At 43.6% G+C, this 1,117,317-nt stretch overlaps 1 protein-coding gene and 2 non-coding genes across 4 annotated transcripts; 1 reads left to right on the top strand and 2 right to left on the bottom strand.

Moving 5' to 3' along the window:
• Positions 1-199,934: 199,934 nt before the first annotated feature.
• LOC126281296 (rap guanine nucleotide exchange factor 6-like) lies at positions 199,935-958,359 on the bottom strand. 2 transcript variants are annotated; one of them, XM_049980129.1, is made up of 6 exons: positions 958,300-958,359; positions 859,223-859,278; positions 750,949-751,569; positions 611,554-611,681; positions 557,860-557,943; positions 199,935-200,024 (listed from the first exon to the last, which is right to left on the bottom strand). In XM_049980129.1, the coding sequence occupies exons 3-6, from the start codon at positions 751,081-751,083 to the stop codon at positions 200,021-200,023; spliced, it is 351 nt and encodes a 116-aa protein (XP_049836086.1). In that variant the 5' UTR covers positions 751,084-751,569; positions 859,223-859,278; positions 958,300-958,359; the 3' UTR covers positions 199,935-200,020. The 2 variants fall into 2 exon arrangements, 1 of the variants encoding a protein (XP_049836086.1); XR_007551247.1 differs by lacking the exons at positions 199,935-200,024; positions 557,860-557,943; positions 611,554-611,681; positions 859,223-859,278; positions 958,300-958,359 and adding an exon at positions 737,943-738,336 and having other exon boundaries at positions 750,949-751,035.
• On the top strand, positions 420,950-421,024 carry Trnas-cga (transfer RNA serine (anticodon CGA)). The gene has a single exon. It is a non-coding gene; the product is annotated as a tRNA-Ser (tRNA).
• On the bottom strand, positions 705,145-705,248 carry LOC126286509 (U6 spliceosomal RNA). Its single transcript, XR_007551702.1, has one exon. It is a non-coding gene; the product is annotated as a U6 spliceosomal RNA (small nuclear RNA).
• Positions 958,360-1,117,317: the final 158,958 nt, after the last annotated feature.

Genomic DNA, 1,117,317 nt, shown 5'->3' with positions numbered 1-1,117,317 from the left:
CGAAGACGATTGTCGTCTACATCAAGTTCTCCGTCCGTCAAGAACGACTGTGTTTAACACTTTAAGTCGTCAAATGTTAAATTAGTATTGCATTCTCTCATTATCTAACTAATACTAGTTTTGGCTGTTCTTAAACTGAAGCTGTCGGTATCACCTGCTCTCATATTGTTAACGTTTTCATCGTCTTCTGACTAGTTGGATGCGAAACTCCACGAATTTCCTCTCCTATAGCCTACAAGTCTGTTCGTTTCAAACAAGCACTTACATCCCACTTCCTCGATTATTTGTTAAATACGTTCCAATATCTGTCTTCCTCTACAAGTTTTGCTCTCTAAGGCTCTGTCTAGTACCATGGGAATTATTACCTGGTGTCGTAAAACATGTCTATCCCTGAACGTTAGAGAGATTAAGAAAAATGCTATCCCAACTGCAAGTCCCTTATACGGATCCGAAGTCCTTTATACTCATCTGCGAATATTAAAATATTATGCACAACTTTAAATCGTTCGGTTTAAAGAATTGCGGTTATTTTCCTATTTTACGCTATCTTTAATTTATTTTCCTATTTTACGCTATCTTTAATTTGCAAATGCTTAAAGTACACTTCAAATCTGGAAGAAAATGTCCAATTACAACTGCATACAACTCAGGGTAGGTACACGGAAATAAGATCCGCATTAGATTCCTCGTGGTGGGTATCGAGATTGATAGAAATAAGGCGCTACAGTCTGGAGCCGAGCGGCCGCTACGGTCCCAGGTTCGAATTCTGCCTCGGGCATGGATGTGTGTGGTGTCCTTAGGTTAGTTAGGTTTAATTAGTTCGAAGCTCTAGGCGACTGATGACCTCAGAAGTCAAGTCGCATAGTGCTCAGAACCATTTGATAGAAATAATTAATAAATAATCATGAGTATGACGAAGTGTCCTGCAGCTAATAAACGGTACTGGCTGGTCGGAGCCTGCAAAGCGTGCGGAGAAGCTGGATGCCAGAAAGCGTGTGGAGGAAAAGGAAAGAAAGCCGGCGAAAGGAAAGGGGATCCCGCGTCCGGCTAGCACGCGCTGCCGCTCTTGCCGAAACTCGGCGCTACGCCTGAGGACGCCGCGCCGTCAGCGGCCGAAACGCGCGACACCCAGGCGCCGCATATCTCCTGTATCACGGCAAGCCGTTACCTTCACCACCGCCCAAAGGATAATTCTCCATACGCTCGAGAGAGCACTGCTCAAACAATTTATCTGTCAGCTAGTGCCCAACATGGAAAAAGTAATGGGGATACACGAAAATTAAACTCATTACTAAGCCTAATACGATGTACAAAACCCGTTGTCATTCGAAACAACTTCCAGTCGTCTCACAAGGGATAAAGACATGTCGGGTATAGTTTTTAAATTGAATCTTATACCATTTTTCCAGCAAAATAGTGGCAATTGCTGGTAACAATGATGCAGGTGGGCAACGATCGCTCACCCTTCAATTCAAAGTTGACATTACCTTGTATTGTATAATACTAACAATATAATCTTTCACTAAAACACATTTAGAGAGAGGTGAAACTCTTTACTCAGAGTGAAAATCATTTCCAAGTCTTTCATTATTTCCCTAATGTCTCCCAAAAACGGCACTTGCCTATGCGCGACAGCTTCTTTATTGGTGCTTCTTCCATCTGACTAGTCGTTTAGCGTTTACCAACACACGGAGTGCTCACATCATCGCTAACAAAAAAATTGGGGAACAGCTGAGCCCTCACGCACTCGTCAACTGTTTCAGTTTTCCGTACTTTTAGTTGGACTTCATTCACCGCTGAGGATCACACGCTCTCGACTTCATGCTCGCAACACTTTTAAAACCACAGCTCCGCCGCACAGGCCCCACGACTACCATTCTACCCTCGCGGCCGCTGCCGGCTGAATGCCGATCCGTCGAGCTTCAAACTCGCTCCACGAAATTATTTTAACATGTACACCTCTCCACCAGTCCGTCTCCAGCGTAGAATGTAGGTTGGTTCAAAACAAATGGCTCTGAGCACTATGGGACTTAAGATATGAGGTCATCAGTCCCCTAGAACTAGTTAAACCTAACTAACCTAAGGACATCACACACATCCATGCCCGAGGAAGGATTCGAACCTGCCACCGTTGCAGTCCCGCGGTTCCAGGCTGAAATGCCTACAACCGCTCGGCCACCGCGGCCGTCTAGAATGTAGTTGCTGTAGAATGTTTTACTTCCTGGCAAACGCTTCTTTCCGAAAACGTATTAATAAACAGCGACCATGTTGCGGAAATCACACGCCTTCTAGGATAGTACGGTCCGGGCAGACCACCACCATTTAGTCGGATCATGTTCAGGCTGTAAAATAGTCGCAGTCCCGTGGAACGTGGCGCTAACCTTCACTTTAGAGATTAACGATAACCAACGGGTGCCGACAGGGATTTACATGTTACACATTGTCCAGTATAAGATGTCGAATACCGCTCCTCTATGCACTGTATATCTGCGGCGTGCCGTGTGCAAGATCCCCTCGCAGTACCAAACCTCCACGAAAGTTTCTCGGTTTTGCCACGAGTCCATAGAAAGCAGTGAAGGTGAAATACAGTACAACTGGTCATGTTTGCCCGCTCGAGACAGCAAAAGGTAAGTTAACCCTTTCTCGGATTACCCTTTTGAATCGGCCCATAAGATTTCCTCTTAATTGCTCTTCGCAACTCTCTCGTTGATTTTGTCCGTTAAAGCAGCACTTTTAAGTTACTGGGTTTGTTTGTAGAAGGAAGCGGACGACCTCATTGGCTATAATTTTGGCGTACGGGTAACTGATCTATCTTGATGCAACTGCGGTCCATTTATTAACGGACAGCATAAAACAGTTCACAATTAAATAGTTGAAGCAGTTCTGCACATAAATATCAAAAATCGAGAGCATGCATAAGACGAGTAGTACAGAGCATTACCACAGACTAGAAACTAGAGCCACGCATCAGAAACGTTGTACACGCTTCGTAGTTATTCGAAAGTGATTCTTGCTGAATAATTTTAATTTGTTTCCGGTTTTAACGCTACGCTCCTCCTAGTATTACTGCGTCAAAAGGTGGACTCTGACTCCTAATATTTGTTGAAGAAAATTCTCAGTTTCGCGCCTGTATATACACTCCTGGGAATTGAAATAAGAACACCGTGAATTCCATGTCCCAGGAAGGGGAAACTTTATTGACACATTCCTGGGGTCAGATACATCACATGATCACACTGACAGAAGCAAAGGCACATAGACACAGGCAACAGAGCATGCACAATGTCGGCACTAGTACAGTGTATATCCACCTTTCGCAGCAATGCTGGCTGCTATTCTCCCATGCAGACGATCGTAGAGATTTGGGAGGCAGTCCTGTGTAACGGCTTGCCATGCCATTTCCACCTGGCGCATCAGTTGGACCAGCGTTCGTGCTGGACGTGCAGACCGCGTGAGACGACGCTTCATCCAGTCCCAAACATGCTCAATGGGGGACAGATCCGGAGATCTTGCTGGCCAGGGTAGTTGACTTACACCTTCTAGAGCACGTTGGGTGGCACGGGATACATGCGGACATGCATTGTCCTGTTGGAACAGCAAGTTCCCTTGCCGGTCTAGGAATGGTAGAACGATGGGTTCGATGACGGTTTGGATGTACCGTGCACTATTCAGTGTCCCCTCGACGATCACCAGAGGTGTACGGCCAGTGTAGGAGGTCGCTCCCCACACCATGATGCCGGGTGTTTGCCCTGTGTGCCTCTGTCGTATGCAGTCCTGATTGTGGCGCTCACCTGCACGGCGCCAAACACGCATACGACCATCATTGGCACCAAGGCAGAAGCGACTCTCATCGTTGAAGACGACACGTCTCCATTCGTCCCTCCATTCACGCCTGTCGCGACACCACTGGTGGCGGGATGCACGATGTTGGGGCGTGAGCGGAAGACGGCCTAACGGTGTGCGGGACCGTAGTCCAGCTTCATGGAGACGGTTGCGAATGGTCCTCGCCGATACCCCAGGAGCAACAGTGTCCCTAATTTGCTGGGAAGTGGCGGTGCGGTCCCCTACGGCACTGCGTAGGATCCTACGGTCTTGGCGTGCATCCGTGCGTCGCTGCGGTCCGGTCCCAGGTCGACGGGCACGTGCACCTTCCGCCGACCACTGGCGACAACATCGATGTACTGTGGAGACCTCACGCCCCACGTGTTGAGCAATTCGGCGGTACGTCCACCCGGCCTCCCGCATGCCCACTATACGCCCTCGCTCAAAGTCCGTCAACTGCACATACGGTTCACGTCCACGCTGTCGCAGCATGCTACCAGTGTTAAAGACTGCGATGGAGCTCCGTATGCCACGGCAAACTGGCAGACACTGACGGCGGCGGTGCACAAATGCTGCGCAGCTAGCGCCATTCGATGGCCAACACCGCGGTTCCTGGTGTGTCCGCTGTGCCTTGCGTGTGATCATTGCTTGTATAGCCCTCTCGCAGTGTCCGGAGCAAGTATGGTGGTCTGACACACCGGTGTCAATGCGTTCTTTTTTCCATTTCCAGGAGTGTATATGGTTTCCTTAGTACAGATCGTGAAGAAAGATTCTTTCTCGTGGCTCGCTTACATCTCACTCCACAGACTAACTACCACGCCATATGGACCATCTGCTACCTATGCCTGGGTCGACCTGTGTGGCCGTGCGGTTCTAGGCGCTTCAGTCTGGAACCACGTGACCGCCACGGTCGCAGGTTCGAATCCTCCCTCGGGCATGGATATGTGTGATGTCCTTAGGTTAATTAAGTTTAAGTAGTTCTATGTTATAGGCGACTGAAGACCTCGGAAGTTAAGTCGCATAGTGCTCAGAGATATTGGAACCATTTGAAATTATGCCTGCGTGGGGATAGCTTCTTACACGCTGCTGCTGTATTCTGCAGTGCTGCTTAAAGAAGCAAGTATGTTAGCTGCAGCGTCCCAATAATATGCAACCAGTTAGGAAATAAAAGGCTGTCGAAAAAGAGGAACCTGACAAATGTACATCTACTTCACCAGCGCACATAATGTGAGATGGAAACTTGTAATGGCTTTGCAGCCTCTTACCTAGCTACAAGACGCTGTTCTTGGGGCAGTTGAGAAGGCACCAGTGGGAGGAAGATGTTATGTGGTGTGAGGGACCGATGACAAATGGTTTGCTCGGTAAGAGTAAAGTGAGAAATACCGCCAAAACTGTGGTCCTTCCCCGCGGTTATCTGCTGTATTCGAAAGTAGTGCGCCAAAATGATTAGTGAATTTACTTGCATTTCATACAAAAATGTCTCTCAGTAGCATGCTAACATTCCATGATTCCAAAAGTCTTCAGAAAAGCCAGACGAAGCACTTGGGTGATCTTCGCATCGCGCCCAACTTGTATGGCGGGCGAAGAGATTCCGCTGAAAGATTACAGATGGTTCGGCAGTCTCGCAAGACAGACATTTTTTGCCTTGGTCTGCATCGGTTACGAACTTAATTAGCAATCTCTCTTTATGTGGACATGTAACTGAACAAAACTTGACGGTAACTACACATATACGCTGCTCATTGGCAGAGCGGTTCTAGGCGCTTCAGTCTGGAACCGCGCGACAGCTACGCTCGCAGGTTCTAATCCTGCCTCGGGCATGGATGTGTGTGATGTCCTGAGGTTAGTTAGGTTTAACTAGTTCTAAGTTCTAGGGGACTGATGATCTCAGATGTTCAGTCTCATAGTGCTCAGAGCCATTTGAACCATTTTTGAACGCTGTTCATTAATTTGTATATTTTCTGCGAAAGTGCAAAGAATGGAGATAATTTGCGATTCATAAGGTTCATTATAATTGTGCAGCTTCTCGTATTCTGCTAATTAAAAAAAGCGAATGGCATCCCGTGTAAACAAACTAATGGAAGATTTAATTGTGTGTAGAATAACAGTTCCTCGCTAACACTTTATTGTAGCAGCCTGAAGGTATCGGATCCCCGACCTACTTTCTGTTTCCTGCGCAGGAGGCACCATCTGTAGAAGACTGCAGGGTGGTGAACGTTAGTCAAAATTCATGCATTCCACTCAGGGAGGGGAAGCAACTAGGCACATCGCGCAAGCTGCAATCTGAGTACAAATGAGATGAGCAACACATCGTCTGTGCTAACACAGAGGAGTACGGAGGAGAGAAATTTTCGAGGGAAGGAGTCTATGATGCGCACGCAGATATCTCTGTCTCTCACCCTCACAAAGGAACCGACAGTGGTTTGTGCTTTCCTGCTGGACGCAGGCCTGCAGCTGTTGTCTGGGCTGCGCTGTGTTGTGACCTGAGGTCTGTGTCGTGTTGTGACCTGGGGCTGGCCGCCACTTGGGACGCAGCGTCGCCTCATCAAGCCTCGTTACGGCCCGACCTCAGCCTCGGAGCCACAACATCCGCCGTCCACCAGCTGATGAGCGTCCCTCCAAGTCACAGCGAGCCTGTGATACTGGGGCCGCCAGTGTTCTAAGAGGACATGTATGCCCGGCAACAGCCTGTTTGTTAGTTGACGCTGCTGCTGCTGCATGTGGGAAGCTATTGTCGGCGGACCGGCCGTAAGGAAATACGCAGTGGGTTTGACAACCTAATTTCCATTTTGTATAATGAATTCCAACTCTCTTTAAATGTGAATAAATCCAAGCTAACACCTGTGAACAACCGTTCCGCCATGAAATTTGTTGCGCAGTGCACGAAGGCGCCCATGGTGTCTTGTTCCTTGTCTTCCAGGACGCACTTCCGCACTCCTACTAGATTTTCTTTTACACGAATGAACTTTATTACGTCATTCAGTATATTTCCTGAAACCCTCCAACAAAACTAGGCCTCCCTTCGCCTTCCTTAATCGTACCATCTCCTTTTTGGTGGCAGAAAAGCGAGCAGTAAGAATAATACGTGACCATACGCATTCGTCACACAGACGCCTCTTCAAAGAGTTGGACATTTTAATTGCACCACCACAAAGCAAATATTTGCTAATAAACTGTATCTTAAGTAATGAATCAGAATTTGAGAAGAATAGTGCTATCCACGTCTAGTACAGTAGAGGAAAAAAAACGACTTTTATTAATTATTAAAGTTTTCAGTGACACCGTAGGTAGTTCAGTACGCTGAACCGTAACAAAAATATCCCATCGTTCGCGCAATACCATAACATGGCTCTGAGCACTATGGGACTTAACATCTATGGCCATCAGCCCCCTGTAACTTAGAACTACTTAAAGCTAACTAATCTAAGGACATCACACAACACCCGGTCATCACGAGGCATAGAAAATCCCTGACCCCGCCGGGAATCGAACCCGGGAACCCGGGCGCTGGAAGCGAGAACGCTACCACACGACCACGAGCTGCGGACTACCATATCATGTCTGGCAGTTAAGTTACTTAGTTACACGTTCCCCAGAACACAGCGACTCTTATCGAAATGGTGAGGAACGTATCGGTTTTCGGGATTTTTTTATACACGATTAGTGCTAACATTCATGAGCACATTTTTTAGTCCTACTCATGCAATTGCACTCAACATGTGGATTTTCATGAGTTACTAGTTTTTAAATAGAAATTAGTCCGTGGAATAATAGGAGTTGTCCAGGAGAATGATTTTAGGTTAGATTTAAAACTCCCTTTGCTGCCTGTCAGACGTTTTACGTTATTGCCCAAATGGTTCATGTGATATATCATTACTTAATTGAATATAGTGCGTTTCCTCAAAATTGAGAAAGAGTGCATTTTCAGAAAGTCATTTACTAATTCTTCGTAAAACATCATTAACATTCTTTTCTGTTGCTAGCGATATGCACGTAAACAGATGGCGTTAATATCGCGTATACAATGTATAAAAAGGTAGTGCATTGGCGGAGCTGTAATTTGAATTTAGATGAATCGTCTGAAAAGATCTCTGACGTCGTTGTGGCAACACGATGCGTATAGCAGACTTTGAACGCTGAATAATCGTTGGAGCTAGACGCATGGGACTTCCCATTCGGGAATCGTTGGGGAACTCAGTATTCAGAGAGCCACAATGTGAAGAGTGTGCTGAGAGAACCAAATTTAAAGCATTACCTCTCTCCACGGGCGACAAATTGGGCGGCGGCCTTCACTTGGCGATCGACAGCACCGGCATTTGCGTACAGGGAGATTATTTGTAGCCATTTTTAGACTTCCATGGCCCAAGCAACGACGGAATTTTTAACGATGACAGTGCTCCGTGTCGCCGGGCCACAATTGATCGCGACTGGTCTGAAGAACATTCTGGACAACCGGAGGGAACGGTTTGGTCTTCCAAAACGCCGGACATGACTCGCAAGGAACTTTTATGAAACATAATCGAGACGCCAGTTCGTGCACAACATCCTGCACCGGCAACACTTCTACAATTGTGGACGGCTATAGAGGCTGCACAGATCAATTTTTCTGCAGGAGACTTCCAAGAAATTGTTGAGTCCATGCCATGTCGAGTTGCTGCACTACGCCGGGAAAAGGAGGCCCGATACGGTATCGGGAGGTATCCCATGACTTGTCACCTCATTGTATAGCAACACATAGTGATATGAAGCCGTTTCTCCGCCGCTGCGGCATTGGTTCCTTGTCATCAATTTCAACAAAATAGGTCTTGAAATTCTTCTTAAAACAAAAGGAAATAAACTTGATGGAGAAACACGCTTGAGAGGAGTATATAAGATGAACATCAACAAAAGCAAAACGAGGATAATGGAATGTACTCGAATTAAGTCGGGTGATGCTGAGGGAATTAGATTAGGAAGTGAGACACTTAAAGTAGTAAAGGAGTTTTGCTATTTGGGGAGCAAAATAACTGATGACGGTCGAAGTAGAGAGGATATAAAATGTAGACTGGGAATGGCAAGGAAAGCGTTTATGAAGAAGAGAAATTTGTTAACATCGAGTATAGATACAAGTGTCAGGAAGTCGTTTCTGAAAGTATTTGTATGGAGTGTAGCCATGTATGGAAGTGAAACATGGATGTTACATAGTTTGGACAAGAAGAGAATAGAAGCTTCCGAAATGTGGTGCTACAGAAGAATGCTGAAGATTAGATGGGTAGATCACATAACTAATGAGGAGATATTGAATAAAATTGGGGAGAAGAGGATTCTGTGGCACAACTTGGCTAGAAGGGATCGGTTGGTAGGACATGTTCTGAGACATCGAGGTATCACCAATTTAGTATTGGAGGGCAGTGTGGAGGGTAAAAATCGTAGAGGGAGACCAAGAGATGAATACACTAAGCAGGTTCAGAAGGATGTAGGTTGCAGTAGGTACTGGGAGATGAAGAAGCTTGCACAGGATAGAGTAGCATGGAGAGCTGCATCAAACCAGTTTCAGGACTGAAGACCACAACAACAACGGAGAAACACGAAATTAGAAAAATATGGACCATCCTAGGCACAAGCGGACGCTGCGACTGATGAGCAGTCGGGTGGTGGCGTTTCGACGGGTAGGAGCCGTCAGCGGCTGACACGCTGCACCGCTTACTTCCGGTGCGCGCCTGAGCAGCCGCCGACGCCGATGGCGCGATACGGCACGCCTGCTGCCACAACCGCTGACCTAGCCGCTGCCACTGTGTATGTCTAGGTACTCCACCCAGCCACCAGCAGAACCACCTCGCATCACCCAAAGGTGCGAGCGCATATTTGCGATTTACTGATGCTAATAGCACAGACGTCGTTTACCAAGAGACCTACCTCTCACCTAACGTAATGCGTCAGTATTTTCCGTCATCATAACACGGCGATGGCGGAGAGTAATCCCAGCAAAAGGCGTAAGCAGGGTACGTCAACCGGAATGCTTGCGCAGGGCACAATATCAGTGCAGGCAAAAAAACAATATAGGGTGTTACAAAAAGGTACCGCCAAACTTTCAGCAAACATTCCTCACAAAGAAAGAAAATATGTCATGTGGACATGTGTCCGGGAACGCTTACTTTCCATGTTAGAGCTCATTTTATTACTTCTCTTCAAATCACATTAATCATGGAATGGAAACACACAGCTACAGAACGTACCAGCACGATTTCAAACACTTTGTTACAGGAAATGTTCAAAATGTTAGCGAGGATACATGCATCCACCCTCTGTTGCATGGGATCCCTGATGCGCTGATGCAGCCCTGGAGAATGGCGTATTGTATCACAGCCGTCCACAATACGAGCACCAAGAGTCTCTACATTTGGTACCGCGGTTGCGTAGACAAGAGCTTTCAAATTCCCCCATAAATGAAAGTCAAGAGGGTTGACGGCAGGAGAGCGTGGAGGCCATGGAATTGGTCCGCCTCTACCAATCCATCGGTCACCGAATCTGTTATTGAGAAGTGTACGAACACTTCGACTGAAATGTGCAGGAGCTCCATCGTGCATGAACCACATGTTGTGTCGTACATGTAAAGGCACATGTTCTAGCAGCACAGGTAGAGTATCCCGTATGAAATCATGTTAACGTGCTCCATTGAGCGTAGGTGGAAGAACATGGGCCCAATCAAGACATCAGCAACAATGTCTGCCCAAACGTTCACAGAAAATCTGTGTTGATGACGTGATTGCACAATTGTGTGCGGATTCTCGTCAGCCCACACATGTTGATTGTGAATATTTACAATTTTATCACGTTGGAATAAAGCCTGACGAAACTAAAATGAGCTCTAACATGGAAATTAAGCGTTTCAGGACACATGTCCACATAACATCTTTTCTTTATTTGTGTGTGAGGAATGTTTCCTTAAAGTTTGGTCGTACCTTTTTGTAACACCCTATATATATATGGAAAAGTGCAAAATAAAAGGGGAGGAGGACGCTGAAGTATACGGGTAGAAGAAGAAGAAGAAGAAGAAGAAGAACAGGAGGAGGAGGAGGAGGAGGAGAAGAGGAGAAGGAGAAGAAGAGGAGAAGGAGAAGAAGAGGAGAAGGAAACTGAAGGCCCAGTAACGGAAGGCAGGCCGAAATATACGAAAGGAAACCGGGAGATTAGGATTCGCAATAATGTTTGCCTGTTACCCAGACGCTTGTACCTGGTTGCTGCTACGGAACGAAGAAACGGAACGAAAGCGTGAAGAGTATATTTTGCAACTTTCTTCTACTGGCCATTTCCTGCAGCATCTATATAGTTTTCACCGTCGTCTTCTTATGAGAACATTTTTTTTAAAATTGCCGCTATGTTCACACATTTGTAGATTACTAGATTAAATTATTCAAGATGACAGTTAAAATCGCATTATTTATTTTGCCGCCAACCCGTTTCAACCCACGACGGGAGTCATCTTCAGGGCAATGTACACCATTGGGTCGCTCGCTCGAGTCGTCACCCTGTCTGTGCACGGTTGGTAACTATGCCCTGAAGATGACTCCATCGCGGTTTGAAACCGGTTGGCGGCAAAATAAATAATGCGATTGTGACTGTCATTTTGAATAATTGATTATAAGTAAATTAATCGCTGTTTATCTCCATACGACTATGTTGTATAAAAATTACTAGATTCGGTAACATAAATTGCCGTCTTCGGAACTACAGCACCGGGCAGTGGTAGTTACATCAAACGGTGATTTAGACCACTCTTCAGAAGAACAATACATAGTGTGCATAACAAAGTCGAGGCTTTACAATAACAAGCTAGATGTGGAACCATAATGTATGTCTAGTTTAGAATTTGCGTGGCATGAACAAAACAAACATGTACTACATAATCACATTTCAAGATTTAATGCCATGTTTGCAGTCTAATCCAGAAATCCACTAATGTGTTAATCTAACGATCTTGGTGAACAATTAAAAATGTTCACAAGATGACTAACAGTACAAATTTATTCATCGCCACCTGTACTGTCTGATCATGTCAGGTAACCACTGTATAGTTCGCGCCAATTAAAACGACTCTGGGCGGCCGTTGTGGCCGAAGTGGTTGTAGGCTCTACAGTCTGGAATTTCGCGACAGCTACGGTCGCAGGTTCGAATCATGCCTCGGTTATGGATGTGAGTGATGTCCTTAGGTTAGTTAGGTTTAAGTAGTTCTAAGTTCTAGGGGACTGATGACCTCAGAAGTCAAGTCCTATAGAGCTCAGAGGCATTTGAACCAAAACGACTGTGGCATGCTGCGGCTGAAGTGCGACGGTACTTTTTTGGCAAGCTGAGAGAGCATCTTGATGGAAGAGTTTTTCCGAAGAGGACGTCGTCCACATAGCGGTTCTCGAATAGCGTAATTGAGTGAGTGTTAGAACGTACCGACCGCTGTTTGTAGGGACGTCGTTGAAAAATTGTTATATAAGTGTGTGTGTGTGTGTGTGTGTGTGTGTGTGTGTGGGTGGGTGGGTGGGTGCGGGTGGGTGGGTGTGTGTCACTTACGTGTAGTGGAGCATCCGATAAAATGAAGTACCTTCGCACTTCAGCTGCAGCATGCCACAGCCGTTTTGGTTGAAATGGCTCTAAGCGATATGGGACTTAACGTCTGAGACCTAGGAACTACTTAAACCTAACTAACCCAAGGACTTCACACACATCCATGCCCGAGGCAGGATTCGAACCTGCGACCGTAGCAGAAGCGCGTTTCCGACTGAAGCGCCTAGAACCGCTCGTCCACAACGGCCGGCTAACGCGACCACTTTTACAAGTAATCGATTAGGCGTGACCAGTACATCGCGCATTGACAGCCAACGAAACTGCCCGTGTACTCGTGGCCGAGTTCTCTTCAACGTGATGCAGTGCGACCTCTTCCAGTTTGTGTGTGAGGCCTCTCCTTGGAGCACCACCGTCGTGTCTACTGACAGTGAAGGCACCCCTTTCTCGTAGCCGTTGCTTGATTGTAGCGGAAAGGGTATGTGGTGGAGCCGGACATTGTGGAGAATGATCTTGATAAAGGCGAGGAGCATCTCTTCCATTAACGTACGCTTCACAATTCAGAAGGATCACGTCGGTATATTCCGCAAACGTATAACCAATCGTGTTGCTCTAACACTCACAGACACATGAATGAGGCTCAAACCGCGTAGGTACGATAGACGTCAAATAACATCAGCCGATCCGAAACCCCTCCACACTAACTACCCTGCTGCTGACCTACCTAGCAAACATGTTTTCGCGCGGCTGTATCCCGGAAATGGAGTGTTTCCGTACACTGGTTCCTATTCCAAATTTTATGTACTCACTCTCTTCTATAAGACCTAGAAGTTTGTAAAGTGAATTTCCGAACACCCTGAATAAAATCAATATCTACAACCAACATAATCTAATATTCCTGGGCACTGATGCTCGGTAATTAAAGTCAAACGCGTGTGGGCGATTAAACAAATGCAGTAGTAGTTTAATTGATACAAAGCATGTTTTCTGCTTGTCGTTTTGTTCGCCACGGCTTTGCATTTAGTGACAGTGAAACAATGATAGCGAAATCACGTTATAATTGCGAGCAATGCTGGTTTGGACACTGTGCTCTATGTTTTGAATAGTATCATACATGAAGAATTACTCTAAACCAGTGTTGATTCATTAATCGAATACACAAGCTAGGTAGCGACGATGATTGGAAAAAAAAGAGAGGGAGATAAACGTTGGCATGGGTGGGGGGGAGGGGGGAGAGGAGGGGGGGAGGAGGGATGGGTCCGCACAGTGTTTGTCTGGCTTGAGCAGCAGTTAGCCTAGTTCCGCCACTGCATCCAACAAACATTAGCCACACTACCCTACCCCATCCTAATGAAGGACTGGACGACTTCTTACCCACCCCAATATCTTTCATCTTATTTTTATGCTCCCTACGCGAGGTACGAGGACGACGTCCAGTGGAATTATTACTCAATCTATCTCTAATAGCGTTACTCGCGTTGCCTTAGTACTTTCTAGTCCCGTCCAGCCACATACTGGGTGATCAAAAAGTCAGTATAAATTGGAAAACTGAATAAAAATGGTTCAAATGGCTCTGAGCACTATGGGACTTAACTTCTGTGGTCATCAGTCCCCTAGAACATAGAACTACTTAAACCTAACTAACCTAAGGACATCACAAACATCCACGCCCGAGGCAGGATTTGAACCTGTGACCGTAGCAGTCGCGCGGTTCCGGACTGAGCGCCTAGAACCGCGAGGAAAACTGAATAAATCACGGCATAATGTAGATAGAAAGGTACAAATTGACACACATGCTTGGAATAACATGGAGTTTTATTAGAACCAAAAAAATATAAAAGTTCAGAAAATGTCCTACAGATGGCGCTTCATTTGATCAGAATAGCCATAATTAGCATAACAAAGTAAGACAAAGCAAAGATGATGCTCAATACGTCGACCATCATTCCTCAACAATAGCTGCAGTCGAGGAATAATGTTGTGAACAGCACTGTAACGCATGTCCGGAGTTATGGTGACGCACTGGCGTCGGATGTTGTCTTTCAGCATCCCTAGAGATGTCGGTCGATCACGATAAACTTGCGACTTCAGGTAAACCACCCCAATAATCGCACGGACTGAGGTCTGGGGACCTGGGAGGCCAAGCATGACGAAAGTGGCGGCTGAGCACACGATCACCACCAAACGACGCGCGCAATAGATCTTTCACGCGTCTAGCAATATGGGGTGTTTTTTTTGTTCTAATAAAACCCCATGTCATTCCAAGCATGTGTGTCAATTTGTACCTCTCTATCTATATTATTCCGTGGTTTAATAAGTTTTCAAATTTATACTGACTTTTTGATCACCCGGTATTTGCGTTCCAGAATGAAGTCCCGACTTCGAGTCTCGGTCCGGCTCACTGTTTCAGTCTGCCAGGAAGTTTCACATATTCGCGTTATTTGTTAGGAAATTTCAAATCAGCGCACGCTCAGTCACTAAGTGAAAGATTTATAATGGAAACAGTCCCCCTCTCTATGGCTAAGTCATTTCTCTGCGAAACCTTTCTTCCAGGAATCCTAGTCCAATGAATAACAGAGGACACGGGTAATGGCAGAATTGGAGCTGTGAAGTCAGGACTTGAGTTTGCCTGGATGCGTAAGTTGCTCTACTACCCTTCGCCACGCACGTGGAAGACTGCACAGTGCACACGTTTGTCACTGACTGCACCACAATCAATAATTTTCACCGTTATTATCCTTTACAAAGAGCATATGTGGGAAGAAATTTCGGCGGTGAAATGCATAGGAACACAACTTCGTATTGCTTGAGGTAATGGCAGGCCACTCGAAATGCATATCAAGTAATGGACATTAGCATAACCTAACGTACAGATACATTTGCTTAGAGAGACTTTTTGGAACAGGCAACTCGGTTCGAGCGTGTCGTTCGGTACAGGGCAATTACATGTATGAGCACTTCCTTGAACAAAAACAAACCGAACTAACTCTATAACCCAAGGTAGATTCTTCTCCGATACGTCCCTAAGTTTCCATTTCAGATCATCCAGCATTAGTATGCGATACCGTACTGGGATAGTAAAGGTCGTTCGTCTCGCGAAATGTTCCTGGAGAAAATAGAGCAGCATAAGGGCGAATAATTTTGCAAAAATATATATCTCTCTCTCTCTCTCTCTCTCTCTCTCTCTCTCTCTCTCTCTCTCTCTCTCTGTGTGTGTGTGTGTGTGTGTGTGTGTGTGTGTGTGTGTGTGTGTGTGTGTGTGTGTGTGTGTACAGTTATCAACGAGAAATAATTTTAGAGTTACTTTCATTCCCCTCCATAAATTTGCTAACGGCCCAACGATAAAATACAAGACCGATGGCTTATTTGGAATGACTGCGGTGGAGGCCTTGCTGCGTTTTGCATCCTGAGGCAGCAAACAGTAGCTCAGGGTACGCAGATCACGTGACAGTCGAAACGTGATGACGTATTGTTTTAGAATACAGTTTTCTGTCACCAGAAGCGACTTCTTAGACAGTGTCTTCTTGATGTTATGGCTAAATCCTTTTCCGTCCTTAAGAAAGCCTTAACAGGACAGCCGATGTTTTCACTGTACCTACGTGATTTATCATATGGGGTTTACAGCGTTCTCTGGTTACTCACGACGCTTTTGTCTACAATAAATTAACGCCATTGGATATTTGGAAGGAATTCGACTTAGAAATATAAACGTCCTAGCAGATTGAAACTGGCAGACTCGAACCTTGCCATCGTGTCCAAAAACTATCTTGCAAACAACACTACTGTCAGCGAACAGTCTAACAAAGTTGTTGAAACTTGCTGACCAATAGCTCACGTGTATAGACAACATTAGGATACTTTTACAGTTTCTTGGGGAACGCCCAATGTTAAATCCTTTTGTGCTAAACATTCGCCGCCTAGTATAACGTAATTTTTCATCCATCATCAAATGCTCTGATTGGTTTCATGCGGTCAACCACGACTCCGTCTTTTGCGTCAACCTCTTCATCTCAGAGCACCACTTGCACCCTACGTTGTTAATTATTTGTTGGATATATACTGCAATATCCGTCTTCCCCTACAATTACTGCCCACTACGGCTCTCAAAAGTACCATGGGTGTTATTCCCTGATATCTTAACCCATGGTTGTATCATCCTGTCCCTTCTTTTTGTCAGCGTTTACCTTGTGTTCCTTTTGTCGCTGACTCTGCGGAGAACCACCTCATTCCTTAACAGCTCACCTAACTTTCTGAGTTCTCGCAATCAAAAATTCATCGAGGCAATTGTATAACTGCAGACTTAATCCGTATGGTCCTGGTTATAAATCAACGACATGATAATGTCATACGCCTTCCGGAAATCTGGCAAGAGGCAGCATACCTGTTTACCGGCATCTCCTGTATGCAAAACACCGAGTATGGAGAAAAAGAAACAGTTTCACACACGAGCGTTTATTTTCAATTCATGCTGATTCTTTGAAATAAGAATTCTTTCCTTAATAAACGTCAGAACGGTTTAGGTGTTTTTTTTTTCTTTCAATTGTGGACAAAATCTTACCACCTGTGGAACATCTACGAAAAACAACAATTCTGTAATGTGTACATATAACTATATATGTAAGCAGTGCTTGCCATTTGTTCCCTAACATTTAATTCCATCTTACATAACCAGCTGTGCAAAATAAGCGTTTTAATGACGATACTACTCCAAAAATTATGCCTGTAAAACAGTAGGTAAAGTTCCAGATAATGCTGATCATATACAAACTGATTTAAGATGAGCTGTCATTCCCTTCCAAAAAGTGTTCGTTTCTCATGAATTCCGTTATAGGAATTATTTCCCAAGTATGCCTCCTTATTTACAGTTTCCTTTGTAAACAACAAGGACACGGCGGAAGATTTAAGTTACGGTTCACCCAATGACAGATGTGTATACTGTTCGTGCCGTCAGCCATCCCTCATTAATGAGCCACAGTGCGACGTACTGTGAAATGTTTCGCAATTTTAGATATCGTGCCCCTGATGAAGGTCGTTTCCAGTAATGACCGAAAGCGTATATTCTATGCCATTACCAGGTCATACAATTTTAATGAAACGGATACAATCCTGTATACACACTACTCCCCACGGGGTAATCAGCGAATCATTACATATAAAATCCTTCGACGTACGGGACGTGTAGAGGAGGGGGGAAGAGGCGCCGCTGAGGATGAGAGTACCGGGTCAAAACTGCCAAGTCTCCAGAAAACTACTGCTGTTTCCTGGCTAAAGTAAATAACTAAATAAGTAGATAGATAAACAAAACGAAATAGAAAAATAAAGAATTCATCGAATGGTGTCACTATAGTTATTATTTTGAGTAATGATTTGGATATGATGAACAGATCATCTTCAGATCAAACGCCAGTGCTGCAAAGCGCTTATTGCCCAAATAGGGTTACTGATATATGTTCAGTACTGTCAAGGTGAAGTGATAATTCAAAATTTATCCTCACCACTTTTTTGGGTTAACTGCGCGTTGCAGGACTGGTTTCAAATCAAAAATGATCTTGGTGTCATATCGATACCGGTGGTCAGAATGCGACTACAGTGATCCCGACAGTTTTTTATGATACCAGCAGCAGTCAGCGTTTCCCAAAAACCCACGCCTTTAATTATGATAATTCTGTAAAATAATTGCACCACCCCACTAAACTGAAGGAATATGAAAATAGACGCCGCCCATTTGTTTTAATCACCAATGACAGGTCGCTGGCACAGTACCACATCTTCCGGTAGAATGACACTTCCACTGTTTGAGGCAGAGAGTAATATAATGGCGTGTTGTCAATCTACCGCATGCAATCTGACTGAGGAGACTCATTAAAAAAAAGAGGACACTGCCTACTAACCGACACACGCAGAGTGCGGAGCACACTTGCACACGAGAGCCGCGGAACTCGAGACGTTTCGGCCGCGTGGCCTCGCGGCGTCATCAGCAGAGACCCGGCCGCGTCGTGCGCCAGCCCTGCACTGAGCACTCAGCGCCGTCGCCGCGCCCGCCGCCACAACACCGCGACACTGGCGCATCCAGCGGCGGCCACCGCAACCTCTGGCATCGATCTGCTCTTCGCAGCGGACAGCATCTGTCGCTGGATCGCGTCACCACGCCGTAACGTAGCGGGCGCCGCCGGTGCGCGAAGGAGGCTGCCACTGATTGCAGTAGCAAATAACCTATCCTAGTATCTCGGCACTTGGGCGTTTATCGTATTTCGTTATTGACAGAAAAAAATGCCCCGACGATATATGGAACGATTATTGAAAGGGGTAAAAGTCGTGAAACTGGGCGGCCCAAGGTCTCGTGTCTGTACCCTCAGCATCATCGGCCTCCCTGCGTTGTTCCGAAAGCTTTATACTATACAACTCAGTATGAGCAATACTGTGAAATAACAGGCTGTGCATATAATATATTAGCTTCGCGCCCACTGCTTCGCTCGCGTTGACTATAAGGTCTGCGCAGCTTATTTTTGTTTTCCTTTAATCGAATATTTACATTGTTAACAAGTTGCAATATAATATAAACTTCGCACTCTAATTAAGGCCATAGGGCTACAGAAACATGTACTTTTTCCGAATGTACGTCTGACCAAAAAGCTATTTCGGCAGCTAGAGTCAGAGCTCACGTTAGTTCTTGTGATATCTCCTCAGAAACGTTCAACCTATAACACAATTTTCGTTAGAAATCAAATACAAATTTTCATAGATATAGCTTTAAAAATGTTCTAATATAACGAAATACTTTCATAAAAAAATTTTATCCCATTTTCACTCCCTTAGGATCTGAATTTTCAAGAAACTCTGAAAAACTTATTTTTTTTATTTACGACAGAAATTACATACAAGTTCTCGTACTTCTAGCTTCAAATTTGCTTTAAGAGCGGCATATTTTCAAAAAACCGTTCATCCTATACTTCACCCTCTTAGGGGTGAAATTTCGAACGATCCATTGCTGGCCGCGCGGGATTAGCCGAGCGGTCTGTGGCGCTGCAGTCATGGACTGTGCGGCTGGTCCCGACGGAGGTTCGAGTCCTCCCTCGGGCATGTGTGTGTGTTTATCCTTTGTATAATTTAGGTCAAGTGTGTAAGCTTAGGGACTGATGACCTTAGCAGTTAAGTCTCATAAGATTGCACCCACATTTGAACATTTGATCCATTACTACACGATGTCAGTGGCATATGATCAACATCCCCACCAAATTCTAAATTTCTATCCTTAGCGGTGGGGATTGGGCGATGATGAGCCATTGAAATCAGTCAGGCCTTATTTTTCCCTCTTATGGGCTGAGTTTCCAAAATCAAACTTTTTTTTTTTTTTTTTTTTTTTTTTTTTTTTTTTTTTTTTTTTGCAACCGAGAAGCCAAATACAATTTTTCAGTTTTAGCTTCGAAGAAGCTTTCATAATAAACTATTTCGACAAAAACTTTCATCCCTTGTTTCACCCTCTTAGGCGTTTAATTTCCAAATACACTGAAACTTATATTTCATGATTTCTAACCGAAAAGTCAAATACCAATTTCCATAGATCTAGCTTTAAAATGCTTCAAAAATTCTTTAATAATGATTTCTTTAAAAATAAATTTTCATCAATTATTTCACCTTCATAGGGGTTAAATTTCCAAAAATTCTTAATCAAGTATTTATTTATTTCTGACCGTGAAACCAGTTATCAATTGTCATTATCAATTAATAGCGACATATTTTCAAAAAAATTTTGATCTCGTATTTCACCCTCTTAGGGATGGAATTATGAAAAATCTCTTCGGAAACGATGCATATACACTAAAGCGCCAAAGATATTAAAAATATTAAAAAGGTATTAAAATTCAGAGAGATGTGAACAGGCAGAATACGGCGCTGCGGTCGACAACGCCTAAATAAGACAACAAGTGTATGGCGCAGTTGTTAGATCGGTTACTGCTGCTACCATGGCAGGTTATCGAGCGATGGGACGCGGCATCTCCGAGGTAGCGATGAAGCGGGAATTTCCCCGTACGACTATTTCACGAGTGTACCGTGAATGTAAGGAATCCGGTAAAACATCAAATCTCCGACATCGCTGCGACCGGAAAAAGATCCTGCAAAAACGGAAGCGACGACGACTTGGGCAATTCCAGTAGGACAATGAGACACCTTACACGTCCAGAATTGCTATAGAGTACCTCCAGGAACACACATCTGAGTTTAAACACTTCTTTGGGGCCCGAAGGGCAAAATAACTGTATGTCTTTTAATGACATTATTATTATTATTATTATTATTATTATTATTATTATTATTACTATTAACCAGCTACACTGCTCTGTAAATTGCTTCTATTTTATACCATTCACAATAATCCCTTTTCGTCATACTGTCGTTATCAGGTGCTCTGTAAATACATAAGCAATCGATGGTCTTAATATAATGGTCTGTAACTACGATCAGGAAAGCTATAATACATCGTTAGGTGTTTATTATTACACTTCATTTTTTACATGTGTCAGCTGGCGGCATGCCTCGACATTTACATGTACACTAGTTTTTAACAAGCAGGGCCTGAAGATAACATTAATGAGATGCCGAAACTGGTCGTAAAAGTAAAATAAAAACTTCTGAGAACATATGGCTGATATATGATCTTGATTTGATAAAAATCGTGGAGATGTTGATATGTTTCACCTGAACTGTCCCACACATTTTACACAGGATTTAGCGGGGCATTTTAGATGCGACTGAAGGCCAGATTAATTGTCAAATGTATGCGTGCAGCCCAATGAACACGGCTGCTTTCATCTTGAAGGACGGGAGTGATTACGGCATACTCACTACGATGTAGGAGGAAAGAAACTTTCTGGTCACACAGAAACCTGAAGGAGTAGGCCCCGGTCACGGTACGGAAAACATCTCAAAAGCATCACATAACCACCTGCGGCCTGAACTGTACCCTCCACACAATGTGGGTTTATCACCTCGCTGGACTGTAGAGGCACTCGACACCTCGTATCATTTGAAAGGAGAGAAATCGCGATTCGTCGGACCATACCGAACGCCTCCAGTGAGTTGCCGACCAGTTTCTGCTTTTGTTTCGCCCAACGTAGACGGACAGCTTTGTGTGCCAATGGGATCAATGGCCTCCATTACCCGACTGCGTTCGCAGTGCCTGTTCAGAAGCTGGTCGAGGCGGACCTGCATTCACCGAGAGTAGCGATCTCCATTGAGTTCGAAAGCGATTGTCACTGATGAGGTGTAACTCGACTTCAGTACCTCTCGGTTAGGGTCGTTTTACGGCCTACTACCGCCTCATTCATACACACCACTTCACTGCCAGGGCTTATGCCAGCGGTGCAAGGTACCAGTTCTTCACCATGTACTGCGCTCCGTTACATCACAGCGTCTCAAGCGTTGCGTTATCCAGCTAGGTTCCTAAAAAGTAATCTTTCGGGACTGGGGCACCTCGTTCCATTGTCTTATTGTCCTCAGATTCCCCCCCCCCCCCCCTTCAGAAACATGGAATTTTTAATTTTCTCCTGAAATGCTCTTAACTTCTCCAGCTTAATTAATGAGCTGCTGCGATTATTAACGACATCACTTTTGTACTCGACCTATGTACGTAAATAGAGCCGAACGACCTCTTTTACAATTACAATTTGCCTCCACTAGTATTCTAACGGCGCCTCCAAGACGACTGCGTCTCTGTCTTTGCACATGAAAGGTTAATCCGCGGTGTCTGTATTTAAAAATGGCAAAAAAAGAAACTATTTCGTCACAAAATTAAATGACTTACACACGCTCATCACCGAATTCTCCTGCTTGAAGTGTGTTAATAGGGGCTGTATCCGAAGGGTACCGGTAACAAGCAACGGCATCTAAGATTCTTTACTTTTTTTTTTTTCAAATGGAAAAAACGACCAACACGTTAATAGCTCTGAGTGAAGACACGACTGCAGAACACAGCCGTATTTTTTGATCCTAAAAGCGACACCTTTTCGTGTTAAGACGATTTTTGTTTCGTGTTAATCGAAAATGAAAATCTAACAGAGAATTCAGTACGAAATTATGTATACAGATTGTTAACTATAGGTTTCGATGAGTGTGTTTGCGAGTGACATAAATGACCGCATTTTTTGATTGTACTGACGTAGAAGCTTAAAGTTTTTGCACCGTCAAGGAACTGTAGCCCCTCATATTTGACATAAATTTTATTTTGATAGTTCTGTCCATTCCTAAGGAATATCTGAACAGTCGGACAGATGGACGGAAAACAAGGTCATCCTATATGGGTTCCGTTTCTACCGACTGAGGTAGGGAACCTAACGGCACCGTAACCTGAAGTATGCAGTTACACAGTATTATGTTGGAACTGTTATATCATTTTTTTTATGTTAACGGATCTGGCCAATCGTTTGGCTTGCTACATCGGATGTAAAATTAATTTCTAACGTACTCGACGGAAGTGCGTTGCGACCGTTAGTGCTTACAATACATATTCAATGGACCTAGTGGAAAACATCAGAATACCCATGAAGCTGTTTACTGATGATACGATTGTCTGCAAGAAGATGGCAACGCCAGAAGAGTGTAAAGAACCAAAGGTAGAACTGGAGACAATTGAGTGGCGGGGAGGGACTGCCAGTTAACACGACGTTTAGAAATACGTGTACGCGAAGAAATGCGATACTGTACGATTACACTATTGGCGACAAATTGCTAGAAACAGAAACTACCGTAAAATACCTAAAAGTAACAATTCGGAGGGACCTTTTTAAGGTCCGGAGAGACCTTAAGGAACGACTACATAAAACAGGTTGAAGGAAAAGCAAATGCCAGACTGAGATTCACAGGAAGAATCTTATTGAAATGTAATTCATCCAGGAAAGAAATTACTTACAAAGCATTTGTTCGACGAATTTTTGAGTATTGCTCCTGTGTCTGGGACTCTTGGATTAGTTTCGTCAGGGAATCGTTCAGTTGGCGCGAGACCGTTATGGTAGCCACACACGTAAATGCATGCTTGATGACCAAACATGTAAAGGCGTACATGTGGAAGCAAGCACTAATTCCTCGCACCTCCACAGGGCTCAAGCATACTTTCAAATGCCGACTAAAAATTTTGTGTTACGAAAAAAAAAGGAAAGAAAGAGGAAACGTGATATGTGGAGTAAACATAGGTTAAGAAAACGAATTATTCCCATATGAATTATTTGCGGTAGACGCGCCAAGGAAACGGTTTCACAATGCTTTTCTACTTGTGATATTGTGTTCTTTGATTTGTATGTAATGTAATTTCAAAATGGTTCAAATGGCTCTAGGCACTATGGGACATCTGAGGTAATCAGTCCCCTAGACTTACAACTACTTAAACCTAAGTAACCTAAGGACATCACACTCATCCATGCCCGAGACAGGATTCGAACCTGCGACCCCCTAGACCCGCTCGGCCACAGCGGCCGGGAAACGTTATTTAACAGACCAAACAAAAATTAAATTACAACGATGAGGAATGTTTGCACAAGCCTTCGTACTCTTGGTACATCCGGTTCCAAGCGTGCACGCACTTGAACGCTTGCGCAAGCAAGCATGCATGCATAATCAAAATTCGATCAAGCATCAATCTGGCTTGTGCAGTCATGATGCTTGCGCAAAATTATCCTACACGAGCTCAAGCACGCTTGCGCAAAAAGCCTTGTGTATGCTTGCTTGTCAAGCACGCTGTTACGTATACTGTCACTTTTGCGGAGATGTTCCGTAACTATCAGTGGCAGACGCTAGAAGAGAGGCGTTGTACATACCGCGGAGAAGTTTACCGCTTTAATTCCGCGAAGATTCGGGGAACATTTTACTTCCTCCCACACACATCCTTGCGAAATTACCATTACCAGAATATCAGAGAAATTAAAGGTAATACGGAGGTTTACCGCCATTCGCGAGTGGGACAGGGAAGAGAGAATGAGTTAGTGGCAGCAGGAGAACGCTCCGCCACATACTGTAAGCTGGTTGCGTAGTACAGATGTAAATGTAGATAGCACTAAGTTTATGAGATTGTACCGTCTTTACAATTTTGGTCCAACAGTTTTAGTACGACCTGTATGAACTCAAGAGACGCAGTGTGGTCGGTGTAAGGCGCCTCTGGAGTGGCGCACTGCTCCACTACGCCCCCGTTCGCAGTCATTTTGCCACCCCTGGTCAGCGCAGAAGGGCCGATAAATTAGAGACTCGTGTAACACGGCGCCCACGAGGCGGGACGCTACACCAAGTGCCGCGTGGGTGCCGGATTCGACTGGCACGCTTGCTCTGTGCCACGCACAGCTCGCCTGTTAATTGACTCATTAAGAGCCGCGCGGCGGTGATTTACCGCCGCTGACAGCATTCTAGATGCGGCCCCACTCACCGCCTATCGATCACCGCCGTAATGGAGAGCGCGTCTGTGACCCCACAGCCGGTGCACCTGACACGCGCGCTGCGCCTCCTGCACTGCAAACTACAGTAACGCGACTACAGTAACGCGATCTGAGTGTAAGGGTCAAACCTGGATAGTGTCGGAAGTTCCATGCGGCTTTTCGCGGATGATGCTGTAGTATACAGAGAAGTTGCAGCATTTGAAAGTCGCAGCGAAATGCAGGAAGATCTGCACCGGGTAGGCACTTGGTGCAGGGAGTGGCCACTTACCTTTAACAAAGACAAATGTAATGTACTGCGAATACATAGAAAGAAGGATCCTTTATTGTATGATTATATGATACCGGAACAAACACTGGTAGCAGTTACATCTGTAAAAAATCTGGGAGTATGCGTGCGGAACGATTTGAAGTGGAATGATCATATAAAATTAATTGTTGGTAAGGCGGATACCAGGTTGAGATTCATTGGGAGAGTCCTTAGAAAATGTAGTCCATCAACAAAGGAGATGGCTTACAAAAAACTCGTTCGACCTATACTTGAGTATTGGTCATCAGTGTGGGATCCCTACCAGGTCGGGTTGACAGAGAAGGTAGAGAAGTTCCAAAGCAGAGTGGTGCGTTTCGTCACAGGGTTATTCGGTAAGCGAAATACCGTTACGGAGATGTTTAGCAAACTCAAGTGGCAGACTCTGCAAGAGAGGCGCTCTGCATCGCGGTGTAGCTTGCTGCCCAGGTTTCGAGAGGGTGCGTTTCTGGATGAGGTATTGAATATATTGCTTCCCTCTACTTATACATCCCGAGGAAATCACGAATGTAAAATTAGAGAGATTAGAGCGCGCACGGAGGCTTTCCGGCAGTCGTTCTTCCCGTGAACCACACGCGACTGGAACAGGAAAGGGAGGTATGACAGTGGCACGTAAAGTGCCCTCCGCCACACACCGTTGGGTGGCTTGCGGAGTATAAATGTAAATCTAGATGAACACTGAAATGACTAAAATGCTTCTACACAGGTCTGTCTCAAATCTGGGAACAGTGCAGTAGGAACTCCGAATATTTCTGGTCTAAAGGAAGCCAGACTGCACATAAGGTTTGAGCAAGAAGGCGGTAGAGCAAGCTGAAACAGCTCGTATAGAATTTAAGTCAATTTACTTGCGCTCGCACGTATTATATGGATTAAGTCGTGGACACTGGTAGTTTTTTTTCCATTTCTTCTTCTTGACCTTTACTGCCTTTTCCAAAATTTCTCCTCGGTTTCCTTTGCGTCTTATCGTATGCACAGCATCAAGAAAACCGTATACATCCATATCTACTTAAACGTACTCTGTGGTTAATGCGCTTCTCCCTTCAAGCTGTAAAAAAAATTAGATGCACTACATGCATCAACAGGGTGCACAGATGTACTGGGTGAGTGGGGAGGGAAGGTACGTGCTTTGAGGGATGACAGTGATTCTGAACAAAAAAAAGGCATATGAGTATACAGTATGACGGGTTCTTAAGTTTCCGAGGAAACTAAAGAAACCCATGTTTAATTGTGAACACTTCCCCGCAAGAGACGTCCAAGAAGTTCCACTGCCAACTGCACGGCATTTGTAGCTCTTGTAGAGAGCTGCTGACCTGAGCTCACCATACATTAATCTAGTGGAGTGAGATTGGGTTACCTCGTGGGCACGGAATGACTTCACAGTGACCGATCCAACGTCAAGGGTACGTTCCAGTGAGATATTGTTTCTCTGGCCGTACAAAAACTACAGGGGCTTCGTCGAACTGAAAATTCATACGACGTTGTGTTTCCAAAGGAATATCCTTCAAGTATTCTGGTACCTCATTCTGAAGGAAATCAAGCAGTATGTCGGATACGTTTAAGGAAAAGGCATATCTTCATTTGAAGTTTTTTCTTCAGAATCACCAGTACTATCATCCCTCGGAGAATACACATTTCCTCTTGACTCAGCCATATTTAACAGTACTGAATTGTGGAAGTGACTTAATTTTACAAGGGTTCGCTGTAACTGCTAAATGAAAATAACTCCTTGCATTAAAATTTTTGGCACTTTGTGTACACATTTTCAAGCAAGTCCATCCCAGCAGACAGTTCCAGAAACAAACGAACGAAAGTACATATGTACGTTTTCACTAACCCTTTGACATTCCGCTCTCTCTCTCTCTCTCTCTCTCTCTCTCTCTCTCTCTCTCTCTCTCAACCAAACCCTGTTCTGAAATGAATGTAGATGAAATTACATAACAACAAATTCTCAAAAACGAAATAAAAATAAACTTACACCATTTTTAATCATCTGAAGCATTGAAGTTAGTTTAACGTTTCCACAATACCGACAACTGACGGCTTTATAATCAGCATTTTCTGCCATGTATGTGACTTGCATCAAGGTTGCACATTACGTTTCTCACACTCACCGACAGTTATTCAAGATTTCAATGATTTCTACCATATATACGTGTCGCATTCATTCTCTCATTCATTCAGACAGCGTAACAGATCTAAATAATATCAAACACGTAGAAAAATATAATTACATTTTACAAGCTAGAAACATTATGAAATTTAGCCCCTTCAACAAAATACTGTTCATTTAACTATATTGGTGACTACAAAACTGAGTTTAAGTCATGTGATGTATTTACAGAAACATAATGAAATGTATGAACTTTGACTATAACGAGAGGTTCTGAATTAAAGTTTTTTAGGTAATTTTAAATTTTTGATCATTTACTTCTAGAATGAAACAGACTTGTAAAACATTACACTAATGTTATTTTGGAACCCTCTATAAAATATAATATCAGTTGGTGCATGGCAAAAAGCAAGAGTTACCTGTGATTATTGATAAATGCGAACGCTGTTTATGAGTTAGAAAAACCTGTTTTATGTAAGTTCGACGAAGTGTTCAAGTGATATTTGATATATTTTTGCCTTACGGTATTTCTATTTTACATTTTTTGTTGAGAAAATGGAGTTTTCAAGCGCTATATCACAAATTTGTACTGTTTCAGGTATTTATAGTGTGTCACGTTACAAATCAACAATTTTCGAGTAAAACTGACTTATACATTGACAATTTCAGTTTCGCTATAAAAACTCTATTGTTAAGTAACTGACAGGAGGATAACAATGTAGAACAAAAACGTTCTGTTGGTTACCTGGCACATTACATATTCTCTCTCAGTTTTGGGGGTGGTTCACCGCTTCCGGGTTTTTGGGAAACCTAGTAAGACACTGATTGCATATGTAAAGTAAGCGATCATAATGACGTAACGCACGATAAATATGCAACGCACTCAACCTACAGGTAATCCAGGTAAGACGTAACTGATCAAAGCTACTAGGAAAACTACCGTAGTCTACGCTTGCTTATCGTAGTCTACGGAAAGCTACGGTAGTTTTACAGCTCTAGGTAAATGTCTGTTTTAATTCCCAGGTTGGTGTATAATTTAGACGATCAGCAAATCGTACACGCTAGCCTAGGTCTGCAACAGTAGGCGCTCGCAGAAAAACGCGTTGGGCAAGGCGTCAAAGCCACAGCTTCCTAATTATCAACTCATATCGCTACGCGACAGTACCTTCTACTGCTGTATTTCATTGACTTTCCTGTTTCACTCGTGAATGGAAAGACGAGAAAAGACTGTATATATTTCCGTAAGAGCCATGATTTATGTTATCTTGTCTGCTCTTTGCAGCTCTTGCGCGTGATGTAGTTGTCGACAGTAGACTCGTTCTGCAGTCTGTCGCAAATGCCTGTTCTCTAATCTCTAAACTTTCGCAGTAGCGTTTCGCGAAAAGACGTCGTCTTCCCTACAGGGATTCACATCTATGTTCACGGAGCCTTTACGCCATCGAACCAATCTATAAGAACTCTAGAAGCATGTCTCTGAATTGCTTCGATGTCGTCCTTAAATCCGACTTGGTGGGGATCCAAAATATTTGAACAACAATCAAGATTTGGTCGTAAAAGTTTTCTGTACGCGATCTCCTTTACGTATGAGGTAATCTGTCAGATCGTTTATGTATATAAAGAATTACTTACGTCTTATCACACTCCTGACGATACCATTGTCTCCGACGAACACTCGCCGTCCAGAACAACGTACCGCATTCTAATAAGGAGACTTTGACCCAATCACATATCTAAGAACCTTTATACTCTCTGACAGTATACAACTCCCTTTCATGAGCATCTAGTCTCATTTCTGCAGTTTAGTTTCTGTACAAGTTGGTCTCTCCTCTTGTGTTTCATCCCTGATAGTTTCAGATGTATGAGGTAAGTTTCGCAACTGTCGACCCAGAAAAATGGTGCGAGACGTGCGCTTTCTGCTGGTGTCGACCCAGAAAAATGGTGCGAGACGTGCGCTTTCTGCTGGTGGTACCTGGTAGCTGTTAGCTGGTATCTGCTTGCCGGGTTTTAATCCTGTGTCGGCAGCTGGGCACCGCGCGGTCTGAATATTTCATGGGGTCCTGTGCTGTGACCTTTCACCTTTGTGGGCGCCGTCAACGGTGCAGCCGCCAGGGCATTCCTTTCTTCCGCAGTACTCACTGCAGGAGGACGAGAGAGAGAGAGAGAGAGAGAGAGAGAGAGAGAGAGAGAAAGTGGGGAGGGGAGGGGAGGAGGCGTTGTCTCAGAGGCAGAGCTGGCTCACAACAGGCAGCTCGCCCTAATGAAGCCTCGGAAAATGTCACGCCATTGTCCGCGCAAGCCTCGCCTCGCCTGTAGCGCAGGTGGATGGATGGAAGGATGGATGGATGGATGGATGGATACTCCTGCCTGCGTCTTGCTATCTCCACGCTCTACAGGGGCACAGCGATGACCCAGTTATAACTCGGTGCGACACTCATTAGCGGTACCAGCGCTGCGATGTAACAGCCCACTCTGCGAAAATACGCTTCGGTGAAACACGTGTCGACTGACTACAGAATGTTATTTACTATCCTGCATAGACTTGAAGAATAAACCTACGACGGCTATTCTGAAAGTAAGATCCGATTGGTGTGAAACTCAAAACTGGTCTTTTGCAAAAGTTAGCTATACCCTCCAGCTCCTTCTCTACGTAATCGCCCCTCCGACGTTTGACACTTGTTATGTGGAGTTGTGCCAACTTCCCAAAAACCTTATCATACAAGGCAGCCGCCTGAGATTTTTGCCACTTCTCTGCACTGGTCTGCAGTTTGCTGTCTGTGCCAAAATTCTGTCTTCATAGCCAGCAGTTTGTCTGAGCAGAGAGCAACATCAGAGGGAGCCGAGTCCCATCTAAAACGCTGCAGGGGGGCTTCCTCATCGCCCCTACTGTATGCGACCGAGAATTGTCATAAAGAAGGAAATACATGAAAAGTACGTTATGTGGGGTTGCATGACATCAGGCGAAATATCTCAGCTGGAATCTGCTCTTGGCGGGAGAAACTATTGTTCTAGGTATCTGTAAGTGTTGTTGTTGTTGTTGTTGTTGTCGTCTTCAGTCCTGAGACTGGTTTGATGCAGCTCTCCATGTTACTCTATCCTGTGCAAGCTTCTTCATCTCCCAGTACCTACTGCAACCTAGAATCTCCTTCTGAATCTCTTTAGTGTATTCATATCTTTGTGTCCCTCCACGATTTTTACCCTCCGCGTTGCCCTTAAATAATAAATTGGTGATCCCTTGATGCCTCAGAACATGTCCTACCAACCGATCCCGTCTTCTAGTCAAGTAGTGCCACAAACTCCTCTTCTCCCCAGTTCTATTCAATACCTCCTCATTGGTTATGTGATCTATCCATCTAATCTTCAGCATCCTTCTGTAGCACCACATTTCGAAAGCTTCTGTTCTCTTTTTGTCTAAACTATTTATTGTCCACGTTTCACTTCCATACATGGCTACACTCCAAACAAATACTTTCAGAAACGACTTCCTGACACCTAAATGTATACTCGATGTTAACAAATTTCTCTTCTTCAGAAACGCTTTCCTTGCCATTGGAAATCTACATTTTATATCCTCTCTACTTCAACCATCACCAGTTATTTTCCTCCTCAAATAGCAAAACTCCTTTACTACTTTAAGTGTCTTATTTCCTAATCTAATACCCTCAGCATCACCCGATTTAATTCGACTACATTCCATTATCCTCGTTTTGCTTTTGATGATGTTCATCTTATATTCTCCTTTCAAGACAACTGTCCATTCCATTCAACTGATCTTCCAAGTCCTTTGCTGTCTCTGACAGAATTACAATGCCATCCGCGAACCTCATAGTTTTAATTTCCTCTCCATGGATTTTGATTCCTACTCAGAATTTTTCTTTTGTTTCCTTTACTGCTTGCTCAATATACAGATTGAATAACATCGGGGAGAGGGTACAACCCTGTCTCACTCCCTTCCCAACCACTGCTTCCCTTTCATGCCCCCCGACTCTTATGACTGCCATCTGGTGTCTGTACAAATTGTAAATAGCCTTTCGCTCCCTGTATTTTACCCCTGCCACCTTTAGAATTTGAAAGTGAGTGTTCCAGTCAACATTGTCAAAAGCTTTCTCTAAGTCTACCAATGCTAGAGACGTGGGTTTGCCTTTCCTAAACCTATTTTCTAAGATAAATCGTAGCGTCAGTATTGCCTCACGTGTTCCTGCATTTCCACGGAATCCAAACAGGTCAGTCCCGAGGTCGGCTTCTACCAGTTTTTCCATTCGTCTGTAAAGATTTCGTGTTAGTATTTTGCAGCTGTGGCTGAACTGTAAAAAGCGATGTGACGTGATCGACGGGTATACTAGAGACACTGACCAACTCATCTCCGCAAAAGCATCGGATTTTCACTAACGTTTCCATTTCGCGACATTACTTTCCGAACAGTCCTCGTACCTTTACTTTGTAAACACAGATATTTCTCGGCACATTTCTGTGTAAAAATATCGATCCACATATATTAACTATCCTATTATATCCACTTAATTTCTTGTAGTGTTACGGAGTTCTGCTGCTACCAAATAATTTACTGACCATGATAAAGTAAAATTGAGACACCTTCCACAGCTAATTCAAGTCAGTTGGGGCCGGCCATGAGTGATTACAAGAGATGCTACCCGCTCAATGACAAATACTGGCTCCAAGGCCCCGAAATGGTTGCCGTATGATATTCTAGGACGAAATGGTGGCTCAGTGGTTACCGTCGCCCCGTGTTCTAAGCCCGATTATTCTTATCAATTAATTTATTTTACTTTGTTTTTATTGTTTTTCTTTACCTACGCATGTCTGTAGAAAGTTACCACACGAATGTGTCTGATCAGATTAGGGAATACAATGACATTGTATTAATTGTAAAATTACAACTGGATTTATCATTAAGTATCACACATTTAGTGTGTGTGTGTGTGTGTGTGTGTGTGTGGTGTTGAGGATTTACAATCTTTTTAAATTCTCATATTCTTATATTTCATTCTTGTAGTAATTCTCATATTTTATTCACGTGTTAATTCTTCAACGAGATTCGCTGCATTCCCTTGGGTGATGCCGGTAACACACATTCGAAACAGAGATATTCCGAACACACGAGCATGGCGCTAAGGCAGATTTGATACAGTGAAATTTCTTCGCATGACTCTCAAAAAATGTTCAAACATGTGTGAATTCCTAAGGGACCAAACTGCTGAGGTCATCGGTCCCTAGACTTACACACTACTTAAACTAACTTATGCTAAGAACAACAAACACATCCATGCCCAAGGGAGGACTCGAACCTTTGGCAGCAGCGCATGAATCTCACGCGGGAAGGAAATGTCGTTAACACTGACGAAGATTTCGCAAACAAACAATTTCCCGGTAAACCATGCATAATATATCACATGTCCAAAAACTGGTGCTTGCAGATGATTATGTGTCAAGATACACAACAGGAATTTTCACCGAAAACAATTTCAAATAAATTTGTAACTTTTTAAATTAAGTCAGCTGACATACTATTAGTAGGCTTTCACGGGATACTACATGACACAGCTAAAAACTGGGACGTTTCGCAAAAATCTGGACGTCTGTCAACACGACTGTTATCAGAGCAGGAATCTTACTCGTTCCAAAGGTGGCCCCCTACAGCAAGTGGCAAAAGCCGAGGAGGAACTAGACGGGGCTCTCTGTACTAACACAGGAGGGTAGAGGTAAACAGCCGGCAGTCCACACCTGCTACGCTGGAGGCTCTCCAGCGGAGGGCTGCCGACTGACACACTTGGGGTGCACGCGACACGTGTCCGGCCCAGGCCCGGCGTGTAAACACTGCCACGCTGGCTGACACGTGCTCCACACGTGGCCGCAGCAGCAGGCTGGCCTCAGGCCGTGTAGTATCCTGCAAGACGGAGCGGCCGCCTCTCCGACGCGGGGCTCCACGCACTGTGGTCGGTAAACACGTGAACTGGCGTAACATTCAACTGAGATTCTTTCGATTCAAACTTGGGTGGCTATGGCAAAATCTTCAGTATTCTGGCAGCACCGCTCCCCAAGTCAACAACTTTTCTAGCCGCTTCTAACAATCCTACCACAACAAAGGCCAAAATTTAATTATTGCCGGCCGCGGTGGTCTCGCAGTTCTAGGCGCGCAGTCCGGAACCGTGCGACTGCTACGGTCGTAGGTTCGAATCCTGCCTCGGGCATGGATGTGTGTGATGTCCTTAGGTTAGTTAGGTTTAAGTAGTTCTAAGTTCTAGGGGCTAATGACCACAGCAGTTGAGTCCCATAGTGCTCAGAGCCATTTAATTATTGTGGTGTTGCTCACGCTGCTAAATACTGCATTTTCCTGCAACAACAAATTTATTATGTGACAGGTGTCATTAGAGCACAGTTAATAAAGTCATTTCATGTAATAATGAATAAACGTTTCGTGTTTCCCACGCTGGTATCGTTGTAAAATCATGGCTCAATCGTCGAAAATCTAGGCGGTGATGATTCCAAGCTCGGATGCAAAGAGGCCTAGGTTTTATTCTGCTATATTCAAAAGTTTTGTAGATGCGCTTCACAAACCATTCTTGAAGATTAAACCTTTCACCGTTAGCACAATGGTGATGTAAAAAAATAATCACCACTCCGAATTTAAGTTACACTTCCTTTTAATTGCTTTTATTGCAATATCACGTAACTCACAAAACATCACTTCACAATACAAAAATACTTGAAAAAATCTTCCTCACATTTTATAAGCCAACTACAATATGCGTCTTTCCAACATTACGTCCAAGACTTGACCCTCTCAAGGTCCGACTCTAACTCACTAACAATCGCTGACGCGCCCAAAAATCAGAGTTACAAGTACGTCAAAGATCATAGTGACGAAAGAAAGAATACACATAAGAATAATATCATTGCAATATAAACATATCGATGTATCACAAATGAAACCAAATCTGAATGTTGTCTCGGAAATACGTTAAGTAGTTAACAGAAACACAGTAGAATATTACTGGTATCGAGAGGTTCAGGTGAGATACCGTAATGGTTACGTAATTCAAGTACCATTACACGCTTCCGTTCTCTGATAAAAACTAGCACACACCCAGCAAAACCCCGATTCTTTCAAAAATCAATCTCCCGCATATAAAGCAGCTTTACACGTCTGATTACCTTCCAAATGCATTAATGTGTCAAATATTTACTTTGAGCATGTAAAATTATGCTTAAACGTTGAAGTCGCTATGTGCCCTCATTATGAAACATTGGATGAATATAGTAAGAGCAATTTATGCTCCATTTTTAGGAAAAGCTAGTTTTTCATGCATCTCGGTCTTTATGATGTCGTATCTCCTGAACCGAGGCCCACGAAAAAGACAGGCCGTGGCGTGTACGTTACAGCACGTCACGCTACACTACACTACAGGTCTCCCTGTCTCCGGCGGGGAGCGAATGACTACTCCCGACGAATTCAATAATTCCTGAGTATCCCTTTAAAATGCATGCAAGCTCTCGATAGAGCAGCGATAGCGCACAACAAAGTTAAGACCTTTAGTGAGTACCTTTCCCAATTACATACTGATTTCCCGTGGGCCCTAAACGGAACCGAGCAACCGCGAAGTGAAGCGGATAGGCCGACTAATGTGACGTCACAAAACGGTCGCGCGGTCCGTATATCTCTTGGGGACCCGCGTTAGCTTTGGGTCGTACAACGATATAATTTTGCAGACACATTCAGTGGTATAAGTGGATACCGTCTGCAAAATTGCGTTGCGAATAGAGTCTGCAGTAAAGAAGTAATGAATTAAAACGCCACACCTGATGTTGAAATCTGACTGCATGGACAGCGAAAATGTAAGCGATAAGCGGAATCTTGGCGATAAAAAGTTTAAGGGTTTGAAATTACGTGTAAAGTTTGTCAGAGGTCGCTCAGTGCTCTCATTTTCAAATACTGCATGAATGAAGTGCGGGTAAGTGCGCACCGTCCTATGCGCTGCCTCAAGACAAACACACCGTTTCGGGGAAAAAAAAAGTTCAAATGGCTCTGAGCACTATGGGACTTAACTTCTGAGGTAACCAGTCCCCTATAACTTAGAACTACTTAGACCTAAGGACATCACATTCGAACCTGCGACCGTAGCGGTCGCGCGGTTCCAGACTGTAGCGCCTAGTACCGCTCGGCCACCTCGGCCGGCACACACCGTTTCGAACTGTACTAGCTGTCTTATTGTACGAGGGTTGGAACTTCAAGCCGGCCGCGGTGCCGTGCGGTTCAAGGCGCTGCAGTCCGGAACCGCGGGACTGCTACGGTCGCAGGTTCGAATCCTGCTTCGGCCGTGGATGTGTGTGATGTCCTTAGGTTAGTTAGGTTTAAGTAGTTCTAAGTTCTAGGGGACTGATCACCTAAGATGTTAAGTCCCATAGTGCTCAGAGCCATTTGAACCTTTTTTTTTTTTTTTGAACTTAAATAGTGGCAATTATTTCTTCACAACCGATACAAAAGAGTTACATGTGTGCACCTGTTACTGCCCTTCAAAGTGGTCACCAGCGATGTGGAAGACGTAGTATACCGTTATCAGAGACTGTTCTGTTGATAGTGCAAATGGAGCTGTCTACTGCCTCTCGAATCTCCGGAACAGATCTGAAGCGAATGCGACGAAGTGGTTCCTTCATCTTCGGAATCAAATCAAAGTCACAAGGACTTAAGTCCGGGGTGTGTGGTGCATGGTACACTGCTTCCCAGCCCCATCGACCGAACAGAGCAGCCACAGCTTGCGCTGTATGCGCCCGCGCATTGTCCTGCCACTGTTCTGCCGATTCCCCTCACGTCTCTCGAAGACCTTGATGAGACTGTCGTGCTGTACGACACCTGGCACACTCAATCTTGATCCAACTCCGTTGTTTCTGTTTCGAAAACATAGTGACACCGTTACGTTAGACCGCTGGCTCACAAGTGACTGTTTCCCTCGCTTGTGGGACGGGCGAGTCCATTTGCTCGGAGGTAAGTTAGGTGTGTCAACAACGTGTACTATCAGCGACAATAGTATATTACATTGCATAGTGTCTCCAGCGTTTCATTGTACATGCGTTTCGTTTTCACGTTCCTCGATCGGTGTTCTAGTTTTTCGAGGGAGCTTCCCAGAAAACCGTAGATATTGTGTAGCATGTATATGAGTGCCCCTCTTGCTGCTAGAGCCTCGCTTCATATGGAAGCTTGTAACACAGTTCCAGTTTCTATACCGGGGCAGAAGTGTGCAACTCCTACTCCCTTCCATTGACTTCGGTCACTTGATATTTATCGGAATGGTTATCGGTATCTCGGTCAGAATGCACTGAATTTAATTGAGTGGTTCGTTGGTAGGACAATACACTTGCGTCTGATCCAGGGTGTGTGTTAAATCCATTTGAGGTGTCGCCTGTGCAGGTCCTAGAATCCGTAGTGTCTACTGTTTCTACTAGATATTTACAACACCGTTTGCATCAAGTTTTTTGATCCACTTTACAAAGGGAATAACTTCGCAGTGGTGGTACGAGTAGTCCAGGGTCATTCCTGTATAGCACCGACACAAAGATAATAAACCACAGGGTGTAATTAACTAGCTGAAGCACTCTTTCCATCTGGTCTCAAAATAAAAGCCGATCGTGAATTTGGCAGGGCGTGTGTTCCACCGCAGACATCGCTATGGACTGGTGGGTACAAACATAAAGGTGAAAACGAGGTCGGAGATAAAAAAGAAAAAAAATACCACTCGCACGGGCGCTGACGGAGGGAGAAGAAAAGGGTGGCGGGGAGGGAGGGGACAACAAAAGCGAAACCTTTATCTGGCGGCGCTGGGCCCATTCATCGGGGGCCTAAAGGGCGCCACAATTTGAGGGTTGCCACCCCCGGCTTTAATTAAAACCGCGATAAATTCCCTCACAGGGGCGCAATTACCCGCCAGCTCGGCAGGCTGTAGGCCCTGCAGCGGGAAAAATCCGAGGCGATCCGACAGGGGTACCGAAGCACTGGTGTCTGCCCTGCGGACGTCTCTGCCTCCCTAAATCCTACAATAAGCCCGGCGCTCAAGTTCTTCATTAGACGTGCCTTGCAGTAAAGGCGTCATAAGGAACCCACTTAAGTAACCATACTACCAGGCTATGAGCAGTAGTAACCCCCAATTGTTCGCCAGTAGCTCACTGCATCATCATTATCATTATCAGCAGGAGCAGGCACCGTTGAATATGATGTAAATTGAAGGTGGAGGAGAGAGAACGGAAGGAAAGGGAAGGAACTATTGACGTCAGCTATAACGGGACTTTATGCGGAATCAGCGCGGCGGCGATTGAAAATGTGTGCAATGCCAGACCGTGACTCGAACCTGGGAGCTCCAGATTACAAGGCAGTAGCGTTAAACAAGACACCTATAATATTTCTGGCTTAGTCAGCCACGATATTAGGCTCCAAGAAGCTGTTCTCAGATCAGTGGAGATGCAAGAAGTATATGGATGACGAAATGTGGTGTGAGGTACCTGTGACAAATGTTAGTTTCGGTACCATTCCCGTCAATAAGACCGCCTCCATAATGCTACAGCTCTGTGATTGGCTGATGTGTTCGGAGCAGGGCGCCAAAACGTTAAAGCATAGTTATTAAAAAAAATGGCTCTGAGCACTATGGGACTCAACTGCTGTGGTCATCAGTCCCCTAGAACTTAGAACTACTTAAACCTAACTAACCTAAGGACATCACACACATCCATACCCGAGGCAGGATTCGAACCTGCGATCGTAGCAGTCGCACGGATCCGGACTGCTCGCCTAGAACCGCGAGACCACCGCGGCCGGCAAAGTATAGTTATTATTATTAGTTAAACTACTCATTGGAATGACTTCACTTTTTAATATAAATATCTCTCAACATCTGACTATCAATCAGTCGTTTTAGAATTATTAAAACAATATAAATAAAAAACAAAAGACTGACGAAATTGCAGCGAAGCACTTCGGAAGCGTTCGGGTCACTCCTTTTCTGGTATGGCGCGCGAATTCTTTCGGGCTGTTCGACGTGCTGGATTAGGCAGTCGAGATGTACAGTAATGTTGTCTGTGGCAGGATGTGTTTGCCAGTATTCAGTATTAAAAGATTCACCCCGGTAGTCACGAGGCACAGACACGTGCCACAAATAGTGTAAAGATACATTTTCGTAAACATTGTCTTTGATCATGTACTTTGCTGTATCAGAAGGTGTTTTACTAAGATCATGTAGTCTTCTCTTGTGGCTATATTAAAATACGCGAGTGACGTCCCAAAGCAGTGATACATTATTTCAGAACAGAACCTCGCTAAATGTCAGTTTCAGCCTCAAGATACAGAACCTACGACCTGCGTGCTGTTTTCTGCGCTGGGGACATCAACTTGAAGACGTTAGTGAACTACAACAGAACCTTCGTATTCCACACAGTGCAGTGGACACACCTAGGCGCCTCACTTTTACTGCAGGCACAGAACAAATGTGCTCAGTGAGACGTCATCTGCAGCAATGCAGAGGAGGTAGAGGATGTTGATCGTTATTAACACCAACAATCAATTCCTTCTTCCTGTCTTGTCATACACCACAGTGTTTATCTCAATTGCTCGAACTACCTAGGCACGCCTCCTAGACGGCCCGAACGCTCAACCAGAGCCACCTGTCCACAGTCCCCGTCCACGTCGTCCAAGCTCGCTGCTTTGAGATTCATGTGGAGGTCGAACGCAACTGGGCATCCGAATTAAAGGTGGTCGACTCGTTGCCCATCGATGTAAATCGATTATATGAATGCTTGGTGTCTGTTCTTTCGGACAGTACATACGAGAATGTAAACTTTAGAAATGTTATGCCACAGAAGAATGCAGGAGATTAGATGGGTAGATCAAACTGGGGAAGAAGAAAAAAATTGGTAAAACTTGACTTAAAGGTGCGATACGTCGATAGGGCGCAATCTGACACACGAAGAAATAGTTACTTCCGCTGTGGAGGGAACGGTGGAAAGTAAGAGTTGTAGACGAAGACCAACGCTAGATTACAGTAAACATATTCAAGTGGGTTTATGTTGCAGAAGTTATGCAATGATGATGAAACTTGCACAAGACAGACTAGGGTGGAAAGCTGTATCAAACCAGCTTTCGGACTGGAGATGCGATCATCAGAGTCACAACCACAACATTTTAGTTTACAGAAATCACTGCAGCCCACTTGCACCGACCTGTTTACTTCTAACGCTGTGTACCCATGTGTTATTTGCAACTGACCTGAACACAAAAAAATCATCAGTTGATTATGTGACTATTTTTAATTTTTTGTTATTTAGTTCTTAGTGTGTTATTTAAACATTGATTTAATCTCATTAGAACCAATATTCAGACGCCATTCAGTCCTGACCTACTAATGTTCTCAAGTTTCTAATTTGCACTAATATGGAAACATTACAAACTTGACCTCAAATTTTAAGGAGGGATATGTACACTTGTTAGCTATCACCCACTAAATCGATTCTGCGTGAAACTTTGGACCGTAATTCTGGTACTGCGCAGTACTCGCTCTGCCTCAATGTAATGCCCGAGTACCCAGAACTGTACTGCGGAGTAAGAGGTTTATGAAATACTGCTTCGACATTGGTAACATGTTTTGTGTCAAATGGCGTCACAGACCTTTTTACTTTAAATATTTACGGATTGAAAGCTGACAAAACTGTTTTTTGAGTTTTCTCTATCTATTTTCACGTGAAAACAGAGCGTTGTTCCATTTTTAGAACAATTATTACCTTTTGCAGATATTGTGTGAAGAAATTTAGCAATTTCCTTTTGTCTTACTTTTCCGTAAACGATAGCTATTTCTGTTAAAATGCCACCCTCTCCATACACGAATGGCTTTACACACCTTGTCTGCATTACTTGTTTCGATTGTTTTTGATTCTTGTCCTGAATGTAGCTCTATTATCTCGCACTGTTATCTCTAGACTAGCTAAGAACACACCCTTTGTCAGAAAAGTTCCAAGATAGCTTAAAAAATGCACTTACCAAGTAATGATCATAACTCCTATCGAAGTTTTCCACTTGGCTGTTTATATCTAGTTGCCAATATTTCTGGAGGCCTTGGAGGCGAGCAGGGAAATTTTCAACATCGGTGCTTGTTAGCTCATTTATCACAGCCCCTTGGATGTCTGTGATATCTTGATGAAGCCTTCCTTTCAGTTTCACTCGCGGAAACAAGAAAATGTTACAAGGCGAGAGGTCGGGCGAATATGGTGGATGTGGAGTAGCAATAACAGAATGTCTGGCCAGATACTCGGTAACAATGTCGTGTGTGGTCTTGCATCGTCATACTGTAAGAAACAGTCCTGAGAATGCCACAAATTAGGTCAGCGACGTCAAATTGCTCGTCGAAAGCGTTTCAAGACTTCGATGTAAAGAGTTTGGTTCACTATTTTATCTGGAGGAGCATACTCATGGTGAAATAATCCTTTACCATCAAAGAATGCGATCAACATTGTCTTTAGAATGAGATTTTCACTCTGCAGCGGAGTGTGCGCTGATATGAAACTTCCTGGCAGATTAAAACTGTGTGCCGGACCGAGACCTGAAGTCAGGGCCTTTGCCTTTCTACCAGTTCGAGTCTCGGTCCGGCACACAGTTTTAATCTGCCAGGAAGTTTCAAAATTGTGTTTGTTCTCGAAGGTTGTCGTTTGATTTTTTTGATGTTGGTTTTCCCACATCTCCGCGTAAAATCGTATGACACACATATCAAGATCCAAATTAAGTTATTCTGATATTGTATGCACAGTTACATGAAAGGGTTCAACTACCTTACACTCTCCACGTTTGCATTGGTATGTGGTGTAGATGGGCGACCAGCTCTGGGAACTTCTTTGAACTGATTGTCCGCCTTCGTGATACCTTTTATGTCACTCGAAAACACGACTTCTTGAAACTGCCTCACCTGCATATGCTTACTTAATCATTGTCCACGTTTCACAAGGGGCTTTCCCAAGCTTAATGCACAACGCAATGTCCACTTTGCTCACAACCAGAATCCATTGTGTCACCGTAACTAATGTTCCAAACGCCCAAACAATGTATTGCTAAGCACTGCCCTGTCACCTAGTGGGATGCCGCGAAAACACGGCGAAGGTCATTTCCAGGACGCAAACATATGAGGTAAGATAACATAATCACTTGTTCCTTTGTAGTATTGTAAACTCAGAAATAAAAATAGTCTGTCTTGGAAGTTTGCTAACAAAGGTAGTCTGATGGCAATGTTGTTGTTGTTGTTGGTGGTGGTGGTGGTGGTGAGAGTTGCTGGGGATTGTAGCCGTAAATTTCATTAACTTGAAAAATAATACTATGCAGCAGATTACAGCGTAATGCTACGCAAAGTCTCCTACTAGCTCTACTGCTCCACTTCCAACCAAGTGAGGATTTTGTCTTTTCAGCACGTAAACAATTATGAAGTAATTAAAGTTGTACTGCGAGTAAACAAGCACTTATTTAGGCCATAGGCCTGCTGGAAGTATGCGAACACATGGCGATAAAGTAAATGCGAACAATTTTTGGCACAGCAAAGATACGTTTAGTAGAGATTTTCATTCGGGAGGACACCGACTGTGAAACTTCCGTCGCGCGGAAATACGGGTAAGCACGATTTCTGAATGTAATCGTATTTGAGTGCTTTTGGTGGTGTGTAATAGCATCAGGACACGTGAGTGCCTGCAAAAGGCGTCGCTGCTGCTTCCCGGTCCCAACTGCATGGCCTCTGCAGGACTTCTGCTGCGCAGCAGACGTACCTGTAACAAAAGAAAGCCTGTGTTACTCTACAGCAAAAGGCACCTGACAACTGTTTCACGCAGGAGCTACATCTAACGGACACGGTTCTCTGCAAGATCGCCTGTTGAAAACACACAAGGAGCACAGCAATCTGATGAAACTTCTTCAGACGATATTACAAGACTCCAGTGACTTGATGAAACATCGGTTGGTAATTTCCAAGAATGATTGCCTATCGTACATATCGAACGTGCGATCCTAAATCGATCAAACGGCTCTGGTGGCGGGCGTTATTTGTGATCGCCATTTTTATCTGTTTTCCGTCGTTCCCTTAGTTGTTCTAAATTATACACCTCCGCGAATTATTTATGAGTTGGTAAGGAAACGCACTCGATTTATGCGGATTCTCTCACATGGAAAATTCTGACTCCATGCTTACCAAGCGTAGGAAAATTGTTTGACTTTGTAGCAAATATGGAGTACTGCCAGACGAGGAAAGCAGGGACTGTGTGGACTGTGGTGGTGCGAAATGTGTAAAACTTCGTAAGATGAGTTTCGATGCTGGAATAGCGTTACAATTTCATTGCGGACAGTGCGGAAAACGAACGAGTATCAGGAAGAATACGTGGTTCGACTCTTCCAAATTATCTATCCAGACCAGAGTAATTCTTCTATCTTGCTGGATTCGAAAACTGACTTATCTTCTAATACCGTGTGCGACTATTTCGGGTTTTGCCAAGAAGTTTGTTATCTGGTAGTGACGAACGACAGTGTACCGATAGGTGGGCTGAGTAAAGTTGTTGAAGTGGACGAATCTCTCATTGGAAGGAGGAGGAACCAGAGAGGACGACCTTCAAAGTGTGAAATCGATCATATTTGGGTATTCGGTGGAATAGAACAAGAGTTCGGGAAGTGTTTTTTTGTTATAGTATTTTCCAGAGATAAGGTCACTTTAGTGCATGTTCCCATATTCTCGTGTGAAATTGGCAGAGTTTACCCAGGCTATGAAAAAAAAAGGGAATTGTTCCCATAGCGTACACATCACGTGGACTTTGACATGACGACATGACATGAAATGCAGGAGGATCTGCAGCGAATTGACGCATGGTGCACGGAATGGCAAATGAATATCAATGTATCGAAGTGTAATGTGATGCAAATACATAGAAAGATAGGTCCCTTATCATTTAGCTACAAAATAGCAGGTCAGCAACTGGAAGCAGTTAATTCCATAAATTATCTGGGAGTACGCATTAGGAGTGATTTAAAATGGAATGATCATATAAAGTTGATCGTCGGTAAAACAGATGCCAGACTGAGATTCATTGGAAGAATCCTAAGGAAATGCAATCCGACAACAAAGGAAGTAGGTTACAGTACGCTTGTTCGCCCAATGCTTGAATACTGCTCAGCAGTGTGGGATCCGCACCAGGTAGGGTTGATAGAAGAGAGAGAGAAGATCCAACGGAGAGCAGCGCGCTTCGTTACAGGATCATTTAGTAATTGCGAAAGCGTTACGGAGATGATAGATAAACTCCAGTGGAAGACTCTGCAGGAGAGACGCTCAGTAGCTCGGTACGGGCTTTTGTTAAAGTTTCGAGAACATACCTTCACCGAAGAGTCAAGCAGTATATTGCTCCCTCCTACGTATATCTCGCGAAGAGACCATGAGGATAAAATCAGAGAGATTAGAGCCCACACAGAAGCATACCGACAATCCTTCTTTCCACGTACAATACGAGACTGGAATACAAGGGAGAACCGATAGAGGTACTCAGCGTACCCTCCGCCACACACCGTCAGGTGGCTTGCGGAGTACGGATGTAGATGTAGATGTAGAACACCGACGACGAGTAAAGTAAGTCGTCTCCTTTGTAATTAAAGTATTTTTGTAATGCCCTTCTTTTCTCACTGCTGTAGTGACCACCGTAAACATACTCATAATGCCCGCCACCAGAGTCGCACGATCAATTTAGGATCGCACGTTCGATATGTATCGTTTGGACACAACGACTTTGATAGGCAATCATTCTTGGTAATTGCCCATCGGTTTATCTTCATAACTAGTTCACAGTGATTTCAGGCACAAATCTTCCGCTGAGATCTATAAGAAGTTCTCGTAACTATATACTGTTGCCAATTACAATTGCAACACTGCAAACGGGGCCTGAAATGTACTGCATGCCTTGGATACGTAAATAATGAGCACTTACGTCAGTGCACCTGCGCAGAGTAGCAACGAGAACGCCATCTATACCTACACGCCGCGATTTCCTGTCTCTACGTGAAGTCTAATCTGGTGAACCAATGTACGGATTTTGATACGTTTTTCATTATTAGATAGATCCACCAGGAACGTTTGTACATATAATTCTTTATCGCACACCAGGCAAGACGTCCGGTCGTGGGTACTTACAAGAAACATCACCAACTCGACCTCGTATTTTCAGAAGGAAAAAAAAAGAAAAAAATCGCGCTTGCAGGACATCAGCCCCATTAGTCAATCCCGAGCGAAAATTCGGGCCATAATTCTGATAGTACACAGAAACGGCCTCCTGAAAGTACAGCTTTTAAATTTTCGCTCGCTGGTACTTGATCAGTCGTTCCGCTCCACTGCCCAATGTGTTAAGAAATGTCGCAGTTGTACATGAAAAATAGCAAGTAATGTAAGCAAGTAATATGTCAATCTCAAGCACATATCAGTTCAATATTATTTTAGCAACATTCTCGTACCCGTATTACCCAGCTACATACAAGCCTTAGAAATGAAGTGAATAAACGTGAGCAACTGAAGAATTTTTATGAAATTAAGCTAACGATTTTCGATTTACAATTTCAATCATGCCTTTCACCTCAAAGAATAGCGCATCTACGGGAAATGTAATTCCGTAAATTTACCCCTCGTCTTATATATGTAATCTCTTCACGGCTATGCTGCCGGTTATGATCCTCTTCACTACACGATATTTCGGCGATTCATCTGGCCGCCATCTTCGGTGAAGACGATCATATGCGGAAGCATACCCGTGAAAAGCATAAATACGGCAAATGTACATAAGTAAGAGCGAAGCTTTGAATATTAAAGAAAATACCGCAGAACAGCGATGTTAATTATCAAATAGCTCTACAATACTGTTTTAATGATACATTCATTCGTTTAATTCATTTAGACTGATTTTGTGATTCGCAACATTAAACGTTCAAAGCAAAAAGATATCTCTGGCATCAGATACAAATCAGATACCACGCACTTTGACACAATGAACAAAGCAGGTTACCGAAGTCAAATCAGTATTAATCATCCTATTGACTCCACTGTATAGTACTTTCCGGTCGAGCATTAAGCGGTTGTAATGGTGTGAAACAAACGACAGTGTCAAAACATTACTAAATGTCTCAATCCTTTGTGTAACTTCGCAGTCGAACATTAATCGATTCCAGTGGTATCACAATTATGGCCGAAAATTTTGCGCGGGATCGATCTCTGGGGGTGATATATATTTCATTTCTTCCCCACTGAAAATAAAGAGGCCAAGCTGGTGATGTTTCCTTGTTACGTCTACAGTTGGGAAGCTGGAACCGATCGCTAGCTCTTTGCATAAGGTAAAAATAAGACATCGCTTTCGTCATTCACAAATAGCATTAGCATGTTGGCTGTTTGTGAGAAGACCTCGTTATGCTTCAAGTAAGAACGATAAGCGCCTACCAGAACGTGCCGGAATTCCGCAGTGGAGGATCGGGGTCGCTGGAGACTGCGGTTTATCGTAACGCGACACAGCTGCTCACCTAAGTGGCGCGCCCGTCGCGCGAATATAGGGCCGATGGGTTCAGCAGGGACAAACTCAAACGTCACCCAGGATCTCAACGTCACAGCGCTACTTGCGTCCGAGATTACAGGCATGTTGTTCGTTTGGCCGTGCAGAAGTGTACAGGAACGTCACGTACTTGGGCGTCCGCAGAAACGTATCTGATTGGTTCAAATGTCTCTTAGCACTATGGGACTTAACATCTGAGGTCATCTGCCCCCTAGAACTTAGATCTATTTAAACCTAACTAACCTAAGGACATCACACACATCCATGCTCGAGGCAGGATTCGAACCTGCAACCGTCCGCAATGTCCCAGGGAATACGTTACGCCGAGTTATGGAAAGCTTCCAGCGCCGCCTAGATGAATGTCTTGTGCAGAAAGCGCCATCATTTGACAGGAGTCATATACAATATGGAATCCACGCAATGGACAAGGACTTACACATTAGTAGACGGCGCACTTTTAACTATTAAGTGACATAAGAGGTAATAAATAAATTACGGTTACTACCTGATGTTGTATTTTTAATATCTTACTATGAAAGCTGCCGCACCCTGTAGAACAACGCTTAGCGTGGGATATCGTGCCAGCTTATAATCTGATAAGCTGCTACAACAGGAGATGGGCCAGCGCGGTAAATCTCGAATTTTCATTTATTAATATCTTTTAATTTGTTCCTCCTTGCATTGTTACTCTCATGTACGAGGGTAAGGCAATTATTATCCGCAATTTCGTTATATTTTTGTTTATTTTGGTAGTGCCGCCGTTTTACGTTGATGACACATACTTGACTTATTTGTTGTTATATCTTTGCAATTTTCAAGCTGCTAGGTTAGTTTCTTTATCGCTGCCGTGCTGTTAATCATGGCTGCTCCGCTGTCTATGTACACCAAAGAAGATCGACGTACAGTGATCCGTTTTTTGTGGTCGAAAGGCGTATCAGGGGCCTACATTCATCGAAGACTTTCAGTACAGTACGGGAACTGTGTTTTGCCGCAACGGATTGTCTACGAATGGATTGAAAAGTTGCGAAATGGTCGCACACGTGTTACGCACGATAAAGGAGCCGAACGACCGTTTACCGCCACAAATGAAGAAACGATTGAGCGTTCACGTGAAATGATTCTCTTAGGCAGACGATTAACTATTGACGAAGTGGCACATCGTCTGCAAATTAGTCACGGTTCTGGCTAGGAAATCATCTACAACAAACTTGTGTTTCATAAAGTTTGCGCAAGATGGCTCCCAAAACAACACACACTACTGCATAATAAACGCGCTGGTCATCTGCAAAAAAAACCTTTTGGATCGCCATGGTAACGAAGGGGACATCATCTTAGACAGGATGATTACTCGCACAGTCCACGGGTGTACTGCCGCTCCATAGTACCCGCTGGACACTATGGACCGGCAGTACACCCGTGGACTGTCCCAGCAAGAAATACGCCCGGGGGGAAACTGAAGAATCAGGATCATTACTGGTGACGTAACATGGGTCCATCATTACGAACGGGAGAGTAATCGGTAGAGTATGGAATGGAAACATCCAAATTCGCGTTGGAAGATAAAGTTCAAGAGCCAACTGCCGGCAGGAAGACTGATCCTTAAGGTTTTTTTGGGATGCACAAGGTCCAGTATTGGAACATTATGAGGAAACGGGCACAACAGTAAACAGTGTACGTTGCAGTGAGATGCTTACTGCCAGGCTAAAGCCTGCGATTCGAAGCAAATGCTGAGGATTGCTGTCAAAAGATGTCGTGTTGTTGTACGACAATTCCGGTTCGCATAATGCTGCCCACACTGCTGAAACGCTCCAGAAACTCAAATTTGAAGTACTGGATCATCCTCCATATAGTCCCGATCTTGCACCTCCTGACTATCACTTGTTTGGTCCACTCAAACAGGCATTTGCTCGGACGAAACAGTGAAAGAAGTGGTGCATTCCTGGCTCGCAGGTTAATCGAGAACCTTATATTATGAGGGCATGAGAAAGATTGTACAACGATGGACCAAGTGCGCTGAAACGCAAGGAGACTATGCCGAAAAATGATGTTCTTGTAAGTTTCCTATTTGATTACAATAAAATTTTGTAACTACTTTGCGCATAATAATTGACTTACTCTCGTATTTTTATGATATTCCGCCTCCGTTGACTCGTCTAAGTCGTTTGTGTTTTGCAGAGGAGCTCAGATGGGAAGGGAAATAGTATCACTAGCCTTGTGATGACGCGCAGTGGATCTAAAGGGGAGCGGAGCACCGGCATCTGAAACGGGGCTTTATAAATGGAACTCGTCCGGAGCAAACACAGAAGTTTATCAAGCGCCACACGTCTGTTTCTAGTGATTGATACCGGCAGGAACTGGGTCTTCCTCACCGCCTCGAGACGACAAATCAGCCACCGAGTGAACGGAGCCGGTAAACACCATTAACGAATCAACATACACACGGTCGGCCGCCTACAGACGTCTTGACGGGGTAGCAAATGAGTCCATCGCGGCGAGCCGACGTCACTAACGGAGGCGTAATTTATTGGTGCGAGAGGTGCGCTGTTTACCCCGGTGGCCGTTCCGCCAACAGGGCAGGCCCGGAGCTAAACAAATACAACCGGGCCATGCTGCTCGCTAGACACGGGCAGCGTCAACAAAACGGAGGAGCACTGGCTGCTCCTAAGGACCGCTTGACGCGTCACTAGTCTGAGCAAGGATATTGTATCGGGTGGAAGTCTTCAGTGCAGTTGTGCACGAAGGTTAAAGCGACCATTAAAGTTTTGGAAAAAAGTGAATGCTTGAAAAATGAAAATAAAATAGATTAGAGAAACGTTTGAAACACCTTTCAATGATGTTCGAGTCATGTACAGCAGTCGAAGACTCATACAATAGTGACATAAGGTGCCTGCTGACAAGGAGTCCACGGTAAGTGCCATCACCGATTTCTCAGAAACTTCGCTCACCGGAAGAGCGGTCAGAAAAAGCGAACACGCGTTTCGGCTCATCCACAGATAGTTGACTGTTTCTCAGAGAACAACAGCCAAAGATTTCAGCGTATTTAGATACCTTGCAGGGTGCTTTACACTCAGCCAAAATCAATGGTATAGTGGATAGCGTGGCGGCCTTTCACTTCTGCGTCCCGTGTTCGAAACCCGATTACTGTCTTATCTGTTTTTTTTTTCTTCATTTATCTCTCCATGTCTGTACAAGGTTACTACACGAATGTTTCTTATCAAGTTAGGGATTACCAGGCCGTTATATTAATTTAAAATTGCCACTGCGTTTCACGATAATTATCACACTGCTTGCATCTGATTATGAATCAAGATAAAATACACGAATTTCATCGAAAACAATTGCAATTCATTTTCTTAACTATATTTTGATATTTTTAAAATAATTCGCCTGACTTATAATTAGAAGACGAATAAAGAACTACTTAAACCTACCTAACCTAAGGACATCACACAGATCCATGCCCGAGACAGGATTCGAACCTGCGACTGTAGCAGCAGCGCGGTTCCAGACTATTGCGCCTAGAACCACTCGGCCAGAGTTTTAGGCGACTGATGACCTCAGAAGTTAAGTCCCATAATGCTCAGAGCCATTTGAACCACACACTGAAGAGCCAAAGAAATTGGTACATCTGCTTAATACCGAGGAGGGCCACCGAGCACGCAGAAGTGCTGCAACAGGACGTGGTATGGATTCGACTAAAGACTGAAGTAGTGCTGGAGGAAAAGGACACCATGAATACTGTAGGGCTGTCCATAAATCTGTAAGACTACGAGGGGCTGGAGATCTTCTGAACAGCACGTTGCGAGGCTTCCCAGATATGCGCAATAATGTTCATGTCTGGGTTGTCTGGTGGCCTGTGGAAGTGTTTAAACTCAGAGCCAGAGAACTGTGTTCCTAGAGCCACTCTGTAGCAATTCTGGATCTGTGGGGTGTCGCATTATCCTGCTAGAATTTCCCAAGTGCGTCGGTATGCGCAATGGACATGAATGGATTCAGGTGATCAGACGGTATGCTTACGTACGTTTCACCCGTCAGAGTCGCATCTAGACATGTCAGGGGTCCCGTATCATTGCAACTGCACACGCCCAACACTATTACATAGCCTCCACCAGGTTGAATAGTCCCCTGCTGACTTATAAGGTCCATGGATTCATGAGGTTGTCTCCATACCCGTACACGTCCATCCGATCCAAACAATTTGGAACGACACTAGTCCGACCAGGCAACATGTTTACAGTCATCAACAGTCCAGTCTCGGTATTGGCGGCGCGTCCAGCCGAGATGTAAAGCTTTGTGTCTTGCCGTCATCAAGAGTATACGACTGGTATTTCGGTTCCGAGAGCCCAAATCCTACATGTTTCGTTGAATGGTTCGCACACTGACACATGTTGATGGCCCAGCACTGAAATCTGTAGCTATTTGCGGAACAGTTGCACTTCCGTCACGTTGAACGATACTCTTCAGTCGTCGCTGTTCCGTTCTTGCAGAATCTTTTTCCGGCCGCAGCGATGTAGGAGATTTGATGTTTCACCCGATTCCTGATATTGACGGTACACTCGTGAAATACTCGTACGGGGAAAATCCCCACTTCATCGCTACCTCGGGGATGCCGTATCCCATGGCTCGTGCGCCGACTATAACACGACGTTCAAACTCAATTAAATCTTTATAGTCCGCAGCTCGTGGTCGTGCGCTAGCGTTATCGCTTCCCGTGCCAGGGTTCCCAGGTTCGATTCCCGGCGGGGTCAGGGATTTTCTCTGCCTCGTGATGACTGGGTGTTGTGTGATGTCCTTAGGTTAGTTAGGTTTAAGTAGTTCTAAGTTCTAGGAGACTGATGACCATAGATGTTAAGTCCCATACTGCTCAGAGCCATCTGAACCATTTTTTTTTAAATCTTGATAACCTGCCATTGTAGCAGCAGTAACCGATCTAACAACTGCGTGAAGACACTTGTTGTCTTATGTAGGCGTTGCCGACCGCAGCGCCTTATTCTGCCTCTTTACGTATCTTTGTATTTGAATGTGCATGCCTACACCAGTTTCTTTGGCGCTTCAGTGTATGAACACAAACGTAAACATTCTCCTGGTCACCATTTTCTGTGAAAATGAAAATGGAAATTATGGGAACTTTCGTTTCAAAAACACAGTCTAGCACGTCGAAAAGGAAGCTCAAGCGAATTCAACTTCTTGTTTTAATCTGTACTACTACTACTACACAGGGTGATTCAGTTGCACCTATCGCAGTCGTTTTACGCAACCCGCAATGTAATGGCTGGCTGCCTTAAACCACGAGTGAGATTTTAATACTCTCTCGCTTGCTACGCGCAAACCATTAGTCCTACAGAAAAAATGACCAAGCCTTTTTTATACGAAGATCAATGTAGTTCAATTTTGTACTGGGACACGTTTCCGACGGATGCCGCCGTTTTCGAGTATAAAAGAGAAACGTACAAAAGTGACCTTCAAACGAACCTCCACTCCCACACTCATCCCTCATCTGTTAGGATTTCTGGTATGTTGTTCATGGCACTCCCTCCTACCACTGTACAAAAATTTGAATTGACACCATCTTTCAGATGTGTAAACAGCCTGCCAACTTTCGTTTTTGTCGCACAGCTCCTTTTTGGAGTTGCGATTTTTTTCCCGTCAGTGTATTTAAATATGAGCGGTATTAAGAGTCTACACAGAGTGACCCATGACGAATAGTCAATATTCTGCGATATGTTACGAACGCTTATTTGATGCCAAAATCTTCATATGTACATATGACCTATCCCAAATGGTTTCCGCGATACAGTACATTTACTGTGCATTTATTTTCAGTCAGTGGCACGCACATATGTGTCAACACGAACTTTTCCCGGTAATCCATCTTGTTTGGTCTGTACTGATTGGCCTATTACGCCACTTGCACATTCGGCTACTTAGTTAGCATTATTAATTTAATCGTACCCGTGAGGGTAATGATCGTAAAACGACTCTGGTAAACGTTACGCTATAACTAATTACGGTGACAAATTGCCCCAACTTAACCCTTACAAGCACAGTAGTTTCGCAGTCAGAAGGCCTGACGAATATAACGATGTAATCGTTTACTTATGTTGTCAAAATTCAAGAAAGTGTTTCGTAAAATTTACACAGACGTCAGTTTTACAACCTGTAAGTGCTCCAGTAAGGTGATGACGTAATGGCGACGACCAAAAATGGTCGAACGTGGGGAAATAACTCACGCAGTCGCAAATACTTGTTCACTGGTAGGAGGGGGTGCCATGAACACACATTAAAAATCCTGACCGGTGAGTGAGTAGAGTGGGAGTACGGGTACGTTTGAAGGTCACTTTTGTACGTTTTTCTTGAGCAACCCTAAAACTACGGCCTCGATCGAAGATGTGTCCAGGTGCAAAATTTAATTAAATTCTATTTCCTAGAAAAATGTCCTACTCATTTTTTCTGTAGGACTAATAGCTTGCGCGTAGCGAGCTAGGGAATACGAAAGTCTCGCATCTATTTTATGAAGCCCAGTTCTTTCGTTGCGGGTTGCATAAAACGACAGCAGTAGGTGCAGCTGAGTCGCCCTGTAAGGACACAAGTCGTTTAACGATGTTTCCAAAAATTTCGAAGAGTTCTTGACAGATATATTTAACATTTTTACAACAAACGCCAGTCAGATGGGGAAATGCTATGAACTTTATAAAATAATTTATGGGTTTTCCTTAAATCCGAATTGAAAAAGTGAAAAATGTGCAGCTTCGTTTTCCTTCTCCCTGTAGTTTCAAGTAAGATTGTAGGGCATTTCAATCATCAGACAAATTACATTCCTTTCACCTCCTTTATAATTTTAAAGACAAATTATAAACACATCAATACTCTGCTTTGTTTCCTTCCTTGCAGTCGGTTTTAACTCAAAACAGGAAAGTTGTATGTATGGCTAATAGATTCATCATTAGAACACAACTAAGGAATCTGAATCGTCGGAACTTTGTAACCCTATCTGTTCGTAGTTGAAAATTATGCGAAATACTGTCACTGAATATACTATCCTCACAGCTCTAGCAGCGTGAGAGGTCATCCTCATACCCCTGTACGAACTCTCTCAACACATGTGCCCATTCATTTTAAGTGCCTACAATTCCCAATCAAGGATTCCTTTTCAATAACAATGAACAAGGCTAATGGTCAGACTAGGTCTGGGGAGGGGGGGAGGAGATGGAGAGAGAAAGGGGGGGGGGGGCTCGAAATGAATATACATAGGGGTCAACAGAAGATGACAGCTGAGTGGCAACTGACCCTTAACATAGACAAATGTGATGTATTGTGAATACATAAAATAAAGATCCCTTATAGTATTATTATTCAGGGTGTCCCAGCTGTCTTGTCCACCCAAAATATATCTGAAACAATAACAGTTATTGGAAAACGACTTTCACCGGTATCAATTTAGGGCTGGGGTCCATGAATGTACATATTTGGAAACATTCTAAAAGGAAAGCACATGTGTTTTTTAACACAAACTAATGTTTTTTTAAATGGACCTCCTACATTTTTTCTTCAGAAATCCATAGCACGACAGAGCACATACATAATGGCGTTGATTGCATCGCAATATTCCCATTACATCCCGAGATATTGAGACGCGAAGTTGACGCTTGAAACACCCGACATGCGCTGCTAGCGCACGTCCTGAGGCTCAGGCGTGAACCCCATGCTGCCCGTAATGGCGATGTGATTGACAAGTGTAATCACACCTGCATACTTATCAAGAGTAGAACGTATATCCAGCTCCAATGAAAATTAGGAACTGCGAGGCATTATCGCTGGTTCTGGACTCGCGTACGACTCACCTCTAGTACAAATGTAACACGAGGGCCCGCGAATGTCACGTGCCGCTACCTCAGCCAACCACTAACTGCAGCAGCTGGCACGTGGAACGGCCACCCTTTCCCATTACCGGGCTTTAAGCAGAAGGGCCGATGGCTCGCAATGGACCAGTAGTGAGGCGCGCAGCCGTCCATCAGACAGACAAACAGACCAGCCACGTGTCACGTGTCGGCCATGCGTGGGAGGCGCCGCTGGCGGTCTGACAGCGCAAATGTCACACGGAGGTCGCTGTTCGCGTGGGTCGCCTGTCCAAAGCCGCTCGGCCACCCGTTTCACGCAGGTCGTCCTCACCACGAGAACCACGAACACACCGTCTCATCTAGGTCGATTCGCAGTGGACTTCAACGGAACGGAAATGAATGGAAGGCGACGTCAGCGAGAAATGGAGCTGAGTTCACGCTAGACGGAACGTCAGCGCAACCTCACTTCGCTTAACCCACTATCGACCCGTGCAAGTCGCGTTACAAGATACCAGCGTCGATACAAAATGTAGTAATAAAGTATCAAAATGCAATGATAGAATTTACGAACAGTCAAAGTAAAATGCGTAGCATATGACGGTCTCACTTACCGTCCACTAAAGTCATCCACCAACTGCCACATGATTTACGTAAGATGCGAAAACTGTCAATTGACTTTAAATAATGCAAAGTGTGCGGTCATCCAAGTGAGTTCTAAAAGGAATTCGTTAAATTTCGGCTGCGTAAAATCACACAAAGCTGAGAACTGTCAACTCAACTAATACTTACGGATTACAATTACGAGTAACTTAAACTTGATCGATCGCATAGATTATGTTGTGGGGAAGGAGAGTCGAAGATTGCATTTCATTGGCAGAACGCTTACAAGATGCAGAAAGTCCATTGAAAAGGCTGCCTCCGCCACTACTGTCCGTCCTCTACTGGAATATTGCTGTGCGGTATGTGACTGACGAAGGAAATTGATAAAGTACAAAGAAGGACAGAACAGTCTGTATTATCCCGAAGTTGCGGAGAGAGTGTTACGGGTAAGACATGCGAGTTGGGATAGTAATCATTAACACCAACGCATTTTTCGACCCGGCGAGACCTTTTGACAAAATTTCAATCACCTACTTTCTTCTCCGAATGCGAAAACAATTTGATCCGCATCTGGACACCAAAAAATAATCATCGTAATTTTTTTTAAAAAAAGTACCAGAGGTCATAGGGAAAGAATTAGGTGTTCGCTTTTTCGCGCGCTGTTCTAAAATGCAACGGTAGCATAATAGTCTCAAAGTGATTCGGTGAGCCCGCTGCCAGGCATTTAAGTGTTAATTGCAGGGTAGCCATGTAGATGCACATTTTCTATCGAGTAATAAAATAGTATAATAAATTATCCAAGAAGCTTAAACAGGCTACAAACTTATTTAAAAGGCAGTTACAAAGTACCTGTTAATGACTACTTAGATAAAACAAGAGTAAGGGTTGGTAAAAAGCGTTACAGATGCAAATAGTAATAATAAACATTTCTTATATCACGTAACAATTTCACACTATGGTTTCTACTTTTTTCTTTTCTGGAAAAACTTACTTCCAAAGCTATGAAATGTATCACACTAACACGTTATCCCTTTATGAGGTCATTATCTCACTTATTACAGAGGGATGCCGACTCTATTCTTCAGGCTATCATAAAGGAAGTTTCGGCACCCAAAATATAAACAGACAGCGTCGTTTTTATTTTATTTTACTATTCTATTTACTTAATTATTTAGCCCGATCTCTCAATCTGACCGGCGTTCCACACATACGGTTCCTTTCCTGCATAAAGATTACCTAAGAAACAGCAGTTTTGATATGAAAAATACTATGTAAATGATCTTGAGTGACCATGGAGGCAATGTCAGTAAATAATACCGACTGTGTACGAGTAAATTACCGGCAGTACTACTATTGCTTCTGTGCAACTCTTAATGAATTGGCCCTGACGTCACCTGACAGCGTGTGTGATATTGCGTTGTGAAGCAGTCCGTGTAGTGTATGCAGTGACAGAGTGAGAAATGAAAGAACATTGTACCAGTAGTCTTCTACGATACTTAATAAATTTTTTTGTAAACAGAATAACACACTACTGAGAAACCAAAATATGTGGCAGTTTTAAACTCACAGGCCTTATACACCGGAAGGTGGAGGCTCCAGTCTTCATCCGGCCATCCTGATTTTGATTTTCCGTAGTCTCCCTAAATTATTTCAGGAAAATTCCAGGATGTTTCCTACTATAAGTCTACTTCCGGCTGCCTGACCCATCCTTGTCAAACCAGATGCGCTAACTGTATGTTATTTTTGCTCTCGTTCAATTGTAATACCGAAATATTTCCAATTTCATGTAACAGTGGTCGACGGTTGAATAAAAAAAGAACAACAACAACAACTACTACTACTACTACAGAAAACACTGCCGGCTCATAACTAATGGTGGAACGCACACCTATCGTTTACAGTTGTTAATTCAAACTAGACTTCGCTGAAGTCGCTTGTGCGTCAGGAATACATTGTGAATACAATAAACTGTGTGTGTGTGTGTGTGTGTGTGTGTGTGTGTGTGTGTGTGTCAGTAGCTGCTCTGTCAATAATTTATTAATACTAAGAGAGTGTACGCATCAACTGAAATTAGTTTTTTTTTCCACGGTACACGTCTCGATTTATTCAACGAAAACATCGCAAGAGGCACAGTTTTCTAGTCAGTTTCCATTTTATAATGTGGACGTGCTGATTGATGGAAACTTTCAATAGAGTTTTCCCTACTATTGTATGTAACGTCCGCCTGTTAGGCAAAAAAACTGTTTTTCCATGTGACCCAAATATGTTTCAGCTCCTCATTGGGTTTTATTCACTAAAAAGTTTAATTTTACATTATGCGCCTTTGCAGGACGATTTATGCATTATTATGCACTGGTAGCGTGTCGTGGTTTGTTTTGGTAGGTCCGTTTTCTTTTTTGTTTCCATGAGTTATTGAAAAGCACACGCAAATACTACACGTGTTTCGCAGAATATTGTTTGTAACGAACGCTTTTCACGTCTCTAAAGCGCAGTGTAAATTTTGTCGTAAGTACAGTCAAATTAAATTTGATCCAATAAGTTTGCATTGTGGCCGATTAACTCAGTGCACCTAAATAACAATCTGAGTCTCTCACAAATTACTGTTTCTGTTCACGTGCAAGTAGTGTTTGTATTATACAATACAACATGCATTGGAATGTAATACACCCCCCCCCCCCCCCCAAATCCGATCTTGCGCTTCGCCTACAACGACCTCAACGTCAAAGGGACGATAAACAAAACTTTCTTCCTTTCTATTGAACTCACCGCTCATTTCATAAATAAGAGGCATATCACGTCCACTAAATGTATTGTAGAACTATTGCTTAAGATGAAAATTACTGTGTAGACTATGTACTAAAAAAATTCTACCTCATAATCCTTGACTCTGAAGAAACATAATACACTTTCGGCCACTACATGAAACTGCTTGAAATTATCCTTTCGTGTGTACTGTATCAGCTTTCTTCAAACGGTTACACTTTTCGTATTTGGTTTTTGTTTTAGAAATGAGTCCCCAGCTTCCCTAAAATGTATTCCAACTCGGAAGCGCATATTACCCACCGCGATATAATAGACTTTCATCAGCTAATCCTGCGAAGCCTGGTAATAGAGCACTTCTAATTTTAATTTTGAGGCTTTTATAGGAAAGCATTTCAGTTGAAACACGAGGTCAGGATACAACGATTCTGACTAATAGTTTTACTTAAAAGACAATACTATAATTTATAAATTAAAACATCAATAACTCGAAATAAAATCCAATTTCAGTTTCTTATGATCAAACGGAATCGTTTGGTATACATCACAATAACATTCTGTTTGGTTTTTCTTTGCGTACTTTTATGGTGTTTTTTGTTTTGGTATGTTTCTACCCCTTCCAGTCCGCTTTCATTTGGATTCCATCAGTGTATTACTAGGCACGAATTTAAAAAGTACCGAGAATGTATCACAAGCAGTGGAACAAACCCAGCAACAGTCTTCAATCGCATGCAAACAAAGCCAGAAGGTACACCAGACCGAAAATGTGACGTTTGTCTTGTTAAATTTGCAAACATTAAATCACAGTGCGCCGCGGTGACACACTCATCAGTCACATATTTTGACAGCCCTCACGGCACCGAATATGTTCAGCAATTAATCCTTATATTTGTAAAAAACGATTTGTAGATGACGTAAGTCAGGTCATCGTTATTGATTGCCACAAATCAATCTATACTTACAAATGAACAACAAAAATTTCAAAACTGTCCAGAATGAAAAATAACTCGAACCAAATATCTAAAAATTCATGAAGGATTACCTGATAGACTACAAACTATCACAATCAGAACAAATGACGACAAATAAATTAAAACATGTACACACATTCTTTAAAACGGCGACCAACAACTAACGTGTACACAATTTCTTTCTTTTAACGCTACGTTTATTTTGCTTAAATTTACGATTTAGCGCTACATTCCCCAAGATAACCGATTTACTACCCATGGCTCAGAAAGAAACACATTTTCATGTATCACTAACGTCTGACGTCATTGCTCAAAGACGACGGGTTGTATCCCATTCTTTAGTTGACCCTTTTGGCTTACTACACATGTAATGTCCTTACGAGAAATCTATAACGCTATAGGCCCAGAAGAAGTCCAAATGCGGGGTTAATGGTTTACTAAATAATGGTGTACTTGCACAACTCCTCAATCCCCAACACAGCAGACCAGCATTCTATGCAGTAGTTTATAGCAAGTAAGCTAAGTTATTCGAAGGGCTGGTAGTATACCAGGCTGACCCGTGACGAATAGGAAAAATGGGTCAAATTGCTCTGAGCACTATGCGACTTAACTTCTGAGGTCATCAGTCGCTTAGAACTTAGAACTAATTAAACCTAACTAACCTAAGGACATCACACACATCCATGCCCGAGGCAGGATTCGAACCTGCGACCGTAGCAGTCGCTCGGCTCCAGACTGTAGCGCCTAGAACAGCACGGCCACTCCGGCCGGCCGACGAATAAGAACAACATATCTACATCTACATGACTACTCTGCAATTCACATTTAAGTGCTTGGCAGAGGGTTCATCGAACCACAATCATACTATCTCTCTACTATTCCACTCCCGAACAGCGAGCGGGAAAAACGAACACCTAACCCTTCCTGTTCGAGCTCTGATTTCTCTTATTTTATTTTGATGATCATTCCTACCTAAGTAGGTTGGGCTCAACAAAATATTTTCGCATTCGGAAGAGAAAGTTGGTGACTGAAATTTCGTAAAAAGGTCTCGCCGCGACGAAAAACGTCTATGCTGTAATGACTTCCATCCCAACTCGTGTATCATATCTGCCACACTCTCTCCCCTATAACGTGATAATACAAAACGAGCTGCCCTTTTTTGCACCCTTTCGATGTCCTCCGTCAATCCCACCTGGTAAGGATCCCACACCGCGCAGCAATATTCTAACAGAGGACGAACGAGTGTAGTGTAAGCTGTCTCTTTAGTGGACTTGTTGCATCTGCTAAGTGTCCTGCCAATGAAACGCAACCTTTGGCTCGCCTTCCCGACAATATTATCTATGTGGTCCTTCCAACTGAAGTTGTTCGTAATTTTAACACCCAGGTACTTAGTTGAATTGACAGCCTTGAGAATTGTACTATTTATCGAGTAATCGAATTCCAACGGATTTCTTTTGGAACTCATGTGGATCATCTCACACTTTTCGTTATTTAGCGTCAACTGCCACCTGACACACCATACAGCAATCTTTTCTAAATCGCTTTGCAACTGATACTGGTCTTCGGATGACCTTACTAGACGGTAAATTACAGCATCATCTATGAACAACCTAAGAGAACTGCTCAGATTGTCACCCAGGTCATTTATATAGATCAGGAACAGCAGAGGTCCCAGGACGCTTCCCTGGGGAACACCTGATATCACTTCAGTTTTACTCGATGATTTGCCGTCTATTACTACGAACTGCGACCATCCTGACAGCAAATCACGAATCCAGTCGCACAACTGAGACGATACCCCATAGCTCCGCAGCTTGATTACAAGTCGCTTATGAGGAACGGTGTCAAAAGCTTTCCGGAAATCTAGAAATACGGAATCAACTTGAGATCCCCTGTCGATAGCGGCCATTACTTCGTGCGAATAAAGAGCTAGCTGCGTTGCACAAGAGCGATGTTTTCTGAAGCCATGCTGATTACGTGTCAATAGATCGTTCCCTTCGAGGTGATTCATAATGTTTGAATACAGTATATGCTCCAAAACCCTACTGCAAACCGACGTCAATGATATAGGTCTGTAGTTAAATGGATTACTCCTACTACCCTTCTTGAACACTGGTGTGACCTGCGCAATTTTCCAATCTGTAGGTACAGATCTATCGGTGAGCGAGCGGTTGTATATGAGTGCTAAGTAGGGAGCTATAGTATCAGCGTAATCTGAAAGGAACCTAATCGGTATACAATCTGGACCTGAAGACTTGCCCGTATCAAGCGATTTGAGTTGCTTCGCAACCCCTAAGGTATCTACTTCTAAGAAACTCATGCTAGCAGATGTTCGTGTTTCAAATTCTGGAATATTCCATTCGTACATGTAAGGATATACACCGAGCGAGATGGCGCAGTAGTTAGCAGACTTGACTCGCATACGGGAGGACTACGGTTCAAACCGAAGTCCAGCCATCCTGATGTAGGTTTTCCTTGTATTCCATAAATCGCTTCAGGAAAATGCCGGTATAGTGCCTTTGAAAGGGCGAGGCCGAATTCCTTCTCCGTCCTTTCCTAATGCAATGCCTCCGATGACCTCGCTGTTTGGCCCCCTCCCCCAAATCAACCGTTACGGACACACACAGAATAAAGATTAATACTAAGGCCCTCTGGTGGGCGTTCCACTTGTCAGAGAGAACTGGAACTTTCATTATTTGCATACCCACTCATGATGTACCAGTGTACGAAGTTGCGCTGCGGTCTACTCATGTTTTGTGGGTGCTTCACTTTTTTTTTGGTCCGGCAGTGCACACCAATCAGGCAGAACATTATGACCACCGACCTACTACTGAAATAAACCCGACAGGTTATTGCAGCGTGATTACAGGTGACTGCAGCGTCACCTGGCGAAGAATGACAGCTCGTCAGTCACGCACGGCGCACATAGTATCATTGAGCATGGCTGTCCGTGTGTGTCTCATAGAATGGGAAAGACGCGCGATCTATCTGAGTTTGAGCGAGGGTAGATTGTGATGGGCCGGTGACTCGGCACTAGCATTTCGGAAACTGCATGACTTGTCCGGTGGTCGAGTAGTGCTGTGGTGAGTGAGTTCAACACGTGGCGAAAACAAGGTGACACCACATCCAGACGCTGTGGGTTTGGCCGGCCACCCCTCATTAAAGAATTTGGACATCGTGGGCTGGGCAGACTGGTAAAACAGGTCGGGGGGGGGGGGGGGGCGAACTGTGGCAGAACAAACATTAGACTTTAATGCTGGGCAGACTACAAGTGCGTCTGAAGACGCAGTGCACCGAACACTCCCAACGATGGGCGTCTACAGGACACGACCCGTGTATGTGCCGGTGTTAACACTACGACATGGGCACGTGATCATCGGCACTAGACGTTAGGGCATAGGCACAGCGTTGCATGATCTGATAAATCCCCATACTTCCTCATGGTGCCGATGGGACGGCGCCAATCCTTCGTATTCAAGATGATGGTGGTGATTGGTTTGTGAGGCGCTCAACTGCACAATTATCACCGCCCGACAAATTCCCAACCTTTTCTCAGCCCAATCTCGCCACTTTCACGTATGATGATGAAATGGTGAGGACAACACAAACACCCAGTCATCTCGAGGCAGGTGAAAATCCTTGACCCCGCCGGGAATCGAACCTGGGACCCCGTGTGCGGTAAGTGAGAACGCGACCGCGAGGCCACGAGCTGCGGACTCGTCTTCAAGAGGAACAGCTTCTTGACACCGCTGCAAGACGGAAAAAAGCTGGCTGCGCTTCCGTTATGCTTAAAGTGAACATTCGTATGGGCATCCGTCGTCTAGAGAAGCTCATGCAAGGCAACATGACGGCCACGGAGTACCGTACACTGGTTGCAGACCATGTACAGTCCTTCATGACGCCGTGCGGTCTGAGGCGTCTTGTCACGGTCAGCGAGGTCCCCCCCCAAACCCCCTCCCCACCGGAGGTTGGAGACCCTCGGGCATGGGTGTATGTGATGTGTTGTCCTTAGGGTAAGTTAGTAGTACGTAAGCCTAGGGGGCCGATGATCTCAGCAGTCCAAACTGCTAGTCCCATATTCCTTACCAAAACTTTGCAAATTTCCTTCATGTTTCCCGACGGCAGTGGTATTTTTCAACAAGACAACGCGTCATGTCATGGCAGGGGTGGGTTGGAGTGGTTCGAGGAACACACTGGCGAGTTCCAAACCAGGCGATGTTGCCCCCCCCCCCCCCCCAATCTCCTTGCCACCATCTGTCCAGATCTGAAACCGATCGAACACATCTGAGATGTGACTGAACATGGTGTCTGAGGTCATTGCCCCTCTCTCTGGGATTAAGGGAATTAGGTCTCACTGCTTCCAGGCCGCGACGCGTTGCTGCTGTTATCCGTGCCAAAGGTGGACGTCCTGGCTACTACGTAGGTGGTCTTAAGATTCTGGCTAATCAGTGTATATTCGCAGGGATTTCAGATTCGACATTATTGGTTTGAGGCTCATATTAGCGCCATTTCAAACAGAATCACATAAATCTCACTGTATGTGGAATAACGAATGAAACTAGAAGGCCATAAATGGTGAACAATGAGACACTACACAACATTGCTGGGAATTGACTGTGTTGATACGGCAATATTTTTGTAGTGTACTGACCAAGAGTAACAGCTGGCCGAAGGGAGAGCGGGAAAGTCTGTTTCTCCGCCTCATCCCCTCCACCCATTCTTCTCAGCTGCCTCTTGTCAACGTGTACCCAATAACGAAAAATGTATAAAACCTTATTGTGATTGTGGACAGAATAACAGAATGTTTTTAAGATTTACAATATTACATGTATCAAAAGCGGTTAGTTGACAATTTGATTTACATGCTGTGTAAAGCGGATGACTACCACTTTTAACGCGTTAATCTGCCCGTCTAGAGCGCCTTTGTTCAAAGTGTTCCGCACAGCTGTTCACCGGTCGCCGAGCAGCGCAGCTTTTGTTTAAACAGAACAGGGCCGAAGCGATGGAGCCCGGCTGCGTATTGCGCGTAATTGGAAAACCGCCATTAGCGGGCCTCTGCCCGGCCCGCGTTTATCTGTGGCGGCGGCTAATTCCTTTTAATTAACGCCCTCTATCTATTCCGTGTCACCGAGGAGCGTAGCGGATTGCATCCGCAACCGCGCGAGGCGAGGGGGAACCGACTGCATTTTTATGGCGGACACAATACCGTCCCCATCCCACGCCTTTCCCAACAAGCAGCAAAACACAAAAGGTTTATTTAAAACTGTACGAAGGCCGATCAAACATTAGCGAAAAGTTTTGCAGTAACTTTGCTGAATCGTGGAAAATCAGGAAAACAGAGTAAGAGATAACTGCACTGCAGAATTTTCAAAAAAATTTTTTTAATTTTTTTAAAAGATGTTTTAAAGCTTCTAAAATATGAGGCAAAGACCCTAATCCCCGAAAAAGAAACTGTTCTATAGAATTCAGTGCTGCTGTTCTAGCGCCTCGTATGACGCGAAACCCAAAACAGCCTACGTGCGCCAACTCGATACCGCCTGTAGTGTCTGGGCGCAGCTAGAAGCATTTCACAACTATAATACGGCAGTTTGGAGTCAGCAGGCGTCACTACCTGCACTAAAAACACCTCTCTCTACGAATCTACATTTTTATGTGTAATATTGACTTTTGATAGTGCATTTGTGATCGTCTGATGTACATTTTGCTTTTCAATTACTAAAATGTGTACTCGAGCAGAAAAAGAATGGAAACATTGTGTACATCGTGACATCTAAGCAGTATGTCATCAAAACGTCCAAAGAACACATACGAGACAGAGAGCAGTTCGGAAGGACTCAGTGCCTCTGCTACCAAACTGAAAGACAGTGATCAGATTTTTGATGTAAATCACAAATGGTTCAAATGGCTCTATGCACTATCGGACTTAACATCTGAGGTCATCAGTCCCCTAGACTTGAACTACTTAAACCTAAATAACCTAAGGACATCTACTCACATCCACGCCCGAGGCAGGATTCGAACCTGCGACCGCAGCAGCAGCGCGGTTCCGGACTGAAGCGCCTACAACCGCTCGTCCACAGCAGCCGGCTTGTAAATTACAGATTAAGCTATAGCAGGGCTTCCCAACCTTTTCAGCTGGCGGACCCCTTCTTCAGTAGAAAATCCATGGCGGACCCCTAGTCAGTCAATAGCACAATAACTTTATATTTCAGATCGAAACCCATGGGAAGTGAAAGCTTCTTAATGCAAGTGCCATGTTCCCAATGCCCCCTCCCCCTGCCATCGCCCTCCCCCCCCCCCCTCCCTGAAGTATCAATAGTCTTTGGTTTAGGGACGAATGAAAACAACTTGAAATTAATGATCCAGTTTGAATTCCCACTGTATCCAGACACTTACTGATGGATTTACTCCCTTTCTTCAACACACTATAGCCTGATAAAAGTCTGTGTGTGTGTGTGTGTGTGTGTGTGTGTGTGTGTGTGTGTGTGTGTTTGTGTGGTTTTTCGTGAAATCCGAAGAAAAATGTTCAAATGTATGTAAAGTCTTCCTTTGGTCGTCCTCCCTCCTCATTCATTTCAACTGGAAACTTCCCTTTATGTGAAGGCGATGGAGAAACTGCACATTTCTTCAGTGATCCTGACTTCAGCCACCGATCCATGTTAGAAGTAATAAACTGGTCAAAAATCGACTTATGAAATAGGTAGTGCACTGACAAAGCAAGTTTAACATTTAATGATGCTCGGGGCCACACACGAGCCAGCGAGCGCTGTGATTGGTCGACAAAGCTCGCTCCGCGCATCCCTAAAAGGTTTCAGCGCACAAACGACGCCCGTATTGTTGCTAAACAGTCGATCAGAGAAGCCGCATTCTCCGGCACTAAACTGTGTATACGTTCTCACTTAGGAACCGCAAGGGCTGCCTGGGGATACGACCTGAAGTAAAAGTACACATGTTTTTTTCACACGAAAAAAAAAAGTGATGAATTTGATTTTCGCATTTTTATTGAGTAATTTTACTCATTATTTTACACGATTTGGTGGAAGGTGGCCGCGGACCCCCTAGACAGAACCGGCGGACCCCAAAGGGGTCCGCTGACCACACGTTGGGAAGCCCTGAGCTATAGTATTATAAACTTACTTGCCGTTTTCTCTGTTATTTCTCAACACGCGAAATGCAGACGTGCAATGCAGGCATCACTTTGCAGGAACGAAGGCCTCGAGGCTTAAGCCTCACAGCCCAGAGATTACTATACCCAGTACAAAGTTTATACGGAACGCATGGTAACTGCCGACTCGCACTAGTTATGCGCCTGCTTGGAGCAGGGCTGTAACACATTTTAAAAGTTAAAACGCCTTTTTTCATGGAATATGGTTTTTCAGAAAGGCAAGTAGCGTAACTCCAACAATTTTCAGTCTTTTTATTTGCAAACTTAACCACGGCTTTTCGACTAGTTATTTAAACAACCGTTATTTACAAATGACTGCCTTTTTAGATGAAAATTGATCGACTTTATTGAAATACTCGCCAATTACACAAAAATAAACATTTCTAAAATCCCCTACATAGTCCTCATGAATCTTAAATAGCCTTTTTTTTCTTTTCAAACTCAAATTGACACCAGTAATAGCGCGTGCCGCCGATAGCCTCAAATTCAACGGCAGAATTTCTGCAGTGTCGTCATTTTCTAATAATTTCCAACAAAAATTTCGTATAATATACTTAAACATATGCTCAACACCTACCTCACGTATTATTTCTTTGTAACGTCGTTTTAGGTCATTACTGTTCTGTTACACCATAATACCCATCCAGTCAGATACGAAAGTCGACGGACATGAGAGGGAAGGACAAGTTGACAAGGGAGTGAGACAAGCTTGTGACATGTTCGCGATGTCATTCGATCTGTGCATTGAGGATACTGTGAAGGTAACGAAGGAGAAATTTTAAAAGGGAATGAAAACTCAGATAGATGAAATAAAAACTTCCAGGTTTGCAGATTACTTTGTCGCTTCGTTAACAGGCATTAACGGAATACAGTCGACTTAACATCAAGCCAACCTCAGGGAATTACATTAGGAAATGAGTCTCGAGAGGTTGCAGATAAGTTTTTTATTTTGTCAGCAAAATCCCTCAAAATGGCTTAAGTACTGAACATGGTTGGGTTGGTGCATAAGTTCGTAGCTTTTTTTTCCGTAAGTTTAATTACAAAACAGATACATAATATATTCTCATTCACCATTTACAACAGTCTGCCAACGCTGGGACAATTTTCGATTCTCGTCGATCTGTATTCCGAGCGCTATTTCTATCGGAAAGTAAGTCCTTTAAAGGTCGTTCGATAGAGAGCGGAACGGGGGAAAATCTGAGTGGGCAAGATCATGTGAATAAGGTGGGTGTGGAATTACTCACCAATTCAACTCTAGTATAGTGCTATGTTTTTATCAGTCTAGAAGAATGTACGGGGACGTTATCGTGGATAACGCCACTTCAGCGGCCTTCCTCGTCTTTGCTGATGGGCTGCGTCTGCAAGACGTCTCAGTTGTTGCAAATTCATGCCAGCAGTGATGGTTACATCTCGGGGAGGTAACTCGTAGTACACCATACCGTTGATGTTCCACCAGATGCGTAACATTAGCTTTTGTGGATCCGCGCTGGTCTCAGTATGTTGAGTTGCTACTTTTTTTGGGCTTAACCATTCCTTTCCTTTCCTTTTCTTATGTTAGCATAGCATAAAGACACCATTTCTCGTCACCAGTAGCGGTACACGATAGGAATGGTCGGTGTTGTTCATGAGCCAACTGAAAACGAACAAGAAGAGATGCACGCATGGCGACCAGCATTTTTTTTTTTTTTGGCTATAGCATGCGGTACGAATTCTGGCGTTAGGAACTAGCTTATTCTGTGTAAGAAATAGTAGTAAATAATAATAGTGATGCTGGATCTGTTGGTTGGTAATATTTACTGACAAAAGGCAACCTAACGCTAGACTGCGTAATTACGGCTATCCTGTCTGGCCGTTTTTTAGTACTACTTAAAAAGAGAGAGAGATTATTAATTGATCACCGATGCGTCGTTCTCGATTGTGTTCAGGACACGTACGAATTGATTACGCGAAGGGGATTTCTTAATTAACCTTTTGACCCGGATTGCTTTCACGCAATCAGCAACTTCGATGAAAATACCTAAGGGACCTATTTGAATATAAAAATGGAAATGAAAGTAAACTAATGGAATTTCGTAAGAGAAAGTTTGACACAATAGTGGTCTCCCAAATACAATCGAGACACCGCGATAAAGAGCGAACCTGTAACAAAGCTCATATACAATTTGAACATCATTTTTGGTTAGTGAATGAAAAGAATAAGAAGAAAATTACTGCATCGTGAAATATTAATATATTTTGAACAAACTGGCTTTACACTTCTGGACATTGACAAACACAGAATAAATGCATGACTTACATTTGATATTTCTTTTCTACATGGCGCAGTCCAGTAATCGCTGCTCCTAAAATTGAATGTCCTTGCGTGCGCTTGAGTACATTATATCTTCACCCGAGTTACCGAAACGTTTGTTCGTCGTTTCACATAGTTTTTACACAAAACAAAAATACAACTTGAATTGTGAACATGGGCTCTAAAAGGCATACCTTACGAGCTAGGAGCACCGTCTTAGATACTGTGCAAAAAATCTCTTCTACTGCAAACTGTTTACTTTCTATATTTTGGATCAAAACAAGGAAAAAACGGCCAGTAAACATAGGTTATAAAATGCAGGCCTTACGAACTACGTGCACTTACTCAAGAGATGCGTTTCACAGCACTGAAGATGAACAAATACTCACAGGTCTTAAGGTACCCTTTAAGAGCAACTGTTTACTTAATTTTTTACATTTTATTTGGTCCATACGACCACCTCGTAAAGTGTTTCGGTGAAGTTGTGGTTCACACTTTATACAGGGTTATTCAGCTGCCCCTATATTTGGGTTTTATGCAACCTGCAACGCCTTCAAAAACGATGCGGAAGATTTTCACATTCTTTCACTTGCTACATACAAACTATTTATTAGTCCGAAATAATGAACAGGACATTTTTGCAGAAAATTTAATGTATTTAAATTTCGAACAGGGATACGGTTTCAATAGAGGTCGCAGTTATCGAGTGATTCAAGAAAAACGTACACAAGTGACCATCAGACTTTTTTTTTTTTCAACAACTCGAAAACTGTGACCTCCAGTGAAACCGTATCCCTGTTCGAAATTTAAATTCATTAAATTTCCTACAAAGAAGTCCTATTCATTTTTTTTTCTGTCGGACTAATAGTTTGTATTTAACAAGTGAGAGAATGTGAAAATCTTCCACATGGTTTTTGAAAGCGTTGTGGGTTGTCTAAAACTCATATATAAAAGCTGCTGAATAACCTTGTACGTTCATGGTGATATCGCTAAATGGGGCCAACTGCAGGGAACGATTCCTGTAAGTTTTTTTTGAGTCATCAGCCATCAGACTGATTTCATGCAGCCCGCACAAATTCTCCTCCTGTGCCAACCTCTTCGTCTCAGGGCATCACTTGCAATCTGTGTCCTCAATTATTTACTAAGACATGTATTCCAATCTCTGTCTTCGTCTACAATTTTTGCCCTTTTCAGCTTCCGTTAGTACTACGGAAGTTATTCCCTGATGTCTTACCAGATGTCTAACCATCCTGTACTTTGTTCTTGTCAGTGTTTTCCATATCCTTTCCTCGCCAGTCCTCCAGACAACTTTCTCATTCTTTACCTGATCAGTCCACTTAGTTTTCAACATTCTTCTGTAGCACTACGACTAATGTTTCGATTCTCTGCTCTTCTGGTTTCCCCACAGTCCATATTTCACTACCATAGAACGTTGTGCTTCAAACGTACATTCTCAGAAATTTCTTCCTCAAAATTAAGACCTATGTTTGATACCAGCTGACTTCTCTTGGCCAGGAATGTCGTTTTTGCCAGTGCTAGCCTACTTTTTATGTCCTCGTTTGCTCCGACCGTCATGAGGTTTTTGCTGCCTGGCTAGCAGTATTCTGTGAGGGCTTAAGAACCACATACGACCGTAAATGTGTTCCAATGGAGGTGCACCCATTTGAAGGTGACGAAAAATGATCTTTGACGGTAACTCCAGTAAAGCTTAAACGTGGAACTGCGAAGTAAGGAGATAAAATATTGTAAAAGAAACGATTAACGTTGTCCATCACCCAGCCTTAGTGTGGCAGGTATTCAGACACAAAAATATTCGACTACGAATCTACTGATGTAAATAATTTAATATGTAGTAATATAAGCTTCACATGCAAACTGAGATCGTACTGGCTTGATGAGTACTTCTACTCCACAGAAGCATTTCCTGATGTGTAATAGTAGTGTGTGTGTGTGTGTGTGTGTGTGTGTGTGTGTGTGTGTGTGAGTGAGTGAGTGAGAGAGAGAGAGAGAGAGAGAGAGAGAGAGAGAGAGAGAGAGAGAGAGAGAGAGAGAGAGAGCAGTATAACTGGGTCGCGCTAAGGCGCTTACTGACCAGGTGCGTCCGGAGCAAATCCCTGCCGTCCGGCGCAGAGGGAGGAGCAGCTTACAGTTCTCCTCGGGCTAATGTTGTCCCGCCACCGGCCACTCCACAGCTGGGGTCAGCACACTTTACTCTGCTTTGAACTACCTCACTGAATACAAATGCAGTAAGCTGTTCACCAGCGTCCACGGTGACTCCCGCTTAAAAGCACAACGAATGGATACAGCAACCCCTTTTCTGCATCTCACAGTCAAGCTGACATCTGGAGCACAATCTACGGCCGTTTCCTCAACGGCGTTTCTTTCTCTCTCGGTGGAACGTTACAAGTCGGTTGGCTCGTTAATTACACAAAGCACATTCGTAAAAGCTTCGTTGTGGAATTTATAATTTCTACTCTTTTTCATAAATGATGATGTCCTATACTCCTTGACAGTGCGTAGGCGACGATGCGGGAGACCCGCACTGCTGTACTAGGCAAGGTTCTAGCGGAGGTGGTTTGCCATTGCCTTCCTCCGGCCGTAATGGGAATGGATGATGATCAGAATGATGATGATGATGACGACGGCGGCGGCGGCGACGGCGGCGGCGGCGGCGGCGGCGGCGGCGACACAACAACACCACCACCCAGTCATCTCGAGGCAGGTGAAAATCTCTGACCCCGCCGGGAATCGAAACCGGGACCCTGTGCTCGGGCAGCGAGAACGCTACCGCAAGACCACGAGCTGCGGGCTTCTCATAAATGATTAGGTGTTATTTGTTCAATTTCATTAGCAAAAAGAGAAGACAGAATTATCTTAATGACGGGAACGAGTTTACAAATCAGAGCAATCTGTCACTGTATGTCCGCTAATAATAGATTGGTGCATGACCGTGGAAGGAAATGTATTTCAAAGCTAGTATTTGGCTTGAAGAGCAACATATCTTTACACGGATCAGATTTCGAAAGTAAATCTGTATAATGCGCAGGCAGGCTCTCTTATTGATAATAAATATGCAATTAAAGCTGCCACAATGGCGCCGAGGGATAGCAACACTATTAGTAACTCCAACGTCGTTTTCACTCCCTGATCACAATTCTGTAAAATACATTCAAAAACAAGATCAGGACTGCAAACATTTGTAGCATTTAACAAAATTAATTCAGCTTTAGATCAAGTGTATTGAATCTAAATTGTACAACAACATCACCTTCTACCATCCGTGCAGAGAGGTAAGGTAACCAGCGGTAAGTGATAGAAAAGGAGTGATTTGAACGTGTCGAAAGTTTTTTCGAACAAAAACATGATGAAAATATCACATATGTTATAATTTCTACAATGTCTCAGATCTTCGCAGACTGTAGATTCCCTTATGTGGTTTCGTACCTCAACTGGTAAAAACGGAATCCTCACAGAATCACATTGTTGTCATTATATTGCAGTATATACAGGGTGTTACAAAAAGGTATGGCCAAACTTTCAGGAAACATTCCTCACACACACAAATAAAGAAAAGATGTTGTGTGGACACGTGTCCGGAAACGCTTAACTTCCATGTTAGAGCTCAGTTCAGTTTCGTCAGTATGTACTGTACTTCCTCGATTCACCGCCATTTGGCCAAATTGAAGGAAGGTAATGTTGACTTCGGTGCTTGTGTTGACATGCGACTCATTGCTCTACAGTACTAGCATCAAGAACAGCAGTACGTAGTATCAACAGGTTAGGGTTCATCACGAACGTGGTTTTGCAGTCAGTGCAATGTTTACAAATGCGGAGTTGGCAAATGCCCATTTGATGTATGGATTAGCAGGGGGCAATAGCCATGGCGCGGTACGTTTGTATCGAGACAGATTTCCAGAACGAAGGTGTCCCGACAGAAAGACGTTCGAAGCAATTGATCGGCGTCTTAGGAGAACGGAACATTCCAGCCTATGATTCGCGACTGGGGAAGACCTAGAACGACGAGGACACCTGCAATGGACGAGGCAATTCTTCGTGCAGTTGACGATTACCCCAATGTCAGTGTCATAGAAGTTGCTGCTGTACAAGGTAACGTTGAAAACGTCACTGTATGGAGAGTGCTACGGGAGAACCAGTTGTTTCCGTACCATGTACAGCGTGTGCAGGCACTATCAGCAGCTGATTGGCCTCCACGGGTACACTTCTGCGAATAGTTCATCCAACAATGTGTCAATCCTCAATTCAGTGCAAATGTTCTCTTTATGGGTTAGGCTTCATTCCAACGTGATAAAATTGTAAATTTTCACAATCAACATGTGTGGGCTGACGAGAATCCGCACGCAATTGTGCAGTCACTTCATCAACACAGATTTTATGTGAACGTTTGGGCAGGCATTGTTGGTGATGTCTTGATTCGGCCCCATGTTCTTCCACCTACGCTCAATGGAGCACGTTAACATGATTTCATACGGGATACTCTACCTGTGCTGCTAGAACATGTGCCTTTACATGTTCGACACAACATGTGGTTCATGCACGATGGAGCTCCTGCACATTTCAGTCGAAGTGTTCGTACACTTCTCAATAACAGATTCGGTGACCGATGGATTGGTAGAGGCGGACCAATTCCATGGCCTCCACGCTCTCCTGCCCTCAACCCTCTTGACTTTCATTTATGGGGGAATTTGAAAGCTCTTGTCTACGCAACCCCGGTACCAAATGTAGATACTCTTCGTGCTCGTATTGTGGACGGCTGTGATACAATACGCCATTCTCCAGGGCTGCATCGGCGCATCAAGGATTCCATGCGACGGAGGGTGGATGCATGTATCCTCGCTAACGGAGGACATTTTGAACACTTCCTGTAACAGTTTTTGAAGTCACGCCGGTACGTTCTGTTGCTGTGTGTTTCCATTCCATGATTAATGTGATTTGAAGAGAAGTAATAAAATGAGCTCTTAACATGGAAAGTAAGCGTTTCCGGACGCATGTCCACATAACATATTTTCTTATTTTCTTTGTGTGTGAGGAATGCTTCCTCAAAGTTTGGCCGTACCTTTTTGTAGGATATATCTTCTGTGCCCTTGACCGAAGTGTAGTAGTCCCAGCCCTCGTCCAGTCAAAATAGGGACCAACATTTAGTCTGTGCGGCTGTTCCCAGCGGAGGTTCGAGTCCTCCCTCGGGCATGGGTGTGTGTGTGTGTTTGCCCTTACTATAATTTAGGGTAAGTAGTGTGTAAGCTTATTGACTGATGACCTTAGCAGTTAAGTCCCATAAGATTTCACACACATTTGAACATTTAGTAACTGGTATCCCTAGATTTTTTATGGAGTGACCCCTTCGATAATCATTTGACGACTATTACGCAGAACTGGTTGCTCAATACATTAACAATTGGAAAATTAGACGGCTGAAAAGTCTTTTGATTCGCCATTCTGCACTGAACAGGTCAGGTCCCGAAACCGTCTGTACAAAGATGGACATACAGAGGCTTTGGAACTTTGGACTGGCCGCTCCGATAGCCTAATGGTAAGGCGACCGCTCGCATTGGGCGGCAAATGCGGGTCATTCTACAGCTGATGGTTGTCCAATTCGCAACTGCGAATGCATTTCATGCTTTTAAAAATTTCCTCCTGAGCAAAGTAGCATTAGCACCAAATAAACAAAGTTCCGCATATGTGTGAGAAATTAAAACTTTATGTGAACCCAGGAATCAAACGCGCGTCCTCTCATACATTTTACCATCAACCGTGGTTACGATCAAATTTTCTGTATCTAATTTGATTATTTCTATACATCCCGAATCACCTTAAACACAGTTTTCAGGTTGTGTAAAACGCGTCAGATTGTTATTAATACACATTACGTAACCGGCTGTCCGTAAATCTAACTTATAGGTTACGAAACATTGATTAATAATTCCGTCGTCAGCCAAAATTTTTACTGTTTTCTGATTGCTGTCCAACGGGCTGTCCGTTTTCAAAGACTTGAGCGCCACATCTGCTTCAGTTTTTCAACTGACGGGTGTAGATTTGTCGAGGTAACTTATACCTCATGTGGAATTAGTGAGGTAAAGCAAGGGGAATGACAGAAATAAAAACTAGTAAAACATCACCTGCTTCTGACCACACAACTTCCGTCTTCTGCATTGATGCAAAACTTCCATATTGGCACACACATTTTGAAACTATGTAACATTTTATTAGAGTAGTACATGACTCAAATGGTGCTTATTAAACCATGTCGCAGTGATCTGCTGGAGTGTTAGATTAACTGTTACTTGTATTGTATTGTATTTTAACCAGGGGCCTAGAAACGACGGAAGGGCTGCATCCCCACCACAGCCGTAGTGGTCCACTTCACCCCTCCGCCGCCCCACACCGCACCACTCTTTCAGGGTGGTTGTGCGGTTCGGCCCCCCGTGGTGCAAATACAACAGGGCTCAGGCAACTGGAGAATCTTATTCTCGCCATCATTCTCTTCCTGCTGCTGCTATTACAGCAATTAAACCTATTTTCAGAGACCTGGCTCATCCTGACCTTCTAAGGAAATGTCTGCATGGGCAGACACAGAACCCAAATGAATGTCTCAACAGCATAATTTGGAACCGCCTTCCTAAAACTGTATTTGTAGGCATGCATACAATGAAACTAGGAGTTCATGACGCTGTTATTACGTTCAATTGTGGTAATATTGGAAAGTGTTGGGTACTGACAAAGCTGGGAATTAATCCTGGTGAAAATACGATCACTGGGCTGCAAAATAAAGATAGCCGATGCAGACAGGTCTGCATCTAATATGGCCGAGAAAGCAAGACAAACATCCAGAGAAGAGCGGCGCGTTTCGTCACAAGGTTATTTGGTAACCGTGATAGCGTTACGGAGATGTGTAGCAAACTCAAGTGGCAGACTCTGCAAGAGAGGCGCTGTGCATCGCGGTGTAGCTTGCTCGCCAGGTTTCGAGAGGGTGCGTTTCTGGATGAGGTATCGAATATACTGCTTCCCTCTACTTATACCTCCCGTGGAGATCACGAATGTAAAATTAGAGAGATTCGAGCGCACGGAGGCTTTCAGACAGTCGTTCTACTCGCGAACCATACGCGACTGGAACAGGAAAGGGAGGTAATGATAGTGGCACGTAAAGTGCCCTCCGCCACACACCGTTGGGTGGCTTGCGGAGTATGAATGTAGATGTAGAACATCCAGGAAGGTGAAAAAGAAGCTGGAAGATCTGCTAGAGTCAAAAGAATGGCCATCATATGCAGCAGGACAGTTTTCATTAACTGTTAAGTAACAAATTTCAAAAGCTTTTTTCTTTGAAGTCAATTCCTCCCCCCCCCCCCCCCCCCCCAACTAAAATTTTCAGTACATATGCCCCTTTATATCAGAAACTATCATCGATAAATCAATGAAATTTTTCAGAGAATCTGCAGAACCTAAAAAGCCACCTCTGGTACCACATTCATTAATATTCCTCCAGACAGATTCGACGTTTACATTTTCTGTCTCCAACGGAACTCAAATGCGAATCGTGAAATTCACGTATAGTACAGATCTCTACAATGTTTCTAATGTGTCAAAAACCTGTTCTCAATTTCAATTAGGGGCGAAATAGGGTTTTTCTTAAGAAGGGCTAAATTTTCGCGCCCCCTTTTCCTAACAGGGAACCGGCGTGCATAATGCCTCGCACAGCGGAAGTAGTGGCAAGGTGGGGACCGCCTCACCGGTGTATTTTTGCACGGGAGCAGCCCAGCCTACTTTCGGTTGCCGACTACTGGCAGGTCGCCTTGTTTACACTCGGCGCGGCACTCTCGCCTGGCCTGGGCAGGCCGGCTACATATTAATTACGGCGCGCTTTAATCACGCGCTAATTAAAGGAGCCTAATGGGCAGGAGCGGGCGATGACCTCGCCAGCGCCGCGAGGCGAATATCTGCGCTCTCCGTAGGTGCCACTCGTGTAAGGCAAAGTGAGTGAGAGAGAGAGAGAGAGAGAGAGAGAGAGAGAGAGAGAGAGACTACTCTCATTAATGAATAGCAAGCTCCAGTATACAAACGACTCACGAAAAAGGTGTCAATAGGGCACAAACTGTGTTCATTTTATACGTTTTGCAACACAGCAGTTCCGTAGTAGTCTATTTACTAGACAGTCTATCCACGAATAAAAGACGAACTAGTAGAAGATAAACTAAGATAACCTGACGAATTTTTTTATATACGAAAAAAGTAAATTAATCTTAGTGAACAGCAAACTACACTTCTTCCTTTAGAGAGCTTTAAAGCAAATTAGTCGCTATATGGTTGCTATTTTTAATCTGCTAGAAAGTGAGTGTGTGACTGTGTGAGTGTGTGTGGTTTATGGGCGCTGCACGGTGCAGCTATCAGCACCATTACGAAAATTAGTAGAAACGAAGTAAAATGTAGAAAATATGATGAAGGCAGTATGAAGCAATCTGATATAAAATTGAATTCGCACACTCTACGCTCATGATCACTCGCACAATCACACTAGCTCACATCTTGTTATAATCGTCACGTTTTAAAACTTTCAATTGAAACACGTGTAGGACGAGAGGAAAAGTTGAGCAGATACACAGGAGCAAGTGTCTGGTTGATGAATTACCAAAAAACGCGGATGACCCACCCAGTGCATGAAAGGGAAAGGAATTAGGCAACTCTACCAACATCAATTACCGCTTACCAGAAAATAAATTGTTGCTGCAGTTACCAGACAGTCACAAAAATAAATAACCGTACAGAACAATAGAGAACCTGCAACAGACAGGTTTGTGATGTTTGCATGATTTGTTAGGAATGACCAAAACAGCAAGAGAGTTGGGAAAGCTAAGAAACTTAGGCAGAACCGAAAGGTGAGAAATACAGGAAAAAGCAAATGTAGTACAGTAATGGAGGACACAAACGCCATAAACTAAAGGGAGAAGTTAAAGGCAAGAACTGCAAGGTCAATTAGGATGCAAGAGTTGAAAGATGAAATGAAGACCACAGCACGATGGAGATTCCGACTTGTTCAGCATGCTGCAGCCGAGAGGCCGCCGGATAGTTCTAAAGGTCACTATTATTGCGCAATACATGAGGATGCGCAATAATACTCAACGTCTAGGGGTGAGGTTAAGAGACTGCCAATAATATTGAGAACAATACAAATTTTCAAAATGTATTACGTTGCTTCCATATATTGTGCCAGTGCTACAGTCGCTGGACACGAATCGTCGTTGTTGGTGTGTCGAAAATGAGTTGAAAACAAGACGAATAACCGTTCTAATTAGAGTCTTCGAAAATTAGTCAATGCCCACACGGTAACATCTTAGGCCTGATGAATACAAAAACAGGAAAACAGGAATGTTAACAATGAATATGATATGTTTCTGAGAAAATACAGGAAACACTACACTACAAGGGGAAAGGTTTTAAGAATGTTTCATTAACGCGGAGTTATGAATAGAAGAAAATATAGATTTGCATGTGCCTATATCTTACATACCTGAATATAATGCTTTAGTGCACGTATTATTATAGGTCACGATTCCATAAGTATGTTTGAAATAGTTTAAGATGAAACTTCAGTTGCTATCAAGTCTTCGAAACTATTCGTACCGTAATAGATAAGCGTTCACTTTGGAAAATTGCGTCACTCATTGTATATTTTGTTTGTTTTTAATACGGGCGATCACAGAAATTTATCCACGGAGTTGAGGGGTGGGCGGTTATAATCTAAAACTGTAATTTTTGATACAAAAGAGTCTGTCAGTTTCGAGACGGGTCATGCTAAAGGACTAAATTTTAGAGATTAAACAAAAAACCATTATATCCCACAGAATTTATGGTTATACGCTCAATATTTGCTGTATGTAAATTACTAAAACACTTAAAACCAAGAAACAAACATAAGTTATACAGCAGTTGATAAAGCCATGGTACTGTCTCGCTGGGATCAGTCAGGCAGTGCTACATTTGGATGAACGAAAAACGACTTAGAGGAGCGTAAAAGTCTTGTGTAATGAATAAATGCTCTTACTCGTAAGTGTATACTTATGGGGCAAACGTTACTAGTAATGTATCAACTGTTGGCATCGCCAAGAGCTAAGTTATGATTATCTTTTTTCCCGTTGTTCAACCTCAGTGTTGACAATAAATATTCATGAGTGATTTTTGACGCTCCATATTTCATCCATCTATTTTTCGTGTTTACAACAAAGTAGAGCAGTTATTACAGCAGTAGCGTCTTTATCGCCCAACATTCTGAACCTCAGTATTATGGAGGTCTAGGGAGAACACTGCGAACGGCGTTGCCGCAGTGGCAAAGCAGGTTCCAGACATATCACCGAAGTTAAGTGCTGTCGGGCTGGGATGGCAGTTGGATGGGTGACCATATGGTCTGCCGAGCGCTGTTCTTAAGCGGGGTGGAGCAACCTGAGGAGTTCTTGATTGGGAAGTAGCGGTTCCAGTCGCGTAAACTGAGTTCTCATTCAGGACGACTTTGCTTGAGGATGACACGGCGGCCGGTCGGTACCATTGGGCCTTCATGGCTTGTTTTTTAGAGAGAACAATAATATTGCACCATGTTACTGCCCATTTATGGGGCGGGGGGCCTTAAAAGTCCGCGTACTACAGCCAATGAAGACCAGGAGGTAGCGACCGAGCGGAGTGTTGTGGAGAGCAGTGGCACGAGCTAGACATCTGTGCAGTGAGGGGAGTTACGCTGGAAGTAGCGGGTGCCGTGAGGCCGGCTGAACAACGAAGTGTCCCGGCGCCCGTCGAGTCAGGACACAACAGGGAAAGCGGAGCCGACTGCAGAGTGGAGCGGCAATGCGAGTGTTCCTGTCTGTTTCGTTGGTGCTGCCTGCAGATGGCTTACGGTTGGAGTGCAGGACTGTGCCTATGTGCTATGGGCCCTATACTGAAAATTCCCCAAATGGAAACACTCCTGTGAGAACGAAGTCTTTCGCGTCGGCAGTATTGTATTCTCGGGCTTCTAGCCGGGTCAGTCCAGGGTACAGCCTCGAGCTTTCGGCGATTTTCTCCGTCGCCTTCGTCAGGAGCAACTCACTGTCAAAACTGCTGCTGTGGTGGCCTTATATAGCTCGAAGACGGCTTTGATTGCTCGACAATGAAGTCATGCTGCCGAAGATGGTGCCACCGCTCCCGCCGTAGCGTAAACATTGCGACTAGTATCTCTGGCTCTTATCTGAATCGAGAGCTTACTGCCATGTACTGCTAAGATTATATTCGCTGTTACGGTATAAGATTTTCTCACAAATTGTTATTTCTACAGCCTCTGTAACTAGAGAGTCCCAGTATGTGGGAGTATGGGACAAAATGCTTGTTTCGTCAAACAGTAATTTATGGTTGTTTGCGACGCTGTGCTCAGCAACACCAGATTTCTCGAATTCTCAATTTTTAATATGCTTTTCATGTTCTGCACAGTGGTCAGAAACGGTGCTGATAGACTGACCGATGTACACTATGTGACCAAAAGTATTCGGACACCTGGCTCAAAATGACTTACAAGTTCGTGGCGCCCTCCACGGGTAATGCAGGAATTCAATATGGTGTTGGCCCACCCTTTAGCCTTGATGACAGCTTTCACTCTCGCAATCGTACCTTCAATCAGGTGCTGGAAGGTTTCTTGGGGAATGGCAGCCTGTTCTTCACGGAGTGCTGCACTGAGCAGAGGTATCGATGTCGGTCGGTGACGCCTGGTACGAAGTCGGCGTTCCAAAACATTCCAAAGGTGTTCCATAGGAGTCAGGTCAGGACGCTGTGCAGACCAGTGCGTTTCAGAGATGTTATTGTCGTGTAACCACTTTGCCACAGGCCGTGCATTTCGAGCAGGTGCTCGATCGTGTTGAAAGATGCAATCGTCATCCCAGAATTGCTCTTCAACCGTGGGAAGCAAGAAGGTGCTTAAAACATCAATGTAGGCCTGAGCTGTGATAGTGGCACGCAAAACAACAAGGGGTGCAAGCCCCCTCCATGAAAAACGCGACCACACTATAACACCACCGCTTCCGAATTTTACTGTTGACACTACACACGCTGGTAGATGACGTTCACCGGGCATTCGCCACACCGACACCCTGCCATCGGATCGCTACATTGTGTACCGAGATTTGTCACTCCACACAAAGTTTTCCCCGCTCTTCAATCGTCCAATTTTTACGCTCCATACATCAAGCGAGGAGTGCTTGGCATTTACCGGCGTAATGTGTGGCTGATGAGCAGCCGCTCAACCATGAAATACAATATTTCTCGCCTCCCGCCTAGCTGTCATAATACTTGGAGTGGATCCTGATGCAGTTTGGAATTCCTGTTTGATGGCTCGGATAGATGTCTGCGTATTGCACATTACGACCCTCTTCAACTGTCGGCGGTCTCTGTCAGTCAACAGACGAGGTCGGCCTGTACGCTTTTGTGCTATACAAGTGCCTTCACGTTTCCACGTAACTATCACATCGGAAAAAAAGTAGACCTAGAGAGGTTTAGTAGTGTGGAAATCTCTCCAACAAACTTATGACACAAGTGACACCCAATCACCTGACCATACTCGAAGTCCGTGAGTTCCGCGGAGCGCCCCATTCTGCTCTCTCACGCTTTTCAATGATAATGAGGTCGCTGATATGTAGTTCCTGTCAGTAGGTGGCAGCACAATACACCTAATGCGAAAAACGTATGTTTTTGGGGGTGTCCGGATACTTTTGATCACATAGTGTACCTGCTTATGCACTGAGAAGTGATTATGTAAATCGCAGAAATCTTGAGGGCGAAATTTTCCTTAACAGGGCGTAGCATCTCCTTTATCTTTCCACGCATCGTAACCATTTTGCTGGGTGTAGCGCCGCAGAAAGAGAAGAAGGCAATCGCTGGCTTGCCAAGTGAATGTTCAACATTTTCACGATTCCTTTTCTTGGAGAACGCTGACTTCATATCATGTGATCCATAGCCGTTCTTTCGGAACACATATTTTAGATGATTAATTTGTGAATTCCAAGTGATCCTTGTCAAAAATGGTTTTTGCTCTGGTAACAGTGCATTTGAAGTTCTCTCTTCTCGATTGGATGGTGAAAACTCTTAGCGCTAAAACATAGACCAGCGTGCATCGGCTTGCAGTACAGGGAGTGGCCGAGGCGTCTATCCGACTTTCGTTGAACCAATACAACTCGAAATGGCAGCCTTCCCTCTTTCTTTGTCTCGACGATGAACTGGATGTTTTGATGCATGCTGTTCATACGTTCTTGGAAGAGCTCAAGAGCTTCTACGTCGTGTGGCCAGACCATAAACATGATGGACGAAGAGGAGCCGAATTCAGTGCCTCTTCTTCAAAATGTTCCATAATTAATTTGGCCATTGCTGAAAACAAAGGAGAGCTCCTAGCCGTTCCGTCCGCCATTTCATGAAATTTACTGCCGTACAAGAAGTAAGTGGTCTTAATAACATGTCTGCAAAACATAATCGTTTCAGCAAGATACTGCTCTGCCAACAGTTTCAATATGTCGTCAAATAGGAATTTTGTAAATAGTGATATCACATTCAGATTGACTAAAATATCGTTTGGGCACCTCTAATCTGTTTAATTTTCTCAATGAACATCTGAGTGTCTTTGATGTGATGTTAACAGCGATCAAATATCGGAGTCATCAACTTAGTTAAATATTTGGCCAACCTGTAGGTAGGAGAACCAACAGTGCTATTAACTGGCCTCAGTGCAATGTGTCAGATCTTCAACTGTGACAGCGGGTATACTGCTAGCGGTGCACTAAGATGAGCTCCTGATGCAGACATTCCACGTCCCAAATCGTATCTTTTCGTTGGTTATTCAGTCTCATGGTCACCTCCCCATTGGCAATCCCCCTTCCCGAGATCCGAATGGGGGACTCTTCTTCAAACTTTCTCCAAAGGCGAGATCTTCATGACACTTTCTCAGTTATCGGGCATGCGTCCTGTAGACGCACATTACGTGTCTGTAACCCTTCCGGTCACCAATTTTTTCTGAAAAATAAAGTCATGGCTTTGCTATCCAGTTCTTCGAATTAAATTATGATTTTTCAGATGCATAAAATATTCCGAGGTACCCCCCAAGGGGAGATACAACGCTCCCCCTAGTGAGGACATTGTGTTCACGTGGGTGCAGAATAAGCCCAAAAATCAAAGTATTTTATTTTATTTTAGTTTATTTCACCGAAATACATGAATTATGCAAATGAAGCATTTGAATAACGATTGGAATTCACGATATACAGTGTTTTATTGTGCTAAACGATAAGTTCGTTTATTCGGATAAAAGCGTATGGAGCCTGAAAATGGCAACATGAATTGCCGAAACTGGCTGCTTTCAGCATAAAATAAAATATCTTAACGTGTACTGCTTATGGTAAAGTTAATTGAAAATGAAAAATTCATTTTATCTCGATTTTGAGGAGGGCACACGGACGTATTTTTCCAGCCCTACATTAAGGAATATGCTTCAGGTTGCAAAACTAGCTATAAACCTTCGAAAATAGCTGTCGAGAATCGCGTTCGGTTTCAAAAGCAGCTAACTGCATGTTGTCTTCGGGTGCAAAGTTCTCTAAATACCTAATAGGCGTGGCTGTCACCCTAACATGTCCAGATGCAAAGCACGTGAACAGACATCAGACTTACCAATCTGGACATTCAAAGCTATCTTTCAGTCTCTTACTACTAGAATAGATATTTTCCTTATTGAGTTTTAGATTGGCTGCGCTGTAGCAAATTCGTACGCAACAATAAGTCTCGCTGCCAATGCGTTGTCGTTTGGTTGGGACGAGTGTATGGCGATTATCTCAGTGTCACTTACCATGTAGTTAGCGGGCTTTGTGTCTAGGCTACTGAACTTACAATAAACCGCATGGTACAAAACGTCTAACATTACCTCCATCATTACTTTGCACGCGACCAATGAATAACCAAAAACGGGTCGGTATAATCGAACTACTTCGTACGTTTCGCCCACCTACGTAAACGAATATTAAATGACATAGCAGACTCCTTACAATTTGTAAAAGGTTCAACATCATGCTTAGTAATGTAAATTAGTGCAGTCTTCCTACTCCTACAAGATTGTACGTCAAATACACTAACTATAAGACCAAAAATGCACTCCAACTTAGTCCTAACGTCTGCCACTTGTTCAAAATTATCGCCAGGATCATCGAATAGATCGTCAATTTCAGATGAATTAAGGAGCTCTATAACTACTTCTCCTGTAAGTGGCCTTCGTCTGTCTTGAACTGGGGGAAATGTGAAATCTTAAATTTTTACGCTATTACAACCTTTCAATCACAATGTCCTCAGTGGAGACATGTATGAAGTTATAAATATGTCACTTTCCTTTTGATCTGAGACACTTCTCAAGTTTTCACCTTCAAGAATGCCCCTTTCTAGGCACAAATAATTTTTTTACCTAAACTCAGAAGACATTAACCGGCTGATGGGAGGTACAAAGATTATTGGGAAGCATCCATGTGACTAGGCACATTCAGTTTTGTTTTGTGCCACCGCAGACTGACGGAAGATGTCGACACTGTTCTCAAATAAACTCTCTGCTTGTGACAATATGAGGACAAAAATAAAAAATGGTAAAATTTAACGAATTTTAATATACTAAGCATTTATTACGTATGTCGTTATATGAGGACACAATGATAGAAAGGGTTACTGCAGTGGTTTCCATTGTCTTATGCATCCACACGCCGTTGATCACTGCTGATTATTCCGCCTGAAGGAGGATTTCCCAACCAAAGGGCCGGAAGTTGTGGCCGATTTGCTCTAGGCGCTTCAGTCCGGAACCGCGCTGCTGCTACGGTCGCAGGTTCGAATCCTGCCTCTGGTGTGGATGTGTATGATGACCTTAGGTTAGTTAGGTTTTAGTAGTTCTAAGTTCCAGGGGACTGATGACCTCAGATGTTAAGTCCCATAGTGCTCAGAGCCATTTGAACCCAACCAAAGGAGTATCCTGAATTGCGGCCAACCAGATCCCCTTCTGATGCAACAGAGGTTGAGTAAACAAGGTCGAGCATTTCTCCCCACACAAAAAAGTTCAGAGGGGACATATCTGGGGATCGAGTAGGCCACGCTACAGGATCACCTCTGCCAGTCCACGTGTCTGGGAACCGTCGGTCCAGGAATCGACGCACACGACGACTGAAATGTGCCGGCGCCCCGTCATGTTGGAACCACATGCGTTGTCTTGTAGGGAGCGGGACGTCTTCCAGTAATTCTGGCAATGCTCTGGGGAGAAAATTGTAATAGTGCCTGCCATTTAATGGCCTAGGTAGCAGATACGGTCCAATTAAACAGTCCCCAACAACACCGACCCACACATTAACGAAGAACTGCACTTGATGAGCGCTAGTAATTGTGACATGTGGGTTATTTCACTTCAAACAGGCGAATTGTGCATGTTGAGACTCCATTGCGCCCGAACGTTGCTTCATCTGTAAACAACACAGATGATGGAAATGTAGGATGCATTTCATACTGTTCCAGGTACCACTGCGAAAACTGTGCTCTGGGTGGATAACCAACTGGTTCCAGGTTGTGGACACGCTTTAAGTGAAATGGACGTAACAATTGCTTTCGAAGGACTGTCCTTACATTCGTCTGATTCACCCCCATGTTACGTGCAATTGCACGAGTGCTGATTGAAGGACCCCGCTCCACATGCTGCAAGACAGCTTCCTCAAATTGCAGCGTTCTTACCGTGTGACGGTGTCCCTGTCCACGTAATCTTCTAAATGACCCGGTCTGAAGCAGACGTTGGTACACAGCAGCAAAGGTCGTATGATGCGGGATACGGCGATTAGGATATTGTTGTTGATAAACCCGCTGTGCAGCTCATCTGTTGTGGTGCGCTACGTAGTACGCACCAACTATATAAGTGTACTCACTCCAGGGGTATCGGTGCATTAATAAACAAAGACAGTGCACTACTAGACTTGTTGCCTACAACTGAAGATCGTAATATGGCCTCCACCGGTTTAATAATGCTCAGAGGAAAAAATGACATTAGGGAAAAATATTTGTTTTGATGTCCCCTACAACCTCCCAGAGTTTGTCGGTTTAAATACTTTTTCACCCTGTACAACCCGCAATATCTTCAAATCCATGCTCAAGATTTTCCTGTCCTCCCTCTCGTTATGTCACAAAATCGGTTACTTGCTTGTGTCTCGGCCGGCTACTGCTGTGGACTTTGGTGTAACTTTGGATTCGCCAGTCGGAGGAGAGAAGTGTAACGCTGCACAGATAAGGAACACCGTTGAGTTGCAGTTCTCTTGGCTGCGGCTGTGCCTGGCAGAACGGAAGGAGCGCTAATCAGGGCGGCTGTCGCCTTTCGGGAGTGACTGTCGGAGCCGCCCGCCTGCCCTCTGGCGGCTTTTGCTGGAACCCACCCAGCTGCCGGCTCTCAATCTCGCTACGCCGCGGCCCACGAGATGGTTTCTGGGAAGACGGCGAGATGAGATTAAGCCGTACGCTGGACGTGTAATAGCAGCAGGATGCTGCCACACACAGACACTGCGTCCTCAGCGGGGCAAGAACCGGTTCCAAGTACCCGCATTGCGTCTAATGTCCTCCTCTACTTGCGAACCACCTGCCGGCAAAATGACAACCCGTGAACTTTACTTAGGCGCTCCCCTCAACTTCCGCACGTCCTAGATTTAAGAGGAATGAATGGCGGTGTGGATAGGGGATGAATTGAGATGGAGAAGAGACGGCGGCACGAAGGATACAAGAGAGGCAGAAGAGAGGGGATGGACGGCAGTAGAGACGTTATACTCATGAAGTAATAAGTGTTATCGACAGGGGATGTCAAACTGATTCCATATTTTTACATTTCCAGAAGGCTTTCGACACCGTTCTTCACAAGCGTCTTCTAACCAAACTGCGTGCCTACGGAGTGACGCCTCAGTTGTGCGACTGGATTCGTGATTTCCTCTCAGAAAGGGCATAGTTCGTAGTAATAGACAAAGTCATGGAGTAAAACAGAAGTAATATTCAGCGTTCCGCAAAGAAGTGTTATAGGCCCTCTATTGTTCCTGATCTATATTAATGATTTAGGAGACAATCTGAGTAGCCGTCTTAGACTGTTTGAAGATGATGCAGTTATTTACCATCATCAGATGATCAAAACGACTTGCAAAATGATTTAGATAAGATACCTGTATGGTGTGAAAAGTGGCAATTGACCCTGAATAAAGAAGAGTGTGAAGTTATTCACGTGAGTACTAAAAGAAATCAGATAAATTTCGATTACGCGATAAATCACACAAATCTGAGGGCTGTAAATTCAACTAAATACTGAGGGATTACAATTACAAATAACCTAAATTGGAACGATCACATAAGATAATATTGTGGGTAAAGCAAACCAAAGACTGCGATTCATTGGCAGAACACTTAGAAGGTGCAACAGGTCTATCAGAGAGACTGCTTACACTACGTCCGCCCTATTCTGGAGTATTGCTGTGCGGTGTGGGACATCAGGTGGGGCTAACGGCTGACATCGAAAAAAATACAAAGAAGGGCAGCTCGTTTTGTATTATCGCGAAATAGCGGAGACAGTGTCACAGACATGATACGCGAATTGGAGTGGCAATCATTAAAACAAAGGCGATTTTCGTTGCGACGGTATCATCTGATGAAATTTCGACCACCAGTTTTCTCCTCCAATTGCGAAAACATTCTGTTGGCACCCAACTACATAGGGAGAAATGATGATTACCGTAAGAGAAATCAGGGCTCGCACAGAAAAAATTTAAGTGCTCGTTTTTCCCCTCATGCCGTTCGAGAGTGGAACGGTAGAGAGACAGCATGAAGGTGGTTTATTGAACCCTCTTCCAGGCATTTTAAAAACAAACGAGTACAATTTCAGAAAAGTTGGATGATTTATTCTAGAGGAAGAGTTTCACACATTGACTTCGTCAGTAAGGCATTGGTCCATCTCTGGCCCTTGTGCACGCAGTTATTCGGCTTGGCACTGAATGACAGAGTTGTTGCAAGTCCTCTTAAGAGAAGTCGTGCGGAATTCTTTTCAACTGGCGCGCTAGATCGTCAAGACTCCGAGCTGGCTGGAGTGCGCTGACCATAATTTTCCAAACATCGTCATTTAGGGAGAGATCTGCCTACCGTGCTGACCAATGTAGGGTTTGGCAACTACGAAGAAAGGGATTAACAATTCGCCATGTGCGCGCGAGCGTTATCTTGCTGAAATGTAAGCCCAGGATAGCTTGCCATGATGGGCAACAAAACGTGGCGTAGTACATTGTCGACGTACCGGTGTGTTATGAAAGTGCCTCGGATGGTAACCAAATGGGTCCTGCTATGAAATGAAGTGAGACGCCAGAACATCACGTCTGGTTGTCGGGATGTCTGGGGTGTCTCCAGGCAACTGTCCGGCATGGAATAGCGTCGACTGGAGTAGAATTGTCTTCCGTGGTAAGTTCCGTTTCGAGCTGAGGCGCGATAACCAGTGAAGACGTGTCTGGAGACGTCCCGAACAGCAGTCGGATACGGACCTGACCGTCGCCCGTCATATTGCTCGACAACCAGGAGTGACGGTCTGGGGTTCCACTTAGATTCATAGCAGGACCCCTTCGATTGTCATCCGTGGCACCCTTTCAGCAAAGCGTTAAGTCGACGATATTCTATGCCCCGTTTTTCTGCCCCTCATGGTAAGCCATCCTGGGCCTACATTTTAGCTAGACAATGCCCGCCCGCACAGGTTTTTAGTTTCTATTGCTTGTCTTCGTCCTCGCCAAACCCTACCTCGGCCAGCAAGGTCACCGATATCTCTCCAGTTCAGAACGTTTGGAACGTTATGGGCAGGCCCTCCAACAAGTTCGGGAGTTTCACTGTCTAACGCGCCAGTTGGACAGACTTTGGCACCATATTCCTCACGAGGACATCCGACAACTCCGCCAATCAATGACCATCTGAATAACTTAACATAAAAGCAAGAGGTGCACCAACTTTCCAACTTTGCGAAACTCCTTCACTTGAGTAAATCATCCAATTTTTCGAGAATTGTAAGAACTTGTTTGTCAATATATGTACATCACGTTTATTGATTTCCGTTCCATTTGGATAATTCCTTCTTGAAGCGTCGTTTTTTTTTCTTTTAATTTTTTTTTCCGTGGAGTATATTTCTAGATGGGACAACTTTGAGTGTTCATCTCCACGGTTCATAATACTGGGAGAAATTTAATAATGCTGAAAGAACGCTTTGTGCAATTTTTTTCAAAATGTTCAAAAATGTGTGTGAAATCTTATGGGAATTAACTGCTAAGGTAACCAGTCCCTAAGCTTACACACTACTTAACCGAAATTATTCTGAGGACAAACACACACACCCATGACCGAGGGAGGACTCGAACCTCCGCCGATAGCAGCCGCACAGTCCATAACTGCAGCGCCCCAGACCGCTCGGCTAATCCCGAGCGGCGAATTTGTTCAAATATACCGTGATTGCTTCTTTGTATGTAAACTGGTAATGAATACCTTTCAACATACCATGCAGATAAAACATATGACCTCGATAGGTGATGAATGAAGGTTTTTCAGAAATGACTGTGAGCAATCGCCTTTCGTGACTGTAGAGTTTTTATTGTCCGATTGAAAATGGGGTAAACATTGACAAATATAGATTTTCACTCATGACAGTAAGCTGCCCATCATCACCTTAAATTAACAAAGTAATTTAAATAACAATCCAATTTTTCAGACTTTTAAAAACTTTTAACCTCGAAAATTGCATTTTACCCAGGCTAAAACACACACACACACACACACACACACAAACACACACACACACACACACGTCTACCCCGAAAATCTCACATAACTTAGCATTTTCATTAAGTGAAGCCCTCAACATGTTAAGCTCTAACGTCTAGTCCGTAATCAGTATATAATAAGCAAAAGTGAACTTGCTAAATGTGAGTTCTGTATATAGTAGAAATGCGATTCGGAACAGTTTAAGTTCAAGTGGCTCTAAGCACTCTGGGACTTAACATCTAACGTCATCAGTCCCCTAGACTTAGAACTACGTAAACCTAACTAACCTAAGGACATCACACACATCCATGCCCGAGGCAGGATCCGAACCTGCAACCGTAGAACCGCTCGGCCACAGCGGCCGGCAACACTTTAAGGATCTATGTAAACACCATGTCAGAAGTGCAATAATGAAATAATTTAAGTATGATATCATTCAAGATAAACATCCAACTTTTGAAAAAACGAATAATAATAAAAAAAAAGAGGAGGAAGAAGAAGATCCTGGCCCAACGCAAAATCTTTGAACAGTAGCTTAATGCACATTCTCAGTTTGTTCATTATCTGTACAGCATATGGGAGTTGTTACCAGTGTCAAAGCAAGTGAAGTGTTGTGTGAATTGGCGAACATAATGTTTTCCAAAGTGATTTGTGCACCAGTTGGTATCAAATAACAGTAAGTAATGTCGTCAAGTTGACCTTCCGATTTCGTGGTGTACATAACCCAAGATACATCGTCAAATTTAATTTAATTTGTGGTACGGTCTTATGGGACCAAACTGTTTGTCACATTCATAGGTTACTTGTGTCAGATTTTTTTTTCTGTCTTGCCACAGCTGCAGAAAGACACCCACACTGCTATGAACGATTAATAAGAACTGTACCACCCGGTATGTCATTAGGCGGTTTGAAAACGCCAATGGGAAAATAACAGTCTCTACCGTAACGAAAGGTGACATGTTACTAAAAAGATATTTTGATGAATAAGTTAGGCGTTTCACCCTAAATATTAGAATCTGGATCGCATATCATTGCTTTTGTCTCTGCAGTTTAATGGTAAACGTTGCATTTTGACAGTTCCATTAGCAGACGTTTGTACTGAATTAACCGAGGAACAAATTAGCATCTGACGGTATCTATTTGTTACGTTAAGTTGCAAATGAAACGTGGTCAGCATGACGTGCGCACGATGCTGTAATATCAGAGCGCAACGAGGGGAGCGGAACAGCTTGTTGCTGCAGCGGACACAGTGGGCGTCGTGGTTGGGGCGCTGACCGCCAGATGTCTCCACGGTCGCGGTCACCACCCACATCGATCAGCTGGTGCCCTGCTACCTGTTAGGTTAGCCTCAGGCGGTCCCATCCGTCACATCTAACTCGTGGGCGGCACTTTAAAACTGCCCCGACAGCACACCGAAAATATACCAGTTTTCTAACGGATCTCTAGTGCAGACAAGTTGCGCCTTCACTCCTGTAGGCCTCCTGTGTGCTAAACGTCAACGACGTAATACGAGGCAGTCGGGTTGCACGTGACAGGAATCATGTGATGCATTCATTCAAATTCGCAAGATTATGTTTCACTTTTCTTCTCGTACAGCCCACACATTTCTGCAGGTGTTATTGCCTAAATTTTTCGTTCTAATCACTCATTGTCTGAAAGAACCCAGTGTACAGTTAATTTTCTTACCTCATTTTCATCCGCTCTTCTCACAAGTTTAAACAATTCAATATCCAATAATTTTAGCTGCAACAGAATTGACGCGTAGTTCATGATCTAATGAGAAACTGCAACTGTTATACTTATTTTTTCATGCGCATCACAACGCTTTTCGATATTTTTTTCTTATTCTCACGAATGACACAGTTGCAGGATTTACTCGAACATCGGTTGTGGTGAACTAAACGGTGTAGCTATTTTCTGTTCAATTTGCAAGAACAAAGTTTGTGTTATAGCGTTTTCGTAGCTCTGATGAAGAATTTGGGAGTAAAACATAATTAGATTGTCCTTCGGAGCGATGGCACATAATTCTTTTCTTGCAAAACCTAAAAAAAAAATCCTGCTCGTTTGTCCATTGCCCACCAGTTACTGGTAAGTTTAACAATAGCATCACACAGTTAGGATATTCTGGCGACAAGTGCAGCAATACAAACACAAAATTACTAAAGAGTTCGTGGATAGAAGTACTTCTACGAGATCATGCTGAAAAGTAATTTCTCTAAATTTATTTGTGAGCACACTTTAAGCTTTTGAAATGCAACAAACTTTACATTACGAGGTCTGTTCCTTCAAGACATTGGTGACGATCTGCAGCTGTAGTATTATTACGAAATTTTGCCGCAACTGCGAATATTTTTGACGTAAGCTGTACCACACTTGAAAATCATACCAACAGACGCTAATTTGAATCCAGGTAAGCTGCGAGTAATGGAGGCGTAGAGACTGTGGCATATGGAGGTTTGGTTCGGTCCTGAAACATGCACGGATAACCGAGACTGTCAACGCGATCTCGCGCGATAAGCAGGAGGTTCGGGTTCGAGTCACGGTCCAGCACAAATTCTGATGAGTCATCAGTGTGTATGGCTCCCATGCCTAATACAGCTGATGTCTAAGATGTTAGCAACTGCTTCACAATTTCGTGAAACAACCTGTATTATCACACTACGTATTTATTCTTCATTTTTACATACTAGGGTAATCCCAAAAGTAAGGTCTCCTATTTTTTTATAAATACATAGACCCGTTTATTTCCAAAACGGTTTACATCAGTTTACAGCTTGAACATTTACCTGTTTTTCGACATACTCACCATTTCTGTCGGTGCATTTTTGTAGACGCTGTGGCAGTTTTTGTATGAACATGTCATACCAGTTTGCTGCCATGCTGTTCAGAAAGTTATGAACCTCTTCTTTCACCTCGTCGTCGGAGCTGAACCGCTCTCCGGCCAAATGTTCTTTTAACCTCGGGTACAGGTGACAGTCACCGGGCGCCAAGTCAGGACTTTAGGGTGGGTGGGTGATTATCTTCCACTGAAAATGTTACCGGAGAGCAACGGTTTGCCGAGCGATGTGTGGGCGAGCGTTGTCATGAAGAATGTGAACGCCCTTGCTCAACTTTCCTCTTCTCCAGTTCTCAGTTACCCGTTTGAGTTTTCTCAGAGTCTCACGGTACCTGTCAGCGTTAACTGTGGTCCCAGTGATTCAGCTCCGACGACGACGTGAAAGAAGAGGTTCATAACTTTCTGAACAGCATGGCGGCGAGCTGATATGACGTAGGCACATCAAAACTGCCACAGCGTCTACAAAAATGGGCCAAGAGAAATGATGATTATGTCGAAAAATAACTAAATGTTCAAGCTGTAAACTGATGTAAACCATTGTAGAAATAAACGGGTCTATGTATTTATAAAAAAATTGGAAAACTTAGTTTTGGGATTACCCGCGTATATATTTCTGAACACAGACACATTTCTCCCAACAAGGGATCATTTCGTTGATAGTGTTCGGTGTGGCAATCGCAAAATCGCCGTATGCTTGAGGCAGTCATCCCACCGACGCACCTGATTGAAGGTGGTAAAACACGGCGTCCTGTTGCGTGAAGAAGTCGGAAACTGCCTGCTGCACATCATCTACATCTACATTTATACTCCGCAAGCCACCCAACGTTGTGTGGCGGAGAGCACTTTACGTGCCACTGTCATCACCTCCCTTTCCTGTTCCAGTCGCGTATGGTTTGCGGGAAGAACGACTGTCTGAAAGCCTCCGTGCGCGCTCGAACCTCTCTAATTTTACATTCGTGATCTCCTCGGGAGGTATAAGTAGGGGGAAGCAATGTATTCGATATCTCATCCAGAAACGCACCCTCTCGAAACCTGGCGAGCAAGCTACACCGCGATGCAGAGAGCGCCTCTCTTGCAGAGTCTGCCACTTGAGTTTGCTAAACATCTCCGTAACGCTATCAGGGTTACCAAATAGCCCTGTGACGAAACGCGCCGCTCTTCTTTGGATCTTCTCTATCTCCTCCGTCAACCCGATCTGGTACGGATCCCACACTGATGAGCAATACTCAAGTACAGGTCGAACGAGTGTTTTGTAAGCCACCTCCTTTGTTGATGGACCACATTTTCTAAGGACTCTCCCAATGAATCTCAACATGGTACCCGCCTTACCAACAATTAATTTTATATGATCATTCCACTTCAAATCGTTCCGCACGCATACTCCCAGATATTTTACAGAAGTAACTGCTACCAGTGTTTGTTCCGCTATCATATAATCATACCATAAAGGATCCTTCTTTCTATGCATTTGCAATACATTACATTTGTCTATGTTAAGGGTCAGTTGCCACTCCCTGCACCAAGTGCCTATCCGCTGCAGATCTTCCTGCATTTCGCTACAACTTTCTAATGCTGCAACTTCTCTGTATACTACAGCATCATCCGTGAAAAGCCGCATGGAACTTCCGACACTATGTACTAGGTCATTTATATATATCAAAATATCAAGACAGATTGTAATGTTAATTCTCATTAATATGTCTTGAATTTGGTACGAAGCGCCTTAATGACGCATCTTGAAGCGATAAATGTTTATTGTGGGGTGGATCGCGATCCGGTTTGAACGAGTGGCGCTACAGTCTGGAACCGCGCGAGTGCTACGGTCGCAGGTTCGAATCCTGCCTCGGGCATGGATGTTTGTGGTGTCTTTAGGTTAGTTAGGTTTAAGTAGTTCTAAGTTCTAGGGAACTGATGACCTCAGAAGTCCCATTGTGCTCAGAGCCATTTGAACGATTTTGAACGAGCGGCTGTGGTGAACTGTACCTGAGACAAGCTGGTTAGTCCAGCTAGAACCACACGCTCTCTCCAAGTGTCACTCCGTGGAAGTGTTCCAACCCTGGGCCAGCTCCAGACTGCTCAGTCCTTACAGTTGCTTTTCTATTCCTTGGACACTTATTTCGATGTCAGCCATTTTTTCGTTTGTACGAGGATTTAGAGAAGGAACTGCAGTGCGGTCCTCCTCTGTGAAACAGCTTTGGAAAAAGGTGTTTAGTGTTCCATCTTTGCGCGTGTCATCCTCTGTTTCAATGCCATCATTATCCCGGAGGGTCTGGATATGCTGTTTCGAGCCATTTACTGATTTAACGTAAGACCAGAACTTCCTAGGATTTTCTGTCAAGTCGGTACATAGAATTTTACTTTCAAATTCACTGAACGCTTCACGCATAGTCTTCCTTACGTTAACTTTGACATCGTTTAGGTTCTGTTTGTATGAGAGGTTTTGGCTGCGATTAAACTTGGAGTGAAGCTCTCTTTGCTTTCGCAGTAGTTTCCTAACTTTGTTGTTGAACCACGGTGGGTTTTTCCCGTCCCTCGCAGTTTTACTCGGCACGTACCTGTCTAAAACGCATTTTACGATTGCCTTGAACTTTTTCCATGAACACTCAACATTGTCAGTGTCGGAACAGAAATTTTCGTTGTTATCTGTAAGGTAGTCTGAAATCAGCCTTCTGTTACTCTTGCTAAACAGATAAACCTTCCTCCCTTTTTTTATATTCCTATTAACTTCCATATTCATGGATGCTGCAACGGCCTTATGATCACTGATTCCCTGTTCTGCACATACAGAGACGAAAAGTTCGGGTCTGTTTGTTATCAGTAGGTCCAAGATGTTATCTCCACGAGTCGGTTCTCTGTTTAATTGCTCGAGGTAATTTTCCGATAGTGCACTCAGTATAATGTCACTCGATGCTCCGTCCCTACCATCCGTCCTAAACATCTGAGTGTCCCAGTCTATATCCTCCTCCGACAGAAATCGTCGACCCTTTAAGACATTTCTTAAGAAATCGAAGGCGTGATAATCGCACGGGCGGAGATCATGTCTACAGCGCGCGTGTCGAATGTCTCCCACTTGAGTAGATTTAACTGTTACGTTACATTTGCGATATGGGGACGCTCATTATCATGAAGCAGCAGCAGCACCATTTACCGCAGTTTTCCCGGACGTTTAGCCTTAACTGCATACATAGTCTTGATTCTCCGATGTATGTCTACTGGTACTTGTATTTCGCCACTCAAGAAACGAAGACAAGCAAGTCTGTCTGTCTTTGGACGCATTTGGAAATAACGTCGCCACAGTACACGTTTCTGCACTTGTCACAACACGAATGCCGCACTATTCCCTTTCCCAAATGGCCGTGTTTATACACTGAAAGGCCAAAGAAAAGGGCACACCTGACTAATATCGTATAGGGCTCCCGTGAGCACACAACACGACGTGGCATGGACTCGACTAACGTCTGAAGTAGTGTTGGAAGGAATTGACACCATGAAACCTGCACGGCTGTTCATAAATCCGTAAGAGAACGAAGATGTGGAGATCTCTCCTGAGCAGAAGGTTGCAAAGCGTCCCAGATATGCTCAACGTCTGTTAATGTCTGGGGAGTTTGGTGGCCAGCGAAAGTGTTTCAACTCCGCAGAGTGTTCCTGGAGCCACTCTGTAGCAATTCTGCTGAAATTGCTCAAGTACGTCGGAATGCACAGTAGACATGAGTGGATGCAGGTAATCAGATAGGATACTTACGTATGTGTCACCTGTCAGAGTCGAATCTAGACGTATCACGGGTCCCAGATCACTCCAACTGCACACGCCCCACGCTATTACAGAGCTTCCATCAGCTTGAAAAATCTCCTGCTAACATGCAGGATATATGGATTCATGGACCTGACGCTTCCATCCGCTCGATACAATTCGATATGAGACTCGCCCGGTATGATTCCAGGCATCAACAGTCCAATGTCGGTGTTAACGGGCCCAGGCGAGGCGTAAGGCTTTTTTTGTGTCGTGCAGTCATCAAGGATGCACGAGTGAGCCTTCGGCTCCGAAAGCGTATATCGATGATGTTTCATTGAATGGTTCGCATGCTGACACTTGTTAATCGCCCAACACTGAAATCTGCAGCAACTTGCGGCAAGGTTGCCCTTCTGTGACGTTGAACGATTCTCTTCAGTCGTCGTTGGTCCCGTTCTTGCAGGATCTTTTTCCGGCCGCCGCGATGTCGGAGATTTGATGTTTTACCGGATTCCTGATGTTCACGATACACTCGTGAAATGCTCGTACGGGAAAATTCCCTCTTCATCGCTACCTCGGAGATACTGTGTCCCATCGCTCGTGCATCACCACGTTCAAACCCAGTTAAATCTTGATAATCTACCATTGTAACAGCAGTAACCGATCTAACAACTGCACGAGACATTTGTTGGCTTGTATAGGTTGAAACAACCCCTTAGAAAAATTATGAATGGCTGTGCTGATAAAGCTCTTATGTTATTTGACTTTCAAACAGCTAAGCAAAACTGAACGTACTCAGACATTTCTCTCTTTACTTATTCTGATCAACAGTAAACTGACAATATTTTTTTTTAGCGCAACGCAATCTGACTTTCAATAATCACTACAAAAGAATGGCCCTGACTAACAATAACCTATACCTTTCATGAATCACTTACCTCACAAAAATTTTCGTTACTCGAACTACTGCAATACAGCGTGCGCCAATACTGAGAGCTAAATAAATGATTCTAACTACTGAAGGCACTAACTACTGATAGGCATAGTTAGCAAATGACTTTGATAGAGAACAAACAATGTATGTACCTTAATAGTGCTCAGATGTCATTATATATATATATATATATATATATATATATATATATATATATATATATATATATATATATATATATATATATATATATATGAGTTCATGGCATCTGGTCTTACAAATTTCCTTTTTCTGACGGACACACGTCCAGATAGTCAGCTCTCAGAACTCTGCCGTCTCTCTCCCCAAATCCACCACTGCTGGCGGCTCACATCCAACTGCTCAACACTACAATAGCGAATATTGCAACAATGCCAACCAAACAGCCACAGATTGCACACAGTACAGTCTGTGATTTTCATATAGAGCGCTACATGGCGTTACCAACATGAAAACCTAAACAGCCTACTTACAAGGCGTTGCCGCCTGCAGCGCAGTATTCTGCCCGTTTACATATCTCTGTACTAGAATGCGCATGCCTATACCAGTTTCTTTGGCGCTTCAGTATATAACCGCATCGGAGTCGGGTTACATTGCATTTACGCTGCAGCAACCCCATCAAGCGGAAAAAATTTGAGCGCCCCTTATCTGTACAAAAAGAGATACATTGTTGCTATAATTCTCCTGATGGATGTGAAATTAGGCACTTAGAAGCATTTCCACATCCACTCTTCATTTGGCAGACATGACTACGCAGTGTATTACATACAAGGTGGCGCACGAAATGTGTTGCCAACTGTTTCTTTCACAATTTACGACGCACATTACATATCCTGCTGGGATCTCTACAGCAGTACCAGCAGAGCTTGGAAAAACAAATGAGTTACGAAATGACGTGTAAATCACGACACTGCCGCTAGGAGACTAGTAAGCAGCAATGGCTGACAATGGAAGACTGACGACACAGCAACGATGGGCAATTATGTTACTTTTTCATGAAACGAAACGTCTTGTTGTGACTCAGAGGCGTTTCCGACAGCAGTTTAACATACGATGGCTCCCTTGCTAGAAGACCATCCACAGGTTGTACGATAAATTTGTACAGGAAGGAACAGTATTGGAAGCGAAGCGACCTCGGCCTACGCCTGTTTGTTCGCTGCAGAATATTGAAGCGGTACGAGTTGCTGTACAGAGAAGTCCCGGGAAATCGTGTAGAAAGGCAGCAGTGCTACTGGTAATATCCAGTGGTGGTGGTGGTGGTGGTTAGTGTTTAACGTCCCGTCGACAACGAGGTCATTAGAGACGGAGCGCAAGCTCGGGTTAGGGAAGGATTGGGAAGGAAATCGGCAGTGCCCTTTCAAAGGAACCATTCCAGGTAATATCCAGATTCTCCATTCAATGCATTCTTAAAAGTGATCCCCATATGTACCCATACAAGAGGACTTGTGCACAGAAGCTCACTGGAGAACACAGGCAGCAGAGGAGTGGGCGGAGCATAGGGAAGAAACTCTCAACAACGTTTGGTTTTCAGACGAGGCGCATTTTCATTTAAACGGTGTGGTTAACAAACAAAATGTACGCTTTTGGGCCACTGAAAACCCGCAAGTGCTTTATGAACAACAACATTATGTTACGAGGATTACAGCGTGGGCAGCAATTTCCAGTCACGGACTGAAGAAACTATGAACAGCGAGCGTTATTTGAGCAGGCTTCGCAATAGCTTCATTCCACAGCTTCTTGCTACCTTGCCCTCCAACACGCACTGGTTCATGCAAGATGCAGCAAGGTCACATACTGCAAACACTTTGTTGGAGTTTTTTCACGAGCATTTCGACATGCGGATCATTTCACTCAGGTTTCCAGGTCGCTTCAATGACGGACAAAATTGGCCCCCCAATAGACCAGACCGAAAAAATTTTCCCGAGACGTCTACGTGATTTAATGGAGCTCAGAAGACTTATTCTTCAAGCTTGCACTGAAATTACGGAAGACATGTGCCGTAGGGTAATCACTAGCTTCAGTGTTTGTCTGAAGGAAGTTAGGAAACGAAATGGTGGACATATTGCGCATGTGGTGAGTTAGAACAAATCTCCATGGACGGCTCTTCATTTTAGTATATGTTCCTTTCAGATTGTATTGACAATAAAGTTTATATTCAAAAACAAAATGCTAACACATTTCGTGCGCCACCCCGTAAAACCAAATTGTATAAAGCTGAGGGAGCTATGTGAGAGGATCGGTGAAGAGCACATTATCCTGGTCGGTCAGCCGTGTTTCGCAGCCGTGCCACAGCGCAGTGTGTATTGTGTCGCTGTGGACACGTGGCAGATTTCCCCAGAGAGCCTCTCACACGGCGGACACGGCCCTGGCTGTCCCCAGTGGTTGTTCGCCACCGCTACGACGGCCTAAACGACCGCCGTCTGCCAAGCAGCGTTACTACACCTGTCGCCTAGGTGAGAGAACACACAAAGGCACGTCACAAAACAACTGCTGACACTGGAGAGAAAACACTGCTTTCCAGTTCAGTTACTACATTTACACAGACGTCTGTCTCCATAACTGAGTGGTGGGTGACTATCTGGTTGCTATGCGGAAGGCCCGGGTTCAGTTACTGGTACCGTCTAGTTTGTGAAAGGTCCAGAATAGCATCCACTGTGCCTCGTGGAGCCATATGAGGAGCTGCTCGAATAAGAAGCAGCAGCTCGGAAGTCTCGGAAGCTGATAGTGACCGGTACAGCGGTGTACTGATCCAATGCCCGTCCACATCGCTTCCGAATGACGCCAATGGTAGAAGATGACAAGGCCACCTGTCAGCACTGAATTGTTCGTCATTGCTGGAACGCTGAGATGGTATCTGTACCAATACCACGGAAGCTAACTTACGATAATAGTGGCGGCGATTATTTTGAACGTGACCTACCCAAATTATTCCTAGAATAAAGTCGACTTTCACCGATTTTAATGTGATCACGAATTAAGCCTAGTTTACACGACATTGGGTTGCGCCACTTACTGTGTGGAATGAGTTCCAAGTGGATTCATTTATGACTGTCCACACGGTGACACCAGCACACGCTTCAGTCTCGTCGTTTTGTGGGCTCCTGAGTCGTGTCTGAAATTAAAGTTTTGCAGCTGCACGTCCCACCAGTTGTGATAGAGTTAAAGCTTGTTGTGTGGAATCGCTGCATGAGAAAAAAATGAGTAATATGTTTCGATTCGTGACTGGATGAAGAAAAGGCGTCAGTTAGGTTGTTCAGCATCCTTGCTGAAATAATTTATAACGGAAGAAGTATTTTTAATTATCTTCGAATTTCACCAGAACTGTTCACTTTTATTCTAAATAGAGTTAATTATGCGATAAGGAATAAAGGTACTATAATGCATGAAGCACTGTCGCCAGAACTGAAATTACATATCATATTGTGTGCATTAAATCGGGAACATTCGGCATGCTATAAGATACGGTTTTAGTTGGTGATGACGATTTTTCATTAACATCAATAATTATTAACATTAACAGTAATAATTATTAAAATTAGCAACAATAAGTATACGAGGCACGCCGCATTAAGAAGAGAATGGTTGGCAAACTACTCTCTTGAAGATAGATCTGTACAGTGGCAATATTTCAAAATTCAAACGTATGTGAATGGGGAGCACTACAGCGACGTTTCAAATAGGTGAATATTGAATAAAGAGTGAAGCTTGTTCAATTTGTATAGCCTTCCCTCCAGTCACCAAATTCTTTTAAAAAGAATTGACCAACTCGAACGATGGCATTTTAGTCTTGAAGACGAGAGCATTGCCAACAGGCAGAATTACACTTGCTTGCATTTTTCTTAATTAAGTTTGTATATGTGCTCCTAACTCAACAAATTTTGCCCTGCAGCTCAGATGTTTTCAAACCATCTATGTTATAATCGCACATGACGGTCTCATCGGCAGCAATATGTAGCTTATTTTTGTCATCAGCATCACTGAAATCCTACGAACACCTATGCAAAGCATAGACGTCCAAAAAGGGAACATTATTCTCCGTTCCCTACTTCATATTACAGTTTGTCCACACTCTACGAACACACTCAACCTGAAAACTCATGCAACTAGTGTCGCCAAAGTTGGAACACGCCGAAAGTGTTTAGTATCAACAACTAGTTGCGCATCACGCTGCGCACATGAGCAGTGGCCGGTAGCGCAGTTGCCTGCAACCTAATGTCGTCGTGTAACCTAGGCATTAGTCATGCGTGTGAGAGTGATGAGAAACCAACTTCCCCCATTTATTTGAAGTTCACCATAATTTTCTCGGTCTATGCTACTGCATTTACCTCGAAACCGCTACAGAGGTACACATTTGATTGATGAGCTAACATGTAAGGACACCGACTTTGTGGGCACAACACAAAAAACAAGGGTTAACGAAGTACAGAAACAACAAGACGCTGATGAAATGGAGGGACAAGATGATCGCCATGTTACATGACGACACATTTCAAGAATTTCATCAACGAGCGGCAAAAGGAAAATATCTACATCCATACTTCGCAAGCCATCTGACAGTGTGTGGCGGAGGGTACCCTGAGTACCTCTATCGGTTCTCCCTTCTATTCCAGTCTCGTATTGTTCGTGGAAAGAAGGATTGTCCGTATGCTTCTGTGTGGGCTCTAATCTCTCTGATTTTATCCTCATGGTCTCTTCGTGAGATATACGTAGGAGGGAGCAATATACTGCTTGACTCTTCGGTGAAGGTATGTTCTCGAAACTTCAACAAAAGCCCGTACCGAGCTACTGAGCGTCTCTCGTGCACAGTCTTCCACTGGAGTTTATCTATCATCTCCGTAACGCTTTCGAGATTACTAAATTATCCGGTAACGAAGCACGCTGCTCTTCGTTGGATCTTCTCTATCTCTTCTATCAACCCTATGTGGTAAGGATCCCACAATGCTGAGAAGTATTCAAGCATTGGGCGAACAAGCGTACTGTAACCTACTTCCTTTGTTTTCGGATTGCATTTCCTTAAGATTCTTCCAATGAATATCAGTCTGGCATCTGCTTTACCGACGATCAACTTTATATGATCATTCCATTTTAAATCACTCCTAATGCCTACTCCCAGATAATTTATGGAATTAACTGCTTCCAGTTGCTGACCTGCTATTTTGTAGCTAAATGATAAGGGATCTATCTTTCTATGTATTCGCAGCACATTACACTTGTCTACATTGAGATTCAATTGCCATTCCCTGCACCATGCGTCAATTCGCTGCAGATCCTCCTGTATTTCAGTACCATTTTCCAGTGTTACAACCTCTCGATATACCAGATCATCATCTGCAAAAAGCCTCAGTGAACTTCCGATGTCATCCACTAGGTCATTTATGTATATTGTGAATAGCAACGGTTCTATGACACTCCCCTGCGGCATACCTGAAATCACTCTTACTTCGGACGACACCTCTCCATTGAGAATGTTGTCATGGATTACAACGAAAATGTGGGAGTCATGGGAACCAAACGCACGAGAAGAGACCTTCGAAAAGAGAGATCTCATTCGTGTGCACAATGTGAATTTCCTGTCTGCAAAAAAAAAAAAAAAAAAAAAAAAAAAAAAAAAAAAAAAAAAAAAAAAAAATGAAGGTGGTTCAAATGGCTCTGAGCACTATGGGACTCAACTTCTGAGGTCATCAGTCCCCTAGAACTAACCTAAGGACATCACACACATCCATGCCCGAGGCATGATTCGAACCTGCGACTGTAACGCTCTCGCGGTTCCAGACTGAAGCGCCTAGAACCGCTCGGCCACAAGTCCGCGCAACACCATGTTTTAAAACAGGCCTACAAAGTCGGTAAGAATATTACACCTGGAAAGACGACGTCGATTTTGATCTGACGATGGCATATTCTACATGGGGAATAGCAGATATGCTGATAATGGTTTCAACGTCGCCCGTCAACAGAGACAGTAGTTGCATAGCTACCGCAGCGCCTTCTGTGTGTACAATTTTATAAGGAATGCTGCAGCCAGAAAGCTCAGAGTGATGCAAACGTGTGAAGCAAGCAGGCAACCATGGCACGGATACGCACTTGAGATTCCTGAGCGAGATCGAAAGGGGTCAAACTGTGGCCTTCCGATTGGCGGGATGGTCCTTTCGGAGAGTTGCCACGTAAGTTGGTCGCGCTGCGTCACCTGTGCAATGATGCTAGTATCAGTGGTCACGTGAACATTATCACATGCGTTGACGAGGTTCTGGACGTCCACACAGCACCGACGCCCCCACTCGTCGTATTGTAAGTGAGGCAGGGGCAGATCTTGCATCTACCACAGCACAGGTCAGGGGCTTGAGAGTCCTGATGCGTCAACACGAATTGTTGCGAACAGGCACGCACACGTCCCGCCCGCCTTCCACTCACGCCACAGCATTGACACGCACAGCTCGCCTGGCGCCGTCAGAGGTTCACTTGGAGGATGGAACAGCTCGCCGTGCTCCTCATCGATGAAAGCAGATTCTGCCTGCATGCAACTGACGGTCGTTTGCGGTTACGACGCAGACCTGTTGGTTGTAGTCTCGTAGAGTGCATTTGCCCAAGACAGACAGTCCCCAGCCCAGGCCGTACTGTCCGGGGTGCAACAAGCTGCAACTCTCGTTCACCACTGGCGTTTGTTGAGGGAACACTACACAGTGCTCGTTAGGGCAGAATGTTAGACCCATTCTTTTGCCTTTCTTGCAACACGGAGGTGACGTGTTGTTCCAACAGGATAATCCTTGTTCACACACTGCCCGTGAAACTACGTGCTCTGCAAGATGTGCAGCAATTTCCCTGTCCAGCAAGAACACTGGACTCGTCTACAATCGAGCACGTGTGCGATATGATGGGGGGAGAGAAGTGACTCGTGCAACTCATCAACCAGCGACTCTTATAGGACTACGTGAAGAGGTGAGAAGGCGTGGAATAGCATATCCTGTGTTCACCATCTGCAGGATCGACTGGATCCCACACTCAGCTACCTGACACGGGTGTTTCGGCGCGGGTCGACATCTGGTACCTCAGAACCGCTTGTGATACTGATCTGTAAATGTAACCACTAAATGTACTCCATATGCACTGTTGCAGCAACATATCTTGAGTGAATTGGAAATCTCTATAATAACGTACTAATTTTTCCGTCTGTATATTTCACTCAAAAACAATCTGTAATTAGCCCGCCCTGTTAGCCGTGCGGTAAAACGCACGGCTTTCCGGATAGGGAAGGAGCGTCCCCGGTACGAATCTGGCCGGCGGAGTTGTGTGGAGCTCCGGCTCTGAGCACTATGGGACTTAACAGCTGAGGTCATCAGTCCCCTTGAACTTAGAACTACTTAAACCTAACTAAACCTAAGGACATCACACACATCCATGCCCGAGGCAGGATTCGAACCTGCGACCGTAGCAGTCGCGCGGTTCTGGACTGCGCGCCTAGAACAGCGAGACCACCGCGGCCGGTGTGGAGGTCCGGTGAGCCGCTCAGTCTGTGGATGGTTTTTAGGCGACTGCCCATCTTCTTCGGCGAATGCGGACTGGTTCCCTTTATTCCAACTCAGCTACAGTATGTCGGCAATTGCTGTACAAAACAAGTTCTCCACGTACGCGTACACTACCATTACTCTACTACACTAACATCGGGGTTACATTAGTCTGGTGTGAGGCGTTGCATGGTGGTGTCCACTGGGGGGGCCGTACCGCACAGTAATCCTGGGTTCGGTGTGGGGCGGCGGAAGGGTGAAGTGCACTGCGGTAGTCGTCGCTGGGTTGTGGACGACTGTGGCTGCGGCTGCTTCGGGGACGGAACCTCTCCGTCGTTTCTAGCCCCCGGTTCACATACAACACAATACAAATCTGTAATTATGTGAAAATAAATATTATTCTATTCGACCCTAATCGCCTCCAATTTCATTTTGAATACATCATGGGAATGACAGTGATCAATATATAACAAATATTTACTATTAAAAATAGTCTTGATCACGATTTATTTAATAAGGTGACCGGTTTCGACCACTTCTGTGGTCATCTTCAGACCATTGAGTAGGAACCTCTTTCTGCTGGAGAATCACTCTCTAGCAGAAAGAGGTTCCTACTCAATGGTCTGAAGATGACCACAGTAGTGGTCGAAACCGGTCACCTTAATAAATAAATAGTGATCAAGACTGTTTTTAATAGTAAATACTTCAATTTCAGTTCATAAACTAAAATCAACAAATGTTTTTATGAGTGAGAGATAACGTGGTGCGCCTGAGCCAGCCAGCGCTAGAGGAAACTACTGACTGAGGCAGAGCTGCGCCCTCGGAACATACTGTCTTATGGGGTTAAGTGGTCGAACGTCTTTGGAAATCTACCTGCCCACTTGCGTCTAGTACTTCCAACATTTGAGTTACGAAGAGATCTAATTCTCTCAACGAAGCTGCTCTTCCTCGAAGGTATAGTTATGTTCGAGTTTTATGTTACTCTGATGGCTGAAACATGCTACGCTTCAAAGAGAATCATGTTTAAAATGATCAACTTCTAGGTACTCTGGCCTTATTAAGTTATAATTTGGTGGTGTTCATTCCCTTGCTCTGAAAGTTTCGCAAACAAAAAAAACATTCAAAGCGCAATAAGTAGCCACGCGGGCGTAAAATTAAACTCACGACCTGGCAAAAGAGAAGTCGAAAATATACAGTTTATTCAGAATCCCTAACCTAAAGTGAGACAATTACGGGCATTCCGTAGCAGCAGAAAATGTTTAAAAACGCAAGCGCATTTTATGTGTACTGCACCATCCCGTATTATTAGGCATTTCTTGTGAAGGATGTGATTTCCGTTATTTCAGACCTATACATCAAGGTAGATAGTTTCTGATAACTTGCAATCTGGAGGTTGTAGGAGAAAATGTTCGCATTTTGTATTGCTGTGAAGGGTAAAGCTTACTACGTTTCAAAGAGAATCATGTTTCTAAATGAACTGGCGAAATTTAACGTATGTTACGCTAGCCTTATGAAAGTTAAAATTAGGTAGTGTTGACTCCCTTGCGGAGGAAAGTCTCGCAAACATTCAAAGAGCTTTGTGTGGCTGCGCGGGCGTAAAATTAAACTTGCGAGTGGGTTGAAGAGCAGCCGAAAACGTACCGTCTATTCAGAACGGCCAACTAACGTGAGACGATTACGAGCAGTCATCTCGCAGCTGCAGAAAAGTAAAAACCCAACGTGTATACTCCACCATCCTGTAAGATTGCAACCCTGGATAATTATTAGACATTATTTTGTGAAGAATGTGATTTACGTAATTTAAGATGCTCAATTCATGGTAATGTGTTTGTATTGGCCTGAAATCTGTAGGTTGTAGGAGAATATGTAATACTGCTAAACACGTAGAGCGCACATTACTACGTAATTGTTTGAACGAATAACCTGCGCAGCATAACGGGAAAGTCGTGTAGCTCAGATGGTACAGGTTAAACACGAGCCCCGTTACCTTGCTGCAGCAGACGCGGAGGCAGGAGGTGGACCAGCGCATCAGCAAATGCCCGCGGGAAGGAAGCCGTCGCTCTGCGTTAAGCCCACTCCGATAATTACAGCGAAAAGCTTTCGCACCCGCCGAGGCCGCCTGCTCACTGCAACCTCTCTCGCTTATCCCAAATCAAGTTTCTCCCGCTACTGCCGAAACATCCAGCTACTGCTTACAGCGGCATCACACACTACTGGCCAATGTACACTACTGGCCACTGAAATTGCTACACCACGAGCTACAGACGCGAAATTTAACCGACAGGAAGAAGATGCTGTGATATGCAAATCGCAGTTGACCGGCGTTGCCTGGTGAAACGTTGCTGTGATGCCTCGTGTAAGGTGGAGAAATGCGTACCATCGCGTTTCCGACTTTGATAAAGGTCGGATTGTAGCCTATCGCGATTGCGGTTTATCGTATCGCGACATTGCTGCTCGCGTTGGTCGAGATCCAATGACTGTTAGCAGAATATGGAATCGGTGGGTTCAGGAGGGTAATACGGAGCGCCGTGTTGGATCCCAACGGCGTCGTATCACTAGCAGTCGAGATGACAGGCATCTTATCCGCATGGCTGTAACGGATCGTGCAGCCACGTCTCGATCCCTGTGTCAACAGATGGGGACGTTTGCAAGACAACAACCATCTGCGCGAACAGTTCGATGAAGTTTGAAGCAGCATGGACTATCAGCTCGGAGACCATGGCTGCGGTTACCCTTGACGCTGCGTTACAGACAGGAGCGCCTGCGATGGTGTACTCAAACGACGAACTTGGGTGCACGAATGGCAAAACGTCATTTTTTTCGGATGAATCCAGGTTCTGTTTACAGCATCATGATAGTCGCATCCGTGTTTGGCGACATCGCGGTGAATGCACATTGGAAGCGTGTATTCGTCATCGCCATAATGGCATATCACCCGGCGTGATGGTATGGGGTGCCATTGGTTACACGGCTCGGTCACCTCTTGTTCGCATTGACGGCACTTTGAACAGTGGACGTTACGTTTCAGATGTGTTACGGCCCTAGGCTCTACCCTTCATTCGATCCCTGCGAAATCCTATTTTTCAGCAGGATAATGCACGACCGCATGTTGCAGGTCCTCTACGGGCCTTTCTGGATACAGAACATGTTCGACTGCTGCCCTGGCCAGCACATCCTCCAGATCTCTTACCAATTGAAAACGTCTGGTCAATGGTGGCCGAGCAACTGGCTCGACACAATACGCCAGTCACTACTCTTGATGAACTGTGGTATCGTGTTGAAGCTGCATGGGCAGCTGTACATGTACACGCCATCCACGCTCTGACTCAATGCCCAGGCGTATCAAGGCCTTTATTACGGCCAGAGGTGGTTGTTCTCGGTACTAATTTCTCAGGATCTATGCACCCAAATTGCGTGAAAATGTACTTACATGTCAGTTCTAGTATAATATATTTGTCCAATGGATACCCGTTTATCATCTGCATTTTTCTTGGTGTAGCAATTTTAACGGCCAATACTGTATTTCAGTGACATGTCATCTGTTTTGTCGTCCTGCAAATATGGCTCTTTATTCGCACGAAGTAATGGCCGCTATCGACAGGGGATCTCAAGTTGATTCCGTATTTCTAGATTTCCGGAAAGCTTTTGACACCGTTCCTCACAAGCGACTTCTAATCAAGCTGCGGAGCTATGGGGTATCGTCTCAGTTGTGCGACTGGATTCGTGATTTCCTGTCAGGAAGGTCGCAGTTCGTAGTAATAGACGGCAAATCATCGAGTAAAACTGAAGTGATATCAGGTGTTCCCCAGGGAAGCGTCCTGGGACCTCTACTGTTCCTGATCTATATAAATGACCTGGGTGACAATCTGAACAGTTCTCTTAGACTGTTCGCAGATGATGCTGTAATTTACCGTCTAGTAAGGTCATCCGAAGACCAGTATCAGCTGCAAAGCGATTTAGAAAAGATTGCTGTATGGTGTGGCAGGTGGCAGTTGACGCTAAATAACGAAAAGTGTGAGATGATCCACATGAGTTCCAAAAAAATTCCGTTGGAATTCGATTACTCGATAAATAGTACAATTCTCAAGGCTGTCAATTCAACTAAGTACCTGGGTGTTAAAATTACGAACAACTTCAGTTGGAAGGACCACATAGATAATATTGTCGGGAAGGCGAGCCAAAGGTTGCGTTTCATTGGCAGGACACTTAGCAGATGCAACAAGTCCACTAAAGAGGCAGCTTACACTACACTCGTTCGTCCTCTGTTAGAATATTGCTGCGCGGTGTGGGATCCTTACCAGGTGGGATTGACGGATTACATCGAGAGGGTGCAAAGAAGGGCAGCTCGTTTTGTATTATCGCGTTATAGAGGAGAGAGTGTGGCAGATATGATACACGAGTTGGGATGGAAGTCATTACAGCATAGACGTTTTTCGTCGCGGCGAGAGCTTTTTACGAAATTTCAGTCACCAACTTTCTCTTCCGAATGCGAAAATATTTTGTTGAGCCCAACCTACGTAGGTAGGAATGATCATCAAAATAAAATAAGAGAAATCAGAGCTCGAACAGAAAGGTTTAGGTGTTCGTTTTTCCCGCTCGCTGTTCGGGAGTGGAATAGTAGAGAGATAGTATGATTGTGGTTCGATGAACCCTCTGCCAAGCACTTAAATGTGAATTGCAGAGTAGTCATGTAGATGTAGATGTAAATGTAGATGACGATGACCTGCCAGACCCGACGGTCTCAAGCTATCATCGGCCAGATGAACGACGACGGCGAGTCCTCAGCGCTCGTCATCGACGTCTAAGCACCGCTGGCCGATATTAACCGACCCTCAAACATCTATGTTAAATGATGAATTTATACAATGGCATAAAGTCCCATACCATATACAAATATCGCCATATTTGTTAGTCAATCAATACAGCTACAATTAACATTATATACGACACAACTGTTTGCAGATTGTGGCAATAACGCTTTGGAGAGATTTTTCACCTTTGTTTCTCTGTTCCCTAGAATATGCCTTGAATTTGAGAAGTCTTTCAGAAGCTAAGATATTTTTGTAGCTTTGGACGAGGAGTACCGTTGATGTGATCTCCTTTAAGATCTAGAAGCCTATCTTTCTGATAAGTTAACTGTCATGGTTGGTCAGTTCCTGCTCCAGTCTGCAAATTATTTTTTCCTAGTCATTTTTTTTTTTTTTGTTCACGAAGTAAATCACGTTTGATGTCTCCATTTTTGCGTGTTGCCCGCGCTACTTGGCACAATCTGAATGAACTTTGAAATGTGCGACTCCACAATTACCTTCAATAGCCGATGTTACTGTCTTCATTCGTTCAAAAATAATACTGCTCGCCCTTCCCCTCCAATGGCCACGTTTGACAATTCGCAAATATGTTGCACTAGCGTCTTTATGAGAAACGTTCATAAAATATTCTTTTAAATGACGAAAAAATTATTGACGGTGGAAAAATCAATTTTACGATGTTTCATAGACTTTAGTGTCGATACTGAAACATTAACGTTTAAACCTCCATCGAATGCCGCTGCACACCGTACGATCTTCGATGTGTGATTTACCTTTTAGTGTCACTGAGTGAAGTGAGGTTTGAGAAAGTAACATCTACGTCTTCCTCATTCCGGGTTGCTTTCTGTCTGCGGCCGGGCTATTCGTGACAAAACTAACAGGTGACTTTGACTACCGAGACGAGTAGCTATCACAACAAAGATAAGAAGTTGTTTAATGAAATCTAAATTTATTTGACAGCGCATTCCGTGCGACTGTTCGTAAACTTCACACTGTAGTGTGAACATTCCACCTACAATTCCGTACACAACACGTTAGCTGCAAGTCTGTTGCCGACTAAGAGGTAATGATCCGCAGAGATTATTTCCGCGGAGGTCAAGATTCTAAAATTGCCAGGAATCGACTGACAGAAATACGTTGCTTTTTAAAATGAAGATGTCACCAAGTTGCAAGTTAAATAGCCTCTACTTACGGAAACAATTGCATCTCTTCCTTCTCAGCTGTATCTCAACACCGTATAGGAAAACAGCGGAAAAAATCGGTGTAACGTGCGCCTCAACTAGACAGGCATACAATCGTCCCCTGCAGGACGACTTGGGTTTCTCTCTTTGCCCTCCAGAATTTTTGCAGCATGTTTGCAAGGACATGAAACACACACTTGAACAATCACCTTTTCTGCTGGACCTCCATTATTGCAATGTAATCCAACACGTCAAGAACAGTGAAAGATATAGACGGTTAGAAAAAACCATAAATGGTTATGTCCGTTACATCTTAAACGTGTGTCTTTCATTTTCCTTAACGCTCAGTATTCTGTTGCAGTTAGGAAACAGCCGAAGCGTCAACATCATTACTTTTTCCTAAGAATGCAACGTATCTGACCATTTCTCTCCGTGAAAGAGTGAAGAACACACTCCTTTCTTCTCCACGTTTCACTTCTTTTGATTTTCGTCAGTTATGTCATATTTCCTTTATTGTTGAAGTTGTATCACGTTTCTTGTTTTCTTTTTTCCAATAACTTCTCCCACGTGAGTTGCTTCCACGGGTCAAATCCTCTAAACCCACCTGCATGTTCAAATGGCTCTGAGCACTATGGGACTTAACTTCTGAGGTTATCAGTCCCCTATAATTGACAACTACTTAAAGCTAACTAACCTAAGGACATCTCACACATCCATGCCCGAGGCAGGATGCGAACTTACGACCGTAGCGGTCGCGCGGTTTCAGACTGAAGCGCCTAGAACCGCTCGGCCACTGCGGTCGGCCCACCCGCATGTAATTTGTCTTTATGTTCTATTTTTTCACAAAGAATATAAACTGTTTCTCTTGCTGTAGCTATTCCTACTATTTTCATTTTTTCCATGGTAATTATTCGTAAGTGTTGAATTCCATATTAGACCTAAAACCTTTTACAAAATGTGTGTCGTGATGAATGCTATACAACAGACGAAAAGAATCCAGGTTTGATGTAACAGTAGTATCTGTACACAACCACTAAGCTCGTTCCGCCGGAGATACCCTTGGGAAAATTATTTTTCTCAACAGTGAAGCTTTAAGGTGAACCTACAAATAGTTGGACATTTGTAGAAATGTAGTACTAGCCCGTACAGAAAGTGTAATTACAGTTCGCCAATGTCGTAATTTCTCATCTCCGAACCGACAGGGCTGCAATATCGTAACAATCGAATTAATTTAGCCACTTTCAAACGCAGCACTCCCATCAGCCGATGAGAATTTTCGTAGGGGAGCAGCTAACTCATTCACTGCGCTATATTGCTAGGAAATGAATGCATAAATTGAATCTGACTGAAGTGAGCTGCAAATAGGGAAGCACACTTTTATATCTGAAATAACGATTAAGTGAGATAATAATAAATTTGTAACGTAGGTGTAAAGTAGGTGATCACGTCATTTTGGTTCGTGTGTGTTATCGATGTGCATGTCAGATAGAAGTGCAGGTCATAGAGAGAGGAAGTTACGTTACTGTTAAACAATCTTAGGTCTTGTCGTGGCAGTGTCTTTGCCTCTGCGCAGTTTGATACATTCCTAGTTCAAGTGTGGTAGCTGATGGACGTATTCAGTAGTGCTGTGTGGACTTCAGGTTGTATCTGTTAGATAAAGAAACGACAAGAACAATGCATATGATGCATGCAATGAAAAGTGAAGGGAAAAGAAATTTAAAGAAGTAGTTTCAGGTAAGACTGCGTAACTGCGCAGTCAGTTTGTCGGAATGATTATTGTCAACTAGTTAATTTGCTCAGAGCTTAGAAAAAGACCACCTTACATCCCCGAGTCATGCATTAACATATTAATATAAATACAGTCTTGTTCAGACTATGTAATGTGTGTGTATCACGCGAAGTTTTACTTCATTCTGAAAATCATTGTCTTGGAATATCACTCCACATGAATACTTACTCTTTCCATCCCACTATCATTATGTATTATCAGAAGTTTGAATTTAGTTTGGAAGTTATATTCAGAAATAGATACCTAGCTTAGCCGCTGCCTTCTTCCTTCCTGTTGTGTTTTTGAGAAATCTGCAACAATATTGTCCAGACGCGAGGTAAGTGGAAATTTTGATTAGCTGTTTTACTTCAGTTGCGCATTTAATATAAGACGAGTTGCGTTCAGTTCAGTTCAAATTAGGTTCTGTTTAGTCAAAGGTTATCATATAAGTTTAAGTTGGATAACAGTTTGTGGGTATATAGTTTTCGTAGTGCGCAGTGAAGCAAAGCAAGCGCTGTATCATGTATAAGATACAGAGGCGAGCGAGTGCACGGGACTTACCCTAGTTCACTGCTAGTAGCGTCACGTCATCGTAGCGCGCCTGCATATAGTATTGCACCACATTTAACATAAAAGTAAAAATTAAGATTTGTGTGTAAAACTTTGTTAAAGTATAGTTCTATGTAATAATGTTTCAGGTAACAAATCTTAATGTTATAAAATTAGTAGTTTACGTAAAATTCACGTTTTGAAAGAAAAATAGGAGGCGCTAAATAATGACGCTAGGAAGCCAAAATTTGGTGAGAAGGTGCAGTAAGAAGTCATTAATGAGTGGTGCTGGTTTCCAAAACCATAAAACTAAAATTGACTCCAGAATCCGCGTTTTTCGGAAAAATCAGAGGCGCGAAATAATAAAGCTACAATATTGAAAATTGGTAGGATGCTTCAGTTCACCCTAATAATAATAATGGAAATACCACAATCAGTTACCTCTTCTAGTTTTTTAGTAATTTAGTAAAAACTACTTTTGTGAGTAAAATGTACATAAGCATTATAGATTAAGTACTTTAAATTTTAATGATAAAACAAATTCTTTAAGACCAATGATCAGATAGGACAATTAACAAAGCTACACCAAGTTTTAGTCTTGTAGCATAATTAACAGCTGATACAAGTCTTGATAAAGCTATGGTTCAGAGGTAACAATCTACCGTTAGTTCCATTGTAAAAATTCTAGAGAGTAAAGTTTTAATTTTAGCGGGCTGAGATTTTCTACGTGCTTCTGTACTGCTCAGATGTATGTATACAAAAATTGAGAAGTTTGTAAAGCTATTATTAAATGTGATATTTAAGATTATGTGCCTGAGATAGCGATCATTTGGAGGCTGCAGGCATCTGCATAGGAACGGAAAGAACAGATGCTCTCTTGGCGGTACGCGCCGGAGCTATATAAAAAGAGCGGCAGAGGCAGTAGTAAGCTCACTCCGCATTAGACCAACGCCTAGTCCACGCGAGCTTAACGTCCGATCGCGCCTCGCCTCGGGTGACGTCATAGCGGGCCGTGACATGCGCGTACTTAGCAATGTAAACGGACATTGAAAATCGCGAGGACTGTACACCGTCCTGGATCGTTTAGACTTCGGTAACAAACTGTTATTGTGCCGTCCGTGTGAAGTATAATTCCGCGTGGCAAGTGGTGACTAACTCCACTTTTAAGGAGAGCATTAATCTTTTTTTTTAACATTATTGCGAACTATTAATAGAGCACCGTTAGTTAGAGTAATGAACTATTCGGGAGGAACTTGCTGTAGAAGTCGCCTCTGAACTATTAAACGATTGGCTGAATTAACAATATTTAATGTCTTTAGCATTTTCAGAAGTTTCGAGTAATTTGTGTGAGCCTTTAAGATAATAAAATCTTGTTTGGAACTTTAAATTTTATTGAAGCAGCCCTAATCCCGTGAAGAACTATGGATATTTTTCGTTTAGCTGGGCTGTACAGGAATGTGGCCGTGCAGACTGGGAACTAAGGTCAGTAAGTTTCCCTTCGCTTTCTGACTGGCCACCAAATTAGTTGCCAGGCTCGCGTGATTTAAGGTGGCAATGTTCAACTTTCATTCAACATTAAACAACGACTTCTTCGCCGTCCCACATATGTTGCATCGGCAATAGTCTGTTACGTGAAATGAACATTCAAACAACTCATTCGACAACTTCTTCGCCGCCCCACATATGGTGCTTATCGGCCGGGAAAACTGAATTAAAAGCAAATAAAAGTGCTCGATGTGTGAAAGCGATTGGTATAAATTAACGAACTCGGTAGGCAATAACAGGACACTGAATTGAACTAGTGTGGGAACAGTGTTACCAGTAAAGGCGGGTGTAGTGTATAAACAATAAGTGTCTACCGCTGTACGTTGGTTAGTGACGATGGTGAGGAAGGCGACGATGCTGGATCGCGGCTGCCGACGGCGCTGAGACTAAAGGAAGACGGTGCGTCATCGCGGAGCTGCGCTGATCTGCGAGACAGCTGCCGGCTGCGCCGAGCGGTCAACGGTGCCTTGCTGCCCCCCCCCTGGAGCTATTGCAGTAGGCGATTCCTGTGGCGGTACTCGACGCTACAGCTGCTGCTGCTGCCTTCAATACGTCGCGACGCGTCGCATCACGATTGCTGGTACACCGCGACGACATCATTCGTCGAAATCAAGCATTTAAGTTAAGTCAAAGACTTTTAAAATATTTATTAACTGCTGCTAACAAACTAAAAGATATGGAAAGTAGTGTACATTTCAGAAGGGAACCGGTCTCTGACCAAGAATCCTCAGGATCAGGAATTGAGTTTAATGAGGATGGTTCCATTAATCCCTCAAATATTGAACTAGAACGTAATTTGTCACCAGTAAATTATGACTTTAATTTAAATGAGAGTGCAGGGATGCAATCAATAAGTGAAATAGAAGTCAAAAGGGAGCCAGTAGAGTTGCTAACTTTGTCAGGTGGTGAAACTGAGCTCAATATATCTCCAGCTCAGTCAAGTCAAGAGATACAAAGTATCTAGGTAGAAGCTCCGGATTGGATGCAAATACTGTTTGCCAAACTCGAATCAAACCAAAATAAAATTGAGGCTAAAATTGAAAATAGTAATAAAGAACTAAAAGAAGAACTGCAATCAAAATGGAATAGTTTGAATTATAAGATAGATGCTATTCATCATGACATTCAAGTAAAAGTAGGGCAACAGTTAACTAAAATGCATAGTACTTTCAAATGTGAAATAGATCAAATTCAAAAAAATTATCAAGAGGCAGATGAACTTTTGGAAGTGAGGTTGTCCGAAAGATTGAGCAACGAGTCCAAACTTTGCTCTGACAAAGTTAAAGAGGTACAAATTAAAGTAGATACTTGTCAGAAAAACATTGAGAAAGTAAAAGAAACCTGTACCGAAATTCGTGGTGCAGTGGAACAAAGATGTTCTGCCAGGATAGAAGCAGTAGAGTCACAAGTAGAGGAATTAAATACTAACATTGCTAACCTAGAAAATAGAGTAACCTCTGTTAATTCTAGTCATTCTACTGTACAGCATGTGACTTCAGTTGACGCCGCTTTTATAGGGTGTCGACAGTTTTTGCGCTTTGATCCTGATAAGTACATTCACCCTCTTGAATTTTGGAATGACTTTGAGGATGTTCTCCCCAACACTTGGTCAGAAAGAGAAAAAATTTCATTTATAAGAAGTCATTTGTCAGGTGATGCTTTGCGATGGTCAGCGGATGTAATGATCAAATGTAAAACTTTATCTGAATTTAAGTCTGCATTTCTCAACGAATACTGGTCACATAACAAACAAAATGATGTGTTAAGGGAATTCTGGAGTGGTAACAAGTTTTTCCCAGGGCGTGAATCAGTAAAGGATTTCGCTAGGAAGTGGGTTTCAAGACTGTCACATTTGACAGAAAAGATGAAGCCAGATATGATCATTATGGGTTTAGAAGGTAAGCTGCCGTGGTACTGGCAGAAGAGGATCATTTCCGCCCCTAGAGATAATATAGACAAATTTATTGAATATCTGGAAAGAGTGGAAAGAGTAGCTGCTGCTGAGGAGCAGGTGCAGCAGAATAACAAATCTTCTAACAATCACGTACAAAATAATGGAAACGTGAACGTTAGAAATATGGAAGTTAGGCACACCAAAACAAACTATCGAAACCAAAGCCGTGGCAGAGGAAGAGGGGGTAGATACTCACCACGCTTTCGTAACAACTACTATGACGAAAGTGGAGAAGTAAATACTATGCCATTAAGACAAGAAGGGAGTCATGATGCTACTATGTCTAGTGGTGTCACAGATGAACACAACAGGCCGCGTGTGGGAAACTAAATCCCGTCTATGAGGAAACTGGCGCTCACCAGGCGGTAACAGTAACACAGCCAGTAACGGAAACACAGACAATCAGCCAACATACACAGACAGACAACATGGATGACGAAATAAATACAGATAATACCAGTGATGTGTTAAGCCACTCTCACAAAATAGTGGATAGTATTTTGGATACACTAGAAAAATGGGTCAAGGAAGAACAGGAACTCAAGGTAGATAATGGGGAAGAAATAGATAATGGGTTTGAGTCTGATGGGAATAATGATGAAGTAAAAGCTTACATCTTCGATGAAAATGGCAATCTAAAAGCTGAAGTAGAAGTAGCAGAAGTAGAATCAGTACTGCAAAACTTTAGAGAGGAGGAAATGATGAATGAAGGGGGTAGAAATAGTAACGAGGTGAAAGAATCTAGTAGCTGTGTAAACGTGCCACAAATGGTTGAAGGTGACGACATTCTTATGAACAGCAATATTGCGCAGGGACGCAGTTGCTCAGAGGTAGAGGATAGTTTGGCTGATGTGCAGCAAACAAAAGTAGAAAAAGTCGTCAGATGCTTCGATTTAAAGTTAGTGGACAGATTAGAGAAAGCAGCTAGGATTATAGAGCATGATGAGCCCCAGGATGTAAATGTAAATGTAATTGCAACTGATCAGAATTACTTTAGCTGGAAGAACATAGAACGAGATTTATTAGGCGAGGTGTGTGAGCAACCTGTTCAATGTAAAATAACTCACCCTGTTATCAAAGTAAACATATCAGGAGTCACTGTGCGTTGTCTGCTTGACAGTGGCAGTGAAGCAAGTGCTTTATCACAAACATTTTTTGACACCATACCCAATAAAGAGAAGTTAACAGTTATGAAAGTAAGTGGCTTAAAGATTATAGGTGCTACTGGAAAAGTCTCTAGACCAGTTCAACACGAAGCTTTGATACCCATTGGTATAAATGACGTAGTAATAGATCATCCTTGTTTGATTGTGCTAGGCTTAAGTGTTGATATGTTGATTGGTACTGATTTCTTATCAAAGTACCAGGGAAAGATCAATTTTGATCAGAACAACTTAATTTTAACTTTACCTGACTCTAAAGTGATAAGAGAGTCTTTTATAGGAAGTCATATAGGCGGTAGTAATGAAACTTGGGAACTGCCTATTAGAGTAATAAAGAATAAAGGATACTTGCAGGAAAATTTGGTTTTCAGTGAGAATGAGGAAAGTGCTAAGGTTGAAGAGAGACACATCCTAAAGGAAATAGAGGAAAAGGTACAATCAACAAAGCAAATTGCTGACGAACAAAGATCAGAGTTAAAGAGTGTGTTAACTAAGCATAGTAATGTATTCTCAAACGCACCTGGTGAAGTTAAAGGTTATGAATGCCATTTGAATATCAAGCCTGGGAAGGTATTTTTTAAGAAGCCTTATCCAATACATGTTGCAAGGAAACAAGCAGTGCGAAATGAAATTAAACGTATGTTGGCATGGGGTGTCATAGAGCAAGCAATTAGTGAATACAATAGTCCTCTTGTTGTAGTGCCTAAGCGTGATGGAAGTGTTAGATTAGTATTGGATGCACGCTGGTTAAATGAAATTGTCATCAGAGAAAGTGATCGTCCTCAAAATATGGATGAGTTAATTCAAAAGTTCCGAGGGGTTAAGTACTTTACTTCCATGGACATAACATGTGGTTACTGGAATTTGCCGCTGGCTAAGGAATCACGTAAGTATACAGCATTTTTGTATGAAGGAGTATGCTACCAGTATAAAGTAGTTCCGTTCGGATTGAATATTTCAGTGTGTGCCTTTGTAAGAGTTATGGCTCATGTATTAGGACAGGAATTATTAGATCAAGTAACCATTTACGTAGACGATATTCTGTTGGCAACTCCCACATGGGAAGAACATATCAGTCTGTTGGACAGGGTACTAGAAGCTCTTGAAAATGGAGGTATGAAATTAAAGTTAGAAAAGACTGAATGTGTAAAGGACAGAATAAAATTCCTGGGCCATGAAATTAGCAGAGAGGGTATATTACCTGATCCATCCAAATTATCATGTATTGAAAAGTTTGAAGCGCCCCGAAATAAAAAGCAACTCAGGTCAATGTTCGGTTTGTTTGGATTCTACCGACGTTTTGTTAAAGATCATTTATTTAATGATCCATGTTTACTCAACCTGCTAAAAAAGAATACCCCATGGGTTTGGACTCCAGAATGCCAGTCTGCTTTTGAGGGATTAAAAGATTGTTTGATTAATAGTCCGCTCTTGCACCATCCCGATTTTACAAGACCCTTTTGCATGTCAGTGGATGCAAGTGGTTATGGGATTGCTGTAGAATTGTTTCAGCTAGAAACAGAAGGCGACCAGGAGGTTCATAAAACTATTGCTTTTGCAAGTCGTTCATTACAATCTGCTGAGCGAAATTATGCTATCTCAGAATTAGAGGCACTAGCCATAGTATTTGGTATGCAGAAGTTTGAGCACTATTTGTTAGGACAGAAGGTAATTATCTATAGTGATCACAAAGCACTTACATTTTTGAAGACTTGTAAACTAAGGCATCCAAGGTTGACAAGGTGGGCCATGTACCTTCAGCAGTTTGATCTTGAAATTAATTATATACAGGGAAAGAGCAATTTGGTAGCAGATGGGCTATCAAGAAGTGCTGAATTATGGAATGAATCAGAACTTCCTTTGGCAGAAAGGAATGAGGTAAGTATGTTGACAGTACATGAGCTCAGAGAGGAGAGTGCCTTAAAGAAAGTATTTAAGAATTTAAGACGAGAACAGAATGAGGATGATCAATTGAAGCTAGTTAAAAGCTATTTAGGGGACCCTAATTATCCAAAGGTAGCACAATATTACTGTCTACACAAAGGAATTTTGTTCCGTAGGAGGAAGGTAACTTTAGCAGAATGGAAAGTGTGTTTTCCTTCACAGCACGTAGATCTGCTAATAGATTATGTACATCTAAGGTATGGTCATTATGGTACAAAAAAGTGCATAGCTAAACTAAATGAGAAAGTCATCTTTGATAACATGCATCGTAGAGTTGCAGAAAGGTTAGCATCCTGTGTTATTTGTCAAAAGGTAAGAGCAGTAAATAAAATAGTGCAAGGGGATATGCATCACGTAGACCCAAGTGAACCCTTAGAGTTATGTGCAGTTGATCTTTTTGGACCTCTCCCGACATCTAAAGGAGGATGTACGCATGTTTTTGTGGTGATTGATGGGTTTAGTAAATATGTTAAACTGTATCCGATTAAGAGAGCCAATGCCAAAACACTTGTAGATAAATTGGAGAAAGATTATTTTGTGAAAATTGGCAAGCCAAAGAACCTATTGTCAGATAATGGTCCTCAATTTGTATCAGAAAAATTTAAGTTGTGTCTTGAAAGGAGCGGAACTCGGCATATAAGGATTTCAGCATACTTTCCGCAAGGAAATATGAGTGAAAGGGTTATGCGAGAACTGAATAGACTATGTAGAACCTACTGTGCTAGGAAGCATTCAACATGGGCTGATCATATTAAGTATTTTGAAGAGATAATTAATAATCTGAAACACGATGCCACAGGTTTTGCTCCATGTGAGCTGATGTTCAATCAGGAACCACATAATATCATTCCGAGTATGATTGACTTTCCAGTTCTAAGTCAGAGTACATTGGATGAGAAGAAAGCACAGGCCAGGGCAAATATACGCAAAAGAGCTTTAGATAGGAAAAAGAGGCATGATGCAAGGGCTTCCCCCACTAGTTTTAAAATTGGTGAGCTAGTGCTGGTCAAAACAAAAGAAAAATCAAAGAAAATTTCTGCAGAAACTAAAAAGTTTATGCATGTATATCATGGACCATTTAGAATAGTAAGTAAACCTCATGCAAATGCCTATCGTTTGGAATATCCAAAGAGTAAGAGAGAACTAGGTCTAAGAAATATTGTGGATCTAAAGGAATTTAAAATTAACAGTAATTAATTACTGTAGGGAGTCTGCCACTCTTTGGCGGATACACGGTTTGGCGTACCGTGCAGTCCCAGCTGGGTGAAACTTTATTTCCTTTTCAAGTTTCATTCCCTTCTTCTGGTCTATCATAACAGGTAAGAATCACATATGTCTTCATGTTGTATATATGCTATTAGGTTTTAAGTATTCTTAGTAAGGATCTACCTAGTGAATGGCAAAACAAAAGTCTGAGTACCAATAAGAGGCAAACATGGCTAAAATAAATAAATTAAAATATTTCATGTAATTGTAAAGGGTTAGAAACTACAACTAAGAGAGACACTTTGCAGTATACGAAGTACGGTATGAATATGAATAATCCATGAGATTATGCAGAAGGTAGTATGTTGCTAGAAATAAGGTTGTCTGAAGGAAAACAGCGTAAGAAGGTAATGCTCATAGAGGCAAGCAATGGCGTTTTAGAATTAAATAAATGGAGATGTGTGGAAGTGGTGTGAGGATCGCACCAAATATATAGAAACAGGACGTCAATAGGCTGACAAAAGGAAAAGGGAGAAAGAAGTGGAGAAATGAAGTATTTTGAATCTGGAAGAAAAGGGAGAAAATGAATAAGGTGAAGAAGTGAAGTAAGTAAATTGAAGTAAATGATGTAGGATTAAAGAATAATTCCCTCACGTCTCGTGAAATGGTGAAAAACGCTAAATCTTGCTTGAGGCAAATAAATAGTTAAACAGACAACAGAAACACACAAATATTGGAAAATGCAGAAATTTGGAATCGGTATACTGAAAATAACTAATTTCTTTAGTAATTCATACAATAAAGCAAAGTGCTGGTCAGCAAATGACTTCTTTGATGAACTAATCCATACGATAATTAAGCCAGAGTACATTAAAACTAAAAGGTTACTCAATTTTCTAAGTTGAAGCAAGATCTTAATATATTAATTTGCTAAAAGAATTTTCACTATTTAGGAACCTAAAAGATTATTTATGAAAGAAGAAAGTAGGAGCTATTGTATCAGATACGACTTAGTGCTAAATGTCTTTCTGACAACTTCACAATTAGTAAAATAGTGCCAGAATATAAACTATAAAATGTACTTTGTCCTACCTTACATATAAGTTGAAAACAGAAACTTAGACTGTATTGTCTGTTTCTCAGGGACATGCAGGCTGCATGAATGACTGACAACAAGCGGTAGGGAGATTGGAAGTAGAGACGCAAACCACAGTGAATACAATTTCCTCCCACAATTTTGTCAATCAGTGAAATTAAATGAGTGTTACAATAGGACACCCACCACAGTGCCGAGTATTATAGTAAAAGAAAAATGTGAGTGCGTTGCAGTGATAAAAGTCGTGTGTATTTTCTTTTTCAGGAAGAGACTGATTTTAAAGAAAAAAAATAACTATTTTGTAACCATTGAAAAATTTATATTTCCATGTAAATGTATGTAAATAATTTGTGAATGTCTTCTGTACTAGGTTTTCTATGTGTATATGAGTATGGTTATTTTGTGTATGTAGTAATAAGGAATTTCCTAAGAAGAAGCAACTTAAGTTGAAAGAGGTATACTAAAGTAATCCATCGCTTGTTTGTTCTTTTAGAAATTTAATTTTGTTCAAAAATAGATTTTCACGAAAATTAAAAAGGGGGTGATGAAGCAAAGCAAGCGCTGTATCATGTATAAGATACAGAGGCGAGCGAGTGCATGGGACTTACCCTAGTTCACTGCTAGTAGCGTCACGTCATCGTAGCGCGCCTGCATATAGTATTGCACCACATTTAACATAAAAGTAAAAATTAAGATTTGTGTGTAAAACTTTGTTAAAGTATAGTTCTATGTAATAATGTTTCAGGTAACAAATCTTAATGTTATAAAATTAGTAGTTTACGTAAAATTCACGTTTTGAAAGAAAAATAGGAGGCGCTAAATAATGACGCTAGGAAGCCAAAATTTGGTGAGAAGGTGCAGTAAGAAGTCATTAATGAGTGGTGCTGGTTTCCAAAACCATAAAACTAAAATTGACTCCAGAATCCGCGTTTTTCGGAAAAATCAGAGGCGCGAAATAATAAAGCTACAATATTGAAAATTGGTAGGATGCTTCAGTTCACCCTAATAATAATAATGGAAATACCACAATCAGTTACCTCTTCTAGTTTTTTAGTAATTTAGTAAAAACTACTTTTGTGAGTAAAATGTACATAAGCATTATAGATTAAGTACTTTAAATTTTAATGATAAAACAAATTCTTTAAGACCAATGATCAGATAGGACAATTAACAAAGCTACACCAAGTTTTAGTCTTGTAGCATAATTAACAGCTGATACAAGTCTTGATAAAGCTATGGTTCAGAGGTAACAATCTACCGTTAGTTCCATTGTAAAAATTCTAGAGAGTAAAGTTTTAATTTTAGCGGGCTGAGATTTTCTACGTGCTTCTGTACTGCTCAGATGTATGTATACAAAAATTGAGAAGTTTGTAAAGCTATTATTAAATGTGATATTTAAGATTATGTGCCTGAGATAGCGATCATTTGGAGGCTGCAGGCATCTGCATAGGAACGGAAAGAACAGATGCTCTCTTGGCGGTACGCGCCGGAGCTATATAAAAAGAGCGGCAGAGGCAGTAGTAAGCTCACTCCGCATTAGACCAACGCCTAGTCCACGCGAGCTTAACGTCCGATCGCGCCTCGCCTCGGGTGACGTCATAGCGGGCCGTGACATGCGCGTACTTAGCAATGTAAACGGACATTGAAAATCGCGAGGACTGTACACCGTCCTGGATCGTTTAGACTTCGGTAACAAACTGTTATTGTGCCGTCCGTGTGAAGTATAATTCCGCGTGGCAAGTGGTGACTAACTCCACTTTTAAGGAGAGCATTAATCTTTTTTTTTAACATTATTGCGAACTATTAATAGAGCACCGTTAGTTAGAGTAATGAACTATTCGGGAGGAACTTGCTGTAGAAGTCGCCTCTGAACTATTAAACGATTGGCTGAATTAACAATATTTAATGTCTTTAGCATTTTCAGAAGTTTCGAGTAATTTGTGTGAGCCTTTAAGATAATAAAATCTTGTTTGGAACTTTAAATTTTATTGAAGCAGCCCTAATCCCGTGAAGAACTATGGATATTTTTCGTTTAGCTGGGCTGTACAGGAATGTGGCCGTGCAGACTGGGAACTAAGGTCAGTAAGTTTCCCTTCGCTTTCTGACTGGCCACCAAATTAGTTGCCAGGCTCGCGTGATTTAAGGTGGCAATGTTCAACTTTCATTCAACATTAAACAACGACTTCTTCGCCGTCCCACATATGTTGCATCGGCAATAGTCTGTTACGTGAAATGAACATTCAAACAACTCATTCGACAACTTCTTCGCCGCCCCACAGCAGACCTTTATAAAATGGGAAGGAAAGTTTGGCCGAATTTTATACAGAAACGAATGTAATGGGGAGATTACAAAGGCAAATAATGCTAAATGTTCTGCAGTATTTATTATTGTACTTCATTGCAGCAAGAAAGCAGAGGGGTTCGGAAGAGTGATTATTCGACGATTTCATAGCGCTTCAGGTTAGAAGATTCTGTGATACTTTATTACAAATATGTTTAGTTTGTATACATATTTAAATGTGTCGATGCACGCAAAAATGCAAATGACTACTGCGTAACACGTGATTCGTGTAGCTTAGCACTTCGTTCACTCTCCTTTTTCTTGTGGCTTTGTCCCCCATCTACACGGGGACGTTATGGTTACTATTGGAATTGGCCTGATTAATTTCAGGGGGTGGCTGCCCATTTTGCTATCTCTCCCCCCCCCCCTCCCCCACACCCCGGAACGATTTATGAGTTCTCTATCTCAAAATCTTAAACATGGCTGCGAAACAGCAACTGTGCAATCTAAAGAGGTTGAAAAATCAGCCAAGCAGTAGCAAATAAAGGTTTATTTGCCCTTCAGCATGGTTTCGATATTTGTAAATCTGTCTGCGTCTAGTGTTATCCCATGTGAAAGTGTGCGAAAGTTTTATAAATGTTTACGAATCCTGTAACTGAGGCGGCACTTTGGTACCAGCCCGGTTTCAGGTAGTCTGATATGGGGAACTGCTTAGAAACCGCATTCACATTGGCCGACACACCGGCCCTCGTCGTTAATCCCCCACGCGGATTCATCCGGGGCAGGTGCACCTCCCCATACCTGAAGCGGTGCTTTAACACGCACGGCTATGCGAGCAGATGAATCATTTTGTTCAATCTGTTTTATAAAAATGGCAATGCGTTATTTACACTAAGTTATTAATATTGCTACGTCGGGAGGGAAAAAACGCAATTTTGTTGTGCATATACTTTATTCCAGGAAGAGTTCTGGGTAAAATATGCAGGAGATTTGGAAGTGCGTAAGGGGGTTACAATTAGTGCATAAAGCTGTCATTCCAGCAGCCAGCGATAGCTGAACGTAGAGTTGTGAGGGGCTTCGGTAACGGATATGGGTACATAGTCATTCCATAGTGCTACCAGTATTGTATAAGCTAGAGTTAACCAGTCGTAGTGATTGGCGAGTAGTGGCCAGTCTTCCGACAACCAATGACCAGGTGACTTCAGAGGATGACATATGGAGGACTTGCTGGCCAGTGAAAACAGTCGAACATTCTCTGTCCTAAGGTAGGTCAGGACAGCACAAGCACCATCCATCTTGCACTCTTTTGTTAAAAGAGAACGGACATCTTGGTAACAGCGCACGTCATAAATGTAACGGCGCTGTCCAAATAAGTGGCTGTACGAACCACAAGTGATAGTGGTGTGTACCCGATGACACCCCAAACACACAATCTGGAAACGTTCGTGCTGTTTGAACCACAGCACAAGGCTAAGTTGGTCGTAGTACTGTATTCAGAACCACGATTTATCTGAAAAAGACCTAGGCGCCTGCAGATAGGCAACCTCTTGACAACCTCCAATACCAGTTGCCTATCTGCAGCGGCCTACGATTACATCGCAGATTTCTTCTGTGAAGGCGTATCTTCTCAATAATTGCTGGAGGGTGTCGGTGCCAGAGAGGGTTCTGCTGAACTGGAGTGAGAGGAGCTGGGGGTGTCTTAGAGGCGCCCTTTCCTTTTATATTCATGCAGGTGTCAATGTCGAACCTCTCCATGATAACGGTCACAGACGGGCGTAAAAGAGGAGCACTGAAAGAATGTAATACCCTTTGCAGCTTCGGATCACGTTCAGATTTCGTCCAATAGTTTTGAACGTGCCCAGCCTGTACACCAGAGCAAAAATTGCGATAGCACTGCATTCCCGAGGCCCACGAGAAAAACAGGCCGCGGCGCGTACGTCACGAAGGTGGTCCTGAATTCGCTCTCTCGCTCAGATCAGCAGACAAAATGCGTTTCTAAACCTGTTAACTCGCAGCTGGGCGTGAAAGTACTAACGAGAATAGCACCTTCCACTGGAATCTGCTGTTATGAAGTCTTGCTGATTAACAGTACTACAGCAAAATTTAATTTAAGCTCAATACTCAATATAAATGATATGGCGGCTTGTTTATAGCATTTAGTTCAAATGGTTCAAATGGCTCTGAGCAGTATGGGACTTAACATCTATGGTCATCAGTCTCCTAGAACTTAGAACTACTTAAACCTAGCTAACCTAAGGACATTACACAACACCCAGCCATCACGAGGCAGAGAAAATCCCTGACCGCGCCGGGAATCGAACCCGGGAACCCGGGTGTGGGAAGCGAGGACGCTACCGCACGACCACGAGATGCGGGCTAGCACTTAGTCTCTTCTGCTTAACAGTACTCATTACATACTGGAAGTGATGCCTTATGCAACTGATTAGTATGATTTTATTTTATTGTACCAGTGCAGCCGTAATAATTTATAAGCAGGCCCATGGACTTTCCATCATTATAGGACTAATAACAGTAAGATTCCATAATAACAGATTCCAGTAGAAGATCCGTTTTCATTTGTACCGACACGCCTAGTTACGAGTTGTGGCGAAATAAATAAATTAAAAAAATTAAATTTATTGATTTTATTGAAAATAGGAAAAATTATGGATATGGAAATGTAACATTGGAATTTTTGAAAGGTTTTTTTATGGGCTGTATTGACCGGCTTCAATGCGGACAAATTCATTGCTGCGTGAAATTTTGTCTGTAATAGAATTTACAATTCCGATTAATAACATTTTTGAATTCTACGTCATTGTTGATTTAATCAGAGTTCTCACGTTAGACGCAGAATTAGTCCTTCTGCCACAATATTAATTCATTAGTCGCCATGACCGTGTGTATTTTCCTAAGTCGGCATCGGTTCACTTCACGAAGACGGTGGAAACCAAGGAATACAACACTACGACGCTTTAAATAATTCTCGTAAAACTTACAAACTTCTCACTATTTTTTATTCACAACACAATAAGACTTGCTCTGCTCGTCGCACAAACCATAAATACTAACAATATGACTGCCTTTCCGCACACACCAAAAATTACGTCCATCCTCTACAAGGCAACAATCTAAAGTGTCTCTTAACTCCTTCATGGAGTATGAAACAAAAGAGAATCCAATGTGAACATTACAAAGATTATAATCTACATCCCTCTCAATTTAATCTTTGGCGCAGCCTTTAAGGTACTGTATGTCTCTGCATCGGGATGTGTCATTACAGAGTTAACACTTGTAGAAACTTAGTTTGTCTGCTGATTTGAGCGAGCGAGCGAGCGCAGGACTACCTTCGTGACGCACGCGCCACGGCCTGTGTTTCTCGTGGGCCTCGTGGGTTCCGCAGGGATGAGATCACGTCCAATGACGTTGATAGCTGACGGTGTCCTCAGATAAGAGTTGAAGCGTTGTGGAGGTGGCAGCAATATCGAAGTTTGTCAATGTCGACCTGTCGGTCATCGCCCGGCGAACTGTCGCTTTCGACCGTGAAATGTATAGTAATCAACGCCGCACGAAAAGGCTGTTCCACTGACGCCATTTTGTGCCACCTCATGAGGCCGTTTCGTGTCGATTCTGAAAGGTGGTGTGTGTGAAATGGTTTCGTTGCCCACTCCTAAGAACACTGCGTGATTTCAAGACTGGGCGTCGCGGTTCTGATTTCCATGCAGAGGCGTCAAAAGAAGGGAGTGAAATCTGGGTAAAAGGGGATGTGGCGACCCTCCCGTCCTGTGCCTCGTGCACGATGTCACTGTGATGAAATGTGACATCACTAACGCACCTTGCATCTCACGTGAAACTCTGAGCTCCGGCCTTTTTTTCGCATCTGCCGACACCTTTCTGTTTGAAGCGATGGTGACGTCATTTGGATCCGTGCTTTTGCACCACTTTAGAGAATGGTTATACGCACCTTTTAGCCATGTTGTTAGCTTGTGCGTTGCAATGGGAGATGATCACGGAGTTTAGACAACATCATCATCATCATCATCATCATCATCATCATCATCATCATCATCATCATCATCACCACCACCATCACCATCATCACCATCATCACCATCAGTGTACTGCCTAAAGGCAGGTTTTCGCATGGTAGTTCTCCAGGCTGTCCGGTCTTCTGCAATCCTCTTCAAGTCTGCATAATTTCCTCTTCCCTTTATGTAGTCTACCACCTTGTATCTCCTTCTTCCTCTCAGTCTTCTCCCACAAACCAATCCTTCCAAAGCATCTACCAGCAAGCATTCCCTTCTCAATGAATGTCCCAACCAGTTCTTTTTCCTTTGTCTTACAACCTTCAGCAGACATCTTCTCTCACCAACCCTTTCCAATAATCTTTCATTACTCACTCTTTCCATCCAGCTTATTCTCTCCATTCTCCTCCACATCCACATCTCAAATGTTTCTAACCTTTTTTCATCCTCTCGTCTCAGTGTCCATGTTTCTGTCCCGTATAGTGCCACACTCCAGACAAAACATTTGCCAAGCCTTTTCCTTAGTCCTTTATCAAGAGTCTCCTCTTTCTGTTGAATGCCTCCTTCGCTATGGCAATTCGAGTTTTCACCTCCTGGTGACATCTCAAGTCTTCAGTTATTGTGATTCCGGGATATATAAATTCACTTAGTTGGCTAACAGTAGATTGTCCTATTTTAATACTGGACAGTCTGCGTCTTGTACTGATGACCATACTCTTTGTTTTCGCTGTGTTTATTTGCATCCCATATTCCACACAAGCTTCATTCAAATCTTTGAGCATGTTACTCACTGTCCGCTCACTTTCTGCCACTAATACCATGTCATCAGCAAATCTTATACATTCTATTCTCTTTCCACCAATACATATACCTCTTTTCCCATCTAAGCTTTTCGCAATAATCTCTTCAAGGTATACGTTAAACAACAGTGAGGAAACGCAAGAACTTTGTCTAACACCTCGTCCAATGCTGCTTCCTTCTGACATTTCATTTCCAGTTCTTATCCTTACTTTCTGGTGTAAATATAGATTCTGTATCAGTCGTCTCTCTTTCCAATCTACTCCTTTCCTCTTCAAGATATCCATCAGCTTGTTCCACTGAACTCTGTCAAAAGCCTTTTGAGTTTAGACAAAGTGACACTTTAATAGTGTGTACACTGAAATACTTGGTAACTTCATATCAGAGCACGTGGTACAGCACTTCATGCCAATATGACAGTCGTTGCTGCCTGCCTGCCTTCGTGTTGTTGAGTTGAATGGCGAGCAGTGCGTTTTTAACTGAAAAGTCTGGTTTGAGAGTGCCGGACCGGGAGAGTTCTCTTCCCCTCCACACTCCTTTTCAGCGCAAGCGAAGAGGGAACAGACGGGCTAACCCAATCGCGCCTCCTCCGCTCATCCAGTTTGTCCGCCTGTAATTGTAATTAGGGGACAAACACATCGCGTCCCCCAACCCTTGTGGAACACTGGTTCCTCCACCTCTCCCTGCCCTTTACACTGTGGGAATGAACGCGACTGCTGTTGGCGCGGAATTACAGTCGCGGCCCCAACAGCAGCGCTAATTGCCCATTACGGCCCTGAGAGCGTGGCTGTGTGTGGCAGAGGCAGGTCCGTCATAAATCAAGGCACCGCTGCTCCCGCGCCTCCGTGATGATAATCGCACCAGAAATCGAACAGAGCCTGCATCGCAGTTTCAAGCGCTAGCTAACTTCTGTCTGCAGCTCGTGGTCTTGCGGTAGCATTCTCGCTTCCCGCGCCGGGGTTCCGGGTTCGATTCCTGGCGGGTGGCTGAGTGTTGTTGTGTCGTTCATCATCATCATTCATCCCCATTACGGTCGGAGAAAGGCAATGGCAAACCACCTCCACTATGACCTTGCCTGGTACAGCGGTGTGGGTCTCCCGCATTGTCCCCTATACACTCCTGGGAGTATGGGAACCCATCATCATCAGCTAACTTCTTGTTCCGGTCGAAGACGTCACAGCTACCACTGAATGCAACTGGATCTGCATAAATGTAAAGAAAGATGGACAGCTAGAGTGGCCGCCACAAACCTAGACATCTCAAGATCACACACGCCGGCCGTAGTCACACGAGCGCTAAGCGCTGTGCCCCGCCTGCCTCATAGCTTTGTTGCCGCATTTACACTGCAACCGGCGCAGTAGGTCAATGCACGCTGAATGTTGTGTGTTTCCATCCGATATCGCGTTTTCACATGTGGGTTCACACGTCCGTGCAACGGTGCACTGACATGTGTTTAGTGTTGTTGTTGTTGTCTTCAGTCCTGAGACTGGTTTGATGCAGCTCTCCATGCTACTCTATGCTGTGCAAGCTGCTTCATCTCCCAGTACCTACTGCAACCTACATCCTTCTGAATCTGCTTAGTGTATTCCTCTCTTGGTCTCCCTCTACGATTTTTACCCTCCACGCTGCCCTCCAATACTAAACTGGTGATCCCTCGATGTCACAGAACATGTCCTACCAACCGATTCCTTCTTCTAGTCAAGTTGTGCCACAAACTTCTCTTCTCCCCAATCCCATTCAATACCACCTCATTAGTTACGTGATCTACCCATCTAATCTTCAGGATTCTTCTGTAGCACCACATTTCGAAAGCTTCTATTCTCTTCTTGTCCAAACTAGTTATCGTCCATGTTTCACTTCCATACATGGCTACACTCCATACGAATTCTTTGAGAAATGACTTCCTGACACTTAAATCTATATTCGATGTTAACAAATTTCTCTTCTTCAGAAACGCTTTCCTTGCCATTGCCAGTCTACATTTTATATCCTCTCTACTTCGACCATCATCAGTTATTTTACTTCCTAAATAGCAAAACTCCTTTACTACTTTAAGTGTCTCATTTCCTAATCTAATTCCCTCAGCATCACCCCATTTAATTCGACTACATTCCATTATCCTCGTTTTGCTTTTGTTTATGTTCATCTTATATCCTCTTTTCAAGACACTGTCCATTCCGTTCAACTGCTCTTCCAAGTCCTTTGCCGTCTCTGACAGAATTACAATGTCATCGGCGAACCTCAAAGTTTTTATTTCTTCTCCATGAATTTTAATACCTACTCCAAATTTTTCTTTTGTTTCCTTTACTGCTTGCTCAATATACAGATTGAATAACATCGGGGATAGGCTACAACCCTGTCTCACTCCTTTCCCAACCACTGCTTCCCTTTCACGCCCCTCGACTCTTATGACTGCCATCTGGTTTCTGTACAAATTGTAAACAGCCTTTCGCTCCCTGTATTTTACCCCTGCCACCTTCAGAATTTGAAAGAGAGTATTCCAATCAACATTGTCAAAAGCTTTCTCTAAGTATACAAATGCTGGAAACGTAGTTTTGCCTTTTCTTAAGCTTTCTTCTAAGATAAGTCGTAAGGTCAGTATTGCCTCACGTGTTCCAACATTCCTACGGAATCCAAACTGATCCTCCCCGTTTAGTAGTGAGCGAAATTCAAGAACAACGGCTTACGTGTAGTGCTACAGCAAAAAAAGGTTCAAATGGCTCTGAGCACTATGGTACTTAACAACTGACGTCATCAGTCCCCTAGCACTTAGAACTACTTAAATCTAACCAACCTAAGGACATCACACATATCCATGCCCGAGGTAGAATTCGAACCTGCCACCGTAGCGGTCGCGCGTTTCCAGACTGAAACGCCTCGAACCGCTCGGCCACACCGTCCGGCGCTACTGCAATCGGAGTGCATAAAGGGCGAAAACACATTCGAAATCAATCTAAAATTATCGTATCGAACGAAATTGAAACTTTTTTTTACCGTTCTGATCAACAGTGAAGAAGCCAGGAATTATGTAAATGTTGCGCAAGTTCATGAAATAACAAAGTCTTGTGATATTTTCGAATAGATTGTATTCCGTACTAACAGTGCAGTAACATCGGCATAATCTCTAGAAATGGGCACGTGTTTTGAACCTCCAAGAAAGGAGTACAGCCGAAAGCGGATATTATCGAATTTGACGATTTTAACAACAACTTGGTGCTCAAAAATGTACTTCGATATTACGACAGAGGAGAGCATCCGACGGTTAGAAAAATACAATTATCTCCGCGAAAAAAATCATCTGTTACGGTTTTGTCTTCTCCGCTTTGATTCTAAAGGTACGATTATGGATAATTTTTTTTAATAAAACGCAGCGACATTGCAGCACCAAGAATGAAGTTTTGTTTAAGATGCACGAACTGCGTGGTGAAAACAAGTCTTGTAGTACACTTCGATAAAACTTTGGTTTTAGAAAACCAGACTCAAAAATATATTTCGCTCGACTTGAACGGAAATATCGGCTTGCAAGCACCTACAATTACTTCTGTATAGCGCAATAGGCGATTTGGTTGATGGATGCAGTGACGAAGGATCAGTAAGAGCTCCAAATAAAATAAGAAATATATTCGTGGGTACGGATTCTTGCCATTCATATTAAGGTGAGCCGTCGGAACTAATATTGTGGCGGAGGCATAAAAGTACTGTGCTGTCACACACAGAGTCTCTCTTAAATAAAATGCGTTAATAAGAGATACGATACAATACAGATGTCTCAGATGTTAACAAATTAATTTCATAGTTTTCTGAACAACTTTCTCGCTGGAAGATTCTACAAGGTCCACCAAAAACCAAATTCATCAGCGACGACATTTTTCGTTACACAGGTGAAACAGTTCCACGGTATTCTATTTTTTTATGTTTCCAAGGTAAAATATGCACCACATGCATCTATAAACTTTTAGAATTCTCATACATTATTTTCAGTCCAAATATATCAGTGGTTATTTTTTGCCACACGAAGAAAAATAATTCTTCAAAATTTTTTGTAACGTTAGGTTTTTTTCGTAGCAGCTAGCAAGAATTTTCCTCTGGAAAGTATTCCATCATATTCTAGATTAAAAACAGAAGTATATCTTATTTTTTCGGATTTGTTAATAGCATCTGAAATTATCGCTAACTGGCGATGCAGTAGCATGGTGAGATGGCCTTGAGGTGGCGATTTTCGTGACGGTAGCTGTGGTACTCCGCAACGACGACAGACTGAAATATGGAAAGAATGTACAGAGGGACCATATAAAGGAAATAAACCTGAAGTGAAAATTGTAGAAAGAGAAGACACAGTAAATGAAGATGTCATGGGAGATGTGATAGTGAGATAAGAATTTGCGTGAGCACCGAATCAACGTAAGAACGCCCCTGGAGTGAACGACATTCCATCACAAATATTTTAATCTTTGGGAGAACGTATCATGACAAAACTGTTCGTACTAGTATGCAAGATGTGAGACAGAAGAAATATCTCAGACTTCAAAACGAATATAGCACTACCAGCAAAAAAGAAGGCACTTGTTCACATGTGTGCACATTACTACTCGTTCAGAAAGTCAAGATTGCAAAGTATGTACTCGAATTACTCACTTAAGAATATAAAACTGGTAGAAGTCGACCCAGGGGAAGGTCTTGTGTTAAGAAAAATGGAGGAATACGTGAGGCAATACTGACCCTATGATTTATCTTAAAAGATAGCCTGAATAATGGCGGACTTACATTTAGAGCGATTCTACATTTAGAAGAATCTTTTGACAGTATTGACTGAAAAAGTAGTCTTTGAAACTCTGAAGGTAGTTGTAAAAAACTCAGGGAAAGACACGAAAGGGATGCCGAAGTTGAGAAGGGAGTGAGACAGGGTTGTAGCCTTTCTGAAATGTCGTTCAGTCTGTGCATCGAGCATGGAAGCAAGGAAAAAAGAGGAGAAATTTGAAAATGGTTATTTTGTTTGAAAATGATACTGTAAATCTGACAGAAACAGCAAAGATTGGAAGATCCAGTGAGCGGAATGGATAATGTTACACTGAAGTGAAAAATGAGTGATAAACAGTATAGCGAAGCAGAGGAGATAGGCTTTTGAAATGTGGTGCTCCTGTAAGTAATGATGATGTCCTGAATCAAATCGAAGAGAAACGGAATTTATGGCACAGCTTTACGAAAAGCACTGAGAATTTGCTAATGGCTTGTAGTGGTGTGGGGGCACTGTAGGGTAGGGTCGTAATGGCGGTGGGGTTGGATTGAATTTGCAAATGGAGATCAAGGCTTGACCAATGTAACTAGTAAGTAGGGTCAAGTAAATGTGTGGTACACACACACACACACACACACACACTCAGGTGTTACAAAAAGGTACGGCCAAACTTTCAGGAAACATTCCTCACACACAAATAAAGAAAAGATGTTATGTGGACGTGTGTCCGGAAACGCTTAATTTACATGTAAGAGCTCATTTTAGTTTCGTCAGTATGTACTGTACTGTACTTCCTCGATTCACCACCATGATTTCATACGGGATACTCTACCTGTGCTGCTAGAACATGTGCCTTTACAAGTACGACACAACATGTGGTTCATGCACGATGGAGCTCCTGCTCATTTTAATCGAAGTGTTCGTACGCTTCTCAACAACAGATTCGGTGACCGATGGATTCGTACAGGCGGACCAATCCCATGGGCCTCCACGCTCTCCTGACCTCAACCCTCTTGACTTTCATTTATGGGGGCATTTGAAAGCTCTTGTCTACGCGACCCCGGTACCAAATGTAGAGACTCTTCGTGCTCGTATTGTGGACGGCTGTGATACAATACGCCATTCTCCAGGGCTGCATCAGCGCATCAGGGATTCCATGCGACGGAGGGTGGATGCATGTATCCTTGCTGACGGAGGACATTTTGAACATTTCCTGTAACAAAGTGTTGGAAGTCACGCTGGTACGTTCTGTTGCTGTGTGTTTCCATTCCATGATTAATGTGATTTGAAGAGAAGCAGAAAAATGAGCTCTAATATAGAAAGTAAGCGTTTTAGGACATATGTCCACATAACATCTTTTCTTTATTTGTGTGTGAGGAATGTTTCCTGAAAGTTTGTCCGTACCTTTTTGTAACACCCTGTATATTACAGGGTGATCAAAAAGTCAGTATAAATTTGAAAATTTAATAAACCACGGAATAATGTAGATACAGGTAAAAATTGACACACATGCTTGGAGTGACATGGGATTTTATAAGAACTGAAAAAAAAACAAAGTTCACAAAATGTCCGACAGATGGCACTTGCTCGCGTCGTTTGCTGAGGATCATGTGCTCAGCCGCAACTTTCGTCGTGCTTGGCCTCCCAGGTCCCTAGACCTCAGTCAGTGCGATTATTGGCTGTGGGGTTACCTGAAGTCGCAAGTGTATCGTGATCGACCGACATCTCTAGGGATGCTGAAACACAACATCCGACGCCAATGCCTCACCATGCTTGACAGTGTTGTTCACATTATTTCTTGACTACAGCTATTTTTGAGGAATGATGGTGGACATATTGAGCATTTCCTGTAAAAAAACATCATCTTTGTTTTGTCTTACTTTGTTATGTTAATTGTTGCTATTCTGAACAGACGAAGGGCCACCTGTCGGCCTTTTTTAAACTTTTGTATTTTTTTAGTTGTAATAAAACCCCATGCCATTCCAAGCATGTGTGTCAATTTGTATCTCTCTATCTACATTATTCCCTGATTTATTCAGTTGCCAAATTTATACTGACTTTTTGATCATATACAGAGTGTTACAAAAAAGGTACGGCCAAACTTTCAGGAAACATTCCTCACATACAAAGAAAGAAAATATGTTATGTGGACATGTGTCCGGAAACGCTTACTTTCCAAGTTAGAGCTCATTTTATTACTTCTCTTCAAATCATATTAATCATGGAATGAAAAAACATAGCAACAGAACGAACCAGCTTGACTTCAAACACTTTGTTACAGGAAATGTTCAAAATGTCCTCCGTTAGCGAGGATACATGCATCCACCCTCCGTCGCATGGAATCCCTGATGCGCTCGAGAATGGCGTATTGTATCACAGCCGTCCACAATACGAGCACGAAGAGTCTCTACAATTGATACCGGGCTTGCGTAGACAAGAGCTTTCAAATTCCCCCATAAATGAAAGTCAAGAGGGTTGAGGTCAGGAGAGCGTGGAGGCCGTGGAATTGGTCCGCCTCTACCAATCCATCGGTCACCGAATGTGTTGTTGAAAAGCGTACGAACACTTCGACTGAAATGTGCAGGAGCTCCATCGTGCATGAACCACATGTTGTGTCGTACTTGTAAAGGAACATGTTCTGGCAGCACAGGTAGAGTATCTCGTATGAAATCATGGCGGTGAATCGGGGAAGTACAGTACACACTGACGAAATTAAAATGAGCTCTAACTTGGAAATTAAGCGTTTCCGGACACGTGTCCACATAATATCTTTTCTTTATTTGTGTGTAGCTATCTTGTCCACCCAAAATATTTCTGGAACAATGACAGGTATTGGAAAACGAATAATACGGTCCGCTGCCATCAACTCTCATAAGCACCTAATGGTTTCCCTCTTGCACGTTTTACGTATGTACGTACACAATATGAACCAGTACCGATCGGTGTACACCCGTCAGATTGTCTTATTTATCCTGCACACCCAAAATAAGGTTTATCTAATGCGTTGTATGACCCATTGTGCCTGTCGCGCAGCGCCTGGCTCTACCTAGTCAAGTGTCCAACGTAGTTCCCACTGCTGCCACAGTTACCACTTCGCCTTATTTATGATTTGCGACCCATACAAACTCCTGTACTCCACCACCCTCCGAGCATCCCATTTGTTGTTGCTTTGGCGGTCAGTACACCGCTTGCCAGTGTAGTCGTGCATCAGAGTAATCTAGGGACGGCACGGAGGTAGTACACATTGTGAATAAACGTTGTGTTGTGGAACTTATAATGTACACACATGAAGAAATGGTAGAAATGCTGCTGATCTACGGAGAGTGTACGTTGACGGGAAATACGTTATGAGATTGCTTGTTTGTTGATAGTACTGTTAGCGAACATTATGATTATTAAGTTAATATGTCTGTTTTCTACCCTACTCTACATGCCTGTACTGTACCCTGTTGTAGGTGGACGAAATGCTGTTCAGGCAGAACGACTGTACAGAAGACGATTCCCTGACAAGCCATCGCCTTCGCGCCGGATGTTTGGTCTTCTTACATCTCGTCTACGTGAAACGGGAAGCTTAAATCCAAGACCTCGATATCGTCCTAGAACACGCACAGATGAACGTGAAGTTGCTGTGCTCGCTACCATAGCTGTGAATCCTCAAATCAGCACACGTCAAATTGAACGTGAAGTTGGTGTGTCGAAATCAAGTGCACAGCGTATTCTTACGCGTCATAAATTTCATCCTTACCATGTTCATTTACACCAGGATCTTCATGGAAATGACTTCTGCAATAGGGTAACATTTTGTCGGTGGGCTCAGCAAAAACTTCTGACTAATCCAATTTTTTTTGCAGATGTTCTCTTTACCGACGAGGCATCATTCTCCAACAAAGGAATTGTCAATATGAGGAATATGCATTATTGGTCCGCAGACAATCAAAATTGGCTCCGTCAGGTAGAGCATCAACGTCCGTGGAAAGTTGATGTTTGGTGTGGGATTATTGGAGATACCATTATCGGACCTTTCTTTATAAATGGCATCCAAAATGGCAAACAATACTCCAGATTTATACGACACAATCTTCCTGCTCCCTTGGACGCCTTACGAGCACGACGACTTCTGAACGGTAAGTTCCCTGGTGGGTGGATTGGACGAGGTGGCCCAGTTAGGTGGACTGCCCGATCTCCGGACCTTACACCGCTGGATTATTTTCTTTGGGGAGCAGTGAAGGATGCTCTTTACCAACATGAACCAACAACACCAAAGGACATGAAGCAACGCATTACTGATGCTTGTACAGCCATCAAATAGGAAACAGTAGCACGAAGTAAGGCATCCTTAATCCGTAGAGTGACCCTATGTATGCAAGCCAATGGGCATCACTTTGAGCATGAGATGTGAACGCTATGTTTAGTATGTAGTGCCGGTAACACAGTGGGAGTTTCTACAAAGGGCCATTTTACAAAGTGATGTTAAGAAACACTTGTTTGCAACAATATGTCATTTAACGCATTAGATAAACATAACATTGATAATTATGTGATGATAAAACCAATTGGTTAAACATGTTTACACTCATCTACTATGTCCTACCTGAACTTCCCAAATGAAAACATTTTTACCTAAACAACGGTTAAACTTTTAGTGCACTTGCTCGTTTCACTAAAACCATCAACATGAATTTTACTATTACGAGTGAATGATTAACTGTCACTTGCCCTCGATCTACAATAAAGTAAAGTTTTAACGTTGAACGGCATTAACTTCTTAGTAACGCATTAACGATAAGAAAAGTTAACTTTGTGACTAACGTTGCGGTACACAGATATGTTACAGAACCGCATCACCCCTAGCCTATGGGGTAAATACCTGCTGGAAAGTACGACGTTAGTGCAGGATGGCAGCAGACCGTATTATTCGTTTCGGACCTCTTGATAAGTACGGAAGTGTGATTACGCATGTCAATCACATCGCGATTACGGGCAGCATGGGGTTCACGCCTGAGCCTCAGGACGTGCGCTAGCAGCGCATCTCCGGTGTTCCAAGCATCAACTTCGCGTCTTAATAGCTCGCGATGTAATGGGAATATTGCGATGCAATCAACGCCATTGTGTATGTGCTCTGTCATGCCATGGATTGCTGAAGAAAAAATATAAGAGGATATAAGAGGTCCATTTAAAAAAACATAAGTTTGTGTTAAAAAACACATATGCTTTCTTTTTAGAATGTTTCCAAATATGTACATTCATGGGCCACAGCCCTACATTGATACCGGTGAAAGTCGTTTTCCAATAGCTGTTATTGTTCCAGAGATATTTTGGGTGGACAAGATAGCTGGGACACCCTGTATATTACATAACGACTGTGGGGCACACGCTCATTGATTACTGCAGTTTCCAAGCGATCAGTTTTTGACCTTTCTTTGTTACGTGGAGTATATGTAAGTATGCCTGGTACTTGCGCCACCTTTATTTTGTAATTAACCGACGTAGATCATCAGTGCATAACACCAATTGGAAAGACATTCCTTAAGCACTTCCGGAATGTTACCTAGGCAGTTCTGTCTTATCATGTAGAGCGCTTAACGTTACTATTCCCAAATAGAAGAACTGTATCTATTTTTAAAAGCAACTGCGACCTGAATGTGTTTTTAGGAATACGATTCACTGCTCCTGGCGTTCTCCCCCTGTGCAGTGACATCTGCGAGCGAGGACCGGTACGTATGTTGACGCAGCGGTGGCCCCGCTACACAAGATGTGCACGCGAGATTCGCGGAACAGCCGCTTGCTCCAGAAGCAACTGACGTGTTTACAGGATTGCTGGGACGTAAGGCGCTTTTCCTGCCGGCTGCTTTTGATCCGGAATATGAAGTCCGCCGGTAAACATTTGCTTTCCTCTGAGCGCCGGCCGTGAATAACTTCCCGATATTTTTATCGCCCACTGTCAGCTCAGGTCACCCGGAAGGGGGACAACTTTGTGGACCAGCGTCGCCGTTTTGCAGAAATATTTACTGTGCCATATATGACGTAAAAATAAGATCAGACGATTCAGCAGTTTGTTTCATTATTGTTGTTGTTGTTGTTGTTGTTGTTATGGTTGTGGTTGTGACCAAAGAGCAACGTCAGAGGGAGCCGAGTCCCATCGAAAACGCTACAGGGGGACTTCCTCATCGCCCCTACTGTATGCGACCGAGAATTGTACATGAAAAGTACGTTATGTGGGGTTGCATGACATCAGGCGAAATATTTCAGCTGGAATCTGCTCTTGGCGGGAGAAACTATTGTTCTAGGTATCTGTAAGTGTTGTTGTTGTTGTTGCTGTTGTTGTCTTCAGTCCTGAGACTGGTTTGATGCAGCTCCCCATGTTTCTGTACCCTGTTCAAGCTTCTTCATCTCCCAGTACCTACTGCAACCAAGAATCTCCTTCTGAATCTCTTTAGTGTATTCATATCTTTGTGTGTCTCCACGATTTTTATCCTCCGCGTTGCCCTTAAATAATAAATTGGTGATCCCTTGATGCCTCAGAACATGTCCTACCAACCTATCCCGTCTTCTAGTCAAGTAGTGCCACAAACTCCTCTTCTCCCCAGTTCTATTCAATACCTCCTCATTGGTTATGTGATCTATCCATCTAATCTTCAGCATCCTTCTGTAGCACCACATTTCGAAAGCTTCTGTTCTCTTTTTGCCTAAACTATTTATTGTCCACGTTTCACTTCCATACATGGCTACACTCCATACAAATACTTTCAGAAACGACATCCTGACACTTAAAACAATACTCGATGGTAACAAATTTTTCTTCTTCAGAAACACGTCTACATTTTATATCTTCTCTACTTCGACCATCATCAGTTATTTTGCTCCCCAAATAGCAAAACTCCTTTAGTACTTTAAGTGTCTCATTTCCTAATCTAATTCCCTCAGCATCACCCGATTTAATTTGACTACATTCCATTATCCTCGTTTTGCTTTTGTTAATGTTCATCTTATATCCTCCGTTCAAGACACTGTCGATTCCTTTCAACTGCTCTTCCAAGTCCTTTGCTGTCTCTGACAGAATTACGATGTCATCGGCGAACCTCAAAGTTTTTATTTCTTCTCCATGGATTTTAATACCTACTCCGAATTTTTCTTTTGTTTCCTTCACTGCTTGCTCAATACAGAGATTGAATAACATCGGGGAGAGGCTACAACCCTCTCTCACTCCCTTCCCAACCACTGCTTCCCTTTCATGCCTCTCGACCCCTATAATTGCCATCTGGTTTCTGTACAAATTGTAAATAGAATTTCGCTCCCTGTATTTTACCCCTGCCACCTTCAGAATTTGAGAGAGATTATTCCAGTCAAGTTTCATTATTACTGAATGAAACCGTCATGAAAACACCAGAGCGTGGAGTCTCGCAGCCGAGGTTTGCTTCGTCAAAATTATGGGTTTGGACTGCTGCGTGGCGGGACGCGGTAGCACCGGAATTATATCCCGAAGGAACGGACAATCGAGCTATCTGCGGTAAGTGTGGTGTTAGGAACACCGTACCACACACTAAATTTAAATGCAAGACTGTGACACCCACGTAGTTGGGAAAGTGGACAATTCTAACATGGGTATTCGATTGAATGAGCAATCTACGACAGGCCGCGGTGGTCTCGCGGTTCTAGGCGCTCAGTCCGGAATCGCACGACTGCTACGGTCGCAGGTTCGAATCCTGCCTCGGGAATGGATGTGTGTGATGTCCTTAGGTTAGTTAGGTTTAAGTAGTTCTAAGTTATAGGGGACTGATGACCTCAGCAGTGAAGTGCCACAGTGCTCAGAGCCATTTGAACCATTTTGAACCAAGCAATCTACGCCGTTTGATTCAAATTGCTCTAGGCACTACGGGACTTAACATCTGTGGTCATCAGTCCCCTAGAACTTAGAACTACTTAAACCTAACTAACCTAAGGACATCACACACATCCATGCCTGAGGCAGGATTCGAACCTGCGACCGTAGCAGCAGCACGGTTCCGGGCTGAAGCGCATAGAACCGCTCGGCCACAGCGGCCGGCAAGACCTTTTGAATGAGCAATCTCGCCTTAGGGATCTCGATTTTGCTCATGGCATCATACCTCTGGCAGAAATACCAAAAGGTTAACAACTAATGACTACCAAGCTGGATGGAACGGCCAGTTCTGTAGGGTTAAAATTAGTGATAAAACAAAAACTATATGCGTAGAATCTACTCAAATTATGGTGCAGCGGAATAGATCAGGTTACCTTCCAGTCGGAAAGTGGGTGCACTCAGAGACGTTATATGGCATATAAATTAAAAGAGTGCAAAACCAGTCGTCCTTTCTTAGATTTTATTACGCAAATCCAGATCTCGGCTAGTCGCTAGCCATTCTCAACGCACTATTTTCTATTCTCGACGAATGTAAGTCCCTGTTGTTCGGGCGTCCGTCAGATTTCTTTGAATACTCCCATAGTTTTGCAGTCATCTACGGTCCAACCGATAAAGTCACGAGCTCAGGAAAGACGCTGCACGCGATGTCGTACTGTTAGCAAAGACACTCACGTCGGTCGTCTAGTGCCGTAGCCCGTTGACGCCACATTCGCCGCACTGCCCTAATGCAAACGTTCGTCATACGTCCCACACCGATTTCTGCCACTGTTGTCCGTGGTGAGAGGTAATGCCTGAAATGTATTTCAGGGACTCTCTTGGCACTGTAGATCCCGACATACTGAATTACGAAATGGTATGTCCAATGCGTCTACCTCCAATTAGCATTCCGCGTTCATTGGCTGTAAATTCCTAATGTGCAGCCATAATTAAAAAAATGGTTCAAATGCCTCTCAGCACTATGGGACTTAACATCTAACTAACCTAAGGACATCACGAGGCTGAGAAAAATCCCTGACCCCGCCGGGAATCGAACCCGGGAACCCGGGCGCGGGAAGCGAGAACGCTACCGCACGACCACGAGATGCGGGCAGCCATAATTACATCTGAAACCTTCTCACATGAATCACTAGCGTACAAATGACAGCTCCGTCAATGCATAGCTCCTTTTATACCTTGTATATGCGATACTACCACCAGCTGTATGTGTATACCACATGCAACTAGGTTGAAGACAAATACAAGACTCAATAATTTGAGAAGCTAAAAAAGGCCACAAGGAAAAGCAAGCGTATGCCCCCCCCCCCCCCCTGCTGTAATATCAAACACTTGTCTGATCAGCGACCGCTCGCGATAAGGGGGGAAATCCTGTTTGGAGTCCCGGTCCAGCGAAAGTTTTCGCTCTTGTCATTCCGTTATACAGATGATGTTAGTCCATATTCGCAATTACAAATACATTTGCCGTTTTTCATAGCGACTGCAGTCACCGCAGTGCTATTCCTTCGGCCATGCGTGAATACCTGTTAGAAGGAACTCGTAATTCGGAATTCAGAATAATACAGGCAATGAAATATCGTATTTATTCGCAGACACCGTGCAAACGACTGCCAAGTAAAATGTCCCCACTGTACGATAATAAACATAGTGGATGTGTAGGACTACAGCTTGTAGACACGTGGCCGACGACATACGTGAGTCGTTCTCGGGTATCCAAATGGTAAGGCGACCGCTCGAGACAGGTGGGAAATGTGGGTTCGAGTCCCGGTTCGACTCAAATTTTCATTGTCATCATTCCATTATACAGCTGATTGTTGTCCATATTCGCAATTGCGAGTTATAGCAGTAGGGTTTTCATAAACTGTAAGGTTGACTTGGGTTTACTGGGGTCATTTATAATCGAGGTGGTATGCTGTTGCCTTCCTACCTTTTGGACTACCTCATCCAACCAGTTAGGTGGAACCAAAAGTACGTGGACGTCTAACCACGGTGCAACTATACTAATTTCTTTTTGACCAGTATTGCAAGCGGTGAAATGAGTGATAAGTGACCGATAAATATGCTTGGCTGGGACGAGGACCGAATGAAGGGTCTTTGGCTTCGCAGTCTGGGAGTTTAACACTAAGTTACCCTGTATAAAAACAGGCGACACCTAATATTAAGTTCTCTGTTCTGGTGGAAACTGCAGAATTCAGTTATGCTGAATACTTGCAAAAAAATTGTCGAGTTCTCGGAGAAAATAGCTGACATATTGAAAACTTCTTATTTAAATGACTAACCGAAAGTAGAAAGTACAATAAAAATGCCACCTGTCTACTGACTTGTTTGAGGTCGTGTTCTGTACACGTCAGTTAAAGCACGATGGTAAGTACGACTGAATCGTTGTGAGAGTCGTGTAAAACATAGACAAAGAGGAGCGTGAGTACTAATCGGCAGGACAACATAGCAAGAGATGGGTTGCTGCGGGGCCAAGAGTAAAATATGGGAACTTAGAATTCTCAGAATGTTCCAGGATTTGTTGCATTAAATACAAAAGATATTGTGATAACTGGCTTCCAATTGTTGATGCAAATCACAAAACAATCCTATTGTCCAGACACGGTTCCGCACATTTGTCCCCTCAGCAACGGGCAACAATTTTATTGTGTTTTTAGCCTCAAGAATATTATGTGCAGTTGAGCGCCCCCACAACCAACCACAACCACCAACACCACCACATTTATTATTTTAGAAAACAGCAGTCCCCAGTGAAACCAATGAACTTCATAATTAGATAAATTTTACTTCGAGTTAGAATGGTCATGAAATCTTTTTCTTTAGATGCTCGCATTTAGCGTATGAAAATATTTATTTATGACTGAGAAATCGCGTGTACCTTGTATCATAACGAAAATGGATTAATGGTACATCTTAACAGCTACGTACAATATTACTTGTCTCAATAGTTGTTCAACAAATGCCTGCACTTGTAGGTTATATTAAGATGCCTAAGCACTTTCTGATACGAGTAACAGGATCTGCCTTCTAGCATAACAGTTATGTTCTTCTGTTAACATAAATCTTATTTCTCCACAGTTGTGGCATACGCCGTTGGAATTTTTTTCCTTTGAACATGTGTAAATGATATAAATTCTGTATATTTGGAAAATATTGATAGTAGGTTATAAATACTATTTAATTAATATTCGTTAGTGACTATTATGTCTTGTGCTTAAATTACTTTTTCGCACTCTACCTGTTTACCCATTTTACCCACAGATCTACACTAAGTTGCACCATGCTGTCTGCGACGTAGAATGCCTGTATTGGGAATTTAGGGTTGCATTACGCATCCTTGTCGCAGATGCCAGGCAGAAACCATTATAAAGCTAGATTAGACAGTGAGCAGAAAATCAAAGTAATGTAAGGTTTAAAGAAGGAAGTACGCACACACATGTTTAAATACATAACTGCGTTTCACTAGAAGGCGGACCCTGTTGTTCACATTTTATGTGAGCACCATCACAGAGCTTAGAAAATTCGTGAGTACTGCCCTTCGCTAGAGAGGTTGTGTGTACCTTTGTGCTGGGACTGGCTTAAGAGACTTTTTTGTTTAAACAGAACTGCAGTCATTTCAGACTGCAGCATCTGTCATCAGTCCTGCCGGGGTTTCCACCTGTCGTGCGTCGATAACAGCAAGAAAGCTGCGCCCAGCAAGTGCGGCCGTGTGGCGATTGAGCGGGGACGACGGCCTCAGCACGTACCTGAAACAAAAACAACACGTCACTACAGAGCAAACCGTCACAATACTATAATGGATTATTTTATCCGCACCGCGAGCAAGCCCATCTCCAGATAGCGATAACCATCTGTATAGCTGCATGATGAGGATAAAACGCAAATATCTCAGTAGTATTTCAAAAATTTCTCACCCTCATAGATGAGAATGATTACAGCACGCAGTGTGAGAGTCCTTTAGATTGTCCTGTTATCGGTTTTGAGCCTATTGGCATGTTTCCCACAGTCCCATGTGAGTCTGTCCAGGCCAACTGCGTCGTAGTCTGGTATCGTCTTTTTATTTCATACTGAATTTTTATTCTTATTCTTATCTCATTCGACAGCTGTTCTTAACATTACTTTTCCTGGCAATATGCATGGTATCTCAGGAAGAAAGGTCAATAATCAGAGAAACAACAGAAACGAGGATTCGAAGCAAAAAAGTCTAGTAAACATGGGCTGTAATATGCATACCTTAAGAGCTCAAAAATGGCTCAAATGGCTCTGAGCACTATGGGACTTAACATCTCAGGTCATCAGTCCCCTATAACTTAGAACTACTAAAACCTAACTAACCTAAGGACATCACACAACACCCAGTCATCACGAAGCAGAGAAAATCTCTGACCCGCCGGGAATCGAAACCGGGAACCCGGGCGTGGGAAGCGAGAACGCTACCGCACGACCACGAGCTGCGGACCCTGAAGAGCTATGGGCACTTATTCAAGTACCTGCTCAATTTTACCTTGTTCCCACTTTCTTACATTATATGACATATTTCCCAATACTTTATTTTCTTTGCGCTGAATTTCATTCCACACAATTGCAATCCTCGTTGAAGTATGGATAGCGTTCTTTGAAGAGAGATTATTTTATCTTGTAACATTACATTGATTGGCAAATATTATGCAGATGATCTTCCGATCTTAGAAGCTTATTCTTTCCTTCTCTAATTCAGGAGATTTCATTATTAAATCTTCGATATAATGGTTGGTGAAAGATAACAACAGTTCTGTAATAGACGCCATGTCGTAGGAATTGTCATCTCTTTTGTTATAATAAATAAACAAATGGTATCTGGATCACTCCTTTTACCACCGACTAATCTGCGCCACAGCTCATTTTCAGGTCTGGCGCCGCAAAGTGCAGTTTGTCAACTAATGTGAAATAAGTTGAAACCGGTAGTCTGTAACAAAAGATGTCATCCAGACCGTTTTTTGTTCTTTTTCTATGACAACAATTCAGCCGAACTAACATCGGAGAGCCCGACTCCTCAACTGAGGTCGCTAACGCGCGATAGTGCTCGAATCGATGGTAACCAGTTAGAACCCTGGTGGCGGGAGAAATTTTCTCCATCATTATTTGGCCGCCACGGAAGTGAGTGGGGTGGTGATGGTGGTGGTGGTGTACTGTTGCCAATGACGAGATTATAAATCAGCGTCATACCTTAAATTGCAAATGACGGTGGTCCATCCGCAGGATGTGGACTCAAAGCTCACCGAAACCCTTTGAGTAAACTGTGTGCCAGCACCATGTTGCACCCTCTCCCTCCCCTACAACCCCCACAACACAAACACCAGTAGAACTGTACGAGTACTCATCACAGTGATTCACAAGAGACAGAAACGCACTTGAAACTTCGTAACAGGGGGAAGGAAGCCAATAGCAAAACACATCTATTAGTATCTTGCGAAAGATTTGTGTGTGTCATTCCGCAATATGCACTCGTCACTCATTTCCCGAAGCTACGAGACCGAACGCCATGTTTTATATTTGTGGAACGTGAAGTTCCAAACTCAAATACCAATATCCCAATGCAGTTCGATGTAATTCTCAAAAATTCTCGAGAAAATAGGCTTCGAATTTTTCCGAGGGTCTTTAGTACCACAAAGAATGGTTACTATAGCAACAGAGACCCTGGCACTGTAGTAAAATTTTCACCTACCACGTGGGAGGGGAGGGGGGGCGGCTGGGTTCGATTCCCAGGCGATGCATATTCTTAAACAAATGTGCATGTCCAACGAGAATTTATGGCGAAAGCATGTCCGCAGTATGAAGTTTAGGGAAACCATGGGAAACTTCAGTTTCGATGACAGGCCGAGGATTCTAACCGCCACCCTCCTGAATGCGCGTTTAGTGCCTCCCTGAGTGTTGTGTACCGACTCCTCGCTAATGGAGATGGGTATGACACTCGCCAAAACGTCGCAGTATTTCGACATTCCGTCCGTCAGTAAACCGAGACATTTGCATTAAATTAACTCTACAGTGTGAGTGCATCATTTTTAAGTAACACTGTTTGCGTTTTCTGAACAAATGCAGAGTGTTCATCGGAATAACTCCAGAATAGACGTCGCCAGCTCAGGCCATGTCGATTTGGTATATTCTGAATGGTCTCGTGGCTAGGTCACGTAAAGCCTACTTCGGAAGTCGTATGCTATTGTGATACGGAGAACGAAGAGGATGTTGGGCATTTTTGTGAACTGCCTTCCAGCGCTTAACTTCAGGACAATCGGAATTACATACTAATAACTGAACATCGTAAACCAGAAGGACGGCGACAGGTCATGTGTAGCAAAGGCATCTAACCAAGACATGTGCGAGCTTTAAATATCGGATGTACACAGAAAAACGAGCAGACTTCTCAACGTATCTTCTACTCACACATTTTATTACGTATTTCTGAATACGTTCGACCATTTTTACCGGGTTCGTGACGATCGGGTTCCAAGTAAGGCCAGTGTGTTGGAAAGCAAGTGAACGAACCTCCTGCTCACGGTATGCTCAAAAAAGTTCGATGAAGCTTGCTACTTGCCGTATTAACCTCCATGAACGCACACAGTAAAATTTCCCTTGGAACAACAGAGGAGAGCAGTTAATTATTCGAATTATATAGGTTGGCTAGCCTGGCACTCTGTCACTATCGTGATACAAGGTAGCGGGGGTGAACGCTGCGTAATGAAGGGCCGGCACAAAACGCGAACAATACGCCGCCTTAATGAGGGGGAGGAGGCAGCCCACCAGCTCATTAATGCTGTCTCTGAGCGCTCTCTGCCACTCAGAAACCTAAACAAATATTACCGCCGCTACAGCTCTCTGTAACGAGAGAAATACGTTAGGCGTAGCAGTGCCTCACAAAGAAGGGAAGAGAACGGAGAGAGGGGGAGTGAGAGGATAAGCGAGAGACAAGTCTGAGAAAGAGGAAGAGGGGAGAGGAGGGGTGAGCAGGGAGACGAAAGGAGAAAGGGAAAAGGGATAGAGAAAATTGGGTGACGGAGAGAGCAGGGAAGGAAACTTGGAAGATGCGGAGTGGAGGAGGATAGAGATAAGAAAACTGCATGATCAATGAGGAGGGATCTCCTACTTAGATTTGTCTAGCTATCAACTGCACAGCAGTACACTTTCTTAAACGTAATACAATAATTTCTGTAGCCAGTAAAGCATATGTTATGTAATAATTTATTTCTTATATTTTGAGTTTTCATGATCTATTAGTTGAACACAATGTTATTGCACCTAGCAGTGGTAGCGCTTCGATTGGTTCGTGTTTTACCTCTGCGCTATGAGTCGTTCAGATTGTGCTCTGTTGTTTTAACGACCAGACAACTTGCCAGTGAAGCCATTCGGAATTTCACGGTGAATACGGCACATGTAAAAAGGTAGGTAGTTTCTGTTTACTGTAATGCCACCGCGCGTATCCGATAACGACCTCGGGAGGCCAAGTGCAATAATATCGTGGTATGGTAGTAGGTCATTGCTACTTATAAACTTTTTTTTTTTTTAATTCGTTGTGAGACAGACCTCAGTGATGTTTCTGGGGATTTCTGTGAACAGTATTCCATCAGTTAAATTCGAAACAACCCAAAATACATAATAGGAAGTCAGTTTCAGCAACAAAAAGTGGAGAGGCGGAGTGGGGTGACAGAGGCGAAAGGTGTGGGGAGAAATGAAGAGGGGGAGAGAAAGTAGGGTAAAAGGCAAAGGAAGGAGAAGGGAGAAGAGGCGGAGAGAAGGAGGCGGAGAGAAGGGGGGAGGCAGAGAAGAGGTGCAGAGATAGGGTGCAGAGATAGGGTGCAGAGAAGAGGTGCAGAGAAGAGGTGCAGAGATAGGGGGCAGAGAAGAGGCAGAGAGAGGGGAGAGAAGAGGCACTGTTTTTGGGCTGACTCCGCCTACACAGTGCAAAAACGACATTGCAAATATCTGCCAAAAAGCATAGAAAATGCGCCTGATGACTTTTAGGGGAGACACCAGGTATTTTTACGTTCAGAATTAACTGACAGCTCTTCCACCCATCGTCGATCCGCTGCAGGTCTTCTAGCACTTAACTACAATCCTCTGGTGTTGCAACGTGTTCTTACGGACAACACCGTCCGCTAAAAGCCTCGTGGTAGGGATCACCGTATTCACTGATTCCCAATGCGTCTATTGTCGATATGGTCACAGAACTGTTCCACGTCGGTGCCGCTTTGACGTCAACGCCAGACGGACCAGTCGAAAATCAGGAAGTGGACACATGGTCTGTCGGTGTGTGGAAAAAGGAAGGAATACGGGTGAGGGCGTAATGGCTTTAGCGTGTCTGCTGGCCGCTGGGACGTGACCCCGTGACCTTTGCGTTCCGCTGCGTTGTCCATCCCACCCCACCCGCTCACACCCGGAAAACAAAAAAACCAGCAGAGCACCAGCATTGGGCCCGCGCACTGGAGAGCGGCACCGTAATTGTGCACGGTAACAGCGTCGCAAACATCCACACGTGTGTCGCAGCCCTGGTGACAGCAGTGGCGAGGGCGAAAACTGTCCAGCCGTGCCAACTAACAAGTAACTATTTGGAAACAGGCGATGCAAACTCTCCCTGTGCATAAACAAGCACCAGCACGTAAAAACATAGCTTGTAACGATATTAGGCACTAGCATTTTTATTCAGGTGTAAAAACGTAGTTTGTGTCCAGTTATTGATATGTGACACAAATTTATCACCTGCGGAGAAGTTGCAGGTCCGCAATTTCCGAGTGCTACGACTGACGTCATTTACGTATCCCATTTTATAACTACCGTTTATTCAGGCATGGTACAATTTTTGACCTCGATAAATACTCTAATACAGCTTTTTATTTTGAAAAATTCAATAAAAATTGTTACTGTACAAAAAATTTCATATTACATTGCTTCAATCGTCATATGTGTAATTTAGATCTTGGAAGCAACATTTTCAGCAACTTTGAAGGCCATGATAAAAACAATGTAATAATAATAAATTTTATTGCAAATTTTTTCGGAAACTGTAATGGTTTCAGTTTCATCCAACTATCTTCAGTTCCGAATCTGTTCATTACAAGAGTAATCTGTCAAACTCTGTAGGTTAAGTCTGGATGCCTTAATGCAACACTGCTTATCTTATTTGAATGACTACTCTTGTAGAAGACTTACTCTGACCTGAAGAATGTTTAGCTGAACCAAAAACAGCCAATAGTTTACAAAAACATGTAATCTAGACAGACAATAATATTTGTTGTAAAATGACTGATTACATATTTTCTCCAAACAGACGATCATATTTTTGGATAATAAGTATTACTGCCTTTTCTATTTATATTTATTTAATATATCCTGTCTAAAATATTTTTTCAAAAATTTGTTCACAATTGCAATTTTTCGCTGTTTTCTAAACTTTCTATGTTGGATATTTCATGGAAAATAACGCTATCGGCATTTCCTTTCCATAAATTGAAGATTGTTAATACTAATACAGCCCATAGCACTAAATAATTATAACTTCATTATTATTGAAAAAATAATAGCACGAGTCCAACAAACGAAGAGTCAGAAAAATTTATATGACTCATATTAAAGTCGTTTGAATAAGAGTAGCTACCTTTATACTCAAATGCAACACTACGGTTAACACGCACTCTAAAACGTTAAAAATGACAACCTTGAGTGCAACAGAACACAAAATTACGACTTGTTGATTACAAGTTTCAGTTGATTAACAGTCATCTTCAGAGCTATGAAAATAAACAGAAAAGCCGGCCTCGGTGGTCTAGCGGTTGTAGGCGCTCAGTCCGGAACCGCACGACTGCTACGGTCGCAGGTTCGAATCCTGCCTCGGGCATGGATGTGTGTGATGTCCTTAGGTTAGTTAGGTTTAAGTAGTTCTAAGTTCTAGGGGACTGATGACCACAGATGCTAAGTCCCATAGTGCTCAGAGCCATTTTAAACAGAAAATGGCCTTTCAGTTAATGCGAACCTGTAACAATCTTTACAAAACGCTTTTATTTTAAAAATTATCAAAACATAAAAGAGTAAAAAATGTACCATGATTTTTATTTATACTTACACGTTAACTGAAGGGAAACTTCCGATTTTTTCACGGACCTGAGTTACACTTTATAACAATGGTGTTTAAGCCAGTGTTGCACATAGGCACGGATTCTTTAGTAAGGATGGCACTTTTTTTTACAATTTTTGTTTTCATGCTTTCTCAAATAATGATTTTTTAAAGATCGTTAAGAGTTCGTATTAACTGAAAGGTGACTATTTTCGTAGATCTGAGGACGACTGTTACGCGACTGAAACCAGTAATCATCAAGTTGTGGTTCTATGTTTTAACAACATCAAGACTATTAAAACTGCATTTTGTCATCAGTGCAGAGGCTTACAGCTGCATGTAATTTTGAGTTAATAAGGTAGAACACCTACTTCAAAACAGAAACCAAAAATCAATCAGCTAAAATGGTTAAAATAGTTTACGAACAATATTTCAATCTCTACATCTGGACATTTATAGCGAAAGGTTATTCGCCTAGACAAAAAGCACACATAGAATTTGCGGTAAGTATTATTTTATAACTTCCTTCGACTGACTTACGCAACAACAGGTAGAATAACGCCAATATGACAATCATATCTGTGGAGCATTATATCGTTACTTTCATGTACAGTCAATGTTCGATTTAAATATATTCTGAAACTAAAAACAAGCGTTTTGGGCAGAAGAAGCAGCAGCAAGGGTTAGGCCTTTAATAATTTCTGTTTGCTTTAGTATCCTCAATGTTACGAACACTACACGAAGCAGCCTGTAGAAACGATACCATTCAGAGAACTACCTGGGACCGGACCGCAGCGACGCACGGATGCACGCCAAGACCGTAGGATCCTACGCAGTGCCGTAGGGGACCGCATCGCCACTTCCCAGCAAATTAGGGACACTGTTGCTCCTGGGGTATCGGCGAGGACCATTCGCAACCGTCTCCATGAAGCTGGGCTTCGGTCCCGCACACCGTTAGGCCGTCTTCCGCTCACGCCCCAACATCGTGCAGCTCGCCTCCAGTAGTGTCGCAACAGGCGTGAATGGAGGGACGAATGGAGACGTGTCGTCTTCAGCGATGAGAGTCGCTTCTGCCTTGGTGCCAATGATGGTCGTATGAGTGTTTGGCGCCGTGCACGTGAGCGCCACAATCAGGTCTGCATACGACCGAGGCACACAGGGCCAACACCCGGCATCACGGTGTGGGGAGCGATCTCCTACACTGGCCGTACACCTCTGGTGATCGTCGAGGGGACACTGAATAGTGCACGGTACATCCAAACCGTCATCGAACCCATCGTTTTACCATTCCTAGACCGGCAAGGGAACTTGCTGTTCCAACAGGACAATGCACGTCCGCATGTATCCCGTGCCACCCAACGTGCTCCAGAAGGTGTAAGTCAACTACCCTGGCCAGCAAGATCTCCAGATATGTCCCCCATTGAGCATGTTTGGGACTGGATGAAGCGTCGTCTCACGCGGTCTGCACGTCCAGCACGAACGCTGGTCCAACTGAGGCGCCAGGTGGCGCCGACCACTGGCGACAACATCGATGTACTGTGGAGACCTCACGCCCCACGTGTTGAGCAATTCGGCGGTACGTCCACCCGGCCTCCCGCATGCCCACTATACGCCCTCGCTCAAAGTCCGTCAACTGCACATACGGTTCACGTCCACGCTGTCGCGGCATGCTACCAGTGTTAAAGACTGCGATGGAGCTCCGTATGCCACGGCAAACTGGCTGACACTGACGGCGGCGGTGCACAAATGCTGCGCAGCTAGCGCCATTCGACGGCCAACACCGCGGTTCCTGGTGTGTCCGCTGTGCCGTGCGTGTGATCATTGCTTGTACAGCCCTCTCAGTGTCCGGAGCAAGTATGGTGGGTCTAACACACCGGTGTCAATGTGTTCTTTTTTCCATTTCCAGGAGTGTATTTAATTTTTTTTATATTTACACAAACCTCTCAAAATTTGACATTTTCAATTTTTTCATTAAATTACTATCTAGCTTATGGCTAATGCAGACATATCATAAAATTAAATTACATACGCATATTTACATATTTACACACAAGAAATTTAAGTTTGGCTTTACAACTGAATATCCAGTCCTTCCATCCAGCGCACTGTATCTGGAGCTGCAAGCAGGAAGTCCTCTTCAGCACAGTGGTAGGCTCGAATCCTGCGTTCACTGACAATGTGGTGAACAGTCTGGTATGGGGCCCTGCAGTCACAGGCTGGATCAGGCCGCTTCTTAGACTTAAAGAGAGCATCCCTGCATCGGCGATGGCCGGTACGGATTCTTTTGAGAGTAGTCCAGGTCTTGCGTGGTAGGTCGAATCCACTTGGAAATTTAGCACCTGAGAAGATGTCATGCAGACGCACAGCTGTCACTACTTCACACCTACCTTTCCATTTTTCAAGGGGTATGAAATTCTTATCAACCATGTCAGCAGCATCGCACAGAGTTGGATGCGTGATTTCAGTCTCTTACGATTTAAAAGTGGCAGGTCGATATGCACGGGTAGGTTAGAATTCCTTGAGAAACGAAATATGAATAATGCAATCTGGCAGGGATGCACCTATGTCAATTGACCACACAATGGGCAGGGATGCACAATCCATAAATGTAAAGAAACATCACTTTTAGCACATAGTTACTGTCTTTTTAAATTTCACATATGTGTTTCTTTTACGGAAATGAGAACTAGAGGTACAAATACTGACGGCAGATCGTTTTCACCTCACACGTGCTAAAATACGTAGACTGTATAAAGCAATGCAACGCCTCCACAGTTTCTGCCGCAGTGCGCCGAGCAAGGGTTGCATAAAGATGGCTTCAGGACAGTGTAGGCAACCCGCATTACGGCATTGCAGCAGAAACTGTGGCACCGTTTGCATTATTCTAAGTATTCTAGATGATATACTGTTTAGAGCAGTGAAACGAAGTCTGCCATCACTAATTATACGTCTACCTTTCATTTCGGCAGAAAAAACATGTGTCATTTAATAACTGTGTCGAGAGTGAAGTTTAATGGTAGGTATTGCGCATTCCTGTCCGCTATGTGAACCCCTGAGATAGCTGCATCGCTGGACAATTCTATTTTTCACATTTTGTTTCATTTCGGAAATAAGTGAGATGACAAAATTAGGTTGCACGGCCTGGACATACAAACATCAAGAGAAAGCAGAGATGTTTGAACTTACGCTGTAATTTGATATTTTTTCAACACGAAAGAATGAAATCCACAGTTTCTACACCAAAGTATCTTCTTATGCGATAAATAGGTACTGAAGAGATGAACTTTTTGACAATTCATTTACATAGCTGGCAACAGCTGTTTGTCAAGTATTTAAATTTCTTGCGAAACTGGCTTGCCAATTTAAGGCCTCACTTGTCCATCTCCCATACTTTGTTTGCTCATGAAAATCCGAACAAAAATCGATTTTATAATTTCTGAAGAGTCTTGTTTTCGTTTAGCTCAAACATTTGACAAAAAATGAGAGCTGCAGCTGTGTGATTGCAACGGGTGGGGGTGGGGGGGGGGTGTCTCTTTAATTATTGATGAATAACCAGATGCTAAGAAGTTCTTCAGTGTACTCGATGGCGCGTTTCAGCTTTAAATTAAAGTTATTTTATTGTCTTTTAGGCGATTCCGAAACTGATATTGTAAATACAACCAAACGTTGCACATAAAGATATAATCAATATTTAATTTACATATGAAGAAGGTAGGAGTTTCGTGGCGGTAAAAAATTTCATACACTTATATATATTTAAAAAAAGGAAATTTTACTTTGCATGAAAAGCTGAAGACAGTCGTTTAAATTTAAAGAAATTCTAAAACAGTTGCCCTTTACGTTAGGTATCGACCTAGGTCCTCTGGCGTGAGAGAAGTTAGAACACAGGGAAGTGTAGAGGCCGCTGGCAACGTGAAATGCTTCTTAGATAACATGTTTAGTAACACCCGAACAGCTAAGAAATTACTAAATGACTGAGTACTATAGGAATTAACTTCTGAGGTCATCAGTCCCCTAGAACTTAGAACTACTTACATTTAACTAACCTAAGGACGTCGCACACATCCATGACCGAGGCAGCATGCGAACCTGCGGCCGTAGCGGTCGCGCGGTTCCAGACTGTAGCGTCTAGAACCGCTCGGTCACCCCGGCCGGCTACGAAATTACTGAATGTCTTTGAAGGAAGATACCAATAATGAGACCGCACTATACATATTGTCCCATGAGGAATGGTCAGTATTCAGCGACAAGACAGGAACGATCATTCGAAACAAAAAAAGTCTTGTAAACATCGACTCTAAAATGCATACCTGAAGAGCTATGGCCACTTGTTCAGCACAAGAGATGTGGATCATAGCAGCGAAGATGAACACGTGCACGTATCTCCTAACGTCTGCACTTCAGAGCCCTTGTTTACTCTGCATCTACATCGATACTCTAAAAGTCACATTTAAAAGCCTGGCAAAGGGTTCATCGAACCACTTTCACAATTATCTGTTATTCCAATCTCTTATAGCGCGCAGAAAGAACGAATACCTATATCTTTCCGTACGAGGTCTGATTTCCCTTATTTTATCATGGTGATCGTTGCTCCCTAATTAGATCGGTGCCAACAAAATATTTTCGCATTCGGAGGAGAAAGTTGGTGATTGGGATTTCGTGAGAAGATTCCGTCGCAACGAGAAACGGCTTTGTTTTAATGATGTGCAGTGTAAATCCTGTATAATTTCAGTGACACTCTCTCCCATATTTCGCGATAATACAAAACGTGATGCCTTTTTTAAAACTTTTTCGATGTACTCCGTCAGTCCTATCTCGTAAGGATCCCACACGCGCAGCAGTATTCTAAAAGAGAACGGACAAGCGTAGTGTAGGCAGTCTCCTTAGTAGGTCTGTTACATTTTCTAAATGTCCTGCCAACAAAACGCAGTCTTTTGGTTAACCTTCCCCACAACATTTTCTACGGGTTCCTTCCAATTTAAGTTGTTCATAATTATATTTCCTAGGTATTTAGTTGAATTTACAACCTATACATTTGACTGACTTATCGTGTAACCGAAGTTTAACGAGTTCCTTTTAGCTCTCATGTTGATGACCTCACACTTTTCGTTTTTTAGGGTCAACTGGCTATTTTCTCACCATTCAGATCTTTTCTAAACCGTTATGCAAATTTTTTACATCTTCGGATGACTTTATTAGTCAATAAACGACAGCGTCAACTGCAAAAAACCTAAGGCGGCTGCTCAGATTGTTTCCCAAATCGTTTATATAGAGGATGTACAGCAAAGCGCCTTTATCATTACCTTGGGGAACGCTAGAAATCACTTCTGTTTTACTCGATAACTTTCCGTCAATTACTACGAACTGTGACATCTCTGACAAAAAAATCACAAATCCAGTCACATAACTGAGACGATATTCCCGCTAAGCACGCAATTTCACTACAAGCCGCTTGTGTGGTACAGTGTCAAAAGCCGTCCGGAAATCCAGAAATACGGAATCAATCTTAAATCCCTTGTCAATACACTCAACACTTCATTCGATTAAAGTGATAGTTGTGTTTCACAAGAACGATATTTTCTAAACCCATGTTTACTGTGTGTCAATAGGCCGTTTTCTTCGAGGTAATTCATAATGTTCGGACACAATGTATGTTCCGGAATCCTGCTGCATATCGACCTTAATGATATGGGCCTGGAATTTAGTGGATTACTCCTACTACCTTCCTTGAATATTGGTGTGACCTGTGCAACTTTCCAGTCTTTTGGTACCGATCTTTCGTCGAGCGAACGGTTGAATATGATTGTTAAGTATGGAGATAATGCATCAGCCTACTCTGAAAGGAACATAACAGGTATACAGTCTGGACCAGAAGACTTGCTTTTGTTAAGTGATTTGCGTTGCTTCACTACTCTGAGGATATTTACTTCTACGTTACTCGTGTTGGCAGTTGTTCTTGATTCGAATTCTGGGATATTTACTTCGTCTTCTTTTGTGAAGGCATTTCGGAAGGCTGTGTTTAGTGACTCTGCTTTGGAAGAACTGTCTTTGATAGTATTTCCATTGCTATCGCGCAGAGAAGGCATTGTTTGTTCCTTGCCGCTAACACAATTCACGCAAGACCAGAATCTCTTTTGATTTTCTGCCATGTTTAGAGACAAAGTTTCGTTGTGGAAACTATAATAAGTATCTCGCAATGAAGGCCGTGCTTCTGTAAAAGGTCTCAAATCTTGGGGATTTTGCGTGTGTTTAAATTTGGCATGTTTGTTTCGTTATTTCTGCAACAGTGTTCTGATCCGTATCTCGCAATGAAGGCCGTGCTTCTGTAAAAGGTCTCAAATCTTGGGGATTTTGCGTGTGTTTAAATTTGGCATGTTTGTTTCGTTATTTCTGCAACAGTGTTCTGATCCGTTTTTTGTACCAAATGTTGTGACCACACAAAATTTTTATTTTTATTCTTGCTTTTGTGTCCATACTATGAGTCCACGCTCCATAGGTAAACACACTACCGACATTAAGAAATGGTTCACCAGGACGTAGGGACAAGATAAGCGACGGAGGCTGCCAAGTATGGTTTATTGATTAAATAACTTAGTGTTTGACTTCCTGCCAGAGGAAGCAGCATGGATCAAATTTGCGCAATGGACAACGCAAACACCAGGGCGATAATAGAGCAAGAGAGGGTGTCAGTCACGTGCGGAACAGACTCATGTGGAACCAAATTAAGTTGTGTGCAGCTACAAACCAAACTGTAGTGTGGATCCGAAGGCATTCTTGCACAAGCCGACCAATTAGAAACGTGTGTATCGTGTGGAAACATAGGCATTCTTGTGCAATCCGATCGATTAGAAATGAAATGGTCATGTGAAACAAATTTGCACCCAAGTACATGAGAAACGAAATAAAAGGCCAGGCAGCGGAATAGCTAGAAGCAGAGATTCAGATGCAGATTCAGAGCCAGTGCCGGCAGTTCAAGATTCCGCAGCGAGACACCAGCGGGGCCGAGTAGGCCCATAGCAGCCGATACTTCTGATAAAGACTTCAACTACGAGAAGACGGTGATAGACTCTGGTGGATACTCAGGAACTGCAGGTCAAGTAGGATTTTTAGAGTTTCATTGGAACAGTGTTGATACTTTATACTTGTTTCTTATATGAACTGGCAATTAGCTTTGAAGTACCAAGTCCGAATAAATAAACTGAATCCTACTAAGAGGTTTATGCTCCAACACCTCACATAAGTACATGTGAGAATAAATTGATAAACTAAACAATCTTTTCTGCCTATTGCAATTCTGTAACCTATTTTCAGGAAACTTATTTGCTTCAAACCAAAGAGATTCTCTCCCTCTCGTCTCCGATATAAAGGTTGACAGCAATTTATAACCACCCCATTGCCGTTAACGTCTCGATTGCGCTGCGCAGTTCGCACTTACTTCAGTCTGGTATAGTGAGGCTGTGCCGGGACGCGACACAAAGAGGATCATCTCTGTCGTTTGTTAAATTATTTGGTATAAATCTCTCAATTCCAGTCGATGCTATTTCCTTGAATTCAAGCCACATCTGGTCCACACTTATATTATCAAATTGGAAGGAGTTGAGATTGTCTCTCCTGGAACCGTGAAGCGAATTTTTATGTGCTTTTTTGAGTAGGTACATGTTTCGTTTACTGAGATTCACAGTATTCAATCTCGGTACGACAACCCTGCGTTCACCAATCCCTGAGCTGGAGATTATGCCACTGTTTTACAGATGGAAACAACTCGCCTAGCGGAGTGGTGAGTTGCCTTAACGTGAAGGTACAGAAACGCGTCAGAGATGGGAAGTACAGGAGTGCTCCCCTTTCTGCGTTGCTGAGACTCTGAAACGCCTTTCCGGTCACGGGCAGAGAAGGGAATACTGGGAGAAGGCTCCCCTCAGCGAGTGCCCGCCTCTGAGACTCACGTGACAAGCAGTCGTGTCAGCCGGAGCCTCTGACAGTCTGCGATCGAAGCCGGGGTGGATGGCTTCAGGCCGTAGCAGAAAATATCCTCTCACGTGCACCCGCTGTTTCTCTCCTTTTGCTCGGTGTCGTTTCCCATCGATTGCGCTCAAAGTCCTCCAGGCACAAACACAGCCCACAGCATAACAAGAGACGGGGGATTCGACGCAAGAGATTATTCCCTGTACAAACAATTCCACAGAACAAAGAAAGAATTTCATTTTCAATAAAACTTTGCACAATACAGACCACTGCCCCTTAAATTAAGAAAAAGATGGCTCTGAGTACTATGGGACTTAACAGCTGAGGTCATCAGTCCCCTAGAACTTACAAACTATTTAAACCTAACTAACCTAAGGACATCACACACATCCATGCCCGAGGCAGGATTCGAACCTGCGAACGTAGAGGTCGCGTGGTTCCAGACTGACGTGCCTAGAACCGCTCGGCCACAACAGCCGGCCAATTAAATCAAGACCCAACGCTGTCGATAGGGGTTAATATACGTCAACGGGAACAGTTGAAAATGTGTGCCCCAACCGGGACTCGAATCCGGGACCTCCTGCTTACATGACAGACGCTGTATCCATCTGAGCCACCGAGGGCACAGAGGCTAGTGCGACTGCAGGGACGTATCCCTTGCACGCTCCTCGTGAGACCCACATTCCCAACTTAATGTCCCAACACTACATTCGTAGTGCTCCTGCCCATTACAATCATTTCTCGCGGCAGACAATCTTACCGAGTCCCTTAAGAGTTCAGGCAACACACAGAACAAGAAGGTCAATGGCCGGTTAGCCTCAACTATATGAAGATGTTACCTGTTCTGTCCCACATGGCCGAAAGAACAGATACCATCTTTATATCTGTAGTCAAAGTCGCTAATTTAGAGCTGTAATGAAGAGTAGGCTGAAGTTTAAGATATCAGTCAGGATCAATGAATAAGCAAAGAATTGGGATACGGATGTACCAAAGAATGAGATATACTCTAAGGTTATACATACAGCAGTAAGGAATAGCTCAGTAGGTAGTACAGTTGAAGAGGAATGGACATCTCTAGAAAGGGTAGTCACAGAAGTTGGAAACAAAAACATAGGCGCAAAGAAGGTAACTGGTAAGAAACCATGGGAAACTGAAAAAAGATCGATGAAGGAAAGAAGTACAAAAATGTTCAGGGAAATTCAGGAACACAGAAGTACAGTTCGCTGAAGAATGAAATAAATAGGAAATGCAGGGAAGCTAAAACGACAGGGATGCATGAAAAGGTGACGAAATCTAAAAAGAAATGACTGTCGGAAGAACTGACTCAGCATATAGGAAAGTCAAAACAACATTCGGTGAAATTAAAACCAAGTGTTGTAACATTAAGACTGCAACGGGAATTCCAATGTTAAATGCAGAGTAGAGAGCGGATAGGTGGAAGGAGTACATTGAAGGCCTCTCTGAAAGCACGTGGTTTGTCTGATGTGACAGAAGAGGAAATAGGAGTCGATTTACAAGACATAGGGAATCTGGTATTATAATCGGAATTTAAGAGAACTTTGGAAGACTTAAGATCAAATAAGGGAGAAGGAATAGGTAACACTCCATCAGAATTTCTAAGGTCATACGGAGATGTGGCAAAAAAACGACTATTCACGTTGGTGTGTAGAATGTACGAGTCTGAAGACATACCATCTGACTTTGGAAAAACATCATGCATTCTGCAGACTGGAAGAGCTGACAAGTGCGAGAATTACTGCACAGTCAGATTAACAGCTCATGCATCCAAGCCGCTGATAAGAATAATATACAAAAGAATTGAAAAGAAAACTGAGGATGTGTTAGATGATGATCAGTTTGGCTTTATGAAAGGTAAAGGCACCAGAGAGGCAATTCTGACGTTGCGGTGGATAATGGAAACAAGACTTAGAAAAATCAAGACACGTTCATAGGTTTTGTCGATCTGGGAAAATCGTTTGAAAATGTAAAATTGTGCAGTATAATCGAAATTCTGAGAAAAACAGGGGTAAGCAATGGGGAGGGACGGGTACAAGAGCCACGAGGGAATAATAAAGAGAGAACGACCTGAACGAAGTCCTCGGATTAAAATGTTTTAAGAGACGGATGCAGCCTTTCGCCCCTACTATGCAATCTGTACATCGAAGAAGCAACAATTGAAATAAAAGTAAGGTTCAGGAGTGGAATTACAATCCAAAGTAAAAGGATATCAATGATAGGAATTGCTGATGACATTGCTATTCTGAGTGAAAGTGAAGAAGAATTACAGGTCTGTTGAATGGAATGAAGTCTAACGAGTGCACAATATGACTTGAGAGCAAATCGAAGAAAGACGGAAGTAATGAGAAATAGCAGAAATGAGACCAGCAAAAAACTTATCAGGAGTGATCACCACGATGTAGATGAAGTTAAGAAATTCTACTACCCAGGCAGGGAAATAACCAATGACGGATGGAGCAAGGAGGACATCAAAACAAGAACAGCACTGGCAAAAACAGCATTCCCAGCAAAGAGAAGTAGACCAGTATATAACATAGGTCTTAATCTGAGGGAGAAATTTCCGAGAACTGCAAGCATTCATCACACACGAATGTGATACAAACAGTGAGCTATCCCGATTATACAAGATGACTTTTTGATTAATACAGAAACTGCTCTTCAATTTTTTGTCAATGGTTAACAACAAAGTCATTATTTGTCCACAAGAACGATTTTGAGAAACAACCAGAGGCCCTAACAGACATCCAGGGCACGAGGAAACTTGGGCTTCATGCTGACAATACTCGGCGGATACGAAAGTACACTCCTGGAAATGGAAAAAAGAACACATTGACACCGGTGTGTCAGACCCACCATACTTGCTCCGGACAATGCGAGAGGGCTGTACAAGCAATGATCACACGCACGGCACAGCGGACACACCAGTAACTGCGGTGTTGGCCGTCGAATGGTGCTAGCTGCGCAGCATTTGTGCACCGCCGCCGTCAGTGTCAGCCAGTTTGCCGTGGCATACGGAGCTCCATCGCAGTCTTTAACACTGGTAGCATGCCGCGACAGCGTGGACGTGAACCGTATGTGCAGTTGACATACTTTGAGCGAGGGCGTATAGTGGGCATGCGGGAGGCCGGGTGGACGTACCGCCGAATTGCTCAACACGTGGGGCGTGAGGTCTCCACAGTACATCGACGTTGTCGCCAGTGGTCGGCGGAAGGTACACGTGCCCGTCGACCTGAGACCGGACCGCAGCGACGCACGGATGCACGCCAAGACCGTAGGATCTTACGCAGTGCCGTAGGGCACCGCACCGCCACTTCCCAGCAAATTAGGGACACTGTTGCTCCTGGGATATCGGCGAGGACCATTCGCAACCGCCTCCATGAAGCTGGGCTACGGTCCCGCACACCGTTAGGACGTCTTCCGCTCACGCCCCAACATCGTGCAGCCCGCCTCCAGTGGTGTCGCGTGTCGCGACAGGCGTGAATGGAGGGACGAATGGAGACGTGTCGTCTTCAGCGATGACAGTCGCTTCTGCCTTGGTGCCAATGATGGTCGTATGCGTGTTTGGCGCCGTGCAGGTGAGCGCCACAATCAGGACTGCATACGACCGAGGCACACAGGGCCAACACCCGGCATCATGGTGTGGGGAGCGATCTCCAACACTGGCCGTACACCTCTGGTGATCGTCGAGGGGACACTGAATAGTGCACGGTACATCCAAACCGTCATCGAACCCATCGTTCTACCATTCCTAGACCGGCAAGGGAACTTGCTGTTCCAACAGGACAATGCAAGTCCGCATGTATCCCGTGCCACCCAACGTGCTCTAGAAGGTGTAAGCCAGCTACCCTGGCCAGCAAGATCTCAGGATCTGTCGCCCATTGAGCATGTTTGGGACTGGATGAAGCGTTGTCTCACGCGGTCTGCACGTCCAGCACGAACGCTGGTCCAACTGAGGCGCCAGGTGGAAATGGCATGGTAAGCCGTTCCACAGGACTACATCCAGCATCTCTACGATCGTCTCCATGGGAGAATAGCAGCCTGCATTGCTGCGAAAGGTGGATATACACTGTACTAGTGCCGACATTGTGCATGCTCTGTTGCCTGTGTCAATGTGCCTGTGGTTCTGTCAGTGTGATCATGTGATGTCTCTGACCCCAGGAATGTGTCAAAGTTTCCTCTTCCTGGAACAATGAATTCACGGTGTTCTTATTTCAATTTCCAGGAGTGTATATACGGGAATGTATGTCACATTCGATCCGTGCAGCAAGACCTGCAGACGACTCGAACCACACGCGCCTGTAACAGGAAAAGGGGGAAAATGTCGCAGTACACAAAGTATCCTGCACAGAACACTATAAGGTGGTTCGAGAAATGTAAGCGAAGATGTCCGACGCCAATTCGGAAACGAAGGTCGGATCGAGCGCGAAATGGAAACCAAACCAAAAAAGCTTTGCATAGATGTGTTGGACTGTATCAGTAGTATGCCTGTCGATCGCGTCACGTGGCTCTTTTCCATTCTGAGCGCACAGTGAGCATGTAAAGACGCTTAGAAAATAGTGTCTCCTGTCAAGTATAGGTGCCTGCTGCGAGATTTCGCCTGACTTCATGCATCATACATAGCGTAAGTGTCACGCATTTCCTTCTCCGTAACAATTCTCGGCCGAAAACGTCTGGGGCAACGAGGACGACCCTGCAGCGTTTTCGATGGGAAGTATCTGATCACACACTGTACAGCCCGGACTTGGCACCCTCTGTTGTTCGTCTCTAAGACATGAACTGCTAGCTATGAAGACAAAATTTTTGCACAGACAGCGAACTGCAGATCAGCGTTGAAGAGTGGCGGAAAGTACCGACGGCTGTGTTTTATGTAGAGGATACTGGAAAGTTGGTACAACGCTATGATAGATGTCAAATCCGGAGCGGCGACTACGAAGAGAAGCGGGTTGAAGGAGTAGCTAAAAGTTGCAAATAAAATGTTTTTGATTTCCACTGAGGTGGAGGTTGGGGGAAAAAGTAGCCCTTGTACTCTTATCATTTACTAAACGAAACAGTTCGATTTTCATGACGTTTCCATTTCGCGATCTATCGTTCCTTACTTTCTGAACGGCACCCACAGACCACATCCTCCAAGCAGCGCTTAAGACCAACCCCTCAAGGAACAACGGTGTTCCCGAAGTCGTGACCCCTTTCGCTTACTTCACTACAGTTATTTTTCAGCATTCTGCAACGAAAGTGCTTCATTTCGATTTATCAGCATCATGAAATTTTTATAATATGATAATTGTACGCATGAAATGGTGTTCATATGTCTCCAAAATATACGAAATTAGTACATCTCAACCACAATTTATTCTGCGTGATTACCTTGATAGCGAATACACCCTTCGTCAATGTTTCCACCATTTTTAAATGCGTTCTATAAGTTTTTCTTCAAAAAAATGGTTCAAATGGCTCTGAGCACTATGCGACTTAACTGCAGTGGTCATCAGTCTCCTAGAACTTAGAACTACTTAAACCTACCTAACCTAAGGACATCACACACGTCCATGCCCGAGGCAGGATTCGAACCTGCGACCGTAGCAGTCGCGCGGTTCCGGACTGAGCGCCTAGAACCGCTAGATCACCGCGACCGGCAAGTTTTTCTTCGTTATAGTGTTTATTACCCTCTGTGTTTCCGCTGTGACCTTCTCCAACGTGTCAAATATTTACAGCGTCCACTTCATTTCCATCCTGGGCAAGAGGAAGTAGTCACAAAGTCTGTAGTCTGTAGTCTCCTGACTAAGCCAGACTGGGTGTGGTTGTGCATCGTCATGTTGGAGCACCTAGCAGTCCGTAGGTCACACTTGCACGTCTGGTGTCCTCTCACAAATATATACGAGGTGATGGAAGAGGATTTTAAAAGTAACTTACACATTATTACGACAGGCCAAATAACGTTTATTGAACGCTGCATCAAACTTCAAAGAGACATACATACACACACTATTTTACACTCTAATTACCAAACTCTTTGTGAAAAAAGAATCGGAACGTTCTGCCAACCGTTCAGTTCCTCTTCTGTTCAAATGATTCAAATGGCTCTGAGCACTATGGGACTTAACATCTGAGGTCATCAGCCCCCTAGAACTTGGAACTACTTAAACCTAACTAACCTAAGGACATCACACAAATCCATGACCGAGGCAGGATTCGAACCTGCGACTGTAGCAGTCGCGCGGTGCCGGACTGAAGCGCCTAGAACCGCTGGGCCACCAGCGGCCGGCTGGTCTTCTGTCCATGTAATTTACCCTGGAAGGGACACGCATCACGGATTTACTGAATGATTAATTTGGGTCTGGGAAATGATGTGGAGAAGAAGAAAATGTACATGCTGATCTGCCACCAGTTGAAGGTGACAGTGAAGGTGCTAAATTGTGCTACTGCTAAAGACTCATTCTTTGAATGCTGTAATTGATGACTGCAATTATCTGTCACCTAATTTATGTCGTATCATTGTAACCCTTTGCGTTACTGTTTTTGGTGAATAAAAAAAAAGATGGTAGAGCACTTTCACGAGTTCCATTCTCGGTATGGCACACAGTTTTAAACTGCCAAGAAGTTTCATATGAGCGCACACTCCGCTGAAGAGAGAAAATCTCATTCTGGAAACAATACCATTCCGTAGCTCAAAGATAAGAAAAGAGTGTAAATTATTACTGTTATTTAGGTTTTTCAGTAGGTTGTCTATGAAAAGGAATTTGATAAGTGACCTTTGACATAATGCGGTTAATCTGTTTTGTTTTGCATACAAAAGTTGCTATTCTGTTCTTTTTCCGTTTTTCACAACGGTTAATCGTGAGTTTGATTTGATTACATATGTGATAACCATGAAATAATAATAATTAACTCAACTGAATCCTGACTTTCACTTCCTAGTGAAATATGAATCTGAAATATCAGTGCATTTAAATACAATTCACGAGTGACTTGGATAGAAATTCGTAGTTACTTGGAAAATAATTCGTCGAAGTAGTCTTCTACTTTGGTGAAACACTGGAATATGGCATTAACTAGCAGATGTGTTTGCTGTTTCTCATTAGCAATAGTGCCAAGTCCGATAGCTGAGAAGTGAAACAATTTTCTCACTTGCGTAAGTAGGTAAGTTTCAGATCCTTTTCCTTGTGCTACTGAACTCTCTATGCGTTGATTAAACATTTACTGGCCTGGTCGGAAAGAAATAAGCCTATGTTAAAATTTGGTGATGCGGTGATATAAACCTTCACCAATACGTAACTTCTGAAGAACAAAAGTGTATTCTGTCACCGTGTGAATGGCGTCACTCGTCCGAAGCATCGAGTGGAAAAATTAAACGCCCTCTGTTATTGTTTTGCAATTTGAAGCTCAACGAATGCTAACAACACCCATTTGATGTGCAATTTCACGCATCGCCGCCTCTCGCTTCGCGAAGCAGTTCGCACAAACATCGCTAGGTGGCTGGTCCACATTCGCTCGTAGCTTCTCCGCGTCGCTGCTAGGAGCGCTGCCACCCAGCTTCGGGTAGTCCAGCCATCTGACGGAAAAAGTAGGAAACACAGAGATTCGATGTATGTAAGGCGTATTCATCTACGTTTTGCAAATATTTAATTAGGGCTTTACTGGGTACTCGTATAGCTTCGTATTCATAACAGAGTAAAAGCTAAGAGCGTTTATTGACGTTGCCGCATTGCGTCTAGAGGCTGTAGAATCATTCATACGCAGGGCGGATAGTTTTCGTGACGATAAGAGTACTGAAAAGAGAACCTTCCCAATCTTGATTAAACCTGGCAAGTGTCTAGAGGGGCAAAAATAGTGCAATACTTTTATTTGTTTGTGTCCATTGTCATTTTTAAGGGATGAAACACAACTCGAAAGATAATTTGGCAAATTAGGTTTCGAAGGAATATCTTCGAAACGATGATATTTAAAAGTTTTTCTAATATAAAAGGTGATATGCAATTAACGTTGTTGAAAATTGTATAATAGGATTTCCAAATAGTTTGAAATTTTGCAAAATACCCCAAATCTGTTAATAATTTTGAAAAATGAAAACTTTTACGACATAAATCGATGTTTTCACGCTACATACATTCGTCTGTAACAAAGCCGGTCTATAAAAAAACCATTTTTGGAAAATAAGTACACAATGTGCTGTCAGAGTATTTTCAACATAAACCATTAAAATATATAACGATTCATTACGATTCTTGTTCTTTATTTCACTAATATTTGTTTTACGTTTTGAATTGTTATTTCACGTTTAACGTTCATTTTTGTTTTGTTTTTTTTATTTTATGTTTCACAGACGTGTATTTTGTTAATTGAAAATAAGACGTAACCCATTATTACGATAGAAAATCATTACAATAATGTTGCTTAAAACATTTTTCTTACACCATGCACATAAAATGAACGAAATTTCTTCATACAATATACATGACAGAGAAAACCACGTAGAACAAAATTCGTCAGGATTCCAAATATAATAATATCTCTCTATATAAATATCCTGATTGGTACAGGCGTATTTCAGTACACTGACAAGCCTTGGCGAAGATGATGATGTTTGGTTTCTGGGGCGCTCAATTGCGCGATCATCAGCGCCCGTACAAAGTCCCCATTTTTTTTTACAGTCCAATTTTTTTCACAGTCCGATCGAACCACTTTCACGAATGACGAGGATGATGATGAGGATGATGCAATGACGAGGATGATGGAATGATGAGGATAACACAAACACCCAGTCCGCGAGCAGAGAAAATTCCCAACCCGGCCGGGAATCGAACCCGGAACTCGTAATCCAGAGGCAGCAACGCTAGCCACTAAACCCCGAGCTAGGGACCTGGGGAAGAGAATTGACTGGGGGGAGAGCGACACTGTAATCATTCAACAGAACTAAATCTGAAAATGTTCTCACAGAGTTCCTCCAAAATCGAAAGCCGTGTACATCTCACGACCATACCTGTGCCGTCGAGTCCTTTGGGATCACCAGATGAGCAAGTTCCTTGTCCTCAGGTACGATGGTTCTTTCATATTGACAGTCCCAGAATAATACAGGTATTTCTCCCTCACTGGGAGAGAAATCATCTTTCAAATATCTTTTCACCTGGTCAGACGTATATTAAACAGACTTCGATGCTCTTACAAGGACATTTGGGGCTTCAAAAAAAAAAAAAGATTTTCGAATTCCTTGTCCAAACTGACCATTAGTTTCTTATAGAAATCTTTGTATCTAATTTTCTATTCTAAAAATCTACTGGCAAACGGCTTCTTTAGGCTTTTGACGTTCAAAGGTAGTAACCGTAGCTAAATTGAATAAATTAATTTTTTTAGATAAACTGAAGCGTTTAAATATATTATAATTTTACACTGAGGAGAATAAAATGAAATGGAAAAAAGTTGGTAACATCAGGTATCGAACTCAAGGTGTACGAATTGCCAGTCTGTGCATTAAAGCTCTTTGTTATTACACAAAAACACTAACAAAGAAGACTTAGTTTACAATAAAATGACGAATCAGGCGACAACTAATTGCAGTCATCAATTACAGCATTCACAGAATGACGAATGATATTCAAACTTTAACAATACCACAAGAAAACAAATTTAACAACGTCCTCCATTCGAGAGGCATCACCCACAGTGCCATTACAACAGTTTCTTAAAAATTCCTCATGTTCTATGCTTCCACAATACACTACACGCAGTTCCAAAGACAAATACAGCAATGTAGTAAGGGCAAGAGGTATGGTGAAAAGAGAAATAGGTATTACACACCGCCTCCTTACGGACCAACTACACTCCTGGAAATTGAAATAAGAACACCGTGAATTCATTGTCCCAGGAAGGGGAAACTTTATTGACACATTCCTGTGGTCAGATACATCATATGATCACACTGAAAGAACCACAGGCACATAGACACAGGCAGCAGAGCATGCACAATGTCGGCACTAGTACAGTGTATATCCACCTTTCGCAGCAATGCAGGCTGCTATTCTCCCATGGAGACGATCGTAGAGATGCTGGATGTAGTCCTGTGGAACGGCTTGCCATGCCATTTCCACCTGGCGCCTCAGTTGGACCAGCGTTCGTGCTGGACGTGCAGACCGCGTGAGACAACGCTTCATCCAGTCCCAAACATGCTCAATGGGGGACAGATCCGGAGATCTTGCTGGCCAGGGTAGTTGACTTACACCTTCTAGAGCACGTTGGATGGCACGGGATACATGCGGACGTGCATTGTCCTGTTGGAACATCAAGTTCCCTTGCCGGTCTAGGAATGGTAGAACGATGGGTTCGATGACGGTTTGGATGTACCGTGCACTATTCAGTGTCCCCTCGACGATCACCAGAGGTGTACGGCCAGTGTAGGAGATCGCTCCCCACACCGTGATGCCGGGTGTTGGCCCTGTGTGCCTCGGTCGTATGCAGTCCTGATTGTGGCGCTCACCTGCACGGCGCCAAACACGCATACGACCATCATTGGCACCTAGGCAGAAGCGACTCTCATCGCTGAAGACGACACGTCTCCATTCGTCCCTCCATTCACGCCTGTCGCGACACCACTGGAGGCGGGCTGCACGATGTTGGGGCGTGAGCGGAAGACGGCCTAACGGTGTGCGGGACCGTAACCCAGCTTCAGGGAGACGGTTGCGAATGGTCCTCGCCGATACCCCAGGAGCAACAGTGTCCCTAATTTGCTGGGAAGTGGCGGTGCGGTCCCCTACGGCACTGCGTAGGATCCTACGGTCTTGGCGTGCATCCGTGCGTCGCTGCGGTCCGGTCCCAGGTCGACGGGCACGTGCACCTTCCGCCGACAACATCGATGTATTGTGGAGACCTCACGCCCCACGTGTTGAGAAATTCGGCGGTACGTCCACCCGGCCTCCCGCATGCCCACTATACGCCCTCGCTCAAAGTCTGTCAACTGCACATACGGTTCACGTCCACGCTGTCGCGGCATGCTACCAGTGTTAAAGACTGCGATGGAGCTCCGTATGCCACGGCAAACTGGCTGACACTGACGGCGGCGGTGCACAAATGCTGCGCAGCTAGCGCCATTCGACGGCCAACACCGCGGTTCCTGGTGTGTCCCCTGTGCCGTGCGTGTGATCATTGCTTGTACAGCCCTCTCGCAGTGTCCGGAGCAAGTATGGTGGGTCTGACACACCGGTGTCAATGTGTTCTTTTTTCCATTTCCAGGAGTGTATTTTACGGTCCTCGAGACAAATAAAATCAAAACCAAAGAACGTATAAAGGAGCATCACTCACACTATTTCTCGCATGTGACTGCAGCGACGAGGAAGAAAATTTTGAGAAGAATGTGAGAAATGCGGCTTTTGTTAGCTTATGGAATAACGTTTGGCACGTATGTACGTTTGTCCTAACGATCTACAGTGAAACGACATCTTAAATGTTAGTATTAAATGTACAGTTTGCATTTGATTGCTGATTAGTAACATTACACAGTTTTTACCGTAAGCAAATTGTACGTAAGTACCTACTAAGTGACTAAACATTACAGAAAATATATATTCCAGTCTCTGATTTTTTGAGCAAAAGAATTTTATTTATTTACCTAGTTTTTCTTTCGAATCCGCGAATTGGTGATACACTCTTACTTTGGGTTTTTCAGTTGCTGCATAATCATAAGGCCTATTATCGATTAAGAAAAGTCATAACCCACAAGAAAGGTAAGCTTATGTGTAGTAATGAAGTTAGGTACAAACACAAGCGTCCCGGTTTTTTCTCATTGAAATCTGGTCTGCCTATGCAGCTATCTCAGTGCTACACGCAATTTCCATGAAAAATGCAGCAACTGTACAGGAAGGTATGACGTCGTATCAGAGCATGCGCAATCGAAAACAGACGACTGTGTACCTTCTCCGAGTTCATGGTAGCATGGCTGACGATCATTTCAGCTGTCTCGACTCGTTCCCAGTTATCGCGAAGAAACTGCTACAAAACATGTTTTCGTCCGTTTTATTTGCACACTAGCACGCATTTGAAGGGAAATGGCAGGATTATAGTGTGATTTCCGGATCGTATTCGAAGACTAATGGCATAATTTCAGTGTGATATTTACAGTCTGTTGTAGGACATTAGTACGTGACCACCAGCCACTGCTGTTCATGTTCAACACTGGAGTTCCAGCTGCTGCTTCACTGCAGTACTGTAGATTCTGAAGGTCATCCATTGTGTGCTGAAGCAGATACGCTTTTTGAGCGAAGGGTTCCGATTTTTGACGATTTCTGCCAACTGGAGCAAGATGACATAGTAGTGGGAGCAAGCAATAGAAGTCGAGGGCATACAGAATTCACGTCCCACTCGAACCAGTACTTTTGCTGCTCTCAAGTTCCAGTTAGTACGATTTGCTGTGTACATGAAAAAGAATTCAAGAATAATCCTTCTGCAATAACAATATTACGGCAGATGTTATACAGTGACTAAATTAACTTACGAGGGAAAGACACAGATGCCGTAACTCAGTTTCCCAGAAACTTCGCTCACTGAAAGAGAGTCAAAATAAATGAACATGTCTCGGCTTATCGGTAGATACTTGGCCGTTTCTGAGAAAACGACTGGCAAAGTTTTTGATATAATTTAGATGTCTTTAGCAGTCGATGAATTCTGCCCAACTGGAGACATAGTGGTTAGCTTAATGGCATCTTACTTTTAGCATCCCGTGTTCGAAACTCGATATTGCTTTTATTTATTCATTTATCTACTTATGTCCGTACAAGATCACTACACGAAAGTTCCTTATCAAGTTAGTGGGTACAAAGGTGTCATATTGATTGCAAAATTACCACTGAATTACAACAAGAAGTGTCATACATTTATTATATAATAAATGTGGGTATGCTATTTTCAGGATTTACAATCTTTTTAAATCATCATATTCTTGTGTTTCATTCTTATATCAATTCGTAATCCGTATATTATGTTCTTGTGTTTATTGCTCAGGAAGATTTTGTCCACTCCTTGGGTTACACCGATCGTAAACACATTGATAATAGAGAAATTCTTAACAACACAGGCGTCGCGCGAGGTAGGTTTACCATAGCGACATTTCTTCGTCTAAATTTCACTCGGAACAGAAATGTCGTTAAAATTGCTCAAGATTTCACGCTTTGGCAATAATTTTGCTGCAAACCAAGCATAACGGATCGCTTTTCCGAACACTGAGGGTTGTAATTCATTAAGAATCAAGATACGCTACAGGAATTCACCGGATACCATTTCAAATAATTTTTTAATTTTTTTTTAAATTTCATTCGCCTGAAATAATATTAGTAGACGTATGAGGACAACGTTATTTCAATATACATCGGATAACATTCGTGCAGTGATCATCTACGGGCATGGGTAAATGAAAGAAAAACAAAACATAAAAATAACAATCGGGTTTCGAACACGAGGCGCAAAACAGTGAAGCCAATGCATCATCAATTCGGTTGAACTACCTACTTGCTCGAAGGTACTTTATGTGCTTCGACCGTAGTTTTTCTCAGAAATGGTCGCATATCTACGAGTAAGCCGAGACAAGTGTTCGCTTATATTGCTAGAGTGCAACCGGCCACCATAAACAAGTCCATACGTGCCGTTACCGAACAGGCGACACCATGGCACGTGGCGCTCAAGAAAAAAGTACATTTGGCAATTATCTAGTGGCTTGCCTCTACCAGCCGGCTCGCTGAAATGTCAGTCACAAAGTTATTCTACCCGAAGTGTAGTCGTTTTGCCTATAGACAGCTATACTCTGTTCATAATCTTGTACACATAACAACGTTGTGGCATTTGTCAATGCCTGATTGCCCAGAAATCCGGTGGTGTAAGACCAATGGAAGTAGGCCTTGCTTTCATGTATTAGGTATTTTGTTTTCTCTAGCGGGAATAAAATTCTGTCACATTCTAATGCATCGAAAATCTTAAGTTTCTTTGTTAATCACTGTTCTGAATGTTTAATTATTGTTGTTGTTCTTGATTCAAATCTAATGGTTTGGTTAGGTTAAGTTAGGTTCGTGGACTTTTCACAGATTATGCAATCATCTATAATGAAGTACTGTATGAAGAAAGACGCACAAATATTCATTCAGATCTCGGTAAGTCTTCGAAGTGGTCCAAGGATTGATAATGTACTTTTAATGTCCAGAAACGTAAATTTATACGCGTCACAAAACGAAAAAAGTATCGTATGATTTCACTACATTAGCAACGAGTCATAGTTGGAATCATTCTGCTCATACAAATACCCGAGAGTAACACTATAGGGATATGAAATGAAACGATCACATACGCTCTGTCCTAAGTAAAGCGGTGGCAAGCTTCAGCTTATTGGTAGAATACTAGAGAAATGCAGTCGGTTTACAAAGGAGACTGCTTACGAATCACTCTTACGAGCCATCCTAGAATATTGCTCAAGGGTGTGGGAACCGCACCAAATAGGACTAACGGGGCATACTGAAAATATAGATGGAAGGGCACAATAAATGCTCACATGGTTGTTTGACCCATGGGAAAGTGTCGCAGAGATGTTGAAGAGACAGAACTGTCAGAGGTACTTGCAAAGTTTCCAATACTAGCTTTAAGTGATGACTCTAGGATATACCACCCAGGGAACCAACTGCGTGAGCTGCTGGGGGTGGCCGGGGGGGGATCAATCACTAGTTCCGTGGAACGCAGCACCTTAAATTTATTACAAAGCTACAGTTCAAGAATTAAAAGGAGTCCATCATCCACCTCCAAGCAAAATCAAAATTTTGTTTTATTCCCCGACTACGGGAATACCCCACAGATATGAGATGTTCACTGAGTTTTCCATGTATCTGCATGACATACACACAAAATTTTATGTGGATTACGGATCTGAGTAGGTTGATATCAGCTTTTTCCGTTGTTCAGATAACGAACACGCAATGAGAACACTTTGAGTTCCTTAGGTTGCTTCAGTCGACATTCAAGCCCACGTTCAAAACGAACCCAACACTCTACAATTTTCCAGAAGGAACTGAAAGTGTAATAAGTTTTATGTTCTAACAAGGACTACTTGAGTGCGAGGTCGGAAGTTAAATCTTTAGTAAGGCTCATTAAAAGCGTTGTGTTAAAAATTATGACAGGAAAAATATTAGCTCTTGGTGACTCACTATACGCAACAGGAAGGCGACAGAAAATGGATGTCCGGGAGGTGCGGGGATCAACTTTCTGTGGGATGTATGGATTTAACTTCACACAATGGACATCGTCGACATTCAAGAAACGTTAAAAAAATTGCACCATGAACACCGAATGAAAAATGGTACCCCACAGTTAATCAGAAATGTTCGACTCATCAAGATCGAAGGCGAACTCCTTTGGAGTTACAAATCGTGTAGGACGTTCAGCTACGTAGATATAAACTCTTAAAGAATGTATACAGAATCATATTAATGTAACGGCGTGGATGAGAACTAATAGAATGTGATGTTTTGCAACCGACTGTGAAACGATCTGTCGTGGAGCTAAACGGGAAACTTACTATTTTTTAAAGTGTCGCCAAAGACAGTGCGTAATGTGTTTTACAAGCACGGAAAAACAAACATCCTGAGGCTGAATTTGTCAACTGTTTCTAAGTGGTATGAACTGTGAAATCACACAGCTTTCAGAAGGATAATTCGATTTAAAGGAGTTTGATTTTTATACGTAGGCCAGACAATTTCAATGGCTTAGATGGTGGAATCGATACACACTTACGCTGAAACACACGTCTATATTGTTTCACTAAAAAATTTATTTATTCTTTATCCTGATGTACGGACTATAAAACCAGTTTGATAAAGTTGAAGAGGATGAGAAAAAGTATACAGTTTGTGATTTAATATTAAAAAGAGTCTTAGGTTGTGCAATGCTTTTTATGGGCTCAAAAACGACGCGATTCGTTCGGGTAGGGAATCAACAGGATAGCTCGTGCGATGTGTGTCATCAGTCATAGCAGCGTAGCGTAAGACCATGCTCATACACTGTAAACATAGCCCCGGAACGAAGTGCAAGTGGCCAGTATATGAGCATGGTCTTACTCTACGGTGCTATGACTGATGACACACATCGTACGAGGCATCCTGTTGATAACCTGACAGGGAGAATCGCGTCGTTTCTGAGCCCATAGAGAGCTATGTGCAACATAGAATGGTCTCTTCACATTATATTAATCATAATATAAAGTTGCTGTACCGCCGCGCCACAATGGATCGGAAAGAATTTTACAGTTTGTGTCCCTTTTGAACTGAAGAAAGTAAATATCCTAACTTCGATAGCATACTGTTTCTACTCAACGATATTTTCCCGTCTGACAGAAGACAAATAACTTGGCGACGCCGGATGACCTATTGTTTACACTATCTCCAGACACTTTTCAACTATTAAACACACTCCAGGCACCGTATAAGAGAATAAAATAGGTCGCCCCCTTTTCAAAGTAACCGTTCCGCATTCCCCATATTTGATTTAAGATACCCATAAAAATGATTAGAATATTAGCAAGGCTTAAATGGCTATTGGCTTGTTTTTCGTATAGTTGAAACTGTCTAGAACGTAACACAAAGCTCTTCCCATAACCGAATGATCAAAAAATATTCAGGAAGTCTCGTTCATATACAAATGATTCTCCTCCCGTCTCTAGCCGAGTGATAACCGAATGTCATTTCTCATACAATAATCTGCCCATAATGGAGAAAACGGTAGCTCGCGTAACAGGATGTTTACCTACGATCCCGTCAGCTGCCGCGGTAATGGCAAATTTATTCTGCAGCGCACATCCTAATTCCAAAACGAGCGTTTTTACCGCGATTTTATTTCGTTCGCCCCTCCGTATCGTTGTCGCTAACGAGCGGGATTCCATCGGAATTTAACCAGACAATTGCTTAATTTACTCGCCCGCGTAATGAGTCGTTAACATAATTGAAATGCCGCGCCCGAAACGACAAAAAATAGGGGAGTATTTCAAATTATGTCGGTTCTGCGTGGCTCTGCCGACCATTTCCGTCCGCCCGTTGTCAGCAGAATCACATCGCGCCACATAACATCACATTACAGTATAGAGAACGGGCGGAAAGAGTAAATAAAATGTGCAGCTGCAGCGAATTTATACAGGCACGGGACAACGAAACTGCATTTTATGGCAGTGGACGTGTGCGTGTTGTTCCATTCGTCGACAGGACTAACAATATGTTAAAAAACAGTCTACCAAAACTGCTGTTGAAGATATTTTTCTTTTTTTAACTGTGGAATGTGGGCGGACGAACTCTGCAGAAAGACAATATGACTGACCGTCACGCTACATACGAGTAAGTACAGCAAATTAATATCAGCTCATTCACAAATTGTAATAGAACATGTTTTTCTTTATAATTCCAAATCTCAAAACGGCGTTTTGAAGAACTCATTTTGAGATGTTGAAGGAGGAAAGTGGAAAAACTACGGACCTCTCGCAATACACATGGTAAATCACTCACTGAAACGATTTAAGCATTGGAAAGAATGCAGAGGTGTATGTTCTCAAACTAAATAGTGGCAATTGCTTCATGTGTGTCAGACCTGGTGTTTGGTGTTAGGGGTACTTTAGTTACACTTATTTATGTTACGGAAATTATAGCTTAATAAACTGAATTTGAAAGCTAGAAACAGTATTATGTTAAATAATTAAGCTATTTTCCACATTTTTCCGAAATCGTTGCAGGCGAATATCGACCTCTTCCCCGTCACTCAACCATTATTAAGCACTGAGTATTCGCATTGCGTTCCCGTTATGAAATGCCAATATGAAAGTAAATTTCCATATTTTTTCATGAACCATTCGAAGTGTATTATGATCTATTATGCTATCATTTCTGATTTGTATTAATAGACAATCGTGGAAAGTTGGATAACATGAGTTTTTAATAGTAACTACAACAAATGTCAGTTTATGGCAGCACTTCTGAACCATCACACACACCACCACCACCACCACCAACTAAAGCTACCACCATTACTATTAGTCCTCTTCTGCCCGAGATTGTCACTTTTCAGACTTGTCCATACAGCACGATATTCAGCTTTTCGCAACCACGTCTTTCCTGCTTGTTTGTCTATTTTGTCAAACCAACTTCCACTACGTTCTCCTCTAGGTCATTTCTTATATTAAAGATTCCAACATAGCATCTCCTTAAATGAGCATCCATCATTTCATATTGCTATATTTAAAGACAGTTACTACGATGTCCTCAACTCGTCAACTCATATCTTTTCTCTTAGCCATTGCCCGCAGCTCGTGGTCGTGCGGTAGCGTTCTCGCTTCCCACGCCTGGGTTCCCGGGTTCGATTCCCGTCGGGGTCAGGAGTTTTCTCTGTCTCGAGATGGCTGGGTGTTGTGTGCTGCCCTTAGGTTAGTTAGGTTTAAGTAGTTCTAAGTTCTAGAGGACTGATGACCATAGATGTTAAGTCCCATAGCGCACGGAGCCATTTGAACCATTTCTTAGCCATTTGTGTCCGTAGAACATATAAACTGTCGGGAAAAAAGATCGCAAAGGAGTTTTGCGACGCAGACACAAGTTGATACGCGTGTTCCTACATCTGAGGCATGATGACTGCTGAAATTGCGAGCCAGTCGCACAAGAGTGGAGCTAGTAGCAGTACTATGAGAACGCAAATCAAGTTTGCTTTGAATACACCTTGTTGACGGTCTGCAGAGTTAGTTGTGCGGCTGGTCCCGGAGGCGGTTCGAGTCCTCCCTCGGGCATGGGTGTGGGTGTGTTTGTCCTTGCGATAATGTAGGTTAAGTAGTGCGTAAGCTTAGGGACTGATAACCTTAGCAGTCAAGCCCCGTAAGATTCCACACACATCTGAACTTTTTTTGAGTTTGTTACCTTTGAGACTGGACGTGGTGAGTTGATGTTAGTTAAGAATGCCTGTAAGGCGACAATGGCGCCATTACAACCCCTCACTGAGTTTGAATGAAATCTGTAGTAGGGTTATGAGAAGCTGGATGTTTCTTCTCGGATACCGCCACTGTACATGATTGCTGGCAGCGGTGGTCACGAGAATGTACAGTCGCAAGTAGACCACGACCTGGACTGCCAAGTACCACTACTGAGAGCAGAGACCATCGTGTTCGGCATACGGCTCTGCCAGAAGCTGTTTTTTCAGCAACAATTGACACCACAGTGACAGAACGAAGTGTTAAAAGATCGGTTACTTCCAACAGCTAGGAACCAGACTTCCTGTAGCGTACATTCCACCGTCACCAAACCACCGCCATTTGCGACTTCAGTGATGTCAAGCGAGATATCACTGGAGGGCAAGGTGCAGGTCTGCTGCATTTTCTGATAAACGCTGACTGCCTCGGTGCCAGAGATGGCCGTGTGTTGATTAGAAAGAGGCGGGCTGAGGGCCTGCAACCAACGTGCCTGCGTGATAGACACATTGGACCTACAGCTGGAGTTAAGGTCTGGGGTACGATTTCGTATGACAGCAGGAGCACACACTTGGCTATCCCAGTAGAGTCACTGCACGTTTGTATGTCAACCTTGTGATTCGACGTGTCATTCACAGACAGCATTCCGGGTGTTAACAGGCTAACGCTCGCCCACATAGCGCTGTTGTAACCCAACTGGTCTACATAGTTCCCTCGGCCTGCTCAATGGAGCACATATGGGACATCATCGGACGACAACTCCAGCGTCACCACAATTAGCATTAACAGCTCTGTACCGAACGGCTAACAGTAACAGGCATGGAACTCCATTCCACCGGCAGACATCCGGCACCTGTGCAACACAATGCACGCTAGTTTGCATACTTGCATTCAACATTCTGGCCTTTACATCTGTTATTAATGTACAAGAATTTCACATTTGCAATGACTTATCTCGTGCTTACATTAAGCTGTGGTCTTGCAATTTTCATAACTTAAATTTGTACATTAAAACTGAAGAAACAGCAAAAAGGTGGGGAATTAAGGGAATGGGACCTGGATAAACTGACTAAACCAGAAGTTGTACTGAGTTTCAGGACGAGCATAAGGGAACAATTGACAAAAATGGGGGAAAGAGATACAGTAGAAGAAGAATGGGTAGCTTTGAGGGATGAAACAGTGAAGGCAGCAGAGACGAGGGCTAGTAGAAATCCTTGGGTAACAGAAGAAATATTGAATTTAATTGGTGAAAGGAGAAAATACAAAAATGCAGTAAATGAAGCAGGCAAAAAGGAATACAAACGTCTCAAAAATGAGATCGACAGGAAATGCAAAATGGCTAAGCAGGGATGGCTAGAGGACAAATGTAAGGATGTAGAGGCTTATCTCACTAGGGGTAAGATAGGTACTGCCTACAGGAAAATTAAAGAGACCTTTGGAGAGAAGAGAACCACTTGCATAAATATCAAGAGCTCAGATGGAAACCCAGTTCTAAGCAAAGAAGGGAAAGCAGAAAGGTGGAAGGAGTATATAGAGGTTCTACACAAGGGCGATGTACTTGAGGATAATATTATGGAAATGGAAGAGGACGTACATGACGATGAAATGGGAGATATGACACTGCGTGAGGAGTTTGACAGAGCACAGAAAGAACTGAGTCGAAACAAAGATACGGGAGTAGACAACATTCCATTAGAACTACTGACAGCCTTGGGAGAGCCAGTCCTGACAAAACTCTACCATCAGGCGAAATACCCTCCGACTTCAAGAAGAATATAATAATTGCAATCCCAAAGAGAGCAGGTGTTGACAGATGTTAAAATTAGTGAACTATCAGTTTAATTAAGTCACGGCTGCAAAATACTAACACGAATTCTTCACAGACGAATGGAAAAACTAGTAGACGCCGACCTCGGGGAAGATCAGTTTGGATTCCGTAGAATTATTGAAACACGCGAGCCAATACTGACCCTACGACTTACCTTAGAAGAAAGATTAAGGAAAGGGAAACCTACGTTTCTGGCATTTGCAGACTTAGAGAAAGCTTTTGACAATGTAGACTGGAATACTCTTTCAAATTCTGAAGGTGGCAGGGGTAACATACAGGGAGCGAAAAGCTAGTTACAATTTGTACAGGAACGAGACGGAAGTTGTAAGAGTTGAGGGGCATGAAAGGGAAGCAGTGGTTGGGAAAGAAGTGAGACGGGGTTGTAGCCTCTCCCCAATCTTATTCAATCTCTAAATTGAGCAAGCAGTGAAGAAAACAAAAGAAAAATTCGGAGTAGGTATTAAAATCCATGGAGAAGAAATAAAAACTGAGGTTCGCCGATGACATTGTAATTCTGTCAGAGATAGTAAAGGACTTGGAAGAGCAGTTGAACGGAATGGGTAGTGTCTTGAAAGGAGGATATAAGATGAACAACAAAAGCAAAACGAGGATAATGGAATGTAGTCGAATTAAGTCGGGTGATGTTGAGAGTATTAGATTAGGAAATGAGACACTTAAATTAGTAAAGGAGTTTTGCTATTTGGGGAGCAAAATAACTGACGATGGTTGAAGTAGAGAGGATATAAAATGTAGACTGGCAATGGCAAGGAAAGCGTTTCTGAAGAAGAGAAATTTTGTTATCATAGAGTATAGATTTAAGTGTCAGGAAGTCGTTTCTGAAAGTATTCGTATGGAGTGTAGCTATGTATGGAAGTGAAACATGGACGATAAATAGTTTGGACAAGAAGAGAATAGAAGCTTTCGAAATGTGGTGCTACAGAAGAATGCTGAAGATTAGATGGGTAGATCACATTAACTAATGAGGAAGTATTGAATAGGATTGGGGAGAAGAGAAGTTTGTGGCACAACTTGACTAGAAGAAGGGATAGGTTGTAAACTCCACCTTTTATCTCTAATCCAATACTATTACATTTACGAGACCATGTTCTAAGGCTAGTATCTTTATAGGTTTTAAATAATGTTCTAAATTTCTGTGAACGTTTATTACCATCTTTCACTTCGCAATGTTATCTTTATACATCTGTTATATTATTTTGATCAAGGAAGGGTTTATGTTTGCCATATGTAGTGCTCTCCAAAGTAATTTTCCTGTAGCAGTATCATACGCTTTTTCTAGATGTATGAAAATTAATCCTAGGTTTCTTGATTTTCCGTATGTTTCTCCAAAAATCTGTCGTGATGTGAAAATATAGGTTACACATGATCTTCCAGCCGTAATTTGATTACATTAATTATTTTTTGGTGTAGCGATTTCTTTCCGTCAATGTATATGCATAACGGGGTCCGTTCCAATTCGGCCAGCATATTTGCGGATATACTTAGCGTACCAGGCCAAGCCCCTGCATGTTGCTTTGTCATCAGAAGAGTCGTCCAGCTGTTTACCGCCGAGCCTCCTGCAACCGCCACAGCGTCCGGGGCCGCAAGCCGCACCAATACGTGGCACGGAGGTCGCAGTAAACAGCGACGCACACCTACTCGCGTCCGGTTACGTGACACCGCGCCAGTATTCCTCAGAGGACAGGTGCTCAAATCGCCGCGCACTCTCTTGACAGCCAATTCTGTTGCGGCCTCCAGACCGATTGCAAGCTACCTCGAGCTGCAAACGCCTGGCGCTGCCGCTACCCATCCGACATCCCCTCAGCTCATCACCGCAACCAACTTCCGTAGACTCCGTCGTAATGGCCTCCGTAACGCCTCGTCAGAGGACATTTCAGTTGTACTCTCTGTGTTAGTAATGAAGTTCTACTGCTCTTTGATACTTATGCACACTTCTTGTAACATGGGACTTAGGGAAACGGCTGAAGGTCTGGATAGCAATTTCTTAAGAACAGTCACACTTCTCCAAGGGATACTAAAATATTTAAAACATAAACACAGGCATCAAAATTTCACTATTAAGAGACAATACCTAATTAAACATTCTTAAGACAAGTTGCAATCACGGCAGAAGGCCTTGTTAACAAGAAATTCGAATTACTTGTCGGCTGAAGGCCCCAACAGTAATAACTCAAAATTAATTTTTTTTCAAAAATCTGATCAAACCAAGAGAAAAGTGGGCCTCAGACAGTGACCCAAGAATCTGCCTGGCAAAGTCGCTCAACTTTATAACCGATGAGACAGGCAGCCAAGAGTTCTATTCATTTAACCGGACGGCAACTCAAACTACCGAAAAATTAAACGAAGTCCAACACTCCTGCAAAATCTACCTAACGTCTGGTAATTAACGCAACGATTGAATAACCCAGGCAAGCAGTAACCGGCAGATAGCACTGTGTCTTCAGAATCCGGTGTTTAGAATATCTAGAAGCAGAAGGAACCACTACGAGCAAGGTAGTCCAAAAAGAACAAAATATCCGAACCACAATCAAGGAGGCTGTCGAACTACACGCCTTACCGGACAGCAGCGGGAAGGTGAGGAAAGGTACACTGCCGCGAAGATACGCTAACTTCCAGGGCAGGTAACTGGGGCATTAGTGGCTAGGCAGAAAAATACCACTGGCTGAACTTCATCAATAAACACCATGAATTCAATGATTAATAATAAGAGGTGGAGGACAGCTAATTAATTTCGCCAATCCCAAGCACTCCACTCGTCGTTCATCTCAACGACCCTGCGAGCAGCAACGAGTGAACAAACGGCGTGATCTCAAAATAGTGGAGGTTTCACTACTGGGTTGGTGTTCACTCGGCTCGAATTGCCTGCGTCCGGTGGAGAACGAGGTTGTGGCCATCGCAGCTACAGCCCCTCGATCCGGCAGTGCGTGCGTGCCGCCAGCGGTCCCGGCGTGTCATCGCGCTGCCGGACCTCACCGCTACTCCGTCCCAACCGAACTACCCGACACACTCCGACCCGGAAAACACTTGAAATCTCTCCAAAGATAGTACTAGGGTACTAGATAGCGATAACCGCTGCTGCTACCACTCATGGACAGACAACGCTAGCAAATGTAGTGGCGCCAGTAGACACGAGAAGAAAACGAGACGCCACTATCCCTATTACACGATGCCAACCTGCTAAATGCACCAATGCGAGCCGCAACACGGCTCACTTCTTTTCTTCTTGCGTGCAACACCCACAATGGGATAATATAATTTGTTTCTCTGTGGGTAACTGCTCTGACCAGCATGCGTCGTTTCACTGCTGGTTCGGAAAGCAATTTTTTTAACTGTTTGCGTTCATGTTTCACTGCCGTTAGTCCGCACTTTCTTTTTAGATAAAACAAACCTTATCAATATGCTATACCTCTGTTATTCGTGTCTCCTTGTTTATTTCACGACATAGTCACTCGTCGACGAACACATTTCTCTCTACGAGAGACCAGTTTGCAAGATACCGTCACTGTAGAATCTTTGACTTCGTTGACGTAGCCACAACCTCACCCCGCTTGCACCGCTTCACCACCATCAAATTGAGGTCCACGAATGTGTTCTTTAAATTTTGGAAAGAGATGAAAGTAGGATGGGGCCAAGTCCGGACTGCATAGAGGATGATCGATGACAGCGAACACAAGGCGCTGGATTGCTGCAGATATCTCAGCGTTAGTGTGTGGCCTGGCAATGACATGCTGAAGAGGATGTTGCTGTATTTGCGTACGAACTCTTGGAATTCTACACCCGATCGCAGCAAGGTGTTACATGAAGAATAGACATGTAGAGTGTTAACAACGTTTATTTTATTTAAAAATATTTGTTTTCACGAAAAAATCTCTGGCAGTACTTTTCGGAACCCCCTCGTATTTTTAGCCCCCTGTTTATTTCCTGAAGTGTCCACTCGTTTGTTGTTTCCAGCCGTCTGAAAAAGGTAAGATCTTTAACTCTTTCTACAGCTCTGTCATTGATCTTTACTGTTTTCCTATCACCATAGTGGTTTTACATGTAGAGATTGATCTACTTCTTACCAATACTGAGGTAGTTCCTATCGATTTCAGAGAGGTTACCGCTGTCGCGCGTGCTCTGCTTCTCCGCTAGGTGGCGGGGCGAAGCCTTCAAGAGCGCAAGAACGGACCGTCGCATGGTAGCTGGCTTCCGGCTCGCTTGTGTGAGGTTGCGGGAACTGGGTCGGTAGTCGGTCTGAGTGTCAGCTCACTTTCTAAGGAGAGCTTCCCATGTAACCCATGGTATAAGTAATGCCGCTCAAAGCATATAGACTTGTTGCAGTGTGCACTTCGCAGTATAGCAGATTTGGTCCTGGGCTCAAAGTGTGCACCACAGATTTTTTCGAAAAATTTCGTTGTTAATTTTCAAGCTACAGCTACGAAAATTATTTGGTTTTTCGGTTAGAAATTAATAAATGTGTGTTTCACGGTTTTCTGAATATCCAGTTCCTAAGGGGGTGAAATGGGGGATGAAAAGATTATGAAAATATTTCATTGCGAAAGCAGAATCGCTTTTTGGCCAGAAGTAAATTCGCAAAAGATTATGCTTCGATGACATTAATTAGGGAAGAACGTTTAGAAAGCATTGCAATTGTGCACTAAATCAAAGAAAGCTATTTAACAGTCACTACGACAAATCTGCTTTCTCAGAATTGCCTAGAAAAAGAAACGGATCTTTAATACATTAATTTTTGATTAGGGTTAATACATTTTTATAACATTTTTGTTGTAAAAAATACCCAACCTAATCATTAGTGATGGCAAAATAGATACCATATTTAAATTCTATTCTAAGTACAGGAATATCCGTTTGAAGAGAGAATTCAGTACCGGATGTAAGACTGGCGCTAATAACCTCAGAACCACTTACCCAATTTCTCTCTCTCTCTCTCTCTCTCTCTCTCTCTCTCTCTCTCTCTCTCTCTCTCTATCTCTTTTCAATGTGCTGTACGAAATTAATTTAAGCTAATATCGCAAAGACTGCTAGCCATGCAAAGGTTCACTAACTCTTTCATAGTGTATAATTTTTACATAAAAATGTGCTTAAAAATGGAGAAACGCGATTAAAGAAAGACAAAAAGAATCTGTGCTGACCATATAGCCTACGCGAATGAAGCAGCGGCTGCTAAGTTAGTTGTCATATACTTTCACTCTCGTCACTTTTCGCTATTAATATTAACAAAACCATGAGTATTAGTCCAGCTACCGCTGTACGATAGTGTTTAAGGACCATGGCATTTTGATGATAAAGACAAAATTTAATTTAGAAATCATAAAATTCTGAAGTAGTTCGTCAATGATTATGTGGTTAGAATATTCGAAACAGCAGGTAATGGATCACTGACCGCCAAATATGTACATGTTCCTCATGTTCCATACTACATTGTTTTCTAATACACAATAGTGATTTATCCTCAAATGTAACAATGCTGGTGTACTTGTCTGAGACAGAAACAGTCCGTAACACATTCAAGTCGGGACAGTAATAAAGCAGTGGCTAATACGATGACACTTTTCCTTAAGAAAATGTTTTACCTAAGTAATGACATGTTTTCTTAATTACCCAAGCCTGTATTTTTAAAATTTCACCACATCTCAAAAATGTGTCTTCTAGGATCAATCTGTAATACTGAGGCTGAAAATTACTTTCATTTAATTCTATCACGTCATGTCTTGTCACAAAATAAAATGTCATAGTTTACGGATTTAAGAAAGTGAATCACACATATTAAAATAAAATTTGAAACGAATTCTATAATTTTGCATTATCGTTTTATTTCTGTAGGTACACAGTAAAAATAATATAAACAGTTATACTACCGGTTATATTAAATTTTCAGACTTTCCCTTTTTATTTTCTCGCAGAACCTTAATCTTTACTGTCTTTCTTCAACATCCAACAACAGTCGGCCGTCAGTCTTTCATTCCAGCTTTTCTAGTACATCATCTCCGTCTCCTTCACGTTCTATTTGAAGCCATTTCCTTATTCTTTATTTCAGTGTTCAAATGGTACAAATGGCTCTGAGCACTATGGGACTTAACATCAGTGGTCATCAGTCCCCTAGAACTTAGAACTACTTAAACCTAACTAACCTTAGGACATCACACACATCCATGCCCGAGGCAGGATTCGAAACTGAGGCCGTAGCAGCAGCGCGGTTCAGGACTGAAGCGCCTAGAACCGCTCGGGCACAACGGCCGGCTTACTACAGTGTCTGTGGTTTTCAACGAAGTAGTCAATGTGTGAGTATAGTAAGTAGAGTTTTACATTCATGTTACAACCGAAATTCTTGAAACATCCAACATGTCTTGATAATATCCTTGTAAAAGGACTGCTTCTTTTAATTACTCGACAGTTATCAGGAACATGCCTGAAGGTAGCCCACGTATCTTTTTATCTAATTCAATGTATTCTCAAATTCGTAATCTTTCAGTCGCGAGTTGGTCTGAGTTGCCAGTCGCATTGCTCGTTCGCAATTTTTAGCGATTCGTCAATGAAGGTAGCTTGTACTTTGTTTCATTCGCAGCAGCGTGACGTGTGCTATTAGGTCCTATCTTAAACACAGTGTCGGCAATCGTGATGTTATTGGAAAAAGAACTACCAAGTATTTTTCCCAATAGAGTGTATAAACTAGCATCAACTTAAGCTTGGCTGTTACGTACAACCTAAAAACGTGGCATATTCAGAAGAAACGGCACAATATTTGTGACACCCAAGGCTATAAAACTGAGTGAATCTCACTGGATGCAGTACACCACCACCTGATCGGCTACGAACAACGAAACCGAATTTCTAACTGCAGCATGCAACGGAAGAACCGCGATAGACCGTAAGTGTACTTTTTCTTAACATTCCAGCTTTCATTTGAAGGAAAATTTTACAGAAAGGTACTTTAAAGCAGAATCGATCTTATAAGAGAGCCCTAACAAACTGCTTCACAGATCATAGTTTGATACGCAGTGGTGGCTGCATTATTTTTTTTATATTTTCGAGATCTACAAACGGTTCATGAATGATGTTTTAGTATGAGGCACAAAATTTCTCCTTCCTGGCGAATCTTTACACCCCAGTGGTTTTCTTCACCCAGCTACCCCACTCATAAGGAAGCTAAGAACGGTTTTGAAACAGCATAAAAAAGTTAGTTAAGAAAAAAAAATACTTTTAATCATCTGTTATCTGGTATTTTGGTGCTTTTACTGACAGCAAGGTCCAATGATGCAACGAAAGATAATATTAAATTTTACTACAATTTTATCAAATTACGGGAGTCTCCTTGTACTGAATATTACTTATATAACCACGAATTATTGTGGCGAAATGAACGCAACCAGTTCTCAAGTCCAAGTTGGAGGAAGCGTTTCCCAGCACCTGCACCGTGAAGTTGGTAGCCCTGAGAGTAGCGGTGGCAGCGAGTGTTTGCCCCCTTCCTTCCCCGCCCCGCATCTCGTTAACGACTATCTCGGGAGATGTCGCGCGCGGCGCAAAATGAAAGACGAGGAGGGGGGATGCCGGCAGACGAGGGTGGGGTGAGCTGAGCTGAGATGAGGTGAGGAGCCACAAATTGCGCTCATTTCTGCTCTGCAGGCTCGTTACTGGCTGCTCGCGTCAGATGTCGCCACTCCAGCCGGAGAAAGGCGAGCTCGCGGCTCCTGATGAGGCAGGACAAACTTCCGGCACGCACACAGTCTCATCTCACGTGGCGCCGGCGACTCGGCCCGCCTAATCGCCGCATTAACGCGGCGCTCTTTGATCACCCGCTGTGCCAAACGAGCCCAATCACCCAAGAGGCGCCGCCCACCTGCCTAACGAGACCAATACTTCACAGCTCGCGATTAGGACTTTCTCACAAGACTGAAACTTCTGCGAGAGACTTACATGAAGGCGAATGGCAGTACTTTCAGTTTCAAGTACATCGACATGTTGAGGTTGGATGAATGTCAGTGTACTTGTAAGAGCAACAGAATCAATTCTGAAGGGAAGCTCTTGAGTTTCCAGAAGAGTGGCGTGGTGACGTTTCGATGACTGTCGCACGCATCATTTTGTTGCAAAGTGTCGAGATATTGCAGTGCCCCTATGCATCGACCTTCAGAATGAATCGTATATAGCCGCTGACTTTGGATTCCATGCCGTAGTAAATTGACTATGGATTCCTTAATAACACTTCGAATACCACCGTCACTTAGGAAGTTGGTTCTGGCAGACTGACCGTATACGCGACAGCTGTAGATGGAAATAGTGCACACTTCGCAATGTTTCTAATTCTCATCCGGCTTCTTCTAAGGATAATGACGTCGCATTCACGCTCGGTCGAAGTTCCGTCTGTCAAGTGGCGCTGCAAGGGCGACGACTAGGGGAAAATGAGGCTCTACTTCCGAGTAAAGAACAACCCAATATAATTTCTGGGATGCCTTGTATTATTTCGTGCTGTAAATCTCAAGAGTGCAATTAAAAATCAAAGTGAAAGGATATCAGTCTTAAGATTCGGTGATGACATTGTTAACCTCAGTGAAAGTGAAGAAGAATTATATGATGTGGTGAATCGAATAAACAGTCTAATGAGTACAGAATATGGACTGAGAGTAAAACGAAGAAAGACGAAAGCAATGAGAATTGCAGGAATGAGAACAGCGACAAACGTAACACCAGGATTGATTGTGACGAAGTAGATGAAGTTAAGGAATGTAGGCAGCAAAAAATAACCCATGGCAGACGGAGCAAGGGAGTAAAAAGCAGACTGGCACTGGGAAAAAGGGCATTCATGGCCCTAAGTCTACTAGTATCAAACATATACCTTAATTTGAAGAAATCTCTTTGTATGGTAATGAAACATGGACTGTGGGAAAACCGGAACAGAAGAAAATCCAAGCATTTGAGATGTGGTGTTACATAAGAAGTAGGTGGACTGATAAAGTAAGGAACGAGGACATTCCTGCGAAATCAGCGGGGAAAGAGACCCGTGGAAAACACTGAAAAGAAGAAGGGAACGGATGGTAGGACATCACGGAACAACTTCCAGGATGACGTAAGTTGTGTTACTTTGAGATGAAGACATTGGTACTGGAGAGGAATTCGTGACGGGCCACTTCAAACCACTCAGAAGACTGATGAAAAAAATTATAAATAAAATATATAACGGTGCTGAAACAGCACCGTTACTACACTGAATAACTACACCAAATGATTGTACAGCATGTCGTTGGTGGTAATCGCTGCCACGTGAGTTGAACAATCCTTAACACCACTTGATTGTAGGTATTCTGATGATTGAATCAAGTTATGCACACTACATCTGATCTTACCAACGAACGTAACACTTGCAACCACAACTAGGTTGGGCCTTCACATACGCGTCCGTTCTCACGGCCCACTTTGTTAAAGCAACATAGACATCACACACTCGGTAACCGCCGCCATCCGACTCTAATAATTCGCTCCTGTGATGCAATTACCACTTTTAACCAACATAATTACACAACTGGCTGAAACCGTCACATACTAAAACGCCCACCAAAACGGTCCTGCACCTCACTCTCGCCATCGTTGACATGGGAGCTCCTGCCTGTTGCTTTCGGCCAATCAGAGGCCAGCAAAAGTCTCACTGCCTTATATGAGTTTGCTTCTGTTGACCAACAGGAAACGAACCGGATGTCTCCAAATCGATTTTGATGGAGCAACCTCCCACCAGGACGCTTGCACAACTAACAGCCCCCCCCCTCCCCAACAAGGGCTGCTACATGTTGCATAATATTACACTTTCGTTGATATTTGCCATAAATGTTATATACTATCCCAACAGCCGGTTGCTCGGCTATGTTTGATCTGTCATCCGTCACTGCTTATTTCTATCTGTACTCCTGTTGTACATATCTTAAGTGTTCCTTGCAGTGTTTCGAGATACAGTTCTCCATATGGCCGTTGTATTGGCGCCCACAATCACAGACGACATTGTATACTCGTAGTGCCTTAAAACAACATTACCGCCGAAACAATGTTACATATCAAACAACGTTACCGACGAAGTTCTACTATTAGAACACATCCTTACATATCAAAGAATCGTCACTGCGGTTTTCACGCGAGGCAACTATGATCCGAAGATAGCTGTCTTCAAGAGTTCTGAAGCCTTTTCGGAAGGTATTTATTGGGAGTGTAGCCTTGTACAGAAGCTTTCAAAATGTGATACAAAAGAATGATGATTAAATGGATAGGCTACATATCTGATGAAGTGTGGAATTGCGGAGGGAAAAAATTGTATCGTGCCACAAAATATGGGGATCGACTGACAGGACACATCCTTAAATATCCAACGCTCGTCAATTTCGTAATGGACGGAACTGTTGCGTGCTTGCCTACAGCAAGCAGATTCAAATGGATGTAGGACGCAGTAGTCATGTAGAGATGCGGAGACATGCAGAGGATAGGCTAGCGTTGAGAACTGCTTTAAGCAGCAACCACAACAAACACCTCGACCAGATTTTATGTGCCTGAAACGTGGCAGAACTGGACTAACACTCCTGCAAAGTTTAGTCGACGTCCAGGTTGAGTGATTAAGCAACGAGCTCAGTTGGAGGACAACAGGTCACGCCGTTTTGAAAAAAATTCCTGGTTAGCTTCGCACTACTTTTCTTGACGTAAATGCGAGAAATGCAAATCACAATGGCACAGCCGTGAGGCATTCCGTCAGCGAACTATGCAGCAATACACCCTGCTTGGTCGCCGTAAAACAACACACGCGATAACGGGCTCATACAACCCGCGGACCTTCCTGTTTTGTGCCCGCAGCGCGCGGCTGACATGCGGGAGTGCATACCGGGACAGGCGCGCCCCACTGGCGCACCAGCCGTTGTGCTGGGAATGCAAACTCCTGTTGCTGTTAGTTTTCCTCGTAGCGAGTTAAACCTATGTTTTTAAATTCCGCCTTCTGCAAACCACAGTGTACTATTCAAACAAAACGCAGTAATACAAGGAGAGAAGGCTGTGAACGGATACACAACACTATGCAACACATAATCAATTATACAAAGACGCCTCAAAGACAACATTGTCTATCACACATCCTCGATTATTGCATAGCACCTGCTTCTAACCCTGCCTCCCTTCTCTCTCTCTCTCTCTCTTTCTCTCTCTCTCTCTCTCTCTCTCTCTCTCTCACACACACACACACACACACACACACACAAAATTTTCTTCCAATAGATTCATTACAAAACCTCTTACCAAACACTCAAAATAAACGCACCACGGGACAATAATAAACATGATGATTAAGTGATGGGCGACAAAAACGTAGCTCCTCAGCGAGTATGGGCAACGTTTCTCCCAGATCTCGTTTTTATGTACAAGAACGTCTGATTCCGGGTGAGAGTGCGTGTGAAAAACTTAGTGTAAAAACAATAAAAAAAAGGAAACCACACCAAACTTAAATTGTTTGTAAAGTAAAGAAAACTGAAGCAAATTCTAAACAGTACTTTGCAGATGAAGTAAAAAATGTATGAAAACAAGCCGACGTATACAAATCAACTTTGACAATTAATGTAGTTTCCGGTGAGATGTTGATGATGTAGTTTTTAGCTTTAAATGAAGGAACAACTATAAACATTGTACAATATTTTTTTCGAAAATAAATCGAGACCTACAGAAGATGACAACTGTCGGAACATATTTGGGTAAATAGAAAAAAAATATTATATAGCGTTTTGCGGAAGATGGATTTTATAAACCCATAAATTTATAACGATAAATCACTTCGAAAAAAATGATCTTAGCTAGAAAGTAATAAGGAAAGAACATGCAGAGTATACAAGTAGCCTCAGAAACACTAATTCAGGTAACTGATGGCCAGACTACATATTCAGAGCATCTGGTTCAATCCTCGGTCAGGCCTAGAATTTGTATCTGTAAAACTTCCTGGCAGATTAAAACTGTGTGCCAGACCGAGACTCGAACTCGGGACCTTTGCCTTTCGCGGGCAAGTGCTCTACCATCTGAGCTACCGAAGCACGACTCACATCCGGTAGTCACAGCCTTACTTCTGCCAGTATCTCGTCTCCTACCTTCCTTGTATCTGGCTCTTATCTTTGTTTCACCTCTGGCGAAATTCGTATATTTGAGAAATGAGTCCACATTGAAGGACACATCCTCATGTTGTTGGATGAGTAGTCAGTCCAAATGTCAGAGCACGGCAAACGTTCATTACCTCCGTAGTACTGCGCCTATTCAAGGTACTGCTCTGTTCAAGCCTACTTTCGGTCGAGGATTGCACAACATTTTAAAGTGATAAAAATGAAACACCAGAAAACAAATACTGCAAAGTCTTGGGAAACACGGTAACTGATCAATGATTTAATTTAAGAATTAACTCAGAAGTGCTCAAACATGTCGAAAACATTAGATTAAATTCGGAAAAGGAGGCTGTTGTTCACTGAACACATCCCTGCAATGACTCCTAAAAGGGCAGCAAGGAAAAAAATATGATGCAAACGTAGTTGGCTTACGAAATTGCCTCGAGATCAAAAAGAACTCTGAGCTAATAAAAAGTTAATCGAAGACTCAACAAAATACCTATATCAAATTAAGAAGTGGAACGTTTTAAGAGACAGAACAGTATCAAGAAAGCGGGGAAGGAACGTAACAGTGGAGGAAAAAGTGTACAGTTGAAGAAGTGAATAATGGTTTCTATCTTTTCGTAAACAGCCACTGAAAATTTATTAAAGAAAGCCGTTTAATTGCGTAGGCTGTAATTTTATTTTGAAACACAAATTATTTCATTTTTTATAAATCATGCAGCGTTTTTATCTTGAACATTATCAAGCTACAATAAAAATTGTAATGCTTTCCGCATGCTGTGATCCACCCAATGCTATGATAAAAACTACTACTAATGGATTACTTAACAAAAGTTTCGCATATCCATTGTGGGCACAGTAACCACAGAAGTGAAGTTCCTGCGTGAAATGGAAGAAGTGCAACCCGTGTGCGATGTCTGTCATATTATCAGCGTAAGTAGGACAGTAAAACACAGTGTAGGGAAGCAGCCTACTCACGCCGTATAAAATTCACAGCAGTCTTTCTATTGTGTGCCAGCCAGTCCGCTGTAACTAGCTCTGTCGTCATATCTGCATCTACATCTACATCCATACTCCGCAAGCCATCTGACGGTGTGTGGCGGAGGGTACCCTGAGTACCTCTATCGGTTCTCCCTTCTATTCCAGTCTCGTATTGTACGTGGAAAGAAGGATTGTCGGTATGCTTCTGTGTGGGCTCTAATCTCTCTGATTTTATCCTCATGGTCTCTTCGCGAGGTATACGTAGGAGGGAGCAATATACTGCTTGACTCTTCGGTGAAGGTATGCTCTCGAAACTTCAACAAAAGCCCGTACCGAGCTACTGAGCGTCTCTCCTGCAGTCTTCCACTGGAGTTTATCTATCATCTCCGTAACGCTTTCGCGATTACTAAATGATCCTGTAACGAAGCGCGCTGGATCTTCTCTGTCTCTTCTATCAACCCTATCTGGTGCGGATCCCACACTGCTGACCAGTATTCAAGCAGTGGGCGAAGAAGCGTACTGTAACCTACTTCCATTGTTGTCGGATTGCATTTCCTTAGGATTCTTCCAATGAATCTCAGTCTGGCATCTGCTTTACCGACGATCAACTTTATATGATCATTCCATAAATGTAGCGCAATACTTTAAAATCAAGTAAATAACCTGAAACGTTTCTAGCATGTCAGGAGTAATACTAAATCAGTATGTGTTTAATGTCAGTTCAATAGCTTTAACCATTTTCGAGGTTTGGACGTTTTTCTATAAAAATCGTTGGCGCAACAGAAAAGAGCTAGAAACTTAAAAATTCATATTTATATTCTTTTTGCATAACAATTTAGTAGAAACAGTATTCTGGACCTCATAAATTAAAATTTTAGTTGAAATTCATGATTTTCTGGTGTTTGTCTTAAAAATTAAGGAAGCAAGATAGATGAAGTAGGTGAATAAATAAAGCTAGAATGTTAAATTTAAGTTGAAGGGAGATACGCTACAATCATAAAGATGTGAAAAGTTTCAACTGAATAGCTATAAAACTATAGCGATAGCGTATCTCCAAAGGGCAAGTTCAGAGCTCGTCTACTGCATGTAGTGTAGTGTAATTAAATTAATTCTCTTTCCCAAAATATTGGACTTAGCCACGTCAGACTTTTATTATGATTACTTACCTGTGTGCTGATTGCACATTTAAATTGAAAGCTTCATTAGCCATCAGCAAAGGAAGCAATGATTTATTTAATAACTTAAAGTGGTGCATTACTAGCCCAGCGGCTAGTCGGGACAGCGAACTTAATCAAGCGTTCCCTTAGCCGTCCGCACCGCGGCTTTATATATAAGAACGCTGCGCGAGAAAGTAAGGCCCCAGTTCTCTCTAGACGCTGATCAGCGCACCACCTGTGCCGGGAGTTGCCTCGTGTCGGTATCATTGCTATTAACAGCCTCGGATGCCGTAATAAGTTACTCGGGATACGCGTAGCCATGAAATCGTTTTCGAGTGAAGTGCTAATTCTGGGATGACTTTAATGATCTATCTTCAATTCGCTTATGTCGTATTTTCACGTGCCGCCGCGGGACAGACATTCTACCATTATTTATCGTGGCGTTTGATGAACATCATCATCAAATTATGGCGAGCATTCACTTAAACATTTAATTTGTACAGTTATAGTTGCATCAGCGCATTAGACTCTGAACTGCTCTGGTAGTTGGATTGTGTGGATTCTTTTTGGTCTGTGACTTTCAGAATATAGTGAACATTTTTGAAAGAATCGTTTTTGATTATGAATCCCAGACAATCTCCTAATTCCTCAGAGCTATAAGCTGTAGCTATAAGAGTATTTCTCAGTTGCAGTGGGCACTGGCAATTCTAATTATAGGCTTCACGCTTTGCTAATCATTTTCTGGTTGCCAATATTGTAGTTAGAGAGCCATTGTTGAGAACGGCAAACAACAGCATTAAATAAATCATAGGAACATTTCAATAACAATAAATTCCATACGCCGCCCCACAACAGCATACTTCTGAACTGAAAGCAATTAGCGGCGTGAATGCGGTCCGGTCGTTAGCTGAACTAGAAGAATCAGTAACCCTCATTCCCTTGGCAACAATCAACCCGGTCCCACACCCCGCATCAGCCGCCCAAATAACGTTCACTGGAAGTAAGTCTGCAAATAGCACCCTGTTTGTGCGTGGATCCTTCTAGTTTTAGCGTTTAATAAATTTTTCTATTTTTGAGCTTTTAGTTGTCAATTTTTACACGTTTATTTGGGCAACAGATTTTTTTTATATCTGTTCCTATGATATAAACTGATTACAATGAAATGTTACAAAGGGAAACTGCGACATGCAATCATGATCATGGAAATTCCCAAATTTTCATCTTGAAAAAGCGTTCTGATCTATTTTGTACTTTGACGAAATGTTGCGCCACACATCCATATGGTGCGCTGTGTTATCATCTAGATGGTTGTAACCTCTGCTTCAGTGTGTCAATTTTTCTCTTGACCCTGATTTGTACATAAATGATTAAATGGACGATTATTCCTACTGAGTTACAACTTATTATTTTTCTTTCTTTTATGCCAGCAACTGTTACGATAAAACGTTACCATTGACTGGAGCATATTATGTCATTAAATTCACTTGTTCGATAACTGGGTTATCCAATAGTCACGCGGATCTTGTGCCGTCAGTGTGTTATCTAAAATTATTAATTATCTCCATATTTCTATAGCAGTGCTGTACCATTCGCCGTCGTTCAATCTTTAGTTGATCACCCTCATAGTCCTGTGACAATGTTTTCCTGTGACGCTACCTTGGTGTCACCTCCAGCGGTTTAGCGTCCTTACGTCGTACCGATTACACCACACTCGTACCTGTCATTTGCCTACGACTGCAACACTCATCCAGACAAATTCCTTTTCTTACCGATACATTTGATCACCGAACTGCTATATAAACATATGGCCAAGTTGAGGGTAATTTTTAATAATCATTTATCGACACAAATGCTTATCTTATTTGTAAACTAATAAAAATGTGAGAAGACTTCGAACGTTTCTGAAGATACGGTCACCTGATAACGCGAGATCTCTGTTGGAGGGAACAGTTCATTGCTGGAAACCTTTGGAAGGTTGACTCTCTCAACTTTGTAAGTTAACTCTCTGGGATGCATATCCACTGTCTTGTAGTGTCGCACATAACCGCATGTGGCTTATTATGAAGCCGGCCGCTGTGGCCGAGCGGTTCTAGGCGCTTCAGTCCGGAACCGCGCTGCCGCTGCTGCGGTCGCAGGTTCGAATCCTGCCTCGGCCAGCGATATGTGTGATGTTGTTAGGTTAGTTAGGTTTAAGTAGTTCTAAGTCTAGGGGACTGATGACTTCAGGTGTTAAGTCCCATAGTGCTTAGAGCCATTTGAACCATTTGAGCTTATTATGAAGAACCTCTACTGTGTAGTAGAGCAATAGGAAGGACAACGCTCCACGTGTGAAGGTCAGCATTTCATAGTCTACTGAACTGGCCCCCCCCCCTTCTCAACACAGGAGTGGACTCACCCAGGGCGACAATGAGCTTCCGCGCAGGCGCCCCGTTATTTTGCGCGAGCACAGCCAGTGCTGCGCTAGCAGGCCCACCTGGCGCCGCCCCCCTGTTTACGCAGCGCCATCCCTTCAGGCCCACTAATTGCCTCGAGGCGGGCGTAAATCACCCCCAGTGGCAGGTCCGCAAACCCCGCCAGAGGCCCAGATTAAGACACAGTCGGATTACGGGGCACCCTACGGCCCTCTACCCGCCGTGAATTTCCGGGGCTCGCCAATTAACAAGCAGCGATACTGCTTCTCGGACATTGTTTAATGCAGTCCGTGTCTGCGGAGCGTTTGGTACCATCAAGTAAAAAGAAAGGGGGGCAAAGTTTAGATATGCAAACAATAGTTACAAAAATGTCCATAAAATGCAATAAACTGGCCACGTTCAAACTCTGCGCCACTTTCAGTATTCCGATTGTGCCAGCTTAAAACGGACCAGAGACTACACGGATGAGCCATAGTCGTAGGTAATCCAAAATAAATTTGTTTTTAACGTTAATTGCTACTTTGTGTATTTTCAAAACTTACTATATTTGAAAGCCTGATGCATTAGGCGTTTGTCGTCTGTAACAACGGGTTAGAAATTATCGACCTTTAACTCCCTAGCGAAAGGGCTAGACCTACAAAACAGGATACCTGTGACCCCCCCCCCCCCCCCATCATCCTGACAATTCTTTAAAGAATCTATCTCCCATGTATAAAACAATCACATCTCCTGAACTATGTGCCTGCAATTATATAATTTTGACTGCACATTGAATGGCATATGTGGATATTGTCACGAACTGAGTGAACACGAAAGAATAACTAAATTAAAACGTCGTGTTTCATGCTGAAGTTTACTGCATGAACAGTATGTCTACTACGTGAAATGCTTCTCCTTCCTATATTTTGTGCGACAAGAAGATTCGAAAAGCTCTTACATTATGTGTGCAGATGGTTGGAAGTCGACAAGTGCTCTCGTTCTCAAATACTGGACGAACACAGTAGGGTAACTTGCACACTCTCAGTTAAACTGCTTCGAGACATATGTACAGTTTGTAACTGTACAAATCGACTACTTGTGTTAAAAGTTTTAACATAAGAGTGCAGCTCTTAATGAGTAGATCATGACAGTGTTTTAAACTTTTCTATTTCGCCAATAACTGTACGAAATACTGAAAATGAAATATCTGTAGATCCTGTAAGCAGTTAGATAGGCAGCCTGGACTAATAGCTGCCCGGATACTTTTGATGAGTGTACAAATTCCCTGACATGTTGTGCTGGTTTCATTTTATCCCGGATCTGAAATTATTTTATTAAGCCGCAGTCCTATCTAGATGTGTAGCTCCTGTTGGTAAAACACGACTAAGAGGTGGAAGGCGAGATTGCGGTCAACCGGTGGCTATTGCTCACAACTGCGGTAAGAATGTCCTAATTTTTACATTCACGTGTAAATTAATTAATAATTATACAGACATTTATAGACTATGCTGCGAAAGTTACGTCATGCTCTTTAACTACACATTTCGCAAACAGGGCGTTGGATTTGTCGTGCTTACAGTAAGGACACATCGCAAATAATTATTCCGTGACCTTGTCGCCGTACATGGTGTGTCTTGGTAAATAGTTCAAGTATAGTCGTCAAATTATCAATGGTCAGAAATGATATTGAAATAAGAACCCTTTGCGTAACTCAACCGGACGGTTTATTCACTTTCCAAACAATGCAAGGATGACGGTTTTCTACATTTCAATTCTCAATACAAATAATGACTAGCATGCTTTCGGAATGCTATTGAGAATTCTATCCACGAATACCATAACCTGCATTAATGCTCCAGGAATGGCTCACTAACGGATTGAAATTTGGTGTAACAAGCGTCCTGCTTAAATGTGGCGTAACTTTCCTAAACGAGACACTTCCCGCAGTATGACATGCCATCTGACCTGCTGGCGACGAGTGTTTCCGTACCAGAAATTAACGCCGTAAAAACAGCTTCCACTTTGCTCAGCGGTAACTGAAAACACATCTACAATTCTGTCACGAATCTCACCGTAGCTGAAGTCGAACCTTATTGTACGCCAGTGGTCTTGTCTCGCAATGGTTGTAAGTAGGCTGTTTAGATTCTTATATTGGTAACGCCGCCGCCACGTAGCGCTCTGTATGCAAATCACTGGCTGTGCTGTGTGCAGTCTGTGGCAGATTTGCATTGTTGTCTGCCATTGTAGTGTTGGGCAGCGGCAGCTGGATGCTAACAGCGCGCGTAGCGTTGCGCAGTTGGAGATAAGCCGCCAGCAGTGGTGGACGTGGGGAGAGAGATGGCGGAGTTTTGAAATTTGTAACACTGGATGTCATGAACTGATATATATATATATATATATATATATATATATATATATATGACTATTAAGGTAAATACATTGTTTGTTCTGTATTAAAATCTTTCATTTGCTAACTGTGCCTATCAGTAGTTAGTGCCTTCCGTAGTTTGAATCTTTTATTTAGCTGGCAGCAGTGTCGCTCGCTGTATTGCAATAGGTTGAGTTACGAAGATTGTTTTGAGGTAAGTGATTTTTGAAACGTATGGGTTAATCTTAGTCAGCGTCATTCTTTCGTAGGGAATTACTGAAAGTCAGATTGCGTTGCGCTAAAAAATATTGTGTGCCAGTTTAAACACACTCTTGTATAATTTTTCAAAGCGGACGTTTCAGTATGCCTAGCAGTATAGGTCTTGGTACCCTTATACAGTAATGCAACAAGTAAGGATTCTTAACCGGTAGCAAAAATTATACACAGGTTTAATACAAAATTTAAACTTATCTAAATGTGAATGGAAACGACGGAAGCATGACTCTGTCTAAAAGAAATTTACAAAACACCCCGTGTTTTCTACTTCAGTCACTTTTAGTATCAACAATTGGCAGAAGATGTTTTGACAGCACTGTGAGTTTTTCAGATCCACATATGTTCCTAGATAATTTTGCTGTGTGGTACGCATTTCCTTCAGATGGAATGTAGTCTAGTTAACTCGGGTGATGCTCAGGCAATTAGATTAGGAAATGAGACACTTAAAGTAGTAAAGGAGTTCCGCTATTTGGGAAGCAAAATAACTGATGGTTGAAGTAGAGAGGATATAAAATGTAGACGGACAATGGCAAGGAAAGCGTTTCTGAAGAAGAGAAATTTGTTAACATCGAGTATAGATTTAAGTGTCACGATGTCATTTCTGAAAGTATTTGTATGGAGTGTAGCCATGTATGGAAGTGAAACATGGACAATAAATAGTTTGGACAAGAAGAGAATAGAAGCTTTCGAAATGTGGTGCTACAGAAGAATGCTGAAGATTAAATGGGTAGACCACATAACTAATGAGGAAGCATTGAATAGGATTGGGGAGAAGAGAAGTTTGTGGCACAACTTGACCAGAAGAAGGGATCGGTTGGTAGGATATGTTCTGAGGCATCAAGAGATCACCAATTTAGTATTGGAGGGCAGCGTGGAGGGAGATCAAGAGATGAACACACTAAGCAGATTCAGAAGGATATAGGCTGCAGTACATACTGGGAGATGAAGCAGCTTGCACAGGATAGAGAGCATGGAGAGCTGCATCAAATCACTCTCAGTACTTAAGACAACAACAACAACAACAACAACAGGTTCTCTGGCATAATAGTGCCCCCTGCGAAATGCAACAGGAAAAAAAGATCGCTTTACAAATAAATATATGTCACGCAGAAAAATGTTGTACCAACATGTGTGTAACTAAAGGTGGGAGAGTGCTGTAGAAACAGCTCATGCCAAACAATTTTTAACAGAGATGACTACGGTAGAAAGCGAAGGACTTTTATTTAAGGTAATAAAACTGAAAGAGACACTGTAACCATATGTTGGGAATTACGCACATAATAAAAGAACTATTTATAAAAAATCTTCCACTACTCTGTGGACATGTAGGTATTCACAAACACTCTGAGCCTTCTCCAAGCGGAGAAGACTAAACCAGTTACGGAGCCTGAAGTTAACTACTGCAGTGTATCCAGCTTCGTATTTCTATGATCAGTACCCACGCAGAGCAAAGTTGTGACAAATCATTATTACGCTAAACCGATCTTTTAGAATACTTTCAATCTAAAAATTATTTCCTATTTACACTCTTTTTCATCAGGAATATAGACAATTTGTTGAAATCAGCACCAAGTCTATCAGAGGCGTTTGGTCATGTGGAGAAATAAAGAGTTTTAGTTATAGAGACGTATTAGTACACTGGCAATAACTTACTGCAAATCATCGTTCCAGTACCACCAACGTTCAGTTTGTGAGAGGCTGTCGAGGGTTATTACCTGTGAAAGGAAAAGAAAACCAAACATGAACACACGAATGCGTCGTATTGCAGCAAAAATTATCCTGTGCCACACTCTATAAATAGAATTCATACATCATCATTGTAAAGAACAGATGCCAGCACCTTATTTATGAAATACGGAAGTATTCAAATCTTCCTATGCCAAACACTTTAGCATACACAGTCACATGAAAACTTGTTTAAATAATTAAAATGATTTAAAATTACTAATTAAATACATTCTTTATAAATTGCGAATACCTTAATTATGCCATCAAGAAAATACTTACAATTTTTAAGATGAAGCAGCTAGAACAAGCCACTCCATCTTAATATACAGCGGTTAAAAACCATATAGAGGTGCGGTTTTCTCAAAGTTATAGTTCTAACGTACTGAAGTACAGTGCTTGTACAAAAATATGGAAACGCGGTGAGACATGCATGCTTCAACATAAATGAAGATGCTACCAAAGCCTGCGTTGTTGTGTTGGACCGCGAACGGCAACTGTGCTGTGTTCGCAATGAGGTGCAACTGTCAGTCGTAGTCACAACAATGTTCTGTGTAGTTGTGAGAGCATTACGTCGGATCTAAGTGAATTCGGAAGGGGCAAAATGTTGGTGCTTCCTTAAGCAAGGTAGGCGAAGTGTTTGCTTTTCATGAGACTGTATCGAAGATTTCTCCCGCATACAGGGAAAGCGCAAAAACATCATTGGTTTAAGTCACAACGCCGACCAAAGGGCGTGTTGAGTGATCACGACAAACGAGGACTGTGCCAAAACACAAGAGGACGACAGCAGCAAAAATTATTATGTCGCACTCGTGAACCGTTTCGGCACCAGAACACCACCAAGGGAGCTCCATAAGCTGGGAACTGCAAGGCATGGATGTGTGTGATGTTCTTAGCATAAGTTTAAGTAGTGCGTAAGTCAAGGGACCGATGACCTCAGCAGTTTGGTCCCTTACGAATTCACACACATTTCAACACTTGTCTCCCTGTTGAGTATTACTGCTCACATTTCTGCTGCAGATGCAGTACCATGGGTCAGAGCCATACGCCGAACACAATAGCCTTCCTTCCCGGCTGTGTCGCGTGCCCGTCCGGAGACTGTTCGTTTTTGCGACTCTACTTCCTCGTCATTAACGCTGCTAGCAATCACGTAGTGTCTACATTCCCGCCAGATATTTCTGAAATATCGCAGAGGGAACTGCCAGTTTTGCCTGCCGTTGTGGCCGAGCGGTTCTAGGCGCTTCAGTCTGGAACCGCGCGACCGCTACGGTCGCAGGTTCGAATCCTGCATCGGGTATGGATGTATGTGACTCCCTTAGATTAGTTAGGTTTAAGTAGTTCTAAGTTCTAGGGGACTGATGAGCTCAGATGTTAGGCCCCATAGTGCTCAGAGTCATTTGAACTACCAGTTTCTCGTAGCCCTATTACACGCGACCTCGTTCAAATTTTGAGAGATATTGATCATGGCGTCCTTGTAGCGTTAAAGCCATTCTTGACTAACATCAACTCACCACGTCCTATCTCAAGGGACGCTTACCACCGTTACAGAGCGCATTTACAGCAAACCTTATGTGCATCCTCTTAGTGGTCCAAGTAGCGGCAATCTTATGCGGCTGGTAAGAAATTTGAAGAGATATCTTTCAAAAGTAGAAACACGGCTACCAACTTACGTTTACGCAGCGCAATTCCTTTTTGGTGCTGCTATTTTTTTCCCTTCAGTGTACTTTGGTTGGTTGGTTGGTTGTTTTTGGGGAAGGAGACCAGAATGCGAGGTCATCGGTCTCATCGGATTAGGAAAGGACGGGGAAGGAAATCGGCCATGCCCTTTGAAAGGAACCATCCCGGCATTTGCCTGGAGCAATTTAGGGAAACCACGAAAAACCTAAATCAGGATGGCCGGACGCGGGATTGAAGCGTCGTCCTTCCGAATGCGAGTCCAGTGTCTAACTTCAGTGTACGCACCCGCTTTACGGGGTGTAGAATTGCAGTTTCTAGAGGATTCGATAGCACTGCTACAGAACCTCCGAGAGACATCAACCACGAGAGCTTCAGGGCACAACAGGTAGGAGGAACGACGACTCAATAAGACAATTCAAGGAAGGATTGTCTTAATCTCCGCAAATCTTGAAAGAAAAATGCAGGCCACTCAGAGTTTACACCTCTTGTACCATCTTCGCACTACTAAGACACTTGGGCAGATTTACTGAAGTGGACAGGCTCCCGCGTCGAGCGACGGCTGTAGTGGACTAGCGTGAAAGTTTCAGTGCTTTCGGAGTCGGGTGCTCGCAACGGTGGCAGGCCGGGCGTGTTCCGGTAATGCGCGCCTGCCCGCCTGCCTGTTACGTCCTCTCGCCCCGCTGCCAGCGGAGACAGCTCCGAATAGGGTCGGTGACCGGAAGCGAGAACCCGTCCACCGGGTCACGTCAGCCCGCGACACGCAGCCGCCATCCGGCGGGCCACACCCTGACACCCCCACCTCCTCCTACCACTCCCTCCCTTTCTCCCTCCCACGCAGCGCTGAATGCCGAACGCCGGACTGCCAGCTTCAAATCGGAGCCGCGGGCGCCGGGCGGGACATTGCGTGTGACAGCCGTCGGTCCGTGATTACTGCCGCGGAAAAGGCGCCCGCACGTGTCGGCCACACACTGCAGTTTGCTTTGTGCGATACACTGCTTCTCATCTTTGTTTCCATCGCAACACGCACTGTATTCCACCTCTTTCATTTACTTTGCTGTGGCACAAGTCGGCTTTGGCGCATCATAGGAAGACGAGTAAATGGATGTCGTGCAGATAGCCACTCCTCATCAACTATCGGGGAAGATCACACACAGCTGACTTGCTATGCGCAATGCCTACACCTACCACCGTCACACCACAGGTGAAGATCTTGCCGAGGACCCGAGAAAATTCTGCTCCTACTTAAAATCGCTAAGAGAGTCTACGGCTTGTATTCAGCCACTCGTTGACCAGCAGCCGGCAGCAGCTGACAGCAAAAGTAAAGACGAAGTTTTAAATTTCGCGTTTAAGAAATCCTTCTCGCGCGGGAATCATACAAACTTACCGTCATTTCACCATCGGATAGACTCCCGTATGGACGACGTAGTAATATTCATCCCTGGCATTGATGAACTGAAAGAGTTGAAAGCAAGCCGGCCGCGGTGAACGAGCGGCTCTAGGCGCTTCAGTCCGGAACCGCTCGACTGCTATGGTCGCAGGTTCGAATCATGCCTGGGGCATTAATGTGTGTGATGTCCTTAGGTTAGTTAGGTTTAAGTAGTTCTGAGTTCTAGGGGACTGATGACAGATGTTAAGTCCCATAGTGCTTAGAGCCATTTGAACCAACTGCAATGTTGTTGCATTAATTTGATGTGAAAGCGGTGCTGATAGACAACAAAAGCGGGTTAAAAGCTGTGAGCTGTCTGGGATTAGTTAACCTTGCAGTACTGCGCAACTGTTTCACCGGGTATCCAGTCCAGCTTGCCAAATTCTAAACCAGACTAACATTAATTATAATCTTTTAATAGTCATACGACAACCGGTGATACATATATAAAAAAAAGAGAATTTAAATAAAAAGAAATAAATCAGTTTATATTTGGAAATTTATTTTAACATTGATCATTGAAATTTCAGCATATTAAACTTCATTCATAACTAAACTGGTGCCTTATTTAGGATTCTGAAAATGTGAGATTGTAATCTTACGGAACACATCAAATATGGAGCCAAGATTGGGAAACTGCATACAACAGTGCATTCATAAAATAACACACGACGAACGTTGAAACATATGCAAGAGGAAATTAACCACAACCAACCGATTCAACTTTCACCGAAAGAAGTTACGTTCGTAGCGCAATCCTGTCTGTCATGTAATTACCACACACTGGTATACTAAATTCATACTAACTCTCTGTGAAATCTTCCCGAAAAGAATAGCTGAGGGCTACTTTGATGATTACACCGCATGAATCACGTGGTCAACTTGGTTTACACAAAGAGTGTAACTCCACAATAATTTTGATAATTGAAATAAATTAGATCGAAAAGCAATTTACAAAAGAAAAACTTCGAACTGGTTACTATCGGCTTACTATTGACCTGATGGGTCAAACAACTGAATTAACAACGTGGTACTGGTCTCACAAAGGATATCCCACGTGGGTTGAACGTAAAGAAAAGTTGCTATATTGAAAAATATTGTCAAGACGAGACGTTATAATCTCACGCACACTCGCATTTAAGATTGATGATCTTAGAGTTACTGATCAACACGTGGTTTCACTTTACTCACAAAGTAGTGACAAAGCAACTACCGGAATATATTCTGAACTTCACACTCGAAATACACTGCGTTGCATTTTAAGATAACATTGGATATTTTAGAGCTAAACCTGAAATAAAGGTGATTAAATTTTCAGTTAGGCTGAACTTAAGAAAGCCATTGTCCTATGGACTTAGCAGACACGCGCTTAGCCGGAGATCTTACACTTCAGACGCTCGCCGCGGACAGACTGCCTGGGCCCCTACCGAGGTTGCTTAACAGATACAAACGGAAGTGACCAGAGAGGCAGCTTCCTATACAAACCTGACAAGGGACGGACAGGACTATACTAAGAATAGAAACCTCTCTGCTTTTAGAAAGCGTAGCTACCTGTTCAGACGTTGGTCCTACTGTTCTCTAGCAGACATCCAGCATGCAACTAGAAATACATTTGCTCAGTCATCTCCTTACACAGAAGGGAAAGAGGATGACAGTATCTTATCATATACAGTACATAAAAGAAAGCGGATGTAGGTTCCGTATGAGACTGTGTGACATGAATTACATATAAACTGTGTTTTAAGGTGTAGTATTGTGACAGATCGTTCTTGTTTATGTGTAAAAGTAACACGTTTCACTGCTCAGTCTCCTCCCAGACAGTTAGAAACACCACAGTAAAGTGGAATTTATGCCGTAAATGACAACAGATTTCAGAAATTAACATGAAAGGAATACAACAGAGACCTTTCACAATTTTTGAAAGAACTGAAGGCAAATAAATAACCAGGTCCAGATGTAATCCCAATTCGGATTTACTGAGAGTACTGTACTGCATAAACGTAGGCTTCCGCAGCCATTGTCACTCTCAACCAAATTTTTCTGGGTTTGTGACCGCATTCTCAATATTTAAAATTACCGACGTTTCGGTCACTGTTGCAAGTGATCTCCTTCCCAGTGGTTTTTTACTGCTGAATGAGAAAACTTATTTCTCTTATACACATGCAGACGTGGCTGTTACCTAATTCTGATAGGCTGTTGAGGGTGAAGGGAGGGATGTTAGAAGTTCTTTATATGTGCTTTTATTATTTCTTTTCATTGGTGGCAAAAAAAAATAATAAAAACACCAATAAACAACTTTAAACATCCCTCTCCTTCATCCTTAACAATCTATCAGAATTAGGTAACAGCCCGTCTGCACATATATAAGAAACGAAGTTCTCTCATTCAGCAGCAAACTAAAACATCCTAAAGAAGATCACCTGTAGCAGTGACTGAAACGTCGGTATTTTTCATGCTGACAATGCGGTCACAAACCCAGAAAAATTTTCATCAGGTCGCCCTCCATTTAGAGGCTGTTGCACGCAGCGACCGTTATTTTGGTTTGTAAATTATAGGTTTTAATTATCAGTCGTCATTTGGAATTTTTATTGACAGATCTAGATTTCAGCTAGCAATTCTCAATGCACTATCCTTCTGTGTTCAATGAACTGTGTACAAAGCCAGACCAACAGGCATTACATGCACTGACCAAAGAAGGATAGTGCATTGAGAATGGCTAGCTGCTAGCTGAAATCTAGATCTGCCAATAAAAATTCCAAATGACGACTGATAACTTAAATCTATTATTTACAAATCAGAAAAATTTTGATGACAGTACCCTTACTAGCCTGAATTTGTCATGAATCTCTCGCCCAGCACGAAGTCCCAAGTGACTGGAAAAAAAAGGGGCAGGTGTCTCGAGTATATAAGAAGGGTAAAAGAACGGACCCGCAAAATTACAGACACATATCCTTGACTTCTTTTTGCTGCAGAAACTTTGAACATATTCTCAGTTGGAATATAGTAAACTTTCTTGACACCGAGGAGCTTATGTCCGCGAATCAATTGGTTTTAGAAAGCATCGCTCTTACGAAACTCTGCTTGCCCTTTTCTCACATGATACACTGCAAACTATGCATGCATGGCAACAGGATGATTCCATAATCTTGGACTTCCGTAAACCATCTGACACGGTGCCACACTGCCACCGAGCGAGGTGGCGCAGTGGTTAGCACATTGGACTCGCATTCGGGAGGACGACGGTTCAATCCCGTCTCCGGCCATCCTGATTTAGGTTTTCCGTGATTTCCCTAAATCGTTTCAGGCAAATGCCGGGATGGTTCCTGTGAAAGGGCACGGCCGATTTCCTTCCCATTCCTTCCTTAACCCGAGCTTGCGCTCCGTCTCTAATGACCTCGTTGTTGACGGGACGTTAAACACTAACCACCACCACCGCCACACTGCCAACTGTTATTGACGGTACAAGCATACGGAATAAGTTGAGAGGTAAGTGGGTGGCTCGAAGACAGAAACCAGTATGTTCTCCTCGGCGACGAGTGTTTATCAAAGATAAGGGTATCGCCAGGAGTGACACAGGGAAGCGTGAGAGGACCGCTGTTATATTCTGTAAACATAAATAAATAATCTGCGGACAGGGTATGTAGCAGTCTGCAGTTGTTTCTTGGTGATACTGCGGTGTACGGGATGGTGGCGTCGTTGAGTGACTGTAAAAGGATACAAGATGATTCAGACAAAATGTTTAGTTTGTCTGGTGATTGGCAACTACCTCTAAATGTAGAAAAGTGTAAGTGAAAGCAGATGGACAGGAAAATCAAACACATAATGTGCAATGTCGATTAAATATCTAGGAATACCGTTGCAAAGCAATATGAAATGGAATGAACATTTAATAGTTGTCGTAGGGACGACAAATGGTCGACTTCGTTTGATGAGAGAATTTTAGGAAAGTTTGGTTCATCTGTAAAGGAGACAGCATATAGGACGCTGGTGCGACTCACTCTTGCGTATTGCTTGAGTGTTTTCGATCCGCACCAAGTCGGATTAAAGAAAGATATCAAAGCAGTCACATGCGGACTGCTAGATGTATTGCTTGCAGGTTCGATCGACACGCAAGTATTACGGAGATGCTTCGGGAAGTCAAATGGGAATCCTTTGAGGGAAGACTTTCTTTTCGACGAGCACTCTTGTGAAAAGTTATAGAACCGGCATTTGAGGCCGACTGCAGAACGATTCGTCTGCCACCAACGTAAATTTATTGTCAACAACTGAGACATCTTGCGGACGCAATCGCAGAGCTACGACCAGGAGTACTGCGTGTTGGGACGGTACTACGTGATAACGCACGCCCTCATTCAGCTAGACATTGTATAGTAGCTGTGTTGGGATATCGTTCCGCAACCACTTTATTCACCTTTTCCGCTGTCTAGCGAACAACCTTCACGAAACTTCCTTTCCTTATGAAAACGCGCTCCGAGCATGTATCGCAGAGTCCCTTGCGTCAAAACCATGTGATTTCCACAGTCGCAGAATCGGTAAGTTACCCCAGCGTTGGCAGACTGTTATTGTTAGTGAAGAAGAATATACAATTTATGACTAGTCCCTGTTACGTGTACCTGTTGTCCTTATTTAACTTAAAGTAAAACGCGACGAACTTATTCATCACGTAATAGCTTTCTTTGTTGTTCCGATAGTAACCTTACATTATTGCTGCTTGCAGGAGTAAAATGCAAGTACACTTTCGTAACCATCACTTTTTGTACAATTAGGCAGTTAAAAAAAAGAGTAATCCCGTTATTTGTCCCACAGGACTACGTGATGCTGACCTGCCACTGCGTCACCCTGCGCCATATGGCTTCATTTGGGTGCTGTATGGGGAGACATGTAATCAGAGAGGTTGTCGGCTTTGCTGACTTTAGGGCCGCCACATCTCACTGAAGTACGCGCTCTGTTGGCCTCACAAAGCTGAGTGCACCCAGTTCGGAGTCCACGAGGAAAAAAGCTCCCTGGGGTTACCGGGAATTGGACCCGGGTCCTCAACATAAGCACTGACCAACTATCCTACGGACGTAGACATGTAGGCAGTAGGTTCCCAAATAACTGAGTTCCTTTGAGAATGACAGCAAATGACTGGTGGTTCCTATGCCTGCAAATTTTGATACGTCTTACTGCGCGTTTTAGCGTCAAGTTGTAAAGTGGGATAGAAGTTTCTAAATTTACGACTTTATAAAACGTGGTAACGTGGCTGCTGCATTACTGGTCTCGCAGAATACGCGCCAGCGGCTCCGTGTTGGTGGGGAGGGAATGATTCAGAGTGGGCACGGCAGGATGAATGGTGTGTGTGTGTGTGTGTGTGTGTGTGTGTGTGTGTGTTCAGGGGATATGGCGGATTATGGACCTTGGTCCGCGTAACCCCACATGTGTGTGTGTGTGTGTGTGTGTGTGTGTGTGTGTGTGTGTGTGGACGCCTCCCAGGGCTGGCGGGCCGCCAGGTCAACAGAGTGCTCACCTCATCACACCGCGGCCTTCAGCTGTTCAGCTTACACACCAACAAATCATACCTGTCCTGCAAAAAAATACCTATGTTCCTGACAAACATTGCACTATCAACGTATAACAGACTTGTGTGATAGTGCGCCAATGATCTACAAAGAGAAGAATGTGCGTAAAAATGTCCAACACAGAAGGATGCACAAAGTTCGGTGATGGTACTGTAATTCAAAATCAAACAAAGAAACAAATAAACTGTCTTTCTTCTTTTCTGAAGAACTTTCCATTGTCTACATAGTCGACGCTGTCAGAATATTTCGAAAAGTTTGTTCCATACGCGTGTCACTTGGAAATGAACTATGTCGAAGCAAGGAGCGTAAAAATAACATGGAGGGCAATAACTTGAAGCTTTGATGAAATACACATATTAAAAATGCATTTCATATACACTGAAGAGACAACGACACTGGTACACCTGCCTAATATCGTGTAAGGCCCCTGCGAGCACGTAGGAATGACGCAACATGACGTGGCATGGACTCTACTAATGTCTGAAGTGGTCCCAGAAGGAATTAACAACAAGAATCCTGCAAGATTGTCCTTAAGAGTACGAAGCGGTGGAGATCTCTTCTGAACAGCACGTTGCAAGGCATCCCACATGTGCTCAGTAATGGTCATGTCTGGGGAGTTTAGTGGCCAGTGGAAGTGTTTAAACTCAGATGAGTGTTGCTGGAGCCACTCTGCAGCAATTCTGGAAGTGTGAGGCATCGCATTGTCCTGCTGGAGTTGCCCATGTCCCTCGGAACGCACAAAGGACATGAATTAATGCAGGTGATCAGACAGGATGCTTACGTACGTGTCACCTGTCAGAGTCGTACCTAGACGTATCATTGGTCCCATATCACTCCAACTGCACACGCCCCACACCATTACATAGTCTCCACTAGCTTAAACAGTTCCCTGCTGACTTGCAGGGTCCATGGATTCATGAGGTTGTCTCCATACCCGTACACGTCCATCCACTCGATACAATTTGAAGCGACATTCCTCCGCCTAGGCAACATATTTCCAGTCCAATGACAATGTTCACGGGCCCAGGCAAGGCTAAAAGTGTGTCGTGCAGTCATAAATGTTACACAAGTTGGCCTTCGGCTCAGATAGCCCATATCGATGATATTTCATTGAATGGTTCGCACGTTGACACTTGATGATGGCCCAACATTGAAATTTGCAGCAATTATCGAAAGGGTTGCACTTCTGTCACTTTGAACGAGTCTCATCTGTCGTCGTTGGTCCCATTCTTGAAAGATCTTTTTCCGGCCGCAGCGATGTCAGAGATTAGATGTTTTACCGGATTCCTCATATTGACAGTACACTCGTGAAATGGTCATACGGGAAAATCCCCGCTTCTCGCTACCTCGGAGATGCTGTGATCCATCGCTCATGCGCCGACTACAGCACCACGTTCAAACTCACTTAAATCTTGATAACCTGCCGTTGTAGCAGCAGTAACCGATCTAACAACTGCACCAGGCACTTATTGTCTTATATAGGCGTTGCCTATCGCAGCAACATATTCTGCCTGTTTGCATATCTCTGTATTTGAATACGCATGCCTATGCCACTTTCTTTGGCGCTTCAGTGTAATTTATTGACCCTGCGGAACAGAATGCAAAGTATTAGAGACTATGTAGTTCTCGCGAAACCTTATTCCTACTGGGAGACCCGGTATTCGGAGAATACTGTGCGAAAAATATTCTTGTGATCCCTACGCGAAATACAAGCACACCTGACAAAAAATTAGTCACCCCAAGACAAATAGTTACAAGCATCATTTAATAATGACTAAATCGCCCCTGGAGTTGTTAACCGCCTCGATTACCTTCAGAAGCGAGTCCACAAGGTTGTAGGGTACGTCGCATCCCGGTTGTGACACCGGCTGAGGACTGGATCGTTCATTTCGACCAAATTGCGGGCATGCTGATGTCGGCATATTACCCGCTGTTCCACTATGTCCCACAGGTTTTCTAAGGGTACAAGTCAGGTTATTTTGCAGGCCAGTCGAGATGTAACACGACAGGGAAGTGCTCAGAAAACCATTCACATGCTCTTCCAGCCCAATGAACTATGCTGCTATTGTCATTATGTGCCGGCGTAAGCAATGGCCTCTTGCGAGGTGACCGGCTTCAAATGTTTATTGCATGCAGTTTCTTTCGCAATGTTCTCTCGCCAAGAGGTGGGAAAGGACCTTCGTTCACTACCCGCTATAATTCGTACTACATTTGGAAGCGATTCTGATTCACAAGCCGTTAAACACGTCTCCGGCCCCCCTCCATTAGGACCTTTTTCCGACCACGATTCTGACAGTGAGTTTCGTTGGCACGTGTGTTACGCCACTGCTTACAGATACATGGATCAGTCCGCCGCGAAACCCAAACAAATCCAGCAAGTTCACGCACCGTATGGCCGAGACACTGCCAAACACGTTTGCCCATTTTGCCACTGTCAGGTCCTCACAGGTACTCTTTACATATAATGTCCTCCTGAAACACCAATGTCTTACTGATCGCTGCCTACTGCCTTATGCTCACGTGGAGGGACTGCACTGCAGAATCTGTGAAGGCTTCACGATTCATCTGTGAGTGCGCACTGGGGTGACAAATTTTTAGCCCGGAGAGCTTTCGATGGTAGTTGCGTACGGTAGGAGAGGTCACTGTGTGTATAAAAGCATGTAGACAGTCATTTCTCCCTCGTTCAATATGCACTGATGATATTAGTGCTGTTTAGCCTTAACCGTGCACTGTACCGTGGCTTGCAGAGCATATATGCAGTTGCAGAATGATTCGCCTATGGCCTGGGACTCTGCTGCTGCTCGGCTATCGACCGGCGCTTGGCTTCTCCCTGGACTGCTGGCTGCCATGCACCCCCCCCCCCCCCCCCTCTACACACCGGCTGGCCCCACACACACTCTGGACAGCGTAAATAATTCCCTCCCCCGCTGGCTAATGTGCGTTGCCTGACTGTGTCCGCCACAGCTCTGAAACTCCTCTCTTCTCCACTCCACTCGTCAAATATTTACGGCCAGGTAATTCCTGGCTGATTAGGGAAATGGCTGTAGAGCCAGCTTCCAGCGCACCAGTCCTCACGTTCCAAGTTTGCCAGTGTCCCTACCACTGGATGCCGGAGCACACCACTGGAAATAACGATGAAACAGTATATTTCAAATTCTTAAGTGATTATATTAATTAGAACCTCAATTGGAACCCACTTGATGGAAAGATTTTAAAGAGTCTGCAACTTTTGCGTAAATAATTTCGTGTGATTCAATGGCCTTGTGCACGTCTTTCTACTTGGACGTCACTTCGGCGACTTGTGCGTCCCTAACCTAACCCAATTATCCAACCGGGCAAAGGTTTCTGGCGACTCGTCACATCATTGAGAGGTTAAGTCTAGGTTTAACACGAAGACTGAGAAATTCGTGGTCCGACCGAGATTCCATCCCGCAACTTCTCGGTTTTCAGACACGCGCGTTAACGCTAGACAATCAGGCCCGAAGCAACTTTTGCTTTACAGCTAGTACATCACATTTTTAGATGAAAGTGTCAACATTTTACTACGCCAAATTTCATCCGCTAATCACTTACGATATATTTTGGGATAACACATCAATGAAGCAGAAAGTTTTTGTTGCACAGAGACGTGTAATAAGGAGGTGTGCCGTCCGCTATAGATCCTCTCGTAGACAATTCTTTAAAATATTTCATTTATTTATATAGGCTTTGGTTTCAAGAACATGTAACCAACCACAGTTTGAACACATCCGTAACAACTGTCAGTTTGGATTATCATCTGTGTACAAATTTTAATGCTGTCAATAGCAAGAGAAATATAAATTTTACACAATTAATATCGATACACTACACTTATTTAAGCGCAAAATTTAATTTAACCGCTGTTACAACAAAATGCGTATTATTTTAATCAAATAACTGTGTGCAAATTTACTTCGCTTGATTACAGATACGCTTCGCCTTGTGTGTTCGGGTACATCCTTCAGGCAATGCAAATCTTCCTTTCCGCTCTGTCCCTTTTTTAAACAGTTGGTCATACTGGTAACAGTTTCAAAGTGCCTTTATTCTATAACGAAGTTTGCTGTCAACAATCACTCTCAGGTGCAAATTCTAAATGTAATACTAGAAAGAGAAATGACGTATACTAATCATTACTCGGCATTAGTTTGGTACAGACAGAAGTGAGGTATTTAGCCATAAAAAATTTTGGGCACACATCCAGTGACGCAAAAATTTAACGTTCAGAGTGGTCCGTTTTGATCCATAATGGGGAATAAATCTAGATGGACATGAGATACAGCAAAATGTTTTTAGATAGAAGTTGTAGGTGGCAAGCATGGCTGATAATGGCAGTGATTACGGTGATGGTCAAGATGATATGGAGTTAAAGTTATCTTTTTTTTAAAAAAAATGGGAACACAAATATTTAAAATATGGAAAGAATGGCAAATTTTACGTAAAAAATGATACATTATTCAAATAAAAAATTGGCATCACACGGCGTTACAATTCTCTCACCGTAGAAAAATCGCTGGTAGAAACAGGAATCAAACCCGGATACTACGTATAGCAGCGCGACACGCCAACAACTGAGCTAAGGGCACCAACTACGGAGCCGTACTCTCGGTGAAAAGGGAATTTCACCCGCTGAAACGGAGAACGCAAAATGCCTTTTGTTTCGCAACGTACAATGGCTAACGAGCGAGCGATTTAAGACTCCAGGTAGACCCCTACCGGGAACCAAATCAATAGGAAACTTAGAAATGGAGGCTAGGTAAAGTTTTACGGCAGTTATTCTGAAAGCAAGATCCGATCGGTTGCGAAATGGAAGCCACAGAGAAAATCGGATGAAACTTTGAATAGATGTGTTGGGCAGTTTCTCTAGTATTCCCGACGCGATCGCGTCACGTCGCTCTTTTCATTTCTGGGCTCTCAATGAACACGTAAAGATGCCTAGAAAGTGTTGTCTCAAGTACGAGTGCCTGCTGAGAAATTTGCCCTGATTTCATGCAGCCACACATAACGTAGCTGTCACGCATTTCCTTTTTCATGACAATTCTCGGCCGCACACTGCAGGGGCAACGAGGACAATCTGCAGCGTTTTCGACGGGAAGTGCTTGATCACCCACCATACAGCCCGGACTTGCCTCTCTGCTCACATAAACCGCTGGCTACGACAACACCATAAGCCGCAGACCGGTGTATGGAAGTGGCGGAAAGCACAGACGGTTGTCTGGAAATTGGTACAAGGTTGCGACAACCGTCGAAGTCGAAGCGGTGACTATGTGTGGAAGTAACTCGAAGCTGTAACTGTTGCGACTAAACCATTTTTTATTTCCTGTGGTTTCAATTTCGCGACCGATCGGACCTTACTTTCCGAATAACCTTCGGAGTTTCGTTGCTTTAGTTAAAGTGTGCTTCATTCATCGTAGAAGTAATCTTGTCAAACTGGCGACGATTTTTCGCTTTAAAGGGTGAACAACATTCAACATCGTCATCGTCGTCGTCGTCGTCGGACGCTGTGGCCGAGCGGTTTCGGGGCTTTAGTCCGGATCCACGCTGCTGATACGGTCGCAGGTTGGAATCCTGCCTCGGGTATTGATGTGTGTCATGTTCTAAGGTCAGTTAGGTTTAGGTAGTTCTAAGTCTAGGGAACTGATGAGCTCAGATGTTAAGTTCCATAGTCCTTAAAGCCATCATCATCAGGGTGCTCCTTGTAATCGTCGTCATTAAGATCAGGCTGTACAATCACGATGGTCTGTGTCTGAAATAGTCTCCCAGTTCAAACCGTATCGAGTCTCAGTTGAAACTCAGGCTCTGGACAGTATTCACCATCTTGATCGCCAAGAGGTGTTTGAGTGACGGGAAGTCTCTCTCAGGCAGTAGTGGAGTGGTCATCTTGCTCGCGGTAGACACAGCTCCTAACGAGGTGGGGGTGGAAGGGACCAAACACCAAAGTCATCAATCCCATCGGATTAGGGAACGATGGAGAAGGAAGTCGGACGTGCCCTTTCAAAGGAACCATCCCGACATTTAACTGAAGTGATTTCAGGGAAATCATGGAGAACCTACATCAGGATTTCCGGACGCGTATCTGAACCGTCGTCCTCGCGAATGCGAGTCCAGTGTGCTAACCACTGCGCAACCTCGCTCGGTCCTAACTATTTAGATTAACAATATCTTTCAAAGACTGAGTTTTAACCGAAAGTTGACATAGTCTGACAATGAACATCAAGAATATTTCTTCACACGGGCGCAGCAGCAAGAGTTCTCCGTGCCCAATAAGAGAGCTTTCGTTTCAACGATCCTGTGATCACACCTGCCGGCAACTGCAATCAACGTCAATGGTGTATGCTCCATTCAGACTGGTTCACTGAACCGCGCTCACTCTTTCAGAGAACGAAAGTGCGCATTACCCGCAACGGATTTGCAGTTGTTTGAGGGGCCCACGGCACCGCTGTAATACCCTCAGAACCCGGGCGTGCCGTATCAATGAGCGGCGCTAGCAGGGCATTCCAGCGGCGACGAAGCACGCGTGTGCTGGGCGTGGCGCCGTGCAGCCGGCCACACAATGGGTCGTGAGGCGGGGGCGGCACCAACTGTAGAGCCAGGCTCATCCACTGGGCAGCCGCAAGGAACTCCCTCCCATCCAGGAAACAAAGCTGAAGCGGGCATAACGCCACCAAAACAAATCTCCTCACTACTTAGGTATCGTATACTTCATGAGAGACATCACTTTAGACAAGCAGCCTCTTGTGACATCTATGACCGCCTTTGGCTCTAAATAGTAAAGCACATGTCTTTTTACACTGGAAGAATGAATTAGGAACCGCCTTCACTCACAACGTTTAGTGTTTTATTAAGTATACGATGCGTTTTAAACCCAGTGGGTCCATCAGGTGTAATTTATTTCTTTTTTTTCCCTCTTGACTGAGGTGAAATGCATCTCTGCCCCCGCCTCCCGACCCAAAGGTGAAATGCATTTTTGCATTTCATCTCATTCAAGAGTAAAAAATAAAGCATGTATGAAGACAAATTAAACCTGATGATGAACCCACATGGTCTGAAACGCATCGTATACCTAATAAAACACGAAAAGTTGTGACTGAAGGCGTTTTCTAATTCATACTTTCAGTGTATCGAATACATTCGCATTTGGAGTTGGAAAATATGGATAAGAAACAATTTTTTATTTATCGCCTGATGACGCGTTTAGGCAGAGCCCCATCATCAGATGCACGAGAAAAGACATTAAAAGACATTCATTGCAACAACGCACTCAAAATGAGGAACATATCTGCCAACATCAACAGAAAGTACCTAATCACTTGCCACTCCATTTCGAAAACACCATCAGTGCTCTGACAGTTTGACAGTGTCAGACGCGCTGTACTCCTTGGTTCAATTTCAACATCCTTTTTAGTATCAATTTGTAAATTCAATTGTTGACATTTTTATAGTGTAATCTAATGACAGATCTGGATGTTAGAAGTGTTTCCTGCTACTATGCCATTACTTGGTAGCGACTCCTTTCAATGGTTTTAAGTATCCCCGCTCCATTCCTTCCAGAATGTTAATTCCTAAATTTATTCAGGTTCTTGTGATTTTCATTTTCCAGCAATGTTTATGTAAGCGTTTTGGTTGACGTTTATGTACTCAGTCATTTTGATTCGTGCCACATCCTTTGTTAAAATTCCAGCAGCTTTTGAATGTCGTAGCTGTCTTGCTAGTGACTTCTTTATTACCAACTGCCATGCGTGATGCCGTCGGTGTTAGCGTTACTCACTCAAACTATTGGCAAAACTCTTGTTTACGGAATGGAGTAAGAAGTGACAAGATACTTTGTGTTTATTTTATCAGGCACGTTTCCCAGATTTAGTGAGTTGTTGCGATTTGTGCCTTTTAGTGTCTTGCCTGTTATTGTACTGCTAATTTGACGATGTGGTTCTCCCGAAAGGCGCCACCAGAGGATAAACAGAAAATAATTTTGGCGGCCAAGACGAATGTATCACCATCTGCATACTGAGAAAAAAGCTTTTGGTAATATTTAACCGACGAAAGGCGAAAGTACGAAATGTAGTAAATGAAGCAGGTGGAAGGCAATGAAGACTTTTAAACAGTGTACAAAACAGCTAAACAGAAGCTTAGATATCTGAGGGAAAGATATATGCTGCTAACAGGAAAATTAAAGAGACCTTTGGAAATCAGTTATGAACAATGCCGAATCATAATTTGAGACAGTCATATTTGAAAAATATTGACATGAATTATTTACAGAAAGAAGGAGAAACGTAGAAACAGAGCCCGGGCAAGATCAGTCTGGGTTCCGAAGAAACACTGGAACTCGCGAGGCAATATTGACACTACGACCTACCTTAAAAGGACGGTTAAAGAAAAGTGCACCAATGTTTATAGCATTTATAGATTTAGAGAGAGATTCTGACAATTCAGCCTGGAACTCAGCCTTTGGAATTCTGCAGACAGGGAGCGAAAGGTTATTTGCAACTTGTACCAGACTGCAGTTATAAGAGTCGAAGGACACGGAGGGGAATCAGTGTTTGGGAATAAAGCGAGAGAAAGGTTTACCCTATCCCCATGTTATTCATCCTGCACAGGAAATTAAGAATAAATTAGGAAAAGAAATTAAAGCTTGTAGATACAAAACAAAAATTTTACCTTTTGTCGATAACATAATTTCGTCAGACATAAATGTCACGAAAGATTAGTTAAACAAGATGGATAGTCTCTTGAAAATAAATATGTAACATGAAGACAATGAAGTAAAATTGAGTAATGGAGTGTAGTCGAACTCAATCAGTGATGATGACAGGAAAGGATTCCACTGCTTGTGGTAACAATTACAGGCGGTTATGCAGTATAGAAAGATTAAAATTCGCTGCATAATCGTGGCACGTTCTGTAACACAGGGCGTTTCGTAACCGTGAGAAAATGAGGGTTTCTAATTACATCCGCGTGAAGTAACCCGTCTTCCTCGTTTTACTTGAATTACGGTGACGTACTCGGTTTCCGGGAGAGACAAGACAAAAGAATATCGGTGCCTCGGCAGAGTACTTTCGCGCACCTTACCGTCTACAGACCCTTATTGGCGTAAGGAACTTTTTCCTCAGAGAAGATCGCTAGAAACAAGAGAAAATAATGAGGTGCACCTGGACTATTTTTGCAGATATCCCGCCTGACAAGGTTACAGAATACATCACAGAAGGACAGAAACAAACTTTTCTGACTTTCACGTAACAACGTTTTGTCTGAAAGCTTACATCTCATTAGTACAATAACACCAATATGGGTATTTAGTTTGTTATAACTAACAATCTCACAGCACATTCGGTTTGGAAAATGAGACTATACTAACGTGAATACTCGGAGGTGTTTCACATTTCAGTTGTCAAAAATGACTTAACATCTGAGGTCATCAGTCCCCTACACTTAGAATTACTTAAACCTAACTAACCTAAAGACATCACACACACCCATGCCCGAGGCAGGATTCGAACCTGCGACCGTAGCAGCAGCGCGGTTCCGGACTGAAACGCCTAGAACCGCTCGGCCAAAGCGGCCGGCCATTTCAGTTAACTCCTAAAAAAATGTTTCATAGTATTTTTTTAGTCTAGTATGAGTTTTACAAAAACTGGAAACAAATTATTTTTCCTCTGAGGTTTAAGAGGTTCAGCATTAATTATTCCGTAAATTTTATGTCTAGTAATGTAACAGTAAGCCATATTCGCTTTGTTACGATTCTGTGACGGTGACGCATACAGTGCAAGATATGCATCATCATTTAAAAAATATAAATGACCTCCTGACTGCTTCTATGGAATCTTGTTTTGTGGCGCCGCTACAAAATGTCTCTCGTGCTGTCAGCACTGTTGGAGATCATTGCTGGATGGTTTAGCAATCTATAAATGCAAAACCCCATCCTCAAAAATGATATTCTTCTAAAGGATAAACGACATGTGCAAAACTTGGCCCAATAGTGGAAAACAAATTGCAAACCATGGAATGTCCAAATTATTCTTTACGAAACAGAGTTGAAACGACATGAAATGGGCATTGAAAAAGTTTATGAACGGTAAAAATCCTTCGAAATAACAGAACATGGCATTTCAATCGATTTACAATTTTCTGAGTGATTCCTTGTCGCCTGTTACTGTCAATTTACAGTTTTTTCCGCAGTCAAACCCAAAGAGATGGAACCTTTTTTAGCGCTCCCTTCGGTGTCGCCCGGTACTACGCTACAGACGCAATCCTTTACTTTTCCCGTAGCTGTTTCGAAAGTTAGACCACTCTTGAAGCTAATTATCGAAACGGCGCCTCCTCCCACGCAACTGATAGTCTGATATTACGTTATTGGTACACAGTGTGATTTAATTACGTAGGAATACCAAATATACCGAGAAATATGCAAAAAAGACCGAAATCGTGTGAATAACGAAGGACCAGAGATGAAACTATCCACTTTTTATTAGATAGTTGTGTTTTCCGGTGAATCAAAGGGCTACTCTAGATTTTTGAAACTAGTACGCGTATTTTTTACTGCGTGTTCATCTATGAGCAAAGGCGTCATCAACTCTGTCCTTCAAACACTCCTTTTTATCTTCCTTTTCCTATATAATTTATAAAAACTCACTTTGTACATGACCTGGAATAGTACAGATTAGAAGAGGAGACATTTAGTCTAAACTTACAGCAGTATTATTACTAGCCTTCCCTGTACGTTCGGCTGTGCGTTCTCTTTACTGATAAACTCTTACGCAACGTGGTAAAACGAATCGTGAGACTGTATTCTCAACGTCAAACGTAGAGCAGAAAGCATGTTGTCGTCTGTTAGAGGCCACTTCGCCAACTAGCGCGTTTTTGTGATGAAGAGATGAAATGTTAGGACAACACGAACACCCAGCCCCCAAGCGAAGAAAAGCTCCGACCGGTCGGGAATCGAACTTCTGCAGCCTAGAGGCAACGACGCTAAAAATTAGACCATGAGCTACCAATAACGTTTCTTCCTGATTCACCATAAATTAATGTCGTCTGAAATTGGTTTTCTACAGGATATTCCATTTTATTTACTACTTAAGACTGTCGACTGCTGTCAGGGATAACTCGCATACTTTAAAATTGCAGAATGGAACACAGGTTGAAGTAAAGCACAGTCCAATACTAAACCCAATGTCGGATTTGAAACCGCTTCATTTCGATTAAAATTTGGAGCCTCCTACCGGCACAGCCGCCATCGTCATCAGGAGTAAAACCACTTTCTTCTGTTCCTTTTATTCGAAAAGACGGTGCTTAAAGTGCGGGAAGATTTTATCCAGGCAAGACGCTGTGAAACACTCCGAGGACGGAAAGTGACGTTTTTTATTAGCAGGAGTTGAAGGCCTGTATTGAAAGTCTAGCTACAACATGATACTATTTCGCAAAAATGAATGAATACAACAAACCAGTCCGGCTAATACTCAATAACACTGTGTTTGGTACTAATTATACAAAAACACAACCTCCCCTCGCCAGTGCAGTTGTGACAAACCTCTTAAAATCTACGGATGCATTTGTACTTAAAAAATTTTCTTCGCGTCACATTTGATTCACTGACAAGATGGCCATGTAGAAAGCGGATGGCTTCTTTTTATAGAACGTGACACTCATGCCAATTTGATCTGATATTACAAATGGTTTTGTGATAGCCTGCGATTGTGAAACTAATGGGTTTGCTTACAAATAAATTTCCTGCTACCAGTCACGATTTTCTTTTATTTATATTTTATACTAAGCGTTTCGGAAAGAGGTTCCCATTTCTCTTTGCACTATGCTATTTCTATGTAATGTTATCGATTGTTTTGTTAACTTCACTGCAACATATAAAAAACGCGTAAATTAGTTATTTATCGATTTTTAAATGTATTAGTGCCGAAATTCGGAAGAAGTTGTAGTGATTGTAATTCGACTATGAGCTTCCGCCATACAACCAAGCGAAAACTACCGAAAACTTTGAGTGGAACTGGAGGATCGTTCTGGGACATCATCATCTGTTGACAATGCTGTTCCAGCCAAGTATTAAAATGTTACCCATGTGCACACGGTTTTCGTGTGGTCCATTTGTGCGGAGTCTCTCACATACTAAACATCACACATACTAAACATCACACATACTAAACATCACACATACTAAACATCACACATACTAAACATCACACATACTAAACATCACACATACTAAACATCACACATACTAAACATCACACATACTAAACATCACACATACTAAACATCACACATACTAAACATCACACATACTAAACATCACACATATTAAACATCACACACAATTTTCGAGAATACCATACATAAGCCTACAGTCACACAGATGTTCCTACATGTAGTGTACAGAGATAATATTACAGGTCATCCACAGAATATAACATGTTTTTGCACAGGGAGTATTTATCTTAACAGCATGGATCATAATTTGCTTATATCTATTTAACAATTGTGCTTATTTCTATGTATCTCTATTTTTATGTTAGTATATTGTCAAAGCATCTGAAGATATTCACTGATTCAGTTTCAAGTTTTTCGTTTAATATTTTGTCTCCGTATTTTCTGTTATGAGAATGTATCTCCAGCTCATTTAAAAAAATCCGTTTTATGCCCTTTATTTAGTCATTAGAGTACTTAGACATTTTGCTCTATTTTTCTAAAGAGGTGTCACTTGTTTTTGTCTATTTTTCTGCGGTGCTCTTTGTGTTTGCGTCTTTCTTCACTTTGTCTTGGACTGTGTCAATCATGGAAGAGGGTTCACAGGTATTTTAGTCGCCCTATGCAGCATTGATCCGTGGCGTGCCTGTTTATGGATGTTCAGATGACAGGAGGTTGCAAGAATTGTGGTGTTGGTCATTGTATTTTTGCTATAAATTTTGAATATGCGTGTGTTGTGCCTAGTAATATGTGGGCACAGGTAACTGATGCTTCTGTCTTGTTCATGTTCCACAGTAAATGTAATTTTCTGATGTAGATTACTGAAGCAATTTATAACGTCTGTTATGTCTTTGGCATCCTCTTTCACTAACCGCAGGGTGTCATTTACATATCTCCTATAAAACTCACTTTTCTTTAGGCAGCGTTCAAGTCAGCAAAACGAAACAGAACCTCACACAGCGATAGCATTACGTAAAAATGTCACAGTACAGAGAGAAACTAAACCTGAAAATGGGAATCTTTTCCCTAAACGCGTTGTGTAAAATATGAATAAAAGAAAATAAAAGAAGAACGTGACTCATAACAGAAAACTTATTTATAAACAAAACTAATTTGATCTTTAGTATTTTCTTGCCTCATGCAAAGTTCTCGAGATTTTTTGACGTATAGTTTTAAATGACTCGCCCTGTACTTCATACTGCAACTGTTGGGAATGCGAAACTCAACTCGAGCTTTTTTTCACATAAAAGTCTGAAAGGCTTATTAACGATAGTACGATCAAAATGGTCTAAGCACTATGGGACTTAATATCTGAGGTCATCAGTCCTCCAGACTAAGAACTACTTAAACCTAACTAACCTAAGGACATCACACACATCCATGCCCGAAGCAGGATTTGAACCTGAGACCGTATCAGCAGCGCGGTTCCGAACTGAAGCGCCTAGAACCGCCCGGCCACAGCGACCGGCAAACTACGATCACATTGGGTATCTTACGTAATATGTATCTAGATCATGTTTTTTTTTTTTTTTTTTTTTTTTTTTTTTTTTTTTTTTTTTTTAATGTAGAGGACGTAGTGTATTGTGTGGGATGGAGAGTCATAGACAATGTGCAATTAACTCCAGGCATTGTCCATAGAAGGAAATCGTGATACGTTTTCAAAGCTATGAAAAGGTTGGGCATTTTCTGTAACTGTTGATCAATGTGAAATTGTGCTCTTCACAAAGTGCGGAATAGTAGTATCCTATGAGTATACTATCAACGAAATCCCTACTGAAATGAGTCAACTTATACAAATACCTGGATGTAACAATTTGGAGGGATATGAAATATGTGAAACAAGTGGAGAAAGTTCACATGGAGAACAATCAGAACATGAAATTAATGTATAAAGGAAAATGATTACAATATCTCGCACAACATGTCCAAGAATATTGGTCGAGCGTAGGGGATCCATAACAAATGCTGGATCCATACCACATAGGACTTATTGAACGTAAATATAAAGAATGGCATCACGAATAGTCACAAATTTGTTTGACATACGGAAGAGGTTCGCAGCGAAGCTTAGAAACCAGAACTGGCATGCGCTTGAACATGGAATCAACTATCCGGCGAGAGCCTACTTACAGGGATTCAAATACCAGTATCATGTGAGGAGTCTAGGAATATATTGCAGCCACCCACATATCGCTCCCGGAGGTATCGCGAACACAAGAGTAGAAGAATTACAGCGCGCATAGAAGCGTTTACGCACTCATTCTTCTAGTGCTGCATACGCGAATGGCAGTGGAAACAAACCAAGTAGAAAAATAACTGATACAGTGGCAGTGGCTGTGATGCACTTCACAATGGTTTGCTAATTACTTATGTGGATTCCGTAGATGTGGATGCCTGTGCAACTGTTTTGCCAAGGAGGAGCAATAAGCGGGCAGTCGAACGTGGTGGCCGGGCGGTTCTAGGCGCTTCAGTTCGGAACCGCGCGACTGCTACGGTCACAGGTTCGAACCCTGCCTCGGGCATGGATGTGTGTGATGTCCTTAGGTTAGTCAGGTTTAAGTAGTTCTAAGTCCTAGGGGACAGATGACCTCAGAAGTTGAGTCTCATAGTGCTCAGAACCATTTGAATAAGCGGACAGTTACGCCTCATCGCAAAAAGGAGGTCCCAGAAGAACTGCCACGACAGTCTTGGCATTTCTTCTCGGCTCTCGGGCAAGGAAAGCAAGTGCCTGGAATGGCTTTTTGCCGCACCCATTTCAGCAGGTCACCAGGTGAAAGATATTAATACAATATGCTTAGTTGATAAGTAGGCAAGGCCGAGAACTCGGTGATACAAAGAGGAAGGAACAGCGTCCAGTTCCTTCCTGACGAAGCACAGGATCAGAAGAACCACTTCGACATTGGCCTTATGCGACTTTGAGAAGTCACGGAAAACCTATGATGTCCGGACCGCGATGCGAATAGTTCTTTTGCGGTATTTTGGTAGAACGCCACCGCGTGGGTCGTTCACTTGCACGCGTCTCAACCCTGACGTGTTGCTTTGGGGGAGCTATTTCGGCGCCATATCGCAGCTAAAAGCACGGCTGGTCACTGGACGGCGCGGAATGCGTCTTGTGTGTGTGTGTGTGTGTGTGTGTGTGTGTGTGTGTGTGTGCGTGTGTGTTTGCAGTAGCCCACAGAGTGCACCCGCTATAGCAGCAAGGACGTGGCCCATCCTCGCATACAGAGGCCAGCAGCCAGGGAAAGGCGCCTCTAGGTGTCCTGCTGCTGTCGCGCATTACGGACGCACGCTACACTTAAAGTAGAATCATCATCCGCACAGTGGTCGAACATGAGACTGCACCGTAAGTTACATTAGTCCACTTTGTAACACGGTCCATCATTACACCATTTCTACTTGCAGCTCGACCGTGTAAAAGTGTAGAAACGAACGAATGTAGCTCCCACGCCAGTGGAACACTGTCTTCTCAATTTCTTCCCAATTTTTAGGCAAAAGCAGTTACCCTCGAAACTGGCAAAGAACTGAGTTTGACAACATTAAAACTAATAAGGCAAAAACCTCATGATTCTAAATTTAAATGTGTTCCAGCTCCATTAAAAACCTTGGTTAAGAAGGAGTTACAAAATATTAAGCTTCTACATCTACATCGATACTCTGCAAATCACATTCAAGTGCCTGGCAGAGGCTTCATCGTACCACCTTCACAATTCTCTATTATTCCAATCTCGTATAGCGCGGAAAGAATGAACAACTGTATCTTTCCGTACGAGCTCTGATTTTATGGTGGTGATCGCTCCTCCCTATGTAGGTCAGTGTCAACAAAATATTTTCGCATTCGGAGGAGAATGTTGGTGATTGGAATTTCGTGAGAAGATTCCGTCGCAACGGAAAACACCTTTCTTTTAATAATGTCCAGCCCAAATCCTGTATCATTTCTGTGACACTGTCTCCCATATTTCGCGATAATACAAAACGTGCTGCGTTTCTCTAAACTTTTTCGATGTATTCCGTCAGTCCTACCTGGTAAGGATCCCACATCGCGCAGCAGTATTCTAAAAGAGGACGGACAAGCGTGGTGTAGGCAGTCTCCTTAGTAAGTCTGTTACATTTTCTAAGTGTACTGCCAGTAAAACGCAGTCTTTGGGTAGCCTTCCCCACAACATTTTCTGTGTGTTCCTTCCAATTTGTGTTGTTTGTAATTGTAATACCTAGGTATTTAGTTGAATTTACGGCTTTTGGATTAGACTGCTTTTATCGGGTAACCGAAGTTTAGCGAACTCCTTTTAGCACTCATGTGGATGACCTCACACTTTTCGTTATTTAGGGTCAACTGCTACTTTTCGCACCATTCAATTATATTTCCTAAATCCTTTTGCAATTTGTTTTGGTGTCCTGATGACTTTATTAGTCGATAAACGACAGCGTCATCTGCAAAGAACCTAAGACGGCTGCTCAGACTGCCTCCCAAATCGTTTATATAGATAAGGAGAAGCAAAGGGCCTATAACACTACCTTGTGGAACGCCAGAAATGACTTCTGTTTTACTCTATCACTTTCCGCCAATTACTACGAACTGTGACCTCTTTGACAGGAAATCACAAATCCAGTCACATAACTGAGACGATACTCCATAAGCACGCAATTTCACTACAAGCCGTTTGTGTGGTACAGTGTCAAGGTTAAAATTAGACAATAACTAAGGATGTCAGGCTGGACACCACAGAAATGAACAGAGGATCTGGAAGACGCCTAGTCGTTACTCCTCAATTACTACTACTACTACTACTACTACTACTACAAGGCAATTTCCAAGACGTCGTTACGTATGTCTTATCACGCTACGATAACTGCTTAACAGGAGTAGCGCATTGTCAGAGAATACATATTCCACGTTTCCTGTAGGCTCACTCACGCTCCGGTAACGATAAGGATATTCACAGTACACGAGTGAAATGATGCGGCAACTGGGAAAGTACTCCATACTTAAACTACGCGCGACTGTTCAATTCTTGTGGGGGAAAAATTGCAGACAGACTCGCCGTAAAAATCTGGCAGCACATGGGCAAAATGCAGCGTATACAGTCGAAGTGAAAGAATGGCAACCATCTAACCAAGGGACGAGAATGTTCACACACCAGTTCTCGAGTAGCTCCGTGAACGAGGAGCGGATTTCTATCGGGGCAGCACATGGGCAAAATGCAGCGTATACAGTCGAAGTGAAAGAATGGCAACCATCTAACCAAGGGACGAGAATGTTCACACACCAGTTCTCGAGTAGCTCCGTGAACGAGGAGCGGATTTCTATCGTCGAGGAACTGAATGATTGGTAGAACCGCTCAGAACTGAGACTTGCTGAAAAATAGTGTTGTGTATGTGTGTCACTTTAATTACAATTACTTGGTTCACCATAATACTGGGTAATATATTTTTTTAAATCACTATGCAGTGTTAGTACTTCAACCACCACCACCAACGAGAAGTCGGCCATCTAACACGGTTTTCCTGAATCGATGCATGAGTGTGCAGTTGTAAAGGTGAGGTCGCCCCCTATCCCGATTTTGTAGCGATCGTCCATAGTTTTCTATAACTGTCGCGGTTTCCCCATATGAATATCACGGTACACCCTTGAGTATCAACTTACTTGGTGTTTTATGAACTTTTAGAACTTCATATTTAGGAACAGACCAAAAATGGATGCAGCCCCCAGACTTTCTAACGATAGTGCAATTTGTGTTTCCTATTCCTGTGAGCAACGCACACGCAGAACGAGTGTTTTCGCAGACAAATAATTCTGAACTGATAACCAAAACGAAATGAAGGCGAAATCTGTCTAAAATGAACTTCTTTTTAAAATAAACTATAACATGATCTGATCACAGTTCTGTTACCATGGTGTACGTTAGAAGAAACGTGTAAAGGCCGCTATATCCTACAAGTACGTCATTGGACCGATCTATAAGGTAAACACTTAACTTTTAATTACTTTAAGTTTCAAGTACGATATTTTTGGTGAGAGGCTAGAAACTGATGAACGTTAGCGAAAACAGCATGAGTGCTACCTTTTGTTTGAAATATCCCCACTTTTGACTTAACAAAGTTGACAACGCTATGTAAAGGGAGCCTCTACAAATAATAGTTGTTTTCGATTATTTTGTTGTGTTCATTACATTTATGAGTAAAGGTCAATACATCCAGATATTACATATGAACACTAGTGTTCCAGTATCCCTATATTTCGACGATCTGAGCAGAACAATAGAGTGGTAGTACGGTGCTGAATAAAAGACACAGATGACAGATGACTGTTTTCTTCGCTTCTCTGTCCTGCGTTATTGAATTTGAGTTGAACAATGAATTTAATTTCATTCTTTTAACCTCAGAAGCCCGCACATGGAATTAATCACTCTCGGGTTATACTCAGTGTTGACTCAGTGTATCATAAAGAGATTAGACGCACAGTTACACTATTTAAGTACAAATCGTTGACCCTGGTGTGTCGTACAGGGACCAATGATATTCATGAACATGTCCAGGCCTTTTCTCATTTCACGCCACGAGTTTTACAGGTGCTCACTGCAGCACGTAGGACCTCTACGTCACACTGATTCGCAAAGAAAGAGACCATTCACTCTTCAGTAACCCTGATTGCTTACTGATGCTGTAGTATTAAGTTTATATGGATTACGTGTATCTTTCTTAATGCTGCTGCTATATCAAGCATTATGGGGCGCTGAATCTACGAGCTGTTTCAGCAAAAATCGTGTTCGTCTCGCAAGAAAACACAGCGACCATTAAACTGGCAAAGACGGCATGTTACCTAGCTTATTATCTTATTGGTTAACCTTGGCTGCAGGTTTCCTATCCCAGTGACCGACGCTAGTGGCAAGAGTAGGGTAACGGTGACGTCACAGGAGAAAGTCCCGACCAGCGGTCACGACCGGAATCCCTAAGGCGACAGGATGGCTGAGGACTGCTCCCACAGCAGTGCAGACCCTACGTCACAGCCGTACAAGTCGTCACGTTGCACGCGCCGCAGTACGGCGACAGTGACCGATAGCAACAGTGTACTGAGAAGTCTCAGCGAACCGAAATGGCCTCTCCTTTAAATATACAGGGTGGTCCATTGATCATGACCGGGCCAAATATCTCATGAAATAAGCGTCAAACGAATAACCTACAAAGAACGAAACTTGTCTAGCTTGAAGAGGAAAACCAGATGGCACTATGGTTGGCCCGCTCGATGGCGCTGCCATACGTCAAACGGATATCAACTGCGTTTTTTTAAATAGGAACCCCCATTTTTTTATTACATATTCGTGTAGTACGTAAAGAAATATGAATGTTTTAGTTGGACCACTTTCTTCGCTTTGTGATAGATGGCGCTTTAATAGTCACAAACATATGGCTCACAATTTTAGACGAACAGGTGGAAGGCCGGCCGCGGTGGTCTCGCGGTTCTAGGCGCGCAGTCCACAACCGTGTGACTGCTGCGGTCGCAGGTTCGAATCCTGCCTCGGGCATGGATGTGTGTGATGTCTCTAGGTTAGTTAGGTTTAAGTAGTTCTAAGTTCTAGGGGACTAATGACCACAGCAGCTGAGTCCCATAGTGCTCAGAGCCATTTGAACCATTTTTAAACAGGTAGGTTTTTAATTTAAAATACAGAACGTAGGTACGTTTGAACATTTTCTTTCGGTTTTTCCAATGTGATACGGTACCTTTGTGAACTTATTTCTGAGAACGCATGCTGTTACAGCACGATTACCTGTAAATACCACATAAATGCAATAAATGCTCAAAATGACGTCCGTCAACCTCAATGCATTTGGCAATACGTGTAACGACATTCCTCTCACAGCGAGTAGTTCGCCTTCCACAATTTTAGCACATCAACTGACAATGCGCTGACGCATGCTGTCAGGCGTTGTCGGTGTATCACGATAGCAAATATCTTTCAGCTTTCCCCACAGAAAGAAATCCGGGGCCGTCAGATCCGGTGAAAGTGCGGGCCACGGTATGGCGCTTCGACGACCAATCCACCTGTCAAGAAATATGCTTTTCAATACCGTTTCAACCGCTCGCGAGCTATGTGCCGGACATCAATCAAGTTGGAAGTACATCGCCATTCTGTCATGCAGTGAAACATCTAGTAGTAACATCGGTAGAACATTACGTAGGAAATCAGCATACATTGCACCATTTAGATTTCCATCGATACAATGGGGGTCAGTTATACTTCCTCCCATTACGCCGCACCATACATTAAACCGCCAAGGTCGCTGATGTTCCACTTGTCACAGCCATCGTGCATTTTCCGTTGCCCAGTAGTGCACATTATGCCGGTTTACGTTACCGCTGTTGGTGAATGACGCTTCGTCGCTAAATAGAACGCATGCAAAAAATCTGTCATCGTCCCGTAATTTCTCTTGTGCCCAGTGGCAGAAATATACACGACGTTCAAAGTCGTCGCCATGCAATTCCTGGTGCATAGAAATATGGTACGGGTGCAATCGATGTAAATGTAGCATTCTCAACACCGACGTTTTTGAGATTCCCGATTCTCGCGCAATGTGTCTGCTACTGATGTCCGGATTAGCTACGACAGCAGCTAAAACACGTACTTGGTCATCATCATTTGTTGCAGGTCGTGGTTGACGTTTCACATGTGGCTGAACACTTCCTGTTTCCTTAAATAAAGTAACTATCCGGCGATCGGTCCGGAAACTTGGATGATGCCACCCAGGACACCGAGCAGCATACATAGCACACGCCCGTTGGGTATTTTGATCACAAAAGCCATACATCAACACGATATTGACCTTTTCGCAATTGGTAAGAGGTCCATTTTAACACGGGTAATGTATCGCGAAGCAAATACCGTCCGCACTGGCGGAATATTACGTGATACCACGTACTTATATTATTACTGTTATTACTATTACTGTGCCATCTGTCACAAAGCGAAGAAAGTGGTCTAACAAAAACATTCATATTTCTTTACGTACTACACGAATATGTAATAAAAATGGGGGTTCCTATTTAAAAAAACGCAGTTGATATCCGTTTCATCTGTGGCAGAGCCATCTAGCGGGCCAACCATAGCACCATCTGTTTGCCCTTGAAGCTAGACGTGTTTCGTTCTTTGTAGTTTTTTCGTTTGATGCTTATTTCGTGAGATATCACTGTAGACATTATTAAGGAGTAACTGCAAATAAGCCGGCAGAAAATGTAACGGTTTTTTTTGTAGGTACAGTGGCATCTATCCTAATGAACAGTGCACTGATTAGTTAAACGAGCAATGACCTGAAGCGAAATTTCTACCAGGAAAGCTGAGCTTAATCAAATGCCGGCTGCATTCGAAATGGTTTACAAATTGCGGTAGACGGAGACGGTCTGTGAAACGATAACGGCCATGCACTTAAATCATGACAAATTTCCGACCCACCTGTTCCGACGATGACTCAAGGAATCTCTATTGTGCAAGCTATGCAATCAATAAGATGACGACAAAGATCTACTACTTTCGTGGAACAGACACCAGGCACGACAAAAATAGTTACTCCAAGCACGAGTTTGTGCCACAGGCTTCGATTCCAATATCTCTCGGAGCCTTGCTGTCAATTCCAACAGAAGTTCTTCAACGGAATATGTGAGAACAGAGCAACACCGTTTGTAGAACGAAGAATGTAGATTATCGTGGCTTACCCTACCACAAGAAACAATCTATTAAATCAGAAGAACTACTCCCGATACGCCGAAAATCTGTCTTCGAGCGGCGGTATTGGCGATCGGTCATGTTACGTCGCAGATTTTATTCTCACTAACCTTAGATCGTTCAATATAATTTAAATGGAATATTACCTACCTACGTTTCGTAAGAAAAGGGTTACTTTGCCGGTTTTGCCATCAATAATGAAACAGGAATTAATGATACATATCGTATTATCTGTTAACGAGGATTAAAGTTTTTAAAGCAGTCTTGGTCTTATACCAATTAATTCGACGCGAAATGATCACTTCCGACTTCATGATTTTTACAGACTGCGATGCTAATGTGAATGTAACAACCAACTAGTTGCTGAAATACGTTGTGTGTGTTACGGTTATTCATGTGCAGTTACAGCCGTACCGTTTCTGTAATACTGTGGTGCCTGAAGATCACCAACTACTAGCAAAATCTAATGATCCACCGCAGCAACTGTTAGCGTTTCCAACCAGAGTTCCTCAGGCGATCATTTGCCACCAGCTTCCACGCCGTGCTACACCCAGCAACCTCCTCAGCAATCCCACATGCTCAATACCTTGACAGCAAAGACACGAGACTGCTTGCAAAGATAAGGAACTATTTGTAGCTTAAGTATTCTAAAAAAAAAAAAGTATTAAAATCTTCTCAAAAATCTTTTCGGTAGACTCATTAGCTGTTGGTAGTTCCTGTATTACAAGATCATTCACAATCGGTTTCGCGATGATTTGACCGCATCCTTAGCTGCATACACGTAACTAATTTCACACGGGTTTGTTAAAAACAATGTCTCCTGATGGCATTCGAATTGCCAGAACGACCTAAATTGGATGGTTACAAGATTAAACATAAAAAATCCCAATGGTTAGCAAGCGCATCTGGTTCTGGCAATTCGAAAGCCATCCGAATGTTGGCAGATCGTGTATTTTTAACGAACCGATGATAAATTAGTTGGCGAATACAATTTTCAAACTTACGGGAATTCAGCCACGTAATATTTACAGCGGCCGCCGATATTTCGGCGGGAGTATACAACGCCATTTTCAAGGCACAAACTGCAACGGAAAGGCGATGTACAGGCAAATTTAATACCTCGGTTCTTTGAATATTCAGGAAAGATAAAACACACACACACAGAACACCAGTGTCACAAAAGTTGACCGAAGTCAGATGTATCGGTAGCGAAAGACTACGAACATCGACTCTGTCCGTTTTGTCACTATGCACAAACTATTAGCCCTACAGAAAAAATAAGAAGGACCTTTTCGCTTTCAGCAGACACCGAAATTCAAGAAAAATGAACAAAAGTGACTTTCAGGTGCCCTTTCGTTGAATAAAATCAGCACAAAATTAATCTACATTAAATTTCCTAGAAAAACGTTCTGTTAATTTTTTCTGAAGGACTAATATTTTGCGCGTAGCGAGCGATAAAATAGGAAAATAAATCTCGCCGGCCGCTGTGGACGAGCGATTCTAGGCGCTTCAGTTCGGAACCGCGCTGATGCTTCGGTCGCAGGTTCGAATCCTGCCTCGGTCATGGATGTGTGTAATGTTCTTAGCTTAGTTAGGTTCAAGTAGTTATTAGTCTAGGTGACGACCTCAGATGTTAAGTCCCATAGTGCTTAGAACCATTTGAAAATCTCGCGCCTGAATCACCCTGTATAGTTAGTTGTTCTCTTCTGCTTCTAGAAAGATTTTTGTACTGTTGTGACTGCGGCTTTTTATGGCCCTATACATGAGGTGGACTTTCTCCTAATGGTAAGGCACGAGAAACTGACTTATGTTTTTGATGCACGAAATGTGAATTGTGCTCTACTTTTAAACAGGTATGGGAGTTTGTTGAAGATTTTAGCTATCGCATAAAGAATTCGTTGGGCAGACGCTTCGTGCTGTGATGCCGAGAGCAAGTGAATGGGACGACGCCGTGATTGAGGCAGTCAGCAGGGGCCAAACTCCGGTTAACCTCATCACCGCTGCTCATTGATACTGCGACGACATTATAGCGACTCCACCCGTGACACACTTCATTATACACTACTTCCTCCTCCTCCTCCTGGGCTTAACCCGTGTGTCTGCGAAGACCGCAAGTTATTCCAGTTTTTGCATTGTCAGTGGTAGAGGGTGGCCGGATGGCCATGGTGATGCTGCGTTTCTCACCTTGAGGCGCGTGCAAGGTGGGCAGAGCGTTCTGTCACTGTAAAAGTTAGGGGCTGCGATTCACTGCTAGTGGTTGCAGTTATGCTGGGAAATAGGATTCAACATTATTACAATTAAAACAAAGAAACTAACTGATCACATTATAATTAAATACAGAATATAGCAAGTGTCATTTCTTGAATGTATAGTTCAACACATTTACATTTTCAGCCCCACGCTGTGGCTAAGCCATGTCTCCGCAATATCCTTTCTTCCAGTAGTGCTAGTTATGCAAGTTTCACAGGAGAACTTCTGTGAAGTTTGGAAGGTAGGAGACGAGGTACTGGCGGAAGTAAAATTGGGAGGACGGGTCGTGAGTCGTGCTTGGGTAGTTCAGTAGGTAGAGCACTTGGCCGCGAAAGGCAAAGGTCCCGAGTTTGAGTATCGCTGTCTTCAGCTCATGTATTGTTTTTGGGTTATTTTCATACACAAATATTTTAGCCGCACCCCAAAGGAAATAGTGGGGCGTAGACAAATCCGATGAGCACAGAGGCCACAGACCTCCCGTCATCACTGTCTCTCTACGAATTGCTCCTAAAGGTCGTAGAGACTGGCGTGCCGTATGAGCAGTAGCGTTGTGTTTTAGGAAAAATGTATGACTGATCTCATTTTCATTCAGCAGAGCATTAAATGTATAAATCATTTGGGAATAATAGATATGGGAAATGATTGTAGTATAGCAAAAGATCCGACCTTTGATTCGCGCTCGCATTATGGTAAACCGCACTCCTATTTTTTCTGCGTGTAACGGAGTTTCTCTTAAGGCATGTAGATTTTTTGATGAGCAAATTCGTGAATTTAGGAAATTATTGTACCCACATAGGTGAAATCAAGTTTCATCCGCGAAAAAGGTTCGAACTAAAACGCTAGCTCCATATCGGTTAACAAATCGCTGAAATCATTCACAATAAGCTATTCGTTTCGCATGGTCCACACAATGTAATTGTCGCACAGCAGTAATTTTAACGCATAGACCTCCAGTTCTTTGGTCACAGGCTTAGCCTACGTGCTGTAGTACAAGAGACTTCAGTGTCTTGCGACAATCGTCTGACTCATTTTGTTGGACTCCGCAACATGGTGTCCGCTCTGTTAATATTGTGGGCCTACCAGTTCGTGATGTACCATGAGCCGAACGCCTGGAATTTGCGAATTAAATCACGTCCAGTGTGACGATGTGGACGCCTCGAAGCAGGAAAACGCAACCTAAACTGCCGCCTCATATACCCCGTAAAGTTTCCTCCTGCACGGAAAATCCACTAAGCAATAGCAAGCGTTCTCAGTACACTCGGCTTATACAAGAACTATAAAATAACACAGCTAACAGCTGCAACTCACGCGCAACACTTGTACGTCATTGCGGAAATGAAAAATTTCAGATACTGCAACTATACAACTACAGCGACTGTTTGTAAAAATTGATCCTGAAACCGTTTCAGTGAATGTGTGTTCACACTTGGCGACGAGTTGGCAATAAACTATCTTCAAACCAAAATGTCCACGCCGAGCTAGCAGCGCTGACAGTATTAACACAGCAACGCCATGTACGAAGTAGCAGCCAACCGTGTAAAGTAAGTAAAATTAGACATCACGAAAGACACAAGTGACCTGAGGCGAGTCACAAGTAGTTACTTTACGCAATTCACAGGTAACTAATATATGGCGTTACAACGGCCAACACTGTTTAAATATTGATTTTTGTAGACATCACTGGAAGAAAACTGAGCAAAGTGGAACATTTTTTTTAAATTAAAAATTAAAACAGTCTTGCTAGCATGTAAGTTGTTGACGTTCGTCTCTCACCAGGCGGTACCTGCTCCGTTCACCTCCCCCGCTTGCCATCGTTACAGAATGGACTGAAACCGGCCACCGTTGTGATAAATGTTTTTATGCCATCAAGAAACTTTTATTTATCAAGATGAAAAATCTACTTAAACAATAAGCGATCTGGCTTTTTTCGGGATCAGTTCTTGTGCAAATGATTACATTTTTGGGGGCGTATACGGGACTCCTTTCTGAATAATTGTTAGCTGTAGTGAGTAGCAGAGGTAATTTCTTCTTCTTCTTCTTCTTCTTCTTCTTCTTCTTCTTACAAAAGGACCTCATGGATCGGTCCTCTTAGATTCAAATGAATTCATGGCGACTGTACGGACATAAATTTCCTAATCCGGTAAGACGACATCATGTAACTACTTTGAAGATTAGCTTTCGAGGGCTGGTAGAACAAAATATTTCGACGTCGTTAACACAGTCGCCTGTAGCTGAGTGCGTGGCGCACAATCTAAAAAAACAACTTTTTTGACGTTTCTTTCAATTCTATTTCGATTAACGAATCATAATTCCTTAATAAAAACACCATCTTTATAGCTTATTTACTGGTCGTATGAAAGTAAATTAAGAACTGCCTTATTCTTAAATAAAAAAAAGCTACGTAGCTCTGATATACTGTTAACTCTAGCAATAAAAAGTACTTTATATTGTATCTGGTGAATCGTATTTTTAAGTTCAGTTTTAATTCATTGTTGAACACTAGCATTTTCATGCAATTACTGGGTTAAATGAAATAAATATTCAATGTGTGTTAATTAACCCTTCCATTTGTTAATGAATATAGAATGTTGAGAAAATTTTAAAAAATTAGTGCTACCAAGTTTCGAACCAATGAGATTACGATTTAGCAACGCACGCTGGTCTGTTCTTAACAGTGTTGGGAAAATACCTTACACTACGACGCGATTTTTTAACTGTAAGTATGAAGAAAATCGAAGAGGGCGAGATGACATTTGGTGTAGTGAAGATCACTGCTCTCTAAATGTGAGAAAACACAAGGCTCTGTTACACACACACGTGTGTGTGTGTGTGTGTGTGTGTGTGTGTGTGTGTGTGCGCTGGAGCCGCCGCCCTCCTGGGATGGACGCGCCCTGCCCCTCCCGATCCTCGCTTCCGTTCTATTTACGCTCCGCCGGCCGCACGCCCACGCCTGTCTGCGTTGTGTTGTGTCCCGATACTGCCCGGCTCCGAAACACGGCACCGGTGCGAGATAAGAGCAGCTCCTAAGGCCAGCCACATCTGCTCCCTCCACCACCCCCGCCTTCTGTTCGTTCCCCACAACACGTGTAGCCGGTGGGATCGGCGCTATCTTTCTGGCCTCAAATTAGAGCTGCGAGGAGAGTCTTAAAAGCGGCAGCCTGTTGATTCTCACTCCAGATGCTGCCGAAAGCGCCGCCAAGGGCAGAGAAGGCGGCTAACGACAGCTGATGTTTCCAGGATTTCTAAATAAAATTACCCCGTCTACATAAACGGAGTTTCATACTACACAGAAATTCTACCTGCTTTATTCAAGGTACAAAAACTATGGGATACAATTAATGTCAGATTACACAACAATCCATCTCACTCCGGCTGTCTTACACACACGCTACGGTCGCAGGTTCGAATCCTACCTACCTCGGGCATGGATGTGTGTGATGTCTTTATGTTAGTTAGGTTTAAGTAGTTGTAAGTCTAGGGGACTGATGACATCAGAAGTAAAGTACCATAGTGCTCAGAGCCATTTTTTTCATCTTACAATCAAGAAGGCGAATGGAAATTAAATTACATGCTGCTAGACGAGGAGCAGTCTAGCATCCACTCTTTTCTGTACACTGACGGAAAAAAATCGCGTCACCAAAACTCAATTATGTAGAATAATGAAATATCGGGAATACATTTGTCTACGTAACATATGTATAAGACTAACATTTCAAGACCACTGGTTAATGTAAGCGTAAGGTAAGCTATTGCAAATGTGAAATGCTGTCTCATTAGTAACCACTGTAACCGTCAGAAAGTTGATCGTGTTGTATGGGTGTCGGTGTCAGTTTGTGGGATAGTGTTCTTTGCCTATTGCACTTGATCTGTTAGTACAGGGATGAATAATGCCATTTGTGGAAGACTGTGGAGTTGTCGTCCAGTAATGTCCCATACGTGTTCGATTGGAGACACATGGTGTAGCCGCGTTCTTTAAGGCGCCCAAAGAAGGTGGAAGTCGGAGACTTGCCCGTTCGGTAAAGCAAGATAGGCAACGTACTGTGGCAGATCTGGCGACACACGCCAATGATGGTGCAGTCCCGAGTGTTTCGGATTAGACTGTTCGTCGCATATTGTTTAACATGGAATTCCACACCAGACGGCAAGTACCTGTTGCCATTTTGGCGCAATGACATCGTCAATTACCATTGCGCCGGCTGCGGTGGCCGAGCGGTTCTAGGACCTTCAGTCCGGAACCGCGCGCCTGCTACGGTAACAGGCTCGAATCCTGCCTAGGGCATGGTTGTGTGTGATGTCCTTAGGTTAGTTAGGTTTAAGTAGTTCTAGGGGACTGATGACCTCAGATGTTAAGTCCTATAGTGCTCAAAGCCATTTGAACCAATTACGATTGCGGTAGCCACAGGATCACCAATATTACATCGTGGATCAGTGTAAAGGTGTGGCCTGGGCAGATAAATAACGTTCCATGTCACACCAGGTCGATGGTTGTGTCTGGATAAGCCATCAGCCCCAGGCTGACTCAAAAACCGTGTAAGGTCTGTTGTGGACAGTAGGTACGGTCATCCTGTTATGGACACCATTATATGGCTGGAATATTCTCTGCAGTCAGTCCGGACGCAGGATCATACATTTAGCCTCCTGACTATAAAGTACCTAACACAGCTCGTAATTTTTTTAGTATCCTTATTTTGGAAACTAATTTTACACTTCGAAAGTAACCCTAACTGAATTTTTTAAAATGAATATACATAAAAATAAAAACGCTATTAGTAAAAAGTTGTTGGCGGGAGGGGATGTCCATGACTCCGTCCCCCCTTTAGAACCGCGCCTGATTACACTCTTCGACAACACTTCTGGATCTGAGGTCAGTCACACAGGGACAATATTTCCGCTAGTGCAATAACAGTGTGTATGAACATGTTCCGCTGGTAAAACTCAGACTGGTGACTGTCTCTTCACCAATTTCACGGATGTGCTCGAGTAGTGCGTTTCCTGGGTTGTGATCAGCTCCTCTGAGTGGACAAGCTGTCATTCCGGCAGGAACGGCCACATGGAAACCAGTTCGGTGCCGTCATTCGTCGATGTCTGTCTACTGCCGTATGGTCCCCGTATACGCTGTGCAGTACCACCATAGCTCGGTTTTTCTGCGTAGAAAATACATCTGTCACTGTTCACATTGACCTAGTTAGATCCACGCAAACGTCAATCATACTCTGCCACGTGAGCTGTCATTCGGCCCGCATAGTGCCTGGGGTTTCCTTCGCGGTAATATATGGAACAGGCACTGCAAGCTATGACAAGTCTCATGGTCACCTACGTGGAGTAATGCGTGACGCACATAAAATCCACCGAACTTTTATCTTCGGTGTATTCCTGTTATTGGGAGTCCCAGTTTTGTAGAGTCTTCTAACTGTCAACGCTTTCGCCATCTAACTGTTCTTTTCATCTCTTATTCGAAAATACTGCAAATTCCGCTTGACAACCACTTTCATGTCACGCTGCAATCAAGAAAAACAGTCCAGCATTAGTATCTGATAACAACATTACAATTTACAGGATTACAAGTCGTACCAAGCATGCTATCGACGGGTACCATTTCGTAATTTGTCACATTGCACGCCTCAGCACATTTCAAGAACATCGTATACAATATTTAACGATACAACGAACATAATTTTAAGGCCACTAATATGTAATGTCGTACCAGTCTAAATACTGAACATTCTGGCAATAGGAAAAGAGAAAAGTACTTTACCGCTGACAGAGCGTCAAAGAGAATTTTTTTTTTTTTAGTTAACACTTCTGATTCAAAAAAAGTACTTTTGGCTCAGAAATGGGCGGCTCGAGCAGTACACGGTGTAAGCTCGCGAACCTCTTGTCGACCTCTGTTCAGTAGTCTCGGAGTTCTGCCATTGGCTTCTCAATAAATATGTTCATTAACGTCGTTTGTTGTTTACAGTGTCGGCTTATTCCCAAGAATACCAGCTTTCACTCATTTAATACTAGATAGAAATCCAGTCTCAGTTTGGAATGTTCCTTCTTTGACTCTTTTGCAGAAAGGCGTGCAACATTCTACTGCATCCACTATCACTAAACTGCCACAAGAATAAAAAATCTTGGCAGTAATCCGCCCACTTTCAAGTCTAAACTGAAGAGTTTCCTCGTGGCTCGCTCCTATTCTGTCGAGGAACTCTTGGAAAAATTAGAAAATTAACATAATTTCTGTGTTAAGTTGTTGATTATATTTATTTAAGCTTATGGCTTTGCGTCCACATAGAATACGTGTGTGTTTCATTATATTTATTATTACTCTTCTGTTGTAATTTCATGTACTGATTCGTTCCATTGGCTTGCGAACTTGCTCCATAGTTTTGTACTACGGAACATAACATATAAAAAATAAAAACTATGTGAACATGATAATCACTATGTCGTCATCATCATCATCATCATCATCATCCACTTCAGATTAGCTGCTGGATGAAGTCCTTGTAGACTTTTCCATGTATTACAGTTGCTGCATTTCGCTAAACCTAGAGCAAGCAGCAAACGCAAGGTTTATAGTTTTGCACATTTCTTTCGTGCTGTATCGCGTTGCGGCAGTGTTCCTTTGAAGAAGCTGACGTCCGCCGCTAGCTGCTGTCAAGAACGTAGCCACGCCGTGAAGCGGCAGTGATTCATACCACTGACGCCGTCTTTTATCTTCCAAGCAGGTGTGCTCACTACTCACGACTACGCTACTACAAGCAAGCGAACTGCGGTAAGGTCAGATGCTTGACGATGGAGTGCACGCTGCTGGAACCCACCACTGAGACTACGTCATAAGGTAACTGGAACAGGAAACGGAACACAGAATGGAAAGCATGCGACTCCGAAATACCTTACAATCCTTCCTCTCAATATCGAAAGTTGTTGATTCACTACTATCAGAAATTTCTCTTTAATGTTCTTCCACCTCCCGAACCGAGTTTCCGAGTTTTCGGTCATTACTCTACTTAATTCTAGTTCAGTCTCTTTTCTCAAGTATCTTCTAAATTGTCTTCCTCTTTGTTTCCACCGTTCAGTTTTCTGTTGTTTTTTTTCCTCCAAATTTTGCCTCCTTGCCTCCGAACTGTGCGTCTAAAAAATTCACGATTCTGTGATAGTATATTGTACACATCCTCTTTTCTACTCCTAATTTTTCTAAAATTGAAGTGATAAGTTCATTTAACAATATTCACAATAATCTCCCGTCTGTCCACTTCTAGTATGTACGCCCATATAGAAAAGTATTTAAATACGACGTAATGTTCCAGTGATTCTCATGAGGTAGTGTTTTGGTCGCTCATTCCTTACGAAGTCGATACTGACTCCTATAAATGGAAGTTCCATCAACAGATACCCAGAACAGTCTCCGAAATTTTGTCGGTAGAGTTCGTGTCCACCTGTACAGAGGTTGAGAACGATGTTTCGAATAAGTTTGTTTTCTCTGTAGCCTGCAAAGGAATAAATGAAATGAATATTTATACAGGGTGTCCCAGGAGAAATGGTCAGCATTCAGAGATATGACAGGAACGACGATCCGAGGATAAAAAAAAAGTATAGTGAAAAATGGCTCTAAAATATGCAATTTTGTACCTTAGATGCCACAAAACAAATCTCTTCTACTGCATACTCCTTGCTTTCCATATTTTGCGAGGCGGTAGTATGCAGCAAACCAAGAAAGAAACGTCTTGTGAACACAGGCTCTAAAATACATACTCTGAGAGCTACGAGCACTTAAATCTTCGCTACTGTGAAACATGTCTTCTTTTGAAGAAGTGCTCATAGCAGTTAAGATACAGCCCATGTTTATTCGACAATTTTTCTTGAATAGGCCCATACTACCTCCTCCCAAAATATGGAAGGCGAAGATCTTCCAGTAGAAGAAATTTGTTTCATAGTATCAAAGATGAAGAAGTACCCATAGTAGTTAACGTATCCATTTAGGAGCCCCCTGTTTATTTGAATTGTTCGCTTCGAACGATCGCTCACGTCATATACTTTAATATTGACCATTTCCCCTAGGACACCCTGTGCAGACAGATAAACGTAATAGAAGTTGCTCTTTCTGCGGATGGGTATAATCTATTTGGCAATTTTCCAGAGAAGTACAGAAACGAGTTTTAATTTTTTAAATACGACATTTTTCCCATGCTGTGTTTAAACGAATCGTGTATAAATTAATTTCAAGCAGATTTCTATCAGTTTTAGTTAGGGAACCAGGAAAGTTCAAAATTCTAGTGGTGGATGCAGCATGCTGCATGTAACTGGCTGTGTTCGGATGGATGCTCTATTGGCGGAACGCTCGTTTAAGTGAGATGTTGAAACGACCGTCCGTTTTCCTGAAGGCACAGTTCAGTAAGCTTTCTGAACGACCTGCGCACGAGATTTAAAGCTACTGGTGTCACGGAGCGACGAGTTTCACAAAGTCATATTCGGTCAGATTGTAGAACGTATCCCTACACGGCAGCGTACAAGCCAAGTCGGAAAGCACAAGTAAACGAGGTTCGGTGTGCCTCTGATACTGGGGATATTACTGGCGCCCGATGCCAATCAAGCAGACAGGGCTTAAGCCGTAAGGTGTCCTGGCCGAAAAGCTCCTCCAGCTATTATTTTCTTACGTTCTGAACAACGATTCTGAGGAACAAGTAGTTTGACAACGTGCGGCCGTAATGGACCAAGGGCAGCAAGAGGTTACAATATGGAAGTGTTTGTGTTTTAGCTGCAATTCACCACGAGACGAATGTCGGGCTACAGTAAGTTGCTTGAGATACAAGTGTAAGTCTCACCCTGTGGCGAATAGTACACTGTCGAAAGTTTCATACCTACAACGTGTCATTGACAAACGAAATGCGTATGAACGGTTTCTATCGTAGTTACTTCCCCCGAAATGAGCCATTAATAACGCCTTACGGAGTGGGCCATGGAATATCCTATGTAGGTCTTGGTCCACTAATATGTGGTGTAGAATCCGTGCAGATGAAATCATCGATCTATACTACTTCGCAGGTACTGTGAAAGTTGAGTTACATCAAGCGTTTACCATCATCAATTTAAAAGCTGTCCAGAAAATGTCAATTTGGACATTAAGGCCGTATGTGAATGCAGCACGATGGTCACCCGGCCATCTCTGCACACCACACAGGTACAGTCGCCCGATTTAGCACCAGTTGGTTTATTTTTGTTGGGAAATCCAAAGAACATTGCGCTATGAAGTACAAAAAGAGACGATCATGAAATTCTTTAACGTGATGACAGTTCCTGTGTTATCCTATGGAAGCGAAAGCTGGGTTACCACAAAAATAAAAATAATTCCAACAGCATAGATGAGGTCCTTAAGGAAGACGAACGGCTGCATAAGAATGGACAGATTAGAAATGAGGACTGGTACACAATTGGTGATAAGTGAAACTATCCCGCGAAAACCTACTCACAAAGCTTCAGTTAGCAGCTTTAGATTATGGTTGAAATGGCTCTGAGCACTATGGGACTTAACATCTGAGGTCATCAGTCCCCTAGACTTAGAACTACTTAAGCCTAACTAACCTAAGAACATCACACACATCCATGCCCGAGGCAGGATTCGATCCTGCGACCGTAGCGGTCGTGCAGTTCCAGACTGAAGCGCCTAAAACCGCTCGGCCACACCGGCCGGCTTTATATTATGACCCCAGGAACAACTTATATTACAAGCTCCTAAACGTCGCTCCCGTAAGGATGCGAGGACGACATTAGAATAATTGTAACGCGCAAGAGGAATTTCAACTGTCATTTCTGCCACGCACCGCAGGTGAAGAACGAGAAGAAGCCGTACAAGTAGCACAACGGGACATATCGTCTGCCACGCACTTACAGTGGTTTGCGGAGTGTGGATGTAGATGTACACATGTAGACTTATGTCAGATAGGTAAACTTTTGCAGTAATCCAGTGAGTGGTCCCCGGCGCGCCACAGAGGCAAGTGTTCACAAGCAGGGCGCCGAGAGTAGACGAGTCTTGTGGAGGAGGGCTCTGTGTAAGGCCTTGACTAGCGTACACAACGACCTTGCCGCCGTTGGTGCTCAGGTATTGGGGGCGAGTGCGGGCCCGCATCGTGCGAGCGACCGTGGCACGGTGACCAACGCACGGCGCGTGACGCCTCATCTGCCTCAGCTTTCCACTGGCGCCGGCCGAGACGTCTGCAGGTGCCTGCCCGCCTGGGTACCTCCGGCACGAGCGCCGCGCCGTCTGGAGCACAAATAGAACCGCAGCTGCGCGTCACCCACTTACGTCACGCGGTCACTCACTTCGTTTATCGGCCGACTCGAGGTGAAGATGGTGCGGCACACGCTTATCGTAGTCAGCCGCTGCTCTGACGTTACAGTGTGGTGAATACGCTTTTACAAGAAAATGTCGTTCTTGAGAAACCCAGCTGGTTCCTTATTCGCACGAAGTAAAGTGTGCTATCTGAGCCATGAGCGCTGGCTTCACTGTCACAATAGTGCAATTCTGGTTTGACAGTGGTTTAGTCTTCCAACCAGAGACGCTGGTCTCAGGGTCGGTGAGTGTAAGACCATTTAAGCGAGCGCGGTGTGTCGGTTGCCCTCGAGTCCAAGTTTGGCTCCGAAGTGGTGCGAGGATACTCCCCGAGGTGGCGATTGTGACTTGGTCGCTGAGTACGAGTACCACGAAAGTACTGTCTCACTGGCCAGTTTGCACTGGTGTTCATAAACAACGGTAACCGTTTGTTAGCGTGGTTGGTTTGGTGGCTAAAAGGCTGTTTAAGACAGGGTCTCGCGCAGCCAGGTTACAGTAAAGTAGGAGTACAGTTACGCTGTTCAAATGGTTCTAAGCACTATGCGTGTTCTTGTTGTCCTCATAATTTCATCCGTGTGCCTGGTTCCGGCGGAGGTTGGAGTCCTCCCTCGGGCGTGTGTGTGTGTGTGTGTGTGTGTGTGTGTGTGTGTGTGTGTGTGTGTGTGTGTGTGTGTGTGTGTGTGTGTGTGTCCTTAGGATAATTAACGTTAAGTAGTGTGTAAGCTTAGGGACTGATGGCCTTAGTAGTTGAGTCCCATAAGTTTACACACACACACACACACACACACACACACACACACACACACACCAGTTCAACGTCAATTATGAAAGTGGCGAGACTGGGCTGAGAAAAGTCAGGGAATTTGTGCCGGCGCTGATAACCGCACAATTGAGCGCCTCACAAACCAATCATCATCATCATCTAAGCACTATGGGGCTTAACGTCTGTCATCCCTAGACTTAGAACTGCGTGAAGCTAAATAACCTAAGGACATCACACACATCCATGCTCGAGGCAGGATTCAAACCTGCGACTGTAGCAGCCGCCTGGTTCCGGACTGAAGCGCCAAGAACCACTCGACGACAGCGGTCGGCAGTTAAACTATTAGTTACTGTTCCCTGACCAGATTGTACTACGTAGCGTTTATGTTATGAAACAGCTGGTTGGTCTAAGTGATTTGATATTAGTAATTTGCCCACGTTTTACTGTTCAAGTTTCTTTCGTTCGTTAAGAAATGTCTTGGCTTAGTTGGCTGTAATTTAGTACGGTGTTCATATTTAAATAACTATCATGTGCTGCTGCTGTTATTGTTTTACCGTACGCAAGATATTTTGTGCTTCAAAGGGAGTTTCCTCCACTGGGCCATTGCGCAAAGATTATCCGGAAGGATGATCAGTGAATTGCTTAGAATTCTAGTACCGTTAATTGGGCTGAGCCTGTTGCTTCTCGTAAGGCGAGATGGAGTTTGTGAACTAGCTACTGATTTACTGAGTGTGTATAGAATACGAGTAACTGTCTTCAACTGTTTGCACTGCCGTCGATCCGGAATTGTCTCAAAGTCAAGCGCTCTTGATTGCACTGATCAAATAATTACTTCTTACTTTTATGTGTCTGGAAGTAACAAAATTTGTTGCTTGTTAAGTTGGTATGACTGGGAGAGATCATCTATTGTGTTAGTTCACAATGGCTAAATTAAAATGTTAAAATTAAATGGGTTTGTGGCGTTTAATGTCAAGGGATAATCCTAATACTTGTCTACGCATGGGGTTACGTCTGTTTGTTGCCGTTACTAATCATCTTAATTAAGCGTTGCGAATTCTTATCTGTGTCTGGTGCTAACTGGTTTACGTTACAGGTATCATAAGTTAGCCTAACCAGAAGGGTCAAGACGTGGACTATAGTAAAGAGAAAGGCTACCAAGTGCACTGAAGAACCTACCACTTGCAAAAGTAATACAAATATTTTGGCGCATAGCCCCCCCCCCCCTCCTCCCGTACAAGTTAAGGACTGTCGTTTATCCCTTGGTTGTCAATGGATTCGCAAGAATTGTATCTGTTGTTTCACTGATTGTCTTGAGTCATTTCTCGAGTCAGCCGTTTGTGAAATTGAATGGTTTCAAGGAGAAAGATCATACTTTAAGATTCTTGGAATTCTTTGCGCACATGTTAACTGTAAATTTTATTTTACTGCCGACAATCGGAGGTGTGGAGTTAATATTGTTCTTTAATGCTGGTTGTCAGAGTTATTTAAAGTTTTCTGAACTGATCATTGGTGTTCGTGTTTAAAGTTTTGAAGAAACGAACAATAAATCTGTTTTTAAAGTGAGTTTGTACAGTGGCTTGGCACCTTATTACACTCCTCCCGCTCCTACCACTGCACTATGGATAGGGGATCGTAAGTCGCGTCCCTATTTCTCGATTTCCAGAGTCTTTTTGATACCATTCCTAGGAAGCAGTATCAAAATCAAATTGCATGGGTACGTACACTATGCAGCAAAATTAAACGATCATCTCGTAACTGTCAAAAATTGCAACGTATAAGTTTAAAATTTGTCTCAAACATACCTACGATCGTCCTCTTTAATGGTGCACAGCGTGACGTGCATCAGCGTCGCCCTCGAACTTTTGAGACGAATGCCAACAGCAAGTGTAGACACGTACGGAAAAAATTCCACAGATCCATGATCTCAAATTAGCATCAAATTGCACGACAATTCTGCCCGACGCCACCGTGGACGTGTCCTATCTTACCCGCATCTCACCCCTTCTTTGCACATCTCTGCGATGGAGGTCAGATCTGCGACACCCAGCGTTGAAATCACGCCGTTTTCTTGTGGGTGGCCGAGGAAAATATTTCCGACAAATTGGCGCTCAGAATCTACAGGAGGTGGCCTCAGGGAGCGGCATAAAGGGTGTCAAACGAACCCTTTCGCTGAGGCACTGATTCGCTGGTCGAAAGTGACAGTTCGCAGTTCAATGAGCAACAGGAAGATGTTCTCGAGACCCTATGAAATTGCTGACAGCCTCGGACGTTCCAACCTTTCTTTAAGGACGCTGTGGGGCTGCAGCCCCACTGAAGACGATCGCACCGCTTTGAAGTGCAGCGCGACCGCAGTTTTTCCTCTCGCGTATACGTTGGAACCTCTAAGGACCGTTCAAAACCATTCAACGAAAGTTGAACGTGATCCGAAACAGCAAATGGTACTTACACTTTTTCAACCCTCCTGTTTACCGACCATCTGTGGCATAACCAGGCGGGAGTGCAACATTAACATGTGACGCTAAGACCACCCACGCAGTTTTCTTCGGCTCGTTAAAAATATGCCTGTCAGAAACTCCAGACACCAATTGAACCTCGTGGCTACTCTGGCGCCTGCGGGTAAGGCAACCCCTTCGACTACCCTTGGGTGCGTATTGCCTTCCTTCAGGCGTTAGAGGAGCTGCAAAGCTAAATTAGTGTCGTAATTTCCTAAGGTACGTTTCTGACGTGCTCGACAAAGGTGCTTGGGTAGAACCGAAGGAGCAGCCGAAGGAGCAGCCGAACTGGATGATCTTACACGGAGCCTTTGCCGTTTTATCCAGGGACATGTCAGTGTTGCACTCCCGGGTGATTTCAACGTCGGGTATCGCAGTTATAACCTCCATCACCGGGACATCAAAACATTGAAATATAAGTGAGAGAGACAGTTACGACCTTCTCATCGTGTGAGACGGTCACAGTGCGTTGGTCAGAGTCGTTGTGCAGTTTGGTGCAAATGTGACACCTTACAGCTCACACGAACTTTAGAGATGTGGTCTTTTTCCCACATTTTTGAAGGTTGGCCGAGTCCGAGGATGGCGTCGAAGGGAGTCACGCTTTTTCACCTTTACAAAGGAAGGTTGGAGGCAGCTTTGAGAAAAAATTCAAACTTCTACGTCGCAACAGCAGGCTATTACGGGGTTTAAAGTGATTTAAAAGACAATCTGAGCAGTCTTCCTAGATGGTTTTCAGATGATGCCGTCGTCTCAATTTATCATAAGATCAACACCAATTGCAAAATATTCAAAAATGTTCAAAAATATTCAAATGTGTGTGAAATCTTATGGGACTTAACAGCTAAGGTCATCAATCCCTAAGCTTACATACTACTTAACCTAAATTATCCTAAGGACAATCACACACACCCATGGCCGAGGAAGGACTCGAACCTCCGCCGGGACCAGCCGCACAGGCCATGACTGCAGCGCCTTATACCGCTCGGCGGCAAAATACACTCCTGGAAATGGAAAAAAGAACACATTGACACCGGTGTGTCAGACCCACCATACTTGCTCCGGACACTGCGAGAGGGCTGTACAAGCAATGATCACACGCACGGCACAGCGGACACACCAGGAACCGCGGTGTTGGCCGTCGAATGGCGCTAGCTGCGCAGCATTTGTGCACCGCCGCCGTCAGTGTCAGCCAGTTTGCCGTAGCAGACGGAGCTCCATCGCAGTCTAACACTGGTAGCATGCCGCGACAGTGTGGGCGTGAACCGTATGTGCAGTTGACAAACTTTGAGCGAGGGCGTATAGTGGGCATGCGGGAGGCCGGGTGGACGTACCGCCGAATTGCTCAACACGTGGGGCGTGAGGTCTCCACAGTACATCGATGTTGTCGCCATTGTTCGGCGGAAGGTGCACGTGCCCGTCGACCTGGGACCGGACCTCAGCGACGCACGGATGCACGCCAAGACCGTAGGATCCTACGCAGTGCCGTAGGGGACCGCACCTCCACTTCCCAGCAAATTAGGGACACTGTTGCTCCTGGGGTATCGGCGAGGACCATTCGCAACCGTCTCCATGAAGCTGGGCTACGGTCCCGCACACCGTTAGGCCGTCTTCCGCTCACGCCCCAACATCGTGCAGCCCGCCTCCAGTGGTGTCGCGTGTCGCGACAGGCGTGAATGGAGGGACGAATGGAGACGTGTCGTCTTCAGCGATGAGAGTCGCTTCTGCCTTGGTGCCAATGATGGTCGTATGCGTGTTTGGCGCCGTGCAGGTGAGCGCCACAATCAGGACTGCATACGACCGAGGCACACAGGGCCAACACCCTGCATCATGGTGTGGGGAGCGATCTCCTGCACTGGCCGTACACCTCTGGTGATCGTCGAGGGGACACTGAATAGTGCGCGGTACATCCAAACCGTCATCGAACCCATCGTTCTACCATTCCTAGACCGGCAAGGGAACTTGCTGTTCCAACAGGACAATGCACGTCCGCATGTATCCAGTGCCACCCAACGTGCTCTAGAAGGTGTAAGTCAACTACCCTGGCCAGCAAGATCTCCGGATCTGTCCCCCATTGAGCATGTTTGGGACTGGATGAAGCGTCGTCTCACGCGGTCTGCACGTTCAGCACGAACGCTGGTCCAACTGAGGCGCCAGGTGGAAATGGCATGGCAAGCCGTTCCACAGGATCACAGCATCTCTACGATCGTCTCCATGGGAGAATAGCAGCCTACATTGCTGCGAAAGGTGGATATACACTGTACTAGTGCCGACATTGTGCATGCTCTGTTGCCTGTGTCTATGTGCCTGTGGTTCTGTCAGTGTGATCATGTGATGTATCTGACCCCAGGAATGTGTCAATAAAGTTTCCCCTTCCTGGGACAATGAATTCACGGTGTTCTTATTTCAATTTCCAGGAGTGTATTATAGACAAGTTATTTGTATGATGCGAAAAACGAAAGTTGACCCCAAACAATAAAAAAGTGTAACGACCACCACATGAGCACAAAAAAAAACATTAATTTTTGGTCACAAGAAATTAATGGTATTCCATTCAGCTAAATACCAAGGGATTACCACTACGAACAACTTGAAACCACATAGGAAATTCGTTAGGGAGGCGAATAAAAATTTGTGTGGAAGGTAAATCCAGGACTGCACTGTATAGGCAGAACGCTTAGCAGATGCAATTAACCTACTAAAGAGTTTACCTACGCTGCTCTTCTCCGTCTTTTTTCGAAATGTTACTGCGTGGTATGGGATCCTTAGAAGAGAGAATTGACGGACGACATCGAAAAAATTCAAAACAACGGCTGCTCGTTTTATACTACCACGGAATAGCGGAGAGTGAGTTACGGATACGATAAGGAGATGCGGTCTAATTAATAAACTGATCCGACGTTTCTAGATGTTCACCACTAATCTATACTATCACTGTAACTGTAACTATCACTAAAAACAAAGGCGTTTCTTTGCGGCGAGATCTTCCCACGAAATTTTAGTCACTAGCTTTCTCCTCCGAATGCTAAAATATCTTGTGAACTCCCGACTACATAGAGCAAATGGTCATCGTAATAAAATAAGAAAGATTTAGGTTTTTATTTTTCACCACATTCTATTCGAGAGTGGAACAGTCAAGAACTAGTCTCGAAGTTATTCTATGAATCATTTTATAGAGCAATCGTGTAGCTGTAGAAGTCTTCCGTGTTGCAAATTCCAAGTGTTCGTCCCATTTCTTATGGCTTTATATCTCATTAATAACCTGATGTGACGTGTTTTTGATGGTTACCACTAACCTCTTCTAACCTTTCAATCGGATGCTTTATTTTTGTTATTAATGAGAGATGCTAACCTTCTAGTTGAGTTATTTCCGAAGTGTAGCTTCCTAAGCTACACGGGCTTCATAAGTTACCACTTGTCAATGAGAGGAGAGTATCCGATAGTACAGAAATATAGGAGCCCCGGAAAATCTCTTTAAATTAGCTTGTCCTCGTGGCAAAACAAATCAGTTTCCACCATGATCCATCACCTAAGTCAAATTCTGGGATGTTGTACACTTAAGCACTTGGTCTTCGCATTGACTGAGAAGCAACAACAATACAGTATTAACAATTTATTCATCCAAGGACCCTTTTACAATGATATAGGATTTGTCTTCTTAATACAAGAAAAAATTCACATATACAGACACACAAATGTGCACATACACGGGGTTAAAGAGGATAGGACGTGTAGTAGGCCGTGGCGTTGTTGTTGTTGTTGTTGTTGTTGTTGTTCGAACCATTTGCCTAAACAGAAACGCTAAATTCGTCCTATCGAATCTGAGGCCAGTGGCTACACTGCCTCATTCGGTTACACCTAACGTACGTTTATGTTTGTACATAAGACGGAAAAGCTTAATACCACAAAATCTAGTTATACACTATTGGTTTGATCCCTCAGTACGCCTCACTGCAAATGCGACAGCCACTTGAAAATTGGTGTGCCGAGTGTGGTGCCGCAGAGATAGGGCATTGGACTCGCTTTCAGGGCGGCGTCGGTTCAGATCCCAGTCAGACTATCCACAGTTAGGTTTCCCGTGATTTCCCTAAACCACTGTAAGAAATTTTGGGATGGTGTCTTGGAGAGGGCAAGGTCGATTTTTTCCCCATGTTATGCAGTAGCCCACTTCTAATGACCTCGTCGTCGACGGGACGCTAAAGCAGAACTTTCCTTCCTTTTTGCAGATAACTTTACAACTATCATCACGCTGCCCACGACGCTTTAGTATCTCCTGTATCTCCTTGTCTTCCCTTCTTACCGCTTTTTCAGCATCCAGTACATAAATATCTTTAGGCAAACGATGACCCCGTCGACAGCAGCTTTCTTCTTCCATTTACTTGTTCGATGGGCCCCAAATCGGATTGGAGCAAGGCAGCGAAATTATCAAGATTACACATTCGACTTGTGGAGGAAATGGTTTCACATTCCTGTCCAGCGTCCCTCGCTTAGTTGTAACCATCGATTGTCCACGTCACTTCAGACGACTGTACACATTGTCCAGATTAAGAGCGAGTGTTCCCCTCCAATCTTCCCCAGAACAGGCTACGGTTGACTGCCTTTGCCAACTTTATCCAACTATGAAGTGGCCACGTGGGACCATTCATCGTCACTCCATTTCCCAGACTCTGGGGATGGTGACCGCAGCTACGTCTACTCCGGCGGCCTGCAGGACTGTTGACGCGCAGCCGCTGGGGACAGGTCGCCGAGTGACGTCAGCGGTCGCCTAGAACAGTGTGGCGGGGTCAGAGGTCACGGCGTGGGCGCCGACCCCTGCTGCGTCATAGCAGGTGCTGGCGACCGCACTGCGTCGGTCCTTGTGCCCTGCACATCTGCAGACTCACCCGTCCAGGCAGCTCCAATAGCTGGTAAGTATCTATTACCGATCACCTGCCGGTTATGTCGTTACTGCAGTATGGCCTTCAGTCCGAAGACTGGTGTAATGCAGCCCTCCCTTGTTTCTCTATGCTGTGCAAGCCTCTCCATCTATGCTGTAGTAGCATCAACTCACACCCACGTTGACATGCTTACTGTACTCAACGTGTGGTTTCCCCTCTACAGTTTTAACTACCACACTTCCATTCATTACCAAATTAACGGTATTTTCATGTTTCAGAATGCCTTCTCTCAATCGATCCCCCTTTGTAGTCAGGTTGTACCACACATTTATTTTCTTCCCAGTCCGATTAGGCAACTTTCGAACCATCTATTCTCATTGCCTGCATTGCTTATCGTCCACGTTTCAGTTCCGGACAAGGCTACAATCCATACACTGCTAAATATGTTTGGAAATTGAATATACGTCGATCAGTTGTAGAATTTTGGAACACGTATTATGTTCGAGTATAATTACTTTTCTGGAGACTAGAAATCTACTCTGTAGGAATCAGCATGGGTTTCGAAAAAGACGATCGTGTGAAACCCAGCTCGCGCTATTCGTCCACGAGACTCAGAGGGCCTTAGACACGGGTTCACAGGTAGATGCCGTGTTTCTTGACTTCCGCAAGGCGTTTGACACAGTTCCCCATAGTCGTTTAATGAACAAAGTAAGAGCATACGGACTATCAGATCAATTGTGTGATTGGATTGAGGAGTTCCTAGATAACAGAACGCAGCACGTCATTCTCAATGGAGAGAAGTCTTCCGAAGTAAGAGTGATTTCAGGTGTGCCGCAGGGGAGTGTCATAGGACCGTTGCTATTCACAATATACATAAATGACCTGGTGGATGACATCGGAAGTTCACTGTGGCTTTTTGCAGATGATGCTGTGGTGTATCGAGAGGTTGCAACAATGGAAAATTGTACTGAAATGCAGGAGGATCTGCAGCGAATTGACGCATGGTGCACGGAATGGCAATTGAATCTCAATGTAGCGAAGTGTAATGTGATGCGAATACATAGAAAGATAGGTCCCTTATCATTTAGCTACAAAATAGTAGGTCAGCAACTGGAAGCAGTTAATTCCATAAATTATCTGGGAGTACGCATTAGGAGTGATTTAAAATGGAATGATCATATTAAGTTGATCGTCGGTAAAGCAGATGCCAGACTGAGATTCATTGGAAGAATCCTAAGGAAATGCAATCCGACAACAAAGGAAGTAGGTTACAGTACGCTTGTTCGCCCAATGCTTGAATACTGCTCAGCAGTGTGGGATCCGCACCAGGTAGGGTTGATAGAAGAGATAGAGAAGATCCAACGGAGAGCAGCGCGCTTCGTTACAGGATCATTTAGTAATTGCGAAAGCGTTACGGAGATGATAGATAAACTCCAGTGGAATACTCTGCAGGAGAGACGCTCAGTAGCTCGGTACGGGCTTTTGTTGAAGTTTCGAGAACATACCTTCACCGAAGAGTCAAGCAGTATATTGCTCCCTCCTACGTATATCTCGCGAAGAGACCATGAGGATAAAATCAGAGAGATTAGAGCCCACACAGAAGCATACCGACAATCCTTCTTTCCACGTACAATACGAGACTGGAATAGAAGGGAGAACCGATAGAGGTACTCAGGGTACCCTCCGCCACACACCGTCAGGTGGCTTGCGGAGTACGGATGTAGATGTAGATGTATCTTCGTCTTCCCCTCTCCCTGTCCATCCCCCCCCCCCTCTGCCTCCACCTCTCTGTCAATCCCATCGCCCTATCTATCCACCTCTCTCTCTCTCTCTCTCTCTCTCTCTCTCTATATATATATATATATATATATATATATATATATATATATATATATATATATATATCCTCGTTTCCCCTCTCTACGTTCATTCTCTCTCCCCGCATCTCTGTGACGTTGAGTCTTGTTCATTGTCATTGGGAAAGAAGCCTTCATTGTAACTGATGTCGCTTAAAATGAATGAGTTAATCGCCTGGTGTTATACGGGGTATGCTACTGCACCTGTGAGGATAGTAAATATTAGACATATATAGCCTATATGTGTCCGAACGTTTATTAAAATACCGTGTAAGAAGTTTAAATAAATGCGGCAACAACTGTTCGAGAACTTTGTAAACAATGTTTCCTCTTTATACCACATACATTAAAAATATGTAGCATTTGTCCGTACGAACGTTTATAAAAATATAACGTAAAAATTTTAAGTAAATAAATCTAGAACTTCTCAAAACTTTTGACAACAGAGTTAAACAACGACTTGTCTTTATATAGTAGTATGATTTAACAGCTTCCCTTTCAAAAACTTTTTTCCTTGATATTGTTTGTCTGCATTTTATATGCGCTCTGATCTCCCATTGTGTTACTTTGCTGGAAACACATGAAAACTCGTCTGCTACTTTTAGTGACTCATTACCTAAACTCTTTCCGTCAACAGTTTCTTCGTCAGTCTTCCATTACCATTACTTTACTTTTGTTAATGACCATCTTATAGCTTCTTTCCGAATGAACTCTGAAGTCTTTCACGCTCGCCGACAGAGTTGCCATGTCATCAGCAAACGAAGTTTTTCCATTTCTTTTGATTGTAATTTAACTCTCTTTGCAAATTTCCTCCTTTTTTCTACTGATTGCCATAGTATGTACGGAAACCAAGTAACAGTTCATGGCGTGCTTAGCAGCTGCCCACGCTGGAGGGGTAAATGTTAGGCTTGGACAAAAGGCTCGATATTTTGACGAATTTTGCTACCTCGGAAGTAGAATAGAATATTGAAGTATGCACAATAAAGGCACAATAGCAAGGAATGCATGAGGCGGAATGCCCTTCTATAAGGCGTCCGAAATCTCTATACAAATGAACAGGATACTAACAGAGAACTTTCACACATGAAAATTTTGCACAGAAATGAATGTACAGTTTTTCTTAACATAAACGACTTACATAGTGTAACATCTTATGCTGATACCAATTGCTTCTGTTGCTACATCGTCCCAACGCATGCATTACAAACACACATGAACTTTTTCCGCATTCTCTCAATTATCCCTAATGCCTGTTGTACAATTCCTCCTCGTTTACTATTGCTGTTTCCTAAACAGAGTACTTCACCCAACGACATACGAAAAATAGCCACTTCAGATATATCACAGATTATCGTTTATTATTCCTTAACGTAACTCCAGCAACGTCGACTCAGAAATGCAAGCAGTTTACAGACATGCGCGTCGCACGCATCGCTGACAAACTACTCACCACCTGATTCATTTCAGACAACTGGTTTCACGCCTCCAAGTACTCGCTTTTACGCTCTTGTGCCACCACAAATTTCCATCCTACAGATTTGGGCGACTCTATTTAAAAAGGAACAGGTGCTAACAACAATATATACTCTTGAGACCAGGAAAACATTCTTGTAAAGCTCTGTTTGGAGTACGGTTCTGTGTGAATGCGAAACGTGGACAGTTGGGAAGGCAGATCTGAAACGACGCTAGCCTTTGAAATGTGGCGTTGCAAGTGAGTATTGACGATCAGGTGTACTAATCGAGTGAGGAGGAGACGTCCTGCAACGAGCCAACGAGAAAAATGCCTAAAGTACACTCCTGGAAATTGAAATAAGAACACAGTGAATTCATTGTCCCAGGAAGGGGAAACTTTATTCACACATTCCTGGGGTCAGATACATCACATGATCACACTGACAGAACCACAGGCACATAGACACAGGCAACAGAGCATGCACAATGTCGGCACTAGTACAGTGTATATCCACCTTTCGCAGCAATGCAGGCTGCTATTCTCCCATGGAGACGATCGTAGAGATGCTGGATGTAGTCCTGTGGAACGGCTTGCCATGCCATTTCCACCTGGCGCCTCAGTTGGACCAGCGTTCGTGCTGGACGTGCAGACCGCGTGAGACGACGCTTCATCCAGTCCCAAACATGCTCAATGGGAGACAGATCCGGAGATCTTGCTGGCCGGGGTAGTTTACTTACACCTTCTAGAGCACGTTGGGTGGCACGGGATACATGCGGACGTGCATTGTCCTGTTGGAACAGCAAGTTCCCTTGCCGGTCTAGGAATGGTAGAACGATGGGTTCGATGACGGTTTGGATGTACCGTGCACTATTCAGTGTCCCCTCGACGATCACCAGAGGTGTACGGCCAGTGTAGGAGATCGCTCCCCACACCATGATGCCGGGTGTTGGCCCTGTGTGCCTCGGTCGTATGCAGTCCTGATTGTGGCGCTCACCTGCACGGCGCCAAACACGCATACGACCATCATTGGCACCAAGGCAGAAGCGACTCTCATCGCTGAAGACGACACGTCTCCATTCGTCCCTCCATTCACGCCTGTCGCGACACCACTGGAGGTGGGCTGCACGATGTTGGGGCGTGAGCGGAAGACGGCCTAACGGTATGCGGGACCGTAGCCCAACTTCATGGAGACGGTTGCGAATGGTCCTCGCCGATACCCCAGGAGCAACAGTGTCCCTAATTTGCTGGGAAGTGGCGGTGCGGTCCCCTACGGCACTGCGTAGGATCCTACGGTCTTGGCGTGCATCCGTGCGTCGCTGCGGTCCGGTCCCAGGTCGACGGGCACTTGCATCTTCCGCCGACCACTGGCGACAACATCGATGTATTGTGTAGACCTCACGCCCCACGTGTTGAGCAATTCGACGGTACGTCCACCCGGCCTCCCGCATGCCCACTATACGCCCTCGCTCAAAGTTTGTCAACTGCACATACGGTTCACGTCCACGCTGTCGCGGCATGCTACCAGTGTTAAAGACTGCGATGGAGCTCCGTATGTCACGGCAAACTGGCTGACACTGACGGCGGCGGTGCACAAATGCTGCGCAATTAGCGCCATTCGACGGTCAACACCGCGGTTCCTGGTGTGTCCGCTGTGCCGTGCGTGTGATCATTGCTTGTACAGCCCTCTCGCAGTGTCCGGAGCAAGGATGGTGGGTCTGACACACCGGTGCCAATGTGTTCTTTTTTCCATTTCCAGGAGTGTAGAACATGAACTGCGTAAACACACCCACGACCAGAAGATATGGTCGGAGGTCAGTGTAACTTCGTACCTGTAGACAGCATCAGCGGGTATGTAAATGATTACAGTTGCAACTCCCTGTGACATACAACGGCCACCAAGGTTCATTAATGTTCATTGTCCTAAGTGTTGTTACGATGTAGGATGACCGTTGTGAATGACCCGCTGATGCCACGTACTTGCGAAGCAAAGCGATATCAGCATCTGACAGTTTGGAAGCAGCTTCTTTGTAGGCTCCATTTGGCGGGCTGGTCGAGTCGTGCAATATCCAAATCTGTGGGGCATTCAGATGTGACAGTGGCGCGATTTTGAAGTGCATGCGAGCAATGGGAAGGCATTCTCGTCGTCAACGTTCCAATTGATAACCATGAAAACCAAGAACATCCTTTCATAACTGCGCTTGCGATCCGAGATCACTTTATGAACTCCCTGCAGCAAAGTGTCTCATCCCGTACCATTGGTCGAGGACTAGCAGCAGCGCGATTAGGAAATCACCATCCCATGCGTAGGCTGCCGTTAAGACTATAAGACAAATGACTGCGTTTGGAGTAATGCCGTGACCAGGAAGATGACTGTTTTCATCGGGGGGGGGGGGGGGGGGCACAGTTCTGCACTACTCTGGATGAGCATCATCGTCGAATAAGGTGGCGACCTCTTCCACTCTTCCAGTTCCTGGCGTATTGGTGGGGGGAGCCATCGAGTATGACTTCAGGTCACAGTAGTAGTGATAGAGGGAACTGGAATGGTACAACTGTACCTGACGGACATACTGCGTCCACCGTGTGTTACTTCTCGTGCTAGAGTACCGTGGTGCCACTTTTCAACAGCACAATATTCGACCACACATGCTGCGTGCATCTATTAACTGCCTGCGTGATACTGAGGTACTCCCGTGGGCTGTAAGATTCCCAGATCTGTCCCCGATCAACACGTATGGCACCAGCTCGGAAGTCAACTCCGCCCTATTGACAGTATCCGGAGAATCAAGGACCAGTTACAACAGTTGTGAGCCAGCTTGCCTCAGGAGAGGACACGCGCACTCAATGATACGTTTCCCAGCCCATAAACGGATTCTAACTGCCAAGTTCTCCGTACATTTGAGTCGATTCTGTAATCGCTGAAATTAAATCACATAATCCCTCAACCCTTAACGGGTTTTGATTGCTCGTCCCCTTCTGAGCGACTCACTTTTTTTTTGTCACGAAGAGGGATGGGCCATGTTACGTCGTGAGTCACTCAGAAAACTGTATTGACTCCCCTACACCTTTAAGATTTTTGCGCGGCGGGCTCCCAATCTGCTTTCGTCAAACAAATGTCCCAGGCAGAATAATAATATTCAGTGCCAAGAAGGAACGAATTATATACTTAGTTAATTAATTTTTGGGGAGATTGAAAGCTACGTCGTCTACCTGTTTTTCCTTCATTTACGGAAGCCTTAAGATTTCCAGGAGAAGAAAATAATTGGCTAAGAATTGTTCTTTGCATTGTCTGAGACAGAGAGCCAGGTGAAAAGCAGAGGGAGGGAAAGAAACTGTTCGAAGGTGAAAAGGTGAAATGAGGAAGGCTGGTCTGAGGAAGTCAACCTCCACACCCAACAAGCGGTCCACCAGTCACTATAGGATACGACCTCATTAAACTTTTAAGGATTTTACTCTCTGAAGATGGCACTGGGCAGCACGATACTAGAGAACAGGTCACCACTTGTGCCACTCTGGAAAACATTACGACAATAGACGACAAGGGAGAAAGACAACTTCTGAGATGATTTGGATATCTGAAGCACAAGGTAATACCCTGGCGGATTAGGAGTATTTGGCACTTACATCTACACTTTACAAATCACTGAATTGGGAGCAGGGCGTACTTTTTGTAGTACTATACTTTTAATTTTTCTTCTGTTTCCATTCACGGTTGGGAAGTCAGAGCAATGACTGCTTGTATGCCTTTGTACTCTCTTTGTTTGCCTTATTTCATCTGCACGATCTCTAAGGTTCGGTTCGGTTGTTTGACGGAGGAGACCAAACAGCGAGGTCATCGGTCTCATCGTATTAGGGAAGGAAGTCGGTCGCGCCCTTTCAAAGGAATCATCCCAGCATTCGCCTGGAGCTATTTAGGGAAATCACGCAAAACCTAAATCAGGATGGCCAAAGGCGGGATTGAACCGTCATTCTCCCGAATGCGAGTGCAGTGTGCTAGCCACTGGATCTCTAAGGTACATGGAGGAAGGAGTTGAGGATGATTTGGGGCTTTTGCCCTGAAAGACAGTTCTTGATATTTCCCAAGCACATTCTCGAAGGATGTAACGCTTCTTCGTGCGTCTGAAAGTTAAGATTTTGCATGATTTCTCTAACCCTCTGTCTCCTGTCCAACAAAACTCAATCATTTAGAGTGCCCTTCTTTGTGTACACGTCTCCTGTTAGTCCGATCAGATATGGGTCTCACACACTAGAGCAACGGTACAGTGTGCTCCACAGTTTTACAGACAAACTGAAGTTTCCTTGGATCTTTCCGACAGATGATTGTCTGCTGCCCTCACGTGTCTGACTGATAGTTAGTGATGTAGTTTTGGTGATTAGCCAGTTCAAGCGGGCATGCACGACGGTTTTGCAGTTTATTATTAGTAAACACGACTGACTGTACCTGTGATTCATTAATCTGGCAATGGCAATCAAAGAACACCAAGCTTTTAAATTTTCTGAAATACACAATACATAATACGATCACTTAGGCCCACGCACAACATAGTGAGACCTCTCTCGCCTCACCCTTCACATGACATTCCAGCGTTTCTAGACTGGGCGCGCATCCTCGGAATGAGACGCAATGTGCGCGGAGCCGGCCGAGCGCGCGCCGGCCGCCACAAAACGCCAGCGACCCGTGCGCGCCGGCCGCCACGCTCCGGCGACTGTGCTACGCTCTGCCGGAAGTCCGTGACGGCATTTCATCCCGACTGTGAAACTGGGAAACTGCTCCTCCGTTGCACATCACTGGGCGCAGCAGCCAATTTGTCCTCGCTCGGACATCTTCCAACTCCTATGAGAATTTTTACGGAATTGGAAAGATACACTCCACATGACAACATGAACCACATACTTCGTTTGGCAGTGTCAGCTTTTACATACCAATGATTTGCGTTAGTCCTCTTACACAACAGATACCTTCCACTTCTCACTACACTTGGTGCGTGAAAAATCTCATGCTATACAATGGATTTGAAATCTATGCATGATGATGAGTTCGCAGTCTCGTGGTAGAATTCTCGCTTCCCGAGCACGGAGTCCCGGGTTCGATTCCCGGCGAGGTCAGGGATTTTCACCTGCCTCGAGATGACTGGGTTTTGTGTCCTTTTCGTCATCCCCATTACGGTCGGAGAAAGCAATGGCAAACCACCTCCACCAGGACCTTGCCTAGTACGGCGGTGCGGGTCTCCCGCATCGTTCCCGTACGCTCTGTCACGGAGTATGGGACATCATCATCATTACCACCATGAATTTGAAGGGATGCAACGTAATGCAGTATCTGATGGTTAAGTAAGGGTAGATATTACGCCTATGTTAATTGTTTTACTTTACATCGAGGTGTAGTGCATGCAGTGTGGCGCAGCTGTTAGTGTCGCTCGCTGACGTTTTGTGGGTTACCAGCTCAAGCCAGACCAACGGCAAATATTTAAGTTAGTGGAAGGTTCTGGAAATTTCTCATGCTTGTATATTCTGGAATATTCGATGTTTGTATACATACCAGCACTCTCCGTCCATGAGTTCAATTCTGCTCTGGCTGTACACTGATGTTCGTACGAAACTTTATTTCAGTGCTACTTGTTATGCTTCATTGACGACCCTGTCTTCCATTTCAAGTTTTCATCAATACGTACACCAAAAAATTTGGAGCATTCTACCCTACTTATTGACACCTCACGTGGTACATCAGATGTTGGTATGACTACCTGCTGCACAGAACTGAATGTGTGTGCTTCTTTATAGGGAGGGTCCATTTTCAGAGAACCACTTAACAGTTCTTTGGAAAATACCATTTAGTAACTCTTCTGTTGGTTTCTAATGGGATTTGTTATAACACTAGTGTCGTCTGAAAAAACCAAGAATTTTGTTGTTGAATTTTAAGTGGGAGGTAATTCACATCCGTAAGTAGTTGTAATGAACCCAAAATTTAACCCTGTGGGATACCGTTATTTTACTTCAGTCACTCAGACTTTCTACCTTTCCGACGTTTTCTGAATTACTTGGCACAACCTTTTGCATTCTGTTTGCCAAAAGCTGTGTGTAAAGCCATGAATTCCATAAAACTTGAATTTTTCTTACTGAGTCATGATCTACATAATCAAAGGCCTTGGAGAGGTCACAAAAATAAAACTGGCGACATAGTAGTAGTGAAGATTTTTACAGTCTAATGCCAGCATTCTCAGCCGAGCAACCTTTCTGGAATCCCAACTGTGATTTTCTAAGTAAATTGTTTCCACTTATGTGTGCGACTAGTCTCGAGTACATTACTTTTTCTTCAGCCAACAGGTGGCAAATTTTTTTTCTTATTGCCGTGTTGGGGCCACTCCTGTTCCTTATATAAATAAATGATATGCCCTCTAGTATTACATGTAACTCTAAAATATTTCTGTTTGCGGATGACACTAGCTTGGTAGTAAAGGATGTTACGTGGAACACTGGCTCGGTTTCAAATAGTGCAGTAGATGACCTCAGTTCATGGCTTGTAGAAAATAAACTAACGCTAAATCACAGTATGACTCAGTTTTTACACTTTCTAACACACAATTAAACAGAAGCTGACGTTTTAATTTCACAGAATGGGCATGTGATTACTGAAACTGAATAGTGCAAATTTCTAGGTGTTCAGATAGATATTAAGCTGTCGTGGAAAGCCCACGTTCAGGATCTTGTTCAAAGACTTAATACTGTCATTTTTAGTATTCTAACTGTGTTAGAAGTGAGTGATCGTTCGACACGTAAATTAGTCTACTTTGCTTATTGTCGTATGGTATTATATTTTGGGGTACCTCTTCTCATTCTAAAAGGATATTTTTGGCTCACAAACGGGCGGTCCGGGCGATAAGTGCTGTTAGTTCACGAACCTCTTGTCGACCTCTGTTCACGAGTCTGGGTATTTTGACATTGGCCTCTCAATACCTATATTCCTTATTGTCGTTTCTTGTTACCAATATTAGGAGCTTTAACTCGGTTAATACTCGGCAGAAATCAAACCTGCATTTGGATCGGACTTCCTTAACTCTTGTGCAAAAAAGTGTGAAATATACTGCTGCATCCATTTTCAATAGGCTGCCACTCGAATTCAAAAATCTTAGCAGTAATCCACGCGCTTTCAAATCGAAACTGAAGAGTTTCCTCATGGGTCACTCCTCCTATCCTGTCGAGGAATTCCTTGAAAAATTAAGCTGATTTTCATTGTAAGCGTTTACTTAAACTTATGGACTGACTTTTTTAAGGTTGATGAACATTTATTTTTATCTGTTATTACGTTTATGTTGTAATTTCATGTACTGACACGTTCCATGACCTTGGAGATTTGCTCCTCAATTGGGTCCTACGGAACTTGACGAGTAAACAAATAAACAAAAATCTAGGGGGGCATAGATCGGAATACACTTAGGACGGCAGTACATGTGGTGCTGAAGGTTTGACGGCGAAGTAGTAGCACTGCTCGCTGTTCTCTGTGCGCAGAGGCAGGTGTGCCCAGCAGTAGCCTGGCCGACGTAGCTGCTGTGCGTCAGAGGGGAGGGGTGTGGCACGTCGCTCACGCCCCACGGCCGCAGGTGCAGCGCGGGATTTCACGGCCGAGGGCAGCCAACTGCGTCCGCCGCCGCTGCTGCTATGTTTAGAGGCGGCTGCACTGGTGCATGGTGCGGGCGCGCCGCCTACCCTCAATGGCGGGGTCTGTCTCTACCCCTGACAGTGGGGGAAGCGCGCGGAGCAGAGCGACGGGGGAGTTCTCGCCAAAGCCGGGCCGCGTTGTGTTGTGGTGATAACAACGAACACAACCCTGCTACCCAGTGCTGAAAAAAACATGATGCGCTCTTTGTACATTTGCCTCAGCTCATGCCCGTTCACATATTGCACACCTTTCAACCACTTTTTCGTTACATCACCTCCATCGGTTTGTATGTACGTCAGATTAACGAGGGGACCGTCTGGGAGGTTCATCGAGTTAAGAGCTCCCACTTCGACTGCTTACAGTGTGGGTAGGTACCTATCACAGCCTAAAATTGTAGGTGCCAATGCGGCCTCGTTTAGGAAATATTGCCTGTTAAAGTTTGGGCAGCTATTTATATACAGAAAAGTTTCACTATTGTGGCAAGTGAGCGAATAGCCGTGCGGCAAGCGAGCTAGACTCCCGTCCAGGCGACCCTGGTTCGAGACCCGTCTATGCTACTTTTGTTTCCTTTTTTTCTTCAAATGGCTGTTTTCGTTTATAATTAATTATGAACATTCCGTAAGGAATTGATAAAAAAGAATTACAAGCTACTATGAATCAAAATTACAAACTGAATGTCACATTTTGTTTCAATCTTCCGCGTTTTTTAATTTTTTTTATTTTAACAGGAAATTAACCGTAATGTAATTTCTTGAAATATTTTATTATTGTTCAATTTGTTTTCGCTGTATTTTTAATTTTGTTGCGTTGAGGTAGCGAATATTAAAAAACCAATGGGGGGATTAAAAATGTGTTTAATTTAATTTAATTTTGAGGTGTACATTCCGACGAATGATACTTCTCATAAAAACAATCAAAACATTTGTACTTTCGACACTACGAACAGTGTACGATGGCACATTCATTTTCGTTGCAATCGCATCTGTATTTTGTCATGTCCGCAGGAAACGCCACTGCATTAATGTTATGGAATACTTCTTTTTTGCGATGGATCTAGCGTCTCGAAAACAAAAGTAGCATTCACGGGTCTCGAACCAGGGTCGCCTGGACGGGAGTCTCGCTCGCTTGCCACTCGGTTACTCGCTCACTTGCCACAATAGTGAAACTTTTTTTGCATATAAAGAGCTGCCCAAACTTTAACAGGCAATACTTCCTAAACGAGGCCGTATTGGCACCTACAATTTTATGCTGTGATAGATACCTACAGATTGAATTACAGCATAAATTGAAAATTCTCCGCTTTCTCTTGATCTCTGTACTCTTTAATATTAAACATGTCTTCTCAACAAAAAACTGAAATTAAAAAAATTAAAAAACAGTCAATGTTTTGTGAATCAGGAATCTATTTTATTTCTTACTTCTAGACTAGCCATTTCACAAAACACTTTTTCCAAAATTACGCTCAACCACTTACAATGCGAAACCAGGAACTTCTATGCGTTTCGATGGTACGTTCATTCAATAACTGCGTTCCACCCATTCCAGGGAAGAGGAGGGTGACGCAGAGGGATGGGGGATGTAGGAGGGAGCACATGATCCGCCACTAAGCTAGTGATTAACTTATATTCGAAGCTGCACTAATATTATTGCACATATACACATAGGCAACGTACCCCTTTTATATGAATGATGAATGAATAGCTACTGAACACTTGAATTACACGTTTAATTGGCACGTATCTCAAGTAGATCTGATGCTGAAAACATTCTGAATCCATACTGGAAACTTGCTACATGCTACAGTAGAGAGAGAGAGAGAGAGAGAGAGAGAGAGAGAGAGATAGAGAGAGAGAGAGAGAGAGAGAGAGAGGGGGGGGGGGGCTACAGATGACCCGATAACAGATTCAGATACGTAATTCAAATTAAATTTGTACTATTACATCTACATTCTACATTTATACTCCGCAAGCCACCCAACGGTGTGCGGTGGAGGGCACTTTACCTACCACTGTCATTACCTCCCTTTTCTGTTCCAGTCGCGTATGGTTCGCGAGAAGAACGACTGTCTGAAAGCCTCCGTGCGCGCTCTAATCTCTCTAATTTTACATTCGTGATCTCCTCGGGAGGTATAAGTAGGGGGGAAGCAATATATTCGATACCTCATCCAGAAACGCACCCTCTCGAAACCTGGACAGCAAACTACACCGCGATGCAGAGCGCCTCTCTTGCAGAGTTTGCCACTTGAGTTTGCTAAACATCTCCGTAACGCTATCACGGTTACCAAATAACCCTGTGACGAAACCCGCCTCTCTTCTTTGGATCTTCTATTTCTCCTCCGTCAACCCGATCTGGTACGGATCCCACACTGATGAGCAATACTCAAGTATGGGTCGAACGAGTGTTTTGTAAGCCACCTCCTTTGTTGATGGACTACATTTTCTAAGGACTCTCCCAATGAATCTCAACCTGGTACCCGCCTTACCAACAATTAATTTTATATGATCATCCCACTTCAAATCGTTCCGCACGCATACTTCCAGATATTTTACAGAAGTAACTGCTACCAGTGTTTGTTCCGCTAACATAAAATCATACAATAAAGGATCCTTCTTTCTATGTATTCGGAATACATTACATTTGTCTACGTTAAGGGTCAGTTGCCACTCCCTGCACCAAGTGCCTAACCGCTGCAGATCTTCCTGCATTTCGCTACAATTTTCTGATGCTGCAACTTCATGATAGATATCACAAATAAATCTCGCCAACGTTTGTAACTTTTAAATCACACGGCTCTCCCCTTTTGTTAAAAATCACGTAATTGGAACAAAAATTAGATTTAGCAGAAAGAGCTAGGCTCTGTTCAGATTCACAAAATAAACTGAGCATAAAACGGTAGTGCTTTGTCGGAGTTGTCATTTGTAATCAGATGATTCATGCCAAAGGGTGTCCGACGTGACCATTTCTGCACAACGGCGATTAACTGACTCCGAACAGCGGAATGGTAGTTGGAGCTTTACGTTTGGGACTTTCGAATTCCGAAATTGTTAGGGAATTCAATATTCCGAGATCCACAGCCTGAAGAGTGTGCCGAGAGTAACCCATTTCAGGCATTGCCTCTCACCATGGACAGTACAGAAAGCCTTCATAACGAACGAGAGCAGCGGCTTCGTGTGGATTTGTCAGTGCTAACAGACATGCAGTCCTGAGTGAAACAAGCACATGAAGCAATGGCTGACGTACGACGAGCAGATCCGTTAGGATGGTGCGGCGAAATCTGACATTAATGGGCTACGGGAGCAGACGACCGACGCGAGTGCCTTTGGTAACGCCTTTCCTGGGCTAGTGAACACATCGATTGGACCCTAGGCGACTCGAAAACGGTGACCTGATGAGTCCCGATGTAAGTTGTTAAGAGCTGATAGTAGGGTTCGAGTGTGGCGCAGACTCCATGAAGATACGAATCCAGTTTGTCGACAAGGCGCTGTGCAAGCTGGTGGTGGCTCCATAATGGTGTGGGCTGTGCTTACATGGAATGGACTGGGTCCTCTGGATGTTCGGCGACTTGGAAAACATTTGCAGCCATGTGTAAACTTCATATTCGCAAACAAGGATGGAAAACTTATGGATGACAATGCGCCATGTCACGGGGCCACAATTGTCCGCGGTTGGTTTGAAGAAAGTTTTGGGCAATTCGAGCCAATGATCCGGCTACCCAGGTCACTCGACATGAATCCCATCGAATATTTATGGGACGTATTGGAGAGGTCAGTTCGTGCGCGGAATCCTCCACCGCCAACACTTTCGCAATTATGGACAGCTATAGTGGCCGCATGGCTCAATATTTCCGCAGGGGACTTCCGACGACTTTTTGCGCGCATGCCACGTTGTGTTGCTGCACTTCCCCATGCAGGTGGTGGTCCGACACAACATTTGGAGGTATCCCATGACATTTTCACCCCCGTTGGGTCAACACAAGAATGTGCATAAAGGCTAATCCACTCAAATTCCTCACAGCACTGCCATGTTGATGCGGCTTTATGTCTGATTCGATGCAGCTCTCCACGCTATCTATCCTGTGCAGGCCCCCCTCATCTCTGGACTGCGACCTACATCCAGCTGAACCTGCTTGCTATATTCAAGCCTCTGTTTGCTACACTGACCTGCCCAGAAGTCTTTTTTCCTCCTGTCATGGCACTTCATTAATTCCCAGTACATCTTAATTCGACTCGTGCACAGGCAGGATGACGACTCCAGCGAGGGACCAAATGGTGTAAATTGACCTGAAGATGACCCCATCGCGGGTTGAAACCGGCTGGCGAAAAATTAAATAACGCGATTGTGACTGTCAAATGGCTCTGAGCACCATGGGACTGAACATCTGAGATCATCAGGCCCCTAGAACTTAGAACTGATTAAACCGAACTAACCTAAATACATCACACATATCCTTGCCTTGGACATGATTCGAACCTGCGACCGTAGCGGTCGCACGGTTCCAGACTTAAGCGCCTAGAACCGCTCGGCCAAACCGCCCGGCTGTGACTCATTTTGAATAATTGATCACGTTTATTTAGCTTTTTAACAGTCTACTCTTCTGCTGCACGCCTATCTTTATGACGTGATAAATTCCATCTTGTAATTGTGCGACACTTTGCACCCTTTGTCTAGTTGATGGGTATGGCACATGGGTGCGTGCCCTGAGCTTACTTTGTATGGGAGCGCAGGTTTATGACGGGGGGAAAAATGAGGAAGGACAAAAGAAAAGCGGATGATGGGGGGAGGGAAGAAAACGAGGAGAAGCAGGGAGGATTAGAGAATACTAACAAGTTAACGGGGTGGAGATCTGTAAAATGGACATGTGAGGAGTCGGACTGCGCTATGTTGTGTATCCTCTTTCCGATTGACACATTAGTTTGTTCCCCACGCACTAACTGCAAATTTGTACGTCATATTGTGATGCTGCAATTCATGAACAAGATTACTGCTGTTGTAACCAGACTTCCTCTACATAGCTCGACCACCAGATCAGTCTCCAATCGAGCACACGTGGACATCATCATCGGACGAGAACTCCAGCGTCATCTGTAAACTGCATTAACCATCCCTATGTTGACCGACCAAGTGCAAAAGCCATGGAGCTAGATCCCACACACTGAAATCCGGCACCTGTGTAACACATCATGCAAGACTGGAAGCTCGCATTCAACATTCTGCCGGTAACATCGGTTAATAATGCCCCAGCATCTCACATTTGCAATGGCTTTTCCCCACGCTTACATAAAACTGTGATCTTCGCAAGTTAATGAAAATGAAATGTCGTGTGACTGGGGCCTCCCGTCGGGTAGACCGTTCGCCGGGTGCAAGTCTTTCCATTTGACGCCACTGCGGCGACTTGCGCGTCGATGAGGATGAAATAATGATGATTATGACAACACAGTATCCAATCTCAGAGCGGAGCGGAGAAAATCTCCGATCGAGCCGGGACTCGAACCCGGGGCCTTAGGATTGACATTCTGTCGCGCTGACCTCGCAGCTACTGTGGGCGGACTTGCAATGTTAATCACTTCCTTCACAAATGTATTCCTTAACTTTCATTGGGCTCTTGTCACTATGGGACTTAGCATCTGAGGTCATCAGTCCCCTAGACTTACAACTACTTAAACCTAACTAACGTAAGGACAGCACACACATCCAAGCCCTAGGCAGGATTCGAACCCGTGACCGTAGCAGCAGCGCGGTTCAGGACTGAAGCGCCTAGATCTGCTCGGTCACAGCGGCCGGCTCTACACTTTCATTGCGCTACAATAATTACTTTTTGGTGTTGCGACTTTTTTCCAGTCACTGTAGTTCGAATAAATAGTAACCAACCGTCCTATACAAATATTCATTTAGCTCCTTACTCTGTTGCTTCCTAATAACGTGATTATCAACATCCTGGCACGATTCACCTAACAGTTGTTGTTACGCTTGAGTCGACAGCTGCGGTAGTGTTTCGCCTTGGCTGTGCCGTCCTCAGGGTGGGAGTTCAACAGTAGCTGCAGCAGGACAAGCGCTCCTCAGCAACTTCCGGCGGCCGCGTCCGGCACAGTTGGCGGCCATTAGCGTGGACAGCAGAGGAGCTCCAAGGCACCCTGACGCCGCCTCTTGCCTTCTCACAACGCAGCATCTGTACACTGCCAATGGGTACTGAAGTCATTTCCCTACCTTTTTTATTCAAACTAGAACTCTCACGGCCCAAAAGTTAATTTCTTTGTTACTTACCTCTTCGTTTACTGGAATTTAGCTGAAGAAATTACGTGAATGCGTGGTGTGTTTTCTTCCGGACTTGTGCGAATGAACGGACACCACACGTTCATATAATTGATTCGCCTAGATGGGCAATGGATCCACCTTGTTCAGTGCGGATGCACAAGTACGTCCGACTCCTGTGGAGATCTGGAAGAAATGGACTGGGACTACGAATATGTGGCGCTCGGTGGGATGTGCGTCGGCCGTGAGGCGTGGCGAAATAGTCCGTGCAGTTGCGATAAACACTGTGACCCGGATGGCGCAGTGCATAACGCACCTGCCTACTAAGTAGGAGATCCCGGGTTCGAATCCTGGTCCGCTACACATTTTCAGCCGTCTCCACTGATTCCGCGTAATGTCCCCGATGCAACTGGCGTCAGTAATCCCATTCCTTTCCTTTATTTTCCTTTCCTTTCCTTTCTCCCCCTCCACCTTCAATTTACATATGCTGATATTGTGTTGAAGCATTATGGCTTATGACAGATTAAAGGACTTTGATTTATTGTGAGGTATCACACCAGATTTGATATTTTCCTCAACGTTTCTTGAAAGGAACAAATGTATCATGCTATCCCAGATGCAATGTTACGCACCTAAGAAGTAAGGTGTCTGTATGAGGGGAAGTGGCTTTAGTTTTGTAATATTTGTGCCAGGAAGCTTGGTTCCTAAGCACGTGTGTGGAGGAGATCATCTAGGCTACCAGAGTTAATGCTGTTACGTGTAGACGACGTCTCTTTCTGGTTGTCTGGCTTCTGGTCCGCAACGCGTTTCACTTTGGCTACCACTGATCGGCGTGATGGTGTGCAGATTCTCTTTCAGGATGCCGTTTTCTCCGTCTCGGGGCACCTTAGGTAAGGTTATGTCCGCCAGGACAATTGCAGTAGCTAATGCAACTGCACGACAGCAAATGTCTGAGTGATATGGCTAGTAAATATTTTGATTTCGCGAGTCACAATGCAGAAATTCGATTCTTGGTGAACAGAACATTGTCTGATCAGCTATTTCTTCATTACCATGCATATATTCAGGACAACATTAGACCACTCTTCATCCTCTTAAAGGCACTTAACGCAGAACCGATATCCATTTAAAATTGTTTATGTTACCGACACAATTTTATGTTTCCGTGCTTGTTTCGAAGTGATTGGTGAGTGTTGGTTCAAATGATTTTCGACAGTGTTTAACAACAACATGTTTATACTTTCAAAGACTAATCTTTTAACCGTCTAAGCTTTCTTGGTTAGAAAACATGAACTACACTGAAATATGGTTATGGTTTACTAAATCCTGGATCTTCATATTCCCATTTGATGATTGAAGACCTACTGGGTAAAGCTATCCTCACATTGCACAGTTGCGTGATTTATTTAATAACTATCTCTTATCAGCGCTTTTAGCAAAAGCTGTACGATTTATTCCACATCAGCGTGCAGCGAAATGTTCCATTACACGTACAGTAGGAGAGTGGATCTCAGCTTCGTTACTGTTTTTTGCGCACGTAGGAATTAAAACCTGGGGCAAGACTAAACATTTTTTCGGATCATCCAGGAAATAGTAATTGTACGTTCTATATAGATTCTGATTAGATCAGTAACTGCGCATAATTGCTCTGGTGTCAGTCAGTATCAAAATCTCCACTGTTGAGAAGTTATCAGTGACAGATGCTTAGCTCACATTTCCTATTAGTTTCAGAACATTCTTTTAGAATTCATAGCGTTGCACAGGCACATTTCAAAGTCAGAATGTTGCACGGCCATTACTATCAGGACGCAGTATACGCGCTGCCAACGGCACTGCTGCACTGCTGATACCGGTTCCCGTCAGATCGCCAGTGGTGTTAAGTTTTGTCGGGCTCGGCTAACACTTGGATGGGTGACCGTGTAAGCCTGCCGAACGCTGTTGCCAAGCGGTGTGCACTAGGCTCTCGTGACGCCGACTGATAAGCCACTTGTCGAGGAAGTAGAGGCTCCGATCTCCAAAACAGACTACCAGCGGGAGAGCGGTGTGTGTGTGTGTGTGTGTGTGTGTGTGTGTGTGTTTGTCCGTCCTTAGGATAATTTAGGTTAAGTAGTGGGTAAGCTTAGGGACTGATGACCTTAGCAGTTGAGTCCCATAAGATTTCACACACATTTGAACATTTTCGGTACCGTTGCGCCTTCCGAGGCCTGTTCGGACGGAAGAGGAGGAGTACAGAAACGTAAAACTGCGGGCCTGATAACACTTAACTGCTGGAGCATTTAGCTACAGGACAACTGAGTCAGATAACACAAACAACTGGAAGTAAGAATGTCTGTGGATGTCGAGTGTTCGCTATTGGCAGTCTGGGAGGAAGCGTGCAGCGTTCAGTCAGTCTGGAGACCGACTTCCCGGTAGCTGCCGATATCCTCACACTCGACAGGTGTAGCTGGTTTGAAATTACGAGAGGATCTACAAGCACTATGACATCCACATTAAACCACGCCCGACAAGAATGATAAAGAATAAAGAGCTGTGTGTTCAGTTGATAGAAACATCACCTCCTCAGCATGTGAAGTTGGTGCACTTCCAATCGGTAACGTCGTTTTCGTTGCCACGGGGTGCAGTCCCCCTTTCTGCAAGTCGAGTGCTTCCATCCTACCCACGTCAGACACAGTACGGCTTCACACAAAACCTTCACGTCTGGGTTTCGCCCGTTCTTTGTCCGTTGTTTACACGCAGAGAAGATTCCCGTCACTTTCAAAAAGACGGGAAGCTCCCCTCGCGGTGCCGGTGAGGTTTATTTCTTCCCGCCGTGTAACTTACGGCGCATTCGCTTTTTCTAGGGAACTCTGCTGCCAAGAGAAGTTAATTGGCTAATTGTCAGTCCTTTCTGAGTTGCAGCAACTCCTCCCTCTTACTTGCCTATGTAAAACCTTCAGCATTCACACGACCACCGGCATTAATTGTGGATTTAATCCCACGGCTCTGCCCCAACAGTTTGCTTACTCAACGATTTGCATGTGCGAAACAATAGCTCTTTCCACTGAAAAGTTTTGCATGATGCCAGACAGTTGGATCAGAAAAGGGAAAATTTTGAAAATCTGGTTCAGTTTATCAAAAACTACAGCTTCAGCGAAGTACGACTATTTCGGAAACGTTAAACATCTGGTACGCCACAAAGAACGGATGTCGAATCACTCCAAGACCAGTCACTGAAATGGTTTCTGTACTGGAATGAGTGAGTAGACCTACCTCGTCAAGTACTCGAGAACATGGTACACAAAATTAGTTCATAGAAGTTTCCAGTAATATACGAAAGGTAATTTTGCGGTCAGTGTCGTTTTTGTCTCTTAACTATCAAGGTGTTATATTATTGTAAACAGAAAATGTGATACAATAAATTGTACGAATTTCAAAATTTAGTCATGATATGTTAAATTACTGTCATTGTTTTAATTGTTTACATGATTGTTTCAAAAACAATAAAACATTTGTAACAACCTATTAACCTTTCCTATGACAAATTCCTGTGAATGTTAACGATCGATATTTACGCTTCATTATCTTGTACTTCAAGATAGCCGCTTTTGCTTAATTTTTGTGTTAAGTTATTTAATTATTCTTGTATTGAGCTAACCTCTAAGGCATGTGCTAAGTAGTAATGTAGAAGCACTACAGGAGTAAAATTTCAGTCAAGATAGAATAATTAAGTTCAAAAACGTGTAAATATTATGCACAGAGAGAGACCTCGAATATTTATTTCTAACTTAGTGGAAACAGTTTTGTCTTCCGGACAACAGAGCCAAGGAGATGAACTTACAACGAGCCAGTTAAAAGTAAGACTAGTGTCTTTCGAAGACCTTCATGTAGTTGATGCATGAATTCTACTTTCACCAGGCTTTTGTTTCACTTCACGCTGAGTCTACCTCCATTTCACTTTCGAAAAGTGCTTATCGAATGCTGCTACGTCGGGACACATTTGTCATCAAGTCGTAGTCTTGAGAACATGACCACAGCGAGCCTAAATTCGTCGTGTCCTCTGGGAATTCCTGAAGGCTGGCAGCACAATGTCGATTCATATTATTGTGATTGACTAAGTGTTCAGACTACCCCCAATTTGAAGCGCACAAAGTAACTAGAGGTACTGGAAGAGCCTCATTAAGGTGTTACTAGCTCTCCACGGCTATTAGTAAACGTGCTGTCTGCAGGTCTTCCCACAGCAGTTAAGTGATGAGTGACAGATGATTCACACAGGGCACAAGACGATCGAAGTTCACTCTCAGGTGTTAACCTGGGTTACAAGCCAAACGGTTTATGCCCAGCTCCAGCCGCACGGTGACGTTTGTATAGTGTTGTTGAAGTTACTGTCCTTTTGAAGGGAGACTGTCATCGTGCAGGGATACACATTACTTTCGAGGCAGGATTGCTAAACAAAGCACTCAAGCGAATCTCGTGAAGTGAAGGTCCAACAGAATGACCAAAAGTACTCTGCAGATCACAACGCTGCCCACACTTCCTTGTGTTCACGCAGCAATGATACTGGAATGTTGCTCTGTTCATTGAGAAACGTCGATGAGAAAACGTCCATCCATCTCCTGACGACCAGGAACGTGAAGAAATCATGTAGTATGCAAATTCTGCTGACCATCTGCATTGAATACACAGTTCTCCCGCCTGTCGCAGGATCAAGTTTTGTCATTATCACAGAATATTTCAACTGCTCCACACCTTCAGATGTTTGCACCCGATGAACAGTGAAGAAGTATGAAATGTACCACCACATCTGCTCTGCTACACTTTCTCATCCGCTTCTAGAAACGGCGATCTTCGTTCTGAGTTGTTGAAGTGAGATCACTGCATTTTCAGTATGCCATGATGGACACGTTTAGTAACACACTTCCAACGCTTCGGTAAGCGCGCTGTAGCATATTCTATGGACAGAGGATATGTAATCGTTTTGGGTGGAGGCGGGGATACTGCGGGAGTATAACTTACATGTTTACCACCTTCAGAAGATGTCGACACTAGGACCACACTATTTCGTATTGAGTTTTTGCAGTTGTTTATCATCGATATGTTAATCGTGATGGGTTACAAACCCACGTTATTTATAGATGACGCCAACGTTACACCTCCCGGTAACTAACAGGTGCAATTAGGGCTATGATCTGCATTGGTTTTTGAGAGAGTTCATCGAAGTTTTTCCGAGTGAGAACGTTTGGTATTCCTGTATGAACTGTAGTCCTCCTTCCTGCACTCAGCTTTCCATCGGTTTCTGCAAACCACATTTATCAAATAGCGCGATAAAATACCGCTTACTGTGCGCACCAACGAAAGAGTTGTGACGTCACTGCCCCCTGGCGGCTACGTAAAGCAGTCATTCTAGATTCGCGTCATTAAGGTCTCGGCACTCACCTGCTCTTTCGATCAATCACTCAGCTCTGTGGTGTCCTAAGTAGTCGACCCATGTATAAAGATTTGGAAAAAAAGAAACGATTCACTCCTTTTCTGTGAAACTGCATGCGCAAAAAAAAAAATTGAAGGAAAACTGTGCCCATTTTGTACTGCACCTGAATAACTGATTCTAGTAATGCTGATTCCAAGACTGAAGAGTTGGTGGATTATGTAACTGGCAACAGCTGTTTTATTCAGATGCCATTAAGTTTTCATTTGAGTTTTAGAGGTTTTCTGGACAACTATCAACATTAAGCTGCTCTTAACGAAAGATGAGGTGTCGAATATTAAAACTGGCGACCGTGACAGGATCAGCTTCCATACAATGATGGAGCCCCAGCACATTTCACTGTTTGTCCAGCACAATTTACTGCCGGCTTTGGGGATTAAACAACTGGTAGATCAGGTGCTGTTGTGTGTCCAGTGCTTACGCCTGATTCAACACCTCTTGAATTTTTCATTGGGAGTATGTCAAAAGTGCTGTGAATACTTCCACAAGAGTGGATATGATTGCCTGCATGAGAGGTGCGTTTCGCAACAGAAATGTGCTGGGCAGTGATTGCTGCAGTAATGCCATGCACAAATCATGAGGTTCAGGGTAGAATGAATACTTCGTGTGAAATTATTCAAATATCGTATCAGAAGTTTCATTTATCTGTAATTACTGTTTTACACATTAGAAAATGATGAAAGCCTGACATGCATGGTCCCACCTTAGGGTTAAAAAGAAATGTTGCTTAACAAGTAATGAACCTATGTATTTGGTCCCTCGATCTATAAAGTTTAACACTTGGTGTGCAGCAACGAGAGACATGTGCGTGTCACACCCAGAAAGTGATCACAATGAGACTCAACCATGTGTCACAGTTAATCCGAGCAAACCTTGAAGAAAAATATTGTGTTATTTCTTTAGCGAGTAGAACTGAAATATGAGTTGTTCAAAAGCCTGACCTAGCAGCTAGAATTAAAGTGAAGTGGTGAAGAAAGCGTCAACAGTTCCTAATTCTCATTTAGTTTGTTAGTTGGTCTGTCACAGTTTTTTTAATTACTGAAGAGTGAAACCTTCCATTGAAGGTGTTAATTAACTCCATGTGCTCGAAGTACGTTTATGCCAGTGACTGAGTGTGTCGTTAACATCAGCCACAGAGGGAAGACGATTCAAAGGAAGAGAGGCGCGGTTATTTAAGTGGCACTAAACGTCTTCCGCTGCTGTGGTAGCAGGCGCTTGCATGTCACAGGGGCGCGCTATGGGACACTCTGGCAATTAAGCACCTCTGTCCTGATTAACGACGTGTTGGGCCAGACAGAAAACGAGGTGCGTCCCACTGAAGGGGGTTTCCAACAGCGCGAACCAAATATAGCACAATACCGCCGGGACAGAAAGCTCAAGTGTAAAGAGTTACAGCGCGTTACACAGACAGCTGAAGTGCCAGCACTGATATATCGTCTTCCTCTGTGGTCTGCAATACGACGAACGTGTTTGCTACAATTATCTGACTGATCTGTCACCTTAGTCGAAATATAATAAAAAGTCCCACGCAACTTTACTGTGTGCATCCCGAGGCACGGTCCCACAAAAGATCCCCCACTAAAATACCACTATTTACAGTGCAGCGCTGCCACCAGTCATATAGAGTGGCTCCATTCCTTCAAAGTATTTCCGCAATATCGCAAAGAAGCATCCAGCTTCTCGTAGCTCTATTACACGACCTTGTTTAAACTCAGTGAGGTGTTGATAATGGCGCCTTTGTCGCCTTACAGCACTGCTGACTAACATCAATTCACCACATCCAATCTCAAAGGCAACTAACGCACACAACCACTAAAGTGTGTATTTAAACCAAGCTTGATTTGCATGCTCATAGTGGCACTGAAAGCGCTACTCTTATGCTACTGGAGCGAAATTTGAATATACATCATCTCCGAGATGTGGGAACACGCACAGCTCATCCATGGCACTGAGATATTTTTCCGTAAGTGTGTATTAACATGATGGTTTCGCCCATATTCAGACACAGGTAGCGCACAGTGGTCGTATTTTGATGCGCACCGTTACAGCAGATAAAGTTCCTTAAACTTTAATGATGTCTGCAGCAGCTGCATCTGCGACAAAATCTAAAACTGAATAAATGAAACGCCTATCTCACAAAAAAAAAAAAAAAATTCCTGCGTTCTGAACAATGTAACAGTATCCCTGCCCTCGAAATTTTGTTCTAGCGTCCGCATTCAGCAAGATTCTTTCGAGCAGAAGGCGTCTGGTACGAAACACGAGGTGGTACGGGAAGAGCTGAGTGGGGGTTAGAATTAGTCCAGCCGGAATCTGAATGGGCCGCCTTCATAGAGGAAGCCAGCCAATGAAGATTATAAATGAAGGGCAAAAATAAACTGGCTACGGCCGCAATAACTTACTTCACGCCCCATGTCCAGCTAGCTGTTTGCACCGGGTAACGCGAGCTGGTACCTCTCAGTCTTTGCTTTCCCCCTGATTAATGCCTCACAACGTATTTCTGGACGCACTCACCTGTGCCTGCTCTTCACCTCTAGTGCTCACTTCCGTTACATTTGCTTTTCTTGGCCAAGTTCCTCCATAAATCGTCGTGTCTTACGGGGTAAATGGGCGCTTGCATTCCCTCTTGACACTACTGTACGCTTTCTAGTAGCTTATACAGTCTAAGTGACTCAGAACTTCTCACGCTAAATTAACAGCATCCGTCTTGCTCCACGAAAATTGCAATAAATGTTTCGATCTGGTGTAGCGTATGTCAATGAACACACTAGGCGTTGCGTACGTAGCAAACGACACTAACAATAGTCAACAAATTTGAGCTTTTTTTATGCATCTAGTTCGTAAATGGGTATATTTGCCAAATTTTGGGGTGTTGAATCACTGGTAAAATCTTTTTTTTCTATCCGTCATATTTCCTAGAAACGCAGCACAATGTAAAGCATTACTGGCAAACACAGACAGAATTAAAAACACAAGAAATATAAATTCATAATTTTTAAATTCCATACCATTGAAGATGTATATGTGGAGATGACGTCAATAGTAGGTCTACAGCATAACTGCTGCGTATCTTCAAGTCTAATTTTCTTTCGTATTCGAAAAATGTGACTTCTTTTGTTTGCCGTTACGTCATTCTTCCTATCAAGATACCAGTAGTAGTAGTAGTAGTAGTCTACCACCGAAGAGTAGCGGTGAATTTTACGCGACATTCTACCCCCATATTCTTGCAGCTGCATCCATATTATTTAGTTGTGTGTAGCAAATCATTCACAATGGAAACATAGTTTCCATCTATTCTGTTGTTCAAAAACCAATTCACCGTTGATTTGGAAGAAGAACAAGCATATAATTTTCGGTCTGATACCATGACTTGAAAGCTACAAATAAGAATAGGCAACGCTTCGTCTCGGGGCACAGGAAAATGTGCTGAAGAACATCTGGATACTTTATTTTATTTCTAGTTTGGCTTGAATGCCCTGCAATAATTGTGAGACAAAAGGGACAGTCTTTAGGCTTATACCAACCAACTGTAACAGCGAATGGCATGGCTTCCTGTTTTCTTTACAACCATTCGGTTAAAGTGGTATGCAGCCAATATGTGTCGCAAAATTGATATGTTGACCACCAACAGGACTATCAAGGTACAGTTTATATAAATTTTTAATGAAATCAGTGGATTTCTTTGAGTTTTGGGATAAGGAAGGACAAAGTTTAAGTTTTGAACACCAACGTTCCACTATATCTCACAATAAACACTCACTGAGATAACAAAAACTCGCAGTATACTGTTGCGCGAGGTAAGTATCCTGAGAACTGCACCAAGCTTGTATAACGTCCAGTAGATCAATGTAGTCTCTTTCGCACAATAGTTTACGAAGACATCAGTTGGGCAAAATTTAGAGTTTGTATGACACCTGCTACATCTTTTTTTTCGTTTTTGTTCCTACTCTTCTAGCACTCGAGAAAAAAAACACTAACTAAAAATTTAGACATTTATACAAAAGAACAATCAACAGCAAATACGGAAAGTAAAAAAAAATAAAAAACCATTGTGAACTAAAATATCTTACGTGCTAGATCGTTTTGAAAGGTAGATTCGGATTCTACGCACCGAAATACTTCCTGATTAATATATCATATCCTAGATGCAAAACTCTTGTTGAGAAGTGTAATCCCTGGAGTGAAAGTACAAGCCGGAAAGCCTGTGTGATACAGACGTGAAGCAACATGATGTGCACACTATGTTTGGCCTATAAATTTTCATTACAGCAAAGCGTTTAACGGTAGTAGGGGCTTATTCCAGTACCAGAGGAAGTTACAGGTGATAAAAGATCCATTAAAAAAATTAGCGAGTTACTCCAGTCTTCCTCCAATGAAGACTTATTTTTGGTAATAATAGAATTTTCTTAGAAAGAAATTCTCTTTTTGCTAGTGCAAGACTGCTTTTTATGTCGTCCTTGCTACGCCCGGCATCAGCTCTTTTGGTGCTTAGGAAACAGAGTTTCTTAACTTCATCTACTTCGTAATCAATTCTGATGTTAAAGATTCTCGCTGTTCTCACTTCCCCCGCGTCTCGTTACTTTCATCTGTCTTCAATTTACTCTTAATCCATATTTCATACCCATTATACTCTTCATTCCATTCAACAGATCCTGACTGCAAAACTGCACGTCGATCTAGTGATTCGACGTGTTGTGCCGCCATTCATGAACAGCATTCCAGAGGGTGTTTTCCAACAGGATAACGCACGCGCAGATAACGCTGTTTTAACTCAACATGTTTTACAGAGCGTCAGCATGTTGCCTTGGCGTGCTCCATCACCAAATCTGTCTCCAATAGACCACATATGGGACACCATCGGACAACTCCAGTGTCATCCGCATACAGATTTAACCGTCCCTGTATTGACCGATGAAGTGCAACAGGCAGGGAGATCCATACCATCCAGCTTCCCGTAGCCCTATTACAAGACCTCGTTTAAACTCAGTGATGTGTTGACAATGGCGCCTTTGTCAGCTTACAGCATTGTTGACCCAATTCACCACATCCAATCTCAAAGGCAACTAACGCTCACGACCACTAAAGTGTATATTTAAACCAAGCTTGATTTGCATGCTCATAGTGGCACTGAAAGCGCTACTCTTATGCTACTGGAGCGAAATTTGAATATACATCATCTCCGAGATGTGGGAACACGCACAACTCATTCATGGCACTGAGATTTTTTTCCGTAAGTGTGTATTAACATGATGGTTTCGGCCATATTCAGACACAGGTAGCGCACAGTGGTCGTATTTTGATGCGCACCGTTACAGCAGATAAAGTTCCTTAAACTTTAATGATGTCTGCAGCAGCTGCATCTGTGACAAAATCTAAAACAGAATAAATGAAATGCCTATCTGACAAAAAAAAAAAAAAAATTCCTGCGTTCTGAACAATGTAACAGTATCCCTGCTCTCGAAATATTGTTGTAGCGGCACATCCACAACAGAACGCATGCACGTACACATGCTTGCATTCAACTTTCTGGCCGCTGTTAACGTACCAGCATTTTCACTTTTGTAATGACTCATCTCTCGCTTGCATTATTCGGTGGTCTTGCAATGTTAATCACTCAAACGTGTTACCTCGACAGCCGGCCGGTGTGGCCATGCAGTTCGGAACCGCGCGACCGCTACGGTCGCAGGTTCGAATCCTGCTTCTGGCATGGATGTGTGTGATGTCCTTAGGTTAGTTAGGTTTAAGTAGTTCTAAGTTCTAGGCGACTGATGACCTCAGATGTTAATTCCCACAGTGTTCAGAGCCATTTGAACTATTTTGTTGCCTCAACAAATGTAGGAGGAGGAGGAGGAGGAGGAGGAGGGGGGGGGGATTATTGTGTAACGTCCCGTCTACAACGAAGTCAATAGAGACGGAGCACAAGCTCGGATTAGGAAAGAATGTAAATGGAAAGCGGCAGTGCCCTTTCGAAGGAACCATCCCGGAATTTGCCTTAAACGTTTAAGGAAATCACGGGAAACCTGTATCACGATGGCTGGACACGAGTTTGATCCGTCGTCCTCCCGACTGTGAGTCCAGTGTGCTGACAACAGAGCTACCCCACTCGGTCCTGGCGAACTGTATTTCCCAAATTAATGATTTCCTATGTTGCGATTTTTTTTCCTTAGTGCATGATCACCCGTCTCGGTGTGGCTGTCTTGAACTTCGGAGCTAGGGTGTCTGACCAGGGTGGAATTGTGGAGGCCCTAATATCCTCTCGGTTGTATCGCCAGAGGACATCCATCTGCGCAGTGTCATTGAAATACAGAGCTTAAGTCTGTTTCTGAATGACACCTTTGACCTGCAGCCCGGCACGCAGGCACGCACAGCTGTCGGCTGTCCACTGCAGCGCCCGGGGCGGGGAAACGCCGGCTGCAGCCAGCTCAGCTTCCTGCTGGCCTCGAACAGCACTCAGAACAAGGTCAGGGGCACGCCGCCCGGCAGACAGGATGCGCTACCCCAGGCAGCGGGGGGAGGAGACGCGCGCGACACCTTCAGCGCACAGCCAGGATCCGGCCGAGGTCGCACTCCTCGTGCGTACGGCGCGCGACAGCGGTGGAAGCGGCGCCAAGTTGGCCATGCCTCACCGGGACAGTCTTCCTGAATGATACCTCTGAGACGCGCAACTCCGGACGCTGACGTCAGTCGACAACAGAGTGACGCGTACTTACCAATGCACGAGGCCTTGATACGGTCCAGATACCTTACGGGAATGCAATCAGGTGTAGTCTTTGACAAGCGTCCATATTTCGACAGGTGAAATCCCATGTCATTTCCAAGACACAAACAAATGCCACAAGAGAGCGCTCTGGGTAACGAAATTTAAACCTTCAGCATGTGGGGTTACGCGGACCAAGGTCCATAATCCGGCATATTCCCTGAACACACACACACACACACCGTGAAGAACTAACGCCACCACACAACCACAGATGAGTAACGTCAAAAGTTATCGATAGTAAATACTTACTACCGATGGGTGACTAAACAGGATTAATTCTTTGCCTTTGTGAACATACGCCTAGAACCGCTGGGCCACTCCGGCCGGCTCAAAAGCGATATTTGCCTTATTTGATTAATAGAGACGAGTTTGAATCTTCATCGAAGGTGGCAGGAATATTGTTGGAAGCGTGGCTTACAGAATCGCAACCATCGCGATTCTAAAAATTTCGGTGAACTAAAGATTGTGTGGAATCAAACTCCATGAACGAAGAAACTTCCGTTCGTGTATTGTGTTGCGAGATGAGCAGCCAACCGCGTCCCTGAACGGTTACGTGTACACAGCTGGCAGAGGTCGCCAGCAGTGTTAGTATGAAAGAAGTGTCACGCTTCTTGACGGAGCATAGGGGAACGATGCGGCAGACCCGCACCGCCGTACTAGGCAGGGTCCTAGTGGAGGTGTAATGCCGTTGCCTTCCTCCGACCGTAATGGGCACGAATGATGATGATGACGATGATTATGATGAAGACGACACGACACCCAGTCGTTTCGGGTCAAGTGAAAATCCCTGACCCCACTATGAACCAAACCCAGGACCCTGAAACACCCCCGATTAAGTTCCTTTACTGAGTTTTGTGTAATTTACCGAAGCCGCCAAACAGTTAATTACTATGATTATATGACCGTGTGCTTAATGAACGAAAGGCTATCGGTTTTTCTGCTGCGGTTTCGGGGGTATTTCAACCGAACTGAATAGTGGAATAGTGGAATGATTGCAAGTTTGTCTATTATTAAGGACCAGAAAGGTTGCGATGTACAAACTGTATAATTTCTACTAACACACAAATTCTGAGGCAGTCCAACCTCGCCTTACACATCTAATCACAGTTGTATCTTTTTATTGGTTGTTGATTTTCAGTACTTCGTCACACGCAATGCTGATGGTTAACATTCACAACAACCCTCACTGCAATCCATGGTTGTTGCTGCCCGACGCGCAACACGTAATTCGGCACTTGTCACTTTCTGTTTCATATCACTCGCGAATCTGTGTTAGTTGATGGTCAACCCCACGACGATCAGGGGGACGTGCTCACTCGTCATACTCCGGTGAATTTTACTCGACCACCATTCTTGCCCGTCTTTCCCGAACTCCTTTTCACTCGACACTCTATACTACTACTACTCCGCACTCGAGACACGTCTCACTGCCTACTGCAGCACACGACAATCGACTCCTGTCTACTATCGACCTGAGCGTCAGATACTACCATCTATGTTCATGGGATCACGGATCCCTTACAACCCGTGCGAGAACGCTACCGCGAGACCACGAGATGCGAATAGTGTTAGTATTGGCCAATATTAATTAGACGGAACTGTGCCAGTTACGACGAGCACTACTGAATATCCGGAAAGTGACTTTCGTATGAACGGTGTGGCTGAGAAGCACGGCGATAGTTTGCAAAGTATTTCACACAGACAAATGTGGCTGAAATGTAACACTTTGCGACAACCGTATTATTAAAACAGTTTTTTTTTTTACCAGTGGAGTTCGCATTTGTGTGTTTTCTGGTAGAGCATATGCGGGTCTTTGCCAGATATTTTTAGTCCTCATTACGTGTTCATGCCTCCGCAATCCGCAGTTGAACAATCACAGGACCCTCTTTATAGTTGATGGTTGCAGCAAGGAGAAGAAAAACGCGTTTTTCTGGGAGCGATGGCATCTACGGGTACCGGGTCACTTCGTGACAGTACGGATGTTTCCAACGGTTGCCAACCTTAGCTACTAAATTATGCATCACGCCGCCGCACTGTAATAGACACTGTAAAGTAATGTTCATTCCAGTGTTCTGGCTGCCTTGCGAAAAACTGGCACGGTTTGTTCCCCCTACACCTCTCTTTCTCCCCCGCAGTAGTTCATAAACTAGGCGGCGGTAGCGTAGTTACGCTCCCAGCATCCCCTGGGAGAAGACGAAGTTACATTGCGTTTATAGTATACATTTCATTTGGAAATTCCGAAACCTCGTCTTACAGTGTGGCGTGGTAGTCACGGCAGCTGATTTCTCCGGCTGGAGCCATGACTACTGAGTCCTCCGCCAAAGTACCTCCAGGACTCGACTATAGCCTGCAGTTGGACAGTACGTCTCCCCTATGCTTTAAACTGGACACAAATTACCCGACACACAGGCAGAGAGGATATGATGGAGAATGCGTTCACAAGACGAGCCTCAGCATCGACAGGTGGGCACAATAGCCGTGGCTGCGGGAATGTGGTTCAGGAAGAAGCAAAAAGCAGTCTTGTTAGGAGGCTACGCGGAAGCATAAGCGACTGGTCGCTGTGGAAAGGCAAGCCGCCTGACTGCATATCAATACCTCTTGTAGGGCCAAGATCCACCTGTTCACTTGGATACCCGACGCTCGTACAAGATGCGTCTGAGTGAAATCAAGTTGGAAGTTTCTCGGCGCTGCCAACAAATCAAGTCAAGAGTGCAGTCCAAATCTGGAAATTTTGTGGGCATAAGCTGGGAACTTTCATTCTGGATCTTTTACGCTGCAACCAAGTGACCAAGGGTTTCGAAACTTTTTCGGCGCACATTCCGCTGCAAAGTGGAAAATTCGTTTCGGAGAGATTCCCCTGGGCCGTGGTTAAGCAGTACCTCCGTGATATCCTTTCTTCCAGAAGTGCTAGTCCTGTGTGGTATGCAGGAGACCATCTGGAAAGTAGGTGAGAGGTACTGGCAAATCTGAACCTGTGAGACTTAAGTAACGTCCCCGGTTTGAGTCCTTATCCAGCACGAACTTCTAATGAGTCAGTAAGTTTGAAAGATTATTATCCTCTTTCTTGATATCTTCGCAACCACTAGCAGAAGTCCTTCGTTCGTATAGTTCTTAAATGTGGAGAGAGAGAGCTATCATGTGCAGTGTAACCTCGTTTATCTCGTCTTCACTATTCCGGATCGTCTGTTCATTCGGGCCGGTTTTTTTTTTTTCTTTCTTTCTTCGTTTTTCAGTAACCAACGTACACGCATGTCTTCGTTCAGATCGCCAAAGACGTGCAAATCACACAATGGAAGATCCGGGAAATATGATAGATTTTTCTATGTTTACCAACCAAATAGGTGAACCGTAGCCTTCGTCCGATTGGCAGTCTCGAGGGCGGGCGTCATTGTGCAAGAGGTTCGACTGCATTCCTGAACGTTTTGATTTTATGCTGTGTCGCAGTTCCTGTGAAGTGTCTTCATAGTGAAGTGCACTGACTGATTCCACGCTCGAGTAACTCGACGAGTAGAGAAGGTCCCTGCAGTCAAAGGAAGTCATCATGGCGTAAGCGGAACTTGTGTTAAAAGGCTTAAATTTCTTTGGTGTAGGAGATGTGGGATATTTCCATTGTTGGCCCTGCCGTTTGCCCTTGGCCTGTCGGATGGAATCATCCTATAGCACGATAACACCCACCCCCAAACTGCCAACTGGACAGAGACTACGCTTCAGCGGTTTGGTTATGAAACAATGCAAGATCCTTCGTACAGCCTGGATCTTTCACAGTCTGATTTTCACGTCTTTGGCGACCTGAAGAGGGACATGCCTGTACGTCGGTTTCAGTCGGACGATTAAGCGCAGGAATGGGTGCGGCTGTGGATCCGTCAGAGACAGACAGCGTTCTACCGAACAGGATTTGATCGGTTGGTCTCCAGGTGGAATAAATTCCTGAATGCTTGTAGTGATTTTATTTGACTGCAACGATTCTACTGCCCCGTTTTGACTGGTCCCTCATACACCTAGAGTCATTAAATTTAAATTCAGCCAACCGCTAAATACGCCAGTTGACACGTAAACACTGAGAGCACTCCATTGCTCACGTTCGCTGTGACTTTAAAATGTCAGAGAAAGACGGTAGTAGGGTCCACACACAACCAGTTAGGTGCACTGAATAGGATGGATAAGAATGAACTTTTGAAAAACATTGCTGCTGAATTTGATGAGGCATTTACGTTCCCACAATGCTCAGATACATACTACGTGATCAAAAGTATTCGCACACCCACAAAACACACATTTTTCATACTAGGTGCATTGTTCTGCCACCTACTGCCATGACTCCACATCAGCGACCTCAGTAGTCATTAGACATCGTTAGACAGCAGAATGCGGCTCTCCGTGGAACTCAAGGACTTCGACCGCGATCAGGTGAATGGGCGTCACTTGTGTCATACGTCTGTAAGCGAGATTTCCACACTCCTAAACATCCCTAGGTCCACTGTTTCCGATCTGATAGTGAAGTGAAAACGCGAAAGGATACTTACAGCACAAAAGCATACAGGCCGACCTTGTCTGTTGACTGACGAAGACCGGTGACAGTTGAAGAGGGTCGTAATGTGTAATAGGCAGACATCTATCCAGACCGTCACACAGGAATTCCAAACTGCATCAGGATGCACTGCAGGTACTATGACAGTTAAGTGGGAGATGAGGAAACTTGGATTTAATGGTCGAGCGGCTGCTCATAAGTCCCACATCACGCCGGTAAATGGCAAACCTCGCTTGGTCCAAGGAGCTTAAACATTGGACGTTTGAACTGTGGAAAAACGTTGCGTGTAGTGGCGAATCACGGTACGCTATGTGGCGATCCGATGGCAGGGTACGGGTACGGGGAATACCCGGTAAACGTCATCTGACAGCGTGTGTAGCGCCAACAGTAAAATTCGGAGGCGATGGTGTTATGGTGTGATGGTGTGATCGTGTTTTGCATTCTCTATCACAGCAAAAGCCTACATTGATATTTTAAGCACCTTTCTGCTTTTCACTGTTTACGTGCAATTCGGGGATGGCGACTCAATCTTTCAACACGATTGAGCACATGTTCATAATGCACGGCCGGCGGTGGAGTCGTTACCCGACAATAACATCCCTATAATGGACTGGCCTGCACAGATACCTGACCTGAAACCTATAGAACACCTTCGGGATGTTACGGAACGCCGGCTTGGTGCCAGGCCTCACCGACCAACATCGATACCTCCCCTCAGTGCAGCACTCCGTGAAGAATGGGCTGCCATTCCCCAAGAAACCTTCCAGCACCTGACTAAACGTATGCCTGCTAGAGTGGTAGCTGTCATCAAGGCTAAGGGTGGGCCAACACCATACTGAATTCCAGCATTACCGATGGAGGGCGCCACGAACTTGTAAATAATTTTCAGACAGGTGTCCGGATACTTTTGATCACATAGTGTAAGTGCTACAAACGTAAGTAACTGGCTGTCAAATGGCAATGACACTGGCTATGTTCAGATTTCTGATGAAATTATCAACGTTTGTTCGTCTGCGTACAATGACACTGATGCTGAACCTGTAAACAGTACGATACATACTGAAGCAACAACGTGCGAAGCCAAATAAAAGTTTATTTGGAACGACAGGCGGAAACAACTTCGAGGCATTGCTGGTGTAACGCCTACATGTTCCTGCTGCGAATAAACGATATATATATATATATATATATATATACACGAAGAAACATACTGACGTCAGTGTACAAAATACAAAGTTTTTATCAGTATGCTGATTAATATATATGTGAAAATAATGTATAATTTGTGTCTTTACACGAAAAAAGTTTTGCTTGCTCATAGCGTTTGACCCAAATCAATCCATTTTTTTTTAAATTTATAAATTATCCTGATGACGCACCACTGTCCCACCTAGGAAGGGTAAACGAGGTCTGACTATATATATAAACATTACGTAAAAATTTGATATGGTTTCTTTATATTGAACGTACATTGCTTTTCCTTTCTCATCGTATACCGCTGAACTACGAAGGCAAACGTGAAAAAAGGAAATGGTGCCCTCAGTTTCGGTCACACGGGGTGTGTGTGTGTGTGTGTGTGTGTGTGTGTGTGTGTGTGTGTGTGTGTGTGTGTGTGTGTGTGTGACGAGCGGGCAGGCAGACCCCGTTCTGCAGACACAGCCTCCGCTGTGATCTTGCACACAGTGTTAATTGGTGCAGGCCCCCCAGCGCCCATCCCAGCAATATATCTGCAAATACAGCAGCTGCAGTGGAAATAAAAAAAAAAAGAACTCTACCTCCATTGCTGACCCGCCACCGTACTTCTATTTCGCAACGCTGCACCTCTCAGAGTATAAGGAATAATATTACTTGCACAAGAGTGCCTCCGGAGAAAAAATGGATTCAAGTGTGCATAAGGAAGCAAAGGATGAACACGACAGCATTTGTTCTCCTACTCGACCATATATCTGACCCAGTATTTTTACGGGCCTTTAGTTACAGAGCGCACCAGGAGAATTTCAACACACACAAACACACAGTCACAGTACAGTGTAATTAACGCCTCATGTTTGCAACTGTGTTGTCGGCCAAGTGAAACTCGAGTCCTGAAACGACGAACGCTGCTGTATGATACAACGACCACTGACATCATACGTATACTGGCCATTTACGTACTGGCGACGTAAGGGAGGTGCGAATAATGTGGATAATTTCGGGTGTGTGGCTGGTGGATAATTTCATCAGCAACAATTCACGCGTCGAAGTTCGCACCTCCAGTCTCTCGCTATGATTACCACTGAAACACTCTAATTAATTAATATATTAACTCTCCTCTTTAACAGAATGATTTTTACCTCTTCTTCCTTGAAGAACAGGAGACGTCATCCATTGTTGTGATACAGAAGGCAGTATGATACGACCCTAAATGAGTTCGCCGTTGTACTCTAAGATTGTAGGCTGCGGTGCTTCCAGGTATTATTTTTAGGATGAATAATTTAGAAATGAAACGAACTGCCTCTATTGCCAGAATATATATTGTAAATACCTTTTATACGAACACACATAGGTGTCCCACACTCACGCAACACGTCCACGCAGAAACACGGACGGGAAGAGACATATAGGGGAAGAGTGAAAAATTTGATATCGGCTTAATGAAACACTAGAATATAAATGTGCGTTCTTTTTTTCCTTTCGTACGCCTCTCTGTTTGGCGCGGACATGTTTATACTGCATCTTTGCCCCACACAGCGTTCCAACATCATTAAATGACATATGCTTTATGGTTTAACCAAAATAAGATCTATCACACACGCTAATCATCTTCATAATAATTGATGTTATTGCCCATCAGCTACTAGACAATACAACTAATTTCTCCTCTGCTGCCCACGAAGATTCCCCAAAAGTATCTGAGTTTCATGCAAAGTACACATTCTTAATAAAATAGTGATGTTTAAGTGGTTTTTGACCATTTAATGCATATTCAGTTTGTATAACATGTAGTCTCTGTCTGTTGAAAACTGTACTGCAGGCAACAGAAAGCTTTTGTAATACATAAATTAACAGAAGAAATTGACTACAGTCCACCCGTAAAAAATAGAACAATGAAAATTCAGATTACTTGGTGAGTTACTGACTGCATGTGGCATGATGAAACACGTGCTGAACAGATTCACTACAGGCAGTAAGTAAATTCACGAGATGGAAAATTAATTCATCGAGCGTAATATGCTTCAAGGCTTTTTCCCTGGTCATCGGTATTTTGACTGGTTTGATGTGATCCGCCTGGAATTCCTCCCCGTTACCAACAACTTTCTCCCGGATTAGCATTTACCTCAATTATTTCTTGCGTATATTTCCATCTCTCTCTTCCCCTCTACAGCTCCCTCTAGTACCAGGCAGATACTTCCTGTGTCTTAACATGTGTCCCGTTAGCCTGTCCCTTCTTCCAGCCAGTGTTTCCATATCATGTTCCTTTTTTCGCCGATTCTGACCAGAGCTCGCTCACTATTTATCCTATCAGTCCACCTGATCTTTAAAATTCGTCTGCAGCACCACATCTCCCATACTTCGATTCCGCTCTGATCCATTTCTCCCACTGTCCATGATTCACTGCCGTATAATGTAGCACACTTCGCTTGGCCAGGAATGCCATCTTTGCTTGTACTAGTTTGCTCTCTTCGCCTTCTTGCGACGTCCGTGATGCGTTATTTTGCTTCCAGGCTAGCAGAATTCCGTAACTTCACCTAATTCGTGATCACCAATCTTGATGTTACGTTTCTTGTTGCTCTCATTTCTGGAATGTATCATTACCTTCGTCTTTCTCCGGTTTACATTCAATCCGTATTCTGCAGTCGAACTATTCACTCCATTCACCAGGTTCTGTAATTATTATACACTCTGACGGGGGATTGCAAATTCATCAGCTAATTATATTACTGATATCCTTTCACCGTGAATTTTAATATCGTTCTCGAACGTTTATTTTCGACATTGCTCTTTTGATTTATGAATTGAACAGAAGGGACAAACGACTAAATCTTTGATTTTTCTTTACATTTACACTAATACGAGGTCATTTTGAGGTTTACTTGTAAGATTTAACCAACGAAAAATTGCGTAAGAAATAAATTTCTGTTTTAGGCATATATTCTTTAACTGATTGGGGATGGCGGGGCAGACGCGAGAACAGCTGCCGGGTGAGTATAATGGTTGTTTCTCTGTAAACAACGAAGCACGGTTCACAAGCATTGGCCGTGTGTGTGTGTGTGTGTGTGTGTGTGTGTGTGTGTGGCTCCGTTACGTATGCCACATACACGCCTACCGACTCGTTCCATCTGTCATGGTCTCAGCTGGGTGCTATAAAGGACACTCTGGTAACAGACTGTTGCTGCTCTCGAGCAGATAGCTAATCGCATCTATTAGGCCTGTGGAACACCGCTAGCTGATTAGCTGAGAGGGTCGACACAATTTAGTGGGAACATGTGACTGCCATCCGCTTTTATTTCCTCCCGCGCGCAGCAGCTATGTTTACCTTAGCTCGTCCCCGGAGGCAGTAAAATGCTTTACGGCTTCAGAAAAGGAAGAGTACGGTAGTAGGATCGACGCCAGAGGCATCGCCGGCGCTGTGCGCTTCCGGCGCGGTCCGACGTAAAATCCTGTGACCCTTAGGTCGGCACAGCCCGTTGCTACCACTAACAAGGGAAGCTTCCCATAGCAACCCCCTCAGGTTTAGTGCTAACATGGCTTGTCAAAAACTGAACATACACTCATGCTCATAAATTAAGGATAATGCTGATACATGGTGAAACAACGCTATGGTGGGCGGTTTTCGGGTTTAAATCACCTCGGGGTATGGCCATGCGGTGCATTTGACCTGCGATCGTCGCTCGGTGCTGCTGGCAACAGTCAATATACGCAGAGGTGTGTTGGTGCATGTCAGAGTACAGTGCAGCGAGTAAGTGTGCAGACGTTATCAGACGAGCTAACGGTGACTGTGTTGAAAATGGCTCAAAGAACACATATTGATGACTTTATGAGGGGTAGAATACTAGGGCGACTGGAGGCTGGTCAAACACAACACGGGCCCTCCGTGTGCCACAGAGTGTAATCTCAAGACCATGGCAACGATTCCAGAAGACAGGAAACGTGTCCAGGCGCTACAGTACGGGACGTCCACAGTGTACAACACCACAAGAAGACCGATGTCTCACCATCAGATGGCCATGGAGTACTGCAAGTAGCCTTGCTCGGGACCTTACCGCTGCCACTGGAACAGTTGTCTCCAGACACACACTCGACAGACGACTGAACAGACATTGTTTATTCGCTCAGAGACCTGCAATGTGCATTCCACTGATCCCTGGTCACCGGAGAGCCCGTAAAGCCTGGTGTCAAGAACACAGTACATGGTCATTGGAACAGTAGTCCCGGGTTATGTTCACGGACGAGTCCAGGTATAGTCCGAACAGTGATTCTCGCCGGGTTTTCATCCGGTGTGAACCAGGAACCAGATACCAATCCCTTAATGTCCTTGAAATGGACCTGTATATCGGCCGTGATCTGATGGTATGGGGTGGGATTATGATTGGTGCACGTACAACTCTGCATTTCTTTGACAGAGGAACTGTAACAGGTCAGTTGTATCGGGACGTTATTATGCACCAGTATGTTCGCCATTTCAGGGCTGCAGTGGGTCCCACCTTCCTCCTGATGGATGATAACGCAAGGCCCCACCGAGGTGCCATCGTAGAGGAGTACATTGAAACAGAAGTTACAGGCGAATGGAGTGGCCTGCCTGTTCTCCAGACATAAACCCCATGGAGCACGTCTGGGATGCTCTCGGTCGACGTATCGCTGCACGTCTTCAAACCCCTACGACAATTTTGGAGCTCCGACAGGCACTGGTGCAAGAATTGGCGGCTATACCGCAGCAGCTGCTCGACCACCTGATCCAGAGTATGCCGACCCGTTGTGCGGCCTGTGTACGTGTGCATGGTGGTCATGTCCCATACTGATGTCGGGGTACATTCGCAGGAAACAGTGGCGTTTTGTAGCACATGTTTCGGGACGGTTTTCTCAACTTATCACCCATACCGTGGACTTACAGATCTGTGTCGTTTGTGTTCCCTAAGTGCCTAGGCTATTAGCGCCAGTTTTGTGTAGTGTCACGATGTGCGGCACCACATTCTGCAATGAGTGTAGACCAACCATGAAAGCAGGAAGAAGGCGAACTGATCTGTGGGAAAAAAAAGGGAAATAAAAACAGTGATCGGTCCAAGGACAAGAAGTCCAATAAAGAGAAAGAAAGATCCCTTATCATTTAGCTACAATATAGCAGCAGGTCAGCAACTGGAAGCAGTTAATTCCATGAAGTATCTGGGAGTACGCATTAGGAGTGATTTAAAATAGAATGATCATATAAAGTTGATCGTCGGTAAAGCAGATGCCAGACAGATTCATTGGAAGAATCCTAAGGAAATGCAATCCGAAAACAAAGGAAGTAGGTTACAGTACGCTTGTTCGCCCACTGCTTGAATACTGCTCAGCGGTGTGGGATACGTACCAGATAGGGTTGATAGAAGAGATAGAGAAGATCCAACGGAGAGCAGTGCGCTTCGTTACAGGATCATTTAGTAATCGCGAAAGCGTTACGGAGATGATAGATAACTCTTCAGTGGAAGACTCTACAAGAGAGACGCTTGGTACGTGCTTTTGTTGTGAAGTTTCGAGAACATACCTTCACCGAGGAGTCAAGCAGTATATTGCTCCCTCCTACGTATATCTCGCGAAGAGACCATGAGGGTAAAACCAGAGAGATTAGAGCCCACAGAGATTAGAGTCCACAGAGATTAGAGCCCACAGAGATTAGAGTCCACAGAGATTAGAGCCCACAGAGATTAGAGCCCACAGAGATTAGAGCCCACAGAGATCAGAGCCCACAGAGATCAGAGCCCACAGAGATTAGAGCCCACAGAGATTAGAGCCCACAGAGAGGCATGCCGACAATCCTCCTTTCCACGAACAATATGAGACTGGAATAGAAGGGAGAACCGATAGAGGTACTCAAGGTACCCTCCGCCACACACCGTCAGGTGGCTTGCGGAGTATGGATGTAGATGTAGATTAAAGAGCGGCTCGAAATGCTAACGGAATCGTGGGTAAATGGTCATAATGGTGAAGTGCCAAGTGGGCGAGCGGTGTTCAGAACACCCTTGTGGCCTTTTTTTCCACAACCTTATGAACAGTCCGTCCGGTCACTGAAATGTTTGTTCTCTTTCTGCAGTCTTGGCAGCAGTCGTACAATACATTGGTTATAGGATATGAGTCATGTGGTAAGAATGTTACCGTAGCAAGAAAATTTGATGAATAGTGAGACTAATTCACATTCATACGAATACCTGTATCGGGCAAGGAGGCGTGTCTCACTCACCAGGCGTACAACTTAGGTGCGTCGAAACGATAGGAATTATCATGTAACACCCGTACTGTCGCTAGTGCCGTCTGTGACACATCAGACATGCTTTCCGGTGGTGGATTCAGCTGACCTGTCGCCTTGTCATCAAACGTTTGCTGTTCCCATTCGGAAGCCACTTCCTTTCGGCTGCTAACACTAGTTCCGCAGAAGCGACTGCCATTATAGGTACCTACCTTACTCCTCGCTATTGCAAACGGACGTTACTCCACGTACAGACACAAATTTAAATAAAGCGAACAGCGCGGGAGGTCTGAGCACGGCTAGCCCACTTGGCACTCCAACACCATAACCACTAAACCACTAAACCACTACGCCACTGCTCTTCCAGGCTGCTGTATCTTGCACTTCTTGTTCTTGGCCAGTCCACTGCTTCTAATTTGCTTTTTTCACAGTCCAGTCCACCATCTTCCTGTTTCCGTGCTTGATTTGTGTTAAGTTTTAGACGAACTGTTTATACTGGGCCCCCTTAGCATTAAATCTGAGGGGGAGAGGTGTGTTGGGGAGTTCACTTGTAAAAGCGTACCCAGGATCAGTAGTAAGGTAAGGGGGATCTCACCCTAGTTTCGTGGCAAATGGGGAAGTAGTTGACACATCTCATGACACATGACTCTGGGTATACTTGCTACTAGTACGCATCCACTAGATGTTCTGGCTTCCTTCAAACTGCCTCTGCGGACGGACAAATGAGAGTTGTATTTGCGAAAATTGTTCTTCCTAGGTGTGTGCAACGAAACTCACATGTGCCTTATTGGTACGTCCTTGGTCAACACGGTGGTGGCACAACCCGTACTAATGCGTGGTCAGCAAATTACGTAAAGTGACAATCTTGCTCAAACACATGGTTCAACTGGAGGAATGATGATAATATTTTATGGTGACTGTGCGGAACCACCTTCGTCAACCACACTCTGTGGGTTCTTTCATTGCTGTTGGAGAAGGCTTATCAAACTGGAACATATGTTTCACTTTATTACGTAAATGAATAAAAGATTTACTTAACTTTCACACACTGCCTTGCCACAGGGGTACTGAATAATTTACGATTGTCATGGACTAGCAAAGCATCACTTAGTAACAAACTGTTCTGTTGAGGTACACTGATTAATATAAGCGAAAGTTCTTGTCCCTCAGCATTTTTTTACTATCTTTCCTGTTTACTGATGCTGGCTCCAACTGAAGCGACAACCGGGCTGATATCTTGCACGCTCACACTATATTGACTTCAGTGTCAGAGCGCCCATGTTTCTGGGAGGGAGGCGTGGTCATCTGGCTGGTTGATTTGGGAGATAGGACCAAACAGCGAGGTCATCGGCCCCATCGGATTAGGGAAGATTGAGGAAGGAAGTCGGCCGTGCCCTTTCAAAGGAACCATCCCGGCATCTGTCTGAAGTGATTGAGGAGAATCACGAAAACCCTAAATCAGTGCCGCCGGACGCGGGTTTGAACTGTCGTCCTGCCGAATGTGTGGTTGTCTGGAGCGGCTCCCATACGTCGTTGAAGACTGCAGTGAGCCCTCCCTAGTGCCTGTGGTATCGATTCGCATTGTCGACTCTGATGTGTCATTGCGATCTCTGGACGATTTCCATCACGGTAGGAACCCTTCTTGAGCTGATACGACCTTGACTGAAGAACTAACTTCGGCTTCTCGAGCAGAGCTCCATCGATCTCTCTTCACATGGGCAAACAAGAAATAGACACGCAGTAGAAGTTGTAATATACATGCGCAGCAATACCTCTATCTATATACGGACTTCAAAAACCAATATTCAGTGCACGGGGACCGTACCTTGTACCAATGCTAATTTCCTGTTCAAATGGCTCTGAGCACTATGGGACTTTACATCTGTGGTCATCAGTCCCCTAGAACTTAGAACTACTTAAACCTAACTAACCTAAGGACTTCACACACATCCATGCCCGAGGCAGGATTCGAACCTGCAACCGTAGCGGTCGCGCGGTTCCGGACCGGGCGCCTAGAACCGCTAGACCACCGCGGCTGGCTAATTTCCTGTTCCAATAGGAAATGGGATGAGGAAAAAACGACTGGTTAAAAGCCTCCATATAATCCCTGATTTCTGTTATCTTGTCTTCAGGGTCCTTAAGCGAGACGTACTTTGGTGGCAACAGGATCGCACTGTAGTCCGTGGCAGCTGCCAGTCCTCCAAATGTTCTCAATAGTTTCACGAGAAGAAAGAAGTCTTCTCCCTGCGGGTTACCATTTCAGTTCACGAAGCATCTCAGTAATACTCCCATGGTAATCGAATCTACAGGTGACATCTCCAGCAACACACCTCAGAATTACTTCGATGAATTCATTGAATCCGATTGGGTGGGGACTCCAAACGCTCGAGCAGTACTCGAGAATAGGTCGCACAAGCGTTCTCACCCGGTTCTTCTTTACAGATGAGCTACACTTCCCTGCAATTCTCCCAATAAACCGATGTCTACCATTCGCCTTCCTTACTATCAACCTGATATGATCGTTCCATTTCGTATCGTTTTGCTACGTTAAGTCTAGATATTTAATCGACGTGGCTGTATCAAGCAACACAACAGAAATACTGTACAGGAACATTAAGGGATTGTTTTTCGTTCTCATCCGGGTTAAGAGCAAGCTGTCATTCACCACACCAGCAGAAATTTTGTCTCAATCTTTTACCCTTCTAGAGCCACTTTCTAATCCACTACAGCGTCATAAGCTGCTACAGACTGCTGCTCACCCGTCAGACCATTTATTTCTGTACGTAACAAGGCCGGTCGCATCACACTTCACCTTCATACGAACCTCGTTTCTCCAAAACAAAAGGAATCACGACATCTTAAACACTGCATCGTCTACTGTATCGTCCCCGACTCCCGGTCCCACCCCCTGCTTCCCCATACCAGAAGCTAATGTGTCTTATAAGAATATATTCCTGTTCCCATCCATCAGTTTTTCCACAGCCCACTATCATTGCTCATTCTACCTAAGACCACTGTCCTCTCTCAGCAAGATCAGATGTGCTCCGTTCAACCCCTGGCTCCTGCTACTACCCTGTGTAACATGAAGCTCACAGTAGTGTTCTCTTCTGTTTCCTCAGTCCCGCCTCCCGCCGGCGGTGGGTCACGGCTGCAGCAGAAGTCGGCAGTCAGACGGCTGAGGCGTCACACAGCTGGCTGGCGGTGCTGAATAAATGACTCGCCGGCCTCTGGCAGAGCGGAGCAGCGCACAATGCTGCTTTTGTTCTGGCGCGCCACAATCAGCGGCCAAATGCTGAATTAAAAGCGCCGCCGGCCGGAAGGAAGGAACGGAGAAAGCATGGGATGGGGTGGAAGCCTGCACACTGCCTCACACGTCACACACCAGCCACTGTCTCGAATCATTTTACGATGCACTCTGCACCCGGTGTCCGCACTCATTCCGTGTCCTGCGGTTGCGCCTCGCTTGCACCTATCTATGCTATACGTCGGATTACACTGTGTCGTATAATACTTGCATCAATAAACGACATAAAATCATTTAACGAGGCGGCGATAACAATTGAAGACCTGACTGCAACAAATGGGTAATAACGAAACGCGAAGTTTGAGGAAAACGAGAAAAAATTTTACACTATGTTTCACAATTAATTCGTTAAATATCTCCATTGAATACGGTGATGTTATCCAAAATGAGCTACTCTTAAGTTTCCTGCCTCCTATCTTACGGACTATAGAAGGAGCAAAATATGTGTTGCTGCTATCCAGTTCCTGCACTCACCTTTTAATGAACGATACAGAGGATACACCGAACAGAATATGATATTATACGTGACTAGTGAGCTACTAATATAAAACAATATAGAATACAATAAGTAATTTTCAAACTACTTAAAGAATCATAAAAGAGTCAGGAAAAATAGTGTCTTTCGCAAGTTGAAAGGCAAGCCTTACGCGCTTAAGAAAAAACACTAATAAATGACAGGAAAATATCATTGGAAAATTTGTCTAGTTTACTTAAGTTTATATTTTCCAAATACTACTGAAACATTATACTGGTACGAACAAAAACGAAATTTGAAACGAATTAATGCAAAAGTAACCTACATCTGTGTATGTCAAAACTTCCAAAATAATTCTCAGTCACGTAAATGTACAGTGGAATGATGCATCACTGTAAGATTCTAGATCTTTAGAAAATCCAACACACACATCCGTAATAATCTTTCTTTATTATTACTATCGGTTTCGGGAGTATACCACCATATCAGTATCAAAGAAAACTTATATTACAATTTCTAACATGGAAAACCATACTGTAACTATAAACGCTTCGTAATTGTGCATCTTCAGCAACGTAGAAAATGTTTTAACACATAATAGGCAATGACCCATTAAAGTGAATTTATAGTTAAAATGTGGTTTTCCATGTAAGGTTCAAAAAATGGTTCAAATGGCTCTGAGCACTATGGGACTTAACATCTGAGGTTATCAGTCCCCTAGAACTTAGAACTACTTAAACCTAACTAACCTAAGGACAACACACACATCCACGCCCGAGGCAGGATTCGATCCTGCAAACGTAGCGGTCTCGCGGTTCCGGGCTGTAGCGCCTAGAACCGCACGGCCACTCCGGCCGGCTCCATGTAAGGAATTTTAATTGTATATAAGTGATATTAGTCTTTCATCATAACGAGAAGATGGAATTTTAAGGAAAGCGGTAGTAATAAAAGATTAATATAGCCCCGCGTTATGGATTTTCTAAAGTATGTGGTGTTGGAGGACCAATACTACACACGGAAAATTAGAAGTACGGAAAAAAGTAGTGACGAAATCTTACAAATTGGAAAAGAGAAATAATGTTACTGCAACACATAATAATGAATAAGCAAATCGCTCTTGTCTGAGACGCTATATTCGCAATGGCGACCCTCACTGTAAACGGGGACATACTAGATTTATCAAGCATTCTTCTGAAGTGATTTGGGGAAACCTCGGACAAACCTAAACTGAGAGCTCGATGTATTAGTCCCTCGGGCACATAAACTTAAACGAAGCCGTAGTTGAAAAGAAGGCAAGTAATGTTACAAACTTAAAAAACCTAAAAAATTAGAAATTGTGCTGTCCACATTCCAAGTTTTATTCTAGATGCAATGTCTAGAATTGGTAGAGGATGAAGTAAAACGTATCATCAAGTGGTTCTACCCAAATACTAAAACTATGAACTTAATGTCGATCTTCCTCTGATTATTACATTAAAAGGGAAAAAAAGCGCGAATGACAATTTTGAGACGATAAGTAAATATCAGTTTTTGGTTATGGACGCTGTTGCGTTTAAATGGCCATTTTAAGGTTTCTAGTTGGCATCTGCTATAATTTACTACCTATATCTGAAAATCTAAATACATGGCCTTCTTTACGAAATGGATAGGCCAGTAAGTCAATGAAGCGTTGTAAACGGGCGGATGAACTTAGCGACAAGCTGAATAAGAACGACACCGTAAACACCTTCATAAATAAATCTACCCGTAAACTTTAGAGTGGTCTCCACGGACATTGCCGTGCAAGGAACAAAGAGGGGAGTAGTTTGGAAAGACGTACCGTTGATGTGGTCTTCCGTCAGAAGACTGGTTTGATCCAGCTCTCCAGGCTAGAGTATCACGCGCAAGTTTTTTCAGTCACCACAACCACTAAAATTATGTAATACGTAAAAGGCATGAAATCCGAAAATGAAAGTGAAGACAAGAGCCTTAAAACTTAATTGTACCTCGTGTGAAGATTATGGTTTGGAACAGTTTACAGTTAAGCTATGAACTTCACCATTGCGTTCGCAGTGCTCCAGGAAGAATGGACGGCTGAGAACTGTGTGACGTCACACTCACCTGCAACACAAGAAGGAACACACATATGAGAGATACGGAAAGCGTCATTCAGTGCACACAGCTACAGCAGCAACACACACACACACACACACACACACACACACACACACACACATATATATATATATATATATATATATATATATATATGCTTATGTTGTGTATAAGAAGAGTCCGTGTGATCGTAAGTTAGTTAGTATTGAACATCGTAGCACAAGTGCGAGAGCCCTTTGTGAAGGTAAGAAGACACGACCAAACTGTCCAGCTATTTACAAGGTACCGCGTGTAAATGCAACATACTAACTGGAGTAGTTGTTCCCAAATCAGCACCGATTCTTTGACAGAAGTTCAGTTTCCTCCAATAGAGTGGAATGCTCGCGCTTTGAATGTGCTCTAGGATCCAAAAACTCATTAGAGATACTGGTCTGTATTCCTATGTATCCGTTCTTTCAGCCGCTCTGTAAACACGTTTCCGGTACAAGTCCACAAAAAAATTATATTTTTTAAAATCTTTATCACAAAGAGTTAAATACTTAAAATCATTGACCAGTAGTACACAGCAGAGCCACATACTGCGCGTGTTACAAAACTGTATGCCATGTTGGCACATAAAAAATCATAATTGTGAAACCGTGCAAGTGAACAACAAAATTATTACATTTAAATCCATTACCAAGAACAGTCAACTATTTAAATCCACTTGACAGTAAAACAAAACAGCACAATTTACGGCGCGTATTACAAAGTTTTATGCCATGCAGGCACGTAAAAATCTCTAAAAAAGAACAGCTATATTAGAATTGAAAGAAAACAATAGGAGCTTAAAAATCATCGCTTCCGACCATCTACGAGCATAAAAGTTTGTCACACCAAAATTTACAAATTTCGTGCAGATAAAACAACTTTTTCATAATATGTAATACGTATTTTATTGCGGGCTATATCCTGATAGGGCGCCACCTTCCAGATTTTTCCGTACGACAGAGAAAGCAGTAAACTGCCAGTTATCTGTATGCACTATAAACGTAAATTACACATTTTTTGGCTTCTTCGGAAAAGATATTTTCGACTTTGTTATGTAACCTTAAAATGTTATGTTTTGTGTCGTTGGCATGCGCTATAGAATCTGGCAATAATGTATTACGCACGAGTGCAAATTTGGTTTTCTATCCTATATATTGATTTGAAAATGGGTCTCGGCCCGAAACTAGTCATCGAATTAAAAGTAAAATGTTTGCAACTTGAGCTGGTTTTTCGTTTCTATCGATTTACAGAAGTTGCTGATCAAAGTTACTCCAGTATCCCGGAAGTTAGTATCTATGTTGGTGGGTGGCAGCATAATGGTCGTGCACGCATCTTCGACTGCACATCCCCCAAAAGTTACCCAAAGGGCTACTTTATCGTAAACTGACTTCGAGACCGTAGCTGTGTACAAAATGTAAGTTGATCCTTTCAAAGAAAAAAAAAAACAGCAGCCAACCACTATTAATAATGTTATTTGTTTCAGTAAATAGGGCCGTAGCTGTAAAAATATATGTACAAGTAAGCGAATCAACAGTTCATCTGCTTAACGAACACAGTGGTAGCCAACGCAGCGTTTCAACAAAATATCACCCACCTACTTTCCAGCTCAAAACATAAATAACCACTACTCCTTTTGGTATCATCATGTGTTCAGTTCTTTCGCTTTTGCCTTTGTCGCGTGGGTTTTGCAGGGTGGTGACGGTTACAATCGGATTTGGCAAGATTAATTTGAAGAGGTAGCCAGATACCCTTCCTGCCGTCACCTCGTGCCCCGCCCGTCCCCCCTCCCCCAGACGGAATCAGTGTACCCCAACTGTCTGCGTCTAGTGTAAATCATAAAATAGTGCGAAAGTATTTCAAACGTCTGCGAGTCGGGTAACTGAGGTGGGAAATCATGGGGACCAGCCCAGTATTCAACTATGGGGATGTGGAAAACCGCCTAAAAACCACATCCAGGCTGGCCAGCACACCGGCTCTCGTCGTTAATCCGCCGGGAAGATTCGATCCGGGGCTGGCGCGCCTACCAGAGTCCAGGAAGCAGCGCATTAACGCTCTCGGCTAACCTGGCGGGTTAGTCATCATGCCGGCCGCGGTGGTCTCGCGGTTCTAGGCGCGCAGTCCGGAACCGTGCGACTGCTACGGTCGCAGGTTCGAATCCTGCCTCGGGCAAGGATGTGTGTGATGTCCTTAGGTTAGTTAGGTTTAAGTAGTTCTAAGTTCTAGGGGACTAATGACCACAGCAGTTGAGTCCCATAGTGCTCAGAGCCATTTGAACCATTTAGTCATCATGCAGTCAGTAATCCAATAAAAAAACACCACATTAAAATATAGCAGCCTGACCAGTCACTCATTACCATAACTGTTAAATGCATTTGAACTTTTCAATTTGCCATCATACGTTAATGTAATTTCTACTACTTCAATATGTATTAATTTCTCACCACTTACGTTTTTCCTGTGTGTATCACAGTATTGACACAATATTAGTAATACTTCCTAACAAACTGCTTGCTACATCTGTTGATTTTATTTGTAATTTATGCTCTCTCAATGTTAAATGCACACAATGCAACGTTTATTCTTTGTAAATTTACTACTGTCAAATCCATGTACATATTTTACTCTTTGGAACTTCTTGTATTTGTGACAGCGCCTTCTTTGTGTACATTTCCCATGTGGCAACAACCTACCCCCCCCCCCCCCCCTCTCTCTCTCTCTCTCTCTCTCTCTCTCTCTCTCTCTCTCTCTCTCTCTCTCTCTCTCTCTCTCTGTGTGTGTGTGTGTGTGTGTGTGTGTGTGTGTGTGTGTGTGTGTGTGTGTGTGTGTGTGTGTGTGTGTGTGTTTGTGTGGGGGGGGGGGGCTTTGCACAATGTGTTTCTGTAAAAATTATGTAAATGCTGCATATACTGCGTAGTTTCTCGTTAACACAAGCCAACGACATTCCAACAAAATTACGCGGGATTTTCGATGCAAGTACACGCTCTTAAATATATATTTGTATTTTGTTCGAGCGACATAAAAAATAGATTTACACAAGTCGCTTTTAACATCGTTTTTTGCCGTAGGGCACGAACATAATGATAATCTTTCGCCATAATGGGGAATAAAGAGCAAATACCTGATATAAACTTCAAACAAATGTGCATCTTGTCAACAGCCATCTGAAGATGAAACTGTCGGTTCGAAACCCAATACGGCGTTATTCACTTAAATAATTAGAATATTCATAGTGGCTGGTTGCTGACTTTTTCTTTGAAAGAATCATCCTACATTACCCAAAACGATCATGTAAAGATTACATCTATCGAGTTAGCATTCATCGTTTTTCAATACCAGGCATACTTGCTCCTGCACTTAACTACCTCTCCATCAGATTACTTGTGTTTAATTATTAAAACTTTTATCCATTATAGATGTGGAAACAGTCTCCTTCCCTCACAGACGATTACTATCTGCCGCCTCGACAGAAATTTTTACTGCCCTATTACTGGTTTCGAGTTGCCTAGCGACTAATCACGAAATGGTACACTTAGTAACAGCGGGGCGCTTTGCAGTTGTAGGACGACAGAAAGTGATCTAAACACAAACACGTCCTCTGTGGCACTGGCTTAGATGATCTGGTGACGGCTGTAAAGCCGAAACCAACTATTTGCGGAAATGAAATTAAATGTTTCCACGACTGTGCTTTCTACAGTTTATATACGTATCAAGATCGCTGGTCTTCTCCAAGGGTCAAAGCGACCTCATTTCAAAACTAATTCGTTTCTTTCGAAAGCGGATTGTCAACTTGACTGGATGAGAAACCAGTCGTGCATCGCTGTTGAAATTCCGGGAGCATATCTTCCAAGAACATTCCAGCAACATATTAAATATTACCATATACATCCCCACACGTGACCATGACGGGAAAAATCACACAAACTGGAGCTCAACGGAAGGTTAAGGACAGAAAATCTTCACAAGCAACAATCGCGAATGGAACAGCGTAAACGAAGTTGGGGAGGGGAGAAAGAAAGATACTGGTACCAGGACCCTTCGTCACACACTGTATGGTGGCTTTTCGAAGTATACATGTACGTCTCTAATTAACGATTATTTTCTTACAGACTGTAGTGAATGAGTATTTCGGTTCTTCACCAGAAAGCTGGATGTCTGGTTCCGCGGAAATGGTTGGTATTTATAAATATATTTTTTTAAGAACGCTAATGACATGAGCGCTGTAGATGGCAGAGAAAGGACATGGCGCTTATGTGGCTACACGTAACTCTTGGTCCCACACTGAGAGGTATTTTGAACACTAACCATTTCTTATGACAGAAAGCGAGAGCGAGGCCGTTAAGTTCAAACTCGGTGGAGAACAGAGTCTGACATCTTGTGCAAAATCGGCCTTATCAGAATACTTGCATCGTTACTGTGGAAGGAACGTGCGTACCGCAACATTTGGGTTGGATACCTGGGAAGAGTCTGTACTGCAGATTCTCTGAAGGCAGCTGCGGAAAAAGGGTCACTGGTTTTCCGGGTAGGTCAGGAGCAAAAGGACAGACAGAAAGTGATAAAAAGGAGAGGTTCCGCGCAGCCACGTCTATGAAGAATGGGCGCCTGTTTCAGACTCCAGCTCCGCATGCCACTGAGATTCCAATCGCCGCAGCAAACCATGTTGCAGAACGCACACAATCTCTCCGGCGTAGCAAACATCGTTTTCTGCCACGTGCATCAGATTTCTGTGCGCTTTTACCATTATAACGTGTGCATTTACATACATTAAAAATATCTGCAGGATTCTACATCTGCGTCTACGACTACATGGCCACTACGCAAATTAGACTTAAGTGCTGGCAGAGGGTTCCAGTCTCGAATAGCGCGCGGGAAATACGAACACTCAAATATTTCCGTGCGATCTCATCTTTCCGTGCGATCTCTGGTTTTTTTTTAAATTTTATTACCTGGACCACTCCTTCCTATGTAGGCGGGTTTCAATACAATTTTTCGCATTCAGAGCGAAACGTTGGAGATTGACATTCCGAGTAAAGATTTCTCTGCAACGAATAACGCATTTGTTTTAATGACTGGCACCACATATCATATTCGCTACAGTCTCTCCCCTATTTCGCGATAATATATTGGACTCTTTCGAAGTCCTCCGTCAATCCTATCGGGCAAGGATCCCATATTGCAAAGCATTCTTCTACCAGATACAAGTAGTGTAGACATTCTCTCAAGTGGATCTGGTGCACCTTCTCCACATTTTTGTGATCGTTCCTATTTAAGTTGTTCGTCTTCCTTATGGACAAGTATTTACTTGAAATGACAGCCTTTAGGTTCGTGTGGTTTACCGTGTAACCTAAATTTAACGGATTCCTTTTACTACTGATGTGAATGGCCTCGAATTCCTCGCACCATACATGTATCTTCCGTAAATCATTCTGCAATTGATTTTCAATTTCTGGCTAATTTACTAGACACTAAATGACAGCATCATCTGCAAACAGGCTAAGAGGGCTGCTTGGATTGTCTCCTAAATCGTTTATGTAGAGCAGGAACAGCAGAAGGCCTGTTGTAGTTCCTTGAGGAACGTCAAATATAACGTCTGTTTTTCTCGTTGACTGTCCGTCAGTTATACGAACTGTGGCCCTTCTGAGAGTGCGGCGTTGCTGGGTTACAATTCGCGTAACTGTTTACTGCTTCTTTCGTCGTGCTGTCAACCACAGACGTTCCACCGACCTCAGTACGGCGTCTGGTCACCAACCCGCTTCTCTGTATCTGTAGATACGGTTCGGACGATGTTAAAATCAGCGTTGTAGAAAAACGTCGCCAATACTTACGTTAGCACAGTCCGCATTAACTCTGTAGATAAATGTCATGTAAATATCTGATAATATTCGGGTGGAGGGCGATTGTTTGATCTCTTAGAAAAATGTCAAAATTCGGAAAATAGTTCTTTATTTGCTTTAGATGCCAAATCAAATAGGTGCCATCAGCCCGTATTTAAAACTAACAGCTAATATCACTGTCCTCATCTGATAGCTCATACAATCTAGTACACACGCAAGACAGCCAGAAATGTAGCAAAGTTCAACCACAATTGTTACACGATTTTCACAGTTTATGCTCAGCTACAACATGGGTTCTACATTGGGTCCATTTCAGTGGATTTCTTTAAAAGAAGTTGCTCGCCAGCTAAGGCGTAAACGATTACGAAATATGCCACACGGAATTCTTCACAAAGGCCGAGAATTCACACGAGTTTATCCCTCCATCTAATTCCTTCACAAAGCTTAAATTTCCACCATCTGTCCATAAATGCATCTGCTTTCACGGCGATATAAACCGAACGCGAAATAACAGTATTTTCTTCATTTTACGTATAACTTTTTCGGACACATTCAACATGACCTGCGCGTCCGACAGCGAGACTGCGACTGCCTCAATGCCGTTGCTCACAGCGCATGTGCCACTTGATAGAGCGCGGGAAAGACTTCACTCTGATTGGTTGATCAAATTAACAGCCAATCAGATCAATCTTTCAAGATCATCTTCGCGCCTAAACTGTTTTACTCCAACCAACATTCACGGATGCATTTGCGTCATTTTATGCTGAAAATATTAGTAAAACATTACTCTACAAGTAACTATTCTGGCTGCCTTCTTACAAAAGCAAATACACTTGGACGTAAGTCCTCAGCAAGTAAGGGGAATTATACCTTTCAGTGCAACAGTCTGTTCCACACTTTTCCATGACCAAGTTACATAAAGTTTAACAGGATATTATATTGAATATCTATGTATGTCCCGCGTACACACACTCATTTACTCTCATTTATTTACACAACAAAACAAATAGTTATTAAATGAATAGTCATTCTTACTGAATTCTCTACTACGAAAACGAAAAATAGTGAATGTTATTTAAGTATAAAAATTCAATCCTACTGACCTAACATTTTGTAAACTTCAGTAATGATTCCAATTGATAGCAAAGGTCGAAGTGTTATGCATCCCAACTGACTTTAATTTTACTAGAGTCTGTTATTTGGTATTTTTGGTAATTTTCTCTAGCTTTGAAAGTATCGCAGCCAGAAAGTTGAGATTTTGCAACCAGCTTCTTTTTAACAACAAAAGGATAATTATATTTTTTTCGAAATTGAAAAAGATTTTGTGTAATTTATTTAGATTCTTAAGGGTTTGAATATTCTGGCGCTGGAAATGACACGGCCGTGCTAGCGACAGGTACGAGTGAATCACGCCGAGATACAAGATGCTGTCACCGCCATCGATTCCGAAGTTACGAGCCCGTACTGCAAAGTGACTTACTGCAATAAAACGCTATTGCAGTTTGACTCGCGACGTTACAAGAGGAAATTACGATGCTTGTGTTTATATATAGTTTTGCACGACCTGTCCAAATAAGAGGGTTTGTGTTGTCACCCTTAGTCATTTTTCAGCTCTGGATTCTATCTAAGGTGACAATACTGCTGTCCAATCATGCAAGCTGATTCAGAACATTTGTGTTTCGATGCGCAGTTACTCTTTCAGAGGCATCTTAGAGTTACAACACTCTGGCGACCGCAATTTACGCAATTATTTCAACTAGCCACATAAACATGACGAAACACGAGTAATTACTCGATCTCTGGAGGAGACCGATAGAGTGGTATTATCACAAGAATTTTCGACGGGACCTGACAGTGGAATTGTTAAGGGCTTCGTGCGTAGCTGTACCTTGCACTGTCGTGACGGATACGGAAACGGAGAAGACATTTGGGAGCAGAGCGCTGCAGCAAGATGGAGGCAGCCGCGGCGGTGTAAGGTAAGCTGACCTCCTGCGGGGAAAGGCAGGCGCCTAGGGACCACGCCCAGACCAGCACGGCCAAATGCCACGGCACGCCCGCCTACACCTGACGTAGCTGCGCCCCGTCCACGAAACAGCTCAGCACTCCCCACGTCACTGCTTTGATGGTGTGCTGCCTACCCTTGTTCTGCCGGTGTTGAGTTGTATCGCAGTGTCCGGCAACCAGGAGAACACCGGCTACACCCGGAACACTTCACGTGCCAAGCAAACCGAAGATCAGAGTGAACATCTACCAGAACTTTGTCATCATCATCATCATCAGCAGCAGCAGCACTTTATCATCATATATAAGCTCTTTATCGTCCACCGCTGGATATAGGCCTCTTCCAGACTTCTTAATATCCTACGATGATACAATTTATCGCATCTATGTTTTTTTGCGTGTGTTCATGTCGTCAGTCTATCTTCCATTACATTAAACCGTAAAGGAATCTGTAACGAAAACTACGTCCGACACCATCCAATTACTTTATCTTATTCAAACTATTTATGGTAGCCCCTTGTTTTATATTTAACACCTTATATTCTAATTAGGTATTTCCTTGTCATTCTTTCTCTTGTAGACCACTTTATTCTCCTTTAAAGATTGATAAAAGTTTAGTGTCACGTGCTGTTTCATTTCGAGAAAGTATACTAAACTATTTATAGACGTAGGAAACACGTCATTAACATGCTGTAGACAGTTATTATAGTAACAACATCTGGCGTAAACTAGTGAGAGTGTTTGCAATGTGCGTATTAAACCGGGGACCTAGAAACGATGGAGGGGCTTCGTCCCGTCGTAGCCCTCAGTGGTTCACAACCCAACAACAGGCCACAGCAGCCCGCCGCCGCCGCCGCCGCCCCACACCGATCCTAGGGTGAATGTGCGTTTCGGCCCAGAGTGGATCCCCCCTCCCTGGGAATGTCTCATACCAGACGAGTGTAACCACAAATGTTCGCGTGGAAGAGAAATTTTTTTTTACGGGTATGTGGAGACAGTGTTTGCGCAGCAATCGCCGACATAGTGTAACTGAGGCGATGTAAGAGAAACCAGCTCGCATTCGCCGAAGAAGATGAAAAACCGCCTTAAAAACCATCCACAGGCTGGCCGGTACACCGGACCTCGACACTAATCCGCCGGGCGGATTCGTGCTGGGTAGCGCCGCGACTTCCCACTCGGGAAACAGCGCGTTAGACCGCGCCGCTAGCCAGGAGTAATGCCGAAAGATCTCAACTGACACTTAAAAAATCATTAGAATTGACGTAACACCCATTTGCCAGCTACAAAAAGCCACTTTAGCGGGATCTGCACGAATTATCCCCTGTTGTATCACTCAAATCTGGACGCCTGGGAACTGTCAGACTACCGACAAAATAGGAAATTTAACATACTGATCTCATTTGCTGCGTTCATTGTTCTGATAACAGTGAAGTACGGCCTGCAGTAAGATACGTCATATGTAAAAAGAATCCGCCTAACAAAAATTAAGAACTATGGCTTAGTATGCATGGCCATCTTCCGCGGCAGCTGTCACACACAGAGGTCAGAAGGATTCTGAGATGGTTGCAAAAGCTAGTAACGCTGCTGCGTGGTACGTTCTGTTGAAAAATAACTATTAAGAAAAAGATTGGATACGTTGCGCCGTTTCGGAGTTAATTAGCACTGAAGTTAGCCCTGAAGCAGCTGTGCGCGCAGATTCAAGCGGACCGCCAGAGACGGTGTTGCCAAACGTGTTCGTTTTGTTTCCGGAAACCGAACTAGAGAACGATACAAAAATTGTACATGGGACGGTACTAAGGATCGAACCCTGAACAGCGTCGCGCGCTGTCACCTACGCTGTGAGAATAGCTGACATTAACTGTATCTAGCGGGACGCTTCAATTTGTGCGCGCAACAACCTGGCTGGCTAACTTCAATACTCATTAATTCGGAAACGGTGCAACGTATCTCATCTTTTCCCTTAACAATTATTTCTCAGTCCTATCTACCTTGCCTAATCCTTGGAAGGTTTTCAGACTATTTCTAACCATCCTGCATATCTATTACGAAGCGGAAAAAAAGCAACGACAGGAAGAAACCAATAGGTCGGGTTCGTAAAAGCAGAAAAATTGTGAAAGGTGAATGGGCAAAAAAGTTTTTTTTTTCCAACTTAAACCTCCGATAACAACGAGCAAAGAAGCAGTTGACTCTTGGAACATGTAAACAAGGTTGATAACCACCGTAAGTAAATCACAATCCGAAGTTTTAAAGAAATGCTGTTTTGAATACGTGAGGCAGCAAAATGTATGGTTCAAAATGGCTCTGAGCACTATGGGATTTAATATCTGAGGTCATCAGTCCCCTAGAACTTAGAACTACTTAAACCTAACTAAGGACATCACACACATTCATGCCCAAGGCGGGATTCCAATCTGAGACCGTAACGGTCGCACCGTTCCAGACTGAAGTGCCTACAACAGCTCGGCCACCCTGGCCGGCAACAACATATATAAAAATATTACAAAGACCGCTGAAGATGCTTTGTAAATTTAAGCGAAACATGTATTTTGTGAAACAGTCTTAAGCTGCAATAAACATAGCAGGGAGAAACAAAAATAATAAATATCTTTTCCTGGACTGAAATATAGAAGCAACTCCGTGCGTGACTAAAAATCATTTAGAGACATTCAGTAAAGGCAAGCTAGGCGCCTATAGTTCTTCCATACGAACTCGTGCTCCTTCTCTAATGACAACTTCGCCGATGGGACGTTAAACCCACTCTCCGTTTTTGTCTAAGATTTTCGATTGGAATGTTTCAGACCTGCAGTGCTCTGCAGAACATTGAATTTATTTCTCTCACTGAGTGGAGTCACAAAATCGACTGCAATTTTGTTCAAAGAAGAGCCTGCGACCAAATCCACACATATTTGGATCGAATTTTGTTCTTGCAAAGCTCTCTTCCTGATAAGAAGGCTTTGGAAAGATAGACATCTGACCTTAATTTCACCTCTGCTCATAGTCTTCTCATTCTGTTTCTTACGAGGCGACAATAACCTTCTTCCTGCAGGCAACTCCTCTGTGGTCCAACTCTCCATAGGTGAAACTGGAAATTATTTTAACAAAGTGGAGTGATTTAGCGGCGTCACGCAAAAGCCGGAACAGCGCGCCGGCGCGGAATCCGGCCGTAGTGGTTTCTTCTCCACACACTTGCAGCCCCGTCTCTCGGCACAGCCAGCTTTCTCTTCCAGAGCTCTCCAGCTGGAGCCTACTGGAGGACGCGGCAGGTACGGTGGCGGTGGCTCCCAGGCCAGATTGCGTCACGCAGCGACCAATTGAATAATCATCCTCCAGCAGGAAGGATCTGGCTGCTACACTAGTAAAGTCTCTCCCACGCTGAGCATGCGTCCAGCCGATACGCAGCTGAGAGAAAGGCTGCACCCTCCAAATAGAGTCCCCAGAAACTGAAGAGGTACTGTTGTACCTGTCATTGCTATATCCGAAAACCAGTGTTTAGTAATAAGAAAGCTACTCGGTACCAACTCACATGTACAGCTGTATTTCGCAAACTATCGTTTGGTATGTGGCGTGAGCGTGCTTCGTCTACTCCCTCTGCCCCTTCCCTGTTCCATTCGCGAATGTTAGTAAGCCCAATCTTCCTGTAGTCGGCCACAAAAGCTGCTCCTCGAAATTTCCGCGAAAACTTATCTTCCCTTAACGCATTCCCATTTAAATTCGCGCACGGTTTCCGTAACTCTGCACCTTCTAAAACCATGCATCTAAATTGCTTCCATTGTCCACCTGGTGGGAGTCGCAAACACTGGAGCTGTTCTAAGTAATTGGTCGCATAATCTTTATGTACGCGGTCTCCCCTACAGATGCACACACTTTCGGCGTAGTTTCCCTAGAACCATTATTTGCTCGTTCCATTTTATTTCAATCCATAATCTTACGCTTTGGTATTTAATCGACGTGACCATTACTACTGTATTCGAATATTAAAGGAAAGATTGTCCTGCATATACTCATTAACTTACTTTAAAGCAAAGTGTCTTCCGTCGGTTAGTCGCACCAAACAGACAGTGTTCACGTCATCTAGAATCATCCTAAAGCCAGTCGGTGGTTATGCTTCAACGAACGCTGCAGCGTCACCAGTGAACGGCATCTATCATAGCCCTGAGACAAGAAGCAGCCATAAAACTGATGCCATCTAGATGTAATCTCTGAACTTTCACAGAAATGTCATCTTTGTCTGCAAATATAGCGTTTCCTGATCATCTCTACTCGTCTTCGTAATCGGCTGTAACGATCTTCAAGAAAATGGAATAGCTAGTCTGCACTAAGAGGGGTACGCAAAGATGCCTGAAATTCATGATAGGTTCATCTAAATTATACATTAGAACTCTGCTTTCCTAACTGAAAGAACACCCGGACGCACATATTATGAATCGTGGATTTTGGAAAGGGCAGAAAAACACCTGGAGAGAAAAACAGCTGAAAATTACGTTTACTATTGTGCTAAGAATAATTGTTAAGTCTTCTTCTACTGAATCGTTTTTGTAACACTTTTGTTTTCGAGATATTTGACATGTATCGTGTCCATCACTCAATACATATGATTTGTGGGCAACTCTGTTACTTTTCAATGGAACTGAAGCCGTCATGTGTGTGTGTGTGGGGGGGGGGGGGGGGGGGGGGGGCGCAAATGGCTCACAGCAAATGAAGTCACACACAGTATCTTTCATGGTGTGAGCTATTAAGCTACTGAGTTATGCATGGCTTCTAAAAGTGATTTGTGGAGATATTTTACAAAACACTGCACAACTGATGGTTACTGTAACTTTTGTCGTAAATTATACTTTCCCTGAGACTTTTAAGTCTCTAATTTATCTACGATAACGTTGGAAGCTGAAGATGTGAATTAAGATTTGTGCTGCGTCCGGGACTCAAAACCAGGTCTTCTTGATTCCGAGGCAGATATGCTGACCATTTCACCACCACAACATTATGGTCAACATTGCTGCACGAACTACCCTGGTAATAGTAACAACATAAGGAGAGATGTGAATTGGAGTTTATGTTGGGGACTGTATTTCCTTTGGGTGGTTCGTGCAGCGATGTTGAACATAACGTTGTGGTGGTGTAATGGTCAGCATATCTGCCTCGGAAGCAAGAAGAACCGGGTTGGAGTCCCAGCCGTAGCACACATTTTAATTCACTTCTTCAGTTTCCAACGTTAATGTAACTTTTATGGCAAACTTACTGAAGAATGGTCCTACAGCTACATGGAGCCACATACCAAATACATCCAGAAAATGTGAGCGCCTGTGCACCTTCGCTCTTGCTACCACCTTCCGTTGTTCTCTGCTACTCACTAGAGCCGCCGAAACGTCAGGTTACCAATTAAACAGCTTGTCGGTGGAAGAACGCGGAACAGACTCATCCTGGCAATACATTACGTCATCTCATTGTTGGTGTACGCATCGGAAGGAAACACTCCACCTGTGCTGGGCCTCCGGTGACAAGAAACACGACACTTGGTAGTCGCGGTTTTTGTGTACGGGTGACGTAACGGCGCAAAGTGCGGCCGCTTTAAAGAGCTGCGACTGACAGCTCCAGCCGAGGCATGGCGCCTGCAGGTGCCCACCGGAGGCGCCTGAAGGAAGGGAAGGGGGAGAGGGAGAGGGAGAGGAAAGAGGTGGGGGGGGAGGCGACCTCTGGGCTGTTACGCGAACCGCTGCTCGAATTATGACGCAACTCCAGCACTGACTAATAACCAGCCGCTGCTGGCACCGTGCTGTTACGAATTTTCTACGCTAAACCATTTCTTCCATTTAAAAGGGTCAGCCAAACGACAACGAACAGATGGATTATTTCCAAAGTAATCTCCATAACTGATAATATACTGATCCTGATGAGAGACAAGGCGGTCAGTGCTTTCATGGAAACATGTTTGCGGTTGTCTATGGTACCATTATTGTACCACATCTTCGTCCGAAAGCGCATGGGGGAGAGATCGGGACTCTATGGAGGATGTGTAAGAGATTCCCAGCGAAACTTTTGCAGCGTACTCTAAACAGCGTTGGCAACATAAGGCATTATCCTACACGCTAATGATGCCGCCTGTCAACAATACTGGGCATTAGGGCTCGATGGCGCGCTTCGATATTTGGAGAGACATTCGTGAACGTCAATTTGTTTCGGACGAAGAGGTACACACCTGCGTACAATCATAGATGAAAAAGCAACATTTTGCCATGAAGGCACTGATCTTATCTGTCACTGGGATAAATGTACTAACAGTTATGGCGATTACTTTTTAATTAATGAACAGTTTACTTCATTTTCCCATCTGTCTTGTTTTCATTTGACTGCCCCTTGTATGTCATATAACATAAACTTATAAATTTAAACTCACATAAGTATATTTTAGTTGTATAAATATCAAAAGAAAATAAAACTAGTGTACAGTCAGAGGAACAGCGAAATCACAAAGTTTGAAGAGAACGAGTGTAGAGAAAGTGTAATGGCGTTTTGTTGTCTTTGTTGGTGGCAGGATGTGCGAAAGACACAAACGGTAAACGCCTTTAATAATTGCTTCTCGGTGAGGAAAGAAGTCTAGAGCGAGAGCAGACTGTCGGATTTCCAATTGCAATGTTTAAAACAAAGGTGTGAACCGTGTGTTACATTTGCCATTAGATACTAACTCGTCCCGAAAAGTGTTCCAATGCGTTCAGGTTGGGATTCTGGGCAAGCCAAACCATTTCGGGAATGTTACAGCTTAGCAACTCGCGACGGATTCCATCCACTTCGATTTTTAAAACCAATCTCCGCAGTGCTCCACGATCCCTGTCGGCAAGTATATGAGGGCTGCCTAATCTTGGTTGAACTCTGGTTGTTTCTTCGTCTTCCCACTTTACGATAACATCAGGAACAATCGATGGGAAAAAAATCTCAACACAAGGAGGAGTTATGCGACATAAACAAAAGTTGGTAGGAGTGTTTCTACGTCGGAAAAATGCTGTGTATTCATATGTCACGGCAGTCGCAAAAGAGTGGGACTAACAGCGCCACTATGAGGGTGAAAATCAGGTTGACTTTAAAAACACGCGTTAACGGTCGTGAGTGTTACTTCTAAGACTGGACGTGGTGAATTGATGTTACTCAGAAACGCATTTAAGGAGACAAACACGCACGCACGCCATCCCGCTGCAGCAATGGCCACCGCAGTTATACAACGGTTATAAATCGTTTACTTCAAGCAGAGTTATATAGCAGACGCCCTCCGCGTGCATTACACTGACCCAAAACCATCCCAAATTTGCGTGTTCAGTGGGGTCAAGCGAGAGCTTACTAGAGTACAGGGTTTAGGGTGTAGGGTGTAGGTTTGTTGTGTTTTTTGATGCAACTGTTCTGCCTAGGTGGCAGCGAAGCCCCTGTGTTGGTTAGGAAGCAGCCAGTTGACGCCCTGCAACGGACCTGACTGCGTGCTGCAGTGCTGGATACACTGGATCCACACGTGGAGTTATAGTCTCGGGCGCGGTTTTGTGTGACAGGAGCAGCACTGTCGCGGTTGTCCCACGCACGCTGACTGCAGGCTTTGAGCTCAATCTGGTGATTCGGCCTGTTGTGCTGCCACTCAAGAAACAGCATTCCAGTAGGTGTTTTCCAATTGGATAACGCTCACATACATACTGCTGTTGTAACCCAACATGCTCCACGTTGCTATTCATAATAACGTGCCTGGCAGAGGGTTCAATGAACCACCTTCATGCTGTCTCTCTACCGTTCCACTCTCGAACGGCGCGCGGGAAAAACAAACACTTAAAGTTTCCTGAGCGAGCCCTGATTTATTTTATCGTGATGATCATTTCTCCCTACGTAGGTGGGTGCCAACAGAATGTTTTCGCAATCGGAGGAGAAAACTGGTGATTCAAATTTCATGAGAAGATCCCGTCGCAAGGAAAAACGCCTTTGTTTTAATGATTGCCGCTCCAATTCAAGTATCATGTCTGTGACACTATCTCCCCTATTTCGCAATAATACTAAAGGAGCTGCACTTCTTTGTACATTTTGGATGTCATCCGTCAGTTCCACCTGCACAGCAATACTGCAGGATAGGGCGGACAAGCATAGTAAAAGTAGTCACTAACCTTCTAAGTGTTCTGCCAACGAATCGCAGTCTTTGGTTTGCTCTACCTACAATATTATCTATGTGATCGTTCCAATTTAGGATATTTGTAATTGTAATCCCTAAGTATTTAGTTGAATTTACAGCCCTCAAATATGTATGACTTATCGAGTAAACAAAATTTAGCTGATTTCTTTTAGTACTAATTTGAGTAACTTCACACTTTTCTATATTCAGGATCAATTGCCACTTTTCGCACCATACAGATATCTAATTTAAATCATTTTGCAAGTCGTTTTGATCATCTGATGACTTTACAAGACGGTGAATGACAGCATCATCTGCAAACAATCTAAGACGGCTACTCAGATTGTCTCCTATGTAGTTAATATAGATCGGGAAGAATAGAGGACCTATAACACTTCCTTGGGGAACGCCGGATATTACTTCTGTTTTACTCGATGACTTTCCGTCTATTGCTACGAACTGTGTGTGACCTTTCTGACAGGAAATCACGAATCCAGTTGCGCAGCTGAGGCGATATTCCGTAGGCACGCAGTTTTGTTAGAAGACGCTTGAGAGGAACGGTGTCGAAAGCCTTATGGAAATCTAAAAATATGGAATCAATTTGACATCCCCTGTCGATAGCACTTATTACTTCATGAGTACAAAGAGCTAGTTGTGATCCACAAGAACGGTATTTTCTGAAGCCGTGCTGACTGTATGTCAATAAATCGTTTTCTTCGATGTACTTCACAATGTTCGAATACATTATATGCTCTAATGAAGACATGTTGCCTTGGCCTGCTCGACCACCACACCTGTCTCCAATAGAGCTCAAATCGGGCATCATCGGACGACAATCCAGTGTCATCCACAAAAAGCATTAACCGTCCCTGTACTGGCCGACGAAGTCCAGTGGGTGTGGAACTCCATCCCACAAACTGATATGCGGCACTTGCACAACAGAGTGCGTGTTTGCATTCAACACTCTGGCGGTTACAACAGTCATTAATGTACCAGCATTTCACATTTTCAATGGCTTATCTCGCGCTGAACATTAACCTATTATCTTGCAATGTTAATCACTTACATGTGTTACATAGACAAATGTATTCTCGAATTTCCTTATTACACAATTATTTTTTAGTGTTGCGACATGCTTCCGTCAGTTTATTTCTACTGATGATCATTCTCGATTTCCACACAACATCCACGAAAGTGAGGCGTAGCGCCCTATAACGATCCTGCCTTGGAGGGAGATGTGTCTCAGAGCTGGATAGTGACAGATAGTGACGCGAGACTGGACGCGCACGTAGTTTATGTATCAGCTGATAGAGGACAATATTGGATAGGGGACTATGGTTTAGTTTCGATTGTGCCCACAAGAGTGCACTAAAGTAATATAATGTTTTTCATAAACTGTTGCAGTATTTTCATAAAGTGTTATTATGTTCTTTTGTGTATGTAAAATGTTACAAATGTGTTTTAGCAGTATGAATGATGCGTGAGTGTGGTTTAAGGAGAATATGAAGATAATTGTTTAACGAGTTATGTAGTAGGATTTAGTGTGGGAACATTTCGAAGAAGTATGGATATGAACAAGGGGAGTTTTGTGGAATAGATTTGTAAAGTAAGTTTAGGGTAAAGGGAAAGTTATTTCAGGTGTAAATAATAGTAAATAACTTTATGCATAAGCAAAATTTCAGCGTATTAGATAATTACGTCGGTAAAAAGTGCAGTCGTTAGGTTTACTATTTTGCGATTGGTTATTGATGAAAAGCGCAGACTGACGCGGGGGAATGTTGTTTTGCTATTGGCTGTTGCGTAAACTGACCAATGGTAAAGCAATATTCTTCGCGCGCCTTTCTCTGCTGGTAGAGAAGACTTAGAGTATTCTAGAGAAGAGTCCGAGACTAGTCATGAAACAGATCCGACGTGTGTAGTTGTAGCAGTAGTAGTTCCGATGGAAATGGTAAGTTGACGGATCTAGCAGTGTTTCATACATCAAAAGTATTGGAAAGTGACGGCGTAATTATTCCGATGTGTGTGTAGAAATTTCGGAATTTTTAAGTGAATTTTGTGACGAGAAAAGACGTATATTCGTGGCGTAGCAGGTCGGTGACTAAAAACTGTGACTGCATTTGGACCGACAGACTAAATATTTGGCGAGCATTCTCAATCAAAAACAATCAGTATTTTTGTAGCCACTACGTTTTAGGGAAATGCAACACCATAAACTTGCTAACATGAGTGAAACGGATTGTGAGTGACTGTGTTAAGACTGGCACGGGCTTGGCAGTGATACCTGTTCACCAAAGTTTCGGAATACATTAACTGACGACAAAATTTCCAACCTTTCATTTGTGTGAAAACTTTCTCCTTAAACGTAGATTAGTGACTTAAATTGCAGCCTGGTTCACGTCAAAGTACAGTAAGTTTCGCTCGGCTTTCCTACTGATGACCAGCTTAAACAATGTTCACAGGTAGGTGCAGGTTCGTCGAAAAGGGACGGAGAGAACCACACCGCCGCAAAAGGAAGTAACGTACAGTAGAGCAGAAAGTGCTATGTGCCATACGAATTTATGTATACTCTTAGATTACAGGTGGGTTTAGTGTTTGGAAGTACAACAGCTGCTTCCAACAGACCTTCGTGGCAATGGCGGGCGTGCGGTCCTTGCCGCAGGCTGTCACGACAATTTTCACGTCTCGTGATTAACTGTCTCGAATGTTTTGAGTAGACGAGCCACGGTACGAGAATTATTAGGCTGAGAGCAGACGGATAGAAAAGCAGCGGCAGAGAGAGAGAGAGAGACTCCTGTAACTCGTCGCCACGGTGGCCGCGTCGCAGTTGCGTGAATGAGCCGTGCGGTGCTGAGCTGAGCTGAGCTGAGCTGAATGAGGTGGATGAATGGCACGCTTGGGCCAGAGGTGACGCATTTAATTTCCTGTGCGCCACCAGCCTCCGCTGCCCGCTTCTCCACGGCGCAGTCGCAATGGCGACCGTGACACACGCATCCTATGGTACACTGCGAAAGCTTATCGCGCTGCAACGTTGTCGCACTGAGGTTGAAATCGGACATAATGTCCCCCGAGGCTCGCCGAATGTTTCTTCCCTCGCCCCTCCATTGGCCTTCTGATAGTCACCAGTCATCATCAAAATGGGAAGAAATTACATGTGGTGTCCCACAAGGATCCATCTTAGCGCCATTGCTTTTTATTGTTTACATTAATGATCTCTCATCAGTTACACTGCCAGAAGCAGAGTTCGTTTTGATTGCAGATGACACTAGTATTGCAATAAATAGTATGTCGAGTGTAGTTCTAGAAGGATCTGCTAATGATATTTTCATGTATATTAATAATTGGTTTAAAGCCAACTCACTGACATTAAACTTCGAAAAGACTCGCCACATGCAATTCGGAACCTGTTAGGGGTTTCCACCCAGCATATGCATAAAGTATGAAGAAGAGCAGATAGAAGAGGTTGACAGTCTTAAATTCCTGGGATTACAACTTGATAATAAATTCAGTTGGGAGGTGTACACCACAGACCTGCAGAAACGCCTTAACAAATCTGTATTTGCAATCCGAGTGTTAGCAGATATAGGCGACATGAAAATGAAAAAGCTTGCATACTTTGCCTACTTTCATTCCATAATGTCATATGGTATAATATTTTGGGGTAACTCTTCGAGTCAAACAAAAGTTTATAGAACTCAAAAGCGTGTAATACTTATTATTTGTGGAGTAAATTCACGGACGTCCTGTAGAAACCTCTTCAAAGAACTGGGTATACTAACTACTGCCTCTCAGTATATTTACTCCTTAATGAAATTTGTCCTAAATAATATATCTCTTTTTCCAACAAACAGCTCAGTTCATACATACAATACAAGGAACAAAAATGATCTGCACAAGGACTTAAAAGCACTTACTTCAGTTCAAAAAGGGGTCCACTGCTCAGGAACACAGTTACAAATAAAGATCAGTTTAAAAGGAGCCTGAAAGACTTACTAGTGGCCAATTCCTTCTACTCAATTGACGAATTTTTTAATAGAAACAAATGATGTATTGTATATGTTCATACTATTAGTATTATTATTTCAGCTGTAAAAAATGACATGTTAACGAAAAACTTATTTAATAGGGTCTGATGTGGTCAGTCACGATTTCGTAACTTGTGCCATCTTAGAGTCGCACCTGCGTCTAACGTGGATACCTTCTAATGATTGTATTCCAATACAATTTTTGCCCTCTACAACTCCCTACCGTGGTAGTTATTCCCATTCTTTCTTCTTCTTACTGTTCTATTATTCCTTTCCACGCCGATTCTTACCTTATCAGTCGGCTAAAATTTCATCATCCACCTGTAACATATCAAGCGATTCTATGCTTTTGTTTTTCCGTGTTTCCCCTGAGACCAACATTCACTTCAATAGAATGGGGTACACCACACGAACATTCTGAGACATACGAACAAATACAAGGATGGTACAAATTGAAAAATTGAAATTTCTCATAATTAGAGACTGGAAAGTGCGATGCACTTGCTTTGAAGAAACGTTTAATAGTGATGATGGCATTCAGTACCCTTCATTCGCCATCACTCGTGTCAACAGCCAACTTCTGATATTCAAAATAAACTTGTTGTACGTACTGTTCTGACTGTATCACATATGCTATGTTCACGTTATGGGAGGTTGTACCCTTAAGTAGCACAGCCCACACATGTTTGTTAAAATACGAACACGTCTGACACAAATACGAACATACGTAAAACGAGTCTTGTATGATTAGGGGCTTTTTAAAACGCTTTTTATCTGTATTGTTTTCATTTGTGACGTACCATCTATTAATTTCTAACAAACCTGTTACTATCCACTATATTGTCAACACTGCATATGTGATACTACCGGTCATGGTAGCGTTCTCGCTTCCCACGCCCGGGTTCCCGGGTTCGATTCCCAGCGCAGTCAGGGATTTTCTCTGCCTCGTGATGGCTGGGTGTTGTGTGCTGTCCTTAGGTTAGTTAGGTTTAAGTAGTTCTAGATTCTAGGCGACTGATGACCATAGATGTTAAGTCCCATAGTGCTCAGAGCCATTTGAACCATTTTTGATACCGGTCATGGCGAATAAACAGCACTGAATACGATCTTGGCTATTACAGGTTTCTCCGAAGAAACTAAAAAAAAAATTTGATAACTAGCTTCATAAATGTGTTGAGAAAACTATGATCGAAGCGTCAAAAGTGCAACGTTGTATGGTACCACCATTACTTTCACGTAGTGTCTTTTCGACAACTGGCATGAATTAGTAATTATTTAAAGATGATTACGAGGAACAGGTATTATCAAACCCTTTTAAAAGCGCACTTGATTAATACCTGCAGGTGTATTTCGCTGTTATATACCTACGGATTTAAAACAACCATTTGGGTTTTAAGCATAAATTCTTCTGAACATGCAGTATTTTATTATTACGGAAATAATAGTATTCTGGTAAAGGAACGAGGAAGCTATTAGGAGTGATCACTCTTAAGCTTTTCCCTTTTCGTTCCGTGATAGTCTTGCCCGCTGGTCAACGCGACGTTCGATTTTGTTAACCCTTCATGTGGAACGAAAAAACACGAAGGAGATTCATGGGACACCTAAAATCGTGTCGGACCTTACTTAGCTCGGCATAGTGCAGTACTTCCATGTGGCGTGGACTCAACAAGTCGTTGGAAGTCCCCAGCTGAAATACTGAGCCATGCTGCCTCTACAGCCGTCCACAATTGCGATAGTTTTGCCGCTGCAGGATTTTGTGCACAAACTGACCTCAATACTACGTACCATAAATGTTCGATGGGATTCATGTCGGGCGATCTGGCTGGCAAATCATTCGCTCGAATTGTTCAGAATGGCCTTCAAATCAATCGCGAAAAAATTGTGGCTCAATGACATGCGTTGTTTTGGAACATGAAGTCCAAGAATGGCTGCAAATGGTCTTTAAGTAGCCGAACTTCCAGAGGGCCCAGTCCATTACATTACATTTAAGTACAGACCAAACCATTACGGAGACACCAGCAGATTGCACAGCGCCTTGCTGATAACTTGGGTCTACGGCTTCGTGGGGTCAACTCCACACTCGAAACCTACCATCGGCTCTTTCCGACTGAAATCGGGACTCATCTGACCATGTCACTGTTTTCCATTCGTCTAGGATTCCAACCGATACGGTCGCGACGCCAGGAGAGGCACTGCAGGCGATGTCATGCTGTTAGCGTCGGTCTTCTGTTGCCACAGCCCATTAACGTCTAATTTCGCAGCACTGTGCTAACGGTTATGTTCGCCGTACGTCCCATACCGATATTTGCGGTTATTTCACCTATTGTTGCTTGTCTATTAGCAGTGACACAAACGCCGCTGCTCTCGGTCGTTAAGTGAAGGCTATCGGCCATTTCGTTGTCCTTAATGGGTGGTAATGCCTGAAAATTGGTGTTCTCAGCACACACTTGACACTCTACATCTCGGCAAATTAATTCCCTAACGATTTCCGTATGTGCCATGCGTCTAGCTCAGACTCCCGTTACGCGTTCAATGACTTAGTTCCCTACGTGCGGCCGTAATCACGTCGGAAACCTATCCACACGAATTACCTGAGTGCAAATGGCAGCTCTGCTAACGCACTGGCCTTTTATACCTTGTGCACGCGATCCCACCACCATCTGTAGAGTTGCATATCGCTAACCCAAAACTTTTGCCACCTCAGTGTAGACTGCTCACAGATTGAACTGTAGGAACCGGCCAGGCAGTAGTGGCTGAGGGAGGTCACATATTGAAGCATTCCGCAAGACATTCAATATTTTGAATGTTTGGCTCCATAAGGTTCCCCTTCTGTGCACCGATCGTGGAATATAAAATTATGAAGAATGCAGCAACCAGTCGCGGAAACATGCCGTAAGTAGAATACTGTCCTTGGCATTTTTCTATCATGATAGAAAATGCATTGATGATGACTCATATCAGTCGAAATCGATTTACAACTAGATAAATAAATTATGCTATATTCGCCATAATTTTATAATTCAATATTCTGTGCTAATAATTCTACAGCTTATGAAAGGAGGCGATACTTAACACTTCTGCAGTAATAAGTTGTCTCGTGTAGCCGTGGATACACGACTTTTGCAGGCTAAAATATGGTGTTGTGACAATGCTTCGCAGAAGTATACATTACGGCATTTTTGATCTATCTAATTAACAAGATACGTGAGGAATCTGCGGAAGTATTCGTATCAACTGCACTGCTTCTCACAAGGCAAACTACAGACTATTTAACTATTCTTGTAAAAGAAAAGCAGACTTATGTTAACAAAACCCCTTATGAAAAGTGTTTTTGGTTTAATACATTGACAATTATTCTAAAAAGTATTACCATCGCAATGCAAGTAACTATTACTTCACTTCACTTTGTCAAAATCCTGTCTTGATATTGTTATTTATTGTGTAGAAAAGAATGAAAAGTGAATGACACGTTTGTGTCGCTTATTAAAGCGAAACCATGGAGACACTGTGATGGGTCGCATTACAACAGTATTTGCTCAAATTCCATATGCTTAAAATCATTTGTTTAAAGTCCCAAGGTTAAAGTAACTTCTGTGGAATGACAGTTACTACCTTAATTTTTTCTTTGCGAAGTTCATAAAGTTATGTTTGAAAAGGAAGTCATTCTAGATGACGTTAGTTTCATTCTGGTATAAAACGGCAATAACTACAGTACCTTTATTTAAATTTAAAGCCATTAACTGTTAGAAGTTTAATGAGTTCACTGACTTCCAAGGTTCGCCGTCCATGCTGTGGCGATCGGTATAGTAAGTAGGTTTATTGATTCTCAGGAGAAACCTTCTCAAGGTGAGTTTGTATTAAACGATAATTAATGGAAACCCTCAGCTGCCGACACGTGTTGTTGATATTCCTCGATGGAGACATTTTCAGCCGTCCTCATCGAGGTATATCAACACCACCTGTCGGCAGCTGAGGGTTTCCATTAATTATCATTTATTCTAGAGGAGCTGCACGGTCATCAATGGTATCATTTCTTTCGAGAACAGTTACTATCTTCACATATAAGGTGAGTTTGTATTGTTTCGTGGCTCAGAAGCAAAAGCTGGCACTGTGCTTTAGTGGCAAACAATTATCAGAACGGTAATCGAATGCAAGGGTGAAATGAAATTTATATTTTGTTCTTGGATACAATGACCCCTAGTTTCCCAACTACACGCTCTCGAGGAACTATGATGGCCTAATCAATATTAAGACGGGTACAAACGCGGTTGACATGATAAGATATTATTGCTTTTTATCGCGAATCCGAAGTTACACGTTACAGATTTTTTTTTTGTGGTATTCAAAAAATTTAAAAACCTCTCACACCGGCCTGATTTAGCTTCACTGATCAGGATAGTAAAAACATGCGTATGTTAAGGGAATTTTCATTCACAAAGCAGGCTTATCACATTCACACAGTTCAATACTGTTCTATCCTGATTAAATTGAGCTTAACTTAAATTCCATAAGGCAGTGAAGCAATTTCGAAGTCTCGGTGCGACGAAAATTGTCAGTCGATCTCCTGAAAACATTTGTAATAATTATTAACTTTCGGTGATCACATGGGAAAAACCGGAGATCTGCTGGTAAGACCCTGTGATCCTATTTGAAGTAACTGGATATCTTGAGCATACAAAACGGTAGGTTCGTCGAGTGTAAATCAGACGTTCCCCACTGATCCCGTGCAACACAGCGTAGTAAGCAGACACTGTCAATAATAATCAGTTAAATAATACGCGAAAAGACTTACTTTAGTTTAGTTCATGTATTAAATTCCCTCTCATACAGAATTTCATAGAGATGGCGACTCGCTCAACAGTACATACATATACATCCTCCTCCTTTCACGGCTAATGGGCAAGCATTCCTCATTCTTTTCATAAGAGAAAACAGATAGCTATTCCATGGAGTAAATGGACGCTCCAAGAAATAGTAGGGCTTGAAACTACTTTGCACTGATAATCATCGTATATTAAAGTTTAGGAATCGGTAAGATAAGAAGAGATATTTCGAGATATGTACTGAGTTAAATCATTTATACAAGTTCTGAAAATATCGCGGAGAGACCGCTTCAAGAGACATTACAAGTAGACTGTCAAGAGTGTGGCATCGCAACACGCGCGACCAGTCATCTGTAAAAGACATAGGAACGCTATACAGCGTGTTTCAAAAGTACAGAAACACCTTAAAAATTTATTGTAACGTAATGAGTAGCATTACGAAGTAACAATACGTAAATGCATAACTTGAAAAAGTAAGCTTTTAAGCTTTTTCCGTTAGTTCAGGTGTGACGTGTAGTTTGATGTATCCAGAATGAGATTTTCACTCTGCAGCGGAAAAAAATGGTTCAAATGGCTCTGAGCACTATGGGACTCAACTGCTGTGGTCATCAGTCCCCTAGAACTTAGAACTACTTAAACCTAACTAACCTAAGGACAACACACACATCCATGCCCGAGGCAGGATTCGAACCTGCGACCGTAGCGGTCACTCTGCAGCGGAATGTGCGCTGATATGAAACTTCCTGGCAGATTAAAACTGTGTGCCCGACCGAGACTCGAACTCGGGACCTTTGCCTTTCGCGGGAACGGAATGAATAAGCATAAGCTTTGCAATTCTTTTCAATAAAAAAGTGCACAACATTTCTCTGAAAGCAAAAATTTACGAAAATTTATCAGTTTTCTGATTACACTCCGTTGTCGTCACTTACGTCCACAGTATCTGCAAATTCCATGACCGACGTATCACAGTTAAGTTAGACATTTTTGATCATAAATAAGAACGGTTTATCCGGTGTCACGTTATCTGCACACTAACAAACTACATAGCAGATGTTATCAAGTAGCCTATGTGACAGCCGTCTGTTTATTTCGCATTTAATTAATCATATTTATTGACATTATCTTCCAAACACGTACTTAAATAAAATAACTGAAGTGGCAACAGAAACTGTCAGAGATACAGCAGCTATTCAAATGTCAAACCATTTTAACGTATATACATACAGCTGTTAATAACCAGAGTGTTAATGCTAGACTTTCTCCTGGTTGTGTTGGTCGTCGGCAATCAGTGTTCTACTTTTAAATTTCCTCCTCAACTGTTATGAACAGTCTGGAAAAATGTCAACCGACAAATGGGCCAAGTTATAGACTAATGGTAACGAAAGCTTAACTGCAATTCAGTATTACGTGCCCTACCTTCACGCATTTCACGTTTGCGTACAAGCTGAGACAGCCAAATACTTACTTTCCTACTCCATTTAGCCGACTCCATCACAAACTCCCTCTTTAAACATCAACCTTTTGCGACGTGGCTCTCTTCATTATTCCGTCCCGTGTGCCAGTTATTGGCGCCAAGAAATAATTACCCAGTCTTCATAGGCAATGATCGACGTTTGTGTTACCTTCCACTTCCTCTCGTGTAAACGATTGTCCATATACTGACGGAAAAAATCCCAACACGAAGGAGTGGTGCGACATAATCGAAGTTGGTAAGCGCGTTCCTACACATGAAACGATGTCTATTCAAAATTCGCGCAAGTCGTGGAGGGTGGTGGTACTAGCGCCGGTGTAAGAACACAACACAGGTTTGAAACTTCCTGGCAGATTAAAACTGGGTGCCGGACCGAGACTCGAACTCGGGACCTTTGCCTTTCGCGGGCAAGTGCTCTAACATCTGAGATACCCAAGCACGACTCACGCCCCGTCCTCACAGCTTTCCTTCTGCCAGTACCTCGTCTCCTGACTTCCAAACTTCACAGAAGCTCTCCTGCGAACCTTGCAGAACTAGCACCCCTGAAAGAAATGATATTGCGGAGACATGGCTTAGTCATAGCCTGGGGGATGCTTCCAGAATGAGATTTTCACTCTGCAGTGTAATGTGCGCTGCGTACACTCCGCTGCAGAGTGAAAATATCATTCTGGACAACACAGGTTTTTTTAAATACGCGCTGTAACCGTACTCAGCGTTAGTTACCTTTGAAACTGCACTTGTTGAGTTTGATGTCAGTCAAGAATGCCTTTCACGCGACAAACAGGCCATTAGCAACGCCTCACTGAGTTTGAACCATCTCATGCAAAAGGATTTACAAGATGGATGTTTCTTTTTCGATATTACAGGAGGACTTGGCAGCAGTGGTCACTGGAAGGTAGGGTCACAAGATGACTGGGCCTGTAACGACACGACTGGGCCTACACTGGAGCTGTGGTCTGGGATGCGATTTCGTATGATAGCAGGAGCACATTTGTGGTTATTCCTCGCACCCTGACGGCAGTCTTGTGATTCGACGTATTGTGCTCCCATTCATGAACAGCATTCCACAGAGTGTTTACCAACAACATAACGCTCACCCACATACTGCTGTTGCAAACCAACAGCAGAGTGTCAACGTGTTGGTTTGGCCTGCTCGATCGCCAAATGTGTCTGTAATCGAGCACATATAGGACATCGCTGGACGACAACTCCAGCGTCATCCACAAAAAGCGTTAGTCTCTGTAATGCTCAAGCAACTGCAACAGGCATGTAACTCCAGCCCACAAAATGACATGCAGCACCCGTATAAGACAATGCATGCTTGCATTCAACATTCTGACGATTAGGCCAGTTATTAATGTACCAGCGTTTCACATTTGCAATGGGCTATCTGGCCCTTACGTAAAGCGATGATCTTGCCATGTTAGTCACTGATGCGTATTACCTCGACGAGTGATTCCGAACAGGTGGTCCGCCGACCCCCACGAGTTAGCGAGTCAGGCCAGAGAATAAAAAATATATATTTCGTATAACAGATTTTTTTGTTTTGGCCGCTTCCTGCATGAGCAGAGCTTTAGCGAACGCTAACTTCTGCGTCTAGCATCTTCCTAGAGCCAACTGACTCTAGCGCAAAACTAGAATTATATTGAGGCCAATAGTTCTACCGCATGCGGTTAGACTGCGCGCTGCCTCTTTGCAGATGACAACTGACAGTCAGTTTACAGAGGAACTCGCATTTTAGACGACAATCGGCCGTTGTTAATTTATTGCCAGTGCTTTCACAGACGTTGTTGTTTACATATTCAATATTCTGTATTAACAGTAGTGTTTGTAAAGCGTTGCTTTTCGCGGAAGCTACAGACGAGTAGTTAAAAATGAAAAAGTTTTAAGCTCAATATTTTTTTCAATAATGAATATGTCAATGATTTTTCTAAGTACCAAAAATAGGAAACGTATAAAAAGGCTGTTAATTTGGCCTTTTTAGGTACTTGATACTGTGATATGACAAGGTACCAATCATGCCCGATGAGGCGGTCCTCGAGGAAACTTTGTTGGTGACCCCTGACCTAGCCAAATGTATTCCCGAAATTTCATTATATTGATTATTATTTGGTGCTGTGATTTCCTTCCCGTCAGTGTAGATACAAGCGAATGGTAGTGAACAATGGAGAACTATCCGGGAACGCGCATTCGCTTGTGTTCGCTTAAATTCGCACCGTTATGAAGATGACTTTGCTGCGGACGCTGTGACGCGGTTCTGGGCCGTGAGAAATGACAGTGGCGCTGCCAGCGAGTGGAGCAGGAGGGGGACAGAAACCGCTACGCCACTGCAGTCCGTGCCGTGGGAGCTTCAGACGCCCTGGCACTATCCACCTGCTAACTACGCTCGGCACCTCTCCTCGCAGCCCTTCATCCGCACAACACGACTCACTTAACACCACACGCTGCTAAATACCATGCGTCAAAGGGAGGGAGGGAGGGAGGGAGGGAGGGAGGGGGGGGGGCAGCGCACAGTGGATTCAACTAAAATGGCTCTGGGGATTATGGGACTTAACTGCTGAGGTCATCAGTCCCCTAGAACTTAGAACTACGTAAACCTAACTAACCTAAGGACATCACACATATCCATGCCCGAGGCAGGATTCGAACTTGCGACCGTAGCGGTCTCGTGGTTCCAGACTGTAGCGTCTAGAACCGCTCGGCCACTAAGGCCGGCGATTCAACTAAAACACTCATTTCGAATGGCTAAGCAAACTCCGAGGTCCACCAAAAGTAAACTACGACGATAATGAGTAACCGCAAGGTGTCCTGACAACACTGGGATGCACTAATACGTGACACGAGTGCAAAGTAGTCGGGCCGATTGGTTAGTGGGTTAAAAGGAACTAAATAGCGAGGTGATCAATAGCTGTTTCTTTAAATAAAATCCAAAACAATCAACGAGAAGGGAAGACTGGAACACTGGCCGCGGGTGCCTTCGCATGTACAGTCTGTTAAGTGAGTTCGAGGTCGGGTTAATGAGTAGAAACATAGTAATATCAGAAATTGAGTCCGCCTTGATGCAAAACACCTTGTTATTCGTTTATTTCTTTATTATCCCAAACTAGTTTGGCGTCAAATATCACCGTCATCAGTAGGGTTTTTATAGTCTAAAACATGCAGAAAATGGGATGATTGCATAAACACAGTAAAACGTTATTACATTTTTACAAATCGTCTTTTGAAATATAGTTTTATATTGCTACTTTCATACTACCTTATTTATTGTAACAGCACGTTTTAAGCAATTATTGAAGCTCTTTGTGACATTTTTCTGTTGCCGTATTTTTACTTAGCGAACATCATGTCATCTCCAACCATGTGAGCGGCTGTTAGTAAACAAATACTAATAGGTGAAATTCGCATACCAGCAGTATATACTTGTGGTTGTGGTAGTGTTGTGGAAACCAGTTATTTTGGTGTGTATTGAGCTGTTGCTTAGCTATTCGTGTACTCACGTTCGTTGGATGGTATGTGGCTGCTTTTTACACAGAAAAACAAAAACTTTTGCACTTTGTTTCTACTCCAGAATATTACGCCAGCTTACTTCATTCTGCGCCAGAAATTTTTCTGTGTTCTGAATATATTCTGCCTCTGTCATTAATACTAGAGTATTCCCTTTGTCTGCCTTGATGATGAGAGCATTCTGTTGTTCTCGTTTTCTGTGTATACTGTTTATTGTGCAAAAGTTTCCTGCAGAGTCTTCCACTGGAGTTTCTCTATCATCTCTGTAACGCTTTCGCGATTACTAAATGATCCTGTAACGAAGCGCGCTGCTCTGCGTTGGATCGTCTTTATCTCTTCTATCAACCCTATCTGGTACGGATGCCACACTGCTGAGCAGTATTCAAGCAGTAGGCGAACAAGCGTACTGTAACCTAGTTCCTTTGTTTTCGGATTGCATTTCCTTAGGATTCTTCCAATGAATCTCAGTCTGGCATCTGCTTTACGGAAGATCAACTTTATATGATCATTCAATTTTAAATCACTCCTAATGCGTAGTCCCAGATAATTTATGGAATTTACTGCTTCCAGTTGCTGACCTGCTATTTTGTAGCTAAATGATAAGGGATCTTTCTTTCTATGTATCCGCAGAATAAAAATATGAATAACATAGCGTAATATCATAGGATGACGGTAATAATGTAGGAAATTGGCCCCTTGCACAAGTAAAAATTGCATCAGTAACGCATTATTTGTAGTTCTTTAGAGCGAGAACAGAATAGGCAAAGCTTACAAAAATTGTCAGCTTTTCCGTAGCTGTAAACATACGAACCAAACAGTCCTAGACAGCTCTGCGTCCAAAATCGCATCAGTTTAATATCACCACGTGTAGGTCTCACGTTTGGCACTATCTCGGAGGTTCACAACAAACGTTTTTGTAGGTGGATTACAATTAAAGCACGATAACACGTTTCGGTTGCAATCTTCAACCGTTTTCAGATTTGTAAGCAAACAGAGGAAAAGTAGCCTACCTGCGATACAGGAGCACAATTACACCTGCATTACTCGAGGTGACAGCCGTCACCATCGGCTGTTGCTTCTTCTCGACGAACCAAAGACTGCGATTCATTGGCAGAAAGCGTTAGAAGGTTCAACAGATCTACTAAAGAGACTGCTTACACAAGCCTGTCCGCCCTATTCTGGAGTATTGCTGTGCGGTCTGGGATCCCCATCAGGTGGGACAGACGGATGACATCGAGTAAGTACAAAGAAGGGCAGTGCATTTTGTATCATCGCGAAATAGGGGAGACAGTGTCACGGACATGATACGTGAATTGGGGTGGAAATCATTAAAACGAAGGCGTTTTTCGTTGCGACGGGATCTTCTCATGAAATTCCAATCACCAGTTTTCTCCTCCGATTGCGAAAACATTCTGGTGGCACCCACCTACATAGGGAGAAATGACCATCACAATAAAATAAGAGAAATCAGGGCTCGCACAGAAAAATTTAAGTGCTCGTTTTTTCCGCGTGCCGTTAGAGAGTGGAACGGTAGAGAGACAGCTTGAAGGTGGTTCACTGAACCCTCTGCCAGTCACTTAATTGTGGATGTCAGAGTAATCACGTAGATGTACCCCCCAGATGCGAACCAACTGGCATTTGACAGTACGCCGCTGTTCCATGACGTTGGAATGCAGCATGACCAGTCTCACTTAATCCCGTAAGACGCGCTGTGTTGCGTGTTGCCTCTAATATAGTGGAGCTCGAAGAGGAGACCGGCGTATCGTTTTCACATTTCTTCTTAACTCTTCTTTCACAGTGTTGCAGACTAGGGAACTATAGACCGTGGGCTGTTCCAGGAAAACTACGTACCCGTGGTCCCATCACACTCACAGAGACAGAGACAGCACGTGTGCGCCGGAAGCGCGCAGTTAGCGCCGCCAGTCGTGCGTTGCCTACATCTCGACTCGCCTCGCTTCAGCTCAGCTCGCGCCAGCGTTGTTACTCACTCGCTCTCTGCCCGCCTGCCTGCCGTGTTCCCACCGCCACAGCAGTCTCTGCTGGCTGGCTGGCTCTCTCTCTCTCTCTCTCTCTCTCTCTCTCTCTGTGTGTGTGTGTGTGTGTAACAGGGGCGGGGGGGGGGGGAGAGAGAGAGAGAGAGAGAGAGAGAGAGAGAGAGAGAGAGAGAGAGAGAGAGAGAGATGCTACTTGTGAACGCTACAGCACAAAACCACCCGGTTTCCTTCGTTGTGAGCCTCTTGCCTCTTGCCTCTTTCACATTGCTTTCAGGGATTCAGGGAATTAACCAAGAAGTTGCTCATTTGTCTGCGCCAGCAACACGTAGGGGACAAACCATCATGTAGTTCTATGGGCACAGTTGGTCCGGTCGCGAGACATATCTTCCTTACGCGGAGGTTGTCTGCATTTCTGCGTAAGTCTCCAACAGACGGAGCTCCCCGAAAACGCTTCAGAAATGTAATACTACTACTTCTAACACGTCTCCTAAAAGACGTTGCTGTTGTTGTTGTTGTTGTTGTTGTCTGTCCGAAGACTAGTTTGCTGCAGCTCTCCATGCTAGTCTATCCTGCTCAAGTCTAATCGCCGAATAACTACTGCAACCTACATCCTGAATCTGCTTACTGTTCTTTGCCTCCCTCTACGACTTTTACCTCCCACACTTCCCTACAATACTACACTGTTGATCGGTTGACGTCTCAGAATGCGTCGTATCAACCGATCTCTTCTTTTGGTCAAATTGTGCCATAAATTTCTTTTCCCCCCAATAATGTTCAACACTTCATTCGTAACGTGATCGACCCATCTACGCTTAACATTCTTCTGTGGCGCCAGTTTTCGAAAGCTTCTATTCTCTTTTTGCCTAAACTGTTTAACACCCTAGTTTCAACTGCATACATCGCTACATTCCAGACAAATACCTTCAGTCAGAAAAGAACTTCCTAACACGTATCTGTACTTCATAGTAACAAATTTCTGTTCTTCAGAAACGCTTTCCTTGTCATTGCCAGTCCACATTTTACATTCCTCTCTACTTCAGTCATCAGTTATTCTGCTGCCCTAACACTAAACGCATCTACTACTTTAAGTGTATCGTTACGTACTCTTATTCCCTTAACGTCCTCTTATTTAATTATTCAATTCGACTATATTCCATTATCCTTGTTTTGCTTTTTAATGTTGATCTTGTATTTTCCTTTCAAGACACTGTCGTTTTCCATTCAAGTGCCCTTCCAAGTCCTTTGCCGTCTCTGACACAGTAAGATGTCATTGGCATACTCCAAAGTTTTTATTTCGTCTCTCTAACGTTTAATTCGTACACCAAATGATTCTTTTGTTTTCTTTACCACTTGCAGTTTGTACAAATTGAACAACATAGGGGATACGCTGCAACCCTGCCTCGTTGGCTTCTCAACTCCAAGGAGCTATTAAAACCTTAAACGTCATATAGCATCCAACCTTGCCCTTATTTCAGTCAAATTGGTTCAAATCGTTCTGAGCACTATGGGACTTAACACCTGAGGTCATCAGTCCCCTAGAACGTGGAACTACTTAAACCTAACTAACCTAAGGACATCACACACATCCATGCCCGAGGCAGGATTCGAACCTGCGACCGTAGCGGTCACGCGGTTCCAGACTGAAGCGCCTAGAACCGCTCGGCCAGAGAGGCCGGCTCAGTCAAGTTGTACCATAGATTTATTTCTCCCAGATTCCATTCAGTACATGCCCATTAGTTGACCGAGCTACCCATCTGATACTCAGCTTTCTTCTGTAGCCTCAAATTAAAAAGTAACTATTACAAAATACTGGAAAGAAAGGTTTCGTACCATGACATTCCTTCTATTCTTGGATTCAGAAACCCCACCTGAAGTTCGTGACGCCCCGTATACAGCGACAAAGGTCAAGACCGGAGCTGTCATATTTCAGTGGAGGTACGGCGTCCGTGAAGATCATCGGTGGTAAAAGTCAGCAAGCTAAAACGAGGGGATTCACACTGCTCATGTGGAACAACAAGAAAGTGTTTGGGCGGTGGCAGCCCTGACTGGGCGTGCAGCTTTCTATTGATAGCTGCTATCGATCCGTCGACAGGAAAGGGCACCTGCCATCTTAAGGATTGCCATCTTAGATTGAACTAAGTTTAACCAAGTTCAAGGAAACAGCTCCCTCCTTCCCTCGGTAACTAAACGATGTACCGAAATAACCTCATTACATTAAAACTCGACTGTCGGTCAGAAAGTTGTGACAGCGATGGTGTAAAACAAAGTAGTACAGATATTTGCGTAATGAATTTTTTTTAAAGTAATTCCGTTGCGCATCACTGTCTTGAACCCTAATTGTCAGTCGCACAGAGTGGATTTCTCCGTGTCTGTATGCAGCGTGCTTTACATTCAACTTTTCTATAAAATAATATAAATCGCGCATAGAACGTCGCAAAATAGTAGTACACCCCTCTGCACTAAAGATTTATTATTGCAACAGTGCCTGTAGAGTACTTGAAATGATTACATACACAGATCAATAGCAAAAGCGGTTCTGAAGTACCAGGTATCGACCCACAGTGGGATATCCGTGTCGGATATTCACGGGGACAGAATACTGCCCTGCGGTAAGTCATACCACACCTGCTCGGCCCCTTCACGTACTTCTATAAGAGCTGTTGGTTGACGAGTCACACGTGTCACTTCTCGTCCCCATCATGTCCCACACTTGCTCATTTGGAGACAAGTCTGAAGATCATGTTGGCCGCGGAAGTTGCTGCACGTATGTGGAAACAACGCGACACACCTACCTGCGCAAGAACGTCAAAAGAACGAGTCTAACAACATTCTGCGCGTACCGAAAGTTGGTTAGTGTCCCTACCAGAAATACCGAAGATGAGAGTTGCAGCTTATCGCACCCCAGACCATACAGCCTGTGGTGGAACCAGCGTGTTTTGGACGAATGCACTCCACGAGACGGTGCTCACCGTATGCGCAAATGACCACCACTTGGCCGGCCGCGGTGGTCTCGCGGTTCTAGGCATGCCGGCACGATAGCTCAGCGTGTTCGGTCAGAGAGTTAGCTGCCCTCTGTAATAAAAAAACTGAGTGAATGGATCAGTAACCAACTTCAATGGGCGTCAGGTGACGTCCGCCACGAACAATTGAAACGAACAAAATGAGATTATTAAAAAAAATTTAAAAAAATAAAAAAAGGCGCGCAGTCCGGAACCGTGCGACTGCTACGGTCGCAGGTTCGAACCCTGCCTCGGGCATGGATGTGTGTGATGTCCTTAGGTTACTTAGGTTTAAGTAGTTCTAAGTTCTAAGGGACTGATGACCACAGCAGTTGAGTCCCATAGTGCTCAGAGCCATTTGAACCACCACTTGCGTACAGGTAAAATCTGCTTCCATCGCTGAACGCCCCGGCGCGCCATTCCATCTTCCAAGTGATCCTCTGACGGCACCAATCCACCCGTGCACGTCGATGCTGTGGCGTGAATGGATACGGACTAGAAATGTGAGAGCGCTTAGTCCCACAACTAATAACCGGTTCGCAACAGTTCGTGTTGACACGCCAGGGCTCGCCAGCGCTCTATCTGTGCTCTGTTAGCTGTACAATCTGCCACCACCGCCTTTACAATACGACGATCTGTGCTGCGTGGACGTCCAGCACCTCTTCTGCGGGTGTGAGAATGTTCGCGTGGCCTGCTTGCTTCCGACTGTGAGAATTACCTATTAGAGTGTAAACACAGATGGCGCTTTGGTAGCTATGCTACTACGCTACCTGTTTGCGGACGTTGTTAAAACGATTATCAGTACATCTGCTATCCCCTGGTGGCGTACGCCGCTTCGGATCAAAATCTACGTCCGTCCAAATGAATTAATTTTTTCCCGGTGGTATATCATGCACAATACGGCAATTGGACATTAGCATATTGTAACCAATACTCAATGACGTGCTTCGTCCATAAACATGAGAGAACAATTCTTTTTTTGAGGAATTTTTAGTATGAAAATTCTTAATGCATTTTTGCTACAGCCTGTGGGAACATTTTTATGATGTGTGTCGCTACGTTTCTCGGACGCAGGTTCAGTCAGAGAGCCTACAATGTTCACGAGGAAAACCAGGACGCGTAGACTTTTTCTCTTTTCGATTTAAAGACTCCTCTGTCGTGAGAGAATATTTATATTCAGTTCTTCCTATTTAAATGTGTCAGTAGTATTGAACGCCGAATTATTAGATGGAATATTCAGAAAGGGAGGGTGAAGTAACGCACAGATAGAGGTGGGAGGAGGAGGGGATGGACAATGATGAGGAGGGGGAGAAGATGGGCAGAGTGAAACAGGGGGAAAGAGTTTAAAATGTATATCCAATGCCCTTACATATTTAGCAATTTAGAAGCTTTGCCGGCATCGCTAGTAGTATTATAAAACTCTGTCATAATAATAGACAATCCTAGATATTTTTTTATATTTATCCACCCCTGGCATTTTACTCGCTTAAATTTTCGAATGGTTGTATCGGAAATGAAACTGTAGTGCCAAAAAAGTAACTTTTATAATAAAAAACTTAATTGGACTGTACATGATATAAACATTAAACTGAATCTACTGCAAAGCATATTACCTTTTGTTAGTGCTAAGTATCCAAGTCGGCATGAAGTTGACTCGTATAAACAAGATTTCATAATGAAGTTATTATGTTTAGATTTGAACAGGATTGGCGTGAATCAAAAATTACTTTGACTTTTAGAAAAAAAATATATCCAATATGCAGTAAAGACTGATCACCACTTTCTTTCACTGGAGCCATGTCCCGCAATAACGCAGGGTCGGCATTGTTAGGAACGGATTTCGCAAGGTTTAGGATGAAGCGGTCGCCAGATGCCCTTCCTGCCGCCACCCGGTGCCCCCCCTGGGACGGAATTAGTGTACCCCAGCTGTCTGCGTCTAGTGTAATCCATGGAATAGTGCGAACGTCTTCAGATATCGGCGAGTCGTGTAAGTGAGGCGGAACGTGGGAACCAGCCCGGTTTTCACCTAGCAGGATGTGGAAAACCGCCTAAAAACCACACCCAAGCTGGCCGGCACTCTAGCCCTCGTCGTTAGTCCGCCTGGGGCCGGCGCGCCTACCCGAGTCCACGAAGCAGCGCGTTAGCGCTCTCAGCTATTCTGGCGGGTTAAAGATTGATCATCACTATACGTGTATAATACTAATGGGCCCCAATCCTCACAATTGTGGCACTAAATCCAATATTTCTCGAAGGTCTCATTGGTCCTACAATGTTTCTACAATTCATCACTGAATGTTCTGCGAAGAATTTGATATTTCATGAAACAGGTTTCATAGCCACCTCCGCATCTTTGATTTCCCAGAAAGCTTCAAGTCTATCAAGTAATGTGCTTAGCGGAACTGAATATTTCTCACTCTCTTTCCTGACTGTCATTTCAAGAACTATTTCTACAGCTTCCTTCACGTTATTTTCGTCCCATTTATGTCACGATATCTCGGTATTATTCTGCTAAACAAAAATAATTTTGTGAAATACTTGTACAATCTAATTTTATCTTTGCTCTTAGAAGCATAATGGAAGCCTATTCTTCCATTAGGAAACAGCAGATAATCTTCCACGAGCAAGATAATAACGGAAGATTCTGTCTGCCATTTCCCGTGTGGAATAGTAGGCTTCCATTATGTCGTTAAGTGCAGAGATGAAACTACGACGTAAAGATGTTTCACAAACTTATCAAGACACAAACTGGTTCCATTAGAACTAATGCATGCAGTGCACTTACCCAGAACTGTGAATACAGTTTACAGCAAGGACACTAACAAATGTTTACTGCCTGCTGTATACATGGAGAACAACAGAGGAATGTGTCCTCATTTGCTTACTGCACTGGGTAGGTCGGCCGTAATAGCGAAGTGTATGCAGTAGGAGCGAGGTGTTTGACAGTAGCGAAGACGAACAAGCGCTCATTGATCTGATGGTAGCCATTTTACAACCCACGTTTACTGCGCAATTTCGTCTTGTTTAGGTTGTACACTGAAACCTCTCGGGAAGAACACCCCTCTAAGCCGACCCCATTGCTAAACGACCACATTTTTAGCGAACGGAAATAAGCTTCTGCAAGACCAATGCATCTTTATCCACTTTAAGATGACCACCACTTTTCCCGACTTATGACCAATCTTTAACCAACGATGACCTCCCTTAAAACAATTATTGTATTACTGTATTGTATTACTGTATTACTGTAAAGTTTCTCGTCGACAATGTAGCACAACAGTCTCTTAAATTTAACTCTCATTTGTACCTCAAGAAACAAAACAGTTCTGATTATTCCTCTGTGAAACAGTAATGGCTATTCCAAATAAAAGAAAACTTTTTGTTCTTTCACTACAACAGCTAATTTCTGTTATTATAAAGAGTGAAAAAATAAATTCTCAGTGTCAGTTAGCGAGTGAGTTTAATTGTGGAAAAAGCCAAATACGATACAGTTGCAAATCGCGGCAAGTGTGTTAAGGAATGGGAAGAAAACGCCAACAAAAAAATAAAAGGGTAAAATATAAAAGGCAACCATTTCTAGACGTTAATGATGCTGTTTTAGAGCGGTTTAATAGAGCAAGTGCCAAAGAAATACCTTTTAATGGAGCGAGGCTATAAGAAAAAAACCTCAAATTTGCTTCTGATCTTGAAATTCTTAGTTATAATGCAAGCAACGGCTGGTTGGAACGATTTCCTTTTCGACGTAGTATTGCTTTCCGAGCCGTCTGTGAAAAACTGCAGAGGTTCATCAAGATGATGTATCCGACTGGAAGTCGGCACTTACAAGTGGCTATTGTGGTAGTGACATGTACAGTACGAATGAAACTGCTCTATTTTTTAAAGCTAGTCCAGTATAAACACTAGCTGTGGAGGGTGATCAGCGCAAAAGCGCCAAAATGGCGAAACGAAGATTAACGATCGGTGTTTATGCTAAACTCTGCGGTGAAGACGAAGAACCGCTAGTGATACATTTAATATGTCGTCCACGGTGCTACAACTACAATGACATTTCCTTGCTTTGTCTCTCTTGGCATGCACACAGAAATGGATGGATGATGTGTGACATTTTCCCTTCTGGGCTGAATAACTTAAATGCGCATTCATAAACGTAAATTCCTAATTTTCCTACATAATGTAGCATGTGACTGCAGCGAAATGTTATCAAATGTGGATCTCAAATTTTCTCTGCCAACACAGCATCGTGTGTTCATCCTCTTGACCAAGAAGTAGTCTGGTCTTCTAAATTGAATTACCGAAAGAAGCTCCAGCGTTTCCTATTGTGAAAACAGACAACGCTACGTCCCTGTATGACCTAGCTAAGTCTGTGACCGCAGGTGCTGCTGTCAGCTGAACTAAAAGTGCGTGGAATGGAGTGAAAAGTGAAAGAGTTAGAAAATGCCTCATTAATTTTGGTTTTCAGTCATCACAAAATGTGGATACAGGAGAAGCAGGAAGTGGCGATGAATCAATAAACATACACAGTCACTTGTGCGATGCTGCTAATACTGAATTGGCCATTTCTACAGTGAAAGAAAAAATTTAATGCTGCACTATTGGTGATAACTGGGAAGAGGTCTTTGCCAAAATTAACCCAGATCATCGGTGTAGTGACAACTGAGCTTTACAACCAGAAACTGATATAGTTATAATGTGAGGCGAAAAAGGAATGTGAGAATGCGACTGTAAACAAACGTATGAAAAAGTGCTTGTAGATGCCAATTTTCGCGCGTTTTACTACGTTAACTGTAAGTATTTTACAACGTAAACGATTAGGTAAGTACTATATTATTACGCTTATCGATACGTTATAATGACTCGTTTTACATTGGAGCGGTTGTTGTCATTAACTGTATTTAATCGAATACGTTCAGCATCAAATTTTACCATGATCGCCCTTTAAGATCACCACCACTGCAGACCACCACTTTCTCACAAAAATTCAAGTGGTCGGCTTAAGGGGAGGTTTACTATCTTTGGCCCGAAAATAAGCATGTTCTTTGAGAATTTTTTTCTCAGGTTGTGTTATACATATCAACGTCAAATTTGGTCAAAATGTTTATTGATATTTTCTCTACGGACTGGAATTTTTTCGACCGGAAATGTCGAAGACGCAAGTGACGTCGGAAAGAAACAAAATGTCGATGTAGATCTCCACGCGCGGTATGTTACAGGTCAGCCGGCTCGTCTGAAATCGAAACTGAGTTGACGTTAGCGAAGTACATAAGATTCTTTAGGAGTCGTTCATCGCGTAAGTTATTTTGACCATAGGAAATATAAAGGCGGCCATTTGAAAAAGAAAGAAGAAAAAATACGGTTTTCTTCATCGATTTTTCGGCTTCGTCGGCCAAGTAAAAATATTTATAGTTGATGGACCGGTATAAAAGTAGTACAATTCCTAGACAATTTATTTAGCTTCGTCGGAAACAAAGAATCATGCCAATTGGTTCAGTAGGATTAAATTTACCATACCACGCGATTAATATATATATATATATATATATATATATATATATATATATATATATATATAGAGAGAGAGAGAGAGAGAGAGAGAGAAACGCGTTTGAAGTTTTGCCTGCATATAAATGCAACTTACGTTCAATCTGCTATTCCGGGTCCATAAACTAGTCCTTCCTCTCCCTCATAGAGGGCGGTCTGCTCGATCTGGGCAATCCTAAGCTGCTCCAGAGTAGCTCGTACGGCCGGTGACAAGCCGTTTTCGGCCGGTTGAATTCGGTAGTCATCCGAATGCTTGGCGAACTGCGACGAGTACAGTTCAAAATGGTTCAAACGGCTCTGAGCACTATGGGACGTAACATCTGAGGTCATCAGTCCCCTAGGACTTAGAACTACTTAAACCTAACTAATCTAAGGACATCACACACATCCATACCCGAGGCAGGATTCGAACCTGCGACCGCAGCGGTCGCGCGGTTCCAGACTGAAGCGCCTAGAACCGCTCGGCTACCCCGGCCGGCGACGAGCAGAGTCCCAGGGTGACGTCCATCGTTGTCACTGCCTTCAGAATTGCTGACAACCCTTCGTTGAAGCTCATCACAGCCAGGAAAGTCGCAATCTCCCCAGTTTTCCTACCAGAATATAAACACTTGTGGGAGAACTTCCAAACACACGCGTTCAAACTTTCATTTGAATTTTGTGTCTTTCCTTCCAAGCTCCGGTACAACAACTCGTCTTCCGAAAGAAAAAAACTGGTACGTGAAAAAATCAATTTCAGGCAGGTGCATTTTTTGTTCAACCGCGAATAGCAAACATTTCCGTTCCGTATTCGGAATACCCGTTTTAGTGATGGATTCTGAACACTTGTGTATCCAAAAATGCAATTTCTGAAAAAAAAACGATTTTTTGAACCAAAAGATAGTACACCTCCCCTTAAAGAGGTTTCACTGCATCCCTCATTATTCCTAACACGTGTAACACCACTGGATTTCACTGGAATATCGCGGGACGCTGTGAAGTCTTAACAGCTATTAAGAACCGCCCTTACACCGATATTGGACGTGTCCCGTTCCCGAGATAATAAACACGCCAGGTCCCCCGCGGCGGCTGTTTCGCAAGCTACCTCACACAAAACACACACACACCCACACACACAGGGCTTGGGATGGGATGAGCCGCACCCAGCCACCCACACAGAGCGGGCGGAAGCGGCGGACGCCTACAAAGCGGCCACTGGGGGCTGGGTCGCAGGATACGCCAGTCCGTGTGTCTGCGGCGGTGCCGGAGCGCACAAAGACAGCGGCACGCAGGCGCGACACACAGCGCAGCTTCCTGCTGTTTTCACCGCCACTCCACCACGCCCGGGACAACAGCTGGCAACCCAAGCGCTCCGGCCAATATCCACTGTTCGACGCCCACAAGGAATCTCATACACACTTTGTTTCCTTTAGTATATTAAGGGTAATCGGAACACTTATACGGCCCCACTCCCCTCCCCATGGAACTGGATTTCACAATAAGCATCACACGTCTATTGTATAACATACGTATGCGTGTATGGTACGTGGAGGGGTTACGATCTTTTTAAATTCTCATATTCTGATATTTCATTCTCGTTTCAGCTGTTATTTTAATTCTTATATTTTGCTCTTCAGGAAAATTTGGTGCACTGCCTTTGATGATACCGATCACAGAAAAGAAACATTCGAAGCACAGATATTCCAAAAACCACGAAAATAGCTCCCAGTGCCATTTTTTCATACGAATCTCTCAGGAAAAAATGTCGTTAAAATTGGTGAAGATTTCGCACGTTAGCAATAATTTCGCGGCAAACCATGCGAAACGTATCACTTTTCCGAAAACTGGCGTTTGCAATTAAAATCAAGATACACTACAAGAATTTCACCGAAATCAATTTCAAAGACTTTTCTATTCTTTTTTTACATTATTTCATCTGACACACAAGTAGTAAATGAATAAGGACAACTTTGTATCAATATAAATTGAAAAACATTCTTGTAGTAATTTTGCACGGGCATGCGTATATAAATGAAAAACAAAAATTAAAATAACAATCGGGTTTCAAGAACGGGGCGCAAAATGATAAAAGCCCGACTCTAACAACTATGCCACCATTTCCTCTGAGTATACCGTCCGGTAACAGGCACATAAAGTGCCTGAAAAATACCTCTAAAGTTTTGACTGTCGTTGCAGAAACCGTTAAGTATCTACGGATAAGCTGAGTCACGTGTTCGCTTATTCGGACCCTCTTTTTCACTGAGCGAAGTTTGTGATATCAGATTATGGCACTTGTGTCTCCTCGTAAGATTATGTCTTTAGTTTTCTCCTTCTGAGACTGAGTGATGGAGGAGGCAATACATATTCGCAGACGGATAATCTAATCACAGGAGCTTCCCATACTTTTTCTCTAAAAGAACATTTGGAGAATCCTGGTAAATCGAACACTTTGTTTATTTGGAAGGTTAATAAAATTAATAAAAGTTTAAAAATGAGAACAACTTGTATTATTTAGTAATTAATTTAATTTCAAATCGTAACTAATAACAAATAAATCATCATTAAGTTTTAGAAAATCAGAAAATGTAAATTGGAAATATGTGGTAAGGTCTAACGCGAACGAACTGCTGACGTCATCGGTCCCTAAGCCCACACACTATTTAATCTAACTTAAATTAACTTACTCCCAAGAACAACACACACATCCTTGCCCGAGGGAGGACTCGAAACTCCGACGGGGGGGAAGCCGCACGGACCTTTAAAAGGCGCCTGAGACCGCGCGGTTTGAAAATAAGAAAAGTGACGATAAAATCGCCGTTTTATTAATAGTTTTCCGCGGAGCACTTAATGACTTCAAATGGAAGAACAATGTGCGGGTGCAACTCGGTGCTTGTTGCCACCAGACACAGAGAAAAACAATTACGCGGCAGCATACTAGATGGTCCATCTAACTACCAATTTTTGGTTGGCTCCTGGCCACAGGGACATTCGGCAGCAGGACCGGGTGGCTTCGCGCCAGCGCGGCATGCCACAGCTCGATTCCCTATAGGGGGCTCTGAACATGCTACCGCGATCTTCCGTAAGCAGCTCGGGCACACATGCGCAACATACGGACGAGGTACCCGAGAAGCAGACCGTCACAATCTGGGCAGCGGAAGTTGCCAGTTTCAAGAAGCAGACATCGCTCGACGAAGTCGGGCAGTCGAAGATATATTCTGGAATACACAAAATGTGATCCGGCAGCAGACCAGAGAGCAAGATATTGACAATAACCTAGGTTTTAAGTCATAGTTACTAAACATTCGAGATGGAATGCCAGTATGTTGACTGGGCTCCGAAGTGCCTGGAGGCGATAGATGTCTTGTTGGTATGACATGCTCTTGTTCCTTGTTCGGAGACGGAGACGATTATTGTTTTTATCAGCATCACATAAAACAGCATCTGCGAAGCAATGGTTTGTCACAGTAACATTCCTGGAAATGAACAGCCCGCCCTAGTCCCAACCTGAACGCAATTAAACACCTATGGGATGAGTTACGACGCCGCCTTCGCTCCAGACACCAGCGCCCAATGTTACTACCTTCTCTGGTATCGCCTCTTCTAGAATAATGGGCAGCCATTCCTCCACAGACATTCGGACACCACACTGAAAGTGTCCCCAGCGGATTTCAAGCTGCAATAAAGGCGAACGGTGGACACATCCCATATTTATACGTTACCGGATACTTCTGATCACATAGTGCATTGACAGTATACCTCGTTTCCTTTGTGCCACAGCGCGCAACTGAGATCGTTACGTGTTGTAAGCTGATCGGCCACTACAACAATGTTTGTTTACTTTGATGTACCGTAAATTTTATCAGCGTACGCCTACATGGCAGCCTGAGGCTACAGATAAAATTTGAAGACAACCAGGCTCTAATACGCTACGACAAACTATACATCAGTCTTCGTTACAGAACATTGTTGTTGTTGTTGTGTGGTCTTCAGCCCAGAGACTGGTTTGATGCAGTTCTCCATGCTACTCTATCCTGTGCAAGCCTCTCCATCTCCCAGTACCTACTGCAACCTACATCCTTCTGAATCTGCTTAGTGTATTCATCTCTTGGTCTCCCTCTACGATTTTTACCCTCCACGCTGCCCTCCAATGCTAAATTTGTGATCCCTTGATGCCTCAAAACATGTCCTACCAACCGATCCCTTCTTCTAGTCAAGTTGTGCCACAAACTTCTCTTCTCCCAAATCCTATTCAATACCTCCTCATTAGTTACCTGATCTACCCATCTAATCTTCAGCATTCTTCTGTAGCACCACATTTCGAAAGTTTCTATTCTCTTCTTGTCCAACCGAGCGAGGTGGCGCAGTGGTTAGCACACTGGACTCGCATTCGGGAGGACGACGGATCAATCCTGTCTCCGGCCATCCTGGTTTAGGTTTTCCGTGATTTCCCTAAATCGCTTCAGGCAAATGCCGGGATGGTTCCTTTGAAAGGGCACGGCCGATTTCCTTCCCCATCCTTCCCTTGCGCTCCGTCTCTAATGACCTCGTTGTCGACGGGACGTTAAACACTAATCTCCTCCTCCTCTTCTTGTCCAAACTATTGATCGTCCTTGTCTCACTTCCATACATGGCTACACTCCATACAAATACTTTCAGAAACGCCTTCCTGACACTTAAATTTAAACTCGATGTTAACAAATTTTTCTTCTTCTGAAATGCTTTTCGTGCCATTGCCAGTCTACATTTTATATCCTCTCTACTTCGACCATCATCAGTTATTTTGCTCCCCAAATACCAAAACTGATTTACTAATGTGTCTCATTTCCTAATATAATTCCCTCAGCATCACCCGATTTAATTCGACTACATTCCATTTTCCTCGTTTTGCTTTTGTTTATGCTCATCTTATATCCTCCTTTCAAGACACTATCCATTCCGTTCAACTGCTCTTCCAAGTCCTTTGCTGTCTCTGACAGAATTACAATGTCATCGGCAAACATCAAGTTTGTATTTCTTCTCCATGGATTTTAATGCCTACTCCGAATTTTTCTTTTGTTTCCTTCACTACTTGCTCAGTATACAGATTGAATAACATCTGTCAGAGGCTACAACCCTGTCTTACTCCTTTCCCAACCACTGCTTCCCTTTCATGTCCCTCGACTCTTATGACTGCCAACTGATTTCTGTACAAATTGTAAATACCCTTTCGCCCCCTATATTTTACCCCTGCCACCTTCAGAATTTGAAAGACAGTATTCCAGTCAACATTGTCAAAAGCTTTCTCTAAATCTACAAATGCTGGAAACGTAGGTTTGCCTTTCCTTATTCTATTTTCTAAGATAAGTCGTAGGGTCAGTATTGCCTCACGTGTTCCAACATTTCTACGGAATCCAAACTGATCTTCCCTGAGGTCGGCTTCTACCAGTTTTTCCATTCGGCTGTAAAGAACATTAGCAAATTTCATTTAGGCTTGGTCCCACTATTTCACTGGGATCTGAAAACCAGCAGCGTAATATTTTTTTGGGCTTTGTTTGGAACCAAACGACAACTCGTGGCTGCTCAGCAGGACTCCCTTAATGGGAGACGATGTCCTCCAGACGTCTCGGGAGCGTGGGGTCTTCAGCAGCAGCAGCAGTAGTTGAGCCGCCTTGACCGGACAGCGGCGGACAAATTGCGGCAGTCAAGGACTACACGTGCTGGTCGCTTGTGGTGGCCGTGAAGGCCAGCCCGTTGCCGGTTGGCCACCTCCGGAACGCTTGGACACTTCTGCGTCACCGCCGGGAACATCACAGGGACCCACCTCACCACAGCAAGCTTCCTACCGCCCGCCCCGTAAAACGAAGTACTTTGCTTGTTGCTTCTCATTAAGGGGGGTAGGACGTCAAACGAGCCGGGGCAACAGGACAGGGGCAACAGGACATTTTAATTTTCACTGTCTATACTTTTACAACTAAGTTCATAAAACTTTGAAAGCATGACCAGGAAGGATTCATACTCATAGGCAGTGGAAGCTCAAAAACGCAACAAAATACTTTTTTATATGTGAAATTTCATAATTTTTTTCACTTACTACTGGCTGCATTTGTTGCTATAAGTGCACGTTTCCTCCTAAGTAAGAGAGATTCTTCGATGAATTTTGCACAGCATACAAACTATAGTCACATGTGTAAGAAACTCTAGAGTTTATTCAATTTACGAAAAAATGAATGAACACTTACATTTTAAACTTCATGTTTAGAAAAAACTCGAATGTTGTAGTTAATTATCTCAATTTTTACCACAGTTTTTAAGAGATTTGGAAAATTCTAGAGTTTCATACAGCTGTAAGTACTGCTTGTATGCTGTGCAAAATTCATCGAAGAATCTCTCCTACTTAGGAAGAAAAAGGTAACTACAGAAACAAATGAAGCCAGTAGTAAGTGAAAAAATGATAAAACTTCACACGTAAAAAGAAAAGGTATTTTGCTACGGTTTTGAACTTCCGCTTCTATGAGTGTGAGTCCTCAATCCTTCCTGGTCATGCTGACAAAGTTTTATGAATTTATTTGTAAAAGTAATGACAGTAGAACTTAAAATGTACTGAGGTGCCTCTTCTGCTCCAGGGCGGCCCGTTTGATTTCCTACCCCTCTTAAGAGGTGTTTGAAACGGGTAATAGAGGTGAGTATCAATATTCGAGCACGTCTAATAATGCCACCTTTAATTATTTGACGAAAGATACTAATGCGACACTGATGCTTAGGCCAAACAGTACAAACAAGCAAGTTCTGAAAGTGTACATTACGCGTAAATACAGGGTGTTCCGAAATTCCTGTTACAAGCTTCTAGCACTTTTAGTAAACGATATTTTGAGTAACAACCCTTGTCAAGAAATGTAACGTTTCCGCGCTAGAGCCGTTTGAATACATGTTTGCTGGGTAGTCGTGGTGGGGGAGGTTTCTCTGATTGGCTGATGTCATTTGAGTTCTATCTTACCTGTGTGATCCGGTTCGAGCCTCATTGACGTTGCAAGTAGGCTGTTTACGTTTTTATGTTGGTAAACGCCACGTAGCGCTCTGTATGAAAATACTGACTGCGCTGTGTCTGTGGTTGGTTGGACTCATTGTTGAAATATTCACTAGTGTAGCGTAGGACAGTTGGATGTGAACAGCGCGTAGCGTTGTGCAGTTGGAGGTGAGTCGCCAACAGTGGAGGATGTAGATAGAGAGAGAGAGAGAGAGAGAGAGAGAGAGAGAGAGAGAGAGAGAGAGATAGAGAGAGAGATGCCACAGTTTTGAGAGGTTGCTATAGAGGACGATCTGGACGTGTGTCCGCCAAAAAAAGAAATTTGTAAAGATGGATATCATGAATTGAGATATATATGGCTTTTGAACACTATTAACGTAAATACTTTGCTCTCTATCAAAATCTTTCATTTGCTAACTATGTCTATCTGTAGTTAGCGCCTTCACTAGTTAGAATCTTTTATTTAGCTGGCAGTATTGGCGCTCGCTATATTGCAGTAGTTCGAGTAACGAAGATTTTTGTGAGGTAAGTGATTCATGAAAGGTATAGGTTATTGTTAGTCAGGGCTATTCTTTTGTAGACATTATTGAAAGTCAGATTGCGTAGCCGGCTGGAGTGGCCGTGCGGTTCTAGGGGCTACAGTCTGGAACCGAGCGACCACTAGGGTCGCAGGTTCGAATCCTGGCTCGGGCATGGATGTATCTGATGTCCTTAGGTTAGTTAGGTTTAAGTAGTTCTAAGTTCTCAGAAGTTAAGTCGCATAGTGCTCAGAGCCATAGCCAGATTGCGTTGCCCTAAAAAAAATATTGTTTGTCAGTTTAGTGATGATCAGAATAAGTAAAGAGAAAACTGACTGAATACGTTGAGTTTTGCTCAGCTGTTTGAAAATCAGCTAACATAGAAGTTAACCAGCACAGTAATTCTTAATTTTTCTAAGGGGACGTTAGAACTCCATCTCAAAATGCCAATGTGCAATCTCAAATAGCAACAGTGAACTACAAATAAAAAATGAAAATCTATATATAAACCCATAGTAACCGGAATACCAACATGCAAAAGAAAAACGTTACGAACTTATGTACCTGGATACTAGTCTGATGTTGGCCGCAAATAAAGTAATCTCTGCTTAACAAGAATGCTCATTCTTTGAGAGAAGCTTTTTTTTCTTGCAACAATTTCACCCTTTTTGAGCTAAGAATGTTCTCTAGAATCCGGCAACAGACGGAGGGCACCTATATTAATCTGTAGTTCTATGCATCGGATGTTTTACCCTTTTTATTGTAAACAGGCACGCGGGACTACGCGTTGTGCGAGAGAGCCTTCGGTAACAATGAGCTACTAAACGAACTGACTCTGCAGCATGTTCAGTGAAGTTCTCTGACGCACGGAGTTCGGGCAGCGGCGGTTGCCCCTGCCGCTTCCCAAAAGCCAGCGCGCACTCCGTGACGTCACAGCGGGCGGCGCCATCAATATTTGGGGTGGACACGGCCGCTAATGCACGGCGCTCGTTCTGGTCTGAGCATCCGGCAGCGAGAACCTAGCCAGTGGCAGCCGCAGCCAGCGCCTCTGCTGTTTTATGCACGCCGGCCATTACCGCGGCGATGTCGCCAGCCCATGCATTATTCCCGGGGAATAAAACCACCAGACAGCTCGCGTACCTACAACATTCAGGCGGCCGTTCATATTTACAGCTCGCGAGATGCGGCAGGCGGCTGCCACATGCATACTAGGTCACTTTTCCCGCTCAGGTATGGGGCCGTCTGTGTCTAACTACGACGCGTCGCGGAACGAAATGCCGAGCAAACGTACTTTAGAAAGAACGGTAGTCCACCATAAGAGTGCTGTACCCGTAGATCGTCATCGACCAGTCGATCAGACAGACTTTATGAGTCGATCTTTCAAAATCTTTGTGCAAAATCTGTTTAAATGATTTTTTTTTGGTACAATACCAGTTTGCTGACACCGAGTAGTCGCACAGTATTTGTTGGGAATATATAAAAACTGTGCCCACAGAAATTTGTGCCCAACCAGAAATCTGTGAAACCTGCGTCCAATACTTGCTCCCTTTGTCTCACGTCTTATCCGTGCCCGGACTGTCGAATTACTATGAACTATCTGCTCCTCATCCACGGCCGAAATGCGCCCCTATAAACCACCTGTACCACAATAGCCAGCCGGCCGGTGTGGCCGTGCGGTTCTAGGCGCTTCAGTCTGGAACCGCGTGACCGCTACGGTCGCAGGTTCGAATCCTGCCTCGGGCATGGATGTTTGTGATGTCCTTAGGTTAGTTAGGTTTAAGTAGTTCTAAGTTCTAGGCGACTGATGACAACAGATGTTAAGTCGCATAGTGCTCAGAGCAGTTTGAACCACAATAGCCGACTGTCTGAAAGAACAGCCTTAATACCACTCTAGCTGTCATTGAAGTATCATAGTATGACTTGCGTATTTCTGTCACAATAATTCCGATATGGTAGTTTCTACGATCAGATCTGGACGTTTCTACGACCATTCACGGCAAGCCGCGTTGACACTACGAAGCTTATTCTTACACAGTGAAGAGAACGAAGGAAGACCGAACTGTGACGTGGCGCTCTTCAAGGAAGAAAGCAAACCACTGCCGAGGAATTCTTAAAACCAAGGACTCGACGGTGCTTTTTTTTCACTCGGGGATCAATATGCCGCTCCGGATGACGCTCGGTTGAAGTAAGGAGAACTCTGAACAAGGCAAAGAAAAGGGTAGCAGAGGAAGAGACTTCTATGTCTAAACTATATTTAGAGTAGCTGTGTTACCTGCATAATCGAGAATATATGACACTGTCACTAAAATGCCAGAGTAGCAAGCAACGAAGAGAACTTTATACTGCCACCGGGCAAAATCACAGTGAAATGAGAGATTCGCGAACAACAGAAGAAATTTAACTCCAAGCAGAGTCACTAGCTATGAGCTATGGCAGCAGTTTTCTGTTAAGCCACGACACATTAGGAGAAATGATAGTAGTTTTTAGCGGAAAAAGCAGGAAGAGGTGCTTTACGAAATGAACAAGACTAAGTACCTTCATGTGTACACACGCACCATTCACGACAACTTTGGGAGTACAAAAAATGAGACACATATCTATCCAGCTGCCTTTGCGTTGTTGCCAAACAAAAGAGAGACGTACATCAGTCTTTTCCGGAATTTGGTGGAAAATATTCCGAAATGGAAAAACCTAAAAGCGTGTTCTCATTCGTCTGCAAATTTTAAAACTACCTCGTCACTATCGATATCTTACGCTAGCCTTTTTTTTTTTTTAATTGACTGACTGCTAAATTAGACAGTCATACTTGGCTCATAGAGCGCCCAAGATAATTCTTAACTGCTTTGGCTTTTGGAAAAAGAATTCTCTCACCTAACGCCATTTGTAGGCAGTAAATCTTAAAACACTGACTGCGCCTTTTCGGCTCCCTTTGCATTTCACCCCCTTTAAAGCTTGCGTCAAGCAATAGTCTTCCTCTTGACAGCTACAGAAATTAAATGTGAGCCGCTAAACCGCCTTCCTGCTTGTGGCACTCTTCTGCCATCCCCTTCGTTTTAAATATGGACTACTACTTTTAGCGCGCTATTTCTCTAGAACTTCACGCGAGTGATTGGGAGCGGCTATAAGGCAGGCAGTCACCTTTCGGCGATGACTTGTTAAAAGGGATCTTCATCACCTGAGGATGCGTCTTCTAGTGGTGTAAAACCGGTCTGACTTTTAATAAACAGTATTCTATAGCCAATGCAGATTATTTCTTTCACAATTATATGAGAACCTTTTCCTCAAATACAGTCAAAACAATCAGATGAAACATCACTGTATCATGAGGCAGCAACGAAGTATACGACCTACCTGATAGCACGTTGAAAACCGATTTTCAGATTTCAAGGGAACAGAACCTGCTCTGGCTTTCACAGTTCAACGTTTTTAAAAACAGCTGCGGCAGATATTATAAGTAAAATGACTCTTTTCTCTTGTAGTGAGACTAAACTGTAAGACAAAATAGTTTGATTTCAAAATGACATTTTCTTTAGGATAGAAAAGAATGAAGATAACTTTTGGAATTGAGATACTGTAAAAACCTACTCTAAAGTTATGAAACTGGCAGCCTATGTTTTATCGTTTTTTGGATCAACTTTTCTACGTGAGGCAGCGTTTTCAACGCTGAACATAGTGAAATGTACGTATAGGAAAAAAAGTGGCTGATCCTCATCGTTTGGACTGTGTCAATTGTTTACCAGATTAGAATGAACTTGCCAGTTATATGTAAAGCCAAGTATCTACTAAACGTTTTTCAACATTTATGACCGTGTGCCTTTTCATATTTTTTTTTTTCACAAGTGTAACTGACAGTTGAGTACTAGGCTTTTGATACCGAGAAAATTGACTTATGTATTTTGTATAATTAAAATGGTTAATTTTGGCTTTGTGGATAAACTTCTATGCATTTTTAAGACAGTAGATGGGCTAAATTTCTTGCAGTAGACCTCAAGACTAAAGAGATTGAGCACCCCCTGCCCTAGGATGTGCCTGTAGAGGTACACTATGTGATTAAAAGTATACGGACACCCCCAAAAACATACGTTTCTCATATTAGGTGCACTGTGCTGCCAGGTACTCCATATCAGAGACCTCAGTAGTCATTAGGCATCGTGAGAGAGGAAAATGGGGCACTCCGGGAACTCACACACTTAGAACGTGGTCGGGTGACTGGGTGTCACTTGTCTCATGCATCTGTATGCGACATTTCCACACTCCTAAACATCGCTCGGTCAACTGTTTCCGATGTGGTAGTGAAGTGGAAACGCGAAGCGACACGTACAGCACAAAAGCGTACAGGCCGACCTCGTCTGTTGACTGACAGAGACCGCCGACAATTGAAGAGGGTCGAAATATGTAATAGGCAGACACCTATCCCGACCATCACACAGTAATTCCAAACTTCAAGTATTATGACAGGTGGAAGATGAGAAAACTTGGATTTCATGATCGAGCGTCTGCTCATAAGCCACAAATAACGCCGACAGCATGGTGTGGGTATGGCGAATGCCCGGTGATAGTCATCTGACTGCGTGTGTAGTGCCAACAGTAAAATTCGTAGGTGGTGGTGTTACGGTGTGGTCGTGTTTATCATGGAGGGGGCTTACACCCCTTGTTTTGAGTGGCAATATCACAGCACAGGCCTACATTGATGTTTTAAGCACCTTCTTGCTTCCCACAGTTGAAGAGCAAATCGGGGATGGCGACTTATTTTTTCAACACGATTGAGCACCTGTTCATAATGCACGGCCGGCGGTGGAGTCATTACACGACAATAACATCCCTGTAATGGACTGGCCTGCACAGAGACCTGACCTGAATCCTATAGGACACCTTTGGTATGTTTTGGAATGCCGACTTCGTGCCAGCTTCACCGACCGACATCGATACCTTTCCTCAGTGCAGCACTCCGTGAAGAATGGGCTGCCATTCCCCAAGAAACCTTCCAGCACCTGATTGAGAGTGGAAGCTGTCATCAAAGCTAAGGGTGGGCCGACACCATACTGAATTCCAGCATTACCAATGGAGGGCGGCACGATCTTTTAAGTCATTTTCAGCGAGGTGTCCGGATACTTTTGATCACATATTGTATGTGTAGGCAGGCTATCTACCCATCTGCACCTAAATTCCATGAAAGAGTCATTGTAGTTAGAGATTATCGTATCACCATTTCAAGCTTGTCAGTCCAGCACACTTAGGTGAGAAAACTATAGTATGTCGTCAATTATGTGGTATAACATGTGACGCCTTTTATACTCCCGTATGGCACTGACAACTAAGCTCATTACACGCGTGTGTATGTTACTTGCAACAAATCTCACTAACGACGACGGCGTGGGACACCGTTTTACCATTAATCCATCTTCAAGTGGCGTAATACTTTTATTTCTTCGTCAGTATGTGACGTTTATGCCAGCTGGGCGCCAAGAAGCTTATCTTTGATATTGATATATAGCTCCAACCGTGATGTTGACGTTACTTGTACTGAGAACTTGTTAATAATAAGTTCAATGTCAGTCAATTCATCTGGAAATAATAATTAGAAATTTTGTTACCGTCGCTGCTTATTGACGGTGGAGCAATCAAAAGTTCACCCAGGGAGGGCTGCTACGACAGCTCACCACTCGTCTACGATCGTTTCCGAGGAGGCAATACATTAATCCGCGTATAAAATCTGATCTCATCCAAAGACTGAACAGTACGTTGAACAATTGCTTCGAATGACTGACTTGTGCGACGCTGTGTTAATCAGAGGCAAACTACGATCCATGGAAAACGATAAATGTAATGTAGAGGTCGGACGCTTGCCTGTTCTGTAAAGAAAAAACACAGAGTATAGGTCTGGTGAAGGCACAAGTATTTGGCAGCAGATACCGAGTGGCCTATAGGTTCCAGTATGACCATCACAGATTTTAATGAATTTTTATATGAGTAAGCGCACACGATCCTAAAGAACATTTCTAATGTTTCATGATCACTTCCGGTGTTACAGTCATTTGTTTGACCCCATAGCGCAGCTATAAACACTGCGCGCGTTTGTTTTCGGCAGCTTTCGAGACAGTATCTCCGGTCATTTTTTTGTGAAAGAAACAAATCGAGGTCATATTGTACAACGTTTTGCGCTCTCCTAGGCGAAATAATAAAAGATGTCCCTAGCGATTTGCATACGGATAAGTTTAACCAAAACCGGTCGAAAAAGTAGACACACGGAAAAAAATGTGAACATAAGATTTTTATATCTCCTGATAACAACAAACATCAATAACTTACCAACAAAATATCTTAGAAAATTAAATTTCATTCTGCTTCTGCTTTTCAATAGTTTATAAATTAAGGGGAAATTTGACGATTGTTTCTAAAACACCAAAAATTGCAATTTTTGGTCCACTTTTACATATAATCTTCCGCAAACTTTCTTAAACCGTTTTCATTATAAAGATCATGTTCTAGATCACCTAGAAAACTATACTTGGTTTATCAATGCGAGCATTTGAGGCCCTAAAAAAGACGGCGAAGTAGAGCGTCACTGAAAATTAGTCTATATTCCACTGGTACTCAAATCTGGCATCTTTCATTATGTTCTACAATTGTTTAGCACTCTATGGGGATGGCAATATCAGAAGTATTACTGACTAGGAAGTAAGATAATAACTTGAAAAACTCCAGAAATGGTGTGTTTTGACACCACTCATCGGGAAGCATTTCAGTTTGTTTGGCTACTATAATTACAAAATAAAAATTGGTTATGAACTGCTCAGTTTAACTGTACATCAGTGGAGATCATGGTAACAAAGCCTACTGCACAACAGCTGCAGTAAACATCGTAGAAGTAGCCTTCGGGTTTTACACCATTGTCATATTGTGTAAATTTTGGTGAAGTTGAGAACAGTCTTCCTGAGAGTTTTTTTTTTAAGTAAATTCATGTTATGGATAACTATTAATTTGTCTTTTTATTTTGTAACGCTACTGATGTGCTACTTTCATTCTGGTTTAAGGACTAGCGTGCTTTTTGTTAGGTTAGTTTGCGTTTAATCTGTCACATTAGTGTACACAAGAAATAATGTATGTCTGTGTTGATATGGTCCACGGTGGCTTAACCACTGCTGGTTCCTTTTAAAATGAAAAAACTGGCAGCCCCATCACCATAGTTGCCGGGCCAGATAGCTGTGCAACTGTAGCCATGGGCGAGTTTCCTTACCACAGGTTCCCAAACATGGTAACTGTTTCTTTACATAGGTCCCAAGCTGATGACATTTTTCTATAAGCGACAGAAATCAAAGGTAGGAGAAATCCCTACGAGTATGTCCACTTGAAGGCACTTGAATTATTACGAGTTCCTTTAATTTGCTGCAGAATGTTACGAGGAAAACTATATAGCCGGCCAGATGATGTCACTAATGGGACTGTTTGGGAAGAACTTTTGGTAACCCCAAAAAATACACTTTTCAAATGTGATTACCTAAGTTTATTAGAGCCACAAAAAAAAAACTATTCTTCATACTGGGCTCATTATCACATTTCATTTTTTTTATAAAAAGGATTTTGTTAAGACGAATGATGTACAGACGCCTAAATAAGAAAAAAAGATTACTTACTTGCAGTTTTTTGTGACTCGAGCTCATTTCCCACTCATCAGGACTATTGATACTATCTTCCACAGAGAATACTAAACAACTGTAGAACAAAATAAAAGGTGTCAGATTTGATTACGAGCGGAATACGGACCCATTTTCAATGGACCTGACGTTTTTCTTTTTTCGGGGCCTAATGCAAGCATTGCAAAACCAAATGTAGTTTTATAGGTCGTTTCTGACATGGTATTTCTAATGAAACATTTTTAAAATGATTTGCAGAAGTCTTTCTTGTAAAAGTGGGCCAAAAATAGCCATGGAACCCGGGCCTGGGGCTGTGTAATGTGAAGTGGTAAGAGCCTGCAAAGATTCCCATTCAGTGAAGGGCTCATTATAGGCTTCAACTTGGTGCACGTTGAAACAGAGGGGGGGGGGGGGGCTGTTCAATGCGGCGTTTCTGCCGGAGAAAGGTAGTGGGGCAGGAAGTGGACGCTGACGCTGCCGCAAAGTGCGTTGCGAGGTGTTCTGCGAAGTCAGGTGGATCAGTACAGAGAGCACCCTGGAGGATAAGGCCCTGGACAGTTGACTGTCGCTGGAGGCCCAAAAGGCTACGGAGCTTGGACCAAACCTACGACAAAGAGGCATACATTCCCAGAGAGGAAACACAGCCCTCACAGCATTCCTTTATACTCGGCTTCATAAGGTAATGAGCCTCACCACGGAGACGCTTAAAAGCTAAAGGAGTGGTCAGTGAAGGGTGTCGTTTAAATCGGTGCAGCGCCCGTCGGCGGTCCTGGACAGCGACTATTACGTCCTTGGTCCTCCACTGTCGACCCTTTGGATAGGGGGGGGGGGGGGGGCAGCAGTGCCAGCAGCATGAAGAACAGGGACGTCTTGCACGACCGCATCAACCCAATGAGTTAGAGTTAGAGTTAGAGTTAGAGAGAGAGAGAGAGAGAGAGAGAGAGAGAGAGAGAGAGAGAGAGAGAGAGAGAGAGAGGGGGGGGGGGAGTCGAAATGCACAGTAGGCGCACATAAAGACCAACTGGCCCTACGGAATGCCCAACGTGGGACCTGTCTGCCTGGCGGCGACAGGGCAACGATAGAGTCAGTGGAAAGTGGTCACTGTCACAAAGATCTTCATTGGTTGACCAACGTAGACCACGAGAACAGGGGAGATCGAACAGCAGGAAAGGAGCCATTAATGTCACTAAAGTGGGTAGGAGAACCGTCATTGACGAGAGACAAATGTGTCTTAGTAAGTATGTCAATTAGAAGACCCCAACAGGGAGTGGTATGCACTGAAGTCCCAGAGTAGGAGATATGGGAAGTGGCCTACCTGGAGGGAGGCAGACATTCCAAATGGCGATTGCTGTGGTCGTCTGCACTCTATCCACTATTGCTTTCAAGTTGGTACGAAGGGGGATCAAAAGTGCAGACCCTCCAGATGCTATCTCGGGGCCAGTAACCACAAAACGTTGGAGAGTGGTCATCTGGTAAGTGCGTTTCTTGAAGAGGATGACAGAAAGCAGAATAAAAGGAAACAAGTTGTATTTTCCGCAGGTGACAATCTCTGCTGCAATCCCACTGGATTGTCGTGTGGTGAGAACACAGTGCAGATATAAAGAAGACGAGGGGAGGTCATGTCACCGACTCTGTCGGTCGTCGCCGACAAGGATGAAGTGATATCCATAAATGCCGGACTCGACCTAGCGGGGTGGAGCGGGCCTACGGCGGCGAAGGAAGTGGAAGAGCAATCCACGCCGTAGTCGCTAGGAAGGGAGTTCTTCCCAGATGGCACACACTAAAAACATAGAACTTAGTAGTGGTGATCGAACCCCAAGCGGGGACCTAAACACCAAAAAGAATGAAAGAGAAAAGGCAGGAGGAACAAAATTGCAAGCGATACAAGGTAACCAGGTGGATCGACAGGTCGACATAAATCAGAATATCGAGAAGGGGGAAGGAGGGGACAGCAGCGAGGGAGCGAAGATAGGGAAGAGCACTGTGTACGCCAAGCTCGAACTCACGGAAGAACGAGGTGCCCGCCTGGGTGTGGGGGGAGAGGGGCGCACAGACTTTTGTCACCTGAGTGTAATGTCCACGCGTCTGCTAGCTGTCCGAGAATTGTAGCGGACAGGCGTACCGGCTGTGGGTGAGGGGACGCGGCTGTGTGTCGCTGGTCTGCTCTCCCGTTACACGGACGGCCCTCTCGCGCTCACAGCTCGCTGCTGATGAGCGCAGCGGCGTCGGGTTGCGCAACACTGCATCGCAGAGGAGAACCCGCTCGCATAACGACGGGCGCCCGCAGGTAGGCGGCTCGCCATGGAGCTTCTGATGCAACGTCCTGCCTCACTGGTTAGACAATGTGTTACGTACATGACAAGAGAACGTACGTTCTGTACAGCAAAGCAGGTATAAGCTAAAAATTGTTCTATTCCATTATGGCAGGGTGCCGCAGCAACCAATTTAGAATTATTTCAGTATAAAAATAGTCTTGCTTGCGTAATCATTTACTGTCAATGACGCGTTTTGCCCTTTTGGGGCATCATGAGATCAAGGGGTTATGCAATATGCTGTACATGAAATCACGCTGCGACTAGCCTTCGCAACGCCCTAAAGTCATGTTCAGTTGGCCTGTATCCTTACACTGCCGTAAACAAGGCAGGTGGGAATGCACTAGCAAATGGGGTTGGCACTGTCACATATATTGACGTGGAATAAATGTGGCGTACGCATCCAACGAGCACGTTGATATGTTGCTGATGCTCGGCGAATGCCGACACGATATCGATACCGTGGCTCGGGTCGTGAGCCACCCTGGTCGAAGAGCTCGCATCGGCCATTACGTTCTTTCATGCTGAATGACAACGTGAGAAATAAGTAGTTTGAGAAGGGCCAGCAATAACAGGCGAATGCCAGCAATAGGTGAGGGCAGGCTATAGAAGTCTTTAACTGCAATGCACCATGCCCTGCATGTAAGCTTACGAGAAGTTGCTTCAGTCACTGGTATGAACCTGACTGCGGTGTGACGAGTAGAACTCACACCTACCACCTGCCATTCTCAAAGGAGCTCCATAGGCACGATTTCAATCGGAGAGTTACTTTCTGAGAATGGATCCAGAACAATTTCACTCTGGACGCCTTTCAAAGTTTTACGTTCCCCGATGAATCCACGTTCACAAATTATGGAACAAGAAACCGTTGTTATACGCATTACTGCCGTAAGTGGATACGTCGTATCGCTCGACAACGGAGGTGGTACACTACTTGTGCTGTGGAATCCGTTCACATGAAATCGTCGATCCACACTTCTTCGCGGGTACTCTTGACAGGTGAGTTGTATCGATATCTTACCGTGAACTGTTTAGGTGCTGTCCTTGAAAATGTCAGTGTAGACATCGCAGGCACAAAGACCCTTTGTGTGCGTGATGATGTCCAAGAACCGAACAATATATTTCCTGGGAGGAGGTTAGGACACCGTGGTCGTCAATCGTGAATAACTTAATGATTCTAAAGAATCCGCCTCGATTTGCAAATAGAAACCGGATGTTGACCTAGGTTTCGGCGCGGATAACCACGCCGTCTTCGGAACACACTAGAACTACAAACTGCTTAAAGAGGCAAACATTAATACAGAACATCCAAAAGGGTAAAATACTCGCGTAAAATGTAAAATAAACGGTACGTGTGTACCATGTCAATAGCTGTACTTAGCTCAAACGTCAAAAGCGTGCTTCCTCACCCCAGCCGCGGGCTCTCAGGTAAACTGAGGTGGCGCCGGCAGGTAGGCTATGAGAATGCCGGAAAGGAACGCGCATGCGAAAATGGAGAAATCGTCTTCTTCCATGTGATTGGCATAAAATGTGTTACGAAAGTGGTCCGATGACGGGGTCGAAGGCGCAGGAAGTTAATGCGTGTGTATGTAGCTCGAGGACGATTTTATAGAACTGTAGAACGTGGATAGGCTGAATCTATGTAGGTGGGATAGGAAATTCCACGGATGGTCAAAACGCATGCACGCAGGACAGACAAAATACCATCAGCTAGAAGAAGGCTAAAACTATGGGGGATGAATAACCCATTTTTCAATGACTTCGGGTCAGTGATAGTATTTGAAGACTACGCTTGGATAAGCGTGTAAAGTTGCTATATTAAATTCTAAGCGCTATCGACCAGAAAAGGGTCAAATTAGTGTGAGAGGCTTAATATAATTGTGTGAACGGACGTACATTTCGCCTTCATCGCCCTTAATATCTAATGACCGACAGAGGTAATTTTGAATAGTGCTATCGGATATGTACCAAAATAGTGCAAAAAGAACCTAAACTAGTTTCTTAAAATCAGGTACTTATGGTACTGAACCATGAAATTTAAGCAAGTGAGGTCTGTGAACGCATATAGCGTGGATCAGACAAATTACCTTTATGTTCTAGTAGCTGTTGACGAGAAGGACAAATAACGTAACTGGCTTAATATACGTCCTTTCACGCATGTATATTAAGCCCGTTACATTATTTGACCTTTCTGACGTTTGAGCCAAGTAAAGCTTTTGACATGGTACACACGTACCGTTTATTTTACATTTTACGCGAGTCTTTTGCCCTTTTGGGGCGTTCTGTATTAATGTTTGACGACGCCTCCTTGGGCAGTTTGTAGTTTCAGTGTGTTCCACAGAAGGCCTGGTTATCCGCGCCGAAACCTAGGTCAACATCCGCTTTCTATTTGCAAACGGAGGCGGATTTTATATCACTTTCCACTCTGGCTTGCACAATCGTGCGGGTTCGATTATAAATTTTTCGTGTTTCAGCTACATCACATTTCTGCGTCACTCCAGACTGCAGTGATGGTGCGAGCACCCATCTTCCGTTTGGCAGCTGTTTTAGTTCATTGTGTGACCACCAGAGTACAACAATCATTTAAAAATTCAACAACAAGACAAAGCCATTCGTTACCGAGATAAATGCATTCTGTTTTCCTACATTTCATTAGTTTAAGGAAGTTCCTGTATCATTTTAGACTGAGAATCTTTCACTTAAGGTGTTTAAGGTGTCTAGACACTTCCATGAAAAGCTACTTGCGTTTTATACATGTTTGAATTTTGCGTAGCACGATAATGCTGGTGGCTTCTTGAACCAACTATCACTATGTGAATTTTTTCAGTATTTTTACCTGATTCTACACGTAATAATGCATGGTAATTGGTACGTATCAGATAAAATTTTAAGAGATTTCAAAATGGTTCAATGGCTCTGAGCACTATGGGACTCAACTGCTGAGGTCATAAGTCCCCTAGAACTTAGAACTACTTAAACCTAAGTAACCTAAGGACAACACACACATCCATGCCCGAGGCAGGATTCGAACCTGCGACCGTAGCGGTCGCGCGGTTCCAGACTGTAGCGCCAGAACCGCTCGGCCACCAGCGGCCGGCTAAGAGATTTCCTCTCAGGGTGGAAAGGGTTATAATCATTTATAATAGTTTTAAATTGATTCGTGCACAGTTGTTTGATAGAAAAAAAATAGTAGTCTATTCAAAAATTACAGCTCGTTGCTGTAATTCTCTGCGAAATAACTAGACAGACTATGTTTATAGCACCACAGAACGAGTAGCACTTCTTACGTATACCTATATAATTTGTTAAGTCACAGAGAAGAACACACTTTCTGAAAGACGTGTGTGTGTGTGTACTTTCTCCACTTTCGTGGCATACTGTGACATGGGCATCTAGACGGCAGCGACAGTCTACCTGCCGATGTGCCTTCGTTGCGGACCTGCGCCCACACGTCGTGTGAGACAGAGGCAGGTGCCTCGCCGGCGCAGCTTCTAGGTGAGCGGTGGTGTGCTGTGTTTCCCGCTATACTTAGCGGCGACCCGCCACGCCACGCATTCCACACGTCTTAACAGCCTCCCCCAGCGGCTTCGTTACACACAGAGTCAGAACACACCTTGACTGCCGTCACTCATAAACCGACCGAAAACTTCTGCTCATGGCTTTGCGCTCCTGTGGTATCATTAACGAAACGATAACCTGTGGCGCGAGACTGATAAAACACCAAGAGTTTACATACAAAGTGACACCTTCACGGGCAGTCACATTCAAGAAGCAAACTACAGTAGAATAGTAAGCAGAATTGAATTGGAGACAGACTTGCGGCAGCGACTCCACATACATCCGGAGATGCTTCCCTTATACTCAATCGCTGCATCTACACACATTCTGCGCAATCCACTGTATGGTGCATGGCGGAGGGTGCCCTGTACCAGTACTACTTATTTCCTTTACTGTTCCACTCGCAAATAGAGCGAAGGAAAAACGACTAGCTATACGCCTCCGTAAGAGCCCTTATCTCTCTAGTTTTTTTTTTATCACGGTCCTAACTCGAAATGTATATTGGCAGCTGTAGAATCGCTCTGCAGTCAGCCTCAAACACCAGTTCTTCAAATTTTCTCAGTAGTGCTCCTCGAAAACAATGTCGCCTTTCCTCCACGGATTCCCGTATGAGTTCCCAAAGCACCAGGGTAATATCTCCGTCTTGTTCGAACCTCCGGTAAGAAAACTAAAATCCATCTCTGAATTGTTTCGATGTCTTCCTCTAATTGGACCCGGTGCGGATTCCAAACACTCCAACACTACCCAATAACGCATAGCACTAATATCGCATATGCGGTCTCGTATACACATGAGCCATACTTTTGTAAAAATCTCCTTATAAATCCCTGTCCTGTCACTTACTGTGTGGTGTTGGACGTAGTAGGACATGCTTGGCAGATGGTATTTACCAACGCGAAAAGAGTGGACACGGTCACAGGTTGAAGCGAATGTAGGAAGTATAACTCTCGTTTCGTGTCTCGTGTACGCTGGAAGATATGCCAATAGACGTCAACCTCTTCAAACAATTATAGATGATTACGAAACCACGTATTACTGCTGCTTGCAGTGTAATTTCCTCTGAAATGCTAGGAGGTGTGCAGCAATCTTCGCAAGGTTGTTTTGACTCTGGTGGTGGCCATTTTAAGCACCGTCTTTGAGTGTACATTCGTTCTTTACGCGTCAGACTCCACAGAGATATTGCATTCACCTTTGTCTTTCGTTTGTCTTATGCAATGTCCCATCTAACAAGACAATACCTCCAGAGGCCTATAAACATCTTTGTAGGGCTGCACATACGCACCCATGTGAAATTCACATTCGTTTATGCTACAGCATAAAAGAATTATGAATCAAAACAACAAATATTAATCAATGATATAATAATGAAGAGTTTAGTTATTCTTTATGTCACACCTTCCATATTACAATCCCTATATGTTCATTCCATTTCAAAGACGTGAATGTCGAGCAACACACTACTAATACGGTATTCTAACATGATGGGACTGTTTCTCCTACTATCTGCATTAACTTACATTTTTCTACATTTAGCACTAGTTGCCACCCATCGCACTAACTAGAAAATTTGTCCAAATCGTCTTGCATCCTCCTACAGTCGTTCAACGGTGACACGATCCCATTCACAACAGCGCCATCGACAAACAGTCGCAAATTGCTGCTGGTTCTGCCCGTCTGATCATTTAAGTATATAGGTAATAACAGCGGTCCAATCTCACTTCCCCGGGGCACTCCTTGTCTCTGATGAAGACCGCCGTCAAGAATAACATACTTGGTTCTGTTACTTGAGGCGTCTTCGATCCACTCACATACCTGGGAACCTATTCCGTATTTTTGTACCTTCGTTAACAATATCATACGGAATCAGTCCGCCATAGAGAAGTGAGTGGCTCTAAGTGTACCACCGAAATCCTTGCATTTAGAACGACACTTGTGGTGGAATATTAGAATTTTTATCTTACTTTCCTTTGCTCTTCGTTCCTAATAACATAATCTTAAGTTACATTCATATTTATCAATATAACTTTACTTTCTGAATATTTATGTAATTGTAAAATTGTCTGGTCTGCACAGTTTTTTTCTGTAATTGAATTTTTGTGTTGTGCCAAGCTAATTACGGCCACATAAGCATGATCTTTTCCGAATGTACTTCGGACCAAAAGCGAGTCTGGTAACTGGAATCGGGAGGTTTTTGTCAATCCTACCCTTTGAGTTCTTGCAGTGATATTTCCACAGAAACTTTCATCTTCCACCAAATATTTCTTTACTAAAACCGAGAACTGAAATACCGATTCAGCTTTAAAATTGTTTCAATGTTGCGAAACTTTTTTAAAACTTTTCATCCCCTTATTTCTCCCCTTTAGGGATTTAATTTCCAAAAACAGCGGAAACCATATTTTTTAAATTTGTAACTGAAAAACCAAATACAAATTTTCGCAGTTCAAATACTGTTTCATCCCCTATTTCACCCCCTTAGGAGTGTAATTTCAAATATTAACGCCCTCCCCAACTTTCAAGCTTCTATCCTTAGCGGTTTGAGCTGAGGGAGGGCAAGTCAGTGAATAAATCAGGCCCTATTTCACCCCCTTAGGGCATTTATTTTCTGAAACACTGAAATACATTTTTTTTTTAAATTTTCTAACCGAGAAACCAAATACTAATTTTCATAGATTTAGCTATCCAAATGCTTTTATAATGAAGTATTTTCGTCACCTTCTCGCCCCCTCATGCGCTGAATTCCCAAAAACATTAAGAGATGTATGTCTTCTTTCTAAGCGAGAGTCAAAAGCAATTTCCATAGATGCACCTTCAAAAATGCTTCAGTGGTTCTTCAATAATAATTCACTTCCAAAAAAATTTCACTCACTATTTCACCCCGTAGGGGACAAATTTTCAAAATTGTGAAACACGTATTTATTTCTGACGGAGAAACCAAATAATTTTCCTAGTTTTAGCTTAAAGATTATCCTCTTAGCGACATATTTTCAAAAAACCTTTTCTCGTTTTTTACCATCTTTGGGCTGGAAATTTCAACGTTTGCATCCCTAGCAGTTTGGGCTGGCAATGATGAGTCAGTCAGTACATTTCCTTTAATATACAGACACACAACAAAAATGTCTTCTGTACAACTTGTAAAAAAAAAAAAAAGTGTAATGCAGAAATCTCTCCATTCAGTCGGATAGGTGATGGATCATCAATAACGTTATAAGGGGGCGATCAAATAGTTTCCGTTTGAGGGCGTTGCTGCGGCGAATATACGACGTAGCGCGAATGCTATGCGTGTGTATAAGCACCGGCATGTAGGCAAAGGGTTAGAGTGGATTTCTGTCTTTCAGACGTGCGTGCGACAAGTGCGGAAAAGTGCACTGTGGCGACGTTACTATCAAAAGCGTCCAAACAGGATCAACAACATGAGGTTACTCTTTTCTTGGCTGTAGAAAGACAAACACCGGCAGACATTTCTGGAGAACAAACAATGTGTACGGGCAGCATGTCTGTCGAAAACCATCGTTAAGGACTGCTGCACGGCAAGAGGTGCTGTTTCATGAGAACGCACGTCCGCACATCGAAAATGTCTTTAACGCAAAAGTTACGCTAGCTGAACTCGAGCACCCGCCCTATCTTGCTGATCTCTCCCCATGCTACTATCGGACCCTTAAGAAGGGCCTTGTAGAGTCCAAGATCAATGTTTGACGAGCATGTGCAGCAAGCAGTTAATAACATCACACAGCAGGACAAAGTATTTTACCAAACGGGTTTCGCGTCGGCCTGGTGCGTCGACGGGATCTCAATGACCGCAGCAATTTTACCTGCTTGACACACCGATTCCGGACTGTATGGCCTTCGAAACGGAACTTTTTCATCGCCCCTTATAAATGTAACAAAAATTATTTCTTGTAGTAATTTCCATTAATTCGAAATATTTTCTTTCATTATCTGGCAACTGGCTTATTTCACACCCTCGGACATCATAGAGTTACATAATAAAAATTATTATGCTTACAGAAAAGCCGTCTTACCAACAACCAAGGATCTTGCCGAGGTGTGGTAGCTTGCGTGCCTCAACGATACAAATAGCCGCACCGTAGGTGCAACCAGGCCAGACAAATATATCGTTCCTGAAGAGGGGCAGAAGCCTTTTCAGTAGCTGCTACTGAAACAGTCTGGATGACTCACTGATCTGGCCTTTCAACACTGGCCATAATGCCTTCGTGTATTGGTACTTGTAACGGCTCAGAGCAAAGAGGAAATTACACTCGTCATATTTCCAGGGGACATATAGCTCTGCTGTAGCATTTAGAGCTGCATTAACTCAGTCTCTTGAAGTGAAGACAAGTACAGGCTTACCGTATGTTGTACTGAACATATCCGTGAGGGGAAAAAGCAACATGTCATGGCATCCATAACGGTTTCAGCACCACCATACCTGGTATGAACAGAACTATCACAGATGTCAAGCTCACATGTAAAGTGAAAAAACCGCAATCACATGTTGCTTTCGCGCGCAAAAAAAAAAAAAAAAAAACCATGCACACACAAACGCACTGCTGTGGGGCGTATGTTATAAGCATGTTATGTGGCTGCCATAACAATTTTTAATGTCATGTAGCTTCACACTGACCTACGGGGCGAAATTAGCTTGTTATTAAACAACGAAATATATTTAAGCCTAAGCAAGAAAATCATTTTCTTTAAATAATTTACAGCAGCTTGGACTATTGCTTTAAAGATGTTCTTGTAACAGCGTGCCGCCAATAAAATAAAAAAATACCCAGAAAGTAACTACTGTTGTACCTAAATGTCAATTTCTGAGAGACATCACCTTTTTCTAAAGGTATCTGCTTTGATATATACTTAACCATCCTGAAGTTTGTGAATGATTGACTGTTACACCGATGACTGCTTTATAATGCTATGCAGTGTATGATGTAGGAATAAACAGCAGGCGGAACAAATAGTCACAATAAATATCTCCTGCCAATGTAAGACAAGTATCGTATCCAATAGCATGGCAATAGTAAGCAACTGAATGACAAAAGCGAAGTAAACAGTTTTAACTACTGGGGTAAGTATTAGTATATATTAGGTGGCAACATAAACCAAATCAGAGATAACAAGACAAACACACGTTGTTAAACCTATGGTTTAGTAAGATTGTAGCAGAGCCACAGCTGTTTGTCAATGGCACAATACAAAAAAGTATTTTATCCATTCTCAGCAAGTGTATTTAAAAAATATGGGAATTAAAAACGCTCCATTGAAGTGAAAATGGGAATGTAATTCACTATCCTGAAGATGCCTTAGTCAACTGATGAAAAAAAAAATCATCTGCTAAACGCAAACCGAATTTATTTAGCTGCATGTAGAGATGATCAGAAATCTTTACTGTTACTAAAAACTGGCTATTGACACCAGTACCATTAAATAGTTTACGAAAGCTTTAGATGTTTTAGTAAACAGCTTCTATTAGTGTTATGTTATTATACCATTACCATTATCGATGCACTTTAGGTTTCTGTGATGTTTCGTCAAAAACACACTGGAAGTTACTCCACGAAATAATCTCTCCACCCTACTCCTCTCCGAAAGAAATCCTCTTAAACATTACATTTCGCAGCACATAAAAGGTAGGTTTATTCCTTGTAAACAAAAAGACTATTTGTAAAGCACCGGTCTATCGCTCCTGCTGTTATCAGTTGTTGGTGTGTCACAGTCGAATGCCCACTCTGCGAAAGTTGTTTACATTTAAATGTTTCCCGCTTAGTCCAAAAATTCAAAAGAACAAATGACGAGAAAAAAATGATATGAATGTATGGTGTTTGTTCTTTCGGGAAAAAATACAAGGTGGCGCATGAAATATGTTAGCATTTTGTTTTGAATATAAACTTTATTGCCAATACAATCTGAAAGGAACATTTACTACAATGAAGAGCCGTCTATGGAGATTTGTTCTAACTCAGCACATGCTCAGTATGTTTATTTCGTTTCCTAACTTCCTTCAAACGAACACTGAAGTTAGTGATTACCCTACTGCACATGTCTTCCGTAATTTCACTGCAAGCTTGAAGAATAAGTCTTCTGAGCTCCGTTAAATCACGTGGACGTTTCGGGAAAAAATTTTTCCTTTAGGTACCCCCAAAGGAAAAAGTCACATTGATTGGACTATTGGGGGGACCAATTTTGTCCGTCATTGAAGCAATCTGGAAACCTGAGTGAAATAATCTGCATGTCGAAATGTTTGTATAAAAACTCAAACACAATGTTTGCAGTATTGTGGCCTTGCTCCATCTTGCATGAATCACAGCGTGTTGAAGAGCAAGGGAGTAGCAAGAAGCTGTGGAATTTAATGGAGCTTGCAGTGAAACTACGGAAGACATGTGCCGTAGGGTAATCACTAACTTCAGTGTTCGTTTGAGGGAAGTTAGGAAACGAAATGGTGGACATATTGAGCATGTGCTGAGTTAGAACAAATCTCCATGGACGGCTCGTCATAGTAGTATATGTTCTTTTCAGATTGTATTGACAATAAAGTTTATATTCAAAAACAAAATGCTAACACATTTCGTGCGCCACCCTGTATATGGATGCGTCAGTCCATTAATTCATGTAATTGATTCGCCTCTATGGGCAATGAATACACCACCTTCAGTACTCATGCACGTCTGCGTTCGACTTCCGACGGGAATGGAGGACATGGACATGGACTACGGACATGTGGCGCTGGCTGGGAACGTGAGTCGGCCGGGGAGCGTGCCGAACTACTACGCTCATGTGCGGTGAACACTGTGTCCGGATGGCGCAGTGGTTAACGCAGTTTCCTAGAAAGCATCAGATCCCGGGTTCGACTCCCGGTCTGGTACAAATTTTTACTCACTGCCGCTGATATCATCGGTTGCTTCCCTTCCCCTTCCCTTCATCCCACTCCCCTCTACCTTCAGTTTACAAACAAAAATCACTGACAGTGTAAACAATTCTAACATAACGTGGTTTTAACTGCATCCACATTAGCATATTTTTACGTATGCTAAGATACTTGCTGTGTAAGACAACCAGTGTAGCCATGTGAAAACGGGCACAGTAGCCCGAATCCAATCCTGGCAATGAAATACGGGTTTTTTGCACAGTGTTTGTTGCTGGCTGCCGTCTCCCTCAATATTCTGTAGCTCCTATTGTTACTCTGAAAAATTTCATATGTGGCAGAATGACTCCATGCTCGTAAATATCACGGAAATCGTGCAAAAAGTAGGACAACGACGAATATTGACGTCACAAATGAGAGAGAGAGAGAGAGAGAGAGAGAGAGAGAGAGAGAGAGAGAGAGAGAGAGAGAGAGAGAGAGAGAGAGAGAGAGAGGGGGGGGGGGGGGCGTTGGGAGGGAGGGGTTACACCACGGAAACTGAATATTTCCGTTACGAGATTTTGTTGTCTGCAGATGATTTTCGTGTTGGGTCGAAACGCCGGGCATTGCTATAGAGGGAACGGAGAGGTATGTCTCCCCCTGTCGGGGGGAATGCCAGACGCAGTCGCGCAGAAACGGAGGCGGAATTTAATAAGCTGGGAAGGGGTGACGGCTTGGGTGGGGGCGGAAGACAAGATTCCGCTGCCTGCTCTGCAGACAGCGCGAAAACCAGCCGGAATCCGAGCTCACCGTTGCACTGTGTGCAGCCTACTGGTCCATTGGATAACAAGCTGGAACTGACTCAGCAAAATATGTACTCCAATCAGAAACTCTGTTCTGTATAGAAGTAATGACCTCAAAAGATGACGCAGCCCTACGGGAGAATATTTCTTTTTTGTTGGAGGTATGAATCTTGTTTCATAGGAAGGAATAGGTTGCGCATTCCAGAAACAGCATTCATTGTAACGAATTACATTAGACGTTCCAGTGGTGCTATGGTTCGGAATGCCTCCACAGGAAAGCATGGTAGGTATGCACCAAACAACTCCACCACGAAGCGGCTGTATGACTCGTTCCCGGAGACACCAAATGTGGCCAGATACAGTCAGAATTACATGAAATGTTTTCACAGTTGCTAATATGAATAACCATCTGCTGTATGACGGAATAACGACAGCGAAAATGAATGTCTGAAAGAACCTTGTATCATTCTTAACACAGGGACTGCAATTTCGCATTTATCTGTCGATAATAGGCAGCGACTTTCACTTAAAATGTCCTCCCCTGTAGGAGAATTCATAATGTGTATACTAATCCAGGTTGTGACGCAGAAGGGTGACTATGGAAGTTTGCGTCCGGCCGTAAGCCGTGGACGGATGGCTAAAGCATTTAAGGCGACCGCTCGCGTAAGGCGGGAAATCCTTGTTCGAGTCCCGACCCGACACAAATTTTCACTGTCGTCATTCCCATATACAGTTGATGGTTTTTCGCACTCGCAGCTGAGAAACGATTTCATGTATTTCACAATGATTGTGGTCGCCGGAAGAACAACACGCGAGACTTCTATAGAACATTCAAGACCGACGTAAGTAGATACGATCCCCAAACCTCAGCTTTAAGAATAAGGAAGGAAAGACAATATATGAAGACATGGAAAGCAGTCAGATCTTGGCGGAATACTTTGAAGACCTGCTGAATTGTGAAGCGCCATTTGAGACACTCAATTACAATGAGGAAGAATCAAACCCTAACTCGTAACCACCAACTGTAGCAGAGGTTAAGAACATTATAAGTACCTTGAAAAATAACAGCACCTGTGGAAGACGGGATCATCGCAGAACTCTTACAAAGTATGCGAACGAGAACGTGATCATAGAACTAACACAAGCCATAAGAAAAATCTGGGAAGGAGAGCAGCTTCCAGAAGGTTGGACATCAGCACTAATGCATCCTATACACAAGAAAAGCGAGAAGACGGAACTTGGGAACTACAGGGGAATTTCTTTATTACCTGTGACCTACAAAGTATTTTCAAAAGCAATGCTAAATGGAATGGAACAACAACCATATCCGCAAATTGATGAGTACGAAGGAGGCTTCAGAAAGGAGAGATCATGCACAGAACAGATCCTGAGTCTAAAACTGATAATCGCTTATCAAAAACAGAGGAGCAAAAAGTTGGTGCTTACATTCATAGCCTTCAAGAAAGCCTATGATTCTGTAGACAGACACACACTGTTCCAAATTTGAGAGGAGATGAGTTTGGATAGAACATCCAGTGAACTGGTTCACAACATCAAAGGTCAAGTTCTGAGGAAAGCTGTCTGAGGCCTTTAAGATCGAAACTGGAGTGAGACAGTGAGACGGACCCTCCCCTTGCTCTTTAATTGTGATCATAGAGTGGCGATAAGAAATGAAAGTACTGGGTGGAATACGACTGGGATGTAAGAATAAAGGATTACGGGTAAATTGCCTAGCACTGGCAAACTTCACGACAGCTTCTACATGGATGACAATATAATGAGGGAAAATTCAGATACACTTCGATAAATGCAAAACTGAAACATTACCAAACAGTGATCCGCCCTGAGGCTCTATATGCAGTAGAACCTCTCAACTTAGAAAGAACCGGAGTGATCAAGAGGCTAGAGCTGATAGAACAAAAGATTCTCAGGAGAACATTAGGACCTCGAAGAACAGAAGATGGTCAATTTAGAAACCGAACCAACTAGTAACTGTATACCGAGATAGAAAAAAATTCAGACGTCACCAGGAAAAGCAGCAGCATGTTCTTCGGACTCATCCTCAGAATGGACCATGTGAGTTTAACACGCCGAATCACACAATTTCTGATGAACAAGAAAACCAAAGTACGATGGATCCAAGAGATACAAAGAGATCGGGAAGAAATGAGAATACAGGAAACATAGATACACAACAGGGTGATTTTTAAATGCAAAATTAAATGAAAAATTTAGGCCTTCAAAGCTGTCGAGGACAGAACGAGACCGAGAACAAAATCATGTTGCACAGATGAACGAAGGAGGATGCAAAGTATGAGAATGAAAGAATACTTGGAAAGAAGAAAGACCAGAAGAAACGAAGCTGAAGCGAATTAACATGGTCCTAAGATGGCCAAAGCGAAAGAAGGAGAAGAATTCGCCGCAGTGCCTGTCCCTGCATGATTGTCCCAACGAAGGTTGCATAGTTCTTCTTAACAACACAGGGAATGCGATATCGTACAGTCAGAATTGTTGCGCGAGAGTGCCAACAAAGGAAAATTGCGAACATCATGTTCCCTGCACTAAGACACATGCAACGCAAAATCACATGCACCTCTTCGCAGTATAATTTTCTTACAGCCTTCTTTGTGTATCTCGAGACGTTCATAAAACAAAACGGATTTCTCGCCTTACGCCACTCACCCCGTACTACCGACTCTGTAACTTACTAAGGTCTATTCTCTCGCCTTCCCCCGACGTATGATAGTTCATACAACCATTTATACAGGGTGTTACAAAAAGGTACGGCCAAACTTTCAGGAAACATTCCTCACATACAAAGAAAGAAAATATGTTATGTGGACATGTGTCCAGAAACGCTTACTTTCCATGTTAGAGCTCATTTTATTACTTCTCTTCAAATCACATTAATCATGGAATGGAAACACACAGCAACAGAACGTACCGGCGTGACTTCAAAAACTGTTACAGGAAGCGTTCAAAATGTCCTCCGTTAGCGAGGATACATGCATCCACCCTCCGTCGCATGGAATCCTTGATGCGCCGATGCAGCCCTGGAGAATGGCGTATTGTATCACAGCCGTCCACAATACGAGCACGAAGAGTCTCTACATTTGGTACCGGGGTTGAGTAGACAAGAGCTTTCAAATGCTCCCATAAATGAAAGTCAATAGGGTTGCGGTCAGGAGAGCGTGGAGGCCATGGAATTGGTCCGCCTCTACCAATGCATCGGTCACAGAATCTGTTGTTGAGAAGCGTACGAACACTTTGACTGAAATGAGCAGGAGCTCTATCGTGCATGAACCACATGTTGTGTCGTACTTGTAAAGCCAGATGTTCCAGCAGCACAGGTAGAGTTGTTGTTGTTGTTGTTGTTGTTGTTGCTGTGGTCTTCAGTCCTGAGACTGGTTTGATGCAGCTCTCCATGCTACTCTATCCTGTGCAAGCTTCTTCATCTCCCAGTACCTACTGCAACCTACATCCTTCTTAATCTGCTTAGTGTACTCATCTCTCGGTCTCCCTCTACGATTTTTACCCTCCACACTGCCCTCCAATGTTAAATTTGTGATCCCTTGTTGCCTCAAAACATGTCCTACCAACCGATCCCTTCTTCTAGTCAAGTTGTGCCACAAACTTCTCTTCTCCCCAATCCTATTCAATACCTCCTCATTAGTTACGTGATCTAGCCACCTTATCTTCAGTATTCTTCTGTAGCACCACATTTCGAAAGCTTCTATTCTCTTCTTGTCCAAACTAGTTATCGTCCATGTTTCACTTCCATACATGGCTACACTCCAAACAAATATTTTCAGAAATGACTTCCTGACACTTAAATCTATACTCGATGTTAACAAATTTCTCTTCTTCAGAAACGCTTTCCTTGCCATTGCCAGTCTACATTTTATATCCTCTCTACTTCGACCATCATCGGTTATTTTACTCCCTAAATAGCAAAACTCCTTTACTACTTTAAGTGTCTCATTTCCTAATCTAATTCCCTCAGCATCACCCGATTTAATTTGACTACATTCCATTATCCTCGTTTTGCTTTTGTTGATGTTCATATTATATCCTCCTTTCAAGACACTGTCCATTCCGTTCAACTGCTCTTCCAAGTCCTTTGCCGTCTCTGACAGAATTACAATGTCATCGGCGAACCTCAAAGTTTTTACTTCGTCTCCATGAATTTTAATACCTACTCCGAATTTTTCTTTTGTTTCCTTTACTGCTTGCTCAATATACAGATTGAATAACATCGGGGAGAGGTTACAACCCTGTCTCAATCCTTTCCCAATCACTGCTTCCCTTTCATGCCCCTCGACTCTTATGACTGCCATCTGGTTTCTGTACAAATTGTAAATAGCCTTTCGCTCCCTGTATTTTACACCTGCCACCTTTAGAATTTGAAAAAGAGTATTCCAGCCAACATTGTCAAAAGCTTTCTCTAAGTCTACAAATGCTAGAAACGTAGGTTTGCCTTTTCTTAATCTTTCTTCTAAGATAAGTCGTAAGGTCAGTATTGCCTCACGTGTTCCAACATTTCGACGGAATCCAAACTGATCCTCCCCGAGGTCCGCATCTACCAGTTTTTCCATTCGTCTGTAAAGAATTCGCGTTAGTATTTTGCAGCTGTGACTTATTAAACTGATAGTTCGGTAATTTTCACATCTGTCAGCACCTGCTTTCTTTGGGATTGGAATTATTATATTCTTCTTGAAGTCTGAGGGTATTTCGCCTGTCTCATACATCTTGCTCACCAGCTGGTAGAGTTTTGTCATGACTGGCTCTCCCAAAGCCGTCAGTAGTTCTAATGGAATGTTGTCTACTCCCGGGGCCTTGTTTCGACTCAGGTCTTTCAGTGCTCTGTCAAACTCTTCACGCAGTATCGTATCACCCATTTCGTCTTCATCTACATCCTCTTCCATTTCCATAATATTGTCCTCAAGTACATCACCCTTGTATAAACCTTCTATATACTCCTTCCACCTTTCTGCCTTCCCTTCTTTGCTTAGAACTGGGTTGCCATCTGAGCTCTTGATATTCATACACGTGGTTCTCTTCTCTCCAAAGGTCTCTCTAATTTTCCTGTAGGCAGTATCTATCTTACCCCTAGTGAGATAAGCTTCTACATCCTTACATTTGTCCTCTAGCCATCCCTGTTTAGCCATTTTGCACTTCCTGTCGATCTCATTTTTGAGACGTTTGTATTCCTTTTTGCCTGCTTCATTTACTGCATTTTTATATTTTCTCCTTTCATCAATTAAATTCAATATTTCTTATGTTACCCAAGGATTTCTAGCAGCCCTCGTCTTTGTACCTACTTTATCCTCTGCTGCCTTCACTACTACATCCCTCAGAGCTACCCATTCTTCTTCTACTGTATTTCTTTCCCCTATTCCTGTCAATTGTTCCCTTATGCTCTCTCTGAAAGTCTGTACAACCACTGGTTCTTTCAGTTTATCCAGGTCCCATCTCCTTAATTTCCCACATTTTTGCAGATTCTTCAGTTTTAATCTACAGGTCATAACCAATAGATTGTGGTCAGAGTCCACATCTGCCCCTGGAAATGTCTTACAACTTAAAACCTGGTTCCTAAATCTCTGTCTTACCATTATATAATCTATCTGATACCTTTTAGTATCTCCAGGGTTCTTCCACGTATACAACCTTCTTTCATGATTCTTAAACCAAGTGTTAGCTATGATTAAGTTGTGCCCCGTACAAAATTCTACTAGGCGGCTTCCTCTTTCATTTCTTAGCCCCAATCCATATTCACCTACTATGTTTCCTTCTCTCCCTTTTCCTACACTCGAATTCCAGTCACCCATTACTATTAAATTTTCGTCTCCCTTCACTATCTGAATAATTTCTTTTATTTCATCGTACATTTCTTCAATTTCTTCGTCATCTGCAGAGCTAGTTGGCAGGTAGAGTATCCCGTATGAAATCATGATAACGTGCTCCATTGAGCGTAGGTGGAAAAACATACTGACGAAACTAAAATGAGCTCCAACAATGAAATTAAGCGTTGCCGGACACATGTACACATAACATCTTTTCTTTATTTGTGTGTGAGGAATGTATCGTGAAAGTTTGGCCGTACCTTTATGTAACATCCTGTATAGCGTGTGGTGTTAGCGTAACAGTCATTCCGGATTCACAGCTACAGAAAAATATTCCTAGAGGCTCTTTAGAGTTTCACGATCAACATGGATCACAAGTCGAACTCTTAAGATAAAGTAACGGAGTGAGACGTCAACACATACCAGAAAGCATTTTGAAACTGTGGCACTTACACAAGCCTTCAACGGAACAGGATCGCGTCGTCGTGAGCTAACATCGAGAGTTGAACTACGCTGACGAAAAGAAACCGCAGCACTAAAAAAATAATGTTGAGTCATTAAATTCCTGGAATACATTTGTTCAGGTAACTTATTTAGCTGGTTAACATTGCAAGATCACAAGCTAATGTAAGGGAGACGCAAGCCATTGCAAATGTGAAATGCTGGTACATTAATAATTGGTGCAGCCGCCAGAATGTTGAAGGCAAGCATGCAAACATGCGTGCATTGTGTTTACAGGTGCCAGATGTCAAATTGTGGGATTGAGTTCCAAGCCCGCTGCACTTGATCTGTCAATACAGGAACGGTTAGAGCTGATTCGGGATGACATTGGAGTCGTTACCCTACGAGTACCATTTGTGCTCGATTGGAGACAGATCTGGTGACCGAGCAGACCAAGGCAACACGTCGATACTCTGTAGAGCATGTCAAATTACAACAGCGGTAAGAGGACGAGCGTTATCCTGTTCGAAAACACACAGTGGACTGCTGTTCATAAGTGGTAGTGTACGTGTGATAACTCCTGTTATATGAAATTGCAATCCGGACCGTAACTCACGTGTAAGTTCATTATGTCTAGGACGGAGGGAGGTTGGTTGCAGTCAGTCATTTGGCCTCCTCCTAACCAGCACACGACCATCACTGTCACCGAGGCACAGCTAGCTTTCTTAGAAAACGGCATAGACCCCCACCCTACCCTACAATGAGATCTAGTTTCACACCACATACGTTGCAAATGTAGGTGGCTTGGGCTCAGTGGAATGCACGCTACAGGACGTCTGGCTCGTTGCTGTCCTCAAAGTGACCAATTTGTAACAGGTCACTGTGTCACTGTGGTACCAACTGCTGCTCAGATTGCTGCTACAGACGCAGTACGGTGCACCAGAGCCATACGATGGTCTTCCCTCTCAGCAGGGACACGCGGCCGTCCGGAACCCGGTGTTCTTCCCACCGTACATTCTCGTCACCACCGCTGCCAGAAATGATGTACAGTGGCTGCTTTCCTGCCAGGTCTTTCCACAGCATCGCAGATAAACATCTAGCTTCTCGAGCCATAGTACACGAGCTCGTTCAAACTCAGTGAAGTTTTGACAATGGCGTCTTTGTCGCCTTAAAGACATTGTTGAGCAGTATCAACTCACCACGCCCAATCTCAAAGGTAGTAACGCTCACGACCTTTACAGTGGGCATTTGAAGCAGGGCTGATTTGCACCCTCATACTGATGCTACTAGTGCCACTTTTATGCGATTGGCGCGGAAATTTAACACACATCTACCAGATGTAGAAAAACGCCTGCCAACTTTCATTTATTTCGCACACCTTCTTCTTGGTGAAGCAATTTTGTTCCATCAGTCTACGTCGCACTCCTTCTGATAAGAGTATTTGAAATCGTACTCTTGTGTCTTCTTAATGTCTATTTTGTTATTTTACTTTTATTTCATGCCAGTGCAAATGTTCCGTGATGAGTTGGATATTGCTACTACCTAAGAGTGAGGCGGCGCAGCTTTTGATATACTGGAGAGAATCAAGTTGGTAAAAAGACGGGGTTAGCAGAAAGCAGAAGAGATTTTGAATTTAATTGATGAAGGCAGAAAATATAAAATGCAGTAAACAGTGCAGGTAAAAAGAATTACAAATGTCTCAAAAATGAGATCGATACGAAGTGCAAAATGGCTAAGCAGGGATGGCTAGAGGACAAATGTAAGGATGTAGAGGCATGTATCACTAGGGGCCAGATACATACTGCCTACAATCCTTCAGAAGACACAGAACTTCAAGTCGACGACAAATATTTTTGCGCTGCAAATTTTGTCTCAACAGTCCAGTACCGAGTCTTATGTCATTTGTTTCTTGCTCGTTTGTAACTGCTGGGACTGTTATTAAAATAACTCTGACCTTTTTCCCATTTGCTCTAACCATGTAACGTTTTATTCGCTTAAAAATAATTATTTAAATATAAAAAATGTTAGCACCACTGCTATGACAAGTTAATATACTCGTTCTTTACCCAGTTATTAGGGAAAAATTTTATAACCGACACCGCACAAACACGAGAAATATCAGTTATCTAGAACTGAGACATTTCCCCATCCCTAAGATCAGATGGGTAGATCACGTAACTAATGAGGAGGTATTGAATAGGATTGGGGAGAAGAGAAGTTTGTGGCACAACTTGACTAGAAGAAGGGATCGCTTGGTAGGACATGTCCTGAGGCGTCAAGGGATCACAAATTCAGCATTGGAGAGCAGCGTGGAGGGTAAAAATCGTAGAGGGAGACCAAGAGATGAATACACTAAGCAGATTCAGAAGGATGTAGGTTGCAGTAAGTACTGGGAGATGAAGCAGCTTGCACAGGATAGAGTAGCATGGAGAGCTGCATCAAACCAGTCTTAGGACTGAAGACAACAACAACAACAACAACAACAACAACAGGGCGGGAGCGCCGATGCACCAGAGCCGGCCGGAGCCCTGGGTACCACCGACAGCGGACTGCTGGGTGCAACTGAGATGAACACTGAGCACCACAACGCAGAGCGTTCCTACAGGAAGCATTCGAAGACGCGCTTCGGTAGCCGTGTGTTGGCAGTAAGAGCGTTCTGTTTGATGGTCGCATATGCGGCAGGTCTAGTGCGGTTTCAGTGAAGCAGTCTATTCAGTGCGCAGCGGCACGCAGCGTATACAAGGTGCAGAAAGACTACCTGACAGTAAGATCAGAGCAGGGTACGGGAGGTCAGCAATATTTTCCTCATAACATAGGTCGCAAAAGCTTGTGAAGCTATGGCCATAAAACGACAGCCCATTAGCGACGAGTGCGTGGAAGTTCTCGGGTGTGTGTGTGTGTGTTTTATACTACTCTTACCTTGCTCCAGCTAATAAATCTTATTCTAAAGACTGCAGAGACTAATTAAATTACCTAAAGGTAGTTTTGTTTCAGTGAAACAGACAAAACAAGGCACATTTTAAATTCCTATACACAATTGGTTACATTGAACACGAATTTTCTAGGTAGTTTATTGGTTAAAGCTTGGCTATTACATCAGCTACGTCTATTACTTCGGAGGCTATATTACAGAGAGCGGCGGAGGGTTCACTGTACTTCCTCCCTTTCCTACTCTCTTCCGCAATGTCTCGCGGGAAAAACAATTTTTGGTAAGCCTCTGTGCGAGCTCGAATCTCTTACATTCATGATGCTTTCGCGAGATATACGTAGGACAAAGACATATACTGGATAACTCTTCTACGCCGGCCATGCGGCCGAGCAGTTCTAGGCGCTTCAGTCCAGAACAGCGCTGCTGCTATGGCCGCAGGTTCGAATCCTGCCTCGGCCTTGGATGTGTGTGATGTCCTTAGGTTAGTTAGGTTTAAGTAGTTCTAAGTCTAGGGGACGGATCTCAGATGTTAAGTCCCATAGTGCTTAGAGCCATTTGAATAATTTGACTCTTCTACGACTAATAGTCTGTGCGTTGTGAGTGACCGGAAAAAATCACAGATTATTAAAATATACTTATATCGCTATGAAATTATCTTTAAAAGAGATGTTAAAAACACACATTAAGGGATAAATTATGTTGCGTGGATGTAACAGGGTGGAGGTGGGCACGAGACGAGGAGTCTGTGTTGGATAGGAGCAGAGAGAATGTAGGTCGATGGATCTTGTTCACCTACTTCCCTCCTTCACACGTCTGCAAACTTAAGATCGGGCAGTTGATTCTCCACTAATCACAACGTCGCAAAAAAGCAGCTACGGAGAGCTTCACAAATTTACACCGACCTTCCGCAGCTCGCCTTATGAATCAATGCTGACACAGTGTGCACACATGCCCGGGATGTTTTATTTTCCACAAAACGTGTTGACGCTACGTGCAATAAATGCAAGAGTTACTAATAGCACTAACGCGAGAAACGCATGTGGACACAGTCTACGTAAATCTCTATGCACTGTTCTGCACTGCTAGAGGGGAAATTTGATTCTCAGTCGAACTGCACGGCAGCTGTAGCGTTCTTCCGGGAAAGGCAATTTCCCCCATCGCGAGCACTAATCGCTTTTCAGTTTACAAATAGACCATATCTCGACATGATTTTCCGTCCAGTTCTCTTATGTGAGTAGACGGAATAACTTCACTAACCTCGTTTTTATGCAGTGGATTTATTTTCAGATTATTACGTATTTATTGGCCATTTATAAGTGCGATTGTGTGAAAATGATAAACAGCAGTCTCCTGTCTACGTCACTTAAGAGCCTGTCCTTGGTGTCGCATTCTGCCAATATATATTCTACAATGTCAATTTATTGTCTCCACTACCACTGTACCGAATAATTTTCACAGCGTATCAGATGCATGAGACAAGCCTCAGCTCTGCCAATATCTGAAGAGAAACTTAAATTGTCTCCCTCTACAACGGAAAGATGTCACGTAGGCGTTATGGAACTTCAGATATTTTAACGTAAGTCAAGCAGTGTATTACAGCAAATTACTGTCCTAGACTTTAACATGGCCAGTCCTATTCCGTCAGAAATATCCACAACCATTTTGGAAGATATACTGTGGGTGTGCGGTCAGAGCAGCCCACCCTGTTGTGTGTCAGCTATTCCTGAATGGGAAAGATTTATGCAGTTTGCCATTACCACACTAGTGAGACAACTATATTGACTTTCTGGTCATACACTAATTAATCTCGAAGTGACTATAACAATTACACGGCTTTACAATACACTGTCAACGATAGACAGCAGCAAGGTGCTACATACACCAATCCAACACTTCTCCCACCAACACTAAGTACGTCACTGACAACGTCATAGTCCAAAATTAAAAACTTCTCAGTCATTGTTTACAGGAACGTATTTTACATATAAGATCACTTAACAATTGCAAAAACGCACTTACTAGCCATTAAATGCTGACGAGGTATAATCTGTCCGTGAACGGAAAATCAAGCAGCGCTCGTGATGGAGGAAGTTGCCTTTTCCGTAAGAACACTGCAACTGAAAATCAATTTCCCTCTAGCAGTGCACAACAGTGCGCAAACATTTACGTAGATTCTGTCCATATGCATATCTTACATTAATGCTATTTCACGTAGAGTAAAGTATTTTGTGGAAACTACACCCTCTCCCCCACCCAAGCTGTGTAGCCAGTGATTCATAGGGCGCGTTAAGGATGTCGGTATAACTTTTCCTCCGTTGACTGGGCTTATAGGAGTTGCGAAGCGACTGCTGTCGGTGCGTCAGCTGCCAAAATGTGGAAGCGGCCGAATTCTTATTAAGAGCTAGCGAGTGTAGGACGATACAACATATCTAGCTCCCACGACTAGACGTCAGTATGTGAAAAATGCAGTTAAATGGGTCAGCAGGCGCACACTTGCCACGGCTGTGCAAAGTTAGTGAAAAGTTTATTTGTTAATATTTAGTCCGTGACTAACAAAGTTAACTTCGTTAAACTTTCGTAAGAGTTTCATTGGACGTTAAAGTTAATAGTTAACTTGCAATTGTAACTTTATGCTGTGTGTGTAGTATAATGAGCAAGTTCTACCATCGCTTCAATAAAATGGTTTGGTTGGGAAAGTTCAGGTAGCACATCGTAGATAAACAAAAAAACAGTTAGATCATTTAATCAATTTTACGATTGTTTAGTTGTCAATGTTAAATTGCGGGAGAGCCAAAATACAAGACAATCAGATAGTGTCTGACAAAGTGCTTATTTTCCTTGATGAACAGCAACTTATTGAAGTTTTCATCCAAGAGCGAAGCCCATTTAGGAGACAAAACGTCTTTACCCACAGAGAAAAGTCGATTGACTGCAGCAGTTGAGAGTATAGGGGTATTATTATTATTATTATTATTATTATTATTGTTGTGTGCAAGCTGCTTCATCTCCCAGTACCTACTGCAATCTACATCCTTCTGAATCTGTTTAGTGTATTCATTTCTTGGTCAGCCGGCCGCGATGGTCTCGCGGTTCTAGGCGCGCAGTCCGGAACCGTGCGACTGCTACGGTCGCAGGTTCGAATCCTGCCTCGGTCATGGATGTGTGTGATGTCCTTAGGTTAGTTAGGTTTAAGTAGTTCTAAGTTCTAGGGGTCTAATGACCACAGCAGTTGAGTCCCATAGTGCTCAGAGCCATTTGAACCATTTCTTGGTCTCCCTCTACGATTTTTACCCTCCACGCTGCCCTCCAATACTAAATTGGAGATCCCTTTATGCCTCAGAACATGTCCTCCCAACAGGTCCCTTCTTCTTGTCAAGTTGTGCCACAAACTCCTCTTCTCCCCTATTCTGTTCAATACTTCCGCATTAGTTATGTGACCTACCCATATAATCTTCAACATTCTTCTGTAGCACCATATTTCGAAAGCTTCTATTTTCTTCTCGTCTAAACTATCTATCACCCACGTTTCACTTCCAAGGTGTATTATATTCAATAAGTAAATGTGATAAAACCTTTTCCCCAAGAAATACCGCATGGCAGAATGAGTCTTCTGATATGTCTAGCCACATTTTGACTAGACTCTGGGTTTTACTTTTTGCAGATGTGGTACTACTAGGCTTCTCTTTAGACTGTTAACCGATTCCACGATTTAGTTTCCTACTCCACCCATTAAGTAGCAGTTTATGCCAACTCAATAAACGGCCGGCCGCTGTGACCGAGTGGTTCTAGGCGCTTTAGTCCGGAACCACGCAGCTGCTACGGTCGCAGGTTCTAATCCTGCCTCGGGCATGGATGTGTGTGATGTCAGTAGGTTAGTTAGGTGTAAGTAGTTCTAAGTTCTAGGGGACTGATAACCTCAGATGTTAAATCCCATAGTGCTCAGAGCCACTTGAACTAAACAAACCATCAACAGCCAACACCCTGTTATTCTCGCACGCATTCGATTGTTTACATCAATTGCACGTACCCCGGCGTACACACATCTACACGAACGGAATTTGTGAGAACATGATTCCCGCTGCAAGCATGGCGTCATTTCCGACACAATCTAATTAATCCCGCCTGGTTAGCCGATCGGTCTAACAAATGGCTTTCCGTAGCGGGAAGGAGCACCTGGTCCCCGGCACGAATCCGCCCGGTGGACTTGTGTCGAGGTCCGATGAGCCGGCCAGTCTGTGGATGGGTTTTAGGCGGTTTTCCACCTGCCTCGGCGAATGCGGGCTGGTTCCCCTTATTCCGCCTCAGCCACACTATGTCGGCGATTGCTGCGCAAACAAGTTCTCCACGTAAGCGTACACCATCATTACTCTACCACGCAAACTTAGGGGATAACTCGTGTGGTGTGAGACGTTCCCTGCGGGGGGGGGGGGAGAATCCGAACCGCACAATAACCCTGGGTTCGGTGTGGCGCGGCGAGTGGGGGGGGGGGGGGGGGGGGGGGGTGAAGTGGACTGCTGTAGTCGTCGATGGGTTGTGGACGGCTGCGGCGGGGACGAACCCTCTCCGTTGTTTCTAGACCCCCGGTTAAAGTACCTAATTAACGATCAATGGACTCTTACGAGAGTAACCGGAAGCTTTTGTAAAATTACCTTAAAAGCTAAACCATTACTCGAAAAGTCAAATTCGATAATTAACGTATTGACAATCTTGTGTCTAACTATGCAGACAACCACCGGCCACAGCGACGAATTTCGTGGCAACCGACCGTCGCTGCAGGCGGGGTGCCGACGCGTTCAAATCGCTCTCTCGCTGACCGACCCTATGCAATAAAAGAGCACTTCAGTAACTGGGCCTCGCCGTCGCGGCTCAAGGCCACAGGCCGCGTTCTGCCTGGCCAGGCCTTATTAACGTATTCCTTGCGATGAAGCGAAAGAGCGCGACAGTTGTTACGTCGGAAGGCCGTAACAGCAGGAGGTGCCGCGAGGTGGCCAGAGCAGGGAAGTTCCTTCAGTGTCCAGCTGGCTGTGACGTGGGCGGCGCCGACACACATTCCTGCCGTGACGAGTGTCCCGCTTTAGGCCCGGAAGCGTGGGGGTCGCCGCGGTACTGCAGCGCTTTATCCAGTACACTGGCTCTGCGTCACACACACCGGCGTGCCTGTACACTGACGTAGCACGGTACCGCATCACATCGTAACGTACCACACGGGTGGCGGAGAGGGCGAGTGTTCCCTGTTTATCATCTCGACTCTGCGCAAAGCTACATGCTGTGTCGAGAACGTCAATTGCTACTGTTCATTACACATGTTCAGAGGCAGCCATCAGACACACATTACTGGTCAACCCGCTTTAATTACACTACTGGCCATTAAAATTGCTACACCAAGAAGAAATGCAGATCATAAACGGGTATTCATTGCACAAATATTTTATACTGTAACTGACATGTGATTACATTTTCACGCAATTTGGGTGCATAGATCCTGAGAAATCAGTACCCAGAACAACCACCTCTGGCCGTAATAACGACCTTGATACGCCTGGGCATTGAGTCAAACAGAGCTTGGATGGCGCGTACAGGTACAGCTGCCCATGCAGCTTCAACACGATACCACACTTCATCAAGAGTAGTGACTGGCGTATTGTGACCAATGGCACCCCACACCATCACACCAGATGATACGCCAGTATAATGATGACGAATACACGCTTCCTATGTCCGTTCATCGCGATGTCGCCAAACACTGATGCGACCATCATGATGCTGTAGACAGACCTGGATTCATCCGAAAAAATGACGTTTTGCCATTCGTGCACGCAGGTCCGTCGTTGAGTCCACCATCACAGGCGCTCCTGTCTGTGATGCAGCGTCAAAGGTAACCGCAGCCGCTGTCTCCGAGCTTATAGTCCATGCTGCTGCAAACGTCATCGAACTGTTCGTGCAGATGGTTGTAGTCTTGCAAACGTCCCCATCTGTTGACTCAGGGACCGAGACGTGGCTGCACGATCCGTTACAGCCATGCGGATAAGATGCCTGTCATCTCGATTGCTAGTGATACGAGGCCGTTGGGATCCAGCACGGCGTTCCGTATTACCCTCCTGAACCCACCGATTCCATATTCTGCTAACAGTCATTGGATCTCGACCAACGCGAGCAGCAATGTCGCGATACGATAAACCGCAATAGCGATAGGGTACAATCCGACCTTTATCAAAGTCGGAAACGTGATGGTACGCATTTCTCCTCCTTACACGAGGCATCACAACAGTGTTTCACCAAGTAACGCCGGTCGACTGGTGTTTGTGTATGAGAAATCGGTTGAAACGTTCTCATGTCAGCACGTTGTAGGCGTCGCCACCGGCGACGACCTTGTGTGAATGCTCTGAAAAGCTAATCACTTTGCTTATCACAGCATCTTCTTCCTGTCGGTTAAATGTCGCGTCTGTAGCACGTCATCTTCGTGGTGTAGCAATGTTAATGGCCAATAGTGTATTATAATGCTGCAACATGTTTCGAGGTGTTACACTTTCAAGGTAGTTGTGGTTTCAGCATGGAAGGTTCAGCGGATGAGCACAGCGATAACTAACAGGCTGCATGCTTTCAAGCTTTCAAAGGGAATGAGATCAAGGCGATGGGGGAAATGAGGGGAGGGGATGCGAGGGGATTAGCAATCCGAAAAGGTGTTCCTGGTTAGTTATCTGCCTGGCAGGTGTGACTGTTTCCCCTGTGATAAGCAGCACACACTAAAAACTAACTTCACGGCACACTTACTTTGTCCACAGTGAGATACATGGTGGGCAAAATGAAGCTGGCACAGCAAATATTTATAACACCGTCGCAGAACTGAACCTTTTCAATGAACAGGAGAACTGCCCATCATATAAAATGCTGGAATCGGTGATTTGGATGCAGCAGTCAGTTGCTGTCTCCTGTCACGCTCTCTCCTGTATTTCGCTGAGTCGTTACGTTTGAATGAGTGAGACGAGGAGACGTGGTCGGCGACCAGTTGAACGCAACAAAAAGTGGTGCTCACGATAAAACAGCGCGGGCGCTCATTATGGAGCGTTATGCGAAGCACAATTCGTGGAAAACCTGTGCCGAACTGTTGGCGGGAGATTAAGGGCGGGAGTCTTTAGGCAAAACCTCCACGTAGTCGGAAATGCAAAACTTCGTGATAAAAACTATTTGCAACGAGTCTGTCCAGCGTCAGGCTTACTGTAAATATTTTCCAAGCCACTTTGATCGTGTCCATCGTGCGTAACGTTGATATGAAACAAACAATTATTTGATTCTACTTCTACCGAACTTGTTATGTGGAGAAAAGTTTTTGTAACGCTCATTATCCTGAATGGTTAAGTTCAAAATTGATCAAATGGCTCTAAGCTCTATGGGACTTAACATCTGAGGTCTTCAGTCCCCTAGACTTAAAACTAACTAACCTAAGGACATCACACACATCCACGCCCGAGGTAGGATTCGAACCTGCGACCGTAGCACGAGCGCGGTTCCGGGCTGAAGCGCGTAGGACCGTTCGGCCACAGCGGCCAGCAATGGTTAAGTAGCAAATAAAAGTTTAGTTAGCAGCAGACCAAACGCAATGAAGAAAAAAAATACGAAATAATGTATTACATTTCCAGGATGATTTTTACAGAAGTTAAGGTCATTAACCCAACTGACACAGAATTATAAATATTAAGTTTATCATTTCTTAAGTAGGAATTTAGCTAACTTAACGTAGTTATGCTGTGTATCAAAATGGTCAACGCATTAACGGCCATGTAGTGACGTTTTATTTTTATTTTAAATCGGCCAATTGGCTTGACAGTTGTAAATATCGTGTAATTATAGCGTCTGGCGTCACAAATAATTAAGTTGCAATCAGAGGAAAGCGAGTACACTGGGATGGGTTAAGATATCAGAGCATGAGTTATGTTTGTACTTGTGTACTTGTGTTTTCACTTACTGGTGACGACTACCACTTGCTGAAAGCAGTGACCAGTTTGCCACTAAATACGTGAATATTTGATTAACAGAAGAGTTCAGACTCAAGCCCTGTATGTTACTTAGTCACACGAGATAATTTCTACTAACATTTTATAATCTCATGCAGCCATTTTATAAACTGTATCTTGCATTCGAACACTACTTTGCACCAATGTACCATCGTACCTAGACCAACACACACGGACCAAAGACTTGCAAAAAATCTATCATGCATTCAGTTCCACATCCTCAACTCGCAAGCAAGCAAGAGTTAAATTTAAAAAAGTGTCATGACGCCGACGCATTTTTCTGTCTTGATCTACGTGTTTATATAGGGTTACAATCTGAAGCAACGAAATAAGTTTTTATAGCCAAGAAATATTGTCTGCGAAGTTTAGTGAGTCTGTCACCTGCTTTACCTGTAACCACCCTGAAACACGACCTCATGTATAATGGATAAAATCAAAATCTTAGGCTATTTTAAGCAGCGCCAGTTATGTTTATTGTTCAAACGGAGCAGTCAATTGTCCGACGAATTTCCGTAACAGTTCCGAAGCAAATGTCACGGAATGGTCCCTTCATCTCAGAAATCAAGTCGAGGACACAAAAGCTTGACTTTGGAGAGCGCTGTTAATGGCACTGCATTTCCCAAGGCCCATCGATCGAACAAATCAGAGCCGGCCGCGGTGGCCGAGCGGTTCTAGGCACTTCAGTCTGGAACCGCGCGACTGTACGGTCGCAGGTTCGAATCCTGCCTCGCGCATGGTTGTGTGTGATGCCCTTAGGTTAGTTAGGTTTAAGTAGTTCTAAGTTCTAGGGGACTGATGACCTCAGATGTTAAGTCCCATAGTGCTCAGATCCATTTGAGCCATTTTCGAACAAATCAGTCACAGTTTGTGGTATATGCGCCCCATCTCAATCCCAAATCTGTCGTCTTTTCTTTCTCACACCTGATCTCGGGTTGTGTTCCAAAAATGGTTAGCAACACATCACATTGCATGTTCTGTCGAAGCAAAACTGTGTTCGTTAGGGAAATTTTTTGTATGTCCATCCTTCTGACTGAAGGTTAGAGAGGTTTCGGTCGTTCATTTATACAATGAAATGGACACGCACAGCCGTGTTTTTGATGTAATTTATTATATGGCTACCAGTTTCAGTGATTCAGTACAGCATCTCAGGCTTAAGTGACGCTGAGGTGTTAACTCCGATTGTATGCACGAGCTCATCAGTGGCCAGCACCCATGAACTGGTTTCCGTAGACTGTAACAACGATGTTTTGTCTCCAACCATCAGCTGCACACCCCATGGAAACCAGTTCACAGATGTTGGTCGCTAACGTATACGAGTTAACCCCCTCAGCCTCAGTTAAAGCCTAAAGATGCTGTACTGAATCACCGAAATCATTAGCCATATAATAAATAACATCGCAAGCACGGCTATAGGTGTTCCATTTTATTACGTCGTACACGAGAATCACCGTAACTGACGTTGCTGGGGTGTGACGGATCTTCGATTGTCGTGGTGACGTATAGAGGTGCCATTCGTTTCGCTGCCGTCTCAGGTGTGACTAGTACATTTTCGTCCACGTCTTATCTATCGCAAAGCGACCTAAGAAAGTCTGTCCTCCGTGATCATAGCATTCCAAGTAATTAAGAGCAAAGTCCTGTCTCAGCCGTTTCTGCATTTCAGTCGAGTCGTGTGGAACTCATCGTGACAGTTTTTATCACGCCGAGGCGATCCTTCAGAATGTGTGACACAATCGTACGCACCAATCTTGTCCATCGGGTCAGCTCAGAAATCGTTTCGCGTCGATTATAGTCCGGCACAACCAGCATTATTTCACTGCGTTGCGTTGTTTCCTTGAAGGGGCCCTCACACGCCCAATATTTTTACTGCGAAATAATATTGCGTCAATATACTGCGCACGGAAGTACAAGATCAAGAGAAGCACAATATTACTGCACAATATTACTGCACAATATTACTGCACAATATTACTGCACAATATTACTGCACAACATTACTGCACAACATTACTGCACAACATTACTGCACAACATTACTGCACAACATTTATGCCCGGGACGCGTCAATTAGAACTCTGCCTTAGTAGCGAACATACCGGTGCTCGACTATGGATGTACTGCAGTTAAATTACTTCCTTTGCAAAACACAAGCAGGAATTATGCAGAATGAGATTTTCACTCTGCAGCGGAGTGTGCGCTGATATGAAACTTCCTGGCAGATTAAAACTGTGTGCTGGACCGAGACTCGAACTCGGGACCTTTGCCTTTCGCGGGTAAGTGCTCTACCAAATGAGCTACCCAAGCACGACTCACGCCCCGTCCTGAAAGCTTTAGGCAAAAGTCCCGAGTTCGAATCTCAGTCCGGCACACAGTTTTAATTTGCCAGCAAGTCTCAGAAATTATGCAGTACGGACGAAGACTGGGAAGCTTCCAGGTAACTTGTAAGTGGACGAGCGATCCATTCACTGCAGCATGAAGTCCTAAACCACAGTAACAAGCAATTACAAATTAAAGACGTGAACTGGGTAATTTATCGCGTACATGTGCAGCTTTCTAGGTATATTAGTACTATAAATACATTTTCAAATGTAATACAACAAATATTTACATGACCTTATACAGGATGACCCTGAAGTCCGTTAACATTTGAAAATGCACTATTTCGTAGAATTATGTAGGTAGAGAAGTAACACTGACGGACATGCCTAAAATGACATGGCGTTTTACTGAAACCAAAAACGAGAGCAAATACCGGCTAACAGACTGCGCTGGAGTCACGTGGCAGAGTGCGAGGTATGCCGGCATGTTACAAAAGCGCATCATCCCTAGCCTGGCTGATAAACGCCTGATGGAAGGTACGACTTATGCAGGACGGCTCTCCACCCAATATGATGCGTGTGTGAAAAATCTACTACTCACACCCTTTAGTAAGGATCGCGTGCTGAAGCTGCCACTTACGCCATGTTTTGCTCCCCAGGCCTCAAATTGTGTGATATTTGGTTATGGGGTTACCGGAAGTCGCAAGTCAAACGCGATCGTCCGACCTCATTAAGGATGCTGAGAGACAACACCCGACGGCAGTGTCTCACCATACCTCCACTACAGGTACTGTTCATGAAAGACAGCCGACATGATGAGCATTTAATCTTCGTACAACCACATCTAAATTGGATGACGGTGGGACATCAGCTGGTATAATTTTTATTAAAAATTAAACTCCTCCAGCTGTACTTAAGATTTCATATTTATTTGGCTACTAGTTTCGACGTTGCGTCAACGCCATCTACAGGCCCGTCCACTGTGATGTTATCAATTGCGTGGGACTGAGTACTAGAAATCCTCTGAGAGACCAGTACGTGCTCCACATGTACGGCGGGCAGTAACTAGTGTGGATTTGTTGTAAATCACGTAGTCTTTGCTAAAAAATCAACTGTTATACTAATTACTGCTTTTCTGCGTTTGTATGATATGAAGCGCCATCTGTTAGTCATTTTGTGCACTTGTTTGGCTTCAATAAAACCCCTTGTCATTTCAGGCATGTATGTCAATTTTTATCCCTCCATCTGCATTTTTCACTGACTTATCGAATTTTCAAATGTTAGCGGACTTTTTGCGTCATCCTGCATGACCAGTGGTATGATAGCTATCGGAAAAAGAACAGCTACGCTCAATGTACAGTTGACATCTTATTTGCCAGTTCTGACAATGCGACAAGTAAAATAAACATTTCTTTTTACTGTCATGTCAATATGGTCTACAGCGTCCTCTGCTGTTGTGGACGATGAGGTATCCGGCGTTTCCTAAGCTTTCAGGAAATTCGCTACTCGAGGTATAGCATGGTGATTTAATAGAAGCTCTCCAGCACAACCCCTGACCTTTTGTCTCTTACTTTTTCAGTTTTTTGCGAAATTCGTTCGCAGCGAAGTGAAATTCTCTCAGTCTCAACAGGAACTGTCGTTTATTAAGCACTACTATCTTTACATATTACAATATATTGAGCGAGCGTCAGTATTTTTAGAGGTCTACAAACTCCTTCGATGTATTGCTCAAATAAGCAATACTGTGCAATACAGCGCGTGTGAGGATCCCAGGCAGTGTCGCAACTATTGTTGTCCCTACCTTCGATAAGTTAAAAAGCGCCAGGTCACAGAGGAAATGTGAAAGAGAATATGTTGTATGACCTAGTGAACAGCCATACGATTAACGTTCCAATGCCCCTAGACAAATGGTCCATCTGGCGTTTGCTGTGCAGTAACAGGTGCGTGACATAAGGTGCGCGTTTGGCGGCTAGCAGGAAGCTGTGAGACTGGGGAGAAGATGGCTGCCCTGGGTTGGGAGGGAGGAAGCGCGCAGCAGGTTGTGCAATTTGCGGAGGGCGGAACAGACCTGGGGAGCGTCGGTCTCCCCTGGCCCCTGGGACTGTCTCCATGGCAACCGGCGCCACATCTGGCGCGCACCTGTGCCTCAGCACGAGGCAAGAGATTTACCACGCTCCGCCTGTCACTGAAAAGGATCCTGCAGCCACCAAACAGGGCCAATCAAAGGGCCGTGTGAAATACTGTACGTAAATGTACAGCGCCGTAAAACAATATCGTGCGTTCCAACTGCTGTGGCTGTGTGAATACGGTCCGAACCATATCACTTATCATTCTAGGTAATGTAGGCTCTCTCACTGGATTGGGTGACATTTTATATTTGGAATTTACGCTCTCGGGCAGTGTGTTCATTCAAAATGGCTCTAAGCACTATGGGACTTAAAATCTGAGGTCATCAGTCCCCGAGACTTACGATTACTTAAAGTGGGTTCGTATTCTTCATTGATGTTCACCTTCTAATAGCTAGTGTGCATTCCTGTAGCATCCATAAAAGCAAGTAAACGCCTAGGAATGCTTTGTACTGAATTCCGGGTGATATCAGGGGTAATTTTCGACCATTCCTCCAAGAGCACTTTCTCCAAGTCGTTTTTACCGGACGGACGCCTTTTTCTGTCAAGATGAGCCCACAGTTTCTCAATGGGGTTCAAATCAGGGCTCTGAAGTGGTGTTAGAACCCTTCTGGGGGCATCATACAGTAACCACTCCCGGGTTGTCATGGCGGTATGTTTTGGGTCGTTGTCTTGCTGGAAATGAAACACCCCAGTAAGGCCCAATGTCTGTGCACTATTGTGTAAATTACTTCGCGACACGGCGATGTATCTCATATGATGCACTGTACCGTGGATTACAGCTAGATTTCCAACGCCGGACGCCGCTATACAGCCAGACCATGATACCGCCCCCACCGTGTTTGACTGTGGGATGCATGTGTTTGATGTCGAGGTGCATATCCGGCTTGCGCCAAACTTACTTTCTGGCATCAAATCCGAAAACATTGAACTTCTATTCGTCGCTAAATGTCACAGTGTTCCAAAACTGCAACGGCTTGCTGATTTAGTCCTTGGCAAACTGCAGGCGTTTCTGCCGGTTAATTTCCGACATGTATGGCTTTTTCCTGGGAGAACGTCCATGCATGTCAGCCTCATTCAACCCATTTCGTATAGTTTGAGCACTAACCGTCTTGTCGGACGTTGTCTGAACAACCTCAGTAATAGCTGGTGCAATTGTAGCAGGTTCCTTCCGAGGAAGCGCTATGATACGGCGACGCTCTCGGGTTGTAAGCACTTTTGGACGTCCAGGACGACACTTATTCACTGTTGTTCCAGTCTCTTTACATTTATGAATGGTGGCTCGTACCGAGGTGTAGCTAACAGACACCTATACTCCGACTTGTCGATTAGCTTCTCCCTTGTGAATGGAGCGATACCACTCTCTCATGCAACGGCAATGAATGTTCCTTCTTCTTCGGCCCCATGCTGACCACTATCGCGCAATACAGCAACATACTAGCGACTGGGCCGTGAACAACACGCAGTGTCTATTGCGTCAGCAGATGGCGTTCCGGTACCTGAAAACTCAGCAATACACCGAGAAGTCACGCTCTGTGCCAATACTTTTTGTGTGCAGAGGAGATGCATGTTTGCCCTTAACACTGCATTTCTTTGTTAATGGTAGGCACTATGGGCAGAATGGTAATGTCTGGTATGTGAGGTAGCAAATTCTGGTCAGTTGCGGTGAGTATTTCTGGACCACTTTAACACCCCCCCTTTTCCTGTTCCGTTCGCTAATGGAGCGTTATTAGAATAACTGCCGGTGAAACTTCGCATTAGCAGAGCTGTAATTCGTCTGATTTTCTCGTATTGGTCATTTCACGAGCGGTATGTCGGAGGAAGTAATATATTACCCGAAACTTCAAGAAACCTACGTTCTCGGAATTTTTTAGCAGTAAACCTCTCATTGATACACAGAACGACGTTTTCGAGTTCTGTCAGCAAGGAAGTCCTGTATCCTATTTGTTTCTATGCTGCAGCTGCGGAGGGCCCGTGACTGCTGCAGCCGCTGCTGATCAAGTTGTTTTAATAAAGGATACACGTTTATTCTATCTGCAACATAATCTCATTCGCAACGGTGCCGAATGGATGCCAGCATCCGTAAAATGGACTTATACCAGGTGGGTATAATTAAAGCTCAACTACTCGTAGAGTGCTGTGATTATCGCCTGACAACGAAACTATATGGATATGCTAAGATTTTAATGCGGAATCAGTTTATGCTGGAAAAAATTAGTTCCAATTTTGTCCACCAGGTGCAATTCTGGCGCTGTACAGCATCTCATTGACGTCTGTGGTGTTCATATTGAACAAATTGTGTAAGCAGTGGTTAGTAATAAAGTTAACATTATGCCTTTCTCACTTGCTTGACCATTTCTAATCCATTGCATACGGTAACATTTCTATGTATCGTTACTGTATTCACGGAGCCAGATTTGCACCTGGTGACCAAACCCAGAACTGAAATTTCCTGGCCGATTAAAACTGTGTGCCGGACCGAGATTCGAACCCGGGACCATTGACTTTCGCGGGCAGGTGCTCTACCATCTGAGCTACCTAAGCACGACTCACGCCCCGACCTCACGGCTTTACATCTGCCAGTACCTCGTCTCCTACTTTCCAAACTTCCAAGTTTCATATCAGCGCACACTCCGCTGCAGTGTGAAAATCTCATTCTGAAAACTATAACTGGTTTTTTTTTTCACGTGTAAATCGGTTCGCGTTAACACACTGAAGTATCTAGAAAGATTTGCTGCCTTTCGATAATTACGTCCCATACTGAACATCTGTGAGTAATGGCACTTTATTATAACCACCCGGAATTTCCTGCAGCGTAAAAAACAGTTGCTGGTTGCCAAGGTAAATGAAAGGAAATATTCTCACACTAAACTCATAACTGTAGGCAACATGTGGGCAGAACTCGCACCTAGGCAAGTGCATCCACGAAAATGGAGCGAACAGAAGCCCTCGTGATGTTTCCAGAGGCAACGACGGCGTACCATTAAGAAGAACTCGCGCGCCGCTATTCAGTTGCATGTACGGAGCGAGAGGCGTGTTGTGAGTGCTCGCAGTGAGTCTGCGCATTCCCCGCGAGTAAACATTTGTTCCCTTTCACGACTCCAACGCTTAGTCAGGGCCCGCTTATAATTCTCGTGTACCGTAGCTGTCTACTCCTCCTGAGGCAAAAGTACCCTCATCATTCCATTTCACAGAGTACTCCAGCGTTTCTGCGCTCAGATATTTGGACGATTTATCAAATTCGTCGACCACTATTTTATGGAGTTCCTAGACCATTGCGATCTAGTGTACCGAGTCAACGTGGATTCCACAAACACAGACTTCTGCGAAACTCAATTCGCTCTTGTCGCCTATGAGCCCTGACAGCAGCAGATATCGGAGCCCCGGACAATGTTGCGTTCGCTCAGTGCCCAAAAGCATTCATCGCATTTCCGGATTGGGCCCAGCGATCAAAATACGATACTATAATATATCTGACCTAGTTTTTGAATTGCTCAGTGACTTCCTAGTATACAGAACACAGCACGTCGTTCTTCAAGTGGCGAAACCTTGAGATATGTAACAAACTGTAAAAAATCTCTTAGGAATGTACATCATATACATTAACTATCTATTGGATACTCTTCGAACTTCCAGGAGTGTTCGCGGATGACGGTGTATATTGTCAAGTTGCAACACCAGAGCACTTCAGCAAAGACCCACGTAGAGCTGCAGCGGTGGTAGTTGACCCTGATGACACATTCTTATAATTATAACGGAATGCGGGGAAATAATTGGAAAGACCTCTGTATTTCTAGATCTAACCAATGGCGATAAATCACAGGAAACATAACCATACACGAGCGCCTCGTTATGTCATGGGTTCGTTTAGTAATGACGGGAGCGCAATGAAGATGTTGTATGAAACTGCAGGGGCAGATGTTACCAGAGAGGCATCACTCTCTCGGAATTTGAGCCACACACAAACACGCACACTATATATAGCGTGATGGCTATGATGGAAAAACTCAGAGAAAAGGGAATACACTGGCAAACTTACAAACAGTTGGTAGCCCGCACAACATTCAGGAATGGAATAGCAAAGATGAGAAATGATGCTGGCACCCCAAGTACCCTGCGCGATGCACATAACATCCTTATTATCTGCTGCGTAAGCATTTAAACGTGGAATCAAGTTTTTTGTAATAAACCTTGGACTCCCTGTGACTGACTATTTTTGATTGAAGTAACATGTCAGGATTAGTTTAGAACGGTATAATTTCAATACGCGTATAGTTAAAAACAGAAAAAGTTGCTACTTTTTTTCAGAGCAGTGGAGTGGGCAATAAGCACTAAGTAACTGAGTTGCTTCTGAAACGACTAACTCGTACAAATGTTTACAACGTAAAGCAGTTTCATGCGATTCCGTCTACTTTAATCCTCAAGTCACCGTTCACTGTAGAGTGATGGTTACGAAGTCCTGTAGCGACACTGTCCTATTACAGCCGCGTACTGAAAGAGCACCACCCACTGCCGAGGTGGGCTGTAGCTTCCCTCAGAGTTTTGCTATTTGGACAGGAAAATACCTGTTGATGACCCACGGAGAGAGGATGTAAAATGCTGACTGGAAATGACAAAAGCTTTGAATCAGTCACGCAGCTGACGTTGTCTTGACTATTAGTCGACAAATTGGTACAGTTGAGAAATGTTCCTGAGTTGAGTAATCACCAAGAATGAGATGTAACTTGTGAAGCAACAACTTTCAAGCGGCAGCAGTCGGGCTAGGTTGCAACTGTGAAACTAGCGGAGCCACGAAGTAATTATTCGTGAGGTTGTGAATCACAAACAAGGGCAGAGCAAGCGTGTTAGGTCAGGCGTATGGTGAATGAAGCGCAGTTGTGGCTTACCAGGGCAGCGAGTAGGCACACAGCGTGGCGCCACACTCACCTGCAACAAGCAAACAAACATAGCATCAGACGGTGCATTCAGCGAGGGCAACAGTGACTGTATTGTAATGGAGCATATCTATCTCTATCTCTCTCCCTCTCCCCCCCCCCCCCCCCCCCACACACACACACACACGTCTTGTCGCATAGCAGCAGTTAGTTTCATGTAGCGGGAAAAAAAACCTGTTCCGGACCAACATTGTACAACCGTATTTTTTCTTTCTTCATCACACTCAAGCGCTGAACACGCGACAGTGAAGAAATTTTTTTAAATTATGCTCCTTGATCAAATTATGGTCTTCTGGATCTCTCTTACATCATGCTCTTATGTTCACAGTACGTTTTACACCGCAGTAACCTAAAGAATTACAATACTGAAACAACATTTGGATATATCTAAGGTAATTTAGAACAACAGTAACAGTAACAATACTACAAACTAAGAAATAACAGTAACATCATCATCAGCAGCAGCAGCAGTGACATTAGAACACGCAAAATATATCTACGTGGTTACTCTGCAATTCACACTTAAGTAGCTGGCAGAGGGTTCATCGAACCATTTTCATACTACTTTTCGAACATTCCACTCTCGAATTGTGCGTGGGAAAAAGGAACACCTAAATCTTTCCGTTCGAGCTCTGATTTATTTTATTATGATCATAATTTCTCCCTACATAGGTGGGTGTTAACAAAATATTTTAGCATTCGGAAGAGAAAGTTGGTGATTGAAATTTCGTAAACAGACCTCGCCGCAAAGAAAACCGCCCCATCTCGCGTATTGTATCAGTGACACTCTCACTCCTATTGCGCGATAACACGAAACGAGCTGCCCTTCTTTGCAGTTTTTCGACGTCCTCAGTCAATCCTACCTGGTAAGGATTTCATACCGCGCAGCAATATTCCAGCAGAGGACGGACGGACAAGTGTAATGTAGTGGGTTTGTCGCATCTTCTAAGTGTTCTGCCAACAAAGCGCAGTCTTTGTTTTGCCTTCCCCACAATATTATCTATGTGGTCTTTCCAATTTAAATTCCTCTTAATTGTAATTACTAGGTATTTAGTCGAACTGACAGCCCTTAGATTTGTGAGATTTATAGTATACCAAAAATTTATCGGATTTCTTTTAGTACCTATGTGGATGACCTCGCACTTTTCTTTGTTTAGTGCCAATTGTCACTTTTCGCACCATACAGAAATTCTCTCTAGATCATTTTGTAATAGGAATTCATCGTCTGATGATTTTAGTAGACGTTAAATTGCAGCATCATCTGCAAAAAATCTAAGGGGGCTACTCAGATTATCACCTAGATCATGTATGTAAATCAGGAACAGCAGAAGGCCTATGACACTACCTTGCGGAACGCCAGATGTAACTTCTGTTCAACTCGATGATATACCGTCTGTCACTACGAACTGTGACCTCTCTGACAGGAAATCACGAATCCATTCACACAACCGAGACGATACTCTATTTGCACGCAATTTCATTAACAGTCGCTTGTGAGGAAAGGTATCAGATGCCTTCTGGAAATCTAGAAATACTCACCACATTGACGTACGGAAGTCATAAGAATGGAAGCTGAAGTAATGGAATAAAATCTGTGTCAAAACCAGGACTTGACCCCAGCTCTCCTGGAATTGTGGATAACTCACAACGGCAAGGACTACCCTAGTCCAGTGAAAAGCTTCAGTTCCCACCTCACCCCACCTTGCTTTTCCCTTTCTTATCGTCAGTATTGCCGAGGCTCTCCGATATTGAAATAGCATTACTTCAGCTTCTATCCTTATCGATGCTAATACTGAGCCACAATATGTCTCCAGGAAAATGTAATTCCGTAAGATCAATGGTACAAAAGTAATTAACGATATAGAGCGCCTTTGTTGTGACAAAATATTTGATCAGGTGAACATCAACTGAGATACATATTTATAGAACAAAAATCCGCTTCTGTTGCCAGTGATTTTCTTAATTTATTCTACGACCGGATTTCGAAGCTAAAAGCTTGATTTTTGGGTGCCACCAAATAATTATTGGAACATAAATGTGTGGCGGTCGGGCCATGTAGTCACCGCGTGAAATACACGCATGGGGGCGCGAGACCAGCAAGCCACTAGTCACCTCGGTGGCCTGCTGTCTAGGCGGGCGCTGAGGTTGTAGGTCCCACGCTCCCATGCGCTTGTCTGACGTGGTTGCGATCCCAAGTGACTGAACGGCCCGACTGCTACACATTTACTGTGACTCACATGATTATTCGGCAAACGTGATGTATTACATTTCCCTGCTATTAGTGAGCCCAGTAATAATAAAGCGCTGATATAGAGTAAATACAAGTTCCTTTAAGGGATAAAAGAAAGTGTACGTGTGGTGTTCTTTAGAAGTACAATGGACATTCAAACATAATTAACAAAGACAATCAAAAACAAAAACAATATAGCACAAAATTATTCTGAAATTTTTATTTCTGCTTACGTTCCATACGTTCAGTAGCTGGTAGGCATTCTTTTAATTTTGACTACGCTACTGAGACAACTTGAACACACTGCACTAATTTCCGCGTGTACTTTGGAGATATTTTCTGCCGTTTTCCTTGCAGTCTGTTCTTCAGCTGTTCTCTAGATTTGATTGGAGCCTTTCCTTATTTATGTATCTAGTTTGTTCCAAACATCCATCACTGGAGTCTGGTGACTGACGGAGCGGATGTAGCACGTTTCGACAGTTACAAAATAACCACTTCCTTACATTCCAGGCCATATATTTCGTTTTACCGTGATAATATTTAAAATTTGTTTCCATCCCCATATTTCCGGGCTCTTTTGCGAATTGCCCCTCAGTGTACTGAGGTATTGAAATTGGTCCATTTTACCCTCAGTATCGACCTAACTCCACTCGCCAAAATACAGCCCCACACCATTACACGTCCACCGCCATAATTGACAGCTGCTTTGAGATTTCCCTTGCAGCTCAGTATTAGGTCGCCGCCAAACCGTTATGCTCCCTTCAGATTGAAGTAGTTTAAATTTACTCTCGTCAGCAAATATACCGTCACTCCATTACATATTGTCGTCTCTAACTTGCTCTTTGGCAAACAGCATTCTCTTTCTTTGATTTGTTTTACTTATCAAGGGCTTCTGCCTGGCAATATAGCCGTGAAAGTTACTTCTTCCAAGCACCCTCCTTATTGTTTCGGGATGCACCACCTTTCCGGTGTCTTTGGTACTCTCAATAGCCGGCTGCGGTGGTCTCGCGGTTCTAGGCGCGCAGTACGGTACCGCGCAACTGCTACGGTCGCAGGTTCGAATCCTGCCTCGGGCTTGGGTGCTTGTGATGTCCTTAAGTTAGCTAGGATTAAGTAGTTCTAAGTTCTAGGGGACTGATGACCACACATGTTAAGTCCCATAGTGCTCAGAGCCATTTCAACTCTCAATAGTGAGTTTTGGGACACTTAACTTGGGGTCCTTTATCGTTTTCCTGTTGATGTAACGTTCTTCTCGACAGAAAACCCTCTTAGACGTCCCTTATGCTGTCGATTGTCAATCCTATCTTCCTCCTGGAATCTTCTGATTATATTGGTAGCTGTGCTTTTCTTCATTTACAACCTTTCAGTAACTTTGCGACAAATTTTACCTTTAGCATGATGAAAAATTACTAGCTGCCGCTGCTTGAACGTGCTCTCTCTTCCTCTGCGGCCCATCGTTACTTTAGCTGTAAAGAGCAACCTACTTCGCTGACGTTCCCACTGTCCGTGTCTGCTCTACACACGTCCTCTGCAGGACAACTGAGCGTGTCCTAATAACATTTCTGACGCACGTTAACAAATGGTTCAAATGGCTCTGAGCACTATGGGATTCAACTGCTGAGGACGTAAGTCCCCTAGAACTTAGAACTACTTAAACCTATCTAACTTAAGGACATCACACACATCCGTGCCCGAGGCAGGATTCGAACCTGCGACCGTAGCGGTCGCGCGGTTCCAAACTGAAGCGCCTAGTACCGTTCAGCCACAACTGCCGGCGACAGTAACAGAGTGTGTGCAACCATGATTACCAGTGATGTCGTAGACTGCCAAGACACAGGGAAGTTAGATACCACTGTATTAGGTTTTGGACTTATGACAGTCACACAACAAACGGTACCGAAGTGAAGTACCATTTTGTAACATAACCTTAACAAACATTATTCGTGAGGCGCCCCATATCAAACAATTTGCAAATGTGACAATCAACCGCCCTTAACAAACATAGGAAGAGACACAATTCTCTGTTACTTGAATTGAACTTTAATTGAATTAATAGTACCACTCAGTCTGCATTTACATTATTCTTCTCTCATCTTTCAGAACAAAAACATGCCGTGACTGGAGAATGTAGCTGGTGTCTAAGCATTACTGTGATACTGTAACAGAGTACCCTGAAACGCCCTGGTGCCTCGAATTACACGAGAAGCTACCGAGGTGTCCAGGGAGTGTGCAGAGCTGTTTCCAGAAGAGCTGACTTTAATCGCGACGGCCTCGTTCTCACGGGCAAAAAGACAGACCGAGCCAGCTCGCTTTCGCCGCGTGAGATTACTAACGCGCTTACACAACGGTTGGGCACCGCTCTGAAAGGCAGACGCCACAATAACATGGTAGACGCCGTAGGCGGAGGACGTCGATTCAGGAACGACCGCTTACCTGGTACACGGCCGCTGCGGAACTGCTTGAGAAAGCTGATTTGCTAACATCAATCTACTCTTAGCGCGTACGGTGCTAGCTCGCAAGTACGAGTCTAATTCGTGCACCGGATTAACTATCGCTCTGGTACCCCAGATATCACATACGGGACTGTTGGACGACATGTAAGTGAGACGTGGTACTTACTGGAATTAAGGTAAACTGGAAGGGAGGACCTACCGATATAACTTTCTTTTTTACACAACCTGTTTATTTAACAATATATAACCATAACATTTTGTATAACAAAATTCTTTTGACCTTAACTCTCAAGTTGACTAAGCTTTTGCAAAAGAAAGCTGAAGTGCTGTATTGCAAAATAGCAAACAATATGACAATGCCTACAAGACGGCCGGACCTGCAGTCCGCACGCTATCGGGTGGAACAGCTGTGGACACAGTCAGTCTTATTACATGCCCTTCTGTGACGTATGAAAACTATATAAGCACGACTGGTGACAAGAGTGATTCAATTGCTCAGAACAGATGACTTAACTTTTAATTTCGACGCTGAACGTCGAAAGATTCGGGGTTAAGGTGCGCACCTGCGCTTAAAGGTTAAACAGATTAAGAAACAAAATGACAATGGTAAGGCTTACTTGAAAGCAACCAACCTCTTAATTTCATTCGGCAACCAGGGTTCGACAGGATCGCAAGCTGTCCCTTCTAACAATTTTATTTTCACTAAAGCCCTGGTGACAGTTTGCTGTTAATATTTTGAAAGTTAAACCGAGTGTCAGTTTTTAAGACCGCTCTGAAGGAAAGTCTTAAAACTATTAGTTGAGAACACTTATTACAATAGAACTCACTCGGCGGAACCACAAGATGCAGCTAAAATACAGCAATAATAACCCAGTCTTTCAAACACAGCAACGAACAGCTTAGTACGACACGTTGCTCAGATTGTAACTAATGACTGAGAAATACAATTACAATCAAAGAATTGAACCGGTTAATATCTAAATCTAAGCACAAAGTCCTTTTTTTGTTTAACGGAATCCTGTGCCTTAGTACAATTGTTCCGGCTGTATTTACGACCGAGAGCTGATTCATTAGAACATTAATGAACGGTTCAAAATGATTCAAATGGCTCTGAGCACTATGGGACTTAACATCTGTGATCATCAGTCTCCTACAACTTACAACTACTTAAACCTAACTAACCTAAGGACATCACACACATCCGTGCCCGAGGCAGGATTCGAACCTGCGACCGTAGCAGTCGCGTGGTTCCGGACTACGCGCCTAGAACCGCTAGACCACCGCGGCCGGCATTAATGATCGGGTACAAACCAGAAAGGAAAGGCAATTTAATAGCGGGACAAATTTTCAAACGACAACTAGTGTCTTAGTACAATACTACAGCCTATATTTACGACCAAAGAGCCGACCGAGTAAAACTCTGAGGATCGGGTACGCCAGAAAATAATAAGCAGGGCAGGTAGACAGTGACACAAATCACTATGAGGGTTGAAGAATGTTACTGTACTTTGTCAGCAAGCAGATCCATGGATCCACGGTGCGTCGCAGCGGTTACTGAGTGGTGCCGATGAGAGCCAGGTAGAGGGGGGCAGCCAGGCCACGAGCGGTCGTCCGACACGAATGTTGCCGACCAGCCGACGGGATGTCGGCCTGCTGTTTGTGGTCGACGCTGACCCCTGTGAAGTACTCCGGTGTCTTCACTCTGTGCAGGCCATCGTTGGGCAGTCCGTGGCATCGGCCACTCGGATCTCGTAACCACCTCTCGTCGCGAATCTACCACCAATCCCCAAACTTCGTGCTTCATTCTCGCGCCAGTGAGCTCTTTATATATATATATATATATATATATATATATATATATATATATATATATATATATATGTGTGTGTGTAAGCAAAGACATTCCGAGGACAGCTACCAACTCTTCCTCATAGATATTGGGAATGGGGCCGCAAGCGGGATAGTAGATACTGCGCCTGAGCCAGTGGCGCCAGACAGAACAGTCTAATAACTCAATGGCCCCATGGCTCAATATGTAATATCTGACGTAGCGATATGTTCCCACGCAAACAAGAGGCATTATGTTAAATTTACCGAAAAAAAAACAATCAAACTGCCATTTTCACCACCTCAAAGTAAAGAGTGTGGTAGTCCGAATAGTGTCAAGTGTTTACCCGTGTACGTCTCTATAGTAATAAGAACTGCACATGTAATTTTGGTGGTTTTTGGAACAAAAAATCCAGCCCATTGAAGAGTAGCGCCCAGGTTGGCTACGGTCAGCTGACTTTGTGAAATCTGTAAGTAAAGAAGAGTGATGTGGTGGCGTGCCAGTCGCGATATAACCGTTTGAAATTTTTCGGGCGAAACTTTTAAGGACTCTTACTATTTCTGCAGGAATTAATGGACTTAGAGACGTTTTCAACATTCGCGTTCGTGGACAACTCTGGAAAATCAACCATGTGGATCACACTGTCGTTAAAGCTCAAACAAACATTTTGATTACCGAACAGAATCCAGCTTGAGCTAACTTCTCTTCATTTCACCAACTACAATTTCACCTGCAATTTAGTTAATTCATAGAAAGATAACAACAGTAACAGGTGTGTGCTTTACAAAGCCCATAAATTTCAAAAATGTGTGGCACGTTTCGTGAAGGACTTTTACGTGAGCTGTGAGCGATTATAGATTTACACAGTGCTGAATCCAGTTTGCCAAGATCGATATTTTTTCCAAAGGACATCGATATGAAGAGGCGATATTTTTCCAAGACAAATCCATATCAAAATGACAATATCGAGAACGATATTTTTATTTTATGTTATGTTTTTCACAATTTTCAGCAAATATTTGAAGTTATTCTTTTGAAATTGTAGTAGAATGTAGTTTTACTTTCGCTATGTGAAGGATTGATACTACTCTTTGAGCTACCATCATGTCCAGTCTTTTCTTTGACTGTGTGAAGCAAGTATATGCGACACAAAACAACAAGTCCGATTGCACTATCGGATGGCGCTGTGAATAAAATAACAAGATTTCCGATGCTAAGAAATATCACAAAAGTTCCTTAAAAAACATTTTTAACTCAACTAGTGCGCTATTTCTTCACAACGGCATTCTTCAAAAACAGTTGCTGAAAAAGGTGAACAAAAATCTAAATGACAAGATGGGTCTTACCGTCGTGAGGCCACGTGTGACGGAAAATGCTGACGTAATCGGCGCTATCAACAAACTGCAGCGTTTAGAGAGAAAAAAAAAACCTGCGTTGAAGTCTTTTAGTAAATTTCGTGCTTTAGCTTTCAGCTGACGTTCCTTATTGTTTCTAGTGAAATACTTCAGTAAAATTTTCATCCGTTGTTTTAACTTTGTTGAGTGTTCCAGTGGCTTGAATTTTTAGTTTTAGCTAAAACATTTTGTGAAGTTTTGTTGGTACTGCTTTCAGCTGTGGTTTAGTAGTTTTAATAAAAGTTGTTGCTTTCTTAGTAGAGAGAGAATTTGGAGACCGCTATTGTTAGCTCTATAAATAGTTCTACTGGTGTAACTGAACTTAGGTAACGTAGACGTATACTTTTTTTCAGCAACGGTAAAATTTTAATATGAGTGAGAAGTGTGAGCTCTGTCGTATCACTGTCAGTAGTGGATTAGCGTGTGGGATTTGTTCAAATTATTTTTAATGGGGGAAATGCTGTGGGGAAGCCAGGGGGCATTCTAGCGAGATCCTCTCCTGGGAATGCAGAATCTGTAGTAGAGATAAGTTGATAGAGGAGCAGGAGAGTAAGATCTGTTACTCCTTCTATTCTGTTGAAGATTTCCTTGAAAAATTATGCTGATTCTTAAGTTTTAATGTTGATTGCGTTTGCTTAAACTTATGACTTTTATTGGGTTAAAACTTCCTGGCAGATTAAAACTGTGTGCCGGACCGAGACTCGAACTCGGGACCTTTGCCTTTCACGGGCAAGTGCTCTGTTGGATTCAACAACATTTTATTTTTATCTGTTTTAACTTTTATGTTGTAATTTCATGTACTGACACGTACCGTGACCTTTGAGATTTGCTTCTCAATGTGATCCTAAAAAAAGAGAGGTTTTTTAAAAAAGTAAGCCATCCTGGGCGTACGTTTTAACAAGACAATGCCCGCTCGCACACGGGGAGATTTTCCAATGCCTGTCGCCGTGCTTTCAGAACACTACTTCGGCCAGCAAGGTCGCCGGGTGTCTCCACAATTGCTAGCGTTTGGAGCATTATGGCCAACGCTCTCCAACCAGCTCGGGATTTTGACGATCTACCGCGAAAATTGGGAAATTTTGTACGATATCATTCAGGAGGACATCGAACAAATCTCTGTCAATCAATGGAAAGACGAAAACCTGCTTGCGCAACAGCCAGATGTTCACCAACGTGTTATTTACTTGCTCACTTTCAAGCTCTTTCCCTTGAATAAATCATCCAGTTTTTCTGAAACTTTAATCATTTGTTAGTGTGCACACGTACGTTACAACCATCGATTTCCGTCCCATTCGGATAATTCCTTCGTCGTGCTTAGTTTCTTTTGTCTTAGTGTGTACATTCTCACAAATTTCTTTCTCAAATTAAAGCTTATTTATTATATTAATAAGACTTTTTTTTAACATGGAATACCCTCTTTCCTTGTGCTAATATTTATTGTATTCTTCTTATTTCGGCGTGTGGTATTTTGCTTTAAAAATAGATTAATTTGTGCTACCTGACTTAATACGTATTTCTTATATTAAAATTAACGCTAATCTCATTTCTACTGCTCCTCAATACTTTCGCCTATCTTTGGCTTACTCTCAGTTCACATTCCCTGCTCATCAGACTGTTCATGCCATTGACAAGGTACTGTAATTATCATTGCTTTTATTCCAACTTTCGACAATTTTTTTTAGTTTTATGCTTCTCGACGTACGTTTTGAACCGTATACCCCTTTAATCCGAGACCTCAACTCTTTGCTCCCAATTCATAAAACACTGGGAATGCAATAAAATTATTGCAGTGTTCCAGTGTCCGCACTACATTAAACTGTGAAAGCTGCCGGTACTGAGCCCTCACACTGTCCATAACTGACTTCTGGAGTATAACTTTTTTACAGCCATCTCAAGTTTATATTTCAGTCAGGTAATCTAAATTCTTAATAAACCGAAAACATGTTTATTTAATAACGTGAAAACAAGTAATCGACGAAAAGAGCAAAGAAAAAAAACAAAGATAACTTTTGGACAAGTAGTGTTACAGCTGACAGTCTCGTAGGTTAACGAGCTGGAATTGAGTGCTACAGGGCGAAAGGACTGAGAAACTACCGTTAACCAATTTAAGTTGCCTGCTCTTCTGTAGGTCGTGGAAGCTTCAATAGCGCTCCATCGAGATTAACTTCGTAATTGCCCCAATTTAAGCAGACGAGGAGGAACTTTTCTGCAGCTGTATAACTCAGCCCTCTCATCGAAAATGAGAAACATGCTTTCCTTAATCGCCACATTTTGCGAGGCTATTAAAAAGCTAACTTTAAACACGCTACAAAGCCAGCCGAGAAAAAGTTCTGCGTCGCTCTTTTCCTTCCTCCGTTCGCGTAGCGAGAACAGAGGTAAACTCATTCATACCTCCCGTCACAGAACATTAAGAAATTAATAATAGAACGATGCTGCTTGTACTTCAGTAGGAAATTACTTTTACAAGTAGAACCTGTATCTTTGTAACAGATTAACGATTTAATGTTGTGAAATGCACACTGTATTTAATTACATATTCTATTCAATTACAGAACATATGAAAAAAGGTAAATTGCCTCCTGGCTTTTTTGAGGCGCTAGTATTTTGGTAGTATCTCTAGAAAACTAGTTTTTAACTAAGTGATGTATTGTCTTAAGATCGGAACCGCGCGGCTGCTACGGTAGCACGTTCCAATCCTGCCTCGTGCATGGATGTGTGAGATGACCTTAGGTTAGTTAGTTTTAAGTAGTTCTAAGTTCTAGGCGAGTGATTACCTCAGGTGTTAAGTCCCATAGTGCCGAAAGCCATTTTTGTGTCAAGATCTTTTCCAAGTCAGTAAATGTATACAACCTCCGAGACAAACATACATAATTTGCAATAGCCATTTATATACAAAGTACAAGAGATCTCGGTATATGCCCATGTCAGGTTGTCCTATGTTCTACTGGAAACGTTTCACACGAGAGTGAGTGAGTGAGTGTGTGTGTGTGTGTGTGTGAGTGTGCACATACTAACGCAACTGCCAAGTAAGCAAAAGATACCGGGTTCGAATCCTGGTCCGTCATATATTTTCACTTGTCGCCACTGATTCCGTATGAAGTCCCCATGCAGCTGACATCAATAGTTCTTTTCCTTTCTCCTCTCCCCCCTCCCCCCCACCCCACCCCCCTTTTCACCTTCAGTTTATATAATATGTATCTAAGCTGCGGTTTCCGAGAGAAAAGACACTAAGCATTCATAAAAATAAAACATGTAACGTTTGAGATACTGCGCGGCTGTAAGGAGCACAGGAAACTTGCTGGCAGCGTCGGCACGCCGCATTGTTACACAGGCTTTTACAGAGGGGCTGAGACGGGCGCAGGTGGGTTGTCGGGTCGATCGGCGCCCTTTGTGCCTGGCAGGGCAGCCACCGCCAATCAGCGCGCTGCTCGTTAGCAGCGCCGCCTGGGGGATTCCCCTCCCCACCCCGTCACGCTCCACAGTAATGGCCCCACCACAGCACCGAGTCGCATTACTTCCGCCTCTCGTCTCCTCTCCAGGGGACAAGGGCGCAGCTCTCCACTGCTCTGCTGCAGCACACACTTCATCTTCCAGAGGGAGGGAGGGAGGGAGAGAGAGAGAGATTCTTGCTAAATGTCTAATACGAAAATTAGAGGTTAATTGTGGTTTAATTTCACCCGTCATCAATGTTATGTTTTGAAAACCTGCAATTGTGTCAATATGATTTAAACACTAAAACATTACACAGGTTAAGTTCTTAGTTTTTCTTTTCTTCTTCTTCTTCTTCTTCTTCTTCTTCCATGCACAGTAAGACGCATTTCGGAAATTTATTCCCATTTTCAAGTACTGTGGGAGTTTATGTATGTATTGGGTGTTCTCTCTGTCGCTGGTAGAAATCCACGATGTTTGTTTATGTTAATTCATAACAATATTCGAATAGTACTGTGTTATACGGAAGCACCTAGCGCAGTAAGGGAGGCGATGTTGTGTACGATCACCACGCTCATCTTCCTGGAAAATAGCCGAAGTTACTGTCATTCTCAAACCTAACTACAAACCCCTCTTCCCACAAAACTACCGCTCTATTTTACTCCTAAGTTTCCAAAGTAAAATCCTACAACGCTTAGTCCTTAAATCACTCCAGGCTTCCTTACTGACCAAAGTATCACCATTTCCGAACAGTGTGGTTTTCGTGCGGTGCATGGCACCATATCCCCAAGCCACTCGTGGAGTTGAGAAAATATGTAAGGCAAAGGCAGTCGCGCACAGCATGGGCGTCTTCCACTACATAAAAAAAAAGCCTTCGATCGTATCTGACGTGACGGCCTCTTGTAAAAGCTCCAACAATACGAGTGTCCTGTACATGTCGTCAAAATCCTGGCTTCGTTCTTGGATAGTTGGAAATACTTTGTAAGGTTAGATAGATGTAAGAGCAGTCTTAAGAAATTGAAGAAGGAGTTCCTCAAAGCTCGGTATTGGGGCTTATCCTTTACATTATATAAGCAAATGACAACCTAAAGCGGTTGACAATGAAATTTACTCCATCCATCAAACCTTTTTTCACATCCAGAGGCATCTATGGGAGGTAACACAATGGTGAAACATTTTGAAAATGAAAGTAAATTCTGCCCAGTGTAATGCACTCATGTTACAACCAGGAGGAGACTGCTCAACCGACACATCTCCACTGAGGGTCGGGACCTCCCCCGGTGTAACAGCGTCAAATATTTCGGCCTAAAATTTGACTCAGAACTACCGTGGGACTCCCACATGAAGGATGTGTATAATCAAGGTTCGGGTAGTATGTATAATATTTACCCATTGCTAAAAGATTACCGACTGTCCACCGATGCAAAATTACTCATGTGGAAGATGGTGGTCCTTCTCATTGCTATGAGGCTCTGAAGTCTCGAGGATGGCAATAGATACGCATTTAAAAAGACCCTGATGCCACAGAACAAGCCTCGCAGGATCATTACCGCCGCGCCTTGGTTCGTCTCCAACAGTCATCCACCACGATACGACCATGTCCACCATCACCTCACTCATCCAGTCATTCTAAACATCCTTTGGAAACTCACCACACCAACTCATCACTTGATTCTGACCTATTCCACGCAAACTATAAATACTCCAGAAATACACAAACCCGCAACAATTTACACAACAACAGGAACACAAAAAGTACACATAAACTTAACTCTGGTACTAAAACGTCCCTTAAAAACACCCTAGCTCAGACAGAATGTTTATTGACTAAGCCCACTGAACCTTCAAATAATATAACGCCAACTGCGCAACATAATAATGGCAACTATCAACGATGCCGTAAGGAACACGCAGTTCGATTGCTGAGGCCCGTGGACAAAAGTGTATCTCTCATAACTTGTAAGTTACAGTCAGCTAGTCTGAAAACAATCTTATTAAAAGCTCATGCCAGTAAAACCAATAAATTGACAGATATAGGCCTTCAGAGCCACTCAATCGCTCTCTAATATCCTGAAAAGACAGTCCTAACTTGGTTGCGTAGCAGTGTGTGTGTGTGTGTGTGTGTGTGTGTGTGTGTGTGTGTGAGAGAGAGAGAGAGAGAGAGAGAAAGAGAGAGACATGAACACTGCAGGAATAACTGCTTACTGTAACTTGCAAATTTTTTATACAATAATTATTCAGAGCCCCATTAACAAGAAACGAGTCGTAAAAAAAAAGAAGTTTACGAATAATAATAACTATTATGATGGGGTCGGGAAATCCGACTTCGAATGTATATGATGGCGAGTCATTTATACGGCATGTTAATAAAGTGTCTATAATATTACGAGAGCTAGAAGCACTCATCGAATCAAGAAAAAGAAATCCACAAAAGACGAATGGGAGGAAGAGCAGGATCTAACGACTCATTGTCAGTGCGGTCAGTAGGGACGGAGCACAAGCTCTGATTGTTATCTGGCAAGAATGCGGAAGAAGATCGGCCATTTCCTTTCGGAGAAAACATCACGGAGTTTGTTCGAAAATAGCTCTGAGCACTATGGGACTTAACATCTGAGGTCATCAGTCCCCTAGAACTACTTAAACCCAACTAACCTAAGAACATCACACACATCAATGCCGGAAGCAGGGTTCAAACCTCCGACCGTAGCAGCAGCGCGGTTCCAGACTGAAGCGCCTAGAACCGATCGGCTAAAACGGTCGGTACGGCGTTTGTCTTCAGAGATTTAGGGAAATAACGGAAAACCTAAATCAGGATAGGAGGAAGCGTAATGAGTTGTCTACCACGAGAGTGCGACTACTGAAGCCCAAAAATCATACTGCGACAGGCCACTTCCATTTCCTCAACCGCTGCCAAAATAACTCCCGCAATTTCTGTTGCAGAGTCGTAAGCTCCTAGCGCAAATTTGCAACGAAAGGGAGCAACAAATATATACTCAACAACACGAAAATGTAGTCCATCGTGTAAGGAATAAGCCGCCACGATACGAGGGAGTAATCAAAGTTTTAATTTTCACCTCGAAAAACTTAAGTTACGATTTTTTTTTTAATTTTTTTTTGTTCGTTTGAACGTGCACGTCTGTAGTCCTGGAACACATTAACATCACCGCTCTACAGTAACGCAGCACGCCGCTAGAGGAGCCAAAACAAAACGACTTCAGACATGTACCTGCGGGCAAACGAAAAATTAATCACGTAACTTTATCTTTTCAGGATGAAAATGAAATCTCTGCGACTAAGCCTTGCATTAAAACGTCTTCGTACCTCAGAAAGTTTACGTTTCCAGAACCAGGTTTCCTGAGCTTTTTCCCTCGTTTTATTGACTACCGACGCGTCTCAAAATCTTGGAGAGTTTTTCACACTGTGTACAAACAGCGGAGTGAGAGTGCAGGGTTTGGTTTGGTTTGGATTGGATTGGTCGCAGCGCGGACACGTGCGGGCAGTACTCCGGCTGTGGTCCGGCGTGCCTCAGCGATTGCGCAGGAATGTGGACCGGCCGGCCAGCGCCGCTCACGGCCTTGGTTCTCCGGACTGCCCGCTGCTGCTGCGGAGTGCGGTCGGACGCCGCACGTTACACGCGTAACGCCGATTCACACTTGACGGGGCGCAAAAAATTCCAAAATTCATTTTAAATGCTGACAGTGGAGGGAAACTCTGACGACGTCGGGAAACTCTGACGACGTCGGGAAACTCTGACGACGTCGGGAAACTCTGACGACGTCGGGAAACTCTGACGACGTCGGGAAACTCTGACGACGTCGGGAAACTCTGACGACGTCGGGAAACTCTGACGACGTCGGGAAACTCTGACGACGTCGGGAAACTCTGACGACGTCGGGAAACTCTGACGACGTCGGGAAACTCTGACGACGTCGGGAAACTCTGACGACGTCGGGAAACTCTGACGACGTCGGGAAACTCTGACGACGTCGGGAAGCTTATTTGATGATTGTTCTTCACACTCTATGCCAGTCTTGTTTATCTTATTTACACAGGTCATCAGCAGAACGTATTGCTCCCGTACAGATCGCAAAGGCGACCTGAGAATTACGGAGCGCACTGTATACCCGAAATATATGGAGAAATGCCCTAATACGTAGTAAAATGCAAGTACTCGCTGGCATGCACTTCACAGTTGTGTTGGTTTGGTTTGTGGGAAGAGACCGAACTGCGAGGTCATCGGTCTCGTCGGATCAGAGAAGAACGGGGAAGGAAGTCGGCCGTGCCCTTTCAGATGAACCATCCCGGCATTTGCCTGGAGCGATTTAGGGAAATCACGGAAAACCTAAATCAGGATGGTCGGACGCGGGATTGAACCGTCGTCCTCCAGAATGCGAGTCCAGTGTGCTAACCACTGCGCCACCTCGCTCGATTGCACTTCACAGTGGTTTTCAGAATGTAAATGTAAACGTACAATTAGCACACTTATGGTTTGTTAAAATAACCTCAACAATCATGTATTGATATAGCAATACTTCTCGCGTGAAGAGACGTGATTATGGAATGAAGAAAAGCAGAAATTAAGTGTTGCCGAGTCTACAGGACGAGGCGCTCCGAACTGAATGCATAGCCAACGGTTAACGAAACGTAGCGGTCAGGTGAGGGAGCTGTGACTAACCAGCAGATGTGATCAGTGAGGGGCAAACATTCTGAGGGTTTATGATCTGATGATAGATTAAGGTTTAAAACAAATGGTATTGGATATTAAGACCACAGCCCAGCATAAACAAGAGTAGCGTAGGGAAGAGTGTGAAGAACCAGAGGAAGAAGAAGGGCATGATTTATAACCAGAGTAGTTAATGGTGGAAGGAACTGCAAATAAAACACTACAAACAAGTAGTGAGCGTAGTGCTATTTGTTGCCGAAATAGAAATTGGAAAACTAAATGGAGCAGAACAACTAAAAAGAAAATATCTTTGGGAAGATATTTGACGTGTAAGAAAGGGAACGTGAGGGCAAGAAACTCTACCGGAGATCGAGAACACTATTAGAGGAGATCAGACTGAAAAGGACAAGATTTCCTGAACCTGTGATTTGGCTGGTCTTGTGTCGAATCATCCACAGAACGAAAGGAAAAACTTGAGTTAGGCAGTTTGTCACTGAAGAACAAATTATCCTAGACGGGCATGACAGCGGAAGGGAATAACGCTTTGAGATATAAGTATACGCATAGCAATAAATATTCGTCGTGGAGGCTGGTGTAGGAGCAGGATAGGGAGATATCAATGGAGCAGACAAGAGGGTATTCAGAGTTCCCTAGATTCCATACTCTCAGTAATTTGAGAGCTTAGGTTCCAATATTAATCAACGAGCATATTACTTCCCGGACTTACATCTCGTTATGACCACCAAGACAAGTTAGAAGCGTGTACGGAGCGGGGCTGTCAGCCTTTTTTTTTAATGCACCGTCCACCGTGATAGTATCCTCGGTCACACAAGAGAACAGAGGTAGCAGCACATGGAGATGTTTAAGAATTTGCTATAAAAGACACGATAAGCAGTAACGGGTCTCACTTTATATTTTCAGGTTAGTACCACGTGTTTCAAGGTAGGCCAACGTTATATAGCCATTATGCAGGCCACGTCACCGTAATGTTTTGTGATAAACACAAAAATTATAATGATTACAGCAGATGTTTATTAACATGTCCTCCACTGTTCAAGCCGTAGAGCGAACACGCCATCGAGGAAATAAACGGGTTCAGCAGTGGTTTACAGTGATAGGATTCGGTTATGACATTGTTACTGTCAATAAGAAAGTGAAGTCGTATGGGATGGATGACTGGGAGATGCCGAAGGGCAGGTTCAACCGACTAATTGGAAAGGCTGTACGGTTGACCCAAGCGCCGGCACATAGCCGGGCCCTCTCGAAGATCACTAAGGGGTCCCACGGAGTTTCGCATCCCAGTCCGACGCACTCATCGACAACAGTGTCGTGTGCTCTCGCTTCATAAGACGCTGTGGACAAGTTTGGAATTTAATTCAGGACAATGGCGCAGAGACTGGGATTCAAACGGGCCCCTCGGGGTGTCCTGTCTGCCGTAAAAGTGAAGGGAAAATTTGTCAACAGCACGGTGCGTATCCGATCGGTCATCCACTCAAGTAATGGCCACGCCCGACGGTGCTGAACACCCGTGATCTGACGGCAACTGGTGTATGCGCCTTGCCAGGGACGGTGACGCTATTCTCAGTGAAATTGACGAACAATTGCAGGAGCTGGTCAGCAGAATGAACAGACTTATGAGCATAGGAAATGGATTGAGAGTAAACCGAAGGAGGACGAAAGTGGTAAGTAGCACAAATTAGATTAGCGTAAATTAACAACAAAATGCATCATCACAAAGCAGACGAAGTTAAAGAATTTGGTTACCTCAGGACGGACGGAACAAGGACGACATAAAGAGTAGACTAGAAAATGAAAAGAGGGCATTCCTCGCTAAAGGAATTCTGTTTGTGTGAAACATAAACCTCAGTTTGATGAAGATATTTCTGTTAATGCTGGATTGGAGTACGCTTGAAAGGTATGTGCTAAGGTCAGATCAGGGTAGATCCAGAAAATAAAGTCGATAGTTGCCAACCGCAAGGTGGAATGAGTATATCTGAGTAGGAGGGTCTTTGATGGTTGAGAGAGCCGGGCGCGCGCAGTAAAAAACTGGGTAGTCGCAGCTAGGTGCCCGGACGAAGCGGGGTGGAATTCGCGCTACGCATTTTTCTTTATTTATCTATTTTTTTGTTGCACACTGAGCAAGCTTTAGCAATTTAATGGGAGAAGCTATATAATAATTTCAAAATGGGTTTTGTTAGATAATGTTCAGAGTTAGGTTTCGTATGTCCAAGGTTTGACGCAGTGAGCGTTTCGAACTCTATATATATACTGAGATCAACATTGTGTTTAAATCTAATAGCCTGAATCACAATCCACATCCTTTGCTTGTATTGAGTATGAAAATCAGTAGTAAAGTAAAGTTACGCACCAATGAAAAAACGTAAAGAGAATGAGGCCTCTATACAATATATAGGTGCAATTCATGGTTTTAAATAGATTTTGGTATAACTGAAGTTATCAGAGCAATGTTATTTCAAATAACTAATTTTGTGCCATTGCACAACTGGCATTATTCAAGGCAATGTATAATTTCATTAAGTAAACATCAGGGCCAAAAGTTAATTTTTCAGTGCCATCTTAATGCCATTGCACCAACGGCATTATTCTCTTAAACTTGATTACAGAGTCAAATACATGTTTCATTACTGGAAAATGGAGGAGTGCACGAAACAAGTTCGCAGACGCAGTCAGATGCAGGTTTATTTAATAATTATTTTGGAACAATTTTATCTATGATACTTTCAAGTTATTGTATGGAAATTAATCATGAATTGTGGGAAACCGAAAAAGAAGAGACTGTAAACATTTGTGATGTGATCTTACAGAAGGATGCCGACATTTAAGTGGAATCGGAAGAGTATGTGGAAGAGAAACAGTGATAATAAAAAGGGTTAGGGAATACCTTCCATAGTACTAGTGGGAAAGGTATTGTAATAGAGCCGGTCGGGGGTGGCCGAGCGGTTCTAGGCGCTACAGTCTGGAACAGCACGACCGCTACGGTCACAGGTTCGAATGCTGCCTCGGGCATGGATGTGTGTTATGTCCTTAGGTTAGTTAGGTTTAAGTAGTTCTAGGGGACTGATGATCTCAGCAGTTAAGTCCCATAGTGCTCAGAGCCATTTGAACCATTGTAATAGAAAAAAAAATAATGAAGGAAGCAGTGTCTAGGTGCTACTCAGAGATGAAAAATAGGCTAGCAGACGGAGCGAAATCTTAGCGCGCAGCTTCAAAAGATTGACGACACACACTTGGAGAAGCACTGAAAATGGTCTTCGGATACACATTCCGTTCAGCATTTAGCTACAGAGATTAGCCTTGGAGTCCCAAGTACGGAAATTCGTGCCGAAATGACACCGTGAAACGCACACCGGTGGCCACGTTAGAACACAGCTGCCCGTCACAGTAAGCGACCCCGGCAGACGGATCCTCGCATGGAAGCCTCTGCGGCAGCGTGCCGACTTGGTGTGGGAGGCGGAGGCGGCGACGCCGCTGCGGGCATTTAAACTTCCGGCCGTCCCTCCCTGACCCGCCCTCATCCTCCCACACAGCAGTGCCACCGCGGCGCCTTATTACTCATCCGCCCAAGGTCGCAGCTCTGCACTCCGGAAGTGACGCGCTGCCTGCCTACCGGAAGTGACTCTGCCCCCGCACTGCGCAGCTTTTTCGCGGTCCTCACACTTCAGCGGCCACTGCGTTTGCTCGAGGCGCGTACGAGACTTCCACCCCCTACACCCTCTGTTCCTTACCCTTATCTCCTCTGAATTGCCGCACCAACGTCAAAATGTACAAGAATCCCACGACAGATTCCAACGGATACACCACACACCGAACAGGAGTCCGCAACTGTTGAAGGACCTCGGAAGTAGTTGGCAGCCCTCGGTATTCACAGAGGTCACAGCAATTCTAGAAGGTCTTAAATATGCTGATGACTTAAAAAATGGTTGAATTGGCTCTGAGCACTATGGGACTCAACTTATGAGGTCATCAATCCCCTAGTACTTAGAACTACTTAAACCTAACTAACCTAAGGACATCACACACATCCATGACCGAGGCAGGATTCGAACCTGCGGTCGTAGCGGTCGCGCGGTTCCAGACTGTAGCGCCTAGAACCGCTCGGGCACCCTGGATAAGTGATGACTTAAATATAGACATAATTATTATTCTGTCAGACTCGTAATCATCTTTAATGCTCATACGGTATCATTTAATCAATAACACAATCACGTGGTATACCAGATCACAGACTGTATTACAGCACTACATTTATCTCACGAAAAGATCATAAAAATAAGATTGGATGGACTCCATTCCACACGGAGGCCAGCAATTTTGACAAACAGGGGAAAGGGAGAGGGGGATGATACACAAAGTATCCTTCGCCACACACCATAAGGTGGCTTGTGGAATATACACGTAGATGACACCTTGAGAATTTTGTACCGGGACCCTGAAACGTCCCAAGGATCATAGCGTAAACATAGCGCAACAGCTACGTACAGACACATTTAAAGCAGTTGTTTTTAAATACGTGGTTTATACTCAATCCAGCACACGGAGTGTATGATCGCACTGGTATTTTCTCCGTTGTGTTTCTTCTATTTGTATTTCGTATTCCGACAGAGCAAGAGGAGGCAAGTTATTGCTTTGATGTTTAAGACAATAACCTTTTTGGGATGTTGCCAAAAAAGAAAAATCTTCTCTGCGCTATTTCTATTTGTTTGCTATTTCCCTTACATAATTTGAACTGTGAATGCTATAACGCATGTTCCGTGTGTAACAACCCCACTGGCAGCTTCTCAACCCCCTCTCTCACAATTCCTGTGTCCCTTGATTGTTGTCTTCAGGACTGAAAGCAAATGGGACACGCTCTTCTCTGATCACCATCCATTTGACGCCTACTGCTGGATAAAAGCATCCTCTCCGCTTCTCCGTGCACTATGATCTTCAGTGATGTGCGTCCATGTTTGCTAACCATTTTCCATATTGTCGCCGTTTCTGTCTTTTCGTACTTCTCGGAATGCAGCGAAGAACTTTATTGGACTATGAACCACCCTTTGAGCATCCCACCTTTCCCTCTCACCTCATTAAGGTCATAATCACGTTTTATATCTCACAGTGTTTCCTGTTTTTCCTAGTAATTCCTAACATCAATTTCTACACTTTCTCGCTTAACAACCTTCAGCTTTTTGGATGGTTTTCGCATTACATGTCCGTTTCTCACTGTCATATGTAAAAACCGTTGATACATAACTACTCGTAAACTCCCGTTTATGCACTTGTCGGCTGTCCGTTTTAAATAAAGCCATGTAGTTTATCAAAAGCATCCCAAACAAATTTTATTTTCTGTTTATTTCTTTCATTGTCCATCCCGTAACTGTACTAGATACCAGAACTCGTCAGTTATTTCTATGTGCCCTTTCAGTTAATTTACACTGATTAGTTTTCGAAGCGCGATAGACGTTTGGCGCCATTTTTCTGCCAAAGCTAATCAACCAATCACGGGTAACTTCACCTATGGCCACAAACTGTGTATACAGGCTCTCTACTTCCAAGTGATCCTCTGGCGGCACCTGTCGACCCGTGCACGCCGACGCAGTGACGTGAGTCGAAGACAGACAGGACGTGTGCAGCCCATAGTCCCACTGCTAATAACCGGTTTGCATCATTTCGTCTGGGTTCACAGGCGCTCGTATCTGTGCTGTGGTTACTACACAGGTGTACTAACCTTTTTCCGGCAGTTCCCCCCCCCCTCCTCCCCCCTCTCTCTCTCTCTCTCTCTCTCTCTCTCTCTCTCTCTCTCTCTCTCTCGGTCTCTCTCTCTGTGTGTGTGTGTGTTATCCAAACAGACTGGTTGTATAAAGCACGAGAGGGCGGGCATGTAATACGACGCTGGAATCCGCGTAGAACCCATCGCTGCCTGTAGACGGAAGGCAGACGCTGCAAGCTAGCTACGGTATGCTATGCTGCAAATACAAGGTGCGTCACCATCACAACACAGGACGCCACGGCCCTGCACAGTAAAGAACAGAATAGCACTCAGCGATAGGCTGCAGCTCCTGCAACCGAGACGTGACTCCGCATGCTGACGACACAAAAAGCGCTGGGGCGCCGAGCTGCGAACCAAGTTGGCAGCCAGTGTGGGGGACTCCCTGTACTCTAGAGGATCCCCTACAGACGTCCGCCATGCAAAACGCGGCAGCAGCAGAGGCATACTAAGGGGATGTTGCTGTCCGTGGATCGCCGCCTCAACGCCTGTACTACGGCCGCCAACGGCAGCCACTCACTGGTGTGAAATTCTTAGAAACTTACTACTGCATATTCTGTAGACTCCGCTAGCGACCTTCCGACAAGTGGCAGGGGTAAGTCCTGTAATAAGCTGTCTGACTGCCGGAAAAGGGTCCGATGCCACATTATGGATGGATTATATAGATCGATGTCCTAAAAACAACTGAAAGTACAGTTATGTAAACTGAAGGTGGAAAGGGAAGGAAGAAGGAAAGGGAACTAACTATTTATGTCAGTTCGTTCCCACCTTTATGTAAAATCGGCAGCGACGAGTAAAAATGTGTACCTGGCTGGGATTCGAACTTGCTTACTAGGCAGCTGCGCGTCATCTGGACACGGTGTTCAACGCAAGTGGGCGGGCTGTCTTTGCACGCTTCTTGGTCGACCCACATTCCCACAGAACGCCACCTGCCCATCGTCACTGTTCGTGTCCTCCATACTAGCTACTTTCAGATTCCCGAATGAGGTCGAACGTAATTGTGCATACCCACTGAAGCTGATGGATTTTTTATCCATCGAGCTGAATCAGTTATATAGATGTGAATGCCTGTTGTCCGTTCTTTCGGACATATAAGAAAGAACAGACACCGCGCATTCATGCGTGTACAGTGTAGATGCTACGGATGTGTTGTCAGGGCTTCTATGTACTCGACTCACATTTTTTTTAAAAATTAATCTATGCATTTGCTGTGGGAATCTACATATTAATTTCTATCTCTTAAATCACTTTTCATTAGCTGAGAGGGCGCGACTGTGACACAATCCAAATCTGCAAGTCCAAGAGAAATAAATGGAGACGTGGTTCCATTATAGCGTGACCATCGAAGTATTTCACGATATTGAAAGAGTAATGATTCTCATAGAAACTAGCTTTCAATCTGTCCGAGAGCTCCTGTAGGAGGACTAAGCAAGAATCCATTGAAAATTGGAAAGATTATTACGTACATTTTTCAGAATTTTACAAAGTCCCCGTAATTGAGAATGATCGGCACACCTGTCCTTTCGGCAGATTACTTTCACTGTAGGCGGACGTTTTTAAAGCAATACCGAAATCGGTTGAACGACAGAAGACAAACTACAAATGTTTTTGTAAAAAACATAAAAGAAGCAATGGCACTTTCGAAAAACCGTTTATGTTATAGCTGTCTTTGTATTTTTTCTACTAAAAGGTTTTGGACACTATGAAAGTAAAGATTTTCTTTCTGTTTCAGACATATCTAAATCATATTCAGACAATGATCACAACACATGTCGGGGTTGATTGCATAGGGAAACAGTTGTAGGCGACTGCATTTACAGCAAGCAGTGAATGGTACAGCAGTCAACCGCATATAATATTTACTCCGTACCTAGATTTCGGCCGTACTGTGTGGCCAACTTCAGTGCCGTAAATATAAGTTTAAACATTCAAAACACTTGCATATGCTCATAGTCCCATTCATGTTACAGGTTGGTTTCATACTTTTATCATTTACTACTCACAACAAAACACGCATCGGAAACGTCAATGTATTTTTCTACGCATTGTCATAAAATTAATGCCACCGTCCGATATAGTGCATCGAAAAAACGTTTTTTTATTGCTAAATAGGAACATTTTCTGACGTTCTGCAAAATTATACTCATTTGGTCACGACGCGATGTTCGGGTTCTTAGCCATCTTCAGAAGACAACTGAATGTCGCAGACAGACAATGACGTGCGACTTACACAGATGTTATTTACATTTATTTGCAAAAAAGATAAAAAATAATGATATGTAGACCGTTCACATAGGAAATTATTCATTTCTTTTGTAACGAGGCAATAATTACATTAACTAGTAAAGAAAAACATTCCTTCGTCGAGATACATTTAGCAACTAATGAAAAATAATTTTTAATTTCCAATATCAATCTATTATTAGTAATTGAAGCTTCATTTAATAGAGGGGAAATATTTTCAAGAACAATTTCAAGAAAACTAAGTTTTGGTTCAGATATGTGAATGATGTCCTGTGTTTATGGACTTTTGTCCCACTCGAGAGTTGTACACGGTTGGAGCTCCCAACGTAAGAAAATTCACTTCACACTGGAAGTGGGAGGTTCTTCTACGAACTTCTCGCGCCGTAATATAGGTATCAGCGCAAAGACACAGTTATTGAGCATTTACGGAATAAACATAGCTACGAACAGAGTAATCCCTTCAGGTTCCCAGCACCCACACAACCACAGTAATTGTTGGATTACCTGAATCTGCCTTTCAGACAGAACACAGTTTCCAACATGTCGCTTCAGGAAATGATTACAGTTCTACCCTGGTTGGTAATGTAGCACGAAAAAAGAAAATGCATAAAATTACACAATCTCTGCAAGCAAGCCATCAGGAACCAGTAAGTAGTTACAAAAGTGGGCCATCATCCCGTATACTGCAATATTTCAGATAATCTCTGAAAAGTTAAAGTCTCGCAACTCGACTCCTGCATTTTTAATGCCAACAGCATACCAAAATTTTTATTCAGCAGTAAAGACAAACTGCAATCACTGGCACAGGGTGGTGTATATAGAATGACATGCAAGCAACGTGAGAAAGTGTTTATTGGTCAGTCATCAGATTATGTGAAAACGAAAGGAACTGGGAAAGATTCACGTTTTGTCTATCTTCTTTTAACGACTCATAAGACGCAGAATGTGAAGTTCTACATTCTGTAAGGAAAAGCAGTAAGATGAGCCCCTGGAAATCAACTAACGTATGATACAGAATGCCAGCTTAGTATTCAAATGATCATATTTTGTTTCATTTTCTCTTTTTTTAAAATTAAGATTTAGTTGTAAGTAACAGACAAACTGTAAATTCAAAATTATTTTTTTATCAACTGTTGAATGTACTCGTATCTTCACAGAAAACTATTTCCTTTTTTAACTAATGTAATCATTCCTGCCAACGGCCTTGCCGCAGTGGTAAAACCACTTCCCGTCAGACCACCGGAGTTAAGCGCTGTCGGGCTTGGCTATAACTCGGATGAGTGACCGTCTGCCAAGCGCTGAGGGCAAGCGGGGTACACTCAGCCCGTATGAAGCCAATTGAGGAGCTGCTTGCCCGAAAAGTAGCGGCTCCGGTCACGGTAACTGACAACAGTCGAAAGAGCGGTCCTCATGTAGTGACGCCTATGGTCGAAGGACGACACGGCGGTCGGTCGATACCGTTGGGCTTTTCGAGGCCTGTTCGGACGGGGTAATCGATTCTGCATGGTCGTTCAAATGGCTCAAATGGCTCTGAGCACTATGGGACTTACATCTGTGGTCATCAGTCCCCTAGAACTTAGAACTACTTAAACCTAACTAATCTAAGGACATCACATACATCCATGCCCGAGGCAGGATTAGAACCTGTGGCCGTAGCGGTCACGCGGTTCCAGACTGAAGCGCCTAGAACCTTCGGCCACACTGGCCGGCGATTCTGCATGAAAAGAAAATAACATTTCCCGATGTGAACATTCTCCATGTCATCATTTTTCATCTTTTCTGCAGTTATATGTGTCAGTCGCTAGTCATTGTACCTGTATTTGCGGCACTGAGTTGTCATCTAACACAGTCTGAGAAGCTGGAAGTTGGTGTGAGACCAAATAAATTATATTTTCTAAGTCGCGCGGGCTTAGCCTAGCGGTCTAAGGCGCTGCAGGCATGGACTGTGCGGCTGGTCCTGGCGGAGGTTCGAGTCCTCCCTCGGGCATGTGTGTGCGTGTGCGCAAGTGCTCTACCGACTGAGCTACCTAACCAAGACTAACGACCCGTCCTCATAGCTTCAATTCTGCCAGTACCTCGTCTCCTACCTTCCAAACTCCATAGAACCTCTTCTGAGAAAGGCGAAGGTCCCGAGTTCGAGTTTCGGTCCGGCACAAAGTTTTAGTCTGCCAGGAATGCAGGACTTTTTTGCAGGACATCATGAGATTAAATTTATTTTGTTATGAACCGGATTTCGGCTTCTTTAGCTATCTTAAGGTGAAAAATGACTCGCCAACACAGATACAATGACATGTGACTTCCACAGATATTATTTATACAGAAGATACAAAAATGACGACACGTAAAACGTTCACTTAGGAAAGCGTTATATTATTCAGTCTATTATAATTGTGTTCAGCCAAACACCGGCGGAAAGTTCATTTAATGTTATTTTTTATGTCTATCCAAATTCCAGGTAGCGTTAGTGCAGCCATGAGCTCACATTCCGTGCAGCTGGTGGCTCAACAGTACAATTCGATCGGTTTTGCCGTACCAGAAAGAGGAGTTTTCTACGGCAACAAACTATACTGTTCCCAGAATGAGATTTTCACTCTGCAGCGGAGTGTGCGCTGATATGAAACTTCCTGGCAGATTAAAACTGTGTGCCCGACCGAGACTCGAACTCGGGACCTTTGCCTTTCGCGGGCAAGTGCTCTACCAACTGAGCTACCGAAGCACGACTCACGTCCGGTACCCACAGCTTTACTTCTGCCAGTATCCGTCTCCTACCTCTGAGTACCGGACGTGAGTCGTGCTTCGGTAGCTCAGTTGGTAGAGCACTTGCCCCCGAAAGGCAAAGGTCCCGAGTTCGAGTCTCGGTCGGGCACACAGTTTTAATCTGCCAGGAAGTTTCAAACTATACTGTTGTTAACACAACGAAAAACCAGTTCAAGTTGCTATTATTTTATTTTTCATTCCATGCCTAGGTGTGGGCCGAGACCGATTTTCGAACCAACAAAGTCGAGAAAGGCACTTCCGAAGATGTCAACAAAGTCAACTTTCAACTTTGCTATGCTGGTTTGAAAATGGATGTCGGCCCAAAACCAGTTATCGACTGAAAAATAAAATACTTGCAACTTGGACTGATTTTTCGTTCTACTGATTAACAGAAGTTGCTGACTGAAATTACTCCAGCATACTGGAACTTCGTGTATTATTGTTATTCAGACTCGAAACCTGGCTTGCACGCCTAGAACGGCCCCCGTCGTCGGCTGCACAGTGAGAGCCGAGCCTCCTGCCCCACCCTGGAGCACGAGGGGGGCAGATGGGGAACACAGCGGGCCCCAGTGCAGCTTGGCGTCCCGGCGCCGGCGCACAGCCGTATCGCTTTCCCGGCGAGGGCGGCGCGAGCAACCCGATCCCGATCAAGTGCGGCCGATGTAAACACCCAACCCCAACCCCAGCCCCAGCCGGCTCTTTCCGATACGGACGCCGAGCGCAGCCGGTGAGCTGTCGAGGCCTCAGCTCTCAGTGTGCGTCGGTCTGGAGCGCGACGTCCGTGTCACGGTCGACTAAGTCCTCAACCGCGTCCAGAAGGCCAGGCACACTTCATTGGAAAAAAAAAAAATCCTGCACAATTATTTGGTGAATGACGGAGGAGGACTGCAGTTTAAAGTCAAATCGACGACGAGGACATAAGATGGTTCAAATGGCTCTGAGCGCTATGGGACTTGACAGCTGATGTCATCAGTCCCCTAGACTTAGAACTACTTAAACCTAGCTAACCTAAGAATATCACACACATCCATGTTCGAACCTGCGAGCATGGCAGCAGCGCGGTTCCGCACTGAAGTTCCTAGAACCGCTCAGCCACAACGGCCGGCAGGACACAAGAAATTGGTGAACGCTAGTGTGGATACGGTTATTTAAGAGAATCAGCGACGTCCTTTTCGAAAGAACTAACCTACAGTTTGTTGCAATGTGTCTAGGGACAGCAAGGAGGACTTCAAACTTGGATGGCAGTATCGAGATTTCGAGCACGTTACTCCTGGATCCTTGCCTGGTGTATACACCACTGCACCACCTGGCTCAATCTAGCATGTGAAACTTCGGATCAGGTACGCAACTCAGCCGTTTTTGTCAGTAGATCTTAGAGCGACTCCAACTAATGCCTAGTTGGACAGGCATCAAGGATTACTGGATACAACAGCGCACATGCACTTTCTTTCTCATTCAGCGAAGCTCTAACAACGAGTGCACATGTCTACGATCACTCCAAATATGGGTGGCAGGACGAATTCTGAGAATTACATCGTACGTTTGTTACACACGCAGCAGGTGTCTTAATACGAAATTGTTTTAAGTTAAGCAGCATTCATGGATCTATGAACATACGTCTTCCGTTTTGAAGCAACAGAGAAAATGGCATGAGACGAAACTGGAGAGAGAGGAGCAGGAGGATACACTGCCAGAAAGGGTCTCCGCCCCAAATAAGCAATGGACTGCAGCCTAGTACTCTTAACCGCCAGCTCTCTCGTACAAGCGCGTGAAGCTTGCGGAGAAATTTTGACCATTTATTTTGAAGGCATGAAAGTGAAAGAATGAAATTTAGAGTTTAACGTACGTCGATGTAGAAGTCTTCAGAAACTGACCTCAAGTACGAATAGTTCTCCTATTGTCGTCCTCGTCTTCATTCCGAAGAATGGTTTGACGTAGTTGCTGACGCTACTCTGTGCCGTGAACTACACTTCACCTCTGCGTAAACTAACGCAATGTACACGCATTTTAACCTGCTTTCTATTGTCGAGCGTTGCTCAACATCTACAACTCTCCCACGCACAACCCCCACTACGATCCACGATTCAACTGACCACTCCTCCATGTCTCCTAAGCTTTCCTACGAACCTGAATCTACTTTTAAACGAATTCTACCACAAATTTCTTTTCTCAATGATTCGATTACGTACGTCCTCACTAGTTATCCGAACTACATCTCTCACCTTTAGCATTCTTCTGTAGCATCGGATTTCAGAAGCTCGAATGCCTTTCCTGTCCGATCTGTTTATTGTACAATTTTCACCCCTCGGACGGTCTACTACAAACAAATACCTTCAGAAAGAGAGTTCATAACAAAATTTTGCTATTTTGAGCCTGCAGTTTGCATGCTCTGTACACTTCGCTATCCAAATAGAAAACTTATATACTAATTATAGTATATTATTTCTTGTTACAGTTTTATCAGTCACTTGATTTGATGTGGCGGGATTCCAGTACCCTTTATACCCTTCGCTGATGTTTCCTTATAATCTGTTTTCATTCTGTTCCACCCGATTGGTGTTCCAACTCTTTTCCCGTCTGTGGTAGAATTTCAGTGTCATCGGCAACCTGAGAGGTGTTTTTTCTGTTCTTGAACTTTAATCCTCTCTACAAATTTCTCTTTCGTTTCTTTCAGCACTTGTTGAATGTACAGACTCAAAAATATTTGTAATATCACGTGGACAAAGTTCAAAACCATCGTACAATATGCGTTAGATGAGTACGTGCCAAGCAAGATCGTGAGAGATGGAAAAGAGCCACCGTGGTACAACAACCGAGTTAGGAAACTGCTGTGGAAGCAAAGGGAACTTCACAGCAAACATAAACATAGCCAAAGCCTTGCAGACAAACAAAAATTACGCGAAGCGAAATTTAGTGTGAGGAGGGCTATGCGAGAGGCATTCAACGAATTCGAAAGTGAAGTTCTATGTACTAACTTGGTAGAAAATACTAAGATATTTTGGTCTTGTGTCAAAGCGGTAGGTGGATCGAAACAAAATGTCCAGACACTCTGTGACCAAAATGGTACAGAAACAGAGGATGACAGACTAAAGGCCGAAATACTAAATGTCTTTTTCCAAAGCTGTTTCACAGAGGAAGACTGCACTGTAGTTCCTTCTCTAGATTGTCGCACAGATGACAAAATGGTAGATATCGAAATAGACGACAGAGGGATAGAGAAACAAAATCGCTCAAAAGAGGAAAGGCCGCTGGACCTGATTGGATACCAGTTCTATTTTACACAGACTACGCGAAGGAACTTTACCCCTTCTTGCAGCGGTGTACCGGAGGTCTCTAGAAGAGCGTATCGTTGCAGAGGATTGAAAAAAGGGCACAGGTCATCTCCGTTTTCAGAAGGGACGTCTAACAGATGTGCAGAACTGTAGACCTATATCTCTAACGTCGATCAGTTGAGAATTTTGGAACACGTATTCTGTTCGAGTGTAATGACTTTTCTGGAGACTAGAAATCTACTCTGTACGAATCAGCATGGGTTTCGAAAAAGACGGTTGTGTGAAACCCAGCTCGCGCTATACGTCCACGAGACTCGGAGGGCCATAGACACGGGTTCCCAGGTAGATGCCGTGTTTCTTGACTTCCGCAAGGCTATTCGATACAGTTCCCCACAGTCGTTTAATGAACAAAGTAAGAGCATACGGACTATCAGACCAATTGTGTGATTGGATTGAAGAGTTCCTAGATAACAGAACGCAACATGTCATTCTCAATGCAGAGAAGTCTTCCGAAGTAAGAGTGATTTCAGGTGTGCCGCAGGTGAGTGTCATAGGACCTTTGCTATTCACATATTTGACCTCGTAGATGACATCGGAAGTTCACTGAGGCTTTTTGCAGATGATGCTGTGGTGTATGGAGAGGTTGTAACAATGTAAAATTGTACTGAATTGCAGGAGGATCTGCTGCGAATTGACGCATGGTGCAAGGAATGGCAATTGAATCTCAATGTAGACAAGTGTAATGTGCTGCGAATACATGGAAAGAAAGATCCCATATCATTTAGCTACAATATAGCAGGTCAGAAACTGGAAGGAGTTAATTCTATAAATTAACTGGGAGTACGCATTAGGAGTGATTTAAAAATCATATAAAGATCATATAAAGTTGATCGTCGGTAAAGCAGATGCCAGAGAGATTCATTGGAAGAATCCTAAAGAAATGGAATCCGAAAACAAAGGAAATAGGTTACAGTACGCTTGTTCCCCCACTGCTTGAATACTGCTCAGCAGTGTGGGATCCGTACCAGATAGGGTTGATAGAAGAGATAGAGAAGATCCAACAGAGAGCAGCGGGCTTCGTTACAGTATCATTTAGTAATCGCGAAAGCGTTACGGAGATGATCAACTCCAGTGGAAGACTCTGCAGGAGAGACGCTCACTAGCTCGGTACCGGCTTTTGTTGAAGTTTCGAGAACATACATTCACCGAAGAGTCAAGCAGTATATTGCTCCCTCCTACGTATATGTCGCGAAGAGATCATGAGGACAAAATCAGAGATATTAGAGCCCACACAGAAGCATACGGACAATCCTCCTTTCCACGAACAATACGAGACTGGAATAGAAGGGAGAACCGATAGAGGTACTCAAGGTACCCTCCGCCACACACCGTCAGGTGGCTTGCGGAGTGTGGATGTGGATGTAGATATCGATACCAACCTACCAGCGTCTCGAAGTTGGCAATGGAATTGAAATATTCCGTCAGACTGTAACGTAGCGAGTCAATACGCAATAGCATTGGTTTGCACTACTTTGCAGTACGGCTCGTCGCTTTGGAGCCGTTGGCGGTGATAGAAACAGCAGCTTGTATCTTAGCGTGACTCATTCGCACCTGTCGCTTGCCTAGCTGTGGGAAGCGGTACCTGTGTCAATTCGAGCGACAGAATATTCAAGCCCCTAAGAATATAAATAAACTGTATTAAATATTATTCGATTTAGTTAAAAGTAAATATACTGACCTTTGTTATTAAAAAGAAGATTTTTACACAATCTCAGCTTTATAGCTGGCATACTTTCAGAGCTAGAGAAAACTACCCAAAACACCCCAAACCGGCATTTGCAACATTAAAGTCAGTTAGGATTAATAACAAATGGCTCTGAGCACCATGGGACTTAACATCTATGGTCATCAGTCCCCTAGAACTTAGAACTACTTAAACCTAACTAACCTAAGGACATCTCACAACACCCAGCCATCACGAGGCAGAGAAAATCCCTGACCCCGCCGGGAATCGAACCCGGGAACCCGGGCGTGGGAAGCGAGAACGCTACAGCACGACCACGAGATGCGGGCGATTAATAACAGTTTTTCTTTTAGTATCATTTGGAAGACGACGATTGTGGTCGTGCTGGATCTGATGGATCCAATGCAGCGAACTCGCTGAGTCACGCCTCTGAACTACGGCCGCCCTCTGCTACGGCGACCACTGTGTGTTTAGTTCAGAAAGCCTTATCCTTGCTGCCACTGTATTAGCAGGCCTCTATTTCTTGCTACATTATTTGTCACGAGTCTTCGTATACGTCAGAAATACAAGTTAAGTAAATCTCCTGTTTACTGTGTTAACGTGTTCGCTAAACATTCCTGCTCCTATCCAGCTTTCCTATCACTAATATTGCCACACAGCTCACTAGCCTATCTCTGCTTACCGTTGTATATGAAGTCGTACAGAACAGTACAGGGAGTAGACTGTAACACTGTCTCCTTCCTTTGTCAAGTACTGTCTCACTTCCACGTTCCTTGCCCCTTGTACATGCACTCTTTTCTTTAAATGTACCGACGTCTTCCGTAGAATGGTGGGGAAGGAAAGCAGTCACGTCCTTTTCGAAGAGATCTTGCTGGAATTTGCTTTAAGCTGTTTAAGGAAACTATGTTAATTGTTTCATCGGGAAGGCCGGACAGGTATTTGAAATGTCGTCCACCAGAATGCGAGACAATTACCTCAACCATCGCGTTACGCCGCTCGCTGACTCGTAAGCCTGGTAGCTGTTACGCTGACGCTGTACTTCCGCAACGGGACAGGAGGAATCAGAGATGCTGGGGCAGCAGCGGCGAGACTTTCTCAGGGGACGGGCTGGCAGGCAATCCCGCGCAACCGGTTTGCCGCCTTTCCTCGCTATTCCTGCCTCCTCTCATCAGCAGCTGCAGCGGGGTACCCAGTGTCTCTGCACGTGCCTTCCGACAGCCGTCCAGGAGCGGCGTCTACAATGGTTTTTAACTGTAACACCTACAACGCCTCTGTGTTAATAATTCAAAATAGCTCCCATGCCCTCGAAATATAAATTCAGAAAATGTCCCAAGCCCCTCCACAAGTAGTAATTTACGAAATAGAAATAAGAGACAAACAGAGGGAAATCGATAGTAGAAAAATAATAGAAAAAGAAAAGAATTTTAATCATAAATTTTGGAAGCATTGGAGCGGAGAAAACGATAGAAATGGTTAAATTATTAGTTATTCTTATATATGAGAAAAATCAATATTATAGTCACAGAACGTAGCTCTTGAACACCAAAGATAGCGTTTACTAAAGTATAAATAGACATACAATGCAATTGTGATACTCCAATCTCTATCCTCTAGTCTGTTCAAAGTCAATTAGGACTACAGCTTTAGGAAGCAACAATAGGAGCTTTATTAAACCAGGGCGCAAGAATAAATCGCGAGACAGTTTTTTTGGGAAGCATTAATTTCAGATCAGATTGTCATATTAGAGGAACGGGAAGGTGATCAATAATCTGACTTTAACATCACTTCGTATGAAGATTTAAATATTTTACGAAATTAACGATTTTTGGACAGATTCTGACTTTGTATTGTGATAGTGGAAAAGCTTTACTTCACGTTACCAGTAATCATAGTTCGTGACAGTTTATGGATATTAAACTGGAACAATCTTTTTATTGAAAGTGACAAAACATTGTTTAGTATCTCTGATATTGACGGGATTCCAGATTAGATACTTATTCGAAGAACCCTTTTGAATGCGATCGTGTGAATGAACTGAATTATTAATAATTATTGTTAAATAAAATAATGTGTGAATTTGAAACTGACTATTCGTCTTAACTTTACTTCGATTTAGGTTCATAATTAATTAGGTTACGTGATTTTCACCAAGAATAAACTGCAGACTAGTAACTGAAACAAGCGAACGAGAATCTATTGAAAACACTAGTATTAATTTACTTATGGTTTTTTCCTTCAGAACTGGGAAGACAATACGTGTAGTGACTCACTGGGGTTAATTTAAGAACTAGCCGGGATAAAACAGAACCCCTCAATGCCAGTTAATGTGTAGATAAATTAACATTCCTACTTTCATGCAAGATACGGTAGTCCGGGGTAGAAAAAAGGGTCGCTACACAACACAGCGCTCTTCCTGAAGTTTGAAACAGGAGAAACGAGAGGAAGTCATTGGGATGTAGCAATCGCAATACACACATCTGCTTAATAGCTTCTCCATCTCTGGAACGCACTATTGCAGGGTTTCTTCGTGGCACAGGTCGTGCAATTTTCGTAAATTACGGGCCGGTAGTGTGTGGACGAGGAGTATAATATTAGTGTATTTTTTGGTGTGCTTATTGAGTAGGGACAACACCAGATGTGGAACGAGTTCCGATAAACGATGGCAAGAGCGTACAAATATGCGGGAGAACTTAGAAACGGGTGTGCTTGGTAAAATACATTTTCAAGAATTTCTGTGCACTTTGAAGGTGGTATTCTGGGTCGAGTTTGCGAGAGTTGTGCTGCCACTATCGTATGTCAGCGAGGGTAACTTAAGATCAGGGCGTGTATAGGGGAATAAAGACACACAACAGTCAGTTGTGATCCCAGTATCTTTTATTATTCTTGTAAATGTAGATTTCGGCTATAAGTAGCCATCTTCAGGGCATTTTCGTTACATCTCAACAGACTCGCGGCAGTTCACAGCACCATGTTCCTACAGGTGTGCCGGCAAAAGTAGTTCCTTCCCCCTACACACTTGTAAGAAGCTATGGTGATACGAACTATATAGAGTCCTTTGAATTTTAACGAAAACGCCCGGAAGATGGCTACTTTACTGTTTCTCCTGGGTGGACTTGGGTTTTAAAAAAGAAGTGAACTAAATATTACGATAGGTTTTTATAAATAATCGATAAGTACGCCAAAGAAGAAGAGAGAGAACTACAATGGACATGTTATTCCGTGGACTCTCTCGCTTCTATGCATGAACTATCTTTCCTTTGTCATTCGTTTATCTTATCTGCTTGGATTCGGATCTAAGAGGACGTTCTTGTGTAAAGCTCATCTTGCTGTACAAGCTGAGAAAGTTAAGTTGTACTTAAAACCCGAAAAATATAAAGGTTATTTTGTTAAAAGAATTTGTGTATGTGGTCAATTAATTGATCGTCTGATACCTAGACTGTCTTAAGTAGATATGGGCCTTAGCAAAGAATTTTCGTTGTTAGGCGCCATCTTAGAAAATCTTTAACATTTTTCTTTTAGCTCATCTACTAATAATTTAACAATTTTACTTACAGATTTTCTTTATATAACGAGTAACATCCCAGGCAGAAAAGGTCTGGTCACAGGATTCCAGTTCCATTATAGGATTTCATTTATCTGTTATCTTATATTGGGGAATCGAGACGAAACCACCATATTAAGTTACGTACTACAGTAGTGTACACCGAACAGACTTGGCAAATATTCTCTGGTGCAATAAGCACACGACTTCTCACGAGCCTGGTGTTGGATAAATAAGAAAAGGACAATTAATTATCGACGCTTACGCAACTACCCTAAGAACTGAACTAGTTTACTGAGTGCTTATACACGTAAGGCTAAATTAAACAACATAGATTTCCCTGTTAATAATATTCCTACATTAGTTATTTCTCTTTTATGCTGAGCCATTGCATTAATGTGTGTTTCTTAATGTATAAGCGACGGCTCATATTTTATTTTATAACATTACACTACTAGTCACAAAAAAATAATTTATTTTATTTTATTACATTATACTACTTATAGCCGAAATCTACAGTTGCAAGAATAATAAAAAGCTAATGAGACAGACTGCCATGAATCTCGGTCGCAGGGACGACAGTTCCTGATGGAAGTGAAGTCGGAATAAAGACATACATCATTCTCTCACTCAACGTGAGAATGCAGTAGGGCACATAGCGCTAGTATTGGTATCGTGAGAGAAACTGAACTTCTTAGCCAAGATCGCTTGTGAACAACCTTAATTGTCGATTACGGTTTTCAGCAAGCATGGTTATCATCTTTAGATCTCGATAAAAGCTTATTGCGTATCTCCTATACCAGCTGAACAAGTAGCCACGCTTACCGAAACCGGTAATCGACGAAGGTTGTTTCAGAAACGATCCTAGCTAAGAAATCTACCATCTCTCATGTAATTATTACGAATTGTCCGTTACTGCTCCAGGTAAGTGAACTAAAGTAGTATACCTATGATCTTAACAGATACTTGTGACGTACACATGTACGTCGGTGCTGATTTACATGGTGGTTTATAACCAGTGTAGACGGAAAACTATCTACCACTTGGGTACCGAATTTTACAGAAATGATGTTCAGACTCTGCACTGCAGATTTCATGTTGTTCGCGGTGTTAGTGTCTCCGGTACTGGGAAGATAACGTAGACTTATACACAAGCATCAATGTGCATTACAGTTTGAGACAATCAACACGGGGCTGGACTTGCTGAGCTGGGTTTTACTTACATTCTCAGAAATTTTTTCCCCAAATTAAGACCAATGTCTGATTTCCTGGCCAAGAGACGGCTCCTAGAATCAAATAAAAGTCAATTCGATAATGGAGGGAGATGTGGGGGCATAAAAATTGCAGATGGAGACCTAGAAATGAAAGCAATAAGGAGGTTCAGCCGGCCGCAGTGGCCGAGAGGTTCTAGGCGCTACAGTCCGGAACCGCGCGACCGCTACGGTCGCACGTTCGAATCCTGCCTCGGGCATGATGTCCTTAGGTTAGTTGGGTTTAAGTAGTTCTAAGTTCTAGGGGACTGATGACCTCAGAAATTAAGTTCCATAGTGCTCAGAGCCATTTGAACCTTTTTTTTGTTTTGTTTTGAAGCAGGTTCAAATGGATATAGGTTGCAGTAATTATTCGAAGATCAAGAGGCTTGTACAGAATAGAGTAGGGCGGAGAGCTGTATGAAACTAGTCTTTTGGACTAAAGACGACCACCACCAACACACCTTTTCAGTTGTCCTCCTGAGGGACTGTCCACGTGATACGCCTGAGGCTACAGGCAGTGTTATCATTCCTGCCAAGTAAAGGCGCGTTTATAGGCTGAACTGCAGCTGCCTCCAACAACAAATCCGATACAGTACATAGGCAGCACAGACAAACCGCAAGGTTCAAATGGCTGTTAACACTATGGTACTTAATATCTGTGGTCATCGGTCTACCAGAAATTAGAACTACTTAAACCTAATAACCTAAAGACATTACACACATCTATACCAGAGACAGGATTCGAACCTGCGACCGTAGCGGTCGCGCGGTTCCGGACTGAAGCGCCTAGAATCGCTCGGCCACAGCGGCGGGCCTAAACCTCAAGGAGTTGAGTAGGGCAAGACAAGAGGAGAAAGGTTCTCCAGTAAGAAAAGAGGGAGAAAAACGAATCGCTTTCCGAATGTAGGAGGGAACGACAGCTTTGCGAAGATTTAAATGAAGGAACTGTTGTTTCAGTCAAAGTCTGCAGACCTGCATTCACAACCGCATTATCAAGTGGTGGTGGTGGTGGGGTGGTGGTGGTGGTGGTAGTGGTGGCGGGGGGGGGGGGGGGGGGGTGATGGCAAATTATTTTTAAGGGGGGGGAGGGCAAGAGAGGGAGACAGTTTTAAACATTGACCCCCCCTTTCCCCTCGAACCTCTCAGAACCAAAACCTTGTTACCTGTTTCCGTCTCTTTCTTCGGCCTAAAGATCTTTACGAAGTGTCACTCTTGTTAAGATAGCGGGCACATTTGTGGTAACACAGTTGTCATTCTTGGAGGGGTCTGTGAACCCTCTGAACGTTAGGGAAATGTGTGTGGGTGCAGTTAACACTCTCGGCTTCTAAGTGCTGGTAGTTAGTGGGGTGGAGCCTCACGCAGACGTGGACGCGGCTGCAGTGCGGCCGGGGTTGTTTGCGCAGCTGTCCCGCCGAAGCCTTCCGGGTGCTGACTCAGCGGGGCTCATCTCTCTCTCTCTCTCTCTCTCTCTCTCTCTCTCTCTCTCTCTCTCACACACACACACACACACACACACACACACACACACACACACAGAGAGAGAGAGAGAGAGAGAGAGAGAGAGAGAGAGAGAGAGAGAGGTGAAGACCACGTGACAAGTTGAAGAGGTGCATTGTTCGCTGAAGACAGGATGTAGTCGGTTTCGAGTCCCCTCTCTGCACTTTTAGCTTGTCACAAATGCAGTGTGTTTATGTTTTGGTTGTACAAAAGTAATCTGTAACTATGAGAAGTGTAAATAACTTACACAAATGTTTGAAACAGCACAGAATTCATTTTATCTTTAAGTTTTACTCTAGCCTAACGTTGTTAGTTCCCAACATTCCTGCGAGATGGCATGTACGACTGATTTATTCCAGCAGTCATCATGGAGTCGAGTAACAGCGCAGTTCTGTTTGTGGTTTCGTGAATCCAAATGTGCTACTACAGTTCAGAGACAATTCAGGCCTAAATAGCCTAAATTTACCTTTTCCACAATTAAAGGTTACTTTCATCTAACTAATTTATAAACATCCTGTAATAGAGTCACCAAATTTGCGTACAATTCTTATCAATGAAATTAAAGCTATCCTCAAAATATTGATATTAGTTTCAACGCCGAAATGCTTCATCTGACATGATGCTTCCTCCAGTCTGTCAATTAGACACCATTTGTTATGGGGGACAGAGGGGCCTGCAGTTTCACGTAGTCTCCGTATTATGGTGTAGTGGCGCACACGTACTTAACCGCAAGCTTGCCAACACACAATCAAGCACTTTGTGCAAACATGCACAAATCCATTTCGCCACCATATACTTCACGCATAGTTAGTTGCAGAGGCATCATTTTCTGTGTTTCGACATGTGGAGCTCGAGCGACGATAGTTTGCTCGTTTTGTCAGGCTCTTCCGCTGTCATACCGAAAAACAAAGCGAAAGAGGAAACGTATGGTTAATAACTAATGTGAGAACAACGTACGCAGAGAGTCGTAGATAGATCCACATGATGGGTACAATTACACTCCTGGAAATTGAAAAAAGAACACATTGACACCGGTGTGTCAGACCCACCATACTTGCTCCGGACACTGCGAGAGGGCTGTACAAGCAATGATCACACGCTCGGCACAGCGGACACACCAGGAACCGCGGTGTTGGCCGTCGAATGGCGCTTGCTGCGCAGCATTTGTGCACCGCCGCCGTCAGTGTCAGCCAGTTTGCCGTGGCATACGGAGCTCCATCGCAGTCTTTAACACTGGTAGCATGCCGCGACAGCGTGGACGTGAACCGTATGTGCAGTTGACGGACTTTGAGCGAGGGCATATAGTGGGCATGCGGGAGGCCGGGTGGACGTATCGCCGAATTTCTCAACACGTGGGGCGTGAGGTCTCCACAGTACATCGATGTTATCGCCAGTGGTCGGCGGAAGGTGCACGTGCCCGTCGACCTGGGACCGGACCGCAGCGACGCACGGATGCACGCCAAGACCGTAGGATCCTACGCAGTGCCGTAGGGGACCGCACCGCCACTTCCCAGCAAATTAGGGACACTGTTGCTCCTGGGGTATCGGCGAGGACTATTCGCAACCGTCTCCATGAAGCTGGGCTACGGTCCCGCACACCGTTAGGCCGTCTTCCGCTCACGCCCCAACATCGTGCAGCCCGCCTCCAGTGGTGTCGCGACAGGCGTGAATGGACGGACGAATGGAGACGTGTCGTCTTCAGCGATGAGAGTCGCTTCTGCCTTGGTGCCAATGATGGTCGTATGCGTGTTTGGCGCCGTGCAGGTGAGCGCCACAATCAGGACTGCATACGACCGAGGCACACAGGGCCAACACCCGGCATCATGGTGTGGGGAGTGATCTCCTACACTGGCCGTACACCTCTGGTGATCGTCGAGGGGACACTGAATAGTGCACGGTACATACAAACCGTCATCGAACCCATCGTTCTACCATTCCTAGACCGGCTAGCGAACTTGCTGTTCCAACAGGACAATGCACGTCCGCATGTATCCCGTGCCACCCAACATGCTCTGTAAGGTGTAAGTCAACTACCCTGGCCAGCAAGATCTCCGGATCTGTCCCCCATTGAGCATGTTTGGGACTGGATGAAGCGTCGTCTCACGCGGTCTGCACGTCCAGCACAAACGCTGGTCCAACTGAGGCGCCAGGTGGAAATGGCATGGCAAGCCGTTCCACAGGACTACATCCAGCATCTCTACGATCGTCTCCATGGGAGAATAGCAGCCTGCATTGCTGCGAAAGGTGGATATACACTGTACTAGTGCCGACATTGTGCATGCTCTGTTGCCTGTGTCTATGTGCGTGTGGTTCTGTCAGTGTGATCATGTGATGTATATGACCCCATGAATGTGTCAAAGTTTCCCCTACCTGGGACAATGAATTCACGCTGTTCTTATTTCAATTTCCAGGAGTGTATTTCAGGATCAGTGTTGAATTATACTTTAACCTCTTATCACTCCCCCCAATTTTGATTAAGTAGCAGGACAGAATCGTGCGACAAGCTACAACACCACACCAACACTGACGGCAATACTCAAATGGTTCAAATGGCTCTGAGCACTGCGGGACTTAACATCTGAGGTCGTCAGTCCCCTAGAACGTAGAACTACGTAAACCTAACTAACCTAAGGACATCACAAACATCCATTCCCGAGGCAGGATTAGAACCTGTGACCGCAGCGGCGATACTATTTCTCGCGAGCAGAAGAGGCTATGATACCCAGATTCGCGTCTACACCCATCTTCTAAGTGTTTACTTACGTTCATCATCTCTTCCTGTCTCACATTAATAAATACTTTATTTTCCGTGCTGTAATTAGTTCTGGCAGAATTAATAGCTTTAATCACGACATGTTTCTCTGTGACAGGACCACCTGCCTTTTAGTTTCTTAAAATTGTGACATTTGCCTTACCGTGATGAGGTTCCATTAAATGATTCTGAAACGAAGTTACCTGTTATACAGTCTATGATAAATGAATGCGTAAGGTTCGCTCTATCGTATGTTTCTTAAGCCGCCACTGTCTTGAGTGAAATACATTTTGTTAAGATAATTTCATGAAAACCTGGCGTCTTCGTTTCTTAGCACTGGTTTCATGTAATCGTTTCTCTCTGGACGGTTACTGCCAGATACTGTGCGGTTTTAATTGTTTCAGTTACTTAGCGCCAAGAGCGTAATCGAACAACAGCACGTTTTTTACATAATTGAACGCAGTACCTTATGTCTGCAGAAGGGACTCGGCATTATTCCGGATTATTAAGGTTTCGTTATTCATCATTAGCGACATCCTTATCAGTGGATATCTAGTTAACACATGGGTCACATAGGAACGACAACCACATTTTTGCGTTATAAATCGTTGGGGCACACCGTCGTCGTCGTCGTCACCACCACCACCACCACAACCACCACCACCCCCCCCCCCCCCCCCCCCCGCCCAAGCATTGGGTCTTTCTTAATAGTTGCCAACTTAGTATGAAAATTTGAGCTGACGAAAACTGCTACAGCTGCGTCAAAATTATTAAAAAAAACACGAATAGTTTTGTGAAATCAGTCATACGTTCAAGTAACAAACTATTCACCTTTCATAACCTGATGTCCTTACAATCCCATAGCAGTACCGGTATATAAACACATTATGTACTGAAAGGTCAAGAGTTTGTTACCTGAAGATGTGACTATAATGTCACAAAACTAGTCGTGATCAATAAATCATTTTGACGCAGCTGTTGCAATTTTCATCTACGGAAATTTATCATCTCAGCTGTGGTTGACTCACATACGACGTGTTTTATTGTTATAAAAAGACGAGCAGTTAATGAAATCCCTGACTTCGGTCTGCGCATTCAGCTCAAATCGCCAGCTTCATGTATTTACTGAAGTCAGTTTGCAAGTATCTCAAGTTTTCTACCAGATCTCCGCGACTGCAGTATCCCACTATGCCATTATTTACGCTGTAAATGTAGAGTGACTGCCGTATATTTCTATCATGTACTTAGTCTATCCTTATTGCAAGTATGCCCTAAGTTATACTTTTTAACGTACTTTCTCGGCAACGTATAGCCTTACTGGTATTACAGCAGGGTTTATTATTTCAGTGACGTGATCTTTGTGCCATATTTTTAGCAAAATTATTTATGTTGTATCAAATATAAAGTACTCCATAAGCCACATCCCGGTCTTGAACGGCGCGCAGGCAGAAAGACATTTGACAAGCCCCGTACGCGATCGCACCTCTCTCATTATATTGTCAGCATCTCTTCCGCGAGATTTAGACAAGAAGCAATGTACTGACTGATTCTTCCAGGAACATATGCCCTCGGAATTTTGACACTAAACCACACAGATATGCATAAAGCCTCTGTTCTAGTGACTGCCACTGAAGTTGCACGAAACCTGCTGCTCTTCTTTGGATCTTGTCTGTTTCAAAAAAAGCTCTGATCACACTGGGTCTTAACATCTGAGGTCATCAGTCCCCTATAACTTAGAACTATTTAAACCCTCTAACCTAAGGACATCTCATACATCCATGCCCGCGGCAGGATTCGAACCTGCGACCGTAGCGGTCGCGCGTTCCAGACTGAGGCGCCTAGAACCGCTCGGCCTCACCGGCGGACTTGCCTGTGTCTTTTTTTTACCTGGTAAAGGGCCCAAGAATAAGTTGCAACTCTGAAGTATCGGCTGAGCGACGGTGATACAATCTGCCCTGTGGGTGAATTCTTTCAATAAACATTAGTTCTGGCATCTGCCCTAACTGCGATTAGTTTTATGTCGTCGTTCCGTACGCAAACTACTAGACATTAAATGGAAGTGACTGCTTCTAGTGATCGTTCTCCAGTGGTGTAATCGCTTCTTGGCAGCAAGTGTACAGGAAAGAGAGCTGACGTATCAACACATATAGTAGGACTGTTAAAAACGGTGAAGTTCCGGCCTCACTGCAAGTACAATGGAGCCTTTCGTTCGGCCCGGCACTAGGAGGGGATGAATGGAAGGTCCCCGGAAATTAATTTGATAGCGAACTGAGGGGATATTTCCAGAATGAGATTTTCACTCTGCAGCGGAGTGTGCGCTGATATGAAACTACCTGACAGATTAAAACTGTGCGCTGGACCGAGACTCGAACTCGGTACCGCTGTCTTTCGCGGGGAAGTGCTCTACCATTAGCGCACATTCCGGTGCAGAGTGAAAATCTCATTCTGGAAACATCCCCTAGGCTGTGGCTAAGCCATGTCTCCGCAATATCCTTTCTTTCAGGAGTGATAGTTCTGGACGGTTCGCAGGAGAGCTTCTGTGAAGATAGGAAGGTGGGAGACGAGGTACTGGCAGCTGTGAGGACGGGTCGTGAGTCGTGCTTGGGTAGTTCAAGTGGTAGAGTACTTGTCCGCGAAGGGCAAAGGTCCCGAGTTCGAGTCTCGGTCCGGCACACAGTTTTCATCTGTCAGGAAGTTTCAAACTGAGGGGACTGTGAACCGTCCTGGAGTCAATGGAACGAGGAAAATTCCCCGCTCCTGGTCTTGAGATCTCCAGGGCTGGATTCAAACGCTGTACCAACTACAACACCAAAGCCACTAACAGCTTTGTTGTAAACAATTAATTCCAGCAGACTTCTCGTGGGTCGTAACGACAAGCTACAAAGAAATCCGGAAGAAAGAAAAAACATTTAAATTAACGAGAAGGAGATGCCACCGGAGACCCTAGGGCCTACGGCGTCGTTTTGCTGTGCTCAGTCACTAGTTTTGGCTGAATCTGCAATGGACGAGCGTTACCGGAACGGCCGTGCGGTGTTTGAGGAGGCTGGCCAACGGCACGGGAGGAGACTTGCTCGCAGTTCCCACGAGCCCGCGGCCACTTTCTCCTGCGCCGCGGCTGCTGACCCCGCCGGCTGCCAGACACTAAACTAGACTGGACCGGACTAGCCCAGACTAGAGCAGAGCAGAGCAGCTTCTGGTTGTCTGGACCACTAACCACCCACGCCTCGCACCTGGTGTTCAGCACAAGGCACCAGGCAAGCGAGGACATCTGTTACTTTCTGGCTACTCGAAATATGGAGCAATTACCATCCACAGTTGACGACACTGCGACAGGTGGAATGGTTAACGAGCTCTTTCCGAATGTTGTGGACCGGCGCAAAATAAAGGTCATGCGGCCGTCACATGGGCTAGTACGGGGTCTTCGACTTTTATAAATCAAGAACAGGAGACTGAACAGAAACCTGAAGTCATTTAGTATGTGATGGAGGAGGGGATAGACGAGTTACTAATGTAGCGGCAGTTCTGGATGCACCTCGTAATGTTGAAATTGATACTTAGACTTATGACGGATATTCACCAGTTACTCTTTTTCAGAAGGGCTTTTCTTGCTATTTCCAGTCTGCACTCCATATCATTTCTGCTAGGGCCACCAGTAGTATCGTTTAACAAAGAAATTCGGCAAACAGCAGTGCAAATTGAGAACTTATTTAGTTTTATTTTCACTACCAGTTTCGGCAATATACTAACACGAATTCTTTACAGACGAATGGAAAATCTGGTAGAAGCCGACCTCGGGGAAGATCAGTTTGGATTCCGTAGAAATGTTGGAACACGTGAGGCAATACTGACCCTACGACTTATCTTGGAAGCTAGATTAAGGAAGGGCAAACCTACGTTTCTAGCATTTGTAGAATTAGACAAAGCTTTTGACAATGTTGACTGGTTATACTCTCTTTCAAATTCTGAAGGTGGCAGGGGTAAAATACAGGGAGCGAAAGGCTATTTACAATTTGTACAGAAACCAGATGGCAGTTATTAGAGTCGAGGGGCATGAAAGGGAAGCAGTGGTTGGGAAAGGAGTGAAACAGGATTGTAGCCTCTCCCCGATGTTATTGAATCTGTATATTGGGCAAGCAGGAAAGTAAAAGGTATTAAAATTCATGGAGAAGAAATAAAACATTATGGTTCGCTGATGACACTGTAATTCTGGCAGAGACAGCAAAGGGCCTGGAAGAGCAGTTGAACGAAATGGACAGTATCTTGAAAGGAGGATATAAAATGAACATCAACAAAAGCAAAACGAGGATAATGGAATGTAGTCGAATTAAGTGGGGTGATGTTGAGGGTATTAGATTAGGAAATGAGACACTTAAAGTAGTAAAAGAGTTTTGCTATTTGGGGAGCAAAATAACTGATGATGGTCGAAGTAGAGAGGATATAAAATGTAGGGTGGCAATGGCAAGGAAGGCGTTTCTGATATATTTGTTAACATCGAGTATAGATTTAAATGTCAGGAAGTCATTTATGAAAGAATTCGTAAGGAGTGTAGCCAGGTATGGAAGTGAAACATGGACGATAAATAGTTTGGACAAGAAGAGAATAGAAGCTTTCGAAATGTGGTGCTACAGAAGAATGCTGAAGATTAGATGGGTAGATCAAATAACTAATGAGGAAGTATTGAATAGGATTGGGGAGAAGAGACGTTTGTGGCACAAATTGACCAGAAGAAGGGATCGGTTGGTAGGACATGTTCTGAGACATCAAGGGATCACCAATTTAGTATTGGAGGGCAGCGTAGAGGGTAAAAATCGCAGAGGGAGACCAAGAGATGACTACACTATGCAGATTCAGAAGGATGTAGGTTGCAGTAGGTACTGGGAGAGGAAGAAGCTTGCACAGGATAGAGTAGCATGGAGAGCTGCATCAAACCAGTGTCAGGACTGAAGACCACAACAACAACAACCAGTTTCGGCAACTTCAATTTCAATTCTTTATTGCACAAGAACCAAACATATATATATATATATATATATATATATATATATATATATATATATATATATAAATTTTCAATAGAAACCGTGCAAATTTTTACATGTATACCGCCACAGCGTAGTTTGGTAATTTGTCGCTAGTCAGCGCTAGTCGCAAACATGGCGGGTTCAGGTGCGGAAAGAGCTGTTTCATGAAATGGGCTCCCCGATCACCACTATTCACTGCTTGTGACTTTTTTCTGTGCGGACACATTAAAGACCTGGTATAGGTGCCACCTCTACCACGTGATGTAGCATAGCTCCGGGAGAAAATATGGAAAGAGACTGCCACAGTCGACGATGCCATGTTGGGACGAGTATGGCAAGGATTCGAATACCGTATTGACGTCTGCCGCGTCACTCATGGTTCGCACATAGCATGTTTGTGATATGTATGACATCTGTACACTGTTTGGTTCTTGTGCAATAAATAACTGGAAGAGTTCTCGGACTTTATGTACACCCTGTACGTGCAAAATAAAGTACTTAAAAATCACAAAATGCAAGTAACACGGTTAGACAAATCCCTGTGTACATACAGCACAACAAAATAGAGTAATACTTCTCAATTTGCACCGCTCTTTGCTGAATTCCTTTGTTAAATATTTGACCAGCCTCTGTCCCACGTCCACAATGGATCAACGAAGTTATTTTGTTGTCCAAAGAGCAAAACCCATTCACAACTTTCAGTGTCTCATTTCCAAATCTAATTCCCTCAGCATCCCCTGATTTGACTAGTACATTTCATTTAGTACCATCGTATTATTTTGGTTGATATTACAACATATCAATGAGAAAATACATCAAATTAACAATGACCCCTATGGTATCAGTTCACTCGACAGTTTCTTTTTTTCTGCTTATGGCACTTAGGAAACTGAATAAACACCAAAAGAAGCCGGCCGCGGTGGTCTCGCGGTTCTAGGCGCGCAGTCCGGAACCGTGCGACTGCTACGGTCGCAGGTTCGAATCCTGCCTCGGGCATGGATGTGTGTGATGTCCTGAGGTTAGTTAGGTTTAAGTAGTTCTAAGTTCTAGGGGACTGATGACCACATCAGTTGAGTCCCATAGTGCTCAGAGCCATTTGAACCATTTTTGAACACCAAAAGAAAATAAAAAGAGTAAAAATGGCCAGGAATGTTACACCAACGAAGAGCAACGTTCAGTGATCCGTTTTTTGTGGTTAGAAGGTGTATCAGGTTCCGACAGTCATCTAAGACTTTCGGTACAATACGGGAACCGTCTTTTGCCACAACGGAGTGTCTACGAATAAATCGAAAAATTCGGAAATGGTCGGACAAGTGTTATGCACGATGAAGGAGCCGGACGACCGTTTACCGCCACAAATGAAAAAAACCATTTAGCGTTCACGTGAAATGATTCTTTTAGATAGACGATTAACTACTGAAGAAGTGGCACATTGTCTGCAAATTAGTCACAGTTCTGCCTAGAAAATTATACACAACAGACTTGGTTTCACTAAATTTGTGCAAGATGGGTCCCAAAACAACTCAGTTGCATGAACAAACGCGCTTTGACATACAAGCCAATTCCATGAAAAAAAAAAAAAACGCCCTCGGAAATCTGTAAAAAAAGTTTGAATCGCTATGATAACGATGGGGATAACTTCTTAAGACAGGATCATTACTGGTGACTAAACACGGGCCCCTCATTCAGAGACGAAGAGTAAACGGAGGAGTATGGAATGGAAACATCCAAATTCGCCGTGCAAGGAAAGTTCTAGACCCAACTGTCCGCAGGAAAACTGATGCTTACGGTTTTTTGGGACTTACAAGGTCCAGCACTGGAACATTATGGAGAAAAGGAGACAACAGTAGACAGAATGCCTTACAGTGAAATGCTTACTGCCAAGCTAAAGCCTGCAATTCGAAGCAGACGCCGAGCATTGCAGTCGAAAGGCGTTGTCTTGTTGCACGACAATACCCGTTCGCCTACTGCTGCCCGCACTGTTGAAGCGCTCCAGAAACTGAAACTTGAGGTATTTGATCGTCCTCGATATAGTACCGATCTTGCCCCCTTGTTTGGTCCCCTCAAACAGGCATTAAGGGCCGTTGATTTGCCTCGGACGAAGCAGTGAAAGAAGCGGTGCTTTCCTGGCTCGCACCACATCCGAGAACCTTCTTTTATGAGGGCACCAGGAAGCTCTTACAACGATGGACCAATTGCGTTGAAACGCAGGGAGACTGCCGAAAAATGTTCTTGTAAGTTTCCTATTTAATTACAATAAAATTTTATAACTACTTTGCGGATAATAATTTACGTACCTTCATATCCTGTGGTACATGTGAAATGTGGTGGTGGTGGTGGTTGTTCACAGGAGAGGCATGAGAGGTGGATACGTCAATTAAAAGGAGACCTAGAGTACTGTGTTGCCAGTTAATAACCAGTAACAGCAGTATTTAGTGATTTCTTAAGCGCAATAAGGGAACAACACTTTAACCATATGGAACACTCCTGTAACGTAACACCGGGATTGCCCTAGGTTACAGCGTGACTCATCACACCCAATGACTCGTTTCTAGTCATCCGCTATCCAGTGGCGTCGCTTATTACATTGCACACACTACACTCTTTACTGGAAATCGAGAAGCAGCGTTCACGCAACAGCTATAGTATGTTTATTGCGTGTAAGTGGCGCAGTTTTTACGAATGGTGACACCGCCCAATTTCATGTCATATACTTTATTACACAAGCTCTCTAAATTAGTTAAAGCACAACCCATAACGAAAACTAATATCAGTTTTTAAGACGTCCATATATAATGAGAGCGACGTCAACAGAATGGAAATTGCTAGGCATTTTTATGTGTCTCATTCTAGGAGCTGAGAAGTGCGAACGAGGCGGTATTAAAAGCGCGTCCGATATCGCGTTACGATTGCGGAACGGTTAAGTCTCTCCCACGGCAATCAAGACCGGCGTGCAGTTCATTTTGCCAGTCACGCCGTGACTGGTGAGTAACTTAATACCCTGCAGCATAAGGTGCTAGCCAACCAACCGTAACGAGTTGCGCTGCAGGTACCACGTTATCGGAACTGGTGTTACATGTGTGTTACCTGGTCTGTATTTCTGCACGTTGCTCCGTGATGCACTACGATTAGCACGTGCAACTAGAATCCTACACGGCAGTTACAGATGTTTGTCGCAGAAACACAAAAATAGCAGGATATTTCTGCAACGAAATATTTCTTGCAAGTTACCATGCATTCCTCAAATTAAAATGAAGGCCTTGAAATGTTGGTACGCTGCAACGGGATCTGAAAGTAGTGTCTAACCCAGGGTTGGCCAAAAGATTTCCGATCGCGGGCCATGCTGGAGCCCCAGTGCCAAAGTGTTCAGCCTCGCTTCACATTTCCCTCACCCCCACACCGCACTGTCTGCACGCGAGGAAGGAGAAAGGGGGGGAGGGGGGAACAGCGAACGCGCCGCATTTAAATGCCAGTACATTCGTACTGCATACGACTTAGTCTTATATTTCACATTTCTCGACAACACAGATAAAAAAAGCAATTTTTCAATATTAATTAACTATTTATGGCACCCTCAAGACACAATGTAATTTTTATATGGTACAAACTATCAGCATACAGACAGATGCAACAATATTATAGAGTTTCGCACTCAAGTTGCCACGTAATCGCGATTTATTCAGTTTCGTAATCGACATAAGGTCGTTCACACAAATATGTCGATCGAAATATTGTAGCACTTTTGCAACCTCATTATGGAGACTTTGAAAATCTAGCTAAGAAAAGTAATATAGACGACCTGGGCAATTTTTACGTTAAAATATTTGCAATTAAAACTGGTATTACCTCGCAGGTCAGTCATTTATATCTGCACATGCACAGTGGCGCTTTCAACTGAAATGGTCCAAATGGCTCTGAGCACTATGGGACTTAACTTCTGAGGTAATCAGTCCCCTAGAACTTAGAACTATTTAAACCTAACTAACCTAAGGACATCACACACATCCATGCCCGAGGCAGGAGACGAACCTGCGACCGCAGCGGTCGCGCGTTTCCAGACTCTAGCGCCTTCGGCCACTCCGGCCGGCCTACCGAAACGGCAAACGGTCTCTAAAACAGATGTAAGATTGACAGTGTCCTTAAAACCTTTATAAAACTACCGTTGTAATTCTTGTTACGCCAGAGTCAATTCTTCAAAACCCCACTCTTTCTTTAACGCTAGTGGGCTTGGGAAACTGGTCTGTTTTTGTGAGAATGTATCCTTTCTACAGTGCAATTTTCTTTTTAAACGTATCCTCAGGAAATCCGAAAGAAGTTATCTTGCAATGTCTTAGTGTGGCCACTGTGCAGTCAGGACCGCTTAAAATGCGAGAAAGCAGTAATCCACTCCGAATGTTCTGATTTTCGTTGTCTGAACATAACTCCTATAAAATTGGACACCCAAAGTGTAAGTAGTTTAACACTTACACTGGCCCAAGTATTAGAAGTTTAACTATAACCAAGTTGTAAACACAAACCTCATTCTGTGACACTACTGCACGTTAGGAATCTGTTTAGTCAGAAGCTAAACTATTACTTCCACTTGTCGAATTCATAGTTCTTTCTTCAGTTTTCGTATATGTCATAATTGTGTGTGTGAACTACACTACTAGGATTATTTGAAAATGTCTAAAAAAAATTTAGTCTTAGTTTTCTAATGCCTGCTGTCAGGTTTGACAACTTCCGTGTCGTTTTATGCAATTTAAGTATGTATCGGTCCTCAGTTTTTGTTTTTTGCCTACAAACTTCCTTATAATCTTTCGATTCTTCTGCAGGATGTTTTCCAGACCGACTTTAGTGTTGATGATCTAAATTTAGTTCGCGTAAAGGGCGTCAGATTCGACAACCGCATTCTATTGTAAAAAGTGTATATGGATGGAGACATTCTTTTGCTGTTAATGTCATACGTTAACATTCTGTGTCAAACTGCATGTGCTGTTCTAGCGTTGTAGCGGGTAGAAAAGTCAAGTTGCCCCGTACACAAGTGACAGATGGCCATACCATATAGCTCGCTTGTGTGGGAAAGCGATTCCGGTAGGCTAACTAGTCCTTGAGCGACGACAGATCACAGAAAATAGAACACCAGATTTGGCAGCAAAGTCCATAACGTCCAATATCAATATTTAATGTTCGATTGATAAAGAAACCAATCCGACAGTGTTGAAGACTTCACCCGTACTAATACTGAGCCGCAGAAATTAACGTAAGACATTCTCTTACGAAAGTAAGACCTCCGCAACGATGCAGGGAACCGTAGAGCCACTTTTTAACACAGTCCAGCTATTCCGTCCATGACGTGAACGTATTAATCACGATTGATTCATTTTACATAACAAAATTATTTGTAGTGGAATTTTGATTAAGGAAACGGTCATTATAATCACATTCCGCAGTCGTTACTGTGATTAATGAGCTAAGACCGGCTCGTATCTACGACCGCCTGTGATAAAGGTTTCCTCATTTTGGTTCCGATTAATAAACGAGATGCCGCTCCACGTAGTGAGATATTATTGCTGCATCGCAGTAGCATTCCCAAAGGCCGTCACATGTTAGAATCTGCGGCGGAAGGAGAATAAATTCAGCAGGGACTTCAAGACCGCTTTAGTAGATATCTAGGGAAGAATGGAGTGCAGTTTGTTAGAATATGCCTTGGCTGTTCTTTCAAATGACGCGGTTAATTAGTTGGTGCGCGGCGCAGTAACGTGTCGGGCAGGAACTACTACTACTACTTCTTTTTAATGTAATAATTATTTAAGATGGGAAATTCAACAAGCCGAGTCTCGCAGGTGCCTGTAGGACAAGGAGCACAGATTATCTGTCTAGTTAATTAGCAGTTTCCTAGAGCAGAAGGTAACTGTGTACATTAAAGAACGTGTCCGCACTAGAACTCATTTTGTCCATTCAGCGACCTAGCGGCTTCTTTCCGATTGCTGTCTGTTGTACCGGACGAAAATACCCTTGTCGGTACAGTGGTGGTTTCTTTGGATTGCTCCGGGAGGAGACAGGGTGGATACAACATTGAAGCGCCAGGGAAACGTATAGGCATTCGTATTCAAATACAGATATATGTAAACAGCCAGAATAGGGTGCTGCGGTCGGCAACGCCTATATACTCTTAAGACAACAAGTGTGTGGCGCTGTTGTTAGATCGGTAACTGCTGCTACAATGGCAGGGTATCAAAATTTGAATTTGAACTTGGCGTTACAGTCGACGCACGAGCTACGGGACACAGCATCTCCGAGGTAGCGATGAAGTGGGGATTTTCCTGTACGACCATTTCACAAGTGTACCGCCAATATCAAAAATCCGGTTAAACATCAAATCTTCGACATCGCTGCGGCACGAAAAAGATCCTGCAAGAACGGGACCAACGACAACTGAAGAGGATCATTGAACAGGACGGAAGTGCAACCCTTCCGCAGAAATGGCTGCAGATTTCAGTCCTGAGCCATCAACACGTGTCAGCGTGCAAACCATTCAACGAAACGTTATCGATATGGGCTTTCCGAGTCGAAGGTCCACTCGTATACCCTTGATCACTGCACAACACAAAGCTTTGCGCCTCGTCTGGGCCCCTTCAACACCGACATTGGACTGTTGAAGACTGCAAAAATGGTGCCTGGTCGGACGAGTCTCGTTTCAATTTGAACCGAGGGGATGGACGTGTACAGGAATGGAGAACACCTCATGATTCCATAGATTCTGCATGTCAGCAGGGGACTATTCAAGCTGGTGGCGGCTCTGTAATAGTGTGGGGCGTGTTCAGTTGGAGTGATATGGGACCCCTGATACATCTAGATACGACTCTGACAGGTGCACACACGTAAGCTACCTGTCTGGTCACCTGCGTCCATTCATGATCATTGTGCATTCCGACGGACTTGGACAATTCCAGCAGGGCAATGCTACATCCCACACGTCAAAGTGATTCCAGGAAGAGTTTTGAGTTTAAAAACTTCTGCTGGCTAGCAGACTCCCCAGACATGAACATTACTGAGCGTGTCCGGGATGCATTGCAACGTGCGGTTAAGAAGAGATCTCTGCCCTCTCGTACTCTCACGGATGGACACCGCTGCAGGATTCATGGTATAGAACGTGTAACGGTTTCTTTGGCACTTCAGTTTATTGCACAGAAATTACTAGTTCACTACAAAATAAATAAGAAAGTTATTTAATTATGTACAATCCATGCCCACAGGAATGTGATGAGTACTTACAAATGTATCTGAACATTAACTTACCGCTTGATACAGACAGAATACTTGTCTCAAACTCAGAGTATATTCAACAGTACATTTCAGCTAGAGTTCTGCCTAATACATGGATCACACAGCTGGCCTACTAAAATACAAGCCTGGGCTAAGCGGTACTGGGTCCGGCCGTAAGTAGAAGATCCGCTGCGGCGGCGTAGCGAAACGTTTCTGGACGTGGCTGCGCCGTTGTCGCTTATTCGTCGATGCGGCATGCAACGGCTATCTATTGTTGTGGCTGTGTTGCGAGGTAACTACCTTGCTTTGGCACGTCGCTCTTCGGACGACACCACACTGTCTACAGCATCAGTACGTCCATGTAATATCCTTACAGTACCGCTCCATGCCATGTGAAGATTTTTTAGATTTACATCAGTGTTTGTAACATTATGTTTTTCCATCTTTACACGCTAGTTACTGTATGCACATAACAACCTGCCAGAAAGTTTCTCCCGGCCTGAGCCACGAAATGTTTCTCGCTGATAGGGCTGCAGGTGATAACATGGCTCTTCTCGGGAGGGAGGTGAGTGTCTGGTGTTACCTGCCAAGCGTAGCCTAGTCAGTCTGCAAACGCGCCCGCTATCTTGACTTCTGATAGCAACACAGAGAGCCCTCTGTGTCAGTCTTTGGTAGAGCCCGCCCGCCCACCGACGGTTCCGTCTCTCGCGTCCTACCAGTCACGTGTCACACCACTAAAAGAACGCTGCCTGACCGAAAGTAACCGGACACCACTATATAATGTGGAATTCGCTTCTGGATGTCATGAGAGACGGGCCCCGCCAGTTTAAAAGAGGCGTAGAGTATTTTGTTGTCAGTAATGAAGCGATAACAGCAGTATTTAGTGTTTTTTCAAGAGCTATATAGGGACCAGATATTGACCTCGAACACCTGCCCCGTACCGTAACACCGCATATTGGGTACTTCACCGTTGGCATTAAACATGATGGAAGATAACGCTCTGCAGGTATTTGCCAAGCCCAGGGCATTCCATTGTATTACCAAGGGGTGTAGCGTGATTCATCACTCCGGTTCACACTCTCGCAGTCGTCCACTGCCCAGCCTTTTACACCGCCACAACCGTCGCTGGCATTTACTACAGAAATGTGTGATTTATAAGGAGCCGCTCCATCAGTGTACCACATTATTTTATACTCACTATGCAAACAATTGCTAGCTGGACTGCAAATAGCGCTTCAAATCACATTCAAGTGCCTGGCAGAGGTTTCATCGAACCACCCTCACTATTCTCTATTATTCCAGTCTCGTATAGGATCGGGAAGAATGAACACCTGTATCTTTCCGTACGAGCTCTGATTTACCTTATTTTATCATGGTGATCGTTCCTTCCTATGTGGGTCGGTGTGCTGATCGTTCCGCCGTATGTAGGTCGTTGTCAACAAAATATTTTCGCATTCGGAGGAGAAAGTTGGTGATTGGAATTTCGTGACAAGATTCCGTCGCAACTAAAAACGCCTTTCTTTTAATGATGTCCAGCCCAAATCCCGTATCATCTTTGTGACACTCTCCCCCATATTTCACGATAATACAAAACGTGCTGCCTTTCTTTGAACTTTTTCGATGTACTCCGTCAGTCCTGTCTACCAAAGATCCCACAACGCGCAGCAGTATTCTAAAAGAGGACGGACAAGCGTACTGTAGGCAGTCTCCTTAGCAGGCCTGTTACATTTTCTAAGTGTCCTGCCAATACAAATTTCAAATTCAAATGGCTCCAAGCACTATGGGACGTAACAGCTAATAAAACGTAGTCTCTGGTTAGCCTTCCCTACAACATTATCTATGTGTTCCTTCCAATTTAAGTTGTTCGTAATTGTAATACCTAGGTATTTAGTTGAATTTATGGCTTTTAGATTAGATTGATTTATCGTGTAACCTAAGTTTAACTAGTTCCTTTTAGCACTCATGTGGATGACCTCACACTTCTCGTTATTTAGGGTCAACTGCCACTTTTCGCACCATCCAGATATATTTTATAAATCGTTTTGCAATTTTTTTTGCTCTTCTGATGCCTTTATTAGTCAAACGACAGCGTCATCTGCAAACAACCCACGACGGCTGCTCACACTGTGTCCCAAATCGTTTATATAGATAAGGTACAGCAAAGTGCCTATAACAGTACCTTTTGGAACGCCAGAAATCACTTCTGTTTTACTCGATGACTTTCCGTCAATTACTATGAACTGTGACCTCTAAGACAGGAAATCGCAAATCCAGTCACATAACTGAGACGATATTCCAAAAGCACGCAATTTCACTACGAGCCGCTTGTGTGGTACAGTGTCAAAGGCCTTCCGGAAATCCAGAAATACGGAATCGATGTGAACTCCCCTGTCAATAGCACTCAACATTTCGTGTGAATAAAGAGCTAGTTCTGTTTCACAGGAACGATGTTTTCTAAACCCATGTTGACTGTGTGCTGTGTATAATCAAGTACTGTGCCTCCTCCATTACACACCGTAGCAAATGGCTCTGAGCACTATGGGACTTATAACATATAACTAACCTAAGAACATAACACACATCTATACCCGAGACAGGGTTCGAAACTGCGACCGTAGAGGTCGCGCGGTTCCAGACTGAAGCGCCTAGAACCGCTCGGCCACACCGGCCGGCTCACACTGTATCATGCATATGCAAACCATCACACTATTTGTTATTTTAATGAAAACAATAATCAAATAAATTTTATAACTGACACCTTATATGACGCAATCCACAGAAAATCTAACACCTCTGACTGTCGACAGACTCTTTGTACAACCATATTGTCAAAATATATCTGTAACTTATTTTTATTACAAAAATGAAGAGTGTAAGTGATGATTTGTGTATGTGAGATATTCTGTAGTCGAAGAGGCACAATACTCCAAAGTAGACACACAAAAATATTACTATAAATAGCTCAATTTTTTTTCGCATTTTGCGACTGAATTATAACCTGTAAGAGACAACTACGGTGCATGAGAGGTAGAAAATCACACACGCAAACACCACATAAAATATTTATAATAAAATGCACTTGAGAATAAATTCTCGAAAAGTGTTGTACAATGCATGAAAATCAAGTAACTGCTGCAGTTTTTTATTATTTAAATCATGAATGACACAGTTGCAGGATTTACAAAAGCATCCATGATCACGAATGAAATACAGATATTAGCTGTGGCTGCTCCTTCGCGTTACCGCTAGCATTCGGCTTGGGCAGCTTTAGAAGGGCTAAAATGTCCCTGGTGGATTTGTTACTGAGGTGACATCCAATGAGTAAATCACGTTCGAAGTTACTTATCTCCCCTCACAGGTGCAGTCAGCTGTTGCTGCTTCTCTACTGGCGACAAAATACTCCCCGCATCTCGTGACATCATCTAGTGATCATTTCCGCAGTGCAAACGCGTGTCCAGACAGTTTTGCCCCGTCGGTGTATACTCGAATTCACCGCAGGGTGGTAGCGTGTAAATTTACATGTACCACTGGACAGCGCTATCTACTAAACATAATGATTCAGCTGCACCTACTAATGTCGTTTTTTTGCAACCCACAGTTGTATATCTGTGCTTCAAAAGCACTCACGAGATTTCTCAAAGAGAAGGTATTCGCCCTACAGAAAAAAAGTGAACATGACTTTTTCTAGTAGGAAATGTAAAGCAGCTGAATTTTCTACTGCGATACGTATTCGATCGAGGCGGTAGCTTTCGAGTAAATCAACAAAAATGTACGGAAGTGACCTTGAATCGCGGCCCAACTCCCGCACAAACCCTACCGTTCACGATTTCTATTGTTTTATTCGTGACTCTCCCTTCTACCACTATACAAAAATTTGTGACTGCACTAATTATCTTCCACATTCGACCTTTTTTGGTCTTCACTGGCATTATTAGGAATATCTGATGTAGCTGGAAATTTTTGTATAAATCACTTTTGTACGTTTTTCTTGGTGAATTAGACCACCATGCCATCCAGAAAAATGTCCCAGTACAAAATTTGACTACAGAAATGTCCTGTTCATTTTTTTCTGTAGGACCACTAGTCTGCGTGTAGCGATCGAGAGAATATGAAAACCTCGCGCGTTGTTTATTAAGGTCACATACAGAATTGCTGGTTGCGTAAGACGACATCGGTAGGGGCGACTGAGTCAGCCTGTATGAACTGTTTAGTCTTAAGGTATTTATTGAAACTTAACCAAGCATTTAACCAGCAACAAGTAAAAATACACCCCTTTGGGTTGGCACTTCATTCTTTCGACCCCTTCAGCTGTTACACGCTTCTCTGACAAGCGACAGAAATTTTGAAAATTCTTCGTTGGAAGACTAAGAAAGCCGCTGTACGTCTCGCGACGAACTGTTTCTCCAGACTTAAAAATCGTCTTCAGAGTACGAACTGCGATTATTTTCGAGTCGCATACGTCTCTACTCTCCGTAGAGGCCAGACAAGCAAATACAAATCAACACAGAAGCGAACAAGCAGTCCTGCGCTCCACTCATGAATGAAAGTGGAATAATTCCGAAGATGTGATGCAATGAAATGTATCTTCCACAACTTTCTTCACGGTGAATCGAGCGGTATAGACACAGATGAGTTCAAATCTGTTTTCATTTCCAATAGCATCAGGCACTGAAAAATTTACAGACCTTACAAGTGTATCTGGCAATGGCGCAAAGCACACTGATTCGCCACTCTGACAAAAAGGCCATGGAAATAAATAATCCACATGAAGCAAAAATATGTTGTTCAAGGATGTTCCTGATCACCAATTTGTGATTTATATGGCTTCCGTGACACGAACTAAGTTGGTTTACAGAGATGACCGAGGGCAGATACCGACGAACGTATTTTCCCGGTGTGTAACAGGCGAGACAGTACTGGCCGCACCGTTATCTGTTTCTGCTACAACGAAAGCATTGCAGGCCGGCGTTGGGTGTGCGGTCCGCGTATCACGGCGTGGAACCTGGCCAAGAGCGAGCGCGGTGCGAGCGTAGAGGGAACAACGCAGAGCCTGTGCGCGCCTGTGCTGCAGGGAGGCGCCTTTTTGTGCGCAGATAACGGGCCCGCGGCAGCTGAATGCGCTCCAATCCACTGCCTCACAGCCAGGCTCCATTATGTTCCCTTCCTCCAATCACACGGTGCCTCCTTCCTGTCGGTAGCCCCTCTCTATTTCAAGGCCCGTGCGACTGACTCGATTCTTTTTTACTGATAAAACCTGCCTGCGTTGCATTTCAACACAAACGAATACTGGGGCTGACCAAGAAATGGTAATAGTCCCATTAACATTTCCAATGAACAGTAACTATGCATTAGTTACGGTCAACAGCAACATCAGGTTGTTCGCAGATGACGATGATTACACGACAGTACCGCCATTTAACGATGGTAAGGAAATGCAGGCAGATGTGGACAACGTTTCCATTTAGCGTAACTGAGAGTTCTCTTTAAACGTTGATAAATGCAAGACGATAATACACTACTGGCCACTAAAATTGATACACAAAGAAGAAATGCAGATGATAAAAATGTAATCATTGGAGAAATATATAATAGTAGAACTGACATGTGATTACATTTCCACGCAATTTGGGTGCATAGATACTGAGAAATCAGTACCCAGAACAACCACCTCTGGCCGTAATAACGGCCTTGATACGCCTGGGCATTGAGTCAAACAGATGTTGGATGGCGTGTACAGCCCATGCAGCTTCAACACGATACCACAGTTCATCAAGAGTAGTGACTGGCGTATTGTGACGAGGCAGTCGCTCGATCACCATTGACCACACGTTTTCAGTTGGTGAGATCTGGAGAATGTGCTGGCCACGGCAGCAGTCGAACGTTTTGTGTATCCAGAAAGGCCCGTGCAGGACCTGCAACATACGGTAGTTCATTATCCTGCTGAAATGTAAGGTTTAGCAGTGATCGAATGAAGGGTAGAGCCACGGGTCGTAACACATCTGAAGTGTAACGTCCACTGTTCAAAGTGCCGTCAATGCGAACAAGAGGTGACCGAGACGTGTAATCAATGGCACCCCATACCACCACGCCGGGTGATACGCCAGTATGGCGATGACGAATACACGCTTCCAATGTGTGTTCACCGCCATGTCGCCAAACACGGATGCGACCATCATGATGCTGTAGACAGAACCTGGATTCATCCGAGAAAATGACGTTTTGCCATTCGTGCACCCAGGTTTGTCATTGAGTACACTATCGCAGGTGCTCCTGTTTGTGATGCAGCGTCAAGGGTAACCGCAGCAGTGGTCTCCGAGCTGATAGTTCACGCTGCTGCAAACGTCGTCGAACTGTTCGAGCAGATGGTTGTTGTCTTGCAAACGTCCCCATCTGTTGACTCAGGGATCGAGACGTGGTTGCACGATCCGTTACAGCCATGTGGATAAGATGTCTGTCATCTCGACTGTTAGTGGTGCGAGACCGTTGGGATCCAGCACGGCGTTCCGTATTACCCTCCTGAACCCCCCCGATTCCATATTTTGCGAACAGTCATTGGCTCTCGACCAACGCGAGCGGCAATGTCGCGATACGATAAACCGCAATCGCTATAGGCTACAATCCGACCTTTATCAAAGTCGGAAACGTGATGGTACGCATTTCTCCCACTTACACGAGGCATCACAACAGTGTTTCACCAGGTAACGCCGGTCCACTGCTGTTTGTGTACGAGAAATCGGTTGGAAACTTTCCTCATGTCAGCACGTTGTAGGTGTCGCCACCTGCGCCACCCTTGTGTGAATGCTCTGAAAAGCTAATCATTTGCATATCACAGGATCTTCTTCCTGTCAGTTAAATTTCGAGTCTGTAGCACGTCATCTTCGTGGTGTAGCAATTTTAATGGCCAGTAGTGTAATAATGATTACGATGATGGTGGTGGTGACGACGACGACGACACGAAATTACCGTCAGTTAACGATGGTAAGGAAATGCAGACAGATGTGGCCAACGTTTCCATTTAGCATACGTTGATGAATGTAAGACGATAATATATTATTTACTGTATGTTTTTTATTCATTTAAGCTGATCCAATTAGAGGCTTAAATCGGGTTAGCGTTCTCCACATACAACACTTTTTACATCACAGTTCTTTAAAGAATGGCCATTTTAATATGATACTCACCAATGAAATCATGGTAAACCATTTACAAATTATTTTAAACGAGATTTCAATTCAGCCAAATCCATTTGGAATAATACTACTAACTAAGAACGAGTAGCAATCCTACGAGAGGCGTTCGGTAAGCAATGCAATACCTTTTTTTCTGAAAGCTGTTTGGTTTTTTCAGGGTTCCAGTACACTATGTTATCCCCCACTCCTTCGGCCACAAAACCCCATTTTTCAACATAACCTCCATTCAGTGCGACAACCTTACCCCACCTTACTGGGAGGGTCCGCATGGTAGCGCACTACTGGTCGACTTTGCAGGTGACGTCTTGCTGCATAACCTCTCCATCGTCGACGTATTGCTTCCGATGGTGTGCATCCTTCTTTGGGCCGACCAGGTGGAAGACGGAATGCGTGAAATTCGGGCTGTAGGTTGGATGAGGAAAAAAGCCGAATGAAATTTTGTTGGGTGCTCTCGGGTGCGCACAAGGAGAAGTTGGTATGCAGTATTGTGGCGACGAACAGCCCGCCAGGGTAGCCGAGAGCGCTAACGCGCTGCTTCCTGGACTAAGGTAAGCGCGCCAGCCTCGGATCGAATCCGCCCGGCGGATTGACGACTAGGGCCGGTATGCTGGTCAGCCTGGCTGCGGTTTTTAGACGATTTTCCACATCCCACTGGGTGAATACCGAGCTGTCTCCCAGTTCCGCCTCCGTTAAACAACTCTCAGACATTTAAAAACGTTCGCGCTATTTCATGAATTACATTAGACGCAGGCAGTTGGGGTACCCCACTTCCGTCCTGTGGGGTTCGTGGTGGCGGCAGGGAGGGCATCCGGCCACCCCCTGCATTTAACAGTGCCACATCCGTCATAACAAAGCAGACCCCGCGTTGGAGTGGGACATAGACCTAAGAAAGGAAGAAAGAAATTGTGCCGACGAACACGCTAAAGTGGTTCGTTCTTTTCCTGAGGGTAGCACGACACACTTCAGAGTAGGGAGTTGCGCCATGAGGAACCCAGCGGGCACACACCTTTGAGTATTCCAACTGGTGGACGAGTGTACTAGCACTGCTCACCGCTGAGGAGCGACGTGTTTCTTTGTGATCTGTTGGTCACCTCGAATGAGAGTGCCCGCAAGTAACAGTCGTGAGCGGCCAGCCAACATACGGGAGGTTCGCGCTACCTTGTTGCGATGCTGACAGGGGCCTCGCCCAACGACCCACCGTGCTTTTGTTCATTGCTGGATCTCAGTAGATATTTCGAAGTACCTATGAATATCTGCGATGCTCTAGTTTTCCGCCAAAAGTCACTCAGTCACCGCTCTCTGCCTGGAATACACCTCCATTACAGATGCCATTTTGAAGGCTACTTATAGCGCTGCCACGTACCGGAACTTCATGAAACTGTGGGGTTGGTTGGTTGATTTGGGGGAGGGATCAAACAGCGAGGTCTTCGGTCCAATGGGACTAGGGAAAGATGGGAAAGGAAGTCGGCCCTGCCCCTGTGAAGGAATCATCCCTCGGCATATGCCAGAACTGATTTAGGAAAATCACGGAAAACCTAAATCAGGACGGCCGGACGCGGTTTTCAACAGCCACCCTCCGGAATCCGAGCCCAGTGAGCTACCCACCGCGCTACCTCGCTCGGTAAACTGTAGGCACCGAAGCGGAAGTATTCCACACTGTTCCACCACAAATTCAGCATTTTATCAACCGAAACTGGACGAGGAACAATATGTTGAATTCTGACTTAGCAAACGGCATGATCATTGGCTTCCGGATTAACGGTGGAAGTATTTCCTAAACGGCTAAGTTTGTAAACAGTTCGTGTGCTGCCAATGTTAAAGTATACGGAGCATGGCAAAATGACACTACCCAAACCTGCGCCAAGGCGACAGTGGTACACCATAGGCCACAGATGACAGGGGTGAATGACAGCTGCGGAGACGCGTGTGGAGGAAGAGACGTGCAACTATTGAGCAACTGACCGCCCAGCTGAATCAAGGAGCTACTAACAGTGTCTCCTCACCAGAGAACGTTGATGCATATGAGCCTCCGCAGGAGGTGCCCGGTTCACGAACCCATGCTGACTGCTATTCATCGGCAACGAAGGCTGGAATTTGCACGGCATTACAGAAACTAGACGTTCGCTGAGTGGCAACAGTTGGTCTTTTCAGAATAATCACGGCTTGCGCACCAGTAGTATATCGTACTACTAGTAGTAATAGTTTCACCACCACGACCACCACCACTAATAATAATAATAATAATAATAATAATAATAATAGTAAAACAACACGTTTCCACATACAAGTATGCACCACAAAATGTACTGGAGAATGATGAATACAAATTATACTGGAACAGAACCATTATAACAGATACAACAACACCACATAACAAACATGACATCATACTCACCAATAAAAAGAAGAAATTAACACAACTAATCGAAATATCCATACCCAATACAAGAAATACACAGAAGAAAACAGGAGAAAAAAATATTGAAAAATACATCCAACTGGCTGAGGAAGTAAAGGACATGTGGCATCAGGATAAAGTTGATATTATACCAATTACAATATCAACTACAGCAGTCATACCACACAATATCAACCAGTAAATCAACGCAATACAGCTACATCCAAACTTATACAACTACAGAAATCTGTAATTATTGATACTTGTTCAATTACCCGAAAGTTCCTAAATGCAATGTAACATATACCGTACAGTTAGAAGGAAGTCACGCTTGATCAAGGTCCGCGTCACTTTCCATTTTCAACCAGACATAACGTCTGAGACGGGAAAGAATGATAACAATAACAACAATAGGAGCAGAAGATGCAAAATGCTTTTCTGTGAGTACGAAAATCATATTTAGTGCCACAGGGAGTTGTGAGGGAGTGAAGTTTAGAAATATTGCACCAGCTTTGGGGCCCGCATCTCGTGGTCGTGCGGTAGCGTGGTCGCTTCCCACGCCCGGGTTCGATTCCCGGCGGGGTCAGGGATTTTCTCAGCCTCGTGATGGCTGGGTGTTGTGTGATGTCCTTAGGTTAGTTGGGTTTAAGTAGTTGTAAGTTCTAGGGGACTGATGACCATAGATGTCAAGTCCCATAGTGCTCAGAGCCATTTTGAACCAGCTTTGGGCTGTGGAAAATGAGAACGGTACTGTGGTATGGAAGTATACTTCGCTGTAATGGGTCAATGGGGCATAAAGGAAAAGGCAGACATTATCGTTGTTTTAGTAGATATGCAGTGACCTGTATAACGAAGCGAGAGGTTATTCGGTTCAGTTCTGATTTAGCAAGGGAGATTGTCCTGAAGTTGAGGTCCTGCTAATGAAAAGGAATTAAAGAATGAATCCGAATGATGAGCGAGACAAAGTATTTTGCACTGATGGGAATAAGTCGGTCTGCTGCGCTGTTCATACAAGGCCGAGGAGAGAGATGAGGGACTGTATACGTTGATAAGGCGGCAGAGGAGACAGAGTGTATGCGAATCTCTGTGCTTATCTGCACGTAGCCAGGATAGATAGACGTAAGAAGGTTAAACATATTCGAAAGTTCGACGTTAACCGCCAGCTCCAACGCCGCGATCTCTCCTGAGATCTTGCAGAATACCATATCTGCAAACAACGATTGCAATGCCCGTAATAAATAAGAAAAACCCCGAGAGGACCCGTTAACAAGATTGCTCGCGACAGCCTTCTGTCTGTCACATCTATTAAATATTTAAGGGCAACACTATGAAATGGGAAATAAAGTCCGCAGCTCGTGGTCGTGCGGTAGCGTTCTCGCTTCCCGCGCCCGAGTTTCCGGGTTCGATTCCCGGCGGCGTCAGGGATTTTCTCTGCCTCGTGATGACTGGTTGTTGTATGATGTCCTTAGGTTAGTTAGCTTTAAGTAGTTGTAACTTCTAGGGGACTGATGACCCCAGATGTTAAGTCCCATAGTGCTCAGAGCCATATGAATCATTTTTTGGGGGGAAATAAGCGTGTACCATCTCGAATACAAGATCGCAAATGGCGTGTACATCCCATACCGAAGTGTATCAGAGGTGGTCGAGGAAATTCAACGGCAATCTTTGGACGTAAGACAACGGCTGCACTTTTCTCGCCCTGTAGGATACATCTCTAAAACAGGTAGTTTTGGAAGACTGTCACCATTTTCTTGGCATCTTAAGGAGGATTGTGAGAAAAAGATGACAGAGAATAGGAAGCTTAGAAGGGCACACAGACTGTTGTCTTTTCTTTCTCCTTGTATACGAATGGAACAGGAGTATTAGGATAAAATACGTCCAGCCCCGGACTATACAGTCTCTTGCGTCGTGTATGCACCGTCCAGTCACGTTATGACCACCTATCAGAAGCCTAAATCACCACCTTTTGCAGCGCGAGACGAACCAGAGGAAAGTCGATGAGGCCCCGGAAGGCACAGACAGAGGTATGTGGAGCCATTCAGACTCCAGTGCTAGGGCGAGCTGCGTTAGCCCTGTGGCGCATAGCGTCCACTACAGTGGACAGCTGTTAATGGTCGCTTCTTTGGCATTTTCAATCAGTCCTGAGGCTGGAAATTCACACAGTTCACTGCAGTGGACACTCCCTACTGGTGTTGTGTCCGGCATGCATTTGCAGCCTCATGACTGATTTTTATTGAGTCAGAAACACACAAATTTACAGTAGACACACACACATTTTATATATATATATATATATATATATATATATATATATATATATATATATATATATATATATTTTACATGTGCCCAGTACTTTGCAACCTCCAAGGTGCTTGGAGTGGCTTGCAGGAGATCACTCTTTGTGCAGGATGTAGGGCACAAAAGACACTGGAGCAAGTGGCTTGTGGTTTGTTTTTGTCCACAACCACAGGACGTATCTTCTGTTGTGAAGCCCCATCTCTCCAAGTTATCTCTGGAATGTCCAACTCCTGACCGTAATCTGTTTTTTCACACCAGCCTGCTCTCGTTGTGTCCAGGTGGAAGTTCTTCAGCTTCTGGCGTCTGCAGGTGAGGCGTCGACGTCTTCCAGAACTCCAGCCTTGCCTTCTCTGGTGTAATGGTGAGCTTCTCGGATGTTCTCAGGAAGCTCTTTCGCGATCTCAGCCGTTGCTGTGGTGGATTATGTCCGTGCAGTGGATGGGCACTGTCCTGTTCCACTTTCAGTCTCTCCTTGACTGAACACACCAGAGAATTGATCATTAAAAGTTGTCCACTGCAGTGAAATTCATACACCACAGCGTTAAGTTCCTTGGTTGACGATCCATGGCGCGAACAGCCCTATCGAGGTGACTCCAGAGATTTTCGACTGGGTTTAAAACCATGGGGTTCACTGGCCAGGGGAGTAAGGTGACCTCATCCTGTTGCTCTTCGAACCACACACGAGCGCTGTGAGATGTGACACCTTCCTTTGTCGTTCTGGAAGATCCACCCTGCCGTGGAAAAAAAAGAAAAAATGCATGAAGGTGTGGACATGGCTCCCAAGGATAGATGCACATTCGGTTGATCCACTGACCCTTCCAGTATGCCGAGGTTACTCAGGGAATGCCATAAAAACATTCTCCAGATCAAAACACTCCCTCCTCCAGCCTGGACCGTTCCGCTGCTGTTGCAGGGAGTTTGCTTGCAGACAGCCATATGTCCAATGTAGCACAAGACGTGATACTTCTGAAAAGGCCACCTGTTGCCAGTCAGTGGACGTCCAGTTTCGGTAATCCCGTGCAAATTCCAGCCCTCTTTGCCGCTGAACAGCAATCAGCGTGGGTGCACGAACCAGGCGCCTGCTGAGGAGGCTCATGTGCAGTAACGTTCGCTGAACGGTCGTTGAGGAGACAGTGTTAGTAGCTCCTTGGTTCAGCTGGGCGGTCAGATGCTCAAGAGTTGCATGTCTCTTCGCCCGTACATGTCTCCCCAGCCGTCGTTCAGCCCTGTTATCTATTGCCTGTCACCACAGTCGCCTTAGCGCCGGTTTTGGACAGTGCCGTTCCAATTGGTTCAAATGGCTCTGAGCACTATGGGACTTAACATCTGAGGTCATCAGTCTCCTAGACTTAGAACTACTTAAACGTAACTAATCTAAGGACATCACACACATCCATGCCCGAGGCAGGATTCGAACCTGCGACTGCATTGGTGCCCGCCGACCCCCCTCCCCCCCCCCCCCCCCCTCCGCCAGTGACTCTTTTATACCCTGCAATGCCAGTCTACCATTTGAAGTCTGTGAGAGGTAATACCTAGTTGACGTCTATCACAGACGCTGTCTGGACCGTGTAAAAGCATATTACTCAACGGTATGTGAAGATACAGAAGGCTTACTGTAATAGGACTGATCTGATTTGTCAATTCCACTGGTAAATGATACATACTAGCAAAACTCTCTTTTGAAATATATTATTATCTCTAGTTTTTGTCAGAAAACTGTACAACCACCATGCAGTTAAGAATGTGGCGTTTATAACGTGTACAAGACGCCGATAAAAGTATTTGTTTCCCTATTTTTACAATGACTATCACCCCCAGCACATACGGATTTCTCGTATACGGTTTATAGCCCCTTTCTGGTAATTTATTTGCAATCCACAATTTTACTTTGACTTTTCAGGCGTTTTATGAAAATTATTTGCGTTGATATGCAGCGTTAGTAACGTAAAAACTGAAACTATAGTGACTAAACTACACACGACCCTGGCAGTACCGCTCTGTAGTCTTTCCGCTGGAAAGTACGCTAACGTTAATGACTTGTGAATCGCCCTACACGTGCCAAAAATGCAATTTTTTCTGAGCACTTGGCCAGCAGGAGCTCGAACCTGTCATTTTAATTTCAGACGTACACCACAAATTTGGACGAAATCGGCAACGAGGCGTATGCCCGGCCCCCTTGTAAGAAGATTTCCGGCGAAGCAGTAGATTTTTGCAGATGAATCGATAGAAACTGAATGACGCTGAACAGTATTCACGGGTTCCCAGTCGCTACCCGCACTGTGCTTAGTCAGATTACAGATCAACGAAAAAGACGATTTCAACCCAGCTTCACACTGTATGGGTGTAGATAAAGATGCAGCCAATACGCATCACATCTTACCCTCGCCCATCTCTAATGGACCGCACACCACAGGTGCCGCGGGAACGCGCCGCTGTCGGCTACGGATTAGGTCAAGCTTTTGGCAACCGCGCAAAGGTGCGCGAGTGGTCACTCTGAGGGGTGACATCGCAGAGTGAGCGCTTACGAATTGAGGTGCGGCTCCATTGGCGGACAGTGTCGTGAAATATTTATTGAGAGTTATACTGTGCCCTCTGAAGGAGTATACATTCACTTTAAACACACGGTGTTTCAGCTGCTCCTGAAGCTGGCTTTTATGCAACCTGCTACGCCTTCAAATACCACACCCAAAATTTTTATAATCCCTCCCTCAGTCGGCTCAAACTATTAGCCTGAAAGAAAAAATGAACAGGACTTTTTTGAGCGACATTTAATGTAATTAAATTTTGCACTGGGATTTATTTTCGCTAGAGACTGCAGTTTTCAAATTTTCCAAGGGAAACATACAGAATCGAGCTTCAAACGCGTTTTTCTTTAATAACTCGAAACCTCTGTACTCCAGCGAAAACGTATCCCAGTACAAACTTTAACTACATTAAAGTTTCCTACAAAAATATACTGTTCTTTTTTTCTGTAGGACTAATGGTTTGCGTATAGCGAGCGAGAGAATATGAAAACTTCGCGGTTGGTTTAAGCAGGCGTTGCATGTCGCCTAAAACCATACGGTAAGGGCAGATGAATCACTGTGTACAACGGCGACCCAATTTATACGAGCAATGGCACTGTGAATAGTGTGTGTGTTCATGTAACTAACAAGGAGCGGCCACGAAGTTTGAAACGCGGATTTACTGCAGACTTGGCACACTCTTAGTACTCCACGAGGACAACAAAATGTGTAAGCAGTAGCACGTACTTCTCAAACGTTATTGAGAAAATCGCAAGATAATTTAGATCGTCAAATACATACCTGCGCGTCGCCATTTTTGCCATGAAGCTCCGGCAGCCGAGTGGTTAGCGTTCAAGCCCCGTAATCGCTGGGTCGCTGGATCGAGTCCCGCTTGTCAGTTTTTTATTTTTAACACAGTCATTTTCTTTACTATTTATACTATAATTGATGTAATGGGAAAAATAAGTGTAATCGGATGAACTTTTATTAAATTTACAATGTTATTTGGCAGTCTGCAAATTTTTATTATCACAAATAGTATAATATTCATAACTACCTACTATTAAACGGCCAAACGCATAAAGTGATACTGAAAATGTACCCTTGTCTGTGATTTGAGAAATCCCTTACATCTTGAAGGAGCCCGAAACGATTTTTTACCTCCGGGTTTTGACCGGCACAGACTGCTTTCGAAAGATGTACAATTAATCGCCGTTTTCGAAATTACAAGCTGCGGGATGGTATTTTTCGTAAAAACATGAAAAACAAAGTTAAACGGCACCAGCTGCATTGAATAAATGCTGTGTTTTCGCACACTCAAGGTCTTTTGGGGTTTTCCGTGGAAATACAAACCTTGTTAACATTTTCAAAAACCTGTCTTTCAGCCGATAATTTGGAAGCAAATCATGCACAACGCAGCATTTCCTTAAATATCGGCGCTGATCATTGTTCATGCAGTATCGAGTGTATTTTGATAGCGTCTTCAGAAGAAGCAATTTCTCGTTCTCTTTCGATTAAATACAAACAGTTTTGAAGACACGGACAAGTATACATTTTCAGTATCACTTTATGCGTTTGGTCGTTTACTAGTCGGTAGTTATGAATATTCTATTATTTGTGATAATAAAAATTTGTAGACTTCCAAATAACATTGTAAATTTACAAAGTCTCATCCGATTACACGTTTTTTTTCCATTACATCAATTGTAATATAAATAGTAAAGAAAATGACTGTGTTAAAAATTTAAAAAAAACTGACGAACGTGACTCGATCCAACGACCCATCGATTACGGGGCTTCAACGATACGCTATTTTCTTTCTTTCTTATTGTTTTCGGCTGCCGCCGTTTCATGGTAAAAACGGCCACGCACAGGAATATATTTGACGATCTAATTTATCTTGCAATTTCCTCAATAGCGCTTGAGAAGTAGGCGCTACTGCTTACACATTTTGTTGTCCTCGTGGAGTACTACGAGTGAACGAAGTTTGCAGTAAATCCGCGTTCCAAATGTCGTGGCCTCCCTTTGTAAGTGGTGAATTAGTTTTTAGATCGACATAGAGAGCATTTTTATGGACTGGAGATATAATGAACTTAGTGTAAACTACGAACTGCTTAATTTCAAGAATCTTATTTATCGTAGTATGTCTAGTGAGAAAGATTTACTGAAGAGATTGAGTTTGGTAGACACCTGTCAAATACGCACACCGTCAGGAACACTTAGCGCTGCATGCCTCTCAGGAGCTAGATTGACCAGTAGTGCTATTCGTAGATAACCCGACGCTGAGTCAAAAGAGCAAACCACAGGTCAAGCAAAATAATAGTAATATAGAATAGTCAAAACGACCGGCCAGCTTACAACATTTAGCGTTCGTCAATTCCACGTATTGTTTCGCTAGATTTAGCTACACAAAACACTGTGTTTTCCGCGAGAATTGGCCGGAAGACAGTGTGTCGTTGTCGCTTGATTTTCTTTGAAAACACTTTATCATTATTAACAGTGTGAACAACATGTGGGAGTCACCTTTGCGACGGCATATACCAAATAAATAAAAAATTCGCGTATACGTATTTCTGGGGTGTTGACATCGCAGTGAAGAACCTTACATAATTAATGAAGTCCCCATAATAAAGCTGGGCTAGCAAAAGTTCAGTGACACCATCCTAGGTACTACCGATGTGAGTCTGTATTACTAGCAAAAACCACAGCTTTGAGGTGGGAGGAGCAGCGCGAGGTACGAGTACGATGACACGGCGTGTAAACAAGGCAGGAGCCAGTGCGAGGCTGGCTACACCTGCGGCTGCGGCTGCGGCTGCGGCTGTCGGCATACCAGCGCGGGGCGGCGCTCGCACCTCAGACCTTGAACTGACGCGGCCGCGACGCGCGCGCCGCCGAGCGGACGCTGGTCCAACCTCGCCGCGCTCACTGGGCGGAATGCCAGGAATGCAATGTAGAAATTTAAAGGCTGACCGTATGCATGCAAATACACACACACAGCCCGCGACAACACAGTTCACTACACCATGATGCCGCCTAACTTAAGCATCAAAATTTTAAAGACTATGTAGGAATTTAGCTGAGAATTCTGAGATACGGAACCAATAATGGGAAACAGATATCAGAGACCGTATGAGGCCTTATATGTACGCATCACACGCATTCCTCGTCCTTCCTACGTCAACGTTGGTGTAGTTACCTTGACAGATACCCTATCGTTTGTGACGTATCGAAGATCGCTAGGAATTCTTTTTGATACGAAGACCCTTTTCGACAGATCTACGGCGTATTAATCGGATTTTTAAGGGTTCTTATATTACAAGCTTGCTACAACAGCGAAAGTCTAATAGTGATATTGCGCCAAATTGTAACCAAAAGTGACAGGAAACATCAGCATGTCAGAAATAAAATAACACACAATTAAAAAATACAACACGTGCTGATGTGTCTGACAATACAGGGGTTGCGTAGCAATACAGAAACACCAAACGGTGCAGGAAGCTCATTTGCATTCAGATCATCATCCAGTCGCCTCAGAATGGATAAACAGAGGTCCTGTATAGTTTCCTTGGGTATCTCATACCATTATTGCTGGAAAATTTTGAAAATTTGTGGTAAGGGCTTATGGGATTAATCAGCTCAGGTCATCCGTCCCTAGAAAATTTTGACTCATAGAGATCACACCCTAATCTCTATATCACAAAGCCTCAGCAGTTTTGAGATCTCGTGACTGTGTTGGCCAAGGGAAACGCGAAATTCAACCTCGTGCTCACAAAACCAGTCCCGGGCGATGCGAACACTCCTCGCAACTTTGACACCGTTATAATTTGCGCACTGTAAAATCGAAGTGTGCCCTCTCCATTATCAGAAATTAACTAAGCATCACCATTATCAACATACGGAACATACTACGTTTATGCGAGCATGTTAACTGGGCAGTGGGGGATGTTCGTCTCAGTCGTTTCAAGCTACCTTTGGGAAAGATGGTCTCCGTTATTTTTTTCTTACTAGAGAATACTTCTATTTTCGTCTTGCCTTACTCAACCTGCTGTGGTTTGTCGGTTCTACATGTGGTCTCACGAACCGTGTCCGATTTACTACTAACGGCAGATGCGTTCAGCCTGTGAATGAGCATGTTACATGACTGGAATGTTTTCTGCAGTCGGTCAGGCCGCAAGCCAACACACGCGGGGGCTCCTGCAGGCAAACAAGTGAAACGTATCCTGGAATAAAAATATACTGATGGGAAACAGGCAACAGCAAGGAGGAGTTGATCGACATAAACTAAAGTTGGTAGGCACGTTTTTACATCTGAAAAGTGATGACTATTCAAATTTCGCGTCAGTCGCATATGAGGAAGCAAATCACATTTGCTTTCAATAAATTTCATATTGGATGTGGTGAGTTGATGTTAGTCAAGAATGCATTTAAGGCGACAAAACGTCATTACCAGCACCCCACTATGTTTGAATGAGGTCATGTAATAGGGCTACGAAAAACTCCAGATTCCTTCTGCGATATTGCAGAAAGGGTTGGCCAGAATGTAGCCGCTGTACGTGATTTCTGACAGTGATGCTGACGCGAATGTATGGTCACAAGCGGACAAATCTCCGGACGGTCGCGTGACACTACCGAGAGGAAAGACTATCGCGATCGAGGTGTAGCTCTGGCATCGTACAGGGCCTGTAGCAGCAGCTTGAGCAACAGCTGTCACCACAGTGACACAAAGAATTCTAGCAAACTGGTTACTTCAAGGGCAGTTCCGAGCCAGACACCCTGTAGCGCGAGTACCACTGCCCCCAAACAACAGCCATTTGCGACTTCAATGGTATCCAGGGAGAGCTCATTGGAGGGCCACGTGGAGGTGGTCTGTTGTGTTTGCTGATGAAAGCTGGTTCTGCCTCGCTGCCAGTGATGGCAGTGTGTTGGTTATGAGGCGGCCAGGTGACGGTCAGCAGCCAATCTGTCTGCGTCATAGACATACCCGACCTACGCCTTGTGTTATGGTCTTGGGTACGATTTCACATGACATCAGGAGCACTCTCATGGTTATCCCATGCGCTCTGACTGCAAATTTGTTCGTCAGTCTGGTGATTCGACCTGTTCCAGCGTCATACAGTGGGGTGTTTTCCGACAGAATAACGCTCGTCCGCACCGACCGTCGGCATCATGCCTTGGCCTACTCGACCACCGGATTTGGGCAGCTGTACCTGTACACGCCATCGAAGCTCTGTTTGACTCAATGCCCAGGAGTATCAAGGCCGTTATCACGGCCAGAGGTGGTTGTTCTGGGTACTGATTTCTCAGGATCCATGCACCCGAATTGCGTGAAAATGTGATCACATGTCAGTTCTAGTATAATATATTTGTCCAATGAATACCCGTTCATCATCTGCATTTCTTCTTGGTGTAGCAATTTTAATGGCCTGTAGTGTATGTTATTTGTAAATTGGAGGTGCAGGAGAGGAGAAAGGAAAGGGATCACTGATGTCAGCTGCATATGGACATTACGCGGAATCAGAAGCGAAGGGTGAAAATGGCTGCCGGACCTTGATTCGAACCTGGATCTCTTAGTTGCTAGGCAGGTGCGCCATCCTGGAAACTGTGTTGTCGTAACTGCGCGTACCATCTCAGAACGCCTCACGCCCGACCCACCCGCAGTCCCCGTCCAGTTCTTCCATGCTCGCTACTCAGATTCCTGCAGGAGGTCGGACGCACCTATGCTTCCGCACTGAAGAAGGTGGATCCATTGCCCATCGAGACGAATCAATAACGAAGTAGCCCGGAAAGTAATGCACCGCTTTTTTTTTTCAGCCGAAAACAATGCTACGAATGCGAAAGGTTACGTATGTATTACATGCAGTCTCCTGAGTAAGCGCACCAAGTTTCCGTTGCTTCCAACAGATAGCGTAGCTTCAGGACAGTTTTAATGGCGTTTGTATGTGATGTAGAGAAAAAGCAACGTGCAATCATTGAATTTCTCACGGCAGAGAAAGAAACTGTGGGGAATATTCACAAACGCTTGTGCAAGGTCTACGATGCATCGGCGGTCGACAGATGTAGAATGAGTCGCTTGGCACGCAGGGTGAAGTCGTCAAAAGGCGTTCGGCGGAGCTGCACGATTTGCAGCGGTCGGGGAGACCACCCACGGCTTCCACACTCAACGGCCCTGACATAGCCCCCACGGACTTCAACTTATTTGGACCATTAAAGGACGTCATTCGTGGAAGACATTATGAGGACGATTAAGAGGCGATTCACACTGCGCTGCACTGGCTCCGCCACCAGAACAAGTATTGGTGCCGACAGGGCCTACACGCCCGTCTTTCGCGCTGGAGGAAGGCCATAGAACGGGACGGAGATTACGAGGTAAAATAGTATGTGTAGATAAAACATAATTATTTCGTGGGTGTAATTCGCATTACGTTCAATAAATAATTATTGAAGGAAAAAAAGCGTTGCGTTACTTTCTGCGCAACCCTCGTATATGAATGCGTGGTGTCTTGTTCTTTCGGACAAGTCCGAACAGAACAGGCACAGGTAACTTAAGTATGTTACATACACAAACGCATTCCCGAAATTTCATTACTGTACTTTTTTGTTGTTGTTGCAATTCTTTTCCGCCCGTATAGCTTGTACTTTCTACAGCTCCTTGCCATTTTCGAGACTGTTCGTCCTGCAGCCCTCTCGTCCCTAAAAGTTGAATGAGAAATTTGGAGAGTGGCTTGTGTAAGAACGAATGGATTAAGTAATAAGTTTTTGGGCGCGGTGCGCCATTATCTCCATGACGCCTAATCCGCTCCTGGCACCCCCTCCCCCTCCGGCTCCCAGGGTATCCTGCTCTGGTCTGGACAGAGATCCCGGGTTCGAGTCCAGGCCGGAGAACACATTTTCAGCTGTCCCCAGCGAGGTATATCGACAACACCTGTCGGCAGCTCAGGGTTTCAATTCATTCTCATTTGCACGGTCATCAATGGTATCGAGAACAATTACTATCTTCATATATATACCGAGTGATCAAAAAGTCAGCATAAATTTGAAAACTGAATAAATCAGGGAATAATGTAGATAGAGGGATACAAATTGACACACATGCTTGGAATGACATGGGGTTTTATTAGAACAAAAAAAAAAGTTCAAAGAATGTCCGACAGATGGCGCTTCATCGAATCAGTAACTATAATTACCACAACGAAGTAAGACAAAGCAAAGATGATGTTCTTTACAGGAAATGCTCAGTATGTCCACCATCATTCCTCAACAACAGTTGTAGTCGAGGAATAATGTTGTGAACAGCGCTGTAAAGCATGTCCGGAGTTATGGTGAGGCATTGGAGTCGGATGTTGTCTTTCAGCATCCCTAGAGATGTCCGTCGATCACGGTACACTTGCTGCTTCAGGTAACTCCAAAGCCAATAATCGCACGGGCTGAGGTCTGGGGACCTGGGAGGCCAAGCATGACGAAAGTGGCGGCTGAACACACGAGCATCACCAAACGACGCGCGCAAGAGATCTTTCACGCGTCTAGCAATACTTTTTTTGTTCTAATAAAACCCCATCTCATTCCAAGCATGTGTGTCAATTTTTACCACTCTATTTACATTATTCCGTGGTTTATTAAGGTTTCTAATTTATACTGACTTTTTGATCACCCGGTAGTTAAAGGATACATTGACCTCCGTCTGCACAGATGCGCACAGGTTGCCCGAACTCTTACGGGAATAGTCACCTTAGTGAGCGCGAGTAATGAGTGGATGGGCAAATATTTATTAAGTACATTACGTGTGTAGATTGTGGTCATTTGGGAGCCGGCCAAAATGGCGGATCGGTTCTAGGCGCTACAGTCTGGAACCCCCAACCGCTACGGTCACACGTTCGAATCCTGCCTCGTGCATGGATGTGTGTGATGTCCTTAGGTTGGTTAGGTTTAAGTAGTTCTAAGTTCTAGGATCTGATGACCTCAGAAGTTAAGTCCAAAAGTGTTCAGAGCCATTTGACAGGTGGGAATGTGGGTCTCACGGGAAGCGTGTAAGGGATAAGTTCAAAACGGTTCAAATGGCTCTGAGACTATGGGATTTAACATTTATGGTCATCAGTCCCCTAGAACTTAGAACTACTTAAACCTAACTAACAGAAGGACATCACACAACACCCAGTCACCACGAGGCAGAGAAAATCCCTGACCCCGCCGGGAATCGAACCCGGGAACCAGGGCGCGGGAAGCGAGAACGCTACCGCACGACCACGAGCTGCGGACATCTACATCTACATGACTACTCTGCAATTCACATTTAAGTGCTTGGCAGAGGGTTCATCGAACCACAATCATACTATCTCCCTACTATAGCACTCCCGAACAGCGAGCGGGAAAAACGAACACCTAAACCTTTCTGTTCGAGCTCTGATTTCTCTTATTTTATTCTGATGATCATTCCTACCTATGTAGGTTGGGCTCAACAAAATATTTTCGCATTCGGAAGAGAAAGTTGGTGACTGAAATTTCGTAAAAAGGTCTCGCCGCGACGAAAAACGTCTATGCTGTAATGACTTCCATCCCAACTCGTGTATCATATCTGCCACACTCTCTCCCCTATAACGCGATAATACGAAGCGAGCTGCCTTTTTTGCACCCTTTCGATGTCCTCCGTCAATCCCACCTGGTAAGGATCCCACACCGAGCAGCAATATTCTAACAGAGGACGAACAAGTGTAGTGTAAGCTGTCTCTTTAGTGGACTTGTTGCATCTTCTAAGTGTCCTGCCAATGAAACGCAGCCTTTGGCTCGCCTTCCCGACAATATTATCTATGTGGTCCTTCCAACTGAAGTTGTTCGTAATTTTAACACCCAGGTACTTAGTTGAATTGACAGCCTTGAGAATTGTACTATTTATCGAGTAATCGAATTCCAACGGATTTCTTTTCGAACTCATGTGGATCATCTCACACTTTTCGTTATTTAGCGTCAACTGCCACCTGACACACCATACAGCAATCTTTTCTAAATCACTTTGTAACTGATACTGGTCTTCTGATGACCTTACTAGACGGTAAATTACAGCATCATCTGCGAACAATCTAAGAGAACTGCTCAGATTGTCACCCAGGTCATTTATGTAGATCAGGAGCAGCAGAGGTCCCAGGACGCTTCCCTGGGGAACACCTGATATCACTTCAGTTTTACTCGATGATTTGCCGTCTATTACTACGAACTGCGACCTTCCTGACAGGAAATCACGAATCCAGTCGCACAACTGAGACGATACCCCATAGGTCCGCAGCTTGACTAGAAGTCGCTTGTGAGGAACGGTGTCAAAAGCTTTCCGGAAATCTAGAAATACGGAATCAACTTGAGATCCCCTGTCGATAGCGGCCATTACTTCGTGCGAATAAAGAGCTAGCTGCGTTGCACAAGAGCGATGTTTTCTGAAGCCATGCTGATTACGTGTCAATAGATCGTTCCCTTCGAGGTGATTCATAATGTTTGAATACAGTATATGCTCCAAAACCCTACTGCAAGGGATAAATCCCTGCAGTCGCGCTATTCATCTGTGTCCTCGGTGGCTCAGATGGATAGAGCATCTGCTATGTAAGCAGGAGATCCCTGGTTCGAGTCCCGTTCGGGGCGCATATTTTCAGCTGTTCCCATCGAGGTATATCAACAACATCTGTCGGCAGCTGAGGGTTTCAATTCAGTATCATTTAGATTGTGAGGCGTACGAGAACTCTAACCTGGGAATTACGGCATTTCAAGTTAGTTACGGAAACACGCCACGTGGGGTACGCAACTCGGCACGTGGGCAGTCCGGGCGCACACCTGGGCGCAGCGGCACTCTGCGCCCGTCTGCGGCCGCTCAGCTTCCTCGGTCCGGATTCCAGCGCGGCCGGCGCTCGCAGCCTGCGGCGTTGCCAAGCGTCGCCCAGCCGACCCCCCCCCCCCGTCCCCCCCCCCCCCCGCCTCATCTCATTATTGATCACGTCACCAGATGGACGCCACGGTGCGCGCCCTCCGCCCCCGCCACGCCCACGCAGGAGGCCGGCCGATACCCCGGGGGTTGAACGGCGCACGAGGCAAACGCTGTTCCCGCTGCCGCCGGACGACGCTTCCGCGTCATATGTCACGTCACCGTTTTTGCAGCCCATAAATACGGCCCATCACACATTGTTGACGGAATTTTCCACCCATACTGAATATAAATAATGATCTTGAATCAATTAACTTCGTCACTGAGATATTGTCATGGCTGGGCGCTATTAGAAGCCACCCTTGAAAAGGCTCTGCCCGTACCTATAAAATAGGCAACACTGACCACGTGACACTCGAGAAAGAACTGATTGGCTGGCAGCTGGCCCCTACCACTCACCTTGCTGAGACGACAGTCAAATTACACTCCTGGAAATGGAAAAAAGAACACATTGACACCGGTGTGTCAGACCCACCATACTTGCTCCGGACACTGCGAGAGGGCTGTACAAGCAACGATCACACGCACGGCACAGCGGACACACCAGGAACCGCGGTGTTGGCCGTTGAATGGCGCTAGCTGCGCAGCATTTGTCCACCGCCGCAGTCAGTGTCAGCCAGTTTTCCGCGGCATACGAAGCTCCATCGCAGTCTTTAACACTGGTAGCATGCCGCGACAGCGTGGACGTGAACCGTATGTGCAGTTGACGGACTTTGAGCGAGGGCGTATAGTGGGCATGCGGGAGGCCGGGTGGACGTACCGCCGAATTGCTCAACACGTGGGGCGTAAGGTCTCCACAGTACATCGATGTTGTCGCCAGTGGTCGGCGGAAGGTGCACGTGCCCGTCGACCTGGGACCGGACCGCAGTGACGCACGGATGCACGCCAAGACCGTAGGATCCTACGCAGTGCCGTACGGGACCGCACCGCCACTTCCCAGCAAATTAGGGACACTGTTGCTCCTGGGGTATCGGCGAGGACCATTCGCAACCGTCTCCATGAAGCTGGGCTACGGTCCCGCACACCGTTAGGCCGTCTTCCGCTCACGCCCCAACATCGTGCAGCCCGCCTCCAGTGGTGTCGCGACAGGCGTGAATGGAGGGACGAATGGAGACGTGTCGTCTTCAGCGATGAGAGTCGCTTCTGCCTTGGTGCCAATGATGGTCGTATGCGTGTTTGGCGCCGTGCAGGTGAGCGCCACAATCAGGACTCCATACGACAGAGGCACACAGGGCCAACACCCGGCTTCATGGTGTGGGGAGCGATCTCCTACACTGGCCGTACACCTCTGGTGATCGTCGAGGGGACACTGAATAGTGCACGGTACATCCAAACCGTCATCGAACCCATCGTTCTACCATTCCTAGACCGGCAAGGGAACTTGCTGTTCCAACAGGACAATGCACGTCCGCATGTATCCCGTGCTACCCAACGTGCTCTAGAAGGTGTAAGTCAACTACCCTGGCCAGCAAGATCTCCGGATCTGTCCCCCATTGAGCATGTTTGGGACTGGATGAAGCGTCGTCTCACGCGGTCTGCGCGTCCAGCACGAACGCTGGTCCAACTGAGGCGCCAGGTGGAAATGGCATGGCAAGCCGTTCCACAGGACTACATCCAGCATCTCTATGATCGTCTCCATGGGAGAATAGCAGCCTGCATTGCTGCGAAAGGTGGATATACACTGTACTAGTGCCGACATTGTGCATGCTCTGTTGCCTGTGTCTATGTCTATGTGCCTGTGGTTCTGTCAGTGTGATCATGTGATGTATCTGATCCCAGGAATGTGTCAAAGTTTCCCCTTCCTGGGACAATGAATTCACGGTGTTCTTATTTCAATTTCCAGGAGTGTAGTTTCACTAAACTAAAGCAACAGACTGGGTCAGATTATTTTGCGCGAGCTGTAACAACTATGGTGTGTACTCCTCGCTCACAATACGAGTGAATACTCGTAAAGCTTTACTTATCAGCTCGAAAAAACAAACTTATGTAACTAATTTTATTTGTTTGGTGATAAATATCTGCAGTCCTGATAGACACTGAAATCCCCCTACCACAGAACTGCAGCAAGCCGGTCCAAAACAAAAAGACGTAACCGTTGGCGAAGTGCAGTATCGTGCGGTAGTTATTGGTTTTTGGCAGCACCTGAAATGTCTGGTCTGTCCAGGTGAATTCATTTACTGCCCCGTGTAATATCTGCCGTTCATTTATCTTGTGCGTCGGCTTTTAGGATTGGGACTGCTTCGCACCAAAAACCGATCGAGTTTGTCATTTTCACGTGAAAATGTCAAGTTCTATCTCATAATCATGTGCTCTACTGTTTGCAGTCCTTTGACACCACTGCCGTCGCCAACTGATTCCATTCCAGACCAGTTGCGCTTCTCTTTTCACTTCATACTGAACTTTTATTCTTCTCCTTTATATTTTCGTATGTCACTAACGCCGGAAATGCATATCCTCCTATTTCTATCTATTGCTCTGCAATTTTTTTTCCTTATTTTGGTAACTGAAGATATAACATTTCTGTGTCTTTGTATATTGTAATTGTTTTACTAATTGTATATATACGCATTTATGTCGATTTATAATTGGTTTGTTCTGTGAATATTATTTGTACTTATACGCAGGTTCTGGCCTAGGGAAAACTATGCTGTCGAACGAATACATCGATAGGTCGTGTGGAGAACCAAAGTGTTTAGGATCTTTGGTAGTGTGAACTCGATCGAGCGCGGGCAGAGGGTCTGGCTGGAGTAGTGCAGTGGAGCAGGTGTGTTGTGTGACGCTCCCGCGAGTTGCCGCGCGTTCGGGCTTTGGCAGCATGTAATTGCGCTCGAATTGCTATGATAGTTTCTGACACGGTGTCGCGGACGGGAAGCATTAGCTGGCACACGTCAAGAGCCCGTTTCGGCTGGAGACCGTGTCGAGAAGAAAGCGCGCCAACATCCAGCTTCTGCAACAGCGACGGCCGACAATGAGTAACTGTCGCCACCTCCTCGACCGACGACTGCAAACCTTCAATCAATCAACAAGGAAGACTGGTAGCACACAAAGTTTTAGAACTGTATGGCAGACCTCAGCTTTTCAAACTGTTACATTTTCGTAACTATAATTACAGCAACTTAGCATGAACATTTGTTGCTCATTGTCCCAATTGCATTACCAAGCAGGGTCCCTCCCTTCTCCGCAATGAACCCGAGTGTCGTTGAAATTCAAACGCCATCATTAAAGTAGTATCATTCGATTTCACTGCTTTAATTTCGAAGTTCAGTTAAGGTATTCATAGCTGGCTACAATATTTAGATTACACAAGCACAAATTATGAGTGCGAGTTTTGTTACCATATTTTAGCTTACCTGTGACTACAGCTCAGCTTGGTACGTCCTAAATTTTACTATTGTTTAATTGTTCAGAATCATTTAATTCAAGTTCAAAGTTAAATCTCTTATTTTTTAAATTGCGTAGATTCAAGTAGCTTTTGAATTGATTGTTGAGGTAGCCCAAGACTAACCGTATTTGATTGAATTTCGATGTGCTTCAGAAGCAAAGCTCACTATTAATTCAGTCACTAAATTAACTTTCAATTTTCCGGTTTTATTAATTCTTTTGCTAAATTAAGTCAGAGTGTAGCGAAATTTATTACTTCTGACAATTTTTCAGTTTTCACACTACACAGTTTTCACGCTTCTAGTGCTAATTATATGTGTAATAACCTTTTTTTCAGTTACTATAGTAATTGTCCATAGGACTGGCGGCCGTAATTTCCCCAAATCTCAAATATCTAATTACAGCTAGTTAATTGTTAACGTAACGGCCGCACATTTACTTTCTCTATTAACTTTACCCTTTTTTCAAAATTAATTTCTACCAGTTTCATTTGCATTTTTCCTTTCATTTAGATGTAACCCTTTCCTCCCTCTTTACCGACAGATTAACTTCGGTGACGATTACTTTTCCCAAATTTCCATTAGGTACACGCGGTCTAATTTTTCATTTTCATTAAGGTCGTTAAGTGAGGGAGGAGTGAGGGGGTTACAACTCTACTGAACCTTTGATAGATGATGTATAGATGCATTTTCCTTGTACGTTATGTCCCACTCAGTCTGCTTTCCTTTCCTTAACTAGCTTTATCTTAGTTCTTTCTTCCTTTATCTTTTCCAGTAATTCAGTTTAATCCCCCATTTTGTTTTCTCCTTTCTCACCAAACCCACATCTCGAATACTTCGATTTCCGCCCTCTCTCTCTCTCTCTCTCTCTCTCTCTCTCTCTCTCTCTCTCTCTCTCTCTTCCATGTCGAACTTCCTTAACTCTTCACCCAAAATGTCTTTAAGTTTCTACAGCGACCGTTAGGGCATTCTATGTGAGGTCCAACCACTTTAGTGGACAAAACTACCGCTATTAGGTCAGATGTCTATATCTATACATCGCATACCACTGTACACGGCCTGATGAGGGTAGTTTAATGGGTGTTTTGTCGAGCCTACGCCCATGCACACTATCTTCTTTGTTTCGTTTTAGCATTTGATCAACGTCTTCAGCATCGCGGTGGCTAATCCCTCCTTCGCAGGCGGCAATCTCGAAAAGGTCATTCCTGTCTAGACCAAGGTGCTTTCTTAATAGTACTTACGCACATGAATTATTGAACTGACTGTTCCATGTAGTTGTCTGACGAGTATTACTTCTCAAGTTTGTTTCTCTTTAGTACTGACAAAATATGCATAGTTTTTCCTATGGCCACTGGGCAGGTTGAAGAATGCAACAAATACCATCGTATGCTTCGGATAGTTCCGTGCCGCCGAGTTTACGTTATCTTTGTATGTGTCTACGACCGATGTGTAGGTGTCTAGTAGACCATTAATGTTTTTCAGTAGCTGTCGCAAATTTGGTAACATCGACAAAAGTGGGGGCAAGCCGGAGAGGACATTATCTTCACCCTTCCCGCATCGCCACATAAAGCACACACACACACACACACACACACACACACACACACACACACACACACAGAGAGAGAGAGAGAGAGAGAGAGAGAGAGAGAGAGAGAGAGAGAGAGAGAGAGAGAGAGAGAGAGAGAGGGGGGGGGGGGGGGGGCGGGGGGGTTACCACATGCAGAGGTTATCAACAACCGAAGCCTTCATTCCCGTTACATGGCATGCAAACAGAGATCCAAAAACTCTGCGCTAACTTTATCGAGCTAAATTAAAAGTCATATCGCAACTGAATGATTCGTTCATCTAAGCCGGTGCGGTACCGTCGTACAGTTCTCACAAAGCGCCAAGCTTTTCTCTGAAACATTAGGCCTGCGGCTGTGTTTTGAAGATAGTGCTATTATGGACACTACAACCTTTAAATTACGTAAAAATGTGCTTACGTGACTTCACGTCACACCTATTACCTGCATCTGCGTGCTATATGCCTACTGTGCCTCAGAGATCCTTTGCAGTCTCTTCTCTAGACTCTAAGTTGTAGATTTTGGTCGGTAATTGCAACTATTGCCTGGTCCACGTGTGAAACAAAATACAGCTATTTGGCACGAGTGAATTAGCACACTCTAAGAGAAGATATTGCTAACATGATCAATAACGCAGCAAAGACGCGGCTGTCAGCTTTTTTTTATGTTGGCTACATCTACCAAAATCTATCTGGGCAGATGACCTCGTAAGACATGCCTCTCAGAACCTAAAAAATGCGCTCGGGTAAGGACAGTGTTGGTCTCAGGGCATTATCAGCCAACGCATACAGTTTTCGACTGATGTTCACAACACCATTACACACCGCATTAAAATGGAGTTTCGGAAATGACAGCCGTTATTTACCACCACCTCGCGAATGAAAATAAACATTTTCTGTCATTAAATATAACCATGTCTCGCACGTCAGGTTACTCGTACTGTGAAATAGTATGTTCAATCTGTTTCGGGTATATTCAGTTAAAACAATTTCCTTCTTCAATGTCGCACGTTACGGATATGAAACGTGCTCTTGGGTGCTGCGAGAAGCTGTAGTGATATCGAAACTTCTTGTGTGTCTCCCTTCTCTGTTTTGGATTTCTCTCTAGTCTAATGAGGGGCAACGGACGGTTTAGCATTAGCGGATACCTTCTTCAACCTACTTTAATTTCTCTAGGGCTGTCAGCGCTAGAGAATTTGTAAAAAAACTTGCCCGGACAATGGAGAAAGAGCTAAATGCAAGTACTTGCATTTAGCAAGTACGACCGAAGGTACTGTGTATATTTTGTGGTGTGGCTACGTGATATGTATTTATTTTTCTATTTTTCACCTGTCTTGAAATGATGTACGACACTGGACCGATATGAGTTTTGTAAAATGTTTTTTCTAAGTATGAGGCCGATTTTTTTCTTACTCCATTACAGTCAGTAGAAACAAAATCGCTGATGGTTACAAAACGAAGTGAGCCTGCATTGTTTGACAACGGCATTAACTCCTAAACTCCAGACGTCAAGTAATTGCTCGAACCTCAGTGTCATGTATTTAGCGGTTCTCGTAGCGTACGAAACAAATGGGCAATGATGGCAAACAGAGACAACGAGACCTGTGGGGAACGAACCGACAAGACAACGGGAGACGTGCCTTTACAAAATATTAGTTTAACAGAAGCAGAAGATGCAGCAGCCCTGTGTTTCCGCTTGAGCTACATCGAAGATCCCGCTTTTACCTCCAGGGTCTCACTGGACTTCCGGTTCAAATGGCTCTGAGCACTATGGGACTTAACATCTGAGGTCATCAGTCCCCTATAATTTAGAACTACTTAAACCTAACTAACCTACTGACATCACACACATCCATGCCCCCGAGGCAGGATTCGAACCTGCGACCGTAGCAGTCGCACGATTCCAGACTGTAGCGCCTATAACCGCTCGGCCACACGGGCCGGCTGGACTTCAGGGCAAAAGAGACATATTGCTACAGAGGATGAAAAGTAATTGTACTTTTTTTCATGCTCATACTTGAACCAGGGTACCACGAATTCTGGTAAGAGTCTATGTATGCAGGTTAGCAACTAGACCCTCCTCAGCGTGTTAGTAATTCCGAAGATGGAGTTTGCCTAGTGATGTATAGTTGCACAATGACATCGCTTGATTATTTCTAAAGATAACATATATCTTCTACAGCACATACTAAATTAAAAGTAGAAGCATTGGTGCCAAAACGTTCGAGCTACAAAATATCACATGGAAATTTAACGAAAATTATTATTCCGAGAAGCTCTCATCATTAAATGCCAGGCAGAAGTGACTCCTGCACGAACCTGATTCAATATATCTCTGTCTTACCACCATTCTGCAGAGTTTTCGCTACGAAATTTCTGGGCTTTACAAATTACTGTGTTGTCTGGCACAGTTCTATCACGTATATAAACATTTGTAGCCAGAGATTGTAACGAAATCCACGGACAGTCTAGAGCTAAGGAAAATCCTGTGAGTCTTCAGCGCTGATTCATAAAGAGCCAGGTCATAAACTCGAGTCATAAATTCGCGTCATAAAAGTGGATCATGAAGAATCTGAAATGCGCAGGAAATAAGATGACACACCCACGAAGTACGCAAGTTACGAACGGAGAATCTACGTGAAAACCGCATTCTTTCAAATGGGAACGTCCTGCAGCTCTCTTCTGCACAAAGAACGTCAACGATCGTGAGGACGCAGCAAAATCAAACAAGAATATCATACGGACAGGTGACGGGGAGATGATTAAACAATGACGCCTTAATCGAGTAATATTCTCCAGGCATGTTGAAAGCCTCTACCTTTCCTGACACGTCGCAGCCCACGCCGAGATGACATCACCACATAGTTTCCTGTTGGTCTCGCACCGTGTCGTTAAAATTAGGACGAAATTTTCCTTTTACCAGAAGTAAACTCATCGGCAAACACTTGTCTTTCTCTCGCCCCTCCCTGCCCCACTCTTCAAACCCTTAAAAGAGCGCACTGGTCTCTTTGGAGCCCTGTAGACTACGCGGAACTGGTACCAGGTTCAAAAAATGGTTCAAATGGCTCTGAGCACTATGGGACTCAATATCTGAGGTCCTCAGTCCCCTAGAACTTAGAACTACTTAAACCTAACTAACCTAAGGACAGCACACACATCCATGCCGGAGGCAGGATTCAAACCTGCGACCGTAGCAGTTCCGCAGTTCCGGACTGCAGCGCCTAGAACCGGCGTCTGGTACCAGGCTCGCTAAAGTTGATGTGGATCATGCCAGTAATGTTAACCATGTGCCAGGGTGTTGTCTCATGCACTAAGGCGTTGAGATGTGACAAACGGCAATAAAGATCTTTCGTTTTCGATAGATCTTGAATCAAGGTGACCAGTTTGTGGCTATATGAATGCAAACTGTCCACCGTGTTTACAAGGAATGACAGTAGAGTGTCACGGCTTATCAGTGCAATGTAGGTACATCTGAACCAGTTTCCAAACCAACAGTGAATTGAACTGCATGCAATGGGCATTTGGTTTTGGGAACTTTGCAAAAGGCCTTTGCTTACAGGACATCATACAACTAACTATACGTCTTCAACGGGCCCCCGAACCAGAAACTGGACAGTTTGCTGACCAGGGCCGCGATACTGCCTCGTTTTCGAAACATCTGAGTGCACCGATGGCCTAATGAGGCTTTAAACTGCAGTGTGTAGAGAGCGTAGTTTGGGTCGGAGGTGGTTCTGTGACATTTTGGGAGTATTTTTTAGTACAGTCACTTAGGTCCACTCGTTCAAGGTATCAGGGCATTTAACTAAACACCATCGGTGCGCTTTCTAAACTACATCTTCATGATGAGTAAGCTGTGGCCACAACCGTCTTCCAAACTGACAACAGACATGTTCACAGAGCTTTTTCTGGTCCTCCTGCAGCCACTTTCACGCACGCGCCTATAAACCCCAGCACCACATCCAATTCCTGTATGCCAGAACATCTAAAGGCTCTGATTGAAACACATGGCGGCTTCGCACCGTGTTAAATAGGTTCTGGTCTTATGTTAAATCAGTAACCGGATCGACATTCTGTTACTGACCATAATAGCAGTGTGACAGAGAATGACATATAAAAGGCCGAAATACTAAATGCCTTTTTCACAGAAGAAGATCGCACTGTAGTTCTTCCTTTAAATCGTCGCACGAACAAAAGTGTGACCTGTCGAATTTAGTGACGAAGTGATGGAAAAGCATCTGAAATCAATGAACAGAGGAGAAGGTCACTGGACCTGACGGGATAAACAACTTGCACCTCTTTCAGCAATAATGTACCGTAGGTCTCTTACAGGAGCGACGCGGTACTCAAGATTGGCAATGACCTGTGTGCTTTTTTCCATTTTCAAGAAGAATTGTTGAACAGACGCACAAAACTATAGACCTATGCGTCTGACCTCAGTCTGCAGTAGAACTTTACAACAGCTCTAAGCTCGCGTGACGTTTCGAAATCTCCTCTGTAGGTACAAACATAGTATCCGAAAACAACAATCGTGCAAATCGCAGATCGCTCTATAGTTCATGAGACACAGAAAACAGTAGACACAGACGCCCCGGTAGATAACGTGTGTTCCTTGACTTCCGGGAGGCATTCGACACAGTTCCTCACTGCCTCTTAATGAACAAAATACGAGCGTGTGGAATATCTGCTAACTTTGCGATTGGACTGAAGAGATTCTAGCAAAAAGAATGCATGTGCTGTTTCAGGTTTTTCCCAACGTATTAACTGCTTCATTGGTTCACGGGCGCCGCGTATTATAATGTTGTGGAAGCTGTACAATATTTCGACGAGACTGCTCATCTTTAAGTGCCTACTGATTTCAGCTGACTCGTCGAAATATTGTGCAGCTTCCACAATATTATCCGACGCGACGCACGTGAACGAATGAAGCAAAAACATCACAGTATCTGATTCTGTACGGAGAGAAGTTTTCAGAGCGATTTGAAGTCGAACGACCACATAAAATCAACCTAAAGTAAGGCAGATGCCAGATAGTTTCGTTGTACGAATCCTCAGTAAACGCAGTTCATCAACAAACGCAGTAGCTTACATATCTTTCGCCAATTCTTTAACACCGCTCGTCAGTATGACATTCGTACCATTTAGGACTGATAGAGGAAACCGAGAAGATCCAAAGAACAGCAGCATGTTTTGTTACAGGTTCATCTAGCAAGAGGAAAAGAGTCACGGAGGAGACCAGCCAGGACCAGTGGCTGACTCTGCAAGAGAGGTGTTCTCCATCGCGCTCTGGTCTACTGTTTGAAGTTCAGAGAGTGTACGTTCCTTCCTCCTATGTATATCTCGCGAAAAGACCATGAAAATATACCAATGGCCATTAAACTTGCTACGCCACGAAGATGACGTGCTACAGACACGAAATTTAACCGACAGGAAGAAGATACCGTGATATGCAAATGATTAGCTTTTCAGAGCATTCACACAAGGTTGGCACCGGTGGCGACACCTACAGCGTGTTGACACGAGGAAAGTTTCCAACCGATTTCTCATACACAAACAGCAGTTGACCGGCGTTGCCTGCTGAAACGTTGTTGTGATGCCTCTTGTAAGGAGGAGAAATGCGTACCATCACGTTTCTGACTTTGATAAACTTCGGATTATAACCTATCGCGATTGCTGTTTATCGTATCGCGACATTGCTGTTCGCGTTGGTAGAGCTCCAATGACTGTTAGCAGAATATGGAATCGGTGGGTTCAGGAGCGTAATACGGAACGCCTTGCTGGATACCAACGGCCTCATATCACTAGCAATCGAGATGACAGGCATCTTACTCGCATGGCTGTAACGGATCGTGCACCCACGTCTCGATCCCTGAGTCAACAGATGGGGACGTTTGCAAGACAACAACCATCTGCACGAACAGTTCGACGACGTTTGCAGCAGCATGGACTATCAGCTCGGAGACCATGGCTGCGGTTACCCTTGACGCTGCATCACAGACAGGAGCGCCTGAGATGGTGTACTCGACGACGAACCTGGGTGCACGAATGCCAAAACGTCGTTTTTTTCGGATGAATCCAGGTTCCGTTTTCAGCATCATAATGGTCGCATTCGTGTTTGGCGACATCGCGGTGAACGCACATTGGAAGCGTGTATTCGTCATCGCCATACTGGCGTTTCATCCAGCGTGATGGTATGGGGTGCCATTGGTTACACGTCTCGGTTACCTCTTGTTCGCATTGACGGCACTTTGAGCAGTGGACGTTACATTTCAGATGTGTTACGACCCGTAGCTCTACCCTGCATTCGATCCCTGCGAAACCCTACATTTCAGTAGGATAACGTACGACAGCATGTTGCATGTCCTGTACGGGCCTTTCTGGATACAGAAAACGTTCGACTGTTGCCCTGGCCAGCACTTTTTCCAGATCTCTCACCAACTGAAAACGTCTGGTCAATGGTGGCCGAGCAACTGGCTCGTCACAATTCGCTAGTCACTACTGTTGATGAACTGCGGTATCGTGTTGAAGCTGCATGGGCAGCTGTACCTGTACAAGCCATCCAAGCTCTGTTTGACGCAATGCCCAAGCGTGTCAAGGCCGTTATTATGGCCAGAGGTGGTTGTTCTGGGCACTGACTTTTTCAGGATCTATGCACCCAAATTATGTGAAAATATGATCACATGCCAGTTGTAGTATAATATTTTTGTTCAATGAATACCCGTTTATGATCTGCATTTCTTCTTGGTGTAGCACTTTTAATGGTCAGTAGTGTAAAATTAGAGATTAGAGACCACACGGGGGCTTACCAGCAATTATTCTTCCCGTGAACCACACGCTACTGTAACACGAAAAGGGGAAAGTGACACTGTTATCGGAAGGTGGCTTGCGGAGTCTAAATGTAAATTCTCACCGTAGAAGTTATGTAACTAATCATTTTCTGTATTATCAAGGCCCTAAATGAGGGATGAATCGCACTGTGATCAAATTTCGCTTCCTTTCTGTCACAGTTTGTACAAATAGTACTGTAAACATTTCATTAAGTCTAAACCAGTGAAAAATCCGCAAAGTCAGTTATGACAAATCCCACAGTGCTATTCGTACGCTGGTCGTCGAAGACAGTACGGGAATGAACCCAGTCTGGTGCGCTGTGCGACTCGCTGTGCAGACAGCACTGTGCGCCATGAACAGCAGGGCGGCGGCGGCGGCGGCGTGTAGGCCAGGCAGGCGGGTACGCAGCTTAGCACTCCGCAGAGCCTCGGGCGATGAAAGCGGCTCTCCAGCCAGGAAGTGCCGTCAGCGGCTGGCTGCTACTTAGTCACCAAGCACCCGCCGCCACACACTAGTCTACTCGCTTTACTTCTAGCCCCCCTCCGCGGCTGTTGCATATCCCCAGCCTCAGTGACGTCGTAAGACGCGAAGCGTGACGGGTACTGCCCGCTTAATAATTTCTAGTTTTGTAACGCTACTCCGCAGTCCACGGTGCGGTAATGGTACGCAGGAAAAAAATCTTGCGAAACATCTCCGCATGGGCCTCAATTTCTCTGAATCTTACCTCGTGCTCATTGCATGAGGTACATGTTGAACGAAGTGATGTGCCTCTTGACCCGTTGGGGATCGTGGGCTATCTGAATTCTGTGTACAAGGCTCTGCGAGATGCGCATCTGCTCTGGCACTTCAATGAGGATTTGTCATTCTCGATCTGACTAAACGAACCCGTGACAAATCGTGCAGCTCTTCTTTGACTCATTTCTACCCCCCTGCGTTAATCCCACCTGGTTACAGTCCAGCGAAAGTGAGGGGGAATCACAGTATCTGCTAAATGGGATGAGCAGTCTAGTAAGCACACACTACGGATTTACAGCAAACCGAAGAATGAGGGAAAGTTCAAATGGTTCTAAGCACTATGGGACTTAACATCTAAGATCATCAGTCCCTAGAACTTAGAACTACTTAAACCTAACTAACCTATGAACGTCACACACATCCATGCCCGAGGCAGGATTCGAACGTGAGACCGTACCAGTCGTGCGATTCCGGACTGACGCGCCTAGAACCGTTTGGCCACGGCGGCCGGCTGAGGGAAAGGAAGTAGCAGAAATGAGGTTACCAATAAACTCTTGAAAACTGAGGGCAAAGTTTGTAACACCTGAAAGCAGCAGCAAGGAGCCCCAAAAACAGATTGGCACAGGCAACTTGGTCATTCCTGAAGAACGACGGAAGGTTAGAGCTTTAACGTTCAGTCGACGAAGCAGAAGCTTTGATTACGAAAGGAAGGGGGAAGGGAATCGGTCGCGGCCTTTTCAAAGGAATCATCCCGGCATTTGCCTGGTAAGAATTAGGATAATCACGACAACACGTACATGTGGCGGCCGGACGGGAATCTGAACTGTCGTCCTCCAGAATGAGAGCCCAATGCTCTAACCAGTGCGCCATATCATTCCGTGGGCATTCCTGACCAATAAAAGATTGCTAGTATCAAATATCGGCCTGAATCTAATCAAGTAATTCCTGAAGATGTACGTTTGAAGGACTGCAGTGTGCGAAAGTGAATCACAGAATGTGGTAAAACCGTAGAATGGAATCAAAGCGCTGGAGTTGCCCGAGAAAGAGGTTGGTAACAACTTGGACTGATAAGGTAGGAAATAACGAGGTTCTCCATACAGTGTATGTGGAAGGAAATATGTGGGAAACAGTGACAAGAAGAGGGGATGACAGGGAATAGCTATAGCTTCCATGGTAACTGAGGGAGATCTAGAGGGTAAGAACCAGCTAAAGCCAGAGACTGGAATACATTCAACAAACGACTGAGAATATTGGATGCGAGTCCTACTACGAGATACAGTGCTTGGTACGTGAGACGAAAACGCGGTGGACCGCGTTAAATCAGTAAAAAGACCACACTCAGGATTTGGTGGTACGAGGATTCATTGAGGGATCTTCCTAGGATCCTGCCAATGAATCCAACTCCAGCGCATAATTTTCTCACAGGTTCCCACATTGGCTTACTTGAAAGTTGTGTTTGCTACCAGTGGAATGAAATTATCTGAAGGCATTACTGGAGAGGAGACGCCGTCTGCGCCTGTGTCGGCCGCCTAGTGCAAGTTTTCTTTATTTGACGCCACTTCGCCGACTTGCGCATCGATGACAATGACGAACTGACGATGAGGGCAACACAATCCCCAAACTGCAGCTCATACCATCTCCGACCCGGCTGGGAATCCACTTGAGGAACCCCCGATCAATAAGCAGCAACGCTAACACTCGATCACGAGCTGCACGTACTGATACCACTGACCCATCGCTGATCTCGAAGCCAAACATATCCTATTTTCCCCTCTATCTACGCGGTTTTACTGTATGGACTGTTGATTCAGTCGAGAAGTGCCCGACTAAAAATCGAAAGGGCCAGGATTCGTTCTCCAGTCGGCCGAAGGTAATTTTTTGCCCATTTCAGGCCATTTGGCAACGATTTGTATATGTGAATAATACGACTTATATTCTCTGAGTAAAGTGAAGATCGAGCAGCATTTGTGGTAGGAGAAGCACTCTGCCGTACAGAATCGCTAACAAACATCAATTTACTTTTAGCAACGTATTGCAGCGTCTGGTGATTTGCGTAGTTTTTGTTGATACGCGTTCCTTGCATTAGTTATATTAGTTCACAGTTTCTGTATTCCGTATATTGTACACACTTTTAGTGGAAAATACACTGAGGGGACCGAAGTCCTCGCTTAACTCCTAATATCGTGTGGGACCACCGGTGTAGTCCAGCACAGTGCAGGAACTCTATGTGGCACGGACTCAGTAAGTGCTTACAAGTCCCCTGCAGAAATAATGAGCCATCCTCGGTCTCTAGCCGTACGTAATCCCGAAAGTGTTGCAGATGCATGATTTTGTGCACGACCTGACCTCTCGATTAGCCACTTCCCCTCAATAATCAGTTATGTTCGACCAGACGACTCAATCGATTCCATGTAAACAAACCACAACGTTATGGAGCCACCATCAGCTTGCGAAGTGTCTTGTTAACAACGTAGGTTCATGGCTTCGTGGGGTCCGTGACCTACTCTAACCCTACAATCAGCTCTTACTAACAGGAATGGGGTTTCATCTGACCAGGCCACGGCTTTCCAGTTGTCTAGGGTCCAACAGATATCGTCGCGAGCCCAAGAGAGGCGCCGCAGGCGATGTCGTGCTTTTAGGAAAAGCTCTTGCGTTGGCAGTCTGTTGCCATAGCCCACTAACACCAGATTTCGTCGCACTGTCCTAACGGAAACGTTCATCGTATGTTCCACATTGATCTATTCGGTTATTTCACGCAATATTGCTTGTGTGGAAACACTGACAACTCTACCCAAAAACCGCTATTCTCGGTCGTTATGTGAAGAACGTCGGCCACTGCGTTGTCCGTGGTGAGAGGTAATGCTGTAATTTTGTATTCTCGGCCGCGCTTGACACTGTGGATATCGGAATATTGTATCTCCTAATGATTTCCGAAACCTAATGTCCCACGCGTCTAGCTCCAACTGTCATTCCACGATCAAAATCTGTAAACTCCCGTCGTGCGGCCACAATAACGCCGGAAACCTTTTCACACGAATCACCTTGAGTACACATGACAGCTCTGGCAATGCACTGTCCTTTTATATCTTGGGTACCCGATACTACCGTCATCTGCATACGTGCATATCGCTTTCCTCTTGCCCTGTCACGTCAGTGTACATCTACACAAAAACATGAACTAATATTTCATACATTCACATATCATTTGTGAATAGCTTACCGTCGAAAGCAGTTGGCCAGATTTTACGAGAAGGTTAAGTAGCTGTCTTTGTCCACCGTACTACCCCGTAGGAAAAAAAATACGCTGTTCAAATCTCTAACTGTTGTACCAACGCCGCCAGAACATGTGGGCTTAATTACTTTGATACGACGCATATACTAGAAAATTAACTACGGCTGAACCTCATCCTAATAGTTTTTTTTCTTGTCCCTTTAAAGGAAGTAGTCCAAAGTTTTCAGGCAATATTTTCCTATTAGCCTTTTATAATGCTGGACTGATTCTGCTATTTCTTTACTTCTGGAAATTGTCAGTTATCTCGGTGCACATATACCAAAACTTGCATACAACTTCCACTGTCGCGGTTCCTGAAGTCCGTACCCTCCTCGTCTTCTCATTTAATCCCTCGCATTGTTGTTTATATTCATCTTGTACCCTCTTTCAAGACAACGATCTTCCAAGTCCTTTGATGTCTCTTCCTCTGAACTTTAATTCTCATTACAAATTTGTCCTTGGTTTCCTTTACTGCTTGCTCCATGCTGCAACACCGTCTCACTCCCTTTCCAACCACTGCTTCCCTCTCACCACGTCCATCGACTCTTATAACAGTAGTCTGGCTTCTGTACAAGTTGGAAATAGTCTTTTGTTCCCTGTATTTTATCCCAGCTATCTTTGAAACTTCAAATATGTAGTTTAGTCCACACTACGCAAAGCTTTCTACATCCGTAACTCCTAAAAACATAGGCCGTTTGATCACTCCTTGGCTGCCGTGACAGTTTAGATAGTGTCGAGGATACTACCATTACATACATAACGGAAAACAGTTCCGTTACCCAAAATCGCTTGAGAAAAGTGAATTATTTCAGTATTTAGATGTTGGCATCAATGCATAGAGAAGTATCTTCCGCACGACACAGGTACGTCAGCAGGTCTAAGTGATCCAGAACGTGTTTATTTATTTTCCATGAGAAGTCACCTTACAAACTGAGATGCTGTGAATATCGTCCGACGTCCGATGTGGCCGAGCGTTTCTATGCGGTACAGTATGGAAGCGCGCGATCGCTACGGCCGCAGGTTCGAATCCTGCCTCGGGCATGGATGTGTGTGATGTCCTTAGGTTCGTTAGGTTTAAGTAGTTCCAAGTTCTGGGGGACTGATGACCTCAGAAGTTAAGTTCCATAGTGCTCAGAGCCATTTGAACCATTTTGAATATCGTCCACGTCAGAAAACAATATTCTGCTGCAGACAGCAGTCCAAGAAAAAAAACCGTGTTCTGTGCATAACGCGGGAGAGAGTGTTTATGTTTTACGACTGTGCACCTCTCCCAAATCACTGCTAGGTACAGAACAGTGCTCCTTCCCGAATTTACACCGTGATTGCAGCTGTAGTACTCAGTACAATGTGCGAAGTGAATTAGTGGATGCTATTATAGAATTAAGACAGTTCTAATTAAATTTTCATTATTTTCTTAAGTAGTTCCTTGTGAGCGCTGCACTCTCCAAACGCAGGTTTTACGCATGAAGCTGAGACGTTTTCATGGCCAGTCACTGAAGTCTACTGATCGTCAATTCGTCAAAATCAGTTTGGTAATGGCGGAGGGAGAGGAGGGGGGGGGGCGAGAGGCAGAAAGGCAGAGAGAGAGGCGAGGAATTTGAGAGAGATGCCAAGGGATGACAACAATAGACAGGTTCAAATCGATGCAGGTTGCGGTATTCATGGAGAGACGAGCAGGCTTGCACAAGCGAGAGTAGTGTGGAGAGCTGAATAAAAAATCTTCGGACTAAAGAGAGAACAGCAGCAGCAGCAGCAGCAGCAGCAGCAACCACAATCTTTCCGGCCTTGAGAGATGGAATTTAATAACATGCACACGTTTTGTCATAACTGCAAACGAGAGGCGATACAACATAAATGCTGTCGTTAGCAGCTAATGTTAAGTCGGCGTCCACAAGGAAATACTACTGCAGCCCAAGGCCGGCACGGCGACGCCGTGGACCAGTTCACGCTGCGGACGACGTAACAAGACTGAACTCTCCTCGCATACCAACGCACCGTCTACAGAAACAACCGTGCGTGCTCTCACGGCGGAAATCAAAGTATGTATAACTGTCTAGTTTCATTGGAGGACCACTAGTTTCAGTGGAATCTTTGAGTCTCTTACTTTGTCCATCATCCGCCATAACGGAGCTCTTAGCCATGAAATATAAGATTTTCTAAGTCCAAACCCAAAACCTTTCCTCTCTCACTTTTTTCTTCGATTATCAAGTGACTGGCTTGTGTACGCAGTGCACGAACAAATCGCGTAATGAACGTTAGGTAGTACTTTTATCTTAAGAGTGGTTTCTGCATAATGTTATTAACTTCAAACGCGTAATATTTGATACTAATTCTGCCTATTAACACAAAAAAACAAATAACGAAAAAAAGACCTCATGAACAACTCTTTCTTGAAGCTTATAGTCAGCCTTGAGGGGATGAAAGTTTCGTCACATATAAGCTTAACGATTTTTGTCCTATTTAAGAGGTTAAGTGACACCTTGATGTATGGAAAATTCACTCAGGTGAATAAACTATTTTCACGAAGCATTTCGTTCCTATTCCAAGAGGAGGATTATTCCACGTCACAATACGTAGTGTAATTAATCTGAAATGGTTATACTTAACTATAAATGTGACTGGACTTGACGTTGGTTCTATAGCGTGGCCCTCAGCAACAACTAATATTCACTACAGAGCCATAAATATTTATCGATATCATATGTGTAAGTATTATTTATTGTGACGTGAAAATAATTAATGCTACGATACATTTGATGACACTGGGCTTCGTGTAGCAATACATACGTCAATCCAATGATGCAACGCCTGCGTAAAAGGCGACAGAAGTCAAGTTGCCACGTTTGCTGCAGATGAGAAGTGGTTCTACATTTAAAAAAAAAAAAAAAGTAGGCAATAGATAGTGGAAAACATACTGCTACAAACGAGACTTCGTGTAAGAAGGTGGAATACAAGGAAATACAGTAATGCAAGGATAAGGAAGGTCAGTTAGCTATAGATGCCGTAACACAGCGCGACTGTGTTATTATACAACCAGACCGCGTAGAGAAACAGGTATGTCTTTTCAGACTCGCTTAAGGATGCAGTAATCTCACGGTAACAGATGTGTCAGAGAGAGAGAGAGAGAGAGAGAGAGAGAGAGAGAGAGAGAGAGACGGGAAGTAAGGGCCAGCCAAGACAGCGAGAGGTCCACAATATGTCAAGGCTGCGCCTCGCAGGCGACTCCTTGTGAAATGTCCAGCAATTAGACGTGATCAACGGTCACGGTGTTAGGTCACCACAACACCGAAGACCTCGGGACCGTATCCAACACTGCGAGCCGACAGCGTTCATGAATTTTAAAACTGTTGAACAGACTCCAATCACAACAGTCAGTCCTACTTAACACCAACAAATATCTTGCCTAGCTTCGTGGGCCATGTTTAATCAGTGTACACGCAGTTTAGTTACACTGGGCTGCTGAATGAGAGATCGGGGAACGGGAACATCAGAAGTAAAGTGTGTATTTTCAACTGCTGAGACAGGCAGAAGAAATCTTGTGGCTGCTTTGGCTGCGAAATATTCTCTCTTGCCCCTCCCCCCCTCCACCAGATAAGATACAAAGCGATTAATTGTCAAATTAAGTAAATTAGCATCGCTTCATTTAATATATATTATATAAAGGGACGAGCGAATCTACCTAAGCATCCGCTGTAATCCGCAGCTAAGCAGGCGAAGACAAATTTGGCCAGGCTGTCTCATTATTTTGAGGAAAGTGAAAATGAGAAGGCGGCATCAGTGTTAGAGTTGATTAAGCATACGGCTAATACACGGTCCCTAGACTTTAATGTGACCACCGCCTATGTTCCACGTCAACGTGCAATAACCATTTACAAATGGCAGGTGCCACCACTAGCAGCGAAGGTAATAAATTGTGTGGCGAAGGAGGGGGGGGGGGGGGAGAGGCGAGCCTAAGAGGGATATAGTGCATTCTTTGTCGTAACGCGGAAACGGAGCGATTTGTCTGGCGTCCATACAGTCTCCAAGGTAGACGCTATTTTCCTTGACTTCCGGAAGGCGTTCGATACAGGTCCGCACTGTCGCCTGATAAAGTAAGAGCCTGCGGAATATCAGACCAGCTGTGTGGCTGGATTGAAGAGTTTTTAGCAAACAGAACACAACATCATGTTCTCAATGGAGAGACGTCTACAGACGTTAAAGTAACCTCTGGCGTGCCACAGCGGAGTGTTACGGGACCATTGATTTTCACAATATATATATATATATATATATATATGACTTAGTAGATAGTGCCGGAAGTTCCATGCGGCTATTCGCGGATGATGCTGTCTTATACAGACAAGTGGCAGCATCAGAAAATTGCAGCGAAATGCAGGAAGATCTGCAGCGGATAGGCACTTGGTGCAGGGAGTGGCAACTGACCCTTAAGATAGACAAATGTAATGTATTGCGAATACATAGAAAGAAGGATCCTTTATTGTATGATTATATGATAGCGGAAGAAACACTGGTAGCAGTAACTTCTGTAAAATATCTGGGGGTATGCGTACGGAACGATTTGAAGAGGAATGATCATATAAAATTAATTGTTGGTAAGGCGGGTGCCAGGTTGAGATTCATTGGGAGAGTCCTTAGAAGATGTAGTCCATCAACAAAGGAGGTGGCTTGCAAAACACTCGTTCGACCTATACTTGAGTATTGCTCATCAGTGTGCGATCCGTATCAGGTTGTGTTGACAGAGGAGATAGAGAAGATCCAAAGAAGAGCGGCGCGTTTCGTCACAGGGTTATTAGGTAAGCGTAATGGCGTTACGGAGGTGTTTAGCAAACTCAAGTGGCAGGCTCTGCAAGAGAGGCGCTCTGAATCGCGGTGTAGGTTGCTGTCCAGGTTTCGAGAGGGTGTGTTTCTGGAGGAAGTATCACGAAAGTAAAATTAGATTCGAGCGCGCACGGAAGCTTTCCGGCTGTCGTTCTTCCCGCGAACCATACGCGAATGGAACAGGAAAGGGATGTAATGACAGTGGGACGTAAAGTGCCCTCCGCCACACACTGTTGGGTGGCTTGCGGAGTATAAATGTATATGTAGATTTTTGAAACGTCTAATGCCGCGGCAACTGTTATGCACCACGCGCCGTAGATGAGAGGGGCAAACAACGGCCCTTAATAGACGTGTGATTGTTCAGCAACTAACCTTCCAAATGAACCCAGGCGCTAGCAACAACCGTTCAGCAAACTTTGCTACCTACGGGTCTCCACAGAAGGCGCCTGGTTCATGCACCCATGCTAGGTACTGTTCATCGACAACAATGGATGGAATTTTGAAGCCAGTACCAGAACTGGATGTCCACCAAGTAGCGACAGGAGGCTTTTCCTGAGGACACGTTCTATGCTCCACTAGACAGATGCCCTCTGGCGTGCATGAGTGAAGCTTCTGAAAGCAAACAGCCTGCAACAATCGTCCGAAAGTCCCATGGCGGAGGAGGGGGCATTACGGTCTGCGATATGTTTTCTTAGCATCCCTCGTTGATGCTGTCTTTCTGGAAGGCACAATGGATCAACGGAAGTATCAATCCATCCTTGGTGACCATGTCCACCTCTACATGCACTATTGTTTTCTCGGCACGATGGCGTCCACCAGCAGAACAACGCAAAGTGCCACACAGTTCACAGTGTACGAGGGTGGTTCGAAGAGCAGCAGGATCAGTTTACCCAAGTCGCGTGCCCAACCAATTCACCGGTAAACGAATTTATAGTCGCCGCGACCACCTCGATCGCGCTGTTCGCGCCTGGGATCCTCAACCGAGGAACCTGGCGCGGCTGGCCGCGGCAGTGGAGTCGGCGTGCCTACATGTCATTATTCAGCCTTCTGACAGGTGGCCACATTAGCGTGACTGCTCCGTGTACTATAAAAATATGACAAAAAAATCTTACGAAAACGATATCTGAAACCATAAAGCCGAACAAAATTACGGCGCAGGCAAGACAGATCTCTCAAGGCAGTGCTAACTGGTTCAAATGGCTCTAAACACTTAGGTACTGAGAGGCATGTCTTAGAAGGTCATCTGCCCGGATACCAGGGTTGTTTTTTTTAAGTAAGGGCCGTTCGCGCGTATAGTCCCGTAGTTCGCGCGGACACCGCAACAAGCCACCGCGCCACTTGCCGGCATCCTTCCCCTTCACACTGATGCAAGTTGCAGCTCTGTATCTGACGTATACGCATCGCTGTGCTACTTTATAATGTTTACGATTATTGTATCGCCCGCCGCGTCTGAGATAGGGCCATTGATACGTTTTTTGACCGCGAGAAGCCTATCAGCTGCAGAAATTCATCGTCAGTTAACAGAAGTTTTATGGCTTGAATGCAATGAGTGAAGGTAAAGTGCATCAATGGGTTAGAGTGTTTAAAAATGGCCGTCAAAACGTCCATGACGAAGAACGCTCAGGCCGGCCCTCTGTGATCACTGATGATTTGGTGGCTGCAGTCGAAACAAAGATTCGTGAGAACAGAAGACTCACAATTTCCACTCTTTCTTTGGAATTTCCACAAGTTTCGAGATCGGTTTTGTACAAAATTGTGTCTGAAAACCTAAACTTTAAGAAACTGTGTTCTCGGTGGGTACCCAGACTCCTCACAGAGGACCACAAAGGGGAAGAGGTTTGCCACTTCATTGGACTTTTTGATTCGTTCAGAGGAAGAAGGAGATGACATGTTGAGTCAAATTGTCACTGGAGATGAAAAATGGGTATCCCATATCACTTCCGAAAGCAAGCGACAATCGATGGAATGGCGACACACAACCTCACCCGTCAAGGTCAAAGCCAAACAGACGCTGTCAAAGAGCAAGATTATGGCAACTGTGTTCTGGAACGGGCGCGGTGTTTTGCTAGTGGACTTTATGCCGCGAGGAACGACAATCAACTCAGATACCTACTGTGCAACTCTAAAGAAGCTCCGCAGAGCAAGTCAAAACAAAAGGCGCGGCTTGCTGACAAAAGGAGTTTTGCTCCTGCACGATAACGCTAGGCCTCATACCTCTCAAAAGACTCGGGATTTGATTGATTCTTTTGGCTGGGACGTTTTGGACCATGCACCATACAGCCCCGACCTTGCTCCTAGCGATTTTCACCTTTTCCGGTACCTGAAACACCATCTTGGCGGGCAGCGCTTCAATGACGACAAAGTGAAAGCGGCCGTGAAATCTTGGCTGTCGGAGCAGGTGGCCGAATTCTTTGAAGAGGGAATTAAAAACTTAGTTGTACGGTATGACAAGTACTTGCATAAAAAAGGCAACTATGTAGGGGAAAAAGGTTAAAGTTTCTAGAATCAGAAAATAAAAGTTTTTTTTTTACAAAAGTATATGTATCTTTTTAAAAAATAGAAACGGCCTTACTTAAAAAACAACCCTCTTAGATTTTAGTAGACGTAGCCCACACAAAAAACCAGAATCTAACAGCAGCGTCGTTTAAAAAAATGGTTCTAAGCAATATGGGACTTAACATCTGAGGTCATCAGTCGCCTAGACTTAGATCTACTTAAACCTAGCTAACCTAAGGACATCACACACATCCATGGCAGAGGCAGGATTGGAACCTGCGACTGCAGCAGCAGTGCGGTTCCGGATTGAAGCGCCTAGAACCACTCGGCCGCAGCGGCCGGCTGACAATGCGTAATGATGACATTTTAATTTTGTCAGGAACAGCGACGCGCTTGGAAGAGCAGTTGAATGGAATGGAGTGTCTTGGAAGGAGGATATAAGATGAATACCAACAACAGGCAAACAAGGATAATAGAATATAGTCGTATTAAATCAGATTATTAGTTTTGCTAATTTGGTAGCAAAGTAACTGATGATGGCTGAAGTAGACTGGTAACGGCAAGAAAAGCGTTTCTGAGGAAGAGAAATGTGTTGACATGAAGTAGTGATGGGAAGTCTTTTCTTTTCTGAAAGTATTTGTACGGAGTGTAGCCCTGTGTGGAAATGAAACATGGATGATAAACAGTTTAGACAAGAAGGGAAATAGAAGATTTTGAAATGCGATGTTATCGAAGAATGCTGAAGATTTGATCGTTAGATCACGTAAATAATGATGAGGTACGGAACAGAACTGGGGTGAAAAGAAGTTTGTGGCACGACTTGACTAAAAGATGGGATCAGTTGATACGACACATTCTGGGACGTCAACGGGACCATCAGTTTAGTAGTGGAGGGAAGTGTGGGGATAGGGAATGAGGTAAATCGGGGGCGAAATTCGTAGAGGGAGACCAAGAGATGAATACAGTGAAGAGTCAGAAGGATGTAGGTTGCAGTAGTTGTCCGCAGATAACAGGATTTGGGTAGCATGAGGAGCTGCAGCAAACCATTCAGACTGAAGAAGAAGACGACAGTCAAAACTGTGGTAAGCAGTGCCAGACACTGCCGGCAAGCGGCTCCTCTGCCCTCCCCGTGTGAAGACTCTCACCTGACGCGACGGTGTCAAGCGTGTAGCGACTCGATCGACAAATTACACGATGGCTGCATTTAGCCAAAGGCGAAGCTCAAGCTATGAGCTTCTCGCGTGAAAGAACTCATACCGTTCAAGGTCTACACCGGGGCGAACACAAGCGAAGGAGTATCAATGACGAGGGTTCTCTCTGGCGTAAACGGTAAGCTAGCGCGAAGCCACACCATGCAGTCGCGTTGGATTCGCATTCGCAGGTGCTCGCTCGCGTTCCGCTGCTCGTGAACTATCAAAGGAAACTCGCTTCCTCTACGCTTCGTCGCTGTCAGTATAGGGAGCATTCGTCCGCCGTTCTGCTAGCGAAATACTTCTGTTGTTGTTGTTATTGTTGTTGATGATGATGATGATGACGATGATGGAGTGGTGACTGGACAACTAATGCTTCTGAAGCGAAGTGTGTTCAGAAAATTCCGAAACATTCCTAATTTCGCACCATTGGTGTGTCGGAGCGAAACGCGTTTGGCATCCCTGCACCCGCATGTGTTTAATGTGTAACTGCCGGAAAATTCATTGTTGTATAAAGGTAAATTAATGTTTAATGCTGTACTGGGTAGAACGTTGTGTCATCCAATTTGCGAATTTCAAGATGGAAGGGGTAAAGGAGCAACGCATCTGCATTAAATATTGGGTGAAACTGAAGAAAACAGAGATACACCAAATGAGGCAGGAAGCCTTTGGTGATGATTGCTTATGCCGTACTCTGTTACTAATGGTTCACACGGTTTAAAAACGGCCGGACGGAAGTTAAGATGTCCCTCGTTCAGGGCGTCCTTTGACGTCTACCGACGACGCTCATGTCAGAATGTCAACGAAACTGTGCTTGCCAATCGAAGAGGTTGCAGAAGAACGTACTATTTCTGCTGGATCACGTTATGAAACAGTGAGACAGTATCTTGGAATGTTTCCTGTTACCGCCGAGTTCGTCCCACGGCTCATCATCGGTCAAGACCAGAAAGACCTTCGCCTCTCTGTCTGTCAAGAGCTTTTGGATCGCGCAAATGAAACTAGATGTTTCTTAAGAGAATATTAACTGGTGATGTGAAGTGGGTCTACGGTTATTATGTTGAGATCAAGGTTCAGTCTTAACAATGGGTCGGGAAAGGTCCTCCAAGAACAAAAAAAAAGCTCGTCAAGTCAGGTCAAATTTCAAAGCCATGCTGATAGTTTCCATTGACTTTGAAGGTTTAGTTCATCATGAACTCGTGCCACAGGGACAAACTGTTAATCGATTGTGTACGTGTTGCGAAGCCTGCGAGGAAATGTGGGAAGAAAACTGCATGAAATATGGGGAGACAATTCATGACTCTTGCAACAGATAACGCACCCACAAATTCATCCCTGTTTCTTAACAAGTTTTGTACCGAGTGAAACCTGTGCGGCGATTATTAGCGCAAAAACCGCAGCGCTTGTACAGTTGACACACTACGCTCGTTCTGGAGTTCTCCTCCGTTCCATCCATGATAAAAGCTTATTCACAGGTACAGGCGAACGGTAGAGAAGGATGGCCGATTGTCTGCGAATGCTCGTTCGCCTGTGTTCGCTTCCATTCGCTACGGTGCTAACGTGTCTTGAAGATAATCGCTTCAGGTCTATTCATGTCCCGTGTGAAAAGGGCCTCGCGGTTGATTGTATGCCGCTTCTTTTCTCTGTTGACTGACAGCTGGCTCTGCAAAGTAGTTTTAAACAGTCGTCCATCCGTCGCACGTGGCCCCTCCATTTATTAAAGTGTTTGCCAACTGCCTGCGGGATACTGTACACTTTGAGATTCTGACTATGATTCTTTCCTTCTTTTGAATACGTGCCCTATTTCGAAAGGTTATTTTCTGTATAGTTCAATACATCACCAGGTTTGCATATGTACACATGTACAACAGTTAGTAAACATTACAATATACGTTTTACATTCAACTTAAAATACATATTTTTAACAGACTCACCTCTAAGCATTATCGTACGCATCATATGCAGGTGTTGTACGGTTCAGCTGTTGTACAGTTCACAAGAAATTTTCGAATATCCCACAGTCAACTTCATTGTATTTGTGCACTCTTGGGTTGCTTGAGGACAGCTGCATCCACTATGCAATTAAGCAATTCATCTCACTAATCTTTCGTTTCTACGCCTCAGCCTTCATCCAACCCCATGAGCAAAAATATAATGACTTACGGTCTGACGATCTTGGTGGCGCCGGCCGAAGTGGTCGACCGGTTTTAAGCGCTTCAGTGTGGAACCGCGCGCCCAGTACGGTCGCAGGTTCGAATCCTACCTCGGGCATGGATGTTGTGATGTCCTTAGGTTACTTAGGTTAAGTCCGATAGTGCTCAGAGTCATTTGAATCATGTTTTATCTTTGTGGCCAGTTAATTGTACTACCACGAACAATCCAGTAATTAGGGTAAGTGTGGTTGAGATGTTCCTTCACACGCTTCACACGTTTGGTGAAATGTGGAGGGGCTCCATCATGATGGAAGTACATTGCAGTCCACTTGGCCGAAGAAACCACCTGAAGGTGTTGAACAAACAATTAAAAAAAAAGGATAATTCGTTTTTCTGAAGTGACTGCACCAATCAACATGCCACCGATCGAGCAGTACCAAATACTGATTGGTAAACTAACTTCAAAGTTACAAGTGTTGTTGATTCCATTCCGTGCAAACAAACGTGGCTTCATTAGTGAATAGTAGTAACGGAGCCAAATGACGACTGTCATTTAACCAGTGACAAAATTCAAGTCATGTGGCGTTATCGCTAATGTGAAGTTTGCGGACACGCTATAAGTTAAAGGGATCCAAGTTTTCCGCACGTGAGGTTCACCATACACGTGTTCGTGGCAACCAATAAGTGGAGAAAGTCGCCGTTTGCTGGGACACTAGAGCTGCAACATTTGAGCAAGCGCTAGTAGTAGGGCTACGTTAGCCGGCCGCTGTGACCGAGCGGTTCTAGGAGCTTCAGTCCGGAACCGCGCTGCTGCTACGGTCGCAGGTTCGAATCCTGCCTCGGGGATGGATGTGTGTGATGTCCTTAGGTTACTTAGGTTTAAGTAGTTCTAACTCTAGGGGACTGATGACCTCAGATGTTTAGTCCCACAGTGCTTAGAGCCATTTGAACCATTTTAGGGCTACGTTGATCATTTCAACAATTTGTTGGTGTTCCTGCATCGACTGTCGCAAAATGCTAACTACCTACACTACCTGTTTCACGCAAAGTACTAAAAACTGTGGTAAACACTCTGCAATCAGGGATTCGGCGTGTCGGAAAGCGCCGACGGTATTCAGACAGCAGCAGGAGCACTAACATAGCACAATCCGTAGATATACACCATATCTGCATATTTTTCATTGGTGTAAATGTATAGCACTGGCATTTTAGCCAGAGCGTGTGCAGACACTTAACCAATGGATCTTAATCCCTCTCACTACATCACTCACAACACACCATGGACAACTGCACGTTCTACTGGCAAGTTTAATGGCAGAAAGACATCCCGAGCAAAGCGGTTGAAAGCAACGAGGTAGGTTTGATGTCCTGGAGGAGCACTTTCGAGACAGCATTCTGGTTCTGGGGTACCCAGAGGCCACAGGCATGGGCTCCGATTGGCCCCCATGTTCTCCAGATCTAAACACACTGGAGTCCTTTTTGGGAGGCCATATTAAAGACAAGGTGTACAGCACTAACCCAAAAACCATTGCTGAGCGGAAAACAACCACTCAAGAGGTCATCGCCATCGTCGATGTTCCGACACTTCAGCGGGTCATGCACAATTTCGCTATTCGTCTGCGTCACGTCATCGCCAATGACGGCAGGCGTATCGAACATGTCATAATCTAAATCCGATTACCTGTAGTGGCGTTTACATGTCCAGTAAAGTGTGTGGACGCCGTAGTTTGTAACTAATTTACGTTTTTCTTCATATAGTTCTATAACTGGCACTCTGAAACGTGCGCGCCAACACCCCAAAAGCAAATGTAGATTAAATGTGTTTCGCCCCCGGAAACCATTCAGAATAGCAGAGCATATATCCACATTAAGTTTGCTTCAAATGATCCTTCCTGTAATAACCTTGAATACTGACCATTCCTCCTGTATTTCATCACAGAAATCAAAACTTTCTGGGTTCTGATTAACATATAATTCGTTTAGATGTGGTTCTTGGAACTCTAGCAAAGTTAAGATTAGATACTTATTCGACAATTTCGTGTCCAACCGTACAGTTGGGATTTTTCCCGTAGAAGTTACCACCGTTCCTTTTTAGTTTACCAACTTAATTTTTTCATTACCTTAATGCTTTCAAATGATTCCCTCTGGTTAAAAATCTGAATTATTTGCACGGACCACTACACAATCAGTATACAAAGCTTATTGTGAATTTCGGTCCCTCTGTATCATTTCCGATATTAAAATTTTCCGGTATGTTTCCACTGTTTGGTATCTCCCTCAATAAAGAGGCTAAATTAAGATAATCGACAGATCTCAGTCTTCTCGTACTTGCATACCTATTAACGCGGAAACGACTACTTCAGTATTTGTCTTTAAAATGGATGTATGGTAAATTCTTAATTTTATTTTGGTTATTTCAACTAATTTTTGGAACCTTTGGATTATAATATTTCCAACAGATTTTTCAAGCTCCCTTAACAATGGTGATTACTTTGTAATTTAAATCGATTTACATGCATCACCAATTACCAGAAATGCACACACGACATACCATAAGGCTTTGTTCGGTCTTCATTCATACGTCACCGTCATACCACACCGCTAGTACAGAACAGGAAGCATTATATTCCACAATGTACTCTTTCCCACGCGTTTGTGTCAGAGGTTCGTGACCCGCGGTCCTTGTAGCAACTCCAGTCATCCTCTCCATAAATCCGTCACCTCTCCCGCCTTTCTCTGCTTATCGAAGAGGCGCACGCCGTCTCATTAACGCCGGCAATAAACAGTGTCATTTCTCTTGTAGCGGCAGAGTCCCGCTGCATGCAGTCGCTAATGCAGCAAAGTCCAACTGCGCCGAAGGACAGGACTGCCTTACAAGTGGGGACAAATTTCTTATTATGCAACGTACGGGAAGGTTGCTTCAGCAGTTACGCTGTAGTATGAGACTTGAAACACCATATTTGTTCCGTATTGGACCCTTCCCCCCTCCCTTGCATTTTTAAATATGACCGGACGTAAACATTAGGCTGCGCTAGCAGTTTGCTACCATAGGCTTTATTTGGCTTTCACATTCGTTGGCTTTGCCAACAAGTACCTAAATTATCACCTTTCACCCTAACCTAGACGTCGGGCGACGCTACAGATCAGTCGCCAGAACCACGATTACAAAAATCTTTAGGTTCTGCACAAACCAAAAACTGGTACACCAAAACTAAATTTCGTAAAATAATCATGAATAGTTAACTCGGCTGACACCGAAAGGGATGGAAATTTTGGCCAAGATATAGGGCAGCTGACTGACATCAAATTCACTGAATTTAAATTTAATTTATTAATTAATAAATATTAAAATTTGAGTAACGATTTTCTATATATTTTCGAGGGTATATATATATATATATATATATATATATATATATATATATATATATATATATATTACATTCTTTGTTGTATCCGAAACAATATTCGAATGATTTTTAATTTCGTACGTAACTCCACTAGGTACTATTCCCCGTACGAAAGACGACGCAAGAGCGCAAGTGTATCTCTGCTGGCTGGGACGTAGGTGGCAGTTTGAACGAGCTAGGTAATGGTAGCCTAGCAAATGCGTGCAGTTCCCTCAGAAATCGCTTTCAACAGTGAGCTAATTCTTAGTAAGAATGGTCATTTAACTTGGCAACAGAAAACCGTGCCATCCACGATAGTACCCTGTTTCCTTGCTGGGTCAGAGTCTTTAAAAAGCTGGAATTGCATTCAAATCCAAGTCCGGCAGGCAGATTTGGGTTTTCCGTTCACATGGCTCCGAGCACTATGGGACTTAACTTCTGAGATCATCAGTCCCCTAGACTTAGAACTACTTAATCCTGACTAACCTAAGGACATCACACGCATCCATTCCCGAGGCAGGATTCGAACCTGCGACCGTAGTGGTCGCGCGGTTCCAGACTGAAACGCCTAGAACCGCTCGCCCACAGCAGCCGGCTAAGTTTTCCGTGATTTCCCCACACCATTCGAGGCAAATGCCAAGACGGGTCCTTTGAAAGGGTAGGGCCGTTTTCCCTCTCCATCTTCTAAACAATCTGAACTTGTGCTTCGTCTCTAACCACCTCTATGTCAACGGGACGTTATAGCCTTATCTTCCTTTCTTCTTTTACCAAGATCCTGCAGGCTCACAGTGTTTTGTTTCTGGCAGTTTCCTGGAGCAGCGGATATCTCACACGTCCGTTTCATGTATCCAGTGTCCGCCATAAGGCAGGTCACGCAAGGCGCCGTATTGGCGAAAGTCTTACTGAGAGCCTCAGACATTCAAGATGGGTACTGAAAGTGTAACACACACATTACTGTAACATACGCTCGTGAACAATAAAACTACGTGATTTACGCGATCGGAAGATTAATCCTGGGCCCCTATGCAGCAGCTACTCAGACATATTAAAGAACAAATAACGCGCAGTTATGTTCCACTGTCGCTTCTCACTGTTCGCATACCTTTCTTCCCCGTCACAACCTTACAATACCTTCCTGTATGCCAGATTATAATAGTTTCGTATCATTTTTCATTGGTGTATTTCTTAAACCTAATCAAGGTTAGCGCATTTTCTTGTCTGATTTTAGAGCGGAACACTTGCTTTCTTTCGTAAACGTAAAGAGCTGGTTCTCTATGTATTTGGATCATAAGATCACATTTCAGATTTTCCGGATATTATGACTGTGATTCGGACGTTCCCGTTTATCCACATTTCCGTGATTAACCTTGCTTAACCAATGTGACGGTTCCCTGCTTCATTCAGCCGCCTAAGTACAGGGTGTACACAAAGTCCGTGAACACTTTCAATTATTTATTGCACAAGAACCAAACGTTGTACAGATACGGCGGACATTCAGGCGTCATCACGGAACGTGGAGGTAGGAGACTTGCCCGCTTTGTTAAAGAGGATACGCTGTCATTTGTTGTGAAGACGACGACCCCTACGCGTTCGCAGATTGAACAAACGAAATTGTGAGATACGACTGCAGTAGGCATATGTGAAACTGACCAAGGTAAATGTATATAAACACTCGAGGGGGAACCTTCACCGTAAGTGAGCATTACTGCGGACCATCTGTATCCCTTCACGGCTGATGCTTTTCGACAGCGATGCCATCTTCCAGCAGGATAATTTTCCGTTGCGGCGAGTTTGATACATCCGTACTGATACGTATGGTCTTAATACGCCTATATGGAGCGCTGGGTTCCTTTTTTCCATACAGGAAGGGCGTCTCTGGAGCTCGCGTGAAGTGCCGGCTAGGCGCGCCGAGGGGGGGGCGTACTGTTACGTATAAGGTCGCGAGTGGACAGTCCGTCACGGAAAGAGGTGCGGGCAGCACAGAGGTGCGGGCAGCACAGAGGTGCGGGCAGCACAGAGGTGCGGGCAGCACAGAGGTGCGGGCAGCACAGAGGTGCGGGCAGCACAGAGGTGCGGGCAGCACAGAGGTGCGGGCAGCACAGAGGTGCGGGCAGCACAGAGGTGCGGGCAGCACAGAGGTGCGGGCAGCACAGAGGTGCGGGCAGCACAGAGGTGCGGGCAGCACAGAGGTGCGGGCAGCACAGAGGTGCGGGCAGCACAGAGGTGCGGGCAGCACAGAGGTGCGGGCAGCACAGAGGTGCGGGCAGCACAGAGGTGCGGGCAGCACAGAGGTGCGGGCAGCACAGAGGTGCGGGCAGCACAGAGGTGCGGGCAGCACAGAGGTGCGGGCAGCACAGAGGTGCGGGCAGCACAGAGGTGCGGGCAGCACAGAGGTGCGGGCAGCACAGAGGTGCGGGCAGCACAGAGGTGCGGGCAGCACAGAGGTGCGGGCAGCACAGAGGTGCGGGCAGCACAGAGGTGCGGGCAGCACAGAGGTGCGGGCAGCACAGAGGTGCGGGCAGCACAGAGGTGCGGGCAGCACAGAGGTGCGGGCAGCACAGAGGTGCGGGCAGCACAGAGGTGCGGGCAGCACAGAGGTGCGGGCAGCACAGAGGTGCGGGCAGCACAGAGGTGCGGGCAGCACAGAGGTGCGGGCAGCACAGAGGTGCGGGCAGCACAGAGGTGCGGGCAGCACAGAGGTGCGGGCAGCACAGAGGTGCGGGCAGCACAGAGGTGCGGGCAGCACAGAGGTGCGGGCAGCACAGAGGTGCGGGCAGCACAGAGGTGCGGGCAGCACAGAGGTGCGGGCAGCACAGAGGTGCGGGCAGCACAGAGGTGCGGGCAGCACAGAGGTGCGGGCAGCACAGAGGTGCGGGCAGCACAGAGGTGCGGGCAGCACAGAGGTGCGGGCAGCACAGAGGTGCGGGCAGCACAGAGGTGCGGGCAGCACAGAGGTGCGGGCAGCACAGAGGTGCGGGCAGCACAGAGGTGCGGGCAGCACAGAGGTGCGGGCAGCACAGAGGTGCGGGCAGCACAGAGGTGCGGGCAGCACAGAGGTGCGGGCAGCACAGAGGTGCGGGCAGCACAGAGGTGCGGGCAGCACAGAGGTGCGGGCAGCACAGAGGTGCGGGCAGCACAGAGGTGCGGGCAGCACAGAGGTGCGGGCAGCACAGAGGTGCGGGCAGCACAGAGGTGCGGGCAGCACAGAGGTGCGGGCAGCACAGAGGTGCGGGCAGCACAGAGGTGCGGGCAGCACAGAGGTGCGGGCAGCACAGAGGTGCGGGCAGCACAGAGGTGCGGGCAGCACAGAGGTGCGGGCAGCACAGAGGTGCGGGCAGCACAGAGGTGCGGGCAGCACAGAGGTGCGGGCAGCACAGAGGTGCGGGCAGCACAGAGGTGCGGGCAGCACAGAGGTGCGGGCAGCACAGAGGTGCGGGCAGCACAGAGGTGCGGGCAGCACAGAGGTGCGGGCAGCACAGAGGTGCGGGCAGCACAGAGGTGCGGGCAGCACAGAGGTGCGGGCAGCACAGAGGTGCGGGCAGCACAGAGGTGCGGGCAGCACTGAGGTGCGGGCAGCACTGAGGTGCGGGCAGCACAGAGGTGCGGGCAGCACTGAGGTGCGGGCAGCACAGAGGTGCGGGCAGCACAGAGGTGCGGGCAGCACAGAGGTGCGGGCAGCACAGAGGTGCGTGCCAAAGAGCTGGTCGCTGCTCCGTATACTGGCAATATGTGACAGGCAATCACACCAATAGCTGTCGCGTATTGTGGCTGATCTTCCTGTGCGAGTAAGCCCGTGTTAATGATACTTCATGTCTGCCTCCTGTAGCTCGTAGACTGGCCGGTCTCATCCATATGCACGTCGGTCTGGAAACGGTGGACATCCACCTGCTATCTTGTATTTGGCGTCCTTCTGACACTGCAATATCAGGTTACCGATTATCTGTGATGGTGATCCATCGTATCACAGAGTACTTGCGCCGTTCAGTCCTCGCCTCAGAACTGTGTTTGGTTGAGCTGTTATTCCAGCTGAGTATCGTTACGACGTTCGCTGATTAGCGTTTAGTGCTGTTAGTAAATTTAACTTTGCAGCTACTCTCATCGGTACACTGAATAACTGAATCCGTTAATTAATGATAATGTTACCCTAAATAGCGAAGTGTTTGCCGTTAGTAAACTTAAATGTGCACCACCTCTCACCCGCGCACTGCATAACCGTAGGTCACATCTTTTTTTATATATACAGGGTGTTACAAAATGGTACGACCAAACTTCCAGAAAACATTCCTCACACAAATAAAGAAATTATGTTATGTGGACACGTCTCCGGAAACGCTTAATTTCCATGTCAGAGCTCATTTTAGTTTCGTCAGTATGTACCGTACTTCCTCGATTCACCGCCAGTTGGCCCAATTGAAAAATGGCTCTGAGCACTATGCGACTTAACTTCTGAGGTCATCAGTCATCTAGAACTTAGAACTAATTAAACCTAACTAACCTAAGGGCATCACACACATCCATGCCCGAAGCAGGATTCGAACCTGCGACCGTAGCGGTAGCTCGGTTCCAGACTGTAGCGCCTAGAACCGCACGGCCACTCCGGCCGGCGCCCAATTGAAGGTAGGTAATCTTGACTTCGGTGCTTGTGTTGACATGCGACTCATTGCTCTACTGTACTAGCAACAAACACATCAGTACGTAGCATCAACAGGTTAGTTGTCATCACGAACGTGGTTTTGCAGTCCGTGCAATGTTTACAAATGCGGAGTTGGCAGACGCCCATTTGATGTGTGGATTAGCATGGGGCAATAGCCGTGGCGCGGTACGTTTGTATCGATACAGATTTCCAGAACGAAGGTGTCCCGACAGGAAGATGTTCGAAGCAATTGATCGGCGTCTTAGGGAGAACGGAACATTCCAGCCTATGACTCGCGACTGGGGAAGACCTAGAACGACGAGGACACCTGCAATGGACGAGGCAATTCTTCGTGCAGTTGACGATAACCCCAATGTCAACGTCAGAGAAGTTGCTGCTGTACAAGGTAACGTTGACCACGTTACTGTATGGAGAGTGCTATGGGAGAACCAGTTGTTTCCGTACCATGTACAGCGTGTGCAGGCACTATCAGCAGCTGATTGGCCTCCACAGGTACACTTCTGCGAATGGTTCATCCAACAATGTGTCAATGCTAATTTCAGTGCAAATGTTCTCTTTACGGATCAAATTGTAAATTTTCACAATCAACATGTGTGGGCTAACGAGAATCCGCACGCAATTGTGCAATCACGTCTTCAACACAGATTTTCTGTGAACGTTTGGGCGGCATTGTTGCTGATGTGTTGATTGGGCCCCATCTTCTTCCACCTACGCTCAGTGGAGCACGTTATCATGATTTCATACGGGATACTCTACCTGTGCTGCTAGAACATGTGCCTTTACAAATACGACACAACATGTGGTTCATGCACGATGGAGCTCCTGCACATTTCAGTCGAAGTGTTCGTACGCTTCTCAACAACAGATTCGGTGACCGATGGATTGGTAGAGGCGGACCAATTCCATGGGCCTCCACGCTCTCCTGACCTCAACCCTCTTGACTTTCATTTATGGGGGCATTTGAAAGCTCTTGTCTACTCAACCCCGGTACCAAATGTAGAGACTCTTCGTGCTCGTATTGTGGACGGCTGTGATACAATACGCCATTCTCCAGGGCTGCATCGGCGCATCAAGGATTCCATTCGACGGAGGGTGGATGCATGTATCCTCGCTAACGGAGGACATTTTGAACACTTCCTGTAACAGTTTTTGAAGTCACGCCGGTACGTTCTGTTGCTGTGTGTTTCCATTCCATGATTAATGTGATTTGAAGAGAAGTAATAAAATGAGCTCTAACATGGAAAGTAAGCGTTTCCGGACGTATGTCCACATAACATATTTTCTTTATTTGTGTGTGAGGAATGTTTCCTGGAATTTTGGCCGTACCTTTTTGTAACACCCTGCATATACGGCGAAGAGTTTCTGGACATGTGTATTTAGTCGCGTGTAGTACTTTCTCAGAGTATCACAAGCTTAAAACTGACTGATCTTTCCCTGTTTTAGAAAGTTTGCGTTTCGTTCTTGTTACGCGCCCCTTTTACTGGTGCGACAGCTTCTACGTACAGTGAACGCCTGGGGGAAGCGAAAGGTTGGGCCACCCGAGTCCCCGTTGTGCGTACCCGTCGATAGGACGGTATTTACCTGGTATTGTTTACGTGGTTTTTAATAAATTTGTTTAAATGGACTGACTTCTTTAAAAGCTCCTTGCCTGAAGTATTAACTTATTTGTCGACCGTTTGTTTTTGGGATTTTATAATGGCTTGTGATTTTTCTTGTATTTTTTAAAAGGTTTCTTAAAAAATTTTAGTTTTGAAATTTTCTGTGTTTAAGATCTTTTAAGGTAACTTGCCATTTTAAATACAATCTGATAACGTTCTTGGTTTAAAATAATAGACTGTTTCAGAACTGATTAAACCAGAATACTTACTTGGAAAACAAGTTTCCTTTTTTTTGCTTCTATGGGCTTTTTATCACATTTCGAACATATTTTCAAGAAATTTCAATTTTATCGTCACACTGCCAAAAATATTTTATTGACTCTCAACTACACAGAGAGAAATGAACGTCGCAAAAACAAAGGAGAAATCAGGTAAGTCTGTATTGCTGAGTAGGCAATAAACAGAACAAAAGTTCGGACTGAAGAAAGTAACGAAGAGAATCACCCGCGGGCTTTTCAAAGAAATCATCCCGGTATTCGCACATTATCGAATAATGGAAACCGCGAAAGGATTTCATCTATAAGGCTTCCAAACACAATTTTGCCTTCAGCAGTAAATTCGGTTGGTTGATGGCCAACATGCGGAAGGAATTTATCTTTTACCACCAGATCAGTTTCTGATACAGAAAGCTACAGCAGTCATGGATTACGGTCCGCTGCCAAACTGAACACAATATTAAACAGGCCGACTGGATGAGTGCGGTTCTTTTCTTTGTAGTTCTGAAGCATACAGACTGAGTTATTACTTCACCCAAGGCGAAGGAGGAGTACAACAGTTAAGTCTAACTACTGGAAGTACGTCCTGTTGCCCTTTTCTGATGAGAAAACAACAGAACAAGGACACAGACGGCGTAAGAATGCTGCACTTTGAGTAACTGCAGAAGGCGTAGTTTTTCGTTTGGCACACACCTAATCTCGATAGCGACTTTGGACAGATGGGAAACAGTTCTCTATCCTATTGAAAATTAATCCCAAGCCGGCAGAGAGGGGTCTAAATTTTGTGCCAGCCAATGAGGCCGTCCAGCCAGGACGTATCCAATTGAGAGACCGCGGCCAGCGAAAGGCTGGATGCACTCTCGCTTCCAGCTCTCGCCTGCACATCGCTGGACCTCACAACGAAATACTGAAGTCTTTCCCTACTTGTTTGTCACTTGTGTTTCACACGAAAAAAGCTAAATAACTCCCCTCCATTTACGTTTTAACTCTGGATGTTGATGCGGATTTATGTTGAAACACTTCTGTTTGCTTGGAAGTAATTTGTTTATACCGGATGATTGATTATTACAGGTTCAGAAGACAAAAGCACAGGCAAATAATCCTAACATACATGTGGAAAGAATTTCTCCACTGCCACCAGATCAGTTTGTCACTGCCAAACTGAAGACAGTATTAAACAAGTCGACTGGATGAGCATAGCTCTTTGCTAAGCTTTGGTTCTGAAGGATATAGACCGATTTATTACTTCACCAAAGCTGAAGGAGGGATACAACAGTTAAATTTAACCAATGGGTTTCCCTACGCGCCGAATATAAAAGTGCAGTCGCGCCAATGTTACAATACTCTTGATATCCAACGCTACGTTTATTTCGACTAAACCGCAAGTGAGGCACAAATTACAAAGTGGTGAACTGCCCTCGTCTGATTTGATCATCTTTTCAGATACACAAGTTGTGGTGGACAGCGTTTTGACAACAAGTGTGATGGTCGTGGCTGAGAAGTACCACCGCCGCCCTGCTCCTCCACTCGAATCCGTTGCAATTTTGTGCATGGGGGGCAAAAATGGCTCTGAGCACTATGGGACTCAACTTCTGTGGTTATCAGTCCCCTGGAACTTAGAACTACTTAAACCTAAGGACATCACACACATCCATGCCCGAGGCAGGATTCGAACCTGCGACCGAAGCAGTCGCACGGTTCCGGACTGCGCGCCTAGAACCGCGAGACCACAGCGGCCGGCGCATGGGGGACATCTGAAAGCTCTGTCGATACGTAGAACACCGCGAAAGCACTGTGGATGGTTGTCAATGGCATTCACAGTGCACATGGGATTTCTGAACGTGCTGAGGCCTGCCTACACCTGAACCGTGACCATGGAGAACACTTTTAACGTGTTTTTCCTCAAGTTTATACCTGCAGCTGGCATCCTCGGGGTCTGTGTTACATGGCGTTCGTGCACTCAGTCGTTGTATGCAGTGTCGAGGAACCATTGGTTTCCGGACCTGTATTTACTATTATTTGCTTGTTTCATTGACCTCTACAAGCCTTTTAAGCAGCTAGTCACTGTTTTCGCACTCCGTACACGAACACAGCTGTAAGAAACCCTTACATGGTGTGCATTGGGAAGTATCCCCTGTCAATCATTTCACAGTGGCCTGAAGAGCGTGGACGTGGATGTAGACTATGCTGTAGGTACAGCCTACACCTAAAATAGATGAACACTCGGTATGGAAGTCTTGATAGAAACATACCTTTGACGTTTCTTAAATTATTATTATTTTACCTGGCACCCTGTATATCAGAGACAAAAATACATACAATGTAACAGTGCGCAGAAAATGGAAACTATTTGTCACCGTTAAGTGGTCTGAAGATGTGTGGAAGCAGGTTACAAATGCAAGTTGCCTCTCACACGGAAGAGGCGTGTGAGCAGCTTCGTGCAGGCGCTCTTAGACGTACACATACCCCGGTCATGGATGACCTTCTCAGCTGGACCGCTTGTCTGCGTCTTTTTACAGAACTACGCAGTTACAAACCGTTACCCCGTAGAGGAAGTAGTGTTGTGGTTGCTGCAAGTGTTACCATTATGGGGTAGATCAACTAGTCCCATCCAATGGTTGTTGATTAAGTGTAAGAGCCTCCCATTTCCTTCACCAGATACTTTGCGGACATCCTAAGATATTTTTAAAAAATTCGGTCATGTGCCACTGGATGAATTCTGTACCGTAGAAACTATTCTTTCACTTGCATTAAATGTATTCGCTTTGCAAAACTGACAACCACCACCACCTGCGGAATGAAATGGCGAGAATGAAAATTTGTGCCGGACCGAGATTCGAACCCGTATTCTCCGCTTATCGCGAGAGGTCGACTTACTGTTTGGCTATCCGTGTACGACTCACCGCCAGACCCAAACTCCATATGTAGGCGACCATGCATCTATAATTACTCGTACATCCATTACATCTATTCCTGTACAGGTGAGACTTACTTTGAAGTCACCTGTGGAAGTTGGCCGTCTGAGTCGCGCACTGTCATTCCATTCTACAGCTGATGGTTGTCCATATTCGCAACTGTAAATACATTTAATGTATTTCATAACGTCTGTAGTAGCCGTAGTGTCTTTCCTGCATTTCCAAAGGAACTTTACATCGTAACTCAGAATAATACAGGCACTGCAATATGTGCCATTTTACTTACTGAACTGTAACATGCGGAAACTTAACGATTAAAGAGAGGCGCTGGCTAAGGCTGAGACGAGGACCAAAAAAGTTCCTTTGTCGCAAAACATGGATAATTTTGCTAGGATTGTAACAAGTCACTTGCAGCAAATACAACTATATCGCTCAGTATAATAGAATGTAACGCCAAGACTTTTTACACTTACTAAGGTACTGGGTATGTCAACAATTAAAGAAAATCATTACTTTTGAGTACGTTATGGGAGTGACAGTGATCAATGTGTTACAAATATTTACTATTAATATTTATTTATTACTACTCAGCGATTGTCCAGCAGTAGAAGGGTCTTCCTCATTGGTCTGAAGATGACCACAGTAGTGGTCGAAACCGGTCACTGCAATGAATTGTGATCAAGGCTGTTTTTAATAGTAAATAATGAAAATCAAGTTTAGGAGCTCAGAACTAACGAATCAGCCGATGTGTTTCCCATTTATAGAGTCAGCTGTGAGGAATGTCGTGTGTAAATGGCCGTCCCCCTGTCTGAGCACCAGCTGGAGGAATAAGGCAACCTATTTCAAAGGCGTTTGTGGTAAAGCTCAGTACACTTTGAAAGTTTGTGGCATGAGCCGTATACATGACTTGGCTGACGAATGACACTGTAGGTCTGCAGTTAATGTTCAGCAAGAATTTACATGATTTTACATTGCTCCTATAGCTTGATCACTGGATCAGCTACGATATCTGTATCTACAACCATGGTCTTCAAATCACTGTGAAATACATGGCACAGAGTACTTCCCATTTCACCACACGTAAGGGTTTCTTCGTGCTCGGTTCGTGAATGGAGCGCGAGGAAAGTGACTTGACTCCTTAAATGCCTCAGTGCGGGCGAAACAGTTTGCGCGGTCGCTATGCAGGGGGGAGCTGCGGTGTATTTCTGGGATCGCTCACTGTTCTCTCTCTTCAGCACCTGCCAGCTCACGATTTTCTGACACTCAGTCACGCTCTCCCTTTGATCACTCAAATCTATGACAGTTCATGTGGCCTTTGAGTATGTTCACTGGTCCTATTCGGTATGGTTCCATACATTTGACCAATATACAAGAATCGGCCACACGAGTTTTTTAAAAGCAGTCTCATGTGTAGATAGATTCCATTTTCCCAATGTCCTACAAATGAAGTCTGCCACCCGCTTTACTTAAGTATTTACCTAAGTGAGCATTCTACTTAATGTCCCCACGAACTGCTACACTTTCATATTTCTAGAGTGTTCTTCGATTCCAACTGTGAGTCCTTAATATTGTACACACAAAATATTAAGTGTTTTACGTTTTGCGAAGTGCAGAATTCTATACTTCTGAACATTTACAGCAATTTGATAATTTTGGCTCTACTTTGAAATCTTATCGACATTTTATAGGTTAATTGTGCAGCTCTTTATTCTTTAAGTACTTCATTACAGACAACTACAGACCACTGCATCGTCTGCAAAAGCTGTGAGGATGCACTTGACAAGTCAGGTCAATTTACAGGAAAGGATGGAATTCATTTCTTATGCCTTTACGGTTGGTAACCATTATTCCAAGGATCGCATAAAAAATTTTAACTATGTACAGTTACAGTTCATTGTTGACAGCTGTCCAAATTGGCCGACTGCGACTGAAAATCGAGAAAACATAGTTTAGAGCTGTTATTAAACATTTTCATTTGAAGTGTTGAAGAGCCGCACAAATCAGAAAAAGAACTGGATGGAGTTAACACAGTTTCTGCTCAGTCATTGAAGACCCTTTACTTCTGGATTAATGTATTTAAGCGTGGTCGGGCAATCACCGAAGACAGACAGCTCCGGCCGTCCAATTGAGGTCACGACAAAGGATACGATAAAACAATTCATGATATGTTAATACAAGACAGCTTAATAAAAATTCTTGTCGTCGCTCAAACTGTAGACATCTCAGATGAGCGAGTGCATAACATCCGGTACACAGGAATGACTACGAAGAAGCTGTGCGCGAGGTGGGTGACCCGATTGCTAAGTCGACCGAAAGTGCATCGGGCACAGATTTTTAACACTGTGTCTGCTGACTATTAACAGCAATCCGCCAAATGCGCTGATTTGCGACTGTTGAGGAAACCTGGAGCCATTACACACGATAGTCAAAACGGCAGTCAAAACAATGGCCAAGGGCTGGTGAAAGTGTACCGAAGGAGGCAGCTGGTAAGGCGATGGACACTGTTTTTTGCCGTTCCGAGGAATAGATTACCTGCAAAAAAGTGAGAACTACAACTGGCCCCTAATATGCTTTGTTGTTGAATCGTTTGAAACTTGCGCCGACTGAAAAAAAAATCAAGGTTGGCATGCAAAACTGTGGTCGTTCAGCAAGATACTGTATCATCTCAGATATCAGCGATAACAATTGCTAAAGTGAATGAATTGGGTTTTGGATTTGCCCCTTATCCAACTTCTTCACCAGAATTAGTCCCAAGTGACTTCATCCTTTTCGTAACTTCAAACTCTGGCTTGCAGGACAGCAATTTTCATTAAATGAGGAAGTGATGTTGCAGTCAATTAGTATTTTGCAGAGTTGGACGGAACCTCTTTTTTCGATGGGATGAAAAAGTTGGAGTATCGCTGGACCACGTTTATCCCCCTCAAAGTAGACTATGTAGAGACGTAAGGTGTGCTGTTTGTGAAACAAATACCTTTTTTCTGCTTCTTTTTACCAGACTTACCAAACCACCCTCACAGCTTGACAGGTGCAAACGACTGTCATACGGAGCAGCATCTGTCAAACGAATGAGGCCTTCCCGAGGAGGAGCAATGCTGTCAGAAACGCAACCTGTTGCTACGGGAGGCGACTGTACCTCACCCTGGACACACGTGCGAGCAGCGACGCCGCCCCCTAGCCTTTGCAGACACGTGGGGGTGGACGGGTGACAGGACGCAGACCGCCTTACCTGTCATCTTTGCGAGGCGGCTGCTGAGGTTGCTGCTGCTGCTGATCTGCTGGCTCCTGCTTGGGCGTCGGCGCATCCAGCTTGGCGAGGTTTCGGTCCCGGCGACGCTACAGTGATACACAAGACGGCGGGGGCGCTGGCGCAGTGAGCTGTGACGCGGAGCTACACGTGACGTGTGTGTACACGGCAAAACTCGTCGCACTTTCCACCAAACACTCGACAGCCACAAACACACACTGCTTTCTTTCTTTTCTGCGATTTAAACTGCCATCGTCGCCGTTCGTCACTCGCGGACCGCGCCGGACAGATTGAGTACAGATGACGCACGCTGCGAACGACCCGTCCTAACTCGACGACGCGCTGCCTCTGAGTGCGGGAGGCCCTCCAAGGCGCGCACTTCGGAACTGTTCGGCACACTTCGGCCTTCCCCGAACGCAGCCGCCAGACGAGCGCATTCGCTCACGCGCCCGAGAGGAGAGAGGAAAGCCGAGGCGATAGATAGCTTTGCCGCACGCGCTTCGCTTTTTGTCGGGTTGCGTTCCCGGTTTATAGGCGTGTGAGGCTGTGCGCCTGTCTTGCATGCATCGCCGGCAACACTAGCTAAATAGCGTGCTTCTCTCACAAAAAGGCACGTTGGTTTTTCCGCGCAGTTGACTACATCCATGTGCACTGAAGAGCCAAAGAATCTGGTACAAATATGTTCAAATCCATGTTAATTCCTAAGAGACCAAATTGATATGGTCATCGGTCGCTAAACTTACACACTACTTAAACCAACTTACCCTAAGAACAACATACACACACAATGCCCGAGCCAGGACTCCAACCTTCGGCGGGAGGAATCTGGTACACCTGCTTAACATGGTGTAGGGTCGCCGCGAGCACGCAGAAGCGCCGAAACACGACGTTCCATGGACTCGACTAATGTCTGAAGTAGTGCTGGAGGGAACTGACACCATGAAAGATCTGTTCTGAATAGTACTTCGCATGGCTGCCCAAATATGCTCAATAATGTTCATGTCTGGAGACTCCGGTGGCCAGCAGGAGTGTTTAAACCCAGAAGAGTGTTCCTGGAGCCACTCTGTAGCAATTCTGGACGTGTGGCGTCGCTTTGTCCTGCTGGAATTGGTCGAGTCCGTCAAAATGCACAGTGGACGTAAATGGATTCAGCTGATCACACGGGATGCTTACGAACGAGTCACCTGTCAAGAGTCCTATCTAGAGGTATCAGGGGTCCCACATGACTCCCACTGCATATGGCCCACACCATTACAGAGACTCCACCAGCATCAGTCCCCTGCTGACATGCAGAGTCCATAGATTCATGAGATTGTCTCAATACCCGTACATGTCCATCCGCTCGAACCAATTTGAAACTATACTCGTCCGACTAGTCAACATGTTTGCCGTCGTCAACAGTCCAATGTCGGTGTTGACGGGCCCAGGCGAGGCGTAAAGCTCTGCGTCGTGCAGTCATCAAGGGCAGTCATCAAGGGCAGTCATCAAGGGCAGTCATCAAGGGCAGTCATCAAGGGCAGTCATCAAGGGCAGTCATCAAGGGCAGTCATCAAGGGCAGTCATCAAGGGCAGTCATCAAGGGCAGTCATCAAGGGCAGTCATCAAGGGCAGTCATCAAGGGCAGTCATCAAGGGCAGTCATCAAGGGCAGAAGAGTGGGCCCTCGCCTCCAAAAGCCCATACTGATGATGTTTCGTTGAATGCTACGTACGCTGACACTTGTTGATAGTTCAGCATTGAAATCTGCAGCAATTTGCGGAAGGGTTGCACTTCTGTCACGTTGAACGATTCTCTTCAGTCGTCGTTGGTCCCGTTCTTGCATCATCTTTTTCCGGCCGTAGCAATGTCGGAGACTTATGATTTATTGGGTTCCTGATATTCACGCTACACTCGCGAAATGGTTGTACGGAACAATCCTTCTTCATTTCTACCTCAGAGATGTTGTGTCCCATCGTTCGTGCGCCGACTATAACACCACATTCAAACTCACTCAAATTTTGATGATTTGCCATTTTAACAGCAGTAACCAATCTAACAACTCCGTCAGACACTTGTCCTATGTAGGCGTTGCCGATCGCAGTGCTGTATTCTGTCTGTTTACATATCTCTGACTATGGAAACCCATACCAGTTTCTTTGGCGCTACAGTGCAAAATTTACACAGCCGAGTGTTCTGTCCAAATTAATAATCATTCAGAATGGAATCTTAAATACTTCGGGCCGGGGTTCCTCAGACCAGGAAAATGGTTGATTTATATGTAAATATCAAACACAGACATTTGTGTCAGAACCATTCCTGATCGCAGTAACTGAGTCGTATATTAATTTCATTTTAACAGCTGTAGATTGCAAGACTGAAGTAATTAGGACTGGTGGTATGGATACTGAACTTCGAGTATTTGCTCTGTATCCCTTACATAAAAATTTTCTTCAGCAGTTAACCGATCGTTGGGAAGCATCTTAGAACTCTCAGTCACAAGCAGGTCCGAATACTTTAACTCTGTTGACGTAGGCAGTGGAATCACCGACCGCAATGCCGTTATAGCAACATTCAAAACAGGAATAATAGAACGTAAATAAAGGCAGGAAGATATTCCCGTTTAGTAAATGCGACAAGAAACTGAGAGCTCAGGTAACCTTAAATCTAACTTTCATCTCTCAGGCTGAAGATGCCGAGTATAAATGTTCAGCGTTATAGAGCAGTCTGAAATACGCCTTTGGAAGTGTGCTGAGCAAAGTTGAGAGGGATGGGGAAAAAAGAACGACTAAATGAAAGTAATCGTAAGAAAGGCAGATCAATTGGAAGACTGCTCAAGAAGTGTAGTCCATTCTAGAAGGAGATAGCTTACGAAAACATCATACTTTAATATTGCTCGTCCGTCTGGGATCCCAAGCATACAGGATCGGTCGAGGAAAAAGAGAAAATCCAAAGAACAGGAGCGCTTTTCGTGAGAGTTTCATATTGTAAGCACGAAAACATCTCTGAGAATGTCGTCCAACTCCAGTGACACGCTACAGAGAGGCGTTCAGTGAGGTGTGGTTTATTGCAGTGGCGAGGCGTGAGATATTCCTAACTGTAATCACTTAAAAAAACTGTTAAAAGTAACTGTAGTGTTGTAATCATTGCTTTCATTGTTAATACTCTTATGTTTTTCACGATTGTGCAGGTAACAATATTACTTTTGTTATTGTGTTATGTTATTGTTTACGATTATCCATTATTGCGTCGCAATTAGTCCTAATATTACACTGAATAAGGCATTTCTGAATTGAAGTACGAGTCCCAACCTCCTAAAGATTACGTCTACTGAACGACACTGAGTACTAGGAAAATACCAGTGATTGTATCTAAAAGACGTTATCTTACGTTTTGGTACACGCAGTTTATATTAGACGTCAATTCTGTCGAAAACTTTAATCAAATGGTTTAAAAGGCTCGAAGCACCATGCGACCTAACTTCTGAGGTCATCAGTCCCCTAGAGCTTAGAACTACTTAAACCTAACTAACCTAAGGATATCACACACATCCATGCCTGAGACAGGATTCGAACCTGCGACCGTAGCAGTAGAGCGGTTCCGGACTGAAGCGCCTACAACCGCTCGGCCACAGCGGCCTGCAAACTTTAATCACAAGTGTAGAATGACACCTGTCGCTTCACGGACTTGAGCAATCGTTTCTCAATGGACAAAAACGTAAGGTGATTAACGACTGGTTTGCGACTACCTGTGTCGAAGGAATGTTTTGATTCTCTTCAAAGCCGAAAACGATTTTCTGCCGAAGCACTGCTTTTAGGAACGGTTAACATTAATTTGATTAGTATTGATGCTTCAACACCTGCTTCAGTAAGACCACAGAAGGTGAGATACTGCCTATGTCTAAATACTGGTTACTTCGGCAATTGGTCGGAAAAATATATCACAGATAGCTCCATCCTTAGTCGACGGATATCAAAATTTTCACCGTAGGATACCTTCAAGGAATTAAATGCAGCCTCACGGATGTTATCTGTATGGTGGCTACACTTCTCATAATTCACAAGTGAAAGAAACACCAAATTATCCAAATCAGCATACCTGTCAGTTAATTGACTTCAGTATCAGCAGTTTCACAAATCAAAGCATGTACGATGTTTCTCCGTCAGTCATGCCAATCCATTGATTCTTTCTTGGAGGCTCAGCATCACTTTCTACTGGGTGGTTTCAGACCAAACGTCTTCAAATTTACCGCAATTTCCTGTAACTCAGTTTCCAACTGGCCAACTTTCTTCAAACAATAGTCTACATCCAATTGTTTAGTTTCCAGTATTTTGAAAAGAGCCGCTAATTTGGGAAGTATACACAGAAGTAACATTAAGCAAGAAATTTAAACGAAATGCTTATGTGTCAGGCAAAATCCTTTGCACACGCTGATGTTTTGCCAATTTACGCATTAGGATCATTTTTCTTAGATTTGAAAACCTCTTCTAGTTCGCCACTAACTCGACTAGTCTGCTGTTACATAACCATCTGGCGTTGGATACTACTGTCGTTTGATGAATTCATCCAAAACTTTGGCTCCTTTGGACGATTTCGAGAAAAAAAAGATGCAAAACCAGAAACTGTATGAAAAATATTTTGCGCTCCCGTCTACGTTCATCAGACTGCTTCAGTAAAAAAATTCAATTTATGAACACAGCAGTGTGCGAAGAAAGCTGAGGGGTATTTGCTTCTCGGAAGTTTGGTTACTTATTACGCTGTTCAGCCATGGCGATACAGCCATTGTATGTCTGACAATGAGCTACGAGATTTCTACCACCGTCGAATTGACCTATGCAGCCAAAAAGATGCTCTGGTAAGTTAACAGCACTTCGATTATCATTGACAAAAACTAGTCCCAAAAATCTCTCTAACACTTCATTGGTGGATAATACTAATCACAATACAGTTTAAAGCTGGGACTGGCTTGAAAGTTCTACCGTTTCATCCATAATAACCGAACAAATGAAGTTTCTTTCAGTTCTTTCGAAATTTCTGTATGTATGACTTCAGCAATGTAAACGATGAGGTAATTCTGTTTGTCACTTGCGACATCTTGAAAATGAGTAAGTCTGCACATGATTTGACAAAGATTCATCTTTTTGTGCAATTAATTGTAACAGTTCAACATAGTTCCCCCCATTATTACTGTCCTTTGTTTCGTCATGACCACTGAAAGAAATTCTGTACAGCTAGGAAAAATATGACAAATTAAAGAGCTCACAATGTGTTATTTTCTTTACTTGTTAGTTATGCTTCTGAACATTTAATGGCAAGACGCTGTTCAAACAAAAATCTATTGTTCTACTGCCAAATTTATCGAGCGTCCATACAAATATAATATGGTTCTTGGAATTTTCATGCCGTTCCCTTAAGTAGTTGTCTTTTTGTCCACAACACATGCAAAGAAAATGAATCACTTGGCAAAAGTGCTCTTTACAGCATCATTATTTCTTGTAAGACCAGTACCAAGATTCTTTAAAATGTCTGACATCATTTTTATTTACTTTATTTAAGATGTAAGATGTAAGATTTCGTGTAGGCCATCACTGTTTGATCATGTCACTTTCCCCCACTCAACACAAAGTCCTCCAAATAGATGTTTCCAACGACTTTACAGAACACATTTACAATCTCACTGCATCTTTTGAGCAGCCGGTTACTTCTTCCATACTGCTTCAGCAACCCAACTTCACACTTGCACAGAAGCTAGTTTAAAATCATTAAAAATGTACCTCTCCATTCAAACTACAATGAATAAAAAATACGTACTAAAATACTATGAAATACAAAAATATGTACCATGATTTATATGTGAACACTTTCAGCACTGTTCCTCAATAAACGCAAACTAAGAAAAAAATCAAATTGCATTTTGTTTTACTAATATTTGTGTTTATTACTAACCGGTTTTCCCCTCGTTAGATCATCATGGCTTACAAATAACTACCGTCCAAAAATGTACTAGTGTGTAAGAAACTAATCCTTGAAAATTAAAGATAATAACAACTGCACAGATTATTTTATCATGATGTTAAGAAAAAAATGTCAGACAAAGTGCTCTTAACTCACGATGTTTGTCAAATATGGCACTTGCTTTTACTTACTACTGTGTGGAAACAAAGTAGAGAGCATAAATTATAGTATGGACCCCTCTGACCGGGAGACGTTTCTATAAAATAATCACACGGAAGATATACAATACAACGCGTAAGAACTTGTCCTACGACAACAGAAGATTTCATAAACATGAAAAGAAAGAAAATATACTTCAAAACTTTTACCTGTGATATGTTTTCAAGTGAATTAAAAACTTAAAGCAAGAAATTATATGTTTTGTATCCTTCATATATTGCTGAGCAAACCTGTAAGATGAAACATGTTGGGTTAAAAAATATGTTGGGAACGACGAGTAATAAATATCCTCATATTCAAAGTAAACAAACACTGTAGTGGCAACTCAGGAAGAACGGCTGTACATGTCAACTACATAACGGACGGGTTAAGCACGACCCACAATAGGTAGCTGATTACGCTAGTGACTTCCTGCGAACTCAAAGTTTTACAATAGACAGTTTTTACGTACTTTAACTCAAAACCCCTTTAACTAAAAACTTACATCAATGCGAAGTTCAAAACTATTGTTGTATGCACAAACATGTACGTTTATTTTTCGTTTCCCAGCAAATTTCTGATTTATTATGTACAACTGAAGAGTACTTGTGTATCTCACGGCATAAAAGGTCACAAAATGCTTCGAAGTATACTGAATACAAATACTGCAAAATCAATATTATAAGCCAAATCACTACACGTTAAAGAATGCTTGTACATTTTTCTCACAATCATCGTGACGTCTGTCACATTTGGCAGGATTATAAACGTATGAAATAGAAAACTGTTTCTTTACTTTTTGATATTTTCCTCCTGACAGTTTCGAACTGTATTAAGTAGTTTCCTCGTTCCCAACACGATTACCAAATTTTATATTTATCCGAATGATTTCAGAATATTTCATATCAACTTCCGTGATAAACGGAATTTCTCGCTAAAGCGTTATCAGTGTTTGACTTATTGCCACTTTCGGGGCCGGTGTTATCTTATTACAGGGAAACATACGTACATTTCGTACCGTTAGGAGATGTTACTTCCTGTAGCCAGCTAATACGAGGCAATTTCTGATAAGGTACAAGCAAACGTTTCAAGAATAAACTTTTGTTGTGTATGATAAAAATGAAAAATACTAAGAATAGAATTGGCTGGGTGGCCGGGGTGGCCGAGCGGTTCTAGGCGCTTCAGTCTGGAACCGCACGACCGCAACGGTAGCAAGTTCGAATCCTGCCTCGGGCATGGATGTGTGTGATGTCCTTAGGTTAGTTAGGTTTAAGTAGTTCTACGTTCTAGGGGATTGATGACCTCAGATGTTAAGTCCCACAGTGCTCAGAGCCATTAAAAAAATAAAATAAAAAAGTTACCTGCGTTCACATTTGTTTCCTGACTTGCGCAGCTTGTGTACTAAACGTTTATTAAACTAAAATTCCAACTGATAACACGCCACCTAGGTTTGAAAGAAAATTTATCAGACACTCCAAACCAAAATCATAATATACGTCTATGAAGTTTATCATTTACGTCTAGTAGCTTCAGAGTGTGTCCCACTTTGAGATTAGGGTTATTAAAACTAACAGCATAATCATAGCTGCGTGCACAGTATAATGTGCTTGTCAGAGGACGTGGTGAACCACACCCGTGTAGAATCGACGCTAGGGATGATGACCGCAGGTCTGGCACTTCGCTAAGGCTGTGTGAGATTTCTCGGCGATTCTGCACTACTGGACATTAAAATTGCTACACCAAGAAGAAATGCAGATGATGAACGGGTATTCATTGGACAAATATATGATACTAGAACTGACATGTGATTACATTTTCACGCAATTTAGGTGCATAGATCCTGAGAAATCAGTGCCCAGAACAACCACCTCTGGCCGTAATAACGGCCTTGATACGCCTGAGCATTGAGTCAAACAGAGCTTGGATGTCGTGTACAGGTACAGCTGCCCATGCAGCTTCAACACGATACCCCAGTTCATCAACAGTAGTGACTGGCGAATTGTGACGAGTCAGTTGCTCGGCCACCATTGACCAGACGAATTCAACTGGTGAGAGATATGAAGAATATGCTGGCCAGGGCAGCAGTCGAACATTTTCTGTATCCAGATAAGCCCGTACAGGACCTGCAACATGCATTCGTGCATTATTCTGTTGAAATGGAGGGTCTCGCAGGGATCGAATGAAGGGTAGAGCGACGGGTCGTAACACATTTGAAATGTAACGTCCACTGTTCAAAGTGCCGTCAGTGCGAACAAGAGGTCACCGAGACGTGTAAGCAATGGCACCCCATACCATCACGCCGGGTGACATGGCAGTATGGCGATGACGAATACACGCTTCCAACGTGCGTTCACCGCGATTTCGCCAAACACAGATGCGACCATCATGACATTGTAAACAGAACCTGGATTCATCCGAAAAAATGACGTTTTGCCATTCGTGCACCCAGGCCCGTCGTTGAGTACACCATCGCAGGCGCTCCTGTCTGTGATGCAGCGTCAAGGGTAACCGCAGCCATGGTCTCCGAGCTAATAGTCCATGCTGATGCTAACGTCGTCGAACTGTTCGTGCAAATGGTTGTCGTCTTGCAAACGTAACCATCTGTTGGTACGCATTTCTCCTCCTTAAACGAGGCATCACATCAACGTTTCACCAGGTAACGCCGGTCAACTGCTGTTTGTGTATGAGTAATCGGTTGGAAACTTTCCTGATGTAAGCACGCAGTAGGTGTCGCTACCGACGCCAACCTTGTGTGAATCCTCTGAAAAGCTTATCATTTGCATATCACAGCCTATCACAGCCTCTTGTTCCAGTCGGATAAATTTGGCGTCTGTAGCACGTCATCTTCGTGGTGTAGCAATTTTAATGGCCAGTAGTGTATGTTCACTCAAACGCTGGACTGGTCCCCCCAGTCTCTGCTTCAGGCTGTAGAGTACATTGACAGTTTAAATACGATAACTCACGGAGAATACTAATTTACACGATTCACAGACACGTGGTGCACACACAATTGTTCTCTTATAAGGGGACTGTACTACCTTCCCCTCACTGCTTTGATTCATATTGACGAAGTGTGTACGGCTCGACTAAAAATTCAACATATATGAAAACGCAACTGTCACCCGCTTTCGAGAAAAAGTTTTAAAATTTTATCCGTGCTTATTTACACGGTAGTTTTAATTAGAATTTCGGTATTTGAGTTGGTGTAGACGAAGAACTGTTTACCATACGCCTACCCAACTTTACAGAATTGATGATCAGACTGTGGGTGGCAGCTTGTCAATGTTAGTGTCCTGAGTTGCCGTTAGGCGCGCGCAGTTAGTGGTACGGCGACGCATGGTTGAAACACAAGCGACAGCGTGTGTTACAGTTACAGGAAGTCGACATGTGTCTGGACAACGTGAGCAGGGCTTTACTCGCAAAACTGTTTTATGAACAGCAATGTTGTTGCACATTTTCGAGAGTATCGACGCATTAAAGGAAAACGGATACTCTTCCCGCACCGGGTTGGAAGACCATGGTTGAGCAGTTCGAATTAACTGGCGATTTGGTAATTACTACTGGCAGAGGTCGATGCCGGTTGGGCCACAAATTGTTGAAGTTACTGTCGCGCCGGTTGAGACTGCTGGAAGTGTTGTGCCGTCTTCGAGCTGTGTTACGACAGCTGAACATTAAATGGTCCACAGTTCAATACGTGCTACGAACATTTGTGAAATTGTATCCGTACAGATCTTCCCGCTGCTGTGGATGCACGTGGTCGGCGCATTCAGCGACGTTCTTTAGCCTGTAACAAACATGATATGCAATTAATAAATGTTACCCTCATGTAGAAATGAAAATGTGTGTTTCAATTGTTTACTCGTTATTTCTCTTCCTCACGTTTCCACGAAGTTTTACTTTTCTACGATCGCTCCATCTTCCTAGGGGCTTTCTCACGTAGTGAAAGTTTCGAACTGTATTAAATAGTTTCCTCGTTTCCAACGTGATTATCGAACTTCATATTTAACCGAACCATTTCAGACTCCGAAAATGTTACCCTCATGTAGAAATGAAAATGTGTGTTTCAATTGTTTACTCGTTATTTCTCTTCCTCACGTTTCCACGAACTTTTACTTTTCTACGATCGCTCGATCTTCCTAGGGGCTTTCTCACGTAGTGGAAGTTTCGAACTGTATTAAATAGTTTCCTCGTTTCCAACGTGATTATCGAACTTCATATTTATCCGAACCATTTCAGACTCCGAAAATCAATCTTTTGAATTTATCCGCTAAAACGTTATCAGTGAGCCATGGCGACTTTCCCGCAAAGTACCGATATCACTATTTGTATGTTATTTAACATGTAGCCGCTGGAGCGCAGCGCCCTCTGGTGTGGCGACTCGGGGCGTGGTGGCCGGTTTGGTGGGCAGTAAGAGCTAAGGAACGAAGCCGTAAAGGGCTTTCCGTGTGGCCTCATCGCCGTGGTGTTAGCCGTTGTTGGGCGACGTATACTGGGGTCACGTTACCCCGTGGAAGTTGTTGAGTACCAATGTGGCTTGTGCTGTGGTTAATCAGAAGGTCACTGTACTCTAAGCGCAACGTTCACTGTCATTTTAGTCTTTCTCCTGTCTGTCGGGTATTCGAAGGGCAATGAGATTCAAAGATCTGGTAGACATTTTAGACTGATTCATTGGCTCGTATCTTACTACAATTTGTTTTCTGTATTAACCTTATGTATCTGAGGTGCTTGTAAACCTTTAACCAAAGCAAAGCGCCGTGTTCCACAAGAAAGCTTATTTGGAAGGTTGGCAGTGTGCATTAGTGTACGCGTTACCTGGTCTTTTCCGTATCCCATTAATTCTTCTGATTTTTTAAGTAAATGACTGGTTATTTACTTTTTAATTGGAGGTGCAGTGAAAGATTTAGTATTACCTGTTACCACGGATGTTTAATTGTTTTCGTCAGACTGTGTCTGTTTTTCTATTTTACTGACCTATTTATAATTTGTTTTGCTGGTTTCCTTGAAGCTAATGCTAAATGTCTACGCTTTCAGAGATTATCCTGTGCGTCTGTTCTATTTAAGTGGCTCAAATTTTAGTCTCCAAGACGCATTTCTTCTCTCCGAACCACAACAGACTAATGTGTGTATGGATGAGCTTTGAATGACATGAGAGTGTCCTTGTGGTTGCTCCAATGATTTTCTAAAAAGAAAAATTGCTGATATTATTTTAATGATGACTACTTTTTAAAATATTTGTAGCTGGTTCTTAAATCTTTTGGTTGTCGTGGTTTTTGTTAAGAGCTCATATTAATTATGCTGTATGTTGGAATTCTAATAAAAATTATTGGTGCTGCAGGCAACTGTCGTTAACGATCTTTTGTACTCCATTGCTGGGACGTGTTACCCAGGGCTGGGCCCCGCTTACTCACGGCTCGTCGGTTTGCTAAGCCAGATGTTTACGTCATTTGGAGTGCACACGCTCGGCAGCTCTCGCTGCTGTGTGTCTTTCGCCCTGTTTTCTCCTACTGTTCCTGTTGAAGTGAAGTTTTCACTTCGAATAATTTTGAATTTGTATATATTATCTTGTGGCCTTCACCTTAAGCCAATTTTGATGTGCGTTGGGATTAATTTGTTTTAACTTATTCTTGTGTTACTGCAAAATGTGTTAAATCTTCATTTGATGTGTATTGCTAGGATCGAAATTATCTTGCCTCGATATGGTGTTAAATTGTTTCAAATATGGTTTTATTTTCTTTTAATCATTCAAGTTTAAACCATGTTTTATTCTCACCATTTGGTAATTAAGGGCCTTCTGACATGTTCTGGTAGTGTTGTTTAGAGCAGGCAATTGTGGCCGACCGGTTCTAGGAGCTTCAGTCTGGAACCGCACGACCGCTACGGTCGCAGGCTCGAATCCTGCCTCGGGCATAGATGTGTGTGAACTCCTTAGGTTAGTTAGGTTGAAGTAGTTCTAACTTCTAGGGGACTGACGACCTCAGATGTTAAGTCCCATAGTGCTCAGAGCCATTTGAACCATTTTGTTGTTTATATTTACATCTGACTTTATTCCAGCTTTAGCCTTACTTCATTCTGTGTCTTATATAGGACGTGTCTCGCCTTAAAGAATGTTAAGACAAATTGGGTTAAAGTTAATTTTAAATTGTATGTCCGTTACATAATTGGCATTGAATTTTAGATTAGTCTTACTACTTGGGCTTTTAATTAATTTAGGAAAGGCTTAATTGGCTGCTATGTGATTAAAACTGTGTGAAATAAATCTGCCTTCTACCAGAGAATAAAGTGTTTAAAATACCCACTGGTTAAGCCCTACGCAGTTTTCACACCTGGCCGAATTAAGAGACCGTAATTATCACGTATCAATAAGTGTTTCACATATTGCCACTTTCTGGCCTGAAGGTTGTCTCAAGTAGAGAAAGTTTGTAGCTTAGTATGGTAGCGTGTGTACAAGGGGTCCGCAGCCACGCCTGTAAGAACTTAAATTCATAATTGCGAGGTCTGTGGATCGAATCTCGCTGCCGCTACTAATTTCTTTTATTCCAAGTAATATCATCATCAACAGATTTATTATGACCTCCAAAATTATCATTTTAATGACTTTTTTCATGATCTTTGTACAGAAGAGGAGGAAAACCTTTTTGCCTAAGGAGATGGGAATTAGAAAAAAGGATACGCATGAACTTTCAATCAAATCAGTACAGTCGTTTTACTGTTACTGTTTGTCTACATGTGTGGCACGTGTAATGAGTAACGTCTACAGCACTGTACGAATCAGAATGATAATTATCATAAAAATTTTGAAGGGACATACGAGTACAACACATCCAATGAACATCGAGTCTTGCATGTTCATGGTTATTTTACGTGCCTATTGCAGAACAAACTTGATTTACATTTGTAAACGGTTTTCTGTGATCACACGATTTTGTGCTGTACCAAGAGTGTCTGTTGCTAGAACTAACGAATGAATTAACTGAATGGAATGATAAAAGGTCAAGTACCGGCAACGAGATGCGATCCAAATACCTCGCGCTTCTGAGACTAAGCGCTTATTTACTCGACTGCGGAATCCATCCACGCCTAAAATTTCCAAGCCAAATTTTCTAGAAAACGCTTGAATCTTGCGTCTTCACGTTTACATATGTGTAAGTTCTAGCCGTGCCTTACACAACCTGTTAATATTAATCAAATCTGTAACTGTACATTCTTATGGTCCCTTTGTTAAGTTCACTGACGACAACGGCGACAGGAAGTTCTTCCGGCCACAGAGTTGAAATAAAATAAATTTGGCGAATCAGTAAGTAAGAAAAATTGACCTCCTTACGACGAGTAACACGCTTTTCATGGCCTTCATGGTACCAGGCAGTGCCCTCTAAACGTACGAGAGGCTTCAGCAAGTAAGTTACACATTATCACGGGAAGTAACTTTTATCGAATGCTTCAAAATTAAACAGATACACGACACTATTTTTCAACATAGAACGTTTCGGCCGTTGTTTAGAGACTTGGTTGTTATCAATCTTTTAATTCCTCGACGAGAGAAACACGGTCCTTGGTTACGAAGCCATTCTACAACCGCTGTGAGACCATCCGCATCTTTGGAAAATATTCTCTCTCCCAGATCTTCATTCAGTTTGCCAAAAAGATGGAAATCGAACGATTGTTGCTTTGTTTTGGGGCGCAAAAACAACTAAGAGCATATGCGGCCATGTCAGGATCCTAAAACACCAATACGAAAGATGAGTTAAAAATGAGTACACGTTAATCTCAACCGATGGGAGGAAAGGGATAAGAACAAGAACTTCCTCTAACAAAAAGGTCCACAAAATACGTCGTAGAGACGACGGAGATTCCAAACTCAAGATTAAATGTCCTTCGGCATACTGCTGCGACGGACAGAAAGTAAAACGGCCGTTAACTCAGACGGCGAACGTACGACGTGACAATTATTGAAGTATATGAAATAAACGTAAATTACAAAGTACGGCGTGTACACACTTTATTTAACATGAAAACATCACTATAGATATTCATATTTAGGTTATGATATGGTAGATACGCCTGACATCATTGATGATGATGTGACGCAGGCCAATAGCAAAATTCTGCACGACCCGCTGAAGCGTCAGAACATAGATGCTGACGTTGACCTCCTGAATAGCTGTTTCAGCTCAGCAAGGTTTTGGGGTTATTGCTGTACACTGTCTTAATATAGCCCCACAAAAAGGAGTCACATGTCTTCAGATCAGAAGAATATGGCGGCCAATTGAATCCCATGCCAGAGGCCTCTGGGTAACCCAGAGCCATAATGCGATCCCCCAAAGTGCTCCTGCAGGGCGTCAAAACACTCTCCTGCTTCGATGGGGTAGAGATCCATCTTGTATGAACCACATCTTGTCCAAATTAGGGTCATTTTGGATAATGGGGATGAAATCACCTCCCATAACCTTCACGTACGGTTCGGTAGTCACCGTGCCATCAAGGAATATCACATCGATTATTCCGTGACTGGACACTGCACACCACACACTCACTGGTTGAGAGTGAAGATACTATTCGATCGCGAAATGCGGATTCTCAGTCCCCCAAATGCACCAATTTTACTTATTGACGAACCCATCCAAATTAAAGTGGCCGTCAACAACAAGGTGTGTGTACATACCAATTACCATCATGCTTCGCGTCCAACCATGCAGTTTGAACGTCCTAAGCAGACGGTTCAGACGTCATGGCGATTTTGTTTCATATAGCTGAATAACTGTCTCCCTGTACGCAAGTAGTTAAAAAAGGGTATCGGTCATGAGATGACGAACCGTCAATGGATGATGACATAGAACTAAGTGGTGAGGGGATCACCGCTTAGAAATAGTAATGGTAAAACGGTATTGTCCAATAGGAAACCTAGCTAAAATTATCTCGCGACGAGAGGGCCTAGAGAGGGTCGACCAAGCGGCTGTTAGAGGTTTAATTATCTGGAGCTTGTTCACATTACGGGAAGACAACCGGTGACGCCAAAGTGACACTACCTGCTGACGGTGACACGGAGATCATTGGAAGGAATGGAAGAACTAGCGGGCCGCGGCAGGAGGACTGCAGCATTGACAGCAGCGTCAGCAGTCTCGTTCCCTGACAGACCGACGTGACCAGGAATCCACAATCATAATGGCTCCCAGAAGAGTGAGCAAGTGGAAGCTTCCTTGGACCTGTTGCACTAAGGGAAGGGCGGTGTACAGCACACAGAGGCTCGGAAGGGCACTGAGAGAAGCGGACGAGGGCAGTGGTACGGTGCAAGGTGTGGGCTTTCCAATTAGCATCACCAACTTATCTGTGCGGCTTTTGTCAAATTACTAGCACTATTTCGCATCAGCTGGACACGACACCGCATTTGGTCCATATATTGCCAGAATTTCACGGTGAATCTGTGTACAATTTTAATGTTTTGTCCACAGTAATTTTAGTGATCCATGTCCTTCAACTTTCAGATAAGTTTCCAGTAGCTGAGGCACCCGTTATGTGCACAGTTGCAGAACTTTGCCTGCAGGAAACTATAAACATGTACTCTTCTGACAAAGTGTCGCTGTTCTTACGTAATGTCCTTAGCGTGGACTGACTTGCGACTTACTTTCTGAAGTCCTTACGCACCTCTGATACTAAACATATCAAGAAAACGGTTTTCATCACACCGGTTCCCCGAACTCCTGAAGATAAACGTTGACTGTGGAGACTGTATCACAGACAAAGGCCCTTTAACTGTTCAGAGATGTCACTAAACCCGGCCAAAGATGCGAACAACCTTACACGAGCAGCGCCTATTAGACGGAAGGGGCCCGACAGGCGATCAGTTCCAGTCATTCCACCAGGAAGGAGGTACACCGTCCGTGTAGTCTGTAGTTCAGCCATGCATAGACGGTCAATACCGCGGTTTGATCGGTCCTCATTGTTAATTGGTACCGGGAAGGGCTTTCAGTAAGGGAAGGATCCAGGCGTCTCGGAGCGAACCAAAGCGATGTTGTTCGGACATGGAGGAGATACAGAGAGACAGGAACTGTCGATGACATGCCTCGCTGAGGCCGCCCGAGGGCTACTACTGCGGTGGATGACCGCTACCTACGGATTATGGCTCGGAGGAACCCTGACAGCAACGCCATCATATTGAATGATGTTTTTTCTTGCAGCCACAGGACGTCGTGTTACGACTCAAACTGTCCGCAATAGGGTGTAAGATGCGCAACTTCACTCTCGACGTCCGTGGCGAAGTCCATCTTTGCATCTACGACACCATGCAGCGCGGTACAGATGGGTGCCACAACATGCCGAATGGACCGATCAGGATTGGCATAACGTTCTCTTCACCGATGAGTGTCGCATATGCCTTTAACCATACAATCGTCGGAGCCGTGTTTGGAGGCAACCCACTCAGGCTGAATGCCTTAGAAACACTGTTTAGAGTGCAGCGAGGTTCCCTGTTGTTGTCGGGGTGGCATTATGTGGGGCTGACGTATGCCACTGGTGGTGATGGAAGGCGCCGTAACGGCTGTAAGGTACGTGAATGCCACCCTCCGACCGATAGTGCAACCATATCGGTAGCGTATTAGCGACGCATTCGTCTTCATCGAAGACAATTTGCGCCCCCATCGAGCACATCTTGTGAGTGACTTCCTTCAGGATAACGACATCGCTCGACTAGAGTGGCCAGCATGTTCTCCAGACATGAACCCTATCGAACATGCCTGGGATAGACTGAAAGGGGCTGTTTATGGGGTACGTGACCCACAAACCACTCAGAGGGATCTACACCGAATCGCCGTTGAGGAGTGGGACACTCTGGACCAACAGCGCCTTGATGAACTTGTGGGTAGTATGCCACGGCGAATACAGGCATGCAGCAATACAAGAGGACGTGCTACTGGGTATTAGATGCACCAGTGTGTACAGCAATCCAGAGCTCCACCTCTGAAGGTGGTACAACATGCAATGTGTGGTTTTCATGATCAATAAAAAGGGCGGAAATGATGTTTATGTTGATCTCTATTCCAATTTTCTGCACAGGTTCCAGAACTCTCTGATCCGAGGTGATGCAAAACTTTTTTTGATGTGCGTATATCGTCGAAGCTGCTCGCTTGGAGAGGGAATGGCTCAAACGTAAACATTCCATTCTACAAAACTGATCAACTTTATGAGGATAAAACAACGTAAGACACAACACTAAACTTTTAAAGCTGCCATTCGTTGCGTAGCTGTGGTTTACGGCTCTAACTTTTCCAGACTCGAAAATTGCAAAAAATGGTTCAAATGGCTTTGAGCACTATGGGATTCAACTGCTGAGGTCATCATTCCCCTAGAACTTAGAACAACTTAAATCTAACTAACCTAAGGACATCACACACATCCATCCCCGAGGCAGGATTCGAACCTGCGACCGGAGCGCGAAAATTGCATATTTCTTCGAGCAATGAAATACTCAATGCGATTTCGGTGACATGAAACCCTTCTCTTAAGTTGACCACCGACCGTAATATTTTCGGAGTTTTGTTCCGCAGAATGTCTTATGCCTTCATTTCGCTTATTTATATTTTATAGAAGCAGGCTATTATACAAATCAGCATTGTGTGTCGTACTGTGGCATCTAAGTCTTTTCTTCTAAAGTCTGTCTTTTCTTCAAATTGTTATTTTAATTTTGTACACAAAATACTTAATAGGAACATGTGCAGTAATTACATTAAAATCCAAAACGCTTTCGTAAATCTGTTCTGTTAAAGACGATGTGAAATTGCTTCCTGTATCGATGATTTTCACGCCTTGTTTCAGGGTCTCGTGCCTTCTTGTACAGCATGACGATGTCGTGTTCTGGGTAGAGGCTGATTGGAACAGTATTGTGAAGAATATAAATAAATGTTGTATTTGCTGAGGATGTAATCAGAAGCTGCTTATTTAGATCTGAAATATTTTCTTAACTTATACGAATTTCGTAAAGATTGCGTGGTATCTAATGATGGTGTTCAACAACGGGCTACGCTGAACTTCCGCAGAAACAAGGGGGACCAGGTAAGAGAAAATTTAGTTGTACTGCTTTTCTTAGTTTTCCCTTAGAACGTGCATAATATTCGTCACACTGGGTTTAAGCGGACTTGGAATCGATAAATTCTGTAAAGTTGGATGAGAAAGAGTAAGATAAGATACTCTATGGAGATCGTGTCGTGTAGCTGTATTGGTTAGGGGAATATTGGTAAAAATTAGCGCGGCAGTTCGCTGAGTCAGATCTTATCAGAGACGGCACCGAATTGGGGATCTGTACCAAAGCCTGTAACTGTCCAGTGTGCCTTTATATGGCTATCTGAACCTAATATCTTAAAGCCACGTTTCGGTCTGGAGCGCGGGATGAACAAGTATTGGTAAACGTACGTTTACGCCAGCTCGACATGAGTTTGTGAGCCCGCCCGCCCCCGCCCCCCCCCCCCCCCACACACACACACCAAGTGACATGAGTCTAGGTGTATTCCTCTTTCCCTTTATGTGCGCTTGCGTGATTCGCTTCATATCTAGACGCGACCACACACACCTTACCAGTGACTGATGTCCGCCTTGCTAGTAACAATTGTCTGCGCAACCGGTATATTTTGAGACGAAGACGATATCGTAGAAAGAAGTGGAAATACTGGGACAACATAACCAATACCTTCTTCTTAATGCACTTTTGAGCATGATGGAAGACATAAAGGTAGTAAGCAGTACATGTTTAATAATTGTATTCGTGATTTTAAAGCAACAATTCAACCTTACAGCGAAAAAATGCAAAATACAGAGACGCTATATGAGCGGTGATAAGGTTAGCTTTAACAGAGTACTTACTACTCGAGACAACTGCCCTAGTTGGAAGTTCAGTTCGAAACATCGAAATCTATAACCCCAGACGTTTTCTAGGCTCTGTTGAAATGCCTGAAAAACTGCATTACGCAAGCTTATGATCACTTGCTGCTCCTTTTCTTGGTTAACGGCACTCTTATTTGATGCTTAACGATTATAGTCAACAGTCGAATAATATGGGAATTTCTGTTTATTTCTCAAAATGCGATACTGTACAGGTATATGGAGTAAAAGGGTTGAAAGCGTAACACATTTGCATTTACATATACGTTAGTCACTTCCTATCAGCGTTGACGTGAAAAAAAAAGTGAGTTCGCTGAATGTCATCACAAAACCAGTTGGTTTTTTTACTTCAGATCCCAAAATATAGAGAAGGAAGGCGAGGAGAGGGGAGGCGAGATGTTTGGCGATATTTGAAATTGACGTGGAATTTCCCGCGCTGTTTCGGGGTTAGGGCTGGCGAACACATGGTTCTACGGGACCTATAGATAATCATGTAATAGCGCTTACACCCAACGTCTTCCATTATTTGTGGGACGAATTCCAACGTGGCGTCTTCTAGAATTTCTACTCTCTACATTTCCCTCAAGTATCCTGCTGTAACAGTTTTTGCTTTATGACTTAACAGGAGTCCTCACTATGTCCGTGGACAACTCCATTTTTTTCTCATCACTCCACCTAATTTTCCGTGTCGTCCTATAGCAGCACATCTGAAACGCTTCGATGATTTTTTTTTGCAAATTTCCAACAGTCCACCACGATCCGCTTCCATATAATGTTGCGTTCGGCGATAGTTTGCATCTAATGCAGCAGAATTTATTCAATGCGTTTACATTGTGATTCCCCATTTTTTTATGTTGAGTTTGTCGCTAATTTCTTTTCTGATACTCCATATCCTGCGCTCCTTAAAGTGTTGTTTCCATTTGATATGTCATGTAATTATTCCTCACTTGCGCAGAGAATAGCAGTATCATCAGTGAATCTTATAACTGATAAACTTTAACCCTGAACTTCAATCCGTCTGCAGAACATTACTTTTATTTCTTTTCCGTACAGGTTTAAACAGTAGCGAGTGATTGCATTCCTGTCCTACACCCTTTTGTATCCGAGAGCCTCTCTGATGGTCTTCGATTTTTACTGTACGTATTTATTACGTATTGCCGTGTTTCCCTATAGCTTATACCTCTTTTTCTACGAATTTGAAACATCGTGGACCTTCTACACTCAACGCGATGTACTGTACTGCAACATGTCAGGCACCTCGGTGGCCACACAGAGAAGCGCGTGCCCTTGGTCCCACAGCGAGCTAGCCGTGCCTGCCATTAATGAGGACGTCCCGTGGCGGCTGGGCCGTGTTTTGACACGCGGAAGCCCCCCGGCTGGCTGCTGTACTCCCGGGGTCGCACGAGGTGCTGTTGCGGTGGGACCAGGAAGTCGCCCATTTACACCTCCCGTCACACACGCACACGCACACGCAGCAAAAACACGCACCACACTCCCACACCTCGCGAGTTACATTCAGAATTCATGGCGGTCAACTAAGGGCCCAGTACGTATGTCCCCACAATGTATTTGGCTAAAAATACAGTGTGTACCCGAACTCAACCGACATCATCTCTGACGTTGCTGAGGTACATTTTCTGAGTGTTTTGGTACAAAGGACTCGTGGCCTCCAGTGACTCGTTACAGAGTAAGAACATAACTCTGATTTATCGTGTTTGTTACTGTAATAACAACACCATGTTTCTGTGCAGCTACCTTCACAACAGTGAAATGCATTTAAAATTATATGCAATTACCAAAACGTGCAACACCAAACATAGACTAATCCAATGACCTTCAGTACTGTGATGCGACTGCCGTCAGTATAGGTACGCATTACCATAGCATCGTTATGTCACTCTCCCGTCGCATTCAGTGAAATCATAAACGATGTGTTGAATATCTGCCAACTGTTCATCGACAAAGCTATCCACTACCTCTGCGTACTACTGTTAGCGTAAAACTGCTAGTGCTGAAAAAAAGACGAAGCCGAGACGAAACTGACAAATTTTCAACGCGAAAAAATGTTTCGGTGTGAAGAGTAAAATAGGCTTCACTGTTGTCAATAGGCAGTACGGTGAGGAGTAACAAATTTGTTTCTGAATAAGACACACAAAGTACGTCGTCGACATTTGCACTGTCTTGTTTTTTCAATGCAATATAGATATAAGAATTAATGGGGCTAATAAATGTAACAATATGCAGTTAAACATCATTCGAAGCTGACGGCAAACAGCTGCTACATTTTTTTTTTAATGCAAGACATTGTCTTGTTATAACCATTGGTTTCAGTTTACACTATCATCACAGTGTGTGTGTGTGTGTGTGTGTGTAACAAGGAATGAAACAAATAAAAATATGTAAAATCTAACCGGTTACACATAGGACGTATAAATTAAAACCTACAGATGTACACAGATACCGTGACGAAAGTGTAAACCGAAACCAGTAGTTATAATAAGAGAATTTAACAGCTGCGTGTCATAACTACTTCTACCTCCATATTCCGCAAGACACCTGACGGTGTGTGGCGGAGGGTGCCTTGAGTACCTCTATCGGTTCTCCCTTCTATTCCAGACTCGTATCGTTCGTGGAAAGAAAGATTGTTGGTATGCCTCTGTGTGGGCTCCAATCTCTCTGATTTTATCCTCATGGTCTCTTCGCAAGATATACGTAAGAGGAGCAATAAGCTACTTGACTCCTCGGTGACAGTATGTTCTCGAAACTTCAACAACAGCCCGTACCGAGCTACTGAGCGTCTCTATTGCAGTCTTCCACTTCAGTTTATCTTCCACTTGAGAGGATCTCCGTAACGCTTTGGCGATTACTAAATGATCCTGTAACGAAGCGCACTGATATCCGTTGGATCTTTTCTATCGCTTCTATCAACCCTATCCGGTTCGGATACATTAAACTCCAAACAGATTGGGAGAACTTGTTTGCGCAGCAGCCGCCGACATAGTGTAGCTCAGGCTGAATAACAGTATCCAGCCCGTATTCATCGAGGCAGATGGAAAACCGCCTAAAAACCATCCACAGACTGGCCGGCTCACCGGACCTCCACAAGTCCGCCAGATTCCTTCCCACTCTGGAACCACGGTCTTACCTAACAGACTATACAGAGTTGTCCATTGATAGTGACCCAGTCAAATATCTCACGAAATAAGCATCAAAGGAAAAAACTACAAAGAACGAAACTCGTCTAGCTCGAAGGGGGAAACCAGATGGCGCTATGATTGGCCCGCTAGATGGCGCTGCCATAGGTCAAACGGATATCAACTGTGTTTTTTGAATAGGAACTCCGATTTTTTATTACATATTCGTATAGGACGTAAAGAAATACGAATGTCTTAGCTGGACCACTTTTTTCGCTTTGTGATAGATGGCGCTGTAATAGTCACAAACGTTTAAGAACGTGGTATCACGTAACATTCCGCCAGTGCGTACGGTACTTCCTTCGTTATACTTTACCCGTGTTAAAACAGACCAAAAAAATGTGTGTGAAATCTTATGGGACTTAACTGCTAAGGTCATCAGTCCCTAAGCTTACCCACAACTTAACCTGAATTATCCTAAGGAGACACACACACACACACACACACACACACACACACACACACACACACACGAGGGAAGACTCGAACCTCCGCCGGGACCAACCGCACAGTCCATGACTGCAGCGCCCTAGACCGCTCGGCTAATCCCGCGCGGCTAAAATGGACCGTTTACCAATTGCGGAAAAGGTCGATATTGTGTTGATGTATGGCTCTTGTGATCAAAATTCCCAACGGGTGTGTGCTATCTATGCTGCTCCGTATCCTGGACGACATCATGCAAGTGTCCGGACCGTTCGACGGATAGTTACGTTATTTAAGGAAACAGGAAGTGTTCAGCTACATGTGAAACGTCAACCACGACCTGCAACAGATGATGATGCCCAAGTAGGTGTTTTAGCTGTTGTCGCGGCTAATCCGCACATCAGTAGCAGACAAATTGCGCGAGAATCGACTTTGAACGTCGTGTACAGTTCTGCCACTGGGCACAAAAGAAATTACGGGACTATGACGGATTCTTTGCACGCTTTATATTTAGCGACAAAGCTAAAGAGGTACTGGCAGAAGTAAAGCTGTGAGGACCGTGCCTGAGTCGTGCTTCGGTAGCTCAGATGGTAGAGCACTTGCCCGCCAAAGGCAAAGGTCCCGAGTTTGAGTCTCGGTCCGGCACACAGTTTTAATCTGCCAGGAAGTTTCATAAAGCGTCATTCCCCAACAGCGGTAACGTAAACCGGCGTAACATGCACTATTGGGCAACGGAAATTCCACGATGGCTGCGACAAGTGGAACATCAGCGTCCTTGGCGGGTTACCTTGGTGCGGCATTCTGGGAGGAAGGATAATTGGCCCCCATTTTATCGATGGCAATCTAAATGGTGCAATGCATGCTCGTTTCGTACGTAATATTCTACCGATGTTACGACAAGATGTTTCACTGCATGACACGATGTGCGATGTGTTTAAAAACATGGTGGATGTCCGGCACATAGCTCGCGAGCGGTTGAAGCGGTATTGTCAGGTGTCAGGCAAATCCAACACCTTACATGAAAACCCTGACATAATAAGCAAGTCTACTAGTATGTCACATAGCTCCGAATAAATCGTGACATTAAATTAACCAAAGTAATACGAGTAACGAGTGAGCAAATGGAATACCACAGACTAACACAAGAATGCCTAAATGCATGTCTACCTTCCCACCGTGAGGCAGACGCAGTTCCGAGGGGAGAAACGAGGAAAGAAGCCGAGAGCAGAACCGTGTTAAGCTAGATAAGGGAGGGGCTGGGCACCCACGCCGCTAGCCTACCTGTACGACTATACAACCCGCACGTTTTAGCGTGAGGCTTTTTCGCGTCTCAGGTACGTCAAGGATCACCCCCAGCCCATGTTAAAAGCTAGAGCCCTCCAGTAAAGCAGTATAGATCTTACGATAACACAAAAAGGGCCACTACCACCCGCAAGTTTTAGCGTGAGACTTTTTCGCGTGTCTGTTACATTAGGATCACTCCCCAGCCCATGTTAAAAGATAGAGCCCTCCAGAAGAGCAGTATAGATCTTACGATAACGCTAAAAGGACCACACTAGCTGCAGGTTTTAGCGTGAGACTTTTTAGCGACTCTGTTACGTTGCAAACTTTAAAAACATTGCCCCACCACGAAAAGTATAACGTTTCTCATTGGATAGACAGAATTTTTGTAGGCGGAGCTTAAGGTTAACATTGAGACCCTGATTGGTCAGACGAAAACATAGCCAGATACTTTTTTTTAACTAACTTCGGTAAATTGTAGTAAGGAGAAGTTAGAGAGTTGGTTCCGAGACGGCGGGCTGGATGGCTGCTGCGCCGGCCGCTGCCGCCCTGACGCTGCTTAGACACCGACAAGGTAATGAACGCACGCGATGCCGCATTTTTGAGCGCATAAGGCTTCACTCAGAACTGCAGAAGTCTCATCTGTTACACCCCCTTTTTGCGTAATACTAATGGTGATCGTTAATTAAAACTCATGGTGTTCACATTTGCCACTTGAACAGATCTGAAACGCGATGATTTTTCTTTTATATACTTATTGAGAAGCCACATCAGCCACTGTAATTTACGACAAGTTAGATAAGTAATTAAAGATAATTGAGGGTCACTGTACACCTTTTTGATAGTTGTAGACCATTTTGATAGTTTTCTCTTTTGTGAAACTTAAATTAAACCGAGATTATAGATGTGATATGGCATAGGTCATCCTTCGATCGATTGTAGAGCTTAGAAACCCATTCAGGGAATATTCGTTCACATTTTTGTTGAACGCAGTTGGTTTTTACCATCCTGTATTAAAACATTTCCTTTTATCAATAGTGCAATTTATAAACGATGTTTTGTGAGTAGAATAAAATGTCCAATGGTAAACTTAACTGCTTTTTCGACGTTATTTTACCAGCTAACTAAAAATAGGAAAGCCTTGAACCCTTTCCACTAAATTTAGTTAGTATTAAGATTCTTTTACAGGGAGTGCAGTGGAGCTGACGCTGAGATCATTTAGTATTTGGTTATATCATCGCTAGTCTCACTGAACTCTTCTGAATTCTACATGTCATGTGTGGTCTGGCGTCTCCTTACCAGCAACAGGTCTCAGGTTCAAACTAGTTAATTCCCTAGAAAACACGCTCAGAGCGTCGTTGCGCGAAAGTGGTAGGGAGACACGATATAGTACAATCAGACACCACCATGAATGTTTAGAGTATTGAATGGCATATCTCATGAAAGTGGACTGGTCGTCGAAGCACCATACCATGGCCCGCACGTTCACCGGATCTGGCGTCGCCAGATTTCTTTCTGTGGCGAAAGTCGAAGGATATTTGATATCGTGAACCACCGATAACATGCGTCAGCGCATAGTCAATGCATGTGCAAACATTACGGAAAGGCGAACTACTCGCTGTTGAGAGGAATGTCGTTACACGTATTGCCAAATGCATTGAGGTTGACGGACATCGTTTTGACCATTTATTGCATTAATGTGGTGTTTACAGGTAATCACGCTGTAACAACATGCGTTCTCAGAAATGATAAGTTCACAAAGGTACATATATCACATTGGAACAACCTAAATAAAATGTTCAAACGTACTTATGTTCTGTATTTTAATTTAAAAACCTACCTGTTACCAACTGTTTGTCTAAAATTGAGATCCATATGTTTGTGACTATTACAGCGTAATCTATCACAAAGCGAAGAAAGTGGTCCATCTGAAACATTCATATTTCTTTACGTACAACACGGATATGTAAGAAAAAATGGGGGTTTCCTATTTTTAAAAACTGATTTGATATCCGTTTGACCTATGGCAGCGCCATCTAGCTGGCCAACCATAGCGCCATCTGGTTTCCCCCTTCAAGCTAGACAAGTTTCGTTCTTTGTAGGTTTTTCGTTTGACCCTTATTTCGTGAGATATTTGGCCCGGTCACGATCAATGGACCACCCTGTATGTATAGTACCTGTCCTATTAAAGCCGTGGAGCCCCATCTGAAGGTGGCGTTAATCACAGGAAGAGCCTGCAGAGTTTAACGGGTCCTAGGGTTAGCATCGCGCCGTTGCCAGCAGCTCCACTGCACTAGACACTAGACCTTAGACACTAGACACGACTGTTAGGAGCGCCGCACCCGGCTGTGACGTAAGACAGAGGCACGTGGGAGGCGCCAGCCCGAGACGCGACTACGCGGAGGCAGGCAGGGGCCCATTTGTGGCAGGCACCAGTCTGTGTAACGAAGCGGTTGCTTGCGCCGCACGCGGAAACCTCGGAGTGACCGAGGCGAGTGGCGAACTGTGGTCTCTGAAAGGCTGGGGGCAGGCCATCCAGGCGGTGGGAACGCCGCACTGACTCAGGGCCACTCCACGCCACGCCTCGCCTCGCCACGCCTCACCTCACCAGCTGCGCCAAAGTCCTCGCTACTGCCACAGAGCTTCGCGGGCCCCACACACTCATACCACTGACTCACTGCGTGACCTCCGAATCCGGACTTCTAACATATGTTTGTGGCCGTGACTGCGACTCGTCCTCTTGGTGGTTGTGGAAACGAGAACTGGCTCCAGGTATCTGGTGGAAATGTGCTTTGTCCCGTCCAGAGACAGACGGCCGGCCGGCCGGCCGGAGTGGCCGAGAGGTTCTAGGCGCTACAGTCTGGAACCGCGCGGCCGCTAGGGTCGCAGGTTCGAATCCTGCCTCGGGCATGGATGTGTGTGATGTACTTAGGTTAGTTAGGTTTAAGTAGTTCTATGTCTAGGGGACTGACGACCTCAGAAATTAAGTCCTCTAGTGCTCAGAGCCATTTGAGCCGTTTTTAACCACTCAGAGAAGATGGTGCGGTGTTCCTCCTTGCGAGGTATAACAATATTGATAATGGTGTCAAGTTTCTGTCAGCTTTTAGTAGCTTGTTCATTTTTTATCTGGAATTATTCTCAATAACGGTAGCCTTCTGCAGACTCCCTTTTGTCGTGGACTTGCTAATCGAAGACACTGGTTACCCTGTGAGGCTCTTTTCCGATGAAGTTGGTGCGAACAATGTAGGTCTGATTACGTCCAGCCGCTAGAAAATTGTAGCTGGACGTTGTCTCACAAAACGTCATGTTTAAAGTCGTCTTGAACAGTCGCACAATATACTGTAACAGATCTCGAATTTCCAAGTCATTGTAATAATAAATAAATAAATATACCTGTCACATATAGTGATCGGTTTCATCATAGTAAGAAATGAACAGTCGGTACTCTTCTTTTTGCAACTATTGATGGGTCCTCTTCTCTGAGACGTCCGAAACACCTCCAAGTAGTGACGGCACGGCACAATTAAAGGAGGATGCCGTAGCGCCTTGCAGGCATTCTGTATGCATTTCATGGATTTTTCCTACAACTTCTAACGACGACGACCAGTGGGATGGTTGCCCAGACTACTAAACTACTTACGCTTTTTTCTAACATCGAGGACAGGAAGTGCAAAATGGCTAAACAGGGATGGCTAGAGGACAAATGTAAGGATGTAGAAGCCTATCTCACTAGGGGTAAGATAGATACTGCCTACAGGAAAATTAGAGAGACCTTTGGAGAGAAGAGAACCACGTGTATGAATATCAAGAGCTTAGATGGCAACCCAGTTCTAAGCAAAGAAGGAAAGGCAGAAAGGTGGAAGGAGTATATAGAAGGTTTACACAAGGGCGATGTACTTGAGGACAATATTATGGAAATGGAAGAGGATGTAGATGAAGACGAAATGGGAGATACGATACTGCGTGAAGAGTTTGACAGAGCACTGAAAGACCTGAGTCGAAACAAGGCCCCCGGAGTAGACAACATTCCATTAGAACTACTGACGGCCTTGGGAGAGCCAATCATGACAAAACTCTACCAGCTGGCGAGCAAGATGTATGAGACAGGCGAAATACCCTCAGACTTCAAGAAGAATAGAATAATTCCAATCCCAAAGAAAGCAGGTGCTGACAGATGTGAAAATTACCGAACTATCAGTTTAATAAGCCACGGCTGCAAAATACTAACGCGAATTCTTTACAGACGAATGGAAAAACTGGTAGATGCAGACCTCGGGGAGGATCAGTTTGGATTCCGTCGAAATGTTGGAACACGTGAGGCAATACTGACCTTACGACTTATCTTAGAAGAAAGATTAAGAAAAGGCAAACCTACGTTTCTAGCATTTGTAGACTTAGAGAAAGCTTTTGACAATGTTGACTGGAATACTCTCTTTCAAATTCTAAGGGTGGCAGGGGTAAAATACAGGGAGCGAAAGGCTATTTACAATTTGTACAGAAACCAGATGGCAGTCATAAGAGTCGAGGGACATGAAAGGGAAGCAGTGGTTGGGAAAGGAGTGAGACAGGGTTGTAGCCTCTCCCCGACGTTATTCAATCTGTATATTGAGCAAGCAGTAAAGGAAACAAAAGAAAAATTTGGAGTAGGTATTAAAATTCATGGAGATGAAGTAAAAACTTTGAGGTTCGCCGATGACATTGTAATTTTGTCAGAGACGGCAAAGGACTTGGAAGAGCAGTTGAACGGAATGGACAGTGTCTTGAAAGGAGGATATAAGATGAACATCAACAAAAGCAAAACTAGGATAATGGAATGTAGTCAAATTAAATCGGGTGATGCTGAGGGAATTACATTAGGAAATGGCACACTTAAAGTAGTAAAGGAGTTTTGCTAGTTGGGGATCAGAATAACTGACGATGGTCGTAGTAGAGAGGATATAAAATGTAGACTGGGAATGGCAAGGAAAGCTTTTCTGAAGAAGAGAATATAGATTTATGTAGCAGGAAGTCGTTTCTGAAAGTATTTGTTTGGAGTGTAGCCATGTATGGAAGTGAAACATGAACGATAACTAGTTTGGACAAGAAGAGAATAGAAGCTTTCGAAATGTGGTGCTACAGAAGAATACTGAAGATAAGGTGGATAGATCACGTAACTAATGAGGAGGTATTGAATAGGATTGGGGAGAAGAGAAGTTTGTGGCACAACTTGACTAGAAGAAGGGATCGGTTGGTAGGACATGTTTTGAGGCATCAAGGGATCACAAATTTAGCATTGGAGGGCAGCGTGGAGGGTAAAAATCGTAGAGGGAGACCGAGAGATGAGTACACTAAGCAGATCCAGAAGGATGTAGGTTGCAGTAGGTACTGGGAGATGAAGCAGCTTGCACAGGATAGAGTAGCATGGAGAGCTGCATCAAACCAGTCTCAGGACTGAAGACCACAACAACAGGAATAGGTGGGACATGCACCGCTGGACGAGCTATAGGTTACACCTCAATGGCTTGTTCTTTCTGAAATACCTCAGAAACAATCTGCGGCCAATACACACTAAGCTGGTGTAAGATTTAGTCAGTTCCCCTGTTGCAGCAAACTTCTGGAAAGTTCTGGCTGGAAGTAGCGTCCTACAGGGATTCGTATGGAAGGTTCTGCAATGTGAGGCTGATTGTTTGAATACTCGGATCTTGCAGCCAATGTCTCAGATTCTTGGCGCTCGTGTAAATATCTATGAGACAAGTCGTGAGCCCTGTGGAGGCAGAGTGTTCCGTACATTAAATGAGTAATCCTAAGCGCTGAACAGTTTCTTTCCAAATACAGGAAGAGTGGAAGAATAGAAACCATATCGCCGTGCTAGGCCATCGAATTCTGTTTAGCCATTTACCAATTTTCAGAGCCAGTGCTGCAGTTCACAGTGTGTTGAGGAGCTCGGTAGGAAGAGGAATCATATGATTGGGGACCCATTAGCTAGATGGCAGGAATGCCGGGTGAAAGTGACATGCTTGGCGAGGTCTAGTTGTACTAAAAGAATCACATTTGTTCCCGCGGAATCTTGAAGCTTGCTATTTTTGTATGACTCCACACAGTTCTCTTGTTTCGTCTTTGTGGAGATTATCGACAGCTGAAAGCTGTGTATGAACTTTAGCATAAAATAATTTCGGGTAGTGGACCGCGTAATTGTATCTACTAAAGCAGCGAAACTGCCGATGTTTCGACCGATTCGCTGCGGTCCTCTTTACTGCGACAGCAGCAAATCGGACGAAACATCGGCAGTTTCGCTGCTTTAGTAGATACAATTACGCGGCCACTACCCGAAATTATTTTATCTGAAGTAACACCGGCCGCGGAAGCCTACGACCTTATATCTGTGTGCGAACTGTTTCCACCGCAAGTTTTCCAGACCAGTATTCGGATCTCGGTACCTAGTTGAATGCAGTTAGATAGCTACAGTACATGAACCGCTGGTTTCGGAGCACTGACCAAATTAACACTATAAAACAGCTGGTGACCCTTATTTAGACTGATTTTACGTGAATAGGAGTGCAGAGAACTAATCTGGGACCGCTGATAAAAGTTTCCCTAGTCAGCCTTTGGAGAAGTCCGTCGCATAATTTGTCTCGTGCGTCGCACATCGCTAAAAACTCATGGTTTCTTCCCGCGTCCGTTATGAGACGATAGTGAAGCTCCGAGGGCGAGACGAAGGCACCTTTCATCAACTCTCAGGCGCACGCACGCACACACACACACACACACACACACACAGACACACACAGGGTATAGAATTGGCGCAAACAAACGTTGCACATCACACCTTTCATGCGACACCCATTGTTGACGGAAGCGTCGGTTTGTTTCCGATTACAAACAAAAAGATTTTTAAAATGGATTTCACGAGACCATTAGAAAGAGCAGTCCAAAATGTGTCTTATGCCATATTCGTTTTATCGATATGTATTAATTGGGACAAGAAATAACAGGTACATACAGCGGATGCAAGTCCAATTGTAACGTACACTGACGAGCCAAAGAAACTGGAACACATGCCCAATATCGTTCAGGGACAACGTGAGCACGCAGGAGCGCAGCACTACGATGTGGTGTGGACTCGACTAATGTCTGAAGTAATGCTGGAGGGAACTGACACCATGAATCCTGCAGGGCTGTCCATAAATCCGTAAGAGTGCAACGGGGTGGAGATCTCTTCAGAACAGCACGTTGCAAGGCATCCCAGATATGCTCAATAATGTTCTTGCCTGGGGAGTCAGGTGGACAGCGAAAGCGTTTAAACTCAGAATAGTATTCAGTCTTATCTAGACACATCAGGGCTCCCATATAGCTCCAACTGCACACGCCCCACACCATTACAGAGCCTCCACCCGCTTGAACCGGCCCCTGCTGACATGCATGGTCCATGGATTCATGATGATGTCTCTATACCCGTACACGTCCATCCGCTCGATACAGTTTGAAACGAGACTCGTCCGACCGGGCAAAATATTTCCAGTCATCAGCAGTCCAATGTCGGTGTTGACGGGCCCGGGCGAGGCGTAAAGCTTTGTGTCGTGCAGTCATCAAGGATACACGAGTAGACCTTAGGCTGCAAAAGCCTCACTTAAAAATGACTCACTTAAAACTTGACAACTTGCCATTGTAGCGGCAGTAACGGATCTAAAAACTCCGCCAGATACTTTCTGTCTGTCGACAGCAGCGCCGTATTCTCCCCTTCACATATATGTGTTTTTGAATCTGCATGCCTATACCAGTTTCTTTGGCGCTTCAGTTTATCTTTCCAAGCTGCGGCGTGGCGTAGTCCTCTCGGCTGCTACGGAAGCCAGAGCTGGCATGTTGTCTGTGATGGAGAGAGGAGGGGGGGGGGGGGGGGGGGGGGAGGGTGATATGTCCATCCTGGAGTGATGTGTTGGTCTTTCAGGAATCCAGAGAAGTAGTTCGTGTTCGGAGACGGCAAGGGTGCCTAGCAATTGTTGAAAAAAATTTACAGTACGTCCTGACATGAGGCAGAACTCTGTAGGGAGGGGGATTGGGGTGGGGGGGGGGTGGGGGGAAGGTGCTGTAAGTGGGAGCAGTAAATGCCCACGAAAATGCCTGAATTCTTCTGGTAAGGTTAATAGATTGAAAATCCTGTATCTAAATAGAATTTATTCGATTCGCCTGGAACGAAATCGAGGGAAACACCGGAAGCCCTCCTGAATGATCGAGTAGTGGGTTCTTTGGAGAGGAGGTCCTGATCCGAGAGTATTACTGATTTCGAAGGTTTAGTGATCCACAGAATATTTCTTCCTATACAGAATGTGACGATATTTGTTCGTCCCGTGTCGCTATTCGACAATATATTATTTTATTTTGCATTCTCATAAACTTTCTGAATGGAAAAGCAAGGCCTGTGAAATCTGCCATTTTAGATCATGTTTTGCCAGTTGTTGGAATGTCGCAAGACATGCCACATGAAGTTTTAGGCGGTGGGTAGGCGATTGCCGAAGTTCGCGAGGTTTCCGGAAAGGATCTCTGACAGGCAGTGGTCGCACGAGTAAGCTGCTTTGGGTATCTCTAAAGCCAGATTACTTTCAAAGCGGCGCGAGCCAGATCAGCTCTTGAGAGATTTCAGCAAAAGCCGACAGGTTGTTCTAAAAGCGGAAGCAGGGAACAGAGGCACCGCTATGTTTCTGTAAACAGCGTGGGAAGCGAGCTGCATTTACACGCCCAGACAACATTCCGCCAATCATAAGGCGAGGGCCACTACACTACCAACTTTCAGATTCCAGAATGAGATTTTCACTATGCAGCGGAGTGTGCGCTGATGTTAAACTGCCCGGCTGATTAAAACTGTGAGCCAGACCGGGACTCGAACTCGGGACCTCAGATGGTAGAGCACTTGGCCGCGAAAGGCAAAGGTCCCGAGTTAGAGTCTCGGTCCGGTACACAGTTTTAATCTGCTGGGAAGTTTAAATTTTCAGTTTGTTGACAGAGGATACAATTGCTGGAGAAGAAAATTCTGCATACTTCGCTGTGTGCAGGAAGAGAGAGGGAGATTTTCAGTTGTCACTGTGGCAAAACCTACTATTTTCTCTCCTGCCAGTATTATTTTTGGAAGTGTGTGAGTACAGAGTGGTTAGTGGATTTTGGGGGCGAGCTCACAGCGGAGGTTCGCGACTCGTTGGGGAGTCGCTGTGCTGTGCTGTGCCCCGCTTCAGTTTTGCATTCCTTCTGCTGTTTTACAGCAAGCGTCACGTTTAACGTTTGCGTTGCATAGCTCAGAATTTGACAGCCTGCTTCTTAACTTGTGACTGCTTTTTATCAGTAGTTCTCCATCTTACAGGAATCCAAAGTCGGTGCTATCTAGCATATGTCCTTTTTGTGAGATATCCAGACTTCGGAAAGTGATTTCTATCTCAATTTACAGTCTTTCAGAGTGTTCGGCTGCCTTCTGCACCTATAGCGTGTTTATAAATCAGCATTTTTCACGTTGGTGATTCAGAAAAATCTTTACATTGTACACGTACTGCTATTTAAGGTTTGATTAAAGTAACTATAAATCTCCAACTTCAACTTGACCATACTGATTGACTACAAATAAACTGTTATCTTTAATATAACTGTTTATCACTCCATCATTTCCTCCGACAGCATTCTGATGAGGCGATCCTTCCCATTGAAAATAAATATCGTCAGAGGATTACAGCTCACTCAGCTGCAGTCGCATTGTGACTGTTTCCAATGTAATTCAACTATTTTGAGATCACGCCATTTGTTCGCAGGGTTGCTGAGACGAAGAGCAAAGAGTGGTGTGTTTAGAGTTGGCGAAATTAATTACCAGTCCTCGTCCTTTTATTAGCAATCATTGAATTCCTGGTGTTTTTTGATTAAGTTCAACCAGCGGTATAGACACTGGAAATTAAAATGTCCTGTGATGCCTCTCCTGCTCCAAGTCGGCCCGTTTGACGTCCTAACCCCCTTAATAAGGAAACTTAGCAGGATCCTTTCTAATTAAATTTTATTTTATGGGTAGTGGCACTTGAGCTGCGTTAGTAATAATCAATTTAACATTTGTACGGTTGTGTGCTGACCACAGAATCGGTGGTTTAATTATTTTCGTTGTGAGTTCGCGAGTGTGGCAGGTAGGTTGCACAAGACGACTGCAGAAGCCCGGTCAGCTCGCACAGAGCACAACAGATACGACAAGAGACTTAAATATTTGAGCAGAACAATGAATTCCCAAATGCTTTTCTTGAGGACGCGTAGTGGGTAAGGGTTCCAAAACTGTTTTCTGGTTTTTGTAGGCGAGTATTCACTTTAGGATGTGTGCACTGTTTGGTCGGAAGATGATGGTATTATTGGATGAGACATTACTTAGTGGGATATTTTGGAGAGTCGGATTTAGCTATATGTTATTGCCGCCAGGAACTGCTACGAGCCACCGGGGGCGGGCTACAAAGCTGTTAGCAATAAATGTTTTCCAAGGGCAGTGGACGGGCCTCTGAATCTTTCTAAAAGCAGTTACTTATCTGTGAAACAACATGCGTTAATTTTGGCATCAGCGATATTTTTAAGCGTGCCTGGTAGCTCAAGGCGAGGCTGAAGATCCCGTTTATGAAACTTTTCTGAAGCGCAGCGGAGCAGACAGGTAATCCAATGCCGCTTCCTGGAATGTGTGCGCAGTAATAACACGAAGCTCGATTTGTCTCGCGCGCCACATATCGCTGGAGTGCGTGGATTCTGGCCACAGCCGCGTGCGGGACTGCGCGACGCTACGGCAGCCCCGACGCCGAGGAGCAGGGACATTTCTGCGTTTTAATCACTGCGCCACCTCGCCCAGTCAGAAGTAAGGCCGCAGGGAAACGACAGACGGAGTTGCGTGGCAGCCGCCTGTCGCAGGCGGCGAGGACAGCCGTGACTCACATCACGGCAGATAGGAGGCAGGCGGCCCGCCAAACACGGAGCACGCGCTCAAGTGGGCGGGCAGGTGACGTGCCCGCACAAATAAGAGCAACGGCGGCTCTCTCCTCTCCGGTGGCCTCGCAAAAAGATTGCACCAGGCGATCGATCGATGCCTCTCGCTGGCACGTTTACTATTCTTGTAATGTCTCCTGATGTCTAAATGCAGCGTGTAGAAGAAGCGTGGGGCACCCCGCCGGATGCACGCCATGTAGCGTCACGCTACGTAAACACGGTGTCCCAGGAGGAGTTAGACATATTCTAGGAGATAGTAGTCTAGACTAAGTTAAATAAAATGTTATGTAGACGCCCGACAACCACGAGCAACCCATGGGGTATACAAAATTCCATGCAGTTGTGGACAAGTATATATTGGAACAACAAAAATAAGTGTAAACACCCGCTTAGCCGAACATAAAAGCAATTGTCGCTTAGGACACATAGAAAAATCGGCCGTAGCTGAGCATGTTTTTCGATATGGCAACTACGAAATTAAATTTAATGGGACAAGAGTTCTAGCACGAACATCCAATTATCATGCGCGCATGTATAGAGAAGCAATAGAGATTCACAAACACCATAACAATTTTAATAGAAAAGAGGAAGTTTTAAAGTTACACAAAATATAGATGCCGACGTTGCGCGAGCAGAATGGCAATCAGTTACTCTTAATCGAGAATGGCGATGCCTTCCAAAGACAGACATACCGCCGGCGACACGTGACGAATGGTGGTGCCCTCTATGCGCTCTATAAGTGCGAGAGAACCTGGAGCCTCAGTGGCAGTAGCCGGACGACCTCAGAAGATGTCTCCCGCAGATGGAGACGAAACGGTAGGTGGCAATTTTATAGGCCCTACATAGACCACGGCCTCTCAGCCGGGAAGTTTCAAGTGATTGACGCAGCAAGTTTGCCGAGAACCTTTTATCCAGATACTCGCAGAAGGTGTTAAAGCAAAGACAAATCAGACATTTCATAAAGTCTACCTTGGACTTTGGAAGTGGATTGAATTCTCTAGTCAACACCACACTTGTTTCTTCCGAGGTCATCTGGCGATCGTGGGGCGTACCATCTGAGGAGGAACTTGACTGCTCGAGAGAGCGTGGATTCTGGCCCCGAAGTTCCGAGACAGATCAGAGGGACGTCCCACGACCACTTACTACGTGGCACCCCGCTCGATATTCCGTATGTTAGGCTACAGCTCGCGCGCGCAAGAAACGCTCTGCAGAAAGAATGTCACTAACTGAGGCCAATCCACATCTGATACACTTCACGTATCACCAGTCCCTGTTTCCTTCTTTCACGCCAGCTGGTACTTCTCCTACGCGGTATCATCCCTGCAGATTGACCAAGCGAGCAGAACACCTTTGCTCCCAAGCTGTTTTGGCTGCAGAGTGGCTTCCACTGGCGATTGTAGTGTAGCACTTACTTTTATACTAGATTTTATTTCCCTATTTTCCATATTTACATTTTATGTCAGGGTACCAGTGGCATTTGACAAGGTCAGGCAGCGCTGAAGAACGCAGGCCAGCGGCCATAGTCGGCAATCGCCGACAGGGTGCCTTTCGAGCTAGAATTGCTAGTTTTGAGTTAAGAGAGATTTAGTATTGTTAGATTATGACGTTTTTGAAAATAAACACATCGAAAGGGCATCCACGAACATTATTTCAAGTGGTAAAGCTTCCATCTTCATCACTTACAAAATGACTCTGACCACTAAGGGACTTAACATCTGAGGTCATCAGTCCCCTAGAACTTAGAACTACTTAAACCTAACTAACCTAAGGACATCGCACATATCCATGCCCGAGGCAGGATTCGAACCTGCGACCGTAGCGGTCGCGCGGTTCCAGACTGAAGCGCCTAGAACCGCTCGACCACAACGGCCGGCCCATCACTTAGAAATTAGAGATACAGAGTTGAACTTTTCAGAGAATTCGATGGCGCTGATACCGCTTCTCCGAGGGACAACTACGGGAGTTTTGCGGGAAAACAGGCAGCAAGAAATCCTACGCGACCACTCAATAAGAAAGTCCGAGGACGGTTTGTCTTAATGTCTGAGTGTCTCGGATGGGAAGCACGTCCACCGCATACGGTCTCCCCGACTAAGGTGTGACACTTCTGAAGGTTTAGTAAGAAAATGGGGATCTTACAAGGTACCGGCACTCTAAAAGCTCTTTCACTGCCTAAGCCGCCACCTAGATGCGGATAGTTTACAGATGTCTGCAGATCGGGACATACACTCCTGGAAATTGAAATAAGAACACCGTGAATTCATTGTCCCAGGAAGGGGAAACTTTATTGACACATTCCTGGGGTCAGATACATCACATGATCACACTGACAGAACCACAGGCACACAGACACAGGCAACAGAGCATGCACAATGTCGGCACTAGTACAGTGTATATCCACCTTTCGCAGCAATGCAGGCTGCTATTCTCCCATGGAGACGATCGTAGAGATGCTGGATGTAGTCCTGTGGAACGGCTTGCCATGCCATTTCCACCTGGCGCCTCAGTTGGACCAGCGTTCGTAATGGACGTGCAGACTGCGTGAGACGACGCTTCATCCAGTCCCAAACATGCTCAATGGGGGACAGATCCGGAGATCTTGCTGGCCAGGGTAGTTGACTTACTCCTTCTAGAGCACGTTGGGTGGCACGGGATACATGCGGACGTGCATTGTCCAGTTGGAACAGCAAGTTCCCTTGCCGGTCTAGGAATGGTAGAACGATGGGTTCGATGACGGTTTGGATGTACGGTGCACTATTCAGTGTCCCCTCGACGATCACCAGAGGTGTACGGCCAATGTAGGGGATCGCTCCCCACACCATGATGCCGGGTGTTGGCCCTGTGTGCCTCAGTCCTATGCAGTCCTGATTGTGGCGCTCACGTGCACGGCGCCAAACACGCATACGACCATCATTGGCACCAAGGCAGAAGCGACTCTCATCGCTGAAGACGACACGTCTCCATTCACGCCTGTCGCGACACCACTGGAGGCGGGCTGCACGATGTTGGGGCGTGAGCGGAAGACGGCCTAACGGTGTGCGGGACCGTAGCCCAGCTTCATGGAGACGGTAGCGAATGGTCCTCGCCGATACCCCAGGAGCAACAGTGTCCCTAATTTGCTGGGAAGTGGCGGTGCGGTCCCCTACGGCACTGCGTAGGATCCTACGGTCTTGGCGTGCATCCGTGCGTCGCTGCGGTCCGGTCCCAGGTAGACGGGCACGTGCACCTTCCGCCGACCACTGGCGACAACATCGATGTACTGTGGAGACCTCACGCCCCACGTGTTGAGCAATTGGGCGGTACGTCCACCCGGCCTCCCGCATGCCCACTATACGCCCTCGCTCAAAGTCCGTCAACTGCACATACGGTTCACGTCCACGCTGTCGCGGCATGCTACCAGTGTTAAAGACTGCGATTGAGCTCCGTATGCCACAGCAAACTGGCTGATACTGACGGCGGCGGTGCACAAATGCTGCGCAGCTAGCGCCATTCGACGGCCAACACCGCGGTTCCTGGTGTGTCCGCTGTGCCGTGCGCGTGGTCATTGCTTGTACAGCCCTCTCGCAGTGTCCGGAGCAAGTATGGTGGATCTGACACACCGGTGTCAGTGTGTTCTTTTCTCCATTTCCAGGAGTGTATTACTGTCCTGGATAATAGCATAACGGAAGAGTTAATGTTTGGAAAGATGCGCAGCCCGATGACGCGTTAGGCGGCCATCAGGTTGTTACGTGCGGCGACTTTTGTCTCGTGTTCTGACAACGTGATTTGACAGGTAAGATTCTGCCAATGGTAGCTCCTAGACAGTGATGAGATCTGGGTTGCTCCGGGCCTGTTATATTTCAGCTGACTTTCAATTTTCATTTGAAACGCGCATGTCCGAGTTTTGTCTATGTTTGGATATAATCTATTTCATTTGTAATGTGTGTCCAAGTGGTCAGAGTAGTGTGGAGTTTGTTTTCAGGATCTTTGAAAGTTTTCCAAAAAGCTCCTGAGACAAAAGTGTATTGAATTCGTTTATTGTAGTACAGATTTCAGTCTTCGACTACCATCTGGTACGAAATAACAGCAATATAACTCATAAAATCACACAAATTCAGACATGGGGCTACGTGTGTGTGACATGTGAGTTTCAGTGTTCATTATTTCGTACCAGATGATGGTAGAAGACTGAGTGATAGTATAATAAAGGAATGTAATACACTTTTGTGCAATAACCTGCTGCTGACAGCTGTTTGAGGCGATTATTTCTTCAAAAGCTTTTGCTTGGGTACCAGGAAATAGATCGTCCGCATAAATAAGAGACTTAAGTTGCAGCTGGTGTGCTGGTAATGTGTGTCTACATTACATATATGTTCTGGACGAATGCAAAGTTTTCTTTTGTGGTCTCTATTGCATCACATTCTTTTGTGCACTATTTTTGTATGACAATGCCAGAGACTGAGGGGTCGCAAGCGGCTTCAGGGTTCTTGTACGTTAGTAACTGTGGGATAGGTTTTTTTATCTTGCCTCCTTTTAAGTTCGTAATTTCACACAAGATGACTTCGTTGACAACATACCACCACCATTGTGTACGAGTATACTTCGTTAAATAAACTAATTTCTTCTGTCGCCTACGAATCTAATAGAAAGAGATCGTCTACATAAAATTAAACTATTGTTACGGCAAGGAACCATGATACAGCATACAGCACCATCTGCCACGATCCATAGTGGTTCGCGTAGTACAAACTTAGATGCAGCAAAACGAAGCGAATTTAACCTAAATGAGCACACTATGCAGGCAGACTGTTTTCTATTAACCATTGATGTGCGTTCTCCCCCTCCCTTTCTTCCCACTGACAATATCACTCCCATTTCAAGAGGACCGTGGCTATAATGCTCTATTTCGTTCACAGTACAGCTGGAAGAGAGGCTTCCGACAGCGAAGTTCAACATGAGTAGCACAATTCCCTGGTGTCCGCCTGAAGTCAGGTCTGACGAGCTGCGCGACACCTGCCTTCGTACTGGAGGCGGCGAGCGCCAGATAAAAAGGGCGAAAAAGCCAGACGTGTGACAGAGGAGGGACACGTGTCCACGCGTGGGCGGATGTCCGCATTTGGTATGCATCACGGAGCTCGCCACGGAGGGCGCAAAAAATTTAATCTCTGCCCCGTGGCTGACGGCGGAAAAATAGCCGTGGGGGGGATGGCGGATGTTCCGTCAAACACCACACTCCCGTCGGCAGCATGCGCGTGAAAAACGAGAAAGAAACGGAATGAAACGCATTCCGAAAGGCTGCAGGCTGCAACACAGGCGCTACACACCTCACTTCCGGTACCTGCGGTGCCGACCCTACCTCAAAGCAGCGGGAGAGGAATGGGTACTACCTCCCTTCATCTCTCATAAATAGAGCTCATTCCCACCTCTTTCTTTTATTTTTCCCTTCCCTCCCTCCCCGGCTCTCTCTCTCTCTCTCTCTCTCTCTCTCTCTCTCTCTCTCTCTCTCTCTCTAAATCTCACTTCCCCGTTCTCTATAGTGAGTGTACGCGCGCACACATGTGTGGTTCATTGCTCATATGTCCGGTCATGTTCACCATGACTTAAATGAAATTTTCCGCTTTTTTCTGGAACTGCTTTTATTGCGCTATTGCAATTTCGGCTTATGCGCAATTCTCAGACATAAGATTAGATTCACAAGCTGCGACATGGTCGCGAATTGAATAGTGACCCGAAAATAGAATAAATTTCCTTTGCTTCACGTCTATGTTCACAAATTTTTATGTCAAGAGACTACCGGTTTCGGTCTATAATGACCATCTTCAGATCTGTTTTATAAATCTGAAGATCATCGTTACAGGCCGAAACCGATAGTCTGGTGACAAGAAAATTTGTGACCATATCCGTGAACTAAAGGAAATTTATAAGGTAAGATGCCATACTACAGCATAAAAACAGGTACAAATAACATCCTTGTAAGGCTTTTTCACTCTTGATGGTCTGAGGGACTTCGAAAATTAAGCTCCACATTATCACGGCAGGCCAAGTAACAGTTATGCTGCTGTAAGCATAGCACGTGCATCGCAGCATGAGCGAAGTGACGTAGCTGTCGGAAAAGAACTCTTAAGTTGAAGTAAATGGGACAATGAGATTCAGGTGGGCCAAACGTAAAAATTGCACACAGTCGCCGTGAAATTTTGGCAGTCTATTGAGCAAGTGCAATGTGGCCACAAGCCGTCGTGAAATGGTACCAACAATTCAACGAAGGCGGCACAGACGAAGGTAATGCTGAGCGGGAAGTCAAGGTGTTGCATCGTGCGATTCATTTCTTTTCGGCGAGCTGAAGGAACATCTGGATGGAAGAAGAAGAGTTTCTTCAACGGTTAGGACGTTCACACGTCTGAGACGGCTCCGAGACGTGCTGTACTACACTTCACAGTGACACAGATACGTGACCCCGTTTTTCCAACATAGTCACCAAGTCTCGGTAAACAACGAACGGTTGGAGCTGGCTTCCATTCGTCTACTACCTAGACCACGGAAATCTGCACTTTGGTCTCGGAGCCGTCTCAGACGTGTGAACGTCCTAACCGTTGAAGAAACACTTCTTCCTCTATCCAGATGTTCCTTCAGCTCGCCGAAAAGATGTGAATCGCACGATGCAACTCCTTGACTTCCCGCTCAGCATTACCTTCGTCTGTGCCGCCTTCGTTGAATTGTTGGTACCATTTCACGACGGCTTGTGGCCACATTGCACGTGCTCAATAGACTGCCAAAATTTCACGGCGACTGTGTGCAATTTTTACGTTTGGCCCACATCAATCTCATTGTCCCACTTACTTCAACTTAAGAGTTCTTTTCCGACAGCTACGTCACTTCGCTCATGCTGCGATGCACGTGCTATGCTTACAGCAGCATAACTGTTACTTGGCCTGCCGTGATAATGTGGAGCATAATTTTGAACAACATCCCACAGAAGCACTTTTCTGACAGCTTCACATGGTTGTATGAACGTTCTGTGCCTTGTAGACCAGTGGAGAGAGACTACAGAAGACCTGAAGGATTAAAAATGCCATCCATTTTTTATTAATTTAGTCTCCAAACTTTTTGAACCGACAGGTTATGTCGGTAGGTCTTACGCAAAATTAGTTCCTCACACAAAGAAATCGGTCCCCTCTCAAGGACTGGGCAATAGACGATGCCGTGGCTACCCAGGCGACAATGCCCAGTATGCAGTGATGCCGCCTGTTATAGTCTTGAACTGACACGTCACCTTTGAATTATCTTGCAGTGATTTAGTAATCGCGAGAGACTTTAGTAACAGTCTTTCTTCGAAAAATCTTTTAAAGTTTAAGAGTAGCTGAGAAGTTTCTGAATCGCTGGCATGCATAGTACAACGTCAAAACACGTAAAAATGTTTCCCTCACGTCTCCGTCTTCCACAACAAAAATAAATTTCTAAGTTATGATGTTAAGATGCTGTGTTAATTTGGTTAAGGGGTAGACGGTGATACTGTCACTCCCAGATATGTACATCACTTTATTTTCTTGCAGTATTGGGATGAGATTAGATTAGTTTTTCGTTCCATAGATGCGTGCTGAGAAGATCCTCGTGGATGTGGAACATGTCAATTTTTTTTAGCTGAAATAACAATACTAATAGTATAAATATATACGACACATTTGTTTATATTAAAAAATTCGTCAATGGAGTAGAAGGAGTTGACCACTAGTAAGTCTTTCAAGCTCCTTTTAAACTGATGTTTATTTGTAACTAAATTTCTTATGTTTGCTGGCAAATTGTTAAAGATGAGTGTTCCTGAGTAGTGGACCCCTTTTTGAACTAAAGTAAGTGCTTTTAAGTCCTTGTGCAGATCATTTTTGTTCCTGATATTGTATGTATGAACTGAGCTGTTTGTTGGAAAAAAGATATATTATTTAGGACAAATTTCATTAAGGAGTAAATATACTGAGAGGCAGTAGTTAGCATACCCAGTTCCTTGAAGAGGTTTCTGCAGGACGTCCGTGAATTTACTCCATAAATAATACGTATTACACGCTTTTGGACTCTGAAAATTTTTGTTTGACTTTAAGAGTTACCCCAAAATATTATACTATATGACGTTATGGAATGAAAGTAGGCAAAGTATGCAAGAGTTTTCATTTTTATGTCGCCTATGTCAGCTAACACACGAATTTCAAATACAGATTTGTTAAGGCATTTCTGTAGTTCTGTGGTGTGCTCCTCCCAATTGAATAATTTATTATCAAGTTGTAATCGCAGAAATTTAAGACTCTCAATCTCTTCTATCTGCTCTTCTTCATATTTTATGCATATTCTGGGTGGAAACCTCTTACAGGTTCTGAATTGCATATAGTGAGACTTTTCGAAGTTTAATGTCAGTGAGTTGGCTTTAAACCATTTATTAATATCCATGAAAATATCATTAGCAGATCTTTCTAGAACTACACCCGGCGCACTATTTATTGCAATACTTGTGCCATGTGCAAACAAAACGAACTGTGCTACTGGCAGTGTAACTGATGAGGTATCATTAATGTACACAAGAAAAAGCAATGGCCCTAAAATGGATCCTTGTGGGACACCATATGTAATTTCCTCCCATTCTGATGATGACTGATGACTTACGACTTAATTCACTAGTCCCTTGCACTGACACCCTTTGTTTCCTGTTAGCTAGATATGACTTTAACCATTTTGCAGCACTGCCCGTGACAGCATAGAAATTAATTTTTTTAAAAAAGGATATTTTGGTTCACACAACCAAATGCCTTCTGCTTGTCATTTGATGTGGGTATTATGTGGCGTCTCTCGGAGCTGGGTGCTGCTTTCTGATACTCGCGGTAAATATCTGCAGTTTTAAACTCTTACACATTATTATTTACGTACACCATAACGTGTTCTGCGGTGCGCACTAACCTGGATCGCGGCAGGAACATGGAGCCATCGATGAACACGGAACCGGACAGCAGGATGTACCAGCACGTCGACAGTTCGCCAGTGCTGCCAACAGAACGCCCGATTTGTTCACTTACTCTTACAAATCAGCACGTGCAAACATACACTGTGCAGTTTATGAAGTGTAAACAGCAAGATTTAAATATACACTAAATCATACCTTTTTAACTGTACACCAATAATACACAATATCGTAATTTTACAGTGGTACAAAAACTATAAGGACAGGGAAGAATGTAAATAGATAATTACATGTACGTGGCATAGAATAACTTCATTCATTTTCAAATGATTAAAAGTATTTACCAATTAGTGTGTCGTGAGTGGCCGATCTGACCTCAGTCTATTTTAAGTAACAGTAGCGTCGCCGTATCATAGCGAGTGAAAGCTACGACCGACGTGCAGGTGTTCACTACTAAGCTGTGTCAAATTATTGGAGGGCGAGGTCAGACTTGGCTCCTCTCCCACTGATAGCGGAGTACGGCTCAAGCGAAAGCCACTTACCATTTTCAGAATTTGTTTTGAATACAAAGAGACCATAATGAAGACATTTCATTCTGACACATGCAGGTCATTTCAGGCATTTATTCAATTCTTACCATTATAGCAGCACTGGGTACGAGTAATGGGCCAAGATCCCAGAAATAATTTGCTCTCAAAGCGCAATATTAGGCTGCGCAGGGACAGTTATGTACTCTTTCTGCTGTTGCATCGACGCGTAATGCAGGTAGGCTATGTCCTTGGTGAAGCGATGACTGGCAGAACCAAAGAAAGTATTTCTATCTCATATATTTATCACTTACGCCATAGTCCCGCAGCGATCGCAGGGTCGGCGTGGTTAGGACGGATTTGGCAAGGTTAGTGTTGGGGGTGGCCGGATGCCCTTCCTGCCGCCACCCCGTACCTCCAGGGATGGAATCAGTGTACCCCAGCTGCCTGCATCTAGTGTAAATAGGGAAATAGTGGGAAAGTGTTTCAAATGTCTGCGACGCGTGTAACTGAGGCGGAACGTGGGGACCAGTCCGGAATTCACCTAGCAGGATGTGGAAAACCGCCTAAAAACCACATCCAGGCTGGCTGGCACACCGGCCCTCGTCGTTTAGCCGCTAGGCGGATTCGATCCGGGGCTGGCGCACCTACCCGAGTTCAGGAAGCAGCGCGTTAGCGCTCTCGGCTATCCTAGCGGGTCTCTCTCTCTCTCTCTCTCTCTCACACACACACACACACACACACACACACACACACACACACACACACACCAGAATACTTCTACCTCCTCCCTTTCCTCATTTTCTCTTTGTATGCTTTGGATTAACTGTTCGCTTCCCTCCTCCCTTCACCCACTTTCCACTTACATAGTTAACTACCACACTACTCCATCCTTCTTGTGCATATAAAACCGTATGAACACAAATAACATAGTACACTATGGCAAACCAAAAGACCGTTTTGTACGTAATTTGAAAACTAGAACTAGCGGTTAAGTTGACAACACAGAACATACATTCATTTAACCAGTGGAAAGTAAATAAACATTATTGGCGCAATATTTTGTCGTAGTTTACATCTAGAAATGCGTAACGCTGCTAGCCAAGGTGAAATGCGGCCTTACTATGGAGTACTCTGGGAAAAGTTCACGCAGACGACACTTCTACACTCCTGGAAATTGAAATAAGAACACCGTGAATTCATTGTCCCAGGAAGGGGAAACTTTATTGATACATTCCTGGGGTCAGATACATCACATGATCACACTGACAGAACCACAGGCACATAGACACAGGCAACAGAGCATGTACAATGTCGGCACTAGTACAGTGTATATCCACCTTTCGCAGCAATGCAGGCTGCTATTCTCCCATGGAGACGATCGTAGAGATGCTGGATGTAGTCCTGTGGAACGGCTTGCCATGCCATTTCCACCTGGCGCCTCAGTTGGATCAGCGTTCGTGCTGGACGTGCAGACCACGTGAGACGACGCTTCATCCAGTCCCAAACATGCTCAATGGGGGACAGATCCGGAGATCTTGCTGGCCAGGGTAGTTGACTTACACCTTCTAGAGCACGTTGGGTGGCACGGGATACATGCGGACGTGCATTGTCCTGTTGGAACATCAAGTTCCCTTGCCGGTCTAGGAATGGTAGAACGATGGGTTCGATGACGGTTTGGATGTACCGTGCACTATTCAGTGTCCCCTCGACGATCACCAGAGGTGTACAGCCAGTGTAGGAGATCGCTCCCCACACCATAATGATGGGTGTTGGCCCTGTGTGCCTCGGTCGTATGCAGTCCTGATTGTGGCGCTCACCTGCACGGCGCCAAACACGCATACGACCATCATTGGCACCAAGGCAGAAGCGACTCTCATCGCTGAAGACGACACGTCTCCATTCGTCCCTCCATTCACGCCTGTCGCGACACCACTGGAGGCGGGCTGCACGATGTTGGGGCGTGAGCGGAAGACGGCCTAACGGTGTGCGGGACCGTAGCCCAGCTTCATGGAAACGGTTGCGAATGGTCCTCGCCGATACCCCAGGAACAACAGTGTCCCTAATTTGCTGGGAAGTGGCGGTGCGGTACCCTACGGCACTCCGTAGGATCCTACGGTCTTGGCGTGCATCCGTGCGTCGCTGCGGTCCGGTCCCAGGTCGACGGGCACGTGCACCTTCCGCCGACCACTGGCGACAACATCGGTGTACTGTGGAGACCTCACGCCCCACGTGTTGAGCAATTCGGCGGTACGTCCACCCGGCCTCCCGCATGCCCACTATACGCCCTCGCTCAAAGTCCGACAACTGCACATACGGTTCACGTCCACGCTGTCGCGGCATGCTACCAGTGTTAAAGACTGCGATGGAGCTCCGTATGCCACGGCAAACTGGCTGACACTGACGGCGGCGGTGCACAAATGCTGCGCAATTAGCGCCATTCGACGGTCAACACCGCGGTTCCTGGTGTGTCCGCTGTGCCGTGCGTGTGATCATTGCTTGTACAGCCCTCTCGCAGTGTCCGGAGCAAGTATGGTGGGTCTGACACACCGGTGTCAATGTGTTCTTTTTTCCATTTCCAGAAGTGTATATGCAAGCGGAAATCAGACAAAACCACTGTAGATAAAAAATTACACTTCAACATCTTTTGAAAGTCTGTTTTTATTCGTCCTGGATACTAATAAATCGCTTCAGCTATATTTAGTCCTCTATTTTTGTATCGCTACTGGTTTCATGGCTTTAAGAGCCGCTCTAAAAATGGTTCGAATGGCCGAAGCACTATGGGACTTAACTTCTGAGGTCATCAGTCGCCTATAACTTAGAACTACTTAAACCTAACTAACCTAAGGACATCACACACATCCATGCCCGAGGCAGGATTCGAACCTGCGACTATAGCATTAGCGCGGTTGCTGACTGAAGCGCCTAAAACCGCTCGGCCACATCGGCCGGCAAGAGCCACTCTTCAAGTGAAGATGCGCACAACAATAAATTAAGAAAGAATAAAAATACTGAGGCAGCCACTAATGCTGCGATTTTCTAAAATTATCTTATTTCTAACATTAAAAAAGCTTTTAAAATCGTTTAAATAAGAATGTTAAAATATGTTTACTCACGTAACTAGAACATTTGAGGAAAAAAGCTCCATACTGGGTAAACAACATTCGTTGTCCGCCAAAATAAAATTTTTTTTTTAGGTAATCATTATGTCTCAGGATTGTTATTCTTTATTTATTTATTGTTATGGCTACGTTCACCTGAAGAGGCGGCTCTTAGTGCCGTGAAACCGGCAGTGACCTAAAAATAAAGGACTAAATACAGCGGAAGGAGTTACTTAATACCGGAGATATAGACTCATAGCTATGGTTGCTCTATCGAAAAGTTGTCTGCGACTGTTCATTCCAGATTGTTCTAAGTAAATAAAAGGATACGATAGTGCTAAAATACTTACGCATTTTTTAGCAGCTGCAAAAGATAGATCTGAATAGTCGTTAATCTCTGTAAAAAAATCTACCATGCGCGATTTTGTGATCCGTATTTTATCAACGTGGATTTCTGGCAGACAGCCGACGGTCGCTGTAAGTGATTATTATTACCGCCTAAAGCAAGCCGTCACGTTTCCGTAACTTGAACCAATTGATGGATTTAAACAACCTGTCTGTCTGTGCTTCAAGAGCAACAAACCGCAACCACGCGCTACCTACTCCATGAACAAGCGTCTTAGGTGGAAATACAAAGAGCATCGGATGTTTCAAAAATATTATGTCTCAATTTTAGTGAACATATTTTGCAACTTACGGAGGATCAGGTTTAACAAAACACTCTGCAAGTCTTTCTCACAATGCAAACGCAGATCGTTAGTACCTAAGGCATCCATTCATTATTCGTCAGAGAAGAGGAGGAAGAATCTCTGGAGTACTTTTGGTCGCGGACTGCACGGCACGAAATCCGCAAAATCAGGATCAGGCGAATCCACAACGTAAGTAAATAGTAGTATTTCAATCTGGTGTGTAATATCCAGACCGTTTATGTTATAAGAGAGCAAGTACAAATCGAGGATGAGCACAAATACAAAAAAAGCCGTATCTTGTGCAGCCTCATGACGAAATAATTTAGAGGCTGAAAGAAGAACATGACCTGTTAATTAAGGTGCTTAATGCAAATATACCCCAATACACACCGTATGGAATACGGGTATCAGTTACTAATAATACGAAAGCAAGAAAAGCATGTGGACAGAATCTACGTAAATCTTCTGGGTAAGACAGCTTTGCCTCCCACGACTGCTAATAATTTTTCAGTTTACATATTTTCCTCTCGAATTCTCTCTTACGAATTGACAAAAGAACTTTTCTTAGCTTGTGTTTAGTAGCGCAGATATTTTAAATTTATTGAGTATTTATTTGGCGTTTTTAAATGAGGTATTACGTAGAAAAGCTCCACAGCTGGAGCTATCAACCTTTTACTACAGTCGAGAGCCAGTCTCAAGTGTAACATGTTGTCAACATGTACTCCACAACGTCTATTTCGTTGTCCCCAATATCATTGCTTGGAATACTTTTCAGAGGATTAGGGTATCCGTAAGAGTGGATGACCAAGAACGAAGAGCTCGGATTAAAAAGGGTGTAAGACAACTATGTAGTTTTTCTCCCTTACTGTTTAATCTGTACATCGAAGATGCAAAATTCGAAATAAAAGAAAGCTTCAGGAGTGAAATCAAAATTCAAGGCGAAAGAATATGAATGATATGATTCGCTGATGACTTTGCTATCCTGAGTGAAATTAAGAAGAATTACATGATATTCTGAATGGAATGAACAGTCTAATGAGTACAGAATCGAAGAAAGACGAAAGTAATGAGAAGTAGCAGAAATGAAAACAGCGAGAAACTTAGCATCAAGGCTGATGTCACGATCTAGTTGAAGTTTAGGGATTCTGCTAACTGGAGAGCAAAATAACAAATGACGGACGGAGCAAGGAGGACAGCAAAAGCAGACTAGCCCTGGCAAAAGACAGCATTTCTGCACAAGGGGTGTTTACTAATATCAAACGTAGGCCTTAATCTGCAGAAGAAATATCTCAGAATGTACGTTTGGAGCACAGCATTCTATGGTAGAGAGACAGCAGAGAATCGAAGTATTTGAGATGCGGTGCTACAGACGAATGCTGAAAATTGGGTGGACTGATAAGGTAAGGAATGAGGAGGTTCTGCGCATAATCAGAGGGGAAAGGAATAAATGGGAAACACTGAAAGAGAATGGACAGGATGATAGGACATCTGTTGAGACACGAAGGAATGACTTCCAAGGTACTACAGGGAGCTGCAGGGGCAAAAACTGTAGAAGAAGACAGGAATTGGAGTACATCCAGCAAATAATTGAGGACGTTGGTTGAAAGTGCTACTGTGAGATGAAGTTGGCACAAGAGAGGAATTCTTGGTGGGCTGCATCAAAGCATTCAGAAGAATGGTGTCCCCCGCCCCACCCCGCCCCCCCCCCCCCAAAAAAAGAGGTATCAAATTCATCACCCCAGCTTCTGCTCTGAAGAGCTCCAGAGGTTTAAATTGGCCCCCTCCGTAAGCAGAGGAGGACACTTAGTTGCAATTGGAACTTCATATATTTCAATGTAAGTCAAGTAACGTATCACAGCACATTACTGTTGTAGATTTTATCATGTTCAGTCTTATTGCATCAGACATATTCACACCCTTCTTGGAAGATAACACTATGTACATAAGGTAAGTGACTCTACTCTGTGCAGCCTCTTCTACAACTGACGGCAATCCCTGAATTGAAGCGATTTGCGCAACCTATCACTAACACAAAATTGCAGTTACTTTCTGGTCATCCATTATTCTCAACCAAGTGACTACAATACGGTTACACAACTTTACAATATGCTGTCGACGATAGCATCCATTTCTTTTCCCACCAACACTACATAGGTCACTGACAAATTTACAATTAAGAAAGTAAGTCCTTCTGTCTACAGAAACGCATTTTACATAGAATCTCACTTATCAACTGCAAATATGTCTCACTTCATAAACTGCAAACAACTTCACTGTGTAAACATAAAACCAGTGAAGATATTTTGTCTGTTCAGGTAAGAGAACTGGATAGGGAATGCTGTGAAGGTAAGATGTGTCTAAAGTGGGAAGTAAGCAGGATCCGTGGTGGTGGAAGTTGCCTCGCTGAGTGAACGCTACAGCTGCCACATAGGCTGAGTATGGATCCAATCGATTCAGTCCATATGCTTCTCCTCTCATCACCTGTGATTCATATGGTGAGCTGCGCAAATGTCGAAATAACTTTGTGACGTACCATTTAGTGGCTTTCTGTGGCTTAGTACAGTAGACAGACTGGGTAAGCATCTACTTGCTCTTCAGTTTGCATACCTATGAAGTAAGAAATTTGGCGACCTACCTGCCCACGCTCATGTCCTCTCCATCCATCCATCCATCCATCCATCCATCCATCCATCCATCCATCCATCCATCCATCCATCCATCCATCCATCCATCCATCGAACATAATTTATCCCATATGGTTATACTGAACGTAGATACGGTTACACGCAATTAATATTTGTTCTTACCTCGCTCCATTTAAAATAATTTTATAATACTAAAAGTTATTTTCATTATCTCCGAATTTTCCACCCCCTGCAGATTATTCGTTCTACAGAAAAAATTAATAGAACCCTTTTTGTAGGAAATTTAATGCAACTTAATTTTCCACTGGGAAGCATTTTGGCCAGAATGCTAGGAAAACCAAAAAGAAAAAAAGAAAAACGTGGCTCCCACGCTAACGCATATTGCATAAACAAACATTCTTGGTACATTCCTTGAAAACTAAGGCATCTCATCCTTAGCACTTCGGATGTGAAACGTGGATGCTTTTGAAATGTGGTGCTATTTCAAGAACGGTAAAGATTAGATGGGTTGATTGTGTCGGAGGTACTGAATGGAACTGGGAGGGGGAGGGGGGGGGGAAGCTGTAACACAGCATACAGCATGACTTAAGTGCTCAACCCGTCGATTGCGACCGATCGCTCAATCACCATGGCTTTATGTATTGATCTTTCATAATCGTTGTCCGAAATATATTTAAATAAACTGTTTTGTAGTGTACTGGTTTGTTGACCATGTAGGCTGCAGTAGATACTGGGAGATGAAGAAGCTTGCACAGGATCTAGCATGATGGAGAGCTGCATCAAACCAGTCTCAAGACTGAAGACAACAGTGTTGTTCATGGTATTAGTAGGCGGTAAAACAGCCAAAACTCTTCAGTCTCCAGCTGCGTTTCACGAACTTTCCTCTTGCCGCCGTGGCCGAGCGGTTCTAGGCGCTTCAGTCCGGAACCGCGCTGCTGCTACGGTCGCAGGTTCGAATCCTGCCTCGGGCATAGATGTGTGTGATGTCCTTAGGTTAGTTAGGTTTACGTAGTTCTAAGTTCTAGGGGACTGATGACCTATGTTAAGTCCCATAGTGCTCAGAGCCATTTGAACCTCTTGCGCGGTGTGGCTACTGGTGGCGAACTGTAACCTGGCACGATGTGAGCTTTTGACCTGATTGTTAGATCTGATATTTTTAATTGGTATGGCATTTAAACTAGGAGTGTTAAAGAAAGAACTTCAAGAGGAAAAAAAATCTCATAACTCTTACGTCTCCAATGAAGATTTCAAGACACCGGAGCCTCTTGTAGCTTTCATAGATCAACATTTCTAAAAAGTATATGTGAAAGATATTTCACGTGAATTGAGCACTGCTTTCTCTTGTAGTGATACTGAACTGTAAGATCGTATAATTCGATTTCAAAATAATCTCCTTAAAGTCAGAGTAAAATGAAGAAAACGTTAGGAAATTTAGTGTAAAATCTTACCCTAATATGTTAAAAGTGGTTCAATAAGTGGTATCGGGTTGTAGATAAATTTATGTGCGTCAGGCAGCGTTTTCGACCATGAAGACAGGGCAATGTAAGTGTAGGAATAAACTGACTGACAGCCTCATCTTTCAGACTGAGTAAGGTTGGCTCTAAAATTTTTCATCAGGTCGTAAGGGGCATTCAAATGAAACCCCGTCACTACTGTGAAGTAACAGTAACAATTTTATTAACTCAAAAATGTGGTTCTACTTAGTACACGTACTCAAAAATAGTCGCCAAAACTGTTGGCACATTTATCCCAATGCGACATTGGCCGGCCAGTGCCATCCTTGAAGAAGCTAGTAGGATGCTGTCGGATCCAGGCCAGGACCCAGTCATACACTTTCTCGTCCGTTGCGAATCGATGTCCGCGAATAGCTTGCTTTAGAGGTCCAAACACATGAAGGTCGCAAGGTGAAAAGTCGGGACTGTGCGGTGGATGTTCCAGCCTTTCCCACCGAAACTGCTGCAATGTCGCCTTCACCGCATTGGCCGTGTGTGGGCGGGAATTTGTCATGCAGGCAGATAACGCCAGTCGACAACCATGCCTCGGCGTTTCGACTTGATGGCTCGTCTAAGGTTCTGTAAAGTGGCTAGATATGCTGGGCATTGATGGTGGTTCCCCGTTCCAGGAACTCGACAAGCAGTGGGCTCTTGTGGTCAAAAAAGAACATCATGATCTTACCAGAACTGGCGTGCACGGCCTTTGATTTCTTTGGAGGTGGTGAAGTCGCATGTTTCCACTGCTTGCTCTGATGCTTGCTTCCCGGTTCAAAATGGTGACACCATGTTTCATCACCTGTGACAGTACTTGACAGTAAGCTGTATTCCTCCTGATAACGGTGCAGATGACAGCGACATTCGACTATTGCACTGTTCGGCCATCAGTTGGTGGGGAACCCATTGCGCACAGATTTGTCTAAAGTTCAAGTGTAGATGCATTATGGTGTGGGCGGTGACCACGCGAAAAACCAGTAACCGATGGATCTCGTCACGGTGATTCTGCGGTTGCCCACGACTAAACCAACCACTTCCGCAATCATTTCCGGTGGGATGATAAGATAGGCCTGTCCAGGATGAGCATCGTCTTTCAGTGACTCGCGCCCCTCAAGGAATCGTTTGCGCCATTCCACAACACTTGAACGACCCAGACTGTACTCACCGTACACAGCCTTCATCCGTCGATACACTTCACGGCCTCCAACTCCTTCCGCCGCCAAAAATCTAATTACTCCTCGTTGTTCCTGATTACTCGCCTACACGTTCGGTAGTGGACGATAACTTGTGTAAGCACCTACTCTTCGGCATGAAACCACACTGGCGCTATGTAACATCAAACGGTGCGCAAGCCTTTGTCTCTCTACCAATAGAAGGCGCCAACATACCCGCAGTTACATAGTGCCATATTACGTATAAGCCAAAGGTGGACGCATTGTAATGAACTTTCCAATGCCACGCTAAAGCCAAGCTTCACTCTCAACGTTTATAATCATGTATATTTTGCTTTTTCACATTGTAATAAACTTTCCAATGACACGCTAAAACCAAGCTTCACTATTTTGCTTTTTCACATTTGAAATATCTTGGAAATTGAGAAATAGACCTACAAGTTTTGAGGGTGATAAAATTACTTTTTATGTATTTTGTGTAACTGCAATGGCTGATCCTGGCTAAATCGTTATTTTGTACCTAAATGTTTACAAATTTTTTTAAGACATTAGATCTCTAAACGGCCTAAATTGCGTGTAGTTGATCTCAAGCTTCGAAAGGTTGAGCACACCTGGTATAGAGGAAAAAAAAATTACAAGGAGACCAAGACACGTCCACAGTAATAGGTTCAAACTCATGCAGGTTGCAGAAGTTATTCTGAGAAACTGCCACGATTTCTTTTTCTCCAACTTTGCCTCCTTTTGTGATGTTGTTGTTGTGGTCTTCAGTCCAGAGACTGGTTTGATGCAGCTCTCCATCCTACTCTAACCTGTGCAAGCTTCTTCATCTCCCAGTACCTTCTGAATCTACATCCTTCTGAATCTACATCCTTCTGAATCTACATCCTTCTGAATCTACATCCTTCTGAATCTACATCCTTCTGAATCTACATCCTTCTGAATCTACATCCTTCTGAATCTACATCCTTCTGAATCTACATCCTTCTGAATCTACATCCTTCTGAATCTACATCCTTCTGAATCTGTTTAGTGTATTCATCTCTTGGTCTTGCTCTACGATTTTTACCCTCTACGCTGCCCTTCAATACTAAAATGGTGATCCCGTGATGCCTCAGAATATGTCCTATCAACTCATCCCTTCTTCTAGTCAAGTTGTGCCACAAATTTCTGTTTTCCCCAATTCTATTCAACATCTCCTTAGTTATGTCATCTATCCATCTAATCTTCAGCATTCTTCTGTAGCACCACATTTCGAAAGCTTCTATTCTCTTCTTGTCTAAACTATTTGTCGTCCACGTTTCACTTCCGTACAAATACTTTCAGAAACGAGTTCCTGACAAATCTACACTCCATGTTAACAAATTTCTCTTCTTCAGAAACGCTGTCCTTACCATTGCCAGTCTACATTTTATATCCTCTCTACTTCGACCATCATCAGTTATTTTGCTCCCCAAATACCAAAACTCCTTTACTACTTTAAGCGTCTCATTTCCTAATCTAATTCCCTCAGCATCGCCCGATTTAGTTCGACTACATTCAATTATCATCGTTTCGCTTTTGTTGATGTTCATCTTATATCCTTCTTTCAAGACACTGTCCATTCCGTTCAGCTGCTCTTCCAGGTCCTTTGCTGTGTCTGACAGTATTACAATGTCGGCGAACCTCAAGATATTATTTCTTCGCCATAGATTTTAATTCCTACTACGAATTTTTCTTTTGTTCCCTTTACTGCTTGCTCAATATGGAGATTGAATAACATCGATTACTTCAAACGTTGTCATTCTGACAGTGGATTGAGCACAAAAAGTTTTACATTTGTTTAAAATATTGCTTTCGTATTACTATTAAATTCAGTATTCAGCCGTATAAAATTTGCAGTCCCGCTAGTGAAAGCCTCGTAAATTTTTTGTTTTTTGTTTTTCATGGTCAAATATCGTACAGTTGAGATTTATTGTGCTCTGCGATTTCAGCACGCAGGAGTTGTCTCAATCAGTTCAAAATCAGATGTAGTAAGGAATACTACAGCATTCTCTTGTGTGACCGGATGGGAAAGTGTTTAAGCCATGTTCAGGCGGCCGTCAAACGAAGTGGAACTATGCAAGTGAGTGTTGGTAAGCCTTATCGATGTCAAAGTGGGGAATATCAGTATGCGAGTCCGAACTGGGCAGAGTAACTGGTCTCCGGGAAACATGCTTGGTCATATTGTGACATTGACTCACGTACAGGACATACTGTTACGACAGCGACGCGTGTGTGGAACCAGTGGACAGAATAGGGTCGTACACGGCGATGAGCGGGTATCGGGCCACACGATGTGACCACAGCGCTGCAAGATCGCCATATCGTGTACGTGGCTGTAGACAACAGAACATTCTGACGTGCTGGCTCGATGCTGGAGCACAAACAGGAGCGGGCATTTCGAAGGTGAAATCACGACAAAAAGTGTGGTTTGTTTTAGAATCATTACGGTACGGTATATTGGAGAGAATAAGAGGTTCGTGTTCCTAACGTCTGTAAACTTCATTCATTGTATCAAAGTGCACGGTTTCTAACCTGCAACTGATGCCAAAAATTTCTCTGCTTTGAACATGTTTATGTTGAAATTAACAAATGCAGTGTATACTGATGAAATTAATGTGCCATTAATGATGTAGCACTACATAATTATTAATGTCACTGTTGTGTGTTATTTTATTTGGATTGAATAGCGGAGACCGCTAGCGTCAAGTACATTTTCTGCAGTCGCACTAGCCTTCAACGTAACTGCCATGATCAAATAGTGAATTGAAAATCATTACTATCAGATGCCTAGGTTATTCACTTTATTTTCAAACATTTTTAAGGCGATGCTCTACTGTGTGAATATACGTTAGTAAATGCATGTTAATTTTGGTGTATTGTATTTTACAGATTTATTTTGACTGGTTTTAATTGCCAACCATCGTCCAGAGAAAAGCAAAAAACAACAAGACTTTTACGTTTCATATATCATGCTACAGACGAATGCCAAAGTTAAAATGCATTTTCTAGAACATTTTTATTTTGATGCATATATACTTAAAATATTAGTAAATATGTATGTGTGTGACGGGGTCATTAAATACTGTTTTCGCGTGAAAGAACGTGTACACGAAGAAGATTTCAAAACGAGTTCGGCAGACCCCTTCCCTTCCTGTTCCACCGCTCTTAACATCCGGCCAATGGGAAGACGCTCACTGTCATTCGGCTGCGCAATATTTCGCGCTCTGCCAGAAATTATGTGCTCCTAAGTTCCTATGGGACCAAACTGCTGAGGTCATCCGTCTCCAAACTTACCCACTACTTAATCTAACAAACTAACACTAAGGAACACACACACATATCCACACACACACACACACACACACATATACACATACATACACACACACACACACACACACACACACACACACACACACACACACACACACACACACATACATACACACGGGAGGACACTAACATCCGACCGGGGGGGGGGGGGGGGGGGCGCGAACCTTGGCAAGGTGCCATAAACGACGCGGCTACCCCGTGCGGCTCACACTACCATTAGCCACCTGCAGTGGGGCGGTGGAGTGACAAATGATTTGTGCGCGTATTTAAAAACTGCATTCCGAAGGTCACTGTTACGTATTGACCAAATTATGGCCTAAATTTTCGTGCAGGGCCGATTGCTGGGGCTGATATCTTGCTAGAGTGTTTTTCCTCCTTAAAATATGAGGTGAAGTTTTTTCCCTTTGCAAGACGAACAGCGTTCTTCACAAAAGTTACAGAACTACTACACAGATAATCGTAAAGATAGATTTTCATATGCACACTTCGGTACTTGGGTACCACAGCTTTAGAGATCCGGACTTGGGGCTGGATGTGTTACAATATACTTTGTCATCGGTCTCATAATTACCCCCACGTTTCTTGCTGTCCTATTAGCCTAATCCTGCACAATTTCAATCGGGAGGCAGAAATGAAGGCTCTTCATCTCTTCCATGCAGTTTCAGCTAACAAGTCGTCTTTGTTTTGTACGAGAACACATTTGATGCAGCTCTATGATATCCTCCGAATAACTGCTCCCACTTACATCTGCTTACAGTTCTTTCCCAGTAACCGTCCCTCCATAACCAGCTAATCCTTGATGCCTCAGGATCTGTCCTATAGACCGGTCCCTTCATTTAATCAAAGTGTGCCACAAAACTCTGTTTCTCCCGATTCGATTCAGATCCTGCTCGTTAGTTACTAGGCTTATCGAACCTCCAGCATTCCTCTAGAGCACCTCATTTCAGAAGCTTCTTGTTGGTACTGTTAACTGGCCACCAATGCTGCCAACCTTAAACAGGTGCAGGCAGCCTCGCACCGCACATTCACTCAGTTTCCTCCCTTCTCCCCCCCCCCCCCCCCCCCCCCCCCCCCTCGCCACTTGGGAACGAATTTTTATTGCTCGACTTCCAGAAGGACTTTCGTATCGACTCGGCTTAGTATTGCCGGCAGCTGACGTGAAGCGCGTTTCTTTGTCCCGCAGCCCGGAAACCGCGGCATCCTGCTGCCATGGCGACAGTGCACGCCCACCTGTTGCGCTACTTCAAAGCGCCGCCGCTAGAGGGCGCCGGATGTCGGTACCTCAGGAACCTGTAACTAAGCTCACGACTATTTTTCTGTTCTCGTCTTTCTTTCATTCCGCAAATTAAACAATTTTTTCGTTTGCAATTAAAGTTGTTCATAACTGTAATCCCTAGGTATTTAGCTGGATCGACAACCACTAATTTTGTTGATTTATCGTGTAAAAAAATTAACGGGTTGTTTTTAGTGCTCATGTAGAGGACCCCTCACTTTTATTGTTTTCGGTCATTTGTCCCTTTTCCCCCATGCAGGTATCTTGTGTAAATTATTTTGTAATTTGTACTGTTCTTCTAAAGAGGTTACTAGAACGTAAACGATAGCATCATCTTCGAACAATCTAGGATACCTGCTCTGATTATCTGCTACATCGTTTATACTTATGATTCACTTTAAGACTTCTCGACTGTTACTACCTAGAGTAACGTTGACAAAAGCTTTTTGGGAGTCTCTGAATACGGAAACAACTTAAGATTTCGTGTCGATAGCATTCATTACTTCGGGTGAGTAAATAGCCAGTCGTAATACCAAGTGATCAAAAAGTCAGTATAACTTTGAAAACTTAATAAATCACAGAATAATGTAGATAGAGAGATAAAAATTGACACACATGCCTGGAATGACATAGGGTTTTAAGAACAAACAAAAAAACAAAAGTATTGCTAGACGCGTGAAAGATCTCTTGCGCTCGTCGTTTGGTGATTATCGTATGCTCAGCTGCCACTTTCGTCATGCTTGGCCTCCCAGGTCCCCAGACCTCGGTCCGTGCGATTATTGGCTTTGGGGTTCCTGAAGTCGCAAGTGTGTCTGAATATCTTGAGTAAATCGTGATCGGCCGACATCTCTAGGCATGCTGAAAGACCACATCCGACGCCAATGCCTCACCGCAACTCCGGACATTTTTTACAGTGCCTTTCACAACATTATTCCTAGACTATAGCTATTGTCGAGGAATGATGGTGGACATATTGAGCATTTCCTATAAAGATCATCATCTTTGCTTTGTCTTACTTTGTTATGCTGATTATTGCTATTCTGATCCCATGAGTCGGACGTTTTTTGAACTTTTGTATTCTAATAAAACCTCATGTCATTCTATGGACGTGTGTCAATTAGTACCTCTCCATCTACATTATTCCGCGATTTATTCAGTTTTCAAACTTATACTGACTTTTTGATCACCCGGTACATAAAAACGATAGTTTTTTTTAATACGACAGGTTATTTGTCAACAGCTCGTTTTATTCGAGATGTTTCAAAATATCCTAATGTAACTTTCCAATATCCTACTGCGTGTATGTCAGCAAACTGCAGGATTTGCAAACGCACTGCAGCATGTGAAGTCAAACTACAACTTCATCTCGTACTAGGTGCGGTACCGCCGGCTACTGTGTCTTTGAACGGATGGTTCATTTAGCAGCGAAATTTTGTGCATCCGCACTGAAGATGGTGGATTCATTGCTCATCGAGGCGAATCAGATGTTAAGAAACAAAAGCCAGAAAGCTCCTGAGGGAGTCTCAAAGTAGCAAGCATGGAGAACACTGACGAAAACTGGGGTAGATGGCGCTAGGAACTAAAATTACCTTCTCAGACAACGGAAAAGCGGTGCTGTTTTGGCTGAGCGATAGTGCTAAGGAACACCTGTGTGTCAGTACTGTTAAAAATAGACGTAGTTTTGTTCGTCCTGGACGTGAATTGTGTAGGTGGAGAAAGGAGGTCACTGGAAGACGTAAGGGTCGACTGGAAATTGCGACTGAGTATAAATGCGTGACTTTTTGAGCTATTTACCAACAGTCTTTTAGTGTCAGCGATAAAACTTTGCGTTATTAGCCTTCATATATTGCCACCGCGATTGGTGCTACAGAATTTACATTTTCTCAAAGTTGGATTCTTAGCGTCAAAAGATCACAAGGTCGTGGCACGAAAAATAAAATTTGTATCGAGAAACTGATAGGAAAGTAAAGTGATTCAAACCGAATTTATAGTTTTTATTATAAATGCAGGGCATATAATGGCTTGTTTTAGTGAATAACAATGCAGAGCAGTCCAGTTTTCAAAAATAAATGCGTGCTAATAGAGCACTGTTGTTCAAAGGGGGAAAACATACAAACGCTACTGCGCAGTCCACGACGGCACTTACGAGTTCATACGCTATAACGACCAAGATTAGTCTGGATGTTAACTGTTTCCCACACTATATGTATGTCTTCAAGAATCAAACAGGCGTTTTGGACCACGTGTCAAAAGAGCTAGGTTCTGTGCATACAGTCTTGAGGTAAACGCATCAAAGTTGGAGAAAGTGGGAAATGAAAATGTTGCAGTTCCCATGAGTCATGCTTTCCTTCCGTTCTGCTAGAACAAATCTCTTGTTCTTCTTCAGGAATCGTGGTCAGGTTGTAAGGTGGCAGAATAAACAGTCAGATTCGCACCTTACATGAGACCTTTACAAATCCCAACGAGGTGAAGATGACACCTAACGTAAATCGATAGTTATGATAAATATGTAATGCAAAAAGGGATGACAGTCGATCGATGGTAATTAGCACACCATTCTTATACATGCCTTGAGCGGAAGGTAGAACAAGGAACAGGAGTGGAGTCGCTTTTAGTTTAGAAAAGCCAGCTCCACAATGGCATAGCGAAGCCGCGCTGTGGGAGTTACGATGGAAACCACTTCAAGGGATGGCGGGAAGGAGGGCAGCGACCCTGGGCCAGGTGATTCGAGCTGGAGGGCTGCCTGTAGTGAGGGCATCAGTACAAGAGCAGAGGAGGAGCTTTAGAAAACTGCGTTTTGAAATTCCAATGGGATACGAACAGAAGCAACCGACGCATTTTCGTCCAGCGAGTGCGACACACGGGAACGTCATAGTACTCTAGGCGTCTAGAACGGGCGCAAAACATCCGATTGGCAGAAACTCACCAGGAAGGAGGAAACTACCGAAGTTTCGACGCAGTTTGATAGAAGGGACGTTGCGATTGGTAGAGGGTGTTTCTCCAAAATAAGAGGAACGCTCCTATCGTCGAAAAAAGCCGTGACGTGAAAAAGGAACCTAAGTGGAGGGAGACAGTTCTGACATCAGTAGGACAAATGAGAAATTTTGAAGGGACTCTTCTCTGAACTAGAGTCAAGTGCAGAAGGGATGCAGAGAAGAAATTGATGTGGACGCTGCATTCACAGTGCCTGCACTCCAGCTAAAATCAGTTGTAGCAACGTTTAGCTCCAACTGCGGAGAAACGAACCAGCTAAATTAGTTTACTGTTCTTGCGAGAACTGAGAGGGCACTATAACATGCACGCTGCTCGAACCATGAGCGTGTGTATCGCCACATAATAAGACTAGGACTGAGTACATGTTTTCTCGCATAAGGAGAAACATAGGGAAAGTTTCTGCTGGAAAGGTCAGCAAAGGCCAGGTTAGTTTTTAGGAATTTCAGTGAGAGAGAGAGCGGCTTTGCAGACAGCAGCACGTCGCAGCTTAAGGTAAATACCGCGTGCAGAGGCGTGAACTTTGTTGGTTCACCAGCTTGCGTCCACTGTAGCTCGAGCAGGCTTAGGTAAGCTTGCCCTCAGATTTGCCACTTGACTAACCATCCACCATAAATTTGATTGTCATCCTAAATAGTACCGAACTTTGAACAGGAATCGGACGATTTTCGTAGTACTGACCAACATCATAATGTATGTGTAGGAGCAATTTTGTAAAGAAATGTCCAATTAAACTTTCATACAATTGCGCCTAAGATTAATGTTCTTTCAGAGTGTTAATATTTAACATTGTTGTGTATAAACTTATTTCACTTTTTGATGTTGGCAAGATGCGTTATCCACTGCACTGTTTTTATGTTGGCGAGTTGAACACAGTGTGAAAATGTGGTGAGAAACATTGCGACAATAAACTTGTCATTTCATCTCACTGAGCTGCTTTCAAGTCAAGAATACGCAAGCAAAAACAAACCCCCGCAACCTTACAATGTCATAAAAGTTCTTATTCATTACAATCTAAATTTCGATCTCGCTCTGAAAAAGAAGAAATACTTCAAATTCCATCCAGGACATGAATTCAACCGCTCGACAGGAGTTTTTAGTCAGTGGAACGCATTTTACAGAATATTAACGCAGAAAATTATTGTGTGCAGGTCACTGAAGTTTCCAGTCTACCATGGTGACAATATTCTGAAGTTTCTCTCTACGGTTTCAAAATGTTCCTTAACATGGGTGGCATTCGTCGAAACATACTTATCTGATTCATTTCTAACACAGGCACAATTTTTTCTAAGAACGTCTAATAATGTCCATAACACGCATGGCTGTGATATGTCGTCTTGATGTGTATGTTCTTGATGCACAAGAAACGTATGTTTGGAACAGTGCATCAATATTTCGCATTTCTGCGGTAGTTACAAGAAATAAAATTAATTTTGATGTGTTCTTAACCGAATATTGATTTGTGTAGATGCCACAGAAATTTCGAAAGAATGTTATAGATAACATATTAGTTGTACTTTTCAGCTAATGTTTATTACCTTACAATCGCTTTCACTGGGCGAACCAGCTGTCTCATTGCTGCGGCTAGAGAGCGGCGCCTAGCTAACGCCATGCAGTAGTGGTGGAGGTCAGAGCCGTAAAATAGCCAGTTACAAATGTGGAAACCACGCTACGAATGTCTTGCTTCATAAAGCTTTTTTAAAGATTTCCAGGTCATGTCAACAGCTAAAATATTGCGCACGGACTTTTCTCGACGTTAACTCGCAGTGGTAAATAAAGCAACACAGGTTTCGACGTGACAAGTCTGACTATTCCCTTGTGAGTAGTGAAATGTTCAGCAGTAAGAGAACGAAGTGGCATCTAAAGTGGAATTTAATTTTGAACAAGAAAATCCTGCACCACTGTCTTTTACAAATCAGTCCATGTGAAATCGGTGTCTGGACAACACGAACTGCATCAAAGCAATACTGGAGGTAAGTGACTTTCGTAACAATGCTTAAACTTTTTTCCCTTAATCAGTGTTCTATCTGGTTTGATTCGGCCTGCCACGAATTCGTCTCCTGTTCTAAACTTTTTATCTCAGAGTAGCACTTGCGACTTGCGTCCTCAATTATTTGCTGAGTATGCCAATCTCAGTCTTCCCCTACAGTTTTTACCCTCTACAGTTCCCTCTACTACCAACGAAGTTAGTCGCTGATGTCTTAACACACGTTTGTGGTGGTGCAGCAACCAGCTACTAACTTAAAATAAGTTCCTTTATTCAGGAAAGTTACCGTTACCGGTTTCGAATCACTACAGTTCATCGTCAGACGGCTTTCACGCTTTCATTAGAACATGTGGTGCATTTTTTTCTGCTTAGTTATCCTAAAATACAAATAATACGTAATTATAAGCACGTCACACAGATGCCTGCGTTACAGATTTGCATTGGGATGTGACTCACGTGAAATGCCGGTTTGGAATACTTGTTTCTATAGTTTTCATCCAGCAGACGGCGTTCGTAGTTGTCGCCACATTCCTATCACTGCACACATAAACTTGTATAATAGAGCGCTTCAGATTTGTCACTGAATACATTTCCACCACATTCCTACTGTTGCACACGTAAATTTATATCACTGAGCATTTATATTAGTCACAGAACAGACTTCTAACATGGATCGAATGTTTTAATAGATACGAAATGTATACAAACATATGAGTGTCAAAGATGCTACGATATATCGTTATATAAAGGCGTTTCAGTTATGTAAGTGAATATGTGATCTTTCCCCCAACATGGGGCATCTTTATAATGTTACGATATATCATAGCATCTTCGACATTCATGTTTGTAAACACTTTGTATCTATCAAAACATGCGGTGCATGTTAGAAGTCTACCTGTGACTAATACGAAGTGCTCAGGGATACAAATTTACGTGTGAAACAATAGGAATGTGGTGGAAATGTATTCAGTGACAAATCTGGAGCGCTCAATTATACAAGTTTGTGTGTGCAATGATGGGAATGTGGCGACAACTACGAACGCCGTCTGCTGGATGAAATTATAGAAACAAGTATTCCAAACCGGCTTTTCACGTGAGTCACATCCCAATGCAAATCTGTAACGCAACCATCTGTGTGACGTGCTTATAATGATGTATTATTTATATTTTAGGACAACTAATCAGTAAAATATGCACCACATGTTCTACTGAAAGCACGAAATGATTCGAAACCGTTAACGGTACCTTTTGAATAAAGGAACTTTAAATAAGTTTGTGGCTGGTTGTTGTCTCAACACCATCAACATTTATCTTCAAATAACAGCCACGGTTTCCAACCATGCCATCATATGACAAAATTGCCTAAACACATGTCCTATAATACCGTCCCTTCTTTCTTTCCTCGCCATTTCTGCGGAGAATCACATCATTCCTTAACTTACCAGTACACCTAGTATTCAACATCCTTCAGTAGTACCTGATCTCAAATGCTTCGATTCTCTTCTGTTCAGGTTTTCTCACAGACCATGTTTGACTAAAATACAATGCTTTTCTCCAAACTTAAGTTCTTCCTCAAATTAAGGCCTATGTTTGATACTAGCAGACTACTACTCTCGGGTATGAATGCCTTCTTTGCCTGAGCTAATTTGCGTTTTACGTTGTCCTTGATTCGTCCGTCACGGGTTATTTTGCTGCCTAGGTAGAAGAATTCCCCACAACCGTCTACTTCGCGACCATCAGTCATATTAAGTTTCTTGCTGTTCTCATTTCTGCTACTTCTCATTACTTTCCTCTTTCTTAGATTTATTTTCAATCCGAATTCTGTACTCAGATTGTTCTTTCCATTCAGCACATACTGTAATTCTTCTTCACTTTCACTAAGAATAGCAATGTCATCGGCGAATCTTATCGTTGACATCCTTTGACCTTGAATTTTAGTCCCACTCCTGAACCTTTCTTTTATTTCCATCACTGATTCTTCGATATACAGATATAATAGTAGGGGTGAAAGGCTACATCCCTCTCTTACACCTTTTTTAATCCGAGCACTTTGTTCTTGATCGTCCACCCTTATCATTCCCTCCTGCCTCTTTTACATAATGCGTACTGCCCATCTCCCCCTATAGCTTTACACGGTCGAACGCTTTTTTCCAGATCGGCAAATCCCATGAACGTATCTTGCTTTTTATTTTAGTCTTGCTTCCATTATCAGACGTGACGTCAAAACTGCCGCTGTGGTGCCTTTACTTTTTCTAAAGCCACAATGATCGCCGTCTAACGCATCCTCAATTTTCTCTTCTTCTGTATGTTATTCTTGTCATCAACTTGGATGCTTAAGCTGTTATGCTGATCGTGCGATAATTTCCGCACTTGTCGGCTCTTGCAGTCCCCGTCTTAACATTCATGGTGGTGTCTCTTTCTTCTATATCGTGTCTCCCTACCACTTTCGCGCAACGACGCTCTGAGAGTGTTTTTTAGGGAATTAACTAGTTTGAACCTGGGACCTGCTGCTGGTAAGGAGACGCCAGAATGTAGAATTCAGAAGAGTTCAGTGAGACTAGCGATGATGTAACCAAATACGAAATGATCTCAGCGTCAGCTCCACTGCACTCCCTGTAAAAGAATCTTAATACTAACTAAATTTAGTAAAAAGGGTTCAAGGCTTTCCTATTTTTAGTTAGCTGGTAAAATAACGTCGAAAAAGCAGTTAAATTTACCATTGGAAATTTTATTCTACTCACAAAACATCGTTTATAAATTGCACTATTGATAAAAGGAAATGTTTTAATACAGGATGGTAAAAACCAACTGCGTTCAACAAAAATATGAACGAATATTCCCTGAATGGGTTTCCAAGCTCTACAATCGATCGAAGGATGACCTATGCCATATCACATCTATAATCTCGGTTTAATTTAAGTTTCACAAAAGAGAAAACTATCAAAATGGTCTACAACTATCAAAATGGTCTACAATGACCCTCAATTATCTTTAATTACTTATTTAACTTGTCGTAAATTACAGTGGTTGATGTGGCTTCTCAATAACTATAAAACAGAAAAATCATCCCGTTTCAGATCTTTACTTCAAGTGGCAAATGTGAACACCATGAGTTTTAATTAACGATGGACACTAGTATTACTTAAAAAGGGGGTGTAACAGATGAGACTTCTGCAGTTCTGAGTGAAGCCTTATGCGCTCAAAAATGCGGCATCGCGTGCGTTCATTACCTTGTCGGTGTCTAAGCAGCGTCAGGGCGGCAGCGGCCGACGCAGCAGTCATCCATCCAGCCGTCTCAGAACCAACTCTCTAACTTCTCCTTACTACAATTTACCGAAGTTAGTTAAAAAAACTATCTGGCTATGTTTTCATCTGACCAATCAGGGTCTCAATGTTAACCTTAAGCTCCGCCTACAAAAATTCTGTCTATCCAATGAGAAACGTTATACTTTTCGTGGTGGGGCAATGTTTTTAAAGTTTGTAACGTAACAGAGACGCTAAAAAGTCTCACGCTAAAACCTGCAGCTAGTGTGGTCCTTTTAGCGTTATCGTAAGACCTATACTGCTCTTCTGGAGGACACTATCTTTTAACATGGGCTGGGGTGTGATCCTAATGTAACAGACACGCGAAAAAGTCTCACGCTAAAACTTGCTGGTGGTAGTGGCCCTTTTTGTGTTATCGTAAGATCTATACTGCTTTTCTGGAGGGCTCTAGCTTTTAACATGGGCTGGGGGTGATCCTTGACGTACCTGAGACGCAAAAAAGCCTCACGCTAAAACGTGCGGGTTGTATAGTCGTACAGGTAGGCTCGCACCGTGGGTGCCCAGCCCCTCCCTTATCTAGCTTCACACGGTTCTGCTCTCGGCTTCTGTCCTCGTTTCTCCCCTCGGAACTGCGTCTGCCTCACGGGGGGAAGGTACGACATGCATTTAGGCATTCTTGTGTTAGTCTGTGGTATTCCATTTGCTCACTCGTTACTCGTATTACTTTGGTTAATTTAATGTCACGATTTATTCGGAGCTATGTGACATACTACTGGATTTGCTTATCATGTCAGGGTTTTCATGGAAGTTGTTGGATTTACCTGACACCTTACACCCGGAATTGCGTGGATGATTTTCCCGAAATTTAGATCCACACACACACACACACACACACACACACACACACACACACACACACAAACGAGAACAATCGTTTTGTTCCCCTAATGGTTTTAGAAATTCTGACATAACATTCTATCCCTTTTACCTTATTGGACCTTAAGTCTTCCAAAGCTCTTCTATGATATCATAGAAGTCTTCTCCGTCGTAAAGGTCTTCACTGTACTGTTTCATCCTATCTCCTCTCTCTTCTGCATGTAACTGATGAATTCTCATTGCACTCTTAATGTTACCACCTTGCTTTTAATTTCTCCTAAAGTGGTGTTCAATTTTGTGTATGTTGAGTCAGTACTACCGACAATCTTTTCTTCATCGATTTCTTTACATTTTTCATGCAACTATTTCACCTTAGCTTCTCTGTACTTTTCTTGTATTTCATTCTGAAGTGACTTATTTCTGCATTCCTGGATTTCCATGAACATTTCTGTACTTCCATCTTTCATCGACCAACTTCAGTATCTCTTCTGTTACTAGTGGCTTCTTCGTTAGCTTCTTTGTACCTACGACTTTCTTTACAACTTCTATGACTTCGTTTTAGGAGATGCGCGTTCCAACTGAACTGTCTACTGAACCACTCCTTATCCCAAGTATCTAATAGCCTCAGAATTTCAAGCGTATCTCGTCATTCCTTTGTATTTCCGTGTGCTGATTCTTTGGGCATTCATTCTTGCTGACCGATGTCTCTTACTTCAGCCTATTCTTCATGACTACTAAATTGTGATCCGAGTCCGTATCTGCTCCTGGGTACACCTTACAATCGAGTATATGATTTCGTAATCTCTGCATAACCATGTTGTAATCTAACTGAAATCTTCCCTTATCTCCCGACCTTTTCCTAGTATACCACCTCCTTTTATGATTGTTCAACTGAGTTTTCTCTATTTTAGCCGAAATTACAGAGCTGAATTAGTCTTTCTCCTCTCTCATTACTTGTCCCCAGCCCATATTCTCCTGTAACCTTTTCTTCTACTCCTTTCCCTACAGCTTCATTCCAGTCCCCCCAAGACACTTAGATTTTCATCTCCCTATATGTACTGAATTACCTGTTCAATACCTCATACACTGTATTTGTCCAACTTTGGCTTGCGACGTCAGCATTTATACTTTAACTACCGCTGTCTGTGTTCGTTTGTTGTCGATTCTCACGAGAACAACCCTATTCACAGTAACTGTCTTGCTATTCGTAGCGAATCCTACTCCCGTTATACAATTTTTTAGTACTGTTCATATTATTACATACTCATCTGGCCAGAAATCCTTGTCGGCTTTCCATTTCTCTTCACTGACACCGAGCTACATCTAGATTGAGTATTTTCATTTCCCTATAAGGATTTCCTTTTTTCCCTGCCTTGTACAAACTTCTAAGACTCCACGCCTCAACACGTAGAGCATTAGTATTTTGTTGGTTATTCAGTCTTTTTCTCATGATTACCTCCCCCTTGGTAGTCCCCTCCCGGAATCCGAACGGTGGACTAGTCCGGAATCTTTCGTCAATGGAGATATGATCAAGACACTTTTTCAATTACGGGCCACATGCCATGTGGATACACATACGTGTCTTCAATGCAGTGGTTTCCACTGCCTGCTGCATCATCGTTGATCTGACTATTCTTCTACCTTTAGGGGCAGTTTCCCATCCCTAGGGCAAGGTGTGCCCTCAACCTGTGCCCACTCCACCACCATCTTCGACAAGGAGGATGGCTGAATTATGGTGACTTCTTATGGCGGAAGTCTTCGTCTGCCATTGCTTGATGATCTTTGCTCAAAATTTAGGTGGTGGTAGGGTTCGAAATCGGGGCCGAAGACGTTTTGATTAATTATGAATGACGCTACTCTAGACACGCTGCTAAATGACATCCTTAGACCACCAAAACGCTCGAAGTAAAGCAATCTCTATCGTTATCTAGCAGACTTTATCATCCTAGTCTTATGTGCACCACACAGGTTAAATCAGACTTAAACAGGCTAATTTAAACAGCTGGAACCAAAGTGGCGCACACCTGCAGTCTTGTGCGCATGTGCTGCATGACGGGGTGTTGGCAGACTGGACGCACTTGTATGCTGCAGTGCTAGCCGCTAAAATAGGAAGAACAGTAAGGACATCAAGTAACGGAATTCTACTTATTTTGCGTTCTAATTAATCCTGCCTGCTCGGAACATTCATATGTCAATTGTAATGTTCGATTCTGCATGAATTGTGGCCAGACTTTCTCAGATTTATTCTCAATCCATATCCTATACTTATTAGACTTATTAGACTTTTCATACGATTCAGCACATACATCTACATCCACAATCCGCAAGCCACCAGACGGTGTGTGGCGGAGGGTACCTTGGGTACCTCTATCGGTTCTCCTTTCTATTCCAGTCTCTTATTGTTCGTGGAAAGAAGGATTGTCGGTATGCCTCTGTATGGCCTCTGATCTCTCTGATTTTATCCTCATGGTCTCTTTGCGAATATACGTAGGAGGGAGCAATATACTGCTTGACTCTTCGGTGAAGGTATGTTCTCGAAACTTCAACAAAGCCACTGAACGTCTCTCCTGCAGAGTCTTCCACTGGAGTTTATCTATCATCTCCGTAACGCTTTTGCTATTACTAAATAATCCTGTAACGAAGCGAGCTGCTCTCCGTTGGATCTTCTTCTATCAACCCTATCTGGTACGGATCCCACACCGGTGAGCAGTATTGAAGCAGTGGGCGAACAAGTGTACTGTAACCTACTTTCATTGTTTTCGGACTGCATTTCCTTAGGATTCTTCCAATGAATCTCAGTCTGTCATCTGCTTTACCGACGATCAACTTAATATGATCTTTCCATTTTAAATCACTCCGAATGCGTACTCCCAGATAATTTATGGACTTAACTGCTTCCAGTTGCTGGATGCTTGAGGGCTGGGCCCTGGGCAGTGAATTGACAACCCGAGCCCTCCTATTAGACAGATGTTGAAGGCGAGGGAGAGCGATCACTTCAGCACAACGGGCGTTGAAATCTTGTTCTAGAACACATGTTATTGAGCCGGCCGTTGAGGCCGAGCGGTTCTAAGCGCTTCAGTCTGGAACCGGGCGACCCCTGCGGTAGCAGGTTCGAATCCTGCCTCCTTAGGTTAGTTAGGTTTAATTAGTTCGAAGTTGCAGGGGACTGATGACCTCAATGTCAAGTCCCATAGTGCTTACTGCCATTTGAACCATTTGAGCATGTTATTCCACGCGAAAATTGGTAAATATGTGAACCTCAGCCACACATACGTTCAATATTATTTTAAAACGTTGTACTGATATTCTACAGCTACTTATACGCCTCAAAACCAAATGAACAAGCGTAAGCGACTAAATAATTAGTCTGAAATGAAGTTAATGATTTTCGATTTACAATTTACACATGGTTATCGCTTTGAAGACCAGCACATGTATCTGAATGCGTTGTGTGCTCGCTGTTTCGGACGTATCCGCAGCTGTGGTATGTATTATGTACACTGGAGGGGGGGGGGGGGGGATTTATGATGTCAGTTGCATCGTTACTTCATGTGAAGTCCGCAGCGACGAGTGAAATTGTGTGCCGGATCGGGATTCGAAACCGGGATCTCCTGCTTATTGTGCAGGGCGTTAACCACTGCGCCACCTGGACACAGTGTTCATCGCAACTGCGCGGAGCACTCTGCGCGCTCCCAGGCTGACCCACATTCCCAAACAGCGCCACAAATCTGCAGTCTCCGTAAATGTTCCAGGATATTCCGGGTTCGTATCCCATGCTGACACACATTTTGACTCGTCGCCCCTGACTCCGGATGAAGTCCCGATGCAGTTGATATCATGAATTGGTTCTCTTTCCTTTCCTCCCCCCCCCCCCCCCCCTTGCCCTCCGCCTTCAAGTCACATAATCCTGCAAATGATCATCACTTTAAGAGTGTTAGCTTTAAAATCCAAGGGAAATAACGCACAATAGCGATGTTAGTAATTAAATAGTGGTACGCTACTACTTCAGTGATGCATTACTTCGCTTCATTCATTTACACTGGGTGTGCGAATTACAACATAAAAATGTCCAAAGAAAAGATGTGTTTCGTATCATCTCAAATGTAAATATGCACATGGGCAGAACTGCAGTCATCAGTCCAAGCAACAGAGAACACGACTTCGTGTACTTCGGCAATCGTGTACTTCGGCAATCGTGTACTTCGGCAACCGTGTACTTCGGCAACCGTGTACTTCGGCAACCGTGTACTTCGGCAACCGTGTACTTCGGCAACCGTGTACTTCGGCAATTTCTCCTCCAGCCTTACAGCACAGCACTTGGAAGGTTATCGACATTTTTGAACTTGGAAACATCTTTTTATTGCTGCAGTATGATATAAATTAACATTCCAGATGCGTTTCTTCTTTTATATTAAAGGCGTTTTCGGTGAATTTTTTGTCCGTTAGAATCCAATACAGGAGAAATTCTGTGAGATCTTTGGTAGGCTTCCGGAAGTGTGTGGCACCAGACGCCTACGCACAGGTCAGCTGCTGTGGGACGCGCTGGCGTCCAGTAGCGTCCGAGATGCGTTTCATCGTTTCAGATCAGGCGAATTTTGCAGCCATGAGATTGTCTCTTCGGTACTATGCTCCTGAAACTCCTACTCGGTTCAGACCGTATGGCATGGATATTTGTCCTGTTGGAAGGCGCCACCTACAATGGTAGGACGAAAATATTATGATCACCGTCCACCGCGACATTGGATGTCGCCTGGTGGCAATGCGGGCTCGTATTGAAGTAAACTGAGCAGACATGGACGGTTAATCACCCTATCGAAGATACGGGCTGCAAGTGGCGAAATACATTGAGGTAAGCAACTTCGACAAAGTGCACATTATTACTACCAAAGCCTATGAAAGAGTATCTCAAAAACGGCCAAGTTTGTCGAATGTTGACGTGCTATTGTTGTTAGCATCTACGGAAAGACGTAGGACAGTGAAAATATCACTGGGCGCTAAATGGTTGGACGTCCACTACTCGTCACAGAACGTGGGATTTGGAGCCTTGTCTGCAATCTGCTCTGTAAAGTAGGACAGATGGTAATCTGTGGAATCTCTGCCGAAAAGAGAAACACTCTGTAAAACCAACAAACGAAGCACTGGAAATCCTCCATATTACGCAAAAAGGAACATTGTTGAACATCCTTGAGGAAAGAGAGATATATTCACATGCATACAGCAACCCAACAAATTTACTGAACGAACAAACCGACCTAATGCACAAAAAGTAGATGTAAAACTTTATTCACTTTATAAATCGGGAAAACGGGTCAACTAATAATATCAGTGATCTAAACAACAAATATCCATAATAATAGCGATAACATGAGCAGTGTAAAACAGACAGAACACCAACACAAATAATGGACAACAACAATAACCAAAAATTAAAAAGAAAAATAAAACTAAATCTAACTTTAGGCAATAACATAATTAGAAACAAACTTATATGAAAAATAATGATACACAACTGAATTTCACATATTTATTTATAATGCTAACTATATAAACATTTAACATCGCTGACCCACTGTCATCCAACTGTCAGAAAAGTAGCATACAGGGTGGTCGGAAATTCCCGTTCCGGGTTTTTAGGACTTGTAGAGGAGAGTGAGCACATCGTATTTTTAATAGGTACCCATGTCCGGAAACGTCATACAACGAGACTACAGAGCGTCAAAGTTATAGGCGCGGTCGTCTGTAAATGTACGTATACACGGGGTGATTCCGTGATAATGTTACATTATGGGATGATGGAGAACTATAAATGTACTAATTTGAAGTGAGGATCCCTGTACAGGAAACGAACGAGTCGAAGGTTTTAAGCGAAAACCGTTCTGATACCTCTGACAGTTGAATACATGTACTGGTTCTTGTGTTGCGAAGAATGTAGGGCTCGTAACTTTCAATAGTGGTAGTGTGGACAAAAACTAGAAACAATGTCCAATAAAGGTGGGCTCTAAATTGAAAGGGGGTTGGGGTAAGTTTCGATAACGAAATGGATCAAGTAAATATAGTAACTTGAACGAAAAATTTCCGAAGCTTCCAATGGGGCAAAGCATCTCATATTGATCCACGTTTGTTTTGGCAGGATTCAGTAATACAGCACTATGGTCTTCATTTGTAGCTATACGATAATAAGAAAATCTTTCATCTACGAGGGTCAGTCAAAAAGTAATGCCTCCTATTTTTTTTTTCTACGTTTAATTGTCAGGAAATTTAAATGCAATTACATAGGTTGAAAACCACAACATTGAGGATCATTTTGTCATTTTTCAATGTAATCTCCGCCCATCTCTACAGTTTTGGTCCATCTTTGAACAAGGGCATGTATCCCAGCACGGTAAAAATCACAGCTCTGCTTCCTAAGCCATTGATGCACGGATGTTTTGACGGCCTCCTCATCTCCAAAATGAATCCCACGATGAGCTTCTTTTAGTGGCCCGAACAGATGGAAGTCTGATGGTGCCAGGTCAGAGCTGTATGGGGGATGAGGCAAAACTTCCCATCCAATTTTGACAATCTCGTCAGAGGTGTGACGACTGGTGTGTGGTCTTGCATTGTCATGCAAAAGAAGAACATCTGCCATTGATTTTGTTGGGCGAACTCGCTGAAGACGTGCTTTAAGTTTTTTGAGGGTTGTGACGTATTGAACAGAATTTATTGTGCATCCCTGCTCCAAAAAATCAACCAGAATCACACCCTCTGTATCCCAGAAAACTGTTGCCATAACTTTCCCTGCCGATCGCACAGTTTTGAATTTTTTCTTCCTCGGCGAGCTTGTGTGACGCCACTCCATTGACTGCCTCTTTGATTCGGGTTCAAAAAAATGCACCCATGTTTCGTCCCCGGTCACAATTTTTTTCAGAAACTCATCTCCCTCCAAACGGAAGCGCTGCAAATGTTGGGAGACTATTGTTTTCCTTGCCTCTTTATTCTGATCGGTTAACATTCTTGGAACCCACCGTGCACAAACTTTTGAGTACCCCAATTGTTTAATAATCGTGATCACACTGCCTTTACTAAGAGAAATAATGCGACACACTTCATCTGCAGTCACCCGACGGTCACCACGAATGATGTCATCAACTTGCTGAATGTTGTGTGGAGTCACTGCACTCACCGGCCTGCCGCTCCGCTTTTCGTCAGTCAACGGTGTTTGCCCTTCAGCTTCCTTACAACGACGAACCCATCGTCTAACAGTGCTGACATCCACTGTCACAACACCATACACCTTCTTCAGTCTTTCATGAATGCGTATGGGCGTTTCACCTTCTGCATTCAAGAATTCAATCACACAACGCAGTCTCAAACGAACATCGATGTCGGCCATCTTACAAACTTCTGCTGTGCTGCCACCTGTTGACACAGAAAGTTACTACTGCAGTGGATTGCAGAAGAAGGTTTGAGGAATGGCGCCAAATTCAAATTTTTCACTTAACTTAATTTTTTTAAGTAGAAAAAAATGGGAGGCATTACTTTTTGACCGACCCTCGTAAACTGAACTGCAGAATCCAAAACAATACCAAACATTTTGTCCAAAAATAAGAGATTTATAGTGATAAGCACGCCCAGGCGTTTCTGGCTGCAACAGACCTGGCGTTCGCCGTGCCTAGCTGACGTGACGTCACGTCATCAACAAGCGCCGAGGCCTTCCTTTGAGTCAGTGTTGCTTTGCTTCACTTACGTATTTCCTTTACCGCTTCACGTGCCCGCAATGCTACAAGGCGCCATTTAAACTGAAGTTGGGTAATGGTCATAAAATTTATTCTCATTAGTTCAAGTCTGCACATATGAATTTTCGCCTCATTTTCACGTCGAGATCTTATCTTTTGCAGCTTTCATGCTTGTTTTTTTAATAAGCTACATGATGTGGAACCCTACATTGTTGATCTTGCGAGACTTTCAGATTTATCTTACGACGGCTGTAGATGTATTTGTGACACTGTTTGCTCATTAGGTCTCCTGTCTTGGCCACCCGAACAATGTTGTCTGTGGACACGGCTTTCCGTCCTTAACTGCCGATGTTTCCCGGACCTCGCTGCAGCCCATGGCTGAGCCAGTGTCCGCGTCGCCAAGCTGGGGGCGCCTAATATTACCGCAGCGGCCTGCAGAACTGGTCCCACGCGGTGATTATCAGCCGGGGAAGGGAAGGCACGCTGAGCAAAAAGACAGCCAAGGACGGCCGCTGCTGCCTTCAGCCTTGGCGAAGGTCGCACTCTGCGCCGACAGCGCTATCTCTGGGCACACGGGAGAACTGTTGCTTTCACAGCGTCGCCGGTAGATGGCAACGGCGTCTACAGCGCCCGCACGGAGCCCGCTGGATTACAGCTGTGGGTTTTAATATACATCTTACTACTGTAAACGGGGGGAAAATCACAATTTGAAAGGCAAGCATCAAATACGCGTGTGTTGCATTCCAGTTTCGTGCACCCACATATTTTATTTAACATCAACCATGCAGTTACAACAGTACTAAGTTAACAATTTCAAATTTCACAATGGAACAATAAATGAGTTTTTAGGTCAAAATATAAGTTTTTAATTAAAAATAAACACACAAAGTCAAAATACATTTTTCTAACTGGTTCATTCCATAGGAGTACTTGCTTCACCTCAACTTACAGTTCAAATCTGTATACGGTATTAGCCTTTTTATAACTATTTCATTATCAAATTGTATTTTTTTTAATTAACGAAAAGTCGCTCCAGATGCTTTTTTTCTAGAAGTTAGTAAGTTTACACGAACAGTTATGGCCTTAAATGTAACGCCATCATCAAGTGTATCAAAAACTACCAAATGCTATTACATAATATGATGTGCATACACAAATTTTTGTTTTTATAATAGTAGGTAAAAGACAATGCTTATATATGTACGGCCCAATATACAACTTATGTTATGCGGTAGATATGCAAGGTCAAATGACAAAAATATAAAAAGGCAAGTAGATTAAAAAGAGCTTTGTGCCCAAAGACGTCGTAAGAAACATGGGCGTGTTGTGACTATAAAAAGCACAGTCCAAAAACTTACCATTAAGATAGTTATAATCGGTAGGGTTCAGCGATTATAATCACGTATGGGAAAACCCCACGCAACCAGTTTCCTGTCCTGTACAGTACTTCTTGTTCGTCTTTGTATTTAGTGCATGCCAGTGCTATACGATTCAAATGTGTCAATCCTCATTGGAATAAACCAAGATTTGTATTAATTCATTACTTCAATTATGGATTTTTCCACTTTTTTTTCCTTGACGGCTAGACATTTATCATTTTATAGACTCGTGTTGTATAATCTGTGTGTTAGCTTGGTAAATGCTCATCACTGTAAAAGTTGAAGATGAGCTTTTATACCGTCAAACTTTCATCCTTGTTGTTGCTGATGATGTGTATGCTACATATAAGAAACCCTGTATCCTAGTTACTCAAATACTGTTTTCATGCATACTGCCATGTGTTTTTATATTTGTATTCCAGGCTTAAAACCGGAGGGGGCACTGACGAATTGTTGAACGGCAAACGATCATGCGCTGATCGCGTTTTCTCGTGGCGCGTGACATTAAAGCGTCCACGAGATATTTCGTATCGATCAGTGTTCGGTGGCTTACTTGGTACTCTTCCAAGAACTGTAGTAATTTGATCGGTCACACGGCATGTAACAAGCGCGTTAACCACTTGGCTCACTGGTCTGATACGAAAGCCGAGGAGGAGGGCATATTTGCGGTAAAAGGTACTGAAGGAATATTAACTACCTGTTCCGAACTGAACTGTAGGTTGTGTTAAATAACATTTCTGGTCCCCATCTTCAATTAATCTTAAAAATATCATGTTCCTCACGCCAATATCCAGAATTTGTAATCGGAGTAAATTTGTGGGCGTAACCTCCATGTCCCAGCCTAATTCGAGTGATGGAAGTCACGAGAGGTTTATTTAGCTTCACGTAGTGGAATCAAGGTTGAGGAGACATTTGCGGCTGTATGGCCTCTAGGTGTGTGTCATGTTGCTGAGATACATGTGATTCACGGTTCCCATCATGGTGAGCAGTTTTCTTGTTCGTAGATTTGAGATTAGTATGAGGAATCCGAACTAGAAGGAATTCTCGTTCATTAATGCTCCTCTCTGCAAAGTGGTAAACTATTTCACTATGTAGAATTCCATGATGTCCTTTTATCCACAGGAAGTGGACGTCTGTCGTATTTCCTTGCTTCTGTTATGGCCTCCGGTGTATCCAAAATACTTCTATTAGGCTGCTTGTCGAATTCAGGATTTTGTAGTTGCTGGATAAAGCGTTATGAGACCGTGAGTATCAGTGAAACTTAGACGTTTATATGACATAATAAATGACCTCCCTTATGGCCAATACCTCTGATAAACGTTTCAGGTGGAAGTGCTATCATTGAACAGGTGTCATGAAATGGGATGAAGAAGGCTTATTCCAGTTCTCCTCCTGTTTTAGAGCCATCAAGCGTAGTGTGGCCAGCGTCGTTCCATAAATTGCTATAGTTCGTAACTGAGGTCCTCCTCTCCCGTTTAATCGTATTCGAAGTATGACACTGACTCTGCATTAAAGAAGATACCAACCGCATAGTGGAAACAAACCTAGTTCGCGTAATTTAGGACTGTTGGTAAAAGATTTCGCCATTTCACACACACACACACACACACACACACACACACACACACACACACACACACGCACACACGCACAGGCGCACAGGCGCACAGGCGCGCGCGCGCAAGCCTGAGAGAGTTTATCCAGGAGATGGTACTGAACAATTATTATATGAAACCAGCTACTAATTCTAGTAAGCATTTGAATTATCTGAAGTACTATTTGGAAATTGGTGCCAGGTGCAGGAGTGGAACCTGTACTGCCTGGCTTTCGCGATCAGTCGTGTTACTGGAAGATTACCCATACTTAACAATCATATGCAACCATTCGCCCGACAAAAGATCCGTACCCAAAGACTGGAAAGCTGCACAGGTCACACCAATATTCAAGAAAGGTAGTAGGAGTAATCCACTGAATTACAGGCCCATATCGTTAACGTCGATGTGCAGCAGGTTTTTATAACATATATCGTTCTAACATTATGAATTACTTCGAAGGAAACGGTCTTTTGACACTCAGTCAACATGGGTTTAGAAACACAACTAGCTTATTATGCACATGAAGTGCTGAGTGCTATTGACAAGGGATTTCAGATCGATTCCGTACTTACGGATTTCCGGAAGACTTGACAATGTACCACACAGGCGGCCCGTAGTGAAATTGCGTGCTTATGGAAAATCGTCTTAGTTATATGCCTGGTTTTTTGATTTCCTGTCAGAGAGGTCACACTTCGTGGTAATTGATGGAAAGTCATGGAGTAAAAACAAACTGCAAAACGCTTTAGAAAAGATATCTGGTGCGAAAAGTGGCAGTTGACCCGAAATAACGAGAAGTGTGAGGTCGTTCACATGAGTGGTAAAACAAACTGGTTAAACTTCGGTTACACGATAAATCAGTCTAATCTAAAAGCCGTAAATTCAACTAAATACCTAGGTATTACAATTACGAACAACTTAAATTGGAAGTAACACATAGAAAATGTTGTAGGGAAGGCTAACCAAATACTACATTTTATTGGTAGGACACTTAGAAAATATAACAGACCTTCTAAGGAGACTGCCTACACTACGCTTGTCCGTCCTCTCTTAGAATACTGCTGCGCAGTGTGGAATCCTTACCAGATAGGACTGAAAGAGTACATCGAAAAAGTTCGAAGAAGGGCAGTACGTTTTGTATTGTCGCAAAATTTGGGAGTGTGTGTCACAGAAATGATACAGAATTTGGGCTGTAAATCATTAAAAGAAAAGCGTTTTTCGTTGCGATGGAATCTTCAAGGAATTCCAATCACCAACTTTCTCCTCGTAATGCGAAAATATTTTATTGACACCGACCTTCATAGGGATAACTAAGGAAAATCAGAGCTCGTTCGGAAAGATACAGGTGTTCATTCTTTCCGCACGCTATACGAGATAATAGAGAATTGTGAAGGTGGTTCGATGAACCCTCTGCCAGGCACTGGAATGTGATTTGAAGAGTATCCATGTAGATGTAGATGTGCCCGAGCACTACTCCTGCTTGTGCGAAATTCTTAATGTCACACCACCTTCAAGTCTTATGCCCAACAATTCCCCGCTTCCGTTCCACTGCAGTGTTGCTACGCCTGTGATATTAGAACCTCTGCGTATCATCCTTGCTTATTTTTCCCAACTAATTGACTTTGCACATTTTGTAAATGCGAAATCAAACCCGGATTCCCTTAAAGTCGAATGACTAGCCCTCTGTCAAGAATTTCTTCTGAGGGGGCTTTTTACAAGAGGTCCAAGACGTAAGCACGGAGTGATTCAGCTAAGTTTTTCCACCTCTACATTTCTGGAAGCGTGTAACCTCTCGTAATCCTGTTTTCACGAAGATGGATTGTGAGAACGTTCTCTCTGCACGATTTTTTTCATAGCTATATTAATTTAGACAGATATCGGTACTAACAACGGTTTTTAAAATACAACTATATTTTCTCCTGCTAATATCTTAGTTCTAAAAAACAGACGAATTCGACACCGCTTCACTCTTGAAAATCGATTGGTAGTTTGAGAGAAATTACCATCTTTACAACTTAGGGTCCCGTCACAGTGGTACCGACTTCTGTGGATGCCGACGACGATCGACATCGGTGAATGACCGCAGAGCTATCAAACCAGTATACCACTACGAGCGCGATCACAATGCAGCCGATCTCATCGCCCGAACGTACAGACTTCAGATGAGAATCGATGAAATTCAAACCACTTTGTTTTCTACGGTAAAATCGGTCGATGGTGTCGCACACGAAATTGGATCGTGAGAAACTGATAACTTTAGGTCAACAAAGGAGTCTGTGGAACCCTGAGTATGAAATATAATATAATATAATATAATCGTGACACAGCTCGGAATCTGTTGACTGAAATCGCGGTTTTATTGGAAATCACAAGAAGGCAAAATCTTCATAGAAAATTTCAGGCGTAAACTGTAATCTCAAAAAATAATTTCTTATGCCAAGAAGCGTGGCTTAAGATTAAAGATACTGTGGCCGATCTATTTGGGTTGTGGTAAATGGGCATTAGCTGTCTATGAATTATCATTACTGCTTACTGCCGTTTTTATGCCAGTAGCGTGGTGATTTCGTTATATGAGGCCTTGCAAATATAGTGTTTGTTTTCCACATTTTAGTGCTTTAAGTGTTCAGAAAGTCTAATTTTAACGTTTGTGTCTGAATGACAGTCACTTACGGATGTTCGTTTTCCTGAATTTATCTGAAGTTTTACGGAGTGTTTGGATACAGAGGAAACTGTCGCAGATTCAGGACGTTACAGCTCAAAATCCTTCGGATAGTATCGCAAACAATGTAAACAACATGGCGTCAATAACGTCACATCATTGGCGGTTTTTTAAATAAACAACAGTTTCTTTTCCAAGACTACGTCACGAAAAAAATTTCAAATTAGAACTATTGTGATCAATCACATATGAATAAGAGAAACATTTCTTGGAAAGAAAACGAGCCAGTAAAGTAAAAAGTTCTATAGCTCTGTGACTGGCACCACAATAAACAATATTATTTAAAAAATTGTGAGACGAAAACTGATAATTTGACTAAATATTATAACTACCACTAAAAAAATTCAATTCAAAATGAGCAGCAAGAAGTGGCGTCAGCAGCCATTACGAATCTTCCACATTCTTGCTGCCGTTCATTAAATGTGTTTCTCCACAATCGCGCTTGCGGTTGCGGTTGTTGTGCCACTGTTAACTGACAGATCAACCAACACAAATGCTTGAAGACTAAATTAACTTTAAAAATACATTATGTCCTAAAAATCGTAAAGCCTTATTATTATAAAATTTTAGACTATTTCCTACCTCACTATGAAACGCTTTAAGGCATTATCGTTTCTTTTAAGAGCACACTTTCTTTGTGACAACCATGTTTACATATTTCATACGCGCGAAACGACAGTAGTCGTGGTCATATGTGTGAAAGGGCGTAGCACTTCACTCAAACAAGAACATGGCAAACCAAAGGTTAAAGCAATCTTTTAGTTAGTAAATGTATTAGAAACACTTTACGTACTGTACTACTTACTATCGAATCCAGGTCAAACTGCATTCTTTAATTCAATCTGTGCTGTGCGTACTCCAGGTGTGGCATTTAACAACGTACTGGGTATAGTAAAGTGTGAACGCGCTGGGTGTAATAGCCAAAGGCCATACGAGTACGGTTTCAGGCCTCTATCGATGTTTATCACTCTACTTAGTAATGAAAAAATATTCTTTAATATGTCCAATTCCTAATAGAAATCATATTTAAGTTTTACAAAATTTAGGTTCCATGAAACTAACAGCAACAATAACATGTTGTAGTACAATCATTCGCACATAGTCCTGTATTCAGCGCCATTTCGCATCCTGATAACATCTCAAACCACTAACAAATTCGTCAAAGTACATGATTTGTTGCTAAATAAAATATACAGCAGTAAAATAAACATTTCATAAAACAATGATATAAAATAATGTACAGGTACCTACGCTAATTACCAAATGGTACTTAAATTATTTTACGTTTGGTTTCTCAATGGTTAGATTATGATCTCAACAGTATTTCCCATCTTTCAGAAATTTAACAATGTGATTAAAATTATCTAAGAACTTATTTTTAACGAACTCACTATTTTAAATCTCTGGGTGCCTCTTAATACGATCATAAATGTCCATTACTTCCAAAATATTCATCATATGAATCTTTCAGTTATCTGATACTTGGTGCCCCGTCTCTTTCGCTGGGCTGCAAACGTTGACGTGTTGCTGTTTGTCAGTAGAAGTATTACATGTTATTTATATCTGATCTGCTCGCCCTGTTCGACCATTATTTTCAAGGAGTAGATCCGGATGCTGTTCGCCTTTAATGTGAATATAAGCCAACTCCTATAGCACCGGAAGGGAAGCCGATTGTATCGTATCACAGAATTTGTAGCGAACATGGCAGCACAGTCACGCTGAAAATATTTGAAGATAATACAAGGAAGTGAAACAACTTAGCAGGCGAGGAGCACGAATAAATGTCATAGATGAAGAGATTTGTATAGAACATTTGAATGAAGAAGACGACAAAGAGGAAAAGTAACTTTACAAGATGAAGACCAAATTGTATATCAAGGAGATGACGTAACAGTAGTTGATATATAGGAGTGTTCTAAATGCTTCTTGTAAACTTCACGCATAATTTTTTTTAGAATAGAATGAGAAAGGTAGTTGAAGCCCTCCCAGCAGACGATTAAACTGGCTTCAGAAAGCGATGATCCTGTAATGATAAAGTTACGACTGCACGCCAGTTAATCGAGAAAAAAGAAAAAATGATCAGGACGCTCTCACTGCGTTCGTCGATTATAAGAAGGCTTTCGATCGACTGAACAAAAGCAAATTGAGTATTTTTGGAGAACTATCGTAGCCGGGACATTTTATACAACTAATAGAGAAATAATACATACGGAGAGAAAGAAAGTGGGGAAAATGGCGCAGTGCGACAAGGGTGTTTCCTTTCGCTTATTATATTCGGAGTACAGTTAGACAACTAAGTTAAACAGTGAAAACTGCAAGTTTAACAAAAAGTTAGATTTATATCAGTACACACAAGCATGAATACTCTGCTGTTTCCACACGACCAAATAATTAGTCAAACGACAGAAAATTACCTCCAGTTTGGAATCAAATATGTAAGAACTATGAACTAAAAATGTCAGGAAATACCTAACGTAAAGTTCTTCAAAGGATTTTTCAACACGTTCCATACTAGCACTAGATGGGCAATCACTAACACTTTCAGCTAACGGGGTGCGATATTTGCTAAGAATATAAGCTGGACGTCACTAACAAATTATGTAACTTTAAAACGGTACGCAGGCAATAGGCACGCCATCGTATCAGACTGTTTGGTCAAGCAAAGCTGAAATTTTACAAATCCATCCCTATTCTTATAGTATCATATGGAAGCGAATCTTAGATAGAGAGAACAATATATAGTCGACTGAAATGAAAGGATATTTTAAGAAAGTTAAATAATGTACCCTCAGAGGTCAAATACAGAACAGTATTACATTCGAAGAAATTAATATTTATAGTGTAAACGAAAAAATTATCAACAAGTAATTGATTATAAACTAGTACGTAAGAGGAATGGATGGTCTACGAGGAAGAAAATGGCACAAATGGCTCTGAGCACCATGGGACTTAATTTCTGAGGTCATCAGTCCCCTAGAACTTAGAACTCCTTAAACCTAACAATGTCAATGCAGTAAATCTTGTACAGGAGCGACGACAGCACCGACAACGCCTAGCTGCTTGGCGGGTGGCCCTACACGCAGGCGTCAACCAGGGATCGTTTGGTGAGCAAGCACAGATGGCTGGAAGAGAGGACGAAAAAGATGGAGAAATGGGTATGAGAAACGGAATAACGATTTCCGTGTTTAAACACGGCGTTAAGTAGATGGAGTAGTCAACCGTGCTAAGCAGATACTCATTTTCTACGGAAGTCTTTGAAGTTTGTCGCACTAGCAAGAAGCATTTGGTCATTGCGCCCTTACAAACGGAAGACAAAGTTTCAATTATCACTTTCAAAAAAATAAACGTACTAATTTAATCTTTTGTTTGTATGCAAGTGACGCCTGCAGTCCTGGAAAGTGTCTTGGAAGGAAGATATAAGATGGAGGAAAATGGAAACTAGCCGAATTAAGTAAAGTGATGCTCAGGGAATCACATTCACAAACGAGACGAAGTAGTAAATTAATTTCGTCACTTGGGCAGCTAAGTGACTGATGATGGTCGAAGTAGAAAGGATATAAAACTTAGACTGACAATGGAAAGAAAAGCGTTTCTGAAGAAGAAAAATTTGTTAATATCGAGTATAGACTGAAGTATCATGAAGACCTTTCTTAAAGTATTTGCCTGGATTGTAGCCATGTATGAAAGTGAAACATGAACAGTAAACAACTTAGACAAAAAGAGAATAGACTGTTTCGAAATGTGCTGCTACAGAAGAATGCCGAAGATTAGATGGGTAGTTCACGTAACTAATGACGAGGTACTGAAAAGAATTAGGGAAACAAGAAATTTGTGGCACAACCGAACTAGAAGAAGGGATCGGTTTGGAGGGGGGGGGGGGGGGGAGGGTGGTAAAAATACGCATCCGTGACAGGGATAGTCATACGACACAAAAACGTTATGAAATTACGTTAAGCACTCGTGGCCTGTTTACGAACTAGGCAACATGCTAGAGTAGTAGTGTGTCAGCAACCACTGTTCATCAGTAGAACGAAAAACCAGTCCAAAATTACAAGTTTTACTTTTTTTATTCACTAGATGGCTAGTTTCGGGCCAACACCCATTTTCAAATCATCGTAACTAGTAAAAATGGTATTTCCGAATATGTGAAAACCGTGTCAAAAATTTGCAAGACATCTTCGGAAATATCATTTTTGGCTATGTTACGATGATTTGAAAATGGATGTTGGCCCATAACTAGTTATCCATTGAGAAAAAAGAAGTAAAATTTGCAAACTTTGGACAGGTTTTTCGTCGTACTGAAGGCCGGTGAAGTAGGGCCGTCGTTAGCATACTGTTTTAACTTTCTTTTCTTCACTTTGCCTCAGAGGTAGCAATCCTAAGTCGTTAAATCTAGACAACGGATGGCCGCATCGTGTAGCCAGAGCGATATGTAAGATGGCTGGGAAGCTTTTCTTGGAGTACGGCCATGTTTTGGAGTAGTGTGTGAGCCGTTGTACCAACCTGCTAAAACCAAATTATGTTCAGTCATCCTCTTGCCTGCAATTTTGGAATATGAGAACAACAACGTTTTGCAGCAGAGTTCAGCATTGAAATAATATAGGGACCAGTAGTCCCACAAATTACAAACACACCATAATTCAAGTTTTGGACTTGACAGCGGCGTCATCGATTTTCCTGACGCCAGTACCGACAGTTTTGTTTATTAACAGATCCGATCATGCAGAAGTTTGCTTTATCAGGTATCAGCAACTGTTCGAGAAACAGTGGTTGTATGTTAATCATTGCGAGAATAATATGCTTAGGCACAAAAGATTCACCACCAGCACCAACTCTTGCACTATCTGCAATTTATATAGACGAAACTTCTAGTAAGTGGCTCAGTGGAAGTCCTGAAAGTTGTTACGTGTGCCACCGTCTGGGTCTGTCCCGTGTTCTCGTGTGTCGTAACACTTCCTCCCCGGTTTGGTGACTGCCGGTTCGCAATACTATCCTCCTCTGTCTCAGTCACCTGACAATGCTGTGCCTCTTGAGTACAGCCTATTGGCCATCAATACTGTTATGTCGCAAAGCTTGCTGAATTTCACAGGCCATCGCTCCACGGCTAAGTACGTACCTGATTATTTTTTTTCAGTGCTGCATGAAGAACTTCTTACCTATCTGCTGTACTTCCTCGTCCGACAGGACTCGTCAAGCCTTCAAGGCCTTTTCTAAGATACCGAAGCTGTGATAACCGCAAGGCGGGTGCGCGAGTGTCTCCCGCGGAAGTTAGCTGGCCTTCCAGAGTGACCGGCGCACCATTCCACAACAAAGGTTTTGACAGACACGCTACCCTATACACATACTTCATTCTCAGACTGCTGTCTACCAGTGTTGACGCATTTGATACAAACATCGCCACAGTTCACTTTTCCGCATTTACTGCACACAAGAAACAAATATCACCCTAAGCCCTTGCCCACACGTCGGTTACGTTGTATATACACTGCACCAACGCCCTCAAATGGAAACTTTCTGATCGCACCCTTATTCATTGCTTTCACATTAATGTTGAAGTAACTCAGTTTTTGTACGCGAACATAATCAGTATGTTTCTTTTGAAGCAGATTCGTATGTCATACAGATACAGTGTCATGGAGAGAGCTGCACCCTGAAGGAACCAAGAGATCCACTGCGAACTGGGTGGGCATGTTCATACGATCACTTATGCCAATGATTACTGAGCCGTGGCTTCCATGAGGGCGCGCACGTGACCCTATTAGCGCCACTTGCGCGCGTTCCATCGCCTTTGGCCCTCGTCGTATCCTCTTCGCTGGGTTGTGTGTTCCCTCTGGGGCTGTGGCGTGGCGAGTGATGTGTCGGATACGAAGCTGGACAGGTGTGCGTGGTCGCGAAGAGCACCGGGTTGAATTTACTGTACTGCCCTGGTCACCATATTCTCCTATCCCCCCAATTCCGCAGTTTTAAACCCAATTTAGAAGCTATGGGACCTCTTCGATTAGGGTTTCCGCTCCAACGATGCTCATCTGAGAAACCTAGCACAGCTGGCCAAGGCATTCTAGTCGTTACCTTACAGGACCTCAGTTACTCTCTTCCGGCACGTCCGCGCTGCAGAAGGTTCTGGATTTTGACAGGTGGTCACATTAATGTGACAGACACGTATATCCACGACCTGCAAAATCCTCCATCCAGCACTTCTTGACGCTTGTATTCACAAGCATAGGCCCCTGAAGCCATAATAACACGATTTGTGGTAATGTGGCAGAATAACTGTTGGTGCTTCAAAGCTGAAAGTGTAGTCATTTTGTATGTGTAGTTCCATCCACCTGCCTGGCAACAGTGATCCAAATCCTCGTTGGCCTCCTAGGTGGAATCCTTTATGGCGGTAAGTGTACATGAAGCATGATCACGCAGGGGTTTCACCAGCACCACTTAGACCGAAAATGTTTCCGCCTGGCGTTCCAAATGTGCCATTATTTTGTCCAGCTGCATTTTTCCCGGTGTATGTGTTAATATCTTTAGATTGAGCGGTAATTCCGTCAATTAATCCGTCATTACTGCCGTCATTTTCTGCTAAATGAACGAACAGCGATAATTTCATCATTTGAAATCATACCAAAAAAGTATCATTGTCTTTTCGCAGTCAGTCCCTCTCTCTCTGATGTCATTTTACACTCAAAACAAACGAGGCCAACATGTAACATACGGCTCATCGTGAACTCCGTAACAGACACCACGCCAAGATCCGTGTATGGCGGTTGTATGAATTTGAATTTTAGAATTCTCGTCGTAGCAAGTAGTACGTCCACAGTGTCAAACCTAAACATTTAAAGTTATTTTTTAAAAAAACACTAATGTGGATGAACTGGGTCAATGAGGGCTGGATAAACTAGATTCCACGGTGATAAATACAGATCATTAACGTTTCGTTTGAGGCACATCTTATGATTAGCTTTGAAAACGTGCTTATTCTTAGTGCAGGTAGTCTAGAGAGCTTTTTAGTATCTTTCTACTTTGCCAATAATCTATTGTGTTCAACAACTAGTAAGCTGCTTTCTAAGAGTACATCGTTCATTGCATTATTTCATTTTCCACGTGCTGATTGCACCCGGTTTTGCTATTTACAGGTATCAGTTTATAGTTCGCCGTAAATATTTCTATCACAAACCACAGCATTAGTAGGCGGCTGAAACAGCTACTGACGCAGAAGAAGTTCTTCAGCGCTTCGATGATACATTTCGAAATGACCGCCACGACAAGCAACGACCGATTATAGCATCGTGAAGAGCAGTTTGAAAAACCGAACGGCGTTAATGGCCAAACGAGGATTTTGCAGTAGAACGAGGTTAAAGGCAAATTAATTATTTATCTGACGAACAAGAACATTTGTGTATGAGGATAGCTACTTCGCGCTATACTGTTTATCTTTTAAGACATTGTTTCTGGTGAACTGAGTCTTCACAGGTGCAAGTATTGAATGAATAAGTATATGATTTCTTTTCTACGACGATTTATTCGGTGATCTCTAAGTCACTAAACATTTTCTGGGGAGTGTAACTTTCCTAGTACCTTCAAGTTTTGACGGATCCCACGCAGATTAGTTTCCTAGCATGAAACATAGAAGGTAATGTTCATACCGAGAGAGATAAGCTTAGGAGAAAATGTTTAAAAAATCTAATTTCATATTTAGTATTTCTCCTAGTGTACAGCGACTTTCGAATAAAAATTGAGTAATTACTTTGCCCAAAGTAACGGAGAAGGTTATTCTGCAGGAAATTGCGGAGACACAGGGAACAAAGCGGAACGGGCGGTCGTGTTTGGCAGTCGCTGCGCTATAAATACGCACAGAGTGCGTGTCTGCCGAGCCGTGCGAGTCGCGTTTATCAGCGCCGTCTCATATACTACACTAACACTACACTTCCCCTCTGCTGGATTACCATCTCTGTCGTAAGAGCCGCTGTGCAGAATGTGTAAAACTTCCTTACCGGGTTGTATAAAGTTTAAGAGAGAATGGAATCGTATCTTATATTCGTTGGCAGTAATTCATCCTAATAAGAAATACACCAGCTACCTACCAAACGAGCACAAGAGAAAGGGCAATCACAGACAATTAGCCAGTGTTCACCATCACAAACCCATTCGCTTGTACTAATCGACACACAGGTTTCACTCCGCTGTAACAGCAGTTATAGTCGCAATGCAAGTACAGGAAAAATATCAGAAAATCGATGTGTAAATGCATCACACGAAAAATGTTTCTTTAGTCATCTCATATCCGACTCCTGACTTACAACATTTTCGAAAGTCTTGGAATCCCCGGGATCGATATCTTACCCGTATCAAAGTCGATAAGGGACAAAAACCGTCTAGATTCTTCATTTCAGGGGTTTGACCAACTGTCTGCATAAATAATTAAGTTTGTACGGAACCTTCACAGCACGAGTCCTACCCGTACCTGGACAATTTTTGCCCCTAGTATTGCAGGTATGGACATCACAGTTGTTCTCTAATTGTGATGGCCTAATTACGGCAAATTTCACTAGTGAATATCTATTGTGACGGCGCAGTTAAAATACTTAGCTCCTGAGGTCTATCAACGTGACGTCTGTGGCTGAACCCCACATATTATTCTCGCTGCTCGGTTTTGTGCAAGCGATACTTTCTTTGTAAGTGGTGCGTTACCCACAAAATTATTCCGTAAGAAATTATTTAGTGAAAATACACAAAATATGATATTACGAGGTTGATTCGTTTGTGTCCAACATTAGCAGTTATACGAAGAGCGAAAGTAGGTGAAGTGAACGGTTTGTGAAGCTTAGTAACGTTTCTTCCAGTTCAAGATTTCATCAATATGCACACCGAAAACTTTGGAGCACTCTACCGTATCTACTGATTCATGCTTATGTACTACATCAGTTATTGGTATGCGTTAAAAGGAGGATATTAGTAACGTACGATTAATGTAATGTACATTAGAAGTACGGCATGTCAAACTTTATAAAAACTCCTATGTTGTTTGTTAGGGGAGAGGGAGAGGAGAGAATGTGATCCAAAGATGAAAGAATTTTATTTATTCGGTTATACACTGAAGAGCCAAAGAAACTGATACACCTGCCTAATATCGTGTAGAACCCCCGCGAGGACACGTAAGTGCCACAGCGCGACGTGGCATGGACTGGACTACTGTCTGAAGTAGTGTTGGAGTGAATTGACACCATGAATCCTGCAGGGCTGTCCACAAATCCGTAAGGGTACGAGGGGGTGGAGATTTCTTCTGAACAGCAAATTGCAAGGCATCCCAGATATCTGCATCTAAATGGATACCCTGCGAATCGCATGTAAGTGCCTGGCAGAAGGTTCATCGAACCACCTTCACAATTCTCTATTATTCCAATCTCGTACAGCGCGCGGATAGAATGAACATCTATATCTTTCCGTACATGCTCTGATTTCCCTTATTTTATTGTGGTCATCGTCCCGCCCTATGTAGGTCGGTGTCAACAAAATATTTTCGCAAGCGGAGGAGAAACTTGGTGATTAGAATTTCGTGAGAAGATTCCGTCGCAAAGAAAAACGCCTTTCTTTTAGTGATGTCCAGCCCAAATCCTGTATCATTTCTGTGACACTCTCTCCCATATTACGCGATAATACAAAACGTGATGTCTTTCTTTGAACTTTTTCGATGTACTCCGTCAGTCCTATCTGGTAAGGATCCCACAACGCGCGCCAGTATTCTAAAAGAGGACGGGCAAGCGTAGTGTAGGCAGTCTCCTTAGTAGGTCTGTTACATTTTCTAAGTGTCCTTCTCCACAACGTTTTCTATGTGTTCCTTACAATTTAAGTTGTTCGTAATTGTAATTCCTAGGTATTTAGTTGAAGGTATTAGACTGAATTATCGTGTAACCGAAGTTTGAAGAGTTCCTTTTCGCACTCATCTGGATGACACCACACTTATCTTTATTTCGGGTCGACTGCCACTTTTCGCACCTTTCCGATATCTTTTCTAAATCGTTTTGCAGTTTGTTTTGATCTTCTGATGACTTCATTAGTCGATAAACGACAGCGTCATCTACAAACAACCGAAGACGGCTACTCAGATTGTCTCCAAAATCGTGTATATAGATAAGGAACAGCAAAGGGCCTATAAAACTACCTTGGGGAACGCCTGAAATCACTTGTGTTTTACTTGATGACTTTCCGTCAATTACTACGAACTGTGACCTCTCTGACTGGAAATCGCAAATCCAGTCACATAACTGAGACGATGTTCCATAAGCACGGAATTTTACTACGACCCGCTTGTGTGGTACAGTGTCAAAAGCCTTCCGGAAATCCAGGAATACGGAATCGGTCTGAAATCCCTTGTCAATAGCACTCAGCGCTTCATGTGCATAAAGAGCTAGTTGTGTTTCACAGGAACGATGATTTCTAAACCCATGTCGACTATGTGTCAATAGACCGTTTCCTTCGAGGTAATTCATAATATTCGAACAAAATATATGTTCTAAACTCCTGCTGCATATCAACGTTAACGATATGGGCCTGTAATTTAGTGGATTACTCCTACTAACTTTCTTGAATATTGGTGTGACCTGTGCAACTTTGCAGTCTTTGAGTATTTTCAGTGATGTTCATGTCTGGGGAGTCTGGTGTTCGACGGAAGTGTTTAAACTGAGAACAGTGTTCCTGGAGCCACTCTGTAGAAATGCTGGCCGTGTGGGGTGTCACACTGTCCTGTTGGAACTGCCCAAGTCCGTCGGTATGCACAATGAACATGAATGGATGCTTACCCAGGTATCGCCTGTCAGAGTTGTGATCTAGACGTATCAGGGGTCCAATGTCAGTCCAATTGTACACACCCCACCCCAATACAGAGCCTACAGCATACACCAGCCAGAACAGTCCCCTGCTGACATGCAGGGCCCGTGGATTCATGAGGTTGTCTGCATACCCGCACACTTCAATCCGCCGATACAATTTGAAGCCAGACTCGTCCGACCAGCAACATGTTTCCAGTCATCAACAGTCCAATGTCTGTGTTGACGGGCCCAGGCGAAGCGTAAAGCTTTGTATCATGCAGTCATTAAGTTACACGAATGGGCCTTCAGCTCTGAAAGCCCATATCGATAATGTTTCGTTGAATGTTTCGCACGCTGACAGTTATGGATGGCCCAGTATTGAAACCTGTAGCAATTTGCGGGAAGGTTGCAGTCCTGTCACGTTGAGCGGTTCTCTTTAGTCGTCCTTCGTCCTGTTCTTGTACGACCTCCTCCTGACCGCGGCGATATAGGAGATTTGATGTTTTAACGGATTCCCGATATTCACGGTACACTCGTGAAATGGTCGTACGGAAAAATCCCCACTTCATCGCTACCTCGGATATACTGTGTCCTGTCGCTCGTGCTTCAACTATAACAGCATGTTCAAACGCACTTAAATTTTGAAAACATGCCATTGTAGCAGCAGTAACCGATGTAAAAACTGCGCCAGACACTGTTGTCTTTTACAGGCGTTGCCGATGGCAGCGCCGTATTCTGCCTGTTCACACATCTCTGTATATGAATATGCATGCCCATATCAGTTTCTTTCGCGCTTCAGTGTATTACAACAAGAGTTCGTAAAGTAAAAGTCTAATATTTGCAATGTATTTGCAGTTACTTTTAACTTAAGGCAATAGATTGATCAGGCTTTTTGCACTTTTTTATTTTAGATTAATCGTGATGCGAGATACATAACGTTATTTTTTTTCTTTCCAGGTAGTTTATAGTGCAGTTCCTTCCCAATAAAAACAAATACAAAAACTTGTGCCTCTACGCTCTGTTCCCGCCTGATGGAAGCAACTAATGAATTTATCGTCTATCTCGTTTCTTTATTTGGATCTTTGAGTGCTACGGCAGTTTTCAACCAAGCATGTTTCTTTCAATTAGGATCTGTTGAATTAAAGAAGCACCTATGATGCTTATATTCTACTACCAGCAACAGTACACACTGTTCTACTCGACCAACTCAGCTTCAACAACGAAAGTAGTTCGTGCGTGGAACATCAGATGAATGCGTTCTGTGCTGCGAATGCCGAAGTGGAGAGCGCCCCAACTTCCTCCGAACGTTCGCGAGTGCCTATGAATGCTGAACCGAACACGACCGAACGCTGCCTGCTTGTGCTCCCCTTCTATGCACAACAGGGACAACGCTCGTAAGGTGACAGTCGTTTGATAGTGTACGCTCCGATATAATCCGGGATTTAGGCTTCATCAGGGACGAATGACATTCAGAACTGGTATAGGGGTGAACAAAGGAGGTTCCTTATCACCCAAACTGGTTTTTTCAGCCCTACAAACCTGTCAGGTTCTGACACTCGAAAAATGGAGCAATACGTACTGACGGATATATCTGGACCACCTTTGTTTTCCTGACGACACTGTACAGTTCGCTTTCAGTGCAGGTTAACTACGAATGCGAAGGTACCATGAATGGAAAGAGTTTGAAAGAAGGCCTGAAAATCAATTATAACATGCCTGAAGTAGCACACCCAGCGATCACAATGAAAAGGAAATACTGTTAATTATCACAACAGAGCCATTTATTCTGTATTTAGGGAAGAACAAGACAGTAAATTAAAGCTCTCAACAATCTTAAAAATCATTTGAGCACCACAGTGCTTTACTAGATATGGTCCTGTTGGAGGTGGTACGTCGTTGCCTTCCTCCGACGTTTGAACTGTGTTAGTCAGCCTGTTATAGAGCGACAATAAGTTTAACGTGGCCTTCGAATAACGATTCAGCTCAGCTTTTTTCACATCGAAAAACCTGCCAGACGTAAAAGCAGTGATAATTTACAGATAAAAATCCTAGGATTGACCGTCGATCAAAGCCGAGACCTTTATCATTGCGCCACCGAGCTGAAGATAACGAGGGGATTTTAAAAAATGGAATCGCCTGTAGTGTTTCTGGGAAGCAATCTGAGGTTTCTTATAAGTTAGTATTTGAATGTGTACTAAGCGGAAACTTTGCTTCAGTTACGTATTACCAGTTTTAAGGCCGTCATTCATTGAGAAATTCAGGCTTACTAATCTATCAATGCAGATATGCATTCTGATTTCCTATCTCCTCTAGGAAACTTCGAAGAACTTGGATCAGGAAACAGACTGGAGTAGAAGGTGTAACGGAGGTGGGCGAGGTATTTCACCAGGTAGATGGACCGAGAATGTTTTACGTTGAATTTCGAAACAAGGAAATAGCGAGACCTGCCGGGAAGTGCGTAAATATCATTAGAAAACAAGCAGGACAAACAAGGAAGCGCGTAGTTCACAAAGGTAATGCCTGAGTAGTCTAGAAGGGGCTTTATCACGCAGTGGATGTCAAAAGATTGACAACAGTAGTGGTGGTAATACGTTTTAAGTATTGTCTCCGTTGTTGAATTCTGCCAGTCCGAAACATACTGCCTATAGACGATATGAAATGATATTCTTTCCGTACAGAATATTTGGTTCGGTGATGAGGTTAAGGTAGTAGAAACAAACGTGCGTTCCTCGTTTTCAAGCGCCCATATCTTGTTGCCGCCCAAGTGCGTACATCTGTCGTAGGGAGGGAGGGAGGGAGGGGACAGAGGGAGGGGATAGAGGGATAGATAGGGAGGGAGGGATAGATAGGGAGGGATAGATAGATAGATAGGGAGGGATAGATAGGGAGGGAGGGATAGATAGGGAGGGAGGGATAGATAGGGAGGGATAGATAGGGAGGGAGGGATAGATAGGGAGGGAGGGATAAGGAGGGATACGGAGCGAGGGATATGGAAGGAGGGGGAGGGAGGGGGAGGGGAGGGAGGGGGAGGAAGGGGGAGGGAGGCGGAGGGAGGGGGAGGGAGGGGGAGGGGGGAGGGAGGGGGAGGGAGGGGGAGGGGGGGGGAGGGAGGGAGGGAGGGAGGGAGGGAGGGAAGGCTGGAGGGGAAGCTGGAAGCAGACAGTCTGTGTTAGAGGGCAGGCCTGAGTGTTAAATGTACGACCGCATGAGCGAAACAGGCGGGGTATCGGCGGAGAGTTGCGAGCAAGCAGTAAGCCCGGCATGTAGCGGGCGCTTGGAGCAGTCAGTGGCTGTAGGAGCGCAATTCGTATGGCGGAACTGTGTTTCGACGTGGCAATGTGAGGTATACCTGACGGAATCGCCTTCGGTGTTGAGTCCGTGTGAGCTGCCGTACACTCCTACTGACAATGAGACGTTTGTACTGCCACTCCGCCTCGCCTGAGTTAGACTTGCCGCCAGGCCGCCTACTGTTTATTGATGAGCTGCTACGTTCAGACCTTACTTGTTCGGGGCTTTATCCTCCGGTACTTACAATTAGTGGTTGCCGTTACAGCTCCACTGTCCGTCGGTGTATCTTGTTATTTGGTTTTGCTTTGCTGTTCCCGAGTGCTTTACTCCTCTCCAGTGTATTACGTTCTACGGAACTTCTTGTTTATAAATTGATAGTTATCTGTAATTCAGAAACTTTTGCGTCCGAATAGAGAGCGATCTTATGAAAAAAAATTTATTCGCCTTTTAAAAGTGGCTCATTATAACTCAGTATAAGTATTTAAAGTTTCCTTTTAAGCTCATATTGGCGGTCGTGTTGAAGTCCAGGTTTGAACACTGATTACTTAGGTCACACTCAACTTTTTGGTTAAGCAAGGTAAAGGTAGGAGGAATTTGATGTGTTTACACGAACTTAATCTGCTTTTGAAGTACTGCTGGAAGTTATTTCAAGGGTTGTGCGCTGTCTATACCTGTTAAGACGCCCAGCGCCTAGTGACAATGCCATGCATTGTTCCTGAGGCATCAAGGTTTAATACTGCAAGCACAATTTTTATTTCATCACAAAAATAATTTATGGGCATCAGAACCTTGTTCTCCGAATAGTTGAGTCGCCTGTGTTACGAGATATTGATCCTATAAAAAAGGGAGGGGAGGGGCAATTTTTTGTTACGTGCCACACGCTACAATAAGTTTTGATTTTACTAGAAGTTACGTTATTGATCTCGAGCCCGCCTGGCTAGCCGCGAGGTGTAACACGCTGCTTCCCGAGCGGGAAGGCGTGCCGGTCCCCGACACGAATCCGCCCGGCGGGGTAGTGTCAAGGTCTTGTGTGCCGGCCGGCTGGAGTGGCCGAGCGGTCCTAGGCGCTACAGCCTGGAACCGCGAGACCGCTACGGGCGCAGGTTCGAATCCTGCCTCGGGCATGGATGTGTGTGATGTCCTTAGGTTTGTTAGATTTAAGTAGTTCTAAGTTCTAGGGGACTGATGACCTCAGATGTTAAGTCCCATAGTGCTCAGAGCCATTTGAACCAGCCACCCTGTGGACGGCCTTTAAGGCGGTTTTCCATCTGCCTCGGCGAATGTGGGCTTGTTCCCCTTATTCCGCCTCAATTTCACTGTGTCGGCGATTGCTGCGCAAACACCGTTTCCACGTATCTGTACACCATAGTTACTCAACCACAGAAACATTTGGGGTTACACTCGTCTGGCCGAACGGCACTATACCAATGGGTCCGGTGTGGAGCGCTGGAGGGGTGAGTCGACTGCTGTGGACTGTTGTGTTGTGACCCACTGAGGGCTACGGCAAAACGAAGCCTCTGCGTCGTTTGTAGGTCCCCGGTTGAATAAAGAAATAAATACATACATACATAACATATTGATCTTATGTGTAAACATATTTTTAAGTGACTGTGGGCTTCCCCGGCGTAAACTATTGATGAAGGTCTCTCGGGTCTCCAGCCGGGTGGTAGAGTTGATATTTCGCGACGTTTCTGGCGAAGTGGGTAGTGTGACACTTCCCGAAACGTCGCGAGATATCAACGCTAACACCTGGCTGGAGACCCGAGAAACCTTCATAAATATTCTTAAGTATTTAATTCTATTTTTTTACATTGATAAATACCTGCTTTTTTGGAATTTAAATCCAGTGGATCTTTTAATTATAATCTGCCTAAGCGTTTACTCTGCTTCTGTATATCCCTTTCTTCTTCACTTGGTGGTTTCATGGATGCCATTAGTACATGCTGTCTGGGATAGTTTGACAGAAGTAAATTTTTTTAATCCTCGGCTTAGATTTAGTCCTTTCATTTCAGCAGCCATTCTGCTAGCCCAGTTACATCAAACACTTTTTTTGAAGTCTTCGCTTGCGCTTCGTCACTTGCACAGCAGCAGCGGAGTACTACAGAGCAACAGCCTCTGCAAGCTGCCACGGCTCGTTTCTATAAAGGCACCACCACTGCTCTAATGATCTGATGGCGACACTGGCCATAAATGAAATCGGCATCTACTTTTCCGAATGTCGTATGCAATGTCGAATTCTGGATAGCTTCACGAGCAACGCCTCAAAACTAAAACGCCAAAACACAGACTGACGGGCTTCACGGGCACAGATAACACACGAACATTACCAGTCACGTGGAGACGTACATTCGGCACAGTAGCGCAGACGTACAAGGGACCTCTTCTCGTGACGGCGGGACACCGGCCTGCGGTGTTGTTATACTGTGGCTATAAAGTCCAGTTCCATACATGTTATGTCCCTGAAATCTTATTCGAAGGCTCTTTCCAATGACACAGAAAAGGTCTCTTTTTCATTTAAAAAAGCCTGTGTAATTATTAGTCATCTATAAACGTTAAAAATTAAGTTGCACAAAGTACAGTATATTTTCCGCTGTTCTCTAACGAAAACCGCATATCGATGTATTTATTCGCTCTGGACGTATTTTGAAGTACTCAATGGGAGACACTAAAGACAGGCTATCACATAGTTTTTACTAGTAATAGCTGTTGTCTGCTGTAAGGCTGAGCATAGAAGTGGAGTTTAGCGCACACACTATAGCCCAGCACAGTGCAGTGCAACATAGTATAGTACAGCATAGTATAGGACAGTACAGTATAGTACGGTGTAGTACTCACTAGTAGAGGACGTCGTTGGCGTCGTGTCTCTCGTACCGCACGGCGCGGCACATGGCGCGCAGCACGGAGTCCCTGATGGCGGACAGCGCCTCCAGGCCCCGCAGCCCATAGTAGATCACCTGCAGGTCCTGGAACAGTCACCACCCACCTCATGAGCACATTTAAAAATACATGCACAAAAAGTAACATGAATTTAAAAAAATGTTGCGGAAGCAAACAACAACACAAAACACACACACACACACACACACACACACACACACACACACACACACCCGGGAAGCAAACAAATCACACACACACACACACACACACACACACACACACCCGGGAAGCAAACAAATCACACACACACACACACACACACACACACACACACACACACACACACACACACACCCGGGAAACACACACACACACACACACACACACACACACACACACACACACACACACACACACACACCGGTAAGCAAACAACACCGCCCCCCCGGGAAGCAAACAACAACCCCCCCCGGGAAGCAAACAACAACCCCCCCCCGGGAAGCAAACAACAACAACCCCCCCCGGGAAGCAAACAACAACAACCCCCCCCGGGAAGCAAACAACAACAACCCCCCCCGGGAAGCAAACAACAACAACCCCCCCCCGGGAAGCAAACAACAACAACCCCCCCCGGGAAGCAAACAACAACAACCCCCCCCGGGAAGCAAACAACAACAACAACAACAACAACAACAACAACAACAACAACAACAACAACAACAACAACAACACCCCCCCAGGAAGCAAACAACAACAACAACAACAACAACAACACCCCCCCCGGGAAGCAAACAACAACAACAACAACAACAACAACAACACCCCCCCCGGGAAGCAAACAACAACAACAACAACAACAACAACACCCCCCCGGGAAGCAAACAACAACAACAACAACACCCCCCCGGGAAGCAAACAACAACAACAACAACAACAACACCCCCCGGGAAGCAAACAACAACACCCCCCCGGGAAGCAAACAACAACACCCCCCCGGGAAGCAAACAACAACACCCCCCCGGGAAGCAAACAACAACAACACCCCCCCGGGAAGCAAACAACAACAACACCCCCCCGGGAAGCAAACAACAACAACACCCCCCCGGGAAGCAAACAACAACAACACCCCCCCGGGAAGCAAACAACAACAACACCCCCCCGGGAAGCAAACAACAACAACACCCCCCCGGGAAGCAAACAACAACAACACCCCCCCGGGAAGCAAACAACAACAACACCCCCCCGGGAAGCAAACAACAACAACACCCCCCCGGGAAGCAAACAACAACAACACCCCCCCGGGAAGCAAACAACAACAACACCCCCCCGGGAAGCAAACAACAACAACACCCCCCCGGGAAGCAAACAACAACAACACCCCCCCGGGAAGCAAACAACAACAACACCCCCCCGGGAAGCAAACAACAACAACACCCCCCCGGGAAGCAAACAACAACAACACCCCCCCGGGAAGCAAACAACAACAACACCCCCCCGGGAAGCAAACAACAACACCCCCCCGGGAAGCAAACAACAACACCCCCCCGGGAAGCAAACAACAACACCCCCCCGGGAAGCAAACAACAACACCCCCCCGGGAAGCAAACAACAACACCCCCCCGGGAAGCAAACAACAACACCCCCCCGGGAAGCAAACAACAACACCCCCCCGGGAAGCAAACAACAACACCCCCCCGGGAAGCAAACAACAACACCCCCCCGGGAAGCAAACAACAACACCCCCCCGGGAAGCAAACAACAACACCCCCCCGGGAAGCAAACAACAACACCCCCCCGGGAAGCAAACAACAACACCCCCCCGGGAAGCAAACAACAACACCCCCCCGGGAAGCAAACAACAACACCCCCCCGGGAAGCAAACAACAACACCCCCCCGGGAAGCAAACAACAACACCCCCCCGGGAAGCAAACAACAACACCCCCCCGGGAAGCAAACAACAACACCCCCCCGGGAAGCAAACAACAACACCCCCCCGGGAAGCAAACAACAACACCCCCCCGGGAAGCAAACAACAACACCCCCCCGGGAAGCAAACAACAACACCCCCCCGGGAAGCAAACAACAACACCCCCCCGGGAAGCAAACAACAACACCCCCCCGGGAAGCAAACAACAACACCCCCCCGGGAAGCAAACAACAACACCCCCCCGGGAAGCAAACAACAACACCCCCCCGGGAAGCAAACAACAACACCCCCCCGGGAAGCAAACAACAACACCCCCCCGGGAAGCAAACAACAACACCCCCCCGGGAAGCAAACAACAACACCCCCCCGGGAAGCAAACAACAACACCCCCCCGGGAAGCAAACAACAACACCCCCCCGGGAAGCAAACAACAACACACCCCCGGGAAGCAAACAACAACACACCCCCGGGAAGCAAACAACAACACACCCCCGGGAAGCAAACAACAACACACCCCCGGGAAGCAAACAACAACACACCCCCGGGAAGCAAACAACAACACACCCCCGGGAAGCAAACAACAACACACCCCCGGGAAGCAAACAACAACACACCCCCGGGAAGCAAACAACAACACACCCCCGGGAAACAAACAACAACACACCCCCGGGAAACAAACAACAACACACCCCCGGGAAACAAACAATCCTGTCAGCCTCCAGTCAATGAGTCTGTAGTTGCTGGTAAGTAACTGTCGAATCACCTCGTAAATGAGTGCAGAATAAAAAATCATTGTGTTGAAGTGTCAAACTATTTACAGAGAAGCTCGTTAGCCCCCAGGCAGCAGTGAGGAAGACATACCAGTGGCCATAGGTAACCAAGAGCAGGCTGATCATGCACACAATGAGCGCGGAAGTACGCCCCAATTGGTTCTTTACATCCACTGGAGTGTTCACGGTGTTACATCTAAATAATACAGACGCTGGGAATTTATAAACTTTGTTGTTGTAATATTAATAATGAAAACTTTTTCCAACATCGAACATATATTTCTTTGAACATCGACGTTGCATAGTTTCAGCGCACACTGTTTGTTACAACTTGCAAGCACAATTCCTTTTTGCCATTTGAAAGAAACTTTCCGTTCCTGATCTTGTCTCATAACCACACAAATGCAACATAACAGCGACTTTTTGTTGGGGAGCAGGATTTGTCGACAGTTAAGTAAGTCGCAAACATTTACAGTTAACTTGTATGGCAGGCACAATGCAGTCCGAAAGTTCTTTTTGGGTGTCACTGTTCAGTATGTTCGTCACGGTATAATGGGAAGCGCTACTCTTGACAGAGACTTATTCGTAACAAACGGTCGCCTGTATTTTTCTCGGTGTTTGACTACATCGTTTGTTGTTTTATATACCAAGTTTCGGCCACTGTAGGAAGCAGCCTTCATGAGGATGACGTATTTACAACTGGGTCAGTGCTGCATTCATTCATTCATATTTTACATTTTGATATTTCATCCTGCCCTAGTGTCAGCTTACACAATAACGTCATTGAGTCCTAGTTTTGATTGCATGGCATGAGCGTGAAGGCCTTGGATAGTTATATAGATACATACGACGGATGATCAAAGTGTAACGGACTTCATAGCCCAATTTTCAAAATTTTTGTTCTCTTGTTGGTACGCATTTCCTGATGTACGTTTGCGTTTTCAGCTGTTTTAAATATTTAGTCTATTGTTAACAGCCGAAACGTTTATACGTAGTTTTCGAGTGTTGGCGAATTTTTACTTCGGGGAAAAAAGGACCAAAGAATTTCATTAAATTTTGCTTGAAAAATGGAATGAAGTGCAGCAGCACACTCGAAATGTTGACTGTGGCTTTTGGCGAATCGACGGCGAGTAAGACAAGAATACAAATGGTGCAATCGTTTCGAAGAGGATCGAGAAGACGTTACAGACGACGACCGTCCTAGACGCCCTAGCACATCAATTACTGACAATGTAGAACAAGTAAAACAAATTGGTTCTGGAGAATCAACATACGAGTCTCAATGTAGACAAGTGTAATGTGCTGCGAATACATAGAAAGATAGATCCCTAATCACTTAGCTACAAAATAGCAGGTCAGCAACTGGAAACAGTTAATTCCATAAATTATCTGGGAGTACGCATTAGGGGTGATTTAAAATGGAATGATCATATAAAGTTGATCGTTGGTAAAGCAGATGCCAGACTGAGATTCATTGGAAGAATCCTAAGGAAATGCAATTCGAAAACAAAGGAAGTAGGTTACAGTACGCTTGTTCGCCCACTGCTTGAATACTGCTCAGCAGTGTGGGATCCGTACCAGATAGGGCTGATAGAAGAGATAAGATCCAACTAACAGCAGCGCGCTTCGTTACAGGATCATTTAGCAATCGCGAAAGCGTTACGGAGATGATAGATAAACTCCAGTGGAAGACTCTGCAGGAGAGACGCTCAGTAGCTCGGTACGGGTTTTTGTTGAAGTTTCGAGAACATACCGTCACCGAAGAGTCAAGCAGTATATTGCTCTCTCCTACGTACATCTCGCAAAGAGACCATGAGGATAAAATCAGAGAGATTAGAGCCCACACAGAAGCATACCGACAATCCTCCTTTCCACGAACAATACGGGACTGGAATAGAAGGGAGAACCGATAGAGGTACCCAAGGTACCCTCCACCACACACCTTCAGGTGGCTTGCGGAGTATTGATGTAGAAGTAGAGAGGTTGCCGATGATGTCAGGATATCCTTTGGCTCATGTTAAGCAATTTCTTCGGATGTGTGTGGCACGAAACGCGTAGCAACAAGATTCAAGATCGATTTTCGATCAAAAACGACAATTCGTAGATGTCGCTCACGAATTGCTGAATGAAGTCCATAACGATCCATAACTTGTGAATACGGCTACAACAGAAGACATAACACGGGTATATGGGTATGATGTCGAAACCGAGCCCATTGTCCAAATGGAAACCACCTGAAGAGCCAAGCTAGAACAAAATTACCCAAGTTCTATCACATGTGAGACTTCTTCTCAATCTTTTCTTCGATTATAGTCGGATAGTGCATTAAGAGTTCCTTACGGTCGTAAGGTCAGAAAAGACTACTAATTAGAAGTTCAGGGCCATTTACGTTAAGCAATCCGAAAGAAACGACCAGAACTGTGGCACAACCGGTCACAATAATACTCTCCCCTCACGCCTCAATGATTGTTCGCGCTTATATATCAAGAAAGAAAACTTATGTTGACTCAGTCACCGCATTCGTGAGACATGGCTCCCTGTGAATTCGTTCTATCCCCGAGGCTGAAGATAACCATAAAAGGATGTCATTTTGCCACCATTGGTAGGATTAAAAGGGAAGTGATGAAGGAGCTGAACACCTTAATGAAAAGCGAGTTCTAGAAGTCCTTCAAAGACTGGATAATCGCTGGTACAAGTTTATTATATCTGAAGGGGATTACATTACCACCTTCAAAGTTTATGTTGATGAATAAATAAAGATTCTTCGAGAAAAACAAAAATTCACATCACTTTTTTATCACATCTCGTAGATAAGTGATTATGTCAGACCATGCATTCCAATTTCTGTAATGCAATAAAAAATAGTGAATAACGTTATTGAGCAAACTGCAAATATTAGAAAGCACCACCCGACTACTCGTCCAGTAGTAAAAATACTACCCTGACGTATCCTGTGGCAGAAAGGTCGCTCTAAGAACCACGATGCCTCTGTCACATATCCCTATTTCAGAATCGCCGACAAAATAATTCTTAAATAACTTCCAGTTTATATCACTGATGATGACTCGTTGTCAACTTATTTACAACAGTTGGCACGGCGCGTTTTGTTCCTTTACACTACTAACATTAACCAAATTGTGTGTGCATTCACAACTTTATATGCTTACTTATGGACACTAAAACAATCCTACCTTATAAAATATGACTTTCCTATGACAAGCAATGAATGATGTGGACACTTTATCATCATCCTCTTCATTAACGGTCTTTCTGTCTCTTTTCGGCATGTAGCCGCAAACCGGTTTGTGTGTGTGTGTGAGAGAGAGGGAGAGAGAGAGAGAGAGAGAGAGAGAGAGAGAGAGAGAGAGAGAGAGTGAGTGTGTGTGTGTGCGCGCGCGCGTGTGTTTGTGTGCTTTTCGCTGATAGGATTGTATGTACAATAAGCGGCAAATGCTATCAGCTGATTTATGAACATGTGGAGCGGGAAAACCTGTATAGAACACTGTCTTTATTTTTGTATTTGTCGCTAAATTGCCTCGTTAATCAACTACGTGTGCGCCATAAAATGCAAAGCGAACGTTGTTTAACGCTACACGACAGTGTTGTCGACTGTTAGAGCTTTAAGCAACCGCATTTCAATAGATTTCAAGTTTTTTTTTTTTTTATTTAGATCATTACCGTCAATGCGCTTACTCATACTCATAATTTCCTGCAAACGGCCGCAACTGCACTACAGGTAGATCCTCTGTCGTTTCATTATACGAGCTAATCACAGAACTCTCGCAGAGGAAAGCAGCATATAGTCCTGAAGCATCATTTTACGGATTTAGTATCCCCAATGAAACCATGGCCGTCACTGTCTTAGAACAGCTGGGACACATTTTGGCCATAACGCCGGGGCACACTAAATGTAGGCTGCCACAGGAACCTATGTACGCCGCTCTACATCTCCCGGGTGTCGCAACTGAAATACAGCGACTGACGGAGGTCAGTTTGGGCTGGAATTATCGTATGGCAGCGATACTTTGTAGATATGCTAATGCGTTAATGCGACACTGACTTACTCTGGAAAAAGTTAGTTCCAATTCTGGTCACAATGTCCAAATTTGGCGCTGAACGGCTTATCGACGTCTCTAGTGCTCATGTTGAGCAAACTTTGCAAGTGGCGGTTAATAATAAATCAACGTTATGCCCTTCTGACTTATTCGACCTCTTTGACCTTTCTCTGCCCACGTCCAGTTCCTAATCCATTACATATGGAAACACCTCCATATGTCTTTCTTGCATTCAAAGCGCCAGATTCGCACCTGGTGGCCAAAGTCTTAACTTTTTTCAGTGTAACTCGATTCCGCATTAACGCATTAGATTATCTACCATATTCCGCTGCCATACGATAATTGCGGGTTCACACTAGACCTCTGTGACTAGCTGCATTATTTTAATTGCAACCACGCGGTATTGTCAACTGCTTATTGCAGTCAATCCTCTGTGTGCCTCCACAAATTTGATTCTCCCCCTTTTCTCCCCATGGCGCATGATGTATCCCATCAACTATACGTTCTTTAATACACATAGTGCAAAAAAATTCTTCTTTCTCCAATTAGTCTCAGCAGCCCTTCATTCGTTATCAGATTTACAAATCTAATCTTCTGCATTTTTGTGCAGCACATTTCAAACGCTTCCGTACTGTTCATGTTTCCACTTCTACACAGCGCTAGACTACAAGCAAATACTTTCAGGAAAGATACCTTAACAATTTACGTTCGATGTCAACAAGTTTATGCTTTTAAGAAACGTTGCGACTGTATTTTATATCCCCTCTGCTCAGACCACGGTCGATTATTTTGGTGCAGTGACGGTCCAACCGTTCTTTTGTATTTCCGTTGCTAAGTTATATGCCACCTTCAGAAGGCGGCAGGGGTATAATACAGGGAGCGAAAGGCTATTTACAATTTGTACAGAAAGTAGATGGCAGTTATTAGAGTCGAGGGGTATGAAAGGGAAGCAGTTGTTGGGAAGGGAGTGACACAGGGTTGCAGCCTATCCCCGATGTTATTCAATCTGTATATTGAGCAAGCAATAAAGAAAACAAAAGAAAAGTTAGGAATAGGTATTAAAATCATTGTAATTCTGTCAGAGACAGCAAGGGACTTTGAAGAGAAGTTGAACGGAATGGACAGTGTCTTGAAAGGAGGGTATAAGATGAACATCAACAAAAGCAAAACGAGGATAATGGAATGTAGTCGAATTAAGTCGGATGATGCTGAAGGAATTAGATTAGGAAATGAGACACTTAATGTAGTAAAGGAGTTTTGCTATTTGGGGAGCAAAATAAATGATGATGGTCGAAGTAGGGAGGATATACAATGTAGACTGGCAATGGCAAGGAAATCGTTTCTGAAGAAGAGAAATTTGTTAACATCGAGTATACATTTAGGTGTCAGGAAGTCGTTTCTGAAAGTATTTGTTTGGAGTGTAGCCCGGTATGGAAGTGAAACATGGACGATAAATAGTTTGGACAAGAAGAGAATAGAAGCCTTCGGAATGTGGTGCTACAGAAGAATGCTAAAGATTACATGGGTAGATCACATAACTAATGAGGAGGTGTTGAATAGAATTGGAGAGAAGAGAAGTTTGTGGCACAACTTGACAAGAAGAAGGGACCGGTTGGTACGACATATTCTGAGACATCGAGCGATCACCAATTTAGTATTGGAGGGCAGCGTGGAAGGTAAAAATCGTAGAGGCAGACCAAGAGATGAATACACTAAGCAGATCCAGAAGTATGTAGCCTGCAGTAGGTACTGGGATATGACGATGCTTTCACAGTATAGAGTAGTATGGAGAGCTGCATCAAACCTGTATCAGGATTGAAGACCACAATAACAACAACAACAACGACGACGACGACGACGACAACACAAGTTATATGACTATATCTGGAGGAAAATTCTGCCGGACGACAGAATTAAGCTACTGGTAGGGGATAAATTTTGTACTAATCCATGTGATGAATCTTTTAGTAAAGACAGCACGCCGTCACGCAGTAACAAGTCGCTGAGGACCCCCGAACCCTGGCTGTAGTAGCGAGGGTGGCACTGGCAGTGTTAAGAGACACGCACACTCAATATTTAATGGGCAATAATATTGTGTCAGCATATCGTGCGAACGTGTAAGGCCACGAACGGTACAACGTTATTGTAAGACATTTATGGCCGGGACGCGTCATTTCAAACTCCGCTTCCATGGCGCTCGACGATGTGGAATCCGCATGTATTGCGACTGAATTGTTTGCCTTGCAAAACACAAGCAGAAAGTATGTAGAAAACATTAAGAAAACCCGAAAAGCTTCCACTAGACATTTCAATGGGGCTCATTCACTGCAGCATCGATTCGTAAACCAAATGAAACAATTATAAATTAAACAAATGAACTAAAAAATTTAATATTTGCATGTGCTATTTTCCGTGTATTTCTGTACTGTAACAATTGTTGCAAACAAAACAAAAAAATTATTTACTGATTACTGTCAAGGTCTGAGGTGTGACAGCCGTTGGGAAAAAAAAAATGTACACTGGGCATGTAACCCTATGTTATAGGTCAATTCAGAGATCTGCTACAAGTGAAATAAACGTTTCTTCTTACTGTCTAGGCACCATGAGCTTCAGTTTCCCCTCTTATACCGCATGGTGTTTTAACGCAAACGTCAGCGCGCTCTCGTATGTTTTGTTGTTCACTATTTTCAGTTCTTTGCGGAAATTCGTTCGGGTCGAATTAAATTCTCTCGCTTTCCGCAGGAACTTACAAATTACAAGATAGTGCGCAATATACTGAGCGAGAGTCAACGTTTTTGAAGCAGTGTAATCGCCCTCAATATATTGCGCAAATAGCAAATGCCGTTCTGACACGGTCAATATTATTTCATAGTACTCAGTATTTCGCAATGAATATTGAGCATGTGAGGACCCCGTTACAATGGGACCGACCAAGGGAAGTGCAGTGTCCAAGAAAATCCGACTGAAGATTTAGAAAACTCTTAAATGTCAGTGGTCGTTTCGTGTGTTTACGAGACTGGCGTAATAATTTTATGTTGTGCCAGGCCAGACTACTCAAATGAAATAAATGTCAATATTGATAGCATCAGTACAAAAATAGTAAAAAGGCAGACAGGGATTTACGAAGCGTTGTACTTGTAACACCTAATTTGAGCAGTACAGTTGAAACGGTATCCCGTTGTTCGTCGTTTACGTTGGATATATATTGAAGTGTGATGTTTAACTGGTCATTAATATGTAATAAAAAAATTTCATTTAACGTCAAGAATATTAGGTAGAATTTTAACTGAATATTTATTCTTTGCAACTTATAGAGCCTTTCTGTAACGCTGGATAGGACTTTCATTTCAAAACTTGTATTTAGGGACAAAAATAGTTTTAATCGTTATCTGTTGTGATCATTTAGGTATTTTGAGAATGAGGCCTCTACTGATGTAAGACGAACCTGGATATGAATTGTTCTTTGAGTATCGAGGAAAGGGGCTGTGGAACACACAGCACAGTTAGTTTGTTATTCCACTCCAAAATAACAGAAATGCCACATTGCTCAAATAGAACTGTTCTGCTGTTAGTGCCACTTCTTAATGTTAATCCCTCTGCATAGCCTGATTTAATTAGACTACATTCCGATACCCTTTTCTTTTGTTTATGTTCATTTCATAACCCGTATTCAAGACACATTGAAGTACCGCACGATACAGGGCGCCACGTCACGGATTGCGCGGCCCCTCCCGCTTGAGGTTCGAGTTCTCCATCGGGCGTGTGTGTGTGTGTGTGTGTGTGTGTGTGTGTGTGTGTGTGTGTGTGTGTGGTGTTGTTAGCATAAGTTAGTTTAAGTAATGTTTAAGTCTAGGAACCAATGACATCAGCAGTTTGGTCCCTTAGGAATTCACCCACATTTTTTTCCATTCAGCTGCTTTAAGTTTTTCTTTCGCTTCTCTCACTGCTTGCTCAATCTACAGAATGGAAAATGTGGGATACAGGCTTATAGCCTCCTCCCGATCTTCTGAACAAGTGTCTTCTTCCACAAACTTGGACTCTCAAATATTTACTGACAGCAGTTACATTTCTGGCTCTCATTCTTTACGATTACTGTGACATAGAAAAACTTTTTTTACGCTAGTATTAGCAGTGACGTAGAAAACATAGCAGCTGTCACTGGCTGTGCCTGTGCTCACGGGGAACCACTGAAGCTCTCGACGAGCGCCCATCTACACAGAGAAAATAAAACTCCACTTCACTGGAAATTTGGAAGCCGTCGTGTGAACGGGCTACAAACACTGGTGTGGACTTGAATAAATGAATGTCAATGCAACAGGCTTAGCATCTTGTTAAGAACTGCATTTACAGTACACAGTTGTATTGTTATTTTATTCTTGACTATCAACTTCGTCAGTTTTAGTGGGTAATGTGGACGAAAAGATATTTTTGGACGGTCTGAAGTTGATCAACATCTACAGCAAGGTGTACAATAGCTAGTTTGCCCGCCCGGTTAGCCGTGCGGTCTAACGCAAGGCTTTCTGGTCCCCAGCACGAATCCGCCCGGCGGACTTGGGTCGAGGTCCGGTGAGCTGGCCAGTCTGTGGATGGTTTTAGGCGGTTTTCCATCTGCCTCGGCGAATGCAGGCTGGCTCCCCTTATTCCGCCTCAGCTACACTATGTCGGCGATTGTTGCGCAAACAAGTTCTCCACGTACGCGTACATCACTATTACTCTACCACGCAAACATACGGGTTCCACTCGCCTGGTGTGAGACGTACCCCGGGTGGGGGGCGAAACGCACAATAACCCTGAAAGAGTGGTTCGGTGTGGTGGGGGCGGTGGACAGGTGAAGTGGACTATAGTAGTCATCGTGGGGATATGGACGGAGCCTCTCCTTCGTTTCTAGGTCCTCAGTTAACATACAGTACAATACAACAGCTAGTATATTTGTGTACTATACTTGTATAATGCAGTTCTTATGGGGACATTGTACGTGAAATTCGTTGAAATTTGACATTTTTCTGTTTTCAACCATATAATGTACTTCGGTCTTTCCTGAACATTTTGGTATGTAATGCATTTAAATCAAACGTTTTTGAGACCTTCAAATAATATTTTGAATGTTGTCGTGACAGTCAAATTTTGCGGCTATGAATAGAACTACACAGTCTAGAAGGCAGTGGACTGCTTGTTTTGTGCCTACTGATACGTCTCAAAAGTTGGTATTACGAATAAACAAATCAGCCCTTTGTTTCTGACAATTTCCGTTGAAAGTAGTGTGATTATTGGCTACTTTTGTAGTAAGTTATGTTCTATTACTTTGTATGCGTAAACAAAATTACTAAGCGTAAAAGTATCTTCAAGAAAAGCAAATTTGCGAGTAACAGACATGTGAGACCTGCACTTTCTTCTGAAGTACTGTGTGGAGCACTTTCTTTCATCAAATATCAACCAATGAAAAGCAATGTCATGCTTTGTGTCCACCTCCACAAAACACTTGGTGTAAATATAAGGAAGATGAATTTTCTAACACCCTGCATGAATTTACACAAACATTCTCTTCCTCTGGCAGTAATGGAGGGAATCAAACCTATTTACAGAGATTTGGCAAATCCCCAGCTACCCAATGAAGTGTTTACGTGGGGAGACCCAGACTGTGAATGAGTCCTTGAATAATGTTGTGTGGTGCCTTGTGCCTAAAAATTTATTTGCTGGCATTATGACCCTAAAGTTAGCAGTGTCTGATACTGGAACAACTTTTAAAGGTGGTTAGTATGAAAGACTTAAGGTTCTGGAGAAGTTAGGGGTAAGATTTGGACAGAACACAGCCCAAGGACTGCGGGAACTGGATGAACTTCGTACACGTGAAGCAGAGTTAGTTGCTCAGCAAATGACAAAAGAAGCAAGAAAGAAAAGGAGGAGGCGAGCACTGGGCTGTTGTGATACTGAATATGACACAGACTATGGGCCAGGGCAATAGCGGTGCATAAAAGACGCAGAAATGTAAGTCTGTATAAGAATTTGTAATAAAAATAGTTTTAAACCTCAATATCTCTGTACTACATTTCTTGCAATAAATGGCCCGTTTTCTAAAAACTTACTGACGGTAGACACATGTAATTTTTACAGCATGCCAGGTGTGAGATTAAGCACATACGGAAGTATAATAATTAAAAATATCCTGAGTGGTTTTGTTTTTATGTTCATTTATTCACAAAATTCTGTCAAAAAACTGAGTGTTTGAGAAAAAAGATAAGATGCCCCACAATACAATTTTAGTAATAATTCTAGTTCAGTATATGTAGAAAAGTGCATTCAGTAATTATGGAAAATTGTAAGTTGGTATTTTTTTAAGTTTCCTAGATAATGAGTCACAAAATTTGACAATTTATCATTAGCGGCATAGTACATACAACGTCCCCGTAACATACCTAAAAGCTGTTCAACACAGCATTCACAAAATTTCAAACTTTTCGCATAGTTATTAGTTATAACGAAACCATTTTCCCACACCACAAAGCTCGTCTATTCTGGCTTGTCTGCCATTTAGATGTAAGATGAGTTAACTTCTGACAAAAGTAAAGAACGAAAGCAGTAAACAGGTTGGAGAACGTAACTCTGACTGGTCCATCACCTGCCCGAGTCAGGACGCCAATGACATGCGTGTATAAGAACTCATGACGTTGCTCCTAGTTTGGTAGGACGCGTCTCTATGCTACTGTCAAGGGAACACCAAAGATAGCAGGGTTCCTGCGGTTCCTCTGCAGGGGAAAGGCACACAGAAACGCGCTGTACATAGTTAAACTAACTCATCTACATTAAGGTACGAGTTTATAATGTTTTAATATAATTTCGTAGGCTTCATCGGTTTATGGGTACGGTACCGCGTCATATTGTAAAGGACTGTAAATGTTACACTGGCCTCCGTCAGGGTGTACTGTGGTAATTTTTCCCTCCGGAGTTACTCATATTTTGTCATCACTGTTCTGGTGATCATGACATTACGACGTAAGTTTAAAAACGATTGCGTTATCTGCGATAATGATGGAAGCTGATCAAATGAATTAAAATTTGTGCCATGGCCGGGACTTGAACCCGGATCATCTTACGCACTAGGCAAGAATACTGACCATTACACCATCACAGCACTATGGTCAACATTGCTGCACGGAGTAGCCAACTTTAAAACTCTCCACAACACAAACTTCGTATCTTCAGTTTATTTTCCCCTAAATCGTCACTATTGCCAGGGCTCTCCGGCATTCGAATAGGACCCCAGCGTTGGACATAATGGGAAAATTCTGTATCTGAAGTGATCCTATCGATTTTATGATTAAATTTTTCCCAAGGCGTTTAGAGTGTAAATGGTGGTGAAATGGTCAACATTCCTGCCTAGTAAGCATGGAGACATGGGTTCGAGTCCCCGCTGCGACACAAATTTTAATTCATTTATTCAGCTTTCACAATTATCACAGATAAAGGTGAGAGTTAAAGGTCTCGAGGAAAATTTAATCATAAGATTAAGTTATCGGTCGCTAGTGGCAGTAAGAGTGGAAAGCTTTATTGCACTAGGTTTTCAGTTTTAGAGGGAGTGGAGACCTGTCGTTGTCTGATGACTCTTACGGGTTTTGTGCGCCACGATTGGTAGTCATCGGCAATTGGACGTTGCATCCAGTCGACAAGGAGACGCGGACTGGCTGCTTGCGTCTGGTGAGTAAGATCATCCTCGGTACATCGCAGCAGATGTGAATATTTTTTGAGCCAAGTTACTTGAGTGTTGGGTCACGGGCCTCTATACGAAACTGCGGGGTCACGTAAAGGCCATGTCCTTGGCTCAAACTATTTTGCAGAGCCACAACGGAGGTACAACGCAAATCGATGTCATAGCTAAACGTTTGACTTTAGAGAGTCTTTATCGCGATGGATATAGTAGATACAGCAACGAACAGTGACTGAATTATACGCTGTGACAGTGAACAACACGGAAAAGAGGAAACTGTCACTTTGGGTGAGGACGTGTACGAGTAGGAGGGAGGAGAGGGACACCAAGACATTTGTTTGAAAATAACTTTTCAGGCTTAAAAATTAATCGATGATGGATAATTATCAATTACCACCAGACCTACTGTAACAGAAATTAACGAAGTATAACACTGTTGTTGTCTTCAGTCCTGGGACTGGTTTGATGCAGCTCTCCATGCTACTCTGTCCTGTGCAAGCTTCTTTATCTCCCAGTACCTACTGCAACCCACATCCTACTGAATCTGCTTAGTGTATTCATCTCTTGGTCTCCCTCTACGATTTTTACCCTCCACGCTGCCCTCCAATGCTAAATTTGTGATCCCTTGATGCCTCAGGACATGTCCTACCAACCGATCCCTTCTTCTAGTCAACTTGTGCCACCAACTTCTCACCAGTCCTATTCAATACCACCTCATTAGTTACGTAATCTATCCACCTTATCTTCAACATTCTTCTGTAGCACCACATTTCGAAAGCTTCTATTCTCTTCTTGTCCAAACTAATTATCGTCCATGTTTCACTTCCATACATGGCTACGCTCCATACAAATACTTTCAGAAACGACTTCCTGACACTTAAATCTATACTCTATGTTAACAAATTTCTCTTCTTCAGAAACCCTTTCCTTGCCATTGCCAGTATACATTTTATATCATCTCTACTTCGACCATCATCAGTTATTTTGCTCCCCAAATAGCAAAACTCCTTTACTACTTTGTCTCATTTCCTAATCTAATTCCCTCAGCATCACCCACGTCAACTCGACTACATTCCATTATCCTTGTTTTGCTTTTGTTGATGTTCATCTTATATCCTCCTTTCAAGACACTGTCCATTCCGTTGATCTGCTGTTCCAAGTCCTTTGCTGTCTCTGACAGCATTACAATGTCATCGGCAAACCTCAAGGTTTTTATTTCTTCCCCGTGCGTTTTAATACCTACTCCGAATTTTTCTTTTCTTTTCTTTACTGCTTGCTCAAATACAGATTGAATAACATCGGTGAAAGGCTACAACCCTGTCTTACTCCCTTCCCAACCACTGCTTCCCTTTCATGTCCCTCGACTCTTATTACTCACATCTGGTTTCTGTACAAATTGTAAATAGCCTTTCGCTCCCTGTATTTTACCCCTGCCACGTTCAGAATTTGAAAGAGTATTCCAGTCAACATTGTCAAAAGCTTTCTCCAAGTCTACGAATGCTAGAAACGTAGGTTTGCCTTTTCTTAATCTTTCTTCTAAGGTAAGTCGTAAGGTCAGTATTGCCTCACGTGTTCCAACATTTCGACGGAATCCAAACTGATCCTCCCCGAGGTCCGCATCTACCAGTTTTTCCATTCGTCTGTAAAGAATTCGCGTTAGTATTTTGCAGCTGTGACTTATTAAACTGATAGTTCGGTAATTTTCACATCTGTCAGCACCTGCTTTCTTTGGGATTGGAATTGCTATATTCTTCTTGAAGTCTGAGGGTATTTAGCCTGTCCCATACATCTTGCTCGCCAGCTGGTAGAGTTTTGTCATGACCGGCTCTCCCAAGGCCGTCAGTAGTTCTAATGGAATGTTGTCTACCTCGGGGGCCTTGTTTCGACTCAGGTTTTTCAGTGCTCTCTCAAACTCTTGACGCAGTATCTTATCTCCCATTTCGTCGTCATCTACATCCTCTTCCATTTCCGTAATATTGTCCACAAGTACATCGCCCTTGTATAAACCCTCTATATACTCCTTCCACCTTTCTGCCTTCCCTTCTTTGCTTAGAACTGGGTTGCCATCTGAGCTCTTGATATTCATACATGTGGTTCTCTTCTCTCCAAAGGTCTCTTTAATTTTCCTGTAGGCAGTATCTATCTTACCCATAGTGAGATAAGCTTCTACATCCTTACATTTGTCCTCTAACCATCACTGCTTAGCCATTTTGCACTTGCTGTCGATCTCATTTTTGGGACGTTTGTATTCCTTTTTGCCTGCTTCATTTACTGCATTTTTATATTTTCTCCTTTCATCAATTAAATTCAGTATTTCTTCTGTTACCCAAGGATTTCTAGCAGCCCTCGTCTTTTTACCTACTTTATCCACTGCTACTTTCACTACTTCATCCCTCAGACCTACCCATTCTTCTTCTTGTGTGTTTCTTTCCCCCATTCATGTCAATTGTTCCCTTATGCTCTCCTTGAAACTCTGTACAACCTCTGGTTCTTTCAGCTTATCCAGATACCATGTCCTTAAATTCCCACCTTTTTGCAGTTTCTTCAGTTTTAATCTACAGGTCATAACCAATAGATTGTGGTCAGAGTCCACATCTGCCCCTGGAAATGTCCTACAATTTAAAACCTGATTCTTAAATCTGTCTTACCATTATATAATGAGTCTGATACCTTTTAGTATCTCCAGAATTCTTCCATGTATACAGCCTTCTTTTATGATTCTTGAACCAAGTGTTAGCTGTGATTAAGTTATGCTCTGTGCAAAATTCTACCAGACGGCTTCCTCTCTCATTTCTTATCCCCAATCCATATTCACCCACTATGTATCCTTCTCTCCCTTTTCCTACTGTCGAATTCGAGTCACCAATGACTTAAATTTTCGTCCCTTCACTACTTGAATAATTTCTTTTATCTCAGCATACATTTCATCAATTTCTTCATCATCTGCAGAGCTAGTTGGCATATAAACGTACTACTGTAATAGGCATGGGCTTCGTGTCTATCTTGGCCACAATAATGCGTTCACTATGCTGTTTGTAGTAGATTACCTGCTCTCCTATTTTTTATTCATTATTAAACCTACTCCTGCATTACCCCTATTTGATTTTGCATTTATAACCCTGTATTCACTTGACCAAAAGTCTTGTTCCTCCTGCCACCGAAATTCACTAATTCCCACTATATCTAACTTTAACCTATCCATTTCCCTTTTTAAATTTTCTAACCCACCTGCCCGATTAAGGGATCTGACATACGCTCCGATCCGTAGAACGCCAGTTTTCTTTCCTAATAATGACGGCCTCTTTAGTAGTCCCCGCCCGGATATCGGAATGAGGGACTACTTTACCTCCGGAACATTTTACGCAAGAAGACGCCTTCATTTAACCATACAGTAAAGCTGCATGCCCTCGGGAAAAATTACGGCTGTAGTTTCCCCTTGCTTTCAGCCGTTCGCAGTAACACAACAGCAAGGCCGTTTTGTTTAGTGTTAAAAGGCCAGATCAGTCAAATATCCAGACTGTTGCCCCTGTAACTACTGAAAAGGCTGCTGCCCCTCTTCAGGAACCACACGTTTGTCTGGCCTCTCAACAGATACCCCTCCATTGTGGTTGCAGCTACGGTACGGCCATCTGTATCGCTGACGCACGCAAGCCTCCCCACCAACGGCAAGGTCCATGGTTCATGGGGGGAGTATAACACTATGAGGAGGAAAAGAATTACTTCTTCCCAGAAGAAGTCAGTTACTCATAGATTCCATGTCATTGGTAAATCGAACTCTGTGAAAAACTGGAAGTTCGGTGCGTCAACATCTTGAGTGCCAAAATCTCTTCGAGGTCCCAAAGACAGGTCTTTATATGCACTACTGTAAACGCAGAGTTCTCATTTTCTTTCCTTCATTGCTGTCTGTCGAATATACTTCTCACAGCGTGTTTCGTTTAATGCTGTGCAGGAGGAGGGAACTAGTATTTTAGATTGTGTGTGTGTGTGTGTGTGTGTGTGTGTGTGTGTGTGTGTGTTGTGTGTGAGAGAGAGAGAGAGAGAGAGAGAGAGAGAGAGAGAGAGGGAGAGAGGGAGAGAGGGAGAGAGGGAGAGAGGGAGAGAGGGAGAGAGGGAGAGAGGGAGAGAGGGAGAGAGGGAGAGAGGGAGAGAGGGAGAGAGAGAGAGAATTACTAAGGGACCAAACTGCTGAGGTCATCGGTCCCTAGACTTACAACTACTTAAACGAACACACACACACACACACACACACACACACACACACACACACACAAAGAGCGACTCGAACCTACGGCGAGAGGGGACTCAAACCGCGCGGCGACTAGCATTTAACAAGGTCACTAGAGACGAGGCACAAGCTCGGATTAGGGAAGGATGGGGAAGGAAATAGGCCGTGCCCCTTCAGAGGAACCACCCCAGCATTTACCTGATGGGACTTAGGGAAATCGCGGAAAACCTAAATCAGGATGGCCGGATGCGGGTGAGAATCTTCGGCCTCCCGAATGGTAGTCCAGTGTGCTAATCATAGCGCCACCTCGCTGTGTTTTTAATGCTCTGTAGGGCGCTGAGGTGAGTGACGAGCCCACCAGAGGAAACACTGTTGATAGTTGATTTCAATATTTGATGTAGCGAGGCAATAGCCTCTCCGTTGTCCCTTGCTGGCGCTATTGTACGAGTGATAGCTATCGCCGTAGCTGCTGAGCCGGCACTCTGCACTGCTGACGGCAAGCCCGTGGTAGGCAGGCAGGCACCAAAGGGGCCTTCCGCACCGGGATGCCACGGCAGCTCTGCTGTCAGAGACTGCACACACAAGCCTGGCACGCAATGGAGCCTCCCGCAGCTGTCATCTACCTGAATGTGGCGGACCTGCCGCAGGAGCGACCGCCGCGAGGATCTGTCAGCCTGGCGGCGCTGCCAGTGGAACGCACGGCGGCCTGTGCCCGCTCCGGCACCAGGACGCATGCACAGCGGTCGAGCGCTGCCTGCCGCTCACCCGTACCTAGTCACATCTACATCTACATGGATACCCTGCAAATCAAATTCAAGTGCCTGGCAGAGGGTTCATCTAACCACCTTCACATTTCTATATTGTTCAAATCTCTTACAGTTCGCGGAAAGAACGAACACCTATATCTATCCGTACGAACTCCGATTTCCCTTATTTTATCGTGGTGATCGTTCCGCCGTATGTAGGTCGTTGTCAACAAAATATTTTCGCATTCGGAGGAGAAAGTTAGTGATTGGAATTTCGTGAGAAGATTCCATCGCAACGATAAACGCCTTTCTTTTAATAATGTCCAGCCCAAATCCTGTATCATTTATGTGACTCTCCCCCATATTTCGCGATAATACAAAACATGCTGCCTTTCTTTGAACTTTTTCGATGTACTCTGTCAGTCCTATCTGGTAAGGATAGGCAGTCTCCTTAGCAGGTCTGTTACACTTTCCAAGTGTCCTACGAATGAAACGCATTCTTTGGCTAGCCTTCCCCACAACGTTTTCTATGCGTTGATTCCAATTGAAGTTCAAAAATGGCTCTGAGCACTATGGGACTTAACGGCTGTGGTCATCAGTCCCCTAGAACTTAGAACTACTTAAACCTAACTAACCTAAGGACATCACACACATACATGCCCGAGGCAGGATTCGAACCTGCGACCGTAGCAGGCGCACGGTTCCGGACTGCGCGCCTAGAACCGCGAGACTACCGCGGCCGGCCCAATTGAAGTTGTTTGTAATTGTAATACCTAGGTATAAGATTAGACTGATTTATCGTATAACATAAGTTTAGCAAGTTCCTTTTCGCACTCATGTGGATGACCTCTCACTTTTCGTTATTTCCGGTCAACTGCCACTTTTCGTACCATTCAGGTACTTTTTCTAAATCGTTTTGCAACTTGTTTTGATCTTCTGAGGACTTCACTACTCGACAAACGTCAGCGCCATCTGCAAGCAACCGAAGACGGCTGCTCAGATTGTCTCCCAAATCGTTTATATAAATAAGGAACAGCAAAGGGCCTATAAAATTATCTTGGGGAACGCCAGAAATCACTTCTGCTTTACTCATGACTTTCCGTCAATTACTACGAACTGTGACCTCTCTGACAGCAAATCGCAAATCCAGTCATGTTATGTGACGAAATTCCGTAGGCATGGTATCTTACTACCAGCCGCTGGTGTGGTACAGTGTCAAAAGCCTTCTGGAAATCCAGAAATAGGGAATCGATCTGAAATCCCTTGTCAATAGCACTCAAAACTTCATGTGCATAAAGAGCTAGTTGTGTTTCCCAGGAACGATGTTTTCTAAACCCATGTTGACTGCTTGTCAATAGACCGTTTCCTTCGAGGTAATTCATAATTTTCGAACACAATGTATGTTCTAAAATCGTGCTGCATATCGACGTTAACGATATGGGCCTGTATTTTAGTGGATTACTGCTACTACCTTTCTGGAATATTGGTGTGACCTGTGCACGGATCTTTCGTCTAGCGAACGGTTGTACATGATTGTTAAGTATGGAGCTAATGCATCAGCATACCCTGAAAGGAGTGAGCGCTATGGATAGTTGTGACACCAAATCTTTTATCTGTGAGATTGTGATAACATCAGCAACTTGGGACACTCCATCTCAGAACTATTCAAAACGCGAACTAGAGAAAAAAAGTGTTGGGAATTACGAGGGTCACAATCGAAACTCATTTCTAAGAATAAGGCTCCCCACATTACAACCACGTTTAAACCACTTATAAAACGCACTCTCTCGACTATGGATGGGTGGATATTTTGGAAATGTATTCTCAGTTTCCTCACAGCCTGTTCCTGATGCTTCACTCCAAAAACAGGTGGTTTTTTCCTGACCGAAACAGCACCGCTACATCTCCTGCCGCAGCAAGTGATGCTAACAGGCCAGATGTAGACACGCTAGAATTATTTTAAGAAAAAAAAGGTATGTAAAGAAGGGAGACAGGTTACCGACTTCATACCTAAAGCATCTGTAAATTTTCTTTCTGTTTATAATAACGTACTTTTCAAATAAAAATTGAAAAGCAGTTCTATGTATACTTTGCAGTCGCATCTAAAAAAGTAAATATGACTGCAGATGATTAGCTATCGAGTGCATAGGTCACGAAAATCTTTTCCTCTAATGAGATTACTTTCGTTAAAGCAATGGCTTTTTCGTCAGTCTCGGGGGATATCCACTACCTCGTCAAATGGACGGAATGCCATTCTCAGGATAGTGGAAAATGTAGCATAATTTCTTAAATCATTATAAAGCACGTCAAATAACCCGTAAATGTCAAGGTCAGCAATGATGGGATGTGTCCGTAACTTATTATTCTGTGTTCCCTTTTCATTTCAAACTGGCCCTAGCTCTTCTACTGAGAGAAGACTGAAGGCATCTCTGCTGGCGTCTGGTACCGGCGCCCCCGAGCGCTGCCAGCAGACCTCCCGTGGCGTCCCAGTATGGCGGGGCCCTTAATGCCACGGGCCCTTTTATGTCAGCCGCACGCTGCTTTCCTCAGGGTCGCGGAGCCCGCACAGCCTGACGCTCCTGTCACCGCGGCTGCACGCGCAGGCCGCTGCCCGTGGGAGTCCGACGCCGGCTGGCACGGCGGCGCCCAGTGCTTCTAGGAACTCAGCGTCGGCGGCAGCAGACACGGATCGGGCACCTAGCCCAGTGAAGGATATAGTTGTGGCGGCAGGCGCAGTCCGCTCTCGAATCCGCTGCTGGCAGTGCCTAGTTGCCTTGCTGCCCTGTGTAGCTCTGATGTTACGGTGATGGTGCTGCTGGTTTCTGGCGACGACAAGTGATCTTCCTCCCCGAAATTATGTCTTTTTCACTAAAAACCTGGAGCCTAGTAACGTTGAAGCAACACGAGACACGCCCTGGTGTGGTGACATCGCCCCATTGGCTACTTATTACCACTGTCCAGCACACTTCACTGCTGCGCTCTGCTGCCCTGCCTTCACATTCCCCTTGCATGTCGCCACCCTTGCAGTTACTGAGTCGCAGCTCTTAACACAATGCTCCTATGCTGTAACTATCTTCAGTACTAAAATACACTGAAATGACATTACCAGAATTGAATTAATTTACTTTACATACAACTAAAAGTAAACTACCATGTTATCTAATAGCAGCTATCCATTCTGGTCAATACACCATTTGAGTTACAATCCACAAACTGGCGACAGCACATGTCCCCATACGTTCTTACTGATGTCATGGCTCAAAGCACTATGCGACTTAACATCTGAGGTCATCAGTCCCCTAGAACTGCTTAAATCTAACTAACTGAAGGACATGACACACATCCATGCCCGAGGCAGGATTCGAACCTCCGACCGTAGCAGCAGTGCGGCTTTAGACTCAAGCGCCTAGAACCGATCGACCACAGCGGCCGGCACGTTCGTACTACAGTACTGGCCATTAAAATTGCTACATAACGAAGATGACGTGCTACAGACGCTAAATTTAACCGACAGAAAGAAGATGCTGTGATATGCAAATGATTAGCTTTTCAGAGCATTCACACAAGGCTGGTGCCGGTGGCGACATCTACAACTTGCTGACACGAGGAAAGCTTCCAACCGATTTCTCATACACAAACAGCAGTTGACCGACGTTGCCTGGTGAAACGTTGCGATGCCTCGTGTAAAGAGGAGAAATGCGTACTATCTCGTTGCCGACTTCGATAAAGATCGGATTGTAGCCTATCGACATTGCGGTTTATCGTATCGCGACATTGCTGCTCGCGTTGGTCGAGATCCAATAAATATCCGTTTATCATCTGCATTTCTTTTCGGTGTAACAATTTTAATGGCCAGTAGTGTAGTGTAGTGTAGTGTAGTGTAGTGTAGTGTAGTGTAGTGTAGTGTAGTATAGTATACAGGCAGGAGATAACTGAAGCGGTTGTTTACACGAAGTACAGCAGCCATCGTTTACCTCACATAGGGCAAGTAAAGCCTTCTTAGTGAACTAACAGTTTCATTTCAATACAGTAATTTAAGAACTTTTTTTAATATCTGAAATCAACAAACATATTTCTCTCACTTCGAAATATACCAGAAATGCCAACTTGTGGTTGCTCATATATTAGTGGCGAAGCGATCCACCAATACCTATGCAAAGGATCATTATTAAGTTCATACAACTGTCTTATAAGAAATTGTTACATCACTTAACAAATAAAAATTAAAACTATTTTGTTGAACATGGTCTTCATAAAAAAAACATTTACGTATCAATTTGAAATTCGTCCGACCACAGCGTTGTCACTCATATCATAGTGGTTAAATGATGCAATGAACGTTTAATGTAAAAAAAGAAAGTCCTTTGAAACAATTTTTATGAAGAACTGTTACCATCATAGTAAAATGATGATCAACATGACAAGGCTGATTTAACAAGCTACGTTTAGTAAAACACTGACGTAAAAATTTCGTACATAAACGTATGATGTAGCTCCAACTGCGTTATGCTGTTTGCAGAAAGGCAATAAAAGAAACTGTGATTATACCTAACCTTTAAGGCTAAAAATGGAATAGTGATTTACTTGTCTGTTAGTTAAAATGTAGTACAGAATCAAGAAAAGGAAATGATCCATTAATAATAAGTTATGTCCTCACAGACTACCACGCCAGATGTTGCCTTCTTTTTAAAGGATGGTCTGAAATCCTTATGGACTCAAAGTTGGTTATTCTCATTACTTTTTCTGAAGACAATTTTTGCTAAAAGACTGGGTAGCAGCACTACAGGTGTACTACGTTCGCTCCTGTTGGGATGATCTCAACTTTGTCAGAAATACGGTTCAATTAAAAACATTTTTTTTTCTTTGCACCAATCTGCCACGTTCAACTTTCTTTCTTCTCGGAATCATTTGCCAGCGCATAGTGGCAGCTGTGAAGCACACATCATTCGTCTAACATCGTATGCGCTTTCAAGCATGGTTATAGAATTTGCCTTCGGTTCAAGCGACATCCAACAGCAAGGTTCGGGTACCGAGTTCAGGCAGTCTTCGCAGCCCCAAGTGTGTGTGTGTGTGTGTGTGTGTGTGTGTGTGTGTGTGTGTGTGTGTGTGTGTACGAATGCGTTTTACACGCTACTATTAGTGTACAACCGCTGCTCGTAAGACAGTGTTGCCCAGGAAGGAAAAGAAAAACTATTTTCAGAGGAAGAAAAACTGTATTTTCAGATTACCGTGATAAATCTGTAATTTCTTTTCGTTGAAATGGATGCGATCTGGACATAATTTACACACAAAAAAATCCGTACGCTTTTAAAAGTGTTACAAAAAAGACGGTAAACGTTAACCTTAAATGTATTACATTGAACCCTCGAATGTGTTACCGTTCCGAGACTTCCCAGTGAACTCGATTACGTGTGACGCTGTGCAGAGCGTCAGGAGAGGATAGCGTGAGGCAGAGTTACAAAAGCGGCCGGTCCATCGCTTCGGCACGAACGGGCAGCGGCTGATTAGAGCCGAGGGAGGCGTCAGTTGGAGTGCTGGGTTTTGATCACCTGAAGCGACTGCAGCGAGCGGAACCGAAGCATCGACTACAACCAGCATCACCCACACCAGGGACGACTGAACAGAGCCGAATCCAGCGGATGATCAAAAGCGATCAGCCGCTGCCGGCAAAAAACACTGCAGGTAGGTCACGTCGCACTCGAACGGAGAAAGGCGTCAGCCGGCCAGTGAAACTGCGTACCCTGAGGAAGAGTGCTCTGGGCAGCCGGGACAGCTCGGCTGAAATAAAAAAACTTTGAGCAGGCGTGTGATTCCTGCCACATCCCCCTTCAGCCCTGGCAAATGTCAAGCAAGTATGGGAACCGCACATTCATAAGTCCAAAGAAAGCACTCAGTCGATTATTTCTGCCCGAAAACGTTTTTGTTTGTCTTCTTCTTCTTCACACACAATTCTGAAACAGGGACAGCCACAGGTACTTAATTGTTGACAATTCATGGAAAAATGGCTCTGAGCACTATGCGACTTAACATCTGAGGTCATCAGTCCCCTAGACATAGAACTACTTAAACCTAACTAACCGAAGGACACCACACACATCCATGCCCGAGGGAGTATTCGAACCTGCTACTGTAGCAGCAGCAGCACTGTTCCAGACTCAAGCGCCTAGAACCGCTCTGTCAAAACGGCCGGCGACAATTCATAGAGTACAACAGCTGTTTACATCGAGGAGTTTAAACTTTAAAACCGAATCGAAGACCAACAGTCCGATGTAGCCGTATTTAAAGTCGATTTGAGACCCTGCACAACAAGTTTCGTAATTTTTGAGTTGCATGTTCTGGTGTACATAAATGCTGTGTCATTTGGAATAGAGAGCTACAGAATGCCTAGCCGCTCCTTTCTTAGCTGCGGCATTCTGAAGCTCCATATACAATATCACACAGCATTTGTATACGCCAGAGTATACCACTTAAAAGTCGCGAAACTGTTTTTGTCGGTCTCTGATCGCCTTAAACAATCCAACTACAGCGGATTATTGGACTTTTCATTCAGTGTTTAATGGTTTTAACACCTATATTTAAACACCTGTTGCACTGTATGAAGTGTCAGTCAGTTATGTCTTCTTGTTTATTTGGAAGACACAGTTGCTGCAGCTCTGTGTGCTAGTCTACCCTGCGCAGTCCTCCACATCTCTGCGTGACTCCTGCAACCTACCTCCATTTGTAAGTGTTTACACTATTGAAACCTTTCTCCCATTACCAAATGGACGATTTCTTGGTGTCTCAGTATGTGTCCAATTAAATGATCCTTTATTTTAGTGAAGTTGATTCACAATTATTTTTTTCGCCAGTTCGGTTCTTTACCTCCTGATTAGTTAGCTACTCGTTCTTTCATCTAATTTTCAGTATTCTTATGTAGAACAACTTAAAAGCTTCTGTTCTCTTCTTCTCCAAACCGCTCATCATACACGTTTTACTTCCGCGGAAAGCTTAACTCCTGATAAAGAATTTCAGAAACAACTTCCAACCAAATTAATATTCGATGTCAACAGATCTTCCTTTACATAAAGGCCTTCCTTGCAATAGGCATTCTGCGCTTTCTGTCCTTTCTACTTCGGCCATTTTCAGTTACTTTGCTGCCCAAATAGTGAAAGTCGTCTGCTACCTGTAACGTCTCATTTTCTCGTCTTCCAGCAACACTTTTGATTCGACTACATTCTGTTACCCTTGTTTTACTTTTGTTGGTGTTCGTCTTTAAACCTCTTTTGAAGACACTATCCATCAATCGCGTCTTTCAGCAGTGACAGCAGCAGCTACCCTGATCTGATGATGTCGAGCAGTTGCATCGATGAAATATTGTGCGAGTTACACAATACGATCCGGCGGCAAACCCGAGAACTGTATTTGCACTAGCCATTCCACTCAACTGCTTTTTCAAGTCCTTTGCCGTCTCTAACAGAATTACACACTTCAAAAAAAGTTCTGTATCACCTCGGTTCAGAGAGTTCAACCTGTACAGAAAATTAGAATAAAGATCAACATGAACATTATTTCTGCCCTTTTTATTACTCATGAAAACCAAACATTGCATGTTGTACCAACACACAACGAGGCCTTCAGAGGTGGTGGTCCAGATTGCTATACACACCGGTACCTATTACACCCAGTAGCACGTCCTCTTGCATTGATGCATGCTTGTATTCGTCGTAGCGTACTATCCCCAAGTTCATCGAGGCACTGTTGGTCCAGATTGTCCCACTCCTCAACAGCGATTCGGTGTAGATCTCGCAGAGTGGTTGTTGGGCCACGTCGTAAATGAACAGCCAGTTTCAATCTATCCTAGTCATGTTCGATAGGGTTCATGTCTGGAGAACACGCTGAACTCTAGTCGAGCGATGCCGTTATCCTGAAGGAAGTCATTCACAAGATGTGCACGACGGGGGGCGCGAATTTTCGTCCATGAAGACGAATGCCTTCCCAATATGCTGCCGATATGGTTGCACTATCGGTCGGAGGATGGCATTCACGTACCGTACAGCCGCTACGGCGCCTTCCATGACCACCAGCGGCGTACGTCGGCCCCACGTAATGCCACCCCAAAACAGCAGAGAACCTCCACCTTGCTGCACTCGTTGGACAGTGTGTCTAAGGCGTTCATTCTGACCGGGTTGCCTCCAAACACGTCTCCGACGATACTTGAAGGCATATGCGACACTCATCGGTGAAGAGAACGTGATGCCAGTCCTGAACGGTCCATTCGGTATGTTGTTGCATGGTATCGTGGTTGCAAATATGTACCTCGCCATCGACGTCGGGAGTGAAGTTGCGCATCATGCAGCCTATTGCGCACTGTTTGAATCTTAATAAGAAGTCCTGTGGCTGCACGGAAAGCATTATTCAACATGGTGGCATTGCTGTCAGTCTTCCTCTGAGCCATAATCCGTAGGTAGCGGTCATCCACTGCAGTAGTAGCCCTTGGGAGGCGTGAGCGAGGCATGTCATCGACAGTTCCTGTCTCTCTCTCTCTCCCACGTCCGAACAACAACGCTTTGGTTCACTCAGAGACGCCTGGACACTTCTCTTGTTGTGAACCCTTCCTGGCACAAAGTAACAATTCGGACGCGATCGAACGGCGTTATTGATCGGCTAGCCATGGTTGAACTACAGACAACACGAACCGCGTACCTCCTTCCTGGTGAAATGACTGGAACTGATCGGCTGTCGGACCCCCTCCGTTTAACAGACGCTGTCATGCATGGTTGTTTACATATCTGGGAGGGTTTAGTGACATCTCTGAACGGTCAAAGGGACTTTTTGATACAATATCGAGAGGAATCCTGGGAACCGGGGGTGATACAAAACTTTTTTTTGATGTGTGTACAATAGCACCACCAAATGGCCAATTCTTAAATAATCACATGCATTAAGTTTATCCTAGGGAAGCGTAACACAACTTCAACCACGTACAACTGGTATGAACAGAAACAAAAGTCTGAACCAATCATTTTACACATGGTTTGTTGTAAGAGTCCCCATCGAATGATTACTTATTTGAAAATTATGTCCAAATGTTTGCTAAAATTTGACAGTCAGAGCCACTTTTAATTTGCAGAGAGTTGATAGATCGCTCATCCAACACCAGTGAGAGACCTTGTGCATCACGGAGAGGTTTACAGTTAAAATTTGCATTATATATGTTCCTAGAGACCCTCATATGTATACGTCGCAAAATAAAGAAGAGGGAAAACGTGTAGATATTCGAACAAGCATGGAAATTGTGTCATCCTCACATCTAGGCGGGAACGTAAATCAGCTTAAATAATTCATTTTAAGACAGTCCGTGAGATTTGGACGTGTTATCTGAACGAAAGTAGCAAAAACACGCACAATATTTACAGACTGGTCAAATTCGGACTGTACATGAACGCGGCGCGGACTGCATTGAACTAAACAAATCTGCGTCCATTTGTAATTACACAGCAATAGAAGAGGCCTTAAGAACGTCTACCGGCATACAACGAAAACTTGCGAACTTTCTTAGAGAGTGGAACGACTGATCCGACACACTGTCCCACGTGCCTGGAAAAGACAACTGCGACAGACTGTCGCAGAAGACGTAACGTGTGTTCTGTACGGCAGACTGTATACCTAACTGAGTGACCCTATGACGAGCACTGTTTTCCATCTCTGATATTTGTTCGAAGGATACACACACGAACCCCATAATTTCGAAAACTTCGAAGGGCCCACAAAAATCACCTATCGGAATTCCGCAAATTCGCCATTCGTGAATGTACATAAAGGGTGGTTGAAAAATAAATTGTGTGTCATATTCGTACAGGTAGTAGCATTGATCGAAACTTTAGTAACCGTTTCTGTAATTATATGCCTGAAAAGCAATTCGTCCTGAGGTATGGGTCGCTTTATTTCTGATGAACAATGTAGTATCTGGTGGTGAGGCAGGATTCACAAGATATGGCATTATAGATCGTCACAGTATGAATGTATGGACTGGAACTGTCGGTAAGAGACTCAGACTCACTGGGCCACACACTTTATGGAACGGATAAACAAGTGCCGTTTACGACAGATTTCTGCACGACGAATTGTCAGCGCTTATGGAGAAAGTTGCGCTTTGTTTACGCACAACGAAGCAGCATCCTATTTTCAGTGGATCGTGCGACTGTACCTCACCAAAATTTACCACGGACGATGGACTGCTCGAGGTGGTCCGGTAGCATGGTCGGTCACAGGACTCGAATCCCTTAGATTTCTGACTGTATGGATATCTGAATACATTGGTGTATGTCCAACCTATCGACAATGTGGATACGTCCCAATAGCGCGTGATTAGCGGATGCGACATTCCGAATGGAGCCATGTATCTGTGAACCTCACTGTGGAAAGGGGCTGAAGGATGTGTCAAGACTGGAGTCACACTTGCAGCACTGCCTATGTGTCTACTTCTACGTAACAGATTGGTATGAGAAGATCGGCTGGCCCACATTTCAACAGTGTTGATTTCCGGACATATCACTACAGAAAAGTTTCTTCTAGTTCTGACCAGTACTACCTCCCGTAGGAACACGGGCGAGAATTTTCATTATGATTTGGGAGAGTGTGGTTTGTCTGTAAAGGAGACTGCATGCAGGACGCTAGTGCAACCAATTCTCGAGTACTGCTGGAGTATTTGGGATCCGTTCGTCGGATCAAAGGAAAACATCTAAGTAATTCAGAGGCAGGCTGCTAGAGGTATTACTGGTAGGTTCGAACAACACAGAAGTGTTACAGAAATGGTTCAGGAACACAGATGGGAATCCCTAGAGGGAAGGCGACATTCTTTCCGAGGAACACTACAGAGAAAATTTAGAGAATCGGCATTTGTAGATGACTGCAGAACGATTCTGCTGCCTGGAACATACACTGCGCGTAATGATCACGAAGATAAGATAGGTCTCATATGGAGGCATATAGACAGTCGTTTTTCTCCTCGCTCTATTTGCGAATGGACCTGGAAAGGAAATGACTTTTTGTAGTGGTACAGGGGTACGGGATACCCTCCGCCACCCGCCGTACTGTGGACTGCGGAGTATTTATGTGTATGTTGATTTTTTGTTTGTCTCAGCTGACAACAACAATTTTTTGTAAGTAAGTTGCGAACTGACTCTTACATTCGGCTAAGTAGTGTCGCTTTTGACTGCGTGCTAAAAACTGACAAACCCAAAAAAAGAGGTATTCAGTTAAGTACCAATTTGTGTAACGGTAAATGGAGATAGTAGACTTACTGAAGCGCGTTTCGTACGAAGGTGAAATGTTATCGTTAAATTAAAATTATTTACTGAATAAAACTACTTGCAAATGAAGCCCGTTATAAAAACTTATTCTTTTAAACATTTTCCATCATCCTCCTGTCAAGATATCTAAGAAGATAATTTACCTTCTGTAATGTTTATAATAAAATAGCATAGTACCCTTTAGATCAGTACTGTCCCACTCCTGCAACACTTTGCTGTCGTGTTACTTGTTATGACGATGACGAGAAATGGTATGTTGCTAGTTCGGAGTTCGGATGTTGACCATGCCACTGTAGTAGAGTCCGTCTGAGCTACTCCGATGTACGAAGTTTATTTTCTTCTTCAGCGAGGCTATTTAGCCAAAAACAGATTTCACTATTTACAGATTTCCTTTTATCACATTCCGTTTGGATGCCTCACGATTAACGAGAATCTTGTCGGATGACTGATTTGTTGGTTGTGTAACCTAGGTTCAAATATTCTCATGAAATATGGTATATGACATGAAAAGGTATTTATTCATATATTTGTTTATCCTGACACTATTAGAGCCATAAGACCGTCTTTGACCTCTAAGCAGATACTCTTCACAGTTAACCAAATGTTTACAATAAAGCAGTTTTTATAAAACAAAAGAAGTCAGTACTTAGAAATATCAACGACTTAAATAGTGAAAAAACATTAATAGCTGTAGTAGAAAAAGGAACACAAGTTATTGCGAAAAGTAGAATACTAGAGAGGTAAATCGCATGCAGGTATATTGAGGGTCGTGACAGCGATGGACGTTAGAGATCACAGAGGAACATGGAAGAGAAAAATAGCGAACAAAGGGGAAAAATAATAACTATGTGATTGACGAAGACATGTAACTGGCTGAAGTACGCATCTGCTTCACTGATTGGGACACAGAAATACCCATGTATGTAACATTTTTAGGGAAATGTTCAATGGTTGGCGAAAAGAAGTGCTGTAGTCCTTTTCTTAAATGACACACGACACTGAATTGTGCGCAGGGTGGACGGCAGATTGTTCCAGAGGCAGGTAGCAGCAACGATTTAGAAGAGATATTTGAATGGTGCGAAAATTTGCTGTTGACCCTAAATAACGAAAAGTGTGAGGTCATCCACATAAGGAATTCTTTATACTACGGTTACACGATAAATCAGACTAGTCTAAAAGCCGTAAATTCAACTAAATACCTAGGTATTACAATTACGAACGATTTAAGTTGAAAAGAACACACAGAATATGTTGTGGGGAAGGCTAACCAAAGACTGCATTTTACTGGCAGGACACTTAGAAAGTGTAACAGACCTACGAAGGAGACTGCCTACACTACCCTTGTCCGTCCTCTTTTTGAATACTGCTGCGCCGTGTGGGGTCCTTACCGGATAGGACTGACGGAGTACATCGAAAAAGGTTAGAAGGGCAGCATGTTTTGTATTATCCCGAAATATGGGAGAGAGTGTCACAGAAATGATACAGGATTTGGGCTGGAAATCATTAAAAGAAATGCGTTTTTCGTTACGACGGAAACTTCTCACGAAATTCCAATCACTAGCTTTCTCCTCCGAATGCGAAAGTATTTTGTTGACATCGACCTACATAGGGAGGAACGATCACCACGATAAAATAAGGGAAATCAGAGCTCGTTCGGAACGATACAGGTGTTCATTCTTTCCGCGAGCTATACGAGATTGGAATAATAGAGAATTGTGAAGGTGGTTCAATGAACCCTCTGCCAGACACTTAAATGTGATTTGCAGAGTATCCATGTACATTAAGATGAAGCGGTGTTTTGCTGATGTTTTCCTTCTACAGACGGGCGCAGTTAGAATACTATTTAAGTGAAATGTGTATTGTGATTATGATGAGAGGGCAGTTACTTGACTTGAGGTACTTTGGTGCACGTACGTTGTACAGGATCATTATGAATAAATTTCCGCTACTTGAGAAGGCCTTAGAAAAACGAGTGACTGAGACAAGCTTTGTGGAAACATTTATAAGGACACACGGATGAGGATAACGAACAAACCACTGAAAGAAACATTTTAGTTCCCAGATGAGAAGGTAACATTTGTTAATTATCATGTTTACGTTCTGGGTTATAAACGTTGCACGATTGAGGCCACGACAGCCAGAAAGTTTGTACGGATACCGTTTCTGAGGTGTGGGGTTGATCTGTTATTCTGCGCAACGGATTAATCTGAGATGTACCCTCTACCCTGTGGCTCCTGCAAGATGCAATTTCCACCCCCCACATTACTACAGAAGTCGGACAGACGCTCCTAACTTTCTAAAGAGAACTTTCAGCAATAAATATCTTCTGGAGTCGTCCACTGTAAGGAAATGACACAAAAATTCACAAATTTTCTTACGTAACTAGTGGGGTACTTGGGTACTGCAGTAGTGCTAGTTAGTGTAAGAAAAACATGGAACTAACGAAAGTTATTATTTATTTTGCAAAAATTCTGAGAAATCACAGTGGCAGTTTTAGTTATGAATTGAACAAGTTATATCCGGGTTCTTTTCAGAATGAAAAGTTACCCCTCAAGGACAGGATTCGCTAATGAAATTTCTATACAAAGTTTAAGATTGTTATTGACTTGGCAGAATGGCTGAGAGGCGCGCCTACTCAACTTGAATAATTATCCTTTAGAATGTTGCTAGGTACGGTCGAGGCTGTCGCGTGTGAAATGCAGTGAAGTGTTCTGTTGTGGAGGAAATATAGGGCTCACAATAGCTGTAGCGCACAGTATCGTAAGCTGCGATCATTGCTGTCTGCGCCGCTCGCTGCTGACAAATAAGATAACTCTCGTTCTATCTGGATTGACCTTCACCAATCAAACTGTCCTTATGCCTTGATTAAGTCAAGGATTCCTATTCGTCCCTAGTTTAAGTATTTGCGTGGTACACCGGTCAGATAACCAGCCCACGGCGATGCCACTCAAAATTCGCTCGCAGGCGTTTAACTATACCTCTGTCCGTTCACACCGCACAATAAGTTTGCCGGCCAAAACAGTGAACAACGCTTAATCGCAAGGACGCAACATAGAGTAACACTGATTCGCTCTCGACAGAGGTGCTCTCCTAGTGAAGTACTGGTTCCTAGCTCCAAGAGCGACAACGGAACGGCGCTTCTCCACGCCAGACGTAAAGGGGTATATCTTTCGGTCTCTTCCATTAATCCTTCAGCTCAAGGCGTCAGAAATATAGTCTGCCAATCAGCATTGCTCTTCTAAAACGGGAGAATGACGTTCCGTTTAAGGCGACCAATCCGGAAACCTGTAGCATTAGCATTTGCTGTCTCCCTGTGACAATCTCAAACTGCGTGTTGTGTGTGAAGAATGCGTAGGCTGGCCGCTTCCACACAATGTAGCGGAATTGACAGTAACACTTATCTTAGAAAATCGATTAAGGAAAGGCAAACCCACGTTTCTAGCATTTGTAGACTTAGAGAAAACTTTTGACAATGTTGATTGGAATACTCTCTTTCAAATTCTCAAGGTGGCAGGGGTAAAATACAAGGAGCGAAAGGCTATTTACAATTTGTACAGAAACCAGATGGCAGTTATAAGAGTCGAGGAACATGAAAGGGAGGCAGTGGTTGGGAAGGGAGTGAGACAGGGTTGTAGTCTCTCCCCGATGTTACTCAATCTGTATATTGAGCAAGCAGTAAAGGAAACAAAAGAAAAATTCGGAGTAGCTATTAAAATCCATGGAGAAGAAATAAAAATGTTGAGGTTCGCCGATGACATTGTAATTCTGTCAGAGACAGAAAAGGACTTGGAAGAGCAGTTGAATGGAATGGACAGTGTCTTGAAAGGAGGATATAAGATGAACATCAACAAAAGCAAAACGAGGATAATGGAATGTAGTCTAATTAAATCGGGTGATGCTGTGGGAATTGGATTAGGAAAGGAGAAACTTAAAGAAGTTTTACTATTTGGGGAGCAAAATAACTGATGATGGTCGAAGTAGAGATGATATAAAATGTATACTCGCAATGGCAAGGAAAGCGTTTCTAATGAGAAATTTGTTAACATCGAGTATAGATTTAAGTGTCAGGAAATCGTTTCTGAAAGTATTTGTACGGAGTGTAGACATGTATGGAAGTGAAACATGGACGATAAATAGTTTGGACAAGAGGAGAATAGAAGCTTTCGAAATGTGGTGCTACAGAAGAATGCTGAAGATTAGATGGGTAGATCACGTAACTAATGAGAAGCTATTAAATAGAATTGGAGATGAGAGAAATTTGTGGCAGAACTTGACTAGAAGAAGAGATCGGTTGGTAGGACATGTTCTGAGGCATCAAGGGATCACCAGTGTAGTATTAGAGGGCAGCGTGAAGTGTAAAAATCGTAGAGAGACCAAGAGATGAATACACTAAACAGATTCAGAAGGATGTACGTTGCAGTAGGTACTTTGAGATAAAGCAGCTTGCACAGAATAGAGTAGCATAGAGAGCTGCATCAAACCAGTCTCTGGACTGTAGACCACAATAACCAGTTTCGGCGGTTTACTGCGGCATCTTCGGGCCCCTAACAGACGTAGGAAGTTTCTGCCTCGGTTATAGTCGAAACAGGGGCTCGCAATACTGGTATTGTTCGATTTCCGCGTGCTATAGCGATCACTTGAATTATCATGGCGTAGTAAATCGCCGGAACTGGTCGCCAAATAAAGTTAGTTTGGAAACTAGACGAGTGAATGGTGTTTCATTTGACATCCTGTATCAAACAGCCGAGTCCCGCAACACTCTCTGAAAAAGATGGACACACACAGACATGGAAAAAATTTTTCCCTCTACACTGGCTGAAACAGCGAAAGTTTAATTATGACCACCGTGCACACTAAGGAGCAGATGAGGTGGACGCTGGATGTGATTGTCACACAAGCCGGGCGGTCTAGAAGGTTAGAGTCCTCCCTCGGACATGAGTGCGTGTGTTGTCCTTAGCGTAAGCTGAAGTTAGGTTAAGCAGTGTGTAGGCTTAGGGATCGATGACCTCAGCAGTTTGGTCCCTTAAGAATTCACACACATTTGAACATTTTGGTAGTCACACAACTTGTCTGACCAAGTAGTAAGAGGTCCATGACTAAGGAATTTATTCAACTGGTTCAAATGGCTCTGAGCACTATGGGACACAACTGCTGTGGTCATCAGTCCCCTAGAACTACTTAAACCTAACTAACCTAAGGACATCACACACATCCATGCCCGAGGCAGCATTCGAACCTACGACCGTAGCAGTCGCACGATTCCGGACTGCGCGCCTAGAACCGCGAGACCACCGCGGCCGGCTAAGGAATTTATTGCTAGCGCACTGGAGCATATGTAATTTCGATGGATTGCTCACGCGCTGCCTGCGATATGTAAGCCATAAGAGAATCTCATACCAGAGAGCAGTGTTGGCTGCAGTAAGAGCAGTGTCAGTAGGCGTAAGTAGTAGCTAGCAGTCTCGTGTATGGAGTTGGCTGGGCCGGTGTGGCGAGCGATGGCGGTGCCTGAGCGATGTAGTGTAAGGTAAAAAAACAGCCGCGCGCATATGTAGTTTGTTAAACTAAATTTGTACTGTTGTTGTATCAAGTACCATGTAAATGTTCCAAAAAATCTTTTAGTAATAATCCATTTCATATAATTAACTTTTTGACAATCTGAATTTAGAGAATCTGCTAATTTCTCGAATCCATTGTCGTCCCGATTATCGTAAAGACAAATCAGTTGTTTCTTTCTACACATGACAAATCTAGTGGCCAGCATTGCACTGGGATGTGCCAGAAAAATTTCTTACAGGAGCAGATATATACGCGTTATCCGGCGACTTTATTGAGGTAAGAATTTTCAATTTATTCAGTATGATCTTTCAGGGCCATGACGCAGCGCCACTGACGTCCAAATTTACCAGGTTAGATTCACAGACAATTATTGAAAGGTTACATATTGAAAGGTCTCTGTTGGATTCCTTTCATGTTAATTTCTTAAATCTGTTGCCATTTACGACATAAATTCCAGTTCTAAATTTACTGTGGCGTTTCTGACTGTGTGGGAGGATACTGAGCAGTGGAATGTGTTACTTTTATACATAATCAAGAACGATCTGTCACACTACGACACTCTGAAACACAGTTTATATGTAATTCATGTCACACAGTCTCATACGGAACCTACATCCGCTTTCTTTTATATACTGTATATGATAAGATACTGTCATCCGCTTTCCCTTCTGTGTGAGGAGATGAATGAGCAAATGTATTTCTAATTTCATGCTTGAGGGTAGCAGACAAGCCTATCTGCTAGAGAACAGTAGGACCAACGTCGGGACAGGTAGCTACGCTTTCTAAAAGCAGAGAGGTTTCTATTCTTAGTATGGTCCTGTCCGTCCCTTGTCATGTTGGTATAGGAAGCTGCCTCTCTGACCACTTCCGTCTGTCCGCGGCGAGCGTCTGAAGTGGTAAGATCTCCGGCTAAGCGCGTGTCTGCTAAGTCCATAGGACAATGGCTTTCTTAAGTTCAGCCTAACTGAAAATTTAATCACCTTTATTTCAGGTTTAGATCTAAAATATCTAGTGTTATCTTAAATTACAACGCAGTGTATTTCGAGTGTGAAGTTCAGAATATATTCCGGTAGTTGCTTTGTCACTACTTTGTGAGTAAAGTGGAACCACGTGTTGATCAGTAACTCTAAGATCATCAATCTTAAATGCGAGTGTGCGTGAGATTATAACGTCTCGTCTTGACAATATTTTTCAATATAGCAACTTTTCTTTACGTTCAACCCACGTGGGGTGTCCTTTGTGAGACCAGTACCACGTTGTTAATTCAATTGTTTGACCCATCATCAGGTCAATAGTAAGACGATAGTAACGAGTTCGAAGTTTCTCTTTTGTAAATTGCTTTTCGATCTAATTTATTTCAATTATCAAAATTATTGTGGAGTTACACTCTTTGTGTAAACCAAGTTGACCACGTGAATCATGCGGTGTAATCATCAAAGTAGCCCTCAGCTATTCTTTTCGGGAAGATTTCACAGAGACTTAGTATGAATTTAGTATACCAGTGTGTGGTAATTACATGACAGACAGGATTGCGCTACGAACGTAACTTCTTTGGGTGGAAATTGAATCGGTTGGTTGTGGTTAATTTCCTCTTGCACATGTTTCAACGTTCTTCGTGTGTTATTTTATGAATGCACTGTTGTATGTAGTCTCCCAATCTTGGCTCCCTATTTGATGTGTTCCGTAAGATTACAAACTCACATTTACACAATCCTAAATAAGGCACCAGTTTAGTTATGAATCAAGTTTATTGTGCTGAAATTTCAATGATCAATGTTAAAATAAATTTCCAAATATAAACTGATTTATTTCATTTTACTTAAATTCTCTTTTTTATATATGTATCACCGGCTGTCGTAGGACTATTAAAAGATTATAATTAATGTTAGTCTGGTTGGGAATTTGGTAAGCTAGACTGGATACCTGGTGGAACAGTTGCTCAGTAATGCAAGGTTAACTTCCCCACATAGCTCACAGCTTTTAACCCGCTTTTATTGTCTTGAATATCAGCACCGCTTTCAGAACAAATTAATGCAACAACGTTACAATATGAGTCACGTTTTTTATTAGTAGGTTAGTCACGGTATTATTGCGAGATGACGGAATACTGAACTGTTGCTAGGTTACAGTGAAAGTGAATGCTATACATATTTATCTGTTGAGAGGCTACGAAGTCCGTGTCCCAGGTAGGATGACTGCGGCCCAAGAGACGCATGTGGGTGATGAAGCGAAGGAATGAGAGTGGTAGAAGCTGTGCTTTCAGTTCGGCAGTGGCTGCCTCAGCTCTCCGGCGATCAGTGTGAGGGGACCAGGGCAGAAGCTGTGGGGCGCGGCGCGCCAGAACGGGTTCCCGCTGCTGCCAGCGACCGCCGTCGGCGCCGGCGCCGTGTTTACAGAGGGCCACATTCCGCGCCACGAACAGCTCGGCTCACACGGGCACGTGTCGCTACAGGCCAGCCCGTCACGCGAACACGGACCCAGTTCCTCAATGAGCCAAACAGCTGCCAGCAACTCTCGTCGTTTTTCCACAATCAATCTCCCACTCTCCAAAACGTTGCGCGTTCCGTTGCAACTTCCTGACAGGTTAAACACGAGAGCCACGACGGAACTCTAAAGGCCTGCTTTCCAGCGCAGCGAACATAAGCAAACGATCGTCAGCCGACGAGAATTCTCTGCGGTAAACGGTAGGTGAAGGCGAGCGAACTGCACTCGGTCGCTTAGGTTCGTATTCTATCGTTTTCCGCTAGATGTTGGCCTTTTAGTGAACACTCAAAAGGCCCACTGGCCATTAAAATTGCTACACCACGAAGATGACGTGCTACAGACGCGTAATTTAACCGACAGGAAGAAGATGCTGTGATATGCAAACGATTAGCGTTCCAGAGCATTCACACACGGTTGGCGCCGGTGGCGACACCTACAACGTGCTGAAATTAGTGATGTTTCCAACCGATTTCTCATACACAAACAGGAGATTACCGGCGTTGCCTGGTGAAACGTTGTTGTGATGCCTCGTGTAAGGGGGAGAAAGGCGTACCATCACGTTTCCTACTTTGATAAAGGTCATATTGTAGCCTATCGCGATTGCGGTTTATCGTATCGCGACATTGCCGCTCGCGTTGGTCGAGAGCCAATGACTGTTAGCACAATATTTAATAGGTGGCTTCAGGAGGGTAATACGGAACGCTGTGCTTGATCCCAGTCGACATGACAGGCATCTTATCCGCATGGCTGTAGCGGATCGTGCAGCCACCTCTCCATCCCTGAGTCAACAGATGGTGATGTTTGCAAGACAACAACCATCTGCACGAACACTATGACGACGTTTACAGCAGCATAGACTATCAGCTCGGAGACCGTGACTGCGGTTACCCTTGACGCTGTATCACCGACAGGAGCGCCTGGGATGGTGTACTCAACGACGAACCTGAGTGTACGAATAGCGAAACATTTTTTTCGGATGAATCAAACGGTTCAAATGGCTCTGAGCACTATGCGACTTATCTTCTGACCTAATCAGTCGCCTAGAACTTCGAACTAATTAAACCTAACTAACCTAAGGACATCACACACATCCATGCCCGAGGCAGGATTCGAACCGGCGACCGTAGCGGTCGCTCGTTTCCAGACTTCAGCGACTAGAACCACACGGCCCCTCCGGCCGACGGATGAATCCAGGTCATGATGGTCTCATCCGTGTTTGGCGACATCGCGGTGAACACACATTGGAAGCGTGTATTCGTCATCGCCATACTGCCGTATCACCCGGCGTGAGGGTACGAGGTGCCATTGGTTACACGTCTCGGTCAACTCTTGTTCGCATTGACGACATTGTGAACAGTGGACGTTACATTTCATATGTGTTACGACCCGTGGCTCTATCCTTCATTCGATCCCTACGAAACCCTACATTTCAGCAGGATAATGCACGGCCGCATGTTGCAGGTCCCGTACGGGCCTTTCTGGATACATAAAATGTTCGACTGCTGCCCCGGCCAGCACGTTCTCCAGATCTCTCAGCAATTGGAAACGTCTGGTCAATGGTGGCCGAGCAACTGGCTCGTCACAGTACTCCAGTCCCTACTCTTGATGAATTGTGGTATCGTGCTAAAGCTGCATGGGCAGCTGTACCTGTAGACGCCATCCAAGCTCTGTTTGACTCAATGCCCAGGCGCATCAAGGCCGTTATTACGGCCAGAGGTGGTTGTTCTGGGTACTGATTTCTCAGGATCTATGCTCCCAAATTTCGTGAAAATGTGATCACATGTTAGTTCTAGTATAATATATTTGTCCAATGAATACCAGTTTATCATCTGCATTTCTTCTTGGTGTAGCAATTTTAATGGCCAGTAGTGTAGTTTTCGCGACCTCTACGCTTTGGCGCTAATAAGAACAGCTTTCGCCTGCTATGTTTTTCACATTTTGTTGCTCACGTGAGTTCAGTGAACGATAGAGTTGTCTCGAAAAAATGTAATGCTGCTGATAGATCAAGGTGAACTAGTGTCGCCTGTCGTAAAATTCGACTAATTGTGCCGATGTTAATAAAGCACACTGACATGACAAGTCATAGGATACCTTCAAATATCGTGCCAGATGTCCTTCTGTCCAGCGTGGTGCAGCAACTCGACATGGCACAGAGTCATCAAGTCGTTGCAAGTCCCCTGCAGAAATACTGAGCCATGCTGCATCTATAGTCGTCCACAAATTGAGAAAGATTTCCCGGTGCAGGATTTTGTGCACGAACTAACCTCTCCATTATGTGCCATAAATTTTGAATAGTGTTCGTGTCGGGCGATCTGGGTGGCCACATCATTCGCTCGAATTGTCCATAACGCTCTTTCGACCAATCGCGAACAAGTGTAGTCCGGTGACATCGCGCATTCTCATCTATAAAATTCGACCGTTGTTGGGGACGTGAAGTCCGTGAATGGCTGCAAATGGTCTCCAAATAGCCAAACGTGATCATGTAAAAACATCCCACTCCATTATGGAGCCACCACGAGCTTGCGCAGTGCCTTGTTAACAACCTGGGTCATGGCTTCGTCGGGTTTGCACCACACTCTGACCCTACCATCCGCTGTTACCGACTGAAGTCGAGACTCATCTGACCAGGTCACAGTCTTACAGTCGTCAACTGCCCAGCCTTTACGATCACGAGCCCAGGGGAGGCGCTGCAGGAAATGTCGTGCTTTTAACAAATGATGATGATGGATGATGATGATGTTTGGTTTGTGGGGCGCTCAACTGCGCGGGTATTAGCACCCGTACAAATTCCCAACCTTTGCTCAGTCCAGTCTCGCCACTTTCATGAATGATTAAGAAATGATGAGGACAACACGAACACCCAGTCATCTCGAGGCAGGTGAAATCCATGACGCCGCCGGGAATCGAACCCGAGACCCCGTGCTCGGGAAGCGTTAACGCGACCACGATCTGAGGACGCTGTTAGCAAAGGCACTCGCGTCGGTCGTCTGCTCCCATAGCCCACGTCGCCGCACTATTCTAACGAGTACGTTTGTTGACCTCTGCGATTATTTCACGCACTGATGCTTGTCTGTTAGGACTGAATAGTCTATGCAGACGCCGCAGCTCTCGGTCGTTTAGTAAAGGCCGTCGGCCACTGCGCTGTCCTTTGTGAGAGGTAACGCTTGAAATCTCGTTTTGTCGGCACACACTTGACACTGTGGATCTCCGAATATTGAATTCCTTAACCATTTCCGAAATGGAATGTCCAATGCGTCTAGCTCCAACTAGCATTCCGCGTTCCAAGTTATAATTCTCGTCGTGCAGGCATCGGAAACTTTTGACATATTCACCGGAGTATAAATGACAGCTTCCTCAATGCACTGCACTTTTACACCTCGTGTATACGATCGTAACACCACGTGTATGTGTGCACTTCACCATCCAGAGACTTGTCACGTCACTCGCTTACACCACCATAGTCATTCGACTAGATCTATGGTACAAAATGTTGCTGATTTCCAAGTAATAAACTCCACGTAACCTGTGTCTGAAATCGTTGTTTCAGGAGTGATCACAGCAAATGCTCCGACGTAGCTGCAAATACTATTTCAGTAATTCCTTGAGTTCTATTTAACTATTTGATCGTTTGATGAGGATCCTTTCTACAATGCGATACAAAATTTTGTAGTAATGACGGCATATTTACTTTTCCCTTTTGAGAACAAAATGCCAACGCCGTTGAGTAACTCAAATAAATCTCACATGCAAAATGTTTTGCAGTACAAAATTTGCGATTACGTTGATTGTACATATACATCTCTCATTCAGAACAGTAGAATTGCCACTACCAATGTCGACATCATCCGTATCGTTTTCTACGCAAAAGTTCCTCTCCAGCTGAGTGGTAGTCAATCTGGTTCCTACTGCCCACTAATGGCCACTCCACTTTCATCGTGGGCGGCAGGGGTTTCAAAAACCTTTTCATAAAATTTTAACAACAGTATTTAAGTAATTATTATTATATCCTCTAACTTCTTGTAACTCTACTTTATAAATTTTGTAACGTTAAGTTACCTCTCTATAAGCCACATTTACTGAGCTTCTGGAAGCACATTTAGAAAATTTTACTGCGAACATGCAAGTGGGCGGTAGGTGAAAAGGGCTGACTACTCCTACCTAAGTCTTCGTCTTCCAGTCAAACCTACTGGTGTTCTTCTTCGAGGCATAGCCTAAAACAAATATAGTTTCCGCGTAACGATAGTATTCGTAGCTATTCAGAATGAAGAAATTTGAAATTACGAACCTACTTCAGATTTTGTGGTGATGGTGTCAAATGAACTAAAGGTTAGTTCCCCTTTACTCTCAGACAAAAGAAAAAGAATTAATTATGACAATGACCAACTTTAAGTACAGACTTTGTAGTGCCCGAAGGGGTAGCATTCATCTCATGCTAGGTGAGGAGAACCCTACGTCATAGTGACGTAACGCTACAGCATCGTGACGTAAATAACCTAAATCGACTACATGAGTACGTGTATCGACCTTTTGCAGTTGTAAGTGTACAAACGAAGTGACAGCAGTTGTGTGGCATGCTTATCCCAGTTGAATTACTTGTTAAGCTGTAATCCCAACCATTTTGGATGTTATTGTGTGTTTCTTGATGAAATGAATATCTGAACGAAAGAACCGTAACAGTAACGAAAAATGGCTCTGAGTACTATGGGACTTAACCTCTAAGGTCCTCAGTCCCCTAGAACTTAGGACTACTTAAAACGAACTAACCTAAGGACATCACACACACACACACACACGCCCACACGCCCGCCCACACACACACACGCCCACACACACACACACGCCCACACGCCCGCCCACACACACACACGCCCACACACACACACACGCCCACACACACACACACGCCCACACACACACACACACACACACACACACACACACACGCCCACACACCCACACACACACACACACACACACACACACACACACACACGCCCACACACCCACACACACACACACACACACACGCCCACACACACACACACGCCCACACACACACACACACGCCCACACACACACACACACACGCCCACACACACACACACACACGCCCACACACGCCCACACACACACACACACACGCCCACACACACGCCACACACACACACACACACACACACACACACACACACACACACACACACACACACACACACACACACACACACACACGCCCACACACACGCCCACACACACGCCCACACACACGCCCGAGGCAGGATTCTAACCTGCGACCGTAGCGGTCGCGCGGTTCCAGACTGTAGCGCCTTTAACCGCTTGGCCACCACGGCCGGCGTAACAGTAACGAAATTCAAAAATAGCACCTAGTCATTTAAAAAAAATCCAATTAATTGTGCATAAATCATGTAGACTAACGTGAAATAGAGAGAAATTAAGTTGTTTCGGATATATGGATTGTATATAATTCTTCTGGGCGGAAACGTTAAACTGAGAAATTAATGTGGTTCCATAGGTAATTGTGAATTTTGTGGAATTTTAATTTTGCCTTTATGCTGTACATCAGCACAGAAACTTTTGCTCTTCCGAAATGAACTATTACTGATGATTATAATGTGCTGACCTGTTATAACTTGTTATTTTTCTTTATACGTTTTACACTGAAAATATAATGACACGAAAGTCACATTTCTATCAGCATTTTAAGCAACTGAAAGCAGTGAGTGCTGTTGCCATTTTCAGCTACTTTCTGTATGACTTATGCCAAACACCCCAAAATTTATACGATTTCTATTGAGAGAATAAACAAACACAGTATTCCACCATCGCATATGATGCATCACTTAGTGGTGCTAAAAACTGTGGGCTGTTGAGGTTATTTTGTCAAGTAGCTCACCCGTTTTTACAGTCAGTGTTCATCATCATTTGGCAACTACTAGGAAACTTAGTTTTTCTTATAGGTGATACTGCTTAAATATTAAACTGTGAGTAACAATTATAGACAAAAAAATTTTTCACAGTTACAGAATATAAAGAAAAATGACTTGTTATAAACAAGTTACATTATACATTATAATCATCAGCAATAATTTATTTCCGAAGAGCAACATTTTTTGAGTTGATCTGCAACATTAAGGCAAAATTAAAATTCCAGTAACATTCGGAATTATCTTTAGAACCACATTAATTTCTCGGTTTATCGTTTCTGCCCAGAAGAATTATGTACAATCCGATGGCTTTTAAAAAAATACTTTCTATTTCACGTTTCTATCTACATGATTTATGCACAATTAATCGATTTTTTAAAAAAATGACTACTCGCTTTTCTTTACTTTCGTTGTGGTTATGGTTCCTTCATTCATGTATTCGGCATGTTCATGAAACACACAATAACATCCTGCATACTTGGGGTTAAAGCTTAATTATTAATTGTTTCACGTTTCTGTCGACACAATCACGCACGATTCGTGGGATTTTTTAAAAAATAACTACAAGCCTTTTTTGACTTTCGTTATGTTCATCAAATACCCAATAAAATCCCAAATTCTTTGGATTACAGCATAATAATTAATTATTTCATGTTCTGTCCACATGATTTATGGAAGATTCATCGGATTTTAAAAAAATGACTGCAAGCCTTTCTTATTTTACTTTCGTTCTGGTTACTTCGTTCAGACATTCATTACGTTCAAGACACACACAATAACATCCAAAATTGTTAGGATTCCAGCTTAATAACTAATTCAACTGGGCTGATCATACCACAAAACTGCTATAACTTTGTTTCTTCCCATGTATTTACATTAAGCTTTCACGTTACCGTGCAACCTCTGTGGTACAACTGCAAAGATCGATATACGTACTCATGAAATCGATTTAAGTTTATTTACGTCACGATGACGTAGCGTTACGTCACTGCGACGTAGGGTTCTCACCTAGCTTGAGATGAATGCTATGCAGCCTGAAGCATATGGTTCGAAGTCTTCGTTACCGCGATGTTTCGTTTTCCACTGCTGACATGATCAAAACAGCAGCTGTGGCATTGTAGGATAGTAGCTGCAATGTGAATGTGTGTGTGTGTGTGTGTGTGTGTGTGTGTGTGTGTGCAAATTAACCAAATGTGACATTTACACATGAACGTCCCTAGAATATGTCACGAAAGGTTGGTTCTGTCATAGCACCTCATTGGTATGCGTTGCAGACGCTGGTGGGAGTTTGAGAGACAGAAGAAAACTTTGATGTGTGGATGTCTGTTTCCTCTTCCTCTGTTAACAGCTATGTACACAGATATTTCCCTTTGTGCGCATCTATGGAAAATTATCTTTAGAATTATATTTCATTGACTGCCTTGTGTAATTAGTGTTAAAATCGGTGCTTCGATTTTCTATGTTCACGTATTAATATTTCCTTTTATCAAGCAAGAGAAGCACAGATTTCATTGAAACTATTATACCGATTAGAAAAATAGAATTCACGATTAGAAAAATAGAATTCACGATTAGAAAAATAGAATTCACGATTAGAAAAATAGAATTCACGATTAGAAAAATAGAATTCACGAGAGACCTGATCATTCTCGTTGCCTTCGTTCATAGTAGTCTACCAGTAATTACATGGCTGAAGTTAAGTGATTTTTTGATGAGATTAACGGTTTACTCTGTCTTATACTACTGCCATGCAACGAACTATGAAGCAGATTTCATGAAGTAGCCTATGTGACAGGCCCTGTGTATATTTATCGTTTTATTAATCATAAGCATAACATTGTCTTCCTTATGCGTACTTTAATAAAACCGTTGAGTGATCCGCATGTGTCACTATAGACATCGGAAACTATTTGCGGCACAGCAGTTATTCAAATGTGAAACAATTTTAACGTAACTATGCACAGTTGTTAACAACCAGTGGGTTAATGTTAGTCTTTCTTCAGGTAATGTTTGTCGTCGGTAAGTAACGTTCTGATTTTAAATATTTTCCTTATTTGTATTGAGGAGCCGGTGAAAAGTGACGATCGACCTATGTGGGAAGTTTTGGAATAATGCTAAGGAAAGCTGGAGCTGAAATTTAGCCTTAATGCAATACCTCCTCTCATTTCATGTTTACATACAAACTGGCACACTTAAATTCTTCGTTTATTACAACATTTTGCGAATTTTATCAAATTATGGAAAATTGTCGTGTCAGAGTATGAAAGTTTTGCACCGTGGTTGTAACTACCTGTAAATCTTGTTGTATCCTCTGTGTCGATTATTAGCGCCGAGAAACAGTAAGGTAGCGTTACTAGGCTATGATCATTATATCGTGTTCTCTTCTGTTCCCTTTCGTGTACACGATTGCTCGCTCATACAACCGTGGGCTGGAGAACATTGATGGACTACCTACGAACGGACTTCCGCTGCGTTAGGTTCCATAACCTACTGTGTAAACCAGGCTTAATCGGTAACCTGAAACCTTCAACGTGGAATGCCGCCAGCGACTCAGTGCTGTAGGTGTAACCCTTTAGAACTACTTATCGTGTGACAAACATACACCTTCCCTTATTTACCACGTAATTGGTAACACCAAGTTAGAAAGCATTTAGAAATTTTTTATCATTGATCTGACTGCTTAAGCAGTTAATTCGACCTCTTTGTAGTTAGAAAGTGGCCTGCGTGTATATCACTGTTTCGCATCGTCTGCTAATGACTGCGAATAGTTTCTTTGTTATCACCGGAATCGCACTCGCTAGCGACGGACGCGGAACTATCACTCACTTCGTCCTCCACTACGAGCTCCCACACAGCGCCAAAGTGCTTGCTTTGCATCGTCTGCTGGCGCTTGCCAATCAGCTTGGTCGCCCACTGTCCATTCCGATACGCTAGACGGAAGAGGAGCTTTCAACTCGTTTAAGTGTTGTGACTGTCTGTCCGACCTTTCACGTGGTGTGCGACTTAGCAGTTAAAAGAAACCATTTCTTCTCATTTCGGGGATAATGATGAAAGAATGTCCAGGTCAGCTGCACTTTGCGAGAGAACGAGGTCGGTGCACAGATTCAAGATCTGGAGTTTTCATGCCGTGATGCGCACAGCGCCGAAACAAGCTCTATTTTGTTATTTCTACATTTAATTCACGACAAGAACGGCAACGCACAGAAGGACGTGATCATTTCTCTTAGTATGCTGTCTACGACTTATCTGACGAGCATAGTTTTGTCTCGAGTGTAGCGTTTCTTTTTCCTGTTTCACTGCAGATGTCCCAGATAGAATTGTTGCTTCTAGTCAATTAAGAAAAGTGCCCTCGTTTTTCGAGTGATTTAAAACTGTTTCTTCGTGTTCTGTTAAGGTGCTGTTATTTGGATCCAGTGAGCACATCTTTTCCTTTTCGCCATTGCTTCTCATTATTATTAGACTGAGAAAAACACGGAATGAATATCCCTTATGCTAAACGTAATTGTGTGGGCAGCATCACCTCAGAAGCTGTTCAATCCTTCCGAAACCTCTCCCTTGCCTTCCGGACTTCATAGAGTTTCTCTTGTGTGACTAGAACTCCTGGAACAGAGGCGATCGCAGAAAAAGAGCACAACGTTATCTTCAGAGGGAACTGACTGATTCTGGAAACGTCTCTGGGCAATGCCCATTCTCCAGAAATGTTTTACCAGCACGGTATGTACGAAGGCTTCTGTGAAGTAGGAGAGCAGGTGGGATGGGAGACAACAATGAAGGTTTGGGGTGTCTTAAGGAGTTTCGAGAATCGATGCTAACGTGACTCATTTCCCTGTAGTCGTAATGCACCTTACGGATGACGTCCTCAGATGTTGTGTTTGTACACAGCAGTTCTTCACCAGACCTACTTCACAGACGACACAAACGAATCACTGTGGTACCTGATACGAATGGTAAGTGAATCGTGAAACTTTGGATGTATTGTCGGAGACTAGTATTGAGACGTGCGCGCGCTCTTATCGATACCTATGCTTGCGGAGCCGCTTTGGATTTTGTTGCTTAGCCTACAGTTTCTCTGGCGTCGCATATCGCGGTTTTCCTTCAGGTAGCGTGCGTACGTGTACTGGAGAATGGACGTTTCCGTCGGTACGTCCAGCGCCGAGCCATAGCGAGTTCGAGTAGCCCTGCTACCTGCTGCCTTAGGTAGTGGATGTGCCCGTATACACCGCCCTTTAACCTCCTGGACCCGAAGCAGGTACGACGGTTCGCACCACACAGCTAAATGTCTACTGCGGTTCGTGAAAACGCCTATGCATTGCTACTAAATTTCGTTTGCTGTTCTTGCCGTGTGCCGATTTGGCTTCCATTCAAAAAATATTAAAATGTGTGTGAAATCTTATGGGACTTAACTGACAAGGTCATCAGTCCCTAAGCTTACACACTACTTAACCTAAATTATCCTAAGGACAAACACATACAACCGTGCCCGAGGGAGGACTCGAACCTCCGCCAGTACCAGCCGCACAGTCCCTGACTGCAGCGCCCGAGATCGCTCGACCAATCCCGCGCGGCCCCTTGTTTGGCCAAGGCTCTTAACGTGGATCAGCAACCCGTACTCAAATGTGCCCGAGTTAAACATTTACTAGAGTGTAATAAAGCTATTTGTTTGCAAAATCTTTAGTGTTTAGCGGCACTACGGATGAGTTTACTTTCCAGATTGAATTTTTCCTTAATATTTTTCACTGGCAGTTAAGGTTAAAAAGGTCAATGTCTATGTTTTATTTGATGTCGTTACGAAAATTCTGCTCTGTTAATCAGAAGTACTTGTGGATCAGACCGACTAAATTGCCTGCTCTTATTTTGTCTATCATACTTCAAGCCCCTGTGATATTTGCCATTTTTGTAACTTACTGTATTTTTAACGTATTTTATTTGTATCTCTTAGAATCTGTACTCTGTCACCTGTCTGGGGCGTCGACCGAAATCTAACTGGTTACCCTGTTTTGACTATTTCATACGATTCAGCTATTTTTGGTATTCAATTAAAGTGATGCGAGCTCTCGTTTTATTCGATGTGTCGTAGTTCACATCTGTAGACTGATATTTTGCAGTCAGAGGTCTTCAAGAGTTTGTGTGTTATGCCAGAGAGATTCTGAATGCAATTAATGTGATCTTTGGTTGTCAGTAGCATTGTCGCTGGCAATGGAGCATTCAGCGAAAAGTAAGGGAGGGAGTGGTGTTCGTCACCTCTCCGGAAGTAACTAGCAGTACACAAAGATGCAGAAGTAGACGATGTTGCTTTTTGGAAGTATGATTTTGCAAAGATTAATATGAAATCGTAAAAGTATTAAGGTAATGGTGTAGCTGCGTTGCTTGTATGCACGTAATGTATCATGAGTTGAGAGACGCAAATACTTAGCACTTTTTTCTTGGTTGATTCTGTCAGTTTGATTGTCGAACAGTGATTAAACGAAATTACGTGCTCACATAGCTTGGATTCAGAGTTACAAAATTGGAAACTCCCTTACTATCTGAGTAACGTATTCTATGGCAGAGTAATATTTTTATATTAAATGAATTTTGTAAAGATGGTTATAATTACTAAGGAAGGCTATTCAAATACAGTTTTGGACGCTAGTCTCTTTTTCAATTGTTCAATAAGTGTAATTTCCTCCACCGTCTCCATACAAAGATTTTTTCTTAACTTGACTGAGCCGAACACAAACACTTAAACTAAAGAATGATGTTCACAGTGTAGTTTCCTTTCCTCGCACTGGACTTCCCCAGTATTTTCTTTAGTTGTTTTGCTGCTCCGCTGCATTTTAATTTTTACCGCTTTTGTGTAATACCGAGCTTCCGTTACCACAAGGTGTGTTATGAAAATTTGTTAGAGTATGTTTAATATTAGTCAGGACAAAAGATCATTCACAGTTAAGCATTACATTCCAAAATTATCTTCAGTGTCATTTCAGGTAAAGCTCCGTTCAGGATCATTTCCTACGCAGACGTTCTTAGTCTTAAGGCGCTGTGTTACATTCACGTTTATAGGCCTATTAAGTGTTCGGAATTTTATCTAGTGTGTTTCCGTACATAAATTTACAAGGCTTTTTCATAGAAACATTTTCGATAGTCTCTTACAAGTCTGGTTTGTAATTTTATGTAAAATTTCTCGGGTTTTTTCCTCTTGGAATTGCAAGTCACGTACTGTGACGTCACTCGCTGCTGCCCTGTACATTGCACTCCACGGTACAGAATTTCACAGGACAGTTGCTTTAGTATAGTTTCATATTTTCGAATTACTTTTGGTAAATGTTAATTGCAATACAGGCAAATCTTCATCAGATAGCGTTTACGTAACACACAAATTGCATTGTTAAAGCTCACGTTACAATACTGACACACAATAAATTTAAATAACAAGAAACCAGTCTACATACATAACAAACAACAACGAAACAAAAGTTACACTACAAGTAATAGCAGTGTACATGGCTACAACACTAGGAGAAAGGATGATCTTCACTACTCATGGTTAAATCTAACTTTGGCTCAGAAGGGGGTTAATTACGCTGCCACTAAAGTCTTTTGTCACTTACCTAATAGCATTAGAAGTCTGGCAGATAGCCATATAGCATTTAAAAGGCAATTAAAAGAATTTAATGGCAACTCCTACTCATTAGATGAATTTTTGGATATAGTAAGAAGGTAATTTCCTCAATCCCCTAAAAAAATTAATAAACGTTGTCATGTAATATTTTGTGTAATGTAATAATCTTGTATAGACACCTTTTATTAACCTGACACGTTCCACATCATTACGAAGTGTCGTATTCATGATCTATGGAACAAGTACTAATCTGATCTAGTAATTGGCAGAACTTAATGATTTTTCAATGGTCTTATCTTAATTTTAGTAGTCATTTATTCTTTTATCTCGGGTCTTTTGACGTTTTATTAGTGTAATAAAATCGTTCCTTGACTCAGGAGGTGCCTCTAGGGCGATTTTGTAACGTTATAAATTTTACAGAATTAGTTTGGGTTTGTCTTAAAAAAACTTAGTTCTGTTCGATAACAGAAACTTTTATTGAATTTTGAGGCAATCTCCTGAACTTGATGTTTCGTACTTATTGTTTTTAACTTCGTTTCTGTGGGAAGTAACTACTGCTTGTCTTTATAACTTGAAGTTTGGCCACTGTGGTGAACAAATAATTGTCATCTAATAACATGACGTACAAGGTAGACAGGACTATGCGTACAACTTCATGAAAGCCCTGAACAGTGAAGTAAAGACACTGCCGCACTGAACATTATACCCAATGGACAATGAATCAGTACACAGTCATGTGGTGTACACAGAAGGTCGAAGATTAAACTGGAGGAAGTATGTACAATAAAACAGCAGATCCAATTACTATGGAGGAACCACAGGAGTCTTAGAAGGCATCAACAGAAAAGCTACCTGAATAGGTGGAATAAATGCATAACTAATTAAACATGAAAGGTTACCACTAGATTTAAGATCTTTTACAACTAGTAAGTCTATGTTGGACGAACTGCATGATTCCAAATCCTTGGTACACAGCAGAAGTAATCTCTCTCGTCAACAAAGAGAAACGTAATTACTGCAAAAACGATAGTAGCATTAGTTTTCCAAACAATGGCTACAAACTGCACTCAAATATAATCAAAACCGCATGACGAATATCACAGAACCCATTATTTCTGAAGAACAAAATGTATTTCGATCAGGTCGTTCATGTACATACGTGTTTGTGATTAAAAACATTATAGAAAAATACAGAGAATTGAACCATGAACTCTCATGGCGTTTATCGACCTTGGGAAGGCTTTTGCGATGTGAGCCGTGATAGCATAAGGGAAAATTATGCCTGAATGTGAATATCATTATCACCTAATAGAGGTAGTGAAAGTTTTTCCAAAACTGTATGCATTGTAATAAACACTGCTAGAAACCGATTAGAAGCCATAATTGTTAGACAACGATGTGGGCTATCGCCTACCCTCTTCAATATTTATACGGATTTCATTTTTATCAAATGGAAATTTAAAGTAAACAAAGGCAAAAGATAACGAATGAGGAATCCTTGAAAGTTACTATTCAAAAGAATAAAGATGACCTCCGAGGATTTGGAAGAAGTAACCCTTTAAAATTTCTAGCAAATAAAACAAAAATAATGGTATTCCAAGGAAAATATCCATTATATTAAAAACTGTTTTGGGTAATTCAATTTTAGAACAAGTATCTCAAATCTTGTATTTAGACTCTGCTGTAAGTTTTGATTTTGACTCAATGAAAATGTACAAATTCTAAGCTGTCTGTGGTACCACCAGCAAAACATTGGGTCACAAAGAACAGACAGATACCACCGTGGAATTCTATAAAGTAATGGCGATTCCTCGGACAGCAGAGATGAGGCTCCTAAAAAAAGACGTAGAGCTGTGCAAGACGACAGATTATTACAAAAGAAGATAGTGGAACAGAAATATTTTCACCATGAATGAAAAAATTCAGAAATATCGTGGAAAATTGAAGTCAACATCTCATGAGAACTCCACGTCTCAGAATTTCCCAGAAGATCTGCAACTGCAAGCAGAATGGGAAGGGAGACACTTGAAGACCTAAAAATAAATAGTAATAATTTTGTTTGAGGGTTTGGAACAGGCAACAGCCTAATCCTTGAAAGGAAGATGATTATTTTCTTTATACTCAGCGTAACGTCACTCCCAGATGGTAGCTCTCTACCATTTCAACTACACTGCGAATAAGTGAAACGCTTGGTTGGGGGAGGGGGGGGGGGGGGGGAGAGACTTATCAAGAAGGGTTTCTTGTGGTTCCACACAAGAATGAGGTGTAGAAAAAATGACTGCCAGTACCATCTGTGCGAACTGCTATTTACCTTGTATCTGCACTACCTCTGTGGGATAGATACGAGTGCTGAATGTTATTTTTACTTTCTACCCTGAAAGACATAATTTTAAGTTTTCTAAGCAGATCGTCCCGAGATGTATAGCGTCTTTGAGTGTCCCTAGTAGAAATGTTAGAAAATCTGAACATTTGTGTACACTGGAAGTATCCAGTAAGTTATAGTGTGGGGTCCCTCACATTTTAGCTGTATTCTGCACCATCAATAATGTCTCATTCTAAGGCCCCCCACATGCCTACAAATGGCCCTATGTCACCGAAGTGTTCTCCAGAAAGCCAGCCTCTCTGACAGTTGAATTCCTCCACGAAAATAGCTTACGAATATTTCTACTTAGCCACATGATACTGACAATCCGATATTTGTTACGATACTATGGTATTATCGAGAACTTTTGTTTAGGTCTGTAAAGTATCCCTTACCATGGAAGAAATATGACTGAAAAGTAATGAATGCACTTAATTCCTCCGGAAAGAAATGGTTCGGAGTCTAGATACATGATACATCATACATCACAATGTCCACAGCAGGAGCATGACAAAGAAAGGTAACTCATAAGGCATTCAGTTTTCATTAAATTCACAGTGTTTGCCAAAATAAAACTCTTCCGTTATCTGATTCAAAGTCGTCGTTGGGGAACAGACAAGCTTGGTGACGGCGGACTGTGATAACATTAGTATAATGTGAAAATGTTTTGCATTTCATAAAAAAATGATATAATTCTGTAATAAGAAATTTAGACTACAAGGTTCGTTTTATAAAGTACGTGAATCTGAATATAATGGCGCGCAAATCGATACGACCTCAACTCAATCGCTTACCACGATAATCAGGAACTGAAAGAGACAATTACTGAGGATATATATTATTATTATCAGGGTTTTTATTGGCCTAATATACCACCACCACCACCACCACCACCACCACCACTACTACTACTAGTACTGCAACAGCTTAAGTAACAAAAAAAATCGTCCTTACATGAAGGCGGATAAGAGGAGGAAGCCTATTCAGAAGGCTATACGAAGCATTTTTTTAAGTGAAATAATGACCACACAGGAAGGATTTTACACAGATCTTAACACATGACGTAATTGGATCTTTAGCTTAGCACACATCGAACTGTATTTTCTCTCTCGCGCTCTTGTGGCGTTCCTACAGCTGTCGCCGCATCTCTAGATACTTGTGGCCATCGGCTTCCATCTTGCTAAGCCTGCCTCGTCTTTTCCTCTTTCTCACGGCCTCCTCCATCCTTCGGTTTTCATCGTCGACTTCTCAGTAATGGTACATCAAAATGATCTTTGGCTATCTGTCACTAGCACCGTATGTCCATACCAAGCGAACTGCCATTCTTGTACTCTATCTGTAATGTTTTCTTGTGCATCGAAGAAGCAAGGAAACAAAAAGGTTCGGGGATGGAATTAAAATTCAAGGTGAAAGAGTACCAATGATACAATTCGCTGATGACATTGCTATCCTGAAGCGAAGAAGAATTACATGATTCGTTGAACGGATGAAGAATCCGTTGCATACAGTTATGGACTGAGAGTAAATCGAAGACAGACTGAAGTAATGAGAAGTAGCAGAATTGAGAACAGCGAGAAACTTAAAAGGATTGATGATCACGAAGTAGATGAAGTTAAGGAATTCTGCTACCTAGGCACTAAAATAACCAATGACCGAATAAGAAAGGAAGATATCAAAAGCAGATTAGCAATAGCAAAAAGGGCACTCCTGGCCAAGAGAACTCCAGTATCAAATATCGGCCTTAATTTGAGGAAGAAATTTCTGAGAACGTACGCCTGAAGTTCAGCATTGTATGGTAGTGAAACATGGACTGTGGGGGAAAACAGTAACACAAGAGAATCGAAGCATTTCAGATGTGGTGTCACAGACGAATGTTGAAAATTAGGTGCCCTGATAAGGTACGGAATGAGGAGGTTGTCCGCAGAATCAGAGAGGAAAGAGAACTGTGGAAGACACTTACAAGGAAAAGGGACAGGTTGAGAGGCATCTGTTACCACGTGATGGAATAGCTTCCATGGTACTAGAGGGAGCTGTAGAGGGCAAAAACTGTGGAGGAAGGCAGAGATTGGAATACATCCAGCAGATAATTGAGGACGTAGGTTGCAAGTGCTACTCTGAGGTGAGGAGACTGATACAGGCGAGGGATTCGTGGCATCAAACCAGGCAGAAGACTGATTAACCCAAAAAAGTCTTCTTCTGTGTGGGTCATTTCTCAAAACGTGTTTCTCATGAGGTATCGCAGAGATATTATCCACGACCTTCAGAGATCATCCATTTCTACAACTAAGTTTTTTTTATTTTTTCCAGGCAACTCCCAGCACTCTTATCCATTGGTCGTTACAGGCTCTACATTTCTTCTATGGCGCATCATCTTTACTTTACAACGTATCTTAGAAAATTGTAACGGAAGTTCTGTATTTTGAATTGCTGCTTCCCCGATGAGCTCCTCTTTGCTGTATTTCCCAACTACTTGTTCCGACTTCCGAAAGGATGCTGCCCCAGTATTTAAATTTTTCATGCGCTGACCTTCTACTAAGTAGACTGTAGCTGTCACTAGTTGCGGCGACTTTACTTCCCGCGTCCACGTCTCCTGAACTCGCTGCAGTGTGGCGCCACTTGGCTGCAGCATTGGCTTAGTGGACACATTGCGGGATGTGTCAACTTTGGCTCGCTCTCCTTGCAGCAAGCCGTTCGCTACGCCGACGAACCTAACCTAGGTGAAAGTGGCGGTCGGCATCAAGGTTATGCCTGGTGTACCAGTTGGTGCCCATGCTTAAGACAGTTTGATGGGTGCCGCTGAGCGACGTGGCTGATGTGCCTGTGGGGTCGCTATGCATGTTATGGCACGCAAGGAGGGGCCGATGTTAGACATGACAGAGGGAAGAACAGTCAACGGTGTTGTGCTGTAATGTTATTACATTTGGTAAATTAGGCACGTAGTTTTACCTGTGTGCCTTGCAGAATAGTTATCCAGATACGATTGGTATGTAATGTTCAGTTACAACTTTTATGTTGTAAGACGGTGCATTCTCAAAATCATTTCTGTTGTTTAATAGCTTGCAAACCTAAGCCGTAAATTATATCTGGGTCGGAAGTAAGTGTTTGAAATTCTGTCATGTTATAATTGCGTGAGAAACTGAAGTATTTTCAAAATAATCATCATCCTCATCATCATTGTGAATATTGCATGTGGGATCAATAAGAAACTTGCTGGGAATGTTGGGAACTTTCAATGTAACACACACATTGGTAGCGGGGAGTTTTAAAATTATCTTAACGAAATGTTTGTGGGCTTTTAATATTGTATTAAATGGATGTTGCCTTGAATAGATCTCACACCCACTTCAACCTAGCCGTTCCTCTCACTGAAACTGACAGTTTCCTGCGTTTTCTCCACTGCATAGTTATTCAGTCCGTCTGAAAGTTATGACATTCCTCTGGGTTTTTTGTTAGCATTAAGCAGCTATCATCTTCTTCGCTGACTTTTATACAGATATAATGCAGGCCCTTCCCTCCGTCATAAATTGCATGGCGTGTCAGCGAGAGATGGCGGTGTGAAGAACGTGCGGGGTACTTGGGTGGGTGGACGACCTCGCAGCGTCAGCAGGCGCAGGTGCCGCCGTGCGGCTGCCAGGGGAAGGCGTAAATCACGGCCCCATCAGGCCGAGGCTGCAAGCCAAACACTGGGCGCCAGCACAACATCCTCAACCACGCACAACACTCGCGTTACGCAACGTGTCACAGCTACGCTTCTTCATCCTGGTATACATCCTACGAAATACTGCCTTAATACCTAAACATTTACCGTGAAGGACAGAATGTGACAGTATTACAACCTCCTGTGTCAGTAAGCTGTGACAATTTCCATAACGTCCTCTTTATGACTGATCGCCAAATATACGAAAGGCGATGAACAAGTCAGGTTGTTTTTATTTCAGATTCCAATACATCATATTATTCCCTACTCTCCTGGCTGAAAACCCATTTTTTCGACATTATCTCCGTTCAATGCGAGGGCCTTACCGGTAGTACTTTTACTCTCGCATAGTACCACTCTACTCGTCGACGTCTGACTCAAAGTCTTGTTGCATCAGTAACCTCCCCATCATATTCGTATAGCTACCCGCGGGGTGCACCTTTCGTTGGGCCAAAGAGATGCAAGTGGGAACGTTTGAGATCCGGGCTGTAGGGTGGATGACGAAGAGCGATGCAATGAAGTTTTGAAGTAGTTTGCATTTTTGTGGCAACTAACACCCTGAAAAACGTTTTTTCGATTGTCCTCTGAGTCTTTCGCGACGCCATACATGATTAAAACGTTCTCGGTTTTCCAGCCGCGTCAATTCGAATAAAATTTTATTGCAATTGACGCGGCTGGAAAACCGAGAACATTTTATTCGTTTTTTCGATTTCCAGAGGGTAGCACAATACACTTCAGAGTCAATCGTTGCACCAAGAGGGAGGACATCGCAAAGAGTAACTCTTTCAGAGTCTTAAAAGACCGTCGCCGTGACTAACGGCTGAGGGTGCAAACTTTTTATTCCGAGGAGCGGTGGTGTGACCTACCCCTTGGATTGCCGCTTTGTTTGCGTTTCGAAGTGATAAACGCATGTTTCATCACCTGTAACGACGTTCGACAAGAATGATCTTTTGGCGAGGAACTCAGAGGGTACACGCCTTTGAGTACCCCAGCTAGTGGAAAAGTGTGTCAGCACTACCAACAGTCTTACAATTGTGGAGCGAGGTGTTTGACTGTGACGCTCGAATGAGAGTGTCTGCACGTTCCAACAAATCTGACTGTTTGCGCGACATTGTAGCGATGTTGAGAGACGTCACGCCCAACGACTCAACGTGCTTTTGTTCACTTCCAAGATTTCAGACATCCTGCAAGCGCCTACGAATATTTGCGATGCTCTGGTACTCCACCAAGAGAAACGTAATGACGACACATTGCTTGAAACTCTGCTTGAAACTCACGTCTGTTACAAAAGCCAATTTGAAGACTGCATATACCGCCGCGACCGATCCGAATTCCATGAAATTCTAGGAGCTGAAGCGGGAATATCCCGCACTGTCTTAAAATTCCGCCTTTTTTTTTAACCGAAATTGGCCAAGAAAAAGTGCTTTGCTTTATTTATTGAGCGCTCTTCATAAAATCAAATACAGTTGCTCAACAGAGGTGAGGTACGTGGAGTTCATGAGATACCAGTACTATTGTACACAGATTATGTGTAAGAACTCTTCAAAGCACTTTCCTTCCCCGCGGAGCTCCACGGAAACTCTGAGGCTAAGTTCCACGCGCTGCCGCGTTCGTAATCCACGTACTCCCAGCGCTGTGCGACACGCAAGTCAAATTACGGGACATACTGCTAGGCACACTTAATTGGAAATGTTTACTGCCGGATTTCTCTTCACTGAGACACTGTCAGATTAGTCTAAATGAGGGTTGGCAACCTCGCTTTGACCCGCGACACATGGTTGAACTTCACACCACACCGATATCAATTATCGAAGAACTGTAGCAATCTAGCTACTTTCAGAACAGTTCCGAAGCCCGGCCACCGTTTGGGAAATTTGCACTTCGTACATCAGCCCTCGCCGGCTCCTATCAATTTCCGCTCGTAATCTCCGTAACAACAAAATCTGAATTCATTTCAAAATCAACCGATCAAAATGAACTAAAAAATAAGACGTAGCCTTCCCGAAAAAAAAATGTGGCTTCGATTAAGCTGAGATAAGCCTGTCATTGTTGCCGAACACCACATACCCATAGCTACTGGCTCCATGATCTGAAGCCACCGACTTCTCCTCCTGTTTATCTTGTTTTGGTGTTTCCCATTTCTGTACGTGGTCGGCGTTGTTATATGGGTTTTGGCTAAGAACTGATAGTGGCCAGATGCCCTTCCCGATACCATCACTACTTTGGGACTTAACATCTGAGATCACCAGTCCCCTAGAACTTATAAATGCTTAAACCTAACTAACCTAAGGGCATCACACACATCCATGCCCGGGCTAGGATTCGAACCTGCGACCGCAGCGGTCGCGTGATTCCAGACTGAAGCGCCTAAAATCGCCCGGCCACAGCGGCCGGCCCATCACTACTCCTGGGACGGAATTTGTGTACCCCATCTGTCCGCATAGCGTGTATACGAGGCGGAAAGTGGGCACCAACCCGGTATTTACCCGTTGGGTGCAGAAAACCACCTAAAAAACCGCATCCAGCTAGCTGGCTGGCAGGCTCACATGCTCTTGTCAATCGATCTGGGCTGACTTACGGATACGATGCATTTGCCCCACCTGGCCAGAAAAATGAATGTTTCAACCAGAATTCCACGCTCATAGACGCGTACATTTGATTTCTTAAAGCCTTTCCATATTTTGTTAGTCACTTTCAGCGCTACCGACTTCAGAGGTGCACTTTGAACACTGCCTCCGACGTCCCGAGTCTCTGTCGAATTCGCGACGAATTTGCTGAACAGCTAACTCTTTCATCTATTCAGTCTCAGGAAAAAAAAAAAAAACCAGGCATTTCCATTCGCCGTTTCCTGCTCCCGCTGATAGTGCTTTCAACGAAGACCTTTTCAAAGTTTATTTCTAACGCTTGTGCATAAACGACCGGCCATCCTGGGAAAATGACTTCCTTTCAAATCGGCATAGCACGTCCCGCCCACGATTTAGGAAGTTTCCGGAAGGGCAGAGTCGCCACACACCCTTCCCGTGGATACCAGAAACCGGCTATGGCGTCCAAAATAGCCAGTGCACGAGGTGGTGGGTACGGCCAGGAATGACGTTACGCTTGCAGCCATTTACTCCATTTTGGTGAAGCAACGATTGGATAAAGGAGCATGCCATTCCAGTTTTCAGCGACAGTCGTTTGAGAGAAGTACACAATGACTACAGGCCTAAATCGCTAATGTGTTCTGTAGCTTTAAAACAGGCTGACTTTTATGCTTCTGTGTTATCAACACAGTGGAAAATGACACTAATTCTAGGAATCAACGTAGGTCCTAAATTCGCCAGTCTGTGCACTACCGTTGCTTTGCACAGTATCAGTCTGAGTATTTGCTAAACGCTGGCCTTAAGTGCTAAATGGCGCAATGATTCTTCGGAACATTCCTGCGAGGCCACTCCTAACTCAAAGTTTGGGTTACACTAATACGCCCATCGGAGCTTGCCTGTTTACATAGTGATGGTTCTCGTGCAATGCTGGACTCAGCACTTCAAATTATGCTCGCAAAAGGTGCCTGTTCGTCCAAAAACCTCTTGTTATTAATATTTATTGAGCGTAATCTTCCTGTTACTGTTTCATGACTAACTCTATATACACTGAATCTTATCTAGTACGCTGAAATTACAGTGTATATTTCTCTAAAATACGTGTGGCAAACGGTATAGTATGCTCGTAGAGGGATGTAACTGCGACCCTAGGAATGGGAGGTGAGATGAGAAATATTATGCACATATCATCTGTTAGAGATAAATTCAGTCCAGGAGTGTTTTTTTGTTAGTAAACATGATTGGGGGCCAACGTAAATTAGTATTTTGAACGCACATTACTATATCTTTCAGCGTAAGCCTGATTTTCTTATTTAATCAAAATCTCAGTTATATTTCATAGTAGTTATCAAGTACTTGAAAAAAATTTCAGTCAATCAATAACTCTGTCTATTGATCGGACGTGCCTTTCCCTGCAGCTATGGAGGTGCGCTATCAATCAACGCGAACGCCCAAATGCCGCAGGTTGGCAGGCGGCAGTCAACAGAAGGGTTCGCCCTTTCGCGACAACGGGATGGGCTCACCCAGCGCTCGAGGAGGTTGCGTTTCTACGCCGGTGCCACGTTATTTCGCGCGAGCCGCACCTCTGAACCGTTCTTAGCCTATTTCTCGTCTCAGTACACACGAATAAATGAAAACTGCGATTGCTGCTCATATTGTCTTGTGACCACTGAACAATGTTTCGAGTCACTTCTTTGAGGACATGTCCAAAAGTTATTCTGCGTCTAATTTTATTATGTTCACCCATTTCCTGTCGAAATTATTGCGATGAATTAAATTCAAATTCTTGACAAATTACTGATGTGGTTCTTGAGGTTAGATAACGGACAGGTTGCATGCATTTGTTATGAACTTTACATATGTCTGATCGATAGTTAAAACTGTATGTTTGCTATGTGGATTTCCTAGCTTCTGGCATTTTTCCAGTGATATTTAATCAATAGGCAGATCTATTGATTAATTGAAATTTTTTAAAGTACTTGATAAACTACCATGAAACATACCTGAGGTTTTGATTCAGTAGAAAGAAAAAAAAAAAAAATCTGACTCACAGTGAAATATGTGGTAATGTGCGTTCCGAGTACTGATGTACTTTGGCCCCCAATCATCTTTACTACAAAAAAAACTCTTGGACTGAATTTATCACTAACAGATGTTATGTGCATAATATTTCGCACCTCCTCTCCCCCTTCCTAGCGTCGCAGTTACTACCAAAAAACACTCCTGGACTGAATTTATCTCTAACAGATGTGAAGTGCATAATATTTCTCATCTCATATTCCTAGGGTCGTAGTTACATCCCTATACGAGCATACTATGCCGTATGCCACACGTATTTTAAAGAAATACATACTGTAAGTTCAGCGTAATAGATAGGATTCACCGTAGGTCGAGTTAAAGCCATGAAACAGAGTTTTAAAAAAAAATGGCTCTGAGCACTATGGGACTGAACATCTTAGGTCATAAGTCCCCTAGAACTTAGAACTACTTAAACCTAACTAACCTAAGGACATCACACACACACACACACACACACACACACACACACACACACACACACACACACACACATATGCCCGAGGCAGGGTTCGAACCTGCCACCGTAGCAGGCCCGCGGTTACGGACTGCAGCGCCAGAAGCGCACGGCCACCGCGGCCGGCAGAGTTGTAAAAAGGTTACGCTCAATAACCATAATCTACATGATAAAGCCACAATTAAAAGCCGGGCAGAGGCTTCATTAAACCACCTTCAAGCTATTTCGCTACCGTTCCACACTAACAACGTAAGGAAAGACGAACACGTAAATCTTTCCATGCGAGGTCTGATTTCTCTTACTCCCTGAGTAGGTGGGCGCCAGTAAAATTTTTTGCACATTGGAGGAGAAAGTTGATGATTAAAATCTCATAAGAACATACTGTCGCAACGAAGAACTCCTTTGTTTTAATGACTGCCGTCCAAATTCGTTATCACATCCATGACATTCTCTCTCCTATTTTGACAATAGTGCAAAACGGCCTACCCTTCCTAGAATTTTTCCAATGATGCGGATACCACACCGCCTGCAATACTCAAAAAGAGGGCGAAGAAGCTTAGTTCAAATGGCTCTGAGCTCTATGGGACTTAACATCTGAGGTCATCAGTCCCCTAGAACTTAGAACTACTTAAACCTAACCAACCTAAAGACATCACCCACATTCATGCCCGAGGCAGGATTCGAACCTGCGACCGTAACGGTCGCGCGGTTCCAGACTGAAGCGCCTAGAACCGCTCGGCCACACCGGCCGGCGGACAAGCTTAGTACAAGCTTAGTACAAGCTTAGTACAAGCTTAGTACAAGCTTAGTACAAGCTTAGTACAAGCTTAGTACAAGCTTAGTACAAGCTTAGTACAAGCTTAGTACAAGCTTAGTACAAGCTTAGTACAAGCTTAGTACAAGCTTAGTACAAGCTTAGTACAAGCTTAGTACAAGCTGTCTCTTTAGTAGACCTGTTGAATTTTCTGAGTTTTCTTCCAATAAATTGCAGGCTTTGGTTTGCTTTCCTAATAACATTTTCTATGTGTTCTTCCCAATTTAAGTTATTCGTAACTGTATTGAAGGCGGTGAATGAAAGTATCAACTGCGAACAATCTAAGAGTTCCTCAAATGGTTTCCTATGTCGTCTGTGTAGATCAGGAACAGCAGAGGGTCTGTAGCACTTTATTGGGGAATGCCACATATTTCAGTTTTACTCTGTGACTTCCCGCCAGTCATTACGAACTGTGACCTTTGACAGAAAATCACGAATCTAGTCGCATAGCTAAGATGATGCTCCATTGACATGCAGTTTGATTAGAAGTCTCTTGTGAAAAACTGTGTTGAAAGCCTTCTGCAAATTTGAAAATTTTGCACCAATTTAACATCGCCAATCGACAGGACTCGTTGCTTCACGAGAATAAAGAGCTCGTTGAGGTTCACATGAATGACCTATTTCCGAATTCGTGTTAGTTGTATGTCAGATTGTTTTCTTCGAGATAATTCTTACTCTTCGAACACAGCATATGTTCTAAAATCCTACTGCAGATCGACGTCAGTGTTGTTGTTGTCTTCAGTCCTGAGACTGGTTTGATGCAGCTCTCCATGCTACTCTATCCTGTGCAAGCTGCTTCATCTCCCAGTACCTACTGCAGCCTACATCCTTCTGAATCTGCTTAGTGTATTCATCTCTTGGTCTCCCTTTACGATTTTTACCCTCCACTGGTTTGATGCAGCTCTCCATGCTACTCTATCCTGTGCAAGCTGCTTCATCTCCCAGTACCTACTGCAGCCTACATCCTTCTGAATCTGCTTAGTGTATTCATCTCTTGGTCTCCCTTTACGATTTTTACCCTCCACGCTGCCCTCCAATGCTAAATATGTGATCCCTTGATGCCTCAAAACATGTCCTACCAACCGATCCCTTCTTCTCGTCAAGTTGTGCCACAAACTTCTCTTCTCCCAAATCCTATTCAATACCTCCTCATCAGTTACGTGATCTACCCATCTAATCTTCAGCATTCTTCTGTAGCACCACATTTCGAAAGCTTCTATTCTCTTCTTGTCCAAACTAGTTATCGTCCATACAAATACTTTCAGAAAAGACCTCCTGACACTTATATCTATACTCGATGTTAAATTTCTCTTCTTCCTTGCCATTGCCAGTCTACATTTTATATCCTCTCTACTTCGACCATCATCAGTTATTTTGCTCCCCAAATAGCAAAACTCCTTTACTACTTTAAGTGTCTCATTTCCTAATCTAATTCCCTCAGAATCACCCGATTTAATTTGACTACATTCCATTATCCTCGTTTTGCTTTTGTTGATGTTCATCTTATATCCTCTTTACAAGACACTGTCCATTCCGTTCAACTGCTCTTCCAAGTCCTTTGTCGTCTCTGACAGAATTACAATGTCATCGGCGAACCTCAAAGTTTTTACTTCTTCTCCATGAATTTTAATACCTACTCCGAATTTTTCTTTTGTTTCCTTTACTGCTTGCTCAATATACAGATTGAATAACATCGGGGAGAGGCTAAAACCGTGTCTCACTCCCTTCCCAACCACTGCTTCCCTTTCATGTCCCTCGACTCTTATAACTCCCATCTGGTTTCTGTACAAATTGTAAATAGCCTTTCACTCCCTGTATTTTACTCCTGCCACATATAGAATTTGAAAGAGAGTATTCCAGTCAACATTGTCAAAAGCATTCTCTAAGTCTACAAATGCTAGAAACGTAGGTTTGCCCTTCCTTAATCTAGCTTCCAAGATACGTCGTAGGGTCAGTATTAACTCACATGTTCCAACATTTCTACGGAATCCAAACTGATCTTACCCGAGGTCGGCTTCTACCAGTTTTTCCATTCGTCTGTAAAGAATCCGCGTTAATATTTTGCAGCTGTCAGCACCTGCTTTCTTTGGGATTGGAATTATTATATTCTTCTTGAAGTCTGAGGGTGTTCTACCTGTCTCATACATCTTGCTCACCAGCTGGTAGAGTTTTGTCAGGACTGGCTCTCCCAAGGCCGTCAGTAGTTGTAATGGAATGTTGTCTACTCCGGGGGCCTTGTTTCGACTCAGGTCTTTCTGTGCTCTGTCAAACTCTTGACGCAGTATCTTACCTCACATTTCGTCTTCATCTGCATCCTCTTCCATTTCCGTAATATTGTCCTCAAGTACATCGCCCTTGTATAAAACCTCTATATACTCCTTCCACCTTTCTGCCTTCCCTTCTTTGCTTAGAACTGGGTTGCCATCTGAGCTCTTGATGTTCATGCAAGTGGTTCTCTTATCTCCAACAGTCTCTTTAATTTTCCTGTAGGCAGTATCTATCTTACCCCTAGTGAGATAAGCTTCTACATCCTTACATTTGTCCTCTAACCATCACTGCTTAACCATTTTTCACTTGCTGTCGATCTCACTTTTGAGACGTTTGTATTCCTTTTTGCCTGCTTCATTTACTGCATTTTTATATTTTCTCCTTTCATCAATTAAATTCAATATTTCTTCTGTTACTCAAGGATTTCTAGCAGCCCTCGTCTTTTTACCTACTTCATCCTCTGCTGCCTTCACTACTTCATCCCTCAGAGCTACCCATTCGTCTTCTACTGTGTTTCTTTCCCCCATTGCTGTTAATTGTTCCCTTATGCTCTCCTTGAAACTCTGTACAACCTCTGGTTCTTTCAGCTTATCCAGATCCCATGTCCTTAAATTCCCACCTTTTTGCAGTTTCTTCAGTTTTAATCTACAGGTCATAACCAATAGATTGTGGTCAGAGACAACATCTGCCCCTGGAAATGTCCTACAATTTAAAACCTGATTCTTAAATCTCTGTCTTACCATTATATAATCAATATGATACCTTTTAGTATCTCCAGGATTCTTCCATGTATACAACCTACTTTCATGATTCTTAAACCAAGTGTTAGCTATGATCAAGTTGTGCTCTGTGCAAAATTCTACCAGACGGCTTCCTCTTTCATTTCTTAGCCCCAATCCATAATCACCTACTATGTTTCCTTCTCTCCCTTTTCCTACTGACGAATTCCAGTCACCCATGACTATTAAATTTTCGTCTCCTGAATAATTTCTTTTATCTCATCATACATTTCATCAATTTCTTCATCATCTGCAGAGCTAGTTGGCATATAAACTTTTACTACTGTAGTAGGCATGGGCTTCGTGTCTTATCTTGGCCACAATAATGCGTTCACTATGCTGTTTGTAGTAGCTTACCCGCACTCCTATTTTCCTTTTCATTATTAAACCTACTCCTGCATTACCCCTATTTGATTTTGTATTTATAACCCTGTATTCACCTGACCAAAAGTCTTGTTCCTCCTGCCACCGAACTTCACTAATTCCCACTATATCTAACTTTAACCTATCCATTTCCCTTTTTAAAATTTCTAAACTACCTGCCCGATTGAGGGATCTGACATTCCACGCTCCGATCCGTAGAACGCCAGTTTTCTTTCTCTTGATAACGACATCCTCCTGAGTAGTCCCCGCCCGGAGATCCGAATGGGGGACTATTTTACCTCCGGAGTATTTTACCCAAGAGGACGTCATCATCATTTAATCATACAGTAAAGCTGCCTGTCCTCGGGAAAAATTACGGCTTTAGTTTCCCCTTGCTTTCAGCCGTTCGCAGTACCAGCACAGCAAGGCGGTTTTGGTAAATGTTACAAGGCCAGATCAGTCAATCATCCAGACTGTTGCCCCTGCAACTACTGAAAAGGCTGCTGCCCCCCTTCAGGAACCACCCGTTTGTCTGGCTCTCAACAGATACCCCTCCGTTGTGGTTGCACCTACGGTACGGCCATCTGTATCGCTGACGCACGCAAGCCTCCCTACCAACGGCAAGGTCCATGGTTCATAGGGGGGACGTCAGTGTATGGGCATGTAATTTATCAGATTACTCCTATCTTTCTTCTTGAGTACTGATGTGACCTGTGCAACTTTCCGGTCTTTAGGTAAGGGTATTACGTTGAGAGCGCTGTTGCATATGATTGCCAAGTGAAGAGATTTTGTATCAGGATATTGGAACCTGGTATACAATTTGTACTGTGGCCTTTGCTTTTATTAAGTTATTTTAACCGATTCGGTATACCAAGGATATGTATTGGCAATTTTTCATGATTCGAATTGTGGAATATTTACTTCGCTGTCTTACTACTACTATTACTATTATTATTACTTCTTTCTATCTCAGACGTTATGTCTGGTCAGAAGCAGAAAGTGTCGCGGACCTTTGTCAAGCGTGACTTCCTTTTAACTGTACGGTATATGTTATATTGCATTTAGGAACTTTCGGGTAATTGAACATTTATCAATAATTACGGATTTCTGTAGTTGTAGATATGAAGTTTGGATGTAGCTGTATTGCATTGATGTACTGGTGGATATTGTGTGGTATGACTCCTGTAGTTTATAGTATAATTGGTATATTGTCAACATTATCCTGATGCCACATATCCTTGACTTCCTCAGCCAGTTGGATGTATTTTTCAATTTTTCTCCTGTTTTCTTTTGTATATTTGTTGTATTGGGTATGGATATTTCGATTAGTTGTGTTAATTTATTCTTTTTACTGGTGAGTATGATGTCAGGTTTGTTATGTGTTGTTTTATCTGTTATAACGGTTCTGTTCCAGTATTATTTGTATTCATCATTCTCCAGTACATTTTGTGGTGCATACTTGTATGTGGGAACGTGTTGTTTTATAAGTTTATGTTGTAAGGCAAGCGGTTGATGTATTATTTTTGCTACATTGTCATGTCTTCTGTGGTATTCTGTATTTGCTAGTATCGTACATCCGCTTGTGATGTGATCTACTGTTTCTATTTGTTGTTTGCAAAGTCTGCATTTATCTGTTGTGGTATTGGGATCTTTAATAATATGCTTGCTGTAATATCTCGTGTTTATTGTTTGATCCTGTATTTCAATCGTGAATCCTTCCGTCTCACTGTGTATATTGCCTTTTCTTAGCCATGGGTTGGATGCGTCTTGATCGATGTGTGGCTATGTTAGATGATACGGGTGCTTGCCATGTAGTGTTTTCTGTTTCTAATTTACTTTCTTCGTATCTGTTGATGTTATGTGATCTAAAGGGCTGTAGAAGTGGTTATGAAATTGCAGTGGTGTAGCCGATGTATTTATATGAGTGATTGCTTTATGTAATTTGCTAGTTTCTGCTCGTTCTAGAAAGAATTTTCTTTAAATTGTCTACCTGTCCATAATGTAGGTTTTTTTATGTCAATAAATCCCCTTCCTCCTTCCTTTCTGCTTAATGTGAATCTTATTTTGCTGAATGTATGTGATGTATTCTATATTTGTGGCATTGTGATCGTGTAAGTGTATTGAGTGCTTCTAGGTCTGCGTTACTCCATTTCACTACTCCAAATGAATAAGTCAATATTGGTATAGCGAAAGTATTTATAGCTTTTGTTTTGTTTCTTGCTGTCAATTCTGTTTTCAGTATTTTTGTTAGTCTTTGTCTATATTTTTCTTTCAGTTCTTCTTTAATATTTGTATTATCTATTCCTATTTTTTGTCTGTATCCTAGATATTTATAGGCATCTGTTTTTTCCATCGCTTCTATGCAGTCCCTGTGGTTATCCAGTATGTAATCTTCTTGTTTAGTGTGTTTTCCCTTGACTGTGCTATTTTTCTTACATTTGTCTGTTCCAAAAGCCATATTTACATCATTGCTGAATACTTCTGTTATCTTTAGTAATTGGTTGAGTTGTTGATTTGTTGCTGCCAGTAGTTTTAGATCATCCATGTATAGCAAATGTGTGCTTTTGTGTGGGTATGTTCCAGTAATATTGTATCTATAATTTGTATTATTTAGCATGTTGGATAGTGGGTTCAGAGCAAGGCAGAACCAGAAAGGACTTAATGAGTCTCCTTGGTATATTCCACGCTTAATCTGTATTGGCTGTAATGTGATATTATTTGAATTTGTTTGGCTATTAAGTGTGGTTTTCCAAATGTTTAGGAATTGTATCAATTCAGGATCTACTTTTATTACTATTATTAGTATTTTGATTGTGAACAAACCAGTTAGCACTACGTAGTGTATTGCAGAGGTGGACATTTGCTTTCCTTTGTGCCTAAATTTCTTTCAGTCTCTTCCTGTGGGATGCCTTTCTCTCGTCAGAACATGTTGTTCCAATCTTCTCTGGGTTTTGTTCTTTGTCACATTTGTGAATTTTGGACCTGAAGAATTCAAGTGTTGGACGTCTTCACGATTAATTTCTGCCAATTTCCGATCAGTTTGACGTCAGCAATCTATTTCATCGCGTCCCTGTTGTCAAAAATATCAACTGCGTATTTATTTTGTGAAATCCGTCTGGGTTAATTCTGTTAGTGTGTGTGCATAATCTTCACCTGCGTTTCCTAATGTCACCAAGGATATTTGTGTATTGTTCGTCTACAAGTTTTGGGCCTAGAATTTGTCTTCTGACTTTGCGTTCGCTTTTCTCGATTGTTTCAATGTTTGCTTCCCTATTTAGAATTAGAGTTCGCGATTCATACAGGCATTCTGATTTAATTACTGCAATGCAATGTCTTTCATGTGTGCGCTCGCAGATACGTTTCTTATTGGAGGTATTTGGGTAAGTGGATATGCTATGTCCATTTTTTGGCATCTAATATCGTTTGATTTCGCTTGGATTCAGTTTTGCTGAAATGATTTCACTGAGTTGTTTAAATTATGTTAATCATTTTATTTTGCCCCATTGGACCTATACGAATTTTTGTCTTTGTTGCAGGTCACGTATTCTGTCTTTCCGAAAGATCTGGAGACCGACTTAACCTGGAGTTTCTTTCGAGAGTCCTGTCTGATTTAAGGCTGATGAAATATTGTGTGTGGATAGAACCAAACAGTATGCAAATGCTAGACAATCTATAGATAACTTGCCATTGCCAAATGTGACTGGTTAATTTTGAGAAGTGACTTCTGTTTGCGGATTTCTTTCATTACTTTCTCAAGGATATATTTGAAAAAGCAATGGACACTGCCCATCTTCTTGTCTTATTGCCGTTTTGATTTCTGAAAGATCTGAGAGTTCCTCCATAAATTTAAACTTGGACTGTCGTTAACTGTTTTACGATTGCAAATATTTTTGTATCTGTACCTTATCCTTCCAATATTTGGAAGAATGAATCGCGGTCAACTGTGTCATAGGTTTTCTGAAATATGGGGTGTAAATTTTTGCTGCAAATTCTAATTTGTTAGCTAGTTCAAGATTTGCTCTGTTTACGAATGAGCTGGTGAGAATCCTGCCTGATATTCTCGAATTTTTGGTTCAAGTTGGTGGTGCTGCGGAAAGACTTTACCTAGCCTAGTTCGTGGCCTGATCCAGGAATGGCAATGCAACAGGAACTTCTAGGCACCACACGAGTATTCATGTTAAGTTGTGCTCATTCTTTGATCATTTCGAATGAAATATATTAGTGAGTGAAGTCCTTGTTAGTAAACGATAAACAAAACATTTGTTTTCAGTGGAATGACACTATTCAGATTGTATTAATTATGCTTTTAGTTCTAGGCTCTGTAACTGAATAAGCACTTGCAGTTAACACTGTCACAGTGTGCCAAATGAAATATTCACATGCTCACTGCACAGGACCGATGTAACTCAATTGTAACGAACAAGTTTAAAATGAATGAATGAATGAATGAATGAATGAATGAATGAATGAATGAAACCCAGAATTATCCTTCGGAAGCTTTGAATCAATTACAGTGAATAATGTCGGCTTGCGGCGCATCTACGAATGAATCAGACGTGCGCAATTTACGGTTTGTAGTCTGCCGGAGAGCAGAAAGGGCTTAACGGTGGAAACTTTAACCCCGAGGCTGTCTTCCGCGTCAACATTTAGACGAGAGAATCCCTAGTGAGGGCTTATACGGGCTTCCTACGCCGCACCAGTACAGCGCAGTCCGCCTATACAGCTTGTGTGGTGGGAATTAACGCTTCGCTGCTAATGGTGGAGAGAAGCAGAAGCACTTCTCGCTCCCTTTGTGTGACAGGCTTTACTGCCTCTCCGTTTACGTAATCTTTTAGCAGAACTTACTATTGCAGGACACTTTCACTCTCGCCATCTTCTACTCCGCCACCAGTATTCACGTACTGCTAGCTTTCTTCATTTGCATAAGCTGCCCATAGTCCTTAGTTCCCCGTCTTGTCCGATTATTAGTACAACACTATACCAAAATCATTTTTAGCTTATACATTACAGATATTGTCCACAAATTGGAAGCAATGTGTACACAAACATACAAAATTATCAGAATAAGAGCATCTAAAACATTTTTTTCGTTGCGCTATTAAGACAGTCTATCCAAAGTGCCTTACAACGCGCACACTATACTCGAGTTTTGTAAGCAATACAATACTGAGATTTTTAGAACTAGGACTGAAATGACAGTTTTGCGGTGAAGCTTCTGTCCCACCAAGAACGCTATGGACAACATAATTTAGAACAAGTATCATGCTCCAGCTATTTTAGTTGAGAACTAGGCTACACAGTAATAAAGAATTGCGTGAAACAGATCAATGTGGAAGTTCGTGAGGGCGTCAATGCTGGGTACTCATAAAATGGAACTCGAAATAAAACACACAGCGCAGGAATGGCGTGTCTCAGACCAAGAGATTGCTGAGGAGTAGGTCACGAAAGAAACGAAATCTTTCTGCCTTAAGGTTCTAACAAACTATCTTGACGTCGAGTACGTCGACACCACATTTCGTAGGAACACACATAGGGTATGGACTACACAGGACATCCTTCTCATCTTACAAAACCTATAACGCGACCGGTGTACGAGATGGGAGTGGAACAATTCCGCCTTAATTCTAAGAAGAAATATTGCCTTTATGAAAGAAATTTACGGCTGTGTTTACCACTACGAAGAAGAGATGTAAGGACACGTAAAATGGGGTGACAGTATTTGGTACGATACAAGAGACTTAAACCTAATCCACGAGCGAAAGTCTTATCCCGATTAAAGCACTCAGTTTGCCTAGGAATAATGCATGCTTTCATTGCTAGTATTTACATTTTTTTTGCAATTTTATCTTCATGGGCGTTAGGCCGCGGTTTAAGACATGTTTCTGTACCTTAAATTTCCTCTCTAGTAACGCTCGATTGCACCTCAGTGGCTAGAGAGACTTCGTCAGTACCCTATCGAAATCAGATACTATGAACACGTCCGACACCACAACCTTATGCCCATAACAACTAAGCGCTAAGAATATTCGCTATGTTGGTTCAGCTAATTTAACTGTCTCTTGTTATTCATCTTTTAGAAGAGAGAAACTGCTAGAAAACCACTCTTATGTTGGCAAACAGATCTAAGCAATTTCAGTGGTCTAAAACAGTAATAAAATGTGCTTCATTGCAATACTGGTAGAATTTTGCACGGAGAACCACTTAATCATAGTTAACACTTGGTTCAATAATCATAAAAGAAGGTTGTATACATGGAAGAATCCTGGAGATACTAAAAGGTATCATATTGATTATATAATGGTAAGACAGAGATTTAGGAACCAGGTTTTAAATTGTAAGACATCTCCAGGGGCAGATGTGGTCTCTGACCACAATCTATCGGTTATGAACTTTAGATTAAAACTGAAGAAATTCCTAAAAGGTGGGCATTTAAGGAGATGGTACCTGGATAAACTGAAAGAACCAGAGGTTGTACAGAGTTTCAGGGAGAGCATAAGGGAACAGTTGACAGGAATGGGGGAAAGAAATACAGTAGAAGAAGAATGGGTAGCTCTGAGGGATGAAGTAGTGAAGGCAGCAGAGGATCAAGTAGGTAAAAAGACGAGTGCTAGTAGAACTCCTTGGGTAACAGAAGAAATATTGAATTTAATTGATGGAAGGAGAAAATATAAAAATGCAGTAAATGAAGCAGGCAAAAAGGAATACAAACGTCTCAAAAATGAGATCGACAGGAAGTGCAAAATGGCTAAGCAGTGATGGTTAGAGGACAAATGTAAGGCTGTAGAAGCTTATCTCACTAGGGGTAAGATAGATACTGCCTACAGGAAAATTAAAGAGACCTTTGGAGAGAAGAGAACCACATGTATGAATATCAAGAGCTCAGATGGCAACCCAGTTCTAAGCAAAGAAGGGAAGGCAGAATGGTGGAAGGAGTATATAGAGGGTTTATACAAGGGCGATGTACTTGAGGACAATATTACGGAAATGGAAGAGGATGTAGATGAAGACGAAATGGGAGGTAAGATACTGCGTCAAGAGTTTGACAGAGCACTGAAAGACCTGAGTCGAAACAAGGCCCCCGGAGTAGACAACATTCCATTACAACTACTGACGGCCTTGGGAGAGCCAGTCCTGACAAAACTCTACCAGCTGGTGAGCAAGATGTATGAGACAGGTAGAACACCCTCAGACTTCAAGAAGAATATAATAATTCCAATCCCAAAGAAAGCAGGTGCTGACATGTGAAAATTACCGAACTATCAGTTTAATAAGTCACAGCTGCAAAATATTAATGCGAATTCTTTACAGACGAATGGAAAAACTGGTAGAAGCCGACCTCGGGGAAGATCAGTTTGGATTCCGTAGAAATGTTGGAACATGTGAGGCAATACTGACCCTACGACTTATCTTGGAAGCTAGATTAAGGAAGGGCAAACCTACGTTTCTAGCATTTGTAGACTTAGAGAATGCTTTTGACAATGTTGACTGGAATACTCTCTTTCCAATTCTAAAGTTGGCAGGGGTAAAATACAGGGAGCGAAAGGCTATTTACAATTTGTACAGAAACCAGATGGGAGTAATAAGAGTCGAGGGACATGAAAGGGAAGCAGTGGTTGGGAAGGGAGTGAGACACGGTTGTAGCCTCTCCCCGATGTTATTCAATCTGTATATTGAGCAAGCAGTAAAGGAAACAAAAGAAAAATTTGGAGTAGGTATTAAAACGCATGGAGAAGAAATAAAAACTCAGGTTCGCCAATGACATTGTAATTGTGTCAGAGGCAGCAAAGGACTTGGAAGAGCAGTTGAACGGAATGGATAGTGTCTTGAAAGGAGGATATAAGATGAACATCAACAAAAGCAAAATGAGAATAATGGAATGTAGTCGAATTAAGTCGGGTGATGCTGAGGGAATTAGATTAGGAAATGAGACACTTAAAGTAGTAAAGGAGTTTTGCTATTTGGGGAGCAAAATAACTGATGATGGTCGAAGTAGAGAGGATATAAAATGTAGACTGGCAATGGCAAGGAAAGCGTTTCTGAAGAAGAGAAATTTGTTAACATCGAGTATAGATTTAAGTGTCAGGAAGTCTTTTCTGAAAGTATTTGTATGGACGATAACTAGTTTGGACAAGAAGAGAATAGAAGCTTTCGAAATGTGGTGCTACAGAAGACTGCTGAAGATTAGATGGGTAGATCACGTAACTAATGAGGAGGTATTGAATAGGATTGGGGAGAAGAGAAGTTTGTGGCACAACTTGACTAGAAGAAGGGATCGGTTGGTAGGACATGTTTTGAGGCATCAAGGGATCACAAATTTAGCATTGGAGGGCAGCGTGGAGGGTAAAAATCGTAGAGGGAGACCAAGAGATGAATACACCAAGCAGATTCAGAAGGTTGTAGGTTGCAGTAGGTACTGGGAGATGAAGTGTGCACAGGATACAGTAGCATGGAGAGGTGCATCAAACCAGTCTCAGGACTGAAGACCACAACAACAATTTGTGCGCACTATAATATTTGTCATTTTCTCCGCGCTCCGCACGGGAATGGAACAAGAAGATATTTCAGTAGGTGGTACAGTGGGATGTACCTTTTACCTGTACTTTGCAAAATATGCTGTCTATCTACCTATATGTGTAGGGAAGGGAAAGTGATCGGGAAATTCCGCCCCCCAGTATACAGTGACGTTCTTTCGAAGAAGAAGCAGACGGTATGATTTCTGTGAGCTCAGAAGACAGGATGCGAGTGCAGTGGCAAGAGAGTAGGGACAGGGGAAAGCGATTAGGCGCGACAAGGCAGGGCGGCGGCCTTGGTCGCTGCGGGGTCGTCGCTCTGCTCGCTTTAACCACCTGCTCTTAGCCGGCAGCACTCTTCCCTCCGGACATTCCCACGGCCGTGGGAACTCTGCCACCCTGGACGCACCACTCGCTAAAAGCGGCTGCCAGTCACGCACTTCCTTCTGTTCCCAGCTGTCCCTTACACAAAAGCGTAGTAATAATTTTGAACTGCACTTACGGAAAAGAAAACATTGGAGTAATGAAATTTCGTAACTACATTTGTCTAGGTAACGCATGTAAGTGATTAACACAGTAATGTCACCGGTTAATGCACGCGCGAGATAAGCAATTGGAAATGTGAAACGGCGGTGTAACCGCCAGAATGTTGAACGTAAGCAAGCCAACGTGCAAGCATTGTGTGAGCAAGTGCCAGATGTCTGTCTGTGGGCTAGAGTTCCATGCCTGTTGCACTCTTATCAATATAGGGACTCTTAATGCTGTTTGTGGATGACAATAAAATTGTCGTCCGATTACGTCGCAAATGTGCAGGACTGGGAAGAGATATCGTGATCGAGCAAGCCAAGGCAACATGTCAACACCTTGGAGCATGTTGGGTTACAGCGGAATGTAGGCAAGCGTTATGTTGGAAAATACCACTTGGAATTCTGTTCATGAATGGCAACACAACGGGTCGAATCAGCAGATTGACAAAGATTTTCAGTCAGGGTGAATGGGATAACCACGAGAGTGGTCGTGCTGTCATATGCGTAATGCAGTTCCAATACTGTTGTAGCAAAGGATTCTCTGAACAGTTTGCAAGGCATACTTCCACACATGACTATAATGAAGCTGTCTCGAAGGCAGGCAGGGATTACATTTCATACGTGTCATGTTACGTAGGTAATTACATTGAGTGATGGAGCTAAGACAAGCATCCAAGAGTAGTATTAGCAATTAACCTTTAAGCCTCATCTTAATAAAACGTGCTTCGCTTCAATCTTGACAGTTATTCGTCCTTTATTGTTCCATCCGAGAAGTTTGGCAGCAATGGAACTAGCACTCAATCTCTCTTCTTCACGTCTTGCCGTCTTGATCATCAGTTCTCTGTAGACCTTACACACTCCTACTATGATTCACGGACCGCAATCACATACTTCCGCTTGTTCTTTTTCAATGACATCTCTCTCGTCTCAACCTAGTGTTCAACAGTACACAAAATTATTCCTCAAACATATACTCCCACAAATTTATTTTCTGGAGAAACGTTGTCATCTCTCGTCTCATCTGTCGATGTGATGTTCTGTCTGCGCCGCATCTCAAGACAGTCTTTCCTTCACCAGTTGTGAGCCGTTAATCCTCTACTCTCAGCGATTCTCCAGACTAAGTTTACTGAAGGCACGGCTTTTCACTTCTTACGCTACTTATGTTTAGATCCATTCATCAACAGTGATCTTACTTTATAGCGAAGTCAGTCGAGGTTTACACGTAGATCATGGCCTGCTTGAAACTAGATCTTTGGACTGCCGCGTTTTGGCACAAGCCAGAAACCTTTGTTTCTGATTTATTTAATGTTACTTTTTCTTCTCCTATGTTATCCTTCCTCCTTAACGTAATTCAGACAGTGATTAATTTTTAATCATCTCACGTGACTTTCGTGCTTTCTGCAAGACTTTGACCCGCTTCAGCACAGCATTACGAGTCTACTGATGCGTTGCTTAGGTCTAGAAAGAAGGAAGTTACGTACAGCACCATTGTTAAATGTCAACCTTCTTACAGTATTCTACGGCTAAATAATACAGTTGTGTGCTTACACTGGGTGTCAAAGAATCAACGTCAGATACAGCGCCAACGTCACGTGCACTTGCCTACATGCGATACTGGGACTGGGTTCGGTAGCGCCCTGTCCCCGCTCAGGCCCCCCCCCCCCCCCCCCTCTCATTTAGAATAAATTCAGAAGTTCCGTTGTTGGCTCGTTCGTAGCCTGGACGCGACAGCGTCGTGTACTCAATGGTTACGGCACCAGAATATTCGTCTCTAACCGTTTATTGCAGAACATAGCTTCTTCTAGCACTGGCTTGGACAGTTCTGAAGTACATGCGGTCGAAAGTGTTATCTTTATCGCGTGGAGAGTGTGCAGAGCAGAGTTTTGTAGGCAATTTTACAGGGGAGATTCCGCTGCTTACACGTCGCGTTAAGTTTCACGGTTGGAAGCGCTTCTGTAACTCAGTTTCTGGGAGTTAAGTGCCTTAACTGCATATTGTATAGACAGGTGTAAGTATGCGCGAGGCCAAGTACCGAATTTCTAACGAACAACCTGCGTCAGTGAGGTTCTCTGTTGTGAAGGATAAATTAGATTCAAAAGTTTCTCAGGTTTAATTTCAGCCAGTGCGATAGCAGGTTAAAGTACGCTTAGCTCTACATAACTATCTGATCTCCAGCCAACTGTGTTGAAGTTAAGCTCCACATTTGCAGTTTCCTTGTCATTTGGAAATTGAGGCAAAACTGGCTCTCCCGTTTGCGTAACTTAATAACCCGATAGGTCTATGTTAGCGATTTCATGAGTAACGACTACGGCATCGGAGGTTAACTGCAACAAACCGAAGCTTGAAGTTTGTGATATGAAATTCGCAAAAGAAAAGTTTTACTGTGGGAATACAGTAATTTAAACAGAGGTCACCGGTATTACCATGTGCAGTGTGCTCGCTCTCCCTCACTCACAGGGTTATCGTTTACCCGTTGGATATGTGGTGGAGTAGACCATCCTAACGCTAATGGTAAGGACAGGCTTCCATCACTGGGACTTCCCCGCTCACTTCCACAGGATAGGCACTAATGGTCACCCAAATTGTTTATGAAGGTAATATCACTATTTACTCATAATCACCGATTCCTTTCGTGTTGGCAGTACCACCACCAGCTAGTTATGTGTAAGACACCAAGAAAACTGATTTAATAATTTCCCACTATATATTATCGTTAATATAATCGCATCGAGGAATAAAACGAACTGCAAAATTATCGTAACAGATTGTAGCCCTTACATGTGACCGTGTCTTCCCACAGAGGGCTTCAGTATGGCACCATTGACAACGCAAGGAGGAGGTGACGCTTGTGTAAGCGGCCAGTCAAATGAAAACGACTAGGAAAAAAGTATGTAAACTTTTTATCAACAGTTGTGCCGATTATTTTGAAATAAAGTTTATTTTTTCCCAATTGTCTTGTTTCCAAATGACTTCCCCTTATATGTAGGGCTGTATCTAGACACTTGCAGACCATTGTGTAACCATACGATTATGTCGCTGTATCATCTGCAAACAAATTCGTGTATTTCCCCTGTTTTTTTAATTATTTTTACCCAGTCATCTAAAAGTAATACATTTGTTTCCGACAGTCATGAGCTGCCTTCGATCTGTTCTCAGGTGTCAGCTATGTAGCCTACTCTTGAATTTTTAAAAATCTCAATAGGTACACTCCTTTGTGCGTGTTGAGCCGAGCGTGGCTCGGGTTTCGGCCATCATTTATTTTACACCCTGTTTTTAACGTACTTCCACCTCACTGCGTTTATTTAAATTACTACTGTCGCTGAGTTGCTGCTTTGCCTGACCATCAGCGACACTAGCAGCGCGCATCGACATATCCCCTATCCTATTATCTTTGTTCGACTGCTATTACCTCCCGCCCGTTGTCTGTCTTAAGGGAGTTCGGGTTGTGAGTTCGGGTCTGGCAGTTAGTTGGAATGCGGCACTAATGCAGTCGGGTTGGAGCTGTGAGGTTTGCGTCGACCTTGTTCGCCCGACCATTGCCGCCACGCAACACTTGAGCCGGACCACGGTCTTGTCGGTCGGTCGGTCGATCGGTCGTCCTACTGAACGACGCGTTATGGGTCACCGATCGTTCACGAATCGGCTGTGCGTGTGCACTGACTTCCGATTTTTCTTCGTGCTAGCTTAGTTGCTGCTGCGTATTATTCAGGTCTTCGTGCAACTGTTTGTCTGGTGGCGTGTGTACTTTGCGAAATTCTCTTTCTGGGTCTCACAGCCAAGTAAATTTGTCAACGACATCGCCGTCCTCTTTTTACCTGTAAAATTAATTATTTGCAAACGTCAGTATTGTAGTTTCAGCCGTTGGCCATTATCAAGTGGTAGTAAGAGCTGCACTTTGCAAATTTCAAAACGTGAAATTCATGTGTCCTGACATGACAAAGAAGCTGGTTTCATCGCATTGCGTTCCCTAGAACGACCTTGTGTGCATCGCATTGATTCGTAAGCTGTAAAAAAATTTACCTAAGTCCACAGGATACCATGCGACAAGACTTGCTTCTGTTTTATGAGAAAAAGAAACAAATATAGAATCATTTTCCTCCGTCCATTATTACGGATGCGACCGAACAGTATATTCACAATGCAATTCAAAATATGCAATGTGCTCACAAAGCCGAAATTAGGAACACAATGCCGTGAAACCACCACCCGCCTTGAACCAAACAAAAACAAATCTGGAGGACTTCCCATCAGTAGCCATATGCCTAGTCTAGGTGCCCCGTTGTGTTTCTTACTATGGTCTTTTTTTTCCAGGGGATTTTCATTTTAAGCCCATAATGGCGTTGATTCTTCCAGGAAGATATTAAGGACTCAGTTTATTGCATAATATTTGGTTAGAAGAAGATCCGCAACTGAGCACAGTGCACACACATAATTAACCCGTTCAGTTGTAAATAGCTTTATTGGTTCATAATCACGACCGGTGTTAGGCAATTACAAGGCCGCCATCTTCAGGTGTACAGGACTGGCCGCTATCGACAGGGGATCTCAAGTTGATTCCGTATTTCTAGATTTCCGGAAAGCTTTTGACACCGTTCCTCACAAGCGACTTCTAATCAAGCTGCGGAGCTATGGGGTATCGTCTCAGTTGTGCGACTGGATTCGTGATTTCCTGTCAGGAAGGTCGCAGTTCGTAGTAATAGACGGCAAATCATCGAGTAAAACTGAAGTGATATCAGGTGTTCCCCAGGGAAGCGTCCTGGGACCTCTACTGTTCCTGATCTATATAAATGACCTGGGTGACAATCTGAGCAGTTCTCTTAGACTGTTCGCAGATGATGCTGTAATTTACCGTTTAGTAAGGTCATCCGAAGACCAGTATCAGTTGCAAAGCGATTTAGGGTACAATTCTCAAGGCTGTCAAGTCAACTAAGTACCTGGGTGTTAAAATTACGAACAACTTCAGTTGGAAGGACCACATAGATAATATTGTCGGGAAGGCGAGCCAAAGGTTGCGTTTCATTGGCAGGACACTTAGAAGATGCAACAAGTCCACTAAAGAGACAGCTTACACTACACTCGTTCGTCCTCTGTTAGAATATTGCTGCGCGCTGTGGGATCCTTACCAGGTGGGACTGACGGAGGACATCGAAAGGGTGCAAAGAAGGGCAGCTCGTTTTGTATTATCGCGTTATAGGGGAGAGAGTGTGGCAGATATGATACGAGTTGGGATGGAAGTCATTACAGCATAGACGTTTTTCGTCGCGGCGAGACCTTTTTACGAAATTTCAGTCACCAACTTTCTCTTCCGAATGCGAAAATATTTTGTTGAGCCCAACCTACATAGGTAGGAATGATCGTCAAAATAAAATACGAGAAATCAGAGCTCGAACAGAAAGGTTTAGGTGTTCGTTTTTCCCGCTCGCTGTTCGGGAGTGGAATAGTAGAGGGATAGTATGATTGTGGTTCGATGAACCCTCTGCCAAGCACTTAAATGTGAATTGCAGAGTAGTCATGTAGATGTAGAAGAAGAAGCTGCAGTAAGTGACTGTATGAGTCCTAACACTTATTTGTTGTAATAATAGGTAGGGATCCACTGTCGACGAGTAAATGTGGGGTTTATACAGTTGGATTTGGTATTAAAAAACAAAAAAAACGGTATTTTGTGGCTATCAAGTGCGACACCCTTGTTTTCACTGTGATAAACAGAATTGATTTTCAAAACGAGCACCATGAATCTTGGACCTACAATCACTACGTGGGTAGTGTAAGGATTGCCAATGCATCGGTCAGACTGAGCTCGTTTTTTAACATCGTTGAATAGGAACATCAGGGCCTAAATAATTCTGAGTCTACTTTAACTAGTCATTTCAGAGCTAATGCGCGCTGTATTGGTGGCCTAAATAGCAATTTGAGTACCTTTCATTGTCATAATAAATGACTGCGTCTGTAATTTATTGGAGGAAATTGAAATTATTCACAGCTTAAATAAAAACTCTTCAACTACCCTTAACAAGCAAATCGCGCTGTAGCACGTTTGGTAATTATTTCTCTTTGAAACAGCGGTGAAACTTTACCAATATTCCTCTCAAAGAAATTGCATTTTTCTTTCTTATATGTAATTTTAATCCCCTAAATGTTATTATTCTTCCTTTGTCGATACTTGATGTAGTTACGTTTATTTTAATCGTATTTGCAGCTTTTTTGTATTTTTAAGTTTTACCTTTTGTATTGCTTTTAACAGATGGTTGGGTACTTCCCTATTTATGACCAAGTACACAACTTTCTCTTTTTTTCTTTGATAATGCACATTTTACCATCTTCTATTCAGTTATACATTACGCATTCGCCAGTTTTTAACGTTCGGGCTAGTCAAGTTCCACTAGAGGCTTTACTTGCGCTTGTAATATGACGGTCGCTTGGGTCGCTTGTTTTCGTGCACGGCTGCCTTCTACCATCGGGTCATTCCTTATTCGGTTTTCACGTGCGGTCACCTCTTCCCAGTCTAGTGTTGACGCTGCGTGGCGGCCACGCGCCTCACGGTATACGTTGCGGACTTTTCACCTGAGCAAACTTTAGCACGTTAATGGGAGAAGCTATACAATGATTTCAAAATTGTTTTTATTAGATAATGTTCAGAGTTAGGATTTTTATGCCCACGGTTTTGCTTGTCCTGAATATGAAAATGAGTAGTAAAGTTATCTACCAATGAAACAACGTGAAGAAAATGATGCCTCTATGCAATATATATGTGCAGTTCATGGTTTGAAATCTATTTTCGTATAACTAAAGTTATCACAGCAAATTTGTTTCAAATAACTAATTTTATGCCATTGCACAACTGGCATTATTGAAGACAAAATATAATTTCATTAAGTAAACATCAGGCAACATTCTCAAACTCAACTGCTGAGTCAAAAACCTGTTATTACCGGCAAAATGGAGGAGTGCAAGAAACACGTTCGCAGACGCAGTCAAATGCAGGTTTGTTGGATAATTGTTTTGGAACAATTTTATCTGTGATACTTAGATTCTGTCACTTATAAAAATAACTGATCTATGATACTTTCGATGTCACTAGTCTGAAGAACATCCTGGACAAATCGAGCGCTTGGTTTGGCCACCAAGTTCGCCCGACATGAATTCCATCGAATCTTTTGTGAGACTGTAAGGTATACGCGAGAACTTTTACATAAAATTAGATACCTTCAATATTCGTTGATTTTTCTACGTGATGGGGTCGCTGAAACACACTCACATACCACGCGCTCATGTCTCTATGTCCACATGCAGTGCCCCAGGCCAGATGTCTTGCACCGCTAATTGCCGCTCCGACCTGTCTGAGAGCACTGCCTGGTCCTGGAGGGTGTTCCAGATGACCGGAGTGGTTGAGGCTACTTCGTGCACAAAATCATGCACTGGCGAGACCTTCGCAATTATGGACGGATGTAGAGGGATAGACAAGACCTTGGATGGTATCCCGTGACTGAGGTCGGGGATTCAATTTTGTAAATGTTTAGAAAAATGTACACCACTACGCAGTAACTAGTTCCTGAACGGAGGATATTTGCTGTACATGCTGTTAGAAAGGTGAAAAAAAGGAAATAGTCGAGCACCTCGCCCACGAAGTGGGGCTGTCCGCCGCCCTCCCTCCCTCCCCCTGCCATCGTGTCGTGGCGGACTACACGGACAGCTCCCATACGAGGCCGGCCGCGCCAGCTCAGCCCGTGAACAGACCAGCGGCCGCCACCCGCGCGCACGTCGACGCGCCCTGGCGCCGTAAATCAGCAGAGGTGAGGCGGCGGCGCGCCGCCCACGCAGCCAGACAGCGGCTGGCAGACAATGGCTGCTGCCCTCTTGTGGCGTCGCCTCACGTCTGCCAGCAGCGGGGCTCCGCTTTACGACGGCTGCCGGCCAGCCAACCAGCAGGAAGCTGACCTGAGCCGAGGCGACGCGACGTGTGCTGTGCTGTGCAAGTGTATGATCAGCACTAGTCATCCCTTCACCACATTAGTGCCTACTGTTGTGATACCGGCTGTGTGGTGTTGTGGTCTTCAGTCCTGAAACTGGTTAGATGCTGCTCTCCATGCTACTCTATCCTCTGCAAGCTGCTTCATCTCCCAGTACCTAAGCAGCCTACATCCTTCTAACCTGCTTAGTGTATTCGTCTCTTGGTATCCATCTGCTCACTTTGTGATCCCTTGATGCCTCAGAACATGTCCTACCAACCGATCCCTTCTTCTAGTGAAGTTGTGCCACGAACTCATCTTCTCCCCAATCCTATTCAATACCTCATTAGTTACGTGATCTACCCATCTAATCTTCAGCAGTCTTCTGTAGCACCACATTTCGAAAGCTTCTATTCTCTTCTTGTCCAAACTATTTATCGTCCACGTTTCACTTCCATACATGGCTACGCTCCATATAAATACTTTCAGAAACGACTTCCTGACAAATCTATACTCGATGTTAACAAATTTCTCTTCTTCAGAAACGCTTTCCTTGCCATTGCCAGTCTACATTTTATATCCTCTCTACTTCGACCATCATCAGTTATTTTGCTCCCCAAATAGCAGAACTCCTTTATTACTTTAAGTGTCTCATTTCCTAATCTAATTCCCTCAGCATCACCCGACTTAATTCGACTACATTCCATTATTCTCATTTTGCTTTTGTTGATGTTCATCTTATATCCTCCTTTCAAGACACTATCCATTCCGTTCAACTGCTCTTCCAAGTCCTTTGCTGCCTCTGACACAATTACAATGTCATTGGCGAACCTGAGTTTTTATTTCTTCTCCATGCGTTTTAATACCTACTCCAAATTTTTCTTTTGTTTCCTTTACTGCTTGCTCAATATACAGATTCAATAACATCGGGGAGAGGCTACAACCGTGTCTCACTCCCTTCCCAACCACTGCTTCCCTTTCATGTCCCTCGACTCTTATTACTCCCATCTGGTTTCTGTACAAATTGTAAATAGCCTTTCGCACCCTGTGTTTTACCCCTGCCACGTTCAGAATTTGAAAGAGTATTCCAGTCAACATTGTCAAACGCTTTCTCTAAGTCTACAAATGCTACTAACGTAGGTTTGCCTTTTCTTAATCTAGCATCTAAAATAAGTCGTAGGGTCAGTATTGCCTATGGAATCCAAACTGATCTTCCCCGAGGACGGCTTCTACCAATTTTTCCATCGTCTGTAAAGGATTCGCGTTAGTATTTTTATACATCTTCCTCACCAGATGGTAGAGTTTTCTCTGGACTGGCTCTCCCAAGGCTGTCAGTAGTTCTAATGGAATGTTATTTCCTCCCGGGGCCTTGTTTCGACTCAGGTGTTTCAGTGCTCTATCAAACTCTTCACGCAGTATCGTGTCTCCCATTTTATCTTTATCTACATTCTCTCCGCCACACACCGTCAGGTGGCTTGCGGAGTACGGATGTAGATGTAGATGTAACATGACGTGTATCGCCTCTCAAATGAATTACAGGCAGAAAAAAAGAACATAACCTGCTGATATACACTGCCGTAAAAATTGGTACACCTTTTAAAGGTTTCCAATTCACTCCAGATTTATTGCTTAAACTGCGCATATGGAGTACAAACCGATATTTCAAGCGGTTGTGAGGTACCCAGGTATCGACCCATGCTGAAACACCCATATTAGTACGCTATGTAGCGTCGACAGGTGGGAACTAGCGATTGGCAAACTCATTCATCCTTGGAAACTGGTTCACTGGTGACCGCTCTTTTTTAGGAGCCTTTCATTTTTACTCGTTCACCGTTCATTTGTGCTTGGTATACGGTTCTTATGAAAAATCGAAAATTAGTAGCACAGGTGACTGAAGATGGAAGGCGCCGACATGAGGCGAGGCACTCGCCTCCGCCCTGGAGTACAGACTTCTTATTTATAACAGAATTCTCACACACTTGTAATTTTCGTCATTCTGCGAAAACATCTCGTTTAGCCAACTGTGGAGTTATCTGGCTGATCGCAATGAAATAATATAACGTGGCGCACGAAAAACCGGCACTGAATACTGACTGTCCGCCAATTACGCACGATTTATTGACCGCTACGAGCAGAACAGGTAAATGTGTAATAATTAGGCAGTGAAGAAATAACAAATAAGCTAATGCAAACAACAACTTCGAAACAATAGATGACGATTGATAGGCGACAATAAGCAGTCTAGTACTCAAGGCCGATTTTTCGTTTGACACCCTATACCACTGGAATAATATTGTAGAAGTTATTCTGTTCACAGAATGTGACACCAGACACTTGATTATGGAACGCGGACTTCATTCGGTTCTAAGTTGGTCTACCTTCTGTAACAATGAACATGCATGCTCTTTTACCTTGGATCTAAAGAAGACGAGAAATAGCCATTCGTGTGTGCCGTGCCTACTTACTTTGCGTGTGTAACAACAAAAATTGTTGCATTTTTAGAAGTATTTCTTCTGCTGTTTATCTAAATAGTGAAATAAGCTGATATGCCGTTTTCTTACCTGAAAAGGTGTATTACGTACTACTTAATTTTTAAATAATTTACGTAGGTGTGTGTGTGTGTGTGTGTGTGTGTGTGTGTGTGTGTGTGTGTGTGTGATGAACTATTAACGCCAGAGTGATGAAACTTTTGCAGTATAATATCATACATGTTTAATACCATGTACGATATGGATTTTAATTTGTTGGTGTTTTTTGGGAAGACAATTATTTTGTTACTGAAAATAATTTATTTTTTGGCATAGTATCTTTGAAATAAAATCATATCAATTATGTATCACAAAAAGGCTATGAAACAAGGTGTATATTGGCACTGTTTACATTCCTTGAAAATTTTAAGTCTTTATCTTTAATAGTTTAGCAGAAAATGTTTCTTAAATGGCAAAAAAGTGAACTTGTGGAAAACGAGTTTCAATGTTTCATTAACATTTTAGTGGAGTCCAGCACCATAACAGGGTTTTCACTGTCACTAGACATCTTCCCATCTAGCCTTCTTTTCACACCTTTCATTCTTTGTCTGGCTTGCCTCTCGCGCTCCTTTTCTTTCTTTTCGGCATCACATTTCCTCTCATTGTCTATCGACATCTTTGCACTCACCATGTACTTTCCGGGCATCACATCCAACTTCTGCAGCACATTGCACTCTATAATGTTACCTTTGTTGTACGTAGCAATGGCATCATATACTCCAAAATTAACAGTATAAAGTTCCACGAACACATTTTTGGGATTGTGGTCCAAATTACATTAATAACACTCTCATTTTGATTTTGTGTACGTACATGGAGACATTTCTTAAAAAGTTCAGTTGCAGAAAAATCTCTGAACATTGGTTTTATAGCCTTCATGACAGTTTCTGGTAGACTGTGACGATGCTTGTATACACGTTCAGATCCCTGACATTCGTTGTACTTGCACCAAGAATTGAGTCCCTGTGGGCATAGTCCATGTAGTGGTTCCTCGTCAGTCGATAAGGTGTGGTAGTGAAGTGCCATTACAGCTTTTTCCATTGCATCAACACTGAGCATTTTGTCTTATTGCCAGTCCATAGTCTCTCTGCAATCTGTTGATTACCTCGTCTGTCAATCTTTTAGCTCCACCCAAATGTTTTCCATCACTGAGTACTTGGCCTTTCATTGTGGTCTTCAGTCGACGCAGCCTTGTTCCCATACGTTTCTGAACGTGACCTATGCACTCCTGCTTAGTAATGGTAACATTTCCGGAAGGTTTCAAATGGTTCAAATGGCTCTGAGCACTATGGGACGTAACTTCTGAGGTCAACAGTCCCCTAGAACTTAGAAGTACTGGAACCTAACTAACCTAAGGACACACACACATCCATGCCCGAGGTAGGATTCGAACCTGCGACCGTGGCGATCGCGCGGTTCCAGACTGTAGCGCCTGCAACCGCTCGGCCACTCCGGCCGGCCCAGAAGGTTTCAGCTCAGATACAGCAGCAAAAGACTTGGAATCACCCAGGAACCGTAGGTATTTGACCTTTTACCACAGAAGAGAGCGACTGAAAATGTCGCTCACACCGGAAACTTCCATGGCCCCACTATACCCACTGTAATTCATTGGACAGTTTTCTGCATGCTCATCCTTCACTCTTTTAGGACACCTACAGAGCTTGGACTTCATTACAAGATCTATAAGTTTTGTAGTATCAGCAGTTGTTGCCGTTATTACGCCATTATGTGAAGTGAGCCCGCGCTTCTGCCACGTACCATGTAGTGCGACAGTCAGGTCCCGAGGATTCTGAACATCTGGAATTTCTTCATTCACCGCCACAGCCTCCTCCACTGCTTCTTTCATGTATTCTTGGGCAATATCTTGAACACAGGATCCAAGAACCGACTTATATTTTGAGAATTTCGTTGGTGTTGGTAGATTCATTACACCGCAAAACGTTTAACCAGCAGAGTATCCCTTACCGATTGAGCTTAGAGCATAAACACATCTAATACTTACACCATAGTACTTGCTTTTCTCACTGTCAGTTTCACCTTGGCCTTTTTCTACATATTGTGAGTTCCATAATGAAATACTGTAATGACAACTAGTACAATGGGGACAGATTTCTGCTGCAAGTCCTACGTGTCGCTTGACATTTGTGACATACTCAATTTGTAACATTCCTTACACAATACGGAACTCTCCATCAGCTTTGAGAGCAATGAAATGTTAATTATTTCGTTCACATTATCCTCACTGCACTTCTCCAATAAACTGCAGTATATTTCAGTTGATCCATGCAACTTCTTCCTTGTGCTAGAGACAGGAATAACCTTACTATTTTCAGGATCATTTCCGAAGGTCGGAGAAACTGTCACAGTTCCTCTAGTGTACCTCTTGTAAACTGTTACTAAATCGAGGCATATTTGATAAGTTCCAGTTATGCAATAGAAATAAAACAAATCGTGCAACAACCACCAAATGCTCAAGGTAAACAACAGCACCCAAAGACTACAATACGCAGACAAAACAATTGCCTATCAAATCGTGTTGCCAACATAATATAAAGTCTTTAGAAAGACCAGAAGTTTTGAAAAACGATGTTTTCAATGAACATGTATCCACGGAAATTCAGTGTCGCGACATGCCCTCTTCAGCACATTATTGAAAATGTTTTCCATGCTTGGAGCTGAGCTACAAGTAAGTTTAATATGTAATTTTAAAGAGGTAGATCTGTAGTATTTTGTTTCACAATAAACTGAAAACCCAATATTTCATCATTTTTAGGTTCCGGGTTCCCTTAACCTATATTATACTAAGGACACACACACACACACACACACACACACACACACACACACACACACACACACACACACACACTACTAACCTCCGTCGGGAACGTAATTGTGAAATACATTTTAATTACCAGTCATGGACGCTGAATAGAATACGAAAAGAACCTGAAGTTCAGAGTTCAAGAAAGGTTTGAAACAGGTCTAGAATGGGCGTGCGCAGCGAACAAAACGAAAAACAACTCGTTACTGTACGAACAATGAGCAGTCGGCAGTGGAACTGCGACGAGTGGCCAAGCGAAGGAGGACGAGTCCGCCCGAGCGAGACCGATGGGAACGGGACCGAGGCTGGAACGAGACCGGCCGACATGCCGTTTGCGGGAACGAGACCGACCGTTTACCGTTCCCGGGGACTGTAAGTACAAATCTGTGACCGAAGTGAACTATGAAAGACCGTTCCTTTGGACCCGTTAGTTCGCGAACGACCCATCTAGTGGCAACCCAGGCGCTCTCTGGCCTCCAGTGCATCATACAGAGGACGAATACTGTCCCTCTTTCTGGTATAGGTTACGCATGCTCGACGTGTCCACGTAGTAGTTGTTGGTTGGCAAGTGGCACGAGTCACTTTTCGTTCCATCGTGCTCGGTTCGACCCAAGTCCGGAGATCGTGCCAAGGAAGTGGCTGCACGTCTTACGTATGCTAAAAGGTACTGGAGGGTAGTGACTGAATAAGAGCAGATCAAGAATTTGGGCCACAGTAACGTTTCATTCTGATCCACGGCTTTACGAATAGCAGTGTGTTCAGTGGCAAAGATAGTAAACTCGATAGGCAGACGGAAACTGAGGACACGAGCAGCACCAACGACGGAACATCCAGTAGCATCCCCCCTGTTCGAACCCATCAGTTAACGTTACAGTACTCAGCTAAACTGGTAAAAAAAAAAAAAAAAAAAAAAAAAATTGTTCGTAAGAAAAATCGTCTTAAGTGGACAGGTTGGGGCACTCTGTCAAATGTGGTAGTATTTGAGGCTTAACGAACAGAGCGGTGCTTTACACCAACCTTGCAAGTCTGTTCTTAATGCGTCTGGTTATTAGTCCTGTTAATATTTTCCATGTGAGAGAATGCTTAAAATTCTGTGATCTTCACATACAGCTTTCTAGTTTGCATGGTTAAATTGAGATAGCTTAAGATCAGTGACGATCTAGTTGCAAAAAATGTTGAACGGCCTATTACGCCGTAGAACCACAGACATGATTAGTAGACCGGCAATAACATATACAGTATCATCGGTATATGGCAACGAGCGAAAAGGACGTGTAAAAAAGAAATGGTTATAAACTGATAGGACTACGTTACCTTTAGAATTTTGACGTAATGGTGAATACACGCGTCATGTTTGGCTGTAATTTTTCGTGCAACAGACGGAAGATAGTTTGTCTTATATGAGATACCAGCAGTGTTTAAATAGTTTATGCATATTTGAATGGGTTTAATAAATCTAATGTCAACAGACATAGCGTAATGACGTATTTTACCTGTTTTGACCAACTTCGGCTTTGCTTCGAACAGTGTGCTCGTTGTGCAAGTGTTCCTATAAGTAGAACGTTCTATTTCCCACTGGTAACACCTGTCTATTCATTTGGTGTTCTTACGCAAATTATAGTCTGCTTCAAACGTGTGTATACGTAACGCGGTGTTCTTGTCAAACACGATTGAAAGTGAATGAGAGAGAGAGAGAGAGAGAGAGAGAGAGAGAGAGAGAGAGAGACTGAGACTCAAGTAGTACGCAAATATTTGCTCAACTGCAGAGATTGTTCATACCACCTCGTAAATCGTAAGTCATTTCGATTTACAAAATCGTAGTAGCATCATTCACGAACTTCGCAAGGCCCCTATCTTACCTCACCACACGTCAGGCTTCAGTGAAGGAGCGTCTTTACCAGTCCAGTAATTTATGTCTGTGCGCGGAACAATGCCTCCTCCGCTGGCTGCTGGGTGGAGGTAGCTGTCCGCCAGTGAGTCAGTCGAGCTCCCCCCCCCATCACAGCTCGGCGCGCGTCGCGCCCATTGTGGGCAGCGAGCAGCAGCAGCAGGAGGAGGCAGACGGCTTCCGGCGTGGCGGCCCCCACTTCCGGCCAGCACAGCTCCCAGCCAGACACCTGCCCCCGACTCACTACCTTGTCCCCATCCACCTCCACCTGCTCAAGACAGGCGCGCTACAACACCTCCAGGCGCACACTCCGACGCCCATTATATCTCATGATAGGTTCATTTGAGAAGTTGCCAGAGGGCGCCAGAAAACAGGCGTTACTGCCCGTGCGCAGCTGCGATGACGTAGGAAGCCCGTGCTCAGTGTGGCTTTTTCCTGCTCACATGATTTTCGTCGCATTTCTGTTTGAAATTTTGTGCTCACTCGGGCATGTTATTCGGACGGGACATACGTCTTTAAAGTACTTAGAGCAACGGTTTTATCATGCCTCATTCAGATAAATGCAAAATAACGAAGCAGTCGTTGACGTAATACATCAAAACTAGACTCCACTACCCCTACTATTGGTTGACCACAATATTATTTCACCTGGGAGTGGGCGAGCTTCAGTCACTTTATCCGAAGATTTCATGGTGATGTTTCACATGAGCACGGCGAACCACTTAATAGCGAATGATCAATTTTCCTGAAGACGTTCACAATGCAATGAATTTCGCTAGTCACCACTGTACTTGTTAAACGTCACCGCATGTTTCCGACAAGGAACACGAGAGGTCGAGTGCGGTAATATCGTGGTCAGGCTATCCACCCTGCAATATTGTTCTGCGACCATTTCAATAACATTTACATATACACACAGCACTGCAGAAAGCTAGTATGAAGGAATACAAATTTTCTGCAAAAATAAGAACATCCTTGTGTACATCACAACTAAGGAGAATAAGTTATTTCCATGACCTTTTCAGAATGTATATAGCCTTAAGAGATCTTATACTGTGTTATAAAAGAAACAGGACATTAGAATACTCCGAGAGCATCGCTATCTGGTTAAGCACACCGAGATACATAATTCGGCTTTAATATAGATTACTAATCCGTGTAAAATTCACGATTGCAGTAGGGTATAAAACAGGAAAACTAATGATGGCAATTAAGTAATGTATAATCTATAAATTGTGACTTCATTTAAATAACGTATGAAATAGGAAACTTTACGATGACTTATAAGCAATTTAGAATTTCTCCTCGGTTGAATTCATGTCGAGCGATCTGAGTGGCCACATCACTCGTTCGAATTGTCCAGAACGTTCTTCAAACCAGTCGCGAAAAACTGTGGTCCAGTGAGATAGCGCACCGGCATGGGAACATTAAGTCTACAAATGGCTGTGAATGGTCTCCAAGAAAGCTAACAACCGTTTACAGTTAACGGTCAGTTCAGTTGGACTAGAAAACCCAGTCCTTTCCATTTAACACAGCCCGCACCATCATGGAATCACCCCCAGCTTGCACACTTTCTTGCTGAAAAGTTGTGTCCATTGCTTCGTGGAGTCTGTGTCACACAGTAAGCCTACCATCAGCGTTTACGAACTGAAATCGCGATTTACCTGACGAGGCTATGGTTTACCAGTTTAGGGTCCAACTAATAAAGTCCAAAGTAGGTGGTACAGGGGATGTCGTGCTGTAGCAAAGATACTCGCGTCGGTCGTCTGCTCGGTAGCCCATCAACGCCCCCATTTCGGCACATTGTCCAAACGGAAATGTTTGTCCTACGTCCCACATTTATCTACGGGCTTATTTCACGCACTGCCCGTCTTAGCACTGACAACATTACGCAAAAGCCGTTGCTCTCGGTCGTTAAGTGTGGGCTGTCGGCCACTGCGTTGTCCGTGGTGAAAGGTAACACCTGAAATGTGGTCTCTTGGCACTCTCTTGACACTGTGGATATCTGAGTATTGAATTCCCCAACGATTTATGGAATGGAGTGTCCAATGCGTCTAGCTCTCCGCGTTAAAAGTCTTAATTGCCACAATCAAGTCGCAAACCTTCTCATATGAATCACCGGAGTGCGAATAACATCTCCGCCAATGAACTATCCTGTAACTTGTGTATGCGATACTACCGCCCTCTGTATATGTCATATCGCTATCCCATGACGTTTGTTTATTTCAGTGCAATTCCTGTTGGATGCCATTCCAAAGTGATGTAGTGTCTAACCCAGTATGGTCTTGCTGTGGTGATGCAGTGGACATACTTCTCGTGAATGTTTTTGGGGGGAGAGGGAACGTTCGTAACGTTTCTCAAGAAGTTCTCTCTGTAGCCAATGATGAAACTAATGTGTAAACCGCATCCTCCTCACTTTAAGAAAGAGTGTATCTGAAAGGAAAAGTTCATCCGTGCGTGAGATAGCGTCACTTTTCGAGCATTCTGGATACCACGGCACGACAGATTAAGAGTCAACAGATATTTGGATGTAGTGCCGCGTTGGAGGCGTTGATCTGTTCTCTCACTTTATTGCAGAGGGCAGCGAACCCTCTGACCGAACACGCTGAGCTACTGTGCCGGCTATTATATTTGGGACGCCTCACGATTTTCCGTGTCATCCTTGCGCAGGGGCCATGCTAATCTCTGTACCGTTGCAATTTTAGTATATGTTCTGCCGAAGGCAGTGCAGCCCGTAGACCACGAGCTGCGGATCGTCTGCTGTGGTTCACCGTTTTGAAGCAGAGTCGCCGATTCAGCCCGCTAAGTTTTCAGAGTAGACGCGGCGCGCCAGAATTAGCTGGACAGCCGTATGCTCGTGGGCACACGTCAGGGCCCGTTCTGTCCACGGGTTTCATCCGTAAACTGAGCGCCGCGCAGCGCCACACGTAAACCGGGCGCTTGTTAACTGCTGGACGCCGGCGGCTCAGGCAGCCGAAACCCGGAGCCCGCGTATACTAGCAGCCAGTGTCGACGCGCCTCGCCGGCTCTGCGTGTCAACACCCACCTCCCACGTCACGTCGGGGTCCGCCGGCTAAACACACGAGCCTCGAGATCTCTCGCAGCGATTATTATTCGGTTACACTACTACACCCCCCCCCCCCCCTCCTACAAACACCGTTCGGCATCCACAGCCGGATAAAGCCGCCTCCACACTTTGCTAAGCATTATACGCTACAGCTAGAGGCAGTCAACACGTGCATGAAGTTCGCTCGTTGCTCGTAACCTTGCCAGTTGCTCCGGAGTCGGCAGAGGAACTCGTGGGTCGAATATACGAGGGTCACTGCAAAATAAATGCACACTGTTTTTAAATCCATTTTTTTTTTGTGTTTGAAGGTTCTGCAGTGTGTAATACATCCTTTAGGAACAATATTTTCATTTCTTCACATAATTTCCATCCCTGTCAACTGCCTTATGCCATCTTGGAACCAGTGCCTGTATACCCGCACGGTAAAATTCTGGACCAGCTTCTTGCAGCCACTGTTTGGCAGCCTGCACAAGGGAGTCATCATCTTCAAACCTTGTTCCACGAAGAGTGTCTTTCAGTTTCCCAAAGATATGATAGTCACATGGAGCCAGGTCAGGACTGTAAGGCGGGTGTTACAGTGTTGTCCATCCGAGTTTTATGATTAACATATGGCCGTGCATTGTCGTGCAACAGTAAAACATCCTGCTTTTGCCGATGTGGTCGAACACGGCTCAGTCGAACTTGAAGTGCCCTCAGTGTCGTCACATATGCATCAGAATTTATGGTGGTTCCACTTGGCATGATGTCCACAAGCAAGAGTCCTCCGGAATCTAAGAACACCGTAGCCCTAAGTTTTCCAGCAGAAGGTGTGGCTTTGAATTTTTTTTTCTTGGGTGAATTTGCATGAAGCCACTCCATTAATTGCCTCTTCGTCTCTGGTGAAAAATGATGGAGCCATGTTTCATCACCTGTCACAATTCTTCCAAGAAATTCATCTCCACCATTCTCGTACTGTTTCAAAAGTTCGCTGCATACCGTTTTTCTTGTTTCTTTGTGACCCACTGTCAACATCCTGGGAACCCAACTGGCACAAATCTTTAACGCCAACACTTTCAGTGTTCTGTGAACTTTTCCTTCCCCTATCTCAATGTACCGTGAGAATTTCTTGACTGTGATGCGTCTGTCAGCAGTCACCAATTCGTTAACTCTCTGCACATTGTCTGGAGTGTATCCAGTACGAAGCCTGCCGCTGCGAGGACAATCCTCAATATTGCCGTGCCCGCTTTCATAAAGTAACCTGCTTGCCCACCGGCTAACTGTACTGCGATCGACAGCAGCATCTCCATACACCTTTTTCAACCTCTTGTGGGTGTTTCCCAGTGTCTCGTTTTCACAGCACAGGAATTCCGTGACAGCACGTTGCTTCTGACGAACGTGAAGTGTAGCAGCCATCTTCAGGACATGCTGTGACGGTGCCACTCACGGGAACACGTTGAACTAACTTTGAAAACAAGCGGGAAGGATGTATCTACATACTTTAAGACTTTCACACATGCAGAATGAAAACTATTTTTACAAAAATAGTGTGCATTTCTTTTGGAAGGACCCTCGTAAAAACTCAACAGCGAGGCGTCTTCGTAGTACATGCAGCGGAATGTTAAATACGTCATTTTACTCATTATTTCAATCTTTGAGTTTTCTTGCCCAATTACATACGAGTATCTGTATCTTCACAGCCCAACGAACTATTATCACTAGGAAACCTTAACTTTATTAACACTCCGAAAGTGTCTTTGAAGCTCAGAGGCGAGAGGGACCAATTTATCATTGCCTTAATTTAGATCCTCTAATAGCAAGTAATGTGCGTATTTTTTTCAGTCTGTCTTGACTACTTCACGCTTGGCCGTTGCTTTGTGTTACTCACAGTACAGGAAGTTACACACTTATTTTATTTTCCTGTAAGTCAGGAACATTGACTTTTATGTAAAACAGATTGTATTGAGCACCAAAACGAAGCAGTCATTAGAAAATACCCAGATGAAACTAATTATTTGAATTAATTCATGTAGTAGCCTGACTTACCGAGAAATGCACTCATTATTAAATGCTGTAAAAGTTGAAGTTTTTTTTCGTGGGAAGTTGAAATACAGCTTCACCGGCGGCTCACGGCTTAACTGTCTTGGTGCATAGTAAAACTATTCCATTCGACAATGATGTCATTCCAAAAGCACCACTGGAGAGCACGTGGAAGGTGTCGCGGTGGGACTAAGTATGAATGTAACAAAAAATCTACCAAACATTCATGTGCTACTGTGTCTCTCCTGTTGAATTAGATATTATGGATTTGGTACCTCTTGGAAATGGACTTCTCAGTTATGGTGGACTGTTACGGTTGTTACTGACAAACGCGCCTGACTAAGAATGATCATGCAATTGGTATCAAACGTCACAGCTACTTTACTGAAGGTTATATACAGAGAAAGGCACCCCTCTTCCACTTCAAGAACCAAGCACTCCAACTCAAAGGTACACGGAGGAAAATAGCGAAACGTCAGAGCAAAGGGAGGGAATGACTTAAGACGTTCGACAGCCGTCTCACAGACATATTACACATTTACGAAGCTTACTTTTTGGAACTCCAGTTACCTGAAGTACTCTGAGGCAATTTAATTCTGTTTATTGCTTTTGTTTTCCAAACTTTCACCTTCAAGTTCTCTCAATAAATACAGTGTACTGTGCAGTCTCCTTTGTGGTGAGTTCGTAACACTGTTGAAGTCTTGAGAATAATTTCAGATTTGCTTTGTCATGACCTGTACCAAGTTCTTGGATTCGTTCACTGCAGGTTCGACGAATTTTTTTTGTATGCAGAAAACTTCAATAACTGGTGTGGCATTCTAATTTGGTTCTGCCGCTCACCTGTCTCTCAGTTTCGTCCGATGTCTGCTCTCTTACACTAGTTATCAAATACCTCGGGATGCAATTTTGCAGAGGAAATACTTCCTAAGTCTCGTCAGATAGTCGGAACTGTTTTACATGATTGTTAAATTTAGTTGCTGTATTGCTACTTCTTGCTTTTAATATTTTACTCTAAAGGTGACTTTATTTATATAAAATTTCGAGAATATTAAAGGAAGCTGTACTACTGACTTGACAACGTACATTGCACTTACGAAACAGACCTGCAGTAGCGGATTACTGCATGATGTTAATTTCTTCATTTGCAGATACTTATAATTACACTGTGCATTATCGCACTTTGTTATTGTTCACGTTATTTTTGCTTTTTCCATTAATAACCTCTTCACACGAGAACTAGTCGAAAAATTGATTTCGTGGTTTTGCAAATTTCAAAAAACAGTTCTAATTATACTGGAGAACAGGGGTTTGTATCTCTAAGAACGAACGAACGTATCAAGTCCTTAAAAGACAGACACATGGGACGAACGTTCAAACACCGCCACTTTTGTGTTTCTTTATAATTAACCCTACACTGCCTTTCTTAGCGTAACTGCTGCCCGCCCTCAAAAGCAGGTCAGCCAGGAAGTCTTGACCACAGAGCGTGTAATTAGCAGGAGGGTACAGGATGGAGGTGTGTGGAAAATTACAGGCTGGTGACCGCAGCCACTGTCCATAGTGATTGCGCCACTTTTGACGACGTAAGGCCACTGATCCGCCTTCGCACCTACGTCGAGCACCTTTCTGATCTGACAGCCGATATTTTGACTTAATTTTTTTATGGAAATGGGCAGGGCAACCCACGGATCCTAACTTGCTGAGTGCTTGGTGTCTGTCAGCTGCACACCGAGCAAGCAGTGAAGGAAACAAAAAGAAATTTGGAGTAGGAGTAGGAGTTCAAGGAGAATCAATAGAAACCTCGAGGTTTGCCGATGACATTGTAATTCTATCAGATACAACAAATACTTGGAAAAGATGAAAAACAAAAGCAAGACTGATCAGGTGAAGCTGAGTTAGATTAAGAAACGAGACACTTTAAGTAGTAGATAGGTTTTGCTATCTGGGCAGCAAAGTAACTGATGGCTGCCTTAGCAGATAGCAAGACCGGCAAAAAATGAAAAGAGCCTTTCACATCTTACACCCTCCACCCCCCCTCACCTTCTCCTGTAACTCCGTCACACTGCAACACACTTACGTCCCACTCACAATGCTTTCTCCCTCCCCTACACCGAGAAGAAAAAAATTCCTCCAGCACTATTCCTTCTCTATTCACACACAGTATATAAATACACAAACGTAATTAAAGGCACTTACACACACAGAATAATCTAATTAAAAAAAGAAGTTGTAGGTCAAAGACAAAGTAGTAGAAAGGTTGTGTTGGCAACGCTTCAAAATACAAACCACAACACATACTTAGAAGTACAAAAACTAACAGAACACAGTTGTGTGCATAAAAGTGTGTTGTGAAAAAACATACGAAATGCGTAGTGCTGCAGTACAACTAAAAATTAAACCAAAATTATCAGTGTCTAACGCAGGAAAACAAAAATGTGCTAGCAGGTGACATTTCCCTATGTAACCGAGGAATCAAGCAAAAATCACCGTAAGTACAAATTAACATATTGTTAACGAACTTTTTTGATCTAAAATCAAATCAAAATGTAAAAACTTAATTGCAGACCACTGATGATCCTTTACCTCAATAAAGCGAAACGCATCGGGTGAAGAAAATACACATTTTTGTGGTTGATATGACAGAACAAAAATATCTTAAGTAATGACGCTTCCCGGGATGGAGTGGCATGGGGAGCTGCAACAAACCAGTCTTCGGGCGGGACACCGCAAAAACACTGCGTGGGATGCACCATATAACCCATTAAATGACAAAACTGTTTCCATTAGAACAATGAGATGTCAGTATGTAGTTTTTGGGAATAGCGATGAAGAAACCTGCTCAATTTGTTACGCATTTTTGTGTCTACCAACAAGTATGGGGTGGGAAATAGACCAACGAGAAAAACCATTATACATGGTAAATCCAGTTGTTTCCCCAGTGGTGTGCATATTTACCAGTGTAATTATTGCAGCAAGTTATGAATAAATTGTGTGCGCATTTTGTTATGTAACTTACAATGTCGACAATTTTATCTACGGGCAGTGTGGAGAGTTAAATATGTGAAACTGTTTTGGGTTGACTGGCACTGTTTGAATAGAAATTTCTTACCTCCTAAGTGCTTTCCGGAATCGGACAGGCCTTGAGTCGTACTTTGACTGCTCAGTTGGTAGAGCACTTGCCCGCAAACGACTGTATTAGCTTTGACTCCCGGTCGGGACAGTGTTTTAACCTCCCAATAAGTTTCAACCCTGAAATATTAGGTTACGAATTCTGAACAAACACTGAATAACTATGCTCTAAGCATCGCCACAATAAGTTTAAGAACAGGCTGTCATACATCAGGAGCTCACTGCGATAAATCCTTTTCGGGCAAGTCTCTATTGGTCCGTCAAGGATAGGGGACATCGGCTGGGAAAGTAAATGTCAATGAAGTTCACCAACGGACGCGTATTTTAGATGTTTGATTTTGAAGACTACCAGTTTCAGCATTTGAAGATGGCATAATGAAATGCTGAAACTGGTAGCCTTCGAAATAATCTAAACGAACATCTTAAGTTGGTGAATTTCGTTGACATTGGCAGATTTTCAGTTAATGTTGAATGATACAGCTATTTTCACCTCCGGCAAATAGATGCCAACGCATGAAATTCTTTCGAGGAGAAGCGACGGTAAGCCGGCACGGAAGTGCACCGACCAGGTAAGTGCATCGACCACGAGTCAATTACGGTCGCGGAGCTTCCTGCAGCAGTAACAGCCCACGTGCCTGTGGCGTCCATCCTGTAATTAATTACTGAGCGCGTGTCACACTGCACTGGGCGATGTTCTACCTGCCGAGCCGGAGGTTGGGGCTTATCAGCGCTTTGGAGTGACGTCCTGTATTCCGGAGCACACAATTTGCAGGGGAAGTTTGTAGTCGGGATTATGTTGTGGAAGGCCATCTGGTGCAGGGAGTAGGTAGGTGCAGGGAGTAGGTAGGTGCAGGGGGGTCAGCCCCTGTAACTGTCACGAAGAGCAAGCCAACACCGTTTTCCGACAGATGTAGCAACAATCATGATTTAGTTCGTCCAACATTCGACTGACAACTTATAAGTAACTCCTTTGGATCAACGAAATGAAACTGCGGTTGTTTAGGAAGTCACTATGGTGTTAGTCAAAGACCTTCTGACCTGAAATTTGGGAAGGAAGCGTTAAATGAAGAGGAAACGGGAGACTTCATCCTAGGGTCAGAAGATGTCAGGATTTGCAGGAATTGCAGGAATTTAAAAATAACTAAGAGCGTAGTGTAGACAATATTCCAGCAGAAATTTAAACGTCTCTGTATAAGCCCATTCATGAGTTTTTTTACTAAGTTTAATCAGTTATCGTGGCTTCAGCACTTAGATTTTCGTTTCATTTACTAAATCATGTAGGGGAGAGAGTGAGCAGCTAGGTGTGCTTTCGTCAGCCACAATTTAAGAGACGCGGAGAAACGGGCTAACCCTCAAACGTGGAAACTTGGAGTCAAGTGTTGCCAACTGTTGCTGGGTACGGGAACTATCAGATGTGTCTTTTCGTAGTTCCTGTAGCCAGCAACAGATGGCAAACTTATCTCCAAGATTTTACATTTGAGGTTCTGTCCGTTTTTCGCTCATGTCTTTCATTCATTAATTTGTACGTCCAAGTCTGCTTAGGAACTCGCACTCTCACAAAATAATATTCTTTCTTTCCTATTCCTTCCCTCTTTGAATGACACATTCGGTGAATGAGTGTGCATTGTGCTTCTCAAGTGTTGGCTTTTGTCTCAGTCCCGTCTGCTGGCAGAGCAGTCTACCCGACTTCGGGGTCGCCTTACGATCAGGCAGAGAGGTTTGCGTTCCTATGGTCTGGATGCCATTGTTGTAGGCTGGTAATGTGCAAGAAGCGGTCCCTCTATTTCCGCTATCTGAAAGGACCCCGATTCGAGTGGGAGCTGGAAACTTTACTGGTCGGCTGCAGCTCGGATTGTGGAAATGGTAAGAACTCGTCTACTAGTTTTGGTATGCTGTTGAGATTGAGCAAGTTCCATAGTAGTTGAAGCTCTTCTCTCCTTTCTTGTGCAGCTCTACGCTTTCATTGGCGTGTTGCTTAGGTCATTTAGGATTTCCTATTCCATTTTTGTAGCTAGTTTGCTGTGTTGGGCTCCACAGTGTGGAAGTTTGGTGGACAAACGATGCTTGCTCTGGTTTAGAACTCTTTCTGTAGCGTGAACGCGGGTGTTTCTGATGTCATAATTTCTTCCTTTTCGTGATTTTCATTTTTATTCTATAACTTTATATCATGTGTGTATCTTTGTAAGTTCCACGTGTTCGCTTATGAATTGCATTGCCTTCAACCACCAGGTTCTGTTCACTTCCGCTATTATCCTTCTGTGTGAAAATCTTGAACTTGTTATATAAATTTGAAGGTGTTACGCAGAGTTCCTTTGTATAATGTGGACCGCGTGCTTGGTAAACGGATGAGCTTTCAGCGTCTCATTCTCTGCCGTTGAGACTGCTTCAGTGCATTCGCGAGTATAGCCTATTATTTTTTATTTGTGTCCTTTTTAATCAATTACAATTTCCGCGTTCTTTCCTCGTGCGACGTCTGTAGCTCTGCAACCGATATGGCTAGTGCATGCTTAAGATGTATTTCTATATAATGTGTTTATTTACGTTTTTGAATTCTTGTCGGTAGTGTTCACGTTTTGTAAACGTGGAGTTTTCGCGTATTTTGGCATGCCAACCTGTTCGACCACGCACTTGCTTTGTGGTCCGTTCTCTTGAACCCTGCACTGCGGTCCGTTTGAATCAATATTCTAATCCAAATTCTATCTGACGCTATGCCTTCTTATTCAGACTTAATCTGTGAATTTTGGATGTGCCATTACTGATGCGTCTGGCAATGGGAGCGTGTCTTCTTTCCGTATTGTATGTGCGTATTTTGTAGGTTGAGTTGTTCTTTTTTCCACATCTGTTGCCCTAGTTCGAATGTCGAAGGACGTGCGTAGTCTTATTGATTCCGCCATCCCAATTTTGTCAACCTTATTTTGCCAAATACTTATTGTCCACAAGCCGTAAGTTTCGATAGTGTTTGTTAATTCTGTTACTGTATAACGAAGCAGGCACCACAATGTTGTATGTAAATGTTCTTGCGTCTCGTGAATTTATTCCAGAAATAAAGTGTTCAGTCCACAATGAGATGAATTTCAGTTGTAGTATTAGTAATACCTCCACTTTTGCTGAGTTACGTGTGTATAATTTACGACTGTTTCCATGCGCAGGTTTTTATCGTATGGAATAAACTTTACTAATCCAGCCCCACTGAAATTCGTTATTTTTTCCCACAGATACCCTTCAAAATTTTGAAGGGATTGAAAGAAACAGGCGGCAAGGAGTTTTTGACCTCTCTTTGCAATTACATCGACGAAGGGGAATGGCCGAAAGATTTTATTGCTACCCATTCCGAGAAAGAGTATGAATACTAAAGAAATACGTTACGATCAGCCTAATGTTGGAGGCAGCAAAATTTGTTCAGAGTTCTGAATAGAGGAACGCAATACGTAACGCTGCAAGCAGCTCTTTAATAGAAGCAATGTGGCAAAGGGGCAAGACGCTGGCGTGCTTCTAAAAACTATTGGCGAAATAAACGAAGAAAGTGCAAAGACGGATTTGGAGGACAGAGGGGTCACGCAGGGTTGTTGTCTCTCGTCGATCCTTTTTAACATTTGTTTGGATGGAATAGTGAAAGTTGTTTGGATGGGAAAGAGTCAGGATAGGGTGGACAGAAAATAGAATGAGCAATATTCGCAGATGACTCGGTGATTCTTGCAGGAAATTAAGAAGACATTGATTTAAATTGCTAAATGACCTGAATGAAAACTGTAGCACACGGTATGAAAATAAAGAGAACGAAAAGCATGGTTAAAGACTCAAAGGGAATAAGAATAAAGGTTAAAGTCGGGATCAGGAACTACAGTACGGGTGAGAGCATTCAGGTATTTCCGAAATTTTATTATGGAAGATATTCATTTTGAGCAGGACATGTACGTAAGAATGCCGAACGAGGCATGCCAACAGGAAAGCCTCTTAGTGGTTTGAACACGGCGTTAAGGAACAGACTCGTGGAATTCCCGATGTGGAGCGTTACCTAGTATGGAGCAGAAATATGGACACTGAGAAAGCGGGACGAGAGCAGAATTTTAGCTTTTAAAATGTGGATATGGCTCAGAATGGACAAGATCCGCTGGATTCAACGTCAGGAATGCGGGCCTGCTGAGTAGAGGGCGGTATAACAGACCCGGAAAGGTAATTTGGCGTATTAGATTTGGAGGCAGTATCTTCGGAACGATTATACATAAAAAAATTCCTCATATAAAAGTTAATCACATGCTAACAGTCTTGGAAACTACGTAATCGAATTTTGTAGTAATTTGAAATTTTGCAAAATATCCCACCACCATTAATTGACTTTGAAAAATGAAATTTTTTCTTATAACATGAACTAAAGGGGCTTTTAATATACATACATCGGTGCGTAATAAAGCTAGTTTCTTAAATCTAATTTTTGGAAAATTACATTGTACACAATATACCATGAACAGCAATGAATTGAAGTAACCGAATATATTTTATTACACTATTATTTTAGATCTTAAATTTTTATTTTACGTTTTGCATTCTTTTTGTAGTTTACCGTTTCACATACCAATATTTTGTTAAGTGAAAATTACAGGCATCCCACTAGTACAAAGTCACTACAATAATAATGATAAATCCTCAAAAATAACCGTTTCTTGCAGCGTGCATATAAAATGAACGGAACTTCGCACAATATACAAGACACCGAACACAATACAAAACAAAATTCAGCGGGATTTCGAGTTGACGCCGGTCACCCTCGTAGCTATTTTGAGTTGTACCGGGCATATTTCAGTATATTGGGAAGGTGTGGCAAAAACAATCGAATATGTACTAGTGACTGCAGCCTGATTAAATGTTTCTCAAGTGGAGACTTACATCATAATGATTCAAAACCACGTACATAAGAAAATAATCTCACGAAGTTCCTCCAACATCGAAAGCCCTATACATCTCACGGATGTACATATACCGTCGAGCCCTTTGGGATCACCAGATACCAAGTTCCTTGCCCTGAAGTACGATGCTCTATTAGGTTCTTTTACACTGATAGCACTGGCAATAATAAGCATACCTAGCCAATACCTTTTGATATGGTCAGACTTTTCGTTACCAGGTTTCGATGGTGCCGAGTGTATTTGATGCTTCGGAAGATATTCTCGAGTTCCCGGTCCAAATTAACCATTACTTTCGTTTAGAATTGAAGAAACCGTTCTGATCACCATTCCCCAAAGAAAAATAATTTTTTCATCTGGCGATTCCAAAGGACTTGACGGCGCATGTATAATTGTGGTACCTACACGGCTTTCGATGTTGGAACAAACTTGAGTTTTGATTTTGATGTGGGTCCCCACTTCAGAAGCAATATAATTAGGCTGCGGTCACTATTACGTAATTATTTTCGCCAAGGCTTACCGATGTACTGAAATATACACAGTACAGCTCTTTAGTTACAGAGAATCACCCGCGGTAATTTGAAATTCTGTTGAATTTTGTTTTATACTGTGCGCTCCGTCGTGTGCATTATGTGAAGAAATTTCGTACATTTTGTGTGCATGGTGTAAGAGAAAGTTATGTTTTGAGGATTTATCATTATTATAATGATTTGTTATCTTATTAAAGAGTTACTTATTGTTTTCAATTAACAAAATACACGTATGTGGAACTGTAAACTGAAAACGAATGTAAAACTTTAAACTTAAACATAAAGCAAATAAGTAAAACAAATAGCTAGACTAATAATGATTGAGATATTTTAATTAGGTATGATGAAAATACTGATAGCACACACTGTACAAAGTATGTTCCAAAAATGGGATTTCAGAAACCAGCTTTATTACACATAGACATATGTGGCTTGAAAGTGGCTTTAACTGTGGCGGGTTGTTTTGCAAAATTTGAGATTTCAAAATTCAACCGTACTGTTTTCAAGAACGTTAATTACATATAAGCTTTTATATGAGAAACATTTTTATATATGTAACTGTTTTGAAGATATTCCCTCCAAACATGCCGAAATAGCTTTCGGGGTGTGCGTTACCGCTTGAAAGTTGAAGTGGGCACAAACAAAAATATACGTATTGCGTTATTTTGCTCCCTCTACTCACCCGCCAAATTGCATAAAGATCAGTTACTGACATTTGGGAATATTCCCTTGTGAGCTGAGTAGGAGAATGTTGCTGTGAGTTATTTAACATATTTGGAGCAGAGAAGGCACAATCACTGTACATTGCCAATTCTACAGTAAACTAAAGCCGACGACAATTTATTCAGCAACAGAAAGTCTTCTTCTCCCATTAATTCTGCGATAGCCTGAAGAGAACTTTTTCGTAGGTGAAGAGATGGTAAATAATTATGACTGAAGGTTACAGAAAAAATAAATAAATGAACAGTGAAAACTCTGAACACAGTCAACACGCGACGAAGTTTTGGACATACTCCCATTGCATTTGACTGCTTATTAGTATAGCTATAGCACTGAAGAGGGACGTGATAATACGCAGTAAAACTACAAAAAAATGTAATTAGCAGTATTGAGGTAAAGTATGTTACTAAATGCTTGTTCACTCGTGATCTGACGAAGTCACCATTTGAAATATATGTTCTCATGAAACTGCTTTGCTGTCTGTGGGTCGGTGTGACCTGTGAATTTTTTCTTTCAGAGAAGGAACAGCAGATACGAATGAATGTTAACAGAGCTACAAAACAGACACAAATAGCACCACGCGGTATTAATGAAGCGGAACAGTGTCAGCTTACCCCGACCTGTCGGTGCGGCTGTGAAGTCATGCGAGTCTTCTGTAATAATAAACAACGGCCTTTATCCATAAGTCGCGATTTTATTAAAATGCAGGATACATTTCGAGCGCTGGAGCCTTATCTTCAGGTGCTTTGACAGTCTACAACTTTACAGTTCGTTTAGTTAAGTGATGTTGACTGTCAAAGCACCTGAAGATGAGCCCCCAGGGTTCGAAATGCACCCTGCATTTTCATAAAATAACGACTGGTGGATGAAGGCCGTTATTAAATATTACGGAAGTAGTACAGTTACGGAAGAAACACTGCAGACAATGGGTAAAATTAAGTAGTGTCTCCATAACTTATTTTCTCCCCAAATTCATTTCACTGCTTAATTGAGCTGAGTGCATGACGTGGAGAGTGAGTAGAGATGAGCGCGCCAGTAGCGGTCTGCCGGAAGCAGCAGCTGCGTGGTGAGTAGGGACCGGTTTGCGGCGCCTCCGGTTACCTCCCTCTACCTGTGTCTCTTCTGGCCGGCAGGTGCCGCCAACCTACACACCTGCCGGCCTCCCTTTACTTCCTAACACGATGACACTACACTGCATCAAGTTTATCGTTCTATCGTGTGCGCATCTTAGAGCAGGCACGGGGCAACTGTGGTAACCTGTGACCACCGCTCGCATTCTTTCTTAGGTCGCGGGCCAGGTATCGCATGCACGACGTACAGGCTGACAACTATTTAACTACGTGAAAAAAAAGTACATTAGTTAGAAACTAAAGAGTGCAACACACTTTATTCAACACGTAAAAGTCACTACACTGATTTAGGTTATGACACATTCGATAAGCCTGCCATCTTTGGTCACGATGCGGCGCAGACGACAGCGAAATTCTGCGTCACACGCTTAAGTGTCTGAACACAGATGCTGTCGATGACCTCTTGAATGGCTGTTTTCAGCTCAGCAACCGTTTTGGGCGTATTGCTGAACACTGTCTTTAATACAGCCCAACAAACAGATGTCAAACGTGTTCAGATCCGGAGAATAATGAAGCCACAGAAGACCCATGACATTGGCCTCTCTTTGTGGCCGAGCGGTTCTAGGCGCTACAGTCTGGAACCCCCGACCGCTACGGTCACACGTTCGAATCCTGCCTCGGGCATGGATGTGTCATGTCCTTAGGTTAGTTAGGTTTAAGTAGTTCTAAGTTCTAGGGGACTGATGACCTCAGGTGTTAAGTACCATAGTGCTCAGAGCCATTTGAGCCATTTTGAACAACGGTCTCTGGGTGCCCCAGAGCCAGAATGCGGTTCCCTAAGTCCTCCTCCAGGACGCCACATACATTCCTGTTTCGATGGGGTCGACTTCCGTCTTGTATGAACCACATCTTGTCGAAATCAGGGTCACTTTGGACAATGGAGATGAAATCATCTCCCAAAACCTCCACGTACCATTCGGTAGTCACTGTGCCATCAAGGAATGTCGCACCGATTATTCCGTGACTGGACAATGTGCACCATTCTCCTGGTGAGCGTGAAGATATTTCTCAATCGCGCCAATTTATCATCAAAGCCCTGTTCGTCAGTTATATGGACTATTGTTGTGTTTTGCCAACAGCTGTTCCATGGCTCCATGGTTGATGGGTTTGAATTATGTATAGGGAAAGATATAGGTCTTTAACAACAATTTGTTTCAGTGTCTCCCGATTGATTCCTACATGTTGTGCAGCTTGTCTGATGTATTTCCTGTAGCTCGTTTGAAACACAGCACGTGTCTTCTCGATGTTTTCAGACGATTTCATCCTTTTTGGACGACCGATACTGCTAACACTTTTAAGTAGGCTGTTTAGGTTTTTATGTTCGTAACGCCACGTAGCGCTCTGTATGAAAACCACTAACTGTGCTAGTAAACCTCTTACGTTATTTGATTTTCAAACAGCAGAACAAAACTCATCATGCTCAAACAGTTTTCTCTTTACTTATTCTGATCATAACTAAATTGACACACAATATTTTTAGCGCAACGGAATCTGACTTTCTACTGCAATACAGCGAGCGCCAATACTGCCAGCTAAATAAAAAGATTCTAACTACTGAAGGTACTAACTGCTGATCGGCATAGTTAGCAAATGAAAGATTTTGACAGAACAAACAATGTATTTACCTTAATAATGTTCAAAATTCATGACAACCATCTTTAGAAATTTCGTTTTTCTGGTGGACACACGTCCAGCTCGTCGGCTTATAGTAGTAGTAGGCTGCTGCTGTTGTCTTCAGTCCTGAGACTGGTTTGATGCAGCTCTCCATGATACTATATCCTGTGCAAGCTGCTTCATCTCCCAGTACCTACGATTTTTACCCTCCACGCTGCCCTCCAATACTAAATTGGTGATCCCTTGATGCCTCAGAAAATGTCCTACCAACCGGTCCCTTCTTCTAGTCAAGTTGTGCCACAAATTTCTGTTCTCCCCAACCCTATTCAATGCCTCATTAGTTACGTGATCTATCCACCTGATCTTCAACATTCTTCTGTAGCACCACATTTCGAAAGCTTCTATTCTCTTCTTGTCCGAACTATTTATCGTCCATGTTTCACTTCCATACATGGCTACACTCCATACAAATACGTTCAGAAACGCTTTCCTTGCCACTGCCGGTCTACATTTTGTATCTTCTCTACTTCGACCATCATCAGTTATTTTGCTCCCCAAATAGCAGAACTCCTTTACTACTTGAAGTGGCTCATTTCCTAATCTAATTCCCTCAGCATTACCCGACTTAATTCAACTACATTCCATTATTCTCATTTTGCTTTTGTCGACGTTCATCTTATATCCTCCTTTCAAGACACTGTCCATTCCGTTGATCTGCTGTTCCAGGCCTTTGCTGTCTCTGACAGAATTACGTCATCGGCGAACCTCAAAGTTTTTATTTCTTCTCCATGGATTTTAACTACTCCGAATTTTTCTTTTGTTTCATTTACTGCTTGCTCAATATACAGATTGAATAACATCGGTGAAAGGCTACAACCCTGTCTTACTCCCTTCCCAACCACTGCTTCCCTTTCATACCCATTGACTCGTGTAACTGCCATCTGCTTTCTGTACAAATTGTAACTAGCCTTTCGCTCCCTATATTTTACCCCTGCCACCTGTAGAATTTAAGAGTATTCCAGTTAACATTGTCAAAAGCTTTCTCTGAGTCTACACATGCTAGAATAGTAGGTTTGCCTTTCCTTAAACTATTTTCGAAGAGAAGTCGTAGGGTCAGTATTGCCTCACGTGTTCCATCATTCCTGCGGAATCCAAACTGATCTTCGCTGAGGTCAGCTATCAGTTTTTCCATTCGTCTGTAAAGAATGCGCGTTAGTATTTTGCAGCTGTGACTTATTAAACTGATAGTTCGGTAATTTTCACATCTGTCAGCACCTGCTTTCTTTGGGAATGGAATTATATTCTTCTTTAAGTCTGAGGGTATTTCGCCTGTCTCATACATCTTGCTCACCAGATGGTAGAGTTTTGTCAGGACTAGCTCTCCCAAGGCCATCAGTAGTTCCAACGGAATGTTGTCTATTCCGGGGGCCTTGTTTCGACTCAGGTCTTTCAGTGCTCTGTCAAACTCTTCACGCTGTATCGTATCTCCCATTTCATCTTCATCTACATCCTCTTCCATTTCCATAATATTGTCCTTAAGTACATCACCCTTGTATAGACCCTCTATATACTCCTTCCACCTTCCTGCTTTCCCCTCTTTGCTTTGAACTGTGTTTCCACCTGAGCTCTTGATATTCAAACCAGAGGCTCTCTTTTCTCCCAAGGTCTCTCTAATTTCCCTGTAGGCTATATCTATCTCACCCCTAGTGAGATAAGCCTCTACGTCCTTACATTTGTCCTCTAGCCATCCCTGCTTAGCCATTTTGCACTTCCTGTCGATCTCATTTTTGAGACGTTTGTATTCGTTTTTGCCTGATTCATTTATTGCATTTTTATATTTTCTGCTTTCATCGATTAAAGTCAATATTTCTTCTGTTACCCAAGTATTTCTAGCAGCCCTCGTCTTTGTACCTACTTGATCCTCTGCTGCCTTCACTACTTCATCCCTCAGCGCTACCCATTCGTCTTGTACTGTATTTCTTTCCCCCATTCGTGTCAGTTCTTCCCTTATGCTGTTCCTGAAACTCTGTACAACCTCTGATTTAGTCAGTTTATGAAGGTCCCATCTCCGCAAATTCCCACCCTTTTGCAATTTCTTCAGTTTTAATCTACAGTTCACAACCAATAGATTGTGGTCAGAGTCCACATCTGCCCCTTCAAATGTCCTACAATTTAAAACCTGGTTCCTAAATCTTTGTCTTACCATTATATAATCTATAACTTTTAGTATCTCCAGGATTCTTCCATGTATACAACTTTCTTTTATGATTCTTGAACCACGTGCTAGCTATGATTAAGTTATGCTCTGTGCAAAATTGTACCAGGCGGCTTCCTCTTTCATTTCTTAGCCCCAATCCATATTCACCTACTATGTTTCGTTCTCTCCCTTTTCCTACTCTAATTCCAGTCACCCATGACTATTAAATGTTCGTCTCCCTTCACTACTTGAATAATTTCTTTTATCTCAGCATACATTTCATCAATTTCTTCATCATCTGCAGAGCTAGTTGGCATATAAACTTTTACTACTGTAGTAGGCATGGGCTTCGTGTCTTATCTTGGCCACAATAATGCGTTCACTATGCTGTTTGTAGTAGCTTAACCGCATTCCTATTTTCCTTTTCATTATTAAACCTACTCCTGCATTACCCCTATTTGATTTTGTGTTTATTACCCTGTAGTCACCTGACCAAAAGTCTTGTTCCTCCTGCCTCCGAACTTCACTAATTCCCACTATAACTTTAACCTATCCATTTCCCTTTTTAAATTTTCTGAACTACCTGCCCGATTGAGGGATCTGACAGTCCACGCTCCGATCCGTAGAACGCCAGTTTTCTTTCTCCTGATAACGACGTCCTCCTGAGTAGTCCCCGCCCGGAGATCCGAATGGGGGACTATTTTCCCTCCGGAATATTTTACCCAAGAGGACGCCATCATGATTCAACCATACAGTGAAGCTGCATGCCCTCGGGAAAAATTACGGCCGTAGTTTCCCCTTGCTTTCAGCCGTTCGCAGTACCAAGGCGGTTTTGGTAAATGTTACAAGGCCAGATCAGTCAATCATCCAGACTGTTGCCCCTGCAACTACTGAGAAGGCTGCTGCCCCCCTTCAGGAAACGCACGTTTGTCTGGCCTCTCAACAGATACCCCTCCGTTGTGGTTGCACCTACGGTACGGCTATCTGTATCGTTCAGGCACGCAAGCCTCCCCACCAACGGCAAGGTCCATGGTTCATGGGTAATGTACTGTTGTTGCTCGCATACTAGGTCTTCACAATCGCTATGCGATCGGGTTCTCTCTCTCTCTCTCTCTCTCTCTCTCTCTCTCTCTCTCTCTCTCTCTCTCTCTCTCTCTCTCTCTCTCTCTCTCTCTGGTGGCATTTTCACGTAGAAATGTCCAACGGCAATGCGTGTAAGCGTGCGCATACACATCTTTCCCCGCGGCCAACCGTGCAGCTTTAACGTCCTAACGCCAACCGTTCAGCAACTATGGCAGTTTTCTTTCGCGGAATTCAGTAATTGTCACCCTGTATAAACGGGCAGTGCCTTGGCCGAGCTGTCGTTCGTAGTTAGGGGACTTATGTGAAATTGCTTCTTACTTCACTACGTCCGCACGATGGGAAGCAACAGACTTTGGAGGCATAGCGGTGATTGAAGCTAGATGCATGGGAAATTCCATTTCGGAAATGGTTAGCGAGTTCAATATTCCGCGAGTCCCAGCGTCAAGAGTGTGGCGCGAATATTAGACTTCGGGCATCACCTCTTACTTAGGGCAAAGCAATGACCGACAGCCTTTACTTGACGATCAAGAGCAGCAATGTTTGCCTGAAGTTAGCAGTGCTGACACGCAACTAAAGCTGAGTGAAATAACAGCAGAAATCAATGTGGGAGGTATGGCGAACTTATCCTCAGGACGATGCGGCGAAATATGGGGTCAGTGGGCTATGGCAGCAGAAGAGCGAGCTTTAAAGATGCTGTCATTTCAATACGTAAGACACGGTCTTCTGTTGTAGGTAAATGTAATCGAAATAAGTTCACGTTCACACCCACATCATTGCCTTCTATTTCTAGAGGTAATATAATGAATCTTCTATTCGGTACACATCCACATCGTCACTAGATAATTGCCAACAGGGCTGGAACTTTCTGTGAAGCATTAAAATTACTTCAGCGGAAGCCGGCCGCGGTGCCCGAGCGGTTCTAGGCGCTTCAGTTCGGAACCGCGCGACTGCTACGGTCGCAGGTTCGAATCCCGCCTCGGGCATGGATGTTTGTGTTGTCCTTAGGTTAGTTAGGTTTACGTAGTTCTTAGTTCTAGGCGACTGACGACCTCAGACAAGTCCCATAGTGCTCAGAGCCATTTAAACCATTTCAACTACACCGGAAGTGTAAAATGCCACCTTTTAACAGTGTACATAGCGAAAATTTGACACCATCAAGAGGACGTCGTTTTGAATGCTAAGCAACTTTTTATTGTTCTTAAACGGGATATGTTGTCTACTGTGTTGTGCCAATAAAAGTGTTAAAATGTTGTGTAATAAGCTAAGTACTGCAAGAAAAAACTGAAATCTTTTTGTCCTTCCCTGTACTGTGGGTTTTTGCTGCTTCCATATTCAGTTTAGGTGCACCTTATCTTTTTCCAGTGTCGAGACTAGACCTTTTCCATATTTTTTTATGCTGAGCGGTAAACTGTGTCCGCTGCCGCTCTGAGCACTATGGAACTTATCTGAGGTCATCAGTCCCCTAGAACGTAGAGCTACTTAAACCTGTCTAACCTAAGGACATCACACACATCCATGCCCGAGGCAGGATTCGAACCTGCGACCGTAGCGGTCGCGCGGTTACAGACTTAAGCGCCTAGAAACGATCGGCCACTGTTGGCGGCCAATATCTTACATAACCAGATATTTGGTGTTCTCTTCATGTTCTTGTAGTATCTGAATTTTAGTCCTCATGGGCTACCGAACATACTTCGAATAAGGTAATTACTAGCCGTTTCCTCTACCCTTTTAGCAAACCGAATACTAACTTGTGATCATAGCTTTTTTTTACCAGTTTCACAACACTTCGTATGTTTAGAGCTATTGCGGTAAGGAAGTGAACTTGACCAATATGCGATGGTTGAGTGTGCGGCGACTGCAGAGCATGCGGCGGTGACAGCTGATTAAACAGTAACCAACGAGACGACGCCAATGGAAGGATGACTGCTGTATGCAGCATCTGCGATGTCGACAAGCTCATTGCTGAGCCATCAAGAGCGTCAGCGTCGTTTATCAGGAAGCGTTTGTTGTTTCCTAGCCGGTTTGTCTGCAAGCAAACAACGCGCCATCTTGCCGTACAGTGTCGCCGTCACTGCGTCGTTGTAAGGAATCTAGAAGCACGAATTTTGAGGGAGAGGAAAGCTGCTTGCGCCCCATCTGTCGCAGTTGTGAACACTAAGTGCCTCACTAAAACTTTTGACTGATCTAGCCTTTCACACTTTTTGGGCAATAGTTTAATTAATTAAACTTACTTTGTTTAACGGCAGTTGTTCGAAATCAGCTATAATGAATTCATCATACTCTATGTTGCTGTTTCGAATGGGTTGGAACTGTGTTTTGTGACCGCTGAATGTCATTCAATACGATCACGACGACACCCTTCGATCGACGTTAGCACTCGTGGTGTCACTCGCCCTCATACATGGCAGTGGACGTTTAAAAATTCTTGACGCCAGCTCAATGGTCGTCAATTGATTTAAATTTTATTCCCGACTGACTCTTAATTACTGCCACGGGGGTGAGGAGAAAGAACACATCCGGGTGATACCAGCATTATGCGTATTTAGATGTTCGATTAATCTGAATGGTCTGTAATTTTCCAGCGATTCTATTCGAACTCTATGCTGATGTACCGAAAAGAACTACTTTCCCAGATAAACATGCAATTACGTAATGGATGTTCAATTTCTCAATGTAGTTCGTCGCACTCACACATACATCCGCTGTAAGAATTTCATGCATTTACATTTTCTGGTGTCCCACAATATTGGTTGGCTAAATATTGTGACGATACGTTGTATTTAATTTCCATAGGTATCGTTTATCATGCAGTCAAGAGTACGTAATAAAGCCACAACCGTGGATAAAATTGAAAACTAGTTTGTTTATTAACACTTCTCTTTCACTAACTAAATATGAAATATGAATCGGGATTGAAATGGTCGATATAGTGTTCTGAGTAACTCGTGTCATTATGTCCAAATATCGACACGACCCAGGCTCTCAATTCGGCATTTAAATGTCTATTCTTCGCTTTCGAAATGTTCGATGTGATTGTATGCACTGTTTTTAGTATTTTAGGACCCCGTTAATTAATACCTGGTAGTTCATAAGCGAACTATTTTTATGCTGGCGCGTTGTTTGTATCACTTACCCCGGCAACCGTCCAAGGATTAGATTCTCTTAATGTTCCGCGCACACGCGCTTCATAATTTCATAAAATGCAGAATTACGTAAACTATAGCTTTCCGTTGCGTGCAACTTTCGTGGGTTCCACAACCATAATAGTGCCCCCATGAGTATTTTTCCCAGCTAACACAGTGTTCGAATTATGTTGTCGGAATCATTTTCACTTCACCCGACAATAAACGGCTCTGATCACTTCGTCACACGTAATGTATTTTAAACGTACTTGAAGGGTCTTTAAATAACATCCTTAACGAATTTCGCAGTCGCGTGCCACTTTTTCAACGACTAGCCTGATCGCGAAAACAAAGTAGATCGCTCAATAATGTGTTACATGTTCTATATATATATATATATATATATATATATATATATATATATATATATATATATATATATATATATATAATTAAAAACAAACGCGCCCCTATATCGTTCTGTCCCACTTGGTGTTTGCTACTTTGCTTGTAAGTAGGCTGTTTAGGTTTTCTTATTGGTAACGCCACGTAGCGCTCTGTATGAAAAATCACTGGCTGTGCTGTGTGCAGTCTGTGGCTGGTTTGCATTGTTGTCTGCCATTGTAGTGTTGGGCAGCGGCAGCTGGATGCTAACAGCGCGTAGCGTTGCGCAGTTGGAGGTGAGCCGCCAGCAGTGGTGGACTTGGGGAGAGAGATGGTGTATATATATGACTATTAAGGTAAATACATTGTTTGTTCTGTATTAAAATCTTTCATTTGCTAACTATGCCTATCAGTAGTTAGTGCCTTCAGTAGTTTGAATCTTTTATTTAGCTGGCTGTAGTGGCGCTCGCTGTATTGTAGTAGCTTGAGTAACGAAGATTTTTGCGAGGTAAGTGATTTGTGAAACGTATAGGTTATTGTTAGCCAGGGCCATTCTTTCGTAGAGATTTTTGAAAGTCAGATTGCGTTGCGCTAAAAATATTGTGTGTCAGTTTAAGCACATTCGTGTATAAGAGGACGTTTCACATTGACCAGTCTTGTATAATTTTTCTAAGGGGACGTTTCATGCTTTATATTACTTTTCATTATATTGCTTCTTAGTAATACTGTGCAGTTATTGAAATTTCGTATTACTTCCCCTTTTTAATTCTTCCAAAATAAAGCTATTTATCCCCAATTTTAATATGCTAATTGACACGCCTGCTAGCGAAGTACCATTATAGTTTGAAAGGTGAACGCGTTTCTAAGCTCTTCATTTATTTAAAGAAGATATTTTCACTCTGCAGCGGAGTGTGCGCTGATATGAAAATTCCTGGTAAATAGAAAACGTGTGCCGCACCGAGACTCGAACTCGGGACTTCTGCCTTTAGCCGACAAGCCGACTCACGATCCCCCACAGCTACTTCCGCTAGTACATCTCTTCATTTATTGTTCGCACCAAGAATTGCTCTTCGAATTATTATGTTATCATCTGGTAAATTGTAGACTGTGTATGTCCCCTTAGGCAGTTCTAGGACGATTCTACTTTTTTAAGGAACTAGCGGAGAAACCTGGCGTGGTTCATTTGCTATAGCAGTGCGCCCACCTCCGCATCTGGCCTTGTGCTTAGTTTGGTGACGACGTACCTTCCGAAATGTGTATAGCACAATAATTTAATTTTCCACTTACGAGCAGTGGTATACGTGCCTACTGTCTAAAATGAGCTACCAGTACAGTCAGTACTGAAGTAGAAACCAATTAAAACGCCATGTCTCATGCCCTACTTTTGCTGCAAGAACAGCGAAGAAGTAGTAAGCGCAAAACATTTTTCCTTTAATCAGGGGTTGTCAGCGAGAAAAAGTTTCGTAAGGTTTAGAAATTGTTTTTAAAGTATGTTTTAAGACGCTCAGTGCTCTCACCCTCAAACACTGGATGGGTGACGTCTAGGGATTCACGTGTCGAGGGTTACGCTGCTTCAACCCCACCCATTTGATATGTACATGGTTCTTACCCCCACAGCGATTGTTATGTGACACTAAGGTATTCGTGTACCTAGGTTGGTTGAAACCGGTCCAGTGGTTTAGCAGAAGACGTGGAAAGAACACACACACACACACACACACCCCATTTTGTGTGTACTGATATGCATTTAGCTGTAGCTTGAAAGAGGACTAATTTAAGTTTCTGCCAGAGGAGGGTGGTTGTCGAAGGTGTAATCTAGTGCTTAAAAGACACGACGACAGCGCGTTGACCCGTTTCGTTAATTGACTATTGTGAAGTCTTGTACAAATTGACTTTCACTGAAATGTAAAAGAAAGCCGTTTGTTTACGATCTTTCTTTCTTTCTTTCTTTAATATTTAAGTGTTTACTGGATGCTTTAGCACTTAAACAAAATAAAACTTCACTGTTATTACGAATTACACGTGTAACGAAAAATCACATTTTCAAAATTTTGTATTTTCTTAAGATAAACGCAATAATCCCCCCCATGAACCATGGACCTTGCCGTTGGTGGGGAGGCTTGCGTGCCTCAGCAATACAGATGGCCGTACCGTAGGTGCAACCACAACGGAGGGGTATCTGTTGAGAGCCAGACAAACGGGTGGTTCCTGAAGAGGGGCAGCAGCCTTTTCAGTAGTTGCAGGGGCAACAGTCTGGATGATTGACTGATCTGGCCTTGTAACATTTACCAAAACCGCCTTGCTGTGCTGGTACTGCGAACGGCTGAAAGCAAAGGGAAACTACAGCCGTAATTTTTCCCGAGGACAGGCAGCTTTACTGTATGATTAAATGATGATGACGTCCTCTTGGGTAAAATACTCCGGAGGTAAAATAGTCCCCCATTCGGATCTCCGGGCGGGGACTACTCAGGAGGACGTCGTTATCAGGAGAAAGAAAACTGGCGTTCTACGGATCGGAGCGTGGAATGTCAGATCACTTAATCGGGCAGGTAGGTTAGAAAATTTAAAAAGGGAAATTGATAGGTTAAAGTTAGATATAGTGGGAATTAGTGAAGTTCGGAGGCAGGAGGAACAAGACTTTTGGTCAGGTGACTACAGGGTAATAAACACAAAATCAAATAGGGGTAATGCAGGAGTAGGTTTAATAATGAAAAGGAAAATAGGAGTGCGGATAAGCTACTACAAACAGCATAGTGAACGCATTATTGTGGCCAAGATAGATACGAAGCCCACACCTACTACAGTAGTACAAGTTTATATGCCAACTAGCTCTGCAGATGATGAAGAAATTGATGAAATGTATGATGAGATAAAAGAAATTATTCAGATAGTGAAGGGAGACGAAAATTTAATAGTAATGGGTGACTGGAATTCGAGTGTAGGAAAAGGGAGAGAAGGAAACATAGTAGGGGAATATGGATTGGGGCTAAGAAATGAAAGAGGAAGCCGCCTAGTAGAATTTTGCACAGAGCACAACTTAATCATAGCTAACACTTGGTTTAAGAATCATGAAAGAAGGTTGTATACGTGGAAGAACCCTGGAGATACTAAAAGGTATCAGATAGATTATATAATGGTAAGACAGATTTAGGAACCAGGTTTTAAGTTGTAAGACATTTCCAGGGGCAGATGTAGACTCTGACCACAATCTATTGGTTATGACCTGTAGATTAAAACTGAAGAAACTGCAAAAATGTGGGAAATTAAGCAGATGGGACCTGGATAAACTGAAAGAACCAGAGGTTGTACAGAGTTTCAGGGAGAGCATAAGGGAACAATTGACAGGAATAGGGGAAAGAAATACAGTAGAAGAAGAATGGGTAGCTCTGAGGGATGTAGTAGTGAAGGCAGCAGAGGATAAAGTAGGTACAAAGACGAGGGCTGCTAGAAATACTTGGGTAACAGAAGAAATATTGAATTTAATTGATGAAAGGAGAAAATATAAAAATGCAGTAAATGAAGCAGGCAAAAAGGAATACAAACGTCTCAAAAATGAGATCGACAGGAAGTGCAAAATGGCTAAACAGGGATGGCTAGAGGACAAATGTAAGGATGTAGAAGCTTATCTCACTAGGGGTAAGATAGATACTGCCTACAGGAAAATTAAAGAGACCTTTGGAGAGAAGAGAACCACGTGTATGAATATCAAGAGCTCAGATGGCAGCCCAGTTCTAAGCAAAGAAGGGAAGGCAGAAAGGTGGAAGGAGTATATAGAAGGTTTATACAAGGGCGATGTACTTGAGGACAATATTATGGAAATGGAAGAGGATGTAGATGAGGACGAAATGGGAGATACGATACTGCGTGAAGAGTTTGACAGAGCACTGAAAGACCTGAGTCGAAACAAGGCCCCCGGAGTAGACAACATTCCATTAGAACTACTGACGGCCTTGGGACAACCAGTCCTGACAAAACTCTACCAGCTGGTGAGCAAGATGTATGAGACAGGTAGAACACCCTCAGACTTCAAGAAGAATATAATAATTCCAATCCCAAAGAAAGCAGGTGCTGACAGATGTGAAAATTACCGAACTATCAGTTTAATAAGTCACAGCTGCAAAATACTAATACGAATTCTTTACAGACGAACGGAAAAACTGGTAGATGCAGACCTCAGGCAGGATCAGTTTGGATTCCGTCGAAGTGTTGGAACACGTGAGGCAATACTGACCTTACGACTTATCTTAGAAGAAAGATTAAGAAAAGGCAAACCTACGTTTCTAGCATTTGTAGACTTAGAGAAAGCTTTTGACAATGTTGACTGGAATACTCTCTTTCCAATTCTAAAGTTGGCAGGGGTAAAATACAGGGAGCGAAAGGCTATTTACAATTTGTACAGAAACCAGATGGCAGTTATAAGTCGAGGGACATGAAAGGGAAGCAGTTGTTGGGAAGGGAGTGAGACAGGGTTGTAGCCTCTCCCCGATGTTATTCAATCTGTATATTGAGCGAGCAGTAAAGGAAACAAAAGAAAAATTTGGAGTAGGTATTAAAATTCATGGAGACGAAGTAAAAGCTTTGAGGTTCGCCGATGACATTGTAATTCTGTCAGAGACGGCAAAGGACTTGGAAGAGCAGTTGAATGCAATGGACAGTGTCTTGAAAGGAGGATATAAGATGAACATTAACAAAAGCAAAACGAGGACAATGGAATGTAGTCAAATTAAATCGGGTGATGCTGAGGGAATTAGATTAGGAAATGAGACACTTAAAGTAGTAAAGGAGTTTTGCTATTTAGGAAGTAAAATAACTGATGATGGTCGAAGTAGAGAGGATATAAAATGTAGACTGGCAATGGCAAGGAAAGCGTTTCTCAAGAAGAGAAATTTGTTAACATCGAATATAGATTTATGTATCAGGAAGTCGTTTCTGAAAGTATTTGTTTGGAGTGTAGCCATGTATGGAAGTGAAACATGGACGATAACTAGTTTGGACAAGAAGAGAATAGAAGCTTTCGAAATGTGGTGCTACAGAAGAATGTTGAAGATTAGGTGGGTAGATCACATAACTAATGAGGAGGTATTGAATAGAATTGGGGAGAAGAGAAGTTTGTGGCACAACTTGACTAGAAGAAGGGATCGGTTGGTAGGACATGTTTTGAGGCATCAAGGGATCACAAATTTAGCATTGGAGGGCAGCGTGGAGGGTAAAAATCGTAGAGGGAGACCGAGAGATGAGTACACTAAGCAGATTCAGAAGGATGTAGGTTGCTGTAGGTACTGGGAGATGAAGCAGCTTGCACAGGATAGAGTAGCATGGAGAGCTGCATCAAACCAGTCTCAGGACTGAAGACAACAACAACAACAACAAACACAATAATGCGGGGAAGGCAAATCAGAGACTGCGTTTTATTGGCAGACGGCTTATAATATACAAGAGGTCTACTGAAGACTACCTGAAGAACGTTTGTCCGCACTCTGCTAGACTACTGCTGCAAGGCATGGGAACGTTATCAGACAGGGCTGGCGTAGGGCATCGAAGTTATAAGAAGGGTAGCTCGTTCTGTACTATCTCGAAATAGGCGAATGTGTATCACGGATACGGTAAGATTCCTTGGATGGAAATCATTGAAGCATGGACCTTTTTCGTTGCATTGAGATCTTCTCATGACAACATGATCGTAATGAAGTAAGAGAAATCAGGGCTCGTACACAGAAAGATTTAAGTGCTTATTTTCCCTATCCGATGTTCGAGAGTGGAACGGTACTGAGATGGTCTGAGATGTTTCGATTAATCCTAGCATACCCATTTTTAATTTCAGCAAGGTTTTATAATCAGTTCCATCAACGGTAAACCATTGTCTGTACTGCAGGTATCCGTTTCATTCCGTGAAATCTGGTTCCAGGACTTTTTTCAGAGCGTGAATAGAAACTCTTGATGCATTGCACAACATCTTGGTTCATAGGCTATGTTAAATTTGTTACGATGAAGAATAAGAACAATGCGCGCATACGACCACATTGTAATTTTCCTGTTCAAGGTGTGAACCAGCGTTGTCGAAGCGTTAAGATTGCTTTGGAAGGCAAGTACTTTTTCTTTTCGTTATTGTTTGGTCTTTGGAACATCATCTTCGAAACCCACCAAGCAGGCTTTTGGGGGACATACGTAAGAGGGCATGCACAAGCTGTAGTTTTTTTTAAAGAAAGCTCTGGGATTAGAGCCTGGGGCAGCTTTTTTGTAGCCCGTGAAAACTTATTATTTGAGGCTAGATTTTTAAATGGAAGCGTTTTATAATTTAGCCCTCTCATCAGTCACACAGTTTATCAGGAGTAAGATTTTCTTTTTCTATAGTTTTTAATTTCTCACAATATATGAGAAATCGCAGAAAGTTTTTCACCGCAAATTTCAGGCTGCCTTACGATGTATCTTTTCTTCCACCTATCCAATCATCCTGAGCATCCAGTAAAATCGTCCTTTCCTTTCTTTATCTTATTTTTAAACAAATAGTTTCTTTCAGAACAGCTCTGAAATATGATTTCCTTTGTGTCTTTGTTGAGTAAACAAAACGAATAAAGCTTCACTCTTTTTTATACTAAGATTTATTCACTGACTTCCAAGCAAATGACGAAATAGAATACTTATTTGATGAAAACTTCTCAATTTTGTTTGTTTCTATGCCAGTCTCCAACTGTCATTTCACCTACTCCATACTCAGTAGCAACTCTTGAAGTTTCTCCTTCGTCTCGTTTTTTTCAAAGCCTCCAGTTTCACATTCAGCGGCACAAATTCTCTCTTACTCTTACTACTCATTGTAACGTGTGAATTAAAACGGCCGGAAACACTGATGTACATACAGACAATACTTTAAAATTTACGTGACACATGTAGGCTAACTACAGCACAGAGGTTACTACGAAACCAGGTACAGAACATACACAATGACAGCCAATTTCGTAAAATCGTGTTGTATTGTTACTTAGGCGTACTGTTCTTTAACAACCACTGCAGCTGAGTACGCGCAGCAATAGGGGATGACATTAAGGATGGTATGCACTGTGCGACTGATTGTCAGGCGGTTCCAATTAGTGATGAGTCGTCAAAGAGCAAGGGCACACCTCGAAACCTAATGGTACCTGTCCATGTGTCGCAGATATGCATTATCAGTCCGAGACCGAAGTTATTCCTGTGCGTTATGAATGTAAACTTTAAGAGGGGCAGTTTTGCCTTTATTGTACATGGAAAATTAAAAGGAAGTTCAAAATGTAACACATTCAAAAGTGCGTTAAGAGTACTTGCGGAGATCGTATGAAAACGCGTCTTTGCTCTAGTTTAAAATAAATTTTAAATTTCTCAAGACCAGCTTAAACTACACGGAACCTTTAAATAGCGCGACTCGAACCTGGAATCGTCCCTGTATTGAAACGTTGTTTGAGCTTGGTAATGCTTGCGTTATGACGCAAAGCTGATGTACAGTGGGAGACCAATAAAGCAACATTTTCTTTGTACCTCTGAAACAACTGTTTTGTTATCAATATATGCTTTTCATGAGGTTGCTTGTGGCTGGCAAGTGTGGCTAACGCCTTTAGTCCCCGCATATTCATCACAAGATTCTTTACTGTGCGCTGCAGTAACAAATGACATTCTGTATTGGCATCTAATTCTTCCTGATGGTAGGACAGATTCACGAGATTCTGTTTTTGTATTGGTCAAGACATCCATTTTCGAAATATATGTGATTTGAAGTTTGAAAGAGAGACGTATTAAGATATTCATGAAATTGTGTTGGGACTAACACACATACTGTATCATGCCTGAGGTTTATTTCATTAGTATTTGCCTGTGTGATGAAAGTTACAAATGGGTGAATTGTAACCTGCCGATTATTGCAGTGGAAGCCCTGTACTTCATCCTGAATGGTGAGGATTGATTCTCTGCAAAATCACGAACAACATTATTTATTATGAGTTGTTTAATGATTTTAACTGTGACTGCTGCTGTGTGATGAACGAGTGCGGTAGGAGCTGTTGTACCCTCGGTAGAAACACCGCACTGTAGTGTTACGTATGTTGTTATACACTTTCCAACAACCATGACTCTTGTTAACCAACACTGATCAACCAAAATATTACGGACAACGTCCTACCATCGACATAGACCTGTCCAGACGACGACAGCGTCACATGGCGCGTAATTAGTGAACATGCGCACCTCACACCTATAATATCAGTCAGCGTGCTGTCCTTGTGCAGAATGGGGACGGCACACAATCTGTGACCGAGGGGCAGATTGTGATGGTCCGGAGGCTGGGCCTGAGCATTTCAGAAACAGCACAACTTGTCCGGTGTTCGAGGAGTGCTGCGGTGAGTGGCTTCAAGATGTGGCGAAACCAAGGTGGAACCATGTAATGATGTCTTGAGGTTGAGCGGCCACCCCTCATTACTTAAGTCGGACGTCGTAGGCTGGGAAGACTGGTAAAACAAGACAGGAGGCGAACTGTAGCGGAACTAACGAATTTTAATGCTGGGCGGAATATAAGTGCACGGAACACTCCTAACGACGGGTCTCCACAGCGGACGACATGTTTGTGCCGATGTTAACACTATGACATCGGCAACTACGACTGAAATGGGCACGTGACGATCGGCACTGGACGTTACCGCAGTGGCAGAGCGTTGCATCGCCTGAAGAATCCGAATTCCTTCATCACGCTGATGGGTGGGCGCGAGTCCGTTGTTTTCTAGGGGAACAGCAAGTTATGTTATACTGTTCCTGTTGTTCATTTTGCTCATTTATTGTTTTTTTTCAAACTTTCGGTGGAAGTGTGAACAACGAATTGAATCTAACTACCTCGTAGCAGATTTTTCGGTAATCGGTGACTGCGTACGTCACTGAATATGTTGCCGGGTGTTGCGTACTGATTCACCAAATTATTGCTTTTACAATGCGGCAGTGTTTTGTCCTTGCAATTTGGTAAGCCCTCCGAAGAGGGAATTTTCAATGTAATTTGTTACTACTTCTGCCTCATTTTTTTTTTTGTTTCGCTTATGTTCGTCCTTTTACGAGGAGAGCAGTGTTAGAAGTGCAGCAGTCTTATGAGGGTTGATTTAGTTCCTCCTGCATCTTTTAATGTTTCATGTTCTAGAGATCGTTTGTACAATAATTCATAATGCTGTGGAACGCATCATTTTACATTCAGAACGTAAATAAATTCGTAAACATGGATACACGCTTAACATTTATAAGACCGGAGTTTTTCAAATTTTGCTTTGCTGTCTGACGTTTTATAGCAGTGGGTGAGTTAGGAGAAATTTCAGTTGTGGCTTTGTGTACCCCTTTTTGTGCTAGACAACCTTTACGTGGAGTAACGAATTTAAATTTTCCTTCTGGTACTGTCATTACATACAGCAATGATCATTTTGAGCCTCAGTGGATTATTAACAACGAACTTCATAGGTAGTAAACATACCGCAAAGGAGCAGTCAGAAAGCCGAGCTCTTTCAATTATCTACTGATAAGATTCTGGATGAGCACACCATAATATCCCTGTTATTCTTACAGCACCTTTTTGAGCATTGAAGACTTCTTTCTTGTAGACAATTTACCCCAGACACTATTCCATGTGACACTAAATGAAAAAATATGTAAAGTAGGTAAAATTACTGATTTGCTTCTACAAGGTTTTAGGAGTTCCAAAACATGCTTTTTTCAGTTTAAATTCTGTTAAGTATGAACACTTAAAGAATTTTCAAGTTTCCACGACTTTTATGATTTTCTCACCATGTGTTACACTATCGTTTGTGTAGTATACCTAGATGTGCAGAACGGAATCTATTGAGACTTTTTAAAATGAGGGTAAGACCATTCCCAGAAAACCAGTGTGTAATAATTTAAAGAACACTGCTTACCATTTCTTCCGTTGCTGTATGCATGCTTGGATTGATCGTATAACTAGTGTTATACAACAAGCAGAAGTAATTCTTTTTGTAGCTATTAGACCGAAGATTATTAACGAGAGTCAATAGTGGACCTAAGATTGAGCCTCAGGGAATTCCGATATGTCACTTCCTTCCAGTCAATCTCGTGTCCCTGGACTACATTGTTTGAATTACGAAGTTCAACTTTCTGTATTCTTTTGCTTAGATATGACACCCATTGCTTTGCTATACCATCAATCCCATAGAATTTCCATTTACGTATTAAATAGGGTGATTCACAGTCAGATGCCTTCGATAGGTCGCAGATAATACCAATTGGCGCTATTTTATTATTGAATTCTTGTAAAATTTGGGAAGTGGGCATGTACATAATATTCTCCATAAATCAACTTTTCTGAGATCCAAACTGATTTGCTGACGATTGTATTGTAGCTCAGGAAAGAAGATACTATTCTAGGAACATCACCTTGTGTAAAATATTGGAAAAGATCTTGCTATAACTGACATCTTTATCACATTTCTTGTGGAGCAGCTTAACATCAGCATTTTTTAATCGCCTTGGAAGAATGCTTTATGTTAGTGATTCATTACATATTTGAGGTAAGACAGGACTTACTAGATAGGAACGAATATTTAGTACCCTATTGGCAATGCAATCAGATACAAATGAGTTATTTTTATGAGAGAATATAGCTGTCATTTTAGAAGTCTGTGATACACTACTGTGGCAATTTTGCTAGGGTTGCATTTTCACCATATGGCTGTGATTTTTTCCCATTCAGATAAACAGCTGTATCACCACGTTCTGTGCCTGGTTTCCTACCGCTCGTTTCACTACATTCCGTATGGCCTGTTGTCGGAATTACTGACTGCCTACGTCTGTTTTGTTCTTTTGACTGACTTCAAAACAAAGTGCTTAGCTCCAGATTCTACCCCACAGAAGTACCCCGTCTCACCAGTGACCGCAGCGATCTTGGGTTGTGTGATGGTGGGCCCCAATAAATTTTATGCAAGAAGCTCATCCTGATCGACGTTCAAAATACTTCAATTTCATAATAGAACACCATAAGCTGTTAGGAAACAGTCGTTCTATGAATGCTGTATAGCTCTGGTCACACCGAAAACTGAAGTACATGATTCCTATGGACTGATAATTCTAGTTTAACAGAACATTTCTGTGATTGAGTATAGTTTCTACTCATTGTTCGGAGTATACAGTACTATTACAATACTGATACGTATTGGTTTGACAAGCGATCACCTTTTCGGAGTTAATGTTGGCTTATAGTAACATTGTAATTCAACTTTGTTTCGGAGACTGATTTCAGCTGGACGTTGAAAGCACTTGACCTACACGAGCACATATATTGAACAAAGTTGCAACATTCATTTCACGTTGCTGTTCTGTCTGTTTTATGCAGAGCAGGTCTGTCAAAACTTACCTACATATTTGTATAAATATTGTAATTTCATATTTTTGTGTGTTGCGTACGTGTGATGGTGTGCGGAATTCAGCCTGTTTGGTTATTTGCAAGCTGAGAAATAAAAAACTCATGTTTAACTACAGCGTGGGCATTGGCCAGATTAATTTATTTTGGTGAGACAGTAGCAGGTATTGAGATAGTATTTCGAGCGATTCGTTAATCATTCCTTCACCTTATGTTAGTGAAAAAAGTATCAAAACGTACTTTAGCGGTATTCCAATATTTATTTAGTATTTATTTAGAACAGTAGGTAGCGCAAGGTAGAATCTTTTCCACATCTGCATAGAAACATTACATGTATACTATGAATGCAAGCACTTTTTTCTGTTTGTAGTGACAATGTGCTAACTCCTCTCAAAAGACTCCTCACTTCTGCTCAGTTTCTAAAAGCAGCCACGGAATTTCCACAGCGGACACACAATGTAGCTCAGCACGGCTTCACATTTTGCTTTACGTGAGTAACAGGAAGAGCTCGAATGGCTAATTTTCCACATCAGAACTTCACGACCTGAAAAATAAGAAACGGAAGTAAGATTCATTTTCCGTGTATTTCGTTTCTCAAAGCAGCTTCAATGTTTCAAGTTAAGCTGTGGTAACACGTCACATGTTTAGGATAATTTGTAAGAACTAGAAACTCCATAAAAGTAAAAACCCAAGGAATATCTATTACAAAAATTTCAATTTCACAAGCAGGTTCCTTTCTAATCCTGACTGAATATTCTGGATATTCTTGAATACCGTTTTACTTCGAGGCTCTGCGCAAGTGTCCTGCCAGCAGTGTAGTGATGGACCGTTTCTTTTCGTACGGTCTTCTTCGTTTCTGAAGGCTCAACATAAATCTCACTTTGCGGGCCGCGGCCTGCAGTCGCGCACTCTTAGAAGGAAACATCACCTACCTGACTTCATATTTGGGGGAGAGGGTGGGGGGAGCATACATGCAAAATATCAGCTCCGAACTGATTCCGCGCGAAAATTTTTGACAGTACGCAGTTCTTACCGTACCTTCTGAATGTACAGGTTTTATGTTTCAGATGCACCGGCAGTCGCTCAGACCTACTGCAGCCGCTTAATGCCGAGTGCGAAGTACTCTACATCGGAGTAGGACGTTTGTGTAACACTGCTTTGACGTTGATAACAGCCTTTGTTCATTTTGTCCAACTGATTTCTAACCTGTATCTAGTGCATGAGATCTATTCGCTTTTAACATTTTTTATGTAGCTAGTCCGAAATGCAGTGTAACAGTATCATTAAAAAAATAGAGGAGCGCTATTTCATTATTAGCACCACCGTTGTGCGCTATTTTCTTTCAATTTTAAAGCCCATACTGTGTAAGTGAAGCTAAAATCCATTAACGACGTTTCACAGTAGTTCAGTGCGTTAGCTTTATTCATCTTTATTTGGAGGCTCCTATAGAGCTGCAGAGTATTAGTATCACAATTCTGTTAAAATTACACTCTTAGTTCATGTTGACATTGCGCACACATTGCACCCTATTACTGCTGTTGTCGTATAATAAAGTGTGTTCGCTTGTAACATTTTGAAACACGTTGGCCGGATATGTACACCTCTATCCTCCTTTTTCCACACCATCACCGAATAGGCTGGCTCTTTGTTTGAACTGCCCAGCAGAGTACTTCGCATTTGAGCATTATTGTGGAGCGTAGCGCGTGACAAACGGTGCGCGTAAAATTTAATAGCTTTGCTTAACTGCGTACTGTCAGAATTACGACCCAAATTTTCTCACGGGCTGCGAATTTTGCTGGGACTGATATCTTGTAAGCTCACTTTTTCTTTTTTTAATGAGGTCACGTTGACGTTTCTTTGTTAGCAGCGGCTGGGCGAGACAAATTACGCGAAGTACTGCTCCGGAAATTTTTATCGGATCCGTTTATTGGATACTTATTTGTATTTACTGGCTGCTGCGGCTGTGAACTTGCAAGTGTGCTTTATCCCCTCAAAATATGAGCTCAAGTTTATGATGCTGGCTTTTAAGCCTAAATCCATGTAACGATCTACGACGACCACCCTCGTGTTGTCGCCTCCTACGCCAGTACAACCGAAGCCTTGAAAAAAAATACAAGGCTAATTGTCAAAATCGCGAATTTGAGGAAAAGTGATACGTATACCACGTAATTAGTCCAGAATGAGATTCTGGAAATATCACCCAGACTATCTCCGCGATATCCTTTCTTTCAGGAGTGCTAGTTCTACAAGGTTCGCAGGAGAGCTGTGAAGTTTGGAAGGTACAAGACGAGATACTGGCGGAAGTAAGGCTGTGAGGACGGGGCGTGAGCCGTGCTTTGGTAGCTCAGATGGTAGAGCACTGGCCCGCGAAAGGCGAAGGTCCCGAGTTCGAGTCTCGGTCCGGCACACAGTTTTAATCTGCCAGGAAGTCTCAGCTAATTAATGATCATAATTGCACTTTAATTAGTTTAATTTGAAAGTTGTGCATAGGGATCTACTCTAAGTCTCCAAAGGAAGTCGTAGACATTGTATTGTAAAAGTATGAATCTCAGAGGAATTGGAAATGCAGTGAAAAGCTCGAAGTGCCATAGTTTAATTTTCAGCAAAAACTAAAGTTAATTTTGCCGTTGTAAAACTAGGATGCTGAATCCTTTCCATTGTATCTATCTTTTGTTCCAAATGTGCGTTTTAGCTTGTAGGGCACGATACGCTGTTCTTTTACACCTTTTCTCAAAATAGAGCTGCCTTCCCAGGCCTGACTTCCATACACACTTCTTGTCTGAACTACATGAGGCTTACGTTTGTCCACCTGGACTTTGTAATACACACACAGCAAACCTAAACATAGCCATTCTGCTTTGACGTCTTCCATTTAAAAGTATCATTCGTGTTACTGACAAATGGCTGTATGTCTTGATTGCTGTATCGTGTCCTTTACATCTTCCGGAACAATACTTCTGTTAACCGTTGAAGAAACATTCTGCCCAGTTGTGGCATGGGTTATCTGTCACTAATGAGACTTACCTGCTGTGTCGCAGCAATAACTTTATTACCTGAACTGGGGTATTCATTACCTTCATTTTTCAGCTTTACCTCATTTCTGACAAGTATCTTTCCACACAAACTGTTAGAAACATCTGCTGCCTCGGCTGTTCTTTTAACACTGAAGAGTATACGAGAGGAACCGTCTTTCATTTGTTATCAGCAATGGCTATTAAACAGCTTTGCCATCTATTGATTATATTTGGTACTACTCTTCATTCGTGGCTGCTTTAGCCTTTTGTACTTTATTGTGCTTGGCGTGTAGATCCCATTTCACACAAAACCTCAAAATTTATTACGGCAGTTAGAGCCCTTATTTCATGTGTTCAGTTAATTCCAAAAGAACGGTTGCCTTAATAATTAGTTGAATCTAGAAACTGTTTTAACACCTGCAGTAGGCCTCTGATGTGGCAAACCTGAGTTTCTCCCCAGATCAAAAACAAAATTTCATAACACCTCAAGATTTCATCGAAATTAGCTTCCGCAAAGCATGAGTACCAAGACGTTCCTGTTTGATTAAAATTTTCTAAAGGAAATCTACATCAGATAATTTTAGTTTCATTTTTCGAAAAATAAAATGCACATTATATATATATATATATATATATATATATATATATATATATATATATATATACTCCTGGAAATGGAAAAAAGAACACATTGACACCGGTGTCAGACCCACCATACTTGCTCCGGGCACTGCGAGAGGGCTGTACAAGCAATGATCACACGCACGGCACAGCGGACACACCAGGAACCGCGGTGTTGGCCGTCGAATGGCGCTAGCTGCGCAGCATTTGTGCATCGCCGCCGTCAGTGTCAGCCAGTTTGCCGTGGCATACGGAGCTCCATCGCAGTCTAACACTGGTAGCATGCCGCGACAGCGTGGACGTGAACCGTATGTGCAGTTGACGGACTTTGAGCGAGGGCGTATAGTGGGCATGCGGGAGGCCGGGTGGACGTACCGCCGAATTGCTCAACACGTGGGGCGTGAGGTCTCCACAGTACATCGATGTTGTCGCCAGTGGTCGGCGGAAGGTGCACGTGCCCGTCGACCTGGGTCCGGACCGCAGCGACGCACGGATGCACGCCAAGACCGTAGGATCCTACGCAGTGCCGTAGGGGACCGCACCGCCATTTCCCAGCAAATTAGGGACACTGTTGCTCCTAGGTTATCGGCGTGGACCATTCGCAACCGTCTCCATGAATCTGGGCTACGGTCCCGCACACCGTTAGGCCGTCTTCCGCTAACGCCCCAACATCGTGCAGTCCGCCTCCAGTGGCGTCGCGACAGGCGTGAATGGAGGGACGAATGTAGACGTGTCGTCTTCAGCGATGAGAGTCGCTTCTGCCTTGGTGCCAATGATGGTCGTATGCGTGTTTGGCGCCGTGCAGGTGAGCGCCACAATCAGGACTGCATACGACCGAGGCACACAGGGCCAACACCCGGCATCATGGTGTGGGGAGCGATCTCCTACACTGACCGTACACCTCTGGTGATCGTCGAGGGGACACTGAATAGTGCACGGTACATCCAAACCGTCATCGAACCCATCGTTCTACCATTCCTAGACTGGCAAGGGAACTTGCTGTTTCAACAGGACAATGCACGTCCGCGGGTATCCCGTGCCACCCAACGTGCTCTAGAAGGTGTAAGTCAACTACCCTGGCCAGCAAGATCTCCGGATCTGTCCCCCATTGAGCATGTTTGGGACTGGATGAAGCGTCGTCTCACGCGGTCAGCACGTCCAGCACGAACGCTGGTCCAACTGAGGCGCGAGATGGAAATGGCATGGCAAGCCGTTCCACAGGACTACATCCAGCATCTCTACGATCGTCTCCATGGGAGAATAGCAGCCTGCATTGCTGCGAAAGATGGATATACACTGTACTAGTGCCGACATTGTGCATGCTCTGTTGCCTGTGTCTGTGTGCCTGTGCTTCTGTCAGTGTGATCATGTGATGTATCTGACCCCAGGAATGTGTCAATAAAGTTTCCTCTTCCTGGGACAATGAATTCACGGTGTTCTTATTTCAATTTCCAGGAGTATATATATATAACCCAGCACTACTGGATACCTGTGCACAAGACACGATATATTGCCACATATGTGATCATAATCAGGGAGATCAGCTCACATTAGATACGCTTCGCACCAATTGCGTGAGGCCGAATTTTTTCAAGTGTGCAATCATAATTGCGACTAAGTCACCATAGTCATAAATGTAGCTGCTGAACCCAGTGTTGTGGCATAGCGCATGCTTAGCATAGAAGCCTTACTTTAGAAGTTGTAGAAGGTCGTAGGTTCCCATCTTCGAATGTTGTTGTTGTTGTTTACAGTCCAGAGACTGGTTTGATGCAGCTCTCCATGCTACTCTATCCTGTGCAAGCTGCTTCATCTCCCACTACGTATTGCAGCCTGCATCCTTCTGAATCTGCTTAGTGTATTCATCTGTTGGTCTCCCTCTACGATTTTTACCCTCCACTCCGCTCTCCAATACTAAATTGGTGATCCCTTGATGCCTCAGAACATGTCCTACCAACTGATCCCTCCTAGTCATGTTGTGCCACAAACTCCTCCCCAATTCAATTCAGTACCTTTTCATTAGTAATGTGATCTATCAATCTAATCTTCATTCTTCGGTAGCACCGCATTTCGAAAGCTTCTATTCTCTTGTCCAAAATACAGGGTGATTCAAAAAGAATACCACAACTTTAAAAATGTGTATTTAATGAAAGAAACATAATATATACATCATTACAAAGAGAATTTAAAAAGGTTTTTTTTCACTCAAAAACAAGTTCAGAGATGTTCAATATGGCCCCCTCCAGGCACTCGAGCAATATCAACACGATACTCCAACTCGTTCCACACTCTCTGTAGCATATCAGGCGTAACAGTTTGGATAGCTGCTGTTATTTCTCGTTTCAAATCACCAATGGTGGCTGGGAGAGGTGGCCGAAACACCATATCCTTAACATACCCCCATAAGAAAAAATCGCAGGGATAAAATCAGGTCTTCTTGGAGGCCAGTGATGAAGTGCTCTGTCACGGGCTGCCTGGCGGCCGATCCATCGCCTCGGGTCGTTTACTTTCATGTAGTTACGGACAGATAAGTGCCTATGTGGTGGCGCTCCATCCTGCTGAAATATGAATTGTTGTGCTTCTTGTTCGAGCTGAGGGAACAGCCAATTCTCTAACATCTCCAGATACTGTAGTCCAGTTACAGTAGCACCATCGAAGAAAAAGGGACCAAAAACTTTATTGGCTTAAATGGCACAGAAAACGTTCACCTTAGGCGAGTCACGTTCATACTGAGTTGTTTCCCGCGGATTCTCAGTGCCCCATATACAGACATTGTGACTGTTGACTTTCCCGTTGGTGTGGAAAGTTGCTTCATCACTAAACACCATCTTTGTAATGAAAGATTCATCTGTTTCCATTTGAGCAAGGCTAAAATCACAGAAATCGATTCTTTTAATCTTATCAGCTGCAGACAGTGCTTAAACCAATTTCAGACGATAAGGTTTCGTAACTGAATTTTTTCGTATTACTCTCCATACAGTTGATTGTGGAATTTGCAGCTCTCTGCTAGCTCTGCGAATCGATTTTCCTGGGCTGCGAACAAATGCTTGCTGGATGCGTGCTACATTTTCATCACTCGTTCTCGGCCGTCCAGAACTTTTCCCTTTGCACAAACACCCATTCTCTGTAAACTGTTTATACCAACGTGTAATACACCATCTATCAGGAGGTTTAACACCATACTTCGTTCGAAATGCACGCTGAACAACTGTCGTCGATTCACTTCTGCCGTATTCAATAACACAAAAAGCTTTCTGTTGAGCGGTCGCCATCTTAGCATCAACTAACGCTGACGCCTAGTCAACAGCGCCTCAAGCGAACAAATGTGCAACTAAATGAAACTTTATAGCTCCCTTAATTCGCCGACAGATAGTGCTTAGCTCTGCCTTTTTGTCGTTGCAGAGTTTTAAATTCCTAAAGTTGTGGTATTCTTTTTGAATCACCCTGTATTTATTCTCCATGTTTCACTTCCATACATGGCTACACTCCATACAAATAATTTCAGAAACGACTTCCTGGCACTTAAATCTATATGTTAAATTTCTCTTCTTCAGAAACGCCTTCCTTGCCATTGCCAGTCTACATTTTATATCCTCTCTACTTCGACCATCATCGGTTATTTTGCTCCCCAAATAGCAAAACTCCTTTACTACTTGAAGTGTAATTTCCTTATCTAATTCCTTCAGCACCACCCGAATTAATTCGACTACATTCCATTATCCTCGTTTTGCTTTTGTTGATGTTAATCTTATACCCTCCTTTCAAGGCACTGTCCATTCCATTCAACTGCTCTTCCAAGTCCTTCGCTGTCTCTGAGGTTCGCCGATGACATTGTAATTCTGTCAAAATTTTTATTTCTTCTCCCTGGATTTTAATACCTACTCCGAATTTTTCTGTTTTTTCTTTTACTGCTTGCTCAATGTACAGATTGAATAACATCAGGGAGAGGCTACAACCCTGTCTCACTCCCTTCCCAACCACTGCTTTCCTTTCATGTCCCTCGACTCATAACTGCCATCTGATTTCTGTACAAATTGTAAATAGCTTTTCGCTCCCTGTATTTGACACCTGCCACGTTGAAAGAGTATAATGAAAGAGTATAATGAAAGAGTATAATGAAAGAGTATAATGAAAGAGTATAATGAAAGAGTATAATGAAAGAGTATAATGAAAGAGTATAATGAAAGAGTATAATGAAAGAGTATAATGAAAGAGTATAATGAAAGAGTATAATGAAAGAGTATAATGAAAGAGTATAATGAAAGAGTATAATGAAAGAGTATAATGAAAGAGTATAATGAAAGAGTATAATGAAAGAGTATAATGAAAGAGTATAATGAAAGAGTATAATGAAAGAGTATAATGAAAGAGTATAATGAAAGAGTATAATGAAAGAGTATAATGAAAGAGTATAATGAAAGAGTATAATGAAAGAGTATAATGAAAGAGTATAATGAAAGAGTATAATGAAAGAGTATAATGAAAGAGTATAATGAAAGAGTATAATGAAAGAGTATAATGAAAGAGTATAATGAAAGAGTATAATGAAAGAGTATAATGAAAGAGTATAATGAAAGAGTATAATGAAAGAGTATAATGAAAGAGTATAATGAAAGAGTATAATGAAAGAGTATAATGAAAGAGTATAATGAAAGAGTATAATGAAAGAGTATAATGAAAGAGTATAATGAAAGAGTATAATGAAAGAGTATAATGAAAGAGTATAATGAAAGAGTATAATGAAAGAGTATAATGAAAGAGTATAATGAAAGAGTATAATGAAAGAGTATAATGAAAGAGTATAATGAAAGAGTATAATGAAAGAGTATAATGAAAGAGTATAATGAAAGAGTATAATGAAAGAGTATAATGAAAGAGTATAATGAAAGAGTATAATGAAAGAGTATAATGAAAGAGTATAATGAAAGAGTATAATGAAAGAGTATAATGAAAGAGTATAATGAAAGAGTATAATGAAAGAGTATAATGAAAGAGTATAATGAAAGAGTATAATGAAAGAGTATAATGAAAGAGTATAATGAAAGAGTATAATGAAAGAGTATAATGAAAGAGTATAATGAAAGAGTATAATGAATTTGAAAGAGTAATGAATATTTATTTTTAAAAGTAATCATAAGAATTCATTAGTTTAATTCAATGAGTTCGTTTAAATGTAATTTTTACTTTCAAATCCTAATTTTCATCATCGTACTGACGTTTATTTACTCTTTTATTTACTATAAAACCAAAGAACTACAAATATAAAACACAAATAAAAGGAGAACCTCCGGCAGGCCTGTGACCTGACTTTGGGGTGAGGCTGGTGAGCTATGAGGACAATGTAGGCTATACTGGACAGGTTGAACCACACCAGGTAGTTAACCGTAGAGGAGCCAGACGAACGACAACCAACTGAAGCAACATGGCTGGAAATACAATAGAAGACCTGTGATGGATACGTCATCGCATGAGTAAAAAAAATCTGCAACAGTTGCCAGGCTATGGCGGTCTAGTGTCGAAATTATGGTAGAAACGTTGGGAACCACAATGAAAAATACAATAGTGGCACAAAAAAAACGCTATTATGTCCCGGACAGAGTTAGGGATGTAAAAGCAGGGAACTAGTGTTATTGTCTCATTTGGTAGCTATAAGAACTTTTAATCAAAACGCAATATCTGAACTATTTCATGACTCAACCGTAGTTCCTCAGTGAACTGCGCTCTTAGCTACGAACCATTGGCGCACTTGCTATTTACAGGCTTAAGTGCTTGATCCTGGGCCCAAAAACCGAGGGCATGCATGTAACAGCTAAAGAAGTGCTTCTGCAGAAATAAAATGGCTGGATTGGATTTGTTCCTGGAAAGAGGGGTGATGGAGGATGGTAAACAATTTGGTTCCAAACAATTTGGTTTCTGGGTGGGGGGGGGGGGGGGTTGATTTCGTTTTTCTCGCTCAAACACATCCCTGTAGCATGTATGATAATGGGGTGTCAGAACACAGACAAGTGTGTTTCTTCGCAGTGGGATGCATACACAATATGAAGTATCAGAGTGGGGTGCATCTAATAGGAAGCGTCACATATTTGAGATGCATGCACCCTGAAGTTTAATGGCACGTTGTATCACATTACACAGCAAATTTCTTGTGTCTTATGTGAAATGACATGTTATTTGACAATGCATTGTATTACATTAGATGGGCAGTAATACTACCAAGTAAATTATATAATATATATATATATATATATATATATATATATATATATATATATATATACATATATATATATATATATCTCACCAGTTCGTCAAGACTTCTTGATTTTGTGTGTTGTTGAAGTTGTCATTTAAGCTGAAAAGTTAGTTCTTTTATATTTGTAACTATGCCCGGGACATATTCACCTTGTGTGTGTGTTATAGTCCAAGTGCATGCACATGCACTATCACTCTCTTACTGTCACTGCAATAATCTGTTTTGATACTGGTTGTCTGTCCTCATATATACACTTCGTATTTGTCTTCCTCCCCCCCCTCTTCCCATCTCAGATATGGTTGTATAAAGCCATCATTATGTTTCTAAAATGAAACGTCCTGGCACATTATAACTGTGTGCGAGACCGAGACTAACTCAGGACCTGTTGCTTTTCGCGGAGAAGTGGTGTCCCGTATCAGCGCACACTCCGCTGCAGAGTGAAAATTTCATTCTGGAATTATGTTTCTAGCTTGCTGAGATATTCTCTATGCACATAATCAACTTAATATCCGTCTAATACGGAATATTCTTAACCTTATTTTTCTGAGCGCGGCCTGGAATCTTCACCTCCTTGGCTTATCGTGAAGTGGTGACCCCATGCTGGTGCCTTGGCTGACCTTCGAATGTTGACTTAGTGCCAGATGGGTTCAAACCTCCCGTCGTTGCGTCACCCCTCCCCTCCCCCCCCCCCCCCCCCCCCCAATTGGATGTAGGCCTGACAGCTAAGAAGCTTCGCCAGAACCTTTTCTGCTTATATTTTGACATTTAACTGAAATATTTCTCGGTTACAACTTCTCCCGTGCCATAACCGATCAACCTTACAAACTAAGCGCAGCCAAAAAAATGGTATTGCAGAAGCAGGACCTCCGTAACTTCATACGGAAAGTGCGTTATTAGATTAAATAACAGTGTAGTATCTATTCCAGCTGTCATAGTACTTGAATGGGCATACCAACCAGACTACAGCGAAGCGTCTAATTGATCTCAATTTTTGACGCATTAAATGTACCCGATTATTTGTCACTAGACTAATTGAGATCAGGAGCTCACGAAACACCACTGAACTAGAATTTTTTTAATGTAATATTATGATACAGTGTTTGGGGCGCTGTGCCATCAATTTGTTCTCACCACGTGACACATGGAATGTAAGTAGCTGTGGGTTTGTTGTATTGTTTCGATATGGTAAAGTGCATTTTATATTTTGTTACAACTGTAATACTGGAAGAAATGTTTACGTTTATTTCTGTCTCATAATACAAGCGAGTGTGTGGCAGTGGCGGAAGGAAAGGTCTCCCGGTCGCCACACAGAGTTACCGGTTGTCAGAAAAGTAATAACGACGATAGAGTTCCAAAGAAGACGTCCCGACGAGACTCGTCAAACCTGGCCGTAATGATAAAAAAAAGGGAAGTTAAAAACAAACATTTTGTATGGAATTGATACAGTAAAAATTCGAGGGAATTCACCTTCAATTTTAGCCACAAATGGGTGCAAACTTATTCATCCACGTTGTTAATGTTTGATACGTGGCTATATATAGCTATGGTTTCACTGTAATAAAGTGCATAAAAAGTGAAGTTATTGATTTTGAAGTGTTCACTCGAAAATTTTATATGAAGATAACTTACGAACTGAGTCTGAGTAGAATATATTGTGGATTAATTAAAGCTCTATTTTGAAGTTTAAGTGAGCTTAATGAAATGGGAGATCAAATTATACGGGATAATCCTATCTTTAGAATACTGAAAGCACGGTCGTGATAATCTTATGGACTATACCTCACGACGAATGGGATGCTTAGGTTTTCTTTAGCAAGCATATGAAAGATAAATCTAAATTCATAACATTGCAGAAACGAAGGTTAATCAAATTACGGGCGAAGTAAGTTTTCAAGTGGCACTTATAAATCAAGAGACAAAAATCATCTTTTTACTGCGGCGGACCACTATACTGAAGTCAATGGATATTTTAACTTCCGCTACTTGTAATTTTAAAGTGGAAAGTTCTACTACTAATGGAAAAGTGTTAGTTTCAAATAGTCCAAAAAGCAAATTATTCTTTAAAAGTGAAATTTCGTGGGGATTCATTTAGTAAAAAATCAAACTGTTCCAACATTAAGTGTTATTAGGACCAAAGATAAATTGCTGTAGAAACTTGGCGGAAAGTTAATATCTTTCGGTTACTGCGTCGACAATGTAATAAAAACTATGATAAGCAAATTTTTTTGAACATAAATAATACTACTAAAGCTACTGCTACCAATGCGCTTACGCCCTCTGCGATGGACCGTTCAAACTGAACCTGCATACTGATTATATCTTCGAAACTATGTAGTGTACGGCGGCTACAGTATGTGCTTGGCTTTACTCCAACAGTATATCGTAAGTGGCAGGCTGCACCTTTTGGTCACCAAGCAAGAAAAATTTGCCGTCCCACTGTGATACGGGGATCCTTCTGCTGCTGCTGCTGCTGCAGCTCTGGATGTTTGAATGGCGAGTTGCCCTAAAGTTGACTCAGTTTTGGAACACGATTTGTTGCCTCGTCGATGGCACTTTCCGTGGAGGGTGCTGTGAACGTCCCAGTGATGCAACAAGAATACCCCCCACAGTCCCAGTATTTTTACCCGCAGATTTCACACCACACGTAAGTATTGTAGTTAGAAATTGTGAGGCAGCCTAACTCGGGGCGCGCAAATTAACGAGGCTGTATTCATCCAGTATATGGGAGCGACCAGTATACGAATCTCTCTGGAGCCGGTAACTTAACAATCCTACCCGTATTCAATGACTGGACTGATTGATTGTGCAGCGTTTTTAATTTACACGACCATGTTCCATATTAGTTGCCTAACTGCGTCATCCCGCTACGCAAACCCAAAACTGCGAGTTAATGGACAGTACGTCTGAACGTATCCAGATAGGAAATGCCCGTGTGTGTGTGTGTGTGTGTGTGTGTGTGTGTGTGTGTGTGTGTGTGTGTGTGTGTGTGTACGCGCAAAGAGTGAAACCAGAACGAACTACGTCACCCCCTCCCAAGATGCACTATTACTTTGTTATTCCAATGTAGGTACTGTTACCTAAGCCTCTATCCACGGTTTGCTTTCATCAATAATATTTGTGGCGCAAACTTTAGGTATCTCACTCCCAGATCATCTCCACTTTGCAGTAAATAGTGCGGTATAAGCTGAGTGTAGCTGCAAAACTGACTAAGTGAAAACAAATGAAAAGCAAAAACTTTAAAATTGTGTTGACAGGTGTAGCTGTGTGTTACCTGTATGGAGCGCCGGCAGGGATCGGTCCGCAGGGCGCGGCAGAAGGCTGGGTCCACGCGCTCTGCGTCCATGGCTGCACACGGCGGTGGGCCTTGGTAGAGGGGCGGGAAAGGGGTTTCCCCGTCGGCCCTCATGGCCGCCACATGGCATCGCGATGCAGCGCCGCCACAGCCGCAGAGGGCGGCCTCATGCGGCCGCCGCCCGAAACAGCGCGCCGCGGGGAATCACCATCCCTCCTGCCGCCGCTAACTTCGCAGGCACAAACGATGTCACACGTCACACTTTTACAGCGGGTACCACGCCCACTGCCGAGATACTTCTCACCATCCTTATTCAGAGCACTTTGACGCGAAACGCACTACGTATTTCGATGAAGGATGATTCACTATCACAGCTAATGTGAACACTAAAAATGAATGTGTGGAACTGGAGAAATCACTGAGCACACTTTGCCCTCGTCTGGAGTAGTTGATGGCAGACAAAACCCCTGGCTGATCCGCGTTCCCAGGCCGCTCGGTCGTGTTGTACCACCCCGGGAGTGGTGCGTCTGGGTCATTAACGACTGTCTCCACAGACAGTTACGTCAACCATGCCGAGTCGTCCGAAGAAGCCACCTGAAACTGAAAAGGTGTTGCAGCTTTACTGGGAGAAAAGACATGTGGGAAAAGTAACTACATCATGTGGGAAGGTAAGTAAGTAAATCGTTTAAGGGCAACAAGAAATGTAAATCAACAAAAATCGTAAAACCTCTTATAATTCTGACAGGCTGAGACTACTACGGCAGAGAGTAAGTTCTAACCACCCTGCCGAAGTGGAAACGAAGGCGATGAATGGAACTTTTTAACGCATTGTTTCCTGTAAGCTATGTCGCTTTAAAACCTTGCAAGGTTAGGAGACAAACACGCCCCAGATTTGGAATGCAGGAAAGAAAATCTCAAACCTATTTTGCCGCATTTGAAGCTATGGAGCACAGTTGGTATGTGGTCTACCAATGCAGAAATCGAACTCTGAAGTCTTACACGGAGATGCTTTGTTTAATGAAGAAATGCATACATTTTAATATAGCGAAATATAAAACAGGACTCGTTATTTCTCTGCGACGTAATTAGTATGTATCTGAAGCCACCATTTGAGAACTGTACCACATACTGTATTATCCAGCTTCTGAAACCTGAATAAACAATTAGACGCGAGATCGGAGCGAGGATGCGGCGGGTGTGTCAACTCGCAATCCGTCGGAGGCTGCCTTGCCCATTCTTGATTCCATTATAAACCGCAACTTCAGAACTGCTTCTCTCGTGCCTTTACCTTTCCTAAAGTCAAATTGATCGTCATTTAGCTCAGTTTTCTTTTCCACTTTCCTGTATATTATTCTTGTAATCAACTCTGATGCATGAGCTGTTTAAGATGATGGTGCGGTAATTCTAGCCTCTTCACCATCCTGAAATATCATTCTTCGCAGTGTTACCACTGCTCGCTATGGCTGCAGTCATATGGCAGTGGATACCACCACCACCACCACCACCACCACCACCACCACCTTGCTGAGCATGCTGACCAGGCAGTTGCAGCTGTGCCAGTGGTCCCTAGCTCCACTGCTGCCCCAATTTGTGGGGGAACTGTCAGTTACAGCACTGTGGTCCCTCAAAGGATTTACACCAACTTCTGTTGATCTATCTCCACCGTAACAGCGGCCGCCCAGTCCGTAGCTCTAGCATCCCAGTAACAGCTGTATCGGTGATACCCTCATCTATGGCCTCATCGTTTGTGTGTGGAATCCCAACGGTCTGTGCTCCCAGACTTCCTTCACCACAAGGCCATCAACATCAGTGTCATCTGGGAAAATCAACGACTCCTGCAATCATCGCACTGATAGGGCAATGGCGGGTGGCGGCATTGCGATCTACATTAATAGTCTACTGTGTCAACGTCTGGTGCAGCTGCTGAACCCGACTATACGGAAAATGACATTTGTGTCCACATTTCAGTTAGCGTCTTTAGCTATATCGCGGTCCGTCTTCTGTCCAAGTTTCATAAAAAATGCCTTATAAACATGAATCCGAAACCGCCAATTTTGCGAAATGAGTTTAAGGTTCACAAAAGTTCCCATCCTATCCGCCCGATCGTTGACAGTGCCAATAGTGCGTATCACAAATTAGCCAGGTTCCTACACCGTAAATTTAAAGAATTGTCTGAAAAAAACTGTCAAAAATTCGGGAGACCTGGCCAATAAACTCAAAACTTTAGCTTGTTCTAACATCACAGAACTCTTATCATTTGATATTACAAGTTTGTATACTAATGTACCTGTTGAGTAGACGATGGACATTATAAAAGCCAACTTGCAATACCATGAAAAATTACCTGTCCCTGAGATTGATGAACTAATGATTCTGTTATGAACCACCCGCAAAATTCTCTCTCTTAATAATAAATTACATTCGCAACCCTGTTGTCTAGCTATGGACACAGCTCGTGAGTGGGTATCATGCCATATTTTAAAAATCTCAATGGAGCAGATTTTTTCCGGAATTATCCGGAGCTGGCAAACAATATAACTTTCTATGCGAGATATGTAGATGACTTGCTGTTTGTTTTTAAGGTTTCCATGAAGGCCTAGAACTGTTATTTACCACTTTCAATAACCTCAATGTAAAAAACCAGCTTCACGCTAGATATGAGACAGCTGATAGGACCTTAGACTATCTCGATCTGACTATCCATTATTGGCAATAAAATATATTTCAACATTTTTCGAAAAGCAATTTATTCTGACAACATCCCAGCTGATTCCACCCATCCTCAGGTCCATAAAATGGGCTCCTTTCACTGGAGTATCCATCTACACCTTTCCACTGCGCTTTCGCACTGGAATAAAGAGCAGGCAACGAAATAGGTATCAGTTCCCTTTATAGGTAACGTATCCCACAAGGTCGTTTATTAAAAATCTAGAGTGTAAAGTTTCTTACTCTATCACCAACAACCTTAAAAACAATTTAGTCCATTCTGTTGATAAAGGTACTGATAAATAATACCTGTCACTTGTACTGAATGTCCCTGTTATTCCATTGGCTAGACAGGAAGGGCCCTGTCTGTCAGGTTTTGAATGGCATCTGCCGACCAAAGGCAGCGATGGAACACGAGGATCTACATTTGCTGAACATCTTGACCGAATGACCTATGCTCCCAAGCTTCTAAAAGATGCAGAACTTCTGCATAATGAAGTCAAAGGATGTAACTTAGACACCCTTGAAGAATTGTATTTTTAAATATCTTATTACTAATGGAGAAAATTTACTTAACCAGTTGCAACTAAAAGATAGAAATTTTGAAGGATTTCAACCTTTACTCCAGTGGAGTTGACCCACGGTCCGCTTAGAATGGCCGATGCTGTTTCCTATCTGCTTTGCCTCTTTATTATAGGGAGTTTGTATAATGTGTCTCCATATTTTTGTATTACACTGGTAATGACACTAGTTGCAAAGGTGTTTCTTAAGTTGCCTGTTATGTTCAAGATATTTAGTTCTTCGCACGCCTATGTCTCCCATACTAATTTATTAGTTATTGTAGTGGGGTTTCGCCCTCTTACTACAATATTTGAATGTAAATTTTCTTGCTCTGACTTAGTAGCTAGTTCTTAGGAAAATTGTTTAATGTACTGTACCATAGGTAGGCATTTGTCCGTTTGTAGGACTGTTCGTCACATTTTGTTTACAATTTCGTTACGTTAAGTAATTATGAGACGACAGCTTGTCTCTAGCGCTCGCGCATGCGCTTGGCTGAGCCTAGCGACGCCTGGTTTCCTAGTTGCTTACGTGTGACCCTTATTCCTGGCCCGGCGTAGCTCTACATTTTTCTTATTTTTTTTAGTATTCGCAGACAGTCTTATTATGCGTCTTTAATCTGCATTAGTTTTATTCTGTGACATGGCCAACGTTTAGCCCTCAAAATAATTTGATACTTTTAAGTACCACGATTTTCCTTATTATGAAATCAGAGTGATAATGTACTTCAATGTTTAATGTATGTCTGTATGGGTTAATTTATAGGATCTGTAGAAGATACCGTTATTGGCATCGAAATCTAGGTAAACTAAAAAAAATTACCTTGCAACTGAAGGCTGAATTACTTGTTGTCTGAACCATTCACGGTTGCTGAAGCGCTGCATTATGTTAAAGATTTGTAAGCTTTCCTAGATTTCCTGCTTTTAGTTAACAGTCCTTATGCCTTTATGATTTTCTGAGTATTACAAAAACTCAATGTATCTGCCGTGAGAAAAGACGCAAAAAATAAATAACGAATAAAACTCTTGTTATTCACAGATGAAAAAACATACGAAGCATTAAAATGTGATAGCTCAACCTCACAGAAAATAGAAACATTTCGAACTAAGCTATTGTTCTTCCTATTGCAACATACCGTACATGTTTGCGAGGGTCGCAGAGCAGGCTGCATGCAGAGCAGGCTGCATACATTGCAGTACGCTGAGACATCGTAGTTACATTCATTAATTGGTGCGCTCACAGAGTAGGAAAAAAGGCAAATAGTTCCACATTCTGTCACTGGGTGAAAATATGGCGCTTAAGCAGTCAAAGTTAAGTGTTTCATATTTTGACGTCAGTGTGTTTGTCGCTTGGCGACCCATGTATCATTTCTTTTGTTAAGTGACTTGCTGTGAAGATTAAGAAGATTTAAATTTCTTTGGAAAACAACGGGCTGTTGAGAAGATAGACTGTGCAGGCTGTTTTATGAGAACAGCAGCAATGTAACACCGCTACCTTACGAGAATGTCGCCATGAAACAACTACGAAGTGGCCCCACATTAAAATTGCGCTAGAGAACATGATCAAGAAATCTGAAGGAAAAGGTGGATTAGTTAGTACGGCAAGGAGAGGAAGACGGTCCATTTCTATGACTTGACGTCTCTGTAGCTAAAGCCGATTGTGCAGTACGTACCTCAATTTATGCAGCCAGTGCTCGAGCTGTGTCACGCGAGGTATTTCCGAGCGGTTAACAGTACGAAACGTTTTGCGACGCAGTTTACACTGATTTTCTCGGACGGTTCAAAATGTGCAACAAATGAAGCGCCGAGGCAGGCTACAACGCAATGACCTATTGGGTGACATGCGGCTTGTTAATATTTTTTGGATGCACGTTGTAAGTACCTTCTTGTGCAGGACGCGATCCAGCTCTGCTGGAAGGCAATTGTGTCCATAAGTGTTTTTTTGGAAGATGCGGGAACACCAGGTGAAGATTTGATTCGAGAAATTTTCAGTAACGACAGCGTATCTTCAGGCAACTTCAAGACTAGCAGCTTCTCAGTTCCGAAGACCTAAATCCATATAATCCATGGGGCATCTGAAAGATCGAAGGGATGTGTGTGCACTCTTCCTGATCTGTAGGATAGCATACGACTGTCTTTAGCCCTGTTTACACTGGACATGTTTTAAGGGAACCACACCCTGGTTTAAGTCTAAAAAAATCGATTCTCCGTTTTATCATATTTCGATAGATTAAGATTGAGTATTCTGGAAAGGATTTTGCTGAAAAATTTTTTTCGTGCGTTTAAAGAGCATTTTCCTACCACGTGTGTTTATGTGCCACGCCCACTTTTCTGCATATATTTTACATCTTTATATCCCCTACATTGCACATCAGGGATTTTTTTTACTCCCAAGTATATTGACTATCCTTAGAATGCAACGGTCGGTATTCTTTTATTTCTGCTGGTTGAAAACAAAACGATTTCCAACACGCTGTTAGTTTTGTTCAAGTGAATTGTGAAATACAAAACTTGCAGGTATACTATGGGCAGGCAATTAGGAAAAGTAAAGAGAATCTGGCGGCAATTAGGAGAGATGTTTGGTCACATTCTTCCGTAAGTCTTCTACTGATAAGTCATGTCATTGATTGTATCCATCAGAAGAAAATTTAGTGGTGCAAATACAATAGGGTTCAGGCAAATTGAGAATCTTATTCCACTAGCGTTCTTTTCCTGCTGCTGTCATTACAGCAATTAAACCTTTTTCAGAGACTTGGCTCATCATGACGTAAGGAAATGTCTGTATGGGCAGACAAACAACCCAAATGACTGTTTCAACAGCTTAATTTGGAACCGCCTTAAACTGTATTGTTAGGCATGCATACAATGAAACTAGGAGTGCATTACGACATTACATTCAGTTGTAGTAATATTGGTAAGTGTTGGGTACTGAAAAAGCTGGGAATTGATCCTGGTGTAAATTTGATCACCGGGCTGCAGCATTGGGAGAAAATGATAGTTGACGCAGACAGGTCTGCATCTAATATGGCCAAAAAGCAAGACAAACATCTAGGAATGTGAAAAGACAAATGAATGAAATTTTCAGAGGCTCCGCGTAACATAAAAAGCCACCTCTGGTACTACATTCATTAATATTTTCCCATTAGGAAGTTCACAAAAAATATTTTCTGCACAAAAAACTTAATATCTTTTGTTAGTGAATATGAAAAAGCATTTCTAAAAACTATAAAATGGATAAAGTAGATTTTAGTAAACTGAACTATTAGCATCACGTAACTTACAGTAAAAATATTAAGGTCCTGTATCAAATAGTTTTCAGAAATGGGTCAAATACTTGCCTAAATTAACATGGGTTACATAGGGAGGGTGTGGTCCCCTTAAGCAACTGTCGACCATGCCGTGTTACGGATGCGGCTTGTCACAGAATCGGGAGACCAAAATGAAAAAATGCTTTAACTTGTTACCATTTCTTAACAAACGTACCAGAAGCAACATTATCGTGTGTGCGATCGTTCCTTCTGTCGCGCCACACCATATACTGACTGCTAACAGCGCCGTATTTTCACCTAATGTGTATCTGTTTACCCCACACTGCGACTGCACTGGATATTAACATACCCCACAATGCGTCCTGGTATGTATACATTCCACACTGTAGCACTCCTAACACAGACAGTTTAATTACAACCATTCGCTAGTTACTTAAAAGAAAAATTTGGCTGAGCCTTTTAAATCTGCTAAATTTTTCCAGATGCTTTCAAACAACGGTAAAAACTAAGTAGGCTACATCGTTCGATAGTGAAAGATCCTATATATATAAAGATTGAGGCCCGTCAATAATATAAGTAATGTCACTCGCCCCTTTGCGTAATATAACCTGCCAGAATTCAGTTTCGATACATAGGAGCGGTGTCAAAATTATTTACATCACACTACCGATTCCACGTATAAGTAGGCTGTTTAGGTTTTTAGGTTGGTAACGCCACGGTAGCGCTCTGGATGAAAATCACTGACTGTGCTGTGTGCAGTCTGCAGCTGGTTGGACTCATTGTTGGAATATGCGTCGCTATTGTAGTGTTGGGCAGTTGGACGTGGGCCACCAGCAGTGGTGGATGTAGAGATAGAGAGAGAGAGAGAGAGAGAGAGAGAGAGAGAGAGAGAGAGAGAGAGAGAATTATGAGCGAACGATCTGGACGTGTGTCCGTCAGACAAAGGAAATTCGGAAGACTGGATGTCATGAAATTATATATAAAATGACTTAACACTATTAAAGTAAATACATTGTTCTCTATCAAAATGCTTCATTTGCTAACTATGCCTATCAGTGTTTAGTGCGTTCAGTAGTTAGAATATTTATTTATCTGTCAGTATTGGCGCTCGCTATATAGAAGTTCCAGTAACGAAGATTTTTGTGAGGTAAGTGATTCATGAAAGGAGGATGTTGTTGTTAGTCAGGGCCATTCTTTTGTAGGGATTATTTAAAGTCAGATTGCGTTGCGCTAAAAATATTACATATCAGTTTAGTGACGATCAGAATACATAAAGACAGAAATGTCTGAGTACGTTCAGTTTTGCTCAGTTGTTTGAAAATCAGATAACATAAGAGGTTTACCAGCACAGTAATTCATAATTTTTCTACAGGGATGTTTCACACGGAAGTGTGTACACAGAGGGGCTGAGCCGCAGAACGCTGACAGCCTAAAGTCAAGGCAGTATCTTCGTACCTTTCTCTGGACTTCAAGTGAGCTATTGTGATGCATCATCTGTATTACCGTGCCACGTTCAGTTCCTAGCTTGTGCCCACGGCATGTGACGACAAGCATCTCGTGTGTGGCGAGTCGCTTGGCAGTGTCGTGTCTCGACCACACAATAAAAGCCTGCCCACGGTCACGCGGCCATCGCCAGACAGGAGAAAGTCGACACAAGACACACCCATTCTTGTTCAGAGCGCTTTCTGTTCCACGGCCACCTCCGTCTTTTGAGTGCAGCCCGCGGAGAATAAACAGCTACGGTGAGAGCATTGCGATGCTAAGGACGAGAATTCTGCCAGCAGCATCTGCTGCAGCCAAAGTCAGATGATTTTGAGACTGCGCATTTTAGCCCGTATAGCACTTACCGTGCTGTGAGTTATTGCTTCGCTGCTATAGACCACCTTCAGAAATACCGTGAAATATTTGTATGTTTTTCAGACATCTTAATTTGATAGAAAGAAGTTAAGTTGGCTTGAGGATGTGAAGAGCAACGGCATTATGCGTTTTCGTGATATATCGTAGCTAAGGTCCCACTTTATTAATGTTTTTCGATAATGAGATATGTAGCGACAGCGACCAACTTTTTTTTACATTTTGTATTGAACTTATATTCGTATTGTTGAATCTCTATTCTATTTCATTACGCCAGAGTGACGCCACCAAATTGTCACGAAAAAATAACGCTTATGGAACTATGAACCGTTACAGTAACTAGCGCAAGCGATTTGCATCACCTGTTTTGCATTCTTTCAATTTTTCTTTACTTACTCTTCTGCTTCTTACAGACACGTAAAATAAATAACAGTTTTTGCCATTATCAGAAAATGGTGACTATATACTACGCACAAGAAAGTCCAATGCTCGAATTCTGGAATAATGGAAGTGACAGCCAACAATTTTTTCAGGTTTTATATTGCAGTTATTCATATTGACGAATCTGTTCCAATGAATTACTTTACAATGTCACTGCATAGAAAACGGTCTCGTACAGAAATGCTTTGAGACGGCACAAATTGCATTAAATTAATTGGTCCGTCATGCGTTTTTTTTTAAATGCGTAAGAACATAGCACCATTATGTATACACTGACTGGCAGTTTACTGAAACTGACTTCTAAAATTGTCTAGCATTTGTTTCGTGAATACACTGCCATAAAATCGCAGAAATTATCTCTACGATACAAGACTTCGTAATACCGTGTCACGATATTCTTCAATACATGAAGTGCCTATTATTAATATGACATTTGTAATTACACGTTTCTTGTCCATACATGTGAGAAGTAACTGGTTTTATTTCACGTAGTTCTCCGTACACCCGAAGCAACATTCACCGCTGTTACTGAAACTCGAACGCGCAGAAACATTTCTAAAACAGGGTGAATAGGTGCAACATTGAGGCTTCGCTATTACAGCAAATTTTAGACTAGCAGCGTCGTCCCAGAATCAAGTGACTTGCCCGGTTTGATGTTTAGGACATGCGCCGTAGATTATGCTCACTCCATACATGTACAGCACATTCTCTATAGGGCAGCCCAGCGTCATAGGGATCGATGGCCTTTGTAGTCTGGTCCCTTCAACCCCTCAAACAAACCAAGCAGCGTGAAGTTGAGTGGCGGTCGACAGAGAATCACAACCTTGTACTAGACCTCAACTGTTCATGTGGAGTGGAGTGGAAATAGCACTGGAGCGGCCCATGTGAGCGCATGAGGACAGCTGATAATATATTTAACTGGAAGAACTGGCAACTTTGCACAGCGCTTCCATGATGCATTTGTGCCTTGAAAATGAAACTGTATGCACCTGTCCAAATTACAGTGGTTGTCGAAGACGTCATCCGACTGCATTCTCGTACGTTATCTGAACATGTTGTTCAAGAGTATTTTTCGCCCACCCGTGCTCAGCGTATTATGTCTCATGATAATTTATCTTCCTAAAAAAGTTTTCAAAGGATAATTTATTTTTCAGACTATTCGTGTAAGTTCGAAGCGAGCTATTTCTTTTAACAGCATTAATAATAATTTCAGCTCACAGTGTAATCATCGTCTAACTCATAGCTCAGCTTCCCAACGTGTGACATCCTACATATTGGATCCTACACCCATTACTTCCTAAGTCAGTTCAGGGATCCAAGACTAGAAAATTACCGAAAACCTAACATTTTATGTTTCCTTACAGGAAACTAGCTGTCGTATTGACATGTTCACACATCACTCTTAATACAACACCGCTGACTACGAAGAAAGCCATCACCTCCTCTTAACTATGTTACGTTTTATGCGAGGTGCTTCATATTTTCGGTGATAGTACACGTGATGTGTGTTTTATGAAACCATACAACGCGGTGTACTTTTACTTTCGGCAGTACTGACTACTACACGGCCATGTTGGTTTGGGACAGGTTCTGAGAACAGTGCATTCGCTGCAATAGAACTAACACGAGCCGAAGAAAAGGTTTGCTTCACATAATTCAGTGGCACTTGTTACGGTGCGTTCTTGTATTGTTTGTAGGCACGGCCGCTGCTGCTGCTGCTGCGCTGTGGTCGGTGATTCGCGCGTCCTCCTGTTTGAGTACAGATTGATCACTAAAAGTACGACCACGGTAACGAAACCGAACGTAGGTGACTTCTTCCGGAAGACGGTCCTCTGCTTACAATGGAGATATTAGTTACATTCTTCGAGAGCTTTCATTTTAGGTCCTATTTGATGCCGTCTTAACACAATGTACTTTTAGTAACGTATGTCTTGACCACACTTATTGTACATCAACCTTACGCGTTTAGACTTTACGTCATTTTCAAAGGCAGTGGTATGTCTGTCTTATAAAAAAATTAAATACATTGTATCGCGTCAACATTCTGGAGCACTTGGTGAAATGTGTCTAATGTGTCTAATGTTTTGTATGACTGACAGCAGTGCCTACGAAAATGACAGGAAGTTGAAACACGCTATGTTGTTGAAAGATAAAACTGTGGTCAAGACAAAGTTATTAAAAGTGCATGAAACTGCCAGCGACGTCTCTCAGCATTTTCATGGAAACTGCAGTTAACACAGATAATTTTACACAAAGACGCCGCTGAAAATCGATGTCTTTCCTGTACTAGCTGCCGATGAACGCCATATCGGAATCCTCCTCCCCGTTTGTTTCCTTGTGTTTCAGTTGACTGAGAAACTTCGCTATTGTCAAAATACGTGATGTTTAGTTTCCAGCAGGTTAGTGTACTTCATGGAGAAAACAAGCAGTCTAATGTCATTGATGAAAGTATATACGTCCGTCTTGCGCGGATACAGATAACGATCCTGTCCCGGTCACATCACGTCTACCCTTCATGTATCTTTGCTCCCGTGAGTTAGCATCGTTGACGGGGAAGCCCCGTTGTAGTAGAAGGGTGGAGCTTGGCACCCGCCTTTCCGCTTCGCGCGTAAGGAGGTCACTGTCTGTGGCTAAATCTAGCGTTTTATAATTTAGTTTTGCGAAGAGATTTTACGTTTTGCGAAATGGCTCACTTCCGTATACTTTAAATACGTTTTAGGGACTAATCCGGAACTTTTTAAAGAATGGCAACAAATTTTAAGATTCAGTTACACACAAAATATGAAACGATTGTCGCCGTGACTTGGATCTACCTTTTTCATTCCTCGTTAGCAGCAGTTACACGTCAGGGTCAACACCCCACCACACTAGTGAAGTCCCCGCTTTGTTGTTTCGGTTCCCTCGAGCAGGCAATTTTTGTTTACCCACACTCAGTACCTCAGACTCCAGTGCTTTGCGTGAGGTCTACGTGTTAATAAACTCAATTTCGTTCTCATTCTTGCTTTCAGGAAGCTCGTGAGTGAGTTATTTTCAGTACAATTACTGAAATGAACCTCCAGAGACTTCATGCGTAATGGCTGAATAGTGAAGAATATACAAAGTGGATGTCTAGGTTGGCAGCAGACGACACACAGTGCTATTCGAAGTACTGTAAAGTGCAGTTATCAGCTAAAGGAAGTGGTTTAAAGCAACGTAATTCTGTGAGAGACAGGAAAGGACACGGAAGATCAGTTGAACGGAATGGATAGTGTCTTGAAAGGATGATGAAAGATGAACAATGTAGTCCAATTAAGTCGGGTGAAGCTGAGAGAATTAGAGTAGGAAATGAGACACTTAAAGTAGTAAAGGAGTTTTGCTATTTGGAGAGCAAAATAACTGATGATGGTCGAAGTAGAGAGGATATAAAATGTAGACTGGCAATGACAAGGAAAGCGTTTCTGAAGAAGAGAAATTTGTTAACATCGAGTATAGATTTAAGTGTCACGAAGTCGTTTCTGAAAGTATTTGTATGGGGAGTATCCATGTATGGAAGTGAAACGTGGACGATTAATAGTTTGGACAGGAAGAGAACAGAAGCTTTTGAAATGTTGTGTTATAGAAGAATGCTGAAGATCAGATGGGTGGATTACATAACTAATGAAGTACTGAATAGGATTGGGGAGAAGAGTTTGCGGCACAACTTGACTAGAAGGAGGGATCGGTTGGTAGGGCATGTTCTGAGACATCAAGGGATCACAAATTTAGTATTGGTGGGCAGTGTGGAGCGTAAAAATCGTAGAGGGAGACTAACAGATGAATACACTATGCAGATTCAGAAGGATGCAGACTACAGTAGGTACTGGGAGATGATGATACTTGCACAGGATGGGGTAGCATCAAACCAGTCTCAGGACTGAAGACAGCAACAACATGGACAGGAACAAGCACTGAAGTGCGGCAGCAGCTTTTCGTGCTTCACATCAACATTGTTTCATTGTTAACGGTAACAAGGGGAAGCACGAATTTCATTATTCATCGCAAAGCCATCTTGTTTCTGAGTAACTGATCACATGTGCGAACTCCGTTAATCCTGTTTTTTTGGATAGGAGAGGAGCCAATTAATATTTTGACATATGGGATAAGACGCGCTGCTGTCATTTGGAATGTCGTAGGATTGTATTTTGGACAGTTTTATCTGTGCTAGGTGTTACAGCTTATTGACTGATTAAATTTATGACTCTTGGGTTACAACATTATTAGCTATAGCCTTTAGGCACGATTCCTTAACAGAAAAATGCGTAGTTGCAACCTACTTTTAAATTTTGCGAAATTAATAGCAGTTGGGAATGACAATGCATTGGCCATCAGCATTAACAAGGGCGTGTACGCCGCCGAGTTGAAATCCAAATTACCTCATTTGCAGCACATTAGATACACGTGTCACTCTCTACAGCTATGTATTTCCCATGGCAGCGTAGAATTCCGTCCTAGGAGCTTCAGTTTTTTAATCAGACAGACGTAAGACTGGTTGCCCCATTCCTCAACTAGGCAAGTCACATACCAGCATGCGCATGGAGCAATTAATGGAGGAGAACTGTCGCAGAAATTTGTGGACTTACATGAATCTTTTTGACTATTTCTTTAGCGATGAACAAAATATTTCAACAGAGGCTTGAGCAGAGAATTCATTTTAGTGGAGCTAGAACGAATTAGCGATATTATTTCGCGGAGATTTTATACGAAATGTACACGGACCGTGAATTATGCGTATCGTGTTTATTTGAAGCCATTGCGAGAGCTAATTCATTCGGTGAATTAATACTTTGAAAGTGAAAAGTAGATTCCACAGAAGTTGTGGATGATATATATCAATGTACGAAAATTTTACTTGCGAGCGAAAGATAGGATTTTATTCAGGACAAATCATGTAAACCTAAAACCGTACGTTGGTTGTTAATTTTGAACGGAAGTGTCTACTGAAAAATTCTCTTAGGAATTTGAGAAGTATATGCTTGAAAAATGCCGTACATTTATTATTGTGTCAGTAAATGTACTCCATCAACGTCTCTCAAGAAGATTTAAGTTACCCTGTTTTCGTCTGACTAAAGCGTCAGGCCTATAAAATAGTTTGTAATTGGAAGAGCACAATGGCTTACACACGATACAGAAATACTAACAGCTGTTGAGTAAGAGTGGAAAAATTTACGCAATTTAATGTGCGATGAAGTGAATTAATGTTGAATTTTGTAAGTGCATTGTTATTGAGACTCAGGGGCAGAAAATCCTTTCCATTAACTGGCAAAATTCGTCTTAAATGTGTTCTCACTCCCACATTCTAACACAGTTTTGTAAATAATACGAAACGGGACAACAGAATGAAAGTGAGGCCACTGCAATTTATCTTGTCAGTCAAATACGGATTAAAATGGCACGGAAAGTGTCACTATTTATATCAACTGCCCAAGATAGGAACCTAGCAGTGCTACCCTCAACAAGCTTCATTAGAGTGATTTATCCAATTTAAGATATAGCTACGTTCTGAAGATTTATGTTCGATCTGCTAACAATTTGAGTAGCAACTAATCAAAACCTATATTGTCCACCTCTGGAAAAAATTTGATATCGTTTCGTATGGTAGTTTATGTGCTCTTTATGTTTCGCATTCACACTGCGCCTATTTGCATATTGTAATACCATCCGCTTCCGGACTGCATTTGTTTGTATATTTTAACACTAAATCACTATCTCTTCAAGCTTTCCCGGCGATCTAATGACATCTTGGGTTGTCGGGTGTTCTGCTGGATATCAGCGTCCTACTTCCACAATGTTTCGGTCACGTAGCTCGTACCCTCCATCAGGTGCGACCTGAGACTGCTCCTCGAGTGGACCTGGTCCAGTATTTATGCCTACGGTCTTCCCCTTCCACCAACGGCTGCAGCCGCTTCCTCTGTGGTCCGCGCCCATCCCCTGCGACCTGCTGGATCGTTGCTGCTCCGTTTTCCGTCCGCTGCGGTTCTAGGTGTTCCTCTGCGGTCCGCGCCCACCAGTCCCACTTTTGGGTGGTCCATCTTCGGTCTGGTGCGCCTGGCGGCCCGTCAGGGGCTCGTTTTCCATCTCCATGTCTCTGGTTCTTCTGTTTGTGTAGTGTTGCAGCTGGCCTCGTTGCTCCTTTAACAATTCCAGAGCCAGAGACCTGCAGGGCCCTCACCAAGGCCAGGCCGCCGAAATCGAACATCACAACCGATAAGAGGCTTGCACTCAAGAAACTCCGGGAAGACAACAGCATTGTGGTACTGCCAGCAGACAAAGGAAACTTCACTGCCCTCTTGCAGCAGGTGGAATATGATGAGAAAGTACACCAACTTCTGGAGGACCCTGCATACAGAATTCTGGAGTGTGACCCCACGGAAAAGTTGGCCAAGAAGACTAGTGCTCTTTTGAAGTTAACAGGGATGCCCGATAAGATCAAACAACTACGGGAAAAAACGCCAGTGCCACCTAGACTGTATGGTATGCCTAAAATACACAAGGAGGGCGTGCCCCCTACGTCCAATTGTCAGTAATATTGGGGCACCTACGTACGCAACATCTAAGTACTTGGCTCTGTATGTGGGGAAATGTATTCACCACATCCGCAACTCAGAAGATTTCCTGCAACGCCTCAAGCAACTGCAGTACACAGATTCGGACATCATGGTTAGTTTTGATGTGGTATCGCTGTTCACCAGGGTCCCACTGAAGGACTCACTAGAACTGATTGCAGAGAAATTTGACGGTGCTCTGTTGGACCTGTTCAGTCATACACTGACATCCACGTATTTCCTGTACAGAAACCAATATTACGAGCAAACTGAAAGTGTAGCTATGGGCAACCCACTGTCCCCTGTGGTTGCCAACATGTTTATGGAGAGTTTTGAGGAGAGGGCATTGGAGACAGCCACATTTAAACCCACATGCTTCTTTAGGTATGTGGATGACACCTTTGTGATCTGGTCACATGGGATGGACAGGCTGAATGAGTTTCTTTAACATCGTAACTCATGCCACCCTAATATCAAGTTCACCATTGAACTGGAAAAGAATGGCCAGCTGCCATTTCTGGATGTACTAGTCCAGAGAAAAGCAGATGGATCAATTGGCCACAGTGTGTACCGAAAACCAACACACACTGATTTATATTTGAAGGCCAGCAGCTGTCACCACCCTGCACAGAAGAATGGGGTTCTGAAGACTTTGGTCCACAGAGCACGTACCCTGTCAGACCAAGAGTATCTACCTATAGAGATAGAACATCTAAAAACAGTTTTCTCTAAGAATGGATACACGGGCAGATAAATTGAGAGGGCACTCCAACCAGCCACTATACCACAGGTTCCTGAAGAAGACCGAGATGAAGCAAAGAAGGTGGCATATCTGCCCTATGCTGACCCTATTTCTGCCAGAATCAGTAGAATCAGCCGTAAACACAATATCAAGTGTGTTTTCTGTCCATCCAACAAGATCGGGGGACTGCTGGGGAGTGTCAAAGACGACCTGGGGTTACGAAAACCAGGGATTTAAAATATACCTTGTCAATGTGCCATGTCCTACATGAGATCAGGTGCAAAGAACATCAGAGGCACACTAGATTAAGATAGGTGACTAAGTCAGCCATTGCCAAACACTGTCTAGAACTGTATCATGCCATGAAGTACGAGGATACCAAGATTCTAGCACAAACACCCAGATTTTGGGACAGTGTTATAAGAGAATGGACAGAAATAATGTGTGACGATCTTATGAACTGTGACACAGGGTACCAGCTAAGCAGAGCCTGGGATCCGGCTCTGGAATTGTTAAAGGAGCAACGAGGCCAGCTGCAACACTACACAAACAGAAGAACCAGAGACATGGACATGGAAAACTACCCCTTGACGGACTGCCAGGCGCACCAGACCGAAGATGGACCACCCAGAAGTGGGACTGGTGGGCGCGGACCGCAGAGGGAACATTCAGAGCCGCAGCGGACGGAAAACGGAGCAGCAACGCTCCAGCAGGTCGCAGGGAATGGGCGCGGACCACAGAGGAAGCGCCTGCAGCCGTTGGTGGAGGGGGAAGACCATAGGCATAAATACTGGACCAGGTCCACCCAGCTAACGGACACGCAGCACATAGGTAACGATGCACGATACCTCACGCTAACCGACCTCACCTTGCATGCTCTATCGCAGCTAGCAAGCCGCTACTGCCCTTACTACCCGTCCTACTGTCGCAGAGGTTTTCTTCCCTTGGCGCTGGCCTTGGCACTTTTTTCCCTCTGCCCTTACAACCGCTACCCTTCGATCGCTTTCGACCACTTCTATCTCCCGATGGACCATGTAAATGAGTAATCTTACCCAGACGCATGGACAACGTCACAGCCTGCATCCTGTGACGCCTGATTCAAAACTAACATGCTTACGGAGGTGACAGTAGGACTTTTCGTTTGGTCACCACGTTGGTGCGGGCGTGGAGGGGCCCCATCCTATTTTACTCGAGGAGCAGTCTCAGGTCGCACCTGATGAAGGGTACGAGCTACGTGACAAACATTGTGCAAGTACGACGCTGATATCCGGCAGAACACCCGACAACCCAAGATGTCACTAAAACTGTCTTGAAAACGATCGGTTACAGCATCTTACGCTGTCCACGTGGCTGAATGAATCAGCACGTATGTCCGCCATTTACATTTCTTTTGGCTTGTCTTTCATCTAATGTGGAAATAACGCCAAGTTTAGTTTGTGTCGATGCTTGAAACACTTCAAAGCATTACTCGGAATTGTCACCTTCTGGCATAGTCCGACGTTGTTTTGGCTGACTGATTTAAGAGTACCGAATCGTCTGAGCACAAAACTCACGTGTTCCAGCCCTTACGCTTGAATGAAGTACCGTCAGCGCGATTCGACCCACAGACCTTTCGCTTATCGATTTAAGCGTCTACTCCTTGGGCATCGGGCTCTAACCGTAGCTACCATATGAAGTATATAAGCAGGCTTAAAATTTTCAAACTCGATTGACCCGAAAACGGTTGAGACGTGCAGCTTCCTGTTAACATACAGTATGCTCTAGTCCTAGTCATGCCCTAGATATAGTGTACAATATCAATCCAATCGGCGAGCGGAAATTCGTACCGTTCCATAGCAAGAAGAAGTATCGAATTTCGTGGTGAAAGGTTACAAGCCGTCTGCCTTGCCTCCTTCCATTTGTACGCTAAATCCATCTGCACATTGGCAGGACTGGCGATAGACAGGACACTGGTTTCCTCGTGCTAAACGTCTGACGACGTTATTGAAGCTGAGGAATGTGTTTTATAGAACTGCAGTGGCTGCCGGTAGAGGCTCTTAGTTCTATTTTAAGAACGCGTGAGAACCGCTTAGTTCGCACAGAACTCAACGCGAGGAAGGAGACAAAACAGCAGTCAGAGGCTTTGTTCCGGCTTGTCGCAGTCAACCGAGAGGACTCACGTAACTCTGTCACTGTGAGGCGAGGTTCGCGGAATTTGGCACGGCTCGGCTCTGTAAAAGTCTGAGGGCGACAGTGAAACGCCTTTGAATGTCTGGGCCTACGAGGGAGGAGGAGGAGCAGGAGCAGCCGCCTCGCTGATTACCCGTCGCGTTGGTTAGGCTTCTGGAAACTCAGAAGAAAAAAAAACGCTCTGATTCGCCCATCGCTTACTGACGTCGGACGGAACTTCCTAGAGCAAACGGGCGAGAAAGGTGTGCTCCGATTGGCCCGCGCCTCGAGACATCCTTTGGTGGTAATTTCTTAAACGTGGCACTTTCAAGCTACTGACGGTGAATGTTAACTTTTTTCTGATTGGTACTTGCGGCCGGGGAGCAGGGACACGAGAAGATTGGCACACTTGGTTTGGACGTGGAACACTAAAAGGTCGCCGGTTTCAGACGTCCAGAACTGAGTTCAGATGGTACTTTACGGTGTTTGAGTCTTGGTTCTTCATGTGCGTCCATACACAGCCGACTTACCGCCACAGCAAATTGTTAACAACATCTATCAACACCGGCGATAGGCGGGCGTTGATGCCTGTAAAGGGCACGTATTGTTGCTACAGAACAAGTGTTAACCCTGGCCGGCCAGACTGGCCCAGCGGTTGTAGGCGCTTTATTTTGGCACCGTGCGGCCGCTACGGTCGCAGGTTCGAATCCTGCCTCGGGTATGGATGTGTGTGATGTCCTTAGGTTAGTTAGGTTTAAATAGTTCTAAGTTTTAGGGGACTGATGTCAGACGTTGAGTCCCATTGTGCTCAGAGCCATTGTGCTCAGAGCCATTGTGCTCAGAGCCATTGTGCTCAGAGCCATTGTGCTCAGAGCCATTGTGCTCAGAGCCATTGTGCTCAGAGCCATTGTGCTCAGAGCCATTGTGCTCAGAGCCATTGTGCTCAGAGCCATTGTGCTCAGAGCCATTGTGCTCAGAGCCATTGTGCTCAGAGCCATTGTGCTCAGAGCCATTGTGCTCAGAGCCATTGTGCTCAGAGCCATTGTGCTCAGAGCCATTGTGCTCAGAGCCATTGTGCTCAGAGCCATTGTGCTCAGAGCCATTGTGCTCAGAGCCATTGTGCTCAGAGCCATTGTGCTCAGAGCCATTGTGCTCAGAGCCATTGTGCTCAGAGCCATTGTGCTCAGAGCCATTGTGCTCAGAGCCATTGTGCTCAGAGCCATTGTGCTCAGAGCCATTGTGCTCAGAGCCATTGTGCTCAGAGCCATTGTGCTCAGAGCCATTGTGCTCAGAGCCATTGTGCTCAGAGCCATTGTGCTCAGAGCCATTGTGCTCAGAGCCATTGTGCTCAGAGCCATTGTGCTCAGAGCCATTGTGCTCAGAGCCATTGTGCTCAGAGCCATTGTGCTCAGAGCCATTGTGCTCAGAGCCATTGTGCTCAGAGCCATTGTGCTCAGAGCCATTGTGCTCAGAGCCATTGTGCTCAGAGCCATTGTGCTCAGAGCCATTGTGCTCAGAGCCATTGTGCTCAGAGCCATTGTGCTCAGAGCCATTGTGCTCAGAGCCATTGTGCTCAGAGCCATTTTTTTTGTTAACCCTGTTTGCAGTGATAGCGTTTGGATTTATTGTTCAGTCAACCACTTAAGTACGGCAACGGCTTTGCCGCCGTGTATACACCGGCTCCCGTGAGATCACCGAAGTTACGCGTTGTCAGGCGTGGCCGGCAGTCCAGGCCGCCATGCGCTGTTGTCATTTTTTCGGGGTGCACTCAGCCTCGTGATGCCAATTAAGGAGCTACTCGACCGAATAGTAGCGGCTCCGGTCAAAGAAAACCATCGTAACGACCGGGAGAGCGGTGTGCTGACCACACGCCCCTCCTATCCACATCCTCAGCTGAGGATGACACGGCGGTCGGATGGTCCCGGTGGGACACCTGGGGTCTGAAGACTGAGTGCAACCACTTAAGTAACAAACATATGGTAGTGCTGTACCCGTTGCTTCAGAACTTTGTTGCATTGGTTTTTTTAAGTCATGTCACTGACAAGGGGAGGCCACGACGTTTGGAACGCGGATTTACTGCGAACTTCGTACACACTTAGTACTCCATGAGGACAACAAAACGTGTAAGCAGTGGCGCGTACTTCTCAAGCGTTACAGAGAAAATGAAGATAATTTCGGTCGTCAAATACATACACCTGTGTGGGGCCATTTCTACCATGAAGCGCCTGTAGCAGAAAGAGTTATTTCATTGTAGCCATTTTTATTGTTTTTCTGGAATAGAACAAGTTGTTAGCGTTCAAGTTCCGTAATGGCTGGTTCGCTGGATCGAGTTCCGCTAGTCAGTTTTTTTCCTTAACAGTCATTTTCTTTACTATTTATATTATAATTGATGTAATGGGAAAAATACGTGTAATCGGATGAACTTATGTTATTTGGCAGTCTACAAATTTGTATCATCACAAATAATGTAATATTCTTAGCTACCAACTATTAAACGGCCAAACGCATAAAGTGATACTGAAAATGTATGCTTGTCCGTGATTTGAGATATCTCCCATACCTGGAAGCAGCCCGTAACGACTTGCTACCTTTAAGTTTTGACCGGTAGAAACGGCTTTCGAAAGATGTACAATTAATGGTCGCTTTCGACATTACGAGTCCAAGTTACGGGATGGTATTTTTCGTAAAAACACGAAAAATAAAGTTAAACGGCACAGCTACATTGAATAACTGCTATGTCTCCGCATATGCAAAGTCTTGAGGTTTTCGGTGGAAAAACGAACCTCGTTACCATTTTCAAAAACCTCTTTTTCAGCCTATAATTTGAAAGCAAACCATGCATAACGCAGTATTGCCTTAAATATCGGCGCTGATCATTGGTTATGCAGTATGGAGTGTTTTAGTAGTGTCTTCACGAGAAGCAATTTCTCGTTGTCTTTCTATTAAATACAGACAACTTTGAAGACACGATCTAGCATACATTTTCAGTATAACTTTATGCGTTTGGCCGTTTAATAGTCGGTAGTTATGACTATTGTGTTATTTGTGATAATGGAAATTTGCCGACTGCCAAATAACATTGTAAATTTAGTAAAAGTTAATCCGATTACACGTATTTTTCCCATTAGATCGCCTGCAATATAAATAGTAAAGAGAATGACTGTTAGGGAAAAACACTGACAAGCGGGACTATCTAGCGACCCAGCTATTATGGGGCTTGAACGCTAACCAGTTTATTGATCATAACATTCGACAATAGTACGTAATTTTGAACTGACATTTAAAGTAATAAAAGAAACTAAAATTAATTACAGGCTGCATGACATTTTAGAAGAAATCGAAGTCTAGACAAGAGAGTGATGTTCGTCACTTGATCGTTTGTGTTGTTCAAATATCAAATTGTATCTCGTTTCTCCATGTTCTGGATCACATCGAAAATGGAGTTCATATGACGGAAGTTAGCCTATGTATGATAGTAATTATTGGTGAGTAGTAGCTTGTGATGCTGGTCGGAGGTGTACGTCCAAAAATCTCCTTCGCCGCTTTGTTTACTGGACAGTAGGTAAAATATCGCGAGTTCCTTCATCCAGTTGACGGCAGTTTTCATTTCTCAGTTGCCAGCGCTGTGTGTGTGTGTGTGTGTGTGTGTGTGTGTGTGTGTGTGTGTGTGTGTGTGTGTGTGTGTCGACTGAAATTATCTTGCGATTTTCTCAGTAACGCTTGAGAAGTACGCGCTACTGCTTACATACACTCCTGGAAATGGAAAAAAGAACACATTGACACCAGTGTGTCAGACCCACCATACTTGCTCCGGACACTGCGAGAGGGCTGTAGAAGCAATGATCACACGCACGGCACAGCGGACACACCAGGAACCGCGGTGTTGGCCATCGAATGGCGCTAGCTGCACAGCATTTGTGCACCGCCGCTGTCAGTGTCAGCCAGTTTGCCGTGGCATACGGAGCTCGTGGGCATGCGGGAGGCCGGGTGGACGTACCGCTTCTGCCTTGGTGCCAATGATGGTCGTATGCGTGTTTGGCGCCGTGCAGGTGAGCGCCACAATCAGGACTGCATACGACCGAGGCACACAGGGCCAACACCCGGCATCATGGTGTGGGGAGCGATCTCCTACACTGGCCGTACACCTCTGGTGATCGTCGAGGGGACACTGAATAGTGCACGGTACATCCAAACCGTCATCGAACCCATCGTTCTACCATTCCTAGAGCGGCAAGGGAACTTGCTGTTCCAACAGGACAATGCACGTCCGCATGTATCCCGTGCCACCCAACGTGCTCTAGAAGGTGTAAGTCAACTACCCTGGCCAGCAAGATCTCCGGATCTGTCCCCCATTGAGCATGTTTGGGACTGGATGAAGCGTCGTCTCACGCGGTCTGCACGTCCAGCACGAACGCTGGTCCAACTGAGGCGCCAGGTGGAAATGGCATGGCAAGCCGTTCCACAGGACTACATCCAGCATCTCTACGATCGTCTCCTGGGAGAATAGCAGCCTGCATTGCTGCGAAAGGTGGATATACACTGTACTAGTGCCGACATTGTGCATGCTCTGTTGCCTGTGTCTATGTGCCTGTGGTTCTGTCAGTGTGATCATGTGATGTATCTGACCCCAGGAATGTGTCAAAGTTTCCCCTTCCTGGGACAATGAATTCACGATGTTCTTATTTCAATTTCCAGGGGTGTATTTTGTTGACCTAATGGAGTACTACGAGGGTACGAAGTTTGTAGTAAATCCGTGTTCCAAATGTCGTGGCCTCCCCTTGTGAGTCTTAAGCTACACCATTTGTTTAATATAGTAAAACATCAATTTAATTTTATTTGTATTTCATTTGAAGTGACACGTTTCCTTCAATTATTTCATTATAATAATAATTATTTTTGAGGTAGTGATTTAATTTAACAATTATAATTCAACACTGGGTCTCAAGGGGTGTGTCACGGAATTTGGGCAGTCGCGTCGGTCCGGTGAGATTCCGCATCCACGAACGAAGGGTTTTGCTGTGTCTGCAATACTACTCGCCGATGACCTGCAAGCTCTTTTCTCACATATCCTCCAGATTTCTACTTACTTGACTTTGACACGGCATCCCAGTAACTTCCGACTGAGTAACAAAAATTAATACGTGCCCTCGTATCGTGCCACTGAACTCTGATCAGAGATTTAACGATTCGTAGAACGGTTGGCGTACTTTACTGTGTCACCCGTAAACAGAGAGGGGGCGACCTACCAACCCGCCGCAGGACCACTAAGCTACGTTGTTCGGGGCACTATGGAGGAAACCGCGGAGCAGACCTTGACATGTGTCAGACTGCACTGGGCAGGAAGCGGACGGCACACGACGTGGAGCCAGGTGTGCGTGCTTCCTCCCGTCACCGTCGCCACGGTGACCTGGTCACGGCCCGAGACCGCCACCTGTCTTCTGCCCGCACTCGCCTGCTTTCTAGTCTTGCAACAGCCGCGTCACGCTAGAGAGAGAGAGAGAGAGAGAGGCGTCTCAGTAGTTCCAAAGTGAGAGTGACAGTAGCAGTAACGACAGAAATTAGACGTCTCTTACTATTTAACTGTAGAATGCCTTGTACGTGCCAGCAATCCCGTAGTCATGAACCAGGACAACAGTCCCACTCCGTTACTCGATAGTTGACACTTCACGTGTTGTAGCTGGTTTCCTCCAATCAGAGCGCCTTACGTCACGGCAGAGCTCGTTCCTCGTTGTCAAACTGCCACAACAATTTGTCACTACCCATGTCTTGGCCAGCATTCTACGCCTGCGCAGACTGTACTTTGTAAATGCTTGACCTATGTCGGTCAATAGTACGTAAGTGTGATTATGGGGGCGTTGCACGCCCTGTCACACCCTACTTCAAATATTAGCTTCTCATTTATACTACATTAGACACACTTACTTTGCTCACTATTAGACCATATCCGTAATCTATGTTCTTCTTCAAAAGGGAAGAATATAGATCATATTATTAACAAGATAGTATAGAAGTGTGTTGGCAGTGGCGTTGTACGCCCTGACACACCTTATTTGAAATACTACGTCCTTATTTCCTGGTACTCTGCGAATTCCACCACGCTCAAAGTAATCCTCATTCTAAACAGTTAATAGCCTTATAGGCCATACCCTAAACAGGCATTATCTGATATACTAGAGCGTGTATTTCAACAATTACGTTAGCTTAACCTGTTATAAAATGCATAGGGGTCTTGAACCCACTACTAACTAATAATTAACCTTTTCCCTTAACGAGTTTTATTTCATGTCACCGTTAATACTACATATTGTTTAGGTTCAAATGGCTCTGAGCACTATGGGACTTAACGTCTGAGGTCATCAATCCCCTAGGCCTTAGAACTACTTAACCCTAACTAACCGAAGGACATCACACACATCCATTCCCGAGGCAGGATTCAAACCGGCGACCGTAGCAGTCGCGCGCTTCCGGACTGCAGCGCCTAGAACCGCTCAGCCACCACGGCCGGCTATTGTTTAGGTCGTACGTATTATATTTATAGTGTATGTTTGGTTACGTTATAACAGGTTTCCTAAGCACAACGTTGACCATCTGTGCATAAAGTCAAAAATGATGCCCTGAGCTTTACACACACAGTCAATCATAAATGCGTAGTAATGTAGTGCCATAACATTACAACGTTAGTCAAATTTCGCATTAACAAATAGACGTTTTACTCGATGTATAATGGAAATTAGATTTCCATTTTCCCCTAACCATGGTAAGTTCTCACGTTATAACCTTGTTCATCCCCCGCATGGGATCGTGCGGAACTATAAAACATAGCGGTGATCCTACGCGGTTTCAATCTAACAAGCTGAACTTTGCGTCTAAGTAAATTTCTGATCAGTTAATAAGGTCTCTGTTTACAGTTAACGCTCTGGGGTTCTATCTACTTAGTGCCCTGTTCGCTCACAAATTTACGGTTTAGCCATAGGTAATTTCCCGTGCATAACAGAATGTTATGGCAATGGCAGGAACCTTTGACTTCCCGTGCGCGCATGCGCGTGGTCCTCCGTCTTGCTCCGTACGTATCCGTGTCCACAGTCACTTCCAACGTATCGTCCGCAACTAGCCGACCGCTTTCCACGAAGTGGGGCTGGGGCTGTTCCTCAGCAAAGTAACGTAGCTTGACATGGTGCCACGGTATTTTAGCTTTTTACGTTTGACCGTCCCTTATTCTGGCATGTATTAGTTTATTTTATGCTTCTGAAGAAGGCTAGATAACTCTGGCTGAAAACTGGGTTAAGACCACTAACATTTCGCAACTGAGGCGGATTTTTGACATATTAAGTCTTTTATTGCCCCGATATACCACTACTGACACGATAAAATAGGGCAGGCAGGAGGGCCATACGACAACTGAACTCCGTCCTTTGGAATAAAGTAACGGAAAGGACCATACATGTGCTACATCGTTCAGTTGTTGGAAACATCCCTTCGTGGGTAATAAACAAGCGTCAGAGAAAGGACCTTTGGAGAAGAAGTTTTGTCTATCTCTAGGTTGAACTATGTGCCAAGAGACGTGCACTAGAGACGACACCTGGAGCGTGTAATGGTACTTTAATTACGTAACCATTACGGCAGCTCACCTCAACCTCTCGATACCAGCAATGTTCTACTGGGTTTCTGTAAAGTAGGTGACATTTCTGAGACAACATTCAGACTTGATTTCATTAATGTAGAGGTACTTTGATACATCGATATGTTTACACATAAGAATATCATCATGGCAATATATTCTCTTTTGTCTCTATGATGTTTGACGTACTTTTAACACTGAGTTTTGGGCGCGTAAGCGATTAGTTTTTTAGAGAGTCCGACTTTGAGAAAGTCTAGTCTTGGAAGTCATGTTGAAAAGAATTCTATTGTAGTCAGCTTATAAAATGTGAACTTTAACAGTGAGGAAGATGTTTTCAAGTATGTTTTGTATTGTGAAGTTATGTTTTGTGTCACGCGATATAGCAACAAAAGCAATAAAAAAGGAAGTGTAACTTAAATTAGGAGTGCTGATTACTTTTTTTACATCACCATTGTCCTGCTAAAGTGTAATCTTCAAGAATGGTTTGTGAAGCGTATCTATAAAACATTTGAATATAGCAGAATAAAACCTAGGCCTCTTTGCATCCGAGATTGGAATGACCACCACCTAGATTTCCGACGATTGAGCCTTGATTTTACAATGAGACCAGCGTGGGAAACACGAAAAGATGAGTGCCTAGTTTATTCATTATTGCATGAAATGATTTTATTAACTGTACTCTAGTGACACCTGCCACATAATGACTTTGTTGTTGCCTGAAAATGCAGTATTTAGCAGCGTGAGCAACACCACAATAATTAATTTTTGATCTTTGTTATGGTAGGGTTGTTAGAAGCGTGAGCTTCACACACGTCACTCGTCGCTGTACCTTAGTCTCTCAAGATCCCGCACACAGTCAATACGCCTGTTCGAATATTTTGTGACATTTTTATATAAAAGGCGAATCATCACCTTTATTACTTATCTACATATGTATGTTCCACCATGACAGAAAAAATTGTTTCCATCAGGTATGTGAATGTGTCATTATTTCCGATTTGTTTACTTTATGAGTTGCTGTACTTTATACCGCAAAATGCTTTTGTCTTACCATTTTGGAGGTCTTTATAGACAACACAGAACAAAATTGTTTACATGGCATAAAAATTTGTGGTACGTAAGAAGTAGTCGTATACGTAACTTCCCCTGGATCACTGTCAATCTAGCTGCGAATATGTCACGATTCGTGAAACCGTTTTGATTTTGTTAGTGACCACAAATTTTTCCAGGCTACGCACTCTTCGTTCAAAAATGGCTCTGAGCACTATGGGACTCAACTGCTGTGGTTATCAGTCCCCTGGAACTTAGAACTACTTAAACCTAACTAACCTAAGGACATCACACACATCCATGCCCGAGGCAGGATTCGAACCTGCGACCGTAGCAGTCGCACGGTTCCAGACTGCGCGCCTAGAACCGCGAGACCACCGCGGCCGGCCGCACTCTTCGTGCGGTGGTCGGCAGATGATGGTTTAAGTGATCGCTATAGCAAAACTAATACCAGCATCGCTGGCCCCCGTTTTGATCGCAATCGAGGTAGGATATTCTGCATGTCTGTCAGGGGCCTTAAGATGGCGTAGTAAAACGCTGGAACTGGTAGCCAAATAAACAAAGGTTGGGAATTTGGCGGCTGAAAGGTGTAATTTGACATCCTGAAGTCACAAAGGATAGCTTGAGAGCGCATTATTTTGAATTACAAAGCTGTGTCCTAGCAACCTGGGACAGAACAGTACAAAGTCGTGTGCGTTCTGAATTCTGTATATGCGTTTAATCCTGTCCAAGTGAGCCCTAGTAGGAAAGGAGACCTGTTTCTTGATGTCTAATTACTCTGCGTCTACATGCACACTCGGCAAACCACTGAAGTACATGACAGATGGTATTCCTCAATGTAACTATTACTAGGGTTTCTACCCGTTCCATTCACCTATAGAGCACTGGCAGACTAACACTTTAAATGCCTCTGTGTGCGCCTTAACTAATCTGATCTGGTCTGATCTTGTTCTCGCGATTCCTAATAGAGTGATATGTACAGTTTTCTAATATATTCCCAGCTTCATCACTGGAACCTCGTTTTAAACTTCGTCAGCAGGCTTTCTTGGATGTTACCGATTACCTTCAAGTGTCGGTCACAGAGGTAGCAAACCTCCCACGAGTCAAACAAACCTGTGATCTCTGTCCTCTCCTCTTCCGTACACGTTACATTTGCCTTTTTCTATTCGGTATGGGTCCCCCACAGCTGACCAATACTGTTGGGTCGCCGGAGTGATTTGTGAACACTATCATTTGAAGAGTACTTTTGTGGAGTGCTGTTAGCGTAATGCTGAAATATGCATTTCAGATTTTTTTGTAGGTGCAAGTGATACGAACAGTATGTGTACCATATACCTTGCATTAAACCCTAGTTAGCAGTCGAAAGCACGCAGCAAAGAAATGGCAGCTACACAAGCTGCATTTGTGGCAGATTTTGGTACGTTTGTTGTGGACAGTGTGCTCAAAAAGCGGAAAGAACAGAGACATGTAAGTTCTGCTTCAACGGTTTGGAGGGTGAAGTGCTGCCTTTTAAGTTGAACATTCAGGACCTAACAGTTTTAGTAAACATTTTTGGAACTGTTGGAGTTGACATCACAGCAACTGAGAAGAGTGCTCCACCTATCTTCGAAGGATGCCATGGGTATGATGATGGTTATCATGTCACCTACGTTCTTGTAGCATAGGTGGTGCTATCAAGACTGAATATTAAAAAGAAAAAAAATTTTAATTCAGTACCTACATGCCGGTCTTCACAGATTTTCCTCGACACACAACGACATTCTTCGCGCTGTATACCAATTACTAAGCCAGGCTTTCAGAGTATGAAAAGTCAGATACTTCTTGTTAACGTTATGATAGTGTGTCAGACATACTGAATACTGATGTACGCAAAAAACTAACGGGACGTGCTCAGATTAAGCATACGAAATGCCAGTCTACTGACTACGCTAGATGAAGTGGCTTTCGTACACAACAGACTTCTCTAAAATAACGGTACATGATCTTTATTTTAGGTCCAGAACATTATTATACTTTGAATATGGAATTAACTACGAAACTGTATTCTAGCCAAGCTTCAATAAATGTGTGTTGTATCGTTAAATTACGATCGAAAGGAATAATTTGCCTAAACTAATAGCCACATAAACTGAAAAATTTATCAAGAACTTATATTTTTATCTTCGATTGCGAACACTGGATAGCTGTACCATTCACTGTGACCATTTCACCCTTGCTGTCAGCACAGAGACGCCCAACTTAAGGATGCGAAATGAGCTGACAGAAGCACCACCCCGAAACTGAAGTTCGTCACAATGATTTTTCTAGACAACTGGTAATAATGCTGCTCGGCTTCATCCAGATACTTTAAGAGCAAGACAATATCCGATTGGTGCACGAAGAACCACCTCATACCGTCACTGTTTTCTTTCCTCTAATTTAGTGTCCCGACATTTTAGTCTGTAACAACACAGCCAATAAAAAAACTGCAATAGTTTGAGATAGTCACAGGACGTTTAAAAGTACGGTGGAACTCTTCTTCCAACATTAGTTCACAGTCAACAGTTTGCATGCAACTGATGGCACGTTTGTGCAGTAATTGCAGACGCCTGAGAGCGGGTAGATGAGACGGCAGATTTCTCTCCCCGCTCTCCTCTGCCGCACCCCGCCCCCCCCCTCCCCCGCCCTCTCCCATCTCCGAATCATTATTACTTCATGGAGGTATGTACCCTCCACTTACCACTGTACTTATCTTCTTTGTGAAAAAATAGTACTTTGCGTTTATCTTCGGTAATATATACATAAACAGTTTTTCAGTGTAACAATGCTTTTTCTCGTATTCAGGAATTCGGCAGTCACACCATTATCAAATGACGCGTCTTTAATCTAGAGCCCACTGCTTACCCAGTACGGCAAAAACGAGAAGTTATCAGCTCGTTTTCTTAACTGAGTTGGAACCATAATGAAGGAAAAATCTATGGTAGTGTCCCATCTTGGGATTCTTTTATCAGCTATTTCAAATTCACCTGAACGCTTTTTTCAGCTTATAGTGAGAAACTACAAAGGTCTGGACGTAACGTGTACCTGAAGTGCCCGTACCTAATCACAATTCATGGAATTTTAGTAAAAAGCCTCTTCTGTCTATTATTCCTTCCGCTTATGAAGCGGTTGAAGTACAGGCGATGAAATTAACATTGAACCATTTACTGGAAAGTTACTCAAGTCATACACATAATGAACAGGACACTAACTTTACTAGCTGAGCTGGAAAGAACTGCTGAGAACGAATTTTATTTTAATTATTACTGCCATATATTAACATTTGGGTTCAATCTATTGCAGCTTAGCTGTAATAAAGAAATTGCAGTAAATAAAATTCTACTTCTTTCTCCAGCACTGTGCTAAATGCTACAGATTTCTGAGTGTTATTCCTCCATTATTCCTCCATTTAAGAGGTATTTAAATGTCGACAAGTAATCCTGGGGAGACTTATTACTCGTTGCGCTGATTGTTGCATGTAAGGCCACAAAGGATAATTGGAGGCTCTGGCATGTGTCCGAGATCTTCCACGTGGAATTTTATTTACTGCAATTAGTAAATCATGATTCTAGGCTAGTCCAGTTTCAGATAGGTGATCTTTAATAAAGAGCGTAACATGATATAGAATTTTATTCGCGTGCACTTTTAGACTTAAGGTCATCGTATGTTAACTTTTCAGCTGATTGAGGGAGTCTTATCTTGGTACCCTGTTTTGTCGCTCTTTCGTTTTAAATTAGGCGATACATTTTTCGTTCCTCAGAAAAAGAAGGCACAAACATTTACAAAAATAACTGATACGGTAATTTATCACATTAACATAAATGCTGAGAACATTCCTTCAGACTCTGATCGATACATTGTAGCTAAAAATTCATGGTTGCTGCTAAGCTCTTGGGGGAAGTGTTCGTGATAATCGCCACATTTCAGAACCGAAGTGGATTTAAGTTTTTATTAATATTATCCTTATTTCTGGTATGGATGACGTGAACAGTACTGGTGACATGGAAGTGAGACATTACTTAAAGTCAGTTCTTTGAATAGACTTCGTAAAACTTAAATTTTCGCCAGAAGTGACTGTTTTAACCCTCTTCTGGGCTCATAATTGTCTTGTGGAAAAGAAACCATCTTAATGACATCCCATTTTTATCAGGTCCTCCATATGGGCACCTGCCATTGATTTCCAGTTGCATGCAGTTTTACCCACAAGAGGGGTTATCGTGTTCACACCATCTAAATTCAGTTCTCTGAATTTCCCTGGAAAGTGAGATATGCCAGCTGTTTGTCTTTTCGCTTGGTCGGTCACGAGGTAACATATGCTGATGTAGGTAACAAATTTCCGTACACATTGCTGATATCCAGAACTCTTTCCCATACAGCGCTACAAGACGATTAACTGTATCTTCGCTTTCCATTGTCTTGTTTCATGATGCGTTCCGCCACTGCATCTAGGTTGCTTATATTCTGCTCTTTCCATTAATGATGCTCCTAGAGCTTTGCAAATGAGATTCAAGGTAACTGAATACGTCCAGCATCTTTACATTTTAAGAGCGACAGTCCTGGAACGCTTCGGTTCAAGACCAATTTCGCAATTACTTTTTTCCGACATTTAGTATCAATCGGAAATGACTGAGGGGTGTGACGCTGTGCTGGACCTTTCGTGTCGATGTTCCAAGGCTTATTTCGCTCCCGAACTATGTGACTGTCAAACTGACCTACAGTGCAGTGCAGACCAATTATAGCCCAAAAGCTGCCTTAGCTGAACTGCTCAACAGATTAAGCTTTTGCCCTACTTAAAAAAAAAAAACTTTAAGCAAATTGTTGGAGTGTACCAAATTAGTCGGCAACAGAAAGCCCTTCAAATCAATGAAAACAACGTGCAGTGGTGTGGTTCTCCATCATTTTCTCAAAATGAAGACAGGCAGTGAAGATGGTGTAAATCTTAGCACATTAGAGCAACCTTTGAGTGCCAGCAAGCTGGATGATGGAGCGGATAAAGTTGTCCAGAATTCTTTCAAAGCATCTTCATAGCAGGCGAAAGATGAATTGGACAGTATTTGGGACATTTGGGTGGGTCATCCGTTTTCTTAAACACACAGATGGTTATCCGTTTCGTGACGAGTGATTGGATGTAACTAAATTCCGTCTACTAGGTTGTCACTTCATGCCGGGATTGTGCAGATTTTACACTTTTTGAAACGGAGACGTTACTTTCCTCACATACCAATGACAAGAGGCAGGCAAATTACTGGAGCCGACGTATTTCTAAGAACTGAGGAAGTGAGACAAATGAGGTTTTCCCATTTTCAGTATTTGCACTTAAACTGGAGTGTTTTCCCTTCCTTGACCTTTGAATATTCGATGTCATGGGTTGCTCTTTCCTTGCTTTTGCCAGTTAATGTACAGTATTTCTTTCTGTTCATCTGATACTTCCACTGTATCAAAGTTCTTGACAGTGATTCCTTTTCACTTTAGCTGCTGCCCTCTTTGCTACCCTCCCCCACATGCCAATTTCTTTCGATTTTATTTGTTTGGTATTTGTTAATGGTTGTGTTTTCTTGTAATTTATTCTTCGCATTTTATGTCCACAGCCGTATATGCCTGTCAATCAGGCCGTGTCCCTGTTTTGTGACGCAAATTGTTTCTTTGGTTTCCGAGTTGAAGATCAAGTGCTAACCAGAAGAGTGTGAAGAAATGTGCAAGTGAGGTGTAGATCCCTTATGTCTTCCGGGTCTCTCTCAGTGGCATACTTTAGTAGTATCTCATCGGTTTACGAGTAGCGTCACTTCGGATACGTCCGATAGCTGTCTCCACCGTCGTCGCCAGGACGTACAAACCACGACAGCCGGAGCTGACACCGCTCTGCTTACATAAATCTAACAACAGCGTCTGTAACATTCCAGAGAGGGCGAAGTGACGCATGCGCGGAAGACAAGTTGGGCAGCTCCGACCCGCCGCGGGACCGAGTGACCTGAGGCGGCGCGAGGGCTCAGAGCCACGCCTGAAACTGCCGCTCCCGCCTCCGTACTACCGTCAAGCATTCGTCTTTGCTTTCACTCGGCGTACAAAGGCCGCCCCTCCATGCTCTATTTAGTGTATACCCACGGGCTCTTAAAATTATAGCTGCTTATTCTAGTTTCGGCCGCTTCTTTTATAACAAAATCCCAATATTTTTACTCTATGCCTCTTCTCTACCCAATGCTCGGCTACGGTCGACTTCCCATGTTTGCTTCGTTTAGTATGTCTTACAAGCAACAGTACTAGTAATCCGACCTATGTAAATCCCTACCACATTCACATGGGACACCATACACGCCAGGCACTAGACCCTTCATTATCTGTAACGGGGCGTAACACATCATCTTGGAGGCGGGCCGGAACCTTTATGTCTCTTCAGGACACGTCCTGTCTTGCTAAATCGTTGCTCCACAGTATGGAAAGAAAGCAGCTGCCTTGGTCTCTTCTGCCCATTCACGAGGAGTCTTTCGTCGGCGGCACCTGAAAGCTTCTGCAGTTCTCCCTTGCCGTCACCATTTTGCCTGAATACACGCTTCAATTCAGAGTCGAGATAGTCATCGTCATAATCTTTGATCTGTGTGTGAAAGTCATCAGTACCGCTTTACTGTAAACAGCGTGGTTAAACCTGTTTGAACTCAAGTTCCGGACAGTGCATAAATTTCCAGCACACTGAATGACCAAGTCTGGCCTTCTGCCTTCCACTCAACTAAATCATCTAAGAACGTAAGCCTGCCATCTCTCCATTTCGGCAGTAAATTTAATGTTGGGATGGAGACCGTTAATGTGGTCGACGAACTACGACAGCGGATTTTCACCGTGAAGCCGTTTCAGGAAGGTGGTCTCAGCTTACCATAAGAAGGAAGACGACGGCAACCTCGCGAAGTTGAGAGCTTCTCTCTCCAAGCGCTCCATGAACGAGTTCACGACGGCTGGAGGTAGTGGTTATCCCACGCCTGTGCCATCAGTCACCTCATAATATTCGTTGCGGCAGAGGAAGTAAGTTGTCGGTAGAACATGACTGAACAGCATTACGATCGCAGAGGGGAAACTGTTGGACCACAAGATTCAGCATGCTCTGTACCAACACCCTCGCAAGACGTCTAGACTAACCATTACGTCGTTTTGGGCTGTATTTTCCTGTGGGATCTCCACGAATGACTGCTGATTCTGATTCTCTGTTACCTAGGACCGGATGGAATCTAGTGCTGCTCCTTCCCTACTGTTCATATTCTCTTACAGTGACGTCCGTTAGAAGCAGCTTGAATTTGAGACAGACTTGCATGGTATAGCCTGTGTGTTGGATGGAACAGGGAGGACACCTTTCAGCAGCAGTGTTTCCAATACTGTGCGCGGTAAGGCCATCGGCCTGGTGCTTTAAAAACCAGTTTCAGATTATGAAGTAGTTTTCTTCCACTGCATGTAACAGTTATTCCATGGTATCTGCGCATTTCGAAACTTCTTTCCATGTCACGAACGTCCATCCTGCGTCGTCCTCATACGGACACTGAAATTACTGCAAAACAATCAATCTTCGAAATCGGCAGATAGTTTCATCTGAAGCTTAGCCACAAATTCATCGTGTGTGTTTCCATTAAGTCCTGTTTGTGGAGGGTGTGACACTTGAAACCGTACAGTGGTGTCGTCGGCAGCGAGGAGCTGGACGTGGTGGCTTGCGTATGGGCCTCACTGAAGGAAGTAGCATTACTAAGTATGGTAACCTCTCGAAGATTTCTTCATGTATGGCCTTTCACAAAGTATGCTGAGCACGTACAATGTAAAGTTCACAGTCCTGCGCTATCTTACTTCCCACTGGCAGTTCGCAATGGTTGCGCCCAAGTACTCTTCCCTTCAGCTTTATTACGAGTATTGATGAGTGAATCGCTACAGTCGCTGTTCTGCAAGAGTAAACTGTCGCGAGGGCAGTGTCAAGCTGTTCGCATAAACCGAGGGACTCCTGTCCTCATCAACACGTAATTTAGCCTTCCATGGTCTCCAACCGGTATCATTATTTCCTATTTTGCTCATGCTTCTGGAGTGTCCTTTGAGCAGTAAGCCTTTTGCTCGTGGTTCCTGTGAGATCTTAGGATTTGCTGGGCCAGTTTCCAATGTGTAACAGACTGCAATTTTAATGCTTTATCATAGTGACTGCACACAGCACATAACGTTGATGACGACCAACGTCAGAGCAGGAATTTCATAAACGTTGATGTATCTTCTGCAATGACTGTTCTGTATGTTGCCTGCATTGCAGTACCTATTTTGGAAGTGCTTACTTATTTCATGAAAGAAGATTTTGCGTATGTAGCGACAATGGACTGGTTTACTTCAATAGCCAAGTCTCACTTCATCACTTCGGGGTACTCGACAAAGATTGCGGACAAAATTTTAATCGTCCTTTCCACAACCACTTTAGCATTATGTGATCTTATACAGGAATGAGTAGGGACATTGACAGTCTCCCTAAAACGTCTGCATAGAAACATAAAAATCTATGATAACATTCGAGAAAAACTATCTCAAATCTGAACTGCGAGTCTAGCTGTTCCATGAATGTTAGTGCTTAGAAAGACACGGGTACAATGGAGATAACCCAAAGCGGAAACTGCACTCGTCCGGAATGTGTGTAATCAAAGTAACTTTTCCTTTTAAACGGGACCAACAATTCCACATAATGCCATTCCCGCATCGCATAATGCCGTTTAGACTTAGGTAAGTCCAGATGATTTGCCGAACACTAGCTGAATTATTTCCATAATTATGTTACTTCCACAAGAATTTCTCTAAACGGTCCATTTTATTATTTAGTGACACCGTCTAAATTTCTTCTGTGCAGCTTCTGACCAGAGCGTCGACTTCGCTGCCATTACCGATAGGTTCTCCTTTAATCCAACCGTCATGGAATTGGTTTCACGGTGAAGTTGGAAACATGATTTTCCTTAACAGCCGAGACAATTTCTAGTACCATTTATCGATCTGACTCTTCACTCTGACTGACACCACTTCCTGAAACGCCGTCAGCCACAGGTTCCTTTCTCGCTGTCACTGGAGATCCGAACAGCGTTGCCGTGAGCCGTCTTCAGTCTGCTCCCACAAGTTTTAGTCTACCGCATTCCAATTCTGCTATCTCATTGGCCACACCAAGTGAACGCTGAAGTATCTTTCCGAAGCTGTAGAGTGGTTCGTTATCTGATGGTTACCGATACCGATCCATTGCTTATTTGGCCACTTTCCTCTCTTTGACACGTCAAAGTTGGTCTAATTCGAGTGTGTAGATGGAAGACCAATTGCAGAGGGAACTTTCATTGTTTAACAATGTGATCTTTTATGAGTTACTCTATTGGGTGTTACGTAGTTCAGTCCTGGAAGTAAGGACTTCTTGTCATTTATTTGGATCCTGCAGATTTGTCCAGGTCATATGGCTATCAAGTTTCCTTTTCCACACTTCTCGTGTACAGGTTAGTCTGAAGGTCAACGGGTAATTGGTTTCAGGCTAAACCACAGGGCGGTAGTCAGGACTATGGCATCACTTAGGCAGCTACTTTAAGGTAGGGTGGGTTCGATACCTTTTCGTCCACTCGGGTATGCATGGAGCTGTTGCACGTCGCTGTACGCTTACTACTATCAGATGGGTTCCATTCTGTTACTCAACTGGAAACGAAAATCATTCTTCTCCTATTTGTCTTCAAACTGAGAAGTTCATTTTTAGCATCTGAGCACTGGTGGACTGTCACTGATTCAAATGCACTTTTAATATTATTGCACCTACAATAAGACTTATTAAGTACGATCTTCGCTTGTTGCTTGCACCTTGTTCATTGCGTTGAAGATTCCACAGACGTAACTCCAGCCTTTTTCCATATTAAGTGTAAAACGTTTGAACAGCTATATGAAGCGTCCAGAGCTTTTAAACCTATACGAATTTCTAGCTTAAGCTATGCACAAACTTATTTACAGAATGTGTGCTTCAGCTTAGTCCAACATCACTGCGTTTATTTTTTACACCGAAACTATGACAACTGTCACGATTTCTGCTATTCGGTTCCGTTTCGTGACCTGCATCTTAGAACATACTGAAGATTGTAGAAGCTAGGAATACTGAAAATGCCTTTTAAGTAAAAAATCACATTTTAACTTATTACTTTAATTATTGAATCAATATAGGTACATTTTCATTGTTTCGCAGCTTAATAGATGGTTTTGCATTATTTTACGTCTTGCTACAGTTACACAAAAGAATCTTAGATTTACTGCTTCAGCCACTGAAACAGTAAATCTGATTTCTTTGGTTTTACATAATGATTCGCAGCTGTTGGAGAACAGTCCATAATGGACTAAGTACTTCTCGAAACTACTAAAATCTACCACTTAGAATCTACATTAAAAACTAAAAATATCAGTTTCTCTTAGCCGACAAACTATTATGTAGTCCTTTCTCCTAGTACTGACCTTTCAGTAATTATTATTTTGAAGTCATATTAAGCTTTTGACATTCAAATTACAGCCACAGGATGTTTGATCTTGCTGTTTTGAACTGTGCGTGTGGGGTTCGCTCCACCCACCTTCAGCACCTAAGAGATCTTGTTTTAAATAACTGAATTCAGTTCTGCCTGGTGAAGCTCAAAATCCTGTTACTATAATCCCTGAGTAAATCGCAACGCACGTCAGTTGGAGTAAACGAAATGCTATTCAGACAGCTCACTCTGTTTTATAAGCTTTTGCCTCCGACGAGGCGATGTTCTACCTCATCCCATACATCGAGAACCTCGTGCAGGCACAGTTTGCCCTGGGGTCCTAACATCGCCCATTGTGGACTTCAGAGAAAGCCTTATTTGATGTAAGCGCAGAACATGGCCCTTGACCAGAGCTGAAGTTTATTAGATCTTTTAAAGAGCTCCGTCTTTGTCAAAAAGATGAGAAAGCAGTTAATGGAAGGTTATTTCCGTTTTGTCTCTGATCATGTTTAACACCTCCCTTCATTAGCACGACTCTTGCTTACTGAAACTGAGAATTTCTCGGTCATTGATCCTTCGACAGTACTTGTTCCTTCATTGTGAAGCCGGAACATTGCTCCAAAAATCGTTATTTGTGAATGATGTGGGTAAAAATCGAAAAATCTTGAGCAACATTTGGACACGTACGTCTGTAGACCCTCTTCAGTCATAGGTGCATTCGCTGACGAATTTTGTTCAAGACTGTGACACATGGCGCTGTCCCAGCTCATGCTATGTGCTGCTCAGCAGACTGGACTCTTAAATTTAGGTTACCTCACGGTGGCTACTACGGGAAACGATTCTTCGATTTTCACGAATTTAGCTGGTGTGTGGGTTGTGTGTTTCCTCAATACATACCCGTTTGTAGTACTACTGATCCACATTTTGCTCTGGAGTTTTGTAGTTTAATAATTTAGTTTAGTTTTGACCAAAGGCTATAAGAACTCAACACAGAAGTGAACTGTGAAGGCTCGCGCGTTACTGAATTCGTTCCACGCTGGTTCATGATATCCAAAACAAAATGTCTGGCACGTCAGTATCATCTGAGTATTTTTCGCTAGGATGCCAGGGTGTCTTACATGATTGTTTTATAAGAGGGGACCACACGTGGTCTATGACGTACTTCGTCGTTATTGCAGACAATTTCACTCTTGTTATACAAAGTCGTCGTCTGGTCATCCAGGGATTCTCAAATATTTCAGTCTAGCGACGAAAGGTTACTGGAGGTGCTGAATGAATCTTCCGTAACGTCCTGCTTGTTTTCTCTCTGTAATTATCGGTAGGCTTTGCATTACGTTAATTGCATCTTCTATTCTCCCTTCCGAAGCTTATATTAATGAAAATGATGACTGCACACTCCTCTGCGAGCGGCTTCTAGGAATGTCTAACTTCACCGAACGTATTTTGTAGGCGTAGGCATATCGGTCACCAAGCTTTGCATTTCGGTAAGTTCCTCTCTGCACTGACATTTTCTGTTTGAATATTGAAGGTACTCGCCTGTGCAACCTATTACCTCCACTCACATTCAGATGCTTTTCTATTTCTCAGTTTCCCATTGCTGTTAATTTGCACACACCCAGAACTTCGCGAAGGAAATTGTCGCCTCTACTGATCCAAGGCATGTCCACTGCATCCACCTGGCGACACGCAGAGAGACCCACACCAACGGAGTTACTTCAGGTTGACACCACGCGTCATCATCGCAGCCTGGACCCGGATCAGAGTTTCAGCTGAACAGACCAACATGTGAGCGCTCAAATTCGTCGGCCCAGGCAGTCTATCGTCTGTTTACGTCCGAACTGCGTCGATTTTCTCGCTGCCTGGCCACGAAAGAAAGGCTTCATCGCATTTACCAGTAGGTATCTGGATTCTCTGATGGGCTGCTCCCAATGATGACTGAGCTGCATGGACTTTCTGCAAGTTCGACATCAACACACTTTCAAGTCGTTTCAGGACATGTAGAATGTTAGAGGGTCCAAGTTCTTTATTACAGTTGGTAATATGTCTCTTACGATTTTATATGAATTTGGTTTCGGCACACTATTTCCCCCACTGCTGACTCCTAGTATCAGAACTATGCCGTATTATTTCTCTGTGCACCTGAAAACCATTTCGTTGTCGATTCCTAGTGGACGATTGTACGCTCTAGTTCCTCTCCCAACGGATTTTGTCTCTCGACGTAGCGTCCCACAGAATCGCAGATGTAGGTAATACCGCCCCTACTCACTAAATAGTTGTCACAGTTAATGTTTAGTGCCTTCTGTAGCGGTTTCTGGATGCGCCGTGCGGTTACATCAGGGAAAAGCCAGTTCTTATATGTGGAAGCATTTTTACATCCTTGTAGCAGTAACATACAACGGGAAAATTTGCGGCCTCTGTTCTTCACCAGCTATCGTCGCTTGCGTACACATTTTACCGTAAATTCTTATGCAAACGTTCATATTGTTGACTAGAGCTTACACATTTTCTTCGAATGTCATAACTGTTGCGTAACGTCTCTGGTCTAATTTTACGTATAACACTTGTGTGGCCAGAATGTGATTCTGATTAAGGCAATATTTAATTGCCACCAATTGTAAGTATGAATTACAATTAACATTTAAACACTCTCGCTTTGCAACATTCAACATGCTTAACTGTATGCTGTAGAAGTAATGGAACTATTGCTATGACGTGACAAAACGTCATTCGGAAGTGACTCCGCAGTATATCGTACAGTAATAATGGCAAACGTTTAACTAGTAAAGCTCAACAGCTGTGACCCTCCTGAGTAGGAATGCCTGCAGTGAACCTTCAGATGCGTCAAACAATTTTCGTAGTCAGCTTACATTGTGTCCAAGGTCATAAGAGTGACACTTAGCTCGGTTTTCGATACGCGTAGCACTAAGAATTATTCATTATTTCTGCTGGTATTAAATGTTTATAAACAATGATCACTTTTGAATGTAATTTTCTGGTATTAGTCAAACATTTCAACTAACAGCGTTAGACTGGAGTCACGAGACCTGCTTCAGTTCCAAGGTGGCCACATTATCAGTATGCTATGCAAACCTCCAGACATTCCTACCCTATTTTAACTACTAATGATAGTACATGGCAGTAGTAATTTTAGTTTCTATGAAACATCATGACGGACACTTATTATTAAACAAAATAACTGTTTGCAAAGCTGCAACGCATGTTAAAGTTAACATTTTTAATTGCGAGTCAAGAGAGAATATGTTTCGTAATATTTAGCGTTTTGTGAATTGATTAACTAAACATGTAATAATAATAAAGACGTTTCCATAGGACAGTAGCACTATAGCGTGGAGAGCTGTATTAAACCACTACACAAGACCACAACATGCAATAAATACTAACAGTAGAAGTAACTACCAACGTAATAATTCGTCCTATTATTGTGTTCCTCGAATTTGCCAAAAGGGTCTTTTCTTTTCCAAGCAAGTTTCATGAATTACCAGTAACGAACATTATTTCCGTGCTAAAATGACAACTTGAAGAGATGTTCGACAGGTAAAAGTGTACAAAGCTTTCAAAAATCTGTTTAGCGATCCGTGCGCGAATGTAACACTTGCTACATTGCGCTTGCAGTTGGTCCTAGATCCACACAGTTAGGACGTCACCGTGGGAGGAAGGACTGCGTCCTCTAGCCCCATGTTATTCCTGTGAATCTTCACTCTGACACTTATTGCCGTTGTGAGGGTGCAACTACGGATTTTTGCGTTTCACCAATATTTTGATACTGTAGCATGTTCCATCAGTTACACAGAACTGAATCAGCATGACTTCCTGAAAGCCGTGGCCCAAGGCTATCTGTAACTGCACTACCTCCTAACTTCTGGAAAGCTTATCACTATTTCCTTTAATGAACGTTAGCGTATCCTGATCATTACGAATGTGGAAGTAAATTATCAGAGCTCCATGAAGTATATGGGAACCTTGTTAACGACCTAGCCGATAATGTTAACCTCAGAGACTTACCACATGATGCTATGCAGTTGGATATAGTAAACTGACTGAAGAAAGCTGAACAAATATTTAATACTATACTGATAAAAATTTTGTACTTTGAAGATCGTGAACTTTCTTTGAAATGTGGAACTTAACTTCACAAGACGGAAAACTCACTGCCTTGTTATCTCAACATCAACTATTCACAACCGGAATCAATAGGTGTAGAAATTTGAGGGGATGTGAAATGTAATCACCAGAGAAGGTTGGTAGTATTAACAGGTGACAGACAGATTTACTGCCGGAACGTCGGAGACTTTTATTCAATGTACAAAAGAAATAGCTTACGTAACAATCGTGCAACCTACACTAGAATATTCCTTACATATCTGGAGAGCCATAGGAAGTACGAGTTGCTATACTGCACGTCTACGAAGAAGGGCAGCACACATTTGTTTGAACCTCGGGAGAGCATCACGGAAATGTCGAGATACTTCAACCGCCGGAGGCTTTATGATTGATTGGAACTATCCGTTGAATGCCAACTTTCAGAATAATGAGGCAGTTCTAAGCAAGCATCCTACTAATTAATTTAAGCCCTACCCATTATTCCTGTAGGTATCATAGGGACGTTTAGAATAGTTACAGCGCGAACAAGGGCACTTAAAGCAGTTCTTCCACGCTTCCTATACAAATGGAACGGGGGAGAACTAATACGAGGGCTATTTGGAAATTAAGGAGTGACCCGTCGCGAAATTTAAACCACAGTGATAATTTAAACCACAGTGATAAACCACAGTGATAATTTAAACCACAGTGATAAACCACAGTGATAATTTAAACCACAGTGATAAACCACAGTGATAATTTAAACCACAGTGATAAACCACAGTGATAATTTAAACCACAGTGATAAACCACAGTGATAATTTAAACCACAGTGATAAACCACAGTGATAATTTAAACCACAGTGATAAACCACAGTGATAAACCACAGTGATAAACCACAGTGATAATTTAAACCACAGTGATAATTTAAACCACAGTGATAATTTAAACCACAGTGATAATTTAAACCACAGTGATAATTTAAACCACAGTGATAATTTAAACCACAGTGATAATTTAAACCACAGTGATAATTTAAACCACAGTGATAATTTAAACCACAGTGATAATTTAAACCACAGTGATAATTTAAACCACAGTGATAATTTAAACCACAGTGATAATTTAAACCACAGTGATAATTTAAACCACAGTGATAATTTAAACCACAGTGATAATTTAAACCACAGTGATAATTTAAACCACAGTGATAATTTAAACCACAGTGATAATTTAAACCACAGTGATAATTTAAACCACAGTGATAATTTAAACCACAGTGATAATTTAAACCACAGTGATAATTTAAACCACAGTGATAATTTAAACCACAGTGATAATTTAAACCACAGTGATAATTTAAACCACAGTGATAATTTAAACCACAGTGATAATTTAAACCACAGTGATAATTTAAACCACAGTGATAATTTAAACCACAGTGATAATTTAAACCACAGTGATAATTTAAACCACAGTGATAATTTAAACCACAGTGATAATTTAAACCACAGTGATAATTTAAACCACAGTGATAATTTAAACCACAGTGATAATTTAAACCACAGTGATAATTTAAACCACAGTGATAATTTAAACCACAGTGATAATTTAAACCACAGTGATAATTTAAACCACAGTGATAATTTAAACCACAGTGATAATTTAAACCACAGTGATAATTTAAACCACAGTGATAATTTAAACCACAGTGATAATTTAAACCACAGTGATAATTTAAACCACAGTGATAATTTAAACCACAGTGATAATTTAAACCACAGTGATAATTTAAACCACAGTGATAATTTAAACCACAGTGATAATTTAAACCACAGTGATAATTTAAACCACAGTGATAATTTAAACCACAGTGATAATTTAAACCACAGTGATAATTTAAACCACAGTGATAATTTAAACCACAGTGATAATTTAAACCACAGTGATAATTTAAACCACAGTGATAATTTAAACCACAGTGATAATTTAAACCACAGTGATAATTTAAACCACAGTGATAATTTAAACCACAGTGATAATTTAAACCACAGTGATAATTTAAACCACAGTGATAATTTAAACCACAGTGATAATTTAAACCACAGTGATAATTTAAACCACAGTGATAATTTAAACCACAGTGATAATTTAAACCACAGTGATAATTTAAACCACAGTGATAATTTAAACCACAGTGATAATTTAAACCACAGTGATAATTTAAACCACAGTGATAATTTAAACCACAGTGATAATTTAAACCACAGTGATAATTTAAACCACAGTGATAATTTAAACCACAGTGATAATTTAAACCGTGAACTGTACCTTCCAGCTACTTCTGTACATAGTCGCCGATCCGTGTTAGACATCTGTCTGAACACTAGAAACTTTCCAGTACCGTCGTCACGGAAGGCAACCTCTCGTGCTTTCCGACCATTTTTTATGCTGGACCGCAGCTCGTTGCCCCTGCCTAACCGTTGTCTTCATAGCCATCTGAGCAGAAATGATCAGAGGGAGCCCAAGTCCGGGTTGTACAGTGTGTGATCGAACGTTACCCACCGGAAACGCAAGAGCGCCCTCGTTGCCCCTGCAGTGTGCGGCAGAGTACTGCCGTGAAGGAAGGACGCGACATTTATGTCATGTGGGGTTGCATGAAATCAGGTTAAGTATTTTGGCAGGAACCCACGCTTGACGAAGCAGTATTTCATAGGAATCTCTATTCGCTGACTGTCCCCTCAATTGAGTAGTAAGACGTGACACTTGTTACTATTATTATTTACGTATATTTACCTCTGGGACAGTGGTTACTTTTCTGTTACATGATTGTTCATTTTTTTCCTTGTTTCCTTTTTCTCTCCCCAAAATGTCTTCATTCTTTGGCTGCGTTCCTGTTACATTTGCTCTATCCATATGTTGCCTATCCTTCCTTTATTTTGCTTCAATCTTCCTGTTCAGAATTGTTTCAGAATTTGTCTCCACGATTTACCATTTCGGTGCTGGTCCCTGCTTGTGTTAGGTCTTTATTTCTTGAAACCAATTGATTGTTCATTTGAACTGCATACTACTACAAAAATCCTCTTTGTGAGTGATATTCGTTCCATGTATGTGTCCGGAGAATGTTAGCGTTTTCTGATCGTGCCTGTGAGCCTGTCTGTTCGTGTAATTCTTTTGTTGGTCTCTTCATCTTTACAGTATCTGTGTACTGCACCAAAATTTTTTCTTAAGGTTTCACTTTCTATTTTTCCTATATTTGAAGCCTGATGTTCTGATTGTGGTCGTTTCTGATGCGTGGAGTGCTTCTGGCAGTGCAACTATTATTGTGCCCAAGTTTGGTCATGAAGTGTTTCTCTTATTACAGTGCGTCTACGTCAGTTTATATGCTTTCTCACTTTTTACGTTCTTGCAGCACCAGGAAGAAAACGCACGAACTCAGCTAATTTAATACCACAGGTCTGGGAGATGAAGCGGCTTGCACAGGAAAGAGTAGCATGGACAGCTGCATCAAACCAGTCTCAGTTGTTTTCACCAACCTCTGAGCGTTGGCGGTGCTTGAGGGGATTGGCGAGCCGCGTGTGGGCATTAGGACACGACTTCACAGGATGTGATTAAAATCGCTCAAAAGAGGAAAGGCCGCTGGTCCTGATGGGATACCAGTTCGATTTTACACAGAGTACGCGAAGGAACTTGCCCCCCTTCTTGCAGCGGTGTACCGTAGGTCTCTAGAAGAGCGAAGCGTTCCAAAGGATTGGAAAAGGGCACAGGTCATCCCCGTTCTCAAGAAGGGACGTCGAACAGATGTGCAGAACTATAGACCTATATCTCTAACGTCGATCAGTTGTAGAATTTTGGAACACGTATTATGTTCGAGTATAATGTCTTTTCTGGAGACTAGAAATCTACTCTGTAGGAATCAGCATGGGTTTCGAAAAAGACGATCGTGTGAAACCCAGCTCGCGCTATTCGTCCACGAGACTCAGAGGGCCTTAGACACGGGTTCACAGGTAGATGCCGTGTTTCTTGACTTCCGCAAGGCGTTTGACACAGTTCCCCATAGTCGTTTAATGAACAAAGTAAGAGCATACGGACTATCAGATCAATTGTGTGATTGGATTGAGGAGTTCCTAGATAACAGAACGCAGCATGTCATTCTCAATGGAGAGAAGTCTTCCGCAGTAAGAGTGATTTCAGGTGTGCCGCAGGGGAGTGTCATAGGACCGTTGCTATTCACAATATACATAAATGACCTGGTGGATGACATCGGAAGTTCACTGAGGCTTTTTGCAGATGATGCTGTGGTGTATCGAGAGGTTGCAACAATGGAAAATTGTACTGAAATGCAGGAGGATCTGCAGCGAATTGACGCATGGTGCACGGAATGGCAATTGAATCTCAATGTAGCGAAGTGTAATGTGATGCGAATACATAGAAAGATAGGTCCCTTATCATTTAGCTACAAAATAGCAGGTCAGAAACTGGAAGCAGTTAATTCCATAAATTATCTGGGAGTACGCATTAGGAGTGATTTAAAATGGAATGATCATATTAAGTTGATCGTCGGTAAAGCAGATGCCAGACTGAGATTCATTGGAAGAATCCTAAGGAAATGCAATCCGACAACAAAGGAAGTAGGTTACAGTACGCTTGTTCGCCCAATGCTTGAATACTGCTCAGCAGTGTGGGATCCGCACCAGGTAGGGTTGATAGAAGAGATAGAGAAGATCCAACGGAGAGCAGCGCGCTTCGTTACAGGATCATTTAGTAATTGCGAAAGCGTTACGGAGATGATAGATAAACTCCAGTGGAAGACTCTGCAGGAGAGACGCTCAGTAGCTCGGTACGGGCTTTTGTTGAAGTTTCGAGAACATACCTTCACCGAAGAGTCAAGCAGTATATTGCTCCCTCCTACGTATATCTCGCGAAGAGACCATGAGGATAAAATCAGAGAGATTAGAGCCCACACAGAAGCATACCGACAATCCTTCTTTCCACGTACAATACGAGACTGGAATAGAAGGGAGAACCGATAGAGGTACTCAGGGTACCCTCCGCCACACACCGTCAGGTGGCTTGCGGAGTACGGATGTAGATGTAGATGTGGATGTAGATGTAGATGTAGATGTAGATGTAGATGTAGATGTAGATGTAGATGTAGATGTAGATGTAGATGTAGATGTAGATGTAGATGTAGATGTAGATGTAGATGTAGATGTAGATGTAGATGTGAGGATATTTCAATGATCTCATACTTCCAGCGATGACAACTACTGCTACCGACTGGATCGTAGTTTAGGTGTGTCGTCTTTAGTACTTTGCAGTGGAATGTCTTGCAGTGGTATTTGCTGTTGTCTATATCCTATCATACCGTAAGCCCTTCCTCCTCCTCCTCGTCCTCAATGTAGCGGGTAGAACCAATTTAGGAATTGTCTAGTGCTTTAGAAAGCCTATCGCGACGTAAAATTCCCGATCGATAGCAACCTGTGACATCCGGCCACGAGAACTACAGATACTACAGCAGACTGGATAGTCGCAAAACGGCGCGATGTGCGTTAGGGAGGAAGGCTGGATTAAGACTGAGGTGTGTGCGAGAACCTGCCGCGATCGGAGTGTGTTCAAAGGTGGAGGTATTCCTCAGGATAAAAGAACGCGAAGTATCCCAGGGAGGAAGGCAGGGTGGCTTGTGGTCTTCTGCCGGTTCCACGTAGCGGTATCACTATGCAACGAAGAAAATTGCGCCAGAGACTGGGGTGTTACCAGAGTGACACGGAGTGCTGCTTATCGGGCTCTGACCGGTACCACGAGCCTGGCGCATGCCTCCTTCCAGCGGACGCGACTTGTGGATCGAGTGCGTGCCAGATAGTTTTCCAATATATTTAGCACGGTCTGCGACCGTGTGGTCAAGTGGCCCCTTTCGCTACTGGAATTTAAAAGAAAAGAACCGCAATTGTTTAACTTAGTCTAAATTGTTTAAACGCCAGTGCCGATTTTTGGGGTATCGCAATTCCATAAATGTTTTTAAATTGTTTAAACAAAGTCTTGTTCACGCTCTATTAGCCTACCATTGTGAGGTCCTCTCAGTCCAGCAGCTCGACACAAACTGAACGAATTTCAATTTTTTTTCCCAGGTCGCCATTGTCGATTACATCACGAGAGGGAGGGGGACCACATGCTGACTGGAAAAAACCCGTGCATCATCTGGGCTGGGGTAACTAATTGATCAATTAATTTGTTTTCGTAGGCTGGTATCAATTTGATATCTGAAGTGTGTCACAACCAGTTGTATCCCACTACGCCACCTCACCCACAAAGACGAAATCGATTGGAGATTTGAGTGAAACTCACCAACAACATCAGCAGCAAAATATTTGTGAACATTTGTGTGCACGTCAGTTCTCTACAATCATCTTTGCACAAGTCAAAAATACTTTCCAGACGAAACAGACTCATATCAAAATGCCAAGTTTTTGATCTACATCTACATCCACATCTACATCCATACTCCGCAAGCCACCTGACGCTGTGTGGCGGAGGGTACCCTTACTACCTTTATCGGTTGTCCCTTCTATTCCAGTCTCGTATTGTTCGTGGAAAGGACGATTGTCGGTATGCTTCTGCGTGGGCTCTAATCTCTCTGATTTTATCCTCATGGTCTCTTCGCGAGATATACGTAGGAGGGAGCAACATACAGCTTGACTCTTCGGTGAAAGTTTCTTCTCGAAACTTCAACAAAAGCCCGTACTGAGCTACTAAGCGTCTCTCCTGCAGAGTCTTCCACTGGAGTTTATCTATCATCTCCGTAACGCTTTCGCAATTACTAAATAATCCTGTAACGAAGCGCGCTGCTCTCCGTTGTATCTTCTCTATCTCTTCTATCAACCCTATCTGGTGCGGATCCCACACTGCTGAGCAGTATTCAAGCAATGGGCGAACGAACAAGCATTCTGTAACCTACTTCCTTTGTTTTCGGATTGCATTTCTTTAGGATTCTTCCAATGAATCTCAGTCTGGCATCTGCTTTACCGACGATCAACTTAATATGATCATTCCATTTTAAATCACTCCTAATGCGTACTCCCAGATAATTTATGGAATTAACTGCTTCCAGTTGCTGACCTGCTATTTTTGCAGCTAAATGATAAGGGCTCTATCTTTATATGTATTCGCAGCACATTATACTTGTCTACATTGAGATTCAATTGCCATTCCCTGCACCATGCGTCAATTCACTGCAGATCCTCCTGCATTTCAGTACAATTTTTCATTGTTGCAACCTCTCGATACACCACAGCATCATCTGCAAAAAGCCTCAGTGAACTTCCGATGTCATCCACCAGGTCATTTATGTATATTGTGAATAGCAACGGTCCTATGACACTCCCCTGAAGCACACATGAAATCACTCTTACTTCGGAAGACTTCTCTCCACTGAGAATGACATGCTGCGTTCTGTTGTCTAGGAACTCTTCAATCCAATCACACAATTGGTCTGATAGTCCGTATGCTCTTACTTTGTTCATTAAACCCATGCTGATTCGTACAGAGTAGATTTCTAGTCTCCAGAAAAGTCATTATACTCGAACTTAATACGTGTTCCAAAATTCTACAACTGATCGACGTTAGAGATGTAGGTCTATAGTTCTGCACATCTGTTCTACGTCCCTTCTTGAATACGGGGATGACCTGTGCCCTTTTCCAATCCTTTGGAACGCTTCGATCTTTTAGAGACCTACGGTACACCGCTGCAAGAAGGAGGGGGGGGGGGGGGGGGGGGGGGCGGGGCAAGTTCCTTCGCGTACTCTGTGTAAAATCGAACTGGTATACGATCAGGACCAGTTGTCTTTCCTCTTTCGAGCTATTTTAATTGTCTCTCTCTGCCTCTGTCGTCTATTTCGGTGTCTACAATTTTGTCATCTGTGCGACAATCTAGAGGAGGAACTACAATGCAGTCTTCCCCTGTGAAACAGCTTTGGAAGAAGACATTTAGTATTTCGGCCTTTAGTCTGTCATCCTCTGTTTCAGTACCATTTTGGTCACAGAGTGTCTGGACATTTTGTTTTGATCCACCTACCGCTTTGACATAGGACCAAAATTTCTTCGGATTTCTTAGGATTTGTTTCGACTACGAGAAAAAAAAAGAAATTAAATGCTAATGAGTACCTTTTTATATGGGCCAAAGTTGGCAATGGAAATTGTAAAATAAAATCAACGGAGATTGTATGATTTGTTATAGACAATGATAACGGCAGTAGCTGGAACACTATGCGAATTGATGTACAAAATTATAGCGATTTAAATTATTTTGTTCGTGAAAGTTACATCATTACTGAGTTTCCTGTATTCATAATATGAAACATGTCTTGTGCCAAGGAAGAAGTCAAAAAGGTCGGAGCAGTTATGATTAGTCAAAGCACATTGATATTTGACACGTCTTCTAGTTGTTGATTATTTGTAGTGTGCGAATGGGCTTTGTCTCCAGCCAGTGAGCAGTTAATCGTTCGTGAACAGAAGCCGATCTTCACGGTAGAAACGGAAGATGGAACTTAATGCTGTTTATGGCTCTCCTGCACGAACGTTTCTCTTCGTATACACAGTATAAATTGTGATTATTACTGTCTAAATCGAAGGACACAAACTACACATCTAACCCTCTACAACATGTGCATGATGTTCGATTTATGTAAGGCAATGTCTTTAGTGACTCCTTAAGACTAGCCCAAACCGCTGAGAAGACAAACGTGAAATTCGGATAGATTGTTGATATATATTGTAGGCATCGTTTACAAACCGATTCTTCGAAATATCAACCCCTGAGGGGGAGAAGTAACTGCTGATAGGTTTTCCCAAAGTATGTCGCTATTAAAGCAATTTTTAAGATAGAACTCCAAAAATAGAGTTTGGTTTCTCTGTCGTACTGTTGCACGTCCTTCACCATTTTTGGAAATTCGACCACTGTGGAGGATAAATATGGGAAGCAAATTTAAGTTTTTCGTTGTATTAAAACTTCTTAAAGCTCAGTCTATGAAAATTAGCAGTTGACTTTTACAGAAATGTGTGTTACGGGATGAAATTTTCTATGGAAATACTGAAGAACTCAAGGCAGGATGAAAAAACCTATGACTACTTCTGATCCGAACGAGATTCTGGCAGCAACATTCGCCTTAATTATCGTATCAAGTTTGGAGATGTTGTAATTTGTGAACATAAACATTTGTAATAAAAAATAAAGGAATCTGTTTATAATCGTGAACGAAGGAGCGGACGCTATGTTAAGTTATTACTATGCGCTTAGGAAACGTCTACGGTTTCCATGGAGCAAATTAACGCGCTAGACTTGCCCCGTGTACGCCTCCAGAGGACGCACCTACATTTACACTCTGTAAACCACTAAGTGCAGGCAGAGAGTGCGACCCGTCAATCACACAGGTCTGCGAACCCATGTTTTTTATTAAGAAAGATTTGTGAACTGTACGTCTTAGGACGATGGAGATAAGACCGGAATATCTCGTCACCACGACACTTCCAGCCTTCTTAAGATGACGTTGGGAGTGAGAAACACGTGCTGATAGAACATGTATGAACAGTTTAGGATTCGCAGATGAAGCCTTCCAGTCTTTTTTTATGAAACTGTTTCAACCGCCGTTGAACTTCATCCGCATTAAATGAGGATTATGCTGAAATAACACATCGGATAGAAATTACAAGAAATTAACAATGATTTTCTTAACCGATTGGCGAGTTTTTACATTTGGAGTGTCGACAACTGGATGGCCACTAAAATAATGCAATTAAATGCTAAAACGGCCTAGAGTGCTCTCAAACCATGTAGCTTTCAAAAGTAAACTTCCAATAAAAAATGAAAGCCTTGTTTATGATAAGCATTTATGGTCGTATTACATTATATCAGTTGTATTTACGTGAAGCAGAGATCCTGATTTGCCAAGTAGGCACGCGTTGATAGTGAGTTATCCACGATGATTCTCCAAATCATTTGTGTTTTTACATCAGGCACTGTGAGGGCGGTCTTGGTTGGTCAGACTCGGGAATGAACGACTTGGTTCGGAAGTAGTCGCCAAATGTACGTTTTGTAACAATGATAGATTTATTGAGAAACGTTTCACGAAATATTAAAAGAGGTTGCTGGTCCCTCATCAACGAAAGTTGGAGGAAAAAAAAACTAGAGATTCGTTTGACGAGTTCGGGTAGTTACAGAACAGTTGTAAAGGAAATCCAAAAGTAAACACTAGTGACACAAATTCTGGTGCTCTCTTCCAGGGTTTGATGCCCTTGTTAAGCAGAACTGGAGACTTTTTTTTTTTTTGCAGAAATCATCCTGAAACGATGGTTTTTCAGCGAGTAATGGAGAGACTCGTTTTGGTAACACTGTCAACACACGGGAAAATAAGTGGATCAGGGAACAGAAGACGCAATAACGACTGTGATGAAAGCGGAATGGAGGCGAGCGGGGCCGAACGAAGGAGTGGCGCATCGACCAATCAAGTTCTGAATGCATTCCGAGGAATAAGGACATAGTGAAACGACGGCCTAATGAAAACTGAGCAGGCGGTATTAGAAAATGCACACTGACAGATACAGTAGCGCACGCATTACTCTAGAGAAGTGACTTATTCAGCAGTGATGTTGACAGGCTGCCGCAGTACTCGCCAGAAAGGGAGAACGAGCCTACTTTCACTGGAGGGACTTCATATAAAATTGCTGCGCCCGGTGCGGTGGATCTGCGCATTACGCAGAGCGGCGTAACCTGCGGTTTATGGACTCCTGCTGCTATCGTTAGTGCTGCACAAACGCGCCGCACACAGCAGACTTGCAACACGCGGTGACGCCATTAACCTTTTGCCAGGCTGCTGCTTCACTGCGCTCCCGTTTACTGCGGTGCATCTATCTCTTATGTCACAAAAACCTTATTGAAACCTATTTTTCCTCTAACTAGCGTTCTGGCCGACTCAGACGCAAACCAACAATTTTCTCCAGAATGAAATTTTCACTCTGCAGCGGAGTGTGCGCTGATATAAAACTTCCTGGCAGATTGAAACTGTGTGCCCGACCGATACTCCAACTCGGGACCTTTGCCTTTCGCGGACAAGTGCTCTACCAACTGAGCTACCGAAGCACGACTCACGCCCGGTACTCACAGCTTCACTTCTGAAGTCAAGTATCCTCTCTTTCAGGAGTGCTAGTTCTGCAAGGTTCGCAGGAGAGCTTCTGTAAAGTTTGGAAGGTAGGAGACGAGATACTGGCAGAAGTGAAGCTGTGAGGACCGGGCTTGAGTCGTTATTCGGCAGCTCAGTAGAGCACTTGCCCGCGAAAGGCAAAGGTCCCGAGTTCGAGTCTCGGTCGGGCACACAGTTTTAATTTGCCAGGAAGTTTCAACTATTCTCTCTTTGCCAAGCGATGGGTGCACTGCCTTACGTCAGAGTTTGAATGAGAACTGGCCGTTTAGCCCCAACTATCGTTTTATCGTTTTCTATGTTTGGCATTCCCATAACGTATGTGGAACGTAATCCACAGCTACACGTTACGGAAATCAAGCTGTCCTAATCTGCGTTCTAGCGTTCACCAACACGACCCCCCTCCCCCAAAAAAAACCACTAGTCGTAAAATAGAAACCAAGGTTTTAGCAGAAAGTGTTCGTCTTAATTTAAAATACCGAACATCCGATTCATTCTGTAATTCCCGTCCATACGTCAAGCTGCTCCTTTTTTATATTGATAATGGGTCAACGGAGGCGTCCGATCTCTATGTTCAGGAGATTAGTCTGTGTTGTCCCCATTATGACGCTACAGACTTCTAAGGATGGTGGAGAAGATAAATTTATCTATTTGGGTCGGAGATAATGTTCCGGAAACGACCGAGTTTGAAGTTTTAAGTTAAAACTTTTCTTACATCTTTTACGGTGGAAGACGTGTACAAATACTATTGCTGCTTAGGTCGTGGAGCAGAGAACTTCATCTGGTGTTAGTATGGACCAAAACAAGATACATTTATCAGATTGTAACACTGTTATTCTGTCATTTAATTTATAATTTTTTTTTGCCTCTCAAGTTTGTCATAATGTAACTGATCTGCGAAGACTATATGGAAAGCGTAATATGTGTGATGGTTGTGCTTTGCTAATGTACGTTTTAACTTATGTACTGAAACACACATTTCACATAATTTACTAAATAATATTTTGTCATGGTTTAATGAAACTAAAATGTTCATGCATGTAATTTTATATATTTGTGCAAGTTTTCATTTGTATCAAATGGTACAATCTTTGGGACAATGTGTACGACATGCGTTGTTTTGAAGACGGATTGTTTTTGTACTGCACATAAGTTACTGTGTGAAGCGTAACTAGCAGGAACGAAAGGACACAGTCAATAGGCAGCAGAGGAAGACGCAAGACTCGGACGGAGCACGCGATGCCTTGCTTGGGAATCTTTGCAAAATAGCCTCTGATGACTGCTGAATTACATCTTTGGTACAAATTGCTGGGCTATGTTAAGGGCGCTGAAACGACGCCAGGAAGAATTAATCAGTCCATACTTCAAGAAACCTGCACGCCACATCACGGGTATTTTAGCCGCCATTACAATCCGCCACACGTAACGTATAGACCTAAAAGGTGAAGAATTGTTTAATTAGAATTCCAGAAGCTTGAACTATTAATTCATGGTTAACATTGAGTAATTAGTGTTTAAACATAAAATTTGACTTACTTCTTTTACTGCTAGTAATTTACCTATGTAGGGTCCCTTCCTTCTGTATGATTATTCCGAGTCAAGCTGTTATAAAAACATTTGAAGTGCTTTGTTCCGTATCTACAACCACGTATTTTCATCTTTGAATAAATGTCTCAAAATTGTTGTGCATTAACTTTTGAAGTGCAAGTCAAAGTACTGCAGGATTTACGTAGTAGAAATGCTGAAGTGAAATTTTCCTTACGTACTGAAGTGTTTTCACACAAATTTAGCGATTTTAATATTCTTGCTATCGAGCCGCGGCTAGATGCTGGTGTCGCCTTCCGAATTCCTGGCGCCACTAGCTCTCTGTTGTGTGATGTCACTCGAGGTGGTTGATGGAGGCGGGCGTTTAGTGGCGTCGCGAATTTGGGAGTACTAACGGAGCGACGTGGACGGTTAGAGGGGGTTTGCCCGGCGACTAAGGCGATCACTTGCTGAAGCGTCTTGTAAACGGCGTCCGGCTAGTGGTTGCTGGGCATATTGGTGGCCTGATTTGAATCCGTGACCAACTTCGAGTGCCGTCTTCGTGAGTAGCCTGGCCAGCCAGCTCTGCAACGTGGCACGCCGATGAGAGAGCTGAAGCCAGTTTCGCTGTGGTGAATTGTCTGCCACCTTTGGAACCGGAAGCTTCAGCTTCGATTCCTGAATTTAAATTAAGTTTTGGATTTTTGAGGTCTTAGAAAACAGACAAGCCTTCAATAAGAGCTGTTTGGTAATTTAAATTAACTGAAGCTATTATTGAGGCCTGCCTGTTCCCTTTTAATTAAGAGCCGTTTCATAATTTAGGTTAGCTGAAATCTTATTAATTAAAGACTACCTCCTTTTATTGCCCTATTATTGAGATCTGGTATCTTAATCTGTGTTGTGACTAACGGAAATTGTTATTGCCGAAGGCCTACCTGTTTCAAAGTTATGGATCTCAATAATGTAACAGGAAATGACAGATGGCGGTGCACGGGCCATAACCTTTCGCCTTACATCCCTTTATCCAGAATTGTAGGTTTCAACTCTGGTAAAAAGAGGAAGTAAATAAATAAATGAGTTTTGCTAAAAAGACGAACGTGTCATGCATAAATACTGAGGTTTTGCAAGGTACTCAAAACTTAGATAAAATTCTTTCAGTTGTAAATTAAATTCAATGAAGTGCAGAGTGTTACAAAAAATGTATTTGTTATGTGGCACAGTAACACTGGAGTAGGGTTGCTTAAAAATACTGAACGAAACGTGATCACCTTTGTGTTTTGACGTATCATAAGGTATGAACACTGCATTACGAAGGCCTATGGAGCCTAACAAGGTTTTTACTGTGAGATACGTTTATTATGAACATCCGTTTGACTGACTTCTAACCTTTTTTTTTCGAATTTGAAGATAGAAATTCAGTTTGCTCAAGCTAGTTATGTAAGTACAAGATTTTCGATCTAGGCTAAGGTGTTAATGGCCTTGATTTTTCAGCTTACGTTGGTGAGAACCTTTGTACACAACACAGGCAAGGATGTTACCGTGCGACTGCTAGGTCGCAGGTTCGAATCCTGCCTCGGGCATGGATGTGTGTGATATCCTTAGGTTAGTTAGGTTTAAGTAGTTGTAAGTTCTAGGGGACTACTGACTACCGCATTTGAGTCCCATAGTGCTCAGAGCCATTTTTGAAGGATGTTACCTGCACAGGCAATCTAAACATGGGGAGTGAAGTGACATTCCTGAAGACAATTCTCGCCGTCTTCAGACATTTCTCGCAACTCATCGGCGACGACACTAGATGTGCTGCATTGTAATTCGGGTTTATAATTCAGGAAAGAAAACCGAGTGGATAATATGCATACATAAATTTTTTGCCTTCAGTTCACACATTGAGATTTTGGTGATACAATAACATTTCGAATTGACTCCATAATATGGGACTGTGAATATGGCAGTTTTCAGATCACCACAAAATATTACTGACAGACGTGATGATCCATTTTAAACTAAATGTACGCAGCATGCTTGCCTTGGTGCATTCCCTTCCAAAGATATTCATGTATAACCCGACAATACCTAGACACATGCTGACATATCAGCACTGACTTCCTGATTAGTAACCTTCACACCGCCCTCTTATTTGTCAACTTTCCACGTCTCTGCGGAAGTATTCAATTAACTTTTTGCCCTTTTAATTCGAACGAAACTAAATTCAGTTTGTTATTAGTAGTAGTTACGATTAAAATCAGTCTTGATGACAAATTTATTTATTCTGGTAACCGGTTTCGACCACGCCTTTAGTTGTCTTCAGACTTGCAAGTCATATACGAAGTCTGATCAGGGGGCTACATACATTAAAGAACATATTAACTACGAAGTCATAAAACGATGCATTACCAAAATGATGTATGTACAGGATCCTCCTCCTGGTGGAAAATCACTACTAGATAGGGTAGTGCACGTCTTATTTATATACTGGAGGCTCTGCCCACTTGACAGAACGATGTCATCGCTAACCAAAAGAATAGTGACAAGAATGAAAAATTAACAGATAGCAGTTGCTAACAACTATAATGCTCATCAGGCTTGTGCGTTACATCAAAAATTACAACCACCTCATGATGCTGTTACAAATTGTAAGAGGAGATTTACTAAAATGCCATACATGGGATTTATTTAAGATAAAATAAATTTATTTAAGAATATCAATGTGACAATAGCATTCAAAACCAACAATCTACTGTAGATGAAATTTGAACATAATCGGGGCACCAAATATCAAAAGTCAGGTGTTTACAAAATACAATGTAAGGACTGTGAGAAACAGTGTATTGTCAGACTGGCCGTAACTTTCCTACACGTTTTAAGGAACATACTACGGGTACTGCACGTACCAAATCAATATTTGGACAGCATCTTCATGAATACAAACACTCTGAGGGTTACATTTCTAACAATTTGAAAATATTATATAATGTACCAAAAGAGCTTCTGCTAAACACTTTAGAAGAAATTTAAATCTATTCACTTTATTAAAGTAAATAGTTATCTGTTTTAAATGAGCAGCTTAAATTCAAAGAAACATTTCTTTGAGCTTTTTGACGATTTGCTTTAGAATACTCACTCTGTCTTATTTGTTAAAATTATTCAAACCTTTATAACATTTTATACTTCGTAACCTTTATTAATTTGCCAAATATTTTACGACTGGCAATCTGTTTTTAGAATATTAATACTCTGTCGCTTTCAGACTGTATAATGCAAATTCAAATCCTTTTAATATTGTGACACTACAGCTTTTAGTATTTTATTTTGAATTCCCTATACTTTTTAACTAATGGTGTATACACTATGTTTCTGTATTTGTTTCATAAACATTTTTATGTAGTTATGTGCGAGTGATCTTATTCTATGAAAACATAATTATGTGTTACAAAAGGTACGGCCAGACATTCAGGAAACATATCTCTCTCTCTCTCTCTCTCTCTCTCTCTCTCTCTCTCTCTCTCTCTCTCTCTCACCCCCCACCCCCAACCCTACACACACACACACACACACACACACACACACACACACACACACACACACACACACGATGCTATGAGGACATGTGTCCGGAAACGCTTAATTTCCATGTTGGAGGTCATTTTAGTTTCGTCAGTATGTACTGTACTTCCTCGGTTCACCGCCATGATTTCATACAGGATACTCTACCTGTGCAGCTAGAACATGTGCCTTTACAAGTACGACACAACATGTGGTTCATGCACGATGTAACTCTTGCACATTTCAGTCGAAGTGTTCGTACGCTTATCAACAACAGATTCGGTGACCGATGGATTGGTAGAGGCGGACCAATTCCATGGCCTCCACGCTCTCCTGACCTCAACCCTCTTGACTTCCATTTATGCGGGCATTTGAAAGCTCTTGTCTACGCAACCCCGGTACCAAATGTAGAGACTCTTCGTGCTCGTATTGTGGACGGCTGTGTTGTTGTTGTCTTCAGTCCTGAGACTGGTTTGATGCAGCTCTCCATGCTACTCTATCCTGTGCAAGCTTCATCTCCCAGTACCTACTGCAACCTACATCCTTCTCAATCTGCTTAGTGTACTCATCTCTCGGTCTCCCTCTACGATTTTTACCCTCCACGCTGCCCTCCAATGCTAAATGTGTGATCCTTGATGCCTCAAAATATGTCCTACCAACTGATCCCTTCTTCTAGTCAAGTTGTGCTACAAACTTCTCTTCTCCCCAATCCTATTCAATACCTCATTAGTTACGTGATCTATCCACCTTATCTTCAGTATTCTTCTGTAGCACCACATTTCGAAAGCTTCTATCCTCTTCTTGTCCAAACTATTTATCGTCCATGATTCACTTCCATACATAGCTACACTCCATACAAATACTTTCAGAAACGACTTCCTGACACTTAAATCTATATTCGATGTTAACAAATTTCTCTTCTTCAGAAACGCTTTCCTTGCCATTGCCAGTCTACATTTTATATCCACTCTACTTCGACCATCATCGGTTATTTTACTCCCTAAATAGCAAAACTTTACTACTTTAAGTGTCTCATTTCCTAATCTAATTCCCTCAGCTTCACCCGATTTAATTGGACTACATTCCATTATCCTCGTTTTGCTTTTGTTGATGTTCATCTTATATCCTCCTTTCAAGACACTGTCCATTCCGTTCAACTGCTCCTCCAGGTCCTTTGCCGTCTCTGACAGAATTACAATGTCATCGGCGAACCTCAAAGTTTTTATTTCTTCTCCGTGAATTTTAATACCTACTCCAAATTTTTCTTTTGTTTCCTTTACTGCTTGCTCAATATACAGATTGAATAACATCGGGGACAGGCTACAACCCTGTCTCACTCCTTTCCCAACCACTGCTTCCCTTTCATGTCCCTCGACTCTTATGACCGCCATCTGGTTTCTGTACAAATTGTTAATAGCCTTTCGCTCCCTGTATTTTACCTCTGCCACCTTTAGAATTTGAAAAAGAGTATTCCAGTCAACATTGTCAAAAGCTTTCTCTAAGTCTACAAATGCTAGAAACGTAGGTTTCCCCTTCCTTAATCTAGCTTTTAAGATAAGTCGTAGGGTCAGTATTGCCTCACGTGTTCCAACATTTCTACGGAATTCAAACTGATCCTCCCCGAGGTACGCATCTACCAGTTTTTCCATTCGTCTGTAAAGAATTCGCGTTAGTATTTTGCAGCTGTGACTTATTAAAGTGATAGTTCGGTAATTTTCACATCTGTCAGCACCTGCTGACAGGCTGTGATACAATACGCTATTCTCCAGGGCTGCATCAGCGTATCAGGGATTCCATGCGACGGAGGGTGGAGGACATGTATCCTCGCTAATGGAGGACATTCTGAACATTTCTTGTAAGAAAGAGTTTGAAGTCACGCTGGTACGTTCTGTTGCTGTTTATTTCCATTCCATGATTAATGTGATTTGAAGGGAAGTAATAAAATGAGCTCTAACATGGAAAGTAAGCGTTTCCTGACATGTCCACATAACATATTTTCTTTCTTTGTGTGTGAAGAGTTTCCTGAAAGTTTGGCCGTAACTTTTTGTAACACCCTGTATATACATGAGCGTAATAGGCCGTATTTTAAGATGCTCAAGTACTGTGCCCTTTCTATTACTTTCTCAGTTTTCATCTGCACTAACTATTTACTATTTATCGAATTATCTATACAAATTGCTGTTCCTTGTTTTATCTTGAAATTTTATCTGTGCAGCATTTACTACAACATGTCGGTCAACGATATTTGCAGCCTCCCTAATGGAAAGCACTCTGGCAGAACGTCTATCGTTTCCATAACATGCTGCTGTTCATGGTACGTCGTCTGACGTGACAGTATTTGCCTATCGATATTATAACAACCTCATTGAAGAGTTGCCCGCTGCCACATCTTTAGAATGGTGTCTATACTTACTATGGCAACCAGCAGCTTCTAAATGGTTCTCCAACAGGCCCAGAGAGAGCAACCCATGTACTGTCGGAAAGATTTTTATGTATCTCGTATGTTTAACATTTTTACATAGTTTATCTGACAATAGCTGTTGAACCAGCTAAGTCCCACGTATTTTTATTTTTCATTCTTGTCACTGTTCTTTTAATTACGAAATTTTACGTTGTTATTTGACTTCACCCATTAGTTAACGATGACAGCATTTTGTCAAAAGTTGTCAGAGCTTCCAGTATATAAGTAAGACGAGCACTACTCTAGCACTGGTTTCCCACCAGGAGGCGGCTCCTTCTCATACAGCATTTTGGTAATTAATCGATTTATAACTTTGTAGTTTTATATTTTTGTTTAATTATGTAGCCCTCTGATCGGAATTTGTATTTGACTTTTAGGACTAAAAATGACAACAGGCGTGGTCGAAATCGGTTACCAGAATAAATAAGTTTGTGATCAAGACAGATTTGTAATAGTAACTACTAGTAGTAACATTAATCACTGTCTGCTCCCTCGATGTATTCAAAAGTAATTAACTTTTTGCCCATTTATTTCGAACGAAACTAAATTCAGTTGCTATCCCCAGACCCGAGGATAATACTCTGTCACCGCCTTTGGGTCCCGCGGTGAAAGGTGCCGACGGCCACTGATTATACGGACTATCCAAAGGTCGAGCGAGGTGCGTCTCGACCGACTATCGATTGTGCGGTCGACCGGCGGGCACGCCCACGGTGCGCTATTTGGGTGCAGGACCGCCTGTCAATTATTATTATAACCGCGGATGAACTGGGACCACGCCCACCCCAAGGGGCTCCTGCCAGGCAGCAAAAATAAGTGCGCGATCGTACCACGTGGTGCTTTGAGCTTTATTATCGGTAGAGGTCGGGCGCCGTCAGTGTCTACGCAAGTCAGTGTCCCGTTATTTAGGCGAATTACATAACCTGCACCTGGAGTTCTGAAGCCTCATACCTGCAACCGACCTAATGTTTTGGCTCATCAGTGTATAACCCCTTAAATATGCATGAGTTAAGGACCAAAATGTGGAAGTTATGTGGAGCTGGAAGGCAGTTACCTAGACTTCGGGTCTGATAGGGAAGTAAGTAATATGTTTACTGTCTTAGTACTGTACATTTTCACATCCAGTTGCTGAACCGTTCCACAATAAAACACCGTAGATCCAGATGACTGATTTATTGAAAATACGAACTATACTAGAAAGAATGAGGCATTATCGCAAAACAATCAAATCCCTCCTCGTGGCTTAACTAACTGGTACAGCTGGGTGCCAAAGGCCTGAGGAAAGTTCTTTCTTCCAATGCCGCAATCTGTGTGGCAGCAACAACCTTCGTATCTCTGTACTTCAGTAATTCCGTTGGCAACCAGCCCACAACGTAGTTGCAGGAGGTTACTTTTAACTTTTTTCCATGTCATAGCATGACTCATACTTTTGTAAGTTGTGAATGTTACACTGCAGATTTTGTTATACATTCTGTTCTGTTACGTGTTCCTGGTGCCGTTTATTGTATGCTTGACACTGGACGAAATGCAATACCACAATAAAAACAGTTGCAACTTATCCAAATATAGGAGCAATCTCTTAAGTCTTCTCGGCGCCACTGATGGAAAGCTGTCCGGTGGTGAAACAAGTGCGTGTGCAGGCAGCGAGTACGTTGAACTGCGCGCATCCCCTGAGGAAGGCCGGATCAGTCGGCGAAATATTATGCTTATGTACAATCATCATCTCGACTCTACTCCCGAAAGCACACCCTTAACCATATGTAAAAGTTATTTACGGAGGTAGAGCAGACTCTCACCCACTGGGCTACTAAACTAATAAATATAGCAATACAGCAGTTCGATTCCAGGTACTTTATTCAGTGAGGTATTTTGGAGGAGATGAAGTCCAGTGTGTTACTGTAGAGGTTATCGAAATTGCGGGACTGGTAGCACTGAATTTCTGAGAGTGTACTTTCGACTCAGTGTTTGCTACCACCTTAACTTACACTTTGCCTTTGTAAGAACAAGAGTGCTTTCAATACGGTAGCAGTGGTGTTACGAGGCCGGAACTACAGGAGTGGTGCTGTGTGCGCGCCTCCAAATGACTGCACAATCACACTAGATTTTAAACTAGCGATCTGTGACAAGGGTGAAGGGAGGCTGCTCTGCCATACTTGTAAACGCTGATGACAGTTGTGTTACGTCAAAGTACTTCGACCAACTTGTCAGAAAATTTGATTGGGGTGGGGGGGGGGGGGGGAAATTAAGGTAGTACCATTGGGGATTTACTAGTGGAATATCTTTTATATCCAACATAATTCTAAAGCTCATCATACGAATGAGGTCTTTAGGCACCAATCTATGATTCTGTTTATTTTCTGAAAAATCTAGAAATTAAAGATTCCATCGAAACAGGTACACTATTCAGTGAGAAGAATCTTTAGGCGACAAACTGGCAATTATTACGCATATTTCGAGTAATACATTTTCCAAACAATTTTTTAGGTGATACATCAAACCTTTTGCAATTAAAACGGGCGTAAAGTTGGGAGATGGACTCCATTATTAAATAACTGCGTTTTGTAGAAAGTAGTACGAGATAGGTAGGTAGGTAGGTAGGTAGGTAGCGCAGAGGAAGTGTGTATAAATGAATTTGATGATGATGATGATGATTAAGCAATCTTAGCAGAGAACCTGTAGGTATCAGATGCATAGAAATGGGCAAACGTTCCTGAAGAGGTAGAAAACTAGCTAGATTAGAAATTTCGTTTGAAAAAGTGTACACGTGACCAACATTAAACATACACCGAAATATACAAAAATCGAAATATGGATAATAAAGTTTCAAAACTTAGATATTTGCAGATATAAGCAGGACAAAGCGAGTAATAAATATATCCAGAAAAAATGTAAACAACATTCCACGTAAAAGAGAACACATACTATAAGTAATGCTGATGTCTTAATGCAAAACTGAGGATTTACAGCGTAGTGATTAAAACCAGCTGTCTGTATGTCTATATGCCTCAATGCCTCGCTGTAATCCCAGCCTGCCTTACAAAATTTGGGGAAGAAATAAACGCAACTAGAGATGTTTTGAGACTTAAGTATGACAATGCGATTCGGAAATTTAAGTGTATAAAAAAAAGAGTATAGAAACGAGAAAAATGGAGGATTGCGTTGTATGGCCGCTTGAAAAGACTGGTAAGAGGCTGACGGAAAGTATTCAACTTAAGGCTAAATTTCATGGTTTGTAAAAGCTGGCAAAGATCAACAGGAGTTGGGAATAACGAAGACACAGAAAACGGACACGAGTTGAACAAGTACGTACAGGAAGTCGAGGTTTTCCGGAAGAAAACCCGAAAGAAAGGAGGTGGCACACCGACAGAAAAAAAAAGTACGGATGAAGTATTGGGAAGCCGAAATGTGTCAGATTGGCTGTTTCAGGCGATCCTGACCTGATAAAATCGGAATAATACGGACTTTTTGACAGTTGGGCTTGAAGTAGCTAGCGGTCCCGGTGCAGCTGCTGTGGCCAAGCAGCGCGCAACCGCGCACCGCACGCTCCACATACTGCCCGCGGCAGCGCACACCACCTCCATGCTGCTACTGTTCTCACCTTGCTGGATATGGGCGAGCTGTGAGCAGACGGAAGGCAAGCTGTTTGCAACTCAACGCCTGGCTGTTATATCAGTCACACTGACAGGAAATCCCCTAGTGACAGAGCCGCATGCAGCAAGTGAAGTGATAACAGGAGATAATGTAGGAGTTAGTCGCACCGTTGCCCTCTCTCTCGTACTGAAGTTGGCAGGAGAAGCAGTGGCCATCGAAAGCTCGAGGACTTTATTCGAATTGACGCGGCTGCAAAACGGAGAACGTTTTATTCATGTATGCCGTCGCGAAAGACTCCGGGGAGACAACTTTCCTCTACGGTGAGGACATAATGCGCAGTGTGCGACTGTTAGAAAAACTGCGGAAAAGGAGATCACATCTGCAGAGTTCTTTGGCATTTTTACAGCGCTGCCGGGACAAGGAGGCAATTCCTCGCTTTGCAGTAGTCAAGCACCACATTCGAACTGCTGCGGTGGACAGAATTTTCAAGAGGACCAGTCTCGCCATAGTGAGACAGCGGATATGACAGACAAGGTACGAGCTTGATCATAATACCAGGAACCTACACAGTGTCATCTGTCTTTGTCATCAACATTGTCACCATTCGATTGGGAACTGGTGGATGTAGCCACGGCAGCGCAACAACATGCAAGTTTATCCAAGGCAACGTCGAAGCAATGTGCCAAGTTCGACCGACGGGAACACGGAAGAACTGTTGTGAAATCCGGTAAGGTCCATAGAACGGTTGTTAATCTTTCCAACCAAGAACTGGACGACGGCTCTATATCAGCGCTGAGTGAAGGCCTCAACTTTTCTCCCGCTCCACGTCTGCCAATATTGGAAAACGGTTCAAATGGCTCTGAGCACTAAGGGACTTAACATCTGTGGTCATCAGTCCCCTAGAACTACTTAAACCTAACTAACCTAAGGACATCACACACGTCCATGCCCGAGGCAGGATTCGACCCTGCGACAGTAGCGGTCACGAGTTTCCAGACTGAAGCGCCTAGAACCGCACGGTCAAACCGGCGGCGCCAATATTGGATATTATTAGTGAAATGGAGCAGTGCATTAGGAATCTTTCGCACGATGCAATTGAGAACGTCAGGCTAAGTACCAGCCATATCCTGGCGAAAGCTAAGCCACCAAAATCTAATAAGCCAAGAGGAACTACGCTGCCTACTGTTATTACCTGAGAATGAAGACACTGTTGTCTTGGCAGCCGACAAAGGGAAAGCGACCGTGGTTCTGAACTCTGCAGGCTACCACCTAAAGATGCTACATTTATTAGAAGACGCCACGAACCGCAAGCTTAGTCGTGATCTCGCACAGGCCAGTGTCAGAGAGACAGGAAGTTATTGAAGGATTCTGGCTTTGCCAGATGAAATAGTGAAGAAATTAACGCCTCGTGCCGATAGACCTCCCAGGCTTTATGGATTACCAAAGATACAAAAGGAAAGTATTCCTCTGAGGCCCATTGTTAGTGCAACCAGTACGTCCACCTACAGACTTGAACATCTGGCAGGATTCTTAGCACCAGAATTGGGACATGTGAACACCATGTTAACTCCCAGAAATTTGTTGAGACGCTCACGAGAACGAAGAGGCAGAAAAGACCTATTGGTTAGCCTGGACATTGTCACTTTTTACGAAGGTGCCAATACAGGATACGCTCGATCTTTTGGACCAACATTTTCCATCTGGTATCATTAAGTTTTTCCGTCCCGTCCTAACGACAAGGTACTTTTAGTGCTGCGATGAATATTATGAGATGACGGACGGCACAGCCACGGGATCACCACTGTCTCCAGAATTCGCAAAATTCTTCATGGAGCAGGCTCTGGGAAGTGCGAGATTACGGCAGTCTTGCTTTCTACGATACGTTGATGACACCTTCCTGATATGGCCTCATGGTAAAGATACACTACAGCAGTCATCATATGAATGGTGTCCATCCCAACATTACTGTCAAGATGGAGAAGCACGGCAAGCTACCATTCTTGGATGTTTTGGTTGAGCGGAAGGCCGGGGGGTCAGCTTGGTCATTCAGTGTACCGGAAACCAACACACACTGATCGGTACTTTACCGCCAACAGTTTCTACCACCCTGTACACAAGAAAGCTGTCCTGAACACATTAGTTCATAGAACCAAGATTATCTCTGAATTTCGGAACTTTTCAGAGACAATGGATACAGCGAAAGAGAAATCGCAAACGCTTTCAAGGGCGGCCGACGAAAGACACTAAAAGAGGCCAAACGGACTGTATTCCTGCCATACTGTGGAGCAACTAGCAGTAAGTCAGGACGTCTGCTGCAGAAACATGGGGCTAAGACCAGTGTTCCGGTCTGCCCCCAAAGATACGAGGTATGTTGCACCCTGAAAGACGACATTGCTCTTCGAGTATCCGGTGTGTATGGTGTACACTGTGGATGTGGCAGCATGTATATTGGACAAACAATTCGCACCGTTGCTGACCGGTGTACTGAGCACAAGCGCCATATAAAACAAACGGAGCTTGACAAGTCGTCCACTGAGCATTCCCTAGAAAACTGACATAAAACAAGTTCGAAAAAACAAAAGTGTTGCCTCATGCGTCTACAAGTTGGGAATCCGTTATAAAGGAAGCGGCCGAGATTCGTTTGAACAACTGTTTCAACAGAGTTTAGGGATACACACTCAGCAGGGTTTCGGGACGGGCGTTTGACATCGAGAGAAAGCAAAGACAGATGCGCAGAGCGGCAGTTTCAAACGTGGCGCCTGCCACTGGCGCCACCTGACGTCACCGGTGCTGCCATGGGCAATAGCTCCGCCAGCTCCCGGGTCGACTTACGCGCGCGCCACACTGGCTGCTGCTGATATCTTGCATATATAAGCGAGAAACCGTAGCAGCCCCGGCACTCAGTGAACTCCTGACGACGATGGCGGAGATGGCCATCGAAAGCTCGAGGATTTTATTGGAATTGACGCGGCTGGGAAACAGAACGTTTTATTCAGTGGAGAACTTGATAGGTAACGTAGCACAATCACTGGCTTCAGGAGGAATTAAGCACTTGGTATCTCACTTCTGGTATGGAAATGGCAATGGAGAAGCACTGGCAAGAAGCGGGAAACAACCTCATGACGGTAGTTCTAGAGTTACGAAAAGCTACCGACAGTGTCTTAAGACAGGTGTCGTGAAATGCCAACCATGTTGATCAAGAACATGAGTAGCAGACGTTACGTATGTGTTCAGATACAGGGTACACAATCTGAGTGGTTTAGGTAACAGTTCCATACACCACAAATATGTATTTCATGGACCGTAACACAAACTTAAGGACGCTTGAATACTTTTCAAAAACTTAAAAAAATAACAGGGAATATATTAATTTGATGAATGATGATGACCATTTATGACGTCTTTATAACGACATGAATTTACAGCTTCGACTTTTTAGCAAAGTCACCATGATTTTTTCCTGTTTGATGAAAGACGTTGTTGGGTTCATAACATTATTACTACTGATTAAGTAGCCACAGGAGTTAAATCTGATTCATCATCTCACTTTAATAATCCGTAGTTTCACTAGACCGTGGACAGTAGGTCCACTTGGTACGCAACCTACCGTAGTTTATTTGGTTTCCGCCGTGCAGCTACTCAGGTCTGCCAAAAGCGAAGGCAACCGAAAGAAAACCAACAACACAAAGAAGCTTTTGACTGCCAGATGAAGTAGTTGTTTAAGACTTAGACGTTCACTATTTAATATAGTGATTATATCTTCACGCTGAAAATTGATTCAAGAAGTATCCGCAAAAATAGTGAATTATTATTAATTTAATTATTAACGTTAGCGATGTTTTCAGCAGTACGAAATATCTTTTATAAATGTTTTACATTCTGTTCGGTTGTGATTAATAAAATATCGTGTACGACTGTCTTATCACTGGACTACAGGGTTATAAACACAAAATCAAATACGGGTAATGCAGGAGTAGGTTTAATAATGAATAGGAAAATAGGAATGAGGGTAAGCTACTACAAACAGCACAGTGAACGCATTATTGTGGCCAAGATAGATACGAAGCCCACACCTACTACAGTAGTACAAGTTTATATGCCAACTAGCTCTGCAGATGAAGAAATTGAAGAAATTTATGATGAGAAATTATTCAGGTAGTGAAGGGAGATGAAAATTTAATAGTCATGGGTGAATGGAATTCGAGTGTAGGAAAAGCGAGAGAAGGAAACGTAGTTGGTGAATATGTATTGGGGCTAAGAAATGTAAGAGGGAGCCGCCTGGTAGAATTTTGCACAGAGCCCAACTTAGTCATTGATAACACTTTAAGTATCATGAAAAAGATAGATTATATAATGGTAAGACAGAGATTTAGGAAACAGATTTTAAATTTTAAGACATTTCCAGGGGCAGATGTGGACTCTGGCCACAATCTATTGGTTATGACCTGTAGGTTAAAACTGAAGAAACTGCAAAAAGGTAGGAATTTTAGGGCATGGGATCTGGATAAGCTGAAAGAACCAGAGGTTGTACAGAGTTTCAAGGAGAGCATAAGGGAGCAATTGACATGAATGGGGGAAAGAAACACACAAGAAGAAGAATGGGTAGGTCTGAGGGATGAAGTAGTGAAAGTAGCAGAGGATAAAGTAGGTAAAAAGACGAGGGCTGCTAGAAATCCTTGGGTAACAAAAGAAATATTGAATTTAATTGATGAAAGGAGAAAATATAAAAATGCAATAAATGAAGCAGGAAAAAGGAATACAAATGTCTCAAAAATAAGATAGACAGGAAGTGCAAAATGGCTAAGCAGGGATGGCTAGATAAATTTAAGGATGTAGAGACTTGTTTCACTAGGGGTAAGATAGATACTGCCTACAGGGAAGTGAAAGAGATGTTTGGAGATAAGAGAACCACTTGTATGAACATCAAGAGCTCAGATGGAAACCCAGTTCTAAGCAAAGAAGAAAAAGCAGAACGGTGGAAGGAGTATATAGAGAGCCTATACAAGGGCGATGTACTTGAAGACAATATTATGGAATTGGAAGAGGATGTAGATGAAGATGAAATGGGAGATACGATACTGAGTGTAAAGTTTGACAGAGCACTGAAAGACCTGAGTCGAAACAAGGCCCCCGGAGTAGACAACGTTCCATTGGAACTACTGACGGCCTTGGGAGAGCCAGTCCTGACAAAACTACCATCTGGTGGTAGAATATATTAATTCCAATCCCAAAGAAAGCTGGTGTTGATAGATGTGAAAATTACCGAACTATCAGTTTAATAAGCCATAGCTGCAAAATACTAACACGAATTCTTTACAGACGAATGGAAAACTAGTAGACGCCGACCTCGGGGAAGATCAGTTTGGATTCCGTAGAATTATTGAAACACGCGAGGCAATACTGACCCTACGACGTACCTTAGAAGCTAGATTAAGGAAAGGCAAACCTACGTTTCTAGCATTTGTAGACTTAGAGAAAGCTTTTGACAATGTTGACTGGAATACTCTCTTTCAAATTCTAAATGTGGCAGGAGTAAAATACAGGGAGTGAAAGGCTATTTACAATTTGTACAGAAACCAGATGGCAGTTGTAAGTCGAGGGACATGAAAGGGAAGCAGTTGTTGGGAAGGGAGTGAGACAGGGTTGTAGCCTCTCCCCGATGTTATTCAATCTGTATATTGAGCAAGCAGTGAAGGAAACAAAAGAAAAAATTGTAGTAGGTATTAAAATTCATGGAGACGAAGTAAAAACTGAGGTTCGCCGATGACATTGTAATTCTGTCAGAGACGGCAAAGGACTGAAGAGCAGTTTAACGGAATGGACAGTGTCTTGGAACGAGGATATGAGATGAACATCAACAAAAGCAAAACGAGGATAATGGAATGTAGTCGAGTTAACTTGGGTGATCCTGAGGGTATTAGATTAGGAAATGAGACACTGAAAGTAGTGAAGGAGTTTTGCTATTTGGGGAGAAAAATAACTGATGATGGTCGAAGTAGAGAGGATATAAAATGTAGACTGGCAATGGCAAGGAGAGCGTTTCTGAAGAAGAGAAATTTAACATCGAGTATAGATTTAAGTGTCAGGAGTGTAGCCATGTATGGAAGTGAAACATGGAGGATAAATAGTTTGGACAAGAAGAGAATAGAAGCTTTCGAAATGTGGTGCTACAGAAGAATGCTGAAGATTAGGTGGGTAGATCACATAACTAATGAGGAGGTACTGAATAGAATTGGGAGAATAGAAGTTTGTGGCACATCTTGACCAGAAGAAGGCCTCGGTTGGTAGGACATGTTCTGAGGCATCAAGGGATCACCAATTTAGTATTGGAGGGCAGCGTGGAGGATTAAAAATCGTAGAGGGAGACCAAGAGGTGAATACACTAAGCAGATTCAAAATGATGTAGGTTGCAGTAAGTACTGGGAGATGATGAAGCTTACACAGGATAGAGTAGCATGGAGAGCTGCATCAAACCAGCTCGGGACTGAAAACTACAACTGGCACATTTTCGTATTTTAGTGTACGAACGTGACACAAATAAGTTCCATAAGCTGAATGTATATTCGTTACTGTCGTCTTCCAAAACAACCAATACTTCGTAAGTCGTCTTTACCCTGCACCAAGCACCACTCGTTGTCCTATCTATTACATCTCGATGGAACCGCCACTTATTCCCACAACTAAGTTTGCTCTGCATCACGTAGTTTATCAACCTTATACAGAATATGACACTTCTTTAGGACTATTAGGAACAACTGGGAAGTCTTCAACAGTTCAGCCAATACATAACTGTGACCATTTAGTTATCTGAACTTTACACTCTGAACAAGCTCACGCACGCTCTCCGCAAACAAGTCGCACACGAACAAAATGAAATGTCTATCTTGTCAGACACGACTCATTGTTATTTTGCAGTAACTGAATTTATATAATGGACGTATCAAGGAGGACTTCACAACATTAAAAATTCCTGTAGATTTATTCGTTTAACTTGCAGGCATGATTTTGGTGTAATTGCTACTGGACATCAATTTTTATTTACCTTATGCCCACACCTGTTCGATGTGACTTCCATTGGTTATGCAATACACTTTCTTTCTGACGGGTTGTTCTTACCGAACTCTGCAGCATATCATACGCGACGTATTCAGTTCCAAGGTAGATTCTAGCTCGGATAGAAATGTTGGTAATGGTGGAACAGTATCTTTTACTAATCCCCAAAAAGTCAAGAAGTGTCAGGTCCGGCGAACGCGAGGCCCAGGCAATTGGCTCACCTCGGTCCATCCTGTTGCCTGGAAAGCGGATATTTAGATCGCGGACGTCTGAGGGGTATTCTGGCGGTGACATCTTGCATGAACTGTCTGGGGGCCAAATAGATTCCCAGCGTATCTCAATATAGTATTCCGCTAACAGTTTTCTCGCGCAAAAGAAAGGTCCATAAACTTCGCTCTTGAGCAAAGCGCACAACACATTCCTTCTAGAGTTTTCACGTTCATTTCCCATGAATTTTCGTTGATCTTCACTGCTCCATATCCTACCGTTGCGTTTATTACCTTACCCATTTAAGAGAAATCTTCATCCAATCAAGCTAACCCATCCCCATACGCAAATCTTCACCACTAGTTCTATCTGTGTCATGCTGAGTATCCGGTTTCAATAAGACACTTCATCATGGATAAATAATAGGCTCATCCGGAGGATCTTGACCATACTCTGTACAAAAATTACGTCGCGCAGTTGTTGCAGACCAATTCTTCCACCCAAACACACAAAAAGCACGCTCGGAAACAGTAGAGGCAGCCAGTTTGGCTGCAACTGCGAATTGTGCTTATGGTGGCGAGTTTCTATACTAGCGTACCATGTGACACGAATCTTTATTTTCCTTCTATCGTTAGTATCAGTAAGTTAGTATGAATTTTAGAAATTTTGATGTCCTTTTTAACACCAATAAATCAATAACGGTAAATTGGTAACCTGCACACTGACAGTAAACGATGGTAACATCGAACGATGTTATTTGAATAATGATACGCATTTGGTACTGCTGCACAATAAACCGAAGGGGCACTTATGATCATGTTGGAAGAAATTGAGATTTTTACACACTGTCTGCAAGAGCTTGGCAACACATATCAGCAGAGCTATTTTATTGACAGCGCATTTTCAGAAACTTTGGAAGCTTCTTCCACCCACCTCATCGCAGCGTAGGTGTGATCAACGGTCCCACTCACCGGCAGGCGACGGCTACAGCGCATCGGTTCACACTGTGCTAGCACCAGGCTGGCGTGCAGACTGCCTTCCCTACGTACTGTAAAATCCAGCGCCCTTACAACGCCACAACGCAGAACCAAATGCAATGAACCCTACCTGTCACAACCTGTTTATGTGACTTCAGATGCAGCACATAATTTCACTTTTATAATTTTTTTATACTTTCTACGGCTTTATGTATTTCTAGGTCCTCTACTTAAGTTCACTTCCGTAATTTTACGATCTTCGTGTGTCACTACTTATCCATCCACTGTTCTACGCGCATACTTTTAATATCAACGAAATTATTTGCACAATTTTAGAGTAAAGCTATTTTATTCTTTTTAAGTTTAAGACTTAATATCTTAACATCCTAATTCAATTTTCTTTACTCTACTTCCATTTCTTTAATTAAAATTTTATCACTTTTTACAGATTTACGCATCGATTCTGGTATTTCAACGGAATGCTTTTCTTACGTAACTGACTTGGCAGTTTTGCAATAAGAAAACTTCTTGATAAACACTAGCATCGGTTCTACTATCGCTCTGTCCCCTTTTTTTTCTTTCTTTGTCCGCTCTCGTCCCGCTTAGCTCCGTTTTATAATTTCACTACTTTATGACGTTTACATTCCACACACCCATTGTTCTACGCTGTTAGCATTCTAACGAGAATTTTTACGTAATTATACGTTCTGCAATTTTTGCATGACCCTTCTTGTTAAACTCATTACGTCCCCACACCGCCTCCCTGCTTCCTTTCACATCCCCCTTCCTGAATCTTGCTCCCCTGCTACCATCACATTTAGAGCATTGACTGCAGTTGGAAGAAACAGTACACTGATATGTGGTTCTGAATAGACAAGACGGGTTGTTGACGCAACTGCTTATGTAAATTCTAGACTGACATACCATTTCCTTTTTTAGTTCATCTAAAATATTGATTACTACTTGTTTAGCTTTACTTTTTTTTTAGATCTGAACGTGATCCTAAGTATCGAATCACCTAAGCTAATTAAAAATGTGCGACTGTGACCGAACAATGAGATTGTAACTATAAATACAGTTGCTGCATCTCTGATGAAGAATATGTCGGCTATAGCTAAAAAAGAATAGGGGAGAAGAGACGTTTGTGGCACAACCTGACCAGAAGAAGGGATCGGTTGGTAGGACATGTTCCGAGGCATCAAGGGATCACCAATTTTGCATTGGAGGGCAGCGTGGAGGATAAAAATCGTAGAGGGAGACCAAGAGATGAATACACTAAGCAGATTCAGAAGGATGTTGGTTGCAGTAGGTACTGTGAGATGAAGCTTGCACAGGATAGAGTAGCATGGAGAGCTGCATCAAACCAGTCTCAGGACTGAAGACCACAACAACAACAGCTAAAGAAGAAACTTATGTAACTATGTGCGAGTTATTTTTAAAATTTGACTTCTTTGGAGTGGTATCTCGTTTCGGAACGTAACTGCTGTATGCATTGCCCTATGTAAGTGAAATAACTGAATTAAATATGGTAACTATTTACTACAGCTGGATATATTTTAATGGAAAATTTCTGAACGGCCGAAACGGCGAAATTGCATTTTGTTACTAAGTAGTTTCAACAGTGTCTTTCGAACAATTTTATGACTCAACTCTAGAAAAGAAAGAAACAATTATCCTACATGGTAATTTTATAACCTTTTCTTTTGACGAGATTGAATGGAAGGCTTTGTTCACGACCAAGGCTACGCCATTGCCTCAAATGACACGCAATGGGCGGGCACTAGCCCCACCTCGTGTGTACTGTGATGTTGGGCGCCCCTTGACACGGTAAGTGGACGGAATTCCCGGCTCGGTATGACGTCAGAATAAGGAGCCGAAATTAAAATGGCGCCGATAATGGCCTCCGACCTTGCAGAAGCCTCCAGCAGGAGAACCCAATTTCCTGCGGAGAACCGGAAATGGGAAGGCGGCAGAACGGCACGGCGCACGCCGTATCGAGCGCTGAATGGGGACCTCAATTACCAGCCCGCCGGCCTATCTCCGCCCTGCGAGGCCATCGCAGCGCCTTCCTAACGCCCTTATCTCCGCTGTTCGGATCACTAGGGTGGCGCAAGGCGCTGTCTAATGTGCCTCCTCTTGTTAACCACTTATCACAGCGATCATGAAAGTGAACCGACGTTATTTATTCGTTTTTGTAAACGAAATTTAAAGAACTTTTCCCATTAAGTTTAAGAATATTTCGTGGAGTCAAATTAACTGCATTTTTGAAGTACAAATCATTAAGCTGCGTATTTAATTGTATCTCTAGGAACCTAGCAACCGCTGGTTAAGCTGTACCAAGCAGCAACATAGTATTTTTTTTCTTTTGAAAATTCAGTCTTGATATCACCACGTATGCTACACGAACATAGGTGACCGGTTCCGGTTGTATCACATGACAATCATCAACTGGTTGATATCACAGCAGCTGAGAAGAATGCTCCACCTACCATCTTCGAAGGATGCCGTGGGTCTGATGATGATCATTCGATATGAGCGTTAGCGGTCATCTATGTTTTTGTAGCATACGTGATGCGATCAAACAATTTAAAAAAGTAGAATGAACTTTATTAAATTTTTGATCGCTGTTCCAAAAATGTTTATTAAAATTGAACACAGTATTTGCCTATTTACTTACCTATGGAGCAGCACAGTGAACGGTTTATCCTCTAAAAAAAACGAAGATTACCACGATTGGCAAACCTCACAGTCGGAGTAAATGACAAACCTTTGTGGGGAAAATGTTAGAGTTACCTCGCTATAAACGTCGACGAAAGGCGAAACTATCATGCACACATACGTATCACGTGCCTGGGAGGCATTAAAATCCTGAATAAAATGAAGCGGAATGACAGCGTACTACAACCAATCTTGCGTTTTGGACGCACGGAACCAGAAAGTTAAGGACAGCACGGGCTCTACGGCGAGCACAGGTGAGTGCGTACTCCAGCGCCTAACAGGTTCGTACAGAATACCGACGGACGCCGCTGCTCGGGCTACACTTGCTGGTTCTCAAACCTACCCGTAACAAAGGTGTGCGCAATGTTGACTCAAAAAGGACGAATTGAAGTGGGACACTGCGGACAGCAGGTATCGAATATGGAAGTAAAGGCTTGCATTGACAGAATGGGGAGAAACCTGGGACAAGGCACCAGCGGACACTCATTCTTACTTCCGAGCAAGGAAGCCATATGCTACCTGTCTGCTCATGGACCATATTCCAGCTATTTACTGAACATACGACAACGCACCACAGACACTTTTGAATGTCAAGCAATCGGCACCCTGGACCAGATCGTAGGGAGTGTAACATTGAAGAAAGAGTTACACACCACGATAGCAGCACTATTCGTAATGGAACAGTCTTAACGTAGAAACGAATAGGGAGCTGCGGAACAAACTGTACTCAGTCAGATAAAATATCAAGTTGTAAGTGCAAGCCTACAAGCCACACGTGACAACCTCCACGTACAACTTCCCAGAAGCAGCGAGGAGATGAGGCTCGGGGAAGAACAGGATGGGATGGATTTCCAAAGACCCTGACAGCCACCTCCTAATGTGTACAGAATGAGTGGTACAGCCCCTGTCAATCCTGAGATGCGCCGCAACGCAACGGAGGGGAGGGGGTTGGCTATCAGACAAATGAGAAATGTTGCTTGTTCCTGATACCAAGTACAGTTGTGTAGTGCTGCAGAGATGTGTAGTCCAGGATTATGGATTACTGAGTCAATGACCTAGCAACGCAGATCAGTACCGTAAGCCGGTAGCATAATCCTCCTGAACTTATTTCTGCGCCACATGGCCGACGGGTAACACTAATGTATCTATATTTGTGAGTAGATTTTTTTTGCATATTGTGTTTTCCAACTTAAACTCACAATGCTTACTTATACTGACACAGCTTAATTGATGTTAAATATTACGTGCTATATTCATGCCGATTGATGAGCAACATTCAGTCTCCTTGTATCTGTGTAAAAGACAAAAACAAAATAGCAAAGAAATGAATACAAATTTCCCTATGGAGCGAACATTCAGATGCGCGAAGCACATTTTCTGTGGCCACCTGATCACCTCCAAATACACTTAACTTTGTGGTACTGAAAGGTCTGTTCGATCCCTTTCATATTAATTTCTTAAATCTGTTGTTTACGGCATACATTCCACTTCTAAATTCTATATTTACTGTGGTGTTTCTGACTATCTGGGAGGATACTGAGCAGTGGAATGTGTTACTTTTACACATAATCAAGAACGATCTGTCACACTACTACACTTTAAAACACAGTTTTTATGTAATTCATGTCACACACTCTTATACGGAACCTACATCCGCTTTCTTTTATATGCTGTATATGTTAAGATACTGTCATCCCCCTTCCTTTCTGTGTCAAAGAATGAATGAGCAAACGTTTTTCTAGTTGCATGCTTCATGGTAGCAGACAAGCATGTCTGCTAGAGAACATTAGGATTAACATCAGAACAGGTAGCTACGCTTTCTAAAAGCAAAGAGGTTTCTATTCCTATTATGGTCCTGTCCGCCCCTTGTCATGTTGGTATAGGAAGCTGCCTCTGTGGTCACTTCCGTTTGTATCTGTGAATCACCCTCGGTAGGGGGAGTGGTAAGCTATCAGGCTAAGCGCGTCTCTCCGAAGTCCGTAGGACGATGGATTTCTTAAGTTGAGCCTAACTGAAAATTTAATCACCTTTATTTCAAGTTTGGCTCTAAAATATCTTATGTTATATTAAATTGCAACGCAGTGTAATTCGAGTGTGAAGTTCAAAACATCTTCCAGTAGTTGCTTTGTCACTACTTTGTGAGTAAAGTGGAACCACATGTTGATCAGTAATTCTAAGATCATCAATCTTAAATGCCAATGTGCGTGAGATTATAACGTCTCGCCTTAACAGTATTTTTTAATATAGCAACTTTTCTTTAAGTTCAACACACGTGGGGGGTGTCCTTTGTGAGACCAGTACCACGTGCTTATACAATTGTTTGACCCATCAGCTCAATAGTAAGACGATAGTAGCCAGTTCGAGGTTTTTTCTTTTGTAAATTGCTTTTCGATCTAATTTATTGTAATTATCAAAATTATTGTGATGTTACACTCTTTGTGTAAACCAAGTTGACCACGTGAAGCATGTGGTGTAATCATCAAAGTAGGCCTTAGCTATTCTTTTCGGGAAGATTTCACAGTGAGTTAGTATGAATTTAATATACGAGTTTGTGGTAATTTCATGATGGACATGATTGCGCTACAAATATAACTTCTTTGGGTGAAAATTGAATCGGTTGGTTGTGGTTAATTTCCTCTTGCGTTAGTTTCAACGTTCTTTGTGTGTTATTTTATGAATGCAGTGTTGTATGCCGTCTCCCAATCTTGGCTCCATATTTGATGTGCTCCGTAAGATTACAAACTCACATTTTCACAATCCTAAATAAGGCACCAGTTTAGTTATGAATCAAGTTTAATGTGCTGAAATTTCGATGATCAATGTTAAAATAAATTTCCAAATATAAACTGATTTATTTCTTTTTATTTAAATTGTCTTTTTATATATGTATCACCAGTTGTCGTAAGATGACCATTAAAAGTTTATATTTAGTGTTAGTCTGGTTGGGAATTTGGTAAACTAGACCGGATACCTGATGAAACAGTTGCTCAGTAATGCAAGGTTAACTTCCCCAGATAGCTCACAGCTTTAAATCCGTTTTTATTGTCTTGAATGTCAGCACCACTTTCAAAGGAAATTAATGCATCAACATTACAGTACTTATCGATGAAAACGAATTTTCTCCTTCACTTATTTGTATCTTCATCTGCAGCATCAACAAATAATAATCCACTGCTATTACTAATGAATGTGTCGAGACAGTGAAACGGTGGTCTTGAGTTTTTGCACCAAATGCATAGTGTTCTCGTGATGCAACGATCACACTCTGACAGTGTACGGTGGTGGCATCACGAGAAAACCTAGGAGCCGCAACGACCAGCCACAGGGGGGCCAGAACTTCTGAAGATGGCTTTAAAACGTAAGCGGAAACCGGTAAATAGGTAGCACTGCGATCTTTACTGTCGATTTTAACCTGAAGATGACGGAGGTGGTGAAGGGCACTGTGACGACACGGACGGCAGGCGAGGATCTGTACCGCGTGATTACAGTGGACGATTACCGAGGCGTGATGGACCTGGCAAAGCATGAAGCACTCTACTCCCACGCGTACTCGTCCCAACCAGTGACGACGCTGAGTGTGGTTTCTTCGAAAACTGACTTTCGGGACGGATCCTACTTATCTCCGGGAGCTGCTAGAAGAAAAGGGATACATAGTCAGGACCAAATAGCGGATGGAGACGCCCGCAGGGAGTAGCGACTCGCCTCTCTTCCTGGTTGTCCTGTATGACAATGCTGTGCACACGACAATATTCCAGGGGAAGACGGTGGGCAGCGCAGAAGTCACTGTGGAGAAACTACGGCACAGAAGACGACCTCAAAAGTGATTCAAATGTACGGAATTGACCACGTTGCGAAATATTGCCAGATGAGTCCACGCTTTGTCAAATGCGTGAGGCCACCTCAACAGGGAGTGTCCATCCTCCAAAACAGACCCTCCGCCCTGCTACAACTACAGCCCGACACATGGAGCCATTTAGAGAGGCTGCAAGGCCTTTACGGGAACAGCAGCCAGTGGGCGATTTGCTCCTTCCATGAGTGTGCCAATAGCCAGGCGCTTCGCTGTGGTTGCCACTACGAGATCACCCCAGATACCTCCCGCGTCCCCTCAGACGTCCAGAGGTGAGACTACGGACACAGCAGCCTGCGCCTGCCACGCCAGTGGGGCAGGAAACCAGCGCGGAAGACGGGGAGGTCTGCCTATAAGCGACACCCTGTTACCGAAATCCGCCGAGGAAGCTCTGCCTCCATTGACGCAGCTGCGTCCAGCGAAGCTGCAGAGCTATGCGAGACGCTGTAAGTAAGCAGCTCATCCTGCAGATTCAGCATATGATTATATCTACGATTGTGGTCAACCAGAACGCCGCCACCACACGAACAGCCCCATCCCCGTTTCATGGGTGACAAACCTACGCTTTTCAAATGAAATGCAATTAGTAATAGATATCAAGCTGGCGAGTTTCGGCAGTTTCTGCGTGACGAGGCTGTGGAAGTCTGCCTCGCCACCGAAGCTTGGCTGACACCAGGAGTACATGTGCAGGCACCCAACTTCCGGTGCTACAATAACGATTAAGAGCCGACGGGCGGCGGAACAGCGGTGTGCGTGACGGCATCACTTCGCCACCAGCGCTTACAGGTGCCAGAATTTACTACAGTAGAGGCTACTGATGTAGTCAACACCTCAGCGGGCCACATGAAGTTTGTGGCCGTGTATCGACAGCCAGGATGGCTGCTGCAAACTGCGCGACTTCCACATGCTGCTGTCGATGTGAGGGAACTTAATCATCAGCGGCGATTCAGTGTCAAACACAGAGTGGAACTCTGACGACGATGGACTGGAAGGAGCCTACTGCGACTGGCCCAACAGCACAACGAGATGCTGCTGGGGCTTTTCGACCCCCCCACACTATCCCAAGCGCAGCCGTCTATCTCTTGTACGTCGTGATCGTTAAAGGTGCCGCACGCAACGCCATCGGGACTACACACGTCACACTATAGTCGGATCGCTTCCCGATGATCTTAGATCTTACCTTTGACAGAGTCGCACCACTGGACGGCCACATGCAATACCGCAACGTCGACCGGGACCACTTATAAGGGACAGTCGCCGCAATATCTGAGCAGAGGCCGAGGGCGCTGACGCGACACTTGCCGCATTTAAGGGCCTGACACGTTAAGCAGCCGCAGCAGCCTCGCTGCGAGAGCGAAGACAGCAAGAACACACTGAACAGCTTCTGCCAGGCATTTTCCAGGCCATCCCGAAGAAGGAACGCCTGTTCCAGGAGCGGTAGGTCACAAGACAGCCGGCAACCGAGGCCCCCCCTAGATAGAATATGTCGCGAAATCGAGTTCGCGATCGCAAATCACCGAAACCGTGACTGGGCCGGCAGAATTGCCGCTCTCCGAATGTAAGACGGAACAGCCTGGAGGATGACAAAGAGCTTTTTACAACGACACCAACGAGTCCCGCCGCCACAGGTCCAGCGTGACGTCATCGAGGATGCAATGGAGAGATCCCAATGGAAAGACTCCGTCTCATTTTTACCATAATACAGCAAATCAATACATTAAAAATTTGACTAAGTTTCTTTCGGCAAAGATTTGCTAGCTGCAAAAATTAGATTTTATCTTATCCTATTGAAGCAGTGCAACATTAGCAAACGAATAATGAAATACCAACAGCTGTTATTTTGCTTTTATTTGTTAGGCAACCAGTTTCGGCATTACTTTATGACATCTGCAGGCCTGCATGTATCAAGTAATTCTCGTGTTAGAAACCAATGTAGCACTATCAACTGTTATCTAGAAGATTTTTTTTCCACGGGGATGTGTGCTCATTGGACAGCTGTCAGCAGAGCACATGTCCTTGGGGGAAAAAAAAAAAAAATTCCTCGATGCCAGTTGACAGTGCTGCATCGCTTTCTAACACAAGGATTACTCATGTGTGTGTGTGTGTGTGTGTGTGTGTGTGTGTGCGCGCGCCTGAATAAAGCATAATGTAAAGCCGAAACTGCTTGCCTAACAAAACCAAAATAACAGCGGTTCATATTTTATTATTAGTTGTTGTCAGGAATCTAACAGCTGAAGTCACGCACTCCTGGCATAGCATGGAGTTACATTTATTGAACCTTAGGAAAAGTTAACCCACGAAATCCAAATTTTGCGTATGTTCCAAAAGTTTGGAACCGGTAGTTTACTGATTTGAAGTATGAACCATGGACCTTGCCGTTGATGGGGAGGCTTGCGTGCCTCAGCGATACAGATAGTCGTACCGTAGGTGCAACCACAACGGAGGGTGTTGAGAGGCCAGACAAACTTGTGATTCCTGAAGAGGGCCAGCCGCCTTTTCAGTAGCTGCAGGGGCAACAGTCTGGATGATTGACTGATCTAGCCTTGTAACAATAACCAAAACGGCCTTGCTGTGCTGGTACTGCGAACGGCTGTAAGCAAGGGGAAACTACAGCCGTAATTTTTCCCGAGGGCATGCAGCTTTACTGTATGGTTAAATGAAGGCGTCCTCTTGCGTAAATTGTTCCGGAGGTAAAGTAGTGTCCCATTCCGACCTCCGGGCGGGGCTACTAAAGAGGACGTCACTATTAGAAGAAAAAACTGGCGTACTACGGATCGGAGAGTGGAATGTCAGATCCCTTAATCGGGCAGGTTAGAAAATTTAAAAAAGAAAATGGATAGGTTAAAGTTAGATATAGTGGGAATTAGTGAATTTCGGTGGCAGGAGGAACAAGACTTTTGGTCAGGTGAATACAGGTTTATAAATACAAAATCAAATAGGGGCAATGCAGGAGTATGTTTAGTAATGAACAGGAAAATAGGAATGCGAATAAGCTATTGCAAACAGCATACTGAACGCATTGTGACCAAGATAGACGCGAAGCCCACGCCTACCACAGTAGTACAAGTTTATATGCCAAATAGCTCCGCAGATGAGAGATTGATGAAATGTATGCTGAGATAAATTATTCAGATAGTAAAGGGAGACGAAAATTTAATAGTCCTGAGTGACTGTAATTCGAGAGTAGGAAAAGGGAGAGAAGGACACATTAGCTGAATACGGATCGGGGCTAAGAAATGAAAGAGGAAGTCGTCTGGTAGAATTTTGCACAGAGCGTAACTTAATCAGAGGTAACACTTGGTTTAAGAATCATAAAAGAAGGATGCATACATGGACGAAGCCTGGAGATACTGACAGGTTTCAGATATATATTGTGTAATGGTAAGACAGATTCAGGAACCAGGTTTTAAAATTTAAGACTTTTCCAGGGGCAGATGTGGACAAACTGACTAAACCAGAAGTTGTACAGAGTCTCATGGAGAGCATAAGGGAACAATTGACAGGAATGGGGGAAAGAAATTCAGTAATAGAAGAATGGGTAGCTTTGAGATATGAAATAGTGAAAGTAGCAGAGAATCAAGTGGGTAAAAACACGAGGGTTAATAGAAATTCTTGGGTAACGGAGATACTGAATTTAATTGACGAAAGAAAATATTAAAATACAGTAAATGAAGCAGACAAGAAGGAATACAAACATCTCAAAAATGAGATCGAAAGGAAGTGCAAAATGGCTAGGCTCGGATGGCTAGAGGACAAATGTAAGGACGTATAGGCTTATCTCACTAGGGGTGAGATAGATACTGCCTACAGGGGGGAAATTAAAGATACCTTTTAGAAAAGAAAACCACTTGTATGAATATCAAGAGCTCAGATGGAAACCCAGTTCGAAGCAACCAAGGGAAAGCAGTAAGGTGGAAGGAGTATATAGAGGGTCTATACAAGAGCGATGTACTCGAGAAAAATATTATGGAAATGAAGAGGATGTAGATGAAGATGAAATGGGAGATACGATATTGCGTGAAGAGTTGGACAGAGCACTGAAAGACCTGAGTCAAAACAAGGCCCCCGGAGTAAACAATATTCCATTAGAACTACTGACGGCCTTGGGAGAACCAGTCCTGACAAAACTGTACCATCTGGTGAGCAGGTTGTATGAGACAGGCGAAATACCCCCAGACTTCAAGAAGAATATAATTCCAATCACAAAGTAAGCAGGTGTTGACAGATGTGAAAATTACCGAACTATCAGTTTAATAAGTCACAGCTGCAAAATACTAACGCGAATTCTTTACAGACTAATGGGAAAACTGGTAGAAGCCGACCTGGGGAAGATCAGTTTGATTTCCGTAGAAATTTTGTAATACGTGAGAGAATACTGACCTTGCGACCTATCTTAAAAGAAAGATTAAGGAAAGGCAAACCTACATTTGTAGCATTTGTAGACTTAGAGAAAGCTGTTGACAATGTTGACTGGGATACTCTCTTAATTCTAATTCTTTGAGGTTCGCCGATGACATTTTAAGTGTGCCAGAGGCAGCAAAGGACTTGAAAGAGCAGTTGAACAGAATGGACAGTGTCTTGAATGGAGGATGTAAGATGAACATCAACGAAAGCAAAAAGAGGATAATTGAATGTAATCGAATTAAGTGAGGATGAGGGAATTAGATTAGGAAATGAGGCGCTTAAAGTACTAAAGGAGTTTTGTTATTTGGGGAGAAAAATAACTGATGATGGTCGAAGTAGAGAGGATATAAAATGTAGACTGGCAATGGCAAGGAAAGCGTTTCTGAAGAAGAGAAATTTGTTAACATCGAGTATAGATTTAAGTGTCAGGAAGTCATTTCTGAAAGTATTTGTATGGAGTGTAGCCATGCATGGAAGTTAAACATGGACGATAAATAGTTTAGACAAGAAGAGAACAGAAGCTTTCAAAATGTGGTGCTACAGAAGAATTCTTAAGATTAGATGGGTAGATCACATGACTAATGAGGAGGTATTGAATAGAATAGAGGAGAAGTTTGTGGCACAACTTGACAAGAACGGACCGGTTGGTAGGACATGTTCCGAGGCATCAAGGGATCACAAATTTAGCATTGGAGGGCAACGTGGAGGGTAAAAATCGTAGAGGGAGACCAAGAGATAGATACACTAAGCAGATTCAAAAGGATGTAGGTTGCAGTAATTATTGGGAGATTATGAAGCTTGCACAGGATAGAGTAGCATGGAGAGCTGCATCAAACCTGTCTCAGGACTGAGGACCGCATCTTTTCCTACTGAAAGAGGGCAACTTGAGAAGGCTCACTTACATTAATAAACTAAATTTTCACTATTCCAAAACATTACAGAAACGGTTTACTCGCTTCAGGTATTGAATCTTGCTTAATTAACGGTTTCTTTATGTTTCCAGAATTTCAAGCGAAATAATTTGCTGACGAAGGTTCCTTAGATCACAAGGCTATTACTGCAGTGGATGACCGCTACTTACGGATTATGGCTCGGAGGAACCGTGAGAATGTTGAGTAATGCTTTTCGTGCAGCCAGAGAACGTCGTGTTACGACTCAAGCCGTGTACAACTTGACTCCCGCTGTACATCGCTAGGGTCATCTTTGCAACCACGACACCATACAGCGCGGTACAGATGTGACCGACAACGTGCCGAATGTACCGCTCAGGTTTGGCATCACGGTCTCTTCGCTGGTGAGTGTCTCATATGCCTTCAACCAGACACTCGTCGGTGACATGTTTGGAGGCAACCCGTCAGGCTGAGCGCCTGAGACACACTGTCCAGCGAGTGCAGCAAGACGCAGATTCCATGCCGTGTTGGGGTGGTATTGTGAGGGGACGACTTACGCCACTGATGGTCATGAAAGACGCCATAACGGCTGTACGATACGTGACTGCCATCCTCCGACCGGTAGTTCAACCATATGGGCAGCATATTGGCGAGGACTACAATTCGCGGTCCCTATAGTGCAGCTCGTTTGAATGACTTACTTCAGGATAACGAGATCGCTGGACTACAGTGGCCAGCATGTTCTCCAGACATGAACGCTATCGAAAATGCCTTGGATGGATTGGAAGGTCTGTTTATGGACGACGTGACCCACCAACCACTGACGGATCTACGCCGAATCGACGTTGAAGAGTGGGACAATCTCCATTAATAGTGCCTTGATGGACTTATGTATAGTATGCCACGACGAATACAGGCATGCATTAATGCAAGAGACCGTGCTACTGGGTATTAGAGGCACCCGTGTTTACAGCAATCTGGCCCACCACCTCTGAAGGTCTCGCTGTATGGCGGTACAACATGCAATGTGTTATTTCATTAAGAATAAAAAGGTTGGAAATTATGTTTATGTTGATCTCTATTCCTATTTTGTGTACAGGTTCCGGAACACACTGAATCGAGGTGATGGAAAGCTCTTTTCGATGTGTGTAATAATTACAACTTGACAAGAATGCACACAAACCATAAAAGAACACCACAAACTGAGCAAACGGAACGTATAAGACGAACGGTAGCACGAATGGTTTACATGTTTGACCAACGGCAGAGGGTCAGGGAAATACGAAGAAGCTTAGACTGGCAGACGCTAAGTAACATACAGAAGTATCTCGCGAAAGCCTTTTTACAAAGTCTGAAGAACGAGCATGGAGCTGTTGTGTACGTTTTCGTCAACTCAGCTGTAGGCAGAGGTGGGCTACAAAGCTGTGTTGCAACTGTCATTCTAGGAAAGCTGGACAGGAGCAGAAATAATGAACAGTTGACACAGCATATACACTGAACTGTTTCTCCAAACATACGAACACTCAGACGATGCAACGAGAGAGAATCTAGCTATTTATGTGACGAGGACTAAGCACGAACCGAGGTGTTTTAGCGTAGTGGATGAAAGCGCAAGTGGGACTGAGGCACTGCCGCCGGCCACCCAGTGTCGTGGCAGTAGGAGGTGCTCTTAGTCTACAGCCATTGGAGGCTTCTCAGTGAGCGTGCTCCATTGGGTCAACCGGATCCTGCACGATCGCTGTCTGCGCTGGACGGAACTTCCAATTCCGTTGCCAACAGTGAAACGCCGATAGCAACATTCACATTTTTTTTGCGTGGTATCGATACGCGATACCACAGAAGTGAAGAACTTCAGTTCCCTATGTACCACTAGGTATCGACCGCAAAAGCTATAGTGTGGTAACAGCCCGCACGAAGCCGCATTTCGTTTCGGCAGTCACACTTACGTTGCTCCATAAGCGAAGAGACCGGAAGAATTCATGGCACCTACCTGTGAAGTACTTGGCACGTTTTTTGAGGTACGTTGGTGGAAAGCTACGCTGCAAGTACATGGGTGGTTTGGAGTGCCGCTCTGGGCTTACCCGACGAATCCCAGGTCGCAGACCGGTAATGGAACGTGGAGATTTCGCCGGCGGCCCGGCCCGCCCCGCCGGCCATTAGCATACAGCGCTGGGTGGAGATGGCCCCCATTGTTCGGCGCGCTTGATGTCACCGGCGGTCCGCGGAAGATCGCGGAATTACAGCGCCGCCGCCGGATGCTGACGGTGATTCAGCGAGTGCTGAGCCCGCCTCTGACGGCGCCAATCGGCGCGCTTCCTCTCAGCAGTTCCGCCCCGCAACCTGCTCCCTTTCGCGGTACCCGTCCTCTAGCAGTGCAGCTCGTCTAACCACATTATACAGGGGTTGCTACGTGACTTTCGATTGACGCTATTCGTTTATACTTTGCACGAACAACGAGACCAGACGGTACTCTGTCCTTGGATAGCTATGGGAGAAATATTCATACACCATCATTCATTTAGGAAAACTTTATTTATTAAACTCAGGATTACAACCATAGATGTTGCTTCGTAAACTAACAGCATAGTTAAAAAAATTTCAAGGATTTCCGCCGTTTCATTTTTCACTTATTTTACAGTGTCATGATTTCGACCTCTGGTCCATTCTTAAGAATATGTTGAAATTTATCTGAATTGTCATCGTCGAAAAAACATTTCTCGTCTTACAGACGAGTCTTATTACATGAGTCCAGTAAATATTCAAAATATGCAGCGGGTTATCTAGTCCTACTTAGTTTCACGTTAGCTCCCGAGGCCCACCGTACGGTGTCGAAGGAGACGAAGCGCTGGCCGGAGCTCAAGTGTTGGTGGTGACTTAGTACCTATGTACGGCATTTTTAAAATATGACTACGCCTATTCGGGCTATTTTAGTTTTATTTCTAGACCGTACCCTCGTAGACATATTGTAGAATCAAGTGTATCATCTGAAGAAGGCTCAATTACTTGGGCTGGAACCTAGGTAAAGGTTGGTTTCACTACCGCAATCGAGGCTGATAGTTTCTTATATATTGTATTGAAAATACACAATATGGCTGACATTGTGCACACGAAAAATCATTAACATATCGTATGGCGTACTTGGAACATAATATATTCCTGTGACCTGCATTCATCACCGTTTGTAACAAAAGTGATGAATGCAGGCCACAGGAATATATAGCTGTTAGGTGCCCTATACTTTATGATTTCTCACTTTACACTATGTGAGCCACGAACTCAAATCCGGCAATACAACTCGTCTGGAAGACCCGACACATGTTTCTTGGACGATGACATGGCAGACAGGTCAGACATCATTTCAAGATGCACTTGAGAACGGCATAAAGGCTGGAATCATGATTGTGAAAAGCAAGTGAACAATTAAGTGGAGAAATTTTATTTTAGGAATTCTATATGAGTTTGCTTTCTCACAAAGGAAGCATCATGAACAGTATGGGGATATCTTTCCTATTCTGCACACATGTAAGGATTAACTAATTTAGTGTTCTGCAAAAAGCAGATAATTATGCACCAGCTGGATTCACACAGTGGGGAAGAAAGTATTCCTGCATTAGTAGAAAGGACTAACTAAGCGCTTGCAGCACTGAAAGCTTTCAGTGTAAAGTTTCACCTCGTGCATCCTTGATCCGATGTGCAGTGAATGCCATGCAACAGTAAAATGGGCGGCAAACGTTAGGGACGTAACAGAGGAAAGGCAAGTAGCTATCGCCCAATATGACAAGGGAAAGTCATTTTTCAGAAACAGCTGATACAGTAAGGATCAAATGGCTCTGAGCACTATGGGACTTAAAATCTGTGGCGATCAGTTCCCTAGAACTTAGAACTACTTAAACCTAACTAACCTAAGGATATCACACACATCCATGCCCGAGTCAGGATTCGAACCTGCGACCGTAGCGGTTACGCGGTTCCAGACTGAAGCGCCTAGAACCGCACGGCCACACAGGCCAGCTGTGCAGACCGTAATACCGCGATTTACAGAAAGATATACTCTAACAGCGAAAGAAGGCGACCACAGAAGCTAAAGCGAAGAGAAAGAAATATGTTAATAAAGATGGTCAAAGAAGACCCTAAACTGACAGCTTGTTAAGTCTCTACGCATCTTAATGATCAACAGGGGGAGGACATCACAGTAAGGGCTGGTCGCTACGTTTTATGTAGTACAGGTTATACAACTACAGTGCCAAGGAGAAAACCATACATCAGCAAGACGAACAATAAATTTAAACTTTAATGTGCTCGAGAGCAGGAATACACTGGGACAAGGTACTGTTCACAAATGGAAGTGAACAAATTTGTAAATGATAGCAGAATTTTGATATCTAGAGGACGGAATACTGAGATTCTGAACACAGTCAACCTACAGTACAACACGGTGGAGGAAGAAATTGGTATGGGGACGTATGGCTAAACCTGGTGTTGTGCAGCTAGTTTTTAATCAAGGTAACGTGGTAAGGTTCAGTATTTAAATATTTTAAATGAAAATGTCCAGAAAGATGTTGGTATCTTGGGTTTAGGTAGTGATTACTACTATCAAGAAGACAGTGACAAGCCTATAGCGACTATTGTTCGTCTGTCGTGTTGTACCATACTTCCTATGTCCTCAAGTTTCCAGCACAGAGATCAGATCTTAATCCATTGAACATCTTTGGAGTACGCTTGTATGAACAGTGAGAAAAGATTAAATACGAAGTAAGACTGCTCTGAAACAATGTCTGCAACAAGAATGGCAACATATTACCTGTGCGACTATCAAAAAATTGCTTATTTCATGCCAGAGAAGTTACCAGAAGTGATATACAGGAGAGACATCTCTATTGACTTAAAATTGTCTTAATATTTATGTATACTGTATATGAATACACTTCGTTTTCTCATACTATTTGAAATTTTTAAACCGTCTGAAGGGGATTTTTCTGTTTCTACCAGTGAAAGAGGTCGTCCAGTTTCCCGGGTTCTCAAGACGAGAAAGTGGTGTGGCGTGTTGATCGGAGCTTGGCGCTTTGATGTTCCAACAAAGAGAGAAATTAGACGCATTTGAAGCAATTTCACTCTTTTTGAGATTTTTTATTGACAACTGTTAGCGGAACTATGAAATTTAACCATTTGCTTGCACACACGAAACCTTTATTCCCTTCAAAGGTCAATGCCGGTGCAAAAGGTACACAGCCAACAAAATGGCCAGATACGACATAAAAGTAATGCGTTTGAGGGAGGTGAGGCATTGATGTATGTATAACGCATCCGAGTCCGCCGGCGAAGGCAGTGACTGTTTAGAGCTCACTGTCAAGAAAGAACAACTACGCAAGCCCTCTCAAGCTGTAGTACGTTTATCGATATGTATCCACAATACTCATCGAAAAATCACTTTCGATAAATGGTTGTCGTCGGTGGAAATTAGCCAGTGGTTGCGGGGTAAGTGTCTCACGATGACTGGGACCGTGGCGATAAATAAGCCACGAATTGTCAGGGAATTTCCAGAATGAGATTTTCACTCTGCAGCGGAGTGTGCGCTGATATGAAACTTCCTGGCAGATGTGTGCCCGACCGAGATTCGAACCCGGGACCTTTGCCTTTGGCGGGCAAGTGCTCTATCATCTGAGCTACCGAAGCACGACTCACGCCCGGTCCTCACAGCTTTACTTCTGCTACTACCTCGTCTCCTACTTTGCAAACTTTACAGAATCTCTCCTGCAAACCTTGCAGAACTAGCACTCCTGAAAGAAAGGATACTGCGGTGGCATGGCTTAGCCACAGCCGAGGGGATGTTTCCAGAATGAGATTTTCACTCTGCAGCGGAGTGCAAAGGTCCCGAGTTAGAGTCTCCATCGGGCACACAGTTTTAATCTGCAAGGAAGTTTCATGTCAGGGAATTTCTCCCAGACAGGACCAAAGCTGTCTGTTCAACCATCTACTGATTCGCCGAGGAACAATCTTCTTTCCTATATGCCAAAGAGGAACAAGACTGGAATCCTTGTTTCTACAATGCTGAATGATGATTTTGTCGACCAAGGGAATGCAAACCCAAAATTATTTCATTTTACGAGACAACCAAGCCAGATGTGGATACATCTAACATTAAATGCAGCAATTATTCGAGTAATACACTGACTAGAAGATGACCATTGACTATTTTGTATCATTTGGTGTCAGGTGCTGCAGTGTATAATTTACACAAACTTTTTAAGGACAAAGCTACGTCGTCGATATTTCATTTTATGGAAACATTAGGCCTCTCACTCATGAAAACGACTCCAGATAAACTTACCAGGCCATTTAAGGACAGTTGTGGACATGGAGCAGATGACTGTCACCAAACAAGGAGAAACCATGGCCAGTTCAGTCATTGAGGAGATCAGATCGAACAGACCGTCTGGAAAACTTACAAGGTGCCGATATTGTCCCTACCAAATGAAACATATGATTAAATATGGCTGCGTGAAATGCCAAACCCCAGCTTGCTGGGTGGCTGTAAGGAATTATGCAACACTTGCATTATCAAGGTTGTGAACTATTATCGGTAAGCACTTACCTATCTTTTTTGTGACGAATTTAGTTGATTTGTAGTCGATTATATTTATTTTTGTGTCAGAAACGGAAACAAAATTTGTTCTACGTTCATGAACTAGTTCTGATTTTGACTGAGTGCTATAAACAGCTCATGTATTTATTTGAAATTGATTCTGTTTCTCGTATGGTTCTATACTTCTGTGCTGCAGTGTGTAATTTGTGTTTGCCTGTATTCAGTGCTATTTGCAATGCAATATTCTGCATCTACGATTCACATGAACTTACTTTACTGTCATGTTCCGATTATTGCGTATTCCAGTTTTTTGAAGGTCCATACTGTTACGGACTATTTTTTTATTACAGTATTTTCGTGATTTCATTCTCCGTTTTGTATATACTTTTTCTACTGAAGTGCATGTGATGCAAATATTTCTTTTTTGCATTGCTATTTTTCATTCAAAAGATTCACGAAGTTTTTTCTTCTCATTTACCTAACATGTCGCATGTTGCTATTTCGTCAAATGTTAAATCTGTGTTTAAATTTACGAATTTTTTTGCCTCATAATACAAATGTACTGAAAGAGAAATGTGACACGTTAACCATTGAAACGGAAAGTGAAAATCTCGTTAATTGATGAGTTATTGGTTTAGCAGCCAGATTCCGATGTTCCCTGTAATGTTAGTATCTTACACGTTCCCTGCTAAGGGTTATTAGGCATTGCTCACCTGTTTACCAAAACAATTGCTTTCTTGCGTCGTATTGTTGTGATATACTGTTTATGACCAATATGCTTCTCCCCGTATCTGAAGTGGGAGAAGTGGCTTTAATTTGTAAGTATTTGGTTTCCCTACGTGTCGTGTTACAGATTTTTCTCGGAGCTAGCCACAGCTCACGCCACCACCTACCAACAACGCCGGATGTTCCAGCGGCTGCTGCAGAAAGCGTAGGAATTGAATTCCTACTCCCTTGCTATGCGTTCAGCAGTGCTGCCTGAGCTCATTTGATGCTACTTATACCTGCAGACGCGATTTAAGTGTAAATCAGGAAAATAAGTAAAATGTAATGTAAAAGTAAGGAGTAGGTTGCAAGTGCACCACTTACGTACCCTAGAACGCAATTAAAATTCACTTGTTCATTTGATTGACTTCTCTTTACTAGGCTTAACAGTCGTAAAAATTTTGACGACCATGGTCGCCTTTGGCTAAAATTGGAAATTACTCCCACTACTGCAACCTGCACCGTGTGAAACAGTTAACACACATACACACAGATATAACTTGAGTACATGCATGTTATTTGCTTTTTAAGGATTTGACATGCACTGAAACACAATTTTTCAATATTACTCCCGATTTTCATACAGCAAAAATTTCAGTAGTGGAGCTTATAAATAATTTTACATTCAGAGGCGACAATGGTCAACTTTAAAAAACTGATACATTTGAGTTTTAACTCACCTGCCTTTATAACATGATAAAATATATAATGTATGGTTCAAAATTTATATAGTTAAAACCAAACTGGCACAGTGGTGAAGTGTCCTGTACACAATCTTCATGGTGCAGAAATAATTTTTAATAATGTTTCGATGGATGTTATCGTCCCAGAAATAATAAATATAAATTCCACGCCCTTTACAGAATTTACTTTGGCACCAACCAACGCGATGGCGTGAAGCAGTCTTCTTTGAGTACCATATCGTCGGTGGCGCCATGGTCGCGTTTGTTCTAAGATGTTGATACAACAGCGCAATAATTATCAGTTTAAGAAATCACTTATTTTCAGTCTAGAAACGCAGATATCCAATTTATACTGTTTCGCTACCTGCTTACCTGATCAGTACCAATTCACACAGTTTGAAACCTCAATTAACAGCGCGGACTTATTGCCTATTAAATTCGGCAGCCAATGAAAGACTTCGCTGCAGCACTTTCACCTCACTCATCGTGACCCAATCGTTAAAGTTTCTTCTTGCATGGACTGGATCTCCGGCATCTTTGGCAATGCTATTTCAGCAGTATTTCAGAATCTACAACACAGCAACACAAACTCCCTTCTCACGGGGATGATCAGAAAAGTGGCATTGTCCTTTTCCACAGTCGTGGCATCGAACACGGAAGCCACTAACGTTTCTCGTTTTCTCAACTTGTCCTCCCTTCCATCCAGGAGCCGGAAACTTCACAGCTGACTGCTCATGTCTCACCTTTAGTACAGGCAGCAGCAATGACAGCAGACGTATTGCGAAATGGAGCCTAGTACGAACAGCTTGCTGGCACTTTGCAGTCACTCTCTAAATACGGTCTCAAGGGGCGTTCGCTAGCATCTAAATCCGCCGACTCGCAGCTGGCCTGAATGGGCCCTAATCCTCCGCGGCGGCGGCGGCAATCCCTTGATGGCGCCCTTTGTCCACACTGGAAGTCCTTATCTGCACAGCGTGAGCCCTAGCCCAGGGCAAAGAGAAAATCCGCGATCCGGCGTCTTCGGTAGCGCTGACGTGGCGGTAGCTCTCATACTGGCACCACAGAAAGATACTGGCACATACGCAACAGAAACTTGGTTGAAGTAAATTAGTTTCGTGTTATGGCATGCAGTGTGTCAGCTGTTTGGTGTGGCGCCATTCTACGCATGTTTACATGTCGGCAAGTTCAACAGCTTACATTAGAGATTGTATTTGATATGCACTTTAATGAGAATACATGGATGGGTCAATTGAAAATGATTTAAAACGCCAAAAAGGTCCTGAAGTAACGGAATTATATGTTTATGAATGAAGTCTACATCCTCGTCGGGAAATCAGGTAATGTCTACGCTATCTGTTCTCTGTTAAAGTCTCTGTTAATAGAATTCCATGGAGTAGGAAAAGTTTTTCCTGGGGTGCAGTTATGGGGATCTTATTAGTCAGAGACCCCTTAAGTGTAGGAAAATATCGAGAGTGCAGTGAAGAGTCAATATCGTAGAGCTAATCCGCTCAACTTCGAGGGCGTATATTTACGAAGCAAGTGGTTGATGGGTTCCATGGGAGAACAATAAACTGACCGCTTACAACGTTCACAGGACCTGGTAGAGTATACTTGCGTTATAAACCTTTTATGAGTCATTAAGGTTCCACTAACGTTGACATAACGACGTGTTTATTTTTTTTACGATATTCAATTATAGCACTTCAGCCGATTATAATGAACACTTTCCACTGTCTTCTATTCTACAACAGATGCGAGCAGAGTGAACGCTTCCGTTCAGGCAAGCGATCGCCACCGAGTCTAGTAACAAAGCATTTATATTGAAGTGACTAACGTCATGGGCTAGTAACCTGCACTTTTACACAGGGTTCGAAAGATCATTGGCAGTACTGTCATTTGTACTCTCGCGATTCATATGGAAAGGTTTCCGACGTAATCATGGTCGAACACCGGGAATTCAGATTCGGAACGCGGAACGGTAGTCGAAACTAGACGCACGGTACATTCCATTTCGGAAACCTTTAGGCAATTACATATTCTGGAACCCAGAGTGTCAAGAGTGTACCGATAATACCAAACTTCAGGCATTACCTCTCTCCACGTAGTGGCCGATGGCCTTCCTGAACGACGAAGAGAAGCGGCGTCTATTTAGAGTTGTCAGAGCTAGCGCACAGGCAACACGGCGCGAAATGAACTCAGATTTCTAAGTGTGACGTACGACGAAAGTATCCGTTAGGACAGTGCTGTGAAATTTGGCGTTAATGGGATATGAAAGCAGACAACCGACGGGAGTGATTTTGCTAAAAGCGCAACTTCGCCTGCAGTGCTTTGGGTTAGGCTTACGAGAAAGACAGGCCGCGGCGCGTACGTCACGAAGGTAGCCCTGCAGTCGCTCACATCAGCAGACAAACTACCCTTCTACACCAGTTAATTCTTTAATAGGCGTGTCCGTACAAACGAAAACAATCTTCTACTGGAATCCAGTATTACGGAATGTTACTGTCATTAGTCCTATAATGATGGTGAAGTCCATGGCCGTGCTTATAATTTGTTACGGCTGCACTGGCGTGGAATAAAATCATGCATAAATGATTATCAGTTGTGGAAAACACCATTTCCAGCATGAGTACTGTGAAGCAAAAGAGACTAAATGCTATAAACAAACCGTTATACCATTTACATCGGGTATTGATTTAAATTAAATTTTGCTGTAGTACTGTTGATCAGGAAGACTTCAGAATAGCAGATTCCAGTGGAAGATGGAATTCTCGTTAGTACTTACACGCCCAGCTGCGAGTTAACAGGTTTAGAAACGCATTTTGTCTGCTGAGTTGAGCGAGCGAGTTCAGGACCACCTTCGTGACGTACGCGCCGCGGGCTGTCTTTCTCGTGGGCCTCGGCCTTGGGATCATGACCATATCGACTGGAAAACAGGCATCTGGTCAGATCAGTCACGATTTAAGTTGCTAAGAGCTGATGGTCGGGTTCGAGTGTGGTGCAGATCCCACGGAGCCAAGGACCCAAGTTGTCAACAAGGCGCTGTGCACGCTGGTGTTGGCTCCAAAATAGTGTGCGCTGTGTTTACGTGGAATGGACTGAGTCATCTGGTTATGCGCGGCTACTTGCAGATTAATTGCAGCCGTTCGTGGACTTTATGACCCCACAAAACTACGAAATTTTTATTGAAGACAATTCGCAATGTCACAGGGCGACGATTGTTCGCGATTGGTTTGAACAACATTATAGATATTTCGAGCGAATGATCTGGCCACAGAGATGGCCTCATCAATTTCATCCAACATTTATGGAACATAATCGTTAAGTCAGTTTGTGCACAAAATCCTGGACACGCAACACTTTTGCAATTATGGACGGCTGCAGAGGCGACATGGGTCAATATTCATGCAGGTGACTTCCAGTGACTTGTTGACGCCAAGCCATGTTGAGTTGCTGTACCATGCCGGCCAAAAGGAGGTCCAACATGATATTTCGAAGTATCATACGGCGCGTCACCTTCGTGTACTACGCTCAGCCTTGATTATAGGTTCAAATGGCTCTGAGCACTATGGGACTCAACTGCTGAGGTCATAAGTCCCCTAGAACTTAGAACTAATTACACCTAACTGAAGTAAGGACATCACACACATCCATGCCCGAGGCAGGATTCGAACCTGCGACCATAGAGGTCGCGCAGCTCGCGACTGTAGTGCCTAGAACCGCTCGGCCACTTCGGCCGGCCCAGCGTTGATTATAATTCATGTGTGTATTTACCATATACACAACCTGTTTTAGTCTTTTCATTCAATGTCTAATGGTGATTGTTCACATCACGGAAATGTTCGCTAATGCTTCAGGTTGACGCTTGGCTTCCTTTTGTGCCATTTGTGCCCCTCAGAGGCGGCAGGGTGTAGGCACACCGCAACGTGCGTGTATATCCTATAATCAAGACACCAGCTCCATTCGATAGAGGTGGACCTAGCAACATTGAAGTTCCTGAAACGTTTCTCGAATTTCATTCTTTGCTTACACTCATTTTTCAGTTTTCTTGCTGAAAATCGCAACCAGTTTAGCTGTGTGGGTAGGTATGGAACACCTGGTTAGCAGACGCTGCTAGTTCTGTGAAATCTCCCCTTTCCAGGGCTGGAAACATTAATAGATGCCTAGCGTCGCCTGGAACGTCATCGAACATCGTGTGTTTAACGAAAGTTGTTCTTTTAAGGTGATGTATCACCCTTAGAAGGGTGATGCAGTTACCTTGAAACATGCTGCATCTCTGATTACTTTATAATGAGCATGTAGTCTAAATTCGCTAACAGTGAAGGATGAACCGCTCATTCAACCGACAACCTCGTGACGTCTTTTTAACCGAGGTCTGACCGAAGTGACACATGAAGGTGAGTGAGGCCTGTGCCTGTACACTGGACAAGCTGCCCCGTGTTGCTTTTAGGCAGCTTTCCTTTCGTTCAGGGCAATGCTGGGCTGGTTCCGATCTCCACTTCAAGCAGTACCACACAGAAGCAGTGAAAACGCGGGGCCTAACAAGATTTCAAGGCAGATGGTGCACACGACAACTGTTTCGTGTTTCTTAAAGTCCTGAATATACGAAGTAGCGTCAACCGTGTATGTCTCGAGTGCTGGCATCTGAGTACTGCCTTTAACTTTTTTTAGTGAACGTTCTATTATTATAACACAATGCTGTTTTCAAATCACCATTAGTAACGAACTATGATACTGACTTCAGTTTCTTTAATTTATATTTCCTTCAGACATCATCCTCCGACTTGTCGCATCCCCTTCTGCTGTAGCATGATTACGCTACCTTTTTTTTTTTATTAAGAATCGGTTATCTCGTGGGTAACACCAGAGATCCTCGTGCGCCCTCATGTACAGTGACATATCAGAACTCGTCTGCGTGTACAAGTGAGATTTTGGGAATTAGTTCCGACGGTAGTTTTGCTCCTTCGAAGTTACTCACAGTAGTCTCTGGTTGGACCCCGAAACTGTAACCATAATGTCACTGATCTAGACCTCACATCCTGGTCACTCTGAAGATTCTTGTAGCGTACTAAAACTGCGAGACACACACTGCCACGACCCCATTTAGCAGTTTAACACGTATGTTACACTATGAACATGTGTCTCACTGTGGGTTACTTAACAATGAACTGATGTACACAGGGTTTTTTTTAAAAAGAACGCTGGAAATGAGAGGTTTGGCAGAGAGGGTCTGGGCGAGCCACTTTCACAATAGCTGATGACCGCATCCCTCAGCGTTCGGCGCTAGGCGTCGTTACACTTTCTAGACCGGCCACTTAGGATATCGGGCCAGGGAAAACCTATATCCCTGGCGTTATTTAAAGCGGTACTAGCAAAAATGCAGTTAATGCGTCTTCAAAAGTAATATATACGAAGTACCAAGCTTCAAGATCCATGGTTCGTATTTATTTTAGTTCCTTGTTAGCTTACGAACTTTGAAATAATGACGCAAAGTAACATTTCCTCCCTAGGAAAAACAGGGAGGTCACAGAAATTTCTTCCCCTTTAGCGTCAAATTTTCTTGCTTACTCAACAAACGTGGCGTATTTGTAGCAAAATTCTGGCAAACTGCAAAACCTGAGTACATGCACGAAAGTACTTCAATGCAACCACATTGGCTCAGTCATACGCCGTTACGTTCGCTACATTTTCTTTCGTAATAATTCTAGATGACAAGAAAGCAGCAGCAGGAGCAGTCAAGGGACAGGTAGCGAGACACCCGTTAACTGTTGTCATACGAGATGAACCCCTTCTCGGGACGATGGGTGAATCGCGCGTCGAGAACATGGCGCTCCGATCTATGCTCTGACGCGATATTCTGAACATAAAGTTGTGCGGATTTCATCTCCGAAGTGTCGCGCGCCACCGGGAAGGTAAACGTGCAACCCACAAACCGAGTCGAAATGGTAGCAAGCGGGTGATTATCTCTTATCATAGTAGTCATGTCAGCTAGTCATGAATTTCTCTGGAAAAAATATATATTAGACCTCTATATCGTAAGTGTAAATGGTACAGTCCTTTGAAAGAAAAGGTGTGGTTTGTAAATAACTCTTGAAACAGTAGGGAACAAAAAAAATAATAAACTAAAAGTACTCGAGACCCAGAAGTTATTTTGTGTTAAAGCTCCCTCTTAGAGTGTTGAAATGTACCTAACGACCCGACTCTTATTGGCTTCCTTTAACTTACAAATATAAAACGAAAATACGAAATTTACATTAATTTTTCCAGTGAAATTTTATTTCTTATTTGGAAAGTTACGAAACGCTATCTTTTCTGTTATTACCAGATACTACTGATGTAACTATTAAGAGTATCCTCTCTGCTCCATCTATGTATTATGTAAATATTACTAAAAATGTAAGGAAGTATTTTACGAATTATTTACTCGAAAACTTGAGAATTACACAAAATATTGTTTCTTTAATAAGTTAAGTCAGTGCAAACAGTGGGCAACGTATTTAGCATCATTGAATTTCTAGTGTAAAATATGCATGTTGGCAACATTGTTTCCAGCGTTCTTCTGTTAACAGCAAACTATATAGTGAGAACTTGCATATAAACCATTCAACATCGTGTTGTGTGTTTTGTTTGACATGTTATATATTGTATCACTAAGGACCTACAATAGTGGAAGAGTGAGGTGTGTGTGGACTGAAGACAAGTTGGTGTTCAAGAAGTGAAAAAACACTTTACAGTTGTTTGAAATGTGTCACAGGTATTGCACAAATATCTTGGTCCTCAAGTGACGGTATTAGCATCACATCCCTTGTGTAAGAATTCCTACAATCACTACAAGAAGAAATTTAGTGACAACCCAGCTGAACTACCTGTCACCCGACTAAAACTTAAGAGGACAATGCAATATTCCTGGGTGTGAAGTTTATGTATTGAATTTTAGCATTTCTACTGTAGCTCCTACTGTATCTCCCCTAAAACGTCCAGGAAAGCCAAGTAGCACAAGGAGGAAACAGTATGTAAACAAAAACGGAAGAAATTAAAAAAGTTTTACAAATGCAACATCTTCAGACCTTTTTAAATTGTGTAATGTAGATGCGGTCTGTGCAGAACATAAAGCTGCTGAAGTGGTAAGTGTGCACGAAATGTAGTGTGGTTTCAAACCCTAAATACTATCTCAGCAGCCACCTGTACTGAGAAGACACAGTTACTGACACTGATAGGAAGTAGGTACTCTTAACAGCATTTACATGAATACGTACCCACATTCTCACATTATATGGTTCCAAAAGCTCGTAAAATAAAGAATGAGAAAAATATTTGGGCATTTCAAGATTCTTACAGGGGGGGATTTTTCAGCAATAGGTCACCCATAAAGTGCATGTGATGGGGTAGGAAGTTTCTGTACACATCTTTAAAATATTTAAATGTGTGTGAAATCTTATGGGACTTAACTCAAAAAATGGTTCAAATGGCTCTGAGCACTATGGGACTTAACATCTGAGGTCATCAGTCCCCTAGAGTTTGAAATACTTAAACCTAAGTAACCTAACATCACACACATCCATGCCCGAGACAGGATTCGAACCTGCGACCGTAGCAGTAGCGCGGTTCCAGACTGTAGCGCCTGGAACCGCTTTGCCACACCGGCCGGCATGGGAGTTAACTGCTAAGGTCATCAGTCTCTAAGCTTACACACTACTTAACCTGATTTATCCTGAGGACAACAAAAAAACACCCATGCCCGAGGGAGGACTAACCTCCGCCGGGACCAGCCGCACAATCTGTGACTGCAGCGCCTTAGAAGCATCTTTCAACACGATATAATGTCCAGCATGAACTGGTTGATACTACAAGACATGCTACTGGATTTGTACACACCATATCAACATTAGTAACGAAATTAAACGCTTAATTCTAAATGAGAGTACATTAGGGGAATTCTATTTAAAAAATAGGAAGAGTGGTCTGTTATGACGCCTGTGGTAGGAGTTTATTCAAGTCACTATTGGGTTGCATTACAGTGACATTATGCAAGAACGGCTCTCCTCGAAATGCAGCCTATTACTGTGTGTGAAATGCAAAGACCACAGTATAGATTAGAAGAATTTATATTGAGCCACTTCATTCCTCGTGTGTATGACAATCGGTGGTGGGTAGGACGCAAGTGTGTGTCATGAGCTGCAAGATATAGCCGTCTCCTATACGACCCCTCATGGTTTTGTTAATGCTTTGAAGTGACCATCAAACTTTCAGTGAGCATTTCCCACTTCATCCTTGTCCTCCTGCAAATTCACCTTGTCTCTTCGAATTCATGGAGAACCAGATGAAAAAAAAAAAATTAACTCTGAACAGTTCAGTGTTTATCGTTCATTGTCGGCAGTTTTACTCCATGTACAGTCATGAATAAGCAAAATCTTGACAGACAATAATTTGTGAACAATGTAATAAAAAAATTGGTATAAATATTCTACATGTCATTCTCTTTCGAAGAAAATTATGAATTGCTTTCCCAATCACAATGTTGCGAAGTAAATTTTGATTCAGAAGTATCAGCTTTGCATGACATTTACTTAAAATCAACCATCAAATATTCAGGAGAGAATGATTTTTTCACATTTAGAGTACAGGTAGATCTACCTGCAAAATTTCTCACATTTTGTACGAACTGATTGTACTTACAGAAGAACAGCGAGAACTAACTTACTATGAAATTTTTAAAACATTTATGAGGAGGGTTTTGGAGAAAATTTCTAAGTAACCAAAAAATTTCTGATTCTTTGATCTTTATGTACAAGTATTTTGACAGTTTAAGGACTTCACGCAATAATGTCACAGCTGACAGTTAGCAGCCCTACCACTTCAACGTATCTAAAGGCGGTTTACATCGTGTGACTGTTCCTGTTTTCAAAACAATTTTGAAATTTGCAAAAGTTACAAATTTTCATGTTTTTCCCAAAAAAGAAACAAGCTCCGAGGAGAGAGTATTAAACATGTCTCGTAGCATCGGGAGCGATGTGTGTATTGAAAGTAAGTTTAGATCTATACCGCTTTTGGTTTCTTTATTATAATTTACAATTTTTTACAAATACTCTCATTTACTCTGTAACGTTTCAACAAACCATCAGAAAAACAAAATGTTTTGGAGAGGTATCATGTGGAATGTTAAGATTTTTTTCAGCAAACTTTGAAATAGTGGTGAGACACATTCACTCTTTACCTGTATGATTTGAGATGAAATCACCAAAGTATATTGGCCAGGAGAACACAATGCACTTTCTTCCGGCGTTCGGTGGGATACGAAAGCATTTAGTTTGGTATTGCAAATGCCTGTTTGAAACGATGTCGCACAGAGGTCGGCAACTGTGCACACTGGCGAGTCTTGTTTGCCCTGCATCAGTGTGTCAACAAAAGATGACGATTTGGCACCGTGCAGAACGGACGAGAAATGGGGCACTTTTCCTGGGAGGAAAGGGCAGACATACAGTATGCTTAGGCGGCGGCGGCGGCGGATGCAAATGTTCTCGCTGGGTAACGATTGTACGTTCATTTAGTTCCGTACGTTCACCGCTATTCCCAGGTCTCAGAGGGGACTGATTTACTTTAGATGAGTTGTCCACTGACAAGGTGGTGTAATGGCCAATGTGCTTTTTAACGTCTCCATCAAAGCCCGATGCATTCGTTTCGTGGCAACTGCGGAGGGCACATGGATGCGGTGTACACACCACAGTTTGAAGAGAGTCTGTACGTCCATATTTACAGAAGAACTTTCAGCATTGCAGCGCGTCAGCAATCTTAATTATCTAAATAAATTATGAATAATCCGCCTCGATTGCGAAATTTCCCGGTGTTGTTGATTGTTAACGGATGATAACGATGCCCCTCCCCCTCTCTTTTTTGGCACCTTTCCCTTTCTGAGTGTTGAAGGTTTTGTTAGCCAAGATGAACGCCTTTCGGTCATCGTAAGTTCATATCGCTGGACGCTTTTAAGACGTATTGTATCTTCGTTGGCTTCTATATTTATAAGATCGTGGAGCCAAGATATGTCCTAAATCTTTTATGTTTTTTGATTACGGCCTGCTCAGCCACTTAGCATTTTGGCGATGTAGCGACAGTGAGGGTTTCTGTTAGCAGAAATTGTGTGGTTTTATCCGTTAACATTTGAGATCTTCTTTACACCGCCCCCCCCCCCTCCCCGCCCCCACACCATTATCCGTTAAGGTGTCAAGTTTTGCAGACCGTTTGCTCTGTGAGTTACAACTTAATGGTTCCCGCATGTAGTATAGTTTGGAACCGATTGCTCTTTACTATGTCCTCATGCATAGCCATTTCTGTATGTTAGTTGTAATTTTTACCTAATTTTAGTGCCTCCATATTAGTTAGTGGCTGATGCACGACCTGTGCGCAATGTTGGTCGAGAATTAATATGTCTTAATTTCCGCATCAACGTTTGTATCACTATTTGGGCGACAACTTTTTGTAGTTACTTAGGCCCCGATTCATGTTAACTGTTGTATCCCGTTTCTATGCATAAGAGCGTTTCTTAGCCGCGCGCATGCGCAGAGATTGTCGACAGTCGCTAAGGGGAACAGCCGGCGAGGCCTTAGTGCAGTGGAGAGCCTGTGACCCATCGCACGTTGGCTGGGGCGAGGCAGCACACACAGTTAAGTAGTGTTATTGACTTGGTACGGATGTACCGTGTAATGTTAAATTTTATGGGGACCTGCCGTTGTGGGTGTTCATTTTAGAAATTGACTATGCCCATTTAGGCAAGCTGTTTTTTATTTTGTTCTGAAGATGGCGTGGTTATCCACGTTGAAACCTGGGTAAACACCGGGAATTTTCGCAATCGAAGCGGATTATTCATAATTTATTTATATTTACAGAAGATGGTGAGGGAACGCCGCTACCAGTTTCAGCGCTGCATTACGCCATCGAGAACCGCAAGTGATGACCGAAGGGATCGCTGTACTAACAAGGAACCTATAGATACCAGTCAGTGAATGATGGTCCCTAGGTTCACTGAACCTGAGGCAGGTTTCTTCCCGCAAGTCTGTCAGGGGGGATGAAGATGACGCAGTGTAGAGCTGAGACTGGTTGCACAAAGAAAATAAAACGGGAAATTTAGACGGCTGAACGTTTTCTGATTTGGCATTTTAGGGTTTTAAGAGAAGGCGTTAGCACTGCTGCTGGACAAGTTCGCGGAGTGTTGCTCGTGGAAAAAGTGTAAGCCACAGTCTAGTGTGTATGGAATGAAGATGATCCGCAATGTTAACCCAGAAGATTATCCACATAGCTTTGAATTGTGCCAGTGGTTCTTACAAGAGTGTGCCTTTCAACCCCTTAATCCCACACTTTGTACTTTTTACAGATCAGGCATCCTTCACAAGGGAAGACGTGTTCAACGGTTAAACTGAACACGTGTGGGCACGGCAACTCGCATGCTGCCTTTGAACATGGTCACAGAGAGCGCTTCGGCGTCAATGTTGGAGCTGGATTGATAGACGATAATCGGATTGGTCCATATCTGCTCCGGACGACTGAACAACAGGTGTGTAATCATCTTAAGGGAAACACGGCCGGACTCTTGAGCGCGTCCCACCAACGTAGGACACCGCATGTGGTACCCCATCAAAGTGATGGATCATCTGCGCACTTCGCTCAAGCAGTGCGAAATCATTTAGAGGAGAACTTCGGTGCGCAGGGTTCTATACGGCGCGGTAGGCCAGTGGCATGGGCTGCATGTTCCTCCATCTTTATCCCCCCCCCCCTTCATTTATTGTTAACCATAGGATACCTCCCCATCAGCTGCCGGTGTTTTTTACATTAATTTTTAAATACATTTCCGTTTACGTGTGTACGTAGGCAATGGCGCAAGCGTCATGGTAGGTACAGGTTTCTAATTAGCGATACCCCGACAGGGTGCCACTAGTGCCATAACTGGTTTCACAGGAACAAGGCCGTAGTTCTCCACGACAGTTTGCTCAAGAAATGACACCAACCTACACATGTAAATCATTTATTGTTAACCATAGGATACCTTCCCATCATCTGCCGGTGTTTTCTTAATTAATTATATACATTCCCGTTTACGTATGTTCGTAGGCAATGGCGCAAGCGTCATCGTAGGTACAGCTTTCTATTTAGCGATACCTCGACAGGGTGCCACTAGTGCCATAACTGGTATCACAGGAACAAGGCCGAAGGTCTCCAGGCGTTTTTGCTAAGCAAAATTGTGTGTTGATAAATAAAGTTTGTATGTTGAGTGCAATTGACAGCAACTCATTTTGGGCCCTTTCTACTACCTTATCCGCTCTGTTCTGCTAGCCGTGTCATTACATAATCGAAATATCCACGGGTGTACCGCCGGTCTACTGTGTCCAACGTGCACTATTTCAGCGTTCACACATGTCGCTATCGTCAGGTGAACTGACGGACTGAGCTCCTGTGAACGTGATATTTTGGTTATCAAATTCGCCGGGATGAACTGAAGAATCGCACCACACACCTTTACGGGGAGGTGATGTTCCTCAGCATGAAGCAATTTGAGAAGTTGCACTACCGTAGATGTCGTTTGCTAAGTACTCTTGCCTTTGTAGACAGAGATCGTTCCGAGAATGTTGTTCCTAATTTTACTAAGGTTATGCATCACATCGATTCTGCAGAAGCTAAGAGAATGAAGAAACGAGCCAACCTCGTATTGGTACCTGAGGGAGTTGAATTCACCCGCCGGAGCCTGGAGTTTCTCTCACAGTAATTACTCTAACTACATTTGCAACTGGCTAGTAATTTCACTTCTTTTTCCTGGGATTGGATTGATGGCACCTGGGTTGCAGCTGATTCCACCCATAAGAAGGCAACGGTACGTCAAACAGCAAAGTTATCACGTCTCCTTTACAAACCATCCCTACAGGTTCCGTGCAAGACTGCCATCAATTTGAGTGGCATGGTGGTGGGTGATGATACAGTCTCGGTTTTGCAGTAAGGTCTCAATTTCGCTACCAGAATCCTCGTGCGGTCATACTCCATAGCGTGATTTTCCGACAGACAGACGTCGAGATACTGGGACAGCGTTGTTAGAGAGGCCATCGAAATTCGCACCGTGACTGTGGCTATAATCTTAGCAAGGCTTGGGAACCAGCGATTGGGTTAATCAAGAGTAAATCGAGCAAACGCATAGTTGTGACGACCACGGCGGACAGAGCCATCACACCGACGTCATCTCAGACGCCGTCGCAATCTGTTCCACCGCGCTACCGTGGCGTGGGGCGCGGACGGCGGAGGGAGCGCGCCGCGGGCGGAGGGTATTTAAATCGGCCGCCGCCGCGACCGAACGCAGTTCCCCCTGAGCAGCCATAGCGTACGGATCTCCGTGGCGGCACGTTCACAGGAGCTCAGTCCGCGTCAGTTCACCTGATGATGGCGACACGTATGATCGCCGAAATATTGTGCCCGTTGGACACTATAGACCGGCAGTACACCCGTGGATATTTTGATTATCAAATACGCCAGGAGAAACTCAAGAAACATATTTTGTCTGATCTCTAACAATAGCATTTAATATAATAGGCGATACTTCTGTTTTGTAGCACGTAATGAAATTGACCTCTGTAGATCGATGCAGTATAAGGACAATGAAAGGGCGTTCATTCACTCGTTTTTTTAGTAATAAGATAAAAATTAATCTTTATAATATTTTTCGTTCAGTGTATGTCAGCAATAAGAAGCGTATCTACGTCAACTGACAAACACCTACTCGACCATGTGTGTACAGGTTATCCGAAATTATTGCATTTTGGCGTTTTCATACTACAGTTTCGCCTTTTTATGTAATCTTTCATTAATAACGATGGTTGCGTTATGCAGCGTTCGTTGTGAAAGGGCCGATATATTGTAGTAGTGTTAGTCCATGCATAGTTTGTTACAGTTAAGTCAAAAACTGGTGCAGAGGCTTTGTGTTTCAGAGTTTCAACTGTTCTACAGGTTGTTTTAAGAAAGGGGCGTTTGTCTTTTATGTTTGACAGTCAGTCTCAGACATGCGCAATGTTCCCCGCCATGTCGATTTGCAGCGCATTATCTAGCCCTACTTAGTTTCACGTGATCTCCCGAGGCCCACCGGACGGCGTTCATGGAGACGAGGCGCACGCCGGAACTTAAGCCTTTGTGTTGACTTAGTACTTATGTACCGCATTTTAGACGTGTGACTACGCCTATTCAGCCTGTTTTATTTTTAGACCATGCCTTCGTGGACGTATTATAGAAACAGTATTATCTGAAGAGGGGTCAATTACTTGGGCTGAAACCTAGGTAAAGGTTCGTTTCATTATCGCAATCAAGGTTTATAGTTTCATATATATGAGACTATCACGATTGCTGAATTGTTTGCAGTACTTAAATGTGTGTATTGTTTCCAATAATGTATGTTATGAAACTTTTTACAGTAGTGATTACTTAGCAGAAACACTGTGTAAGGGCCTAAATTGCGATCTCGCATTTAAAATGTAACTTCAAGGACAGGTAGATTGTATCTTTCAGAAACTTATTTGCACTGTGGTGTGACTTATTATTCAGCTGCGGATAGAATATAAATTACGTTTTGCTTTGACCCATTTGACGCATTTTTAAAATGTTTCATATTGATTCCCCGTAAGTCCGAAAAGAGGAAACTTCAATTTTGGTATGAATCGATTAACAAAATTGATCAAGTTCCCAATTACTACCAGGAAGACGTGGCGAAGGCAATACGCAGCAAACTATGAAAATACTTTTTACTTCCGGAATATCAAAACCCTTCGTCAATTTATTCGGAAGTCCTACTTAACGAGGAGTTCAGACACTGGCTTTTAAAACCAACAAATATTTTGAACTGCGGTCAACCGCACCCAAATGCCCAAATTTTCTACAGTAAGGCAGAAACAGCCCTCTGGCTGCAGAAATTTCATAGAAAAATATGACAAGTACAGTAAGGCCGAAAGACAGTAGTTCAGTGTTCCTTATGACCGTACGTTCATTGCCTCTAGCGGGAAAAAGGAACACACCCTTTTTATCAATTTGACGAACGCTTCTAGCAGGTTTTAATTTATCAGGGACGGGGAGAGGCTTCAGAACAGCCAAATATTACATTGCAGAAACGATCTGTACGACCAGAGGATGCGCCTAAAGTTGCGTGGAACCGGCCATGAAGGAGTACAGCCACAGCTGTGTTTTTCAGTCACAATGAAAGTGTAAATAACGTTGTGAATTTATTGGTGACAATATGTGAAGACTACAAATTTCACTATTTTTCGCGTCGCAATAGGTCCGCACGTGAAATGTGGTTAAGTATGAAACAGTTTAGCACACGAAAACCATATAGTAAAAGAATCAACTAACAGTTTTCCAACTTAGTTTGAAAATACAGTTTACGACAAACTGCGTGAAGAATGTACTAAGTGCTTTCTTTTTTTTATCGCAACTTCAAGACGTAAATACTGGGAAGTGCAGCATCCGACTACAAACCTAATCTTTAGAAAGCCATCTTAGTGACGTACAGTTTACTATATTGTTGACTATTGGGGATTTGGTGTTACGCCGAAAAACGTGCAGTGAACAAATGTTCGGCCAAATAAAATTGACAGGATTTTGGAGAAGCTTGTAGTCGCAAACGAACAGGTGCTACTAAGCTCTTCTAAAATCCACTTGATTTTATAACAGTCTCATACTTTTACCGGCAGTTTCAGGCCGACGTACGTCGAATACCTATGTCTACAACGACCGAGGAACCGCATAGCAGCGACTGACTGACCGACCTGTGTTTGTAACAGCCTATGGGAGAACAGAGAATTTTTTGTACCAACATCCCAAATACACCATCCTTTTACAAAATTTTCAGTCAATTTTACGGTACTCTGGAGACAAATGAGAAATCATCATCTGCGTCTTGCAGCGTCAGACCTGAAGATGATATGTCGTTAACGGAAGAAACTGTCATTCAGACGGTTTTCTATTTATTGGAACTACTAAGCTCACGAATCGTAAGACATGGCATCAATGAATGAAGACTCCCCCCGAACACCTGGCACAACTGCGTACACTTTAAGATCTAATTGTTTTATTAGGTAACGTGTTTCATAGGAACGTGAACTTATTTGGAGTTCACGACTTTCTAGCGTACTTTGTGATCGACAAAGTCATTTTAATCTTTCTGGTTATCATAGGTGGCCAATACATTTTCTGTTATTGCGCACTCAATTTGTATGTAAAATGTTTTAGTGACATACGACTGAATGGAAATCGAATGCTTAGTGCCGCAAATCTTACCAGTTCACTCTGACATGGAAGGCAGGACAGTCCAGGACACCAGCTACAACACCTACCTGTAAAAGAAAGGAAAACTTAAGGGTTTTAAAAACACACACACACACACACACACACACACACACACACACACACACACACACACACGATAACAGCGGAGTGGACCTTTTATCTGCAGCGTAACCGGGGCTTAAGTGCCCCATAAACCGGAGAGTTCCGTTGACATTCCTGCTGACACTTTGCATGAGGCGGAGGGAGCTGACAAGCTCCCTCTCAAATATATCGCCCTGGCTCTTGTGCAATTCATTTCAGTTCATTCTATGCATCTGATTAGCCCCCAGATGCGAACTTTTTACAGAACCACTTCGTTGCTGGATGAATTTCTCAAAGCCGCGTCTGCATCAGGTCATTAAACATAGGTAGTTGTCCTCCAGCCCGCCTACATTTACATAGGTGCTCTGCTAATCACAGTTAAGTGCCTGGCAGTGGGTTCATCGAACGACCTTCACAATTCTCTATTATTCCAATCAAGGATAGCGCACGGAAAGAACGGACACTTATCTTTCCGTACGAACTGATTTCCCTTATCTGATTGTAGTGATCTTTTCTATATGTAGGCCGGTGTCAACAAAATATTTTCGCATTCTGAGAAAGTTGGTGATTGGAATTTCGTGAGAACATTCCGCCGCAACGAAAAACGCCTTTTTAACAATGTCCAGCCCAAATCCTGTATCATTTATGTGACACACACACTCCCGTATTTCGCGATAATACAAAACGTGCTGCCTTTCTTTGAACTTTTTCGATGTATTCCGTCAGTTTTATCTGGTATGAATCCCACACCGCGCAGCCATATTCTAAGAGATGATGGACAAGCTTAATGAAGGCGTTATCCTTAGTAGATCTGTTACACTTCCTAAGTGTCCTGCCAATAAAACGCAATCTTTGGTTAGCCTCACCCACAACAGTTTTTGTGTGTTCCTTCCAATTGAAGTTGTTCGTAATTGTAATACCTAGGTATTTAGTTGAATTTAAGGCTTTTAGATTAGACTGATTTATCGTGCAACATAAGTTTAACGAGTTCCTTTTAGCACTCATGTGGAAGACCTCATACTTTTCGTTATTTACGGTGAACTGCCAATTTTCGCACCATTCAGATATCTTTACTAGATCTTTTCCAATTGGTTTTTATCTTCAGATGACTTATTCGATAAACGGCAGCGTCATCTACAAGCTACCTAAGACGGCTGCTCAGATTGCCTCCCAAATCGTTTATATAGATAAGGAACAGCAAAGCGCCTATATAACACTACCTTGCGGAACGCCACAAATTTCTTCTGTTTTACTCAATGACTTTCCGTCAATTACCACGAACTGTGGCCTCTGACAGGAAATCACAAATCCAGTCACATAACAGACGATATTCATAAAGCAGGCAATTATACTACAAGATGCTTGTGTGGTAGTCTCAAAACCCTTCCGGAAATCCAGGAATATGGAATCGATCTGCAATCCCTTGTCAATAGCACTCAGCATTTCACGTGAATACAGAGCTACTTGGGTTTCACAGGAGCGATGTTTTCTAAACCCATGTTGACCGTGTCAATAGACCGCGTGTTCGAACACAATGTATGTTCCAAAATCCTGCTGCATATCGACGTTAACGATATGGAGCTGTAATTTAGTGGACTATATTTCTTGAATATTGGTGTGACCTGTGGAACTTTCCAGGCTTCGGGTACGGATCCTTCGTCGAGCGAACTGTCGTATACGATTGTTAAGTATGGAGCTACTGCATCAGCATACTCCGAAAGAAACCTAATTGGTGTCTAGTCTGGACCAGACGACTTGCTTTTGTTAAGTGATTTAAGTTGCTTCGCTACTCCGAGGATATTTACTTCTACGTTACTCACGTTGGCAGCTGTTCTCGATTCGAACTCTGGAATATTTACTTCGTCGTCTTTTGTGAAGGCATTTCGGAAGGCTGTGTTTAGTAACTCTGCTTTGGAAGCACTGTCTTCGATAGTATCACCACTGCAATCGCGCAGAAAAGGTATTGATTGTTTCTTGCCGGTAACGTACTTCACATACGACCAAAATCTCTGGATTTTCTGCCAGGTCTAGAGATATTTTAGTTGTGGAAACAGAAGCATCTCACTTTTAAGTCCGCGCTAAATTTCGAGCTTCTGTAAAATATGGCCAATCTTGGGGATTTTGCGTCTGTTTAAATTTGGCACGTATGTTTCGTTGTTTCTGCAACGGTGTTCTAACTCGTTGTGTGTACCAAGGAGGATCAGCTCCATCTTTCATTAATTTATTTGGTATAAGTCAATTGCTGGCGATACTGTGTCTTTGAACTTAAGCCACATCTGGTCTACACTTACGTTATTAATTTGGAATGAGTGGGGATTGTCTCTCAGGAAGGCGTAAAGTGAATTTTTATCTGCTTTCTTGAATAGGTGTATTTTTCGCTTATTTTTCGGGGATTTGGGAATTACAATATTCAACCTCGCTACGACAGCCCTGTGTTCACTGATCTTTGTATCGGTTCTAATGCTCGTTGTTGAGTGAGCATCATTTGCAGCCAAGAGATCTAGTGTTTTGTCACAACCGGTTACTATTCGCGTGGCCTCATGAACCAACTGCTCGAAATAATTTTAAGAGAATGCGTTTCTCTCAATTTCGAATGATATTTTATGCGTACTTCTGGAATTAAACATGGATTTTTCGCAACATTCCGAGAGTAAATTGAAGTCATCACCAACTATTATCGTATCAGGCGGGTACGTGTTTGGAATCAAATTCAAGTTCTCTTTGAATCTTTCAGCAACTGTCATCTGAATTGGGAGGTCAGTAAAAGGATCCTATTTTATTCCGGTTGCCCTTCATGACCTCTGCCCATACTAACTCACAGGAAGTATCTACTCTAATTTCGCGACGAGTTTAACTACTAACAGTAACCAACACGCCGCCGCCAACTTTGTTTAGCCTATCCTTTCAGAACACCATTACGTTCTTCGCAACAATTTCGGCTGAGCTTATATCCGGCTTTAGCCAGCTTTCAGTGCCTCTAACGATTTGAGCCTTAGTGCTTTCTATTAGTGCTTTGAGCTCTGGTACTGTTCCAACACAGCTACGACAATTTACAACTGGTATACCACTGGTTCCTGTATCTACGTTCTTACTTTGTTCAGCCTGCACCCTTTGTGACAGGCCTTTCTGGTGTTTTCCAGAGACCCTCTAATCTAAGGAAACCGCCCGGTCCACGCCACACAGCCCCTTATACCTGTGTAGCCACCTCCTGCGGATAGTAGACACCTGACCTTCTGCGAAACCCAACCACACCTCAGATTCAGACAGTTCACTCGGCTCTGTCCCGTATGTCCGCAAACAGTTCTGTCGACTATGCTGCAAATGGTGAGCTCTGGTTTCATCTTGCAAGGAACCCTGGCAGCCTTTACCACTTCTCTTAGCCGCTCGAAATTAGATAGAATCTCTTCTGATCCGAAGTGACACACACATAATTGGTACCGACGTGAGTAACCACCTGCAGTTGGCTACATCCTGTGCTCTTCATGGCATCCGAGAGGACCCTTTGTACATCTGGAATGATTCCAGAGAGTGCACACTGGTTTTCTTTCCCTTCTTGTCACCAAAGTTCCTGAGGGGCCCCATAACGCGACTAACGTTGGAGCTCCCATAATCCCACATCGATTGCCCCAATCTTGCAGGCTGAGAGGTCTCCTCTGAAACAGTACAGGCGACAGCACCTGGCTCAGCGACAGTCTCAGCCAGAGGTAGCACCTGGAACCTTTTTGTCGGACAAACCGGGGAGGCCTGAAGATGGGGCGCCTGGGATGTCTTTCACCGCCTGCTTCGCCCTGGGGCGACCACCCACTCGACCACAGGTGAGGGGGTAACCTCAGTGCGAACAGCAACTGGGTTGGCCACCGGCTGGGACAGATCGGAGGACTGACGCGCTGGACGTCCGTTGGATCCTCGCAGTTAGCCCGCAACAGTGGTGCCCATCCACTCCAGCCTTAAGCTGTGTAACCGAAGCCATCACAGCCTGAAGCTGAGAGCAATTTGTCACCAACTCTTCTCGCAACTGCACACAACAATCGCAGTCCCTGTCCACAATCAAGACCGTGGAAAACTAAAGTATGCAGATAAGCAGACTATCGGCACGTGCTGCGCAATTCTAGGCCCTGACGGAAACGCACGAAGTGTCTTGTAATACGCAGTTATTTGAAAATTTAAGTACCGAAGCACTCAGGTGAAAGTAAATAATTTGCCCATGATTAGGAACTTTTAATATGCCACAAAATCTGTTTACTTTCCGACGAAACCTAAAAATGCGAGAACTGTAGCTATTAGATATTAAATTTACACGCAGAAACTCAAGAAACGAAACTATTAAAGCACACAGACGATACGAAATTCGCTCCTGGTTAGGAACTCAGGAATGTCACAGAAGTCATTACTTCCCTGTTGCTGCGTCTGTCTCGGTCGGCTGCTACTGCCTGACTGAAGAACAGAACGAAAGAACAAAACTAAATTGAAATGCCAGTCTTCGTATGTAACTGCAAAGCATTATCCTGTGTGTGAAATGCATTTATTGCAGTTAACAGGAACGATAATCATAACGCAAACCAAATATTTCAATGAACTTCCAGGCTTTCAGAAGTTGTTAGAACAAAAATGAAGTACATCTGAAGTATGTATTGTTATATTTGCTTACCTATTTTCGATGTGAATGTAAGTTTCGTAAGTATATTCATATACTGTTTAACGTCACTTTATTTTACCATTTATAGAACATTATTTTCTATTCTAGTTTGTGTCAGAATGATTCTTGAGCGTTTTGTCGAATAGTTTTTCCCACCTAGGTGAGTCGTCGTAGCAGTATTTGGACTTTTTTCCTTTCTAGATCAAAAGCGGCAAATCGACGCTTCGGTATAGAGAACTCTGTGTGTGTGTGTGTGTGTGTGTGTGTGTGTGTGTGTGTGTGTGTGTGTGTGTGTGTGTGTGTGTGTTGAAATACGGAATAGAAGTGCCAGACCCATAATTCATGATCCAAACACACCAAGAAATAATACCGGATAAGGAATTAAAGTGAGTTAATTAACTATTATGGCAGTTTGGCAAACGGCGAACAATTTTGGCGTATATTTGAGCGCTCTGATTGGATGCTGATTGGTTAGTGGGACGCTCAACTGCGCGATCAGCACCCATACAAAGTCCCTAATTTTACACGATCCAATCCAGTCACTGTCACAAATGAAATGATAAACACCGAGTCCCTACTGTGGAGGACACCAGCCCAAATGCTTAGATTGTCAACTATCAAGAAATTTCAGACTAGTACCGTTATGTATATTACGAACTGCTAGACATAGTGGTTCCAACCAACGAACACTGCTGTGAACGCCCTGCACTCTACGTTAGCTCTGCGGTTAGAAACCTACTGCAAGGTCGGCATGGCTTATGTCGACTGGGTTTGAGTCTCCTCCTCGATTAACGTTTGGAGCAGGCTGATTCCCTCACTCAGTCATTGATGATTTATAGGATAGAAGGTGGATTATCGGTGTTAATGGGTGATGAACTCATTATCGCGGCCCTCATCCCACCAGATGTTGCTCTTAACAGAGAGATTCAGTGCCACTCATTTGGAGATACCGAGTGACCGACCGTCTTAAGCTGAACTGGAACTGCCGTTTCGGGAGGAATGAGGACCTCTGCATAACAGACCAGCCCGAATGGTGCGCATTTCTGCGGCGCGCAGCAGCTTGCACGCAAATAACGTTCGAATTGACGACCGGCTGGCACGGAATTGGCTAACAACGCGGGTGCACGCTACGGGCTGGCGCCACGTCACATGAAGTTGCCAAGTCACCATAACTCACGTCAACTTGCTGGCCGTTTGAGCTTCGCCATAGCAGCAGGGTAGTTCTCTGGCCCGCACAGGCTCAACAATCCTGCCACACGCGGCCTTAATGTTTTTCCGATGGCCATTGCCAGAACGGCGGCCATAAAAGACAAAGAGAACCCGATCGCCAACTGTTAGCAGGGGCCCAGTAGCGGCGGCCATCACGTGCGAAATTTAGCACGCGCATAGCGCAGCTTTGGAGACGAAAATGGATTCACATTTACGCGGAATCCATCGATCCAGCTATAAAGCCGCGGCGTTTTCCGTACACAATTGCTCCCGTTTGAAACTTCTTCCTTCCCATCAGTTAACGTGCGCGCATATTTTAAAACTTCTGTTTTTATAGGAGAGGTGAAGGTACGGACAGCGTTAAGTCTCCACATTTTAAATATTACTTGCGTAACGGTCTCATAAACTGGGATACATAATCTGCTGAAGGAGCCCTTTTCGTCCCTCCACGTTTGCACTTTTATTTTTTCTATTTTGCGATACGAAATATCTGTTTGGTAATTAACTTTATTTCGGACGTGTGTTGAAAGCCCATTCCATTCCAAAGCTGGTAAGTGCTTTGCAGGGACGTGAACAATTTATCGTGTAACTTGTCACAATGAGCTGGAGCAAAGATTAAGGGAATTCATGACTTTCGTTATAAGTACGAATGTAACAAACTAGTAGCCAAGGTCGTAGGAATTCTTGTATTTCAAGATTACAGGTTTCGGTATTCGTATTTTTGTATACGACCTGACAGGTTCCACTGTGTAACCCTGTAATGTTCTTAAAATTTGTTTATACTTTCGGTAGATTTTATGTATCACCAGACCGATGTGCCGTGTATAACCCTGAGACCCCCATAAGGTATCTATGAATGATCCTATCTTCTTACGTATAGGACCAGACAGATGTACATTTTTGTAATTCCGCAGTTCTCATGAAATTTGCAATTGCCTTTCGATATGTCGTATATGTGAGCAGGCAGTTGTGCAATTGTGTAGGTCAGCCCTAATGACTATGTTACCACACACGCAGAGCCTGTTATGACGCGAGCTGTGACATTCATTGGCGCCTCTTCTGTTAGCGCCATCTCGCGACGCGGCCTGTACAGTACGAACAGAGCCGGAGTTGCGGTAGTACCTAGCGTACGCTTATATGTGATGGAGACACTTAACACAAATGTCATCTCTCTTGGACGCCTGCTTGCTACTCACGACAATTTTGTAAGGCCTGCGTGTTACAGGCAAGTATTATAATCACCATTGTGTGCCTCGATGTTGTAACCTGTATGTGTCCTAAGGTATGTAACTAGATTTATATGTATACATGTTGTAGAAGTGGGATCCAAGCCCACGTTTAGTGTTTTCTGTCCTCCCTAGATCCGATGATGGCGGATTTACAACAATATCAGAAGTTGTGTCCGCCTTGATGCAAAACACCTTGTTATATGTTTAATTTCTTTATTTTCCCATACTAGTTTCGGCGACAAATATCACCATCATCAGTGGGCTTTTCTAATCTTATTTATTGCAAGTTACGTAATGTTTTTGAGCATTATTTTTGCTGTCTGCAACATGTTTACTCCGTGCAGACAGCAAAAATAATGCTCAAAAACATTATGTAACTTGCAATAAATAAGATTAGAGAAGCCCACTGATGATGGTGATATTTGTCGCCGAAACTAGTATGGGAAAATAAAGAAATTAAACATATAACAAGGTGTTTTGCATCAAGGCGGACGCAACTTCTGATATTGTTGTTTTTCTATGCAAACACGGACCAAATGGAAGAGTTCCAAGATAAAATTATGGCGGATTTAGTTTCGTCGAAACCGGTAATCATGAAATAAAAAGAATTCCTGCGGTTTTGGCTACCAGTTTGGTGTCTTACAAGCATCCAGACTGCTCCCACATGAGCACAATGTGCTCCCTACAAAACAAATACGAATGTTGTTTTAATGAAGGTAGCTCATATCTTTGGCTTCTGAAGCACCGAATTCCATTAACATAGCAACAGAGGGACTACGTCTGTATTTCCCTTATACTGAGCTGGATTAATATGAAGCTGCTATTACGATGGCAATGGTTGGTATGTATTTTCAGAAGCGAAATTAAAATAGTGCATATTCACTGAATCTGACGAGAAGATACTTGATTGCGACTTTGAACAACAATTGACCGAGTAGGAAACAATTCACTTAAGGATGGTACCAAGCTCTTACGCAAGAAGAACGAGCCGCATTGCATTTTCGCTAACATGTTCGAAAAGAAATTTGACTATTTGACGAGCCTGATTCCATTTTTGGACTGGCACCTTTGTTTTCCCTGAACATTTGGATGCCAGCGAGACCGACAAAGTATAGTAGTTGCGTTGGAAGTCATTACGCACCAACCTTATCCATCTCTTACGCAACCTTCAAGATATTTCCTTTCCACATGAAAACGCTCTCCAATCATGGCTCTTAGTTATCCGCCTCAAAACCATGTGGTTTCTATAGTTGCAGAATCTAGAACTTACCCTAGCTGTGGCAGACATGACTAGTGACAGAATCTACTGTTGATGCGTGAAGCCTTGTTTATGTTGTGATCATTAAACGTATGGTAAAACGCTACGACCTCATGTGCCAGCCTACTATTTCCAGTGTGTTGATATTTTGGTGGTTCGTTAGATATGCGTAAGGGCGCAGCAGTTTCGTTCCTGTCTTTTGTCGGCTATAGGTAGCCCTGCAGTCCTTTGCTGGCAGCAGCTAATGGTCCGCCTCGGTCGCGCCGTATTAACTGCACAGCAGAGCACAGATATGTCAGTCTTAATGTCTTCCAGCATCAGCGTGCAACCCCCACCGACATTTCGCGCCTCCTCCCTCCACAAACTCTTGAGAAAATTGAAGAAAGTAAGCCAGTATGGAACACCAAAGTCCTTACCTATTACGTGTATATTTTACAGTGTCCTAAAGTTATGAGCTAGATCCACTTAAAAATTTGCGCGTATTTCGGCATTAGAACTGAGTTCCAAGCAGTCCGTTCAACAGAAGAAAAAACATAAAGAACAGGGCACACTGTGCCAGTTCCAGAATGGTACTTCCCGCACGTGGTGTGGAATACATGGCTGGGTGGAGCCTGTGAGAGGGCAATGGTGGTCGGTGGGAAGACTGACTAGAGGCATACTGTGCTGCGTCTGGAGGAAGGCAACACCGGGTAACAGTTAGCGTGGCTCGTGGATGGGATGTGATGCAGTGCAGTGTAGACACCTAAGAGACCGGATTAGGCGAGGATATACACGGCGCTGCTGTGAGGCGCGTACACACTAGCCAACAGAGGCTTCGTTGGCCGAGATTTGCTTATTGTCAACAGGCGACACATTGAGCCAGCGAAGCGGTTGGTCTTGGTTGCAGTTCGGCCTGCTGGCGATAAAGTCTAAGAGTAGGCGTCGGTCGGCGTTTGGACACATCTCCTGCAGTGGCCGCCGGGTCGAATGTTTGTTGGCTCAGTACCGATCTTTTGTGTGTTTAGGACGGTGTATTAAAGTTTGTTAGGACAACTACGGATCGCACTTAGGATGTTTTAGTGACCTTTCGTTCTTTAATTTTCAAGAGTGTCATCAAAAGCCCTCGAAGTAACATTTGAAGTACAGCAGTTGACTTTAAAGAGTGAAAACACTATGAAACATGCTGAGTGTGACTTAACTGTCCTGAAATGATTAATTTCAACAGTAGCTGTTTCTCCTGCACGGAATACCTTCTCTCGATATGGGTGTGTAAGTATTGTGTTTAAAAATAAGTAACTGTAGAGTGGAATATGGAAGAGTATTAAAGCTGTTAATTTTAGTGAATGGGTAGGTCTATGGCCCCTTCACCCTGCAATTATAAAAATTGAAAAGACAACACTTTGAGGGAAATAACCCTGCTATTAGTAAATTATTGGCACGATGTAAAAAATTACTTTTCTCTGCCGAAAGTAATTATTTTTACTGAAAGGTGACAATTTCAACGGAAATGCTACTAAGACGTTAAAGGATAAAGTAATTCAAGCGAAGTTTCCATAAAAATATATTCCTTAATTACCCATCAATTCAGTACATCTGCTTTGACAGTAATGATGAAATATGCGTGTTTCGCATCTTAGCTGATCGACGGTAGAACCATCCGTTTTAAGTTAAATGAACAGCGTTTCCCGGAATCTTCTGGAAAACCCGCGTGCATGCAAGGCCGTAGCTTTCATCAAACGTGCCTGGTGCTCTACGAATGTGTGTTTCGGTATGACAAATACCATCCGGAAATCTGTTCTAGCACAGCGAGCAATAGCGACTTAGACGAAACCGTTATCTATCCTGTAAGAAACGGTGTAGATTTTTTGGAGAAAGTTTGCTGTAATGAACTTAATGAAATTACTATGACGAGAAAGACTACGCTTTAATAATTTTGCTTGCATTACGTACTATTTGTGGAATCTGTACAATGAAATTGGAAAAACAATGCATTGGTGGGATCTGAATTGTTTCTGCTAGCATGGCGGCAGAGCCGTTCAACCGCTACACAAGCCTGGTCGAAATGTGACTTTGGTTACAGACAAACGATGTGCGCATAGCTGGTAGCTGGGGTGCGCATAGCTGGTTCCTATGCAACATACCTGAGACTCGATAATATCTGTGGTCTTTGTATCAATTGCAAATAGACCGTCTGCAACATGGTTATGAGATTTTAATAAATATTTAATAAATACAAATTACTGCATTTTAATATTCTGGCACATTGTTTGAAACATTTGTGTCTCTTCCTGCTTTATGGTTCTTGTGAATCTGCTCCGCGGTACTGTTTCTTCAGCGGCCTGGGCTTTAGTTTACGCCTTTGGACGAGTTAACCTAATTATTCGTACCCTAAGGTTCGGTTTCAGAGGTTAATAATCTTTATGACCCTTAGAACCCCCAGGACTTCGTATTTTAAAATGATATTTATTCGGTCTTAGGCGATCGTGTTGGATTATTTCCCTTGTTCCAGCAAATCACATAGTATGAGGTGGAATAAGCAGTGTAAGTGCAGCTGCTTTTGCCTGTCTATGGTCTTTCACGTAGTACGTCATTGTATAACGCGCGGTGAGAAACTAGAGAGACGATGTGTGTCTGGAGTAAAAAAAAATAAAGTTGAGAGTAACAGGAAATCGTGATGAACCCATCAGAAGAACAACGCAGACCGGAGGTGTTTCTGCCCGTGCCGGCGGTGTGCGTCACACGGTGACGTGTTTCGCCGGCTCTCTGCGGGCACAGCTCCCCAGGTCCTGAGAGCGTCGTTTGTGGCGGGGAGACGAGGGCCGCCGACTCATGAAACATTCAGACAAGGAGCGCCGCCCGACAGGGGGACACGCAGAGTGCGTGGGGCGCACCGCCACCCGTCCTCACGCACTCTGCGTGTCCCCACAGACGCTCACCTACTGCGGCGTCGCTTCGAATTCCTTAGTCTAGAGGTGGCCAGTTGTTTAGGCTCGAGATCTACATGTAATGTAGACCGTTTAGAGACCTACGGATTTAAAAATTCTTATAGGTGGAAGAGCAAAATACCACTGTACCCTAAATTAACCGTTTTAATCACACTATAAACAGAAGGTAAATCTTAAGTTTTAGGCCTACTGCTCAGTTTTCAAGAAATTGCACGTGAAAATGATTAAAATATACACCACCTTAAATGGTGAAAAAAAGTTTGTGATACTTTGCGTTACATATTATTGCGAAGTTTGTAACAATGTAATGTGTTGTCAGAGCCAACCTCAGACCAAAACATGGTCTTTTTCCTACACTTTGGATTACACTACGTTCATCATTGAAAACACTGCCACACAAAAAATAATCTCAGCCAAAAACTATGAAAAATGATTCAAATGGCTCTGAGCACTATGGTACTTTACATCTGACGTCAGTCCCCTAGATTTAGAACTACTTAAACCTAACTAACCTAAGGACATCACACATATCCATGCCAGAAGCAGTATTCGAACCTGCGATAGTAGCACGCGCGGTTCCAGACAAGCGCCTAGAACCGCTCGGTCCCAAAAGCCAGCAAACGATAAAATATACGATGCCCCTTTTACAACGTCAGGGTTGGTTTTTGCATTCACTAATTTCCAGACAGTTTTCTGCGTTTCATTCTGACTACGCTAACTGAAATCTGAGTTATTTCCCCCGTCATGTGCATTGTTTTGTGGAACTCATAAAAAGCAAGTGGGACACGGACACGTGCGCGCTCGCCCCACGCAACGTGATCCCCATTCACAAGCCACTAAGTTACGGTTCGCGAGTAATACCTCACCATGCGAAAAGCAAAACTTGCTTGGCGCAAGCGTTAAAGGCGGTGAAACGTAGGTCGAGACCATATAGACGGATCCCTTTTCAAATACACCGCCTACAAAATACCTTGCTAAACAGTCAGTCAACAAGCTGGTATTTTAAAAAAGCAGCTCAATTAGATTTCGGATAAAGGTTTTGAAAGCTCGATTAATCAAGTCAGGGTGTTCCGACCTGTCTATGGTGATGAACTAGTTTAGCACCCGTGCCTCTTTCGAAGTAGTATACACTCTTCCTGCTCACATTACACCACCGCCAGGCTAGTCACATTTATATCACTGAATAGCTATCCCATAAACCAGCCCCAGTTGCGGGTTGCCTATTAACAGTTTCCAGAGGGCAAAAATTTATACATTTTTAACACAGGATTATACAGTCAACCGGTTGTACGTAACTGGTAGATATACTGACCTATGTTTCGACACCCACCAGGGATGTCTTCCTAAGATTTTCCAAAATCGTATAAAATACATACCAAACTACGCATGACACATTAACCAGGATGAGTAGCTTTTGTACGTCATGAAAGTTGTCATGTTAAATTGCATTGCTAAAAAGCTAAGGTCAAAATGTAGAGCAAGGTCATTAACTTTTAACGTTAACAGCAAGGGTCCCAACAAACTTCCCTGGGGCACGTCCGAATCTGTTTGTACATCCTAGCGACGACACACTTTGGGAGGTAAACATGCTGCGTCCTCCATAGCAAAGATCCTCAATCCGATCGCTAATTTCGCTTTATACACCACATGATCTTACTTTTGACAATAACCGTAAAAGTTGTACTGAGTCAAACGCTTTCGGTAAATCAGAAAATACTGAATCTATGTCTCGATACAAAGATTTCAGTATGTCATGTGAGAAACTTGAGTTGGGTTTTGCGTGATCGGTATTTTCGGAATGTATCCTGGTTGGCATGCAGCGTGCCAGTCTGCTCGAGAAATGTCATTATGTTTGAGCCAGGAGTATTTTGTAATACTCTACAAAAAATCGACGTTAAGGAGATTTGTCTGTAGTTTTCTTGTAGAGGGGTGTGACCTAAGCTCGCACAAAAAATTGGGGACGGTTTTTTGTCAGACATCTATGACAGGTTGTAGTTAGAAGAGGGGCTATCTCAGCAGCAAGTTCAGTGTAGAATGTGGTAGGGATTCCGTCATTCATTTGTATTTTAATGATTTCAGCTGTGTCAACACCCGTGACACTAACAACGTTTTCATTAACCTTTTCAGTGGTACGAGGATTAAATTTGGGCAAGTTTCCTGAGTTTTCCTCTGTAAAGGAGCATTTGAAAACAGTTAAGCATTTCTGCTTTTCCTTTGCTATCTTCAGTTCCCGCCTCATTCCGAAGTGACTTCAGACAACTTTCGTGCTCCTGACACCGTATACACTCGACCAAAATTTCTTACTTTGTTGATCAACTGACAATATTCTGCTACCGTTGACACTGAAGTCTTCAAGCACTGCTGACTTCGCAGGCAAAAGCATTTGATTCAATTTCTGTATTCTTACTCTTATTACGTTTTTCACACAATAATTGTTTCTATAGGAGCTTCTTTACAGTTAATTTAAATTTTGCCGTAACCTATTCCAAGGTAACTGTAAAATGTCTAGCGCAATACTGCAGTTAGAAATAGCACAGAGATAGTCTTTTGATGGAACGTAACTGGCTCGTTTCCAGTACCCCAACTTCTTTTATCCAGTATTTGCTAAGCAAAGGACTTTGTGATTTCTAACGAACTTTAATTACACGTAATTACGAACCTTTACTTTCTCGCTTTAGTGCTAAAGGTTGAACATGTAACATTTAATTATTTGTAAAGTAATAGAGACGTGTGAAGCTGTCTTATGCATGGGAGCTCTGTTCTTTAAATAAACTGGGATTACTAGCCTTTTAGTTTATACCACTTGCTTTAGGGCGACATTTTTCCTGTTTGATTTTTTTCTTCCATATACAGCCAGTGTCTTTCTGTTACAAGAAAGAGGTTGCAATTTGCATTCAACAAAAGTAAGGGTGTCCCTCGGCGGCTAAATTTGAAGAAAGGAAAGTACGTTATGGCATAAACAATTCATCTCAAACGTTCGTAAGTAACAGAAGCGTAATTTAAACTTAAATTTGCGTCTCAAGGTTGAATGCATTGGTTAGTTTTGATCGCTATTCCGAAGCCTAATTACGATCCAAGATGGCCAAGATGACAAAAGGTTTATGTTATGTTTCTCAAGTTTTGAAAGAACACTGCAATTCGAATACACTGCTGCGGCTTCAGGAGATACTCAGTCGTCCAACGTACACACTTATCAGAAAACGTCTGTATCAGAAATGGTTTTCTTTTAGTGCAATCAGTTTTTTCTTTATCACTAAAGAAGTTTTTTCTACAATGACTAACGCCTGAACACATTGCGTTTTAGATTATCGCTAGAGTATGGGAGAAAATGCCACGACATGGTATATTGTAAAGAGCAGCTCGGTGTGTCGAACGTACAGTTCCGTCAAGGCTGGCGAATTATGGAAGTGCCAGACATTAACTTAGTTATTTGATTCAAATACTATACGAGTAAATTTCTTAGATTTGTGAAACAATAACGCCTTTAATTAGGAGACAAATTAACAACTTGCCTATACCATGTAATGAATGCAATTATCGTGCAAGTGTAACACTTCGCACGATTTTTCCCTCTTTTTGCTTGATTTTCAAGACCAAGGGGCACTTCTTACCCTTACCCTACTGCGAACAAGTTTTACGTATCTCATTTTTACATTAAATGGAACTAAACCGGTGTAGCCAAAGAAAATTCACAAAAATTTTTAGCTGCCATCCTATTGCGCTCTTTTGCGGTTTCGCGTCCCTTACGCTTGTAGAGACCAGAACCTATGTCTTTTACGAGCTGTCGGCCCAGTGTTACTAGACTGGGTCTTTTCGTGCCTAAAGCAAGTCAGTTAATTTCACTGTAAAACTTACAGGGTTCCAAGACAACGGGGCATATCTGGTACCCGCTCTACATTATTTGTCAAACTTATGGGTTCCTTTCATTGTAGCATGTATTGATGTATATTAATTTTATTATAGTTTCTGTACATCATTGTCATTGCTATTCGACAGTAACAGTGTACTAATGCTTACACGTGACTGTAGGTACCACCATAATGGAGGTAGTCTATCGACTACATGGTTTTGTCTAACTCTTGAGTAAATTTGGTGCCAATTATTAATCTTCAGTAAGGGTTTCCCTAATGCAGCCTACCGGTTCACTCATTGCCCAATGAGCATGGAACATGGGAAAACGTGTGTAAAATTTCATTTCGTATGATCACCGCTCTGACACTTGCACATAAGAGCGTTTACTAACCGTGAGCTGACTCAACAATCTATCTGCCGTAAAGAGCATCTATGAGTGAGGTATATTTTTCATGGTATGGGATGATTTTCACTATTACTGGGTGTTTGGTGCATGTCCGGTGAAAAGCACGTTGCATATTTGTGAAACATAAATGGAATCTTTACCGTCAACTTCAGCTGCGAAAGCAATCTAAAGGCTTCATCTGTGTGTGATGATCTTGGAAAATGAGAGAACGCTTTCGAAACAAAAACTTCGTAGTCGTGAACGTAAAAATTCAACGAAAATTCCTACATTCATCAACGTAGACTTTAGTCTTGTGGCAAAGCATTGATCTTTTGAATCACGCTGTGTACTGCAAACTACGTTAGAGCTGTCTACCGCCTGAAGACTTTACGGAAAGCTTGAAGTCCATACGTACAGCATAACGATGACCTTGCCTTCTGGCAAAATTTTTATTTTATTACTGGAATAAGCAACTAGGCACAGGATATAGCCTTATTTAACTGGCTAGAAGTAAGAATACAGGAGACCAAGGTCTCAAGTCCTGTCAACAAAACCTGCAGTAGAAAGCTTAAGCTTTAATTGCAAAGGGAAGTCGGTAATAGAACGTTTAATATCAACATCGCATGTTTTGCTCGAGGTGATAGGAAAGCTACACAATCTCTCTCATATACATTTACTTACCTGTTGACAGTGTTCGTGCAGGATCGTTTTGAATTAAGAAGGAAGGCAGGGTTCGTGGGTGAGATTCTAACAGCTCACAAGAGGGACGTACACTGAAAATACGGAACATTATGACCACTACCCAGCTCGAGACTGGATGCGTTGAAGTGACGCAGTAAGTAAGTATGCAAGCCGAACGGAGACAGCGACGATACGCGCCACCCAAGACGTGGAGGTCGGAGTCTTGCGCACTCCGTATAACATGCCAGACCGCAGTGTGTGTCACATCTGAAGACACGGTACATTACGGGTGTAGGCACACGCGTCTCTGACCACGCCGTTCAGTGTACGTTGTTGTAGATGGGGCTTCGCAGCTGACGCCCCTCAGGTGTTCTCATAGAGCAGAAGACACTGTCAATTAGAATTGCAGAGGGCAGATTATCATCGAGATTGGACCGTAGAGCAATAGAAACGTGTCGTCTGGTCCGATGCGTCATGTCTGATGCACCCGCTGAATGGCCGTACTCGAATAGCTGTCATCCAGAGAAAGGTAGTGTGTGTGTGTGTGTGTGTGTGTGTGTGTGTGGGGGGGGGGTAACTGTTCTTGAACCAACTGCATCCCTTTATGCTTGGTGTCTTCCCGATGGCGACATCTTCTAACATATGTTAATGCACAGTATAGGAAGATTTTGTTACGAGACTCTAGCGAATGGGCAGGATCACAGAGCAAACTCTTCGAGAGACGCGCCATATGGTCACAGCTTGAGAACGGCCGAGCGGGGAAAAGCCGTACCGTACTGGAGCAGGGAGACATGGGGATTCCCATAGAACGCTGGGCGTCAAGGAGCCAGCCTTATTGTTTACATTTACTGTTCAGCCATTAGTATACACCTCCAACCGTATTGGCGTGACTTGCACTGAGAGTGTTAGAATTTCAACACTCAGTTCATCAAGGAATGCTAATTACAAGTTATACTTATTGACGAGAAGCATGGACTAATCAGAAGTACACCCTGAGAGGCTATGCGCCGAACTCCTAAGATAGCTCACTACTTGTCTACGACCAGTTTAGGAGTAGGTAATACGTGAATCCTTATACAGAATAAGATCTCGTGTAAAGGCGGAACCGTAGAAAATTTCCTCTAATGACGTTCTTGTGGAATGCTTAGTTAATCGAAGTCAGTGTACGATCGGTTTTCGAGGTAGCAACACGCTAGCGAGTGTGTCAAGAGCAGCTCTGCGTAGAGACGGAATTAAATGTTAAATTTGCCTCAAATATTTCTAGGGTCTCATGTTAATTCTAAGATCGTGCAATGTATATTATTGCGACTTTTGCGGTGCTGCGAACTAATGGTTACTGACCGCGAATCTTGTTATGAATATTAACGACAGAATGGCTCTCAGAATCAATCTAGATTTTTGGCTTCTATAAGTAGAATCCAGTGGAACCCAAATGTTCCGTTATTTCAATTCTAACAGCACTGAACTCTTTCCCATTTGCCACTTTATTTGCACAGTTTACTGCAGGCACGTCAGAGTATGCGGTAAGCTGAAAGAATAAAATTGGGTCGACAGGTACGTATTTACTAGACGAGAGGTAAGCAATCTGCTTGAAGTTATGGAACGACAGTGGATGGTGACAGTAGTTACTGAAATCCACAGTGAGAGAGAATCCTGGCACATCTTTTTCCGTGGGGAAACTTTACATTCAGAAACGCAATGTGTAGTATTTGAGGACAGAAAATTTGCATCTTTTGGGATTTTTTATTGAAGCACGCTCATGAATACTTTACACTTGGCATCCTCTGTGTGCGGGGAAAAAATAACTTCATGAACATCTGTTAATTTTATTAGGATGCATTAAACCCTTATTGTAATTTACACCAGTTCCGCGCTACAAACCACCGGGCATCTGGTGCAACAGACCTTCGGAAACCTACCACCAACTTGTGGAATCCACACCACGCAGAATGACCGCAGTATTGCATTCTGAAGGTGCACCAACACACATTAAGGAAGGCTGTAAAGTGTAGACCCATTAGTTATCAGCACCTTTCTTTACTGCAGGAATGGCTTCCACTTGTAACGTCATAAGTGTTTTTTCACTACCAAAATCTGCAGGATTTCAGTTTGAGAGCAGCATACAGCAACTGTACCTTCTGCACTGCTGGAATATCCACTGCCCCCCAACAATTTGGCGTCGAAGTGGGAACCTTCCATTGACAATCAGTCTTGGCCGTCAGCGGCAGCAACGGCCGAGTGACGGAGCAGATTGTGAGCAGCCCAGCTCAGGGTCGCGGTTCACGCCCGGCGCAAGGTCATTTATTCTGTGCATCGCGGTCCGCACTCCGGGCTGGCCTTCAGCGAGGCTTCGATACCATCTGCTGCGGACTATCGTCTGGCTCTGCGATAGAGCGATGCAGCTTTGTCTTACAGTCAAATGCAAGATCCTACCTTTATTATTTATTCAGTGCTGAAGATGGAACTTCCCTCTTATGAGTGAGGAAAGACTCTACAAATGAAAAATTGTTCCGCACCCGTAATGGAAACGAAGCCTCATTGTTACCACGAGCCTACAACTTGATCCACTAGGCAGCAAGAAAAATGTGAAGAAATCGAAAAGGAAATGTTTGTCGGAAGTATTGACTCAGCACACAGGAAGGACAAAGCAACCTTCGGTGACAAAAGCAAGGGTAGTAATGTTAAGAGTGCAAAGGGAATTGCACTGTTAAATGCAGAGGAGAGAGCGGATAGGCGGAAAGAGTACAATGAAGGCCTCTGTGGGAGGAGAGATTTGTCTGATATGATAGAAGAAACTGTAGTCTATTTATGAGAGATAAGAGAACCAGCATTAGAACCAGAATTTAAGAGTCTTTCAGAGGACTTACGATCAAATAAGACAGAAGAGAGAACAATCCATCAGAATTTCTAAAATCATTAGGGAACGATGCAACAAAACTTTTCTCGGTGCGTAGAAAGTGAGAGCCTGGCGACATCATATTTGAGTTTCGGAAAAATATCACGCGCACAATTCCAGAGACGGCAAGAGCTGACAAGTGCGAGAATTATCACACAATCAGCTGAACAACCCTTGCATCCAGGTTGCTTACAAGAATAATACACAGACGAACCTAAAAGAAAGTTGAAGATGCGCTAGATAACGTCAGTTTCGCTTTAGGAGAAGTAAAGACACGAGAGGGGCAATTCTGAGGTTGCGGTTAATAATGGAAACAACGGAAGATACATCGAGACACGTTCATAGGCTTTGTCGATCTGGAAAAAAACGTTCGACAATGGCTCTGAGCACTATTAGTCCCCGAGACTTAGAACTACTTAAACCTAACTAACATAAGGACATGACACATCCATGCCCGACGCAGGCTTCGAACCTGCGACCGTAGCAGCAGCGCGGTTCCGAACTGAAGCACCTAGAACCGCTCGGCCATGTTCGACAATGTAAAATGATGCATGATGTTCGAAATCCTGAGAAAAATAGAGGTAAGGCATAGGGAGAGACGGGTAATATACAATATGTACAAGACCCAAGAATGTCTAACGAGAGTGGGATGCCAAGAACGAAATGCTCGGATTAAAAAGTGTGTAAACCTAGGATGTAGTCTTTCGCCCCTACTCTCCTATCTGCACATCGAAGAATCAATAATGGAAACAAAAATGGTTCAGTACTGCAACTAAAATTCAAGGTGAAAGGGTATCAATGATAGGATTTGCTGATATTACTATCCCGAGTGAAACTGAAGAAGAATTAAATGATCTGCTGAATCGAATGAACCCTCTAGTGAGCACAGAACATGGATTAAGAGTAAATCGAAGAAAGATGAGAGTACTGAGAAGTAGAAGGAATGACAACAGCAAACATGTCAAGATTGAGGTCATTAAGTTGAAGTTAAGGAATTCTGCTACCTACATAACAAAATAACCAATCAAGTTCGAAGGAAGGACATCAAAAGCAGAAAGGGTATTCCTGGCCTAGGAAAGTCTAATATCCAATATCGGCCTTAATTTGAGTAAGAAATTTCTGAGAATGTAAGCATCGTATGGTTGGTAGACTGGCAAATCGGAACAGAAGAGAGTCCTGATATTTGAGGCGAATGATGCTACAGGCGAATGTTTGAAATTAGGTGGATGGATACGCTTCTGCATAGAATCGAAACGAAACGAATATGTGCGACACACTGACAGGGAGAAAAGACAGGATGATAGGACATCTGGCAAGACATTAGGGATGACTTCCACTTTACTACATGCAGTTGTAGAGGTTAAAAACTGTAGAAGAATATGGAGACGAATACGTTCAGCAAATAATTGAGGACGTAGGTTGCAAGTGCTACTCTGAGATGAAAAGGCTAGCCCATGAGAGGAATTCATAGCGGGACCCCATCAAACCAGTCAGAAGACTGACTGGGGGAAAAATGTAAGACACGTGTGAGGACCAACAAAGTTTCTTATCAAGGATGAGCCCTAGAGCGCTAGGAATTTCGTGGTTTCACGGAACGGAAGAGGAGCAGGCCCAAGACGTAACGATGGAAGAAACTTTTTGTGCCGCCAGAAATTCATACGAACGGTTCTGTCAGTCGATGCTTCATGAGTAAAGACGACGGAGATGTCTTGAAACGCCGCTCAAGGGAAAAGTCCATGAAGAACTGCAATATCGCGCAAAGTAGTGGATAAAAGTTGAGCAGAAGATGCCCAGCATGGGAGAATCCATGCTAGTGTTAATGGCTGTAACAAAGAGGACGACGCGATGTGTAGAGCCTTGAGGTAACCTCTTATCCTGGACAAAGCTATCCAACGTGGCAGAACCCATAAGTATATTGAGAACTGTCTTAAAAATTCCTGTAGCGAATGGGGCTTGTGGGCTCTTAAGACCCACGTGTATGGAGTACAGAGGATACCAGTCCCCTAGCAGGTGCCGTTGGCTCTCTGTATTAAACGTTATGGCCACAGCCGGTATTACCACAGAAAACTTTCATTACATGAAGTGATGAGGTGGGTAACTGCAGAACGGTGTGCACGAAATCCAATTTGTGCAGTGCTTAGACTGCGGGACTCTAGCCACCCTACTGCTCGGGCATTAACCGTATGTGCCATCGCCTTGCGAAAACAGCTTGTGAGGGAAATGTGGCGATAGCTAGAATTGTTTGTTCTTACTGGCTTTAAGTATGGTTATGAGTTGTTTCGTACCAGCGTCTGGAATACGTGCTATCTACACAAATGCGACTGTACAAAGGAGAAAGTGCTTGCCTAAAACAGAAAGGTGCTGCAACTGAATGTTAACAGTTTCTGACCCTGTGGTGTAAGATCAGCATGGGATAGGAGCATCGTTGAGCACCCTCGTAGCATAGGCACCCATCAAGGAAAGTTCCGCCATTACCTCGGATCCAATAGTTCCGGAACCTGTACAGAAAACTGGGAGAGAGAAAAATCAACAATCATTTCCGCTTTTTTATTGCTCATAAAAACTACACATAGCATGTTGTACCACTAGACAGCCAGACCTTCTGAGGTGGTACTCCAGATCGCAGTACACGCCAGTGCCTGTAATACCGAGTAGCACATCCTCTTGCATTGATGCATGACTATATTCGTCGTGCCGTACTATCCCCAAGTTTATGAAGGCACTGTTGGTCCAACGGAGATTCGGCGAATATCCGTCGGATTGGTTGGCAGGTCACGTCATCCATAAACAACCCTTTTTCGATCCATCCACGGCATGTTGGATGGGATTCATGTCAGGAGAACATGCTGGCCACTGCAGTCGAGCGATGTCATCCTGAATGAAGTCATTCACAAGATGTGCACGATGGAGGCGCGAATGCCTCGCCAAAATACTGCCGCTATGGTGAATGGATGGCACTGACGTACCGTACAGCCGTTACGGCGCCTTCCATGACGACCAGCGGCGTACGTCGGCCCCACCCCAAAACAGCAGGAAACCACCTTGCTCCACTCCCTGGATAGTCTGTTTAAGGTGTTCAGCCTTACCGGGTTGCCTCCAAACACGTCTCCGACGATTGTTGAGGGCATATGCGACAGTCATCGGTGAAGAGAACCTGATGCGAATCCTGACCGCGCTGGATGGTGTCGTGGTCACTAAGATGGACCTCTCCATGGACGTCAAGAGTTAATGTAGCCTGTTGCGCACTATATCCTGTGGCTGCACGAAAAGCATTATTCAACAGGGTGGTGTTGCTGACTGTTCCTCCGTACCACAACCCGTAAGTAGCTGTCATCCACTACAGTAGCAGCCCTTGGGCGGCCTGAGCGAGGCATGCCCTCGACCGCTCCTGTTTCTCTGTATATCCGTGCCCGAACATCGCCGCTTTTGTTCACCCCGTGTCGCCTGGACACTTCTCTTGTTGAGAACCCTCCCTGGCACAATGTAACAATGGGGACGCGAACGAGCCGCAGTATTTAACGTCTGGGCATCGCTGGACTACTGGCAACACGAACCGTTTACCTCCTTCCTGCTGGAATTACTGGAACTGATCGGCTGTCGAACCCCCTCCGTTTAATAGGCGTTGCCTATTTATCTTTGTTTAAATCTTTGGGCAGGTTTCATGACACCTCTCAACTGTCAAAGGGACTGCCTCTGCGATACAACATCCAGTCAACGTCTATCTTCAGGTTTTCTGGGTACCGAGGTGATGCAAAACCTTTTTGCTGCGTGTAGCATTCACGATTCTGAGTTAAGGATACCATCCGAGCCAACTCCACTCGTTTCCGAAGGAGAAAGGCGGGGTGGTTATGAGTAAACCTAGGTATCTCCGCAACATAGCGGCACAAAGTGTTTAAGACAGCAGTAGTGTCCATAACGACATCTGCTACGGTCAGATGGGTAATCAGGGAATGAACGTATGTCCCACTGTCTATGGAGGTTCTCCCAGACCTCTGAAGAAAACGTGGAACTCTTAAAACAAGTAGTACAGAAAATCCAGTCAGCTTTTTTCGCTATCCCTAAGAATGCGACGACACTGCGCACGCAACTGTCTGCAACGAATACAATTCGAGATCAAAGACTGACTTAAAACAGTCTCCGAGCGTTAATTGTGTGCGGCACGCCTCAGTCCACCAGGGGAATGGGACACAGAGCGCAAGGAGGAAGTGCGAGGCAAGGAACATTTTCAACGTTAAGCTTAAGGTTCTTGTGGTACCCTACCTGGTCATCACTACTCAGGAAATGATGTTCGTTGTATGTCGCCAGGGAGGAGTATAGTCTCTAGTGTGTCGTACAGAGCTACCAATTGGGTTTACACGCAGGTGGGTGTACGCTTGAGCAAATGGATAGTGCACAGGAAATGGTCGTTGGAGTGCAAGTCAGAATTGACCATAAAGACGTCCAAATGGGAATAGGTGTGCACGGAGTCTGAAAGGAATGTGGGTGTTCCAGTGCGAAGACATAAGGTTGAGTTGATGGAGAAGGTCAGCCATGAGAAAACCCCTCAGAGGTACTCAAAGAGCCCTGAAGGGGATGGTGGGCATTAAAGTCGTCAAGCACCAGAAAGGGATGGGAACTGACCAATAACCTGGACTAAGAAAGAATGTAGACGTTGCGAAGAGAAAAGCTGAAACAAGGAAGGAAAACTGATGTATGTTCAATCTGACTGTTTCGCAGTGGACGTCATACCAAAAGACCAGCGTGACTTTCCCATGAGGTGGATTACCGTCCTGTAATGGGAGGGGTTGTGGGGGTGTCCAAGCGGGCCGGAAGAAAACGCGAGAAGTCAGACTGAGGGGACGCAATCTCGTTTTTTGGAGGCACAAGAAAAAACATGACGCTGCTGTTCTTTGTTGTATCTAGTGACACGAACGTTCCATTGGCGAATAGCCGCAACGAAGAATGGGGGGGAGGGAATAAACGGAAGGCCGTAACCTCAGCAGCTGCTTAGTGACAGCCTTCGAAGACTCACTGCTACAGCATGCAGAACTCGGATGATCCTGTACGAAGAAATTTACGGAGGTGTCGGCATTCCCCCTGGATTGGCCTGTCGATTCCTGGGCATAAAATTTAGGTGGTGCGCACCAGAGAAATGGACGTCGGCTAAGTGGGAGTATCATGCAGTGACATGACTGAAAGCTATGTGTGCTTCGGGGATGGGAAAGTGTTTGCCTTTTTTTTCTATTTGTTAGAACCTTCATGGTTGGCAGACGAAGACCAGTTGTTTATTGGCTGGAGGGACGTAAAGTCTTCGGCGGAGTGTTCATTTTCTCCTTACTGGCTTGCCAGTTATATAGCAGGTGATTTCGCCGCCGGAGGCGAATATTTGGTGGCTTGTCGAGCAGCTGTAGGAGACAGGGATCCTACCATGATACTTGGTGATTTCACGACCCTAATACTGAACTGGAGGTCCCTAGTCTGCATGGCCATGTCCTTCGTGGATCGAGGCGTAGAAAGAATGGTACTTACAACCACCAAATAACTTGCGAGCAACGAGGTGGAGTACTTTTCCTTCACCACGATCTCCTCAATGTCCTGCTCATTGAGATTCGAGGGACGCTCACGGTATAAGACGGTATGGACGCCGTTACAACTGATACACCAGGGAGAAAGAGGTGAACCATCGCCATCCTGACAATCCCTGCCACACCTTCGGCCATATTGTGACAAGATATGCGAGTGCGGTTACAGCGCTGAGACTGGTTACAATGTGTGAGTAAGGAGTGTTCAGATGGACTGACTTCATAGCACGCCTTAATCTGATGGAAGCTCTACTCAAATGTGAGAAGTGAACGTAGGCACAAAGATTGCATTAACCTTTTATTAAACTTTTACATTAATCGATCAGAGAGATGATTCCGTCTGTGTCATCAAGCAGCCAGCTGTGAACACCTTGCGAAGAACTCTGTACGATGGGCCGTGGAGGAGCGAAGCTGTAAGCAGTTGCTGGGCGTGACGACCAGAACTTCTCTCCAGAAACGAAGTCCCATTACTTAAGCTAGGGTTGGATTCTGCATGGCCTGCAATTGCATCAGCACCTTTCTGAATAATAATTTCATTAATTGTAGCAAGAGAGGCCTTTGAGACGCTTAATAGCGAAAAAATTCCCTATGATAGCCTACGTCTCTGATGTCGCGCTCCGTCCTCCTGGCTGGGTAGGGGGGGGGGGGGGGGGGCTCATCTGCGTTAATTGACTTCACACCACCACCTTCCACACCTCCCGACGGACTAATTGGCAAGGTAACAGCAGACGGACTAACTCGGAAGGTGACACCTCAAACGGTTTCCTCTACCACCTGGGCCTGGCCTGTACCGTGGGATATGTACGAACCCTGTCAGTCACCCAGGGCTGCGAATTAGGCATTACCCAGTCACCTGTTACCCGTTAAACGGATAGGCCGGCCTTCAGGAGTGCACAGGGAGGAAGAAGCAGCAAAGAAGCCTGGAACGCCAAGGCAGAGGAAGGGGAGGAGATGGAGAACGAATAAGGAAAAACTGTTCCGATGCCAGGCTATCGGAACTTTAGAAAGCATTTCCAACAATACCCATGACGTAGTCCGTAAGGGAGGATAAAGAATAGAATGATGATAGATATGCAGCACATAAAGAAGATTTGCTGCAAATGCTGGGGTCACGTGGCAACCCAGCACGAACAACGAAGAGCTAACGGTCCCTTGCGGGGCTTTATGTGAGCTTATGGTACAACCATACGAAAAAATTAAGTTTCTAATTATGTAGTATCTTATAACTCTGGCCATACATCGCAAAATCATGTACTGCGTGTCCTTTCCTGTTAAAGTAATGCAAGTACATGGTGGTCAAAATCTAAAGATTTGAAAACAAGAGTTTCGCAGTAACATAATGTAAACAACAGACCATTTTTTCGAACTACTCTAAGGACGAAGGAAGGAAAAGGTTTAATATCAAGGTTTAATATCCCATTTACAGTGATGTCACTGGAAGCCTAGCACAAGCTCCGATTACAGGAAGGGGGAGGAGGAAACCGACCGTGCCCTTTTCAAAATAATCATTCCGGCAATTGCCTGGAGCCATTTGGGGGAGTGACAGGTAAACTATCTCAATGGTCGGACGGATATCTGAATCGCCGACTTCACGAATGTGCGTCCAGTGATGTCAACATCTCCATTATCTCGCTCTGTCAGACTGTTCCAAACGATTCACATAGCTAAAGTGACTCGACACATCAGGGGAGCAGCTCACGAAATTAGGAGAGAAACAAAATTGCCCTCAACCCGACTATTGGTTTGAACCGTTCCGTGCTTTGGTGATTTGTGTGCCGTTGTCTGATTTGACCTAAATCACTGACCCGGGTAGTGGTAAGGGGACCTACAGTTCAATGTGGACTCCAAACTACAGTGAAACCTGGCACTTTACATATTCACGTACTACTGAAATGAAAATTTGAATTTCATGCTATTCCACGAAGCTTTTTCTCCCATCCCCTGCAGTAGTAACTTTCTGCATCAGCACACTCCAATACTGCAGTGGCTTGCAAAATGGCCGTCGTCGTATTAGTGGTGTGATACATTTCTTTAACTCAAAGTGAAACGCTCATCCCATTCATGAAAGGCTTAAAATGCTTACAGTGGTGCAGGCAGCAATCGATATCAGCACTGTCGGACGATGGGTTCGTAGCTGAACGAAGCTGATGGGCAAACATTGTTGACTCAAGAAACGCGGTGCGGCAGGCCAGCGACTGCAATGACTCCACACAACACTCAGCGAATCGAGGAAGTCATTCGCGGTGACAACCGGGTAACTGCAGATGATTCGTGTCGTATTAGCCGCCCCCCCCCCCCCCCTCAGTAAAGGCAATGTGACGATTATTCGCTTGCTTTGATACATTAAGGGTTGTGCAACTTTAGGACCAGAATAAAGTGACAAGAAAAGTATTTCCTCCTAACTCTTGCAACACTTCCATTTGAAGGAAGGGTAGTTTCTGGAAAACAGAGGAAACTATTTTTTTTAATCAGAAGCGAAGAGGCAGTCGATGTACTCCCATCACAGAAACTCGCAACTGTGCAGTCGGCAGAGTAAGTCGTGGCTATAGTATTCTGAGAAGCAGGAGTGTCATTGTAGAGTTATTGGGACACGGATGCACTATCAATCCCGGGCAATACGCCTGAACACTAACCGCTTAAACTACGACTTCATAGAGTCCGCATGAACGTTACGACCAACTTTCTTTTGAATGACAATGCAAGACTACACACGTCTTCGTGCTACTGCAGAGACTATGAAATGAGTGGCAAGTCTTGCCTGATCCCGATACAGCTGACCTTACATTGGCTGTCTATTCGGCGCGCTGATAGCTCATCGCGGGATTCAGTTTGAAGATCAGGACGTCCTAAAAACGTCTGTGCGTCAGTGGCTTCGGAAACAGGGCCGTGAGGTTTACCACTCTGTAATACATGCCCCTGTTAAAAGATTGCTCAAAACCTGGACGGACATTATATTGAGAACTCAAATTAATCGTCAATGTGATTTAACGTATGTAATTGCTTTAGAAATTCTTGACCAATAAAAAGATTACTTTTTGACTGACCCTCTTACACATACAGTATTCAATAACATCATTTAGAGGGATTATGCAAAGTAAGATGCCAACAAAGCAACGTGGTACCGTTAAAATGATCAAGATAGATGAAAAATTATTGATTAGTAGAACCTTTGATACTATGAAACTCCCCTTCTTGCTAAGGTATAATTGTCCGTTAGAAGAGTGACGTCTCCGTAGTCATACTGCACTTCAGCCATTCCATTGCACAAGGATTTACTTCTAGGCTGATGTTTCTCTTTGTCGAGCTACAAGTAAGAACTGTGCTGCACAGACCGACCTTCCCATTTATGAGCGCTCTAGCGGAGACCAAAATGAAACTACGCTTGTGATCGCAGCAGCTTCTGTAGAGTGTCTTTTCACAAATTTACATTAAAGACAAACAAAAGCAATCTTTTCCTTTGAGCCCTGGAGTACTGCGCAGTGCGGTGCGCGCTAATCAAAGCACCAAATTTGCGAGTGAAACCACAGACCTTTTCGGGAGTATTCCTGCAGGCACACTCAACTCCAGCTTAACTGGATCCGTGCAGCAGACGAAGAAAGGAGCTGAAAAGCCAACTGAACAGTAGCTGCGGGCGCGTGTTTTTGCGGCTGACTCTGGAGACTGCCAGCACAGCTGCCGAGAGAAAAAGTTTTTTCCCGGGCGCCAAGTTGTTTTCTGTGACTGTGGGCTAGTTGCTCTGTACCCAGCGGCCGCGCGGGCAGGCTAACACCTCCAAAGGAAAATACTCGTTGCTGCACACAAGTTGTCGGTGCTCTCCATTTCCTACAATTTGTTTACATCATCACTTATTTGATTACTGAAAATCATGAGAGTTCTTTACAATCCAGTCATGGGTCAATATCTGCTTCTTAGAGGCTCACGAGGTAGTTTCACTGACAGGATTTGTGTGATTAGCTTCTGACTAGTGAATGCAGTATCAATTTCTCTAGCATGTTTCATAATTTGTAACTTTCCAGATCCAGACAACCCTTTTTGTTTGCCTTCACCATTTTTGGTTATAACAATGTGGCGATCTGCGATCCTGACATGGTACGTGCAACACTTCCCACATTATTTTCGCCTTCGTTCTTTAATCTATACAGTGTTACGTAGTTCGGAACCTTTTTAAATGAACATCAGTCTAACAGCACAGAAGATCAGCAAATTTGCTTATGTAACTTGCAGGGCAACGGTCTGGACGATGGACTTATCTGGCCTAGCATCAACGGAATCCGGCTTGCTGTGCTGATGCTGCTAACGGCTGAAAGCAAGGGGAAACAACGGCCGTAATTTTTCCCGAGGGCATGCAGCTCTTCTGCATGGTCAGATGATGGCATCTCCTTGGGTAAAATATTCCGAAGGTAAAATAGTCCCCTCCCCTCCTCCTCGTCCCCCCCCCCCATTTTTATCTCAGGAGGATGTTATCAGGAGATACAAAAATGGCGTTATACGGATCGGAGGGTGGAATGTCAGATCCCTTAATCGGGCAGGTGGGTTAGAAAATTTAAAAATGGAAATGGATAGGTTGAAGTGAAGTTCCGTGGCAGAAGGAAGACTCCTGGTTAGGTGACTACAGGGTTATAAATACAGAGTCGAACAAGGGTAATGCAGGAGTGGGTTTATTTATAATCAAGTAGGAATGCAGGTAAGCTACTATTGACAGCATAGTGAACGCATTATGGTGGCGAAGATCGACACGAAGCCAATGCCTACCACAACAGTACACATTAACTACTTGTACTATATGCCAATTAGATCCGCAGATGAAGAGATTGAAGGAACGTATGAAGAGATACAAGAAATTATTCTGGCAGTTAAAAGAGAAATTTTATTGTGTTGTTGGACTGGAAAAAGACGGTAGGAAACAGGAAAAATACGTGGATATACGGACTTGGGGAAAGGAACACAGTTTTGCTCACATAATAATTTGGTCATCGCTAGCACTAAGAACTACGAAAGAAGGTTCCATACGTGGAGACACCAAAGTTTCAGACTGATTATTTAATGGTAATACAGATTTCAGAACCAGATTTTAAATTTTAGGATACTGGAAATGGCGGATGTTGACTGATCACAAAACTGAAGAAATTGGAAAAGCTAGGAAATTAAAGTGTTGGGACCTGAGTACATTCGAAGAACCAGAGGTTGCGTGGAGTTTAAGGGGAGTCTGAGACATGCTTGACTCGAACAGGGGAAAGTAGAAGACGAATGAGCAGATTTAAGAGATGAAATAGCGAAGACAGCTGAGTATCAGATAGGTAAAGAGACAAGGCCTAGGAGGAATTCTTGGATAACTGAAGGGAATTTAACTGCTAAAAGGAGAAAACGTAAGAATTCGGCAAATGAAGCAGGCGAAAGGGAATACAAACGTTTGAAAAATCATATGGACAGGAAGCGCAAAGTGGTTAAGCAGGAATGGCTACACGACTAACTTAAAAATTTAGAACCAGATTTCACCAATGCAAAGATAGATCCCGACTACAGGACAATTAGACAGGTTTGGGAAGAAGAGAACCAGCTTTATGAACGGCTGGAGTTCAGATGGGAAACGAGTCTTAAGCAAAGAAGGGAAAGCTTAAAGGTTAGAGTACTGTAAGAGGATCTATAGAAGTGATATGTACCCAAGGGCGATATTATGGAAATAGGAGAGGACGTAAATGAAGGAGAGATGGGAGATACGATCCTGCGAGAAAATTTGAAAGAGCTCTGAGTGATTTAAGTCGGGACAAGGGCCCGAGAGTAGATGTTCTGTCGGAACTACTGATAGTCTTGTGAGAGACAGCCAAGACTAAACTCTGTCAAACGCAAGACGCTTTAGACTGGCTGAATACCCCCGGACTTTAAGAATGTCATAGTTACAGTTCCAAAGAAATCGGGTGGTAACACGTGTGAAAATTACCAAATTATCAATTTAATGTGTGATAGTTGCAAAATACTAACAAATTCTTCAAAGAAGAACGGGTAAGCTTGTATAAGGCGACTTCGGGGAAGATCAGTTTTTATTCCGGAGAAACTGAAGAACACGCAAGGCAATACTGACCCTGAAGTCCTCTCATGAAAGCTAGATTAATGAAAGGCAAACCTACGTTAATAGCATTTGTAGACTTACAGAAAACTTTTGACAATATTGACTGAAATACGATGAAATTCCGAGGGTAACAGTGGTAAAGCACAGGGAGCGAAAGACTATTTGCAACTTTAACAGAAACCGGATGGCAGTAGTAAGAGCCGAGGGGCATGAAAGGGAAGCATTACTTGAGAAATGCTTGGGACAGGTTTGTAGCCTATGCCCGCTGTTGTTCCGTCCGCTCATTGAGCAAGCAGTGAAGAGACAAAAGAAAAAATGGGGTAGGAATTGAAGTTCAGGGAGGAGAAATAAAGATCTTGCGTTTTGCCGATAACATTGTGAGACAGCGAAGAACTTTGAACAATAGTTGAACGGAAAGGACAATTTCGAATGGGGGATGTAAGATGAACAGCAATAAAAGCAAACCAATTATAATGGAATGTAGTGTAATTAAATCATGTGGTGTTGATGTAATTGCATTACACACACAAAGTATGTGTGTTTTGCTATTTGGGCACCGAAAGTGGTGGCGGCCGTAGTGGAGGATGTAAAATGTGGACTGGCAATGGCAAGGAAAGCGTTCCTGAAGCAGAGAAAGTTGTTAATATCGAGTATGGATTTAAGTGTCAGGAAGTCTTTCAGGAAAATATTTGTGGAGAGTATAGCCACGTATTGAAGTGAAACGTGGGCGATTAACAGTTTAGGAAGAGAATAAAAGCTTTTGAAATATGGTGCTAGAAAAAGAGTGCTGAAGATTAGATGGATAGCTCATGTAACTAACGAGGTACGGAACAGAACGGGGGAGAAAAATTTCTGGCACAACCTGACGAGAGAAAGAGACTGGCTGATAGGTCACGTTGTGAGACATCAAGTAATCCTCAGTTTAGTACTGGATGAAGTGTGGAGGGTAAAAATCGTAGAGGAAGACCAATAAATGAATACAGTAAGCAGGTTCAGAAGAATGTATGTTTTTGTAGTTATTCGGAGAGCAGCATCAAACCAGTCTTCGGACTTGAGCAACACCCTGTCAGCGTAGGGGTCACGAACTTTTCCACGGGATAAAAACGCGTTTCCCGAACAAGGAGATACCAACCGGAACTGACGTTTGCTGCAACGCAGCCGCGGCACGGCGCGGTGCGACCTAGACCCCTGCGCCGTCGCCGGGGTCGCTGGCCGCCCGTGACGTCACAGCCGGGGTGCGCCGCAGCGTCCTTCCGCGAGCCGACGCCGGCCGGAAGGATGCGGCCGCAAACACGACGCGGGCCACGGGGCACCTCACACTGTGTGCCGCTGCGTGCTGTCGCTGGCCGCTGGCGTAGCGCACCAAACACGTGTTGCCACTCCTTTCATTTCACTTCAGGCCACAAGCACCATACCAGTTGTTGCTGAGTAGTCATTAAATGATCTGTTTACAGAGGGAACCAGGTAAGATTTAAATACAAAGAAATGAGTTGCTTGAGGCTTTCCCGACGGTAATGTATATATGGTTCTCTGACGAGACGTCGGATGTCCTAGTGAAAACTCCACAATGTTTTATCTGCGCTACTAGCCGATATCTTCAGGTGTTATGAACACACTTAAGGCAGGATCAGAGCCCCCTATTTATGTCAGTCTTAGGCAGGAAGTGCGCGTGCGTGGAGCTGCCAAATTCGATGGTCAATAGCGACGATATGAACCGATAGCTGGAATGACAGCTACGCCACCTACAGGATGAAGAACCTAAGACTTCGGCGCACTGAGAGCTGTCTTGGGCTCATCTAAGGACAGCCTTGGCCTAAGACGACCCGGTGTTTACGAGATTTCTTGTAGCTGCAGCATGTCTTACACTGGACAAACTTGTCGCACTGTAGGAGAGAGACGTACTGAGCACCGACGCTACACTCCTCTGGAACAACCGGAGAAGTCTGCAGTTGCCGAGCATTGTCTCAGTACAGGTCATTCCATGAACTATTGACATCAAAATTGTCGCATCGACGAGTTCGTACTGGGACAGTTATTAAAATACGTAGCTCGACGAATCTTGTAAACAGAGACAGGCACTTTCAGCTCAGTACAGCTTGGGATCCAGCAGTGGCTATACTGAAGTCGCATCGAGCAGAGAGGAGTACTATTGGTCATACGACGGATGACTATTCGGTAGCAACAAATATTCTGTTGGCAACGGGAGGATAGTCACGCGCCTACGAGGACGCGAATTTCTGCTTGCGGCTTCCGACAGAGGTCGCTGGGGCGGCCGATGGCAGCGCACAGCAGCAACGGCAGCCTCCGCGCGTGCGCCGACGTCTTTGGTTGTTCATCCTGTAGGTGGCATTGCTGTCCTTCCAGCAATCTGTTGATATCGTCGCTATTGACCATCGAATTTGGCGCCTCCACGCACGCGCACTTCCTGCCTAAGACTGGCATAAATAGGGGGCTCTGGTCCTGCCTTTGCATTGTGTTCGTCGCACCTGAAGATGCCGGCCAGTTGCGCTGATGAAATATTGTGGAGTTTTCACTACGACATCCGACGTCTCGTCCGAGAACCATATACACTAGGAAATGAATTATTAATTTAACAGATACGTTATATATTAACTTGTCTGCTGAACACATCCAGAGAGGTGCTGACGATGTGAACACGCACTATGTGATCGGAAGTACCCGGATTGAACTGACCACTACACCTAACGTGATGCGTATGCGCAATATAAAAGGAGGCGTGGTGTATTACGTTGTCAGTAGAGAAGCAGTAACAGCGAAACGGCTGGATCAAGCGATCTCAGTAGTTCGAACGCTGACTAATCGTTTGATGTCAACCAAGTATCAAATCCACCTGGGACCTTTCATACCTTCTGAAACTGCCCGAGTAGACTGTTGGTCATGTGGCTGAAGCGGGAACAAAAAGGAACACACACAGCTGAACCGACACCAGGGAGCCTCTTACTGAGACGTGGAGCAATGCAGAGGCTGGTTGCTAGGTATCATGTATCAGCGGAAGGTATCGCCTTAGTTCCGAATTGTTATCAGCAGTTCAGTTAGCACAATTAATGTGTTACGGGTTAAAAAGGGTGAGGTACGATATAATCGACCAGCTTCTCATAAACGCAATATTGCAGTGCCTGTGTTACCAACTATGCGGTGTTCCTTCAAACACCCATAAATGTCCGAGACAGTAGGCACTGCAGCGACTACAGTATTCTTGAAATACGTCATATGTATTCGCAGTTGCAAATACAAAGAACCATCACCTGTACAAGGGAATGAAGACAATGTGTCGGACGGGACTTTGACCCCTTGCTGCACTTGATCCTTTGACTACAAATCTTATTTCGGAAACAATGTATGGTGATTTTAACTAAACGTCTCTGTAGTAAGAATATGAGAAGAACGTTTCTCACGGTTTTAGTTTTCCGAGGTTGGTTAGTCTGTAATTACGTTCCTCAGTATTTCAATATCCTGAATTTCATTTTTAAAGCTGTAATCTGGTGACCTAGGTACTTTAAACAGGAAATTGTATAATTTGTGTGGCCCAAGACTAATACAAAAAAGTTACAAGACGGCCCTTTTATTTCCTACTGTAATAATGGGAGTAAGTCCTTAAATGATTAATTTGAAGCATCTGAAGACTGCATTGCTCTCGAGGAATTCATTAGGCCAGAATGGACGCTGCCAAGTTCCGGCGTACCTTTTGAGAAACTTCGTAATCCTCACGGTGTGTTACATATGAATTTTTGTCGCTATCTTTCCTTTCATATTTGTCTTCTGCCCCTTGTAAGATAAAATAATTTTTTTCCTCCATGCTGCAAATGATGGATTGGTTGGGTAATGTTTTAAAACGGCGATAGGCGTTTATTGCTATAGTCGCCTGGCGATATTGGTCACGGTTGCCTTCTGGGGTCACAATGACTTCACATTTTTCTTAATTCATGAGACGTCAGTAGTAAGTTTCTCCTCAATGCATATTTCAAGTACGCAGACGAAGTACCAAACACCTGTGTTTGAGCTTCCAGGAGCGCCTGATACACGGCTTCCTTTTCTGAACTGGAGTAGAAGGTAATCCCGCGATGGGCTGGCAACGGTACCTAAACTTTTTCGAAAAAATCGCAATGAAAGTAGTGCAACCAAAAAACATTCTGCTACCTATCACCTACAAAACAGACGACAGTGCACAGCCAGCGCAACTAAGTACGCTGCACAATTGGCAATGAACATATACAAATCTCTACGGCAGTAAGTGTCTCCACTGCTAGCGATCAGAACTGAGGCCGTGTTGAAAGACAACTCTTGACACACCAAGTTCTCCCTCATTTGATGAAGACATGAGGAAAGAATCTATTTTTCCTTTAAATAGCGCTAAAGTCACTTACCTTCCACGGCCAAGTATCTGAAATGTGAATTTCACCGTCGTCGGCGAAAGAATTATTGATCATCTCACCCTGATTAACTCGTCACTACTTCGTTATTAGCCTGCCCGGCTAGCCGCGCGGTCTGACCTGCTACTTCCCGAGCAGGAAGGCGTGCCGGTTACACTCGTCTAGTATGAGACGTTCCTGAGCGTCCACTTGGGGCCGAACTGCAGAATAACTCTGGGTTTGGTGAGTGGCGGCGGTGATGTGGGTGGACTGCTGTGACCTGTTGTTGGGTTGTGAACCACTGAGGGCTACGGCGGGACGAAGACTCGGCATCGTTTATAGGTCCGCGGTTCAGTACAGCATACACACTCAATACCATGTATTAGTAGTGCTTGATGAAGATGGCCAACTTCAGTTTGACTTTAGACACTGTACAAAAGTATTTAGCACGTAACTGATCAGTGGCCCGTAACATCGAATTGAATTCGAATTGCAGATCTCACTATATCCTGTGAATCCCAGTATATCAGGAAAACGGCTGGCAAGGTTAGAACGTCAGAAAGGCACTCCAAAATTTAACAATTCCATCGGAACAACATGGTTAGTGATGATTGTGTACCTCTAAGTCCGTTTATTCTTCTAGCACCTCCTCCAATTATCTACCTGCTCTCCGATCCCACAGGACTGTCACAATAGCCAAAACCGCAAATTATGTCCATTAAAACATTGCCTGGTAATTTGTCTCATGCGGTAACACAGCGTTTTGTAATGGTGCTGGCCCTCTAAATCTTCTAAATTGATCAAAGAATTGTTAGAGCTGTGGAACACTTATTCCCTGTAAGTACGTTAACTTACCAACGAACACCAAAGGTTTCCGAAGTATTTGTATATTATACTAGCTGAAGTTATAACGTCTCCATTTCAGGGCTGCGAACTCAGCATCAGGGTTCTGTCCCACTTTTGTGAATGTGTGAATGTTTGTGGCATCAGATTTTACAAGCCACTATGACGAGACTCACTGACACACCCTAGAAAAAGCATAATCAATTTTGCGTTGACGGGCTATTTATCGTGAGGAAACGGGGATTAGTACTTGTTACACAGACCATGAATACAACACTTCGTAAAGGTGTGACACGTGTCAGGTTAATAAAAGGCGTCTATAGAAGATATTACATTACACAAAATATTACGTAATATATTTAATTTTTTATGGGGGTTGGGGAATTACCCACTTATATCCAAAAATTCGTCTAATGAGGAGGAGTTGCCATTAAGAAATTCTTTTAATTTCCTTTTAAATGCTATATGGCTATATGTCAGACTTTTGATGCTATTAGGTAAGTGACCAAAGACTTTGGCGGCAGCATAATTTACCCCCTTCTGAGACAAAGATTTAACCTTGAGTACTGAAGATCCTTTCTCCTAGTGTTGTAGCCATGTACACTGCTATTATTTTTGAATTCGTTCAGATTGTTAATAAATTTCATAACACACTGTGAGGCTACAGTGAAGATCTATCTCTCTAAGTAAGTGTCTGGTGGAGGTTAGTACGACTGCTCGAAAATGAGTGACTGACTAGTTGACTGGAAAGACACGTCGCGTAAGTATAGCTCGACTTTTCCAGTAACGAGAATTAGGAGACACACACACACACACACACACACACACACACACACACACACACACACAACCGCCTTAATTAAACCACTTGGTAGTGTTCCGTGGCACGTCGTTGGAACTTGCCTGCTGGTTTTGGACGCACTACGTGAACATGGCACTGTGTGACGTAACTGGTGTCAGCGCTCTGCACTCCGCTAACAGCCGCTGTCCTGGCGTGTCCCGCTGTTTATCGCTATGCAGCGGCCCATACGTAACACATGCGCCAGCGAACTCATCACCAATAGTGCTGACCGCCCGAATATTAACAGCGCTACACTAGATAACGCCAGCAGTTTCCGCATCTGTCCGCGAGACCGCAGCACGCTCAATTATTCCAATTATTCGATGCGCCCGGCAGATAGCAGAAAATTCATTACGTGCAAAAAACCCGGCGTGATTGTGTGACCCAGTTATTCGCCCCACTTCTGCAACTCGCCGCTTCGGCTGCACACATTTCACGCATACGTTATGTCGCAGCATTCTGTGCTGCATCCAACGTAACGAGTTATGATAGCAACTGCAGACTCCAGACATACGAAAAACATACGTATGCAAATAGTGTGCCAGTGACAGGTTCAATACAGCTTTCATCTCCTACCTCAGGAAGCATTTGATCCCACAGTATCTCGCCCCCTCCGTCCTAAGCGTCGCTTCACAGGCCACCTTAGTTAACACCTTGCACATTTTGCGGGAAACTGAAATGAATAGAGGATAAAACCAACTTTTTACCTCCGTAGCTACTATCAACTATACTGGTTTAACTCTATTATTAACTCAATGCGTCTGAAAATATCGTGAACACTCTTTCCAACTTCATAAGCTGTTGCATAATTAAGTACAAATACTGTTCGAAAGAACGGTACAAAATGTGAGAAATGGACGCTAAGGATGAAACACACACACACGTGAGAAATGGACGCTAAGGATGAAACACACACACACACACACACACACACACACACACACACACACACACACACACACACACACACACACACACACAAAACGTTGAAGGAAGAGAACGTTAAGTCCGAGCATCACGAAGACTTTCGAAGTGACAGGAGTGGGTGAGACATCTGATGTAACAGCACTTTTCATGTTGTCCCAGTCAACGAGCACCCGAGAAAGGTATCGTCGGAAATGACTCAGAAGTGTGCCAGAACTGCTATTTTTCCTCTTATGAACGAGGTGTGAATTAGTAATTTTCGCCTAACAAACACATACGCCGAACAGTACACGCCTGATGGTTTACAGTTATCGAACAATTGTAAAGTAAAAAATGAACCATTGCATAGCAGCGACAGAATCTATTATTCTTTATCTCTGCCGTTCTTGCGCGGTGCCTGTAAATCTGTGTACATGTATCGATTAATAATATAAAAAAAATTCTGTTGTTTTAAGACAAGTGAGGCAATTGGCGCCTCACCTTTTACTGTTTGTATTCCATGAAAGGCGGACGCACACTTGCTGCGTTCTGCAACGGTATTTTATATTTCATGTGAAAATATTGAGTGAATGCTAATTTTTTCAATCAGAAAACTCGTAGTTTCTTGTAACTAATTACGAACGGACAGCATCAAGAGGACATTTTGACTTATGTATTAAGTATTTAACCACTATGGTCAATTATTGTAATTGAATATGAAAAGGTACGTAGCATTAAAAAAGTGTATTCAAGATAAGTGTACTTATTTTAGTAAATTAACCTTTATGATTTCCGTCTCATTTACTTAATTGATAATTATTGCGTGTTAGTTCATCATCAGAAATTACGATCACGCTGATGGGCCGAATGCAGCATGAGGCAGAAGGAACATTTTTTTCCTATTATTTCTGAACCAATTCTTTTTTGTGTAGTGTTGAATTTCTTTTGAAGTCTATAAACCTTCTGGCCCTTTAGTGTTGTTCCGGGTATGACTACATCGCGAATATAAAAACGCACAGAAATGATGTTTCTCTTATTCAGGTATTTAATGCTCAACTTGTGTTATAATAGTGGCCCACCAAAATATTCACTTTTTCGTCATTTTTTCAAAAAATGAAAAGTAATTCTTTTTCTTTTACCCCCAAGAGCAACGCTACAGAGGATTATCCAGGAGACAAGCTCCGATAGACCGCGAAATGGAAATCACAGTGAAAAGAAATAATGTTCTCTCGGCAACATTTAGCTACATATTCCAGCTATTGCTGTACATTGTCGCCGCTCCGACTTCGACATCTGTCGTAGCGTTGTACTAACTTTCCAATTGCCTCGTCATAGAAGGCTGCCGTCTGTGCTTTCCGCAAATTATTTATGCTGGTGTGCAGCTCGTTGTGCCGAAATATCGTCTTCATCGCCAGCAGCTCAAGTGAGCACAGATAACAGACGGAGCCACGTCCACGCTGCATGATGGGTGATTAAAAACAACCCGTTGAAAGTACTGCAGTGAGTCCTCACTGCCCCTGTTGCGCGCGGTCAAGAACTGTGGTGGAAACTATGTTCTTGACCGTCACGTTATGTCTGCGTGCGTGAAATTTCGAGTCCTGTCTCGGCAAACATTCATACTTAGCGGGTGACATCTGCTTGGGTCAATGTGCGCTCGGGACTGAAGTGTCACGTGACGCGATCATCGGGCATACTAGAGACTGCTCAACAGATTTATGTAACTTTTAACCGTATTATTACTGTGGTTCCTTTTTCCCGACTGACTGGAACTTACTTTCTAGACACCACTCGTATTAACGAGCTCGCCGATAGGGTGAGCAGCAATCTGTTTGCCCGTCTTGTATGGGGAAAGTGTCGTCGAGTGTCTGTAGGATACGGATGATTAACAGTATCAGTAACCCATACCCTGTATTCTGAAGTAAGCTGTTATCAAAGTGTTGACTGAAGACACTTTAGTAAAATTAACGTTTACTATGGAAGTCACCTGCTATCAGCACCCACCCCACACCTGATCGTTGTTTTATCTCTATGTCAATGGTAGGAAATGGAAACAACGATATCTGTGCGTGAAAACCCCACTATTATCAAAGGGATCTGAAAGGGCATGGAATTTCTAATATGTCTAACTACCCTTCAGCTATGTAGTTACATGTAAGATCTTTGTCTTTTTGAAGAAATTTTTTGCTTCTCCTATAAAATTCAACGAAGCAGAGTTACAAGGTTTTCATTGCCTACCATGGATATGACGACATGCTGTATGTACTGCAGCTTCCTTATCTGATGGAAAAAGAACATGGATGAAGATTTCTTAAGATATGTATACGGCGGTGGTAGTTTGACGGGTCGACGGCTGGCGTAGTGACACGGAAAATGGACGACAGCTGCGCCTCTGCGCCCGAAGTGAGGGTCCTGCCGAAGTGCAATCTCGCGCCTGAGCGACCAGCACCGCATAACGCGAGCTCAGTGGAGCAGACGCGGCCAATCAGCACCCAGCGCGACTGCACACGTCACGGCGGGGGAGTCCCGCGCAGCCACGCGGAAAGCCGGCGGGCGCGCGGTTGGTTATTGGTTCGTTAGAGGGCTGCGGTTGCCGCTTCTGCCGCCGAGGTAAGTTTTCCCATCTCGGCCACAGGGCTGGCAGCATGGGCGCAAGTTGAGATTAGCACGACCTCAGGAGCGAGTTCCCGGTTGGGCATACAGCTGAACTTACCCGCGTAATCTCTACGCCAAAGTTACGTCTTAACTCCCGCCTTCGATTACAGGTCTGCAGAAGTTCAATTGCCGGAAGAGCGGAGAGTCAATCAATAGCTGCAAAAAGCTACGTGTTAAAAATTGTGCACAATGAACGCCGTATATGCCCAGTCCCCTGCTTGACTGCAAAGAAATGTTTCAATATTACATACAAGCTTGCGTAATGAAGCAGAATTAAGTTTTCTATGCGGCGTTCTGAGCCTTGCAAATGACAATTCAGTAGTATGTTTCAGAAAATTAGTCCTCTTATGCTACTACGAGAATCTAATTTCTTATTAACACAACTAGCCATAAAATTTCAGTGCAGAGTGAAAGCCAAACAGCGATTGCTGTTATGGTTCCGTTGCTGGAACAGAAGAAAATTATACCTCAGAGTAGGAGCACTTATGTGTATCTACGCTTACCATCAGTGAACGTACAGCTAACTGATCATACACAAAACGCACTGAGCATGAACAGTTGGCAAGCTTATTACACCGTAATTGATGTGTATATGCAGACTGAAGCGACGTATAATTTTACGAATGCCGGGACTCGAATCCAGGTCTCTTGCTTACTAGGCAGATGCATTGATCACTACACCACCTTGGCACGCACAGTGGCTTTGCATAACTACACATACTACCCTAGCACGTCTCTTCTCAATCTAAATTCTCACTCACGCCTCAGCATATTTATTATTCCCCCGAATTTTGACAACACTGCAGAGGCATTAGACATTAGAATGGCACCTGAGCATCTGACGAAATGGGAGACCCTGCCTGAAACCCAAGGCATAGGTGCTTTAATGAAAGGAAAATATATGGTTCCAGAAATATTTTCAGGTCTGAAACACCGATGACGTACATATTGTTGTTGTCTTCAGTCCCGAGACCGGTTTGATGCAGCTCTCCATGCTACTCTATCCTGTGCAAGTTGCTTCATCCTCCAGTACTTACTCCAAACTACATCCCCTCTGAATCTGCTTAGTGAATTCATCTCTTGGTCTCCCTCTACGATTTTTACCCTCCACGCTGCACTCCAATTTTAAGTAGGCTGTTTAGGATTTTTTATTGGTAACACCGCCGCCACGTAGCGCTCTGTATGAAAATCACTGGCTGTGCCGTGTGCAGTCTGGCTGGTTTGCATTGTCGTCTGCCATTATAGCTTTGGGCAGAGGGCTGTTAGTGGCGCGTAGCGTTGCGCAGTTGGAGGTGAGCCGCCAGCAGTGGTGGATGTGGGGAGAGTGATGGAGTTTTGAAATTTGTAAGAATTGGTGTCACGAACTGATATATATATTATGACTAATGTAAATACATTGTTTGTTCTGTATTAAAATCTTTCATTTGCTAACTATGCCTATCAGTAGTTAGTACCTTTAGTAGTTTGAATCTTATTTAGCTGGCAGAAGTGGCGCTCGCTGAATTGCAGTAGCTTGAGTAACTGAACTATGATGGAATACTGTTATCCTATAATATAATTTGCATTAATAATACATTACTTTGTAAAGATGTTAGACATTATTAATTCTGTTCTGTTTTAATGCTCATGTGTGAAGTTGATGTTTCAATAATTATTCTGATCTTTTATGCATGTATTTATGTCATAATTTTGTAGCACTGATGTATTTGCTATTTCGATTCTTTTGTAAAACCTGTATTACTGCAAATGTTATCTGTACTATTATGTTCAATGATTTATTTTGTACCTTTGTTATTGTATTCTCATGTTATAAAATTGTAATTGACACCAGTTCATCAAATTAATTAACTTTTAAATTACATTTCACTGCACACGTTTCTGTTGGTCATAGTATATGGACAATATGTGAGAAGTAGAGACTGATCGTGTTTGCACATGTATTGATAATTCAGCAAAGGATTGGTTAACAGCATTGCTGGTTCGAAGGACAATTCCAAAAACTTTGAGTGGACAAGTCGTGGGTTATGGACTAGCTATATTATCCGCAAGACTCTTCAGTGGTGATTGTGCGCCTGCACAGTCAAACAGATGGCTGCTGGCCATCTCTACAAGGACTACAGTGGGTCTACACCTTTGATGACCCACCAATACCATTATTTCTACGAGGACTGCAGTGGGTCTGCACCTCTGGTGGCCCACCAATACCGTAATCTCTACCAGGACTACAATGGGTCTACTCTGTGACGACCTACTTACCAATATTCTTTAGAACTTCGACTGACTCTGCTCTGGGTTTGCTCTGTTGTGGCCCATTACCTGTCTGCATGTCAAGAGTCAGCACTGTCTTTCCGTTGGAAGGACAACACTACTTCAAGACTGCATAGAAATCCACTACTTCCAAGTGCATTTTTTTATTGCTCAGACTGAGAAAAACACTGCAATTTTACTGTGATGAACGATCAGGACTGTCTTTATGGACTGAGAAAATTTTAGCTTTTGACCAACATTGTATCAATTAGTGTGTGTATTTGATATCTTTGTTATAGTAATTATGAAAAATTTTATCAAATCATTATTGGCCAGTGCCCAAAACAATTTGTAAAATTTTTTGTGGGGAGCATGGGGGCTATGTAAGTAGACTGTTTAGGATTTTTTATAGGTAACGCCGCCGCCACGTAGCGCTCTGTATGAAAATCACTGGCTGTGCCGTGTGCAGTCTGTGGCTGGTTTGCGTTGTTGTCTGCCATTATAGCTTTGGACAGAGGGCTGTTAGCGGCGCGTAGCGTTGCGCAGTTGGAGGTGAGCCGCCAGCAGTGGTGGATGTGGGAAGAGTGATGGAGTTTTGAAATTTGTAAGACTGGATGTCATGAACTGCTATATATATTATGACTTAAGGTAAATACATTGTTTGTTCTCTATTAAAATCTTTCATTTGCTAACTATGCCTATCAGTAGTTAGTGCCTTAATGGTTTGAATCTTTTGTTTAGCTGGCAGTAATGGCGCTCGCTGAATTGCAGTAGCTTGAGTAACGAAGATTTTTGTGAGGTAAGTGATTTGAGAAACGTAAAGGTTAATGTTAGTCAGGGCCATTCTTTCGTAGGGAGTTTTGGAAGTCAGTCTGCGTTGCGCTAAAAATATTGAGTGTCAGTTTAAGCACAGTCGTGTATAAATTTTTCTAAGGGGACGTTTCACAATGCTAAATTTGTGATCCCTTGATGCCTCAGAACATGTCCTACCAACCGATCCCTTCTTCCAGTCAAGTTGTGCCACAAAATTCTCTTCTCCCCAATCCTACTCAGTACTTCATTAGTTATGTGATCTACCCATCTAATCTTCAGCATTCTTCTGTAGCACCACATTTCGAAAGCTGTTCTCTTCTTGTCCTAACTATTTATCGTCCATGTTTCACTTCCGTACATGGCTACACTCCATACAATACTTTCAGAAACGACTTCCCGACATTTAAATCTATACTCGGTGTTAAATTATTATTCTTCAGAAACGCTTTCGTTGCCATTGTCAGTCTACATTTTATATCCTCTCTACTTCGACCATCATCAGTTATTTTGCTCCCCAAAAAGCAAAACTACTTAACTACTTTAAATGTCTCATTTCCTAATCTAATTCAATCGGCATCACCCGACTTAATTCGACTACATTCCATTATCCTTGCTTTGCTTTTGTTGATGTTCCTCTTATATCCTTTCAAGACACTGTCCATTCCGTTTAACTGCTCTTCCAGGTCCTCTGCTGTCTGACAATTACAACGTCATCGGCAAACCTCAAAGTATTTACTTCTCCATGGATTTTAATACCTACTCCAAATTTTTCTTTTGTTTCCTTTTCTGCTTGCTCAATACACAGATTGAATAACATCGGGGATAGGCTACAACCCTGTCTCACTCCCCAACCAATGCTTCCCTTTCATACCCATCGACAATTTTAACTGCCATCTGCTTTCTGTACAAATTGTAAATAGCCTTTCGCTCCCTCTATTTTACCCCTGCCACCTGTAGAATTTAAAAGAGTATTCCAGTTAACATTGTCAAAAGCTTTCTCTGAGTCTACAAATGCTAGAAATGTAGGTTTGCCTTTCCTTAAACTATTATCTAAGAGAAGTCGTAGGGTCAGTATTGCCTCACGTGTTCCGGTATTTCTACGGCATCCAAACTGATCTTCCCCGAGGTCGGTTCTACTAGTTTTTCCATTCGTCTGTAGAGAATTCGTGTTAGTATTTTGCAGCTGTGACTCATTAAACTGATAGTTCGGTAATTTTCACATCTGTCAACGCCTGCTTTCTTTGGGATTGGAATTATTATATTCTTCTTGAAGTCTGAGGGTATTTCGCCTGTCTCACACATCTTGCTCACCAGATGGTAGAGTTTTGTCATGACTGGCTCTCCCAAGGCCGTCAGTAGTTCCAGTGGAATGTTTATTCCGGGGGCCTTGTTTCGACTCAGGTCTTTCAGTGCTCTGTCAAACTCTACACGCAGTATCGTATCTCCCATTTCATCTTTATCTACATCCTCTTCATTTCCATAATTTTCTCGAGTACATCGCTCTTGTATAGGCTCTCTATATACTCCTTCCACCGTTCTGCTTTCTCTTCTTTGCTTAGAACTGGGTTTCCATCTGAGCTCTTGATGTTCATACAAGTGGTTCTCTTTTCTTCAAAGGTCTCTTTAATTTCCCCTGTAGGCAGTATCTATCCTACCCCTAGTGAGATAAGCCTCTACATCCTTACATTTGTCCTCTAGCCATCCCTACATAGCCATTTTGCACTTCCTGTCGAACTCATTTTTGAGACGTTTGTATTCCCTTTTGCCTGCTTCGTTTACTGCGTTTTTATATTTTCTCCTTTCATCAATTAAATATTTCTTCTGTTACCCAAGGATTTCTACTAGCCCTCGTCTTTTTACCTACTTGATCCTCTGCTGCCTTCACTACTTTATCCCTCAAAGCTACCCATTCTTCTACTGTATTTCTTTCCCCCATTCCTGTCGATTGCTCCCTTATGCTCTCCCTGAAACACTGTACTACCTCTGCTTTAGTCAGTTTATCCATGTCCCATCTCCTTAAATTCCCACCTTTTTGCAGTTTCTTCTGTTTTAATCTACAGTTCATAAGCAATAGATTGTGGTCACAGTCCACATCTGCCCCTGGAAATGTCCAATTTAAAACCTGGTTCCTAAATCTCTGTCTTACCATTATATAATCTGATACCTTTCAGTATCTCCAGGATTCTTCCATGTATACAACCTTCTTTTATGATTCTTGAAGCAGCTGTTCGCTATGATTAACTTATGCTCTGTGCGAAATTCTACCAGACGGCTTCCTCTTTCATTTCTTAGCCCGAATCCATATTCCCCTTTATGTTTCCTTCTCTCCCTTTTCCTCCTCTCGAATTCTAGTCTCCTATGACTATTAAATTTTCGTCTCTTCACTATCTGAATAAATTCTTTTATCTCATCATCCATTTCTTCTATTTCTTTATCGTCTGTAGAGCTAGTTGGCATATAAACTTTTACTACTGTAGTATGCATGGGCTTCGTGTCCATCTTGGCCACAATAATGCGTTCACTATGCTGTTGGTAGTAGCTAACCCGCATTCCTATATTTTATTCATGATTAAACCTGCTCCTGCCATTACCCCTATTTGATTTTGTATTTATAACCCTGTATTCAACCTCACCGAAAGTCTTGTTCCTTCTGCCACCGAACTTCACTAATTCCCACTCTATCTAAATTTAACCTATCCATTTCGGTTTTTAAATTTTATAACCTACCTGCCCGATTAAGGGATCGGGCATCTTACGCTCCGATCCGTAGACGGCAAGTTTTCTTTCTGCTGATAACGTCGTCCTCGTGAGTAGTCCCCGCCCGGAGATCCGAATGGGGGACTATTTTACCTCCGGAATATTTTTCCGAAGAGGACGCTATCATTTAACCATACAGTAAAGCTGCATGCCCTCGTGAAAAATTACGGCCGTAGTTTCCCCTTGCTTTCAGCCTTTCTCAGTACAATGTTACGTGTATTTTAATCCTATCTGCAGATTTTTTATTTTTTTAAGTGGGATGAATTTGGCAAGTGCAGGAGTGTCGCGGAGATACTCGTAACTGCAACACACGCCGCATTACAGGCGTTTACTGGAAGTATTCCTAGAGCGTACGTGACCAGAAGCCAGGCAACATACTTTCTGCCTTAGAGGACCCGTGAAATGGAGGCAGTGAGAATAATCTGGGTGTAAACGAATCGAACAGAACAATTGGAAATGATAGTGGTTTATCGGCCACGAACTAATGAGCCCAAATATAGATGACTTATTGTCGAACTCTGTTCTGATGATGTGTCTTACCTGGCTGTACGAGCAAAACTGGCTGGTTGGACGAAGACTAATACTCAGTCGTGGCAACTACCCGGTTGGAGTCGGTCAGCCAGGAGAAGTGTTGGCGGGCCAAAGTTCTTTGTGGCGACAGGAAGGAACAAGGTCAGGATCAGAGAGAGAGAGAGAGAGAGAGAGAGAGAGAGAGAGAGAGAGAGAGAGAGAGACGCCCCTGTCTATCTGATGGGCATCACTCAAGGCTAGACGTGCTCTGTTTACCATCTCCTCAGCCTTTGAGTCTCGCCCATCTTAACGTTTAGTAGGATGAAATATTTGTATGATTGCAGAGACTAATTGTGGACTTTTATTGGATTCATTTCACCAGATAGTCTTTAGGTGCAAGACCTCAGAACCTAATCTCTTTCCAACGTTGTGTCTTGAGTAACAGTTGTGTCACCCACTGCAGTGAGGAACATTTCCTTTGCTCGCCATACTTCTAAACGCAACAAAATAACAAGGAGCTCTGAAGACGCAACTTCCAAGCACCAATGTAGTCTTTACATTACGACGACGCCTGGCTTAGTGAATCTTCGTTTAGTGACCCTGGGTCTCTCATTGTGCAAGTTCCAGTTTCAGAAAGCTGTTTAAAGAACCACTGCTCGAAACGACGAAGTTGAACAGTATTTTATTGACACAGGAGGAAATGTCATTGGACAAACAAACGTATGAATGTCCATCCTATTGCATGGACGACGGTCTTCAGCTGATTCGTATGAGAGGAAGTGCCATCACAGCTGTATCTTGAGAATTTGTCTCACGACTCGTTTCAGCGACACTTTACCGCCACTATCGGGCCCCGCCACTACCGTATGAGTATTAGATAGGCGCATTCATTGTAGAGTCCTCTTTGATAGCACACGTGGGCTAGCTTTTGTTAGGCATCTACTCGACACCGTGTTGTCCCCAATAAACGCGCGAAGAGAACACTGTGTCGAATAGAGATCACTGCTGAAAGCCAGCCCACGTGTGCTAGTAACAAGGACTAGACAATAAATGCGGCAAGGAAATTTAATCCTCTTGGCAGCGGTAGGGTTTGAGGATTGTGGTAATGTGCCCTCGAAACTAGTCGTGTGAGGCAAAGACATCCTGAAGATACAGCTGTGGTGCACTCTCTCTCATAAAAAAATACCAATAGCTGGCGCTGTAAGTTTCAGAGTACATCCAGCAATACTCGACGGCAGCGGCCATTCCTCAGTTTGCATCAGAGACGCCCAACAAGATCGCGCTGGTAGCTAAGCTCTTTCGCATGTACGAGGGTAGTCCCAGAAGTAAGGTCTATTGTTTTTGTAAGTACATAGACCTGCTTATCTCTACAATGAGTTACATCAGTTTACAGCTTTAACATTTAGCTATTTTTCGACCTAATTTCTATAGATGCATTTTTGTATGCCCGTGTCATATCAGCTCGCCGCCATGCTGTTCAGGAAGTTATGAACCACTTCTTTCAATTAGTCGTGGGAGCTGAGTGACTTCCCAGCCAAATGTTGCTTTAACCTAGGGATCAGATGATAGTCACTCGGCGCCAAGTTAGGACTATAGGTGGGTGATTAGGTTCCACTGAAATTGTTGCAGGAGAGCAACGGTTTGCCGAGATATGTGGGCGATCGTGTACGCCCTTGCTGAACATTCCTCTTCTCCGGTTCTGAATTGCCCAGTTTTTCAGTCTCACAGTACCTTCAAAAAAATGGCTCTGCGCACTATGGGATTTAACATCTGTGGTCATTAGTCCCCTAAAACGTACAACTACTTAAACCTAACTAACCTAAGGACATCACACACATCCATGCTCGAGGCAGGATTCGAACCTGCGACCGTAGCGGTCACGCGGTTCCAGACTGAAGCGCCTAGAACCGCACGGTCACAGCGGCCGGCCTTTTACAGAACCTGTCAGCGTTAATTGTGGTTCCAGCGATTCAGCTCCGACGACAAAGTGAAAGAGGAAGTAACTATCTGACAGCATGGCGGCGAGCTGGTAGACAGGGGCATACCAAAACTACAGTAATGGTGATTATGTCAAAAAACAGCTAAATGTTAAAGGTCTAAACTGATATAAACCACTGTAGAAATAAGTCTATGTACTCATCAAAAATACATCTTACTTTTGGGATCACCCTCATATGTTGACTGCATGCTGGTAGCCCCGTGGACGTCTCTGACGCAAGGGTATGTGAAGAGACATTCGTCCACTAAGGTTTTTTTGGGGGGGTTTAAGGGCGCTCAACTACTGAGAACATTAGGGCCCAGTCACAATTATAGGAGCACATAGAATCTAGTAAAATTCAAGGGAGGGACACCAGAAAGTTCTTACAAAGATGCAGATAAAGTGAAAGATGTCTTTGGACAAGCCAGTGAAAGTAATAAAACGAAGAACACGAGCAGCTGCTCGATCGTCATCAGCTAAAATATCCTTTAAAGTAGATGGCAGAGACAGGACAACACGAGATTGACTAAAACGGGGACACGACAATAAAACATGGCGCACTGTCAATGCATGACCGCAAGGGCACTGCGGGGCTGTGTCACCGGAGAGCAGGTAGCGGTGGCTAAACCGGCAATGCCCAATCCGCAACCTGGTCAGAAGGACCACCTCTCGCCGAGATGGTCGGGAGGAGGTTGTCCAAGCAGTAGGGAACGGTTTTACGGCCCGGAGCTTGTTTGCTTGAAGTGATGAGCAAGTATCCCACCACAATGACAAAAGCCTCTTATAAACAACCCCACTAGTGTCAGATGACGGGACACAATGGGAGGCTGGCCGAGGCAGGAGGACTGCAGCCTTGGCCGCAGTATCAGCAGCCTCATTCCCGGGCACTCCTACATGGCCGGGAACCCACAAAGCCAACAGGAGAGCCATCATCAGCGAAAGAATGGAGGGACTGCTGGGTCCGTTGCACCAAGGGATTGACCGGATATAGAGCTCCAAGGCTCTGAAGAACACTGAGTGAATCAGAGCAGAGTACGTACGACGAATGGCGGTGGCGGCGGGCATACTGAACGGCATGATGGAGAGCAAAAAGCTCGGCCGTAAAGCTGCAACACTCGTCGAGGAGACGGTATTTAAAGGTGACGGCCCGGACGACAAAGGCACAGCCGACACCATCGTCAGTTTTGGAGCCATCAGTGTAATTAAAGGTGTGACTGCCAAGTCGTGCACGTAGTTCGACAAACCGTGAGCAATACACTGCAGCCGGAGCACCCTCCTTCGGGAGCGAGCTGAGGTCGACATGAATATGAACCAGAGCCTGGAGCCAAGGTGGTGTCGGGCTCCCACCCTCTCTGAAGGTGGTAGGGAGGGTAAAATCCAAGTGTCAAGCAGGCGACGAAAGCGGACTCCAGGGGGCGGCAGGGCAGACACGTACCACCCATACTGACGGTCGAGAGAATCGGCGAAGGACTGATAAGAGGGGTGGTCGGGCATTGACAACAGCCGGCAGGCATACCGACAAAGCAGTACGTCGCGCCAGTAGGTCAACGGTAATTCGGCAGCTTCAGCATGAAGACTCTCGACGCGACTTGTGTACAATGCTCCGGTCGCAAGACGTAATCCCTGATGGTGGATGGAGTTGAGACAGCGTAAGAGGGATGGCCGAGCAGACGAGGCGCCCATAATCCAGCTTTGATCGGACTATGGACAGATACAAGCGAAGCAGGACAGTACGATCCGCTCCCCAAGATGAACCACTAAGAACTCTGAGGACATTAAGGGAACGTGTACAACAGACAGCCAAGTAAGAGACGTGCGGAGACCAACGAAGTTTCCTGTCCAGTGTGAGCCCTAGAAACTTAGTTGTTTCCACGAATGGGAGAACAACAGGACCGATATGTAAGGACGGCGGAAGGAACGCTTTATATTGCCGAAAGTTGACGCAAACCGTCTTCTCTTCAGAGAACCGGAAGCCATTAGCCACACTCCCTGAGTACAGGCTGTCAAGACAACGCTGAAGGCTGCGCTCCAGGAGGCATGTTCCCTGGGCACTGCAGTAGATCGCAAAGTCATCGACAAAAAGAGAGCCTGAGACATTAGGTGGAATGCAACCCATAATTGGATTGATCGCTATGGAAGAAAGGGCTACGCTCAAGACGGAGCCCTGAGGCACTCCGTTCTCCTGGAGGAAGACTTGTGACTGTACGGAACCCACACGTACCCTAAACTTTCTATCTGTTAAAAAGGAATCAATAAAAAGGGGCAGGCGACCGCGGAGACCCCACATGTGCATAGTGCGGAGGATACCACCTCTCCAACAGGTATCATAAGCCTTCTCCAAATCGAAGAACACGGCTACCGTTTGGCGCTTTCGCAAAAAGATTGGTCATGATGAATGTCGACAAGGTGACAAGGTAACAAGGTGGTCAACAGCGGAGCGGCGGCGACGAAAGCCGCATTGAACATTTGTAAGTAGCCGTCGAGATTCAAGAATCCAAACTAACCAAGTGTTAACCATGCGCTCCATCACCTTACAGGCACAGCTTGTAAGAGAAATGGGGCGGTAACTAGAAGGAAGGTGCCTATCCTTCCCGGGTTTGGGTATAGGAACAACGACGGCGTCACGCCAACGCATGGGGACTTTACCTTCGGTCCAGCCGCGATTGTAGGTACGAAGTAGAAAGCTTTTGCCTGCCGGAGAAAGGTGTCAGCATCTGAACGTGAATGGCATCTGGCCCCGGAGCAGAGGACTGGGACAGTGCAAGTGCAAGTGCACGTTCGAGTTCCCACATAGTAAAGGGGGCATTATAATTATCCATATTCAGCGAGTGGAAGGAAGGTCGCCGAGCCTCTTTTGTCTCTTTCCTGGGAAGGAAGGCAGGGTGGTAATGGGCGGAGCTTGAAACCTCCCCGAAAAAGCGGCAGAAGGCGTTGGAGACATCCACAGGATCAACAAGTACTTCATTACCTGAAGTCAGGCCAGGTACCGAGGAGTGGGCCTTAATGCCCGACAGCCGGCGCAGGCCACCCCAGACGACATAAGAGGGAGTAAAACTGTTAAAGGAGCTGGTGAAAGAGACCCAACAAGCTTTTATGCTTTCTTTTATGACTCTACGGCATTGCGCTCTGAGTCGTTTGTATCTAATACAATTCTCCAACGTAGGATGGCGGCGAAAGTTGCGTAAAGCAGGTCGTGGAGCACGGATAGCGTCTCTACAAGCCTCATTCCACCAGGGGACGGAAACGCGACATGAAGAAGAGGTAGTACGAGTAATGGAACGGTCGGCAGCATTGATGATAACAGCCTTGAGGTATTCGACCTGACTGTCACAACTGAGAAAATCGTGGTCCGGAAAGGTCGCCAAGGAGGAGTAAAGTCCCCAGTCAGCTTTCGGTATATTCCAGCTCGAAGGTCCTGGGGATGGGGTGTGGTGCAGGAGACTAACGACACAGGGGAAATGGTCGCTCGAATAGGTGTCAGAAAGGGCATACCACTAGAACCGACGGGCAAGAGTGGTAGAACAGATCGAGAGGTCCAAGTGGGAGTAGATATGAGTAGAGTCCGAGAGGAAAGTTGGGGCGCCAGTATTGAGGCAGACAAGATTGAGATGGTTGAAGACATCCGCCAAGAGGGAGCCTCTCAGAGGATGCAGGAGAGCCCCAAAGGGGATGATGGGCATTGAAGTCGCCAAACAATAAAAACGGCGGAGGAAGCTGAACAATCAGGCGCATAAAGTCAGCCCGACTAACTGCGGATGACGATGGAGTGTAGACAGTACAAACAGAAAAAGTAAAGGCAGAAAGAGTAATACGGACAGCTATTGCTTGGAGTGGGGTGGTCGATGGGATGGTAATAGACATCGCCCCGAACGAGCATCATGACCCCACCGTGAGCTAGAATACCGTCCACAGGGGTGAGGTCAGACCACTCCGAGGCCTAGAGGGTAAAAGCAATACAGTCAGTTGGGCGCAACTTGGTTTCCTGGAGATCAAGGACGAGTGGACAGTGCAGGCGGAGGAGCAGTTGTAATTCCTCCCGATTACATCGAATACCTCTTATGTTCTAATGTAACAAAGCCATCGCTAGTCAGAAAAAAGGGGGAACGAAACAGGTGAAGAGCTAGTCACCTCGACGGCCGCGGAGGGCCAGGTTTCGAGGGAACAACGCTACACCCGGCGGGAGGCGGATCCTGTTCCATCGAGTCGTCGCCAGCTGCGGCCGCATTCCTGGGTTGCGTAGGAAGGGCAGCATCATTCGTCGACGACAGGCCAGCTGAGCGCCTGGCAGCAGAGCGTCCCGGCCAAACTTCGGACGGCCGGGAGCAGCGACTCACGGATGGAGCGTCAGACGAAACTCGCCGGGGTGGAGAGGGGGATAAAGACTACTTCTTGGAGGCCTTCTTGGAAGTCCGATGAGGCACGGGGATGGTGGGCTGGACCTCTGAAGCCGGGGTCTGGAACGTTTCCCCGATGGACGCCTGATAAGAGGATCGCTTCTCAGGTGGCGGAGGGGGGGGAGGAGGAGGAGGAGGAGGAGGAGGAGGAGGAGTGGCCCCTGGGGCAGAGGGGGCAGGGGCCGCGAGGGAGGAGGATTTGTGAGGCGGAAGCTTAGACCCCAGATGGGGTGAGGAGGTGGAGGGGGACAGGATAGGGGTGAGGATACTGTGGAAGGAGTGGACACGACTGAGGCAAACGAAGTAGTCAACGTCACGGGATGGAGGCGGTTATACTTCTTCCTGGCCTCAGATTAAGAGAGACGGTCCAAAGTTTTTATTTCCTGAGTCTTCTTCTCCTTCTGACACGAGGGGCAGTCTAAAGATCTAGGCGAGTGGAGGCCAGGACAATTGACGCACCGAGGTGGTGGGGTGCATGTATGTTCCTCACGAAGAGGACGTCCACAATCGCCACAAAGGGGCTCAGCCTCACACAGTGACGACATGTGCCCGAAGCGCAAACACCGAAAGCAGCGCATAGGAGGCGGGACGTAAGGTCGCACGTCGCACCGGTAGCACATCACCTTTATCTTCTCCGGGAGAACGTCCCCCTCGAAGGCAAGGATAAAGGTCCCGGTGTCGGTGAGACGGTCTTTGGGGCCGCACTGGACTCGCCGGACGAAATGCACGCCTCGGCGCTCCAGGTTGGCCCTGAGCTCATCAGATTGCAGCAGGAGGTCCCGATGAAAAATAACCCCCTGCGCCCTATTCAGTGCCAGATGCGGGACAATGGACAGTGGGATGTCCCCTAGTCGGTCGCACGCCTGGAGCGCCGCCGACTGTGTGGCGCAGGTGGTCTTTATAAGAACGGACCCCGAACGCATTTTACTGAGAGCCTCGATTTCCCCGAACATGTCCTCGATATACTGGACAGAGAACATGGGCTTGGAGGTGGCGAACGTCCCCCCATTTGTCGAAGAACAGACTAAATAGCGGGGGAAGTACTTCGCCCCAAGCCGGCGGGCCTGTCCTTCCTCCCAGGGAGTTGCCAAGGGCATTAGAACCAGAAACAGTACCTTTCTTTTTAAAAGACTCGGCCGCAGATCGACCTGATACATGTTTACGTTTCATCTGCGAAACGTCCGCCCCGATAGCACCCACTCCGACCAGGGGCTCTCCCCACGGGCGCCACCCAGCCTCAGCAAGGGCCACCTGGCAGGATGACCGTTGCCGGGAGTCCTGGTGCCCTAAGGAGACAGGTATCTACTCCTTGGCGGACGTGGGGAGGGTACATCTCAGGTATCGGCAATACGATCCCTGTGTTGTCAGGGGGCTACAACACAGAGGGTACATGACCCCACCACAACAGGCTGGCTACCGTACTGGATTTCGGGTGCCATGGAAAGTCCATCATGATCGTAGGTGCAGATGGGGATGCACTATGGGCGTAACTTGTGCAATCCATCAGGCGTTTAGGCCCAATTTGAGGAACAGTGGGTGCGGTTACAACGCCGTTACAATGCTGAGTGCCAAGGTCTTAGTGCACTGAGGACCAGTGATACACCACGTAAGGCGTCCTTCCCCAAAAGGCTCGTACTTTTGTAGAATTTTGAAAAATGGAAGTCAAACCCCAAGGGGGACCACTACATTAAGGCCGAAACGTTTGAGACTCTTAGTCGCCTCTTACGACAGGCAGGAATACCGCGGGCCTATTCTTACCCCCGAACCCGCAAGAGTGCGCTAAGGGTCTGGAGAATACGATTACAAAATTCGATAAGATAGTTCGTCAGTCTATGTGGCAGAGAGAGGAAAGCATTTGATCCGACGTAGCACTGCACGTGGGGCAGGGCGGTGGTACGCTCACATGCAATGCACGGGGAATTGCCAGATCGTTTAACATGCCTGCGAGGACTGCGCACGAAATCTTAGTAAACATTCTACGTTACTATCCACATACCATCACCTATGTTCGGGAGTTGTTTACTGCTGACCTTCCAGCAAGACAAACGTTCACTTTGGAATTTCTTGCTCGCGTGAAAGTGGACAATCAACTGCCATGAAGTTTCTTTTGACGGACTGAACACTTTTCCGTCTGCAGAGAGGTGTCAATACGGAGACTCTCAATATTGGTTCCGGAAAATCCGCAGGTACTTCAACCGGTACCACTTGCATTCTGCAAAGGTGACGGTGTGTTGAGGGTTTACGGTGTATTTCGTTGCAGGTCCGTATTTTTTGTAGGTGAGGCCTGCGGGTCCTGTTTCCTGTCCGCTACTGGTGAACGCTATGAGAGAGTTTCACGCGCCCATGTCCTTCCTACACTTCAGCAGCGTGCGTAGCATCATTTTTATCTAAGACGGCGCTCACCCGCACATTGTACAGGGAGTGAAGCGGCTGCCGCAGAGGAATTTCGGGAATGTTAGCAATAGTCTCATTTCCCAACAGCGTGGCCATCCAGATCACGTGACTTCCGAGGAAGTCACGTTGAACATACTATTTTTTATTTCAACTTGTTGCAGAAACGGTGGAATGCATTTTAAGAATGTTTTTAGGCAGTCTCAGGACTAAAACCAACATTCCTTTGGGAATTTTTGGTCCCAGGACAATTAAAGACCCATTTCATTTTGCTTTAATTCGGTTTTTCGCCCTAGTACAACTAAAATTCAATTTTTCCCGTCCGATCTGGTAGGACCTTGCCGTGGTGGATGGGCTTACTTTACTCATAGTGCCACGACTGACTGCCGAACTTTTGCAGCGATGCAAAGTACGGATTGTATACTGTCCAACTAACCATGGCCGTTAGATTAAGATTCATTTCTAATCTGTACCCGACACGCCTTATGTGAAAAATGCTTACAGCGCGACCGTGGTAGAATTTTTGTTCCCTGACGTTTCCCCACGGGCCAATAATATGCTGTTGAAATTTGACGTCACTATGAGCAGTGGTTCCCTTTCTGCATCATTTTGGAACTAGCTCTCATTATGGACTGCCTGTACATTACAGTTTACGGTTCATTATTCCAACGCTATTTACTTCATCTTTTCGTTTTACCTGTGGGGGTTAGCAGAATTTTTACCTTTACGCTTTACTGTATTCCCTCACTTTCGTTCACTGATTCTTTCACTGGTAAGTACGAGAGAAGAAAGAAGGAAGGAAGGAGTAGTGCTTGGTGTCCAGCAGATGATGTCATTACAGACGTAGTCTAAGTAGTGAACTGACAGGAATGGGAAAGGACACTTTGTAACTAACGCTCAATGTATTTTACGAGAAACTGATCTGTTTTAGATTAGATATTCTATCGTTATGGCTGCCAGCCTATAGGAATAATCCTACTTCGACATCCACGTTCGCAACCAAACATCCACCACCTGACGTACTGTGTATGTATGTTCCTGACTGGGACGGGCGATACAACTTCTAACGACGAACCGACCATCCTACCTATGAAACATTCTACATGGCGAATTCAAATACCTTCTACAATATTTCGGAGGTTGTTGAGGGACTTTTCTAAGTACTTTCATACGTGGGGCTTGGTGGGTCTCAGGAACTCTTACCGTCCAGAACAACGAACTGTTGTTACTCAGAACGCCTTCGACTCATCTGGAGTTATTTCGCATGCTCTGACTTTGCTTTACATTCTGCAATGACTTACTGTCAAAATATTTCTACGAAATTAAGAATGTCCTCCCAAGTATATGAAAGGTAAGTAGTAAAAATGCGAGGGCTAATGCGAAATGTGAAGGAATCTTCAAGCAAATTGTTAAAGTGGTTGAAGTCTATAAGGGACAAATTATGCCAGAGAGAGAGAGAGAGAGAGAGAGAGAGAGAGAGAGAGAGAGAGAGGATATTCCCTTTGAAAATTATGAATGACAGTGCTGGGAAAACACGTTATTTGATTTTTAAAGAGCTGAGCAGAACTAAACTCACTGAGACTTTTCTAGTTACTTATTCTGATCATTTCTAAACTGACAATATTTTTAGCGCAAAGCAATCTGACTTTAAATAATCCCTACGAAAGAATAGCCCTGGCTAACAATAACCCGTACCCTTCATGAATCACCTGACAAAAATTTTACTCTAACTATTGCAATACAGCGAGCGCCAATACTGCCAGCTAAATTTAAGATTCTAATTACTGAAGGCACTAACTACTGACAGGCACAGCTAGCAAATGAAAGATTGATAGAGAACAAATAGCTGATTTACCTTAAGAGTGTTCAAAAGCCATATCAATTCGTCACATCCATCTTTAGAAATTTCCTTTTTTCTGACGGATACACGTCCAGATCATCCGCCCATATTGACATCTTAACACTCATCTCTCCTCACATCCACCTCTGCTCGCGGGTCACCAACTGCCCAACGCTACTATACAAGCTAATATTCCAACAATGAGTCCAACCAGCCACAGACTGCACCCAGCGTAGAGAGCTATTTTCATACAAAGCACTAAGTGGCGTTTCTAACATAAAAACCTGAACAGCCTAATGACTAAAGAGAGGCTGGATGGAGAACATAAATGAAGATGGACGGCACTAGCTTGCGGAAAACAGGACGCTAGCTCGTTAGGAACGACTGCCATGCTTTTCACAATAGTGAGGTTCTAATATGTATTGCCAAGCAAGAAGCAGCAAACTGAGCGTGATGGTATTCCCAACTGCGGTATGGATAATTTTATTAGGCTGGAATCTGTACGATATCAAACAGAAATAATAACTATGCGAAAAGTCAGCAGTTTGTCACGTAGGACTGCACTTTTTGTGTAAACGAGAAAAATTAGCCAGTCTTTGGGACGGTTTAAGCAGTGTCGCCGATGACATTTTAACGAGGAACAAATGTGCCAGTTATTTATCCGGATGGAATGTTTGAGTAATATCCCATTACTCCATTTTAATTGAATCTTCCGTCGGTTCTTGAGAACATTATAAAAAATGAGAAGCACCAGTTCGCTTTTGTTCTACAGTATTACTTTGTGATAACCGGTATTCGGCTTACAAGGCCATCTTCAGACATTTACTGAGTACTATAAACAATTTACAAAGTTTGTATACAACATTGCAAGATATGCTACACGTCTAGATTGAAACCGACAGTAACATTTTAATATCTTATTACTACCGCTCGGCGTTTTTCGGACGTAGCCACTGATGCTGCCCACATGTTCTGTCTTCAGTTCGCTTTTCCGAGCAATAAATCTTTCGTATCTGAAGCCCTCTTTGGTACACAAGAGGAGTAAATGTCCAACAGGACAAATTCGAAGTTCGGGAACACGACAAACTATCTGCACGTAAAACCTGAAAGCAAGGTCCCTCAATGAGCCGGTTGTTGCTGCTTTGCCACTTGCGTCACTCAGTCAGGAAGGGCGTGAACTTGTTGTGCATGGCAGCATGCGCTCGTCTGGTCAACATGGGCTGGCAGGCAAACACCGCCTGCGCCCTGCTGCTTTGTCAGCAGACGCAACATCAGTACACCAGGCCGGCCTCAATGCTACAGCCGGCCCGTCACTGGCGCTGCAATGAAAGCCCAACCACGATGCCACAACTTTTGTTTCCTTCCGCAAAAGTGCGCACGACGTGATTAAAATTGACGACCTTCAGCTGTGTGTCATGTATGTAAGAAATCAGGCTCCCTTTGTTTCCCTGGGTGAATTTCAGTGGTTGAAGTTCTATACTGAATCTTTAAATTAGCACTATTTGTCGTGTTACCTTTCAATTCAACTATTACTAACGTACTTCTGACTGTCTAAGAGATTACTCCGTATCCAGTAATGAAGTTATGGAGAGTCATGGGTCTTCCTCTTGTATCCTACGTATGACAAATCACATCTTCGTACCACGTTTTCTTACTGTATCTCTTTGTTATCGATGTTTCGCTTACGTAAATGGCAATCGGCAACGGTAGTATTTCGTGAAACAGTTCCGATTACTGTCCAGATCCGTGATGATCAGCACAGTTTGGTACACTATCTTAATTCACGCTCGCTCATTTCTCCGTAAATGCTCTACCAGACCGGCCGTGTTGCCGGGTCCATCAGTATCTTGCTGTCTGACATCGGAACGAATCTATTATTACAACGATAACCAGTGATTCTTTTAACTTTTCTGTAGTACTCATGTGCCCAAACCTCTTCAGTGTTCCGTTAATGGGCAAGGTAACAATGGAGCAGTCTAGTTTCTTTCTACTTCCCTTTATCGTGGTATCTTAACTACACTTACCTTTTGCTTTTTCTGTGGGAGCATAGGCTATATGATTTGTAATAGTCATCCTATTCTGTGTTGTATTAAGTAATTATACCCTTTTAAATCTTCCTTAGAGATCCTTTCTTAGAGACCTTTAGCGTGACAGCAGCTTAGACTAACATTTATTGATATGTACAGCCAGTATAGTTCTCATACATAGGCAATTATCTTCTGGCAATTTTTTACGATAGTTATATCTGTGATAATCTAAGGTACTGGTAGAACATCGACATTGGACAATGCTCCTGATTACTTTCCCAATGCTCATTTGGGTGCATAAAGGCCGAAAGACACCATCCGCAATAACTGGCAGAGGATTTCGTCGCCTCAAATGATGAGTACACCGCTACTACCGTCTATTTGACGGCTGGCAGTCCGTAGGATAGTGCTATAGTTTAGGAGACATTTGTTTTGTTGGCTACACCACCGCCAACACTGTACAGAGGCAATGAACACCTGCTGAATAATGCATCGAGTAGATATGCGAGCTGCTGTGCGCCACTGAGCTTATACGGAGACGCGCGTCTCCTTGGTTAAATCAGCTGAAAGGACACCACCTTTGCGGACAGCAAACCCTAGCCGAGCCATGCTATTCTAGGCTAGGCCGAGCGCCAGTGTCCGTGTGCACTATAGGCGGTGCTGGGGTATTAGCCGTCTAAATTCCGGAGATTTTATTCTAACTAAAACTACGCGAAACTATTTCGTCTTTTGAACATTGAGCCTTGATTTAAATTCTGTTTTTGTCTCGTTTTTCCCCGCCTAACTTCTTACCTGGTCAAAGTATCACCCGCTCAGTATTGTAAGACAAGTAAAATTTGGAGCTGGGCTAATTAAGTGATCACATCACCCGTATTCCTACATCGAAGTCGACTTAACAAGTCAATGCCTATTTAACATTAAGCCGAAACATGGCTGCGGATGTACAGAATATGTCCGTTGGTGCTGGACTGCTATTACGCTAAGCAGCGAGGGCAAGGTACTGAAGTAAACAGGTACGAAGCGTTAAGATCTTTGACTAATTGTAGAGTATTGCTCGCCATTCTGCAGCCACACTAGGTGGTATTATTAGGCGGAGATGAGCCAAAGGAGTGCGGCGAATCTGCTCAAGCATACGGTAACCCAAGCACCACACCACCAAGGAGATGATCTTCGAACTTCAGTGGCGGGCGCTGCAATACGCTGCAGGTCAAGGATTGTTCACAGTAAATAAATGTGTTCCAAGAAGACTGGGACAACCTTTTTCCTCCAACCTAAACTGTAACAAGAAATTCAAATTCGGGCTCACACGATGGCTTCCGTACAGTACGCATTATCGCGTTAATATGAAGGAGTCTAACAGGAAGATGAACGTATAGTACCCACCGCTACACACCCTAAGTTAAGACTAACATAGTTAGTTAATCTTCTCCTTTGCCAACTCGAAAACCCTCTTCAGTGACGTCAGAACGTGAGACGTTAGCCCGGCCAGCCCACGTATCGCCACTTAAGTTTGCTGTATTTATGCACAGATGTATGGAAACTGTTTTCGTTCTGAAGACAACTTAAACAGAACTACGTACGAAGTACTGAACCACGACACTAGAGCACTTTGCCATCGTCGTATACACGCAGTGTCTGTACAATAAAGCACAGTGGTCACTAGGGAAAACTTACGGTGGTATCCATGTTTTCATGGCACTTGTGCGCACACTATGAACCCCCTTCCCCTCCCCCCCTACGCGCTGGGTCATGGTAAGCCGAACGAAGCGCCCTCATTCCCAGGTGCGATAATACCGTTTTGTTTTGCTGTAGGGCGCAAGAAACTGGGGTCGTACGCGCCCAAGTCAAAACCATAGAGCACGAAGTCAGGAGTTAATCGACTATACGTCAGTCTCTATTGACATAAGACAGCTAAAAACAGGCACGAGAATAAAGGGCTACAAGGCGACACCATACAGAAGCAGAGGTCCAAAACTAAAAATTGAATGGCCTTCGCCATATTCCTTTGCCGGTGAAAAGTTAAATGTGGTCGGCAGCCAGTGCTTCATTTTCTAAATCGGCCGATAAGTCAGACGGCAAAACTAGCGGGAACGAAAACGATTAAAAACTGGGCATTCCAGCAGGAAGTGGCGGACATTTAAAATTTGAGCTCAAAATGTACAAAGTGGTGGGGTAACGCGATTTAGCAAATGACGGTGGCTGGAAAGGCAGTACGTAACACACTGCCCAGTTACAATGACCTCTTCCCGGCCGGAGGAGGTCGTCCAAGCCGCAGGGAATGGCTAAATAAGCCGGAGCGTATTCCGTGAAGCGATGACATTGGCGATGCAAGAGGGCAACACCTCCTGACAGACGGCAACTTCACGATCATCGGAGGGAATATAGGTACTCGTGGGCTGAGTACAAGGACTGTAGCCTTGACAGCAGCGTCATCAGCCTCGTTTCCTGGCAGACCGACATGACCAGGAACACACAGAAACACACTGGCTCCACCGAGAGTGAGCCAGTTTTCCTGGACCCGCTGCACCAAGGGATAGGCGGTGTACAGCGCACGTAGACTTTAGCCTGACCAGAGGACACAATTGAAAAGGCTGTGTCGCCGGATGTACTGTGACGTGATACAGGGCGAAGAGCTCGGCTGTAAATACTGAGGAGTGTGCCGGAAGTCGATATCAAAACACACGGGTGCCAGTGGCGAACTCACACCAGACCCCATGGTCAGTCCGAGAGCCATCAATGTATACAAAGGTACTGTCGCGAAAATCCATGCCAAGGTTGTGCAATTGAAGGCGATAGACCGAGGTTGGAGTAGTGTCCTTAGGAAACGATTGAAGGCCAAAGTTAACATGGTAAAGTTGCAGGTAGCGTGATGTTAAGTCGCCGTAGCAAGTGACGAAATCGGAATCCAGGAGTAACAGAAGAGGACGCCCCCCTTACTGGCGATCGAAGGAATCAAAGGAGGCGGCACTCTAAGGGTGGCTACGCATGTCAGACAAACGGCATGCGTACCTGCTGAGGATAAAGTCACAGTGGTAGGACAGCGGTACTTCAGCAGCTTGAGCATAGAGTCTCAACCGGGCTAGTGTAAAAGGCGCCAGTGGTCAAACGAATACCACGATTGTGTTGTAACACCGGAAATGCACGTCATCCTATTTCCATCTATTGTACTATAAATTTTTTCCTCATTTTGTTACCTGAAGATGTGACTTAGTGTCTTCATGTATTTTAGTTGTTTTGCTATATATATATATATATATATATATATATATATATATATATATATATATATATATAGTTTATTTTGTAAATACTATTTGTATTTCTACACTGGGTCTTGCCTAGGGAAAACTGCTATCGAACGATTACATCGATGGGTCGTGTGGAGAACCAAAGTGTTTAGAATCTTTGGTAGTGTTAACTCTGCCACGTGGAGCACAGACAGAGCGGGAGTCTGGCGGGAGTAGGGCGGTGGAGCAGGTGTGTTGTGTGACGCTCCCGCGAGTTGCCGCGCTTTCGGGGTTTGGCAGCATGTAATTGCGCTCGACTTGCTATGTTAGTTTCTGACACGGTGTCGCGGACGGGGAGCGTTAGCTGGCACACAGCGAGAGCCCATTTCGGCTGGAGACCGTGTTGAGAAGAAGGCGCGCCAACATCCAGCTTGTCCAACAGCTACGGCCGACAATGAGTGACTGTCGCGACCTCCTCGACCGACGACTTTAAACCTTTAATGAAACAACAAGAAAAACTGAAAGCACATAAAGTTTTAGAACTGTATGGCAGACCTCAGCTTTTCAAATTGGTCAGTTTGGGTCACCAAATTGCAGCAACGTAGCATGAACCTTTGTTGCTCATTGTCCCAACTGCATTACCAAGCAGGGTCCCTTCCTTTTCCGGAATGAACCAGAGTGTCGTTGAAATTCAAACGCCAGCATTGAATTAACATTCCATTTCACTGCTTTAATTTCAAAATTTAGTTAAAGTATTCATAGCTGGCTACAATATTTACACAAGCACAAATTATGAGTGCGAGTATTGTTACCATATTTTAGCTTACCTGTGATTCCAGCCCATCTTGGTATGTACTAAATTTTACTATTGTCAATTTTTCAGAATCATCTAATTCAAGTTCAAAGTTAAATCCCATATTTCTAAATTGCGTAGATTCCAGGATCTTTTGAAATGATTGTTGACATAGGCGAAGACTAACTGTATTTGACTGAATTTCGATGTGCTTCAGAAACAAAGCTCACTATTAATTTCAGTCACTAAATTAACTTTCAATTTTTAGGGTTTTATTAATTCTTTTGCTAAATTAGGTCAGAGTATAGCGAAATTTATTACTTCTTACAAACTTTCAGTTTTCACACTACACGTGTCAACCTTCAGTGCTAATTATATGTGCAATAACCTTTCATTTTCAGTTATTATAGTAGTTGTCCATAGGACTGGCGACCGTAATTTCCCCACAAATCTCAAATTTCTAACGCCATTTAATTGTTAACGTAACGACCGCACATTTACTTTCTTCATAAATTTTACCGCTTTTCAAAATTAATTTCCACCAATTTCATTTGCATTTTTCCTTTCACTTCGATGTAACTCTTTCCTCCCTCTTTACCGACATTAACTTCGGTGACTATTGCTTTTCCCAAATTTTTCACTGTCATTAAGGTCGATAAGTGAGAGGGAGGTTACAGTGTGTAGTGTCCAGACAGCATTAGACGGATGGGCGTGCAGACATATGAACTAAGCACCCACAGTCAGTTTCGAAGGGACAAGGGACGGGTACAAACGTAGAAGGGTAGTTCGATCGGCACCCCAGGAAATACTATTGAGGACATGAACACTGAGGAACTGCGTACAGCAGACTGCCAGGTAAGACATGGCAAGATCAAGAGTTACCTATCGAGCTTGAGTCCCAGGAATTTCGTAGTTTCAAATAACGGAAAGGCAACATGGCCAAGACGTAAAGATGGTGGGAGAAACCAAATACACTCCTGGAAATTGAAATAAGAACACCGTGAATTAATTGTCCCAGGAAGGGGAAATTTTATTGACACATTCCTGGGGTCAGATACATCACATGATCACACTGACAGAACCACAGGCACATAGACACAGGCAACAGAGCATGCACAATGTCGGCACTAGTACAGTGTATATCCACCTTTCGCAGCAATGCAGGCTGCTATTCTCCCATGGAGACGATCGTAGAGATACTGGATGTAGTCCTGTGGAACGGCTTGCCATGCCATTTCCACCTGGCGCCTCAGTTGGACCAGCGTTCGTGCTGGACGTGCGTCGTCTCACGCGGTCTGCTTCATCCAGTCCCAAACATGCTCAATGGGGGACAGATCCGGAGATCTTTATGGCCAGGGTAGTGGACTTACACCTAGAGGACGTTGGGTGGCACGGGATACATGCGGACGTGCATTGTCCTGTTGGAACAGGAAGTTCCCTTGCCGGTCTAGGAATGGTAGAACGATGGGTTCGATGACGGTTTGGATGTACCGTGCACTATTCAGTGTCCCCTCGACGATCACCAGAGGTGTACGGCAAGTGTAGGAGATCGCTCCCCACACCATGATGCCGGGTGTTGGCCCTGTGTGCCTCGGTCGTATGCAGTCCTGATTGTGGCGCTCACCTGCACGGCGCCAAACACGCATACGACCATCATTGGCACCAAAGCAGAAGCGACTCTCATCGCTGAAGACGACACTTCTCCATTCGTCCCTCCATTCACGCCTGTCACGACACCACTGGAGGCGGGCTGCACGATGTTGGGGCGTGAGCGGAAGACTGCCTAACGGTGTGCGGGACCGTAGCCCAGCTTCATGGAGACGATTGCGAATGGTCCTCGCCGATACCCCAGGAGCAACAGTGTCCCTAATTTGCTGGGAAGTGGCGGTGCGGTCCCCTACGGCACTGCGTAGGATCCTCCGGTCTTGGCGTGCATCCGTGCGTCGCTGCAGTCCGGTCCCAGGTCGACGGGCACGTGCACCTTCCGCCGACCACTGGCGACAACATCGATGTACTGTGGAGACCTCACGCCCCACGTGTTGAGCAATTCGGCGGTACATCCACCCAGCCTCCCGGATGCCCACTATACGCCCTCGCCCAAAGTCCGTCAACTGCACATACGGTTCACGTCCACGCTGTCGCGGCATGCTACCAGTGTTAAAGACTGCGATGGAGCTCCGTATGCCACGGCAAACTGGCCGACACTGACGGCGGTGGTGCACAAATGCTGCGCAGCTAGCGCCATTCGACAGCCAACACCGCGGTTCCTGGTGTGTCCGCTGTGCCGTGCGTGTGATCATTGCTTGTACAGCCCTCTCGCAGTGTCCGGAGCAAGTATGGTGGGTCTGACACACCGGTGTCAATGTGTTTTTTTCCATTTCCAGGAGTGTACGTCGCCAGAAATTCATACCAACTGCTTTTGTCAGTGGGAAAGAGAAAGCCATTGCCGATGATCGAAGAGTAAAGACGATCAAGACATCGCTGAATACGCTGCTCAGTGAGACATATGTGTATAACTGCAAGAGACTGCAAAATCGATAACAAAAAGGGATCCTGAGATGCTCGGCGGGAGACAGTCCATGATAGGGTTAAAGGCGATAGCGAAGAGGACGACACAGGACGGGACCCTGAGGCATACCGTTTTCCTGGATAAATGTTTCCGACAAGACAGAGCCCACACGCACCTTGAAAACTATCTTTTAAAAATGCCTGAAGGATACAGGGTAGGCGACCACGGAATTTCAAGACTCTAGCCACAATACCAGCCGGGCGTGAATCTTATATTCCCGACCTTGCAAACGCAGATGGTAAGAAGGGAAGTTTTTGTCCTTACCAGGCTTAGATATGGGTACGACAGTGGCTTCACGCCAGCGTCCATGAAATTTGCCCTCTGCCCAGATGTGGTTGTACATGTGAAGCAGAAAGTGCTTGCCTGCAAGAGGAAGGTGTTGCAACATCTGGATGGGGATGGCGTCTGGCCCTGGGACAGAGGATCAGGACGAACTGAGAGCATGATCAAGCTCCCACAGGAACTGTAGCACTCACGATTCGGGGAAGAGAAGGGAATTGCCTGAGCATCATCCGGTCATTTCCGAGGGAGGAAGGCAGGGCGATAGTGGGAAGAGCTCGAAACTTACGTAAAATGGTGGCCCCACGTGTAGTAGATGGCAATAGGGTCCACGAGGACAACGTCAGCTCCTGTCAGGGCAGAAATTGGGGAATGGATCCTGGTCTCACATGCCGTCTGAGATTGGCCCACACGACAGAGGAAGGGTGGAACGGTTAGAGCTAGTGAATGAAATCTTTTGCTATCCCGAAGAACTCTCCGACACTCGGCACGCATCTGTTTACAATGAATGCAGTTTGCCACTGTAGGATGACGGTCAAAAACGCAAAGAGCACATCTCCTTCGAATTGCGAGGCGGCATGCCTCAGTCCCTCAAGGGACTGGGGCATAACGTGGTTAAGTACAAGGAACGCAACGTTCTGCATCAGTAAGGATAACGTTTGAGACATATTCCACCTGGTCATCACAACTGGGCAAATTTATCTTCGAAGGTCGCCAGGGATGAGTCAAGCTGCTAGTCAGCCTTTGTAAGCTGCCATTTGGGCAGGCATGCAGATGGGGTAGGTGTCAGCAAATGGATAGCATATGGGAAATGATCACTGGAGAAGATGTCAGAAAGAATGGACCACTCAAGAAGATCGACAGGCTGGGCAGTGCACAAGGATAGATCCAAATGGGAATAGGTGTGTGAGGAGCTGTGAAGAAAAATAGGTGCTCCAGTGTTAAGGCAGAAGAGTTAAGATGGTCAGCCAAGAGGGCACCTCTGACAGGTCCTGGGAGAACCCCAAAGAGGATGATGCACATTGAAGTCACCAAGTAGCACAACTGGGGGAGGTAGCTGCCTAGTAAGTTTAAGAAAGTCTGCCCTGGCGACATCTAATGACGGAGGTACATAATTGTTCAGAGGGAAAAGTCAAGTGGGAAAGAAAAGGCAAACTGCAACAGCTTTAAAATGGGTAGTCAAGGAGATGAGTTGACTATGAAGGTCATCGTGTATGAACAGCATGACGCCCCAATGAGAGAATGCCAACCTGAAGGGCAAGGTCAAAACGAATTGGTAAGTAATGTGATAGCTCATAGCGGGCTTGAGAGCGCAATCTCGTTTCCTGAAGCCAGAGTACAAAGAGACACTGTGATGCTAAAAGCAGCTGTAAATCCTATTTATGGGACCGAAGGCCACGAAAGTTACATTGGCGTCTTGATGAGATATAGGGATGTCACTTCAGTGGCTGTCGAGTGACAGCCGGTGTAGAGTCGCTACTACAGGGCACAGAAGCCGGAGGAGCCTGCTCCATGGGGTCCACAGAAGCATCGGCTTCCTTGTGCCATCGCTCAGTGGAGTCCAATGCTGAAAAATGGTTGGTGTGCACTGGCGATACGTGGGCTGGCCGGGCTAAGGTCTCACGTTCTGACGTCATTGAAGAGGGTTTTCGAGTTGGCAAAGGAGAAGATTAACTTGCCTTTGGTGGACTACTTGGGTCTTTCTGGTTATAGGGTGACTGGCTGGAGGGACGGAGGATGTCTTCACAGAAATATTCCTTCTGTCCTTTCCGGCCTACCGGTTGTGTGGCTGGCGTCTTCGCCCCTTGAGGCGAGAGTTCGACGATTTGTTGCACAGCTGGACGGCGGATGGTGATGTTACCTTGACACTGGGCGATTTTGCAACGTAAGAGCTGAATTTGAGGTCGCATGGGTGGCAATGTCCTTCATGGAGCGAGGAGTAACAAGAACAGAACTATACGTGCCAGACGCGAGAATACAGAGTTTGCGACTAGCTAGTAACTTGCGAGCGACTGGGTAAGGCACTCTTTCCTTTTCCTGATCTCTTGGACGGACTGCTTATCAAGATACACTGGAAAATCCCGAGATGAAGCGGCATGGATGCCATTGCACTTGAGAGAGCAGGGAGGAGGCGGCAGACAATCTCCCTCTTGAGCATCCGTACCACAGGTTACACCTTTGGCTGGGTGTCGACAAGACGTTCTAGTGTGGTCGGAACAATTAGTAGCGGATCAGCTTCGGAACTTACGGTTGGACTGTGATAATTTCATAGCCTGCTCTGATCTTGAAAGGAAGCACCACTGTCAAAGATGAGGGAAGGAGTGCGGGTGGGCACTAATGAAGGATCTACCATTTTCATTTTCATTACACGATGGACGACAATGATACCCTTATCGGAGAGGTAGTATTGGATTTCAGCCTCCGTTAGGCCGCCGAGCAGCCTGTTTTAAATTACACCATGGGAAGCTTTCGCATTTCTATGACCTCGACACAAATAGGGTAGCCGTGCAGAAGCGAGGCAGCAGGCAGTATTGCTTGAGGATCAGTAGTGGTCTCCAAAAGCGAAATGGCATTCAAAAACGAGAGCTGGATTTCACAGCGCCGCAATTGCATCAACACCTTTCTGAATAATGAACGCATTTACCGCCGCGAAGGACTGGCCATCTTCAATACATGAGACCATGAGGAACCATGGTGCAGTTGTAAGAGTCTCTGAATCAGTAGCCTCCATTACGTTTACTTTTTGTAGGCGTTGATTGGGAAGATGTTTGACACATTGGAAGAAAATCTCCATGATTGCCATCGACTCTGATGGGGGCACTCCTTCCAACTGGGGGACCCCTTCGCAAGTGGCCGCATCCGCCTTAGGTGATTGCTCACACCTCGGGTCACCCCTCCCGAACACCTGACAGAGGGACCAATGGGCAATTTGGGAAGGTTGCAGCTCAGGCTATCACCCCTCCCTGGGCCTGGTCTGTACCAGTAGGTACGTGCAAATCCTACCTGATGACCCGGGGCTGGGAATTACTTGTTACCCCGTGACCTTTTACCTATCATATGACTGGGCCGGTCTTCAGGAGCGCACAGGGAGGAAGAAAAGAGGAACCTCAAACGCCGAAGCGGAGGAACGTGAGAAGGGAAACGAAGAAAGGAAAAGGGAGTGAAAACCAAAGGTGAGACTGTTCTTAAATCAGTAACAGGGTATGCACAACATTCCCAGTAACATCCCAGACATGTTCCCCCAAGGGAGGGGGAAAAAGGAAAGCAAGGGCATAGATATGCAGCACAGAAGGGGGGAAAATGCTTCAAAGGCTGGGGTCCCGTGGTAGCCAATCACGAACCCACCAAAGAGTGCCAAGCCCCTGGGGGTACGATAATATTGTGGCATACTAGTACGCCCCGAAAGCCACAAAACCGTTTGTGATACCTGTGTTACTGAATTTATACTTTTTACGGTATATTGATAATTTTTACGTATGGACCGTCTGACAGCAACTGAATAAAACAATTTTAGTGCCATACGCGTTTCGCCTTTATTTTCCGCAAGGCATCTTCAGTGGCCTGGAATATGTACATACGTTAGCTATTTAATTTAGATTTTTGTCACTGTGCCTATCGGTTATAAACAGTTCTGGTGGTTGGAATTTCCTATTAAGTAGTGATGTTTCGAACTGTACTTGCAGGTTGCGTGGACAATTTCTTACATATTACACTCCTGTTGCATTTTTGGTGTTGTTCTTATGAATGCCAATTTTTTTTTCCCATTCCACATCACTATGAACTGAACGCTTGTTTGAATGCAATGTTTTGGTTTCTGTTGACTGTCAAATGTTTTTGCCAAACTTTCGATTGTAATTATTGAAGTATCTGAGGTCTGTTTGTGTATGCATATTTATACTTTTTTCTTCGCGTATTAAGTTAAATAAAAATTTTATATGCTTTTCGCCACTCCATACCACCCAATCCTACTGCACATACACAATGGAGGCAGCAGAACCACGTCTTCCCCGCGCACCGTTTATCTAAATTGATCCCTATACGGTTTCCAGGAAACTAGTTGCCTTTCTTCGGAAGATTTGGACTTAATTACAGAAGGTACGCAACTAAAAAATAATTTCACCATAGGGTTATGTTTTGTTCATTTAGAACATCGTAAGTTGTCTGCAATAATGTTTACAGTCTGTTTGCTTACAGATGTATGGATTTAAATGATTGTCACACGCTTATCGTGTTTTGTCCGATTTCCACTTAAATTTTTTTAATGTCAAAGCAAGCCAAAATTTTACCCATTTAATTTCGAAACAACGATAACATTTTTCGTTACTAAAATGAAACGGGCATGGTAAAATAAATAGTTTTTAGTTGTAGAAACATATGCTATCCGTTAAATGTATCTATACAGAAACTGAGGACATTATGGCTGCAAGAAGTGAAGTCTTCCCACGTCAAGTTCCTTGCGCGTCAGTTACACATTTGTACGGGCTATGCACATTTGTTAGGCTCCTGCACCACGTCAGAATTCATTCGTTGCCTTCTACCGTGCTCTACTTGTCACGTAGTACAAACGCTGGAGCAGTACATTACTGTATAGCACGCGTTACACAGATGTTGCAATTTGCTTATGACTTTTCCAGGTGGTGTGGCGTCACAGGCAGACGAGTTTTCCCCACAACAATAGAAGTAATTACTAGACGACAGCGTCTAGTCCGCAAGAGTGGAACAATTTTTAATCTCTCTAATTAAAACATCTGTATAATGGTGGACGGCATGAACCTTCTAACCTGTGTTGAGATATAAATTACGCAGATTTAACAGTGTTACAATATTATGGAAGGACATATACGCACGTGAAAAGCTAGTTTTTTTTAGCAGTCGCTTGCACTCTTAATTCTCAAAAATACCTAATCTTAAGAGGATAGTCTCTCTCGATCGCTTTTACTAAGTTGTATTACTCAATTTAAGTTGTGTAAACTTCATTAACGCATAAAAATGAACTGATTACCATTACTATTTGAAGATCCTCTTCAATGTTCGATAAAAATTATGAAACTTAAAGGAGAAGCTTTTGGTTGGTCCGCAATTATTTCTCAATTCGTTTTATGTGTAGTTACTATTTACATGTTAGGACATCAAGTTGTTTTCTTGAGTGCAACTATTACGAATGAAAACATGTCCTTACACCGTCAGTAAAATACCAACAGTTTTGTTTCCAAGCTAACTGTGGGCCGCAGCTATCTTGCAGTTTTAAAGGAAATGAAAACTAAGAGTACGACCATTATTTTCGTGGAAGAACTTAAACCGAAGACAGTACCAACAAATGCTCTGAAAACGTCTCCTGCTCTTGAGCATCCGTTTCAGAATAAAGAGCAAATTTCACATAATTACAGACGGTAATGTTATAGCGGAAATATGATTAATCGTTTAGTGACAGCTTTCACCACTGTTAGAAACTTACAATCGATGCTTGCCATCGGGAACCTGTAATTTTGAAGTGGATGGCTCTTAGCACTATGGGACTTAACATCTGAGGTCAACAATCCCGTAGAACGTAAATTACTTAAACCCAAGGACAGCACACACATCACCGAGCGAGGTGGCGCAGTGGTTAGACACTGGACTCTCATTCCGAAGGACGACGGTTAAATCTCGTGTCCGGCCATCCTGATTTAGGTTTTCCGTGATTTCCCTAAATCGCTCCAGGCAAATGCCGGAATGGTTCCTTTCAAAGGGCACGGCAGACTTACTTCCCCGTCCATCCCTAATCCGATAAGACCGATGACCTAGCTGTCTGCTCTCCTCCGTCAAACAACCCAACCCCAACCCCACACATCCATGTCCGTGGCAGGATTAGAACCTGCGACCGAAGCAGTCTCGCGGTTCCGGACTGAAGAGGCTAGAACCGCTCGGCCACCACGGCCGACTTTGAAGTGAATGTGAGACTACATACTTAGTACTACTTTCTAGCCGTCATTGCAAACTTGAATTGCCAATTGGTCGCAGTCGTTTGATTCTTCTCAGAACCACGCCAACAAAATGCTTTCAATTGGCCTTCCATAGTATACGACTAAATAGGTTTGTGTGTGTTCCAAATCTTCGCCACCCATGTTTCAATCTGACACTATCGGGTGCTCTCTTGTCTTACACCAGCTTCCCGTAAGGTAAAGCTTCTTAAGTGGAAGCGGAAAGCGGCACCTAATGAAGCCAAGCGTACCACCAGATAGCGTGTCGGGCCGCCAGCTCGTGTTCCGCTCTGAAGTGTTTGGAGAGGGACTGGCTGGCTGGCACAGTGCCGTAGCGGAACAGACGGCGGCCTTGGCACCTGCCCACGCCATAATCACAGGTCGCGTCGTAATGCGTGTCATTAGTGACAGCAAGAACAGCGGAACAGGTGATGCTCGCCGGCCTTGGCAACGCTCATCACTTTCGTTCGCGACTCTCCATTCCACGCCGCCTTCATCTCAGCCTAGTGGTTTAAGACGCTCGCGAGTCTGATAAACTGATATGGCGCCCCCTTCTCATAATTTCCCGCCACTGTGCATGTTCGGTATTGATACATTCAGAAAGCAGTGAAATTTGTGTACTTAATTCTTATCATTCTATCCTGGTGAATAATCCGAGTTTTTCGGGGTTACCTTTATGCAATCCGTTATGCCAACTAATGTCAGTGGTAGCTTTCGAGCAGCGCTCTATCGTTGTACTATTACACTACTGGCCATTAAAATTGCTACACCAAGAAGAAATGCAGATCATAAACGGGTATTCATTGGACATTTATACTAGAGCTGACATGTGATTACATTTTCAAGCAATTTGAGTGCATAGATCCTGAGAAATCAGTACCATGAACAACTACCTCTGGCCGTAATAACGGCCTTCATACTCCTGGGCATTGAGGCAAACAGAGCTTGGATGGCGTGAACAGGTACAGCTGCCCATGCAGCTTCAACACGATACCACAGTTCATCGAGAGTAGTGACTGGCGTATTGTGAAGAGCCAGTTGCTTGACCACCGTTGACCAGATGTTTTTAATTGGTGAGAGATCTGAAGAATGTGCTAGCCAGGGCAGCAGTCTAACATTTTCTGTATCCAGAGATGCCCGTACAGGACCTTCAACATGCGGTCGTGCATTATCCTGCTGAAATGTAGGGTTTCGCAGTGATCGAATGAAGGGTAGAGCTACGGGTCGTAACGCATCTGAAATGTAGCGTCCACTGTTCAAAGTGTCGTCAATACGAACAAGAGGTGACCGAGACTTGTAACCAATGGCACCTCATACCATCACGCCGGGTGATACGCCGGGTGATACGCCAGTATGGCGATGACGAATACACGCTTCCAATGTGCGTTCACCGCAATGTCGCCAAACACGGACGCGACCATAATGACGGTGTAAACAAAACCAAACGTGACGTTTTGCCATTCGTGCACCCAGGTTCGTCGTTGAGTACACCATCGCAGGCGCTCCTGTCTGATGGAGCGTGAAGGGTAAACGCAGCCATGGACTCCGAGCTGGTAGTCCATGCTGCTGCAAACGTCGTCTAACTGTTCGTGCAGATGGTTGTTGTTTTGCAAACGTCCCCATCTGTCGACTCAGGGATCGAGACGTGGCTGCACGATCCATCACAGCTACGCGGATAAGATGCCTGTCATCTCGACTGCTAGTGATACGAGGCCGTTGGGATCCAGCACGGTGTTCCGTATTACCCTCCTGAACCCACCGATTCCATATTCTATTAACAGTCATTGGATCTCGACCTACGCGAGCAGCAATGTCGCGATACGATAAACCGCAATCGCGATAGGCTACAAACCGACCTTTATCGAAGTCGGAAACGTGATGGTACGCATTTCTCCTTATACGAAGCATCACAACGACGTTTCACCATGCAACGCTGGTCAACTGGTGTTTGTGTGTGAGAAATCGGTTGGAAACTTTCCTCGTGTCAGCACGTTGTAGGTGTCGCCACCGGTACCAACCTTGTGTGAATGCTCTGAAAGGCTTATTTGCGTATCACAGCATCTTCTTCCTGTCAAATTTCGCGTCTGTAGCACGTCATCTTCGTGGTGTAGCAACTGTAACGGCCAGTAGTGTACTATTATTCTGTGTGTCTCACCCGACCCGTGTACAAATGTAGCGTCCTCCGGGGACGACTAGTGCAGCGTTACGTCAGAGCTCGGCTGCACCAGACGCGGCGGCCATGTTTGAGCCTAGAGGTCAGCAGGTGAGCCAGTAGCCGCCAGACGAACGTCTTCCTGGTTAGTGCTGCCCCAGAGGTCACAGCAGTAGCCACCTCTGCTCACCCTCCAAGTGGCCCTGTCTGCTCAGTTTTCTAACCACCGGTTATGTCAGCGTGCAGTAAGTAGCTATTACTCCGCTCCCGTCCAAGCAGTGGCCCCGACACTCAGCAATCAGAGACTGTACACAGTGACGAAAAAATCTCATCAAGGAGCTGTGCGACATACAACAGTTGGTGTTTTTCTATATCTGAAGTCTGTTCATATTACGCGCCAATCGCAGAAGAAAGTCATGTAAGAGTTCCCACTATGGGGATGCAAACCAGGATTACTTGAAATGCATGCTGTAACGCTCGTAAGCACTGGTTATCTTTGAGATTAAACATAGGAAGTTAGTGTAAGTCAAGGGTACCTTTGAGATGAAGACGCCACTAACCCCTCACAGAGTTTGAGCAACGTCGTGCAGCAGGACTACACGAAGATTGATGTTCCTGCTGCGGTAGTGCAGAAAGACTTGGCAGAATGTCGCCAACGTACATGACTTGGTTGCGATGGTCACGGGAGGGTACAGTCTCGAGGAGACCGGGCCCCAGACGGCCACGTAGCACTATGGAGAGCCAACGCCATCATGTTCGGCATATGGCTCTGGCACACCTTACTGCACCTTGAGCAGAAATGCGAGTATCACCTGGCACAACCGTGGTAATTAACTGCTACCGATCAGTTACTTCAAAGACAGCTCCGAACCAAACGGCCTGTCGCGTGCATTCCACTGACCCCAAACCACCGCTATTTGCGACGTTAAAGGTGTCATGCGAGAGTTAGTTGGAAATCTGTTCTTTTGTGATGAAAGGTGGCTCTCGTTTGCTGTCAGTGATGCCCGTGTGCTGGTTAGGAGGAAGCCAGTTAGTTGCTGCAACCAACCTGTCTGTGTACTAGACACACTGGCTCTACACCAGGAATGGCCTCTGTGCTATTTCATATGACAACAGCAGCACTCTCGTGGGTATCCCATGCACCCTCACTGGAAACTTGTACAACAGCCTGGTGATTAGAACTGTTCTGCCGCCATTCAGCAACTGCATTCCATGTGATGTTTTGTAACAGGATAACGCTCGCTATTTAACGCTGTTTCAACACAACATGCTCTGCAGCGTGTCGAAATGTTCCCTTGGCCTCCTCGATGAACGAGCGTCTACAATCGAGAACTTATGGGACATCATCCATATCCAGCATTAACAGCCCCTGTACTGACCCAGTGCAAAATGCATCGAACCATTTCCAAACTTACATCCGGCACCTGAACACCACCAAGCTTGCTCATTTGTATGCTTGCAGTTACCGTTCTGGCTGTTATACCGGTTATTAATGTACTAACATTTCATATTTATAATGTTCCAGCACTTACATTCGTCTGTGACCATGCAATGTTTATCACTGAAGTTGCCATTTTTTGGCATCAGTGCATTTTGCACTTATTCTTACAACACATGTGCTCGCGTGCTTCATGGGTGACACAGATTCCCGCCTGAGGACGGTGTAATATTCCGTAAAGGAAGGGGAGGGGAGGGGGACGGGGGTGGGGTGGAGCGAGGAAAATTAATGCCTAGTCGCTTCTGTAAGTCAGCTAACTGCGACCTCTAGCAGGACAGGTTTCGCAGCGTACGAGCGCGCGCAGTATTTTATCCGCGAGCCTTGAGGCTCTTCCTACGCGAGCACGTACTGTGTACGCCACGCGGAACGCCGACCAAGTACAGAGTGGAGCGCGGGTACGCCCAGCCGCCTACAACACGAGCTCATGCAGGACGGCAGCACGGCGTCACCTGCCTCACTGTAGTTCCCCGTTATGGCTACACCCTAAGGCCCGTGGTATGCTGCTGAGAATCTAGGGGCCGACACTTTCACCAAGTCCAGTAGCAAGGTGGTAGTCAATTGGGGGTGGAGTGGGGGAGGTTTTCCTGTTAGAGTTGGTGCGGAATACTCGTGCTTCCGCTGATGACGAAGGAAGTATCATGGCATATGGATAGAATACCAACTTCAAATGGTAACAGCCATGCCGGATGGCTTTTTAGAGATTAACAACCCACAGCTATGCGGCTGAGTCAAGTGAAAACAAATTTGTAACAACAAATCGAAATTTCGCGCCTTTATCCTTTTAAGTTGGTAAGCGTGTTACAAAAAACGTGCAGAATGGCCTGTAGGTGGCAACGTAGTGAATATGCACACGTACCGTCGCAGTATCAGTATAAAGATGGCCGCCCCACTTGCGACTTACACCAGAACATGTCCTACCTTTTGCGTAGTGAAAGTTATTGAAATTCATCTACGAATGAAGATTCAGTACGGCGATGCATGTCTGTCACAGCAGAAAGTCTACGAATAGAGTAGGTAGTTCGCAAATGGTATGACTTCAGTGGAAGATGCTCCTCGTCCAGGTCAGGCACAACGAGTTATGACTACACAGAACATTGCAGCAGTTGAAGCCATAGTGAAGGAAAACCGCTGAGTAGTAGTAGTAGTAGTAGTAGAGGGGTTTTGGGCGCCCGACAGCAAGGTCTTCAGAGCCCGTTCAGTAACACAGCGAGACGGGTATCAAGAAAAATCCCAGAACAGGAATATAAAACGGAACATGGGTAACAATCGTTGAAAAACATGTGCTCACCCACACCAAAGCGTGGGATGAAGCAGAGCGTCAGCAGTAGAACATCGACAACACAGGAAGAAAATGATAGAGGGAGCTAAAACAATGTAGCAGGTGGAAGTGGCTGGCCGACCGCAAAGAAAAACAGGGGAGGAGTCAGCCACTCTGCAATACACAAACCTCCAGCCTAAAAGTTTAGGCCAGAGTCCAGACACATCACAAAACTTAAAAACCCTAGACACACACGTCTCATTAGCTAAAACAGAAGGCAGACCCCATCAACTTGTGCTTCTGCCCGTTCATCACGGTATAAAATGCAGTCTGTTAAAATGTGCCGGACAGAGATGTGCACACCACAAGCATCACAAAACGGAGGATCCTCCCGCCGTAATAAAAAGCCATGTGTGAGAGGACAGTGTCCGATCCGAAGACGTGTGAGGGCCACCTCCTCCCGCCTGAGCAACCGGCAGGGAAAAACCGTTGAGTGACTGAATGACGTTGCAGCATGTAGCATGTTTACATATTAGTCATGGGTTAGCACACCACATTGTGCATGATGTGCTCCAGTTTCACGAAGTGTCTGCAAGATGCCACGGCAGCCGAATCCTGAAGTGAGTGAACGACGTGTTCATGCTTGTCAACTACTTCGGCGCTTTGAAGGTGGTGATGGCTTCCTTGCAAGAATCGTTAGTGGAGACGAAACCTGCGTTCACTTCCACCAACCGGAAACGGAAAGAGCGAGTAAGGAAGGCCGCCACCAAAACCAATGTAGTTTCGAACAGAACTATCAGCAGGGAAGGTTATGCTGACACTTTTGCGACGAAATAGGCTTCATTTTGGAGCATTACATGCCTAAAGGGACCACTGCCACTAGTGCATCATACACGGATCTCCTAAAAAACCATCAGAGGTCTGCAATCAAATCAAAGCGATGTGGATTGCTGTCAGCAGTTGTTTTGCAACATGACAATGCAAGGCTCTACACTGCCCGTACAACAATTGCAACAATCACAGACCCGCATTTTGAGTGTCTTCCTCATTTACGGTACCCCCTTACCCCAAGTGATTTCCATATGTTTGGACCACTCGAAGACGCAATGGGAGGAAAGGAGTACTGTTCTGATGAAGAGGTAAGCCACGCGGTGCATGAGTGGTTGAACGGGCTTACCAAAAGAATTTTCTGAAGGAATTTGTGCACTTTCTAAGCACTGGAGGACTTGCACTGAGCGAGGGAGAGATAATGTTGAAAAGTGATACTGCTTTGTACTACTTCTACACAATAAATATCTAAGGTTTTCATTTGACTCACCCTCCTGTATGGGCCCGGAAAGGTGACCAGACGGGGGGTTAGTAAAATTTATAAAACTGTTCCAGTGTTTGAACACCGTCATTAAACGGACAAGACGAATTCGGAGACGCTGTTAGGATGTTAAGAGGTCGATATAGAACATACTTCGGCAACCTTTGGTCGCCCGCAGCCCCGATTCACGTACTTTGTTCGCGTGACGGTTCGTCATGTGACATGACAGCAGCGCTCCTAGCTCATGTTTAAAATGTAGTGACCCTGACGTTAATATCTACGAGGTAATGCACCGATATGAATGACATACCTTTCCTTACTCGCCACATCAATGAACTGTGCCTCCAATCTCGCATTTTTTGGGAGTACATTCATCTCATATTCATCCCATCTTTAGATGTTTTTATATGTTTACCTGTGGCGAACATAGTTTCTTTACTTACGAAGCTTTACAACAGCTCTCTCAATAACATCCGTTTCGAAATTCTGCAACACGGTTATTAAAGAACCATTCACGGCACGTAAGTAAATATTAACGTCTGAAGATGGTTGGCAAACCATCCTCAAATGTAAAAAATAAACGCACATAAAATTAACTGGCTCATCAATTCATTATAAATTATGTTCCCCTTTAACAGTTGCAATGTTCTAATACATCCACAATGAACAAAAATTATGGCACAGAGGCACTCCCAGTCTACTAGCTCTGACTATCTCTGCTATTTTTGGCCAGAAGGTTTTTACTCTTTTTGAAATTTGGTGTGTTAATATTCAAACAATAAGCTCGCTTTTTAAAATATTTGTCGAAAATACTGTTTATGACGTATAGCCACGGGTAGTTTAGGTAACAACGTAAATTGAGCAATTTCTTTCTTCATTTTTGAAAGTTTGGAAGTTTAAATCGCTTTAGTTGCATGTGTAAGTTGTGTTATACACAAATCTGAACTAGAAAAAAGGGAACCAACTGGTGAATATCCGAAAATCTCATGGGCGGAGTTTAATAAGAGCGGTTCACACACTGCCACAGATTTTTTCTGCGGGCCTGACAAACCAAACGCGAGACGCAACCGGCCCGCAAGCCACCGGCTGCCTATCCATGTTTGCAAGGCAATATACGGCCCGGAGCATTACATCATCTGAGGATGACTGTTTCCCCAAACTGTAGGGAGACTGAGGTCCTGCACACGAAGTTTGAGCTATAATTCTGCCACTGACCTTACGACTTATCTTAGAAGAAAGATTAAGAAAAGGCAAACCTACGTTTCTAGCATTTGTAGACTTAGAGAAATCTTTTGACAATGTTGACTGGAATACTCTTTTTCAAATTCTAAAGGTGGCAGGGATAAAATACAGGGAGCGAAAGGCTATTTACAATTTGTACAGAAACCATATGGCAGTCATAAGAGTCGAGGGGCATGAAAGGGAAGCAGTGGATGGGAAAGGAGTGAGACAGGGTTGTAGCCTCTCCCCGATGTTATTCAATCTGTATATTGAGCAAGCAGTAAATGAAACAAAAGAAAAATTTGGAGTAGGTATTAAAATTCATGGAGACGAAGTAAAAACTTTGAGGTTCGCCGATGACATTGTAATTCTGTCAGAGACGGCAAAGGACTTGGAAGAGCAGTTGAATGGAATGGAGAGTGTCTTGAAAGGAGGATATAAGATGAACATTAACAAAAGCAAAACGAGGATAATGGAATGTAGTCAAATTAAATCGGGTGATGCTGAGGGAATTAGATTAGGAAATGAGACACTTAAAGTAGTAAAGGAGTTTTGCTATTTAGGAAGTAAAATAACTGATGATGGTCGAAGTAGAGAGGATATAAAATGTAGACTGGCAATGGCAAGGAAAGCGTTTCTGAAGAAGAGAAATTTGTTATGATCGAATATAGATTTATGTATCAGGAAGTCGTTTCTGAAAGTATTTGTTTGGAGTGTAGCCATGTATGGAAGTGAAACATGGACAATAACTAGTTTGGACAAGAAGAGAATAGAAGCTTTCGAAATGTGGTGCTACAGAAGAATACTGAAGATAAGGTGGATAGATCACGTAACTAATGAGGAGGTATTGAATAGGATTGGGGAGAAGAGAAGTTTGTGGCACAACTTGACTAGAAGAAGGGATCGGTTGGTAGGACATGTTTTGAGGCACCAAGGGATCACAAATTTAGCGTTGGAGGGCTGCGTGGAGGGTAAAAATCGTAGAGGGAGACCGAGAGATGAGTACACTAAGCAGATTCAGAAGGATGTAGGTTGCAGTAGGTACTGGGAGATGAAGCAGCTTGCACAGGATAGAGTAGCATGGAGAGCTGCATCAAACCAGTCTCAGGACTGAAGACAACGAAGACAACAACAACAACAACAACAACAACAACAACATGTGTATCTCTGGCCTAGGTGTCAAGAGAAAAAACGATATTATAACATATATATTGATTTTCCCCCCTTGGTCAACAGACTCAAAGAGTAAGAAAGAATTCGTGGTAATGGCAGTATACGACAATCTCCTAAGACGCTGTATAATCTTACTGTGGCTGACCACATCGCTGCATTTTATGAAACCATCCCGTTAATTTCAATCTGTGATTACTCTTCGTGAGCGATACCACTTTACACAGCCTGTGAAGATGCAAAATAATTAGTAGCGATGCTGGCCCAGATGAAACTACCTTGAGCTTCCTTTAATAGGAAAAAATCAATGGAGGTAAAACAATGTTGGTGGGAAACAACTCTTTCGCGACGACACTGTTTCATTGAAACATTCAGACTTCTTGCCGCGTCAATTCAGGGTAAAACATTAACTTTCGACGGTCACCTTCGTGACGAACTAGAACTACTGCTTTCGTGGCCTTATGTAGTCTGAAGACGGCTTCCGATTCGTCGATAATTATGTCTTAGGAGCGACGCTTGAATTGGTGGCACCACCACTCGTGCCGTGGCGTGAACATTGCGCCGAACACACCTGGCTGTTCTCTGCATCGGATCCGTGGGACTTGCAACATCGCTTATGAGAGATGAAGCCATTCCATCGGTCAGTCCGCCCGCACTGTTTCAGATAGCTGTGCAGAACGTCAACGACCTGTAATAAATATAGGACTGGGGAACTCTGCGAACATGAAATAGTGTTTGACGAAAAGTTTCGTTCCAGGCTCTTACAAGCTGGGATTCTGTAATTAAAAAGGCTGTCAAAATAAGAACGGGAGAAAATCTTTAAATGTGACAGCGGATATAATCATAGCGGTGCACAAATGCGAGTTCTCTATGCAGACGAAGAGCTATAAATATTTGTAATATTTACGGTGGCGCCACCAGCGCAGACGTTGACACCGTCTGCGAGACGGACAATTACCGATCAATCTGAAGCCGTCTTTGGGCTAAGTATAGTCACCATAGCAGCAATTTTGACAGTGAGTTGCTCCTGACCAAGATGAAGGTAACCGTCGAAAGCTCGACGTTTTACCCTGAATTGACGCGGCAGGAAGTCCGAGAACCTTTTGTACGGAGCAGGCAACACGGTTGTCCAATGCTCACAATGAGCGACTGCAGAATCTAATCCCTTGACTACCTAAGGAGTGAAACAATCCAAAGGAAGGTCAAGGAAGTATATTTCAAGTCGAATCAATCATGCAGAAGGTGCTTTTAACAAGAGACGAAACCTTTTCACATGCAGCAGCATAGACAAACATCAAGCAAAACAATGTCTTGAGTTGCAGCTGTACGGCAGTGAAACATGGGCATTGGGGAAAAAAAGAAGAAACAGGCTTCGAGATGTGGTGCTGGCGCATATTGCTTAAGATTTTCTGAGCAGACGAAACGTCAAAAGAAGAGGAGGGCCACACAGGAGGAGGAGGAGAAACCTTGTCTCCTGCAGGTAATCCAGCACAAAAGGGACACACGAGTCGGCCATCTGATGAGACGTGATAGTATCCTGGAAAGTATCAATGGGACAGAAGAAGGTAAAAGTACAAGAGGCAGACCGAGACGTCTTGGAAAATACCAGCTGCACCATTTATTCCACTTTCGAGAAGAAAGCCGGAGACAAATGAATGGGCAATTGCTAACCAGCCTGATGGTTTAAGACCTAAGGCAGCATGACAACCAGGTGCTTCGACGAAACATCGCAGAGTGACTGAGGCACAATTCATATCATCGCCAGAAGTGAAAGATACGCTACGTGAAAAGATCATCCCACACGCCACTGCAGACAAATTCAAGCTTTTTTAGTCTAGCTCCCACTTTGCTCCACGGCAACAACAAAACGGAAGCTTAATAGTAATAACAGGTAGAATGGCTGTTAGAAATTTGTGTATCCTGGGATCGAGCGCAGGTGTGAAGATGTGTCAGTGAAACTGTTTCCCACTGATTTGCGATTTAAAATCTAAGGCAAAACGTGAAGATAGAATGCTTTCGGAGTACATAAAACTACTGGGTAAGTGGCAACCACAAATCAGTTCATTCTGATTGGTAGATTCTCGTCAGATTGGAGATATAGTATCAGATTTTCGGAAAATAATGATCCACACAATCCCGAAGAAAGCAACGGCAATAAAGTGAGAACTGTCGTATGCTCAAGTATCACACATCTTACTTTCTGATAAATATAATACGAAGAAAAATGTGGGAAGTTTGGTATTCGGAAAGGCGAAACGCAGCAGATGCCGTTCTGGTTTTGAGTCATTTGAAGAAACGGCCTTAGGATTTGTCGACTAATATAAAAGTGTTTGGTGCAAGATGTTCGAAATTATAAGAAAAATTGGAATAAACTATAGGGGAAGAGAAGCAACATGCAAAATGTTCAAGTGAGCTAACAGTTGAGAATTGATCATGAAGGAAAAGGTTATACTGAAACTTAAGACAGGGCTGAATTTTTTCGTCCCCTACTATTCAATCTACAAATCTGAAAAGGAATGACGGAATTTAAAGGTTCCAGAGTGGGATTAAAATTCAGCGTTAATGGATATCAGTAGTAAGATGGTCAGAAAAAAATTAAGAAATACATGACTGCTGCTTGGAATTGATGGTCTGAGTACAGAACATGGCTTGAGGGAATAAAAGAAAGAAGGTTGCGTAACAAATGAGTTTACTGAGAAACTTATCAAAATTCGTGACAAAATGAAATAAATTATACTAATACTCTGTAAGTAAAACATGATTTGAGGAGGAGGAAGAGGAGAAAAGCAAACTGACAGAGGCAACGAGCGCATTCTGTGCAATTTAAGTTTAAAACATTCGAACACAGGCTATAATTTGAGGAAAAAATGTGGAAATTTTAGTCGGAGTTAAAGCAGTTGGCATCTGACGCTTAAGATTCGAAGATGGGACCTTTTCGCCAAAAGTGCGCACCACAGCGCTTCGCTGTAGGCGATAGAAAAATCGCCTTACATACTGAATATCCTACGAAGACCATGTAATAATTCTGAAAATCTGACACACGGTGGTCAGGAAGCCTGTGAAGCTTCCAAGGGTGTTACAGTATAATTATCTTGAGAAATAATTTTCAAAAATTGTACACGTGTTTCGGAGGTAATTGCCAGAGAAGTTAGCCGATCAGGCCACTCCGCCCACAAATTCCTGTGGCCCGCTCGAGACAGTGTTGCCGAACGTGTTCTTGTTTGGTTTTAGGGAACCGAACCAAGAGAGCGACACAAAAATTGGACATGACACGTTTCTAAGGATCGACACCGAACCTGAGGCTGAGCAGTCTTGCGCTATCATCACGCTGTCAAAGAAACGAACTAAATGTACCGCGCGAGCTGCTTGAATTTTCGTACGCGACGACCTGATTAAGTGCTAATGAACTCAAATTGAGCGAAGTATCGAATTTCTCAGCACACTCCACCCTGAAGCACCGTTACGAACTTTTCTGTCTCCAGCCACACAGCGCATCTGTACAGCGTGTCCCAGATATTCATCTTTTGACTATTGGCATAGCACGTCTTTAAAGACACGAGAAACAGACAGTTACAGTACATGTATCTTAAAGTAGAGCTTGACGGATCTGATAGGCACCAAGCTTTTGCAGCACAGTAAGGCAAGGTAGTACATCTCTCACTGGTGTATAGGGGATGTGCACAGTTCAGGCTGCTCGTTGTGAAATTCTTCTTTAAATCTCATTGCAGATAGCTAGAAAAGGGTTTGACGAAGAGAAAGACCGCAGTGCGTGTGTATTACCGATTTTAGCAAAGCAGTGTCCCTCGATACCTACGAGGTTGAAACGAATTTGTCACCAGGTGAAGTGCAAACTGTTCCCGTATTTTATTTCCAATACAGAAGTTTGGTCTGTCATCATCCTCGTATGCAGGTGCGATGGCTACGCGATTGGTAGCCGTGGTCGTAATTATTTTACTAGATCATGGGGCAAATCCAGGCCGACCAAATCTTTTTAAATATTTGTAGCATTAAACATTTAACTCCGAGTCCGTAAAATTAATATTGGCGTATGTGGTAATTGTAACACCCACAGAGAGCTGGACGTATAGGTGAGCTGCTAGGTGTCATGCCTCGTGTAGCGCCAGCTGCTACTGCCGCTGCCGGTAGGGACTGATGCACACCACCGAGGCGCCAGCGCCACGGAGCTGGCGCCTGGGAAACGGTGTGGGCGCCCTCAAGGCCGCCACGACACGCCCGCCTGTGCACGCACCCACGCACCGACACGCACGCTAATAGGCCACACGCCGCGCACACAATTTGTCGCGACTAGCGGTACGGCTCTGGAGCTGTAACTGGACCAGACGAGCTCAGCTCAGCTGACAGACCCCGTGCGCCTTCTCGTCGTCTTCCAGCTATGTAGCAACCCCATCAGCTGCCTGCATACACGTGCCGCTCACGTGTTTCGCCGGATTCCAACTTTCGTCATCAATTTTCGGTCCCTTCGTTTGCGAAGTGACTACTTCGTTGTTGAAACATTGACTTATGGCTCCGATATGATTGTGTGTGTTGCGTAAGGAGTAATGCCTTTCTCAAGAAGCACGAGTTAGATAACGTAGACGCCGAAATGTACGGGTTGTGTGACTTACTTCACACGAGGAGCCGCTGCATCACGTCAAAGAGTATGTTCTGTGACCCTTCGGCAACGTGTTACGAGAAGTTGAAACCATAACAGAGTAACACTTCACAAACTCAACTGGAGACCCTTTTGTCCGTCGTTTTTTGGCTAAAGCCCCAATTTCGTGGAATTTAGGTTACTGACACCCGATGAATGTGTGCTGCGTCTGCGCACAGCCACATTCATAGATTGAGTTCGCTTCCCCCTTCGCGAACTCTAATATTTCAATGTTTTTACTAGGATGAAGACTGTTGGAAGCGACGCGGTAGTGCATGTGGATCCATAGGATTTTTGTAAAATCTACTCTGTATATTGCGATTTGGTAATCGGGCACGTAATATGTAGGAGTGACCATTCCAGGTTAGTAATGGAATCACGCCAATGGGGGGATCGGTGCCACATCGAACTTGTTAGAAACTCTGAAAAATAAGATTCGAAGTAAAAGGAATATTCATAGAAACATGTGATCTTGTCGGTTATCGGAAGGAAATTGGAAAATAATCCCACATATTATGGAATCATTGACAGCCACAGCCCACGATGCTTATATTGCGATAGATGGAAGCAGGAAACAAAGCGTGAACAGTAAGGTTTCTCCTAACTGTTCTCTAAAGAAATTTGTAGGCTACGTCTTTTATCACTCCTGCATTTACATCGATACAAACATTGGTGTAAACATACAAATAAGCTTTTAGAAAGGGTTATTAGAAGATCCTCAAAAACGCGTAGTTACTGGTACTATTTATTACAATATGGCAGGATGCATCGATTGTTAACGAATTTTCGTATTTAGTTTTTTTCGAGTTAACTTGTGTATTGTCTAAGTACGCTGTTGTAAGGAAATGGTACATGGAATATTCATGAAAAGCGCGTCGATCTCTCTAGGATTTCTTACATCTCTCAGTATAATATCGGCGTTTAAAGGTTTCACAAGGCAGTAACAAAATGAAAGGTAGTTTGTTGTAGATTCAGCGTAGCTTAGTTGTTGGAGATTAAGTATAGGGCAGAGTGTCAGGTTGGCGTCGTGTTGTATCCAACTATTTTCCCATCTTCGCGTCTTCTGAAAGATCATGACTAAGAAGAAATACTCTAACATTCAATATTATCTAAGTAAGAGGGCCCTCTCAGTAGTCAGTTTGTTCGATTTAGTGGAGTTTTACAGGCTGATGCCTTTACTGACTCGACACGAAAGTTGTCTTTGCCTCTTTACATGATCACGGGCGCCGCGACGGATGCGTAAGCTGCACACTGTTTCAACCAGACAGCTGCTAGTCATCCTCAGGTGCTTAGTAATGTGATGCTAGTCCCAATTAACCCTTGGCGCCTACGATGTCTAGCGTGCCAGCTCATTGGCGAGCGACTGCAGCAACACGTCAATAAACGCTTTTGAAGACGGCGAGTAGTTGTTTAAATATTGTGCAGCATTCGTATTAGCCGACGATGCCCGTGAGCCACTGACGCAGTTTTATCACTGAAGTCAAACCGCACATGCTCACTGAGACAAGTTTTTATTTGCGTGTACTTCAGACAACACGACTAGCATTTTTGCAAGAAAGGAAATGGTTTTTTGTAATAGATTTAACGTATGAATTTTATCATGCGTCCATTTCTAGTTTGTGAGACAGATCCAACAAAGCTGCCACTGAAGGGCGCTGCTGTCTCACATCAAGTTAACGAAGGTGTTCTACACTCCTGGAAATGGAAAAAAGAACACATTAACACCGGTGTGTCAGACCCACCATACTTGCTCCGGACACTGCGAGAGGGCTGTACAAGCAATGATCACACGCACGGCACAGCGGACACACCAGGAACCGCGGTGTTGGCCGTCAAATGGCGCTAGCTGCGCAGCATTTGCGCACCGCCGCCGTCAGTGTCAGCCGGTTTGCGTGGCATACGGAGCTCCATCGCAGTCTAACACTGGTAGCATGCCGCGACAGCGTGGATGTGAACCGTATGTGCAGTTGACGGACTTCGAGCGAGGGCGTATAGTGGGCATGCGGGAGGCCGGGTGGACGTACCGCCGAATTGCTCAACACGTGGGGCGTGAGGTCTCCACAGTACATCGATGTCGCCAGTGGTCGGCGGAAGGTGCACGTGCCCGTCGACCTGGGACCGGACCGCAGCGACGCACGGATGCACGCCAAGACCGTAGGATCCTACGCAGTGCCGTAGGGGACCGCACCGCCACTTCCCAGCAAATTAGGGACACTGTTGCTCCTGTGGTATCGGCGAGGACCATTCGCAACCGTCTCCATGAAGCTGGGCTACGGTCACGCACACCGTTAGGCCGTCTTCCGCTCACGCCCCAACATCGTGCAGCCCGCCTTCAGTGGTGTCGCGACAGGCGTGAATGGAGGGACGAATGGAGACGTGCCGTCTTCAGCGATGAGAGTCGCTTTTGCCTTGGTGCGAATGATGGTCGTATGCGTGTTTGGCGCCGTGCAGGTGAGCGCCACAATCAGGACTACCTACGACCGAGGCACACAGGGCCAACACCCGGCATCATGGTGTGGGGAGCGATCTCCTACACTGGCCGTACACCTCTGGTGATCGTCGAGGGGACACTGAATAGTGCACGGTACATCCAAACCGTCATCGAACCCATCGTTCTACCATTCCTAGACCGGCAAGGGAACTTGCTGTTCCAACAGGACAATGCACGTCCGCATGTATCCCGTGCCACCCAACGTGCTCTAGAAGGTGTAAGTCAACTACCCTGGCCAGCAAGATCTCCGGATCTGTCCCCCATTGAGCATGTTTGGGACTGGATGAAGCGTCGTCTCACGCGGTCAGCACGTCCAGCACGAACGCTGGTCCAACTGAGACGCCAGGTGGAAATGGCATGGCAAGCCGTTCCACAGGACTACATCCAGAATCTCTACGATCGTCTCCATGGGAGAATAGAAGCCTGCATTGCTGCGAAAGGTGGATATACACTGTACTAGTGCCGACATTGTGCATGCTCTGTTGCCTGTGTGTATGTGCCAGTGGTTCTGTCAGTGTGATCATGTGATGTATCTGACCTCAGGAATGTGTCAAAGTTTCCCCTTCCTGGGACAATGAATTCACGGTGTTCTTATTTCTATTTCCAGGAGTGTATGTGACGCGGGAGCGCTCCGTCTGACAAGGTGTATACGCGGACAACAGTTCCCGGGTTTTACCCGGATTTCCCGGTTAAAAAAATTTTTCCCTTGTCAGAATACACTATGCCCCTGATGGGAGTACACTGACAGGTCTAATTCCTTTGATGTTAATTTCTTAAATCTTGTCATTTACGGCATAAATTCCACTTCTAAATTTACTGTGGTGTTTCTGACTGGGAGGAGACTGAGCAGTGAAACCTGTTACTTTCACACAAACAAGAACGATCTGTCACACTACTGCACTTTAAAACAATTTATATGTAATTTATATCACACAGTCTCATACGGAACCTACATCCGCTTTCTTTTATATACTGTATATGATAAGATACTGTCATCCCCCTTCCCTTCTGTGTGAAAGGACGAATGAGCAAATGTGTTTCTAGTTGCATGCTTTATGATAGACATGCCGGTCTGCTAGAGAACAGTAGGGCCAACGACTGAACAGGTAGCTACGCTTTCTAAAAGAAAAGAGGTTTCTATTCCTAGTATGGTCCTGTCGGCCCCTTGTCATGTTGGTATAGGAAGCTGCCTCTCTGGTCACTTCCGTTTGTATTTGTGAAGCACCCTCGGTAGGAGCCCAGGGCAGTCTGTCCGCGGCGAGCGTCTGAAGTGGTAAGATCTCTGGATAAGCGCGTGTCTGCTAATTCTGTAGGGCAATGGATTTCTTAAGTTCAGCCTAACTGAAAATTTAATCACCTTTATTTCAGGTTCACATCTAAAATCTCTGATGTTATCTTAAATTACAACGCAGTGTAATTCGAGTGTGAAGTTCAGAATATCTGCCAGTAGTTTCTTAGTCACTACTTTGTGAACAAAGTGGAACCACATGATCCGTAAGTAAGATCAATCTTAAATGCTAATGTACGTGAGATTATAACGTCTCGTTTTGACAATTTTTCCAATACAGCAACTTTTCTTCGTCTTCAATCCATATGGGGGTGTACTTTGAGACCAGTATCACGTGCTTACACATTTGTTTGACCAATCAGGTTAATAGTGTGACGATAGTAACCAATTCGAGATTTTTCTTTTGTAATTTGCGTTTCGATGTAATTTATTGCAATTATCAAAATTCTTGTGGAGTTACACTCTTTGTGTAAACCACGTTGACCACGTGAAGCATGTGGTGTAAGCATCAAAGTAGCCCTCAGCTACTCTTTTCGAGAAGATTTCACAGACAACTAGTATGAATTTAGTACACCAGTGTGTGGTAATTTCATGACGGACAGCACTGCGCTACAACCGTAACTACTTTAGGTTAAAACTGAATCAGTTGGTTGTGCTTCATTTCGTCTTGCACATGTTATAACGTTCTTCGTGTGTTATTTTACGAATGCAGTGTTGTATTCAGTCTCCCAATCTTGGCTCCATTTTTGATGTGTTCCGTAAGATTACAAACTCACATTTTCAGAATCCTAAATAAGGCACCAGTTTAGTTATGAATCAAGTTTAATATGCTCAAATTTTAACGGAACAATGATCCATGTTAAATGTCCAAATATAAATTGATTTCTTTTTATTTAAACTCTTAACAACCAGTTGTCTTAAGATGACTATTAGAAGATTAATGTTAGTCTGGCTGGCAATTTGGTAAACTAGACCGAATACCTGGTGAAACAGTTGCTCAGTAATGCAAGGTTAACTTCCCCAGATAGCTAACAGCTTTTAACCCGCTTTTATGACCTTTAACATCAGCACCGCTTTCAGAGCAACTTAATGCATCAACTTTACAACATTTCTTCCATATTAGGTGGCGATATGCTTTCCCCTTCCATCCGTAATACTTACTTGAATGGCGAAAGATTTCTACACCGGCATGAAACTACCCAGCACAACAACGAAACCCAGCAAAAACGTCTTTGTCGCGTGGTGGCCTTGAGTATTTTTGGATTACGGAAGTATGAACTGGAATTGCAGATATAGCAACAGCGATTCCACAAAAAAAAAAAAAAACCCGTAGCTTCTTAAGTACTGAAGTACAGATTGCGATGCGCTATTGTCAGCCCATCAGCTCTTGTGACCAGCCGACGACAGCGGATTTTCTGAGCTTGGGACACGTGACAGCCAATAGCAACATCACCGTTATTATGCAGCGAGAACGCACTGAAGAGGGTAATGGTTTGAATTACTATACATACAGCATAATAAGCTTTCGCATACAATACTGATAGTCAAAAAAGTTTTGCTGATTTTTTGATTTCTGTCCAGGGGTGTGATTGGGCAGGGTTCTAGATAGAGCTTAAATTGCACCCTCTGTATATTTCTGACAAGCACGATTTTAAGATTCACTGCTGTTCGCCCAACGTTTCGTGGGTTATGTTGTTGTTGTTGGGATGTTTAAGGGGGACGAAACAGCTAAGGTCATCAGTCCCCCATTCCAAAAAACCGGCGAAACAAAATTTACGGAGCAGGTAAAACCCCAAGGGGGGAGGAGACGCCCCTCCCCCCAGTCACTGAAAGAACACCAATGTGTCAGCGAACACTAGAGACAAGAAGAGTACAGACGAACACTGGACAGAAAGAAACGGAAGAAAATAAGAGGGTCGGAGACTGGTTGACTGACCATGGGTACAAAAATTGGGAAAGAGTCAACCATCCGAATACACACATTAAAATCTGCAACCAATGAGACACTCGAGGACAAGATACACAGAAAGGGAAAGGGACAGGTCCCCCCTAAATGGAACCATAAAAAGGACTACCACGGATAAAATTTAAAACGTCGTCAGCCATGGAGGCATCGTCGCATAAAACCAAAGGCAACGTGCCCGGGAGATTAAAAGTCTGCCGGAGGATGCGCAGGCAGGGACACTCCAACAAAATGTGGGCGACCGTCAACCGGGACCCACACTGACACAGGGGGGGATCCTCCTGACGCAAAAGATGTCCGTGCGTCAGGTAGGTATGGCCGATGCGGAGCCGACACAGGACGACAGAGTCCCTGCGAGAAGCCCTCAGGGAGGACTGCCACACATCGGTCGTCTCCTTGACAGCCCGCAGTTTATTCGGAGAAGTCAGGCTACGCCACTCGTCACGCCACATCTGAAGCACCTTACGGCGCAACGCCAGCTGCAAATCACGAGCCGGGAGGCCGATCGCCAAAGTGGGGGCGTCGACCGCCCCTTTGGCCAGCCTGTCGACACGTTCATTCCCCGGGATGCCAACGTGACCTGGCGTCCAAACAAAGACCACCGAACGACCAGAGCGGGTAACGGCAAAAACAGACTCCTGAATAAAGGATACCAGAGGACAAGAGGTATAGCAGCGGTCGATAGCCTGGAGGCTGCTCAGGGAGTCACTGCAGATGACGATGGACGTACCTGAGCAGGAACGCATATGCTCAAGAGCGCGCAATATGGCCACCAGCTCTGCAGTAAAAATACTGCAGCCAGCCGGCAAGGAGCGCTGTTCAACATGGGCAGCGTGAGCAAAAGCGTAGGCAGGACGACCATCCACCAGGGAACCATCAGTGTAGACAGGCTCATAGCCTGAAAACGAGGCGACGAGCGCAAGAAAACGGTGACGGAGGGCCACATGCGGAACCGAGTCCTTGGGTTCCCGTGCCAAGTCCAGGCGGACGGACGGACGGGTCATACACCAGGGAGGCGTGGGTGCACAGGCCCGGAAGGGCGGCAGAAGAGGGAACGACCCCAGTTCCGACAGCAGGGACTGGACACGGACAGCAATGGAAAGCCCAGACCTAGGTCGCCGGTCGGGCAGAGGGAGGACCCTGGCAGGGAAAAGCAGGCGATGATTGGGATGGCCCGGTGAGCAATGCACATGGACAGCATAGTCGGCGAGCAGTCGGTGGCGGCGAATCCGCAGCGGGGGAACCCCGGCCTCCACCAGCAGACTATCCACGGGGCTCGTACGGAAAGCACCAGTTGCAAGCCGAACCCCACAGTGGTGTATGGGGTCCAACAACGTCAACACTGAGGGCGATGCAGACCCATAGGCCAGGCTCCCATAATCAAGCCTGGACTGCACAAGGGCTCTGTACAATCGCAACAGCGTGCTGCGATCTGCACCCCAAGACGCATGGCTCAGGCAGCGGAGGACGTTGAGGTGCTGCCAGCACTTTTGCTTCAGCTGAGTAATGTGAGGAACCCATGTGAGCCGGGCATCAAAGACGAGTCCTAAGAAGCGGCTAGTGTCCACCACTTCAAGTAGGTGACCGTCGAGGTAAAGTTCCGGATGAGGGTGGACCGTCCGACGCCTGCAGAAGTGCATAACTCGAGTCTTGGCCGCAGAGAACTGAAATCCATGAGTCAGAGCCCATGATGCCGCCTTGCGAACGGCTGCTTGCAGCCTGCGTTCGGCGACTCCCGTAGTCGTTGAGCTAAATGAGATGCAGAAGTCGTCGGCATACAAAGAAGGAGACACCGACGACCCCACAGCTGCAGCCAGACCATTAATGGCCACTAGAAATAAGGAAACGCTCAATACCGAGCCCTGCGGGACCCCATTTTCCTGTATATAAGATGAACTAGAGGCGGCACCGACTTGCACCCGGAAAGAGCGGCGCAATAAAAAGTTTTGAAGAAAAGCTGGAAGCTGACCACGAAGACCCCACTCGCGCAACGTAGCAAGGATGTGATGCCTCCATGTTGTGTCATATGCCTTCCGCAGATCAAAGAATACAGCAACGAGATGCTGACGGCGGGAAAAGGCCGTACGGATAGCAGATTCCAGCCGCACCAAATTGTCCGCAGCAGACCGGCCCTGACGGAAGCCACCCTGGGATGGAGCGAGGAGACCGCGCGACTCAAGGACCCAACACAAACGCCGCCCCACCATACGTTCGAGCAATTTGCACAAAACGTTGGTTAGTGTAATGGGGCGATAGCCGTCCACCGCCAGAGGGTCCGCACCGGGCTTCAAGATGGGAACGATAACACCCTCTCGCCATTGCGACGGGAACACGCCCTCGCTCCAAATGCGGTTAAAGATGGTGAGGATGTGTCTCTGGCAGTCCCTGGAGAGATGCTTCAGCATCTGCGCGTGGATGCAGTCCGGTCCTGGCGCTGTATCAGGGCAATTGGCGAGGGCAGCAAGGAATTCCCTCTCGCTGAAAGGAGCATTGTATTTTTCAGAACGACGTGTGTGGAACGATAACGGCGTCCGCTCGGCGCGCTCCTTTAGAGAGCGAAAGGCAGGAGGGTAAGTTGCAGTCGCAGAGCTCGTAGCAAAGTGCGTGGCAAGGTGGTCAGCAATGGTGGCGGCGTCCGTGCAGACAGCGCCATCCAGGGAGATTCCAGGGACACCCATAGGGGTCTGGTATCCATAAATCCGCCGGATGCGGGACCACACGAGCGACGGGGAGACACGGGAGCCCAAGGATGAAATGTACCTCTCCCAGCATTCCTGCTTACGCCGTGCAATAAGACGACGGGCCAAGGCACGGAGCTTCTTAAAGGCGATGAGGGTCTCCAGAGACGGGTGCCGCTTATGACGCTGGAGAGCCCGCCTACGGTCGCGAATAGCCTCAGCAATCTCCGGCGACCACCAGGGGACAGACTTCCTCCGAGGGAGTCCAGAAGAGCGAGGGATGGCAGTCTCGGCCGCAGAAATAATTGACGAGGTCAAGACACGGACCACCTCGTCAATGTCACCCTGTGGGAGAGAAGCAATGGTGGCAGCGGAAGTAAAAGCCGGCCAGTCAGCCCTGTTGAGAGCCCAGCGGGGCAGGCGACCAGAAGAATGACACTGGGGCAGTGACAAATAGATGGGAAAATGGTCACTACCACACAGGTCAGGATGCACTCTCCAGTGAAGGGATGGGAGAAGTCCGGGGCTGCAAAGAGAGAGATCGATGGCCGAGAACGAGCCATGGGCCACACTGAAATGCGTGGGAGCACCGGTGTTCAATAGGCTAAGGTCGAGCTGAGCCAACACATGCTCCACAGCGCGACCGCGGTCATCGGAGACAGTCCCACCCCATAGAGGGTTGTGGGCATTGAAATCGCCCAGAAGCAGCAATGGCGGCGGGAGTTGAGCCAGCAGCGCAGCCAAGACATGTCGGGGGAGTTGCCCATACGGAGGAATGTAAACAGAGCAAACAGTAATAGCCGGCGAGAGCTCAATCCTGACAGCGACTGCCTCTAAAGGCGTCAGAAGGGGTACTGGTGAGCTACAGACAGAGTGGTGAACAAAGAGGCAAACTCCACCTGAAGCTCGTTGACAGTCAGCGCGGTTCTTATAGTATCCCCGATAACCGCGAAGGGCAGGGGTCCGCATTGCTGGAAACCAAGTTTCCTGAAGAGCAATGCACAGAACAGGGGAAACACTCAAAAGCATCCGGAGCTCAGGCAGGTGGCGGAAATAACCGCCGCAATTCCACTGGAGAATGGAAGCAGGAAGGGACTGGGAGGGCGTTAAGTCCACTAAGAGGCAGACGGCGCCGCAGAGTCAACGGCCGCCACCGAGCGAGAGTCAGCTGTGTCCATAGGAGACGTCCCCGAGGGTTCCGTGAGGGCGAGATCCGCGGCAGAGGCGAGGATCTCCACCGCATCCCCAGAACCAGAGCTATTGACAGCAGGCGGTACTGAAACTGCCGGAGCGTCCTTCTTCTTGGACACGTTCCGGTCCTTCTTCTCGCGTCTGTCCTTTGGCTTAGAGGGCTGGGAGAGTTTCTCTGAAGGAGCGTCGGAGGCTGACGACGACGCAGAAGCCCTACGACCAGCAGGTGGATGAACCTTCAGCCACTGGCTGACATCCGGCGGGGTAGCAGAAGAAACGGAAGAAGGGAGGGCCCCGAGGGACCCCTTCCGCGAGAGAGGAGCCGGCAGAGACGACGCCGGCGGAGACGACGCCGGCAGAGAAGGGGGAGGGGGAGGGGGAGGGATCGAGCCCCCTGGTTTTGGAGCAGATGTCACTCCTGAAGCATGTGCGGGGGGAGTGACAGAAGGGGGTTTGCCCCCAACTGCTAAGGGGGCAACAGAGGAAGGCTTGCCCCCAGACACAAGGGGGGCAGACAGATGGACGCCCCCGAGGGCCAACTGAAGGCGGCACAGAGGAGGCGACAACTGCCGCCCGCGAGGGCGACGATAACGTAGCTGCAGCATAAGAAGTTTGAAGAGGGACAGGATGCAACCTTTCAAATTTCAGTTTTGCCTCGCGATAAGTAAGCCGGTCCAGGGTCTTAAATTCCATAATCTTCCGCTCCTTATGAAGAACGGGGCAGTCCGGCGAGCATGGAGAGTGGTGTTCCCCACAGTTGACACAGACAGGCGGAGGCGCACATGGAGAATCGGGATGGGAGGGGCGTCCGCAATCTCGACATGTGGCACTGGATGGGCAACGGGAGGACATATGCCCAAACTTCCAGCACTGGAAGCACCGCATCGGGGGAGGGACGTATGGCTTGACGTCACAACGGTAAACCATTACCTTGACCTTCTCAGGCAATACAGCACCCTCGAAGGCCAAGATAAAGGCACCGGTGGCCACCCTGTTGGTCTTGGGTCCTCTGTGCACACGACGGACAAAATGCACACCATGTCGTTCCAAGTCAGCTCTCAGCTCGTCATCGGACTGTAACAAGAGGTCACGATGGTAAATAATCCCCTGGACCATATTTAAGCTACTGTGGGGAGTGACGGTAACAGGGACATCTCCCAGCTTATCACACAAGAGCAACGCCCGTGACTGGGCTGGGGAGGCCGTCTTGAGGAGGATGGACCCATTCCTCATTTTAGACAAACCCGCCACTTCCCCAAACTTATCCTCCAGGTGTTCCACAAAAAACATAGGCTTTGTCGAAAGAAAGGAGTCACCATCACTTCTGCTGCAGACAAGGTATTGTGGTACATAAGGCTCCTGCTTGGCAAAAGATCTGCGTCCCTCCCATGGCGCAGCCAACGAGGGGAACGACTGAGGATCATATTGTGCAGCATCGAATTCAATTTTACCTCGCTTAGAGACGCTGGTGGCAGTGCGGCCACCAGCTTGCTGAGATTTATTGCGCTTCATTGCGCCACATCCGCCCAGATGCCACCTACTCCGAACGAGGGCTCTCCCCAAGGGCGCCACCCAGCCAAAGCAACGGGTACCTGGCCGATATCCCATTGCCCGGAGTCCCCGTGCCCCAGACAAGATGGGCACATACTCCTTGGCATGCATGGGGAGGAAACAGCTCTGGCATCTGTAGTGCGATCCCTGCGTGGTCAGGGGGCTACCACCAAGAGGGTACATGACGACCCCACCACAACGGACTGGCTACCGTGCTGGATTTTAGGTGTTGAAAGGGTCCACAATTGCCGTGGGCGCTAAGAAGGGGATTGCGCACAAGACGAGGAGGCAACCCAGAAGACATGGGGTGTAAATCCCTCCACACGACAATAGATAGCATGCAATATGGAGGTGCACGATGGACCAATAGAAAAACACCACGTAAGGCGTCCTTCCCCAAATGGCACGCACTAACAACGGAAATTTTGAAAATGGCAGGTCAAACCCAAGTGGGGACCATCACATAAGGCCGAAACTTTGAAGACTCCTTTTAGTCGCCTCTTACGACAGGCAGGAATACCGCGGGCCTATTCGTACCCCCGAACCCGCAGGGGGGTTTCGTGGGTTATCTGGCTGAATTTATGTTACGCCAAGCACTTCAACTTTACAGAAATGTGAATTACATGTGCAATTGCCCAATAACTCGCTTCGCACTTTTCTGTAAGTTAAATATACTTTTTGCCATAGTTAGTGCATAATTTGTAATCTGTGAGAGAAGTAAAATTATGAAAAACCAAGAATTGTTTATTTTAGCACGTGTTGCCACTTAAGATATGAAACGCAAATATGCCAGTGAACTATTAAATAACGGCGTAAGTGACTGGTCTTCCAGGCTGGAAATTTTTCTATGTAGGTGGTCCTCAGTAAAGTTTTGAATGATGGTCAAACGCTCCGCGATTTTAATTCATCGCGCATTCTCACAGGTAACAATTCATCTTGCGTAGAAGGAAATTTACTTCTGAAGTAACGCTTCTCAAACCACCATTCGCAGTATTTTCCCACGATCTGTTAGAAATGTAAACTGTTTGACATCACGCTCATAAAAACGAGGCCTACAAAAAAGACTCATTCAAAGCAGTTCGTTGTTACTTATCTTAGCATAGTAGCATAATACAGTCTTCCACATTTTTGTGGGTGGCAGACGCTTCTGTGCACCGTGTTTTAAATGGCGCATTTTCTTTGGAACTGAAGTTTTATTTTGGTGGTATACTCTCGTTTAGGTTTTATTGCTGCATTATTATTCTGTAGTGGCGGGCTAAAGTAAAATTCTTTGTTGCAGTTCTATTCTTACCAGTCAAAATTACTAGAATTTAGCTGAAAACTAAAAAATTCCCTGACGTCTCAAAAATTCCCGGGTTTTCGCAAGTTTCCTGTTCGTCCCAGCACGTATACAAGTTGACCTGATATTGTTTCTCGTCCGCGTCAACATAAGCTGCCTCGTCCCGTTTGAGGTTGAATGACAGACTCGCGAGAAGTAAATAAAATTAGTAATTTTGGCAATGCAGAATATACGTTTATTGGATGGACGTAATTTTCAATTAGAGGAATGGTGTGACGAACCAGCTACATAAGCAGAGTAAGTTTTAAAAGGGACTGCTAAACTACAGTATCCAAAACCCTTTGTCTCTGCCAAGTTTACCGCCACAATGACCTGTTCCTTAATGTCTCAGTTCTGCAAATCGACCACGTTTAGATGAACGTAATACATGAAACGTTTCCTAAATGAGAAACTGCTTCGCAACAACACAATTAAGTTTATAGCTGGCTCATTTGTTTACTGCTACACACTGAATATTGGTACGTACCCGTTTACAACGGCATCTCGACGAAACGCCAGTTTCAAAAAGCAACAGAAGATACGTTTCTTAAGGAACGCTCAAGACATTATGTTGCGTTAAGGAGACTAAACGCGCGGTGGTTTTAGTGAAGTCGGTAATATTTGTTAAGGATATTGCTGAGGCACATACAGAGCGTCTTATCTCTTAGTAAGAAGCCAATACCAATAGCATTCAATGTAAAATTGCTAACTGTTGGAATTTAGTACTGAGAACATATGACATCAAGTTAACGCTACTTTGTACTGTTTAAAATTACTATTTGTTGGTTTTACTGTGCATTGTGCACCGATCCCAGGTGACATGACGCCACGAGACCGTACTACTTCTTCCCCCCCCCCCCCCCCAACACACACACACACACACACACACACACACACACACACACACACACACACACACACTAGCGCGCGTAAGTTTCTCCTCTAAGTACTTTAAACATTGTCAGGCATATTGCATTGCTGCAACTGCATCAATTCACGTATGCCTGACAATGTTGTGTGTTAAGTACTTGGTTGAGGAACTGAGTCCACATCCCACACCCCTGCGTTGTATTCTACATACGCAAGCAGCAGTGCTCCCTTACAGCAAGGAGCCGAACTTTGAGACTTGAGACTGAGCGAAGCCAAGGAAACTCACGTGGTCTAAATAAGCCACCGATCCGTCCTATTGGTTGCAGTTGACGTCTCGTTACCTGATCCTGCAACAAAAATGAAAGTATTCAATACTGTAACATACATCAGATGCAGGACATATTTACTTATTGGCCAGTATTTTATGGACCATCCCACACAAAAACAAATTTTAAATTCTCTTATTACCTATTTTCTTCATTCTAAGCAATTCTGTGTCCCGGTACCATCTCTGCCACGAAATTAAATACCTTTGCAGCATTTGTGATCATAACTTGCTTAAGGAATATAGACACTTTAATGCAGAGGCAATGCAACTTTTCACCATCTTATTTTTATGCCGCCCGACCTTAACGTGAATTACGAAACTGAATTTTCGTCGTTTTACTGAACTATCTGATCTGCAGGAAAAGTAACACTGACAACGCAGTGGTCACAAACGGCAACTGTTCGCCGCCTACGAGATATACGCCGTCTTACGTAGTACTTTAGCGACTTTCGTCTGTTCTTACTATCTTATGACTGCAGAGTACCAGAACATTTTTGCTGTACAGTTTACAGCAAATAATATTTACTACTGAATTTAAGTACAAACTACAACAAAATCTGAATGCACGACGTCGAATACTGAAGGAATTGCAGTGAACCGGCTCACAGGTGTAATAATTTTTAGATTCACCTCCAAACGCATGAATAGCTTACATTTAAGAATTTGAAGGAAACTGACTTAAGACATACGACTGCACAGCTTCCTTTCTATAGAAAAGAAGAAAATTTGTGATCAGTAGAAACTGAATTATTCCAACTTTTCTCAAGCGCTTAAAATCTTTACGCCTCGACAGGACGCATTTAATCGCTCATTCTGTTATTCTTTCAGATGAATGTAGTAAGCCATAATTTAAACTGCGCTGTGAACATACTTGCATTGAAGAGGAAATATACGATGGATATACAGTACTGAAGGAGGTATGATAAACGTTTCCATAGAACAAGCAACCAAAATAAGTTACATCATCGTAGGATGATCCTTAACTGAGAAGGGGTGGCCACTATGATCTTCGTTGTGTGTTTAAGAGACTCACTAGTCACATTCGCATCGAATTTAAATACGCAATACTTAGCAAAAGTTAACTACTGCAGTTTTCATCTATGCTACTGAAGTCAGTTTAATTTCATGTATTTTTCTCTATGGAACTATTCTTTTAGTTACAACACTACCTAACAAAACTAACACACCAGACAAATCTTGCTTTTATTTTAGACGTCAGGACTGTTACTTCTTCCGAACAGCGACTGCATTGGTGTTTGTGAAACCTGTCACAATGAGTCAAAATAATCTTCCCTTGTAATACTTTTATTCAAGTTACGCCGCTACAATCACGCCTAAACTTCTGAACATTTTTCCTTTGGGGCACACCAAAGTACGTTTCGAACTTCCGCAACACCCTTAAGTATCTCTTAGATACAAAAAGAAATCAAGTACACTATTATATGCATAATCGCAAACAAAGAGGGTCCATTTCTTGTAAGGTTACTCCGAGAAACTGTACGGCGACAATTTTTTATGTTCTAGATATCTGAAGTATGCATGATTGGGGACAAAAATGTCGGCGGCACCCACGCATTGGCTAAGAAATGCTGCGCTAGGCAACTGATTTTTGGCATAAAGCTGAGTGCGTGCACTATAATACTGGAGGCGTCACGACTCCTCTTTTCCCACATATGGAGTCTGCTTCCGAATTTTCTCGCACAACCTTTTTCAGGATATAGTAATGAGATGATAAACCTTTGGACAAAAAATTAGATTGAAGTCAAAACTTCATACGACGTATATCTGAGTTTTTCCGGTGTGGGTAATTTCGCTGGCTCAGTAAGATGACATTCACAGTTATAGGAATATCACACTTCTATGGTTATACTTCAGGTGACTTTCATAATCAGTTCGTTGAACGAGTTAATTGCTCATTAAACTAGGTAAAATTTCTAACTCTATACACGTTGGATTTATCTGATTCTATCGTATAAAATACCCTGAATATGACTACTGCACTTAAATGTGGTACGGTCATTTTGTACTTGTTTACGCCCTTTCATTTTACAACCAACACTTCTACAATTATAGCGTTTCAGTTCTCAGAAATTTTCAACCGCCTGCGTTGCGTAAACTATTATACTGCGTTCATCATAAGAGTAAACCTGATGTAAACATTACATCACGTATACACCGTTTGCTTGGGTCTCGTTGGATTTCGTTTCATGTGGAGTAGAAGCCAAGTTTTGTGCAGTACAGTCAAGTACGATCATACGGATACGTTTTATGCTGTGTTACACGCACGTAGCCTGAGCGATAGTGTGAGAACAGCTTTACCTGCACATTTGAACTTTTACAGCACTGACCAGCCAGGAGGCCCAACTAGCCTGCAATTGTAAGAGCCAGTTACAGTTCAGATGTAAAAAGAAACTAGCAGGGGAAACAATTTAGCTTTCAATGTAATTTTATTTTGGAAGAGAATGAAAACATTCAGCCAGACTAGTACTACGGCACGCTTCTTAGATGAAGAGACGAAAAGCAGAAATGCTCTCGTTCTCACCAAATATAGTATTCTAATTACAAGCAAGAGATTAAAATTCCTAGCTGGAACAGGTAATTTTTCTTAGCGAGCTGTGTGTGAAAGCATGCAGCAGGGATTTCACCTTATTGCTTAATACTGAAGCCAATGAAGGTATCAATTACAGTCAGTCGTCTGGTAGTATTTTAGCTCCTTTATCCAAAAAATACACTTCAATTCTGGAACTACCATTTGTAACTATGGCTACGTTGATAATGAGTATCAGCAGAATCCACAAAATCACTCAGGCGCAGTATTTTCTCCTCTTATAACGTGCCGTTCTGTATCTCGCCAGCGTTCTGTGTGACATGTGAAAAAGCTGCGTGCTTTTTACTGCTGCACGTCTGGCAGCTTAACTTATTTCTCGGGACAAATCCCTCAACATGGCTCCAGGTCCGTTCTGTTGTAATGGTACAGTGGCGCATGAAAAAATGCAGCACTTATTTGTTGTGTTCGATGCTGTGAAAATTGTTTTTCATGTTTCTACAACACATCACTATTCGAGACTACATCGTTGCTGTAAAACCATGGACATAATCCGTATGGAGATTAGGTTTTTCAATTTGTTCTATAACTTATGTTTTCTTTATTTAAGCACACTTTATAAACAATCTTTCATAAAATATAGATAAATATTTGAAATGGGAACAAATTTCGCGTGCAATATAACTAGAAATATGGTACTGGCCATTAAAATTTCTACACCAAGAAGAAATGCAGACGATAAACGGGTATTCATTGGACAAATATATTATACTATAACTGACATATGATTACATTTTCACGCAATTGAGATGCATAGATCCTGAGAAATTAGGCTAAACTAAGCAGTGATCTAGTCTGTTTGAACTGTATCAAATACAGTAGACATCGCGGAATGTTAATTTATGTAAATTTATGAAACCTTTATAAACAACCCATATCTTGGCACTTTTTATCCGTGTTCCATACGCGTGTATCGCTATGGAAAAGAAAACGGCCTCAGCCATTTTCATACTGCGTATTAACGGCGCGATGATCAGAGGACAGCGTAAAGGGACTGGACTGCACAATTTTTGAAAAAAAAAATTACATAGCTAAAGCGTGATTAAGGAAAACGTTGATAGCTATTAATAAACTAGAATATATTAAATTTAACGTAACTTAGTACTAAGATATGTAATACGCAAGTAGAACCTACTAATAGTGTACCACCAACAGTGTACGTATCTTACAGCTTTTGACCAATCATCAGCATTGTGTTTGTTTACACATGTTTGATCTAATGATTGATCGAGTATGGTCCTGCAGGAGATGTAAGACGTTTTTGTGGGAAGTTAATGAAATTTGCTTTCTGAGTGACCTACGTTTTTCAATAGAGACTGCAGTTTTGGAGTGAGACCTATAGTGACCTTTTAATGAACCTATACCCTCACCCCTTGCCAATTAGGATTTTTAGTACTATCTTCATAGTACTGCATCCTGTCACTGAACAAAACTGTCTCTGCATGAATTATTTCCCTTATTCTACCTTCATTGTCCGTCTACTCGGCTGAAAGGAAAAAATCAGGAGACCTAACATTAGAAAATACGGGCGTATATTTGTTATGAATATTAACAGGATTTTGAAAAAAATTTGCCACTTGTAAAACAGTTAAGTAATGAGATCCTTCAGGAACAATGACAAAGAGTTGTTTATAAAGAGAAACAAACGCAGGCTTATTTGATTAGCACAGATCTGCAATGTGGTCACCCCTCAGGGTCTCATCGTCTGACAAGTTTCACAGTAGCTTCCGTACACCCGTACGCAACTTAAAACAGTTGTACTTGCAACTGCTTTCTAGCTTTTTATTGTCGTTTCCTTTCTGTGGACTGATTATCACTAACGATACCATTGGTGTGACCTGGCGCTGGATTTGTATTTGAATAGCCGCCCAAAACAAGGTACCAAATCTTTTCTACAAAAGTTAGCTTTTACATGGAAGGAGGTTACCAGTACTGGTAGGGATATTGGAACTGCTCTACACAATCCTTTGTTAGCGTAAAATTGTTCTGCTCAACACAAACTTTTTGGCAAAGTTGTATGCTTAAGCTAGCGCTGGCATCAAGTATGCCTCATCATGTCAGTGCTCAAAAACATACGAAGAGGGACAAAATAGCGTAAACGCTTGAGTGGCATCATGTAAACAACTCAGGGATTCTGGAAAAAACAGGGGACGTTAATAGCGACAAAATCACCAGATGAGAACGCAGAACAAGGTTTAACCCAAATTTATACACGGCTATTTTTCATTTTAATATTATGATTCTATAATCTTAAATAAATAGCCTAGTTTGTTACTAGTGAAGCAAATTTGTGTCTCGTTTTCATTGTGAATTATCACGAAGTAGTGCAAACAATAGCGCAACATAATAATGGTTGTACGATGCGAAGGTTATTAACATAATGCATAATAACGTAATTTAACACAGCACTTGACTTGCACATTCAGAAAGCATTCATTAAATACTGTCTTGGACTGGATCAATAACTTGCAGTGAGTTTATAATACTATATATTTATTCGAACTCTGCTTCAAAACGTGATTATCTTTTGTTATTTCAGGCATTCGGCTGCAGGTGCACCTGTCAGTGTAAAATTACATTGGATGCAAAACACATTGCTCAAAGACTGAATTACAATGAATAGTTAGCATCGTTGGAACAAAAACCTGTAAAACTTGCGCACAGTAAAAGGACAGAGGTTAAAGAAGTTGTGTCACAGAAATGCCAGTTGTAGTAACAGTACCGCCACGTGACACCGGGTTTGTCAAAAGCTGTGTCATGTTTATAACTTCGTGGAACACAGAAATTGCAAGAGAAAATAAAGAAATTGGAGTGTGACAAGAGGGGGCGAACATAAAAATCGCCCTTACGCTGTATCTGATCACCTAAAGGAAGCTATGCGAAATCGTATACGATCATTGCCAAAACGGAGGAGACCTAAAGTCGCCACGAGTTGCTTGTCTGCTGATCTAAATTTAAGAAATTTAGTTTTCTATATTTGGAGTACATCCTGAATATATAATCCAATGAAAAGAGATTTTCCAACCAGATTTCAATCTACGATTAAATCTCCTAAAAGTAGAGCTGTATTTGGGTATTAAGTCAGCAGAGAGATGAGAGAAAACTATTGAAGTTCGAAGTAGATTACATCATGCCAAGGTTGAAGCACCTTTTACGGCAACGAAGGAACACGAAAACAAAGCCAAACAACGTCTTCATTACGTTGTACTTTACACTGATTTACAGCCAGTGCTTTTTCGTCCGGTACTGTCCCACTACTCAGTGTTCTATCACCGGTAGTATTCATGTTATAATGAAACCGTACATAACGCTGGCCTAATGATGCAACGGTGTGCTTGTGCCCTTAAATTGAGGCCAGGCGAGGATCAGACGAAATTTCTTCATCTCCAGTTATCAGCCTCTTGCGTGGCGTATAGTTTGTACACTTCAGTTCCGAGTAAAATAAGATTTTTGTTTTTAGAGTTTACCTGGAAGAGTACTCTAGCACGCGTCGCGACAGTCTGTCCTTTGACGTTTCCAGGTCCTACATGATGCTGGTATGAGAACTCAGGGTTGGCACTGCTTGGGACGCCAATAAATCCTACTGACAGAACCGCAAGCTAAGAGGACACTATATTCTACACAGGTTCGTGGCAGCGATCCGACACGCGTCACAGGTATTATTAGCAGGTCTGCCTTCCCCCAAAGGCAGGGCAGGTAGCGGCGTGTATTGAATTATCTCCAGCTGCCAAACCGCGTAGGTGGACAGCCTGCTCGGGGTCTTAATTCCTCGTGATGCATTTCTGCTCGTTGCGTTGAGCGATGAGCGCGCCAAGGCCGCTCTGTTTCTCTCTCCAGAGCTGACAAGTGAGACAGGTTCCCGACGCCATTTACGCACGCGTTACACGTTCCAGTTGCTCTAAAAACCTGATTAGCTCGAAAGTTAACTGCTGCCAGAAGGCTTCCGATGATCTGTAACGTGAGACGGAGTTTTTGAGCAATGTGGCGTTCTGGCGAAGAATATTCTCATTCTGGAAGTTTGAAATTTAATCATTGTCCATCCATCCAACTTTACTTAATCCTGCAAAGAAGGAACTACTGAGTGCGTAATTGTTGGAAATTGCCGTTTTCGTGTATTCGCCTGAAGAATGACGGGGGGAGAAGAGGGTAGGTGGGCGTTGTGAATTCAACGACTGAATGTAAACCACGTAGCCAGCCGAGGTGGCCGAGCGGTTCTAGGCGTTTCAGTATGGAACCGCGCGGTCGCAGGTTCGAATCCTGCCTCGGGCATGGATGTGTGTGATGTCCGTTGGTTAGTCAGGTTTAAGTAGTTCTAAAGTTCTAGGGGACTGATGACCTCAGGAGGGAAGTCCCATAGTGCTCCGAGCCATTAGAACCATTCTTTTAAACCACGTAAATCGTTCAGTGAGTCAGATACGCTCGAAATCAGAAACATTTGTTGCGATTATTCTTTTTACTTTTATGTTACTATTTCTTTGATTCCTTCGTGTACCGAAATTTTTGTTGTTTCCTTACGGTACTCTTGAGAACTCTACATTTTACAACACACAGATTTTGTTCATAGGCTGTCTGAAGCCTTCACAAATACATATTTTTCTTGTAAATTGAGGGCAGTGCAAATATTCTGTAAACAGGAGAATTCGAGGCCGACAGACTGGTTCACTTGTATGCAAGAAGTAATGCTGCGAGGCAGGCAGAACCAGACTGGCAATGATGGAGTCATATGTTGGCTTCCTGCAAAAATATTCTGAAAATGACTTACGCTCTAACCTATAGTTAGATTGGAAAAGAAATTAGTTAGGATTTTCACAATATATTAATATAAACCAAATCGTCATTTATTTTCAACATGTTTTCGAGCTCTTTCATGCTAATCTGTAGATGAAGCAGGCAGGAATTTCATATTCGTGTTTGTAACGTGGATTGCTTCTGGTGGCAGTATCCATTTTAACATTCACTTCCTACCTTGGTATTTACAGTGTTTATCGGCCAGAGTATTAAGCCCTACTCACTACGAATGCTTATGAACAATCCGGAACTGAATAACATGCCTGCCACGTCACATTTCGCCGTTATATCTGTATTCTATTTATGTAAAGTAATTGTATTCTGTAATGTCCTCAGTGGGTATGTTGAAGTTTTGCTTTAATGCTTAGGACTGAGTCATTCGGAGACAGCAGGACCACGCATCCGTATCTGTGCTACAGCGTCCAACACGGAAGTCTGCAACGCCGATCATAGGTGCAACAAAATGGACCATCGGTAAGTGGCTTACTGGCCAGACTGTTGTACTGAGACAATCTCAACCCCAAATAACGCAGAATAAAGAAATTTCGCAAATACATTTGTCTATGTGATTTCAAGATCGCAGGTTAATGTAAGTCTGATAAGCGATAGCAAACGTGAAATGCCGGGACAACGATAACCGGTGTAATCGCCAGCATGTTGAATGCAAGCACGTAAACGCGCATGCTTTGTTTTGTACAAGTGCCAAATCTCAATCTGTGGGAGTTCCAGGTCTATTGCTGCTCCTGAATACAGGTACGGTTAATGCCGTTTGTTGAGGACGATGGGGTGGTTGTCCGATTATGTCTCACGTGTGCTCGATTAGAGACAGATCTGCTGATCGAGCAGGCCAAGGTAACATGTCTATACTCTGCAGAGCTTTTAGGTTTACAACAACAGTACGTGGGTGAGCGTTGTCCTGTTGGAAAAGACCCCTGGAATGCTGTTCATGAATGGCATCACAAGAGATCTGATCACCAGACTGAGGTACAAGCGTGCAGTCAGGGTGCGTGGGATACCCTAGAGTGCTCCTGCTGTTACGCGAAATGCCACCTCAGATCGTAGCTCCAGGTGTAAGTGGTGTGCGCGCGCGTATATATCACGCCAACTGTTTAACTGCAGGCCTTCTTCAGCTGGTCTCCTCCTAACCAACACGGACACGCGGCAGAAAGAGCTTTCATCACAGAACAGACTTCCACCCTGCCCTCCAATGAAGTGACACCACTGAAGTCGTAAACGGTGTGGTCTGGTGGTCAGTGGAATGCACCTTGCAGACCGTTTTGCTCGTAGCTGTCCTTCATGTAACCGATTTGTAACAGTTCTTTGCGTCACTGTGATGCCAACAGTTGCTCAAATTGTTGCTGCAGGTGCAGTACGATGCCTCAGTCATATGCCGTGAACACGATGGTCTCCCCTCTCGGTAGGGCCACGTGGTCGTCCAGAGCCGGGTCATCATGCGAAGGTACATCCTCGGGATCGACGCAGCAGCAGTCATATACAATAACCAAATTCCTACGGAGTTTTTTTTTTTTTGCATCATCCCAGAAGGAACATCCAGTTCCTCGTAGTCCTATTACATCACCTCGTTTAGACTCAGTGAGGTGCTGATAATGCCTTTGTCTCCTAATGAACCAACCATACCCAAGCTTAAAGGTAGCCAACGCTGGAGATGGTTACAGAGTGTGTTGGAAGCAAAGCTGATCTGCATCCTCATAGTGGCGGTACTAGCGCCACTCTTATCCAGCTGGGGCGAAGTTTTCAGAAGAACTTTCCAGGTGCAGAAAACAACTTTCGTTAATATAGCTCAACTCCTACACGATGTTTTGATTTTTTCCCGACAGTGTACATCATTACGTTTACAGTTTGTCAGATTCGAGTTACCTCTGATTTATGCGATCGTGTGACTAATCCCTGGCCCGCTGTTTGAAGATACACCTGCAGTTGCTGCCACGAACATGCTAGGTAATTAGTCGTCTTGCTCTGTCTTCTCATTACCGGCAGTTATCGCATCTCAACACTATATAGCCTTTTGTGAATATCAACTAATGATTGCAAATACGTTTCTGGATAGCTTTAGCAGTACTTTTACGTATTTTCTCTGTCACCATTGGTTGATGTATGTACCCGCTGATTCGCGCATGTCACTAGAGTATACTATGATTCCTAGGCTCCACGGGGGAAACCCACGAGAATGCTCCTACTACGATCCCGTGGCTGTCTACACAGAACCGATTCTCTTTGGGTTTCACTCGTGGGCGGAGAGGGGGGGGGGGGGGGCGCATGCATACCGCACCATGTGCGTCTACGTAAAATTGCTCTTTTTCCCGGAGCCCCTTTTACTGGCTGTGCCTGTAGATTTTTATGTTATCTTGTTTGGATTCGTATTTTTTCCACAGCGAAGCAGAATTTTTATCACACTGCTATAACAGACTATTTATGTAAAGAACGGGGCGCTACAAAAGCTGAACGCGAGCGAAATTCGAGTGCGCGATTGCGGAAAAACTGCCGGTTCTCTGTAACGCAAAGTTATCTGGAAGGGCTGGACTGTGGGCCACGGATAGCCGCAGGCAGCCAAAAAATCTCTCTCTCTCTCTCTCTCTCTCTCTCTCTCTCTCTCTCTCTCTCTCTCTCTCTCTCTCTCTCTAACCAGCGGTCCCGTCGAGGATTATCTCGCTCTTTGATCACACGTGGAGCCGCGGAAGCAGCATACCAGGCAAGCACAACGCTGACACCTCACGAAACAACGGTTCGGAGATTTAATGCAAGCCAACAATGACGACTAACTTATTGGCCGAACAGAAACCTAATTTGTGGTAGGCCTACAATAGTTCATCCGCAATAGCATTTAGCTTTCTTGTATGAAGGCCATGACAGCCACTTACAAAGGCTTATTTGAAGCAGTTTTAATACCACTGGAGAAGCTCTAACGAAATGACACCTGAGTATTTCATTCCACTCCAAAAGAAAAACCCAACAGAAATAATACGTTCGCTAAGACATAGTTCACACAATCGTTAAATTCAGCTTTTAACTGTCAGCACGAAACATTCATTCATACGTTGCGCTGCGGCTTGACAATTATTAAAAATTTAATTGAGTTTCATTCTACGATTTAATACGAATTGTTTGTCTTTTTCTGAACCAGTATGTCTGACCTAATTAATGGAGCTTTTTATGTTTGCTGTACGTATTATTCTATCACTGCTGTATTACGTAAGTCTTACACCTAGTGATTTAAACAACTAATCACATGGGCACGATGCGCTCATAACCAACAGATCATGCCGTTCTTTTGGACGCTGGGAAGAATTTTAAAACTTTTCCCGCTTTGATTTTGCGACGTTCTTTTTGTTATACGATATCTTTCGCTGTAGAAATCATCGGCTGAGGCGTTCAGTGGTTTGGTACAAAGGCTTTGTAGGTCAGCATGTGCGTACCACAGCGACGTTCTTTGAAGTTTTCTTGAGACGTCAAATCTGGGTAAAATCTTTCTCCGCATGTCTAATCTCTCAGCGTATCTAAAATTAACTGCAACATTGTCAAATACTCCACGATCGTAGGTAATTGTGCGGGTCTTCCATGGTAGTTTTGAGTACGCCTAAATTTATGCAGCAGAAGACAAATGTTTTGTCTGAAACTTATATTTTCGAGTTACAATGCAGAATGTCATTTGTGGTAGGCATTGTATCATGGGTGCTGCTGTAGGGCTTCCTCAACCAACTGTATGGCACCTGCTACGGAGACAATTGCACTAATTTCACCTGCAGACGATACGTGAGCTAACACCTGCAAACTGACCTAGATGTCTGAATTTTTTTAGTGGTTATTCGATCGCCATGATGCGGATCCACTGTTCGGTCGTACGGTACTGCTTACGAATGAAAGCATCTTTACCCTGGCGGTTATCGGGAACGCTCATTACATGCGCGTATAGGGGTAATGAGATTTCTCGCGCAACTACAATAAGAGGTGAGGTGAACATTTGGTGTCGCATTGTTTGTTGACAGTCAGTTACTCGGGTCGCATGTTATTCCACAGCGCAGGGTATCAGGGCAGGGTATCAACATCTTTTGGAACATCTGTTTGCTTCACGATGTCCCATTCGCTAGAAAAACCGAGTTTAATGCACGACAGTATCCCGACATTTCTATCGGGAAGAAGGCGACGGTCTCCATGTTGCTTATACGAATTAATTAACAGATCGTGCAGGAGCAGCTGCTTTCCCCGCTGGATCTCCAGATCGTAACCCTGAACTATCTTTGGGAGCAGTCTCAAGGAGACCGTGTATGGCGTTGCAATTGGGAATTTAACGCAGCTACAGCAGCTAACTCAAAACGGCTGTGAACTGTGCAGAGTGAGATGAACGGAGCCTGCAACATTCCGAGAGCAGTAAAACGTCGAGCACGTCACTGTCTTCCTCTACATGGACATTTTTAACATGTTCTAGGTATGTGTACAGTGCGTAGTTGCGTTGAATTTCGGTTCTTTTGCGTCACTGATTTCTGAGAAAAAAATAGTGTGTATGGCGCCCTCGTGATCCGTACTCTACAGTATATCTCTGAAATAAAGCAATTTCAGACATTTTACTCATTTTTATGCTTACATTACACCCACGAAGTATGTACAGTTACTTCTGAATCAGTCTGTAACAACGTGTGTCATCGATTCTTCCGCCTTGTGACGTCATACGTCTGCTGTTTTACCCCCACTGAACGCTGATATAACCTGCAGGAGTACATGAAACAAAAATGCTCCTGTGTCAGAAGCAGTTTGATCAGTTCTGTAATTTACAGCGTTACCATAGCTCACGTAACTGACAAAGGTATAGAAGACGCAGGCCGAAGTCTAGATAAAATGATGTACTCTTCTAATGTAAAAGCGAACGTTTCAGGTTTAAGAGGTCCATGACTAAGAAATTTATTGCTAGCGCGCTAGAGCAGATGTAATATCGATGGATTGCTCACGCGCTGCCTGCGATATGTAAGCTATAAGAGACTCTCAGACCAGAGAGCAGTGTTGGTTGCAGTAAAAGCAGTGTTAGTAGGAGTAAGTAGTAGCTAGCAGTCGTGTGTACAGAGTTGGCTGGGCCGGTCGTGGGGAGCGATGGCGGTGCCTGAGCGATGTAGCACAAGGTAAAAGCAGCCCGCGCATATGTAATTTGTTACAACTAAATTTGTTACAACTAAATTTGTTACAACTAAATTTGTTACAACTAAATTTGTTACAACTAAATTTGTTACAACTAAATTTGTTACAACTAAATTTGTTACAACTAAATTTGTTACAACTAAATTTGTTACAACTAAATTTGTTACAACTAAATTTGTTACAACTAAATTTGTACTATTGTTATATTTAGTCCCATGTAAATGCTTTAAATGACCTTTTAATAATAGTCTTTATAAAATTAACTTTTATACAATCGTTGACCCGAATTTTTAAAGATTGTAATAACTGCAATCTAAGGTCAACCTGATTATCATAAAGAAAAATCGGTTTCTTTCTATACATGACAAATCTAGCGGCCAGCATTGCACTGGGCTGTGCCAAAAAATTCTTATAGGAGCAGATATGTACACGTCATCCAGCGACTTCATTGAGGTAAGAATTTTCAATTTATTCAGCATGATCTTTCAGGGCCATGGCGCAGCACTGCTGACGTCCAAATTTAACAGTTTAGATTCACAGACAGTTTATTATTGAAAGGTTACATAGTCACTTTATTGGAAGGTTAGTCACGTTATTACTGCGAGGTTACGGGGTAATAGACTGTTGGGAGGTTACACTGAATGTGAATGTTCAAAAATGGTTCAAATGGCTCTGAGCACTATCTGACTGAGGTCATCAGTCCCCTAGACTTAGAACTACTTAAACCTAACGAACATCACAAATCCATGCAGGATTCGAACCAGCGGTCGGGCGGTTCCAGACTGTAGCCCCTAGAGCCGCTCGGTCACGACTGCCGGTGAATGTTTTACATATTTTTACTGTTGGGAGGTTACACAGTTTCTTAGTAAGTGGACTAAAGGAAGTAACCGCCTCTTAACAGGCACTTACGGAGTTCGTACTGGCAATACAATTTTTATGAGACGCACTTCACAGTGTTACAAACTGCACATTTAGTTTCTCGGCGAAGTGGGTGGCGTTAAGAAATTCCAATGACGTCCACTGTCATTTTGATTCTTTCAACTATATGTAAAAGGTTCATTAATAGAGGCCCTACTCCAAAATCCCACCTGGTAACCCTAATGGTAGCAGAAACACCCCCTCTCACGAACCGAAAGGTGTCGTGAGGAACACAGACCCAGATGTAGCCGCCGCCGCCGCCCCCTCCGTCTCCCCTCTGCGACCTTGCTGACGCACTGCGTGCTGTTGTAGCAGCCACTGCATATAGCTACCAGTGTTCCACGCGTCCCACTGCTGTTGAGTCAGCAAGCACGTGGAGGTCGTTCCGCGCCGGCCACAGAAACGGCTGCTCTAACAATACGAGCCGTTACCGCGCACCGTCTTACGTCATCCTGCGGTAATATTCAGGATAGGGCGACCTGGACCCCAAGGCTGGAGATACCAGCAGCGGCCGCTTGCGCAGACCGCAACGTCTTCCAGAACTTTCCGCCAAGGTGGTTCTGGCTGCGTTACGCAGCGCAGTTGGTCGATATCTCACCGATTCAACATGGAATAAGCGCAGCACTAATACTATGAAGGGGAAACCTCTTAGACGTTAGCGTCGACGAAAATCAGTTTTGACTCTTGAGAAATGTAGGAACAAGCGCGTAAGTAAAATAAGTAAAAGCAAACCCTACTGCGGAACACTTAGCAGTAACCATCCGGAGCGACCTAAACGGGATTGAGCATCCCTTTTTAGGGAGGCTCCAACGAAAATTTGCGTACTTCGCTTTGGGATCGGCCAGTAGCTGCGAGAACGTTATGGAGATTTTCAACTAATTCCAGTGGCGGACTCTACACCTGAGACGCTGGGCGTCACGTTGAGTTTGAATTCCTATGAAGTACCTTCCATCAAGAATGGATGAACATTGCTTCTACGGTCACCTCGAGAAATAATCACGGCGAGAAAAATTAGACATTAAGATCTCGTACGAATCTTTACCGACAATCTACCTACATACATACTCTTCAAGGCACCGTATGGTGTGTGGCGGAGGGTATCCTGTAACACTACTGGTCATTTCTTGTCGACTCAAGCAGCCAGGCAAAAAACGACACTCTGCAAGCTTCCGTAGAAGCCCTAATCTCTCCAATGTTCTCTCCGTGGTCCTCACGCGATATGTACGTTGGCGCCAGTGCATTCTTCCTGCAGTCGGCCTCAACTGCAGGATCTTTAAATTTTCTCATTAGTGCACCTCGAACCGAACATTGCCTTCTGTCTTGTGATTCCCCTTTGAGTTCCCGAAACTTCTCCGTAATACTTGCGTGTTCTTCGAACCTATACGTACCAAGTTTAGCAGCCAGCCTCCAAATTTCTTCGACGTCTTCTTTTAAGCCAATCTTGTGTGGATCCGAAACATTAACAGTATTGAAGAATGCGTTGCACTAGTATCAAATGTGTGCTTTGCAGACAAAGCACGCTTTCCTAAAATTCTCCCAATAAACCTTACACGACCATTCGCCTTCCTATCACAATCCATATGTGACCATTACCTCTTTGCAACGTTACTTCCAGATATTCAGTCAACGTGGCTTTCAAGTAGCACACCACTAATGCTGCGCTCTAACTTCATAGGTTTTTCCCTTATTTGCATTAATTTACATACATATATATATATATATAGCTGCAGTTTATAACATCCAACAGCCCCTCGAAGGGAGGCGATATTTTCTCGAGGGAGGCGATATTTTCTCTAAGACCACAGCATTATCAAAACAGTCGCAGACTCTTGCTTACCCCGGCTGCCCGATCATTTACGTATATACGAGGGTAAGTATTATCCGCAATTCAGTTTTGTTTATTTTGGCAGTACTGTCGTTTTACTTTGGTGACACATGCTTTGTTATATCTTTGCAATTTTCAAGCAGCTAGGTTAGTTTCGTTATCGCTGCCGTATTGTTAATCATGGCTGTTTCGCTGTCTATGTACACCAAAGAGCAGCAACGTTCAGTGATCCATTTCTTGTGGTCGGAAGCCGTATTAGGGGCCGAAATTCATCGAAGATTTTTGGTGCAGGACGGGAACAGTGTTTTGCCACAGAGTTTCTACGAATGTATTGAAAAATTCCGAAATGGTCGCACAAATGTTACGCATGATGAAGGAACCGGAGGACAGTTTACCGCCATAAATGAAGGAACCATTGAGCGTTCACGTGAAATGATTCTCTTAGACGATTAACTATTGATGACGTGGCACATAGTCTACAAATTAGCCACGGTTCTGCCTACGAAATCATCCGTAACAGATCTGGGTTTCATAAAGTTTGTGAATGATGCCTAAGAATTGGACATCTGCAAGGAACATTTGGATGGCTATTGTAACGAAGGCCTAACTTCTTAGAGAGGAAAATACTGGTGACAGAACACGAATCCATCATTACAAGACGGACAGTAAACGGCAGAGTATGGAATGGAAACACCCAAATTCGCCGTACAAGAGAAAGTTCAAGACTCAACCATCCGCAGGAAAACTGATGCTTACGGTTTTTTGGGACTGACAAGGTTCAGTACTGGAACATCATGGGGAAAGAGGCACAACAAATAGTGTACGTTATATCGAGATGTTTACTGCCAGGCTCAAGCCTACAATTCGAAGCAAGCGCCGAAGACTGCTGTCAAAAGGTGGTGGTGTTGCACGACAGTGTCCGTCCGCATACTGCTGCCCACACTGCTGAAACGCTCCAAAAACTAATTTTAAGTACTGGATCATCCTCCATATAGTCCCGATCTCGCCCCATTCTGATCACCACTTGTTTGATCCACTTAGACATTAACGGATCCATCTGCCTCGGATGAGCAGTGAAAGAAGCGGTGCATTACTGGCTCTCAGCACAACCGAGAACTTTTTATGAGGGCATCAGGGAGCTTTTATAACGATGGACCAAGGAGACTATGTTGAAAAATAATGTTCCTGTAAGTTACCTATTTGATTACAATAAAATTTTGTAACTAGTTTGCGAATAATAGTTGACTAACCCTCGCGGGAAGTTCACACTTCCCTGGGGCACTCCTGCCGATACCCTTGTCTGATGGACACAGTCAAGGAATGGTTTCTGTTACTTAAGAAGTCTTCGAGCCACTCACACCTGTGAACCTATCACGTATGCTATTACCTTCGTCAACAACCGGCAATGTGGCACCTTGGCAACCTTTCTTGCTACACATCTGCAAATTGACACACTGCTTATCTGCTCTTTCTAGTAAGAATACTCTCCTAGCCTTCTTGACCGACTTTTTAACTTTCGTAACCGTAGTCGTAAAGACAACACATGATTACTAATCCCAGTCTCAACACTGACACTGTCGATGAGGTCTGGTCCGTTCGTGACTATCAGATCTAAAATATTTCCATTACGCGTTGGCTGTCGATTTAGCTGCTTAAGGCAGTTTTCGGGTAATGTGTTCAAAAGTAATTCACACTAAGGCTTCTCTGTACCACCTGTAATGAATCTATAGACATCCCCGTCTATACTAGGTAGGCTGAAGTCGCCTCTGACTAATATAGCATGATCCGAGTACTTCTGCGATACAGAGTGTAGACTCCTTTTGTATGATTCTAGAATATATCCTTAACATCGGTTTGTTGCGGGATTCTCTAACATATTCCCAGTTAGAATATAATGAATTTCCTTGAGACAGAAGTTGCTGTCCATGAATCAGCATAGCTTTAAAAAAGCATCGCTTCTGCGAAACGCAACTCGCCCTTTTTTCACATGATATCTCGCGAACAATGGATGAAGGTTATTCCTTGACTTCTGGAAAACGTTTGACTGTGCCCCAGTGCAGACTCCTAAGGTACGAGCGTATGGGATTGATTCTGAAGTATGTGAGTGGCTCTAAGACTTCTTAAGTAATAGAACAGTCCTCGATGGTGAGTGTTCATCGGAGGTGAGGGTATCATCTGGAGTACCCCAGGGAAGTGTGGTAGGTCCACTTTTTTATCTACATAAATTATCTTTTGGACAGGGTGGATAGCAATGTGCGGCTGTTTGCTGATGATGCTGTGCTGTGGTGTGCGGGAAGGTGTCGTCGTTGAGCGACTGTAGAAGGATACAATATGACTTCGACAGGATTTGTGATTGGTGTAAAGAATGGCAGCTAACTATAAATATAGATAAATGTTAATTAATGCAGATGAATAGGAAAAATCCCGTAATATTTGAATGCTCCATTAGTAGTGTAGCGCTTGACACAGCCACGTCGATTGAATATTTGGGCGTAACATTGCAGAGCTACATGAAGTGAGACAAGCATGTAATGGCTGATAGTCGTCTTCGGTTCATTGGTAGAATTTTCTGAAGATGTGGTTCATCTGTAAAGGTGACCGCATATAGAACACTAATACGGCCTATTCTTGAGTACTGAGGTCGGATTGAGGGAGGACATAGAAGCAATTCAGAGGCGGGCTGCTACATTTGTTACTGGTAGGTTTGATCATCACGCGAGTGTTACGCAAATGCTTCAGGAACTGGGGTGGGAATATCTGGAGGAAAGGAGGCGTTCTTTTCGTGAATCGCTACTGAGGAAATGTAGAAAACCAGCATTTGAGGCTGACTGCAGAACAATTTTACTGCCGCCAACTTACATTTCGCGGGAAGACCACAAAGATAAGGTAAGAGACACATAGGTAGACATTTTTTCCTCGTTCTGTTTGGCAGTGGAACAGGGAGACAAAATGCTAGTCGTGATACGAGGTACCCTCCGCCACGCACCGTATGGTGGATTGCGGAGTATGTATGTAGATGTAGGCTGAGATAATGGTACGAATGTGCCCTCAGCCATACGCCGTAAGCTGGCTTCGGAAATACAGGTGCAGGTACAACTAATATCGTGTTTTAAATGGTACAAGGCCAAATAAAAAATGGTACGAGCTAATGGGAAATTAACAGAAGCCTGGAAAATCTGCAAAGTGAATTGCCTACTACATTTTAGTATTTTATGTACACTGAAACATTAGTTCTACAAAATAATTAGATCTAGTATTCCACTTTTAGAGCTTATATTTCGAGCAGTACTTATGCAAGTGTATTAGGGTCCCAACTGAACTTGGCATTTCAGTCTATAAGCCACAAGGAGACCTTTCAATTGAATTGTTGGCGCAGTTGGGGGGGGGGGGGGGGGTGGTTCGTGATGCAACCCACTGGGGAGGGAAGACGAGACACAGCGACCCTTGGGAGTTTTACGTAAGGTGCGGCCGCACGCGAACCTCTGCTCGCCGTCGAGTATCGATCCCGGGGCTGCTGATTGCCGGCTAGCGGCACAAACACCGGGAAACACCTAACTAACCACCTCACCTCACTTGGTCTGGGCGTTGCTCGCCCGCGTTAACGACGTTGCAAGAGATTCTCATGTACATCCACGGATGGAGCGATCAACAGGCTGAACCCTAACGAAGAATTTTCGGATGTTTCCCAGCGGTATTTTCTGAGTATTTTGGTATAAGCGACCCTTAGTCATTGGCTTGTTGAAATGCAGTTATTTGATTTATTCGATTTGGTACCTCAGTCACCTTTTTCTGAAAATAAAAGATTTGCACCAGACCGTACAAAACGGAATTTAACACCCCTCAGAGGCAGGACTACAGTGATGTGGTTTCCATCTTTCAGTGAAGCCATACACGAGGTGTAACTCGACATATTCACTTTACCTATCCATACTGCTGTGTACTGCTATGTACAACACTGTCCGAGGAAAACTAGAGAGTACTGAGCCGCACTGAATGCGAACTTGAGGACGTCACTTGAGCGCAAAATTTGTTACGCAACAACGGCACACACTGGATATTTGCACAGTTGTGCAGGTAAGATGTACGGCAGTGCAACGGGCGATTTTCTAATCACCAGAGATTCGAATTTATTCCCACCGTTGTATAGACAAACCATGAATTTAAAATGCTAATCACTTGAAAATGGCAGCACCTACGTGGCTGTCATTTCCCTTCACACACGTCTAACGTAAAAGACTGCATCACATCTTGTATGACTTGCGCTGTACTTCGATTATCTTCCTACCGACTTTGACCTTCAGTTCCTGGATGGCGAGTGGTGGGTCACACGGGAATATTTGAAATTTCCCTAAAGAAAGGAATCACACAGAAGGCCAGGAAATATCGCCGTACTATGAGATGAAATTATCAGGTAAGATTTTCTGTAGCGTGTTAATGTTATGTCGCTTGGTATGGCAGGAGGCCATGTCATATTGGAAGGATGTGTTTGCACTTTAGATCAGGCTCTCGCAATAGGAAATGCTTCAACATGCGAACGTAACGTTCTGTAGTCACAGTAAAAGCACTGTCCCGATCGTATTAAAAGAAATAGGGCCTTATGATTCCCAACCATGACACGCCAGACCTTTGAAGTTACGTTTCATTAAAATTTCTGGATTTTCACGTCACCAATTTAAAGTTTTGTTTGCTTCCAAACCTGACAAAAATTTACCTCTTCGCTCGTGAGCGTACTGCCGCATGGGTTGTTTGTGAGTTACAACAATACCGGCAGACGTTTAGTTTCTCAGAAGTCGTCCGCACTGTTTGCTCTAAATGTATTTGGTATGTCTGGTACTGTCGTTCCTTGAGCAATATTCGCCACACACTGTGATCCAATGTGTCAAGTCACAATGCACGACTGTGCAGAATGGGTATGACTTCGGTTGTATTTTTTCACTCTTGCAAACATTCTCTGAGGTGCACACACGCTGCACAAAGACGCCATTATCAACACCTCACCGAGTCAACGAGGTCGTGTGATTGGGGTATATCCTTCTGCTGTATCAGAGGTAAACTTTGGAGAGATATAGCTCCTGTACACTATTGCTGGCAGTACGTACCTCTACCGAGGCAAGACCGTGTTCGGAGTTGGTTCTGGCGCATCGTACTGCATCTGCAGGAGCAATTTGAGCAGCAGACGGTACCACAGAAACAACGAACAGTTACAAATGCTACTTCAAGGAAAGTTCCGAGCTAGATACCCTGCAGTTTGCATCCATGGACACCAAACCACCGCCATTTGAGACTTCGGTGGTGTCCAACAGGAGCTCATTGGAGGGCAAGGTGCTTGTCTGTCGAGGTTTCTGATGAAAGATGGTTCTGCCTTTGTGATAGTGATGGCCATGTATTAGGAGACCAGCTGAGGTGCTGCAAACCAACCTGTGTGTGCCGCGAGGGAGTTTCGCAGAAGCGATGCTTTTTAAAGCTATGCTGATGCATGGACAGAAACTTCTGTCTCAAGGAAATTTATTATATTCTAACTGGGAATATGAGACCCGAAGATACTTCTGGGCACAGACTAGAGTGCAAGACTCAATTATGACTAATGAAGGCAGTATCATGCTTTAAGTATAGTCACCGACACTCCGTACAGGAACGCTGATAGTGATTCAGATCAGATTGCATTAACAAGCATTGGCCATGAACGAAAAATAGTTTGTGCGAATCGTCACATGCTTGCTTCATTACTTAAATTGCAACTGAACACCTTGCTCCCAAGAGTTTTCCTCGCTCGTGGTAACTAGCTACCACTACTACTTTGCCTTATAGTAATATTAAACGTAAGCCTACTCCCCTAAATTACGGTTTTGTTTGATCACTTCTGACATGGACGTCCTTCTGCTCTACCTCTGAACAGTTGCATGACATCCAGTGGCTGCAACCCTGAGTCGGTCATATAGTGACCATCTCATTCCGGCACCTATGATTAGAAGGTTTCAGTCCCCATCTTCTGCTACTATCAACACACTTCCACACACTTTCTAACAGCCACCAACGTCATTGGCTAGGTGCATACCTTGTAACATTTGAAGAATGCATGCCTGCTCGCCATTAATATCCTCTCTGGTATGCATCATCCGTCGTCACATCCACTTTTGTTTACAACCGTTTCTGCAGTTAACTAATCCTGGAGTTAGGTGCCCTAGTACCAACTATCAGTATTCTGACTGGTCTGATGCAGGAAAGCCCGAATTCCTCTCTTGTGCTAATCTCTATATCTTAGACTATCACTTGCAACCTACGTCCTCAATTATTTGCTGAATGTATTCCAAATCTGCCTTCCTCTACAGTTTTTGCCGTCTATAGTTCCTCTAATACCACTGAAGTCATTCAATCATGTCTTAACATGTCCTATCATCCTCTCCCCTTCTCCTGATCAGTTTTTGATATATACTCCTTTCCAATTCGGCGCAGAACCTCATTCCTTACCTTATCAGTCCACCTAATTTTCAACATTCTTCTGTAGCACCACATCTCTAATGCTTCGATTCCCTTCTGTTCAGGTTTTCCGACAGTCCATATTTCACTGCTGTACTCCAGATGTACATGTTCAGAAATTTCTTCAATTTAAGGGCAATTTTTGATATTAGTAGGCATCTCTCGGCTAGGAATGCCCTTTTTTGCGATTGGTGGTCTACTTTTTATGTCCTCCTTGCTCCATCTGTCATTGGTTATTTTACTGCCTAAGTAACTGAATTCTGTAACATCTCTACTACTTCGTGACGATCAATCCTGGAAACATCCCCCAGGCTGTGGCTAAGCCATGTCTCCACAGTATCCTTTCTTTCAGGAGTGCTAGTTCTGCATGTTTCGCAGAAGAGCTTCTGTAAAGTTTTGAAGGTAGGAGACGGATACTGGCAGAAGTAAAGCTGTGAGTACCGGACGTGAGTCGTGCTTCGGTAGCTCAGTTGGTAGAGCACTTGCCCGCGAAAGGCAAAGGTCCCGAGTTCGAGTCTCGGTCGGGCACACAAGTTTTAATCTGCCAGGAAGTTTCAATCCTTGTAAATTTCACGCTGTTCTCTACTACTTATTACCTGAGTTTCTTAGATTTACTCTCAGCCATACTCTGTACTCTTCTGATTCTTCATTCCATTCAGCAGATCATGTGATGTATCATTGATATCCTTTCACCTTTAATTTTAATTAATTTTAATTCCACTCCTGAGCTTTTATTTCCATCATTGTTTCCTCGATGTACAAACTGAATTGTAGGAGCGAAAGGCTACATCCTTTTCTTACACCCTTTTTAATACGAGCACTTCGTTGTTGGTCGGCCGCTCTTATTCCCCTTGGCGGTTCTACATACTGTATATGACCCGTCTCCCCCTATAGCTCACCCCTATTTTTCTCAGAATTTCTAACATTTTGCACCACTTTACACTGTCTAACGCTTTTTTCAGGTCGATAAATCCTATGAACGTGTCTTATTTTTCTTTAGCCTTGCATCCATTAGCAACCTCAACTTCAGAACTGCCTCTCGTGTCTTTACCTTCCCTGAAGCCGAACTGATAGTCACCTAGCGCAACCACAATGTTCTTTTTCATTCTTCTGTAAATTATTGTGGTAAGCAACTTGGATGCTTGAGTTAAGATGATTGCGAATTCTTGCACTTGTCAAATCTTGCCGTCTTCGCAATTGTGGATGATCCTTTTCCGAATGTCAGGTGGCAAGTCGCCAGACTCATACATTCTACACACCTTGTCACTGTCGCTTTGTTGCCACTTCCCTCAACGAATTTAGGAATTCTGATAGTAAGTTGTCTATCCCTTCTGCCTTAGTTAATCTTAAGTCTTCCAAATCTGAAATTCAGATTCTAAACCCGGTCTCTTATCTTTTCTAAATCGACTCGTGTTTCTATCTTCAATGTAGTGGAAGTTTTCGATGTAATCTTTCCACCTATCCGCTCTCTCTGCATTTAATAGGGCAATTCCCATTGCACTCAATGTTATCACCCTTGCTTTTAGTGTCACCGAAGGTTGTTTTGCCTCCCCGCTATGCTGAGTCAGTCCTACAGACAATCATTTGTTTTTCGATTTCTTCGCATTTTGCCTGCAGCCATATCATCTTAGCTTCCCTCCATTTCCTATTTCATTCCTCAGTGACATTTCTGTATTCCTGAGTTTCCTAGAACATTGTTGTACTTTCTCCTTTCATCGATTAATTTAAGTATTCTGTTACCCATGGTTTCTTTGCAATTACCTTTGTACCTACGGTTTTCTTTCGCAACTTCTATGATGGCCCTTTTTAGAGATGTCAATTGCTCTTCAACTGTATTGCCTACTGAGCTATTCCTTATTGCTGTATCTATAACCGTAGGTAACTTCCATGGTGTCTCGTCATTCCTTAATACTTCCGTATGCCACTTGTGTATTTATTCTTCCTGACTGATGTCCAACCTCAGTCTACTCTTCATCAATACTATATTGTGATCTGAGGTTATGTATGCTCCTGGGTACGCCGGAATCTCCGTCTGACCATGGTGTAATCGAACTGAATCTCCCCTTATAACCTGGCCTTTTCGAAGTATACCACCTCTTTGGATCCTCGAACAGAGTAGTCGCTGTTAATAGCTGAAATTACAGAACTCAGTCTTTCTCCTCTCCCAGTGCTTGTCCCAAAGCCATATTCTCCTGCAACCTTTTCTTCTACTCCTCCCCTGCAACTGCATCCCAGTCCCCCACGACTATTAGATTTTCATCTCTCTTTACACACAGTATTACTCTTTAAATATCCTCATACACTTTATCAATCTTCAACTTGTGGCATCGGCATGCATACCTGAATTTTCGTTGTCTGTGTTGGTTTGCTGTCGATTCTGACAATAAGAAACTTGTCACTCAACTGTTCACAGTAGACACACACACACACACACACACACACACACACACACACACACACACACACACAACCTATGTTCCTATTCAATCTGCTGCTGTTGATATTACCTTATACTCATCTGACCAGAAATCGTTTCCTTTTCCCTTCACTTCACTGAGCCCTACTGTATCTTGATTGAGATTTCCTTTTCCCTTTTCAGATTTTCTAGTTTCCCTACCACGTTCAAGCTTCCGATTCCAGGCGCCGACTCTCAGAACATTATCTTTCAGTTGATTATTGAATCTTTTTCTCAGGTCACCTCTCATATTGGCAGTTCCCTCCTGGAGATGCGAATGGGGAACTATTCCGGAATCTTTTGCCAATGGAGAGATCATGACACTTCAGTTACATGTCATGTCCTGTTGATACAGGTCACGTGTCTAACGCAGTGGTTTCCATTGCCTACTGCATCATATGCTGTTGATCATTACTCCTTCAGCCTTATTTAGGGGCAGTTCCCCACCCTTAAGACAAAGTGCCCTGAACCTTTGTCTTCTCCGTCCTCTTTGGCAACACCGTTGGTAGAATGAGGAGTGATTTCTTATGACTGAAGTCTTCGGCCACCAATGCTAACTATTGATCAAAATTTAAGCAGCGGGGCGATTTGAACCCATGACGAAGACGTTTTGATTATGAATGAAAGACGCTACACCTAGACCACGGGTTCTACCTCCGTCTCCTCAAACACTCCGCAGGTGGCAGCGAGACAAGTGCATGCGACACGTCTGACGATTGGCTTCTTTCAAGTTGGTGAGTTCTACTCTTGCATCCCAGTTGTTAGCCCCTTGAAATTGCTGTAATCTTGTTAGCATTCTCCTCAGAGCCAATTCTTGCATCCGTCCTTTTACTGCTTCCAAATCTCAGTTAAGAGTACTAGCTGACGCCGTTCCTCCGTACAGCGAAGAGAGGGCAGGGACCATTATGACCTCTCCCCTCATATGTCCGCTGTCGCTGACAGCATGTCAAAATACACTTTCATACATCCTATCATGATGACAGACTCAGCTGAAATAAATAACCTATAATACAACCAAAGTACCTAAAATCAATACATAATGCCCTGGCCTCAACGCTTATCATGATAGATACCTGGACCACCAGTTCTTGGTTATCTCTACATTTCTTCTCTGGCTCCATTTTCGACCTACCATCAGTGGAATCTGCAGGAGTACACGTGAATGGCCATACACGACCAACATGCTAAACTGCTGGCCTTTGTGGTCATTACAGCTCTACAGTCACTGGTAACAGTGTCACCCACTTTGTACAGCCCCTAACACTGTTATATAAACGACGTTTTCCCCTTTGCAGTCTTTTGACTCAATCACATCACTCATATTCCTACCTTGTGCCGCAGTCATGTTCCCACTATTCATTTTATCTCCTTGCTTCTAGAACTCCACTGCATTCGTTCGCTGGACCTTTCCCCCACTTCTCCCAAGTTCTCAGGCCAATTCACCGTTCCTGCCTCTTTGTCCGTTAGTATCTACTGTTGAAGGTATCTTTCCATATGCCACCTCAAACGCTGCCTACACGTGCTAGTGTATACTTTGGAGTTTTACATATTCACTGCAGATGATTTGTGTCTGCATCGGGTGCGTTCATGTAATAACCTAACATGTTTCCACTATCCTTCCGCTAGCCTGAGGATGTGGACTCATTTTGTTATTTATTAAGAGAAAATTTGAGTTTTTATGTCCATTCCTTTGACTGGTGGTCTTTGCATGACGGCCGTTCACTATTTTAAAACAAGCGCTTACAGCTGTACTCACGATCTTATTTATTGTGTAGCTACCAGTTTAGGCGCTTCATTGCGCTGCCTTTAGGCCGTAGTTGATGCTGACGGTGTTAACACGATCCACCGCATCAGTGGCCAACCTAACTAGTGACGCAGACTACATGTAGACTTTGATAACAGCAGCCGAACCATCAACTGAGTTGGTATTTGATGGTGTGAGAGCTGACACCTTCGTTTACAGGTAGTCTGCGTAACCAGTTAGGTTGGCCATTGATGCGGTTTATATATTGGTCGTGTTAACCCCTTCCGCATGAACTACTGCCTGAAGACAGCGCACTGAAGCGCCGGAACCGGTGCCTGCACAAATTAGATAGTGGAGACGGCTGTAGGCGTTTCATTTTCTTACAACTCATGAAATCTCACGTCCACTTTGGTAGCTGCAGGGTCAGCGTGGCTGAATGCCAACAGACGAGGCCCAGATTCGATTTCCGCTCAGGTCAGAGATTTCGTATGCTTTGGGACTGGGTGTTGTGTATGATCACCCACACCCAAGTCGCCTGAACTGCTCCACACACAAGACTTGCACACGGCGGCGAAACCGCCACATGATTGAATATATATTTATTAACTTCAGTGAACTATGTCTTTAAGAATAAGGCATCAAGTGGATCTAGAACGGTGGCAATGGACCGGCAAGTTTGACATTTACCAAGTCAGAACTCAAGTCCATGTGTCTGAAATAAACCGCTTTGAGCTTCATATGAACTTCATATGAACTTTTACAGCGACACAAACAGTTCCATGATGTAAATAAAACATTTAAGCCATGACACGAGAATGAGGTTCTGAACATCTTCAGGGCTTATACGTTTTATTGACGTATGTACATCTGAACATGTCTAACGACATCAAGAAACTATGTTCCTGTACATGGTCAGATACAGCTCAAGGCGGTTTATTTCAGAAACTGATTACTTCAGATGCAGCTGCCCTCAAAAGGAAACTATTTGTTAAATGCATCAATGTGCCACATCTGTGACTCTTGACTCGGTAAACCTAAGTGGTAATGGAAAATTTTCAGAACGAGGTTGCATTTTTACTACGTGAAGAAAATTCGCTTCTTTAACTCTACCCACTAAAAAACACGAATCGACGCTACAACTTTGCCGATTCTCTGTATCTCTAAACTTTAAACTAGTACTACTGTTAGAAGTCGTGATTACGAACTCTGCTAACAACAGCGACTTCTCGCTGTTTAGTGACTAATTTTTCCCATTATCAGCACACCAATGGAACAGGGCGAAATTCCCAATATTGACAAGAAATACCCTCCGCCATGCACCACGTGCCGACATGAGCCACACAGCACTCTAGTATTCGGATGGTTCAAATGGTAATTTTTGTGGTAATGTCAGACTGGCTCCGCTGTAGGACATTCTTTGCCGGCAGCGCTGACGGTGTGATGCATTCGTCCCAAGTTCAACTCAGTGCTTGTCCTAACGTACGGGGAATTCATGTAATTCAAATCACTGCGGTCCTTAAATACAGTCGCATTCCGTGCACCTATTTGTCTTTTTCCCTACCCGAACCGGCGTGATTAGAGCGCCCGCGGCCATGAATAAAACACGGACCTTCCTACCGTAAAGCACTGCTGCCGGAACAGCACGTACGATGTGTGAACACGGTGCTAGGCGAGGCAGCGCACCCGGCGCACGTCGTTACGACGTCACGCTCGTGTGCGCTCTGCACTCGCCAGCAGCCGCATGGAGAACGAGTCCTGGCTCCAGGTGCGAGGCACCCTGCCTGACCAGCGACACGGCACCACTTCATACCTGCTTGTACCGCGTGTGGACTTTCGAGACCAGAAAGCGCTGGTCATTTCTACACCCCTGGAAATGGAAAAGAACACATTGACACCGGTGTGTCAGACCCACCATACTTGCTCCGGACACTGCGAGAGGGCTGTACAAGCAATGATCACACGCACGGCACAGCGGACACACCAGGAACCGCGGTGTTGGCCGTCGAATGGCGCTAGCTGCGCAGCATTTGTGCACCGCCACCGTCAGTGTCAGCCAGTTTGACGTGGCATACGGAGCTCCATCGCAGTCTTTAACACTGGTAGCATGCCGCGACAGCGTGGACGTGAACCGTATGTGCAGTTGACGGACTGAGCGAGGGCGTATAGTGGGCATGCGGGAGGCCGGGTGGACGTACCGCCGAATTGCTCAACACGTGGGGGTGTGAGGTCTCCACAGTACATCAATGTTGTCGCCAGTGGTCGGCGGAAGGTGCACGTGCCCGTCGACCTGGGACCGGACCGCAGCGACGCATGGATGCACGCCAAGACCGTAGGATCCTACGCAGTGCCGTAGGGGACCGTACCGCCACTTCCCAGCAAATTAGGGACACTGTTGCTCCTGGGGTATCGGCGAGGACCATTCGCAACCGTCTCCATGAAGCTGGGCTACGGTCACGCACACCGTTAGGCCGTCTTCCGCTCACGCCCCAACATCGTGCAGTCCGCCTCCAGTGGTGTCGGGACAGGCGTGAATGGGGGGACGAATGGAGACGTATCGTCTTCAGCGATGAGAGTCGCTTCTGCCTTGGTGCCAATGATGGTCGTATGCGTGTTTGGCGCCGTGCAGGTGAGCGCCACAATCAGGACTGCATACGACCGAGGCACACAGGGCCAACACCCGGCATCATGGTGTGGGGAGCGATCTCCTACACTGGCCGTACACCTCTGGTGATCGTCGAGGGGACACAATAGTGCACGGTACATCCAAACCGTCATCGAACCCATTGTTCTACCATTCCTAGACCGGCAAGGGAACTTGCTGTTCCAACAGGACAATGCACGTCCGCATGTATCCCGTGCCACCCAACGTGCTCTAGAAGGTTTAAGTCAACTACCCTGGCCAGCAAGATCTCCGGATCTCTCCCCCATTGAGCATGTTTGGGACTGGACGAAGCGTCGTCTCACGCGGTCTGCACGTCCAGCACGAATGCTGGTCCAACTGAGGCGCCAGGTGGAAATGGCATGGCAAGCCATTCCACAGGACTACATCCACCATCTCTACGATCGTCTCCATGGGAGAATAGCAGCCTGCATTGCTGCGAAAGGTGGATATACACTGTACTAGTGCCGACATTGTGCATGCTCTGTTGCCTGTGTCTACGTGCCTGTGGTTCTGTCAGTGTAATCATGTGATGCATCTGATCCCAGGAATGTGTCAAAGTTTCCGCTTCCTGGGACAATGAATTCACGGTGTTATTTCAATTTCCAGGAGTGTATTTGCGCGTCCATATTGGCGCCACTACAGGCACACATCTGTGCACCTCTTTACTTCCTTATTGTTACTACACTCTATGTGAAGGCCTCGTGGGTAACCTAACTGAACTGAACTGTAATGGAAGTTTGCAGCAGTAACTGGATGCAGTAATTATTGTGCTATACTCTTTAATGGGTGCCATTCCAGTCATCGCTGTAACGCTAGGCGTAGTCATTCCCGTTTCACAATTACTGTCAACAGAGTTCTGGCCTTCATATTGAGATGGTGACGCGTGACAGACACGTGACTGCTGTGGCATTACTAAACCATGCTACATGGCCTTGTTAGGGCAAAATTCTTGGAAACTTATCCGTGTAATAGCGGATGTATTATAAAGCTTAGGAGAAGTGTTCCTAGGTTTTATGAACTTAACCTCTGCATTGAGCACCCAATTTCTAAGATTAACAAGTGAACCTACCCACGGCATAAACTCAGAGTTTGATTGGCCTTTCAACAGTTTTAATAAGCGAACGATATTATGTGCCCTTACAGCCTTTGGGGGGGGGGGGGCAGTGAGAATCTACGTTCGGTACATTAACATTTCTAAATGAATCTGTTGAAACGTTAACATGTATTTATAAAACTTTGTTAAGAGTTATCGTTTATGACTCTCATAACGGTACATAAAGACTTGTCGAGAAATTCTTTGGACATTTCTCTCCTTGTTGCGCAAACCGAAAGTGCGTTCAACATTTTCTCCACCCAAACGACTCTGCAATTCCTCATTGCATAAATTTGTAGTAGTGTTACAATGATGTACCAACCATTTCAAATGTAAAACATTTGAAAATGATACAACCTGAAAACCAGAACAAAAAACGACAAATTAAAAAGTAAACAAGATTAGAAATAAAAATAAAAACAAAGGATGAAAATTATTGAACTGTATGAATGAACTTTGGTAATTAAAGTTTAACATGTTAACGTTACTACAGATATTCGGATTTAGATGACATGTTGGATATTCCTGCCATCATTTACGATGACGTAGCGCAGAGTAATAGGGAAATTCTCCATGAATCGCTGGAGTGTCGGAACGTGGATGCTTTCTATGACCTCCTGAGTGGCTGTTTTCAGCTCAGCAGTGGTTTTGGGGTTGTTGCTGTACACCTTAATACAGCCCACGAAAAAGGAGTCGCACCTGTTCATATCCAGACAACATGGCTGTCAATCGAGGCCCATGCCAGCGGCCTCTGGGTACCTAATGCGGTGACAAAAGTGCTCGTGCAGGACATCAAACACACTCCTGCTTCGATGGAGTTGAGCTCCCAGTTTCATGAACCACATCTTGTCGAAAACATCACTTTGGATAATGAGGATCAACTCATTTTCCAAATCTCATTTTGCAAAACCTTCACGCACCGTTCGGTGATCACCAAGCCATCAAGGAATATCGCACTGATTCTGTGATTGGACACAGCCACCACCATCCACACAGCCACCACCATCCACACAGCCACCACCATCCACACAGCCACCACCATCCACACAGCCACCACCATCCACACAGCCACCACCATCCACACAGCCACCACCATCCACACAGCCACCACCATCCACACAGCCACCACCATCCACACAGCCACCACCATCCACACAGCCACCTGTTGAGGGTGAAGAGACTTCTCGATAGCGAAATGCTGATTCTCAGTCCCCAAATGCGACAGTTTCACTTATTGACGAATGAAGTGGGCTTCGTCGCTAAACCAAACCATACTAATTCCCATCATGGACAGTGGTCAACAGAGCTAACGCAAACCGTTCAGAAGTTATGACTTATTCCAGAAGCTCAATAGTTTTAAATACTTGAGTAAAACTATATGTAGACTGCACAATTATATATTTAGCTGGCAAATACTTAACAACCCAAGGTGCCAACTGGCATTGAAGCAGAGATTTATCAGGTTTGTAAAGCGGTATGGAGATATTTCTAGTTTATTTCTGAGAAATGCGTCTTTGGAATACTGGAATTTGATATTAACGATGCTATAGAGTTTGCTATTCGTCTAGTGTCGAAATTAAAAACACTAGTTACAGATTTCGAACAAATTGCTGTATAAACAGATGTGGGTGCACCGTTGCAACGTGCATTAAAAAGTTGCAACCTTTTATTGGAAGTTTTTTGTATCTCACCATTTCAACGGTGATCTCAATTTTTCAAGTGGATGTTTCACCCCCGTAGCGGCCGCATGGCGTAGTATGAGTTGTCTGTTTTGCTTTGCACTTCAACATATTGAAACCCTATCAAAATCTAGGGGGATCCTCTCTGTAGGTTTACTAGCGAGACCGTGTCGTAGTTCCAGCCTACACTTGTTCTGCTGGTAGGGGCCATCGTGCCAAGGAAAAACTGTTTGGCGGTGTGTACATGGTTCCCAACGATGGATTCGTCCTCTTGTAGATACACTGCGCATCCCAGAATAAGAAGTTCATCCAGAGAGTGCCACGGAAACTTCCCACAGATCATGCGGAACGATTTGAAGTAGTAGTGGTCTTCAGTCCTGAGAGTGGTTTGATGCAGCTCTCCATGCTACTCTGTCCTGTGCAAGAGTCATCTCCAAGTACCTACTGCAACCTACATCCTTCTAAATCTGCCTATTGTATTCATCTCTTGGTCTCCCTCTACGATTTTTACCCTTCACGCTGCCCTCCAATACTAAATTGGTGATCCCTTGATGCCTGAACACATGTCCTACCAACCGATCCCTTCTCCTAGCCAAGTTGTGCCACAAACTCCTCTTCTCCCCAGTTCTATTCAACACCTCATTAGTTATGTGATCTACCCATCAAATCTTCAGCATTCTGTAGCACCACATTTCGAATGATTCTATTCTCTTCTTGTCTAAACTATTTTTTGTCTATGTTTCTCTTACATACATGGCTACACTCCATACAAATACTTTCAGAAACGACTTCCTGACAGTTAAATCTATACTCGATATTAACAAATTTCTCTTTTTCACAAACGCTTTCCTTGCCATTGCCAGTCTAGATTTTACATCCTCTACTTCGACCATCAGTTATTTTCCTCCCCAAATAGCAAAATTCTTTTACTATTTTAAGTGTCTCATTTCCTTATTTAATTCCCTCAGCATCACTTGCTTAATTTGACTACATTCCATTATCCTCGTTTTGCTTTTGTTGATGTTCATCTTATATCCTTTCAAGACACTGTCCATTCCATTCAACTGCTCTTCCAAGTCCTTTGCTGTCTGACAGAATTACAATATCATCGGCGAACCTCAAAGTTTTTCAAGTTTTAAGTGGAATGATCATAAAATTATTTGTAAGGAGGGTACCAAGTTGAGATTCATTGGGAGAGTCCTTAGAAAATTTAGTCAATCAACAAAGGAGGTGGCTTACAAAACACTTGTTCGACATATACTTGAGTATTGCTTATCAGTGTGGGATCCGTACCAGATCGGGTTGACGGAGGAGATAGAGAAGATCCAAAGAAGAGCGGCGCGTTTCGTCACAGGGTTATTTGGTAGGCGTGATAGCGTTACGGAGATGTCTAAGAAACTGAAGTGGCAGACTCTGCAAGAGGCACTCTGCATCGCTGTGTAGCTTGCTGGCCAGGTTTCGAGAGGGTGCCTTTCTGGATGAGGTATCGAATATATTGCTTCCTCCTACTTATACCTCCCGAGGAGATCACGAGTGTAAAATTAGAGAGATCCGAGCGCGCACGGAGGCTTTCCGGCAGTCGTTCTTCCCGCGAACCATACGCAACTGGACCAGGAAAGGGAGGTAATGACAGTGGCACGTAAAGTGCCCTCCGCCACACACCGTTGGGTGGCTTGCGGAGTATAAATGTAGATGTAGACGTACACGCCATCGGTTATCTGCCATCTAAAAATGCCACCTGTCGCCACTCTGTGCACCCATGAACCGGGCGCCGGCTGCGGAGGCCCACATGCAACATCGCTCACTCAACGGTCGTTGATGAGGCCCTCTGCAACCCCCAAAGGTTCATCTGAGCAGCCACTTTCTCAACTCTTCGAGGTCTTTTCTCCCACACACTCCTCTGTAGCCCTCTTCCATCCCTACCACGTAAGGCCCGTGGTGCACCAGTTGCCTTGCACACGCAATACTTTAACCATGGCGGCACGGGAACAGTTTAGGAACTTTGCTTCACACTTGGCCCGAAAGCCGATGATGTTCCTTCGGAAATCAGACAGATCGTTTCAGCATTACGACAACTACCGTACTCTTCTCGTATAATATCAATTCGAATTATACAGGGTTTTACAAAAAGTTACGGCCAAACTTTCAGGAAACACTCCTCACACAGAAAGAAACAAAATATGTTATGTGGACATGTGTCAGGAAACGCTTATTTTCCATGTTAGAGCTCATTTTATTACTTCTCTTCAAATCTCATTAATCATGGAATGGAAACACACAGGAACAGAACGTACCAGCGTGTCTTCAAACACTGTTACAGGAAATGTTCAAAATGTCCTCCGTTAGCGAGGATACATGCATCCACCCTCCGTCGCACAGAATCCCTGATGCAGCCCTGGAGAATGGCGTATTGTATCACAGCCGTCCACAATACGAGCACGAAGAGTCTCTACATTTGGTACCGGGGTTGCGTAGACAAGAGCTTCCAAATGCCCCCATAAATGAAAGTCAAGAGGGTTGAGGTCAGGAGAGCGTGGAGGCCATGGAATTGGTCCGCCTCTACCAATCCATCGGTCACCGAATTTGTTGTTGAGAAGCGTACGAACACTTCGACTGAAATGTGCAGGAGCTGCATCGTGCATGAACCACATGTGTCGTACTTGTAAAGGCACATGTTCTAGCAGCACAGGTAGAGTATCTCGTATGAAATCATAACGTGCTCCATTGAGCGTAGGTGGAAGAACATGGGGCCCAATCAAGACATCACCAACAATGCCTGCCCAAACCCTCACAGAAAATGTGTTGACGTGATTGCACAATTGCGTGCCTATTCTCGTCAGCCCACTGAAGTTTATTGTGAAAATTTACAATCTGATCACGTTGGAATCCGTAAAGGGAACATTTGCACTGAAATGAGGATTGGCACATTGTTGGATGAACCATTCGCAGAAGTGTACCCGTGGAGGCCAATCAGCTGCTGTTAGTGCCTGCACACGCTGCACACGCTGTACACGGTACGGAAACAACTGGTTCTCCCGTAGCACTCTCCATACAGTGACGTGGTCAACGTTACCTTGTACAGCAGCAACTTCTCTGACGTTGACATTGGGGTTATCGTCAACTGCACGAAGAATTTCCTCGTCCATTGCAGGTGTCCTCGTCGTTCTAGGTCTTCCCCAGTCGCGAGTCATAGGCTGGAATGTTCCGTTCTCCCTAAGACGCCGATCAATTGCTTCGAACGTCTTCCTGTCGGGACACCTTCGTTCTGGAAATCTGTCTCGATACAAACGTACCGCGCCACGGCTATTGCCCCGTGCTAATCCATACATCAAATGGGCATCTGCCAACTCCGCATTTGTAAACATTGCACTGACTGCAAAACCACGTTCGTGATGAACACTAACGTGTTTATGCTACGTACTGCTGTGCTTGATGTTAGTGCTGTAGAGCAATGAGTCGCATGTTAACACAAGCACCGAAGTCAACATTACCTTCCTTCAATTGGGCCAACTGGCGGTGAATCGAGGAAACAGTACATACTGACGAAACTAAAATGAGCTCTGACATGGAAATTAAGCGTTTCCGGACACATGTCCACATAACATCTTTTCTTTATTTGTGCGTGAGGAATGTTTCTTGAAAGTTTGGCCGTACTTTGTGACACCCTGTATACCCTTCACTGCTAGCGCTGTAGCCTGTCAGATTATTGCACGTTGACGTAACACAGAGGCGGTGGTCAGTGTTTGGACCGTGCAGCTCCCATTTCATTAGCTAAGGCTGAATTGGGTTTAATACAGTTTGTGCATGTTCGTACTGGGAGTTGCAGCATTTACTTCGCTTTCAGTGCCTGCTCGAAGGGTGTCCCTTGTGTACTAGGTGATCAAAAAGTCGGTATAAATTTGTGAACTGACTACATCACGGAATAACTTAGAGGGGTACAAATAGACACATGCTTGGAATGACATGGGGTTTTATTAGAAACAAAAAAATACGGAAGTTAAAATGTCCGACAGATGGTGCTTTATCTGATCAGATTAGCACTAATTAGCATAACGAAGTAAGACAATGCAAAGATGATGTGCTTTATAGGAAATGCTCAATTTGTCCATTCCTGAACAATAGCTGTAGTTCAGGAATAATGTTGTGAACAGTACTATAAAGCATGTCCGGAGTTATGGTGAGGCATTGGCGTCGGATGTTGTCTTTCAGCATCCCTAGAGATGTCCGTCGATCACGATACATTTGCGACTTCAGGTAACCCCAAGCCAATAATCGCACGGACTGAGGTCTGGGGACCTGGGAGGCCAAGCATGACGAAATTGACGGCTGAGCACACGATCACTGACGTTTTGCTGTCCACCGCCATCTGTCGGACATTTTGTGAACCTTGTTTCTTGTGGTTCTAATAAAACCAAATGTCATTCCAAACATGGGTGTCAATTTTTACCTCTATCTACATTATTCCGTGGTTTATTAAGTTTTCAAATTTATATTGACGTTTTTATCACCAGGTGCTTTACGCCTAAGAAATCATTTCTTCTCTGTAATTTCCTTTACGCACTCCATGTTTCTTTTTGTAGATTAAATTCAGTGGAACAGTATTGAATAATGTGACGTGTTTAAACGTATGAACAGTGATGAAACTCATTTTGATGGTTGTTTAAGTAACCCCGTAAGGCCACTTACAAAGAAACTTTCCGGTATGCTTATGATTTTCTGCTCCAGCTCCGTTTCACAATCACTCAAAGACTCAACATTTTATCGTTTCTGTCTGCATCAGTCATCAGAACTGTAAAATGAAAGCTGCAAAATGCGATCACAAAAAAAATACTGTATGGTGAAATACACCGTGTCTTTGCGATCACTTTTTTTGCTGCTTTCATTCCAGTTCTGTTCATTTAATATCGATACCGATAGAAGTGTTAAACACTTTGGGATTGGATCCAACGAAAATGAGATACTGAAGATTTAGTCAATCACATTCTCTGATAAAATGTTACTGTCAAACGTTACAGAGTTTCTACATCAACATCCATATTCCGCTAGCCACCTGACGGTGCGTGGTGGAGGGTACCTTGAGTACCCCTATCGGTTCTCCCTTGTATTCCAGTCTCGTATTGTTTGTGGAAAGAGATTATCGGTATGCCTCTGTGTAGGCTCTGATCTCTGATTTTATCCTTATGGTCTCTTCGCGAGATATACGTGGGAGGGAGCAATATACTGCTTGACTCCTCGGTGAAGGTATGTTCTCGAAACTTCAACGAAAGCCCGTACCGAGCTACTGAGCGTCTCCCCCCTTAGATTCTTCCACTGGAGTTTATCATCTCCGTAACGCTTTCGCGATTACTAAATGATCCCGTAACGAAGCGCGCTGCTCGCCGTTGGATCTTTTATCTCTCTTCTATCAACCCTATCTGGTACGGGTCCCACACTGGTGAGCAGTATTCAAGCAGTGGGCGAACAAATGTACTGTAACCTACTTTGTATTCGGACTGCATTTCCTTAGGATTCTTCCAGTGATTCTCAGTTTGGCATCTGCTTTAGCGGCGATAAACTTTATATGGTCATTCCATTTTAAATCACTCCTAATGCCTACTCCCAGGTAATTGATAGAATTAACTGATTCCAGTTGCTGACCTGCTATATTGTAGCTAATTAAGAAACGATCTTTCACGGAAGGAAGTATCATGTATTTGTAGAAATGTCTAAGAGTTACTCGAGCACTCTGAATATTTTATGAAGTGTTACACAAAAGTTATCTGACAAAGCTCTTACAGTTTGATGTTGACGTTAGCACTTATCCCCGTGGTCTGCATACAGCAGAACGAAACACTCGCGTGACTGACAATGTCGGCCTGAGCCAGAGCCCGGTTCAAACTGGCCAATAGCGAGCCGGGCTGCAACTGCGCGCGCCAACTCGCGGCACGCAGCGCAGCAGGTGCGTCCCACGCACCGCCACCCACTAAACAAGGGGTGCGGGAGGCCAGGTGGCGGCCGCCGTCACGCATACGTTACACGACCGCCGCCTGCTGCTGCTGCTGCTGGTCATACGTAGCGGCTACCTCAACATCATGCCAGGGCCCTCCGCAAGCCGATCTCACTGGAACTCATTCACAACGAAGATATGTAACATAGCAGCAAATGCTATAATCAGCCGAAACCAGGGTAAACTAACTTCAGTCATTCTGCCTACTGGGTTCTACTCTACAAGCAACAGTAAGGCTGCGCACAAGTGTTTACTACATTACGGCCAATGTTTTTAGTACTTTTATTACATTAAGTCAAACATTACGTTCGACTAGATCAAGTCGGCACATAATTTCAAAATTGTGTTTAACCGCAAAAAGTTTGTATATTACTAGAACAACCACCACCACCACCACCACATACTCCAGTCTTAATTACAGTTTACTACTGGGCAAATGAAATTCACCACTGTGCCATATCGTTTAAGACAATGACACCTTTACATGGACACATCGGAAAGCCGTTGCTTACCGACTTTTGAACAGATGAAACAAACAGCTGTGCTGTATGTACTTTACGTTGAAGACTGAAAAGCTAACACGCTCTTGTCTCATGGCCATCCGATCGTGCTGCCGAGTCATGGAGGAAAGTCGCAAATACATGGCAAGAAGATTGATCTGGATGCACGGGATTAACTACGAACGCGACCGATCTAATTAAGTTACTGAACAGCTATTTCTAATGTACTTGCGGCAGATAAAAGCACCAGGCCTCTGCTTTATTAATAGTATCAAATGACAGTGTAGCAGTAGCAAACAAATCATAGTTTAGTAAAATACATTAAAAATTTATCAGTTTTGTTAGGAGAATGGGGAATGTTAAAGTCCCTGTGGGTATACAAACTAACGTATATACGTTTGGGAACTGCGTACGGTGGTAATTCAGTAATAATGCTCAGGGAAAACAAACTGGTAACACTACTAGGAGCGGATCCTTACGGTTTAACAGTTTATAAATTTGCACTACAAACTAAAAATCATTTGATAACTGATCCGTTCTATCAACGCTCATTGCTGGTGTAATATCCTATTTCTAGTAGCTTATGGAAGGAGTACAGTATGGTAAGATATAACCAACATCCACCAGCACACATGGAATGACTGGAAGATTTCTTGAACAGTAAGGAAGAAATACTTCGACGATATTTTGTAAATGAATGTTTTCTAACCCGTACGAACTAAATTATTAGGACTGAAGATAAATCTAAAGCTCTTTTGTAAGCATCACGTTCAGGGCACTGTGCATAAACTAACGTTCCGTAGAAGGGAGATTCACTGACTAACCCGAAAGCTTATGTACTTTGCTTATTTTATATGTTATTTTTGATAGCTATGTACGTTCACTCAGATCGGGGAAAGATCGTCAGATCTGCAGTGACAGTTTTCAAATTTCGTGCGGGTCATCGCTCTCTTGTCTCTTAACTTCGATTGCTGTTCACTACACATACTACATCGCGTAACTCCATTTCATTTTTCAGACCACACGAAGACTATAGATTTTTATTATTCTCCAGATTTAATTTGTCTATCTTTAAAGGTTTTATTGTGGTACACACTGTATATGAGTTACTTTGAATAGTTTAAGAGCTTTCACTGCACAATTTAATGCCTTCTTACTTACAATCTCTTATTTGCCTTTTAAGGCGCCTCTTTCTTTCGGCCCTATATTCCAGAACACTGCCTTCCCCCAAATTGGTTTCCCTTCATCAATCCATCTTGTTACCTATTTTTGTCCTTAAAGCCTCCATTTTGTATTTTGTTGGTACAATGCTTTCATTCCTTGACACTGTTCTAGTTTATGTATTACCATCTTTAACTTTCACGGCAATACAGGAACATCCGTTTTGTTCGCTTGTTATTTATTTCGGTAGGGGTACCGCCGACTGACGTCTGCCATTGCTTTTGTTGGGTAACTCCACTTATTATCTAACGCTGCCGATTTACTTAAGCCATTATTTTTCTAGTACGTTTGAATGTACATCCTGTCCAGCTGTAGTTCATTGTTCAACAATCACGTGCATATAAATATTCATATTTTAGAGTTTTAGTTTTATACCTCAAGATAGTATAATTTAAGAGATCAAAAAATGCCTGTTTCTATTTTCCAGTTCATGCATCTATTCGAAAACTTAACACCATTCGACCACATGGATTCTCCATGATATCAACGACCTCTCATTTTTTCCTACTTTTAACAGTATATTTAATTTTTAGTTATGACATTTTCTCCATCTGACATTCTGAGTTCTACTCATTACACATTTCAAGAGATTTAAGTGCTCACTTTTCCGAAACTATTGCGAAGTTTCTGCGGGAAATAGTAATTATATCTTAATTGCACTTTATTTTCTTCCAGGAATCACTGGTGCAACCGTGATTTTTTAACTACGAATTCCCTATCAGTCTTCAAAAACTAAATGTTAACGTGATTGCACGTACTACTACAACCTGATGCGTCGAGGAGTGGTGAATCTGGTAATGGAGGGAAATGTGGAGGATAGAAATTGCAGAGGGAGACCAAGCGTTTAATACAGCAAGCAACTTCGAACAGATGAAGGCTCCAGTAGTTACACACACACACACACACACACACACACACACACACACACACACACACACACACACACACACACACACACGAAGAGGCCGACAGGATAGTCCACACTGGTGAGCTCCATTAAACATGTCTTCGGAGTGAAGATCCGTATTGCAATAATTTTTAGGGGCTTCTGTTTAAATTTTACTAAGTTTCTGTGATGTATGTAGTCAGTCCTATCAGGAGGTTAGGTTCTAAAGGTCTCGCTGGGACTAATAGAAAACGAATATTAACATTTGGAGAACAAAGAATTACTACATATCCACTGTATCTGTACAACAAATGTTCCAAAATGAGCAAGCACGTTCAGCTTATATGCACTTCTCCAAACTTTGAACTGCAGGTCAACTTAGGCAATTTGTCCGAGACAAGAAAAATGAGGTTCAACTTTCCGTCGACGACATTAGAAATGACCTGTCGTGGATTTTACTCTTCGACTGCACTATTTTAGTCCAGCGCATAAACCGCTGCGTCTTCTGATTAAAACAAAGCGATAATTGTTGTGGCCTGTCTCATCGCGATAAACAATGGATTTTCTTTGCTCGAGGAACGAAGAATGATTACGGAATTCTTTGGACTTTAAGGCAATAGTACTGCACTGAATTGCATTTGCAGAGAACTATGTCTATATGGTCGGTGTTTAATGTAGGGAGAGTACCTGTTAATTTTCTGAAATATCACTTACGTACAGAGGCTCCATGTTTGTACTCAGTGGACCATATCATTACTGCCACTCCGTGTCCATACTGGTCCGGAGGAGCAGACCACGTTTTTTCTGCTGGTTTGTTAAACAATCCATGTTCCTGGCTTTATCAACAGTTGGGATTAATGACTACAGCGAGGGCAAGTTTCAGCGAAAGATAATTTCAGTCTGTTGCGCCGGTCGCCACAATGTAAATACGGCTTGGCTTCGCTGCTCAAACAGCACTATCTGCAGAGAGGTGAAGATAGCGCAGCAACGGAACCGTGCCAACTGCAGCCACCAGGGTCGTCATACAAGGAGAATTATTCACGGCCCTAACACCCAACACGACAAAACAAGTCTTACTTGGCCTCCAATGCCTTACATGCATTGCGTTGCGGTCGCTCGCCCCCCTCCCTTACTTCATACAAAACCCAAATCACTACGCTTTTCCGTGTGTCATAAAGGGGGGGGGGGGTGTGAGGGTGGAAGAGGGGAGATTATATATAATGTGTGTGTGTGTGTGTGTGTGTGTGTGTGTGTGTGTGTGTGTGTGTGTGTGTGTGTGTGTGTGTGTGTGTGTGTTTTACTCAAGGACGAAAGTAAGAAGAAAGTTTAAAGAAATTAAACTACACACAAGAAATTACTATAGCTTGTAAAAATGTCAGTTTGTGAAAAACTATACAGTAACAATTGTCATAGTGTACCTGCAGATAGGTAAGTCAATAATACTATAAATCTTCAGGTAAAGATACTAGGTATCATTCTCTTAACATTATTTCCGGACGGAGGATCAGAAGTATTATATGGGACCGTGCAAATACTAGAACACAAATGTATGGATGTACTTTACGAAGTCTTTACGTATTGATATCGAGTTAATGATATGTAATTGATTTTCAGTATATTTCATAGACAATGTCAACTTATTTCAAATATCACAAATTTCCTTCATGATTTTGATGAAAATTTAATGAAAAACCCACTTTACACAGGAGGGCAGTAGTTCCGTCCTTTTCTTCCACACGTTTGTCTTCTGCTGCTATATGATTTATGCAAATAATTTAAGACTGGTAACGCATCTGCCATGTTGGCTTCTACTGAATGTCTGCTGTTTCGATTACTTTACTACATAAAAAAATTAACCTGACAGTATCACTAACGAGTTACTATAAAACACTCATAACTGAGCAAGTGAACCCCTGTGGTCTTTCAACCTGGACAAGGTATTAGGCGTGTCGGTACCCATTTTCACATTTTTAGCTAGATGGACATTGATGCTCAGCGAAGTGCTCGGCAATCTAGTTTGCGTTGGCAGATATAACATGCCATTTACCTTAACACCTGTTGGGGTCTGATAGCGGAAAACACGTTTGATCTTTGCCTAGACTTGGGAAGGTGACGTATGGCACCCAATGGTCGAGACCTCTCCCAACACTCTTCCGTCTTTTGATAACCTGGCGAACGCGGGCATACATCTTCGCTGAACTGACTAGCGCAGTTCCCTTTCACGAAGCCGTCCATCTGATTGGCTACAGCTTATTCTGCATTACGTTACATTTTAACATATTTAAATAGCCAAAGCTTGACCGCTTTCACGATGTAAATAAGCAATAACAAACATTACATGATAAACGTTAAATTCTTCTACATAAAAATACAATTTCCTTCTTAGCTTTGAAAGCCACGGCCAGTAGCCTTGCACCAATGTGCTTTCTGATCAATGAAAGTAACTTATGCACTAAACTTTACAACAAATATTGTATTAGCTAATGATTCAATAAGGTGTCATGATTTCGCCGTTCAGTGTGTTGTGAGTTGAGGACATGATCTGATGCGTAAATGTAAATACTGAATTTGAAACTGTACCGGACCGAGGCTCGAACTCGGGACCTTTGTCTTCACATCAGTGCACACTCCGCTGCAAAGTGAAAATCTCATTCTGCATACTGATAATTTAAATTTACTGTATCTTTTAAACGATGTTAGAGTTGATATTTACAATGTTTGTCATTTTAATGATGTGCTTCTATATGATGCGTCGATCGTTAAGATGGACCAAAGTTCAGATTTTAGGGTTCAGGTATTTCTTACAAAACCTGTTAATTTCACTTTGACAGTAAAGCCTTAACTATTATAGATATGTTCAATATTTGAGTTTCGTGTGGATCACAATGATCATTCATGGAGGATGGCAGGTTCAAATTACTGTGGCTTGATTCCCTGCGCTACTACAGAATTGAAGTTTTCATAAATATTTCCCTTTATGGCCGATCTTAGATCCGCCATATTTATCATTGCTACGTCTCCTTGGCCACAAGATCATTGTGCTGGGTTTCTCTATGATGTAGGTTCTCGTATGTCTCGCTCGCACACTACAACGCTTAGGCCTCAATAGACAAACGCCTGTTAATTTCCCCATCTTGTGGTGGATCTACGGCCTTTGTGACAGTGTCCTCCGCGACAGGGTTCTTTTCACAATTCCTGTAGGCTGACTTTCGGCCATATATTCAAACGAGAGCGCAATGCTCATTAACTCAACCTATGCCAGGACTAGGCTAATAATCGAGTGCAAGGAGGCGTTAAGCATACGCGAATGGAAAAGGAAGAAACAGTAATACGCGATACGCACTGGTTTGCAGGCTATGAAAGTAAATGGGAATCATTACCATGGAGTACCCCGCTGCCGCTACCACGTCTTACCTGTCATGCGTACGATCATCGCGGAGGAGAGAGGGAGATTCAGTAGAGTAACTTGTCGCTCAAACACTGTAGCCATGCCAGCAGACGCTGACAGTTGAACTAGCTTAGTTTAACGAAATGTGAATCGTCACGCTACAGGAGCGCCGTCAGCGCACGCTTTGTTTCTGGAGCAGCAGCCGCCGCCGCCCACACAGCCGTCACGTCACACACTGCTCTACTGTACCGTACTCGCCGCTGCCTTTGTCTGCGCGAGCAGCAAGTCCGCCGTCCCGTCACCGGGGCAATACAGCGCGACACTCCCACGCAAGGATTCTTCTTACCACACGCCGCTGAAGGGAGCAGTCATTCCCGGAATCTGGGTAAATATTTAATTCTATTGTGTAACGACATTCGCTGAACGTTTCCAAAGAGGAATACGTAACGTAAAGAAGGAAGCTACGCGCCGCAGCAGAGACTATTAGACGAGGTAATTCACTTTTTACATCTGCAGAAAGAGGTGTGTGGCGTCTCTTCCCATTGTGACAGCTTTGTTAAGAAAATGGTATTTTGGTTTAATATAATCAGTGAAAGTGCCTGTATTTGGCAAACGGTTCGTCTGACCATATCAAACAAGTTTGTTTCATTAAGCGGTACTGTCAACGATTAGCAACTTCTACGGCGGCTGTATTCGAAACGACCACCACAGCAGAAAGAACAGTAAGTTTTTCATTGAGAAGAAAATACACCTCAGAACATTTACCATTAAGCTTTCTAGAACGTTTATTTCAGACTTATTTGATGGAGTCAGTCTGGCAGCCGGCTGTAAAATCATTTCGTTGACTTCCATTTATGACTTCACAGAATCTTAAAACATTTCCAATTCAGAATTTGTAGTTCATTACGGAACCAGCAAGTAGTAAAAGAACAGAATAGAATTGGCACCTGACAGCTATCGGTCTAGACTGATCCCTTCAGAGATACAGCAATAAGATGTCTTTACCGTCGGTTCCGTCGTTGCCAATTCCGCTGCAATGCGCTCGCCAGGTCTTCTGTAGGGCAAACTACTGGATGCTAACATTTCGCTTATACAGAACTCCGACTGTATACAGAATTATGGACAAACTGTATCCACCTTATAAATTAAGTGCATTTCAGATAAGGTACACTTTTGTAGGGCGGAGACTAACGATAATTATCTCCGTAGAGAACGGATAACTGCAGTAGGTGACTGCAGACAGTCCGTGTCCCTTTAACTTCCGATCTCAAACACATGCGAACTGGTTTTAATGTCACTAGACAGACACATAGGAGAGAACACTTTAGACATTTTTTTACGGCAACTATATTTTATTAGGGTTCCTGTCTTTTCTCCAAACCCTTTTATAGTTGAATAGTGGGATGATTATTCGTTTAAGATAGCCACGACACATTTGACCTCAAATTAAAGCCTTTATTTCTTTGCTGACCTGTCGCATGGCAGTGTGATTCTACACTACTTCTGTATGGAAAACCTTTGAGGGTGTATCAAGATCGTAAGGAGGGTTACTGCAAATTTTGATGATGAACTTGTCAGTAAATTAGCCTACTATGCCGATTTTTTTTCACTGCTCTCATATGGCATATTTTGGGGCAATTCGTCATTAAGAGAGAAAGTATTCATTGCACAAAGGCGTGTGATCAGAATAATAGCTGCAGCCCACCCAAGACCACCTTGCAGACATTTATTTAATGAACTCTGGATATTCACAGTACATTCGCAATACGTATATTCACTTATGAAATGTGTCATTAATAACCCATACCAATTCGAAAGTAACAGCGAAGCACAAAGCTACAACACTAGAAGAAAGGATGATATACACTATTCTGGATTAAATCTTTGGCACAGAAAGGAGTGAATTATGCTACCATAAAAATCTTTGCCCATTTGCCAAAGAGTACTAAAAGTCAGATAGCCAACCAACATTTAAAAGCAAACAAAGAATTTCTGAATGACAATTCTTACTCAATAGATGAATTATTAGATATGAAGTAACTATAAACAAAAATTATTTTGTGCAAAGGAAACTTTGCAAAGCGACACGATCCACACCATTACGAAATTTATTCATGATCTATGCAACAAGGAGGTATGTATGTGTGTACGGGAGGGCTTCCAACAACTTCAACTGTTTCCGAGGACGTTGGCTACATGAGCACAAGACAACAAAAGCGCTGACCAGATTAACAAAAACTTTAATTTTCTACTCACTCCAATATACCTTCAGCATTGAATCTCCATTGCTTGCAACTGACACTAAGGCACAATATCAACTCTACATAAATTTAATCGGGAGGTGATTATTTCCATTAATGAATTAAGGAGCAGCGTACATGGCTACTAAAGAAGAGAAGGAGATGAAGAGGGCAGTAATGCATTTTTAATGTAAGTTTACAACTTCAAAATTAATTACTCTCTGCTCCGATTACTTCTCAACCTGTTCCTCCATTCCATCCATTAAATTTAACAACTCTGTATTAAACATTTTGTAACGTCTAATATCCAATTGAGTTATTGTTTTAAATATTTGACTTCGCTAGATTAAAATCTTTGTAGTTGAATACGCAGAAGCCTAATTATCTTTTATTAATCTTCCTCAGTAATTATATGACAATCAGATTTTTTTTCCTTTTAGGCCATTAGGTACCTGCAACAGTGATCTGTTTACCATTTTAGCCGTTTAGTAATATGCTTTGATCAATCAAGCTTATAAATTTTTAAGTTCGCTGAACACTGTATAAGGTTTTCCCTGCAATTTGAGGTTTTTCCTGCTTAAATTCTTGGGTCTACTCTGATTAGTTTATGGCGAAAGCTTAATTTCTAATGAACGATTTACGTTCACGATGAAGCGGAAATCCGATGAAATAGAAATGCACTGTCAGGCGTTTACAGGAAGAGCTTTTAACCTGCTCGGTATGTTTTATTTCGCAATTTTTTTTTTCAAATGGTATTAGAAGATGCTATTCTGTTTTAGCCGCGGCAACTAGGAGGAGGAATGATAATAAATCAGGAGAATAAGGTGGTGGTATGGTCCGAATAGGTAGTCAAGTTCCGAGGAGTCAAATGTTACTCTCTGGCTGCTAATGACAAATAGGTGGAAGGTGGCTGAAGGATCTGCCGCCGTGGGTATCTGGACAGCCAAGCCAAACATATGTTTATGCAAGCGCACCTCAAAAATTTTAGTCAACCTGTGAGACAACGGCTACACTGTTGACAACTTGGAGCTGTCGTGGCTAGTTTTAAGCAGAGGTCCAACATGTGCGTACATAATGTTTGCTAAATATCAAAATCTGACGTTCTGTACCAACAAGCAACGAGGAGTGGTCTACCAGGTGAACCGGTATGAAACGAGAGTTTTTCGTGAAAATGAAACAATTTTGAATTGAAAAGTAAAAACCATTTTATTCTAAGTACTGACCATTGCTTTCTATAAATTTTGACCACCTTTCTGGCAATTTGTGGACACCACGCCAATAGAAATGTTGGTCTTTTGAAGCAAACCAATCAGACACCCAATTTTCGACTACTTCGTAGGAATCGAAGTGTTCCTCAGCCAATGCGTGTCCCATTGATGAAAACAAATGGTAGTCGGAAGGGGCCAAGTCTGGTGAATACGGCGGGTGGGGTTGCAGCTCCCAGCCAAGTGTTTTGATTGTATCCTGAACCAGTTTTGCTTTGTGCGCAGGTGCATTGCCGTGTAAAAAATTACTTTCCCATGTCTTCTGGCCCATCCTGGTCTTTTTTCGATCAATGCATAGTTCAAATTGATCATTTGTTGTCTGTAGCGATTAGTATTCACAGTTTCACCGGGTTTTAGAAGCTCATGATATACCACACCTTTCTAATCCCACCCAACACGAAGCATTGACTTCTTGCCGAATCGATTTTGCAGTCGATGTTGAGGTTGTTCCGGATTAACCCATGATTTTTCCGGTTTAGGATCCTTAAAATTCCATTTTTAATCGCCAGTAACAATTCGATGCAAAATAGATTTTCTTTTATGTCTTTGAAGCAAAATTTGACAAATGGTTTTTCCGTTTTCCATTTGTCTACATTCAATTCATGTGGCACCCATTTTCCACACTTTTTGATCTTTCCCTTGCTTCTGACTCAAAGTATCGTCTTCATCCAATATTGCTTGCAATTCGGCGTCTTCGGACTTTTTTGGTGATCTTCCACGTTCTTCATTTCTTACATCAAAATCATTATTCCTGAACAGTTGGAACCATCTTTTGCATGTTGCTTCTGATAGAGCATGATCACCATATGCCTTGACAAGCATTCGATGCGACTCTGCAGCACTATTTTTCAAATGAAAAAAAAATGCTTTCCGCATATTATCACTTTCTGGTACAAAATTCGATGTTAACACGATGAAAACATGTTTGTTCTACGACTTGATGTATACTAAATGTCTTTGACAGATGTCATAACCAGAGAAAAAAATTAAGGCTCGTTCACAACAAATGTTCCCCATCGACATTTGCATCTTAACGCTCGTTTCATACCGGTACACCTGGTAAGTAGCAGACTTGTGCACAACTGCCCGCCGCTTGTCTTGTAGTACCGTCCTAGCTGCCTTCAGTGGTTGGCGTGCCTGAGGTTCTTCATTGGTGGCGACTTTCGAAGCGCCGCTTGTGGCGCCCGCAGCAATCTTCGAGACGCCGGCACCAGCAGTATCTCTAGGCTACCGTACTACAGGTGGGGGAAAAACCGAGTGCCAATGGCTGGCGCTTTCAAAATGTATTTGCATTAATGAAGAGAGAGCGACTTTTTAATTTACTTGTAGAGCTTACACGTACGTATCCGTATTACACGGGAGCAAACCCAAGGCAACTACCTGTGTGTAGCTTAGACGAGACGATACTGCTTGCAGCCGCTACCTCGCTGCATATTGTTACGCAAATACCTGGTTTTCATTAGTCTCAGTGTCCTTTCAACCTAACAATCCTGACACTTTACTTTTTATAGAAATCACAAAACTGATGAAATAGCCGGATGGGGCTTTGAAGACCCGTTCTGTCGATCCAGTAAAATGAACTCAGGAATGAAAGTTTAAACTCTTCAACTGGCGTTTCGTTCGAAGTACTGTTCGTGGATCACCTCGTTCTAAAGTGTGACAGCGGTGATCTAGGTTTTCCGTGTTTACCCAGAAGAATCGGTATCCCATTTGCCTATTTCTACCAAAATTCAGCAATGTGTCTTAATGGCCAAAACCTTTAAAGAGACGTTTTATCGTGACGAATTTAATGTCCTCTTACGTGGGTCCCTTCAAGTATCACCTCACGCTTTAGGTTTCTTATATAGCACAATACTGATGGCTCGTGTTTGTAATAAGGGGAACAGGTATGTGTGCGCCCATTTTGTATTTAGGTTGTCTATACTGCTTATATTTTATTCAATTTTCAGTCCGAAAACTGATTTAATGCAGCTCTCAACGCTAATTATCTGCAACCTACATCCATTTCAACTTGTGTGTCCTGACGTCCTCCCTCCCCCAAAAAACTTACCAAATTGACAATTCCTTGTTACCTCAGGTTGTGGCCTAACAACCGATCCCTTTTTTGATCAAGTTGCCGCAAATTTTCTTTAACTATTTAGTGTCTCAGTTGCTGGACCTGTCTTGATCTTCAGCGTCCTTCTACAGCATCACATTCCAGAAGATACCTTGTCAGAATTGCCTTTCGTCGACGTTTCACTTCCGTAGCAGGCTACACTCAAAAGCCTTCAGAGATGACTTAGTTATATTCGACATATAAAGCTACTACAGGTGTGTAAAAATTCAATACAATTAAATGTAGTACACGCAGTACCTACAGAGAATTTGGTTTCCCCCACGATAACAGTTCTATAAAGAAACTTCGTCAAAAAGCCTGTGTATTGATAAAATGCGAACAACATTACTGCGTTATGGTTCACACACAGTAATTGTTTACAGGGGATAGGCGCTTTCAGAATATGCTAATTTTAACGGGAGGATTAATGAAGCATTGGACTATCAATGTTTAGAACGTTTGTAACTGATATCCGATTTAGTTTTCAAAGATTTCCGTAAACTTTACCGTGATACGTGCGAACATTTTTCATAGGCCTTTTACAAACTTCTACATGGTTATCGCTACCCACGTACGAACTACGAAACCGTCTATTTAGAACCTACTTTACCTAAGGTAAGTACAAAATTCAGCAGGATTTCGAGTTGTGTGACCCTCTAGATACCGTGATTTGTTATCAAATTTATTTCAGTACACTGGTAAGCGGTGGCGAGGAGAACTTTTGTAATAGGTAATGTAGGTCAATTGTATTGTTTTGAAGTGTAGACTGACATCGACGTCGTTCATCAGAACTACAACTGAAGATCTTCCCGAAGGGCTCGACGGCACGTGTACAGTCGTGGTATGTACGGTCAACCGCGACAATTTGAAATCTTCCTGAATTTTGTTTCATATTGTGCTCTGTGTGTGAAGAAATTTGGTTCATTTTATGTGCACCGTGTAGGAAAATGTGTTTTAATAATTTATTATTAGTTTCTGTACCTGTTTTGTATTAAAATTGTGAGACTCAATCAAAAAATACATGTATATGGAACTAAAAACAAAAAAATTATGTAGAGGGTAAAGTAATTTAAAACAAAACGTATCAGTAAACTATTTATCATAAATATTTTTATCATCATTTTGGATATATTCTCTCCAAACCTAATATGCCAAATTACTTTCGGGGTGTGTTCAGTTCGTAGTGTGTAATGTAACTTCTACTTTCATACTTTCGGCTACGAAGAGCTATCGTGAAAACGATGACAATGCGGCTTTTGTGAAACCAAGAAAAGACGGCGGTAATCTGTGTACACGAGGAACCCAAGGCAGCCTATCTCAGTCTCACCTTAATTGCCTCGTAAATAACATACCGAGGGCGAATTTGCGCTGTGTCTCGATACTGCTGTCTGGCACGCAAGTCTACTTCAGTATCACCCTCGTGAAACTTTTCACTGTAAACATTATGAAGTGTTATCTAACGTCATAAAAATTTTCGTGATCGCTTTTAGCAACAGACGTTATCCTACCTCTATATATGAAGTTGGAAATGCAACTGTAGCTGTAGCTTTTTATGCACCACTAAGAAATATTTTGGTATTGTATACTGTTTTTTATATTTTAGACCACTGTGATTCCGCCATTTTTGATTTATTTGCTCGAGAAGCGATCGCCGAATCTGACAATCTGCAAATATTCTCTGCAACAAAGATGCGGCAACATACGGTTTCAAATTTCCGAACTTCATCGCAGTACACTGTCTCGCGTGACTTAGGATGGTAGCTTATTCCCAAGGCCGCAGTACAGTTTTATCTGACAAGTTGGTGTTGAAGGAGCTAATACCAATATCAGCTGCTGGAAAGAGACTGCTGCTTTTGCTAATGTAAGACAGACAACCTTTCCTGGAAAGTGTGATTTGGGTGAACCTTCCTAACCACACATTTTAACTTTTCTCCGCATACTTACTTCGTTCAGATTGCAAAGGACGTTAAGAGGAGCCAATCTGACGGAAGATACGTATTCGTGTTCTATACGTCGATTTTAATATTCGGATCTTCGCTCCGGGTACACATGGAAAGCTAGAGGGTGATACTATGGCAGTAGATTTACTGTACTTGTCTTCTATGTCGAAAAGCTGGCAATCTTTATCAAAAATATTTTACAGCAGTAGAGTATATCTAAGTCTGTTGAATAGAACGTTCCAGAGAGTGTGCATCGAATCTGTGCAGCAATACGGAAACTTTGCGGCCTGTACACCGCCACATCCTATAATAACGTAACTTACAACAGCTGCAGAACACATGGAGGCCGATTAGTATTTTCCGATGTTTGCGTTTGGGGGGGGGGGGGGGGGGGGGAGGGCGGCATTGTCCGGAAACACGTTCAGGTTCTGATGCGTCCATATTCTGGGACAATGAAGTATTAGAAAGATGCTCGACTTCTCCCTTCGATAGTGTTTACCGTGACAATCTGAAACAACGCTTAGGCAGCATCCTTTCAATATAGAAGAGCAAATACTGCTCGAAGATACGCTCTCAGAGTCAGAAACGTTCAGAAATAAGTCAACAGCAATGAAATGATTCACGAAGAATTTATTGAATATTATTGACTACTGCAGCCATTATGTCATAATAAAAATCTGAATTGTTGCATAATTAAGGTATGATGAACTTTTCGTGTAAATTTTAACTTTTGTAGTTATTTCCTTTTTTACTTAACTCTGTGCAACTATCTTTAACTACATTTGAACTTTGGCTTTCAAGATCCATGTGGTGTGTTTTTCCGATCCCGGAACATATTTATCTGTCAAGACATCGCAAGGAACCGCACCAAACAATCGCACGAAACAATTATTGCGACTAAATCTGCTTCAACGCAGACACTAAACGTGCGTCGCGCTGTTCCACTGTTAACCAAGTCAGTATTTCAGCAGTTCAGTTTGCGCGTCATCACTCAGCTGGGATTTACACGGCGTGCAGCGAATCCTGTCATAGCGTCTGCCAGTTCAGTTACTTCAGCACCGCCACGACGCTCTTCCGAGGCTCAAACAAGCCTGTGGTGATGAGTGCTGCACTTTCTCGTGTACGCTCAGTATGGTACAGGTGGCACACTTTAGCCGTTTTATCTGATAGGTCCAACGAATATAAGGAATTTCTCTTCCAGTTTAACCTTTTTTCAAATAACCTTCCAATGCACTTCAGTATCTCCTTTGCTTACTGCTGAACCAGCGCGGTCATTTAATATAACCAGGTATTTTGTTTGAGCTGACTGATTCCGTAATTCCAGTCGTTAATATTGTTGTAGCATATTAAGTGTCTTACTATTATGGAGCGCACAATTTCACATTTCTAAACATATAAACCAAACTGCCTATCATTGCACCACTTCGAAGTTCTATGAACATCTACATAGAATGCTCTTATATATAACAGTATCACCTGCAGATAGTCTAAGCTGACTATTAATAATGTGCCATGTTATCTATATACAACATGACCACGATTTCCCACACTTGCCTGTAGCATGCAGGAAGTTACCTCTACATCTGACTAAGATTCCATGTTGTATCCTACCTGCCACGGAATCTAATCTAGTCACAAATGTTTGAATATACCATATGGTCGTAGATATATAACGAAACGATGGAGTTTTACTGAGTCAAATACTCCTCATAAATCAAGAAAAAACTGCATCCACCTGATCGTCTTGGTCCACAACACGATTTTAGACGAGCAAAGCTAGAGTTCGGCTTTGTACATTTTCTGTATCAAAGCTGTTACCTTTTTAATAAAATAATGTTTTCCAGTTAATTACGTTTGAAGTGAGAATATGCTGTAATGAAACATTTAACGTCCTAAGTGTTGTGCGCAGAAATATTGCTTGCTACTCCGATTTTTACTTCCTGAAAACCTTGTGTAGGCCATACGTTACACGTTCGATGACATCGACACTGGTTCGTTCAATTTCTACCCACGATCTGCCTGTCTTTTCAGAAACGAAGAGCCCTTTTTGTACCAAAGTTCGCGAGGTCTACACAGACCCAACCCTGCCATCAAGCTCATATTGGCCACTTAGGATGTGAAATGTTTTACTTTAACGTACCGTTAAGCGAATTCCGAAAATTCGGAATTGACCAGCTAGTTTTATGAACATTTCCTAAACACGAGTCTCCAGGCAGAATATTTCCAAATTCCACTCTCAAAACTACCACGTGGTTTTACACATGAAACAATGAAGATCTGTCAAGTTTGGAATGTGGGAGACGAGGTAGTGCCTGAAGTAAAGCTGTGAGGGCAAGTCCTGGGTCGTACTTGGTTAACTCAATTGGTAGGGCACTTGCCCGCGTAGGGAAAAGGCCCAAGTTTGAGTCTCCGTCAGTCATACAGTTTTAATCAGTCAGAAAGTTTTAAAAAATGAACTTTGGCGACCAAAAATGATCTGTAAGGGCATTTCTTAAGATTATCCCACCCACACCAAGTTTAATTTGCTGCCATCGTCTGCAAGTGACAGAAATACTTACTCGTGGAGTGGGACTATCTGCGCCCCCCCCCCCCCCCCCTCCCTTTATTTGTGACATACTCCACACGACTGCGAGCTAACAGTTCCTGGGACAGCGTTCTGCTACATTATTACAAATTAAATGTGTACTTTTACATTTAACCCTACCTAAGCTGTAGCAATGTTGTTTACTGCTGGCTTAGTGACTAATACCATTCTAGCTCTCCCTGAGTAAAGGTAATGTTGGGCAGTGAAACTGTGTACGTTATACGTTTCCGGAGTACATAATTTACGGACAGCAATCCCAAAGCTAATGTACTGTGACAAGCTGTGAGGTTTTATGGTTGGAGTCACTATTCACGAAGAGCTTTCAACGTCGTGCTGTACAGGAATCTACCAGGTTTACTGCACTGCGGCTATTAGCGTTTAACAGACTCGTCTCAGATTCGCATGGCTCATTAACTGCGAGTAATCTCCAGTGATGAGTAATAACGGAAATGGATACACCTCGCAATTTCACTTCCACCGCGACTGTCTTGTGTTGCGGAGAGTTCGTAAGCGATTGTTTGAAACCATCTTTCGCCGAAGTATTTGCAACCTGTAGACATTCGATAATGTCAGGGTGCAACTTCTGTGGCGCTCCAAATTTAGTTTCAACAATTAAACCAAAAGAAACGAGTATGACTGCCGAAGTCGTTACCCTCGAAGTAACTGTTTAAAGCGAGCACCAAGTTTACCGTTTCATTTTATATTACGACAGTCTTTTTCCTTTGTACGAGTGCAATGCTAAATGTCCCGTTTATTAGTAGTCGTCGTCGTCGTCTCGTGTACGGTGATGGGAATCTTACAGTTCCATAATGAATTCGATCTCTTCTTGTAGCGAAACAGTCGCTCTGTAAGATCCACCCATAGCCGCTCCACTTGCAGAGTTCGTACAAATAACAGTCGAAGGTAAACTTTTGACTGCCAGAATTCTAGAACATGACTTTGGAGGGTAAGTCACGGCTTGGTAAAACCACTGTGCAACATGTCGCATGAGTGTACGTGTTCAGTATTTGCTGTAAATAAAGTGTTTGTCGTACGGGTAGTAGGTGCATCGCAGCGTGCGATTATAATTGCGCGGCAACTTTAAACTTACTCCAAGGCTGAATCACGAGAAACGATTCTTGTGGGCAAGACGTCTGAACTGCTCAGATTCACCGCGAAATTCTAGCGCTAGAAGGACCAAATGCAGTGTCACATCCGGCCAACAATTCGACGGAGACTGTGCAGAGTTGTATGGTGCAGATCTGAAGGCAAGGACGATTTGCCGACAGCGCCGTCGCTAAGCATGGACGTTGATCGGGAACGAAAGCAGCCACAAGATCGACCACAGGCGACAACGTCCAGGTAACATGTAACACCACAACTCTGTATGCTCATACATTTTCTACGTATTTTACGAAGTTTATTTTATTAATTGTGATGAATATTCTTGCAATTATTTTAAGTTGCTAATGCTGTTTGTTATTTAGGAAAGAATACGCATAGAATGTTAACATCTCGTAAATAGACACGCTGTCCCAGTCAGGGAAAAGCTACTGTCAAAGGGTGTGATAAATTCTAAATGCATTATCGCTGGGCGTGCGGGCGCCCCAAAAAGCATCAGTTCGGAGTCACGAGGAGACTATTGGTGTCCCCGTTTGGACGTATTCGCAGAAGTGCGGGGTAGTGATAAATGGTTGGTTTGGCGGGTGTTTAATACGGGCAAGCTATGGGCATACCATTTATTGAACGCAGTACAAATGCAGCAAGAGTAATTCACATATCAAGAGTATTGTCGGCCCTTGTTATCGGCTATGGTAATCGAAGAAGACCAACCTGCGCTCTAATTTACCGCTAAATGAAGCCACTCGACAAACCAACGGCATCAGTAAGTGAAGTAAGATCTAGACTTTTTATAACTAGAAATGTAATAAGCTGACAAGCGTACTTTGAATTTTATGGCTTAAATATTATTGTTTACGAGCATATTGTCACGTAAATGGTTTTCCTAAATCGTTATCCAAGTAGTATCCATTCTACCCCTTTGTACCAACCGAGATGATCAGAAAATGAAGTGAACATTGATTTATTAGAGTATAAAAACTAATTTTCCAACTTTTGGATGATTACGTAATAATCAAATCTTTGGCTGTAGTATGAATGTCAGAAATAGAATAAGGCAAAAGTCAGTATTAAGTCATTTGCTAAAAATGACCTTTCATAATAAAAAAAATTCGTAGTAAAACTTGACATAACTGACAATTTCACTCTCAAAGCAGAGTTCTATTTTGTAGCTTGGGGCATAATTTATAACTTATTACAAAGAAATACAGGAGTAACTGCTAGATAAATTAGTCCTTACTAATGAGTAAATTCAAGCATTCTTTCTGATTATTATTATTATTATTATTATTATTATTATTATTATTATTATTATTATTATTATTATTATTATTGTGGCTAACTTAACAAAGTTTGAAAATTTAATACTGCATGTGTTTGCTGTTTGATTTAATTAACTACTGTGACGTGTGGAGTACTTTAAAGTGTGCCTTAGGTACTGTTCCTACGTTATGACGCCAAACTACAGTATGAAGTTCAGTTTCAACTTAATTATTCTTGGAACTGGCAGATTAAAACTGTGTGCCCGACCGAGACTCGAACTCGGGACCTTTTGCCTTTCGCGGGCAAGTGCTCTACCATCTGAGCACCGAAGCACCACACAGTTTTAATCTGCCAGGAAGTTTCATATCAGCGCACACTCCGCTGCAGAGTGAAAATCTCAATCTTCATTATTCTTGTTCTGGTAAGGAACTGGCGATCGTTGGTTATCCTCATTGATGACCTACTTTGAATACCTTATTCCATATTTTGCACGAACTACTGTTAATTAAAATTTATTGTACGTAAGAAAAGGAGTAGACAGGGGTGTAGCCTGTCCCCGATGTTATTCAATCTGTATATTGAGCAAGCAGTAAAGGAAACAAAAGAAAAAATCGGAGTAGGTATTAAAGTTCATGAAGAAATAAAACCTGAGGTTCGCCGATGACATTTTAATTCTGTCAGAGACAGCGAAGGACTTGGGAGGAGCAGTTAAACGGAATGGACAGTGTCTTTAGAGGAGGATATAAGATAAACGACGAAAACAAGAAGAGGATAACTGAATGTAGTCTCATTAAATCAGGTGATGCTGAGGGAATTAGATTAGCAAATGACACGAAGCAGATGAGTTGCTATTTGGGAACCAAAACTCATGGTGGAAATAGAGAGGGTATAAAATGGAGACTGACAATGGTAAGGAAAGCGATTCTGAAGGAAAGTAATTTGTTAATACCGAGTATAGATTTAAGTGTCAGGAAGTCCATTCTGAAATTATTTGAATGGAGTATGGCCGTGTATGGAAGTGAAACATGGACGGTAAATAGTTTGGACAAGAAGAGAATACAAGCTTTCGAAATGTGATGCTACAGAGGAACACTGAAGATTAGATGGGCAGATCACTTAACTAATGAGGTACTGAATAGAACTGGTAAGAAGAATTTGTGGCGTAACTTGACTAGAGGAAGGGGTCGGTTGGGAGGACACTTTCTGAGACAGCAAGCAATCAATTTAGCTCAAAAAAATGGCTCTGAGCACTATGGGACTTAACATCTTTGGTCATCAGTCCCCTAGAACTTAGAACTACTTAAACCTAACAAACCTAAGGGCATCACACACATCCATGCCCGAGGCAGGATTCGAACCTGCGACCGTAGCAGTCGCTCGGTTCCGGACTGAGCGCCTTAACCGCGAGACCACCGCGGACGGCTCACCAATTTAGTATTGGAGGGAAGCGTGGAGAGTAAAAATCGTAGAGGGAGACCAAGTGATGAATACACAGATTCAGAAGAATGTCGGTTGCAGTAGTTACTCAGATGAACCTTGCACAGGCTAGGGTAGCATGGATAGCTGCATCAAACCAGTCTCTGGACTGAAGACCATAAAAAGTGGCGCACCTCGAGATCTGTGCAAAATGTGGCACGACGAGACATTCCTTCACTTCGCACACCAAAAGTTATTGCAGGTATTCGCCGACTAATTATTCAGGGCCGATGGAAGTTTACAAGTAAACTGGCCCAACAGGCGCATGTAAGTACGAGTTGCCAGCGGATCTTGGGGAAGTCAATTTGAAGTCATGTCTTGACAGCTGTGCAGCAATTACAGGACGGGGACAAACGTGTGGCTTTTGAATAACATTAAAGGTTGTTACACCCTTTCCATTACATTATGACTGATTAAGCATGGTTTTATCTTTCTGGTCATGCGAATTCACTGGGCACCGGAGAACCCTAAAATCGTGCGTCGGCAACCGCTCCACGATGAAAAACCGTTTGGTACTGTGTAACAGGAACGCAAATCACTGGAGCGACATTTTGACACTACCCTCATGTGATTTTCCTGTGAGGACACTAAGATCGACATACGTGATACTAGTCCTCACACACCGCAGGAAGAGACCAACAGTGAAGTTTCCGCCATCTACATCCGATCTTTACACCGGCTGTATCTGTATATGCTTAGACGTGCACTTGTGTGCATTTTGCAGGTCACTTTCAACATCTTGCTTAAGTTTGTTTTTCCTTTACAAGTGTTAGGTAAATTTCAGTTCATTTGTGTAAACTCAGCCGTTTCACTTTCAGAGAGAACCATGATCACACCTGAAAGTAACAGTTGGTATCATTTATGAGGCTGTCTTAAGTAGCCACGTCTACCGTCCTTATTAACGACTACGGGTAAGACAGACAAGCATTACAGTGAGCTCCGTATACTGTCTTTGCACAGCGGAAATCACGGCGCGCAGGGTATGCACACCAGTAGCTGAGATCAAGGACAACTTCCTGCCAACGTTGCACGATTTCGAACCTTTATTAAAATTTCTCGCTTATATTATTAAAGGAAAATTTAAGACCAACTGGACTACAAAGTAGTGAGGCGTTTGAAACTGCTTTCAATAAACGGAAGGTCGATACTTTAAAAATCGGTTGAGGGGGTTTACTGGTTGGTTAGAACAGGGTGGAAACATCTGCCCATGATCTACAGTTTCCAGTTTGGAACGGTCAGGCCTCTATTTTAACAAGTATTCATAGCTAGTTACCTTTTTCTGCGATGTTAGACTTCAGAAATCACATTTTTTCTAACTTGTCCCAGATAATATGCGTTAAGCTACAGTGTGCAGTTACTAAAAATGTTAGCTGGTTTCTGCTAAGCAGTAAGCAGTCTAATCTAGGCTAGCTTTCCATTTCTATCGATGGCTTGTTATGGTAGAAGTAATGCAAGGAATTTATCTAGGCACTGGAAATCCTGCAGAGGTACTACGCTTAGCACTACAAATGGCAGTTTGACGACTATACGCGTGAACGTTAAGTCCCGCTGTTTTTCCCGATGGCACGGTTGGCAAACAGTAAAATATCTACAGTACAAGCCCGGAGCTGTATCATGTTGAACGAAAAAACTAGATTTAGAAAAATCAGATGTCGGCAACTTCTCACTGAAAGGACCACACAAGCAGCTTACGGATGAGTCTACCGATTCTGCTAGTCACAGAGCAGAGCGTATCGTCTCGGGCTCTGCTTCATAAGCTGGTTGGTTGTTTTGGGGGAAGAGACCAAACAGCGACGTCATCAGTCTCATCGGATTAGGAAAGGAGGTGGAAAGAAGTAGGCTGTGTCCTTGGAAAGGAACCATCCTTGCATTTGCCTTGATCGGTTTAGGGAGATCACGGAAAACCTGAATCAGCATGGCCGGACGCGGAATCTAACAGTCGTCCTCCCGAATGCGAGCTTCATAAGCTAAAAAGCGTCGGAGATGTCCAAAGTACGATGATAGACGCTACAAGATGTGGTGTGTCACCGACGTCTGTTACAAATTCGATAGCGTATTTTGCAGAGCGTTTTTACAATATCACTTGTTCCATACAGCGGAGTGGCCTTGACTGAAAACCAATTACAGCTCGTACCATGGCTCCTTTAATAAGCGCTTCCTCCGGACCAGTCGCCACTGTGAAAGGCAGGGAAAAATGATTTAGTACACGTAGTCACACCGTCAAATGGCTTATATAATAGGGATATTTTATTTACCAATGGGACAGCAGCGTAGTGATAATTGAGAATTTATGTCTATCACCAAATGCGTTTAGCCTGTTTATCCCGAAAGTCAACAGCTTAATACTGTCAAACCACGGACTGAACAGTCTTCTCTAAATAAAACAATTTTTTACACCGAAAATGAATCCAAATTACACTGCATTCCAATACCGGACACTTGCACAAATCCGAAGTCTGGGTCCATCGCTCAAACTATTTCAAATGAGGCTAGGAGCACAAAATCTACCTCCAAAGTCAAACACAGTGTCACTTTAGAGTACCTCCATGCTTGTTAACTTCCAGATATTCCCTCTAAAGGTAAATAGTCAAAATTATATTCATCCAGAAATTTAGTTAAAATTCGGGGAAAATGAATCAGTGTTAAAATTGAACAAATAATACAGTGTAATAATGAAGTCTTTTCTGCCTACATGAAGATATGAGAAATGAGACCCACAGAGAGCAGGGTTCGGTAGAGTACACCAGCTGTGTATGACGGAAATATCTGGGAAGGGAAGCCACACAGCGCCGGCTGGGGCTCATCTCGCCTGACCAACCTGGCCGTGTAGAGGGGGAATGGGCGTTTAGGATTCCGTGCCACTGCCATCTGGCCTGCTCTCCGACCTCATGTGATCCAAAGACCGCGATTTACCTTTCATCACAACACTGCATAATGTTTACCAACAGATCCGTCAACTTAATGGCAAATTGATCTCTTCTAGGAACATACTAGATTAATACTTTTACCATTATGGTTTCAAAATGTCTTCATAGAATGTCACTTCCATCACTGTGCCTTTAAAAAATAAGCTCTTTCGTCTCGCTCGCTTTCATTCACTTGATCACTATCACAGTAGTCAGGGTAGCATTTGTAAGTAGGCTGTTTAGGTTTTCTTATTGGTAACGCCACGTAGCGCTCTGTATGAAAATCGCTGGCTGTGCTGCGTGCAGTCTGTGGCAGATTTGCATTGTTGTCTGCCATTGTAGTATTGGGCAGCGGCAGCTGGATGCTAACAGCGCGTAGCGTTGCGCGGTTGGAGGTGAGCCGCCAGCAGTTGTGGACGTGGGGAGAGAGATGGCAGTTTTGAAATTTGTAAGAATTGGTGTCACGAACTGATATATGTATTATGACTTAAGGTAAATACATTGTTTGTTCTGTATTAAAATCTTTCATTTGCTAACTATGCCTATCAGTAGTTAGTGCCTTCAGTAGTTTGAATCTTATTTAGCTGGCAGTAGTGGCGCTCTCTGTATTGCAGTAGCTTGAGTAACGAAGATTTTTGTGAGGTAAGTGATTTGTGAAACGTATAGGTTAATGTTAGTCAGGGCCACTTTTTTGTAGAGATTTTTGAAAGTCAGATTGGGTTGCGCTAAAAATATTGTGTCAGCTTAAGCACAGTCGTGTATAAATTGTTCTAAGGGGACGTTTCACATTCTTCGTCACCTGGTTGTGTAGGGTACTGTGGAGAGAGTAAGATGATACTAACCTCTGCCACGACCCGACCACGAGGACGACCACATCGTCCTGGTTGGTTTTCTGTTGAACTCTGAATCGATGTTAGACTCTCATACAAGTTGTGGTACACTGGAGGAATGAACAGTAACACCGACGTCAAGTCATCAAGTTTTGCTTGCTTTGAACATACTGGTCGATGTCTATGTAGTGGAAGTTTTTCCAGTAATTCTTCCAGACCTACATGGACGAGCAAGATTTAATTTTCCCAATTTTATTTCTTCATTCAACGTCTCCTTGATGAAAGCTTTTGGTTCAGCTTTTCTGTATTACATGCACCTCAGTGCCAACCAATTAACCTTTCGCTTCTCAGTGTTTTCCTATTAAGTTTTGCAGTTCTGTAGATAGGAAATCTTGCTTCATTTCTTTCACAAATTGTCACCCTGGCATTTTCTACAAGCGTCATTCAATCCTGTCGCACAAATATAAACTGTATTTGCTTTTTCTTCCTCTGAATGTGAGAAAAAATATCAATATTTTAAAGGTTAATATGTCCAGGCACGAGGAACTTCTGATCAATAATTTCAATAGAAGTATGACCAAGAATAGAGCCAAAATAGAGCGATTTGATTTGTTTTGCCTACCGCAACTATCATTGTAGGCAATAACATTTAATATCGGATGGCACTGATTTTACGCACTTCTGTAAGGAAGAACAAATTTCTGAAGGTCCACGTGCGGCAGTATTTCCAGGCCACACACACACGGAAGCTTGATCTGTTCTACAGTCCTTTATCCCAAGATTAAATGTCCAAAGCTGTCTCTTGTAAATCATATTTGTTGTGAGCATTTGAGTTGGCAATGCTTTTTCAAGGTCTAAAGTAAGTAGATGTATTGAGCCTTCTTTTGACTTCTGTGTATCTCCTGTCTTAACGGCTCTTGCTTGCTCAATTCCCCTTAGGTGTAGCTCTTTCTCCAGCTTTACGTTGTTAGTTTTACTGGTATGTACCTCTGTTTTGATTAAATTTGCTAATGGGTCACCAGCAGTGCAGCTGTCACTCCTTAGCTTATAAAATGATAGATTAAATTCTGAATTGAAAATGCAGGCCTTCACTGGCAAAAATGTTTTCTTAGTATACCGCACAGACATTAAGACCTAACTGACGACAGGTATTTCCCGTGGGGATTACGTTTACTGAGAATAGTGATTTGTGTAATGAGGAAAGCTCTTTATGTAATTCCTTACGATAGGGAAGCGATCTTTTGGCATTTTATTCCCAGGAGCATTTTTACCATGTTGATCAACTGGAGAAGTCTTCCACTCTTTCTTTGTATAATGCAGCTGTCGTAAACCGGCGATTGCTTATAGTTAATGTGTTCAGGAAGAACTCATTACACACTGCTCTTCCACGATTACACAATCAATAGCCTCGGAAAAAGAATACGAAAGGGTGAAGTTAGATTATTCCCACCACTTATTATTTGATCAGTCAATATTCTGTTGAAAAGCCTTTCGGAAAATAAACTGACATCTTACTCCTTTACTTTCGCAAAAATGAAACTTTTTTAAGACATAACTTTTTCGAGAATTTTAGATGAAGCTGTCAGAAGTGAGATTGGATGGTAGTAACGCATCAGACCTATCGCCTTTTTATGCAACGTTTTAACAGCAGTGTATTTCAGTCCTTCAGGTAAAATGACCTTCACGGAGCTGTTACATATATCGATGAGAACCTTACGTTTCTGTTGTGAACAAGCCGTTAGTATTCTGCTAGAAACTCCATCTAGGTCCGGAATATGTGAAAACTGGTCCTTAAGAAGTATTTTCTTTCCTCTAGAACTATGAAAAATCGAAATCTTAAACAGGTAAGTCAGAATAGGCGCTAATGAACTTTTTTACGGTATAATATTAACTTAGTTAAGAGCTATTACAAAATTAACCATTTATTCTACATTTAAGCAAACATCAGCGTCGCGAAAATTCCGCTGTGCCAATTCTAAGTTTGTCAGGAGGCCATTAACGTTCATAACGTTGTCTTACTCTACCTGTAAACTTGTTATCTCATGGACCTTTATTCTGCCCTGTGTAAGTCTGTTCTCTTGCTTTTTTCCCCCTACATTCTGAGTTAGCTTCACAGCACCATCGTTGCTGTTGCTGCACGCCAGGGCACCCAGCCGACTGCCCCACTTATAGCCACTGCTGTACAAGTAGTTGTAAACTAACCATAGATTACATCTTCAGTTGTCACCAATACTGCTGCTGCATGATTTCCCATGTCTCTTACCCATTTTTGATTACGTCTTCATCCACTTCATCTGAGTGGAGCAAAGAATTTCTTGGCCAGGTGAATTGTGTAAAAATTAAATCTACCTGACAGTGCCTCGTATCTTAGGCAACAAAGGTACTCCAGCTTCGTTAACTCAAGTCGTCAAGGGACGAGTTTATGACGAAGGCTTTTTGAAAGAGCACTTACAGCAAAATACAATGTACAATACGACCCGCTAAAGCATTTCGATTGGAGTCCATTTGGAAAATACCTGCTACTACTTCACAGCAATCTTTGCTGTACGTATTTTGCTCCGACTGATAGGATTTAGTTTTCATCAAATAATATAATCAAGTAATCTATGAGGAATCTGCTGTATAGTAATGTACAGCAGGAACGTTACTTAAACATACGAACTTTCCGCGTGTCAACAGGTTTAATCCTTACCCAGACTATTCATGCAACGCAGATGTTACACTTAGTGTACGAAGTGTATCCACTTGTTTTCAGTGACAAATTTCCTGTAACAATGACAGCAAAATAAAAATATTCAAACTATCGATGTATCGTCGGAAAGTGCTCTAGTCTATTTCATCACTTCTCTTTATATCCTGAAACTTTTTATTCATCTTCTATTCAACTTTCAAATTATTCGTGATTATAGGACAACCTTGAACGGGTGCAATGCACAACGCTAACAGCAATTTTATGTTTTAATACGCAACGATTTCAAAGCAAGGCGACTAAACAGATTTGAAAATTTTCAAAGCATACTTTATTTTACAAGAAGCCTTCATACCGAGTTTAATCGTTCATATAAAATCCAGAAACAGTGTGCGGACACAAGAACAATACGTGGTTCCTATACTAACAGGCACGAGGTCTTCTACATCATATGGCAGCTCGTTTTGTATTATCACGTTATAGTGGAGTGAGTGTGGCAGATATGATACACGAGTTGGGATGGAAGTCATTACAGCATAGACGTTTTTCGTCGCGGCGAGACCTTTTTACGAAATTTCAGTCACCAACTTTCTCTTCCGAATGCGAAAATATTTTGTTGAGCCCAACCTACATAGGTAGGAAAGATCATCAAAATAAAATAAGAGAAATCAGAGCTCGAACAGAAAGGTTTAGGTGTTCGTTTTTCCCGCTCGCTGTTCGGGAGTAGAATAGTAGAGAGATAGTATGATTGTGGGTCGATGAACCCTCTGCCAAGCACTTAAATGTGAATTGCAGAGTAGTCATGTAGATGTAGATATGGCACTGCGATGGTTCCACTTAAGCTTAGGCTTTTGGAGCTGAGGTTCCGTACTCTGCCAAATGATAATTTGGATGAGGAAACAAAGTATAGCAATTTTAATTTCAATGAAAATCTCAGGTCCCGATAGGTGGTACCTGCTTTCACATAACTAATCCCAAATAGAGATCTAAAGAGTAAAGTTTCTAGAATATTGTACGAAATCAGGAAATATGAAAACTTTAGTAGACTAACCAGGAACTTCCCGAATGAAGATTTTTCGAATGAGTCCAACATGAATTTGGCATGCCAATAATTGACATTCAGAACAGGAGGCATAGGCCACATATTACATAGAGTAAAGAATTACCATATTAGCTATTCAGTGTTTTCGGTGCAGAGACCCATTCGAATATTGGTATGGACCCTTAAAACTGGTCTAACGCAGTGAAACCAACGCCGAAAATCTAATGTCAGTAAATACGTGGTTTCATGTTCGAAGTTACGCGGTTTCATGTAAGCGCAATGTACCCATCTACACAGTACAATTTCGTGGAATTGGCCGACTTCAAACATGCTCACCACTGAGAGGCGAAATGTACACAGTCGATTAATACTCTTAACGTTATCATTCAGTTTCACACATATCGATAACAAACTTACTATGAAAATTCAATCGAGAAAATGACTCGAGCAGGAGTTACGTAGTGAACTGCTCATTTTTCGTAGCTTGCGTACGAAATACTGAGTTCACAACAAAACACTGGCTGGAGACATCCTGAATTTGCCTTCCAGTTATAATTCTCGTAACGGAGAATGTGTTATATATGGTGAGGAATGTCAGACTACGCTACAGATTAAACTATTACCACAAACTTTTTTAAGCGTACTTACTAGTCGTCTAGTCTACTCACGATCGGTTTGCCGCTCCAACCGAGAGAGGGAGGGAGAGAGAGAGAGAGAGAGAGAGAGAGAGAGAGAGAGAGAGAGAGAGAGAGAGAGAGAGAGAGAGAGAGAGAGGGGGGGGGGGGGGGGGACGTAGATGCATCTTCACTTTAGATGGAATACAGAACGCCTACATGCTGGCCTAACTTCTGCACAATTACGGTGAGCAAGACACCGACCAGGATCCAATTGCGGCTGTTTTAAAAATTGAACGAAACCTACACAGCAAAGAGATTTTCACTCAGTGAAATCAAAGTATGAGACACTCGCATAGCAAGTGTTACGGTATTAAAAACGCGACACACCCACTTCTGTGCCCGATGGCATCAGAAGTAACTGTCCCTCTTGTCAATAGCCACAAGGTAATATTTTATTTTGACGGTTTCGTTTTACCTATGACTAGACTATCTTGCGTTTCATTCTGAAGTCACCGTCTGATTTAGCTTTCTCTTTTCCACTGTCTTTACAGAGTACCTAACAAATTTCACCCACGTGATTACGGTATGCCAGGCGAAATTCACTTCCCTCGCCAATTACATTAAGCATTGTCTTAGATATCCGCGAGTGCATTCATTCGCACTGACCCGCCTTCGATGAGGTGGAAATACTGTTAGCTAAACAGTACTCCCATTTATGAAATCCCTTTCAGCACCATTGGGTGCAAATTACACTATGCATTTTTTAAATAGGGCGTAATGAGAAAACGCCAAGTTTTTAAACCAAAAAAGATAGTGCCTTATTTTTCCTCACGCTACGTAAGTTAATTTAATGGATTATGAGACGAGGCGAATTTAGCCGTACCGCTGTTCGTATCCTTTAAGTAACGAGAAATGATGAATGCAAAGAATTTATTAGTGTAACCTATTTGGCACAGACTACCTCAAAAGAGGCCGACATTTGAAGTGAGGCAGTGTGAATTCACAGCTATCAGATATGATTCGTGTCTGTTCAAAGCGTGCTCGTCATATGGTACGCGTTATTGGACACTTCAGCCTGTTACGCCAGTATGATGCACACGCCAAAGTTATGACACTTCGATTCACAGCTGCTTACAATACGTATGCGCTCTCCCCTAACATTACTCTTACCAATGGATCAACCCTAGATTTGCACACACTGACAGCTAGCCATAGGGTTCAGACGCTCACTATCATGGAAATAACATTCGGACACATTTAGGGGAAAACAGTAACCGATTTTTTGATTTTACTCTGAAAAACGGATCGCACAAATCAGCCTTACTGGTGCCAGGTTTCTGTCCAATGATGGACCACTTTCGAATGATGGTACGCTTTTGCACAGAAACCAATAAATCTGATTTGGACAATCTAGATTGTTTTTGTAAGTACAATCATCGAAAATTTCATAAATCCATTAAGTTATGAATAAGTATAACAGTCCAATACGGCATTGAGAATTATCAGTAAATTTATACTATTTCCGCACGACCTTCGGAACAAACGAAAATTTCGGACGTTTCCTAAAAGCTGCCACTACCGTCCTTCCTATATAGTCTTTACATTACACAGACAACATAATCGCTCTAACAGTGATTACACCCTAATTTTTACGGGCACTATTTTAGTATGTCTTTTTGTTGATTTTCTATAATGGCATTGCATCAGAGCCTTCGCCGTAGAAAAGTTCTGGAATGAAAAATGTAACTACCAGAAACAATAATAGTTGCATCAGACAAGTTTTTGAAGACAAGAAATTTTTATGTAATGTAACATTTCACACAGCACCCTAGCCTACAAAAAAAGTTAATTCACTCCTTGAATTGCCCCATCAAATTACTTTGGCACATCCGAAGCAACTTCTGCATACGTGACATACTGTCTCAATGTTCCACATTCTCGTATATAATCCACACTAGGTTGTTCCTTTTATTATTACTGGATGCAGGGTTTTAGAAGTCTTCGTAAAACCAGCACAGACGTAATGAACAGGAGGTAAGAGCTTTACTTCCCCCGTTAGTCCGGTTGACTCCCTACGCAGCCGTTGTTTACCGTGAGACAGGTGCGTGCGGCTTGTGTTCACCCGGTTGGAACCTTGACTTACACAAAAGCCCGCCTGCTTACCTGTGTCTGCGCACGACAGTTGTTCAGACAGCAGTCCGTCGCAGCATATGTACAGTTCTAACGTCCACGTTCAGCAACTCACACACAAACACAAACATCGAATGACACGATACACAATACGAACACCACTCGGTCCCGACCGCTTACCGCCGCGTTTCAAACCGGACTACTGCTCCGCGCGGTTCACCAACGGAACAAGCTGCTAGTTCTGCGACCGTGGCACAGGTGGCGCAGCGCATGTAAGCGCTGGCGGCGCTCCTTGCGGTAATCGCTGCAACTTCGACTGCTGTCGACAGACTATACCTATTCCAAACAGAAAGTTTCGTGGGCCGCCTCCCCGTCTTGATTTATTTTACCTACCGGTGCTATAGGAAAAGTTTACTCTTATTAACTTTATTCTCTGCAACGGGCTTCTTTCAGAGCTACATTTCTGAAATGCTTTGGAAGCAAGTTTCCTTTACTCCATTCAGTAATGCGCGGTTTGCAAATATTTATCATGCAGCAAAATGCAAACAATAAATTGCAAACACTCGAGAGATACAATTATACAAAAGAAGAGAAATGAGCTACTTTACTGCATTCATACCGCTTGTTGGAAACAACGGTACCGAAAACGCCTTTGTGCGCACTGTAGCTGTATATTCCTATCTGTTTCCACGATTCCTCTGGGAGCTATACGATTGGTGTTATATTCGTACATTTCTCACTTAAAGTTGGCGCTTCAAATTTTGGAACTAGCTTTCGCGGGAAATTTACTTCGCACTGGTAAATTTCTCAAACCCATTCGTAATCTTTTCCTGTTATCCAGCAAATATGTATTACTGACATAACAAAGTTTTATTACAAAGAGTTTTAACGTTCATTGTTATATTGAATCTTTGTTTTTCAGAGTTGTACCGTTTTTCCCCCTCTATCAGGGTTTTCGGAAAACATTATACATTTTATCACTCTTCTAAGTACACATATCTGTAATTTTTCTTGTCTGGACGCACATAGTGCTGTAGTGTTGTGGGATTCTATTTCTTCATTCCGCTCATAAATTAACACTGCTCAAATCTTAAAACGTTAATTGAATTGTTGATGTCCGACCAAAAGAAATTAGAAAATGCAGACATAAGAGAAACGGCTCTTTTAATCAAAAGATTTTTTTAAAAAAATTAGAGGGTTGCCCTTATTTGCGCTGTAAGTAATTTTTTATTCTTACAATTTTCTCTCACAATATCGCGCATATAGCTAATGCTTTATTTATTAGGGATCATTCAATTCTAGTACATTACCAGCCTCTTTAACAACTATAGAAGCAGTAATTATAAAATGAATCAATCGTCTAGCACTAGGCACCTAAGTATAATACAAGAATTCATGAAAGTACGGTGTTACATGAACAATAACGATCAATTTTATTCTTTCACATTCATATTACAATGTGTGGAATAACTGCGCAGCGTCAGATCATTTATTAATTTGTGGACATTGCTTACAACAGGCAAAAATGCAACTAAAGTTATATCAGTGTTTCCATACAATAAAACAAATACAGAAGTGGAGAATGTGATTCCTTGTTTCACAAGTTTCTCGTACAATTCAACTTGCTCTTTCCCATAATTTTTACGTCCCAGAATGATGTGGCTGAGGTTAGATTTTTGAAAAGGCTCATCGGCGTAAATATTGATTGTCCTTAAGTTGGATAACACCTGTATCCTAGGGGCAGCATAACAACGAATGCAGTATGTCGTTTATTCAGATTCAGCTCGTAAAAACATGGCTTTCGTGTGGTGACAGTTTAAACTCGGACAAAATATCTTTATTATTTATTTATTTTGGCTTTTGGTTTCACAATATATTACTTTATCTGTCTGCGTTGTGAGCCAGTAGATGGATAATTTCTCTTGAATGGAATCAAATATAAAATAGAGTTATGCCTTGCGTACAGCCTTTTCTTTAGTACCCTACTTCGCTGAAAGATCCAACATTTCATTGTGACGGCTCCCAGTGTGAGCCTTAATCCACATTAAATTAACTTCCTGATTCCAGTGTCAAATTACATATTCCTGGACCCCATAACAGGTAAAACTGTTAAGGCTTTCGTGGCCATTTTTTGACAATCTGCATGTAGACTTCTATCTCGGGTTCTTCGGCCGACGCTTGATGGTTTTACTGACGTTTCGCCAGCACGAGGCTGGCATTTCGAAGCTCCGTCCACCACCACCAGCATTGAAGGGTGAAGCTGTGACAATACCAGCCACGCCAGGAAAATTATCAAACAAACGTCGGCCGAGGAACCCGAGACAGGAGGCAACAGGAAGTTTTCTGTAGCAGACGTTCGATTAACTTGTCCATTCTGTTGATAAGGCTCTTCCAGAGACTTCTGTCCTCATCTACTCCTTTTAGTACTTCTTCATTTTGTACTTTATCTGTCCACTTAATTTTTAACAGTCTCCGATAGCATCACATTTCAGATGCTTCCAATTTCTTCTTTTCTGATATTCCACGTTTCCTTTCAATACAATGCCGTACTCCAGACAAATATTTGTAGGATTTTTTTCCTTATTTCCAAATCAATACGTGATATCAGTAAAGCTCATCCATTGAAGAAATCTTTACTCCCCAGTGCCAACCAACTTCTGAAATATTTCTTTGTTCGGTTGTTCTGTGTGATCATGCTTCTTACATAAGATATTTCCTTTACTTCTTCTAGTAGTGCGTCCTTTTCAGCCCTGATATTAAGGCAGTAGCTATTCCCCTTTCTACTAGTCACCTTCTTAATTGCTATCACTGGTCTTCTAAACCATCCTAAAACCCACCTGAATGACCGTGTCACTGCAGATATTAGTTTTGATTTCTATTCTCCTTGGAGCTTTATTCCTCTCTCAAAAGCGTCTTATACTTCATTTATAGATTCTTCAATGTACAAGCTGAACAACTATGATAGACTGCAATATTGCTTTATACTATTTTTAACACGAAATTCTCTTTCTTGACGTTGGACTTTCACCACTCCCACTTTCGTTTTGTAGAGGGTGGTTATTTATCTATCTTTGCACTGTAATCCCAATTATCTAATCAAATTATAGCCAATCACTGTGCTAAATTAATAGCATTGTGAATTTGTAAGCGATTGTAGTTGATAACTAGCTGAGAAAGACCGGCTTGTGTAACATTCTAGAACAATCATGAGCCTTCTGGAAGAGTCTACAACGTTTTCCAACATTACCGAACATTCTGGCCACTTTGGCACTTTAGCCACTTCGACGCCCTCTTTTGACACCCATATGTTCGAACCTAATACCTGTAGTTCTAAACCAAAACCTTTATCGTAGATGGGGGGTTATGGAGTTACAGCGGCACACATCGACAAACCACGTTTATACTTATTAGATTCACATTGATTTGTGTTTTGTATTCACAGATGGAAATAACATTAATTTCCTTTTCCACTAGAGAGTGACCAGATTATTTGTTCTGTCCAACGGATGATTGTAATAAATGGGTAACATGGTAACACCACCAAGTAGGCAGACTGACAACTTGTCGATCCAGTCTTCAGTCTGAAGATTAGTCTGATGTAGCTCTCCACATTACTCCACCTTCTGCAAGCCTTTTTTTATATTTTTTTAACCTCCAGATAAGAACAAAACTCTAAATCCATTTGAATCTGATTACTGTAGCCAAGCCCCACTCTCCCCCTACATTTTTTAATTATTTACTTATTTATTGCTTATCTAGCCTGACCATATTAGAGCCTTAATTCTCTCTCTTACATCTGCCGGAGAACAACACACACAAATTGCTGTATCGGCTACTTGGGAGTCAGCACAGACACAAAAGAGAATGGAGAGAAGTTTAAATGGCTGGTGGCAGGAATCTGAAATGATCTGTGCATTAAATTTCCAAATTTATAGAATACTTTGATTCTAAAAAGGAGAGAGACATAACTTCTTGTTATGCTGTGTCTTCCTGTGCTTCCTATGCCTCCTACACACACAATTACATTTATTCTCTACTACTACTACTACTACTACTACTACTACTACTACTACTAGCAGAATCCAAGCTAAGTGTCGCCTTCCTATTTCTCAGTTCTGATGCTCTTGACGTCATCGCCCGAACTGGGTCCGACCAGCGACGAGCGGCTGGTTAAGTCAGCTTGACAGGGGGCGCTGAAGTCTGTCTTCCTGGAGACATAACTTCTTGTTATGCTGTGTCCTCCTGTGCTTCCTATGCCTCCTACACACACAATTACATTTATTCTCTACTACTACTACTACTACTACTACTACTACTACTAGCAGAATCCAAGCTAAGTGTCGCCTTCCTATTTCTCAGTTCTGATGCTCTTGACGTCATCGCCCGAACTGGGTCCGACCAGCGACGAGCGGCTGGTTAAGTCAGCTTGACAGGGGGCGCTGAAGTCTGTCTTCCTGGAGACATAACTTCTTGTTATGCTGTGTCTTCCTGTGCTTCCTATGCCTCCTACACACACAATTACATTTATTCTCTACTACTACTACTACTACTACTACTACTAGCAGAATCCAAGCTAAGTGTCGCCTTCCTATTTCTCAGTTCTGATGCTCTTGACGTCATCGCCCGAACTGGGTCCGACCAGCGACGAGCGGCTGGTTAAGTCAGCTTGACAGGGGGCGCTGAAGTCTGTCTTCCTGGAGACATAACTTCTTGTTATGCTGTGTCTTCCTGTGCTTCCTATGCCTCCTACACACACAATTACATTTATTCTCTACTACTACTACTACTACTACTACTACTACTAGCAGAATCCAAGCTAAGTGTCGCCTTCCTATTTCTCAGTTCTGATGCTCTTGACGTCATCGCCCGAACTGGGTCCGACCAGCGACGAGCGGCTGGTTAAGTCAGCTTGACAGGGGGCGCTGAAGTCTGTCTTCCTGGAGACATAACTTCTTGTTATGCTGTGTCCTCCTGTGCTTCCTATGCCTCCTACACACACAATTACATTTATTCTCTACTACTACTACTACTACTACTACTACTACTACTAGCAGAATCCAAGCTAAGTGTCGCCTTCCTATTTCTCAGTTCTGATGCTCTTGACGTCATCGCCCGAACTGGGTCCGACCAGCGACGAGCGGCTGGTTAAGTCAGCTTGACAGGGGGCGCTGAAGTCTGTCTTCCTGGAGACATAACTTCTTGTTATGCTGTGTCCTCCTGTGCTTCCTATGCCTCCTACACACACAATTACATTTATTCTCTACTACTACTACTACTACTACTACTACTACTAGCAGAATCCAAGCTAAGTGTCGCCTTCCTATTTCTCAGTTCTGATGCTCTTGACGTCATCGCCCGAACTGGGTCCGACCAGCGACGAGCGGCTGGTTAAGTCAGCTTGACAGGGGGCGCTGAAGTCTGTCTTCCTGGAGACATAACTTCTTGTTATGCTGTGTCTTCCTGTGCTTCCTATGCCTCCTACACACACAATTACATTTATTCTCTACTACTACTACTACTACTACTACTACTACTACTAGCAGAATCCAAGCTAAGTGTCGCCTTCCTATTTCTCAGTTCTGATGCTCTTGACGTCATCGCCCGAACTGGGTCCGACCAGCGACGAGCGGCTGGTTAAGTCAGCTTGACAGGGGGCGCTGAAGTCTGTCTTCCTGGAGACATAACTTCTTGTTATGCTGTGTCCTCCTGTGCTTCCTATGCCTCCTACACACACAATTACATTTATTCTCTACTACTACTACTACTACTACTACTACTACTAGCAGAATCCAAGCTAAGTGTCGCCTTCCTATTTCTCAGTTCTGATGCTCTTGACGTCATCGCCCGAACTGGGTCCGACCAGCGACGAGCGGCTGGTTAAGTCAGCTTGACAGGGGGCGCTGAAGTCTGTCTTCCTGGAGACATAACTTCTTGTTATGCTGTGTCCTCCTGTGCTTCCTATGCCTCCTACACACACAATTACATTTATTCTCTACTACTACTACTACTACTACTACTACTACTACTAGCAGAATCCAAGCTAAGTGTCGCCTTCCTATTTCTCAGTTCTGATGCTCTTGACGTCATCGCCCGAACTGGGTCCGACCAGCGACGAGCGGCTGGTTAAGTCAGCTTGACAGGGGGCGCTGAAGTCTGTCTTCCTGGAGACATAACTTCTTGTTATGCTGTGTCTTCCTGTGCTTCCTATGCCTCCTACACACACAATTACATTTATTCTCTACTACTACTACTACTACTACTACTACTACTACTAGCAGAATCCAAGCTAAGTGTCGCCTTCCTATTTCTCAGTTCTGATGCTCTTGACGTCATCGCCCGAACTGGGTCCGACCAGCGACGAGCGGCTGGTTAAGTCAGCTTGACAGGGGGCGCTGAAGTCTGTCTTCCTGGAGACATAACTTCTTGTTATGCTGTGTCTTCCTGTGCTTCCTATGCCTCCTACACACACAATTACATTTATTCTCTACTACTACTACTACTACTACTACTACTACTACTACTACTAGCAGAATCCAAGCTAAGTGTCGCCTTCCTATTTCTCAGTTCTGATGCTCTTGACGTCATCGCCCGAACTGGGTCCGACCAGCGACGAGCGGCTGGTTAAGTCAGCTTGACAGGGGGCGCTGAAGTCTGTCTTCCTGGAGACATAACTTCTTGTTATGCTGTGTCTTCCTGTGCTTCCTATGCCTCCTACACACACAATTACATTTATTCTCTACTACTACTACTACTACTACTACTACTACTACTAGCAGAATCCAAGCTAAGTGTCGCCTTCCTATTTCTCAGTTCTGATGCTCTTGACGTCATCGCCCGAACTGGGTCCGACCAGCGACGAGCGGCTGGTTAAGTCAGCTTGACAGGGGGCGCTGAAGTCTGTCTTCCTGGAGACATAACTTCTTGTTATGCTGTGTCTTCCTGTGCTTCCTATGCCTCCTACACACACAATTACATTTATTCTCTACTACTACTACTACTACTACTACTACTAGCAGAATCCAAGCTAAGTGTCGCCTTCCTATTTCTCAGTTCTGATGCTCTTGACGTCATCGCCCGAACTGGGTCCGACCAGCGACGAGCGGCTGGTTAAGTCAGCTTGACAGGGGGCGCTGAAGTCTGTCTTCCTGGAGACATAACTTCTTGTTATGCTGTGTCTTCCTGTGCTTCCTATGCCTCCTACACACACAATTACATTTATTCTCTACTACTACTACTACTACTACTACTACTACTAGCAGAATCCAAGCTAAGTGTCGCCTTCCTATTTCTCAGTTCTGATGCTCTTGACGTCATCGCCCGAACTGGGTCCGACCAGCGACGAGCGGCTGGTTAAGTCAGCTTGACAGGGGGCGCTGAAGTCTGTCTTCCTGGAGACATAACTTCTTGTTATGCTGTGTCTTCCTGTGCTTCCTATGCCTCCTACACACACAATTACATTTATTCTCTACTACTACTACTACTACTACTACTACTACTAGCAGAATCCAAGCTAAGTGTCGCCTTCCTATTTCTCAGTTCTGATGCTCTTGACGTCATCGCCCGAACTGGGTCCGACCAGCGACGAGCGGCTGGTTAAGTCAGCTTGACAGGGGGCGCTGAAGTCTGTCTTCCTGGAGACATAACTTCTTGTTATGCTGTGTCTTCCTGTGCTTCCTATGCCTCCTACACACACAATTACATTTATTCTCTACTACTACTACTACTACTACTACTACTACTACTACTACTAGCAGAATCCAAGCTAAGTGTCGCCTTCCTATTTCTCAGTTCTGATGCTCTTGACGTCATCGCCCGAACTGGGTCCGACCAGCGACGAGCGGCTGGTTAAGTCAGCTTGACAGGGGGCGCTGAAGTCTGTCTTCCTGGAGACATAACTTCTTGTTATGCTGTGTCTTCCTGTGCTTCCTATGCCTCCTACACACACAATTACATTTATTCTCTACTACTACTACTACTACTACTACTACTACTAGCAGAATCCAAGCTAAGTGTCGCCTTCCTATTTCTCAGTTCTGATGCTCTTGACGTCATCGCCCGAACTGGGTCCGACCAGCGACGAGCGGCTGGTTAAGTCAGCTTGACAGGGGGCGCTGAAGTCTGTCTTCCTGGAGACATAACTTCTTGTTATGCTGTGTCTTCCTGTGCTTCCTATGCCTCCTACACACACAATTACATTTATTCTCTACTACTACTACTACTACTACTACTACTACTAGCAGAATCCAAGCTAAGTGTCGCCTTCCTATTTCTCAGTTCTGATGCTCTTGACGTCATCGCCCGAACTGGGTCCGACCAGCGACGAGCGGCTGGTTAAGTCAGCTTGACAGGGGGCGCTGAAGTCTGTCTTCCTGGAGACATAACTTCTTGTTATGCTGTGTCTTCCTGTGCTTCCTATGCCTCCTACACACACAATTACATTTATTCTCTACTACTACTACTACTACTACTACTACTACTACTACTACTAGCAGAATCCAAGCTAAGTGTCGCCTTCCTATTTCTCAGTTCTGATGCTCTTGACGTCATCGCCCGAACTGGGTCCGACCAGCGACGAGCGGCTGGTTAAGTCAGCTTGACAGGGGGCGCTGAAGTCTGTCTTCCTGGAGACATAACTTCTTGTTATGCTGTGTCTTCCTGTGCTTCCTATGCCTCCTACACACACAATTACATTTATTCTCTACTACTACTACTACTACTACTACTACTAGCAGAATCCAAGCTAAGTGTCGCCTTCCTATTTCTCAGTTCTGATGCTCTTGACGTCATCGCCCGAACTGGGTCCGACCAGCGACGAGCGGCTGGTTAAGTCAGCTTGACAGGGGGCGCTGAAGTCTGTCTTCCTGGAGACATAACTTCTTGTTATGCTGTGTCTTCCTGTGCTTCCTATGCCTCCTACACACACAATTACATTTATTCTCTACTACTACTACTACTACTACTACTACTACTACTACTAGCAGAATCCAAGCTAAGTGTCGCCTTCCTATTTCTCAGTTCTGATGCTCTTGACGTCATCGCCCGAACTGGGTCCGACCAGCGACGAGCGGCTGGTTAAGTCAGTTTGACAGGGGGCGCTGAAGTCTGTCTTCCTGGAGACATAACTTCTTGTTATGCTGTGTCTTCCTGTGCTTCCTATGCCTCCTACACACACAATTACATTTATTCTCTACTACTACTACTACTACTACTACTACTACTACTAGCAGAATCCAAGCTAAGTGTCGCCTTCCTATTTCTCAGTTCTGATGCTCTTGACGTCATCGCCCGAACTGGGTCCGACCAGCGACGAGCGGCTGGTTAAGTCAGCTTGACAGGGGGCGCTGAAGTCTGTCTTCCTGGAGACATAACTTCTTGTTATGCTGTGTCTTCCTGTGCTTCCTATGCCTCCTACACACACAATTACATTTATTCTCTACTACTACTACTACTACTACTACTACTACTAGCAGAATCCAAGCTAAGTGTCGCCTTCCTATTTCTCAGTTCTGATGCTCTTGACGTAATCGCCCGAACTGGGTCCGACCAGCGACGAGCGGCTGGTTAAGTCAGCTTGACAGGGGGCGCTGAAGTCTGTCTTCCTGGAGACATAACTTCTTGTTATGCTGTGTCTTCCTGTGCTTCCTATGCCTCCTACACACACAATTACATTTATTCTCTACTACTACTACTACTACTACTACTACTACTACTACTAGCAGAATACAAGCTAAGTGTCGCCTTCCTATTTCTCAGTTCTGATGCTCTTGACGTCATCGCCCGAACTGGGTCCGACCAGCGACGAGCGGCTGGTTAAGTCAGCTTGACAGGGGGCGCTGAAGTCTGTCTTCCTGGAGACATAACTTCTTGTTATGCTGTGTCTTCCTGTGCTTCCTATGCCTCCCACACACACATATACATTTATTCTCTACTACTACTACTACTACTACTACTACTACTAGCAGAATCCAAGCTAAGTGTCGCCTTCCTATTTCTCAGTTCTGATGCTCTTGACGTCATCGCCCGAACTGGGTCCGACCAGCGACGAGCGGCTGGTTAAGTCAGCTTGACAGGGGGCGCTGAAGTCTGTCTTCCTGGAGACATAACTTCTTGTTATGCTGTGTCTTCCTGTGCTTCCTATGCCTCCTACACACACAATTACATTTATTCTCTACTACTACTACTACTACTACTACTACTACTACTAGCAGAATCCAAGCTAAGTGTCGCCTTCCTATTTCTCAGTTCTGATGCTCTTGACGTCATCGCCCGAACTGGGTCCGACCAGCGACGAGCGGCTGGTTAAGTCAGCTTGACAGGGGGCGCTGAAGTCTGTCTTCCTGGAGACATAACTTCTTGTTATGCTGTGTCTTCCTGTGCTTCCTATGCCTCCTACACACACAATTACATTTATTCTCTACTACTACTACTACTACTACTACTACTACTACTACTAGCAGAATCCAAGCTAAGTGTCGCCTTCCTATTTCTCAGTTCTGATGCTCTTGACGTCATCGCCCGAACTGGGTCCGACCAGCGACGAGCGGCTGGTTAAGTCAGCTTGACAGGGGGCGCTGAAGTCTGTCTTCCTGGAGACATAACTTCTTGTTATGCTGTGTCTTCCTGTGCTTCCTATGCCTCCTACACACACAATTACATTTATTCTCTACTACTACTACTACTACTACTACTACTACTAGCAGAATCCAAGCTAAGTGTCGCCTTCCTATTTCTCAGTTCTGATGCTCTTGACGTCATCGCCCGAACTGGGTCCGACCAGCGACGAGCGGCTGGTTAAGTCAGCTTGACAGGGGGCGCTGAAGTCTGTCTTCCTGGAGACATAACTTCTTGTTATGCTGTGTCTTCCTGTGCTTCCTATGCCTCCTACACACACAATTACATTTATTCTCTACTACTACTACTACTACTACTACTACTACTACTACTAGCAGAATCCAAGCTAAGTGTCGCCTTCCTATTTCTCAGTTCTGATGCTCTTGACGTCATCGCCCGAACTGGGTCCGACCAGCGACGAGCGGCTGGTTAAGTCAGCTTGACAGGGGGCGCTGAAGTCTGTCTTCCTGGAGACATAACTTCTTGTTATGCTGTGTCTTCCTGTGCTTCCTATGCCTCCTACACACACAATTACATTTATTCTCTACTACTACTACTACTACTACTACTACTACTACTAGCAGAATCCAAGCTAAGTGTCGCCTTCCTATTTCTCAGTTCTGATGCTCTTGACGTCATCGCCCGAACTGGGTCCGACCAGCGACGAGCGGCTGGTTAAGTCAGCTTGACAGGGGGCGCTGAAGTCTGTCTTCCTGGAGACATAACTTCTTGTTATGCTGTGTCTTCCTGTGCTTCCTATGCCTCCTACACACACAATTACATTTATTCTCTACTACTACTACTACTACTACTACTACTACTACTAGCAGAATCCAAGCTAAGTGTCGCCTTCCTATTTCTCAGTTCTGATGCTCTTGACGTCATCGCCCGAACTGGGTCCGACCAGCGACGAGCGGCTGGTTAAGTCAGCTTGACAGGGGGCGCTGAAGTCTGTCTTCCTGGAGACATAACTTCTTGTTATGCTGTGTCTTCCTGTGCTTCCTATGCCTCCTACACACACAATTACATTTATTCTCTACTACTACTACTACTACTACTACTACTACTACTAGCAGAATCCAAGCTAAGTGTCGCCTTCCTATTTCTCAGTTCTGATGCTCTTGACGTCATCGCCCGAACTGGGTCCGACCAGCGACGAGCGGCTGGTTAAGTCAGCTTGACAGGGGGCGCTGAAGTCTGTCTTCCTGGAGACATAACTTCTTGTTATGCTGTGTCTTCCTGTGCTTCCTATGCCTCCTACACACACAATTACATTTATTCTCTACTACTACTACTACTACTACTACTACTACTACTACTACTACTAGCAGAATCCAAGCTAAGTGTCGCCTTCCTATTTCTCAGTTCTGATGCTCTTGACGTCATCGCCCGAACTGGGTCCGACCAGCGACGAGCGGCTGGTTAAGTCAGCTTGACAGGGGGCGCTGAAGTCTGTCTTCCTGGAGACATAACTTCTTGTTATGCTGTGTCTTCCTGTGCTTCCTATGCCTCCTACACACACAATTACATTTATTCTCTACTACTACTACTACTACTACTACTACTACTACTAGCAGAATCCAAGCTAAGTGTCGCCTTCCTATTTCTCAGTTCTGATGCTCTTGACGTCATCGCCCGAACTGGGTCCGACCAGCGACGAGCGGCTGGTTAAGTCAGCTTGACAGGGGGCGCTGAAGTCTGTCTTCCTGGAGACATAACTTCTTGTTATGCTGTGTCTTCCTGTGCTTCCTATGCCTCCTACACACACAATTACATTTATTCTCTACTACTACTACTACTACTACTACTACTACTACTACTACTAGCAGAATCCAAGCTAAGTGTCGCCTTCCTATTTCTCAGTTCTGATGCTCTTGACGTCATCGCCCGAACTGGGTCCGACCAGCGACGAGCGGCTGGTTAAGTCAGCTTGACAGGGGGCGCTGAAGTCTGTCTTCCTGGAGACATAACTTCTTGTTATGCTGTGTCTTCCTGTGCTTCCTATGCCTCCTACACACACAATTACATTTATTCTCTACTACTACTACTACTACTACTACTACTACTACTACTAGCAGAATCCAAGCTAAGTGTCGCCTTCCTATTTCTCAGTTCTGATGCTCTTGACGTCATCGCCCGAACTGGGTCCGACCAGCGACGAGCGGCTGGTTAAGTCAGCTTGACAGGGGGCGCTGAAGTCTGTCTTCCTGGAGACATAACTTCTTGTTATGCTGTGTCTTCCTGTGCTTCCTATGCCTCCTACACACACAATTACATTTATTCTCTACTACTACTACTACTACTACTACTACTACTAGCAGAATCCAAGCTAAGTGTCGCCTTCCTATTTCTCAGTTCTGATGCTCTTGACGTCATCGCCCGAACTGGGTCCGACCAGCGACGAGCGGCTGGTTAAGTCAGCTTGACAGGGGGCGCTGAAGTCTGCCTTCCTGGAGACATAACTTCTTGTTATGCTGTGTCTTCCTGTGCTTCCTATGCCTCCTACACACACAATTACATTTATTCTCTACTACTACTACTACTACTACTACTACTACTACTAGCAGAATCCAAGCTAAGTGTCGCCTTCCTATTTCTCAGTTCTGATGCTCTTGACGTCATCGCCCGAACTGGGTCCGACCAGCGACGAGCGGCTGGTTAAGTCAGCTTGACAGGGGGCGCTGAAGTCTGTCTTCCTGGAGACATAACTTCTTGTTATGCTGTGTCTTCCTGTGCTTCCTATGCCTCCTACACACACAATTACATTTATTCTCTACTACTACTACTACTACTACTACTACTACTAGCAGAATCCAAGCTAAGTGTCGCCTTCCTATTTCTCAGTTCTGATGCTCTTGACGTCATCGCCCGAACTGGGTCCGACCAGCGACGAGCGGCTGGTTAAGTCAGCTTGACAGGGGGCGCTGAAGTCTGTCTTCCTGGAGACATAACTTCTTGTTATGCTGTGTCTTCCTGTGCTTCCTATGCCTCCTACACACACAATTACATTTATTCTCTACTACTACTACTACTACTACTACTACTACTACTAGCAGAATCCAAGCTAAGTGTCGCCTTCCTATTTCTCAGTTCTGATGCTCTTGACGTCATCGCCCGAACTGGGTCCGACCAGCGACGAGCGGCTGGTTAAGTCAGCTTGACAGGGGGCGCTGAAGTCTGTCTTCCTGGAGACATAACTTCTTGTTATGCTGTGTCTTCCTGTGCTTCCTATGCCTCCTACACACACAATTACATTTATTCTCTACTACTACTACTACTACTACTACTACTACTACTAGCAGAATCCAAGCTAAGTGTCGCCTTCCTATTTCTCAGTTCTGATGCTCTTGACGTCATCGCCCGAACTGGGTCCGACCAGCGACGAGCGGCTGGTTAAGTCAGCTTGACAGGGGGCGCTGAAGTCTGTCTTCCTGGAGACATAACTTCTTGTTATGCTGTGTCTTCCTGTGCTTCCTATGCCTCCTACACACACAATTACATTTATTCTCTACTACTACTACTACTACTACTACTACTACTACTACTACTACTAGCAGAATCCAAGCTAAGTGTCGCCTTCCTATTTCTCAGTTCTGATGCTCTTGACGTCATCGCCCGAACTGGGTCCGACCAGCGACGAGCGGCTGGTTAAGTCAGCTTGACAGGGGGCGCTGAAGTCTGTCTTCCTGGAGACATAACTTCTTGTTATGCTGTGTCTTCCTGTGCTTCCTATGCCTCCTACACACACAATTACATTTATTCTCTACTACTACTACTACTACTACTACTACTACTACTACTACTAGCAGAATCCAAGCTAAGTGTCGCCTTCCTATTTCTCAGTTCTGATGCTCTTGACGTCATCGCCCGAACTGGGTCCGACCAGCGACGAGCGGCTGGTTAAGTCAGCTTGACAGGGGGCGCTGAAGTCTGTCTTCCTGGAGACATAACTTCTTGTTATGCTGTGTCTTCCTGTGCTTCCTATGCCTCCTACACACACAATTACATTTATTCTCTACTACTACTACTACTACTACTACTACTACTACTAGCAGAATCCAAGCTAAGTGTCGCCTTCCTATTTCTCAGTTCTGATGCTCTTGACGTCATCGCCCGAACTGGGTCCGACCAGCGACGAGCGGCTGGTTAAGTCAGCTTGACAGGGGGCGCTGAAGTCTGTCTTCCTGGAGACATAACTTCTTGTTATGCTGTGTCTTCCTGTGCTTCCTATGCCTCCTACACACACAATTACATTTATTCTCTACTACTACTACTACTACTACTACTACTACTACTAGCAGAATCCAAGCTAAGTGTCGCCTTCCTATTTCTCAGTTCTGATGCTCTTGACGTCATCGCCCGAACTGGGTCCGACCAGCGACGAGCGGCTGGTTAAGTCAGCTTGACAGGGGGCGCTGAAGTCTGTCTTCCTGGAGACATAACTTCTTGTTATGCTGTGTCTTCCTGTGCTTCCTATGCCTCCTACACACACAATTACATTTATTCTCTACTACTACTACTACTACTACTACTACTACTACTAGCAGAATCCAAGCTAAGTGTCGCCTTCCTATTTCTCAGTTCTGATGCTCTTGACGTCATCGCCCGAACTGGGTCCGACCAGCGACGAGCGGCTGGTTAAGTCAGCTTGACAGGGGGCGCTGAAGTCTGTCTTCCTGGAGACATAACTTCTTGTTATGCTGTGTCTTCCTGTGCTTCCTATGCCTCCTACACACACAATTACATTTATTCTCTACTACTACTACTACTACTACTACTACTAGCAGAATCCAAGCTAAGTGTCGCCTTCCTATTTCTCAGTTCTGATGCTCTTGACGTCATCGCCCGAACTGGGTCCGACCAGCGACGAGCGGCTGGTTAAGTCAGCTTGACAGGGGGCGCTGAAGTCTGTCTTCCTGGAGACATAACTTCTTGTTATGCTGTGTCTTCCTGTGCTTCCTATGCCTCCTACACACACAATTACATTTATTCTCTACTACTACTACTACTACTACTACTAGCAGAATCCAAGCTAAGTGTCGCCTTCCTATTTCTCAGTTCTGATGCTCTTGACGTCATCGCCCGAACTGGGTCCGACCAGCGACGAGCGGCTGGTTAAGTCAGCTTGACAGGGGGCGCTGAAGTCTGTCTTCCTGGAGACATAACTTCTTGTTATGCTGTGTCTTCCTGTGCTTCCTATGCCTCCTACACACACAATTACATTTATTCTCTACTACTACTACTACTACTACTACTACTACTAGCAGAATCCAAGCTAAGTGTCGCCTTCCTATTTCTCAGTTCTGATGCTCTTGACGTCATCGCCCGAACTGGGTCCGACCAGCGACGAGCGGCTGGTTAAGTCAGCTTGACAGGGGGCGCTGAAGTCTGTCTTCCTGGAGACATAACTTCTTGTTATGCTGTGTCTTCCTGTGCTTCCTATGCCTCCTACACACACAATTACATTTATTCTCTACTACTACTACTACTACTACTACTACTACTACTACTAGCAGAATCCAAGCTAAGTGTCGCCTTCCTATTTCTCAGTTCTGATGCTCTTGACGTCATCGCCCGAACTGGGTCCGACCAGCGACGAGCGGCTGGTTAAGTCAGCTTGACAGGGGGCGCTGAAGTCTGTCTTCCTGGAGACATAACTTCTTGTTATGCTGTGTCTTCCTGTGCTTCCTATGCCTCCTACACACACAATTACATTTATTCTCTACTACTACTACTACTACTACTACTACTACTAGCAGAATCCAAGCTAAGTGTCGCCTTCCTATTTCTCAGTTCTGATGCTCTTGACGTCATCGCCCGAACTGGGTCCGACCAGCGACGAGCGGCTGGTTAAGTCAGCTTGACAGGGGGCGCTGAAGTCTGTCTTCCTGGAGACATAACTTCTTGTTATGCTGTGTCTTCCTGTGCTTCCTATGCCTCCTACACACACAATTACATTTATTCTCTACTACTACTACTACTACTACTACTACTACTACTACTACTAGCAGAATCCAAGCTAAGTGTCGCCTTCCTATTTCTCAGTTCTGATGCTCTTGACGTCATCGCCCGAACTGGGTCCGACCAGCGACGAGCGGCTGGTTAAGTCAGCTTGACAGGGGGCGCTGAAGTCTGTCTTCCTGGAGACATAACTTCTTGTTATGCTGTGTCTTCCTGTGCTTCCTATGCCTCCTACACACACAATTACATTTATTCTCTACTACTACTACTACTACTACTACTACTACTACTACTAGCAGAATCCAAGCTAAGTGTCGCCTTCCTATTTCTCAGTTCTGATGCTCTTGACGTCATCGCCCGAACTGGGTCCGACCAGCGACGAGCGGCTGGTTAAGTCAGCTTGACAGGGGGCGCTGAAGTCTGTCTTCCTGGAGGTGTTGTGCTGCCTGCTCTTTTCATTGGTGCACGGGTCAGCGCCTTATGAAACGTCGCCTTAGAAAAATTATGAATGACTGTGCTGGTAAAATTCTACGTTATTTGATTTTATAAGAGCTGAGAAAAACTAAACGAACTCAGTTTTCTCTGTACGTATTCTGATCATCAATAACCTGACACACAATATTTTTAGCGTAACGCAATCTGACTTTCAAAAATCCGTACAACAGAATGGCCCTGACTAACAATAACCTATACCTTTCATGAATCACATACCTCACAAAAATCTTCGTTACTCGACCTACTGCAGTACAGCGAGCGCCAATACTGCCAGCTAAATAAAAGATTTTAACTACTGAAGGCACTAATTACGGATAGGCGTAGTTAGGAAATGAAAGATTTTGATAGAGAACAAACAATGTATTTACCTTAATAGTCTTCAAAAGTCATCATATATATACCGAGTGCTCAAAAAGTCAGTATAAATTTGGAAACTTAATAAACCATAGAATAATGTAGATAGAGAGGTAAAAATTGACACACATGCTTGGAATGACATGGGGTTTTATTAGAACCGCCGGCACGGTAACTCTGCGTATTCGGTCAGGGGGTTTGCTGACCTCTGTAATAAAAAAAAACTGAGTTGATGGATCAACGGCGAACTAAAAATGGGTGTCTTGCGACGTCCGCCCCGAGCATAAACAACGAACAAAATGAGATTAATAAAAAAATAATAAAAAAAACAAAAAAGTTCACAAAATGTCCGACGGATAAAGCTGGACAGCAGAACGTCAGTGACTGCTACCGTACACCGATCGAGGTGGCGCAGTGGTTAGCACACTGGACTCGCATTCGGGAGGACGACGGTTCAATCCCGTCTCCGGCCATACTGATTTAGGTTTTCCGTGATTTCCCTAAATCGCTTCAGGAAAATGCCGGGATGGTTCCTTTGAAAGGGCAAGGCCGATTTCCTTCCACATCCTTCCCTCACCCGAGCTTGCGCTCCGTCTCTAATGACCTCGTTGTCGACGGGACGTTAAACACTAATGTCCTCCTCCTCCTCCTCCTGCTACCGTGACGGGTGAGAGGTACGCCGATATGTTACAGAATCGCATCATCCCCAGTTTGGCTGATAAACACCTGCTGGAATGTACGATGTTTATGCAGGATGGCGCTCTACCGCATATTGCTAGACGCGTGAAAGATCTCTTGCGCGCGTCGTTTTGTGATGATCGTGTGCTTGGCCTCCCAGGTCCCCAGACCTCAGTCCGTGAGATTATTGGCTTTGGGGTTACCTGAAGTCGCAAGTGTATCGAGATCGACTGACATCTCTAGGGATGCTGAAAGACAACATCCGTCGCCAATTCCTCACCATAACTCCGGACATGCTTTACAGCGCTGTACACAACATTATTTCTCGACTATAGCTATTGTTGAGGAATGATGGTGGACATACTGAGTATTTCCGGAAAGAACATCACCTTTGCTATGTCTTACTTTATTATGCTAATTATTGCTATTCTGATCACATGAAGCGCCACCTGTCGGACATTTTTTGAACTTTTTTTTTTTGGTTATAATAAAACCCCATGTCATTCCAAGCATGTGTGTCAATTTGTACCTCTCTATCTACATTATTCATTGATTTATTCAGTTTTCAAATTTATACTGGCTTTTTGATCACCCAGTATATCTAACAATCCATGACATCCATCTTTACAAATTTCCATTTTCTGACAGACACCCGTCCAGATCGTCCACTTGTACCAACCTCTCAAAACTCTGGCGTCTCAGTCTCCACATTCACCAGTGCTAGCTGCTCACCTCCAACTGCCCAACGCTACGCGCTGTTTACATCCAACTGCCCAACACCACACAAGTGAATATTTCAAGAATAAGTCCAACCAACCACAGACTGCACACGACACAGTCAGTGATTTTCATACAAAGCGCTACGTGCCGTTACCAACATAAAAACCTAAACAGCCTACTTATAGCCCTCTTGATGCTGCACTATTCCACGTGCAGTCCAAGCTTTAGGACTGCACATTCCTCCCTCCTTCCGCACCGTTGTCTTGTAGGGGTCCATCTCACGGGGGGTGGGGGGCGTGGCGGGGGCAGAGAGGCAGGAAGCTGGGTGGTGTGAGGAGCTGGGAGCCGCCACTGGGACCGACGCGGAGCCACCGGGCGCGCCCCGACATCCATCCTAGGCTCCGAGGGGAGTGTCGATCTCATAACCCCCAGAAAGGTGTCTGTCCTACGCCTGAGAAGGTCCGATGAAAAACGGAGAGAGCGGTGACGGCGACTGCGGCGGCGGCGACGACGACGGCGGCGCCTTGACGAGCGCCGGGAGGTTGAGCTGACGGTTTTGCAGTCAGTGCCAAAGACCGGGGCCGGCCGCGCCTTCCGCAGGATCCTGGTAGGATGCGAATCTGGGGGCAGAAAGTCTGCGAAAGAATCTCGCAATCGACAAGCACCAATTTGGTTCTGATGGCGGCGCAGCAACCCAGCAGGACCTTGAATTAAATACATGTAGTAAGACGTCGTGGTCTCCTGACCTTCATTGCTTACATATTCCGCCCTCACAATCATATTCCGCACATCAGGACGCTTCATCGATAAGATGAAGTCAATGTTGTATGAATTCATGTAAACAATATGCAAATAACAAGTGCGCACTGGGGTTGAAATACTTGAGGCTGGCGTACACACATACATTGCAGACACGACGGTCACAGGAGCTTTTAGTTCGAGAGAGGCAGACCACACACCGGGAGGTCAGTCCCTTCAGAGGACGAGTCAACCTCGGCCGCCCGTGGAGCAGACAGCGTGTGCCCGAGTGCAAGGGGGAACGACCCCATGTTCGGCTTAAAAGCAAATTCTGCTACATTGTGTGGGAGCGTCCAATCTACGCATTCTTTACACATAGCACGCAGTTTCAGAGATTTTCACAGGGAGACAGCAAACGATAAACGCCGATACTACAGATTTCCGGATTGGTTGCCTTAAATGAAAAGTCATTCTCCCGTTTTAGAAGAGCAATGCTGATTGGCAGACGATATTTCTGACGCCTTGAGCTGAAGGAGTAATGGAAGAGACCGAAAGATGTACCCCTTCACGTCTGGCGTGGAGAGGCGCCGTTCCGTTGCCGCTCTTGGAGCGAGGAACAAGTCTCTCCTCAGTACTTCACTGGGAGAGCACCTCTGTGGAGAGCGAATCAAAGTGCGACTCTCTATTGAGCCCTTGCGATTAAGCGTTGTTCACTGTGTTGGCCGACACACTTATTAGGCGGTGTGAACAGACAGAGTTATAGTTAAGCGCCTGTGAGCGAACTTTTGAGTGGCATCGCGGTGGAGTGGTTATCTGACCGGTGTACCACGCCAATAGTTAGACTAGGGGCGAATAGGAATCCTTGACTTCATCAAGGCGTAGGAAGAGTTTGATTGGCGAAGGTCAATCCACATAGAACGAGAGTTATCTTATTTGTCAGCAGCGAGCAGCGCAGACAGCAGCCATCGCAGCTTACGGTATTGTGCGCTACAGCTATTACGAGCCCCATATTTCCTCCACAACAGTAGACTTCGCTGCATTTCACACGCGACAGCCTCGACCGTACCTAGCAACATTCTAAAGGATAATTATTCAAGTTGAGTACGCGCGCCTCTCAGCCATTCTGGCAAGTCAATAACAATCTTAAACTTTGTATAGAAATTTCATTAGCGAATCCTATGCGTGAGAGGTAACTTCACATTCCGAAAAGAACCAGGATATAACTTGTTCAATTCATAACTAAGAGTGCCATTGTGGTTTCTCAGAATTTTTGCAAAAAAAAATAATAATTTTCGTTAGTTTCATGTTTTTCTTACACTAACTAGCACTACTCCAGTACCCAAGTATCCCACTAGTTACGTAAGAAATTTTGTGAATTTTTGTGTCATTTCCTTACAGTGGACGACTCCAGAAGATATTTATTGCTGAAAGTTTTTCAGGCATTTCTCTTTAGAACGTTAGGAGCGTCTGTCTGACTTCTGTAGTAGTGTGGGGGTGGAAGTTGCATCTTGCAGGAGCCACAGGGTAAAGGGTACATCTCAGATTAATCCGTTGCGCAGAATAACAGAGTAGCAGATCAACCCCACACGCTCACAATGTAAGCGTCTGACTTTTGCAGTATCGTTCCTGTCTTTCAGCGCCTCGTGCGACCAAAAACTATGAAAAGAATAGAATAATTAGGCGGAAAGCGATGCTTGCGAAGCGTATGGGGCGCCATGCGCCGCGGTGAGTGCAGCAACTGGAAAGCTTGCGCGGGCGCCGGCCAAGTCGAAGCTCCGCTGGGCTCGGAGCGGAGGAGCAACAGCGCCTGCTCCCGATAGTTCCAGCACTAAAGCGTATAGCGACCCCACTGAAATAATAAGATAAGACTTGAGAGACAGCATTTATAAAGCAGAGACATTTAAAAATTGAATAATAAGCGGACACCAGCCGCTCAGGCGAACATACATTTTTCTCATGTATCCATACTATAATAATTTCTCTGTTTAAGTTTCGAGGGCCAAGAAATATAACAAAATGATCTAAAGAGACGACAAGATACGCTTTTTTGTTAATTTTTTAGTCGTCTTCACTTCTTCTCTTGTCTTGGTTGCGTGTAGACGGACATCTTGCGAGTGCTGGCAAATGTAATCATATTTGCTCTAATTAAGCAGATAATATATTGATTTAAAATTATTGTTCACTTTTAATTTGTAAGAGGTGATCCCGATTCCGTGTCCGCCTTCCTTGAATTAACCCGCATTCGAGTAATTTATAGTGAAACAATCGCTGCGGCCGATGCAGCCAACGACGCCATTACGTGGCGATCTTCTTCTTCTGTAGTGGTCAATCCAAGGATTGGTTTGCAACAGCTACTATGGCAGCTTGTCTCCATTGTGTGCGTCTTTCAGCTTTTCTCTTCATTTCTTTATAGCTGTTACATCCCACATCTTTCACGATTTGATCCATGTACCTCAGCCGTGGTCTTCCTCTTGCTCTTTTTCCCTCGACATATCCCTCTATGATTGTGTTCAGGAGTCTCTTACGTCTTAATAGATGGCCTGTAAATTGCACTCTTCTTTTAACAATTAAACTCCAGAAGCTTCTCTTCTCACCTGCTCTTTCCAGAACCACTTCGTTTATGACCTTGTCGATACATTTTATTTTGAGCATGCGTCTATAGCACCACATTTCAAAAGAATTTAGCTTCTGGTATTCCTCTGTCCCGAGAGTCCATGTTTCACACCCATAGCATGCCACACTCCACACATATGATTTTAAAAATCTTTTCCTGATTTCAAGGCTGAAGCTCTGACGCTAAGATGTTTTTCTTCTGGTTAAAAGCAGCCTTTGCTTGAGCAATTTTACTTCTCACTTCTGCCTTGCTCCTTCCATCCCTGGTATTATTACTGCCCAGATAAGTAAATTTATCAACTTGTTCACGCAGTTAATATTGTTAAAAAAGAGAACTTCACATAATCATTTAATTGTTAATCCAAATTGAATGAAATATCATTTTGATTAAGGCCCACCACGTAAGTCGGCAACAGTCACCATTACAATCAATTTCTGTAGTAAATGATAAATTAAATTACAACGAGGCCATATTAACTTATAAAATTAGCGGAAGCGAAAAACTCGTCCGCTGTTAACATAGTATACATTTTTCTCCACAGCCGCCTGACGTTGCAGAAAATAAATATCTTTAAGATTCTTATTTTCAGTACAACAGCCGAGAGCCAGAGCAAGGACTCCGACTTCAATGTTGGTTAACAGAGGTAAGAAAAAAATTACTCTCGCGCGTGGGTGGCCGCAATTGTAATTAATAACTGAAGATTTTTGGCTTTAAAGTGAACTGACTAGGGCCGGCCGGAGTGGCCGAGCGGTTCTAGGCGCTACAGTCTGGAACTGCGAGACCGCTACGGTCGCAGGTTCGAATCCTGTCTCGGACATGGATGCGTGTGCTGTCCTTAGGTTAGTTAGGTTTAAGTAGTTCTAAGTTCTAGGGGAATCATGACATCAGAAGTTAAGTCCCACAGTGCTCAGAGCCATTTAAACCATTTGAACTGACTAGCCGAGGCAATTAATATGAAAACTTTATTCCATCGTTCAACTTATATGCTCATGTTTTAAGATACAGCGAGTCTAACGTTCGTTAACGTAACAAATAATTTCCACTGAAGATTAATACTGTTAAAAAAGAGAACTTCACAAAATCATTTAATTGTTAATCAAAGTTGAATGAAATATCATTTTGATTAAGGCCCACCACGTAAGTCGGCAACCTCACCATTACAATCAATTTCTGTAGTAAATGATAAATTAAATTACAACAGCCGACGGACGCGGCAGTGTGACGTCACTTGTTCAATGTGGGCGCCCATGCCCGACCAAGTACACTGTCGGCGCATAAACTGTTCTGTGCGTGCAATTCCCAATGTCCTTAGTGGAGCAATCGCAACACACCCTTTTGCAGCACTTTAGAAATAAGCGCACGCGATTGTCCAGTCATTTTCCAATAACACCACACCGTGCTGGACGGAGAGGCTATGCCGACGAGCAAAATATCGGCGCACAAAAGAATTCTGAGTGTTTTTCACTGAACGAGCCAAGGAGGCCGGCCGGGGTGACCGAGCGGTTCTAGGCGCTACAGCCAGGAGCCGCGCGACCGCTACGGTCGCAGGTTCGATTCCTGTCTCGGGCATGGATGTGTGTGATGTCCTTAGGCTAGTTAGGTTTAAGTAGTTCTAAGTTCTAGGGGACTGATGACCTCAGAAGTTGAGTCCCATAGTGCTCACAGCCATTTGAACCATTTTGAGCCAAGCAGTACGGATGGAGTGCCACAAAATGTCCATGTCAGGGTCAGTGGTTTGTGCGATTTTCCTACAGTGGACAGGAAAAGTCTGTAGAAGTTCAGTGTCCTGCGCATCGATCCCACAACAGGAGGCGCCAGTGGCATCGAATTCAGAATCGGGACCAAAAGGAAAGCGAGAAAGGGCGTCAGCATTTGCATGCTTCAACGTGGGCCGATAAAATATTTCTTTATGATACTGTGACTGTGTCAAAGCCCAACGTTGCACCTTTAGAGCCGTGCGTGCGGTAACAAGTTCGGACGGATGAAACAAAGGCTGAAGTCGCTTGTGGTCCTGAAACATCTCCTTAGAAAAAAAATTGAAATGACAGTGCTGGCCTCTACGTTATTTGATTTTCAAACAGCTGAGCAAAACTGAAGGTACTCAGACATTACTCTCTTTATTTATTCTAATCAACACTAAACTGACACAATATTTTTTTTAGCGCAACGCAATCTGACTTTCAATAATCCCTACAAAAGAATGGCCCTGACTAACAATAACCTATACCTTACATGAATCACTTACCTCACAAAAATCTTCGTTACTCGAACTACTGCAGTACAGCTAGCTCCAATACTGCCAGCTAAATGAAAGATTCAAACTACTGAAGGTACTAACTACTGAGAGGCATAGTTAGCAAATGAAAGATTTTGGTGGAGAAAAAACAATGTATTTACCTTAACAGTGTTCAAAAGTCATAATATATATATCAGTTCATGACATCCAGTCTTACAAATTTCCTTTTTCTGATGGACACACGTCCAGATCATCCGCTCTCAAAATTCTGCCATCTCTCTCCCCACATCCACCACTGCTGGCGGCTCACCTCCAACTGCGCAACGCTACGCGCTGTTCACATCCAACTGCCCAGCACTACAATAGCGATTTCCAACAGTGCAAACCATCCACACACTGCACACAGCACAGTCAATGATTTTCATACAGAGCGCTACGTGGCGTTACCAACATAAACAGCCTACGTACAGTTCGTCAATAGGCAAAATTTCCGACCAAACATGATGGTGAAACTTCCCCTCCATTGATAATATCGAGGGCGTTACTACTGCCTTACTTGCCTGTGAGTGACCAGCGCTTAAGGATAAGTGCACTGTTGTACCATCTCTGGAGCGACCGATATTATTTCCGGGTCGTCGTGCGACAGGAAGTTAGTCGGAGAAGGACGAGGAGTGCAGTCGGGCACGGAGCAGCGTCGGGGACGAAGCGCCAGTCAGGAGGTGACAGAAACTACTTGTCGACAACTGGGGACACACGTGCACCGTCCGGCGGAAGGAGACTGGAGCGGGTACGACCGCTGGCTGGTGGTACGGTCGGTCGTCTATCAGCCTGCGCGTATTTGGTATTTTGACCGTTTCCATGTGTGAGGCCGTGAGATTGTTTGGGTTTCGTATGTGGCCTTCAGCCGAGTTTTATGTGAAACATTTTAGGATAAAGCCTTTAGCCTATTTCAGTTGACATTTAGAAGTTCTTCCCTTTAGGTCTTAAGCTGTAAAATTGTTTTCTGTATGGTGTGTGTGCCTTCAGTCGAGTTTTAATCTCTCTTAGATTAATTATTCAAATCCTTGTCTTGCCCGTAAGTCCTAAGATTGTTATTCTTTAGTATGAGGCCTTTAGCCGAGTTTTAGACGAAATATTTTAAGATAAGGCCTTCAGCCTTTTCAGCTTGAAAGCTCTTGTTCCTAGGCGTTAAGCCGTTAAATCGTTTTGTTGATATGCGGCCTTCAGCCGAGTTTTCAGCCTGTTTAGATTAAACATTGAAAATCTTTGTTTCGGCCTTAAGCAGTAACACTTTTCTTGATTAATGGTAAGCATTCAGCCGAGTTCTATGGGAAAAATTTAAGCTAAGGCTTTAAGCCTATTTACATTGAAGATAACTTTTTTTTTCTAAAGCAGTGAAACCACCAGAAGAACTCCTGTACCTCAGTTCCTTGCTTAGGCCTTGTGCTTGGATTGTCGATGTGGCCTTCAGCCGATCTAAATTAAATCAAATGAGGTCCCACGTTAAAGCCTTGAAAGTTTTGATTCTTGCTTGTGTGACTGTGTGTTTTAAGAAATAAAGTTCATATGTTGAGTGGAAATGACAGTAACTTATTTTGACTCCTTTGCACAAATATAACCGCATCCGCTCTGTCCTGCTAGCCCAGGGATTACAGTAACTTGGAAGCTAAGGCAATCGGCCTGACCTGTGAACCAAATCAGTGCGAGAGCACAGCTCCAATTCCGAACGAAGAAGCGTCCACTGCCAAAACCACAGGCTTAGGGGATCGAAATGAACAAGACATCTGTCACTCAAAGGGAATTTTTAAGTTTCTGAAATGCATTCTGATACTCTTTGATCCAAACAAAAAGGCACTTTCTTCGGGCGTAAACGATGTAAAGGGGCCGCGAGCTGGCTGCGTTGGGTACAAACCGGATATAATATGTCAACTCCCCGAGAACTGACGGCAATCCCGTCACGTTCTGCGGCCAGGCAGGGAGGTCGCGGATAGCAAGCAAATGTGAGTGAAGGGGATGACCACATTAGCTGTTCAGAACATGGCCTAAGCTCCTGAATTTCAGTCTGAAAAAAAGGCACATTTGTCCAGGATACAGTTCAAACTTGCTTCTGAAAGAAATTGAAGAAGCGTAAGAAGGTTACTGATATGTTCCTCCTGTGTGCGTCCTGTTACCACAATATCGCCCAAGTAATTTGAACAGAATGAAACTGTAACCTCCCCCCTCTTAATCGGCCTACTGGATTGCGATATAATTGACGTGATCGAATATGCCGAATGAAATTGTACAGTGAGTAAGGCCGTCGTTGTCGAAGGAAAATAATACCGATTAGTAGGAGGAAAGTGAACAGCAGACCCTTCGGAAGGAAGACCTCTATTCTAAACCTAATCTAAATCCTCATGACAATTTCGAAATGGATGGAATATAGTGCAATCGCTCACGAACCACACAGGGGGAAAAGGGTACCAGGTAATCTTTAAAAAAACTACTGATAACACAAAAAATTATTAGCTAAAAAGGGGATAATTAAACGGTCGCCAGCGAGAGAGGGCGATGAATCCCCAGAATCTTAGGAAAGGTAATGGCAAAGAAATTTGAGCAAAAATCACTGGCGTGGAAACAAAAGGTTGACACAATTTTCCAGAACACAACAGTTCGCGAGAAAATAAATGAATCATAGAGCACTGAGTTTGTAGTTACTTTTCTGAAGTACTAAATTTTGAAAGCAAAGTTAAATGAAGTTACTGGTTGAATAAATGACTGGCTGTAACTTAAACTTTGTTATGTAAAAGGTGACTTTCAGTAACCTCAGTGTGAATTCAATATTTAGAAAAAGGCAAGCAATTTACTTTTGATTATTGAAGGATTGAGCTGAATTTACTTTAAGCAAATGAGTAACTCATTTTACTTTAAATATAACAACAATTAAACACATACGAAGCCAGCAGAAGTCACTCACTAAGTTAAATACAGAATAATTTGTGCTGTATCTTTAGTGTTTAGTTTCTTCCAATGACATTTTACGTTACTTTGCATAAAGGAAGTTAATACACAAACCTGCAAATTAGTTAAGCTTCTGTTATGAAACACAAGAAAGAGCATTTACTGAGGCAGAAAATTTAGACTGTAATTGGTCATCAGCGAACAAACAAAACTAACAGTAAATATTTAATCAATTTTCATATTTTACGACATTCGGTGATTGCAAGGAAAGGAAAGTGACGCTGCTTGGTAATAATGTCTGAGGGCAATGACAACACAGATATCCGACAAGTTCTAACTGTTGCAGACTATTATTCAGGGTCGTCATACATTGTGAAAGACATGTCACTGGTAATGCCTTCACAGTATTAGTTATACTCTGTCAGTTAACAGTCTTACGATGTTGCAGTAGGGTTGCCATTGCTAGCGGATTCCGCTGACAGTGCGCGATTTTATGCTCGAAGACGGGTATCCTGGACGAAGAGGAAAATGTCCGCGAAAAAAGTGGCTAGTAAGTAAACAAAACATTTTTACGCAAGTTTTGCCATTGGCCACCGGTCAAGTATTTCATAACTCCTGCAAACTTGACGGTAGCCGTTGAAACCTGTGCTGATATTCAGTGTCACTTCAGAATTGCTCGGCTATTTTCAGAACAGACTGTGGAAGCAGTGCAATAATCGATTCTTTGCGATTGTTTCAGTTTTCCGCTGTTGGTTTACAACATCTCTGCTGTCGGTATCTGATATTCTTTGGTCGTGTAAAGTTAACATTCAGCTGTGCGAAGTGCACTTCTAGTGTTGTTACTGCACAGAATTTGAAATTTAAAATGTCGAAACGAAAAGCACATTTTCGAGAAGAATATATTGATGCGTTTCCAAGTATTAAACGTGGAAGAAACCAATATCGGACCATTTGCAAAGTGTGTTGGTAAGTAAAATGTATTGTAGGTACGTAACAGTAAACAATGCCTACCATTTGTAGAAAGCATACAGGTGAGTATTATAATAGATCAGATTACTCAACTCAACTTGTTTAAAAACCAAGTCTCTCGCAGTTTTATTTTCTGGCGATAGTTTTCAGTTATTGAAAAAAATATTTTTACCTTGCCATCAAATTTAGTTATCAGGGTGACCATAGAATGAAAGAGCTGTCAAAAACGCGTGTTTTGAGGCGTAAAAATTTAGTAGTTGTGGCACTTCGAAACATAGCGCAATAGACTGTGCACGTTAAGCAATATCGTACATAAACTAAAATATTAATTCGCGTGCTTTTGGTTAAGTGGCAAATAATCCTAAATTATTTCATTGCAATTGCTGCATTTCAATCGCCAGTGGAGGGAAACGAGCTCTCAGTGACCATATAACTAGCAAGAAACAGCTGCAGCAGTGCGGACGACGATGAACTTTGTTGTTGTTGTTGTTGTTGTTGTTGTGGTCTTCAGTCCTGAGACTGGTTTGATGCAGCTCTCCATCCTACTCTATCCTGTGCAAGCTTCTTCATCTCCCAGTACTTACTGCAACCTACATCCTTCTGAATCTGTTCAGTGTATTCATCTCTTGGTCTCCCTCTACGATTTTTACCCTCCACGGTGCCGTCCAACGCTAAATTTATGATCCCTTGATGCCTCAGAACATGTCCTACCAACGGGTCCCTTCTTCTAGTCAAGTTGTGCCACAAACTTCGCTTCTCCCCAATCCTATTCAATATCTCCTCATTAGTTATGTGATCTACCCATGTAATCTTGAGCATTCTTCTGTAGCGCCACATTTCGAAAGCTTCTATTCTCTTCTTGTCCAAACTATTTATCGTCCATGTTTCACTTCCGTACATGCCTACACTCCATACACATACTTTCAGAAACGAGTTCCTGATACTTAAATCTATACTCGATGTTAACAAATATTTCTTCTTCAGAAACGCTTTCCTTGCCATTGCCAGTCTACATTTTATATCGTCTCTTCTTCGACGATCATCAGTTATTTTGCTCCCCAAATAGCAAAACTCCTTTTCTACTTTAAGTGTCTCATTTCCTAATCTAATTCCCTCAGCATCACCCGACTTAATTCGACTACATTCCACTATCCTCGTTTTGCTATTGTTGATGTTCATCTCATATACACTTTTTCACGACACTGTCCATTCCGTTCAACTGCTCTTCCAAGTCCTTTGCCGTCTCTGACAGAATTAAAATGTCATCGGCGAACTTCGAAGTTTTAATTTCTTCTCCATGGATTTTAATACCTACTCCGAATTTTTCTTTTGTTTCCTTTACTGCTTGCTCAATATACAGATTGAATAACATCGGGGAGAGGCTACAACCATGTCTCACTCCCTTCCTAACCACTGCTTCCCTTTCATGCCCGTCGACTGATAACTGCCATGTGCTTTCTGTACAAATTGTAAATAACCTTTCGTTCCCTGTATTTTACCCATGCCACGTTCAGAATTGGAAAGAGTATTCCAGTCAACATTGTCAAAAGCTTTCTCTAAGTCTACAAATGCTAGAAACGTAGGTTTGCCTTTCCTTAATCTAGCTTCTAAGATAAGTCGTAGGGTCAGTATTGCCTCACGTGTTCCAACATTTCTACGGAATCCAAACTGATCTTCCCCGACGTCGGCTTCTACCAGTTTTTCCATTCGTCTGTAAAGAATTCGGGTTAGTATTTTGCAGCTGTGACTTATTAAAGTGATAGTTCGGTAATTTTCACATGTGGCAACACCTGCTTTCTTTGGGATTGGAATTATTATATTCTTCTTGAAGCCTGAGGGAATTTCATCTGTCTCATACATCTTGTTCATCAGATGGTAGAGTTTTGTCATGATTGGCTCTCCCAGGGCTGTCAGTAGTTCTAATGGAATGTTGTCTACTCCCGAGGCCTTGTTTCGACTCAGGTCTTTCAGTGCTCTGTCAAACTCTTCATGCAGTATCATATCTCTCATTCATCGCCATCTACATCTTCTTCCATTTGCATAGTATTGTCGTCAAGTACACCGCCCTTGTATAGACCCTCTATAAACTCCTTCCACCTTTCTGCCTTCCCTTCTTTGCTTAAATCGGGGTTTCCATCTGAGCTCTTTATATTCATGCAAGTGGCTCTCCTTTCTCCAAAGGTCTCTTTAATTTTCCTGTAGGCAGTATCTATCTTACCCCTAGTGAGATAAGCCTCTACATCCTTACATTTGTCCTCTAGCCATCCCTGCTTAGCCATTTTGCACTTCCTGTCTATCTCATTTTTGAGACGATTGTATTCCTTCTTGCCTGCTTCATTTACTGCATTTTTATATTTTCTCCTTTCATCAGTTAAATTTAGCATCTTTTCTTGTGTCCTAGGATTTCCACTAGCCCTCGTCTTAATACCTACTTGATCCTCTGATGCCTTCACTACTTCATCCCTCAAAGCTACCCATTCTTCTTCTACTGTACCCCAAGGTACCCCAAGACTAACCTTATTTTATTGAATTTCGTAGTGCTTCAGAAACAAATTTCAGTCACTAAATTAACTTTCAATTTTCCGGTTTTATTAATTCTTTTGCTAAATTAAGTCAGAATGTACGGAAATTTATTACTTCTGACAAACAATCCGTTTTCACACAACACGTGTCAACCTTCAGTTGCCACGCCTTTAGTGCTATTTATATGTTCCATTACCCTTTCTTTTTCAGTTATTATAGTAGTTGTCCATAGGACTGGCGACCGTAATTTTCCCCAAATCTCAAATATCTAATTAACGCCAGTTAATTGTTAACGCAACGGCCGCACATTTACTTTCTTTATTTATGTTACCCTGTTCTCAAAATTAATATTCACCAATTTCATTTGCATTTTTCCTTTCATTTAGATGTAACCCTTTCCTTCCTTTTCAGCGAGAAATTAACTTCGGTGACGTTTGCTTTTCCCAAATTTCCATTTGGTGCACGCGGTTTAATTTTTCACTGTCATTAAGGTCGATAAGTGAGGGGGAGGTATCACCATCTCCTTAAATTCCCACCTCTTTGCAGTTTCATCAGTTTTAATCTACAGTTCATAACCAATAGATTGTGGTCAGAGTCCACATCTGCCCCTGGAAATGTCTTACAACTTAAAACCTGGTTCCTAAAATCTCTGTCTTACCATTATATAATCTATCTGATACCTTCTAGTATCTCCAGAATTCTTCCATGTATACGCCCTTCGTTTATGGTTGTTGAACCAAGTGTTAGCTATGATTAAGTGCAAAATTCTACCAGACGGCTTCCTCTTTCATTTCTTACGCCCAATCCATATTCAACAACTATGTTTCCTTCTCTCCCTTTTCCTATTCTCGAATTCCAGTCACCCATGACTATTGAATTTTCGTCTCCCTTCACTACCTGAATAATTTCTTTTATCTCCTCACACATTTCATCAATTTCTTCATCATCTGCAGAGCTAGTTGGCAAATAAACTTGTACTACTGTAGTAGGTGTGGGCTTCGTATCTATCTTGGCCACAATAATGCGTTCACTATGCTGTTTGTAGTAGCTTACCCGCATTCCTATTTTCCTATTAATTATTAAACCTACTCCTGCATCGCCCCTATGTGATTTTGTATTTATAACCCTATATTCATCTGACCAAAAGTCTTGTTCCTCCTGCCACCGAACTTCGCTAATTCCCACTACATCTAACTTTAACCCATCCATTTCCCTTTTTAAATTTTCTAACCAACCCGCCCGATTAAGCGATCTGACATTTCACGCTCCAATCCATAGAACACCAGTTTTCTTTCTCCTGAAAATGATGTCCCCTTGAGTAGTCCCCGCCCGGAGATCCGAATGGGGGACTATTTTACCTCCGGAATATTTTACCCAAGAGGAGGCCATCATCATTTAACGATACAGTTAAGCAACATGCCCTCGCGAAAAATGACCGCTGTAGTTTCCCCTTGCTTTCAGCCGTTCGCAGTACCAGCACAGCAAGGCCGTTTTGGTTAGTGTTACAAGGCCAGATCAGTCAATATCCAGACTGTTGCCCCTGCAACTACTGAAAAGGCTGCTGCCCCTCTTTAGGAACCACACGTTAGTCTGGCCTCTTAACAGATACCCCTCCGTTGTGGTTGCACCTACGGTACGGTCATCTGTATTGCTGAGGCACGCAAGCCTCCCCACCAACGGCAAGGCCCATGGTTCATGGTGGGGGGGGGGGGGGGGGGGGTAGAACGTAGCCGACGACAATGCTGAGCTGCCGCTGTCGCTGCTGCTGGATGAGAACCCCGAGTCGTCTCCAGAGCCACGGATAATTATGGGACAGGCAATAGTTAGAATTGGAGCTTCCTCCGCCTGTTCGCTCCTACCGTGCTCTCAATACTCGAGGGGTTAACGAATGAGGTGCGTCTACACTGGCGGAGACGCAGATGCACACCGCGTCTGCGGGTGCGCCCAACAAACACTTCCGCTCACTTTCAGTACTGAAGCTTCCCTGCTTCCTCTCAGCTCGCAGAGCGACAGAGACTTCTCATGCACAATGATGAACAAATGCACAGCTACTGCCACTTCGTCGTTGCTATCGATACATTAAAAATACAGTTTCCTTGGCTATTACCCAGCAATTTACAGTATTTACAATATAATAACAATCAATTATACACATTCAGAAATAAATACACTATTACATCCAACACATATTAAGTATAATTTGTGTAATAGAGCCTACAGTCACAGAATTAGAAGTACGGTACAAGTTATCAACGGACATTAAACAGATAAAAATTTTGGATGATGCAGAAGGTATTTTATCTGCATTTTCGGTGTGACAGCACTTTTGCAGTAAACTGTTCTAAGTAGCGTTGGAATATGGCAGGCCTGGAAGTGTTGCCAAAGAGTAAGCGCAAGCTGAATTCGGTCAGAGGGCTGCAAGCTCTCTGTAATAAAAAAAAGTGGGGTCAAGGAACCAACGATCAATTTGAACGGATGTCTTGTGACGTCCGCCCCGACCAAACGCAACGAACTAAATAAAAAAAAAGGAGTGGTCAGCGCGACAGGAAGTCACTCCTAAGGGCCCGGGTTCGATTCCCGGCTGGGTCGGAGATTTTCTTCACTCAGGTACTGGATCTTGTGTTGTCCTAATCCTCACCATTTTATCCCCATTGACGCGCAACTCGCCGATGTGGCGTCAAATTGAAAGACTTGAAGCCGGCGAACGATCTAACCGACGGGAGGCCATAGTCACACGACATTTATTTAGTGCAAAACTAGAATAATCCTGTAAGTTAGTTGACCACAAACACTTTCTGAGACTCCTCATCTAGCGGAAATACGCTCTGCGTAAGTAAATACACCCCTGGAAATTGAAATAAGAACACCGTGAATTCATTGTCCCAGGAAGGGCAAACTTTATTGACACATTCCTGGGGTCAGATACATCACATGACCACACTGACAGAACCACAGGCACATAGACACAGTCAACAGAGCATGCACAATGTCGGCACTAGTACAGTGTATATCCACGTTTCGCAGCAATGCAGGCTGCTATTCTACCATGGAGACGATCGTAGAGATGCTGGATGTAGTCCTGTGGAACGGCTTGCCATGTCATTTCCACCTGGCGCCTCAGTTGGACCAGCGTTCGTGCTGGACGTCCAGACCGCGTGAGACGACGCTTCATCCAGTCCCAAACATGCTCGTTGGGGGACAGATCCGGAGATCTTGCTGGGCAGGGTAGTTGTCTTACACCTTCTAGAGCACGTTGGGTGGCACGGGATACATGCGGACGTGCATTGTCCTGTTGGAACAGCAAGTTCCCTTGCCGGTCTAGGAATGGTAGAACGATGGGTTCGATGACGGTTTGGATGTACCGTGCACTATTCAGTGTCCCCTCGACGATCACCAGAGGTGTACGGCCAGTGTAGGAGATCGCTCCCCACACCATGATGCCGGGTGTTGGCCCTGTGTGCCTCGGTCGTATGCAGTCCTCATTGTGGCGCTCACCTGCACGGCGCCAAACACGCATACGACCATCATTGGCACCAAGGCAGAAGCGACTCTCATCGCTGAAGACGACACGTCTCCATTCGTCCCTCCATTCACGCCTGTCGCGACACCACTGGAGGCGGGCTGCACCATGTTGGGGCGTGAGCGGAAGACGGCCTAACGGTGTGCGGGACCGTAGCACAGCTTCATGGAGACGGTTGCGAATGGTCCTCGCCGATACCCCAGGAGCAACAGTGTCCCTAATTTGCTGGGAAGTGGCGGTGCGGTCCCCTACGGCACTGCGTAGGATCCTACGGTCTTGGCGTGCATCCGTGCGTCGCTGCGGTCCGGTCCCAGGTCGACGGGCACGTGCACATTCCGCCGACCACTGGCGACAACATCGATGTACTGTGGAGACCTCACGCCCCACATGTTGAGCAATTCGGCGGTACGTCCACCCGGCCTCCCGCATGCCCACTATACGCCCTCGCTCAAAGTCCGTCAACTGCACATACGATTCACGTCCACGCTGTCGCGGCATGCTACCAGTGTTAAAGACTGCTATGGAGCTCCGTATGCCACGTCAAACTGGCTGACACTGACGGCGGCGGTGCACAAATGCTGCGCAGCTAGCGCCATTCGACGGCCAAACACCGCGGTTCCTGGTGTGTCCGCTGTGCCGTGCGTGTGATCATTGCTTGTACAGCCCTCTCGCAGTGTCCGGAGCAAGTATGGTGGGTCTGACACACCGGTGTCAATGTGTTCTTTTTTCTATTTCCAGGAGTGTATTTGCAACTTAGCAGCCTGCACCAAACCTTTCAATTAATTGCTCAGGGCGAGGCAACGGACAACTATTAATATTATTTGTGGATTCACAGTGTATTAAAAGCCAACACAAAGACGAAGACTTCCAGAAGGCTTTGGTAAGATTACTAAGGGAGAAGCCCACTGACTAGCCTGGATAGTAGCAATAACGCCATTGTCTTGCCATTGCTTAAGTTCACTTGCAACTCTGTCTCAAAGGTCATGACAGATGGGATGCGCCTGAAAAAACTTGCGCATTCTCTTTCATTCTAACGTGCACCACAAAATTATTTGCTCTGCCAAGTCCTTCAGAAAATAAATCAGGAAACTCCGTAATCACCTGAGTAACACTGTCATTTGGGCTGAAAGCAGAAACGGGAAGTACATTCTCGTGAGTAAGAAAAGCAAACAAATCAAATGAATCTAACCCAAAAATATTTTCACAGTCTTGCGAACGCAAAATTGTGTTACTGTTCTGGTGTGAGTGTGGAATGTGGCACGCAGACTACGTGTACCATGCACTGGCATGTCCTGGCCGTTAAGCTCAGTTTACACGACGACACTAGGTTGCAGGCAACTGCGTTACCGGTCAGTGCGCATGCGCGCCGCGCGTTTGCGCAACTCGTTGGTGAAACTAAACACATTCAGCGTGTTCCAACTTTGGCGACACTAGTTACATGAGTTTTGAAGTTATGTGTATTCGTAGAGTGTAGACAAACTGAAGTATAAAGAGAGGAAAGGAGAATAATGTTCGCTTTTTGGATAACTATGCCTTGCATAGGTGTTTGTGGGGTTTCAGTGATGCTGGTTACAAAAATAAGCAACGTATTGCTGGCCGTCATGTGCGACCATAACATACGTGGTTTGACAACATTTGAGCTGTAGGGCAAAATTTATTGAGTTAGGAGCACATATACAACTGAATTTAGAAAAAAACTAACAAGTGTATTTCAAGCTGTGGCAATGCTCTCGTCTACACCCCGACTAAAATCGCATCGTTCTAGTTGGCCAACCATATAGGAATATTGTTGACAGGAGGGAAGGCTATTCAGATTCAGGAAGTGCATTTTTATTCAATAATCATCTATTTGAAACGTCGCTGCAGTGCTCCCCATTCATATATGTTATAATTTCGAAATATTGCCACTGTACAGATCTATGTTCAAGAGAGTCGTTTGCAAACCATTCTCTTCTTAATGCGGCCTTCTTTGAATAATTATTGTTGCTAATGTTAATAATTATTACCGTTAATGTTAATAATTTTTGGTGTTATGAAGTAGCGTCATCATCAACTAAAACCGTATCTTATAGCATGCCGAGTTTTCTCGATTGTAATGCACGCAATATGATGTGTAATATCAGCTCTGGTGACAGTGCTTCATGCATTGCAGTACCTTTATCCCTTATCGCATAATGAACTCTGTTTAGAAGGAACGGGAACAGTTCTGGTGATCTTCTAAAATAATTAAAAGAACTTCTTGGATCTTCCGTTACAAATTATTTCAGCAAGTATGCTGAGTAACCGAGCTGACGTCCTGCGGAGAGCTTCTGTAAAGTTTGGAAGGTAGGAGACGGATACTGGCAGAAGTAAAGCTGTGAGTACCGGGCGTGAGTCGTGCTTCGGTAGCTCAGATGGTAGAGCACTTGCCCGCGAAAGGCAAAGGTCGCGAGTTCGAGTCTCGGTCGGGCACACAGTTTTAATCTGCCAGGAAGTTTCATGAAACCACTTGCGTGCAACTCGAATGCAACGAGAGGCGCAACCCAGTGTCGTCGTGTAAACTAGGCTTTATACGCAGTAAGTTGCTTGCAAGATATTGTCAGTTGTGGCGAGTCCAACTGTTCATAAGTGACACGATAAAGCATTGCAGCGGAAGCGCGTGTGTCCAACTGAAGTCTCACACAGTTTTCGCCAACGAGTAAGTTCACAGTTTGGTTTTAATCGTCGTTGCACAGCACGTGGGTGGAGTGAAGACACATCCTGAATTTGGCCATTAATAGCACTGATAGCCGGTTTAGAAAAAAAAACTACATTCACTGTGTGAGAGGGTGCTGCGCACTTACAAGAGCGAATGTGGGTAGAGTAATTTTTCTGATGCAAGCACACAGACTGTACATGACATGGTTTTCCACAAGCAAAGCCTTCTGCGAAGGGTAATGTTGTCTTTCATGCGTGTAAAAGCAGGAGGGACATGATTTCACAGCAGACATACGTGTTGACCCTTATTTGCTCTGTCCACGGCGCATCGGACTGTTTGCGCGCAGTGGTCGGTTACCAGGCCGTACCTGTTTGTCACTTTGCAATACACAGCAAATGCGAGCTACCGCAAAGTTTTTTGCGGCACTGTCACACGAGTCCTGGTGTTCAGTAAATTATAACACTTGTTTCAAAGTAGGATCAAAATGTTTGAGAAATTGTTCACGAATCGGCCCATCTTACGTGAATGCATCACGAATCATTGCGTCACTACAGTAAAAACGATGCCGTCTTGTCAAAACCTGAAGTTCAGTGACCTACCGACGGTACTGATATCTCACAACTGTCTTTGGGACATCTTTAAAGGGAAAAAAGGAAGGTGGACCATATATTTTGTGATTTATTGTTTCACGTAGTACACTTCTGATCCAAGCACACAGACTGTACATGACATGGCTTTTCACAAGCAACATTAACTTTACAATTCAAAAACTTATGAAGGGGGCTAGGACGTCAAACGGGCCGACTTGGTGCATGAGAGGCACCACAGGACATTTTGTTTTCTACTCTCTATACTTTTACAAATAAATTCATAAAACTTTGTCAGCATGACCAGGAAGAATTCAGCATTCGCACTCATAGCAGTGGAAGTGCAAAAACATAACAAAATAATTTTTTTTTAGATATGAAATTTCATCATTTTTTCACTTACTGTTGGCTGCATTTGATGATGTAGGTACATTTTTCTTCATAAGTAAGAGAGATTCTTTTTTGCACAGTATACAAACCATACTTACAGATGCATGAAACTAGAATTTTTCAAATGTATTAAAAGAAAATTTGATTTTTTTCTAAGCATTAAGTTTACAACGTTACAGCTCATTCATTTTTTCATAAATTAAATAGATTCTACAGTTACAGACACCTGTAAGTATGGTGTGTATGCTGTGCAAAATACATCGAACAATCTCTCTTACTTATGAAAAAAAGTGTACCTATAGCAACAAATGCAGCCAATAGTAAGTGAAAAATGATGAAATTTCACATGAAAAAAATTTATTTTGTTATTTTTTTGAACTTCCGCTGCTATGAGTGTGAATCCTGAATCCTTCCTGATCATGCTGACAAAGTTTTATGAATTTACTTGTAAAAGTATAGACAGCGGAAATTAAAACGTCCTCTGGTGCCTCTCCTGCTCCAACTGAGCCCGTTTGACGTCCTACCCCCCTTAAGAGAATCACAATTCTCACCAAAACTTGAACAGGCTCAAATCATTTTAAAAAAACGACTTTAACTATTGTATCATTAAGAGCAGGAAATGAAAATCGGAAATACAGAGTTCACAAAAACAGAAAAGTTACATCAAGGTGGGCATGGTCGCAAGCAGGTGCAGCAAACTTACAAACTACTTAAACAAACTTATGGTAAGAACAACACACACACCCATGCCCGAGCGAGGACTCGAACCTCCGGGGGAGGGGCCGCGCAATCAGTGACCTGGCGCCTCTAACCGCGAGGCCACTCCGCGCGACCTACTTTAACAGTCGTCTCATTAAGAGCAGCACATGAATATCGGAAGTACAGAGTTCCAAAATCAGAAAGTTCACATCAGGTGGGTGTGACTGCAAGCAGGTTCAGAGGTTTAAGTTTATAAGGAACAGGTCTTTAACTTAACGCGCTGAGAAGCAGTAATAAGAGCGGCGGCATTAAACGAATAGTTACAGAGGTATAATGAGGAAGAACCTCAGGCTTGGCAAACCCGTCTTAACCTCCTGAGCTCTCTAAATTCACCAGACAGATACAAATGCTGGTTCGCGCTTAAACGGCGACTCTCCGCCACGACGCGGCTGGTAGGGGCGGGAAACTGGCGGTCAACCGAGGCGCCGTGACACGACGGGAGTGCCGCCGCGCCAGTGAACAAACACGCCTCTGCTCCAGGCCCAGAGAACAGGAACGCGTCTTTTGCCGACAGGACTACCCTACCAACACTCATGAAAAGGGAACAGTAATCTGCGCAGATAAAGCTTCATACGAGGGCGAGTCAAATGAAAACCTTACATTTGTAATAACAAATCGAAATTTCGCGCCGTTATCCTGTGAGTTGTTAAGCGTGCTACAAATAGCTTGCAGAATGGCCTGTAGCTGGCAGCATGGTGCAGATGCACACATACCGTCGCAGTATCAGAATAAAGATGGCCGCCCCACTTGCGACTTGCACCAGGGGAGAACAGCGTTCTATTATTCGGTATTTGGGTAGTGAAGGTGTGAAACCTATTGAAATTCATTGATGAATGAAGAATCAGTAAGGTGATGCATGTTTGTCACAGCAGCAAGTCTACGGATGGAGTAGGAAGTTCGCATATGATGTGACTTCAGTGGAAGATGCTCCTCGTCCAGTTCAGGCACAACGAGTTGTGACTCCACGGAAGATTGCAGCAGTTGAAGCCATAGTGAAGGAAAACCGCCGAGTGACACTGAATGACACTGCAGCATGTTTACATATTAGTCATGGGTCAGCACACCACATTGTGCATGATGTGCTCCAGTTTCACAAAGTTTCTGCAAAATGGGTGCCACGGCAGCTGACTCCTGAAATGAGAGAACGGCGTGTTGATGCTTGTGAAGAACTTCTTCGGCGCTTTGAACGAGAAGGTGATGGCTTCCTTGCAAGAATCGTTACTGGGGTCGAAACCTGCGTTCACTTCCACCAACCGAAACGAAGAGAGCGAGTAAGGAAGGCAGCCATTCCTCATCACCAAAACCAAAGAAGTTTCGAACAGAACCATCAGCAGGGAAGGTTATGCTGACTCTCCTTTGGGACGAAAAAGGCGTCATTCTGGAGTATTTCATGCCTACAGGGACCACTGTCACCAGTGCATCAGACACAGACCTCCTACAAAATCATCTGCGGCCTGCAATAAAATCAAAACGACGTGGATTGCTGTCAGCAGGTGTCCTTTTGCAACATGACAATCCAAGGCCCCACACTGCCCGTACAACAGTTGCAACAATCACAGACCTGCATTCTGAGTGTCTTCCTCATCCACCATACTCACCAGACCTTGGCCCAAGTGATTTCCATATGTTTGGACCACTCAAAGACGCAAAGGGCGGATAGAAGTTCCTTTCTGATGAAGAGGTTCGCCACGCAGTTCATGAGTGGTTGCGCGGACTACCAAAAGAATTTTTTTGAAAAGGCATTTATGCACTTTGTAAGCGCTGGAGGATTTGCATTGAGCGTGGGGAAAGTAAGTTGAAAAGTGATACAGCTTTATACCACTTCAGCACAATAAATAGTATTTAAAAATATTTAAGATTTTCGTTTGACTCACCCTCGTACAAGAATAGCCAGAGGGTATAAAATATAAATTAATGGCAAAGAGGATACCAATATAGGTTGAATTTGACATTCCATAAAATTATTACTATTCACAAGTGATGGTATCAGCGCCTGGTGGTGCAAAACACAAACATACACTTGTACTACCTTGCCTCCCACACAGATCATGTTACAATTTTGTTCCCTTCACGGAACCTATCACAAGGGATACTCTTACACTAGCACGACATATGGCCTAGAACACAAATTGAAATTAGTAACACTGACTGATAGTCATGCGCTGGAACACTTGCAAGCGCGCCAATATAACAGGTCCAATTCCGGGTCGGCCTTACGGTATCAAGTACTTGGAATAAGAAAAAACAGTTTGTAATCTCCCAACAGATAACTCCCGTAACCTAGCAATAACAATGGTAACTCATAATAACGTTTCAATAATTAACTGAGGCCGGCTGGAGTGGCCGTACGGTTCTAGGCGCTACAGTTTGGAACAGCGAGACCGCTACGGTCGCAGGTTCGAATCCTGCCTCGGGCATGGATGTGTGTGATGTCCTTAGGTTAGTTACGTTTAATTAGTTCTAAGTTCTAGGCGATTGATGACCTCAGAAGTTAAGTCGCATAGTGCTCAGAGCCATTTGAACCATTTAATTAACTGACTGTGAGTATAAACTAGTAAATCGGGACGTCAGCAATACTGCGTGACGGCCCAGAAAAGTCATTCTGAATAAACTTAAAATTCTTACCTCAATTAAGTCGCCGGATAACGTGTATATATCTGCTCCTATAAGAAAGTTTTCTGGCACAGTTCATTGCAATGCTGGCCGCTACATTTGTCATGTATAAAAAGAAACAACTGATTTTTCTTTACTATGATCGGGATGATAATGTCTTTTCTGGAGACTAGAAATCTACTCTGTAGGAATCAGCATGGGTTTCGAAAAAGACGATCGTGTGAAACCCAGCTCGCGCTATTCGTCCACGAGACTCAGAGGGCCTTAGACACGGGTTCACAGGTAGATGCCGTGTTTCTTGACTTCCGCAGGGCGTTTGACACAGTTCCCCATAGTCGTTTAATGAACAAAGTAAGAGCATACGGACTATCAGATCAATTGTGTGATTGGATTGAGGAGTTCCTAGATAACAGAACGCAGCACGTCATTCTCAATGGAGAGAAGTCTTCCGAAGTAAGAGTGACTTCAGGTGTGCCGCAGGGGAGTGTCATAGGACCGTTGCTGTTCACAATATACATAAATGACCTGGTGGATGACATCGGAAGTTCACTGAGGCTTTTTGCAGATGATGCTGTGGTGTATCGAGAGGTTGCAACAATGGAAAATTGTACTGAAATGCAGGAGGATCTGCAGCGAATTGACGCATGGTGCAGGGAATGGCAATTGAATCTCAATGTAGCGAAGTGTAATGTGATGCGAATACATAGAAAGATAGGTCCCTTATCATTTAGCTACAAAATAGCAGGTCAGCAACTGGAAGCAGTTAATTCCATAAATTATCTGGGAGTACGCATTAGGAGTGATTTAAAATGGAATGATCATATAAAGTTGATCGTCGGTAAAGCAGACTGAGATTCATTGGAAGAATCCTAAGGAAATGCAATCCGACAACAAAGGAAGTAGGTTACAGTACGCTTGTTCGCCCACTGCTTGAATACTGCTCACCAGTGTGGGATCCGCACCAGGTAGGGTTGATAGAAGAGATAGAGAAGATCCAACGGAGAGCAGCGCGCTTCGTTACAGGATCATTTAGTAATTGCGAAAGCGTTACGGAGATGATAGATAAACTCCAGTGGAAGACTCTGCAGGAGAGACGCTCAGTAGCTCGGTACGGGCTTTTGTTGAAGTTTCGAGAACATACCTTCACCGAAGAGTCAAGCAGTATATTGCTCCCTCCTACGTATATCTCGCGAAGAGACCATGAGGATAAAATCAGAGAGATTAGAGCCCACACAGAAGCATACCGACAGTCCTTCTTTCCACGTACAATACGAGACTGGAATAGAAGGGAGAACCGATAGAGGTACTCAGGGTACCCTCCGCCACACACCGTCAGGTGGCTTGCGGAGTACGGATGTAGATGTAGATGTAGATGTAGATGTAGATGACCATGGATAGGAGAAATTAATAAAATGTTTAAATACAGGTGAATGACTGTCAAAAGTTAATTTTATAAGAAAGATTATTACTAATAGATTTTTAAAAACATTTGCATGGGACTTGATATAACAATAGGAGAAAATCAGTTGTTACAAATTACATATGCGCGCGGCTATGAATAGTAATTCTTGGTTTTACCTTAAACTACATCGCTCAGGCACCGCCATTGATCTCCACGACCGGCCCAAACGCCCAACTGCGAACTGCTACCACTGCTGCTTCCCACACAGCTCTCTGGTCTGCGATTCTATTACAGCTTACGTATCGTAGGCAGCGCGTGAGCAGTCCATCGAAGTTACATCTGCTCGAGTGCGCTAGCAATAAATTCGTTAGTCATGGACCTCTTACAACATATTCCTCTCATACGTGAAGGAGCCGTGACTTGCAGGACTCCAGCCAGGGCGTTATTGCCTCCAGCCCGTACAGGCGATCGACCGAGTGTGGTGGCGCACTGGTTAGCACACTGGACTCGCATTTCTAGATTTCCGGAAAGCTTTTGACACCGTTCCTCACAAGCGACTTCTAATCAAGCTGCGGAGCTATGGGGTATCGTCTCAGTTGTGCGACTGGATTCGTGATTTCCTGTCAGGAAGGTCGCAGTTCGTAGTAATAGGCGGCAAATCATCGAGTAAAACTGAAGTGATATCAGGTGTTCCCCAGGGAAGCGTCCTGGGACCTCCACTGTTCCTCATCTATATAAATGACGTGGGTGACAATCTGAGCAGTTCTCTTAGATTGTTCGCAGATGATGCTGTAATTTACCGTCTAGTAAGGTCATCCGAAGACCAGTATCAGCTGCAAAGCGATTTAGAAAAGATTGCTGTATGGTGTGTCAGGTGGCAGTTGACGCTAAATAGCGAAAAGTGTGAGATGATCCGCATGAGTTCCAAAAGAAATCCGTTGGAATTCGATTACTCGATAAATAGTACAATTCTCAAGGCTGTCAATTCAACTAAGTACCTGGGTGTTAAAATTACGAACAACTTCAGTTGGAAGGACCACATAGATAATATTGTCGGGAAGGCGAGCCAAAGGTTGCGTTTCATTGGCAGGACATTTAGAAGATGCAACAAGTCCACTAAAGAGACAGCTTACGCTACACTCGTTCGTCCTCTGTTAGAATATTGCTGCGCGGTGTGGGATCCTTACCAGGTGGGATTGACGGAGGACATCGAAAGGGTGCAAAAAAGGGCAGCTCGTTTTGTATTATCGCGTTATAGGGGAGAGAGTGTGGCAGATATGATACACGAGTTGGGATGGAAGTCATTACAGCATAGACGTTTTTCGTCGCGGCGAGACCTTTTTACGAAATTTCAGTCACCAACTTTCTCTTCAGAATGCGAAAATATTTTGTTGAGCCCAACCTACATAGGTAGGAATGATCATCAAAATAAAATAAGAGAAATCAGAGCTCGAACAGAAAGGTTTAGGTGTTCGTTTTTCCCGCTCGCTGTTCGGGAGTGGAATAGTAGAGAGATAGTATGATTGTGGTTCGATGAACCCTCTGCCAAGCACTTAAATGTGAATTGCAGAGTAGTCATGTAGATGTAGATGTAGACGACAGTTGTAACCCGCGTCCGGCCATCCTCATTTAGGATTTCCGTGATTTTTCTAAATCGCTCCAGGCAAATGCCGGGATGGTTCCTTTCAAAGGGTGCGGCCGACTACCTTCTCAGTGCTTCCCCAATCCTACGGGACCGATGAGCTCGTAGCCGATCGACCAGGCTATCGTCGAGGTGCGACAAACTCTAAAGTCTGCAGAGTAGGCCGTGAACTTGGCGACCAGGCTGCACGCGACGCCCATCTGTCTTCGCCCGCCCGCCGCTACCATGCTTGCCCTCGGCCGCTTCACGAGACCCGCGCCGGACAGCCGGAGTCCCCAAAAGCCACAACGTTCCAGCCACGCGCTCTCCAGCCCACCGAGCTCCAGGCCTCGCCAAACCGACTGCGCACACACACCTCGACCAAAGACCTCAGCACGATAGAATCGATATCGGCAGCCTAAGTAGCCATTGCCGCCAGTGGAATACCACACCGCGAAGATTAGAGCCGCCAAGATTCAGATATTAAAAGCGGTGGCTCGTTTTATTTTTTTGTTTTTGCCAATACTTCTACCACATCAAGTGAATTTAGTTCTCACGTAATCACACTGAGCCGTGAACACTTCCCAGTTTGTCAATGGGGGATAATTGAAAATTATTATTCTGTTATCGGTGCCATGCGTGCAATGATCGTGCCAGGCGCGCGATATTGAGTCTTTATCCTATCATTAAAGGTGCGAGACCTGCACGACCTTATAGCAACCGTTATAGTTCTGAATTATTCTACTGTGACACTAAGGGTGATTTCACGTAATGAAAGGGAGAATGTAAAGATTAAAGGACTCATTCATTTAACATTTCAACAGTTGAATATTGGACAATTATACAATTAAATGGGAGTGGGGGAAGAAAGAATTGAGTTCAGCAGCCTGCCCCAACGTAAGTTCATAATAAGCCACGATAGCAGGAGGAAAGGAATTTTAGGAACAATCTCCGTATTATCAAATGGGGTTCAATTTACTAAAGGAAGGGGCTGCAGGCATGCAACTACCACCACCATGAATCAACCAAAGACTAATAAAGATGCTACTGGGGGTGAATCGCTAGGCAGCCTGCTGTACTAAAGGGATAAAACCGGCAAGACGCGAAACTATTCCTACAGGCGATACTAGATACCTTTGGCTCGCGGTCCGACTACGTTAACGAAACATGAAGGAACTCCAGACACTCACCACGTGGCGTAGGACAAAGGTCACAAGTTTTCAAGCTAGCGAGACCTAAATTCTGAGTCAATACCAGACGAAGCGGAAAAGTGAGCATGGAAGTATACACTTTAAGTAATTTAAGGAACGCACATCAGTAAAATTACCTATAAGGCTCCCTCTGGGCCGCAGGGAGCGAAGCTGCAGTGCACGTCGGCGCTCATGCTTACCGAACTTCATCTCCTGCAAGCAGCACCTCCGGTCTCAGGCACGGTCACGCTAGAACTGCCCTACCGCCACTTTGTCCATTATCCACCCGCGGAGGGCGGTTGGCGCCTCCCCCCGAAAAACGGGCGCGCACCTTATAACACTACTGTCCGCTACTGCTATACCATAACGTCGAAGCTGGAGGCAGTTTGCAAAACAGGATTATTTTGTTAGATTAATTATGGTATAAAGCAACAGAGCAGTGTTACCCTCCGAGAGGAGTTTTGCTATGTTGACCGTGTTGTACCTAACGAAAGTGGCTTATCGGAAGTGAAAACCAGAATTACGTAATTATTCAAACAGTAATTAATGATGTTATACCTAGCTACACTGTTTAAAGAATAAGGAAAACGGTCGCCAGCCTAAATAGGCAAGAGAAAGATTAACGTTCTTGTCAAAGAAAGTAGGTATGAGTAACTTTAATGGATAACACAACCTATATTTTACCAGGGGGGGGGGGGGGGGCTTATCGGCGCTCAACATCGAGATCATCAGCGCTATATTTTACCACACGCGAGTGCAATGAACTCTGACACCTGTTTATCTTAACGTTAAGGTTGGAACTAACAGCTAGAGCAGCTCAAACTATTTGCATAAATATAACAAATAACGAAACACGCTATTACTTTCAGTGCTTATTCAAACTGAATGGTCTTTATAATGTTATTATTACTATTCACTGCAGAATCATTAATTGAACATAGGTTCAGTATTATTGTTCAAATATTTTCCTAGCTGACAAAATTATAAACGCAGTTCACTGCATTTTTATGAACTGGTCACAAGTTAAATATCTCTCAACTAAATACTATTCCATTTAGAATGAAAATTAAATGGAATTCACTAACAGGTTACTTCTCACTGTCTTTTGAATAAAGAAATTATGGTTTTCGTAAATAGTGGTCTTCCTGTTACTTGTTACATAGCATTAACATAATAAACAAACTGTGGATCCTGTTATACTATTAATATGCACTTCCAATACACAAGAGAGACAAACACTTAGCAATCATGAACATATAATTTTTACTATTGCAGTTTTCCACTTTTACTAACTGAGGATTGCAAGAAACTGACTCACCTTTTAGAATTAACTACGGGCAGCAATGTGATCATTTACTAAGCAAAACTTTATAAGCTCCAGTTTTAAGAGCTTTTAATCTTTAAAAGAAACTGCAATTGTCTTTATTACCAAAGTCTTGTACTTGCAAGTAAATGATTAAATAGGAGACTTTCAAACTCCACAAAACTTTAAATTAGACTGTTCCTGGGAGGCTTTCACAAGACTACATTTACTACCTCCCACAATTTCACTAAATCCATAGTAAATCTGAATGCTCGCTTCTTACCAAAGATCAAACAACATTATTTAATGTTCTGAAGCTTTCATTTTTTCCACAAACTAGAACACTCGGTAATCATAGTTCAAATGGAGAGGAACATGAGAAAAGTTGTGATAGGGAACAAATCAAGGTAGGTACATGAATTCCGTTAGAAGTTACCTTATATTTGTCACACTAAAACATCCAATAAGCTGATCATTCACTGTACATTATTATATCATTCCGATACAGTGATTGCGCAATGTGGTGGCAACTGCATATTGGTAGGTGGATATGCAGACAGAATTGCTGGACTCTGTCACTTCTTCGTGGCGATGATGAATACCAATTAAAGAATCGTTCCAGCTATTTATCCATCCTTCTGAAGCATTGGAAAGTGGCAGAAAAAGCCTCTCTCGGAACCAGCACAGTATGCAACATTTACATGGCAGTGCACAGTTTGGTAGCTCGTCCCCGACTGACCCTCAATTTCACCTTTTCTACTTAGGCCTACCACAATTTGCGCGCGCTAGACAGTTTCGTTTCCGAGGGGAACCACTACACATGTTATATACTAAAGAACGAAGAACCCTAAGTGAGGATCAGCAGTTTACATAACAGCAACCAAACACATTAAATAAAACAGAACATTTGCACATATTGACATTTCTACAAAAAATTATTCACACAGTAATTACAATTATATATAGTAAGTTTTGTTCCCTTCAAATGGAACAAAGAATTTAAATGACAGATGTACTACATTACATAGAATCAAATCATAACATCCAAAGTTTTTACAAAGAAAGGAGTAGACAATTTTATGTTATCGACTCAATCAAACATATTTACAGAAGCTCAACGATGTAACATTAAATGAAACAAAAGAAAAACAAATCAGTAGAGCACTAAAGTTATGGTATTACAACCTCAACTGGCCAATCAGAAGGCTGGAATCTCACAGGGATGCGACCTCGCGACATTAAAATCGAGCAGAAATAGCAGCTACAAGGTTGGTAAGGCACGTTGGGGAACTGAGAACGGGAGAAACTTTGGCCACCAGTGAACTTTCAAACGACACCACGTGTTACCCTGGCGATAGGAAAAAGAATGGTAAAAGGGAAGCCATCATGGCTGCTAGCAAGACTGCTGCCCTCGCCTATAAATAAAGAAAATTCCTAGCGCCAAGCTCCTCTCACAGATCAGTCTGAGACAAACTGTAAACATCGTCAAATAAATTAGGCAACCCATAGAAATTATTAACAGGGCCTGAATTATTATATTACCGAATACCAGAATTCTGGGATTAGAAATATGAAATACGAGCCAGAATGGTCAATGAAGTGCACGTCTTTCAATATGTAAAAATGGCTCTAAGCAGTATGGGACTTAACATCTGAGGTCATCAGTCCCCTAGAACCTAGAACTGCTTAAACCTAACTAACCTAAGGACATCACACACATCCATGCCCGAAGCAGGATTCGAACCTGCGACCAGCGCGGTTCCGGACAGAAGCGCCTAGAACTGCTCGGTCACAGCGGCCGGCTCAGGTATGTCTGTTCGACCTTTCCCGCAGTCGGAAGACCTTGTAACGAGCTGTAGCAACTTGTACCTGGTCCTCGGAATACTTAGTGAGAGCGAAAACTAAATTTTCAAAAACTGTGGCCAGTTACTTCTGAGCGAGGCGGTAAACTCCTGTGCCGGCTGTTGACGAGAAACAAGAAAGTTCCACAATACGTTGCACTTGATGTGTACGAGAATGGGCTTCGAACTGAGCGTAGTACTTGTTCCATTCCTCTTGCTGTTCATTGAAAGCTCGGAACGGTGGAATGCACGGAGGCGGTGACGTGGATGTGGCTGGCTGTCGGGGCAGAGTTGAGGCAGCAGCGGTTTGTGCATTAATGAGCTGCTGGGCTGCCATTATCAACTGTGGCATTTGGTGGTTCTGAAACTGAATAAACTGTGTTAGATCAAAGCCAACAGCAACCGGAAGCATAGACGCAGGAGGTACAGAAGGCGGTCTAGAGGCCATTTTAATGAGGGAAACGGCCCAACAGGCAGATGCACACTAGAGGTAGCGTTGCGGCTAAACTGCAAGAAAGAACAGAATTATTAGCAACACTCCTCTGAAAAAAAAGAGAGAAATATTAATGGCGCGCTGTGACGGCTGCATTGGTTCTGGAAACCTCGTCATCAGATGTTATGTTGGCTACTGTGGGAGTCACCACCGGCACATACAAGGATAGAGACAAGTTGCCACGGTCAATAGCAGGAATCTGAAATGATCTGTTCATTAAACTTCTAAATTAATAGAATACTTTGTTTCTAAAAAGGAAAGAGTCTTAATTTCTCGTTACGGAGTGTCTTCCTGTACTCCATATGCCTCCTACATACAATTACATTTACTCTCTATTACTACTCGCAGAACGCAGACTAAGTAGCGTGTTCCTGTTACTCAGTACTGTTGCTCTTGAAGTCTGCGACCGAACTGGGTGCGACCAGCGATGGGCGGCTGGTTATGTCAGCTTGACAGGGGGCGCTGAAGTCTGTCTTCCTGGAGGTGTGGCGCTGCCCGCTCTTTCCACTGGCGAGCGGCTCAGCCGCTTCTTGATGCCCTTTCGCGGTGACAATGTATACACAATAAATATTACATAGCAATCACAATAATAATAATCTGCATTATTAATAAAAATCATAATCGGCAACGATAGTAATAATAATTGTTGTTGTTGTGGTCTTCAGTCCTGAGACTGGTTTGATGCAGCTCTCCATGCTACTCTATCTTGTGCAAGCTTCTTCATCTCCCAGTACCTACTGCAACCTACATCCTTCTGAAACTGCTTAGTGTAGTCATCTCTTGGTCTCCCTATACGATTTTTACCCTCCACGCTGCCCTCCAGTACTAAATTGGTGATCCCTTGATGCCTCAGAACATGTACTACCAACCGATCCCTTCTTCTGGTCAAGTTGTGCCACAAACTTCTCTTCTCCCCAATCCTATTCGATACCTTCTCATTAGTTACGTGATCTACCCATCTAATATTCAGCATTCTTCTGTAGCACCACATTTCGAAAGCTTCTATTCTCTTCTTGTCCGAACTATTTATCGTCCATGTTTCACTTCCATACATGGCTACACTCCATACAATACTTTCAGAAACGACTACCTGACACTTAAATCTATACTCGATGTTAACAAATTTCTCTTCTTCAGAAACGCTTTCCTTGCCATTGCCAGTCTGTATTTTATATCCTCTCTACTTAGACCATCATCAGTTATTTTTCTCCCCAAATAGCAAAACTCCTTTACTACTTTAAGTGCCTCATTTCCTAATCTAATACCCTTAGCATCTCCCGACTTAATTCGATTACATTCCATTATCCTCGTTTTGCTTTTGTTGATGTTCATCTTATATCCTCCTTTCAAGACACTATCCATTCCGTTCAACTGCTCTTCCAAGTCCTTTGGTGTCTAGTAGCAATAATAATGATGATAAAATAGTGGAGGAATTAAGAATGCTATTAATTAGTTTTTACATAAAATTCAATAATAGTATTTCGAATTATTAACAAAAGTAATAATAACAGTAATAATAATAATAATAATAATAATAATAATAATAATAATAATAATAATAAAATAATGGAGGCATTAAGATTGATATTGTTTAGTTCCACACTTTTGAAGCGTTGTTTGGTATTAGAAGAAGTGGAAGGGAAAATGAAAGAGGAGAGTATCGAAATGAAAGCGACAGTTGTTTCTAGGAAAGAACAGAATTTCAGTAGGGAATTCTGTAGACAAAGGAAGGAAAAAGTAGTGGGGGATGGAGGGTTGATGAGACTGAACTGTAAGAAGAGATAGCTAATGTGATAGAAGGTTGGCTATTAATTGCCTTTTAAAGTTTGAAAGGACTTTAATTTCTCTAACATTTTGAGGAAGGTTGTTCCAGAATCGGATTCCTGATACAGAAAATGTCTTAGAGAACATGTCAGTGAAGTGTAGTATTACAGAGAGGATTTTACTCTGTTGGGAATGGGTATCTCTGCTGTCTTGTTCAGATTGTAGCGTAAGACTTGAAGATAAACAGGATGGAGTAAAATGATTGGGAAAACGATACAGCAAACACAGAGCATGATAATCTCTGTGCTTATCGCCACGTAGCCGTGATAACTGTTCGTAGGCGGGAGTGATGCGGTCGAAATAGAGCACATCACAACTGTATCGCACACAGCCACTCATCGCCAGTTCCAACCGACGTGAGCTCTCATGCGAAAGTCTCTGGAGAATAGAATGGAGAGTTTTAGTGACTCTACTAAACTGAAAATTACTTGATGTCTCTGGATGTGTCTATCTTCTGATTTAATCCTTTAGTCCAGCTGTACCATTAAAATCTTTTCTCACAATTCGATTCAGTACCTCTATATTGGTTAACTATCTTACCTATCAATTTTCAACAATCGTCCGTAACCTCACATTTCGAATTCTTCTGCTGTATTCTTGTCTGTACTGTTAATCGTCTACATACCTCTTGCTTATAATGCTACACTACAGTCAAATACGCTACTGGCCATTAAAATTGCTACACCATGAATATGACGTGCTACAGACGCGAAATTTAACCGACAGGAAGAAGATGCTGTGATATGCAAATGATTAGCTTTTCAGGGCATTCACACAAGGTTGGCGCCGGTGGCGACACCTTTAACGTGCTGACATGGGGAAAGTTTCCAACCGATTTCTCAAAATTGTTCAAATGTGTGTGGAATCTTATGGGACTTAACTGCTAAGGTCATCAGTCCCTAGGCTTACACACTACTTAACCTAAATTATCCTAAGGACAAACACACGCACCCGTGCCCGAGGGAGGACTCGAACCTCCGCCGGGAACAGCCGTACAGTCCATGACTGCAGCGCCCGAGAGCGCTCGGCTAACCTCATGCTGCCCGATTTCTCATACACAAACAGCAGTTGACGGGCGTTGCCTGGTGAAAAGTTGTTGTGATGCCTCGTGTAAGGAGGAGAAATGCGTACCATCACGTTTCCGACTTTGATAAAGGTCGGATTGTAGCCTAACGCGATTGCGGTTTATCGTATCGCGTCATTGCTGCTCGCATTGGTCGGGATCCAATGACAGTTAGCAGAATATGGAATCGGTGGGCTCAGGAGGGTAATACGGAACGCCGTGCTGGATCCCAAGGGCCTCGTATCACTAGCATTCGAGATGACAGGCATCTTATCCGCATGGCTGTAACGGATCGTACAACCACGTCTCGATCCCTGAGTCAACAGATGGGGACGTTTGCAAGAGAACCACCATCTGCACGAATAGTTCGACGACTTTTGCAGCAGCATGGACTACCAGCTCGGAGTCCATGGCTGCGTTTACCCTTCACGCTCCATCAGACAGGAGCGCCTGCGATGGTGTACTCAACGACGAACCTGGGTGCACGAATGGCAAAACGTCACGTTTGGTTCTGTTTACACCGTCATGATGGTCGCGTCCGTGTTTGGCGACATCGCGGTGAACGCACATTGGAAGCGTGTATTCGTTATCGCCATACTGGCGTATCACCCGGCGTGATGGTATGAGGTGCCATTGGTTACAAGTCTCGGTCACCTCTTGTTCGTATTGACGACACTTTGAACAGTGGACGCTACATTTTATTCGATCCCTGCGAAACCCTACATTTCAGCAGGATAATGCATGACCGCATGTTGCAGGTCCTGTACGGGCCTTTCTGGATACAGAAAATGTTCGACTATTGCCCTGGCCAGCACATTCTCTAGATCTCTCACCAATTGAAAACGTCTGGTTAGTGGTGGCCGAGCAACTGGCTCGTCACAATACGCCAGTCACTAATCTTGAGGAAGTGTGGTGTCGTGTTGAAGCTGCATGGGCATGTACACGCCATACAAGCTCTGTTTGACTCAATGACCATGCATTTCAAGGCCGTTATTACGGCCAGAGGTGGTTGTTCTGGGTACTGATTTCTCAGGATCTATGCACCCAAATTGCGTGAAAATATAATCACACGTCATTTCTAGTACAATATATTTGTCCAATGAATAACCGTTTATCATCTGCATTTCTTCTTGGTGTAGCACTTTTAATGACCAGTAGCGCAGTTTCAAAAACAACTTTCTAAAACATCCGTATCTTCATATGGAGAGATGTGGCAATAGGTAATGCACCCAGATATTGTGTAATTGATCGTTTTGATGGTCTATGTGATAGGATGTGGGAAGGGATAATGTTGCATGGACATACTGAGCTCCAGATGTTTGAACATGGTACACTTACGTGTCAAAGCTATTTTAACAACGCACTTCTTCCCTCTGTGCGTCTTTTCAGGGGTGCATTCGGCCCTGACTTTATTTCTATGTACGACAGTGTGCGATCACATCGAACTGCACAAGTGGAGAAGCTCTTGGAACGAGAGGATATTCGGCGAATGGTCAGTCTTGCACGTTCCCCGACGCAATCCCACTGAGCACGTGTAGGATTTGTTGCGGTGACGTTTTACAGCACGTCCACTGAGCAAACGACTATCAGCATTTGTCAGTCGGGTTGGTGGAGGAGTGGAACACCCTTCCACAAGAACCGCTTACCAACTTTGTGGGCAGCATGGAAGCACGTTGCAGAGAATGCACTGCCATCCGTGGCGGTCACAATCCTATTAAGAACCAAGTCCCACCTTCTGTAATGTTCAAAGGACCTTCACAAATCGCTGTGACTCCGGTGTAATTATTGTTTTTGAATGAAAGTGTCATTTTTGATCGTCTCATTCGTTATTTGGTTCAGATACCTTTCGTATTATACTTTAGCAGTTCATTCCATCTATGGTTGGTGTTACAACGAGCTATGTTACTTGGCAATGACGCATCATGCGGAAATTTCTTTCTTCCTTACATTTAGCACATTAGGGTATTTCTCCCTTTGTAGGAACTGTTTTTCCAAATAGAAAACCACGTGAACTGTTTTCAGTGTATCATATCCATTATGACCACCTACCTAATAGCCGGTATGTTCATCTTTGTCGCGGATAACAGCGGCGACTCGTCGTGGCATGGAAGCAATGAGGCGTTGACAGGTCGCTGGAGGGAGTTGACACCGCAGCTGCACACAAAAGTCACTTAATTCCCCTAAATTCCGCGGAGGAGGGACATGAACTCTGACGTCAGGTTCAGTCACATCCGAAATACAGGATGCCAGGATACCAGCCGTCATTTTCCAATCTTATTTTATTAGGCAACCAGTTTTACTATGCCATTTTCAGGCCCCTGAACGATGTGTAGGAATAATCTATCTCGCTTGTGACCAAAACAGGGGTCAGCTATACTGGTAATGGTAGATATCTATTGCAGTGATCACTTTAACCATCTCCTGCCGACTCAACCATAGCTAAAAAGATGGACATACAGAGGCATCCGCGACATGTTCGATCGGGTTCAGATCTGGAGAACTGGGGGAGGGGGGGGGGGGGGGGAAGCGCATCAATTGGAACTCGCCAGCGTCTTCCTCGAACCACTCCGTCACACTCCAGTCCTTGTGACACGGCACATTATCTTGCTGAAACATGCCGCAGCTGTCGGGAAACATGATCGTCACGAACGGGTCTAGATGGTTGGCAACCAGTGCACAATACTCCTTGGCCGTTATGGTGCCTTGCACGAACTCCACTGCAACCATGGATGTCCCCGCGAATGTTCCCCAGACCATAATGGAGCCGCCGCCAACTTGTCTCTGTCCCTGAGTACAGATCTCAAGGAGCTGTTCCCCTGGAAAACGACGGATTCGCCCCTCCCGTCGGCATGATGAAGGAGGTATCGGGGTTCATCAGACCATGCAATGGTCTGCCACTGAGCCAACGTCCAGTGCCGATGGTCACGTACCAATTTCAGTCGTGGTTGGCGATACCATGGTGTTAACATTGGTACATACACTACAAAAGTATCTGGACTCCTGGCTGAAAATGACTTACAAGTTCGTGGCACCCTCCATCGGCAATGCTAGAATTCAATATGTGTTGGCCCACCCTTAGCCTTGATGACGGCTTCCAATCTCGCAGGCATATGTTCAATCAGGTGCTGGAAGGTTTCTTGGGGAATGGCAGCTCATTCTTCAGTGCTAAACTGAGGAGAGCTATCGATGGGGGTTGGTGAGGCCTGGCATTAAGTCGGTGTTCCAAAACATCCCAAAGGTGTTCTGTAGGATTCAGATCAGCACTCTGTGCAGCCTGTTCATTACAGGGATGTTACTACCGTGTAACCACTCCGCCACCATGACCATGTGTTCTATCGCGTTGAAAGATGCAATCGCCATTCCCGAATTGATCTTGAACAATGGGAAGCAAGAAAGTGCTTAAAACATCAATGTAGACCTGTGCTGTGATAACTGCCACGCAAATTGTCTTGCAAATTAGTCCATTGATGACTCGGGGATCGAGACGTGGCTGCACGATCCGTTACAGCCATGAGGATAAGATGTTTGTCATCTCGACTGCTAATGATACGACGCCGTTGGGATCCAGCACGGCGTTCCGTATTACCCTCCTGAACCCACCGATTCCATATTATGCTAACAGTCATTGGCTCTCGACCAACGCGAGCAGCAATGTCGCTATAGGATAAACCGCAATCGCGTTAGCCTACAATCCGACCTTTATCAAAGTCGGAAACGTGATGGTACTCATTTCTCCTCCTTACACGCGGCATCACAACAACGTTTCACCAGGCAACGCTGGTCAACAGCTGTTTGTGTATGAGAAATCGGTTTGGAACTTTCCGTATGTCAGCACGTTGTAGGTGTCGCCACCGGCGCCAACCTTGTGTGAATACTCCGAAAAGCTAATCATTTGCATATCAGAGTATCCTCTTCCTGTAGGTTAAATTTCGCCTCTGTAGCACATCATCTTCGTGGTGTAGCAATTTTAATGGCCAGTAGTATATCTTACTGAAACTCGCTTCGTATACCGAGAGAGACGGACGTCCCCGTGATCTCTGGGGCAATTTGCGGGAACGCTACTGCATCACCGCAGAAACTAGCGCAGTTCCTCTAATGCGAAATAATTTGCTTAGCAGCGCAAACGGCACACGCGCGTGTTTACCTGTGTCTGCGGTGATATGTGGACTCTGCACATCTCTGTGTGTATCCCGCTTGCAGTAGAAGTGATGAAGTCCTGAGCGTCAGAGACCGGAGGCAGGAGGTCTGCAGATTCTTGTTTGCTTACCAGCAGAGTACCTCATCAGAATGTAAACGAAATAGCTCCGGCAGCAGTCCGCTGCTAAGTGCATAACGTATGCAACCAGTGCTGACTCTGTTTAAGCACGCGTTATGTACGGAACAATATGGTTTTTTTTTCTCGTAAAGAAATCATTCGATAAACGGTTGGAGGGTGGCCACTAGATTGCAGCTCTGCCACAATTGAAAATACTGACAGGAATTTCATGGAATTTCAGTTGATGACAAATTTTTTTAAAATCTGCAGGATTTGTGCGTCCAATGATGAAAATGACACAAAACATGCTTGCTCCAAAGTCTCATCATTATCTTATGAGGGCTGTTCATAAATTCACCTCTGACTGGCTACGAAAAAAAAAATTATTTGCAATCTGTACTTACATGTTGACATTACATCCTTCAAGTACTCACAGCCCAAATTGAATTTTTTATCGTCCCGTGATATCATCTTTCATCAACAAATGGTACCGCCTGGTACGTCTGTCAGTTTTTGATAATATATCCTTTATCTGATCGTCAGTGGTGAAGAGCTGTGTAAGTCTGGATAGTAGGAGGATGAAACTTCCTGGCAGATTAAAACTGTGTGCCGTACCGAGACTCGAACTCGGGACCTCACGCCCCGTCCTCACAGGAAGATGTTGAAAATTCTCGCAGGCAAAAGACCTGTTTTTCCTTTGTTCGATTTGCAGCGTGAAGACGCACATGGTGCTGAAGGAGAATGATTATTTCGGTAATCATCCCACGCCGTTTGTTTTAGGGCTGGTTTTTGGAGTTTTGTAAGAGTCTCACAAAAACTGTGCTACTGCACTGTACTCATGCGTTACATTCATTAAGTGTTTTGTCATAATTCCTTTGTGCTACCAAAAAGTTGCAACCAACATTTTGCAGTCTGACAGCATCTGCTTGACTCTTTTTGTCTTATTGGGGGAATGAGTGTGCATCCACTGTTTGGACTGTTCCATAGTTTCAGAGTTCACGTACTGCACCTGTGTCTTGTCTCGATTCTGTTCAGAAATTCTTCGGATAGCACTCAAAGATTGTCAGTGCTGAATTCATTATTTTTGTGAAAATCGGTTAGATATTTTGATATCTACCGTGCTCAGAACATATGGTAAACTAATGATAATGTCAAAGACAGTTATTAGTGTAGCAAAAAGAGGGCTGGTGAAATGATTTATGACCTTATGTAACCCTAAGAGCTAACCAGAACATACATAAAACCTATCTGCTGCCAGTCATGACATATAGTCTGGGAATCTGCGTTGGGAATAAGAGAGAAGAGGGTCAAATACAAGCACGTGAAATGAAGTTCCTTGGGCTAGCTCTACAAAAAACCAAGAGAGACCGACTCAGGAACGAAGACGTAAGGAGACACCTGCAGGTGATCTTGACCCTGGAGGAAAGAATGGGTGCTGCAAGACTGAAGTGATTAGGTCAGTATTTGGAGATGGAGCACAAGGAGCAAGACCGACTGGGAGGCCTAAGACGAGACGGGCAGATAAAGTTAATGAAGATCTCAAGAGGAGAGGGGTTAGTGCCGTGCGGTGGAGAGAGGAAAGCTATACCAGGACAGTAATCACATAGTACCTACTCGACTGCCTGGAAGGAAATCCTGATGATGATGATGTAAACAAACTGCACCCATAATCCATTCCCCCACCCCCTCCACCTCCTTCCAGTAGGCTACTTGGTCTGTTATTCTGTGTTCATTTAGGATCCAGTTTATTATCCAGCATGACTATATTTATGTCACTCTCATCTTTATTGCTATAAATTGTGACTTAACATGGTCACGGGATGTTTCATTTTAATAACATGATTATGTTCCAGTGTGACGTCACTGTCAATCTTGGCTTCCCACGATTAGTTCAACAGTATGACGTTACAGTGGACTTGCAAAAAATGGCGGGAAATTAAAAAAATGGAGGTGATATGGCATGGTCTGTTTGTTTAGGAATATTCAGTGCTGTGCTAAGAGCAAAATTCAAAAAGTTGAAGAGAGTCAACAATTACCGATGTAATATAACTTTTAGAGTTGTTGATAATAAATCAGGATTTTTTTAAAAAAATGTAGCTATGGGAAGAAGCTAGTGTTTGCAGTAGACAACATAACCAGAAGTCATTTTCAAGATCATTATCGAAATCTGTCTGAAGATTACCGAAAATAGAAGATGTTTAATGGTTAAAAATTACCACAGCGTAGGATAGAATGCGACAGGCCCTCATCACACTGGCCACGAAGGTAACTTATGGTGTGACGGATGTAGGTAAGGAGTGCCCACCAGTCTTACACTTAAACACACTCATATTATAAATGGTCTGAAACTCATCTGGGATATTTCCGGGAATGAGGTGTTATTATTATCATTCCATCACGCTGACATACTATCACTATACAGGTACACCTGTATACAGGGTGGTCCAAAAGTCCGGAAACACCCTCATAAAATTCAAATGGAGTAGAAACAAGGAAAAAGAGTCCCTACATACGAGGAATGGGAAGGGGGAACTTCATAGGCTATGCCACTAACATGGCAGCCATCTTGTAAGCCGCCATCTTTGATTCAACTCCAAAATTTCGAATGGGAATTCGGTCATGTGACATATCAAACAGACAGAGAATTTCACTAGAAAAACAATGCCGTTGTTATTTTAAACATAGCTTTATTCATTCTCGGATTATAGCCAGTTACATGTGGCAGCAGTGGGACGCTCGGCAGCATGTGTGATATTGCCAAAGAGACATTACGCCAATGATACACAGTCCCGAGAGACCACCAACAGTCATAGGAATGGCTCGAAATGTTGTCCATCATGTTGGATTGTTAATGCTATCCTCCGAACCCAGTCCTGATGAACTTTGACCAGCACATCAGGCTGAATTTGACCATACGCATCAACAATGCGCTGCTTTAGATGATGCAAATTCCGTATTTTCACAGAATAAACCTATGCTTTGACATGACACCAAACACAAAAGTCCAAAGGAGTCAAATCTGGTGACCACTCCACAGCACCCCTACGACCAGTCCACTTTTGAGGGAACTGCAAATCCAGGTATGCTCGCACATTGTGCCCATAATGTGGTGGGGCTCCATCATGTTGGAAGTATTCCGAAAATGCCCGTCCACCGTTAACAACGAGGGAAACACTTCTTCATCCAATAACCTCACATAGCCGTTGGCTGTTAACGTACCACAACACCAGACCGTCATTCTTTGTGAGTCGACCATTTGGAAGCATCAATCCAGTACGGATTTGTGTCGGACCAGTATCTATGATTCTGCTTGTTCACTTCACCATTGATAAAGAAATTGGCTTCATCACTGATAGGGGAAACGAGGGTTTATCTGTAGCTGCTGTGTTACCCATTCTGCGAACTGTACCCGACGGTCTGGTTGATCCTCGTTCAGGTGTTGGAGCAGCTGAATTTTGTGCGGGTGCCATTTGTGCTGCGATAAAATTCGCAGTATGGACGTACGGCTAAACCCACATTCTTGTGACAGGCGACGAGTACTCCGTTGCGGACTCTTGCGAAATGATGCCAACACGCTCACTGTTGTTACTTCATCGATGGTGGGTTTTGGATTTCCAGCCTTAGGTTTATCTGCGACAGAACCTGTTGCTCGGAATTTGACCAAAAGCTCGGCAACTGCGCTGTGAGTGATGGGCTGTCTAGTTGGGTGAAAACTGTTGAAATCCTCAGCAATGACACGTGTGCTTCTTTCTCCTGATATCAAGATGATTTCAATGAGTTCGTCGTGTGTTAAGGATGTTTTATAACCTGTAAATAAGGAAACAGTGATTAAAACGTTAGCATGAGTAAATAATACCTAACAGTTAAACACATGTAACATATCAGGCATGGGATAGTCACTTTGCACCATTTCAGACTCCATTTTATGACTTCTCAGTACGTAATAGTCACGCTGCCGAGCATCCCACCGCTGCCACATGTAACTGGCTATAACGCGAGAATGAGCAAAGCTATGTTTAAAATAACAACGGCATTGTTTTTCTGGTGAAATTCTCTATGTGTTTGATGTCACATGACCACATTCCCATGTGAAATTTTGGAGTTGAGTCCAAGACGGCGGCTTTCAAGATGCCTGACATGTTGGTGGCATAGCCTATAAAGTTTCCCCCTTCCCGTTCCTCGTATGTAGGGACTCGTGTTTCCTTGTTTGCTACTCCATTTGGATTTTATCAGGGTGTTTCCGAACTTTTGGACCACCCTGTAGATCTCCAATACTCTGGTCACAAACTTTAAAGAAGTATGAATCTCTCTACAGTAACAACATAGGGGATGCAACGGCCACATTTTACCGCCAAGGTCACAGCGCTCTGATAGAGATGCAAGGCTTTACCTCGCTGATTAAACATCTTTTTTTACCCCAGTGCCATCATCAGCTTTGGGAGGGCACCATTTCACGGAACTCAGTGCTTTGGCTCAATGAACGCTGCAACTTCGAGAACGATGTATAATGCTTAACAGAAATAAGAATAATAAAAAAAACGTATTCATTGCGCAGTTATACCCCAAAAAACAAGTGGAGCAAAAGGATTATGTAAACGATTTAGGATAATTGATACCACATAGCCATGCAAGAATTCCTGTACTATATGCTTTGCACCAATTAAGAACTAAACAAATTTTATAAGATTGGAAGCTCTATACAGCTTTCCCAGACAATGCCATGATCTATATGAAGGATGTATAGAAAATCAACTGTGTAATACCATTACATCCGTTCCACTAAGAGTACACCCTCCTGTCAGTATGACATTGTATAGTAACCTCCCTCATACTAATTTAATAATAATTATGGATTTATAAATAGAATTTGTTCGTTAATAGAAATGGGGCAGAATGACATCATTACCATGTACAACATTGATAAAGTTACGTGGCAGGGTGAGTCAAAGTCTGGCTCTTAATGCCAGAACATGATGAAGACGCAGCAAATCTGTACTAAGAAAGACCGCTTACACTGCGCCTGTCGGTCGTGTAAATAGCGTGTTACTGAGTGCTGTGATACTCCTTAGGGAAGCACCTGAACGACTTACTTCCTAATCCCTACATAATCCACGCTTGGGGTTCTACAATGTTTACAATACATATCATTATACTGACGATTCATAAAGCATTTCCTAGTTAATGCTAATGTCTGTATATGGATTGTGCCGGAAATCAGATGCGTAACACCCGCATCCACCTTACCATATGTCATGGAGAGTACTTCCATGATTTAGCCCCCCCATCCATTCTACACGAGAATGGAATGGTCGGTATGATTGACTTTGCTTCGAGCAAGGGATAGTGTAGGTATCCTGACACTTGGATAGTGTGCATGTGCAAACTTGCTCCCCTTTTTATACCTCTGTCTTTGAACGCCTGTCCTCATTTCATTCGTGAATGATGCGTGGAAAGGATGATTGTGTGTAAAATGTTAGCTCTAATTCCTCGTTGCGGTCATTTTGCCAGACATGTCGGAGGAAGTATCGTGTTGCCCAAAACTTACTGTCTCAGAAACTATGAACAGTGAAGCTTATCTTGTAGTGAGTGTTTAGCATGTGTAACGCTCTCATGCCAACTAAACGGCTGCGTGCGTGTTGCTCTTCCTTGGATCTTGCCTGCCTCCTCTTTTAATGAGACCTGGTAACGCTCCGAGACTGCTGAGGCATACCAAAACAAGCTGGCCAAACAGGTATTTGGAAGTCACTTTTTTCCTCGATGGATTACATTTCCTAAGGTTCCTCCGATGAACATGAGTCTGATCTATACTCTACGGACTATCTTATTGACATAGTCTCGCCATTTTAGGTCACTCCAGATGCTAAGTTACTGGTATCTTTTGGTGGTTACTGTTTCTAGTGATTTGTTGTCAAGAGTGCCATCATACACTACTGGGTTTCTTGGCCTATTTGTGTGCAATACGTTACATTACCAGAGTCTAGGTCTCTGTACATCCCCACCGATCCTCTGCCATTTTGCTAAACTCTACCGGTTATGGACAACCGCATCATCTGCGCCCAGCCTCCTGGATTTCTGACATTATCCACTGGATCTTTTATATAGCTGTGGATGATTCACGGCTCATCCACAATTAATCAGTCACATAATATGATTCTGTCAATGGTAGATTCAAAATGTAATCCATGTGATCCATGCGTTTTTATCGTTGTTGTTATTGTCTTCAGTCCAAAGACTGGTTTGATGCAGCTCTCCATGCTACTCTATCCTGTGCAAGCTTCTTCTACATCTACATCTACATCTACATCTACATGATTACTCTGCAATTCACATTTAAGTGCTTGGCAGAGGGTTCGTCGAACCATAATCATACTATCTCCCTACCATTCCACTCCCGAACAGCGAGCGGGGGAAAACTAACACCTAAACGTTTCTGTTCGAGCTCTGATATCTCTTATTTTATTTTGATGATCATCCTACCTATGTAGGTTGGGCTCAACAAAATATTTTCGCATTCTGAAGAGAAAGTTGGTGACTGAAATTTCGTAAATAGATCTCGCCGCGACGAAAAACGTCTTTGCTTTAATGACTTCCATCCCAACTCGCGTGTCATATCTGCTACACTCTATCCCCTATTACGTAATAATACAAAACGAGCTGCTCTTTTTTGCACCCTTTCGATGTCCTCTGTCAATCCCACCTGGTAAGGATCCCACACCACACAGCAATATTCTAACAGAGGACAAACGAGTGTAGTGTGAGCTGTCTCTTTAGTGGACTTGTTGCCTCTTCTAAGCGTCCTGCCAATGAAACGCAACCTTTGGCTCGCCTTCCCGACAATATTATCTATGTCGTCCTTCCAACTGAAGTTGTTCGTAATTTTAACACCCGGGTACTTAGTTGAATTGACAGCCTTGAGACTTGTACTGTGTATCGAGTAATCGAAATCCAACGGATTTCTTTTGGAACTCATGTGGATCACCTCACACTTTTCGTTATTTAGCGTCAACTGCCACCTGACACACCGTACAGCAATCTTTTCTAAATCGCTTTGCAACTGATACAGGCTTTCCGATGACCTTACTAGACGGTAAATTACAGCATCATCTGCGAACAACCTAAGAGAACTGCTCAGATTGTCGCCCAGGTCATTTATATAGATCAGGAACAGCAGAGGTCCCAGGACGCTGGGGAACATCTGACATCGCTTCAGATTTACTCGAAGATTTGCCGTTTATTACTACGAACTGCGATCTTCCTGACAGGAAATCACGAATCCAGTCGCACAACTGAGACGATACCCCATAGGCCAGCACGTTGATTAGAAGTCGCTTGTGAGGAACGATGTCAAAAGCTATCCGGAAATCTAGAAATACGGAATCAACTTCAGATCCCCTGTCGATAGCGGCTATTACTTCGTGTGCGTTGCACAAGAACAATGTTTTCTGAAACCATGCTGATTACGTATCAATAGATCGTTCCCTTCGAGGTGATTCATAATGTTTGAATACAGTATATGCTCCAAAACCCTACTGCAAATCGACATCAATGATGTAGGTCTGTAGTTCGATGGATTACTCCTACTACCCTTCTTAAACACTGGTGCGACCTGCGCAATTTTCCAATCTGTAGGTACAGATCTATCGGTGAGCGAGCGGTTGCAAATGATTGCTGAGTAGGGAGCTATTGTATCAGGGTAAACTGAAAGAAACCAAATCGGTATACAATCTGGACCAGAAGACTTGCCCGTATCAAGCGATTTGAGTTGCTTCGGAACCCCTAAGGTATCTACTTCTAAGAAACTTATGCTAGCAGCTGTTCGTGTTTCAAATTCTGGAATATTCCATTCGTCTTCCCCGGTGAAGGAATTTCGGAAAACTGGGCTCAATAACTCCGCTTTAGCGGTACAGTCGTCGGTAACAGTACCATCGGCACTGCGCAGTGAAGGTATTCACTGCGTCTTGCCGCTTGTGTACTTTACATAAGACCAGAAGTTCTTCCGATTTTCTACCTAATTTCGAGACACTGTTTCGTTGTGGAACCTATTAAATGCATCTCGCATTGAAGACCGTGTCAAATTTCGCGCGTCTGTAAATTTTAGCCAATCTTCGGGATTTCGCGTTCTTCTGAACTTCGATTGCTTTTTCCGTTGCCTCTGCAACAGCGTATGGACCTGTTTTGTGTACCATGGGGGATCAGTTCCATCTCTTACCAATTTATGGGGTATGAATCTCTACATTGCTGTTGCTACTATATCTTTGAACTTGAGCCACATCTTGTCTACATTTGCATAGTCAATTCGGAAGGAATGGAGATTGTCTCTTAGGAAGGCTTCTAGTGACACTTTATCCGCTTTTTTTAATAAAATTATTTTGCGTTTGTTTGTGGTGGATTTGGAAGAAACAGTATTGAGCCTAGATACAACGGCCTTGTGATCACTAAACCCTGTATCAGTCATGATGCTCTCTATTAGCTCTGGATTGTTTGTGGCTAAGAAGTCAAGTGTGTTTTCGTAACCATTTACAATTCGCGTGGGTTCGTGGACTAACTGCTCGAAATAATTTTCGGAGAAAGTGTTTTGGACAATCTCGGAAGATGTTTTCTGCCTACCACCGGTTTTGAATAAGTATTTTTGCCAACATATCGAGGGAAGGTTGAAGTCCCCAACAACTATAACCGTATGAGTGGGGTATTTATTTGTTACGATACTCAAATTTTCTCTGAACTGTTCAGCAACTATATCATCGGAGTCTGGGGGTCGGTAGAAGGAGCTAATTACTAACTTAGTTCGGCTTTTAAGTATAACCTCCACATATACCAATTCGCACAGAGTATCTACTTCGACTTCACTACAAGATAAACCACTCAAAAATTGTTCAAATGGCTCTGAGCACTATGGGACTTAATATCTATGGTCATCAGTCCCCTAGAACTTATAACTACTTAAACCTAACTAACCTAAGGACATCACACAATACCCAGTCATCACGAGGTACAGAAAATCCTGACCCCGCCGGGAATCGAACCCGAGAACCCGGGCGTGGGAAGCGAGAACGCTACCGCACGACCACGAGTTGCGGACGATAAACCACTACTGACAGGCATAAACACTCCACTACCAATTCTGCCTAATCTATCTTTCCTGAACATCGCCTGAGACTTCGCAACATTTTCTGCAGAACTTATTTCAGGCTTCAGCCAGCTTTCTGTACCTATAACTACTCCAAGTAACTACTCCAACCTAGATCCTTCTGAATCTGCTTAGTGTATTCATCTCTTGGTCTCACTCTACGATTTTTACCCTCCACGCCTCCATCAAATACTAAATTGGTTATCCCTTGATGCCTCAGAAAGGGTCCTACCAACTGATCCCTTCTTCTAGTCAAGTTGTGCCTCAAATTCCTCTTCCCCCAAGTTCTACTCAGTACCTCCTCATTAGTTACGTGATCTACCCATATAATCTTCAGCAATCTTGTTAGCACCACATTGCGAAAGCTTCTATTCTCTTCTTGTCTAAACTATTTATCGTCTGTGTTTCACTTCTGTGCATGGCTACACTTCATACGAATACTTTCAGAAAGGGGTTCCTGACACTTAATCGATACTCGACGTTAACAAATTTCTCTTCTTCAGAAAAGCTTTCCTTGCCATTGCCGATGTACATTTTACATCCCCTCTACTTCGATCATAATCAGCTGTTTTGCTTCCCAAAGAGAAAAACGCATCTACTACTTTAAGTGTCTCATTTCTTAATCAAATTCCTTTAGCATCACCTGATTTAATTCGACTGCATTCCATTATCCTCTCTTTGCTTTTGTTGATGTTCACTTTATATCCTCCTTTCAAGACACTGTCCATTCCATTCGACTGCTCTTCCAAGTCCTTTGCTGTCTCCGACAGAATTACAATGTCATCAGCAAAACTCAAAGTTTTTACTTCTTCTGATGGATTTTAATTCCTATTCCAAATTTGTCTTTTGTTTTCTTTCTGATTGCTCAATATACAGATTGAATAGCATCGGGGATAGGCTACAATCCTGTCACACTCCCTTCTCAACCATTGCTTCCCTTTCGTGCTCCTCGATCCTTGTAACTGCCACTTTGAAGGAGAGTATTCCAGTCAACATTATCAAAAGTTTTCTCTAAGCCTACAAATACTAGAAACGTAGGTTTGCCCTTCCTTAACCTATCTGCTAAGATAAGTAGCATGGTCAGCATTGCCTTGCGTGTTCCAACATTTCTACGGAATTCAAACTGATCTTCTCCGAGGTCGGCTTCTACCAGTTTTTCCATTCGTTTGTAAAGAATTCATATTAGTATGTTGCAACCATGACTTATTAAACTGATAGTTCGGTCATTTACACACCTGTGGACACCTGCTTGTTTTGGGATTGGAATTATTATATTCTTCTTGGGATCTGAAGGTATTTCTCCTGTCTCATACACCTTGCTCACCAGATGGAAGAGTTTCGTCTTGGTTGGCCCTCCCAAGGCTATCAGTAGTTCCTTGTTCCGACTTAGGTCTTTCAGTGATATGTCAAATTCTTCACTCAGTATCATATCTCCCATTTCATCTTCATCTATGTCCTCTTGCGTTTCCATACTATTGTCGTCAAGTACATCGCCCTTGTATATACCCTCTATAAACTCCTTCCACCTTGCTGATTTCCCTTCTTTGCTTAGAACTGGGTTTCCATCTGAGCTCTTGATATTCATGCAAGTGGCTCTCTTTTCTCCAAAGGTCTCTTTAATTTTACTGTAGGCAGTATCTACCTTACCCCTACTGATATATGTCTCTACATTCTTACATTTGTCCTCTAGCCATCCCTGTTTAGCCATTTTGCACTTACTGTCAGTCTCATTTTTGAGACGTGTTTGTATTCCTTTCCGCGTGCTTCATTTACTGAATTTTCATATTTTATCCGTTCATCAATTAAATTCAGTATCTCTTCTATTACCCAAGGATTTCTACTAGCTCTCGTCTTTTTACATACTTCATCCTCTGCTCCCTTCACTATTTCGTGTCCCAACGCTACCCATTCTTCTTCTACTGTATTTCTGTTCCCCGTTCGTGTCAATCGTTCCCTAATGCTTTTCTGAAACACTCTACTACCTCTGCTATTTTCAATTTATCCAGATCCCATCTCCTTAAATTCCTGCCTTTTTGCAGTTTCTTCAATTTTAGTCTACAGTTCATAACCAGTAATCTGTGGCCAGAGTCCACATCTACCCCTGGAAATGTCTTACAATTTAAAACCTGGTTGCTAAATCTCTGTGTTACCATTATATAATTTGTTTGAAACGTTTCAGTGTCTCCAGGCCTCATCCACGTACACAACCTTTTCTCATGATTCTTAAACCAAGTATTAGCTATGATTAAGCTATGTTCGGTGCAAAATTCTACCAGACGGCTTCCTCTTTCATTCTTTACCGTCGTTCTATAGGCACCTACTAGTTTTGCTTTTCTCGCCTTTCCTTCTGTCAAATTCCAGTCCCACATGGCTATTAAATTTTCCTCTCCCTGCACTATCTGAATAATTTCTTTTATTGCATCGTATATTTCTTCAATCTGTTCGTCGCCTGCGGAGCTAGTTGGCATATAAACTTGTACTATTGCAGTAGGCGTGGGCTTCGTGTCTATCTTGACTACAATAATGCGTTCACTATGCTGTTCGTAGTAGCTAAACCGCGCTCATATTTTTTATCCATTAGTAAACCTACTCCAACATTACCCCTATTTGATTTTGTATTTATAATGCTGTATTCACCTGACCAGAAGTCTTGTCCCTCCTGCCACCGAGCTTCACTAATTCCTACTACAACTATCTTTAAATTTTTTTAAATTTTCTAACCTACTTGCCCGATTAAGGGAGCTGACATTCGAAGCTCAGATGCATAGAACGCGTTTTCTTTCTCCTGATAACGACGTTCTCCTGAGTAGTACCCGCCCGGAAAACCGAATGGGGGATTATTTTACCTCCGGTATATTTTACCCAAGAGGATGACATAATCATTTAACCATCATAATTTAACCATACAGTAAAGCTGCATGCCCTCGGGAAAAATTACGGCTGTAGTTTCCCCTTGCTTTCAGCCGTTCGCAGTACCAGCACAGCAAGGCCGTTTTGGTTATTGTTACAAGGCCAGATCAGACAATCATCCAGACTGTTGCCCCTGCAACTACTGAAAAGGCTGCTGCCCCTCTTCAGGAACCAAACGTTTGTCTGGCCTCTCAACAGATACCCCTCCGTTTTGGTTGCACCTATGGTACGGCCATCTGTTTCGCTGAGGCACGCAAGCCTCCCCACCAACGGCAAGGTCCATGGTTCTTGGATTATTGCTATAGAACTAGTCTCACATGCGTTTTGTACTCGAATTATTATGTATTTTGATAAATAATAATACAGACAATTTTTAGTTTGACCCAAGATTTTTTGGGTTCTTGATTAGTGATCTGTAATCGTACTTGCATATTACGATAAGCGACCTGCGTGTTTTTTGTACATATACGCCTACATAGGCAATAAATTTAGCAGTGTATTAAAATGACACTTATATAACAGCTTGGCAGCAATATTGTATCGCTGTGCAGTGAAGCAATACTCCGAGAAGCCAAATATTATGATTACTGCCCACCGCAACGATGGAAGCCACCTCATGGCGTTTCGGGTAATTGACGCGGTGCCAAAAGCATGCAAACGCTGCAAATGGGAAATCCAATGAGATAAGCGACTTTGACAAGGGGCAGATTATTATTACGAGGTGCCTGTAAACCATTATCTCGAAAACTGCAAGGCTGCTCGAATGATCAAGTGCTACTGTGGCGGGCATCTACGGAGAGGGGTAGGACAGTGAAACTATCACTAGGCGCTAAATGGTTAGTCGTCCACGACTCTTCACGGAACTTAGGGTTCGGATGCTTGATTGCTCTAAAAAGTAGGATCGATGATCATCTGTGGCACCTCTGCCGAAAGAGCACAACCCTAGAGCACGCACAAGTGTTTCGGAGGACACCGTTCACCGTACATTGTCGAATATGGAACTCCTCAGCAGACCACCCCTACGTGTTCCCTTGTTGACCCAATGACATCGCCAATTATGGTTGCAGTATTCAACCGTCGGTCAGAGGAATAGAGTCGGCTCTTCAGGTGAATCACATTTTTGCTACACTAGGTCTAGTATCGTTGCCACAAACGACGTCATCGAGGTGAACGGCGGCTCGAAACGTGCAGCGCGCCACAGACGCAGGCTGAAGGGACCAGTTTTCTCCTGCGCCTGCGGGGGACCTGCGGTAGTAATCGAAGACACGCTGACATCTGCAAACCACCTGCATCCCTCCTTGCTTGATGTCTTCCTCGAAGGCGATGTCATCTTTTAGCAGTGTCTCGGAGTCAGAACCGTACTATAGTGATTTTTAGGAGCATTATAGTGAACTGTCACCTCATGTAGATCGTATGTAACCCTTCTAGGACGCTATCGTGCGCCATAACCGCGTGCGCAATTCAGCAATCCGTTATTTACGGGAATTACATATCCTGTGCGTAGACATATGATGCCACATACCTCCACAAACCTACCAACAAATTGTCGGATCCCAGATACCCAGAATCAGTTATGTATTTCTTTCCAAAGACGGACAAATAAACGTTTTGGCTCAACACTGCATATATTGCAAAATCCCCATCTATTTACAACATTTTAGATGATTCCATACAGGAATCACTGACTGCCTGGCTAAATGCCCACGTTACAAAACACATACTAAGTGGAGTTCTAGGCGACTGATGTGTGTTCTAAACTAGGTAGTATGAGCGTCACTTCAAAAGAAATGCACACTATTTTTGTAAAAATACAGTTTTCATTCTGCATGTGTAAAAGTTTTACAGTGTGTAGATACATCCTTCCCACTTGTTTTCAAACTTAGTTCAACCTGTACCTGTGAGTGGCACCGTCACAGCATGTCTTGAAGATGGCTGCTACACTTGACGTTCGTCAGAAGCAATGTGCTGTCATAGAATTCCTGTGCTGTGAAAACAAGACAGTGGGAAACATCCACAAGAGGTTGAAAAAGGTGTATGGAGATGCTGCTGTCGATCGCAGTACAGTTAGTCGGTGGGCAAGCAGGTTACGTGATGAAAGCCGGCACGGCAACATTGAGGATTGTCCTCGCAGCGGCAGGCCTCGTACTGGACACACACCAGACAATGTGCAGAGAGTTAACGAATTGGTGACTGCTGACGGACGCATCACAGTGAACGAATTGTCACGATACGTTGGGATAGGGGAAGGAAGTGTTTGCAGAATACTGAAAGTGTTGGCGTTAAAAAAGGTTTGTGCCAGGTGGGTTCCCAGAATGTTGACAGTGGCTCACAAACAAACAAGAAAAACGGTATGCAGCGAACTTTTGGACAGTACGAGAATGGTGGAGATGAATTTCGTGGAAGAATTGTGACAGGTGATGAAACATGGCTCCATCATTTTTCACCAGAGGCGAAGAGGCTATCAATGGAGTGGCATCATGCAAATTCACCCAAGGAAAAAAAAAAAAAAAATTCAAAACCACACCTTCTGCTGGAAAAGTTATGGCTACGGTGTTTTTCGATTCCGAAGGACTCTTGCTTGTGGATATCATGCCAAGTGGGACCACCATAAATGCTGATAGATATGTGACGACACTGAAGAATCTTCAAGCGACTGAGTCGTGTTCGACCACATCGGCAAAAGCAGGATGTTTTGCTGTTGCACGACAATGCACGGCCACATGTCAGTCAAAAAACCATGGAAGCGATCACAAGACTCGGATGAACAATACTGAAACACCCACCTTACAGTGCTGACCTGGTTCCATGTGAATATCATCTCTTTGGGAAACTGAAAGACTCTCTGCGTGGAACAAGGTTTGAAGATGATGACTCCCTTGTGCACGCTGCCAAACAGTGGCTTCAACAGGTTGGTCCAGAATTATACCGTGCGGGTATACAGGCACTGGTTCCAAGATGGCGAAGGCAGTTCAGAGGGATGGAAATTATGTGGAGAAATGAAAATATTGTTCCTAAAGGATGTATCTACACACTGTAAAACTTTCAAACGTGTAGAACAAAAGATGAATTTTTAAAAAATAGTGTGCATTTCTTTTGGAGTGACCCTCTTACATTAAAAAAGGGATGCTGTAAAATGCCTTTTCCTTACATAACTGAGCTAAGCCAGTCCCTGCTATATTATTAACGTAGCATTACTGCCCTGCCACTGATTACTTTGTTTATAAAAGCAATAATGACTCCATTTCTAAAGAAAGAAGGGGGTCATGACCTTTTTCTTTAACCGTGCATTTACCGTTGCTATGCAGTTTCCAGACAGACAGCGACAAAGTTGTTACTGTTTCTACAGATTTGCCATCAAAAGTGTAACTGTACGGTACTGGATGTCTAGAACTGTTTATAGACCTCATCAGTGCTACGTGGTTCACGGTAGTATCTCGAGCGCTACATTGCATCCTTCAAATGAACTTCAGAGAAGATTGCTATAATTATTTTACTGTTATGTAGCGATATATGGAGTAAATTGTGACAATTTTGCATACTTCCTCTACATCTACATCTACATGGATACTCTGCAAATCACATTTAAGTGCCTCGCTGAGGGTTCATCGAACCAGTCTCGTATAGCGCACGGAATGAATGAACACCTATATCTTTCCGTACGAGCTCTGATTTTCCTTATTTTATCGTGGTGATCGATCCTCCCTATATAGATCGATGTCAACAAAATATTTTTGCATTCGGAGAAAGTTTATGAGTGGAATTTCGTGAGAAGATTCCGTCGCAACGAACAACGGCTTCCTTTTAATGATGTCCAGCCCAAATCCTGTATCATTTCTGTGACACTCTCTCCCATATTTCGTGACAATACAAAACGTGTTGCCTTTCTTTGAACTTTATCGGTGAAGTCCGTCAATGCGTGCCCTGGACCACTGTGGCCGCTACATGTTCTTCCTTGGGCTGCCATTTGGGCCCCAGTCCTTCAGCTGGTGGCTAGGGTGACTGCCAGGCATTGTGGTGGGCCAAAGACGTTATTTATTTGTGGTGGACGTCCTTGGGGAGTAGCTAACTCGTCATGCCAATCAATTGTGCCCACGATCTGTTTGAGCGTCTCTGCTGCGACCTTCCACTCACCTAAGCAACAGCGTTGATCACGGCGTCGTTCCCAGAGCAAGCTCCCACTTGCACCAGTGTGCCTTACCGTTGTCATCCCCTCTCCGCTCTTCCCGTTGCCTGCAGCCTCTGGCCCAAGAGTGGCTCACGCTTCTGTCTGTGGTGAGGGAGCCCATGGATTTCGAGCAAACCCCCTCCTCTTCTTCGACAGGCGTGGCCTCGGCCTCACTTCCACTGGTGGACTAGCTGTTGCCACAACCTCCGCTTCCTTCCACTCTTCCAACAGAGCTGGCGACATTGGTGCCATTTCCTTTGGCGGTCCGTCCACTGCTGAGTTCTTCAGCATTCTCTGGTTCTGTGTGGAAAATTGCGGCCAAGCCTGGCCATTTACGGCCCTATGTGGCCTTTTTGTGGAGGAGGGGATTTAGTATCCCCATCATCGGATGTTGCTATGGAGCCAGATGAGCCGGCATGGGTATAAAGTGGAGTGGTGCCGTGAGGGCGCCAGTGTCGTGTCATATGGTTAGACCCACTGACAGAAGTTTTTACTTGTGAGCGGCAGTATGCGGAGCAGACCAGTGCTCCTGGATAGTTACGCAACTGCAGGCCTAACATGCTGCTTCGTGCTGAGAGTTGCAATGTGCTCAGTCAATAGCTGCCAGTGTCAGGTACATGCCGAATGTACGAGCAGTTGAATGCTCCGTTTCCCGTAGTTCAGTTTGTATGGCGAGTTTATTCCACATATTGGGTGCTGTTCGCTGGTTTTTAGCAACTCACGGTTGGCCTCCACCACGGCAGGAATGTGATGTTAAAATGTTTATTAAATAATATTTCTTTTAGTTATCAGTACCTGCAAGATGCCAGAATATTATTTGTGTCTGTCTCTTTAACGTATAAATCTGATACTTAATAGTATTGAAATCTCTGATGATTGCAGTTTTCCTTTATGGCGCTGAAACATGGACAGTAACTGAAGAGGAACGCAAAGACTTGATGCTTTTGAGATGTGGACATATAGGAGGTTGCTGAGAATATAATGGATGGAGAAAAAATGGTTGAAATGGCTCTAAGCACTATGGAACTTAACATCTGAGGTCATCAGTCCGCTGGCCGCTGTGGCCGAGCAGTTCTAGGCCCTTCAGTCTGGAAACGCGCTGCTGCTACGGTCGCAGGTTCGAATCCTGCCTCGGGCATGGATGTGTGTGATGCCCTTAGGTTAGTTAGGTTTAAGTAGTTCTAAGTCCAAGGGACTGATGACCTCAGATGTTAAGTGTCATATTGCTTAGATCCATTTGAACCATTTTGTCATCAGTCCCCTAGACTTAGAACTACTTAAACCTAACCTAACCTAAGGAAATCACACACAGCCATGCCCGAGGCAGGATTCGAACCTGCGACCGTAGCAGCAGGGCGGTTCCGGACTGAAGCACCTAGAACCGTTCGGCCACAGCGGCCGGCGATGCAGAAACGGACTTAAAAATTAGTCCTTCAAGAACTGAAGAAAAAGTTATCCAGTATCTATTTCCAGATAATCCTGCAATTACTTGGTCACATAAATCGACGACAGGAGGATAACTTGCAAAAGATGATCATCCATGGCAAAGTTGAAGGCCACACAGACGATGGATTGACCAGATAAAAGAGATGACACAGTAAAGATGAGGCCAGCTGCTCAGATGCGAAAGACCGTGAAAAATGAAGACAGACTGTTAAGAAGATTGACCAACTTTCAACTATGAAAGACGGAATGTTGATATTGATCAAGTTCTATTGTATGCTTACACAGAATATTGAGGAAATTTTTTTGTGTCATATATTTATTGAAGTATAGATGTGTGGTTCATCTTCATGTTATATTGTTGCATGATCTTATTTGACATCATATGCTTACATCATTTATTCGGCCCATGCACTATGTAGGTCGATATACAGTATAACTTACACTGTTTCGTCTTACCTTTTTTAAAGTAATCATATCTGGTGTCATCCTCCCGCCTATAGTTAATGCTTTAATTAAATTTAGCGTTAGTGCGCCATATGCGTAGAAATGATACTGCGAATCTTCTAATTTGTCTGCATTCTATATTATCAATTAAATAATTATTTTGTTTTACAACATGGCAACAGAAAGGGATTAAGAAAAACGAAGCGCAGATATAGTGCATTTAGATGTAATGATGAGTGTAAATGCTGATCATGGATTAAATGAATGTGCACCCATATACAATGTGCCTAAGCCAACAACTAAGAGGCATGCTAAAACTGAAAACCAAGATGCAAACTGGGATTCAAAAATAGTTGACTGCAATGGTTTTCAAACGGAACTGAAATGAAGAACATATTCAGTCATTGAGATGATTCGGCTGAAGCATGTTGGACGTTAGAAAACTTGCGTTCGACATTGCGGAACGAAACGAATTGTGCCATATTTTCAATGCAGAAGAAGCTATGGCAGGCAAAAAGTGGACTGAAGGTGCCTATTTAAGAAATATCGACGAATCTAGACAAACGGTGATAGCTCCAATCAAACCTTCATGTCTGAGAGATGATGTACAGCCCATGCAAGAAAAGCTTACCGAACCAAAGGTGAAGGAGCAGTGTACGTGCGTCGCTCGAATAGTACCAGGGTGAGTTTACCGTACTCCACTGGGAACCAGACAACCTGGATTCAAACGCAATCGAGAATCTGTTGGACCACCTCGCTCGGAGTGTTCGCGCTATGGAACTTCAACCAACCTGGCTACGGTACTGGAATCGCCCTGGCTCCACATCTCTGTCAGAACCTTCCGGAACGTTACTGCTACGCTTCCTGCACATCGGCGCTGCAAAAGGGGTTAACAGGGCTTCTGACAGGTGGTCACATTAATGTGACCATGTGTGGTGTAACAGCATATGTCGTGACGCAAATATGAAGAAGAAATTACATTGTCTTTTAAAAACTCTATTCTGTGACAAAGTCTGTTTCCCCTGTAAACTTTATTATAATAATAATTGATGATAATTATATAAGTAATTAATTAAAAGGAAATCTACTGAATGAAAAGTAAAATGAACCTAAATATTTCACGCGCAAACACACGCCATTTCGTAGTCTCTACAGGGTGTTACAAAAAGGTACGGCCAAACTTTCAGGAAACATTATTCACACACAAAGAAAGAAAACATGTTATGTGGAGATGTGTCCGGAAACGCTTACTTTCCATGTTAGAGCTCATTTTAATCCTTCTCTTCAAATCACATTAATCATGGAATGGAAACACACAGCAAAAGAACGTACCAACGTGACTTCAAACACTTTGTTACAGGAAATGTTCAAAATGTTCTCCGTTAGCGAGGATACATGAATTCACCCTCAGTCGAATGGAATCCCTGATGCAGCCCTGGAGAATGGCGTATTGTATCACAGCCGTCGACAATACGAGCACGAAGAGTCTCTACATTTGGTACCGGGGTTGCGAGTTTTCAAATGCCCCCATAAATGAAAGTCAAGAGGGTTGAGGTCAGGAGAGCGTGGAGGCCGTGGAATTGGTCCGCCTCTACCAATCCATCGGTCACCGAATCTGTTGTTGAGAAGCGTACGAACACTTCGACTGAAATGTGCAGGAGTTACATCGTGCTTGAACCACATGTTGTGTCGTACATGTAAAGGCACATGTTCTGGCAGCACAGGTAGAGTATCTCGTATGAAATCATGGCGGTGAATCGAGGAAGTACAGTACATACTGATGAAACTACAATGAGCTCTAACATGGGAATTAAGCGTTTCCGGACACATGTCCACATAACATCTTTTCTTTATTTGTGTGTGGGGAATGTTTCCTGAAAGTTTGGCCGTCCCTTTTTGTAACACCCTGTATAAAAAAATTATTTTTTGTCCGAAAATTCACACCATATAATAGACTACGTAAAAAAAATCATTTCACTCGTTAGTTAATTCTACTCTTTTTCACCTTTCTTATTGTTTGAAGTGAAGGTCGCTAGACTCGTGGGGTGCTGAAAATCGTTTAATTTGGGTTTGTATTATCTCAGGGATATTATTGTCTTCTCGTCTCGCGAGAAAATTCGTAATAAACTCCTGGAAATGGAAAAAAAAACACATTGACACCGGTGTGTCAGACCCACCATACTTGCTCCGGACACTGCGAGAGGGCTGTACAAGCAATGATCACACGCACGGCACAGCGGACACACCAGGAACCGCGGTGTTGGCCGTCGAATGGCGCTAGATGCGCAGCATTTGTGCACCGCCGCCGTCAGTGTCAGCCAGTTTGCCGTGGCATACGGAGCTCCATCGCAGTCTTTAACACTGGTAGCATGCCGCGACAGCGTGGACGTGAAGCGTATGTGCAGTTGACGGACTTTGAGCGAGGGCGTATAGTGGCATGCGGGAGGCCGGGTGGACGTACCGCCGAATTGCTCAACACGTGGGGCGTGAGGTCTCCACAGTACATCGATGTTGTCGCCAGTGGTCGGCGGAAGGTGCACGTGCCCGTCGACCTGGGACCGGACCGCAGCGACGCACGATTGCACTCCAAGACCGTAGGATCCTACGCAGTGCCGTAGGGGACCGCACCGCCACTTCCCAGCAAATTAGGGACACTGTTGCTCCTGGGGTATCGGCGAGGACCATTCGCAAAAGTTTCCATGAAGCTGGGCTACGGTCCCGCACACCGTTAGGCCGTCTTCCGCTCACGCCCCAACATCGTGCAAGCCCGCCTTCAGTGGTGTCGCGACAGGCGTGAATGGAGGGACGAATGGAGACGTGTCGTCTTCAGCGATGAGAGTCGCTTCTGCCTTGGTGCCAATGATGGTCGTGTGCGTGTTTGGCGCCGTGCAGGTGAGCGCCACAATCAGGTCTGCATACGACCGAGGCACACAGGGCCAACGCCCGGCATCATGGTGTGGGGAGCGATCTCCTACACTGGCCGTACACCTCTGGTGATCGTCGAGGGGACACTGAATAGTGCACGGTACATCCAAACCGTCATCGAACCCATCGTTCTACCATTCCTAGACCGGCAAGGGAACTTGCTGTTCCAACAGGACAATGCACGTCCGCATGTATCCTGTGCCACCCAACGTGCTCTAGAAGGTGTAAGTCAACTACCCTGGCCAGCAAGATCTCCGGATCTGTCCCCCATTGAGCATGTTTGGGACTGGATGAAGCGTCGTCTCACGCGGTCTGCACGTCCAGCACGAACGCTGGTCCAACTGAGGCGCCAGGTGGAAATGGCATGGCAAGCCGTTCCACAGGACTGCATTCAGCATCTGTACGATCGTCTCCATGGGAGAATAGCAGCCTGCATTGCTGCGAAAGTTGGATATACACTGTACTAGTGCCGACATTGTGCATGCTATGTTGCCTGTGTCTATGTGCCTGTGGTTCCGTCAGTATGATCATGTGATGTATCTGACCCCAGGAATGTGTCAATAAAGTTTCCCCTTCCTGGGACAATGAATTCACGGTGTTCTTATTTCAATTTCCAGGAGTGTAGTTTAATTCAGTTTCGTGGGTATCGCGTAGGCAACGTAAGAAAAAATGTAGTAAAGCAACATCTGTAACATTTAGAAATTGAGGATTGATGGTCGTTACTATGAAATGAAAACAGAAATGCCAAATCAAACAATTATTATTTAACGAAAGAAGCTTTTTATACACACGTGTGACATCTCGTGCATTAATCTCACAGTTTTGGACATAACAAAAAATATTTGCCGTATTCTAGCAAAATACGTAAAAATTACAATAATTTTAGCCCGACTCTGGAGTGAAAGAAAAAAGTACTCATAGTCGTCATAATCAGTAATCGCAATTGGCGATAATAATGGCACAATTAAACAAATTCCTGACAGGAATATTATTTCACTTCATTTAAACAAAATGGAAGGAAATAAGAGTCTGATAGTGTAAGATACTGTCGGAAAGGCGCGTGACTAAAGAAGAGAAAGAAAAGACGAGCGCGCATTCTTATATAGAACAAAATACAGATGATAATGCTACGCCGCTCTCATTATCCTAGGCGTACATATTCGCTGACTTGTAGCGCAGTTCATTGACTCAGTGGTTAAGTTATATCTTTAACTCTTGATATTTCGGTAGGAAAGGAAAATAGAATGTTATTACGTAGAGGGCAGGGCACACTATTACAACTTATGGCCACTCGGATACAACCGCAGCCACTTCATTCTGCTTCTGTTCCTCGTTTTTTTTTTTATTTCTTTTTGTTCTTTTTCTAAATAATTCACGAAAATGAACGTTTATAATGTTCAGTTTACTAATGTGATCTGTAAACTTCATTTTCATGACACTCCAAATAATGTGTCTTAAAGGGATCTGTCACTGGAGTCATATCTGGTGTTAAACAATCTTCTTCCACCAGGACCAGTCTGCTCCACCCAGCTATTGATAATTAGTGTGATTTGATTGACTCCTACTTTAACCATTTTAATATTTCGATATGAAAATTTGCTTCACAATTCAATGTAAACACTGTATTCAGTTTTGATTCAGTACTCCCATTGGGGCGAGAGAATGCGGTGGTGACAGGCTTAGATGACAACTGGTATAAATAAATAAATGTCTGATGATGGCCTTGTAAGCCGAAAACCGCTTAACACAATAATTTAATGCTGTAGAACAAAAGCAACTAGAGCTTTTCATTTACGTAAATAACACACTTTCTCGCAAAAGAAATGAAAGAGCGATGAGACTAGGTCCGATGCTAATGTAAATTGGTACATGTGCACACCATCGGTGGGTACGTAAATGATAATAGAGTTGCAATTCTCTGTGACAGCTAGAACCAGATTATATTAGTGTTGTTCGTATTTAGTGTTGTTACCAGGCCTGGTAGGGTGTATAAGGCATGTGTGTGTGTGTGTGTGTGAAAGATACAGAGACGCACCATACTTAAGTCAGAGACTTTGAAAAAGGCCTCTTTGCAGATGTCCATTCGGCCTTCTGATCGAATCGTGAAATATCCATATTTGTAGGGTTTCAGATGTGACGTTGGTTCGATGCTGAAGTGCATGGGAATGTATAGGAGGGCATACTCATGATCAAAGTTCCATTCGATCATATCTACCCACTACAAGAACGGATAGCCATATAGAGCATCAAGCACTTCATATCCCAGCCTCTTACCCGAGATTAAGTGGGTGACACCCGGCAGCAGTCTGTGTCCTTCTGCGTCACTGATGTGAATGAACTGCAACCTTCTGTATTACTTAACAGAAAAAGAAATGAACAGGAACTTATTGAATAATACTGTATTATATACTAACTTATACTCAGCAAATACTTCTCAAAAGCTTTATGCAAGCGTATTAAATTGAATACGAACAGCCGCATACAAATTCCGGATCAAAATATCAATTGCCATCGAATGATTTGGAAGTAAGGATGAATCGTGTCTCTTAAGGCCGCTTCTGTCTACTTTCTGTAACAGTAGGCCTGAAAAATTACTGCCTCCAGTTTTGCGTATTTCAACCTTCAAAATTTGTTTCTCGTGCACTGGACACAGAACATGTAATTACATAAAGATGATATGTAACAACTGTAAGATGTGACTTGAAATAATACCTTGTAATGCGTGAATACTTTCTTGGTCGTTTTCTAAATAGTATCATCATATTTCTTCAGACTTTTCAGTCACGACTTCTCATTATGTTTTGCGAATTGAAGTGAACGGTAATTTCTTCCATGCTTATTATGTGTTGTTCGTCGTAAAGTTATTAGTTTTTTTGCCCTCTGTACGATTTCCATCAACAAATGTTTTTTTGCAGCAGAGAATTTCGAGGACTATACCTTTTTCTTCGTATTCTCCATCTTAACAGAACAACGACTTAAATAATAAATACTGCGTATCTATGATGTACGATTAATATCGGCTCTCGAAGCACGATAATCGCATCGGTTTTAGTGTAGTTGCAATGCGTGTTTTGTGCAAATATAAATTAACTCTGAATTTCGTTCAGTGGATACACGACACAGTGGAGTCCTGAATAAAGTTAGGTATCTGAACTAAGGTCAAATTCGATCTTCAGTCAGAGATTTTTATACACCGGCCGTACGAAATATTGCTTCACCATGAACGACCACAGCTAATACTTCAAACCATATGAAGGATTCCACGCACATGACTTAAGCCAAATGTGCCTCGGCCATTCTATGCTAATTTACAGTCTGGAATTTATTGACACGATTTTGAATTCTTCAAGAATGGTTAGTTGGAACTGTGCTTGCATTGCCAATCTTTCACCCAGCAATGCTTCTGAGAATGATTTCTTACATCTGACGGCTGCAGAACGCACTCAGTTTCTCAACTGCTGTGATCTAATTCGTGCTATTCCTCAGTCATCATTTCCTGCACAGATTTTGTGGCAGTTCGACGCACAGTTAGTAAACATACGCGCAAATTGTAAAAGTAAACCTTTAATACAAATGGCAGTTTACTTCTCTTATTTCATGTGAGTGATACTCCCGGAAATATATTTTGTCCCTTAGACGAATAGCGGAGAAAAGCACTGTGCTTTTTATGATTCATACTTTCCCCCGAAACTCAGACGCGACTGGGATGTACTGAGTTATTCTGTAAAAAGAAACGTCCATCTACCTATTTTGGTTTCACTCACTCGTCATTTCAATGGACCATTGCAAACTGCCATTTCAAAATGTATTCGTTTAAGAAGACTGAAGTTAGCAATTTGCCTAATTTAGGTAACGAATGAATTCGTAATGCATAGGTAACGTTTTTCGAAGTCCAAAATTTTCATATTTTTTCTAAATTTCCCAATTTTGAAATCCCAGGGAACCACTTCCTTTTACTGACATGAGAAAATTTCACACAACTTAATTTTTTGCGTGTAATGTAACCAAAATAGGAGATAGAATTAGAAAAATATAATAAATTTGTACAAAATTCTGTATAAGTGTCGCGTTGCTTTGTACTTTCTCGGTGTGTTTTTTTAATTATAAACAAAGAAAACGTTGGTCAGGTCGCACATCCAAATGTCTACACATGTTAGTCGTTACATAACATCTACCGGTGTGTGTGAAAGCTACTCTTCGCTTTAAGAGCCACAAATTATAATCAAAATAATATTGGTTGCATATTAATGGCCATGGCAGAGAGTGACCTCACAACAAATAATCTCCATCATGTTATACTATTGGGCAAACGCCCACACAGCATGTTCACTTTTCGCCTCAAATATGACAGCCATGTAAATACCACCATGTGGGAACCTGTCTGCTACTATTATGCAACGTTTTATCTCAGGGGGCGACTTAATAATCAGTTCTGCTCTAACGGAGGGGGCATTAGAACTCAGTGCACAAAAAAGTCAAAAACAAAAAGACTACACAAAGTGAACACGTCAACAGGCCTCCACGGAATCCATGTCACATTTTATATTGGACAGGCAAAACACGGACGATGAAGCTGTAGGGTATTTTACGTCCCTCATTCGTAAGTAAAAGCAACCAACCTGAAGATGAACCTCTGAAGAGACCAGAATAACGGACACACCCAGACTAATAACAGATCATTATGGATAATCTTGCAAACGATGTAATAATATGCAAATAACATGAACAGGCTACAAGTATCTAACAATTACTAATTGTTGACAGGCTAAGGAGACTGCTGGGACAGCTGGCGAGTTGAAGAGCAGCAGATGCCACGAGAAGACTGCGAAGTCTGCCGACGTCATGAAGTACAGAGGACCAGAGGGGAATTCTACTGAGAGAGACAGTGCATTCGAAGGAAATGAACCACATGAGGAGATTGTTCTCGCTGAAAAGATAGTGGAGGGCAATGGTCGAACAGAGAATTGCACTGAGGATGACAGTGTATTGGGAAGAAGTGAACCAGATGAGGAGATTGTTCTCGCAGCCAAGATAGTGGAGGGCAGTGTTCGAAAAGAGAATTGCACTGACGACAGTGTATTGGGAGGAAGTGAACCAAAGGAGGAGATGATTCTCGCTGTTCTCGTTGCCAGGATAGTGGATGGCAGTGGTCGAACAGAGAGCTGCACTGAGGATGGTAGCGTATTGGAAGGAGGTGAACCAGATGAGGAGGTTGCTCTCGTTGCCAGGATAGTGGAGGGCAGTGGTCGAACAGAGAATTGCACTGAGTATGGCCGTGTATTGGAAGGAAGTGAACCAAAGGAGGAGATGATTCTCGCTGCCAGTATTGCGGAGAATAGTAGTCGAAAAGAAAATTCCAATGAGGGTGGCTCTGTGTTGAAGAGCAGTGAACCAAACGAGGTAACTATTGTGGCTGACAGTACCATGCATGGTAGCGGATCAGATGAAGCACTGCTGAGGCTGGCAGCGAGCTGGAGGCTAGCGATCCAAATTTGGAGCAGCACCGAGAAGCGAATTGCTGTTGGGCGGACAGTGATGTAAAACAATTTCTGATTACTGGCCCATCTGCAAAGGCCCCATTTTCCAGAAAGTAAATGTGATTCTTCTATACATTTATCTGTAAAATCCTTTTTTGTTTCTATTTAATTTGATATAATAATTTAACCAGTTTAATTCTCATTTAGATGTACTACTCCTATTTTTATTGTCAGAGTGTTGTGAGAAAATCTTCTCCTTTTGATCAGCTTTCTGATGAAATATCAATACTACACGAATCAGTTGCTTAACACAGATCTATCTCCACTGCTACATTTTTCATATGAGAATAGGAATAGTTTCCGAAATATGTGTCCTGCTCGTGTGATGCTTCAGACAGGAAGAATGGTGACAGAGTGGGGAATAATATTTCGCAATGCTAAGACAAATTCTAGGCGGCTGACTCATAGCAGAGATTTAATATTACCGGTTGCCTTCTGTTCATATCTTTAAAAATTACGTACCAGATAGCTGGATGCAACATCGTTCCTAATGACAATACAAACTGTAAGAAGTATTACTGATGAAGTCATCACATTGTACTTATACATTTCCGTCACAAAATAATTTTCCAGCTCCCACTTTCCCAGCAATATTGTCAAGTATCTCATATAAAGTATAAAGAGTTTGGTACAGTCTTTCTGTTACCTACGTATTCGAGAACGAGAAAAGATATACAATAAACAAGGAATTAATCACATTCACGAACAGTAATTGTTTTCTTGTCACACGATTTGTCCTGAGTAAAATGTATGGCTTTATACAAGTAAATAGACATTCATGTGGCAAGTGTACGTAGCTATAGCATACCTAACTGATTAACAAATTTAAACAATAATCAATTACACACATACGTTCACTATATATTTGTAACATAAATAAATATATACTGATATTCTTTGATGAGCATATTACATTGTAACGTAATCTTGATCAAACGGTTATATTAATAGTTATACATGCGTCAAAAAACTGTTACGTCCTTCAGGGAACACCATCAGATTTTATTTCTTTTTTTTTTTTTTTTTTTTTTTTTTTGATATTTTCCTCATATGACTTGGAGATTGCATTCTCGGATCATGCACCTGAGATGGGTTGCCTGACTGGCAATCCTGATATTTGTCCATGGTAGACAGGAATCCAACAGTAATTATCAACACGGCTTCCCAATCATGTGCCTCGCCATGTTTTAATCATTCTTGCTTATATTTACATATGTAAGAAACTGGCCAAGCCATTGATCTTCAACGACAACATCAAATTCCAGCAGTTGAGTGGTTCGTAGCGAGGTTGTGGTCCAACATCTCAGCAGTAGATCAACAAAACTGAATAGCCAGTATTATTACATATACTCCTCTATCTGAAAGAAAGCTCATCATTAGTGTATAATTACATGAAGCAGAGATATACATATCTTAATAGATTCAGATAATAAACTGCTTCTGTTGTAAATAGTTTATTAGTTGAAACACGACCGGTTTTGGGTAACTATAAGCCCATCTTCAGGTGAACAAGACTGAAATCGGAAAATGGAAGAATTATAGAGATTGTGTAACACTTAACACCTGTTTAGTTATGGGGAACATTGGAAATTCGCTTGATATGGTCGGGTTTGTCGGAATGAAATACGGGTGTCGCACTAGATAATCAGCAAAATTACCTAAAGAAACGGCAGTCAAAGGAAGGAAAAAGGATAAAAAAGAGAAAACCAACGAACCAGGTAACAGAACTTACACCGCGTGGCGCGTGGCCGCAGTTCACTGGATACCAGGCTGCGGTCAGCCGATAGCCGCAAGTGACACCGAGGGGTGGTGTGATGTGTGTCACGTTGCCTGACGGTTTTCTGCTGTTGAGCTGCTCTTCTAAAGCAGCATCCCATACAAGCAAAGCAGTTCCGTTTTTATCTGTTGTTACTCTTACTGCAGTAACTTTCCATGGCTCTATTTAAAAAGAACAGCTCAATGTAGTCATAGGGTCGAGCCGCGCGCATCCGCTTTCATGCCCCACAACCAATTCGCTGCAAATAGATGTGACCCTGTAATCGAATAGTCTACACATTGGCTAGAATTGCGAGTTAATAAAATACAGAGAATAAAAGAATTAAATTAAAATGAATAATTTAATAACAAGGGCTCTATTCTAACGTCTGTAAATGTTGTAGACGACCGATAATAATGTTGAATAATTTTTATCCAAGAAAGGGCCTCTCAAATAAACTGAAAGTGGCCCTACTGTGGCGAAACAAGCGGTGTATCGTTTAAGAAATACAGAAGCGAGAGAGTGTGCTGAGACTCACCCCAATTCATTGCTACTAGCGGCACGGCATCATAACGCGCCTGTGCGAGGCATAACAGAATCGCACCATAATGTAAGAATGAGATTAAAAATTAAATTAGCCTTTCCAAGCTTTGTCGACGTATTCTTCAGTATTTTAATAATTTAATTCTTAAATCTCAGAGTGATCAGATGAATAAGTTTCCCTGAATGCATTGTATGAAACAAAAAACAACTGGCGCTAAATAATAAAGCCAGAAAGCCGAAAATTGCTCGGAAAGTGCAAATGTATCTCACAGTCAACTGTTACGAGTCTCAATTTGCTATTTTGGCCAAAATCGGTGTTTTTACGAAAAATTGAAGGCCTTAAGTATTATATTCAGAGATACGAATATTCTTATGAAGCTTTGATATGAAAACGTTAACCATGTGACCTATTAAGCTACATTTAATACTTTTCAAGTAATTTACTAAATTTCGAACAAAAACTTCCTTATTTGTAATAGATTAAGTATCATTTACAGTATATTAATGACAGAAAATTCTGATTATAGCACTTGATTACACCCATTAAATAATATACAACAAATTTCAAGACTTTGATGTAAATAACAACCAATACAAGGTCTCTAAAGTTGTAGTTCAGAGGTCGTGTTATACTGTCAGTTCCTTTCTAAAAATTCTAGACGCCAAAATTTATATGCAGGTGAGCTAAAACTTTTTGTGTGATTAAAGTAAACTTAGCTCCATTCAAACAAAAATTATGAAGATTGGAAATTGAATCATGACGAAGTTATTGAAATATATGTGCCTGAGAAAGCGGCCATTTAGAGTCTGTTACCTGGACATGCAGCAGAAAACGGCAAATGTTCCATTCGGCCGTCCGCTGCCCCCAGGTATAAATACGGTCAGAGAGCTACCAAGACAGACACTTCGCACCGAGCTATCACTGTATCCGTGTCAGTCAAAAGCCGGCTTACGCGCTGCCTCGGATGACGTCACAGCCAGGCTGCAACTAAACGCATGTTTTAGGTACAAATAGGAAGTAAACTCGCGAGGACCGTACACCGTCCTGGATCGCTTAGATTTCGCGGTAGTAACTGTTTGTGTGCTGCCCATACTGTTAACAAAACCGCTGGTGAGATTATTTTCCACTTTTGTGGCGATCAATTAACTTTGATTATTATAAGTCAGAACTTACCGTAGTGGTCGCCTCTAAATCACTTCTATTGGTATTTATAATAGGAACATTATTATTGTTACTATCAGGAATATTACTATCTTTTGCGTGTGACCTTTTTCTGAATAGAATTAAATCAGAACTCAAAACTTTTATTTATAATCATATTTCCTAATCCCTCTGAGTAAGTAGAGAGTAGAAACATTTCTTCCAGTGAACAAAAAATAAAGAATGCGGACTTGCAGACAGAAACTATGTTCTCCATAACTTTCAGGCTGACCGCAAAAATAGTTTTCAGACTCTCGTAAAACACGGCTCAGCACAATAATTCTTTCACTTACTATAAACCCGCCGCCCCAAACTCTGTGCAATCAATATCCATGTAGTTTCAGTTAACTAATAACTTACAGAACAGCTGCTATGTGGTATTTAACAACGTTCTACTGTTTGTCTACTCAGGTAATAAGAATACCAATAAACTGACTGGCGTACAAGTACGTCTATAAGACTTTCATGAGCGGGAAAGGCTTGTACGTTATGTTCTGTCTGCGTACAGTTTTAATCGTCTACCTGTAAAATATGTGTAGATTCTTAATACTGGCTCCAACGAGGACGATATATTTGTTATAAAGAAGTTTTATATTGAAGCATGTGAAACTTAATTTTCACAACCTAGGACACTGTTCTCCACAATTTCAAAAATTGTCGAATTGGATCCGGTAGCCACCAACAATGTAATTTCACAAGTGTTAAGGATAAGAACTAATGTGTCAAACAGACTTAAACCATTCCCTATAAAGGAAATCTCTCCCCCAAGCAATGTGTTACGCACACGAAAAAGAAAACTAGAAATGAAGGACATCGAAGTCAAGAAACAAAAACTGCAGTACAAGGTGAAGAAAACTGCCATAAAGGAAGAATATAAACTGCAAATGGAAAAAGAATTAGTTACTGCAGATATGCAAGCAGAGTTTACATATGGCTTTAAACACAGTGTATGAAGAAATCTGGCTATGACTGGGGAATATAAAATATCTGCCTTTACAGCAAACATTGAAAATTGGTCACCTGTTGGAGTGTTTGCCGAAATCAATTGAATCGATAATGTTTACTACATTAAAGGATACGTGAAAACTTTTTTATAAGCCTAAATTCTCATTTGGACAGGCTTAAAGAAATGGCATCTAAATGCGGCGAACTGGAAGTATGTGCACCTAGCGACAAAAAAAGTCATTTGCGTAGTTTAACACCGATGGCATATCTACCTTTAATCGACTATCACCTGCAAAAATTATATACTAAAATTCGGCAAGAATGTGAAGGAGAAGAGCTTTTAGTGTACATACTATAGTGGAAAATGAATGATCACATAGGCACAATTGTGGGCAGAGGAGATGGTAGACTTTGATTTATTGGTAGAATACTGGGAAGTGCAGTCAGTCAACAAAAGAGATTGCTTACAAATCATTCGAGCGACCAGTAATAGAATATTGCACAAGTTGTGAGACCCACACCAAATATGCCTAACGGGGATACTGAACATTTGTAGAGAAGAGCAGCACGAATGATCACAGGTTTGTTTGATCCACGGAATAGTGTCACAGAGATACTAAAGGAACTTAACTAAAAGACACTTGAAGATAGGCTTAAACTATCCCGAAAAAGTCTATTAAAAAGTTTCAAGAGTCGGCTTTAAGTGATGACTCTAGGAATACACTACAACCCCATTAGTACTGCTCACTTAGGGATCGTGAGGATAAGCTTAGAATAATTACAGCACGCACAGATGAATTCAAACAATCTTTCTTCCCACGCTCAGTACGTAAATGGAACAGGAAGAAACCCTAATAACTGGTACATTGGGACGTACCCTTTGCCTCACGGTGGTTTTCAGAGTATAGGTGTAGGTGGAGGGGTATATGTGGAGTGCTTTCGTCTAGAAGAACTGCAAGAAGAAACAGAGCTAATTGGTAAAGCCATAAAGGAGATAATTTACCGGAACAAAAATAGATAGGTATTAGAATTTGAGAACATACCTTTTTTGTACCTCTCAAATTACTGGCTGGAGAAAGAAATATCCGAGTCAGATGTGGATTTAAGTTAGAATTTAAAAATTAAGTTCGATACCATTAAATCTACACCCACCAAACATAAAGAAAGGGTTGTTTTCTGTGTGTAAATGTATATGCACACATTTATGAAGATTTTGTACGAGAATATTTGCTTGTCTTATTCGCTAATCTGCCAAAAATAGTAAGACATTTTCTATTTACAACGATTTACGTGCGTGTATTTAGAGTGGGCTGACGTATGGAGTTGGATGACCTTGAAAAGCATCTGATATGGTTAAATGATATATATATATATATATATATATATATATATATATATATATATATATATATATATATATATATATATATATAGCGACATCGATTCAACAACTCAACACTCCATAGTCGCTGTCCACCAATCATGTGAGCCCACATCTGTTTATGTTATGTGGCTAATTCGCAAAGAAAAAGTGTCATGTGGAGCTGCTAGGATCGTATAGTTTGGCATACTGCATACGAATGTGTTACGGAAAAAGCTCTCCGGGAAGAACAATTTATTTCTCCCTGCAACATAGGGGTGGATTAGGGTATGTATGGAGGTATACAGGCAATCAATTTTTACTCTGTCAGAGAGTAAGATTGGGATGGAAGGGCATTCGAAAATACTGATGCGATGTACCCTCCATTAAGGACTGTATAGCACCTTGCGGTGCATTTGTTTTATACTCATAATATTCGCAGTTGATGGAGTTGTTTGCAATCAGGCGAGAAGAACTATGGTGGAGTTGGTAATTGACCTGGAAGTAACTAAATCCATTGCACATTAATGGGACTAGAAATCCAATACATTGTGATCGGAAGCTTTAACAACGGTAAAATACCTAGTAGTAAGCACCTCGAGAGAGCTAAAGAACAATGCATATGTTGACTGGGATACATTTGCTGGAATCTGAAGCGAAGCAACTCAAGCCCTAAGAACTATTACGTCGGTGAGCTAAAGCAGAAGAATATGTCATGCTCACATTCATTTTCATCGATTTTGAAGGTTGGTGTAATCCACTGACACGTTATGTCCTTAAATAAATTCAAAAACAGTATGTGTGTGTGTGTGTGTGTGTGTGTGTGTGTGTGTGTGTGTGTGTGTGTGTGTGGTTTGAGGTTTTCGGGCGCAAAACAGCGTGGTCATCAGCGCCCAATCGCATAGAAACAGGAACACATGCGGTGAAGGGACGAAGACGGACAGCGAACAAGGAGAATGGCTAAAAGACACAGACCTGATGCATTTCCAAATCCTCACATACAGAGGCAAAACAAGAGGAAAAGAAACGCACTAAAAAAGGAAAGGAAACACAAGGAAAAGAGAACAGAAATCGAAGTGAAACAAGTAGGTAATCGTGACTAGGCGGCCCTCTTACCTAAAACCTGGGTGAGCCAGTCACCCAGCAGCACATTAAAATCCTCTCCCTAAAATCTGAGGCAACAAACTGGACAGGACATAAAACCGTAAGACCTTAACCACAGTCGTTGTGTCATCTTGCAAAATAGAGGGCATGGAAACCACCGCCTTCTGGTCAGAGAATAAAGGACAGTCAAGTAAAATGTGGCGGACAGTAATCTGCTACAATGCCCGCAAGATCGCAAACAATTCGGCATCAAAGATGGTAAACGCCGCAGGAAGCCGAAACTTGACGACTCGATCAGGGAAAACAACAGCACAACCAATAGAGTCCCCCTGTTTTGAGCCATCCGTAAATACTGGTACATGGTCGGGATGCTGGTTTAAAATATTGTAAAATTAGGAGATAAAAACAAACACAGGAGTGAAGCTCCTCCGGTACTCTAATAAGTCTAAAAGGTCGCTGGGCCTCTGGAGCAACCAATGATTTAATAGAAATCTTAAAAAAGGATAGGGGTCACGAGATGGTGGTTGCGCGTATGCCGCCCGCATTACGTACAGCTCAGCGCAGTAAAGCAGCCAATGCTTTGTACCGAGTTCGGCGTGAAGCAGAGAATCCGACATATAGAGAAAACTAACCACTAGCAAGAACTTTTAAATGTTGGTAGGATCTTTGTCCGACTAGTGTAGGCCGCACAGTGACATCGTTGTTAGCAGACGAATGGCCGAATCATTCTTTGCACACCATGCGTGAAACTCCTGCAACATAGAAATAAAATGACCGGTCCAAGCACGGACGTACGCCGTAAGACGCAATGCAAAGTGTTCAGTCATTAAAGTCCATTAACAACGTGCCATCGACGCCTCTGTTCCAGCCGTGATCCTACAAAAATTAAAATCATTTAAAAGTGACATGATTTTTGTTAGAAATAAAAGGCACAATAACTTTAGCTCCATACTATATTAAGAAAGCCTAATTACCATTTACATAATAATCTTTACAATGAGCACAGCAGAATGTGGCTCAAATTCAAAGATATAGTAGCAACAGCAATTGAGATATTCATACCTCATAAATTGGTAAGAGATGGAACGGATCCCCCGTGGTACACAAAAAAGGTCCGAACGCTGTTGCAGAGGCAACGGAAAAAGCATGCGAAGTTCAGAAGAACGCGAAATCCTGAAGATGGGCTAAAATTTACAGACGCGCGAAATTTGGCACGGACTTCGATGCGAGATGCCTTTAATAGGTTCCACAACGAAACATTGTCTCGAAATTTGGTAGAAAATCCGAAGAAATTCTGGTCGTATGTAAAGTACACAAGCGGCAAGACGCAGTCAATACCTTCGCTGCGCAGTGCCGATGGTACTGTTATCGACGACTGTGCCGCTAAAGCGGAGTTATTGAACGCAGTTTTTCGAAATTCCTTCACCAGGGAAGACGAATGGAATATTCCAGAATTTGAAACACGAACATCTGCTAGCATGAGTTTCTTAGAAGTAGATACCTTAGGGGTTGCGAAGCAACTCAAATCGCTTGATACGGGTAAGTCTTCAGGTCCAGATTGTATACCGATTAGGTTCCTTTCAGATTAC

Source organism: Schistocerca gregaria, chromosome 1, assembly GCF_023897955.1.
Source record: "Schistocerca gregaria isolate iqSchGreg1 chromosome 1, iqSchGreg1.2, whole genome shotgun sequence".
Classification (NCBI taxonomy): Eukaryota; Metazoa; Arthropoda; class Insecta; order Orthoptera; family Acrididae; genus Schistocerca; species Schistocerca gregaria.
The sequence above is the reverse complement of the archived record's forward strand: the minus strand, read 5'-3'. Positions and strand labels throughout refer to the sequence as shown.

Bases quoted from the DNA above. Each gene is read 5' to 3' on its own strand.
- LOC126281296 (XM_049980129.1), bottom strand. From the start codon at position 751,083: ATGAGGGCCGACGGGGAAACCCCTTTCCCGCCCCTCTACCAAGGCCCA. The intron at 611,682-750,948 runs GTAACACACAGC...TGACTGTTCCAG, and splicing joins CCTGCCGGCGCTCCATACAG to GACCTGCAGGTGATCTACTA. The intron at 557,944-611,553 runs GTGAGTACTACA...TTCTGTTGGCAG, and splicing joins GCCAACGACGTCCTCTACTA to CACTGGCGAACTGTCGACGT.